The following is a 1,153,433-nucleotide window of genomic DNA, read 5'->3' as shown; positions in this document are numbered from 1 at the left end:
CTGGCCCCTGTGCTCCAGAAGATTATAGTCCGGCAGGAAGAACAAACCACTAGGCTCCCAGGTGGGACAGAGTTTGCTGGGAACTTCCCACTACCCACTCTGCCTTTCTCTTTAGTAACAGAGTCTCTGTCTTTTGCTGGCAGGTAACTATATTCCCCAGTCTCGGTGGCAGGGGAAAGCGGTCCACGTGCCGAAGGTCTGGCCAAAGATCTATGAACAGAAGTGCTGCGTGATACTTCCAGAACCTTCGTGAAATGGGAAAATCCTGCCCTTCTCCTCTGCACTCCTGCTGACTACAATGTGATGGCTGGAATATGGCAGACTCCCAGTCTGACAGAGAATAAGCCAAGAGAAAGCCAGGACCTTAATGACTCTGGAGTGGCCATACCAGGCCCAGACTGCCTACCTTCAGCCTTCTTTTTCCTGGGGGAGAAATAATCTTGTAAGTCACCATTATTTTCTATTTTTCCATTATATGTGGTGAAACCCAGTTCTAACTGATATACTGATCTTTAATGAATGTTTACTGAACTAGTGTATAAAGGAATGAAAAAGTGTGTAAACTTTGAGAACTGTCTACTGCCCCAGTTAAACCTGTTTTATATGCAGAAACTCAAATGGATATTGTTTGAAAGGGAAAATATACCTAAGGAAAAAAAATCTATCATAACTTAATTTTTTATATGAATTTTTCATGGGAGGGAAAAATCCTTACTCAGGACTCTAGAAGGCTGAAATGTGTAGCAGTGAATCTGCTTTTCTGGAGATCACAAAAACCAGACTCTGTCCTATCTCCTTCCCCCCAAAACAGATTCATTATGGTGTGCTGTTGCACTCTGCTTTGAGTGGGCATTTGCCATATGGCTTGGCAGTTTAATGGTTTTCTGATACTTGACAAAAATGAAGCACAATCATTTTGCAAGGAGTCTGCGTTCCTAGATGGGTCTTTTCCAAATAACAGCTGTGCCTCAAAATTGAGTTACTCAAATTGCAATTTGTGGACACAATACTCAAACATTTACAAGTGAGCAAAACCTCAAATCACTTGGGCTATTTCCAGGCTTCGGAGTTTATGAAGTTTTTAGCAGTGTTATGAGTGTGCAGCTGTCAACAAACTCAAGCCAAAGTCTCCAAACCACCAGCCCCGGCAGGCAGTAGAGATGGCCTACTTAGCAGCAGGACGTGTGCCGCTGGCCACAAACCCTCAGGAATGAGAGAACACAAGGGTAGGAAGCTTCACACTAAAGCCCACAGACCAGATCCCTCTGCCTTTCTCTCTACTCCCTACCATGCTGTACGGATGATAGCAAATCTATAGCTCGAGCCCTGACCTTGCTTGTGGGCCCCTACAGCTCCAGGGATGACCACCTGGCACTGGCTTGATCACCAGCCACATAAACATGGATTCAAAGCCGAGTAGCAACACTTGGGAACTGAGTGACCTTGAGTTTATCAGTCAGGAGAGTCCAGATGAGATACACTAACAATTCCCAAATCTCAGGAGCTTTAAACAATAAAGGTCTGTTTTATGTTCCTATTACACGTGCATTCCATGCTAGTTGAGGCTCTGTTCTGTACCATCTTTTCCCCTCAATCCAGGACTCCAGCCGATGAGCAGTCACTACCTGGAATATGGTGTCTGTAGCAGAAGGAAACAAAATGGGCTCCAGAAGTACTGCTGCCAGCAACTGTACCGTATGGTTGGCTCACACTGGCACATGTCACTTCCAACAACCCTGCCCAACTTCACCAAGTTAGAAAATATAATTGACTCTAGCTCTCCACCTTCAGGACACAGAAATATTTGGGAATAGCCTTGTGCCTACTACCATCAACCAACTACTCAAGCCTCAATGACCTATCTGGAAAATGGAGATAATGACACCTCCTCAGATTGTTCTAAAGGTTCATCAGAATTGACCCATGCAGAGTACTCAAAACAGTGCCTGGCCCACAGGAGGTTCTCCAGAAACACCAGCTCCTTTCCTTGCCTTCAAAACAGAAATCATTTCCCACTCCTTCTTCAGGCTGCCCAAACCCCTTGTCTGCAAAAAGTTCCACGCTTTTTCTAGTCACTTTCAATCAAAACATGCCAGTTAGCTAGGACATCTCTTCATCCTTCATCATGTCCTCCAATACAATGAACCTCCAAGTATGGCCAATATTCCGTGAGGTCTTCACTTCCCATCACTACTGAGACCCACCTTGCTATTGGATTTCATTATCTTCTTGAATAAGTTAGGATTTTTAAAAATCGCAGATGAGAGAAACAAGCTCTGGTCATTCTAGTTCCCCTCCATGGCCACCAAAGGCAAAGCAGTAAATGGGCATGGAATCATGGGAAGGCTACCAGGCCATCACACAGAGTAAAGGATGAGCTGAACATGAGGTCTCAGGGTGGACAAGGGACAGGGCAGGGCCACGGTCTCAGCCTGGTCGGAGTCCCATGGTACAGACATGGTCAGTGGGACTCACGCCAATGTACAGTGTTGTTCCTAGAGAGGAGCTGTTGATGTGGGCTGGACAGACCCTTAGCCACCCCCACTGATTGCTTCCACATGTGGTGAGAGAAACTCTGGAATCCTTCCCCCCCCCCCCAATCCAATCTTTTCTCAATATGCTAAACGGATTAATAGTCCTTAAGTTTGGGTTAAGTCACTGAAACTACTTTGACAAACTACTTTTGACAAAATACTGAGGGTCTGCCATGCATCAGACACTGTTAAAAACCTGGGGCTTCATGCCAAGCCAGTGATGAATCTTCAGCAATTTGTTTTCCATTGGCATTTGGCTGCTCAGCCATGTCCTTCATGTGACATGAGACCTTTGGAGATTTTAGTACCACTCCACCTCTAATTGTTTTCCGACCTATTCCCTACATGTGCTCCCTGTCCTTCCCAAGCTCAGACCACCTGCTGTTCTCTGCTGGGTCTTATGAGTGTTCCCACTCCTTGGGCTTCTGTTTATGCCACTTCCTAGAGCTAGGTGGTCTCTTTCATGCCAGCTCTCCCACACAGCTTCCCCAGCAGCCCCTAGAAGTCACTGTTCCATCCTCTGACCTCTTAAAGGTGATACTCTGTATTATTGAGTCTCTCCTCTTTTCTTGCCTAACAGATTATAAATCCCTGAGGGCAGGGATCCCATGGGGTCTAATGCAGAGTGGAATGCAAATAAGGAATATTCACTTTATTCCCTGGGGACAAGGTAGAAGTGAAAAGCAGATCCAAATGAGAGCCAGAGAGCACTGGTCACTCCCTGGCATGGTCTAGGCCAAAGCACCTCCATTCTTGCCTCCAATATCCAACACTTGCTGGCTTTTCCTGTTCGTTTTACCTGATGCAAATTTCTGTCCCCCTATCTGGGGCATCAGCTCCCTTCTGGACTTGAATTTTGCTCTTACCCCATATTGTGTCTGCTGCCTTGGCTGGGCTGCACCCAGAATCCTCGCTGGCACCTTAGAGCCATCACCTGATTCCTCTCTCCATTCCCTGCCTCTGCCCCTACCCAATACAGGGTATATGTCTAGGGCCCTGCTCCAGCCCAGCAGCAGGCAATGAACCACAGTGAGTGTTGGGAAAAGCAGTCCCACACCCTCTACAGACCAGAGAGATTCCCTGTATGGCAGAAAAACACAGAGTTGTCCATAACTGTGGCAGGGGATCACACCATAGCCCTTCTAGTGCTCAGAGAACAAAACTGGCAGCCATCTGGGCTCTTCTCTCTCCCTTGCCTCGGCAGCCTGTCAGTTCCACCTCTGCAGTATCTTTGTAATCCGTCTCTCAAACTCCGCAGTCCCTGCCTTGGATTGGGGCTCATTATTTCTCAGTTGGACCTGAGTAAGCCCTTACCTGTCCCCAGTGTCACCCCCTAGGCCCATCTCTGCTAGCTGCTCAAGGGATCTTTTGGCATGCACATATGGTTTCCTGCTTCCCCCATCACCCAATCACATTGTGGGTAATGACACTCCTCAGTGTGGCATCTGTGTGCCTTACGGTCTGGCCATGCCTGTTTCGTCAGCCTCCTCCCTTCCTCCCAAACCCCTCCCCCGGGCTGCTCCATCTAACCGCTTTCCAACCTGTCTTAAGTCCCCTTCGGTGCAATTTTAAGACCAGCCCTGAAATCAAATACAAAAATTCTAACAAGACAACTTTGTTTAGCTTGCTTGTTCATTCACTAAAAGAGAAAATAAGCTGCCCCTTAAAATAAGCTTGCCACTATCAAGTTCGTCAGGGCAGTAGGAGCTGACAGGAAGATCCCAAAATGCCTAGAAAGGTAGGAAGCTGGCCAGGCTCTCCATGAAGGCAGAAGAGACCAGTGGAGGCCCAGTGAGCCACAGCAGAGGACAAAGGTAGGAGTCTTGCTGCTCAAAGATAGGTGTTCACTTGGGAATTTCACCGGGCACAACACAACCAGGTCCAGAGCAATCCTTTCCCATTTCACATAACAGAACTTCCTCCAGAAATTATAAGCCAAGCAGCTCATCTTCCCTTCTTTATTGGGCTATAAGCAGACTGCTATAGTCCTGAGCGGGTAACTGCAAATCTGGGCAGTGATCTATGAAATCAGAACAGACCTGGGTTTGGGCATGTGATTAATTAAAAATTTTAACCAACTTCATCCCATGTATATTTAATGTTATGCATAAGTGCTTTTGGGCTGGCTGGAAATCAGTACCAAAGAGTGGGCAGTTCATAGAAACACCTGCAGTCCCTGTGATTCCGAAACAAACAAACCTTCTTTTGTTTCTTCTCTTGGTTGCTGCTTCAGAATCCACTAGCAGGACTGGCAGATCATTCTCTGCCCACGTCCCCCCACTGAAGCCCAAGCATTTCTCCTGCACACAAGAGTATGTGTGCTCAGACCATGAAGGGCATACTTCCTCTGGCCTTGAACTGAGGCTGCCTGTGCCTGCAACTGAGGGACCTCTGGAACGGAAAACGGTTGGCATTTATAAGCTCTGCAGCCTTCACAAGCCCTTCAGTCTCCCAGAAAATGAGGATAACCCAAGCTCATCCATGGAGGCCATGAAGATGACCTGAAGAGACACATTAGGACTTCATCTCCTACACTGCATTCAGAGGAGGGGGAAACTTCCATCACAGAGTTAGGGAATGGGATTCATTATGTAAAGACACCAATATCCGCAATAGACTCTACCTGTTCCCGCAAGAATAGGTCAAATGAAGCCACTATTTGCCTGAGCACATCCACGACTGCACTGTACAGAACCAGGGATTTCAGGCCAACTCAGGCCTGGGCGGGAGCAGTTGAAGCAGCCCACCAGGTCACACACAACACTCCAGTGGACCTGCAGCAGGCTCCCTCCCAAAAAGGACTTGTTGATTTACTTTATTATGTATAAATTTAAAAACCAGCAAAGAGGTTAATCTGCTTCTATGATTTCTGAAAAAGTAACGTATTTATCTGGTACACACTTTGGCTGATGTTTCTTTTTCTAGACTCTTGAGATCCATAGTGATCCATGAGTGCGCATACCACAACATGGGGCTGGTGCAGAGGCTGCCCAAAAGTGCAGGCAAGGAGGGTCCTGGCCTGGGGAACAAGCAGGTCCCTGGGCCTCAAGGTCAATGGGCAGAGCTTCTAGCTCTCCTCTCCAAGGAGGTCAGAAGAACTAAAGAGCACTATGTGCCCAGAGGTGGAGGTGAAGCCAGATGCAGATGTCTGTAGGTATCAACTCTAAAATTAAGACAGTGAGGCTTCATCCCCCAGGCCTCTAGCTCATGTGAATTCTCTTATGTGCGGGCCTCACTAAATCAATAAAATAATAATTTAAGTGAAAAACAAAATATAGCCAAAATGAAATGATTTAAGGTCACTGTCTTCCATGAGCAGATGTTCCACGGGGAGTGTGATGTGGCAGAGAATCTGCTGGCCCTTCCTGCAGCACCGCAACCCCCTTTTCTCCTTGCTAAGAAACCTGATTTGGGGGGCACCTGGGTGGTTCAGTAACCCCAAGCCTTGGACTCTCAATTGCGGGGCTCCGCACTCAGCGGAGAGTCTGGTTCTCTCCTTCCCTTTCCTTCTGCCATTCCCACTCACGCGCACCCTCTCCAAAATAAATCTTCAACACTACAACAAAACCTGATTTTGTTCAGCTTCAGGGTCAAGGGGCACAAATCCAGACAGAAGCCACAGCACCACAGCCACCATGGCGGGCCACCTCCTTCACCCGTGATTGGTCAGGCAGGAGCACGTGACCCAGTCCTGACCAATGAGATGCAGGAGGAAGCGCCCAAAGGCCCACGGGAAAGATTCTGAAAATGCAAGGACAGTCTGTCTTTCATCCCAGCCTTCCCAGGGACGCTGCAGTACAGGGTGGTCACGCTCCCAGCTGCCACTGCCCTCCTGTGACTGCAAAGGGAAGGCCTAGGGAAATGCAGCAGTGACGGGCAACCCAGAGACTTGGTCTCATTAAGCTGCTGCAGTAATCTAGTACAGCTTCTCCCTAGACTTTATTACGTGAGCTGCTAAGATACCTTCATTGCCACTACTCCTGCAGGCTATTTTTTCAGCTGCCTGTGTCCTCCCATGTCCAAACGGAGACATCTCAGGCGACTTCGGTTCTTGCCTCCACCTCACAGTGTGTGCATACCGTGAGAGCCCAGTGCGTAAAGACGGCTACTTCCACATCACATGGCCCTGCAGTCAAGGCAGCTCTCTCCCTGGGCAGCAGCTGACCCGAGACCGCATCTGGGTCAGAAGACATCCTGCTTTCTGAGGCCTCGGGAGGGACAGTATGCTGAACACCAACGTGGAGCTGTACTGGGAATCTTCCAGGACATGAACAAATGTGATTTTTGGTAGATACTGTGACCTCAGAACCTCAGAACCACAAGGAAGCTGCCTCCAGGGCCTCTTTGCAGACCCCTCTCAACTGCACTCATTGTCCTCCCAGAGACTGACTACAGGGACCTTTCTGAGGACAGCTCTGTATCCCGTGGTACTTTTATACTGCCAATGGCTCCTTGGGGCGTACTGCCTTTGGTGGAGCTCCCACCCTTCTCTCCACAGGTAGGGACACCTGCGCTTTTCCAGCTTCAGTGTTGGCTGCTTACCTAAGGTGCCTGTCGTCCAACACAGCCTGGTGACCGAGGAAACCTGAACACACCCACAATGCCATCTCGTTTTATTCCTGATGGTCTCTCTGCCTAGAATGCTCTCTCTACCCATTTCTACCTATTAAACATTGTTCCCTCAGCCCTCAGCATACATTAGGCCAACCATAGAAGGTCTCCTCCTCATAATGATAAAATACAACCCAATTTAAAACACACAAAGGACTTGGATAGACATTTCTCCAAAGAAGATAGACAAACGGAGGCACCTGGGTGGCTCAGTGGGTTAAGCCGCTGCCTTCGGCTCAGGTCATGATCTCAGGGTCCTGGGATCGAGTCCTGCATCGGGCTCTGTGCTCAGCGGGGAGCCTGCTTCCCCCCCACCTCTCTGTCTGCTGCTCTGCCTGCTTGTGATCTCTGTCTGTCAAATAAATAAATAAAATCTTAAAAAAAAAAAAAAGAAGATAAACAAACGACCAATCAACACAGAAAAGATGCTCAACATCACTAATCACTAGAGATACGCATATCAAAACTACCATGGGATACCACCTCAGATAAATTATGATAACTATTATCCAAAAAAGAAAGAGGGGGAAAAAAAAAAAGAAGTGTTGGCAAGGATGTGGAGAAATTGGAACTTTTGTGCACTGCTGGCGGGAATGCAAACTGGTACAGCCACTGTGGAAAATAGTATGGAGTTTCCTCTAAAGATTAAAAATAGAACTACCCTATGATCCAGCAATTCCACTTTTGGGTATACACCCAAGAGAACTGAAAGCAGCCACATGAACAGATGCTTGTACATCCATGTTCATAGCAGTATTATTCACAGAAGCCAAAAGGTGTAAGCAAACCATGTGTCCACAGACAGATGAATGGATAAACATAATGTCTATATATATTATATAACATTTTATATTATATGTGTATATACATATATAATTACATATACAATGGAATATAATTCAGTCTTCAAAAGGAAAAATATCTGACACACATTAGGACATTATGTTCCATGAAATAAGTCAGCCACAAAAAGATAACTATCACCTAGAACAGACAAATTCATAGAGACAGTAAAATGGTGGTTGCCAGGGGCTGGAGGGAAGAGGGAATAGAGTGTTATGTAGTGGGTAGAATTTCAGTTCTGCGGCCATGAAAGAGTTTTGGAGATGGTTGCACAACAGTCTGAATATACTTAACATTACTGAACTATATACTTAAAAGTTGTTAAGATGGTAAATTCTTTGTTGTATGTACTTTACCATAGCTACAAGTTTAAAATAAAAGGTCGCCTTTGATAAGCCTCAACCGGGCTTTGGTTGCATTTCATTGTTCATCAATCTGTCTTGATTTCTTGTTTCCTGTTCTTTCAGGATTGTTTTGAGACCTACCTCGTTGCCTAAACCAGAAGAATCACAGAGTAAAGAGCAAGAGCCCTAATTGAACTGTTCCTTAAGTTTATAGTTCCTAGGGCACTTCAATTACATGAACCAATAAATTCCCTTTTTGACATTAAGCTAGTTTGAGCTTGTGTCCTGTGACTTGTAACCAAAATTAACTGAACTGAGACTACACTTGATTTGAAATATCAGAACTCTAAGAATTAAAAAAAAAAAAAAAAGACACTGAAGATTTCTAGGGAATAAACAAAACAAAGTGCATAGACAAAAAGCTGAGAGTATGACTGGCATTTAACCCCTCCTTTGCAACATTAGATGCAACAAACAATTACCAATGCCTGCATCCTTCTACGACAAGAGGACTTTCAATCTGGAATTCTCTATTTGGCTAGATAATTAAGTATGGAGTTAGAACAATACATTTTTATAGATGAATAGACTCAAAAGTTTACCTCCCAGGTATTCTTTAAAGTAGTTCTTTGAGGGTATGTTCCAGCAAAACAAGAAAGGAAACCCAACAAAGTACAAGATAGGGATCCAACCTAGGAGGATGGTGAAGCTAGGATGAGCTGTACAAGCTGGAGAGGACTGAGCAGCACAGCAAAGTGTGGGGTTCTAAGAAAAAAGAAAGAGAGAAGAGGCTGGAGAGGCTGGGTCAAATGGGGTTATGGTGAAAGCATTTCTCTAAACTATAGTTTAAAAAAAAAAAGAAAGAAAAATCGAAGTAAAACAAAAAGTGACATAACATGGTCCAAAAATAATGTAAATTAAAATGACATAATTTTAAGCTCTTTATGAAATATGAGAAAATACATTTGACCCTCATATTAGGAGCCCTGTGATTCATCCAGGGCTACTTAACCCTGGAGTGAGCATTTATGTGGCCATAATGATTTAAATCCTACTTAATGATGTTCAACTTTTAAAGTCAAATCCGTGAAAAGGCACAGAAGGCTTAACTGTGACTACAGAATAGAAAGGTAATGTTAAACCCCTGGCAATGTAAGAATACAGCTAGCTACCAATGAGAAGTGGTGGGGAACGAAAGAGGGAACGAAGAGGAATAGGCACCAATGTTTTCCTCTTGTCACATGGGGAGTCTAGGCACTGATTACTTTACCAAGAAGAAACAGAGAATTGGTTCTGAGCATCAGATAAGGGGGAAATAGCATTTTAATCAAGCCAGGGCATAAACTTCTCTCCTTGAAAAGCTGGGAAGGTAGGCAGGTCAGGGATAGTACAGCAGCTCTGATGTCATCAACATCCCAGAATCCTTTTTTTTAGATTTCTCTATCATTTTTTGAACAAGCCTTCCATCTATCCTCAAGATTGTCTCATGATCACCTGATGGCTGCTGCAGCTCCAGCCATCAGACCTGTGTCCAAGAAAGAAGAGAGAAGAGCAAAAGATGCCTACCTGCTAAGTCAGCCCCTTCATAAAAAACTCTCCTAAGGCATGATCCAGCAACTTCTGCTTATATCTTACTGGCCAGAACCCAGTGACATAACCATCCCTATCCAAAGGATAAAACTGATGAAATCCTAAACTGAAAAGCATAGTTTTTTAGCTGGTGCACTGATGTTCTCAACAAAGCTAGATTTGTTTGTAAAGAAAGAAGGAATGGATATTGGATAAGCAATTTAGCATCTGTGTGACTCAAGAGGTAGAAAGCGCGCGCGCGCACACACACATTTTTTTTTTCCCAAAGATTTTATTTACTTGAGAGCATGCACACCCAAAAAGGGGGATGGGCAGAGTGGGGGAGGGAGAGAGACTAAGGAGAATCCCTGCTGAGTACAGAGCCGACTTGGGCTGAATCTCAGGACCCTAAGGTCATGACCTGAGCCAAAACCAAGAGTGGGATACTTAACTGACTGAGCCACCCAGGGACCCTGAAAGAATATTTTTTAGAGTAAAAGTAAAAAGGTAACCAACAAAAGAATAAAAAAGTAATAGAACCATCAAAAATGAAAGGAAGGGTGCAGAGTATAAATGAGTTAAGTCAATCTTTCATAATGGGACTCAATGGCTATCTTTCCTGGATACAGTTTAGAGTTGTGCATTTAACCCAAAAAATAATTTTTAAAAAGGGGGGGCTACCTTTGGGAGGTATGCAAGGAGGCAGGGGTAGAGCTGTAACTTTTTATTAAAAGCCCTTCTGAACTAGTTGAATTTGTAAAAAGCCATGTGCACTTGTTATTTTTATTACAAAGGTTAACAGGGTTTAGTCTGTTCTTTTGGGAAACAGCATCACTATCTTTCCTTTACCTTTGGCAACCTAGGTCAGTGGTGGGCATCTTAATATGTTTTAAGCTCCCTTCACTGACTTAGTAACAAAAATTAGTCATATGCAGGGCTCTCTTTATTTCACTTCTTTCAATTGATTTGTTATTTTTAAAATTCTAACCAAGATTTTTTTTAAAAAAGATTTTATTATTTGAGAACGGGAGAGAGAATGAGCAGGGGTGGGGAAGGGCAGAGGGAGAGGGAGAAGCAGACTCGCTGCTAAGCAGGAAGCCTGATGTGGGGCTTGATCCCAGAAACCTGAGATCATGACCACAGCTGAAGGCAGTCGATCAACCGACTGAGCCACCCAGGTGCCCCTCAAGACCTTTTATGAGCAGCTGGACTAGACTGGCAGACACATCACCATTTCTGCTGGGAAGGTCCATGGATGCCCCACGCTTTGTCTGAACCTGGGGCCACTCCCATCTGCTTGCAAGCAGACCTCTGTGCAGGGACGTATATGCTCTACCTGCCTGGTCTGCACTCTCAAATCTCTGTCCCAGTGTCTCCATAATATATTAACAGGCGGTGGCCAAAGGGAGTTCTGCTGAAATACGCAGTAGTTTGGGCCATTTTGGACAAAATCCTAGAATGCACACGATAATGCTGAGCAATGCAGTTTAATTTATGAGCATGCAGGTCTGCTGTGAAATTGGGAAATGGAAGTATGAGACATTAGCATTCACATGCAAGGGCAGGGCCAAGTCCAAAACTGTAATATGCCTTTTCCAGGGAAGACTGGAGAGTTTGAAAGAGCAGCCACACAGTCAGTTAAATGTGTGCTCACGAACCTCATCTGCGTATTTTAATGCCACCAACCACCTGAGAGGAATGTGTTTCTCCAGGCCCTATGCCTTTCATATTGCCTAACACCCTCCACTGCCTTTAACAATAGTAGAACACACACATATGCACCTCTTCTGGGCAGATTTAAAAGATAAATTTCATGGTCTGGATATGATTTGATCTGCAGGGTCAGGGGGAAGGTATAACAGACGGCTTCTCAACTTCTTCTAGCTAGGGCATAAAAAATATTAGGCAGCAAAATATTTCCAAGTTAAAACAGGAAGACAGGCACGTTTGTGGGGCGCCTGGGTGGCTCAGTGGGTTAAGCCTCTGCCTTTGGCTCAGGTCATGATCTCAGGGTCCTGGGATCGAGCCCTGCATCGGGCTCTCTGCTCAGCAGGGAGCCTGCTTCCCTCTCTCTCTCTCTCTCTGCCTGCCTCTCCATCTACTTGTGATTTCTCTCTGTAAAATAAATAAATAAAATCTTTAAAAAAAAAAAAAAGACAGGCACGTTTGTAATTTAATTCATAGCAGCTGTACATGCAGTTCATGTCATGTATTCTCCAGTTAAAGGAGCTCATCAGTCAGAGGTTTCGTCTGACCTTGACCTTCTAGCCCATTTTTCAATGCACAGAATAAAACAACATCTACATCTGTTTTTCTTATGCATGAAAATATACCCTCCTAAAGAGTCCAGAGGAAACATCAAGCGTGCTCCAGCAGTTAAAGTATGTTGGAAAACAGACTGGAAATCTCACTGCGACAGGCTAAATAACGTCCCCCAGAGATACCAACTCCTAATCCCTGGTTCCTGCAGATGTGACCTTATTTGGCAAAGGCCCCTGGCAGATGTGATGTTAGGGATCTCGCAATGGGGAGATCATTCTGGATCTGCGAGAGGGTCCCAAATGGAATACCCTGGATCCTTCTGAGGGAGGGGAAAGGGAGATCTGAGAGTAGCCCTAGAAAATTAACACACCCCAGAGGGGCCACAGGGGAGAGTTTCAATTTTGCTAAAAACCGTCCCAAACAGTCTATGGTTCTTTTAATGGTATTTAGCAGAACTTAACTCCCCGTCTCCAGCATGTGGGACAGTCAGGTCCACAGAGTATGGGTAAAGAACACCAGTGGCCGTGCTCCTGGGTCCCTGGGGACAGCTCAGAGGGGCAATGTCCCTTCCTGAAGCAGGGTGCTAAGTACCGGAAGAAAACACATCTCGTTCTTTTTTTTTTAAAAGATTTTATTTATTTATTTGACAGACAGAGATCACAAGTAGGCAGAGAGGCAGGCAGAGAGAGAGAGGGAAGCAGGCTTCCTGCTGAGCAGAGAGCCCGATGCGGGCCTCGATCCCAGGACCCTGAGATCATGACCTGAGCCGAAGGCAGCGGCTTAACCCACTGAGCCACCCAGGCGCCCAACACATCTCGTTCTTAAAGCAAAAACATGACTAGGTGAGTGTGAAGGGGGGAACCAAGGATTTAGGAGACTTCCAATAAATTAACCTTACAGCTCGCACAGGGCTGCGTTGCTATCTGTACGTGTCAGGGGAGCACATCTTTAAACAAATGCAGCGTAATTATTAATAAACACGGCCAGATGCCTGCAAGCATATGTTACAAGGCTGTCCTCTGAGGGTTGGTCTGTAACAGTGAAAAATTAGAGACCCGAATGTCTACCAACAGGGGAATGGTTAAGTCTCCAATGATACCACACAGCTATTAAAGAGTCACATAATTCCACTTGTACTGACATCAGAGGTTATGAATGAGTAAATGTTGCGTGAGAAGAAAGGGCATGTTGCAGATGGGATGATAGTGCTCTCATCTTGGTTATACAAAGCTATCTCTGCGGTCATAATATACAGAAATACTATAGAATAAGAATGCCTCTATATGTGTGTCTATCCACTGGATGGGGGCCCTACAAACAGGAAGTTAGCGTCTCTGAGAAAGGGAAGGCTGGCTGCAGGGACAAGAGGAATGGCCAGACTGGGACTCCTTTACATGAATAAGCTTTTCCCCTAGGTGTGTACTCACTCCCTTTGTAGTTCTAAGAAAGCGAAGATTTGGACATGCAGTAAAGATGCAATCTGAGAGCCTTGTCAAGTCTGGTGTCAGATAAACAGCGGAGGCCCTCAGGAACCGTGTGCTCCAGGAGCACTGTGCTGCAGGTGGTCTCCAGCGATTGGCTGGGGCTTCTGGGGGCTGCCTGGAAGCTGGCGAGTACTGCAGGGCTGGAGGCAAAAACTGTGGCTTTTATACCAGGCTCTCTACTGGGACTGCCATGTTCTTATTGAAAGAAAGAAAGAGGGGTGCCTGGGTGGCTCAGTGGGTTAAAGCCTCTGCCTTCAGCTCGGGTCATGATCCCGGGGTCCTGAGATGGAGCCCCAAATCAGGCTCTCTGCTCAGCAGGGAGCCTGCTTCCTCCTCTCTCTCTGCCTGCCTCTCTGCCTATTTGTGATCTCTGTCTGCCAAATAAATAAATAAATAATCTTAAAAAAAATAAATAAAATTTTAAGGAAAGAAAGAAAAAAGAAAGAAAGAAAGAAAGGCACAGCGAGTAGAAAGTCCCAGGAAAGTGTGTCTTTTGTCTCTTCCACAGGAACTGGGCCAAGCCACTGTTCACCAACTCAGTGGTTTACACCAAAGCCAAGGGAAATCTATCTTTTGAACACTTTCTTTGAGAAATTCTGCATGAAGATGTTTCTAAAGGGTTTCCTGCCTCCTGGAAGGGTGGTTTTTCTTACCAGATGAGCAGATGGTCCTTCTGCTTATTACTGAGCAGAGCTCTCTTTGTATGGGTGAGCCGCCCAGCACGATGGGAGGACCTATGCCTTGAAAACAGGGTCCTCTTAGCCTCCCCCCCTTCAAAGTACACCCTGGCCACGTTCCATCATATATGAAGGCTGAGCTCTTTGATCTAGAGAGTCTCCCGGTTACCTGTCTCCTGGAAACGCTGTTTTGGATTAATGTACAATTGAGCTGATCAACTGTGCACCAAAAAGGCATTACTACAACTAAGGGCAATGTGCACGGAGCTCACACTGTTCAAACTGAAGGGGTACTGAAGAAATGAATGGGAGTGTGTCTCAGAACCCCAAAGCAAAGACAAAGGTTCCCTGACAAGAAATGACAAGCACTATTCTCTTTCGGATAAAAGCAGGGCTGTGGGAGACTTCTATCTCAAACACATGGTACAGGAGCACAGGGCCTTGAAAGTGACAAGTCTCTACAAACACTTGCTAAGTGACGGTTCTTAGTGAAATTACTGCTTTTGGTGGAATGAAAAGAACCAGTCCTCCTTCTCCACCACATAATATGAAGTGTTTATTTTTCAAGGTAGGTTTCTCCAAGATTTGCCGCAAATCTTTAAAAGTCATGACATTTTATGACTCCTTATTACAAATTTCAAGGAAGACTTTCATTTCCTCATTTTAGAGAAATTGTCACAAAAGCAATGACTAGAAGCTGGATTTTTTTCCTTAAGCAGAGGGAATGCTCTATCTAGACGGCCGAGGCTTAATCAAAATATTGAATGTTGCTGGTTTTGTGATTCCATCTGCAGAATGTTCACACCTGGTCAACCCCCCCATTTTATAATTGAGGACGCAGAAGACCTGAGAGGTGAAGCTGCTTATTCAAGGTCACACAGGAAGCTAACAGAGCTAGAACTGGAGCTTGGGCTGAGACTTCTTTCACACTGGGATACCGCCTTATAAACCAAGCTATTCGGTTATGCAGATTTTTAAGTTTTATCCCAGAAATGCCTCTTGACATATAAGCCGCATCACTAGGCCTAATGAGACCAGCACTGTAGGACAAATGCAGGGGATACAGAAGATAATAAATTCCAAGAAATAAGGCTGGAAGGGACCTGGAGTGATTCTCTTACTCCCGTTTCCTTTCCTTGAGGCAGAAGTCACAGACATCATTTCAGGGGAGAAGTATCTTATTTCTAAAAGCCTTGAGGGAAGATTTCTTAACTTCAACTTACAAAAAGGAACATCTGATTTCCGCTCAACACCAGGATTCAAGAAGTATCCACTGAAAACCACTCTACAGTTTTTTACATAAAAAAACATAGACCACTCCTCACCCCAATATCTCAAAAGTGATTTATTTAAAATCACTTTCCAAGCGCACCTGGGTGGCTCAGTCAGTTAGTGTCTCTTGGTTTTGGCTCAGGTCGTGATCTCAGGGCTTCAGACTCTCCCTCTCCCTCTGCTCCTCCTCCCTGCTCTCTCTTTCTAAAATAAATAAAATCTTTTTTAAAATATTAAAAATAAAAGTAAAATCACCTTCCAATTTAGTCCTACTTGAACATTTTTACTATGAAAGGAAAATAAGAAGAGCTTGGAGATGTCACGAAACCCTCCCTAAGATCTTTGTAAGAATTTGAAAGAATGTCGGAGACTCACTCGGGTCTGGTTGTGTGATTAACTTCGACATATAGAGAGGCCTGCAGAGCGCAGAACATTTGTGACCTGAAAGCCTCTGAGTTAGAAACCATGTAACAGCTCCCACTGCAGCACTGGCACCTCTAAAAGTTTTGTTAAAAGTCCCCCTCCCTTTTTTTTTTTCTGCAAAGCAGTTTTTACAGCAAGCCTCAGATCAAGAAAGTACCCTTCTGAGTAATGTGAAGGGGGAAAAACTAAAAACAAAATAGATTGTGAACCCCACCAAGGATTCTGCATATATTCCTGCCAAATGATCTAAAAGCCAGAGGTTCTTCTAAGAGGAGGAAGCCTGCCTGACAGCTACGATATTCAGAGAGGGAAAGCTAATAACGTAGGTGATTCATCTGAAGGTGACCCTGCTGACCTATGGCCAATGGCTTGGGACTGCTTTTGGATGGGCGATGATAGCATTCTGGGTGCCAGAGAATCAAGGGGTAAGCCTCCCTGGCAGCTGTTGGAAGTAATGGGGCCCAAGTCCATGGCCTGGGAAGGCTGTCTGTGTGGGGAGCTGGCAGGTCTGAGGACAGTGAAACCAGAATCCTGGCCTCAAAGTCTCAGGCTCTGGGCCAGGGCGAAAACAGCCTTCCTTAATTTCACCCTACCCCTGGCTCGGCCACACCATTCCACTAACGTCTGTTAAAGCTTCTCACAACCCATGCCTCAGAGTCCCTGTCACAGGCATTTCTCCTCTACTGTCCCAAAGCAAGTGTTTCTCTGCATGCCCCCAGCCCTGACCCTCCCCTGCCATTCAGAGAATCCCCCATCCACTGGCTGATGGTCTGGAGGCCCATATCCTCCACTCCTCACAGAACTGTAGTGTATCTGGAGCCCAGTCCTGGATCTGTGTCCAGCCCTCACTTTCCACCCAGCTCCAGGTCAGAGGAAGAATTGAGGTCCTCAGCTAGGGGCCCAAAACCCCAGGCTAGAGGCAATGCTGGGAGGAACCATGCCCTGTGGGCTCTAACCCAGCTGGCCAGGGCCTGGCCCAGATGTGGGCCACTGGACATTCAGCAGCATCTCAGCCCAGAAGCAGTCCATGGCTGCTGCAAGAGCCACATGAGCCAACAGTTATAACCCAGTGGGGGTATGGGTACCCACAGAATGCAAGGGGGCCCAGATAGGAGGCTAAATGGCTCTAGATGCAGGAGCTTAGGAAGCACATGAGCAGGACAGTGTCATTACTAACCACTGATGGGGACACGGCGGCTAGCTGCTTGACACATATTTCAATTCATTGTCGTTATTCCCCTCTGCAGATGAGCAGTGAGACTGGGGCTGGAAAAGTGAACTAATTCGTTCAAGATTACCCAGCAAGGAGGGGCCAGCTGGAATCTGCCCTCACTCCATATAGGCTCTCGAGCTGCCTCTCTTGGGTGTGAGCAAGGTGACAACAGCCCTTCTCATTTCTGCAAGGGACTGGGAGCACATGCTTGAGGGACGGGCCAGCTCGGATTCTCAGGTCCCTAAGAGCACAGTGTTTAAGTGGAACCGCAAAATTCTCAAAACCAAATGAAATTCACTTGAATTTTGAAAGTAAAAGCAAACAGATGCCTAGCTGCCTCTTTTCCTAGGAGAGGGATGGAGATCCGATAAATGGCCAGCCCCTCCCACCCCCGAGAGAGGTAGGGAATCTCTATGGAACCAAAGAGCAGCCCTTCCTGTTCAAGCGCACACATAAGTCTGCAGGCAAAGCAATGAAAGAGAAACCCGAGCTCTTGATGAGCTTAACCAGTGAGACGCACAGTCACTCAAGAGAGGATTAAAAAGAATTCCAAGTACAGAATGAGATTCGTGATAAACTGTTTCCCTTATTTTAATGAAACCATGGAGATGTTAAAGGAATGCATGTTTACAGGGGAAAGAAATGCCCCATAGGCCAATGGAAGGACTCACTGCTTCATAAATGTCACCACCTTATTAGTGTTTCTCTATCATTTTCTATGTCTATTCCATTTTATAAAAATACTTACGCATGGATTAAGAGGTTCCTAAGATGTGATTGTGTAAATTAAATGAGACTTAGGGATGGTTTTTTAAAAAATTGTCATTGCAAAAATCCTCACACCTTCCACTGAGTCGTGGAATAATGCAAAAGGTAAGTGGCATTGTTAAAAACCTCATAATAATAATAAAAAAAACTTGTTTAATTCAAAAATAATAGAAAACCATAAAATTCTCAGAAACTATAAAATGCTCACTGGAGTTGAAGCCGTTATTTTCTGAGCAATCAAACAGATCATTTATTAGGGGCTCTCTGGTTCTCGTTTTCCTAAATCAGAATCCTGCATGTGATAAAGAAAAGCCGCATCCGAGACCCCCAAACCCTTTCTCCTTCTGCGTCTGCACCCTGAGAGAGTCCTCTTTTCATTCTGACCTCTCCGTCCATTTTCTTCCTTGCCTCCACTTCCTAGGGTGAGTTTCAGGCCTGTGTGTGGGGCCTGGCACCTCGGGGTCCCAGGTACCACCTCCGGAAACTCAGCCTGCCCGGATGGCCCATCTCTCCACAACAGGGGCTCCTTACCCCCTGTTATCAACCCCGTCTAAGGCAGTGTCAGGTGGAAGCACCTCCTGGATGGGCTCTTCCTCCTCTCTGCCTGAGACCCAGTGCACAATTGTTCTTAGTGTTCCTGGCCTTCAACCCACCACACAGAAGGTGCTTAATAAATGTTTGCTGAATGTATGATGCAGGCATCTGGCCAGGAGCCACTCGCTTCCTTCTCTCCTGTGAAGCTCTTCTCTCCACCTGGAACGTTCCTATCCCCTAAGTTTATCCATATCACCTTCTCCAATTTTCCATAAATGAACAGCACCACCATCCAGTCAGTCATGTGGTAGTGATTCTGGCCTCCTTTAAGGAAAGGGAGCCGACAGGCGCATGGAGGCTCAGTCAGTTAAGTATCTGCCTGCAGCTCAGGTCATGATCTCGGGGTCCTGGGATGGAGTCCTGAAGTAGGCTCCCTGCTCAGTGGGGAGTCTGCTTCTCCCTCTCTCTTCCCCTCCCCATTGCTCATGCTCTCTCTCTCTCTAATAAATAAAATCTTAAAGAAAAAAAAAGAAAAAAGAAAAAGGAAAGAGAGCCCTTCAATTCATGCATCATTGAATCCTATACATGCCACTTCCTCACTCTTTCTCTGACCTCCCTTCTCTATCCCTCTATAACCCAGGACCCTGGCCTTCCCCCCAATCCATGGGGCCACCTCCTCACAGGGGGTCCTGCTCCTCACTCCTTGTCCAGCCTGTCCTGAATGCATTCTGGAACTCGTCCCTCCCCTGCTCCCCTCTGTCGCAGGGCTGGAGCCCAAGGACTGACAAGGCAGAGGGGTGGCCCCATAAGCCTCAGCTCCTGGCAGTCAGTCTCCAGACCCAAGCCAGCAGTCACTTGGCACCCAGCTGCCACAGAAGCCCTCTTCCCCAACCCTGGCTGGCTGGCAGAGCAGAAACCTATGCTCAAAGCAGAGTCAATCAAAAAATGTCTAAGCTCTATTTTTAAAATTAAAGCTACACAAGCAAGTGATCTGATGCAGGGTCTAGGCCTTTTTTTTGGAGCAGGGATTGCAACTTTCAAAAACCCCACTGGGTAGGTGGGGAAGGGCAGCTGAAGAGGCACAAGAAGGACTCAAGGATGGACTCAGTCTTGAGTTTCTGATTCTGACTCCTGCATCTGCCTCCACCAATCAGACAGCCCAGTTCTTTCCTCAATGCCCCGTGGAACTGGGCTGGGGGAATGGGGAAATGGGAGGGAGCCACTCTCACCTTTCCAAGTCTCTTCGAAACATCCATTCCTCAAAACACCCCACTCTTGCCTTGTACACTCACAATCCATCAGTTTATGTAGTACTTAATGTTTAATAAAGTCACGTGTACTTACGAAGCACAATGGGCAGGGGCACATTTGGGAAGAAACACCGCTGATTGGGTTATGGAGCACGCCCAGCCCGGGCTTGCAGCACTGGGGCAACTGTGCTTCCCTGTGTTCACCTGTTCACCTGCCTGGCGCCCCCACTGGATTACCAATTCCAGGCCCAGAGAGCCCAGCTTGGCTCGCTGCATTTACAAACTCCTGTCTGGCACAAGACCGGAGCATAACCTGGCCTTGGGAAACGCTGATCAAATGGAAAAGGGAGCCCGCTCACAGAGCAGCCCTTCCTCAGTTCCAGAGACTCCTCTAGCAAATCTGGGCAGCCGGATACCTCCCTTCCCTACCTGGACTCACTCAGCACCCATCACATAGTCAAGCAATGTGTCCTAAGTCAGACCCAGATGCAGGGGACCATGGGTACTTTTCAGCCCAAACACATGGTTCTCAGGTCAGAGAGGAGACAAGCCAAGAGATCTGGTCAGCGGCTGGTGGAATTATCATCTCTCTCCCTATCCCCCCTCTCCCCACCACCTCCCAGCTTGGGTTCCTCTCCTCTTTTGTCCCTGGCTCCCAGGAGCTAGCAGAACACACTACAGAGGCCCAAGATGGCACAGCCCAAAGCCAGCAATGGCTCTGGAACATCCCCACTGTGCCTGAGTGGTTTACAGGTGAGACCCTTAGGGCAGGAACCACACCTCCCATCCTTCCCCAGAGCTTGGGGCACTGATTCACTTAAAAGCAAGCCTTCAGCAAGTTAACCTGCAGATAAAAATTAAGTCAATTTCAAACCAGGGCTAATTTCAACATAAACTCGCACTCCTACTGACCCAGGCAGGAGTCTGGAAGTGACTCAGAATAAGCGTGGTGATGAGAAACCCAGTGGCTGGCAGACGTGCCCACTCACTGGGCCGAGAGCTGGACTCTGGCTTACAGAGTGAGGGGGATAAATGGACATAAACTTGCTTCCTCGGCTCACAGACATTTCATTAGAGACTGACCTCATTTTCATGCTGAAAGCATTTGTGTGGCCTTCAATCCTTCCAATTTCATCACAGAAATAAGATGCAAAGCAGTGAACACACAGCTGTCCTGTGTTCCAGAGGCATGCAGAATGTAAGATAGAAGTGAAACCATGGTGTTCTCACAGGCTACTTTTGCTTTTGATGTGAAATCTGGGCAGGCCCACCTCATGATCTGCCCCTTAGCTCATGCCCAAAAGAGCATGGGCAGAAAGGGTCCAGACATCCCAGCGGGCTGTGGAATGTATTATGGGATTTATTTTATCCATAACTATGTGATAACTGTGCTTTTAAAAGACAAACTTGAAAACTGATCCAAACTCCACTACCATTAATAATAATCCCTTCATTCCGTAAACCTCAGTCCATACCTACTATGTGTCAGACAGTATGCCAGGAACCAGGAAGAAAGCCGGAGAAGAAAGCCTAGAGGGTTCACCTATATCTTTGGTAAGGGGGCAGACGGGCTGACCAATGTTCTCAAACCCATGTGGTTAAGAACTGGCATAAACACAGAGGGAGCCTGTGTGCACAGAGGAGCACCTCCAGCCCAGCCAGGAAGGATGCAAAAGGAGCACGAAAGGGTGCCAGGGGTGGGGGGCAGGAAGCAACAGGGGCTTTGGGTTTTGAAGGATGAACAGGAGTTAGGCATGTAAATGAGTTGGAAGAGGTACAAGTATGTTCAAAGCCTGAAGGTGGGGAGGCCACGGGGAGTGTGCGGGCTACAAGAAGTTCAACAGAGTAGCCAAGGTGGGGGTTGGGGAGGTGGGTAGGACAAGGTTCTCCACCACCAGGTTACCAAGGGCCTTGTATTCTCTGCTGATGAGATCAAACTTGATCCTGGGGTGCCTGGGCAGCTCACTGGGCTAAGCCTCTGCCTCCGGCTCAGGTCGTGATCTCAGGGTCCTAGGATGGAGTCCCGCATTGGGCTCTCTGCTCAGCAGGGAGCGTGCTTCCCTCTTTCTCTCTGCCTGCCTCTCTGCCTACTTGGGATCTCTGTCTGTCAAATAAATAAATAAATAAAATCTTTAAAAAAGCAAACAAACAAACTTGATCCTGATGGTGGTGACTGGGGAGCCTGTACAGGATTTTACACAGGGGTGGGACCAATGCCCAAGCAATCCCCTGAGGGTCCCCAAACAGCTGAGCAGCGCCCAGGAGTTCGCTTCCTTTATTCATGGCTCTTGAGACAACAGAACTTGAAAGCCTCATTAGCAGGCAGGTCTCCCACGAACAACTAAGCCTCTTTCCCTTCCAGAATGCCCTCGCTGAGGCCGCAGCTACTTTCAACTGCATCCTAATTTCAAGAAGTGATAAACATATGCTCGTGTTTCCATTTACAAGTTTTTGATTATCAGCCTGGCATTGTAGCTGCAAATTACCCATTTTCTATTATAATTATTTTTACTTCTCTCGATGAAGAAGGAAAAGAAGCACTTTGAAATGACGGAAGTGCCTGAGCCACAGAGGGAGGGAAGAATTAAGCACTGCTGCAGCTTTTGCCAACGGCAATGTAATAGCAAGAGTTTGACAAATGAAATGCAAGCTTGTGGGCTGTGTCAGACTAGGCCTTCTGGAGAAGTACATTTGCTCACCACGAACGGTTTACCTAAAACAGGGCCCAGCCTGCGGCAAACCAGGGGAGAAGCCGTCCAGGGCCGAACCGCAGCTGTGAGGGCTCTGGGCAATGACTTCATGAAGACGGGATGCTTTAGGTGACAGACACGTCCCCTGTACTCATAGGTACTAACACTTGCTCTTCCTGCTTCCAGGTGGAATTTTTTAAAGGATGGGGTTGTCCCTAGTCAGACGCATTCCAGTAACTATGGTCATACTATGGTTGGAATTCACCAGGATGCAGCCACACTCACTGGCATCCCTGGCCCTTCTCCTAAATCAGACATGGCACAGAGCCATGTCTGGCTGTCTTTCTGTCCTGGCTGGGGCTGGGGTTGGGGAAGTGAGGACGAGCCTTGGCAATGGATGGGAGGCAATGAATTCAGGTCACTAGCTGAAGTGAAGAGGATGCTAGCATGGAGTTGCATGCCTACTGGCAGCTTAATGTCCCATTTAATTGGCATGTGACATTAACTGACAGAGTAGCATGTAAATGAGAACGCAACTGTGGCTTTGTAGCTTTGAACGTGCTGCTGGTGAGGTGACTTTGTTTTAAAAGCACAGCTTGGACGAGCTAAACAGTTTTAATATTGGGATGACTTGCTCATCAAGAAACCGTGCCCATCATCCAAATTCCTAACATCTTCCATGAGCAACTGTGTGCTCAGTCATGGGGACAAGGGTATGGACAGTGCCTGCTCTGAAGGCACTCACTCTAGTGGGGTGTCAGGCATTGGGGGGGAAAAAACTAAGCAGATATGTTCAGAATGCTATTTGTGGTCAAAGCAAAAACTCTTAGCATTGTAGCTGTGGAAGTTCTAAATATTGCTCTCTGTTCACATTTTAAACCCTCATGAATGAAAATAATAAATCACTATCGCAGCAAATCAATAACAATAGTAACAGTGAAAAGAGCTAGAAGTTACCATAGCAGGCCCTTTTTTAATGCACTAGGCACTTTGCGTCTACTAAGTCCTATTTTGGCAGCACATTTACTGTGCCTGTTACTACACTGTCTTTCAGAATTATCTTTAATCTTTGTAAACACTGTGTGGAGAAGTGATATCATTTTGTTTGTTTCTGAGCCGGACACTGAAGCTTGGGGCTCTGAAGCTCAGGGCTTGGCCTGAGATGCAGCGCTGGGACACACAGAACAAGGATCAGGTCCTGTCTGATTACAAAGACCAGGTCATTTACTCCCCACTGTCTCTGAAGTAGCAGAAACCTGGGGGGGGGGGGCTCTGACTGCCCTTCCATGCCAGCCCCAGGCTCTTTGGTATTCAAGAAGGGCTTGTTCACTTTTGCAGGAAACAATAGATGTAATCAGCATATTAACCATCCTTTAGACATCAATCATGAATTCTTCCCTCCAGAGTAAATTGCTCTCCTTCTTTCTGTGTCTCTCAAGATCCCTGCTTGAGCCGGGAGAGGTAAGAGCAGATTAATGTGCAGGTGCTCTTCCCTCCAAGCCAAAGGCAAGGGGCTTCCCCTCCAAGCTGAGGGCAGAGGTGAGGGGGCAATCACAGGGCATGCGTGTGCACAGTGGGGAGTGTGCGGTGGCTGTGGAGGCAGGGGTGCCACACAGGAGCATGTGCTATAGAGGGTGTTGTGGGGGCTTCTGCAGTGGGGGTCCGCCATGGGGATGAGGGGTCTTTGGTGAATCTTGGGGAGAGGTGATGTGGATGTGGGGGAGAGGCTGTACTGCATGGTGGGTAAATTATGTTGTGGGGGGATATTTTGGGAGGGTTATGCTGTGGGGGTATGTGGTGGTATGGGCCACTAGAGTCTGCTGTGGGCCTCTACCATGAGGGTGTAATCTGGGGACAGTGTTGTGGAGCCGTGTCCTGGGTGCACTGTGGTGTATGGTGCAGGTGTGCTGAGGGTAGGGGGACCCCGCAGATCCCTGGTTAGTGAAGCATCCTGGAGAGCCCACTCCCAGGCCCCAGAAGGTTGCCCTTGCCACTGCACCTGCCTGATCCCCATGATGGTAAGCTCATGCCCCAGCACCCCACCTTCCCCCCAGCCACATCTGAGCTCAGGATATCCAGCGAGAACCTGGGGCAGCAAGTTCATCAATGCTGGTGACTGGGGAAGCCAGGGAAGTCCCCTCTCTTCCTCCCTCACTAGTACCAACCTTTCTGTGGGAGGGACTGGGCCAGGCGGTGTTTGCAGATCACATGGCACATAGCCACTGCATGGCCCCTCCCAGGGCTAGGCAATGCTAGGGCAATGCTCCTAGGGACCCTCCAGGCCACAGCACAGGTGAAGGAAGTGCCCTCTTCCTTCTCTTACAGCTGGCCTGGAACAAGCGAGCTACACTCCCTTCCCAGCTCAGCGGCATCTCTTAAGGACCCTGTCCTTTCCTCTTGGCTCACCCCTCTCATCCTGCAGCCTGTCTGTCTTCCGCAGGAGCCTCCTTGGCAAGACCCAAGTGGCAATGGCTGGAGAGCTCAGGCATGTGGGTGGCATGCCTATTTGTTCTTCTGAAGGTCTATGTCCGTTTCCCCCCAGTCCTTAATATGAAAGATTTTCCAACATACTGCAAAGTTGAGAGAATTTTAAATGAACACCTGGATACCCCCCACCTAGATTTCACCATGAATGTTTTATTACGCCTGCTCGGTTACATATCTACCCCTCTACCCCCATTCATCAATCCACCGTATTTTTTTTTTTTTTTTTGGTGCCTTTCAAAGTAAGATGCAGGCATCAAAAGGAGACAGTAGCTCCCTTCTCCCTAAACACTTCGGCATGCATATCGTTAGCTGGAGTTCATTATTTGCTTGGTGTTCTTTTTGTTTTCTGAGCATATAATCCAATGCACACATCTGGAGGGTAAACATTCAACAAGTTTTGACAAATGCATGTACCCATTTAACTTCGAGCCTTATGAAGACACACAACATCCTGTCACCCTAGAAAGCCCTCCTCGCCTGTCCCTTCCCACTCAATCTCCCCGTCCCTCTTCCCCCAAACAACCCCAATTCTGAATTTTTCCACCACAGATTAGTTCTGCTTGTTTTCAGACTCTAAATATAAATGGAATCATACAGTGTCTAGTGTCTAGTCTCATTGGGCTTTGGCTCAGCCTCATGTCCGAGATTCACCCCGGTTGCCATGTCCCACAGAAGTTTTGTTCCTTCTTCTTGCTGAGTAGTAATCCATTCTTGGACTATAGCAGAGTTTATGTATTTTCCTACTGATTGATTCTTTTCTTAAAGGTAAAGTGATCACCTCATTGAGGTTCCTGTGTCGTGAAGTTCCTCACACTTGTATTCTGACCTTTTTCTGCCACGGCCAGAAGATCAGGTGTGCTCAGGGATAGCCCAGGCCTGACCGATGAGAGAGGATGAAGGACAGAAATAACATATTCCATCATCTTTGTGAAAAACGTAAAACAGTAAAAAGTACAGTTCTAGAACAGAGCCTCCCAGAGTGTGATGGGATGTAAGAGGGGTGCAGGCAAGAACCTGATAACATATTTACCAGTGTGTCCCTCATCTGGCCTGTGAAACTAGTTTTCCTATGTGAAGGGGATATAGAGTTTGCTTTTTATTTTTTTTTAAATAAAGATTTATTTATTTTAGAGAGAGGGAGAGGGAGGGGGAGAGTGCACAAGCAGGGCGAGTGGCAGAGGGAGAGAGAGAGAATCCTCAAGCAGAGTCCCAGCAGCATGTGGAGCCTGATCCCAGGACCTTGAGATCATGACCTGAGTGGAAACCAAGAGCTGGGGGCTCAACTGACTGACACCCAGGCACCCCTAAAGTTTGCTTTTTAAATGAATATACTATCATGACAAAGCTTCATTTAAAGCAATATTACATATACAGGGAGTTACAATATGAAACAAACTATGGCCCACATATGCAGATGCCTGAAGTAGGGGAACAGTCTCAAGAACAGTGTAGTCAATCCTGGGTGCACATCTCCTGGGAGTTTTAAAAACACTCAAACCGGGGTCCCACCTCTCCCATCTAATTGGCCAAGCTGTATCCAGGCACTGGTAAGTTTAAAAAGGTCCACAGACAACATGCACGCGCAGCTGGTATGGAAAAGAATGGTTTGGAAAGCAGTAGGTCTCCAAGTGTGGTCTCTGGGCTGGCAACAGCAACATCACCAGGGCACCCAGACCTACTGAGTCAGAAACTGGGACTGGGGCCCAGCAGTCTGGGGCCTCACAAGCCCTCCTGGTGGGTATGATACAGCTCAAGTTTTGAACCACAGCTCAACGGGCAGGGGGGGCAAGCCCTAAAAGCAGCCCTCACCTGTGTCCCGAGAGCAACGTCTATGCCATCATGGTACTAAATCCAGCCAAGTTTTGCCAGCTCTGCCTGATGTAGCCCCCAGGAAGCCCTTCTCCTCCCCAGGACAGACTCGGTGCATGGGGTGGGAGTGGAGGGGAGGCCAGGTGGTGAGTAGCTGTTGACCAATTACCAAGGTGATGACATCCTAGGGTCCACTGTATCTTAACCTCAATTAATCCATAAGCCAGTTAATCAGCCCCCAGAAAATCCAGTGTTGACTATAATTTTATTTTCACCATGATTTTTGATTATCACTGACCTCCTTCCACTCCATTACCCTTGTTAATTGAGAATTGACTATGCAGTTAAAATGAATGTTTCCTCCACTAACAGAGCTGTACTGAATTCATCTCAAAGTCCCTCGAAGCTCAAAAAATGCGATGAGTCCACAGATGTATTGATCTGATACAATTCATTTCACCAAGAATTTATGAAATTACCACTCAGAGGTCACCTGTTAAGTGTTCGTATGTCCAAAGGCTTACAGAAAAGAAATCGAGTTTTTGTTGAAGAGTAACATTGTTGTTAGAGAGCCAGACCAGAACTTGGCCAAGATTGGCCCAGGGGTTAGAAGTGAGGTCTGTATTAAAAGATGCCCAATATAGTTCTACAGATTTGGCAAAATCCTTGGAAATACAGCGAAGATAAGGTGAGAACAGACACTCCAGGGGCTGTTCCTCTTTACCGGCTGGCTATTTCGATAAGGAAAAAATAAAAAGAAAGAGGAGGCTAACAGGAGATCCGGGAGCCTGATTATCTCTTCTAACGCTAAGTCTGAAAAATGAACTTTCGTGTAAAACCCAGAAGATTACAGAATTTGCCCAAGAAAATGTGCTAGGGAATCGGCAGTGACAATGGAATTCCTATTAAGCAGTATGTACCAGGAGGAGATGTTTGACGAAACACCACAGTCCCTTTCTGTATGATAACACAGTGAAGGAATAATGCCACTTTGAAGAAAAAATCATCCTGCCTGTGGAAGGCCAGTCGCACACCACAGGGAGTCCTTCAGTGATGGTGCATTAAAGACTTGGCTTGCTGTCTTAGTTCCTTGACTGGGGACTGACTATAAACAGCTCCACAAAAGCAACCGTGCAACTGGGAGGCCAGAACCAGGTCCCACACAGGACTTCCTCTCCAAGCCGGCTCCTCCTCTGATGACTGTCCCCAGCAGGCCCCGTCACACCTCTCCACCTCTGCCCCCCAGCTTATCCCTACCACAGTGGTCATCCATCTGTGGGTCTCCAGAGTGTAGAGCTGTGTCTCATTCAGCTGAAGACTGAGTACATCCTAAGGGCTCTGTGAATGATTTTTATTAAAAAGCCCAACTTTTTATACAAAATTACCACATACTGAGAAGTGGAGGAAACAGCATAATGAACTGCCACACAGAGGTCCCCAAATGGTCCTTAACACATTTCCATGTTGACTTCATCTTTTTTCCCTGGAAGCATATTAAAGTACATTATAGAAACCATGACATTTCACCTCTACAATACTTCAAAACTAAAAGAAATTTTCTAAAAATAGGAGAGTTTCTTATTTATCCATCATACCATGATCACTCCTGACAAAACTAATAATTAACAAAAATTGTCAATATCATCTAATACCAGTCCGAATGTCAATGTATGCCTTCTGAGGAAAAGAAAAGATGGATGCAGACATGGTGATCCTAAGGGACACAGCGGAGGTGAAGCCCCCCCCAGAGCCCAGGAAGCAAATGCACGCCACCCCTGTTCCACCCAGGGCCTCCACCACTCCAGGAGCTGCAGGAGGGCGTGGAAGGCATTCCCTTGAGTGAGGCCTCCTTCCAGAGACCCTGGGGACCTTGTTCCCATGGGTCTCCTCATCCAAACACAGCACTCCCATGCACTGTCCAGTCAGCCTGTGGGTGGGCCATCTCTCTTTTCCCACTCAGTGACCAATTCTGCCCAGGAGGCTGGATCTGGAATCCACAGAACCTAGCCTGTAGTCCCAGCTCTGTCACTGACAAGCTCTTTGACCTTGAGCAAGTGGCCTAAGCATACTATGAGAAATAAGACCTGCTTCACAGAGGGCTGCCATGAAGACGTAATGAGACGGCTATCAGACTGTCAGAGAGCTCCTAGCACACGGCCTGGGCTGTAACAAGCTCACCCAAGTTCAGCTCCGATGTTGTGGCAGTAATTATCTTTAAGGCCATGGGGCAGCCAAAAAGGCATTAGGGTGCTGGTGTCTGGCCAAGAGAGACCCACATCCTGCCAGTTCTCTGAGGCAGGGCGCCACCTAACGGAAGAGGTCGTAGGCTCAGCCCTTTCCTGAGCTCCCTTTCCTGAGCTCCTGCTCCCTCAACATAGGACTGTGCTGCCAGATGACATGCAGATGAACTGGGGGTGGAAGCCTGTGGACCATCAGAGCGGAAGGGTCTCTGTCAGAGGGCCTCTGGTCACCTACCTGAGCCATCTGGGGTCTCATACTGACCTCCTAATGGCCCTGAACTTTCCCTCAGAGGCACCAACCTTGGTTCTTCAAAGACACCTGCCATCAGCTACTCCTCTTTTCTCTCTGTATTGATGACCACCACTGCCCAGACCCACCAGCCCACCAGCACCATCAACATGACTGGTTTTTGTTTGTTTGTTTTTCTTTTTAAGACTTTATTTAGTCATTTGACAGAGAAAGACACAGCGAGAGAGCAAATGCAAGCAGGGGGAGAGGGAGAAGCAGGCTCCCTCCTCAGGGAGCCCAATGCAGGACTTGATCCCAGGACCCTGGGATCATGACCTGAGCCAAAGGCAGACGCTTAACTACTGAGCCACCCAAGTGCCTCTCGATATGACTGTTTATCAAGCATCTGCTATGTTCCGGGAGCTTTGTTGGGAAATTTTCAAACATTATCTTCCTGACCCCATGCTGCCATTTTTGGAGGCAGGCATGACTATTTGTCTTTCTGTCGCTGGTATAACAAACTACTCCAAACTTAGTGGCTTAACACAACACACACTGTATTATTTTACAGTTCCAGAGGTCAAAAGTCCAAAAGGGGTCTTGTTAATTAAAATCAACATGTCAGCAGGGCCACACTACTTTCTGGAGCTCCAGGGGAGAATTTACTTCTTACCTTTTCCAGCTGTCAGAGGCTGTCAAATGTTCCTCAAGTCATTCCCCCTTCCCTCCTCCAAGCCAAGCATGGCTGGCCCAGTCCTTCTCACACTGCATCAGTCTAACTCACTCTCCTGTCTTCCACTTTTTTTTAAATTTTATTTATGTGAGAGTGAGAGAGAGAGAGAGAGATCATGAGCAGGGGGCAGGGAGGTTAGAGGGAGAAGCAGACTCCACGCTAAGCAGGGAGCCCAGTGCAGTTCCCAGGACCCTGGGTTCATAACCTCAGCTGAAGGCAGATGCTCAACTGACTGAGCTACCCAGGGATCCTGCCTTCTGCTTTCACTTATAAGAATGTTTGTGACTACATCAACCCTATGTGGATAATCCAAAATAATTGTAAGGTCAGTTGATTAGCAACCTTAATTTCATCTGCAACCCAAATTCTACCATGCCTTGTAACCTAACATATTCACAGGTTCCAGAGTTTTCTGGAAGGCCATTATTCTATCCATCATCACAGGTGAAGAGATTGAAGCTCAGAGAGGTAATGGGGCTTACTCAAGGTCACGCAGATAGTGAGGGATACTAGACTCAGGAGATTATGGGGACTCCAATCTAGCTCTGCTCTTTCTACTTCGCTGTGTGACCTTGGGCAAGTCATTTAACCCCTCTGGCCAGTTTCCTTAGCTATAAACTGAAAAGTCTATCTACATGCTAAGATTTCTTCTAGCAGCCATCCATGACCACCAGAGGATATTCCCCTTATAATGTACATGGATCATAAAGTTAAGGACCCCTTAAAACCCTCACATGGTCTGTCCACAATGACCAAAACTCAAGTACTGACCATGAGAGGAAGAGATGCCAGCTTGGTCATGGCATGGACATCCTTCTCTCCCCTGACTGGAATCTTCCAAGGCTGTGGTCCTAGGAACCATGGAGACATGGACTTAGGGGCACCTTACTGACTAGCACCAACCTACCCTACTATCACCCCATGCAAACCGCCAGTCAACTTGTGTTTTCCTCCCAATTCCCAGCTTAGAGGGGAATAAAGACTAAGGTTTCTTTGTACAATGAAAAGAAACAGTCAGGAAATCAAATAGCAAACATACAGGGGATGTTTACATACAGGATTGTTTGTTAAAGTTTCCCAAACCAAGGCAGAAAAAAAAGCTCCTTTTTCTTTTTTTTTTTTTCTTTTGTTTGGTTTTGAAGATTTATTTATTTATTTGAGAGAGAGAGAGAGAGAAAGAGTGTGTGTGTGTGTGTGTGTGTGTGTGCACGCATGTGTCAGCACATGCACACACGTGCACATTCAAGAGCAGGGGAAGGGGCAGAGGGAAAGAGAGAATCTCAAGCAGACTTCCTGCTGAGCTTAGAGCCCAACTCAGGGCTCGATCCCAGCACCCTGAGATCATGACCTGAGGCAAAATCAAGAGTCAGGAGATCAACCCAAATGCAATTTTTATTACAGAAATTTTCAAACATACACAGAAGTAGAGAGATTGGCACAATAAATCTTTTCTTGACTCCTGGACATCACCTCCAATTCAGGTATTCTTTACAAGCTGAAATTAGAATTCTGAATCATCATCTGCAGCAGGCAGCTCCACGCACTAGTCCTGTATCCCTCTGTTATGAAAGCTGCTCTACCCCTCCTCCTTATGCTTCTGGACAATCAATTGGGATGTTCAGAAAAGTAACTTCCTGGCAAAGTGACTAGTACAGAAGACAAATGGACAAATCAGAGCCCATCTGCAATATGGACACCGGAGAAAAGAATGACTTCTTCTGAAATCAGGAGCTATAACCTCCACAAAAATCTGGAGTTGCCATCATCCCTACCTTAGAGAATGAAGCCAACACAGTAGTAGAAGAGTTGAAAGAGAGAGAGAGAGTATGGGGCGCCCAGATGACTCAATCAGTTAAGCAAGTGACTCTTAGTTTTGGTTCAGGTTGTAATCTCAGGGCTTGAGCTCTATGTCAGGCTCTACGCTCAGCGAGGAGTCTGCTTAAAACTCTTGTCTCCTGGGGCACCTGGGTGGCTCAGTGGGTTGAGCCTCTGCCTTCGGCTAGGGTCATGGTCCCAGGGTCCTGGGATCGAGCCCCGCATCCGGCTCTCTGCTAAGTGGGAAGCCTGTTTCCTCCTCTCTCTCTGCCTGCCTCTCTGCCTACTTGTGATCTCTGTCAAATAAATAAATAAAATTAAAAAAAACATACACACACACCACTCTGTCTCCCTGAGACAGAGGAGGACAGAGGACAGAAGAGAGAAGAGACAGAGTTCCCACCCACTGCTCATAGTCTCTCTCTCTCTCTCTCAAATAAATAAAGAAATCTTTAAAAAAGAGAGAGAGAAAGAGAGGGTGAGATTCTTAGTGCCATCAACAGAGCATCTGGATCCAGCTGTGCCTAATACCCTGAAACTTTTCTATTATACCATATTCCCAGTGTTGCTCAACCTGGTTTGAATGAAGTTTCTATGCCTTACAACAGAAAAAATCCTGAGCATACACCATCCCAGAGAGCTTTCTTGAAAGCAACAAGCACAACTGTCAATCTTTCTTGTGGAAGCTCAAGGCTGGCCCTCTTAATTAAAAAAAAAAAAAAAAGAAAACAATGTGTATTCCTCAAGGAATACATTTCCTAACAGACACAGAAAAAGTACGTGACTTTAGAATATTTCCTCAATAAAGGAAGAATTTTATTTTGCTTGATTTTTGGGGGATAGCAACCCATCGACGCTGTCTTAGTACTGTACAGCTACCACCCACACCTTCCCCTAAAGACCTCTGATGTTGCTACTTTTGGATAAGACAAGCTGTCAGAGAGCAGTTCTGGGCCGACCAGGGGCACTGCACAAAAACTGGGCACACAAGACCAGGCAGGACAGGGTAGGACCCGATTCCAGTTTTGGTGACAGGCTGAAGTGGCAACTCAAATTAGGAGATGTGGCCACAAATGAAATCAGAGGAAGGGGAACCCGGGGCACCCAGAAACCTATCCTCAGTCAGCTCTGCCTGCTCCTCTTTTCTCCTTCCTCCTCAGTACAGGCCTCCTCCCTACTCTGTGGACACGGAGCTCCCTGTGCTCCAATGCCACAGTCCATGACCTCTGGGTCGCCATGGTCCAGTGAGAGGAGGCAGGGGAAATGCCATGATGGGATGAGAGGTGAGGTATATGGGAAGAGGGGGCCTGTACTTGGCTACAGCTCTTGAGGAGGGCTTCCAGTGTCTTCTCTCCCATGAAAGATAGCATATAAATGTATTCACTGCAGTAGGGTTGGCAACAGCCTGCTGCCCACCCAGAGAGAACTAATGAAGTAATGAAGAGAGGGGCTGAGACAGAGGAGAGGGGAGAGGGGGTGAGAGAGAAGAAAGGGGGGGGGGAGAGAAAAGAAAGGAGAGAGAGGAGGGGGGAGAGGGGAGAAAGAGAGAGGAAGGGGAGAGACGGGGAGAGAGGAAGGGGGGTGGAGGGGGAGAGACGGGGGGGTGGGTAAAGGGAGAGGAGGAGGAAAGAGAGAGGAGGTGGAGAGAGAGAGAGAGAGACAGGAACGGGGAGAAGAGAGAGAGGAAGGGGGTAGAGGGAGAGAGATGGAGGGGGAGAGGGAAGGAGAGAGAACAAGAGGACCCTCCAGTACTGATAAGGAAATCTCTCCCAGATATATTGTTAAGCAAAAGGAAAAAAAAAAAAAAAGCAAAGCACAGAACAGAAATATAAAAATACCTGTAAACTCTGAAAGAATGTAAAAAAACCTAACAGTGGTGGTCTATGAGGAGGCATGATGAGAAAGAACATTTTCACAGTATACGTTTATACTTACTTTTTCTTAACTTCCCAATCATGTAAATATGTCAGCTCCCCAAAAGCAAATTTTTTTTGAATTTTACTTTTTTTTTCAGCGTTCCAAAATTCACTGTTTATGCACCACACCCAGTGCTCCTTGTAATCTGTGCCCTCCTTAATACCCACCACCATGCTCACCGCCCCCCCCCACCTCCCTCCCTCCAAAACCCTCAGTTTGTTTCTCAGAGTCCACAGTCTCTCATGGTTTATCTCCCCCTCCAAATTTTTTTTAAAACAAAACAGAAAGCTGGGACTTTCCAGGTAGTTCTCAAAGGACTAGTTAGGCGTATGTGAGGACTTTGACTGAATTTGCTTTCCAGCATAGACACAATGTGACACAGTTTCCATCCAGAGGTGGGCCTATGTTCCATCCCCTGAAGCTGGGCAGGATGGTAAACAGGAGATTTCTGAGGTTGGCCCCTGAGGACACCTACTCTTAGAACCCAGGCTGCATGACAGTGTGTCCTGGCCACGAGGTCTTAAGACGGCTCCAGCCCCTGGCTACCATTTAACTGTCACTGAACGAGCGACGCGGGGTGAGACTTGCCGAGCTGAGTCCAGTCAACCCCTGGAACTCTGAAAGATGCTCAGTAAATGACTGCTTTCTTTTAAGCCCTGAAGATTTGAGGAGTAGCTCTTAGTTTGTGCCCTTGCCTTACACTTCATTTTCCAAGATGGTATTTTCCTGACAAACTTCCAACAGTTTACCTCTGACCCCCAAGGAGGTAGCAGAAACAACCTGAGAGGGGCACATAGTTGGCTGGCCGCATGAGGACAGGAATCCTCTAGAACAAGTAAAAGATGTTGACCCTGCGTGCCTATGGGAACCACAAGAGGTCCCATTCAGCAGGCTACCAGATACAAAGGTCTGGCAGAGAGGGGGTGTATGGAGATGGGGATGCAGGGGGCATCTATGTAAAAGTGAGAGTTAAAAACCAGGGTCATGGATGAAATCATCCAGGAGGAGTGTACAAGCAAGAGGAGGCCAAGGGAAGAACTCCTGCGCGCCCCTCCCCCCCCCCCCCATCAAATGCCAGCAGAGGAAAGGCAGCAGGGAGAGAAATCAAAGCAGCAGCAATCAGGCAGGAAGGAGGAAAATCCAAGAAAGAAGGGTTCAAGAGCAGAGCATGGTCAGAGCCATCCCAGGTTGTAGAGAAGAAACATGCAAGGAAGGCCCAGGAGACTTGGCAGTATGGGGGTCACTGGTAACCTACAGCAAAGTAGCCCTCCTAAAGTGGGAGAGGAAGAAGTTAACATTTCAATGCACAGGACACCAAACAGCAAATAATCTGGAGCTCTCTGCTTTATCTTCTGAGAAACACTAAAGGAAAAAGGGAAGAAAGGAAAAACATCAAATGCACGTGGTGGAAGAGAAAAAGGACAGGAGACAAACACTGACAGATGGAATAACCACCATCTGCACGCAGACACATGAATATAAAGGCACAAGGTGAGCCAACCAACTGCCTCCTCTTGCATTCATTTTTTTTTTTTTTGGTAGAGAGGCTAGGAAAGATTCCTTTGCTAACAGTTCACAGCAATGGCGAGGATGAGTAAAAAAATGTGCAAGGCAAGGAGAGCACTCCGGCTCTGCCCAGTGAGCCAGTCCTGACAAGGGCCATGGCTGCAGGGGCGCCTCGCCGAGGGGGAAGCAGGAGGTCAGACCACAGTAATGTCTGCCACACAGGACGCGGGGACGGGGCATTCACACCAGCAACTCACCATCTCACTCTTTGCAGAATAATGCATGCGGAACCGCGGCTGGAAGGAAAATGGCCACATTTCTCTAAAACACTGGGATCTTGAATCTTTTCTAAACAAATTCTAAAAAGCCCATAACTCAACGCAAAGGGTTTAGCCACTCAACTTTACTGGGCTCATTACATGAGCAATTTTACATCATGTCCTGGAGTAAGGCCCTCATTTATGGTGACAAACATACCGATAGACTTGGTAATAATAAGTACACAGAAAATGTTTCTAGAATCTGCATTACCCTCCCCCAGATTTCTGCCCCTATTCCTCCTTCATGCATAGAAAACAAAAAACAAGCATAAAAAATGGACTGAGACCCACAAAACTATAGAGTGAATTAAGTTGAAATGTCAACACACCCATTTGGTGCGCCTCAACTGTGAATAGGTATTTTGATGAAGAGCTTAGTAAATCTTTAATTGGAGATGGAGTGTTTCTACATAAAGGCGATGACTAGAAAACATTTATCAGAGAGCCTAAAGCCATAACTATAGAAATGTTCTCCCATCCTTTGGTATTAGTGTCAGTACGGTGAATACTGTATTAATATTAAAACATAACACTGGAGATATAATCGTGGGTTGACAAATGAGTTTAAATGTTATCTCCCAATGAGTTTTTCTTTAACATCATCTTAATGTACTTGAGAAATAACAGAAAAAAGTCAAGGTACATCAGAGGTGGAAACATGGCTATGATAAAGATCAATCTCACTACACACTCAGGCCCTCTTCCAGAGTGGTGAGTCTCAAACTGCACAGCTGTGAACACAGCTGTGAACACTGTCCTGCTGCTTAGGTCACATATTAATACTCTATCCCAGTTAAGGGAAAATGTGGCAGTATTTTTCTTAAAGATGTCAGTTTTTCAGAAACTTCTGGGGTTGGTTACTATTTAACGCAGTCTTCAATTTAATATAAAAGGGTCTCTGATTCAGCACATAATTGTGAATTTGGTTATTTTCAGTTTAGCACATTGATAATGTTCATGGTGCTTGGGGAAGAATGTCACAGCGGACGCTGTCAGTGCTGTGCCGGGAGCATTCAGGCCTCACTGTTTTTGTTGTTGTTGTTAATTTGCTCTTTTAAGATTTTACTCATTTATTTGAGAGAGAGAGCACGTGCCCATGAGCCGCAAGGCGGGGCAGAAGGACAAGGAGACTCCCTGGCTGAGTGCAGAGCTCGAGCACAGGGTCTTGGGGTCATGACCTGAGCTGAAGGCAGATAACTTAACCGACTGAGACACCCAAGCACCCCTAGGCCTCACAATTTCAAGGCAAGCCAGCTTGACTTCCACGTGCTCGGCAGTCTCCCTTAGCCCTGATGCTTCATCGAGGAAATGGAAGCTACCAGAAAGCCCAGAGAATTAACTCCACGTAAAAAGCAATGCTCAACCAGTGATGGACAGCAATGGTGGCTGTATATTCAGCCCCTACTCCCCATGAGAGGCTAACTCTGGGATAGGTGCTCTACACTGGCTGCCAGAGTTTAAGCTCTAGTGGTCCACACTGCTGCCCTGCTCAAACGATGTGCTTGTCTGGCTTGTTTTCCTATTTTCTGCTAGGGCTTCATGGAATCTCCTCCCAGGTAAATCACCAGACTCAAACTCTTGTCTCATATAAAAACCCCTGTTATGATGTCCCAGTGTATGAGAACTGCTGCCTTAGGACACATCACTGGTCATGCACTAGCTCCTTGCCAGTGCCAGGTAGAGAGGACACATGGGTTTAGGGACAACCCAGGGACAGCTGGTATTAAGAATACAAAACCCAGTCCCAGAGGTACTGGAGGACAGAGGCCTGAGCAGGACAGCAGGGCTGCCCCAGACAACTACTGACTTAGGAAGTGTGTGTGGGTGTGTGGGTGTGTGTGTGTGTTGAGGGCAGAGGATGCTGAAGCTTTACCAACAAGGATCTCAAAGACTGTAAACCCAAATCCCCTGTCCCCACAGTCGCAGTGAGGCAGAAGGATGAGGGGGGCTCGAGGAAAGGCAGAAGGGCAGAAGCTGCAAGGCAGGGAGAGCTGAAGACTTTTCCACCTGAATGAGCCCCCACCCCCACCCAAGCCGCCCCCTGGTGTCTGATTCTCTGAGCCAGAATGAGCACATCTGTTGGCCACTCAGCTTGTGGACTCAGAGCATGTCCTTTGCCCAGAGACACGGAGGCAGGGAGCCAACCCCAGCGTTAGAAATTATTGATTGACAAATTTAATCAGGAGAAGGCCATAAATGTAGTGCCCTTAAACCTGCCAACAACGTAAAGGTCATTATTTAACTTGGCTTGTTTTAGGATTTTTTTTTTTTTTAATGGAGAGTCAAAATACAATATAGAAAGTTAGAAATGTGGAAAAAAAAGTTATCCCTAGTTTCCCCATTCTGGAGAAATTCTTGTTCCCTTTGAGTCATCTCTTGCAGACTATTTTCCTGAATCCGTACTTAATAGAGTAGCATTCTGTTTGCTGAGCATGTAATGACTTCCCAAGCTACTAATCTCCATAGTTTTAAGTACTGCATAATATTCCATCAACCTAATTTTCTGGAGCTTGACTATAGTCTATGTTACATATTCAGGTCACTTGTAAGTTTTCACCATTATAAATAATGGTGGATCTTTATACAGTGGCTTTTTTCACTTTTCAAATTATTTTTTTAAGACAGAATCCCAGAAGCCAACGGACTGGTAGCATTCCAGGGACCCCTGAAAACGGCAGCCTTCCCACTTGTATTGTCCGCAGTCCTCTGATGACTCATAAAATATAAAGTGGGTACAACACTGGCCTCCGTCTTCTCTCTCTCTCTCTCTCTCTCTCTCTCACACACACACACACACACACAAAGACAAGACTGATCAACAGCATTATAAAAATTACATAGAAGAGGACCAGATGGAAGAAATAAAAAGCAAGGCAATCTTTGATACTAACCATAGGGTCTGTGCAATAAACACTTATTTCTGATCTTTCAAAATGAAAGTGGCTAATAATTTCAAGTTAGACTCCTCCACACTAATTCATGTAACAGGCATTCTGCCCTAATGACCACCTGCTCAGAGAGAGACTTCTAGCCTTTGAAAGCCTGCTCCTTACCCGGCCTGCTGTTATTCCCTTCCTGACACTGCCTTTCATGCTCTTCCACAGGCCACTTACTGGGCCCAAACCTGCATTAGTCCCCTCACTTGTTTTCATCATTCTTTTCACTCCTCAATGGCAAAAGGCTTTCCAGCGAGCACACTGGCTGACAGCAGAGTTGCTGATGGCTGCCGCAAGGATGGAATTAGGTCGAACTGCACTGGTCAGCGCTGCTCCACACTCCCTCCTCTGTCAAACACTGACCTGGGGAAGGACCAGAATCAAGGCACTAAACCCTTTGTGTGTGCCTCCAACAATGTTCACTCTGCTGCTGCAAGTCACTGGGAGGAGTTGGAACTGCCTTGACAGTTCCCTCACATAGGAGGAAGCCAGGGAGGAGGGAAAGATGGGCGGGATGGGGGGGGCAGCAGGAAGATTGGTTCTAATTTAAAACCATCTTAGGAGGTCGGGTGACTGATGGATGCATTTACTCCCCAGAACCTTTTTTCTTAAGTACCTACCACTTAACGTGTACTTCCAAAGGGAATGAGTACCATTATCGTGCGTCAGCCTTATGGGAGGGAGATTTCCAGAGCCCCTTCTTTCCTCCATTGGCTCAGGGCCACATGGTGACAATCACATGAGAGCTGTGCCCTGAGAACCCAGCAGTCACACCCAATCCACAGAAATTGGCCTTCTCAATTTCTGCCCAGCAATGCTACTCTCCTTCCTTTGCTTCGGGGAAGATGGTAGCTCATCTCTTGTAATAGGGTCCACATTTGAGACTGGCAGGGGCGGAGGGTGGGGAACAAAGACATATTTTGTCATCTGCTCTGGCCAAATAAAAGAACTCTCTGGCAATATTCAGTCCTGAAGACAGAATGGTTCCTGGAGCTGTTTGGCTCGTGTCTTATTTAAAACCCGTCTTTCTGTGTTATTTTCTTCTAGCTCTCATTGGAACTGCATGTGCTTGAAGGCAGGCATGGAGTCCCCCGGAGGACTGTGCTGGGACAGTGGGCTCTGTAGGAGTCCAGGCCCTGTGGGCTAGCCCTGCCATAGGTGCCAGCAGCCAGGTAGCCCCGCCCTCCTGGACGAGAGCAGCCAGCTTGCACTCCTTACCTCCCAGATGGCAGGTCCCTAGCTCCAATGTGAGAAAATCTATGCTGGAACCTCACTCAGCCTGTGTGCACAGGGCTATCAGAGAAAGAGAAAACAGGCTTTCACTCAGAAGGAAGCAAGCACCAGAGCCCACCCCCTAGATTTACCCTCAGTGACCAGACAGACATCTATTGGCTGCCACTACCCGGCACATGTGTGAGGCTGAGGATGGGAGCATCCAATGAGACAACTTCCAAAGAGGGCTCTGCAAACTTCAAAGGGTTAAGTAAACTGAACATTAGCATTCCTCTCCCCATTCCGAGGCTAAAGCACAACAACGTTTTAAAGTACGCATTCTTATAAGATGACCTTGGCGGTATAAACCACAGTTTACCAGAATTTATAGAAAAATGCCATCCACCGGTCTTCAAAGGTATATAAATAAATGAGTATGAGCCTCAACCAACATTTATGGACACATTCTACACGGATACTGAATAGATTTCTGCAATCGTCCCACCTTTTCACATTCTCATGGCATGCCAGGCTCTCCTTCCTGACAGTTAATACCCGACAGTTCATACCATGACAGCATGTGTGCTCATGTCCGCCTTTCTTAATAACCTGTCTCATGATGCCCGTGGGCCCCCTGAGGGCTGAGACGGAGTTGCTTTGACTCAGCCTTCTAATCCCCACGACCCTGCCTGAAGAATTTATAAGAGAAAGAAAGGAAAGGGAGATAGGCAGGGAGGGAGGGAGGTCAAGGAGCCAGGCCCGGTGCTGGGGACCAGGAACGCTCAGTCCAAAAGCTGTGGAAGTTCTTACAGCCCAGCGAAGGGCAAGTCGGGGTCAGCTGGAGAAGGGCGTGCCTGGCAGCAGTGGCCACTGGGACTGTGGGAAGGCAAAACCAATTCAGAAAAGCTTCCCTGCAATAGGGCTGTGCCTCCGCAGCTGCTCCAGGAACTCCAGCTTTAGGGGCAGTTCTGGTCAGGGGCAGCGATGGCAGAGAGGCATGGAGATGCAGATCAGACCTACGAGGGAAAGGAGGCCAGCCCCAGAGATGGCACTCCTAGGGAGATAGAAGAGACAGCCCTCACTTCCAGAAGATGCCACTTTCACCCAAAACCCCATCACGGAGAAGCTTAGATTTGCCCAGACTCATACTAGTAATAGAACGAATGCCCTTCTATTCCTGCTTCCCAGATTGGGGCTGTGGGTCTGTGTGTAGGTGAGGGAGACAACAATGAGGGGGCCGTCAGCCCCCCGTGGCTGGTTAAACACCACTATGCCCAAGTGCGAGGCTGAACCAGTGGGGTAGCAGCCGCCATCCTGTGGCCTGCCCTGCAAGATGGGATCCGTCTGTCTTCACCAGGGAACCGTGATAAACGAGCAAAGACAGACACTGGTCAGGACCAGCCACTTTATTTAAGAGCTTCGACAGCCCAAAGTGGTTTTACATAGAGGCACGGAAGATTTATCTTGATGATAAAATACCTGAACTTGAAAGGCACATAAATTATCATTTTGCAGGGTTTTTCCCTTTTAAGATTTCACATAGTCAAGTGCTTTAAGTAATGAATGAAATGCACATAAAGTTGACTTAATTTCACAAGAGTTGTCTGGTTCCTGTCTCCAGAGAGTCTTTGCTTCCAGAAGGGGCTGAGTTCAGAAGCAACGCCACCCCTCTGTGCCTTCGGCCTTCTGTTTCCACATCACAGCGGAGATCATTTGGAGGGCTGATAAATACGGTAATAATAACAGCAACTATTATACTGCTGAGCACTCACCCCACCGGGAGTCTGAGCACCAGAACAGCACCTCCTACGAGGAGCATTCCCACCGTAATACTCCTCATAGCCCTGGGAGTTCACACTACTGAGAGAGGGCTTCATCCCTTCCCTTTCCACCTCAAGCTTCCTAATTAAGTTCTTCTCCGCAGCACATCTCTTAACTAGGCAAGAGACCCTGCAGGAAAGCATCCCTGGTGGGAACTGAAAACTACCCCCTCAAACCAGAACAGCTGCCCTGAGCCAGCAAGGCCCCCAGGGCTGACCCTAAGGCCCCAATCGACCTGACCTTCACAGCCCAGCTTCCTATACTCACTGACCTTTGTCCCACCTTTTCCTTACATAAGCCTGGAAGTCGTTTTGGCACTTAGCCCACAACCTTTAAGATGTCAGTCTGCTGGCTCCCTGGTCCTAACCTCACTGAAATAAATTCCTTTCCTGTTTCACCACCACTGGTCCCTCTGCCTTTGGATTTTGCCAGCAGTGAGGGCCGAACCTGTCTGTTTGGGATTCCCCCCGTCCCCAGAGCCAGGTACTCCTGTATCCCTGCACTCCAGCTACCAATGATTTCCAGATTCCAAATGCAAAAACTGGGCCTTTGAGAGTTTCTATGATGCATGTGAGGTCACACAAGTAATTCTGTCAGACTCCAAACCTGCAGGGATCACCACAACGCGGCAACATACATGAAAACACTTGGCCAGGAGCAAGTACTTGAAAACACCTGCTTTTCTGCCCATATTCATACTCCTTTCTTTTAATCAGCACACTTTAACACAGAAAAGTCTGCTTGTGGGTTTGTATGCATCCATTCATCCAGGCACCATTCTTCTGGCCCCCATACTTTGCTGCATGCAGGATTAACCAGACTGCATTCCCCAGCACCCACACCAGCCTCAGGATATCACCATACCCCTCTGAAGGTTGGAGGCAGCACCTGGCAGGGGCAGCCCCTCACAGGAGACCCACACGGAGCTGTGGGTTAGAGGCAGAACGTGAACAAGACAACTTTAGTTAGATCTTTTTCACCTTAGTCCTCACCCCCTCCCTTACCCCTTAGCTTTTGCTTCTAAGGCCAGTCTTCAAGACCTCCAACTCCTGTGGCTCCCGGAGGCCTTTTATCATGCAGAACATTCCTCTCTCTGATGCCTGCAGAAGCTTCCCAGTAAAACCAGGGCCAAAGATAACCCAGCTCCTCAGCTAATCACCCAGCACAGACCCTCAAAGCCACCCCCTCACACCCACCTCCCTCGCCTGGTTTCACCAACTTTTACCCAAAATAAAGAATAAGAACAAGAGCATCAGCAGTAGCAACTTCCTACATGTTAGGCATTGATGTATTTTAGGTGCACTAACTCATTAAATCCTGTAATAATCCTCTGACCTAGGCACTATTATTACTCCTATTTTAGTTCTTTAGGAGAAGAGGGAGAGAGTACTTCTTCAGGGCCAACTATATGCCAGGCACTGGGAAGCGTGCACAGAGGATAAGTGACCTGCCCAGGGTCCATCACAGAGCTGGGAAGTAAGGAATAAAAATCTGGACCCAGGTCTGCAACAGCCTGGCCTACAGCCTCCCCCACCCACCCCCTGCCCTTCTCCATGGCAGGCACCGCCACGGTCTGCAAGGGAGAACAGAGTGGCTGCACAAAGACAGCCCTCTCTCCCTCTTTCTCCACACCCTTCTGTTAACATCTGTCCTGTTTTTATTACCACTACCCACAAACAGTGCCAGTCTCCTCTCTCAACTGTGTTCGCCCACTCTCTGGGCCTCCCAGCCAGTTTTCATGCAGCAAATCCTAAAGCTTACAGCAACCGTGTAAACAAAGCCAAAGAAAGAAATAGGAAATTTCAAGCCAATAAAATACACGAAGAGGCTGACAGGTGATCCCTGAAGTGCCAAACCGCCTCCTAAATCCCTGGGATTTCAAGATCTGGAGGTCCTCAGCTAGGGACCAGAGGGTTACTGCCTCTGGGGAGCGTTTTCCCCAGCTGTTGGGGATGATGCCACCAATGAAAGTGAGCAAGTAACTGATGGAGAGGGAGCCTTAACGTTTTGGAGCCTTAGGAAACTGGCTGTAACAGGTGAGGCTTTGTGGGAAATGAGCACCTCAGGAGGGTGAGGCGGAGTAGGAGGGCACTCCAGTAACACCAGAGAGTCAGAAGCCCACAGGCCGAAACTCCTGAGTTAGATTTCTCTCTGATCTCTCAGGGCCAGTCAGAAGTGCTACTTAAGTGTTCCCAGTACCCCATTTTAGAGAACAGAACGGGCGGTTGGAGACATCCTACTCACAAGGTAAGAGGACTCCAGGTGGGAAGTGATTTTGCGCAGAGGCAGGCACTCTCTTTAGAGCCCAGATCAACGTCCTCCTCCAACCAGAAACCTGTTTTCACCTGTACCTCACTGGCTGACCCCGGAACACCGCTAAGTCCTGTAAATTCAACACCTCAATCTTCAATGGGAAGGCGCGTTCCTATTTTAGGGAGCGGAAAGTTCGGGAACTGGCTTCCCCCGAGCTCTCTGCAGCCAGGCACCACAGTCCTTCCTTTCCTCAAACAAGCCACCTTCTCTCCTAACAAAATGTGTTTGCTCTGTTGTCCTCCACTCTGGAACGGTGGGGCTCAGGCTGAAGTTGGCGCTCCCGTATCCTTCAGAAATGGCGGCCGCCGGTTAAACGCTCGCCCCGCGCCCGCACGCTCTTTCCGCAGTTCCACCGTTTACACTGTGTCTGTAGATGATCTCCCCGCTGTGGGTCTTTCCCTCTAGACTGTGAGCTCCAGCGTGGCGAGCACCACGTGAGCTCGCCCACCTCCGTATGCCCAGCACTTGGCCGAGTGGTAGGCACTTGGTGGCACGCGATGCGTATGTGGGGACACGTCTTTGTATCTGCAAGCTGCCAGAGTGGGCCAAAGTGGGTTCCGAACTCTTTCTGTGTGCCGGCCTCGGGTCGGAGCCGAAGGCCTACTGGGGCTTAGGCTGACCCCGCTACGGGGAGAGCAGAAGGCGCAAGAGCCTGCAGGGGAGGCGTTCCGGCGTCCATCCTACCCAGGCCAGCTGCCGGGCTCCGCACCCCGCTGCCACCTGTCGCCCCCAGGTCTGGGCCGGCGCCCGCGAGGCTGAGGGCGGGCTGGAGGCGCTTACCTGCGCGTCCGGGCTCCGCAGAGGCTCTCTTTCGGTGAGCCTCGGGGGACTGCGAGGGACTGGGGAATCCGCCGCACCGAACCCGGGCTCCAAGACCGCGCAGGACGGCGCCTGCTCCGGCGGAGGAAGGCCCTCTGCGGCCGGACGGTCCCGGGACAAGGCGGCCCGGGGGCAAGGCCGCTCCGCCCCCACGCGCTGAGCGGGGCGGGCCCTACGGTGAACTTGACCCCGCGCTCCCCGGGAGGCCCGCTGTGGGCGGAGCCAGAGGAAAACTCCGCTCTGCGCCCCGCCCCCTCGCTGGGGACGGTCCCTAAGGGCGACCCGGCCCTGTGCTCCGCCTTTTCGAAGCCCCGCCTGCCTTCCCACCCTAGAACCCCACCTCTGCTCTCACCCACTGTTTTTTTTTGTGTTGTGTGCCTCTTGGCTTGTAATTTTCCCGTTTTGTATTCCGTTTTATTTCTTGTTTTTATTTCTCTACTTTAAAAGATAGAATTAAAAGATATATCAAAGTAATACATGAACACTGTTTACAAAATAAAGTTATCTAAATGTTCTTACAATGAGAGCAACAAGCCCTTCTCCCTTGCTCCCCTTTGTATCAGTTCCTCCGTTTAGTTCTTCTGGTGGTCACCCCCTTGTCGCTAAAAAAAATAAGCTTACATAGCGATTTCTTGATTTATCTATTGACTTTCTGCCATGTTAGATGAGGATTTACTCTCTTTCTGTGCCCCTGCTTCCCTTCTCTTGACAAATTTACACCTCTATTCTTAAGTCCTGCCCTGGTGAGCTCTGAGACCTCGAGGCTTCAGTAGAGGAAGGTTTTCTGGGGCCTGCAGCTAATACAATTGTGGGGGCAGGGAGAAAGGAAGGCTATGTTAGAAGGGCCTACGGAATTAAAGCTTGCAAATGAACATTTATTTGGGATGAGCAAAATCCTGAGACCTGCGGAATTCAGGTCTCTATCCCTTGATGATGAGGGAACAGAAAGCAAGCTGAGGACAAAGCAGAAGGGGACACCCTGCAATCAGAAGGGGACACCCTGCAACCACCCCTCACCCTCCGCTTCTAAGTGGGACCTCTGTGACATTCTTTTGGGAAGCTCCCAGCTATCTTAATGTTAATGCCTTGCCAGAGGGGAAAAAACACCTTATCTTGATAATAGCCAGGTGTCCAGTATCCTGAGTATTTTTTAACAAATGAAAATCCTTTGAAACCTCCCTTTTCCTTACTTCCCCCAACTCCCCAGTCTTAACTCCACGCCTCAAGACCCCTATACAGCAGCTCTTTTGGCCCACAGTTCCTGTTCCCACGCTTTAATAAAACCACATTTTTTGCACCAAAGACATTTCAAAAATTCTTTCTTGGTCATTGTCTCCAGACCTCAGCCCTCCAAACCTCACCTATACTCCAAAACCCCCATCACTGAGACCTTCTTAGATAATTTACTTCTTGAATTTGCTTCTCCAGTGTGACTGGTCTTCCTCTGCCCATGCAGAATCCTCCATAACTCCGAACCCTCTCAGGGGTCATGGGGTAAAGGTCAAGATTCATCTGTTTCTGCCAATAGGATTTCTTAATGGTGTGAACTAGAGGTGGGGGGGTAGGGAGAGGCATCAAGGATTACATCAAGGTTTTCTGATTGCTGCACAGATTCTCCGAGCATCAGTGACAAGTTCTTAACCTTAGTAGGAAGGGTGCTTTATAAACTGGCTCTGGGCCTCTGTCCTGTCATCAGATCCTTACAGTGCTCCCACGAGATCAGCTGGAGCTGCTCGCTGTCCCCACTTTAGGAGGGCTAGTACTGATGATCCCTCTTGTATCAGTGCACACAGCTAGCCCCCAGTAAGAGCCCAGGTGAAAAGGCTTGGTCTCCCCCTTCATTCAGATGTAAGAAATGGTGTCCCCACCCTGCCTGACACACCTTCTCTCTTCAGAGCTCAGCTTCCCCTTCCTCTGCTCTGCCTTTCTTTTCTTCTGTTCACTCTCCTCTTTCCCCTGCCCAGCTGCTGAGGGTAGAGGACTTGGGAGTAACTCCAACTGAGGGTGTGAAATGTGGCTCTCCAAGGTGACCTTGGGCAAAGCCACTTTACCGATTTGAGCCTATTTCCTTCTTTGAAATTGGAGGTAACAATCTCTACCATATTTAGTTTTAGGGGAGGATTAAATGGCTTAATAGCCACATATGCAGGATTTTTTCATTTTTAAAAACTTTGTTTCCCTAAATCACAAATTTTACATATTAAAATTAAACTTATTGAATATGAAAATTAGCTGCTCTTCTCTTTTTTATTGCATCTGGATTTTGTGTCACACTTAGAAAGGCCATTCATTCCCAATATAAGATTTTTTTTTTTTTAATTCAAGTATAAATACCTTTGGATGTTCTCTTATTTGTAACTCAGTTTGTCTCCTAGCAGAGTAGAGGGAGGCTCATGGGAAAGGTTAGGACCTTCTAAGAATCTGTGTAGCATGATGGTAGCATAGATCGGATTATAATTAAAGACTAAATCAAGGTGCTTGGCTGGCTCAGTTGGTGGAATGTGTGACTCTTGATCTTGGGGTCTTGAATTTGAGCTCTAGTTGGGTATAGAGATTATTTAAAAAAAAAAAAAAATTCTAGGGCTAAGTCATGCTGAGTCAGTCTTGACCCTGGACACAAAGAGCAAGAGGGACACTGGACAGTGACTTCCCCATACAAGGGACTCTTTTCCTCGGGCAGAGAAGACTAAGTCTCCTCCAGACTAAGTCTGTCTTCTGGGAACAAAACGGTGTCCCCTAGTGGTAGGAGGTAAGAACCTCACACAGTAGCCATGCTTACTCTAACCTAAGTAGGGGAGGAGCTGAACTCTTGAGAGGGTCTGGAGAGATACTTAGCTCCTAATATTTTAGAAGGGGAATACATACCTAGATGAGAGTCAAGTCCTTTCCTTGAGGGCATGAAAGACTACTGAATTATTGGTTTATTATTGGTAAATTATTATTTATTTGGTAAGTTTCATTTCTCCCGAATCCTATGATCATGATGGCTCAGGAAGGAGGAGGATTTCACAGAGGGTATCTCAGTTTGGATCCCTTGCAAGCAGATCCTGAGACAAAGAGTCAAGGATGAGCGGTTTACTTGGGAGATACAGGAACCAGGGGAAAAATGAAGGATGAAGAGTGGAGGGAAGAAAAGGCAGTCCGGTAGAGGATGCATTGTTAATCCAGCTACTAGATTGGAGCTTAATCCTGTGAGAAAACTCTAGAAGTTGTAAAGAACAGGCCTCAGAATTATTCTACCCAAGTAAAGGCTATAGGTGGGAGGTCTCTAAAGGGGGAAAAAAAAACCCGGAACGGACAGATTATCTCATTTTTGAACATTTTTCAAATTATTTCTAGGCATTAAAAACATGTGGTCGTCCAGTGTGATCAAGCTGTAACACTGCCTTTTCATTTTCCTCCTATCAGCTAACAACAGTGTTACGACAAAGTTTTAGTAGGAGCATTTGGGGCAGTAATCAATGTGCCGATGGCTGAGAGTCAGTTTCTCAGGCCCAGAAGTGTGTTCTGAGGACATTCTGGAAAACCCGCTCTCACACAGATTGTGATGGGACTTCACCTGGGTCAGCTTCTGCATCTGGATGAGCCCATAATTTTGACTTCTGAGCTCTCATGAGAAAGGGAACGTTTTGGCTGAATAAAAGTAACATGTAAAAAAAAAAAAAGAGAGAGAGAGAGAGACTGGTGGACTTTCAAAATGGCCAACGAGGGCAAACTTTTCACTGTAAGTACTTCAGAAGATGGGTGTTTTCTCACAAGCAGTGAGCAGATAATTTGCCAATGCCAAGTCTTTCTTATCCAGCCTCTCAAGCAGGCTTCCACAAGAAAGCTGTCACTTTGTCAAACCTGGCTTCATCAGCCATAATTGCTATTGAACTAAAGTGATCCTTTTAAAACATGAAACAGTGCCCAATTTGCGCCTGGCTCAAAAGTCCTCTGAGGCTTCCACCACAATCAGGGTCAAATTCCAGGTTCTTCTCAAAGGCCTCCAAGAGTCTCGTGAGATCTGCCCTGACAAACTCTTCCTGACATTGCCTTCCGACAATGACCACTGGGCATTCCTCGCCTCCGGTCTCCTTGGTTTGCTGTTGTCCCTTGGACACACTGGGTCTGTTTGCATCACAGAGTTACTGCACTCCTGTTCTCATTGATTAAAATGCTACACTCCCCTGACTGGTTAGGGAACTTGCCCAATTCATCAACTTTCTAATAGACCACTAACTGAAAAACAAACACTCTCATACTGTCCCATATATAGTGCTTATTGTCTGTCATGGGAATAGATTTTTAGTTATTATTTGTGTAATAAATAAGTATAAAGTCCTAAAAGGGCTAACTCTTCATATATTTTGTTCCCTGATATATTCCCACACTTGGAACAAACAGTGCCTGATGCCCAATAGGTACTTAATAAATATTTGTTGAATGAATCAATCAATTGAATTGAGAGAACAAAAAATATAAACAAAATCAGTAAATATATAGTTCAAAAATATTCTAGAATGTGCACTTTCCACAACTCCAGATAGGATTCCTCTCAGAGAATTGCTGGAGCAGAGTGAGAAAAATAAAATAAAATGAAGTGGTTGAGATGCATTATTCAATCAGAGTCATAATTACAGGTGAGTATTGGAGTGAGGACCTTTGCTATTTTGTCTTTGACCCCATGTCTGTGTTAAATATTTAAGAAAAGGCTAGCTTGAAAGGCTACATACTCATTTAAAATTAGTAAGAAGGATAAAGAAGGAAAAATGTTCCCCAGTTTTAATAATTCAGAACGGTGTTCTGTGGCTTCTGTTGGCATTTGAGGGCCCAAGATGGTAACTGCTTACCTGAAGATAGAGGCCTTGATCAAATATTTAAGATCTCACTTATTTTCATTTTCTGCATATTTTTTTTATTCCTGTGTCCCACTTCTTTTTATCCATTCTGCAGCTGCACAACTCACACACTAAAGCTAATAGAAATGTTTCATGGATTATTAAATGCGGCTAAGCAATGAGCTTTTGCTAGAACATAAGGCCAAACTGGGGCCACTTTGCAGTTCTAACAAACTAATTTTTCCTGGAAGGTGCAGACTATGAATGTCCAGAGGCCTCTCCCCTGTGTTCCAAAGTTTCTTAAGGCAGATGCTTGTCTGCTGCAAAGAGATTTTGAGGTGGAAAACAAAGACTCCCTAAAAACAGATTTTTGTAAGTGGTGCAGGTAAGCAATCTTAGAATCAAGTTGAAGTCATAGAATAATAAGTGAACCCTTGAAATTATGGTGAGAGAAAACTAAATGGTACCAATTCAGCAATTAAACATAGTACTCTGGTGCCACCGGCAGTGGAGTGGGTTTTGGTTAGTGTCTGCCTAGGCTTAATTACCTAAAGAATGTTCCAGCACCAGCACCCCAACACTGTAAATTATCTTTCCTAATGGAGCTTTTATATTCTGCCACTGTAGCTAATGCTCTGATTCAGCCTTTGATGTCTGTCTGGGCCCACTTGGTACAAAGAAGACCTCTGAAGGAGGTCAAAGTCATATAGTAGGTTGTTCACAATGGAAAGCACTTTAGGAACAACCCATCATTTCTCCATGAGGAGAGAGTACCCAAAGGGGTGAGGAGATTTTCTCGCGGTCCCACACAGCTGGTCAGAGATGGGGCTAGAGTGTCAGTTAGGACTTTTTGTTGTTGTTCTAAGCTTATTGGGAAGGTTGGCGCTTCAGAACATACAGGAAGGTTGAAGACCCAGGCTTAGAAAGGGACAGGAAGAAAGCAGCTCTGAGAAGCTTGAAAGTGAAAACTGTAGGAATTATCTCTGAGCAGAAATCACTGGGCTAGTCAGAATGCCACTGCAGGGATGGGGATTAAATTCTGGCCACTTGATGGGTGGCTCAAAGTCCTGGGAGAGAACACCTGATGGGCCACAGTGAGGGTGTGGTCCTCTAGCTGTCCTGGGGAAGGTGTCTGCGAACCCCTTGGACTCTGGATATTGAGAGGAGGCGCCTGACTTTACTCTCTCACTAAGACTCTCATAGTGGAGAAAGGCAAATCCCCAGAAAGAACCCTGAAGGTGCTTTTAGGAGGAATTCAGGGATGCCAGGAGCCAGGATACAGTGAAACCCCAGATGTCGTTTAGAGCAGTAAGCTCCTATGTGGCTAGAGATGGTCACGAGAAGCAAACAGAAGTCTGCTAGGGATTAACAGGAAGGAAGATTTTGCCTTCCAAACATAGGAGCTCCTCCTCCCTTTCTTTTTTCCTTCTTCAGTCTCGGAATGTGGATATGTGCCTGGAGGCCAAGCATCCATCTTGAGTCTATGAGGTGACAAGCCTGAATTCCAAAGTTACTTGCTAAGGATGGCTGGGTGGATACATAGAAGGAGTCTCATATATTAAATACACCACAGAGTTGCTGTACCTGCTCTGAATGGCCTACCTACAGACTTTTTACATTGTAAGAAATTAAAAACTGGGGAGCCTGGGTGGCTCAGTCAGTTAAGCGGCTGCCTTTGGCTCAGGTCATGATCTCAGTATCGAACCCCAGTATCGAACCCCAGTCACGAGGGGCTCCCTGCTCTACAGAGATTCTGCTTCTCCCTCCGCCCCTCTCCCCGTTTGTACTCCCCAGTACACACACACATTCTCTCTCTCAAATGAATAAGTAAAATCTCAAAAAGAAAAAAAAGGAAAGAAAGAAAATTAAAAACCAGGCCACTATACCTGGGTATCAATAACATGCACACTTGCATAGTCTGATAAAGCAAATTGGTCTTAGAACTCTCATCTCTCGGTTCCCTGTGCAGCACCATTCCTTTTCTGCCTTCAAGGACAGGATTCCAGCCTTCAAGGACAGGATTGGATTCCAGCCTTCAAGGAGCTTATGGCTGAAGCGAGGTTAAATAATATTCTTAAGCAAGTGAGGAGTAAGAACGTGTGATGTATAATACATTCTGAGCAGTAAGGAACAGATGACAATGGTAAAGACATTGTCTAAGGCCAGCCCTCCTGCCCAGGCCCTCACTCCATCTTCCCTCCCTGGGCTCTGACAGGACTACCTTTCTCTTCAGCATCTTTTCCTGTGCCTCTCCTCTGTTCCTTCCTCTTAGCTTAAAAGGAGACTCAAGTCTTTCCCATCACCAACGGCCTAAGAGCCAATCTCTTGCCTTCTCTTCTTATCCAAACTTCTCAGAGGAGAAAATCTGTCCACACCTCCACTCTTCCCATTAAATCCTCAGTCCAGAGCATCTGGTTCTTGTCCCTGCCTCCACACTGAAACTGCTCTGCTGATCGCTAACTCTTGTGGGTAAATCTTCATCCTCATTTGACTGGCCCCGTGTGCTGCCTTCAATAACACTGGCTACTGCCTTTGTCGCCACTTCCCCTCCCTGGGCTCTGTGACCTTACTTTCTCCTGGTTTTCTTCTTACCTCTTGGGAGTGTGCATACTGTCTTGCAGGTCCTACCAATCAAGGCATCAGAGCACACCCTAGTTAATGGGAGGACACTGTATCTCCCTTTCCCTAGAAACTGAATCATGAGCAGAGAAACTCGTACTAAAAGTGGAGGCCTTCTTCCGTTTTCATGGAGGTGCTCTTGTGGAATTGTCGAAGAGCTCCTGCCACCCCGGGTCCCAGAGCTGCCAAGTTCCTGTCTACCCCCTGCCTGGTTCTTCGGCTCCTCTGTGGCCCATCCACCAATCTTTTCTTTTATGTTAGCCAGAGTTTGTTTGGGTTGCTGGTATCCTAAGAGACCTGAGTGATACTTCAGCCTCTGCTCAGATCTTTAAACACAGTGTGCAGAGCAGACCATTGCCTGGTTTGTATCTGGTCCTCAGAAAGCTCACTCTTCAAGGCTCAAATCAGATATCCCTCCTCCTCCATGCAGCGTCTTCCTGATCCATGTCTTTGTAGTCAAACCATGTTGCTCTCCATATGTTGCTGCCTGGCAAGGCCTTGATCTCCAATGGCCCTTTCATAGTCAACTGCGATGCTCACAGTCAGGGCAGCTTGTCCAGGGCCAGTCTGCCCTGTTCTATGTCCTGGCCCTGCTCACTAACCTAGTGTCTCCTAAACGGTGTTGACCCCTCTCAGGTGAGAGCTTTACAGATGATAGGACTCCTTATCAGGACTCCTTATCAGGATCATCATACAGTTCGCTCTTAACGTGGGTCTATTATCTGAGAAGGAGCTGGCAAGAAACACTCAGGCTACAGATGAGAAGATCTTGTTCATTATCTCCCCCCTTGCACATTCCTCCTGCCCTTCCATGCCTGTTTGGTTTTCCACGAAGCAGACATTGAGATGCAGTTCAAGGTGCAAAAACTTTACAGGGGAGGAACACCCGTGAAAGACAAGGGTCAGAAGCAGGACTGGACCATGCAGCCAAGAGAATATGATGCAGACCCAACAGTCTTCATCAGCTCAAACAATTCTGGAGCTCAGATTGTCCACTCGAGGCACTCTTTGTTGGGTAGCACTGGCCAGGCATTGGGTGGGGTCTTCCCTGAGAGGAGATCCACCTTGGCTTGGAAACTGGAGCAGACCCTGAGGAAGCTAATAGCCGAAGGCTGGAAGCCATGCCCCTCCCACCAGGAAAACGCATCTTCCTGAGCATCTCTGGGTCTGCCACACCTTCTTCCCAACCAGTATTTGTCTGTGGGAGCTCAGGGATTGGCCTACATCCCCATGCAGCTTGGGGCTCTGTGCCAAAGATTTTGGCCAAGTGTGACAGAAGTTAGGGCTCTATCTGAAGCAAGGGAGAGGTTTTGTCTATCTCCCAGACCCCACAATAAGAGGTAGAACTGAAACCTCACCATTGAGTTCTTGTTCCCCTGAGTATCAAAAGCACAGCTGGGAATCTTGGCTCTGTGTCTGTCCCTGCCCTGTCCCCTTGCCCACCCCTCCTCTTATGTTGTGCAGCCTGGGAGTGTCTGGACTGTGCTGTGCTCAGAGGCTCACTGGCTGCAGGAGTGAGGAATGAATGACATACAGAATGAGTGAAGGACAGAATGATGGCCCAGATAAAAGGATGCAAGAATGATGAGACAGCCTGAGAAAAGAGCAAACTGAGCTAAGATACTTCAGCAACTACCAACTGAGTCACTTAGGGATGAGATGATCATATCCAGCCCCTAGGGATTCTTTGAAAAGAATCTCTTGACTATTTCATCCAGTAGTAAGGGCAGTATCTCTGCTCTCTCCTGACTATTCCCCAGTGATGACAGCTCTTCTTTTTTACTCTGAGTCTTTGGCTTTTTGGCTAAGTCACCATTCTTCCCTTGAAGGCAGCTTTGTTAAATGCACGGAGAACACAGATTTTCTGTGAAGGCCATGTGGCTCCCTGGGTCTCAGACCAAAGTGGTAATTGACTGCACCACCCCTGAGCCTTCCTTCCAGCCGTCTTTATTGCTTCCCACTTTGCCCAGATGGCACGTGAACCTCAAGCCTCCAGCTGGTCGGAGCTCAGTGTCCCTCAAGGGGAGGAGAGCAGGCTGGCGGCTCCCTTCCACATGGTCCTGTAATGACTTAGAGCCATGCACTAATTGGTCTGTCTCTCCTTGGGCAGTTCCAGAGACTATAATTGGGACTGATTCCAACAATCTGCCCCATTAGGAGGGTGTGCTGCGGGAGTACACTCTAGAGGAGGAGATCATTTTCCCAAGATCGTTTTCAGAAAGGGCAAGGAGAACTTCACACTAACGCTTTGCTCAAGACTCCTATTTTTTCTAAGAGGAAGAAGCATGAAACACATTAGTAACCGCCCATGCATTTGCAGTGCTTGTGTCCTGACCGAGTCAGTCAGCTTAGGCTACATCATGACATGGTAACACACAACCCCACTTATGAGAACGAAGCCCTCTGTCTTGTTCAAGCTACGTGTCCATTATGGGTCCACTACAGCTCTGCTACACTCCATGTTTTTATACATGGACCTTCTTGGGGGGCACTACCTCATGGCAGAGGGGAGAGAGATGTGGAGAAACATCAGGTGACTCTTCCTGCAGAAGCGACATGGCCTTTCCATCTATCTTTTATTAACCCAAGTAAGTCATGTCCCATTTCCAAGTTCAGCAGACTCTGGATGTGTAGTTCACCCACAGGTTGTAGATTCCATGTAAGAAAATAGACTTCTCCCTCAGGGAAGGCTAATATTGAGAAGCATAATGTATAGAACTCCTAGCAGTCACAGCTGGCATCAGGCAAGGCAGCTCAGATGATCAAGTGAGCTGTCAGGTGTGTCAGAGCTTCTGCACCTGTAGGCAAAGTGGGTGATCCTTCTACAAGCAGCATGATTTAGTGACCAAGGGCCTAAGGTCTGGTTTGATTTCTACTTCTGCTTGTATGACCTTGAGCAAACTGCCTAAATTTTTGAACCTCTAAATGGGCCATTAATATCTACCTATTAAGGCTGTTGTGAAGATTGAATAAGGTATTTGGCAGGTGCATAATACATCGGAGATTTTATTGTGATAGAGTAGTTCACACTTGCCTTGGACAATTTGGAAAACTCAGAAAAACAGGAAGAAACAAAGAACACGAAAGTATTTCTTGCCTCCCAAAAAAAGCCACTGTTAAAATTTTGGCATATTTCCTTCAAAAGATGAAAGCATGCTATTTTTAAAGCTGCAGCTGTTTCTGCATTTGGGCGCGAGGACAAGGAAGATATTTATTTGGGAAGACACCTTAATGGGCTTATTGAGCTCCCCTCCCTTGCTTTCCCTAGCTAGTCTGGAAGTGAAGCATTGAAAGAAGAGTTTTCTGAATTCTCTGAAAACTAAGCAAACAGACGTTTTTTAGTCCTGGGTTGAAAGCAGAGAGGAGAGGAGGTTCCACTTTTAAGGCTCTGGCAATTGGAAAAGGAAGGATGTGAATATCGTGGGCAGCCCAAGTTTATTTGAAACAGAGATATGCAAAGGGGGAAAGTGAGGGATCCCTAGAGGGAGAGAAGGCCAAATAGGGATGGAATGGAGAGCCAGGGGCCTGGAAGGAGACAGAAATGGGAGCAGGAGACCAACTGAAGCACACACACAGGCAGGGCGTGTGACAGCAGTGACACTGACAGCAGTGTCCACCTGCCCCTTCAGTGACAAGAAGCCAGACTGATTTTGCTTGTTGGGGCCAGCACGTTCCACTGAACTTCATAGACTGAAGCCCAATTTTTAGCTTTCAGCATTTATCCGCCCTCTGTTGCAGCCTGCCCTTATTGTCCTCAAACCTTCAGGACAACAGTCTGTTTGCAGAAACAGCCTGATGTAGCTGGTGCTTTGGGGAATGCAGGAGAGGGGTCCTTGTCTGGAGAGGGATAAAATATCTTAGGGAGAGGGGCAGGGTATGGTGGGACTGAGCTGAGATCTCTCAAGGGCATTGATACCTGGGTCAAGAGGAGCCCATAAGAAGAAGCCAGTGGCAACCCATAGAAAAATGAAGCCCCCTTTACTCAGAGGGTCCTTGAAATCTCAGGGAGGAGGATTTGGATTTCTGTGTTTCTGTAAGTTTGAGGTTTGAGTTATACATAGATATTTTTATTTTATTAAGATTTTATTTATTCATTTGTCAGAGAGAGAGAAACCACACAAGCAGGGGGAACAGCAGAGGAGAGGGAGAAGCAGGCTCCCCGGCAAGCAGGAAGCCCAATGAAGGGCTTGATTCCATGACCCTGGGATGAAGACCTGAACCGAAGGCAGACACTTAACCAACTTAGCCACCCAGGCACCTATACATAGATTAAAAACAAAACAAAGCAAAACACCTGTTAATTGGCATGTATTAATTACCAAACCTAGTCAAATATAATGATGGCTTTATATCGATAAATACATACCTAATATAGCTGAAATACTGTCCCTACATTGTATATTCTGCTTTTCCTCAAAAGTATTATATCTCAAAAAAGATATCCAAATTGGCAATGAAGAAGTCAAACTCTCTCTCTTCACAGATGACATGATACTTTATATGGAAAACCCAAAAGACTCCACCCCAAAATTACTAGAACTCATACAGCAATTCAGTAACATGGCAGGATACAAAGTCAATGTACAGAAATCAGTGGCTTTCTTATACACTAACAATGAAAATATGGAAAGGGAAATTAGAGAATTGATTCCATTTACTATAGCACCAAGAACCATAAGATACCTGGGAATAAACCTAGCCAAAGAGGTAAAGGATCTGTACTCGAGGAACTACAGAACACTCATGAAAGAAATTGAAGAAGACATAAAAAGATGGAAGACCATTCCATGCTTTTGGATCAGAAGAATAAACATTGTTAAAATGGCTATACTGCCTAGAGCAATCTATACTTTTAATGCCATTCTGATCAAATTTCCACCGGTATTTTTCAAAGAGCTGGAGCAAATAATCCAAAAATTTGTATGGAATCAGAAGAGACCCTGAATTGCTAAGAAAATGTTGAAAAACAATAAAACTGGCGGCACCACGTTACCTGATTTCAAGCTTTACTACAAAGCTGTGATCACCAAGACAGCATGGTACTGGCATAAAAACAGATGGATAGACCAGTGAACAGAGTAGAGAGCCCAGATATGGACCCTCAACTCTATGGTCAAATAATCTTCCACCAAGCAGGAAAAAATATACAGTGGAAAAAAGACAGTCTCTTCAAGAAGTGGTGCTGGGAAAATTAGACAGCTATATGTAGAAGAATGAAACTTGACCATTCTCTTACACCGTATACAAAGATAAACTTGAAATGGATAAAAGACCTCAACATGAGACAGGAATCCATCAGAATCCTAGAGGAGAACATAGTCAGTAACCTCTTCGATACCAGCCACAGCAACTTCTTTCAAGATATGTCTCCAAAGGCAAAGGAAACAAAAGTGAAAATGAACTTTTGGGACTTCATCAAGATCAAAAGCTTCTGCACAGCAAAGGAAACAGTCAACAAAACAAAGAGGCAACCCACGGAATGGGAGAAGATATTTGCAAATGACAGTACAGACAAAAGGTTGATATCCAGGATCTATAAAGAACTCCTCAAACTCAACACACACAAAACAGATAATCATATAAAAAAAAAAAACGGGCAGAAGATATGAACAGACACTCCTCCAATGAAAACATACAAATGGCTAGCAGACACATGAAAAAATGTTCATCATCACTAGCCCTCAGGGAGATTCAAATTAAAACCACATTGAGATACCACCTTACACCAGTTAGAATGGCCAAAATTAGCAAGACAGGAAGCAACGTGTGTTGGAGAGGATGTGGAGAAAGGGGAACCCTCTTCCACTGTTGGTGGGAATGCAAGTTGGTGCAGCCAATTTGGAGAACAGTGTGGAGATTCCTCAAGAAATTAAAAATAGAGCTTCCCTATGACCCTGCAATTGCACTCCTGGGTATTTACCCCAAAGATACAGATGGAGTGAAAAGAAGGGCCATCTGTACCCCAATGTTCATAGCAGCAATGGCCACGGTCACCAAACTGTGGAAAGAACCAAGATGCTCTTCAACGGTTGAATGAATAAGGAAGATGTGGTCCATATACACTATGGAGTATTATGCCTCCATCAGAAAGGATGAATACCCAACTTTTGTAGCAACATGGCTGGGACTGGAAGAGATTATGCTGAGTGAAATAAGTCAAGCAGAGAGAGTCAATTATCATATGGTTTCACTTATTTGTGGAGCATAACAAATAACATGGAGGACAAGGGGAGATGGAGAGGAGAAGGGAGTTGAGGGAAATTGGAAGGGGAGGTGAACCATGAGAGACTATGGACTCTGAAAAACAACCTGAGGGTTTTGAAGGGGCGGGGGGTGGGAGGTTGGGGGAGCCAGGTGGTGGGTATTAGAGAGGGCACATATTGCATGGAGCACTGGGTGTGGTGCAAAAACAATGAATTCTGTTACACTGAAAAGAAAAAAAAGTATTATATCTCAGCCATTCTCCCACATCATTAAAAGCTCTCTATAAACATCAGTTTGGGGCATTTACTTTTCAACAGCCATGGTGTGGCTCTCCCTCTGCTGACCCTCCCTGGACCTCCTCCTGGCTCCTCCCGCCCACCTGCTTTGTTTTATGAATTCTTCTCAGCCTAGCTAGAGGAGGAGCCTCTGACAAGGTCCTTGTTGGGCTCAATTATGGAAAACATGGCCGGAGTCATGAGCTGAGTGATTGCCGTGTCCCTCCCGCGTGTTACAGGAACCGTTACGAAGATGCTTCCAGAGTGCAAGCCCAATTTTGTTATTTGCCATTGTGGTTAATGAAAAGATGAAATTGGAGCCTATGAGCACAACATGTAGGCAGCACCATAATTAGCCCTTTGGAAGGTGAAAGATCCACTTTAAAATAAAAGAAAATAGCTTTACTCCCACAATGAAATGGCTGCAATTTTCTAGCTAATGCAGAACCTGCAGTATTTCTGTAATTATATCCCCTAGGTCTTCTATTCACTGTAATCTCTCCCTTTCTTTTTCTCTCTTTTTCCTCTCGCTTGCTTTTTTACTCCTAAGTAAATTCCATTTGGTAGAAAGGAGGCTGAATAATATTATTTGCAAACAGGAGGGAAAAGCTCTTACCCACGACGTGATGAGTGCATTTTATTTTGAAAGGAAGAAATAAAAGGCCAAATAATTAAGTCCTGATCCTGGCAGAGCTGTGCTTTCCTCAAATTCAGCCAAACCTACACAGGTGACTCCTGGCCTTACTTCTTCAAGAAAGGACAGGCGCCCTGAGGAGGAAAGGTAGTTTCCTGGGAGGTGACTGATGGCCATAGCAAACCCCAGGGAGGAGTAGGCCGAGAGCGGGGTAGGGCCAGACAGCCCAGGCTCCACCCCAGACCACACCTCCAGACCATCACCTTGCCTCTCTGTGCCTCAGTTTCCTCACTGGTGAAATGCCTGAAGCTCCCTGCCTTGCAGCCAGCAGAGGAAAGTGCCCAGAACAGCGACAGTGCCTGCATCATGGTCAGGGCTCAACAACACTCATCTCTCCTTTTACCCTGGGGCCACTGACTGAATGAACATTGAACACAGACCCCGAGAGCCTGAGCCCAGGATGACTCACTAGCTACAGAAGACTTACTGCTGCAGGAGTCTAGAAGACAGCCAGAGTCAAAAGTGTTTGATTTTCTCAAAGCAGCACACAATCTTGCAAGACAGGTGCTGTTTCTCTGTTTCATACTCCAGAAGCCAGAGACTCAGCAACTTGCCCGAGGCCACACATATTGTAAGTGGCAGAGTCAAGACTTACATCCAGTTCTAGCTGATGCTGGAACCTCCCCTCATTTCTCTGCGCCTTGGCTCTGATCCTGCCCTGGTTCCACTGTGTACTAATTTTTCATCTGCAGAATGGGCATGTTGCTTATATAAGTGGTCAAGTGCGTGGTCTCCAGACCTCCCATCACCCAGCTGTGTGACTTTGGGCAAGGAACCCAATACCCCTGGGATCCATCTGAGATATGTGGACCTCAATAGAACCTGTCTCATAGATGCTGTGGACATAGAAAAGACAGTGCTTGCAAAGCAAGTGTGTGCTCTGCCCGGCAAAAGAATAGCTTTAATGATAACTCCCCTATGTTGTCAGGAAGTTTCCCTGAGGTCACAGACACGAAGGACGTTCTGACTTGGGAAGCCTAGATCCACTGGCCTAAATGTCGTTCCACTAACCATGACCCTCCTGGTGATCAAGGCCCTTGTGCCTAGGTATGAGAAAGCCATCCCCACACCTCTTAGGGCGCTGGGCTCTGAACTATCCCAGATCTGAGGGGACAGTTACCATATGAAAATGTTTGCATGAGGCTCTGCAGCAGAGGCTTAAGCAGCAATCCCCTTCCTGATTACTTTCACTGCAAAGCCTAGTCAAACAGAGGCCCATTCCCTCAGCACAGGCAGTACGGAGACCTGGCAGGGGCAGGGGGAGGGGGAGCGGCCGATCTGTGATTAAAAATTCACTGCGGATCATCAGCCAACAAATCGTGCCCTTCGGGAAGACTAAAAATTGACTGCAGTGTCAATTTACTGCCCCAGCCTGGGAATCTGTGCCCTGGTCTGGAGATATCAGTGTCATTGCCAGCCCCGAGAGTCAGGTGGTAGAGGAGGTCAGACCAGCTAGGGCTGGAAAGGTGGTAAGTGGACCTATGGGGCCAGGATTCCTTCTTTCCCACAAATATATTTTTTTAAGTCTTTATTTAAATTCCGTTAGTTAAAAATACCATGTAATAGGGGTGCCTGGGTGGCTCAGTGGGTTAAAGCCTCTGCCTTTCGGCTCGGGTCATGATCCCAGGGTCCTGGGATCGAGCCCCACATCGGGCTCTCTGCTCAGCCAGGAGCCTGCTTCTTCCTCTCTCTTTCTCTGTCTGCCTCTCTGCATACTTATGGTGTCTGTCAAATAAATATATAAATAAATAATCTTTAAAAAAAAAAAAAACCATGTAATACTAGTTTCAGATGTACGACACAGCAACCCAGCACCTCCACACAAGCCCCGCTGTTCATCATGACAGGTGCTCTCCTTCATCTCTATCACCTACTTCAGTCATCCCCCCACTTACCTCCCCGGGGGTAACCATCAGTTCCACAAATAGTTCTCAAGTCCCAGGTGAGCCAGATTGTGGTCTAAGCTCCGAACTAGGGAATGAATCTGGTCCAGTCTGGCCCCAAGGGGTATAGAGAAATTAAAGGACAATGACATTCATTGGTCAGCCACGATAAAGGTAAGCACAGGTGCCATGGGAGCCATGAGGGGAGCTCAGCCTTGGTGGTGGTGGAGGCAGCAGAGGAGATGTCCGGGAGAACCTTCCAGAACAAATGGCATTCTGAGCTGAGCTTTGAGGAGTGCTGGACAGACAGAGGAGGAATTTAGAAGAGCCTAGGCAATGGCCCGCTCATGTTCAGGGCATACAAAAAATGTGGCATGAGTGGAAGGAGAAGTGGGCACATAGGAAGAGCAAGAGTGGAGAGGGTGCAGCCAGAGAGGCTGGCTAGGGCTGGCCATGGAGCATCCTATTAGCAAGCCTGCAGTGAGCGGAGTGAGTCAGACCCATGGCCTGTCTGATGGCCTTGAACCCTGATTCTGCTTTTCAGTAGCTACGTAGATATGGGTCTGCTTCTCATGCTCAAAGCTCAGTTTCTCATCTATATGAATGGGACTTCTAACATCTGCCTCAAAGCTAATGTAATTACATTAGATACCCAAGTGGGTATCTGGCCCATTCAGACACTTGGCAAAGGGTACTTCTTTCTTTTCCCCAAGTGTGAGAATTGGGGAGAATGTGGGACAGGAAAGCAGGCAGGCCAGTGCCTGGCCAATGACCCTTTCCTCTCTTGGAGAATCATCTATTGCCAAGGCCTTTGAAACTCACAGTGTGGCTGGAATCACAGGACCCCTATTCTGCCAGTGGGCTCCGGGGCCTGGTCTCTCCCTTGGAGTTTGCATAGAGCACCTCTGTGTTCACAGAGCTGGGAGACAGTCAGTCATCAGCCAACCTGCTGTGTGAGTCACATGGTTGAGCTCTTGCCTTAGGAAGAATGGATGTTTACAGGCTGAATGAATGTTTATGGGTTTATTCATATCCTCTTCCTAGAACAAAAGATATTCGAAGGGGCAAACAGGGAGCACTGTAGCACCCAGCAGGCCCTGGCATTGAGGGCAGAAGGCGTTGGCTGCCCCCCATCTCTCTCAGAATGCCTGTCCCACCGAGCACTGTAGGAAGCCCCATGTCACGGTCCAGGAGGTTATCCTAGGAAGAAGGTCTTCCCATTGCTCTCCAGCGTGCTTCTAGCATCTGCTCTCAGGATATATGGCAGGCTTGGCCAAGCATGTGGAGCTTTGCTCCACCTTCTCAGAAGGGCTCCTTTCCTCGCTCAGCATAGCACAGTGCCATCTTGTCACAGTGCTGAGGCCTGGGGCAGACAGGGGGTGGGATAGGGGCTTCCTAGAGCCACCGGAGGCCACCTCATGTAGCTAAGGCTCTTGATGTGCTGAAGGCCATCTTTGCTCTCATCTCCAAAGTGAAGCTGTATGAGCCCATGCTCCATGCTCTGCCCTAAACCTGGGCCCTCCATCGTCCATCCATGGCCACCTCCAAGGTGACTGCTCACCTGTAAGGTGTCCTCAGGAGGCCTCAAGGATGTGCTTACAGGCTCACACAGCCAATGAGAGGCGCAGTGGACAACTCCTGGCCACTGAGCCCTTTCTGCAGCCTTGGGCCATACCAGCCTTTCCATTCAGTTTGGATTGTGGGAGGGAATGACCATACTCTGTATTTATATTTTATCAGTCCCCAAGGTTGATCACACTGCTGGGCACCCATGGGGAACTGAATGAAAGAATTCATGACAAAAAAGATCCAAAGTCTTTACTCATTAAGGACACAATCATACGTTGCATCCCTACTCCCTGGTTAAATGCACAGACTGTGGCACCAGCTGCCTGTGTTCTGGGCCCAGTTCTACCACTGGCTGTGTGACCTTCAGCAAGTTGTTCACCTCTCTGTGCCTCAGTTTCCATATCTGTAATTTTGAGATAGTTACACGATTGTTGGATTGAATATGTTAAGAGGTACAAACACAACAGAAACTGCATTATGGTAAGTGCTACATAAGATTTCATTGCTATTATAGCTAAAAATATTGGGTGTTCATTCTCCAGCTTGACTATTCTGGAAAAGAATAATAAAGGGAAAACACTAGCTTGATCCTATTCATGCAAAAACCTCAGGGTTTTGAGGGTATTTTAACAACTTCCTGATTAGTGAAAAAAAGAATTGATTGGCGGGCCAAACTTTTGTAGTCTTGGCCAAAGTGCAGATTTGATTGTGGCCGTGGCTACAGTTGCAAGCTCTGGGGGCTCCAAGAAGCACCGGTGATCTCCAACTCCCGACCCTGGGCCCACATTAATTTGCCTGCCTGCATTCAAGTCAGCAAAATGGGACAAGTCAAAGCAATAAGGATGGTAGAGAAAGTCAGAAACATTTTTCCTCCCCTGCGCCTAATAGAAGAGTAGAGTCCCTTAATAGAATAAATAAATTTAGTCATCCATTACTTTAGGACAGCCACTAAAATGAAAAAATTGACCTTACATCCCCAAGCAAGGGAAACTCCACTGACAAATTCAAAGTACAACAAGAAGGCAGTCTTGACATCTGATGCTGTGGCTGGAAATGTTAAATTAATGGACAAGTTTATGAAACAACATGCTAGCTATCAAATCATATTCCCAGTTTCTGCAAAAGACTTGAAGAGATATTTCCGATATATTTGCATTTTCCCCATTTTCAAATACTACTGCAGGGCTGGGCAGAGGGAATTGGGCCTTTTCCTGCTGGAGGGCACATTCACTCCAGCCAGTCATCTACTTTTGGTGCAAACATAGCCAAGAACATTGCGATCAACGGCTTTGGAGTAAGTTCTTCCCCACACCCTTCTAAATCCATGCCTTCATGCCATGCCAAACCTGCTCAGCATATGAGCCTAGGCATAGGGATGGTCCTTCCCAGGAGAGCATCCTGCGGGACTGTATACCCAGTTCATCACAAAATTACGCACCGTTTGTTCTGTTTGCCGTACTGCTCAAATTCATAAATCCAAGCCAATAAAGACAAGGCGGAAATTCTTTAGGAGGGAGTAGGGATTTTCCTTCCAGTGCAGAGAAGTTAAGACATATGCATTTGCTAATACCTGCTTCCCCAGCCAACACATCTCAGCCCAATTTCCAACTGGGTAGCTCGGGAGCCTTAATGAGCTGTAAGGGCGTTCATTTTTGTTAATTTTGCAGCCGACAATTTCTCCACTGGTTTAAGCGGCCTGTAGACTGTGATTTGTTAGTTCTCATTAGAAGGGAAAAGGTGTAGTCTTGCACTCCGCAGCTCTCATAAATCACATTTTCAGGTGGCTTTAGCATGCTAGAACATTTCTGAGCACAGGGCCTGACATGAATAATCCCAAGGATGTGGCTCTGTGTTGGGCAGCGGCACTCGAAGCCCGTCCACGATCCCATCTGTGATTCACTGAACATTCGTGCTGAGGCACAGACAAAGGTGAATTAGTTCCAGACAAAAATGCATCGATGCTCTATTGAATAGTCAATTATTAAACACATAATGGAATCTGTGGTTAGCAAGGCGTGCTGACCATGTGCCGTGTTTGCACAATTTCCAGCAGAAATGGAAGGCTGGCTGGGAGCTTTGAAAAATGAAACGATTCAGTGGTATTTAAGGCCAACTTGGAAACACACTGCTTTCCTTAGAGGGGCATGTGAGCATTCTGTTCATTATTCACAGTTTATTCCACTTCTCTTCTTAATTAGATCTCAGGGAAGTCAACTCTTCAAACTCACCAGTCAACAATCCCGGAGGGGACAAATAAGGTGGGTCGTCTGAAGTGGTGTGTCACAGTCTAAACACCATCCAACAATCTTGACGTTCTGGGTTTGTTTTGGGTCTTCACTCAGCTTATGTGTAAATAGGGATGTGTGTCTTCTGCAATTCATGGGGCTTCAAGCAAAAGAGAGCATCACGCAGCCCGCCTTCATGCATCTTGCCTCTCCTTGGCTTCAAATCCTCAAGTAGATACAAAGCACTGTCCAGGAGGCATTGTCTCCCATATCGGCTGCCTTCCACACTGCCTGAGGCCACCCTGGAACGTGAGAGGCCATTCAGTAGTTGGGAATCAGAAGGCTGTCCCTTAGCTCGAGCTGGATGTTGAAGGACAAGGTCCCGTAGAGGTGCTCCTCTAATGCTGTCAGGAGTCAGTGGATGCCAGTTGTTCTAGGTTCTGCTATGACTTATGTATCTTTGAACAAAATGCCTCTCTTCTCTGGTTTTACCCATCTGTAAAATGGGTGGGATGATTTAAAACAAATCTTTGGTTGCTCACACACACATTAAAAATCAGATGCTGAGTTCTGGATACATGTATGGTTTACTGAATAGTCTTACTTGCAGTAGAAACAGGAGATGATTTCATTTCTCTCTAATCACCACCCTCCACTGTGATATGTTGACTCTCTTCTGTTCTTAGCAACATCTTGGGCAGAGTCTACCACTTTTCTGTCACTTGGAGTTATTAGAAATTGAGTCCATGTTAAAGTTTCGATCTGAAACTCCATTTAGATGTCCTCTCCTCTCCCATGTAGGCTTCACACACATGTTAGGGTCTACATGTCTACGTGTCTGTGTAGCCCGAAGTCCTATGTTGAAATCTTAACCCCCAAAGGTGATGGCATTAATAGGTGGGGCCACTGGAACGTTGCTGAAGTCATGAGGGTGAAGCCTTCATGAATGGAACTGGTTCCTTCTAAGACGCCTCAGGGAGCTCCCTCACCCTTTCTGTCCCACGAAGATACAATGGGCCATGTGAAACCCTGAAGAGGACCCTTACCTGACCATGCTGGCACCATGAGCTCTGGTCACCAGCCTCCAGAATCCAGGGAAATAAACATCTGCTGTGTCCAAGCCTCCCAATCTGCGGTGTTCTCTCACAGCAGTCTGATGGATTAACATACCATGACTGTAGGACTCGTGGAGGGGAAGGGTATGGTTTGCTCTCCTGCCTGGCACCTGAGAGCTGGGGGTGTGGAGGTTGCCCTTCAGGTGCCTGCTCGCCTCCACCCCTTGGGTGTAGGGCTGAAGGCAAGGAGGAGAGGAGAGAGCAGAATTCTTCCCTCACCCCTGAAAACTGGTCAGTGGAGGGAGGGAGGTGCTGCTGGCTTCACTGGGGTTTGAGGCAGGAAGGACTCTGGATGGATATCTACAGGCTGATATGGCGGTCCTCACACCAATGGTGTACACAGGCTTTGGGGGTGGGAATCAGCTCCCCCCACCCTGAAGACTTCTCCAGAAAGGGAAAAAACATTACATTACATTATTAGATTACTTTCCTTTATTTCATCCATAGTCCATGTTCATCCCTTCCTGAGTGGGACAAGGATCATGGTCTCACTTGGGCCATTGGTCACCAGGATGATCCCCAGCTTCTGTGTGTTACCATGTTGTGGTAACAAGTAAACCCCCAAATCTTAGTGGCTTTAGTGCAACAAGAGTTTATTTCTCACCTAGGTCAAGTCTGATATGGGTCAGCAAGGACTAGCCTCCACCTGGTGACCCAGGGTCCCAGGGTCCCTCCATCTGGGATGCTGTCACCCTAACATGTGTCCTCCAAGATCTCCAGGGCAAGAGAAGAAAGGAATAGAGCAGATCTCTTTCTGAGTCAACCTTGGATGCCCTGGGCTTTAATATCTTTAATGAATGCTGCATTTCTTCTTTACAGGTATTCTAAACATTTGTCATGTGCAAGGGATATTTCTGTCTCCCCAACAGATTATTGTAATGTACTTGCCCAATAAAGTTACAATGAGTTAGGACCAGACTTGTAGGAGCCACACTAGATCTGATAATGACACTGTGCATTTATATAGCCCTTTTATTTTCCAGGAGCTTTCAGATTTATCATGTCAGTTCACTCCTTCAACAACTTTCTAAGGCATGAAGGTCTGCTTCCTCCCTGCACTGTCCAGGTAAAGAATCCAGGTTTGGCAAGATTCTGGGCCTCACTTGTGCCCCACAGGTGTGGCTGACCCATCCTATGGGCCAGTGGCACCATGAAGTTGGGGTGACAACAGGTAGATGGGACCCTCATGTCCCCGTGACCTTCCTTGGACCATCATCCTCTCTGTCCTTTCTCCCACCTCCTGTTCAGGCTGCTCTTCACCATCTGTTTGGAACCTGGCTTTCCATGTTCACTGCTATGGCCTTGGGTCTTTCAGGGACCTGAGTATCCAACTTAATAATGTGGTAATAATCCAGTCAGTTCTCACTGATTACTTGATGACTGTATCCTAAGCAGGGCATAAAGAATTTGAGGTGGAGTGAACATATCCTTCCTTGAGATTCCCAGAAGAGAAGTTTTTTAGGCTCTTGAAAATGTGTTAGAACTGTAAAATGTAAAAAACTTGGCATTTTAAATGGTGAAATACAAATCACAGCTCTGTTTGGTATGAAACAATATAAAATTGCCATTTTTGAAACAAAAGAAATAAAAATAGAGACTCTGAGTTAAACAGGGTAGTTTGCACACATGCATTTATCCCTAGTGCCTCCTGAGATACTGAGAAAAAAGCAGAGAAAGGAATAAAGATGGTATAAATTTGCCAAGACAAAGAGATTAGGAGGAAAGAAGACAGCAGACAGGAGAGATCCAGTAATTTGGGAAGACGGGAGGCTGGTGGTGAGGTAGCTGAGGGCACGTGTCTATAGCCAGGACACCTGCGAGAGCTCAGGGATGGGAAGGCCCAGTTACCTCTCAACACATGAGGAAGACTCAAGGCAGGTAGACAGAATACAAGTTCATGTAAGGAGCAGGCAGACCCCCAGGCCTCCTTTTCTTTGGGTGACTATGGGAGATGGCTTGGAAGAAACTCTACCAAGGAGGCCCTGAATTCAGGACATCTGACCCAGAGCAGAGGGGGCGCTGGGATGGCACTGAACACAGAGGAATCAAGTCACAGTCTGTAACTGACTGGGGAGAGTCCAGCCCCCTTGCTTTGCTCAGTCTCCACAAGCATGCTGACAGCCTAGCTTATAACACCTACACAGAAGTCAGGAAAAGTATTCTGGAATGGAAAAAAACAAAAGTAGAAATAGGACAAAAAAGAAGAAAAGGAAAGGAAAAGAAAGGAAAGGGAACAAAAGGAAAATTATGGACTTACTCAATCTATAAGGTCTAAATCTAACAAACAGTCATACCATAAAGGAAGAACAGAGAGAATTGGTGGGGGGGGGGGAGATTATCAAAGACATCATAGAAGTATATTTCCCATACTGAAGGACTTGCGTTTCAGATAGAAAGAGCTTGTCACCTGCCCAGCACAGTGGATGAAAAATGACCCGTGCCAAGGCCAAAGTTCTAAAGATGAAGCAAAGACCCTAGAATCTTTTGGGATGGGGGAGAGAGGGAGACAGAATGCACCACAAAAAGTATAACTCAAGCATGACTCAAAATGGTATTAGACCTCTTAGCAGCAACCCAGGACGCTGGCAGATAAGGAGCAAATCCTCCAAATTCCTTAGGAGAAATGTTTTCCAGTCTAGAATTCTCTGTGTGGTCCAACTGTCAAGGATGAAACAATGACCTCTCATGCACCCATTTTTAGAAGGGGGTGCTGTACCACCCTATGACCCTGCAATTGCACTACTGGGTATTTACCCCAAAGATACAGATGTAGTGAAAAGAAGGGTCATATGTACCCCAATGTTCACAGCAGCAATGGTCACAATAGCCAAACTGTGGAAAAAATCAAGATGCCCTTCAATAGAAAAATGGATAAAGAAGATGTGGTCCATATATACAATGGAGTATTATGCCTCCATCAGAAAGAGTGAATACCCTTTCATATCAACATGGACGGGACTGGAAGGGATTATGCTGAGTGAAATAAGTCAAACAGAGAAAGTCAATTATCATATGATCTCACTTACTTGTGGAGCATAAGGAATAACATGGAGAACATTAGGAGAAGGAAAGGAAGAGTGAATTGGGGGAAATCGGAGGGGGAGATGAACCACAAGAGACTCTGGACTCTCAGAAATAAACTGAGGGTTTTGGAGGGGAGGAGGTAGGGAGATGGGTGAGCCAGGTGGTGGGTACTAAGGAGGGCACGTATTGCATGGAGCACTGGGTGTGGCACATAAACAATGAACCTTGGAACACTGAAAAAATAAATAAAATAAAATAATAAAGAAGTGCTCTATAAAAATGAAGGAGTCACAAAACAAACCAAAATAAGAACCGTGAGATCCAGGAGACAGAGGAGCCAACACAGAGAGGTGAAGGGAATTTGCAAGCTGGTGACAAAGGATGTGCCGGTGAGAAAGTCTCAGCAGACCCAGAGAGCAGCTTTGCAGACCAGTGCAGGAGGATGGAGGGATCCAGAAAAGACATTACCAGGGGGGGAAAAAAAAAGTAGAGATTACCTCATATATTTAACTGAGAATTGTTTTACAACTGGGTCAGTGTTTAGGATGAATTAGTGATTGATGCCCAGAAAACAAGCAAACAAAAAGGTAAGGCAATTTCAACTTCAGGAAAAATGAAAATATGCACAAGAAAATACATGTAATTATAATACGCTATTTGTCTCAGTCGTGAACAATATTTATGTGGTTCTAGAAATACACACGCTATAGTAATTCATCTGCAAATCATTATGTGATTCACTCGGGAGGATAGGGAGGAAAGGTGGTGAGATGGCAAGGCTTGAGGGAGGAAGAGAGGGGGGGGGAGGGCTCAATTCTCACCCTTCATAGTAGGAGGTGATCAATGCTCCCTACAACAGATCAGGGACTGGCCTTATGTGGCTTAGCAAGAGGAAGACACAGACCAGAGAAAACATGCATAGGAGTTGGAATTGTTTTTCTTCTGAGGAGCAGGACTGGAGTAGGAAGGAGAGAGAGGCAGTCAGAGAGGGGCAGATGCGGGCTTTACAGTACCTGAAACTCACACAATTTGGGGGTCCCCTAAGAAAAATAACTGCATATATAAAATTAGGAGAGAAGACTTAGGAGGGGTGTGTCAAAATGAGGGTCTCCGAAGATAAAGCTTCAATCGTGGCTTTGAGATACTGCTGCCTTTTCAGAGGTCAGGAGACGTTATTTGTCACTGTAAATTTCAGGTCATTACTTATTGCTTAATATTATGTATGTGCATTATTTTGTATGCATTTTATGAAAAGAGAAAGAATGAATACATTGTTAAAACCCAACTGATGATGTCACTTGAGTGAAGCCATTTTTATTTGGCTTTACACAGTGCTGTTGGGACAGAAATGCACTATGCCCCATTCACACACGCACGAAGTCCTTCCTTTTGCATTTCAGAAATTTTTGTTGTTGTTGTTGTTGTTTTTTAGATTATTTATTTATTTATTTGACAGAGAAATCACAAGTAGGCAGAAAGGCAGGCAGAGAGAGAGTGGGGGAAAGCAGGCTCCCCACTGAGCAGAGAGCCTGACGTGGGGCTCAATCCCAGGACCCTGAGATCATGACCTGAGCTGAAGGCAGAGGCTTAACCCACTGAGCCACCCAGATGGCCCCCATTTCAGAATTTTTAAAGTGAAATTTTTAAAAAGATGTGTTTATATAATTGGGAAAGAGAACCAGCACAAATAAACCCAGCAAGAAGAGTACTGCATACTTAAATTTTGTGAGTGGGAGGAGGAGCAGAGGGAGAGGGAGAGAGAGAGAATCCTCAAGCTGATTCCCCAGCGAACGCAGAGCCCAATGTGGGGCTCGATTTCAGGACCCCGAGATCACGACCCGAGCAGAAATCAAGAGTTGGATGCTTAACTGACTGAGCCACCCAGTTGTGCCATGAGAATTTCTTATACAGCTTTGTGTTTGCTTGTTTAGCCAAAAGCCCTAGCCCAAATATGTTGAAACAAAATTTGTCTCCCTTCTCTCACCTGCCCTGTACCCAAGGTTCAGGGGTGCAAGGCTCACTGACATGAGGAAAACACTTCATAGCCCTAACAGCTGTCACCAGCATCGGGCTAATTCCCCTGAGGAACAGAAATCCTTGTTCCCCAGGGAACACTTAGATGCTCCATTTCAGTTGGCAGAGGTCAGATCAGAAGTAGCAGGCAGGAAGGAGGCATCAGATGGCTGAAAATGTGGGTGGGACAGAGACTCCCCCTGACCACTCTTGCCAGCCCCTTTCCAATAACTTGCTCAAAGTCATCCAAAAAGAAGGCTGTCATTCAATAAAAATTGTCCAGTTGTACTTGATGATTCAAAATGTTTTAGCCACATTCAACAGCCTTGCATTGAATATCAGCCATGTACTGTGCAAGGCTCGGTGCTGGACAGAGCCCAAAATAAGAAGTGGAGGGATGCCCTCATGAACAATCCTGGCCCTGCCCTTAGAGAGTCTGTGACCCAGGACCCAGGCCCACCCAGTGCATCTCAACTTTGAGGCTGCCTTCCACCTTCCAACATCCACAGGACACTTTCTGTGGGTCAGACTCTGTTCTCAGAGTTGGGGAGTCAAGTACAGAGAGGAAAGATGAAGTTTTGGATCTCTGGGAGGTCACTGTCTTGTGCTTGCTAAGTTGTCCCTGCTTCTGAGAAAGCTACAGTCCAAAGGCCAACATAAAACACCCCTGGTTCAATCTGGAGCTCGGTGAAACGGAATTCAGAGAAGGTGAACGCAGTGCCTGTGATGGAGGAATTTCTTGTAGACAAGGGTTTTTTCCTTTTTCTTCGACTGAGATTTATGAAATTTACAAACAAATGAAGAAGAAATATCAAGTACAAAGGTATTATGAGCACTATTGATCAAATAAACTTCAATGTGTAGTCACTGAAGTTTCCCCTGTTCCTGGGGTGGGTGTTGACTGTGTCCTGAGCCAGGGATGCCTGAATGAATGACTTCTGTTAAATCATTCAGACCAGCCTGAGGTCCTTCTCTCAGGAAGCCTTCCAGGACTTCCAGGTTGAACCAAGCCCTCCAACTCTGTCCCCAAACCTCTTATGAGACCCTCTATAAAAACACAGATTACCTGTGTTTAATGAAGGTCCAGGGATGGTTGGAGTACTGGTCTACCAAGTCCAGAACTTGGTACATGGTAGATGCTCAAGAGTATGCTTCTTATACAGAACAGGGAACAGTCTAATACCCTGGTCTTGTACACATGACCGACCTCCTTCAAAGTGGCTGGTGACTCTCTGAGGGCGAGGGACTAGGCAGGTGGGTAGAGGACGGGGTGGGGTATAGAAGCTCCCCCAGATGGGAGTCATTTCCAAATTTGTTGCTTCTAGACCAAGTTGGGCCTCTGTCCTACAGGCAGGTGCTGCTTCTCCTTGCCCTAAGACTGACTCCCACTCTGCTTGAAAGGCTGTAAGAAAGATGGCCAGCACTGACCCCTGTCATGTGTCTGGCGAGAAACGGGCATTCAGAAACTCTGGTTTGCAGGATTCAAGCTCACACTTGTCTTCCTAACAGTTCACATCTGTCCCACTGGCTGTCTGATGATCTATTGTTTTCCAACTAAATTTTGGAATAATGAGAAAAATGTGATACAGTTTGGGGCATGGGAGTCAAACACATTTTAAAATGAGTATTTCTGATTTGATCGATTAAAATATTTACTAATCCTAATGGAACTGAAAGTCAACTCTATTAGACAAAGGGTTAAAACTGAAGCAGGCAAATAACCTAATTTAAAAATGGGCAAAGAATCTGAATAGACAGTTTCCCAAAGAAAATGTATTAATGGCCAATAAACACATGGAAAGATGTTCACTATAATTAGTCTTTAGGAAAATGCAAATCAAAACCACACTGAGATATCACTTCCCATCCACTAGGAGAGCTATAATCACAAAGGCACATAAATGCTGGCAAGGATGTGGAAAAGCTGGAACTCTCATACATCACTGGTAAAAATATAAACTGGGGGGTGCCTGGGTGGCTCAGTGGGTTAAGCCTCTGCCTTCAACTCAGGTCATGATCTCAGGGTCCTAGGATCGAATCCTGCATCAGGCTCTCTGCTCAGCAGGGAGCCTGCCCCCTCCCCCCCCCACGCCTGCTTCTCTGCCTACTTGTGATATCTCTGTGTGTCAAAAAAAAATAAATAAAATCTTTAAAAAAATATATAAACTGGTATGGCCTCTTTGGAAACAGTCTGGCAGTTCCTCAAAGTACTAAACAGAGTTTTTTTTTTTTTTAAGATTTATTTATTTATTTATTTATTTAACACATCATGACCCGAGCTGAAGGCAGCGGCTTAACCCACTGAGCCACCCAGGTGCCCTGAGTTTTATTATTATTTTTTTAAAGGTTTTCTTTATTTATTTGACAGAAAGAGAGACAGTGAGAGAGGGAACACAGCAGGGAGAGTGAGAGAGGGAGAAGCAGGCTTCCTGCAGGAAGCCCGATGTGGGGTTAGATCCCAGGACCCCGGGATCATGATCTGAGCCAAAGGCAGAAGCTTAACCGACTGAGCCACCCAGGTGCCCCTTAAACAGGGTTTAATGCCCAGCAATTCCACTCCTCGGTATATACCAGACACAATGAAAACACATCTGTATAAAAACTTCCATTCAAAGGTTCACAGCAGCGTAACTCCTAACAACCCCAGAGTGGAAATAACCCAAGAACAACCCCCCACATCTGTCATTATCAACAGGGGATGCCTGTGAGTGTGGGTGGGGTGGGGGCACATGCACTGGAGGAAGAAAACAGAATGTTTTCAGTGTTGAGTAGGAGTTGTTCCCACCTCTGCAGTCCTTCTAAAGCTGGTGGGCTGGTGCGTGCGGAAGGAGAAGAGGGCAGTGAGGAACAGAGGAGCCTGAGTTTTCATTTGAACTCAGCTAATAACCTGGCCTGCAGCTTAGATTCTGGGACTCAGCTGCCTACCTGTGGAAGAAGCGGCTGGAGGTTAAGTCCCAAACATGCTTAAAACCTGCACACTATGTGACCAAGTCTAGGGAAAAGATCCTGACTGGGGTCTGGAGTATTAGCTCTGCCATGGGCTTTCAAGGATTCAAATCCCTTTCCCTCTCTGGGTTATCATTCTCCTACATGTACTAATTAGGGTTCCCCCAGCAGTGTGCTTCCAGATAGGGGCCTTGGGCCCTGGTCTGCTGGTGACCACATTGACTTGAGCCAAGGATGTTCCTTTCCATTCCTCGATCCCCACTTGATTTTTTACTTTTCCTCTGACTGAAAGAAGACAAGATAGAGTGGTGGGATTAGAGCAAACCAAGAAGGAGTGGGAGGAGGAAGAGGGAGATGAGGAGAAGGTGAGGGGAAAAAAGAGGAAGACCCAGTGGCCTGGGCTGCAGAGGGGCAGAGCAGAGTGTCTGGAATTGGCAGCAATATCTGCCGAGGAATAATGGGAGGGTCAGGGTCAAGAGGAGGCAAAAGATTGTGGACATCAGTCAGCTATCCTTGGAGCCCGTTTGGGTAGATGGCATGGCAGCATCTACTTTGGGATGCCGGCTGACAGGATGTCTCTTTCTCCTCAGAATGAAGCATCTTCCCACCTGCCTGGCATGGTCTTTGTGTGCACCAACTGCACGTGGCTCTGCAAGGGTTTCTCTCCCAGTGATTTCCCAATACAAGCAAATGCTACCACATTTTCTGTATTAGGTACTGCAATTCCTTACCATATCCCCATGATCACCCCCACATCACAGATGGCAAGCCAGGGTGTACTGAGATGAAGGCACCTGTGAAAGCTCCAGAATCTAGAGGCATCTGCTTTTGCAGACTCAGCTTCTTCCACCCATGATGCTGTGCCCCAGTGGCTGGCCTGGGCTCTTCCCTCTTCACAATTTCTTCTCTCTGCCAAGCCCACTGTCCGTGGACAAGGTTCTAGGCCAATATTCACCGACATTTTAAGGTTTGACTAGGACTTGATCCTGAGGCGACAAAGCTCTAAAAAAGAATAGCCCTCAGATGTTTTCCCAAGGAGTCTCATTCATGGTTCTCAGCAGAGCAGGAACAACAGGAGGAACACAGCAGGAGGAACAACCTCTCATCTGGCTGATCCCACCTGGAGCTCTGGGGAGTAAGTGTCTGCTGTAAGACAGAGACATGTAGGGCTCTAGAGTCAAACCAATACCATATTCCCAAGGGTCCTCTTGAGCCAGTGTCCCTGTTGTCACTGGCCGTCACTGGCCATTTGACTGGAGCTGGGTCAGATTTCACACATGCTGACTCCCCGTGGTTACATTCTCTGCCATCCATAATGGAGCCTGTCAAAATGCTTGTTACGACTATTTTTAAAAAGTCCCATTTAGCATCGAAGTGATGCCAGAAATGCAGCTTATAAAGAAAGACGACAAATGATCACTTCCTCTTCCAATTCCGTCCGAGGCCCGAAGCTGGAAGACTTAACTGCAGAGTCTATTCTTAGATGTTCAAGACAGAAGTTTCTTTTTTTATTATTATTTTTTAAAATGCCAATCAACATGCAATGTGATTAACACTCTTTGGGAGTCAATGGATGATATGTGAGCCAATGAGGTAGATTATGATCAACAGAAAAACTGTCATTATAGAGATAAAAGTGGAGTGCTATGGGGATGTGTGGGCGTTGATGGAGATGGAAGCCAAGCTTTAGTTGAATGCCACCTTCCAGCAGCATTTCTGGGGCAGTGATGGCGTGCTGGAGAAGACCCGCAGGTGGTGTGTCAGGAACGCCCTTGATCACAGTGGCAGGCACTTCCACAGCATTATCACTGAGCTACTGTTCCAAGTTCCACTACTGTTCCAAGTAGTGCCCTACAGGTTTATGTCATTTAATCCTTATAATCACACTGGTAGGTGGGAGGTCGGTACTATTATTATCTTCATTTTATAGATAAGGAAACGGAGGCTCAGAGAGGTTAAGTATCTTGCCCAAGTCACACAGGTAGCATGTGAGATAGGGCTGGGACTCTAGGCTCAGGTTGGCAACCTTCAGAGTGCACCCTTAACCTTTCATGGACTGTTTCTCAGATGCTCAGATGCATTCTAGAGACTCATACTGGCAAGGGCAGGGGAGGCTTTGGAGGTGATGGATGGAACCAGGTTTGGCACTAGAAAGGGATATCTTGGGTCTCCTCTGACTGTTCCCCCATTTGTGCTCCACTGTGTGGTGTGCTCTCTTACTATTTTGCTGACCACACCGAGTTCCTATCCTTGTGGCTGGTCTTCCCCCTTGTCATCTCTCCCCTTCACTAGCTCTGTGAGAGAAGAAGCTCCGCCTTGGTCTTCTCTGTGTCCCCTGGCCCCCAGCCCATGGTCTGGCCAGGGGATGGAGCTCAGTGAACTTAGGAATGGAGTTGTTGATGAGAGGCAGAAAGGAGTGGAGAGGGCTGCTGCTGAGGGTGGGTATATGAACACAGTTATGGCAGTGGGAATGAACAGGGGGTCTGCAGAGGGTCTGGAGGGAACAGAGGGTCCATGGGGAGTCTAGGTCAGAGAGGAAGATTGTGGAGGGAGGGCCTTGAATGCAAGGGAGGAGTAAAATCCAGCAAAGGTAGTCGGTCTTGGGCAAGTTGACTTCAGGCAGGAAGAGTCAGAGAAAAATAAACTGATCTTGAGGCCATGAGGGAACACTGGAGGTGTCTAGCCATGGTTTATCTAATTCAGATAAGAGCTCTCTGAAGATTTCTGATGTCTGTGAGTGGGAAGCTCAGAGGAGAAATCAGAGAAATCAGTGAAATCAGAAAAAATCTAAGTCAATTAAAAGCATAAATGGACAGAAACTTTCCCAGCTAGGAAACAGACGATGCCTCTAATGGATTTGGGGAAGCACTTGCCACAGTGGCCCCCAACCAGCCTTCTGCCCTCCCCGCTGCTGCCTTGGGGAGGAGGCTGGGCGTTCTGGTCAAAGTCACCAGTTGACCATATCCTGTTGGAACCTCACGCTGTTCCTCATCACAATCATCCTTCCCATCATACTGGCTGAGCCAACAACCCTTCATCTTTTCCCCAGGGCTGCAGCCTCAGACACATTTTCCTCTCAGGCAAGGGACCCAGCTCTTTTATCCCACTCCATCATGCTGGAGTGGGAAAAAAGAATTGCTCACCCTCAGCAAAATTGATGCAAATGCCATCTCTGATTTGAAAACAGCCCCGTCATTGGGAAGCTGAGTTTCTCTCTTATAAGCTTCTCTTGAGTTCCCAAGGGAAGTAGAATAATCATTTATAAGAATAATAAAATCATTTTCCTGATCTGACAGTGTCTGCTTTCCAGCATGCTCTGCTATGAAGCAGGCGCTGATCCTCAGGGCTCTGTTTTGCTAACAGACCCTTTTCTTTAAGCACTGGGGTCTTTCTGTACTGGAAGCCCACTGGCACACCCCAGCTAGTAGCTCCCAGGCAGAGCTAAGGGCCTCCTGTAGACTGTACACACACTATTCCCTCATCTTTACATCTCTGCGAGGGCGTTCTCACTTAATCTAGACTGGCCCGGGCTCTTCTCTCCTGGGAATGCCACCCCCGAACGGCTCGGGTAATAGTAACAGTAACTATTAGTTACAAAGCACTTGTTATGTTCTAAGAGCTTTCCGGACATTGTCACATTTTACTGCTCACAACAACTTTGTGTATTTTTAATCTGTATTTAGGGATAAAGACAATAAGACACGGATTGAGAGCACAGAGAGTGCAGCTCCAGGACGCAAAACCAGATGGCTGTCTGAGCCTTCCTGTGATGTCCTGCCCGGCTCTCAGCAGCATCCCCAGTGTCTAGTCTAATACAAAAGAGGTAGAGGCGGAGGCCATTGTGGTTTCTAGGGAGAAGGTGGTTTTAACAACATCTGGGGCTGAAAGACCATCCTGGTGGAACAGTGGGATGGAATGATCCGTGCAACTGCTGATTAAAGACCCGATATGTGTCCTCATTGTCACACCCCTTTAGGACTTTAAAGTACAGTACTATCAGTACCATCGAACACAGAATTGATAAACAGTCGTGGTTCGTGCTCACCAAGCCCCCGCTGCCTATCCGGTTTTGTGCACTGATGCCATCTAACCTGTTTGTTCAAATGATCCTTTGATGCAGGTATGGCTGGCATTTCCATTTTACCCCAAAGAGGCTGAAGCTGAGTGAAGTCGCTCACTCAAGGTCAAATCCATTAAGTGGCAGAGCCAGGATTAGAAACTGGGCAGTGTACTTTAGGACCGTCACTGGCAAGCTGGTTCCCGTGCTCCTGTGCTTTCCCTCCAGGGGGCGTCCCTCTCTCCTCCTCAGTGAGGATTTTGGCTCCCAAGGTGGAGCTCCTTATGCCCTTGGTTTCAATCCTCATCATCACCACCTACCCAGGCAGGGTCCCCCTCTAGGTCTGTTTGTTTACTTCCAAACTGTTTATTTCCTCTTCCACCTCTGATCTCCACAACCCTCCCCCACCACCCAGCCCCTAGAAGTTCTAACTGCAGTGAGCTTTATGCGAAAATTTAAATATGCATGTCTCCTTGTCAAGTCGCTGGAGTTTTCTTATGCATACTTGGCTTTTAATTTATGTAAAGGGTACTGTGGCATAAAGCCCCTTCTGGTTCTGACTCCACCCTTTCAAATGCATGCTTTCAAGATCTGTCCATCGATAGATTTTGATTTATGTGCATTGAGTCCATGGTTTCTCACTGTTGTTTGGCATTTTATTCTCCAGCACATTTTGCCTAATTATCCCTCCAGTGATGGACCCCCCTCCCCAAGTTTAAGCTCCTTCTACTAGAAATAATAAATGCTGTTGACAAACATCCTTATACTGGTTCTCTTATTAGATCTGTGGAAAATCTCTGGGTTGTATAAATGGGAGTGGAATTGCTGGATCATAGGACATAAATACCCGTAATTTTACTAAATTCTGTTAAATTGCTTTCCAAAACAGCTGTACCAACTTAGAACTCCCAGCAAGCAGTGCGCAAGTATTCCCAGCTCCTCGTGTCCTCACCTGAACTACGAATTACCCTCTTTTCCAGTTTTTGCTACTGTGAGGGCTGCAAAGCACTGCCTCATTCATAATTTAATTTGCATATCTGTGATTACTAGGGAGTAAGAGCATCACCTCATTATTCATTTTCTGTGAATTGCCTATTCATATCCTTGCTCCTTGAAAAATACTAGGTTTCCCGTCTTTTTTCTTGATAACTTGGACTTCCTGGTAGAGTCTAGGGTAGATAGTAATCTATTATTCACATTAGAAGCTGTAATACCTTTTTCCAGTTTGTCATTAATCTGTGAGCTCTGGCTGTGGTGCTCTTGTTAAATCTCACTACCAAGTTGTCGTAGCTACTTATTTTTGTCTCTTTAGCTCTTATGGTTTGTGCTTTTGGGTATTTGATTATCGACATTCAATGACATTTTCTTCTATGAGGTTTATAGCTTTACTTTCCATGCTTACATGTTTTTTCTGTCTGGAATCTTTTGGCATAAAGTGGCCATGTAGCATTCTCTGGCTCCTCATGACCGGCCAGCTTCCTAACACCACTGACGAAACAATCTTTTCTTTCTCTCATTATCTGTGGTTCCACCTAGATCATCTGTAAAGTTCCCATCCATCCATGGGAGCTGACCCTTGGAATAGAGTGCCCCATCTGATGTAGACAGGCATTTCTTTGTCCTGTCCAGGCACTCCAGGAGAGACCTGCACACTGGCCATACTTAGCAAGGACTGCTCTCAGATGCAGTTGCTGACCTCTAGCCTGTTGTAATACACACAACAGGATGGTAGTAAGGACCCGGGATGGCCTCAGCCTGTAGCTCAAACCTGGCTGCAAGGGAGCTGTCTGTATTGTACATATGAGTATGTGCAAAGCCAGGCTGGGATCAATGGTCTGAGTTCGAAGCCCAGCTGTACCGTCTATAAGCTCGGTGAACTTGGGAAAACCACTTCATTTCTCTGGATCTTAGTTATATCATCTGCAAATGAGGGACTAAGAACAGCTCATGGGGCTATGGAGAAGATCAAATGAAACACTTTGCCCATTCCTTTTCACATGGCAAGTGCTTGATAAATTACAGACACTCAGGTGCCAAAAGAGAAAGCTTCATAGAAAAGGTGATGCTTGAAAGATGAAGAGAGGTTTGCAAGGTCGCTGTGTAGGCAGGGGCTTCCGGGCAGGAGGGAGCAGTAGAACAAAGGCCCCGAGGCATGAAATAACCTGACATTTCAGGAAACTGTAAGTGGTTTGATTTGGTTGGAGCATAGTGGAGGGGAAAGGAGGGACGTACACACAGACAGTTAATTATAGATTAGTCTTAGGTGGTTGTCTAATTGCTTTGCATGTGAGTCTGTCATCTGATGAAGATGGCTCTTGCCACGGGTTGGAAGATCCTGTCTGGTGCTCGGCTTGGCAGCAGGATCAGCCTGGACATTCTCGACAAGGACTGTGTCTTCAGATCCTGGGCTTAGCCATCAGCAAAGTGAGTCATGGCAGAGAGGTTTCAGAAGTCTTGGTCTAGGGTCATCCCCTGAATGCTTGATGGTGAGGAACTCTGGCCCATCCCTGGCCAGAGCCCCCTGCTGCCTCTCTGCAGGCTGGAGGCAGGGTGCAGTTTGGGGTACCCTCTGGCCCCATACCTCTTCAGGCACTGCCTCCTGTTTAGTCCCAAAGCCAATACCACTCGTTTCCATGTTCTACAGCAGCATCACACTTCTACTACCAATTTTTGTGTCAGGACTTAGAAGTGTGCATGTCCTCAAATAGGGATTTACTGTAAGAATTAGACTTTCCACCACTGTGGAGGATCTGGAAGTGAAGGTCTGTGTTATGAGCGGAATTATGTTCTCCAAATTCATACATTGAAATCCTAACCTCTAGTACCTCAGAATATGACTGTATCCGGAAATAATCTTTAAAGAGGTGATTCGAGTTAAGTATGGTCACTAGAATGGGCTGTGAACTAATACGACCAGCGTCCTTATAAGGAGAGATTAGGATAGAGACACTCAGAAGGAAGAGCATATGAAGACAAAGAGGGAAGACAGCCATCTACAAGCCAAGGAAAGAGACATCAGAAGACAGCAGCCCTGCCAACATGTTGATCTGAGACTTCCAGTCTCCAGAACTGCAAGAAAATAAATTTCTAAGTCACCAGCCTGTGGTACTTTGTTACGGTAGCTTGAGCAAACAAATACAGTCTGGAAGGGGAAGTCAGAAGATCGTAAAGAGTCACTATGTGTCCTCGGGAAGCCCTGATGTGGACAGGGAAGTCAGAGCTCGCAAGGAAAATCTGAGAATCCAGTCAGGTCCCACTGCTGATGTGGAAATGCGAAAGGGGCCCTCACGGAGAGGTCTGTGGACAGCTGTGTCATCTGTAGCTGCCACCTCTGTGGTTAACAAGAGTCTAGGGATAAGATTGGGGTCACTGTTGGTGATTAGGGCTAGAATGGCGAAGAAGAGCCAGTCACAGATTTTGTGAGGAACAACAAGTTGGAATCCATCAGGCAGCTCTGGGTCATCTGTCACCTTCTCTGACCTCAGAAACCTTTAAGAGAGAAATGGTTCCTGCTTTGCTTCTACTTCCCAAATCTCATGCAAGTTCCACTTTTAGCCAACTTGAACTTGGAAGGATAGAAAGGAGATTCTGGGAAACACAGCTTCCAAACTGACCTAATCAACAAAAGAATAGTGCATTTGATTGCACTATACAGATGCTCTAGAAAACAAAAGGAATCTGAGCTCTAACAGACTGTGTTAAGTACCACAAACCATAACCCTCATCATAGGAACATTAAGGGCTCCTAGAAGTCTAGCTGTAAAGAAACCCATTTAATTTTGATCAAGCATTCTTTGGCCACTTGACCTTCTCTCTCCTTAGCATAGCAACTCTCGGCAGCCTGGCTCTCGGTGCACTGGCTAAAAGGATGTTGGGCAGTTACCCACCTTCCTGCTCAATACCTTTCTTGGCCATGCCCACCTCCCAGATAGCAGTTTCTTTCTGAGACTGCCCTTCTGCCCAAGGGTCCTCTTCGACCTCCTCATGCCAGTTTCTTGTCCTGCCCCTGGGGCTACCCAGCATTCACCCCAGTGTGGATCTCCCCCAGCCACAGTTGGCATGATGAATAAGATGGGCTGAGCAATACTAACCTTGAGTCCATAAGAAGTTCAGGTGGATCATATGTTGGACGGTATCCGGAGGAACTTGACCGGTGGGTTTCTGGCTGCCCACTATTCAACACGGTCTGTCCCTAAAAATTTGTATTTGTGGAAGATTCACTTTTTGAACAAATTAGAGCAGATTTCTTGCTATTCCCCTAACAGCCTCCTGCTCACTTCCTTGCATGGCAAGATGCTTCCTTGAGTGGGAGAGGGTGGCAATGGTTTGCCGTGGAGTCAGGAATGGACTCCCACGTGGCCTAGGGGTGTCCCTGGGACTGTGGCCCACGTGTGATTCTTACCATGTGGGGCCAATTGCACACAACATGAAAGCCAGCTGTTTTAGACAAATGATAGGGATTATCATTTGGATAAGACTTTAAACAATCAACCAGATGTTTCCAAATATATTGCCTTGGGGTCCAGGTTATTGTGATGTTTACACTTTGTTCCTACCAGGTCCCGTGGATCTGAACAAATCCATTCTCCAATGCTGGAGGGGCTGCCAGTGCCCGCTGTCAGCCTGACAGAGAGGAGAGCCGGGGCCCACTTTGCCCTTGTACTGATGCCCCTATGTTCTTCGCGTATTCAAACATTCGTTAAGAACTTTAAAACTAAGTTTTACCTAAACCCAATCACATTGAAGGGTTGGAGAAATGAAAAGAAAAAGACAGATGTATTTCTGACAGGACTGCAGCAACTGGACAGGGCTGGACGGGGCTTTAAATAGCTGTTATTGGGGTCGAGCTGAAGAGTCTAAGAAGAGCACATTCCGGTTCTCCCTCCGCAGCCCGCTCCCAGGGGTCAGGGGGTGGGGGTGGGGGCTATAATTACCCCACCAGTGTTTTTAAGGACAAGGAGGGAATTCTGAAGCCCTAGGTTAGAACGAAAGCAGAGGCCTATGTTCAGCTGGGCATAGTTCACAAATCTCCTAGCTTTCTCCAGATAAAAACAGTCCTGAGAATTCCTGAGGGACAAGATCCCATGGAGGGGCCCAGAGATGGAAACAGATAAATTTATTTTAAGTAACTTGTCACTCCGGACGGAAAGTCCCCCTCTTCTCCACCCTTAAGTCTGTGTAAATTAGGACTCAGAAGGCAGTGGTGTTTGGGACAATTTTCCATACTCTTTGGGAAAACTACTCTGTGGGTGAAATTTCCAGTCTCTCCCTGAGGAATCAGTCACCAGAAAGACCCCGTGTGTCTGCGTGGGCGAGCGGGTGTGTTGGGCACAGGGCGGGAAGGAGAAATGCCAGCGATTAGCTGGGCTCACAGCCTTCCCTCCGCCTCCTGACTCTCCCGCGCAGACGCTGACCAGGACATCAGCGGCGGCCACCCCGGGGGCTCCAGGGTAGAGATGGGAAAGGACAAGGACACCGTGGAAGCTAGCTTTCTAGCAGGAAATACCCTCCCTTGGGCCCGTTCAGTCTGGAGCATGGACACCTGCCACGCTGCCGCATTTTCCAAAGAACCAGCAGAGGGAGTTGGGAGTAGGCGCCAAACGCCTCCCAGGGCCTCAGATAGGAGCATTAGCAATTCTGATTTCCGTCTGTTTCTCTCCGCGGTCCACAACTCAGAAGTAACAAAGGACTCCTTCTTGAAGTTGTAGGTGGATTTTCGTTCTGCAGCTGATCGGAGGCGCGGGTCCCGCTGGGCGGCGAGCTTCCTGCCCGAGCACGGCTTACCGCGCAGGTGCAGCCCGCCTTCCACGTGCGTGCCCCGACCCCGGAGCAGCAAGCAGGCCTGCTGCCTGCTACCGCCAGTACACTGAGGGACTGGGTAGCCTTTCAAGAAGGAGACCATTCCAGGCAGGCACATTTTCCCAAAACCAGTGTGAGCAGAGCTGGGTGGGAAAGGCTCTGCCCTTCACGGGAGATGACAGTTTCCTGCACTGGAAGGACTTTCTGCTCAGCCAGAATGGGTTGGTACCGGGAAAAGCGTGGGAAAACTTTATGAGAGAGCTTCATTTTATTTTACTATGACTTTTTTCCTTTTTATTTGAGATCTAATATGACTATCACAAGATGCACAGAAAGCACAAATCTTAAGTACACAGCTTGATGGTTTTTTTACTTTTGTGCACGTTCATGGAACAGCATTCAGAGCAAGATATTAAACCTTTGTGGCATCCAAGAAGGTTCCTTTGTACCATTTCCCATGAGTCCCTGCCCTTCAAAGAGAATGATTATTTTGACTTTGTCAGCATTGATAAATTCTCCCAGCTGTTGCATGCATACAGTATGTTTACTTTTGTTTCTGGATTTTCTCTAACCCAGTACGACATCTGCATGGTTTGTCCATGTTGAATTCACCACCAGTAATTCATTCTTTCCTAATGCCAGGTAGCATTCCATTGCATGAAAATACCACAGTATGTTTATCTGTTCTTCCAGTGATGGACACTCTGGTTGTTATCAGTTTTGACTATTCTAAATCAAGCTGCTATGAACATACATTTCAGTACAAGTCTTTGTGTGGACATATGCAATCATTTCTGTTGGGTGTATGTTGAGAAATGGAATTGCTGGTTATAGGGTAGGTTTATGCTTAGCTTTAGTCAATATTGCCTAACAGTTTTGTAAAGTGTTGAACCAATTTACACTCCTGCCAGCAGTGAGGGGAATTATACCGGAGAGCTTTTAAACCAAGATTGTCACGGCCGCACCTCTAATCTGATTCTTCAGTGTTCTTCTGGCTCTCCTGCGGGCTCCACTTGAGCCAAAACCCTGATCTAGTCATGACTAGGATCAGGGATTGGGAGCAGTCTGCACAAAATTTAGAGTACAATGAGGTCCAGGCTGGAGTCGGTCCTAGTCAGTGTGTGGCCAATGAGAGAACAAGTCCATCTTCTGATCCAGACACCGAACCAGATTTTTTGCTGACACTTGGTGCTCTTCCTTCACTCTGATGTTGGTGATTGGGATGCTGGTGGCTGTGGGTACCACTTACTTGGCCCCAAGCATGGGCCACTGTCTTTTCCGGTACTCTTGATGATCTGATGTGGGGGACAACATTATCCCTGCTTAAAAACCAAGCAAACAAAGCTCAGCAAGGTTAGACAGTCCACTCCAGGCACTCACTAGGTGGAAGGGCTGGGGTTCATACACTCTTAAACAACTCCTGCTTTTCTTTCCTTTTGTTGTGTTACTTATTCTTTGAAAATATTCATTTGGCACAGATTTGAAAGGATACAAATAGGAAGCAAAAAAGCCATTCTTCTATCTCCTGCTCTACCTGGTACTTCTGTCCCAGAGCCAAGCGTCATTACCAGCTCTTTGGATGTCCTTCCAGAGACTGTCTATTGACAAACATGGACAGGTATTCAGAATCTTCTTCTTCCCCTCCACACTGTCCTGCATCTTGCTTTCTTAATTTAACAAAAACATATTGGGTAGCTTTTCTTTTAGGTAAATACGATGGTGTCTTTTCTACAGCTGTATTACAATCACTCCTCTTTCGATGGACTCTTACGATAATTCCAATAATTTGCTATTATAAACAATGCTGCCTCAGATATCCCTGTATCGGTGCCACCTTGCACATGTGCAAGTGTATTTGTATGATAAATGTCTGGAAGTAAGATTTCTGGGTCAGGGATGTACGCATCTAAAGTTCTAAATATTTCCAGCCTGCCCTCCATTAACTAAACCAGTACAACAACTCCAGATAATCTAGGAGACGTCGGATCGCAGAGAACTGAAATACTCACCATCATCCCAATCTGCAGTCTTGGTACATGGTGTCTGTTGAACGTCTGAAGGAAAGAACCACTCCCCACGGCCAGGCATTGGGAGGGATTGCTGGGGCAGCTACCAGTCCCCCAGTGCCATGGTTGTTCCTTCCCTTCTCTCTGACATTTTTGTCCTCGTAGGGTTGTGTCTCCCAGATTAGATAGGAAAAAGACAACTAGAAAAGATAACTTTAGACAGGCTTTCTAAAGAATGCAAGAGTTCCTGATGCTTTTCCTACTCTTCACTCAACTTTCTTAAATTCTCCCAAACAGGAACAGGGTTAGTCTCATAGCTAGGGTTAGGAGTGAACCCTGAGTGGAAAGCTGCCTGTGGGTAGAAATGAACTGAGCCACTCCTGGTGGGATCTCTGGCACTGTGTCAGATCAATGGCAGAGATGCATGTTGTGTGGGGGCTTGTCAATGTCCCTAAGACCTCACCTATAGGTGGTGGCTGTCCATACACAGGCTCAGCAGGTCTTAGCCTCCATACTGAGCATCTCCCTAAATAGCAGGCTGCAGGGGGAGGAAACGTCTCCTTTTCTAGGACAAAAGGCTCCTGCTAACCACAGTCTTCATTTACATTTTGTCGACTTATTAAAGTGAGATCCAAATGTTTCATTGCTCTCAATTACACTTATTAATGGAAGCTAAAAGCTTCTGAGGGTGAAGCTTATTGGAACATATGGTCAACCTTCCATTCTGAGAGCCTGGGGCTGAGGAGCACAGGGAGGCGAGAGGCTGGGGTTTTAATAACCATTTGGTTTTTCCTGATCCTCCCTTCCCCAAATAATTAAATAAAAAGAGCTCTCTTTCTTAATTTATGAGGAAGGCTTGGACAATTTGAATCAGAAAAAGTCAAGAATAAGCTAGGAGATCTACTCAAACAATATTTAATAATATCTGTGGACAAAGAGTTCAGAGTTACTTCACAGACTTTGCCTGATTTCTCAATGGTTTTAATACTTGGCTAGAGAAAGATTGTGAGTTTGGGGCTCCATAAAAGACTCCATCGGGGCCTCATTCACAGATGAACAAACTGAGTCTTAGAAAGTGAACATGTCCAGAGGAAGAGCTTGAACTGTAAAAAGTAAAGAGTGGCAGACGGGTTGGGGTCATCAGGGAAGCTTTTTGGGAGGAAGTGGGTTTGGGTTGTGATTTGAAGGATGGATAGAATTTGGTCATGGGAAGAGCAGAGGAAGGTACCAAGGTAGTAGACAATGATAGAGCAAATGTGCAGACACAAGGCCAGGGAAGATATGCTGTGTAGACAGTGAACATGACAGTTTGGTTTTAAATAAAGGTTCATGTAGGGTGGTGGGAAATGAAATTATAAGTGGAGGTTAGGACTTTGGAAGAGATGGCTCTGTGTTTGCATTTTATCTTTGAGTGATCTTTTGGGAGCTAGCATCTAGCAGGTAGTGAAACAGATGATCTAGTCATTCAGCAAGGTTATTCGTCTTGGATCTGACTCAGCAAACATTCACATAGTACGTGCCAGGCACTGAGGTTGGCACTGATGACACAAACAGGAAGATGCCAAATGCTGGCCATGAGGAGCTCACAATGGCACGAGGGAATTTTGGTCCAAGGTGGGAGCCAGGAAAGAGTAATTAGGAAGGAAATCCCAAGTGTGAGAAGATGTGGGCATCCATCAGGATCTTTGTGGTGATGATGGGAAGGAGCACAGATGAAGAACAAGGGGCTAGAACCGGGGGATGATGGGATTTGGATGATGAAGTGGGGGCTAATGTTTACTGAGTGCTCCCTAGTAAGTCTGCGAGTAGGGTTTCTCAACCTGAGCATGGCTGACACAGCTAGGAATTAATTTCTTCATTGTGGAAGCTGTCTTATGCAGTGCTGGATGTTGAGCCACGTCCCTGGCCTCCACCTACTAGATGCCAATAGCACTCCCCACAATTTGTGACAACCCGCATTGTCCCCAGACACTGTCAAAGGTCCCCTGTGGACAAAACAATCATTCCCAGCTGAGAACCTTTGTCCTCTGAGGTAGGTATGTTATAATTCCCACTTTGCAAGTGAGGAAATTGAGTTTCTGGAGGCAAGTTAAGTGACTTCCCCAGGATGCCTTAGCTAGGAAGATAGCAAACAGGTTTTGAATCCTAGCAGTCTGGCTGTGAAGCCCATGTCTTCACCACAGTGAGGCTGGATGAGGGAGAAAATAGAAATGATTTCAGCTAGGACTCAAGGAGAAGTTATTGCTGAGCTTGGTGCCTCCCAGAAGCCATTCCCTGTCAGAGTTCTTGGATGGGGCTGGATAGCGGGGCAGGCACAGTCCAGCATGTAAGGAAGTGGCAACTGGTCAACCAGAATTCTCCCAAGCCAGTAACCCTGAACATTAAGGAGTCAAAGAGTAAAACATTTATCTTTCCATAAAGCTAGGCTCCCAAGCTCCAGGGTATCTGTTACTGATATGTTGCAATATTTCAGAAGCTTTGGATTAAAATGCATTTTGTGATTAAGATAGGAAAAAAAGAAGTCTGAATTTGGAGATGATGTTTGCTTCTCCCCAAATCTAATTTGGGCCTCACACTGCCACTATAAAATCTATTGCTCTGTCAGTTCATCTCACATTGAAATAATGTAAAGTAAATTTATAAACTCAAACACCTGGTAAATCAGTTAAAAACACATTGCTTCTCGGAGCACCCTCCCTGACTCTTCCAGCCCATTCCATGCTGTTTCTTAGCATTCATTTATTTATTTGACAAATGTGATGTTGCGAATTTAATAGCATTAAGTTTGGAGCTAGAGGGATGTCGACAAGATACAGTTTCTGCCCTCAAGGAGGACACAGTCTATCGATCAGTGCAGGGCAAGCGCGTGAACAGGAGCAGCAGCATAAGACATCCCAGGTGGTGGACACAGCAGGTGCCTAAGCTGGAGGCAGGACAGAGCTAAGGTTTTAGAGGACTTGCCTATCAGCTAGGATGGCTGCGAAGCAGAGTATAGCTAAGAACACAGCATGCATTCCAGGCAAGCTGCACCCTACGGGGTCCTCGTTCCTTTCCATTCTGGCTTTTGTCTCTGTGTTGTGGACCCCCTGTGTACCTTCCAGTACTTGGCTACCTTTCAAGGATCAAGTCCTCCGTCCACAGAGCCTTCCTGAGTACTGTTCTCAGCACCCTCTCAGACTCCTCATGATGTCAACACCCTCCTTTTGGTAACAATCTAATTTTTATCAATAGATTGAGGTGCTTTGAGGGCAGGAGTTCTGTCTTACAGTTCTCTGGTTTCCCCGCAGATATTTAGGAAAGGGCTATACTCAGCAGATGTTTTATTATTTATGTCTTTGGAATTTCAAAACATCAACTTGAGGAGCTGGTGTTTCTCATTCCAGATGAGTTTGACTGAACTCTCACCTGTGGGCGTTCAGGCTCCAGGGTATCACCTGATATCACCTGCCCCTGGGTTTCCTCCCATTTCTTTCGTTGGTCCTTCTTGGTCTTCCCATGATGCCTTTCCTGCTTCCATATGGCCTGGTGTTCCCCGGGTTTTGGCCTTGGATCTGTGGTCTGCTCACTGTCTGTTTGCTGCCTGAACAAGTTCCTACCCCATGGCTTTAACTATTACTCCTTGCTGAAAATTCTCAGTGCAGCTGAGAACTGTGCCGGCATCCTAGATCTGTCTCCACCAGGACTGTTCCTGCCCCCAGGACCTCCAAACTTGCCAAATTCCATATAAAATTAGTCATCCTCACCACCCCAAATCCCCATGCCTGCTCCTCCTTCTGTCTTCTACAGCCTGCTCAATGGCACCAAGGTCAATTCAAGATGCCAATCCAGGAATCTAGGTAATAAAGAATTCCTTTTTCTTCCCCAATTTTCCTAGACACAGAGCCAACAGAGTCTCCTATCAAATTACTTCTGGAACCTGCACCTTCCTTTCCATTTCTTTTCCCTATTAGTTTAGAATTCATTCTCTCCTGCTGAGATTCTTGCCCTTGATGGCTCTTCCTGGCTCAATGGGAGTCCCACAATCTTTCTGAAAACCAAGACTGATCTTTTCCATTCTTCTGTTTAAATTCTTCAGGCAAATTCTAGGGATGATATTTAAAGTCTTCAGTTGAAATCTTCTAACCTCACTCCTGCCATTCTTTGCATTGAATTACTGGATAGTGGAGACCAGGAAACACATGGGCTCTATAGTGTTTGTTGAATGAATAAACATGTTTTGATTCTCTTGGACGTCATATGTGTTTTCAGCTTGGGAGTGGGTAACATAACCACCCACGCAGCATCGTTTTAGGGCCCTTTATCTAGATTAACAGGGTCTGAACTGAGACCTCTCTGCATGTTTGAACACGTCACTATCTGTCCCAGAGAAGGTAAATTTCCCATCTTGCCATTAGGTCATTGTCCAATGTCCTGCCTTATCACTCAGGATGTATCAGGGATAAATGTTCTTCAAAAGAGAGCTGGCCTCCTTTTTATTAACAGGCTTGGCTGATTCTATAAAAAGGGGACTTAGAGCTTTACTCTCTGGTGTTTGTGAAAGAATCAGAACCCTAAGAGATTTTTATTTGGTAGGAATAAATCTGTCTAACCTGGCAATGCCTGCTGCACTATTTATTACTTTACTAGCAATAACAACATCTTATGTGTTAATGCTTTTGTGATATAAAAGTGCTTTCTCATGCAGTATCTCATTTTTATTGTTGATCTTTGCAAGGTTGGAATGGAAGGTATTACTATCTGAGGAGCAGAACTGGGGATTTGGACTTCAGTTCAGTGGACTCCCCATCCAGTGCTCATTAGACTAGGGCCCTGGTGTTCTCTTTGAAAACAACCCACCTTTGTGACACCACAGTTTCTAAAGTGGCCTTGTGTATGTATATTTTCCTAGTTTATTTTATTTAAGGAAAATCTTTCACTTTCTACTTTTATCTTCTTAATTCATACCTCATTTTCTGCCCTGGTAAGACAGTTGAATAAAACAGTGGCTGAAGTTCTCTTTCTGTTGTAACATTTGTACTGCACACTTAAAAGTTGGTTAAGAAAGTAGATCTCAAGAGACTTTTTACCACAATAAAAAAATATCTGAGCACTTAAAGGTATCCTTGCCATATTTGGGCAACAAAAAGCCATTGCCACCCAGGAAACCAAGATGGGGACCCTGCTAGCTGTAGAGGACAGCCCTGCATTCCAGATGGTGAGAGCAAGATCTCCTGAAGAGAAGAACTGCTGGGCTGGCTGCACAGGTGCTGGGCCTACCTGGTCTCGTGAGGCCTGCCTGGGTCCTCAGGGCTGGGAAGCATGGGCTAAGGCAAGAACTGCTCGGTACCTAGGGCCGAGGAGGATACCAGAGGAGCAGCTCCGTCCAGCCAAGTTCTCTTTCTCTATCTTCCAGCTCTGCTGACCAAACCCTCCATCCTCAAAACTCAGCTCTAATGGCATCTCCTCTGGAAGTCATCTCTCATCCCTCAACTCAAGGTGAGTTAGTTCTTCCTGGCTGGGTGATCCCATAGCACTTCTTGGTTCTGTCTTTTAGGGTGAGGCAGTGCTGTATCAGGTCCAAACCTTGGACTCTGCAACCACACTGCTGGGTTCAAATCCTAATTCTACCACTCACTAGACATGTGACCTTAGGCGAGTTATTTCACCTCTTGACTTTATTTATGAAACGGAGATAATGATGATGATGATGGTGATGATGATGACAAGGATATCATCCATCACACAGAGACTTTGCAATGAACCACACATTCCAGTGCCCTGTGACCACAATCATTATGACTGGCACAGTTTGGCCACAGTTAGAACTACTTAGGTGAGTCCACCCCACGGAGCACATAATTGATTTAAGTAGGTGTTTGTTGAATACCAGGCCTTACATAATAGGTCCTCAATAGGCCTTTGTTGAAATGTTTATTGAATTGAAGTTAATCAAGACTTAGACAGGAAAAACAGTATTGAATCGGCCAACCCGTCAATGGAAATTTTCTTAAGTGCTGACTGAAGGACTAGCCCATGTGAAGATTTGTAGGTCGTAGAATAGTAAAAAACGCAGTACTCTCTGTCATAGCTTATTGGTGTTTACTCTAATGACTATTAATAAACTCCTTACAAAACCAAACTCAGTCTAGCACAGAGCAGGATACTTCATAGACACTTAAGCAAATGTCTAGTGAATTAAATTTTCTTTGAGTTTATTTATTTTTTAAAAGATTTTATTTATTTTGAGAGAGAGCATGAGCTGGGGGAGGGAGGAGTAAAGGGAGAGGAAGAAGCAGACTCCATGCTGAGGAGGGAGCCTGATGTGGGGTCTGATCCCAGGACCCCGAGATCATGACCTGGGCTGAAGGCAGATGCTTAGCTGATTGAGCCCCCAGACACCCCAAATTTTGAGTTTAAACTAAAATAATCAGTTTATTTAAAAAAAAACTGGGTCACGGGGCGCCTGGGTGGCTCAGTGGATTAAGCCGCTGCCTTCGGCTCAGGTCATGATCTCAGTGTCCTGGGATCGAGCCCCACATCAGGCTCTTTGCTCAGCGGGAGCCTGCTTCCTCCTCTCTCTCTCTGCCTGACTCTCTGCCTACTTGTGATCTTTCTCTCTGTCAAATAAATTAATAAAATCTTTAAAAAAAAAAACTGGGTCACCCAAGTGCTTTCAGGAAACAGTTCCCTAAGGCCAATGGTGATAGCCCCATCATGTCATGTGCCATTCACTGAGCAGCATAGAAATTGCTGGTGTCTTGGGGCGCCTGGGTGGCTCAGTCATTAAGCATCTGCCTTTGACTTGGGTCATGATCTCAGGGTCCTGGGATCAAACCCTGCATTGGGCTCCCTGCTCGGGGGGAAGGCTGCTTCTCCCTCTCCCACTCTCCCTGCTTGTGTTCCTTCTCTAGCTATGTATCTCTCTGTTAAATAAATAAATAAAATCTTAAAAAAAAGAAAAGAAATTACTAGTATCTTAAGAACTGGAGTCTCCTTCAACTTTTTAAAAAGACTTATTTATTTATTTGAGAGAGAGAAAGACAGAGAACAGAGAGCAAGTAGGAAGAGGGCAGAGGGATAGGGAGACAAGCAGACTCTATGTCAAGCAGGGAGCCCAACGTGGGGCCCTATCCAAGGACACTGAAATCATGAGCTGAGCTGGTATCAAGAGTCAGACGCCTAACTGACTGAGTCACCCAGATGCTCCTCCTTTGATTTTTTAAAAATCTTTTTAATTTTGAAATAATAATAGATGCACAGAAAGTTGCAAAGACAATACCAAGATGTCTTGTGTCCCTTTTGCTCAGTTTCCCCTAATGGTTACAATGTTTATGTCACTGGAATACAATATAGAAATCAAGCAAATTACATTGGTATGATGTATATGTGGAGTTCTTCTAAACTGTGGCTTTGGTTGAACCAAGAAAGGAGGGGGACAAGATTCAGTAGCAACAGCGCAAATGCCTCTGGGCAGACATTGCTCTGAGAGGCCCTGGAGTGGGAGTGTCTCAGCCACCCAACCTCTAGGGCCCTCCAGGAGAGGTAAGGAGCTTGTGGGTGTCGGGCCTCCCCACCACCAGCTCGACAGAAACGTGGGTGTGGAGCAGAAGGGACACTTCAGACCTGGAGATTTGTGTGCTGGTTTTCCTAAATCCTGTTGCACTTTGCTTTTCCCTCAGCTCAGAGATAACCAGCCTTCAGGACAGAATTCTTCAATGGACCCTCAGCCAGAGGCTGGGCTTGGCACCTTCTACTCTGCTCATAAACGCTGTGTTCCAAGGGCCCGATCCACATATACGAGAAGGAGCCAAGGAAGAGCCAAGTGTAGCTGAGACACCCACAACTCGCCCTGTTTATGAAGCTGCAAATAACCCGCTTGCCAAGGTGTTGGCGATGGTATTTTATAGGGGTTTAGAACACCTCATAAAGGACTTTTATTTAGCATGCTTAATTTTAAATAGATCCTTAAATTGTAAGGCATCTAAATGCCAGTGTTCTTTGAATATTTATATACCTTCTCTGAGGAGAAAAATGGCAGGAATGGCCAAAACAAGGGGAAAGCCCTGGCTGTCAACCCCTGGCTGCCTCAAAGGGAGAGGTCTGGGAATGATGGGAGGGAGCTTTCTCTCTTATTAGTGAAGCTGTGAGAGATGTGGCATTCCAGAGCTCTCCGACATCTGTACACTGAGATTGTGGCAGAGAAACCTTATTCTGCAAATAACATGCCCCCTTCCCTGAATATGTCATAGATAATCGCCTAAGCAAAGCCGGGTGCCAGGCACATGGTTTAGGTTTGACTAGTGTTAACTCCCATCACAATGGGATTATGAATACTTATTGAACATTTTCTATGTGCTGGACACCCTTGCAAGCACTTTATTAGTCTTAAATCATTTGATCATGAGAATAACCCTATGAAATGGGATCTATCTTTTTAAAAAAGATTTTATTTATTTATTTGAGAGAGAGAGGGGGAGAGGGAAAGTAAGAGGGTGGGGACAGGGGCAGAAGGGGAAGGAGAGGAACAAACAGACTCTGTGCTGAGCATGCAGCCTGATGTGGGGCTCGATCCCACAACCCTGAGATCAGGATCTGAGCAGAAACCAAGTTAGATGCCTAATGAACTGTACCATCCAGGTGTCCAGGCATCTTTATTGTCTTAGAGACAGAATGAAGGTACAGAGTGGTTAACCAAGTGGCTCAGGGCCACACAACTAGGCAAGTGGGAGAGTAGGGGCTCAAACCCAAGCACCCTGACTCCAGAGCCTCTGCTCTGAACCACTTTTCCGTGCTGTACCTTTTGTTAGGTTTGCCACCTCTAGGATCACTGAGTATGGATGGTCTACAAGCTAGTCTTGAGCATGCACTTGAACATTCAGTATTACTTAGAGGGCTTGCTGTAATACAGATTGCTGCACCCACCCTAGAGTTTCTAATTCAGTGGGTCTGGGGTGACCTCAGAACCTCTTCTTCTGATAAGTTTCTAGGTGATGCCAATGGTACTTGTCTGGGGACCTTGCCTTGAGACTATGGGGATAGAGCAAAAGCCAGGCTCGTCCTTTCTTGCATCCAGCATGGGGTGGGCTATCACAGCCTTTCTCCTCCTCTTGTCTGTCACTTGTCTTCATGGCTTCCCAGATTTCACCTTCTCCTGGTGTTGGCTTTAATAACCCGTTTCTTCCATTCTTCTTTTCTTGACCCTGTAGAGAGCCTATGGTTGGTGACCCTCCATCCAGCTCAGGGCCAGCTTCCTGGGAGTAGTCACACAGAGCCCTCTGTTTAGAAGGTCCCATACTAGGGGTTTATGCTCTGTGGCTGCTGTCTTGAAATTCATAATAATCTACCTTTGAATTTGTGTAATCTGAGGGGACAATGGACTTTGGTCCATTTTCTCATCCATACATCCATGTATTTATTTATTGAACAAGATTTTCCCATACAGTGATGAGATTTAAGAACAGGGGATAGGAGGGTGATAAGAAAATCCCCTCCTCCAGAAGCTCATACTATAATGGGGGGTAGAGACACAGGCAACTAGGCTATAGGATCCTGACGTTCTAAGAGGGAAGTGTGAGAAAGAGGAGCAGCAGAAAGCAGGAAGTGATAACTCAGCCCTGTGTCTGATAATAATCCTCCTCTCCTTCCCTCTGCTGGAAGCACAGATTTCATGGGGGAGGGGCATTTCACCGACTACGAGTTATCTTCAGAGAAATGGGAAAGCACTTCCTTGGACCAGGTGTTCTCATTCAGGCTTTCATGGCCCCTAGGACAACTTTGACCAGTGAGCAGATGAAGGATGAGTAGAAACGCCAGCAGGAAGTTGTTCTCCTGTGCTATGATAGAAGAGGAATAAGCAAAGTTAAGGAGGATACCTCCAGTAGAAACAAAGTCCGGGGAGGTTGGGTTCCACATGAAGCAGCTGAATGAAGCCGAGACAGGGGAGGCTTCTGGACCTCTGCTCCATCTGAGGGCAGAGTAAATTCAGGCAGGCACCAATGAGAGAAGCAGAAAACTCTGCCTCGCCTTTGTGTTCTCTGAAAGTCTCTCCCTAAGGATTAGCATTTAAATGTGGTGTTTGCAGCCTGGACAGGGGCCCATGACAGCCACCTGCCACTCAGTCACATGGCCACAGCTGACTGCAAGAGAGGGAGGGATACATGGTCTTGTGTGTAACCGTTGGCCAGCCTCTGCCAGGGGCACCTCGTGTCACACGAGGTCAGCATCCCTGTAGTGTAGGACAGCTGTCCAAGTGCAAGTTGGGAGACTTTGGGGTAGAAAGCCGGGAACCTCAATGAGCACATCTGGTATCAGGCTGACCAGAGAGGGATGTACCACTCTAGGAAGGATGTGTCTTATTTTCTGCCACCCTGTGCCTGCACTAAGCCTTTGGCTGTCCTTGTCTCCTATTAATTAGTTCAGTTAGGAATACTATAGTGGTCACCTATAGGTATGTCCTTGCTGCTCAGAAGGGGGGATGCTGCCAAGCTGCGCACACCCAGTGTGGAGAGATGGGCTGCTGCATGCCATTTTAGGTGCTCTGGCAGTCAATGGGGGTCAGGAGAGAGTTTGGAAAAGAGGGGAAGCAGGAATGTGGTCCTGAGTGCTGAGAGCCCAGCCCTGAAATACTTGATTTTTTTTTTTTAAAGATTTTATTTATTTATCAGAGAGAGGTGGGGGGAGAGAGCGAGCACAGGCAGAGGCAGAGGGAGAAGCAGGCTCCCTGCTGAGCAAGGAGCCCGATGTGGGACTCGATCCCAGGACGCTGGGATCATGACCTGAGCCGAAGGCAGCTGCTTAACCAACTGAGCCACCCAGGCGTCCCGAAATACTTGAGTTTTAAGAGCATGGTGTTTGTGGTCAGTGAGAACTCAGGCCCAAATCCTAGCTCTGCCACTTAGCGGTGTGACCGCGGACAGGTTACTCAACTTCTCTAAGCCTCGAGTTCCTCCTCTAAAGAATGGGTCCAATACATCACTCGTTGTAGTAATATAATAGTTCTCCTTACACGGCAGCTTACGCTAGGACTCAGGTGTGGGCAGAGCAGAAAAGGCAACCCCACTGTGGGAAAAGTCAGCATGGGTGAGCAGGAGGGCAATGACCAGCACTTCAAGGTGGCCGTCATATTAGTTTCAGGTATACAGTATAACAATTCAACAGTTCTCTACACGGCTCAGTGCTCATCACAGTAAGTGCACTCTTAATCCTCTTCACCTATTTCACCCATCCCCTTACGCACGTTCCTTCTGGGAACCGTCACCTTGTTCTCTGCAGTTAGGAGTCTGTTTTTTCATTTGTCTCTTTTTGTCTTTGTTCATTTGTTTCTTAAATTCCACCTAGGAAGGAAATCGTATGGTATTTGTCTTTCTCTGACTTATTTCTCTTAGCATTATACACTCTAGGTCCATCCACATTGTCGCAAGGAGCAAGATATCGTTCTTTTCATGACTGAGTAATATTCCATTATAGCTTCACATTTTATCCACCACATCTTCTTTATTCATTCATCTATCGATGGCCACTTGTGTTGCTTCCATATCAAGGCTATTGCAAATAATGCTGCAAAAAACACAAGGGTGAATATATCTTTTTGAATTAATGTTTTTGTTTTCTTTGGGTGAATACCCATTAATGAAATGACTAGATCAGATGGTATTTCTATTTTTAAGTTTTGGAAGAAACTTTATACCATTTTCCACAATGGCTGCACCAGTTTACATTCTCACCAACAGTGTATGGGGGTTTTTTTCTCCTTGATAACACTTGATATTTCTTTTGTTTTTTATTTTAGCCATTCTGACAGAGGACCTGAACACATATTTGTCCAGGCAAGACACACAGATGGTCAACAGACACATGAAAAGACGCTCAACATCACTCATCGTCAGAGAAATGCAAATCGAAGCCCCAATAATCTATCATCTGACACCCATCAGAATGGGTCTTGGGGGGTTTGAAGCAAAGGTGCGGCAGAGTCCCATGAAGCACTGTTGCCAGTGTGGGCTGAAGAGCCCCGAAAGACTCCCTTTGGGGCCCTCTCTACAACTGGAGTTGTAGAGAGAGGTCAAAATGAAGGGAAGAACAGCACCTTCTCCTCCCTGCCACTGTTGACTTTCATGCCTGTTCTCTGGGTGGATGAGGCAGTGGCTCAGCATGTCCCTGGAAGGGCAGCATCACTGCATTGATATCTACACCAGGAAAAGCCTCTAGTGGAGCCGTGTAGAAGGGAGCCAAGAGCTGGCACATAGAGAGAAGTCACGCCCAGTTCACTAATTATACCAACTTCAAAACAAACAGAAGATATGGGCTCTGCAAACGGCGTGGGGAAATATCAACATGCATAAACAGGAAGGCATAGGAGCCATATGTTGGCCACTCTCCACCCACATAGCTTTCCCAGAAGCTGGCCGTTCATCCAGAGCCGTCTGAGGATGACTGGCAGGGAAGCATACATATGGATCGGAAATAAGCAGGCAGATCAACTCCGCCGTGACTGCTGTCGCTGTGGCCTGTCTGTTGTCGGTGCCGCCTTGGACAGCAGTACGCATGGTGGGCAGCCTCTTGCTTGGGTGGGTAGGATGACCCACCTTGGGGGACTTCATGGGCTTTTGTTTTGGCAATCTTAGGGTCACGCGTGCACAGAGCCTGCCATTGGGGGTGCTGGGTTTAGGAGTTAGTTCTGCCCCTCAGTGGACATTTCCCTTAACTATAAATAGAAATAACAATGTCTACCCTACAAGTGAGCCACTCGTTCTTTCAGCAATTTTTTCCCAAGTGCTTACTCTAGCTCATACCATGTTCTGGGACTGAGAGATGGGGGATAAATAAGACAGGCCCACAAGGAACTCCCAGTCTAGCAGGAAAGACAGCCCCCCAAATAGGTGTTGATGTATAGGGCTTTCTGGCAGGAAGCAGTGGGCATCTAACTCAGATTGAGAGGCCACGAAAGAAGATTCCTGGAGGGTCTCCGCCTTTGTGTGAACCAGGGCCCAAGAGCTAAGAGCAAGGAGTGTGAAGAGTGGTAGGAACTTAAGGAAGGTACGAAGTATATGAAATGGTTGATGAGGAGACTATGAGAAGCAATCAGCCAGGGATGGCCAAAATGGTGGCCAAGAGGCTCACTGAGACAACTGAAGGAAGAAGCTAGGTGAACAGAAGCAACTGATAAACAGCTAAGAGCAATAGTGCTGTCAGTTGTGTTGGAACTTACTAATATTTTTCCATACGGAAGCTCCACTTGGAGTACTCGTTGGCTAAAGTGGCCTCCCTGCTTTGTGTTCCCTGAAGCCATGTGTATTCCTCCATGTGTATTCCTGCCTGGTCCATTTGCATCACACGCCTTGCTCCCCCTCTCTGTTCAGATAAAGCCAGTCTATCCTCCAAGGCTCTGCTCTCAACTGACTTCCTCCAGAAGCCATCTGGGAACCACTCTTGTTCTATTTGCTGTGTGAGTACCTTCCTTTCTGTCTGGGGCTGCAACAGACATGGCTGTCAAGGCTTCTCAGTTGGCTGACTTCATACTCCTTTGGGTCTCTGTCAGGTAATCTCCTGACTCCAGAGGTGCACTCAGAGATCCAGCTGAGAAGAATTGATGGGAGAGTCTGGCCTCAGAGAGCCAAGTGATGTGGTGGAAGACAGACCATCTCAAGGGCTGTCATGTCTGCAGAATAAGGATTCTTTAGGCCCCGCGGATCAGGGACCCCTTCTCGTCCATGTCTGGATCCCAGATCCCAGCACACACAAGGAACTCTGCTTCCTTCCTCCCTCTTTCCCTTTTGATTCCCTACAACTTTGCTGAGCACAAACCCTGTGTGAGGACCAGATGTTACAGAGTTGAAAAACATCGTCTCCCAAACTGTATAGTCTTAGCTTCTCTGGTTCCTGGTGTATCACAGTCACTTCCTAAGTACTTGTCAACCTGAATTGAGGCTTCTGCTGAAAAGAAACTTCTGGATCTCTGAGACTGAGTCCTGATACTTCTTCATTTCCACCATCGCTTGGTTCACAGAAACCATGAGCTTCTACTCCATGCTCTGGGGTCTTCTGCCCTAGAGGATTGAGTGACCAGTGGGCAGATGGAGCAAGGGCTCCAGAACCTCAGAGAGTCAAGCTATCAGGTATTTTCCCAAAGTACAGAAGCTTCTGGAATGCCTGAGTGCTCCCTCAGGACTACATTTTGTATTCTTTATGCTCTCATCTGCAGGGTATGGGACTATGGATGGGCTGGGGAACTGGGGCGGGGGCTGGGGAACTGGGGCGGGGGGAGGTTGCTCAATGACTTCATGCTATTTGAGGAAGAAGAAAGCAGGAAGGTTTAAAACAGGGGGTATGACAGAGAGAAGCAGAGATCTTGTCCCCCCACAGCAGTGTGCATGGGTGAGGACCTGTTTCTCTCTGAGAAGGATACACCCAAACACCCCAAGGGCAAAGGGAGCCAGGTGGGAGGGGTGTCTCGTTCACTGGCCGCATGCTGGGATTATTTTTCAGTCCTTCCTGGGAGGTGCCCGTACATTGGAGAAAGGAAGTTACTCTTGGAAAAGTGAGGGGACCAGTGAGTGGTGGAGCTGGGGTGCAGTCTGGGTCTGCCTCAGTCTCTTTCCTGGGCTCTTCAAGACCAGCAGCAAGTCAGAAAGGATTTAAAGCATTATTAGAATCCATATGGGACTTGGCCAGGTCAACAAATCCATGACAGAATCAGATTCTGTTCATTATACTTTTGTCACCTAAGTATCCAGTGCTGAGCATAATGGGGGGCAGGGGTGGGGGGCCAGGTCAGAAGGAGAGGAAGGCCCAGGCAAGCTGCCACAAGCTCAGTCCCATGAGGGAGGCATACAGACTATCCTGAGGGCAGCGGGCCTGTCGGGGGGTTCTCCGGAGGGGCAGGCAGTGAACAGGACAGTTTTAGGAGGACATGGAGATGGGAGAAGTGGCAGGGCTGGAGGCTATGAGACCTATTAGGATGCTCTTCTGTGGAGGGACCATGCTGGGTGCTGTGGGCAAATAGCCTTAGAATGTCTTGGTGCTGCCCTCACAGAACTGGGGGAGCAGACCTGTGCAAATCCTTGACAGGTATTTCAATATGGCAGTTGAGATAGGCCAGGGGAGAGGGAGGACGAAACCTCAGAGGAGAGTGAGCAGGGAGACTTCCTGAAGGAGGGGGCATTCACACTGGGCACTGAAAGAAGGAGGAGGCCCTGATAGGTCTGTATGGGTGAGATGAAGCAGGCCAGGATAACACAGGAAAGGGCGAGGCCTAGGGCATAAGTTATGGCTAAAATTGGCAAGGTTTTCTCTGGCCCGAGGTGATTAGGAGGACATGAACTGGAGTGGGGAGTGGGGCCTGCTGAAGAGTCTGGGCACCACTGTGTGACAACTGAGAGCCTCAGAAGGGCTCTGGCTCCTTGGGGGGTGTTGTGGGAGGGCGGGCTGGCAGAAGGCAGCGGGTGGGGCACTAGGTCTCACAGTCTGGCGGGGAAAGCAAGCCCAGGCCGTGCCGTTGAGGGGAGCAAAGGGAATGTGGTAACAGCAGCATGGTAGCTGTGAGTGCTGGTGGGGCACAGGACACAGGGGAGAAGCTTGCTAGACTCCATCAGGCTGCCTCCTGGGTGCTGGACCCATGGAAGTTATGCATTTATGCCTGGAGATGCCAGCTGAGAGAGAGAGAGAGAGAGCAGATACTTGTTCTGGCTTCTCTCTTGGTCCTGCCTTCCTCACTGGTTGATCCAGGAGTTTGGGAAATACAGCCCTGTTGGGTCAGTGGAGGTGGGGAAGAGCCAGCATGGGCCGGCACCCCCCAGTCTGGAGCTGGTCGTACGACAGACCCTCCATGGATATCATGGCTCTTGGGGTCTGGTCCTTGTGTGCCATCCCGGAGTTCATGGGTCCTGGCCTCAGCGGCCTGGTGGTGACAGAGCACATGAGGGGTGCCCCCCCTGGGATATAATGATCAATAAGGCCTGCCTGTGGGCTCCAGGCCTCACCTCCCACCACCTCCAGGTTCCTCATTGCCCACATCTTTCACCCCATTTCTGCCCAGTCGGCACTTCCCTGCTACTTCACAGTAATCACCATTGACAGCTATCGACTAGTGGTGACCAGTGGAAATCTGAAGGTGTAGGACTGTGCAGGTTCCTCACTTTCTGGCTATGCTGCTCCAGATGCAACAAAGTGAGGTGCTTAGTTCTCATCCACCTCTCATCCAAGCCTAGTGCTCCCTTGTTTTCCATTTCTTTTCCTAAAGAGGACCTCTTCAATGTCCAAGTAAGGACACCATCACCTCCTCCAGAAAGGCTTCCCTGACTGCTCTAGTTCGCAGTAGCACCTTCTCATTGAAGTCTGACAGCAGGTGTGATCAGCATGAACACTCTAATGTCAGGATTAGGCTCTCTTAAGGCAGAGGTTCCCAAACTTAGTGTGCATTTCATCCCCAGGAGGGCTGGTGGAACCACAGAGTCCTGGGTCCCACCCTGGTGTCTCTGATTCAGTAGGTCTGAGATGGGGCTGGAGAAATTGCATTTCTGACAAGTTTCCCCCATGCTGCTTTTGCTGTTGGTCTAAAGTACTCATTACAGCTCAGTAGGCTCTTGCCATTTCCTTAGTGACCCAGCGGGAGCCTGTGGGGGCAGGGGACCCTAACCATCATGAGGGCACTGACCTAGAGCTCTTGCAGTAAAAACAGCTGCTCCATAAGCCATTGGACATAGAGTAACTGAGAAAGATTTCCTTTTTCCCCGTGAGTGGCAGGGGCAGGGAAGAGAGAAGAGTTTGAGGTTATTGGGCCAAGTTTTATGATGTTATTGAATCTTGCAAACTACCATACGTTATGTCTCTTTCTTCTTCTGTTAAATGAGTTAATTTGGGAAGGGTTTAGAATAACGCCTGCAACATGCGAAATGCTAGAGAAAACCTTGTTATTATCATTATTGGTGTGGGTGGTGGGTGGTTGGCGCGGGAATTCTGCTGAACCCCCAGACTTGAGGTACAATCTCTGTGTCAGGACACAGTGGCGACAGCAAGGGCTGCCTCAGCTTTGGACAAGTTACGATTTTTCTCTGTTCCTGGGGTGAAATATGCCCCAATGTCACAAAACCTACATTCTGAGGGGTGGATTATGGATGAGTTTTATTTTCTTCTTTATACTTCTCTGCACTTCCCTAGTTTTCTACTGCAAACATGTATTATCACCATTATAAGCCGAAAAATGTTATTTATGAAACGCAGAGTATCTCCAATACAATGATACGCAAGATTCAAGTTCAATCCCTTCACCACCTGCATGAATACCATATACTTCTGTCTGGGACCAGTGGACTACTAATCATTCTTTCTTTCACTTATTTATTCATTCACTTGAAATATTGATTGGGTATTCAGCATGTGTTACCTCTGTTCTAGGATTTGAAGATACAAAAGTAGTGGAGCAAGTGGTTAAGGGCATGGCTTTGCATCAGGAAGACCTGGAGTCTAACCCTAGCTCTGCCACCTGCTGGCTGGGTAACTGGACAACTCATTTGCCTTCTGTGTCTCGGTGTCCTCATCTGTAAACGGGAACCCTAATGCTAGCTTCCTTACGGGTATCTGTGAGGATGAACTGTGGGAAAACCCATCCACGCCCAGCACATAGCCAGCACCTGCTGAATGCAAGCTGTTATAATTAGGGTGCTTGTTCTGAGAGCTGGTTTCTGTCATGGTGTTGTAGTCACATCAGGGATCCAAGGACACCCACATGCATGGCTTTCTCTCTTCCCAAAATGTTTGGTGGGAGTATCACCCTCATCTTCAAGGTGGGGGCTGTAAAGTCTAGAGGATGAAGGGGGTGACTCAGAGTGCCACACAAGCCTCCAAATATCTGGCCTGATGGGACCCCTGTGCCACGTCACTGGGCATGTACCATGACACAGTGTAGCAAACTTTCTCAGCTGATGGCTTTGTTTCTTTGCTTTGCATCAAGGAGTTAAGTCAGTTTGCCTGCCTTTCATGCAAATCTCTAGCTCCACTGTCTACTTAACTAAGGGAGACCTTCCTTTCTAAGGAGTGAAGGCCAGAAGAGTGATTCTAACTTAGTCCACATTGGGAGGCATCCCACACCTGCCACTGCAGAAATGAAGCCTCTTGGTACCGGATTGTGTTGAGCAGCACCGAGACCCGTTAGGAGCTGAAAGCTGCCACCTGCAACTAAGTATTCTTATCTCACGAGCACAATGAAGCTTAAAACACTAATGAAAACATCCTTCAACATTAATAATAAGATTAGAATAAATTGTGCAGCAATGGCAAGCTGATGAAAAAGTGGGTGCCTTGGGAATGTGAGAACCAATGGATGGCTTGCAGAAGGCTGGCTAGCTTCATGCGGGGTGTGCCATTTTAGAGAGGATGGTGTCACTTCTCCAAGGAAGAGACCGCGTGTGTCCATCAAAGGCCATCAGTGCCCTTCCCAAAGAAGATCCAGCGTAGGTGGGTGGAAAACCAATTTTCCTGCAGGGGAGGTGAAAAACCCAATCTGTGGTCCCAGCATCTCCAGCATCAACCAGCTCTGTAGCCTTGGATAAGTCACTTATGCCTGAGACTCAGCATTCTTATCTGTAAAGTAAGAATAATAGTGGCACTATCACAGAGATGTTGGGACTATGAAATTAAAGTATGTACAGAAGTGATTTGAGACCAATAGGTGCCACATAAGTGGCAGTTTTATAATAAACAAAAATTTGGGAAAGCTTCATTTTTGGTGGCATGAGGGGCTAAAGTCTCCCAGAAATGAAAATTTTCAGGTAGGTGGGACTTATGTGGTTTTTGTGATTTATTCTTCTATTGAGAAGACTCTTTTCACAATTTCTTCCATGCCTCTGCCTTCCTAAACACTGCCTACTGCTTGTTGTTATTTGTTTGTTCGCTTCTCTTCACTAGGAGGCTGTCAGCTGTGGGTTTTTTTTTTCTTTTATTTTTCATTATGGAAAATTTCAAACATAAACCAAGGTAGAAAACATAGCATAATGCACTCTCATTGGTCCCTCCTCTGGATTCAGTAATTATCAGTTTATAGCTAGAATTTTTCCTTCTATATTCTTTTTCACCCCTTTATATTCACAACCTCCTTCCTTCCTTCCCACCCCAGGCTATTTTAGAGTGAATTCTAGCTATTGTATCATTTCATTACTCAATGTTTCTGGTTATACCCCTGTGCGATAAGGACTCAAAAAAATCATAGCCACAATACACGATGTGTAATCATCACATTACAAGACTTGGCAGTAAGTCCTTAATTTCATCAAATACCCAACCTGTGCTCAAATTTCCCTGAATAAATTATACACTTTTTAATAGTTTGAATCCTGATACAAATAATGTCCATCCATTGTGAAGGGTGGCTAGAACTCTTGTCTTTTTTGTCTACAGGTTCTCCTGTATTTTGGTCCCTTATAGTTTACTTATTGGAGATCTTGGTCTAGATTATTTGTCCTGGAAAGTTTATCAAGCTTCGAATTTCGTGGGTTGTATTCGTGTGTGTACCTTAGCAAGTTCCTCTGTTGCCTGTATTTCTTGTACAGTGGTAGGTAGATCTAGAGGCTTGACTACTGTCAGGTTAAGTTTCTATGAGTCCTTCACAGGTGGTGCTGTGTACTTCCATCAGGATTCAGGGTGTCTGGCTGTCTCTCTCTGCCATGGTGGCAGACAGCGATGCTTGTTGTCTAAATCTGTTAATTCATTGGCAGTGACAAAATGTTACTACACCAATTCTATCATTCCATCTTTGTTTATTAGTTGGAAATGTCTATAAATAGATTCTTCTCTTCATCAACTCTGCAGTTACCCTGAGGGATAGTTCATTTAGGAAAAACAAGATAAATGCTTGATTGTTTCCTCGTCTCTTCACCAATTTTTAAGATAATTAGTTGGTTCCTTTGTGCCTTCCAATGATGACTAAATCATTTATTTTTGATTTTTATGAACTCATGGATTGAAACCTATTTGAGGTCCAATTTTTGTCATTGAAACTCAAATTGTCTCCCCCCTGCCCAGTGCAAACCTCTTTTAAGTTTGCTGCTGAGTTCTTCTGATGTGATCCTAGAAGACTTTGAGGGTTTCCTTGTTTAAGTATGACAAGATGTCCTAGACCCAACTTTTTAATTCCTGCCTGAAGTCTTTTTTTTTTTTTTTTTTTTTTTTTTTTTTTTTTTTTTTTTTTAATTTTTTTATTTTTATAAACATATATTTTTATCCCCAGGGGTACAGGTCTGTGAATCACCAGGTTTACACACTTCACAGCACTCACCAAATCACATACCCTCCCCAATGTCCATAATCCCACCCCCTTCTCCCAAACCCCCTCCCCCCGGCAACCCTCAGTTTGTTTTGTGAGATTAAGAGTCACTTATGGTTTGTCTCCCTCCCAATCCCATCTTGTTTCATTTATTCTTCTACCCACTTAAGCCTCCATGTTGCATCACCACTTCCTCATATCAGGGAGATCATATGATAGTTGTCTTTCTCTGCTTTCCTGCCTGAAGTCTTAATCAAACATTTCTACAAGAATTCTTGGCTTCTTTTAGTGGGAAATGGGGATGAGCAGTGCTTCATTATTTAGTCCTTGTTTCTAGGCCTTTTTAGTGGATAATAAGAGAAGTGTGTGTGTGTGAGAGAGAGAGAGAGAGAGATGGAGTGTACTGTGAGTTACTGCTGTTACCAATTCAGATTTAGGATGATGGAATCATACTTAAACTCATTGATCTTAAGTCCATATGCTTTTTCCTATTATGGAAATATCATTTCTCAACGTCACTCATGTACTTTCTGATACAACATGAGTCTAAGAATAGCAAAGCAAACATTGCCACGAACACTAAGATTTAAACATTAAACATGGGTTTAAGAATTTTTTGCGGTTCTTTTTGTCCTTAGGATATATTCTACTAGGAATGGATATGTAGAGTCAAATTGCTGCCTTAAAATTACACTGATTAATTCCTCTCTGTATGGTTATGCTACCAACTAAGTAGAGAATTAGGCTCGCTTATTTCATTTTGCTTTCGATTTTAAGGGAGTTACTTTTCTAAAATTTAATTTTGTTTTCTATTTATGTAAACTATCCACATGGTTCCAAAATTAAATCTATAATGTAAGGTATGTTTAGAGAAATCTAGCCCTGATTTACTTGTGATTAAACAAATACATTTTTCTATCTCTCTCTATATACCTTCATCTTGCAAATGATTGGTAGAATAGTGTACATTTTCTTTTCCTTGTGTTTTATACTTAATATAGCCTAGAGATTTCTCTCTAGCAGGGTATGCATTTATTCCTCCTTCCTTTGTATACATGATCCCATTTATGCCTGTCTCTAAGCAATCTACCTTCTTCTTTAAGTCTTTGTGCTTTGAAATGCACATCTCCTAGCTTACAAGAATTGTGTGTTAATAAGAGTTAACAGATTCTGAGTAAGGATCCATGGAGTTCTATAATTAGAGATGGGTCTTGTCTTTCTGGTAGGTATTAGAACTGCTGAGCCTCTAGCATATTTGTTGCTCAATAAAAAATAGTTGAATCAAATCATTTCAAAATGTTTTAGACCATTTGCAATGATCAGAATAGTCACTGTGACAGTAAGAGCCACTACATTTGCCTTAGATGTATCCATGGCATTTGGTCTCTTGGGCTGACAATGACATTGGTGTCTGAAAAACCATTATTTTGCTATTAGAATTTCTTTTGGAAAACCTGTCACTTCTGGGGATCATGCAGGTTTAAGGATAAAAAACATCATTTGGCAGGATTCATCTTAATGAAAGGTTGTTCTGTAAACCAGGAAGGGACTCATTGATTTTCTTCCTTGGCATTATTTGACTGATTGATCAATTCATCCATTCATGTATTCACAATTTATGAAACAGTTTTTTGTGTGTGTGTGTGTGTGTGTGTGTGTGTGTGTCTACATCCAGATGCTATGCTGGAAATTGGAACTGAGAGAGTTTGCCTTCCTCTGAGCTCATGGGCTTCTTTCCTCATTTTCCTGGAACATTCCTGTACGACCTGTCCATTCTTGATCCCAGATGCTGATTTCTCCTTCCTACAGAGCATGGTGAAACTGAGGCAGGAGGCAAGGACTGGCTCGCGTCTGCAAACACTTGTTCAGATGTAAAGAGAACACCCCTACTTCCGGACGCCTTCAGACACAGGTCTTCAGTCACAGGCCTTCAGTTCATTCTGCTGAAAGCATCTGTTTATTTCTCATAGTTAAATCTTGAATGAACTCAAGTCAAAAAGATCAGGTCTTCATAAAGACTTAGGCATGTTTAAAAATTTTTTAAAAGATTTTACTTATTTATTTGACAGAGAGAGACACAGCTAGAGAGGGAACACAGCAGAGGAGTGAGAGAGGGAGAAGCAGGCTTCCCGCTGAGCAGGGAGCCTGATGTGGGGATCGATTCCAGGACCCCGGGATCATGACCTGAGTTGTAGGCAGACGCTTAAAGACTGAGCCACCCAGGCACCCTAGGCATGTTTTTTAAATGAAAGTTTTTATTGGTTAAGCATTAATAATGTAGCTGTTTATGGCACATAAATAACTGGCACTTTGCTAAATATAAACTCTTCTCTGTTTTCTCCTAGCTGACAGGGTCTTCAGTTCTGGGCCACAGTCGGTCTTGTCATCTGTGAAACCAACTCTTTTTTTTTTTTTTTTTTTACAAAATATAAATGGGTTAGGCATAGTACTGAGCTAGGGAAACTGACTCCATAAACAGCTGCCTTCTTGCTAGGACCCGCACCCCCACTTGACACAGGCCTTATAATGTAAATAGTGTGTGTCTTCCCTTGAAAGAACAAGAGGTTCATGATTTCTTTAGAACAGATAACATCTAAGGAAGCACTGGAGGAGAGTGACTGGACAGGGAGGGCCTTCATCTGTGCATTCCAGACCACTGGCCCTAGACCTCTTGATACCCTGGCTCCAAGGAGTAACACCTGGGCCTTTGTCTTGGTTCTAACCCGTTCCCGAATGCTCAGAGAGCACATACTATCATCCTCAGGAAAAATCCCCAGACGTTAAGGAAAGATGGAACCCTCTCTCCTTCCCTTTCTGAGTCTCCCAGACACTCCGCCTGCCCTTACACTCTCTATATACCTTCAATAGACTCTGCTTTCACCTCCTGCTGGCTCACGTTTGATTTCCATCCCGCACATAGCCAGGCACCCTCTCAGCTGGTCTTGCGGGATCCCCTCTGGGCTCCCAGACCCAGACTGCCGGCATCAGTACGGCCATGATGATGCTGTAGTCTTCGCTTAAAACAGTTTGCTTTTAAGGTGGTTACAAATTACTCTCCAAACACTTTCAGCCTGCATTATCGAACCTCCTCTTGGGGTTACTGTGAGGATGCGGCCAAGGAGAAAACGAGAAGTGAGGCAGGAGGCAATGCCCACTAGGAGGGGGAAAGGCAGGACCTCACATGCATGCCCTTACATGCACATGCACGTGGACACTCGCACGTGCACACAGATGCACTCACAGAACACATGCTCGTGTGTGTGCACACACATCCACATACTTCACATACATGCATGTGCACACTTGCATATACATGCAGACATGCACACACTCATGCATGCTCCTGTATACACACTGTTAATACATGTATACACACACTCCTGCATGCTCCTGCACACTCATAAAACACACACTTATATACATGCATGCACCTTCCCACCCAGCTTGAGATAAACACATACTGTTAGACCATTTTTCATCATTATGGAAGTTCAATATGGTCATTTAATCTGGAAGCTGCTCCATTTTCCCAGTGCTAGCCTCTCCATTGTGTTCAGAAAAGAGACATCTGGATGGAAAGTCACCTATTGTCACTAACTTTGTCCTGAGTGTCCTCTTGGTCAGCAGGCTCTCTTTGGGAAACCCAAGGGCCCGATTTTTGCAGCAAACTCTAGCCCCAGAACCAATATCTGAATCAAGGGGGCATGGTCTCTGCTCCCTAGGTGGGGAGAACTAGGTAGAAAGAGGGGCTGGGACTTGGCCAAGGTCATTCAGTGAGGTCACAGGTGGCTAAGCATAGCCTATAAGCTGATTCCTCCAAAAGCTTGGCCAGTCCAGCTTTGTGCTGTTAGGACCTGCTTGACACTCTTAGGAAAAGATGTTTGTTTTGGTTTCTAAACATTTGCTACCATTCATGAGTCCTTTAATCAAACTCATTCGTTGTTTTTCTCATTATCTAAAATGACCCCTGGAATAAGGCCCCCTACACAGTTCAGAGAAAGTAGATGTGTATTTTGCATCTCATTTATCAAACTTTCATGAAGTAGCAATTATGTGCGTGCTTCACGAGCCAGGCACGCTCTAAAATTGCTGGGAATGTAATTTTTCTGAGCACTATTTCATCGCTGCCTCTCCGAGTGACAGAAAACAAAGCTGATCGTACAAGGGAGACTCTGCCTTCAGAGAAGAAATTAAAGACCTGCTTGCCTAACACACATCCTCTCCCTGGAAGACCAGATTTACACTGAGGTTTTGTTCTGGACGGAAGGGATCTAAAAGTCAGACCTCACACCCTGAGAGGGACCTATTCCCTGTGTCAAGTCACACCACACAGAGCCGTAGCCACACAGAGCTGCCAGCGCCAGCCATCCCTCACCTGGCATCTCTTTTCAGCCTCTCCCTCCTGGGCTTTGAAGGAGCTGGAGATAGAAGGTTTTATTAAGAATCATTGTGCATTTCTCTGAGAATCCCGGGGGTCTCCTGTGTCAGGTCCCTGCCAAGGACTTCGCTGTTAACCCATTTCCCTTTCTTTCTTCCCAGCAGTCGCTGTCAGTGTGTGGTCCCCCTACCAGCAGCCACTGCATTCCTGCATTTGAAATGCAAACACCCAGGCCCCAGCCCAGACACCCTGATTCAGAAACTCAGTTGGTGGGCAGGGGGGTGGCCCACGGTGATCTGTATTTAACCAGTCCTCCAGGTGCTGCTGATGTTTGCTCAGATTTGAAAACCACTGTTCCAGAAAAGATGGGGAGAGAGACATATATGTCAGCCTAACGAGCATTTTCAGAACTGGCCTCAGTGATGAGAAAAAAAAAAAAAAAGTGTTGTGAGCAGCCAGGGCCTACCTAGGCAAGGGGGAAAGAACTGATGGAGGGAACTGGACTGCAGTACTAGGTGGAGGACAGTGACAGGGCAGGGCAGGAAAGGGTCCCTTGGCCTCTTCACCGTAAGGGGCCCTGCTGAGAGCCCTGCCTAACCCCGTGGCTCACAAACTTTCTCACACGTGGGCATCCCACGGAGACATTTGAAACTACTGATGCTTGACTCACACCTCTAGGCATTCTGATTTAATTGGTAGGGGGTGTGTCCTGAGCAATGGGAGTTTTAAAACTCCCCAAGTGATTCTAGCGTGCAGCAAAGCTTGGGAGCCTGTGGTTTAACCTGTTAGGTACAGCACCCACAGTGGGGTTTCAGACAGTGGGGAAGGGGATGGGAAGGACATTTAGGGGTCTTCCTGCTGCCTCTCTGGTTACAGTGTTTAGGAGGTCTGCAGTTCTGCCTGCGTAAAAAGCTGGCGCCGGTGCTCAGTATTACCTAAAGCAAAAACATGTGTAAAAATGAGGTTCAAGACAAATCAGGATTTTCTGAGGCAGAAAGCATGCTGCCGCTTACCTCATTCATTAGGCTGTAGGAGTGCTAAGCCCAGCCCGGCCAGGGCCCTTGGCAGCCCTCAGATGACAAGGCTGCTACCATGTCCTCAGGTGTCCCCACTTACTTGCTGTTTCTTGCCAGCCATCCCTGCTGGCAGGTGGTGTCTTGAGGAGAATAAAGGCTCTGTGGCCCTGCTGGTGTAGATGCCTGCCCCTGCCACTCTGCTTCCTCGAGCTGTGGACTGCTCACTGCGGACCCCAGGAGGATAAAGTTCCCTCGCATGTCTGTTGTGGGGATGCGGACAAGGTCTGACGACATCAGTGGAACACACAGGCACCTTGCAGATTCCTCCACACCTGTGTGCCTCCTTGAAAAGCGAATCCTTCCCAGACCCTGACTGCACACTGGAAACACCTGAGCAGTTGAAATGCTCACAGCTTGATCCCTGTCCCACGGGTTCTTATGTCATTGGCCTGCTGTGGCCTGTCCTGGATTTAAAAAAAAAAAATCTCCCTAGGTGTTTTTCACGGTGCAGTCAGTGTGAGGCATTGCTGGTTTGTTAGAATAGAGAATGACCACCCCGGGTGTGCTCTGTGATGTCTGAACAAGGACATGGGGAATCCCAGCCCAGAGGAGCATGGAAGGGAAGGTTTTGGGCTCTGAAGTAAGCCAGAGAAACAGGTGTATTCAGGGGGAGCATTGCAACTCCCCCCATCCTAACCCCAGAGGCAGTGACTTCTTCTGTTTTCCCAGAAGGCTAGCCTTGGCTGAGGCCCGTGAGGCTGCTCTGATGCCTGACCCCCGTCCACGCTCACGTTCCCCAGCTGCCGAGGACTGATCTCCCTGGCAGCCTGAGCAGCGGCCTTGAGCGGGTACTGCTGGGGCAGAGTGGGGGGTGCAGGTGCTTACATGTCTCCATCCACTGGCGTCCCTGGGCCTTGCCAAGTCTCTTCCCAGCTGCCCATCCTCAGCACACCCTGGAGAGAGCAGCACTGCTCCCTCTGTTTCTCCTTTGCCAACTTAGCGACAATGCTGCATTTCTGGGTTTTAAAGAACAGAGTTAGTTTAGGCCAAAGGATCCACAGCTGCAGTGACATGTGGAGGGTAGTGCTTTGGGCGTCCCCCGGCAGGAAGATGACTTGGATTAGGCCAGCACAGTGGGATGCCACAGACGCCTTGCAGGGGCGGTGGTCTAGAGGAGCTTAAAATGAGAACAAACCATTGCTAAACTAGAAGCTTGGGAAACATTTTCAGCACTGGGAGTGAGATAAGCCATAGGTGTTAGGTTTTCATCTGAACCTGGCACAGAGAGAGCATTTCAGCAAGTGATTCTGCGCTCAGTTTGCCTGTTTGCTCTCATCTGCACCACCACAGATGGGCCCAAACCATCCCATGTTACAACAGGGATGTAGAAGAGGGAATGTCATGTTCCAGGCCAGATATGTCACCTGGATTTGGACTGAAAGTTTCTGCCTGTTTCTCAGTGAGGCGCAAACCTCTGACATTCCAAAGAGGTCATGTCTAAAGGCCTTGGGGCCCACAGGCCAAACACCCCTGTAAGAGCTAGCAGGTGAGCCCCAGAAGTCTGGTTCACCCCAGTGTGCCTGGAACTCAGGCTAGGGCCTGGCCCACAGTAGATACTCAGTGAACATTTGTGAGGAATGCTGAACGGTATGCTAGCCCCGTATGAACAACAGCACCGTGGCAAGGCCGTTTGGCCAAATGATTGTAGTTGCTGCCTACTTTATGCCAGGCTCTGGGCTAAAGGAGTGAACAAAACCAGATCGTATCCACGCCTTCAGGCAGCTTACAGCCTGGAGGGAAAGGGGGACAGTAGGCAGCTGTTCACACAAGCACAGTTTGGGGAGGGGGTCTTAAGGAAGGGCTCCTGAGGACATGACCTTTGAAATGAAATAGGAAGTGGGGATTAACTGGGGTGAGAGTGGGGTCAGAGCTCTCCCTGCAGAGGGAACAGCTTCTGTGAGGGCCCTGAGACGGGAAGAAGCAGGGCTCCTGTCAGTCTCTAATGGTGGGAGTATAGACAATGGAGGAGCAGGGAGAGATGCAGTTGGAAGGTGGGGGATACACCTTGAATGCTCCTGAAGGCCGAGACTAGGATTTTGGTTCTTACCTGTCTCTGAAGGTGTTCTGTGCAGGTGTAGGCTGTTTGTTCTCACTACAATCCCTCACTCGCTCTTGTGCGGGAAGCCCGAGAGTCCCTTTGTAAAAGGGACCCCGCTCCCAGGTGATTCTCCTGTATTCTTAAGTTTTGGGACCCATGACTTAATGAATGTGACATTGCTAACTGAGCTGACTTAATTCTACTTGGGCTCCACCAAGGGACTACCAAAGAATCACGAGACACCCATCTCCTGGTAGGTGGGGGGGCATAACCTTTGGGACAGAGCCCAGGGAAGTTCCGGAGAGAATGGGGCCATGGGAGCCATCAGCAACCCACACTCCCTGCGGCTGGGGGGCTCAGCCTCCTACCTCGTGGAGCTAATACAACCCTGTTGACAGAGCCAGATAGGGTTGTTTTAGCTTTTGTACTCCATATCCCTATCTCCTTAGAAAAAGCTCCCCCAACCCCTCTCCACAACCCCCCCCCCCATGGAACCACACTTGCCACTCAGGGTGGTACTGGGATGCACCTGTCACCCCTTAGGGAAGTTCTCTGAGAACTGCTCTGGGACCGCTCAGGATCTGGGTTTTTGCTAAGGAAGAATTCCAGCTGCCACAGGAAAAGAGGTTTTTCCAGAGAGACCTGGGATTCCAAGCATGTGATATACACTAAGGAAGCCCCATTGCTTGCACCCAGACCAGGGAAAGACTGGGATTGGGAGGCTGGGCGTTGGGCTCTCCTTTTAGGTCCTTTGTTAAGACCCTGGGTGAGAACTTGATGATCAGATGTGCTGTGCCCATTTCCTTTCTTGTTGACGGCCAGTGATGGCAGTTTTCATTTTGGGTGCCATTTTGGGTGCCATTTTGAGTTGATGGGCTGTGCTGTCTTTGGAACAGTACATTTCTGGGCTTAGCTGAAAAGGGACCCATGGTTGATTAGAGGCTCTACCATGGCTCAGGGAGAGGCTCATGTCTAATAATTATTCCCTTGGTTGGGTGGTCTTGAAGGTCTCTTCTGGCTCAGGCCTATGGAGAACCTCCACAAAACTTTCCCTGACTTGGCCAAAACACATTCTTCTTCCCTTTTATTGTTTTAGCAAATGAAGTTTGTTTGCTTGTGTTTCTTATTCAGGTCCAGTGGCAGGTACAAAAAAAAAAAAAAAATTGCCTAATGATAGTTCTGGCTTTATTTGGATATATAATTGGAATTTCCCATGCTTGTGTGATTTTCTTATTTAACCATTTGACTCTTTAAGTAGATTATAGCTCCTGGAGGGCAAGTTCTGTGGTTGCCATACCTTCCCTAGCCGGCTTCCTACACAGATGGTCTTTAACACAGGCCTGTTGAAAAGGATGTGGAAAGGCCTCTTTGATTTCATTTAGTTTTATCTGACTGTGGTTAATTGTGAAGCACTTGGCACACAGTTGGTTCTGGCCTGCAAATTTAATTTATAATTTTGATAATTATGATGGATGCTATTGGTGCCCTGCTGAGATCTCCTTCACCAGGCAAGTACACCCCAAGTGATGTGTGTGTTGGCTGCTCATGGTTGATAGCCCCTGTTTTCCACAGAAATGCCCTCAGCTGAAAGGGAACCACCCTGTTCAGGAGGATACAACAGGGACTGTCTACCAAAGGCTGACTCTGATTTAGGGAGTGAGTATACAAAGGCTGGGCTTCTTGACTCTAGAGGGAACTGACTTTCTGTTTCAATCTGCTTTCCAAAGGCCCCCAGGAGATCAGGCTGGGACCACAGTGTACTCAGCTCTTCTCCTGCTCTGCATGCTTTCTTCACTCCCCCTTCCTGAATGCACACCCCTAGTACAGCCCCCCTTTGAGCTCTGTTTCTAGGGAGCATGCTCCAAGACAACAATGATGTTTGCATTTTATTCTCATTTGAATCTTAATTTCATCCATCAGAGAAAAAACAAAAAGGATCTATTCAGCCTCCTGTGTTGGTAGTTCTAGGCTAGGATCTGTGGAAGATTTAATGAGAAAGAAGACCTTGTCAACCCACATATGAGCCTATCTAGCAAAACTCATTTTAGACATCTTATCCCAGAGTTTCCCTTACTTCTGGAGATGACCTAGGAAGTTCAATATTTCTACATCTTTTAGCCTGACCCTTCCAGGCAGCCCCCTCTATGTAGAACTAGCTCCCAAATTCTTTGTCAACCTTAGGTTACCATAGTTATTTCCACAAATACAGTCACTGTGTGTATTTTCTGGTTTATAAATTAGGAGTCATGGTAAAAATAGAGTTAAAAATGTCCCCAGTTTAAAGCAATAGCACCAGAAAGATTATGGGTGTGTAGAATCCCTCTGCTCAGGGGGCTATGCAGGTGGCTGCTGGCCTGTCCAAGCTTTACAGCCCTAGAGGGTCCTGGCTGCCTAAGGCCAACCAATGGCATGAGTATTCCCTGCTCTGGGCAGGGAAGCCAAGGATGTGAAACAGGGCAAGTATTGGGAGAGCCTGTGTCTCTAGAGGGGCCTTGCAGAGTTTGACCACCAACTTCTTATCATGCTGGGATGTGAGGTCTGTACATGGGAACTTCAGAATCTGGAAAAACCTCACATCCTCTTAATTAGATCACCTGTACTGGTCTTTCCAAGGCCAGAGATGGCTTAGAAGATACAGGCAGGAATGGACAGAACTGTGGAGACCCACTAACTCAACTCAGGACCATGGCATAGAAGCAGCCTGAGAAGAGGGAGAGGACTAGTGAAGGAGAGAAGATTGGTAGCTTGGGGCATGTGGGGTCCAATGGGGTCACACAGATCTGGGCCCAAATCCCAGCTCTGACCCCTACTAGCTATGCAAAATTTGACAATTCACATAAACCTCTATTGTAAGATGGGGTCCTGTCTACCCTACAGACAAGAATCGGTTCTGTTGTATGAAAGATGTCTGACGTATGGTTAAGTTCTCAATAGACATCCAGGCCTCCATTTTTGGGTCAAACTTTCTAGGCTGGTTTTGTCTACAGCCTCACTCCTCCACACCTGGATCTTCACACTGGTGACCAAACACTTGACTTCTGAATGGCAAGGCTACAAATCTTCCTCCACCATAGGCTGGAGGATGAGGCCCCGAGAAAGGTGCTTATTGAGGTCTCTGAAGCCTGTTCAGCCCATGTGGCCCAACGTTGTGAGGTTCACATTGCTGGCAGTCCTGAGATTCCCTGCGTATTTCCCCATAGTCGGCCCAGGAGAACACCACGACAGAATGCAGGCAGAATTCAGCCCCACTCTCCTGCCCCGAGGTCTGCAGCTGCTGCTTTCCAATTAAGTATCTGGTTTGGAGGAGGCCACTGACCCTCAGTTCATCCAAGTACATCCACATCCTCAGGACTGCTGGGGATTTCATGTTGGTCTTGCATGGCTTCCCTTGAGGCTTTGAGGTTTAAAGACTTTCTATGATCACAGGCTGGAAACAGTAGGTATTGGGGTGGCCATTCCAGCCCCAAAGCTGGAATGACACACAGCGTTTGCCCATCAGTTGCACTATGGCAGTCTGTAGGTGAAGCTTCCTCATCTGAGAGTGGGTTACCCTCTGGAAGACTGTCATGACTTTGCTGTCTCCAAACTTGTTCCCACTCAGTTCCTGGAGGCCCTTCTCCCTCGCCTGAGGTGCCCCACACCAGGGGTCAGAAAACTTAGCCCACAGGCCAAATGTGGCCCACCCCCTGCTTTGGTGTATAAAGTTTTATTAGAACATAGCCATGCCCATTTGTTTACATCTTGTCTATGACTGCTTTCCTGTTCTGACAACAGAGCAGAGTAGTTGCAACAGATACCATATGGCTACAAAACCTAAAATATTTACAATCTAGCTCTTTACAGAAAAATTTGCCTGCCTCCTCCCTATGCCATCTAGGCAGAACGAGTACCAGAACATACACTGGAATAAAGGGAGGAAGAGGTAGGGTCAGAGCTTCCTTACTGACAAGAAGCCCCCTCTCCTGGGAAGTATTATACACATCTGGCAAAAGGATGTCTTAGGAAGCATAATGCAGGCTGTCCAAGGCACATCCTATAAGATACCCCTAGGGAGAGGGTTTAGAAATCAAGGATTTTTTTGAAAGTCAATTTTATTATTATTTGTTATTTGAGTGAGAGAGAGAGAGAGAGAGAGAGAGAGAAAGAATGAGCCGGAGGGGCAGAGGGAGAGGGAAAGAGAATCTCAAGCAGACTCCATGCTGAATGTGGAGCCCAACTCAGGGCTCTATCTCAGGACCCTGAGATCATGACCTGAGCTGAAACTGAGTTGGGCACTTGACCAACTGCGCCATCCAGCTGCCCCAGAAATCAAAGATGTTTGAGAAGCACATTCCTTAGCCTCCTTTCAAAGAGTCACAATATATACATATTAAAGGCTCTGATAAGTCCTGTGGGTAACAAACCCATTTACTTTAACAATGTTTCTCTAATGGAAATTGATCACAGAATTTTTTTTAAAAGATTTTATTTATTTATTTGACAGACAGAAATCACAAGTAGACAGAGAGGCAGGCAGAGAGAGAGGAGGAAGCAGGCTCCCTGCTGAGTAGAGCTTGATGCGGGGATCCATCCCAGGACCCTGGGATCATGACCTGAGCCGAAGGCAGAGGCTTAACCACTGAGCCACCCAGGTGCCCCAGTCTCTCCTATCTTGTATGTGGCAGGAGTGACTGGGAACTAGAGAAGGATACATACCTCTAAGTGGTCCTTCTGGCTGGAGTTTAAGGCTGGACACTCCCATTTTGGGCCAAAGTTACAGAGAGTGCCTGAAAAAACAGACCATCTTGTGGAAGAGGGGAGGAAGATTGGTAAGCTGTCATAACACTCTTTCCCGCCTGCCAAACCCTGATGTGTGATGCTGTCCCAGAGGTCTTTTAAGATCATGAGTCAGCAAAGGAGAAGCCAGACAGAGCCCCAAGACAGATAGTCAAGGTGGGAAAGTGACAGAGTGTACTGCAACTTTTAAACAAGGGCCAGAGAAGGAATTGTGGTTCAGTTCACCACTGAAGGTTCAGGCCTTCTCTCTCAGGAGATGAGCTGTAAGGCACAAATCATACAAGGGAAAACAAAGCAGAATTAACCCACTGAGAAAATGAGCAGAACACCTAACAAGTCATTAAAAAAAATCTGAACGAAGCAGCAATGAGAATCCATTTTATCCGGATCAGAGTAGCAAAGCTTGTAGAGAGGAAATAAATGACAGAAAGGCTGCAGAAGGTTGGCTTGTCCCATGCCACTGATGGGACCAAACATTGCCGTGACATTTCTGTGTGTAGCAAGAGCCTTCAGAATGCTACCTTTTGACCAGATGGTTTCATTTCTAGAAATCTGTCTAGGGGAATGATCACAAATGGAGAAAAAAAACTTTACGAACAAAGATGTTCATGCAATACAATTTATAATGTCGAAATATCGGAAGTCTTCTTCTACATGTTCAAGAATGAGGCAAGGATTAAGCAGACGGATCCCCTGGTATAAAAAAGAATATTTTACAGACTACAAAAGTGATGGCTACAAAGATGTTTTGAATGATATGAACTTGTTTTGATATAGCGCTAAACGAAAAGAGCAAAATCGCAGGGAATTCTCTTAACCATCTATGTAGGTGTAACACGATAGCTCATGAAATAAGAAGAATATGTATTTATGAGCCACAGGACTATGAGCAATTTTCAGTTTTTAAGTGTATTTTCAGGGTTTTCTACAATGATTATAGATCATGTGTCTAAGCAGAACATTTGCGTAAATCCTTTCCCAGTGCAGAGATGGGGGAGAATGCTGGCAGGAGTCATCGAAAGACCCCTGGGAAGAGCACTGAGCTGAGAAGGGCGCTGGGTAAAATGACCAGTGCTCCTGCATGAGGTAGGCCAGGCAGGTCTTGCTGTTCCCACTCGACAGCTGGGGAGCCCGAGAGCCGTGGGTCATGCTTGCTCAAGGTCACTCATCGGCATTAGTAGTCAGGATGTGAGCCCACGTCCCCATTCCAGGCACGTGGCTTTTTCATTAGGCCCAGCTGCCTGGTAACAGGAGGAGCCCCTGGGCAGCTGCTGGCATTGCTCGGCCCTGGGCCTTGGATTGTTTATCTGGAGTGACTCGCTGGAAGCCGCCTGGGATGCGTGCCCCTGGCCAGGCTGCCTTGCTCACGTGCAGCATCCCGTATGTCTCGGCACCAGCTGCTCGGCCTCTTGGGGACCCCTGGTGGAGCTGGCAGCATTGGGGAATGCATGGAGACGAAGCCACCCCGAAGGCGTGAGCGCAGAACAGGTCATGTGCGCGCCCGTCGGCATGTGTCATGTGGGAGTGAATCTGTCCGCCCTGGGGTGCCTTCCAAAAGCAGCTCTTTGTTTGAGCAATACTTGATCAGAACACACGTTCTGGATTTCTTTCTTTCTTTCTTTCTTTTTTTTTTTGCAAGGTTTTCTGGGGAAAGCAGCAGAGGAGGTGGTTGCCAGGAAGCTGAATGTGTTGTAAAACAGCCCACAGAAGAAGAGTGGGTGATTTGGTGTGAAGAATAGGAACCCTGGTGGCAGACAGACTTGGGTCTGAGTTCTGTCACTGCCGCCTCCCAGCTGTGGTGCCTTGATCAAGGCTGAATCTTTCTGAGCCTCCACTTTCCTCCTTTGCCAAATGGGCACGATGATACCAACCTTACAGAGAGAATTAAACGCTATGATAAGGGTGCCCCCGTAAACATACTGCTGTGACTAATGACCATGAGGACTTCATTTCAAAACAAAAACAAGCTTGAGTACTTACTTTTCAGTGTAACTGGGTAATAGTTGATTTAATCCTGAACACATAACTGAATGGTGCGATGTGGAACACAGAGGCAGGGTTTGGATCAGTTGGAGCTGTCTGTCCATCTGGAGACGGCAGGAGGGACAAGAACAGTGCAATGGGTTTAAAAGGACAGCATCGCTAAGTGGGGGCAGTGTAAACCCAAAGGCTGCAGGCCCCACAGTTCTACCAACATTGAGAAAACCATAAAGAACTATATAAAGAACTATGAAGAATTCAAACTGAGTTTGGCTTGGTTAGGTCCTTTGCCACAGGAGGGAGGCAGATACCTCTTCCTCTGCCCATGGGCTACCTTCCCATCATGAGTTTCTTCCTGCGTCATGCCCAGCCTGAAGTGACTTCTTGGCCTCTTGGAGTCCTGATATCCTTCCGGATCTGTTCTTCCCGCTCCTACCCCTGCCTCTCCACCCAGGAGTCACCAAGAAGGTCAACATAATTTCCTCCTCTCTCTGCCACTCTCACTGTACCTCTGTGTGAGAGGCTGGGCAGAGCAGTGGGACAAGCAGGGGTACCAAACAGAGCCAGACCATCTGTCACATATCTGTTCTGTGGCCAAGGGTGGGTTATGCGACTGATCTGAGGATTAGTTTTGTTTTATTTTTTTTTTCTGAATTTATTTTTTAATATTATTTAGAGGGAGAGAGGGGAGAGAAATCAAATAAATAAGTAATATATATATATATATATAGAGAGAGAGAGAATGAGTAGATGGCAGGAGGCAGAGGGGGAAGCAGGCCCCCCACTGAGCAGGGAGCCCAATGCAGGACTTTATCCCAGAACCCAGGAATCATGACCTGAGATGAAGGCAGACACTTTACTGGCTGAGTCACCTAGCTGCCCTGAGCATCAGTTTTATTACATGAAAATGTGAGTCATGATTACACTTATCAACTGCTGAGCACTTACTATGTGCCAGGCACAGTGCAAAGTGCTGTGAAGACATTATTTCCCCAAGTCTCTGTACATACAAAGTAGGCAGTGACGTGCTGGTAAGGGTTTAACAGCTGACTCTCTAGAAAGAGCAAGCCTTGGTGTGTGCTTTGCCAATGTCTGTAGTGTAAACATTATCACCATGGTTAGTTTCCATCTGCTAACTTGACATCGCCAACCACAGAGCACGATCAACCCCCACAAACCGTGAGAGCTGGTGTCCAGCATCCCTCTGGAGGGAGGGACAGAGGGAGAGAAGCACCGTCATCCCTGTTCTGTGGCTGAAGAGACGGAGCCTCAGAGGCTTATGTATCCTGCCTTAGCTCCCCGAGGTGGTGGCTGTACCCAGACTGTCCACCTCCATGGTCTTTGTTCCTTCTGCTTCACTCCACTAGGGCACTCTTACGGGGATCACATATAAGGTGTCATGTTGCCTGGCACACAGTAAGTGCTCAACACCGATGGCTGCTGAAATCATTATTAACGATGCTGTCACCAGCTGGTTTCCCAGGCCTCCTCAGCAGCTGGAAGAACTGGGGTGGAGGGCTCCCCAGCTGCTCCTCCAGCCCCGCCACCCACCGGCTGGCAGGTTCCATCGTGAACTGTCTTCCCAGTGAGAACACTGAAAAATGCCTCCTCAGTGAAATAATGACCTCCTCAGCCACCACAGGGCAGTTTGTCATTTTACAGGTTTAGCCCAAAGGTTCATAAACACATTCAAGATGACCCATTCCCCAAAGAAAAGAAACAGCCAATGGTCCTGCTGGTTGCTGTCGAGTCGGAGGGGAGGAGAGAACACATGTATTCTTGGTGGTCATCCACTGGCGAGAGAAGCTTCTCAGGAATCTGTATGATCACCCCTTGGTCATTTAAAGAAAATGGCTCCCTAACCAAAGTGTGTGTGTGTGTGTGTGTGTGTGTGTATGTGTGCATGTGCATACACACACACACCCCTACACCCGGACCTGCACATACATGCACACACACAGCCAGACTTCCAGACACCACAGGGTCAGGGGTGCCGATCTCACTATCAAGAAGAGGGCTATGAAAACAGACTGAGGGTTCCTTTGAGTATCACCAATGGAAATATGGAGGAAACCATTCATTTCCTCACAGGGAGGTAAGGATGGTGGGGGCGTCGCTGCCTTCAGGGTCTGGGCTGCAGGTGGGATTTTCCCCATAGAAGCAGCTTCCTTCCAGAAAACAGTCTCTGGGCACGTGGTTCTGAATCGGGGAGCCCAAGCAATGGTGAGAACAATGAAAATCAACCCACCAGAGACCCGGTGAAGCATCCATTTTAATCCTCACCGCAGTCCAGCTACATTACATCCTTCCTTCATAGCTGAGCAGACTGAGGTTTAGGGAGGTAAACAATTGGCTCTGGATCAGGCACTGAGTTAAGGACTTTACAAGTGCAATGTCTCCCTTTCACCCACCCAGCCCATCATTCAGTTCATGCTATTGGTTTTCCATTTGACAAAAATGGGGGCTCCGAGAGGTTAAGTAAACCATCGAGTCACAGAATCTGTACACATAATAACTAGTTGATTGGCCCCCCTGGAAAAGCTGAGATGTTGACATTCCCCCAAATCCTGGCCTTGCCTGCCTTCAGCTCTAGTTCTATAGCCCAACATTCAGCCTGTGCATGGGCTCTGGGGGAGACATGTGTCCTTATTTCTGGATGTTAAACCCTTAAAGGCATTCTCCTTGCCTACGGGTGCTGCACAGTTCCCATCTCTCTCTTTCTCCCATAGCATGCCAAGTGGACAAGACCCATCCCTTTCTTGTGGGAGTATCCTAGCAGCTGGCTAGAGCAACGCAATGTACTTCTTCCAACTTTGACCCCTTCACTTAATCAACCTTGTTTTGTGCTAAACCTACAACAACCAATTCTCTGCAACCCCAGTCCCTGACCTTAGCCAATGCCCAGGACATTGGGGAGCTGGGAAAATGGGTGCTTTCCCAGGGAGAAGGGCTCTTTTGTTCTCATCGTCCCTGACCTGGTTCAGGCTCCATCACTTCTCACCCAGGACTAACTGTGTAATTTGCAAGACCCAGGGCAAAATGAAAATGCAGGACTTCTTGTTCAACAATCACTAAGAATTTCTAGATTGGGACAGCAGAGCACTAACACAAACATGGTCCTTTCTAAGCATGGCCTGGACTATGGCAACTGCCGGCTGCCTGGTCTCCCTGCTTCCCCTCTCTTGCCCCATCTTCAAACCATTCTGCACGCTGCAGCCTTAGTGACTGTTCCCGATTGTACCTGCATGGGGGTCAGTACACCAATTCACACCTCTGAGGAGTGAAAGCCTAGATGAACATGGCAGGTGCTCCAGCTCTGTTCCCTCTAGAGTGTCTCTTAGCCTCAGCACTATTGAAATGTTGGGCCAGATAATTCTTTGTTGTGGGAGGTTGTCCTATATTAGATTGTAAAGTAATCTAAGTATCTAGGTATTTTGCTTCTACTTTCTAAAGTATAGTAGCAGCCTGAAGGGAGCAGACCCTCTCCTTTGCACATCAGACTATTACAACTATCTCCAGACATTGCTGGATGTCTTTTGTGGGGTAGGGGTGCTCAGCATCGCCAGTGAGAACACTGCTGGAGACCCAGAGAAACCGAGTGGGGTGGAGCCCCTGGGAGGCAAAGGGGACAGGTGAGCAGGGCACCATGCACCATTTTGCCTAGAGGTCACCGTCTAGGCAGGGTTTAGCTCTGTAGGGGCTTGGTTGGGGTCCTGGTTGTCCTTCCTGATATTATCTTCTCCCTCTTCCCTGATACTGCATCCAGGTAAAGCATGGGGTTTGAGTTCCTAAACTTTTTAAAAACTCTGTTTCAACTTTCAGCTTCTTTCATTCTTTGGGTATTAGAGATTGCTCAGAAAAGGACAACCACCTCTGTGACAGGTGAGGAAACCAAGTCCCAGGGGAGCACAGAATTTTTTCCAACATGGTGGACATCTGACACTTTTGCTGGTTTCCCCATTCCCCTCGTATAAGTCAGCACTACTGTGATTTTCTCTGAGGAACCACTTTGTCTGAGGAACCAGATTCTCATGCCCGGTGGTGGGCTTGAGTGGACCTTCTTGTCCAGCTTCAGTGGTTATCACGTGACTGCAAGCTGGCCAGTCAGAGTCAGTTCTGGAATTTGGGCAGAGACTTTCAGGAGTGAGGACCTGCTTACCTTCTGCGGTTGCTGAACCAGTAGGAGGGAACCCTGGTGTTTTTGCGGGGGTGGGGGGGCCACTGGTGCAGGGAGACCGAGTGAGAGTGGGCACCTGGAGGAAGGCCGAGCTGAGAGACGAAGAGCTAGCATCCCGCAGGCCTCGGCTGACTCTGGAGCCCCGTCGGGTCTGCAGGCAGATGCACAGCGGCTCTTGGCAGTTTTGTGAGCCCATAAAATCCTTTTTGTCCTTCAGCTAGCGGAGCTGGGTTCCTGACACTTGTATCCAAATGGATTGTGACATAGCTGAGGTGGCGAGCGCAGGGCATATTTACAGCAAGATGATGCGCATCAAGGCTTGGGAATAAGCTTTGACGGGGTTGGTTTTGTTGGGGATGGCCCCAGGAAGCAGCCCTCAGCCCTGGTAAGGGTCAGAGGGAGGCGGCACTCTGGTGGCCCGTACTTACCACGCCGCTGTGAGGTTTCTTTACTACTCATTAGTGCATTCCTAGGGAACATCTACCCAGAGACACAGCAAGAAGCGGGCCCCATAAATCTTTTAAACTGACATGAAAGAGAGGCTTTGATTTTTCCAAATCCAGGGTAGAAAGGGTAGCTTCTCTGTTTCAAAAATATTTATCTTTTAAGCATCTTCAGGCCCAGAGTTCATCAAGTGAATCTTCTTTTTAGCCATTAAAGCGAGCTGTTAAAAGCAGCCAGAATGGAGACCTAGTTCTCTTTCATTTTGCTACCCCATGGCTCCAGCTTTTACCATGGGTCCCTTCTTGGCAAGCCTAGACCATTGTGGCCAGCACTCTGGGTTTTCATATTCTTGTCTGGCCCTGGGGCAGCTCCCATCCAGTGGGGAGACAAAGAGGAAATGGGAAATTGGACTACTGGGGACTGAGTGTGCCATAGAGGGAAGCATGGCGGCTGTGGGAGCACAGTGGCGGGGTGCCCAGTCCAGAGTGGGCATCAAGGAAGACTTCCTGGCAGAGGTGACAGGTTACTTGAGCAGTGGAGGATGACTGGGATTGGGTAGCTGGAAAAGAGGAAAGTACACTCCAGGCAAAAAAAAGGAATGTGGGGGTTTGGTAGGGGTGGCTGAGGACAGCTGTGTTTATTCAGCCCCTTACTGAAAATTCCCCACGTCTAGTACTTTTAGAGCCCAGTGAAATCTATATCTTTGAAATGAAGCAAGCAGGGGTCATAGCCTCAGCCCCTGGTCCAGAAATAGTAGGGTACCGTTTTAAAACAAATCTGATGGGGGTGGGTGTGCAGACAAAATGGACAGGTGACAGCTGGAGGTGCAGGCTGGTGATTCATTCCTTACTGCAGCAGGCCCGCATTTGTCACTGTTTACTATAAGCTAGTATCCCCTAGCTGGGTGGTGGGGGGCGGGGATGGGGGCACAGAGACACTGCCTTCGAGGAATTCACGGACCCGCTGAGTGACCAGATGAGGGCAGCACCATGTGAGTTCTCTGGAGGTGCTGGAGCCATGTCATGATATCTCTGTCTGTGGTACAGGAGCTTGGGCGCCCCAAAGACGGCAGCCCTGTCTTCTCGGAGAAGTCCAAGAAGGCTTCCTGGACCAGGTAGCAAGTAGGGGCCTAAAAGACAAATGGGAGTTAATGAGTCAAAGAAGAGTGCCCAGGGAGAGACTTACCAGGTGGAGAGGGTATGGAAGGTAAAGGCCTGGAGAGGAGAGAAACATTGCTCCTCCAGGAAACTGAAAATGGCGCCACAGAGCAGGAGGGCAGGTATGTTGGGGGGAGGAGTGGCACATAGCCTGGGATAGATGGTGAAGGACAGGGTGGGGCAGAGATGGGGAGAAGGATTGAGAAATGTTACACAGGGAGAATCAGCAGGACTAGGTGTGGGAGCAAGAGCTGAGCCAGAGTCCAGTGCTTGGTAACAAAGAGGGAATGTAGGAGGAAAAGGTTTGGGGAATGGTAAAATAGTAAATTGGTTAATTAGTAAAAGAGTAAAATTCCATTTTACCATGTTGGGCTGACATGTTGTGGGATATCCCACACTGACAGCTGGAACTACAGGTGGAAAGTCTGGAGATGGAGAGACAGGTGTTTGAGTCATTGATAGGCTGTGGATGTTGCAGCCAGGGGTCAGCTATGTTCATGAGGTAAGGGATGGGGAAGGCGGGGCAGAGGATGAGAGCACTACTGGACTGGAAGCAGATCTGGGCCTAGCAAGAGGCAAGCTCTGGCCAAAGGTGAGCAACCAGAGATGAAAGAGGGGAAGGAACCAGGAGCAGGGACAGAGGACCAAGGAGGGAGTCATCTCTAGTGTCCACAACCATAGAGAAAGGGGGTGTGGGGCCTGGACTAGATAGCATACCTCTGCCCCACGGACAGACTGGCACTTGGGGTATGAAGAGTCTGCGTCATGTCTAGAGAGCAACTGGGTCATAGCATGGGGCTTGGTCACATGGTGGGAGCCAATTTCCAGAATATGCACAAAAATAGGTGGTTAGCTTATTTGGAGCTGAGTCACTGAATGACCTAGTGGGGGGATACTGAGTGGTTGTGGTGGGGGAGGCAGTCTATTGCTTTCTCCCTTCTACTGTTCTTCTATTCCACATCATGGCCTCCTGGCTCTCTCTACTTGATGCATTCATTCATTCATTCATTCATTCATTGGTTTCCTTACTTCATTCTTTCATTGTTTAATGCTTAGAGAGGGACTTGGAACAGTACTTGGTACATGTAAGTGGTAGCTTTTAAAAAAATTCTTGGTCATTTTGAATTGTTGCTTATGGCAACTGCTTGAGGCCACTGTAAGGGGATCCCCGGTGAGTCATTCCCTTGTATAATCCCCTCCTCTTGGATGCAGGTGGAACTTTTGTCTTGCTTCCAACAATCAGAAAATGGCAAAGGTGATGAGATCTCTTTTCCTTGGTTAGGTTACATTATGTAGCAAATGCGATAGGATTAACTCCTGTGGTTGCATCATCTGAGACTCCTTAGAGACGAAAGAGAGTGAGATCAAGGGAAGAGAGAAGGAGAGGGACAGAGAGCGCTAGTCTGCTGCTGCAGGTCGTGGAATGGGAGGTGCTCTGATATATCTAACTTGGCAGGCACGTGGAGGCAGCTGGTCCCAGGATCTGAGACCCTCAGTCCTACAACCGCAGCATCTGAATTCTGCACACCCGTATGAGCTTGGTAGAGGACCCCCGGTCCAGGTAGGAAACAGCCTGACTGACGCCTTCATTGAGGTCTTGTGAGACCCTGAGTAGAGCATTCACTGAAGCCATGCCCAGATTCCTGACTCCAGAAACTGGGAGGTAGTAAAGGTGGGTTGTTTAAAGTTGCTCCAGGAGTAATTTGTTAACGGAGCAATAAAAAGCAAATACATTGACACTCACTCCATTAACAAACAATTATGAAGTGAGCACCCAGTGGCACAGTATTAATTGTGTGTCTGAGATAGACACGTGAGACCTAGTGCTTATCTTTGGGGGCTCCCATTGAGCTCCTGAAACACTGGGTTCCCAGAGCAAAAGTTTGCCTGTCAGCAGAGGATTAGGGCATGAGGGAAGTCTGCTAGGCAAAGGGAACAGAGTGTGGCAAGGCCCATAGGACTGAAAAGGGCTGGAGCATTCTGTTTGGTGACACCTTTAATGGAGAAAAACTTGGTGCCTGGAGCCAAGCTAAGTGTTTCCGATAGCCTTGACAGTCACACTCCAGTCACACTGGAGAAGCTGCAGAAGAATTCTGGGTGGGGGAATGACTGTGGGGAGCAGATGGTGGGTTGAGGGCATGCACTCTCATCTTTGCTATCAGTTCAAGGCCAACATGGCACTGGTGTGCTTTCCCTGGGAGGTCAGCTGTCATGTCCACAGCCTCCTTAGAGCACACTGGGTAGGATGTGGCTGTTGTCAGCTCGAGGCTGGAGTACTAGCTGTCGGGGTTCTCAGAGCACCTCATGGATGGTTTCTCTTCCAGGAGCTACAGCTACAGCCGAGGTGTTCTGGGCTTTCAGACCTTTCTCAGTTGCTAGAGAAAATGCTTCTGTTCTGTGCCACATATAGGAGGGAAGAAACAGTTCAAAAAAATCTAGAGGAGGTGAGGCTGGCCCCTCATCCCAGCAACAGAGACACCATGAGACCTCTCCCTGTTTCATCAGCTATCCAGAAATCCAGAAACAAGGTATGGGTTTTCCTTAAGTTCTAACTTCTGAACTTAAGCCTTCCTTCTCCACCCAGCACCTCTCTGCTAAGAAGAATCACCGGCACGGAGTCTGGAATGTACCCAGTGCTGGATTTCTTTCCAGGGCAGGGATGGAGCTGAGGCAGTATTTTATGGGCATTTCTGGCAAAAAGGTGAATGTGGGCTCTGCACCCGGGTCAGATGTCTTTCTCCCACCTCCCCTCGCAGGCAGCTGTGCCTGGAGGTGTCTGCTGGATCAGGGTGTCCCTGAATGTGAGCAGGAGGGCCTGGGCAAATGGCCATTGTCTTGCCAGCCCTGAAACCGACAGGCAGTTGTTATTTTTGTTTGGAGGTCTCTGTGCTGTGAGACTGGTGTCGCCTTCCGTCTCAGCCCAAGCCTGGGGAATCACACGCTCAGTGGCAGCTGTGTTGCTGTGGATGTGACAGTAAATATCCAGAAAATTGAGTGCTTTCTGGTCCTCAATTTAAGAAGTCATTTGCTGGATGGTGCTAACTAAGAACAGTCATTAAACTTGAGAAAGCACCCTTCTGCCTCACTCCTTAATTAAATGGAAGAGAGAAACAAAAACTGGGCTTCTGGAAGCCCCAGTCTTCGAGAGGAAATGCCCCAGCAGGAGGAGGAGACACAGACTTGGTCTGGCGGCTGCTTCTCTTACACTTGTGGCTGGGCATGGAGCGCAGGCATCCTTGGAGATCTGAATCCTGCGTTGTCTCCAGGCGAGAAGCAAGGTGCTGGGCGGGGTGGGGGGAAGGCAGAGGGCCATCAGCAAAGGCCTGAAAAGCCAACCGCCAGGCACTGAACTGTGTCCCCTCCCAATTCCAGTCGTGTGACTTACTGTATTTGGAGGTGGGGCCTTTGAGGAGATAATTAAGGTTAAAGAGATCATGAGGGTGGGGCCCTAATTTCATAAAACCGGTGTCCTTTTAAGGAGTGGAGGAGAAACCAGGATTTGTGACAGACACAGAAGTCTTGTCTTCTACCAGGCAAGGAGAGAGGCCTCCGGAGAAACTAGGCCTGCTGACACCTTGACCTTGGACTTGCCAGCTTCTGGAACTGTGAGAAAAGAAATTTCATCTGTTTTAGCACCCTGCCTGTGGTATTTTGTTATGGCAGCTGGAGCTGACTGAAACGGGGACTATCTCCCGAGGTCGAAGCTGGCAGGAGGGCAAAGTTTAGAGGGTCAGGTAGCCTCGGAGGCCAAGGCCTGTGAGACCCTGTCACTCTCTGGCTCTCCCACAGGAGGGTGATAAAAACAGAGGTCCCAGGGACGGGGATTTGGCTGGGATGGGCACAGGCTGTGGGGCTCTGGTTTTCGTGAGGTGCTTTTCTTCTCACGGACTTCCCCTCGCTTATAGGCCATCCTCTTTTTGGAACTGCCTTCACGGGCATCCTTCTCTGGTTTGGCTTATGCGGTCAGAGGAGCCCAGAGTCCCCGCCACTCAGGAGCACATACATCTCCTGACTTCTCTGTGAAAAGCCCAGAAAGAACCCACTCAGGGGTTACTCATGCAGGGAGGCCTGGGTATCTGGCTTAGGCCAGTCTTTGATCCAAGCATAAGGAATCTTCCCGTTCCATGGGGCTGCCTGCACAGCCCTAGAGTGATGGTTTGTTGGGGCTGGGGCAGCCCCTCTGTCCCATTGCTCAGGAACCTTTGGAAGCAGTGGGCTGCTGGTGTAGGACACAGATTGGGGGAGGAGGTCCTAGCCATGACAATTTCTTTGACACGGAGTTTTGAGGGTGGGGGTCACACACTTCCTTGGGCTTCCAGGAGGCCTGCGTCATCCAGCAGTATTTGTCCTGTGGCTGAAACACTAGTCAGGGAGATTCTGTCCATCCCCCCCAAACCCCTGGCCCACCCCAGCACAAGGGTCCTAAAGCGAGCAGTCCTCTGGCAGTAGGACATTGGTGGCCTGAGGGCCTGAGCTGGACTCCCCCCAACTCCTATGTCCTCTGCTCCTCCCTCCCTGACCCCTGATCTTGGCTTTAACCATTGTGGGCCTACCTAGGACTGGCTGTGTGACCTTTCTCTGCACCCACAGCTAAGTCTCCTCCTCTGCTATAGGGGGTCAGGGATGGAACACCCTGGCTTTGACCTGCAGCAGGGCAGGGCACAACCCACTGGTCGTTCCAGGTACATGAGCCAACACCAAGTAGCTCAAGAAGAGTTTGCATCCAATAGCATCCTGACAAATACCGTGGATGTGGACTGGTTTTTTTTTTTTTTTTTCTTAATTCTGTCTGATCTTCAGTGGGGAGAATACAGTCTGCCCCAAGACATGTAGTGGGGATCAAGCCAGTTTCGGTGAGTACAGTCTGCAAGGCAAGGGCTCCAGGGGCTGGGTGGGCCCAGCCGTGATCACTGGTCATGCTGTGGCTTCATCAGCACCACACTTCTGGTCGGCCCTCCCCACTTCTCTCCACTCTCTGGTCTTTGTAGTCCACCATAGCACAAGGTCTCGCCAGATCCACTTACTACACCCTTGCCATCACTGAGTGCCCCACGCAGGGGGAACATGCAGGGGGCTGGGGCTCTGGGGCTCTGACTTGCCCCCGGCTCCCGTTGCCCACTGTTTGGATGGCGCCCCCCACTGCACGCAGCCTTCCAGCCTCCGTGCCCCTCAGAGGGGCTCCTGTGATTCTTCCCGTTGTAATTTGGGATATATTCTTTCTGCAGAGAGTGTCCTATTCAGATGGTTTGATAAGATCAGCATTCTGCTTTAAGCTGTATTGTGTGAAAAATTGTTGGACAATAATCCGTGGACGGATGAGCAGGGCATCTCGAGCATGAAGTCTTTATCAGTGAGTTTTGTGCTTCTTGAAAATATGCTTTTGGTAAAAAAAAAAAAAAAAAAAAAGTAACTTTTCAAAAAGAACAATAGGTATGGATTTGTTGGTGAAGAGTCCTATTGTCTGCATCTTACTTTAAATAGTTCAGCCAAACTATTTGGGAGAGTGAGTAAACATAATGAAACTATGTGGCGAAAATATTTTGATTACAGATGAGGGTATATCAGTCTTGCTAACAGTGTTTGCCTTATTTTCTTTAGGGCTAACATTTTCTCAGTAAAATGGGAGAAAAAAGAATGGGTAAAAACCTTCGGAAGTAGTGCAGAGTAAATGTGGGTGGTGCTAATTGTCGATAAACATCCAAATCAGGTATACGTATATTTTGAAAGTGACACATTTTTTATTAGGCATTTCAGGTATTTTTGTGGAACAATCTGGCATCTTCAGTCGCGTTCTCAGCATTCACAGCTTTACTTCTGAACACTTTGCCCTGACCTATTTCTCCCACCTGCTGTGTTCTGCCTCCTCATACCCTTGGCTGTGACCTGACCGCTCACACTGCCTCTTTCTGTCTCTTCCTTCCCTGGCTCTGAAGGGGGTCCTTGGGAGAGCAGACCTAGCTCTCAGAGCTGACCACATCATCTCTGGTGGCCTGGGGTAAGCACCCCACTCCTGGTGGTGAGAACCTCCTGTTTCTCAGGGGCCTTCTGATGTGCAGACAGAAATTCAACTGGAAGTTATAGAAATGAAATCAGGTTTCCCTGGGCTTATCTGTAATTATGAGACCAAAGTGGTAGGTTTGGTTTTCCCCTTGCTTAGGGAGTATATTTGGAACGGACTGCCTTAAAGTACAGGCCGTGTGTCCTCTGTAAACGTCTGGGGGCCCTGGGGGCACCTCAGAACAGTACACAGACTGCTTCACAGCAGCTGAAAGGAAGTGAGTGAGGCCCGGGAATGGCCAGGCAAGGACACACAGCATGTCTACTGATGCACTGTGGGTCCAGAAAGTAAACATAGGTTCTCAACATGTACCCTGAAATCAAATATCCCAGGTGCAGGTCTTCCCACGAACACGGTGACTTGTGGGTGATGCACTGGCCTCACCGGCTACTCCATGCGGCATACTTCCGGGTGCGTAGCAGCAGGGATTTCCTTACTTACGAATCACGGACAGTCACAAACAGCACAGGGCCGGAGCTGGTGAAAAATCAGACGGTGTTCCTGGACATGTTACAGCACCTTCTCTCCAACGGTACAGTTTCCAGGCCCAGCTGAGGTCTTCCTGTTCCCAGGAATCCTTCCCTGCCTTCTTGGCTGATGGTCCTCAGGGCTCCTTACCCTGTCACTCCCTGTGGAGTGGCCCTTCCCTGTGCCTTGTCTTGTCCAGAGTGACAATTCTGTGTTGTGCTAGCTTTACTGAGCTGCCCTGGTGGTCCCTGATGAGTTGGCGTGGCCATGCCAGGACCTTCCCTTTGCACAAACTCAGGGGATTCCATTCACACAGAATACAGTTTGGGGAGAAGAAAAGAATGGGGGAAAGCCATGTACAATGTGGCCTAGGCCCTTGAGGAAAGACATCTCACTTGTGAATGTTTTCTACAATATTGAAATTTACTCTAATGGTGGAGCTCTTGTTTTGGCTGGCTAAGACAACTTAGTATCTATCCACCGGTAAAGTCTAAATTAAACGAGACAAGCACAATCTTCAAATGGACCCCAGGGTGAGGACAGTGCCCACTCAGAGGTCGCCAAGCCTGGCCTGCAGTGCTCTGTTCTCCCGGGCCCTGGCAGGCTGTGGCTGCCTGGGACCCTGCTGATTGGGTCAGCTGCCCTCCCCAAACAGGCAGACTTGGATTGGGACAACCTGTAAGAGAGGCACCTAGTGTACTGAATATTGTCCACACAAATGGGGACTCCCTTCCTCCGACAGAGGTTCTATGACTAGAAAACAGTCTTTGGGGAGAGGGTGTAAATGGTTTTTGGGACTGGGATTGTTCTCTCAACAGCCGCCATTTTGAAGGAAACCATGAGGGCCTTCTTAGAATATAAAATCTGGGAAATGATTCTTTCCCCCCGGAATCCTGCAAATTATAGAAGATGAATCTGATCCACCAGCATTGAAAATCTATGTCTGCACGCAGGAGGGACTCATGGATCTGGGAAGAGTCCCCTGCCCCCTTTCCCCACTTGCACCCAGAAAAGCTAACTGGGACATTTCCTTTATTAGGTGCTATATTCATTTCCCGTGAGTGCTGTAATAAATTGCCACCAACTGGGTGGCTTAAAACAACCAGAATTTGTCCCTCACAGTGCTGGGGGCCAGAAGTCTGAAATCAGGCTGCAGGGCCATGCTCCCTTGGAAGGCCTCAGGTGAGAATCCTTCCTTGTCTCTCCTGGCTTTTGGTGGGTCCAGATATTCCTTGTCTGGTGGCCACATTCTCCAATCTCTGCCCCCTCTTCTGTGTCTCTCTTATAAGAATGCATATGAATGAGGGGTGCCTGGGTGGCTCAGTGGGTTAAAGCCTCTGCCTTTGGCTCAGTTCATGATCCCAGGGTCCTGGGATCAAGCCCTGCATTGGTCTCTCTGCTCAGCCGGGAGCCTGCTTCCTCCTCTCTCTGCCTGCCTCCCTGCCTACTTGTGATCTCTGTCAAATAAATAAGTAAAATCTTAAAAAAAAAAAAAAAAGAAAAGAATGCATATGAATGAATTTAGGGTCTGCTGAGATAACCCAGAATAACCTCCTCTCTCAAGATCCTTAGCTTAATTATATCTTTTCTGAATGAGGTAATATTAATGAGTTTCGGGAATTACCACGCAAGCATATCTTTTTGGGGTTCGCTATTCAGCCCACTACAGGTTATTATCTATGGGAAAGGTCCTCATTTGATCAGGATTTCCTTGAATGGGCACAAGGCCTGGCATACAGGGGCTATTCCTTGGATATTTGTAGAAACAGTGACTACAATGTGCACACAGAGGGGCCACAAATCTGAGGAGGCACTGGAGGCTCGAAGGAAGATGGCGTGAGTTCCACTTCTCTTCCTGTCCTTGACAGAGCAGCCTCCTTTCCCAGTGATGGGTTACGAGATGCAACATGGCCAGGTCTCTGGGAAGCATCTTTGAGCAGGGAAGCCATCTTCCATTCCACAGGTCATAAGTATTTTCGGGGCAAAAATCAATTCCTGCAGCAGCTGTGGAGGGATGGAAGGTGGCACGTTCGATTTTTATTCTGGCCCAATCAAGACGACATGTGTTGGGAAACAATGTTTCTGCTTGTCTTCCCAGCAAGGTGATGGCTGGACTTGGATGCAAATTTATGAATCTCCATCTATGACCACCTGGTGGGGACTGAGGCCTCCCAGGACACGGGGCATGATAACTGGCCATGAGGCTCCTGGGATGGTGATAGCAGCTGCTGGCCCTCTAGTCTCTGCCAGCAATGGCTGTCGGAGAGGAATGAGTTAGACATAACCAGGAAAGCTGGGGGCAGTGGTGGGGTTCCGTGGCTGCAACCTGAGGAAAAATAAGCAGAATCAGAAGCGAGATTGGCCTGAAAACCGAAACCACTTGGGAGAAGTCGACAGGCATGAAAATTCCTGCATGGCCCAGAAGATAGAGAATGACCCCCTTCCCTCAGTTACACTGGGTTGCTTCTCTGCACCGAGCAGCTGGCACGGTTGGGAATGTTAATTCAGGCTCTCTCCCTCTTGGGATATAGAGCTGCTATTTGGAATCTATCATCAACTCCCCAGATTTGCTCTGTGACCGCCTGAGGCCTGAACTGGAAGTGGGATGAGAGCCCCTCTGCCTTAGTTTCCCTTCGGCCTCTGCACCATTCTGCCCCACCTGGAGAGGTGGGGTTCAGAACAGGCCTCTCACTATCTGCTTCTACTTGTTTCTCTTTCTCTTATTCACTGAAGGTGGGATTCCAACTGCTGGTTCCTGTTTAAAGTGATTTTCCCACGTGCCATTTCCACTCCCTCCTTTTCTGCCACCATGAAGGGTGGCTGGATGCTGCTGAGCACCATTCCTGTAGGAGGGGGTAATAAGCATACCAGTTTAACATTTTTAAACATTAACCCTGCTTTTTTCTTATTTCATCTACAAGAATGTGTGATTGTATGCTTTGCATAGAATTGTGTTGATGATACTTTCTTTCCTTGAGGAACTCACGCTTAGAAGGAAGGAAGGAAGGACGAAGGAAAGAAAGAACTTTAATTTAAAAAGTTTTAAAAAAACAATAACCATGTAAGGTAAACTGACAGCAAGAGCTAAGCGTTCTAATTAGGATGGAGAGCAGAGCTCTGGAGGACTCCGTTTCCTGAGAGAGTGCAGCATCTCCAGCACGGAATGGAGCTTGGACTTAAGAGTCAAAAAAGATGGTGATTTTAGTGACCATGTTTGCAATGGGGTGGTACAATAATCAAAACCGCTTACTGGGGTTTCCTTGACATTTCATTGTCATTCCTTTGTCTTAGAAGCATATTGCCAATGTATGTGCAATAATGCACTTGTCTTTCCTTGCAAAGATTCAAGTTCAGCTTGCTTCCTGTGGCTTAAAGCTTAAAGTCTCACTTAGGCTAATAAATGCCTGACCTTCCCAAGGAAAGCGTAAACAGAATCCTTTTTGGTGGGGGAAGGGAATGTAAACAAAATCTGGACTTCCAGGTATTATGAGCATTCTTGCTGGAGACATGTATGAGCTCATCATACCCACCTTGACTATTCAATCCTTTCAGAACACTGGATTAGCTGGTTTGCAGTTAATTCAGCCAATTACAATTTTTTCAAAGGCAAGGTCTTAACTTCCAATCTGATACTGTATCCATCTCATGCAGTTTTAAGATGGTTCAGTGATTTCACTACCTTAAAAGTTGCACACCATTTGATTGATAACTCACAGCTCAAATGTTTCCAAAAGGAAAAAAAAATAAGCCATCTCACAAATCAATTTTCCCAACTGTTCAATTTTTTTTTTTTTTGTCATGAGTTCTCAATTTAACCACTGGAACTGGATCATTTAAAAAAAAAATCTATTCTCAAATCATAACATCTGAGAGACCAAGAACACTCCTGAAACATAAATGTCAAAATAGTCTTTTAGTGTTTCTAATTATTGTCACTTATTTTAATAGGTTTTTCTGATCAAAAGCAATGCATGTACACTGTGGAGAATAGTTAGCCATAAAAAAGCATAAGTAGTGAAAATTCTTTTGAAATCACTGATAACATATCCTCAATTAACCATTTTGGTGGACATCCATCAGGCTTTTTTTTTTTATTTTTTCCAGTTAGGCTGAACCACATGAGATTCTCAATATTCAATCATTTTTGGTCTACAGAGTGACAGTTCCATATGGTCTCACCTAATAGAGATATATGCATACAAAGTTCTACACTTATTTCAAAGCACAATTATTTTTGCCTAATGTGTCTAAAACAATTCTCTATGTTTAAATATACATTTTATAGTAAAAGTTTTTCCTGGATTTAATTAAACGAGTCTCATAATTCATTTAATTCGTTTCCTGTTAGTGGATATTTTTTCCTCCCTCCCCAACCCCCCCCCCCTTGTGAAATGTGTTGTTGTAAATAAGACTACAGTAAATACTCCTATTTCTGCCTGATTGTTTTCTAGGAACAACTTTTTAGAATTCTGGGTCAACAGACTTGAACGTATTAAATAATATTCATGGTGCAGACCAGAAAGGGGTGGGTGTAGGGTCTTGGAAAGAGCAATAGACAGGGCTTTCCACATGACTGGGTTTGAAACCTGCCTCATTCGATAGCCTAACCTGATTTTATCCTATGGTAAATGGTGTTATATTGATTTTTAAAGAGTTGATATAAACGTTAAATAAGATATCTTATATCAAGTGGCTACTGCATTTCCCATCTTTAGAAGAAGCTCCAAAGAGATAGTTCCATTCATACTACGGTTAACTGGCACAGGCCACGGCAATGTTTTGTCCAGAGGAATATTGCCTTTGATGATGGGACTTCAGACATGGTGGAGGTCAGTAGGAGGCCTAATACCTTTTCCTCTTCTTCTCATTTTTAGCTTTTCTCCATTTGTTCCCAATTCCCAAATCCCGGAGGTCAGCTTTTGTCCTCTGCTCAAATTCTTGGGAGATGGAACCTTTTTAATGGAATGCTCCACCTCCCTCACGAGAAGAAGGAGGCAAGAAGCAGTTCAGTGTAGGATTTAAAACACAGGGATGTCTGGAACCAAGTCCCAACTCGCCTGAAGCTTTGCAATCTCAGGCTGGAGAATTGACTGTTCTGTGCTCAGTGTTCCTCTTTTTAAAGCAGGCAAAAAATAATGTCTCAAGATGACCGGGAGATCAGGAGAAGTGTGTTATCACAGAAATGCATTTAGAACAACGCCTGGCGCATAGGAGCCAATAAATGGCAATCATTTCCACTCCTCCCCCAACTAGAAAGCAAGCTCTGGAAGAGCAGAGATTTTGACTGTCCTGCTCACTGCCAATTCTCCAGTGCCTACAACAATGCCTGGCATGCTGCAGGCCCTTAGCCAGTATTTGTTGAATAAATGAGCGGTTCTCTGTACCCTTTCATTGTCAGAGCATGGCTGTGAATGCTATTGGTGCCACATTGTGTTGTTGTTGTGTTTCACTCATGACAGAGCTGTTCTAGAGTGTGCTCTTAATTTCTTTTTTTGGTAGGAGAAAATGTAGTTTCTCAGGCATCCATATTTAATGTGACTTTAGCTGCAGGACCATGTTCTTTTAGTGAATATGGGGTCCCTGCTGTGCCTGCACACATGACAGGCCCTTGCTCTATGCAACAAGTATTTATGGATCTGATCCCAGTGCAATGGTCCAGGCATTTCACCCATCGCATCATGTGGGAGGGCCATCTCCAGTTTCCAGATGTCTATCTTACAGCAGAGCAGACACATACATGATGCCCCCACCCCCTGCCTCTCAGCTAGGGCTCCAACATTTCTTCAACTAAGTCACACTGCACAAAGGATAATGAGAACAGGAAGAGAGTGGCAAAGGGAATTCATGGTGGTGAGCAACATCTCAGAACACTTCAGCTCAATAAACTCTTCACTGGGTATCAGCAAAAGATATGAGCAAGACACAGGGCCAATAAGAAGGCCATACGCCTGTCAAGGGAAGGGACTTCATCTTATTCATCTCTGTATTACAGGGTCCCACACAGAGCAGTCTGGAAATGTGGAATAAATGTACCAGTGCAAACTGAGTGCTCAGCTGTGGCTGGATAGCATGTGTACCCCAAGGCGTGTAAGTAGAAGGAGATGTTTCTGCAGGGATTGGGATGGGGCACACCCATGAAGATGTCTACAAGACATCTAAAAAAAAAAAAAAGTAAACTTGGATTACAAAGAGCGATTTTTCAGTTTCCAAAATAATTGGGATGTGTGTCTCTTGAGATAAAAAATTTTTAATTTCAAAAATAGAAAATTTTGAATTAGGGCTGGTGGTACTCAGAAAAATGACTCCTCCATCTCTCCATGTCTTTTTTTTTTTTTTTAAGATTTTATTTATTTATTTGACAGAGAGAGACCACAAATAGGCAGAGAGGCAGGCAGAGCATCTCTCCATGTCTTAATCCCTGGAATCTGTGACTGTTTTCGTTTTAGCAAAAGGAACTTCACAGATGTGATGAAGTTGAGGAGCTTGATGTGAGGAGATTATTTTAAATTACCTGGGTTGGATTAATATAATCACAAGGGTGATAAGAGGCAGGCATGATACTCGGAGTCAGAAAAATTGATGTGGTAACAGGGGCAGAGGGAAGGAGAATGGAGGTGCTCTGCTACCCGCTTTGAAGATGGAGGAAGAGGCTGCCGGCCAATGAACATATGTGGCCTCTAAAGGCTGGTAAAAGCCAGGAAGCAGATTCTCCCCTGGAGCCTCCAGAAGGAATGTAACCCTGATAACACCTTGATTTCAGGACTTCTGACCTTGAGGAGTGTAAGAAAAGGAATTGAATTGTTTGATCCACTAAGTTTGTAGCAATCCGTTACAGCACTAGGAAATACAGGTTTTCCTGGAAAATCTGGGTATAATACTGATAGTTGTTGTTGATGTTGGTTTAAGATTTTATTTATTTATTTGACAGAGGGAGAGAGAGTACAAGAAGGCGGAGCAGTGGAGGAGAGGGAGAAGTAGGTTCCCTGCTGAGCAGGGAGCCCGATGCAGGGCCTGATCTCAGGATCTTGACCTGAGCCCAGGGCAGACACTAAGCTGACTAAGCCATCCAGGTGCCCCTGTAATACTGATTGTTATAACATATGCATCATGCAAACTATTTCACATATGAAGAAGTCTGTTTAGAAAGGGCTCCTGGGAAGATGGAATACCTAAGATGAGCCACAAAGAATGGACTGGATTTCAAAGGACAAAGATTGGGATGAGGGGGAGTGGGTTTTAGAAAGGGCTGAGTAGCAGAGGGGGAAGATGCCAACAACGTGAACAAGTACATGCCTGTCTCATTGATGAGATCTTGTGTGGGGGTCGTGGTGGTGAGAGATGGAAATATGGGTTGGGAGGATTGCCAGATCAGTATTTTATTTTATTTTAAAGATTTTATTTATTTATTTGACAGAGAGAGATCACAAGTAGGCAGAAAGGCAGGCAGAGAGAGAGAAGGGGGGAAGCAGGCTCCCCGCTGAGCAGAGAGCCCAATATGGGACTCGATCCCAGGACCATGAGATCATGACCTGAGCTGAAGGCAGAGGCTTAACCCACTGAGCCACTCAGGCGCCCCACCAGATCAGTATTTTAGTTATAATCTCTCTCATTCTTTCTGGAACTCTCCCCCATCAGTCCAGCTATCCCACTGTTCCACCAGACTGCTCTCATCAGGCTACCAATGACTTCCATGTTGTCAGGTCTACTGGTTAATTCTCTTCTAACTTGACCTGTCAGCCTACTAGCAGCATTTCACACAGTGGATCACTCCTTCTGTGAAACTCTTTCTCCACTTGACATGTGAGACACCATATTCTTCTGGATTTGCTTCTCCTCCCAGAATCTTCTCATTGCTCTTTGCTGGTTTCTCCTTATCACCAGGGCCCAGCTTCTGATCCTCTTTCTTTTCTATCAACACTCACAGCCTAAGAGTTCTCATCCAGTTCCATGATTTAACTGCATACTGATCACTTTCAAGTATTTATCTCTAGCCACGACCTCTACCCTGAAGTTCTGGTTTTTCTACCCAACCGCCCACTGGATATCTCTACTTGAATATTTAAAAATTAAATATTTACAATTAACATGCCTCCAACTTAATTCTTTTCCCTCTAAAAATGTTCTTCCTATCGTCTTCTTTATCACACGAAATTCCAACTCTATTCTTTCAGTTGCTAAAATCTAGGAGCCAACCTGGGTCCCGCCTCCTTACACCCCATCTCCAATTCATCAGCACATGTTTTCAGCTCTACCTTTAAAATATAGCCCAGAGGTCTATAAGTTTTCATGGTCTTTACTTCTGTGGTTGTAGTCCTGGACTTTGTGAAGTTGCTGTTGGTGGTTTTTGTTTGTTTGTTTGTTTTAAAATTTTACCTGAGCTATCATTATGGACTCCTAGTTATTCTGTTTCTTGGTCTCTCCTCCATGGAGCAGTCAGAGCAATTTTTCTAGAACAAGAGTCTGACATGTTTGTGGTTAGCTCAGAATTCTCCAACATAGATTATTCTTACTTAGAATAAAACTCCAAGTCCTTACACTGGCTCACAACATCCTACATGAAATTATCTCCACTACTCTGCTCTCAATGGTCAGCTGATCCTTTGCTTACTCTGCTCCAACCACGCAAGTCTCTGTTCTTCCTTAGGCACACCAAGATTTCACGTTTAATGTACTCTTCCCTTGGCCTGGAATGTTCCTCCTTCTACCATCCACCTTATTTCATCCTTTCATTCAGGTGTCTGCTCGATTGTCACCTTCCCATCCACCCTGAGTAAAATAGCACTCCCTTATCACACTCTATTTCCTCACTGTGCTTGATTTTTTTTCACTGCATTGTTACTACCTCATGTTTATTTGTGTACTGTTCCCCCCCCCCCCCACTGGTGTGTAAACTCCATGAGAACAAGGACTTTTGTTCATTGCATATCTTCAGGATCTAGGTCCTCTATGAATGAACAAGAGTAATAAAAAAGTGACCATTCATTATTCATTCACTGTGCCTAGCACAGTGTTGGATGCTTTGGAATATTTTCATTTTCTCATTTCATTGTCATTATGGAGCTCTTATCAAACAAACCTGAAAAAAAATGGGTAATAGTAATCTTATTTTGTACCTGAGGATGAGTTTCATAGGCCATAGGGATCCACCAAAGCATTTTGCACAAAGCAATGATAAGCTCATTTCAGGAAAAAGCAACCCAGGGTCGTAGGCAGAAGGGGCAGGTCTGGAGGCAGGAGCACTGTGGCCAAGCCTTCACCATTCTCTGGGCACAAAGGGTGAGATCCCAAACTAGACCAGAAAAGACAGGATGGGCACAGAAGACATTCCAAAGTGAGATTAATATGATTTAGAAAGACAGGATTTAGAAGACATATGTCTATGAGGTAAAAAGTGGTCTGATTGAAGGAAGAAACAGGAAAGAAAGAAGAAACAGGAAACCAGGAGAAAATCTTATTTGAGCTTGAGTAGAGATAGATTGAGTTTACAGGGTTTAAGGGACATCCAGGTAGACATGGGAAGAACACAGAGGAATGTAGGCTCTGAAATTTGAGGAAGTGGAAGGCTGCAGATACAGGTTTGGGGGTTATTTGGGTATCTTGGTCAGACGTAAGTGATATGGGATGATTAGGAATGGCGAACAGGAGAGGGAAGTGGGAAAGATCAGTTCAACCAGACTGCTGTGGTTCTGTCCTCATGATCTGGAACATGGGCTTCAATTCTGGGCCATTAAGGGTTAGAAACAACACCTCTCTGGAGGCTGTGTATGTATGTGTTGGGGGAGGTGACAGCAACGGCCAAGACCAGCAAAGGGACCCAGGCCATGGACATGCAGAGAGGGAGCTGCCAGAGGGAGTAATAAGAAGCACTTTCCTTTCAGATTCATCCTCTAGATGTATGAACACCTACATTGAATAATCTTTCTCTGAGCATTGTGTAGGATACACTGCGTGGGCATGTGGCTTTGATGTTGCTGGATCTTTTAGACTTATAGGGATATCTGGAAATCTGAATATTAAAGTAAAAAAAATTTAAAAAGCTATTGACACTAAAGACAAAAGAAAGCATCCCTATAGACCTAACTCCACCCTTGGGCCCCCAGTTTGTAACCTCCACAAAGACTCCTTGGGCTACATTTTGTGCCAAGCAGCTCAGTAACTTTCTATAAAATTAGATCTTCCCCCAAACTAGCTTTGCTGACTCAGGGGAGTTTTAGGGTGGTTCTTGCTGGGAGCCCCAGGGATTGCCTCTGCTGGCTGCCTCTGATTTCAGAGAATATATTACATTTTATTCATTCAACCAATATTTATTGAGCTGAGCTCAACATTGGAAATATATTGGTAACTAGGACAAACATGCTTTTAGGAACACAGAGTATACCAGAAGGCATGTACAACAGACACCTAATCTCATTAATAAATATAATTAAGTGACACATACTAGAAATGAAAAGCAGAAGGCTTGAGAGAAGAGTATTACAATGAGGGTCAGATTTAACCTGGGAGAATGGTCGGAAAAAGAGAATGCTAGGAGAGCCAGGTGATGAGCAGGAGAACTCTCTGGGTTAAGGATCAATGTGTCCAGGGCTGCATGGGGCTGAATAATTTGTTGAAGAACTAGTGATGTCTAGGAGGCTGGGAAGAAGGCAGGAGAGAAAATGACTGAGCTGAAGTGAGGTGCAGTTTCAGCAGGGAGAGACCTGATCCATGTATCTCAACAGGCCCTGTGATGCTGAGTGTAGAAGAAACAAGAGTGTATGAAGGGGAGACTGTGACCATGGCCCACATGAGAGCAGATAGAGGACAGGACTAGGGAGAGGGCATGGAGAAGGATATAAGTAGTCGGAATATATATTTGGAGGTACAGAAAATTGGATGCAATGATTACTATATTTTCATTAAATATTACTGCTTGGGATAAGCCAAGAATTGCTTGCTGCTGCTGGCAGCAAATCCCTGTTTAGACTGAATCGGGGTGGAGGATGATAATTTGTTTTTCATTTCTCATAGAATGAGAATGAGAAGTCATGGATCACTCCTTTTTCTTGAGAGGAGCCCTTTCGCTCCTGTGCACCCTCAAACCTCCCCCCATGTGAGCTCAGGGTCTGCAGGCTAACATTTACCTTCTGAATTTGCTTTTAACCAAGTGGTTTCCAAACATTTTACCCCTGCTACCCCTAAGCTGAATCTTGGCTGTGGGACACACACCAGAGATTCTCCAGTCACGTGTCCCAGGAGAGTAGTGATAGTCATTAGTTCATTAAATGCTTGGCACTGTTCTACATGTTTAACATATGGTTGACTGATTTAATCAGGCTGTTATCCCCATTCTGCACATGAGAAGACAGAGGTACAGAGAGGTTAATAACTTGCTCTAGGTTGTATATGTAGCAGATGTTAGCACTGGTAACTGAACCCAGGCAGCCCAGTCCAAAATCCACAAACTTGGGCCCTATTCTACATGTGTGAGCAAAACCGTGGTCTTCAGATGGTGGGGCATTAGGAGTACATTTCATTCTCTGTGTGAAAAGACTGTGAAAGACTCATGAAGTGACTTTGCCTTCATCATCCCCATCAGACCACCCAGTAATGGTGCCAAAGGGCATTTGTCCTAAACATGCCCACCTTGTGTCTGCATAGCTAGTCCTTCTCCAAACCATGGTGGTCTGCCTACCCCCTATCCAAAGAGGCAAGGTGGTGTTGAGCCTCCTGCAGGGGGTGCTGCTGACTAGACCAGGGTTCAGCCCTTGATCCAGGAGGGATCTGTTTACAGGGTGTTGAGAGCCCAGAGGTGGTCAGCAATGAAGGGCTGGCCCACCGAAGAGGATGAATCAAGCTAGCTCATCAGCAAGTTCTCTGTAGGGCTTTGCCTAGAGGATACAAATGCAATTGGCCCATAACTAATAAGAGGTCATGAGGGAAGACATGCAGAATCTAATGAGGAGGATGGGCAAGATGGCACACCACTTCCAGGCCCAAGTTTCCCTTCCCATACATTGCCTCTGAACAGCAATACATTTTTCTGATAAGGAGGTTTCTCAGAAGGCTATAAATGCCATGGGAGGCATTTTCCTGATAAGGAGTCTGTAGGACAACTGGGATGCCCACATCACTGACAGAGAATGGCCAGCTGCTCTCAGTTTGCATTTCTAGGAAGCTGCTACAAGTGAAACCCCAGACTTCCTGGCAGAAGAAATTGTATTTTTTTATTCCACTAGAGTGGGATGTTGGTTGGGATGGATGGTCCAACTCCTCAAACTCCCCCAATGTCATCATTCCAGGGGCAGCATGCCTTTGACAGACTGTATCTTTGTCATTGCTTTGCATCCTCTTTCAGATTCTTAAATTTATGATGTGCAACCTTCTGCAAGTTGGTACAGGACACTGTTTGCTAACATATTCTCTGGAACTCTAATCTTATGACATTCCCCTTTCCATTCCTTCCTTCTCTCTTCCTTCCCTTCTCTTTCTTTCTTTCTTTCTTTCTTTCTTTCTTTCTTTCTTTCATCTTTCTTTCTTTCTTTTTTCTAAGTAGGCTCTGTACCCAGAGTGGAGCCCAAAGAGGGGCTCAAACTCATGACCTGGAGATCAAGACCTGAGCTGAGATCAAGAGTCCGATGCTTCACCCACTGAGCCCCCCAGGTGGCCTTTCCCCTTTCTGTTCTTAACTTCCCCCTCCCCCAGGTGTACCAAGTATAAACAGCTTTGAGAGGAGCAGCCTGCTACTTTGGTTAGAGACTCACGAAGCACATTAGTGTGTCACATAGCTCTCAGAACTCTGTAACAAGGAAACTTCTTCAACATTGCCTTTCCTAAGTTTTCCCAAATGGAGTTGACCTCCCAAAAACCTTTCTTTTCATAAGATAGCTACTAATAACACACAGAATCTAGATTCTGTGGAATAGACTTCAGAAAATTTTACTCTAAAAGATTTCAAGCATAATCGTTCAGCATGCAACAGACCACTGGCAGCTAGTTCTGTCTTGGGCCTTGTGCCAGGCCCTGGGGCCACTAAACTTTTAGGTTTAGGCCCTGTTCCTAGGGACCTCAGCTGGGTGAAGGAGGCAAGAGGGAAGAACACAGGGAGGGGTGCCCAGGCCATCCTGAGACAATGAAAGTTCTCTGGAAGAGGGGACGCTTGAGATGAGTGTCTAAGAACAGACAAAGGCCCAAGGCCTGCAGTAGCCATATTCAACATAGAGTGGATAATTAATACAGATCATTCCAGAATGGACTGAGCACAATACTTGATGTAGTAAATGCTTAACCATCACTTTCTAGTTAATGGGGAGAAACTATAGATTTTGGTTCTCAGCAAAAGCACCTTTAATGATTAAGCTATAGACATTTTTCAGGCTCATTTCCTTTGTAATTGAGAAATTGGCGATTTGGAAGAGCCATCTTGGACCCCTACACAAAACTTACTGACCTGTTTCTGACGTCACTGGAGCATGTGGAGCTGACATTGCCAAGGGCTAGTTTAGATAAGACTGGGCTGAGGACCTGGCACAAACATGTCTGTCTACCTTTGCTGAAAGTGACCAGATGGAGGGAGAGGTTTATGTTTTCTGGACAATCACTAATAAGCCACTTAGAAACCATATCAATTCACTCTGAAGAGAATCAATTTTTTTCCAAGTGCAGAATATAATTATTTCTGATACCTGCTATGTGCCTAGCACTGTGCTAGATGTTTTCATGCAGGTTATGTCATTTAATCTTCTTAATGTTCCTATGGGGGTAGGAAGATGTTATGTTCATTTTAGTTATGAAAAAAATTGTGGTTTAGAAAGTTAAAGTGATTGGCCAAAGGTGTCAGTAGGACACAGATTGAGGAATGTTTGAGGGCAGATCCAAGTGCTCATCACATTGTTTTATGTTGTCTTTTGTAAGATGGGGAAGTGAAGGTAGACAAAGAAAGATCTCTGACCCACACTTTCCTTGAGACATAGACCAAGTACAGCCGAGAAACCACCCTGATCCTGGGAAGCCAGAGCCTAGACTTCCATTTCTCACCCACTCCTGACTATCTAGTTGTGATAAAGGATAATTTTTTCTTTTCCCTCCTATACTTCTTGCACTGTGTGGGTGAACTTTCCCCTTGATCTGTGAGGTGATTTTTTCTGCAAATATACTTTACCATCAAAAAACCATCAACACCAGCTGTGGTTTATTGGCTGCTTTATTGGCATTTAGTGGAGAATGCAGAACATATTAGGGTACTTCCTTCAGCTCTTTTTTTCTATTCGCAATGTCTTGGAGGTGAGTGGTATACCTTTATATTTAGCATGCTATTAAGGCTAATTATACTTCTGAATCAAAGGAGATCGCTCAAACTAAATGGGAAATGATTAAGTGCAGCAGAGTCTGATTTTCTAGCAAGACAGGGCTCTGAAGAAACCTAAATGTAGAACTGGGATTTCCATCTACTGGGGAGATGAAGACACAGCCCTCATAGTGATGGAGGTTTGGAGGGCATGAATTTGTTTTCTCCTGCTGCATCTCTCCTTGGGGTGAAGAGCCCAGAGTCAAATGCTGTTCTTGGTGCTGAAAATTTTTTTTCCACAATGATGAGGGAGGGCTCAGAAAACCACATCATGGGTTAGCACCCTGGAAAAGTTTGTTTTTAAATTTTTATTAAAAAGTCACAGTCTCCCTCTGGAAAAAGAAATTAACTCATTTCTTCTTGATCTGATTGCATTATTCTAACACTCATCAGCATGGCTGAATGTCTGAAACCAGGAGGGCCTTGTTGAGTCTGGGGCTCCACGATATGTCTCCCCATCATAAATTGCCTTCATACCTCCAATAGGGAGCCAAGGTGCATAACCCAGGTTAGAAGGCACAGACTCTGGGATATGAATACTGGTTTAATGTTTTCTGATTTGTGTTTAGATGCAGAATATTTTATTGAAAATCTCAAGTAGATTCCTGAGATGTACAATAGATTATAATTCCTTGCTTTTTTGAAATAGGGGAGAAGTCTGAAACTGCAGCCACATAGTTCTACCCCCAGGAAGCTCTTCAAGAGTATATGTGGATACCCTGTGGTTTGATGGGATAAGCCCCCAAACCAGTAATTTTAGTCCAGTCTTTTCCTGGCTCTTAACTGCTGTTTACTTTATTTCCCCATTTGAAATTAAGTGCAGAGCACCTCCTTCAGGAAGGTTTCCCTGATTTCTACTCTGAGGTAGAGATTGTGCTCCATTAATCCTGTACTCCCTATTATCACTACACTGATCACTCTGTTGGGTAAGAGTGGGTCTCTTCTACTGGACACAGAATTTCTTGAGAGCCAGGATCATGTGCTTGGAACATGGTGGGTATATAAGGAATACTAATAGGCTGATGTTTAATGGGCCTCCCACTCAAGGCAAAGCAGGAACTCATCTATAGCATTTTCAAGAAATAATTTCACGGACTCTGCTTCCACATCTCCAGGGGTAGGGAAATCGCTCCAGACTGAGGTATCCTTTTCCATATTAAGATTCTTGTTATAGTAAAAATCTTCCTCTTCATTTTGAGCCAAAACTTGTCTCCCCATAGCTGCTACTTTCTAGGGCTATACAGAATAAGCTGGTGTCACACTCCTATTTCACAATTGGACCTTCAAGCACTTGAGGAGAGAGATTATATTCCTCTTTTCTGGGCTAACCTCCATCTAGTTCTCATGGGACATTAGTTTGAGTCCTTTTGCCTGTTTGTTGTTTGTTTCTGCACACAAAAAGTTTGTCTATATCTTCCTAATATCTGGAGTTGGATTTTGAAAGTTGTATATGAATAAGCATCTCACATTTACTGCTCTTAGCTTGTTAAATTATTCTTCAGTGTCATCCCAATACTCCAGTTTAGCATATCTCCTAGGTTTGCTCCTCTATGCTTTCAGGGTCCTTTTCTGTCTCATATTGGAAAACTTTCAAACTCAAAGGTAAGGAGATATCCCACAGCCTTTTACTTCTTTTAGGAGAGTAAAGCCGGTGCAAAGCCAGTATCTCTTTCATATAGGTCACCTTGAGTTGGAAATAAAAAAGTAGGATCTGGGGTGCCTAGGTGGCTCAGTGGGTTAAAGCCTCTGCCTTCAGCTCAGGTCATGATCCCAGGGTCCTGGGCTCGAGCCTCTCATCGGGCTCTCTGCTCAGCAGGGAGCTTGCTTCCTCCTCTCTCTCTGCCTGCCTCTCTGCCTACTTGTGATCTCTGTCAAATAAATAAATAAAATCTTTTTTAAAAAAAGTAGGATCTGTGAAGGCAGGGAGATTTGTCTGTTTTGTTTACTGCCATTTCCCTAGTATATGGGAAAGTGTTGGGTATATTCTAGGTGCTCAGTAAATATTTGTTGAATAATTGAAACATGAAACATGAATGCTGGCATTTTGTAGACCCAAGCACAATGGAGATGATGCCAGAACCCATGTCTGAAGAATCAATTGACTATCATCCAGGGGTCCTTGTACTTCAATATGCAATGTAAGATTCTCTCCCACCTCTTTCTCATGTCTGCAAGGTGGGAAGGTACCTGGGCAGGATTAATTTATTTCCAGTAAATGGTGCCGACAACATAGGAAAGCCAAATGGAGCCTGATGATAGGAAATAGAATGAGTAGAAATGTTGATAAAAATACCAAGGATAGTTTATATTTTGGGGGCCTTACTATGTGCTTAGCACTTCACATGTATTTTCTCACTCATATTCTCACAGTATCCCTATTATTTTAGAAAGACAACATAATTACAAGTCCTACTGTCTATCCACAGCATAGATCCCCTCAAGTCCTGCTAAGCTACGAGTTTCCTGAGGGCAAGACCTGACTCTGGCCTTGGCTGAGTCATTCGGTGTCTATGTACAGGATTGACCTTAGGGAAGACCCATTTGCCTGAGACAAAGAAGATAAGAACAGGGGCAACTGGGGAAAATGAAATCTACTGAGAAGCTGTTCTTATTCCTGGAATTGGGAATAGCTTGGTTCCATGGGAACATGAGAATAAAGTAAAAAACTTGTATATATGTATGTGTGTGTGTGTGTGTGTGTGGTGTACATACATATACTTAATAATAGATGCAAGCAGGGGAGGAGTCAAGATGGCGGAGAAGTAGCAAGCTGAGACTGCTTCAGCTAGCCGGAGATCAGCTAGATAGCTTATCTAAAGATTGCAAACACCTGAAAATCCATCGGCAGATCGAAGAGAAGAAGAACAGCAATTCTGGAAACAGAAAAACAACCACTTTCTGAAAGGTAGGACCGGCGGAGAAGTGAATCCAAAGCGACGGGAAGATAGACCCCGGGGGGAGGGGCCGGCTCCCGGCAAGCAGCGGAGCAACCGCGCACAAAATCAGGACTTTTAAAAGTCTGTTCCGCTGAAGGACATCGCTCCAGAGGCTAAACCGGGGCGAAGCCCACGCGGGGTCAGCGTGGCCTCAGGTCCCGCAGGGTCACAGAAGGATCGGGGGTGTCTGAGTGTCGCAGAGCTTGCGGATATTGGAACGGGAAAGCCGGCTACAGAGACAGAGCTGACAATAAGCTCGCAGCTCCGTGTTACCTTGAACCGGTCGCAGGCTCGGTGAGCTCGGAGCACGGCCGGAGGTCAGGCAGACGGGAGTAACTGGGCGCTGTTCTCTGAGGGCGCACTGAGGAGTGGGGCCCTGGGCTCTCGGCTCCTCCGGGCCGGAGACCAGGAGGCCGCCATTTGTATTCCCGTCCTCCGGAACTCTACGGAAAGCGCTCAGGGAACAAAAGCTCCTGAAAGCAAACCCGAGCGGATTACTCACCCCGGCCCCGGGTAAGGGCGGTGTAATTCCGCCTGGGGCAAAGACACTTGAGAATCACTACAACAGGCCCCTCCCCCAGAAGATCAACAAGAAATCCAGCCGAGACCAAGTTCACCTACCAAGGAGTGCGGTTTCAATACCAAGGAGAGCAGCAGAATTCCAGAGGAGGAGAAAGCCAAGCACGGAACTCATGGCTTTTTTCCTGTGATTTTTTTTAGTCTTGCAGTTAATTTAATTTTTTCTTTTTCATTTTTTTTTTTTTCTCGCCTTCGGGTAAAATTTTTTTTTAACTGTTACCTTTTTCTTTTTTAATGATTTTTTACTAGTTTATCTAATATATATATATATTTTTTTACATTTTTCTTAGGTGTTTTCTTTTTTAAAAAATTCTTTTCTTTTCTTTTCTTTTTTTTTTTTTTTTTTTTTTCTTTTTCTTTTTCTTTTTGTTTTTTTTTTTTTTTTTTTCTTTCCTTTTTTTGAACCTCTTTTTATCCCCTTTCTCCCCACTCACGATTTTGGATCTCTTCTAATTTGGTTAAAGCATATTTTCCTGGGGTTGTTGCCACCCTTTTAGTATTTTACTTGCCCCTTCATTTACTCTTATCTGGACAAAATGACAAGACGTAAAAATTCAACACAAAAAAAAGAACAAGAGGCAGTACCGAAGGCTAGGGACCTAATCAATACAGACATCGGTAATATGTCAGATCTAGAGTTCAGAATGACAATTCTCAAGGTTCTAGCCGGGCTCGAAAAAGGCATGGAAGATATTAGAGAAACCCTCTCGAGAGATAAAAAAAGCCCTTTCTGGAGAAATAAAAGAACTAAAATCTAACCAAGGTGAAATCAAAAAAGCTATTAATGAGGTGCAATCAAAAATGGAGGCTCTAACTGCTAGGATAAATGAGGCAGAAGAAAAGAATTAGTGATATAGAAGACCAAATGACAGAGAATAAAAGAAGCTGAGCAAAAGAGGGACAAACAGCTACTGGACCACGAGGGGAGAATTCGAGAGATAAGTGACACCATAAGACGAAACAACATTAGAATAATTGGGATTCCAGAAGAAGAAGAAAGTGAGAGGGGAGCAGAAGGTATACTGGAGAGAATTATTGGGGAGAATTTCCCCAATATGGCAAAGGGAACGAGCATCAAAATTCAGGAGGTTCAGAGAATGCCCCTCAAAATCAATAAGAATAGGCCCACACCCCGTCACCTAATAGTAAAATTTTACAAGTCTCAATGACAAAGAGAAAATCCTGAAAGCAGCCCGGGAAAAGAAGTCTGTAACATACAATGGTAAAAATATTAGATTGGCAGCTGACTTATCCACAGAGACCTGGCAGGCCAGAAAGAGCTGGCATGATATTTTCAGAGCACTAAACGAGAAAAACATGCAGCCAAGAATACTATATCCAGCTAGGCTATCATTGAAAATAGAAGGAGAGATTAAAAGCTTCCAGGACAAACAACAACTGAAAGAATTTGCAAATACCAAACCAGCTCTACAGGAAATATTGAAAGGGGTCCTCTAAGCAAAGAGAGAGCCTACAAGTGGTAGATCAGAAAGGAACAGAGACCATATACAGTAACAGTCATCTTACAGGCAATACAATGGCACTAAATTCATATCTCTCAATAGTTACCCTGAATGTGAATGGGCTAAATGCCCCTGTCAAAAGACACAGGGTATCAGAATGGATAAAAAAACAAAACCCATCTATATGTTGCCTCCAAGAAACACATTTTAAGCCCGAAGACACCTCCAGATTTAAAGTGAGGGGGTGGAAAAGAATTTACCATGCTAATGGACATCAGAAGAAAGCAGGAGTGACAATCCTTATATCAGATCAATTAGATTTTAAGCCAAAGACTATAATAAGAGATGAGGAAGGACACTATATCATACTCAAAGGGTCTGTCCAACAAGAAGATTTAACAATTTTAAATATCTATGCCCCCAATGTGGGAGCAGCCAACTATATAAACCAATTAATAACAAAATCAAAGAAACACATCAACAATAATACAATGATAGTAGGGGACTTTAACACTCCCCTCACTGAAATGGACAGGTCATCCAAGCAAAAGATCAGCAAGGAAATAAAGGCCTTAAATGACACACTGGACCAGATGGACATCACAGATATATTCAGAATATTTCATCCCAAAGCAACAGAATACACATTCTTCTCTAGTGCACATGGAACATTCTCCAGAATAGATCACATCCTCGGTCCTAAATCAGGACTCAACCGGTATCAAAAGATTGGGATCATTCCCTGCATATTTTCAGACCACAATGCTCTAAAGCTAGAACTCAACCACAAAAGGAAGTTTGGAAAGAACCCAAATACATGGAGACTAAACAGTATCCTTCTAAAGAATGAATGGGTCAACCGGGAAAATTAAAGAAGAATTGAAAAAAATCATGGAAACAAATGATAATGAAAACACAACGGTTCAAAATCTGTGGGACACAACAAAGGCAGTCCTGAGAGGAAAATATATAGTGGTACAAGCCTTTCTCAAGAAACAAGAAAGGTCTCAGGTACACAACCTAACCCTACACCTAAAGGAGCTGGAGAAAGAACAAGAAAGAAACCCTAAGCCCAGCAGGAGAAGAGAAATCATAAAGATCAGAGCAGAAATCAATGAAATAGAAACCAAAAAAACAATAGAACAAATCAACGAAACTAGGAGCTGGTTCTTTGAAAGAATTAATAAAATTGATAAACCCCTGGCCCGACTTATCAAAAAGAAAAGAGAAAGGACCCAAATAAATAAAATCATGAATGAAAGAGGAGAGATCACAACTAACACCAAAGAAATACAAACTATTATAAGAACATACTATGAGCAACTCTACGGCAATAAATTTGACAATCTGGAAGAAAATGGATGCATTCCTAGAAACATATAAACTACCGCAACTGAACCAGGAAGAAATAGAAAGCCTGAACAGACCCATAACCAGTAAGGAGATAGAAACAGTCATTAAAAATCTCCAAACAAACAAAAGCCCAGGGCCAGACGGCTTCCCGGGGGAATTCTACCAAACATTTAAAGAAGAACTAATTCCTATTCTCCTGAAACTGTTCCAAAAAATAGAAATGGAAGGAAAACTTCCAAACTCATTTTATGAGGCCAGCATCACCTTGATCCCAAAACCAGACAAGGATCCCACCAAAAAAAGAGAGCTATAGACCGATATCCTTGATGAACACAGATGCGAAAATACTCAACAAAATACTAGCCAATAGGATTCAACAGTACATTAAAAAGATTATTCACCACGACCAAGTGGGATTTATTCCAGGGCTGCAAGGTTGGTTCAACATCCACAAATCAGTCAATGTGATACAACACATCAATAAAAGAAAGAACAAGAACCATATGATACTCTCAATAGATGCTGAAAAAGCATTTGACAAAGTACAACATCCCTTCCTGATCAAAACTCTTCAAAGTGTAGGGATAGAGGGCACATACCTCAATATCATCAAAGCCATCTATGAAAAACCGACCGCAAATATCATTCTCAATGGAGAAAAACTGAAAGCTTTTCCGCTAAGGTCAGGAACACGGCAGGGATGTCCATTATCACCACTGCTATTCAACATAGTACTAGAGGTCCTAGCCTCAGCAATCAGACAACAAAAGGAAATTAAAGGCATCCATATCGGCAAAGAAGAAGTCAAATTATCACTCTTCGCAGATGATATGATACTATATGTGGAAAACCCAAAAGACTCCACTCCAAAACTGCTAGAACTTATACAGGAATTCAGTAAAGTGTCAGGATATAAAATCAATGCACAGAAATCAGTTGCATTTCTCTACACCAACAGCAAGACAGAAGAAAGAGATATTAAGGAGTCAATCCCATTTACAATTGCATCCAAAACCATAAGATACCTAGGAATAAACCTAACCAAAGAGACACAGAATCTATACTCAGAAAACTATAAAGTACTCATGAAAGAAATTGAGGAAGACACAAATAAATGGAAAAATGTTCCATGCTCCTGGATTGGAAGAATAAATATTGTGAAAATGTCTATGCTACCTAAAGCAATCTACACATTTAATGCAATTCCTATCAAAGTACCATCCATCTTTTTCAAAGAAATGGAACAAATAATTCTAAAATTTATATGGAACCAGAAAAGACCTCGAATAGCCAAAGGGATATTGAAAAAGAAAGCCAACGTTGGTGGCATCACAATTCCGGACTTCAAGCTCTATTACAAAGCTGTCATCATCAAGACAGCATGGTACTGGCACAAAAACAGACACATAGATCAATGGAACAGAATAGAGAGCCCAGAAATAGACCCTCAAATCTATGGTCAACTAATCTTCGACAAAGCAGGAAAGAATGTCCAATGGAAAAAAGACAGCCTTTTCAATAAATGGTGCTGGGAAAATTGGACAGCCACATGCAGAAAAATGAAATTGGACCATTTCCTTACACCACACACAAAAATAGACTCAAAATGGATGAAGGACCTCAATGTACTAAACGAATCCATCAAAATCCTTGAGGAGAACACGGGCAGCAACCTCTTCGACCTCTGCCGCAGCAACATCTTCCTAGGAACAACGCAAAAGGCAAGGGAAGCAAGGGAAAAAATGAACTACTGGGATTTCATCAAGATCAAAAGCTTTTGCACAGCAAAGGAAACAGTTAACAAAATCAAAAGACAACTGACAGAATGGGAGAAGATATTTGCAAACGACATATCAGATAAAGGACTAGTGTCCAGAATCTATAAAGAACTTAGCAAACTCAATACCCAAAGAACAAATAATCCAATCAAGAAATGGGCAGAAGACATGAACAGACATTTCTGCAAAGAAGACATCCAGATGGTGAACAGACACATGAAAAAGTGCTCCATATCACTCGGCATCAGGGAAATACAAATCAAAACCACAATGAGATATCACCTCACACCAGTCAGAATGGCTAAAATCAACAAGTCAGGAAATGACAGATGCTGGCGAGGATGCGGAGAAAGGGGAACCCTCCTACACTGTTGGTGGGAATGCAAGCTGGTGCAGCCACTCTGGAAAACAGCATGGAGGTTCCTCAAAATGTTGAAAATAGAACTGCCCTATGACCCAGCAATTGCACTATTGGGTATTTACCCTAATGATACAAACGTAGTGATCCAAAGGAGCTCGTGCACCCGAATGTTTATAGCAGCAATGTCCACAATAGCCATACTATGGAAAGAACCTAGATGTCCATCAACAGATGAATGGATCAAGAAGATGTGGTATATATACACAATGGAATACTATGCAGCCATCAAAAGAAATGAAATCTTGCCATTTGCAACAACATGGATGGAACTAGAGCGTATCATGCTTAGCGAAATAAGTCAAGCAGAGAAAGACAACTATCATATGATCTCCCTGATATGAGGAAGTGGTGATGCAACATGGAGGCTTAAGTGGGTAGAAGAAGAATAAATGAAAGAAGATGGGATTGGGAGGGAGACAAACCATAAGTGACTCTTAATCTCACAAAACAAACTGAGGGTTGCTGGGGGGAGGGGGTTTGGGAGAAGGGGGGGGGATTATGGACATTGGGGAGGGTATGTGATTTGGTGAGTGCTGTGAAGTGTGTAAACCTGGTGATTCACAGACCTGTACCCCTGGGGATAAAAATATATGTTTTTAAAAAATAAAAAATTTAAAAAAAAAAAAAAAAAAGAAAGATAAAAAAAAAATAATAGATGCAAGCATGTTTTCTTAAAGTTAGTTTTAGATAAATTGGAATCTGATGCTTTAAAAGCCAAGATTGTCTTCTTCTTTTTTAAAAAAGTAAAAATGATTAAGGTATAATTTAATACAGTAAAATCCACCCCCTTTAAGTGTACAGCTCAGTGAATTTCAACAAATGTATGCAGTCACAACCACCACTATACTCAATATATAGAACAAGTCCATCACCCCAAAAATGTTCTCTGTGTCTCTTTACATCAAATCTCCTCCTGCTACCTCCATTTCTGGAAACTGCTGATCTTACATTTGTCCCTGTAATTTTTGTCTTTTTCAGAATGCCATATAAATTGAATCATACGGTATGGAGCCTTTTGTGCTTGACTTCCTTAACTTAGCATAATGCTTTTCAGAATCATCCATGTTCCTGCATGTATCAGTAGTTGATTCCTTTTTTTTTTTTTTTCTGTTTTCTGGAAGAGATTATGTAATTGATATTATTTCTTCCTAAAGTGTTTGCTAGAATTCTCCAGTGTAGTCATTTGAACCAGAAAGGTATATTTGGAAGAACAGGAATTCATTGGCTGTTTTGGATACTTGGACATTGGGTGCAGGGATCACTTTGCCCTTCCTTTTCTCTCCAGGGAGGGATTGGCATGTCCATATATCCCTGGAAGACCCTCTAGCTGCTGCCAGGTGGGTTACAGATCAGAATGTACAGAGTGGGGGTGGGGGGAAGAGGGAAGAAACTGGTGGCAGGAGTGAAATGTCAAAGAAATGGCAGTCAGGGCTTTCAGCGCAGAGCCCAGGAGATAGCAAAACAACATGCTTCACACCTCCTCATGGCCTGTTTATTCAGGAGAAAATCACATCATCAAGGTCACATTGTTGTTTGTTTGCTATTTCTATCCTCCTAGAAGGAGAAAAAAAGCAAGTTTCAGAAAGAGGTTCCTTTTCAGGAGATTTCCAGCCTTGTGTCCAGACCAAAGTGGTTTGGATGAGCCTTAGAGAAATATCTGATTGCTTTTACAGGCTTGGTGAGGCAAAACTTCCAGATGATTTGAAGTGTTCCTAGTGGTACTAGAAATTCTCAGTATTTAACTCCCTGGGGTCTTCCCAATGGGGACAGTATCGATTTGATCACCCTTGGGCTCATGCCCTAAGAACAAATCTCTGTGGCTCTTCTGGGACAAGTTTGCTGACACTTTGGCCCTGGAAAGTCCTCCAGCTAAAACTTGACAGGACATGGATTATGAAGGCATGCCCCACTTGAGTGCTCACAACGACACACACCATTGGTATAAGGTGTGGCCATTTCTGATGTTCTGATTATAGTGCACTGCTCCAGAAGGCAAGGACTTTTAATCAACATCAACAAGAAGGGTGCCAGACATAGACAATGGTAGCCCACTAAGGAAAGGGGTACAGAGGGGATTGGGGTGCCAGGACCAAGTAGCCTTAGAAACTTCTCCTGGGAGCTTGGCCTCATCTTGTGTCTTATCCTCATCCCTCACTTTAGCTCCCCACATTCTACCTCCTGCCATTAGCACCCTATCCACTCTACCTTTACAGCTCTTCAGCAGTTTTCTGGGGTTTGTGTGTGGGGGGGAGGGAGGTGACTTCCAATAAGCTGCTTCCCTAACATTTGTTGAGCAACCGCTGTTTGTTCGATGTCCCATCTTTGTGCTCCCATAGCATCACCAAGTGATAGCTAAGCAGTGACCCACCCCTCCTGGGCAGAACTTGTCGGGCTAATAGGTAGGCTATTAATAATTGAAAAGCAGTAAACACTTCACACCTGTTAAGATGGTTATTAAAAAACAAAATATAACAAAGCAGAATAAAATACACATTGCTGAGGGGGGGGATATAGAATGGTGTGGCTGTTGTGAAATGATATGACAGTTCCTCAGAAAATTAAACATAGAATTACCATAGGGTCCTGCATTTCCCTTCTGGGTATTGACTAGAACACAGGGACTTGAAGAGATATTTGTGCCCCCATGTTCATAGTGGCATGTTCACAGTAGCCAGAAGGAGGAAGCTACTATTCATCACCACCTGATGAATGCAAAAAAGTAGCACCATTTTAAAGGAAAGAAATTCTGACACATGCTCCAACACAGATGAACATTTTTAAAGACGTTATGCTAAGAGGAAGAAGTCAGTCACAGAATTACAAATACTGGATGATTCCACTTCAATTAGGCACTTAGAGCAGCCAAACTCATAGAGACAGGAAGTAGAATGGTTGCCAGGCACTGGGGGGTAGGGTTAATGGAGGGTTCATGTTTAGTGGGAAGAGCGTCATCTGGGGAAGATGAAAACATCCTGGAAACGGATGGTGGTGAAGCCTGCAGAATATGAATGTATTTAATGCTACTTCAAAATGGTCAACATGGTCAATTTCCTGTTATGTATAGTTTACCACCAAAAAAAAAAAAAAAAAAAAAAGCAATACATTCAATCCTCCTCAACAAAAGACAGAGTAAAAGCAGAGTCACCAAGCTGCCTCTACACATTTATTGGGAGAATACCTGAGATAAGCTCTATATCAGTTCATTTAATGTCAAGTGTTATCCAAATATAGGAAAATAATAAACTTTCCAGAAGGGCAGTCAGTATGTATTCGTTAGGATGTTTTGCATTGCAGTTAATAGAAAATTCAACATAAGCTGACTTAGAAAATGGAGGGAATTTCCTGGGTTACTTAAGTAAAAATGTCCAGTGGTAGGTGTAGTTCATCAGGGCCCTGACTTTTATTTCTAAATATTTTCCTATCCTGCTATTCACTGAGTGTTGCCTTCACCATCTTCCAGGTTACCCTCATGTAACAAAATGACAGTTTTCTGAGAAGCAGTGTCTCCCATGTGCTGAGGGAAGCAGAGAAAAGAGACAGAGAAACAGTACTCTTGGACTCTTGCTAGATTTCCATTCCTGGTTATAGACCTCTGGTCTCCAGCTGCTTATCCGTAAGAGCTGAGAGCCAACTCACACCCTTAAAGTAAGTTCTTTTCTCCTCCTCCTCTTCCTCCCCCTCCTCCCCCTCCTCCTCCTCCTCCTCCTCCTCCTCCTCTTCTTCTTCTTCTTCTTTTGAGATTTTATTTTTTAAAAATAACCTGTACTGAGGGTTGCTGGGGGGAGGGGGTTTGGGAGAAGGGGGTGGGATTATGGACATTGGGGAGGGTATGTGCTTTGGTGAGTGCTGTGAAGTGTGTAAACCTGGTGATTCACAGACCTGTACCCCTGGGGATAAAAATATATGTTTATAAAAAAATAAAATTAAAAATAAAAATTAAAAAAAAATAACCTCTACATCCAAGGTGGGGCTCAAACTTACAACCCCAAGATCAAGAATCAGCCAGGTGGCTGACCGAGCCACCCAGGTGTCTTATAAATTCTCTTTTTCTGTTTAATCCAGACTCAGCCAGTTTCTGTAACTTGGAATCAGAGTCCTAACAAGCATGTCAGAACTCCTTCTTTAGTTTATACCTTGCCTTCTGTCCACCCGCCTTTTCTGTTTAGGCTTCTGAGTGAGTTATCTCTGCTAAGGGAACGAGGCTGTGGAGCTTGGAATGCTATGCTCAGAATTCCCTCACCAATCCTGCCCCAGCCTTGAACTGGCTCATTGTCCTACAACCAAACTTGTGTGTGTTGACTTATTTCCTCAGGGGCTTCCAGGCCTCTTCTCTAAGAATACCCCTGCTAAGCAAAGCCAACTGCCCCTCTGACACCTTTAAGGGGGTGTATTTCAGGATCAGGGTGTGGCCCTTACTAACTATGGCTCCCTAAATTTATGGTAAATCCAGGTATTGAGTCAGCCACTTCCTGCGTCCTCCCCCGGCCCAGCATGTCCACGCTTACAGCTGGATCTAGAGACAGACTGATTGATTGATGATGAAGAGACAGTGCTCCATTTCCGATTTCTCACAAGAACTGCCTTCTTTTACATAATAGATTCCCTGGCATGATAAGACATTATATTAGTTTAAAGTAATTGCTTATGCTAGTCAAATTGCTCTGCTTAATTGCTTCGAAAAGTGAATAGAACTCAGGAAGGGAAGAGCTGTAAAGGCTGAGTCTGTTCTCCAGCTGGATTCTCTTACAAGCAGATATGAGTGAGTGGCTTCTAGTTTAAAAGAAGCTGGATGATTAACTAGAGCCACATCTAGTTTCCATTAGGCCTCAAGGGTAATGGAAAGAGAGAGGTATCTGTTCTGAACAAAACAGCGTTAGGTTGCTTAGTCTCTTGTTAAATCAAACTGTAGACCTCGTTGGGGATCTCCCTCCCTCCCAAAACAAGAATTTTGTTTATGTTTTGCCCATGCAGCTGTTATTCCATTATTTCTTTATATTCTCCAAGAGCTGGAATTTGGAGAGAAACTGGTCCTCTTGAATGTCCTCACATTATTATCTATCTATCATCTATCTATTATCATCATCTATCTTCTTAATGTTTAATAAATTGAAGTGAATTAAGTACTTCCATTAAGCAGGGAAGGTATGGAGATCTTTGGAAGAGGACAGGTATGCAAATTAAGAAAAGAGCCTGATGAAGTTTTGTGTGCTGAGTCCAAGGACTCTTGATCTCAAGATGTGATAAAGTGGAGGGTTGTGTCTAAGAATATATGAGAAAATAAAAATTGGCTTTTTTGAATTGGAAAGAGAGAGCTGAGGCGGACAGAAGACCTCCCGAAAGTCAGTCTTCATGAGTTTTCACTGCAGTTATCTTGGAAGGATATTAAGAAAATAGGTGGTGGTGATGGAGGGAGAGGGGGTGGGGAAAGTTATGGGGGAAATAATGTTTTTGAGAAGCATTAGGAGAGAGAAGAGCAATTTGGAGGCTTTTCTGTACAGTCTGAAAAAAACCCTCATGTTTTCTGTGCAAAATGATCAAAGACAAGATTCAGGAGGGAAAAGCCTCAACCAGCCTAATCTTCAGCAGGGGCTCTGGCTGATGATAAAACTTTCCATGGTTGGAAATGGCTGAGGTGTCAGCCTGAGTCTTCTTTATCAAAGCTACCACACAGATTCTCATTAGAAGCAGATAGATGACCATCTGCTGGTCCTGGTCACATGCTTTCCTACGTAGAGGGGAAGTGGACATGGTGGGTCTGTGGCCAGACTAGTGTCCACTTCAGTTGATGAAGTGGCCAGAGATTGTCTGTCACCATACACAGAGGTTCTGGGGAACTGTAACTTAGGCTGGGCCTAACAACATGGGGGTTTGGATGGGTTTGCCCCCCACAGAACCTCCTAGAGCTTGAAAGACAGTGTTATGGGGCCCAGGGCTTTGTGGATTGATCAGGTAAGGTATGGAGCTTAGATCTCTCCTCTTTCAGAATCAGCTAGCCACCCCCAAATAAGAACTGTTTCCTGAGAAAACAGGATTTCGACTTTGAGTGTAAGCCTCAGTTTTTGTCATCTGTCATGTCAAGGTTGTCATGTGCCTACGTCATGAAGCTGAAATGCAACAACCTAAGGCCTTAGCATGTTCTTGGCACATATAGGTGCTGAATAAATTTTAGATACTGTTGGTATTAATGTTAGTATTTAATATGTTCCCCAGGATACTCCCTATCACTCAGGAGAAAAGCACATATTCTAGATCTTTCGAATGGAGACATTGGGTAGAAGGAATTGGTCGTGCACATCATGGAAGAGCTGAGAAACCAAACTATGGGATGGTGAGGAACCCCAGAGTTTATCAACAAGAGGAAGTTGCTTTCAGTTCCAGTGCTGGGGTCTGTTTCTGGAGTATTTTATTCCCCCAATTTTATCTATTCATCTAATCCTACATGAATATCATACTGTCTCAATTACTTTAGCTTTAGCTAAAGTACTAAAGTACTTTCAATTACTTTAGCTTTTTGCCATCTTAGCATATATGGCAGAAATGTCCCCTCTCCCTTCTCCTTTTCCTTCCTCTTTCTCTTAACATTTTTTTCTTGCATATTTTCTTTTCTGGGATAAACTTGGAATCTGCTTATCAAATTCCAAAAATAAATCTATTGGACTTTTGATTGGACTATGTTGAACAGCAAATTAATTTGAAAAGAATCATCATCTTTGCAATAGTGAATTTTTCTATGTAACAACATGGCTATCTCTCCATTTATTCAATGCTTTCTTATGTCCCTCAGGGAGACACTCATACCTTTATTCAAGCAAGTCTGGCACATTTCTTGTTAGACTTATTCCTAGACTTATAGTTTTGGTTGAGGACATGAATAAGGTATTTCCTCCCATGACATTTTGTAATTGGCTATTGCTGATGTAGAGAAAGATCCTGTTTATTGTATGCTTTTGTACCAGTCACTTACCCAAACTCACTTGTTTTTAATGGCTCTTTAGTGCACTATCCTGGGTTTTCTAGGTAAGGAATCAGATAGTTTCCCCTACCACATTTAAGCTGTTCTTCCTTTTATGCCTTAATTCCCCACATGCGCTCTATAATTTATCTCATTGCCTTTATATCCTGTCTTGAATTGTAGTAATGTCTATGTATTTTATTGCCTATAGTAGATTGTCTGAGAGTAGAAATTGTCTTATTTATCTTTACGCCATCTCTCCCCATTCCCCCAAGACCCTAGCATATTACTTGGCATAAAGTGTATAGTATATGATCAATAAATGCTTCTGTAACAGGCATGCTTTGTAGTATAGTTAATTATGCATATTAAATTCAGATTAGATTGTGTGTTAAAATAAGTTTGTTTTGACCAACCATATGCTAACCTGACTTCCTTGTAACCTGAAGCTTTTCCCCAGTTCAGGAACTAAATGGCAATCACATTGCCCTGGGATCTGGCGTGGGGGGTGGGGCTCAGAATACAACGGAGAACAAAGATGTCAAATTCTTGACTTTGGAATGAAAAATCCAGGACCAGACAAAAAGGCAAGCTTTGTGGTTCAATGGAGTTTCATTTCCCTTTATATTCAGCCCAACACACACACACAAACACACACACACGCGCGCACACACACACACACACACACACACGAACATCCTAAAACTAAAAAAAGATTGTGAAAAGAGGGGAGGAGGGCAGACAGCAAAGCCTCACGAAGTCAGCAGAAAGAACCTGCTACCTGGAACTCTGTCTGAGCAGGGTCATCAGTGACCCAGGGAAGATGTCGGTCTTGCTGTGCATGAGGAGACGACACTGCCCCCGCTGAGGTGCTGTGTTTGTTGTCCTTTAAGAATTTCATTCTTCTACATATAGCTGTCCAGTTTTCCCAGCGCCATTTATTGAAGAGGCTGTCTTTTTCCACTGTATATTTTTTCCTGTTTTGTCGAAGATTAATTGACCGTAGAGTTGAGGGTCCATATCTGGGCTCTCTACTCTGTTCCACTGTGTCTGTTTTTATGCCAGTACCATGCTGTCTTGGTGATCACAGCTTTGTAGTAAAGCTTGAAATCAGGTAACGTGATGCCCCCAGCTTTATTTTTGTTTTTCAACATTTCCTTAGTGATTCAGGGTCTCTTCTGATTCCATACAAATTTTAGGATTATTTGCTCCAGCTCTTTGAAGAATACCGGTGGAATTTTGATTGGAATGGCATTAAAAGTATATATTGCTCTAGGCAGTGTAGACATTTTAACAATGTTTATTCTTCCGATCCAAGAGCATGGAATGGTCTTCCATCTTTTTGTGTCTTCTTCAATTTCTTTCATGAGTTTTCTGTAGTTCCTCGAGTACAGATCCTTTACGTCTTTGGTTAGGTTTATTCCCAGGAATCTTATGGTTCTTGGTGCTATAGTAAATGGAATCAATTCTCTAATTTCCCTTTCTGTATTTTCATTGTTAGTGTATAAGAAAGCCACTGATTTCTGCACATTGACTTTGTATCCTGCCACATTGCTGAATTGAGGCAGCCCAAGAAGATCACTCCCTGGTGTTAGCCAGCCAGTCACTGTTGAGGAGCTAACAGGAATGACACCCTCCTGGGCCCTGAGGCTTGGCTACATCTTCAGCCTAGCCTCCTCATGCAACACTCTGCTCTCCATGAGCAAGCACCCTCCTATGCTCCTGGGGAACCACAGGGAGCCTTGACACCTAGGGCAGTGGCAGTGACCTAGAAACAAAGCCCTCCTCATCTGCATCCGCCCACCCCTTGGCAAGGGGGCCTAGAAGAAACCTGCTCTGTGTCTCCCACTTGGTGGAGGTAGAGGGGAAACAATCACCTGTTTACAGGTCATCTTTTGAGGGCAGAGATTGGCTGAGTTGATGGTCACTCTCCCTCCATACCTGCCCTCCCACCTCCAAGGCCTGGCAAAGGGCCAGGTGCAGGAAGGATGTTCAGTAGGTGAAGGTGTGCCACTCAGCCCAGGCCTGCCCCAGGATGCAGGTGGAGTGGTGGCTTAGAACAGCGGGAGCAGAGAAGGCCCCTTCCTCTCCATCTCAGACCCTATAAGAGGGGTCCCTCCTATAAGGTACCAGTGAGTGGTGAAGCTGTTGACTGTCCCCACCAGGGCCTTCCTGGGAGCCTGCTGTACTAATGGTTCTGGGACCTCAGTCTACCTAGCTCTTCAGCCCTGTGGAGGACTTAGCCACAGGGTACTGGGCCTGGGAGAGGCATTGGCGTGCAGCACTGTGTCACCTGGGGGATTGAAATGGGTGCCATCAGGATGTTTCCAACTGACCCAGAGGCCTAAATAAACACTTTAGAAAACTAGAGAATGTCTAAACTGGGAGGGTTTCAGAGGTGCTAAATGCAACTTCATTCTTGTACTGCTGGGGCCTGTGAGGGGTAGTGGCAAGCCTGTGGTCCCACGACAGAGTCACTTTCACACCGCCGCCCACCCTAAGCATTAAGTCCTTAACACCTCTCTGATCACAAGGCAGCCTTAACTGCCTGTCTCCACCCAATCCATTGTAGCTCTGCATCTCCATCTTTTCCATCCATTCCTGCTCTGTTCCACTTCAGAGCCACGCTGTGAGATCAGGCCCATCCTGCCTCCTCTCCTGGAACATCCAGCATGCGGACTGGGGAGCAGCCACCCATTACGGACGTTTGTTGAGTGAATATACAAACATCACCGCCACATTGCTGAATCAAAATATGGGTTAAAAGGTGAAACAAAGCCACTCTCCCTCTCCCCACTGTCCCCTGACAACTGCAGGCCTGAAGTAAGCCAGGCACCCTCCCAAGGCTTCTTCTGTCTGAGAAATGGGAGGAATTATGGAAGCTGTAGAGGCCCCATGGGGTCATGCCACACTGGGCTCTGGGAGCTTCCTCCTTCCACGGTGCCCCAAGCTCTTCCTTCTGCACACCTCATGGCTCCAGTGTTGGTGTCCTGGGCTGCCCTACCGGGCACCACACGCTAGGCGGCTTAAACAGGCACTGGTTTTCTCACAGTGCGGGAAGCCAGATGTCTGAAGGCCAGGTGTCCAGAGGGCTGCTCCCTTCTGGAGGCTCAGAGGCATAACCCCTTCTTGCCTCTCCTGGTCTCTATTAGCCTCTGGCAAACACGAGGGTTCCTTGGCTTATAGACACATCCCTGCAATCTCCACCCATCTTCACGTCAGCTTCTTTCCTGCCTCTCTGTTGTCATTTTCTGTCTCTTAGGAAGACATTCTCATTGGATTTGAGACCTCCCTAATCCTGTATGCTCTCCTCTTGATCCTTACTTTAATTACACCTGCGAAGACCCTATTTTCAAATAAAGTCACACTCTGAGGTTCCAGGTAGACAAAGAGTTTTGGGAACACTATTCAGTCCACTGGAAATCTGATAAGTCTGTTGCTCAGATTTGGTTCTCTGTTCCTAGGCATCCAGGCACGTACCTTCTAGTCACAACCAGGTTTGGGAGTGACAGTCCCCAAACCTTGCAAAGGGGCAGGAGGGGACAGAGACAGGTGACTGTTTCTGTGGGTCTGCCTGTGCACGGTGCCCACAAGGCCCCATAGAGCCTGACCGTATGTAATCTTCCTAGTGGCCTCCAGGAGATATCATCCTCATCTTCCTAAACAGAAAAACACAGGCTTGGAGGAGTGAAAGGGCATCTGAGACTATAAAGGACACACCAGGGTTCGAGCCCAGGTCTGTCTGACCTGAGCCCATTTCTTTCTATTCCACCTGTTATACATGAGTGACTACTGGATGCTCGGGATACCGCAAGGCAAAGGCCCCATAACACAGACCTCACATTCTGTGGGGGAGGAAAGCAGTGAATACGCAGGATGATATCAGTAAGCTATAAGTGCTCCGACCAACAGCAAGCCAGGGTCATGGGACAGGGACCGAGGACAAGCAGCTTTAAAGCAAAGACATCTCTGGGGAGGGACACCTAAACCGAGACTCTGTGTCAAGAAGGAGCCAGCCAGGGGCACAGTCCAGGCATGGAAAATGGGAACTGGAAATAAACTTAGCAAGTTATAAGACGAGAAAAAAAAATATCCAGTGGGATTTGGATGAAGGGGGAAGTGACGGTGAAGCAGAGAAGGCAGAGGTCAAATCAAGGGAGGCTTGTAAGTGGGATAAAGATTTTGCATTTTCTTTGAGACTGTTAGATTGTCGTCTTGCATTTTCTTTGAGGCCTTGAGAAGGATTGGCTCAGGGTGTGGGGTGTGATATGCTCTAATGGGTGTTAGATGCCCTTTGACAGAATGGATAAAGAAGATGTGGTCTATATATACAATGGAATATTACTCAGCCATCAGAAAGGATGAATACCCAGCTTTTGCATCAACATGGACCGGACTGGAGATTATGCTGAGTGAAATAAGTCAAGCAGAGAAAGTCCGTTATTGTGTGGTTTCGTTTATTTGTGGAGCATAAGGAGTAACACAGAGGAGATGGGGAGATGGAGAGGAGAAGGGGGTTGGGGGAAATCAGAGGGGAAGATAAACCATGAGAGACTCTGGGACTCTGGGAAACAAACTGAGGGTTTCAGAAGGGAGGGGGTGGGGGTTGGGTGAGCCCGGCGATGGGTATTAAGGAGGGCACGTATTGCATGGAGCACTGGGTGTTATATGCAAACAATGAGTCATGGAACACTACATCAAAAACCAATGATGTACTGTATGGTGACTATTGTAACATAATAACAACAAAAAAAGAAAAAAAAAGAAAGAAAGTTCTCTTCTATAGAGAACTGCTTATATTAGGCCAAGTGGGGAGCCAGAGAATGGGTAGGAGCCTATAGCAGCTGTCCAGGTGAGAGAAAGCGGAGCCTCAGGGCAGGATGGAGGCCAGGCAGGTGCCCAGAGGAGGGCGGAAAGAAGGATTTCAGGGGCAGAGCTGGGTTGGGTAAGGGGTTATATACATGCTGTGACTTGGAGGAGGGAGCAGGGGCAGCTCCTCTGTTTTGACTTGAGCAAGCTGGTGGAAGTAGGTGCTCCTTTACTAAGAAGAGATGTCTGATGAAGGCAAGAATTTCACTGTGTGTGTGGGGCAACAGTGGGGTGGGGACCCCTTCCAGGTCCCCACCATTTTAGTGCTTCCCACCCTTGGCAACTCTGCAAGATGTCAGCTGCTGGCTGCTTGCTAGTGTACAGTGGCCCATCATATGGTTTTCCTCTCCATCAGCTACCTGAAAGGTGGAGTGGGAACACCCACAGTGGCACTGAATGGATGGAGAGGGGAGGGGGAATTCTGGACCTGGCTTCACTCTGCAAAGCAGCTTGGCAGGGCAGGGACACTTCTGGGGAAACTTGAAGGCATGCACTGGGGCCTTTGGGAACAGGAAAGCTTCAGGGATATAGTAAAGGGGCCCAGAACCAGGAAACTGACACAGGAAAGAGCAAATTGAGCCAACTTGCCGGTGGCAGGAACAGCAGCCTGAGCAGCAGGGTCCAAACCTGGGAGGCGTGGGAGAGGCCTCAGGTGGGGCAGAGAGGCAAAAATGGATCCTGGGACCAGTAGCCAGGCAAGGTGTTCTCTCAGGATGGTGCTGGCTGATGGCTTGGGAGGAGGCACGGCGCTTCAGTGAGCCCCTGGAAACCATGCGTGCCGGGGACAGGATCTGATTAGCAGAGGGACACTGAGGTGGCCACGCTGGAAACCAGCTTGCATGAGCCACTTTCTCCTTCTCACCTTCTGCAGTTCCTGTGGGATTTCAAGTGTTAACCAGTCCCGAAAATGGTAAGCTAGAAGATGAAACTCTAACTTCGGTGTGTCGGGCGTCAGCCGGCAGCGGGGAAAGTATTATCCCACACACGTCAGGCTCCTCACACCTCTCAGATCACACCCTGCGAGCTGCCAGCCTCCCGCACTGCTTGGGAATAGGTCTGCTCATCTCTTTACCCGTCAGGATATGCTATTAATCAGAACATTTTCCTTCCCAAACACACAATTTTCTGTATCAGGGGGTTGTGTAGACGTGAAGTTTAAGTGTAAATATTTAAAAATTGTTATTTATTTGTACCAATTCCCAAGAGAGATCTGAGGCAGCTGATGCATGAATTAGGGCCGTTAAGACAAAGATTTTCAAAAGAGCTTGCTGAGAGTACATACAAAAAGGAAAGAGGAAATGGCAGTAGGAAGTCAGAATAAGCAGTAGTGATCTCTAAATTTAGCTGAAAGCTCCCAGCACCCCTAGGAAATAGGGAAGCACGCTTGTTTGTTGAGCTCCCTGCGCCCAAACAAGGCAAGCCACAGGGATGTCAATGTCTGGGGAAGTAATGTCCCATGTAGGAGGGGGAAGTGCCTTGGAGACACATGGAGCCCTAAGATCCAGGTGTGATATTGGATGAGACATTACCATCTTTGAGCATGATGCTTCTTCTCTGTCAAATAAAGGCAATTATTGTAAGCAGGGTGCCTGGGAGGCACTCTTCCTGTCCCCGGCTCATAGTTCCAGGAGAAGCGTGTCATGGGGACCTTATATAAGAGCCAGTGGGTAATGCAAGAGACACCGCCATCTGGTCACATCCGCCTCCACTCTGGCCTGATGGCCCAGTCAGCTCTTGGAAGAACACTCCTCCCAGAGGAAAAGAAAAACACCCCTGGGCCCAGGAAGTGAGGGTAGAGAAGGGCTGTCTGTCCGGGGGTGCTGTCTCAGGGCCCTGGGGCTGCGGAAGTGGGCTAACTCCGTAGGCATGCAGCATGTCTGGGAGCAAAAAGTTGGCAGCATGGGCAGCTGCCGAAGGGGCCTCGGCTCTGTAGAAAGCCCAGACACAACTGCGCACCTCTGAGGCCTGACAAGTGTCTCTGTCTAGACCATCCTTCCATGTTCTGCAGCATCCTGCTCCCTCTGACATCTCCACTGTGAGACCAGCGTCCTCAGGGGACCCCACTCCCGTCCCATTTCATAACGGGCCCCCAGGACGGAAACCTAATTGCAAAATCACTTTGCCTGTTCTCCTCTCGTTAGAACTGGCCCTCCTTCTGCCCTTGTCAAGGTCCTGCTCTCTGCTAGGGACACCAAGAAAAGGAACAGAGAAACAAGTTCTCCATGAGGGAACAGCAGTAACAAAAATAATAATGAGCAGCTGACATTTACTGAAGGTTCACAGTGTACTAAACACTTTACAAGGACCGGCTCACTTAGTCCTCAGGACAACTCAAGTCTATTTCCACTTTACGTGAAGTGAAATTGAGGCTCAGAGAAGTCCAACAAACTGCCCAGGGTCATTCAGCTGGTGTATGGTGAATGGGGATATGGGTCATTTCATAAGTCTAAAGTACTGGCTGCTTCTCTTAACCTTGTATTACTGGCTACTCCGGGCTTTTCCTAGTGGGGACATTTTATTGCAAAAGAGCTCCTCATTCTAGTCCAAAGAGATGCGGCAATGTTGAAATTAGCTATTAGTGGAAGAGGTATTTTGAGTTAATTGAATACCTTCCTAAGCCCCACATCATGGGTATTCAGCCTCTCTGTATCTAGTTTCTTCATCTACAAAAACAGGAATGGTAATACATACAGATTTCAGGGGCTATTGCAAAGTTTAAATGAGTTACCGTGAGTAAAATGCTTAGAACGATGCTGGGACAGGGTAGGTGCTGTGTGAATATGACCATTTTCCCAGTCACTCTGGTCAGGGCAGGGACTTCTGTCACCTGACACATCTGGAACAGGTGGGTTCCCTGGGGAAGGGCAGTGGCAGCTCCCATGCACACTCCTCTGCCCTGCTTCCTCTAAGCAAGAAGACCTTGGTGGCCAGAGAGGGGAACCCAGGAGCTCTGGCAATGCAGGGTGAGATGGCTCCTCCCTGCCAGGCCACTTCTGGTGTTCCTTAGCATTTGGGAACCCAGGCCCCTTGGGGTGCCCAAGCTGGATTTTATTTCCTATAGCAAGAGGGGAAGAGGATTCTCTGTCATTCCTTGTGTCTGAGGGGGAAAGTTCAGGTCATTCACAGAGCTGTTAGTTGTTGTCTCTTTTATACCTGAGTCCTGTCTCCTCTCATCATTGCATTCTTGGTTGGACAGTTTGGTACCTGCGGACAGAGCACGGGATGAGGAGATGTGGGGAAAGGAGACTCTGCCCTTGGTGGAGTAGCATGGCCTCCCATCCCCCTCACCACCGGGTCCACAGACCTGGGGGTATGGCTCCCTGCAGGTCAAGCTGGGCTCACACACAAGTCTGGCCTCTCTGGAATATTCTCTTGGCAAACCCCTGCTTTCATGCATATCTACAACCCCACTGCCCGCTTCTGGGGGTAGCCTTCGGGCATCCGACTGCTGCTGTGGACACGGCAAGGTTGGGCACAGTGACCAGTGCAGGAGTTTCCAGCTGGCCCCGAATAAGAGTCAACTCCCTGGTCCCTCTTCGAAGCTGTGCCTTCTTGGCAATTGAGGTGACCCCTCTAAGCCCCAGGCCTCACTGGTAGAGGAGAAATAAGGGCACCTGTGTTGTAGCACCGTCGTGAAGGGTATAGGAGCGAAGGTATGCGTGTTAGCTGACTCAAACATTGCAATAGTCCCGCAGCTGGGGCACATTACATGGTGTACTGGACGGCATCAGTGGGCATGCGTTCAGTGGCTGCAGTGGAGGCTGCTATTATTATTATTACTGCTACTGAAGTCCACTCAGAGTAAGGAGGACCGATTCTGTTGGCAGATGGTCAGGGAAGATTGCACAGAAGAGGTGAGATCTTTGCAGAGATTTGAAGTGAAAAGCTGTCCACCAGGCCGTCATCAGGGAGAAGGGCACTAAGGGCGCTGAGATGAACTTGGGCCCACAGCGCACGGGGAGTCTTGGTGTGATGCCGTGTGTTCCAGGAGCCACGCAACAGCACTGTCGCCTGGCTGACCGGCCCTGGCTTGTGGAACGGGACTGTAGAAACAGCTTCCGGCCCCACTTGGGCTCGGAGATGCCGACACCCACCCAGTCCCATGCCACCCCAGCTCAGGCGAGCCAATGGGTCACTCTGCAGACAACTTTCTGGGTCCATCGGTTGCTCTCATAGGCCAGCCTGGAAGCCCCCACGCAGCCGGTGTGGGGACAGCTAATTGGCAGTGAGGCATCGCAAGAGGCCCAGCATCCTGGCCCCTGGCTGTCCTCGACGCCACGGCAGATGGCCTGCCTTCTCCAGCCCCTCAGAGACGCCCCCTCGCAATTACCACTCCACAGCTGCCATGCGCGAAGGTTAGCTCTGTGCTTCAAATGTGTGCCTGGAAGATTATGTAACCCGCTGGCAGGAGAAAGCCGCCACACTTGGCGAGTTTAGCAAGATTAAATGTGTCAACAGTCAGCTTTGAATATGAAATAATGCAAATATCTTCTTAGCTTCATTTGAATAAAAAAAAAAGTCAAGATCGGTTCATGTTCTGTCTAAAATGCTATAGTTTGAGAACGTGTTTAACTCATTCATTCATTCCACAAATGAACATTAGGTGCTTATTTTGTTCCAGACAAATGTGATACATAATTAAAGATGCCTGCCTTCTAGGAGTTTACATTCTAGTAGGGTGAGACAGACAACAAATAATAAACACAGTGATTACATGCATTACATTGTATGAAAAGCTGAAAAATGTGATGGAAAAAATTAAAAAATAAAGCAGAGGAAAAGACATCAGGGGTTCAGGGAAGGGGACAATAATGCACAATAAGGAGTGCAGTCAGACACGTTTCCAGGGAGAAAGTAGATTTGATATTGTGTTTGGGTACATTTTCATCATCCTGGTTGACCGGGGTTTGGTATGTAGGTCTGGGTGGTCTTGGGACATCTTTCCCACTTGTCACGGGCAACCTCCCTGGAGAGGCCTGGAGAAGCACATCCTCCTCACAGAGGGTGACCCGCTGTCCTGGGTTGTTTGGGATGGACGAGTTCCTAGGACATGGGAGCTTCAGGGCTAAAATCTAGGAAGTCCCAGGGAATGGGGGTAAGGGGTCACCCTATCCCCATCTCAGTGCCGCAGTAGACTCTTACTTCTAACCCAGGCCCAGGGAACCATCAGCCTCATCACACAGAGTGGACTGGCTGTCCAGGGTTCCAAACTTGTCTTACTCATCTTTAAAATTCCCCAGGGCCTAGTGACAAATGTTTCTTGTCTTAAGACCCCTCTTCATTTGATAGATAAACAAGAATGAAGGGAGTTCAGGATTTCATCAAGATCCAGCAGCAGAAGACTTTTCTCTTGTCTTCCCATGATTTTCAGCCCACATTGGGGCTCAGAGGAAGAGGAAATAAACACCCATTTCCAGTGTGCTTCTGAAAATCTCCAGGGAAACGTTACTTGCAGATGTTGTAGAACTGAAAACATTTGCCTCAAGTGAGGTTTGAATGTTCCCCAGGATTCCTACTGTTGAGGTTCCTCTGGAGTCACAGATGTTCAGGGGCAGATTGACCTCAGAGCTCCTCCGAGAGAGTGATTGCCATGTTCAGCTGAGTGCTCCTGGTGCTGAGCAGAGGGCCTGGCCTCTGGCAGGATGTCAGTCCATATTTTGTGTTATCATTCTTTTCATCACCCAGGCACTTCAAACTCATCTCGTTACAGAACCAAATTCAGCAATCCCCATCTTCCGCACCCCTAAGCATGCTCCTTCTCCCAGCTCCCACTTCAGTGAATGGAAACCATCCTCTAGTGAGCCACACCAGAAGCCTGGCTGGCCTTCTCCCACTCCTGCCCATAGCCCAGGCATCACTCAGGCTTACCTTTCTACTACCTCCCAAACCAGCCCTGTCCTCATTCCTACAGTCACTACCTGACTCCAAGCCACCATCATCTGGCCTTTGTATGACAGCAAGGCCTCCTCGCTGGCATCCCTATGTCCTCTAAGGACCTTCTTCAACACCAACAAAGGGATCTTTTAAACAAACTCACTTGATTCTGTCACTTTCTTCCTTTAAAGACCTCCAGCGGTTTTCTAATACTGATTGGATCAAGTCCAGTCTCCTTAGCATGGCCGTACTGTGCCCTCTAGAATCTGGTCTGGTTACCTGTCTGGCCTCAATCCAGCCCCTCTTCTTCCTGCTCAGTGCTGTGGTTGGACTCAGTAACCTGCCGTTCCTTTGGAAGTTTTGCTACCATTTTTACCCATACCACTCACTCTGAAGAATTCTCATTTTCTATCTTATTTCATGACTCAGTTGATGTCACCCCACAGGAGACTTGTCCTGACCTTTCTAGTTAGAACTGTGTGCTGTGCTACCAACTGTCTCTGATATTCAGTTTCCTCCCTGGCTTTCTAAGCTTGTCCTTGTATCACAGAGGCTGGAAGACTCAAAACTACATCACCCAGATTCCCTTGCTGGCAGAATTCCAGTTGAAATTCTTCAAAGGACAGGCTTTCTGCATGAGATGTGAAGTCAAGAGAAGTCCAGAGAAAGTCAAGAAGTCAAGAGAAATGGAGAAGTCATCATTTACCTTGTATAATCAGAATGCCTTGTATAATCAGAATCCTCATCCTCGGGACCCTTGGATGGCCAAATTAGCGAAGCCTCCACCTTCAGCTCAGGTGTCCCAGGATTGAGCCCCAAATTCAGCTCCCTGCTCAGCAGAAAGTCTCAAGGGCAGATGGCAAATTCGTTAACTCTTTCATGCCTTGTTTTCCTGAGAGGTGGCATTGGTTTCCCCTGTCATTACTTCCCTGGATCTCCCATCAGTTTGGTAAGTATTGAATCTCTTGCAATAAATCCCTACCTCTTGAAATGTGGAGAATGGTTTCCATTTCCCTGATACGTGTGTTCCTTACTTTCTCAAGTGAAATTTATCTTCATATATCCAGTGTCTGGTGTCTTGTCCAGTGTCTGGTGCTTAAGTATTAAATATTATTGTCACTAAGTTAAGTTGAGTCATAAGAAGAAAGGAAAACACCATGGGTCATTTTACTCCCCAGGGCGACTCCATGAGTCCAAAAGTCACTCCATGAATTGTTGCTCGTCTCATCGTCTCTCTTTCTTCCCACACTCCCTCTCTGTGTCTGCAGTGCCAGACTGTGGACTGAAAGAGATTCAACGAAAGGTGGAGTTTGACCATCATGGGTTCAAATCCCCCATCTATTACTCATCATCTGTGTGATCATGAACAACTTCTTACCTTCTCTGAGCCTCAATTTGCCAATCTGCATAGTGAGAATAATTATGCTTCCCAGAGTACTTGTGAGAATAGATATTCAGTAAACATGAATTCCTCTTCTCTTCCAAGGTAGAAGAGACATGGACTTTTTGAGATGAAAGTGGCCTTAAAGATTATCTGCAACCTCATCCCCTGGTTTGACAGAAGAGGAAACCAAGACCCAGAGGGGGAGTGTGGTAGAGAATTATAAGCTCATGAAGTGAGGGAGCCAGGACTGAGATAAACTCTTCTGACTCCACATGCAATCCATTTTTCTACTTTAGGTGTAGATGATAAGGATGATGAAGACAAAAATTGAGTTTTATGATTGCCAGAAGGACAGAGATAGACTTTCCCTCAGTTGAAGTCTCCGAACAAAATATAGAGCAACATGTCCCATTTTCCTCAGATGTCCCGTGACATACATAATTAAGCACTTTCTGTGTGGCTACTGAGATTTGGATATTTGGTACTACAAGATAACCCAGCTTACCCTGAGCAATTGCAGGATGTGAGCTGCATGGGAATCCTTGGTATTTGGCAGATGTGGGATACAGCAACTCAGACTAAGTAAGGCCACCCACCGCTGGTATTGCAAACTGACGTTGGTATGAGATGCCCAGGATAACTTACCAGAAACATCCATGCTCCCTATGGGAGGTGAGAACTAGACAGTGAGGTATGCTTTCAGATTTTCCAATTGTCAGGTCAGGCCTTCATGGAAGGGGCAGGCTCTCATCTCAGGTATCTGGAGTTTCCCGTGAAGCTGCTTCCAGGACCAAGAGAGACCATTGTGAGTCACGCTCACATCTGGCTGTTTGGTTCACAGGCTCCTGGAGTCACCCCCTCTCTCATGTTCTCGAGCTGGCTTTTGATTGTTCTTTGCATGAGCTCTGAACATACTGGTGGATTCAGGGACCTGAAATGTAGTATTTTTCTTAGAGAAGTAGAGGATTTTAATCCATGAGTGGACAAAGAGGATGAGGATTTTTTTTTTTTTTAAGATTTTATTATTTCCAGAGAGAGAAAGTACAAAAATACAAGCTGGGGGAGCAGTAAGTGGCGGGAGAAGCAGGCTCCCTGCTGAGCAGGGAGCTGAATTTGGGGCTCAATCCTGGGACACCTGAGCTGAAGGTGGAGGCTTCGCTAATTGGGCCATCCAAGGGTCCCGAGGATGAGGATTCTGATTATACAAGGCATATGCCATTTTCCTGGATTGAGCTGGCAAAAAATTAATAAGCGGAATTATTACAGTAAACCCCATGTCTAAGAAAGGAATTAAAAGTTTCAACTAGAAAGTGTTTGTGCTGGAGGTATTTGGGGAATCCCTGTCTGAAGACCAGGGTGGGTTAAAGAAAGTTTGCATAGATTTGAGAGGGAAAAATGAGAACAGGGCTGGGAGAATGAGTTTTGCATATGAAGGCAAACTTAAAGGCAGGATACTTAACCATGAGTGGGAAAGGATCCTGGCCCAGGCTTTGGAGAAACGTCTCAGAAAACACATGGGGTTACTGTTGGAAGGGAAGCTGACGTGGGTTGGGGGGCCAGGTGGGAGGGTCATGGCTGAGCCAAGTGCAGGTTAGAGGGTAGATATTTGCTTGATGAGGGACTGTTGAGAAGGTGTATCCTGGTCTTTTGCTTCTCAAAGAGGAAGTGACTGAGACAGGCAGGCTGTTTGTGTATAACGAATGCTTCTGCCTCTAACTTGGCCTTCTGTGTGTGAACCACACAGGACCTCTCAGGAGAAGGCTCGGCACAAATGTCTGGGCCTGAAAACAAAGAAATAGGAAAATAAAAGAAAGCACTAGGGCCCAGCAAACAATGCTAGGCCTACACAGGGTAGAGAAGGAAAGAGGTAAACCAAAGAGGGAGGTAAACATTTTAAAAACGTAGCCTGAAAGGGCGGAGGGAATGCCAGAGAAGATGGAATGCCCGGGGGCTATCCCACAACCACAGGAGAGGGGGCGGTGGGAAGGCAGCCTGGAAGGCGAGGAGAGGCAAGATCTGGGAAAGAGCCTGCGGCGCAAAGAGATGGTCTTCTCCAGCAGCAGCTTCAGTTTCTGGAGTTCCTGACGCTGAGTCATAAACCAGGGAGAAGGAAAATGCCCTTGGAGACAGGACTCACGAGGCCCCGTGCAGGAGGCTGAAGCGGCTGTGAATGCAGGGCAGGGTGGGAATACCCAGGACACAGTGGCAGTGGCGGAGAAGAGGGGGAATGTGAGAAAGCAGAGCCCCAGGCCTTAGGCTTGGGCAGGGCCCTCCTTGCAGGAGGGAAGGCGCAGGACAGACCTGTGGCATGAAGCTGCTGCAGGGGTGTTCAGAATGGAAGGCTCTAAGGGGGCTGTGGGAATGAAGAGGTTTTAGAAATACCATATGGGTTGGATGTGGCCGAGATGGAATGTTGGGTGAGACCTAGAGGCAAGGGGCTGCCCTGTGGCCAGTGACGGTCTCACAGGCAATTCCGGAGAGTCTGAGACCCAGAATATTTTCTTTCTATGTCTCACATTTGTTTTCTTCATCTCCTTTCCCCCAGATGTCATCCGGCATCTGCTATATCCCATGGCTGGCAGCAGAAACACGGGTTCCGAGAACAGCATGTTACTGGCTAAATTTGGGGGTCCAGGGCTGGGCTATTCTTGTGTGCCCTATTGACTTTTCAACTTTTGGAAAAGTGGGACACATGAGTGATTTGGGATTGGATAAATCTGACCTCTTCTCCTCTCTGGGAGCCACACCCATTCTGGGGAGAAAAGGCAGAGAGCAGCTGCTCCTGGAGGAGACACTCAGACTCTCTTAGGGAAGCTCTGAGAATATGCAAATCGGGGGTGGGTGGGTGGGGGGCTTTACGCCTTTGGATTTTAATTTGCAAAGGAAAAGTAAGGACTGTCTTGAATTTTGATTTCTCTCCCAGAATTTAATAATGGAGAGGACTCCACAGAGCTCAAGTTTGGGGTATTTTTAAGTGGCTGGTATGGTGCTCCTTGGGGTATTTTTACCTTTCATGTGGTGTTTGTGGTATGGCTTCCTCTCTGGAGCTATATTGGACAAGGTGGTTTGAAATTTGAGATGGGAAATATAATCGGGGTAAATATTTGGCCTAGGGCACAATGGGGACTTGGAATGATTTTACTTAATACCCCATTCTGACCATTTCAGAGTTTTCTGGGGTAACAGCTGAGCTGCCCATCCCAAGGCCCTTGGATAATGACAAGCATCATGGCTAGAAGTTGTGAAGGCACAGCTCTTCTGCCGGCCTCCTCCCTGAGAGGACAGGTGTTTGGGGGCTCTCCTGATCTCGGACTTGGCCATTTGACCTATTTGGACCAGTGGGCAGACTGGCTGGAGTTAGGGCAGAACACTAATCCTGCCTACCTCCTGTTTCCACAAAGAAGAGGCTTCCTCCCTGCCATCTGCTAACTCAGTTGTCTCAAGGACAGTAGGGCTGCTAACATTCAGAAGGCAATGTGTCAACCAGGAATAAGCATATTAATGGTACGGCTCACAGACAACAAACTAATCCATACGGTGCCTCTGTGCATTTGAAAATGATGCCCCATCTGGGCAGGCAAGGTCTGACAGGAAAGGGTTGGCGAGTAGATGACATATTTGTGCAAGGACAAATGTGCCCCCTTTGCTACCATAGGATGCTTGGTGAATGGAGCTGGGGCTAGACTGCCCTCCCACTTGCCCCCTCCGGGAGTGCCTTTGTGCAGTGCACAATCTGCATAGCCATACACAGTGGCCCTGAATACCCTTTCCTGTTCCGGCATTGGCCGACATCCAGTCACCAGGGGCATTCGCGTTTGGAAGTCTCCACTCTGCACAGATCACTGATTCTGGAGGCCCAGCTCAGACCACTGTTCCCTCTTCAGCTTCTCAAAGCCTGTGATCCTCAAGTCACAGGGGAGGTAGTGAAGAAAGGCATCCTCTTTGGCTCAGCTTGTCCAGGAGCTCTTGTGTCTTACCCATGAGTAATACATCTGTGGGTCCCTTCCTAGCTACATCTCTTATGATGCTCTTTGTCTGACAGAGCCCCAGTGGGCAGGAGGAGCGAGAGGAAGAATAGATCATACTTCACTATAATCCCCAGCAATAACAACAACTAACAATATTTGTCCCTTATTTCAGTAATGGGGTCTTGTAATGCACAAAGCCTTTTTTTAAAAAGGAAGTTTCATATTGTGGCCTCTGTCAGGAATGAATGATGTATAAACCTGCACTTGATTCCATTAGAGGAATCACTTTTGCCTCTCCCTGAGCCCTACAACCGCCTGGGCTGTGAAATCCTATTTGTATAATAGGGAACACAGTGAGCCTCATTAAAACAGAACTCTACAAGGGAGATGTGGAAGTGGAGGAAGACCACGGGTAATTAAAGTAGAATTTTAACCAGAATGTTACTCCAATAGTCAGGCCAAGCCTGCTCACGTATGACATGATCTAGAGAGTTCTTTAATTAAGGACTTTGCGAGGTGGACAGAAAAATGAACGTGACTGAGTCCTGCCCACACAGAGAGAAGAAATAAATACTCTTGTCATGGTTCTATACATAAACTATAAGATTCATCGTGAGGTCTGACCACCATTCTCCAAGTCATGCCGGAACTGAGGAGAACCTGGGCACCAGCTGGAACTCCTCCACGCCCCCCCCACCCCGCCTCTCCTGTTCACGACTGTGGGGCCCTCCACAGCCACCTGCTCCCCTCTAAACAGTCACTGCCCAGTCTGTGGTCTGTGTTGATGCAAGTCTTGGACCTTCATTATAAGCCCCGCCTCTGAGAAGGCGCGGCCATCCTCCCCAGAGCTCCGCCTGCTCTGCCGTCAGTCTAATTTCGGATTGGCTGCTGAGGCTGCAGCTTTTGCCCCCCTCTAACCTGAGGCTGCTAGGGTTGCTAGGGTCTGGGGGCCTTCTGGGATAGCTCCTCCGGGAAAGTTCCAGGCAGACAGCGGTGTATTGGTCTCCCTACCAATTGCCCTGATGCTCCCTTCATTCTAGCGTCAGGGTTCTGTGCACCCGATGAGAATCCCGTGCTTGCTGGAATACCACGCCTTTTCCTCTCTTCGCTCCACAGGCGGCTAGCAGCTGAGGTCTGACCATGCTGCACAACACGCTTGCCTTCGAACAGTGACTGTGAGTTTGGGTGATCGTAGGTAATGAAACTGAACTTTTCCGTGTGTCCAGAGTCTATGGAGACAGGGAGCCTCCCGGACACAGGGGTTCCTACGGTCTGCAGGGTCTTGCCTGAAAGGTTGATTCAGGTGTGCCAGGGTCTTACATTCACAGCCAGCCCCATCAGGGGCCCAATTAGAAGTCAGTGGTTTTGTTGTGTTTCTCTCGCATCTCTCCTGCTTCTTTGCAAAACTGGCATTTCTCTCTCTTTCAGATTTATTCAAGGCCCAGCATTCTGAGGTTGCTCTGGAATTGTATTACTTTCCTCAGTTTCTCTGGTTTCCATGGTGCTCTACTGGCCAACTACCGAATCCCTAGGCTGCTTGGTTATCTTTGGTGGGGGTGGGGGTTAGGAGAGTCTGATCTGTTGCCACCACACCTAAGGCAGCCCTAAGTAACCATGTGACTTGACAGGGCTGCTGAATGCAATTTATAGGATCTGTCAGGAATCACGTGGCAAATCCATGCACATGGGTTTGGGGGGGTGGGTATTGTGCTGATACCATCAACTCCTGGGCAGAGGTAATCTGTTTGCAATCCCAAACTCATTATTTCTTTATTTGCATTCCGTATCGAAAAGCCATTCATGAGAAACACATTTTTAAAGCATCATTACTATAAAATTTGTTAAACTGAGTGTAAACATTTTATCAGCAATATGTTCTGGCGGGTTTTTCTCCCTCCTCCCCCTTTTATCTTTTTTGTTTTTTAACTGAAACATCATTTCACAGCTGCCTGGTTTCTAGGCTGGGTCACAAGTTAATAACGCCTGTACCTTGGAATGAACTTGGGCTGTTACTGGCTTGGAATGAACTTGGGCTGTTGCTGGCTGTGTTGTGAATTAGGCCACACTGAGGTTTTCGTTCCTACAACTGGGGCAGGAAGCAGTGCATCATCATTATGAAGCTTTCTTCTTTGCTTTATCTTGTGCCATCAAGTGTAATCAGAGGATCAGGAGGGCCTGTGCTCTTTGGAAGGACATTTCAGGCACACAAACATTTGGTTTACTGGTCTCCAGGAAGAGGGGGGGCCCTGATGTTCCCCACAGGAGGAGTTTGCTTGGCACAAATGTTACGCAGAAGGCAGAGAAGCTCTTGAAAAGAAAGACTTTTCCCCATCATTCTAGAGTTGAAAGGGCTTTGACCCTTGCCCCATTCTGATGTACCTTTTTTTAAGGTTAGGTGTCCAAGTTTAGAATTCAAAATTGTGCTTGTCTCTTCCCAGGCATGTTGTTTGCAAGTGGGGGGCTGAGCCCCAGAGGGACAAGAGCAGTGTATGCTCTGAGCCATTACCTTATTTCCAGGGAAGGGGTAGATAATCACCATCTTTGTGGATTCATGAAATTCACCTGGATGTGAATCCTGGCAGCCTCCTGCTGTGTGACCTTGGGCAAGTTGCTCAGCCTGTCAACTTCAGTTTCCTGCCCTCCAGGGTGGGAGGGGTTACTTGCTAAGATTGTTACTGGATCTGCTGTTTTCTAAAGCCGCCAGCTCCGAGGGCACTGCCAGTGTGCTGGAGGGATCAATGTTTGTTGGTCCATAAGCGTAGGAGCCCAGGGACCGCAAAAGATTCACAACTGATGAGGGCAGCCTCAGCTGTCGCAGGCTGTGCAACAACCACAGAAGAGTATTAGCGGCTCCTTATGTTTGTACAATCATTCCAAATGAACTTGCTGCACACACATCCCTCACTCTAGTCCTGTGGGTAGGACAGAACTGATAACCCACATAGGCTTTAAGGGAAAAGCGCACTTCAGGGAGGAGCGCACATTTTTATAGATCATTTGGAAAGAAAGAGTTGCAGCCTGATAACAGCTAGCTTTACCCTTTGCCTGCAGTTTGAAGAAGGGCCCTTGGGGAGTGTGTTCCTTATATTCATGACCTTCATCGGGGTTGGGAAACAAACACTGGGGTTTATGCCGGTCTTGAGTTGGTGTAAAGTGGTGTGGGGCTCCAGAGGCTCTGGGATTGGCTGCATTTACCAGCCCTCCACAGAGACTGGCCTTTCCCTAGGGACCCATGTGGATGGAGGCAAACCACCACAGTTTTAGAGTCCCTACTTGGGTTCTGGGCAGACTGCATCTTTCAAAAACATGCTGAGCTTCTGTTCTCAGGACCCTGCTTGCAATGCCATCTCCCGAAGCTATCTCCCAGCCACCAATCCTCAAATGTACCTATAATGCATTGTGCAAAGTTCCAGGGGAAATGTGGTCGCTGCCAACAAAGAATTTGTAATTTGGGGTGGGGGGTGGTATATGTAAATATTTAATTACCATGCAGCATGATAATGCTCCATAAAGGGCATGTTATGTTAGGCGAGGGATCTAAAGAGGTCCTAAGAGAACTTGTTGGAAGACAAGGTTTCTGAAGACTGGTGGGAATATGCTAAATGAAAGAAAGTAAAGGTGTCATGAAAGGGAAAAGGCATATGCAAATTTCAGCAGGTGGTGAAAACATGGTATGTTTTGAATAATTGAAATTGACTTACTATAGTTGAAAGACAAGTGCTCCCTGGGGTTTGGAGTGGTGAAGTAGCAGGTCATATACCATAGAGGCAAGCAAAGGTCAGGTAATGCATAGCCTAGAGCCGTGCAAAAAGGAGCTTGGAGCTTGTTCTGAAGACTGTAGGGGAGCCATTGAATGATATTTTGAAGAGGAATAAGATGATTGGATTTATAATAGAGAAAGTTCATTCCCTGGTCTGGAGTGTGGTTGCAGGTGAGAGGTGATGTTGGCCTTAATTAGAGAAATGACAGTAGGAAATGGATAGTAAAGCATAAATGTATTAATAGGCTGAAGAAAATAAAAAATCAAATCTAGGGGGCCACCTGGGTGGCTCAGTGGGTTAAAGCCTCTGCCTTCGGCTCAGGTCATGGTCCCAGGGTCCTGGGATTGAGCCCCACTTCGGGCTCTCTGCTTAGCGGGGAGCCAGGTTTTCCTCTCTCTCTGCCTGCCTCTCTGCCTCCTTGTGATCTCTCTGTCAAATAAATAAATAAATAATCTTTTTTTTTTTTTTTAAAGATTTTATTTATTTATTTGACAGAGAGATCACAAGGAGGCAGAGAGGCAGGCAGAGAGAGAGGGAGGAAGCAGGCTCCCCGCTGAGCAGAGAGTCCGAAGTAGGGCTCAATCCCAGGACCCTGGGACCATGACCTGAGCCGAAGGCAGAGGCTTTAACCCACTGAGCCACCCAAGTGCCCCTAAATAAAAAATCTTAAAAAAAAAAAAATCAAATCTAAGTTTCTAGACTATGTTACTGTAGTTGGGGCTACAGAATTCCCATTTTGCTGGTGGTTTTTTTGTTTGTTAGGATTATAATTCTCTGGTAAAATGATCTGTATTTTTATATATCTTTTTCTTGAACATAATAGTTTATCTTAATGTTCCTGTCTAATCACCAGTGGGCCTGTATATTGACACTCTTTTTTTCTTGGGTTTCATAATTTGGTCTTATTTCCTGGTATGTCTGGTAGATTTTTTGTTGAATTCTGGACATTGTATTTAAACAGTTTTTGAGACTTCAGATGAGGTTTTTCTTTCTCCAGAGAGACATAGTCTTTTCTTCCTCTTGTTTTGTTTTGAAACTTTAGTGGGAAAAATATATATGTATCTATATCAAGCTCAAGGAAATGTGTTTGATGTATCATTGGGTCAAGTGTTGTGTCTGCATATGATAGAGTCAGCAAACAGGATGAACATAAGCAAAGATACACGTGGTCACAGAATGAAAAACCAGGGCCTGCCATGGTTAAGTTTCAGTTTCTCTGTCAATCAGCAGCATCTGAGGGATACCCACAGGACACTGCAGAGTTCCCTCCAATACACCTACATCCTGTAGTCTGTGGTGGTTCTTCCTCCGAAATTTCTCATCACTCTCACACCTATGGATTGACTACTTGGGTGCCTTCAGTGCCTCCCACTGCACCATGGGTATCCCATGTACCATAACATTGGTGTTGAATCCCACAGGGTTGATGCAGAGGCCTGGATTTATGGGGGGGACTTGTGGCAACTTGCTCTCTCCAGGCCAGACCTGGAAAGGGAATAAGTCTTCTTCTTGCAAGCAAATGGGATATGGCAAAATCACCTTGATTCAGTAGAGGCTCTTCTGTTTCTGGTTTGCCCTTACTCCTAAGAAATAGCTCTTCTGGGGTCTCAAGTGAACCTCTGAGTGTTTACCACAGGTCTTACGCATGGCAAGCATCAAACTCCAATTTTTGGCTCTCTAGCAGTGTGAGGCTAAACATGCCATCCTTAGATTTTTACTGTCTTGGCAGCTTCTTCCACTTGGCTTCTTGGAGTCTTATCCAACAGATAGTTTGGAAATTGTAATATGATTCGAGTGAATGCAGTCTTAATGTCAGCTTCTCTTCTCTGTGGTTCCTTTTTCTTTAGGATCTTGGACCTCATGTCTTTGTTTCTTTGTAGTTTGAACTTCATTTCTTGCCTATCAAGACCAGTGAAACTGTGGTAAGCTCTAGACCACTGCTTTTTTTTTTCTGCCTCTATGCTACATGCCAGGAATTGATCATTGACTCAGGCAGAAAAGACTATGTTGAATGTAGTGCTTACCACAAAGCATTTCCTCTTTGCAGAGATTTTTTTTAGATTATAATTAAAGATTATAATTATAATAACTATAATTATAATTAAATTGTGATTAGATTATAATTTAGATTATCCTTCTCTGGTAAAATTACATATATATTTTAGAGTATATAAAATAAATTTTAATAGAATTTTTAAATATACTTTTTAATAAATTTTTAAAATAAATTCTTTAAAAAAATTTTTTAGAACAGTTTTAGGTTCATAGCAATATGGAACAGAAGATACAGCAGTTTCCCATGTGCTTCCTGCCTCCACACATACACATCTTCCCTCACCACAGTGGTACATTTGTTACAATTGATGAACCTACATTGATACATCATTATTACCCCAAATCCATAGTTTACCTTAGGGCTCACTCTTGGTGTTGTGCATCCTATGCATCTGAATAAATATATAGAGACGCATTTAATGTATTCAGCCTTATGGTGTCATACAGAGTAGTCTTACTGCCTTAAAAATCCTCCATGCACTACCTATTCATCCCAGCCTCCTCTTTAAAGCCTGGTAATCACTAATCTTTTTACTACCACTAGTTTTGCCTTTTCCAGAAGGTCATACAGTAAGAAACGTATAGTATGTAGACTTTTCAGATTGCCTCCTTCCATTTAGTTATATGTATGTATATATTTACTTATTAACATATAACATATAATGTGTTATTATCAGAGGTGCAGGTCTGTGAATCATCAGTCTTACACAATTCACAGCACTCACCATAGCACATACCCTCCCCAATATCCATAACCCAGTCACCCTATTCCTCCTCCTGCCACCTCCAGCAACCCTCAGTTTGTTTCCTGAGATTAAGAGTCTCTTAAGGTTTGTTTCCCTCTCTGGTCCCATCTTGTTTCATTTTTTCCCTCCCAACACATGAGATCCCCACCCTGCCTCTCAAATTCCTCGTATCAGAGAGATATAATTTTCTTTCTCTGACTGACTTATTTCACTCAGCATAGTACCCTCTAGTTCCATCTACATTGTTTCAAATGGCAAGATTTTGGGGGTTTTGATGGCTGCATAGTATTCCATTGTGTGTGTATACACACACACACACACACACACACAACATCTTTATCCATTCATCTGTTGATGGACATCCAGGTTCTTTCCATAGCTTGGCTATTGTGGACATCACTGCTATAAACATTTTAATGCACATGCCCCTTAGGATCACTACATTTGTATCTTTAGGGTAAATACCCAGTAGTACAATTTCCAGGTCATAGGGTAATTCTATTTTCAACTTTTTGAGGACCCTCCATGGTGTTTTCCAGATTGACTGCACCAGCTTGCATTCCCACCAACAGTGTAAGGAGGGTTCCCCTTTCTCTGCATCCTGGCCAACAGCAGTCATTTCTTGACTTGTTAATTTCAGCCATTCTGACTGGTGTGAGGTGGTATATCACTGTGGTTTTGATTTGATTTCCCTGATGCTGAGTGATGTTGAGCACTTTTTTCATGTGTCTTTTGATCATTTGGATGTCTTCTTTGCCGAAATGTCTGTTCATGTTTTTTTGACAATTTTTAAAAAAGACTTTATTTATTTATTTGACAGACAGAGATCACAAGTAGGCAGAGAGGCAGGCAGAGAGAGAAGGGGAGGCAGGCTCCCCACCAAGCAGAGAGCCCAATGCGGGGCTGGATTCCAGGACCCTGGTTTCACAACCCGAGCCAAAGGCAGAGGCTTTAACCCACTGAGCCACCCAGGTGCCCCTGGAAGCTTTTTATCTCTCCTCCTATTTTCAGTGACATCCTAGCTGGATATAGTATTCTTGGCTGCATATTTTTCTCATTTAATTCTCTGAATATATCATGCCAGTCTTTCTGGCCTGCCTGGTCTCTGTGGACAGGTCTGTTGTATGTTACAGAGCTCTTGTCCTGAGCTGCTTTCAGGATTTTCTCTTTGTCACTGAGACTTGTAAGTTTTATTATTAGATGATGGGGTATGGACCTATTTTTACTGATTTTGAGGGGGGTTTTCTGTGCCTCCTGGATTTTGAAGCTTGTTCTCTTGCCAAATTAGAGGAAATTTCTGCTATAATTTGCTCCCATATCCCTTCCGTCCCTCTTTTTCCTCTAGGATCCCAATAATTCTAATATTGTTTATTCTTATGGTATCACTGATCTCTCAAATTCTCCCCTCATGGTCCAGTAGTCATCTCTCTTCTGCTCAGCTTCCTTATCTCCATCATTTTGTCTTCTGCAACACTAATACTCTCTTGTGCCTTGGTTATCCTAGCAGTAGGAACCTCCATTTTTGGCTGTACCTCATTAATAGCTTTTTTATTTCAACTTGTTTAGATTTTAGTTCTTTTATTTCTTCAGAAAGGGATTTTATTTCTCTAGAAAGGAATTCTTCAGTATCTTCCATGCTTTGCTCGAGCCCAGCTAGCACCTTGATAATCATTCTGAATTCAGTTCTGACATCTTACTAATGTTTGTATTGATTAAGTCCCTAGCCATCAGTACTGCCTCTTGTTCTTTTTTTTTTGTGTTGAGTTTTTCTACCTTGTCATTTTATCCAGATACAAGTAGATGAATGAGAGAACAAAATACTAAGAGGGTAGCAACGACCCCAGAAAAATATACACTAACCCTATTGGAAGAGACACAAAATTGAGGGGAGAAGAAAAGAGAAAAAAATATATATCTAGACTTGTAAAATATAAATATGTATATATTTATACACACACATACACACACACATATATATAAATAAATATATATATATATACACACACATATACACACACATACATACATATATATTCTGGTGAATAGAACAGAGCCATACACGTGATTTTGGGTGTAGTTTGGTCTGTTGGAAGAAACTGCCTCCCAAAATTTTAAAGAAAGAAAAACTTACATATATACAAAAATAAGGGTAAACACGATGAAGGGATAGAATATGATTATAAAGATGAAAGTTAAAATAGATTCTAAAAAAGGAATTGATAAATTGGTTGAAAAAAGGAAAAAAAGAGGAAAAAATGTGATCAGGCTGGAGACTAGAATAAAGCCATGTGATAGATTTAGGGTATATTTTGATTTGTTAGAGGAAACTGTATCCCAAAAATTTAAAGAAAGAAAAACCTATCTATATACAGAAGATAAGTTTAAATACAATGAAAGGATAGACTATGACTATAACAATGAAAATTTAAAAATTTTTTTAAAAGGTATTGATAACATTGTTTAAAAATGTTAAAATAGAAAAGAGGAAAAATTCTAAAAATAGAATAAGAAAAAAATTAAATTAAAAATAATTAACTTTGAAAGGTTAAAGGATCATGGGAACAAAGCCATGAATTCTATGTGCTGCATTCTCCTATCTCTGGAGTTCAGCAGTTCTCATTGATAGGTGAACCTGGTCTTAGCTGGATGGTTTTGCTGATTTTCTGGGGGAAGGACCTGTTATAGTGATTCTCAAATGTCTTTGCCTAAGGCAGAACTGCACCACCCTTGCCGGGATCAGGCTAAGTAATCTGCTCGGGTTTGCTCTCAGAGCTTTTGTTCCCTGAACTCTTTCTGTAGAGCTATGGAGGAGGAGAATGAAAATGGTGGCCTCCCAGTCTCCAGCCCATAGGAGCCAAGAGCTGGGGACACCACTTCTCAGTTCACCTTCAGAGAAAAGCAATCAATTCCCCCCCTCACTGGTCTCCGGCCACACTGTGTGTTCACCCGGCCTAGACTTCTGTCTCTGGCATGTGGCCACATTTGGAGTCTCCAAACCCAGCAGATCCCTGCTGTGCACTCCCACCCTGCTCCACCCAGAGGAGGAAGGTGAGTCTCCCCAGGTCTGCTACTTGTGGGGTCCTTGTTTGAAGAGCGGTGCCCTGACTGCCTCAAATCACAGTTTAAGGGAACCCTGAGCTGAGAGCCCCTTTTCAGCTCCATCTCTGCATCTGGCTTCCCTGCTCTGATACTTGAGAGATCTGCCACACTCAGACACCCCTAGGTCTCTCTGAGACCCCACGTGTCCTGAGACCACACTGTCCCTCCCACTTAGCCTCTATTTAGCCTCTGGAGTGATGTCCCTCAGTGGAGCAGACTTCTAAAAGTTCTGATTTTGTGCTCTGCTGCTCTCTTACTTGTCAGGATCTGGCCCCTCCCCCCACTGTCTATCTTCTCATTGCCTCGGATTCACTTCTCTACATGTCCTACATTCCAGAAAGTGGTCACTTTTCTGTTCCTATAATTTCTGCTCTTCTTTTCTTCAATCTCCTGTTGAGTTTGTAGGTGTTCACAATGTTTTGGTAACTATCTAGTGGAACTCCTGGGACCCAATGATAGTTAGGTCTCCTACTCCTCTGCCATCTTGGCTCCTCCCCCAAAATAATCTATATTTTTACATATTTTCTTTTTCTCAGAGATTACCTGATATTTTTGGATTATGAGCCATCTCTTCCAGTTTTTCTTAGCCATAGAGTTAGTCTGATACAAACTACTCCATTTTATCTGGGAGTGTAAGTCTGGATTTAAATTTAATATATTTCTTAAATGTGTATAATCATAAGCTAAATCAAGATTCTTATATTAATAAGTTTCTACAAACAAAATCCAAGACAAATAAATTTAAATCAGTTTAACAAGTTTGGTTAATAAATTTAATCAACTTAAAATCATTACAATTATTATTAATTTAATATGACAAATGATAGATAATGATGTGTGACTACCTTCTAATATGTCAGGTTTTTATTGTGCTTTGTGATAATTCAGTTCTCCTATCTCTTTGCTCTATTCCAGCAACTAAGTAACTTAAACTCCAATTTATACCACGTGTTGTGACATTATTTGGCCTTCACTTTGCATAAACATTACATTTTTGCATAGATTCAAATATGTTCCTCTCTTTCTGGCTCTGAGCATTTACAATAGTGTTTTTTGGCACCAATAATTATAGAAATGAACACAAAAATGGGTTTTGAAATGACATGGTAGTTCTTGCATTTGGGTGGTCATCTTGATATTTCAAGATGTACTTGTGTTAATGTTGTTAGATGATTATTGAAATGGATACAAATTTTTTAAATTATCCTTATTGAGACTTTGAAGAGTTTATGAATATGACAATGAACTCCAGTTGTTTTCATGGGCTTCAAATCTCCTACCCTGTGCTCAGACTTTCAAACCCACAGGTGAAAAATGCATCAGGCCCAAAAACCACTCCTTGGGATCCCAGGATCCCTTGCAAGATGTCTACACTCAAGAAAACCTTCCCCATCCCCACTCTTTGGCCAGCACCAGTTGCCCTTCCTCATTAATAAGGAGCAGGTGGCTAAGGCACTGAGTTTCTCTTCCTGAGAACCTGGGAGACAGCAATCCCCAGTGAGACAGGTGCAGGCTCTGTCTCAAGCTAGTGTTTGCCTTCTTTTAGCAGGTGTGTGTTTGTGTTAGGCACAGGTAGGTGTGTATTGATTGTGTGAGAGAGGGAGAGAAATAGAGTGTGATGGGCTGCAGTTTGTTCTTTAAAATTCATGTGTTGAAGCCCCAACCTCCGTATCTTAGGCTATGACAATTGGAGTCATATAAAGTCACCGGGCCTTTAAAAAGGTAATTAAATTAAAATGAGGTCATTAAGGTGGGCCCTAACACAATATGACTAGTTTAAGGGTTTATAAGAGTTTATGACCTTGTAATAAGAGTTTAGGACATAGACACACATGGGAGGAAGACTATGTAAAGACAAAGGGAGGGCACAGTCATCTACAAGGCAAGGGGGAGAAGCCTCAGAAGAAATATCCTGGCTGACACCTTGACCTTAGACTGGTAACCTCCAGAGCTGTAAAGAAAATAAATTTCTGCTGTCTAAGCCACTCAGTCAGTGTTATTTTGTTATGGGAGCCCGAACAATGAAGAGAAACATGAGAACAGGGCAAGGGAGAGGGAAATATAAAGAAAGAGGAGAGAGACATGGTCATGGTGGCCAATGGGCATGGCAGCAGAGCTCAAGGCTGAGGGTACATCCCAGGCTTCCTGGTCCCCACTTATTAAGGATCTGTGCTTCCAGAGAAGACACGACACTTCCTAGAGAGTCAGACTTGTATTCTGGGATCTGTTACACAACAGCAGCAAGAAGCAGTGGGCAACCTTGCTATACCTTGGTCCATGGTCCCCTTTCTGGGCCTGGCTGACCATGGGATTGAATAGACAGGAGGGAGAAACCACAAACCCATAACCAGGAGCAGGAAGGAGCAAGGAGACACCAAGAAGCTAGAGAAAACAGGCTTCACCCAGATCTGGGTGTCATTTTAAAAATCTTTTTATTTTTCTATTTTACCCATCCTCCCACCCAATTCCCCTTGGGCAATCAACAGTTTCTTTATATTTAAGAGGTGGTTTGTTTAGTTTTTTAGATTACACATATAAGTGAACTCATGCTATTTGTCTTTATCTTAACATAATACCCTCTTGGTCTATCCATGTTGCTGCAAATGCAAGACCTCATCCTTTTTTGTGGCTGAGTAATCTTCCACTTCCATATCATATCAGTTTATCCATTCATCTCTCAATGGAAACTTGGGTTGCTTCTATAATTTGGCTATTTTGATAATGCTGCATAGATGTCTGGGTGGCTTAGTCAGTTAAGCATTGGACCCTTCATTTTGGCTCAGGTCATGATCTCAGGCTCCTGAGATTGAGTCCCACTTCAGGATCTGTGTTCAGCCTGCAGTCCACTTGAGGCTCTGTCCCTCTGCTCTCCCCACCCCCACTCATGCTCACTCTCTCTTTCTCAAAAAAATCACAACACACATGGACATGTAAGCAGATTTCCCATAGGGTGGGTATCATTGGAGGGTACTGGGGAAAATATAGGACTTAAGAGTCCAAGATCCTTGAATTTAAATTCCAGGTCTGTGACAGACTTATGTAAACCTAGGGTGAGGTGCTTAACGTCTGAACTGGTGTTTTTGATTTTGTAAAATAGAGGTCCTGACCTGTTTCACATGTCACTAGAGAATTAAATTAGGTGCTTGCTTCGGCAGCACATATACTAAAATTGGAGAATTAAATTAGGAAAATGTGTGGGAAGGGGCTTAGCTTTGTGTCTAGCACATAGTAGGGACCTAGCAGATGTTACTTTTCTAGTATGAGCAGGAGCAAAACCTTTCTTTCCACTATCAAAGTGCGGAGTCCATACTGTTAAGCTGCCATTGTGTCCCACAGGGACGTATTGATTATTTTGAATCGAAGCTATTTGGGAACAGTTGATGCAAGGGTACTCACACCCTCCTCTGTCCTGGGAGCAGGAAACCAATCTCCCATATGAAAAATACCCTCCCTGTACTGAGAAGGGAAAAGATATCCTTATCATCAGAGAGAGACTTTAAAGCCAAGAAAGCTATAGAAACAAACCTTGTTACTGTCTTACAGGTCTTGTACCTTAGTCTAAATTCCCTTAGAATTCCTTACTAAAGTTCCCAAATATCTACTTTTCTTATCCTGTAAATTCCTCACAAAATAATTTCTTTGTCTACAAAGTATGAAAGCTGCCTACCTTGGTCGTTTCTTTGGGCCTCAATTTCATTATTGAGCCTCTGTGCTCGTGTCATAAAACTTTGGTGCCTTCTGCCTCTTGTTAACCTGTCCCATGTAAATTTAATTTTAAGCCCAGCTGGAAGACCTTAAAGGGTAGAAGAAGAATTCTCCCTGTCTTGCACTACCTTAAAGTGTAAATAAAAGACGTGCAAATGTGTGGAATGTCAGGGTAGAATACCAGCAGAGTGAGAGGAAGCCGAGGCCCGTGGGCTTGGGAAGCTGGTGAGGACTGAGGAGGAAAGAGGAGCCTGCAGATGGCAGGGAGGTGGATTTCATCATCAGACTAGCCAGAGAGGTTATGAAAGGAGACCCTTTTATTATCCTGCAGAAAGGCCACAGGGTGGGTATTCCTGGAACTGAGTAGAGTGAGCTGAGGTGACCCAGGTGTCAGCACCTGGGCAGTGGACAGGCAAAGGGTTGGTTGAGAAGGGAGTTGGATTCCAGCTGGAAAGGGTCTGGCAGAGACAGGGGCACCATGTGGGGGAGTGGGTGGCGCTCTTAGCATGGTTTCTGAGACCTGACCACCAAGCGAAATTCTCCAGCCAAGGGAGACAAAGGATCTCGAAGAAAGCCTGGGACAGAGACTGCCTTAATTACTGTTTCTCAGCAGAGAACAGTGCCTCTAAAAATTAGCCTAAGGGAAAACCCTATGTGGGCAAAACCACCCAAGACTTGGCTGTCACAATGTTTTCTGTGTAAGAAGAAGGGAATAGTATGGTATGAGACACTCTGGTGTACATTTATCTTCTTCAAATACCTTCTTTTGGGTTAGAGACCGAAAGAGAGAACACCGCCTGAACAAGGCCACAGGTGGTTGAATCTCAGGTGGGAAAAACTCCAGGTTGTCAGTGTGAGGCTCTCAACTCTGTGCCTCCAAGGGTGGGCGTGCCTTCTGGTGTATGCCTGTCGTAGGGTGTTCCCAACCCACTGTCCATACTGGAAGGAGAGCTGGCATTGTGATCTGCTGGAACCGCTTCTAGTATGTGCTTGCAGAGGTGGTGAGTGAAGGCTAAAACGGAGTGAGTGTTTTTAATTTTATTATTTGTGTGTCTGCCCCCATATCTAGCCTAGGGCTGCCACTCGCTCAGTGTTCCATACTTGCTTGCTGAAGAAAGAAGAGGATGGGGTGGGCAGGGCAGGGGCGGACAAGGAGCTGTCCCCAAAATAGTGCTGACTGTGGACCACGTTTTCCCTCGGGAGTTTTCCAGATACTGACTCATTTAATTCTCCCATTATTCTTCTGAGGTAGGATGATGATTATCATCCCCACTTAAAAAATGAGAAAACAAGTCCAGGAAAGGTGAGGAATCTGTCTAAAGTCTAGGATTGCCAGTGAAATAGAGAACGTCCAGTAAGTTGGAATTTCACACAAACATGAGCAATTCTCATAGTAAGTTAAGTCCTAAATATTGCATGAGAATATTTATACTAAAAAGTGTTTATCTAAAATTCCAATTTAACTGGGTGTACGGTATTTTTATTTGCTGAATCTGGTAACCATATTGAAGTACCACCGTCAGTAAGTGGCAGAGCAAGGATGAAAATCATCTTTACTTGTAGCAATCATACTATGAATTTTAAACACGCCAAGTGTTTTTTGGGAAACATAGCTTTGACGGCTTAACTTTTTCCCTGTTTTGTGGTCTGTTGAGGTTTTCTATTCTTTGAGTTGGTTTTGGTAATTTATGTTTTCTTGGAAAATCCTGCATTACATTTAGATTTTCAAAGTAGTTGTCAAAGGGTGTTGTCTTATTTTTAAAATCTTCTTAGTGTTTGTAATTTTATCCCTTTTTGTTATTCTTGAGGCATTTACTGTCATTCCTCTTGTCAAAGGCATAGCTTTCCATTGTTTTAAACTTTTTCTCAAGAACAAACTTTATTTTTTATGATTATGATTTTGTTGTTCTATAACAATAACTTTTTCACAACTTTTCAATAACTTCTGTTTTTTTTAATTACTTCTATATCATTTAATATTATTCTATACCCTTTCTATTTTTTTGGATTAGAGATTTAGTTCATTATTTGAAATCTTTCTTGTTTTGTAACACCTAATGTGAAGGTTACACATTTTTACTAGCTATCACTATTTTGTTGGTTCCCATAAGGTATTAATATGTAATCATCTTACTTCTTCTAATTAGAATTCTAGTTTGGATTTTTTTAATTCACAGATGATTTAGAAAAGAGGTTTCAAAATTTTCAAGTGAATTTTTTATGTGTTTACTTTTGTGTGTGTGTGTGTTTACTTTTTACAGACTAAATTTTTCTTGGCATTTCCTAGTTTCACTGTATGAGTTCTGTTTGAAAAAAATAGCTGATATTTTTCTTGTGCCCTAATGTATAATCGAAGTTTTAAGGGTGTTTGAAAAGAATGTACATTTTCTACTTGAGAATGAAATTTGGTGTGTGGATATGTGTATTGAGACAAGTTTGTTAATTATTATTCAAGCTCTCTCTAATTTTATTTCATATTTATCTATTAGAGTCTATAAGTTCTGAGAGAAGTATATTAAGATTCCTTAATATGATTGCAAATTTGCCTGTTTGCATTTCTAGAAGTTATTGCTTTATATATTTTTTATTTTTATTTTTTTAATTTTTATATATTTATTTGACAGACAGAGATCACAAGTAGGCAGAGAGGCAGGCAGAGAGAGTGCAGGAAGCAGACTAGCTGCTGAGCAGAGAGCCCAATGCGGGGCTCGATCTCAGGACCCTGAGATCATGACCTGGGCCGAAGGCAGAGGCTTAATCCACTGAGCCACCCAGGTGCCCCACTTTATATATTTTAAAGTAATATTACAGGTCTATTAAAGATTTTTGGCTTTTCAAATATTTTTTGTGGATTTTACCTTTTATCATTACAGAATATATTGTTTTACAATATTTTTAGTTTCAAAATCTACTTTATATGATGTAAACAAATACTGCCTTCCCAGTTTTCTATTTGTTTGCACTTATCATCCCTCTTTAGCCTTTCTTCATAGTTCTTAGATATATACATAGACATTAAATTGGAGTTTGCTTTTCCACCCAATCTTGGGGTCTTTGGTGTTTTTTAAAAAGAGCTTTATTAAAGTATAATTGATGCAAAGTAAACTGTACATAGTTAACGTGCACAATTATACACTCATGAAATAATCACAACAATGATGGTTTTTAATGACTATTTTTTATCATTATTTTTAGTAGGGATAATTAAATACAGTGGTTATAATTGAAATAAAGAACATATTTGTCCTTTCTTTAATCTTAACTTTGTGCTTTTAGTATTATTGTGCATTCTTGGTTCCCATTTTCTTCCTTAACCGATTTTTACTGCGTCGATAGACTTTTATGTTTGTTATGTTTTGGCCTCTGGTGATTTGGAAGCTTTTCTAGATGTTTCTACTTTAGTGGGAATGTATATTTTAAAGAGTATATTCAAGCCCTGTATTTCTCTATCAATACATTCAATGTCCCAATTTTCCAAGAGGAGACTTTTTGGTATAGTTTTTATCCAATTCAGCTCCACTCACAAACTCCACACAAAAATGAAGCTGTTAGGTTACTTCTTCATTCCTTCTGTCCCTCTCCCACCAACTCCTGAGTTTTGTTAGAATCCTTCAGAGTTCTGATTCCTCTTTTATTTTTTTCAAGATTTAATTTATTTATTTGACAGAGAGAGATCACAAGTAGGTGGAGAGGCAGGCGGAGAGAGCGTGGGAAGCAGGCTACCTGCTGAGCAGAGAGCCTGCGATGCGGGGCTCAATCCCAGGACCCTGAGATCATGACCTGAGCCGAAGGCAGAGGCTTACACCACTGAGCCACCCAGGTGCCCCTATTTTTTATTTTTATGACTTTTAATTCCTTATATTGAAGCTTACATTAATCTATTCTGATTTAGCCATAACTGACACTTGCTTAGTTCTAATTGCTGTCTCCATACCTTTGTCCTATCTCTTGCTTGTTGATGCTTGTGGTACAGGATTCAGTGTTTCACCTTCCCTACTCCAGCCATCACTCTGAGGGCTTCATCACCCATGTGGTGACCCAGCCCACATTCTCTGAGTCCATTCCCTCTTCTCCTCCAGTGGAGTTTTCTCAGCATCCCTTCAGTCTCTCACTCAGATGCCCGTGCCCATGCTCTGTCATCAACAGTAAGTGAACTCCATGAGCCATTGTGACATCATCCTTCCATTGCTCTAGTTCTCCTGTTTAGCTGCTCTCCAGTCTGATCTCACCACTCTTTCTTCTCCATGACCTTCTCATGTCCTCCTTTTCCTGCTCATCCAGCATGGATTCCATGATCCAGCCCTATAGCTTGGATAGTTAGGTACTGAGCTTGGATAGCTCGGATAGTTGAATAGTGACCCTCCCTCCAAAGGTACACTTGGAGTCTACTAATGTGAACTTATTTGGAAAACCAGATCTCTGCAGAGGTAATTAAGTTGAGGAGCTTGAGATTGTCCTGGGTAAGTATGGGTCCTAAATCCAATGACAAGTGCTTAGAAGAGAAGATGAGGGAAACAGAACAGAGAACAGAACAGAATAGGGAGAAGATGGATGCAGAGATTGGAGCGATATATCTATAAGCCAAGGAGGGCCAACAGCCAGGAGCAAGTAGGAGAGAGCCAAAGATTGACCTCACCAGAGCCTTCAAGAAGGATCCAACTCTGCTGGCTTCTTGATTTTAGACTTCTGGCCACTAGAACTGTGAGAGTAAATCTCTGTTGTTTGAAGCCACCAATTTGTTACAACAACCCTAGAAAACTAATACATACCTGCTTAAGTACCTGACTGGAAAAGCCCTGAACTACTTAAAACCAAGTCCCTGCTTAAATCCCACATATACCACAGCAACTGAACATTATGGGGAAAAACTGGGACCCTGCACTAGCCAGGGTCTGGGATGGCTTGGTGGCTCAGACCCACCAAGCCTCTGGGACCCTGCACTAGCCAGGCTCTTTTCCTACCTCAGTGGCATTCCTCAGTCAACATCACTGACTTCATCATGACCAGCAATGCCGAGAGTCCTGGGACTCTGCCCTAACTCCTCTACCGGCGCTCTGTCCTGAGAAATCCCAGTCAACAGGCTTCAGGAACATGAATATGCTCATGTTTCTCATTGTTTTTTCCTCAACCTTAATTTATTGTTTGAAACTCCAGATTCATAGACCTAACATCTCCCTTGAGTGCCTAATAGACATCTCAGATTTCACAGGAATGAACAAATCTTAATTGTCCACATCTCAGTAAATTACTTTAAATTCACGAGTCATCCTTTTCTTCTTCTTTCTCAGACATCCTATATCCAAATATCAGCTCTACCTCCAGAATTACTCCAAATGCAATCACTTCAGAACCTCTTATTCTCTAAAGCTCCACTCTGAGCTACAATGATCTTTTCTAAGATTCATTAGGAATCCTGACCAGAGATCCTAGAATATAAATCTGATTGTGTCCCTTCCTTCCTTCCAACTTTTCCCCTCCTATTCCCATTATACCCTCAGCCCTTCACATTACACTGTGAGAGAAACTCAAACTCTGTACTATGGTACCACAAGATCCTGCCTACTTGTGGTGGTCAGGGTGGGCTAACTGCTGTCAACAGATTTATTTACCCAGTAAATAAACAATGGCGCAAAGAATGTAGTTTTTTGTTTCTTCATCATGTACCAACTTGGTGATCAGGTTGGTGAAATTCTACAACCACCATTCAGAGATACATGTGGCTCTCTTTCTAAGTCACCCTTGGGGCCATTTCTATGCTAAGTTGCTAGAAGGGGAAAGGAGGGAGGAGTCCATGTGGGTGGTTTTTAGGGGGAAGATTTGAATATCACTTCTGTATACATTGCTCTGGCTGGAACTGTCATGGCCACACCCTATTTCCTAGTAGGCTGGGAAGGTGGTCTAGCCACATGCTGGGGTATAAGAGGAAGAACCAAAGAACCAAAGAACTAAATCAGTGAGTTGGTAACCATCTCTACCTCCCTGCCTCCTCCTGCCAAGTTCCCCATGCCCAGCCACAGTGGTTTTCTTTCTACCTGAGGGGGCACTCCATGCCATTTTCCTTCTCTGAGTACTCTTCTCCAAGTAGGGAAGGTTGCCTACTCCTTACAGTTTGTTTTCAAATCAAACATCATCCCCAACTCTCCCAAAATAGCACCTGGGTCCCTCTCTTCTACAGTACCCCACTAAATCTTTTTTGCAACACTGAGTCCCTGAATAGGAGCTTCTGGAGGTCTCTGTCTTGTCACCACTCCATGCTGGAGCAAAATAGGAACTTAAATATTTCATTGACTGACTTCTACTGTTTGGATAGTTCATCCTACCCTGAGTTTTGTTTTTTTTTTTAATTAGAGTTCTCCCTTAAGTAATTTACTTGGAAATACAATTGGGTGAGATACCTTGTAAGTCTCCTTGAGCTGGGAGAAAAAAAAAAAAAGGAAAAAAGAAAAAAACCTTTCTTTTCTGATATGAATATTTTATTGGATAGAATAAGAATCTTGGATCACATGTTTTCTTGAAAAGCTAAATATATACTGAGCCACTATCTTCTGGTGTCCAAAGTTGCAGATGAGAAATCTGTTGTTGCTCGGATTCTCCTCCCTCTAAAACTCCCCTTCTCACTGTGTTTGGAACCCTGTAGGCAAATCTCTTTATCCTGAGTTCAAATTTCATCAGGTGTGTATCTGATTTTTCATTATTCCTTCCTGATACTGTATGTACTTTTTCAATGCAAAAAGGTATATCTTTTTCAACCCAGAGTTTTTTTTTTCTATTTTTACATTCTCATTCCAGATATATCTCTGAATGGAGATAGTTGTAATACTACCTCCTGCAATTCTGCATTTGGTATCTTAGGTCTCCTGGGTCTATTCTTCACATCTTTTGTTCTTTTAAACTTTTTTTCTTTGTATTTTTTGCTCTTCCATAGTAAGATAGTTCTTTGACTTGATGTGTTAAGTTGCAAATTCCATCTTCATTCGAATTAATTCTATTTTTTGTCCTGCAACTGCATTTTTCAATTTAGATTTTTAAAAAATTTACTCAAGCTTTTTAAAATTCTCTGATTGCATAGCTTTATGCGGTTCTGTGAATTTTATTTAATTTTTCTTCTGTTTCCTTCAGTAAAGCTTTCTCGGTAGGAAGAGGTCTGGTTCTTCGCTTGGTCTTGCTTCATGCTCCAACTCTTGACTTGAACTCATCCATTCCATGTCCTGCCGGTGGGTCTGGCTTCCTCTCACATCAGGCTTAGGGTCTCAGACAGCAGACAGTTGGAGGACAGGAGGGCAAGAAGCGGGTGGAAACGAAGGACTGTTTTTCTCTCTGTGCTTCCAGCAGTGAGTGGGTGGCAGCACAGCTGTCTCTGTGCCTTGGGGAGCTAACAGCAGTGTCTTGGGTCTGCTTATGCTGCTGGGTGGTCAGATGTCTTCAATTCAGACCTTGCCAGAAATGACTCCTTCTGCTTTGTCACTGGGGCTCACATCCTCCAGATGACAGCAGCACATCCCACTGCTCACCGCTGTCCAATCCTCTTGGAACCCAACACCTCAGACATGTGTCACAGCTCTTTAGGATTCAGCATCAGGGCTACTCCTGTCTTCATCATTGGTTTTGCTTTCTTGTTGAGCTACTGCTGCAGGGAATTTGGTAATAGAGAGCAAATATGGGATAGAAATGTGGGGTGAGGCTGCCATCTTCTCAGATTTCCCTCTTGACCCTTGTCCAGTGTGTGCCTTAAATCATCCTCTCTTCCCTTGGCTGATGAATTCAGGTTTGGGCCAAGAACTGGTTAAGAACAAGGACTCTAAGGAACCATCAGTTTTTCCCTCAGGGAGTTGGATGAGATAGAGAAGGTAGGGCCAGAAATGGAAGGAGGAAAGATGGGCAACATCTATGTTCTTCTTTTTAGTGGCACTGTGGTCAGGTGGGTATGAGACCTCCTATTCAATTGAACTTATCTCAGCAGCAACCAGGCAAACTGGGGCAGGAACAGACCAGTTGCTTGGGCCTCTGGTACAGGACTCAAACCAGAGAGATAGGAGGCTCTCTCTCTGGAATAGGAGATTTCCACTCTCTAGTCCACTCCTTAGCTGGGGGAATAGCTGGAAAGCAACATTTTTCTGAAGTGAATTTTCCTGGAGTGGTCATTCTATTCTGCTTGGAGGACTTTAGCAGGTACATGGGAGAAGTAAATTGGCCAGAGATTTAGGATGCAAATCTTGGCCATCCCTCTTTTTAAAAAACATAACAAGCATAACTTTGTGATTCCTGAATAGGATTGAGAAATGTAATATATTTAAAAAGCAGGTTAGAGTTCATCTGGGAAGAATAAGTTAATTCTTCTTTAGTGTTTATACGTCTTTAAGGCTCAGACAATATATATAGTTTATCAGAGAAGAAGAAGGGTAATGTTTGTTTCTAAATCACACTGGTAAAAATTGGAAGTCAAGGAATCAATTTGTAGTAGAAGCTGAAGCAAACATAGATGATCCCCAAGACCTACCAACCCAGGTGCTGCTGGTATCCCTGTTCTAACTAAATCAGCAGTTTAGCTGTGTGCCTGAATGTGTGATACAGGTGAGGATACTGAGATATATAAGACAAGATTCCTGTCCTCCAGAATTTCCCATATTGGAAACAGGATATGGATTGGGGAAAAGCAAGAAAATACAAAGCAAACAAAGTAAGTGAGATAATAAAGGGAAGTGTGGGATCTTAAAGGAGAGGAGACCCCATTCAGCCTGGGGCAGGGGTCAGAAATGTGTCCATGGACATACTTGGAGCCATATGGGGAAGCCACCCGCCTACCTTTGGACTTCAGAAACCTGTGGTATTAAGCACAGGTAAGAAAATAATCCAGCTCAGGAGAATCTAAACCACATTCCTGACAATTTTACTCTCAGCCCCAGCACAGAGACACCAGGTAGGTTTGGTCAGTGTTTAAATCCTAGAAGACTGTGGCTGGGGCCATGAACTTACACAGGTGACTGGGAGTAGTTAGCCAGACAACAAAGGATAAAGCATAAAAAGTTGCATGTATCCAGCAGCTTAGAGGGCAGGAGCAGGCCAAGAAATGGCAGACAGAGACCTGATTTCAGAGCCAAGGACTTGAAGGGGAGCAGGTTGGAGTGGAGGCAGGAGTGTGTGCAATGGCAACTGTCATGAAGCTGACAAACCATACTTGTAGTGCGTGCAATGAGGTTGCCAGAAATGGCTGGGACCACAAGCAAAGAGAGGCTTCAGGTGAATGATACTTCCGTCTAAGACTCCAAAGGATGGAGTGAGAGTCTCATGGAACAAACATTTTCTAAGTGTCAGTTTTTAAAACGTCCTTAAACTTATAAAAACTTCCTAAAAGGCCCTGTATATTCTTGAGTTTTCAATAGCAGTTCCCAATTTTGAGAAAATATTCTCACCTTTTGGAGCTCTTTTGCTAGTGTCCTGAAGTCATTATCAACAGGCAAGAATCCCTAAGCATAGGTCTTCCCTTCTTCCTCCTCCTCCTCCTAGTGGCTATAAATTGCATATATTTGAGGTGTAAAATTTGATGAGTCTCGCCATGTGTACACCCTCATGAAAACAGCACCACAATCAACCTCAAAAGTTTGAACATACTGTTTTACAGTCCCTCCATCCTGCCCACCCATCTCCAGGCAACCAGTGGTCTACTATTTCTCTTTATAGGAGTTTACATTTACTAGAGTTTTATGTAAGTGCAGTCATATAGTATGAGCTCTTTTTTTGATCTGGTTTCTTTCACTCTGCAAAACTATTTTGAGAGTCTTCCATGTTGTATGTATCAATAGTAGTTCTATTTTATTGCTGAGTATAGTCCATTGTATGGATATACCACAATTTGTTGTCTATTCTCCAGAGACTGGACATTTGGCTCATTTCTAGTTTGGGGCTATTACAAGTAAAGCTACAATGAATATTCACGTACAAGTCTTTGTATGAACACATACTTTCTTTTCTCTTGGGTAAATCCCTAGGACTACAGCTGGATCACCTGACAAGTGTAAGTTTGACTTTTTAAGAAAACTGCTAAATCATTTTCTAAGTGGTTCTTCTATTTTACTTACTATCAACAGTGTGTGAAAATTCTAGTTCTTTGTCATCTCTTTACTTAGTGAATATTTTTAACTTTAGCCCTTTTAATGGGTATAATAGCATTTCATTGTTTTTAATGTACCTCTCTTCAATAAAAAAAAAAAGATGTTGAGTACCTCTTCATGTATTTTATAACTATTTATAGATCTTCTTTGGTCAAGTGCCTGCTAAAATCTTCCATCCATTGTTCAAGTTGTTTTTTATTTTCTTATTGAATTTTGAGAATTCTTTATATGTTATACATACATTTTTTAAAAAACCAAATACATGGTTTTCACATATTTTCTCCCAGGCTTTGGCTTGTCTTTTCATTTCTTATCTGGGTCAGCAGATTTTAATCTCAATGAACCCCAATTTGTTAACTTTTTTCTTGAACAATCTGCAGTTTTGATGTCATATCTAAGAAATATTGGCTAACCCAAGGCACAAGTAATATTTTAAGAAGTTTTGGCATGCAAATCTATCCAAAATTAGAACTCAAATACATTATTCAGGAAAAATCCCAAATCTCTGAGTTACTCTTATTTTCTCTGAAACAGCTGCATTCTCTTGAGACTTGCTTCATAGCCTGTATCAGCCTTTGGAGCTGTTACCCAGAATTAGTGCCTCTCAGGGGCTCTGTTCTATTCCAGGTTATCAAGGGAAAATGTTCTCTCATGAGGGCTGGAATGGATGCCTTCATGAGCACTGATCCTTGCCTTGCTCTGCTACCCACTCATTCTCATGCCTGTGACCCCAATCAGTAGGGAAATATATCTTAGAGAAGGGGGTGTGTTAAGGCCCGATGTGCTGTGCCTTGGATTTCCTGACCTGTGCCCCAGGCCCTGCTTAGACATCTATGCAACATCAACCACATCCACAGAGAGGGAAACAGGATCCAACAGCACTGAGTACCTGCTCTGTGAATCAGCTCATGGAGTCCTGGCTATGACTTGAGAAGAGAAACAGGACTGACCCCACTTCATAGCAAGGACATAGGCTCAGAGATGAGACATGACCTGTCCAACTTACTCTGACAGAAAGTGGCAGATTTGGGCTGGACCTTTTGTTACTCTAACCAGAAAGCTCTCCTGGAGTGCAGGAAGCTGCTTCAGGGAGGAGTAACCAGCATGCACTTGTTGCATTCAAAGGGAAGGATACCCTCAGGGCAGGCCTCTGTTTCCTGTGGCTGTCTGTGTGGTCTCTCCTGTGGCCCTAGAAGGATCACTGGCTGCTGTCATCCTTTAGAGTAGCCCAGGACACTGGAAGAGCCTAGGCTTTGGAGTCCAAAAGCTAAGTTTAACCCTGGTCTCCCAGTTCATCGGCTCTCATCTCGAATTAGCTTCTTCATGTCTCTGAGCCTGAGTCTTCTTGTCAGTTAGAAATAAGGAAATTCGGGGCACCTGGGTGGCTCCGTGGGTTAAAGCCCCTGCTTTTAGCTCGGGTCATGGTCTCAGGGTCCTGGGATCGAGCCCCACATCGGGCTCTCTGCTCAGCAGGGAACCTGCTTCCCTTCCTCTCTCTCTGCCTGCCTCTCTGCCTACTTGTGATCTCTGTCTGTCAAATAAATAAATAAAATCTTAAAAAAAAAAAAAGACAGAAGGAAATTCGATATATCAAATCCTGCTGCTTGGAGCAATGGCTAAGGCAAAGCTGCCTTGCCCTGGAAGAGAGGCACGTGGATGTAGCCATGGAAAGGCGCAGGCCAAGGTGACCTCTGCTGCCCAGTTGCTTGGAAATACCCAAAACATCACTATTGGATAGGGACTGTGAGCAACCAGTATGTGTTCTGGCTCTGGGTAGGAGTTGAGTTCAGAGACGGGTTAAAAAAGTAACCCTTAGGTTTACTCAAGGTGAGTCTGTCCATAAAAATTCCAAAACCCAAGAGAAAATCTAGTGCTAAAAAAGATTGACAATTGTAAGCTGAAATCAACAGATGAAATAAAAATGAGTGTGAAAATTTCTTTTAAAAAAGTGTATTTAGGATCCTCAAAGGGATAAAGAAATGTCATCTATTAATAAATAGAAATTGATGAAATAGGTAAAATGAAATAGGGCCAGTAGATATGAAAAAAATCTTTTAAATCTTGTTACTATAGGGCGCCTGGGTGGCTCAGTGGGTTAAGCCGCTGCCTTCAGCTCAGGTCATGATCTCAGGGTCCTGGGATTGAGTCCCGCATCGGGTTCTCTGCTCCGCGGGGAGCCTGCTTCCTCCTCTCTCTCTCTCTGCCTGCCTCTCTGCCTACTTGTGATCTCTCTGTGTCAAATGAATAAATAAAATCTTAAAAAATAAATAAATAAATAAATAAATCTTGTTACTATAAACAAATGGAACATGAAAATAAAAATATTAGTGGAACCTACTTCAGACTGAAAGCTGAAGAAACTGGAAGGTAGTAGGCTTGAATTCATTGGAAACAAAGCAGAAAAAGAATAAAATGAAAAGTGAGTTGAGACATGAGACTTTGAAGTGTGTTAGATTAAAAGAGAGAATAAAAGAAATGATGGCCCAATTAAGTATGCATCTTAAAAAACAGAAGTAGAAAGCATAAGTATAGATCTTCCTGACCTTGGATTAGGTGATAATTTCTTACATGGCACCAAAAGCACAAGCAACAAAAGAAAAAATAAACTGTAAATCATCAAACTTAAAAAACTTTATGCTGCAAAGATATTCCCAGAGTGTGAAAAGAAAACAGACAGGTGGGGAAAATTTTTGTTCAGATAAAGGACTGTATCTGGAACATATAAAGAATTTCTGTGACTCAATAATAGAAGGATAAATAATGCAATTTAAAATGGGCAAGGATCTGGATAGACATGTGTCCAAAGAAGATATACAAATGGTCAAAAGCCCATTAAAAATATGCTTAACAACATTAGCCATCAGGGAAATGCAAATCAAAACCACAATGAGATACCACTTCATACCCACTGGACTGGCTAGAATCAAAAAGCCAGACAGCAAATGTGAGAATGTGGAGAAAATGATGCTCTTGCATTAGTAGGAATGCAAAATGGTGCAACCACTTTGGAAAGGAGTCTAGCAGAACTTCAACAGATTAAATATGTAAATTCTGTTCCTAAGAATACCCAAGAAAAAAGCACATGTTCCCACAATAACTTTTAGCTGGATGTTATAAAAGCATTACCCATAATAACCCCAAAGTGGAAACAATCCAAATGTTCATCAGGGATCACTGGATAAATAAAATGTGGCATGTCCATACAATGAAATATTATTTAGCAATAAAAAGGAATGAAGCACTGATACATGCTATAGGATCAATGAAACTTAGAAGTGTTATGCTTAGTGAAAGATGAAGCCATTCACAATGACTACATAATGTGTGATTCCATTTAAAAGCAATGTCAAGGTTAGGCAAATCTGTGGAGATAGGCAGTAGATTAGGGTTGCCTCAGGCTGGGAAGGAGGCATTCAGTGAACCCTGATGAATGACTGCTACTGGGGATGGGTTTCTTTTTCTGGTGATTAAATGTTCTAAAATTGATTAGGGTGATGGTTGTACAACTCTATGAATATATTATAAATCATTGAATTATGTACTTCATGTGAGCTACATTGCTTGTATCTCAATAAGCCTTTTTTATTAAAATAATTTAAAGGTGGTGTGCCTGGGTGTCTTAGTTAAGCTTCTTACTTTCTCTCAGGTCATGACCTTGGGGTCCTGGGATCATGACCCACATCAGGCTCCCTGCTTAGTGGGGAGTCTTCTTCTCTCTCTGCTCCTCCCCCTGCTTGTGCTCTCTCTCTCTGTCTCTCAAATAAATAAATAAAATTAAATTAAATAATTTAAAGGTTAATGTAAATAGAGTTAAAAAAAAAATTAGTCCATAGCTTCCAAATCATGTAAGAGGTAAAAGTGAAGTCTAAAGAAAACTTTATTAATACAGCATAAATCAAGAAAGTCAAGAAAGGATATTAAAAGAAGCAAGCAAAAAAAGTACTTGGTAATAAATACGTCTAAGTATATCAGCATTCAAAAGTTTAAAATCACCTATCAAAAGTAGAGAGAATTGATTAATTACAAATAATAAAAATCAAGCTTTTTGCTGTTCATTAAAGGCATTCTTAATACAAAATCAGAATACTTGTAAATAAAGAGATTGGGCAAGCTATACCTATAAGTACAAATCAAAAAGAAATTTATGGGGTATTTTCAATATAAGAGAAAACTCAATATTAGAAGGAATATTATTAGAATAAAAAGTCCTACATATTGATCACACATTCCAGTAAAAAAATATAACAATCATGAACATATAAGCCATGATATATTCATACAGTGGAATACATAATAGCAATCAAAATGTATGAACTAGATTTTATTTATTTCTTTTAAAGATTTTATTCATTTGACAGACAGAGATCACAAGTAGGCAGAGAGAGAGGAGAAGTAGGTTCCCTGCTGAGCAGAGAGCCCGATGTGGGACTCAATCCCAGGACCCCGGGATCATGACCTGAGCTGAAGGCAGCGGCTTAACTGACTGAGCCACCCAGGCACCCCTGAACTAGATTTTAAATGTATCAATGTTAATAAATCTAAAAAGTGCATTATTGAATGAAAAAGCAAGATATATCTCAAAATATAAAGAGTGACACTTTTAAGTCAATTCTAGAACATAGAACAATGTATATTGTATGTAAATAAATATATGGTCCATGATTTTATAATTTTATGACATATTTGAATAAATGCTTGAATCCCATCACTGCTCCTTTAATACAGGAATTTCAGGGATTAAAGAAAGTGGTCCTTTCCCAATGACTAAATCTCAATTCCTATAATTTTCACCATAACTTAATTAAATCTATACTCAGATTCAGATTCCAGAATGCCTACAACATCTCTGGTCTGCTGTTTGTGCTGGACATAGGGAAGATGAATAAGATATAGCACCTGTCCTGAAGGACCTCCCAGCTGTCAGGGCTGAAGGAAAGATGAACCATATGATATGACAGAAAGAATGGTGGGAGAAGTCCAAGGAAGCACATCTGTTTTCTCTGTGGGCTCAGGAAAGGTTTTCTGGAGGAAATGCCTCCTGCATAGTCTCTAAGGATGAGTATAGCTCTCCAGATGAAGGTGGTAGGTGAGGCTAGCATGAAAAGCATTCCTAGAAAAGCATGCGGGTATGTGTACCTCCATGGTTTGGTCCTACTGGTTTAGGAACAAAGTACAAGGTGCAGGTAGCAGGGTTTGGGGGATCTAGTCAGAGAGGAAGGTAGGGGCGGTTCACCAAAGACCATGTAGCCATACCAGAGAGTTTGGCCTTGAACCTGGGGGTAAAAGGAGACCACTGTAGGGTCAGGGGGACTGCCAGACTTGCTGTTTGGAGACCTCCTCAGAGGTATTTGACCAGAGACAGGAGATAATGTTGAGAAATGAGAAAGATCTGAAATAGAAGCTGGGGTTGGAGAAGTAGGTAAACTTGATAAGATCTAGTGAGACTGGCATGGCATGAGGAGGAATCTGGAAATACAACTAGGTTGGGGCTTGGGTGATTGTTAAGGGGTCATCAGTAGTGTTTAGAAGTAGGCGGATGGGATAAGACAATCCTGAGTTCATTTTCTGATGCTTTATAGTCCTGAAGGTTTTGAGGAGTTCTGTCAAACCCCCTCATTTTCATGACTGCTGGATGTGCAATTCATTCAGGACAGTGACAAAAAGCGGGGGGGAGGGTGGGGGGGAGAAGTGGTTTGTAAATAATTTCAGCTTGTGGCTTTTTGATATTTCCTTGTAATAATTATCTTCAATTCATATTATCTATGACAAGGAACACTGCCACAAGGATTAAAGTGCGAAGTTAAGCATCACTGAATTGTATTGAAATCAGAGGATTGCTAACGTGTATTCCTGACATTTTAGCAGTATCAAATCTGATTTTGTCACATTTACAAGGTACTGTGAGCCGGGATCCAGAGGCGGTGTGTTATCTTTGCCTAACATAGTGTTCCTTAATTATCAGCACTCTCACGCTTCCTGCATAGCAGATTGGAATTGCTAGAAATAGCACAAACTTGAAAATTAGAGTTTTTCTCTTAAATAATCAGGATGCTATATTTATAGTTTTCATGGGATGGGTGTCTTAACAAAGGTAAACTAATTTCACACTCAAAGGTGAAGTTTTTTTCTCTTCTCTCTTACAGTGTGATTCCCCCCTTCTCTAGGGTCTATTTTTTGTTTCTCAAAATTTCCATAGCATGAATAATTCTCTCCATTGTCCCCTCACCAATGGAGTGCTTCTGCACTTGGCTTGCCCTTATGATAGCTCACTATGTGGGCAAGGAGCCCATGATAGAATGGAAGATTTTGCTTTTCTCACTAGCTGTGACATTAGCAACACTTGATCATGGGAACTGCAACAATTTTTAAACTTCAACAGAAGTGAAAATGCCTTGTCTAGGTCACTGAGCTCTAAATTACATATAAACTGGCAGTTCAGTGGGAGAGGAAAACAAGGAAGAAAATTAAACAAAGGATATGGATGGATGGAACTCTGAGTGATTCCTGATGCAGAAGTGAAGTATATGGGGTCAACATTTGGAGGTTCTCTCCCCGTCTGGGTCTTCAGCCTTCCTCTGTACCCATGTTATTCTGCATCACAGGCACATGATATCCTCAAGTGATCTCCATGCAAGCCCATCTCCTTAATATGGATCCCTACTCCAGAATCCTTTCCCCACTACATCAAAGCTGCCTCTTGGATTTCAACTGATACTACTCTTCTTAAGATGCAAACAACCTTGGGCACCTGGGGGGTTCAGTTGGTTAATGATCTGATTCTTGATTTTTGTCTCAGGTCATGATCTCGGGCCTGTGTGATTGAGCCCCACATGGAGCCCCACATCAGACTCTGCACTGGGCATGGAGCCTGTTTAAGATTCTCTCTCTCCCCCCCACCCCCATCACACAGGTGCTCTTTCTCTGTCTCTTTCTCTCTCAAAAGAAGAGGAAGGAGGAAGAGGAGGAAGAAGGGGAGAAGAAGATGGAGGAGGAGGAGGAATAAAAAGGGAAGAAGGAGGAGGAGGGGAAGGAGGAAGGAGGGGGAGGAGGAGGAGGAGGAGGAGAAGAAAGCAAACTTTTGGAAATAATCTATTACAAATGTCTGGCATCTAGCCCCCTAGTGATTCTCAAGTTATGGGCATTTTTCAGGCGTGTGAAGAGGTGAAGTGAGGAATTTCAAGCCTTGGGACAAGTAAGGTATTCTGGGGACTTGGAGGCCTTCTTAATGCTACAGAAGCTTTTAGCTAAGCTGTCTGTGCACAAGGCCATCCTGGGGAGAATGCATAGCCTGCACCGTCAGCATCACTCACCTAGCACTTACATGTTATACTTTTGCTGTAAGCTTCACCGTGAATGATAGACTCTTTCTGGCAAAGACATTGTAAACTTGAGGGAAGGGATTATAGTTAATACATCTTTGTTTTTGCAGCGTTGTAGCTGTGCACAGTGCCTGACTGTTGTGAATGTTCCGTAAACAGTTGCTGATAATAGAAAGAGAGAAAGCAAGAAAGAGAGCAAGACAGACACAGAGAATGACAGAAACATAGAGAAATAGACAAGTCTTTAAAATGGGAAGGTAAAGGAATGTTAATATAGAACATTGCTGAGAAAGTGGTACAAGAGACTGAAAGAAAACATAAGAAAAACTAAAATATTAAACAGAAGAGAAAATTAGAATTCTAGGTTCTTAGGCTTATGGCTGGAAGAGACCTTGGGCAGGGCGTGGTGTTGATATCTTCTGTCTTCCAAAGCAGTGTTCTGTTCCTGAATCTTGGAAGTCTTTGTCTAATATCATTAGGTACTCAGCAAGGCCACATGATCAGACAAGGTATCTCTGAAGCTGGTGGACATTGTAGGTGTTGGTTACTGGTCTGTGATGTAGGGTTTCACATGCGTTATCACAAATCTGAAGGGAGGCTGCGGTGAACATTGACTGTTTTTGCCACCTAACGTCATGGTCTAGCATCGTGAATTGGGGTTCAATTCACTTCTGGAGAACCAGCCATCTCCACACTTAGACTTGTGTGTCCCATGGCCACTGTGAGTGATTCAATCCCAGACAACAGAACCTGGCACTTCTGGGGCTGTTGAGAAAGAAGCCCAGCTCCAACCTGTCATAAACATAAGAAGTGATATCTAACAATTTCCAATATAGAGGAACAAAGAGATAGGTAAATCCTCTTCTCAAAATACAATTAAGAAATGGGGAGGAAAAAAAAGGTCAAAACAACAATTTCAGAGGTCTGAAAATTGACCCGAGGCAAGCAACATATGAAGAAGTGCTTGTTCATGCACAACTCCCTGAGCACAGGTAAGAACAGTGGGAGTCTATGGCACTGTTGCCTCTAGGCATTGTTATTATTGGCATTGTTATCTTATTCCTCATTTCCCTCATTTTAAACTTGGTTGCCAACATGGTTCAACCAGGGTGAGGTGTGGCATATGTAAAGGTTTTGTATTCAAAACATAGAAAGCAGTTTTATTTCTTTATAAATGTCAACAATTTAAAAGCAGGTGAAAGATCTGAGCTGATATTTCACCAAAAGAGATATATGAATGGCTCATAGGCACATGAAAAGGTGCTCATTATCACTGATTATTTGGGAAATGCAGTTTCAAAGCACAGTGGGATATCATTACACCCACTGGGATGGCTCTAATCAAAATAAAGTCAGGTGCTGGCAGTGATATGGAGAAACAGAAAGCCTATTCATTGCTGGTGGAAAATAGATTGCTACAACCACTTTGGAAAAGTTTGGCACTTAAAAAAAAGTTAAACATAAGCACCATATGACTTTGCAATTCCACTCCCAGATATCTACCCAAGAAAAATAACCCATGTCCACACAAAGACTTGTACACAGATTTTTGTAGTAGCATGGTTTATAACAGCCTAAAGTAAAATCAATCTAACTGTACATCAGCTGGGGAATGGATAAACAAATGTGGTATATCCACACAATGGAATAGTATTTAGCAATAAAAAAGGATCAAACTACTGATAGAAACTGCAAGGATAAACACTGAGAATAGTCTAAGTGAAAGAAGCCAGACACAGAAGACTGTATGTTACATGATTCCATTTATTGCCTTTATATAAAATGTCCTAAAAAGGAAAATTTATTTCATTTTTCTGCATGTGGCTGTCCAATTTTCCCAGCACCATTTATTGAAAAGGCTGTCTTTTTTCCATTGGACATTCTTTCCTGCTTTGTCGAAGATTAGTTGACCATAGATTTGAGGGTCTATTTCTAGGCTCTCTATTCTGTTCCATTGATCTATGTGTCTGTTTTTGTGCCAGTACCATGCTGTCTTGATGATGACAGCTTTGTAATAGAGCTTGAAGTCCGGAATTGTGATGCCACCAACGTTGGCTTTCTTTTTCAATATCCCTTTGGCTATTCGAGGTTTTTTCTGGTTCCATATGAATTTTAGAATTATTTGTTCCATTTCTTTGAAAAAGATGGATGGTACTTTGATAGGAATTGCATTAAATGTGTAGATTGCTTTAGGTAGCATAGACATTTTCACAATATTTATTCTTCCAATCCAGGAGCATGGAACATTTTTCCATTTCTTTGTGTCTTACTCAATTTCTTTCATGAGTACTTTATAGTTTTCTGAGTATAGATTCTGTGTCTCTTTGGTTAGGTTTATTCCTAGGTATCTTATGGTTTTGGATGCAATTGTAAATGGGATTGACTCCTTAATATCTCTTTCTTCTGTCTTGCTGTTGGTGTAGAGAAATGCAACTGATTTCTGTGCATTGATTTTATATCCTGACACTTTACTGAATTCCTGTATAAGTTCTAGCAGTTTTGGAGTGGAGTCTTTTGGGTTTTCCACATATAGTATCATATCATCTGCGAAGAGTGATAATTTGACTTCTTCTTTGCCGATTTGGATGCCTTTAATTTCCTTTTGTTGTCTGATTGCTGAGGCTAGGACCTCTAGTACGATGTTGAATAGCAGTGGTGATAATGGACATCCCTGTCGTGTTCCTGACCTTAGAGGAAAAGCTTTCAGTTTTTCTCCATTGAGAATGATATTTGCGGTGGGTTTTTCATAGATGGCTTTGATGATATTGAGGTATGTGCCCTCTATCCCTACACTTTGAAGAGTTTTGATCAGGAAGGGATGTTGTACTTTGTCAAATGCTTTTTCAGCATCTATTGAGAGTATCATATGGTTCTTGTTCTTACTTTTATTGATGTGTTGTATAACATTGACTGATTTGCGGATGTTGAACCAACCTTGCAGCCCTGGAATAAATCCCACTTGGTCGTGGTGAATAATCTTTTTAATGTACTGTTGAATCCTATTGGCTAGTATTTTGTTGAGTATTTTCGCATCTGTGTTCATCAAGGATATCGGTCTATAGCTCTCTTTTTTGGTGGGATCCTTGTCTGGTTTTGGGATCAAGGTGATGCTGGCCTCATAAAATGAGTTTGGAAGTTTTCCTTCCATTTCTATTTTTTGGAACAGTTTCAGGAGAATAGGAATTAGTTCTTCTTTAAATGTTTGGTAGAATTCCCCCGGGAAGCCGTCTGGCCCTGGGCTTTTGTTTGTTTGGAGATTTTTAATGACTGTTTCAATCTCCTTACTGGTTATGGGTCTGTTCAGGCTTTCTATTTCTTCCTGGTTCAGTTGTGGTAGTTTATATGTTTCTAGGAATGCATCCATTTCTTCCAGATTGTCAAATTTATTGCCGTAGAGTTGCTCATAGTATGTTCTTATAATAGTTTGTATTTCTTTGGTGTTAGTTGTGATCTCTCCTCTTTCATTCATGATTTTATTTATTTGGGTCCTTTCTCTTTTCTTTTTGATAAGTCGGGCCAGGGGTTTATCAATTTTATTAATTCTTTCAAAGAACCAGCTCCTAGTTTCGTTGATTTGTTCTATTGTTTTTTTGGTTTCTATTTCATTGATTTCTGCTCTGATCTTTATGATTTCTCTTCTCCTGCTGGGCTTAGGGTTTCTTTCTTGTTCTTTCTCCAGCTCCTTTAGGTGTAGGGTTAGGTTGTGTACCTGAGACCTTTCTTGTTTCTTGAGAAAGGCTTGTACCGCTATATATTTTCCTCTCAGGACTGCCTTTGTTGTGTCCCACAGATTTTGAACCGTTGTGTTTTCATTATCATTTGTTTCCATGATTTTTTTTTTCAATTCTTCTTTAATTTCCCGGTTGACCCATTCATTCTTTAGAAGGATACTGTTTAGTCTCCATGTATTTGGGTTCTTTCCAAACTTCCTTTTGTGGTTGAGTTCTAGCTTTAGAGCATTGTGGTCTGAAAATATGCAGGGAATGATCCCAATCTTTTGATACCGGTTGAGTCCTGATTTAGGACCGAGGATGTGATCTATTCTGGAGAATGTTCCATGTGCACTAGAGAAGAATGTGTATTCTGTTGCTTTGGGATGAAATATTCTGAATATATCTGTGATGTCCATCTGGTCCAGTGTGTCATTTAAGGCCTTTTATTTTCCTTGCTGATCTTTTGCTTGGATGACCTGTCCATTTCAGTGAGGGGAGTGTTAAAGTCCCCTACTATCATTGTATTATTGTTGATGTGTTTCTTTGATTTTGTTATTAATTGGTTTATATAGTTGGCTGCTCCCACATTGGGGGCATAGATATTTAAAATTGTTAAATCTTCTTGTTGGACAGACCCTTTGAGTATGATATAGTGTCCTTCCTCATCTCTTATTATAGTCTTTGGCTTAAAAATCTAATTGATCTGATATAAGGATTGCCACCCCTGCTTTCTTCTGATGTCCATTAGCATGGTAAATTCTTTTCCACCCCCTCACTTTAAATCTGGAGGTGTCTTCGGGCTTAAAATGTGTTTCTTGGAGGCAACATATAGATGGGTTTTTGTTTTTTTATCCATTCTGATACCCTGTGTCTTTTGACAGGGGCATTTAGCCCATTCACATTCAGGGTAACTATTGAGAGATATGAATTTAGTGCCATTGTATTGCCTGTAAGGTGACTGTTACTGTATATGGTCTCTGTTCCTTTCTGATCTACCACTTGTAGGCTCTCTCTTTGCTTAGAGGACCCCTTTCAAGATTTCCTGTAGAGCTGGTTTGGTATTTGCAAATTCTTTCAGTTGTTGTTTGTCCTGGAAGCTTTTAATCTCTCCTTCTATTTTCAATGATAGCCTAGCTGGATATAGTATTCTTGGCTGCATGTTTTTCTCGTTTAGTGCTCTGAAAATATCATGCCAGCTCTTTCTGGCCTGCCAGGTCTCTGTGGATAAGTCAGCTGCCAATCTAATATTTTTACCATTGTATGTTACAGACTTCTTTTCCTGGGCTGCTTTCAGGATTTTCTCTTTGTCATTGAGACTTGTAAATTTTACTATTAGGTGACGGGGTGTGGGCCTATTCTTATTGATTTTGAGGGGCATTCTCTGAACCTCCTGAATTTTGATGCTCGTTCCCTTTGCCATATTGGGGAAATTCTCCCCAATAATTCTCTCCAGTATACCTTCTGCTCCCCTCTCACTTTCTTCTTCTTCTGGAATCCCAATTATTCTAATGTTGTTTCGTCTTATGGTGTCACTTATCTCTCGAATTCTCCCCTCGTGGTCCAGTAGCTGTTTGTCCCTCTTTTGATCAGCTTCTTTATTCTCTGTCATTTGGTCTTCTATATCACTAATTCTTTCTTCTGCCTCATTGATCCTAGCAGTGAGAGCCTCCATTTTTGATTGCACCTCATTAATAGCTTTTTTGATTTCAACTTGGTTAGATTTTAGTTCTTTTATTTCTCCAGAAAGGGCTTTTATATCTCTCGAGAGGGTTTCTCTAATATCTTCCATGCCTTTTTCGAGCCCGGCTAGAACCTTGAGAATTGTCATTCTGAACTCTAGATCTGACATATTACCGATGTCTGTATTGATTAGGTCCCTAGCCTTCGGTACTGCCTCTTGTTCTTTTTTTTTGTGTTGAATTTTTACGTCTTGTCATTTTGTCCAGATAAGAGTAAATGAAGGGGCAAGTAAAATACTAAAAGGGTGGCAACAACCCCAGGAAAATATGCTTTAACCAAATTAGAAGAGATCCAAAATCGTGAGTGGGGAGAAAGGGGATAAAAAGTGGTTCAAAAAGGAAGAGAGAAAAAAAAAAAAAAAAAAAAAAAAAAAAAAAAAAAAAGAAAGAAAAGAAAAGAATTTTAAAAAAAGAAAACACCTAAGAAAAATGTAAAAAAAAAATATATATATATATATTAGATAAACTAGTAAAAAATCGTTAAAAAAGAAAAAGGTAACAGTTAAAAAAAAAAAAATTTACCCGAAGGCGAGAAAAAAAAAAAAAATGAAAAAAAAAAAAAAATTAAATTAACTGCAAGACTAAAAAAAATCACAGGAAAAAAGCCATGAGTTCCGTGCTTGGCTTTCTCCTCCTCTGGAATTCTGCTGCTCTCCTTGGTATTGAAACCGCACTCCTTGGTAGGTGAACTTGGTCTCGGCTGGATTTCTTGTTGATCTTCTGGGGGAGGGGCCTGTTGTAGTGATTCTCAAGTGTCTTTGCCCCAGGCAGAATTACACCGCCCTTACCCGGGGCCGGGGTGAGTAATCCGCTCGGGTTTGCTTTCAGGAGCTTTTGTTCCCTGAGCGCTTTCCGTAGAGTTCCGGAGGACGGGAATACAAATGGCGGCCTCCTGGTCTCCGGCCCGGAGGAGCCGAGAGCCCAGGGCCCCACTCCTCAGTGCGCCCTCAGAGAACACAGCGCCCAGTTACTCCCGTCTGCCTGACCTCCGGCCGCGCTCCGAGCTCACCGAGCCTGCGACCGGTTCAAGGTAACACGGAGCTGCGAGCTTACTGTCGGCTCTGTCTCTGTAGCCGGCTTTCCCGTTCCAATACCCGCAAGCTCTGCGACACTCAGACACCCCCGATCCTTCTGTGACCCTGCGGGACCTGAGGCCACGCTGACCCCGCGTGGGCTTCGCCCCGGTTTAGCCTCTGGAGCGATGTCCCTCAGCGGAACAGACTTTTAAAAGTCCTGATTTTGTGCGCGGTTGCTCCGCCGCTTGCCGGGAGCCGGCCCCTCCCCCCGGGGTCTATCTTCCCGTCGCTTTGGATTCACTTCTCCGCCGGTCCTACCTTTCAGAAAGTGGTTGATTTTCTGTTTCCAGAATTGCTGTTCTTCTTCTCTTCGATCTGCCGATGGATTTTCAGGTGTTTGCAATCTTTAGATAAGCTATCTAGCTGATCTCCGGCTAGCTGAAGCAGTCTCAGCTTGCTACTTCTCCGCCATCTTGACTCCTCTCCCCTAAAAAGGAAAATTTAAAGCAGATCAGTGGTTGCCTGGAGTTGGGGTGGTAGCAAGAATTGATTACAAACAAGCATGAGGAAACTTTTTGGAGGAAAGATTTAGAATTGGATTACAGTCATGGTTGCACAACAATATAAATTCACTAAAAATCATCCAACTGTATAGTTCCAATGGATGAATTTTATAGTTGTACATTATACCTCAATAAATCTGTAAAAAAAAAAAAAGATGTCTAGCTTCAGTAGTGGGCAACAGCATACAAATTAAAGTATCTAAGAAATTACATATGTCACCTATCAGATGGCAAAAATACTAAAGAAATAAATTATTACTGGTAAACATGCAGAGAAAAAGTCAGAATAATGTTTTAGCTTTTTAAAAAAGAATTAGGGAAATAATGATTGCAATTAAAAACATCTACATTCTCTGGCTCTGTAATCCCATACCTAGAACTTAATACCATAGGTATAAAGAAAGATACAGCACTTAAGTATACATCTTAAAGAGTTTTGTTGCAGCATGATATTTAGCAGCAAAATTAAAAACAAAGCAAAACCTAGAAATAAAATGATGGCCTATCAGTGTAGAATGAATAAACCACAATGCATCCATTTTGCAGCTGTAGAGTTCAATTGAAGCCGACTGGGGGAGAAAGTGCGTTGATACGGAGAGTTGGGTAGGTGCACAGTCCTTAGAAGGGCTGGAGGATTGGAGTCTATTTTGAATCTCTGGGAGGGACTCCCAGGAAACCAGCATAGAACTGCCCCACCATGGTTGTTGCTCTCTTTGCACAAACAAAGCAACAGTGGTGGATTGCATTATTCTCAGTTATTTGCTCCCTTTCTTTGCAAGTGGATTATGCTTCACCCTGTTAACATTAAGCTTGGCCAGGTGACTTGCTTTGACCAATGAAATGCCAGTGGGAGGGACATGTGCCAGTTCCAAATAAAAGCTTTAACTGCCTTTGCATGGTTCCACCATCTCTCTTTTTACTCTGTCACAATGGCACGTCCTAGATGGGTTCTCCTAGGTCAGCCTGGATCCTAGAATAAAGAATAAAGTTTGATCCTAGAATCAAACCCACAGCCAGTGTGGAACATCAGGGAGAAATCACCCTTTGTTGTTAGCTACTAAGGTTTTTTTTTTTTTTTCTTTAAGCAGCATAACCTAGTAAAAACTGACTAATATAGCTTGCTAGACATTCGGGAAGCTCAAGCTCCAGTTACTAGATTCAAGATACATCACAGCAGTCATCTATCACAGCAAAATAACTGCCCTGACTTTTGCAATCTGTGAAGCTAGACACCAGTCCCTGGGATTTCTAGGACAGCTCCGATGTCTCGCCCTCCATGACTATACTAGTGGAGAAGAAGCCAAAGCAAAATTCCTCCAAACTTCTGACTTCCATATCTCTCTCAGCGCCTGTTTGGTAGAAACTCAGTCAAATGAGGATTGTATGTCTAGGAGGAGCAGGACATCGAGTCTTTAGCATGCAGTAAGCCACACTAAGAGGATTAAAACACAGTCGAGTGCACGCACCTGCAACTCCTTATGCTCATATCAGAAGCTATCATTCAGGCTTTAAAAGAGTTAACCCTAATTACTTAGTTTGCAGTCTCCAAATGGCATTTCATACTAAATGGAGGCTATCAAGTGCTAACAGGCCTTGTCAAGAGAATACAGGAGCCAATCATAGGGTCTCCCACTGGCTTAAGCTGGGAAATCATGAGTAACTTTAAAAATTGCAAAAGATAAAAATGCATCAAATATATGTGGATGAGTTTAAATGATGCTAAAACAATGAAGTGATAGATTTAGGTAGTTGACTCCCCAAATCACGGGGTGAGAGGCTTTTGGGAAACTTTACAAAGGATGGGTAAGCTGATAACACGTGGTCCACCAATCCATTTCATTATCAATCATAGCAAACCAACTACATGTAATGCAACAGGAAGCTGAAAGAATTGAGTCTAAATATCATCAAACATCTAGATCTAACTTCCATTTTACAGGAAATATATAGGATAGAAGAACATGTTAGTTGCTACTTTGAGGATGTGGTTACCTTAATTCAGAATGTGGCAAATTCTGTTGAGCAAATGATCAGTTTGGGTTTTTTTATTTTATTTTATTTATTTATTTGTCAGAGAGAGAGAGAGAGACAGAGAGATGGAACACAAGCAGGGGGGAGCTGCAGGCAGAGGGAGAAGCCAACTCCTCACTGAGCAGGGAGCCTGATGCGAGACTCAATCCCAGGACCCTGGGATCATGACCTGAGCTGAAGGCAGATGTTTAACTGACTGAGCCACCCAAGCACCCTATGATCATGTTTTTTTTCACCAAAAAATTTGGCCTGTTTAAAAGGAGAAGAGGAAACTTATGAATTAAGTGACTTAGAAGAAGTATCAATAAAATGTCACTTGACAACTTCCTTTAGAACCTGATTAGATCAAGTACAAAAAGAGACTTTTTTTAGACAGAAAGTGAAATTTGAACATAGACTATCAAATGATATTAGATGGTGTAAGGTATAATAGGTATTGTGGTAATTTAAAAAATCTGCATCTGTTAAAAATATGGTCAATGAAGTATTTATAGGTAAAATGCAATCATCTGAAATTTGTTGTAAAATACTGCACTAGAATAAGGAAAGGGGGAAAAAGGGAGGGGAGGGGAGGAAGGCAGAGAGGGAGAAAAAGGAAGGAAGGAAAGAAGAAAAGAAAAGAGGAAAAGGAAGTACATTCACTTTTTAAATTGGGTATATTCATTTTCACTGTTGCTGTAACAAATTAACACAAACTTAGTGGCCTAAAAACCCCCACGTGTCTATTACGTTGTAGTTCTATAGGTTAGCCATCTGACCCGCTTCTCAAGGGGCTAATGTCAGCATGCTGGCAAGGCTGTGTTCCTTGTGGTTGCTCTAGGGAGGAATCCATTTCCTTGTTTCCAGCTTCTAGAGACCCTGATTCGTGGTCCTCTTTATCTCTGAAGCCATCAAGGTGGCATTTCTCTGGTCATTCTTCCACAGTTACATTTCCTTCTCTAACTACAGTCAGGCAAGATTCTCCAGTTTTAAGGACTCACATGATTAGGTTGGGCCCACCTAGATGATCCAGAGTAATCTCCTCATCTCACTTCACATAATCACATCTGCCATGTCCCTTTTGCTTTGTAAGGTAACATATTCTTGGAGGATAGAATGTGAACATCTTGGGGGGCTATTATGATGCCTAGCACAGGGAGGATTAATGGAACAATATTGGCATAATGTAAATATTGATAACTGTTGAAGCTGGATGATGGATACATGAGAGTTCATTATACTTTTCTCATTTCTTTTGTGTATGTATGAAAATTTCCATAATAAAGACCTACAGAGAATGTTAGGTGTATTACAGCTGACTACAGAGGATTTACATGATGGATTAAAAAGTGGGAAAAGCAAACTTCAGTGGAGTATAACATAATCCTAATTTTATAAAATAATGACAAATTCTATATACTTGTCTTTCTTCTCTCTCTCTCATTTACCTATCTATGATTAAATGAACCTAGAAAAAGCTAAGACAGGATGTTTAGATAAGTTTTAACTATTTTGGTTCTATAAGATATGTGCATTAGTGTAGGGGAGAGGTAAGCATCATTCAAAGAGTTCACTAAAAGCGGTCACTGGATTTAAAAAGCAAATATGTAAGTCTACTTATAAAAATGTTATGTGTGAAAATGTATAGGTATATGTATTTATCTATCTGTCTGCATCTGCAGATACATGAATGGGTGGTCACCTAAATTTAGTTATCACATGGTAGAAGGTATTTTGGGTGATTTTCAGTTCTCTTACACTTTTCTGTATTGTTTGAAAAGATTTTACATGACACACATATTCTGAAAAATCATAAAAGATTCAGTAAAGAGACTTTAGTTGTGGAAAATACAAGAAATGTAAGTAAGTGTTCTTAATATGCCTAGTGTCAGGGGCTTAGTTTCCGTCCAGTTCCTTTTGTCTCTCCCACCTCCTCAACAGAGGTCGCCCTGACATTCTGAACAGTATCAATAATGAAGGTGACCCCATATGATTTAGCAGGAAGAAGGTATGACACACCCAAACATTGGATTGTGTTAGAAAATATACACAATGAAAGATTGATATTAATTTTTTAAAATTTTTAAGTAAATTTTAAAGTAATTTTTAAGTAAATTATTTTTAAGTAAATTTTTTTAACCACTAAAATAATAGAAACAGATATTACAAAAAGGGAGGGGATGAAGAGAAGTCAAATGTAATCAAACCAGGGGGGGAAGCCAAGTTCAGTAGAGAGAAAAAATTGACAGGAAAAACATGCTAAACAATAAAAAAATATATATGTATTACCTCATTCAGGTGTAAATTTTTTCAACTAACCTATTAAATCAGCTACTATCATGTTGACTGAAAATCAACATGAAGTTTTAACATCCATTTGTTTGCTGCTCATTAGGAGTCTCAAAATTAATATAGATAGGTTCAAAATAAAGGGTGTATCAGGCAGAAGCTAGCCCAAAGAGAGCTGCTCTTTGAGACAAAATAAATTTTAAGGTGAAAAGCATTAAGACATTGCATGATTAATGGTGTCATTCATCAAGATATAATTATGACCTTACACACTCCTAATAACATGGACTAAAAATAAGTAGGATTACAAGGAGAAATGGGCAATTCTCAGTCTTAGGAGGAGGTGTTAATACGAAGCTGTTACACACTGATGGATAGAGCAGACAAGAATTAGGGGCTCTTGGGCTCATGAGTCTGTGCAGAGAGACACACTGCTATAGATTGAATGTTTATGTCCCCCTCAAATTCATATATTGAAACCTAATCCCTAGTGTGAGGATATTTGGAGGTGGGGCCTTTGGGAGGTGATTAAGTCAGGAGGGTGAAGCCCTCCTGATGGGATTAGTGCCTTTTGAACAGACTCTAGAGAGCTCCATCATCCTTCCCACCAAGTGAGGACACAGAATTTCCTGGAATTCTCAGTCTTGGGAACTGTGAGAAATAAAGGTGTGGTGTGTGAGCTGCTGTCCATGGTATTTTTACTACAGCAGCCTGAGTGAACTAAGACATATAGGAGTGGGAGTGGGGAGGGAAGTGGGAGGTTTTGGGGTCATGAAGCCCATTTCCACCCCCAGGGACACCTTGGTGAAGATCATATGAGCCTCACATTTTATCTTTGCTCTTTGCTCATTCTAGTTGTGTATCTGGATGATAATCTGTCACCTCGTAGTTTAGGAAGGTCAGCCAAGTCTTTAAGGCCAAATCCAAGCCAATCCAGATATTGGAATACAAATTGAAAAACATTATTTGCCAGCCATTTCTTTCAAGTATATATAAGTTTTGGATCAGGGACAGATGAAGGAATGTTTCACTCTGAAAGTGAAGGATTGAAAAAAACAGTATTAACATGAATGATGTTTACAATGTGCTGTTAACATTCCTTGTGAGTGAAACTCAAATGCTAGAATGATTACTCACTCTACAAACAGCTTTCTCACTTTGCAAATGGTTTGCCACAGGGCACCTTTGAGTAATGAGCTCCTTAGTGCATTCTGCACAGGACTCCTGTTCCCAAGGTGCAGGCAGCAGCAGCTCTGGGGCTCGGAATCCTCCAGAGAAAGGCACTCTTAATTGTGTGCACTTTGGTTTTTGCAGAAAGAGCCGGAGTTAGTTTCCTGCAGCTGAGAACAGCAGCCTTGGGGTAGGCATTGTCCTAGGCCTGTATACTCTAGGTGGTGCTAGGGAGCCAGGGGCCACTGGTGCTCCACAGTTCCTAATTAGTTGGTTACAGGGTTGTAAGCCCATGCAGTAATGAAAGTGGAGAGGGTTAGGATTATGATGCCAGTTTTGGTGAGAAGTAGCAGGCGAAGGGGGCAGGGGGTTTAGAGCCCACGTGGGCAAACACTCCTAAGAAAGATGTGAGTTAGACCTCCACTAGAATGGAAAATCAGGTGCATTTTAATAAAGTTCAAATTAAGTGGATAATACAGGTCCACTGTAGAAAAATATGAAGCTATGGACAAGCAAAAGAAATAAAATATCTCTTAATTCTCAACCCAGAGGTCCGTAATTGCAATTAACATTTTGGTATTTTCACTTAAATTTTTCTTTAATGAATATCTATCTGTATAAAAATGTGTGGTTTCAGGGCACCTGGGTGGCTCAGTTGGTTAAGAGTCTGCCTTCAGCTCAGGTCATGATCCCAGGGTTCTGGGATCAAGCCCCACATCAGGCTCCCTACTCCTTGGGAAGCCTGCTTCTCCCTCTCGTACTCCCCCTGCTTGTGTTCCCTCTCTTGCTGTGTGTCTCTGTCAAATAAATAAATTCTTTTAAAAAAATTGTGTAGTTTCTTAAGTAGACCCACACAAATGTGATCCTTACCTAATCATAAATATTTCTTGCCCTATATGTGTATGTAATGCCACATATATGATATTCTATTACATGGAACTATTATACTTTGTTTCACCCATTTCCTGATGTTGCATGTTTAACTTGTTTCCATTTTTACCTATTGCATTAAGAGTACTCCTACACCTGTCTTTGAACACTTCTCTGTTTGCTTAGGGAAAATTCTCAGAAATATTACCTTGGATAAAAGGGACTGCACGTTTGCCAAATCACCATGTGAGGAGATTTACCAGTTGGTTCTCTCTCCACCAAATATGAGAACATCCAACACCATTTCACCAGCCCTGTACCTCAACATGTATCATTCCAGTTACCTGTATTTGTTTAAGTTTGCATTTATTCTGTAGCTGGTAAGAGCACTGGCTTATTTGTTTTCACATGCTCTCTTGCACTTCTGCCATTGGCATGAGCACATATCCAAGGTTATGATAGACACGTGGAGGAGAGGCAGATCTCTCCAGCTGTGTAGCAGAGGTCAGCCTGGATTAGCAAACAACCAGGCGGCCCCCTGACCTATGAGGAAACCGACGAGATAAACACATACCTGGTCCCAGACTTGTGAGCAATGAACACTCATTTCTATGAATACTAAGGTTTTGTGATTGTTTGTTATGTAGCACAGTAAAAACTAACTGTTATTGAAAATGGCTACTGCAAGCAAATTGGGATGTGTGTATGGGAAGGGTGCAGTTCCCAGAAGAAGGATGGCTGAGTCCAGGAAGCAAAAGCAATAGATGCCCATTACGCTGATATATTAAGAACATGTATCTCATCTTCAGCAATTGACATTTTAGATGCAGAACCTGAAGAGGGCAATGCTTAATTCAAAGGGATGAATCCAGGAGGATGGCATTTCAGACGGTGCTGGAGGAAGAGTTGCTCAGTCTCCTTCTGCAGGCCAAAATGGGTTTTGTGGCCAGGCCAGAGTTCTTCCAGTGCTCCTAAGAACATCGTTTGGTGGGAGGTGAAGATGAATAGGGGATGTTATTTCAGCAGAAGGGCAATAAATTGAGAAAAGATTTTTCTCTCCTCCCACCAAGGGGTCTCTCCCCTTAATCGTCCTTTGATAGTGTGTTTTAGGAGAGACCTACAGGAAGTAGCATTTTGAGGGAGGCTGATTGCCAAGTTCAGCCCTAAGAGCTAGATTCTGAGAGCTAGCTGGGATTAACAAGAGACATAGTTACAATCCAGGGGGATAGCTCTTATTTGAGTTGTGTATATGATGTTAGATTTCCATGGCACTTTACTCCCTTATTTATTTCTCAATTACATAGTATATTTCTTGGAGGAAATGGGATAAAATTGTAGCAAGAGGCATGTATGCTTATAATAAGGATTGATTTCATATTGTGATGATCATCAGACTTGGGAAGGGGACTTTGTAGGACAGTAGTGAAATTTCTCCCCTACAAGGATTGTGAGAACAGAGTCAGGTTTTGGTTGATCTGGGGGTGGAAGAACTGATTGGTCAGTTCGTTGTCATCTTTTCTGAAAGCAGGAACAGAAAGACAAGATAAACTAAAACCCTAAAATCTCCATGCATGCTGTTTCCTCCTCCCCAACTTTGTTTAACCCCATCGAGTTCTGGAGTTTCTTCTCTCTGACCCACACACCTGCTTTCTAGCAAAGGGCCACTTTTGATCTTTGTTACTGCTTCCATTTGCACTGTATTCCCATCCCCAAGTTCTGTTCGAGAGCCATGGGTGGTGCCACAGTGGGAAGAACATGGGTTCTGGGCTCAGACATCCAAAAAGTCATCCATATGCATTACATGAAGGCTCCCCATGGGCCAGGGATTGTACAGAGCACATGATTCAGAGCAGTATCCTGCCCTCATTCTAATGTGGAAGACAAAAGTAAAACAACAAATGAAAAGATAGGTACTATGCTATCAGGTAGGGATGGATAAGTGGTAGAAACAAAACAGAGTAAAACATTAAAAATCATGAGCAGAAGATGGTGCATTACAGCTAAGATGGGCAGGGAAGGCTTTTCTTGGCAGGTCACAGGAGCAGAGACCTGAGTGAAGTGATAAATAGGCCAAGTGGAAATGTGGGGAAGCTAATGCCAGGTCCCGTGGTCGGAGTATCCTGGGAGTGTTAAAGAAACAGCAAGGAGGTCAAAGTGGCTGAGCTGGAAGAGCAGATGGAGAGTGATCAGTGGTGAGACTGGAGAGTTGGAAGAGGGGCTGGGCCCTCTGGGGCATGTAAGAATTTTGGATTTATTCTGAATGATGTGGAATGGACAAGTTTGAAGGGTTTTGAGCTGGGAAATGACATGATCCGACTCACATATCCGCAGAGCTGCTTTGGCTGCTGTAGATGTGTAGATGGAGGGCATGGGGGGGGGGGCGCAATGGGGAGGCCAGTGAGGAGGCAATGGCTGCCGTCCAGATGAGTGGCCATGTGAGCTTGATGCTGGGCAGTAGCTGATGAATGATGACTCACTTTGATACTGAGTCTGAATTCTGACACGGCTTCTTACATACTGTGACCTTGGACAAGTTGTTTAGCTTCTCTGAACTTCATTTTCTTCTGAGAAAACCAAGTAAAGGGGCTCCTGGGTGGCTCAGTGGGTTAAGCCTCTGCCTTTAACTCAGGTCATGATCGCTGGTCCTGGGATGGAGCCCTGTATCGGGCTCTCTGCTCAGCGGGAAGCCTGCTTCCCACCCTCCCCTCTGCCTGCCTCTCTGCCTACTTGTGATCTCTCTCTCTGTCAAATAAATAAATTAAATTAAATTAAATAAAAAAGAAAAGGATAAGGACACTTCCTTTTTGCAATCACTCAGGTCACTGCAGACCTTCAGTAACCTAGTAACTTCTGAGCCCATATTCACCCTTCTAGACATTGTCCTTCTCCCCCTTGAGAAGGAATTCCTACAACAAATGTTAAGCCTCAAGCCTCAGATGCAGAGGGTTGAGTTAGTGCTCCTTATCAGTGTGGGGTCCCCTCACTCTCCCCCATTGTTTTATTTACTTCTCCATTCCCTGCTCCCATCCTCCTTCTCTTTTACCCCAAACAATCATTCTAGTGTTCAATGAGCATCCTTTTGCCAAGGCCTAGTGGCGTTCAGTGTGTATGTGTTTTAAATGAACCTAAATAGTATTGTGTCATGCATTTCACTTTCTATCTTGTTTACTGAACTCTGTGTTTTCCAGATCTATCCTTGCTGCTGTGTATCTGTTTGACTCATTGTGATTAAGTGGTGACTAGTACCTACACTGTGATGTGCGTCCACCACAATTTACTTAGCCACTCTTCCAATCACCTGCAACCTGAAACAAGTCAACAGCCTCACACTTGTATCTCTTGGATTATGTGAGAATTTCCCAGGATATAGACCCAAGGAGCATGGTGGCTGGGTCATAGGTTTTTGCATATCTAATTTGACAAAGTATTCACCAAACCTTTCCAGAATGGTGTGCCACTCCCACTGGCCAGACATGGAAATTTGCATACCCTACATCCCCTCCAGCACTTGGCATTATCCAGTTTTCCAATTTCACCAGTCTAATAAGTATAGAGATGGCACTTTGTTAATTAGAATTTCCCCGATTACTAATGAGTTTGAGCATCTCTTCACATGCTTATTAGGCTTTTGAATTTCTCTTTCTATAAATTGCTAAATCACATCCTTTGAACACTTTTAATTTGGGATTGCTGTGTATATTCCTTTCAATCCACAGGAGTTTCTTGTATATTCTAAATAATGTATTCCTTGTTGATATTAAATGCTACAAATATGTTTTTTCATTCTGACATCCATTATCTTCCAGATCTCTTTCATTCAATTAGAAAATACTTAATTTTGGTGTGTTCAAATCCATCTACCTTTTGCCATGTGGTTTGCGCATTCGAGGTACTGTTTAGGAACTGCTTTTCTCCTTCTATGTCACAACAATATTCTACATCTTATTTTAATTGTTTTTAGATGTTTGTCTTACACACTTAGATCTTTTAACCATTTAGAAAGGATATTTAGGCAGCTTTATTTTTCTTCTTTTCCAATTTTTTAACACTGTTACTATACAATATTTACTTTGATTTATGGTGTTATTTTACCAAATGAAAGGTGTGATGGGTCTCCCTCGGTTCTCTATTCTGTTCTGCTGGTCCATTATCTGTTTGTAGAACAATACCAGATTACTTTTATTACTAGGGCTTCATGGTATATTTTATTATCTGCTATAACAAGTTTCTCTTCATTACTCTTCTTTTTTAAGGTCGTCCTGATTAACTATAGATTTTTATTCTCCCATAGAAATTATTGAGGTATGACTTGTACATATCAAAAGTTTTATGTACTTTTCAAAATTTATTTAACTGAATACTTATGATCTTTCCATTTTGTTAGGTATAAAATTATATCTCAGAAATGTATATAGAAGGATAAAAGTCCAGAATTAAGCTAAGACAAACAGAATAGCATACACCCCAAAATATTTCTTGTGCCCTCTGCCAATCCCACACCTCCATGGTTGTTTCAGAACTTCACATAAGTGGAGGTAATCCATATTCTTTTACATTTAGATTCTTTAAAAAATAAAAATACTGCAGAAGTGGTGTGAAAAAGAGTAATGGAGTGTGGGGTAAGTCGTCCTTCAGGAAAGGCACAGTCCTTCTCTCAGGACTCATCCTCCTGGATGGGGAGGGCTGAATCAACCTAACCTTTAGTAGAACTGAGTTGGGGGCTTCTTAGCACCTGTAATTTGATTCAGTTACCACTGACTTCGAATATTGTGAAGGTGGAATCCAGATTTTCCCTTCAGGAGAAATAGGGACCTGGGGACCCAGAACCCTGAATATCTCCATTCTTTTCAGCCCAACTGCCAATTTTCTGTGGGAGCTCTCCACTATGGGGAGTTCACATTGGTCTCCATCCTCAGCCTATCTTTGTGTCTCGGGAGACCCCTCTCTGTCCTCTTGTCTGGCTCCAGTTTCTAGAGGGCAGCTGCGGTATACCTGGTGAGGCTCTACGGTGCTTCTATGGGGTGTAGCCCTTCTGCCCTGTCCCCAGCAGAAGGCAGCCCCCACCTGGGAGGCCCAGAGCTCCTCAGATGGAATTCCTTCAAGTCTTTCACTTCCAGGGCAAGTAGGAAGTGTCTAAATTTCCTTTAAACTCTGTTTGGAAAGTTGATTGTGACTGTCTGGAATTTAGAATAATATAGGGAGAATTGATATTCCTCTAACATTAAGTAGTCTCATTCATGACCTTGGAATTTATTCATTTATTCAAGTCATAGATACATGTATTTGTATTTATTAAAAATTCTTAAAGATTTATTTATTTATTTGGGAGAGAGAGAGAGCATGAATGGGAGGGGTGGGCAAAGGGAGAGGGAGAGAAAGAATCTCAAGCTGACTCCTTGCTGAGCACGTAGCCAGCACGTGGGGCTCAATCTCATGACACAGAGATCATGACCTGAGCCAAAACCAAAAGTCAGACACTTAACTGACTGAGCCACCCAGACACCCCTATATTTATCAGAATTTTAAAATTTACTTCTTGTAGGTTTTTTAATTTCTGTATGTTTTATGGGTTTTGTTGCTATTGTGAATTATAACTTAAAAATAATATTTGCTGGGGCACCTGGGCGGCTCAGTGGGTTAAACCTCTGCCTTCAGCTCAAGTCATGATCTCAGGGTCCTGGGATCAAGCCCCACATCAGGCTCTCTGCTCAGCAGGGAGCCTGCTTCCCCCTCTCTCTCTGCCTGCCTCTCTGCCTACTTGTGATCTCTCTGTCTCTCTCTGTTAAATAAATAAATAAAATATTTTTTAAAAATAATATTTGCTAATTGGTTATTGCCAATTATATTGGCTAACTGGTGTAAAAAGTGATACTGATTTTCTGAAGTTGCCCTTAAATCCAGCAATTTTGCCAAGCTCTCTTATTCTGTTTGATTCTGCTGGTGTTTCTAGTTAGATACTTAGAATATTTCCTATTAGTGAGAATTTTATCTGTTTTTCAAAGTCTTTTACTTCCTTTTCCTTTCCACTTGCCAGGACCTTAGTGCTCTGTTGATCAGTAGCATACAATTATCTTTATGGTGCTTGACATTCCCTTGTCCCTGCTTCATGCCTCTCGACTATAGTTGAACTGAACTAGAAATTAACACCAGACTCAAGTTGGGCCAATCAGATTCCTTTCTCCCAGGAATTTGGAATTGGAATTCTGAGTTGGTGGTCAGTCTCTGCTAGGCAGGTGAATTGGAAGGTGTTGTAAAAGTGAGATCAGAATAGTCATGTTTTATCATGTGTACACAGCAGGGAGATGAGGAAACAAGCATGTCGAAGGAAGCAGTATAAGAGACAGTACAGACAGACAGGCAGATAGATGGACAGAGGCAGATAAAAGCACACAGATACTCCTAACACATGAAGAGAGAAAAACAGAAAAATAATTATGGAAACATGAGACACAGGGAGAGACAGAGGTCCACACACATAACCACACATTCAGAATAAGAAAGGGACAGATGCACAGACACAAATACAGACAGACATGGAGAGAAAAGCAGAGATCGATATAACAGACACAGAGAAAGAGAAACAGACAGACAGATTAGAGTCCCTGATTCAGTGGGGATGTGGGCTTCAACAGACACATGGAGGCAGAGAGGCACCTCAGCTCCTGGTGTCGGCAGTGCTCACCCAGCTTACCTGCACCCTCCGGTTTGGTGAGATTCCTCTGCATTCTCCTAACAAACCCCGCTTCACTTATGCTCACGGAGGGGCTTCTCCCTGCCCTTAAATGCACAATTCAGCCCACAGGTCCCCTCCACACTCCACTTTTGCACAAATTTGACTGTACCTTGGAAGTCCAAAGACATGACAACCCTAACCCTTCTAGACTAGAACTCTTGCTCATTCCCTCCAAAGCACAACACTGTCCCCCTTCCTGTGTTCCTAGAAATGTAGGAGCCACCTTTGGTTCTTCCCTTTCACTCAGCTGCTACAGCCAACCGGCACTTTTTCTGGTTAGCTGTGTCTCTGATCCATCCACATTTGTCCATCTCCTGGAGGTGGGGTCTAGCCACCATCCTCTCTCACCTGGGTTACCATAGCAGCCTCCAAACTGGGCTTCTTGCTTTCATTTTTGCCTCGCTCCATCCATTCTTCACGCAACTGCCAGAAGTTTCCTCTTAACATTTATTTTTTTTAAAAATTTATTTAATTGAGAAAGAGAGCACCAGAGAATGCAGAGAGCACAAGTGGGGAGGGGAAGAAGAGAAGGGCAAAGGGAGAGGGAGAAGCGGACTCTGCACTGAATAGGGAGCCTGATGCGGGGCTCAGTCCCAGGATTTCAAGATCATGCCCTGAGCTGAAGATAGATGCTTAACCAACTGAGTCCCAGGTTCCCTTCCTCTTAACCTGTATATTGTCCGATAACATACCCCTGCTTACCACCCTTTAACAGCTTCCCATTTCACTTTGTATAAAATCCAGTTCCTACCATGGCTTACTAGGCCAATGTAACTTGCTCCTGCCCCTCTCTATTCTCACCTCAAGTGGTCCTCCCTCAGTCACTGGACTCCACCTCAAGACATATACTCACATTGACTTCAAGGCCTTTGCACATGCTGGGCTCTGCCTGAATGGTACTTTCTATGGCCAGTTTCTTGTCACTTAGTTTTTACCTCACATGTCACTTCCTCAGAGAATGAAGAAGCAACTTACTAGTGTAAGACCATCTAAAGTAGATCCTGCCTTTCTTCTATAGCGGGTACTTCAATGGTTTCTTTCACAGGCCTCATTGGTCTTTACCTTTAATGATATGTGTCCATCATGGACATTAAGGAGGCTCTTATTTATTGAAGACTCCAGAAAATCTGTATAGGAATGGGTTAATGGGCTTCCATCTGGTGCACAAGGGCCACTTGAAGCTTCAGTTTTCCATCCTTTTAAAAAGGATTGACGAAACACCCATTGTCCATATCAACAATTGTTGGAGAAGGGACCGCTGGAAGATTAAGGAAAACCTCAGCAATCAGCCAGTGTTCTGCATATATTAAGTACTCAGGAAGAGTTCACTGTAATTGTTTCATTGGTGGAAAGTCATATTTTCGGTTTGGATCCTTGCTTGCCCTTCAGTGCTTTAAACTCATGGTCCTGTGTATTTATTTCTCTCCCTACTGTGGTCCTTTGTCCTCTCATTTGAGAAGCTCTGGAGGAAGATGGAGCTGGTTGAATTGGTATCAACTGAAAAGGGCCTTATGAAGAGATGTGAGATAAAGATGAGGAGAGGTTACTGTGAATAGTAAAACAAAGTCTGGGCAAGATGGGGAGAAGAAAACTGATGTGAGATTCCCTGCATCTGTAGTAGAAAGTGGGAGAGAGGACGAAAAGGACTCAAGGCCATAATCTGGGGAGGGCACATGATGTCATGAGCACTGGGTATTGCATAAGACTGATGAATCACTGACCTCTACCTCTGAAACCAATAATATATGTTAATTAATTGAATTTAAATATAAATAAATAAATAAGCCTCAAGAGTTTAAGCACTGGCGACCATGGGAGCACAGAGACAACCCCCTACACATAAGGATATCAGGGAGGACTTCCTGGAAGAAGCCAACTGAATTAAGTTTGAAAATTATGAGCAAGTTTGTTTCCTGGGAACCCATCTGAAGCTGCCATTGTGGTCTTCTGACCCCATCTGTTCTCTCCTACTTGGCCTGGAGAGGTGACTGAAGTTTGGATGCTTCTTTTGCAAACCCTTTACATAGACCAAAAATGCCCCAGTGACATTTACATGCATTCTTAACCCTTCTGCACTTCATTCGCTAAAAGAACAGCATTGTGTCCTCCTTTATTTCTGGTGCTAATTTAGACTTTGAGAAATTGAATTTGCGGAAGGTGCCGGACACAGGGTGGCAGTTGGTTAGGGTCAACACTTGGGGCTTTCTATATTCAGCATCTTAATGTGGCTGGCAGAAATCCATGCCGTGCGGCTGGTGCCTGCTGCATGGGTCTCTTTGGGTCATAGAAAGCTCTATAATATTCATTTTTCGGAAATCGAAGGTTTCCCTTCAGGTAACACATCAAGATTTACAGTACCTTGGACAAAATTAGGCATTAGATTAGGAATTCAATGCATGACAATCTATTTTCCTTCCAGAGAGATATTGTTGCACAAATCAGAAAATCATAGCCTGGCTGTATAATCAACAACATTTCATTCCAGAAAGCATATTATAGCTGGAGTGATAAGGCCTATTGAAGCTGCGGATGGCATTTCCTGAGGTTTCTGAACAGCTATGCTTTCTGGGAACCCTAGTGGCTTTTCCAAATACATTTGAGGATTTTCAAGTCAGCTCTGTTTCCTTATAACCAGAGCTGAATACAGCCAAGGTCATAGGTTCATTTCAACAAGGGACAGTTTTCTTCCCTTTCTACAGCTCTATTTTCCATCTCTAAACATGCTCCAGTGAATCCATTCCATGTTAAAAAAATAATAATAATTCCATTAATCCCACATCCCATTCTTGCTCCAGTCATAGTTTTCAAATCCTTTACAGCCAAGAAACATCAATAATATATGTCCTATTCACCATAATCACCCTTTATTGCACACCTACTATTTGTCAAACACGTAGTTTTACCTGATTTCACTTAACCACAACAACCCATAAGATCAGTGTCTGGGTGAAAAAATGGAGGTTCAGAGGGGTGGGGAGGGTTGTCCAAGACATGGCAGCTAGGAGGTTGTGCTGTGGGGAGGATTTTCTCCACCTCTTCCCACTCCTACTTATGCTTTCATCCCATGGCAGCCCAGCTTCTTCCTCCATGGAGCCATTGCATTGGCACTCCCCACGACCACCAGTGACCATGGCTAAAACCCATGGAAAACATCCCTTCCTTACCTTGACCAACCTCTCTGTAGCCTTTGCCAAGGGCATCTTCCCTCAGCCTCCATGGCCCCAAGGCTTCTGTTTTTCTCCATCTGCTCTGGATGCTCCTATCTTTCTGAGTGACATCTACCTCTTCATGTAGGTGTTGCTGAGAATTCTGTGCTAGGTCCTCTGCTCCTCTCACAATGTCCTGATCCTTGGGTGGTCTCACACATCCCATCTGCGGGCTTCCAGCTCCTGAGTCTGTGTGTCCAGCATGGTTTCTCTGTCTCAGAGCTGCAGCTCCTGTTGGACATCAGTGGACTGGACATCAATGTCCTGGGGGCTCTGTGAAGGTACCTGAAGTATACCCCAAAGAGAACCTGTGAAATTGCAGTCCTAAGGGATGATCAGGACTCATAACATCAGGCTCTCCATCAGTGTGGACCTCAGTGACTGGGTCTCTTTCCTCACCCACACACTCTGTCAGCTCTAGGTGGCCCTGGCTCCCCATTGGCCATCCTCCCACCACACTTCCCTTGTGCCCCTGGGATGCAGAGCCCTCTTCTCTGATGGATCCCTCCACCTGCCTGTTCTCAGTGACATCTGATGTCCCCCCAAGAACATGGCTTCCTCAGGAGGCTTCTCAAGTGGAGGCTGTCTTTTTTCCTTCAAAGCCAAGACTTGAGCTTAATATCCTTTTTATCCTCATTCTATTTCCTGAGGATCATTTCTTTCTTCTTCCTAGACAGTTGATTTAAATCTCCTCGGATTAGATGCTATCTAGTCTCTTTTGTTGCAATTATATGCTGTCCTCTTACTCAGTCTTCTTCAGGTATCAGTCATCAAGATTTTTATTCCTGGCTCACTCTATCCTCCACTATTGCTGCCATCATTTTGGGCATTCCTGGAATGAAGCATTCAAATTTTGACCTCTTAGTTGCTTAACTGTCCACTGCTGGTGATATTTTCATCCATTCTACCTTAGTACCCCCTCTCACAGGCAAACGGAAGACCTTCTCATTAGCAATTACTATACCCTCAAAGTCTTAACCCAGAGCATAGCAAAGTGACAACTGCCAGCTACTGATCTGTGTCCCGTGCTGCTTTCACTCAATTTGCTCTAGCAATTCTTGGACTCCCTGGGACTCTAACATTGAGCCTTGACACATTCTCACTACCCATCAGCCCTGCTTCCCTTATTTTCAAATATATATTTCATTAGTATTTGCTCTTGAGCACACACTTGCTTTTCTTTCCTTCCATTGTACTTTTCTAAAAAAAACCCAATTCCTGTGGTTAAAGCCAGCTTTCCATCCATTCTACATGTGCAACTAAGCTGATAAACATGGCTGGAGGAACACATCAGGTTTCACTTTAACTTTATCATTGGAGGAGCGCATGGGTGGCTCAGTCATTAAGTGTCTGCCTTTGGCTCATGTCACGATCCTGGGGTTCTGGAATCAAGCCCCACGTTGGGCTCCCTGCTTGGCGAGAAGCCTGCTTCTCCCTCTCCCACTCCCCCTGCTTGTGTTCTCTCTCTCGCTATTTCTCTCTGTCAAATAAATAAAATCTTAAGAAAAAAAAATTTACCATTGCATATCCCAGGTGGGTCTTTGGATCTAGATGATGTTCTACACTTCCCCTCTTTTCTCAAGCCTCCAGCATCCTTCCTATCAGTTGTAATCATGCAATTCCTTCCCTGAGAAAAGAGAAGAAAGTTGCTTCACTCTCCCATCAGAATGCCCATCAGCCTGTTGCATCCAAGTTCTCTGCCTATCCCTCTGTGAAATGGGCACACTCCTTCCATTCTTAGCTGAAGCCAACCATTCCACCTGTAGTCCTGGTTTTCTCCCAGGGTCTTCCCCTCTCTTCTTTTTATAATATGAAAGTGCCTTTCTCTATCGACTCATTCCCATCAGCATACAAGCCTGCTGCAGTCTTAACAAAACCTTCCCTAATCCTGTATTCCTCTCCACCACCCTACTCATCTGCTCCCCGGTGACACAAAGCTCTTTGGGAGAGTATGCATTCAATGTCTCCACACCTCACCTCCCCCTTTTCTGAGCCCATTCCAAATAGCTTTTGTCCTCACCACTTTACTCTGATTCCACTCCTGTTGAGCTCAATCACCTCCTTGTTACCAAATCCAATAATCTAGTCTCAGTCTTTGGGCTCCTCCTTTGGTAACATCTGCATTGTCAATCACTCCCTCTTACTTGAAACTCTTTCATTCTTTGACCTCCAAGATACCAGGAGGACCTGTCTTCTGAAATCTAGACTCGGGCTACCTCTCTAATAGCTCCACTCTTATGTCTAATTAGCATTCCAAGCTTAACAGTATTGTTGATTTCTACCCAATCTTATGTCTGAATCTTGGCTCAGCCCCTCATGAGTTTTGAGATATTGGGGAAAAGTGCTTAATGTCCCTGTGCCTCAGTATCTTATTTGTAAATTAGCATAATAATATTACTTAATTTATAATGTTGTAGTGAAGATTAAATGAAGTAATAACATGAAAAGCATTGATCCTCATGCCTGGCATACAGTAATAAATAAGTAACAATAAATAATAAGTAAGACAGTTCTTCTTCTGTCTCTGCCTGACACTGATGCCTCCCATTGGGGGTTCTTCATTCAATGAATGCCTTCACCCAGGCAACTGAGCCAAAACTGTTATCACACTTGATTCCTTCCTATTTCTAACCTCCCACCTTAATCAGTAACCAAGAACTCTCGAGTCTGCCTTTGAAATATTTCTCCCTCACCCCTGTTTTCCATTCTTGCTGCTTCTTCTACTTTGCCTCTCTTGTCTGGTTGTTAGCTCCCTATTGGTTCTCCAGTGCTTCCCCCATTCTGTAGCCAAAGTGAAGGGATCACTTTAAAATTTCTGCCTATGTCACTCCTCTTCAATTCTACCCTCCACCCTGCCCACCAACTCAGAAGATCTAAATTTCTCAGTACTGGTGTGCCTGGGTGGCTCAGTCATTATGTGTCTGTCTTTAGCTCAGGTCATGATCCCAGAGTCCTTGGATTGAGCCCCGCATTGGGCTCCCTGCTCAGTAGGGAGACCTGCTTCTCCCTCTCCCACTCCCCCTGCTTGCATTCTCTCTCTCGCTCTCTCTCTCTCTCTGTGTCATAAATAAATAAAATAAATTGGTTTTGGCCCTGTCTAGCTTTGCCTCTCATTGTTCCCCACCCAATCTCCAAATCCAGGGTTCAGTTTTTCTGAACCCTTATCATCTCCAAAGTTTGCCCCCAAGTTCTTACCTCAAAGCTTTTGTATATGCAGTTTCTTTTGTCTGCATCAAGGTCGTGCCCCTCCCCTTTACCTGGCTAACTCACAGTTGTGGTCTCAGTCCAGATATTTCCATCTGTAAGAGGCTGGCTCTGCTTTCCCTGTTCTGGGCTAACTGCCCCCTCCCACCAGTGCTTCCACAGATTCTAGTACGTTCCTTATGATTTCCCACTTAATTATCTGTTTATCCCATTTGAATGATCTCTTTCCTCACCAGCTTCTAGAAGAAGAAACCTCATGCTCAAAACTCCTGGAAAAACGCATTTTTAGTCCTTTCACCTTCTTGGAAAATTTTCCAGATTCTTGATATTTTAGGTGTGCTGTTGATTGGAGGCAGTACACATAGACTTAGGAGCATGCCTGGGAATTCTTTCTTTTGATATTTGTAATAAGACTGTGAGGTTATATGGTCTCTGAGATTCTTTTCTTGTCCTAAAATGCCAGCTAGGACTCCCTGGTGAGTTGGGCTCTATGGAGTCAAGGTATCAGCCACCAGGATGGAAGGTCTGAAGATACTGGGGGATTCTGAGACCACCCCTCCCTTGTCTAAAATAGCTGAGCAATGGACTTACTTTCTACTTTTCCATCCACTTGTTTAGAAACCATGTAGACACTGTCTAAAAGGAAGCTATTAAACTATTTACTTTGGGGAATGACATAACTGTTTCATATTCATTTTCTACCTCAGCTTCTTAGAATAATGGAGAAGGCAAGCCACAACAATTAAATGGTGCCACTCCCCAAAGGCCACTTGCTCCAGTTTATAATTGTGTTCCTGGCACACAACAGCAAACGATCCTTCCTAGTGTGGCTTCCCCCTTGGTGGATTAATGAGTCCTCCTGCTTAGAAACCGATGCTACTGCAGGCCTCACTGACTCTTCGGAGAATGCAAGGTTTGAGCAGTTGTCTGACATCAAGATGAAGCTCGTGATGGGGAAACAAACTTAGTCATGGGTTTTCAGAGAAATTAACTTGTCTATTCTGGGTGCCTACTCCATGCTGGGTCTCTGTGTAACGAGTGGCAAAAATAAAAGGCAGGGGGGATGAAAGGCTTTGGGGACAGAGGAAAAGAGCCACAGCACGTGTAGCCGTCTGATATGAGAAAGGATAGCACCAGAGACATGCATGGATATGTGTTTCTCTGAGGAGAGGTTGTGGGTATGGAAAGAGAAGAGGGTCGAGAAGTGCAAGCTGGGCCTACACATAAAGGCCTTGCAGGAGGTAGGGAATTCTTCGGTGTTAGGAGAATTTCTGAATTTCTAGGACTAGCTAGTACATGGAGATACTTGGGACCAAGATATTGCCTGATAGAATGGGTGGGCTGCAGATCCTGAAGGGTTCTGAGACCATCCCCCCACCTGTTCTAAGATATCCCAGGAGCTGATTACCCTTGTTTCTTTTTCTGTTCAGTTGTTTGAAAACCATGTCAATACCATATGAGCAAAAAGTTATCAAACCACCATGCTGAAGAGATTTACTTGAATCACGAAGGCAGTGGGGAACCATGGGAGATCAAGCCAGGAAGAAACATGGTGGTTTATGGAGTCCCTTAGCGAGAGCAGAGGGGAGGAGGAAGCATTTGAGGGTAGAGGCTGGAGGCGAGAGCACAAGGGAATAAGTTGATTTCATGGCACCAGCATCATTTGGAAGAGAAGATGAATCATGATGAAGAATCACGATGTCTTCTCATTGCTGCAAACAGCCACACCTGGGACCCTTGCTGCCTGGTGGAGGGCGGGTCCTGTAAATCCAGCCACTGGCTTCAGCCCCATCACCACGGTCACCTGCCCTTCTTCCTTACTGCCCCACCTCTGGCCCTTTGGCCCAGCCCAATCCAACTTGCCTCAGACCCAAGCTCCTTACCCTTCGGTCCAACCTGCCCTTCTCCTGCTGCTCTGCTTTGGATCCTTGTGGCACCATCATTCAGCTTCTCAGGTTAGAAGCGTGGCCTGAATTTCTCCCTCCACAGTTTGCATCCAACAAAACCTCTGAGTTCTGCCGATTTTACTTCCTAAATCTTTCTAGACTCTACTGCCCTCACTCAGTCTAACCACCCCCCCCCCATTATGCCTGACTTGGATTACTGCCAAGAATTCCTAGTTATTCGGTCTTCCCGGTCTCTCTTTCTGTTGGGAGCTAGTCAATAATGCCAGAGGGATGCTTCTGGAATGTAGATCCTTCTCCTGACTCTCCACTACCCCGACTCCCACCCCCAGGAGAGCATCTGAGCCATTCAGTGTGTCCTGTAAAGCTCCAGCCCCTGCCTGGCTCTTCCCCCTCTGCTCTGTGTGGAATGTTCCTGCAGTGCTGAGTGAGTTATCTTTTCTCTGCCTTGTTTGCTTACAGCTTCCTCCTTCTGCTCAGGCTGGGTCCCCTTCCTGAGTGCCCTCCTGATTCCCCATATTCCTCACACCAAGTTGCTATTTCCCTCCTAAGGCAAATCAGGAATCAAACCCTCTGAGAACCATCCCCAGGCTGGGTGAGGGGAACTTCCTTCACGTCCAAACAGCCCCTTGGCTCCCTTTCTCAGAGCATTTACTACCTGTGCTATACCTGTTTTCTCTTCACGTGTGTCTTTATAAGTTCCCACAGGATGTTGTCTCTGTTGGGTTTCGTCCTGTGAGGCCTGGGGCACACGCCTGACCCAGTCTTAGGAGGAGAACTGAATGAAGTAACAGGCAACATGTACTGAATGCTTCCTCTCTGCCTGTCCTTGTGTGTCAGGGAGGTATTATTACTATTATCCCCTTTAATGGGGGAGGAAATGGAGGTTTAAGTGTTAGAGCCAGAATTTAATCCTAATCATATCTACTGTGCAGCTTGCGTTCTTTGTCACAAAGGAAGCCCCCACTACCACAATGAGGAGGGCTGGAGTCCCAGGGCCATTATCACTGTGGAGTAGCTGGCCTCTGGAAATAAAACTCAGGTGAGAGGACAGGCACAGGGGGTTCCCTGTGGGGCCTTCAACACCATGTAATGGATGGCATTTGTGGTTCCCCATCTCTTAATCCCAGGCTACCAGTCTGACTCCTCCTCAGCTCCTATCCCTCCATGACTCACCTCGACTCCACCCTCTGCCTCTGGATGGCAGTTCTGAATTGCCCTGGCCTTCCATGTTGCCCCCCTTGAAGGGCCTCTGATGTAACTTGCCACGGGCAGACTCCAGGTGAATATGCTGGAAACACACTCTACAGGCTGGCGGGTCCCAAATCCTGACCCGGCTGAGGCCAGGAAGCATCTCCCCACAGCTTTGTCCGTCCTCCTCTCTGGCTGGAGCCCTCAGTCCATCTCTTCTCTGCCTTTTATCTTGTGCACCGCTTAATCTAGCTCGGGCTTTGGGCACAGTCAGGAGCTCAATAAATACTTGCTGAATTCAATTGAAAACCATCCTGGAAGCAGAGACCTGTGATTTGCTGTGCAGCCTGCTGAGGGATGTTCCAACCATTCCCAGAAGGGGTTTTTGTGTAGGAAGTCCACTGGCTCACCCTCCCAGCAGCCAGGCAGAGTAAACTCCCTGTGAGACCCAGAAGATTAACCTACAAGAAAAATCATCACAATACATTTATTGTTCCTACTGAAGCCATTTTCACATGTGGAACTCTGTTAAGAAGCTGCATTGAGTCATGTTTATTTCTACATCAGTGAATCGAATCTCGGGTTTTTTTTTTTTTTTTTATAAGCTTGTATATCCTGGAAAAAATAGTTGATGTGTGTGCATGTGTGCATGGTGAATATTTTAAGGCTAAAAGGATTAACTTTGCGGGGGGGCTCAAAATTCTTTGGGAGTTTTGTGTATATAAATCTAAGGCTCTGCAATATCTGAGATGGGATTCTTTCTTTGATGTCTGATCAATGGTCGTCTTACTACTTTTCGTAACAAACATTTATACCGCAGAATCTTTAAATTTCTTTTGAAAAGCAGCAAACTTCCAACAAGAGGAAAGATTTACACGTCATCTTTAGCTTCATTTGGAGTGACCTGCTTTTGCTGTAACCTCTCTGTTAGGAAGAGGATGAGGAAGAGGCCAGCTGCCCACACTCCCAATTTGTATACTTCCATTTGTTTTGAAACTGCCAAATGGCACAGAGAATGCATTAGTCACAGGCCAGCCAGAGCTCCACAGTGGGGAGGGCGGGAGCCTAGAGCTGGGCAAAGACTGGTCTACCAGACCAGACCAGGAAGCGTCGATGGCCTGCAAAGCACAGCACAGTCTGAGGACAGAGGCACAGAGTGGATTCCAAACTGCCTACCACCAAGGGCTTGGGTGGAAATGGCCAAATCAGACACTTCTTCAAACATGACTGACATCTAACCAGTTTAATTTGGAAATCTTTATTTTTAGTAGACACGAACATTCTGTGCCTCTTTCCAAGTGCATTTCTCATCCATGGAAGCACGTTTTCCTCTCCCATCTTTGGATAGGTGTGAGATCTGGAGTTTTCTCATCAGCTGTAGAGGTGATGCGGAAGGAAGGGTCTTGGCATGAGTTATATCAAGTGGTCTTATGGACTTTCTCAATACCCACTCCATTCTACTCTACTCTCTTCTCCTCAACATGGCCAGGAGAGCCTTCCACCTCTCCCCAACTGATCTGAACTTGCCTGTGCCAATGTCCCAGGCAGAAACAAACCTAGGATTTAAGCAGAGCTACAAAGACGTGTCTCAAAACTATGTACCACGTTGGATATTTCCAGATGCATAAGAGCATTCATTTTCCTAAAACCCCACTTTGTAATTGGGTGAGTTGGAGAGTCAGTGCTTGCAGGAATAATTTGGAGCTGGAATCTCAGTGCCTCGTAGTTATCCCTTGGCTTGGAAACCTGAATGGAGATCTAGGATCTGTAGACAGGAAGCTACTGATATGCCTTTGTCTCTGCTGTGATGGCAGCAATACACCTTCATATAGCATGTGTCTGCTCTCCTTGGTATTTTAAGAGGCTGTCTTGGGCTCTAGTTAATCATTATTTCCCCACACTGTAATTAAAACAGGCAGGCAAAGATGATCTCCTTTTTCATAGCCTTGATTACACATTGAACCTGATTCCAGGACACGAGCCCCTGGAGTCTGGAATCTTGGAGCCTGAAAGGAAGGTTGCTCTTCTGAGTCAACCTCTGCTACAAAAGACTCTGATTCGGAGTTGTTTGTCTGTTGTTGCCTCTAAAACCTCTTTCGGGGACTCAGCTTGCTCTGTTCTTCCAGGAGTCCTGTCTATGCCTGAGGTCCTTCTTCCATGAACTGGTAGCAGCAACCGGCGCACAACTGTGAAAACAGAGCCAGCAGGGTCTGCTGGACGTGGGTACCTCTCCCTCAGAAAGTCACAAAGCAGAGACTAAATCGGTAACATACCCATACTTGCTCCCTGACACAAGAGTGACAAATGAGGCCTCAGAGAAAGGTTGGCTTTTTAGACCATCTCACCCTGTGTCTCCACCAGGCACCCCCTGTCCTGTGGAGTCACTGACAGTTGTCTCAGAAACCCTTTGAGATATATTTGGAAAAGAGATTTTACAAGCCCCCATCTGTTCTGCTTTGTGATCACCTACTGTGCAACTTACTCCAGCATTGTCTTCCTGCTATCTGGGGAAATGAAGTCTGCTGATGAGAAACAGAATCTCTCTGCCACCCTGCACTGGCCTGAAGTCAGCTGCCAGGCAGAGTGGGGACCTGCCCATTCCCTTCATGAAACCGAAAGGGCCTGTCATGTGGGCAGGGGTCGGAGATGCTAGAGAGGAGAGTGGCGGAAGGGAGCTGGGCTCAGCAGCCCTGATTCCTGTCTTCCCCTGTACGGCTTTTCCTGGGAGATTCCTGGCAAGTCCAGGCTGCCTCACCGCAGTGGCCTGCGGCAGTGCCACTCCCCTTCTGAATCCTATTGACTTTCCGCTCTTCGCTTATATCCCTGTGGGCAGCGGCTGGCAATAGTCAGGAATATTTAACCCAGACTCCACTCCAAGTGCCTGGATGATGCTAGGGAAATAAACACGTGATAGCTGGCAGCACAATCCATCTGGGGCACTCTGGAAAGCCCCGTGGACCACATCCTTCAGCCACCGGCCATCTCCACCCATCACTCTGGCCAGCACCCGTCAACTCCAGGCTCCTCCAACCTCCTTCCCAGATACAACATCTTGTCCCATGACCATCTGCTTCCATGAGTGATGCCCTTCACGCCCTTTCTCAGGTTTCCTGGCCCCATCCTTATTATCAATATCCAACACGAGTTTCAGCCTCTTCAGTGTATAGTGAGGAGCAGTGATGGGAGTGGGCATTGGGGAGGGGGAAGTGAGATCAGCATGTTTCCTTCTAGAAGAGGTAACCAGCAACCAGTAGAGGTAAGTAGAAGTGGTAAGAATCAGGTTTTCTTCCAATCTCCTCTTTCCCTTCCCTCCTCACTGGCCAGACTTTCTCATTCCAACCTCCTTTGGTGCACGCTGGCTGGAGGATTGAAGGTCCTATTAAAAGCAGTTCATTTTCACAGGAGATGTAACACACTTAATCATCAGCAATGTTTTAATGCTCTACCCTCTTCTGTCATTGTCTCTTCCTGCCTCCCATCATCCATCATGATATGAAATCCTTGGGGTCTTTTCTTTTCTTTATCTTTCTTTTTTTTTTTTTTTTTTTTTTTTTTTTTTTTTTTTTTTTTTTTAGCGTCCATTGCCTGAAGTACAAGGGTTGCCTACAGGAACTCTCTGCAAACATTGTGTGTGGAGTCGTCACCAGCAAAGGATGTTTTATGATCATCTTGCTGGAACCAGTGGCCTTAGATGGAGACAAGTTTAGGCCACAGTGTTTAACAATTAAATTTTAATAACTTGTATTGCAGACACCATAGCATCTAATTAATAAAAATTTCTTGAGTGCCAACTGTGTGTCTGGTCTGTGCTCGAGACTTTGGATAAAGATGACAATACTTGGTTCATGCCCTCCAGGGGCTTATAGCTCCATAGGGAAGCCCCTCCTGGCTTTTGTCATAATCATTTCTGTACTTTGCTTTATAGTTTTACCATATAGGAAACCATCCTTAAGAAATAGAATTTCTTTTTGCCTAAGTTTGAGATTTTATATGAATGGAATAATACCCTAACTAGCCCGTCTTTTGTGCCTGGCTTCTCTGGCTCAACATTTTGTTTTTAGGAGGTATCCATAATTTTGTTCTTGAGTGTGAGGTGGTAATGTGTTCATTTTTGTTGCTTTATGGTATTCCATTGAGCAATGATGTCACAATTTATTTATCCCTTCTACTGTGGATTGACATTTGGGCTGTTTACAAGTGGGAGCCATCACAGTGTGGCAATAAGCACTCTTTCCATGTGTACACTTTCTTCAGGGTAAGTATCTACAGCAGTACTTTTTGGTCACTGAGTGTGTATCTTCAGTTTGAGGATGTAATAGTTTGTTAGAGAACTGCAGCACCTTCTGCCCCCATCAACAGGATAAGATAGTACCATCGCTCCAGGTTGTCATTAATGTTTGATAAAAGCAGACTTTTAATTTTGGACAATCTGGTGGCTATAATTCTCATTCTAAATTATGAAGAATCTATATACATTTGAGATTCTAGACCTTAGTTGAGTTAGATGTTTCACAATTATCTTCTCCCAGTTGTGAGTCCTGTTTCCATCCTTTTATGATACTAGATAAATACATATTTTTAATTTAACATAATCACATTTATTTAATTATTACTATTTCATATATACATTTTTTGGTTATTCATTATATATATATATACATATATATATATATACTCCTCTACCACTTGCTCATGAAGATATGCTCCTATATTATCTTCTAAAAACTTTATAGTTTTGCCTTTCGTGTAGGTTTTCTTATGCACTTGGAATTGGTATAAGGTAGGAATACGATTTCATTGGTTTTTCCTTAAGTATATTTAATTGAACCAACACAATTCAACAAAAAGTGGTACCAATTGGTATCCAGTATCTTTTTATCCACATATGGCTATGTTTCCTTACACTCTATTCTAGCTCCCTGGGCTGTTTGTCTCTAAACGAATAGAGCTTTATCTTAATTATTATAGCATTATAATAACTCTTAATGCAAGGTAAGACAAAATCTACCACCTTGTTCTGCAAGAGTGCCTTGGTTTTTATTGGTACTTGATACTTACGAATGTATTTTACATCAGGTTATAAAGTTCCACTAAATAAACAGATAAATAGCCCTTTTTGGATTCTTACTGGGTTTGTTGAATTGACAACATTTTTTAGAAAGAAATGACATCATTAATATAAAAATACCTTGAGACTCATTACTTGGTATCTCTAATCATTCATTTCAGTTTATTTAATGTTTCTTAATGTGTTATAATGTTCTCCATAGACGTCTTTTGTTATAATTATTCCTAGTTATTTTTTGATGGTTAGTTTTTAAAATATTTTTAATTTTTGTGGCTGGTATACAGAAAGGCAAATGATTTTTCATAATTTTTGTACTCAGTAATCTTGCTAAAGGCTCTATTGACTCTAATGATTTTCCTATAGATTTTTTTACTTCCACATTCTGTCGTATCATCTGCAAACAATAGTTGTTTATTTCCTTCCCCCCAACCCCTGCAGTCTTTATACCTTCTTCTTTCTTTATTTTTTAAAATCATGCTTACTAAGTCCTCCAGTGTAAATCTAACAAAAGAAGTGAGAATAGCATCTTTGCCTTATTATCTGCTTATTAACAGAAGGGAAATTTTTCAACTTCACAATTACACATGACATTTAACATGCAAGATTAATACAGGTACTAATATATCATGTATAGTATATATTCATAGGTATGTATATGGATTATGTGTATTCATTTGATAAGGATGTGGAAGTCTCTGACAGTTTTTATACTCAACAGTTTTCTGAGACTTTTTGAAAATCATGAATATATATTGAATTTTAAAAACACCTTTCTGCATCTTTTAAATCAGCATCCCACTTATTTCTTTAAATATGTTAATGTGGTGAATTCCATTACTCTATTTTCTAAAATTAAATGAACCCTGCATTTCTGAAATAAGCACCAATTTTTAATATTCCATTAGGTCAAGCTTGATAATTTTTTTTTTCTAGAGGAGGGTAATATTTGCACCTGAGTTCTCAGTTGGTTTATCTTGTAATTTTCTTTGTTCTATACAGTCTTTGTCAGATTTGGTCATCAAGATTATGTACACTCACAAAATGAATCTGGAGTCATTCCTGCTTTTTTATAATTTAGAAAATTTTATGTAAGATTGGAATGATCAATTCCTTAAAAGTTTATTAAAATGTCACCCTAGTGTTTTTTATGAGAGAAGATTTAAATTACTGGGTCATTTCCTATGTTGTTTAATATTCTTTTTTTTATTTGTATTTCCCTGATGCCGAGTGATATGGAGCACTTTTTCATGTGTCTGTTGGCCATCTGGATGTCTTCTTTGTAGAAATGTCTGTTCATGTCCTCTGCCCATTTCTCGATTGGATTATTTGTTCTTTGGGTGTTGAGTTTGCTAAGTTCTTTATAGATTCTGGACACTAGTCCTTTATCTGATATGTCATTTGCAAATATCTTCTCCCATTCTGTCAGTTGTCTTTTGATTTTGTTAACTGTTTCCTTTGCTGTGCAAAAGCTTTTGATCTTGATGAAATCCCAATAGTTCATTTTTGCCCTTGCTTCCTTTGCCTTTTGCGTTGTTCCTAGAAAGATGTTGCTGCGGCTGAGGTCGAAGAGGTTGCTGCCTGTGTTCTCCTCAAGGATTTTGATGGATTCCTTTCGCACATTGAGGTCCTTCATCCATTTTGAGTCTATTTTCGTGTGTGGTGTAAGGAAATGGTCCAATTTCATTTTTCTGCATGTGGCTGTCCAATTTTCCCAGCACCATTTATTGAAGAGGCTGTCTTTTTTCCATTGGACATTCTTTCCTGCTTTGTCGAAGATTAGTTGACCATAGAGTTGAGAGTCTATTTCTGGGCTCTCTATTCTGTTCCATTGATCTATGGGTCTGTTTTTGTGCCAGTACCATGCTGTCTTGATGATGACAGCTTTGTAATAGAGCTTGAAGTCCGGGATTGTGATGCCACCAACGTTGGCTTTCTTTTTCAATATCCCTTTAGCTATTCGAGGTCTTTTCTGGTTCCATATAAATTTTAGAATTATTTGTTCCATTTCTTTGAAAAAGATGGATGGTACTTTGATAGGAATTGCATTAAATGTGTAGATTGCTTTAGGTAGCATAGACATTTTCACAATATTTATTCTTCCAATCCAGGAGCATGGAACATTTTTCCATTTCTTTGTGTCTTCCTCAATTTCTTTCATGAGTACTTTATAGTTTTCTGAGTATAGATTCTGTGTCTCTTTGGTTAGGTTTATTCCTAGGTATCTTATGGTTTTGGATGCAATTGTAAATGGGATTGACTCCTTAATTTCCCTTTCTTCTGTGTTGCTGTTGGTGTAGAGAAATGCAACTGATTTCTGTGCATTGATTTTATATCCTAACACTTTACTGAATTCCTGTATAAGTTCTAGCAGTCAAACCACAATGCGATATCACCTCACACCAGTCAGAATGGCTAAAATCAACAAGTCAGGAAATGACAGATGCTGGCGAGGATGCAGAGAAAGGGGAACCCTCCTACACTGTTGGTGGGAATGCAAGCTGGTGCAACCTCTCTGGAAAACAGCATGGAGGTTCCTCAAAATGTTGAAAATAGAACTGCCCTATGACCCAGCAATTGCACTATTGGGTATTTACCCTAAAGATACAAACGTAGTGATCCAAAGGGGCACGTGTACTCGAATGTTTATAGCAGCAATGTCCACAATAGCCAAACTATGGAAAGAATCGAGATGTCCATCAACAGATGAATGGATCAAGAAGATGTGGTATATATACACAATGGAATACTATGCAGCCATCAAAAGAAATGAAATCTTGCCATTTGTGACAACATGGATGGAACTAGAGCGTATCATGCTTAGCGAAATAAGTCAAGCGGAGAAAGACAACTATCATATGATCTCCCTGATATGAGGAAGTGGTGATGCAACATGGGGGCTTAAGTGGGTACGAGAAGAATAAATGAAAGAAGATGGGATTGGGAGGGAGACAAACCATAAGTGACTCTTAATCTCACAAAACAAACTGAGGGTTGCTGGGGGGAGGGGGTTTGGGAGAAGGGGGTGGTATTATGGACATTGGGGAGGGTATGTGTTTTGGTGAGTGCTGTGAAGTGTGTAAACCTGGTGATTCACAGACCTGTACCCCTGGGGATAAAAATATATGTTTATAAAAAATAAAAAAAATTATAAAAAAAATATTCTTTTTTTTAAAGATTTTATTAATTTATTTGACAGAGAGACAAAGAGCACAAGCAGGGTGAGCAGCAGGCAGAGGGAGAGGGAGAAGCAGGCTCCCTGCTGAGCAAAGAGCCCCATGCGAGACTCGATCCCAAGACCCTGGGATCATGACCTGATTGCAGATGCATCACGGACTGACTCACCCAGGTGCCCTTGTTGTTATTTTTAATTGTGTTTTTATTATATTTCTGTTGTATAAAATGTTTATATTGTTAATTTGTACTTAAATTATTTTGAAAATTTTTAAACTATCTGGAAGTTTCAAGAATATCTCAATGAACATTCATGTATCTTCCACCTAAATCCACTAATTGTTAACATTTTGCCACATTTACATTCTCCTTCCTTGAACTCTATTTCCCTCCCCTCTTCCTCTGTCCCAAGCATACAAACATAGACACATGCATAACTATAGATACACACAGATACACATACTTTTTTTTTTCTGGGTCACTCGGGAGTTAGCTCTAGATATAATATGTCACCTGTAAATATTTCACTATGTAGTGTTTTTCTACTACCACTCACAGGTAATTTGACATAGGTATTATTCTATTATCTAATATTCAGTAACATTCATATTTCCCTTAATGTTCCAGTGGTATCACTTATAGATTTAATTTTTTTTAATTGACCTATGCTCCAAGAAAATAATCACATGTTGCTCTTCCCATATTTCTTTAGTTTCCTTCTCACTAGAATGATTTCAAAAACTGTTAAAAATATCTTTCAGAGCATTGACTTTTGAAGATAATTTTCAGCTTTTTTAGGAATTCATTTCATCAGTTTTAAAATTTATCAAATTGTTTAGAATATCTTCTTATCTTTTTAATGTCTGTAGCACATTAATTTTGTCCTCCTTTTCATTCTTAATATTGTTTATGTTTAATATTGCTTAAGTTCTCTCTCTTTTTTTCTGGATTATTTCAGTGTTTTGCCTATTTTCAACCAGATTTTTCAAAGCACCAATTCTGGCTTTATTGTTCCTCTTTCTATCATTTGCTTTCTATTTTATTGTTTTTTCTTTTTAATCTTTATTGTTCCTTTTATTTTGCTTGATTTGAAAGCTATTTTAATGTCCTTGGCTTAGCTTATTAAATGTAAATAATTTTATTTTTTAATATAATCATTAAGGCTATAATTTCCTTCTAAATGCTGCTTTGGCTGTGCCCAGGGTGTCTGCTACTCAATACTGTGGCTTGGGTTTTATAATTTTCTGTTATGTTTTCTTCATTGATTTAGGAGTGTTTTCATTGTGTCTTCAGGCTTCCACATATACAAAGTTTAAAGCTATTTGTCTTCTTAAATTATTGTTTTTGTTTTATAACTTGTGTTGTGGACGGCGAACACAGCACACAGGTCTGTCTTTCCATTGAATTGAGACGGGCAGGACTGATTATGACCAATGGCTTCTGTGTGTTTGAGAAGAATTTGTATTCTCCATTGGTTGAATATGATGTGTTATCAAATCCTCTTTGTTCACCTTACTAATTGTGCTCTATATCTTCTATACTTTTTTTTTTTTTTAAGATTTTATTTATTTATTTGACAGAGATCACAAGTAGGCAGAGAGGCAGGCGGAGAGAGAGAGGAGGAAGCAGGCTCCCTGCTGAGCAGAGAGCCCGATGCGGGGCTCGATCCCAGGACCCTGTGATCATGACCTGAGCCGAAGGCAGAGGCTTTAACCCACTGAGCCACCAGGCGCCCCTATATCTTCTATACCTTTACTCATTTTTTACCTCCTTAATGTCTAAAAGAAGTTACTGAAAGAAGTCTGGTAAAGTTCCCTACCATGAACGGTACATACTTCTAATCTTTCCTTAGTTCCTTCAACATTTTACCTTAGGTACTTTGAGGCTCCGTTATTAAGAAACTAAAACTAAAAACTAAACCAAACTAAAACTAAACTAAACTTCTAGTTTAGAACTGTTTTATCTTCTTTGTGAACTGAATATTTGATACTGAGGTAGCGAACCTTTTTACCTTAAAGCCTGCTTTGGCAGATGTGGGTAGAACTAATCCTGTTCTTTCAGCTAGTATTTTCTCCATCTTTCTCACATCCTCTGAATTTCATCTTACTCAGGCCTTGTGTTTCAGACAATACGTTTCATTACATCTCTCGAAATCAACACCTAACAGGATTTATTTTCTAATCAGGCAATCCTTGTCTTTTAACTGAGGAGTTATTAACTGAAAAGTTTATGTTTTTAAAAAGTTGTATTTATGTCCGGGTGCTATTTATGTACTTTCTCTGCATCCTGCTTCTGTTTCTGTTTTCCCCTACTCTTGTGTTCTTTGGGTTGATCGAAGTATTTTTGTTAGTATTGGTTTTTATTCTAATTTTGTCTTTCTCAGGGTATGAGCTCGGCAGTCCCATCTCCTGTATTTACTCTTTCAGGGCTGACGCTGCTATTTCAGCATGCACCCTTACCAAATTATGACAGTTTCTGGGAACCCTTCTCCCTGCACTTTGTTCCCCATGGCTGGGTGTAATTGCAGACCCCAACTGCCTCGAGAAGAGCACTAGTGTCCCACAGACAGGCCTTTCTGTTTGCCTTCTCCAGCAGCAGCCAGCAACCTCCTCTAGCACCTCCCAAATTCCGAAGCTAGCTGCCCACTGATTTCGGCCTCTAGTGGTACCCCCAGAGGGCCGACTCTCCCAGCCCTGCACTTCAGTGAATTCTCTGCTATCCAGTGACCGAGCTTTGCCTTTTGCTGTGATGTTTGGATCTCAGTTTTGGGGAAGTGTGGAGGACTCTAACCCACCCAAGACCTAGTGGTTGTTTCTTGCAGCTGCCATTCTTGTATTATTCAGAAATCTCGTTCACTCTCACTAGCTAATTCCACATTACTTCAGTGGCTATTAATAATTCTTTATATTAAATTTTCTGTGTTCAACTCACTGTGATGTCTCTAATCTCTTGACAGGACTCTGACTACTATATTCTCTACAATATATAGGTCATATGGTCTAATATTTAAATTCCATCCTTTTCAAAACTGGCATTACTCTTGTTATTTTACACTGTGGGCATCTGTTATGTTTACACAGGTATTTACTGATAGCCTTGCCCCCCTTCTGTATGAGTTTCCTATTGCTGCCATAACAATTTGCTACAAACTTAGCAGCTTAAGTAAAACAATTTTTTATCTTGCAGTTCTATGGTCCAGTTCTGTGCATCTTACTGGGGCCAGATCAAGGTGTTGACAGAGCTGCATTCCTTTCAGGAAGCTTTAGGGAGGATCCATTTCTTTGTCCCTTCCATCTTCTAGAAGATGCCCATGTTCCTGGGCTCCGGACTCTCTTCCTCCAACTTCACAGTCAGCCTGTTGGGCCAAGTCTCTCTCCTGCTGCCTTCTCTCCAGCCTCCTCTTCTGCCTCTCTAATCCACATCACAAGGACTACTGTGATGATACCAGATCTGCTCCAATAATCTGGACATTCTCCTTATTTGAAAGTCAGCTGAATGGCAACCTAAATTCCACCTGCTACCGTAATTCTCCTTTGCCATGTTAGGTAATATTTTCCCAGATCCCAAGGATCAGAATTTGGACTTCTTTAGGGTCATTACTGGGTCAACCATACCACACCATTGCTTCTTGCATCTCTGAGTTTCCATTTGGGATTATTTCCCTCTTCCTTTATAATTTCTGTTAATGAGAATAATTTTGGTGATAAAACTTTCTTCTTTTTTGGGTCAGAAAAAGGCTTTATTTCATTTCTTTCTTGAAAGACCTTTTTCCTGGGCATAGAACTATAGCTTGACATTTCTTTTCTTTCAGCATTGTATGCTCTGGCTGCCACTGTTTCTACAGAAAAGTCATCATCAAACCACTCCTCGTCTGGTTGCTTTTGAAATCTCTATTTCTACAGTGTTCTCAGATTCCACTTTGATGTATTTTCATGTGGATTTCTAAAAATATTTACCCATATTTTTAATTTATTAGGATTTTTGTACTGGAGACTTGGCGACTCTTAACAATTCCGGAATATTTTCAAGAAATTATGTATGTTTACAATGTCTTTTCCTTTTCTTCTCTTTTGTCTTCTGGATCCAATTATACTGTATTCTCCCTCTACCTTCCCTATACTTTGACTTTTGTAATTTTTTAAATCTCATCATCTCTTTGGTCTGGATTTGGAGTAATTATTTGGATCCATGTTGCAGTTTGTAATTTCTCTCTGAAGCTATGTTGATTTGTGGATTCATTTGCCCATTAATTTGCCCACTTTTGTATCTAAAGATGTATCCCTTCTATTCTGTTGATATTTCCAAACTTCTCTTTTATTTCCTTAGGTCTATTAAGCATACTTATTTAGATTTTTATGTCTCTAAATGCCAGTGTCTGATGTCTATGTATATCTGTTTCTGCTATCTGTTGTGTGTTTCTGCTGGTTTGTAATCATATATGTGCACATAGTTGAGTTTGTGTTCTTTGTCCTCCCCCCTAACTTTCTTTGAGGCTTATGTTAAGTTTTGCACCTCAGTGTGTACATTTGTTTCTACTATCTATAGGTGCTACCACCTTAGGACCTTAATTTCAATATCCTGCTTTTTTCTTTTTAAATTTGCAGATAACATATTTTATCTATACAGGGCTAGATTTAGACAACAAGTGTCCTTGCTATTCTTTTCCATGTGGTCAGTTTTATTCCTCATTCTCTTTCTCTGCCTTTCTTTTTTTTTTAAGGATTTTTTTTTTTTTTTTAATTTATTGGACAAAGAGAGAGCACAAGCAGGGCGAGCAAGAGAGAGAGAAGCCGGCTTTCCGCTGAGCAGGGAGCCAGATGTGGGGCTCCATCCCAGGATCCTGGGATCAGGACCTGAACTAAAGGCAGATGCTTAACCAATTGAGCCACACAGGTGCCCCACCCCATTCTCTCTTACAGTAAAATTGTGACCTCGTAGACTGGAACATAGATTTTAGATTCAGAGCTTCATATGCTAAACAGACATTAAAGGTGAGACTCAAGTTCTACAGGGCTGGCAAAACCACTCAGGGCAAAGAGAGCTCTGTGGCTCATGTATTTTCTAGGAGTTCTGGTTTCACTTCATTTTAGATTTTGTAGAATCCCTATTTTTGCATCAGTCCAGCAATGCTTTTAAAACCTATGTTTTTGCCATTACTTTAATATCTGATCTATTATGCTGTTGAAAATGGAAACTTTCAATTTTTTTTTTAAAGATTTTATTTATTTATTTGACAGAGAGCGAGCATGCTTGCACAAGCAGGGAGAATGCGAAGCAGAGGGAGAGGGAGAAGCAGGCTCCTGCTGAACAAGAAGCCAAGTGCGGGACCATGGGATCATGACCTAAGCCAGAGGCAGACCTTGATCAACTGGGCCACCCAGGTGCCCTTGGAAACTTTCAATTTTTATTTTGTGCCTATCATCATGTATTTTGGTTTTCCCATTTGCTACAAGTTTTACTTAATTTAACTGCTATGTAATAATATCCCATTGCATGACTATATCATAATTGATGAACTCATCTTCTGTTGAAGATATTTATATTTTTCTATTTTCATAATTATGAAAGATGCTTCAGTGAACATTTATATGTTTTAGTGTATATATATATATATATATATAAAACCAACAGATAGAACTAGACATTATGGGTAGAATTATGTCCCTGCCCAAGAAGTCCTCCTAACTTCCAATTCTCAGAAGGTGAGCTTATTTGGAAATAGAGTGCATGTAGGTATAATCCGGTCAGCTATGATGAGGTCAGACTAGAGTAAAGTAGGCTCCTAACCCAATAACATATGAAGATGGCCATGTGAAGGCATGGAGATCGAGAGGGAAGTCCATGCAAAGACGGTGGTGACAGAGTTTGCTGCCACAAGGCAAGGAACATTCCAGGCTCCCAGAAACCCAGAGTGGCAAGGGAGGATCTTCCCTAGAAGCTTCAGAGAGAGAGCATGGCCCCACTGACATCTCCAGAATTCTGAGAGAAGAAATTCTGTTGTTGGAAGCCCTCCAGTTGGGAGTGCTTTCTTAGCGCAGCCCCAGGAAACTGCAGATGGTCATGGAAAATATGTGTATATTCACGGTATTCAGTTGTCCTAGCTTTTACCTACTGATATCTAAAGTAGTTGTACCAGTTCTATTCCCACTCTCCATATGAATCTTCCCATTGTTCTTCATTCTCACCGGGATATAGTATTGTTGGGCTTTTACAATGTTTTTAATTTGGGTATGTGTGAAATGGTACCCTCTTGGAGCGCCTGGGCTCGGTGGGTTAAAGCCTCTGCCTTTAGTTCAGGTCCTGATCCCAGGGTCCTGGGATTGAGCCCCACATGGGGCTCTCTGCTCAGCAGGGAGCCTGCTTCCTCCTCTCTCTCTCTGTCTGCCAAATAAATAAATAAAATCTTAAAAAAAAAAGTGTGGGGGGGGGCGCCTGGGTGGCTCAGTTGGTTGATTGACTGCCTTCGGCTCAGGTCATGATCCCGGACTTCCAGGATCGAGTCCCGCATAGGGCTCCCAGCTCCTTGGGGAGTCTGCTTCTCCTGCTGACCTTCTCCTCTCTCATGCTCTCTCTCACTCATTCACTCTCAAATAAATAAATAAAATCTTAAAAAAAAAAAAAGAAATGGTACCTCTTTGGTCTGTTCAGGTTGCTGTAATAAAATACCACAAATGGGGCATCTTACAAACAACAAAGTTTATTTCTCACAGTTCTGGAGGCTGGCAGTCGGAGATCAGAGATCAAGACAACAGCCCCCTTTGAGTGAGGATCTTCACTGAGGGTTGCCTTCTCCTGGTATTTTTACATGACAAAAGGGGTTCTGGAGCTCTGTGGGGAGTGAGTGAGGGGGTCTCTTTTATAAAGGTGCTAATCCCAGCACTCATGATCTAGTCAACCCGTCCTCAAAGGTCCCACCTCCAAATACCATCATTTTAGGGATTAGGTTTCAACATATGAATACTGGAGAGACACAAGCATTCAGACCAGAGCAGTATCTTTCTGTTGTTTTAAATTTCTATTTCCCTGCTAACTTGTGATATCCAGCATCTTTTTGTGTGTTTATTTGCCTTTCAGATTTAGCTTTCTATGAATAGCCAGTTTATAAATTTCCCCTAGTTTCTAATGGCTTAGTTTATTCTTATTGATTTGTAGGACTTCTTCCTATTTTCTGGTACCAGTCCTTTGTTATAGGGTTGCAAATATCAATTTTCCCGTCATGGTTTCACATTTTACTTAATTTATGGCATCTTCTAATGAACCAAAGTTCTTAATTTTAATGTACTGAGTATATCAGTACTTCCTTCATGATTTGTGTTTTTTGTTTTGCGTTTAAGACATTTTTTTCCTTACTTGCAAGCCATAACAAATATTCCAAAATTTCTTCTAAAATTTGTGATTTTGCATTTTTCAGTTGAAGCCTTTGTTCCATCTGGAGTTTTTTATTACCATTGACAGAGTGTGCAGCCTTTCCTTTACTGACTTCTAAGCACATACTAAGTTTTAATTCGTGTGTTCATCTATTTTCAGCCTCTCTCCTCTGTCCCATTTCTTTGTTTTTCTGTTGCTTCTTCAACATCAGGCACTTTCACTGTCCATTGTGTAACTTTTTGTGTGGCATGCTCTACTGAAAAGTCTTCAGACTTGTTTCCTTTCCAAGATATGTATTAAACACGATTACTTCTAAATACCATGTTAGCTTCATTCTGTGTTATTATGTGGCATTTTCACTATTGTTTAGAGCTAAATGTTTTTTAATTCAAGTTTTTATTTTCTCTTTGAGCTATTAACCATTTAGAAGTTTCCCTCTCAGTTTCCAAATATGTGAGAGTTTTAAAACATTTTTTTGTTATTGTGTTTTAGCATAATGGTGATAAAAAAATGTCTGCATGGTATAGACACCTTACTATTTGTTGAAACTTGCTTTGTAAATATACAATCTTTGTTTGAAGATCAAATTATCTGCTTTAGTTGTTCATTGCTGGGTTTAAATTGGCCCATTCGAGCAGAGTTGGTCATCATTGTATTGTTCAGATGTTCTCTATTCTTGCTAAATTTTACAGGCTTGACCTACAAATTACAAAATGAAGCATCTTTTATTGTGATTGTGGATTCATGACACTTATAATTGTGTAAGTTTTTGCTTTATATACTTTAAGGTTATATTATTAAGTATGAAGAAGATTAGAACTATTATTTCTTCTTGGCAAATTTAAGATTTTATCTTTATGCAATGACTCTCATTGTTTTTAGTAAAACCTTTTATACACACATAAATATAAATATATATCCTGTGACTTTCAACTTTTCTCTGTACTTGTATTTTAGGTGTTTCACTTGTAAACAACTTATGACAGGATTTTAAAAAGATCTAATTTTGAATCTCCATTATTAATAGGTAGGTTTATTCCTTGCGTGTTTAGTAATGATATATTTGGCTTTATTATACCAATTTATTTTGTTCTAATAAATACTCCTTTCCTATGCATATTCTTTATTCCTTTACTGTCCTTTATCAACTTGATCCTTTTTTCTTACAATTTGAAAATTATTTGTTCTATATTTTTCTTTAACTGCTTATCCTTAAAATGTGAACCCTTAAAAGAAATTTTTCTTTAACTGCTTACCCTTAAAATCACGTGGTGAGAGCAGTCTGAATGTCATCCGTGTCTCCATTCTACTTCAGAACAATACACAAAACCTAGAATATTTGAATTCTGATCTCTCCATTCTAGTCCATATTATTTTTGCCAAGTGTTTTCTTTTTTTAAGATTTATTTATTTCACAGAGAGAGAACACAAGTAGGCAGAGAGGCAGGCAGAGAGAGAGGGGGAAGCCAGGCTCCCCGCTGAGCAGAGAGCCCCATGCAGGACTCGATCCCAGGACCCTGAGACCATGACCTGAGCAGAAGGCAGAGGCTTAACCCACTGAGCCACCCACTTAACACCCCCTGCCAAGTGTTTTCTTACAATTTTGTTTATGTGATATGCAAATTACTCACCATTTTAGCTAATGTTTTTATTTTCTGGTTTAAATCTTATTTAGATCTATCCACATGTTTTTTATTGGTCTCTATTCCTTCTTTTATCTTTGAATTTCCTTCCAAGAGGGCCTGATAGAAAGCTAGGTGTGGGTGTCTGAAAGTGTCCTTATTTCTTATTTGTTCCTGAGGAACAGTTCAGGCATTTTAAAGAATTTATTAATAACGGACATGTATTAAGCACTTTGGAGATACAGGCATTGGATCAGTTTGTAGGAAGAGCTTAAAAGATGCCCTAATCTCTGTTCATAAAGTACAAAATTTCATATTCATGTATATGGATTGTGTTCTATAAATCCTCAGACTCCTGAATCATTGTTTGTGTAGCTGCTCTCTGAAAACCCTTGGTCCCCTCTCCCTCTCTTCTAAGTCATTGCAGTATTAAATCAACCTTTAGACCAATTTTAGGGAAATGTATTTAGTTTGGATTTTAGTAGTCTGATTTAAGAGTACTCATCCTCAAACTCTAAATCCAAAAAATAGCTTAATTTTTTTTTTTTTTTTTTACAGTGAAGTCAGTTTCCAGTATTCAGTCACCCATGGATGAAAGCAGGAACAGAGCCCTACTTTGCCATTTCAGCAAGGCTCTGGATTTTCATGTCCTTCAATTCTTCCACCTGCATACCTACCGTTTATCATGGGTCCTCCATGCAACATTGTTTTTTGACATTCTCAGGTGTTACAAAAACATTAAGTAAAGGTGTTATAATATAGCCTGTCCCCTTTGGGCACAGGATTCACTACACATAACCATGCTAACTTGGAAAAAATTTCTTAAATATTGAGAAATTGGAAGACATAAAATCTTTGAATTACTTAGGTGGAATGATTTCCTTGGTGCAGTCTAGGGAGTCAGCTGTCAGCTTTAGACTGGAAGCCTCTGAAAGGGTTGCAGGCATGGATAGACTCTTTCTTTGGATTGGGAAAGCAACAAAATGCTGTCCCATCACTTCTCCATCACAGGGACCTCTCCACTGGAATGTTTTGTGTGGAAGGCATTTCCTGACTCCTGGTCTAGTCTGCTACAGCTATTGCAAGCAACTCACATTTGTATACTTATTAGCCCCTATTACATAAGGGGACATGGTGTAGAGAAAGAGCTCTGGACAGGACTCAAGACAGCTACAACCTAGCCCAGGCTGTGTGACCTTAGGCCAGGGCTGTGACCTCTCTTCACTTCCATTTCCTCATGTAGAAAATGAAAACAGTGTCTGTACTACCAACCCCTTAAGATACTCTCTTATTTTCTACCACCATCCCACCATTAAGAATATCTTGGATTGGGACTGGGAGGTTGGAGGAACCAGGTGGTGGATATTAGAGAGGGCACGGATTGCATGGAGCACTGGGTGTGGTGCAAAAATAATGAATACTGTTATGCTAAAAATAAATAAAAAATTAAAAAAAGAATATCTTGGATTTTCCATTAAAATGCTCAAGCTACATGAAAATCAGTTCTGTATTTTTTTATAAGAAGAGTGTACATTTCAGTGGTTTTGCAATAAATTGGTGAAAAAGTCAGAAAAGAGTGGTGCAGAAAAAATCACTCTGTTCAGGGAAGGTAAACCACTTACTCATTCAATAACTATCAAGCACCCATGTGCCAGGCACATGAAGCTCTCCTCTCCTAAAATCTATATTCTATTGGGAAGAGACAGGAAAAAAATGAGCAAGTAAATTCATAAGAAAATATCTGGAGAGGTGATATTTAAGATGACACCTGAATGTCATGTGATGGTCAGAGGGAAGTACAGTCCCAGGAAAGGGTTCAGCCTTAAGGCAGAGAAGAGCTTGCCACGTTCACAAGAGCAAAGACCAATGGACAAGGAGAGAGTGGTTTGAGAAGCAACCAGGAGCAGATCAAATAGGTCTTGGTGAGTTAGCCTAAAATGGCTTTTTAGATGGAGAGCCTCTGGAGGATTTTAAAATAAACACATGCTGGGGAGTTGAGAGAGACATATATTGGAGATAGGACTGAGGGGGCTAGGTGGGGAGGGAAGCAGAGGCTGAAGGTAGTTGGGTTCCTTTCCTAGGGCTGCCACAACATAGTGCCACAGCCTGGATGGCTTAAAGAACGTATTTTCTCACAATTCTGGAGGCCAGAGTCCAAGATCAAGATGTGGGCAAGTTGGTTTCTGGCTTATAGATGGCTGTCTTCCCCCTGCGTCCTCACAGGCTCTTCCCTCTGTTACATGTGTGGTTGGATTTCCTCTTCTAATAAAGACATCAGTCATATTGGATTAGGGCCCATCCTAGTGCCTCGTTTTACCTTAATTACCTCTTTAAAGACCCTCTCTGTAGGTACAGTTACATTCCGAGGTGCTTGGAGGTAGGACTTCAACATATGAATTTGGAGGGGTTTCAAGTCTGCCCATAGCAGTACAGGATATACTGTGTGAGCAAATGTGTAGAGGCATGATCGGCATAGAATTCTTTTTTTTTTTTTAAAGATTTTATTTATTTATTTGTCATAGAGAGAGAAGCGAAAGCAAGCAGAGAAGCAGGCTCCCCGCCAAGCAAGGAGCCCGATGTGGGACTCGATCCCAGGATGCTGGGATCATGACCTGAGCCGAAGGCAGCCGCTTAACCAACTGAGCCACCCAGGCGTCCCGGCATAGAACTTTTTGACAGGCAGTGAAAACAGCAGCCAGAAGCATAGTTTACACGTAATGGAAGTCGGGTTATCAATGGAGCTGAAAGCCGGGCTGGTAAGAGTCTTGACCTTCTACTGTAGGTCTTGGGGAAGCTTGGAGGATATCTGAGTAGCGGGGGAGTGTTGAGTATGGATAGTTAAGAGCTGGTTGTATGAACCTAGGAGAGGGTGGGGACAGCAGAAAGCTTGGGGCAAGGGGCTCAAGTCAGGCCCTTAGAAACAGAAAGGGAAGAAACTAGGAAGGAATGTCCTGGGGCAGACCTTCCAGGGATGCTTTAGGCAGCGTGGTGAAAGGATTCCATCCTGGGAAATTGTGAAAGCTTACTGCAAGGCAAAGGCTGCTGGGTAAAACTTGCCCTGGTTTATGGTCAGGGTGGCTCAGGACAGCCCACCTGGTCTCTATCCAAACCCAGCACCTAAAGCCATGATGGCAGCTGGACAGATTGGCTCATTTGGCTGGACAAAATATAACTTCAGAGGCAGACAGACCTCAGTTCAAATCCCAGTTCCTTCATTTGTATTTGTATGTGGTGGTTAATTTTATGTGTCAACGTGACTGGACCACGGGGTGTTCTGGGTCTTGCGGTGAGGGTGTTTCTGGATGAGATTAACATATGAATCAGTAGACTGAATAAGGCAGATGGCCTTCCTAATGTGGGTGGCTCTCCTCCAATCAGTTTAAGGCCTGAATAAAAAAAAAAGCCTGACCCTCCCAGAGTAAGAGAGGGTTCCTTTTGCCTGACTGCCTTTCAACTGGGACACTGGTTTTTTTCCTGCTTTTGGACTTGTACTAAATATTGGCTCTTCCTGGGTCTCAAGGCTGTCAGCTTTAGGACTGAAACTACACCATTGGTTCCTCTGGTCCCCAGGCTCCCAGACTAGGACTAGAAGAACTATACCATTGATTCTCCTGGGTGTCGGGGACCTAGATCTTGGGGCTTACCAGCCTCCATAATTGCACCAGCCAATTCTTTATAATAAGTCAATCTCTTTCTCTCCACATGTATCATCTATCTATCTACCTACCTATCATTTTTCTATCAGATAGAGATATATAGACACTTGTATCTCTCTCTCTTTCTCTTTCTCTCAATCCCATTGGTTCCATTTCTCTGGTGAGCCCTGACTAATACACAGCATAACTTAATCTCTTTGACTCTCAGTTTCCCTGAGAGTCTGATGGGAGGAATAAATCACCTTCCAGCGCTGTGGGATGACTGAATGAGGGGATGTATACAATGTTTGGCTCATAGTAGGTGCTCAATAAATGGTAGGTTCCTTCCAATGGAGCTGAAAGCCGGGCTGGTAAGAGTCCCCTTTAGTGGAACAAAGCCCAGAAATGGCAGAACGGGCCAATGTAGGTACCCCCAGCACATCTGAAATGCTCTGGCAGTGCATGTGGGCTGATGCTTTCCTTGGCTGTGTTGGCAAAGGTGCTTGAGCTGTTGTGGCTCCACGTGTGTCCACAGATGTCTACATTTTGCCTGCATGGAAAACACCAAATACTGTACTAAAGATCAAGAAAAGGCCACCGATAACCCGTGTGGCCCTTGGTGAGTTTCCACTCTCACCATGGATAGCTCCGTTTACTGTATCTCCCCCATCTGGCAGGGAAGAGATTCAGCTCTTTACAATTGATTAACCTTAAAAGCAACCTTGGTACTTTTATCTGTCAGAGGCAGACAGACCTCAGTTCAAATCCCAGTTTGTAGCTGTGGAAACTGAGGTCCCAGTTTGTAGCTGTGGAAACTGAGGTCCAGAGTAAAGAGCTTTCTTGAGTCATACGTGGTTAGAAACTGATAGAACTGGGTTTGGACTCCAGCTTTCTTTTATTCTGAAAGTCAGTCTCTTTGCACTAAGCTCTACTCGTTCCTCTTCTTGGCCTCCACATTTGAGCTACAAAATGGGACTGATCATACATAACTTACCTCAGCATGCTTTCCTGTCCCCTGTCATTGTTGTAAGGAACAAATGAAAATAAATATGTTCCAGTTATGCATTCTGCTTCAAAACTTAGTGGCGTAAACAACCACTTTATTGCACTCATGCATTTTGTGGGGCAGGGATTTGGGTAAGGCATAGTGGGAATGGCTTGACTCTATTCCATGATGTCTGAGGCTTCTGCTCAGAAGATCCAAACAGCTGGAGGGGAGTCAGCAGCTAAGAAATGGAATTTTCTGAAGGTTCTGGGATGACTCAAATGTTGGACTCAGCTGGGGCTGTGGGCGCACACCTGCATATGGCCTTCTTATGTGGCCTTAGGTCACACAACACAGCAGCCTCAGGGTAGTTGGGCTTTGTACCTGGTGGCTCCAGATTCCAGAAGTGAGCCTCCTAGTGAGAAAGGCAGATGCTGTATTGCCTTTATGATCTAGTCTGTAAAGTCGCATGGCATCACTTCTGCTGAATTCTATGGGAAGAAGCAGTCACAAGACTGCTCATATTCAAGGGCAGGAGAGAGAGATTGTATCCCTCAATGGGAGAAGTATCATTAGATTTTATGGCTCTGTGTATGTGTGTGTGTGTGTGTTTTTCAAACCATCACAGGGTATACAAGTCCAAGGGAAGTATAGGAGAGTATACTGGAATAATTCCTTGCTATAACCAATGACATATTTGTTTTTAGTCAGGGCATTCTGCCTTGCCAAGCATAAAACACTCATGTCTAAATGGTGTTGAACATGAACTGGAATTGGTCACGAACTAGCTTGCCTTGCTCTTTCCTGAAGAGAAATGCCTAAACTTTAAAAAGCTCCTTTGGCAGCAGCCGTGTCTGCACTAGCATCAAAACATCTGAGAGATGTTGGAACTTCTGTAACCTGTCCAACTGCTTGTGGGTCATGAAGACCTGGTTTTGTCTGCCAAGATGGGGGGAGGGGATCAGAAAAGAACTCCAGTTTTTTAAGGATCAGATTTTCAACCTTTCTTCTAACATGAAAAACTTTTGATCGCATTACATTCAAAACAGAAAGCCTCTGTTTAATTTTCTTTTTAGAAGTAAGTTTCCATCAACTGCCATAATTTATTTATTTTCTTCATTTACCCAGTTTAAATGATTCAGGAGCTGTGTTTTGGTGCTTAATTGGGGAAAGCATTAATGACCCTGGTGAAAATGAGAGGGTTGGGCTGTGCTTATGTCCGGCCTTTTCTGTTCGATTCGATTCTATTCTATTAAAAACTATTGACCCAAATAAATTGTCTGAGATTCATTACTGCACCACCAGGTGGGACCCTGGGCTTGGGGCTTAAAGTGACCAAGGACTTACATCATCCTGCTCACCATTTTTTTGAGTCTGGTCTTTAAAGGAATATATACCAACAACAAGTCAAAAATAAAGCGTAGGGCCTCAACAAATTAGAGACTTGTATTTATATTGCATTTATTACTCAGAGGTAATGGTGGATAAAGATGAAAAAAAATCAAATCGCCAAAGCTACTTTTCTCGTATGAAACTAGTTTTCACTGCTTACTTTTTCTACATGTCTTCCTCAAAACAATGATGTGTGGGGGAAAGATGGAACTTGGAATTAGGCAGACACGATTTCATATTCTGCATAATTATGTAAAGATACTCAAACTTTCTAAGCCAGCAATTTGGTTATAAGAAAATAGGGGAAAAGAATACCTGTTGTTGCAAGGATTAAATGAGGTATGGAATGTCAACCCCCTACTGCAAAGTGTGGAACCATGTGACACATTAATTCTTGGGTGGCTTTCCTGGCTCTGTATCTGCAGGGCTCCCCACAGACGACATGGACTTGAACTTCTTGTGGCCTCAGTATTTCTAAGGCTGAACTTACTCACTTTCATCCCCTCAGCCAGGTTGGTGCTTTTCTCCCAAATAAAGCAGAGTTATGAGTGGCATTCAGAGACTTGGGTAATTGGGATAAGGGGGGGGACATTTTATATTTATTGGACATAGACTCTCTGCCAGGCAACCTGCTGAATGTTTCACAGACATTTTCTCATTTGCTTCTTGTAATGACCTTATGAAGTAGGTGTAAGCCTTCTTAATCCCCAACCCCTGCCCCAAACATAGCGGCTTAATACAACAACAGTTTATTATATTTATGAGTCAGCTGGGCTGCTCTGATGTGGGCCAGGTGTGGCTGATCTTGCTGGGCTTGTTCATAGAACTGTGGTCAGCTGGTAGGTCAATTGTTGCTGACCAGCCCAGGCTAGCTTTGGTTGGCTGGACAGCTCAGCTCTGCTCCATATGGTCTCTTACCCTCCTGCAACTTATCCTGGGCTTGTCCTTATAATGGTGGCAGGGGTCCAAGAAAGGAAATGGAAATATGCACATGACTGTCCTACTGGCCAAAGCAAGTCATATGGCCAAGCTCTAAGTTGGGGTAGGATAGCATATCCGAAAAGAATGGATTTAGGGAGACATGAACAAATGGGGGCCACATCTCTCTCAAAAGGCATTGTTATTAACCTAGTTTGTAGAGGAGGAGTTGGAGTCTAGCATACTGTGCCTCTTGGTCACTGGCCTGCTCACTGTGTCTCTCTGTTGTGTTCTTTCTTGGTGATCTACTACATGGGGTGGGGATATTTTCCAGTCAGCTGTATTTTCTCTTCTTTCTTATTATTTACTCTGCATTTGAAATCTCGTGTAAAATTTTTGGAACCAACCAATGGGTCCTAATGAAACCCCATAGAATGATATCAAAGGACAGCACAGGTAAGTCATTAAAGTAAGTCTAATGGTTAGAGAAAATGAAGGAGAGGCAAATATGTAATTGGATGGACTATAAATGGAAGAAATGAGACAAATTTTAGTTCTCCTGTATTTGCTGGTTTCCTTGATTTTGCCTGGGTCAGCTTTCCCTTCTCCTTGTCATCCTTTCTAGATATGGATACCAAGACTGAAAAAGGCAAGATTCTGGTATTGGCCTAGGGCATTTATTAGCTCTCCGATCTTGGGCAAGGAAGTTACCTAATGTACCCAGAGCCTCTATTTCCCTATGTGTGAAATGAGACTAACAGCACTGATGTTGGTTGTATAGGCTAAAGGAGACCTGGCAGTGGGTGAAGTGCCCTGCCTGGTTTGAGCCTGTCTGCAGCCATTGTGATTCACTGCTGCCCCTCCCCCCCACCAAGCAGCTTTTCTAGGTGCCTGCAGAAGAGTTGGCCTTCATAACTGCTGCAGCTGGGGTGAGCTGCCAGGGTGGTGCAGGAAGACTGAGCAGCATGAGGGCTGTTAATGGATTTTATGGCTTTGTTGAGCACCCCAGACAACAGTTATTAATTATAGGATGCTGTTTAGACACTGTTGCAATATATACATTTTGTTAATTGATTTGTATAGGCTCATATCTAGCAACATAAAGAATGTGCAGGACCATAACATTTATAAAGCCTTGTAATTGCCTTTTACCGCCCTCTCTCGCTTCTCAGATGGGAAACAAAGGCTTTGAGTAAAGGACAGACAACTCTTTTTGGCTATTCGATCTAGTCCAGTGCCCAGTGGCAGAATAATACAAGCTGTCTAGGTGCTCAGTAAATGTGCTGAATCAATGAATAAATAACTTTTGTTTCTATATTTCTCTATCTTACTTATCTATTCCTTAGGAACCCTGAATTGTGCGTGATATTGACACTGCATATATGCAAATACAGTCAAGGACTTATTCTGAGCCATTAGTTAATGTTGATTGAGTACTGTTAGGAACCTTGCATGGCCTTGTGGTGGTGGCCGGTCCACGAGAGGTGCGTGACTTCTGCTCTCAGGGAAGTGACAGTTACTCAATGGCATGAAATGTTACAAAGCATGACGTCAGGTTACCTGGTCTTAGCTATGTGGAGTGACAACAAAAAGGTGGTAACTTCTTGCCTAGGTAATATACTGCAAGGAAGTTTATCTCCGCACTGCTGGCCCAGAACCCCAAGTTTGCTTTTCGGATCTCGTCCACCAGCCTCTGAGAGCCACGGCTACAGCTGCACCTGCCTCTCCAAGATGGTGTGGAGTCTGGCCATTGCCCTCCAGTTCCACGGAGATTTACCCTGCCCGGCAAGTCCAGAGCAGCACTCGCGGTCTCCAGCTTTCGCGTGTGCCTGGCGCCCTCCCCAGACCAGGCGGCACAGAGCGTCCAGACGCCCGGCCAAGGGCAGGACCCGCAGCACGCCCGCCCGCCCGCCCGCCCCGCCGCACCGCTGTCAGCTCCAAGGGCGTGGCAGGGCAGGGTTCCCTCCGCCCCAGCAGACAACGCGCAGGCCCCAGGTGACCACTTTCTGCGGGGCCCCGCCATCTCTTGAGGCAGTTATTTGGGGAGCCGAAGCCGGGGCGCTGACGGGAGGGCTCCCTGCAGCCGCTCGCCGCGGTCCTCCGGGAGCCGAGTCCCGCCTGGAGCACAAGCGCCCGGAACCGTGAGGACGCGGGTGGAAAGTTGGGGGTCGGGGCCGCGGAGCGGCAAGCCCGGCAGCAGGGCGGGTGTCCGCGTCTCATGAATATGCAGGAGCCACCTCCCTCCCTCCGTGACGTCACGGGCCGTCCCGGGGTGAGCGCTGGAGCCGCTCCGGGTCCGCGCCAGTGAGCGCGGCTGCCGGCGGCGAGCGAGTGGCGCGGCAGCGGGCAGCGGGCAGCGGAGGCCGAGCGCGGCGGCGCCCGAAGCGCAACCAGCAGGCAAAGCGAGGCGGCCGCGGCCCGGCGGGCACCGGCAGGCGAGAGCCGGCGCGGGCAGCAGGCGGCAGCGGCAGCTTGTTGGCGGCGGCGGCGAGGATGCGGACCGGGAGGCTGTGCTGGGTGCCGCTCCTGCTGGCGCTGGGCGTGGGGAGCGGCAGCGGCGGCGGCGGCGGGGGCAGCCGGCGGCGCCGCCTCCTCGCGGCTAAAGGTGGGTGCTGGGGAAGTTTCCTCCTCTCTGAGGGAGGCAGGGCGGGCTTACCGGTGCCAGCGCGGGGACCCCGGCTCTAGATTTGCACGCCCTCCCCTGCCGCATCTCCCCGGCCTCTGTGCGCTCGGGATCCCCGAAGTGAGCGCCCTGCGCCCTGGTCCCTAGAGGCTCCACCTGCAGACTCTGGCCCTACCCTGGGCGGGGCCCAGGGACAGAGGGGAAGGGGAGGTCTGTGGAGTCTGGACAACTTTGGGGGCTGTCTGCGGCGGAGTGGGGGCGTAGTGGGGGCGCAGCGGGTCCCAGCGGGTCCCAGCCCCGGGACTCCTTGGACAGGGCTCGGGAGCCGAGAAGAGGCAGTTGTCGACTCCTACCCTGAGGGAGGGAATCGGCCGCGGCGGGCGCCTTCAAAGGACGGAGCAGAGCGCTTTTCCAGCTCGGAGGTGGGTGGAAACTTGTAGGCTCCAGGGAAGCCCACCCCGCACCCCCGGCTCGCCTCAGGCTCCCCAAGGACAGCTGAGGCTCCCCTGGGAACGCGCGCCCTCGCGGAGTCAGAAGTGCGGGGTGTGACGCCTCCCGCTGCCTCTCCGACTCCTCTGGGGCTCCAGCGGGCGAAGGAGCCCACCTGACGCCTCTTCCCCGCCCACGCGGTGCGGTGGGCGATCCTGACCTCGTGCTGCTCCCTCCCAGGAGACAGCAAGGTCCCGGTGAACGCCCGGTGCCGTAAGGAGACAGTAGGCTGGCGAGCCGGGTACTTTGACAGCTGTCTGGGTGCACGGGGAGGGCGCTGGGGTAGGGGCGATGGGAGGGCGGATCTAAAAGAGAAGGTCACGTGCTGACAGGACTGCGTGGGGAGGAGGGGAGAGGGTGGAGCAGAGAGGGAGCTGGGTGGCGGTGGGCGCTAGGGAGGCAGTAGCAGATCTGGGCTGGAGCGCCCAGCTTAGGGATAACTTGTTGATTCTTTATGCTGTTGACGAGCAGGGTGTGCGCTCGGTTTGGGGGCTGTGGCCAAATCTGCAAGGTAACAAGAGGGGGAACGTGATCGCTGGAATCTTGTCTGACCATCATCAGGGGTCCGAAGGCTTTGCACCTGTAGATAAACAGGTTCTCTATTAGACGCAACCTGATTTTTCAAGCTGGCTTTGACAGCTTACCAGTGGTTCGGAGAAGGAATTTATACTAGGTTGAATTACTCTTGGAGGGTGAGGAGAGTGAGAGGTAGACAGTTTGCCTCCTCTGGACTTCAGGGATGCTTCTCCCACAACCTGTGAATGGTTAAGTTTGAAAAGAATAGGAGAGTTTCTGCTTATTCTCTAACTTTAAATTTTTGGTGATATGATTTTGAAACTATTTCATAAGCAGACATCCTGTTTCTTTTCAGCAACTCAGCGCCCCCCTCCCCTTGAGAAACAGTTTCTTTTTTGAGAAGACAAGGAAAAACTCATTATGAAAATATCTCAAAGTGTGGTAAAAGAGTCGCTGATAGGAGGCATCATTCTGAGAGACTGTTGTTTTGGTAAAAACAAGAATTAAAGACAATGAGTTTCCAAATCTTTTGCCCTCCTTGTTAAGGAGACACTTGTTAAACAGGAAAATGACCTGTTTTTGAAGATTTTTCATTACTTTGTAGCAGAACAAATGGTATATTTATAAACAGATGTCTGCAAACGGGAGCTCACAGAAAGTGAGGAAAAGGGAAAAGCTTGTTTAGGTGGAGGACCTGGTGTGCTTATGCACTGGGTAGAGTTCTCATGTCAGAATAGAAAGCTTTACAGAGATAGAGGAGAGAGATGAAAAAAAAAATCCAGGCTCTCAGTGATTCACGTGTATGTGTACAATTATGTTCATTTTCATCAACACTTTTCATCTTCCTCTCTTAGAATATACCCATTTCGCTGTGAAAACAAGCCATTTGTCTTTACAATGTAAAAAGTTGATTGGCCCTAGAGGAGCGAGAGTTGCCTTCTGAATCCCCCATCTCCCTTTTTTGTCTTCCAGCCACTGGGGGGCTGCAAAGAGCCCTGTTAGCTGCATTTTTTTTTTTTTTTAAAAGACAAACGTGTAATAGTTGATCAAAACAGAAACATTTATAATGACAGTTTAGTCGGTATTTACAGGACTGATTTTCTTTATTACGATGCACTTGCATTTTACATTCCCAAATCTCACATAATCTCCGAAGAACGTGTGCAATAGTAAAGATAGCTTCGTGCTGCCACTGACTTTGCGGTTTCTAAGGTTCATATCATGATTACTCCTGTCATTGAAAAAGAGAAAAATTAGGGAGACATGTGAAGAAGATTGAAGAAAAATTATCTTTCTTCCTGCATACTATTCTGTACTCACGTGTAAAAGAAAATTGGGAGTGCGGCTTCAAGTTGCCTGGCAGAGTTGAACGCACCCTCTGGACAACTATCTGGAAACACACCTTCGCAGCTTTGGGCTCCTGCAAGACTTTGTGTTTGTGGTGCATGGCTCATCTTGCCTTTGTATTCCTCGCTTCTTGCTGCAGGGAATTGAGCAGCTAATTCCCATACAACTATTTGGGGGTTTTCTCAGAATCACTGAACTCTTAGTGCAAACATATTCTCAATTTCTGAAATAATCCAGTGGGTAAGGAGCTATTACAACCACTTCTCTTTACTCTTTTCTATCTTGGCTACTCAAAAAAGATGAACATTCCTTGGATTCCTTGAGAAGACCAGATTCCCTTCATCCTGAATCACCTCTGGTTACTGGGCAAGGATGGGCTCACAGATCCTGTGGACTATGTTTTCAGACTAGAAAGTCACCTTCCTCTGCCTAATCCCTTCTGTTACTCATCACATGGTCAGGCTTAGCCCCGGCCTTCCCTAGGAACCTTTCCCAACTGGTCTTCCAGGTTGGTCTCCCCCAGAACACTGTGGCTCTCTCTCTGGTGTGCCTGTGCTCCTTGTCTGGCCCCAGCACTGCTCTGTGAGCCTTGAGGGCTGGAATCTCATCCTGCCTCCCTAGGGCCACAAGGCTGCCTGGTTTCCAAGTGTAAGCAGAGCATTCAGTAGTTATGGGCTTAGTGACTCCCCCTGTTTGCAATTGAAGTGCTTTTGTTTCTGGATGTAGATGTTTGAGATGTTTCTTCCTCTCCTATATAAAATAAAATTTGGACTTTGAGAAACTCACGTTCTAATCCAGGTCCTACTGCTTCCTAGCTAGATAATCTTAGGTAAATTAGTTAAACTTTTTGAGCCTCAGTTTCCTTATCTATACAATAGGGATACAAAAATCTACCTTGCAGCGTGGTTGTCAGGAGAAGGCTTAGAAATCTTTTAGCCTAGTTCTCAGCATGCAAATGACACTAAATACATAGTGACTGTAATTACTGATCACGTAAACACTGGGTTCTAGAGTCTGAGATTTGGTGAAATCCCCTTTTCTGACCTCTGGGCAATCCAGTAGCTTTGTTCATATCTTCTCCTAGCCCAAGCTCTGTTCTCTCTCTCTTTCTTTGTGTGTGTGCGCATGTGTGTAGAAACACCGTGTATAAATGGATGTGCACATTCATACACATTCGGCTTGAGCTGTGAAAACATTTATCACTTCCACCAGTCTGTGGATGCCCTTGAGGCCAGGACCCCCTTCTCGTTCATCTTAAAAGCCCTGGCACTTAGTGCAGGGTGGGCCCAGAGTAGGGACTTGGCAATGTGTGCTGTCCAAGTAAATAAGCCCGTCTCCATGGGCCAGGTCTGGAGGTGTGGGGCTTCAGGTCTCTGGAGGAAGAGCATCTGTGGTTGATTTGGGCTCTTAGGAGAAGTCCCTGCCCAGTTAGCACTTTCCTTTCAGCCCTGCCCTTCCAGGAAGCAGAGAAGCATTTTTGTTTTGCTTAAGACCACCCCTCTGATAATGCCTGTTTGCATGGAAGGAGGTAACCCAAGGTATGAAAACCAAATGGTAGCTTAAAACAGATGATTTTTGTTATTTGTTGTCTGGCCCACCACTAGTTGGCCCCTATGGAAAGTTTCTATTGGCATGGTAAGTTTGAGATGGACCAGAACAGGACTGAATTGGGGGAAGGCTACTAAGCTCGACATGTATTGAATAGGACAGATGGTCGCTATCTTAACCAGGTGGGGGTGCTATAACGAAAATCCCAGGAACTGGGTGATTTATAAGCAACCACAATTTATTTCGAATGGTCTGGAGGCTGGAAGTCTGAGACCGAGTTGCCAGGAGTGTCACATTCTGGGAAGAGCCTCTTCTAGGTTGCAGACTGCTGACTTCTGATTATACCCGCACAGGGAAGAGAGAAGAAGCAGGCTTTCTCCTGACTTTTGTAATAAGAGTACTAATCCCACTGATGATAGCTCCACCCCCATGGCCCCCTCTATTCCCAGTCCCCTCCCAAAGACCCTGCCTCCTGATGCCATTACTTTGGGATTAGGGTTTCAACAAATAAATCTTGGGGGAACACAAACATTCCTCTATAACAGTCATGCTATGGGGTTTGGGGGAACATCAGATAGAAGGTGGGGGGGCACTGGTCAGAGAAGGATACCTTGGGGGAGAGGCCAACTCAAACATGTACTGGGCCCTGTTCTTTAGCCTTATCCGCCAGTACTGCTTCTCAGTCTTCTGTTATTCTCTGAAGGGAACAGAAAGATAAGGCAAGTTTCAGATATCAAAGAGCTCACACTCTGTCTAGGGCAAACATCACACATGACACGAACTATTGGAGATCTTCATAGCTGACAGGAAAGGGTAGACTGTGCACTACAGACCTCAGGAAAGTCTTGGAGGAAAGGAAGAAATTGGCAAGGATGGGAGAAGTCAGGAAAGATTTACAGAGAAAATGAAAGGGGTCTTAATGGGTGAATAGGCACTGAGTGAGCAGATAGGAGGGGGGCAGGACAGTGAATGCAGGATAATAAGAATGCACATGACTGGCACACAGGCAGGAGTGAAGGGGGAGCTCAGCCATGGCCAAATACATTTCTTTCTTTTTCTTTTTATTAGCTTTTTTGTTAAGGTGGGGGAGAGGGAGAGAGAGAAAGAGAGAATGCTAAGCAAGGTTCACAAGCTCAGCACAGAGCCTGACTTGGGGCTTGATCTCAGGAAACTGAGATCATGACCTGAGCCAAAATCAAGAGTCAGATACTTAACCGACTGAGCCACCCAAGTGCTCCATTGTTTTTTTTAGAGAGAGGGAGAATACATTTCTGTATACTGATTACAGTGTTAATAAAGGAGCGAATGTTTATGGAATGCACATTATGTGCCAGGCACTTTTTTCAGCATTTCCCATGTGTCAGTTGATCTGGTCTTAACCCCAACCCTGTGATGCAGGTAGAATTATTGTCTCATAGTTACAGAGGAGAAAATTGAGGCTCGGAGAAGCAATATAACTTGCCCAAGTTCTCACAGCTTGGAGATCGTAGAACTGAGATTTGAAGCCAGAACAGTGTGGCAGACATGGATTTCCTATGTCCCCTGGGCTGACCTACCAGAGGGATGTGATGTCTGCTCTGGGAAGGGTCTGAGTAAGGTCAGAGAGGCTCTTGCTCTGTCTGAGCCTCGCTGTCCAAGAACATTTGGTTTCACTACGAAATTGTCAAGAGTAATTTTCTCTGCAAGCCTTATTCTGATTCACTTTGCCACAAGGAGTAAGCATGGCTTTTGTCTTCTGGCCCAGGCAGCTTGAAGCCTTCCTCACCTCCCATGATGCTTGGCCTCAAGCAGAGAAGGCAGCTGTCTGCATTGCATGGTCCAGAGATGTGCTTGCTGGTTCTCCTGCACCAGAAAGATCTCCCTAGATGGTCTTTCATTTAGGTTAAGTGTGGCTCTCTTCTGGTTCCTTTGTTAGGCAGGCAGGGTGAAGAAAGGTTACCACGAACACTTTGAAGTGCAGTAGATATTCTCGAAGGCTGGACACTGGGAAGAATAAGGAACGGATGCCAAAAGTGAGTGTGGCCTGGGTGGGAGGGGAAGGCATAGACAGAGTAGCAGGTACCTGACTACTATAAGGCTGCCTTTTCTTCTCATGTCACAGCATGATTACATGTGGTCATTCTTTTCACAAATTGTAGGGTCTGCAGCAAGAGAGCCAGAAATCAAACCAAGAGATCTTACTGCTTAGAGGTGGTTGTGATCCAGCACCATAGAGCCAGGTGATATCTTGGACCATGTCACCCAAAGCCCACTTCTGCCTCTTCTTAGTGGTTTTCTAATCCTTGGAACAAGGGCTTGTCCTTATAGATCCTCAGGACCTTGCTTGTCCCCAGCTCAGTGCCCTCTACTTAGATGAGTTCTCCCAGGGTCATCTCTGGCCCTGATTAATTTTTCTAGCTCACTTTGAAGCTCATTTGATGTCTGCCTCCTCTGGGATGATCTGGGGTACCAACAGCCCCATGTATGTCCAACCTTTACTCTCCCTCCAGTAATCTGTTATTCTGTCTGTGGCATTCATTTGGATGAAGGGTCCCCCAACCACTCACCTAAGTCAGAGCCCCAGGACTCCTCCAACATACTTCACTCTCCCCCATCATACCCCATCCTTCATCATGTCCAGTTGATTCTACCCATAAATATCTAGAACCTTCCCATGTCTCTCCATGCTCCTTGCTACAGGAGTGTTTACAACGAAAGTGCTAAATTTTAATTTTGACCTCCTCCTCACCCCTCCCTCACAGTGCTGTCAGGGTGGGTATCACCAACTCCAGTCCTACCAGGTCTCCAAGAAATTCCATCCCAATCATCATGAATCTATTCTTCACCATTCATGCTAGGGCCTGGCAGGGCCCCAGGGTTTTGAGAATAGCTTTGCACCCTTGGAATGGCTTCAAGCTTCTGTCTGTCACAGGCTGCCCCTTGTGGCGTTCACTGTCTGAATAGCATGGGCCCTCCATGTCCCTGGCTCTCTACTTACACAGGCAGCAGAGTCTTTGCTGCCACTGGGACTCAATACTGGAAGTCCAATTCCTACCTCACATTTCGTAGCCACTGCCCTGGCATGGGAAGGGGTGTGGTGGGCAGGAGAGAGGGAGTAGGATACCAGTTTTTGTCCTAGAGGAAAGCAGCCCTTCTCCCACCTTATGCCTCTCCCATCCCTTCCATGACCCCTTCTAGCAGCTGAGATAGCCCTAGAACAACAGCTAGGACAGGAAGCATCTGCAGAGGACTTTTGCCTGTACTCTTACAACCCAAGCCTCCTCTGAAGTAGGGATACATGAGGGCCAGTTGCCTTCTGAGAACAGGGAGTGTCACCACTAATGATAGTTTCTCTCAAGATAGTTCCCAACTCTGCAGCCTTCCATAAATGTTGATGGTTTTCCCTTCACTTCTCATCGGGCCTCTTCTCAAAGAATTTTCCAGCAATTTCCAGACAGCAAATAAGACCATCTACCAAGAGCTGACTATGATTGAGGCACTGCTCTGAGTGCTTTCTAGGTATTAAAACTCCTTTCCTTCTAGCCACTCCACTAGATGTGTGCTCTTATCATCCCTGTTTTAAAGGTGAGAAAACCAAGGCCAGGAAAGTTAAGCTACTTACCCAGTTCACCCAGTTAGTAAAACAGTAGAGCTGGAGGGGCGCCTGGGTGGCTCTGCGTTAAGCCTCTGCCTTCGGCTCAGGTCATGATCTCAGGGTCCTGGGATGGAGCCCCACATCAGACTCTTTGCTCAGTGGGGAGCCTGCTTCCCCCTCTCTGCCCTCTTGTGATCTCTGTCTGTCAAATAAATACATAAAATTAAAACAAAAACAAAAACAAAACAGAGCTAAAGCTGGGATTTGAATCTGCCAAGTCTCATTTCATCATCTGCCCTCTCCTCTGCTGTGTAGTGATTCTCAACCCTGAGTGCACAGCAGAACCACCTGTGACAGTTGTTAAAATAGTGCTGATGCCTGGAACCCAGCCCTGGAGACTCTGCTGCCATTGCTCTAGGCTAGGACCTGGGATTTCCTTTAAAGCTCTCATGTCTTTCTTTTTTTCCTTCTTTCTCTCTGTCTTTTAAATTTTATTTATTTATTTGAGAAAGAGAGGGAGAGAGAGAGCATGTACAAGCAGGGTGGAGGGGCAGAGGTAAAGGGAGCAGCAGACTCCCCGCCAAGCAGGGAGCCCACACTGGGCTGGATCCCAGGACTCTGAGATGATGAGCTGAGCTGCAGGCAGACGCTTAACCACCTGCGCTGCCTGGTGCCCCAAAGCTCTCAGGTATTTCTGATGCCCAGCTAAGTCTGAGGAGCACTCACACTGGCTACTAACAGTTCCCCAAGGATCCGCTTTGTTTCTTTACGTGGGTTGTAAGGCTGCTTCCAGGTGGGGGCTTTGTTCCTCTATATTTTACTACCTCCAGTTTCCCCTATTCAATTGCCTGTTGCCTTCCTGCTTCCCCAGGCAGACTATGAAGCCCTCCAGGGGAAGACCCCTGGTCACCTCTGTGTGTCCACTGTCCTGCACTGTCCACTGAATGGAGAGTGTGGAGGGAGCAAATGTGCCCCAGGGTGAGGCGACTCTGCTGGCTGCGAGTCCCTCTGGGCTGTGCCCTTTCAATTCTCCTGGTGGGTGCCCCTTCGTGCCCTTGGTCGCTGCTAGGAACTGCTCATTGGGCCTCTCCCCTTTAGTTATCTGTCTTTCCAGACCAATTAACAGCATTACTTTGCAGAAGTTGAAAACACTCTGCTCTACGGATGAGTCAGGAGAACATTAGCCACACTGAAATATGTGAGGACATCACGTTCAGCCGATGCTACTGGAATTCTCACCGAGAAAGGCTATAGATGCCACTAAAAGTGCTTCAGTGGCGGAAATTTGACATAAATTTTGCTGATTAAAAAAAAAAAACCACACACGCATACATCCTTTTTGTGACTTCTTTGAGTGTCCATGGTATCTATTGCAGTATATAGTGAAGCCAATTGGCGGTCTTCAAACCAGTGTGACAACAGTCACTGTGGAGAAGGAAGTTTTGTGACCTGGACCCACTGATCCTTGTGGGTCTAGGGGGCAAACCATTCACCCCCCGGGGGTGGCTTTTTGCCACCTCCCTCCTTTACTCACAAGCATTCTGGTATCCACCTTGAAGTGCCTCTAAATGCCTTTCAAAAGGATAAAGTGCCTACAAAAGACGGTGATCAGATTTAAGAAATCTGTTTTGAGACTTTGGGACTCAACTCCCTCCCCCAACAAAATCCTGTGTCCTTTTCCTTTTCTAGGGCCTTACCTCTCTAGTTAAGGATATTTTCAGAAGTTTGAATTTAGTGTTAAGTCCGTTCCTGGCTCTTTGATGTACAGCCTGCACATGTCACACAGCTGGCGGTCACCATGGTTACCCAAGAATGCAGCAGCTGCAGGTCCATAAATTTTCAGAGAAGAACCATTCAAAACTGTTAATATTATGTCAAGTTGATGTGTCATTTTTCCAATTTGCATGGATAACTGCATTGCAGCAAATTAATTAAAACAGATAAATGTTAATCTAATGCATGTCTCCTTGTAATTAATGAAATATAGCCATTACAGGGGTATTTGATTTATTGTTTTAATTTATAAAATGCTGAATTCTCCTATAAAGTAAGATATAGTAATAGAAGAAGCTGACCCATATATAGCATTAGGAAAAATAATCACATTTCTATAAATTAATCACTCTCTAAAAGGATATAGTTCATTAACACCATGAACTGAAAGTGTTAGATGTAAATTAGATTAACCTTTTTAGTGACACTTCCATTTATATTGCGTATTCTCTTCAAACTCAAAGCACTTTACATATATTAATTCAATTAACCCTCCCCAGACCCTTGTTAAGTAAGTACATATATCAAAGTTGGAAGAGAGGAGAAATGAAACCCTTCAAAGATATTGAAGTCCTGGTCTTCAGATGCATTATTTATGATTTCCTCTGCAGCGGTACAGTTTATCCTGGACTTAGGGAGCTTGAGAACATGGGTGGGTATTCAGGCTCGCTCTCTGGGCTACCGGGAAACACTTAGCGTGTCACTCTGTACATGAAGCTGGAGATGCTTCTGCCTGATGCTCAGACCAGATGCTCTAAGGAAACTTCTGCCTACTGCCTAAAAGGTACCCCAGCGGCCCTGGGTTTGGCTGCCAACAGGGCATTGCCAAGTGGGTGCAGGTGACAAGAACTTAGTACCCACTCAGGCATCCAGAAGGTCACCTTCCCTTGTGCGGGCTGCTGCCTCGCCTTTAACCTCCTCCTCTTGATCATCCAGACACTGAGGATGGGCCAGTCAGCAAGACTTCGGGATGTCAATGGGGGAAAAAACAGGAGTTACAGGGAAAGGGAAATGGGGTCTAACCTTCCATTTGGTCTGCTGGAGGTGTAACTCGTGGTTCCACACCTACCGTGGGCAATGTTAACCCAAAGGAATGGATCAGTAATAGTTAGATAGGAAATAGAGGGTAGAACAGGTTTGGAGTGTGGGAGATTCTTTTCCCTGCCTCCTGAGTTAGAAAGTCACTTACTCTGATCCTCTAGGCCCACAGCAAGGGCAGTTTAAGTCCACACAGTCCTAGAATTTCAGCTCATTGTGCTCTGCCAGCATTTCCTGGCACACATCTCTTTGCTGTAAACTGCCCCAGCTTTTTCCCTCCAGACCCTGTCTGGGAGGGATTAACAATCAGGACTTAGAGCCAAGGGTTAAAAGACAAGCCATCACTCAGAAATTCACAGAAGCTCCGGGGAATGGAAGGAAGTACTGAGTTTGCAGTTCATGGGATTGTAGCACCCTTCCTCCCTCTCTCCCCCCTCCCTCCCTCCCTCCTCCCTCTCTCCTCCCTCCCTCTCTCCCCCTCCCTCCCTCCCCCCTCCCTCTCTCCCTCTTTCCTTCCTTCCCACCCATCCCTCCTGCATCCCTCCTCCCTGCTTATCTGCCTCCTCCCTCCTTCCCTCTGTCCATTCCTTCCTTCTTGCCTTCCCTCCTTTCTTTCCTTTTTCCGTGTTGTTTTTATTTTGTTGGCTTGTTTTTATGGGACGATGAATAAACACTCGGAGTAGGAGAGAAGGCTGAAAGTATTCATAATAAGAATCAAAACAATTTCACGTTCAAGACCTATATTTCACCTTCCTGGCTTAGGTTGGCCATTTTTTCTAAAGGAAAGCCAATGATTTCAGCTTTATTATAGCATCATCAGAAATACCAAGATGGTTGTATTTTGCTTATTAATTTTAAAATTTAGGACTTTTTAGTGACCTTCTTTTAGTTAGATACCACGAATATGGCTTTTTCTTTTTCTTCTTCTTTTTTTTTCTCTCACACCTTTTTTCTCTTTGAACAAACCCCTGCCTCCTTTCCACCCTAATTCTTCATTGGTAGATTTCAGCCCTCCTACCTAGAGGAATTCAGAGTCAGAGGATCAGAGTCAGACACCAGCCAGGGATCTTTGCTCGAAACTGTAGCTTTTCCTGGAGTTTTGCTTCCAGGCTTGTCCCACCTCTGCTTTGTTGCAGAGCCCATGGGGGAAAAGATTAAGGGCTGACAGAATTGTTGAGTCCCCCTTCAGCACCTGTGTCATTCCACCTTTTCCCTACCCTTCAATACCTCTTCCTGCTAACCCCTATGCTGCTGGGGTCTCTCTTACCTTGGGGACATGAAGGTCTGCTTTTGGAGGTAGGATTTGGCTACTTTCTGGAGCCCCTCTTTGAAATATTATGAATAATTGTAAGAATCATTCTCATCCTCATCTTATGGTTTGTTTTCTTAATCCAATGGACAAGGGGAGGAAGTGTTTTTAGAAAACTTTGCCACTTCTGGGGGTCAAAACTACCTACCTACTCTTACTAAAGATGGAGGACTTACTATGTGGCCACAGCTTTAAAGCAAGTCACCTTGCTCACACCTCCGACCACATGGGCTCCTGTGTAGGAGATTTGGGGCCACGGGGACTCCTACCCAAGTCTACAAGACACTAGGAGCTAAAGCTCGACTTACATCATCTTATCAGAGAGGAAGCACATGTGACTGACTTTCCAGGACACTAAGGTAATGAGACAATGATGTGTGGTCTCATTTGGTGATGTTTGCATTTAGGAAGAGAGAGCACTGCTCCACTGTAGGGTTAAGCAGTCACACCTTCGTGGCATTTAGGGCAGCATGGTGGGATGTCTGGAGGGTGTAGAGAATGTGTGAAGCAGATGGGTCTCTGTCATGGCGCTCAAACCCTATTAGAGTGCTATTAGTTCCCGTGCCCAAATTGTGTGCATGAGTCTATGAGACATAACTTCTGTCATCTCAAAGTTGGCAATGGCCAGCTACAGATCCTTAGGAAACTGGGCTCCTGCCTGTGCTGGCTTCCAGCACTGGTGGGTTTTGAGTGTCTTGTCAGCCATGGGTCCTGGCACAAGACAACCTGGTGCTTAGTGTAGACAGCGTCTGCAGCTCTGAACCCCGGTTTCCTGCCTTGTGGGGTCTTCTTGTGCCTCTGTGTGACTTCATGCCATGCCCCATCCACTGCCCACTTTTGCCTGCCTGGCAGCCTGGCAGCAGCCCTTGTGGTGGGCACGTCTTCTGGGAATCCATCCCTGTGCACCTGCTGGCCAACCCTCCCCCATACGTAGCTGCCATACAGACCTCCACAGTGGCACTTACCACATTGTATTGTCACCTGTTGCCTGCCCCTCACTAAACTGTGCATTCTTCAAGATCAGTATCTTTGATGTCCTCATTCCTATGCCCCCAGAAGTTTAGGGTGTAGGGTGGGTGGATGAGTGATGTCTGGAGCTCCCTGGAACCCCAGCTCTTTGCAAGACTGGGATGGAATTTTCCTTGATTTAGCTTTCTCCTTCATCCCCCTGGATGCCCAGCGCCCGTCTTCCCAGGGCAGACATACCAGAGTAGGGCTGGTGAAGCAGGATGATTTGGTTAGGAAAGGTCAGCATTGCAGGCCAGGCAGGGGCTCTCTCTGGCATGTGCTGGTGCATTCCAGGATGAGGAGATGGAGCTGGGCTGGAGGTGGGGGACCTGTTGGGTGTGAGACAGGCTAGGTGGCTGCTCATCAGCACCCTGGGGCTGGTGATGCTGGGGCCCATTGCCAGAGTGTATCTTCTTCTGGGATAAGTAACGTAAATTACCTTTCCCATCAGTGAAATAGCTTAGTCATAAGCTCCATCTTTAATCTATAGCATTGAACACTGCACATTCGGGAGGACACCTTCCGTCTCTGCACTGATGGGAATTTTGTTGTGACCACAGGCTGCTGCGGGTCTAACACTCTACCCACCACACTTTTCTGTGTCACCCTGTGGATCCTGTGTGTTCCCATCAGCATTCTATTAAACTCTAAATCATAGAAGTCTTATGTATGTAAGTCATGGCTTCTTTTCCAATTAGGTCGTTAAAAGCACTTTGATATGATATCAGATACATGGGTATGTAGAGGCAAGGATGAAGTTTTGAATAGGAAAAACTTTGTCATCAGTTAAAATGGGACAGCTCCACAGGATGAGGCCCATGGAGTTCTCCCACCATAGCCAGGGATGCAGGCGAGCAGGAAGAGGGGTAGACTTCTAGATGTGCTGAGATTTCTAGGCTGTGCATGTAGTCCACAAAAAAATGAGCAAATGGGAATCTCTCCAAAGTCAGAACATTTACTTCTAGATCCAAGGATATACTGGTTTGTACTGAGCATTCAAGCTTTGGCACTGTGCACAGGGAAACCCCACCCACCTTCCCCATCCAGACCAAAACCTAGAACTACTGGCACTGGCTTTGGAAAGAAAAGCTCCTGGGTAGGGAGAGTGGGCAGGGATGTGAGCTATGAAGCAGGGGTGGAGCAGGTGGGTAACAGCTCTGATACTGACCCTGGCATCTCCCTTCTAGGAGCAGAGTTTTTTGTTTTTTCTGTGATTAAGGCTGCCAGTCCCTGCATGGGCTGGGGTAGGGACCCAGAGTGGAAAGAGATATCCTCTTCCTGGAACTCTGGCTCAAGTGGGAACATTTCCTTTTATTCCCACATCAAGGCTAGAGCTTGGACCCAATTGGGTTTTACTAAAGTCTGAGGATCCGTAATAGTGACATACACTGAAAGGATTATGAATGTAGACCACCTGTTTACATACCTGTCTGAACCAGTGGCCTCTTTTTTACAAAAAATATTTTTGTAGTGCCCTCATTCTTATCCTGAAATGGAATTTACTGATATTCTTACTTGCTTATATACATAATTTAACAAATCAGTGTAATGCCTTAACTGAAATTTAAAGGAACTCAAAGGAAAACATATACTAAAATAATGTGTGATGTCCTGAGCCCAACTCTACTGGAGGAAGTAGTGAATTAGATGCTTGCTGTGAATCTCATAGCTGTAAATGCACAAGGATCCAGGTGTGTTGTATTGGCAATTCAAACGTCATGGGCAGTATTGAGGTGATGGAATGTTTAGAAATGGTGAGGTATTTCTGGTGAGGTCCTGAACAAGACAGAGTACACTCTAGCTTCAATTTATAGGATGGCTGTATTCCTAGAAAACTCGGGGTTTATTAAAGCTACACAAAGAATAATTAGCTGACCTACTGCAGTGCCACTGGCATAAGGAAGAGACTGTGGAGCTCTACATGATGTGCTGGGGAACATTCCACCCAAGAGATGTTGACTCCTGCAACACATTCACTCATTCACTTACAAATTCCCAGTTCTGGGCGCCTGGATGGCTCAGTTGGTCAAGTGCCTGCCTTCGGCTCAGGTCATGAGCTCAGGGTCCTGGGACTGAGTCCCACATTGGGCTTCCTGCTCTGTGGGGAGTCTGCTTCTCCTTCTCCCTCTGCTCCTCCTCTCTGCTCATTCTCTCTCTCTCTCTCTCAGATAAATAAAATCTTAAAAACAAAACAAAACAACCCCCCAAATTCCCAGTTTTAGGAGACACCAAAGATGGATCCCATATGGGCTTGGAGGCTGAAATTACTCTGTAGGGTAGATAATTTCTGGAACTAGAGTCTTTCTGGGTGCCTTTTGGGGAAAAAAGAGAGAATGCCACCTGGACAATTGAAAGAAGTTGTCACATTTCAGAAGATCTTCTCAAGAATAAGACTTAAACAGTGAAATGTGTTGGAAGGCCTCATAAAGCCCATAAACCATGTGCTGGAACATTATTTAGGCCAAGGAAAGAGGACTGCTACTTTGCCTCCTCAAGTATAGAGATATCCCTTGGTCTTTCCCCTCTCCTGCTTCTCTGCTCCGTAAGCAGAAGAGCGGGCTGGAGGGGAGGGGGAAGACTACACTTGGCCCCTCCATCAGAGACTAGGGAATGCCTTGCCCTTGTAGGGGGACAGGGAGAATAGATTTTCGGATCAGATAGGAGATTGATGTTAAAAATGACCTGGATTGAGCCTTAGTAATGGAAAGGAAATGATAAGCTGTGGAATTGGGCTGGAGTATCTTTGAGTCAGTTTCCATACAGTGGGAAAGAGGAGGTTGACATAGCGTGGTAGGGGGCAAAAATAACATCACTTTATGTTTCTAGCCCAATGGACTAAACTCCAACAAACAAGATAGAGTACTTGTTATGGTCAGCACTAATATTTCAGAGTTAACACTGGTCTCTTGGATGGAAAATTCTTCTGTAGTGGTCTCACTGATAATGTAGAAGACGAGGGTTTTTATTGTGTTTTGTTTTTAATCCCCAGGTATCTTGTTTTTCTACCTTCCTTTACATAAGCTTGAGGTGTTACAAAGAGAGAGGCTGAATTGCCAAAGAGTGTGTCAGTAACTTTGAGATGAAAATGCATTTTAATATTTTGATTTAATAGGAAATGGTATATCCCCTTAATAAGTAGTTCAGTGACATTTGGTAGTTCAGTAATATTTGACTTGGAGTGGAGTTTATAAAAATTTCAGCCCAACAGTAACATCAGGGCACTAAGGGATGTATGTATTTCTGAAATGAGAAGACCTGGTTGACATTCTGATTCTAAAATCAACATCATCTCTTATGCGTCACCATATTTTCAATTATAATGGACTATAAGCTGTGAATTTAAAAGCAGCTTCCCAGCAAGCTCCCGCACAGACCCAGCTTGTGTGGAATAAAGAGAAAAGCCTGGGTGGGAGGGAGAATTCTCACGCCTACTCTTCCAACTTAACTTAAACTAAAATGCTTCCTTCTCCCCGGCCCCCCTCTCATTTAGGCCCCCAAAACACGCACATTGGTTCCTTGGGGATTTTTTTGAAAGTGGAATCTTCTCTAACTTCCTGGGGAATTTACATACCGATTTGCCTGAAATGATTGAACTTGGGAAAGGTAAAATCAAGGCAGTAAAAGCCTGAGGTTGTATGAAATACCTCTGACAGCCAGACGAAACTATTTCTAACAGAGAACTTGGGGAGTAAAACAAGTGTCTAGGGCATGGTGTTCTGTTATCTCTCTGGCATTTCAAGATAAATTCAGACCTTTTCTACTTGTTTGTTTCCTGTTTCAGCATCTTCTCACTCTCCAAGTAAAAAAATGCCCTCCATGGATTGTGTCCAGTTCCGGGTGTGGTGGTCATTGACAGCAGTTAAGGTCAGGGTGTTACTTAGGCAGTCCTAGGGTGCAGTGGTTTCGTGGAGTACTGGTTTCGTTTTGTTTGGTTTTTGCCAGGAGGCTTGGAAGCAGACCTTACTACAACAGACGATGGTCACAAAGCTGGGTCTGCGATGGCCCCTGGTTTACCCATAGCCAGCCCAGGATGAGGAAGGGTCAGCTCTTTTCCCCATCCACCCCATTCAGCAGGGCCAGAGGAATAGGACAGTTACTGAGTTAGGTCGAACCTGCTACCAGTGGCTTGGAATCAGGGGCCTCCTTCCCAGAGGGGATGTGCAATCCAGCCTGGAGATTATGGCATGTTTTGACCCCCTCCTCAACATGCCTTGTTATCCGACTTAGTGTGATGATGGATGAGACAGTAGCCATGAGGGTGGGGGGAGGGGATGCATGCAGCCATGGACGTGACTGTAAGAGACACCAGCAGTGCTCCTGCCGTTTTCATGCATTCAGGCTCTGCTTCCAGTACCTGTGGCCATTTGCCTTTCTTCCTTGCCAGGTTCTTCCTGGCCATGAGAGCTTTCTCTGCCTGTATGTGTGCCAGGTCAGAAGACCAGGGAATTAACAATTCCAGGAATGGTCCTCAACCCATGCCTGATGGGAATCGGTGGATCAGGAACCCAGCACCCTCATCTCTCTGGGAGAGAGTACCTGCAGCCTCGCATACAGTCCCCCAAGGTCCTCCGAGGTCCCCTGAGGCCTGGGCTCCACACACCTCCAGGGGTGCCTTGCTTCCCCGCTTTGCTCCTGAGTCACTGCTCCACTCCTCTCCTGGTCTTTTCTGACATCCCCTCCCAGAAACACCACCTGCACCCATATCCTTGACTTAGGTAGCGCCTGCTTCCGAGGGACCTCAAACCGACAGAGGGGGTGAGTGAGAGATGGTATTGGATAGAAGGTATTGTTGTGCTCTGTCCAGGCTCCTCCTCCATCCTGTTCCCTAGGGTAGGTCTTATACTTCATTACCTGGGCGCTGGGGTTCCATGGCACATCCAGTCAGTCTCGCTAGGCCACCCTGCAGCCTCAGAGGGATATTGGGAGGACTCTGCTTGGCCCTATTATGCACTCCTTCACAAGCACTCCCTGCAGCAAGGCCCTGTGCAGTGCTCTGCAGCCAGAGCTGGCTGCTTGCACCAGGGCCTGGGGTTCTCAAAGCTCCTTGAGAGCGGGGTGGCCCCAGCTCCTTCCCCCAGATCAGGCCTGAGGTACCTGCCTTTCCTCCGGAGGTGACATGAGTTGAATTAGGCTGAGCGCCTGCCGCACACAACCATTCACGCGTCTGGGGGAACATCTGGCCTCTGACGGCAGCCAGATTTCTCCAGCATTTATTTTCAGCATTCTCCCTGAACACCTATCGGTGAGTTTGCAAGGCAGTTTTTACCTCCGTCTGAGGCCCTCCCTTCACTGACACGGGCTAGCCTGGGGAACGGAAGACCTCTCCCCTGCACCCACCCCTGCATGCTCACTGGTTTGAAAGAAGGTGGTCATTCTGCGATTGATTTCCGGGAAGGCACTCCAGAATCAGACTGGTGGGGATTCTGCGCATTCTCTGAGAGAGGGAGTGCACTGAGCCACTGTCCGCCTGAGCAGTCTGAGGGCAGTGAGCCCCTCAGCTTAGCCTCAGTCCCATGGCCCTGCTCAAGTGGATGGGGTCTCGTATTTTTTATGTTTTTGACAACCACATGACTTAATTTCAGGGTGAGTGTTATCAGCATATAAAATATATGTAAATAGGCCATTTCAGGTGCTGAATCCAACATCTAATTTATTTAAAAAGCTCTCTTAATTCTGGGTGGCTGACTGATGTGCGGCGTGTAAATAGCACAGGGATCCTGAGTTGGTGTATTGGTCCTGATTATACCACTTAGAAGCTCTGCGATCTTGGAAAGGTTGCTTCACTTCTCTTGGGTATCAGATCCCTCCTCTCTAAGATGGGTATTGTAAGTCCTATTTCAAGACGCTGTTAGAAAACAAAGTGAGCCTGAGGACATAAACACTTCGTGTACAAGAGTCTGGTGTTCTGGTCATCTATTGATACCCAGCGAACTACCCCACAGCTTAATGATGGAAAGGAACCGCTTTATTATGCTCCTAGATCCCGTGGCTCCGGGATTTAGATAAAGGGGAGGGAGGGAGGGAGGACAGCTTTCCTCTGTCCCGTGGTGTCTGCGGCCTTAGATGACTAGGAATTGGTGGGGATCGTTTGGAGGTTTCTTTATTCACACATCAGGTGTTTGGGCTGGGCCGACTCAAGGCCTGAGCTCAGCTGAGGCTGCTGACCAGAGCCTGCACATGGCCTGCACTGTGGTTTGGCTTCCTCCCTACATGAAGACCTTGGGATAGTCCTCTCTCTTACGTGGTTGGTCAGGGCTCCAGTGCACAAAGTAGAAGCTGCAAGGCTTTTGTGGGCCCAGCTTTGTCCCTCACCTGAGTCCTCTAAAAACAGCCCCTTCTTACCTCAGCGGTAACTCTCACTAGATGGTTCTAACTCATTTCTGTTTGTCTCTGACCTTGGCCTTAGCCAGACTGGTCACAACTCTCCCACAGCCCGTGAAAGAAAGGATGGAGGATGTTTATTTGCTATGCAGCAGGCCCAGGGCACACCCTATGTGGGGGGCAGCATATATGGTGAGAAGTCTGGAGGACAGACAGGTCCCTATAGGAGGTTGGACCCGGAGGCCAAAGGGAAGTGTGGTGATGGTGGTAAAACTTTGAGGATGGTTATCCCTGTCCTAGAGACTTTACACTCATCAGCTTACGTCACCCTCACAGGAACTATGTGAGGTGGGGCCCATAACTTCCCCATCTTATAGGAAGAAGCTGAGTCTCCGGGTAAGCTTTAGTAAGTCCGTAAGTACTGGCATTGGGGCTTGAAGCCAGATCTGGCTTGACTTCAGAGCCTATGCCTTTATTACCACTGTGGTATGCAGTCTCCTGCTTGGTGACACATTTTTATATTTTCTCTATTGTGCATTAATCATTTTCCCTGACCCATTCTATACTCACTGAGGGCAACAGTGTGTCTTCTTCTCTTACATTCTCCTCCCGTGCACATGGAAGACCCTCAGAAAGTAACACCGAAGCTTGGCAAAGAGGCCACCGTCCCTTTTCAGGGGCCCAGTGAAATGATTGTCTTGTTAGCCGCACCAGTGGGGCTCTGGTGGGTTGAGAGCGTCGAAGGCATTGTTGCTTATATCCTAGTATCCAAAGGAAATTTTGTTCTAGTTTATTGTTGAAGTATGGGTTTTGAAATTGAAACACAGAAGATCTACTAAAGGGATGTCCCATTTGGAATGGGCTCTCTTTTTTTTTCCGTTTTCAGGTTAAAAGCAATAACCATGAAACAAACAGAAAGAAAATCCTCCAGAGAATATTGTGAATGGCTCTGACAGGTTAAAGCTGCTGGATAAATGTGGAATTTACATGACAAAAACCTGAGCACAATGCAGATTGTCAGTCACCAGTAATATCATCGCCTGAAAAGCTAAAAATCTTAATTACAAAGATAGACCACATAATTTATATTTGCTGGTTAAGTGTCCTTTTGCCTGAGGAACTACTGTAACTATACTGTTGCTCTCCCTGAACTTAACTTCACCAGGGCTGGGACTGCTTCCTGCCCTGACCACTTACCCCACCTCCTCTCCCTGGGTTGGGCAGGCTGCCAGGAGCGCAGAAGGCTTCGGGAATAATGGGAAAGACAGTCCTCTGCCCTCATGAAGATGTAAGTTTTAGTGGGGAAACTAAGTAGCTGACAGATTAAAATATTAAATGGTGATTCTGAACAGGAGGGCAAGACAAGCCTTGAGTGAGGCTGGAGGGCCAGGGCTGGTGGAGATGAGGGAAGGGGATGATTGCTTTGAGCAGGAGTGGGGGAGGGCTGCTGCCTGAACACCTGCCTGACACCTAAGAGCTCTTTCATTCTCTAGAGGCAGCACTGTTTCCTCTCCCACCTTGCCTCCCTACCTGCAGCCTCATTCCAGATCCCCACTGGTGGAGAGAGATCATATCTCCTCACCTGGGACGACTTCCATGAAGCTTTACCTTTCTCCTCCCACAGTTGTGCCGTGATTCTGACCTGTACCTACCTCAAATAGAGTTCATGCCATCCTTTTTATTTTTAATTTGAAAAGCTGTGTTTACTTACCAGATGGATAGGTCTGTAAAGAAGCAGAGCTCATGCCTGAATTCATCCCTGTTTCCCAGCCTGATAACTAACTTTTGATTGGGTGAGTGAACGAAGGAATGAATGGATGTTGATTCAATCAGATGCCTTGTAGACTCTGGAGGAGGGAGATGACATCAGCAAAAGTCCCAAGGTCAGGAGAGAGCATGGGCCATGTTGGATGCAGGCTGAACCCAGCCTGTTTGCCATAGGCTTCCATCTGAGGCATGAGAAGAACAGGCATCCCTTTCTGATGTTGGGCCCTATAACCCTGAGCTAGAGGGGGATGGGCCAGCACAGGAAATGTTCTCAGGCACTCATGTGTCACGCTCATCAAAGGCAAGCAATTTCCCTTGTTTTTCTGATTCCTTTTTCCTGCTGAGTTACTGCTTGTGAGACGTCACCATCTATCCATCAGTGGGGGCCCCCATGTTTGATGTTATCCACACTGCAGATGCAGCTGGGACCATACAGAGACAGCTCAGGCAGGGCACCAAGGCTGCATGCAGTCCTTCCCAAAGGGGGCCTGGGGCCAACTCTTACTCTGAAGGCTGGCCAGAAGAAAATGCTGTTCCAGTCTGATTGAATACATTGTTGTCCTGGGTTGGAGTATGGCCACCAGAACCCTCACTCCATAGTCCTGTCTCCTAGGATCGTGGCTGTAGATCGGGGTGTAGAACTGCCAATAAGGACCAAGAACATAGCTGACCCACTTTTGGAAGGGCTTAGTGATCACATGGTGCAGGTACCCCACCTCCAGCACTTGTCTAAGAGGTGTGGGAGTAAATTATATATGCTCATTTTCCTGAGCTCTGTCTTTCTGTTGTTCATATTTCTCCCTCCTCTGCCTCCATAATTACTTTTTTCCTTTGGTACAGCATGCATTTCTGTACAAAAGACTGAATTCCATCATAGCATGTGATGGGACACAATGAATAAAATAATAAATTTGATTTTTTCCCAGGGAGGCATGATGAACCTGGAAGACACAGCTGGCAATGGTGTACTTGGTGGACTGAGGGAATAAGCACTGGGGAAGGGAGATGCATTAGGAACCTACACAGAAATACACCTGGCAGCCTGTCTCCTTCCAAGGGTTGGTGTATGTCTCTGAAGAGTCAAGATTGGACAACAGTCTCATGCAAAGGAAAGCCAGCAGGTCTAGGAAAAGAGCTACTCTGTGAAGCATTGTATATCATGTCTCCTTAGGTATACCATATTCATTAATTCTAGGATGATTTTTTTTTTCTCAAATGTTAGCATCTTTAAACTCAGGATGAGTCTTACAATCAATGTCCTCAGTGTTATGAAATGTGATAAGTGGTAGCGTCATTCATTGGCCTGTTTGCTGTCTGATCTCCTCCTGTTCTACCATTGCTCCACTTTATGGCAGGGAGCAACGTTCTCCAGCTGCCTTGCCAATTGCTCCTGACTTAGGTACAACCAATGGGAGGCACTGGTGGAATGCTGGGGAGAGAGGAGAAGGGAGAAGCCAAAGTATTTCTCCCTCTCTTTCTCTGCCTGGAGTGGTCTCATTGCTGCTATACATCTGTCCTTGCTAATTCCCCTCCTGCAGGGAAGATATGGCAGGGTTTCAGGTTCTGCCATGTGGCCCCAACTCTTGGGCTCTGGTGATCCTTCCTCTTCCATCTGTCCTTCCATCCCTAGGTGGTAGTGGCTTCCTGTCTTGCTGTTTGCAGGTTAGCTTCCCTATACAACATCACTTGGATAACCAATTCTTTGCATTAAACATCCTCTACTTGAAATACCTACCTTGAAATACTGTTTTCCTTGTTAGGTCTTGATTAACACAGTGATGCATCATCATAAGATCAAACATTGATGAGCCCCATTACTTCTTTTCCCTGATCCTCACATTCTACCAAACCAGTCAAGTTAAGGTTACCAATGGTCCCTTCAATGCCAATCTCAGAAGACTCTTTGAGGTCTGTGGCATTTAACAATGTACCTATTCTCTTTTGTTGAATCTCCCTTTCCCCTGTTTCCTGGGGGAATCCACCCCTTCTTTCTCTTTGCTTCTTGAATTTCCTCAGTGTTCTTTTCCCAGACACCTCTTCAATAACTCCCTTGAATGTTGAGTTCTGCAGATTCCAAGGATTCCTCTGTCCTTCTTTTCACTCCACATGCTCACACCCACAGCTTTAAATACAACATCTCTGCAGTATAGGACTGTCCCCCAAACTTCAGATTCAAAATTCTGCTATCCTTGGGTTGTCTTACAGATCTTCCAAATCCAAAATGTCCTTGGTTGAACTCCCCCTCTTCATCCCTGGCCCTGTATCAGTTCATTCCACCGTATTCACTATCTCAGGAAATGGAGCCCTACCCAACCTGAGATCCAGACTAGAAACATCAGAAGGTCGTCTGAGACTTTTCTCTCTGCCTCCCAAATCCAGCTGGTTTCCAAACTGTATACCCAATGGTGTATATAAATATTTAACAATCAGCTCTCTGCAGTGGGGGAGAAGCCCTCTGATTGGAGGCACTTGCCAATTTTTTTTTTTTAGTATAGATATTCCCATCATGGCTGTGATTTTAGGCTACCAGTGTGATATCACTGAACATGGGCTTGGGAAGGGATGTACACAATCCGTTCTTGTGAGCTGGTATACAGCATCTGTTCTTGTGAGCTGGTATGCAGCATCCGTTCTTGTAAGCTGGTATGCAGCTGTTCCACATACCCCTGCACTATCGCCATTCTTGTATTCCGGATTCCCTGGCTCAGCCTCATCAAGGCCTCTGTTGAGATGCCTCCTTGCTGCCTTTTCAGTCTCTTTCCTTCCTAGCCATCCTTCCCAAAACCTGAGAAAATCGGCCCCTATCTGAGAAGCTTTGGGAGTTTCCTATTGCTTTGGAGAAGACCAGAGATAGATTATTCTTGGCCTTGATTCTAGAGGATGTGGCCATGCCTACTCTCTTCCCAGGCTTCACACTGGACTTGAGTCACTAAGGGGCTGACTCTCTTGACATTTTTCTTTTCTTTTCCTTCTGTGCCTTTCATCACTTTAGCTGTTTTAAGTGTGCAACCATGTATTTGCCTGGTGAGCTGTGCATCGATGACCACAAAAGAAACCAGGGGATGATTCAGCTTTGCACCTGGGGGGCTGGGAATGGGGCTGGAGGGCTCTTAAGATAAGGGCACAGGCCCCCTCAATGTGTCAGTCATTTTAGGCTGCTGTAAAGGCTCTCATGAAACAAATTACAGTTTAGAGGACCATATCTTGGGGAAATTACTAAATAGGTCATGAAAAACTGAAGGTTTTTTTGGATATGTGTTATGTTAGAGAAGACAGACTCAAATGCAAGCTGTTCCTCTGCCCAATTGCTAACCCTTTCTTCTAGAAATAACAATTTACTAAATGCCTTCTTGAGTTGGGCCCTGGAGATACAGAGATGAGCAAGACACAGCTGAAGCTCACAGGCTAGTGGGTGACTATGGAGTCCCAGTACTTCTGTCTCTTGTTCATATAGGGAAGTCAGGGGAAGACTTCTGAAATTAACCTCAGTCAGTTGGTGCTTTCACCCCATCTTCCTCTTTATGCCTGGAGCCAAAGTGCCATCAACCCTATGACATGTTTCCCAGTGCTCTGGTTTTGGTGGGGTTTTGATTGAAATAGATGACTCTGAAAAGCTGCGTGTAAGAATGTATCAGTATATATTATTCATTGTGTCACCATTGTGTGTGTGTGTGTGTGTGTGTGCACGCATGCACATACATCCTTACCTCTTTCCTCTTTCCTAGATTTTATGGCAAGGTGGGGTGAGGTGACGGGGAAGTGTAAATGAAGAGGAAGTTCCCACCTCTGCCTCTCATGGGGCTCACACTCAAAATATGGATTCAAATGGAGTTTCAACAAATTGTAGAGTAAAATTAGGTGATAACATATGGTGTGCACCAGTTGGTTCTCTAGGTGGTCTAAAAGTAGAGAAAGGAACATGGATTTGAGTTATAGAGTGGCAACTTGCAGTGAAGACATTTCTATATTTTCACAGATGCAAGGATTAGAGAAATGCAATCTGGTTCTTATCCTTACTGCAGGGTTTGCTTTTTCAAGGAACAAGAAAGACTAGAGTGTTTCCTTGAATATTGTTTATTTTATTTATTTTATAATTAAAAAAATACGTTCTCATTGTAGAAACTTAAGGAAATACATAAAAAGTAACAAGTTTAAAAATTTGCATTAGAAGATTAAAAATTACCCATATTCTCCATCACTCAGAGATAATCCTAAAATATTTCAGAGATTTTTCTATGCATATTTTTACATAATTTAGTTCATACCATATATACAATTTATATCTTGCCTTTTTCACTTAACATTATCACATAAGTATTTTTTCAGGTTATTAAAAACTCCTTATATGCATTGCCTTTAATGGCTACAAAATATTTCAGTATGTGAGTATACCCTCATTTATTTGAGCAGTCATTTTGTCAGATATATTAGTGGTTTCCATTTTTTTTATTATGAATAATCGTGCAGTGAAAATTTTGTGTCTTTTTATGTCTTGGGATACAGTTCTAGAAGAAGTTTCAAAGGATAAGGACATCTAAGGTTCCTGAAATGTTTTGCCAAACTGCTTTCCAAGAGGGAGTCTTTGGTTTATATTCCTATTTATATCCCGCGATTTCTCTATCCTTTACTATCATTTTTAGCAGGCATAATTAATATACAGTAGACTGCACATATTTCAAGTGTACAATTTGATAAATTTTGATATGCATATAAACCCATGAACCCATCATCACCACCAAGATAGTGGGTACATTTATCCCCTCCCAACATTTCCCCACTCCCCTTTGTACTCCCTCCCCACAGACAACCACTGTTCTGCTTTCTGTCCCTATAGATTAGTTGGTAGTTTCTAGAATATTTAAAAATAGAATTATACACGAGGTACTCGTCTTTTTGTTTGGCTTCTTTACTCAGCAGGATTATTCTGAGATTCATCTGTTGTATCACATATCAATCATTCCTTCCTTTTTATTACTGAATAGTATTCCGTTGTGTAGATGAGCCACAATTAGTTCATCCATTCAGCTGATGGACATCTGGGTTGTTTCCAAATAAAGCTGCTATGAACATTCATTTACAAGTCTTTAGTGAACATATGCTTTAATTTCTCTTGGGCAAATACCTAGGAATGGAATGGATGAGTCATATGGTACTTGCATGTTTAACTAACTGGCATCTTTTGTTAGTAGTAATTATCTCTTAGGATAAAACAAGTGCATTATCATGATAATAATAATAATAATTCTTTTTAAGTGATTTTAACTGGCTTTTTGGACATTATACTGATTCCCTGATCAGAGATGAGGTGGGGGAGGAGTGGAAGTGAGGAGGGGGACAGAGACCTCCTTCCTGCCCCACTTTTAGGTATTCAGCAGAGAGAGAGTGAAGGGGATAGTCTGTGCCTACTTTCTACAACTCCTGCTCCCCACACTGGGTCTGTAGCCTTAGCTCTGCAGTTGATACCTCTAGACTTTCCCCCCTTTTTCTCAGAATAGACTCAGGTCTTCTGATCTCTGGTTGGAGTGTCCTGCTTGGGTTCAGCTTCCTTTCTCTTTACAGTACTTTTGGTGAAGTGACCTAATCCTCCTCTGCCTGTCACATCGCCCTTCATCTTGTCTACACTGCATTTCTTGTTCCAGAAACACTCTACACACCATAACATTGCATAGTTACAGTAAACATGCAGGCTGGATCATCATTTCCACTTTTCTGATGATGTAATGAGACTCTGAGAGTTTGGGACGTCTGCCCAGGCTCCCAGCAAATACAGATTGAGCTGATGGAGTGCACACAGCCTCTTTGAAGGACTGGGCTAGGCCTTGACATGACCAGAAAGAGGGTGAGATCATTTTTGTCCTCTGGGTGGTGTGAGGCCCCTGCTCTTTATCCACTGGTCCTGGAAACAGGAGCCCCTGTGTTCTGCAGAAGCGTGTGCTGTGGCTGGAAGGGCCTGGACCTTCTTTTCTGCTCTTTCTGGGAGCACACTCTGTGGCAGGAGGTGGGGTGGGACCATTCCCTCTGTCCACTGAGGCTGCCTGAGGATGTCCAGCTCACACATGGCCTGCAGTGGGGCCGTGGACCCCGGCACCTCGGGGGTGATTTAGAAGCCAGGAAGACAGGACGAGAATGGTATTGCTCCCATGCCAGTCTTCATTTTCCTCTGTGTCTTCTCAGTCAATTACCACATCGATCCTAGAGACAAGTTTCTGATATATCTAATAAAGTCTTTGTTTGAGTTTTATGAATTGTTCTGTGTTTGTTTCTTTGTATGGAATTGCAGTGTGATCCAGAAGGCCTTTGCTTCCTGGCTTCATGTTCTGTTTTGTGGGTAGGACAATGGCTGTGGTCTGTGTGTCTCTCTGTGCAGGTTGACGAGGAACTCTGTGTAGGCAGGGTCATACACGGTATTGGGCTGGGTCCTGGAGCAGAACCTTGCCTTTGAGGAGCCTGTCTGCTCAGTCCAGGGCTGAGCACAATACCGGTCACGGCTGGCAGTGCTCGGCAGATACAGGGGTGAAGAGCCGTGCAGGCTGCTCTGCACACCGCCACCAGCACAGGCCTGGGAGCTGTCGCCCACACTTTCTACACTAACTCACATAAGGGCAGAGATTCCCCAGCTTTCTCGGCTCACTGTACCCTTTTGGTCTTGGTAAATTTTTTGCGGTGCCCCTTGGCCAAAAAAAAAAAAAAAAAAAAAAAAAACCCAAACCAAACTAAACAAAACAAAAAACCCCCTACATGGGACGCCTGGGTGGCTCAGTTGGTTAAGCAGCTGCCTTCGGCTCAGGTCATGATCCCAGCGTCCTGGGATCGAGTCCCACATCGGGCTCCTTGCTCAGCAGGGAGCCTGCTTCTCCCTCTGCCTCTGCCTGCCATTCTGTCTGCCTGTGCTCGCTCCCTCTCTCTCTCTGATAAATAAATAAAATCTTTAAAAAAAAAAAAGAAAAAAAAGATTCTCTCTCTCCCTCTCCCTCTCCCTCTGTTCCCTGCTCTCTCTCTCTCAAATAAATAAATAAATCTTTAAAAAAAAAAACAAAAACCCACAGTTGTGCTTATTAAATGGATTGATTCTTGGGGCACCTGGGTAGCTCTGTCAGTTGTGTGTCTGTCTTGGGCTTCGGTCACGATCTTGGGGTCCTGGGATTGAGCCTTACGTCAGACTCTTGCTTAGTGGGGAGCCTGCTTTTCCTTCTTCCTTCCTGCTCTCTCCCCTTCTCTTTCTCTCCCAAATAAATAAATGAATTCTTTAAAAATAAATAAATAAATAGATTGATTCTCAACATTTAATAAGTTGACATCGAAGGTCCTAACAGCTTGTTACCTGTCCTAACAGCTTGTTACCTTTAGGACACTGAACAGTGTCTCAGACCATAGAATCCCATTAGACACTGCCATACTCATGTCTTGTTCCACATGGATTCTCACACTGTACTTGCCTTTTATCACAGCAATCCTGAAATCCAAGGGTCTTGATGATGTGGCATTATGGAAAGAATGCAATGATCTGATGTTGAGACCGAATTACCTGGAACTAGTCATTTGCATGGTGTCTGACAGGTGTCATGATTATTTCCAGTGGCATCTCTCTAAGTTTGCTGGGCTCCCCATGCTACCTCAGCTCGTGTCACAACAGCCCTCATGTCACTTTCCTCTTTCCACTCACCTCAGTGTTTGTCTGGTGCTGACAGTGTCCTCTGTTTTAGGGATAGAGCCCTGCAGAAAGTGCTTGCAAGGGTCTCCTGGTCTAGGGGGAGAGCAATCACAATATGATCCAGCCTTGGCCACACTGGAGGTCAGGGCAAGTGTTATATGAATGACAGGTGAAGAGCTCAATGCGTCTAAGAGAGTGTGTGGTGGGATAAGGCAGGTGTGGGGTATGCGGCCCGCACATGTTCTAATCTACCCTGAGAACTAGGGGGATGCATCAGGTGGAGGCTGACCCTGGAGCTTGTTCTTAAAAGAGTATGAGCTGGAGGAGGAGGATGGACCAGGGATATTCAGGGATGAAGGTGCTGCCATGCCTCAGCAGCTAGGATGGGGCAAGTCCCCCTGGAGGAGCCAGGAAGGCTTGCAGTTGGGTAGAACCTGCATTTTGGGACCTGGGCTGCCTTCTGAAGAGGGAGGGAGTCAGGCTCCTGCACTGAAGGGCTGAATCCAGGGTCTTCTCCCTAAGAACCTGCCAGCAGCACAGCCCCAAATCTTTCCTATGATGGCATTTTTTTCTTTCTTTCTTCATTTTTCTGTCAGCAAAGTGAAACGTGTTTTGCCAGTGCTATAAACCATGTTTTCCAGGTTTATTTGTATCTCTCAGCCTCCTCGCCTCCATCCTTGGCCTCTTTCCCTCTGATTGGGGGAAAACCTGCCTTGTCCTGCAGAACAGCAAGTTGACAAATACCTTCTGTTCTTCCTCCCAGGCACCCCCATTCCTTTGATGGTGAGCTTGAGATGCTACTGCCACAGTTGATATTTTACACTTCGGGAGTAGTCTTCAATGATTTCTTCTCATGTGTTTATGATTTTAGTGCCACCCTCTCTTGGTCCCTAGAAAGTTGACATGGTGTCTTTTGGTGAAGATGATGCTTTTCTGCAATTCTGTTCAAAAGCTGTTTAAAGAATCACTGAGAGGCATTCTCATTTGCCCAAGCCTGGCTGTGGGCACTGATTCTGTGGGGAGGAATTGGCATTGATTGATCCTTTGGCAACAGAGCTGTAACAGTAACATCTGTACTTCAGTATGTCAGATACTATCCTCTCAAAAATTTCCCAGTGGCCTGGAAGAGTGGCAGAGAGGTAAGAAGGAGCATTTGGACTTCTGAGCAAGTCCTGTGCTGCTCTGGGCAGAGGCCTGGCTGATCTGTCTCTACTCTTATGCTCTCCCTGGTGTGGAGTGGAAAGGTATCCTCCATGCCTGAAGCTTGGGCTTCGAGGTGGTGGTACTGGAGCCTCTGCTCTGAGGGAGAAGGTAGGCAGTTAATGGCAGATGCTCCACCACATGTGAGGCAAAGTGGCCAGCTCTGTTAAATGAGATCATGAGACAGAGAAGCAAACTCAATCCTTTCTCAGGGTGCCAACCTCACGTCTGGCCCAGCCCTGTTGAGAATTGGGTAAGGCACCAGAGCCTAGCTTTCTTCCATTTTAGGACTTGTCCCTCCCTCTTGCAGGAGCCCAGAGCCCACATGTATTCTCCTGTGTTCCTCAGCATCCCTCTACATCCTTCTGCATCCTCATGAAGCTCCATTATGCCCCAGCCATGTTTTGAGGCTGCTCATTCACACACTACCTGTAAATCCCATGCCCTTCTCTTGCATGACATTCTTTTGAGATCAGCTGCCCTGACAACCTGTTGGATGGTGGTTTGATGATTGGCCCATTGAAGTAGCACTGTCTGTTTACTCCTGGAATGTGCTGGCACTTCATTAGCACCAGCCCATGGAGGACAGGAAGGTACTGGAAGAACTGGGGCCAGGGCCTGGAGAAAGAACCAGGTAGTTGAAGGGGTACACTGGGCTCAGACTTACTGACAAATGACGGAGGAAGACCTGGGCTCTACAGAGCCAGTGTACCATCTAAGTAAGTATTAGCTGTGGTGGGGAATGACATTGAATACCATTCTCAAACCGCCCCCTAGGGTGAGACAGCTGCCCATTTTCCAGTCCATAGCTTCTGATATCTCCCATAGTCTACAACCCATCATTCACCCTGCAGCCAGAGACATCAACCTCAAACCCAGATCTCAACGGTGCCACTCTTTTGTTTAAATCCCTTCAGTCATTCTAGTTGTATTAAGGATAAAGTCAAAGCTCCTTAACCTGTGTCTATGATCCCTTATGATCCAGCCCCCACTGACACTCGACCCTGTGGTTGTTAGTACTTTTCACACATACACCATAATGGCTATTATCCCCGCTCTTGCTGATGCTGTTTCCTCTGCCTGGGATGGCCATTTTTTCCTCCCTGCCTCCCACCCAAACTGCCTGCTAATTCCTATTCATCTTTTCGGACTCATTACACCAGGCCTCTCTCTCTCCAGGAAGCCCTCGTAGGGTGCTGCTAGCTGGGGTTGGAGCCTCTTCTGTGAGCTTGCAGAGCACTGTGGTATCCCTCGGAGCAGGCACCACACTGCAGCCTCATGGTTTATGTATTAATTTTTCTCCTTCTCTAGAGCACAAGATAACTGAAGTCAACCATTGTGATCTTCATAGGTACATATGTGTTTGTTGATGGACTGAGTGAATGAAGAGAAGGTACTCAGAAGCAGGCCTATGGCTGAGTCATTTTTTGGGTCTGTTTGTGTGAAGTGGCAGGCCCCAAGCCAGAGGCTGGGGGATTGAGGAGAAAAGTCACTACTAGTAAGATGAGGCAGTGGTCAGTACCTCATCCTGCAGCCAGGATCCTAGGCTGTCACCTAGGCTGGGAAATCAAAGTGTAAATCATAAAAGGAAAATGGGTAGGAGTGTAGATGGGTGTGAACATGTTGAGGGTGGAGGAAGCCTGCAACTCATTAAGGCTCCACCTGAAAAATTGCCACCATCACTGGTAAGAGATCTTGTTGGGATCAGCCTCCTGGAAGAAGTCAAGGACTGGCTTAGAAGCCACAGGGATGATGGATGAATGGGGTGGATTTCAGGAGCAGTGGAATAAGGGCTACTTTTGAGGGATCTTGTGAGTAGAAGACCTCTTGCCATTTCTCTGCCTTCTTCCTCCATTGGCCCAACAACAACCTGCAAGATGGCATTGTCTTTTAAACTGTGCTCATTAGGATGTGATTAATTCAGTTGTCTGTGCCTCTACCTGACCTGGGTATTGAGATGAGATAAGTTGCCAACAGTAGGCACTGTCATCTTCCCTCTGTACTTCAACAGCACCAGGTTTCTAAGGCAGGACAACCGGATAATGGTCATGGAAGTCATCCATGTTTGCCCTTCAGGAACAAGTCAAGGGAATTTGGCATGTGAGACTCAAGATGGCTGCCTGAAAAAAATCCCATATGTTCCCTGGGAGCCTAAACTGTACTTTCTCTGTATGATTTTGTTTCCAAGACTATGGTACCTTTCTGTCTTCCTTCTTGCTTTAGGAAGGGCTGTTTTGTTATCAAAAGTGGTTGCAAATTTATTTTTTCATGAAAAATGAGAACTCCCAGTTTCCTAAGAATAAACTATTCTAATTGTTTTGGATGTTTTGAAGTTAAACAGCGAATGGTTATTTAAAAACGAGGACACAGCCCCACGTTTTTACACATCTCCATTCATGTGGAGATTTACTCATGATAACATGCCTGCAGTAACAGGCAATACTTCTGGTTTGTTGTGAAGATAAAATAAGGATGTGTGTATATATCTAAAATACACTGTGTAGGTCTTTGTATATAAAGCTTTTTACCCTCGGGATGTATTCACACACACATATTAACACACACACGCGCGCACACACAGACACACACTCTTACCTATCAGTGTAGCAGCAAACAAATATTTGGTATGATACAAATACCTAATAATTGGTTATTTGGTTTAGAATAGATTGACAACCCCAAATGGGCCTCTCTAGTTGAATGGCTTTCTTGAACATGTGAAGCCCTTAGAGAATTTAGCACATGGAGCCACAGGAACCAGGCCCCTTGGAACTATGGAATGTTAGTTAATGGAATTCTAGGGATAATTCATAACTTTTCTTCAAAACTATTCTCTTTCAGGGCACCTGGGTGGCTCAGTGGGTTAAGCCTCTGCCTTCGGCTCAGGTCATGATCCCAGGGTCCTGGAATTGAGCCCCAAATTGGGCTCTCTGCTCAGTGGAGAGCCTGCTTCCTCCTCTCCCTCTGCCTGCCTCTCTGCCTACTTGTGATCTCTCTTTCTCCCTGTCAAATAAATAAATAAAAATCTTAAAAAAAAAAAAAAAACAAAAACTATTCTCTATTCTCTTTCGTAGTCCCTTTTGTGCGCTTTAAGTTGCAAGGATTAGACTAGATTGAAAACTCCTGTCATGAACATTATGACCCTCATGACCACCATCTTCCAAGAACTGCAATAACTGATTTCTTTTCTCTTAAGAGTAAGACAGAAGGTAACTTTTTTACAACTTTGTGCGCTGGTTAGTTTGCATCTTGAAGTATTCCAGTATCTCAGTGTGTAGAATATATTGCCGCATAAAATAAGGGGAAAATGTAACGAGAAATTAAATATATTTTAAGAAACTCAAATGAAAAATTATTGACATTTTAATTCAAATTCACGTTGGTAAGTCTGTTCTCCAACAGCAGCAAAAGACATAAACTCTTTAAATTTGTTCATAACTTTGAGCTATAAAAGACATCATTATTAACTATTTTTTCTCATATGGTACCAAAGGCTTTAAGTTTAAGAGCTTGGAAAAGTAAAGAAAACATGCAGAGTATTAATAACATCATGAAACTGTGTAGGTCTTTGTATATAATGCTTTTTACCTTCGGGATGTATTCACAGGTGTTCTCTCATTTGAGGCCCCCAGCCTGCCTGTGAGCTGGCCAGGAAGGTTTTGTTATTCCCGCTCATCGGAGCTGCATATTAAGGCATGGAGAGTTAAGGGACTTGTTCAAGGTCACTTAATTAGTAAAGGACAGAGCTGCTGACAAAAGCAAGGCCAGTTGCTGCCAAGTCTAGTCTATTCTGCCGTCCGCTGGCTCTTAATCCTCCCAGTCTCACTGCCCTGCCCTGGGTCAATTTTTAATTCTTGGGATGGTTTCACCCTCCTCCTAAGTGAGCTCCCATCCCAATCCTCCTCATCTCAATTATTTTCTTGTTCTGCAGTAGTCCTCCAGTGCCTCCCCTGAGCACAGCCTCATGACTCCTAACTAGAGCATATCCGCAGTCATGTCATTGCCCTTTGGAGAATCTTTAGGAGCTTCCTGTTGCCAACCATGTAAATCCTCACTTCCTTTGCACACCCACCTGTCCTTCTACCCTGTCTCCACTGATTCTCTGGGTGTCCTCAAAGCCCCAGCCTAACTGAGTGACTTTCTTCACTTGGGTTCTGCCTGCTCTCCTGGCTCATTGCTTTGCTCATCGCCGTTAAGCTCCACCTGTAACAGCCCCCAACACCATGCCATAGATCTGTGCCTCTGGGTTCCTTTCAGATGAGACTTTCCCAAAGAAGCTAACATCCTTTTGCCTCAAATTCAAGGACCTCTCCTCCCTTGAACACTATAGCCCTTTGGACCCATATCATCGCCTTGATGGACTTTCTGCTGTGTGACACGGTAGACTGGCCTTGCTCCTCTTATCAGAGTCTGTGGATGCCTTGAAGGAATGGACCTATGGATAGAGTGACATAAAGTTTGGGACACCAGTTTTGGAACCAGACCCATATAGGGTCAAGCCACTCTATTCTCCCACTACCACCCATGGGATCTCTAGCCAGTCATTACGCCATGGCTGAAATTACTTCTGGGTCTTACAAATATGATATGTGCATTCCCCCCTCAGAGGTCTTGCTGTGATTTGGGCTGGGTTATGGTCTGGGCGTTAGAATTTTTAAAAGCTTCTTGGTTGATTCTGATGAGTAGGACAGTTTGAGAGTCATTGATTTAACCTGCTTGAGTAAGTAGGCTAGAATGTACTCTCAGATAAAACACTGTCTCCCAGAATTCCTGGCACCATATGAGATGGAATGCATGGGGTGTCTGGTGGGCTGTGCCCTCCCTATGCTGTCCATGGAGGGGGATTGTCATAAGGACGCTTCAGTGTTGTAGCCTCCACAATTCCTAACACAAGGTCCCAAACAGAGAAGGTGCTCAAAGCCTAGTTCTCAAATATGAAACAGAAGAGAAGTATGTGCTTTTGTGACAGAAGTGTGACCTATCAATAATTCTGGTGACCATTTTGATGACCATGGTTGCTCCAAGTGATCTACAAAGTTCTTTGCAGTATTCATCCTGCACACATCTGCAGTTGGCCTTGGTGGCCCTCTGCCCCCATGGGCTTCTGCAGCAGGTCCCCCTGAGGCCGCCTCATGCAGCCTCACCCTGGGGGGAGCTGACTAGTTGCTGATACTGTTGTTTTCAAGGGGAATTGCGACCTCTTTCTTCTCCAAGTCCTGATGGCTGCAAGAGGACACACATTTTAGAAATAGCTCTGGGATATAATGATGGGATTCAGCTTCCGGGGAAAGCTAAAAAACTGATGATGAGACCCATTGTCTGCCTGCCCTTTGTTCGTGTCAGATGTTCTGCACAACATTATGGGGGGGCAGTTGATGTTCTTTGTAAAAACTTGGGTAGGCAATGCTGTCTTTAATGATGAATTTTTGCCTTGAGGAAATCAATCAAAGGGATGATTATGGCTTAGAATTATCAGGCTCTTTTCTTGATATTCGTTTGTTTTTCTCAGGACCAAATAGCTATTAGTAGTCCTTCCTGATGCCAGAGAAAAGAAATGACCATTGAAGATTTGGGATCTTTGTGCTGTTAAATGAAATGCTTATGGAATAAATAGTATCTCTGATTATGAAGGACATTGTAGAGCTTCGTGCTCTGCAGGGCTGGAGAGAAATGGGAGGAGAGGCCTCATAAAAGCGTAGTCAATTATTTTGAAGATGACTTGGCATCTTTTAATTCCTCTCCAGATAATGAAATATCTATTTGAGCCTGAGGCTGTTGCATCATTTCTGGTATATCCAACAAAATTTATTCAACAATCATTTATTGAGTACTTATCTGTGCCAGGCCTTGGGCTAGGGGCTGGAGATACACAGAGCAATGAGCAGCAGTCACCATGCATGGAGAGGTCTGTGTCTGCTGGAGAGAGGTGGAGAGCAGAGAGAAGTCTAGACTTCCTGGAGGATGTGTGGCTAGGTCAGGCTTGAAGAAAGTGGTGGGGTTACACAGGAGGGAAGAGCTGTAAATCAGGTTAAGGGTTCTAAGTCCCCAGGAGCTGGGCTCATCCAGGGATGCAACACAACCTTCCTGATTCTTAGCTTACACATGGTTGTAGAGTGCAGACCAGGCTCACACCGTGGATGACTGCAGGGGTGGGCACAATGAGGCTCCCTTGGGCAGCAGTCAGTGGAGTCAGGAGCACAGGAGACACGGACTCGAGCCCCAGCTCTGTCCCATGCCTGTGTATGACATCAGCCACTGAGGCCCACTGGGCTCCTGTGCCAGCATCTGGCCCCTGCAGCCTCTGATACTCTCTGAATCCTTGACCATACCACTAAAGAGAGTCAGGGAGGCTGCATCTATGGAAGCTTCCTGGAGGAAGGGACTTGATGGGGCCCTGAGGCATGTAGGTTTCACAGTTTGAGGGGATCCTTCTTTATTCTTCCAGGCATCCTAAGAGCATTTCAGTCCTCCACCCTTCCCCCAGGCTGCAGGGTTGCAGAAGGAAGCAAAGTTGTTATTATGAGCATCTCTCTGAGGATTTGAATTCTTTGTACGTCCTACATCTAGAGGAGAGGAAGAAGCATGGGCTGTGGATCCCCAAGGCAGGTTGTGCAGTAAGCTCTTTCCCTGCTGATAGCACCACCCAACTCCTTATCGGGGTTCTGCTTGCTCCTCAGTAAAATGAGGGTGATGCTGATTACTCAAAGGCTTGTGAGGATTTCATGACATCCTCTCTGAAATTCAACAGAAGTCACAGTCTGTGGCCAGCACTCTGAAAATCATGGTCCCTTCTCATAGTGAGGGGGATGCATGATGAGGAGTGTGGGGAGGGGGCAGTGCTGGTGGCACATTGCCCCATCTCAGTCCAGGATGGAAAGTGTGAGATCGGAGAGCCATGGCTTTCTCCTGCCTTGGCCCACATGTAGCCCTCTGCAGTGCTTGTCGAATGAATGACTGGATGAGTGAATGAATGAAGAAAAAAAATCCAAACTGCTACTCTGGTATTTTTAGCTAGGAATTTTGTCTCAGCATCTGTCTTTATTGTTAGAAATTAATTGTTCTTTAGTCTACCTTGAAAGTAAAAAGGATTCTCGTGGAGTTTTACATAACGAGTGAGATGATGTCGGGAGTCGGATTTTGGGTGAGGCTGCTGGGAGAGGGAACCTGCTCTTGTCTGGTGCTCACTGAGAGCTGGGCACTGAGTGCTTCCCTGAGGTACCCCTGGGGCAAGGCCTTGATGCCAGGGACCCTTGATCCAGAGGGCTGGAGCCCTGAGGTAGGCTCTGGCTGGGTGTGGTCTGCCAGGAGCCATCCCCACACCTATGCTAAGTTTCCTTCATCACTGAGGGGCTGCCTCTCTGTGACTGGCTTGGAGTGAAGCCTGTGGTTGAGCACAGCCTCATTAGTAGTTGGCTCAGATTAGTGACCTGGGCTTAGAAACTCAGCTGAGGACTGGAGGACTCATCTCAGATGATGGTTCAAGAGGTGGAGAGTCTGGACAAGGGGTCTGTCTGCCCTAAAGGCATGACATTGGGAAAAAATGGGGTGAGAGGGAGAAAGATTTATCCTCAGGGACCAAGGGGTTGTCAGCTGGTCTGGAACACTTGAGGTTGGGCAGTGAGGCAGAGGGAGGCTAGGAACTTGGGGTCTGAACATGCCTGGCATTTGCAGAAACAGCATTTTCAGGAAGCTGACATGGCCCACTCAGGCAGGTTTCTGGGAAAGACTGGGGACTGTGGTCATGTCACGAAGAAGAGTTTCGAATGGAATTTGTGAAGTCTGATGCTAAGATTGGGATGAAATCTGCTGAATTATTCATGACAACCCTGGCTTTGTCATTCCTGTCCCAAGTGGCTGGTTTTTTACCTCTTCCCAAACCCAGGGTGCTGTAAGCCTGAGAGAAAGCAATTTGATGTCAACATTCTGAAGAAACCTTGCTGTGACAGGAAGAAGCTGCAGGTGTGGGGCCTTAGGGTGGCAATACCTGTCCTGTGAGAACTGGTTTGGGAATGAGAGCCATGGGGCAAGGACTAAAATGCCTGGTCTTCTGGACTCAAACATGACACCTTCAGCTATGAGATTCTCCCCCCCCCGCAGTTCTGCCCATGTCTAGATCAGGCTCTGTTCAGGGGAAGGCGATACCCCAGACCAAATTACCCTGCTTCTCCTGCTTCCCCAGAGGTCACGGTGATCTCCCCAGAGTTCTGTAAAGGGAAGATGGGGTGTCCGTGGAAAAACAACAAGGTCCCTTAGGAAGCTGCCTTGACTGAATTTACACTTGCGCTTAATGTGTTCCAGCGTATGCTATACTGAGTAAATTGAAATTGGACAGGAAGGTTTTTAACCAATTTATCAGTCCAAGTAAACCCCTGTTAAGAGGTAGAAATGAGCTCTTATGGGGATAATAGCCATAGGAAAACAAAGTGCAATAATACTCTTCTCTTTCCAAATTATGTAAAAAATCAATCGCTGGTTCTTTGCTAACGAGCCTAATGTCTTGTGCTGTAGTGTGCTCCAGGAAACCAGGCCCGAGTGAGGTTGGCGTGCAGCAGCCCTCCGGCCCATACAGAGCTCTCGGAGTTTATTTGTCTTAGAGAGATGAGCAGAGGAGGGCGAGTGCTTGTTGTGTGGGCTCAACTGGGTGGTAATGGTATGGCCCAAGAGTGGGGCTCTGAGGAGAAGTTGGGCACTCCTTTGCCTAGAGCATTGGCAAATGCTTGATCTCATGTAATCCTTGGGACACTGTCAGTCTGCAGAGTTGGAAGCTGGAGCTCTGAGTGAGGAAGTGTCTCCTGAAATGCCTCTCAGTGAGTTAGAGCTCAGAGTGGTGTCCTCCTGTCTGGGTCTAGCTGTGCACGCCGTAGTTCCTGGATTCCTAACTGAGGATGGGGAGAGCAGGCACAGCCTCAAGAACTAGAGCCAGAGCTGTTGGAGCAGGTGGAAGGCTCAGGGAATTTCTGCTAGACAGCGCCTCGGGCAAAGGGGAAACTCAGAGCAAGCCCTGTGAGGTACCTCAGGTGCTAGGACGGGGCTGCAGGAAGGCTGCTAGGTTTGTGCTTGACTGTGCCCTCCTTCAGGGCAGACACTATCTGTCATGGGCCCACTGGCACCTAGAGCATGGAGTGGGTGCTTGTTAAGTGTTAATGAATGAATGACACTGTCATTCCTAGCATTAACTGTAAATATGAAATAGGGCTATAGGTCGAGGTATTCAACTTAATCAAGACTGAGGGACTTCTAAACAAAGAGAGAGCCTACAAGTGGTAGATCAGAAAGGAACAGAGACCATATACAGTAACAGTCACCTTACAGGCAATACAATGGCACTAAATTCATATCTCTCAATAGTTACCCTGAATGTGAATGGGCTAAATGCCCCTGTCAAAAGACACAGGGTATCAGAATGGATAAAAAAACAAAACCCATCTATATGTTGCCTCCAAGAAACACATTTTAAGCCCGAAGACACCTCCAGATTTAAAGTGAGGGGGTGGAAAAGAATTTACCATGCTAATGGACATCAGAAGAAAGCAGGAGTGGCAATCCTTATATCAGATCAATTAGATTTTAAGCCAAAGACTATAATAAGAGATGAGGAAGGACACTATATCATACTCAAAGGGTCTGTCCAACAAGAAGATTTAACAATTTTAAATATCTATGCCCCCAATGTGGGAGCAGCCAACTATATAAACCAATTAATAACAAAATCAAAGAAAACACATCAACAATAATACAATAATAGTAGGGGACTTTAACACTCCCCTCACTGAAATGGACAGGTCATCCAAGCAAAAGATCAGCAAGGAAATAAAGGCCTTAAATGACACACTGGACCAGATGGACATCACAGATATATTCAGAATATTTCATCCCAAAGCAACAGAATACACATTCTTCTCTAGTGCACATGGAACATTCTCCAGAATAGATCACATCCTCGGTCCTAAATCAGGACTCAACCGGTATCAAAAGATTGGGATCATTCCCTGCATATTTTCAGACCACAATGCTCTAAAGCTAGAACTCAACCACAAAAGGAAGTTTGGAAAGAACCCAAATACATGGAGACTAAAACAGTATCCTTCTAAAGAATGAATGGGTCAACCGGGAAATTAAAGAAGAATTGAAAAAAATCATGGAAACAAATGATAATGAAAATACAACGGTTCAAAATCTGTGGGACACAACAAAGGCAGTCCTGAGAGGAAAATATATAGCGGTACAAGCCTTTCTCAAGAAACAAGAAAGGTCTCAGGTACACAACCTAACCCTACACCTAAAGGAGCTGGAGAAAGAACAAGAAAGAAACCCTAAGCCCAGCAGGAGAAGAGAAATCATAAAGATCAGAGCAGAAATCAATGAAATAGAAACCAAAAAAACAATAGAACAAATCAACGAAACTAGGAGCTGGTTCTTTGAAAGAATTAATAAAATTGATAAACCCCTGGCCCGACTTATCAAAAAGAAAAGAGAAAGGACCCAAATAAATAAAATCATGAATGAAAGAGGAGAGATCACAACTAACACCAAAGAAATACAAACTATTATAAGAACATACTATGAGCAACTCTACGGCAATAAATTTGACAATCTGGAAGAAATGGATGCATTCCTAGAAACATATAAACTACCACAACTGAACCAGGAAGAAATAGAAAGCCTGAACAGACCCATAACCAGTAAGGAGATTGAAACAGTCATTAAAAATCTCCAAACAAACAAAAGCCCAGGGCCAGACGGCTTCCCGGGGGAATTCTACCAAACATTTAAAGAAGAACTAATTCCTATTCTCCTGAAACTGTTCCAAAAAATAGAAATGGAAGGAAAACTTCCAAACTCGTTTTATGAGGCCAGCATCACCTTGATCCCAAAACCAGACAAGGATCCCACCAAAAAAGAGAGCTATAGACCGATATCCTTGATGAACACAGATGCGAAAATACTCAACAAAATACTAGCCAATAGGATTCAACAGTACATTAAGAAGATTATTCACCACGACCAAGTGGGATTTATTCCAGGGCTGCAAGGTTGGTTCAACATCCGCAAATCAGTCAATGTGATACAACACATCAATAAAAGAAAGAATAAGAACCATATGATACTCTCAATAGATGCTGAAAAAGCATTTGACAAAGTACAGCATCCCTTCCTGATCAAAACTCTTCAAAGTGTAGGGATAGAGGGCACATACCTCAATATCATCAAAGCCATCTATGAAAAACCCACCGCAAATATCATTCTCAATGGAGAAAAACTGAAAGCTTTTCCCCTAAGGTCAGGAACACGGCAGGGATGTCCATTATCACCACTGCTATTCAACATGGTACTAGAGGTCCTAGCCTCAGCAATCAGACAACAAAAGGAAATTAAAGGCATCCAAATCGGCAAAGAAGAAGTCAAATTATCACTCTTCGCAGATGATATGATACTATATGTGGAAAACCCAAAAGAATCCACTCCAAAACTTCTAGAACTTATACAGGAATTCAGTAAAGTGTCAGGATATAAAATCAATGCACAGAAATCAGTTGCATTTCTCTACACCAACAGCAAGACAGAAGAAAGAGATATTAAGGAGTCAATCCCATTTACAATTGCATCCAAAACCATAAGATACCTAGGAATAAACCTAACCAAAGAGACACAGAATCTATACTCAGAAAACTATAAAGTACTCATGAAAGAAATTGAGGAAGACACAAAGAAATGGAAAAATGTTCCATGCTCCTGGATTGGAAGAATAAATATTGTGAAAATGTCTATGCTACCTAAAGCAATCTACACATTTAATGCAATTCCTATCAAAGTACCATCCATCTTTTTCAAAGAAATGGAACAAATAATTCTAAAATTTATATGGAACCAGAAAAGACCTCGAATAGCCAAAGGGATATTGAAAAAGAAAGCCAACGTTGGTGGCATCACAATTCCGGACTTCAAGCTCTATTACAAAGCTGTCATCATCAAGACAGCATGGTACTGGCACAAAAAACAGACAAATAGATCAATGGAACAGAATAGAGAGCCCAGAAATAGACCCTCAAATCTATGGTCAACTAATCTTCGACAAAGCAGGAAAGAATGTCCAATGGAAAAAAGACAGCCTTTTCAATAAATGGTGCTGGGAAAATTGGACAGCCACATGCAGAAAAATGAAATTGGACCATTTCCTTACACCACACACAAAAATAGACTCAAAATGGATGAAGGACCTCAATGTACGAAAGGAATCCATCAAAATCCTTGAGGAGAACACGGGCAGCAACCTCTTCGACCTCTGCCGCAGCAACATCTTCCTAGGAACAACGCAAAAGGCAAGGGAAGCAAGGGAAAAAATGAACTACTGGGATTTCATCAAGATCAAAAGCTTTTGCACAGCAAAGGAAACAGTTAACAAAATCAAAAGACAACTGACAGAATGGGAGAAGATATTTGCAAACGACATATCAGATAAAGGACTAGTGTCCAGAATCTATAAAGAACTTAGCAAACTCAACACCCAAAGAACAAATAATCCAATCAAGAAATGGGCAGAAGACATGAACAGACATTTCTGCAAAGAAGACATCCAGATGGCGAACAGACACATGAAAAAGTGCTCCATATCACTCGGCATCAGGGAAATACAAATCAAAACCACAATGAGATATCACCTCACACCAGTCAGAATGGCTAAAATCAACAAGTCAGGAAATGACAGATGCTGGCGAGGATGTGGAGAAAGGGGAACCCTCCTACACTGTTGGTGGGAATGCAAGCTGGTGCAGCCACTCTGGAAAACAGCATGGAGGTTCCTCAAAATGTTGAAAATAGAACTGCCCTATGACCCAGCAATTGCACTATTGGGTATTTACCCTAAAGATACAAATGTAGTGATCCAAAGGGACACATGCACCCGAATGTTTATAGCAGCAATGTCCACAATAGCCAAACTATGGAAAGAACCTAGATGTCCATCAACAGATGAATGGATCAAGAAGATGTGGTATATATACACAATGGAATACTATGCAGCCATCAAAAGAAATGAAATCTTGCCATTTGCAACAACATGGATGGAACTAGAGCGTATCATGCTTAGCGAAATAAGTCAAGCAGAGAAAGACAACTATCATGTGATCTCCCTGATATGAGGAAGTGGTGATGCAACATGGAGGCTTAAGTGGGTAGGGAAGGAAAAAATGAAACAAGATGGGATTGGGAGGGAGACAAACCATAAGTGACTCTTAATCTCACAAAACAAACTGAGGGTTGCTGGGGGGAGGGGGTTTGGGAGAAGGGGGTGGGATTATGGACATTGGGGAGGGTATGTGATTTGGTGAGTGCTGTGAAGTGTGTAAACCTGGTGATTCACAGACCTGTACCCCTGGGGATAAAAATATATGTTTATAAAAAATTAAAAAAAAAAAAAAAAAGACTGAGGGACTGACAAAGGCCTGATAAAATAAGCTTCAGAAGATCTTGTTTCTAAGAAGGGACTCTTAGATACATGTGCTGAGGAGGGAAAGCCACAGACTTCTGGAAACACAGTTTCATGAAGGTGGGAACTGGGTGCTGTTAAGCATCCAGGCCAGGCTGACACATAGTGGGGCTCAGTATGTTTGTGTGTCCCGTGAGCAGATGAATGAACAGGCCATTTCCCCATTACCTTTCTATGTGGAATGCATCCTGAGCTGGATTGGAATGGCCCCAACATCATGTGCCCGGTCTCTAGGAATATGGCTAGATCAGGGGCACAGTCATTTCAGCAGCAGCTACAGCACGGGAGCTGCTGTATTGAGCACTCACGGTGTGTCAGGCGCCTGTCCAGGGCTTCCATGATGGTCTGGATGTGAGTCCTAGGAGGCAAAAACTGAAGTTTGGGGGTAGCACCGAGCTGATTTTTCCATGGGGAATTCCAGTGAAAAGGGTAAAGAGCAGAACTCCCCAAGTTGCTCTGACCCCGTACATAAGTCATTGACGCTTCAGAAGCTACCCAAGACTGTTACCAAATGCTTCTGCAGAGGAGTCATAGCCAGCTGACCAGACTAGACATTGGGGAAGAGCCTGTTCTGCTACCCTGGGGTCAGGAATATCTCGTGTGACTGTGCCCTCAGCTCCTGGACACTGATCCCCTTGTCTGGGACCACTCAGGGATTAAGGCTTAGCAAGACGGGCAGAGCCATCTACTTTTGCCACAAGTGTGAATATTAAGGCAGAAATTACTAGCATCTGCCACTTAAGGGAGCAGCTGCTGTGCTTAAGGCCCTGTGCCAGGTGCTGCACATGTGGAGTCTTACAGAATTCTTAAAACAAGGCAGGAAGTGTGTACTGGTCTCCTCCGTGTGCAGATGAAGGAAACTGAGGCTCGGGGCTCAAACAACTTGTTCAAGCCTTCTCAGCAGTACCAATAGAGCCAGGTTTCAAATTATAAATGAAGTCCCCCTGAGTCCCAAGTCCTGCCTTTTCTACCCTCCCCCACCCCAGTGTGCCAAGCACAGTGATGTGGTAGATTCACCCAGCAGGCAGAGGGCAGGGTCAGAAGACAGAGCAATGGTCCTGGGTCCAGGCCTAGCATGTAGCCCATCTTGGACAAGTCATCTTACCTCTCTAAGCTGCTTCTTCCTCATCTGTAATAGGAGGGTGCTAAACATGGTAAGGGTTGATGCCTCTGGGGGTGATGTATTGCTGTGTGTGTATTGATGTCAGTAAGACGTACACGTGTGTGTGTGCATACACGCACGCACGCATGCACTGGCAAGTCCCAGACCTCCAGTCCTCCTCGGTAGTCATACTTCCTAGAAGGAAGATAAGCAGTTTGCTGCTTTGGAGGGACCTCCAGTAATGAAGTGCCTGCCCCTCCATCTGCCTCCTCTTCCTGCTCCAGCTGGTTGCCTCCTGGGCCCCAGCCCTGGGATGGACCAGCAGTCATTTGCATATAAGAATCAGTGGGCAGGAAAAGAGAAAACCTCAAACCTTTCTGGGCCTGCCTGGCAGGCAGCAATAACATTTGATCTGTAGGTAAGTATTATTCTGCTGTTTTCTCAAATCTTCCTGGCTTCTTATCTGATCTCTCATGCCTACCACATCTGTTCACCAAAAACTTGGGTAGTGTCAGAGACCCATGGGCAAGCCAACTGAAGGTTTGGACAGGGCAAGAGACAGACTGACCAGAAAGGGCCACTGAGAATACCAGCTCACAGTGGGGAGACCTCCACGAGCGGGGATGGTTTTGCCAAGCACCTATAGGCCTGTCTCCCCAAGACCTCCTGAGTCTCACTAGCCTGCCTCTCTCTTCTCTTGTTTCTTCCACAGTCCCAGCCTGGTCTTGAGTAAAATGACAGCACTGACCATGAGCATTGTCAACTAGTGTGGATTTTAATACGTTTTTCCCTCACCTGAGTCTCCAAGGGGCCTGATAGATTAAGTATTCCGGTGTCAGGATTGCCGGGTTTCTGCCGGGCTCATTCTGATCCACACACTTTGCAAAATTTGGGGGACCCTCTTTCCTTGTCCTGACATTTTACCAGGTCTGTTTGGCCTGCAGGGTAGGAGCAATACCCCAGACCAAGAGGTCTGGACATTGCAGAAGAGCCACTGCCTGGCATGGAACAGACCTGCTCTTGGTTCTGGGAACTGGCTGGGGTAGAGGTCAGTCACATTATTTTTTTATTCTTCACCTGCTGAGAAAAATATAGCTGTGGAACCGAGGTTATTTACCCAGGCTTTCTGCTCAGCATGTTCTTAGTATTTCTCTTGCTGGCCTATTTCTGTGATACGTGGTGACATGGGAGAGCATTTAGGTATTTCTCATTTTGGCAGCGAGAGGGGGCTGGTTCTGAGAAATTTTCACCACCGCCACCCCCCACCCCCAACAGTGGTGTCAGCTTCTGGGGAATGTTTTGTTGAGTTCAGACACCAGAGAAAAGGCTTGTGTGAGGTTGAGGGAGGACCAAAGGGGACACTTTGTCTTAGCAGAACTTGGAAGCAGAGAATAGCCAAAGATCTTTAAGCTCATCTGTTCAATAGTTCAAAACACTTGAGTTTAACAAAAGCAAGGGTCTGCTGTTGTCAGGAGCTATACTAGGCCTTTTTTAACCTTCCTGGTTCTATAATTCTCTTTTCATGGGATAGTTTGAATTTATTTTTAATATTGCTCTGGGGATAGTAGCTCCTTGTTGCCTAAAAACTCTCTGATAGGTGAGTGCACAGGGCAGAGAGAGAGAGAGAATGATGGTATAATCAAGGTTTGCAAGTTCAGATTCTGTTTATATCTTATATCTTTTCTGCACAGAAAATACACAGAGAACAAGAAAGACAGAAATCAAAATAGTTTTTAAATTTTGAAAACACAAAACATTGTAGAGAAAAGAGGCAAGTGACTAAGGCATTTCTGTAACTTCGTTGTGAATGACATTTACATGATAGCCATGATAACACTGCATGTTGGGTTAACCAGAATGTAACATGGCTAACCCCTGGGAGGACTGGGGTGGTGTGTGTGCGTGCATGTGTGTGTTTATGCACAGGTGTATGCATGCTTGTGTGAAGGTGTGTATATGTTTATGTGTGTATGTGCATGTACGTGTGTGTGTGTGTGTGTTATGTGTGCATAGGTGTGTGCGTGTGTATGTGTGCTTAGATGTATGGAGGGGAGAGAGAACCAGAACTAAATCCATATATTCCAAGATGGAAAGTCAATAGATGATGCTAGAGATGAAAAATGAGGTAGCAGCATAAACCTGTTTATTTAGACATTTATTATGTCTATTTATTTAGACAGAGGTAAATAATGAAAGAACCATCTAATACAGTTAGAAACAGTTGCCTCTGGGAAGTGGGAAATGGGGCACAGGGAGGATTCAGGATAACGGCTCTTTTTTTTTTTTTTGTGATAAGCCCCATAGAACCGTTTGATTCTTCTAATTATGTATTTGTAGAACTTGATAAAAAGTAATCACAAATTTTGAAGAAAGGATAGTATTAAAAAGTGGCTGTCTAATAGTGAGTGGACCCCCTTGCTTTTGCCCCGGTATGTCTGTGCCCACTTTGGAGGCCAACCCTCCAGAGCTTTGAGTGCTTGACCTCTGACTCTGAGGCCTGAATGGCAGTGGCCTCTGACCTGCAACAACCGACCAGGACTCCAGGTCAGTCTGTGCTGACCGCAGGCTTCTGAGTCCTCTGTGAGGGCTTTACTTAGCAATGACTCCTGCCAGCACAGCGGAGCCCATGAATAGCTCGCCTGTTGAGTGACGGTGTCCAGGGTGGATATGGGACTGGTCTCTTGTCATTTGCCATTTACATTTTCTTGCTCATGAAACTCGAAATAACTTTATTCCATAATCTTTCTCATTATGAAAGTAGCTGAAGACCACGCTCCTGTTGAGAGCTCCAGAGGGGGCTTCTTGCTTGCTTCTGTGAAGAATGCTTTTTGATTTTTGAAAATCGAGAGGAGCTGTTTGCTCTGCTTTCTCCTGCGTCACTGTCATTGCCATCATCATCATCACGGGCATCGGCCAGTATTTATTACCCAAACTAAGCTCTTGGCTTCTTCTTCTTCAACTCATCCTTCCTCTCTCCCAGGGACCCCCATTTCTGTTAGGGGAAATCCCATTCCCCAACTTGTTTAAGCCACCTTATAGTCTTCTTTGACTCTTCTCTGTCTTTCTCCATTTCTTATCCATCAAAAAAGCCTGTGAGTTTTGCTTTGAAAATGCATCCATTGCATTTTGAATGCAAGCTGGTGTAGCCACTCTGGAGAGCAGTCCCATAGTTCCTCAAGAAGCTAGAAATAGAACTACCCAGTGATCCAGCAATTGCACTGCTGAGTATTTACCCAAAGGATACAAAAATAAACATTTGAAGGAGTTCATGCACCCCAATGTTCATGGCAGCATTATCTATCTATGTATCTATCTATCTATCTATCTAATCTATTATCTATTCCAAACCATGGAAGAGCCCAAATGTCCATCGACAGATGAAGTAGATGTATATATATATATACATCACTGTAGATATATATACAGTGGAGTACTTCTCAGCCATCAAAAAGAATGAAATCTTGCCATCTGCAATGATATGGATGGAACTAGAGTATATTATGCTAGGTGAAATGAGTCAGAGAAAGACAGATACCATGACTTCCCTCATGTGGAATTTAATAAACAAAACAAATGAGCCTTTGGGAGGGGGGAAAAGAGAGAGGGGGGGAAGCAAATCACGAGAGACTCTTAACTATGGAGAACAAAGTGAGAGTGATGGAAGGAGGCAGGTGGGGATGGGTATTAGGGAGGGCACTGGTTTTGATGAGCACTGGGTGTTATCTATAAGCAATGAATCACTGAATTCTACTCTTGAAACCAATATTGAACTATATGTTCGCTAAGTGAGTTTAAATTTTAAAAAAAGATGAAAATGCACCCATAGTCTGTCCACATCTCTCCCCAGACAATCCCCATCCTACCCAGGCCATCGTTGTCTCTCTCCTGGATGACTGTAATAGTCTCCTGATGCTTTCCCTGCTCCCACCTGGGCTCTACAGTCTGGAAAAGCAAATCTTAAACTCTGATGCCTTCCAGGGGTTCCTGGAGTAGAATGTAGTCTTCGCAATGATTAGCACTGTTCTACAGGATCTGCATACCTGTCCAGCCTCATTTCCCATCGTTGCGGCCCAGCTTCTCTGCTGCAGCCACACTGCTCTTCTTGCACTTCCTTGATCACTGCTCCTGCCTCAGGGCCTTTGTACTTGCGATTCCCAGCTATACTCTTCTCCCAGATAACCACATATCTTCTTCCTTCATTTCATATAGGTCACCACTTAAATATAAGGTCATCAGAAGAACCTTTTATGACTACCTTAGGTAAGTTGTTTACCTCTTTTCCCCTGCCTCTCACTGTCTATCCCCTTCTGCTTTATATTTCTTCATAGCCTCTGACGTTTCTATACTATATTATACATGTGTTTATTTATCTTTCCCTTTAGACTGTCATCTTCATAGGGGCGTTTGTCATTTTGATCCCCTGATATATTCACAGCCCTAGAACAGTGCTGTCACATTGTAGGCACTTGGTAGATATGGTTGAATGTTCTAGTGAATGAATTCTGCTTCCACGCACTCCTGGCCACTACATAGAGATATTGGACTTGTGCCTGCATCCGGCTTGCCGCACCCATGGAGAGTCCTGTGACCACAGGGAGTGGCCCATACTGACTTCCAGCAGAAATTGTGGAGGTAGCATACTGCTGGCTTTATAACTCTTGCCGGGAAGCCTGGAATGAATGGTGTGTGGCATGGGGAGTGGGGCAGAGAACCGAGCCAAGAATTCCCTGCAGTTAGGAAACTTTTCTGCGTGTGTTTGATTGAGCAGATCAAAGCGACCTCTGCCTATGGGTCACCTGCACACATTTGAGTTTACTAATGTATCTCAGTGGTATCATCTCTTTCTTTTAGCCTCTTGGAAAATGTCATCCTTTCAACTGACTTTTTGAGAAGATTTGGCAGTGTGCATAGAGAGTGATACAGCTTCCGCTCCCAGATTACCCTCTGAAATTGTAGTGGTATTTAGCAAATATTTTCGAGCATCTGCTATATTCTTAACTCTGTACTAGGCAATAGAGATACAGATGGAACATTAGCCCTGGAGTTTAGGCTTCTTCTCAGGGGCAAGAGTGACCCACGGCAAAGAGCGTACATCTTTGTGGGCATTGGTGCCCTTTGAAAGGATAGGCCTCCTGTGTCACTTTTGTCTTTGCCTGTGCTTCAAGATGGCTATGCCAAGCTTCCATTACTTGGCCTTTCTTCTTCGACAAATGGAATACCAGACATTAATTAAATGTCAATGACTATTCCTGCCAGCTCAATTTTCTGGCTCTATCTGATTAGAATTAAATGGTAAGAGAGGTTAGGCAGACTAAATCAAAGGAACAGAAAGAGTTCAGGCTTCCAAACTGTGTCCATGCATTGCTAAATCAATTTCAATTAGTTGCATAAAGCTGTCTGGCTGCTGTAAGAAGCAAGATGGTGGCCTTTTCTTAGAGCATCTTTGTTCTTCCACTAACTGCTTCCCACTAACTTCCCACTAAAGCCACCTCATGGCTCTGAGAGCACCTGCCTCCTTTGGTCTCACGATGTATGACACACAATGGAAAGGTGGAGTTCCAGGAAGAGACTCACACGTGGAAGAGGAAATTCTGTCTTTTTTTTTTATTATTTTTTTTATTTTTATTATTTTATTTTTTTATGTTTTTTTTTTAATATAATTTTTTATTTTTTTAAAACATATATTTTTATCCCCAGGGGTACAGGTCTGTGAATCACCAGGTTTACACACTTCACAGCACTCACCAAAACACATACCCTCCCCAATGTCCATAATACCACCCCCTTCTCCCAAAACCCCTCCCCCCAGCAACCCTCAGTTTGTTTTGTGAGATTAAGAGTCACTTCTGGTTTGTCTCCCTCCCAATCCCATCTTCTTTCATTTATTCTTCTCGTACCCACTTAAGCCCCCATGTTGTATCACCACTTCCTCATATCAGGGAGATCATATGATAGTTGTCTTTCTCCGCTTGACTTATTTCGCTAAGCATGATACACTCTAGTTCCATCCATGTTGTCGCAAATGGCAAGATTTCATTTCTTTTGATGGCTGCATAGTATTCCATTGTGTATATATACCACATCTTCTTGATCCATTCATCTGTTGATGGACATCTAGGTTCTTTCCATAGTTTGGCTATTGTGGACATTGCTGCTATAAACATTCGAGTACACGTGCCCCTTTGGATCACTACGTTTGTATCTTTAGGGTAAATACCCAATAGTGCAATTGCTGGGTCATAGGGCAGTTCTATTTTCAACATTTTGAGGAACCTCCATGCTGTTTTCCAGAGAGGTTGCACCAGCTTGCATTCCCACCAACAGTGTAGGAGGGTTCCCCTTTCTCCGCATCCTCGCCAGCATCTGTCATTTCCTGACTTGTTGATTTTAGCCATTCTGTCTTTTTCTAAGGTTGCCCTGGCTTGGCTCCTCTCTTTTGCTGGTCAGTATCTACCCTCAGTATTCAAACATGGCAGGTAGGAGAGTCATCGTGATTTGTGCATTTCCTGCCTTCTATTGGCAGAGCAAGAAAGAGTAAGCTGAAGAGATGAGGAGCTTGATTATTCAACCAATAATAATTTATTTGCTGTTTAGGAGAAGCAAATGCACTGTGGTAGCCTACACAACTAAATTAAGTGTTCATCAGCAAATTAAAATATGCTACTAATTTCTTGTCTTTGTGTTTGTTTCTGGTTGAATTTTGTTTTTTTCAGGGGTTATGGTATTATTCATTTTTAGATTATAGGTGAACAAATGAACTTACCACATGCTTCAGTTATATTTTATAGAAGCCTTTCAGTATTAATTTTTAATATGTTTGTACTTGTGAATGATAGTATATCATATTAAAATGTCTTTTGTTTTGTTACAAAATTCTCATGGGTTCCTAAATGAACATAACCCCCTTGGCATTAACATGCTTCTGTGGGAGCTTAGTATCTGCTGATAATTGTTGTGGTTAGAAATGCTGGCTTTTTGACAGTCAAATGCTTGGAGAGGCTTCTTTTTTTTTAAGATTTTATTTTTATTTGACAGGCAGAGATTACCAGTAGGCAGAGACGCAGGCAGAAAGAGAGAGGAAGGGAAGCAGGTTCCCTGTTGAGCAAAGAGCCCGATGCAGGCCTCGATCCCAGTGTGAGCCTCGATTCCAGGACCCTGGGATCATGACCTGAGGCTAAGGCAGAGGCTTTAACCCACTGATCCAGCCGGGCGTCCCTTGGAGAGGTTTTTTTTATTTGGCAGGTGCAATTTGTAAACTTCCATAGATGTCTGAAAGCTTGCACCAGTGTAAAGTCTTGCCAAATCTGCCCCACCACTAGGTGGCAGGATTCAGAACCTAATCTGTTGGTGTAATCTGGTCCATGCATAGCTTCACTGTCTTGCTACTAAAAATCCTCCCCGGAAGATCCATGGCTAAAGTCTAAAACCAGCTTACCAGCTTTTGTTGCATTCTGAGAAGAAGAAATGTGTATAGACGGACACAAGAGAAATCATTAAAGGACTTGATAAAAGTTAAAAGGAACTAGATATAACTAAATAATATTAGGATAAGTTGACTAATGTTGATTTGGGGCAGATTCCAGATATTGTTGCAAAAGAAGAATCTGTATCTTGACATCTGTGTACCAGGGTGTTCCACAATGAACAGAACTCCAAAGCAGTTTTTGATGGTTTAGAAAAAGACCAATAAATAAAAGCTCAGGGATTAGTTGTTTCCTACGTAACCACTGCCTCTAATTGGCTATTTTGTTTGCTCGGGTTACGGCGGGATTTGGGGTTGGTGTTGGCACGTTCTGTCTGCGTGCTTTGGTTGGCAGAACTTGATTATGTGTGTGTTACTCACCTTTCATGAGCAGCCACTCATGTGGAAATCTGTTTACAGAGAGAGTGGACTGGAAAAAAAAAAAAAAAAGGAAGGACAGTTTTTATCTGATCGAATATAATCTAGCTGCATTAAAAACTTAATTAGAAAAGAAATTTTAAGCTATAGGTTTCATCTGGAGAAATATGCCTGGAAGCATGCCTAAGAGAGAAACTAGCTCTTTTCTTAATTCACTGTCACAACTTGGTCTACATGTTCCCTCCAAGGCTTTGAAGTAATCCCCTATTTTAACCTTACAGCCATGAGAATTCACATGCCACTATATTATGAACTTCAGTGATAGGGGGAATTACTGCATATTACTAAGACTGATATCCATTGGATTTCTAAAAGCATAGAATTTTATGTGTAGAGCCTATTTTTATTGAATCTTTAAATACCCATGTGATTTAAATTTCTTGGAGAATCAAGAGGTCACATTTTTTCCCTATTACATTATAGTATTAAGCTGTATAATTAGTTAATATGTAATATTTAATATATTTAAAAGTCAACTCCCAGGTTATTTAAGATACTGTGTATTTTGTTTTGTTTTGTGTAAAGTGCTTTGCATTTTAAATGGGAGTTTACCCAATCAGTGGCATGTTATTAACTTTGCATATTTGTAGTAACATGAAATTAAAATCCAGCAGTCTGATGCTTCTAAAATAATGAGTACATAAAGCAGCATTATTTCTTAATCATTTGTAATTTGATTCAAGCCCCCCAAATGCTCTCCTTTCACTGTATTCCTCTTTTTCTCTCTTGGTTTTCTCTTAGAACCAAAAGTAAAATTTAGTGATTTAGTGGAGTCAGTCCATAAATTGATCCATGTCTTTAATGAGCTGAGAATGGATCATTTTCGACCAGCAATAGCATGGTTAAAATACTTCTCATGGGAGTTGAGTTGGGGAGAGGGGGAGCTTGTGAGGAAATGTGTTTGAGGAAGCAGTGGGGACCAGAGGTTAGATACCCATTGCGTGAGAACTGAGGAGGCAAATGAATTCTATCTACTCTTAGCCAAGAACCCAGGTTCTTACTCCAGGAGCTGTTCTTCAGGATTACCCATGGTCATGGAGGCCACAGGAGGCCAGTGTTCTTTGTGAACAAGGGTGGTGTCATCCAAGATGTTGTTCCAAGTGAGTAAAGCATCATCCTCCAGCAGGAGATGCATCTGGGTGCTGGCTCTGCTCCCATTCTCCCTCTAGCCCATCCCTGCTGTCTGTCCTCACCACTGACAGAGTTCTCTGTTCACTGCCTACTTCAGCGGGCCCTTTTCTGTGTGTCCATTTCTGGGACTTTCAACAGCATTCAACATAGATGGCCACCTGTTCCTACCTCAGATACCACCATCTCTTTACTGCAGGGGCACCAGACTCTCTATTCCTCCTCCCTCCCAAATCACTCCATCCTGATCACCTCTCCTCTTTCTATCTCCTCTGACGATTTCATGCGGTTTCCTTAAAGTTCTTTTCTCAGCTCGCCCTGTACCACTCCCTAGGTGATCCCATCCAGGCCTGAGATGAGATGTCTTAAATACCATCGCCACACAAAAGTGCCCAAAAGCTGCACCTCTCACCCCAGGCTCATATCTCTGTTTGATATTTCCACTTGGGTCCCAACTGCATATCTCCAAAGTTGGAGGCAACTCTTGTTCTCCTGCTCTCCATCCCCAGTCTGTGGCAAGTCTTTTCCTTCCTATTTGCACCACATACTTAACTTCAGCCAAAAAAACTTTCTTTGCCTATGTTATGTCCAAATGAGCAACAGTGTCCTCAGCTTTGTTTCCAAATTGTGTCTCGGGTCTACCCACTTCCCTCCAAGTCCACTGTCACAATCAGGCATGGGTCACTGTCACTGTTGCTTGCATCGCTTGCTACCTGCTCTCCGGCTTCTGCTTCCTCTACTTTCTTAACAATTCACAGGTAATTCTCCACTGAATAGAATTTTTCTATGACATGGAAGATCATATCATATCCCTGCTTCAAACCCTCCAGTGGCTCTTCAGTGTACTCTGCCTGAAATCCAAACTTAGCTGTGATGTGTGAGGCTCCCAGGAGCAGAGTAGGCTTGACTAAGCCTAACACTGAGACCACTGAGGAGCTGACCATTTCTATCTAAGTAAGGAATAAGAAGAGAATGCTGCAAATAAAATGTAACAGGAATAGAGCTCTTAGAACTTTGTTCCTTGTAAAACCCCATAGGTATTCCTCCCAGCTTTACATCAGTCAATATTGATAATGGGCCTTTTGGGTTGTTCTCAAGATATAGAGGTCCACGGCTGTGTATATCCTGAAACTCTGACTTTGTTTGCATAAGTGTGTCTGTGTGCGTGTGTGTGTTTATGTGTTTGTGTTCGTATGTGCATTGTTTTTTTTTTTTTTTTTTCCCCCCTGGCGAGAGAATCCATTGCTTTCATCAGCTTCTCAAAGAGGTCTGTAGCAGCCACTAGAAAAGAATTTACTTAAATGCAGTGCTTTTTATACCTTATCTGCTTTATCTCTTCATCAGTCCATGTCTTGCTATTGTAAATAATGCTGCCATAAACATAAGGATGCATATATCTCTTTAAATTAGTGTTTTTGTGTTCTCGGGGTAAATACTCAGTGTTTTTAGCTTTTTGAGGAACCTCCATACTGTTTTCCACGGTGGCTGCACCAGTTTGCATACCCACCAACAGTACACAAGGTTTCCTTTTTTCCTCATTCATGCCAATACCTATCGTTTCTTGTGTTGTTGATTTTAGCCATTCTGACAGGTATGCATATACAGTGGCATATGATTCAGCCGTAAAAAATGAAATCTTGCTACTTAGCATCTATAATTGTAAGTGAAATAAATCAGAGAAAGACAAATGCCGTATGATTTCACTCATATGTGGAATTTAAAAAACAAAACAAGCAAAAGGAAAAAAATAGACAAATCAAGAAACAGGCTCTTAATTAAAGAGAACAGTGATGGTCAAGAGAAGGGAGGTGGGTGGGGGATGGGTGAAACAGGTGATGAGGACCGAGGAGGGCGCTTGTAGTGATGAGCACCGGGTGTTGTATGGAAGTGTGGAATTGCTATATTGTACACCTGAAACTAGTATTACACTATATGCTCACTGGAACTAAAATAAACACATGATACAAATACAGTGCTTTAGGGATAAAGTGGAGAAAAGAAGGTGACGGATCTTGGTTGCGGTGAGATTCCTCTGTGGTCTGTGCGGAGGGCGCCTCTGTGACGAGGTTCTGTTGATATTCTCCAGACTCCAGCACTGTGCAGTGGGGCTGTCTGTGGTGATGAGCACGTTCTGTGTCTGGGCCACTGGGGATGGTAGCTACTAGCAACATGGACACTTGAAACGGCATAGGCAGTGCAACTGAGGAGCCAGGAATTACAATTCATCTAATTTTAATTAATTTAAATGGAAATGGCTACTGTAGCTGGTGTCCACTGCCCTGGACAAGGTAGACTCCAATGTTGTTGTCTACTTGTGGTAGGCATTCATTATTCTTGAGGCTGTGAAGCCCATCAGAGCTTTCCAGGCTTTCCTACCTCTCTTCTCTTGTGTTATCCTAACTCTGGGAGGGAGATGGAGCAAATTTTCCCCTATAGTATTACTGAGGAAACACGGGCACGTTTGCGTGATTTGTCTGGGTTTCTAGGAATAGAAATAAATTTTTATAGACTAAGTTCCAGAATGTATTGAAAATTTTAAAATAAGTTATTACATGTGCACAAAGGCTTTTGTTGGGAATCATTACTGTAATTAATAATGGTAACAGCTGCCTTTTCTTGCATGTCTTCATGGCGTGCTTCTGTGGTCCTGGATATTGTGCTCTGTTAACCACTACTTCTCTCCCTGTGCTTTGCGGATATGACCCAGTCCCAGAGAGGCTCAGGGTCTCGCTCGCTATAAGTGGCGCTCCTGGGTGTCTACCCTTCAGTTATCCACTCTCCTGCAGGCAGCCCCTAGCCCCAGCTCCCTTCCATTTGATGCAGGGTCCGGCATACTGTGGGGACGGGGTCTGCTCAGTCCACCTCTGCAGCCCCCTTCTGGGGAGCACATTCAGCTTTCTGTCTTGCCTCGTAGTAGACGCTTTCTCTGGTTTCCCCTGCCCTTCAGCCCAGACTGTTCAGAGCCTAATGGGAATTTTCTCTGTTGCTCTGGGTGGGTCTCTACCAGCCCTACTTTTCTTTATGGATTGTGCATTCCTGTAGTGCTCCCTCATGCTCCTCTCCACTGATAGTGCCGGTCAGTGCTGACTGCCTCTGCCTGGCTATAGGAGAGGTATGTCTCTCAGGATCCACACAGCTCTGATGCCAGAACATGGAGCTCCAGAGATCTGCATTTGTCAAGTAGCACCCACTGCACACTGTAGGGTTGTTTGTGGCCTGCTGTGACCGGGCCATATTTGAAAGGTGGTGGAAGTACCTGAAAAGCAGGTTTGGCATGAAGGCTGGGTATCCACAAGGAAAGAAACATCAGTGACTGTTCATATGCACCCTCCTTGACTTAATGCTGTATAGTTCTTGTCTGTTATCTGGCCTGATGCTCTTTAAAAGATTTCTCCTTGCCAATAGCAGTCCCAAATCAAATCGTGCAACTTGAGGGCAGCAGGTGAATCTCCAAACTCCTGGCGAGTTCCTGGAATAAGTTAAAGAAATGGCTTTTGCGTCTGTTCTTGGAAACCTGTGCCACCTGTAGAGCAGCGGCGGGTGTTACTCCAAAACAGCGAGGAGGAGGGGAGCGGTTATCCCAAGGAATGAGGATGGCCCATCGGAATTCTTAGAACCAAACAAGGGGCCGGATTCCTATGTCTTACTGGAAGGCCAGTGCTAGGTACCAGCCAGCCTTTCTAGTTGCATTAATGTTTTACAACTGACATTTTTTTCTAGAGACATCTTACTGGGAGTGCTCCTCTGGGGACCTAGGGGTATTTGCTGAGCAGGAATGGAACTGATGCAGCTTCTGTCCTCATCACCCTCTGTTCTCCGTTCCAGGGAAGCACTGACTTAGAGCCACCAGCAGGGGTGGCAAACATTTCCTTTACTTTGTTGGGCCCAATCAGACTTACCCATTAAATTCCTGGATTAAACACAAATTACAAAGGAAGGAGAAAAAAGTAAAGCTAATAAGCAAGCCCTCTTCACAAAGACAGGCAACCTTGAGCTTGGTGGAATTTTAAAGTATTATGTTGAGAACACAGCTCTAGAGTAATGAAGAGAACATCTAAATATGGTGACTCCTTGGTCCATACCCTGCAGTGTCTGTGGAGTGTCAGACACACGGTTAATTTCCACTTATCAAATATTTATGAAGTGTCTCCTGTGTGCTGGTTGCTCTGCTGGGTGGAGAGACCCAAGGGTGAGAAAGATGTAGTTCTGGCCCTCAAGGAATTCATGGTCTTTGTGGGGAGGCTAAGAAGTAAATAGACATCAGGGACTGTGAGAGCACTGGGGAGGGCACCTAACTTGGCCTGTGTGGTTAGGCAGGCTTCCTGGAAAGGCAAGGAGATACTCCTTTAGGGAGCAAGGGGTGGGGAGGATATCCAAGCAAAATTGCAGGGAGCTATCCTAGAGCATGGTGGGGCTTGAATATTGGGGGGCTAAGTATTGTCCCTGTGCAAGTAAAAGTCCACTGCTACTTGGTGGGTGGGGTGGTTGACTGAATTTGGAAATTTTTATTTAAATAAATTCTATCAGGACTCTGGGGCTTGCAACACAGATGGATTTGGTTGGTAATTACTTAGTCACCCCTGGTAAGCTTATGGACAGAATGTGATAGATACATGCCATCTTGTGTACACACTATGGAGGGGAGTCCAGTCGCACTCCCTGCTCAGCAGGTACAGGGAAAGCTCTTCACCTCTCATCTGCCTTACAATTTGAGAAGCACTGGATTTGTGTTTTTCAGTCTACTCTCAAAGTAGCCTTTGAGGGGAGAGCCAATAGCCAGCCGAAGTCACTTGGGTGAAAATGGGAAGGTTGGCCCAGGACTTTTATGGGGTTTCAGATCTGATGTTGTAACTTCTATCAGCACCCTGCTCCTGTGGGCATCTTGGCCTCAGGCCTGGTGTGGGTCTAGCAGGCTCCTTCTGACCACTAGGATCCCACCTTCCCACTGTGGCAATTGGATGTCCCTTTCCTATGGCTCATAATAGACTCATGCTTCCTTTTCAACTCACTCTTCTCCCATGCTCTGGGGCTGCAGTTTGCCTCTCTCTCTGTCTTACAGAGGGTTTTCACTCCTGTATGGAATTTTGCTCTCCACCTGCAGAGAGAAGCTGCCCTCTGCATGTGGCTTTTGCCTCTTTCCTTCATATGGCCTGTCAGATAGCTCCCTCACAGTCTGCCCCTCTAAGCCCGTCTTACCTCTCTCTGCCCATGCCTAAAGTAGGGGTTGCCTTCTCCTGGGGCTTGGGCTCTCAGAAACTGGATAGGTGAGCAAGTCTGGAACCTACCTAGACCTGTCAATTTTTCACCTCTACAAAGGAGGTGTGAAAATGATTTGGGATAATATATTCAGCAGTTCTGCCCTGACCCTTACTGAATCTGGGGTATTGACACATGGCAAGCTCCTCTCTCTACCCTGAAGTACCTTGAAGGTCTGGGTACTCCCCAATTTCCTCCCTTCTGGAAGATCGCTGCCAGCAACAGGGCAATCCATGTGCAGTTGAATGAGCAGATTTGAAAAGTGTTATATAGAAGTTTTAAGAATGTCCCTTTATGCACAAATTTGGAAATAATTTGATCCTCCCATTTTTTTTCTTACAAATTGTATGATTTCAAAACCAGATGGCTGAACTATAAACTGCACTCACCCTTGAACTGATAAACAGAAATACCCCATTTTTTGTTCCCGTCTTGGGAATCCTTTTGTGGCTTGCATGCATTGGCAGGCTGTGAGTCATTTTGGTAACCCTTGTGCTCTTATTTTCATATTATTATTATTGGAATCCTCTTTTTATACCCTATGGGGTAGAAATATCACTCAAGTGCTCATTAAGAAGCATTATTCGTCCTGAAAATGACACCTGAATGTCAGTAAGTTTGGTCCAGGAGGTAGACCTGATAAAGTACTGTGAAGGAGGCCAGACCAGCGGCGTCTGTGCTGTACTATGATGCAGGGATGAGTGCGCCAAGGCATATTAGGGCCAAGTCTGAGAAAATAAAAAGCATATTTAAAATAAAGTATGGGAGAGTGTTTGGAGATTTATGGGCTCCTGGGGTTCATGCCCTTTACTTGTACATATCCCTGGGTCTGGAAATGGACCTGTTTTAAATTGTCTGATACCTTCAGAAATGCATCCTTTGCTTGAAATGCAATTGTCCTGCTTGATCAAAGAGGGCTTCGTCTATAATGTAAAAGTTGTTTCTAACTTTTCACTGTCTAGTTCGTAGTCTATCAACAAAACTGAATACTTAATAAAGAGGAGAAAGCTCACTATGGGGAGGTCCAAGGTGGTGGCCCCACCTGGTTTGTTAAATAGATAGATGCGCAGGAAGGTGCCAGACGGGACACCAGTGGTATTCTTACTGGAATGCTTTAGCTCACAAGTTTCTCCCAAATGTGCTATGACTACCATTGCCAGTATGCAAGATAACTTTAAATCGGTAGAGATAAACCATTTTTATGCTAATAGCTCTGTCTTTATTTTGATATTGTCTTAAAGCATAGCTAGCGTACCAGACTCATGATATAAAGTTTTCTTTTTAAAATAAAATTATTTAAATGAACAAAATGGCCTATTCACAGAAACATTGTAAGTAAATATTGGTACAGGTAGCACATAGCTATGGAGAAATTATGAGAGTATTATTCAAGTGATGAAATGTTGGGAAATGTTGGTTTTAGCTTTTTTAGGTAAATATGGGTATCACGTTGATGGAAATCCTAGCAAGCACGTATTGTTCTTTTGGGGCAATATATCGCATAATTGGATGTAGTGCTGTTTTATATGTGGCTAATTTCAGAAGCTAAAACAACCATATCTATTAAATGCTATTTTATTTGATTAATAAAAATGCTAGATTGTTTTAGGATTGAATAAATATAAAATGCTAATTGGATATAAAATCCTTATTTATGTGATCATGGGCATTGCCATAAAACTATAAGACAGTTATTACTGTTTAATATTGCTTTAATTAGAAGGGCTCTTCTAAAAGTTGGAAGACAATAAGCCTCTCCCCATAACAGCTCCTGAGGAACCAAAGTGATGTCACAATGAGGTCGGGAGTCAAAGTGGAACCAGGGAGATTTCCTTTTTTCCGAGAATGCACAGGTTGATGTTCCGTTGTACTTTTGAAAGCCAGTGTTTAAATAGGCTGCCTCAGAATTGTTGAATATAATTTGGTATTTCTTCAATGTCTACTGTGTCTCATGCTCTATTAGGTCCCTAGGGAGTTGGTGATGTTTCTTTAAGTCAGGGCCATTTTAGGAGCAGGTGATAGAAAACCTGACTCAAACTGGCTCAAACAAACGAATCAAGAATTTATACATTCACAAAATGAAAAGTCTAGGTGTGGACTTCAGACCTGGGTGAATCCAGGTGCTTATTCAGTATTATCCATCTCTCAGGTCTGCTTTCTTCTTTACTCTCTGGGCTTCTCTCCATGGAGCAGCCCCTAACAACTTGAGTCCAGCATCCACTGGCTTCAGGTCTAATAGAAAACTTTACAGTAACATTGACGTAATTCTCAGAACTGAGACTAATTGGCCAGGGAGCTGGCTTGTTCTGTTTCCTGGGGTGAGGATGGCATCAGCTATGTGGCCTGAGGGTAGAGGTAAGGTCCTTCTGATACTGGCAACCACAAGGATGGGCACAGACAACAAATGTTCTGTCTTCAAGGGGCTCATTGGCAACTGGGGAGAATGTGTACTTGAGCAAGTCTTTGAACAAAAGGGCAAGTATGGAGATAGCATTTTAGGAAGAGGGTCAAAATGTACAAAGACATAGAGATACGAGTGGGGATGAGGCATTTGGACAACTAAAAATCAGGGATTTCTTGTGCAGTGACTCTCAAGGATGGAAAAGGGTGTGATGTAATCATATCAGAATCTCCTGGATATTAAAAGAAGATATCTTGCTATTTGACATCTACCTACTCTTATCCTCTGGGAAAGAGTGGGACTGGGAGTGGTGGGCACAGAGTCTCCTCTGGAGGCTCAGAGTCAGCCTGTCCAAAGCTCAGAGGAAAGGGCTCCCCAGAGTCGAAGCTCTTCTGCAGCAGTCCCCAGCCTCTTGCACTCTTGTTTCTGTAGGCAAAATAGAGAACTCTAGCCGACAAGCACTTATTGAGCACCTACTATGTTCCTGGCTCACTAATCAAATTAGAGCTTTGCTGCCTCTTATTTGCTGCATCACAAAATATGGAGCACCTTATGGATTCCCAGAAGATTATGAGGTGCTGTGGGAGAAGCTCTCAAGAGAAACAGGGGCAAGGAGATGCAGGAGAGTTGCCAGGAGCTCTGGGGAGGAGGAAGGGGCTCTTGTGAGACAGAAAGCTGGGGAGTATGAGAGCTGGAGTATTGAATGCTGCTCTCCTCCATACTGCCTTATGTCTTCTCTGTTTCCCTCCTCTCTTCCTCTGCTTCCCTGTAGGAGCCTAGGCTACACTTGACAGATGAAGTTCAGAGGCACACTAGCATCCTTCAGAGCTTAAGACCACATGTGGCGTAGAGAAGTCTTTGTGTTCCTCTTCTCCCTCTTCCCCTGTTGCTCTGTCTCATCCTCTCATGTATACTTTGAGGTCCTCTCTCTTGCATCCTGTGGTGGTGGACAGGGAGTTAATAATTTCATGTTTTCTTCTTGCTGTTCTGCCTTCTGTCCCAAGCCCACTTTTGGTTCCCTTGTAAGGGACAAGGGAGGATGGGTCAGCACCTGAGGTCTTCATTGGGCCATATAGTCCGTTGTTGTTGTTGGTGGTGTGGTGTGTGTGTGTGTGTGTGTGTGTGTGTTTGTGTGTTTGTGTAGGGTACGGGTGAGAGGCTAGGGCATAGGCCTTCTTTCTGTCTCATGCTCCAGGGAGATCTAGTCTAGACCCTCCTTCTTTTCTAAGCATGCCACTTATGAGTAGTTTAGGCCAAACACTCCTTCTGGGCCTGATGGTCTCTCTTCTTCTGCCTTCAAAGGTTCTGGAACACACTGGTCCCAGGATTCAGATTCATGTGGCTTGTGCCTCCCATCTCAACTCAGCCTGCATCCCAGCCTGTGTACTGAGGAACACGTAGGGCTCTTTGTTTCCCATTACCACTGCTTCTGCCCTTGGAAGCTGCAAGGGAAAGGAGGGGTTGACTAATGCCAGCCTGGCTAGCCCTCAGTCTGAGGACAGTGAGCAGATAGCCACCAAAAAGCCCCCAAGCCCCCACACGCCCTCTCCTGAAGGGCCTTTTACCCAAAGGGTATGTTCTCACCTCTCCCACATCTCAAAAAGAAACTCATAAACTGTGGCTGTATCTTCTTCTTGTGTATTAGTTCATTAACACTGATTAGTTTAATACAAATACCCAAAACAGTGGACAAAAGTGTAGGCTTTGTGGACGAGCATGTTCTGGCTTAAATCCTGACTTTGCCACAGACCATTATGTGATTTGGGGCCAACTTAAGCCTCAGTTTGCTCATCTGTCAAATAGGGATAAACATGCTGACCTGGTGGGGTTAGGAGGAATGAACAAAAGTATATGACAGGCTGTGGTATAAGCAGACTCCTGCATCAGTGAGTGCTGTGACTGGTACAATGAATCTGTAGAAGCAGGGCCAGGCCTTGTGAGCTGCCTGTTGCCCCAAGTGCTTGCTGTTGCACAACCCACAGGATTCTCATGGTGGGATCTTCACAGGGATCCAGGGGAGGTATCCCAGTGGAGTGCTGACTTAGCCTACGGTCTGTCCCCAGGGATAAGAGTTCATCTGCTCTTTGTACCTACCAGTGTTGGTGGGGAAGAGAGCACAGCTTACTCACAGAGGTTCTCAGGCACACCCTGCACTTCTCTGCCATGCCTGAACCAGTCCAGGTCTTGGGTTTGGACATGTATCTCCCTGGACTGAAGTGTGTTTCTCTCTAAGAACTTTCAGCTGGTCTACCCCCAGTCCCATCTTTGGGTTGGCTTAGAAACTGCTGGTGATCTTTGCTTGTGTTTCTATAATGTTTCATCCCTTTCTTTTTGCTTTCATGTCCATATCACTTGGCCCTTACCCAACCTTGGTAAGTACTGTACCATTTGACAGATGAGGAAGTTGATGTCTTATGTTAGATTTCCTTATTTCTCATCTCATGCTTTCTCCATTGCTCTGAGCCACATCTGGCACTTGGTCTTTATTACTCCGACATGGAAATGATTTTTTATGACCTCTTACTACTTTTGTTGTTCTATCCTAGGTGAGAACTGTTCCAGAATATGTGGTGTCCTTGAGAGGACTACCCGTCTTTGCCCCTTGCCTTCCCCTCACTCACCACTCCCTCCCCTCCCCTCTGCTGTTATTCAGTTCTTGTATGATATTAACACCAGCACCTCCTTTCTGTGCGTATTTCCCGAGCCTTGGATTTTAGAAATTGATTGAGCCATCAACAGCAGTGAGTGGGGATATACTCTGTTCCACATAGTGCTGGGCAGTGAAGATGATGTAAGAATTGAGAGATGTTTCCCTTGCCACTATGGTTTATAAGGAAGGGGCGGTTCCCTTTTTATTTCTTTCCCCCCTTCTCTTCCTTAGAATGTTGATGCTCTTTCTAAATGACTCAGATTTCAAGCTCAAAAGACTTTGTCTTTGAACCAGAAAACCATGCAGTACTGATGTCTTGGCCTTCATCTGTCTGACATTTGCTGGCTACCTGTTGTGAGCTGTGGCTCTGACTCTGAGGAGTTTTGGGGGCACTTGGAGAGCCGGAGACTGGTGATATCAGCTATGCCCCTGTGTTGTCTTTGGCGTCCATCTTTGCAGGCTGAGGTCCTGCTTGTGGTGAGTGTCCAGGGATGCCCAAGAGGAATCACATTTCCTTCCTGAGTTCTGAACATCCAATTTTCCTTCAGGGACCCAAAATGACCCAGTCACCCATGAACAGAGATATTTCTTTGGGAAATTGGTTTCCATTTCCAGCCTCCACACCTCACAGCATAGCATATTTCCCACATGTCAAGTTAAATATGCTGTTGTCTATCCTGATTTTCTCTTCCTCTCAGGAACCAAGCTGGTAGGGGCTTGTACTCAGGGCTTTGTCAACCGGGGAATCACGTGGTAGTTTTATGGACTCTCTCTCCTACTCCAGCAGCTGACTTTTCTCCTCTCTGGCCTGTGGTCCCTTGAATTCTCCTTCTCTGCCTTGCCTGCAGTTCTGGACATCTTACTTGGGCTTCAGAGTATAGAATTCTCCCACTTCTGTACATGCTTCCTCTCAAGTGGCTATGGGTAGGGCTATGTGGAGAAGTTGGAAGTCTTAGTAAGTCTGGTGTTGATGACTGTCATGGCCACGAGTGGGAAATGTTGTAAGGTTAAGATGGCTGCATATGTATCTGCTACTGATGCTCGGTATAAAGGTGGCATGGAGAATCTTTGGCTCATGTTACCACTCTGCAGCAGTGTAGGCTTTTTAAAGATGACAGTGTTTTTGCAGTCACCAATATTCAGTTGCACCTGTATTCCAGATTTTAAAAAATTGGACCTCAGGTATACCAAATTGGTTTTATGATTCCTATTAGCAGTGGTTCTCTTTTGCTTATTGATATAATAAATACTCATGAACACACAACTCAAATAAAAAAATGGGTAGACTTAGGTCTACCCATGTGCTTCTCTCTCATCCTACCATCTGCCTCCCTTACCCCACAGAGGTGATCATGATTCTGAAGGTTGTGATGATTTTTCTCTTGTTTATTTTTTTAAAAAGTTTTTTTAAATCACACATAATATGTAAACCCTAATTGTCCAGTTTCACTTGTATTGAGCTTAATATAAAAGCATGTTATGGATATCTTCTAAGATAAAAAGGGACTTATTTTTTCCAGTCAACTTTATGATATTACTGTGTGTGTCTGTATAATATTCTAGTGCGTGAAATATCCACACTTAATTTGTCCATTACACTATTGATAGGCTTTTGGGTGGTGACTATCCAAATTTAAAAGATGATACCAAATTGTTTTTTAAAATACTTGTATCATTTTACATTGTTACTGGCAATGTATAAAATATCCACATTAAACTACATTCTTTTGGATATTGAGTATTATCGGACTCAGTTTTTTTCCCAGTTGAATGAATGTACAGTGAACTCTCATCTTGATTTTTCTATTTCCTCATTGCTATTAAGGCGTAGCATTTCTTCATATGTTATAGGCTATAAGTGTTTTGCTTCTGTGAAAATATCTGGTGATGTCTGTTGCTTATTTTTCTACCAGGCTTTTTGTATGTTTCTTAATTTTTGTATGTACTTTTTATAGATTCTTGATATTGGTCATTTTTTTCACACATATCTTCTCTAGGTTATAGCTTGATCTTTCTCTTGCTTCGAGTCATCCTTTGATGAATAAAAGTTTTAAATTTTAATGAAATCAAATGTACAATTTTTTTCTTTCATTGCTAGAACTTTCTGAATCTTGTTTAAGAAATCTTTTTCTATGCCAAGGTCAGAAAGATAGACACACACACACACAGAGTTGATTTTTGTGAATGATGAGTTAGAGATCCAATTTCAATTTTTACACATGGAGAACCACATTTTCCAGCTCCGTGGATTGAATTATCTCCACTCTCCCCTGTGGTGATCATGCTGTGTCTTTCATATATTAAAGTTCCAGATATGTGAGGATCTCTTCCTGGGTTCTTTGTTCTGATTTGTTGGTCATTTTTTCCTAGTTGTATACCAATACCTTTCTGTTATAATTATTATACCTTTATATTTAGTCTCTGCATCTGGTAAGGTAAGTTGCTTTCTTCTTCTTCAAAAGTTGTATGGCTGTGCTTTGTTTTTCTTCAATATATTTATGATCAACTTGTCAAGCTGATTAAAAAAGCTGGTTATTTTGAATGGAGTTGCATCAAATTATAGGTCAATTTGGAGAACACTGACTTTTCTCTAAACATTAAAACTTCCTTTCCATGAATGTGGTATATCTCTCCATGAAAAGGCTTGGAGTTTATAGTTTTCTTAAGTCCCTGGATTTAGAAAGTACATGTTTAGAAGAGAGGGCCACCTTCTTCCTTCTTATCAGAAGAAGTTTTTTTTTCCTACAGTCTTACAGTAGGAAAAAAAAAATTAATGCACATCTGGGATGGTCTAAAATTTTCTTTCTTGTACACAGGGGGATTATGAGAATTCAGATGAAGTCATGTCTCTAGAGGGCTTGTTGCAGTGTCTGGTCTAGGGGGAACAGTAATCAGAACAGCACATGATGTATGGAAACAAGCCTTACTGAGTTTAGGAATCAGACAGACTTGGCTTTATTATATTCTTGCAGCCTGCCACCCAAGAGGCCTGGGGTAGGGACTGCATATCTCCTAACCCCAGTTTCCTCTATTTAAATTGGGGATAATAGTATCTATAACACGGGGCTTCTGGGAAGGTCCTGTCAAGTGTGCAGTTCAGTGTTTGGTGCTTGGTGTAAGGTGGGAGCTCAATAGAGAGTGGTTACCTTCCTTGAATTGAGGCCAGGGCAGGCCACTGACCATCTCTCTTCAGCTTCAGGACCTGCTCAGGCCCTTTCCCGTCAGAGTTCTGCCACTTGCCCTGATCTGGGCCAGAGTTGTCTAAGCAGCTGACAACCCTATTTCCTGAGCTGACTTTTTGACTTATATTCTAGTTACACACAGAGGCTACACAAAATCTAAATAGATTTCTGGAAAGCTTGAGGCCAAGTTTAAAATGAGATTACCTCTGACGGGAAGAGAAGGAGCTCCAGACTCACGTTTCCTCTTCTGCCTGGAACTTGTGATTTTTTTTTTCTTTTTTAAAATTCTGAATCCTCCAGTGACCCCATTATGTTTACCTGTCTCCATGGCCTGTCCTGCTTGGGACAGACACAGTACTGTGCCAGCCCTTGGAGAGGAGCTGTCTCCAGGCATCAGCCACTTGAGGCAGTCTCTATGGTGATGGCTCCAGGAGCATTGAAGTGTTCTGATCCAGATTTCAGGGGATTCTGAGGATAGGGAATAAATCCTGCATCCCCTACTTACCTACCTTGGGCCCCAGGGCAGATGTTCCTCTACCTGTGCAGCTCTCTAAAGTAGAATCAGAGCCTTGATTGGGGCCCCCGTTGTTAGCTGCTTGGTCAGAGAAGGATAGTTGTTCTGGGGGCCTCAAACCGATCTCATATATGCCTGACAAGAATGGGACCCTAACACTAAGATACAACCAAGTAATCTCTGATGTCCTAACTTACAGGCCTAAACCAAATCAGAGACACATACATATGTTGTTTACTTAACTTAGATTAAATACATGAAAAAGCACAACAAGAAAAATAGATGTTCCTAAGTTTCACTCTCTGTGAATTATATATATGGAACATTTTAAATTCCAGATCTTCCTGTTTTTCTGAGATCTCCGTTGTCACACAAAAGCCAGCCAGAGACAGCATGTTTAATGAGTGTTGACAATGTGTTGATTACTGTGGTGGTCATTTTATGTAATTATCTCTTTCAAGCTTCATAGCAGTGCTGTGGGGTAGTGATAGTTAACAACATAACCATGTAGTGAAGGAGAAACTGAATTCCAGGCATTACTTTTCAGATTCAGTTAGGTCAGATATAGAGGTTCCTAACATATGGTGGCACTCAACAGGTAATACTCATTTCTTGTTGATGAAGAGCTTTGTTAGCTGGGTAGCCTTGAGGAAGATATTTAATAAGTATTTATCATAGAAAGTGTTTGTGGTAGATGAGTTAATATACATGTGAAATGTTAAGACCAGGCACATAGTATGCTCTCATTAAATATTAACTATGCATGAAATAATACATAGTAGGTCATAATCAATAATTAATATGATTATGAATGATACTACTGAATATTAGAATTATTGCCTTGTTTTATCCATATGTTGATCCATAAAACAGGGGTTGTCCAAATGAAGAGGGTCAGATAGGAGATGTAACAGAGTGTCAGGGCCCAGATGAGCGTTGTTTCCACCTTAATCTGCAGATTGTCCCATCTCGGTAGTCATCCCCGGATAATGACAGTGTGAAGCATTGCTAAGAACTGAACTATTTTCATGTGATCTGTGGGTACTGGCCGAGGATGGTGCTTGTTCTGCTAGAGCAGCCTAGGATTTACATCTTGTGCTTCCCTGGCCTACTTTATCTCTTTTTCTCCAGTTTCCCACCCTATGCCATCTCTCATCTTACCTGGGAGATAGGATGCAGGCTCATGGAGTGGCTTTTCCTATTTTTCCATTTCCCACACTAACCAAAGGCTTATGAACCTAGAAGTCCAGTGTTTGGGGCTTTTATTCCAGGACTCTGCGGTTGTTGGCATGTGTCTTAATCCTGGGGCAGAGATCACTGGGAGAAGCACGCACATGAATAATTTTTAAAAAATATCTTGCCTCATTAGAAAAACAACAACAACAACCCAGGTTTGGCTTATTTGTTCCCATTTTACATGCAGAAACTGAAGCTTCCCATTGTACATGCAGAAACTGAGGTCACCTACCTCCTCACGTCATTTATTCAACCAGTAAGGGATCCAATAAGTAACCCCAGAGGAAAGTAAGGTTCAACCCAGGTCTGTCTGAAGTCAAAACACAGTACAATTTTAATTACATGTGTGTTAGACCATTTGGCTGTTTCCTACATAATTTCTTGTGCTAATTTCTCTTTCTCCCCCTTTCTTGTTTCTCTTTGTCCACTAGTGTGGATGTTTTACTAATCTTGTTGTCTGTTTTGTCCAGTTTGCTGCCTGATGAATCCTTACCTTGATACATTGCATATTTCCATTCTAAAATGCCCCTTTAAACTCCTTCTTACATGTTCTAGTTTCTGTTGTAATTCTCCATCTTATCATCCATTTTGCTCATTTCGTCTTCTGTTTTCAACATGTTAGTCACAATTATTTTAAAGTTCTTGTTTGCTAAGTCAAATATCTGGATAAGTTGTGTGTCTGTTTCTATGATCTTTCTTCCCTTGATTATTGCTCAATTTCTTTTCTTCCTTTTTTTTTTTTAACTTTTTCGTGTGTCTGGTTATTTTTTGTTATATTGTTGCTGTTAATTATAGAAGCTTTGATATTTTCTATCAGAGGGAGCTCCCCTTTTTTTTCTCTTATGTACATTGGGTGAGAAAATGATGACCTCAACCCAATGAAACATACACACCCACATACTACATACCAACCAATGCCCAGTTCTTCTTTGAGGTTTCCATAGTCAGGCAATCTTCCTCCTTGCAAGAATGAAGATGCAATTTCTCTTATACCAATTAATTAATCAAATACCTTCATTAACATACAGTCCTCTTGTTTAGTCACAGAATTCAAGCGAAAGAGAGACAGCGAGTCAGTCATTTGGAAGGTAGCTTTCTTAACTTAAGCAGATGACTAATCTGACCTCGATTTCCATTTATGACAGATGCCACCTGGAGAACCCTCCAGGGCAGGTACAGACATTCATGAGGTGAGATGTGGGAAAACTTGGTAAATCTACCTTTGGCCATCTGGATCCCAACAAGAAAACTCCATAGACCAATCACCACCAAGAACCACTCACGGGGCAGTAGGTAGGATGAAGAATCAGAAATATTTAGGAGGTCTTTCTTTAAAGACCTTCTTTGATCCTGGGATTCTCCCAGGGACCTAGTTTTCTGTATTCATGGACTTCCAGTAATTCACTAGCATAATGAAGCTCTTCATCTGGGAATGAATCCTTGGGGGAAGATGTCTGAATTGGAAAAACAAACTTATACTTAGGAAGATTTCATTTCTAACCTCTTCAAACAATACAAGTAAAACTGAAGGTGAAGGGCTTCTTGTACTAATTTGATTGTAATCCTTGGCCAGCTCATAAAAGATTGACTGGATTTATTTGTTGGGGGCTCCCTGTTTTTTGGAGTGCTCAGCAAGTTACAGAAATTTAAAACAAACTCTTTTTCATCCTAGAACAGGTACTGTTATTCAGTTCTCCACAATATGACCATATAATATACACCTTCCACTGGTCCACTGGAATCAAAGTTTATGATTCATAAACAAGTACCGTTACATCTGGTAGCCTTCATCTCCTGTGGCCACTGGAGAAGGCTAGAAAAGAGAGTATGGTGGCCGGTGGCTAGTCCTGGATATCACCACAACTAGGAAAAGTGGAGCTTAAGCTGGTCCCAGGAATCCAAGGGCAAAAGAGCTATGTACTACAGGCATTGCTTGGGGGTGGGAGGAATTTTTCGTAGGCTATTTCTGAGGAGAACAGTGTCCCATGATTTCTTGGCCATCATGACCTCCAGTGCTCTCATGTCAGGCATGGTCCTGGTTCTAAACCACATGCATGAGTTGATTTACATTCCCCCTCCTCACTCCAGATTTTCCTAGCCTGCATTATAATTGTTCCTTACTTGTTCACAGCCCTTCCCGTCTTTTTCACAGCCCTTCCTGTCTGTGGTCACCCTACGATGACCTTGGCCTTTGTCCCTGTCACTGTTGTTATCTAGCCTCTGGTTACATTTCCCAAGGCTTTCCAAAATATTCCTACCAGACTCCTAGATTTTTTTCTTATCCTCTGCCCACCAGGATGTGTACACAGAGCCCCACCTGCCTTTCTTTGTGTCTCCTTTTGGTCCTTGTAAGCCTTCTAACTGATTGCCTCATATGTGCTCGTCCCTGAGCTGAGTGCAGTGAGAGTAAATGAAAGAAAATTGCTGCTCTTGCTGTTCTACCTGAGGAGACAAAATTTTCTCAATTCTTAAGATGGGACTATATTGGATTATGTGCTAAATGGTGTGGTGCTGATTAGTGCCAGAGAAAATCCGATGAGAGAAGTGTTAATGTAGTTTTAAGTTAACATAGTTTCAACAGGGACACTTAAGTGTAGTTTTAAGTGTAACATTTAAGAACACTAATGTAGATCTTGACCTGGGGTGTGTGCTCTGACCTCTTTGTGGAATTTGGCCAGTGTCCTCACCAACTGGCAAAGTGTCTGACAAGCAACAGTGACAAAAGAAATGAAAATGGAGTTGTAGCGGTGCCAATCTACACATACCAGAAAGATGATAACTCATAGTCCCTCATGTTGACAGCTTAGCCTGAACAATAGTGCATATCTGATCTGGTCTAGAGTTAACACTATTTAATTTCATTCATGCTACTGCTAATATTAGCAAAATTATGGTTCGGGAGCCAGAGTTGATATATTGATATTCAATATAGCATACACATTCTTGAAAAAATAGCTCCTACTTAAATCCACATTGAGATTTCATGGTTTCTCAGTGGGGTTTCCATGGATCCCTGGGTATTAATGAGGATGTGGTATTCAGAAGCACATAAAGAATGCTGACCAATGGCTCTACATCAAATTAGACATTTTTCCTGTGAGATATTTTGTTTTATTCTTTCTGAAAAATTTAAATTGCAAGAAAAATACTTTTGGCCATAGATTTCATAATAATCTTCCTCCCACAAATCTAAAATAATCTTATGAAAAATTCAAAGCCTGGTTTTTAAAATCCCTACCCAGCTTTCTTCAGTACATGAATCCTCTAGCAAGGGACGTCTTTCCTTAGTCCTTACACAAATGTCCACAAAAGTGATTGGTCTGCACAGCCCCCTCCAAATCTCTCTGAACCTGTTGGCAGCATGGGATCCACTTATAATCTCCCTAGCTGGCTATGGAGTGCTTCACTATGTTTCCCATGCCATCTTTCCCCTAAATCAGAGATCGGTGTTTTCTAATCAAGTGTGGTCCACTCCACTCTCTCCTAAATTTGTGTCCCTACCACCTCTTACGAGCTATGGGACACTTCCTATGCTATTTTCTTTCTGTGCCTCAGTTTCCCCCAAATTAACAAATAGGCACACTCTCAACTTTACTGCTGATATTATTGTGAGACTTCTATGTCACTTTTTCAAGTGCAGGGTCTGGTGGATTATTTATGCTCAGTAACTAGTAGTTCTTTCAATAGGGACTAGAATGAAAGGCTTGAGACATAAAACAAAACCCCTCAGAAATAAGTAATATTTAAATACAGTGTTTTAGAAAATCAACATTAACATAAAAATTCATGATGAGACATGTCAACAATTTAAATACATATAAGATTGACTTTCCTGGTTTTTCCTTTTGGTGCCAGTGTGGCTTGGCACGGCAGTGCTGGTGATGTATAAGTATACATCCAAGCCCGTTCCTGCCCCTTTCCTCCTGTTTGGGCTGCCAGGAAGTCCCATTGGCTCTGTCACCTACTAGGGATCTGAAAATTAGATGGAATGGGATGGGGGATTGTCCATCTTGCAGGGGTGGTTTCAGCAAGCTGTTGACCCGCTGAAGAAATAGCATTCAGAAAGCCATGGGTGTGTTTCCTAGAATATGCTGGCTTGAGTAGAGGCTGAATAATGAAAAGACCCCCAGGCTGGGGTCTGATTATGTGGATATAGAATCAGGAGTATCAGGAGACGTGGGTGTGCAGGCAGCTGGTGTGGTTAAGACAGCGTAAGTGGTGACATGGGTGCTGCTAGCCAGGGCTCTGTTCTAATGGGGGCAGCCTTTCCCCTTCCCCCACTCCACCTCATCCCAATTGCTTTTTGAGTTTACGGTGATTCAGTTCAAGGAGTGCCATTGAGTTACATCATATATGAATTTAGTTCCTTTGTTCATTTGTGCTACCAGTAATTTGAAAAGAAGAGAAAAGGAACAGTTGGAATAGTGCTGGGAATTCCATCCACCACTCCATTCTGAGTGGGTAGGCCCCACACTGAGCATGTGCAGGGGCAGTGGAAGACTTGGCCTGGCTGAAGTTCCATGTACTACTATGGTGTGAAAGCTTGTGATGCCCAGGGTGTCCTTATGTTTATGCACTTGGGCGTGCATGTGTGAGACTGTGCATCTGCTAACTCTGTATGAGCTGGGTAACATGTGGTTCCCCTGGCTTTCAACAGAAGAACCAATAACCTTGTCCAGCAGTGGAGGGAAGTTCCTGGCTAGTTCCATACATACCTTCTGGACAGCTGAAGGCATTTCTTAGTGGTAACTTAGACTATCCAAGATTTTCACTGCATGTGCTGACTTAGAACCTACCCTTTGGATGAGATACAACTTTGTTAATTCATACATTTACCAACTCACTCATTTAACTGCCAATAGGTATTGAGTATTTGAGTGAGAACTCTTGGTTTGATACTGTGCCAGCTGCAGGGATGCCAAGCCTAGTAGGATATGGCCCCATCTTCAGTAGAGAATGACTACATTCTTCTTCAAGGTAGCAGCTGTGAGCTGTCCAGCCGTCAGTAGTCTAGATCTTTGTAGTGTCCGGTGTGACCATGCCCTTGGCATCCTTTTTGCTTTGGCCAGTCCTCTAAGGCTCAGCTTCCACCCCCTTCTGCGGTATGCCTCTCCTGATTTCTGTAACCTCCCATGAACTCCTTCCATGCCATGCTGATTGAGGAGGAAGGTGGAAGCTGCATTGCTTGTGTGGAGTCTGGGGGGCCATGGAAGATATAGGCAGCTGTTCTTGCAACTTACAGGGGTCTCCAGGGCCCAGAGCCCACCATTTGGCCAGCTCTCCATAGCACCTGCTGTCTGCCTTCTTCAGATCTGCCAGGATCAGAGCCAATGCTTTGCCTCCATCAGGGCTTCCAGAGTTTCAAAGTTAACAGAACCATCCTAATAATATGAACAATCAGAGATTACAATTTGGCTGGAAAAGGACATCAGAGAGTTGGTAGTGTTATTTGCCCAGCGCTTGCTTTTAGTGATGGTGACAGCGTAGCTGTCTATGATTTGCCCAGCCCTGGCTTGGTTGTTGAAGGCCACATTCTTTATTAGGCTGAAACATCTGGGAGAAATGTGGATGATGTAGTCACTCACCCCAGAAATTGATCCAAATGGCATTTGTCTTGTAGATTTTCCCAAATATTTAGATGTTTGGCATACATAGACTTTTTTTTTTTTTTTTTTTTTTATAAACATATATTTTTATCCCCAGGGGTACAGGTCTGTGAATCACCAGGTTTACACACTTCACAGCACTCACCAAAGCACATACCCTCCCCAATGTCCATAATCCCACCCCCTTCTCCCAAAACCCCTCCCCCCGGCAACCCTCATAGACTTTTTTTAATGTGATTTTTTTGGCATCATATAAGCATAAGCCTTGTTGATTTTATTTTTGCCTCAATGTATTTTTCTCTAATATTTAACTAATGTGCTGTGTTACTGAATAAATATGAGATATGGAATGGACTTGTGCTAAACAGTTTTTGGCTGTGACATTGAAGAAAGCTTTGTCTGTCTCCAGTGTTTATGGGAAGAATATTTTCTTATCCATTATACTTATCTAGCCATGCTATTTCAGTTCTTTCTTAAGGTCCTGTTTCCTAATTATAAATCTTAAGATTTAAAACTGACCTTGGTGAGTCATTGTTTGCTTTGGAAAGATTTCTTATTTATTCCCTTTTATTGTGCAAGTAATTCATGTTCATTGTACAAAAAATTAGATAGTTCAGATAAGCAGATATAGAAAACCATTTAAAATCACCAATAATTCCATCACCAAGAAATAATGACTGCAAACATTTTGTTTGGTGTTTATCTGTTCAGATATATTTACTTGCCATTCATTCAGTAAATATTTATTGAATTCCTATTTTGTACTCAATACATGGAATTATCCTATATATATTCTTTGAGACGTGCCTATTTCTCTTAGATGGTACATCTTTCCAAGCCAATAAATGTGTGTTTACATTGTCTTTTTAATGTTTCCCAGTTGCAAGGGCATATTGACATATTTTGTTGTTTTTTTTTTAAGTTTCAATTATTATAGGTTTCTGTTATTATAAACATTGTTGCCACAAAGGTCCTTGTAAATGTTTCTTTGCATGGTTGTCTGATTAGTTTGGAAAATTTTTCCTATATATTTACATCCAAATGAAAAAAGGTTAGAATCCAATTCAGTTATACCCCCTATTCCCCAAATGCAGCAATATTCATGAGTCACTGGTAATGAAATTACTGGCTCAGCAATGGGTTTTCACCTATGCTGTTGCCCAGACTTGCTTCATGAAAGTTGCTTTTGATCGTCCTTCAGTTTCAGTTAAACCTGAGAAAGTCTTTCCTGACTCTCCATCAGACTAGATTTGGATTATTGTTGCTGCCCTCCCTTACTCCCAGCCTCCTGGTGTCTGTACCTCTCCTGTCTTACTAAGATCATTGCAGACAGAGCTCTTAATTATTAGTCTCACCACTGTCTTTCCAACCAGTTAGCCTGGTGCTTGGCTCACAACTATTTGTTGAACAAGGAAAAGTTAACTGACTGTGGTTGTCTTGTGCTTTTCTTTGATTTTCACTATCTTTTGAGAGATTTCTGTGCCCAGGTAGGAGGCCTTGGTTTTTCTCTTTGGGTTGGTGTAGAGACTCTGTTGTTACTAAGATGAGAAAATACTGACCCACAAACATGGAAATTCTAGAGCTGGGGCTGGCTTGGGGCATGGCTGGCTTGAGGGATTTTTTATGCTCAGTGATATTCCCAGAAATTCATATTTGCATTTTGGGGGTTGGTTTTCCTGAAAACTGAACTCATTCTTTGGCAGGCGTTCCTCTGGTGAAGGTGATGAACCTTTGGTTATTCCAGGTTTGCTTCTTGGTCTTTGCTGAGAATTCCATCAGACATCCCAGGGAGGATTCTGAGTTGTCTGACCAGGGTGACAGGCTCTCCTTTGAACTTTCTATCATGCCCAAGGAAGGGGAGTCCTCTGGAATCCTGTGTCCCTGAGGAAACCAGACTGAAAGAGAGGAAACAAAACTGAAACAAAATTGTTACTCTCATCCAGGGCACTCTAAAATTATTGTGAGATCTTTAGTGTGCCTCTAGGAGTCTTGCTTTGTTGTTGATGCTGTTGATATAGAAAATTAGAAAGATAGTGCTGGTTTTATTGTTTTCACTGGGGACCCAATGAGGTGATGGCTATGAAGGCACTGCGGCAATTATAACAATTATAAGACAATTTGAAAAAAGAAGGTCTCTTCAAATTCTAGATTTGGAAATACTTGTCTTTATTCCCCAGCTGAGGGGCCTGTTTGTTCCAGAGTTTACAGAGGGTGTCAGCTGGAGGGCTGGAGTCTGAGCTCTGTGGGTGAAGCCAGGTCCCCTCCACTACCTGCCAAGCAGCATCTCCTTGCAGTTAAAGCTTGAGCAGATCCTCTTGGACAGACCCAGGGACCCTACCCCGGCAGCTCTGGGCTTGAGGCATGGTGCTGCTAAACTGGCAGCTTGTTTCTAGGAGCCCATAATCCCTTGACTGATGGCATGGCCTTGGGTCTGTTAGCACCCCTACCCTGGTATTTTGGTGGGTACCTGACTTTAGGAAAGGGTCTTAGCATAGCTGAGGAGCTAGCAGCTGAGCACAGAGGGAGAGGGCTATCCCCTGCTCCAGAGCATGCCTGCCAGCAACCTGGACAGGCAGACCACCAGCCTCTGCAGCCCTTTTCTCTTCACTTCAGACCACTGATCTACTCACTGTTTGCACTGCTGAATCTCTCTGAACCTTGGAATCCATTCTCTATAAAATGTTCCCAAATGTATACTTTAAAATGAGATAATATATGGATACCACCTGGCCCAGGGCTTAGTATACACTGTTAAGTTTACCCAGTGCACATTATCTCCCTGGCTGGTCCTTTTGCTGACTCCCCACAGAGCTGTTTGGTTCTGGATGAGGTGCCAGAGCATAACCCTGGTCCTTCCTCAACCTTTGGACTGCTGGGGCTCCTCTCCCTGGTTGCTGCCACTCTCATGGCAGAGCTTCAGAGTCACGTAGGAGGAATGAGCGTCCAGGGAGTAGGATCTGAGTGCTGAGCTCAGGGCTGGGCGAGTAGGGAGTGGGGATGGCTGGGGTGGAGGAAGGGCTGTGAGGGAGAGGACCCCGGCTCTGCGGTACAGAATGGCCCCAGTTAAGAGCATGAGCCCAGAGCAGCCTGTGGGAAACCTGAGGGCCATTGTGGTAGCTCCAGGGAGAACACTTTGTGGGAGGTGTGCAGGAAACCCTGCAAGAAGGCAAAGAGGACAGACAGGGAACTTGAGGCTGTGCACTGACAGGTGCACAGGGTGAAGCCTAGCCCAGGCGCTTCCGTGGTAAGTGTGTGGCTGGCTCCTGCTTTCTCTCTGTGTGCCCTGAAGAGCTCTGCAGAGTGGATGCTCAAGAGGCAAGCACCTGCTAAAGGGAGGATGAGAAGAGGGAGGGAGGAAGAGGGAGAGCAAGAGAACAATCGAGTAAGAAGGTCCGTGAGAGGGGCGCCTGGGTGGCTCAGTGGGTTAAAGCCTCTGCCTTCGGCTCAGGTCATGATCTCAGGGTCCTGGGATCGAGCCCCGCATAGGGCTCTCTGCTCAGCAGGGAGCCTGCTTCCCCCTTCTCTCTCTCTGCCTGCCTCTCTGCCTACTTGTGATCTCTGTCTGTCAAATAAATAAATAAAATCTTAAAAAAAAAAAAAAAAAAGAAGGTCCGTGAGAAATGGGAGGGAGTGGAGAGAGGAGAAATAAGAATGAGCTCAGTGTGTTGGTAAGGATGCTTTCACTGCAAGCATGGAAGATACAATACAAACACCTGTTTACCTCTCAGGCAAGCTGGCTGGAGGCAGTGTAGAGCTTGAGTGGCAACTCAGCAAGGCCACCAAAGTGCCAGACATTTTCTTCCTCCCTTACTCATAAGCCTCATAGGGCTTCAGTGCTGCAGCAGCTCCCCATACGCTTGGTGTTGGGCGGGGAGGGGCAGCTGAGTGCAGGAGGGGTGACCAGTTGCACAGAGCAGGGCAGTGGGGCGGAGGCACCTTTTCACAAAGGCAGAGCTTTCTCGGGGACAGAACCGTTTCTCCTGACCATCCTGCCAGCTGCAAAAGAGAGTCATTGGCTTTTGTAGCCTGTGTAGGGAGGGGAATCAGAAGGGTTGGAGGAGGCTGTGGTGTGAGTGACAGCCAGTTCTGTTGATCTCATAAGGTTAAGCCTGGGTGACTGAGGGGCTGGGGCTGAATTCGGATGAATTCAGGAGGAGGCAGGAGGGATTTCAGAGGGAAATGGATGAGCCTGAAATTCCCAGGTATATCTAAGTACCAACAAAGCTCGCTCTAGAGATGCAGCCTGGCGGTGGGCTGGGGGGTCCATGCAGAGGGCCGCGGGGTCCCAGGTGGAGGTGACCCTGGCAACTGTGGGGTGGGTGTGGCCAAAGAGGAAAGAATGCTGCCCTCATCCAGGCACCTAGAGGGAGAGGGGTCCAGAGCTGCTAGGGCCGCACAGTGTGGTGGAGGCTGAGGGAGGAGAGTCTGTCCAGTGACTGGACAGGGCCAGCATCCCAGGAGTGCACTACCAGGGAGAGTGGGAGGCCAGTAGGAAAACCACATGAGTTTGGGCAGAATGTTCCGGAGAGTGCCTGGTTGGGAACTGAGACATGGCATTCAGGTGGGGGACAGCAGAAGGGGCACAGCTCTGGGGAGGCCTGGGGCTGAGGGCAGGGTCTGCAGGCTGAGTGGTCCAGGGTGCAGCCCATGGGGGCTGCTGAGGTGGTGGGAAGAGACAGCCTGCTCTGGCTTTGAAGGAGAGCCTAGTTACCTCTCCCAGTGCTTTGTTGTGGCTCAAGAGGATCTGGAGGGTGTCGCTGGGAGTGTGGGAATAGAGAGAAGTGCATGGGAACGTGTGGGTGATATGGAAACAAGACGGTTTGGGTGCCAAATATTGAAATCTTTATTTTTTTTCCTGAGGCTTTTGCAACCCAAATATATAAACTGCATATATGAACACACCAGGGTACATTATAGACAATCTGAAGCTTAAGTCTAAATTTTAATTTAAGAACATTTAATTGCAAAACGCTAAAAATAATCAGAAACATAAATAGCAGAGCAAGCCTGTCATAATTGCCAAACTCAAAACTGTAACTGAAAGGAGTATGAGATGCTATAGAAAACGTACCAGTTGAAAAAATAAGCAGACTCTTCCAGATGTCACCAGCCTGTGCTGGGGGTGGGGGGCGGGGTCCACGTGTACCTTTAATGCCTAGATCACCATAGTCTGAGGCTCTTTCCAGCTGCCTGGCCTGAGCTCAGTGCTCTGCAGTATCTTCCTCCCCAAGTATTTCTGCTGCAACCCTTGGGAAGGCTGACATTTATACCGGCCAGTGATGGTCACCCCTTGTTCCCCCTGCCAGCCTCTTGGGCTGGGCTAGGGCTCTGCCCTTTTGCTGGCTAAAGAGTTGCTTCCTTCTCTCTGCTTTTGTGTTCTTTGGTGCTGTTTCCTCATACCACAGCTTCGAGAGCCTCAGGTGCCGCCCTGAAACATCAGTCATCGTGAGGGGCTGGGGCTGGGACCAGGCCGGTTTGCCTGGGGTGAGGGTCATGGTTTGGCTCGGTAAACTGACCCAGGAAGGCCATGCTAGAGAAGGGACTGCACAGGTGTGGATCTGGTGGCTTTTTGGGGATCCAGGAGTAGGGAGGTAGTGTTGGGGGCCCGTGATGGAAAGGAAGATACAGTTTTAAATTGGGGCTCAGAATGGTCTCAGTGGGAAGGCGACATTGAACAGAGGTGTTCTCAGCAGGGCACGTGCCTGGCATGTTTGTGTCTGAGGGCTGGAGGAGAGTGAAGGACGGGGGAGAAGAGGAGGTGAGGTCAGAGGTGTAATGGTGGTTGGGGATGGGCTAGGCACGGCCTTTCTGCCATTGAAAGGACTTTGGATTTCACTGAGTGAGAAGACGGTCCTTGCAGGGGTTTGATTAAAGGAGCTGACTTAGATATTAAAGTAGGACTTTGGCTGCTCTGTGTCAAAAACTATGAAGTGTCTGCTTCCAAGCTAACAGGTTCTCCTGCTCCAGCTGGCAGACGTGAGACTCCTGGTCATACAGAAAGGACTTTATTTCTCACTGCAGACAGTGCAGCTTGAGCTTCCTGTTCCCATCTACTCCCCTGCTCTAGGTTTCAGCCTCCGCAACGGAAGGATGCAATTGCCGTCCACTGAGTTGAGCTGGGGAACATGGTGGGAGGAACACGTTTGGTTGGAAAGAGCAGAAGTTCTGGGCATGATGGCTCAGAAAGCCAGCCTGTGGAAGCTGTGGCCGGGGTCCACGGATCAGACCTGTCTGCCCAAAGCCATGGTGATGGCAGTCTCCCAAAGTCTCCTGATGGCAGAAACACTTGTTTGGTCAGGAGGGAAGGTGCCACGCCCACTACCTAGGCTTCACCTTTCCAGCCACGTGTCCTCTCATGCCACTGGGTTGACTCTCTCTTTCAGTTCCCCACCTGACTCCTGCGGGGCTGTGCCTGGAGGCGCAGAGCAGGCCACCTTGCCAGCCCAGATGAGCGCAGTGTCTGGTGAAGGTGTGCTGAGGATGTGGGCTGTTAGCCAGCTGCTGCAGTGAGAGGGATCCCTAGACAGGTAGGGGCATGTGTGGTTTGGAGGGGGGCTGGTTCTTTTAAGAGATCCAGGGTCTACAGACCACCCCCCCCACCAGGCACATGCATAGAATTGTGCATGCAGTGGAGGCCCGTACTGGCTTGAGACACCAAGAGGGGGCCAGATTGGGGAGTGGTGCCCTGTTAGTGACTTCTTCCCAGGATGAGGGAGAGGAGGTGGCATTCCAGAGGCCACAAAATGGGGAGGAAACCAGGAATGCGATTTTCTTCCTCCCTTGAGCCCCCTGCTGTGAGCGAAGTAGCTGCTGGTCTGAGCCAGGCCTTGTCTCCTACCTCCAAGTGCTATGGACAAGCGCTCCTCTGTGGGTGTCTCTGCCAGGGCCTGGAGCTGCTTTAGTGCCTCATCCTGGAATATTTATGAGCACGGATTCTGTGCCAGAGATTGTTCTCCTAAACGACTCTGACTGGAGATAGATGCTCATTTCGGTGCCTCTGCCGACCAACCAGAGCACAGTCTGCTTTTGTTTTTGTGTTTTTCTTTCAGGAAGGATGAGATGGAGTGGCTTGAATTTTTGAGGCTGAGTAGTGGATCTACAGTTATAAAGTATAACTTCAGGACACCCTTTTCTTCACATTTTTAAAGAAAAAAAGTTGCTTTTCCTTCCTTATATCTGGTTGTGTCTGTTGGATGATTGGATGCTGTTGCTACAAATGCGCATCTAGAAAATGCTTTGTATCTGGCACGATGCTTTCATGTCTGTTCACCTGATTGCCCAATGAGAACCCACTTGCAGCTGTGCTGTGATGCTTCTCCAAACAGCCCTCTGGTCTGATGGGATGCTTTTTGCCGTAACTCGGGGAACAGCACTATTTATAGCTGTCTCTTCTCAAAGACCCTCTCCTGTGAGGGGGTTGAGGGGTTGACTGTAATAAGAAACTCATATAGAAACTGGGGAGGTATTTGATCTGGGTGATTTAAAGGACTGCCTGCTCTATGGGGTGGTGTGAAGCCCTGGATCTTTGTGGGGAGCTGTGGGCCCCAGAGAATCAGTGTGCTTTGTTGGCTTTCAGGGGAAGAATGTCGGGGGGGGTGGTAGAAGAAAGAAGGTAGTCTGTGGGTTGGCTCAGGGGAAGGCTGAGCTTCCTGCTCACTGCCTATGTGGTCTTGAGCAGGCCTTTTCTATCAGTGCCTGGTGTTCTTCCTCTGAGGAGTAAGCCCCAGTGTGTGTGTGTCAACAGTGCCACTTCCCAGCTGGGGAGGGGTCTTAGGGGGAGGGGTCCCGCCATCATTCTCATTCATCTGTCCCACATGACTCTGGGTAAGGAGACCACCTAGGAGGGAAGTGCTGGCCGTGGAGACGGAGCATCAGGATAGGTCTCCCTAGCCCCACCCAGCCCCTTCTCTCTGCTTTGCTGCCCTCAAAAGGATACCTTCCCCCACTGTGCATGCAGGACCTGGCACTGGATAGGTGTGGGCTCTGCTGCCATCATATGGGACCCTCAGCGTTTCTGTTCTTTCATGTTACTCATATTTTAAATGCTTGCTGAATTGGTGTTCCACATGCCTCTCCGTCCCAATTAATGGATTGTTATGTGTCTGTAAAAGCTGGACATGTTTGGGCCCTCTCTTCCCACTGCTGCATGAGAGGCTCTGATCAGATGATCCTCAGGGTCTCTCCAGCTCTGAAGGTCTAGATTCCTTTGCATAGGAATCCTCAGGGGTCCCTGTCCTGGTCACGCAAAAGGGGTATAAACTTTTCTCACGGCCTCAACCCTATCATTATAGAAAAGAGATGCTGTGATGGTTAGTTATATGTCAACTTGTTGGGGCCAAAGTACCCAGATACTTGGTCAAACATGATTCTGGATATTTCTGTGAGGATGTTTTTGAGTAGGATTAACATTGATCCTTTGGACTTTGAGTAAAGCAGATGGGTCTCCATAATGTGGATGGGCCTTATCTAATCAGCTAAAGGCCTGCCTAAAACAAAGACTGAGCTCTGTAGAGCAAGAAAGAACACGGCTGGCAGATGGCCTTTGTGCTAGGACTGTAGTGTAGCATCAGCTCTTCCCTGGTCTTCAGCCTCCAGATCTTGGACTTGCCAAACTCCACAACTGCATGAGTCAATTCCTTAAAATCTCCACCTGCTCCCCCTCCTCCTGGTCCCATTGGTTCCTCTCGTTCTGTTTCACAGGAACCAAATTGTTTTCGTGTCTCTGGGGAGCCCTGACTAATATAGACAACATAGTTGGGTCTTTTTATAAAAAGTTTGTTAGACTTGTTTCCAGGTAAAGTAGTTTGAGCCTCATCTTGAGGTGGGTGGGACTCACTGAAGGGTCAAAAGCAGAAGAAGAACAAGACTGGATGTATATTTTAGAAAGATGCTGGGGAGGTCAGACAGTGGGTGGAGAGCCTGGTGGTAGGGGAACCTGTGTGTTTATCCAGGCGGGAAATGATGAATTTGATGGCAGAAATGGGATGGAAAGGGGTTTGGAGTGGGAAGACATTTAGGCAGAGGAACCTAATAGGAATCAGGACTGTTTGCCTGAGGCATGAAGGAGAGAGTCAGAGTGAATCTCCTTCCTGGCCTGGGTACCCTGGGGGTGCCGCGTGCTTTGTCCGGGAGCCCAAGACAAAGGGCAGGTTGATGAAGCCAAGAGGGAACATTCAGTATCTGTCACCAGGACTCGGCAAAGGTGGTAAACATGTCTGGTGCCAGCCAAGAAAAATTTAAAAAGCCTCTGAGGGGTGCCTGGATGGCTCAGTGGGTTAAAGCCTCTGCCTTCAGCTCGGGTCGTGATCCCAGAGTCCTGGGATCGAGCCCCACATCGGGCTCTCTGCTCAGCGGGGAGTCTGCTTCCTCCTCTCCCTCTGCCTGCTTCTCTGCCTACTTGTGATCTCTGCCTGTCAAATAAATAAATAAATAAATCTTTAAAAAAAAAGAAAGAAAAAAAGCCTCTGAGAAGATCCCACACGAGGGAACATGCAAATGGCTTATGCTAGGAAGAGTCGGGGGATGGCTGTCTGTGTGTGTGCATGCACACTCGTGTATACTCAGAGTGGTCACACATGTACCCATGTGCCCTTAGGAATAATTGAATATAAACCCGCCATCTAGTATCTCATGTCGGCTTCACGGATTCCCCACCCTTCACCCCTGTGACAGCTTTACTGTGCACTGACAGAGGGGAGGGAGGGCCCTCTCTTGCAGAAAGGCTCAGTGTGCTCCGAGGGAGAGAGGCCACGGTTCTGGCCCACTGTGTTCCGGTTGGGTGCCCTGTGGGCCCCTCCTCAACATGGCATACCCAAGGCCATTCTGGCCCCAGGCTCTCTGGTATGACCTGGAACAGGTCCCTCTTTCCCCTGGCTGACCAGCCTCCAAGGCAGGGCTCTGACACCGGGGTTATAAATGCATCTGTCTGGGTGCATTATCTAAATTGTTATGTATCACCCTGGGTAATGGCAAAAGTAAAAACCGCTGTTAGCTCAGTGAATAAATCCTTGGTGTTGATCAATCATTGCATGGCGTAGACTCTTTTAATAGGCACAATTTACACGGAGGCTTGGCAGACTGCTCTGGCTTCTAATTGCAGATGGAAAACGGATGCCGATCTCTGCTGTGCCGTAAAAATGTAAACTATAAATGACTTAAATGCTCATGTGGTCCCTTCTCCACCCAGCACTCATTTTCGCCTCGTATTCAGTTACAAATCGGAGAAAAAACTACTCTCCTGCGAGATAATAACTTTTATGATGCGGGGCTCCCTGCGTCTCCCATCTGAGGCCCCACATGCTTCCTGCAGCCGTGGTCTCCCCAGGTCTCAGTCCTTGGGGGGAAGCATTGTAGTGAGATCAGCAGACAGTCCCCCGGCTCTTAAGTGCTATCATGTTATTGCAAACTCTTAAGTACTCTGAGTTACTGCCCCTGCACTCATGAATACCCCTGTGGGCCGAGGGGATGGGAGGCTTTCCAAAGAGCTTTCCAGCATGGAGCCCCAGGAGAAAGTGGATTTTTAGGACAGCCATGTGCCACTGATGATGGGCTGAAAACAGGTGAGCAGAGGTGATTCAGATACGGTTCACCTGCAGACTTGCTGGGAGCCAGGCTCTCTCCACTCTGTGTGTAGCTCTCAGATACCAGCAAGTCCCCTTCTGTTAGAAAGTAGCCTTGCCCAGGGCTAGAGCCATGTTTCATGGTGTGTGCCTGATACTCTAATATGGTCTGGGCGGGTTGTGCATGTGAGTGTGTCTCTGAATATTGGGGCTGGATTTTAATTCCTGCACCAGGAGCACTCAGGAAGTGTGTGTGACCACTTTGGATGAATTGGGGTAGTAGGAACTTTCCTCTCTTCAGGGCCCCCAAATATTTACTCGTCCACATGCTGCTATGTCTGATATCCCCCCACCCTCCCCCACCCCCTGCCAAGGCACATCTTTGCATTTACATCTGGAAGACCCTCATGAAAGTCCAGGAACGCAAGCTACCTATGAGCGCTTCTCCTTTCGTAATGCATTAGTTCAGACTAAAGTGTGGAATGCTGAAGGCTAAATGTGAGGCTTCGCTGTCCAGCACGCTCACTTCTGGGGCGAGAGACACAAAGACCAGAGAGGGAGTGCTCCTCACCCAGCCATACAGCTGGAAGAGCTGGGACCTGGGCACAGACCTCTCTGTAAAAGAAGACATGCTGGTGTGGCTTCCAGAATATTAGACGGCTTTATTATTAATGTGATGCCTCACTGACCCCATGGGAGCTAGGTCTTAGACCTTTGTAGCCCAGCCCAGAAGTGGACCTTCTGACAAGACACATGGGAAGAACCCCTTCTCCCTGCTTGGGCCCCTCCAAGGGCTGATACCCTCCAGACCCCAGTGGGACACCTGCAGCTTAGGGAAATGCTGAGTCGGGAGTCAAGAATGAAGAGAGAAGAGAGAAAGAGAGGAAGGCTTTAGTGTTCCACGGCGACCTCTGCCAGTCAGTGGGAGCCGAGAGTCTGGGAAGGCCCTACCTGACCTGTCGGTCACCCCATTTTGACTGCTAGACACCAGTGTTCACCCAGGATAAATGGTCAGGGAGCAGACGTGGAATTTCACAGCTCTCACCCCCAGGGGAGAGGACCCAGGCCATGGGCAGTGAAAGGAGAGACAGTCCTGCAGGGTGGAGCTACCTTGTGGAAGGCCTTACAGGGTACTGCTGGGGCTGCCGTCCAGGTGAGTGTTGCTGGTGGCAGAAGTGGGGGAAGGTGCCCAAGCAATCAGCCCCCATGAGGAACTTGACCCTGTACCAGGTATCCCTGGAAGAAATGGACTACCTCAGAAGGGGTCTCCCCTGAAGAACCACTAGTTGGTGAAAAAAATTCCTTGTGTGGTGATGAAAATATTGTCTCTTTTATTAACAAGAAAAATTTATTGGATGCCTACTGTGCGGCAGCTCTGCTAGGCGTTGGGCATACCTCAGTGACTATACTAGAGCCTCCCGGCCGTTCTGGAGTAACCGAGTAGTAGGAGAGATGAAGAACCAACAAACCCCACAGAAGCATTTGAATAGCCCCGTGCCACACACCATGGGCTGAGAAGGCCAGGGTCTCTTTATTTGCCACTCTTCGATTTCTTCCTCAGTTATGGCCACAGTGGGAGTCAGAAGGCAGTGAGGATGCTGGGGGGAACCCCGGCACTTCTGAGTGAGGGCCCAGAGCGAGGACCAAAAGAGTCTGCTGCCCACCTGAGAGCCGGGCTGGCTTCTGTCCCCACCTTCTTGGCTTGGGATCCCTTTCTGAAATACAAACACACTGAAGAGGGCAGGTGGAAATTCTTCAGACTGAGGGAAGCTGGTATTGTTTTCCTTGAATCTTAAAGAACAATTGCCATTTGACCCTGGACTGGCCCTTGCTTTTCCAAGTCTGTGCCCCATTTGTAACAAGAGTGTGGACGGGATGACCTTGAGGGTAGAGCTGCCCCATGTCCCTGACAGTCTGGGCCTCTGCCTCACATTTGTGGGGAGCACCTAATGCCCCCTGTCCCTCAGCAGGTTCCTGGTCTGGCCCTTAGCACCTGTGCGCAAGGAGTCTGCAAGGGATAGCTGCCCTGTGCCCGGTGTCCTGGTTCTGTCTCCACGGGACAGGGACAGAGCCTGCTGGTACAGCTTTCAGTGCCATGAGCTGATTCCGTGGCCCCAGGAGGGGCTCAAGCTGGGTGCCAAGGGGCCCAGGGGAGCTCTGAGCAGACTCTGTGTTTACCAGGTGGCTTTCCCTGGACACCGTGTGTCCTCAGCACCTGTCACTGATGGTATCAGATGGGTTTTAAGCCTGCTGGGCAGCCTTGGCCTGGCCCCAGTGGATGGCTGGTCACTGGCAGACATGCCGAGGCTGGACCCAAGTCTGGGTAGCACACAGCTGGGTGTGTATGACGGCATCTCGTCGGTGTAGGGTTGTCTGGTGTCTCATCGTATCCTGTAGGTAAACGAGCTCCACATTGTGACATAGAGCAGTAAAGACCCAAATCTCAGCTCTGTAGCCTCAAGACAGAATCTTGGGTTTTCTGAGCCTCAGTATTGTCATCTATAGAATGGGGATGGTAACCCTCATCGTGCAGGATTGTTTTAAGACTTAAGACTGCAGGTAAAGCACCTGGCATGTGTTTGCTTCTCGATAAAGAGTAGCTGCTGCTCTTTCTCTTGTACAAACATACCCACGGCCAGGGATTTGTCCTTTCCTGTGATAGCGTACGAAACCGTTTGAATTAGACTAAGAGTTATAGAACCGGAAGGAGACATTTGGCAGAGGGGAAATGAAGGCCCAGGGAGGGCTGGCACTTTGTCCAGGGTCTCCCTGCTCACGATCCCCGCTGTTGTCAGATCCTTTCTCTTTAGCTCCCCAGTGTGTTTGTAAGCAGGAGCTTGGAAAGTGACTGCAACTTTGTTTCTCCAGTAGTTTTGTTTCCATTTCCTATTTCCATTTCCTATCCCGAATTTTCAGCCAAATTCTGAAAATTTGTAGGTATGTTGACCCAACCAAAGATGTGTGTGTCCGGTGGTGGGCCTTCAGACATACCCGTGGAATGATGGGTCCCCAGAAAGGCGCTTTACTTCTCCCAGGAGTTCACTCTGTAAGGGTAGAGTGGGGAGGCTGTGACAGGCTCCTTGCCTGCTACTTGTCCAGCTCACCCAACCGTTACTCCTCCTGTGTGAGCCTCAGTGTGAGAGGAAAACAGACAAATAGCTTGACCATTTAGGGTTTCTTTATTGTTAATATTCCAGATGGCTATTTCTAATCTCCCTCTGCCTCCCAATGGGTGTTCTTGTTGGTGGGATTGATTTATGACAAGGAGGGCATTAATTTGTCCTTCATGAGCAAAACAAGGGAGGAGAAGAGAGAGATGAGATAACTCGTGGATGAAGAGATGGCCAAGGAAGTTTTAAAGGCTGTTTTCAGAGTGATGTATGATGTAACCCTTTCTGAAATCTTTACTATTATCGGTCTTGTTGGGTGGACTCCGTGAAGTAGTTTACTCTATCGGGATAAGGCTGGGCACAGAAGTGGCTCCTGGGGCCAGGAGTGGAAGTGAGGTGTGGCTGGGCTGGGGACTTGCTGCTGGGAATGGAGGAAGGCATGGGGTTAGGGAGGTGAGATCTGGGACTGTGGCTCCCACTCGCTGCCAGTGACGAAGGCGATGCTCCCCTCTCTGCAGGTGCCCAGACTTGCTGGTTCTGGAGATGGGAGTGATCGCAGACCATCTCCTCTTCAGCCTCTCTGTTCCCCCAGCATCCCCCCTGGGGTGGGTGGAGATTAAGTTCCTAACCCCACTGGCAGAGTATTGATGAGTTCTCTTGGATGAATTCAAGCTTCAGCCCTTCAGTATTCTTGACATGAGGATATATTGCTATGGAAAATATTGGAGTTGGGAACTATTAAAGTGTTTTCTGAAGCCAGGCTGTGGACTTCAGATTTATAGGGAAGGGTTTTGTTAGGGGGGAAAGTGCCGAGAGCATAAAAGCCGACCATACCCAATATCTTTCCCAGACAGAAATGATATTTCAGTAGGTAAAATAAATAGTATATGGAAGGGCTTGCAAATACATCATTGTGCCCTTTATGTACTGTGTGGGGTGTGTATGTGCTGAATGTGTCCCAAGGCTCAGAAAGCAGAAAAAACTAAATGAACAAAAAAATTTGCCTTTCCATAAAGGGCCATCTTTTCTCCGCTTCCTCTCTCTGTCACAGGATGCTGTGGAATTTGAGGAATGGAACTGCCACTTGTTTCCTGTTGGATTGGTCACAGGGACAGAAGGGTAGTGGCTGGAGACCTCAGAAGTTCTGGCTCCTCAGGGCCCTCGGCCCCCCTCTGCACAATGAAACTCCAGGGCTGGGCGAGCTGAGCATGAGACCTTCTCTACCCCCGAGGCCCTCCCTTCTCCATTAGCTTGCTGTTCCTAGTCAGGGAGGTCTGCGAGCCAAGAGCTGTCTCCTTGTTTTCCAGATGGGCACAAGGGGCCCATAGATAGCAGGTGAGGACACCCCCCCCCAATCTCAGAGGCTTCTCCACTTGACACTGTCCATGGCCGGGGCACCACTTTTTCTTGGTTGAGAGCCTAGATTCCTGAGCCTGAGGCATGAGAGTGACCATAGGAGCTCCATGCCGCAGGCATGGTGTGGTGATAGCTTTTCCTGTGCTGAATGGAGTTCCAGGGGTTACTGCTGATGGAGTCACAGGTAAGACTTGGCTGAGGCTTGCTCTTCAGCTGTGTATGTCAGTAGGACTTTGAAAAATGAGTGTTAGTTCTTGTGATGTGAGCCTAGGGACTGCATCACAGCCAAATGACCAACAGGCTGGGAGGAAGGGTGGGATAGTCAGCGTTGCCTTAGACTTGGGTCAGCTAGTGTCCCTCTCAATTCATGTCCATCTGGATCTTGGCAGGTGGCCTTTTTTGGAAATACAGTCTTTGCGAATGTCACTGGTTAAGGTGAGGTCACACTGGATTAAAGTGGGACATAAATCTAGCTACTGGTATCTTTATAAGAAGAGGAGAGGGCACAGAGAGATGCAGGGGAGAAGGCCAGGTAGAGGCAGAGGCAGCCCCAAGCCAAGGAGCCCCCAGAGGTGAGAGGAGGCAAAGAAGGCTCCTTCCCTAGTGCCTTCCGAGGAACATGGTGCAATGCCTAGAATCTGGACTTGTCATCTCCCACGCTGTGAGGGAATACATTTCTGTTGTTTTAAGCCACCCACTGTGTGGTGGGAAACCACGTCATCTGTGGTTCCTCTGGAATCTAAACAGGTAGAGAGGGGCTGGTTCTGGGTCTCCCTCTTTGAGGAGGGCAGATGGAGTGTGGGGGTTTAGCCAAGAGGGTAGAGTTTGAGAAAACGAGAATGTTCTAAACTGGGTTTCCTGTCTTGGAAGTTGTGTTAGCCTTCTTCATGGAAACAGAACCAATAGAAATATACAAATGAAAGGATTTGTTTTGAGGAATTGGCTCATGCAATTACGGAGGATGAATGAGAAGTCCTACAGTCTGCTGTCTGCAAGCTGGAGCCCCAGGAGAGCTGGTGGTGTGACAGAGTCTGAGTTTGAAGGCCTGAGAACCAGGAGCTCTGAGAGCAGAAGAAGATCCTTGTCCCAGCCCTTCTGGTTCAGGCCAGAAGTGGGGGATTTCTCCTTCCTCTGTCTTTTTGCTCTTTCCAGGCCCTCAACAGACTGGATGATGCTCATTCGCATTGGTGAGGGAAACTGCTTTACTCAGTTCATCAATTCAGTGCCCATTTCATCGGGAAACATGCTCACAGATATTTTCCGAAGTGCCAGCTATCTGGACACCCCATGGCCCAGTCAAGTTGACACACAAGACTGACCATCACAGGAGCTGTGGTTAAGAAGGATATAACTCCTGCAGAGTGAACAGTGGAGCTTCTGTGGCACATTGTTGGGTGTGGGGTAGGAAGACCCAGACCTGCCTCCTGGAACTTTATGATGTACACTGTGGGTCACTTCCATATTCATGCCGTGTTCTGTTTTAAAATTATTTCCATTTCCTCTTTCCATAGCCTCCTTCCCAAACTCTCAAAGGATCCACCACATTCTCATTCTGAGAATCCAGTAATTCCCTTGGGCCTTCTAGAAGTTTCTTTTGGTCTGTTTGGAGGGAAAGGGGTGGTGGTCTGGAATAAATGGAGGAAGAAAGCATTGATTTTTTTTTTTTTTTAAGAGAAATAAATTCTCTCCTTTGTTTTTTTTTTCTTACATTTTTACATTTTAAGGATGCCAAAAATATGAGTTTTTTCCACTAAAAGTCTGGTATACATATGGTATGTATTCACAGTTAGATTTAGGTCTGTAAAGGATGCTGGGGCAACAGAAGAACCGAGAAGGATATTTGGCTCATGTGTGCAAGGCCTATGCCCTGCATGTTGGTTTTTAACTTTATTGTTTGAAATTTGAAGTCATTCTCATAAAAACACTGTCAAGCCTTCAGAACAGTCTTCCTAGAACTATTTAACTCAATGAAATAAGAACTTGATAGGGAATCTAGGCTTGGGGAATATCTGAATGTAAGAAATACTCAATGCAAAACATAGAGATGAGAAAAGCTATATTTCAGGGTCTAAATAGTATAAATTGTAAAATTAAATTTTCTCCAAAGCTCTGGAATTTGGATTATTTCCACTTCTTGGTTGTGATTATTATTCTCCAATCCTTCTAGAATTCTTTTTTTTTTTAAAGATTTTATTTATTTATTTGAGATAAGGAGAGAGAGAGCGAGCGCGCACATGCATAAGCAGGGGGAGCAGGAGGCAGAGGGAGAAGCAGACTCTCCACTGAGCAAGGAGCCTGATGAGGGGCTCATGACCTGAGCTGAAGGCAGATGCCCAAATGACTGAGCCATCAAGGTGTCCCAAGATTCTTCCTTATTTCTGTTCCCCAGTTGATCCCTCTGTATCACCTGATTAGTTTAACACAGAGATCTTCTAAGACCCAAGTGAGAAACAGCACGAGTTTCAGGGGCACCTGGGTAGTGCAGTCAGTTAAGCATCCAACTCTTGGTTTTGGCTCAGGTCATGATCTCAGGGTCATGAGATTGAGCCCTGCATTGAACTTTGCACTGAGTGTGGAGTGTGCTTAAGATACTCTCTCTCTCTCAGGTGCCTGGGTGGCTCAGTTGGTTAACAGACTGCCTTCAGCTCAGGTCATGATCCTGGAGTCCCGGGATCGAGTCCCGCATCAGGCTCCCTGCTTGGGTGGGAGTCTGCTTCTCCCTCTGACCTTACCCCTCTTGTGTGCGTGCGCTCTCTCTCATTCTCTCCCTCTTAAATAAATAAAATCTTAAAAAAAAAAAAAAGATTCTCTCTCTCTCTCTCTTCCTCTCCCTCTGCCCCCCACCCCTCCTCCACCTGCTCACATGTTCTCTCTCTCTAAAAAACAAAAAAGAAAAAGCATGAATTTCAAAGTTGCCAGAATACAGCAGATGCCCCATCAAGCTCCCAAAGGCTGAGTTCAGAGAAGCCAAAGTTATTTCCGAGAGGCCACAGCTTTAGAGGTTTCTCTTTGCATCTCATCTTGGCTCTGTATTTTCTGATTTCTGTTCAGTGAAAAAACATACTTCCAATACATCTGGCAGCACCAACGACTGACCAAAGCAGCAGAGTTGGGGGCAGCAGCAAGACCACAGAGAAGAAGTCAGCATTTCCTGTCTGGGGGGCTTGTTGTGTGTCGGGCACTGTGCCCATAACTGCACCCTGTGTCACAGACTCCATTGGTGAGACAGGTCATGCTATACCCATTACAAAGATGGAAATGAAAAGTCGGATTGAGTTCTGCAACGTTGTATTACCTCTGGTGTCCTCAGAACCCCTTTCTTCCTTCCTTCCCTGCTAGTGACTGTCTCAAACTGGGGATATGCTAAGTTGCATCATTGGGAACCTGGAGGGAGACAGAAGGTGGGAGCTGCAGGTCACCCTTGCAACCTCCCTTTCCTTCTTGTGAGCCCCGGAGGCGGACTCTCACCATATGGATGCAAGACTCGGAGCACACTGGCCAAAGGGACTGTATACTACTGTCCCACACATGATCACATCTAGGAAACAGCCTTAGCATGGACAGGACACAGGGGCTAGTCAGCCACCTGACGTGCAGTGTTTTTCCACACCCCTCTTCAGTCCTTTAACAAGAAAAAGGATCCCGTCATCCTTCTGGAGATAATTTAACTGAAATCAGAACTCCTTAATACACTTTTGGAATTGTTAATTAAAAAATACATGCCCCACAACATTTTCACTAAGTACCCCAAATGACAGATAAATTGTATCTTCTGCCTTGAATTCCCTTTGGTGGGACACATTAGTAAAGCCAGAGAAACAGTGTAATAGCTCTGCAACATCAATTAGGCTGAGGGAAAGAAGAGCCCCAGACAAATGGGTGAGTTTTCTTCCCTTTTTCATATCAGGTCTTGTGTTGGGGGAAGACTATCAGCTTTGATGCTGCCTCTTCTTGCTTTTCTTTCTCTTGGATAATCTCAAAGGTGCTAGCCAAAAGGCTTGGACACCCTTCTAGAAGATCTACTGGACATGCTAATGTTTTTTACGGGCCTCAAATAAATCTGGTTAAAAGGCTGGAATTCCTGGGAAGTGAATGTGAGTCATGTGTTCCTTCTGTTTGGTTATGCTGTAAATCAAACTAGATTTTACATGTGGCACATAAAGGGAAGACATTCTTAGACCATGAAGATATGAAGAGCCTTGTTCAGTCGTTCCTCATTCTTTGTTAATGAGGAGCAACATACAGTTCTCAAGTGTGTGTGTATGTGTGTGTTTGTGCATGTGTGCATGCATGCATGTGTGCATGTGGGGATAGCCACCATATCCCTAAGGTGGCTGTGGTGTTGGCTACCTGTGTCATGGGAGCCACTTGGAAGGATCCCCGGGAGGCATCTCTCACTACCTGAACTTTTGTTGTCCAAAGTTATGTTAATAATTCAGATAAACATTTTGAGGTAGGGCAGGTATCCTTTGCTATCTAAACTCTAAGTGCTTTGCCTTCCAACTTCTAGGAACTAAATAGGTCAGATAATTAAGTGTCCTTCTCAGTCTGCGAGAAACACCCAATTCTTTCCATCCAACTATATAAGTTTGCACATCAAGGGATATTTGTAGTTTATTTTTCTGGGCATTTCTTAACAATAAGGACAATATACACAAATGGAATTTGGTGCAATGCAGGATAAACTCAGAAGCTCTTTGTAAGAGAGGGGTCTCCGTTGCTACAACTAAATGGGATGGTGTCTCCAAAGCGGGCCACGGGAAGAAAGCAGGTGGCTGGCAGCCTGTGGGATTTGAGATGGGCCAGGGAAGATTCCTATGTCTTCCAGTAACTTGGTGCTAAGCCTAAACTAATCTCTCCAAAGTCGCATGGTTTGTAAGAGGCAGAGCTGGAACTCAAACCAGACAGCCTGACTCTTGGGTCTGTGCCCTCAGCCACTGCCCACTTGACTGATGAACTTGGGCAAGTCCTTCCTCTTTCTGGACCCCAGAGTCCGTGGTTAGATGCCAGAATTTCCTTATGTCTCACAGTCCTTGTATTCTGTGGCACTAGAAACACTGTGACATGCTGCTCTGTACCCTGAGTAAGCCAGAGCTGGGGTAAAAGCAACTCTTTGACCTCCTCCTTCTCCTGTGCCCCAGACAAAGGAGGACAAAAGAGGATGCTGCCCCTCGACATACTGCGTCGGGCTTGTCGTGAAAATTATGTCTGTGCAAAATAAAAAGGCTTGCTGGGGAGAACAGGCCCATAAATTTACTCACAGGGAAAAATTAATTTGTTAAAAATCTATTTCACATGTAGCCTTTTTAGGAGTCTGCTGAAAATTTATTAGTCTTCTGCCTTGTCTTTGCTCCTATCAAGCCTGGTTTCTGGAACCAGAAATACCATTGCTGGATTGTCCAAAACTGGTACAGGCTTGCAGGAGTGTGTGTACACCTTCCTGCCTTCTGCTGGTGGGGCATGGGGCATGGCGCAGGGTATGTAGTGGCCCAGGCACTGTGAAATCTGGCTTCTAGTCCTGCACCCACCATTTGCCATCTGTGTGACCTTGGGCAAGTCAGTTGGTCTCACTGCCCCTCAAGTTCCCCATTTATGAAATGGCATTTGAGGATAACAAAATCCTCCTCTGGGTATTAGCAGGGATGGGAGAGGCAGCCTGGTCCTTGGATTAGAGCAAGGACATTGGATTCAGATGGATCTGGTTAGCAGCCAGTAAGCCAGCATGAGTCCCTTCACCTCTCTGAGCCTTGGTCTCCTTATTTTTAAAATGGGAATAATGACCCCTACTTTAGAGTTGTTTCAATATTAAATGGAGGAAATGGAGGACTGGCACATAGTAGATAGTATATAAAAATTAAATATGCTCTGAGACACATCTTAAAAGAATGCTGGTTCTGCACAGAGCTCTTGGGTAGACCAAAGGGACACAGCATGGTGGCAGGGCCAACCTAACTACAGGCAGGAATCGGTTGCTGTGCCCCCAAAGACAATAGCTTCACAATGATATTCAAAACATATTTATTGAACACCTACCTTGCTCCAGGGTCTGAGCCTTGGAGAACCTTCCTCTTCTGCTGTATTTTCCCTGGAATGTCAGACATGACATTTTCCCCCCTCCAATTCTAATGGTGCATTTATCTAAGCATCCTCTGTAGAGGCTGTTAGCCTATTTTTAAAGTGCATGCAGAACACCTGATAATTTAGTTAGGGAGCAGAGAAATAAATACAAATACCACTCAATCTGCGAGCCTCCTTCATTCCATACCCATGGCACTAAGGAAATGGACAGCCATTAGTTTCATAAACAAATTAGTGGACTGAAAAGAAAAGAGGCAGAATATCCTTTAGGGTTCCTGGCTCTCAGGTGATCCAGGAAATAGCTGGAAATTGTGTTGTAGGTCTTTGTAAATTATCTTTCTTGTGTGTCAGTGTGCATACCTGAATATGATGGTGGGTTTTGCTGGGGAGAAGGTCCATAGCACTCTTCATATTTATAGAGGGCTATAGATCAAAGGTTACAGCCCATTAATCTGCTGAGTTATTATTACTTTTAGATAGGAGGAGATTGAAATAAATCGCTGTATCATAATACATGGAAGAAAACATCTCTCATTAGCCCTTTAACAGCTCGAAGGGGTGCAAACTTTCAAGACTTCACCGATGAACGTTTTCAATTAATGTCGAGTAAATTTGCATTTTGTAAATGTGATAAAATGTGTATGACTCTGTATTAGAAATGGTTCCCAGCTCTGACAGAAAGCACAACACCAGAGCATGGGGGTTAATGTCAGCAATCCTGAGTCAACTCTGTTTGTTTTAGAGATAGCTCTGCAGTGCATAGAAATTAATAAGTAATTTTCTTAGTGACAGCCTGAGGCAACTGAATGAATCCTTAAATCCAAGTGTATGTGGTGTGGAAAGAAGCAAATAATTTTTATAGAGAGTGTCTATAACAGTGGGGAAGAGGACGGTGCTATGGGGAAGCATCTAATGGGAATTCTTATATTTTTGTCATTAAGCTAGAATGGGGATGTCATCATTCTGTCAGAGAAAGATGGAATAAAAATCCCAGAGGCCGCAGGAGTCTCGAATGCCAGATCAGAATCAAAGTTTGAAATGGGGCTTTTGTCCTTGCCATGGAGGTTCTCTGTGTTGTTCCTGGGAAGTGATCCTCACTGTGCCATAAGGCACTGCATGTGGGTAGCATGGCTAAAAGGGCTGGGCCTGGGCCAGAGGGCTTGCATGCTTCAGGGAGACTGCCCTGCTGGGCCCTCATTCCTCAGAGCATCTTCTTCAGCTGGAAATCCAGCCTCTGGAGTTACAGGAGAGTGAGGAACATGGAGGAACAGTGGTGGTGGTGGTGAGGGGGGTGGAGTTTGATATCCACTGATAGCAATCTACTTTTTCCCTGCAACCTCTTCCTTCAATAATTCATTCATTATAGTGGCAGAGACTCTAAGTCAGATAAGATTTAGATCCAAATGTACTTTTCTCATCCATGAAGTGGGAATTGTAATGCTTGCCTCTCCGGGTGGCTGCTAGGCATACTCCTGATGCAAAGCCCAGAGTGTAAAGTGCATGCACAGTAGAAGTTAGAACTAAAGGACTGTTACCCCTTTCTAGGCAAGATGCAATGTATGCACAGGCACAGTTCCTTCCCTGGGTTTTGCCATCCCATTCTTGACCCTCTTCTGCCCCTAGTGGTCCCCACAGGAATTCTCAGGAACCTACCCTTAATCTGGTTGACGGATGATTGACACACCAAAGACATTTTTTCTGCCTAATAGTACAAATTGGAACTTTTCTGAAATAAACATTTTCCTTGTGGAGTTTTAAATTCTGGTGAGAGCCTCAGCCCCATGCCTCTGCCAGCTAACTAACTTTTCCTGAATCTCTGCATCCTTAGGAGCTCTGGTCAGTCCTAAGATTGGAAGAGGGTTTGGAGATATTGTGGCACCTTGTGAAGGGAACGACTATGTATGTAGTAGTGGTTCATAAGTTGGAATGTCTTTCTTCATGGTGCTGTAAGCTTTTTGTAAAGTGTATAGAGCGATAGTGAATGGGCCATGCAATAGTCCCCTAGAAGATCTTTTTTCCCTCCCCACCCCTGCTGCCCATTCCACTACCGGCCAGGTGAACATGAAATGGCAACAGAGCAGTGTGGCAAGAGAGTGGACTTTGGAGTCTGGGCTTGGGTTGCAGCTCTACATCTTTTTTTTTTCTTTTTAAGATTTTTATTCATTAATTTGAGAGAGAGAGAGAGAGAGCATGAGAGCAGGGTGAGGGGCAGAGGGAGAAGTAGCCTCCTCATTGAATAGGGAACCTGGGATCATGACCTGAGATGAAGGCAGACACTTAAACAACTGAGCCACCCAGGTGCTCCCCAGCTCTGCATCTTACTAGCCATGGGAACTGGTATCTTATTTGATCTCCTTTTGCCCTCATCACTCTACCTCAGTTAATAATAATGCCTGCCTCTTAGGGCTGTTATGGAGATTAAGTGAGGAAATCCTGGTAAACCCAGGTTAGCACCTGATTCACGGAAGTGCTAGGTGATGTTGACACTTACTCCTACTTTCTCAGTCATCTGCTTACAACACTTCATTGACCTAAGAATAAAAGTTTTTTAAAATTGTTTTTATTATGTTTTTTAATTTTAATTCCAGTGTAGTTAACCTATGGTATTATATTAGTTTCAGGTGTACAGCATAGTGATTCATCCATTCTATACATTACTCAGTGCTCATCATAAGTGGACTCTTAATCCAGTTATCTATTTCCCCCATCTTCCCACCCACCTCCCCTCTGATAACCAGCAGTTTGTTCTCTGTAGTTAAGGGTCTGGTGTTTGGTTTGTTTCTTTTGTTCTTTGTTTTGTTTTTCAAATTTTACATATGGTATTTGTCTTTCTCTGGCTGACTTACTTCACTTAGTATTTCACTGCCTAGCTCCATCCATGTCGTTGCAATTAGCAAGATCTCAGTCTTTTTCATGGCTGAATTTTATATATATAATTCTATATCCATTCATCTATGGGTGGATGCTTGAACCGCCCTGTAATTTGGCTATTGTAAATAATGTTGCAGTAAACATAAGGACACATGTATCCCTTTGACTTAGTGTTTTTATATTTTTTAGAAGATTATGAGTCTTAATATGACCTTTAAGTCCCAGCTGTAAGTACTCTTTGCCTGCCTCTCTCTAGCTTCATCCTAAGCTCCCCACCTGGGGTCCAGTCCTATTTGTTTTCTTTTTGTCACTGGAAAGTCCTAGGCTAGCACAGCTTTTTCCTGCCTGGCACTTTCTTCCCAGCTTACCTCCTAGCAGCATGAGTGACATGTGCTACTTTTGGGACTTTTACATCTCAGCTGGAAGAGGTCTTTTCTGAGCATCAGCATGGGGCGAGGCCCCCTGTCATAGACCTATAAAATACTCTGTTCCCTTGCTTCATGGCTTTTTCACTGCTTGTAGTTATACACCTGTGTCTCTGTGTGATTAAAACCTGTCTACCCCAGTAAATTTTGAGTTCTTTGAGGGCAGGGGCAGTGTTTCTTGCCTGTCACTGTCTCCCAGTGTCTGGCCTAATTAGAGGGTGGCTCATACATGATGGATGAATGGTTGGACACTTACCTTCTGAAGCTCCAGCAGTCATGTACATTATATTTATGTACATTGTATGTACATTATATTTATCACTTTTTACAACTGTTTCCATTCTATTATCTAAAGCATTTACAACCCAGTCCCAGATCCATAGAGTGATTTATGCTGCTTTTAATGAGGACTGGCTCTGAGACAGCTTGCTCAAGCCTAGAGGAACTCCATGACCTCAGGAAATATTTGCCCCGGAAAATCAGATGGCACTGTGTATCTATACGTTTTCTTGTTGATACTTTTATTTGGAGTAAGTGGGAAATAATGCTATCCTGGGGGCACTATCTCATAATATAGATAGTAGGTAAAAATCCCCACCTCTGGGCACAACTTAAGACATTTGAAAATTTTTGGATCTGCACTTTAAGATTCTCCTTTCCTTCCCAATGGTGCATGAAATGAACACAGTGGCAGCATCCATATCACAGTATCACTTTGGATGCTCTGTTCACCCCCATTATTCTTATCACATCACTGAGGACACTAGGTTCGTTTTTATAGGAGGCTGTGCATCAGATAAAATGCAAGACATTCTGTCATTCATCAGAATGTTTCTAGTGTTTAGGGTGTTGTCATTAATTTTGACTTGCATTTTAGATTATACTGATTCAGGGATGGGGCGTATTTAGTCTAATTCTTGAACGCTGTGTATGCTGTTAGTTATAACAAGCTTTTTTAAAAAATTTTTTTATTTTTTATAAACATATATTTTTATCCTCAGGGGTACAGGTCTGTGAATCGCCAGGTTTACACACTTCACAGCACTCACCAAAGCACATACCCTCCCCAATGTCCATAACCCCACCCCCTCCTCCCAACCCCCCTCCCCCCAGCAACCCTCAGTTTGTTTTGCACCCGAACAAGTTTTTTTTATTAAAACATGATTAAAGAAGTGCAAAATACAGAAATGTATAAAGAAAATAAAAATGTTACATAATCCTTACACCTTGAGATAATTACAGCTTGAATTTTGGAGTCTTTTTGAATTTTTTGAATTCTGGTCTTTTTTCTTGTGTTGTATGTACAACTACATTTATATGCCAATTTGGAATCATACAATAAATGCAATTTTGTAGAATTTTTTTCAAAAATGAATACATCAAAGACACAATTTAACATTCTTAATTATTATTTTCAAACTGTAGAAAAACTTTTGAACCCAGAAAATTTCAAACATCTGTAGCAAGAAGTGCAGCACTGTGATAACCCTTTATGTACCTGTCACCCAGTTTCAGCACTGTTGGTTCCTCTGCCACTCTCTTGTCTGCCATAGAGGTATTTTGAAACAACTCTCCACTATTATATCATTTCCTCCATAAGTATGTGAGCCTGGATCTCTAGAAGATAAGGGCTTATTTTATTAAATAGACATCCGCCTGTCATTATCTCCTAAAAATTAATAGTAATTCCTTATTATCCTAAACCATTTTGTCACTGTTTATAAGTCCCATTGGCTTATAGAAGAGTTTTATAGTTTAGTTATAGTTTAGTTTATAGTTATAGAAGATTTTATAGTTTGTTCAAATCAGGTTCCAAATAAAGTCCATAAATTGTAATCAGCTAATGTCTCTTAAGCATCTTTTAATTTAAAATTGTCTCTTTGACACACACACACACTTTTTCTTTCTTGCAACTTATGTTCATTTGTTCTGTAGAATTTCTCACAATCTCTGTTAAGGACACAACCGGGAATTGTGTCCTGGTTGTGTCCTTAACAGATTCCTCTCTGCTTAGTGTTTCCTGTAAATAGATAGCTAGCTCTGGCACTTTGCCAGATTCTACTCTTAAGCTTTGGCAAGATGACCTCATGTGTGGTGTAGGGTATTTCCACAATGGTATGTAATGTCTGGTTGTCTTTACTTTTGTGATATTGGTAGTCACTAATGCTCATTGCCTAATAAATTATTTTATTGGTGCCTGTGGAACAATGATAATCTAATTTATCATTCTTTCTGCACTTATCAGCAATAATACTTCTATTAATATAAACTTCCCTTCATTTGCTATTTAGTTAGCAGTTTCAAAATAAGGAGTTGTTCCTTAATCTTCCTTACTCAAAGACAACTAATGCATGTCTTGTGTTCTTCGAGTGCATCAATTTAAGTATATTTGATGTGTTTCAATCCATTTTAGTTAATATTATTGATGCTCAGATTGCCCTATCTTCAATCAGTGGAAGCTTCTTCAGGGTGGCACCTGTGTTCTCTGAGACTGTTTGATGACAAACTTGCTTTCTGTCATGGCAAGACATTCTAGGTTAATCCTGTTTGTCTTCTGTTGCAGACTTAGAACTAACCATTTTCCTAAGGAATCTTCATTTCTTTTATTGGAATTTTTTTTTTTTTAAGATAGTAGGGGTGCTCTTTACTACTGTTTTTTTTTTTTTCATTGTTTAGTCTTTTCATGGGCAGAGATAGGGAAAATGTATTTGGTTAAACTGTATGAAGTTGTCATGTTATTGGTTAAAGTGATTGAATATTGGCAATTTCACATGGTTGAACCTATTTTTAAGAGAAAACACATTGAGCTCAAACTGCTGTATTGCAGTGAGATTGCTCTTACTTAATTTCGTCAATCCTGGCAGTCTGAGCCTCTTAACCCCAGTTCTCTGGTGGGGCTAGTTCCTACTCATTGCTCTTCTTCTCTCAAAGGTTTTCATTGATTGATTGATTGATTCATTCATTCATTCATTTGTTCATTCACTCATTCATTGGTTATATAATGGACACAAGACCATTACTTGCCTACAACATAATGTATTTAACCCACTAACTTTTTTAAGGTATCTTGATTCTGGTTTTTCTTTGTTGTGAATGTGGCTGTGGTGAACACACTTAAAAATATATATTTATGTATTTGAGAGAGATTGAGCATCAGTAGGGGTGGGAGGTCCAGAGGGAGAGGGAAAAAGAATCTCGAGCAGGTTTCCTGCCCAGTGTGAAGCATGACATGGGACTCAGTACCACGACCCTGAGATCCCAACCTGAGCTGAAATCAAAAGTCAGATGCTTGAACAACTGAGCCACCCAAGAGCCCCTGTGGTGAACATACTTGAATATAAATCTTTGTTGTGAATTTCTGATTATTTCCTTAAGATAAATTTTTAAAGTATGGACTTTCTGGATCAAGGGGTAGAGAGAACTTTAAAGACTTTTGGTACATTTTGCCAAATTACTTTCTTCTCCTGTTTCCACAACTGTTCATGGTTAGGTTTCTGATCTAATTCTCTATTCCTTGTCACATGGGTATTTCTACTTTGTACTTCCGTCTTTTGCATATTAATATCTGTTATTAATACTAACAATATTAAAGAATGTGCTGAATTATTTGTAAATAAATTAAAGTTTTTAATTTATTTTAAAACCAAGCATGACATTTCCATAGCTAATTCAGCTTTAGGACCTGTCTTAAAAACACTGTTGATTTCCTTCTTCACAAGAATGCCTGATGTCTCTTCATTGCCATCAGTGTGGGGCTGAGACAACTTAAGGGTTAGGTTCTAAGCTCGGAGAGAAAATTCTGTTTTATGTGTATAGAGGTATGTTTTTTTGTGTGTGTGTACACATATATAAAGCAAATGAAAATGTATTATAAAGTATTTAAACATGAATAAACAGATGAATTAATATCAACTTGATGAAAAGACAACAGGAACAATAACTTACTAAGTATCAAAAATGTTGAACTATGCCGACATTATTTTCATTTAGATAAACTGGAACTTTCCTTCCCTTATTTTGAGCTGTTTTAAGAAATCAAAGCTACAGTATTAAATATTATTTTGTACAGTAAAGTTCATTCTTCATCTCCCATAAGCCAGACATTGTACTAGATGAGCTTCCGGGGCTGACAACATGGCTTGCTACATTGCTGATGCCACAGGTTTGGAACTCATCTGGTCTGAGCCTCTCCCATCTTACCCATCAACCATTGCTTGTAGCAGGAGCTTCCTTCCCACATCTGCTTTAGAGTCTTCCCTCAGCAGTGCCCTCTACACACAGCGGAGGCAGCCTTCTCCCCAGAACAGACGGAACTCCTCAGTCCATGTGCTCTCTAGCTCCTCTTCACCATTGCTCATAGACACACATCACGAAAGTTTTCATCAGCACTTTTGGGGTGCTAAGGTGCAAACCAAGGAATAGTCCGAAACTTTTGAAGGAGCCAGCCCCCTCCTTTGCATGGGTCAAATGTGGTCAAATCATTTAACAGAACTCTTACAAGCTGTGTTATATAACTGAGCAGATTTCTACCCCAGTATCATTTTTATGTGTGGCTTGTGTGCCTGGAACGTAGAAGAAGGAGACCCGTGACTAATGTCCCCACCTGTGCACCTGTTAGTATTCCTCACCAAGCAACCTAAGTCTGTCACATCCAGTTTCTGCCAGGGGTCTGAATGTTTTATTCAGCATTGGTGGCTTGCCACGCTGGTGTCTTTTCCCACTGGTGAAAAGAAAGTTCGAATAGTCAAGCAATTTGAAGAGATTAAAGAAAATGGAACTCTTCTTTAGAAATGTGCCTTTACTTCTATTCAGTTTGAACCCAGTGGCAAGAGAAAAAGAATAAAGTCTTGGCTTGGAGGCTGTTGATAATGCAGTGCGAGTGACAGTCCCAGTGAAGAGGAGAGAGGATTTCTCACAATTACAAGGTGGAGTGTGCTGGATCTGGTTCTTAGGCAGGCCCAGCTGTGAACCAGTCATGTCTGGCATGATGAGGAGATGAGGGAGGAAAACAAGGCTTTGACATCCAACTCTTGTTGCTGGTGGCAGTGATAAATGGAGGAAATAAGCACTCTCCAAATCAGGCAGCCTGCGTCACGCGGAGGCCCCATAATAAACCTTGGAGCCACCTTCCGCTGGAGCTTCTGTGAGCTCTCCATGGAGTGTACTACCCGTGCCACTCATCATGTTACATCCAGAGAGCTGGGGAGACATAACTGCTCATTTTTATCATCTTGAGATGTGCAAGCTGTGATCGTGACTTTAATTAACTGACTTGAAACAAGTTAATTTAGAGTCGCTTCCCAACGGTCTGTGGGGGTCTCTTGGCCCAGTAAATGGGTGAGATGGCCATCCTCTCCGCATAACTGTTTGGTTCAGTCAGCAGGAGAGGCTTCTAGGCAGGCTCTGATCTCTCCACGTCCAGAAGGTCGGGAGCCAACAAGAGGACTCAGGTCCTCCTTAGAGAGGTCTTTGCTGAAGATGGTCCCAAAGGAAATGCCATCTTCCTTTAATGGAGTGAAGGGGGTGGTGGGGAGGTGAGCTGGGAGGCTGGGCTTGGCCTTGGCTGAGGAGCCATCGCTCAGGGGCCCACAGCTCTTCACCATCCTTTCTCTCTAGATCCCTTCAACACTTGAATTCTGCACTAGCTCTTTGCAAAGCTTTGGTCCCTCGTGCTTCTAAGCTCCTGTGTCTGCTTGAAGGGCATTTCCCCACACTCAGGCCCTGACCATCTCCTGTGAAGGTTTAAAGGTGCATCTGTCTTCTTATGCCATCCTTGTTAATGCTTCTCTGAGCTCCCTGGGCAGGAACCTGCACAGCGGCAGGGACCTTGTCTGTCTGGATCTCCACTGTGTCTGCAGCATCCCCGGCTGGAGCTTATGCACAGTGGGTGAGAGACCTCTCTACTAGGCTGTGGTGAGGGGGCTGAGCTGACCTTGGTGATGATCCCTTTCTCCTGCTCCATCCATCCCCCAGCCTGGAGTTTTTATTTATTGATTTTTTTATATGACAGCTTTATTGAAATAGAATTCACATGCCATAGAATTCACCCATTTTGAAGAGTATGACTCAACGATTTTTTAATATAGTCACAGAATTGTGCCCCTATTAGTACAATCAATTTTAGAATTTTTAGAACATTTAGAATATCGCTAAAACCTATGCACATTAGCAGTCAATTCACAGTTAAGTTCATTTGATTCATTATGCATGTGAAATCAAAAAGAAACCCTGTACCCATTAGTAGTCACCCCATTTCCCCAGGTACTCCCCACCCCTCCCGCCCAGCCTCTGGCAGTCGTTAATCTACTTTCCATCTCTGTGGATTTGCTTATTCCAGCCATTTCATAAAAATGGAATCCTACCTGCTGTGACCTTTTGTGACTGGTTTCTTTTTACTTAGCAGCATGTTGTGAAGGCTCACCCGTACTGTAGCATAAGTCAGGGCTCCATTCCTTTTCATTGCCACGTAACATGACGTTGTATGGATACATTATATTTTATTTATCCCTCAATGCGGTGATGGATGCCAGCCCTGATTTTTTTTTTAAAGATCTTATTTATTTATTTGACAGAGACACAGTGAGAGAGGGAATACAAGTAGGGGGAGTGGGAGAGGGAGAAGCAGGCTTCCCACAAGCAGGGAGCTCGATGTGGGGCTCGATTCGAGGACTCTGGGATCATGACCCGAGTGGAAGACAGACGCTTAACGACTGAGCCACCCAGGACAGCCCTGATTCATGATGATGCCTCTGCTGTCACCTCCTCCAGGAGGCCTTTCCTGTCTCGCTTTCTCTGTTTGCCTCTCAAACACCACTGTGTGGGCAGGGACATACCTTTCATTTCTCCATTCTTGCAACTTGACAACTGGCTGAGCATGGAGTTGTCCCCCCTTAGCTGGCCCTTCTCGGTGAGTTTTGCACATTTGCATACCATCTATGTTATTGTTTATGGTGGAAAACCTAAAATATAGATTCAGGCAAGAATATTTAGTAAACATCCACGTTGCTTCCGATCCAGATTGCTAACATAGTGTCAGTTTCCCTCAAGTCTCTTCCTCTCTCTTTAAAAAAAAAAAAAAAAAAGGAAAGAAATGTAATAATTATAATTTATGTTCCCTCTGAACATCAATCTTAGCCACATGCCTTTCTCTCCCTTTCCTGTTCACCATCCATGGGAAACACTATCCTTCTAGCCCATTTTTGTCTATCTTTATGAATGCATATATGAGTCCATATGTGTAGTCATGAAAAGTATTAGTAGTAGTATTTTTGGTATATTTTAAGTTTCCCAGAAATGATGCCATGAAATATATATACGGCTCTGCAATATTCTTTTCATTCAGCTGTATGTCTTAACTATCTACCCATGTTGATATGTAGACGTAGTTCATTCCTTCTAACTGCCACATAAATTCCACCTGTGCTCTCTATTTACATAATATTTTCTTTAAACTAACTTATGTAAATTAATTTAAGAAGGAAACTTTGTCATCCCTATAAATGAGAAATAATTATTACTTGCCTTAAATAATGATGCAAGGAAATAAAGAAATGCATGGTTATTAAAATTAAAGTACAGAGCATAAAAAATTGACCAGAAAGATATTGTTCCCATGGTGATGACTGAGAGGAGAAGCGAGGAGGAGGGAATATGGTGCGTGATCTAAAGAGACATAAACTTATCTGAGATATTGCCATTATTTATTTAAATGAAAGGCTGATACTTCCTGTCTTAAATATTGATATAAGGAAATCTAAAAACTATGTGGTTGTGAAAAATTCAGATGACACTTGGTGGTGTAGCTCCTACTGTCCTTTTGTCAGCACGGTCACACATGGAACATACTCTGGGAAATACGGCTGAGCTCGTAGCAAGATTGGATGCCCCACAGTAGAACTGGGGGCATTCTGCCAGTGTCCTGGTGGTGAGTGAGAGTGAAGGCTTTCTTTAAGTCCTGCCTGCACAGAGGTTGATCTCAGAGTTGGCTAGTACTCTACCAGCAGTGATGCCGCTGTCCCAGTGTAGCACTTAACAAGGGGCCAGCACTATTCACATACTTTACGTATATTAATCCAGTCCTCACAACAGCCCTGCTGGATAGTGCTCTTGTTATTAGTTATCCTCCCCATTTTTCATGGTGGGAAACTGAGGCAAAGTTAGGGAACATAGATTGTCTAGCGTCACAGCACTCATGAGTAGAAGAGCTCACCAGTTAGAATGGCCAAAATTAGCAAGACAGGAAACAACATGTGTTGGAGGGGATGTGGAGAAAGGGGAACCCTCTTACACTGTTGGTGGAAATGCAAGTTGATGCAGCCTCTTTGGAGAACAGTGTGGAGATTCCTCAAGAAATTAAAAATAGGACTTCCCTATGACTCTGCCATTGCACTCCTGGGTATTTACCCCAAAGATACAGATGTAGTGAAAAGAAGAGCCATCTGTACCCCAATGTTTATAGCAGCAATGGCCACGGTCGCCAAACTGTGGAAAGAACCAAGATGCCCTTCAACGGATGAATGGATAAGGAAGATCTGGTCCATATACACTATGGAGTATTATGCCTCCATCAGAAAGGACAAATACCCAACTTTTGTAGCAACATGAACGGGACTGGAAGAGATTATGCTGAATGAAATAAGTCAAGCAGAGAGAGTCAATTATCATATGGTTTCACTTATTTGTGGAGCATAACAAATAGCATGGAGGATATGGGGAGATAGAGAGGAGAAGGGAGTTGGAGTAAATTGGAAGGGGAGGTGAACCATGAGAGACTATGGACTCTGAAAAACAATCTGAGGGTTTTGAAGGGGCGGGGGGTGGGAGGTCGGGGTACCAGGTGGTGGGTATTTTAGAGGGCACGGATTGCATGGAGCACTGGGTGTGGTGCAAAAATAATGAATATTGTTATGCTGAAAATAAAAAAATAAATTAAAAAGAAAAAAAAAAAAGAAGAGCTGACTGTGAACTTGGGCTTGGTGACTTCAGGCCTTGGGATTTTTCCTCTGCCCCACAGGCCTCTCTACATCACCTGTATAGTCCCTCCACTGGGGGTGGTCCTGGGTTAGCAGGCTGCCTGTCCACTCCTGCTGGGACTCTAACCCCGGCCCTGGCACACTCAGTGGGAAAGGCCAGACTCAGATCTGCCCACGACTGCGGCTCACATCATATCTCCGGGTATCCAGGCTGTTTCATCATGTCCACCCCCTCCTAGTTCAACCTGTGGTGCTTAGCTGGTCAGCACTAGTGAGCCCCCAACCCCCTGCCCCCGATACCGGCCCCATTTCTTGAGGTGCACCTGTAGCCAGAAGCTGGAGTTCGAGCCAGAGCCACAAGCAAAGGGATCTGGCAGCACAGGGGTCGGGGAGTTCATTCTGTCTGATGCAAAGAAAACATCTCCAGGGAGGACACTGACCAGCAGGCCCTGCAGAGGCCCAGTTCTGCAGACGAATAGAGAGGAATACATTGCCTTCAACTCTCACATCTCCAGGTGGCCTTTGACTGATTTCTTTGTCTTCTTGAAGGCTGTTGTCAAGGAATTTAATGGTGAAATCAAGAAAACCATCTTTTAAGGCAAGCTTTCTCCCCCCAGGTGCATGAAATCAATGTATGATAAACAGTTCTAGCCTCCCTACTTAAACCACCTGTTATACTCTCCAGATCAGAAATATTATTTCCAGAATGAGGGACTAGAACCAGACATTTATTAAATACTTGTTAGTGACAACAGATTGTTACTTTGCTCTCTTATTTCATCTTCTCAGTCTCTCTGAGGGGGCCATTAGCACCCTGCTGGGGAGGGAGTCCCCCGAGGCAAGGAGTCCATGGCATGGAGTTAGGAGGTGCTGGTACCAGGCAGCCTGTTGACTGCATCGCTGTCAGAGAAGCACAGTGGGCTCCCCATGGCTGGACAGGAACCTCAAGTCATGGAAGGAGAGGTAGGCTGTACCCCAGCACCAAGCCTGGACACAGTAGTGACCCCAGTAACCCCTTGACAGGTGCCCTTTCCCCCACTCCAGCTGCCCCACTTGACATTCTCCAGGCTTAATGACCCGCCTTCTCAAACTGTATTGTGTACCTTGTCTTCTACTAAATCTGTCAGGGACCGCTGGGGTAGGGAGCAGGCAGAATCAATCTGGCAGCACTATTATTTCTTGAGGAAAGGTGGTATAGATCCGCAGGAAGGACCACAGGCAGAGGAAGTGAGCAGGTGTGGGGGATGCAGCTGGGCTTTGAGTCAGAGGCTGCTTTTAGGCAACCTGCCCAGTGCTGGGCCCTTAAAATATCTTTTCGTATCTTTAGCACAACCACGTGAGTTTGTTATTCCCCTCGGGCCCCTCCAGACTGATTCTCCACAGTCTGTTGTCTGCTCTGTGCTCCAGAAGGCTGCCTGTGTAGACCCTTTTCCTTCTTGCTTCTGGCTGAGTCTGACCAAAGGGGAGTCCCTGGGTTAGGCACTAGGGGAAGGGTGTTAACTAACTTTCCCAGTCCTTGAGGTCTCCATCTGTGAAATGGGCACAATAGGCATCTAGGTCATTTTGATGACTAAATGAAGTGCTCTGGAGGAACTGTGCTGTTCCTGGTACCCAGTACACACTCAACCTCTGCTTGTAGTTTTCACACCTTTACACTATAGATGACCTTGGACGCAGCTGTGCAGTTCTTTGAGTCTGTTTCTCATCTGTGGATGGTTGCTAAAATCTCACCAGGCCTGCTGTGTGGGTTGAGCAGGATTCAGAGGCCCACTCAGAAGGATTAACTAAAGAGAGTCTAACAAGGGGACTACTGACTAGGCTGGACCATATAAAAACACTAGTGTCTGGCCATTTTTGACCTACAAATAGTAGTTTCTTGTGGTTTAAAAGTACGGGCAGTGTAGGGACACCAGTAAAGGGACAGTGAAGCAACCAGGCCAGCAATGTAGAAGTTGCTAGCCACCCCCCACCCCAGGCTGAGGGGAAGGAGTGAGAGCCGTTACCACGGCAGTCACTGGGGCTGTGGGAGGGGAGCTGGACTGCAAGAGCTGTGACCGTCTGTAGAATAATGGGAGGACCACCTGGGACCAACAGAGAGAGAGCCAGAGGAAGGATCACCCCAGCCTGTCACTACTCTGCCCCTCACTTTCCTCCTGGTGCCTCCCTTTGGTCAAACCCAGCCAGACAAAAGGGCAAGGGAGCTTGGATGAAGCAGCCCCTAGATGTCAGCCTCCTGCACGAGAGAGAGAGGGGTGGGGGATGGATCTGTGGGGGCAAGAAGGCAATCACCAGCTGCTGTATTCCAGAAGCCTAATTAGTACTGGGCCTGGTGCTGGTGTGGCTGCTTCCTTGTCATCCAGTAATACCCATCTTATTGCTATTGTTGGGGTGGAAGGCCAAGTCAGGATGAACAGGGATGCAAAGGTTAGTAACATCAAAGAAAGAAAGAACATGATAAAAGAAGGCTTGGGAGGCTGTCCTGGATGCCACACAGCCTCCAGAGTTCCCACGCTGGGGTCTGACACGGGCATCCACTCCTTGGCCCCTGCCTTCCCTCTGGCTCTCCTTCAGCTCCGAGGAAACAGGGAACTGAGAGCTTCCAATGCTTGTTCAAAGCCCAGGCAATGCTGGTGGTGTGAAGAGCTTCAAGGTCTTCGGTAGAACTGGCTTTCCAGTGGTAAATTGCTTTGGGGAGAGGTTGTCAGGAGAAGCCATCAATCTTGTGGCATGTGCAATTTGCACAAGTTTGCAGACCTTCAGGACTTTTTCTGATGAATGAAAAACAATCAGACTTAGATGAAATATCACGGACCTTTACAAAGCCCCATTAAAATCCATGTTGGAAACCTTTCCCGACTTTGGTCGGTTCTTGATCCATCCTTGGCACGGCCACTGCGTCTTCCTGAGCAGCTCTCCTGTCATTCATCCGCAGCCAACTGCTTGCTTGCTGGGCCCTACCCAGTAGGCAGGAGAGTGGCAGGAGAAATAGGGCTGTCTGCTGGCTGCAAGGGGACAGCAGGATTCAGAGACCCACTCAGAAGGATTAACTAAAGAGAGTCTAACAAGGGGACTACTGACTAGGCTGGACCATATAAAAACACTAGTGTCTGGCCATTTTTGACCTACAAATAGTAGTTGAGGAGGGCTTGATCACACCCATGCTTCTCCCATCTGTGATCTCAGTCCAGGTTCTCCATTCCCTTCCAGGACTGTGTGATCATCTCCAGAGTACTGTGCATTTCTCTTGAGTTCCTGGGCAGTGCTGGCTGATGCTGCTTTTTGGGGACCACCCTCAGGAATCATTGGCTTAGTAGAAACTGAGACTCAGAGAGTTAAATGACTTGCTTGAGGTCAAATGCCCCTCAGTGAATGGAGAATTGAGTCTTTACCACTCTCCAGGCTGGCTCAGTGAGCCTGCTTAGATGGTCAATATTTTCTTCAGTTTCTTGTATCAAATTTTCACAGGGTCCAGGTCTGCTGTCCACTCCATTCTTGGTTTATTCTTATAGACTTGTGTTTGCCAGATCATAAGAATTCCTGAGAGGATGAGGGAAGAGAAGCACTTATTTAAAATACTTCTTTCTAGACAGATGTATCTCTCAGTGCCATGAAGTAGTTTACAAGCACATCATAAGGCATTCATTGGTCTCTCTGAGCTTCCCTTTAGGAGGATAGCCCTTCCCGTCTTCCTCTTAGAGAACCCTTGGCCTAGTTTCTGGAGCCCAGCAAACCTGGGTTCCAAGTACAGCTTCTCAGTTCATAAGCTGTGTGGCCTTGGGCATGTTACCTAACCTCTCTAAGCCCACTTTCCTTCTCACAGCTCCACTTCTATACAATGAGGACTTGGGAAAGACTAAATAGCATACCTCGGGGGAGGGCACAGTACCTAGTTTCTCCCTGCCCTGTGCAGGGCTGACGCCGGCTGTGTGTTAGGGGCAGACACAGCTACTATCAAGGAGGTGCAACCAACCCTGGACCTGCCTTCTCATGGGTGGGACTGGAAATTGGGACGTCCACTGTATCTCCTTAGACCCCCTGTCACTCTCGGGTGCAGACATGGGGCATGAATGTAAGCAGCTCCTCACCCAAGATGCCAGCCCTCACAGTCTGCCGCCCAGCTCTGCCCCTGCAGTGCCCCAGCTGGACTCCAGGCAGGAGGTAATTTCACGGCCCTGGCTCTCTGCACTGTGGTGATGGATGTGTGTAAATGACCTTGGCCCCTCCAGCCACCGTCGGCACACGTGATGATGTAATTGAATTTGTATACACCGTAAATTTTATTAGAGGAAAGCAATCTAGTTCCAATTCTGATTCTCTGGAGTTACTGGATTGTATCTGAGGGTAAACTCTCTGGTCAGCTGGGCAGGGACAGAGATCAGGGCCGTGGCAACTCTCTCACTAGATCTCACTGGGCATGATAAACAGAAGTATGCAGCGAGTCCCGAGATTGCCAGATGCCTCCAGCCTGGTGGTGAGCCTTAAGGGGAGGTATGTACACGGAGACAAGTGCTGGGGCAGCTCAAAACTGGAGCTCCGCAGAGAGGAATCCTGATTTGTCTTTCATATTTGACTCTCTGCCTTCTGACTCCCCCACTGACCATGTCCCTCTTCTGTCTTCTCTACCTTCCTCCACAGACTGCTTCCAGTTCTGCCCCTCTGAGCTGTGAGGCTTTAGAAAACAACTAGCTCAAGTGCATGAGCCTCAGTTTTTTCATCTGTGAAATGGAGTCAGTAATACCCATCTCAGAGGTTGTAGGGAGGGATGAGATGATTGCTATAAAGTGCTAGGCACATCTTAAGGGACCCAGGCCTGTAAAGAACCTTTCCTTTGCTGAACCCCCCACTCCCCCAGCCTCAGGTGACTGGATGCCTTGTCTATAAGATGCATATCTACTAATTGCCTGTGGGTGGGGCCTAGGCCCTGTGCTCCTGGGTTACCATGGCCAGTTTTGGCGCATCTGCTCTTGGCTGGGAAATTCCAGCATTCACAGGTGATTGTCTCATGGGGCAAGGTGGTGAGTGACCACAGACGAGGGATTGGTGGTGACCAACCATACCACAGAGCTAATGAGAGGGAGAGAGGTCCTTGGGAACCCATACAGTCAGGGGAGGCTTCCTGAAGGAAGTGGAGGTGAGCCTGCCCTCCAAGTTGGGCTGAATGGGGGGGGAGGATGAGAACAGCGTGGAGACCAGGCAGCTATTAAGGGCCTTCCGTATGCCAAGAACCTTATGTGGTCATTGTATTTCGTCCTTATCTTCACCCAAGAGATAGGCAGGGTTTTCCTCTTTGACAGTTGCTGAAACATTTGGTGATAATGAGAGGGTAGGTGATCACATCCCAACGAGCTGGGTAAGGACTATAAGATGTGTAAATCCAAGGGCACGTGGCCAGTTAGTAGTGGGAATGACTTTCTGACCTGGGTTTGTCCTACTCCACAGACTCCGCTGGGTACCTCTCATATCACTTGCACACCCCTGTGCCCTGTATGTGCAGAGGTCAGGCCAGGAGACAAAGCCCCACCTATTGCTGAGCAGAGGGTGGGTGGATTTGAGTCCGCACCTGTGCTTGTGTTTGTTTGTATGGGTTTTCTTCACGGGCAAATTTATTAGCAGGGGTGGATTCCCTGAGAGCTCCCCTGTGCAATTAAGTGTTTGTTGGGTCCTGTTAACTCCCTGTGAAAGATGGTCCCGATTGGGGCTGGGAGGAGGAAAACAGAAAGCCAATGTGGTAAGAAGTACCTCACATGCTCCAACCCCAGTGACAAAAGCCGCTCTTCCTCATGTGGGTAGTACGGACCAGTTTACTCCAAGTGTCGTTTCCACCCAAGTTCTTAGAAACATGGCTATTTCTGGAACATACTGGGCTGGCATCTGTAGGTGTATGCACTGTTGTTTCTGAACTCGACAGAAAAAGTGGCTTTGATTTTGTTGAAGGTTTTCTGTTTTATTAATGTCGGGTTTTCCCTCCAGATAGGAAGGCAGCTCAGTGATGTGTGAAACCTCCATTTTCATCTTTTTTCCTCAGAATTTCATTTCACTTCATCACCTGCTGCTTCCTATCTCAGGGTTTCTAGAGATGGATGGCAGTGTCCAGAAACCATTTTCTTATTCCTCTTATCTTGCTTGCTTAAACCCTGTCTCAGAGGGGCCTACTTCTCTCGTGAGGAGGTCCGGGAGTTTCACCTGACTTTGAGCCACCATCACACAGTAAACAATTTCTTTTTTTTTTCTTTCTTTCTTTTTTTTTTTTTTTTTTTTACAGAAGGCAGCCTTTCAGGAGGTCTTTGGAGGTAGCACGGGGCACATGTTCTGGAGAGAAACCTTGGCGGAGAAGGAGTTGGCATGTCAGGATCACATTGCTGTGCTTAAATCCTGGTGTTTCCACTTCCTAGCAGGGAGACCCCAGACTGGTTAACCAACCTCCTTGAGCCATGATGTCTGCACGTACAGCAAGAAAACAAATACGCTTTGCCTCAGAGTTGTGGTGGAGGTTAACAGAGGGATAAAACGGAGGCATCCAGCACGGTGCCTAGCAAGTAGTAGTCGCTCAGTAAATGATTCCTTCTTTCTTCTGTCTCCCTGAACAAGAAAACAAAATGTGCACTGGTTTAGTGCTAATCTCAGAACAGTGGTGACAAATAGGAGGCAGCATCTCATTTTCAGCACCCAGTTAGCCATTCTCCCAGTCTGCTCAGTGTCTAGAGTTGTCCTTGGCACAAGAAGGTGTAAAAGAAAAAGGAAGCTGCGTACCAGCTCAAAGGAGCTGAGTAGGCGTATAAATGATGAGGGGAGTGAAGTGGCTGGGCTGTCCCTCATGCCGGCCCCATCAGAAGCAGATGTGCTCAGTGGGGTCTGGGAAGAGGCTGAATTTCAGCGTGCTGATGGTGTGGGGTTGAATTTGGCTGGGGAGTGAGTGTCTAGAATGGAGGGGGCAGTTTGGGAGGCCAGCCACATTAAGGAAGTTATGTCTGGGAGGAGAGGTATGCAGAGTGGACACTGCAGTGAGTGACTGAGTGAGCCATGGGGATTCTCGAGTTAGGAAGTGGGATGGAAAACATTGGGTGGTATAGCCTCAGCATCTGGCACAGTGCCTGGTACACACTTGGGCTCTATAAGTAATTGCCGACTCCTGGCTGGATGATGACTAGTTGAATGACCAAGGTTCAGCTCAAGCCTCATCTCCTCCGAGAAGGACTCTTCCCGCCAACCTGTTGGCTGTGTCTGCAGGGCCTCAGGTACACCTCTGCATCAAAGGCTCTGCCCCACTGTGTTAGCCTTGTCTGTCTCTGATCTGTCATCCGCACTGGACTCCAGTCTCTCTGAGGACAGTCTATGCTGTGTATCCCAAGCCTGGCTCATGGAACTCATAGGTTAGATCAGTGCCCACAGACATGGAGTAGAAGAACAGGGAGGAGCTCCTGGATGGGAAGTGAGCGAGAAAGGAGAGAGGATGTTTGCAAAACTCAGAGGCCCTTAAGGGCTACAAATCAGACTGTTTATTGCCATATAATTATTGGCACCTGCAGCTGTGGGCCAAACTCAAATTTAAGTCAAGAGTAGATCATATTTGAGGACATTCAGGGTATTTAGTTACAAACTACCTGGGGAAAAAAATGTGAACTATTTTATAGCACTGAACAGTGCTGGATTCCTAAAACTGCCTTGGAAATAATTTAGTGAATGCTGTCACTTTATGGGCATGGAAAGCCTGATGCCAAAGCCCAGAGGGCATACTGGGACCCAGGCTCCTGACTCCTAAATTCTCCTTGCTAGAACCCCTGCCTTCTGGAATAAGAGATGTCTCATGATCTCCTGACTGTGCAGCTTCAGTAGCATTTTCTTGAGGACACACTGGCCTGTTTACTCTCCATACCAGGCACTCTCTGAGCATTAGCTCATGTAATCCTCATAATCCATGAGGCAAGCAGAAATTGGGCAATGCCCTCTACCGTCCCAGGTCACTTAGCAGTGACTAGTAGAGCGGAGATTGGAACCTGGTGCTCCTGATGCCTGAGTTTATGCTCTTCTGGCAGTTCCATGTTGAAAAGAATGATTCAGAACAGCGCATATGCAGCAGCCACTGATGGGAACATTTATAATAGCAAATGTGTCATGGCTGGGCAGCACGCTAGAAAGAAATGGGTGCTTTTCATGGCTGTCTCTCTCTGCTCTCCTTGGCTTTTCCTGCCAGTAGCAATGTCTTTTCTTCCCAGATCCCTTTGGTCACTGATGCCACCAAACTGAATTTCTTAACGTGGAAATGTTACATTTAGGAATTGATTTTCCTGTATAATATTTCTAGAAAAGTTAATCGCCTCATTAGTCATGTTTACATTCTGTTTTTAATTGCATCCTCGAGAGCAAATGTATTCATTTTTCTTCTGTGTTATAGTTCTCACTTTAACAACCTCTTAACAAAGCAGAGAGAAGATCAGAGCACATGAAGAGTACTTGGTTTTCTTAAAATATGCCACCTCCCCAAAATGTAGGGCCCAATTATCACTGCAGCTATAAGCTAATTATCGGATACAAAATATGGATCACAACTAATTATCAGGATCTGACCTTATTTCGAAGTTATAGATTTCTGTAAACTAGGTTACCATTACTAACAAAATTGAGATTTAAGTAGGAATTGCAGAACTGTAGTAATGAGTGGGTATGAGATGTTTATATTTCTAACAAATCGCAAAGGCAAGAGATAATTTTTCTAGGCTTATGTCTGGTGAAATTTTCCCTAAGTCCAGCTCTGCGAGGCCTTTTTAGTGGGGCCCAGATGATGAAAGTCCTTTCATTAACATCCAGGATCTTCTGTTTTTTTGTTTTTGTTTTTTCAAAAACTGAGCACTGTATGCCTACTGTTTATAGAGCTCTATGCTAGATGAAGGATTGTGAGACAGCTAAGCCCTTGAAGGCCCCAATCGGGTGGGTGGAAATGAAATGTGGTCCCAAATTCCTGGCAGGGGAACACTGACGTCCCATGTGGGGAGTGGTGGATGAAAGTATCAATGGAAAGCTCTTATCTGGCCTAGTGATTTTAGGACTGAGTTTTGGTGGATCGTTAGGATTTATTAGATGGGAATGAGCTTGCAGGAAGCATCGTGGATGGAGAACATGGCATGAGCAGATGCTGAGCGGGGTATGGAAAGACATGTGATGCATTCAAGGAATCAAAAAGCAGAATAAGATCTGTGTGTCTGTAGCAGAGGTCTTCATGGTGATGTGAGTTGGGACAGGATGCTAACTTTGGGGACAGCTTGCACATGCTGCTTTTCTGGGGAGGGATAAGTTTTGTTGGCTTCTCAAAAAAGCCAGTGATTCCACTAACATTTTAGACCCACTGGCCTGGAGGACAGCTTTTATGTACTGAGTATTGGTGAACAGAGGGAGAAATGGGGAGATACATGTTAGGAAAGACTACAGGGGGACTTACAAGCCAGGGTTATAGAACTAGACATTTGGGACTCAGCTTGCGGATGGTGCAGGGCAGAACAGAGGTATGAGAGGCTAGGTAGGAGCTGGGCAGGGGCTGTAAGAAGCAGGAGCGGCCAGACGGAGGCTGCTATGCTTCCAGAAGGATGGGTTGAGGGCCTGGGCCAGGGGAAGAGGAGGTAGTAGAAAGTAGAGCAGAGGAAGTCTGGTGAGGCCATGGAGGGAAAGGTGAAAGGGCTGATATCCGAGAGAAAGCAGACAAAGGCACATGTGCTTCAAAGACAAAAATACTGAGTTCTGGATTTGAATCTTATGGGTGTACCATTTAACATTTTCTGAGTACCTCTTGGGCCCAGGTCTGTACCAAGCCAAAGGAACTTGGAAAAGGATAAATCATAATCCCTGCCCTCCGTGAATTTCTGGCCTGGAGAGCATGGCAGAGAGATGGACAGACTGCGACCAGACACTGGATCAGTCCTGTGGCAGAGGGAAGCCCTGAGTAGAGGGGAACAGGAGAAGACACCCCTCCCTCAGTCCGGGGACCAAGAAGGAAGATATCCCAGTGGTTCTCCTCAAAGTCTAACCATCACTAACACATGGAAATAGTAATGATCATTTTCTCCAAGTGAGCTTTCCTGGCTCAAATTCTGGCTTGCAACTGATGTGGTAGATAAACCTTCAAAGGAGGGGAATTAAAGGCAGACAGATAAATGCATGTGAATGGACAGTTTCCTTTATCTGGAGCAGTAGCCAGTTGTTAACATAGGCCCACAAATGCTCTAAAATGACACGAAAGAAAAGAAAGGCTCAGTCAAAGAGCTCAGCACTACAAAAAGTCGTTTTGTCCATCCTCTATCTGATGTTCCTGACTTTCAGATGGAGGATCTCCAGATTGCCCTGAGGGTTCCACAGTTGTGTATTGTTCAAAGGAACTGGCTTATACTCCTGCCACCAGCCCAGCTTCTCTCAGGTCTGGAGCAGGTGTTCTCCTAGAGCTAGAGGCCAAAGTCCTGTGTACCACTCTCCTGGGCTAGAACCCCTTCCAAATACTCTCTCTACTTTTCCTTTCCTATCAGAACATCTGCCAGGCTATAAGACCAGAAGAAGACCAGAAGTGTGCCTCTCCAAGAATCCCATCCACACTGTTACAGCCTCCTGGGACATGAATACAGGTGCACTCTATACCAGGAAGCTGGAAAGTCTTGTTGAGGTCAGGGTGGGCCATGTTGTTTCTTGCCACAGTGCCTTTATATGTGCTATTCTCTCAGTCTAGAACTCCTTTTGCTTCTACACTTCTTCAAGACTTGACAAAGTGCTCCAGAAGCCTGTGCTGGCCATCTCATAACATTGATCATACAGTAGTATTTGAAATGGCTGTTGATACGGGAGCCTCCCTTATAGAGTGAGAGTTCTTGCTTGCTAGCAGTCCCCAGTCCTATAGGAATTACTACCCAATTATTATTGTTGTTGTTATTGTTATTATTAAATACTGGTGGTGATAAGGAAAAGTAAGAGAAAGAATTCCAAGTGAGGCCTCACTCAGCATGAATGAGAGGAGTCAGGCATTCGGGGAAGGCCAGGAGAATGGTGGGTGTGTGCTGGGAGTCCCAGGCACCCAGCGTGCAAAATGCTGGGTGCAGTGTTGTTAGTCTTCCCTAAACAAGTGAATGTCCTCCTCTGAGAAGCACTTTGTCTCTGTTTCCAAGTTATTGATCTCAGCAAGTCTCAGGTAGTGCGGAAAAGGACCGAACTGGAGGCTTCCTATCTTATAGGCAAGCATGAACCCTTGTGAGATATATTGAGGGACTATATTATCTCCCTAAACTGCTCAAATACAATTATAAAGAATACAAGTATGTGATGTGGGTTTTAACTATGCAGACAAATCAAGCCCCACCACCCTCTCATGTGGCCACTGAAAGATCATTTAATCTATTACTTGGTTCCATGTGAGCAGACTTCAGGAAAACAAATAATAAATATTTGTAATTGCTGCTTGGAAGGCCTGCAGGGCTGCAGACTGTGCAGACTGGCTTTCCATTTCCCTTTCTCCCCTTACCGGCAGCCCCCCAAATGAGCCACACCCCTGTTCCCAGACCTGTCTCAAGTCTGAGCTGTGGCATATAACTGAGCTGTGTGCTCATTGCCTGCAGCCTCCTGTCCCCCATTATCTGTAACACCATCACATGCTCGTAGGGTTGGAAGATTTAGGGTCTGGTCCTGACTCTACTGTGTGATCTTGTGTGGGTCACTTCTCTTCTCTGGGCCTATTTCTTTATCCTTGACCGTGGTTCTTCAACATGTTTTTGTACCATGGGTCTCTGCAGCAGTCTAGTGAAGTTTTTTTATATTTTTTTTTAAAGATTTTATTTATTTATTTGACAGAGGTCACAAGTAGGCAAGAGAGGCAGGCAGGGAGAGAGAGGAGGAAGCAGGCTCTCTGCGGAGCAGAGAGCCCAATGCGGGGCTTGATTCCAGGACTCTGGGATCATGACCTGAGCCGAAGAAAGAGGCTTTAACCCACTGAGCCACCCAGGCGCCTTTCTAGTGAAGCATTTGAACCCCTTCTCAACATAATATATATTTTTTTAAATCAATAAAATAAAATACATTTGACTAAAAAGGAAATGGATTATATCAAAATAGTTACCAAAATATTTAAATATGATATTAGAGTAACTTCACTTATTTGTTAACACATTAAGTGACAAAATCTAGTTTTTGGTAGAAGTAGTGATTCATATAAATTCATATAAATTCTGAAAAAGTGGTGCATATAATATTTTGAGATGTCTGAGATAACTGTGATGTGCCACAGAAAGCACCTGTGATTTCAACTAGTCACAAAGTCCCAGGTCCCAGGCCCACAGCTTACTGTGGTCTGTTGCTTACATGCATAAAAGAAGGAGATTCTAAATTGCAGTGATAATGGTGAGAATAAAGATACAAGCGTTCCCTAGCCAGGTCTTAGGCATCCCCTGCATTCTTTCCATGAAGCCCAGTAGTGAACCCGTAGGCTTTTCCAGCTCTGCTACTTTACTCTGTCTAACTCTGTAAGATATAGGCCACCATCCTCCAGCTTGAGCCCCAAGGGGAAGGGAGAAAGGAGTTAAGGAACTTTCCCAACCTCATGTGTACTGAGCATCTGCCATGTGCTGGGGAATGACCCTAAATTTTTCCCCAGGTCTGGGCAAAGTCACTTATCTTAGGAAAGAATATTGGAAGTAAGTCATGTAAAGATTTTATTGCTAAGTAATCTCTACATCCGATGTGGGGTTTAAACTCACAACCCTGAAATTAAGAGTCATATATTCCACAGACTGAGACAGCCAGATGCCCTGAAAATAAGTCATTTAAAGGTAAATGTATAGAGATGCCTGGGTGGCTCAGTTGATTAAGCATGTGCCTTTGGCTCAGGTCATGATTCCGGGGTCCCGGCATTGAATCCCACATCGTCGAGCTCCTTAATCAGAGGGGAGCTTGTTTCTCCCTCATCCTTTTGCTCCCCCTGCTTGTGCTCTCTCTCTGTCTCTGTCTCTCTGACAAATAAATAAAGTCTTTTTAAAAAAGGTGCGTAAACAATGAATCTTGGAACACTGAAAAAGTAAAATTAAAAAAAAAAAAGACCAAAAAGTAAATATATAAACAGAGATTCAAAACCTGGCAGAACTCTACAGGCCTGTCTTTAACAGTTCCTCAAGAAGTCTGCTCTGAAATAGGCATTTCTAAGTCATCACCAAGTCTTTCTGCAATATCTTGTCGGTCTTTTGTAGGAAGTTATCACCCTTCTCTATCAATCCTGACCTGGAGTAAGTTCCTTCATCTCTCTGAGCTTTGGTTTCTTTATCTATGAAGGTGGCTGATAACCTCTTTATAGGATTAAGTGATACAATTATGGAGAAGTGTATCTGCAGTGGTGTGGATACTGGCCCTATCTGTACAATCTAGCTGTGCCCTCTGGGTGTGGCTCTTCCATCTGGGCAGCTTGTGTTCCAGAGACCCTCCAGGGCCTTATCTCTTGCTGCTCTGAACCTGGTCTGACAGACCGAGCACTAACCACCGGCCACCTTACACCCTGTGCAGGGAAGGAGAGTGAGCAAGGAGCAGAGCTCTCTGGGTGTTGCCCTCTCAGCGTGACGTGGTAGGGGACTGGGTGCCTTGTGATAGGTCTTACCCCTCACTGCTGAAACCCTTCATCTCCCTCCCTAGCCCCAGCAACAATAGTGCATTCCATTTTGCTGAATAAACAACTTGCGAGGAGGTATCTACTTATGCAAAAGGTTTTAAATCTCATTTTTCCTTTTCTGACTTCATTGGTAATAACCTCTGAAGCTTTAGGCTGTTGCTTAACTTTGCCATGCTTCATGGTCTTCCTCTCTGAAACGTGGAGTAAGAATGTATTCCCTTTTATGGAGAATCATGTTGTAGTACTTACAATGAAAATCAAAGCAAAATAAAACCTAATCACGTGGAGAGAAGAAATGAAGCTTTCTTGAATGGCTTTTGGGTACAAATGAAAATCAAAACCACAATTACAAGCTATTAATAGAACAACACTATACACCAAAACTTATGGAATGTGACCAAAGCTGTACTTAGAAGCAAATCCATAGCCTTAAATGCTTCATGATCAATGAGAAAGAATGAAAATAAATAAAACATTCAACATAAGAAGTTAAAAAAGAGAAATCTGAGGATATTAGGAAGCAATAAGCCATAAACATGGTAGAAATTAATGTATAAGAAAATAGAAAAACATTAGAATTTATAAGTGAATCTAAAAGCTGATTCTTTGAAGAAACCAATAAAATGGACATACTCTTAGATGTCTTATATTTTCTTAGATATAATCAAGAAAATAAGAGAGAAAGCGCAAATACAGAAGTTTAAAAATGAGAAAGGAAGTATCACCACAGACATAGAATAGATTAAATCAAATTATAAGAGAATAATACTGCTCGAAGCGAAGATTTCTAAGTAAGCTATTAGAAAGTCTCTGAGATTCATTCAGAGAAAATGTATATTGGATTTGACTGAAAAAGTTAACTTGGCTAACAGCCATGGAAGCAATTTAAAATAATGTTTATTGAATAATGCTTTATGTTGATGAATGTGTGTGTGTGTGTGTGTGTGTGTGTAGGTTCAGAGAAGACTCCAAACCTAGGCAGGGTTTTACTGGAACAGCTAAGTGGATGAGGCAAGGCAGTGAGCAGTCAAGATGGAAGGCACAGGGGGGATCAGAATGAAACTAGGTGACCAGGGTCAAGGACAGGTGTGTAGGAGATGAGAGCAGGTGAGAGGGGCCTGGGACAGATTGCACGTTGAGCTCAAACTCCAGTGTACTTTTGAGACTCAGATCTGGACACCTGGGTCCTGCCTTTCTTTATCTTCATGGTCATCCAGGAAGATAGCCCCTCACCACCTACTCACCCCTGAGTTTCATGACTCTCAGTGGGAAAGGGTCTGGGAAATCTAGAACACTTGTACAAATACAATTTTTATAGTCATTTATGGGAAAGGACAATCCTTGTCATGGTCAAGAAATTGATTCCCACAAAGCTCTAGTGTTGATAACTTTAAGATTTCAGATGCTTCCTATATGTTTGAATATATTCTTTGGAGAGCAGATGTCACAAGGTCTGGGACAGAGGAAGATGCAACTCTACTTTTCTTTCTAGATCATTATCCAGCCTTCACCGGCCTCTCAGACTCTCCATGGAATCTCTCTGGAACCAGGAGACTGGAGGCATTGCGATTTTAAGGGCCCAATTCTCCAGGATCATTAAATGCACCACTATTCATCTAAACAATGCTGTTGGCAGATGTGGCCTTGGGAGTGAGGGGCACCAGAACCAATGAGCAGTAGAAGGCTGCATGAGAATATTCTATCTTAATTGATAGTATCCTACTTTTACTATCCTATGGAAGGATTAATTTTGTATGCTCACTTCAGCTGTGCTGTAGAGAAGGGAGCAAATAGTTACCAAGTTCTCATGATTTGCTTTCCACTTTACATTCTCTATCCCATATGCTCACCATTGCCAACTGATATGGAGTCATTATTAAGCCCATTCAACAGAATGGGTAACTGAAGAAATTAAAGAACTTATAATGGTCTCTCAGCTAGAAAGTGGCAGGGATGTGATTTATACCTCGAATCTAAGGTCCTTGATTTTTCTACTCTGCCATCCTGCAACTTTCTAGGAAGGCACAAGTCCAGAAAGAATATTTTCTGCAATGTTCCATCCTGTCCTCTGTGGCACCCGTCTGGGAGCCCAGAAGCAGCCTGTCTGTTTTGGGGAACAGATGTGAGCTGGAGAAGCAGTCTCTCACTTTCTACTTCTATAGGGAGGCTACACAGCCCCTCTCCTGGTGTTTTTCCAAGCCTCTCTCTCCAATCTTTCTCTAATGTCTGAAATTCTGTTTGCAGGCATCAAACTTGTTCCATAAGTGAGAAAAAAGGCCAAGGGAGGAACCAGTCCTGTAAAAGAAGATAAATGGCTGTATATTAACATAAAATTAGGACTTATTTCTAGGAGATGCTCTCCTGGAAGAAATTCTAGACAGGAAAGTGATTTGGACTGAAGGGACCAAACCTCTTATGTAGGAATGTTTCTTTCAGAAGAGAATTGGTGCAAACAGGAGCGGCTGGTGATTGACAAAACAGACTCTTCCCATTTTTACAACTCTGCCACCTTGGGAAAACAAAACGAAACAAAACAAACCTTGTACTTAGGCTCCTGGTATTTAGTTAAGCCAAAGGTATAATATGTTGTCAGCTTCCATTCATCTGTGATCACTGTGACCTCCAGATCACCTTCTACTGTCCACCTTCATTGCCCTTCACCCACAGACACTCACAGATGCTTAGCAGTCAGGAATGATGGAAAGGAAGTAGGCTATGCATTGCTGTTCTTTCCCCTTCTGTGCTGATCACCCTGGACCAGTTGTCAACGGCCCTCCTATCACTCACATTTCCATGGTAAGGAGTTTGGTAATTTATCATCCATGTATTTTAATCAGAGCAAGAGATGCCTGGAGTGCATTTCATCAATCTTGAGGGAGGAGAGGTTTGACCCCCAGTGCTTCCTGCACCCCCTAGTCTGTGTGACTCCATGATGGATTATACAAGGTAATGTGGGGTAATGGGAAGGTGTCTCACCAGCTCACAGAGGGATGTGGTAGCATTACATAGGCTCCCTGGGCCTTGGCCTCCTTTTTTCTGCACCAGGGACACTGTGCCTCCTTGGAGGGCCATCTAAGCACTGGCACATGGTTGGGGCAGAACAATTTTGGGTTCCTTACCTCTTCATAGTTCTTGTTTTTAAAGCACTTACTGCTCTTTTTCCTCTGCAGCCATCATATTCTTGTCCAGCTATCCTGCTCTGTTTTTGTTGGGACAATGCAGAGCCTTTATCCACTTCAGATAACTCCCACCTGGTCTCGGCAGTCCTATGTCTACACTGCTGTTTCAGCCCCAAGAGGGAACCCCCATACTGGGAACCTACTTTGCACCAAGTGTGTTACATAAATGATCTTATGTAAACCTCCATGTAGTCCAGGAAAGTAGGCATTGTGCCCAATTTAGAGGGAAAGGATGGAGTCCCAGAAAGGCTAAATGATTTCCAAGTGATCACACATAGTCAAGAAGGATGTAAATTCAAGTATAAATCTGAGAATGCCTGACGATTAGATGCCTGGATGACAGGTGCTGTGACTTCCTCTGATCCCAAGGGCTCCCCTGTTGGTGGTCATTGGAGGAAGGGCACTTTCCTAGGAGAAATGGGGCAGCTTCTGTTGTTGGTATCTTTGCCTCATGCTTCAGGTAATAAAATCTTTAAATACTTGAAATAACCAGTCTCCTCACTTCATCCTTCTGCCTTCCTAAAAACAATAAAAAAAAAAAATAGCAACATGCATTCTGATACCTCTTTCTTGTTGACATGAAGGCTCTTCCCTTTTGGCAGAACAATTTTGGACAGTCTTCACACTATTTGTATGAGGCTTGTCTGGTTCTATTCCAAGCTCTGGGCTGGCACTGTGGACATGGTTCTGTTACTCTAGGACTCCCACGTCTGTGGCAGTGGCAGACACATATCAGATAATCCTAAGATGATAGTTTCAAAGGAGGCAAAGGCTCAGGTTCAGAGGAGGGCCAGCCTTTTCACAGTTAGGTAAGAAGCAGGGTTTGTCATGGTAATATGTTTCTGTGGGCACCTATTGCAGCCAGGTGAAGTGTAGCACTGAAGTTTGGTGGAAAGGGCTTGAGGCGGGGCCACCTGCTTTTGAATACCCTCTCTAGCCCTACCTCTCATAAGCCTGAGGAGTCTGGACAATTCACTTAACTGCTCTTGGCCTCAGACTCTTTATTGGTGAGTAGAATCAAAGAATGCTTTCAGAGTGAAGGCCTAGATAAACTGATGCCTGGAGGTTCTTAACACATTGCCTGGAACATGAGAGATTACCCCGAGGCTCAGTTTACCATTTAGCGTTTACCTCTAGTTTATGCCTTTACCTTCTTCTTCCCATCCAGAGAGACTTGAAGTTTCCCTGAGTGCTTGGACTTTATGTGCATTCGATAGTGACAGCCATTGTTTCTCTTTCCACTGAAGACCTATACATGTTTGTTGAAGTCTACCTTGTGACAGTTTGCTTTCTGAGAGGCATTAGTTGGGGCAAGACCTTTTGAATCATCTTGATGGAATGACCAATTTCTGATGGACCACAAATTTCTATTGGGATGTCCCGTACCTGATGGAATGGCCAGAGTCTGAAGGTATGGCCAATTCTTAATGTGAGATCTAGTTGGTAGGAGGCCAGCTCCCGGCGGGAGGGCTAATTTCTGCTTCAAGAAAGGGCAACTCTCATTATTAAACATCTATTATGCACCTGCCCTAGGGAATGTATGAATTATATGGGATTTAAAGCACTCCATGAAACCAGCTCATGGATGGCAACGGTGAACACCCTGGCTTCTAATGTTATATTACCTGAACTCTTCCCCTCCCCACTAGTGGGGCCTTCTTTCTGTGGGGTTCTTAGCAGTCTATACTCAGGACTTGCCACTTCAAGCATGTGATTTAACCACTGTATGTCTCTGTGATTATAGTAGAATCTCCATGATAGGGGAGGAATTTTCTCCTGCCTCATAGTACAGTAACATTTAGCTGCCCTTATTTTTGTCCATATATTGTAGACAGGGAGACCAAAACTTGGGAACTGATGATGAGGGAGTCTTCCTCTTCCAAGAGGAAAACTCAAATTTAAATCTTGCCTGAGATCCTGTTCTGGATCTCAGAATTGTCCTATATTCATTTTCAGTTCAAACCAGCTCTTTGCAATGTGAGTACATAAGCCTCCCACTCAATGGGAGTGATGCCCATGGGGCCATCCTGGGTACAGATGACACTGAGATCAGGGTAATGGCAGGACCATGGTAGACCTTTCCTGAGTATAGACTGCTAAGAACCCCACAGAAAGAAGGCCCCACTAGTGGGGAGGGGAAGAGTTCAGGGTCTTCATAGGTTTCATGGACAGAAGCTGAGCTTAATGATGCCAGTTTGCTGTATGAGAAGTGAATTATGACCACCATTGCTAAATAACAAGCTCCTTGCCATAAAAAGTGACTCTAGCTCTTATACATTATCTCTTTTCATCCCTTTAGCCATGCTAGGGAGGTATAAGAAATTCACATCTTGCCTTATAGCACATGTTGGCAAAGGCAAGATTTGAACTTAGGTTTGTTGGACTCTTTCACCTGTGTTCCCCTTACGCCCATGCTGCTCTTCTCCTTGAAGATAGGACTACAGGGCCATCAGAGGGCCAGGAGAATGTTCTGACATGAGATGAGAAATCCATTGTCAGCAGATAGTTCATGATCTCAGTAATTACTAATTAGGTAGATCAAGGCTCCATAGCAAAGAAGTGAGATTGGGCCTGAAAGTCTAGAAAAGCTGGATGAGGGCAAGATTGATGACCACAGGCTTTCTGGAATGCTTGGGCTCTCAGCCATACTACCCACATGGATTGCAGCGGGAAGGTGCTCTAGGAACCTGACTATCACTCTTATTCTCAAATAGCCAGGTCAGGTCAGCAGCTCTCACACTCTCTGGAACCACAGTCAGAACGTTCCTAGACACCTATACTTGGATTCTGCTTCAATGCCAAAGCCCTGGCCTTGACCCACCTTTGGTCAGGGAATCACCTATTTGTGATAGGGGAGTGAGTAGATAGCGGTCTTGAGACTCAGCAGAAAGCTATAGACTCTTCCTAGGGAAATATACTTCCTCATAAATGTTACGCACGATTTGAGACGGTATCTTTGTCCCATCAGATTTCTCCATCAATCCCAGGAAAGTCTGTAGATTTGGTTATAAGCTTTGCATTAAACTAGTAGGTTGTACTGGTGGTTGAACAGGAGTAAATGGGAACAAACAGTTTCATGTGCAGTAATAAATAAACATAAAAATAGATAAAGTACCTCATACAAAACAAGAAACGTGCAGTAGCTATGAGGAAAACTTCAGAATCTTACGGTGAAGCAACAGTACAGCTGTGAATATATTTTTGGATGCTGAGAGTCAACATTTAAAAATGTAAATCTTCCCACTATTCATCATTAGATTCCAAGCAATCCTAACTGATCAAATTTAGGTGTTTAGGTGTGAGAACTTTCAAAAATGATGCCAAGGTTTATTCAGAACAGAGACTGGCAAACTGTGGCTCAACAAATCCAGCCCACTGTTGTTTTTGTAAATAAAGTTTTGTTGGAATATAGCCATACTCATTTGTTTACATATGACCTGTGGCTGCTTTCCAGCTACACAGGCTGAGTTGAGTAGTTACTGCAGAGACTGTATTACCCACAAAAAGCCTAAAATGATTACTGTCTTTTTAAGAGAAAGTTTGTAGACTTCTGACCCAGAAAATTAAACACATAGAAATATCTATGAAAACATAAGAAAAGGTTGATATGGGCAGACTAGCCTTACCACATTTCAAAAGATTTCATAAATACATACTATTTAAATTATACATACTATTATCATAAAAAGAGAAAATTGTTCAGTGCAGCAGAGGGTGCAGAAATAGGTCCAAACATTGGACGAATTTACCTCTCGTATATGATAGAATGACATTTCAGATTGGCAAGATAGGATGGACTATTCAATAATCTGTGTTGATATCTAGAAAAAGGAAAAAAGAATCTCAGTTCTATCTTCATGTCTTAAATGAAGGAAATTCTAGATGAACACAATATTAAATGATGATCAATGGAATCCTAAAAAGGCTACAAGGAAACAAAAGCTTCAAAGGAAAGAAGGTTCATGTATTTTACTTAAAAACTTTTTTTTAAAGCCTACTCAGTAAATTTACTATAGTGAAGCCAAAAGGCACATGAGAAACAAGACAAAGTAACCTTGTCCTGGAAGACAGAGCTTGAATGCAAAGAGAACCAACAAATCAATGAGAAAATAATAAAACAACCTAATAGAAAGTCAGTGAAGAGCATCAACAGGCAGTTCAGACATCCCCAATAAAGAAATGAAAAATAGCAAATAAACATATGGAAAAATGCTCATTCTTCTGTTGATTAAAGAAGTGTAAATTAAAACAACTCTGATATATCTTAATTTACCTGTCAGATTAGCAGATTGCCAAAGAGATGGAAAGTGTCAAGGGTGTGTGGAAACAGATATTTGCATACACAGTTTGAAAGAGTAATTGCAGTCTTCTCAGAGGGTAATTTGACTGCACTTATGAACACTGTAGTGCACCTACACTCTGACTTGGCATTGCCATGCTTAGAAGATTATCTTACTGGTGTGCTCAAACACACAAAAATACTTGGAAGAGGAGATTAATTGCACATTGTTTGTATTAGTAAAATAATGGGAAATGATCTGAATACCCATCATTAGGCTTTCATTGTGTCAGTATTTCTCAAACCTGAGAGTGTATTGATTCCAGTTAAGGGAAAAAGAAATTCTCAGAAACCCTTTCTGTTGCATTTAATTATTTTTATTATGATGTTTCTCCAAAATGGGGATCTATTGAAATAAGGACAAACCTCATAGGTTCATAGTTCTTATAATTCTCTAAGTCAAAATCAAATGTATAAATTACATACAAATATAAAACCAATAAAATTCAAGTTAACAGTACTCAGTTCGTTAGGATGAGTGGTACAATCTGCTAAAACAGAAGTGTGGCTGTTAACAGTGCAGTTGTGTAGACATGGATTCAATTTTACATATAAAATTCGTACTTTCAGTTCAATACCTAATCAAAGGAAGGCCTGCTTCCTTAAATGGACTTTAAAAACTGTATTAATACATTCAAGCTTTGCCTGCCTGTTTGTTCAGGCTATTTGGATCCATGATTAACAAAACCCTTCAAATGCTGTCATTGATAATCTCAGGAAGGGACCCAGTTTCTTTGGAGATAAAGTTAGCCTCGTGGCTTATTGAAATGGGTGTTAAATAGTATTTAATCTAATTATCACGGGACCTGAGGGCAGAAACATTCTTTCTGGGGTGTTTACTGCCTTGCTTGTTGCTAATGAGTAGAGGCATGCTGTCTGGGTACAAGCTCTGTTTTTGCCTCTCCTACTGGGAGGCAGGGGGGATCTCAATGTTCCCCCTTGCTTGTCTCTTTTAAGTTACTCTGAAATCTTTGTTTCCCAGGACTGTCATGATGTGGTGGACCTTTGCTTGCCGTGGCTCTCCGGGTAAATACAGGTTACGTGTAGCCACTTGGGGTGGTTCTTGCTAGAAGGTAGTCATCGGGACCGTTCAAAACATGGCTTTTACTCGCTTTACTCAGGGGACAGCGTCAGAATGAAAATGCAGGATCAGCGAAGTCCCAGCAGACCCCAGGCTCACGGGAATGTGGTGAAATTTGAAAGCAAGATGGGATTGGGGAGTGAGAGGAGCATGTGACTCCAAAGTCACAGTCACAGGATAGGCTTCCTGGGAAGGCTTGTAATGTGTCTGTTGACAGTGTACCTGAGCTTTGGAACAGGACCACGTGGGTTCAGGTCTGCCCTTGGCCACCTACTCACCAGCTGACTGGGCTAGGGCTTGCAGCACAGTGAGTGCCAGAGGTAGCTCTGTGGGCATTTGGGTCTCAGCTCAGGGCCACTCCCCTCCTTCTGCCAGGCCTAAGGGACCGCCCCCCAAACCTCCACCCACCCAACCCCGCTTCTGAGGTCACCAGGTCTCCTGCCAGTCAGGTTCTCCTGAGGCAGTGGTCAGAGGCAGCAGAGGGATGGGGGAGAGGTGCTCCAGGGCTCTCCTTAGAGATGGGATGGCGCAGCTCTGGGCTGTTAACTAGGTGTTGGCAGAGAGCATTTAAGCTTTTAAAATCCTTACATCAGATGTTTTCATGCACTTCCTGGCCGAGAAGTGCAAAGGGTGCTTGGTTTAACTGTGGTTATTTACAGCCCAAAGAAAGTGGCTGGCAGTTCGAGGGAAGCCAAGGGTTTTATTTCTCACTCTTGTTTTCCATTTCTCTGATTTATGGTCCTTAGGCCTGCCAGAGCCTGACAGAGCTTGCCTGAAACGCTTGAACTTGGTCCACTCCAGCCCTACCCCCTGTGGAAAGTAGGCCCCCTCTCTGGAGGCTCTGTCCTCCTAAATTTCCGGCCCTGGGAACACCAGCCCCAAAGCTCTTGCCATGAAGACTGATGCCAAAGCTCCCTCTTGCTGTTGGTTTTCTCCCATCGGCCATTTGACCTCTGATTTTCCTTAGGTAAAATGTTTACTTTCAAGAAACGCCACTTCCGCTCAGGGTTGTCATTATCCATTTTTGACTTGATTCTTTGGCACTTGAATATCTGCTGGGGGAGTATATTTTTTCACCTTGCCTAGCCCCGTCCATGATGGTATCAGACAGAAGACCCAGATTGGGGTGTACATTGGTCTGGGTGTTGACCAAAGGTGCCTGTTCCTATTGGGCAGCTCCTCGACAGCCTGGGTGGAAATGGTCATGTTCTTGGTATGTGGGAGGCATTTCATGAATGGCTGTTGGGGGAATGGAGGAGTGAGGGATCGTTAGTTTTCTGGGCCTGGCTGCAGAAATGCAGGGCTGCCTCCCTGCCCAAATGGGTACCTTGAATTGTGTTCGTAGAGGTGCAAAACTAATAATACTCAAAGTAATACTCAAGGTACCTGGGCACGCACTTTGTACCAATCTTTTCTAATGCACATGCCCACCTTGTAAAGGAGGTACTGCTATTACTTCCATCTTGCAGGGTGAGGAAATAGAGGTACAGAGGCGTCAAGCAATCGACACATAGTCCCAAAGCTAGTTAGTTGCGGGGATGGCAGGCAAGCTCAGTTCCATTTGACCCTCTACTCTGCGCTTATGGCCACTGTGAGATGCAGTCTTCTTTCAGATCATGAGTCTCTGTGGACAGTAACAGCTCTCCTGGTAGAGCCTGCAGGGTTTTCTTCTGACTCCCCTGGAGCAGCTTCCCTGGCTTCCCCAGTTGGGGGAATTTTTCTGCTCTGCTCTTCCTGGCTGGAACGCTTGCTTGCCCCGAATCTCTTTCTGATACTTTTCATGGACAAAAGTCTCTCCGCTCATTCTCATCTTCCTGGATGAGAGCCTTGGCCTTCCTGGAGCAGAGGCCAAGGCTTCCAACTCTGGGAACCCCAATCATGCCCTGTCATGCGAGAAGTTTATCATTTTTTGAAGATTTTATTTATTTCTTTAAGTGAGAGAGCAGGAGCGAGTGGGGGAGGAGCAAAGGAGGGGGGAGAGGGAGAGAATCTCCAGCAGACTCCCTGCTGAGCATGGAACTTGATGTGGGCCTCGATCCCAGGACCCTGAGATCAGGATCTGAGCCAAAACCAAGAGTCGGATGCTTAACCGGCTGAACCACCCAGGCGCCCTGAGTTTATCATTTTTATTAGCCTTTTCAAAGAGCCTATTATTGGCTCTCTTGACCTTCCCTAAATTATGCTTATTATTTCATTAATGTTTATTCCTTTCTTTTCCCTTTGGGTTTATTTTACTCTTCTTTTTCCAGTTCAGAGAGATGGATATTTCAGCTAATTAATGTTTGTTCTTCCTTCACACAAGGCTCTAGGTTTTCCTCTAAATTCTGCTTCAGCTGCATCCTGGGGGTTTTGCTGTCTGTATTTTTTTATATCCTCAAATTCAAAATATTTTCTGCTTGTATTGTCATTTCCTTTTTGACTCATGGATTATTCAGAAGTTTGTTTCTTGACTCCTAAACACATGGGGGGATTTCTGTGGTTTATCCTTTGGTGATTAATGTCTCCTGAAGTACTGATACTCTGACATCAGGGACAGGCTCCTGTTGACCACTCCTGATCCTGTGGCAGGAATGGACCCCCTCATCACCGCTTCCCCTTCTACACTCCCTGCTCAGGCAATGTCTGTTTCTCTGTTGTGCAGATGAAGGAATTGAGGTGAAAGATTTTGCCCAATGTCCCACAGCTTGTATGCTGGATTGTGGTCATGGAGAGAGGATGGGTGTCCAGTCCAGCCCAGCTCCCCCGGTGCTGAAGCCCAACTTGGCCACCTCCTACTCTCCATTTCACAGTCACTCGGAGATGTGAACAAGGGAGCTGTGGTGTCAGCAGAGGAATGGAGTTCTGTGCCGTCACCACTCGGTGGGCACCAGCTCCTGCTGTTCTGCAGACACCCCTTCACTCCCTGCCTCGTACCAGTTTTCACTAATGAAAAGTACCCTCTCCAGACTGCCTGGGTGAGTTGTGAAAACAAACTCAGGCTCTGGTCACTGGCTTTCTTCGCTTCAGCCACCTACCACAAGGAGCAATGTCCTACAGTCAGAGTGGCAACAATGACTTCTAAAAATGCAAAAATAGCTTGAAGGAAGGGTCTGCCTTGGGATCTGAGTGACATGTCATTTGAGCAGCTGATGGATGTCAGCGCCAGCCTTCCACACTCCGCTTGATGGGCAGACCTGTCGGCAAGTGGCTCCTTTATGATTCCCGTCATAAAACAAGCCCATCTGGGTGGTTCATCCTTAGCAAATATTAAGGAGAAAAAGGAAGACTCTGGTCATTATTTGGCACACAAGTTTTCATTATTGTGTTGTTCCCCCAGCATGTTTTTCTCTGCCCGCTTGGAGGTAATCTCTTTGCTGTCAAATTACTCAAGTGAGCCAGAGAGAGAATTTGCTCCAGCACATATCCTTTCCAGAGATCATCAATAAATAATAAATAAACTGGAGAGTTTCTAGAGCTTTCTGTTTTATAATGAGGTCATTTGAGCTTGAAGTAGTAGAGGATAAGTTCTTTAAGGAGAGCTGGAGAGAGGATATGGTCCAGAGATTCTGAGTGTTAGGGACCTAACCTGCCAGGTGTCAGTTCTTTAAAAGGCTTTATCTTGGCGGAGTTTGCTGTATCCACAATTGGCTGAGTGCTGGGGCAGGCTTCAGGCAGCTGATCCCAGCTGCAGGGCTGTCCCCAGGGAAGATGGCCCCAATTGTCATGGAATCTTCACTGCTTGAAGGGAGCTAGGCAGCCAGTTTTGTTTCTGCTGTTGGTTCAGAGGGTGTATGGGGTGGGAGTGACTGTTCATTGTTTCATTGTACCAGGTGGTGGGAATTATAGAGGGCACGGATTGCATGGAGCACTGGGTGTGGTGAAAAAATAAAGAATACTGTTATGCTGAAAATAAATAAAAAATAAATTAAAAACAAAACAAAACAAAAAAAATAGTGTTTTTTCCCATACAAAATTAACACATGAGTTAATTAATCCTGGATAGCCCTCCTACAATTTCAACATTTGTAGATAATCACTTCAACTTTCTTAAGTACTTTTTTAAAAAGACTTTTCTCAAGGAAAAATATATTTGTACAAAATGGATCTTACCATATGCATTTTCTTTTGAATCTTACATTTTCAAGTATGTAGTGGGGCCATATTTCTTTGTTAGTACATATTCTGGTATAGTATGTTAATGACTGCATTGTATTTCATCATATGAATGTACCATAATTTATTTAACCAAAATTATATTGTTGGGCTTTCTCTCTCTCTCTCTTTTTTTCCTTTTTGTTCTAACAGTGCTGTAATAAACAACCTTAGAACTCGTTTGATATGCACATCTTTACTCTATAAGTTATATTTTTAAAAATTTATATATAATTTATATTATATATTACATGTATTTATATAAATATATATAAATACTTATATAAATATAATATGTATAATGGGTCAAATGGTAGGCCTTTTTAATGCTTTTGATCTGCAATGCCTGAGAGCATTCCACTAAATCTGAACTTGTCATGCTTTCACTCATGTGGTATGAGTGTGAATGGGAAGGGTCCTTGTGTTCTCTATTCCCAATATAAGACATAACAGGCAAAAATGGGTGCATCTTCCCAGGGCTGGTGGGTATGCATGTCCAGAGCACAGCTTCACCATAACACCTAACACTCTCAACTGAACCTAATTACTTATTCTTCTGTCTCTCCAGCTGTATTAGAGGCTACTTGAGATGAAGCATTCCTTCTTTTTTTTTTTTTTAAGATTTTATTCATTTATTTGACTGGGTGGGGGGTGGGACACAAGGAGGGGGAGAGGGAGAAGCAGGCTCCCTGCAGAACAGGGAATCTGGTGCGGGGCTCGATCCCAGGACCCTGGGATTATGACCTGAGCTGAAGGCAGATGCTTAATCAGCTGAGCCACCCAGATGCCCCTGAGATGAAGAATTTTTATTTATCTTTATAACTCCAGTGTCTGGTAAATAGCAGGATCTCATTCATTCATGCAGTAAGTATTTATTGAGGGCCAGCTATATGCTGGGCACTCTTCTAGGCACTAGGGATACCTCTGTGAGCATCCCTGCTCTCATGGAGCTTGCGTGGAAGTACATTCATGTGGTCAGTGACTCCCCCACCCCCCCACCCCCCGCCCACACACACACCCTCTCCCCTGCAGTGGCTTCTCCATCCTTCAAGGTACAGCTTCTCTCTGAAAATGTCCCTGATCCCTCTGGGCCACACTGTGCTGCCTGTGAACTCAACAACAGTGAATGCCTGCATGATTTATTTGGCACTTAGCCTATGCAGTGTGAATTGTTTTCTGTATGTTTATAGCTCTCTCTGGCCTCCCCAGCTTGACCGGGGACACCTTGAAAGGTGAGAATACCATGAAAATGGAAACCACAGTTTTTGCATCTGTGGGTTGACAGCTCCAAATGCTGCCTTACACAGAGCTGGCTTAAGGGTGATGCTATGCACACCCAGGGAGGCCCAGCTGGGTACCATGCTTTGGAGCTCCAGGTTACCTGTCTTCTCTACTCTGGCTCCCCAGCATTTGATGCTCAAGTTGCATTTCCCACCTTGAACTCACAAGGACAACTATCTCTAAGATGAGTAGAAAAGGCCAAATTCAATGAGAAGGAAAGCACGGAAAACTTATTAGAACCAAGCTTAAGCAAAAAAGTGTGTCTAATCAATTATACATAGTGATCATGAACCTGAAGTTCCCTTAGACAGCCATGGGGAGAGCAGGAGAAGGGCTTGCCCTGCCTGTTTGGTAAGCTTTCCTGTAAATCCCATTGTGCTGCAGTGGGAGGAGTTTGTTGCCCCCCCCCCCCCCCTTTATTTAGAGGAAAAGGAAAAAGCCCACTCTGTCCTCATGGTTTGAAAATACTCCACCCTGAAATACTCTTCCATCTACTGCCACAAAGCCCTTTCTTCTCGTGTCCTTTCATCCCATATCAAATGCCTACCTAGCTGTAGCTGCCAGCATTTGGAGTGGCTGACTTGCTCCTCTGCTGAGACGTAACTGTTTGATGATTTACGTGTGGACTCTCCTAGAATCCAATCCAGATTCCATGGTGATTATTAAAGCTCGCAGCTCCATCTCAGGGGAAGTGGTTGGAACTGGAGGCAAATGAACCTGCTCTGAGAAGTTGCTAGGATTAGTTGAGAAATTCCCCCGCAAAGGAGAACTTTAATTTTGGGTAACTGGGGTGAAGAGGAAGGAGGGACAATGGAAGGGGGAATGTAGGATTAACTGCATAGGCTAGTGGCATCTGGGGACTCCTTGCAGCCCACGTGAGGTCCGTCTTCTGGACTCACAAAACACCATCCCCCATCCTCTTGCTGATCAATATCAGAAGGGGCTCACAGCAGCCCCCCCGGTGATGAGCTATAGCCCTCAACTTTGCCCCTGTGTTTGGTTCATCTCCTCAACAAGGTGGTAAGCACAGAGACACAGAAGTAGTTTTCGCCGATTGGTTGATTTAAGAGTCGGTAATTAGAATCTGAAGCTACCCAATGCACACTATCTGTCTGATGGTTTAGGGAAGGTGGTTGGGGCAGAACTGACCCATAGTTTTGCCCACATGGAACCAAAGTATGATACAATATACTGCTGGTAGCACTAGAAAATTAAAGGTGACTTTTCAATCAAGATAGCAAGCTGACAGCCGCCTATCTGAGGAGCTCCAAGTAATGAGCATGTTGTCTCCAACAAGGGGCCTTGATGACTGATAGGTGGGAAGCTGTACCACAGCCTGGAATTATTATGCTCACTCACAAAAGAGGGCGAGTGACAGCACGGTGATCTATGAGTGCTGTCTGTGGGGTTAATGGTAAGCTTTCCCGCTGCTAGTGGTCTATAAAGAGAGCAAAGAAGAGGGAAATGGTGCGGGGGAAAAATCAATAGTATTAACAGAGTCATGGTAATAAATGCAATCATTTATTTCTGTGATGGTTTTTATGGAACTGGTTATGAACTCGATACTTCTTTTTAGTTTATAGGTTGGCGAGAATGGGAATTTGTGGGGAAAACTCCAACTTTCTGTTAGACACAGCAGCCATATTGAGTCAAATAAAGCTTATCTTCATAGCCTTTAAACGGGTAAACTGAGAAACGAATGTATATGCAGATGGAAGAAGTCAGGGAATACTGGAGATAAAGTGTGATCTTTAATGTCAGAAAGACCTGTTTTTTGAATCCTGGTTCTGTTTGTTATTAGCTGCATTACCATTGGCTAGTTTCCTCCTCTATATAACAGGATGAGTATATCTCACTAGCCAGGCTGGTTATAAGGCTGAAATAACATCATGCATATTTGTAAAGGCGTCCAACACTGCACCGACTAGGCAAAAGTTGCTCTTCAAACCATGGCTATGATTTGCTGACGCCTCATCATCATCTTCCTTCAAAGGCATCTGTGTGCATTATTTCATGATTCATTACAGTCACCAGTTCAATGGCCTCTGAGCCACAGGCCCAGGAAGACTAGTGTAGTGTATGTGACTTTCTGAATCTGTTGATTCACAATAATTACAAAAGTTTAAGGAGTGAGCTCAGATCTCTAAGAAATCTAGAAAGTCCCTTCAAACACAGCATTAAGCCCTGGAAATACCCAGGCAGAGGTAGAATGTTCATATAACATGGGCACTATAGAAAAGGTTATTAGGATGGATGGAAAGAGAAATAAGAGTTACATATAGATTGTTATTTTAAAAATAAAATTTGAAGGGCATCTGGGTGTCTCATTCATTCAAGTGTCCAACTCTTGATTTTGGTTTAGGTCATGATCTCAGGATCCTGAAATCAAGCCCTGGGTTAGGCTCCAGCTCAATGGGAGTCTGCTGGAGACTCTCTCTCTCACTCTGCCCCTCCCCAACGTGCACTCATGCTCTCATACTCATTCTCTCTGTCTCTCCCCATCTCTAAAAAAATAAATAAATCTTTAAAAAATGAAGTTTGAATAGTTATTTTTTTAAAACTGGTAAAAATTCTGAGGAAAAATATATGGGTTTTCAAGTTTAGCTTTTAAAATGGTCCAGAGCATATAAGTTTGAGTATTCTTGATTATTTGAGTTGGTTTTATTATTACTTATTTATTTGAGAGAGAGAGAGAGAGAGAGAGAGCATACAAGTGCAGATGAGAGGCAGAGAGAGAGATAAGCAGACTCCCTGCTGAGCAGGGCGCCCAACACAGGACTCGATCCCAGGACCCTGAGATCCTGACCTGAGCCAAGGCAGCCGCTTAACCAACTGAGCCATCCAGGTGCCCAGTATTCTTGATTATTTGGCTGGGAGGAATTAACATACACTTACTGTGCCAGACATGTTTATACACATTCTTTTCACAATTCAGTGATATGAGGCATGCTATCCACCTCTTACAGATGGGGAGATTAAGAATAAAATATTTAATGTAACTCAAGTTGCAGAGCTGTATGAGGCTGGAGTTCACACTCCAGTCTCTTGGTCTTCTTGCTGCCTTATGAAAGAGAGGATATTGGCACCTGGGAAATCTTCCTTAGAACTTCTTCCCTTCCTAGGCCCAGTGAGAGCACTTCCATAGGCTCTGACTGCAGTTGGGTCTTCTGCCATCACCCCACTTAACTTACTAAAAACTTACTAGTTTTTATCTCCAGAGTGAACTCCACAGTTGCAAAAACCATGTGCTCATATTCTCTGGACTTCCAGGGCCTTCTTGGGGTAGCTGGTACATATTGGGTGCCCAGGCAACATTGAGTAAATGTTGGAAGACAGCAACCTGGTGTTTAGCTCTCAACCCTTTTCTTTGAGCCACAGTGGGTCTCAACTTTATCTATGCAGTGTCCTGTCTGGGTATATGTTCATCCCAACTCAACCTTCTGCCCTTCTCCATGGGTCTTTTTTCCGAGACTTAAATGCTCTTCTAGCATATGACTCCTTTGGCCTCCTATAATCCTCAGCTTCTCTGACCCAACCCCAGCTTCCTTCTGGATGTTTCCTCTCTGTCTAGGGTGCTGCCTCCTTTACCAGCTTCCACAAACCCATCTGCCTCTTGAGCTTTTTGGCTGTGGCTGTTCATTCCCTACCCACAAAGGCTACAGGAAGCCACCACTCCAGACACCCTAAAATCAGTGTTCTCCCACAGAGGCCACGTGATATCCATGGTCTGCCTCAAGAAAAAGAGGAGTGCGGGTATGCCACAGGATAAGTGCAATGATGTGATGGGAGACATTTCAGCCCACTTCCTAGCTGTGGGACAACTAACTCTCTGAGCCTCTTTTTCCTCATTTGTGCAATAAGGTCAAACATGCCTATCAGGTAGTAAATTTACAAAGCGTAACTTTGATTCTGACACTGTGAGAATTCTGGAAGTTCTGTGTGTGCAAATGAGTCTCCAGGGCAGATAGGGGCTGGCTTACTGCCCACATCCTCAGCTCCATAGAATGCACAGTGATCTAAGGGTAGCACAAACACACACTTTCTTTATGGAAAATGGGCCTCCAAAAGAAAGGATGAAGTTTCTGTTGATGACAGAATGGAAAAGATGAAGAGGTAGGAGAAAGTGATGGCTCTCTGCAAGAAAAGAGACATTCAGTGGGGGACATTTTGTACCAAAGTGGCATTTGTCTGTTTGGGTTTTTTCTCCCTTAGGGCAAATCCCTCATGGCTGCCAAGACACTACTAAAAATGAACAATGGAGAAAAGATAGAAAATATAAAAAATGTTGAAAGCATTGGGAAGTTTCATTTGTTTCTTTGTTTGCAAAGATTCTGCTCTTAATGCCAAGGTTGATGTTTCTCCTTCCGCATGTTTGTCGTTAGTATTCTGCGTGAAAAGTTAAACACTTGAAACGGATAAAGATTACCTGCCAATGCTTTCCTCATGAATCAGATTGAAAATGCAAACTGTGACATGAAGCAGAGGCATTTATTTTATTTAGTAGGGAATCGGGAAAGGAAATTGCTGGGCTCCTGCAGCCCCAGGCACTGGTAGGTTACACCAGCAAATTCCTCTCCCCCTTCCCCTGCCTCCAGCTCCACTCATGGCTTTCCCTTCTCTTCCCAGCTGTGCCCCAGTATCATGCCACCCTACTCCCGTTAGAAGTACTTCTGAAATCTTCAGAAAGGAAGACTACAAGAATCTGTTTGGGGGAGGGGGTTGAATTTTGTTCATTTTGATCTGCTGGATGTAGCCATCTTTCTGCTCTGGAGATCAGAGAGAGTTGGGGGTTAAATTATTAAGTGCTGTCACTTAATAGCTGTTTGGTGATCAACAAGTTGCTAAATTTCTCTGGATTTAGCATACTTATTTATTGTGATTTTTTTTTTTATATGGAATGCAGATATAACTACCTGTTGTTGGATTCATTTAACTAACTCTAATGCCCTCCATTGCTCACCACCCTCCACCAGCCTGGAGTTAGTGTCTGGGCAGGGCATTTCTCCCCAGCTCCCTGGAGACTATGAACCTATTAGGAATGCTGCACTGACTAAAATCCCTTAATGTGAGCAGCAGCCAGAGGCCAAGGACTGCTCTAGACTCCCAGCAGGTGGGTGCTCAGGGAGCATTGTTTTTGTGCCCCAGGGTAGGAGAGTAATGCAGGAATATAATCCTGTTTGCTCTTCCTTTAGAGGCATCTCTGTGTAGCACAGAGCCATGGCTAATACCAAGAATGGGAATATTGGTATCCATGTGTCCTGAGCTCAGCAATCTTTTTGAGAATTTTTTTCCCTTCTATCTTAAAAAAAATTTTTTTTATGTAGTCAACTTTGATCCTCTGCCTCCATTCAGTAAGCGTCAAAGGTAGAGTCTTGATACTTATATTTTTGATGTGACACATAAATCAGAGATCGGCGGGAGACATTCTTCTTTGCCTTTAGAAAGCTCTTACTAAAGGGAAGTAATAGGTTCTCTTGATCCGGGATGTAGACTTTTCATGATGCTGTGTATGTCCCCAAAGGAATAGGAGGTCAAATCCCAATGAATCAGCATAACGGGTGTGCTGTTTGCCTTTCTGTGGCGAAGTGAGTACCTGTGTGTCTTACATTTTCCCTCCTGAGAGGCAGCAACGTGTACTTGCGGCATCACTATCCTGTCCTGGTGACTAAAAGACAGAGAGGTATGTATATGGGGCTAAGAGTGAGGATATAATCATATCAAAAAAATAAACAGCACAGCATCCTTTCCTGCCACCTCAGGAGGTGGCTAGAGTACTGGACAGAGAATGGAAGGATGGGATTCCTGTTCAGTGAAGCCCTTAACAAGCTATGTGAGCTCTGGCAAGTTCTTTAATGTCTGTGGGCTGTCACTAATGTGAGGACTAGGGGTGTATATGGATAAATATGCATTCATACGTATTCCAGCTGCCTGACAAAATCTAATTTCCTACAGTAGCTGAGAGTCTGCCGACATCTGTCAGAAAGCAAGCCCGCAGACAACTGGAATAGAATGTTCTGCTGGTTTTTTATTCTTATTAACATATAATGCATTATTTGTGTTTTATGGTTATTTTATCCAATTCACAGGTGCAAGGAGACCATATTTGGGGTTTGTCTGATCTACTACACAGTACAAGGCACACTGGTGTAGTATATAGCCTATTGGTAATCTTGAGTAAATCCAGAAACAAAATTTCTAGGGAATTTGAGGGAACCCTGAAGGAAGTCCTTCCATCAGATACTTGAATCCCCTCTCCAGTATCTGCAACAAGCATTTTCCACCCCTCCTTACCCACCTTCAGTGATAGGGAAAATGGTACTCTCCTAATGGCCACTCTTTTGAATTAGGACTTTTGCAAACTGTGTGTTTGTGTAAGTAGAAGTGTGTGTACTTGCATGTAGTTGGATATATATGAGTAGGGTAATTCATGAATTTGTTTCCAGTGTGTGTGACTGAATCTCCTACCATCTACCTCTCCAACATTTCCAAAGAGAAATGGGATTTTTCTAGGATTGTTAGATATTTTGCATTCTTGCAGCCTCCTTCTACTGGTACAGTTAATTGAGGGTTGATTTTGTTTGCAAATGTTATGCATTATTCATCCAGGGTCTCTGTGGACACCTCATTTTCTGCCTTAGAAAAGAAATCAACAAACAGATGGGTGTCATTGCTGTTGCATTGTTACGCTAAAAGAAAAATGGTGGATTGGAGAATTTTGTTCCTCTGTTTGCACAAGGAGCCTTTTCTTGCCAGCAACTTAAAAGCCTCGCTATCTCCCGGGGAGTTTTTTTGACCAGCATTAGATCTACTTATTTTCCTCATTATGTATATGTAGGTAGGGTTCTTGTATAAGATGATATTCAATACCTAGGGGCATTGTTCAGAGTCTTATCTTCCTGGGACCATCTTCTCTCTGAAGTGGGGGGGGGGGGCAGTTGGGCTATGGACACCTTTTGTGAGAATCCAAGTCTTCTGAGTACAAATTACTCTGTCTGGAGAGCAGACACAATGGGTGTGGCTAGGTGCTGGGATCTGTCTGGTGAGCTTCAGGTGTTACTTTGATATAGCTGGCTCTCAATATCCCAGTCAGGGCTCTGCTTCCTCTTGTGATCCTTCCTCCACTGCTGTCCTCATTGTCTCACACAAGCCTAAGTAGGTACAGGCTCAATACAACTATGTTTAGTGTAGAGACTAAAAACTTGGCCCCTGAAGACTCCCTAGGATTTGTGGCCTCAAAAGAGGTTTTGAACTATGTTCTTCTGTGTGTAGTTGCCAGATCTTGTGCTTTAGGTCTTTGTACAAGTCCTTGACCAATCATGTTATGTAGAACCAGCTAAAGTACAGATCATTTGTGGTATTCCTAGAGATCTCCTCAGATGAGCATTGACCCATTAGTGAGATATATGATGTCTTTATATGCGTCAACCAACCACATATCTATCTTGGAACTTTCCCCACCTATTTATAAAAATATTGTAATAGATTTGGCTTACTATCTTTTGGCCATTTGAATATGCTGGGTCAATAGCAGGAATGGCAAAGGAATTTTCCTCTGGTTTGATAATGCCCCCAACTTAGGTCTGGTTTCTCTGAAGTGCTATCTTGAGAAGAATGTTTAGGCTATTATCTCTGTTCAGTGACAATGAATGCTGGAATTGATTAGCAATGTCTGCTGTGGGAATGCACTAGCTGAATGGAGTTGTGTATGCTCCGTCTAGTGTAATTCATGGAACAGAGGCTCTAGAGCTGCATTTCTTTAATTTACATCCTTGCTCTGATACTTCCTGTAGTTGTATGTGACCTTAGGCAAATTGTTTAAGCCCTCTGTGCCTTAGTATCTTCACCTATAAATTGAAGATATTGATAGTACCAACCTCACAGGGCTTCCCTATGGATTGAATCTCCTAATATGTGTCAAGTGCTTAGAATGATTCCTGGCACATAGTAAGCACAGCATAAGTATTTGCCATGATTTTAATTATTAATGCATACATTTCACTTTCAATATAATGAAGGAATTAAGATTAACCTGGCGTGTTTGTCATTAATAAGTCGATTTTGGGTCTTGGGGATTACCACTTTCTTTTCTTAGGGCATATAAACTGTCTTTTTAACATGTTTCCTGTGATTTTCTGGGGGTATCATTGTACATCTTATAACATGTATTTTTGGATCAGTGCTTTCTCATTTCTTGAAAATTAAGACTTTTGCCATTGCCTTATCTTTAGGTCCTGTTCTTATTTGCTGTTAGTACACAAGTGTCTTTTGCAGATCCCAAGGACATATCAATTGCCATTGTACATCACACACAGTTCTAAGAGCCTCTTATTCATTGTCTCATTTATTCCTCACAATAGCCTTTTCAGGTTGGCATTGTGATCATCTTCATTTTATCAATAAGAGCACTTAAACAAACGCTTAAATATCTCTAGGATTTGGGGAACTTAAATGTCTTGTTTGAGATTATTCAGCTGGCAGATGGTAGAGTTTGAATTCAAACCCAGTCATTGCTCACATGAAAGGCAGTTTGAAGACCTTTTGTCCTTGGAGGAGATCTTAAGAACAGAGGGAAGAGGATTGCCATTGATGTTTAAGACCAAGCAAACAGGAGTTGTAGTGTGCCCATTTTGCCTTTGTTGAGTTAAAGTGAAGGAGGTAGAAAGAAGACCTTGAAATTAGATGAAAATTTCCCAGTAGGTGAAGGAAATGGTCATTGAAATTAGGATAGAGTCCAGGGAAATGGTTAAGGATTAGACTTATGAGCCAATTAAAGTTTAAAAATATGAAGTACAGCCATGCTTCTTATTGAATTTATATTTTTAAGGTCCTAGGAAAAATTTTTAATAGCCACTGCCTATTTTGTTGTCATCCTTCATTGGAAGGTTCCATTTTTCTACAACCCCAGATTATTCTCTGTGGATATGTCCGTGCTTCTACCTATCCATGACTTCAACCATTTGGTCACCCTTGAGCTAGGTTGTCGTATTGTGGATTAAGAAGTGAATAACATGGAACCCTGTTTTGTCGGAATGTACTTTCAAAGTTAAGCAGAGGAAACAAAAATTTAAACATACCTACATGATTAAGTTGAGGCTTATATAGAGATCATCATTAGCTTCTGTGGATTCCCCAAAGGGGACACCTAACCCATCCAGAGATGAGAGAGGAATGTTACTGAAAGCTTCTCACAAGAGGAAAGTTTTGAGTTAAGCAGGTAAGGTAAGTCATTTGTATCAGGAAGGAGTTCAAGAAGGCAGCATGTGTCAAGAAGGGACGTATGGTAATGTTTGGAACATTTTACAAACTTTGAAATGTTGGCATGGTAGAGTATAAACTGTTAGGGCTAGACTCAGGCCATATTCCTATGGTCTTAGAGTCCAGGTTAAGGGGTGTGGATTTTAAGGAGTTTGGGACCATTGACCTCTGTGGGCTGGATGGGAGGCTGAAGGCAGGAAAGTTTGGTATCTTACCATCCTTTCATTATACTGTGACATTTCTGACACATCTGATTCTTTTGTGGCCCATTATATTTTCCTCCTAAGAAAATCAGATGCAAACACAATCATTTGGTTAAAATAAATTTAGAACATTTTTATCACAGAAGAGATGGTGCTCTCATAAAAGTCTCTGTCCCACAGGCAACATTTTCTATTAAGAGTGGAAGATTTAACAGATGTCCATTATCTGAGAATGGGATTTGTTCTGATAATGGCCAGAAAATGAGTTACAGACACAGTTTATAATCCAGAGTCTCCTTTATTCTTGCACAGAACACATATATCAAGTTTGACTTTTATGTGACACCTGGACATGCCATAACTTGTTGGGGGAGACATTTTTCTGAAAATCTTATATTTTTAATCTAGAATACAGCTGAACCACAATCCTCCCACTTCATTTTGTGTTTGTGTCTACCAAGTCTACACTGATATTCAAGGTCATTTGAGCTGACCTTCATAGAATTATAACTAAAGAAAAACAAAGGAAGCCATCTCTCCATGACAGCTATCACTTGGCCCACTCCTATCACTTCCCGTAATCCCATATTTTTCTAACCCAATTTTTCTGAGGTTCCTGGGAGACTTTCAACACCAGGATGGCTTGACCTTTCCAGTGGATGTGGTAATGTCATACATAATCCCTGGGTCTCTTCCTGAACTATTTGGGAGAGGCCTTCACAGCTTGCAGTAGAATATTTGAGGCAAAACTTACAAATGAGATTTCATTGGTGCTTGCTCCATTCTCCTATTTGTTCAGTCTCTTTAGGTTTTCCTGGAGACCTGTCCTTTCAGAGGCTACTCATGTACAACATAGCCTGAACTCATAAGTTGTTTTGCCCTGCTCTCTGCTCACCCTCTCACCTTGTGTTCCGCTTGCCCAGACCTCTTAGGATTCTTAGTTGGGGGCTTGTTTTCCCATGTGTAGCCTTGTATCACCCTTCAGAAATAAAACTTGGTCCTTCTCTTCTTTTTGGGTTGACCCCTGACTTCCCTTCTTGGCTAAGGTTGAAATTGAAATTTGACCTTAGATGATGTGGCCTCTGAGTGCCCTGATTTAAACACTTAGATTGCTACCCTCAGTGCAGGTCCTTGAGTGTATACCCCAACCCTCACTTCTCCTGGAGGTAACTGGTCCCAGGATAGCCCTCCAGGTATGTCCAATGGAGAAATGAATGTTAGTTCAATAGGTTGTCAACACCCAGAACATTGAAAGAGAATTGAAGCCCTGTATTTTCAAGTCAGCTTTATTTGGTGGCCTTCCCTTTTAGCTTCTTAAAATAATAAATCTGCTCCATGCAGTATAAATGGGGAAAAAAACAAAAATAAAACAAAGGCATTATCAATGGACGGACAAATGCAGGTCAAGGACTTTCTGGTGTCTGGCATAGTGTCAGGTGATACAGGGGAATAGTGAGATGAAGTTATGACGCTTTTGCTCTGGGAACTGAAGTCTTATCAGGAACACAACAGTAGGGGCACCTGGGTGGCTCAGTGGGTTAAGCCTCTGCCTTCGGCTCAGGTCATGATCTCAGGGTCCTGGGATTGAGCCCCATATCAGGCTCTCTGCTCAGCAGGGGGCCTGCTTCCTGCGCACCCCCCCCCCCCCAGCTGCCTGTCTCTCTGCCTACTTGTGATCTCTCTCTGTGTTAAGTAAATAAATAAAATCATAGGAAAAAAAAAAAAAGGACACAACACTAACACAGGGAACATAATTAGGGAACAGCCACAGAAGTCTTCTGGAGGAGGTGAAGCTGAACATGATCCCTAAAGGATAGGGCAGTCTTAGTCTTGAGAGAGAGGTAAAGTTTCTGAAGGTGTAAGGGCCTATTTAGCCAGAGCGGCCCCACCTCGGTTGAACAGCCATTTTGTTGTTTATGCAGTAAAACTTAAATTGACCCTGCCCCCCCCCCCAGGGGAACTTACTTAAAAGCAAGTTGGGGAAGCCAGTCCTAGGTAACAAGGCCCAAATACAAGGATGGGTCAGGTCAGGTGGAGATAACAGCCTGAATGCAAGGATGAGTTGGGTCAGGTGGAGACATCCAGTCAGTAAAGCACGCATACTGTCTCCCTAGCTACCAAGGAGAATGGCCCTGCCCTTGGGGTGCCTTTTGGGCACCCATTCTGACTAAGGTGATAGGCTAATTCAGATAGCTACTATGGGGTGAATTGTAGTACAATTGGTCACACATGTGACCAAAGCTGCTAGTATGACTATGCAGCTTTCTCTGTCTATTGCAATCTCACTGGCCTCCTGTGTGTGGCCAGGCTCAACCGCATGGCCTTTACTCTATAAAAGTTGTCCTCTCTGTAAGGGGTGGCCCTGACCTGTCTGTTTGATGGTCGGTTTGATTCTTGATGCTTGGCGCTAAATAAAGCTTTGCTTGACCTTTGCTTTGTATCAGTCTCGCTCTTTTGATCATGGACCCATTATTGGGGGACCCAACAAAGGAGGAAATTAAGGCTGAGAGGCAGGCTGGACATAATATGAAAGACAGGAAAGGAGGTGGGAGATGAAACAGAGCTTTGGGATAAGAAGTGGGAGACCCCCAAACACCAGGTTGGAAAATGGGAGTCTGACCCAGACAACAGTGGGGACCATGCAAGTCAGGTGACCTGGTAGGAGAATCTGGAGCATCACTGGGCTTCTCCTGATGTGGTGGAATGGGCAAAGTAGTGCTCTGTCACTAGTTTTGCTGCCTTGGGCATATTTTTGATCTGGAGCCACTCCCTGGTTCTTGATTTTAAGGGTGGGCTGATGACAATAACCTCTTAAGGGAGTTGTGGGGATTGCTATGAATGCCAGGGACAGCATGTTCCCCAACACATAGTCAGTGCTCAATGAACTCTTGATCCTGACAGCATGGGGTAGACTGTGTGCAGAGCAGCTCAGGCGAGGATGAGATAGATCCAGGGTACTGCAGTGACAGGTTGAAGACCATACCTTGGTGATATGACCTGAACAGAAGCTCTTTAGCTTTAAGAAAAAATGGTGCAGAATCCAGAGACAAAAAGCAATCTACTCCCCAGCTATGCCGCTCAGACTGTTGGCTTCCAAGGAGCTCTGCCCATGAACAGGTTTTCACATGTTTCACCCACTGGCTATATCAGCCCCTCAGCTCTGTTTGGGAGAAGGAATTTCTAGTAAACCTCTGAGCCTGGGTGGCATATATCAGAGAACCTGAGAACATTGCATTACCAAAATCTGTTTTTCAGTTTGAAGACATTTTGAAAATGTTTATGGTGACTTGCTGCACTTCTGTATGAAAGCTCTTTCCTAAATCACCCAGTGAATGAATGAACACATTTCTTTCTTTTTTGTTGTTGAAATGTAAGGAGCGTGGGCCAACCATGATTCCAGGTGGTTCCTCTGAACCAAGCACAAAGCCTCAGAAACAAACACAAAAGGAAGGCTATCCCATTAGGGTTTCTGTTGATGATGTGCTTAAAAGTTATCTTGTGTTTTAAAGTTTTGTTTTGTATTGCCTCATCACACAATAATGCAATTTCCATTTGCTTTGTCTGGTTTCTTCAGTTCTTTTTGGTATACCAGTTCCAAGACCATGCTCAGCCTATAGTAGGTGCTTAGTAAATGTTTATTGAATAAACAAGGATACAATTATTCAAGCCTGGCTGTGCCTCAAAATCACCCAGGGGACTTTTTAAAAATTAATTTAAAAAAAAAGGATTTATTCATTTATTTGAGAGAGAGAGGGGAGGGAGTGAGGGGAGGAGCAGGGGGAGGGGCAGAGGGAATCTTCAAGTTGACCCCTCCCCCCAAGGAAGTGTGGAGTGCAGAGCCAGACATGGAGTTTGATCCCATAGCCCATGTGATCATGAGCTGAGCCAAAACCAAGAGTCAGACCTTCAACCAAGCGAGCCACCCAGGTGCCCCACCCCGAGAACCTTTAAAGTTAGAGTGTGTCCTGGGCTTCCTTCCTGCACCCTGGATGAGCTATTCCCTCAGAGTCTGTCTGTGGAGGTTGCTGTAGGCATGATTCAGAATATCCATCATGGATGACTCTATGAGTGTCCTGGGAGTGCCATGTGTGTGTGCCCCTCAAACCTCCTGGCCCTATTTGGAAATGTCCAGGTCTGGGTTATGGTCTCGCTGTGCAATTTGCTGAGGAATCTTTCTAGAATTGTCACCTGGGAACATGCTTTTGGAAAAGCTGGCCAATCCTTCTGGGAGAAAGTGCACCTTGATAAGAGGACTAGGATGACAGTGATGTCACGTTCTGAGTCCTGGGCATGGACTAGTGATCAGTTCCTGGCAAGAAGCTGGTGTTCACTTAGCATGTGCTTTGTGTTTACAAACATGGTCCTTTCCTCTTGAGTTTAGAGGGAAGTGTTATTCTTTTATTATGGGGGATGGTCATGCCCAAGGTTGGTGAGCTAGGAGGCAGAACAGGCACCCCACTGAGGATATCTGACTCTGCGGCTCTGCTCCCAGGCACTGCAATATGTTCCTGGCTGGCAGGGTTGGGAGACTGAGATGAAGTCACTTTGCGAGACCAGTGGGTTGGGAGTCAAGGCCACCTATGTCTCATTCCTGCCTCTGTGGCTTCAAACAAGTTAATTAGAACATGAAGGGGCTGCACTAACAAGGGAAATTCTGCTTCTGTGAGCTCACTCAGTATTTACCATCCTTGGGCGTAGAAGGGACTGAGCCACAGAGAAGATAATCCTGAGAGAGTCTCTACCCCACCCTTCTGTCCACAGTGTGTCTCTGACCATCACTGGGGAAAGGAGTGGGGGAGGGGCAGCCTGGAGTGGATGCTCCTCTTGGCAATGTGTCCTCCTCTCTAAGCAAGCTGGCCAGGGGGCCAAGGAGCAGGGATGAGGGGTAGGCGGGCCCTGCCCTGCTCTTCTGGGGGTGACCAGATCTATCCCTCCTTCCCTACGATGTATGGACATCATGTGGGCTCTTCACCACCTTGGGTGATCAAATGGGAGCTACAGAGCTGTACAGAGACTGAAAGGAAAGAGAGAAAGTCACAGGGTTTAAGGCCCATTTTGCTACCTGTTTAGTCCAGCACAGCCCAGGTTTCCCCAGGTGAGGGGGACAAGGGCATTGCCCCCTGTGGTTGTTCTCTGAACCACTATTTCACAGATCTTATTAATACTCAAGGCTAAGTAAAAACCAGATTCTACTTAAAATCAAGTAAGTGATAGTCCAAGTAATAAATAATGGCAACGTTCAGCCAACTAGGAGATGGCCCAACTACATTCCATACCCATGTTGGCCTGAAAGTGTGCTCGCTGCCTTCCCACTTTACCTCTTCTCCGTTTCTTCTTTTTGTCTGGGCTCCACTGCCCTCCCTATCCCTGCCCTTCTCTCTTCTCATCCATAAACAATGGAGTCCAGTTGCCCTCACATCCCTTCTGGATTGTGCACGCTTCACATTCTGGGGTGTTGAGTTTTAGCATCCCCCAAGGCCATTGACTGAGGGTTGGCAGTCTGAAAGGTGGGGACTGATGCAGGACGAGGCCCGACATAGACCCACCCAATAGTCTGAGAGATGATATGGGAAGAAACCATGGTGATCGTCCCTCTAACCCTCCCCTCGAGATGTATTTCCAAACGAGCCATGTGCAATGTGATTTTGAATGGCACAGGGTGAACATGGGTGATTTATAGTTCTGTATTTATTTCATTGTGTATTAAAGTACATACAATTAGCATGTCCAACCTATTGTTTCTCATATATAAACGATAGTATCTGAAGATGAGGGTGACTCAGTAAAGTGGGTTTATTTGAAGTCAAGTAAATAATAAAAAACAATGAGTAAATAAAGTACAGATAGTATCCAGATATGGCAAGAGGAGAGAATGTTGGAGTGACCTGAATGCTGAGGGATCTGCAGTAAAGGATCTCATGCCCAGAGGATGCAGTTCCTTCTGAAGCCAGACCATTTTTCCATGGGAGAAATTCAGACTCTTTTTTATTAGCAGAGCTTCTGAATCCAGTGGGAGAGCATGGCAGAGGACCTTGTCTAGAGTCACGGCCTCAGGATCCAGTGGGAGGGGGCAGAGCACCTTGTCTGGGGTCACACACCCAGGATCCAGTGAGGAAGGGGGGCGGAGGATCTTGACTAGGGTCACAGGTTCAGGAAGAGGCATAGCCAAGAGTCAAACCTGCCTCTGTCTGACTTAAGAGCCCTGCCCTTTCCCTTAGTTTCCTAGAGGAGCTGTAAAGTCTCTTCAAACTCTATGAAGTCTATGACTTGAATTATGGGTATTTTAATTTCTCTCCATGCCCTTTGAAAAATAAAATTGACCTTATATTTTCCTGGGGCTGGCTGGTGCCTTAACTCTCACAGGCATTTTAATTAGGATCAATTCCATGTATTCAAGGAAATGAATTTTTATTTCAAATGGTACAGGAGTCTCTGTAGGGAAGAAAGGAAAAACATATTAGCAAATGAAATGTTCAACGCTCAAAACTCTTTCTAATTTACAAATGCAACATCATAAGTACCTAAATTAAGCCGCTGGAGTGCTGTGCAATATTCAGGCTACATCCTTCCATCTGAAGCAGCAATGGCAGACACACACTGGAAAAAAGCAGAAAACACCCCCCTCCCATGTCTGTGCCCCCAAGTTATACTTCAGAGAGTCAGAAAGCTCCCTTTGAGTGTAGAAATCAGCAGTATTCTGAGGTCTGGTGAACACAGGGTCTTCTTATGGTAGGTTTCATTTGTGGCAAACTAACTTTGCATGAGTGATGTTCTTTAACACATCAGTGATTGTGCTGTGGCCAGGACCAGAGGGATTATCAGTGCCTTTCTGGGGTCTTGAAGTAACTGCAGTTAAGACCGAGACAGATTATAGAAATTTAAGCAGATTTCATTGACTGCATGGTGTCCCCATATTATAGGAGGTAGGGGGTATCCTCAATCCTACAAGAGACTTTCACAAAGATTTTATGAACTGAATTTCTTTATCCCTTTCTGATCAGTTCTTCCCCCTTCCCCACACAACACCATAACTGCTCATATATTAAGGATATCTGGGGTCAGGAGCAAAAATGATGGAGAGAACATTAATGGAGTAATAGAATAAATTAACTTGCAACATCACCCTTTGTTCTGAAAGTTCTGCATGAATTATCATCACGTGGGGAGGATGGTCTCTGAAACTGTCTTGTCAAGTGGCCATGTCCCTTTTTTTGGTACTCCAGGTTGCTTGACCATATTCCTTGATGCCTTCAAGCCAAACATCAAGAGTGAAAAATCACTCAGGTCTTATATGTCCTGCTAACAGGGATAATGTGTGTAGATGTTTAATATAGGAAGCCCAGTACCACTAGAAAACTGGTGGAAGCAGTGGGCTGTTTACAACTATTCCATTCCAGATAATGTCAGCTAATGGAGAGCAAGTGACATGCATTTTCTGCCTTACACAATAATTAGCATTAGGCTTTGGCATGATTGTTAATATTATTCCACTTCAACTGCAATCACTCCCACTTCTCATAAAGTGTACAGAGATTTTGTCTGATGTCCTGATTATGAGTATTGGTCATGCTGCACTAAAAATTTTGCGCAAAATGGGAAAGGAAGAAGAGTGAGTGGCTGGAAGAGAACACCTGGGGGCTTGGACAATGGCAGTAACCAGTGACAAACATCTGTGTCTCTTTAATGCTATGTGTTTTCCAAGGACAGTGACAGCCGATCCAAACCCTGTAATTAGCTTTAGGACTTGGAAGTAGTTGAGCTACGGGCTGGCACCCACACGGTTGGTGAGTGGGTTGCTGTTTATTTTTCTGCAATGGGCTCTTGTTGCTAATGGTTGTGCTGTTGTGTGGAGCTGCTCTCCTAGGAGATAAAGCACAACGTGTAGATGAGTAAATTTAAGGACACTGGATGACAATTTAGTCAGCTTCTTGGGAAAACAAACGCGTCTTTCCCTGAGAACAGATTCTAAGGGCAAGTAATTTGATTTTACCAAATGACTTCTAAGTCCAGTTTCAGAGTTCTCAGACTGCATCTTATTTACTCCTGCTTTCCTGCTCTGGAAATCTCATTTTCCCTCCAGTGTCCAGGGGTTTCAGGTTTCAGGATGTCCCCAGTTCCCCAAACAGTCCAGGGCATAACTAATTCCTCTTCCAACTCCTACCTTATCTCCAACCAGTGCTGTCTAATGGAAATCATGTTCTGCTTAGAACTTTCCTTGCTTTCCCAGTGGAAGGTTTCAGATGTCCAGTTGACATTAACGACTCATGGTACATTACGTGCCCCAAGAGCATTTGTGATGCATCAGAGGATAAATGTCATAGCCGGAAGGATCGAAACTCTGATGGCAGGCTTTGGCACTGGTGGTAGGGTGCTGAGAGGGAGTCTTGTGCAGGAGGACTTTCCTGGTATTTTACTCTTCTGTTAAATGGCTCCTTGTGATAATTAAGTGTGAGAAGTCTTTTAGGTCTTGACTCAAGACCTTATCAGTGAGGGTCTTTAGCTGGCCATGTGCTTCAGTGCAGGAGTGCAGAGCCTCCTTTGACACTGCTCAGAGGTATATATGGGATATACGGGAAGCTGGACAGAGGACCCAGGCTCCTGATTCACAGTTAGTCTTATTTCATCTGCCAGGGAGTGTGGTTTTTTAGTCTGGACTTGCAGGCTGGGCTATGGGGAAAACCGGAAAAGAAGGGGCAGTTCTCATTTTCATGGACTTGGTGTTCTGTTTGGAGAGACATGAAGTGACAGTGGCAGTAGGCAGGGGTAAAAACAGCCATCATTTGGGGACAGGAGCCTGGAACTCAAGCCCTTGCTCTTCTATTAACCCTGAGTAGGCTAGTTCTTGGCTAAACTTGGGTAGTCCAACCTCCTTCTCTGAGCCTGGGCTTCTTGATCTGTAAGATGGAAGGTTGGACCAGCTGAGTCCTCTGACTCCTTCCAGCCCCAATATTGGGTATAATGTCATAGGATTATCACCTCAAATGAGTGGACACTTCGAGTACCTATAATGTGTCGAGGACTTTAAATATATTTTTCTAATATAATAACAACTACGTTATTACCTTCACTTTATATTTGAAGATGTTGGATGCCTTTATGCAGAATTACAAAGTAGAAACACTGGGCTGGGGCTTGTGTTTGCCTGTCTCCAGACGCAGCAGTCCTTTCCTCTCTCCATTCCACCTTCAAACTGGAGAGCTATACCAACCACCTGGTTTGTACTTTCTGTTCCTCTGCTTCCGGATTTCTTTGGTTAGTCTTACATGGGGGCTACATTTCTCTTTTGATAAACTTGTGATCATAATAATCAAAGCAGCTGACATTCTTCAGACCTTACTCTGTGCCCTTGAGCAGCTTACAATCACGTTAAGGAGACAATTAAAACCACACAAATTATGTGTAGTAGCAAATGTGCTCTCAAATTCTAGGAAAGAAATAGGAGGGGTGGGCCAGAGAGCCCACATGTACCCCCTCCTCCCAACTATCTTCAGCTCCAGTGCAATTATAGGGTTGGAAAGCGCTGGTATTAATGTCCACAGATGGGATCCATTGAATATGTGTGTAGTTGTATATTTTCATTGTCACAGGTGTTGGAAGTTTTCAGGAAGTGATTTAGGATCAGGAGATAAAGAATGTAATTATTTTCCCGAAATGCAAATGGGCAGCTTTGATTACATTGGATGAGAGTCCTCCTATTTTTGTTCTCCATCTCAAATACAATGAAACTTTATTTCCTGCTATTCCTCTCAGAGAAATGAATTTCCTAAATGCTTAGCACAATGCAATGATATAAGACATTGGGCAGAATATTCCTGAAAACAGCATTGGGAAGATAATATAAGTGGAATAAATTTGCCTATTCAGCTTAAAGGCCAATAATGGTGAGAGTGCAGATAAAGGAGACACCAACGAGAGACTTTATTCTGTGTAAGTGTGAGAGCCAAGCCAAGGTTTCTAGAGCCCCACAAAGCAAGCTATATTAAGTATCGCAGCTTGTTGGATACCTCCTTCTGCAAACTACCATTGTTTTTACAACTGCACTGGGCCTTCCACAATCCAACTTCCACAAAGATGGTACAGTCGGCAAAGTTAGAATAAGCCTTTTCCACACCATTAAATTTTAACATTTCACATTTCCAAGTATTTGGCTACTAACACAGCATTACTTTTAATGAGAAATCTCAAAGCTGATTTCTCGCCAGCTGTCATTGTTAAATTGCTTGACGTTAAATCCTTCAGCAAGACTGAGGGAGAGGGAGAAACAGCTATAAAGTGACATTAATGACTTAATCAAAATATGTTTGTTTGGAAATGTATAGACACTGCATATTTACTATTTTGAAGGCAATAAATTTCTTTTTGCTGGAGATTTTATTCATTCCCCTGGCTTTGGAGGCAATTACTAAATACTCAAAAATATGCAATCCTCCCTGAATGTAGTTCACTATTTTACAATAGATAAGAACTTCCCCTGTTCTCCTCCCATCTGGCTTCCAAACATCTTAATTCTTAGCTCTGTATTCCTGAGCTATAGACTCTGTCTTCCTAAAATTATCATCATCATCATCATTTTATATTACGCAAAAGCATTAGGAGTTTGAGAGCCTGCCCAAGAGCAGGGGAAGAGGTAAGATGCATTGGACTGCCATGGCAAAACAAACAAACAAAAGAACAAACACTTTCTAGGCCAGATCATAAATTCAGGACTAAACCACTGGTCAAAGCCATACTTAGAGGTAAGGTCATACGTGGACATCTGAGGTGATAAGAGTTACATATTGGGATGGTTAGCCGAGTGAGGGGTGTGCCAAATGCCTCCATGGTCCAGAGAAGGACACAAGAATCTGCTGATCCACAAATGGCCCAGACAATCTTATCCAATAGCAGCTTTTTCTCCGGGGGCAGATTGAATGAACAAAAGGGTGAAAGAGTGACTGACAGCTTTTGAGGAGATCTCCTGCAAGTCTCTCTATATTAGATTTCCTAAGGCTGCTGTAACAAGTTACTGTGAACTTGGTAGCTTAAAACAACAAAATTTGTTCTCCCACAGCTTACAGGCTGGAAGCCTGAAATCAAGGTGTCAGTAGGGTTGAGATCCCTTTGAAGACTCTAAGGAGCAATCCTAGCTTACCTCTTCTAGTTTATGGTGGCTCCAAGTGTTCCTTGGCTTGTGGCTGTGTCACTCTAATTTCTGCCTACCTCTTCACCTGGCCTTCTCCTCCTGTGTGTCTTCCCTTGGTGTCTCTTCAATAAGGACACTTGTCATTGGGTTTAGGGCCCGCCTAACTATCCAGGACTGTCTCATCTCTAGATCTTTAATTCAATTACATCTTCAAAGAGACTTTTTCCAAATAAGGTCATATTCACAGGATCCTGTATGGAGACATATCTCTGAGGGTCATTCTACTCAACCCACTGCACCCACCAAACTGCTGCTTCTACCCCATTGGCAAGAGCTGAGTCCTGCAGCCAGCCCTGTCTGCAAGGGAGAAGGAGAGATGCATGTTTTCAGCTGGAGACATTTCTCCTGTGAAATTTCTCTCGATGTAATGCAGGTTCAATTAGAGTCGGTGGAGAAGATTAAATCTATTTATCAACCCTAAGGAACATGTCAGTTGCAGATTAAAGGATAAGATGAACACAGGAGCCAAAGGTGGATTTAGGAGATTGGGTCAGTTGCTGTTGGCCAAACTCTGGGTCACCCTGTAAGGAGAATATAAGGTCTCTGGCAAAGACCTGTGTAAAGGCTGGCAGTGTTGGACATTTTCCTTTCATCCTTTCCCCTCCTCCTGGCAGGTTACACAAAGTGTTTCCCTTCCTATCTCCCATAGAAACACACACTTGTATACACATGTTGAATATCTCTTTCTAGAATCTCTCCCACATCACCAGCCTCTATAAATCACATTTTTTTTTCTTTTCTTTCAACTGTGCAAATTTTGTGAGTTCTTTTTTGGAAAGTCCTAGCTCTCTTTATTTGTTAAGAGGTCTCCTCTCATTCTTTGCTGTGAACTCATTTCCCTTCTTGAGTTGACATGGGACGTTTTTCTGTTTTTTCTCTCCACCCCTCACATGGTGTGGAGGTGGTTCCTGCCCAATTCCCCTGGCTATCTATGGACCATACCAAGGTATTAAAATTACCATCTGTGACCCTAGGCAATGCGCTTCATTCTGCACTTATAAACTTCAGGCAGTCATTAAAATTGACACCTCATTCTTAACCAAAAGAAAATGATTAAAAATGTTGCTTTTGATATTTACTTTTAAACTCTAAAAATAGAAGGGAAAAATTGGAAATTATAACATTCTCTTAAATTCTCTCTAAAACGTGAACTTGTGAAAGGAAAACAAATTTGCAGTCATTGAAGGTTTTCCCTTTTTTCTCTTTCTTAAATGTACTTCTGATTATCCAGCTTCCCACACAGCCCAGTATGCCACTAAGGATCCAGACGGAGTGGGGACACACACACACAGCCTTCTCTGTGGGCAGGTAATAATTTCATGCACATGCACAGTGGAGGTGGGCTGTGAGGTTCACATTCTGTCTAATACGATGTGAGAAGCATTGTTGGCCACCAGGTGTCTGTAGAGCTGTGAGTTGTCTTACAACTACCATAAACCCTGAAGTGACACTTTCTGATGGCACCCATACCCATGTGTGATTATGATTTCCCTTCTGCTTGCATCTTGTCTCCCTGATGCTCCTAGAGAAGATGCCAAGACAGTCTTTACTATAGCTTTAGTGATGCCCCTTGTGGTCAGGATGTATCACTGCAGGTCCTGGTGGATGTTAAAGGGAAAGGCAAGGTTATAGGAACCTGTTAGGAAGAGAGGAGCAGATGTGCAGGGGTGTAACCTGGGCTTTACCCCTGATGTTGGGGACTATTGATTACATGTCCTTTAACTACTGTGTTGCTTTTTCATTTGTAAAATGAGGTGATTGGGGTGTCTGAATGGCAGATTAAGCATCAGTCAGTTAAGCATCCAACTCTTTATTTCGGCCCAGGTCATGATCTCAGGATCACGAGACTGAACGCTGCATTGGGCTCTATGCCTGTCAGAGTCTGCTTGAGATTCTCTCTCTCTCTACCCCTCTCCCTGCTCTCTTTCTCTCTCTAATAAATAAATAGGGTGGCTTATATCTACTTCAATATTAAGATTTTTGTAAGGATCATGGTACCTGTGTGTCTCAGTTTGTAAAGCAGCTGCCTTTATCTCAGGTTGTGATCCTGGGGTCCTGGGATTGAGCCCTGTGTCGGGCTCCCTGATCAGCGGGGAGCCTGCTTCTCTTTATCCCTCCCCCAGCTTGTGCTCTCTCTCTTTCTCGGAAAGAAGTTAGTTACTTTAAAAAAATGGTTTTTATAGAATCAGCTGAGGCTGTTCCTAGTACATTAAGTACTCATTAGTTTGGTGTGAATTCTATCTCCTGCCCTCCCCAGTGGGCTGCATTGCTTCATGCTGGCTGCAGACTGACCTTGGTTGCCATTTTATCAGCTAGTCACCAAACCATAGTGGGTAATACTGGCATTAATATGGGTCATCACTGCATCTGCTAAGCTACTGCAACGTATTGCCAGTGTATGTGTGCTCTCCTAGGGGATAGTTTAGGGATTCAGGCTAGTTCTATCGTACAGCTGTGCCATCTGGAAGGTGTGGGCAAGGAAGGTGACAGAGTGATAGAAAAGTATACCTGGTTTTAACTGCATTGGCCCAGACATGGCACTACTCAGTTCTGCTCATAGTCCTCTGGCTATAACTAGTTAGTGCAGGTCTAACCCAATTGTGTGGGAGGCTGGGACATGTAGGAGAGTACACGGATACTTGGTAAACATGGATGAACTCTGCCACACTCTGGATCTGCAGTGTCTTTCATATCCAGTATCCCCAGCTCCCTGATATTTCCCCCGAGGCCTTCTTAGTTCAAATTCTTAATGAGAGAGACTACTTCTCCAATTCCTCATTTCAAGCCAGACCACACATGTCATGCAGAGGTTGCTGGCTAGTCAGTGGACTTCTTATAAACAGCTGTCCACCCTTCGGTTGATTATTTGTGAGCAGGAGGGTCCCAGTCACATGGTCTGCTGCCTCCTTGGTAGGGGCTGTTTTAGGAATATGTTCTCTAAGAAGTGCATATCGATGGAGCCTGTATTCCCAAACAGAGGTTATACCAGGGAGCCTAGCTTGATCTTCTAGGGACCATTTAGGATCAATGGTCCATGATTTGGAGACAAGAAATCTTTTATGTTCAAGCATCATTTCAGGAAACCCAAATCTCCCATAGTCATTGTTGCAGATCTTTACTTTAAGCCAGACCAGTCTCTGTAGTGACTAAGCAGTCTTCTTTTTTCAGGCCCTTAGAAAGCAGGACAGTGGGCAGATAGAGATACATACTGATTTTACCTATGAGTCTAAGGAGAAACTTAAAAAATCTTACTATGGGTTGCCTAGGAAGACTTCTTGTAAGTAAGAGGTAATTTCCTTGTATAGACAAGAACTCAGTTGGAAGCCATTGACTTCCCATGACCCAAATAAGTCCTTTGTTATTTCATATTCTTAATGTTACTGCTACTAAAAATTGGGGAACAGTAACCTAACTTCAGCTCTACCCAAATGGTGATGGAAGTACCTTGGAAAGAGAACTCTTTCAGAGTAGCATGCACAATAAACCAAGAATTAATGTGTAGATATGTTACAAAATGACCAGTAGTTGGAAGAGCATTGGAGTCAATTTGGGGTCCAATACTTAGGTCCAAAACTTATTGTCTGATAAACTGATCTTTCTAGTCCTTGGTTTCCTCACCTGTCAAATAGGGATATTAATGTCTCTTTTGTTGTGAACATTTCAAATAAAGCATAGCTCATTGTCTGGAAGAGAATAGCTACTCAATTAAAATTGGCAGCTAGCATTATTATTTCATAGTCCTTTGAAGGCAGACCTCAGTGGGCCTGACCATGTTCACAGTGCCCAGGCATCCATTTACTTAGTCTGTGGGGTTCCAGCAGCTAGATGGGACACCTGGTGATACCTCCTTTGGACAAGATCCTAGTCTGTACCTTTGGCCAAACCAGGGATTGCTAACTTCTGCATGGCCTTCGTACTGCCTTCTGCACCCTCTACTCTAAATGGAATGAAGGATGCACAGCCAGCCCTACTATGGGGGAGAAGAGGGAACCACACCCTCCATAGGGAGCTTTCAGAGGAGATAAAAACCTCCATCTACAATTTTTCTCAACCTCCATACCAGCAACAGTGCTTCCAATTCCATTGTCACAGGCCACAGCTGGTGACATCATTTAGAGATTATGCATTTATCTTTCTGTCAGCAGCCTGGGTGAGTTTTTTCAGGGTCCTTTTGAGGAAAAAGTGTTCTGTGATCTCAAAATTCAAGTCACAATTTATCAAATTAAGTCTAAACCAGGTAGTATGCTCTGCCACATCTAGGTTGTCAGAAATAAAATACAAAGTGAGTTTCCAAGGGAGATGTATTATTTTCCATTGTTTCCATGGCCTTGCTGGAGTCCTAGAGAATCATACCCAATGTGACAGGCATTTAAAGAACGCCTTCTGTGTACTCAGTCCCAGTTGGGCTCTCTGGGAGTTTTTAGACTAGTTGGGAAGAGAGGATAAACCCATGAAGAAAGGATCCAAAATACCAGGATCATGCAATGGTATTAAACAATACCTGGCAGTAGGTAAAAAACTGTGGGATCCTGATTTCCAGAGAACTGGGGTGTGATTGATGGAGACGGTAGAGGGAGACGTGAAAGTTGATTAGAACTTTATCTTCTCCTTGTTCTTATCAGGGAACAGGGAGGTGTTTGTTCACATTAAAGGCTGTAAATTCAGCTGAAAGGAAGGAATTGTACTCCTTTAATCAGAATATTGCCAACTTGTATAGTTCACTATCATGTGGTCAGCAAGGATACATTTTCCCCATGCTGACTCCTACAGAGATATGTGTCAAATGGCAACTTTCCAAGGATGATCTGTATCCTTTCAAAGAGAGTCCCTCCTACCTGCCCTCCTCTACATGGGGCACTGGGCTAGGGGCACCAGAGAAAGAGAAGTGTACCCTCCACACTTGAAGGTTATTGTTCTTCCCCAAGTGAAAGCTGTCAGTAGAAGAAATTTCGCTCTGTTCCCAGCCTAAATATCAGAGAACACCTAGGATTCTTTCTTTTTTGTCAACTAGGCAACGCCCAGCTGAGAGGAAGTGTGATGGAGTTCTTTGGGGGTGACTTACATTTGACAGGTGCAAAATATAATACTTCTAGCTCATTCCAACTACTCATTGATTTACCCCAGAAAGAGAAGCTGTTTATATTGAGCAAAAACCAACAACAGTGCTTCCAATTCCATTATCCAAGTAGGATAAAAACACCAACTGTTGCTGCAATAGAAAACAAAAAGGGAAAACTGAATTTCTAGTAGTAATAAGGAAGGAATCTTATTCCAAAGATGAGGACTTGGGGTGGCTTAGAAGGAAGTGTTCTGTTCAAGTCTTGAGGTATTTCCAGGTTTAAGTGAAGCAGTGACTAATAGCAGTTAAGAATCAGTGACGTAAGTACCAAGTTTATCCAGAGGCTTATTTTAAAAAATTCTTCCTCTTAAGATGTATTATCTTTAAATAGTTTGTTTTTTTAAAACTGAATTATAGCTGACACACAATGTTATATTAGTTTCAGGTATACAATTCAACAACTGTATACATTATGCTACGCTCATCACAAGTGAAGCTACCATCTGTCACCCACATTATTACAGTATCTTTGATTATATTCCCTATGTTGTATCTTTTATTCCCATGACTTCTTTATTCTGTAACTGGAATTCTGTATCTGCTACCGTCTCTTCACCTATTTTACCCATCACTTCACCTCTCTCTTTTCTGACAACCAGCAATTTGTTCTCTGTATTTATAGGTCTGTTTTTGCTTTTTATTCATTAGTTTATTTATTTGTTTTGTTTTTTAGCTTCCACATGTAGGTGAAATTATATAGTATTTCTCTTTTTCTCTCTGACTTATTTCACTTAGATTAATACTCTCTAGGTCCATCCATGTTGGTACAAATGGCAAGATCTCATTCTTTTTATGGCTGAGTAGTATTTGTGTGTGTGTGTGTGTGTGTGTGTACACATGTGCATGCGTGAATGCATCACATCTTCTTTATTCATTCACTATCAATAGACACTTAGGTTGCCTTCATATTTTGGCTGTTGTAAATAATGGTGCAATAAACATAGGGGTGCATGTATCTTTGTGAATTTGTGTTTTTGTTTTCTTTGGGTAAATATCCAGTAATGGAATTATTGGATCACATGGAAGTTCTATTTTTAATTTTTTGAGGACCCTCCATATTTCTATATTGCTGCAGCAATTTACATTTCCACCATCAATTACAAGTATACACTTGTACACTTTTCTCCACATCCTCTCCAACACTTGTTATTTCTTGTCTTTTTGATTCTAGCCATTCTGACAGGCATAAGGTAGTATCTCACTGTGGTTTTGATTGACATCGTCCTGATGATTCGTGATGTTGAGCATCTTCTCATGTGTCTGTTGGTCATCTCTATGTCTTTTGTCCATTTTTAATTGGATTATTTGTGGGTTTTGGTGTTGAGTTCTATAAATTTTTTTTTATATATTTTTGCTATTAACCCCATCAGATGTATCATTGCAAGTATCTTCTCCCATTCAGTAGGTTTCCTTTTCATTTTGTTGATGTTTTCCTTTTTGTGCAAGAGCTTTTTATTTTGGTGTAGTCCCAATAGTTTATTTTTGCTTTTGAGGAGACCTATCTAGAAGAATATTGCTGAGGCTGATGTCAAGGAAATTACTGTCTGTGTTTTTTTCTAGGAGTTTTAGGGTTTCATGTCTCATACTTAGATCTTTAATCTATTTTGACTTTTTTAAAATACTCTGTTCTCTTTAACTGTTTTAAGAAAGTTATTGACAAAGTACATTCATGTGCCTGTTAATAACTTCTATGACTGACCTTGGTGGAACCTCAAGCTTTTATCAAGTCTTATGCCCCAAGTACAAACATAGTTCCTGGAATGAAGACATATTCTAAGACAGCCCCAAATGCTCAAGACAAACATTTAAAGGGCCAGCACCTAACACATATTTTGGTAATTTTAGTAATAACTAGTAACTGCATAGTAACCTCTGTTCCTCCCCTCCTAGCTGTTTGGTCCCCGATGGAAGGGTAGAATACATGCATTTCTCCTAAGCTACTCAGCTTTTATGTCTTCTTCCCTCTTCAGCACAGTGTAAAGTTTGTTGGCCAACTCCAGGCATCTACATTAGGCTGATTGTTTAGTCTTCCTCGGACAAAGCTTTATTGAGTATCTGATCTGCGTTAGGCTCCTTCTACAGTACAGGTGTATCACCCAGGAATGTGAAACAGTATGGGATGCTGTTTCCTTGGACCCTCAGACACCCTGGGCTTCAGCTTGCTAAATACTGAGATTTAGCTGGTCTCATAGACCCCTGGTAGTGCACATTTTGTGTCCTGGGACTAGCATGTGCTTCCCCCTTGCTCCCTGGCATCTGTACCATTCTCACAGAGGGCTACTGTGGGTCAGTTACTGCCTTGCAGCACATGAGGCTCCCTTTGACCAGGGATCAAGTTCAGTGACCTAAGAATTGACAGTTCTTGGGTCTAGTCTCCTTTAGTGCAAAATCTCCCTCTGCTCATCTGTGGGGACCAAGTGGAGGACCTGGTTTTAGCTGTAGAGCACGCAAAGAACATGGGCACTTCTGTGGGAAAGACTAGTGAGGGTCTCTTCTTCCTTTTCAAATAGCTATGCATATGGCAGGCATTTGAGGTTATCTCATAATATCAGATCTGTTCTTTAGAGTTCCTACTTGTTCTACTTCCTTTACATACAGTCCCACCCTGAGAAATACACCTTTCAGACAGATTCTCTGAGTAATATGTGACCAAGCCTTTTTCTTGGTCACCTGAGAGAGGTTCCCCCAGATGATTAGCATTGTCTTTAACACATGCTTTTTCCTGAGAGCCAATCCTAGGAATTTTACTCAGAACCTTCTAGAATTCTCGAAGGAAGGGGCAGATTTGATCAAGAAGGTCTTTCTTCTCATTGGCAAACTAAGCCCAGAATTGTGCCAAATCCTTAGCCTGGCTGCCTGTCATCACAGAAGATAGCCTTCCTGATACATGGGCTAGAGCAAGAGTCCCACCCTCAGTTCTCCCAGAATCCCATGTCCCTCCCTGTTCCCCTGTAGGGGCACCATTCAAAGACCAGTTTCTGCCTGGAATTCTTGACACTGTTTCCTTCCAGAAGACAAGGGCCTCATCAGGAAGGTCTGCAAAGAAATGGGAGGGTCATTTAAGTCTTCCAAACCACCACACCATAGTGGGCAGGGTACCAGGCCTTTGTTTGTTACACAAAATTTATACGGAAGAAAGGCTGCTTCCAAAATCAATCTTCATAAAAAGCAAAATAGGAAAATTTCATGGTGGATTTTTAAAATTATCGTATAATGTATTATTTGTTTCAGGGGTACAGGTCTGTGATTCATCAGTCTTACACAATTCACAGCACTCACCATAGGACATACTCGCTCCAGTGTCCATTACCCAGCCACTACATCCCTCACACCCCCTTCTCCTCCAGTTCATGGTGGATTTTTAAAAACACTTAAGAAAAATGAAATTAGAAATTATGAAAGCATGTTAATTTTATCTTATATTTAACGAAAATGGCGATATAATTGCACCTATGTACTACTCATGCTAAGTTGAGTGTTGAGTATTTCCCCCCAACACTATTGTTAAGCAGCAGTGGGAGACATCTGAGTGGGAACTCACTTTCTAAATGATCATTCAATTAATGATGTGGTAACTTCTCCTTTTTTACACAACCTCACAGTTGGGACAACCCTCTTTTTTTTTTTTAAGATTTTATTTATTTATTCGACAGAGATCACAAGTAGGCAGAGAGGCAGGCAGAGAGAGAGAGGAGAAAGCAGGCTCCCCACTGAGTAGAGAGCCCTATGCAGGGCTCGATCCCAGAACCCTGGGATCATGACCTGAGCTGAAGGCAGAGGCTTTAACCCTCTGAGCCACACAGGCGCCCCAGGACAACCCTCTTTTTAAGAGAACTACCTATACTTATGAATTCTTCTACTGAGTGCTGAGATAGCTGGAAAAAGGCTGACCGGAATAGACTAGTGGTCCCCTTACCTCAGAAGTTCTGCAGTGCCCATAGGGAATTTCCACATTGATACGGTTCTTGTGCCCCCAAATTTTCACTTATTTATTTATTTTATTTAAAGTCAGTTCATTAACATGTAACATTAGTTTCAGAGGAAGAGTTCAGTGATTCATCAGTTGCATATAACAACTTCTCAGATTCTTCCTCACCGCTTCCCCTAACACAAGGAGGTGTTTCTTTTCCTGGATCCAACTCTTGCCATCTATCACCAGGTTGTCCTCATTCTTACAGGAGCAGCTCCCGAGTCACCGTTCCTCATTTGTATATAGTACAGCTTCAGGGAGGAGTCTTGCAGGGGGCAAGTTTTCAGGGGAGAGGTTCCCTGCCATTCCTCCCTGCCCCGCCAGTGTGAGTGCAGGTTCACCTGGTCCTCTACGTGTGGGACTGTTGGATCAGACATCTACATATTCACCTCTCGTGGGTGACAGTATGATTTTGAGAAAACTTGTATGTGATCTGTTGGCTCAAGGAAACTTCCCTGCTTAGATAGCTGGTCAGTGGCTCCCCCTTCAGGTGGCGTTGTTGAAGTCCACAGGCATTTGCAAGGTTTTGTTCTTATGCCTCAGCCTTGGATGTGAACCCAAGGAAAGGTGCAGGAGCCAGGGTACCCTCTAAGGCTGTTGTTCCCTTTGTTACCCCAAGGGGAATGGATTCAAGATTCAAATTGGGATTAATGAAATTATTTTATTCTCCTCAACCTTCTCATGTCCTCAAGACTACAGAGACATTGGTGTTCATTGACCAATTTGGTAGCAGAGAAAATGGAGACTAAAAGAGTTAAGAGAATTCCCTGAGGCAACACAGCCAGAGAGTGGCAATACAGGACCTCCAACCGAACCGAGTCTGTTTTTTTTTTTTTAATATTTTTTATTATGTTATATTAGTCACCATACAGTACATCATTAATTTTTGATGTAGTGTTCCATGATTAATTGTTTGTGTATAACACCCAGTGCTCTTTCCAAACCCATCACTGGGCTAACCCATCCTCCTGCCCTCACCCCTCTAAAACCCTCAGTTATTTTCTTGGAGTCCATAGTCTCTCATTGTTTTTCTTCTCCTCCGATACCCCCCCCCTTCATTTTTCCTTTCCTTCTCCTCTGATATCCTCCATGCTATTCTTCATGTTCCATAAATATGTGAAACCATATGATAATTGACTTTCACTGCTTGACTTATTTCACTTAGTATAATCTCCTCCAGTCCCATCCACTTGGATGCAAAGGCTGGGTATCCATCCTTTGTGATGGCTGAGTAATATTCCATTGTGTTTATGGACAACATCTTCTTTTATGGTCCATTGTGTTTATGGACCACATCTTTATTCAACTGTTGAAGGGCATCCAGGCTCCTTCCACAATTTGGCTATTGTGGACATTGCTGCTATGAACATTGGGTGCATATGGCCCTTCTTTTCACTACATCTGTGTCTTTGAGGTAAATACCCAGTAATGCAATTGCTGGGTCATAGGGTAGCTCTATTTTTAATTTTTTGAGGAACCTAATCCTGTTTTCCAAAATGGCTGTACCAACTTGCATTCCTACCAACTGCATAAAAGGGTTCTCCTTTCTCCACAGACTCTCCAACATTTGTTATTTCTTGCCTTGTCAATTTTTGTGATTCTAACTGGTGTAAGCTGGTATCGCAATATGGTTTTGATTTGTATTTCCCTAATGGCTGATGATGATGAACATTTTTTCATGTGTTTGTTATCCATTTGTATGTCTTTTTTTGAGAAGTATCTGTTCATGTCTTCCCATTTTTTGACTTGACAAGGAAATGCTGAAAAAATAAAACAAAGCTGGGGGCATCATAATGCCTGATTTCAAGCTATATTACAAAGCTGTGATTATCAAGACAATATGATACCTACACAAAAACAGACACACAGACCAATGGAACAGAGTAGAGATTCTTCCTCACCGCCAAATAATGGCCAAATAATCTTTGACAAAGCAGGAAAAAAATCCAATGGAAAAAAGACAGTCTCTCCAATAAATGGTGCTAGGAAAATTGGACAGCTATGTATAGAAAAATGAACCTTGACCATTCTCTTACACCATACACAAAGATAAACTCAAAAAGGATGAAAGACCTCAGTGTGAGACGGGAATCCACCAAAGTCCTAGATGAGAACATAGGCAGTAACCTCTTCAACATCAGCCACAGCAACTTCTTTCAAGGCATGTCTCCAAAGACAAAGGAAACAAAAGCAAAAATGAACTTTTGGGATTTCATCCAGATAAAAAGCTTCTGCACAGCAAAGGAAACAGTCAACAAAACAAAGAGGCACCCCATGGAATGGGAGAAGATATTTGCAAATGACACTACAGACAAAGGGCTGATATCCAAGATCTGTAAAGGTCTTTTCAAACTCCACACCGAAAAAGCAAATAATTGAGTCCATTGTTCTTATCACATCACTGTGCCAGAGCAGTGGAGAGTTAATAAGGGACCCTCTCATGAAAGAGTAGCCTGTGGTATTTCAGGCAGTCTGTGTACCTCTCCAGTTAGAAGAAAAATGTAGAAATTAATTTTTCAGACAGGATCATCTTCTGAAATTTTAATATCTACTGTCCTAGTAATTATGTAAATGCAGGTAGAACCATCATATCAACAAGTCTGAGAGCTGACACTAGCCATTTCAAACATTCAGTCATAACTTGCATGGGAAATTGGAGCAGTTTGGCACAAAATTTGCTTGCTCTTTAAAGTATTAAACCCCAGTACTTAATATTGTATGATGTGAAACTACTTAGAAATCAAAGTCTCCATTCTAGTTGCCCAAGCTATAGGCAAAGCTCTTCAGAGGTTCCTGGATCCCGTGGAAGCTGGGCAGCCTGCTGGTGGGGCTAAGTCCACCCATCTCTGCCTCTCTTAAGCCTCTCTTTTCCAGGTGCTTCTCTTCTGTCAACCCAATGGTGTCCCTGTAGACAGGAGTCTCATCTCTTATAAGGGGCACTTATCTGAATATACTCATTGTTGTTCCCTCTTTGGACATACTCCCTTTAGAAGGTGAGCCCAGAGAGGGAAGCTCTAGGAGAGCTCCGTTTCTACCTTCTCATCCTGAGGACAGCTCTATGAGCTGGGTGTCATGACTCTGTATTAAAGATGGGAGAAATTGTGTCTCCAAGAAGTTAACTAACTTGCTTAAGTCAGGCACCTATGTTGTGATAAATCTTAGATTTAAACAGAGTCAGGGCTCTGTGGTTTGTGGCTGAGGGAGTTAGTTCTGGGCATGTGGATCTTTCATGAGTCTTAGCGTGTTGCATAGAGAAATGCCTCCTTTCTTTTCCTTGTTCAAATATAACAGGAGAAGACCACTTGTACCATTGCACTTTCCCTAGTCTGAGGCTTCTGGCCCCAGGACAGCTCTTCCTGCTTTCCCAGAAGTCCACGTGGTGCTGTGGAAGATCCCATCCTCTGGCAGGGCACAGGCACTTATGGTGTCTCTCACTGCTCCCTGGGAAAGTCTGGGACTTGGGCTTAGGGAAAGCCTTAGCTCAATCTGTGCCCTCAGAACCTTTATTACCTCTAACTGGGAGACGTGCTCATGCCTGACTGGGGGTGGATCATTGGCTCATGCTTAGGTAGAAGTGAGTGGATGGTGTCCTCTTGTTGGCTCCGGAGGCCAGTGATGGATGTGGTAGAGGCATGAGTCTTTTGTGAAGAGACCACTCCTTGGTCCTTAAAAGCCTATTGAGTTTATGAAGTCCCCATGGTGTCTGTGTTTTATTAAAGCCTTGGGTTCTGCACAGCCTTTCAGAAGAACTTGGAGAATTCTGTGGGTACTACAGAATTCTCCAAGTTGCTGTGGTACTACAAAATTCTCCACAATGCTGTGGGAGCCCCCAGTGTTGGTGGAGAGGTTTCTAGCAGAATTTCAAGGTGGCACAGAGACAGGACCAAATGGTCCACTGAGAGCAAAAGTGATGGTGCGGGCTTGTATTTTGTGTGACTTGGTCAGTGGGCCGTGTTCCATTCTGGCTTTGCAGTCAATACCCAAATGACCTAGGGAAGTTGTGCTTCTATCTGGGGATTCTTTTCCTCAGCAATAATTAAAAGGAACTTGTTGGGGAGTCTGGGTGGCTCAGTTAGTTAGTTGTCTATCTGCCTTTGGTTCAGATCATGATCTCAGTGTCCTGGGATTGAGCCCCACATCAGGCTCCCTGCTCAGTGGGGAGGCTCCCTTCTCCTTCTCCTGCCTCTCCCCCTGCTTATGCTCACTCTCTTTCTCAAATAAATAAATAAAATCTTAAAAAAAAAAAGCTTGTTAAAGTCTCTCCAGAGTTTTTCCCTGTTCAACCATTTGATTATGGACATCCCTTTAACCCTGTTGTCATGCAAACCTCAGAAGCCTTCCCAGAACCATATTTCCCAATATGTGTGCCGATTTTATACCAGGTTTTGCTAAAATACTTGTTTTAAAGGGCTGGCAATTTCAAGCCACTATCCCCATGCATCTTAAAGTCTGCAAATATTGGAGTAATTACACCTTAATATTCAGGTTTTATCTTGAATCTCTTAATCCTTTTATTTTGAGGAACATGCTACTTAGATGGTTCCATACTTTCTTGAATTCTAAGTGGACATTTAGATGATCAACATCTTCCTTAAAGAGCTTCCCACTCCCAAACTGTTAATGCAGGAAATTTAAAAGATTGGGGAATGGACCACATTGCAAGAGAAATCTCAGAGTGTATTTGCATGGTAATATTTTGGCAGTAGGAAAAGAGGAAAATGCAAACATGAAATACCATGGGCATTGTGTTATTGAGTTAAGAAATTAATTTCTATACTTTCGTGGAGAGGATAGAATTTTAATTCTAAGGTCAGGACTTTTCACTTTTCTGTTCCTTCAAATTTTATTTGTTCTTTATTATTAGATAAAAGTTTTATTTGTTCTTTATTATTAGACAAAAATAAAGATGCTAATTATTGATGTTCTAAAGTAATTCCCTTAGAGGGTAGATATGTTGCCCCAAATATTGGGATTGCTATTATCATTATTTCTATTGTAGGTATAGAAGAGCCAGGGTTCTTCCAGGTTCACTGACCTCAGTCACTCGGGGAGTAAGGGCTCGGGCTTTCTGACTCTCAGTCCTGAGTTTGCTCTGCTGCTTCTCAACCTTTGAGATGACTCTGGGCTTCCCACCTGGGGCCCTGCCTCTAGAAGGCTGGGTGATGGCTTCTTCTCCTGTTCCCCCTAATGGCCCTGAGGCCAGGATGAGACTTACAGGATCCCAGGAAAGAAAAGTAGGCTAGTTGGCAGAGCCATTGCCTAATTTCTGATTGTGCTCCAGAAGGATCCTGGGCTCCTCAACCCCTTCTCCTATCATTCTCAGGGAAGAGGCTGAATATTCAAGGCTTAGTGTATCTCACTCCATGCTTCCCATGTGTGCTTGCATTCTTTGGTCACTATTCCAAAGTGGAGAAGTGGATAGTCTGAAGTAGCCCTGTGCTCAGGGATGACATTTCTCCTTGTGCTTTATATCTACCACCCCCCACCCCATTGTGTGTGTCTGTTTTTCTTGCCTTGCCCTGTCTATCTGAGATTCATTGTTTATCTCTTCTGGCTGGATCCCCCAGTCCATGGTCAAGAGCTCATGGGTGTGGGTTCAGAAAGACCCCATCTTTGTTAGTTAACTCAGGGAAGTGACCTCTCCAGTGGAAATGTGAGTCACCAGGGAAGGCCCCCTGAAGTTTCTTAGTTTGCGACAATCTCTGAAGTCTGTGGTGGAGGAACAGGGTCCCTGCTTAGATCTGATCCAGGATATCTCCACTTAGCAAAGAGTCCTCATCACCACACAGGAGACTCCCTCTTCCCTCCAAGAGGGCTTCCTTCTTATCTGGGGCGCAGCTCTCCTTCTCACTCTCACCTCTTGATTCATTGGCACATCAGTTTACAACATCTTACTTAGCATCTATATTCTGCATGTTCCTAGGACCTCCAGAGAGAAAAATGGCCCAACCCATCAAGCATCAAAGTATAGTGGACAGATGAGGTACGTGTGTTAAGCCAGCTAGACAGCATCATTATCACTCGAGTGCCCACTGTGCGCAGTAGCCACTGTCCTAAGGACTTTGCATGCATCATTCCGCCTAATCCTGAGAACGTCCCTGGAAGGTGAGCTCACTCTGCAGATACAAAATCAAGGGGTAGAGAGTACAAGGGACTTGCCCAAAGCTGCACTGCTCCTAGGCTGCAAAACTGGGCTTCAACCCAAAGTCTGACCCTAGGGCCTATGCTCTGAACCACCCCCGATTCCACCCCTTTCCTGACACAAAATGTATACAAAGTATGGAGGTGAAGATGCCAGGTGTCCTTGGCATAGCTCAGCTCCAAACCTCAGAGAGAGACAGGAAAGGGAGTCTTTATTTTATTGAATCCAAGGTCTTCCTTCAAAATAGAATCTGCTTTTATCTCCTGCTTTAGAGGAAGAGAAAGAGCCATATTGATAGTGTTTTCCCTTCAATTCTATGATGGGTGGCAAAGAAAAGTGGAAGCTCTTTAATGACTTGTCTTCTGAGAGGTTTCAGGAACAACCTTACTTCCGAAGCTTAGTTTGCTTTTGAAATCCCAGAAGTGAGGGTAGAGGGAAGAGGAGCAAATATTAGAAGTGTGTTTTTCACTACACTCCAAATAATTACTTTCCCCCTAAATTTCCCAGCCTCACATATACATTTTTAAAAACCTTCAGGAAGGAGGGAGCTGATACTTCACAGGAAGCACATCGTCGTGGGGAAATCTCAGAGACTAAGCAGTGGGGATGCCAGCAGCCACTCACTGTATGTATATATTTCACGCAATGCCATAAGTTCCCTCATAAACTCAGTCTATGGAGAAGTTGTTCATCTCTCTGTTAGTTATGGATGCACCCGAGGCTGCTGTTACTCTCACCTCTGGCTTCTCATGGATGCGTGCAGTCCAGCAGAGGTGTTGGGTTTTAGCTAAAAGCAGATGAACCTGGGCTGAGACCACGTGGCTGACCCAGCAAGCACCAGAGAGAGCGCACAGTCTGCCGTTTAGAGCTCTAGGTACATTTTACTTATGGGCGCTGTAGAAGGCACGTTTGAAATTTTCCCTCTGCTTTGTAAGCATGCCTATGGAGACAGAGCAAGAGAAGAACACACCAAAAAAAATTCCTTTGTGGCTGATTTCCATTTAGCCAAACTGAAGTATGAGTGCTTATTACCGAAAATGGCTCATAATCTGTTTGAGGTAATGTTCTGGAGAGGCCCTGAGATGCCAAATGCATCCTTCCGATGGCGGCCTGAGGGTTCTGCTGGAGCCTGCTCCGCCAGCTGCTGGGAGCTAATCGTTAAATATTCTGGAATTTCTGGAGCCAATTTTGAAGCCATTGGTGGCTTGAAATTGGCCGGGGTTGGGTTTTTTACACCATGGGAATGGGCAAGTACTGCAGATTGGGCTTTTGGCCCGTTTTCTGGAGGGCCTGTTGACCAGCACACCGCTGTGCCCAGGGGACATCAAAGTCAGAGCATTCAGCAGCACCTCAGGCTGCTCTTCTCAAAGGTCTGCGTGACCCTCTGAACCCTGGCACAGACCCCAGCTCTCTTCCTCAGTGCCGCTGGCTCTCAGGTGCCCCAGGCAGCTGCAGGATGGAGCTGCTTCCACATATGTACCTCCAGGGCTTCCCACATTGCCTTCACCTGAGTTCCCATCTCTGCATGCCCTCCCAGCACCTGAGAGATTCTTCCCCCTCTCCTTTGCTCCCTCGGCCCAGCCATATTCTCTGTGTCGCTCTTCTTGCCCTGTTTCTGCATCTTTCACATGAGGGGGAGATGGAGATGTGTGTGTATGTGGAGGGGGAGGTGGTTTCAAGTTTTAGCCACATGATTCCATTAGCCTCATTAAAATTTTTCAAAGGTTCCTGGGAAGCATCTTCTTTACTTCATAATAAGCCTCCAAGTTAGGCTGGGCATGATTATTCCTACAGGTAAGGACAATAAGATAGAGCAGTTTGGGCAATTGTGCGGAATTATGAAACTAATGCATGGGCTGAGTGACTCTTAGGTTGTGCAAACAGCTTAATTTTTTTTTTAAGATTTTATTTATTTATTTGACATAGAGAGATCACAAGTAGGCAGAGAGGCAGGCAGAGAGAGGAGGAAGGGAAGCAGGTTCCTGCTGGGCAGTCAGCCCGATGTGGGGCTCGATCCCAGGACTCCGGGATCATGACTTGAGCCGAAGGCAGAGGCTTTAACACACTGAGCCACCTCGGTGCCCCCAAACAGCTTAATTTTAAACAACAAAGTGGATGAAATGAAAGCACGTGTATGCACCCCATGTGAATCAGTGGCACAAGATATGTGGAGTTCTTTGCAACCATGGGGAAGGCTCCAGTCACATGGCATAACTGAGGGAGGTCAGGCCAATGAACCTAGGATGCTCTGGGGATCTGTGGCAGTCTGCAGGAACTTAGAGCTGCCTCTGAGAAGAGATGGAGAGTTAGGTCCATCTAAGTCTCCTTGCTGGCCTTAGGGGAAGGCCTAGATTCCTTGCTTCTGACTATGAGGCCTCCAAACACCTCCTTCCCAGCAGAGTTCCTGTGACTCTCGTGTGCTGTAGGATTCCATCCCAGTGCTGTGCTTCCCTCTCCTCCTGCCCCTGTTCCACCTTTATGGGACTGCTCACCTTATAGCTTCATATTTGGTGGTTCTTTGCTAAGGATGCCTGTCCCCACCTGCAGGCTGGGTTAGAACTACCCTCTGGTGCTCCCTTGGAGACTGTGGGCCATGACCTTCATCACACAGCATCCTGTCTTTTCTCTGTCTTCCAGTCATGCCCATCCCTAGCCTGTAAGCTCTTGGGGAACAGGTTTGCTTGAGATGAGACTCTGAAGCTGAATCCTCCAGCTCTCAATACATTTGTGCTGGGAGAAGGCAGGGAATGGTCTAACACACGGGGGTGATAATGCCTGCAGTCAGATCCATCTGATTGGCCCAGCAGAACTTGTGCTTTCAAATGAGTGCTTTCTTTCAGAGGGCCAGCACAGCTATCCAGGCATACGGGCCACTGGATTCTAAGGTCTTGGAGGCAGGATATAATACTTCTGTCATTTCTGTTCCTAGTGCCTGGCACACAAGGGTTGTGTCACTCACATATTTGTTGGATGAACTCATATAATGAATAGTAAACGAGTTGGTATTGTTTTCACCCTCTGGGCTACACAACTGCCTTTACCCCTCATTAACATGGTTAACATCCTCCGATGTCTGATGCCAGCTTTTCCAGGAGCCACCGCTGGGAACCCTCTCGATGATAGCAGCTATGGTGTCCCTTCCCTTCTGCTTGATATGAGTCCCACCTTGACTTTCCCAGACCCACTTCCAGGCCTGGATACTGTCTGTTTTCCTTCTTTATAATGAGGCTTTTTGGCTTGGCCAACCCTGCATCATTTCCAATATGCTTTCTGATAGATTAGATCAGTTGTTCTCTGAAGGGCAGAAGCACCAGGCCATTTTTCCATTGAGGAAACTGAGGCTCCCAAAAGTTGCAAAGCCAGTGAGAGGTGGATCTGGAAACTGCACCTCATTCCTCAGCTCCTAAAACTATTTATGTTCTTTCTGCAATTTTGTCTTTGCCTTCCCAATTATAGGACATTGTCGTAGGGTGCATGGCATTCCTTAAAACATACATACATAGCTTTTTTCTGTCTGCGTTTACACTGTTTGAAGGTATAAAATCATGAAACTGGGCAGGCTCATTCCTGCTTGGTGGGGGGGGGGTCACATATTTCCTGGACCCTCACCCCTTCTGCTCAGCAGGGCTGGAAAGAGACCTCATTCTTCATTTCCATTGGTACAGGGGCTGAGCAGGGAAATGTGAACAAAAGGTCATTTGCAGGGGCGCCTGGGTGGCTCAGTGGGTTAAGCCGCTGCCTTCGGCTCAGGTCATGATCTCAGGGTCCTGGGATCGAGTCCCGCATCGGGCTCTCTGCTCAGCAGGGAGCCTGCTTCCCTCTCTCTCTCTCTGCCTGCCTCTCTATCTGCTGTGATCTCTCTCTGTCAAATAAATAAATAAAATCTTAAAAAAAAAAAAAGGTCATTTGCAAAGGGCAGGCAGCAAAAAAACCCCTGCTTCTGCTTAGATTTTTCTTCCCAAACCAGCTTATCCCCTTTTGATCTCTGTACCTCACTGGGCCGGGCAGCCTGGGCTAGAAGCTCTTGTGTTTGGGATTCTTTTTAAGTGAAAGCCCCAGAGCCATATCCTTGCTGGTCACCGAGGTATACATCCCAAGAAATGGGTTGAAACATTAAGGATGTCTTTCCCAGGGAACTGTCCCCATTCTATTGTTCTCACTGAACAGCCGCTTGTCAGAGGCTTTCATTCCTTAGGAAAGAAAGAATAGCTTCCGAGACTTGATCGGAAACCCTCTGTGAAGCAGAGCTTTGCCGAAGTGACTGCAGGGAAGCTGAGTTGTTCAGCTGAGAAACTCTGGGAGCAGCACGCTTCCAGAATTGTTTCCATGGGAAATGTCAACCTGATGTCTTTGCATGAGGGAGAAGCCTGTGTTCTGCTCTTCTAGGGCAGGAGTGACTTCTGTGTAGGAGCCTGGGTATCAGGTGTACTGGGCTTCCTGCCCAGAACACGCGCCTCCTTGCCCCTCTTGGACTAACTGTTCCACAGAAGAAGGAACAGCCACAGAGGGGAAACCTAGCATTTCCCAGCTGCAGTCACAAGCCTGCCTCTCCGTTTCCCCATCCATGTATCCTCTGCTCTATTTTTGACTTAACATTTTTCTCCAGTTAAATTTAAGAGGAAACTTTATATGTCGATCATGAGTGGAAAACTAGTATTGCTTACTGTAAATCTGTGAAAGTAAATATGGTGAAATCAGAGCAATTATTAAATTCCAGGCAGACATTGTCACCTGCAGGAGGAGGCTGTGAGTGTGAGGCCAGATGGAAGCCAGAGAGAGGGGGGCAAGCTTGAGAGACATACCGGGCTTCTGCTTACAGGAGTCTTTGGGATTTGATCATGAATCCAAAGAACAGGGGCTTTATGCCCAGGTAGCTCCTGGCTGTGGCTGAACTCTGTTCTAGGTACTCCCACACCACCCAGTCAATACCCACTGGCAAAGTACACTAAATATTTTTTTATCAGGTTGTCCAGCTCCAGTGTTCAGAATCTACCATTTACCCCCTTTGAAGCCTGGGTACCATTTGCTTTTGGTTTGGGGGTAGCAGTGCTTCTGTATTCCTGATTCTTTCTCTTGCTCCTCCTCCGGCTCTGCATGGGTAGGGGAACAGTTTGTTAGGATAGCTCTGAGTATATCGTGCTGCTCTGTGCCTGAAATGCTTTTCCCAGCCCTTGAAGACCTACTTGGGGGTCCCCAGTCCCTCGGTGCGTGTCCCTCTGCTCACTGCGTGATGAGATGACCCCTACTTGGTCCGCCTCTTCTGTCCTGCACTGTGCATTACATGTAGTGGCCTCTGCAGACTGTGATCCCTTCAAAGGTGGGGATGTGCCTTCCAGAGCCCAGTACGCCCAGAACACCGGGGCCCATCCAGCACAGGGCCAAGGGCACAGGCTCTAGAATCAGAAGCCGGGATTCTGCATGCTTCCTGAACATCAGGACCTCAGGAAGCCTGCTTCTCCCCACTTTCAAGGTCAAGCTAGTAGCACTGCCACCTGGGTAATGGCAAGGATGTCATGCGGCAGAGCCGGCAGATCCCTTGACCTAGAGCCTGCCCATGATCTCCCCCAGGACTGCGAGTTCCCCTAGAAGGGAGCTGATTAAAGAGGGGTCTCTGGTCAAGGTAGGGAGGGGCAGGAGAGATCAGTTTTCTGTAAACTGCGCTTATCACTGCTTCTCCTTTCAGTGGAAATTTTATAACCCACTATGTGGGTCCAGTGCTTTTCACTTTTCAAAGAGCTCTCCTGACAGGCAGGACAAGTATATTTTTGTCCATTTACAAATAGGAAAATCAGGGAAGTGAAGTGACTTCCCAAAGTCACAGTGAGCTCAGAGACATTAGCCTTGGGATTCAGGTCCCCTAACTGGGTTCCATATACCTTGTTTTTGGTCCCTTTCCCTCTAGGGAACCTCAGTATTGGCTTGTCTTGCTGCTAATTGCCTCCCTCTTAGGCCAGATCATAGACTGAATTGTGTCCCTTCAAATTATATATTGAAGTTCTAACCCTCAGCACCTCAGAATTTGACTGTATTTAGAAATAGGGTCTTTAAATTGTAAATAAGGTAAAATGAGGTCATACGGGTGAACCCTAATTCAATATAACTCATGTCCTTATCAGAAGAGGAGATTAGGACAGAGACAGAAGGACAACCAAGTAAGGACACAGACAAAATCTGGCTGTCTACAAGTCAAGGAGACAAGCCTCAAAAGAAACCAGATATGCTAATGCCTTGATCCTATGCTTCTAGACTCCAGAACTGTGAAAAATAAATTTCTGTTGTTGAAGCCACCTAGTTGGTGGCATTTTGTTATGGCAACCTGAGCTGACTGATGTATCAAAAGACCGAAAGAAATGAAAGAAAGAAAGAAAGAAACAAAGAAATAAAGAAAGAAAGAAAAGAAAAGAAAAGAAAAGAAAAGAAAAGAAAAGAGAAAAGAAAAGAAAAGGGCTCTGTGGACCAGGAGCATGATGGGAACACTTCCCACTTCCAGAGCAGAGCAATGATCCATTGCTTGGTCTCTTCACAGCTGGGACTCCCTGAGGTAATTCAAAGCTGGATGCTCTGGAGGACCTGGGTGAAGCTGAGGTTGGGAAGGAAACCATGAGTGGGTATGGATGTGATTCTATGTGGTGCGGCCTGGGCCCTCTCTTGGAAGTTGGGTTCAGGCAAAGGACTAGGGGGTGGTGAGCCTCAGAATGAGTTCTGCCAGGAAGTTTGCCTTGGGGGCATGTGGTTCTATGTCAGATACTCTTGGGTTTGAAGTAAGACACTGGGCAAGTTACTCACCCTCCCCAGGGCGCCGTTTGCTCATTGTTAGAATACGGACACCGTGTTCTCTCCTAAGGCAAGACTATATGTGTCATGTCTGGACTAGATACGAGGCTCTGTAAGTGGGGGCTGCAGTTGTTATCATCACTTGCTCGGTGAACAGTTCCTCTGGTGTTGTCCTTGCACTCCCAAGACGCAGGGAGAGCAGAAGGGGTGGGGCTAAAGGTGGAGAAGCAGCCCCAGAGGCCCAAACCCAGCAGAGAAGACAGGTGGGAGCCAAGGAAGGCACAGGAGAGAGGGAGAGAGAGGGCCTAGCTCCGCATAGTTATGGGGCCTGGAAGCGAGGAAATGTTTGCTCAGGAAGTGAGGGGTGGGAGTGTCATACTCACCTTTCTTCCCTTGCCCACTTCCTGCTTCTCTGAACTGCTTTCTCCTTGTTTAGGAGCAGAAAGGACATGCTAAGACTCTGTGCCATATGGGTGCTTGGTGGACGCTCCTTGAGCCTCCATTTCCTCTCGTATGAAATGGGTGCCCTTCAGGCTTCCTCCCTGGGCTTTGAAGTACTCCCAGCGGTGAACTACTCACCTTCTGAGTTGGAGGACCTTTGCGTGGAGGACTGTCCCATGTACTGCAGGTCACCGGGCGTTCCTGTTCCCTGGCCCCTGATCTGGCAGCCAAGTGTATGTACACTGTCAATGTGTCTGAAGTGCTGCAGAATTACCCACCAGCTGAAAATTGAGATAAAGCACTGCATCAATCTGGGCCCTCCTGGTAAATAATAACATACTCAACTGAAATAGTTTGAGGAGACTTTAATAGAAGGATGATTTTCACATGTATGGGCAGAGCTAGGGAAGCCACAAGAAATAGTGCAGTACCCAAGGGCTAGTAAGAGCAAGGAATTCCATTTGGGCTAGAAGTGAGAAGGGTGATGGAGAAGTCTCCAGCCAGAGGGCTCTGGGGGGAAATTATGGCCTTTAGTGGATGAATGCAGTCAGTCCAGAGTGCCCTGCAGGGAGAGGGCCAGGGCCTTAAGCCTCCAGCTTCCCTTGGATTTCCTGGTGGTCGAACCCAGCCAGAAGCCGGAGGCTGGACAGGCTGGCCTCCTGCAGCCCAGAGCAGGAGGAGAGGGGCAGAGGGTCAAGGACAAATACCCAGCACAATGTCTGACTCACAGTACGGGCTCAGCAAATACGAAGTCCTTCGCTCTGGGCAGAAAACCTTCCAGTGATTTCAGGCAAAGGGAAACCACAGAGCAGGCATGGCTGGGCTGCGCCTCAAGTCTCAGAGCTAGAGCCATGAGGTGCTGGGACCACCCGTCCTAATCCTTGGTGCTCTGCCTGAGTACAAAGAGAAGGCTTACGGTGGGGGTGGGGCTGGTGTGGTGGGGAGGGGGCTTGGGGTGCATGGCTCAGCGTGGATGCCGTTCAGTGAGCTGCAGCACAGGCTGGTCACTGGGACCATCTATCACAGGTGAGTGCCCAGCTTTGCAGATCGCCCTGGAAGAGCAGGTCCTAGGCATTCGGGGCAAGGCTCACGCATGTGGGCAAGCCTGAGAAAACTGCAGCTTGTTCTGACCCTCCCTCCTCCAGTTTCTCACCAAGACTGAATTGGTGGGAAAACACTGAAGCCTGCTGTTTGGAGTTGATACCACTAATAGCTTGAGGAACCTTGGGAAAGCTACTATGGTGGGGGGTGGGGGAGGGCGGTAATTATGTTTTGGATCCAATCAGGAGCACAGCGATACCGAGCATGACACATCCCCCCATGGTTCTGCCACCAGTTTCTCCTGCTGCCCTCAGAAAATCACGGAGGTTTGACTACAATTCCGACTTCTGTGAGTGCCTGCCAGCTTCCAGAACATGCTTTGCAGTGAGAGGATGCCTCTCCCCACTGCATGAGCTTGTCAATGCATCCTGAACAGTATGAATCTATTAGCGGTGCAGGGCTGGCATTTATGTGGAGGCAAGCCTGGTTGGCTCTCTTAACTTCAGAGCCAGCAAAATGCAGTGGATGGATGTGAGGGGAAGAGCATTTGGTATACAACAGAAGCTAAACGGCAAGGAGTGGCCATAACTGCTAATGGAAGCACGTTAGTTGAATCATGGACTCCTGATTCACAATATAACTATTTTATTGGATAATAAAGAATGTCTTTACTCCCAAGAAATGGATTCTTCAGAAATTCCCATGAAGAAGCCTCTTGAGCACTTTTCTGTGTACCACATTAACTCCCTTAATGGGTTGGAAACGTGGAAGTAATGGTGCAGGGACAGCGGGTGCCACTCAGGGTCATGTGGAAACAGTGTCTAAGGTGTGGTGAAGCTGTGGACACCCATGCTCCTCAGAGGGCCCCTAAGGGGCTGGTGGTTGGTCTCCTAGAGCAGGCATCTGCAAACTTCTTCTGTAAAGAGTCAGCTAGTTTAGGCTTTGCAGGCCATATAGTTGGTCACATAATTTTTGTTGATTCTTGTGCCTGGTTCTGGAGCTCTTCCTCATCCTCCTCCACTTCTTCCTCCTCTTTCTCCTCTTCTTCCTCTTCTTTTTTCTTTTCTTTTATAACCCTTTAAAAATATGAAAAACATTCTTAGCTTCTGTGCCGTACAAAACCAGGCCACTGGCTGGGTGTGGTCATCAAGACATTTGCCCCCCCACACCCCTTTTGTTGCAGAGTATGGAGGGTTGGTCAGTTCATGAGCCTCTCAGATGGGGGACACAGGTGAAGGAGCCGCGCTTAGAAGTGCGTCACTCAGGCAGTATGTCTCCGCTAAGCACCTGGTGCATGCCAGGCATTGTTCTAGGACGTGTGGGATAGGTCAGTGGGCAAAGTCAACAGGGGTCTCTCCCTTGTGAATCTCATATTCTAGTAGGAAAGGGACAGACAGTTAAAAACATAGTAAATTAGCAAGTAGGAGGGTGTTAAGTGCTAAGAAGGATGTAAATAGAACAGCAGGAACTGCTGGAGGAGTGTGAGTGGGGAAAGGATGAGTCTGGTCTACCTTGTTTCAAAACCTAGCTTGACTGATTTTTGCCCATGTGATCTTGGATGATTTTATTAACCTCTCTAAGCCTTGGTTGTCTTTTCTATAAAATGTGGGTAATCTTCGAGGGTCGCTGTGGAAGTAAACGAATGTGTGAAGTAAAGGGCCACAGGAAACTTCAACAAATTGTAGCAAGGACCACCAGCATCATGTAGTTTTGGCAGTCATATAGTGGTAGAGGAATTAGTGACCAAGCTAAGTCCCAGATCATCCCCCCCATTCATGGCAAGGCTTTTACACTATCACATATGGTTGGAGGACTCATGAATCATCAAATTCAAAGTCCTCATTTCACCAGCAAAGAAGCTGAACTTCTAGGGAAGTGGACTTGCTTAAGGGCTCACATTGAACCTTAGAGTTCCTGGTGCTGACCCATCATGGTACTTTACTCCTATGTCAATAACTTCTCTTCCACTTTGCCTCCTAGTAAGCAGACCCTAGGAGGCATAGCCCTCACCCAAGTGCTAGTCCTGGCCCTCACATGTAGGGCCAAATTACCTTGGCCAAATTACTTAGCTTCTCTGTGCTTCTTTTCTCTGTGTTTCTTTAGCTGTAAAATGGGGATGATAATTAGGCTAGTCTCATGTGATTAGGACGAGGTTGAAATATGTTAATATTTGTAACACACTGAAAGCAATTCCTAGAACGTGGTAAGTGCATCGTAAGTTAAAGTAAGTGCTGTTGAGAAAATAATAAATGAGGAGGAGAGCTAGTACAAGTGAGTGGTTGCTTCAGCTAAGGTGGTCAGGGAAGGCCTCTTTAAGGACATGACACTGGGGCTAAAGTCTGAATGCTGAATGCTGAGATACTGACTCTGAAATGATATGGAGCTAGCATCCCAAGCCAGGGGAATAGCACCTTGCAAAGAACCCAGATGGAAACTCATTCAGTGTAGTAAAAAGCAGAAACTTTAAGTGGCTGCTCAGCATTGGGGGATGGGTGGACAACCAGCTGGAGAAGAATGCCAGGGCTAAGTCAGGAAGTGCATCCTAACAGCTGATTTTTACTTAATGTCACCATACAAAGGCACCAGGTCATTAGCAGACTGCTAAGGAGGGGCTGAGCTCTAGTGGGTAATGGTGAAGGCAGAAAAAGCAAATGTTCTCCACTGCAGTAGCCCAGGCAAGTGTTGGTAGTGATGTGTGAAAGCAGGAGGACATGAAGGTGGTGAGACATGGATGGATTTGTGGAAAATTCTGAAGGTTGGGCCACAGGCTGATGAATGAGATTTGCAGGCAGTGAGGAGAGAGAGGAGTTAATAACTTCTCTTCCACTTTGCCTCCTAGTAAGCAGACCCTAGGAGGCATAGCCCTCACCCAAGTGCTAGTCCTGGCCCTCACATGTGGGGCCAAATTACCTTGGCCAAATTACTTAGCTTCTCTGTGCTTCTTTTCTCTGTGTTTCTTTAGCTGTAAAATGGAGATGATAATTAGGCTAGTCTCATGTGATTAGGACGAGGTTGAAATATGTTAATATTTGTAACACACTGAAAGCAATTCCTAGAACGTGGTAAGTGCTAAGGAGGGGCTGAGCTCTAGTGGGTAATGGTGAAGGCAGAAAAAAACCAGTGTTTGGTCTGATTGGCCAAGTGCATTGTGGTGCCAATAACCAGGATGAGGCAGACTGGGCAACGGACAGGTTTGGGGAGGCACCCAGGGTCTACTTCTGAGTGCTGAGGTGCCCAAGAGATAGCCAAGCAGAGACGTAGGTAGAGGTGGCAGGTGAATATTCAAGTCTGGGGATGAAATGGTGGCATCATCAACATACAGGAGGCATTTGAAGTTCAGTGCAGGATGAGAATATGCAGGAAGTGAGTGCATATGTAGAAAAGGGCCTAGGACAGAGCCTGTGGTCAACACTGAGTCTAGCAGAGGGTAATCAGCCAGGAAGACAGGGGCCGTAGAGTTGGAGGAAGCCCAGGTGAATGTGGAGACATAGAAGCCTAGAGAGACAGTGTTTCAAGAAAGCCAGTATGATCCTGACAGAGGTGAGGCCCAAGAACTGACCTTGGGTTGAGCAGGACGAAGGTGACTGATGACCATGGTGGGAATACCCTCAGTGGAGCAGTGGAGACAGAGCTTAGTTGGAGTGAGTTGAGGAAGGATAGGAAGGGAGAAAGTGAGAACCATGGATGTTGTCAACTCTTTTAAAAATTTTTTTTTTATTTTTGTTTTTCTAAAATATTAACATTATGTGTTATTTGTTTCAGGGGTACAGGTATGTGAGTCATCAGTCTAACACAACTCAGAGCACTCACCATAACATATACCCTCCCCAATGTCCATGACCCAGCCACCCTATCCCTACCTCCCCTCCCCCTGGCAACCCCCAGTTTGTTTCATAAGATTAAGAGTCTCTTATGGTCTGTCTCCCTCCCTAGTCTCATCTTGTTTCATTTTTCCCTCCCTTTTCCTACGACCCCTTACCTGGCCTCTCAAATTCCTCATATCGGAGAGATAATATGATAATTGTCTTTCTCTGATTGACTTATTTCGCCTAACATAACACCTTCCAGTTCTATCCAAGTCTTTGCAAATGGCAAGATTTTATTTTTTGATGGCTACATAGTATTCCATTGTATATATATACACCACATCATCTTTATCCATTCATCTGTTGATGGACATCTAGGTTCTTTCCATAGTTAGACTATTGTGGACATTGCTGCTTTAAACATTTGGGTGCACGTGCCCCTTCAGATCACTACATTGTATCTTTAGGGTAAATACCCAGTAGTGCAATTTCTGGGTTATAGGGTAGCTCTATTTTCAACTTTTTGAGGAACCTCCATGCGGTTTTCCAGACTGGCTGCACCAGCTTGCCTTCCCATCAACAGTGTAGGAGGGTTCTGCTTTCTCCACATCCTTGCCAACATGTGTCATTTCCTGACTTGTTAATTTTAGCCATTGTGACTGGTGTGAGGGGGTGTCTCATTGTGGTTTTGACTTGTATTTCCCTGATGCCAAGTGATGTGGAGCACTTTTTCATGTGTCTGTTGGCCATCAGGATGTCTTCTTTGCAGAAATCTCTGTTCATGTCCTCTGCCCATTTCTTGATTGGATTATTTATTCTTTGTGAGTTGAGTTTGATAAGTTCTTTATAGATTTTGGATACTAGCCCTTTATTTGATATGTCATTTGCAAATGTCTTCTCCCATTCTGTCGTTGTTTTTTGGTTTTGTTGACTGTTTCCTTTGCTGTGCAAAAGCTTTCTTTCTCTATGAAGTCCCAATAGTTTATTTTTGCCCTTGCTTCTCTTGCTTTTGGTGATGTTTCTAGGAAGAAGTTGCTGTGGCTGAGGCTGAAGAGATTGCTGCCTATGTTCTCCTCAAGGATTTTGATGGATTCCTGTCTCACATTGAGGTCTTTCAACCATTTTGAGTCTGTTTTTGTGTGTGGTGTAAAGAAATGGTCCAGTTTCATTCTTTGCATGTGGCTGTCCAATTTTCCCAACACTATTTGTTGAAAAGACTTTTTTCCACTGGACATTCTTTCCTGCTTTGTCGAAGATTAGTTGACCATAGAGTTGAGGGTCCATTTCTGGGCTCTCTGTTCTGCTCCATTGATCTATGTGTTTGTTTTGATCCAGTACCATACTGTCTTGATGATTATTATTTTATAATAGAGCTTGAAGTCTGGAATTGTGATGCCGCCAGCTTTGGTTTCCTTTTTCAACATTCCTCTGGCTATTTGGGGTCTTTTCTTGTTCCACATAAACTTTAGGATTATTTGTTCCATTTCTTTGAAAAAAGTTCATGGTATTTTGATAGGGATTGCATTAAATGTGTAGATTGCTCTAGGAAGCATAGACATTTTCATAATATATGTTCTTCCAATCCATGAGCATGGAATATTTTTCCATTTTTTTGTATTTGCCTCAATTTCTTTTATGAGTACTTTACAGTTTTCTGAATAGAGATTTTTTGCCTCTTTCATTAGGCTTATTCCTAGGTATCTTATGGCTTAGGTGCAATTATAAATGGGATTGGCTCCTTAATTTCTCTTTCTTCTGTCTCGTTGGTGGTGTGTGGAAAAGCAACTGATTTCTGTGCATTAATTTTATATCCTGACACTTTACTGAATTCCTATATGAGTTCTAGAAGTTTTGGAGTGGAGTCTTTTGGCTTTTCCACATAAAGTATCACATCATCTGCAAAGAATAAGAGTTTGACTTCTTTGGTCAAAGATGATTTGGATGCCTTTTATTTTGTTTTCTGATTGCTGAGGCTAGGACTTCTACTATTATGTTGAATAGCAGTGGTGATAGTGGCCATCCCTGCTGTGTTCCTGACCTTAGGGGAAGAGCTCTCAGTTTTTCCTTGTTGAGGATGATGTTTGCTGTGGATTTTTCATAGATAGTTTTTATGATACTGAGGTATGTACCCTCTATCCCTATACTGTGAGGAGTTTTGATCAGGAAAGGATCCTGTACTTTGTCAAATGCTTTTTCAGCATCTACTGAGAGTATCATATGGTTCTTGTTCTTTCTTTTATTAATGTATTCTATCGCATTGATTGATTTGTGGATGTTGAACCAACCTTGCATCCTAGGAATAAATCCCACTTGGTCATGATGAATAATCCTTTTAATGTACTGTTGGATCCTATTGGCTGGTAGTTTGGTGAGAACTTTTTCATTTGTGTTCATCAGGGATATTGGTCTATAATTCTCCTTTTTGATGGGGTCTTTTTCTGGTTTTGGGATCAAAGTAATGCTGGCCTCATAAAAAGAGTTTGGAAGCTTTCCTGCCATTTCTGTTTTTTGGAACAATTTCAGGAGAATAGATATCAATTCTTCTTTAAATGTTTGGTAGAATTCCCCTGGGAAGCTGTCTGGCACAGGATTCTTGTTTGTTGGGAGATTTTTGATGACTGCTTTAATCTCCTTACTGGTTATGGGTTTTTCAGATTTTCTATTTCTTCCTGGTTCAGTTTTGGTAGTTTATATGTCTCTAGGAATGCATCCATTTCTTCCAGATTGTCAAATTTTCTGGTGTATAATTGCTCATAATATGTTCTTATATTTGTTTTTATTTTCTTGGTTTTGGTTGTGATCTCTCCTCTTTCATTCATGATTTTGTTAATTTAGGTCTTCTTTCTTTCTTCCTTCCTTCCTTTCTTTCTTTCTTTCTTTTTTTTTTTTTTTTGGATACATCTGGCCAGGAGTTATCAATCTTGTTAATTCTTTCAAAGAACCAGCTCCTAGTTTCTTGATTTGTTCTACTGTTCTTTTGGTTTCTATTTCATTGATTTCTACTCTGATCTTTATTATTTCTCATCTCCTGCTGGGTTTAGGCTTTGTTTGCTGTTCTTTCTCCTACCCCTTTACGTGTAGGGTTAGGTGGTGAACTTGAGACCTCTCTTGTTTCTTGAGAAAGATTTGTATTGCTATATACTTTCTGCTCAGGAATGCCTTTGCTGTGTCCCAAAGATTTTGAATAGTTATGTTTTCATTTGCATTTGTTTCCATGATTTTTTTCAATTCTTCTTTAATTTCCTGGTTGATCCATTCATTCCTTAGTAGGATACTCTTTAGCCTCCATGTATTTGAGTTCTTTTCAACTTTTGTCTTGTGATTGAGTTCTAGCTTCAAAACATTGAAAATGTTCAGGGAATGATCCTAGTCTTTTGGTACTGGTTGAGACCGAAATTCGTGACCCAGGATGTGATCTATTCTGGAGAACGTTACATGTGCACTAGAGAAGAATGTGTATTCAGTTGCTTTGGGATGGAATGTTCTGAATATAACTGTGATGTCCATCTAGTCCAGTGGGTCATTTAAAGCCTTTATTTCCTTGTTGATCTTTTGCTTAGATGATCTGTTCATTTCACTGAGGGGGGGTGTTAAGGTCCCCTAGTATTATTGTATTATTTTCCTTGTGTTTCTTTGATTTTGTTATTAATTGGTTCATATAACTGGCTGCTCCCATTTTAGGGGCATAGATGTTTAAAATAGTTAGATCTTCTTGGACAGACCCTTTAAATATGATATAGTGTCCTTCCTCCTCATCTCTTGTTATAGTCTTTGGCTTAATTAATCTGATGTAAGAATTTCCACCCAAGCTTTATTTTGATGTCCATTAGCATGATAAATTGTTTTCCACCCCCCTCACTTTCAATCTGGAGATTTCTTTCAGTCTAAAATGAATTTCTTATGGACAGCATATTGATGGGTCATATATATATTCTAATACCTTGTGTCTTTTGATTGAGACATTTAGCCTATTTATATTCAGGGTAACTATTGAAAGGTATGAATTTAGTGTCATTGTATTGCCTATAAGGTAATTACTGTATATTTTCTCTCTCTCTCTCTCTCTCTCTCTCTCCTTTTTCCTGGTCTGTTACTCTTAGGCTCTCTCTTTGCTCAGAGGACCACTTTCAATATTTCCTTTATGGCTGGTGTGGTGTTTGAAAATTCTTTTAGTTTTTGCTTATTCTGGAAGCTTTTTATCTCTCCTTCTATTTTCAATGACAGTCTTGCTGGATATAGTATTCTTGGCTACATATTTTTCTCGTTAAGTGCTCTGAATATATCATGTCAGTCCTTTCTGGCCTGCCAGGTCTCTGTGGATAGGTCTCTGTGGATAGGTCTGCTGCCAATCTAATATTTCTACTGTTGTATATTACAGACTTCTCATCCCAAGTTGCTTTCAGGATTTTCTCTTTGTCATTGAGACTTGTAAGTTTTACTATTAGATGATGGAGTGTGTGGACCTATTTTTATTGATTTTGAGGGAGGTTCTCTGTGGGTTTTGATGCTTGTTTTCTTTGCCAAATTAGGGAAATCCTCTGGTATAATTTGCTCCATTATATCTTCTTCACCCCCCTTCTTCTTCTTCTGGGATCCCAATTATTCTAATACTGTTTCATCTTATGGTATCACTTATCTCTTGAATTCTCCCCTCGTGGTCCAGTAGTTGTTTTCTCTTTTTCTCAGCTTCTTTATTCTCCATCATTTGGTCTTCTATATCACCAATTCTCTCTTTTGCCTTGTTTATCCTAGCAGTTAAGAGCCTCCATTTTTGAGTGCACCTCATTAACAGATTTTTTTGTTTTTAGCTTGGTTAAATTTTAGTTCTTTTATTTCTCTAGAAAGGGTTTTTATTTCTCCAGAAAGAGATTCCTTAATATCTTCCATGCTTTTTTCAAGCCCAGCTAGCACCTTGAAAATCATTATTCCAAACTCTAATTCTGACTTATTACTAATGTCCATATTGATTAGGTTGGTACTGCCTCTTGTTCTTTTTTTCATGTTGAGTTTTTGTGCCTTGTCATTTTATCCAGATAAGAATAGATGAATGGGAGACCAAAATACTAAAAGAGTAGCAACAACCCCAGAAATATATACATTAACCAAATCAGAATAGACCCAAAACCAGGGGAGAAGAAAGGGCGGGGGGAGAAAAAATATATATACATATTTAGACTGGTGAATAGAACAGAGTCACACACTTAATTTTGGCTGTATTTTGGTCTGTTAGAAGAAACTACTTCCCAAAATTTTAAAGAAAGAAAAAAAATTATATACACACACACACACATGCACATACACAAATAAGGGGATGCATGATGAAGGGTTGGAGTATGACTGTAAAGTTGAAAATTTTAAAATATTTTAAACAAGGAATTGATAAGATAAGTTGGTTGAAAAAGGAAAAGAAAAAAAGAGGAAGGAATGTGGTCAGGCTGGAGACTGGACAAAGCCATGTGCTAGATTTAGGGTTTATTTTCATCTATTAGAAGAAATTGTATCCCAAAATTTTAAAGAAAACAGAAACTGTATGTATAGAAAAAATAAGTTTAAATACAATGAAGGGATAAAATATGACTATAACAATGAAAATTGAGAAACATTCTTAAAAAGGTATTGATAAGATAAAATAGTTAAAAGCCGTTAAGGTAAGAAAGAGGAATAATTTTTAAAAATGGTTTAAGAAAAAAATAAAATAAAAAAAATAAATTTGAAAGACTAATGGATCACGGGGAAAAAGCCATGAATTCTTTGTTGCTTCCCCCTAGCTCTAGAGTTCCACAGTTCTCATTGATCAGTGAACTTGGTCTTAGCTGGATGTTCTTGCCGGTCTTCTCAGGGAGGAGTCTGTTGCAGTTATTCTCAAATGTCTTTGCCTGAGGCAGAATTGTACTGCTCTTGCCAGGGGCCAGGCTAAGTAATCTGCTTGGGTTAACTCTCCCGAGCTTTTATTCTCTGAACACTTTCCATACAGCCTTGGAGAATGGGAATGAAGATGGCAGCCTCCCAATATCCCACCTGGAGGAGTCGAGAGCTCAGGGCCCCACTCCTCAGTGAGCCCTCAGAGAAAAGCAGTCAATCTTTCCTGTCTCCCTCATCCAAGGAGGGAGAGCTCTCCAAGCTCACCTGGCCTGTGACCCAACATTCCTATTTCTGGCACACAGCCCCATTTGGAGTCTCCAATCCCAGCAGATTCCCGCTGGGCACTCCCACTCCACTCTTCCTGGAGGAGGTAGGTTAGTCTCCTCAGATCTGCCACTTGTGGTGTCCCTGCTTGAAAAACAGTGGTCTGACTCTGTCACAGATCATGGTTTAAGGTAACCCTGAATTTTGAGTCCCTTTCTTGGTTCTGTCTCTGCAACTGGATTCCCTGCTTCGATACCTGGGAGCTCTGGCACATTTAGACACCCCTGGTCTTTCTGTGACCCCATGGGTCCTGAGACCACACTTCCCTGTGAGGGCTTCAACCCCACTTAGCCTCTGGAGTGATGTCTTTCAGTGGAGCAGACTTCGAAAAGTTCTGATTTTGTTCTCCACTGCTCTCTAACTTGCTGAGAGCCAGCCCATCTCCTGTGGTCTATCTTCCCGTCGCTTCAGATTCACTTCTCCACACATTCTATCTTCTAGAAAGTGGTCGATTTTCTGTTCCTGGAATTGCTGCTCTTCTACTCTTCTATCTCCTGTTGAGTTTGTAGATCTTCAGAATGGTTTGGTAACTATCTAGCTGAACTCCTGGTACCTGATGATATTTCAGTCTCCTACTCCTCCACCATCTTGCTCCTTCTCCCACTGTCAACTCTTTTGAGAAAGGTTTCAGTAATCAGGAATGTGGAAATGGAGCAGTGGCTAAAGGGGAAATGGAATTGTAGGGTAAAGAGTGTTAGTATAGGTAGAGTCAATGTTAAGGATTGTTATATGTGAGAACAGATTTGATGTTCAGGAGACAGAGAGCAGTTGCAAGAGCAAAGGCTTTAAGTTGGCAGGAGGGATATATCTAGGGCCCAGGGATGGGGTCAGCCTGGGAGCAGGGGAGTTCTACTGTAATTGAACCGGAGGCAGAATATGTAAGAACAGATGCCTATAAGCTAGAGAATTTAGGGATGGTGATATGAGGTTGTTCTTGATTTCATCTCTTGTTCTTATGAAATAAGAGATAAAGTCACCAACTGTGAGTGAGCAGGAAGGAATGTTGGAGCTTTAAGTGGAGAGAAGAGGGTATGAAACTTTCAGATGCAGTGTGAGACAGTAAATTTGCTGGAGGAATTTCAGCGCACCACCTACAGTGCTGAGAACCCACTGGAGATCTGGGTCAGCACCATCTACCTGGTGTTCTCCAGACGCATATACGTGGGTACAGAATCTAAGAAGGGAGTCACTTGGGTTAAACTGAGTTTGGAGTAAAGCATGGAGAGAAGGAAGGCGGGAGAGACATGGCTGGTAAACAGGTTTGCAAGGGAGGGTGGTCTGGACAGTGCACTCTAAACAGAATGAGGTTGGAAATGTGGACACAGAGACATGGTTGACAGCAACAGAGTGGCAGGGTCAGTGGGGTTGGAGAATTGTTAGTGCATTTACACTAGAGTGATAAGCAGAAGGATGGGAGGTGATAGTCAGGAATAGGTGATTGAAAAAGAAATTTCATCATTGGTTCAGTTATTGGTGATTATATATGGTTTCAAGGGTGTGTGTCCACCCTTGACACACACATGAGAGGAGAAAACAGATTGGGTTTAGGAAGTCAAGAAACTGAGAAGCCATGGTTATGGGCAGACCATTCCCATGGACACTGGGGTCCTCCCACATGAAGACAGTGAGGTGGTGTGAAGGCATCAGTGAATGGCAAGAAGTGGGGAGTTGGCAGATGACAGCAGGTGATATGCTTCAGAAGACCTGGAGGTTTTCAGTGAAGAAGGCAAGGACAAGGTTTGAAGTTGCAGTGGGGATCCAGCAGAGCAGCCACTCACTTCCAGACCCTAGGCAGTAGAACATTTGCCTCTACTACTGGAAAGGTCTATACTAAGTGCCCAGAGGGACTTCTGGGGTTCCATTAGAATAAGAAGGTGGAAGAACTATCCAGCACTGAGCCGTGACTATGGGATTGAAGTGAGTTTGCTTTTGATATTCTCTAAGTGGCACAGGGTCAGGAGATGGGTCTGAAGATCAGGGAGGGACACTGGGTAGCAAAGAGGAAGCATAGGCTAGTGTGGTTTCTCCATCACTTGCATTTTCTCCCAAACATTTTGCCCATTTTTCTTTTCTAATTACCTTGGCCTTTAAGACTGGTGGGTCATCCTTTTGAACATCATGCATTCATTTAAACCTTTCATTCATTTATTTAAACATTCACTAAGAGTGGGGCTGTGCTGGGGATACAGAGATGGTCATACCTAGATCCTGCCCAACCCTGTGGACCCCTGATACTGTGTACAGATTCACAACTGGGCTGGCATCCATCAGGAGGTACAAGTACTATGTTCCCACCTGAGGTTAAAACAATGAAATTAGCAAATTATTGAACTAAAAAAGTTTAGAGATTAATTCAAGGTTATCATTAAAATGTTACTCTTCCTCACTTCCATACCAGGATGCATTCTTGAGTGGGAGATAAAGGGGTGATGTTAGGGGCAGTGCTATGGGCTGTGTGGGAATGCCCCCACAGCATTATCTTAACCCTGGAAGGCAGTAATAACCTGGGAAAAACTGCTAAGGTTTAGATCCCAGATCCACTTCTTATTAGCCATTTGACCTGGGGTAAATTGCTTATGCTTAACCTCTACATCCTCATCCTAAAATTGGAATAATAACACTCTTAATGGTAGGATTGTCATGAGGATTAACTGAGGTATGATGTTTGTAAAATTCTTAGCATGGGGTTAGTTCAGTAACACAGGAAGGTCTCAGTACATTCTAGGTCTAATTATTGTTCCTAACATGCTATAGTCTATATTCTGGGCCAAGTGTATTGTCGTGGGAAAGATGTTGAAAACCACTGGTCTGATGGCATGGGTGGTGCACAACAGGTGACTATAATGCACACAGTTGAGCAGAGGCACAGTGCTCAGAGCCAAGTGCTATTGAAGGAGGGATGAGCAGACTGCCAGGAATTGTGGCTCTCACACTCTTGCTGACTTTCCTAGTCATGGATGGAAAGATCCAGTTTAACCTCATGGGCTTGAGGAGACAAGGGCACTGTAAGAACAGGACTGACATCAAGAGGTGGTTGTGAGTACTCAATGAGTTAATGTTTGTAAAACAAGTAGCCAGGCCTGGGCACAGAGTATATGCGAGTTGCTGTTGTTTTTCTCTTCTGTCCTTTATAGGCTTCTAGAATCTTTGTGTTACCCAGATCCTTGTGATACCACATGGACTTGTAAAACCAAGTGACATCCCCATTTAAATCATCGTCCTCATAGTAAAGCATTTAGAATTGACTGTGTCCTGGAATTAGGAAGCAAATACTCACACCACAATAGGATTCTCTGCTTTAATAAATAATGGATTCGTTGCAGGGGTTCTTAACCTCTGGTTTATGGATCAGTCGCCTGAAAAGTTATGCAAATACTTGTGAACACATGCATTTGTATATTTTTCTAGGGTGAAGGTCTGTAGCTTTCATCAGATTTCCTGAGAGATCTTTGTCCCTAAAATAGATTAGGAAGCATTGAGCTCTTCCAATTAACATAGAATTTCATTTGCAAAAAAAATCAATTTAAATATATTTGCCATAAGTCCAGCTCTTGGGCAAGTGAAGAGATACTCAGTTGGGTAGGTCTCACCCACTATAGGCCTGACTCTCCTCTGTGGTCGATACCGTAGGTAATGAAACAATACATGAAATATAGTTTCTGCTCTCAGAGATGGTATCAGACAGCATCCTGGTAGGAAACAGATGGCACCTTCAAATTAGGTAGTTGGAAGCAAGGTTAATAAAGAGATTATTTACAGAAGCCTGAGCAGGGCATTGTGAGCAGCAAGAGATAGTGTGGCACCCTAATCTAGATATGGTGGGTAGGCATGGCGAACACCCCCAGGCCTGAAGGGGAGGGACTCATTGGGAACCTGAAGACAAAGCTGGGCAGGGAAGGTCTTCTGACTGGAGCCATGACCTTCCTTTTAGTGGAGGGACACAGCCATGTTGCTGTGACCTCAAGAGGGGAGGCTGGAGCAGTGAATACCTCAACCTCTACCCCTCTTTCCTTCAATCCCTGCAGTAGTCCCTGCTACTGGGTCCCAAAGCAAGAGGGCAGGCCAGGGAGCTAAACAAGGGGGCCCATGTAACCCTGGGGCACAGACCTGGGTAGAAAAGAGAAGGTTTACCAAGAGGAGCACATGGAAGATGCCTTGCTCTATGACCTGAGGAAGGGAATTGATCTGAGGGGATCATGTGAAAGTAATACATGAGGTCATCAGAAGTGCAGACATGATGAATAATTAAATTCTCATCAGGAAGAGTAGATAGTGTTTCCACAGTGAGGAGGTTTGAGAGCATGAAGTCATCACATTTTAGGGTATATAAACTCCAGTGTATTTGAAGACTTATAGTCCTGGAAACTGAGTGGCTGCCTCTGTTTCTCCTGACAGTGACAAAGAGCTGACCCCAATTTGGGTGTTTAATAAGTGTTAAATTAAATTGATTCCTACCACTTTAAAAAAAAAAAGCAATCAAAACAAACCTTTTATTTTGAACTAGTTATAAGCTCATAAAAAAGTATAAAAAGAACACAGGGAGATTCTATGTACTCCTCCTCTTCCCTCCCCCATGGTGACATCTTGTTTGAGTATAGTACCTTATCAAGATCATATTCCTACCACCTCTTAGAATGTAACTTGTGCCATTGTCATTGTGTGGGGGACACATGGGGTGAGGTGGTTTATTCAGAGGCACCCACTTTGCAGACCAAAGACCTATAAACACATCTCCTTGCCACTCCCTTGGCAGCCCAGTGGCACTCTTGGGAGAAGTAGTTTTCAACCCCTTGGCAAGCTGTGTGCCCTTGGTTAATTGTCTTCACCTCTCTGATCCCTGGTTCCCTCAGGAAAAGAATATCTACCTCAGGAGGTTGTCATAAGAATAAAGACAGACAAAGCTTGCAGAATGTATGGCCCTTTCTAGGGTACTACTTGTACAGTAGCCACCATTGTCCACATATCTGCAGAAGAACTACTAGCAAAAATTCTGGGGTCAGTGGACCTGAGTTCAAACCCAGGTTTTTGTTTTGTTTTGTTTTTTGCTAATTAGCTGTGCTATCTTGGCATGCTTAGTTACTCTTTCTTAATCTTAGTTTTCCCATTCTTTTAGTAAAGATTATAGCTACCCCTCGGGGAAGTGGTAAAGAGTCAAGGAGACGAAGCATGTATGGTATCTGGTGCACAGTAAGTGTCCAGTAATTGATGGTCTCATTGTTGGATGGTAGGTCGGGACAGTAGCTTTCCATCTCTATCTTCAGCATCTAGAAGACATTGGCTCAGACAGGTGCTCAGCAGGCTGTTGACAAGTGAAGGGGGTGTATGAGTGACTGGATCTTGAGGGGGTTGGTCTCCGTGAACCCCTAATCAGCCACCACATCTGCTGGGCCTGGTGTGTTGAAACTCGGTGCCATTCCGAGGCCTCTCTCGGAGCCCCATTCATCAATCCTGACTCGTGCACACCGGCAGAGCGAGTGATGCATCGCCTGGACCCTTATCATGCATAGGAAGCCCACTCTCCTGGCCCCCCTCTCATGTAAATGCAACCAGGGCCCCATTCATCAAGGGGACACCAAGTCCTCCTGGTAAACCAAACTGCCTAATGTACAGGGAGCACGAATTCCCTCCACAGCATACTGAGCAGCGTAAGCAAAGGGCCTGGTGGGACGCGTGCCAGGTTGGGCTGCTGACATTCAGGAGATAAAACTGTGCAGCATGATGTGATCGTCCTCGACACAGGTTTCCAGAAGAGAGTGAGGAGGAGAAAGTGGAGGAGAACAGGCAGCCAGCTCCCACCCACCCCTTACAGTATGCACTTGGAAATGCCACGCAACCTGTGGGAGCCTCAGCTTCTATCTCTGCCCATAGGAGGGCCAAGAACAGACTCTAGGCATGGTAGCAGAAACCCCGTTGGGTGGGCCCTTTGCAGTCACACTCTAATATAGTGGCTTCTTGGGGTTCCAGGTAGTGAGCAGCCCATTGATTTTTTTTTAAGCAAGACATCCAGGGAAGTTTTGTTGATGTTCGGAGAAGGTATTAAATGTACAGTCCATGAAGCACCCACCAAAGCCTTGCCAGGAATTAGAGGTCATGCCCTCAAGGAAGGTTGCCTGGGGTATAATGAAGGAACATGTGTCATTTTCCTCATTAATTCTTTTAATCAACATTCATGGCTACAAACTATATGCCATGGGAGGGGGGAAGACATGAATAAAATAGCTCACATTCTTCCAATGGCAAAGAAAACATGAAGCAAGAGTGTGTCAGTGAAATGAGCGCTGTGATAGAAAGAAGCACAGGAACTAGGTGGGATGGGGGATGGACCCAGACTGCTGGGTCCTTGATCCCAGGAAGCAGAAGCGGGTGATGCTTTTCTGTGCGTAATGCAGATTTTATATTTTGTCTCTTTGTTTTCAAGAAATTTTGACCTTCGTGGTTTTGTAGCCTCATTCAAAGCAATATTTGGTTCATGGATTAAATGGGGTTCAGCGCTGACAGTCATTTTACACCATGGTTCCCCATTCCAGAGCTCTTCATTTTGCTACTCTTTGATTTGATGGGCTGAGTTCATTCCCGTGAATGTACTTGGATACCGTCACCACCAGGAAGAGCACATCTGGGCGTGTTTCCTTAAACCTTATACAATGAAGGTAATCTTGCCCTTGCCCCTGCCCCCAAGGATGGACACTGTGGCTGCTATTCTGGTGTCGGCTCACAACACTCTATCTTTGACAACTTGGTACATCTGTGACTGGCAGATAGTGTCCCAAATGAGAAGTCTGAGGGCAATCTGACTGTATTTTCTTTGGCAGCAAACCCACTTGTGATTTTTGCTTGTGTACTTATTAGACCATATTTTGCCCTTTCAAATCCAAATTTTTGCAGCTTACTAAAAGTGAGTTTCCTCAAGGTTTTTTTTTGTTGTTGTTATTGGTTTTTTTTTTTTGTTGTTGTTGTTGTTGTTTGTTTTTTGATGCAGTGATCCTTTTAGGTCATTTTTTAAAAATAATTTTTAAAATTTTTTTATAAACATATAATGTATTACTAGCCCCAGGGGTCCAGGTCTGTGAATTGCCAGGTTTACACACTTCACAGCACTCACCATAGCACATACTCTCCCCAATGTCCATAGCCCCAACCCCTTTTCCCAACCCCCCTCCCCCCAGCAACCCTCAGTTTGTTTTGTGAGATTAAGAGTCTCTTATGGTTTGTCTCCCTCCTGATCCCATCTTTTCATTTATTCTTTTCCTACCCTCCAACCCCCCCACGTTGCATTTCCACTTCCTCATATCAGGGAGATCATAAGATAGTTGTCTTTCTCCGATTGACTTATGGTCTTTTTTTTTTTTTTAAACTCAGAAAATTTCTTCTCTTGTATCTATTTGTTGCATCTACAGGGTATAGTTGGGACTGGTATTTTCTTCTGGAATACAAGTTATGTGTGTGTTTGATGATTGGAGTTGTCTGCATTTATCATTTTCTTTATCGTGACATTGACATTTTTGTCCTTTTGTTCTGTATCCTAAAAAAAGTTGCCACATTTGTGTTTCACGTCCAGAACCTCTGTAGCCCCTTGGAGGGAACAGGCAGGCCTGGCTCCCTTGGAGAGTTCTTAGCCTGACATTGACTGCTTCCAGTGTCATCTCTGATTCTGCTTCTGCCTGTAGATGGTGGAGATGTGAGATGAGGTGAGATGCACAGGTCATGGCCTGCGTGGTGACAGGTCATGTGGCCTGCTGAGGGTGGGGAGTCAGTCAAGGAAGGCTCTTGTGCAAGGCATGGCTCAGGCAGTCCTGTGTTTTAGGAAGCTCACTCTGGCATTTGTGTTGAGGTGGGTAGACTGGACGAAAAGAGACAAGGGTAGGAACACAAACACAGAGAGGGGCCTAAAATTGCCCTATGGTTGACTAGGGTCTTGTCTGAACTGAATGGTGATGGGGAATTAATGTAGACACAGGCGGTGATGTTAAAAACATTGAAGACTAAATAGATCATTGCAGCTATACTTGTATGTGATTTAAAAGCAGGTGATACAACACCCCCAAAGTAATAAGCCTCTCTCCGAGATGAATTAGGATTCAGTCTGGCAATTACATTAAGGTTTCTGATAGATAGCTCACATGGAGAGCTGCAATTATGATACATATCGCTATTCTGCATGGCGGGCTCCCATAACTCATCATGTTGGCTGAAGTTTAACAGGAGGCAAGAATGTAAAAGACTCCTCACTTTAGGAGAAATGCCTTCCTCTGATTTCTATGATTTTTACTGACAGCACTTAAATAATTGATTCTTTTTTCTATGTTTGAAGGTGAATAACAAATAGATCCATATGCACCTGCTTATTTTTTCAAGCTAATACAAGTAACCTCACTTAGAATGCATAAATCTTCTAAAAATACTCTGCAAACCAACTTTATCTCCTCATATAGAAGAAGAGAAAATAATTCTCCTGTGCTATGAAATGTAGAGGAGGGAAAGTGTGGAGTGGGACAAAATGCCTGGGCTCTGGGCTTTGGGGGGGCCCATTTTCTGGTCCTTGTTTTATCACTCTCTGGGTGCAGAAAGTTATTTACTGTGTCTGCAACTCAGTGTCCTGGCTGAAGTTGAGCACAGTAGGATGTCATAAGGATGAAGCCAGATGACCTGTGAAAGTGTAGTGCAAAGTAGGTGCTCCAAAGAAGTGAGTTCTTTTTCAACATTTTTATATGTCTTAAAGTTGAAAAACATCATTTATAGCAAAGGCCATCTAAAACAATTCTTATAAAAGCAATACAACTAATATCCACAGTTAGAGGACAGTTGCTCCCTTGTAATTGTGTGTGTGCCCTTGTGGGAGATGGCAAAGTCGACCCCTTAGTCCACGCCAGGGATATTCCATACAGAAGATATTGAAACATGTGTTCTTTGGAAAGGGATATATTTTTGGCCTTATTTTAAAGGGTTTATAAATGTCAAGATGCGGTGTGTTCTTAAAATGTTTGCTTAGTGGGGCAGGATATATCTGCTGACTTTGAAATCACGCAGAGGCCTGGTTCTTCAGTGGAATCAGAGACAAAGTCTTGATCCATGCCTAGGCTACTTCCTTCTATAGCCAAAATATCCCAGACAGACCTGGGGGCAGCTGACATTTGGTAGGTCAGTAACAAGGACTGGGTGGAAGTATGGAGAGAGGGGCCCAGGTCGCTCCCACACCATCTAAAGGCTGACGCTTGGAGTATGGCCAGGGTGGGGCAGCCAGGAGTCTGCCTTTATCACCAGGTTTGAGACCATGCACACATAATGTTGTTGGGAGGCCAGCTTCATCACACAGTACTAAAAAAGCTTGGGATATGGGAATACAGGTGCTCCATGCAGGATATTCAATGCAGTGAACAAAACCTGGAACATTTCTTTGGAAATGAGAGAATAGGGTCTGTCCTTAAGAATATTTACAGCCCACCGTGGACACAATAGGATACATCTGACTACAATTTGAACCTTGAGAAGTCAGGCCTTTGATGGGATATCTACACCCCTCCTCTAACTTATAGCACTCGGGTAACTGGTTGCAGGAACAGTGGAATGAGCAACTGACTTGAAATCAAGGCTCTCACCTGGCTTGGAGCCCCACCTTCAAGGGCTTACGTATGGGGCCTTTAGGATGTAACTTCATTGCCTCTGAGTCACAGTTTCTTGCATTAATCAAATAGTGGTAAGCACTGAAGACACCTTTATTTTTCCTTCTTGCTTATATGCTTATCCTCTGAGCTGGGTGTTTCCCTTAGATTTGGAAATCTTTCCACTGGAGTTGCAGAGTGCTCTGCACCCTGAGTCCATCTCTTGCTCAGATGGCTTTCTGCTGTCTGGATGACATCAGACAGGGCAGCTCTTCCCCGTGCAACAGGTCAGACTTAGTCCCTATCCCAGCCAACTGGCTTCTTGGGAAGAGCAACCATGTACAGGGCTCATGAGGCCACCCAATGGTCTGGACATGCTCCTTAAAATAATGTTTCCATAGAAACCTGGCCTCTGCTACAACTGAGAAATCTTCGGTTTTTAATCAGGCCTCTTTGGGCAGGGGCAGTTCTCACTTGGGCCTCAGCTCAGGAGGGGACAATTTGACACTTGCTGAGCATTTTCTCTACAGATTTCTTCTGGTGCAGCACAGGGACCACCAGACAACAGATTGTGTGGAGTAGACCATGCATGCAGGGCTGGGGTAGGGCAGGGTGTGGGGAGCAGCTGTCATTCCACCAATCCATCAGGGGACGTCGTATTCGTCAAACACTCCAACAAAATACATGCAGCAAACCCTTGGGTGATGGCCTATGAAGGATTTCCCAAGTTAGGTTGTAAAGGAAGGTTGAGAAATGCATGTAAGAACAGTTTAGAATGGGGAACATGTGGAATTTTTTGCCCCAGGATGTGTTCACTTTGCAAAGAAAAATGCTTCAAGAAAGGTTTAGAGGGTATTTCCAAGTGGGTGTTCCATATGATAGAACTAGTCCAAGGTGATGCTTTTTAAAAGGATCAGATATATTGGGGATTTACTAGATATCCCGCTCAATTTTGGAGTTATACCATGCCTATTTACACATAAAAAACTCTGAGATCTGTAGTTAAGATACCTGTTCAATTTGGTTTCATTCACTGTTTCCCAAACTTATTGATTATGGAAACTTTTTTAAAAAAATATTTTATTTATTTATTTGAGATAGAGCATAAGTGGGGACAGAGGAAGAGAGACAAGCAAACTCTCCACTGAGCAGGGAGCCTGTCACAGGGCTCGGTCCCAGGACCCTGAGATCATGACCTAGGTTGAAGGCAGATGCTTAACCTACTGGTTCCAGAGGGAACCATTTTGATGTCTGTCATTGCATTCTATTCCTCTTCCATGGCACAGACTGGGGAACTGTGCAGAATTTCCATCACAATTTTTCTTCATATAATCCTAATGGCCAGCCTCAAAGGTAGGATATAGAGCTGAATGGAGAATGAAGTTGACCCAATGTGTACTTTCTGAAGTGTTTTTGTCTCACATGTCTAAATATAGACTAGTTTGTCTGGGAGAAATTCGTGAACACCTGAGCTTCTAAAGATGTCAAAGAAAAGCATCTGAATGGGTAGAATGGGAGCGGGTATCACGGAGCCACACAAACAGCCTTATCACACACTGAGAGCAGAACCATAGCAGAGCACACGTGATCATGCATGGAGCAATAACATTTGGCTTTTGGCGAATGGAGGTGTTAATCTGGTGGAACATTTTATGACACTGAGGTTGGAGTCTATATCTCAACCTTTTTTGATAGCTGGGGCCAATAAAAGAATGGGCTATGTTGTATGGGTCTCTTCCTGTCTGGGACTCCTTCATTTTAGGAATGTGGCTTAAACTCAAATCTCTAAAATCTTATAACCCCAAACCAAGTTATAGTCTGCTATTCACCTTGACAGCACTGGTGAATGCAGACATACGCTTAGGGGATTTAGGTTTCTATCGTGGAGCATTAATATGAGTAAGTCATTATTTATCTTAGACTTAAGAAGATTTGAAGGTTTTAGACCCAGGAAGGTAGAGTGAGGGTCACTGTCATTCTTAATGAGCAGTTTCTTTAGAGTTTATGAAAAAGAGAGAGGCTGACTATGCCTGTCAGCCATGAAATGATTTGGCTGTACAACTGTGCTCTAGTAATTAAAAATATATATCATTTGGAATTGTCAAGCCCCAATAGGATCTTGCTTTCCTCTTGAAAACAAGTACATCTCCCCCTCAATTCTTGTTGCATGTATAGTTGACACTAACGTGGTATTGCAGTAAGAGGACAGGCTCTCGAATTAGGCAGACTTGACTCCACAACTTTGTAGTTATGCCTTAGAGGAATTACTCAAACTTTCTGAACTTCAGGATCACCTGTGTAAAATGGGAACAGTGGTATTTATCTTGTGGGGTAAATACAATGGTATTTATCTTGTTGCATGGATTAAGGAAGGTGATAGCGCCTTGCCTTGTCAGTGAGATATGTGGCACTCAATACACCTAGTTAATCTTTTTGCTACTGTTATTATTTGGTCTGTGGTCTCCCCCCCCCCACCCCGGCTTCAACCCAGGTGGAGGCTTGAACACATATGCAGCAAACACCACAGGTTCTGGGGTCAAAGGGACTTGAGCTAGAACCATGACTCTGATTATTAACAGCTGTGTGATTTTGGGAAAACAACCTTGCTTCTCTGAGCTTTAGCTTTTCCATCAGTAAAATGGGGTGACTGTCAACTGCCCTGTATATTTGTTGGGAGAATTGGATGGGAGACCTTAAGGGGTCACCGGAGCACAATCCTGCCAGGGAGCATGTGGTAAAGGAATGACTGTTATTCTTACTCTGAACTTTGAGGAGGGAGAGTTGTGGAGCATTAAACCCAGAGTGACTGGGTTTAACTTCGGATATGGATTGTGAAGATTGGGTGGTAGAAAGTATGGTGAGCCACAAAAGAGATAGCTGAAATCCATTTATAAATGAAATGTCTAGAAAAATGTAGGACTATTTGATATTCTATGGTTATTTTGATCATAATCTTGGCCTTCCACCTTTAAATTATATTGGGGGTTGAAAGCATTTATTCAACAAATATTCATTAAGAACCAGCCATAATGCCAGGATTTGGCCTAGGTACTGGGATACATTGATTTATTCTGAAGAGGGAATCATTGATGAGGGTTAGCTCTGTAATCAGGGGCAAGGAGAAATCTATCTTCCTCCTGTCTCAGTCCCAGTAGGAGTTCAGGAGCCCAATGATATGAAATTACTTGGACAAGGGGCTGAAGACCTTTATGGTTACCAGCCTAGGTGAAATTCCATGGTATGTTTGTTCTTTGCCCTGTTTCATTGTATATACACTATTTTTCTGCTTGCTTGGAAAGTTCCCACCATCCCCAACCCCCCAACCTGTTCCTCCTATACATCCTCCTAGGCAAAGCTCAAAGGTACTGCCTCCATGAAGTCTCTTTGGAGCACAGTCTAGGTTAATTCTCTCTTCTGGAATCCACATTCTCTTCCTGTGCTTCCTTCCCTCTAGTTTAGCACCCACCACTCAGTTTCCTCTGGTTGGAAACATCTTCTTCCTAAACCATAAGCACTTGATGCAGAGACTCTAACCCAGGGACTGTAATGTGTTGGGGACAATAGTAGTGTGATTTGAATGTATGTGACTTAGCTTACTTGCAGATCACAGAGATGTAATAAGGGTAGCCGTTGTTAGGACTGTGCTAGCACTTACACAGAGCTCTGTGGTTTACAGAGCACTCCTTCAGGCTCTCCTCCCTGAATTCTCACCCAGCCACCTGAGGCAGACAATATCAGTAGAGCAGGCTCTGCTTTCCTGTCCCCTGTCCTGCAGATGGGGAATCAATAAAGTACTGTGTGTGTGGGCTATGCTGTGTCAGCACTGACATTCAAATCCAGGTCTGTGTGATCCAAATCCTTTTGCTTTTTCTCTTTATTGTAATTTGTTTGTTAATTTTCTTATTTAATAGAAGCCCTAAGGAAAGAAGCATGCACAAATATATACGTGTGTACACACAGAGGTCAGGGGCCAGTGCAGCCAGCGAGGGGCCCTCCAGTAAGGTGTCCACCTGCCAAGAGCCCTCCTTCCCCCAATTTACATACTCTGTTTAATTTGCTGAGATCTGATATTTCTCCATGGAGACAAAAGCCTGAGATAATACAATAGGCCTTGGGGTACAAATGTTGCATATACCCAAAATGGCAATAGCCAATTTTTTCTGAGACCCATATGCTTGAAGGGAGGACAGTGTAACTTGTAACAAGGGACAGGCACAAGTAGGAAAGGAAACAAGCTTTGCTGCCCACACAGTGCTGCCAGCCATGGGGCCTTTATTGTGTTAGACCACCTGTCTCGCCCTGTCCAGGGAGGTGGGGACCCCATGCAGCCACGAATCTAGTGCTCAGGGAGGAGAATCCTTCCTGGGTCAGAGTCACCTGAGGTGGGTGCACCTTCCAGGTGCCCTGAAGCACCATGGCTGGAGAAGTACCACCTGAGTGAAGCCAGGCGGACATAGGAACCTCAGTTTGAACATCAAACCTCAAGGACAGATTCACCAACTGAGGCATTATAAGACATGTCAACAGCGATCCTGCAGCTTGGCGGGCCCTGGAAACACATGGAGCTCGCTCTGAATGGCTTTCTCTATGAGCCATTGAGTAACCCTGTATTATCCTCTACTCTCACCAAGGTCGGTATGACCATCTGAGGTCCCTCTCTGTCCCTGGTTCAGCACGGCCTTATAGAAAAAGTAGAGAAGGTGTGCCTGGGTGGCTCAGGTGGTTAAGTGTCTGCTTTTGGCTCAGGTCATGATCTCAAGGTCTTGGCACTGAGTCCTACATTGGGCTTCCTGCTCGGTAGGGAATCTCCTTCTCCCTCTCTCTCTCCCCTCCCTCCTGCTTATGCTCTCTCTCTCTTAAATGATTAAATAAAATATTAAAGAAAAAGAAAAAAAATTAGAGGAATGTGAAAAATGAGAAGTCATAAATGTACCTTTTTCTGGTCCTGAATTACTTGGTTGTGATGGTCCAAATCAAAGTTCGTTTTAAGAGGCCGCGTCGGCATTTTCTCATGTCCTCTCTCCTAGAAAGGCAGATGGTATAGTGGAAAGGGAGTGTATTTAAAACAGAAAAGACATGGGTCCAATTCCAGCTCCATCATTTACTATTAGTATGATATTGGGCAAGTCAATGATGTTTCTGCACTTAGGTTTTCTCTTTGTAGAATGTGAATAATCATATTTATCTGGCAGGGTAGTTGCTAAGGATTAAGGACAACGTCATGGGCCTGCCATGTAGTAGTTGTTCAGTATTTAACAAAAAGGCAGAGGAACATGTCACAATAGGAAATTCTCATGTTATAGGAAACCACGCTTGGGGTTCGTCTCAGCTCAGTTCTGACCACCCCACAACTCAGGCAAGCTATTGAACATATCTCAGAATCTCCGAGGGGAGGTTTGGATTTTTTTATTTCCCACAAAGGTGGAAGAATAACATTTGCCCTTCCTTTCTCCAGAGGTTTTTATAAAGTCTAGGTGACTTTTGATGATGGCCGGCTTTCTGCCTCTGCACTGAGAATGGCTGTCTCTGACCTGATTGGGGCAGGGGGCAAGAGGATGGGGGTAGGGATGAAGAAGACATGGGCATGCCTCTGCTTTCTGCCTGTCTGTGGGCCACCCACCTGAGTCAGGGGATTCACTGCACACTGGAATCACCTGGAGAGTGTTAACAGGTCTTGTGCTGGGGTCTCAATCCCTCCCAGAGGTGCTGATGGGATTGGTCAGGGGTGCAGTGTGGGTATCTGGATTTTTCAGAACCCCCCAGGTGATTATAATGTGTGACCAGGACTGAATCCCCCTGCTCTCTGGGGAAAGCAGATCTGCAGAAATCTAAGTGGCAGCCCATGTTTAACTGGCTCTGACTCTATCAGCACATATTGAGTGTCTGCTTTTAAGGCGAGTTCATTACTCTCTGTAATAGTAACCACTCACATTCTCACTGAATTAGATCGAATTGGACATATTCTTGGCTCATGTTTTAGTCCATGGAACCACACTGTCCTCCTTCACCCAGTGATTTGTCCCTCATGATCATGGTTCTAGCATGACTGGCCTGGCCACTGGCCACTTCCTTACTTCAGCTCTAGATCTGAAAGCTGGTAGGGAGCTAGGTCATTCCTTCATCTCTGCCTGAGAACAGACTGACAGTGCTTACAAAGGTTTTTAAACCTTTCAGTGTGTCAAAATCACCCAGAGGACTTGTTAATACAGGTTCCTAGTGAGTTGCCATCCCAGGGCTTTTGATTCAGTGGGTTTGAGGTCAGGTCAAGAATTTGCATTTCTAACAAGTTCCCACTGATGCTGATGCCCATGCTGCTGGTCCAGGAACCACACTTTGAGAACCCCTAGTCTAGGCAGCATAGGTCCTTTTAGTATTTCATTCTGATCTCCCAAAACTACTTGAGTAGGCATAACAACCTTCATCTCCAAGAGCTAAGTAACTTGTTAAGGGGCACACCTTTTAAGGGGCAGAGTCGGGACTGCCTCCCAAATCTGCCCCTCTCTACATACCACTGTGCCTCCTGACAGGCCAGCATTGGGTTCCTGCAAAAATCTTCAGCCATATTCTAGGCACCAAGGAAATGACAAGAGATCCCTCCTTATCTCACTTAAAACCTTTTTGTGACCTCCAGCAAAGAAGGAAACTCAGAGAGCCACCCCAAGTATGCACCAAAGCAATAGCCATAGGAGACTGCTGGTGACTCAGGGCCCAAAGTCTCCTTTCTGCCTAGGACTTCCCATGGAGTTGGCCAGGGATGGAGAACACTGTGGGCTGCAGAGGTCAGGAAAGTCTCTTGGAAGAGGAAGAGATGAAGTGGGCCTTGAAGGACCTGGCATTCATTCTAGGTTCTGCCCCTTCTTTAGTCGTGATCACTGGGCTAGAATGCATACTCAGTCCTAGAAACATCCAGGCAGGACCCAGTCTATAGTCCTGCTTAGACTGGCCAGTGACACTTACAGAGCACACCTGTGCACACAGCGGAGGGCGGGGGCTGGACAGACACTGGGGGAGCCTGTGTCTACGGTCTTGCCTCATCCTTACCACTGCCTAAAGCAGAGGAATCAGTGTCTGTGTTCTATCCAGCTCCACTGCCACGAAGGACCTTTCCTTGACTCCCTGGAGTGAGTTCCCTTGCTGCAGAGCTGACCCCCAGAAGGGGTCTAGTCCTGTGTAGTCTCTAACCTTGTCTTTCTGATCAATGGAAAAACCAAAAACCAGAAAGGTAAAATAAGAGAGGGGTCCCAGGTTCTAAAGCCTACTGAAGAGCCCTGAGATTTGAGACATCTCAGTTCATTCTCAGACTCGCTGACCTCTTTTGTTTAATCATTTGTGATTTTTACAAGAAGGTAAATAGGCTAGGAGGTACACATTCCTTAGGAAATCTTGGCATCCAGATGTACATTTGCAAAATTTCATTTGGCTCATGTTACTTCCTTTATGCGGAGACGAAAGGCAGGGCTCATGGTTTCGTTATGAGTATCATCAGGATGAATGGAGATACTTTCTGGGGACAAGGGATGCCCAAGAGAGGAGTGCCTGAGGGCATGGAGGCTGTTCACAGAAGACCCCCCGACCTGAAGTGAGGCATGGAGGACCATGGGTGAGAAAGTCGTACCCCAGGGGTGGGAAGGAGCAGAACGTGGTTGGCAAATGCAGAGGAGTCCTGCAGAACTGGGCCCGCCTAGCCAAACTCACACCAGCTGCCAGAGACTCCAGCTCTGTAAGTTATAGGAAATGTCATAAATAATGAAATCATATCCACCAGGATTTCTGTGATCATTTTTCTTATTTTCAGATTCCCTTATGTGTGTTGAGAAATAGTCTATCTTTATCTCTGGGCATTTCTGTTCAACTAATGACTGGTCTAATAATGTTGAGCCCTTGTATGACCTGGAGAGAAGTCCCAGGAGGCAGGAGGGGGCATCATAATCCTAGCTGAGCCCATTGCAATCTCAGGTAATAAGCACCTATTTCTTTGGGCCTCAGTTTCCCCAGCTGTAAGATGGTAATAATACCTGTCCCATCCACCTCATGGGAAATCAGAGGTAATGATCTGTTTGAAAGAGCATTGGGATGTTGCAGGCAACCTTAAACTCTATAAGCGCATGGAGTAGCAGATCAACCAGTACTTGAAAGCACCTTAAGTTTGTGCTGATATTGTGACCACTGAGCTCCCACAGCCCCATTTTCTTATCTGTTTGATGGGAATAACAATTTCCTCATTACAACAGTGGACTCTCATGAGCTGCTGTGAATGAAGATAATGTGTATTAAGCATCTAACATAGTGCATGGCATATAGAATACAAACCTAAAACAGTGGCAGCTGTTAGGATGCTTATAATCATCAGACTCCTTATAATCCTCACATATATGACTATAGATATTTCTGGCAGGCAGACCCAATTCTCCTGTGGAATTCCCTTCCCATCTTTTTCACTAAAGTGGTTCTGAGTACACCAATTAAAACCTAGACCTACCTCGCTAAACCTTCCTAGGGACTAGATGAAGAGCATTGCCTAGGAGCTCATGGCTTAGTCTCTCTGCATTTTACCCCACTCTGGCTTTTGGAAAGACAGTCCTGTGTGCTGAGTGCCGGTTCCCCTCTAAGGCAGGGTGAACTGCAGGTGGGAAGCCTGACAAATCATTTGTGAGGGAACTTATATGGGATGCTCTGATAGCAAACTTCCAATTGCTTCTTTGCCTGAACTCTTTAGAGGAAGAGTGCAGAACGACATGCTACGAGTCCAGCTCTGCTAACCAGTGAAGGCACGCAGAGGGTGCTGTGCTAATTAGCACGCTGTCTCCCTTCAGAGTGTCTTTGTGCTGTCAGCTTCTGCTTTGTAGATACCAAACAACGTTAAGGCAAATGATATCATGACTGACAACTTAATAGATGTCTTCTTGAGCTGAGCGTGCTCCCCAGTGTTCCAGCCAGATAAAATTAACAGAAGCCTTTAAGACCATCCTTTTTCAGGCTGAGGCTTCCACAAGTGATGTGCTTGCAAGAGCCTCCTTACTCATGGGAAAGATATGGAACTTGGTCTGATTGAAGATTAGAGGATTGGATGTTTGTCAACAGGCTGCTGGCTAACTTGCTGGAGAATGGATATTTTCACAGTCATTTCTGATGACAGCTAGAAATTATAAAGGGTAGAAACAAATACGATTCTTGTTAATGTGAACAGGCCTCCAAATGAGGGCTGACATTAAAAGCAATCCCCTTAGGAGATTCCATACTTATTCTGATTACATCAAAAGTACTTACATGGCTCTTTTTCCCCTTCTTTAAAAAAAAAAAAAAGATTATTTTCAGAACCCATAAAACCAAGAGTACCAAAGTAATACAGTTTGGGCTGTCCAGATTAGGTTCAAAGTACAATTTTTTCTGGAAGTTAGGTGATGTTGGACACCTATCACTCACACACATTTTTTGTCTTTATTCAGATATAATTGATATACAAACACACACACATTTAATGTTCATATCTGATGAGTTTGGACATAGGCATACACCCAGGATACCATCACCACAACCAAGGCACAAGGCATATTCATCACCCCCCAAATTTTCCTTGCATTCCTTTGTGGCTTTTTTTTTTTTTAAAGAACATTTAACATGTGATTTATTCTCAATGTATTATAAAGTGTACTATATTGTTAACTATAGATACTGTGTTGTATAGCAGGTTTCTGGAACTTAATCATCTTGCATAACAGAAACTTCATAACCACTGAAAATCAATTCCCACTTCTCCCACCCCTCAGCCCTTGGAAACCACCATTCTATTCTTTTTTTTTGTGAGTTTGGATCTTTTAGACACTTAGTATAAGTGGGATCATGCAGTATTTGTCCTTCCATAACTGGCTTATTTCCCTTAGTGTCATGTCCTCTAAGTTCACCCATGGTATCATAATGGCAGGACTGCCCTTTGGAAAGCTGAATTATAGTGGATAAAGAAGATGCAGTAAACACACACACACACACACACACACACACACACCTTGGACTCCTCCTTACATCCTCAGCCCACGCTACACTGTGCCTGAAATTCAGTCACGCTAAACCATCTTTATTCACCCAACAGGCTATACATTCTCCTGCCTCGAGCCTTTGCACAGAGCTTTTCTTTTGCCCGAAACAAACAACTTCCCTTTCTTTGGGGCTTGGTAGCTCTTTGTCATCTTTGAAGAAAGATTTCAACTTATATCTTGTATGAATAAGAACCACACCTCCAGTTCTCCCCCAGGAAGCCCATTTGCTGCACCTGCATGCCTGATGCTCCTCGTCTACCCTTTGGTGGCTTTCTTATCTTGGAGGAGTTGAGTTATGGGATTTTTCACCACACTATGATTTCTTTTAGAAGAGAGGACGTATTTTTACTAAAGCCTCTGTAGCTCTGCTTCTTGCAGAGCATCTGGCACATGGTGTCACCTCAGTAAATGTTTATTCAGTGACTTTAGACAGCTATAAATAGGAAACCTGAGTAGGTGGACAGCTTTGGGCTTTGACATGAGAGAACCATGATTTCAGATTTCTTCTCTGGCCCACAGGGATCAGGGAACTGTGGAGAGACTTCACCGTCTCTGTGCCTAATGTCTTCTGATCCACATATAAGAGAAAATGATTCCTAAGGACATAGGATTTCTAAAAGAAATAAATGGCATGAATCAGTTGCTCTGCACAGTCCATATGGGCCATGTAAAGCATTTGCTGGAAGGATCGTAGCTTCTCAAGGCAGTTCTCAGAGAGAGGCTCTCCAAATGGTTCCAGCAAAGCTGAATCATTGGAATAAGTGCATAGGCTTCCCAGGGACCAGTCAGAAGAAATCTCTCTCAACTGTCTCAAAGGACACTGGTGTGTGGTGGGAGATGCAGCTTCGCTTCCCACTACTGAGGCTCATGTTCAAACAGCACCTTGCCCGGGGCTGCCCCAGCCCCAGCCTCCAGCCCAAGGGCCCTGGTAGCAAATTGGAGCACATTTCCTCTTTGTCTGCGTGTTCTGATCAAACCTCTGCAGTTTAACAAGCTCCAGGCAAGATTGCAATGCTCCTTCCAAGCACAGGAAGGTTTCTTGGGTTTAAAGAATATCATTCCTGGAGTTGATAGAATGATCTTCGTGACACAGCCCACCCACATAGGTCAGATGGTGTTATAAAACATTCTGCCGATGAAAATCGTTGCCTGTGAGTAAGATGGCCCAGCCTCCACCATGGTCTGCTGTTTCAAAAATGCTTTTTCCAAAAGAAGTCTCTTTTGTTTCTGGGAGTTGGTTGGAGGGACCTGGATGTGTGGTTTAGCTCCATTGTGCTTTGGCTGCCACTGGAGACCTGTCCCCAGGACACCCCAAGCCCACCTGTCACTGCCTGGTGAGGTATCACTCCCTACCCTTCCTGGTGGTTTAGAAAGCCTGTTGAAAAATATATACAAAGAGGCACAGAATCCATTACAGAAATTGAAAATAAACAAAGCTGGCGACAAGTGGAATTTAATAAGTTCAGCTAAGCATATAATAACTTACAATAGCTAGGATGCCCTGAAGTTGCTGAACACACGATAAGGGAGGAGGAGTTTAACTATAGTTAAAATGCAGTGTGCAGTGCAGGTTGTTTTTATTAGGAGAAGGATATTATAGAAATCACAAAAGCTTGGCAAAGTGTTGTCAGGGTGTCTCTGCAAAGCAGGAGGGCTAGGTAATTCAGACGAGGTTGGAGAGGGAGCAGCTCCTGGGGAAGGGAAATGAAGAGCTTTCACGGAGGAGGCAATGTCACGCAGACCAACAGTGAACACTTCTCCTCCTCTAAGACTTCTTGAGGTTTTGCTAAATAAAGCAAGCAGGTAATTCAGAGGAATTTCAATCCAGGGAAAAGAAAACTAGAAAGAAATTGTGTTGCATCTACAAAGAAGCAAAAGTAATCTAGTAAACATATTACTAGCAACATGGAAGAAAATATCTTAATCCAAGAAAGTAACAGCCTGGGAATAAGAGTTTTCCTGTGTTAGAGTAGAACAGTGAGAGAGACCTTGCTGGGCAATTGGAGTATTTAAGTCAGTTTAGAACCTGAGACTAAAGACAATGACATCATCCTCTCCTTCCTCCTGCACCACTTCCTTCCAGCCCTCCAGCAATAGCACGACCTTGGAATGCAGCCCTGTTTGCAGAACACTTCCTCAGTCACCTGTGCATTTATTCATTGGCATTATTTAGGTATTTGCTGGGTACCAGGGTCTATTGCTGGTACTTGATATACAGAGACAAAGTACACACCTGATGCTGTGAAAGGAACTTGTCGACTCTCAATCTGTTGAGTGAATTAATGAGTGAATGAGTGAATGGATGGATGGATGAATAGGTGAGCTGATATGGATACGACCCTTCCCTAGCAGAGGTCATGCGGTCTAATAGATGGAAACAAGAAGGACAATAAGACTATTTCCACCTACTCAGGACTCTGTGCAGGACCTAGTGGTCCCCTGGGGAATGAACTACTCACCCTAGGAAGTCAAGGACAGCATCCCAGAGGAGAATGGAGGCATTGTGAGGCCAAGCCTTCAGAGATGACTTTCCTATCTTATGGGCACCTTGGTCCTTTCCTGTAGCCCCAAACAGAGGCCCACCCTGGAGAAAGTCCCGGCTCCTAAGAATGGTTCAGCTTCTCTGCTGGACCCTTGGCCCAACTGTTTGCACACTTTGCCGTTTGTCCCTGATGCAGGCTGGTTCTGTCCACCCCAGGGTAACTGTCTCATTTGATCCAGCCTGTGGCCAATGACCCTGCCCTGGTCCCAGCTCCAAAGTCTAGCCGTGTGATTGAACCATATTCCCCATAGATGTGACAGGGTCGCTGTAACATGATAAGTAGGTAGCTTGGTCACTTTAAAATCATCCTGTGTCAGGGAAGCAAATGAAGGTCATTCCAGAAACATTTAGAACTTATAAAGAGGATCATGTTCAGAGCAAACAAATGCATGGGAAAGGACAGGATTGAAGCAGGGGAGCAGGGTCCACCACACTGCTTGTACAGCTGCTCCTCACCACCCACTATGGTCTCTGGGCTACGCTGGAGGGACCCCAGAGCTCCCTAGAACCTTGTGAGGACCACAGAAAGTCCTCCCCTTCCAGTTGGAGGCTGGGTGAGGAAGGTAAAAACAGTGATTCTTGTCACAGGGCACCAAGGAGAGCTCAGAGAGCGCACTTAGCTGGTGAGATGGGGGTGGAATTCTTTTTTTCTAAAGCCTTTAATTGCTAATGACTTTGAGTGGGATTTGTTCAAGTTATTCTTTGTGCTCAACTTTTTTTTTTTTTTTTTTGTTCAAAGTCATTACTCACTGTGTTTCGTTTGGATATTTGAGACAGCCCAGCCTGGCATATTTCCCATCATGGCACTTTATAAATGTTCATGCTGATTAGAACTTTTATTTTTCATAATGACCCACGAATGTAATGATAATGCAAGTAATAGTCCATATCTAATGGCTTCTTGTCCAAGGACTGAGGGAATTTGTTTAATGTAGTTAGTGCCAAACTCCTAAAAGAAAACTATTTAAGCTGTTGCATTCACTTATGCATTTTTATGAATCTCTGGGTAATAAAAAGGAATGGCTCATCTGGAAAGCTGGGAGACAAAGAAGAAGTTTGGGTCACTTGTGATGACATTTTTTACTGTCTCCATGCCATTTCCTCATGACAGACTTGCTAAGAGACTTTAAGTTCTAAGCCAATGACAGGATGAGGAGACTCTGAGTGTGAAGATGGAAGTTTGCAGTACGCGGGTCTGTTCCAGATGCAGTGGAACTATACCACTTGGTGGCCCACAAGCAGGTCATGGGTGCAACTGGTTGCTGGTGGACAGGGGCTCATTGTGGGGGACAGAGCAGCTGGAGTGTTACTCTCCAAACCAGAGAGAGGTAATCTTCTGTTGAGCAATCCTAAAAGACTGGAGCCCCCTTCTCTCAGAGCCTGACTAAAATCAATGGGGAAGCTCACAAAGGTACCCCACACACCATGAGCTTTTCTTATCGTGAGCTCTCCACCCCCTTAGTAATGTCCACATCCTGTCATCCCTCCTCTTCTTCTGTATTCTCTTGTGCATATTCCCCAAAACCTGCTCTCAGTAGAATCCTGAGGGTGATAAGTATTGTTCATGGGTCCACTGTCTCAGAGATGCTGGCACAATAAGCATGAGCTTTAACAGTGCAATGAAACACTTTTGGTGTGGGAAAATGGATTTTAGACTGAGAAAGAATGGTCTGAAGAACATTTTATGTCACTGAAATCATCTTGAGGATAGGGATCCGACTTAACTGTGATTAGGGTTATCAAACAAAATACCAGGCACATAGTAAATATGAATGTCAGATAAACAGCAAATGACTTTTTAGTAGGAGCAGGTCCCAAATGTTATATGGACATAATTATACTAAAACAATCATTTATTGTTTAACTAAAAATCAAATTTAATAAGATATCCTATACTTTTATTTGTTAAATTTGACAACCTCATTAATGAGTCCTAGCCTTTGTACCATCTCCTGGGGTCCTGAATATAACCTAGGATGAGGCAGTGTCCCAGTAACAAAGTGGGGACAGTTGGGTACACATGGTGGCACACTCAATTCATACCCAGATTGACCTGCACATACTGCTTCCCCCTTCTGATCTCCTGATTATTCAGTGACTCTTGGTCTATTGTGTGTGCAGCCTGTGGTAGGTAAGGGAACACAGGTAAGCCCTTACATACTTGTTTGGAAGGGATGAACAATGCAGAGTGGTACAACATAAGCTGTGAAACCAGAACTGAGTTCAAATCCAGCATGTGCAACTTTAGTCACATGATACTTTTAATGCCTCAGTTTCTCATCTGTAAAATGGAGATAATATCTACAACTTGGGTCGTCATAAGTTTTCATAGTGAAACTTGGAAAGTAGCTATGTAGTGAATCCTGCCATGTGCCATCTAGACTCCCTTTCAGTAAAGTACCAGTTGCCCCAGCTGGGGCAGCTTTCAGCTGCCAGCCCCTTTGGCATTGCTGCAGCTGCAGGGAGGTGCACTGCCTAAAGTTGAACCCTATCCTAGGGTGACCCCCATCCGGGGACTGATGAATGCAAGAGTATCAAGACACTACCCATCTCAGACCATCCCAGGGCCATTCAAACTCTAGAGCATCACTGGTGTTCGTTGAGCCTGCGTCACAGCTTCCCTTCTCCCACTGCCCTTCTGGTTCCCTTTTCTCCCTTGATAGCAAGGGCACTCCTAAAGAAACATCCTATGCACTAAACTCGGTCTAGTTTAGGGTCTGCTTTCCAGGAAATCCAGCTTGCAACAACGCAGTACAGTTCCCAGCACACTGTACAGGGGTTTAACCCACAGAAAATTTTAATGACAACAATAAAAGAATGGCAATAGTATGGTCAAACATACATACTGATCTAGCTTTGCATGGCATCTCCAGCACCCTCTTAGAAAAGGCCTCCTTCCTTGGGGTGATGTCACTGACATTACGTTGTGATGAATGCAAAGCCCGTGCCTGCCCTTGTGCCTCACTTGGTGGTTGGCATGGGGCTGGAAACACAGCAGGTGTTCAGTGAGTACTTGGGCAACATTTAGCTACTTGGCCTCAGAAGATCAGATGGAGCCATAAACGTCTGGAAAAGTCATTTACAAATATAGATAGCTTCAGGAGAGTTTGCCTATATGTAGTATATAGAAGAGAACTGTGAGTAGTTGCAGCTGAAAATGATGGGCTTGGCGATACCCTTGGCCTATAAAATAAGATTGTGTAGGAAGAGTGACAAGTCCTCCAGTGCCCCTAGAAAATGGAGCGAGAGAAGCTTATGGCAGGTCTGGAGAGAGAGCAGGGCAAGCCCAGGAAACATAAGGTGTCAGGGGAGATTAGGCAATGAGTAGGAATCAGAGCAAGTAGAGATTACAAACTGAAAAGCTTGCATGCCAGGCTGAGTGTGATCTTTATAACCATGGTGATGGGAGCTCCTGGAAGGGGGGACGCAGGCGTGATCTGATCCATGTTTTAGAGGCCACTCTGCCTGCAGCCCAGGATGCTTAGGAGAGTACAATGCGAGAGATGGTTGGAGGCAGTTGCCACAAACAGTCCTAAGAGCAGTGATGGGGGGCTTGTACTGTCAGTGGGGATGGAAAGAAGGCACTCAAGAGACATTTCCATGAGGGGCACTATGTAGACATGGTAAAAGATGAATTAACAGATGAGAGAGAAGGGAGGAGGTTAGGTGGATATCTGGGTTCTTTATCTTCCTTCATCTCTCTGCCTACCTAGTTCATCCTGCAAGAGCCAGCTGAGGTCCAGCCCCACCTCCTAAACATCTGCAAAAGTGGGTTCCTTATTGACCTCCCCCTCCTCTAAAGTTTCTGTAAAACTACATCAGAGCTTCTTAATCACACAGTTAGAATTCTGAATCCTCTTCTCAGTTTCTTCAGTTATTGGGAGCTTCTCCATTCAAGAAGCCATCCCTTGTCTCCCCATTGCCCACACGAATTCTGTAGTTCTTTCTCTGGTGGACCACCCTCAGGCTTCTCTCAGTGTCTCTTCCATTGTAGTTTTCTCTTCTGGAACATTCTTCCATCCCTTTCAGCTTTCAGGTCTCAGTTTACCTATCTGTTGCTTTTGAATGGTGGTCTCTCTAGCAACCTCAAATAGGTCACTTTCCTCTAACATATATCCTCATAGGATCTTCTACTTTTCTTAGCACTTATCCCAATTTAATTACTAATTTAATAGGGTTCCTGGGTGGCTCAGTCAGTTAAGTGTCTGCCTTCAGCTCTGGTCATGATCTCCGGGTCCTAGAATCAAGCTCTGTTTTGTCTGGGATGGATGCACTCCCTGCTTAGTGGTGAGTCTGCTTCTCCCTCTCTTGCTCCTCTCCCCCTGTCCCTAATCATGCTTGCTCTCTCTCTCTCCCTCTTTCTCAAATAAAATCTTAAAAAATAATTACTAGTCTAACTACATAGTGCTGTACCTCTAATACCTAGCATAGCCCCTCCCCGATACCATACTTACTAAATAAATATTTGTTAAATGAAATTGTTACTTGTGGACCACATTGTGTACACGGGCAATGACGATTCACATTCCATTAATCTGGTCTTATATGTGGGTGGGAGCCATTTTGCAAGTTATTTTCGGTGAGATGGAGTAAGCAGCCCCCATATCCTAAAGGTCTGCTTTACAGCTGGTTCCCTTCCCTTATACTTAAGGAAATCCCATTTTCTCCTACTCCATGCTCAGGGGAGTTGGAGGTAACCTACATATCTAAGACATAAATGCTTCATGAATCCAAGAGATACTTACAGAGAACCTGTTATGCATAAGCCCCAGGGATAGGCCCTGAAGCCAAGGTTTGTCCCCACATGCATTAACTTTAGCTCACATGATCCCAAAGGAGGCCTGATTTACCTGTGCCTGGAGCCACACTGGCTATGGAGCTTGGGTGCCTGCCTGGTTTATGTGGTGCCTCAGAGAGCTTGCTTTATGAGGATTTTGGATTGCATGCCTGGGCACAGTGCAAGGCTTGTTAAACTCCTGTAAAGAAGGAGAGGAGGTTCCAGCTTCCACTGTTGAAAGAAAGGGTCCTGGCACCTTGTTCCCTACATGGCTCCTCTCGGCTTCATTTCTGGGCCCTGTTGCTCAGACTGTGTAGGCAGAAGCTGCTGTATGAAGACAGAGAGGTAGAGGAGCAGGTGCACACATTGGCACAGGGAATACAAGAGGCTGCCAGGCAGTTAAAAAAACAAATCACCCTACGCAAAAGCATGGGAATGCTCTGCCTTTGATTGTGTCGCTCCTCAGGGCTAGAGTCACCTACCTATGGTAGGAATTTGGCAAGAGCTCTGGCTTGGAATTTCAGCATTGTGCCCAGCAGTGGTGAAGGGCAGGACTTTCCCCTTCTACTGCTGGGATTGGCTCTGCTAACTCATCTCCACCAGCTCAGACTGTGGGTGTTAGGAAAAGAACTATGAGGGGTAGGTGCACCTGTATGTATTTGGGGGGATGAGATTAAAAAGGAGATCAAGGCACAGGTGAATCAAATAGACCATTCTCAAAATCATTACCTCCCCCTTAAATTCCTTCTTGGAGAGCCTCATTCTTTGGAGGTTAAAAGACAGTAAAGTTCTCAGATTCTCTCTGCCAAAAAAAATAAGAGCCTTGAAATGAAGAAAGTCTGAGCATGATTCATCACTGGTACCTTGGGAACAATACAGAGGGTGGAAGAGAGGATAGGGATGACAGCATGGGTGATAAGAGAAACATTCTCCTGGGAATGGGGTTTCCCAGAGGGAGTCAAACTGAGCTAGCAAAGGGCAGTGTAAGAAGAAGGAGGCTGGTGTCCGAAAGATGCTCTCTGCTCCCACTGACAGTTTTGATGAATGCTGGTTCATTCAGTGACTCAGCGTGTATTTATTGGTGCTTCCCATGGGCCAGACACTGTCTATGCTCTAGAGAAACAGTGGTGGAAAAAACAGATAAGACCCCTGTTCTCAGGGATTCTATTCTAGAGGGGCCAAATAGACAATGAAAAGGTCAAGACTTAGAAAAGGTAATTTCAGGTGTGATAACCTGATAATGGAAAGAATCAAGATGTGCTGGCATGAGTTGGGCAGTGAGAAGATACTTCAGATGAGGTCTTCTGGAATGGGCTCTCTGAGGTATAAGCTGAGAGTCATGCCCTAACAGGAAAAGAATCCAGGCAGAGGGAATAGCTAATGCAGATACCCCAAGGTAGGAATGAGCTTGGTAAATCTGAGGAATGAAAAGTAAACTACTGTGACTAGGGCAGAGTGAGTGAGGAGAAGGGCAGAGTGGATGAGGAGAATTGGTGAGGGATGAATGATCTTATTCGCCATGGGGAGAAGTTGGAGTTTTATCCTAAGTATGGTGGGCAACCTTGAGGGGCTCTAAGAGGAAATGGCTATGCCTATTTTATGATCAGATTTTCTTTTTGAAACCATCACTCTGGAAGCTCTGTAGAAAAGGCATTGTAGGGGAGAAGAATGAAAACATGGTGGCAAATCAGAGGGTTCTTGCAGAGTTTCAAGCAAGAGATGGTATTGGGTGGGGTTGGGAGGTTGGCAGGTGGGAGAAGAGAAGTTCCATATTCTTTTCTTTTTCAAGGATTTTTAAAAAGATTTTATATATATGATAGAGAGCACAAGCAAGGGGAAAGGCAGACAAAGGGAAGGAGAATAGTAGGTAGAAGGAGGGGGAGAGGCAGGCTCCCCACCAAGCAGGGAGACTGATGCAGGACTCAATCCCAGGGCCCTGGGAACATGACCTGTGGGCTAAAGGCAGACACTTAACCGACTGAGCCACCTAGGTGTCCCTGAAGTTCTACATTCTATTATGTTGGTATAGAAATGGCAGAACCTGATGATGGCTTATGTGTGGATGAGGAAGGACTCTTGCTTAGAGAAAGGCAGGAATCAAGGTTCCTCTTGGGGTTTTTGCTTGAACAGCAATAATGGTGCCCTTTTCTGATATGGTACCCTGAGTTGAGGAGCAGGCCTAGGGAGAAATCAGAAGTTGCCTCCTGTTCCAAGTGGCATCAAGGTCTAAAATCAAATGGGAAATCATTCCCATTTGGATGGGAATGATAAATTATACCTGGCTATGGATTCATCTTTGAGAAAAGAGCATGCAACTCATATTTAAAAGCTTAATGTCCTTGCTTTCTCCCGAAGCTAGGGGCTAGGTCTAGAGCAACCTGAGACTGCCTAGAATTGTTTGCTTGATGCACTGGATAGTAGCCAAATTGCTACTATGCAAGTATACCTTCAATCCAATTCATTACGCATTTGCTGAGCACCCACTATCAATGATGCCCACAATTATGGAATCATCCATAAGTCAAGGGATTCCAAATTTTCATGACAGAGGCATGAAGGTTCGTTGCACTATGACGATGATATGTCTTGAAAACCATTTCCAAGATTGTTAGGCCCAAGCTATAAGAGTAAGAAACTGGCCCAAGCTATAAGAGTAAGAAACTGACTTTATGTGTCTTCATCTTGCCTGACAGTTTTAGCACAGATACCCAGGTTAGATATATAATGTTTTTTGTATTCCATAGGCCCCACTGGCCCACCCATTGTCCACCACTTCTCCTAGGAGAGGAATGGCAAGTGGGTTTCATCATAAGTGTACTTATTAATTGATAGAGTTTGCTAGAAACATTGTGTTGGGAAGGAGTCTGAGGTCCTGCACAGACTCAATGGGATTGACTGCCCTTGCCTGTCACGGATATGAGAGGAGGACAGTTTCTGTCCACTTGTTCCAAGATGTTTTCATTACATTTTACCTATGTCAACCTGTCAACCAACCTCAGATATTTCCAGGAATATACTTCTCAGTTTCATTGTTTGTGCCTAGAATAGAGTTTTGTACATAATAGGTTCTCAGTAAGTATGAATTGAATGGATAAATAGAGGAATGAATAAATGAATAAGGAAATGAGAAAATGGTTATTTTTTTAAGTTAACTCTAAGGGGGCTGACAGCACGACCAGGTACCCTGTGTGCATGGGAAACAAGAGCAAGTGTCTCCTAGACCTCCAGCTACAGGGCAGGCAATGAGTTGGTAGATGCTGAGACATCCTGGCTTTGAGGCCATGCCTCCCACAGGCTGTTTCCAGACAATGTCTGAGTGTGGCGATGCTGGGGGATCCTAAGGAAAACCCACTCCTGGGAGTCATGGGATTCCTGGGCTTGCTGGCTTTGGCTAGAGGACAACCCCAGGGATTCAGCTTTATAGGATTCCACTTAGACTCCATGGTAAGACTCTTTCACCCAATCTTCTCTTCTCTCCTACACTGGTCTCACACTGGCATCAATGTCTAAAATCACTTCCAGCCTCTTCTGGCCCTTTCCCCCTTTTCCTTCACACAAGCATGTTCCCTTGTATGTTTAATCCCATCCTGGGTTTTCTTTTGTATTTCCGTTTATTTTATTTATTTATTTTATTTGAGAACCTGGACCAACACATCCTGCTAACATCAGAAGGGACCAGGACTCTATTAACCCTGCCAGATGCCAGCTGTGCAGCAGGCTCATGCCCTTGTGATGTAGAATGAGTTCCTGGAAAAATGTCTAATGGGAGGAGGCATCACTGTTGAGAAACTCAATCCTCATTTTAAAAAGAAAGGATGAGAAAATGATGTTGAGAATTAACATGTAACTGTTTTTGTAAATATCTCAATTTTCACTAATATACAGCACACCAAATAATACACTGCCAATGACATGATACCCATCTTAAATTCAATATAATGAGCTCTGCATAATTAATTCCATTTATCATTCTGTGTTCATAAGAATCTTTTAGACTCTCCCAACCCTAAATTGGTTAATTACTCGTACATTTGTGTGCTTTGTTGTACATAATGTGCATGTCTTGTTTCCCATCCAAATGTCCTGTGATGATCTGATTTCATGAGATAGGAGTTACTTTTCCTCCTGTGGCCTACTCAATTCTTTTTTTTTTTTTTTCTTTTTTTTTTTTTTTTTTCATATTTTTACATTTATTTTTTTTTTTATAATTTTTTATTTTTATAAACATATATTTTTATCCCCAGGGGTACAGGTCTGTGAATCACCAGGTTTACACACTTCACAGCACTCACCAAATCACATACCCTCCCCAATGTCCATAATCCCACCCCCTTCTCCCAAACCCCCTCCCCCCGGCAACCCTCATATGAGGAAGTGGTGATGGCCTACTCAATTCTATGGGATTCTATGCAATTTTTTTCTGTTATGTGCTGTACTAATCCAGGCCATTGTTTACCTTCTGCTGATTTCCTTAATGGACCATGTCCATCCATTCTCCTTGTTTTTGTTTTCGTTTTTTCTTTCTTGCTCAGTTATCCCCAGAAGCAGTATTGGTGTATGTTGGAAACCAACATTCTCTTGATGGATCAAAACTTATTCAGAAGAAAATATGTCCAAACTAGAAATCTTGGTTAAGAGAATTTATATTTGGGGGAGAAACATTGTACATGGGTGTTCACACAGATTACTGACATAAGCATTAAGAACATATTCATTCACTGATCTTTTAACACACATTTGTTGAGTACCCACCATGTGCCATGCCCTGCACTTGGTACTAGTGAGATCAGGGGTCTCACGTATCTCTTTTGGGAAAGCTGTCTTTAGCTTTGAGAGACTTTTCTAGCTGGCAAATATCTGTTCTATTTACAGCTAGGAGAAATTGACACCTTTAACAGTGGAGTTACCCTTTAAAATCGCTAAGATCATGATTTCTCTTTTGAGACACACTGGTTGCCTCCCAAACACTTTGAAAATTCAGAGTACAGATTTATTTCAGAAATTCATCACGATGCTTTTAACCTTTGATGCCTTTTGCAGGAATGATTTATGAAGTTTGTTTCTTTTTATGGCAGTTTCTCCAACCAGGTTGCAAGAGATATAAAGACTGTGATTTCAGACAATTATTCTCTTGACAGCATACACTCAAGTTCATACAGCAAGAGAAGATGCTCTTCTTCCTTTTTCCAAAAGAATCAGAAGCTCTATTACCCACCCAGTGTAGCAACAATTGGTGTGCAAGCTATTCAGTCAACTGGCAGCTTTTCTTTCACATCCAGAACCAGAGAAAGGACTGATGTTGTCACTACATTGATCAACTTTCCTCCAACTGAGTTGAATCTGAGAGTGGATTATATGAGTCTTGCCTTGACAACTTTAGATATCTTTTCTTTCCTTCCCTCCCCTCTGTCTCTTTGTCGTCTTTCTCCTCTGTTTTCTCCACTCACATCTGTTCTCTCTCTTCCTACATAAGGAGTAAGTACTATGTTGTAAATCCTTTACTAGGTCATAGAACAAACTTGTTTGGTCTAAAAAACACTTTAACACTCATATTACTGAAATCCATGGCCCCCCAAATTTATGTTTTTGTGGGTTATACCTATTGCTGTGTATTGCATTACTAATTAAAGCTGATAAATTTAAAATATGCATTTACTAACAGTGAAAATAATAATAAACCCATGTCATGTTGACAAAATATTTTTATTAAGAACTATGTTATTCAAAGTAAAAAAAATAGTGAAGAGAGTGCCTTTTTTTTTTTTTTTTTTTTTACATTTTCACAAATGTTTGGCTTTAATAGAAGATAGCTGAATTCTCTTATCTGCTGCTGCATTCATTCTGTTGTGGTCTCATGTTCTATAGCCTCTGGAACACTCCTCCAGGGAGAATGAGAACAAAGGAAGAAAATAATATCTCAGTACTTTTATGAACATAGTTTTGAAGTTGTGAGCCCTCAAGGGTCTCAGAGACCACCAAGAATTCCTGGGCCATATTTTGAGAACTGCTATGTGTGCTAGAGTTAGAGATACAAACATGGAAGACCTGGAATCTCTCCCCACCATCCACTAGCAGAAAGACACAAAGGATATTTACAGCCCAATATGGACCTTAGTGTGCTAAGGTTAGGGAGGTGGCCATGGGAAGACAAGGAGGGAGACCTAATTCAGTCTGGGTGTGTTTTCAGAGGTGGAGAGAAAGGAGAGGCTCAGAGAATGGTTTTCTGAGTTCGTGGTGCCTGAGCTGATGATGCTGTAGGTGGCTAACTGCAAAGGGAACCAGCTTGTCTGAAATCCCTGCTGCTTGGGGCTGATCATGAGAGTGACCTAGGGTATTTGGCTTACAGCTTTATTAGGATCACTTATTTAGTGGTGGTGGAGGAGAGACTTTTTGGTGCCTATCCTCTACCTCTGATATTCCACGACTTTCCAGAAAGGAGCCAAATAGTCCACATAAATAAGAAGTGAAATTGGCCAGGCAGTGCTTTCTTTCTGAAGCAGTGAGAAGAAGATGAGCATTTTGCAGTGAATATACTATAAATGAGATAATTGCCATTCGTTGTTCTGAACATCTTGAGATCTAAGACATGAAATGGAATTTTCAATAAAAATGTATCACACATTTCCTATCCTCTGGAACAAAGTTGATATCGTAAGCTACAGAGGTTTTATTTATTAGTTTGCCAGTAGGGAAACAAAAATACGGTGTTTCTATCTGAGGTTAAAAGGAATTTGCACTGTCACATCAAATCTTTTCACTCATTTTTGAACATAACATTTTAAAAGATTCTTCAGTGAGCATGGTGACTGGTTTTATGTGTCTATTTGACTAGGTTATAGTACCTAGTTATTCAATGAAACACTAATTTGGGTGTTGCTGTGAAGGTATTCTGGAGATGTGATTAATATCTACAATCAATTGGTTTTGAGTAAAGGAGATTATCCTTAATAATGTGGGTGGGCCTCATACAATCAGTTGACAGGGTTTAAGAGCAAAAGCTGAGTTTTCCCAGAAAAGAAGAAATTCTACTCAAGACTGCAGCATGAACACCTGCCTGAGCTTGTAGCCTGCAGGTCTGCCCCATAGATTTCAGATTTGCCAGCCCTCATAATTGTGTGAGTCAGTCCTTTTATTTATGCATACACACACACACGCATACACACAGATATGTGGTATGGATATGTGTATATGTATATGTAGATATGGATATGTGTATATGTATGTAGGTATGGATATGTGTATATGTATATATCTCTTTCTGTCTCCTGTTGCTTCTATTTCTCTGGAGAACACTGACTGTTATCTTGTAGATTTCAGTCTTTGCTGGTTTATCTCCTTGCACTCCCTCAGAGCACTTGATCCCAGATTGGACCTACAGGAGTTAGAAACAAATGTGTGCTGTTGCATTGATCCCTGCTCAGAGAGAAAAATACTGATTAGGGTGGGACTCTCAGTTCCTCCATGAGGGGTCATGACCTTGACTTATTTAAGCACCCTGAACCCCCTTAGCCTCATCCATGAAATGGAACCCATGCTGTCCTCTCATGGGGATGGTTATAAGGATTTAATGGGATCATAGCTATAGAGCCTGGCACATAGAGGTCCCTTAGGAATGACAGTTCCTGATTACAGTGAACAATAGTGATTACAGAAAGAGTTTTAGACAATTGCATCTAGTAGTATAAACTCCCAAGTAAGTTAAGGGCTGGTTTTAGGGATTAAAGGTGTTTAAAAGGCAGTGAGGTATAAGATATTGAAGGAATAGCAATGTTGGGGAATTATAGATGTAACAATCATTTCGTTCAGTAGGTAAGACATTTTGCGTGGAAAAATGAGTTGGCTCCAGCAACTGAATGGGAGCATTAAACTCTCAGAACCTGCACCCCACTTCTTCCTATTCCAAATGATCCTCTTGAATGACTCCTAATCTTCTCTACAGCTGTAATCCAATTTTCCCATCCCCTGGGAGTTCTGTTAAGTTGTCAGCCCACCAACAGGTTTATGGGGTGACTTGAGCATTGTCTACCTGGGGCACACAGGGTCCCATGTGGGTCCTCATCACAGCCTGTGGTTGCTGAACTTCAGAATCAAGGAGACCTTACTGTGGACATACGACATGCTAGTTACTGAGTCAGCTCTGACTCAGGGTCTCACTTTATCGTCCTCCTGCTAACCCTGCAGAATTGGTATCACCTCCACTTATAAAGGAGTGGGAGCTGAAGTCTGGAAATATTGAAAGACTTGCCTAAAAGACCCTGTGGGTTACATGGTATCAGAACTATGACAAGGAGCCCAGTACCCCTTTGCACCCAATCTCACTCAGGCTTTGTCTTCACACAAACTTTGGACAGTTGGCTTTGTCCAGATGGCTTATGTGGAGACAAATGAAACTCACTTTTGTAAGATTATACAATCCCTCAGTACACATTTCTCCCTAGCCTTACTCCTGGCCCACCTGCCAGTACCCAATAGGATAATGGCATGTGGCTCATCCCCAGGCTGGGGTAAGGACTTTGAGAGAATCCACACTCCAAATAATTATTTATGGGTGGGAAATGACATATGGAAGGGAAGAAAAAATAGGAATGGTGAATAAATGGATGGGCAAATGGATAGAAGGAAAGAGGTAGGAAGGGAAGGAAAGCAACATGCTATCCTCACTGCAAGCATTTATCAAGCAGTTAAGGATTAACAACTCAGTCATCTTTTCCTCAAATGCTTTTCAACCCAATTAAAACAGTGAAATGTAACCCTCATCTTCTGTGAATATTTGCATGTGTGAGTCACACACATGGGATTTGTATTTAAAACTCTCTAATTGGTACCTCTAGCAAGAAAGATACATTGCCTCTAATTAAGTGATGGCAAATGTCACCTTATGATTTGGGAGGCACGCCCTCTTTCTATTTGGGTGATGTAGGAATACCCGCTCACTGGAATTAAAGTATCACTAATCGCCTCAGGCATTGGAGGTGTCAGCCAGGCAGCAGTGTGCTCACCTCATTTACCAGCATGCTGGGCATTGTGTTAGGTCCTGTGGATATCATTGTGACCAGGATGCTGCCTCGTTCTGCAGAGGGCTTATACTTGTATGCGAAGAGGGGCAGGAAACAGCTATTGACAATGCAGTAGACCTGTAGCATGACAGCAGGTGGTACTGGGTGATACAAGGTGCAGAGAGGGACCATGGGAGGAGGTGGAGCTAGAGCTGAATCTGTAAGGATGTACAAGCAGCAGTCAGGAGGAAGGAGAGGAGAGGAGCAGATGGTGCAACAGGGGCAAAGGTATGGGTAGTGGAGAGCTCGCACCTTTGGGGGGCTTTATCTGATCTTGCAGTTGAAGGCAGGGTTACTGCTGATGGATCCTAAGCAGGAAAGTGCAGTATCAGATTTGCCTGCAGGCAAGCTGACTTCTTACCTGGACAGGGGTCCTATCCTGCCCTCAACTCTGGAGCAGAGGCATAAAACTCCATTGTATATATGAACCACATCTTTTTTATTCATTTGTCTGTTGAAGGGCATCTTGGCTCTTTCCACAGTTTGGCGACTAGCCATTGCTGCTATGAACATTGGGATATAGATAGTCCTCCATTCCACTATGTCTGTATCTTTGGGGTAAATACCCAGTAGGGCAATTGCAGGGTCATAGGGTAGCTCCATTTTTTAATTTTTTAAGGAATCTCCACACCGTTTTCCAAAGCGGCTGTACCAACTTGCATTCCCACCAACAGTGTAAGAGGGTTCCTGGAGAAGGGAATAAAAATAATTTTATAAATGTTATTTCAATTATTGTAGTTAAGAATCATTTTATTGCAAGAACAGATATGCTGCTCAAACTACTACAAATAAAAAAAAAAAAAAGGTGCCTGGACAGAATGAATGAAAAACTTCACTTGGCAACTTCAGACACCCCCCACACACTGATGAGTCCATGAAGGCTGAGCAGGTCCTCGACTAGAAAACAAGAGGCTGGGTGGCCAGCCTCTGTATCTCCTGCAGCTGCTTGGAGTACTTCTCTTCTCTCTGCTTGTTGGGTCCCAGATCCCGTTTCCTGGTAGATTAGTGCTCTCTGATTTTAATGGCTTCTCAACTCCCCCTAAGCTTTGAGTGATCATTACATGTATGCCACCCAAACTCTTTATGGCCTCTTATCTCAAGTATCCATCACCAGAGATGCCTGGGTGGCTCAGTCATTTAAGTGTCTGACTCTGGGTTTCAGCTCAGGTCATGATCTCAGTGTTAATGAAATCAATCCCCATGTCAGGCTCTGTGCTCAGTGCAGAGTCAGCTTGGGATTCTCTCTTTCCTCCCCCCCCCCCTCTCTGCTCCTTCCCCTGCTCAAGCTTTCTCTCTCTCTCTCTCTCTCTAAAATAAATGAATGGATGAATAAATAAATAAAATCTTTTTTTAAAGTATCTATCACCAAATAAATTATAGATTTTGAGCCTGTCTCCTAAATGAAGTTGAAAGATCCAACCAATGTCCAGCGTATTCCATCCATTGATTTCCCCTGGGGTTAGACATCCACATGGATCTAAGCACCTCTGCCAGAGCACCAGGTTAGAAGGGAGAAGTTGGGCATCACAGGCAAAAGACCAGCCTCACCACAAGAATGACCTATTACTAGGGTGTAAGTTAACCTCTCTAGAGCATTTTGTAATCAGTACGGCATGGGTTTTTGTTTTGTTTTGTATTGTTTTTGGTTTTTGGTTTTGTTTTGTTTGTTTGTTTGTTTGTTTACTAGCAGTTCACTTTTACCCAGAAGTAAGTATTGGAGTTCTGAGAGTCAACTTTAGGATAAGAGTAGAAAGACTGAACGGGTAAATCATCGGCTGCTTTGATTGAGTGTTAATGCACTTTTTCAGAGGTGGAGGCAAAGAGAGAAGGCCAGGAGTGCTCCTGAGAATGCATCTGCACTCTAGTTAAAGACGCATTGGGTTGTAAGACCTAATTTCTCTGTAAATGGAGCAGAAATATCACACTAGTGTTTCCTCTGTATGAGTGCAAAGATACAGACATTTCTCCAGATGCTGAAACAACATGGGAAAGATCCAGACAGAGGTAAGGAGCAGTCCTAAGGGGGCATGATATGATAGAGTTCAGCCTCAAGAAGAGTTGTATAACAAAAAGGGAGATTATCTTGTGAAGAACTGATTAAAAGTCAGTTCTTCTGAAGTTACATCCAAATGGAGCAAAGAATGAGCTGACTGGCCTCACTCTATTGGAACAAAAAGGCAGAACAGTTGTCAGGGGAGGGAACAGATTGCTTACCGACAGCCAAGGCACAAGCATCAACCCCTCTTGCTTCTTTTTGGAAAGGAGTTGGTTCTCTGGTGTCCATAAAGCCAGGGTTTGGAGGTGGCTCTTGGATGAATCTATACATGCCAGTAATCCCTAGTGATGTAGACAACTGTCTATCCATTCAGCCTCTTGGCAGGACTTACCCCTCGAACTTCATTCTCAGCCAAACCTAACTATTCACATTTCCCCTATGGGTCGCCAGGTGCTTTTTCCCTTGGTCTTTCCCCATGCACATTCCTCTGCCTGGGACCCCTGAATCCATTACATCTGCTTAATTCATACTACTCATGATTTCAAATCTACGTCTTCAGGAAGTAATTCTGGATTACCATGCTCGGATTACTGCTTCTCCTTTCTTTTCCCATACACCCTGCTATTTCTTTGCTTATCTCTCTCTTGCCATACTGGTTATCACGGATCCCTCTCCAGTCTGAGGGTCCCTTGAGGATAATAACTTTATTCTTAACACATTATAAATTATATGTATAATTTATATGGAATGAAATTCAACCTTTTGATATGTGCAGATTGCTAAGTTTTGTCAAAGGCACACAGAAATGTAACCACCACCATAATCAAGATACAGAACATTTCCATCATCCAAAAGTTCCCTTATGTCCCTTTACAAGTAAACCCTACTCCACCCCCAGACCCTGGCATCTACTGATCCATAATCTGTCCTTATACTTTGGCATTTTCTAGAATGTCATATGAATGGCATCAAATAGCCTGTAGTCTTTTGTGTCTGACTTCTTTCACTTCATTTCACCAGAAGAATGTTTTGGATATTCAACCATTTTGTTGTATGGATCAGTAGTTGATTTCTTTTTACTGTTGAGTAGATGTCCATTATATAGATACACGGCAATTTGTTTATCCGTTCACTAGTTGATGGCCATTTTATTTTCCAGTTTGGTGCTATTCTGAATAAAGATTCTATGAATATTTACATACAAGTCTTTTTGAGTAATTTATGTTTTCATTTGTCTTGGGCAGATCCCAGGAATGGAATTGCTGAGTCATTTTATAAGAAATTGCTAAACTATTTTCCAAACTGACTGTATTATTTTACATTCATACCAGTAGTAGTGTATGAGTTTCAATTGCTTCACATCTTGTTAGAACTTGGTATTGTCAGTCTTATTTTAACCATTCTAGTGATGGTGTAGTGACATCCAATTGTGGCTTTAACTTGCATATCCTTGATAACTACTAATGTTGAGCATCATTTCATGTTCTTCTTTCTTCTGGTGACAGGTCTATCCAAATTTTTGCTGCCCCCCCTTTTTTTTTTACAGATTATTTTTCTCATTATTGAGTTGCAGGAGTTCTTTGTATGTTTCTGGATATAAGTCCTTTGTGAGAAATGTATAGCAAATATTATCTCCCAGTCTATGGCTTTAAAAAAATGTTTTCTGAAGAGTGTTCTTCAAAGAATAGAAATTATAATTTTATTAAGTTTGATGGATCAGTTTTATCTTTTATTCAGTGTTCTTTTTGTCCCTTCTAATAAACCTTTGCCTAACCCAAGGACACTAAGCTTTTGTTTTGTGCTTTCTTTTAAAGATTTCACAATTTTTTTTAAAAGATTTTATTTATTTATTTGACAGACAGAGATCACAAGTAGGCAGACAGGCAGGCAGAGAGAGAGGAGGAAACAGGTTCCCTGCAGAGAGCCTGATGCGGGGCTCGATCCCAGAACCCTGAGATCATGACCTGAGCCAAAGGCAGAGGCTTAACCCACTGAACCACTCAGGTGCCCCCACAATTTTTTTTTTAAGGTTTCACAATTTTTAAGTCCCACATTTAGCACCATAATCTATTTAGAGATAATTTTTGTGTATAATGTGCAGTATAATTGAAATTATTTTTTTAATATGGATATCCAATTTTTCTCAGCATAAATGAACCACTATCCTTCCCCTCCAATGGGTTTTCTTGGAAAGTTTGTCAGAAACTAATTGATCATGTGTATGTGTGTCTTTTTCTACATGTCTTATTTTTCTGTTGATCTGTATGTCAGTCTTATGTTAATACCTTACCACCTGATTAGAGTAGCTTTATAATAAGTTTAAAATCAAGTAGTGTGAGTATTCTAACGTTTCCCCCCTTTTTTTTCCCAGACTTGTTTTGGCTATATCAGATTTTTTCATTTTCATATAAATTTTAGAATTAGCTTATATGCAACTAATGAATGGTTGAACACTATAACAAAAACTTATGATAAACTATATGCTGGCTAACTGAACATAATAAAAATCCTTAAAAAATCCTATTATTTTGATTTGGGTAGCATTGACAATTAGGGAAAAATTTACATTTAGCTATCCTGGCTCTTCCAAATCATAAACACTGTCTATCTCTCCACTAAGATTGTTTCAGGTTCTCTTTAAATTCATTCAACAATATCTTATTAGAGTCTTTGGTGTACAGATACTACATGCATTTTGTGAAAGTTATTCTGAAATATTTCATGGTTGTTGATATCATCATATTAGCATTTTTAATTTAAACTTCCAATAGTTTATTGCTAGTCCATAAAAATATAATTGATTTTTATATACTGACTTTATGTACTGTGATCTTCCTAAACTCACTTACTAGTTCTAGTAGCATTTTAGCAGATCCCACAGAATTTTCTTCACTGAAGAGCAGGTTCTCTGCAAGTAAAGACAATTTTACTTTTTATCTTACAGTTTTATTTTTTTCTTGCCTTATTGAATGGGTTAGAACTTCCAGTACAATATGAATAGTACGGTACAAGGTAAGAGTGGACATCCTTGTGTATTCTTCCTGCTCTTAGGGGTGTGTGTGTATTCACTCTTTAACCACTAAGCATGATGTTAGCTATAGGTTTCTAAGAAAGTTGTTCATCAGATAGAGAAAGTTCCTTCTAGTCCTCATTTTTTGATCATTTTGGTTATGAATGGATGCTGAATTTTGATAAATGTTCCTTTCAGGGACCCACCCCCATTTTACCCTCAATGGTTAATCTGTTCTTGCATAATAGGTGCCCCATAAATACTTGTTGAATGAATGCAACCGGGCTAAATATCTTTGAGAGTGCAAGGCCATATTTCAGCCACACAGAAGGATGAGATGGGCTTAGGGGAACTTAAGATATTTCAATGTCTATTCATATCAGGGCTACTAGATTTGCTTAAATGATCCCATGCAAATTTTACAGCATTCCTATGAGGTTAAGTATCTCCATTTTACAAATGAAGAATGGGTAATAGATGGAATGATTTAAAAAGCTGTAATAAAGCTGTAATATGGTTGGCATGTGGGGAAAAGTTTCTTTGCATTTCAATAAAAGAAAAAAGACAACCATATGTTCAGAAAACAAAGAGTATACAAAGGAGGTTGTTTTTAAATATTTCAATTACTGGATGGTGTGAAAGGGTCACAGTCTGGATATAAAGAATGTCACCTGTGGAATGACACTTGAACCATTAAGAAGCAAAAGCTATCCTTGCATAGTACTTGGCTCAGCCATGAACAAAGGTCTCATGGTCAAAATAATGTAAATTTAAGTTATTGGCTTGCAACCCTGAGGATTTGATTTATAGGCAAAACAAAGGAGATTTAATTTTGCTTACATATCAAAATGCAAATGTTTAACAACTTTGGCAAAGAAAAAGTCAAGAAAGATATAAAGTAAGTTAGAAGGTAGGAGAAGAATGAGGAAACTCTAGGGATGTTAACACTGTTATCTTATAAAAAGGGAACATTTAAATGCCTCTGAGCTTCAGTTCTTCAGCTGCAAAATGAGATATAAAATCTTATCTAATGGGATCATAGTGAGGATTAATGAATGTACGTAAAATGCCTAGTATGTATGTAAAATGCCTAATGTGTGATAGGTACTCACGAAAAGGAGAAAAGGGTGGCAGGCCTATCGATAGAAGGAAGTAAATTTAGCCCCATTCATGAGGGGAGAACCGCAACTCTAAGGTCCTTGTCCCCTCTCCTGCTGATGCTGTCAGAGAGCAGGGTAGTGAGTCTGATAATGAAAGGTCGAGAACTGTGTTTCCAGCCAAGGGCATATGAATGACATGACTACTCTGCAAGTGGTATCATTTTTCCAATGTTACAGTTGAGGAAGTTGACACTCTGAGTGGCCCAGTTACTCACATTGAGCCAGCCCTGAAGTGGCCAAGCCGGGCCTGAAACCCAGAAACTGTGACTCTAGATTTGGTTGCCTGTCGTCCAGTCGAGCGCTGCAGTGAATCTGAAACACTGGATAAGCTTGTGGCATATCCTTTATACACATTTCTAATGAATAGGCCCTTAGGTTTAATTAAAGGGGAAAAAAGATTAATTGTTTCTCCCAACAGCTGCAAATTATTTACATTGCATTTGTGTTGATGGCTAATAAAAGAGCAAAGGCGTGTGGGGACAGCCCAGGGTGGCTGTAATTCTTCCAGGGTCCATAATGAAGCACCGGTTTGAATGCCAGCATGTGAACATGGAGGAGCCTGCTGTCCCATTCAGGCTTGCAGTGGGCAGAGCCACTCTCTGCCCTGGGCACGATCCAATCTGCAGAAATGGATTTCAGCAGCCAAGATCTGAGAAGAACAAGGCATATGCCCCCACCGCACTAAACTGGCTCTTGATTAGTTCATGATTGCTGTGGAATAGGTGAGAAGAAGCAAAATGGTGGCCAGCTTGAGGCTACCAACCATTCTAGAGCAACTCTTAACTGACCTTTTGAAGCATGATTGTGGAGGAAAGGGACAGGAGCCATGGCAGCAGAACTGTTCTCAATTTCATAAGCTCTTGCTTTGCAGTGGCTACTGAAAATTATATACTATAATATGCATATGTATTATATAATGTGTGTTATAGATTATAATGTACATGACTAGTATAGTATGAATGTGTGTGTGTGTGTGTGTGCACACGCGCACGCACACATGCATATGTGTGTGCTTTTTGTATATTACTCAGTATGAAAGAGTTTTGGTTTTAATTATTAGGTTTTAACCCTGGGACCATCTTGGGAAAGTCATGTCTTGTGAAACTGGTTTCTTCATCATTTTCATAACGATCACACCTACCTCTTAAGTTGCTGTGGGGAGCATTATGTACATGACAACATCTTTCAAACTACGAAGCAGGGTGTGAGAATTGGCATCAGGACAACTTTGATTATTCTAGGACTCTCTCTAACATATTATTTCATTTTTAAAACACCTACTCTGCACTCAGATTTGTGTGAGTGTATGTGAGGGGGGAAAGGACAAACCAAAGATACCACAATAGAGTAATGTTAGGTTATAATATTAACCTAATATAATATTAACCCTATAATATCAGGTTAATATTTGAGGAGATTATTTTTGATGTGTGTGTAGAACATGAATTGCAGTGGGATAGGACTTCTTACTGGAAGACCAGTCAGGAGGCCACTGCAGTCTTCCAGAGAGGGGATGCCTGAGCCTGAACAAATTTGGAATTGACAGACATGGGATATTCACATAGGAATATTGCACCAGCCCTAGCATAAGTTTTATTTAAATTCTCTACCACTTAGGAGCCTGTTGACCATAAGTATCCTGTATTTGTTTGCTAGGACTGCCTTAACAAAATACTACTAACTGTGTGGCTTAGAACAACAGAAACTTATTGTCTCACAATTCTAGAGGCCAGAAGTCTGAAATACAAGTTGTTGACAGGACCATGCTTGATCTGAAGGTAAAGGGGAAAGATCTGTTCCAGGTGTCTCTCCTGGCTTTTGGTAGTTCCTTGGCTGATAGCAACACATGGCATTCACATGTGTACACGTCTGTCTCTGTGTCCAAATTTCCCTTTATTATAAGGACACCAGTCATTTTGGATTAAGGCCTGCCCAAATGACCTCATTTTTACTGGACTACCCCTATAAAGACCCTCTTTCCAAATAAGATCACATTCCAAGGTACTGGAGTTTAGTACTCCAACCTGTCTTTTTTTCAGGGTCACAGTTCAACCAGTAACATTTATCTGATATTCATTTTAAGTTTGTTAATTTTCCATTAGACAATATATGATTTACCTGGTCAAATTACTGAAAAACAACTTAAATTGCTAGGTAATTTAGACTGTTAGGATAGACACAGTTTTTATATGATCAGAAAATATTCAAATGCCTGCTGTATCTTTACACATATGTTGGTACTTATACAGATAGGTGTATATATGAAATACAGTAACAATATGTGATCATGGATCTGATTAGGTTGAGGTCAGAAATTCAAGCATACGGCCATGATCTGCTAGTTTGTTGATTGATAATGGACTTTAACCCTGAAATATCTATTAATAGACAGTAGTATTGAAGAAGTGAAGCTTTTAGTTAGTTTTCAACAGTAGCTATCTATACTGGGCATCCAGAAATAGAAATAATGGGATTTTGGTAAGGTGAAAGATCCATGGTCTAGAGCCCAAAAATGTGTTTGAGTCTCAGTGCTGCCCTGACTTTCTTTGTGTTCACATGAATTGTTGAGCTTCTCTCTAAATCTCACTTTTCTAAAGGTTACTGAGGTATAAAATGGAACTAACTAATGCTCTATGTCTCTCATGTGGTTGTTGGATGAGAGCCTATGAGTGAACAAATGTGCAATATTAATATTATTGTGGATTAGCTATTCAAGTGATGATCTTGAAAGTCAATCTTTGTTTTGTTTTTCCATTGTGTTCTAGTCAACAAGCACAAACCATGGATTGAGACTTCATATCATGGAGTCATAACTGAGAACAATGACACAGTCATTTTGGACCCACCACTTGTCGCCCTGGATAAAGACGCACCAGTTCCTTTTGCAGGTGAGATGGTAGCTTACTGCGGTGGGGCTTGGCTCACTTGGGAGGCATGCTGGGAAGCCTCCACAGAGTGCAGGCTCGGGCTGTATTGCTGTTATCTTCCCCTGCGTGTCTCATAGATCAGCCTGTGATTTCAAAGCTGTATATCTCTTCTGACTGCTGGTACAGTTCTGATATCTGGTGTGGTTCTGATTTCTGACTTATGGGTTTTTTTCTGGGGTATTGCCTCCAGGGCAAGACCTTTATTTCTTCTTCTAAGAGATGGTATATTGCTACAGTGGACTCTGGAGATGGAAAAGCTGGGCTAGTAAGGTCCATAGGGGAATAATTTTCCCTCTAGAAAGATAACCTGTAGACAGATTAAGTATGTGACCCACTGTCCCCACTACACATATATCAAGGACAGGTGAAGACTTATAGCTTGGTAGATTGGCAAAAGAAAAGAAAAAAAAAAGGACCAGGAAATATTTGCTGAGAGTAGGGACAGGGCTGTACCCTCAAGCTTCACATGGGTGTGGCTTTGGTGGAAGAATCAGAACACAGTGAGTGCCATTTTGCCCTCTATGGCTTGTAGCTAGAGAGTCTTCTCATTATCATCAAAATTATGACTACTTCCTTCTCTAACTTCCTGCAAGGGCCAGGTCTCAAGAAGGATGTGTGAAGAATATGGCTATGTCTCATGCTTCCACAGATTTTGGCGAAGAAAAGGGGATGGCTGATAGTAGGGGGAGGAGGGAATGGACAAAGAATTTCTGAAGATGCCTGCATCATGAGTAATATTGTTAACATTTTATAACTGTCAGGAGAAAGACAGGAAATTTAATGAAAGTTTTCAAGATTTCTAGAAGATTGCTTTATGATAGATGGGTGCCAGGCTAAGGTTTTCACCATGATGAAGTCTATTTTTTCTGACAGTTTGTCTGCTACATTATGAGCTACTTGGGCAGAAAAAAAATTGGCTCTTTCACACTTTTAAGAGATAAGCTCTATGAAGGCCCTTTTTTCATTACAGAACATTGTAAAGTAAGGAATGAGGGGGTGGGTTAAACGGGGAAATTCAGCGTTATGTGAAGATAAACTCATAAGCATTCTTGCAGAGCATGGGGAAGATATCTTGACTCTCACAAGAAGGCTTTATCTTTATTTTATGTAGAATGATAACCACCAAGGGCACCTAACTGTGACTTCCTTGGTGTTTAGAATTAGGATATTTCCATACATCTTCCAGCCACCCTCATAGGTCCCAGCTCAACAAAATTCCCTTGGAAGTGTGAATTCCATGTTGTTTTTTCCACAAAAGATGAGTTGTCTTCCCTAGACCTTCTTTGCCAGACTGGGAATATTCCAATGCATTCCCGTCTTGGACATAACTAGATGATACTAGGGTTAATCACCCCCTAGAAATGAGGTTTTAAAACAAACACTGGCAAAACTCTTTGGATCTTGGAACTGTTTGGTTTGGCATGCACAATGTGCTTAACAAAATAAGAGACAGTATTTAAAAAGTGGGAGATTTAGGATAAAAAGACAGGAATCTGGATTATCTTGATGAACCAGATTGGAAATACAGGGCTGAGTCATGGTTTCCCTCTTTAGATTGAACGTGTGCTCCTGGCTTCCCTCAACCCTTCTCTACAGCCTGTGTGCAGAGGTCCTTCCACCAAGCAGGTCCACTTGTTCACCTTTATTTTCAAGTGTGTAACTCCTCTTTAAAACATAACCAGAAAAAAAAAATGACACATCAAACAGGAAGTAAATGCATGCCATTAATTCACTTTAGTGTAGTGAACCTAAGACTTTAAAGATGAAGGATATGTCTGATTCTTTATTATGTCTACCCTCAGCATAGCCCTGTTCTCCTCCAATAGTGAAATAGGAAACTGAAGCTGTTGAATAAGTTGTCCCACTGTAAATTTATATGTTCCTTAATGTACAAACCCAAATTGGGTGGGGGCAGTTTGAGCAAAACTGATATTTTTAAGTTTGGACTTACAGAAGTTACTTATTTTCTTGGTTATTGGGCAGCAGAACAATTAATTATTTCACCTGAAGATTCAGCAAAGGGTTTCACAGTCATAAATCCATCAAATTCCTTTAAACTTGTATTTGTATTCTGACCATTAGATGTGCCCACTGGTTTTCAGACACATCTGGAAATTAAGATTGGCTTCTAAGCCAAGCCCTGAGTAGTTATTTCCATCTGAAGAAAATTTTTATGCTCCTCTTGATATTTGCAGCTGCATAAAAAGAAATCTAACTTAATGCATCAAAATATAATCTTCCAGGCTCTTAAGAGTAAAAAATAAAGGTGCTTTTTGGAATGGTCAAAGCTATTTTTCTCAGTGTTATTTATGACCAGCTCTAAGACAGGACACAGCACTAGCCATCCATCCATGCTGCAGATGTTTATTTTAAAACATTTATCTTAAAAAGAAAATACTGAAGATTTATTTCAGATCCCTATCATTCTCATAAAATTGAAAAATTCGTATCTGCCGGCTCCATCAGTTCTGGAAGTCAACTGCAGCTTTTAGTGCCCCCCCCACCCAGTTATCAACTGTTCTTGTATTGTGTGTCAGTTTTTCCACCCCTTTCCCCCTGGTCTTTATTTCCAATTTGGCCTGTGAGGCAAGCTGTAAGCTTTCTGGGAGATGGTCTCATCCAAGTCACTTTTTCTCTGTCTCATTTCTTTTGTGATTTCCCTCCCTTTAAAAAATTTTTTTAAGAAAAATTTCCTTTGTAAAATAGCATTCAGTTAAATAAAAGTCACGATCACATTTTGCCTAGAAATGCAAAATCCAGGGATATAGAATAGCTTATACTATATATTTTCCTGATTATGACAATAAGTGTTTTATTGTAGAAAATGTGAAAAATATGTTGAAACAAAGAAGTATGAAAAATATGTTTTCTTACCCCCAGAGAGAGCCTCCGTTAACATTTTAGTGTATTTCCTTCCAGTCATTTTTCTACTTTTTTTTCTAAAATTGTGATCACACCTCATATTCAATTCTAATAATTTATTTTCCCCACTAAACTAATGAAAATATACCATTTTTTGGAAAATATATCATTTTATTAAATATTAATCTGCAACTGATTAAATGGTTACATGATGTCTTTCTCAGTGAATATTCTGTAGTTTACCATTCTTTCTTTTTCTAGCTCTATTGAGATACAATTAGACATATAATATTGTAAAAGTTTAAGATGTACAATGTCCTGATTTGATAAACTTCTATATTGCAAGTGATTACCATTGTAGTGTTAGCTAAACCTCCATTATCTCAAATAATCACTATTTCTTTTTTCCCACATATTAAGAATACAATCTTTAATTCTCAGGATTTAGTATAGTGGTAAATTCATGCAATAAAGATGGACAGTTCTGAATACTATGACTTTGATTCATGGATCAATATAACTCTTGAATAATGAAATAAATTGTATGCATGAATTAACTCCAAAATTGTGCAGTGCTGATATTACCATTTCCTTTCCTCCATGACTAGCTCTCCAGTTATGAAATAATAATGCAGTTTTCTTTTTTCTTTTTTTGTGGTGAGAACATGTGAGATCTACTCTCTTTTTTTTTAATTTATTTTTTATTTTCAGCATAACAGTATTCATTATTTTTGCACCACACCCAGCGCTGCATGCAATCTGTGCCCTCTATAATACCCACCACCTGGTACCCCGACCTCCCACACCCTGCCCCTTCAAAACCCTCAGATTGTTTTTCAGAGTCCATAGTCTCTCATACTCTCTTAGCAATTTTCAAGTATATAATACAATGTTGTTTAGTATAATCACCATGCCATAAGTTAGGGGCCCAAAACTTAGTCATATTATCACTGAAAGTTTTTACCCTTTGACAACACCTCCCCATTTTCCCCACCTCTAGTCCCTGGTAACAACCATTCTACCCCGTTTCTGTGAAATGGCTTTTTAAAGTCAATTTCACATATAAGGGAATCTACATATAAGTGGTATTATATATGTGATATAAGTGATTCCACATATAGATTCCATATGTAAGAGAGATCATGCAGTATTTGTTTTCCTATGTCTGGTTAATTTCATGGACCATAATGCCCTCAAGGCTCATCCATGTTGTCACAAACAGCAAGATTTTCTTTCTCATGGCTACATAACATTCTATTGTATATATATATATACCACATATTCTTTATCCATTTTTCCATTGACAGAACTTAGGTTATTTCCACATCTTGGCACTGAATTATGCTGCAGTGAACATAGACATGCAGCTATCTCTTCAAAATCCTGAATTTACTTCCTTTGGATATAATTCCAGAAGTAGGATTGCTGGAACATGTGGTATTTCTAGTTGTAGTTTTTTTGAGGAACCTCTGTACTGTTTTCCATAGTGGCTATACCAGTTTGCAATCCCACCATCAGTGCACAAGGGTTCCCTTTCTCTATGTCTTTTCCAACACTTACTTCATGTCTTTTTGATGATAGACATTCTAACAGGTATGAGGTGATAGGCAATTTGTCTGTTACAGTTCTTTTTTACTATCATGTGTTTACATTTCTGATTCTATCATTTGGGTGGATTTCCAGAATTGAAATTAATTGGTCAAACATTTTAAGGTTCCAGAAACAGGGCACGTGGGTGGCTCAATTGGTTAAATGTCTGACTCATCATCTCAGCTCAGGTTTTAATCTCAGGGTCGAGAGTTCAAGTCCTGAGTCTGACTCCATAAATAAACAAATAAATAAATAAATAAGAAAATTCCGGAAACATGTTGAATTGCTTTCCAGAAGAGTTGTGTAAGTTTGTTGTCCCATTCTCACCACACGGGTCTCATTCCCTAGCTCCCGTATGACTTATTCTAATGGTGTGGTTTAGTGACCATGGGATGTAGTCACCAATAACAGTAGCCTCACCATCTGCATCTGTAAAATAATGCAAGGTTTCTAGTGTTGTTGTTTTGATTAAATTTAAAGAATATCTATGATGCATGTTATAATGATTCAAGATATAATAGAAGCTTAAAAAATCATATGTTTTTTTCCCCATATTCTTTTCTCTGCCCATTTTGTAGAGGAGATAACCAACTCAGAGAGAGGCCAAGCAGCTTGCTCAGTATCCCAAACAGTCCAGCCATGCGCTGGGACTGCAAACCAGGGATTTTCACCACTTGCTTTGAGTTCAGTCCAGTGATGTTGCCTTTTGATTCATGCCTCACCTGATTAGTAGAGGTGTCAACTCTTAGTCAGTGAATACTCCCTCAGACCTCAGTCAAGTCCATTAGACCTAACTTAGTTCTCAACCTAGTGTCTGTGCCCTGTGGACATGACCTTCTTAGAGAATCAGATCCAGGAAAATCCTTAAGTGATAATGAAAATCCTGTCCATTGCATAGCAAAAAATGATAATGAAAGCAAGCTGAGCACACTGTGAACTTATTAATTTCTACATGAGCCCCATGGAGGCCTGTTAGGAAACTGTGGAGACTTTTAAATTTGAAGGGAATTAGATTGCCTTTCAGAGATAATAGAATGGTTCATTTATCTACATTGGGCCAGTCTGGACTTGTCTTTTGTGAGGACAGGGCAGCAGAGAATGATCAGGCATAATTGGCTGGCTTCTCAGGCTGGGTGACTCTCTGAAGGCTGCCTGGAAAACTGCCTGTGACGTGATTTGGCCTGGTTTGATTAGCTAGTTGCAGCAGAAGCTTCTCCCCTCCCTGTGCTTGACTCCGCTCACCCTCCTGGTTCTGTTCAGTGTTTGCCAGCCTTATCCATGAACCTGCCCAGGGTCCTTGTTTGTGTTTCAGGTCCCTTAGCCCTGATGGCAGGGATCCTCCTCAAGGGCTTGTGCAGCCCCGGTGTCTTCTGGTGGGAAGGGAATGCAGGATGTGGACAGCCACACACCCTGCTTGACCAGACACACATTGCTTTATATTCAGGGTCTGTCATTTGCTAGCTGTATGGTCTCAGATAAGTTACTGAACTCCTCTGAGGGACGGTTTACTAATATTTGAAATGGGGGTAAACATTATACATCTGGGTTATTATGTGATTACATAAAATACGACTGCCGAATGCCTAGAGCACTCCTGACCACCAGTAGATGTCTAGCATGTCACAGTGCTGATAATCCTAGCAATGGTAAAAATGAGAGTAATTACAGTAAGTGTAATTCTTGGTATCATCAATAAGCCACAGTGTTTTATTCATTTTAGGCTGATTACAGTTCTGTGATTATAATCTGTGATAATGATGTTAAAGAAATGAGAAAAGTGATTTTGGAGTTTGTTCTAAAGTCTTCATGCCATCACCCATCAAGCTATATTGCCCAGACTGGTCACATGAGTGCGGAGGCAGTAAGTTAAATAATGTAGACAAGTAGTTTGAGAGTTGTGCCGAACTCTATAACTATTAGTTAGCAATACATTTCCTTAAATTGCACCCATAACCTGTCCCTGTGGAGTAATTATTTGCAAGATCCACATTTAGATTACTGCAAATCATATGCCCTTTTATTATAAACACACACACACACACATATGTGCCAGCCATGGCACACACAAAATTGTATCTAAGCCTTACACCAACTCTGTGGAACAAGAAGGTGAGCTATCATGATTCTGTTTAGCAAATGAGGGCATTGAGACTTAAAAAATTAAGTAACTAACTAAAAAAAAAAAAAGTTAAGTAACTATTCAAGGTTACCTAGCTGAGGATGGCTCAGCCTTGTTCCTCAATTCCAGGTGCTCAGACTCCAAGTCCAGCCTTCTTCCCCCTGCGAGTTGTCCAGTGTGGGTTACATATCTCTTTGGCAGTGCAGGACTTACATGGTACCTGGACATAACATTAAAGAGTGCTGAATCCCATGCTAGGTCTTTCTGTTTTAAGTTCTTCTCCAGTCTCTGATTATATCAAGGAGAAAGGCAGTTTGGGAGGCTCAACACTTCTCAAATATTTGCTAATGTCTCCTTTTGACAAAGAAGGAACAAGTGCTCTCTCAAGGCATTCCACAGGCTATACTGATGAAGTAGAATTTTAGTACCATCCTGTGTTATATTTTATTTAAGCTTCTTTTTCTTTTTTTGAGACAACTATTGTTGGCTTTTCAGGTTTTTTTTTTTTAATAATTCATTTGGGTTTTTTAAAACCCCCATTTTTTGTGGGGGAGGATTTTGCTTCTTTATTTACTTGACAGAGGGTGAGCACATGTGCCTGTGTGTGAAGGGGGCGGGTCATGGGCAGAGAGGGAGGGAGGGGGACAAACAATTTCTATGCGAGCTGGAACCTGACACAGGGTTCCATCTCACGACCCTGAGCCCAAACCAAGAGTCATGCTGAACCCCTAGAGCCATTCAGGCACCCTTAAAGCCCCAATTTAAAGAAAAATGTAAAAAACGATCAGGTAGTTCATAGCAGGGGCAAAAACCACGAGAGAGGCCTATGATTGAGTACCAAGTAGAACACCATAGAATAATCTCTTCCTGGCCTCGTTCCTCCCCCAGCCACCTCAGGACTATCCACCATCTTCAGTCTGTCCTGCCCCATGGCTCTCTGAGCTCTGACCTTGGTAACAGAAGGGGCATCTGTGTCAGCCTCACGGTAGATGGGACTTTGTGTTCCGGCTGGTTTGTGTGGGGGTCATTCTTGTGGGCCTGGGGAAGGGGGTCTGCTGGTCTACTCTGGTCTCTGAGCATTCTGGGCCTCAGCTAGAAGTCAGTCTGTGGCAGTTCTTGCAGAAAACTGTGGATTCTCTGGAATCCACAATCTGGGTTACAGCCTTGGATCTCACAGAAAGAGAATCAAGAGTAAACAGGACCAGAAAGACATGGACCAGTGTCTATCATCAGAGTACCTGTGAAAATTATGAAAATGAATAAGGAATAAAACAAAATTAAGCCACATTCCTAAGGTCCTGCTAGACCTTTTTCTATTCATATATAGATACACAGTTCTTATTAATTTGGATCATCATACGCATAGTTCAGTTTTTGTGTTTTCATTTTTCATAGACCTTTTCCAAGCTGACCAACATATATTTTAAAATATTACTTAAGAGTAGAAGACATAATTTTATATCATATAGCCCTGTCGTAGTTTATTTAACCATTCCATCATTTTTGTATATTTAGGACATTTACAGTATTTTTCTACTTAAAAAATATAACATTGCCGTGGACAACTTTGTTTGAAAAACCTTTCTTAAACAAACAGGAGTCAGGATTTCATGTTTATGGTTTAGTTCATAGATAGTGAGTGAAAAAAACAGATGTGTTCTATTTTCAGTGACAGATTGAGATTCTGTTGTCAGATGTTTTTGCTGACATGAACTGTGATCGCCCAATTTTCAAGCAGATGGTGGGGTTCAGAATAGATGGAAAGTAAGAGCTGGACTGACTCCCACACCCGTCCACAGCCTGTGGCAGAGCCCTCAGTGCCCATCTCGTGGGCTTCAGGCCTCCATCCCTGTGATGAATTCTCTCCTTCACTGTAGTGATTGTCATCTAAGGCTTTCCAGTTGTAGGCAAGGTGTGATTTGAGAACTTAGCAAGGCAATACAGAAGTTGCTTTAAAGCTGGGAAAAAAATGCAGGGTGAGGGCAGAGCTACCAGTAAAAAAAACAGGAGACCTGGTCAAGTTGTTGCTTATGTCCTCTGGGGAGGGTGGCCATGACAGCATTCATTTGTAGTTCCCAGGAGCAGCCTATTGGACCATACTTACCTGTGGTCCTGGTCCCAGTGGTGGTGGAGGGGTCTTCCAGGCAAACTGGGAGAAAGAAAGACCTGGTGTATCCATCACTCTGAAATTGAAGTATTGCTCTTCCTTCCACCAGTTTGGCAGCTGCCAGCCTTGATAGTGATGGATTGGGGCTGGAAACATATTTGGGTCCCTTTCTTGGTTATCCCTCCATGAGCACTGCATTCACTCCAGTGTTTCCATTTCACACTTTTTACTCCTTCCTCCTATCTGCTGATGGCCAAGAAGCTCAGGAAGCAGATCTTAGCACTGGACAAGGCCTTCCATATAATCCTTGGGCTCGTGGAGCCAGGAACACAAAATGCTAGCCTTGCTGAGAAGAGAAGTGAACAACTGTCCTGCCACAGAGGTGTCCCCTTTCTATGGTGGAGCTGCAATGCTGGATGGAGAATGAGGAGCTTCCCAGCTTCTCTACTGTCCATGAGTTTGGTGTCTTTGCCCTGAATTTTCTTTCTTCTTGTTAATTATCCTCTTTCTTTTCCCACCCTAGACTTTCTCTAAGTTTCCCTAAAGCTGTCTGCATATTGTCTGCCACCAGGTCTTTTGTTGTTATAGTTTTCATTTCTTTCATTTTGAAGGCCATGTGTATTTTTGCTGCATGGCAACTTAGTCTAGGTAAGTTTAGGATGACCATTCTCATCTGAAAAATTCTAATGTTCACCTCTTCTCCATTATGTTCCATGTTTAATCTGGATGTCCCAGGCCTTTTTGTGGAAGCTTACCTGCACAGGGTTCTTTGGCAGCAGCTGGGTCCCCTATGAGTGTGGTCACATGGGCTCCTCTTGTGCTCAGTGGTCAAGGGCAGGCACTGAGGGGGACACCCCCTCAGGATGGCTGGAGGGGGGACTAGAAGCCAGGATACAGAGGAAGGAGGGCAGGAACAAGAACTGGCCATTTGAGAAGGAACAAGAGAGTCCAAGATAAATGTTCACAGGAGGGGCTGGGCTCTATAGTCTAACTAGAAGTAGGAGGCTATTCACCTGTACCTCTGACCTTCTCATTGAGAGGACTCTGATGAAGTCCTGCTCTTGTTCAAACTAATAGTTAAGGGAGACCCAGAGTTTATTTGTGGGTCATTTTCTGTCAGGCTGAAAATTGAGGGATGTTCAGGGGGTCAAACCATGCTGGTTTTCCCAGGACTGAGCATTTCCTGGGACATAGGACTTTCAGTGCTATAACCAAGAAGATCTTGGCAAACTAGAGTGAGTTGATCAGCCCAACAGGAAAGATGTGGAGTCCTAGGATAGAAAGCTTACGTACTGGCACTAGATTGCTTGAGAAAAGCCCTTGAAGGTAGGAATTTCAAGTCTTCTGGAATTCTGAGTTAATAGCAGTATTGTACTAAAACAAGATGAAAAGTGAACAATGAAGCCAATAATAATAGAAGGACTGGTGCCAACCCATATGGTAATTGTGAAAATTAGAAACAGGTACCCTTTCTTAACATATGGACACTCTCCCACACTAGAGCACACAACTTGGCAAGTGGAGAAAGAGGTGGATTTCAACCCCTGCTTGCCCCCTTGGTCTTATATTCTTGTACAAAAAAACAACTTGCACACAACACTGAAAATTACTACATACCAGGCACTGTACTAGGTATTTCACACACACTATATCATTTAATTTTTACAACACTCCTCTGAAATAAGCATTATCATCATTCCTATTTACAGAAGGAGAGACTGAGGGTAAACCACGTTATGTAAATTCCTCAGAACACAGTAGTAATGGTGAAATTGTAATTCTTACTGGATATCTCAGTTAAGTATTGCTGTGCAACACCTTGCACAGCAATACCTAAATTGCTTCCCAAAACTTTGGAGCATCAAAAATCAGAAACATTAATTCTTTCTTAGGAGTCTACCTGTTGATTAGACAGCTTTACTAATGTGAGCAGGCTCAGCCGGCACCAGCTGGGCTTGTCCAGGTATCTGTGGGCAGCTGGTGAGTAGGCTATAGACTGGCTGGTTTAGAGTGGCCTTGCCTGGGATGACATTGTTCTCTCCCATGTGTGCTGGCCCAAGCCTGTTGGCAGGCAAGGCTGAGTATCTCCCTGTGGTGATCGCAGAAAAGCATGAAGAGCACAGATATGTGCAAGCACTTTGGCAAGCTCCTTGGGACAAATTTGCCTCACTGGCCAAACAAATCATATGGCCAAGCCCAGAGTCAGTACAGCAGTCGATTGCCAAGGGCAAAGAGGGGTGAAAAGTTAGGGTCATCTGTGTGGTCATTCTGTCATAGCCTGTCCTTAGGCTACAACTGTCCATACCTTTTCCTCATATAAAATATGCTTACTTCATTTTGGCATCCCCCAAAGTTGCATCTAATCATGGCATCTGGCTTGCAGCCCAACACAGGTCTGGATGCAGGTCTCTTGATCCAGAGCCCTGTGAGCTAGAAGGATAAGTTATCTTCTCCACATCCCTCCAGGGGAGGGGAAACCTCAACAAGCTCCTTTTCAAAGAGAAGAAGAATGGGAGGCACACAGCAGTGATTCGCTGGCCTGCAGCAATCCTGAGATCCTGCTGGAGAAATGGTGCCACGTCCCTCCATGTTTAGGGTGATTCTTAGGAGTGGCTCCCAGGCCACTATCCTGTACTACTCCTTGTTGGGCACTGTTCTCTTTCACCGTCATTTGGTTCTGTTCCATTCCAAGCTAGTGCACTCAGCAGGAGTGGGTGCAAGGTCCTGGCTTTAGTCCTTGGGAACACTCCTACTTTCATTAGTGTCTCTGACTCTGTCCAGCCTTAGCATAACACAGTGGGTCAAACCTAACTTCAAAGCCAAGGTTGCTTATACAATAAACCAGAAAATACAAAAGAGTGAAATAAACACACCTTTATTTCCACTAAAGAAACAATTCAGAGAATATAGACATCAAAACGCCAAGCCTGAACACATCCTGATGTATCAGGAACTCCAAATCTATAGCCTTATTTACAAATATGAAGCAAACATGTTTATGGTGCTTTCCCACTCACTGCCCCTGATGGCCAAATTCTAGGCCACGTGACTCAGACCCCTCCCTAACTGTGACTGGACCTGAAGTGGGCACCTGGCTCAAGGTGACCAGTGAATAACCTATTTACAGTCTGTGACTTGCTACCTGGGTAGGGAAGGCCACACAGGCCAATGGTATTCCTGTTTGAGTGCTAAGGGACCGTGAGGGAGTGTGGGGGTTCTGAATGAGGTTTCTGTAACACATGCAGATCATAATTAGGAGACCTTTGTCAGCAGACTGAGGTGAGGCAGCTGGTCCCAGGGAAAAGTAGATGTGCCTGGAGGGAAAGGTCTAAATGGTTCCTCTTGCTCCATTCCCAAGTAGTCCTGGTTTCCATTCTAAATGGTTCCTCTTGCTCCATTCCCAAGTAGTCCTGGTTTCCAGGTGATCTTGGATTTCCATGAAATTATCCTCCTTGTTGCACTTCAGTTTCACTCTCTGCTGAGGTGACTATGTCTCTATCCCTGGAATTCAAAGAGATCAAATGAGAACCACCTGTTAATATGGCTTTCCATATTGAGGGCAGGGACATTGTTTGAGCTACAAGAGGAAAAAGATCCCAAGAATGTTCAGGTAAGAGGGAAGCATAGTTAAGAATGAGCAGGAAATTTGAAAGCATTGAAGAAATCCTCTTAAAACGCCATAACCTGTGATCATCACAGTGAAATCTGTGAAGATTGAAAACCAGCTCCAACTGTCAGTAATTGGACCGTTTAATAGCCAAGCCTAGACAAGTTAATACCTATTCAAATCCCTTGTCCAGAAGCCGTTTCCACAGATTACAACAGTGGCCATATTGAATAGACCTGGAATCGGAGCTCATCACAAATATTAATTATGGACATGAATTTGTAAGGTCAATGGTTTTACTTTAATAGGAATTTGGGGCCTATGAATGTAAGTCCTAAATGTCTTAGACTTGTTTGAGATTCCAAAGCAAAGAAGAGGAGTACAGCAGGCATTTATAGTTCATTCTGTTTGGCATTGTGTCCAGCGTGAGATCACCGAATACCTTGGCGTGATTTCAGAGCTCAATTTTATTATCTTGTAGCTGCCTGTAATCACAGAAGAGGCATCAAAGGCCAGCTGTCCCCCATGAACCTTGACAGTCTATATAAACTAATTACTTTTTTATGAGCCATCCTTTCAGAGGTTTGGAAAGAGGGCCTATTAAGCCAAGTTCAATATGATCTACAAACTTTAAAAATTATTATTATTTACCTAAGTTCCAGCTAAGTGCATGGTAAATGACATCCTCTGTAATGATTGGCTTGGATGGCCATGGACTTCATTAAAATACAATACTTTGTGGGTTTTTTTGTTATTGTTGTTGTTGTTTGTTTTTTTGTTTTGGGTTTTTTTTTTCCTTTTTTAATGGAAAGGTGAATCCCAGTGTGGCAGGAGTCCTCTCTATACATTAATGGTACTAATAGCAAGATCTCAAGGGCAAAGAAGAAAAAACACAAGTTTGGAAAGTGAGGGTACATTAGCAAAAGCCCCTCTGTGCAAGGCTGTGGATTGCAAGAGTAAAGACTATGCTCTTTGTCCCTGAGTCCACTGCACAAAGATCAACCCTTTGCCCTTTCTCTTTTGGTGTGCCTCTCTCTTGGAGTCCCTAAAGAGATGGAATAACAGAAAAAAACACTCATTGCAGACTGCCCTTAGACCACCCCACTTGGTGCTCTTCCCAGTTGTCTGTGGGCTGGCTGGACCATTTGGGAAGTAATCTATCCCAGCCTCTGCCACTGGGCACTCCATCACCGCTTGCCACCTGATACTCATTATTGCGATGTTCTCTTTTGTGTCCGCTATGAGGATGATGGGCCCCAGGTCAGCTCACATGGCACTCCCCTTCGTCACCTCCTTCCCTTCCTACTAGGAAATGGCCTTTTTCCTCTTCTGGCCAACTCTTGCTCAGGGGTTCCCACAGTGGACTCCCAGTGCTACAGCTCCTTGTTATACCATAAACTCCTCCCTTTGCAGAGACAGATGGGGACTCCCAGGTTGTAGATATAAGGGATGGTTTCACATACCAGCCGGGGCTATGCTGTGCTAAGTAAGATCCCACTCAAGTGCTCCCTGCTGACTCTGCCCTGGACTGTCTGAGTTCCTTCTTCCTTAGTTTTGTAGTTCTACTTTCTTCTGACCAGCAGACATTCCTGTCAGCTATGTGACTTCCACGGACACTCTCCACTCATCCCTCCTTTCATCCCCATACACTGTCAAATATCACTCCATTTGTCTGAATCTGATTTACAGAGAGGGTCCTGAGCTGTATGCAAGCCGGCATGAACAGCCAGATAGCAGGGGAGTCGCAAGAGGGTCCATGTAATTCCACATGCCCCATATCAGGATCATGTCCACCCCACCAAGACTCCTATACTGACAGCATGTAATAAAGACGCTTCTCTCCTGAGGGGCATCCTCATGCGTCCCATGATCAGTCCTTTCCTTGGCCATGGGACTTGCCACACTGTCTCTCCATGTGCCTGCCTTCCCTTTGGTCTTGAGTCTGAATCTATTTTGTGTCCCTCTAGGACCTAGCACCGAGTAGGTATTCAATTAAAGTTGGTGCAATGAATGATTGATATTGTATTTCATGTTTAAGCTAACCTATCACCTTCTCTTATTGCTTTTGGCATATCTGCTCCTGGACTCAGCCGAGTTCTGCTACACTTTTAATCTATTTAATTGTCTGTTGCTCATACAGGAGTGAGCTTGTTTATCCTTGTGTCCTGGCATACAACCTGGCTTAGAGGCTCCTAGTAAATATTTGCTAATTTGAGTTAAAAGGACTGAGTGGGTTTCCAACCTACAGCTAACAGCATGGGAGTAGGGGTGGGGAACACAGGTGTTCAGGGGAGTTTCATGATGGTGCCCACATTGCACACTGACTCCTGGTGGCCCTCTGATGTAATTGGGAGCAAATCCACCTCAGCTAGTGTGTTTCCCAGATCACTACTCCCACACTCAATGTAGCCAGTGCAGGAAGAGGCCTACTTTAGGGAAATCTGGACACTAGAGGGGACCGTGGTGATCCAAAGAGATTCCTGGTGGTAGTGGAAAGTTACCTTACCTAAGGGAAGAAGAAGTGCTACTCAGTGCTGGTTAATTTCTTTTAAGAGGGTAAATTTTTTAAAAATAAAATTATTTTCAAATCATGGTGATTTGCACACAGTTGTAAGAAATAACGTGGAGGGACCCTGTGTACTCTTTACCTCATCTCCCCCAGTAATAACACCATGGGCAGCCATGGTACAACATTCCAACCATGAGACTGATATTGATTGTCAAAATACAGAACATCTCCATCACCACAAGGATTCTTTATGTTACACGTTTTTAGTCACACCCACTTTCCTCCCACCCACATTCTCCTTAACTTCCCGGCAACCACTAGTCTGTTCCCCTTTGAATAATTCTGTCATTTCCAGTATGTTATATAGATGGAATCATTATTTACCCAAAGGGTACAAAAGGGGTAACTGTGCCACAAAGTTTATAGCAGCAATGTCTACAATAGCCAAAATATGGAAAGAGCCCAGATTTCTATTGACAGATGAATGGCTAAAGAAGATGTGGCATAATATACACAGTGGAATATTACTTATCCATCAAAAAAGAACTCTTACCATTTGCAATGTCATAGATGGAACTAGAAGGTATTAGGCTAAGCAAAATAAGTCAGTTAGAGAAAGACAATTATATGATTTCATTTATATGTGGAATTTAAGAAACAAGACAGAGACTCATAGGGGAATGGGAGGAAAATAAAATCAGGGAGAGGGACAAATCATAAGAGACTCAACTCTAGGAAACAAACTGAGGATTGCTGGAGGGGAGATTGGGTAGGGAAATGAGGTAACTGGGTGATGGGCTTTAAGGAGGGCACATGATGTAATGAGCACTGGGTGTTATATGCAAGTGAAGAATTGCTAAACTCTACCTCTGAAACCAAAAACAAATAAATAAAAATTTTTTAAAAAATGGAATCATCCAGTGAGCAACCTTCTAGAATTGACATATTTTTAACTTAGCATCATTTTCTGGAAATGCATCCAGGTTGTTGCCGTATCAATATTCTATCCTTTTTATTGCCAAGCAGTGTTCCATGGTATAAATGTACCACAATTTATCCATTCATCCACTGAAGGACATCTGGGTTATTTCCAGTTTTTAGTTACTATGAACAAAACTGCTATAAATATTTGAATACAAGTTTTTTGTGTGGACGTAAGTTTTCACTCCTCTGGCAAAATGTCAAGGAGTTAAATTGCAAGGTGGTATGGTCGTTGCTGCTATGCTGTTTTCCCAAGTAGCTGTTGTCATTTTATTTACTACCCATCAACAATGGGGTGAGTGATGGTGTTTCTCTGCATAATCACCAGCACTTGATGTTGTTCCTATTTCTTATTATAGTTACTCAAATAAGTATGTAGTGTTACTTCATTGTAGTTCTAATTTCTATTTCTCTATCAGCTCATGGTGTTAGATATCTTCTCATGTGCTTATTTGCCATGTATATATTGTATTCCACAAATGGTCTCTTTTTGTCTTTTGCCCACTTCTCAGTTGGATTGTTTGTGTTTTTACTGTTGAGTTTTGGGAGCCCTTTATGTATTCTAAAAACGAGTCTTTGTCAGATATCTGGTTTGTAAATATTTTCTCTATTTCATGGATTGCTTTTTATCCTCTTAACATGGTCTTTCTCAAGGCAAAGGTTTAAAATTTTGATATATTCCAATTTATCTTTCTATGGATATTGGGTCTTTGATGTCCACTTTAAGAACTTTTTGCCTTGTTTGAGATTTTAAAGATTCTTTCTAATCTGCTTTTCTAAAAGTTTTATAGTTTTACATTTTATATTTAAGGATATAACCCATTTTGCATTAATTTTTGTATGCAGTTACATTAGGTTGAGATTTCTGTTTTTCCTTTTTCTTTCTCCTCCTTCTTTTTGCCAATGGATATTCAATTATGTACTATCTGTTGAAAAGTAACTTTCCGCCATTAAATTGCTCTTGCACCTTTGTCAAGAAAACTCAGTTGGGCATAGCTGTATGTTCTATTCCTGAGTTCCCTTTACTGTTCCATTAATCTATATGTCTACTGCTGCCTCAGAACTACACAGTCTAGATTACTGAAAGTATATAAATCTTGGTGTTAGATAAATGAATGACTCCCAATTTATTTATCTTTCCAAAACTCTTTAAACCATTCTAGTTCCTTTAACTTTCCCTATAAATTTCCAAATAATCTTGTCTATAGCTACAAAAAATCCTGCTGAGATTTCAGTAGGAATTGAAATAAACTCACTTATCAATTTGGGGAGAATTGACATTTTTACCACGTTGAGTCTTCCAATCTGGTGAACATGCTGTCTCTCTCCATTGTGTCAATTTTTTAAAAATTTTCTTCATCAGTGTTATGTTGTTCTTAGCGTAAAAATCCTGCCCATATTTGATAGATTTAGACCCAAATATTTCATTTTGGGGGGACCATAAATGGTATTGTATTTTAAATTTTGTATTCGTGTGTTCACTGTAAGTATAGAGAGATAAAATTGCTCTTTTTTATGGTTATGTTTTTATGCTTCCTGTCTTGCTGGACTGCTACATAGACAATCGTGTCATCTACAATTAGAAATAGTTTTATTCCTTTTTATTGTCTTGCTGCACTGATTAGAAATGAGAGGTTTTCTTGCCTTGTTCTGGATCTTAAGGAAAAAGTTTCAGCCTTTCACCAATAACTAATGTAACTGTAGGGTTTTTGTAGATGCTTTTTAACAAGTTGAGGTAATTTTCTGTTTCAAGGTTTCTGATAGTTTTTTGTTTGTTTGTTTTCTGGACTTGTTTTTTGTTTTTATGTTTTTTGTTTTTTAATCAAGAATGGGTATTGATTTTCTCAAATTATTTTTTTCCAGTATTACTTTATATGAATCCATAATTTTTCTTTTTTAGTTTGTTTATATGGTGAAGGATTGATTGATTTTCATATATTGAACCAACCTTGCATCTTTAAACCCTGTTTAATCATAGTATGTAATCCTATTTATAGGTTGCTGCATTTTATTTGCTAAGAATTTATTCAGGATGTTTTTTTCATATTCATGAGGGATATTAGTCTGTCATTTTCTTTCTTTGTATTGTCATTATCTGGTTTTGTATAAAGATGATACTAGCTTCATAAAATTAATCGGGAAATGTTCCCTCCTTTTCTGTTTTCTCAAAGAGATCATGTAGCATTGCTGTTAATTTTGTTCAAACATTTGATAGAAATTTCCAGTGAAAACTTTTTTGGGGCACTTTCAAATTATAAGTGAAATTTCTTTAATAGCTATAAGGGAATTCAAAATATCCATTTCATATTTGGTAAGTAGGGATAGATCACGTTTTTCAAGGAATTGGCCCATTTCACATAAGTTGGCAGATATATGTGTACAAGGTTGTTTTTAGTATTCTCTTACCCTTTCAACATCTACAGGAGTCTATAATGATATATGCCAGTTCAAACACAATATTGGTAATTTATGTCTTCTCTCTTTTTTCTTTTGGCAGACTTGCTAAAGGTTTGGCAATTTTATTGATCTTTTTAAAGAACCAACTCATTTCATTGATTTTTTTCACTATTGCTTTCCTATTTCTTATTTAATTCTTTTTGTTCCTATTTTTATTACATCTTTTATTCTACTTGTTTGGGTTTGTTATTCTTTATCTAGGCTTCTGAGGTGGGACTTTGATTATTGATTTGAGATATTTTCTCTTTTCTAATGTATGCATTTAATGCTATAAATATCCCTTTCAACCTCCTTTGCTGTGCCTACAAATTTTGATGAGTTGTATTTTTATTTAGTGAAGTGTATTAGTTTGATTTTCATTAAGCCGCCTTCTTCGAGTCATAGTTATTTAGAAATGTGTTGCCCAATTTCCAAATGTTTGGAGATTTTCCTGTTATCTTTCTGCTATTGATTTCTATTTTCGTTCCTTTGTGATCAGAGAGCATACTATGTATGATTTCAGTTCTTTTAAATTTTTTGAAGCTTGTTTTATAGCCCAGGATCTATCTTAGTCATTATGTGTTCTGTGGGCACTTGAAATGAATGCATATTTTGCTATTGCTGGGTGAGGTGTTCTAAAAATATCCATTAGATCCTGTTGGTTGGTAGTGTTGTTATTTTTCTCCATATCCTAACTGCTTTTCTGTTCAGTGCTATGAATTATTGAGGAGGACTACTCAAGTGGTCAGCTATAATTATGAACTTGTCTGTTTTTCCTTTCATCTCTCTTCGTGTTTGTTTCTCATGTTTTGTAGCTCTCTTGTCAAGTACATACACATTTAGGATTGCTATGTCTTCTTGGTGGATTGACCTTTTATTTATTATATATCATCGCTCTCTGGCTCCAGTGAATTTTTTGCTATTAAGTTTACGTTATCTCATATTAATATGGCCACTCTGCTTTCTTTGATTAATATTTACATGATATATTTTCCCTTCTTTTACTTTCAATCTGCCTCCATCATTATATTTTAAGTAAGTTTCTTACTTATTGGATTTTAAAATTTATTTTTCCAATCTGCCTTTCAATTGGTGTATTTAGATCATTTACATTTTTTAAAAAAGATTTATTTATTTATTTGATAGATCACAAGTAGGCAGAGAGGCAGGCAGAGAGAGAGAAAGGGAAGCAGGCTCTCCGCTGAGCAGAGAGCCCAATGTGGGGCTTGATCCCAGGATCCTGGAATCATGACCTGAGCCAAAGGCAGAGGCTTTAACCCAGTGAGCCACCCAGGCGCCCCTAGATCATTTACATTTAATGTAATTATTGATATATTGGGGTTTAGGTCTGCCATTTTATTTATTATTTTTTGTATGTTCTCTCTGGTTCTTTGTTTCTTTTTTAAAGATCTCTGTTGTTTTCCTTTTAAACAATCTGCTGTTTTTTCCTGCCTTCAGTCAGAATTCATTTTGATTTACCTATAGTATTTTCAAGTATATCTTTTTTTATAGCTATTTTAGTGGTTATTCTAGCTAGTATACATAACTTATCAGTCTACTGCTATCATTATTTTTTCAGTTTAAATGATATATAGAAAGCTTACTTTTTTCCCTGTCCCTTTACCTTCCCTGTGTATAATTGTATTAAATATTTCTTTCACATACATTTAGAAGCATATCAGACTGTGTTATAATTTTTGCTTCAACTGCCAAATGTAGTTGAGAAAACTCAAGAGGGGAAGAAAGGACCATATTTTACCCATATTTTTGCTTATCACATTCTTTCTTTTCCCCCCAGTATTTCAAGATTCCCTCTTTTACAGTTTCTTTTTTATTTCAAAAACTTCCTTTAACCATTCTTTCAGAATAGTTCTTCTGGTGAAAATTCTCTTAGTTATCCTTCATCTGAGAATGTCTTGCCTTGCCCTTCACTCCTGAATCACATTTTTTCTGGATATAGGATTCTGGTTTGACAGTTATTTTCTTAAAAGCTGTTGTGACCTGTTCTGACTACTTTGGTTTCTGGGTAGAAATCTACTGTCACTCTAACTGGTTTTTCCTTATAGATGAGATGTTGTTCTGGCTGCTTTCAATGTTTTTTTCTGTGTCTTTTATTTTCAGAAGTTTAATTATGACATCTTAGTGTGGACTTCTTTAAGTTTATCCTGTTTGATATTCACTAGGTTTCTTGAATCTAAAGGTTTATGTCTCTTGTCAAAAAGGGGAATTTTCGGGGCGCCTGGGTGGTTCAGTGGGTTAAGCCTCTGCCTTCAGTTCAAGTCATGATCTCAGGGTCCTGGGATTGAGCCCCACATTGGGTTCCCTGCTCGGCAGGGAGTCTGCTTCCCTCTCTCTCTCTGCCTGCCTTTCTGCCTACTTGTGATCTCTCTCTCTGTTAAATAAATAAATAAAATCTTTAAAAAAGGGGGGGGGATTTTCAGCCATTATTTCTTTGAGTATTTTTTTTCAGCACTGCTCTTTTTTTCCTTCTCCTTCCAGGATTCCAGTGACATGAATGTTAGATCTTTTGATCTTTTGTTATAGTCCCACAGGTCCCTGAAGCTCTGTTCTTCTTCTTCTTTTTTTTTCCCCCCACCTTTTAAGTCTATTTCTCTCTCTTGCTCACATTGGGTATCTCTATTTCTCTTCTAGTACTGATTATTTCCTCCATTTTGCTGATGAGCCCATCCACTGAGATTTTTATTTAACTTATTGTGTTTTTCCATTTGAAATTTCCAGTAGGTTCTTTATATCTTCCCTTCCTTCCTTCTTTACTTCCTTCCTTCCTTCCTTCTTTTTTGCCTTTTTTTTCCTTTCTATTAATTTTTTTCAGTGTTCCAAGATTCATTGTTTATGCACCACACCCAGTGCTCCATGCAGTATGTGTCCTCCTTAAGACCCACCACCAGCCTAGCCCATCCCCCACCCACCTCCCTTCAAAAACCCTCAGTTTATATCTTCCATTTCTTTGCTGAGATTTTCTACTTCCATGATGACTTTATATTTTATTTTGATTTAAGCATGTTCATAATTGACCATTCAAGCATTTTTACCATGACTGTTTTGTCACATAAAATCTATCATAAAATCTTTGTCAGATAATTCTCATGTGTCTGGTATCCCAGCAGTGTCATCTGCTGATTGTCTGTTTTTCATACCATTTAAGATCTTCCTGGGTTTTGGTATAATGAGTAATTTTCTATTGAAACCTGTAACATTTTATATTATTCTCTGATACTCTGGATCTTATTTAAACCTTATGTTTTAATGGGCTTTTCTGCCACCGCTCCAGCAGGGAATGCATGGGGGCAGTATCGCCCCCTTACTGCCAACCAGGGGTAGAAGTCCAGGTTCTGTACATGGCTTTTACTGACAACTGAGTGCGGGGGCCTCCTCATTACTGCTGGTTGGGGGGGTGGGAATTCTCGCTTTCCATATGGTTTCCAGTGAAACTGCTGCGGAGATGGCTTCATTACAACTGGACAATGATGAAAGTCCTGAGCCTCACCTAAGCCTCTTTTGACACCACCCTAATAGCGAGGGGAGAAGTTTCCTCATTACTGTCAGGGGAGGGTAGACATTCAGGCTCCCAACATGGTCTCCACCAACACTGTAGGAGAATCCTTGTTATGGGCCACTGTGATGATCTCCGCTTCATTATCCTGGATACCATTTCAGCCAGGATGTTGGGGTATATACCTCACTGTAAACTCATGAGAATGAACGTCTAGGATCCCAACTCAGCCTTTCCTGGCATGGGTAGAGGTGAGGCCACAGTTTATGTAGTGCTTGTCTGAATAGAGTGGCAATTATCTGGAAGTTATTTTTCTTGCTGGATTGCTCCTTTCATCGTCCTTTGGCTAGAAAGAACAACCTTTTCTTCGGGGTTTTGTTATTTTTTGCTCTTCCTGTTGGCATTTCTGAGTTGTAGTATTCCTCAGCTCCAAGTTTGGGATATATGAATCAAACTTTTCATTTCTCAGGTCCTGAGCTCCCAAACCAGTCTGCCTTCTCTCCAATGTACAGAATATTCCTGTGTTTGTTTTGTGAATCTTGTCCCAGGCTTTTACTTGTACTTAGTGGGAGGAATAGGTAAAAGTCTAACATTTTTCATCTATGAACATAAGCCCAGGCCTACCCAGTCTCGTTTTTTTTTTTTTTCCCAAAAGAAGTAAATAATCCAGAGTTTTTGTGTGAAACTCCCCAGGTTTTTTTTGTTTTGTTTTGTTTTGTTTTGATTTTTAAGTTATCAATCCAGTTTTATCTACAAAGCACTGTGTGGAGAGGCAGTCTGCAGATTAAACAACACTGCTGGCTAAAGAGGCCATCTGCTGTGACCTCTGGTTTAAGCTACACAGGCAAGGAGGAATGAAGCGCTGTGGGTTTGGTACACTTGGAGGTTAGCACATTGCCAAAAAAAGGTAGATGCCCTATCCCACATTTGGTTATTCATTAATTCTTAAGAAATTATCACATGTCTACTGTGTGTGAACTACAGTGGTGAATGAGACAGCAAGGAGTTCTCACTCTGGAGCTTATGTGAACAAACAAAACACACTATAGTAGGTGTTGTGATGGAGAATTTTTCAGAAGTAGCTGTGACTTTATGGGTAGCTCCTGAGGTGGGATGTCTTTCTCATGGTTAATCCTAATGGATTTCCTCAGGAATCCAAAGTCATCTTTCTTGTTATTTAAGATTGCCTGGGGGAAACCACATTGGCTCCAATGACAGAAGAGAGAGAACAGGTGCTTCTTATCTACATCCTGTCCTGGAAGCTGGCTATAGTCTGAGGTAGCAGAACTCTCCCAAAACTCATGGTGGAGGAAAGGCGGGAAAGAAAACCCACAGTCACACTAATGAAAGTCAAGGAAACAGGAGTGCTGATATCTGGATGCAAGGCTGGAGCATGTTTATCATTGTGTGGGAAGGACCTGGAGATGGAGGTGGAGGTTAGAGGTTTCACTCAGCATGTTCTCACCTGGTCAAACCAGGGGCTGGCATGGAATGGGTGCCACTTGCCATTTCCAGGGGAAAGAGGGAACAGGGATCGACCCAAGAAATTACCAGTACAAATTCCTTTGACCCTTTTTGGTCATCATGGTATGAGATAATCAGTCCTGATTCTGAAGATGCATATGTACTGTTAGGTGCTCTGGAATCCCAACCAGCATAAATACCCATAGAGGTGGAAACAGAGGTAATCCGGACAGCAAAAGCTGTGCCACTCTCATGTATTGTACAGTCTTAGACTTCTGCATACAAACATTTTGTGGTGAAGCCAAAGTTTGAAAAGGCCAGAATGGATCTTTCTGTTTGGTTTGTATCTGAACACTATCTATGATCCCAACAGCAGCAAGGTTACTATGTTATGAAAAAATCTAGCTCTCTCCTGTTATACTCAGGTCTTTTCCATCTTAAAACCTTAAAATCTTCAGAGGTCTTTGGCAATTCCGCATTTTTTTGAGTTTCGGCAATAAAAGAAGTTGACTTACTCAGCTAGGAAAAGGATGATAAATACTAATTGAATTTTATTTTGCTGAATCCTGCAGCTGAAGATAAGGGAGCTTAAAGACATGACAAAAACAAACAAATAGCACATAGTTTGTTTTCCTGGATGGCAAATAGAACCCTGCCTGACTTGCAAGCATTCCCCCTTCCTCCAAATGTGAGAAGGTCACAGTCTCAGCTCACTGCTGCCAAGGTAGCTGCCCCCACCATGAAATGATTGTTCAGTGGCATTTACAGCAAATTGCAGAAAGGAGAAAGAGCTCGCTGGAAATAGACTGGTGTCAGACTATCATATCTCATAAAAATAATAAAAATAATAGCCATGCCAGTCTGCTCTGTGCCTGGCAATTTACATAACTTCATTTACATTCACCAATCACATGAGCTTGTTAAGTTGGCACTATTTTTGCTTTAAAGATAAGGAGACTTAACTTTAGATAAGTCTTAGGCTTAGAAAGATAAGTGACTTATTAAGATCACATAGCCTAGTAAATGTTGGAGCCAGAGTCCACATAGACAGCATCATTTGCTCAAATCCCTGGTTCTTTTTTTTTTTTTTAACTTTTTATTTTTTATAAACATATATTTTTATCCCCAGGGGTACAGGTCTGTGAATCACCAAGTTTACACACTTCACAGCACTCACCAAAGCACATACCCTCCCCAATGTCCATAATCCCACCTCCTTCTCCCAAACCCCCTCCCCCCAGCAACCCTCAGTTTGTTTTGTGAGATTAAGAGTCACTTATGGTTTGTCTCCCTCCCAATCCCATCTTGTTTCATTTATTCTTCTCCTACCCACTTAAGTCCCCATGTTGCATCACCACTTCCTCATATCAGGGAGATCATATGATAGTTGTCTTTCTCTGCTTGACTTATTTCACTAAGCATGATACGCTCTAGTTCCATCCATGTTGTCGCAAATGGCAAGATTTCATTTCTTTTGATGACTGCATAGTATTCCATTGTGTATATATACCACATCTTCTTGATCCATTCATCTGTTGATGGACATCTAGGTTCTTTCCATAGTATGGCTATTGTGGACATTGCTGCTATAAACATTCGGGTGCACGAGCTCCTTTGGATCACTACGTTTGTATCATTAGGGTAAATACCCAATAGTGCAATTGCTGGGTCATAGGGCAGTTCTATTTTCAACATTTTGAGGAACCTCCATGCTGTTTTCCAGAGTGGCTGCACCAGCTTGCATTCCCACCAACAGTGTAGGAGGGTTCCCCTTTCTCCACATCCTCGCCAGCATCTGTCATTTCCTGACTTGTTTATTTTAGCCATTCTGACTGGTGTGAGGTGATATCTCATTGTGGTTTTGATTTGTATTTCCCTGATGCCGAGTGATATGGAGCACTTTTTCATGTGTCTGTTGGCCATCTGGATGTCTTCTTTGCAGAAATGTCTGTTTATGTCCTCTGCCCATTTCTTGATTGGATTATTTGTTCTTTGGGTGTTGAGTTTGCTAAGTTCTTTATAGATTCTGGACACTAGTCCTTTATCTGATATGTCGTTTGCAAATATCTTTTCCCATTCTGTCAGTTGTCTTTTGATTTTGTTAACTGTTTCCTTTGCTGTGCAAAAGCTTTTGATCTTGATGAAATCCCAATAGTTCATTTTTGCCCTTGCTTCCCTTGCCTTTGGCGTTGTTCCTAGGAAGATGTTGCTGTGGCTGAGGTCGAAGAGGTTGCTGCCTGTGTTCTCCTCAAGGATTTTGATGGATTCCTTTCGCACATTGAGGTCCTTCATCCATTTTGAGTCTATTTTTGTGTGTGGTGTAAGGAAATGGTCCAATTTCATTTTTCTGCATGTGGCTGTCCAATTTTCCCAGCACCATTTATTGAAGAGGCTGTCTTTCTTCCATTGGGCATTCTTTTCTGCTTTGTCGAAGATTAGTTGACCGTAGAGTTGAGGGTCTATTTCTGGGCTCTCTATTCTGTTCCATTGATCTATGTGTCTGTTTTTGTGCCAGTACCATGCTGTCTTGATGATGACAGCTTTGTAATAGAGCTTGAAGTCCGGAATTGTGATGCCACCAACGTTGGCTTTCTTTTTCAATATTCCTTTGGCTATTCGAGGTCTTTTCTGGTTCCATATAAATTTTAGAATTATTTGTTCCATTTCTTTGAAAAAGATGGATGGTACTTTCATAGGAATTGCATTAAATGTGTAGATTGCTTTAGGTACCATAGACATTTTCACAATATTTATTCTTCCAATCCAGGAGCATGGAACATTTTTCCATTTCCTTGTATCTTCCTCAATTTCTTTCATGAGTACTTTATAGTTTTCTGAGTATAGATTCTGTGCCTCTTTGGTTAAGTTTATTCCTAGGTATCTTATGGTTTTGGGTGCAATTGTAAATGGGATGGACTCCTTAATTTCTCTTTCTTCTGTCTTGCTGTTGGTGTAGAGAAATGCAACTGATTTCTGTGCATTGATTTTATATCCTGACACTTTACTGAATTCCTGTATAAGTTCTAGCAGTTTTGGAGTGGAGTCTTTTGGGTTTTCCACATATAGTATCATATCATCTGTGAAGAGTGATAATTTGACTTCTTCTTTGCCAATTTGGATGCCTTTAATTTCCTTTTGTTGTGTGATTGCTGAGGCGAGGACCTCTAGTACTATGTTGAATAGCAGTGCTGATAATGGACATCCCTGCCGTGTTCCTGACCTTAGTGGAAAAGCTTTCAGTTTTTCTCCATTGAGAATGATATTTGCGGTGGGTTTTTCATAGATGGCTTTGATGATATTGAGGTATGTCCCCTCTATCCCTACACTTTGAAGAGTTTTGATCAGGAAGGGATGCTGTACTTTGTCAAATGCTTTTTCAGCATCTATTGAGAGTATCATATGGTTCTTGTTCTTTCTTTTATTGATGTGTTGTATCACATTGACTGATTTGCGGATGTTGAACCAACCTTGCAGCCCTGGAATAAATCCCACTTGGTCGTGGTGAATAATCCTTTTAATGTACTGTTGAATCCTATTGGCTAGTATTTTGGTGAGAATTTTTGCATCTGTGTTCATCAAGGATATTGGTCTATAGCTCTCTTTTTGGATGGGATCCTTGTCTGGTTTTGGGATCAAGGTGATGCTGGCCTCATAAAATGAGTTTGGAAGTTTTCCTTCCATTTCTATTTTTTGGAACAGTTTCAGGAGAATAGGAATTAGTTCTTCTTTAAATGTTTGGTAGAATTCCCCCGGGAAGCCGTCTGGCCCTGGGCTTTTGTTTGTTTGGAGATTTTTAATGACTGTTTCAATCTCCTTACTGGTTATGGGACTGTTAAGGCTTTCTACTTCTTCCTGGTTCAGTTGTGGTAGTTTATATGTTTCTAGGAATGCATCCATTTCTTCCAGATTGTCAAATTTGTTGGCGTAGAGCTGCTCATAGTATGTTCTTATAATAGTTTGTATTTCTTTGGTGTTAGTTGTGATCTCTCCTCTTTCATTCATGATTTTATTTATTTGGGTCCTTTCTCTTTTCTTTTTGATAAGTCTGGCCAGGGGTTTATCAATTTTATTAATTCTTTCAAAGAACCAGCTCCGAGTTTCGTTGATTTGCTCTATTGTCTTTTTGGTTTCTATTTCATTGATTTCTGCTCTGATCTTTATGATTTCTCTTCTCCGGCTTGGCTTAGGGTTTCTTTCTTGTTCTTTCTCCAGCTCCTTTAGGTGTAGGGTTAGGTTGTGTACCTGAGACCGTTCTTGTTTCTTGAGAAAGGCTTGTACCACTATATATTTTCCTCTCAGGACTGCCTTTGTTGTGTCCCACATTTTTGAACCGTTGTATTTTCATTGTCATTTGTTTCCATGATTTTTTTCAATTCTTCTTTAATTTCCCGGTTGACCCATTCATTCTTTAGAAGGATGCTCTTTAGTCTCCATGTATTTGGGTTCTTTTCAAACTTTCTTTTGTGGTTGAGTTCTAGCTTTAGAGCATTGTGGTCTGAAAATATGCAGGGAATGATCCCAATCTTTTGATACTGGTTGAGTCCTGATTTAGGACTGAGGATGTGATCTATTCTGGAGAATGTTCCATGTGCACTAGAGAAGAATGTGTATTCTGTTGCTTTGGGATGAAATGTTCTGAATATATCTGTGATGTCCATCTGGTCCAGTGTGTCGTTTAAGGCCTTTATTTCCTTGCTGATCTTTTGCTTGGATGATCTGTCCATTTCAGTGAGGGGAGTGTTAAAGTCCCCTACTATTATTGTATTATTGTTGATGTGCTTCTTTGATTTTGTTATTAATTGGTTTATATAGTTGGCTGCTCCCACGTTGGGGGCATAGATATTTAAAATTGTTAGATCTTCTTGTTGGACAGACCCTTTGAGTATGATATAGTGTCCTTCCTCATCTCTTATTATAGTCTTTGGCTTAAAATCTAATTGATCTGATATAAGGATTGTCACTCCTGCTTTCTTCTGATGTCCATTAGCATGGTAAATTCTTTTCCACCCCCTCACTTTAAATCTGGAGGTGTCTTCGGGCTTAAAATGAGTTTCTTGGAGGCAACATATAGATGTTTTTTTTTTTTATCCATTTTGATACCCTGTGTCTTTTGACAGGGGCATTTAGCCCATTCACATTCAGGGTAACTATTGAGAGATATGAATTTAGTGCCATTGTATTGCCTGTAAGGTGACTGTTACTGTATATGGTCTCTGTTCCTTTCTGATCTACCACTTGTAGGCTCTCTCTTTGCTTAGAGGACCCCTTTCAAGATTTCCCGTAGAGCTGGTTAGGTGTTTGCAAATTCTTTCAGTTGTTGTTTGTCCTGGAAGCTTTTAATCTCTCCTTCTATTTTCAATGATAGCCTAGTTGGATATAGTATTCTTGGCTGCATGTTTTTCTCGTTTAGTGCTCTGAAAATATCATGCCAGCTCTTTCTGGCCTGCCAGGTCTCTGTGGAGAAGTCAGCTGCCAATCTAATATTTTTACCATTGTATGTTACAGACTTCTTTTCCCGGTCTGCTTTCAGGATTTTCTCTTTGTCACTGAGACTTTTAAATTTTACTATTAGGTGACGGGGTGTGGGCCTATTCTTATTGATTTTGAGGGGCGTTCTCTGAACCTCCTGAATTTTGATGCTCGTTCCCTTTGCCATATTGGGGAAATTCTCCCCAATAATTCTCTCCAGTATACCTTCTGCTCCCCTCTCTCTTTCTTCTTCTTCTGGAATCCCAATTATTCTAATGTTGTTTCGTCTTATGGTGTCACTTATCTCTCGAATTCTCCCCTGGTGGTCCAGTAGCTGTTTGTCCCTCTTTTGCTCAGCTTCTTTATTCTCTGTCATTTGGTCTTCTATATCACTGATTCTTTCTTCTGCCTCATTTATCCTAGCAGTGAGAGCCTCCATTTTTGATTGCACCTCATTAATAGCTTTTTTGATTTCAACTTGGTTAGATTTTAGTTCTTTTATTTCTCCTGAAAGGGCTTTTATATTTCTCGAGAGGGTTTCTCTAATATCTTCCATGCCTTTTTCGAGCCCGGCTAGAACCTTGAGAATTGTCATTCTGAACTCTAGATCTGACATATTACCAATGTCTGTATTGATTAGGTCCCTAGCCTTCGGTACTGCCTCTTGTTCTTTATTTTTGTGTTGAATTTTTCCGTCTTGTCATTTTGTCCAGATAAGAGTATATGAAGGAGCAAGTAAAATACTAAAAGGGTGGCAACAACCCCAGGAAAATATGCTTTAACCAAATTAGAAGAGATCCGAAATTGTGAGGGGGGAGAAAGGGGATAAAAAGAGGTTCAAAAAGGAAGAAAGAAAGAAAAAAGAAAAAGAAAAAAGAAAAAAAAAGAAAAGAATTTAAAAAAAGAAAACAAATAAGAAAAATATAAAAAAGAAAATATATATATAAATATTGGATAAACTAGTTAAAAAACGTTAAAAAAGAAGAACGTAAAAGTTAAAAAAAATTTAACAGAACGCGAGAAAAAAAACAAAAAATGAAAAAGGAAAAAATTAAATTAACTGCAAGACCAAAAAAAATCACAGGGAAAAAGCCATGAGTTCCGTGCTTGGCTTTCTCCTCCTCTGGAATTCTGCTGCTCTCCTTGGTATTGAAACCGCACTCTTTGGTAGGTGAACTTGGTCTCTGCTGGATTTCTTGTTGATCTTCTGGGGGAGGGGCCTGTTGTAGTGATTCTCAAGTGTCTTTGCCCCAGGCGGCATTGCACCGCCCTTTCCCGGGGCCGGGGTGAGTAATCCGCTGGGGTTTGCTTTCAGGAGCTTTTGTACCCTGAGCGCTTTCCGTAGAGTTCCGGAGGATGGGAATACAAATGGCGGCCTCCTGGTCTCCGGCCTGGAGGAGCCGAGAGCCCAGGGCCCCACTCCTCAGTGCGCCCTCAGAGAACCGTGCCCAGTTACTCCCGTCTGCCTGACCTCCGGCCGCGCTCCGAGCTCACCGAGCCTGCGACCGGTTCAAGGTCACCCCGAGCTGCGAGCTTACTGTCGGCTCTGTCTCTGTAGCCGGCTTTCCCGTTCCAATACCCGCAAGCTCTGCGACACTCAGACACCCCCTTTCCTTCTGTGACCCTGCGGGACCTGAGGCCACGCTGACCCCGTGTGGGCTTCACCCCGGTTTAGCCTCTGGAGCAATGTCCCTCAGCGGAACAGACTTTTAAAAGTCCTGATTTTGTGCACCGTTGCTCCGCCGCTTGCCGGGAGCCGGGTTCGCCCCCCGGGGTCTATCTTCCTGTCGCTTTGGATTCACTTCTCCGCCGGTCCTACCTTTCAGAAAGTGGTAGTTTTTCTGTTTCCAGAATTGCTGTTCTTCTTCTCTTCCATCTGCCGATGATTTGCAGGTGTTTGCAATCTTTAGATAAGCTATCTAGCTGATCTCCAGCTAGCTGAAGTAGTCTCAGCCTCCTACTTCTCCGCCATCTTGACTCCTCTCACCCCCCCCCCAGATCCCTGGTTCTTAACTGGGGGTGATTTTGCCCCCAGATGACTCCAAACAATGTTCAGAAACATTTTTTGTTTGTTTGTTTTCTTAATGGGTTGGGGTGTTTGCTATGGCATCTAGTGGGCAGAGAGCAGGGATACTACTAAACTTCCAGCAGTGTACATGACAACCTCTGAATGATCTGACCCGAAGTGTCAGTAGTGTTAAGACTGAGAAGCCCTCGTCTGGAAGATGTGAGGTCTCAGGCTTAGTTTCCACTCTGCATCTAGCTCAGAGCGTAACTTTGGAAAACTTACTTCCTCTTTTGGAACCTCAGTTTTCTTGCGTAAATCAAGGGGATAGACTGTTAGATCAGATTATCTCTAAGGTATTTGAGGTTTTAGTACCCTATGGATCCTGAGAAACTTTAGAATTTCATCTGTGGCTCTTGAAAGGACCTATGAATCATACTGAGGCTTCAAGCAAAAGTAAGAGTTTTTGGAAGGCATAAATAAAACTCTGTTGTGAGGACACATGTGGACACTTAATGCGTTCAGCAATAGAGAAAAATGTCTTCACATCATATTGTATTTGAGTCTTAGTTGTTAAATTTTGACTTCTTACCACAAATAAGTTGCCCATCCTGAGCCAGCCACTAATTGTGTCTCTGTGGGCTGGCTGAGCTAGGTGTGGTGCCTCTGGGGGAGGCAGGTCAGCTAACAGTGGGGTATTTGTTCTATCAACCACTGTTTTTATTATGGACACACAGACTCTGGCTACCACAAGACCTGCTGAGCCCTTAGCATGGCCAGACCACCTAAACCTTATCATAGCCCCATTCTTCTAGATAAGCTCCAATGGCCAGTGGAGGTCAGTGGGGAAAAATTTTTAAAAATTACTTCTTTGCTAACACACACACACACACATCTACAAAAATTAACCCACATTTGGAAACAGATTAAATCTTTGCACCACTTCTTTTGTGTTTGTTTTATGAAGATTTGACTTCATCCAGTTTTTATAATTGTGGAGGAGAGACCTTCAGTATATTTAGGAGTCATTGTTGGTGCTTTTGTGAAGGTCACAGTGGGAAAAAAAGAATTTGTTTGAATTTTAGACAGGAGGATATTTGAGAATTGGTAAGTTAAGTTGGTAAAGTAAATTCTCAACTATCTCTGAGTCATAGGCTAGAATGTAGATGTGGTCATGGTTCAGTTCCTGCCTTGAAGGACAGGGCAGTCTCTTGGTGGGAAAGCACAGGAGAGCTGTGCTGGAGGCTGCTGTAGCCTTTGACGCCGTGAGGCTGGGTCAGAGTTGCAAGGCCAGTGAGCTTTCTGCAGACTGAATGGTTTCTGCATCATCAAGGCTGAGCAAGTGTCAGGCACACAGAGGCCTCGGTGAACACGCTAAGCATAACAGACTGGCTCAGCGCTCTACTCATGTTGCATTGAAGGTGTTGCCGCACTCGGCTCTGTCTGGACTGGGAACTCTGTGAAGGCAGACTTGTTCACCTCAGAATCCTTTGCCTCTGGCCCAGAGCATTCCCGAGGAATGGAGGAATTCACATACAACTGAGTGGTACTCCCAAGGGCTCTGTGTTCCAAGGACTGTGTGCTCCCCAAGAGCTAGAGGTAGTTGGGTGAGGCTTCAGGGATGTCAGGGAGCCTGAAATATGAGGCAGAGAAACGTAGAGGGAGGCTTCCAGAGTGTGTATTGAGGAGGCAGATTGAAAGTGCCTTTTCCTAGTGAGAATTGGCAGCTACTTGGTGTCTGAAGGCTTGTACGAGTCTTCCCTTGCTGTGTAACAAAGCACCGCAGATTCAGTAGCTTAGAACACCCATTTATCATCGCACAGTGAGGCTACAGCCCTGGCAGTGTGGCTGGATCCTCAGCTCAGGGTTTTACCAGCTGAAAACAAGGCATGGGCAGGGCTGTGTTCCCATCTGGAGCTGAGTCCTCTTCCGTGCTCCCTGATTATTGGCAGAATTCAGTGTCTGTGGCTGAAGGACTAAAGTCCCTCCTTTCTTGCTGGCTGCCAGCTAGGAGATGTCCTCAGGTCCTAAAAGCTCTTACAAAGATATATAGCACATAGTACATGCTAAGTACTTCACATAAATTATTTCATTTAACCCTCTAAACCAGGGACCAGGAAACTTTTTCTTAAAAGGTCCAGCAGTAAATATTTTAGGATTTGCAGGTTAAGAGGAAACATCAAGCCTATTAGGTAGGTACTTAATATAATCATATAAAATGTAATCATTTAAAGATGTTACAACCATTTTTAGCCTGTGGGCTATAGAAAAAATTGCTGGCTGAATTAGCCTGTGTGGGTGGTAGCTTGCCCTCTTCCTGTTCTGAGCAATCTAATTAGTCTAAAATATTATAATATTTAGAAATGGATAAATGGCGATGCAGAGCCTTTAGGTTATTTGCTGGACTTTCTCAGTGTCCAACTGGGTCTGATTCTGATTCCAGGTCTGGTTCTGCAAGGCCTGACCAGCACCCACATGTGCAGGGATGCATCGTCTTCCTTTTAGATGTTAACTCCCTTTCTCTCAAGTCCCTACAAGGGTGACAGGGCCAGAAGGTGGAGATTTAGTCTACCATGTGCCAGTTGTGAGGTCTGGAGCAGTCATTCTGTTTGTAACCTGTTACTTCTCTCTGATGTCGGTGGAGTGCTGCCTTAATCTTGATCTGGGCTCTTGGCCACTGGCTGACGGCAGCTGGTGAAGGTGGTTAGGGCCCTCCTTAGGAGGAAATGAGAGAGTCTTCGTGGATGCCCAGGCTTATCCATCAGATAACCCTTCATCTAATCATCTGCACCCTTGCCTGACCATCAGAATCCCCTGGGAAGCTTTCTAAAAAATCTTTAAAATCAAATTCATAGGCTTAGTCCCTAAAAATTCAATCCAGTAAGTCTGTTTTGAAACTTCCTAGGCAATTCTGACACAGAGCCAGATTTGAAGCCACTAAATCGATCAGTGCTTCTAAGCAGCTGGGGTACTTCTCAAACCTGGAGCCTCCCAGACCCCTGCCCGAGTGTTGATGTCACTAGGGATGATGGAGACACGGTAGACATGTTTTCTCCCAGTCTCCTTCTGTCCTGGAGTCCCCACACATGCATGTAGCTTCTCTTCTCAGAGACTGGGCCAGTGAGGCTGGGTGAATTCTGGATAGTGAGATGACTAACAAGTGCCATGGACAACTCTGATGTTCTCCAAAGTCTGCCACGCACTGGGATGAACAAACCAAGTGAGTGCACCTGGCCATCAGGTGGACTCAGTAGAGTTTGCTTCTAGTGATCACTTAATTAGAATTTAATGACATTTAATCCTAATCAGACACCGAGCATTAGAAATTGCGCAAAGGTCGGGACGCCTGGGTGGCTCAGTTGGTTGAGCAGCTGCCTTCGGCTCAGGTCATGATCCCAGCGTCCTGGGATCGAGTCCCACATCAGGCTCCTTGCTTGGCAGGGAGCCTGCTTCTCCCTCTGCCTCTGCCTGCCATTCTGTCTGCCTGTGCTCACTCTCTCCCCCTTTCTCTCTCTGATAAATAAATAAAATCTTTAAAAAAAAAAAAAAAGAAATTGCGCAAAGGTCTTTTGAGTTTAGTGACATTGAACCCAAATACTGGGACAAATATAGCTCAGATTCTGGCTGGAGGGCATTATTTATAGAGACTGGAGCAGCTGGTGGCAGTTTCCAGGTGCCTCCTAGGAGACCTTTAGTGCAGGCGAGAAGGCAGTTCAGCTCAGAGAAGTCTGTATTCTACATAGAGCCTCACACCTCTTTCCTTGGGAGCTTCACCAGAGGCAAGAACTGTATATACTGGTCACAAATTAGTCTTTTATCAAAGTCATCCTAAAAGCCAAGATCTTTTGCTTTTACTAAATGACTTTGGTTATTGTATGGTGCAGTGGTTCCTACACATTTTCACCCTTCTTAAGGCCTGGCTCAGGTGGCTCCTGTGGGCTAAGCTTTTCCAGCCCCTCCCTGCCCAGGTGACACATCACCCAGTACTTACCTCTGTAGGACCTTGACCAAAACCTGGGAGTTCCTTTTTCGTCCAGCAATCTTCTCTCCCAGTGTGACCATGCTGTAGATGGGGACGTGACCTACTTGCCTCTAGGTCCCCTGTCCTCACACAGAGCAGAAGTGTCTGCTAAATGAGAGCTTGATCAATGAGTGGAAAGCCCTACACTATTGCTTGAGGTGAGTATAACAAAGGCCCTGCCCTCAAAATATTTACTCAGGAGCCGAAGTTGACAAGAGACATGCTGGAAACCACTATGGTATTCAGAGACTGGGGACGGTAGTCTCAGTTCAGTGTGGGACATCAGAGGAGGCTTCAGTGTGGCAGATAATTGTCAAATTGGCCATTGGAAGATGAGTGGGCCCTAGTTGCCGCATTTATAAGGAGAAAGGAAACCAGGAGCAGAGACAGAGGGGATGCAAGTTGTGGGCTTGTCAAGGTTGTGGATGTCAGCCGCTTTGCTTGACACACAGGCCTCATGTATGGAGGAAGAGGGAGCCATGGTGAAGAAAAAGCAAAGGGACAAAAACATGTGTCATGTTCATTGCCAGTCTGGGAGTTTGCACTTGGTGGGGGCCCAGGGAAGTTTTGAGTGACAAGACTGATAGGGAGGTATAGGGTATCAAAGAGGCAGATTTGGGGCACAGTGAGAGTAACTGTGAATGCTCTAACTGTTGGTGATGCAAGATACTAATTATTTCTTCAAAACGTATTTACTGAGCACCCAGTATATGCTAATCTCTGTTCTAGAAATTTAGGATACAAATAAGTGGACTAAAAAGAGTTTTACGTCCTTATAAAACTTATATCCCATCAGAGGTGAGAGTAAGACACAGACAGTAAATAATAGACATAGAAAAATCAGCAAATTATGTGGTAGGTTAGATAAAGAATGAAAAGGGAGAAAATCCTGAAAAGGTAGAGGAGGGAGTGGGAAGTTGGGAGAGCTGGGTGGGCCTCACTCTGAAGACGATGTTGGAGGGAGGGTGGGAATGTGCAGTGTGTCATCTGGATGAATGGGTTGAGGGTGTTTCGGGCATAGAGAACAGTGAGTACGAAGTCCTGGAGCTGGGGACTTGCCAGACTGCTTAGGGGAAGGCTGGGGTCAGAGAGGTAATGGGGGTGGGGCAGATCAAGCATGGCCTGTGAACCACAGTGAGAGCTTTGAATTTTCCTTTGAGTACAGTGGAAGCCATTGCAGGGATTGGGGCAGAGAAGTGACATGAACTGGCTTACATTCTGATAGGACCTCTCTGGGAATGGCATTGAGAGTAGCTTATAGGAGGAAGGCAAGGGAGGCACCAGGAAGGCCAGGTAGAAGGTGACTACAATCATCCAAGCTAGGAGTGCTGGTAGTCTATTTCAGGAGGTGAAAAATAGTGGGATTTTTGGTGAATAAGTTTTGAGGGTAGAGCGAATAAGATTTCCTGATTTTTGAAGTGCGAGAGACACAAAGGGGTCTAGATGACTATAGAGTTTTGCGTCCAAACACTTCCCAAATAGGTGCAGTGGGTTTGGGAAGGAATACGGGGCATTCACTTTAGAATGTTCCATTTGCTATGTCTTCTAGAATCCAAGTAGAGATGTGAATAAGCAATTGGATACCCACATTTAGCATTTGGGAGAAATGTCTGATTGAAGAAGTAAATTGAGAATTGTTGGTTTACAGCTAGTCTTTTAAGACATGGAATATTAAGATGTTCAGGAGAAGAGATCGAAGACAAGCAAAGGAGACTGAGAAGAATGGTTAGAGAGTTAAGAGGAAACCAAGATAGTAAAGTATCTGGAACTAAAGGGAAAGAGCTGGGATATGGAAGAGGCCAGTGAGATACTCCCCAAGCCAGTTCCTTTTTTTCATGGGCACATAACTAGACTACATTTCTCACCTTTCCTTGAAATAAGGTGCGTTCACATGACTGAGTTCTGGACAGTGAAATGTGGCTAGAGTGATGTGTGCTACCTCCAATAAAATCTCCTGCTCCCTCGGCCCCAGGTCTTGGTGGAGCCTCCAGATGGGAGGATCTGGTCCCCTAATGACTACGTGGAATAGTAACCACCCTCACTCACTCACACTCACACACACACACACACACACACACACACACACACTTTGGAGTGCCTCATGGCTGAGAAATAAACCTTTATTATTTTCAGCCACTGAGAGTTGGGTTTTGGTTGTTACAGCAGTTAGTGAATCCTGACAAACGCGAGGAATGATCGAGGGCTTTGGAAGGGTCAGGGAAGATGAAGACTGAGGAAGGATCATAGCCAGTAACAACCTGGAAGTCACTGGTGACCTGGAAAATGATGTTTTCAGGGAAGGATGAATGAAAGTCTGATTGGAGTTGGACGGTAGAAAGTGGGAAGAAAGAAGTTGGTAACTGTGAGTCCAGACCCACTCTCTATGACTGTAAAGGGGAACAAATGGGGTACTAGGTGATGGGGAAAGAAGGGTCAGGAAAGGGTTATTGTTTTATTTTAAGGTGGGAGAAATAAGTAAATCTTGTGCATTTGTTGGTGGGAAATGTCAACACTTTTCCTGAGACTATGGTGCAATTTGGCACCTAGCCCATGCCTCTGCCACTCACCTGGGACAGTTATTTGTTTCCGCCTGAATAGCAAATGATATCATTTTGAAAGGCCTCCTGGTGCCTGATTGATTTGTTAGGGAACCTGACAGCTTTAATGGACTTTTCTGACAAGACAATGGCTTCTCCTGGCAGTGCTTGCCTTGGAGAGGTTCCAGGGATGGTAATGAACAGCATTATGCTGGAAAACAGAGGAAGAAGAGGAGGAGGAGGAAGAGGTAAATGTTGCAGAGAGTTTACTTAACATGGACCTGAAGCATGGGAAGGAAGTCAGCTTTAAGGTCCTGTTTAACCCACTCAGCCACCTAGGTGCCCCTATTTAAGGTCATGTTTAATTAGCAGATGTCAGGGATGGGAACAAAGATATGAAAAAATATGTGTCTTGTTAGAGACCTGGTTAGTAGGAAACAACTAGGATTACCCCATGAGGATATTTCCTTTTGTGATTACTCTCCATGGATCTCCCTTTTTCTTCTCCCCATTTTTCAAAGGAAAGGTGTCCTTTGGGGTACAGGGTGGCAGATGAGAAAAACTTGACTTAAATTCCTGCTTCATCACCTGTGTGATCTTGAGTAAGTCATTTGCTTTTTCAGATCTTCCATTTCCTCTTCTGGAATGTAGAAATCATCATAACCTAAATAGTGTATGGAATGTGGCAGGTGTCCACACGTGGTGGCCCCATTATTATTTGGGACCAACGAGGAGACATGAGGGCCTAGAGAAGCCATCATGATAACACGAGTCACCGCGTGGGTCTCTTCTCCAGCCTTGTGCAACTTATCCTTTCTGTGCCTCCTTCCATAAAGTGAAAGTAATCACATTACCTACCTCACAGATTTGAGGGGAATATTAATGAATGAATGCATGTGTGACACTTTGTGTCTGGCACATGATACTTTTTTGGTAAATTATCTGTTAGAATTATTTGCACACACCCACCCACGTGTGTGTGTGTGTGTGTGTGTGTGTGTGTGTGTGTGGTTTTGTGTTAATTTGGGGAAAGGCACATCTCCTTGCTGGTTGGTTGTACTTAACATGAAACCTGGGCAGAACTTGGAGATGGGAGGAGGGATCTGGAACTAAGGATGGCAGTGTGATGCTCAGCCTGTGTCTTGTTCCAGCTATTCCCAAAATGGCCCTTCCTGGAGGAGCCAGATATGCTGCGGGGAATCTCCGTCTGAGGGGAATATGAGCCGCCTTGAGGTCCGTGAAGTTGCCTAGGGACTTATTCCCCTGTTACTGTCCCTGAGACAGCCAGACTACAGTGGATCTTGTGATTGCTCAGGCCTGCCTGCCCTCCATTCTGGTTATCTGAGGCCACTGGGAAGGGACTGGCAATCCCTAATGACCATACGATGGTGGACCCCCATTATTATTGACCTGCTAATGATTCTTAGGGGCTCTAACTGTGGTGGGGCGTGGAGGAGTCAGGAGGTATATGAGAAGAGGGCAGACATTTTCTGTAAGATGTGGCTTTTGTTTTACCTGTGACAAGGTAAACATTATTAAGTATGTCTTAAAGGTAAGGAAGTTGAAAGTCAGAGAGGTTGTGAAACTTGCTCAAGATAGCATCCAAAGGGATTTGCCAGCATCTTAACCCAGGTCCTTCTGACACTCAAATACTATATTGTTTGTTTATTTGTTTGTTTTTTAAGAATTTCTTTATCATTATGCCCGTGTGGGTTCAACTCAATTCAAATGTTTATGGAGCTCCTGTTGAGTCCTCAATGCTGGAAAGGGGCCATATATGCACAGAGGCAAAAGACTCCCCACCTGTGAGGAGTTCTCAGTGTAGACAGTGAAGCAGGGGTTCAGAGAGAGGCAATCCTAAGTACTTTCTGGCTTATGAAAGGTGGGACTATCAGAGACATTAAACTGAGGTTGGTGAGCAGAGTGTTCAGAAAGTCACGGAAGAGGAGTGAGGAGGCAGGATTAGACATAGTTGTTGCTTAGACTGACCCCACACAACCACATTCTCTGCATGTTCACAAGGCAGGTCTTGGTTTGTCAATGAAGTCATTAATCAAAACACCATCTTCTGCTACTCCATGAGGAATGAGCATCTACTATATACAAGCTCTGTGCCTGGAACTTGAGCCCAAAATAAGGCAACAGCTCTTACTCCCTGATCAGTGAAAACAGCCATGTCTCACAAAGCTCCAGACCTGCAATACCACTGGTCAGCCCTGGGGCTGGGTGCAACTCGTGTGAATAGCACCCTGTCATGGACATGTGCTGTGCCCCTGGGTGCTGGGAGCTTCATCTTCTATCCCAAAGAAAATACATCTGAATGCCCAGGAGTAAGGGATTTTATTATAGATATAACCTTGAATCCACTCCTATTAAACAAAATGAAAAGGAAATCATTCACAAACTTCAGAACATTTGCTTTTATTAGTAACAAATTACTGCCTGTGGAAATACTGCTGCTGAAATCTATAACTATAAACAACTCTAAATTAGTCTGTTCATGGGACCGGGAGGGCGTGTTATCTGGTAGTGGAGTCAGGGAGTTGAGAGAGGCAGGCAAAGAACCTGCAGAGACACCTTCTTCTCTGGGGTTGGAGAAGTGGGCTTAGCAGGAGGCAGAGGCCGAGAGGGAGGACATGCTTCTCCTTTGGGGAGGCCATGCAGAGCCCCTCAGGGCTGCCTCCCCCACTTGGAGGCAGAGGCCAAGGCAGGGGGCAAGGATGAGCAGCATTGGCAAAAGACCCTAAAGGAAGGGTTTGAGGAATTGAGGCCTCAGCCTCAGTGTGTGTGGAAATGTGTGGAAATGGGTGCAAGGTGCTCCAGGCGGGTCTGGCTTCCTTAATACCCATCTGCTCTTACCAAGTGTGAGGACACCTGACACGTAATAGCCAAACATGACTCTTATCTTCCAGACCTGAACAAGCTCTCCAGACTGGCTCTCCAGGGCTGCTTCTTTTAAATAATGGAGTATCTGATGAATGTGCTGCCAAGTGGATTCAGAGCAGCTGGGGGGAGCGGCTGAGACTAGGTTTAAAATCTCCCAGTGAAGTCCTCTCTGGACCCTCTAGGGGGACATTTGTAACTACCCTGTTAGAATCTCTATTTAGGGATGGTGTGATGGGTTGTCTTCTTTGGACACTGGCGGAGCGTGTCCAGGGTGGAGAATGCTCAAAGGCCAACAGGAATGTGGTGGGCCTGAGATGGCACATGTGGAGTCCATAGCACAGCTTCCCGAGCCAGGAATTCCTAGTCTCAGGAGGAAGCAGAGCCTACCCTGTGTGAGGAGTAGATCAGGCAGCAGGTACTGGTTCCCTCCTTCTCCTGTATTCTACTTCTTCGTGCATTCCCATGATCACTGAGTGACCAGAGCCCTACGTGGGGAGGGGCGGACACTGGGATAGTCTCAGACCTTTCTTCAGACCTTCCTCAACCTCCTATTTCTCCACCACAACTGACCCATTGTATGTCCCATTTCCAGTTTCTAGGATGCCTGTGTTTTAACTAATAAGCTAACAAACAGCAAAGGGAAGAGCTCTGAAAGCAGGTCCTCCTTTCCAGGAATGTCTGTACTTCACCGTGAGTTAGACCAAGAGAAGGAGAATTTCAGAATCACCGTGAGTCTCAGTGAGACTCTTCCCCTCTCGAAATCCCAGTTCTCCACTTTGCAAGAGGAAGTTGTTATTGTAGGTGGACTTCCCTAACCATTCTATTCTTGTCTTAATGAGATGATTTCAGACATCAGAGAAAACTTTCTGTGACCTTTAACTTAGACTACACCTAAGCTACCCTTTTTGTCTTCCAAGGTCTTTAAGAGGGGATAATGATGTCTTTCTTAGGAAGTTATTTCCAAAATTAAATACGATGATACTTGGGAATGTGATCCACAAATTCAGAAGGTCAAAACAACTATGAGGATTGACATTGATGGTGTTCTTTTAAATAACCAAGCACAGGGTAGATAGAGCATCCTGTGCCTGGTGAAAAATCCTTCTACATACACCTTGATGGCAATTATTGAATTGTTACACAGGGTAAATTCCTAGGAGATGAAGTAGTGGATCAAATGTATACTCTGTTAGCTTTCTTGGTACTTAGAGCAGAACAGGCTTCCAGAAAGGAACTGACGTGCCAGCAGTTAATTCTCTGTCTTGCCAATTTAATAAGCAAAATTGTGGCCACATTTTATTTTGCATCTTGTTGATTACTGGGGAGTGTGAACATTTCCAAAATCATTTTGGCTGTATATGTTTTTCTGTTTTGTACATTTTGTATCCATATATGCTTATAATTGAAGAGATTATTGCTTCCCTATTAAAATGCAAATAATCTATCTGTAGCTTCCTCTTTTTAATAGTAACCCATTCACATATCTTTGTTTTGCAGGAAATATTACTCTTTTGTGCTTTTAAATTTTGATTAGATTATTTTGGATATAAATTTTAAACGGTATTAGTCAAACCCATTGATGTTTTCCTTTATGATTTTTTTTTCTCATTACTTTTTGCTCTAAGCAAAGGGAGGAGGGCTCCTCATCCAAAAATCCAAACAATACTAATACTATTTTCCCAAGGTTATATATGGCTCATTTTTAAACTAACTCTTTAAACTATTTGAAATTTGTTTTGATGTAGGATTGGAGGTGAGGCTTTAAATTTCTTATGAGTAAAAATATACACAAAAATATTTCTCTTGAAAATAAATTTTGTTATTTCTAGTTCAGTGAATTTAGTCAGTTTTATCTAGAAAAGCTAATTTTTACTGATTTTTTTCTATGAAATACAATGAGATCTTTTAATCTTATGTTATGATTGATGTTTTTGTCTATTTTATTTTAGTCAAAGGACATTTAGAAGATCTTTGTTTATTGATTCCGTTCCCCACATTATAGACAATTCTTAAAATCTCTGTCCTCTGTGCATTATGTGTCCTGATGTTTTTTCTTTGGCATTTTCCTGCCTTCTTAAATATTTAATTTTTTTAAAAGATTTTACTTACTTATTTGACAGAGAGAGAGAGGGAAAGAGAGAGAGAATGCACACAAGCAGAGGTAGCTGCAGAGGCAGAAGGAAAAGCAGGCTCCGCACTGAGCAGGGAGCCCACTACAGGGCTGGATCCCAGGATCCTGGGACATGGCCTGAGTCAAAGGCAGATGCTTAACTGACTGAGCCACCCAGGAGCCCCAGATACTTTATTTTTTGCATCAGTTTTACAGTTTTCACTTTGCTTTTGTGTGCTGCCAATGCAGATTTTCATTCTGATGGGTTCTGTTGCAATTCTTTTTATTTCACTCATCTTTTTAAGTTAATTCTGTTGGGTTTTCATATTATTTGTTATCTTTTAACCCAGTTTTATTTAAAAAGACACTGGGACTTTGAGCAAGCTGTGTACCTTCTCTGTACTTCTCAGGGGGTAATTGAAGAATAAAATAAGTTAATACTATAAAGTGTTTCTAGCTATACTTTGCACAGAGAAAGGGCACAATTAATCTTAATTATAATTATTAATATCCACCACAATTTCTGGTTATTTTATATTCTAAAAAGATACAGTGGGTAGAAAATGATGATTCCCAGTTTCTAGTGCCCCCAAATTTCTTCATATCTTTTTCACTGTTACAGCATCTTCCTATGAGAACTGTATATTTAAGAAGAATATGTCATTACCATTCTATCTACTCCACTCATTTCTTGCTCTTGGAGTTTTGAAACTTACCTATGGAATAAAATCTGTTATGTGTACTGTGGTGGCTGTCAGCAGGAGAGGGGATGCAGAGTCAGGGGTGTTGCTTGGGGGACAGTATTCTGGCTGATCAAAGCAGGATCCATTTAGTAGAAAAGTCTCAGTATTTTGATTTGTATTTGTGGATCAGCGGTCCATGGGGGCATGAACGGACTATAAACTTTCATGTTTTCAGGTCAGCAGATTCATTTCCTTTCAGCCACATAGCTTTGGTGTCTATTAATTTTTTTTTTCATTTTTGTTTCATTGGTAGGAGATAGAATTTTCCTCTCAATTCTGTCAATAGGTTAACAGCCAGGGCCAGATTTTGGTGCTTTTGTGAGTGGTGGTGTTTGCAGTGACTTTGCATGTATTTCCATTGGGTACTGAGGAAGAGTTAGTCTACTGCTGCTATTTAGGGACCCTTCTATAATGTATATCCCTGTTGAAGTTGTAGTGATAGATGCATTGCTATCTGAACCTGCAGCTCCCCAACTTGGGAGCCAGAGCACCCTGGGGTTTAGTGGCTGAGAAAGTAGCAGGAACCCTGCATACCACTCTCTCCTGTGGACTCACACCTATAAAGGACAAGTGGCATAAACAGGCCAGCATGATGAAAGGGAGTGAACTCTTAGTTCAGGTGGTAATGGAAGAGGGCATTACGTGGTTCAACTTTGAAAAGGTGTTAAATTTTCATCACTAGCCCTCAGGGAGATTCAAATTAAAACCACATTGAGATATCACTTTACACCAGTTAGAATGGCCAAAATTAACAAAACAGGAAACAACATGTGTTGGAGAGGATGTGGAGAAAGGGGAACCCCCTTACACTGTTGGTGGGAATGCAAGTTGGTGCAGCCTCTTTGGAGAACAGTGTGGAGATTCCTCAAGAAATTAAAAATAGAACTTCCCTATGACCCTGCAATTGCACTACTGGGTATTTACCCCAAAGATACAGATGTCGTGAAAAGAAGGGCCATCTGTACCCCAATGTTTATAGCAGCAATGACCACGGTCGCCAAACTATGGAAAGAACCAAGATGCCCTTCAATGGACGAGTGGATAAGGAAGATGTGGTCCATATACACTATGGAGTATTATGCCTCCATCAGAAAGGATGAAAAACAACTTTTATAGCAACATGGATGGGAGTGGAAGAGATTATGCTGAGTGAAATAAGTCAAGCAGAGAGAGTCAATTATCATATGGTTTCACTTATTTGTGGAGCATAACAAATAGCATGGAGGACATGGGGAGTTAGAGAGGAGAAGGGAATTGGGGGAAATTGGAAGCGGAGGTGAATCACGAGAGACTATGGACTTTGAAAAACAATCTGAGGGGTTTGAAGTGGAGGGGGGGTGGGAGGTTGGGGTACCAGGTGGTGGGTATTATAGAGGGCACGGATTGCATGGAGCACTGGGTGTGGTGAAAAAATAATGAATACTGCTTTTCTGAAAATAAATTAATTTATAAAAAAAATTTCATGTGTAAGTTGGAGCCTTAATTAATCTAATTCTCACTATAACCATTGATTTCAAGGACTTTTCTAAGCACCTACAGGGCTGCAAATCAGAGACCATTCAGATGCTCATTCATTCACTCCCCTATTCATATTTTTTGAGCTCCTGACATGCTCTTAGTGCTGGGGATACAGTGGTGAACAAGATAGAGCCTTCCCTATCTCTTCTGAGAAAGTCTACTCTTCATTGTAAAACTACCATATCACATTCATTTATTAGGACTCTTACATGCATCACTGCATGTGTAATGACTCTGGGAGGTTGCCACCATTGTCCTGATTTCACAAATGAGGAATTCAGATGCAAAGAACTTTGTGTCACTGGAAGGCCAGGGCTTGTATCCCTGTTTGCCTGACACTAAAGTCCTTGGCTTGTGCTTCTTTAATCCACCAATACCCACCTCTTGAAAGATAAGAGTATGTTTGTAGGGATATGGCTCTGCAACCAGAGATGCAGTGTTCAACTTGATAGAGGCAACATTAGCTGGAGCACGCAATACATCTGGATGCTGAGAAACATCTGGAAGCATTACACATTTTTAGGCAGGTGTTTGGCAACAATGAACCAGTCAATCCACATGATACGCACCCAGCAGAAGGGAGGCATTCCCACCTGGACTATAGACTCTTGAAGTCTGAGAGCAATTTTCAGTTTTGCTCTTTTAATCCTATGGGAAATCATGCACTAGCCTGAGCTGAAGTCATGGAGGCTCAAGGAAACCTCGAGATGCTGCTTTTTTGGTTGGATAACTCATCACAGTGAAGCCATACTATGTCCTAACCATTCTTTGCACCATTCCTGAAGGAGGATGGCACTTGTCTTGTCTCATCTTGGGTAGATTTTGGTGGGTCCTATCTATGTAGTAGGTTTGAAGGAGGAATGATGTCACAGAAAGCTGCAGAATAGGCCTATTTACAATATTGAGGTAAAATTCAGGGACAGGGAGGGATATGTAACAAATGCTTAGACAGCCATCAAGCTGAGGATAACTCAACATACCCTCAGTTTCCTAGGTTCCAATCTCCAAATTCATGGCATTCCCTCACCCCTTCCTGAGTATTCCATGAACAGTAACCAGACATTCCACTTCTTCATTGTCGTGAGCATGATTTTCAAGAGAGGTTCTGAAGACTTAGGGGTGGAGACAGTGTCATATTCCCTGGACAGCCAGAGCCAGACTCCTGTGGGGCATCAGCCTGGTGGAATGGAAGGATCTCTGGACTGGCTGTTGCGACGTCTGGGTTCTTATCCCAGCTCTGCCCTTCACTAGCGGGGTGGCTTTGGTAACCATTCCCTCCATGGCCTCAGTTTCCTCCTCCATAAATTGAGCCATTTGGTTCAGTTTAGATTATTTTAAGGAAACTTTCAGCTCTCTTATTTAACATTCATTTTAGAATGATTGGTTTACAGGGATGAGCAATCTGTTCTCAATTATCCATGACCAATAAACAGAAGGTGAGGGCCCAAAGTACATAATATATACTGGGTAATTCATACATATCCAATTAATCCCCACAGTAAAAAAATTAGGTAGTTGTAATAGTTACAGTGGAGTTAAATCATTATGCACATTTAATTTACTTGAATGAAACCAAATGTGGATACTGAGAGAGAAATTGTCAATTTCATCTCTGTATCCCTGACCTCACCCTATTTACCATCTCTCCCTCAGCCTTTCAAACTAGACCTTAACCTCTACTGAACTTAAAAAAAAAAAAAAATCAAGAAAGAAAAAGAATAATAATAAATGGAAGATTTGGGTCTTCCAAGTGCCTGGTGTTCACAATTTAAAGAGGATTTAACAGCAGTTACATAACTTAAATGTATGGGATGTAATTATTTTTTTTAAAACATACCAATAAAATTGAAAAGAAATTAAATAAAGAGGATTTAAAGTTTTGTTGTTTTATTTTTCAAGGACAGTTTGTGCCTGATTTTCAATTCTCAGGACACCTGACTTTTGCATAGATTTCACCTGACCCTGCATAGATTTCCCTTGCATCCTCCATATTAGATATGAAGTGAAAACACAGGTGCCAGAGATTAAGTAACCTGCCATCCCCAATCTGGTGAGGAGCCAGGACTCAAATGCAGTTGCACCAAATGACCAAGCTTCTTTTCAGTCTCACACTTCCTGCATGGCTGTACTCAACAATTGCATAGACATTTGGCTCCTCAGGAAGGCTCTGGGTGGTTGCTGTGGGTATTCCCTTGAATGAGTAGTTATTTACACTTAGCTTTCTCATGCATTATGTTCATCATTTCTAGCAGAGATTTCCCTTCTGGATTTGGTTTGGCTCAGTCCAGTGTTAAAATGAGTTTGAGGCCTAAGGGAGCTGGTGACTAATGACAGAAAGGCAGCCATCAGTGTCCTGTGCAAGAATGGAAAATCAGTTTGGGGTGAACATTTTTCATATGCCACAGGTAATCCACAAAGCAATTAATCTGCATATAGATAATTATAAATTGATTCAGTTGTACCTCTCCAAAATCAGAACTGTGGTTTATGTAAGCAGAAAGCTTATATGCTATGTTCTGAGGTCCACTCAGAGTCCCCCTGCCTAGAAAAGTCCTTCAGCTAGCCTGGAGGTCTGCTATTAACATCTCTTCTGCTTGATGTTCTTCAGTGGATCCCCCTGCTTTTACACTAAAGTCTCATCTCTTTAACATGACCCAAAGAACCTCTCATATCTATATTCTGCTCATATCTTTAGTTTTGTTTCCTACCTTTCTTCTACCTCCCAGCAGCTATAACAAACTAATATCATTTTCTCAATTAGACCATGCTTCTGTTAACTCTAGACCTTGCTGCATATTGTTCAACATGCCAGGAATACTCATCCCCTATGCTAAGACCCACCAGATCTCAGCCCTCAGACCCAGGGAAGCCCACACTGATGCCCCTTAGTGCCTCACTTATACTTGGTTGCAATTTCTGTTTCCTCTGCCAGAAGCTCCTTGAGGGGAAGAGCCCTGTCTACCTTCCATCATGCCTCATATCCTTACTATGTCAGTGCATATAGCTGACACTCGATGGCTATTGATGAATGAAAGACCCAATCATCAATTAAGATTAAACTTGCAATTCTCTGTGTGGGAGAAGTAGCTTCATAGCCATCTGCATTTTTCCTTTTCATCTTTAATAACGTAAGTAATACATGAATATATTCTCCTTGTTAAAAAAGATGTAAGAAGAAGTAAAGAGAAGAAACATTGCAAATGAAGCTAAACTCCTCTTAACTGCTGTTTCCAGGCCCGGGATTCTCCCCTATATTTAGTGTTATTTTTCCTGGCATGTATGTGTATGCATGTAAGATGTGCACATGTATATTTGTATTTCTGCACCCACATATCCTACAAAGAAAATGTATAGTATGGAAATATCTATTTGCAGTTTATTTTTTCACGTTTATAACATGTTAAAATTTGGTCTTGTGTTAACATCCTTAGCTTTAATTCATTCTTTTTAGAGGCTGTCAAGATTTCAGAAACTGGATAGAACAGTGTATCAGTATTTAAGTACTGTGCATCAGTATTTAAGTACAAAGTGATCCTGGACTCTTTGAGAGAGTGGGGCACTTTGGGGATCATATGATCTTCTCTAGAGACCAGAGTCCCTCTGGCAACATCCCTCTACATATGTCTCCCATTCTTCCTTGGATACTTAAAGGAACAGAACGCTCTGTACCAAGATGGCAAACCTAATCAGAACATTTATTCCCACATCAAACTAAAATCTTCATCCTTTTAATCTCTTCCCTTCATTGTTAGTTCTTTCATCTGGAACCTCAACCACTAAGTGCACTTCCTCCTCCTCTCCACTTACCCTCCAGATGTGTGATGCAAACTGTCTCCCACAAACCATTCATCTTAATCTTTCACCAAATCCTTTAGATTTGACTTCTAGACCCCATAAGTATCAGACAGTCTTGTGAATGCACCTGGTTTGGAAAATCCTCTCTTAAAGTGTCACTCTTAGGAGGTAATGCAGCATACTAGCTCTTTGGGATTATCTCTGGGCTCTTTAGGATTATCATCTCCTTCAAGTTAACCACTATGTGTCCATTAACATCACCCATTATCTGCATAACTTCAGGCCCCAAGGGAAAAAGGAGCAGGATGAATAGATTTGGATCAGACTGATATGACAGTGGGTGCAGAGTCTTCTGGAATGTAGGCCTGGGTGGGGGTAGGGGGACATCAAGAGGAATCCAAGTTTCCCCAGAAAGTGCCAATGAGCAGAGAATAGAGCTCACAATCCATCTCCTTTACCATTTTTTCTTGGCATGAGCTATGGAGAAAGCCAGACCTCAGGAAGCTGGGGCCCCAGTCCTTCCTGCTGATTCTTGTCAGAGTAAAGTAAGGAGCTCCTGGGCCTAGTCAGGCAGGCCCAGAGCTACTCCAGCATGAAGAGCAGGAACATTGTGCTGGGGAATAGCTGTTGGTGCCTGGTGTCCTTTCTTCTCTGTTCAGTCCTGCAGGTTGCCTGGTCTACCTACATGCATCCATTTTGTGATGTGAAAGGAGGTCCCCCTGGTGGGTTAGTAGGAGGGACAAGTCTCACTTTCCTTCACAGGTGGTCTGTGTGTTCAAGGAGCTCAGGGCCCAAATCCAGCTGTGCCCTCTATCAGTCAGCACACTTTGGTTGTAAGCAACAGAAGCAGACCCTGGTGGCTTAAGCAGAACAGGATTTACTAGAAGGAAATGGGAACAGAGGGAACTCATAGCCCCCATAAGAGGTTGAGGACCCAGGTTTAATTTCCATCCTGAGCCAATCCATCCAAGATTTAGTGGTCTGGAAAGGTCAACTATCCTGACAGCTTGGTTTAGGGTTCTAATCTAAACTCAAAAACAATGAGTATAAGGCATCCCCAATGTAACAGAATATTCTAACTCTTAGATAAGATTATCCCAGCTTCGGTTTCCTTATCTATTTTTTTTTTTCTTTTTTTAAGGACGGTGTGCCCACCCACTTTGAAAGGTTTTTGTAAAAGTGCCTAGCATGGAGTAGGTGATCAACATTCTTCAACTTCAGAATGTCCTAGGACAAAAGTGAAAGCTTGCATGCTCTGCAGATAGACTCCACACTACATTTACCAGCTCAACTGACCTCTTTCTAACACATGCTCACTCTTGCAGGCCTTCAGAAGAGACTCTCCTAATTCTTTAAATAGTATCTTCAAGAATCCCTTCCAGAGATGGAGGGAAAATTCCCACCCCAAGTGACTGCTCATGTGGTAGACAACTTTGAAAATAGTGAGAGGACAGCATAGGGGAAGAAATTCAATAACTGCATAATTTAATGAAAGCAATTTTTCTTTGACTGTCTGAAGCCTTATCTGTTTCCTTACCCTTTGGAAAAGCACAGTTACCATATATTTTTGAAGTCTTTATACAACATAATAAAATTAGACTATTTATTATATGGGCATTAATCAGAATGTATCAAATTTTTATCAAGCAACCAAAATAGCTAACACTTATGGATTTTGCATTATGATGTAGGTCTGGCGTGGAGGAATGACTCTTTTAGAAACTGCACTTAGTTCTTGCAGTGACAGAGATCGGGATCCCTGATAGAAATAGGAGATGGAAGGAGTCCCTTTTCTTCCCTTGTTCTTACGTGTTGCTGGTGATTTGATCAGAAAAAGCTCATCCTCTGCCTGCCTTCTTCTTCCTCTCCTTCTCCTCTGCCTTGTCTTTGTTGCTATTCTTCTCTTTGACCCTCTTCGCCATCCCCTTTGGCCTCCTTTACCTTAGTCCTTCTCTCCTTATTTCCCCCTACTTATACCTTTGTATGGCAATAGCATTCCCAGGTCACAGGACCCACCACAGGCTCATTCTTTAGAATAAAACAGTTTCCTTGGTAAAATGTAAGGAGCACTTAGAACAGGAGGCAGACAACTTGTTTTTAGCCAGGTGCTCTTTAATTGTAAGTGTTTATCTATCTATCCTTACCCGCATGGTAGTTATCTCCATGCAAAATGTGTCAGAGAGAATGAGACACAGGAGGTGGACTTGGGAAGAGATGGGAATCCCTGCTTGCCTTTTAACTACCTGTTACTTTGGGAAACCTAGACTTGTCTTTCACTGAAACAGCAACATTCCAGGCACATAGTAAACATTAAGTAACTTAGGAGAGTCAGTAGAGCCTTGTAATAACCATACATAAGTAACTTAGCCCCTCTGTGCCCCAGTTTCCTTATCTGAAAAATCAGGATAATTGTGCTACTTTTCAAACTGCATCGTTAATAAGGATTAAATTAGTAATTCACATAAATGTGCTTTATGTAGTGCTTGACATAAAGTATGTACTCATTGTGTGTTATCTGATATAAAGTAGGTCTGGGTTTGGTCAAGAAATACTCTAGGTATTTCCAGCAGAAAAGAACGTTTATCAAGGAGATTCAAGACACAGGTCTTTAGAGAAGCTGAGGGGATGAAAAAGACAGCCACCGTTAGTGTTTAGGAACTCAGGGATTGTAGCACCTGTGGGGGTGACTGGTAGGAGGATGTCCAAAAGCTATTGGCATCACTCCATCCTGTCTGCTTCCTGCTGAAGAGCCTCTGGCTCCCCATTACTGCTTAGGAGAGTGAGGGCTCTGCTCCTCCTCTGCCGTTACTCCCACAAAGGTAGAAAAATCTATCAACCACTGGTTAGAATTCCAGGAAATCTAGTTCCCAGAGCTCTAGGACTGTGATCCAGGGGAAAGCACAGAGGAGAAAAAAAATGGCACTAAGTTGCCCAAAAAATTCAGGCAGAGTAGGGAGAATACCTAGGGCTGATATGAAGATGATGTGAGATTTAAATGTAAAAGCATTTTGTAAACTTCAAAGTTCCAGGCAGATACAAGATTCTGTTGGTAATGGGAGTGAAGCCGGGAGCCATATGCCCAGACAATGAATTCAAGAGCATATAAGAACATCTGGGAAACCAAGTGACAGTGCAGTGAAACAATGTTCCATAGATAATTTGACACATGTAAGAATTTACCATGTGCGGGGTTCTATTATAAAGGCTTTCTATGGTCTAAGTCACTTAATCCTTACAAAAACCCATGCAAGAGGGGTGCCTGGGTGGCTCAGTGGGTTAAAGCCCCTGCCTTCGGCTCGCGTCATGATCTTAGGGTCCTGGGATCGAGCCCCGCATTGGGCTCTCTGCTCAGCAGGGAGTCTGCTTCCTCCTCTCTCTCTCTCTCTCTCTCTCTCTCTGCCTGCCACTCTGCCTACTTGTGGTCTCTGTCTGTCAAATAAATAAATAAAATCTTTAAAAAAAATGTAAGAGGTACTATCATTAGACACATTTTACAGATGAGAAATTATGGTTCAGAGAAGTTAAATAACTTGCCCAAGGTCACACTGCTCATAAATGGTCAAGCCAGGATTTGAATCCTAACAGTTTGATTCCAGGGCACGATTTCTTAACTGCATATTATAGCGAAGGGAAGAATGCACAGGCTGAGGTTGGCTGACTTTACATCAATGGGGAGCTGGATCTAGCTGTAGCCAGGGGTCTGTTGCTTCATCCAGTGTGGCTTTTACAACCTCAGAGCCGAAGTTATTTTAAGGGCACGGTTCTTCTTTTTTGCTTCCAGCAGAAATTGTGAGTCAAGGCTGGGGATGTGTTCTCCTATAAAGAAGAATTCGACAAAGTTATAAAGCATCTTTGCCCCAGGATGACTGTCCATGGAGTAGAGTCGTAACCTGCCCCAAGAACTGCCTCAAGATCCTCATTCCGCCCACAGTGGCACCTCCTCTGTACTGATCATCATTCAGTGATCACCATAAAAATTATTTTAATTAAAAAAATTGAAGTTAGTTAATTACTTTGTACATGACCAAAATAGGAAATAAGAAAATGCAAAAAAAGCCTTGCTCATCAATATAATTACAGTATTTTCTACACCTTTTCAAGATGCGTGAAAAATAGAAATGGTTGGTGTCTTGAGAGACAGTTGTGGTCTGAGGACTTGTAGCACATGACCCATTTCTTCTAATAGCTTTCCCTCAACTTTGGTTTTTCTGTCAGCTGCTTCTAGAGCAGAAAAGGCCATATTTACCTTAGAATGCCAGAGCATTGTTGGTGGACTAGAAAATGAAACTATGTAAGAAATGTCAAGTGCAGAGAAAGCTTGGAAATTACGGTTTTAAATTTTAAAAGTTCTCTACAGCAGAAAGAGAAGGAAGAAGCCAAACCATGCTCGGCTTCAGCTCAGGAGCACATTAGCCCTGGAATGAACCAGAGGCTCCCTGAAACCTTCATCAGTGACTCAGCATACAGGAACTAATCCATTTTCTAGCTGCCCCAGTAGAAGGATGACCAGGAATAGGAATGTGAGCGTAATCCAAAAATTCATCAAGAGGCTGGAACTCAAGAAGTAAAAGCAAAACCAGAATGTTGATAAGAAAATGTAGCAATTATCATTTAAAAAAACACCATGTTTTATATTATTAAACTCCTGTTAGCAAAATTTCCCTAGTTCTTATTAGAAAAATGGCTACCCCTACTAATGGAGACATTCCAGCATTTGAGAGAGTCCCTGCATTTGCTCCTGTTTTGCCTGTATTAATCTCCATGCCATTTAAGCAAAGATGCCACCTCACACAACCCCTTACTGGCAAAACTGTGAGGGATCTGGGGTTGTGCTCTTGCAGCAAGCCAGGTGCTCGTAAAGTCTTTGCTCACTGATTTTTTCTTCCTGGTTTGGAAAGACACATCCCAAGGCCAAGCAGGAAGTGAAAGCAGTGTGTAATACAGGCGGGTGCTGGGATTATGCTGAGCTGCAGGGGGCTGATCTCCCTGAAAGCAGGACCCAGCCTATTGCTGCCTTCTTTGGATATCGACCGATATTGCTGGATATTCCAATTTCTTTTTTCGAGAAGAACCTGAACTGATGAGGGGGAAAAAAAAAAAAAAAAAAAAAACCAAACCCAAACCCTAAATTTTACATATCAACAACTAGTTACTTTTAAAACACTGAGTAGGTCAACCTAGCATGTCTTTGGACCAAATACAGCTCAGAGAATCTTCTCCCCAGACACTTTTTTTGTTTTTTTTTTTTCCAAGATTTTATTTATTTATTTGACAGACAGAGATCACAGGTAGGCAGAGAGGCAGGCAGAGAGAGGAAGGGAAACAGGCTCCCTGCTGAGCAGAGAGTTCTATGCAGGGCTGGATCCCAGGATGCTGGGATCACGACCTGAGCTGAAGGCAGAGGTTTTAACCCACTGAGCCACCCAGGCAGCCCACCCCAGACACCTCTTAAAGCAGGCAGCTGCTTTAGAAAATAACCAAAGTCTCATGAAATGTGGAGTAAAGGTAATGTTTGGGGTGGGATCCATTGAAGGAAATGATGACCTTCATTTGCTTCTAATAATGGATTATGTGGAGTCCCTAGGGAGACAAGGGTACAGAAACATCTTCACAAACATGGTCATGTGGGGCAGGATTGAATGGTACAACTGTTAGAAGCATCACAGTGAACAACATGAGCAGAGATGGTAGAGTGGAAATAGAGGGGACCCAACCTGGATGGAGCAGGCAGTGCCATTTGGCAGTGGTTGGTTCACATGTAAGACTGTTCCTGGTGGCACATGAACCTGTGTGATGTTGTTGTTTAAATAATTGGGGATTTATTTTAATACCACATGTGTGTCACCTCCAACCATATTCTGTCCCATGTGTGAGTTGTACGGATGATGGATATGAAGGTGCCTGGCTGTATTTATGTCTGAAGAGTAGGGTATACAGCCTTTCCTTAAAAATGGGAATGGGAATAGGGAGTAGAGGGTGCTTGCATGCAGGGCTGAGGACTTCAGAGTTCCTCATCTCATCAGGGACCTTTTCTGGCCTGTCTTCCTGGAGAACATGCAGGGGACCTCTGGGCTTACACATTATTTGCACGTGAGTGAGTTTTAATTAAAGCCCAGAGCTTTAAAAACTCCATATTTCCCACAGGTAACCTTTCAAACCACAGTTCCTTAATTCAGAGAATTCAAAGCTCCTTAAGAAAACAAGGTGGCATTTTATCTAGGAGTAATCTTGCTTCCAAAATCCTTTCTCTTGATGTATTTTTTAATGTTTTATGGATGTGCTCCCTTCTTGTTCAGAGAAAACCCTATCTTGGTGTCCTAGAGGCTGGTAAATACAGGAGCAGAGACACCTGTGGTACCAGGATGGAAGAGCTGTACCCAGCCCATCAAGAGTGTCCAACAGATTCAGCTCTGACCTCAGGGACAGCTGGATCTCTTGCACAACCTTTTGGTAAAATGGTAGCACCTCTTGGTAGCCTGGCTTCCTTCAAGCTTCCTAGCTGACCATGGTACCTCCCTGGGATATGCTTTGCCTGGTAGTGGGATACAGGAATGTCTCCAAAGAATGATGTTGTCCCTGTCATATCTACTGTTAATCTGGGGCTTTCTCTTTGCTCCACACACTGGCCATATTTGGTCTCTCCACGCCCAGGGTCAATAGGTACCATTTTTGTCCTCATTCTATAGATGGGGGAATGGAAAATAAGAGGGTTTACATTATATTATCAGCATCTATAAGTGACTTCAGACCCAGGCAGTGGGGCTCTGGATGCTGTACTCTGACCTGCTGTGCTGTCCTGTCTCTCATGGTTCCCTGTAGCTAGGAAAACATCTGGATGAGAACAATCTATGCATCAGTTCAACTTCAAGAAACAGACTGGGCTGTCTCACCTGCTGCTGGACTCCTCAAAGGCCCACAAGCTAGTTTGCCCACAGCACACCTGGCAGAGGTTGCCCCCGCCCCATCCAGGTGCCATCTCATTACACTCCTAATACTCTGCACATCAGTATTATGATGTATTTGGTCACTAACCTGTAACACTGGCAGAGGCAGGGAGTGAAAGTACCCTGGGAGAATAGAATTGTAGATATTATTAGGTCTACTATGTGGAATTTGGCTTCTTGTCTTCCCACCTGAGTTCCATGGTGAGTTTATAGAGTTTCCATTTTTAGCCTTAAATTGGCCTAAATGTATTTAGCTTTGGAGCCAGACCTCTTCACCTGAGCAGCATAGCAAGCATCCTATCCATGTCCATTACTATTAACCCCCAAACTCATGGAGAAGATTCTGGGTGCATTCAGAGGCAAATTCGCCAAGAGCCATTTCCATTCAATTTGGTAGGAATGTTTTTAGTGCCCAATACCAAAGATGCATGAGCAGAGTTGGCACCTGCTTCCATAATGCTTTTGAATTGAAAATCCAAAACCAAAGCCCAAGAACTTGGAGAAAAGAAAGAACACAAGAGCGAATACCATTTGTGCTGATTGGTGACTGGGGCAGGGCAATTTCCTTCCAAAGAAAGAAGGAGGGTATAATTTACAGATGCTTCTGCACATGTCCAGGACTATGTGCTCAGAACTTGTACCTGCACTTGGCCTTAGATCCTCACAGCCAATTGGTGAGCTTGATACTCTTATCTGGGCCCAGAAAGGACAGAAGGTAAACTGAGGCACTGGCTCTGTGGGATCTTGGGTTTGTGGCTATGAGGAGACATGGTTGTGCAGAGGACAGGTGAGTTAGCCAGGCTCTGGACTCATATGACCTTACTGGGTCTGACTTCCATTGAATAGCGAGTCAAAGCAGAAATCATGGTCCAAGCCTTGTTCTTTCTTATACCTCTGTAGTGGCTGGACCTTTACCACTTGCTGAAAAAAATGTTTTATATTATTCAAAGAATGAATTAATAATATTATTTGAGAGCTCTTATGGAATGGAAACATGACAGATACTCAGGAGGATAATAAATTTAAACTTGTGATTGCTGTCCTCAAATCTTTCCCCATGACTTTAATTTTCAATTATCACTTCACATGCTCCTCAGGTATTTCTGCAGGATGAATGTCTCATCAGAATGTGGGGCAAATGCTTAAGACACAGAATTCTAGGAGGCAGGAGGACAGGCTAAATTTGGAGCCCTGGAGGGTCTCATTTCAATTCCATCAGAAGACCTAGCAGGCTCACAGGGTGGCCATGATTGGGACCCTGGCATGCAGCTCCCAAAACTATAATTTATCTGTACCCCAGAGCTGATCCAACACCAAGAGACTATCTCACATGTTATCTAAATACACCAAGGCTGGTGTGAAAACCAGAAGACCAGCAAGGCATAAAGGCAAGAATATAGCTAGACCACTGCATATCCAAGACCAGGGTTAGGAGAAAAAGTTAGGTAACTCACAATTTTAATGTTTTTATTCATTTTGAAATTCTGTCATGTCCATCTTCACTCCAAGAGCTAACCATCCACAGGCCCTGGACAGAACATGGAGGGGCACCCCCTCTTCCCTGGTTGTTTCTTGAATGGGCAGGGCTATGTCTTCAGGCTGATTCTTTCTTTTCATGAGAAAAGCCCTCAGCCAGATTTGTGCTTCTGGCTTGGGAAGCACTTTATTAGTAAAATACCTCTTATATCTCTAGGCTCTCAACAGTATGTATCGCCTTCAGTAGTGTGGGGCCCAGAGTATAGGGGTACGTTTCTATCTTTCATTGCCAAAGCTTGGACTTTTGATAGATCTAGCCCATAGCCTAGGCCACAACATTCAGTACTTTAACGCCCTATTTCTCATTTTCCTGATGTATAATATGGAAAAATAGCATAAAGTTGAGAAGTATAGAATAAATGGAATGGCATCAGAGAATGTCTCATACAGGGCTGGGCTCCAAAATGAGGCCATTCTTGTGGTCATTTTAATCACAAAATTTTGAGGTCTTCAGTGTCCTCCATGGATTTGCCCCTGTTCTTCTTCCTTCTCAGAACTTAGAAATCAGAAAATGTCTGGAAAGACAGGACTGTGCTCAGAAGGAGATGACAAATCACTGAGTGGGCACCAAGTACCGATATTCACAGAGCAGCCCAGGACAGAAGCCTGCCTTCCTGCCTCTATTCACCACAAATCCTGGCTCAATGACCCCAGGCCTCCCTAGGCAAGAGGATTACTAAGTAAGTGGTCCTGAACATGGCATGGATGGTCCAGCCAGTCTCCCACGGCAAAAACTACCACACCTTGGTGGTGCCTTCATGTAGTTTGGGGGAGCAGCTGTTGACTGGTGAGCTGCTGCTTCCATTCTGGCTAGCTTTAGAGCTAGCACCTAGCTTAATGCTCTTACGGACTGAGGATAAATGCTCTTTTCATAGAGCATGGAGAATCTCATGGGGATTATTTCTCAGACTTTAAGTGCTAGAACTCTAGGACCAGAGTTAGAGGGTCAGACTCCAGTGACCCAGGATGGGAAGGAAGGAGGACTCCAGTCTGCCAATCTGGTCAAGTGCAGAGCACAGTGCTTGGCCCAATTTCCAAATACTCTCTCACTGTTAGCTGTATATCTTTGTGACTCTGTGGACTCCTGGGCATGCATGGCCTGATGTGGGGCCTGGCACAGAGTAGGACCACAGTAAATGTTTACTGTGAGTAAGTGAATGAGTGGATAAATTTGAATCCCACACAGCCCTCATTCAGTTGCTGGTGAGTCTGTGAACTTCAGAACCTCAAGAGAGAAGGTGCTTTTTGACCCATTTTTCACTGTTTCCCATATTGGCCCATGACTACATCAGGCTGCCCACATCACTTAAAGAAGGAGCACTATCCAGGAGACCAGCTCTAAACCGGGATCTATCAGGAGTCCAGGCTAGGAGTGGGACGTGGCACTGTGAACACAGGATCAGAAACCAGCAAGTAGACCTGGCCAGGCCCTGGGTGTTAGCCACTGGGCACCAGGCCCCTGACATAGCTGGAGGCCCTGACCACTGCAGACCACCCACCATTCCCAGGCTCAGCCCAGAGGCTCCCTGGCAGTTCATGGACAGGGTCTAAGCAGGAAACTTCTGTTGCTGGAACAGAACTCCACAGTGAGTCAGGAACAAGGCTGAGGGAGCTGAGTAGTGACGGCATCCATTCCAGTGTTGACACAGCAAACCATTGCAAGGGTACCAGTCAGGTCAAAACACCCTTACCCAAAATTTTAAAAATCTCTGAAACCTGAAAGTCTTTTCGTAAGTTTGATGTCAAAACTCACTGGGTAAATCATTTGACTAAAATGATAGGTATTTATCATATTTATTTATCTCACTCAGTATGAATGTTTCTATATTTAGCTACATAAATATTAGCATGTTTGATAGGGAGGCATTGCCCTTAATCCTGTGTGGAATGACGCATAATATAAACGGTGTGTGCCATGTTACCTTCCTAAATGCTAACAAAGCCTGAGTTCTGCAACTCAGTTGGCCTCAAAAATTTTGGTTAAGGAAATATACACGTGGAATAACCAGATTGGCAGGTGACGCCAACCTTACAGCTGTTCTCTCTTAGTTCTTGCCATAATCTTAAGAGGTAGATACTATCATTTTTGTTCCTACTTCAGAGATGGGAAATCTCAGGCCCAAAGAAGTAAAATAACTTGCTAAAAGCAGACACACTCAGTAAATGGCAGAGTTAAGAATCAGACCCAGGCAATCTGGCTTGAATATCTGCCTTCTTAACCACTGTCCTATGCTGAGCTGGAGTCGTGTTGGCTAAGAAATGTCCTACTCACCCAGAGGCCTTGTCTGCCTGTGCCAGAGCTGATGTCTTACCCAGAGCTCGCAGCAAGTCTCCATCTTTTGTCAAACACAAGGCATATGGAGAAATCAACAGGATGAAGCAGTAGTTAGCAGTTAGAGTGTGCTTACAGCACAATCCTTAATCATAACAATCATTTAATTCATTTATGCTGCTCAGGCATCTGAACAATCCCTTATCCATTAAAAAACAAAAACAAAAAACAAAAAAACAAAAACAAAAAAACAAAAAAAAAAAAAAACCAGAGACTGCTTTTCCGTAAGGCAGGGTCATGCCTGACTATGTTGAGCTTGAGGGGCGCTGTGCAAAGCATTCTGCTCCCAGTACCTAGGCTAGCCTCTTATGGTCGTGGAGCCTGTGCTGGAACTTGGGCAAAGCTGAATGAGACCCTTGAAGAGTAGGGTGAACTTTCTGAGAGATTCACTTCTTTTTTCCAAAAAGGGATCTTCAAGATGCCTTTTTGCACCTGGCTTTCTACCATATCAACATCCGCTTTCCTAGATGGGTTTATTTCCTTCCTGTCTGCCATAGTGCTGGGTAGAAGTGTCTCATACACATGCTGTGAATATCGAGAAGTTGAGATGCTCTCTCCTGGACCTGTCTGCTGTGTTAAAATAAATACTCCTAATTTCTTGTGTGGAAGCCTTCATGATAACTTGATCACTTACAAGGACTTCATCCCATCCCTGTCCCAAACCCATTCCTGCAAGTACAAGCAAGCAAGTACACACTATAGTGAGAAGTACCAGGGTCTGTATTTCCACCAAACAGCCAAGCAATGGCTTCCCTTCTCTTCCCTTCCCTTCTCTCAGAGATGTAATGCTCTTTCTACTAGCCAGTGCTGCCCAGCCATTGTGGTCTGTCCCATGTGGATTTGCCTGTGTTGGATTCAGTATCAACTCCTGAAGGAGCACCAACCAGCCCAGCCATCCTAGTCAGCAGCCTCCCAGCTCTGGAGGGCTCACATCCCCCACTACAGAGCTCTCTATTGCAGCCCCTGCATGGGACTCCTTTCCTTGTGGGTCCCCACATTCCTTCCACTCTGGGAGTCACTTCTGCAGAGGTGAGGAAGGCAGGGCATGAGTGCTTAAATGCTAAATTTCCCTCCTCTATGGAGAAGTCCATAAATCTCTAACTGGTGTTTTCCCTCTTTGGAATAAACTCCTAATTGATTTCTAAAGATTGCTGTTTGCAAATTAAATTACACTTCCCTTATCCATTATATAAAGAAGCATAAACCAGTCACCTCTCCCGGGCATACACCCCCTCCTTGGGCTCCTGGGGTATGATTACATTACTTCAATTGCAAGGCTTCCATTCCACTCAAGCTACATGAATTGTTTCTCTTGCTTGTTTAATTGCCCATGTCTTATTACAGAGACAATTTATTGTTTTAGTGCAGCATAAAGTTCAAATATTTTATGCAAGATGAATATGGCCACTGACATTTTTATTCCCTTCCCAAATTCACACTTACAAAATTCACATTGGAAACTTTTCAAAATGTTTGTGGCCAATACTGCAAAATGCCAAAACGTCCGTAAGTTGGTGTTCTTTTTAAAAAAGAAAAGACTCCAAAGAGTGTATTTCCTTCTCTAACATTGCTGGGGATTTTTTTGAGTGATGCTGACACAAGCTCATGAGGAACTTCCCCGAGGTGTGAAAGTGCCTTTGAAAACACATTGGGTATGAACTGTTGATACACACAACAACCTGAATCACCAGAGAATGACGCTGAGTGAAAAAAGCCAATCCCGAAAGGCTACAAATGCATCATTCCATTCATGTAACATTTTTGAAATATAAAATTATTGAAATGGAGAACAGCTCAGTGGTTGGCAGGGGTAAGGAGAGGTTAAAAGGAGGATAGTTGGTGTGGGTATAAAAGGATAAGGTGGAGGATCCTTGTGGTGACAGAATCTGTATTTTGACTGCATCCACAGCAATATTTTGGTTGTGATGTTGTACTATAGCTTTGCAAGATATTATTACTGGGATAAACCTAGCAAACTGTACTAGGCTTTCTCTGCATGATTTCTTATAGCTGCATGTGAGTCTATAATTATCTCAAAATAAAAAATGTAATTTAAAAAGCATATTGAAAAATTAGATATTATGACTAGATATATATTTAGATACATGATAAACTGGGTTCATTTTATAATTGGGTATTGTATATATTGATGTGGATATTCATTGTACAATTCTTTCACCTCTTTTCCATGCTTCAAAATTTTCATAATAAGCTGTTGGAAAAAATATACTGGAAATGTAAGCAGTAGCCCCAACAGAGAACAGATATAGGACAGGACCCAACCATACAATCCTGGAGATCACAATGGACCAACAATACTACACAGTGTTCTGGTTTCTCCACCTCCTTTCCAACATTTGTTATCTTCTGTTTTACTCTTTTTTTTATTTTTTATTTTTTTGATAGTTGCTATCCTAACAGGCATAAACTGATAAATCATGGTGGTTTTACTTTCCCTTATGAGTAGTGATATTGAACAAATTTTCATATACTTGTTGATCATTTGTCTTCTTTGAAGAATGTCTATTCTAGTCCTTTTACCTATTTTTCAAATTTTATTATGTTAGTCACCATACAAAACATCATTAGTTTTTGATGTAGTGTTTCATAATTCACTGTTTGCATATAATGCCCAGTGCTCCATGCAATACATGCCCTCCTTAGTACCCATCACCAGGCTAACCCAACCCCCGACTCCTTTCCCCTCTAAAATTCGATTTGTTTTTCAGGATTCCACAGTCCCTCATGGTTCATTTCCCCCTCCGGTACCCCCCCCTCTTCATTTTTCCCTTCCTTCTCCTAATGTACTCCATGCAATTCCTTATGTTCTATATATAAGTGAAACTATATGATAATTGTCTTTCTATGCTTGATTTATTTCACTTAGCATAATCTCCTCCAGTTCCATCCATGTTGATGCAAAAGCTGAGTATTCATGCTTTCTGATGGTTGAGTAATATTCCATTGTACGCATGGACCACATTTTCTTTATCCATTTGTCTGTTGAAGGGCATCTTGGCTCCTTCTGCAGTTTGGCTATTGTGGACATTGCTTCTTTGAACATTGGGGTGCATATGGCCCTTCTTTTCACTACATCTGTATCTTTGGGGTAAATACCCAGTAGTGCAATTGCTGGGTCATAGGGTAGCTCTATTTTTAATATTATTTCTTTCCTTATCCTAACCATGAACTTAGTTTCTTTCTCTTCTTTTTCTAGTTCACTGAAGTTCAAATTTATGTTGTTTATTTGAGATCTTTCTCCTTATTTGATGTAAGTGCTTACCATTACAGACTTGACTGTTAATATTGCTTTTGCTGCATCCTGTAAGTTTTCATATGTTGTGTTTTTATTTTCATTTGTTTCAGGATGTTCTCTAATTTTCCTTTTGATTTCTTCTTTGACCCATTGGTTGTTCAAGTGTGTGTTATTTAATTTCCACATATTTTTGAATTTTACAGTCTTCCTCTATTTATTTCTAACTTATGTTTTTGGTTTCAGAAAACATAATTGATGTTTCAGTTCTCTTAAATTTAAGACTTTCTTGTGATCTAGCACATGATCTATCCTAGAGAATGTTCTGTGTGCACTTGAAGAATATGCATTCTGCTGCTGTTTGGTGGTATGTCAGATTTGTTTGGTCTATAGTATTCTTCAAGTCCATTGTTTATTGATCTTCTCTCTGGATGTTCTATCCATTATTGAAAGCAGAGTATTGAAGTCTTCTGTTCTAGTACTGCTGTTTCTTCCTTCAGTTCTGTGAATGTTTGCATCATCTATTTGGGTACATTGCTGTTGGGTTTGTATATATTTATAATTATTGTACCTTCCTGATGAATTTCCCCTTTTATTGTTATATAATGTTTTTCTTTATCTCCTGTGACAGTTTTGACTTAAAATTTATATTACCTGACATAAGCATGACCATCCCTGCTCTCTTTTGGATGATGTTTGCATGGAATATATTTTTCCATCCTTTCATTTTTCACCTATATTAGTTCTAACATCTAAAGTTAGATTCTTGTAGACAGCATATAGTTGGATCTTGGTTTTCACTTCCTTCCTTCCTTTTTTCCTTTTTTCTTGCTTTCCTTTCCTTTCCTTTCCTTTCCTCTTTCCTTCCTTTCTTTCACCTATTCAGCCATTCCATGTCTTTTGGTTAGGGAGTTTAAACCATTTACATTTAAAGTAACTGCTGATAGGGAAGGACTTACTGTTGACATTTGTTCATTACTTTCTGTCTGTCTTACATTATTTTTATTTTTTTGGTAAGGATATGCTTTGATTCCTTTCTAATTTTCTTTTGCACTTCCATATCTTCCATAGATATTCCCTTTGCAATTACAATGGAACATACATAGAACATCTTATAGTTATAACAGCTGGTTTTGCATTCATTTGGGGTATAATATCCTTGTAACTGGTTTCTGGTTTTCTCACAATGGGAATTGGTTTGTGTGTTGTTGGATCAGTATCTTCATGAGAGAAGGATGATCTGAGGATTTCTGTTCCATGATCTTGCTCTCTAGCATCCTGAATTTCTTTCCTTGACAAAGCAAAAATCATATTTATGCTCCTCATGTGGTTATTCAGAAAAGCTAAAATTTGTCCATATGAATAAGAAAGTAAATACCCAAGTAAGTGAAGGAGGAAGTGGGGAAGCTGTCATGCTTACTCTGGTAGCCTCAAAATATTGTATGCACTCTCACTTTCACAAATTCCCTCAGGACTCCTTGAGATTCAGCTTTCCAGCCTTTTCCCTGTATGATCTTTTCTTACAAAGTCAAATCAAGCTCCTGCTCTATGAAATGTAAAGTTCTAATAATAAAGGATTCCTTTCTACCCTGTAGAGACATAGACAGAGGCTTCACCTGGCTACTTTTCTCACAGTGCTCTTTCTCTCTCATAATTGAGATGATCTCTCTGAATAGAATATGAGGTGGGAGCTCAATCTATTTTTGTTTTGTTTTTGAGATACAATCATTATATTATATCATACTGTATTGAAATTATTGCTTTCCTCTCTGTCTTCTCTAATAGTCTTAGCAGTTTGAAGGTGTGTCTGATTCATCCCCTTGCCCGCAACATAAGACTTGGTAAGGTAAATGCTTAGCCAGTGTTTCTTGCATGACCGGAATGGGTAGATAGATGGAAGGAGCACTGATGGACTATCAGGCCTCAGTTAGCAGTATAAGGAGGTACTTTTTCATTGATTTTTGATGTATACAACAGTATTCTGACAGCAGAGACATGAGACAAATACATTTGTTGAAAAGCCTCCACATGGTAGTATAGTGTGGTCAAACAGGCAGCTAGCCTAAGTGCAAAAGAATAGGTCAAAAAGCAGGTATTTTAGACCTACCTACAATATCTTCAATAAGTAGAACCAGTCTGGTCCCCAAAGGATACCTCAAACAGTAAATACAGCCATTTTAGAACCACCTTTAAATGTCATGTAAACCCTACGTATGACACCAAGCTGGTATCTATAGAATGAATCCTTCCCAAACCACCCTCAGAATATTGTAGACTCCCTAGAAATCTCAGATAATACTGTGAGGACAAAGAACCTTATAGGGTCTCAGGAAACTTCATTGGCAAGTCAACCTGGCAATCCCTGAAGGCAATGAAATAGCTTACCCTTGGCTTTTAAACAGGAGAATAATTCTCTTTTATTTTATAAGTCAACTATTTCTCCATGATGAATCATTTAATGTACATCCCTCCTAATTCTGACCTTCCTCATTTCCATAGCAATCAAAACCCCTAGTAAGCATTAGGAAGGGAGATATTATCAAGAGATAAAGGGGACCGATAGGATCTTACCATTTTTCTTTTAGGAAGCTCCCACTATGTCATGATGTCACCCAAGAGTCCTTCCTACCTGAAGTAGACATACTGTTTCTCTTTCCTGGCTCCAGAGTTATCAGTATCCTTCCTATCATCCAGTGCTGGATGAACTCTACAATTTCATAAACCTCAACCCTCTAAGTTTTAAATGTCTCAGTCTACTCCCATCACAAAAAGGAGAAAAAAAAAAAAGCTCTCTGATTTAAAAAAGATGCATACTGTCTAAGGAGCAGCAAATTAACCATCGCAAAAATAGCTTTCACAGGAAAACACAAGGGGTGACAAATTCAGGTCAAGGCAAGCCTGAAATATGCAGGACTATGCCCTTAAACTAGTTTGCCTGTTAGAGCTCATCTCAGGTCTAGAACAGTAGTGCACCCCAAGATGTTCACTAAGAGCTCTGTTTCTCTTAACTGGTCCCCAATTCAAGTTGCCTGCACATTCTGTCACCAAACTTTGTCTCTCTGTTGTGTGTCTTTTCTAGATAAGACTGAGGAGGTATTGAGCTGTAAGATCCATTTGGTTAGGAACCATATTGTTTTAATGCATTTTTGAATCACGACGTGGAACATAATGCCTGTTACATGATAGTCACTTTACTAGCCTCTACTGAAGAAAAGGTTTCAAAGGTTTCAAATTCAAATTCAAGTTGTATAGTGCAGTGGTTAGGAACACAAATTTCTTATGTTTAATATCCAGCTCTGTCATTTCTAGTCATGTAATCTTGGGCAAGTTTTTTTTTTTTTTTAATGAGGATAATAATGGTACTAGATTATTGGTACTGGATATCACTGAATCATTGTGAGAGCTAAATAAATAAATAAATTTAAAATGTTTATAACAGTGTATAGAATACAGTACATACTAAATAAATGTTCATTTTATTATTGAAATGTGTGGATTAAAAGTGCATAGGCTTAAAAATAAATAGATAATAAATAAATAAAAATATCTCACATGTGTATAATTCATTCAATCCTACCTCCCAAACCTATTGGTACTGCAAACCTAGTCAACTTGCTTTTCCCCAGATTGTCAAAAACCTTTTGGCCTCTGAAGGAGGGGAGCTGATTCTTAGGGCAATGGGAGTACACTGAAGCCTTTTAACCCAAGGAGAAATAATGTCTGGATTTCTCTTTTAAAAATCTAGAAACATGTTACTAAGGTTTCAGTAAAGAATGGACCAAGGGGGTGGCAATATAGAGGAGAGGTCAGTGTCAGGACACTCTGGAAGTCACCCAAGATAGATCTGGTGTCCTGAACTAAGCTAGTAACAGGGGTCAGATAGAAAGGGGTATTATTAGAAAGAATTATAAGGTAGATCTGATAAAGCTTGGCAAATGCTGAAATGACAGTGGTGAGAGTTCAAGAGAATAGCCAAGTTTCAGGCTGAGTAACTAGGTGGGCACTGTTGCAATTCATTGCAATATTCAACACAGAAGAGGGTCAGGTTTAGAAGAAAGGTGATGAGTTCAGCTTTGAACTTGCTGACTTTTAGTGTCTGTAAACCAGACTAGTAAAGATATTAAGATAATAAAGATATTAATAATGGAACATAGGGGAGAGATCAGGGCAAGAGGTAAGGGTTTGGAACATTAGTCTGTAGGAACTGTGATCAAAGCCATGGCAGAGATGAGAGCACACAGAAAGAGTGCATAGAGTAAGAAGAGTAGAGGCCAAGTAGGGATTCTTGGGGAGAGATGGGCAGAAGAGGGAAACCATGAGGTGGAAGGGAAAGGGCTCCTAGGAGGAGGGAAGGAAGATTAGGGAGAATGACATAATATTCCTTGTCAAGGATGGCATATGGAGGGTCTCCTGTGATGCTTCCTACCACTTATGGCTAGATCTGATTATTCTTACTTTACCAACAAGAGAATTTCCCTAAGAATTGCCCCCCACCTTCTTTAGAGGCTAAAAAGGTTTTTGACAATCTGGTCCCAGATTCTCTCATACCCCATTTACCTGCATTTCCTTCTCAGACTCAAAATCTCTGATTCTGCAATCACATTGCTTTAAGCTCCCATGCCCCTTCCCACCTGTAGCCTTTGCACATTTTTACGCTGTCCCCTCTTCACCCAGTTGGCTTTGCATCCTCCAAGCCTTCAAGTGTCAACAAAGGCTTACCTTCTCCTTTATAGCTGCTTCTAATTCTCTTCCCTGGTTATCTATGGTGCCCTCCTCCTCCTATGGTTATATATGGTGCTCCTTGGTTTTCTCCTTTTTAACACACCACATTGGCTTGGGCTGCTTATTTACATCTTCCTTCCCCAATGGGTTTCCTTTTTGAAAACAAATACATTGCTTACTTTATCCTGTATTTATTTATACTACCTGGCATATAATAGTCATTCAGTAAGGATGAACAAACAAAACAGAATTGATGGATGCTAGTTAACCTTCCTTTGTATTCTACAGAGCCCATCTAATAAGAGTTTGACATGAAGGAGAAAAAGTTTTCCCAGCTATAAGTGATCTGTTACTCTTCTTCACACTTCTAGTACTTCTTATGTTCATTCCAGGCCTTTGAAATCCAAACCATTTTGCATTCATTAGAATGTCCTGCCTCCAGGTGACGACTAGAATGTCCATTCAGAGTGAAGCATATTTTCATGCCTTCCCTTCCACAACCCCTCTTTGAGAGGGAATATCTGGTGCTGTGGAATTGGGATGGAAAAACATAGCCTGAGGGCCAAATTTGGCTCACCACTTATTTTTATAAATAAAGTTTTATTAGAACACAGTCACACTTATTAATTTATGTGTTCTTTAAGGCTGCTTTCATGCTGTAGTCAGAGTTGAGTAATCATGACAGAGACCATATGGCCTACAAAGCCTAAAATATTTACTTCCTGGTCCTTTGTGTAAGAGGTTTGACAACACCTGCTCTAGAGCTTTGCTCAAGAGCATCTGGGCGCATTCAGTTCTGTGCTGAGATTCAAATATGCAAGACATAATCCAAGAAAGGGTCACAGTCTTAAATCCAATTTCCATTGCTGAAAGGCATTTCTAATGCCTTCGCTTTGATAATGCTTTATGGTTTTCTAAGTGCTTTCATATTCGTTAAGGAAAAGATCTTCAAATACAAATACTACTTCTCCCAGGTGAGTCCCACACTGCTGCTCTGTGGATCACATTTTCAGCAGTGAGGCAGTAGAGCAAAGACTCTGGAATCTCACTGTCTAAATCTGGCTTTCTACTCACCAATGGTGTGTACTTAAATAAGTAAGGTACTTGACCCTCTGGGTCTCAGTTTCCTCCTCTAAAATGTGCTCAATGAAAGTGACATTCACATACCAAAGTTATGGTGGAGAACAGATGGGATATGGAAAGCTCTTATCACAATGTTTGGTTTATTGAAAATGCTTAATAAATGCCAGCTGTTATAGTAGTATTCAGCTGTGTACTTAGTACAATGGTAAGAAATTCCAAGAAGACCTCCTAGACATGTGTGTTCCTCTGCACAAATTCCTAGATGTCTAGGAGTAGCTAGATGCCTAAAACTCCTTTTCTCCATACTATTCCTTTACATAAAATCTTCTATCCATCTCAGTGCCCACATGAGAAGATCATAACAGCATTCCATTCATTTCATCCACTCTAATGTCATTCAGTCTTCTCAGTCTACCTCTTTTGCTCTATTAATGCAGTTCCCCTAAGCTTGCATTCTTTCATCTCTCCTTTCTACCCATCTCAAAGCCTCATAAGCTCACCACTTCCTGCAGAAAGCCTCCTATGACTGTGGCCATCACCAGCAGTGCTCTCAACCTTCCTGAGCTTATGCAACATCAGGAGACAACTTGCCTGTATGTGAAACTACTCTCCTCAGTTTTTATTTAGCCCTATGACTCACTCAGCCTCTCTAACCTCAATTCCTCAAATACAAAGTAGGAATAATAATATTTACCCCTCCATGTTGTTGCAAGGATTAACATAATGTAATAAATGTCTCTTGCACATAGTAGGTTCAAAATATATTCATTTTGTCCTCCATGCTTTTAACCCATCACATGACTCTTTGCACATAGCTGTGCACATGGACTGATTAATGTGCATTGTTGCTTCCAGTTATTGGCTTCTTAGGGACAGATGAAGGGCCCTGACAGTTGCACACCAGCATTTGGTACTCTCTTCTTTCCCTGAAGTCTTTGCAGGTTCACCATGTAACCTCCAAAGAAGGGTAGTGGTAGAGGAGAACTTAAGTGTTGCTGAGTGCAAAAGTCATCTGTTTGAGTAGAAATTTATTTATTTTTTAGTTTTTCAAATTTATTTTATTTATTTTATTTTATTTTATCTTTTCAGTGTTCCAAGATTCATTGTTTATGTACCACACCCAGTACTCCATGTATTATTTTTATTCATTTCTGGAAGTTCTGTGATAGATATAAAATAACTTAATATCCATCTGTCTCTATTATCTATTTATCTATCTGTCTATTTATCTCATATTTTCCATTTTTCCTTATCTGCCCATGCTTTATTTTTTTTTAAGATTTTATTTATTTATTTGATAGGCAGAGATTACAAGCTGGCAGAGAGGCAGGCAGAGAGAGAGGAAGGGAAGCAGGCTCCCTGCTGAGCAGAGAGCCCAATGCGGGGCTCGATCCCTGGACCCTGGGATCATGACCTGAGCCAAGGGCAGAGGCTTTAACCCACTGAGCCACCCAGGTGCCCCTATTTTATTTTTTGAACATATAAGATAGATATAATAGTTGTCTTAAATCCCTTATCTACTAACTCTATTATCTGTGTCACTTCTGAGTTTGTTTCTATCAAATGTTTTTTCTCCTCATATGTTTTCCTGTTTCTTTGCATGCCTGGTAAATTTTTATTGGTTTATGGACATTGTGAACTTTATATTGAGTTGCAGGGTTTTTTAAATTATACCTTTAAATATTCAAGACTTCATTTTGTAACTGAGTTAAGTTACTTGGAATCAGTTCAGGATTTTCAAGACTTGCTTTTAAGTATTGTTAGATTGACCAGATCAGCTGTTTGTCTAGGGATAATTTGTCCCACAACTGCAGCAATACTCCATGCCTTATGTACGGAGGTTTTCCTCCCTGGATGGTGGGAATGCAAATTATTCCTAGCACTGTATGAGTTCCAGGAATTATACTTTCTGCTCCTTTCAGTAGTTCTGAAAGTTCTGGTGATTTTCTCATGCATGCTCTGTTTAGTACTTAGTCAAAGACTTGAAGGAGGGTGGCTGGTTGGCTCAGTCAGTTAAGTGTCTGCCTTTACCTCAGGTCATGATCCCAGGGTCCTGGGATCAAGTCCCACATCAGGCTCCCTCCTTAGTGGGAAGCCTGTTCTCCCTCTCCTGCTCCACCTGCTGTGTTCCTTCTCTCTCTGTGACTCTCTCTGTCAAATAAATAAATAAAATCTTAAAAAAAAAAAAAGACTTGAAGGAAATTCTCTATCTCCAAATTATGTTCTTCTTCCCTCTCTGTCTCTCTATATCTCTTTCTCTCTCTCTGCATCCCCTTCTTTTCTGATACTCCTGCACACAGATTCTAGCTGTGTTGATCTTCTTAAACTTCTGAATCTGACTTCTTAACTCAGGGAAACTGCTGAACTCTCTGGATACTCTTTCCCTATGATGAAGCCTGGAAAATCTTGCCAAGCAGTAAGCTGGGACATGAGGTTACCTCATTTATTTCTCTTCTCACAGAGATCACTATGCTGTACTGTAGCTGAAATCCATTGTTTTATAGATTTTTCCAATATTCTTGTTTTTTTCCCACTATTTTTATCTTTGTTTTACAGATGTTGAAACTAAGGCACAAAGAAATTAAATCGTCTCCCCAAGTTTGTATAGTTAAAAATTGGAGTAGCCAGGGATTTGAAGTTATTGTTCCTGAGCTCTAGGCTCTACTATCTCAAAAGTATTTATGCAAAACAAGTCAAAATCTTTATGAATGATTATTTGGTATTTCCCACTGACAGAAGAAAGAGATCAACATGTTTTCACATAAATCCATCCAGCATTAAAAGGGACAAGCCCATTCCATTTATCTATGTGCTCAGATCTAAACATAGATGCTTTTCAAAGCATCAACATAAATGCTATATTTGCATCCTGTCTAGATCTAAGGACAGACATTTCCCCCTGACCCTTTGGGACCATAGGATAGATTGCCAGAGCCTCCAGTTGTGGCAGATACTTGTATTGAAGAGAAATACAATCTGACTTTTCACTGCTATCTGGAAAATTCCTGTTTTCAGAGCACAAACCATTTACCCAAACAGTGTAAAGAGATTATGGTTCACTCTCTACGCTGAATTATGCATGGTTTTCAGCTAGGTAAAGTTCTCTGTATTCTATTTTAAGAACACTTCCTGTGCAGAGTGGAAAAAAATCTATTCCATCCAGAAGAAACTACTTTTGATATATTTTACTTCTACTAGGAAAAAGGAATAATAAATCTGAACCTCACCCATTTTCTTTGCATCTTGTTTTGTAATTGGTAATCAGAGATTTCTATTCATTTTCAGAAGTGGAACTTTTCCTTCATGTTCCAAGACATTAAAAGGGAAAAATTGAAGCAAATTTGGCCCAAATTTTAAAACATCTATTGTGGCATACTTATTATGACATCTTTTCAGAATTAGGCTTACTAATCCTGCTTAATACATGAGAAATGTTTGCTATTAAGCACTGTGCCTTCTCAGAACACCATGTCAAAACCATTTTAATTTGAGTTAGGGGTGATTTTTAAATGTCAGCTTTAAAAGAACTATTTCAAAAATGCCTCAGAGCTTGGGTTCAGCTACAAAGAAATTTGTGATGCATTGAAATAATAGAATGATTAAGGCAAGAAGGGATTTGAATTCCAGAGTTTTAGTTCAGCATTCTTGGTATAAAGTACAATGGTTGCAGATCTAAAAGGGAAGTTAGATTGCCTACTGAATTGAAGATATTCATTTGGGGGAAAAATCAAAGTGACACATGGAAAAAATATTTCTGTACATTTCTCAAATGTACTGTACATCTCACCATCTGTCCCAGCAATCTTTTGCTGCATTCAAGTTGCAGGAAGTCCTTAATAGCCACAATTTTGCTGCCAGTCTCCCCAAATGTTGGATGTGAGGGTGGGACAAGTTGGTTGGTGGCATGAGAAGCAAACATGAGATAACTCTGCAATTTTGGTTCAGTCCAGACGGCAACTCAATTTTTCTTTAGGGTTGCAGAATAGACATACATACACATACGAATTAACACACAATATGTCTGTAAGCTCTATGTATTGAAGCTAAGATGCCATCAATTATAAGATGCACTATCTGTATATTTCCCTCTGGCTTTAACATTTCTCTAAGCCCTAGCCCCAGTCTAGAGCTCTACCTTAACTGCAGCTGGATATTCTGTTCTTTTTACAGTAGTACCTACTGAACAAGTTATCATGATCAATGAAAACAAGCATGGGATACTGCATGCGATTTGGAAACAAAGGGACAAGATTTGAGACCCACAGAACTATAATATTATAAGCTATGAGCCCTTAGTCAAGTTACATATCCTCACTGAACCTCATTTCTTCATATGAAAGGAATGATACAGTAATACCAACTTGACAGGTTTGTTGAAAGAGTAGATGTGATAACATTTAGACAGATATAAAATTATAACACACAAGAATCTCACTTATACTGACAGTGTACTGACACTAGTCCTGTGGAACAGTAGATAAGGCCTTTGCTGATGGTGGATGATCCTTGGTCTTGCTCTTAGCAAAGCTGCAGAATAGAGAACTAGGGAGGATGTGAGCCAGCTTTGAAAGATTGAAACAAGAAGACTGACCAGGGGATGAAGAGATATTATAAAATGGGTTAAAAGAGGACATTAAAGTTTTATGGGGCCCTTCTTCTGTACATGCTTTCTCCATCAGAGAATCTTACTTTTTCCAGTTGACATGCTGACCATCATTTAGGAGGCTCAGAATGGGAGAAATGGTATGGGTCCCCCATCATCAATTTGTAATGTACTGACCTCTCAGGTGATAAGGAATTGTAACTGTTGACAATGAGACAGAACATGAAAAATGATAATGCATGAAATCAGCTGTAGATATTATGACATATAAGTTATCATTCTGTGTGGGGTTTTTTTTTCACTATTTTTAACAAGAAAATTTGAAAAAAAAGAGGAATATTAAGAATGTCATTTCATGGTGTGACTATACCCATTTTGTCAAATTGTGCCTGCCCATCCCTGTCACCTGTAGTCAGGATGATAAATAGGTTTCTTACATCTTGTAATCTCATCAGTGGTCAGTAACTGCTGGAAGTGCTCTTTTGGAAAATAATCTTAGGCCATATTTATGTTCAGCAAGTAAGTGTTCTGTGAGAACTTAAGTATTTATATCTGCCATCGATGAGGGAGAGGAGAATGGACTTGATGTTCCATGAATCCACAGACCCTGTCCTGTGGCTCAGGCCACTCATCCAGATATCTTTGTTTGAATAAACATTTAAAAGCTGGCTGAGGAGGGAGTTGGTCCTTCACTTTGTTCCAATCTTGATGCTAATGTCCTATATCTCTTCACAGGCATTTTGCTCCAATCCTAGTGTCCCAGACTCTTCTGGATCAAGTGATTAGACTGAATTCACTCAATTATCCATTCATTCATTTAAATTTTTGATTAGGTGCTTATTATGTATCAGGTATTGTATTTGAATCTGGGGAATATATCAATAAACAAGACAGGTGGAGCCCCTTGAGTCCTGCTGTCAAGAAGGAAGATACGCCTTCAATAAACATACAAACTATTTAATACAGTTGCCCAATGTGCTGCAGAGGAGAGGACCTGTATAGTTTATTGTGAATATGTAAAAATAGGGGAAATTGGCCTATTCTAGGAATCAGTGAAAGTTTCATTGTGGAAGACACATAGAACCACACTGTGGTTTTAAAATAACATCTTCACTATTGTCCAGGAAAACCTTTCTATGAGACATATGAGCAGAAATATGGAGAAAGCATATTTGAAATATAATATTGAAAAGTGTGACCATGTGTCTTCTATGGGCCAACATCTGAGAATATTTTTTACTTAAATTTACGTTTTTAAAGCCTTGTGTGCTTCATCCTGAATGTCCATTCTCTGTGCTCTGGCTTCCCAGAGACAAGGGAAATTAACTTCTCCCCACACAAGAGAGATGCAGGCCTCTGCCACAGTGCCTTCCCACCTGGCTGGGAACTACAGAGCTTTTATGGACCTAGAGGGTTTTGACACTCAGCCATCATCTTCCCACGGGGAAGCTTACAAGCAGTGAGAGCTCACGGGACTATGAACTTTATGAGAGAACATGACTCCCACTCCCCAGGCTGCCATGTCTGGCATTCACAGAGGCAATGGGGCCTGACAGAGTCCTCACTGCCCAACAGCCTGTGGAGGAAAAGTGCGCATTCCCCAAGTGCTTCTCTTGGGGGTGAACACAGCAGCATCACAGGCCCCTCCCGAGACGAGGGGCCTGGACTGACCCCTATCATCCCTCACTCTGCACTCACCTACAGGAGTGCACATATGCTGCTGCCATGGTTATCAGTACTTTCCATGTACCTCTTTTCATCAACACCTCTTCTTTCTCTTCCACTTCATTCATTGTTAAGTTTTGATTCTTCTAAAACCCTTGCCAAGCTGCTATAGCCTACTGTCTGTTTTCCTTCCCTGATTTTCAGAAGTGCATGTTTGCTAACTGTATCAGTCCTATTTTCCCAGCCACACTCTAAGGGCAAAGGGCCTCTCAGCTCTCATAGCTCAGCCCACCTTCATCACATTGGCGTGCAGCACAAGGTCAGTGGAAGATAGATGCATTAAAGCCCACTGGTAATGGACAGGGGAACAGTGTGCTCTTGTTTTTCCCTTTCCATGTTGGGATATCAGTGTCACTATCCTAGGGCTAGTTCAAGGCTCAATACTTTAGTCCAGACTTTAGAAAGAAAGCCATTGCTGGGTAAGTGATCAGCTAGTAGTGTGCTGAGATGTCCTGGGTCCTGTGGCTGTCATCTGTCTGTGATTTAGCAGATGAGGGAGGTCTGGCTGAGCACAGGATAGAGAATCGGGAGGACATGTAGCATGCGTATGTATATGGGCCTGACTATACCGAAGTACATAGTGTATGGACGCCTATTTATTCCCCATGTGGCTGGGAGTACATAGTAGAACACCCCATTTGGGCTGTATGCCACTGAGGCACACAGGCAGTGATCACAACTATACACATGCAGGGATTCCCTAAGTTCTGTGGTCTCAGCCTTCCCAGGGAGTACTGAGAACTTTACCTGCAGACTCTGGGAAAGGGAAAAGAGCTTAGATTTGCTTCTTCAAGTGTGGTCCATGGGACAGCAGCTTCAGCATCACCTGGAAGCCTGCTCCATATGCAGAATCTCAGGTCTCCAGATATGCTGAGTCAGTCTGGTAGTAAGGAGCACTATCTGTCTCTCAGAGATACCCAGAGGGGAGTGGAAAGGAAGACAGTCTGCTTTCAGTGCCAGAGAGAAATGCTAGCATCCAAACTCAGTCATGACTAAGAGGCACAGGGTCCTCAGGCCAGAGTTATGTAGTAATAGGGGGAGCCCTCCATGTGGCATGGCTGACCAAAATAATAGGGAACAGAAAGGGTGCAGAGTGGAGCTGCCTGACATGAGGTGAGTGTTGTGGTGTGGTAGTTATCAAGGAAACAATGACTGTAGCATGAAGTCAAATTCACGTCACAGCAATTCAGGACTTTATGCCATGTGAGACACTGCCCCATACCTCAGGAAGTGCCATCTCTCCTTTCTTTCCTTTACTCCACATCTATCTAGGAGTCTACACTCTGTGGGAGGGGTTTCTGTTTTAGGTGTCACATGACCACATGTGCACGCACACACTCTCACACATACACACTCAATCACACACACTGCATACATACACACTCACATGCCCATGGCACCAAGGCACAGGCTTTACACTTGGTCCAGTATCTGGTTCATCTCTGTAGCCCCAGCCTCTGGGATCATGCCTGCTACATAATAGCTGCTTGATAAAAGTTTATTGGAACAAACCCAACTGTAATAAGAGGACAGAGGATGGCCTTTCTCTGAGACTAAGGCCTCACTTATCTAAAGGAGAGCTCAGCCTTATTGAACTTCTTTCTAAACAGATTTTCTTTTTTATTTGTGCTTATATTTTATTAGGTTTATAGTTCTAGTTTGATGTTTATTGCAATTTGTTCCCTGTAAAACTTGCTCCCACAGAATGTTAACTTTACCTTATATTAAAAGAAATTCCTTTTGTACAATAAATTTTGAAATATTAGAATTTAAAAATGCCATGGTGTGTGTTGCTGCAGGACTTCTCTGCCCTGAGCTGCACAGGCATGCAGGATGGCTCCCCAGGAAGCAGGACTGGGCAGGGTTCCCCAAGCTTTCCTCGCCACAGAGCCTCTTCCTCACAGTCTTGGTTTCTCAGGAAACACTTATGGAAATACTGATCTAGCTGTTTTGGTTTGCATGCCATTTGTCTCCTAACTTGAAACCATGTGTTACAAGGCTGTCAATGTATTTTGTACTTGGCTTTTAGTCTTCAAGGCGGAGGGCATAGTAGGTATTCAAGGATTGCCTGTTGAATGATTAACTGGATAAAAGTAAGCTTGCAAGGAAGCCAAACAGACATAAATTCTAGGGTGAAACATATTCATTCAATTTAGTTCTAATCCAATGCAGAGAAATGTTGCAGGTAACTGCTTCTGTGCCTTGCACAGTGGTAGGCATGGTGAATACAGAAATGAAGAAAACTCAGCTGCATATCCAGGATACTGAAAGTCTTTAAGGAGATATGGGCATTTAAATGAAGAAATTGCCCAGCTGTGGATAAGTGGAACAAATGGTGGATGTATGAGGCTTGGGGGTTGCAAGGGAAAAGGAATGTTTAATATTTTATCTGCATGATGACTAACATAGGTTTTGGAAAAGTAACTGGGTATTTGCCATGTTGACAAAGATAGGGGAGAACAATCCAGGGAGAGAGTCCAGGATGGTCAGTAGTTTCCAAATCTTGGTGGAAATGCATTGCCATTTCCCACAGACTAGTAATTTCCAAAAAGGAAAATGTAAAGACTGACAGATGTTGGAGTTGAGAATGTCTTTGTCACAATGCATACTTCTTTACTTCCCTAGAAGCCATGCAGCTCTGTGGGGACAGTATCTTGCTCTGATCCAGGAAGGCGCCACACTTCCTGATTTTAGCGATCTACGATGGCTTTGGATAGTGGCCTCACCTGTGAACTCATATGTAATTGTCTAGGAACTGAGGGAGGTTGCCCTAGAGTGTGGGCCCTGCTCTAGCCAGAAGAGCTCGTGGCTTCTACTGAGAGCATGTATAGCATTGAATCCCTCATTTTCTTTAAGCCTCCTTGTTATGCAGCATGGATGTATGTAACTTTTTTTTTTTTAAGCTTGCAATCAATAAACTGTGAATCTCAGTGACTGTAAATAAGACAACTTGTAAAAATGCGTTTACATTGATACTTCCAACTTAAAATTTATTTTGCTTTTACTTTAGTTTATTTATGAGCCAGGAATGACACTGATGGAGAATCTGTTTCCATACTAATAACATTAAAATAGATTTAGATGCATATCAGATGGAAGCTGAGTATCATTTTTAATTATGATTAAGGTGACGTTTTATTATTTTCCCCAGGAGAGTCATGAATTTTGACTCTGCATGAAATGTTAATTGAATGCACCTCCTGCCCCTTCAATCAGAGGATATCCTGGTAAATAATTGTGGTTCTGAATGGGCAGTCGCTACTGGGGGATCTTTCAGTCCCAGGAATCATTCTGGATGCCTTCCCCTTCCTTGTCTGTCCGAGCTCGGAGAAGGGGTCAGACACAGGTGAATTTGAAACCCAAGCTACCACTTGGTAGCTGTGCACACTTTGATGAGTTGTCTCACCTTTCTAAGCCTGAGTTCCCTCAGTTGTACAGTGGGCATGATACCCACCTCATAGGATGAGGATTTCATGAATCCTGTAAAATGCACAGTGAAATGCCTGGCATATAGTAAATGCACTTACATTGTTTTGTTGTTATTTTATTGAAGTCTAAGAAAAAAGGGGAATCTCAAACTAATAAACCAGTCTGAGGAAGGGTTAGGCAGAGAAGGACGGGACCACATCTGGGCAGGTAGAAGACGAGTCTGGAAGAATTCCAGAAGAGGCGTTGGGCTCCTTAGCAGCTGTCTGTGGGGCTGCTTTTGTCCTGGGGCATCCTTGCTTCTTGCTTCTGGGAGGCAGCATAACATAGAAGAAAAGGCATGAGCTGTGAATTTAGATATACTTGGGGTCTAAATCTAGGGTTATTTAAATGGAAATAATAATGCTATGTTAGTTATTATAAGGATTATGAATAATGGATGAAAACATCCTCCAAATTCCTGGTGCCAAATACCTAGGGGCCATGGCTATGAACTGATACCAGAAAACGTAAAATGGACAACACATCTATCATGATGGTATATGATTCCTCTTCGATTTGGAGATGAATTCCATTCAGGTTTTGGTTAATTTTCAGAAAAGTGAGCTGAGGATCATGAAAAGGTATTGACTTAGACTTTGGGGTCTTGACTTGACTCTCCATGAGGTCTGTCCTATGAGGATCCAGTTCTTAACCCTGTGTTTCCTTCATGACCATGTCAAGAACCAAACCATCCAGGAATTGCAACCTGATTCTTGGTAGAGAACCAATTTGTTAGGTTTTCTTGGGACTTTCCAGTTTTAGCATTGAGAGTACTGTGTCCTAGGAAATTCTTCCAGGAAGAGCTAGATGGTTCGTGCTTGTCACCCTACAGATGAAAGGTGACCTTTGGAAAGCCCTGGCATTCTTATAGAGCCCAGAACTACATTTGTGTTAAAATGCTTTTTTCTTAAGTCTAAAAAAAGATCAACTTCCAACCGGCATATTAGATTTCTTTCATTTAAAAAAGCAAGCACTGGGTGTGGTGAAAAAATAATGAATACTGTTATGCTGAAAATAAATAAATTAATTTAAAAAAAAGATAAAAAGCAAGCACAAGAAGACAGAACACCTGGGTCTCTAAAGTAAAACAAAATGATGTGATTTATTTACTTTGCTGCAGTTCTCCCCTCATAATGGTAGTTGATGTGCTTGTCTGTTTGCTTGAATGTGTACCATTTGAGTGGGAAATGCATTTTTATGTGTGGAGGGGTTCAGGGCACATGGACAGTGAGACACCTCCACCCCCTCAAACCCTCTCCACACAAAGCCTTTTTCTCCTTATGCAGCAACACGTGAAGCCATAAAGCAGCTCAGGCACCCTACAGGTTCCCCGACACCCTGTCCAGTTAGCACCCCTTAGGAGCTACTGTTCCTGTCTTCAAGAGCTTTTCAAACATACTGATTCCCAGGTCACAGCCTCTGAGACTCTGATTTAATTGATCCCAGATTGAGCCAGGTGTCAGGATTCCTTAAAAGCTCCCTGAGAGGATTCTAATATGCTGCCAGAACCGAGATCACTTTTGCAATCAAACAGGATGTATGAACAGTAGGTGTTTCCAGACACCAGCACATTTCAGACCTGCTACTTCCCAGGCATCTGAGGGCACAAATTAATAGGCATGTGAGAAGGGAACTTCAAAGACCTGAATCTGAGGGGAGATAAGAGGCAATGATGTCATCCCCTGAGTAGAACAAAGCATTAGATTTGACATCCCACAGAACAATGGAGTACAGGTTAAGCCAAAGGGCCCATTTTGAAGTAGGAACACAAGCGATGCCACTTAGCTTTGTTGGGGTGGGGGGTTGTGCCACCCATCAGAACAAGGCTCCTTGTCCTGAGCCCTGTAGGCAATGAAAGCCGGGTCTGCAAAGTGGCAGCATCCCTAAGCACAGAGGAGGAAGTGGTGGTGATCATTCAGGGCAGCAGTGGAAGAAGCTAAAGATCCTTCTCAAACGCCGTGGGCAGCAGGCCTTAGCTGAGTCATAATGCATTAAGTGGACTTGCTCTTGAGCACGTATGAAACTCACCCAGAGAACGTCTAGTAGTACATCCCTGGGAAGGCCTCCATTGGCGGTTGGAAGAGGGCCAGCTGAAATGCTGTGGATATGAAGATGGGGCTGAGAGAGGAAGGACATTCAGGTGTTAGCTCATTACAAATCCCCAGGGCTTAAGGTCTGGCAACAAAAATTTGGCCAGTTCACACTGGCGCTGGATCAGCATATGAACAAAAAGTCCTTATAGATCTCCTCCAACAGAGGGCTTCTGTAATATGTTTGAAGATTAGTTTATTATAAAACTTTTATCTACATACCAGAGCTAGAAGAAACTGCATTCCCCATTTTTGGAGATCAAGTTTCAACCTCAGTTTTCCTACTAAATAACTAAGCAACCCTGGACAAGGTACTTTCCCTCCTTGCGCTTCCATTCTCCTGATTTTGAAATGAGAGAAATGGCTTAGGTGATCTCTAGGAGACCTCTTAGCACTGACATGTCAGGAATTTGTGGATTTTTAAAGCTCAGTTTCTGTATTAGGGTTCTCCAGAGAAAGAGAACCAGCAGGCATATATCTATACCTCTATAGATATATAAATATTTATTACAAGGAATTTGTTCATGTGACTGTGGAGGCTGAGAAGTCTCACAATCTATAGTTCACAAGTAGAGATGAGTCAGAGAAGATGAGGTGCAATGTCCCAGCACAATCAGAGATGCAGAAGAAAAAAAGGATGAGTTCCTCCTTTCTCTGTCTTTTGGTCTCTTCAGGTCCTAAAGGCTTGAATGATGCCCACGCACACTGGAGAGAATAGTCTACTGTACTATGTCCACCGATTCAAATGGCAATCCCATCTGGAAACACCCTCACAGACACACCCAGAAATAATGTTTAGTGTGGGCACCCTGCAGCCAGTCAAGATGACACATAAATTTACCACAGTATCTGTGTAAAGTGAGAGAGGGTTTTCAGGAAGGGTTTGCCCATGGGTCTTTGATTCCTTGCTCCCAGTCACGTTCCTCTGCTCCCTCCCTGCTTCTCTTAAGGCTGGTCCTGCAACTCCTGGAGCCTTTGAGGGTCTGAGATGCCAGCTGGCTTGGCCCAAGTCAATCCTTGTTAACCTCGGTTAAGATGTCTTTCCAACAAACAGGGCCCCAAGAGAAGGCGTCCTGCCCCTAAAGTTATTTCCCTGTTCAAACAACTCCAGCTGCAAATCTGAACCTCAGTGAAGGTAAATTGACACAGACAGATGTTCTAGCCTGAGAAATTTTCCTGAAGCTCGCATAAGAACGTTTATTCAACATGGCCAGCCTGTAGAGTCTGAGAAGTCTGAAAAGGCTGGGGGTTGAGTGAACACTCTTCAGAGGGCTAATCTGGCACCACATTGTTTTGAGGGCTAGAATTCTTAGGAGGAAAGGATCACAGGGAGTTAAAGGTGTGGATTCTGGTCTGACTGGCTGATATGACCTGAGCGAGGAGGATAACAGCAATGGCTTCTATACTGGGCACCTACAATATCCCATGTACAGTATGGCACTTTGCACATTTTATCTAATTTGATTGTCTTCCAGACCCTAGGGCATTGTGATCTCTGTTTTATAGATGAGAAAATTAAGGCTTAGAGATTCATAAGGGGGGAGTTAACTTGTGTCCCAAGCAGCCTGGCATGAAAGCCTAGTTTCTTTCCTCCATTATGTGTTAAATTCTGGCTATCCTTATTTCACCCACCATTCTTGGAAAACTACTCTAATTCATGGTCCCGGCCAAAGGAACTTGGGAGTGCAGGAGGTTAGAGATGTCACTAAGGGGTTTGGAAAGGTAGACAATTAGAATAGTCACCAAAGAGTCCTGCCCAGTAGGGCAGTGGGCTGGCAGCAGCCAACACAGCCATGCATTCTGGCTGTGACCTACAGCTGGCAGGGAGAGTCCAGAAAGACAACACTGTGGCCACAGATGCTAGCTGGGAATCATGTCAATTTAAGAAATAGCAAGTGTCCCACCCCTTCAAGAGGTACCAGCTTCATTTTTTAAAAAATTTTTTATCTATATTTATTTTATGCTGAATTGTTTTTTGGGCCATAAGTTGGTGTTCTTCAGTTTCTTCTGGGATATCTTTTTCTTTGGTGGAGTTTCATCTTGTGGTTGAGGAACCATCTGTTCTTCTCCCATAGGCACCGGCTCAGCATGGGAAGTGGAGCTCATGTATGGTTATTCCCACCATGGGCTCTGTGAGCTTTGGTCCCCTGGATGTGCTTTCTGACCAGAGATTCTACATCTAAACTCTTAAGTTCAGCATTACTCTCGCATTTTTAAACATGTGCAGCAAAAAGTCAGCACTCTTTTTGGGCCACCAATCCTGTGCCTGCCCCACTCTTTGGCCTGGGCCTCCTGCCAGGTCTACCATGTTAGGGAACAGAATGGCACATACTGTCTCTGTATGATGGGGTCTTTCCGATACTCAGTAGCCTCTCACTTAGGCACACACCCTGATGGCCTGGGCAGTTTCATGGGTGTTCTTCAAGTGGACATGAAGATCTGAACTTCTTGATTTACATGATTTTGTGGGATATGCTGGGTCAATTGAGTAGAGATCCATTTTCTGAGATCACCTCAGGCCACTTATGGAAAGACCTTGGTGAATTTTTTATGAGAAGCTTGGGGGCAGTTTGTGCTATGGAGGAATCACTCATCACGAGTCATCCAGACAACATCCTAGGAGGACAGACATCATTTGCAGACAGTCAGTGCCAGCAGCAAGCGTGTGTGAGGGAATGTATATGCACTCGCTGGGGGTTCACTGGTGCCCACCCTGGGTCTGGTGCTGTGCCAGGACGTGGGAACCCTACGTGAGCCAGGTCTGACTCTGCCTTCCTGGAGCCAGTCACTCCTCCAGCACCTCCCAAAGAATATGTTGAACTTAGATGGTGGAATGGAGGTGGATCCTTTGAAAATAAGCTGGGGAATAGCTAGCTCCATGTCAGTCAGTTACAGCTGAGAGTCACAGCAATTTGGCTGGCCTCTTTGGGGGCTTTGGGCTAATGCTTCATGGAGCTTTCATAGGGTAGAAATGAGAAAATCTATTTCAATTACTTTTTAGAAGTCAAATTTACATAATCATTTGATGTAATGCTGTTCTTTATGGGCTTCCCTGGAGTGGCATTAGAGCCACTGTCCCTGCAAGTGTGGCAGCCCCTGGAGTTGCAGCCAGATATTTCTGCCCACAGGGAGAGCCAAGCTGTACTCAGCTGCAACTGGATGGGCCCCTGGCCGCGGATAATTAGGCCAAATGGGTGAGAAAACCCCCCTGTGGGAGAAGAGAAAGGAAAGCATTCTCTTTAATTAATCACTCTTTTTCCAAACTTAAGAGTAAAACACTAAAATTAAAATTCATTTTAATAATATAGTCTTCAGTCCTGTGAAATGTGGTTTTAGGCAGACCTTAATTCAAAGCCTGGTTTTTCCTTAGAAAATAATATTGCTGCTTGTGTGACCTTTATTAAATCCAGAACTGACAATATGGAGTTATAAAGGATTTCTTAAGCAGATGAATTTTGAGAAGAGCCTTTTCCCCATTGATTGGTTCTCCAAGAGGCAAATGCGTCCATGCTGTGACATTTGTGCCAGGCATATGTTGATTGTGACTCCTGCAGGTGCATGCATATGGGGAAGCATGAGTGCGTGGACCCTTCTGGGAGTGCCAGAACCACATTTCTCTGGCTGGCTTTCTCTGAGCCCAGCCTGTTAGTCATTCAGGCACTATATAGAAGGAAGGAAGGAAGCATCGAAGGAAGGAAGGAAGGAAAGAAGGAAGGAAGAAAGGAAGGGAGGGAGGAAGGAAGGTGTAGCATTACCAGAAGGTGATTCCATTGTTCTCAATACTAAAATTTGGCATCTCCTCTGGGGCAAAGCTGTCGAGTTTGCTATTTGTAAAATAGCTCTTTGGATCATTTGGGTGTATGTCAAAGTTTGAAAACACATCTATGGTAGATTATGAGAAGGAAGAACACAAGCCTTTAAGGTTCAAGTGACTTAGGACAGTGTGGTGTGCAGATGCATTTGTTGAGTTGATTGTGCTTCTTGAAGAAGTAGCAGCTGTGGCTCAGAGACTGGAATGTATATATGAGCAGCTAAGGAGGCCTGTGAGCGTTTCTTCAGCCTTGACCTAGCCCATTTTATGAAAGCCAGTGATAGCTGGATCTACTGGCCAGTGTGTGCATGGAAACCAGAGACCACACCAACATGCTCAGTTAACACCAATCTCTGGGTCTTCCCTACCTCCAGTGTAAACTATGTCACCATCAACCAAATGTGGTTTTCTGCCCAAAACTCTTTGTTTATACATGTGTGAGACTGATTACCAGGATCTATCTGACCACCTGTATAGTCCAGACACATCAGACAAAGGACAATCAGACCTCTACCCAAGGTCACAGCAGAGGGATAGAAAACAGAAGATAGGTGGCGGTCACAAAGTTACCGTTGCAAAGACAGTAAGTCTTGGTCATGGGCAAGATGTGGGAGTAAAGATGGAGACTAGTTAAGCTCAGCATTCAAAGTCTCCTGTTGTCACTGCCAGGTTCTTCAGTGGCTAGGAGGGTGGATCATAGGAGCTACCTCTTCAAGGTACCTGTAGGAGCTGTCTCCATAGCCAGGAAACCTGTTGTCAGCCTCTCTGAGCTCTACGCATGTGGCACTCAAGCAATTGATCTCCCTAATTAGTGTTGGCAGCAGCTACATTTGCTGACGGTGTTATGTAATCAGATTTGTAGAATTGTTCTCTTATAACTCACTTTAAAAATTCAAAACAATTGATGTTCAGCCTGGGAGAGTGTGAGCAGGGTCCTCCTGACAGGTTGGCATCCCAATATTTTTCTATTTGTGCTGAGAGAGAACACAACCAGAAAAGAGGAAGAGCTGTTTACAAAACTGCCAAAATCAGGGATGGCTACTTTCTCTGGGACAGACCTTAGTTGGATACTTTTCATTACAAGGAGAGAGAAAGTTCAGGATCTCAGGAGGCAGAGAACCACTCAGAGCTTCAGTCTTTTTTGTTTGTTTGTTTGTTTCTTTCCCTGTGGTGCACCATCCAGACTTGACTGTTGCATTTTCATCCTTCTCACGGTGTGGGATTCTTTGGTTGACACCCCGGTGTCAATGCTTGGTGATGGGGGTGGACTATCAGCATTCTGCTCAAAGCCATAGGTTGCCCTTTGTTAGAGGCAGTTGGGTAACTTTCCTCAGTGGTCAGGGAGCCATGTTCTGCCTCCTTTGGAACTCTCCCTGGGGGAGAAATAATGAGTCCCTTACTTAATTTGAATATTTACTTAATTTCTCCCTATTCTTTTCTAGAAATCATAAAATAGGTAAGGATGGACTCATTACAAGATATTCGTAGACTTGCCATCTTCTCCCTTCTTGTTCCAAATACATGACAAATCTGAGAGGAGATGTAGATCCTTATAAACCTTATGTAAGAAATTGAAATAGTCAAATTACTAATCTTGGTTTTCTGCAAGACAAAAATATCATCACATATAGGGGTGAGGAGGTCTTGGACTCTATAGAGGGAAATTCTGTGAGAGTTTCCTGTAACTAATTTGCAAGAGAAGTTCTTAACCTGGGACTCATCATGGCTTTAGGGACTCCATGAGCTATCTGAAGTAAATTTTTGTACAATTTTTATATACATGCTTTGAACACTCTTACAGAAAGCAGAATTACATCATTCATAAAATTACAAAGGCTGTGTTTTTAAATAGCTTAAGAACTTAAAGAACTTTTAATGGTTTTAGGTTTATTTTTATTTTTATTATTTTTTTCTAAAGATCACAAGTAGGCAGAGAGAGAGAGAGAGAAAGAAGCAGGGTCCCCGCTGAGTGGAGAGCCCGACGTGGGACTCGATCCCAGGACCCCGAGATCATGACCTGAGCCGAAGGCAGCGGCTTAACCCACTGAGCCACCCAGGTGCCCCTGGTTTTAGGTTTATTGAAGAGCCTTTAGGTATATCCCATGTGGTCCTCCTGTTATCCTTGTGAATAGAGCAGAGCAGAGATCATTATTTCCAGTTTATAGTGAGAAAACTGAGGTGTAGACGTGTTGAATGCTCATTGATCATATGCCTATTGATTTTCAGAAACTGGACACATAACTAGAGTCCTGACTCCGGATCTTTCCATTCCAGCACAAGCTTAGGAACAGAAATTACTGACTCCATCTACATAATCCAGAACATTTGGACCTTTGGAAACATTTAAAATCCTTACACCCTGAATCTGGAAAACTGATTTCTAGGTGTGCAAGAAAGATTTCTGCCCACCCAAATACTCCTTTCCTACATTTTGCAGATATGAGGGTCATGGATAATGTGAGATGGTAAAGCTATTTCTAGGTCAAAGTTAGTCCTAGGTATGTCAGCTGAAGACAAGAGAGACCTTTCCTGAAACATGTCCACAAAAGCCCCCTCAACCCTTTCCTGGGCACTGGAATGACTCCTTTCAAAATGCAAATGCCAATCCCCTTTTAATGAAGGTGAACCTTAAACTTGATTTTGAGCCATGCTGCTCTAAAAGCAATGTTAAAGAATGTTATGTTTGGAATTTTTATGATAAAACTAATTCCTAGAGGAAAATACATATTTGAATCGTTGCAACCTGTTTCAACATATGAATAGAAGCCTGATACTTCACCATTCTGAGCTCTAGAAAATGGGCATCGTCGCATCAGCCTCATTGGGTTATTTGTGCAGATTGAATGAGATGAAATGAGAAAGTGTCATCACCATGCCTATCCCAGAGAGGGGCATAAAAGTGATCATCTTCCCTGGAATCCTTCAGAATGAGTTTCAGGTTGGTATTTCCCTTCTTTGTTGTCCCTGGTTTACATTCTCAAAGAGCATTGCTGGACCTGACATTCAAGGGAAGAAGTGTTACTCTATGCTCTGCAGTACTTCTCTTTTGAACTTGGCTGTCCCCAGGTTAAAAATTTCTGATTGTTTGAGACTTCTGTTTGAATCAGTCCAACAGCAAGACAGACAAATAGATATTATTAACTAAGATAGCATCAGAACCATTGCATGGTGTTTGTAAGGCATCGAGTTTTTGTTTTGTTTTGTTTTGTTTGTTTTTAATTTGCATTCTGATTCAAGAAGCAGAAGTCTTTCCAAACAAGGACCAAGCTTGTGTTTGCTCTTTGCCTAACTCTGTGCTACCAGTCCAACTGGAAGTTGGACTTCCACTCTCCCACACATGTACTAACCAGGCCCGACCCTGCTTGGACTTCCACTTTCAATGTGCCTGGGGAGACACGTTGTTTTGAGAAGTTTTGAGAGCAGCATGTGTGGTATAGAAAAACATATAGTAGGCAATTAATAAATATTTTTTTTAAATAAATGAAGGTTTTCATGAAACTCAATTTGGTGTTCACATCAATGGTTGAAGAAGAGTATAGAGGATCAGTTTCAAACTTTTAAAGCAAATATGCTTCAAACTAATAAAAAGCTTTACAATGATTAAGCATATGCTCCCTAAATAGCCCTCAGTACACACTGCAGATGAAACGGTCTCTGAGGATTTCTTAGGAGATTAAAATGATTTAATGAAGGAAAGTTATTTAGATGAGGAGAAGAAAACCCTGATCCAGTGAACAAGATACAATCAACATATAATCAACAGTAACATAGTCTGCCTGGGCAATGAGGAAGGTCTCATATTACTTGAAGAAATGATGGGGAAAACTTAAAATAGATCATATATGTCATGATAATATCTTCTAGTACTTAAAATTCATAACTGCTCAGTTGTTTATAAAGAAGAAAATTGAAATCACTGGGAGTCTCATTGGCACAATGTGACAAACATTGTCAGCCTTCCAGCCTGTTTCTTTTCAAGGTTCTGTGTGGAGGAGTGTGCACATGCGCGTGTGTCTGCTATGGGATCACCTTCTGGGCACAACATTATTTTTCTATAAACCATTAAATATTCCCATGTCACTGAAAATGTCTTGAAAATGTGTTTTTAAGTGGCTGCAAAGACTGTGCTGACGTATAGATGTGTCATACTTTAATTAACAGTTCTCCTGTCGCTGGGCATGGAGACGGTTTCCAAACCTTTGCAGATATACACAGAAATATTTTTAAAAGTATTACAATGATCTCTGTGGTGCCAAAATATCAGTCTCCATTTCAGATTCTCCTCTTAAGATGAGGTTCCCATAGATGAATTGCTGAGTTGAAGGATATAAACATTTTTAAGACCCCTCACATACATTCTTTTCAGATTTGTCACTTTGCTTTCTGACAGTGTTCAGGTGCTCTCCCTTTCACAGATTCTGCCAATGTTGAATATTATTATATATTTTTCCTACCTTGGTAGGAAAATGATCTTTGTTGGAATTTGTTATTCTTTATTTATTGATTGAGCACTTTCCCCAATGCTTAATGGCATTTTTAATTTCCTCATTTACACATTCACTCTTCATAGCTTTTCAGCCTCCTTTATTGTGTTGGCTTTCTTTTGTAAGATTATTTAAACAGACCTTGAGATTAAGAAAAGAAGGCCCTGTGTGGAAATGTCCATCTACTAATTTGCTAATTCCACATAGGCAGTGACTTCCTCATAGACATATGTAGCTGAAATTAATGCTTTGTGTTTAGGTCAAGTATTTATCCATAGGTTTTCCATTTGACAGCTAATCCATGGCCCAGCTTTGGGAGGGCTTTATTTCCTTCATGTGGCCATAGATAATGGATGAGGTCATCTCCAATTCATTTGTCTTTTCCTTTTTTCTTCCTCTGGCTCTCTTTAGTCAAATTCTTGGAAAAGCTGTAAATGCACCACAATGAGAATGAAAGTCATATTTCTGTTGCAGGGTTTGTCATTCCCCATTTGCTGCTGTGATATGTATTCTTTACAAACCTGAAGCAAAGGTGCATTTTCTTTTTTTTTTTTTTTTTTTTATAAACATAATATATTTTTATCCCCAGGGGTACAGGTCTGTGAATCACCAGGTTTACACACTTCACAGCATTCACCATAGCACATACCCTCCCCAGTGTCCATAACCCAACCCCCCTCTCCCGACCCCCCTTCCCCCAGCAACCCTCAGTTTGTTTTGTGAGATTAAGAGTCTCTTATAGTTTGTCTCCCTCCTGATCCCATCTTGTTTCATTCATTCTTCTCCTACCCCCTTAACCCCCCATGTTGCATCACCACTTCCTCATATCAGGGAGATCATATGATAGTTGTCTTTTTCCTATTGACTTATTTCGCTAAGCATCATACCCTCTAGTTCCATCCACGTCATCGCAAATGGCAAGATTTCATTTCTTTTGATGGCTGCATAGTATTCCATTGTGTATATATACCACATCTTCTTTATCCATTCATCTCTTGATGGACATCTAGGTTCTTTCCATAGTTTGGCTATTGTAGACATTACTGCTCTAAACATTCGGGTGCACGTGCCCCTTCAGATCACTACGTTTGTATCTTTTTTTTTTTTTAAAGATTTTATTTATTTATTTGACAGACAGAGATCACAAGTAGGCAGAGAGGCAGGCAGAGAAAGAGAGAGAGAGGGAAGCAGGCTCTCTGCTGAGCAGAGAGCCTGACGTGGGGCTCAATCCCAGGACCCTGAGATCATGACCTGAGCCGAAGGCAGCGGCTTAACCCACTGAGCCACCCAGGCGCCCGTTTGTATCTTTAGGGTAAATACCCAGTAGTGCAATTGCTGGGTCATAGGGTAGCAACATCTTCCTAGGAACATCGCCAAAGGCAAGGGAAACAAGGACAAAAGTGAACTATTGGGATTTCATCAAGATCAAAAGCTTTTGCACAACAAAGGAAACGTTAACAAAACCAAAAGACAACTGACAGAATGGGAGAAGATATTTGCAAACTACATATCAGATAAAGGGCTAGTGTCCAAAATATATAAAGAACTTATCAAACTCAACACCCAAAGAACAAATAATCCAATCAAGAAATGGGCAGAAGACATAAACAGACATTTCTGGAAAGGTGCATTTTCTACTTGAAGTTAAATTTCATTACTTCCTCCTTATTCATCTCCCCCTCTTGATCCCACCTTTCCTTTATTGTCTTTTGTGGCAACTTCCATCTTAATATCTTTGAACTGTTTTCTATGGCACACAAGACCTCTTTAAATTCTAACAACATGTTGGAAATGTCCATTATTCTGACACTTGCCGTATGACTATTAGAAGCTGTCTGATGACAAGGAGTACTGAAGAAGGGTCTTCTGTGTAATTATCTTTATTTTCAATATCTGTTCACAATATCGGCTTTCTCACTGATGAAAATCATGATATGCATATAACATCATGACTGTTTATATACAGGAGGCACAAAGTAATACATAGATGTGTCCTATTTGCAAGATGGATAATCTTGCAAATTTCACATGTCTGTATGATACTATTGACTCACGTTTCAGCCAGCCACTTTGGTAATCGTATCTTAGTTTCCATGTATCTTTTATGGCTTATCTTAACCATCAGAATATCTTTAGAGCTTGCCCTGCTAGTTATGGTTGATACTGAGGGCTATTTCAAGGTCAGTCATATAGCAAGGCTAATCAGTATAATGCTGTAAAGCTATAGATTTTATTTTATTTTATTGGATAAAGGTATCTGCCTGCTTTATTTTTTTAATTTTTTAAATTATGTTACATCAGTCACCATACAGTACATCATTAGTTTTTGATGTAGGGTTCCATGATTCATTGTTTGCATATAACACCCAGTGCTCCATGCAGTCCACACCCTTTCTTAGTACCTATTATTTTAGAGTCACCCTATTCTTCCTGATAAGCTATGGCACCTCAATAAGTTTTGTAACTTTTCTGAGACTCAGTTTCTTGACTTAGAAAATGAAAATTATAATAAAAACTCTGCAAGTTCACTGTGCTTATACCCTGTTTACTTGCATGTTTATTTGCAGTTGGAAATGATCTAGGAGAGTATGAAAAAAATGTATACTCATGATGTACTATATGTTGGCTAATTGAATTTAAATAAATAAAAAAAATGTATAATGTAGAAGCAAAAGGGGCTGATTTCTGGAGTGAAGGCAAGTGGTGATCAGACTCAGCATATGAGTGGTGTGACAGGCCTTTGAGAGGAATAAAGATACATTTTTCTGTTCCTTATTAGAATAATATAACATTCATATTAACTACTCACTGATAATTTCAAAAGGGAAAAAAATCCCTGAAAGGAAGTTTAAAGTGAACTCTGAGTCTGAGAACAGTTCTACAGGCATTCATTACAAATGCCATACTAAGTATGTTCCTTTCTTATTTCAAGATCATATAGAGTCAACGCTTATTATGTGCCGCTTCTGTATTTGCAGATTTGCCTACTTACTAGAAATTATTTGCAATTCCAATATCATTACTCAGGATGCCTTCATGGTCATTGCAAGTATGTGCACAGTGGCAAAAATTGGAGATGCCCAACGTCCACATTTTCAGCTAATGTTGCCTCCTTGTTTTAACTTTCATACTGTAAACAAACATCCTTTTCATAGTCTATTTAATGCCTTTTTTTCATATTTGTGCTTTTTGTTAGTGATTTTGCTGTTTAATTTTTGTTTGTTTTGTTTTATTTATCTATTTATTCATTTTTTATTGTGTTAGGTTAGTCACCATACAGTACATCATTAGTTTTTGATGTAGTGTTCATGATTCATTGTTTGGTATAACACCCAGTGCTCCATGCAATTTGTGCTCTAAAATTGTTTTCAAGCACAGTGTTAAATGCTGTCTGGTGTACCTAAGCACAAGAGGGTGTGGTGTGTTGTATGGAGAAAACATGTGTTAGATAAGCTCCATTCAGGCATGAGCTGTACTGGTATTGGCCATGAGTTCAGTGTTAATGGATCAGCAGTATGTATTAAAGAAGGCATCTCAAATAGAAACACACATAAAACCAGGTTATATGTTCATCAGTTGATGCAAATGCTATGACCAGAAGCCTTCAGGAACCTAACCCTGTATTTCCTTAGGAACAATGATTCAAAATTCACTAATCCGGTGTTTGTAGCAACTTTATAGAGCATAAGTACTGCAAATGTACTGCAAATAACAAGAATTGACTATGGTTGATAATGATTCCTCCCTGAGCACGCTTTCCTTGCATTGCCTTCTGTTGACAGATAACAAGAGATAATCTGTAGTCTGTTAGGCAAGTGACCAGGGAGCATGGGGCAGAGAGAGAAGAAAGGACTGTTGAGTGGGTTTTAAGGCAACTGAAAAACTGGTGGTTCTCATTGAACAATAGTTGTTCATTGAAAAGTGGGCCAGTGGGGGGGAATCTAAGAGAACAGACATGCTTTCACACACATTTGTTGACAGCTTTCTCTGTCAGGCTAGATGTTGAGATTACAGAGGTAATTTAGACAGGACCCTGCCCCCTAGGAGCGCATCGTCTTTGATTCCCTCCCTCCCCACTCCCACACTTACAAAGTGTTGGCTGTGCTGGCTGGCCATTGTTGTAGTGCATTACACATGATGGTCCATTTAATCCCCACAGTGACTCCATGAGGAGGTACTACTGCTATCATCACTTCTTAGAGGAGGTCCCACTGAAGCTGGAGAAGTTGCCTGAACTTGGAAAATGGCAGAGCCAGGAACTGGGTCCAAACAGGGGGGCTACTGACACTCCACCCTTCATCTATGTGTCTGCACTCTCCTTCTTGGTTGAGGGACAGGTGTAGAAACAAAAACAGTCCCAGGTTATAGATGCTCTCTACAAGCAGTGCTTACAGAGGCTGTGGGAAGTAGGAGCAGGAGCCTTAGGCCAGTCTCATGTAGGAGGCTAAGACATTAGTAGGGAAGGGAGGATATGAACTAACAACTTGTCAGGGCAGATAGAGCTCAGACCCTGGAGGCCACACAGACTCACCACAACTCTACATGGGCCTTCCAAGGCCCTGTGAGGCCCGCCTTCAAGAAAACAAGCTTCTGTCAAAAAAGGACAATCATTCCAGCCAGTCTTTTGGGTGTGATTAAGTGCAGTTTCAATGCACTTTCCATCAGCATTGACTTTTAAAAGTGATTCTCCTACTACAGATACAAAATAAAAGCCAGTTTTATCTGGAAGAAAAATAGAACCATCAGTGCTTTGAGTTTCCTTAGGTAAGGGCAAGATTTTCCCCATTCTTCCCACTCTCACTCAGAGCTCCAGAAAAGGCAACTTTGTAAGTCAGCAGGAATGTTACACATCAAAGGGAAACTCAGGGTGAGAGACCCAGGGAAACTAGGCAGATGGAGGCATCTGTGCCAGTCTGAGTCAGCCTCTTATGATCTACAGCAATACATTCAGTAAGCATCCCCACACTGGGCAAATTAGGCTGTAGGGTTCTTGGACCCCTCCCTAGGTGAGCACAGCTGGTACAAATATCAACACCCCATTGCCTCGGCTCAACTTTAATTCATGGGTGCTCCTAACAGGCTTCCAGCATAGTTCTTGAGGCTTTTCAGTAGCCTAACACTGGAAACCCCAGTACTGGATTGAAAAGGGTGACTTAATCCATTCTTAATCCATGCTGTGTTGACTAGCTCTCCTCCTCACTGTCCTTTGCATTCCCTCGTTACCAAAGGGAATGAAGACAAGTTATACTAGATGCTTAGTTATACTAAGCAAAAGCTCCTAAATTCTTAATCTTACAGGTGAATGAAATCAAACTTTAAATAGACAGAAAGGTAAGGGGAGAAGGAGGGAGGGAGGGGGAGAGCAAGAGAAGGAAGGGAGAAAGGAAGGAAGAAAAGGAAGGAAGGAAAGAAGGGAGAGAAGAAGGGAGGGAAGAAGGGAGGGAGAAGAAGGAAGGCAAGAAGGGCAGAGGGAAGGAAAGGAGGAGGAGAGGAAGGAAGACATTGGAAATCCTACAACAGTAGATCCCAAACAACCACAGCAAACTCAAAAGAATATTGAGCTTCTCCTATAAGGAAGTAGTTTTGGTGCTCTTATAAAACCAAGAGAGTGTCTTCCAACTTCCCCTTAAGTGCAAGAAATGCCTGGCTGCACTCACATGTAGGGATACCTGAAGAACAATTTCGTCCTCAGCTGCTAAAGAGCAATCAAGACATGTCTCTGTTGCTCTCCTGTTATGTATTGGTTGCTAAAACGTCATTTGCTTTAAGTAGGTTGCTCAGCCTTGAATAGAGGCTGAATAAATGAAAGTGTGTCTGGATTTCCACTGCTGTGTTTTGGTTTCATCCATCTAGTGTGTGCCAGGTATCAAAGCTTGGACAGTTTAGTGTTGTTGGGCTAATGGTCACTACACAGGATGTTGATGAGTCTAACAAGTGATCTTCCTTCACTGTAAGTTCAAATAGACCCAGTTTATAAGCCCACTGGTTGTTCTATCTGGCCATGAATGTTAACCAGTGACTTGTCCTTAGCTATGTGGAAAGAGCACTGTGGCATTTCATGTGCCAACTATGAATGTTAGTTATTGTCTGGAACACTATGTTGGAAAGAATTCCAAGGCTGAAATTGTCTCAGTAGGGAACAGTACTATAATCAATTAGCAGTGTCTACTGTGGGTGCATAGAAAGAATTGGACAAGTGAGACCTGTCTTTGATTCCTGGATCAGAGCTACAACATTTGGAAATGAACTATACCTGGAAATCCTAGCTGGATGGAGAATGGACCATGTTCCTCCCAAGCCATCAAGCTGAGTGTGTAGCTGAGGGAGATTCTGTATCTTCCTGTCAGTTAAAACACTGGTTTCTCTTATCAGCCCACCAAGGCTTTTCTGAGAAACTGTCACTCTCTAGAAGTCTCAGATCTTTCCTTAAGAAGAAGGAAGTGGAGAATGCAGACTAATGAATAAATGTAGATAAATAAGATTTTGGAGAAAACCCAGCTCTTTATTGCTCTTCTAAGTTTTTTTCTGAGGTAGAAAGCCTCTGCTCTGGCCTAACCACAGTCCACAGGCTCCAGTGCCTGAGTCTGCTGCTCATCTTCTGGGTTGCAGAGCAAGATGAATGCCTCTGTGTTTTGAGGGAGCAATGAAGGTTAGGGGGGAAAGCTGAACCTCACTGAAGTAGAGAGAGTCAAACATAGCAGTTACCAAGGAAGCGAAGGTGGGTAGATGGCTATGCTAGATGGGGACTGTACCTACATCAAGGGGCAGGCTGCTTAGAACTGCTTTGTTCCCTCCTTCAGGTAGAAGTCTGGTGGTTTGCCATGCCCTGGGCCAATAGACAGGCAAACCTTTGGAAGTACAAGGGAAGACTTCAGTAATTTCTAGTTTGGTTGGGCTGGGGAAGGGTTTTGCCATCTTTTTCATACCGCATCTTTTTATTTACACAGAGCTTTGGAGGTATGGGAATTCTGGTAGGGCTCAGAAGGCCCAGCATAGGGACCGAACAATGGATAAAGGTCTCAGGAGAACACCCCAGAAGACTGTATTTTTAGAAGATGTAGTGATTTCTGGACTCTGATTCTGTGAAATGAAATTATACCCACTTTGACATTCATTAGCTCCTATCACATAGGCATATCATTTTTGCTTAAGAAAGAGACCACATAGGTGAGTGCTGTGAAGTGTGTAAACCTGGTGATTCACAGACCTGTACCCCTGGGGATAAAAATATATGTTTATAAAAAATAAAAAATTAAATTAAAAAAAGAAAAAAAGAAAGAGACCACATAAAAGTGGGGAATGAATTGGAGGCAGAGGAAAGGGGAGGCAAATAGTATTTAATGCCAAGCTTTGAGTTTGGTGGTCAGAAGGCTCCTCGGCCTGCCTCTTTGGCTGCCCTCACATAACTCACTCTGTAGTAGGAATAGTCTAGTAAGTGTGCAGTGAGACCTAAAACCCAGCAAGGAGGACCCAAAAGCTTTGAGTGTTCAGAGGAGGGAAGGATTATCCAGTGGAGGTCTGTGCCAGGAATATGTAGTGAAAGGAGTGCTGGACATGGCATTCATGTGCTCATTCACTCAGCCCTTCGGCCAGACTTTTATGCTGTTTTTATCAACTACATGCTGGGCTCTGGGGACACACTCTATACGTGCCATGAACTTCCTTGGGGGAAGAACTGAGTTGTATTCCTCAGCAGTGTTATGGATGCTGAGAAAGATTTGATATTCAAGGAGGTGAGCATGTAGGACTGGCTGCTGCAAGCCTCCATGTGGCACTTTGGGGTGCATCAGAGAAGGATACCTCTGCTGGACAGACACCTCCCACAAGCATGAGGCTTGGCAAGCAGAGGCATCACCGTGCACATAAGGAACAGAGTCCCAGTCTTCAGGCTATCTCTACACCCAGCTGTGGTGTTGACCTAGTCAGTGAGTCATGGGAACGTCTAGAACCCTTCTGCACACTTGTACACAGCACCCCAGTGGCAGTGGGCTAGAGGCATACACAGACTGTGATGCTGTGTGACCTCAGTGACCCCCTCGACCTCTCAAAATCTCATTTTCTATATGTGCCAGATAGAAACTGTAATACGCACCTATCCCAATTGTTGAGAGCAATGGTCAAATGAGATAATATATGTAGTGGTGCTCTGGGCCCTGGGAGGCTCTACACAGATGAAATATTATTACTCAATAAATACTGTCTATTGATTAATTGATTGGAGAAATCTTTAATAAATCTGCTAGCTGGTAAGCTTACATCTCACTATCCCTTCGTTTTTGCTTCTCTGTCTTCTTCTTTCTCCCTTTCCCTTCCCCTTCCCCACTCTCTGTCCCTCTCTCACACTCACACCTACAGTCCACTGTCAGCCCTGCCAATTCATATGCTTACTTACTCTTTGCTGAGAAACCCTCATAGTTGTTTTCAAGATTTTAGTCAAGAGGCAGGTTTTCTGTGGGGTTAGTACTAGATACAACTCAGAACTGGATGGTGTCCTTTAGTCCATACCTTGCTTAGTTTCTTGCTGAAAGGATTTTTCTTTAAAAGGACATAGAAAACAAACAGTCAAGAAGTGTTTGTCCCCAGTAGCTTTATTGGAAAGCATTATTGGGCCAAATGAACCGAGCTGAGCATTTGCATTAATTAAATTGACCATAAACCCAGCATAATGTTTCATTTCACCTTTCTCCTGGCATGATGGTACTGGAGTGTTTTGGAACTGAGAGACATACCCGCTGGCAGGGGTGGCTGGAAGATCAGCAACAATCAATGTTTGTAATCAAAGAAGATTAAACTTGGTATTAATTAACAGAAATCTAATGATCAACAACTCATATGGGGCAGAGTGTCTCCAGCCTGAGGTGCCTGCACAGAAATGGAGGTAATTAAACACTGGACCCTTCTGGAAGGGGAAAAAAAACAAACAACTTTTATTATTGTTGAGTGAAAATCTGTGTGTATAACCCAATTCTTTAACCAATGGAGGATCAAAGTAAGTGTTGTAGGCAATCGGGACAGTGTGAAATGCAGTTCTTGACCTGCATTTTCTGGGTGATTCTGGCCCCATAGGAATTTAGAGTAGTATTAAGTGAGGGGGCTTACTCCTGGGTTCAAAGCCTAGCCCTGTCACTAGTTGTATGATCCTGGAAAGTTACCTAACCTCTCTGAGTCTCCATTCCCTCTTTAGGTGATAATAATAATTGTACATATCTCAGAGGGATTTTGTGAGGATTTGGTGATGTTTGAAGTGGTGAAGATAGAAAAGCAGAAGACAAGGGGGAAGAAAAGCAGGATGGTTTCTTGAGCAAATGCACCTTACTGGGCCCCCATCTTTATAGATAGGAATACATTTAAGTCTCAGAACCAACATATGAGGTACACAATAATAAGCCCATCTTCAATGATGAACATGGCAAGGAAATTAGAAAAGAGGAAATACTGGAACTGCATAAACGTCCTAGTGAGGATTTCATGGCTCTCATTTATTGAGAGGACTAACTATGTGGCCTCTAATACCTGCTACTCATTCATTGGGTCCTCCGTTCACCTGCGATCTTCCAAACCTCCCACACACATCAGGAAAAGGAAGCTCAGAGAGGTCAAACATAAGATTCTGTGCTGGAGCTGAACTCCCAGCAAGATGCACCTGGCTCCAGAGCCCAGACTCTGTCCCACTCTGCCTGGTGGTGTCTGGAGGAGGGAGGAGGCGAAACAGAAGTGGCAGTCATCTACTTTCTGTGTCAACCACCTTTGTGACAAAATGAGACAAACTCCTTGTTTGGGAGGTACCTGCCATTTGGTTATGAGGACAGAGTTCATAGGGAATGGAAGAACATGTGTGACCGCTGTCAGGTGTAATCACCAGAGCAGTTCATATGTTGGGCCAGTAAAGAATGTGCTTCTCTAGTTCAAGTCCAGGTTGTATGTGCACAGGACAGTGATGCGGGGATCTGCCTTGTCTGCCTTGTGGGTCTGTGGATCTGTGATGGGAAACCCTGGTCCAGGAGATGACAAGTGTCACAGAAACACTCAGCATTTCCAGTTTCATTAAAGCCCACAGAATGGTTGAAAAGTACATCCATTATCATCTGGCTGGTGATAGCAGATTCTGAAAACTGCGGTCCAGAGTGGTCCTGAGGGAGGGCTTGGCTTGCAGCTCCCTTCCCATCATCACCTCTCTCCAACAGACCCAGTAAGATGCCTGCGTTTGACCTCTCAGCCTGGCATGGAGACAATTTAGCATCATTGGATAGTCTTGCAACAAAGTAATAATTTAAGAGGAATTACTCCCTAACATTCTCATTGCCAGATAATTCTTTACTAGCGTCTCTGGGTGATTTCCTTCCCAGGGAGCAGCATAATCACTTTGTACTGGCTCACCAAACAGCTGATGGCTCAGTGCATCATTGCCCCCAATCGAATGGATTTAGAGCACCATTGCATTCTGAGATCATTTCTCTCCAAATCTCTCAGAGGTGACCTCTGCTCATCAGGGCCCCAGATACACAAGAGGGCAGAAACCCCAATGCCAGTTCGTGTCTATGCAGGAAAGGGCGAGTGGCAGGTTATTCAGAGTGCTTCTGTCTGTTTACCAACTCCTCCAGGCTAATTGCTTTATTTCATGGAAAGTTCTCTGTGTTTCATAGCACATGAAGCTGCTTACCAAGCTTGATTAGTTTCAAAAGAAGGACAGCTTTTGAAATCCAGACTAAGTGCGTCATGCAGACACACAAATGTGTGTGGGTTCCTAGCCAAGACAAAATGTGTTTACTTTAGCTTCTAGAAAAAAAAATATAAACAGAAACCAACTCTGCATTCTCCCACCTCCTTCTTAATATTTTTTGCTAGTCATGATAATAGCATTGTATTTGAAGCTGCTGCTGGGACCGTTTTTCAAAGTGAAGCCATTAACATTCTGCTCTTCTAGAATGAAGGGAGTGGGCAAAGGAGAAGCTTGATAAAGGACCATCTTCCCTGTTCTGGTTTTTCTCACACAAGTATTCATAAAAATCTGTGGAATGATGGGGGAAAAGAAAACTCAAGACTTTTTTGAACAAGTTAGATCTAGGTTCACATCCCAAATTTTCCACGACTAGCTGAGTGTCCTAGGCAAATTACTTAATGTTCCTGGCCTCAGTTTCTTCCCCTCTGATAGGAGACACAGAACAACAACTTAATCATGGTGCATAAGACATGGAAATTAAGGTCAGCAACTAATTCCTCATGAATGAAGTATGAAAAGAAATAAGATCCTATATAGAAAGGGGTATTCACAGTGTCTAGAACATAATAGTCAATCAGTGAGATTATAAAAATTAGAAAGGCTGATTATTTAAATTGAATGTTTTGTATTTTACATCTCATCATATTGATCACTACATGGGAAAATCGTCAAGTGTTTAAGGAAGGTTGGCAATATCCTTTTCAGTCTTGGTTCAGTCTTGAAAACCTCAAAGGAAATAGCACTCATACACATGGACCCAATCTTTGGGGTTCAGACCCCCACCCCCAGGTCCTCCTTGGCTCTCTCATTCCCTGTCATTTGTAATATAGTCAGATGAAGACCCAGGATGTGGGGAGGATGATCTCACAGTTTAAAGGCAAAATTCCTAAAGAATGACATTGCCTTTGACATCAGACTCACCATCTTTGAATTCTTGTTGGTTGAAAAATATACTTCATTCCCTCTTTTTCTTAAAAGTACTGATCACCCACGGGGTGCCTGGGTGGCTCAGTGGGTTCGCTGCCTAGCTCTTAATTCAGCTCAGGTCATGATCTCAGGGTTGTGAGATCAAACCCCTTGTTTGTGGGGCTCTGTGCTCAGTGCAGAATCTGCTTAAGATTCCCTCCTTCTCCCTCTGCCTCTCCCCCCAAACTCACATACACGTGTAGGCTCTCTGCAAACAAAAAAAGCAAAAAAAAAAAAAAAAAAAAGAAACAAAAAAAAAGAAACAAAAAAGCCATAACAATATGCTGGTCACCCAAGATACTAAAAATACTTGACTTGTGGTAATTGAGTTACTCTGCAGCTCAGTGTTATGGAGGATGAAACTAAAACCTCATAGTTATATGTGGCCTTAGCATGACTCCGAAATTTGTAATTTTTTCTCTATGTCACATATGGGTCAGGTTAATTATATTAAAGTGCAGAGGAAAACTCTATACAAAGTGTTGTGAGATAGTCAGTGAGCTGCCCTATCAGAACCCTGGGGCTTCATATCATGTTGGTGCCTAATGGATGCTTGCTTCTGGTTTCCTCTCCCCACCCCCAGCCAGAAAGCCCACCAGACCAGTCCCTTGAGGTAACTTACCCTATTGACTCATGGTGTGGATGTCAGAGCATCAGAGAAGACTTCCAATAGTTTCCATACTACTGGCTATGTAACTGCACAAAAGTGCTTTGTAGTAGATCAGTTCACATCACCAGGAAAGGCATCCTTACCCACCTCTTCCTGTCAGCATGTGTGACTCTTTGCAGGTCTGGATTAACTCCAAAAGGAGGCAGGACTGGAGCAGCTCACAAAACCTCAGAGGATGTTCAGTAGTTGAAATTACTTGGGGGAAGCAGCAGAACCATGAGCCACAGGGAGTTGCTACAGTGTGGGACAGAAGGCTTGGAAGGGTGGAGGTTGATGTAGGCTGTGACCATTCAGGGAGGGTTTCCAGGTGAAATGGGTTCACATTTGGTCAGGTTGGATTTGGAGAGGCCAAGGAGGATGGAATCGGGGAGGGAGGTAGTACAAGAGCAAAGATACAAAGGCAATGGCTAGCTAGCACTGAGGGCCGAGAGACTAGAGACAAGGGAGGCCTGGTTGCCTGGGTCTGATGGGGCTTGAGTAGAGAACCTGGATGCAATCTGGAGACTTGCCTTCCATATTCCTCCCAGAGAACAAAGGATGCACCTTTCCTTTCCCACCCGAAGTAGCTCCGAAGATGTGGGAACTGTGGGGAATGTCCCAAGGGTAAGCAGAAAGAGTCAGGGGTCCCCAGAAAAAGGAAAGATGACACAGAACTTTTGGACACAAGAGAAGTCATTTCTGGCTCCCAGTTATCTTCCATGATCTGTGCCCTACTGACTCTACTCACCCAAGCACACTTCCTGGGAGGTGTCAGATTAGCAAGAAAAGCAAAAAAACTTAGTAGTTAAAGATTTTAAGGGGACAAGGGAATACAAAAGCTACCAGGTGTGGAAATAGCCATATCTTATCAGAGAAAATAAATCAGTGGTAAAAACTCCCAGTGCTATTTCAAAATTAAGTAAGGTGCTGCATTCTTTTCCAAAGATCCCATCCAGTCTACCCTCCCCCTTGCCCAGGATACCTCTGTTCTTTAGAATACTAACACCTCCACCAACAGAGGAAGCAAACCTCATTTACATAATAGACTATGTACTTAAGGGCATATGCTTTCTTAAAACACAGGCAGGACCTTCTGTCTGCCTCTGCCATATGGAGACAAAGCTCCCCTTTCTGAATATTCATCCTAACCCTAAAAAAAAGGAACCCACTCATACCTATCTGCTTGGGGGAAATGTGACTTTGGAAGTCATTCCCTGTGATCTCTCTCTCTCTCTCTCTTTTTTTTTTTTTTTTAATTTGTTTTCAGCATAACAGTATTCATTATTTTGCACCTCACCCAGTGCTCCATGCAATCCATGCCCTAATACACACCACCTGGTACCCTGACCTCCCACCCCCCCGCCGCTTCAAAACCCTCAGATTGTTTTTCAGAGTCCATAGTCTCTCATGGTTCACCTCCGCTTCCAATTTACCCCAACTCCCTTCTCCTCTCTAACTCCCCATGTCCTCCATGCTATTTGTTATGCTCCACAAATAAGTGAAACCATATGATAATTGACTCTCTATGCTTGACTTATTTCACTCAGCATAATCTCTTCCACTCCCATCCATGTTGCTACAAAAGTTGGGTATTCGTCCTTTCTGATGGAGGCATAATACTCCATAGTGTATATGGACCATATCTTCCTTATCCATTCGTCTGTTGAAGGGCATCTTGGTTCTTTCCACAGTTTGGTGACCATGGCCATTGCTACTATAAACATTGGGGTACAGGTGGCCCTTCTTTTCACTACATCTGTATCTTTGGGGTAAATAGCCAGTAGTACAATTGCAGGGTCATAGAGAAGCTCTATTTTTAATTTCTTAAGAAATCTCCACACTGTTCTCCAAAGTGGCTGCACCAACTTGCATTCCCACCAACAGTGGAAGAGGGTTCCCCTTTCTCCACATCCTCTCCAACACACGTTGTTTCCTGTCTTGCTAATTTTGGCCATTCTGGCCAGCTTTTGCTTTGTTTTCAGCCAGCCTCGTGCTCCCTCATCAATTCTAACTGGTATAAGGTGGTATCTCAATGTGGTTTTAATTTGAATCTCCCTGATGTCTGGTGATGATGAACATTTTTTCATGTGTCTGATAGCCATTTGCATGTCTTCATTGGAGAAGTGTCTGTTCATATCTTCTGCCCATTTTTTGATATGATTGTCTGTTTTGTGTGTGTTGAGTTTGAGGAGTTCTTTATAGATCCTGGATATCAACCTTTTGTCTGTACTGACATTTGCAAATATCTTCTCCCATTCCGTGGGTTGCCTCTTTGTTTTCTTGACTGTTTCCTTTGCTGTGCGGAAGCTTTTGATTTTGATGAAGTCCCAAAAGTTTATTTTCGCTTTTGTTTCCTTTGCCTTTGGAGACATATCTTGAAAGAAGTTGCTGTGGCTGATATCGAAGAGATTACTGCCTATGTTCTCCTCTAGGATTCTGATGGATTCCTGTCTCACGTTGAGGTCTTTTATCCATTTTGAGTTTATCTTTGTGTACAGTGTAAGAGACTGGTAGAGTTTCATTCTTCTACATATAGCTGTCCAGTTTTCCCAGCACCATTTATTGAAGAGACTCTTTTTTCCACTGTATATTTTTTCCTGTTTTGTCGAAGATTATTTGCCCATAGAGTTGAGGGTCCATATCTGCGCTCTCTACTCTGTTCCACTGGTCTATGTCTGTTTTTATGCCAGTACCATGCTGTCTTGGTGATCACAGCTTTGATCTCTTTATTTGTTGCAAATTAAAATTCTTTTATGTGACAACCCTACTACCTTAACTTACAAGGAGCAAATTCACATTAGTTCAGTTACATGAGGTGGCTTTTAGCTCTGGTGTCTGGAGAGTAAGCCAGCTGAGGGCAGGCACCATAATCATTTAGTGGGATGTTCATTCCCTCAGCAAGTCCACTGTGAGGTCCCTGCGAGTCTCCTGACTTCTAGGAGGCCGTCTTTCCTGTGTGGTTTTAATACCATGCCCTGCCACCCCTCAGCCACTATGAGAAGGGGTCTAGAGTGGAGGCAAGAGCAAGTAGGGCAGGGGGAGGGAACTGCTATGCAGCTGGGGGCACTGTCAGTCTTTTTTCCCTCCGACACAAGGACTGCAGGCTAGGGGTGACCCCAGCAAGCTCAGGTATGACAGTGGAGAACCAACAAACAGTGCAATAATGCACAGGTTACCACTGTGGGCATCTGGGCGTGAACCCCTGGGGACCTTCTGAGATGTAATTAGGGTTGCCGGCCATCCCAGTCTGTACAGACTGACCCAGCATTAGCCCTGAAGTCCCACGTGCTGGGAATCCCCTCAGCCCCCTGCATTTGAGGATGGTCACTGGTATCGTGTAGAATGGGCACCAAACAATGGGGACATTGGAGTATCTGATGACAAATGTCCCTCCTTGGTTGAGTGTTGCCTCCCAGAGTGGGACCTCCTGGGACGCTGAGCAAGGGGGCCTGCATAAGCAGCTGAGCAAAAGCAGCTGAGTCAGCAAAAGCAGCTGAGGGAATGACTCCAGTGCAGGGAAAGCCTTTGGGCAGGGAAGCCTGGAGGTGCAGGCCATTGAGGTAAGAAGCTATCTGCATACACATAGCAGTGCCTGGAGCTGCAGGTGAACTGCACGTGGGCCACAGGGATATGGGTAGAAGCAGTGTTAAGGTCAGCTTCCAGTAGATGGTATCTAGGTCTCTGTTCATGTAAAACCACTGCATTGCTCTGGAATTCTCCTAGGCAGGGATGAGGAAGTAAGTTCCTTCCCCCAAGGTCACTGACTTTGTTTCCTCCATGAGGTACATCCAGCCTCAAAGTCTGTGCTCCTTGCCTTTCACGGGAGGCCTCCAGTTGTCTGTTTTTCCTCTAGCCATCTCCAATTACTTGGAGGCCAAGACAGATTCCTTATGAATAGTTCTGCAGATACCGTTGCAAAGAGAGACCATTGAGAAGCATCCTAGAATTTAGTTTATAATAGCTCACCTTGAAAAATAACAAGGTTAAGGGGAAAGAATGTTCTATTCAATTCTGTTATAATTAAGAGAACTTTTCTGCTTTGCATGCTGCATAATTGAATTATACCACCGATTAATTTTTAAAATAATTATTTGTAGATTTGTTTCCGCTACTGGTGTACTTTTTTTTTTTTTTTAATAATACACTTTGCCACTTAATAAAGCAGATAGATGCTGGGGGAGAGACAGTGGAGGAGATATTGTTTGTGCCCAATGGTTCCATCATTACTATTGATTGCACAGTCTTATTATTCACCTCGAAGACACTGCAATTAATAGAAATGGAAATGAAGAAATATCTGTGTTCCGTGAGGCTTTATTGAGGAGGAAATAAACAATACATGTAGACAAGTAATAATTCTTTGTTGACCATGACAGTAGAGCTCTCAAGGCAGAATTAAGCAAGCAGTCGAGGCTCTCCCTGCGGGGTGCTAGGTGCCAGCCCCTTGTGTAGGCCAGCTAACAAGTCCGAGGCCCACCCTGCGGCACACCCAGCCCTGCTGACCTGTCTGCCTTCTGCTGAATAAGGTGGCAGGTGTGATCAGGGCATCGTGTTTCCCTGACCTCCTCCATATTCAAGACTGAGGACTCTAAATTGAATTATGTCAAGTCACTCTCCAGATCTCTGGATGGTTGGGGCCTGAATCATAAGGTGAGCTAGTGGAGTGGACCCTGGTGCTCACAGGTGTTATTCTCATGGGGTGTGGTCCCCACAGCCCACTTGTTGTTTCTTCCCTGCCTTCCTTCCTAGCCCTGCCTGCTGTCATGCTCTTGTGCCCCAGACTACTCAGTTGCCCTCACCACCCCGACCCCCTTCTCTCGGGCAGCCTCATTTTCTGTAAAGCCCTACCTCTCTTCCTTCTCAGGTCAACATCTGCTCATGCTTTAGGACTTGGCCAGCTGTCTCCTACCCTCAGGCAGCCTCCTATCCTGGTTCAGAATACTTGGTCGTGTGCTGGCCAGACCCCAAATTCTGTAGGAATGGGCACTGTGCTTCTTTATTTCTATCCCAGGCCTAGCAGAGAGTGTGGCACAGAGTCTTGCCAGGAATTGTCTGCTACTTAAGTGAACTTATCTTTGCACATTGACAATGAGCGATTTGCCCATGCCCCCAGAGGTTTTGTTTTTTTGTTTTTTTTTAAATAAATGAGGTATAATTTATATATAGTAAAGTTCCATAATCTTATCGGTATTAAAGGTTATTTATAGATATATAGAAGCATGTAGCTATGGTACAGATAAAGTTCTGGAACATTGCAAAGCCCCCCTTTTGCTTCTTCCAGCCTTCTTGCCTCCCACTGCAGGGTAACCTATCTTCTTGATTATAACCAGTCAATCACGATTGATCAACCTTGTCTTTTGAAAGCCTTCATATACATAGAATCATACAGCTCGGACATTTGTGTCTCACATATTTCTCTCCACATGGTATCTTTGGGGTTTATTCCAGTGGCATTTTATGCACGCTGAGCTCTTTCCCCGGGGGGCTTCCCTATTCAGATGCCTACTGGGGAGCCCTGACTGGGGAAAGACAGAGCCAAGCCCAGGGCTGCAGACAGAGCTTCCACCAGCGGCTGTAGGCTCAATGTCAGAGCTCAGGCACTCAGATGGCAGTCAGGCAGCCTCTGGGTGACCAGGCTTGAGTCTAGAAGCTGAAGTTCTTTAAAAGAAAGCAGCCAGAGTGTCCTCCCAGGAGATGAGCAAGTAATACATGGAAAAAGAAGACCCTGTCAGTGATAGGTAAGGGCAGATGGCTGTCCTCTCTGGAAACCCCTGATTTGTTCTGCCAAGGCACCACCTCCGAGGTGACCTGCCTTCTTGCTCACTGTAGCAAGGCAGCTGTCTCTGCTTAGGCCCTAATTCAGTGAGTTCAGGCAATCCAGTGACATCTGCTTAATTGCGGTGGACGTGAGCCTCAAGGCGAGTGGTCTGCTTTATTTGTCCCCAGTGCCCAGCAGATGCCTGGTGCATAGAATGTGCTCAGTAAAATAGCTGTCCAGTGAACAAGGGAGGGGGGAGAATGAACAAATTTTCCCATCTTTTATTCCTTCAAATACCTATAAGATGATGATCAAGCCTTCTTCCTCACTCTGCCCTAAGGAAGCTCTGCCCCTCAGTGCTCTCTTCGTCTGCCCCAGAGGTGAGCACAATAGGCCCTCACCTGGCAGTTAACCCAGCCCCCAGGTTGGAGCCCTCTCCTGTCTGGCCCCAAACAGTCTGTTCTTTCCCAGAGCCGCACCCTACTTTGCTCGCCTCTGTGAGTACAGCCCTCACACGGGGCCTTGGCTAGAGAAGGGAGTTTGCTGAATTGTGCAGGCATCAAACCACAATATTCATGTCCTCTCTTAAATAAAGAAAAGTTTTGGCAACAGAGAAGAAATGTCCAAAGTAAATTACATCCTGAGATATCAGACTCTTACTTAATTATGTGTGTGTAAACAGAAGTAAATATTACCATTTCAGTGTCCAGATCCCCTCTGTTCCTCTGCCCACCAATGACCCCTGGCTCTGTCCTGTTAGATCCCATGCCCTCTTGGCACAGACTCATGGCAATGGGTAAGTGAGGGAAATGGAGGGGAAGAACGTCAGGCTGGATTATTTTCATTGAAAAAGACATAACGCTTCTGGTGGGAGAGGGTAGCTATGGAGCTATGTGGAAGGTACAAGGAGAGAGGATGGTGTGAGGCAAGGAGAGCCGGTTTAAGGAGAATTTTGAGCTAGCTGCATGAGGACAGAAACAGAGAAGCAGCTGCCATGCCTGTGAGGGACTGAAAGAGAACGAGAGTGTGCAGGAGGTTTTGCTATGCGTAATGAATGAAATCTCCCAGATTCTGAGACAGCTCCGTAGACACTTGCGTCTCCGCTCCTCATAGTGTTGAATATTGAACTGGAGAGTATCCAGAGTGCCCTGCCAAACCCACAGCCAGGGCAAGCCAGCTTCCTGCACACTTGGCATGCAATGACCCCGGAGCTTGTAGGGAGGCTCATGGGGCCCTGGGGCAGAAAGGCCAGGCCTGCGACAAGGGAACTTGAGAATTGGTACAAATGACCCAGTAAGTCTGGGGACAGCCCTAGCCTTTGTACAGTGAGGACTTTGGTACAGTCAGCTTGATCTGGGATGGTAAATAACTCACATTCATCCAAAAGCCAATTCTGATGTATTGGCAGAGACTTTCTAGGACCAAGATGGATTCAGAGTCAGGATGGAGGTTCAGTAAAAAGAGTGACATGATTGACATAATTGACCAGCAGTGTCTTTCCCACACACCATGGAGAGCACGGTGGCTGTGGTTTAGGGTCTCCCTAAAGCTCCTTTCAAGGTTTATGGTCAAAGTGTGAGTGTGAGACTGTAAGCGTCCATGTGTATGGCAGAGAGCCTCATGGGAGGTAGGTAGCATCATGAAATAGTTAAAATCCCACTCAAAGATTACTTCCTCGAGGGTAGGAAGTCTGTAAAATGCGCTTGAGTGAGTTCTTAAGTAAATGCATATGAGTGCCTCAATTACTGGGATGTAATATGAACAGATTCTTTTTATTTTAACAAATATTTATTGCCCATAATGTTGGAGGTATAGGAACAGCTGCCAGGAAGGAGAATGTTCCTGTCCTCAGTGAGCTCAGGGACTTTGAGAAACTTTCAGAAATGAAACAAAAGAAAACAAGGAAACAAAGCAAAACAAAACAAAACAGAAAAACAACTAAAACAAAACAGAACTCCCCAACAAGCTCCTCCTTATCCCCATCAGCCTCGGGGCCATGGTGCCTGAGAAAGTGTATGTTGGTGAGCTTCTTGCTTCAGGTAGAGCAGGGTACAGAGCTGTGTAATCCCCATTATTTTGCCCACATCTCTCAATCCAGAAACACTGGGGGGCTGGGACATTTCCAGCCGCCTCATTAATTTACTCTGAGAGAGGCTCCCAGGCTCCATTCACAGGCCACTCATTGAGATTTTCTGGAACAAATGTCTTTGATTTAAAAAGCTTTGTAGCCTGATTCCTCAACCCACCGCTGATTAGAAATGGCAGATTTTGAAATGGGGGGTCGAGGTGGTGAATCCTAGAGGGAGCCATCTGATGGAGATTAGAAAAGACCCCATCAAAGCTACAGTGAGAGATGAGCCTGAAACACGGGGAGGAAAGCAGGCACAAAACCAATGAAAGCCCTGCCCACTCCTCTCAACCGCTGACCCTCCAGGTGCAAGCTGCTTGGTCCAGCGAGAACAGGCATGGGGACAGGGATGCTTCCTGGAGGGGGAGGGCAGTTGGCCGTGTGCATCCCACAGAAACAAAGCCCATCCGTGGGGTTCTCTCAGACACCGAGCAGCCTAGCCAGATGGCAGATATCCTGCTTGCCAAAGGATGGTGAGGATGCACAGTTGAACTAGGTCCTCCTCACATACTCCCTCAAACGTCACAAACAGCAGCCACACCCTGATATTGTGGTTATAGACCAGTGGGCAGTGGTTGCGGTGGGTCTGGAGAGGCTGGGGGGCAGAAGCCGGAGAGCATGAGGTGCCCACAGAACCGCAGCTTATGGGAGAGAAGGCCAGGTGAGCCTGGAGTGCTTGAGTCTCTGAGAAGCTGGAGATTGGGGCTGCCTGAGAAGTCTCCCACGTATAAAATAAGGACAACAAATTCAATTTTTTAGAACACTTTATAGACCAGAGAAACTTATCTCTTACGTTTTGGAGGAGAGGACCCCAAAGTTCCTTCCTTTCTTCCCTTCCCCCATGTGTGATCTCTATTATTATTACTCTGTGGACACAAAAGCTACCTTACATAGTGGTGTGGTCACTTGCAAAGTTCCCGGAGCTGGGTGGTCAGAGGAACGGAGTTTTGCAACAAGGTCGGAGTTCAAATGAGACTCGTATTTCTTTGGTTCACACTGTCTTATGGTGTGCGTATTACTTTAGAATTTTGAGCTTGCCCACTTTTACCATTTGCAACCCATCCTAGCAAAGCTGAACAAGTCTCAGAACTTGTTTCCAGAGGGAAGTTGATGACTACCTCTCAAAATGGCTTTCTCTCCTAAAATTGAGCTGTCATCTACCCCCAAAATGATATGCAGAGGTATATAGCAAAGCTGGGAATGAGGTACAATTTATAGAGATTGTCATGGTGTTTAGATCTCATATTTTCCTACTGTAACCAAAAGTTTACCTCTTTGTTCTTTAGGTAGGCAGGTAGGTAAGTAGTTAGGTGGCTGCGTGGATGGATGGATGAATAGATAGGTAACTAGACAGATGGATGGATCAGATAGATTTCATAATACAGAAGGTCCTAAAGACTAATACAGCAAAGCATTGTCTTCCCACTCCTCAGCTTAAAAAAAATAGAGCATCACCATCTCCAGTGAGCCTGTGAGGTGTATGGGGATGACTGCATTGCCCTTATTTTTTGGAGGAGGAGGAGGGCTTCAAAAGGGATTAGGAGATGGGCACGAGTCCCCCAGATGGTGATAGAGCCAGACTTGCACCCTGGGCCTCCTCTGCCTGGCTCTGGGGCACACGCCCCTCCCAGGCACCACACTATCTCCTCCTGGCACTGGGCCACTCGGTTAGAGGCAAAGACAGATGAGTCCAAACAGAGAAGTCGTTCCTCCTCAGACTGAAAATAATAAGGCTCAGTTGACATTTGTTTTTCCAATTTATTTATGCATTCTTTTTCCCTTTTAACTTCTCTCATTAATTGATAATGTTGCCTCCCAATCAGTGTCTTTGATTGTTTCTCCCTTTAAAGCTTTGGGCTGAGAGTGGGTGGGTGGCATTTAAGTTATGACTTGTTTAGAAAATTGATATTGGCATTTTCTGCATGACTTGCCTTTCTTCAGCGAGTTACTTTGCTCCAGTTCTCTGTTAGAAGCTCCAACTGTAAAGGAGATACAGGCTAATTAAGAACTGGGAGCTGGTAAATTTCACCTTGGGCAGCCAGTATGTGCTTTTGGCAGGAATTGCCGCAATTATTGATCAAATAAAATTGTCATCCGAAAGGACATCTCCTTTTTCTTTTTTTTATTTTTTTTAAGAGAAAGCAGCAAAATATTGTTATTGAAATCAAGCCTTTACTTCAAAGAGGCAGTAATGACATCGAAAACCAGGTAGGTTTTTGTCCAAATGAAGAATTATATATATTTTTACATATATAAATGATATTACCTTTTTTTAATGAAAGAACAAATTGAACCTCCCATTTATTGCTGAGCTTAAAAGCTCCAGACTAGACCCACCATAGTTACTCAATAAACACTTGTCAAATTGAGCTGAATTGAATAGTTGTCAAGATACCATTGTCCTTAATCAGTCTTTAAGGTAAAATAACAAATTATAGGGCTGTTCCACATATATAATATTGATGGAGTCCTAAAGAAAATGTAAGAGTAATTTTTTTTTTCAAAGAAAATAACGTTATTCACAATCCACAGGGGATTGTGGGAATCTGAGTTCTCAAATCAAGGCTGTGTGCTGCATTGTGAATTTCCTAGCTTAGGAGCCACTCTTTCCAGATGTGCCCTGCCATGGGACCTGTTACCTGTGGAAAGAAAAGCTCAAGCAGCACAAATCTTCTCTCAAAGTTGATGTAAACCTCTGTCCAAAACTGCCCATTCTGAAGGCTTTCCTTTCCCTCATTTTTTTTTTAAGATTTTATTTATTTATTTAATAGATAGAGATCACAAGTAGGCAGAGAGGCAGGCAGAGAGATAGAGGAAGGGAAGCAGGCTCCCCCAATGCGGGGCTCAATCGCAAGACCCTGGGATCATGACTTGAGCCGAAGGCAGAAGCTTTAACCCACTGAGACACCCAGGTGCCCCCTTTCCCATCATTTTTGAGTCACATTGTTTGATGTTACGACTCCCTCTGTCAACAGCCTGTGTTTACTGGGCTGGCAGAAGAACCTCTGCCCTTGTGGCCTACCCAGCCTGACACCAGGACAAGGGGCTGGTAGGAGCTGGGGGCAGAGACAGGGCTAGAGTCAGGATGGGCTCTGTCCTGCCACTCCCACCTCCCACACCTGCGCCAGGAAACTTGAACCTGAGACAAAGGCTGGCATGAGTCCAGGGGCCAAGACTGGGGCACTGGGCATGGTACAGGAGGGTGGGAAGAAAAGCCCATGCAAAGCAATGAGCCCCAGTTGGTCACCACTGTGAGGAGCCCTGGAGAATAAGAACTGTCTCGGAGAGCTTTCTGTGATGTGGAGAACTCTATTTCCCAGTACTGCATTCACTAGCCGCATGTGGGTGACTGAAATGTGACTCGTGAGACGGAGGACTGAATTTTTTATTTATTTCTTTTTAAGTAATTTTTATTATGGATTATGCATAGACTGCAATTTCAAGTTGCAGGTCGAAGAGGTGGAAAGCTTTTCATTTATTCACTATCTTTTCCCCTGTCGCCCCAGGGGGCGTTACTCCCCACAGTCCCATTAGGCTTTGTGGGTGCAGGCAGTTTCTACAGGCACCATCCCAACTTCCTAGGCCACTGCTGCATCAGATTAGCTACAGAGGCAAAGCAGGTGCTCTTGGGGGTGTAACAGAGGCAGGAGCTGGCGAGATACTGGTGTGTGAGGCTGTTTGCAACATGGTTCTCCAAGCTGAGTGGGCACCAGAAGCTCCTGGACAGCTTGTTAAAACACAGATTGCTGATGGCCAGCGCTAGGGCTTATGACGTGCCCTGTGCACGCCATGCATCCAATGGTCAGGACACCCCTGATGCTGGTCACATAATCACATCTCTAGAGTTCTTGGCCGAATGGAAAATGTGGAGCAGAGGACATGAGTTAGAGCTCAGGTGACCAACCATCCCGGTTTTCCTAGGACTATGGGCAGGGGTTGCCCTGAAACATGAGATTTTCAAGGGTCAAAACCAGCACAGTACTGAAATAATGGGGACAAGTCAATCTGATCACCCTTGCTGGAGGTGTCTTAGCACACCGCCACGTGTGCCTCAGCGACTTCACCTGCTAAATGGGAAGTTTAGACACAGTCCTTCTCGCCTCTCAGGGTATTTATGGAGAATCAGGGTGATGGGATAGTGCCTGAGAAATTTTAGTGTCGGGCTTTAAAGTGAGATCCTTCTCCAAAAGCAGAGGGTCTAAATGGTCTCTTGGAGCTAGAGATCCCTAACCTTTGAAGAGCATCCAGACCTGCAGCCCCAGTGAAGACATCAGCCTCTCTGTTCAAGTCCTGATTGTAACAGAGATGATGTTGGCAGTCTGCAGAATGAAGAGTAGGGCAAGCTGCCACAGGGCCTTGGATTCATACCTGGCTGTGGGTTTTGTTGTTAGCTGTGACATTTTCAAGGAGAGCTGGGGAGACTCTTTGGACCAGTTCTGCTTCACAAATCAATTAAATGTTTATTGATATTTTTGGAAAAATGTTCAAGTCTTCTGCCCATTTTTTGTTTTTAGGTGTTGAGTTTGATAAGTGCTTTACAGATTTTGGATACTAGCCCTTTATCGGATAGGTCACTTGCAAATAACTTCTCCCATTCCCTAGCTTGCCTTTTAGCTTGGTTGATTGTTTCCTTTGCTGTGCAAAAGCTTTTTATCTTGAAGTCTCAATAGTTTATTTGTGCTTTTGTTTCCCTTGCCTTTGGAGATGGTCTAGCAAGAAGTTACTGTGGCCAAGGCCAAAGAGGTTTCTAGTGAGCCCGGTGATGGGTATTAAGGAGGGTACGGATTGCATGGAGCACTGGGTGTTATATGCAAACAATGAATCATGGAACACTACATCAAAAACTGATAATATCCTGTATGATGATTAACATAACATAATAATATAAAAAAAAAAGGTTTCTGCCTGTGTTCTCCTTTAGGATTTTGATGGTTTCCTGTCTCACATTTAGGTCTTTCATCCATTTTGAGTCTGTATTTGTGGTTTGTGTAAGGAAATGGTCCAGTTTCATTCTTCTGCATGTGGCTGTCCAATTTTCCCAACACCATTTGTTAAAGAGACTGTCTTTTATCCATTGGGTATTTTTTCCTGCTTTCTTGAAGATTAGTTGACCATAGACTTGTAGGTCTACTTCTGAGTTCTCTATTGTGTTCCATTGATATGTCCCAGCATGGCTAACACTAACAACATGAGAAACAACAGATGTCGGTGAGGATGAAGAAAAGGTGAATTCTCTTGTATTATTAATGGGAATGCAAACTGATGCAGCCCTTCTGGAGAATAGCATGGAGATTCATCAAAATGTTAAAAATAGAACTACCCTATGATCCAGCAACTGTACTACTAGGAATTTACCCAAAGGATACAAAAGTATAGATTTAAAGGGATACATGCCCTCTATGTTTATTACAGCATTATCCACAAAAGCCAAACTGGAGAAAGCCCAAATCTCCACTGGCTAATGAATGAATAGAGAATAAGTGGTGTGTGTGTGTGTGTGTGTGTGTGTGTGTGTGTGTATGTGTGATGGAATATTACTCAGACATCAAAAAGAATGAAGTCTTCCCATTTGCAATGGCATGAATGGAGCTAGAGTGTATTACGCTAACTGAAATAAGTTGGAGAAAGACAAATACCATATGATCTTACTCAAATGTGGAATTTAAGAAAGAAAACAGATGAACATATGGGAAGGGGGAAATGAAAAAAAAGGAGAGAGGTAAACAAGGCATGAGAGACTCTTAACAATAGAGAACAAACTGAGGGTGTTGGAGGAATGTGGGTGGGGGCATGGGGTAAGTGGAGGATGGGGATTAAGGAGGGCACTTGTGATGATGAGCATTGAGTGTTGTATGTAAGTGATGAATCACTGAATTCTACTCCAGACACTAATATTACACTATATGCTATCTAAAATTTAAATAAATAAGGTAAAAATAAAACTTGAAAACCATTAAAAATAAATAAAAAATGAATATTTATTGATTATCTTCTCTGTTCAGCCCTGTATACATAGGAGCAAACAGGATGTATGTAGATCTTGTTCCTTGCTCCAGCGATGTCCCTGATGAATTAAAGGAAAAGAACAATTTGACAAGGCACATCCCCAGTTCCCCACTGCAGCCAGGCAGACCTATACGTGGCCTCTTCTTCTCTCTCTATATTCTGTCTACCCACAGGCATGAGAGTGTGCCTGGCTGCCTGCCCACCCAGCCTTAATCTGTGAGCACCCTGAGAGCAGGGACCATGTCTTGCCTCTCTTCCTATTATTCCCACACGTAGCTCTGAACCTGGTGTGGAGCTGCCAACTGGGGATTGTTTGCTGAAGGGGAAGAGGGGCCTGCTTGGTTGTGCATGTTGACTTGTGAGACATACATGCAGAGACGGGGCTGAAGGGCAACTGGAGAAGCAGCAGGGCCTGAAGACAGTAAGGCGGGTACTAGGCTATCTGGATGCGCTGGCTTTTTACAGGCAAGGAGGTAAGAGACCATGTACCTGGCCATGGACCAGAAATAGCCAAGGCTCAGATGCTGAAGAGATCCCAGAAAGTGTTGGTGAGAGGGAGCTCAGCCTGGCTGGAATGAGGAATCAGACTGGTCAATAGAAGGAAAAGAGACTGGCTCAGTCTGAAGACCAGAATGAATGAGGGCCCTCCATAGCCCAGCTGAGGACGAGGCATCATGCATCAGAGAAGAGCACAACAGTAAGCAGAGGCTTCTGAGGTTGAGAGAGGACAAGATCTTTCAGGCTTCCAGGATGTTGTATGATATGTTAGGGGGTGTCTGAACAGCTTAAAAAGTACAGTTAGTAAAATATGACTGAGCAACCCAAAGCAGTGAATTATTATATAAAAACACCATGGATGAATCTCAAAACCATTCTGCTATGTGAAAGAATTTAGGCCAAACAGACAAACTAAAGGACACCCTGTGTGATTCCATTTATATACAGTTCTAAAAAATGAAAACTAATCTCTGAAGACAGAATGCAGATCAGTGATTGCCTGCAGAAGGTAACAGAGGGAGAAGTGGATTGTGAAGGGACTTTGCAGAAATATTTGGGGGTGATAAAAATTTTGTGGTTTCAACTACTATAGTAATGGTTTTATGATATATACATCTGTCCACACTGGTCAACACGAACACTTCAATGTGTGCAGTTTCTTGTAAAGAGAAACCATAACATTAGTAGAAGTTGAAAAACAGCTTACTTTTTTTTTTTAAGATTTTATTTATTTATTTGACAGTGTAAGAGCACACAAGCAGGGGAGCAGCAGAGGGAGAGGGAGAAGCAGACTCCCGACTGAGCAGGGCTTGATCCCAGGACCCGGAGATCATGACCTGAGCTGCAAGCAGATATTTAACTGACTGAGCCACCCAGGTGCCCCAAAATTTACGTTCTTAAGAAAAAGGCAAAACTTTATATATCAGTTCATGTAATTCTCTCAAGCAGCCAAGAATATAAATATTAAATTCCCATTTTACAAACTCTGAACTGAAGCTCAGAGATGTCCAGTGACTTACCCAGGGTCACACAGCTTGGGAGTGATGGATGGAGCCAGAATTCAAACACAGGTCTGTCCAGTCTCCAAATCAGTGTGTCCTTTACTGTATCAGTGCCTCTCAAACTTGAATCTCCTTCTGAGAGCATATTCCAGTGCTCTGGAGGAGAGATGGATGAACTGATGAGCCACATAGCACTTTCAAAACCTCAGAGGATTCCCTGTCATCTTCCCAAAGGGAGATGGTTCTACCTTATGATTATCAGGGTGATTCTGGCTCAGATTTGTAACCCAGCCAGGTTATCTTTAATCATGTCCTCTTCTCAATAGACAAAGCATAACCTTAATTTGGAAAGCAATTGGCACTTATTTGTGGAACATAAGGAATAGCATGGAGGACATTAGGAGAAGGAAGGGAAAAATGAAGCGGGTGGGGGAAGTCAGAGGGGGAAATGAACCATGAGAGACTATGGACTCTGGGAAACAAATTGAGGGTTTTGGCGAGGGGGGGGCAGGGGGGATGGGTGAGCCCAGTGATGGATATTAAGGAGGGCACATATTGCATGGAACACTGGGTGTTATACACAAACAATGAATCATGGAACGCTACATCAAAAAGTAATGATATACTGTATGGTGACTAACATAGCATAATAATAAAAAGTATAAAAAATGCAATAAAATATTGGGGACTTAAAAAATAAAAAATAAAAGTTTAAATGCTTTCAAATAAAACAAACAAAAAGCCATCAGCAGCATAGGAAATAAGAGGGTCGGAGATGGATGTAGACAACTCATATGTATCTCATCAGATATATACCTGTCATAATGTTTGCATGTTAAATCATTAACATCAGATAAACAAAAATAGAAGTATACATTTGAGGAAAGTAAGAAAAGAGGATGGGAAGAACGATGAAAGAAGGAAGGAAGAGATGAAGGGGAAAAGATCTCTGCTTTGGGGCATATGCCAAGTGCATAACCAAGTCATCCTCCTGGCCCCTGCCCTCTCCAGCCAAGATCCTTAGCAGTAAGAGTGAGGATCTCACCAACCCTCCTGAATACCTTGCTCTTTTGAGAAAGATTCTGTTGCAATCACTGAACACCATTTCCTGGAATTGTTGGAGACACTCCTCAGTGCTAGCTGAAAAATAATCACAGTGAATTGGGATACTTTGAGTCCCTAAACTTTTTGGTGGAATTCAGCCTCCCAAGTGTAGGACAGAATTTCTGAGGTTTGTATATTGGATTTGGGATGATCGATTATTTTGATTTTCCTTCTTCTCACCATGTTCCAGTTACCATCTCCTTCTTTCCACCAACACCACTGATACTAATTATTGTTTAAAATGCCAGCATTGATGCTGTGGAAGATCCCATTAACACTTCCAAGGGATTTGTATAAAAACAACTGTAAACCAGGCTTGGACACTAATGAATTAATCTATAAACTGGGAAAATCTGGCTGCTTCTGAGCTGACACTCCACAGCCTCCGAATGAGCTGGATTCTTTCTATCCATCCTTAATACCTACCTCTACAGATCTCAACAGCCTCCCCAAACACTTCTCCTCCCCTACCCTGGTGCCCTCTTTCTCCTCGCTAGAGTCATATTGCTGCTATTGTATTATTGCCCTCAACACCGCTGAAATCCTCTGGGATCTTTACTGTTTTCTCCCTGAGGAGAAGGACCCGTGGTTATTCTCATTTGTATCCACAGGACCGAGCATTAAGTAGCCCCAATAGCTAATATGAGTTATTACTGTGTGCCAGGCATCCTTGCAAGAGCTTTAACTTGTATGAATCCTTTGTTCTTCAGAACTGTATGAGATGAGCTGTGGTATCATGCCGCTTATATAGATGGGGAAACTTGCCCAAGGTCAAAAAGCTAAGAAATGAAAGTGTTAGGATTTAAGCCCAGACAGCTTGTTTCAGAGTCCAATTTCAAAGTTTGCTGATATCCAGTGAGTTGTGTTTTTAGGAATGGAGGTCTTTCTTCAGGTACCTAGTTAATCTCTGCAACTAGCCAAAAACTGAAGCTGAAGGAATAGCCCATACCAGGGACGAGACCCTAATTCCATAGCACTCTTCCATCTGTGATACAATGCTAACCAGACCTCTACTCTGTTTCAGATCCCTTCATGCCTCCTCATTGGCTTCAGAATCAAGGCCAAACACTTGAACAAAGCTTTACTCCCTTCCTTCTTTAACAAAGACCCACACATCATAGGTAACATCATTAATATTTGTTGAATGAATGAATGAACGCAGTAGAAGATACACCCATGTGAGGGCAAGGTTTAGCAATCGTTGCCTTTCTAAAATCACATGCCTTCCATCTTGATCATGAACTAAAAATATAACCCCATCAATAGTCTCCTATATAAGTTTCTTATACATCAGATAAGATTTAAAAGCCCAAAACATAGGATTTTATCAGGATCCTCATTTATGTTAATGATGACAAATTTTCATATTGAGTCAGGCAAAATTGTGTTTTCAGGTTAGAAACAGGGCTTGAGAGGCATGTAAAATAGTCTCAGAAGCCTCTTTGACCAGTCTGCTAGATGCTGAACAGGCATTTTTCAGGCTTTTAAAACCAGACTTTATGTAAAAGGTGGAGAAATAAAGATCAAAAGTCCCTTTAGTGCTCTAATTTTGCTAGCAGGCATCAGAAAAGATTTTCATTATCTTTTTGCATGTTTAAGATAATGATAGACTCTGGAATTGTCTTGGAGCTCCCATTTTATGAACTTTTTTGAGCTTGGTTTGCAATGTGTTTGAGTTCATCTTGCATTCATTTACTGAGTCCCTATCATGAGTTAAGGACTGGGGTTAGCCCCAGATTGGGCTTTGGGGGTGCTGGTAATATAGGGAGCTTCAGAGGTGACTAAGAGGACAGAGTTCTGCATTCAGGGAGCTTCTTATTACTGGGAGCACTAATAGGGCAGGTGGCAGAGTGCTGGAGAGCATCTCTCGGGAAGGAATGCATTGATTGGGACTACAGAATACCAGTTCAGCTGTTGGAGGGGCAGCCTTTGAAGTGGGGTTGAGGGAGGGGGGTGGGATTGCTGCAAATGAAGAGAAGGACAAGATGGGGAAGAAAAGGACATCCCTGTGTCTTGTGAGGAGCTCACAGACAATGGGGTGGACAGAACCCAAACATAGTGTAACCAACAAGTGAGGCAGGAAAGGCTCTTCCCTGGTTGAGGTCTTCGCAGGGTCCTGGCTCACCCTCCAGTTTGGAGTATGACATGAATAACAAAGATGTAGGCATGGGTATTCTGATTCACACTTCATCCTCTGTCCTCAGACACCTCTCCTCCTCAAGCTGATGACCCCTCCCTTTCTGAGACACCTCTCCCTTGGATTCTGTGATTCCATTGTCTCACTGAGCATTCCTTGTCAATTTCTTTGCTGCCTCCCTCCTCTTCTTCCACCAGATAGCCAGATATCAGTAGTCTTTTATTTGCTATTTTTACACTTTCCACCCTCTCCAGGCTGGACTTCTCATGAACTCTGGGCTCCACATTGCCAGGTCTACTGGGTATCTCTAATCAACTGTTTCACACGCACTTTGAATCCAATGTCAAAAGCAGAGCTCCAGGGATGCCTGGGTGGCTCAGTTGGTTGGACGACTGCCTTCGGCTCAGGTCATGATCCTGGAGTCCCAGGATCGAGTCCCGCATCAGACTCCCAGCTCCATGGGGAGTCTGCTTCTCTCTCTGACCTTCTCCTCGTTCATGCTCTCTCTCACTGTCTCTCTCTCAAGTAAATAAATAAAAAAATCTTTAAAAAAAAAAAAAAAGCAGAGCTCCTTCCCCTCCCCCCACTTTAAATGGCTGCCCCTCAATCCTCTCCATGTAAAGACAAGCCACAATCATCCTTGACTCATCCCTGCCCACCTGCACCACACAACCCATTTACCAGTGCAGATGCAACTTTAAAACATCCCCTAGATCAGTGCACCCTTCCTGACTCCACAGCCACATTATCTCCCACCTGGAGGACCTTATGAGCCTCCCGGCTGGTCTCCCTTCTCCTGCTCTTGCCACTTTTCAGTGCATTCTTCATTCAAAGCTGGAGAGTCTTTTTTTTTTTTTTTAATTTTATTTATTTATTTGAGAGAGAGACAGTGAGAGAGGACATGAGAGGTGAGAAGGTCAGAGGGAGAAGCAGACTCCCCATGGAGCTGGGAGCCGCATGCGGGACTCGATCCCGAGACTCCAGGACCGTGACCTGAGCCGAAGGCAGTTGCTCAACCAACTGAGCCACCCAGGCGCCCTGGAGAGTCTTTTTAAAGCAAATTCCAGATCATATTTCTCCCTTGTTTAATTCAATTAAAAGAATTTCCAGTGCCCTGAAAATAAAGAACAACTCCTCATCCCCTGGCCTTCCAAGTCCCATGGCCTGGCTGAAGCCTGCCTCCCGCACTTTACCGCCACTGTTCTTTCCCTTGCTTCAAGACATGTGCACTGTGTGGCCTCTCTCTTTTCCTCCAATGGGCTGGGCCTTTGCACATGCTTCTCCCTCTCTGGGTTGCTGTTGCTCTGTTTTTCCCATGGCTGGTATGAACTAGACACTGTGGAAACCTTAGCCCAAATAGCTCCTCCTCAATTAGGCCTACTCTGACTCACCCAGTTAGCTGTATCCTCCATACTTATTTCTTTTCTAACCGCCCCATTAAATCAAGACTCCCCCCACCCCCCTACCCACACACACAACGCCATTATTTGCCTTGAACAGAGCTGTGTCCTGAGCTGGCCAAGCACGAACTCCTTAGCAAGTCCTTGTTGAAGAATGAACCAATGGATACCCCTACCCACAAACTGCAACAGCGATCTCTCTCCACCCCAACACTGCTGAGTGCCTGTTAGACCAGCCACTACACGAACAAGAGAGTCATGCAGGACTCAGGGACTTGGATGTAAACCTGCATTCCAATCTTTCTTAGTCAAGTGACATTAAACAAGTGACTCTCTCTTTCTCTCTCTCTCTCTCTCTCTCTCTCTTTCTCTCTCTCGATTCCCTTGTGTGCTAAAGAAGGGTGGGGATAACAACACACCCCTGAGAGCATTGCTGAGAGGGCTGCACGAGGCTTTGTGAGTGTGCTGTATGGATCACAGAGTACTTTGTCATGGCACGTACTGCACGTAGCAGTCCTGCTCCGGGTAGCTAGTGTCATGTTTATTTTTAGCCAATGGGAAGGCAGGGGCTCCGTGAGGCGGGGGATGAATTTTCCTCCCCACCTTTGACGTGTGAGTTTATCAACCCCTGCCCTCAAGGAGCATCCATTTTCTCTCTCCCTCCCCCGCTTCTTCCTAAAATTCTGTAGCTATACCTAGTTTCATATGTATTGTTTTGCCAGTTTTCTAGGAAAAAATGATAGCCTGTTTGTCTTTATATTCATTCTGTTCTAAGCAAGGGTGATCATAGGATCATACTTTCATATGTTGATTGACGGTTTATATTTCGTCTGTAAATTGCCTGCTTGTTTCTATTGGGGGGACGATAACTGCTTTTAGTTATGACTCTGAAGTCAGTCTGGGTGTTAGGGATTTTAGCCTCTCATCATCGCATTAGTTAAAATATTTCCCTAGATTTTGACTTTTCCTTTCAACCTTGTTTATCATCGTTTTTCCTTTACAGAAAGGCTTATTAAAAATTATAAAAGGATTTATTCCCCTTTTTTTTCAACATTAATGTACTTGCATTATTTACATGTAAATCCTTAATCTTTCTGAAACGTATCTCACTTTAAAAAGCAATGTAAAGCTCTAGCTATATTTTTTTTCCCTGAAGAGTGATATAGCTGCAGCAACTTTTTTCTGTTAAATAGTCCTCCCAGCATCCCCCCACTCCGATTTCCATTGCAGCCCTTACACCTGGATTTATTTATGAATTCTCCATGATAATGTCCTGATTCTTTTGTCTTTTCTTGTGCCTTCAACTCACAGATTCCTACTTTCTTCTGTCTTAGGATCTAGAAGGATCTTCTGTTCTGAAGACCCTGACAGTCCTTACATATTTGCTCTTAAAGATGATCTTTAGGATTTTTAGAATCACTGTGTCAGTTCCTTAAAAACCATCCTGTTGGAAAGTTCATGGGGGCAGCGTGTGGAGATTTAAGATGCTGATCCATACTGGCAAGTTGAGCTCTGAGAAGTCTGGTCGTTCTCCCCAACTCCCTCCACCTCTGTCCACATAGGACCTTCACCCCTTGCCTCCGTTGCTGTAGTGGACTTGGGCATCCTATTGTCCTCTCACTTTGCATTTCTTGGATTACTAGTAAGGGCGAGCATCTCGTCAGATGTTCACAGCTCACTTGTTATATTTTTATGGACTCACCCTTTTATACTTTAATGGAGATGCTCTTTCCTTCCTGATTCTTTGTCATATACAACACAAACATTTTTAAAATTCATTTGACATTGATTCTCCCTATAGAAATTTTTGAATTTATATACTGTGCCTGACACATAATAGGAGCTTAATAAATATTAGTTGAATGTTAAATTAATGAAGTGAAATCACCAATATTTTCTTTATGGTTTCTGGAGTGGACCATCTCCCCTGTGAGGACCGTGCTTTATTATTTCTAATCATAGCAAAGGCTCTCCTGTCACATCTATTTTTCTATTAGCTCCTCCTAACCACCCTGCTAGGTAGAAAGAAAAGGTGTAATGTGAGTTAATTCTCAAATTGAGAACCTGAGGTTCAGGAGAGAAATGGGAACAAGCTGGGATAGAGCCAGCAGGAGTGGCCAAGCCAGCCCAGCCAGGAGCTTTTGCCCTCCTGCCAGATGGACAGATGTATGGACAGACAAAATTTGAACTTCAGGAGTCACCTCCTGGGTATGCCCAACTTCCTTCAGGTGAGAGGCGCACCTTCCAGCTACTCCTCTGCGAGAAGCTCTCTGGACATTACTTAAAGTGATTAACTTCTTACTAATATTTTGACTAATTAGGAAACATTTGGACTCAATCTGATTTGTTTGTTTGTCAAGGATTTTGGCCAGTTTGGCATTTAGTCTGCGAGCCTCAGTCCTTGAAGTGATCTCTGTATCGCCTGTGAGAATTGATCCTGCATAGAAATCACACAGCTTCTGTGAGGGCTGGAGGGGGAGGCACATCATGCCCACTGGTTTTGAACACATGCAGAGGGTTCTGAGAAACAGAGCCACCTCTGGCTTCCACTCATAATGAATAGTAATAGTTCTTATTCATATGAATGCCTTCGTTACTACATCTTCCTTTTCAGAAGATTTCCCCAAACAACCTTCACTGGATTCTCACAATAAACTTGCAAAGTAATTACCACATAGTGTGGGCTCAGCAAACTTTTTTTGGTAAAGGGCCAGATAGTATATATTTTACTTTGGTTTGCTGGCCAATGGGCAGACTCAAACCACCGTTTTTTTAGAAGGTTAGAGTCTTTTTTACATCTTACATTTAAAAATATGGAAACCATTCTTAGCTTGTAGGCTATACGAAAATGGGCACAGAGCCGGGTTTGGCCTGGAGGCCATTGTGTGGCTAATCCCCAGCATATACTATTCTATCTAGTGAATAGATGGTGAGTCTGAGGCTCAGAGAAGGTGTCTGACTCCCCATGAATCATCTCTTTCTGAGCATGTGAGCTAGTATGTAGAGCTCTGGAGTTCCATCATGATGGCGCAACCTAATAGTCTTCCATTCATTCATTCATTCCATTGCCAACAATTTTTCGAGCATCTACTGTGTGCCAGAAATTGTGCTAAGAGGTGGGATGGTACAAAAACTAATCATTTAATGATCTAGCTTTCCTTTAGACAGGCCTGCATACAGTTTCTGGCCTTGCCATTCACATGCTACATGACCTTGAGCAAGTCATGCAATACCTCTGAGCCTCAGTTTTCTCATCTGTAAAATGGGCACAATACAGTTCATCTGTAAAATATAATGTCATAGCCCATTGGACTGCTGTAAATATAGAAGGAAATAATCTATGGAAAATCTTCTAAACAGTGCCTGGAATACAGCGCCCATTAAATGGAGGCTAATAACAATAGTAATGATAACTATAACTATAATTTACATAGGCCTACGAACCTTCAAGGAGCTCACAGTCTAGAGAAAGGGACAAGCATAGAAACGTAGCTGCAGTACTGTGATAGGAAATGCTGAGGACACAGAGGGGCTGCAAAGAGGTCAGCAGGGAGCCACTGCTTCTGGTGCGTCTGGCGGGGTGAGGAAGGTTTGCAGAAGGAGCAGGCAGCACTGAGCAATTAAGCTCTGACGGGGGGCCCACCTCCCTCACCCTGGAGAGGCCAAAGTCAGTGACAAGGTTCCATAGATGGGAAAGACAAAGTCCAAGAATCACACAAGGAGACTCATTCAGCAGTTCATTCATTTGTCCATGAAATCTTTACTGGACAGGCAAAGGCAATGTACTTTTTTCAAAAGTTCATTGTCCACTGTGGGTGGAAGTGATGAGCACACAAGGGACTAGAATCAAAATGAAGGGGAATAAGGGAAATGCAGACAAGCTGCAGTGGGAGCGAAGGGGCAGAAGGGCAGAAAGCCACCTGGGCGGTGTGGGGCAGAAGGAACACTGGAGCTGAACTAAGAGGATGAGAGAGGGATTTGTGGAGACAAGGAAGGCACTTCAGTCCTGAGCAAAGGCTGGAATGGAGGATCTGAGGTCTGGACATGGGCTGAGCAGAAATATATATATTTCTATATATTTCTATGATATATATCATAGCCATGAGAGACTATGGACTCTGCAAAACAATCTGAGGGGTTTGAAGGGGCGGAGGGTGGGAGGTTGGGGGATCCAGGTGGTGGGTATTAGAGAGGGCACGGATTGCATGGAGCACTGGGTGTGGTGCAAAAACAATGAATACTGTTACGCTGAAAAGAAATTAAAAACAAAAAAAAAAAAAGAAAGAAATGTCTGTAGCCCCTTTACAGTAAAGAGACTCTGAAGAGTGCCTTATCAGGTGGTGGGCATACAGTGGGCGCCTCATCTAAGGCTGGCCTTCAACCTTATCCCCTTCTCCTTGTCTTCAGCACCTCACTACCCTTGAACTCTCCTGAGGTACTGCCTATTTCCCCTTCACTCAGCCTGATACTACTGGTTCCTAACAACTCAGTGCTGAGTGCTCCCTCCTGCAGGAAGCCATCCCAAATTACTCTTGGAAGCAGTTTTCAGTAATTGTAGTATGTGACCCACCTGAGTGGGAACAGGCCCTGTTCTGGCAGCTGCCTTATAGGAAGGGGATATGCCCCTGGACAGCCACTGGCTCCCCAGGCCTTCTTGCATGATTATGTGGGCCTCTCTGCTTCCCCTCCCACTTCCTAACCAAACCTGCAGGAGCCCTTAATCCAAAAAACTTGTTTGGAAGCTTAGTTTAGAATGAAACATTCTATAATAAGTTCTATTCGGTTTACTAAAGCCCTATTTCAGTTGTAACATGCATACACTATGTGTACATATCTGCACACAGACTCACAGGGGGAATTCATTCCCGTGGTCCTTGCTCATGAGGAGAGGGGGAGTGGGGGTGGGATGAGTCTGATGGTGGGTATTGAGGAAGGCACACATTGCTTGGAGTACTGGGTGTGGTGCGTAAACAATGAATCTTGGAACACCAATAAATAAATACATAAAAAGGAAGGGATGAAACCAGGAACAAGGAAGTGTATGTGAGGCCACATCCCATCTGGATCCCCTTCTTTATCTTCTCTGACTGTGTCTTTGTGTCACCCAGTGATCTTCATCTGTGCCCCAAGCTGACCTACATCGACTTTGCTGTGTCATGAAGGGTCCTGCTGGTACAGGCTGGGAAAGTGACTTGCAGAGAAGTCTGGCTCAATGGGCTATGGCTGGGCTCTGTCACAGTAGCGGGTTTCTCCCCAATTGAGCTCGCACGCACACATGTGGTTTCAGGACCCAGTGAGAGTTACATGACACAGACTTGGCTGCAGTCGCTCCCAGTGAAAGTTTTCTTCCTCCTCTCCTGTGATAGCACTATTTCTGTGTGTGGCTGGGAGAATGCCACATGGGATGATGGTTTTGTGTACAGCCTCACCTTTGGAGGGAAGAGAGCAACTTCTAAATTGTTCACAATTCAGAAAGGTCTCCTCTTGTTGCTCAGAAGACTACAGCTTTACTTCCTCGCTTGGAGCTATTGCCCAGAAAGCAGCCTCCCCTCCACCTCCAACCTCTTCCCACCAGCTCTGTAGGATTTCCTGTGTAATGATCCCCAGGGGTAAGGGCCCCAAATCTAGTTTAGTTTAGCGAATACCTCAAGGCAGCTTTATGCATCATGTTTCAGAAATCCAAGCCAGAATTAGGCCCTCTTTGAATGATTGCATTTAGGAGTTTATAAGTCTTGCTTATAAAATCAGTCTGTGTTACTGATTCATGTCCTTCAGACCCCAACCACTCTCTCACCTGCCTCCCTTCCTTCTTGCCTTTCTTCCTTCAGCGTGTGCAAAACTTACAGCTTACAGCCCTTACAGTAATTTCTTCCTGGGTACCAAACCCTCTCTTTGGCATCCAGCATGCAGGACTGAAAACCTCCCTGCTCTGCGGCAGACACTTGACATTGGAAAGCATAGACAAGGAAAGCTAGGAGTGCAAAACTGGGGGATCGGTGCCATCATGGAAGCACCAGGGTTCCCTTGGGGCTGGGGCTCTGAAGCAGGTTTCCAGAGGTGTGTTTGAGACACATCTGAAGGATGAGGAGGAGCAAAGGCCACGAGGAGCTGAGGAATATCCTCAGACAGAGTACTTGTGCCCTTTGCTCTTGGGACCTCCTTACAATCCTAAATATTATTGAGGACCATAAAGAGCTTATTCGTTTAGGTTATATCTGTTGGTACTTACTGATTAAATGTTTTATTAAATTATTAAATGTTTTAGAAACTCTTAATTCAATAATAATCAACCTATCACATGTCAACATAACATTCTTCTGAAAAATAACTATATTGCCCCAAACCAAGTGAATCCAACGAGAAGAGTGGCATTGCTTTACATTGCAGCCCATCTCTTAAATAGCTAACTTGCGAGAAGACTGCAGATTCTCACTGCTACTTTTTCACTTGATTTGTTGCAAGAAGTGGTATAGCTGTGTGTAGTTTGGAAAACTCGCTGTACATTCATGAGTTACTAGAAGTGAAAAAGACAGAAACATCTTCAGGAAATTATGAAAATAGTTTTGAGCACATGGACTCTCTTCCAAAAGGGTAACCAAGAACTCCAGGGATCCCTGGACAGCCCTTGGAGAATCTCTGTTTTGGAAATAGGTTGGGCTAATCTGCTAAGATTTGGGCTTCTGCTCTGTAGGCTGGGGGCTGAGTGCCTCTCCTGGAAGCTCTGAGTCTGTCAGGCAACACCTCCCCACTTCTACCCCTCACCCAGCAGGACAAATGGGAAATGTGGACCTGTAAACGCAGCACAAAGGTGGAGTTTCCTCCAGCTCTTACAGGCATTGTTTTGGAGATGAGCCCTTGCAGTTTAGGTGCTCAAGATTTCTGCAAAAGCTCCAGGCCTGTTCTTAAAGCACATGTATTTTTAAGAAGGCATGTAGCGACCTATTCTGTGTGTGGACTGGCCTTCGATTTCCATCAATGACATGGTTTGTATAGTATCATTATAGAACAGCATTAACATTCTTTTATTAAAAAGTCACTAGGACCAACATCTTAATATTTGGAACCTTGTGATCATTTGAGGCTTGGATGAGTCTTGCCAGTTTTTGTTGTTGTTTTCTGGAGCGGGAGAGTGGGGGGGATACAACACGATCCCAGAACCAGAGTCATGACTCTGTTATTGCAAGGCTGGGTGAGCTGTCAGAAGGCCCGTGACATTGGAAACCACTTGTTAGCTGTGCTGACATACACAGGCTGTATTTATGAGCTACATAATTGAATAAAGATGGGTTTATAGATGAAAAAAAAGAACGCAAGAGGAAATGGTGAATAACTGTGTTCATTCGACTCCCTTGGGATTGGGCTGTTTTCTGCTTCCTTGCTATTAATGAAAAGAAATCCAATTTGTTCTACATGGTGAGATTTGTAATTTAGATGCTTATTAATTCTGGGTTCGTGTAGGAGCTCTTTGAAAAATATGGTCTTCAAAGCATTTACTTTCAAAGGCCAGCAAACCTTGGCTGAAAACAAGCCAAACACCCAAACACATGTGGCTAAAATATTTTCTGTATTTAGCAGAAGCTTATTGCATCCCTACCATATGAAAAATGTTGGTCTAGATGATGGGATGGTTGGGGTTGTAGAAAAAGTGCCTTCATTGTGGCTTACCGCCCAGATGGAGGAGTGAGGCAGGTGCACAGAGCAGACAGATAGGCTGGGCGGTGAGGTGGGCATGAGAATGGTGGCTTCTAGCCAGAATGGTGTGGATGCCATGTGGACCCAGGTGGGCTCAGGGTTCCAAATGAGGACCCAGGCATCCAGGTGTGGGTCATTCCAGAGACTGTCAGTCCCAGAGATGGTGTGGGATTGTGATTCCTCAGCCACTCCTGAGCTCCCAGCTCTGCAGTGCCCACAGGATGGGAGGCAAGAGCAAGATCAAGGTCTCCGCACTTGATGCATATGCAGTCTCATCAAGGGTGCTGATGAATAGAGGGGGTGACAATGACGGGAAAGCTGAAGCATTCTTGGATGAAGGCAGACCTCGGGCAGGTAGTTTAGTTTCTGAATGTTCACCAGAGGGAACAGGAGTATGAACATACATGAATTTAGTCATTTAATTCATTTAGCAGATATTTCTCAAGTGTGTGCTTGGCACCAAGCATACCACATAGGCTTGGGGAACTGGAGAAGATGTGGTCCCTCTCAACCAGGACCTTGCATCTTCTCCTCTTCCCTGTGCCTGGCAAGATGTTGAGTACACAGGAGCTGCTCAATTAGTAGTTCACTGACTCAAATCCAAAAGAAAGTTCAGGCTCTGGGCTCAGCTTTGCCACTGGCTACCCTTGTAATCTTTGACAAGTCATTCAGCTTCTCTGGGAAGTTTTTCACTTATAAAAGAGCAAATAATTGAAATAACTTTTCCAGAATTTTTTCCAAGTATAATTGTAATGTATTATTATTTATTAATGATACCAACTCCAGCACTAATTATAACATCTTATAATTACACCTCCAAGTATAGAGCTCCTTACAGTTTACAAAACCCTTTAACTTCCAAAATTTAAAAATGAATTCACCTAAAACTCAACTGGGGCAAAGGAGGTGCGTTGGGATGTCTTCAAAAAGCGTAAGAACAAATTTGAGCCTGAAGGGACAGTTTGGTGGCCCACCTGATCCTTGGCCTTTGTGGCCTGGTTCCAGAACCCAGAGGCCCTTAAAGGAGGCAACAGGAGCCCAGCATGCTAGGAGCAGTCAGCCTGCTCTGGCCAGAAATGGGAGAAGACCAGCTCCAACCAAGAACCCCACTCTCACCTTCCAAGAGGTCACCATCCCAGGGCAGGGGCTTGTGGTCTTGACACCTTAAGAATCCAGAAGCCTGGGGAAAATGAAGTCTGCTGTAGGACTGTGCCACTTTTTCCTCTATGATTTTAAGCAAGTCACTTTCTCTGAGTCTCCTATTGTGTGTCTTTGAAATAGTGATCAGAAACCGTTCTCATTAGGGGGATTGTATGTATTAAATGGACAATGTGTATAAAATGCTGAAGAGGATGTGTGATCTGGGTGGTTTCCTCAGGAACTGACAAGAGGGACATTAAATGCCTCCGGACTGTAACTGCATGGAACTTCCTGTCTTTGAATTTTCTCTAACTGTGACCAACCTAAAAAGCCCTTCATGTTTCTTTCCTCATCCCTGCTAATCTTCCAAAATGCTGGGTTCTGTTCCGACTGGAATCCTTTGGTGATGGCAGGACTCTGACCTGAGCCCCACTTGAAGTTTGGCAGAGGCCTCTGGTTCTCCGGGGCTGGGCTGGCAAGAAGATGGGCAGGAGGTGTCTACCCTCACTGAACCAGTGAAGGGAGTGAGGCTGTGCAGTAGAAGGAAAGCCAGACTTGGGTCCAGGCTGATCTGAGTCCCCACCCCAACCCCAACCCCACCACTGAGCCAGCATGTCATCTTAGACATGCTCAATCTCTCAGTCTCCTCAAGTAAGCAAAGATCGCACTTGTTCTTTCTTTAACTGCTGTTATAAACCCAAACAAAAATAATCTATATCAAGTGCCCTGTGCACCCCCCTGTATGTTAAGCTGAGCATGGTAGTTTCTTCTCCCCGGAGAGGACAGAGTCACATGAGTTGTCAGACACACACGCACACACACACACACACACACACACACAACCTCTGTGTGTGACACCCCCTCCCTCCCCACCTTCAGTACTAACCACAAGGAAGGGAAGCCTCTGTTCTATGCTGAGGATCCTATAAATGGATTCAAGCTGTCACCATATAAGACAGGGTCAGAACGGGCTGCATTTTTATTAATAAATAGCCTGATATGCTGATTTCCAACAGGAGTTGAACTAGAAATTGCATCTCTTAATACTTCCAGAAACCTGAAACAGATTTCTTTAAACTCCATTAACTCTAGATAATGCCTCCTAAAATCTTTCATTATGCTTTGTTTTTAAGTGAGGGAGGCAGGGGAAGGCATTTCAGGTCCCTTGCCTCTGAAGAGAAAGCAGACTCCTCCTTCTGTCACCTACAGACCACCCCTAGCATGGACAGACACCACAGGAGGAAAGCAGTGGGGAGCACGGTCAGATAGCAATGAGAAGGTGACCTGGCCTTCTGGAAGTACCCCAAGAGAGGCCCAGGAAGGCCATGGTGAACTAGCCTCTCCAGCCCATAGAGCTGTGTCCTCATCAGCTAACATGGTTAATATGATTGCAGGGCCCAAGAATAACTTGGGAGGCCCGAGACAGAGCACCATGCAGCATAGAAACCCAGATTCTTGAAAATACTTTAGCAGAACAAAATACTTCCTGTATGTGCTAAGTTAAAAAAAAAAAAAATTAAGCCATGGGACTGTATACATGTTCTTGTGGTGAACTCGTTTTTGGTTTTTATTTGTTGGTTGGTAGTTTGGTTGGTTGGTTTTAAAGTGCATAGAACAAAGCCTGGCAGAATAGGCAGCGGAAACTGCTGGATGACTCTAGTTGCTTCTCTATACCTCTGTCTTTCCAAGGAGTTTTGCAGTGAACATATGTTACTTTTACAGTCAGGGAGGGAATGCTATTTCGAAGTGTGCGTCTCTCTACTTTGACTATCCATCATCCCCACCCTCAGTCAGCTAGCTGCTCATGCAGAGCCCCTCTCCCCCGCAGAAAGTTCTCCTCCTTTCTGTATGAATCCAGATCCTATTCATCTTGCAAGGCCCCGTGTCCTCCAGACTGCCCTTGCCAAATACACTCCCAGCGTGCGTTTTGTGCACCACCTGAGCTCCCGCAGGGCTGCCGCCATGTTCATGTTGGACCAGAGTGCCTGGGACAGTTCCATGCACACAGACAGAACTCATCAGTACTCTCTGACTCCATGAAGCAGGTGCCATGGAGAATCCCACCTCCAGCCTCCACCGTCCTTATTGTTTTTCTTTGCTACCATCATCACTCACCATAACCTCTCCCAGCAGAAGATATAATTCCTTCCCACAGCGTCAGACTTCTAATAGGCCAATAACACATTCGGGGGAAAAAGCCATCAGTCTTTACAGGTGACTGATCCTGGCTCAACCAGCGACTGATCCCAGCTCCACCATTTAGCGGTCTTGGGAAGTTGGCAAAACCCTGAGTCTCAGTTTCCACCTCTCTCCAGCGGAAGCAGAACCTAGGGCCTGATCCACAGGACTTGGAAATGAGTGAAAACAAGTGTAATGAGACCAGCACTGACCTCATTCCTCTCTGCCCCCAGCTTGGCTTCCTCTGTGCAGCCTTTGCTGTACTGCGAGCTGGGCTTCCCTGGCTCACTCCATGTGTTCCGGACCCCCAGTCCTGCGACTGCTCTGAGCCTCTGGGCTCAGCATCCAACAAATGCGGCCTTTCCAGGAAATTTACATCTCAGTTGTCCAAATGGCTTTCTGCTTACCCAGGGCAGTTTGTTTCTTCCCCATTAGATTTCTGGTGTTCAAGGATGCATTTTTGTTTTTATTTCGTAATGTATTTTTTACAGTTTGCTATTTCTACAGAACAGCACTGAGTAGCTCAGAATCCCTCAGGCTGTGGACACGTTTGCCCTGGCCTTCCTCACCAGCCGATGGCAACTCACTCCACAGGATCCAGCATGGCTCTTTCTCCCACCCTCCTTGCTCTTCCTCCTGGGGCTCCTCGCCTGACCCCTTCTGTGGGGTATAGACTGTGTCACTGACAACTCCATGTCTGTGCTCGCTTCCCCTTGCTGCACAAACAGGGAAGTTGAGGCTGATCATCTATAAGAGTTCCCCCAGGTCCAGCCATAAAGCACTCAGCATGCTTAGTCACATGCATGGGACTATGCTTAACCCAAGGTATGGACTCAGTGTCCATTAAATGTTTGTTGGCTGACCATTTGGTTTTTTATTGATCCATTGTCTTGCCCTTTTACTCTCCCCCAAATTCTATCTTGTTGAGATCAACTTCCCTAAAATGGCCAGAACCCAATTAGTGAATTTTATATTTTCCTCCATGCGGTTCATGGGAGCAGAAGGGTGTCCACCATTTCCTCTTTGGGGGACTTCTGGTATATTAAAGAACAGAGTGGTGTCAAACCAGTCAGCAATGCCACAGTGTACTTGAATGTCGACACAGAATAATTAGACTTACAAAGCGCTTCCTTTGATGTCCGTCAGGGTATCCTCTTAGCACAGTCTGTGTGTATAACCCTTGTACGCCCACTAGCAAGTCTCAATATGAGGCTTTTCTTGAAGCTGAAGGATGGTCCAGAACCCCCTTCCCAACTCCCATGATAGACACCACCAGCCTTCACTGACCTTAGAGCCTGTCAATGCCATTTTGAACCTTTTGGGAAAGTGCACTTGGGGGGGGGGCATTTACCATGACGTTGGCTCTTGGCATCCATGATGGAAGGCCACAGATCCTTTCATCCTAGAATGCTGACAGTACCAATAAGAACCCGGCAGTCAGACAAAATGGAACCTGAGAATGAACACCGACTTCAAGGCCAGAAAGCCTTGGGTGCTCAGGCCTGCTCCACTCCTGTCAGGTGTTGGGACCAAGGCAAGCCACTCAACTGTGATGTAAATGCAAGGGTCACCCATTCAGACAGTATCATTGAACACTGAGAGGGGAGACGGGGGTGAGGGACCTGAACAGTGCCGACATGTAGTAGGCTCTCCATAAATGATCCCAGTTGTTATAAATCCTTTGCAGTCCCTCCTGGAATTCATGCTACACTCCAATCAAGAGATGTGGTGTTTATGGAGGACTCTGTGTCTCCCTTGGGAGAGTCTACCTACTTAATTCCAGCAAGCATGTTTTTGAAGTGAATGGATGTAATTCTAAAGCATTGTGCGAGGTGTTAAAATCAGATTAGTTGGCCTTCCCCAAGAGAACTGGTGAATTTTTCAAAACCACCCTGCTCATTTCGCAGCCAGCTGGAGCGTTGTGTGTTCGATGTTGACAGAAACCCCTCATTGTACTGTGCCAAATTATTAAACAATGTTTAACATTTCAGAAGCACAATCTCTCTTCAGTTTTAAGCTAAGCATCTAGTATTCTCAGAAAACTGATGATTGTTGGCATGTTAGATCTTTTCTCTCCCTATACCATCTTCCTGCTTTCCTGAGGGCCACCCTAATGTAGATTGAAGGGCACATTCTCCACTAAAACTCATTTCCTGACTGGGCTGGCCTAAAGCCTATGCAGAATAGGGCATTTGCATCTTGAATCAACATTTTACTGGCTGCGTGATCTCTAGGCAGTGGTTGCATGGGTTATTCCCTCTGTTGGTTTAACATGTATTTATTGAGCACATGCTATATGCTTGGTTCTATTTTAAGTAGCCAGGAATATAGTGGTGAATAAGGCCAACTTGGTCCCTGCCCTCATAGTGAGTCAGACCCTAAGCACATGATTAAGTGACTAATTATTTGAATTACAACTTTGACAAATGAGATCAAGTGGAATTACAGTATACTGAGAGGGCGTAGCAGGGGTTCTGAGGGAAGGCTTCTCCAAGGAAGTCCCACATAGGATAAAGCTGAAGACTGAGTAGGAGGTGGGGACAGGGGGGAATGATTATGACCGTGAAGGGCCTGAGGTGGCAAGATCCTCAGGCCATGTTGGTAATACACAGATGTGGGGTCTCTTTGCTGCCCCCACAGAAGGGTGGTCTCAGGTAAGGCTGGCGAGAGGTGGAAGCTGGGCATGCAAGCCTGGCAGGCCCTGATCAAGACTGTGGTCTACAGGGGGAATCAGCTCTGGGGCTGCCTGAGACAAGAGGAGGAGAAAAAGACCCTGGAGCTTGGATGTCTGAAGAGGTCAAGAAGACAGGTGCCCCAGGGAGCTCGGGGTCTAGAGCAATGTAAAGGGAAACTCTGGGAACTAGTATTACTGTAGATGACAATATTGTGGAGGTCTGGTCTTTTCCCCAGCTGGGCATAGCTGGTGACAGGTAGGTAGGCCAGAGGATGCAGGACCTGGGGATTTCAGCAGACCTATTGAACCTCTTGGGGATTAGGGCATTCAGGTAAGGGTTTCAGGTCACAGCTGCAACTGCCAGCAGCCACAAGAGTCACGCCATGTCCTCTACCAGGAGTTAGTCCATAGTGACTCAGTGTTTCCTTTGTCTCTCTGTCCCCCCCCCCCCCCCCGCTGTGGGGCTTCTGTATCCTGAATTTCTGAGTTCGGTTTTGGCATCCGGCCTTCCCATTTTCTCAGACTTGGGTTCTGCCCCCTCTCCCCGGCTCCACTGTGCTCATACGACACACATCCCTGGTTCTTCCAGAAGTCTGGGGGTTTGAGCAGGTTTGATGCTTCTGACTTTGATTGCCTGTGGCATGGTAATCCTTCCTGGGCCTTCTGCCTTGACCTCTTTTTTTCCCTTTCCGGGAAGGTCTGGTCTTAGTGTTCTAGACTTCCATGTCCTCTCTCCCTCTACCCCTCCCCCACCTGCTCCATTTCCATTTCCTTCTTCTAACTTGGCTTCCTCCCCTACTGCTACTGCTCAGGTCCGAGCATTTGTTCCTTGAGTTACTAGACCAGTTCCCCTCCTTTTCTCCTTATCTCCTGTATGACCCATGCCATCTAGACTCAATGCTGCAGCCAGAGATATATTTATGAACCATACATCTGGATGTCCTCTCTAAAGTCTTCAGGTGCATGGGTCCTCTCTGGTCTGGCTGCCCCCCATTTCCCCAGCCCCTTTCCCACGGCTCCTGGAAAGCTACCTCAGCCTGGTTTCATATACTCTTTCAGTTTCCCAGCCTCTCATGGGCCTTCATGCTTCTGTAGCTGCTATTCCTTTTCCTGGCAAGACCCCACCCACCCCTTATAGACAATCCTTCAGCTCTCACTTCTAGACTTGGTCACCTCTGGGAGACCTTCCTCGTGTCCACAAACAGTGAGGGGACTGGGCTGCTGATGTTCCCTCTGTTCTCCTCTATCCTAATGTTAACTCACTAATTATAGTGGTCTGTTCACACGTCTCACTCCTGCATAGACTTAGGTTAGGCTCTCCTACCCTATCCTGTACTATCCTGTCCTGTCCTATTCTGTTCCAGAGCATGGAATTCCAATACCCCTTCACTCTGTTCTATTTCATTTCTTACCTTTCAAGGTGGAATGGTTATGAGATAATACAAGAAAAGTGCTTAGAATAGTGCTTGTCAGAGAGCAAGCACTAAGTAAACATTAGCTATTATTACTATGCCTTAGCCCTGTCTTATTTGTTTTTCTTAATCTTTAATTCATTTGTTTATTCATTAGTTCAATGAATTTTAATCGAGCACCTAGTACAAACCAACTTCTATGTTGAGTGCTGTGGATTCAAAAACAAACAACAGATACAGACTCTGCCCTCCTGGAGCATCCCAGACTGAAGGAGTAGCCTGTGCCAAGGCCCTGTGCACAGGGAGCAGATCAGTCAGAGAGCCGGGAAGAGGACCAGTGCCCCTGGGACAGAGAGAGGAAGGAAGAAGTGAGCAGGATATGGCTGGGAGTCCCTATAGTCTTCATTTTAAAAATAGTGGGATGCCATTGAATAGGGGTTAATATGATCAGATTTGCAGAGCCCAGAATTGGGAACATTGAAAATACCTAATAAATGCTGTTTGAATAAGATTGTATATTCCTCATGGAATCCCCATGAATACCCTATGAAGTAAGTCCTATTTTGATCATCTGCACCCAGCTGATGAGGACAGACACAGAGTCAAGGAACTTGCCCGAATCACACAGCTAGTGACTGTGGGCCTGGATTTCCACCCAGACCCTGGGCTCCAGATCCTGAGCTCCGAGAGGACGGAAAACAGAAGGAACAAGTTTGTACTAACAAACCACCCAGGGAATGAAAAGCCTTATCTGCAGCCGCATCTCTAATTATGAAGATTATTCCAATCACTTCTCTACACATGTGTTGTCAATGTTCTTCAATTCTCATTAGAGTCACTAATTAGAAGTAATCCAATTAAGCTCGGTTCTGCTTTCTGTGGTTCATTCGGACTCACGGTGCTTTCCCTGCTTTCCCTGTAGTCTGTGACTGACTTTCCCAAATGCTTGGAAGCAATGTAGACATTTATTTTTAATGAGAAGGCCAAGTGTTTCATTAGGACGCGAGTCTGAGATCTCCTCCCGGTAGCTGTTTGCTCTGTGCTAGTTTTTCTAACAAGTAATTGGTTTCAGATCGCTAGGTGGGCATTACTTTACAAATCAGGATCCCAGTTACACAAAAATAAACGATTTCCTCCCTTTTCAGTGCGCACGCCTTTTGTGCATTGCTGCCTTCCTCAGCGAGGCCCGGCTAGGGGAGCTGTCACCGGGGCATGCTCAGCTCTGGGCCCTTGACCTGCTTTGTCATTCTTGCATGTGAGGAGCCTTTCTCTTTATTTTCCTTTCAAGTAGTTTGTCCCTGGGGGGGGGGGGGGAATAAGCAAACTGTTTTGACAGGATGGTTTTCACCCTCATTCTAAAACTCTTTCTGTGGAGTTTAAACTGTGAGCTTGTTTGAAGTAATCGTTCTGTATTAGGCACATACAAGAAAATTTTAAGCCCTCTTTCACAATAATGAGAAATATGGAGGTTGAACACCTCTGTATCTTCCTTTCTGTCATGTTTTAGCATTGTCAAGAGCCCAGATTAGCCAGTGGGTTAAGCAGTGAAGTGAACTCTGTAAGACCACAGTGAAATTATAATTAATTGAGGTCAAGGGAAAAATTGGGGATGTTCAGAAGAACAGAGTTTGGTTTGCCTTGGTTTTAGAGTCTGACGACGTGTACATGAGAGAAACAGGGAAGAGAATTTGCATTTGTTTTGAAAATGGAGAGCAAAACCTTTTAAGGGTTGACATTTTCAACAATTGGATTATATGTTAGCTTGTCTCCGAAGGTCTGCACCCAAACCCTGGGCAATTTCTATTTTGTGGTATTGGTATTATTTGTTAATTTCTTTTCAGACATAAAGAAAACATCTTTTTAAAAGCAATGCAAAGACTTCGGGGGAGAAGAAATCTGGCAGCTACATTCAGTGAATCGAGGAATGTGCTATCCGTGTGTGGTACTGGGTGCTGGGGTTGTAAAGGTGGGTGAATCAGGCTGGGTCACCATCATCCAAAAACTCACACTCTAGTAGAGGGGGGCAGTAAAATAAGAGCGACAAAGCATTTCACAGCTCTCTCCAAGTCTGATGTTGTGCATTTCATGGTGCTTAATCTTCACAGGAACTCTGCAAATCAGGGACTAATCAGTTCCTTTAGCAGATGAGGAAATCGAAGCTCAGAGAGGTTGGCCAGGGAGTCACAGCAAGGTGGTGGGGTTGCAGAGCTTGCTAACTTCCAAAGTCCATGACCCCTTCCACTCCCCGGGGCAGCCCCTGTACCCATGGGAGGCCGAGAGGGGAGGAATCCTTTCTGTCTGGGGAGGGGCCCCATGAAGGCTCCAGAGAAGAGCTGGCAGGTCAGTAGAGCACACTGTCATTTTGAATTATATGACAAATGACTGTTGAGAGAGGCTGAGAGCCAAGGCGAGCTGAGAGCGCCTGGAGGACACGGCAGCTATGCTCAGTGCTTAGGAAGAAGCACAAATGGGTTATGAAGTCGTAGCAGTGGGCCGTAATGATTCCAGGACCTAGAAGCTGTGGAGATGGACAGGGGGGCTGTCACAACATTCAGGTACATCTGTAGCAGCCGCTCAGAGGTTATTTCTCTACTCCCAAAGTGAAGTGTGTCAGGGTAAAACATCATAATGGCTAGACATCATAATGGTTTTGTGACACAAAGCACAGTGCACTGATCTCCAAATTACAGCAAGTGCCTCAGCAACTCTGCCCGCTGCTAGTCCTCAGGCCTTTGGGAAGTTGACCACCTACCAGTTTAGGAATATTGATAACAGCTCACAGTGAAAAGAATATGAACAGGCCCTCCATTCTGGTGTTGCCCATTTGCCCTTTGACCTGCGCCAATCCCCATCCTTGGGTAGCCACGGGGCCAAGGGATACCTAGTTCAAGGGAAGAGTGTGCTTTGGACCACTAGGACTTTTGACAGCAGCACTCTCTTCCTTGTAGGGCACACATCAGCAGGTGAAATGTACACATTTCCCCCTGTGGCCTCATGGATTCTCCACTACCATTCCATGAGGTGGTTTGTCTTATCTCCATCTTTTTAAAAAAGATATTTATTTATTTTAGAAGTAGGCAGAGCAAAGGTAGAGAATCTCAAGCAGACTCCCTGCTGAGCACAGATTTTCCCCATGCAGGGCTCTGTCTCCCAACCCTGAGATCACAACCTGAGTTGAAACCAAGAGTTGATTGCTGAGCCACCCAGGCACCCCAAGTCTCCATCTTTCATTTAAGAAATGAAATAGCCATCATAAAAGTCAAGCTCCTAGGAAAGCGTTAGGTAAAGATGAAATCTCCTGTATTTAATTCAAAGCCAGGCTCTGGTTCACAATACAGGATGACTCCTGTATTAGCTGTGAAGCTTCCCTTAGCTGTGGCCATGAAGCTTCCCTTCACCGTGGCCCTGGAGTTGCCCCCAGATCTCTATCCACACTTCCTGGTGGGAGAAGGCATCGGTTTGTCTCCCTGAGCCCATGAATTGCATGTGTTTTGCTTTAAGGCTCACCTTCCTTTCCTCCTTAATGTGGAGAAGAGCTGTTTGATGTTGAGACCTAACCCCCTGGAGACCTGGTAGGACTACTCACATGGGGCAGATGGATGCTCTTCTCCTTAACTCCATTTGCTCTAAGCAGCCTATGTTTCCATGGTCCAGTGTTTTCATGTTTGTTTTTTAATAAACAAATCTTACAAAATGAAACAAACAACAGAAATAGGAGTTTTTTTTTTTTTTAAGATTTTATTTATTTGACAGAGAAATCACAAGTAGTCGGAGAGGCAGGCAGAGAGAGAGAGAGGGGAGCAGGCTACCCGCCGAGCAGAGAGCCCGATGCGAGACTCGATCCCAGGACCCTGAGATCATGACCCGAGCCGAAGGCAGCGGCCCAACCCACTGAGCCACCCAGGTGCCCCAGAAATTTTGCCGAAGGAGCTGGATCTCTAGCCATTGAGTAAACCTAGATATCCAGGAACTAGAGCCCATGTTTCTGATAGGAAGCCCTCATTTTGAGTTAGTAGTGGCTACTCCCTCAGGAAGAGCCTATCTTTCAGGTACCTGGGGGGCTCAGTTGGTTAAGCGTCTGCCTTCTGCTTAGGTCATGATCCTGAGGTCCTGGGATCGAGCCCCACATTGGATTTCTGCTCAGTGGTGAGGCTGCTTCTTCTCCCTCTGCCTGTCGCTCCCTCTGCTTGTGTGCTCTCTTTCTCTCTCTCAAATAAACAAATAAATAAATAAAAATAAGATCTTTTAAAAAAAAGCCTGTCTCCTCTCATGTGTTATAGTCCCGACCCTCCCTGCGTTTCCCACTCTTGGCCTACTGCTAGGTTTTGTGCCTCGCCTGGCCCGTGGGGCACTGTAGTAACTATGTAGGTATCTGTCTCCCTAAGGGAAACATACCTTTGTTCCTCAGAACGGAGTTTCCGCTCTCACTCATGGCCAACTTCCAGCACAAAACAAGAACTGAAAAATGTCCTCAATGGAACTGTGATTGAACTAAGTTTCCATTTATCTCAGTTCAGTGAGAGAGTTAAGTTGCTTTTCAGCCAATGCCAAGGAAATATTAGATTGGCCCAAAACGTGTAGATGCCTCCTGGTGAGGGCAGTGTGCACAGGACAGGAAGAAAACACTGCTGAGAAGAGGAGGGTGAAGGTCCATGTAGGACCTCCTTCCCTGACATTCTGGGATCCTGCCTCAGACCCTGAAACCTCCACGCGCGCACCAACCAGGTCTGGAAGCCTCATAAGCCCCCTGCTCCTGAACCAAGTAAAATTATGGAAATCCTCAAAGTAGGCCTTTACAAAAGTCCAGTTCTGAATAACACCTGTGATTTCCCAGCCGATCATGAATCGGGAAAGGTGCATGCCAAGAGGCTTTGCTTGGAAGAAATCACGTCAGGCCTAATTAATGACTCCAGAGCAATCAACCAGGCTCCTCTGATTTAAAGCCCCACAGACCAATCCACGTTAATTGGATTTGATTGTATTTGCTATTTTAATTAGTAGGCAAATTATGAAGATGTTTATTTGTTCCTGATGGTGTTATCCTCTCATAGTGTGGCTTTTTGCCTCTTCCCCATGTGCCTCATTTGAGCCCCTTCAGTATCCCCTTGCTTGGCTCCTTCAGCTAAGAAATTTGGTTTCAGTTGGCAAAGGGCAGTTAAAAGTTGTCAGTGTCCAGAGGAAAGGCTCCATGGAGGTTGTTTCCTGAATATGGGGGCCTCCCAGAGCAATTTGCCTTCTGGAACACCCAGCTAACACTGCTTTCTAAGCCAAAATCCCAAGTCCCGGGGCACCTAGATGGCTCAGTGGGTTAAGCCTTTGCCTTTGGCTCAGGTCATGATCTCAGAGTCCTGGGATCAAGCCCTGCATGGGGCTCTCTGCTCGGCAGGGAGTCTGCTTCCCTCTCTCTCTCTCTCTCTCTCTCTCTCTCTCTGCCTGCCTCTCTGCCTACTTGTGATCTCTGTCAAATAAATAAATAAATAAAATCTTAAAAAAAAAAATCCCAAATCCGAGCTGATGTCTTTTAGCAAGGTTATAACCCACCTGTTCTAATCAGCTTCTAGAGCCTGTGCTATGGGTTCGGTGTGGTACAGGGTCTGGAGTAGAGGGTGGGGAGGATAGAAAGTGGAGAGTGGTCGCTGCCTCCAAGGTGATTTCTGTCTCACTGAGGCAGAAGGCTCAGGAGAAGGGGAGCTCAGCAGACGGAGACAGAGTTGGGACAGGTTTGCCGAGGGGTGTGCGTTCTCCCCAGCACCGGGGGGACTCTTTAGACTCACTCCCTCATACAGTGGGCATTTGCTGGGTACCAACTCTGGGTCAGGCTCTGGGTCAGGCACTGGGGGTATGGGGAGAAATGAAACCCAGCCTTGGCCTTCACAACCACGTCTGGGGACAGAGGTTCACGTATGATCACAGTGTAGTGCGAGCAGTAGTGTGAGGGAGAGAAGCACTTCTAGAGAGCAGCACAAGGAATAGGATCTCATCTGGTGCAATTCCTGAGCCCAAATCTCAAGCCTGGAAGAAAACCAAGGGTGAGCCTCAGACTTGTCTCATAGAGTTCAAGTCTGAGTTTAGGGATGTAGGTCGAGTGCCGGGCCTGCTGCTGGCAGAAGTGGTTTTTGCACGTGGTACCTGTGCTCTTGCATTTCACAGCTTTACCATGAACCCCCTTCTTCAGTTCACACCCTCTTCTTTCCTTAACATCACCTGGCATCTGTGCCACCCATTTTGCCTCTCGATTGGGTACCATTTTAATCATTCATTAATTCTGCTGGCGTGTCGGCTCCCTAAGGCCCGGGATGGTGTCTCAGGTCTCCCAGAGCGATGTGGTCCCCAAGCAGGTGTTCAGTGAATGCCTGTTGGGGAGTGATTGACAGAGGGGCTCGTACATTTCCCAGGGGTGGCGGTGATGTGTGATCAGAAGCTGTAATTGCCTTGGAGGCAAATGATATTCTAATCTGTCACCACGTTTGTGAAGTTAATATTTCATTTCACATAGTTAGTGGAGTCATTGCTAAATTGTTATACCACTCAACTTTTGAAGAGACACCTCATATTAATCTCATCAAACTACTCCAAGTTTTAAACTCACCATGAATGCCAATAAAGCCTGCCATAGAATAATGCAGGGTAGGCTGTCAGCATGCTGATGGGAAAATTGTCTCACTTTAGAGTTTGAGGAAATCAAGAAAATAAGTTTTTAGTGCTAGGCGGAGTCATAATAAAGTGAATTATTAGAGACATTTCCATCTGAGAGTTTCTGTGATTTCCCCGATTAGTGGATCCTCTGGGAACAGGCTTCTTTATAATGAAGCAGAGCCTTTTTAGAAAACAAACAAGGAAAGAAAATAATCTTCATGAATTATATCAAGGAAGTGATGAGTGGACCAGATGGCTCAATTAAAAACAGGGTTGCTGCTCTTTGCATCAGCCTTTGGAAGTGCAGGTGGTAAAGTTTGGAGAATCTTTGGGGAGGGCACATCTAATAGGTTGCCTCGAATAGTTGGAAGCCTCAGTTTACAGATGCAACCAAAACTAAGGGGTGAGGCTTGAGCGGCCAAAGACCTCCCACCCAGTCCTGTCTCCTCCCTGGAGTGTTCTCACTCAGCCCCCGTCTGCACGGGCTCCAGGTCTTGTGTCAGAGCGCCAGTAACCAGCTGTGCCAGAGGTCACCGCCTCTCCAGACATTCTGTTCGTCATGGGCAGAATAGGAAATCTGTCTGTCTGGACTTTCTCTCACAGGCCCCAAGGCTCAGATGAGACTGTGTATCTGGAACTTGGAGACCTAATAACTTACTCTTCCAATACTATGTGGGCTCATTACTGTCTGACTCCATGTTCAAGGGTAAGGGAAATGGGAAATACTGAAATTCACATGACAGGTGCAGCTCTGTCCTCCCTCATGTCTCATGCCAGCTTGTTGGTTCCTTAGGAAGCCCCACAGTCTCGTGCCTCTTGTAACCAAGGCTCCTAAAAACCACATGCCCCGGTTATATTAAGATCCATGCCAAACCCAGCCCTGAGGGGCTCTCGCCAGCTCTCTCCCCTCCTATAGGGACATAGCATCTGGGGCCCAGTTGGGAAGATGTGAATGGCAGGGAGGATCCCAGGGAATTTAGTCCATAAAAGTAATAACAATAACAATAATAATACCTAATCCAAAACGTGTTGCTTGCTTGCTCCATACAAGTCAAGACCGCCTTGTGCTGATGGCAGGCTGGGCACCACACCACTGGCACCCGTTAGAGTGGTGCAGTTCATTGCTTTGTGGCCCTGCACTAACACACGTTAGCCCCATGGGGCAGGGATGGTTACAACTCCCATGTCGGATGAGGTTGGCGAGGCACAGGGAAATGCGACCTATCCAAAGGCCTTGTGGACTAGCTGTGTTGTCCTTTGGACAGTCTCCTGGGAATGATGCTACCCAGGCAAATCCAGGCACCTTGGGCAGAGAAAGACATGGGATCTAATGACCAACCATGGCTATGCAACAGGGGGAAGGGTCAAGAAGGAGGCTTGGACAGCTAAGTGGGTGTGATGGATTCCACAGGTTGTGGGGAGAGCAGAAGGTAGGGTCAGGGTCAGCAGAGAAAGAGCAGGTGCGTCAGGAATCGGGCCTTCCAGCAAAGGTGGTATCAGCTTGCTGGGTTTCTGCAGAAGCTGGCTCATGGTAACTAAGGGAGCAGAGCTGTTGCTGGAGGGCCCCTCTGAGATTACCATTCATAGGAGATTATCAGGGGCCCCTCAGGTCTCAAGGTGTGACCTAATATATTAGTGGTTAATTGCAAAAATTTTGTTACCTCTGAAAGCTTTTTATTGTCTTCATGCTGTTGAATAAACAGACCTCAGCATGAATGTGTCCACATGCTGGAGATGGAGGGAATTAGTGTAATGCAAAAAAGGGTCCAGGTACCTGAGAGTCCTCCTCAGAGCCATCCCCCTGCTGGGGGACCGGTCATTTAAAAACATCTATCTAGTGCCTGCTTTGTAACTAGCTGAGGAGGAAACTGGAGAAAGAGTAAAGCTAAAAGATTTGAGTTCGAAAGTAGTTTTTGAAAATAATCCATCCTGCAAAACAATCTGTGCTCTGAATTGTTGGGGGATGATATTGATTTAATGTATTTTTCTTCCATTTAATAAAGGTGACTTGTTCAAATCTCCACATATTACTATTATAAGAACGTACATGTAGCAGTAATTCAGAGTTTAAGCTCTGGATCACATTATTCTTGAATTTTCACTGTTTACTAACTCTATGACCTTAGGCAAGTTAATTATACCCTTAAACTTCAGTTTCTTCATCAGCAAAATAAGAATGGTAATAGTTCTAGATCAGTCAGGACTTCTCCAAGTACAGGCGTGATTCCACTTTAACCTGAATTGGAAATTAGGGGAATGCCTTGTTTCACACTATGAGGCAGGCCAGATGCAGGGTGCACACACCCAGCAGCTCACTGATGGCTGCAGGCTCCTGGGTCTCCCTGTCCCTCAGCTCCGTTGTCCTCTGTTGTGGGTGCCATGCTGGGGGCGGTTCCCTGAGATCAAGGTGGCCCTCGGGTCTGTGTGCTGCTCTGTTGTCAGCCAACAGAAGGATGAGAGGGAGAGAAAGATTCAGTTTCTCCAAGCACGGCATATGTGTCCTTATGCTCAGTCTGTTTGGGCCACAGTCACAGGTCACTTTCAGTCGAGTGATGGTAGCCAGAGAAATGATAGGCACTTAATTGCCTCTTAAGTAATCAGGCAGCTCCTGGGGGGTGGGGGTATGGGGGAGGGGGCTGGGGATGGACTGGCGGCAAAACAAATCAAGATCCAGTTAGGAAAGCTGGCAAGGATGTGGATGTCCAGAAGGCCGCCAACAGCAGTGCCCACCACAAGTGCCATGATAGAGGTTTGTCACAGAGGATAAAGAGACAACACGTGGAAAGTTCCGAGCATGGGCCTTACATGATTGTAGATCATTTTAGTAATAAGCAGAGGGGGAAAGCCTTCTAGGAATTTCTGTCTGTCCCTGTTTCAAGTAACGATCACTGTGCTCTTTGGAAACCTGCCCTGGGCCCAGTGTCTCCGCTGCTTCCCTTCAGAGAAAAAAGATCATCTTGCTGTTTTATGGCCTTCCCATTTTACTGCAAGTGCAGTCCCGGCAGTCTCTGAACATTGCGTTCCGGTGTCCTAAATAAACATCCTTGTTCGGCCGTGGAATGTGCTCGTGTCCGAGTGTCATCCGAGAGCATGTTGCTTGTCCAGGTCTGACATCCTCCCTCTGCCCAGCTCTTGCGACAGCCTGTGGGGTTAGGGTCTTGTAGGGGCCCTGCAGGGTGCCAGCCAGTCAGGAGACCCTGAGTAGGCGGGAGGCCAGAGTTACCCGGACAACCTCCTACCCGGAGGACATCCCAGATCAGGTACTGGGGGCCTTATTAGAATTCACCCCCATTTGTAGTTTCTACATAGGGAATGGGGGAACCAGGTAAGAGGAAAGACAGGGAAGGGAGGCCCAGCAGTAGATCCCAAATGAAAGTAATAGCCTTCTCACCTCCTCTTAAAAGAAAAGGGAGTAATAGGGATGATAAGGAAGGATGACGTAGCCATAGAAGACATGGTCCTATTGGGATGATTTCTGATGCAGCTGTCACAGGCTCTGGGCCACACTTTTGGCTCTGAGTGGACACCTCAGGCCTGACCACACAAAGTGAGGCTAACTGGGCCCTGAGGACCGGGAGGCCCTGAGCATACCCACTTCTGGACAAATAATATCTACGGTACCTTTCATTTGTTGGTGGGTGGGATGGGCAGTGGTGCTCCGTTTGTGGGTATTTTTTGGATTGTACAAGATTCAGGAGCATCTTCATTATTAGTTAGAGCCCTGACTCATGTCAAGTAGAAGAAAAGTGCAATTTGGGGGTGCAGTTCAGCCTTAAGCAGCTCCAGAAATGCACGAATAAATGACAGGAGTGTGAGAAGGCAGAAATGGAAGGCTGGTGCACTCCCTAAGACTCTGGGTTGCTTATGTTTGTTTGGCTGTTGGTTGGACAGGATGTGAGCAGAGGTGACAGAGAAGGTATGGGGCATCATTTCACTGGGTGCCAGTAGCTACTTTGCACCACATGGCCCGCATAGAGTGCATGCTGGGAGGACTGTAGAATGCCCCGTTTTGGGTGTCATGTAGCTGATGTCAGTGGGCTTAGTTAGGAAGGGTAACGGGCAAGATGACCAATGGTGAGTGACCATGGTATGCGATTGGGGGAAGGGTGTTTTCCCTGGGCCGTCTGGGTATCCATTAGGCAGAGTGCAGCTTGCTCCTGCAGTGGAACTCCGGGGCCTCGAGGACACGGTAGAATGGATCTGACCCAGGACCCTCCATAGCCTTAAACCCAGAGTAAGTCCAGACTCATCCTCATATCTCTCGGCCTGCCTGTCTCTTCTCTGATAACACCTCCTACCCCTCCTGCTCAGGGAAAACGATCTCCACTACCTGCTAGGTGGGGTCAGCCCAGCCAGGTGGCCAGTGTGTTCCCCTCAGCTCTAAACCTGTCTCCTCCTCCTTCTCTTGGACCTTCTCAGCTCCTGGCAGTGGCCTGAGTCGTCCAGTATTTGCATTTCATCCTTCTCCACTTGCTCCCTATACCCTCAGGTCTGGATCCCCACTGTGGTCCACCACCCTCCCTCTGCAGGGCCAGAGAGACACTGCTGGGGACCCCTGAAGCTAATAATGTAGCAGTCCTTCAGGCTGATTTTCCTTCAAGTGTAGCTACTCATTGATTTAGAAGCAAGGCTGAAGGCTGAGGTGGGGAGCTGCTGGGAAGGGTACACTCCCCTCTAAGAAACCAGAGCCCTCAGGTACCCAGAGCCCCCCTCCCGAGAAGGCATTGATGATTCCCAGCCCCACATCACCCCCAGAGATGATCAGATTGTTATTCTTGAAAAGAGTTCTGGGAAATACATGTTGTCCCATTTCTGCTATTTTTGTGTCCAATACAGACTGGTATTTGGGGGGCCATGACTGCTCCCAGCTTCCAGGGGAATCCCTACTCTCAGGGAAAGAGGGCCATGTGGCCACAGCCTTGTCCAGTGCAGGACCAGCACTCACAGCAGACTGGCTTGACTAGTGTCTCATTCTAGGGCAGACACCTGGGTCCTCACTGTCACCCCCTGCCCCGGCTCCATTTGTCCAGACTCTAGTCCCCAAGGAGAAGGGCAGCTCTGGGGTGGGGACTGTTCTCCGGGGCAGAGCTTTATTCATAGCTAAGTTCCCTGAACAAGGAGACCTTGCCAGTGAGGATGTCAGTAAAGAGAATATCAGTGCTTAGGAGAGGTGGGAGCTTCCCCTAGAATGCCTTATACATTACTGGTCTTCACTGGGCCAAGATAACCTGGCTATAAGTTCCTCACCTGAACACTGAGATGTGAACTAACACTGAGTCATTTTCCTGGGCCCTGCTTAGTAGTCATTGAAGAAATAATGTATTGAGTACCTATCCCCATGGCAAGCTCCATGCTCAGAGCTGGAAATACAGACCCAAGAATGACAGTTTCTATGGACCGGATATCAGAGTCGAGTGGAAGACACAGACAAGAAAACAGCCCAGTGGGATGAAGAATGACAGATGCCAAATGAGAATTATCTCCAGGGATTGTAGGAATATGGAGAAAGAGCCCCAACCTGAGCAACCTTAGGGCAGAGGGTGGCCAGAGACATTTTTTAGAGCAGATGGCAAGGAGCTGAGTCTTTTAGAATGAACCCCCTTGTTACCAATTCTTGTTGAACCATAAAAAATAAATTAGCAAAAAAGATTTGCCCAGATGCAGGTAGTACAAGACCTAGAGTGTGTGAGAGAGAAGGCCCTGTGTATCTCAGACTCGCACATCCATCAGGGACACTATCACTCCTGGAATCTCAGAGTCCCACTTGGAAAGCCTCCGAGGGATTTCTGGGTTACAATGTTCTGATGGAATCAGTGAATCAAAAAATAAACTCCCTGTTTGCAAATCAGCATCCCTGTCATGCAAAATCCTGTTTCCCTAAGCAGAAGTTTCTCACTCCCAGAAAACCATGTACATTCTCTGAATTAAAATCTAAGGGGGAAATAAAAAGCATACCTCATGCTGGGTTGATTTTCTCTAATGATCTGATCCATGCCCCTGTTTTGGGTGGGAAGTTATTACAGCCATAAATATTTGTAATTCTTTCTCTGATGTATTATATTTGTTAACAGCGCCACGGGGTAGATGCCGCACTAGAGAAAATAAAAACATGGAATGTTGGGGACTGAGGGGAGAAAACTGGGAAGGGGGAGGGGATTCTGTCCAGGAGCAGACTTCCTCAGCAGTGGGATCCGGTGGTCCCTGGACCGCTGCCCAGGGAACCTGGCTTCCCATTTAGTCTCTGACACTAGTTAGTGTTGTGCCTCCAGATAACTTCTCGGACTTGTCTTCTACAGGGTATAGGGGAAAGATTAAATAAATAAATAGATGTAAAAAGGTTTTATAAGGCAATGAGCTTCACACATGTACGTCTAAACCAAGGGTGCAGAAATAAGGAAGCTACCTGCTTCCTCTTCACCCTCATGGGCAGTATGCTAGACACTCTTCAATTCTCTAAATGACCTATCAGTGAGGCTCCAGACAACACATCTATGGACTGCCGGCAAGTTGATATTCGGTCTCTGATATTTGGTCCCTACATTTGTTCGATGAGGGGAATTGCGGCTCAGTTAAAGATAAGATCCGTAACAGCTCATAATTGGTTGCCATTTTTTGATGTGTGTTGATTTTACTTGATCAGTTAGGGTGCTTTCAGCCACAATTAGTAAAAAGTCCAACTCAACAGAAGAAACAAGGAGGAAAATGGTTTTCTCATGTAGTAAGAAGCTTGGTAGCAAGATGGCAGCAGGATGAGCTGGATGGCAGTTCAATGACTTCACCAAGGGCCCAGGAGCCCACGGTGGTTTCTGTCCTAAGACTGGTCCCTTGCTTTTCTCACAATGTCCAGCCTCACATCCCCACCTCACAATGTTCACAAGCCATGCCCAGGAAGCTGGTGCCTTCCTGATATCAATGAATAGGGAATCCACCAGTAAGGAAAATGGGTAGATCTCAGAGGGGCAGCCGGATGGGCAGCCAGATGGAAGCCTCTGCCATTACTTTTCAAATAAGGCTCAAGGAGGAGGACAGGATCTTATATTATCAGATGTCTCCCATACCACCTTGAGAAGTATGTGCACCCATTAGGCCTCATGAAGGAGTTGCTACTAACTAAAAACAGTTCATAAAGCACTCCGTTATTAAAAATTATCATGTTTAGCAATATTTATTCTTTATGTAGCAAGTTGTCTGTGGTGTAATTTCTGAAAGCAAGAAAGAAAAAGAAACAATTGTCTAACGGTAGAGGCATGGTCAATAATCAATAATGTACTCCTCTAATTACGCAGTATTAAAAATGTGTTTCAGATGATGTATGAAAATCCTACTATAAAATGTGGAATGAGCAAAATAAAAATACGTATACAGCACATTATTTCCACTACAGAAAGCCAACATATGTACAAAACAAAATTATGTGTGGGGAAAAATGTACTAGAAGAAATCAGACCAAAATATTGACAGTGATTTTTCTAGGGTTGGGCGAGCCCAGTTGATTGGTTCTATTTTTCTTTTCCTACGTGTTCCAAAATTTCTATGATTCCCAAGTGTTTAGTCTTTTAACAGGGAGAAAAACAATTAAAAAAAATAATGGTGGTTAGCCTGACCACAGAGAATGCCCTCTTGGCACAGAGCTGCATGTATATTTCTATCATTCTGTTCTATCCAAATCAATGTGAAAAAGCAACTTAGACTGTGTGGGGGAGAGCGTCTGCATCTCATGCATTTTTAACAGGTTTATTGAAACAAATGAGAGATGAGGGAGAGGACCTCTGGCCCTGAGAACAGGTTATATAAACTAGAAATAATACGGTGGTGGTGGTGGCCACAGAAATAGAAGTTAGGGGACCCTTCTGGGACTACAAATGTATCAAGAAAATGCTAAAAACTGGGGAAGCCACGGTTAATGTGTATGACAAATTAAAGGGGATTGGCATGCATCCTTATGAAGAGATTTACTTTGATTACAAAGAGATTGAAAGAGCTGAAGCTGCCTCTAAGACAAGAAGTTTGATGAGGTAGGTCAGAAAGCCTGAGATGGGGTTACCGAGGGCCAGTTTGTCGTGTAAATGGGTGATGCAGTTCCCTTCACCGTGTGTGGTGTGCTGGTAAGAACCCCCCTTCCCCAAACGCCTCACCTATAATTTGGTCCTGGATCACAGTTTTTTTTTTTTTTTTATTTTTGTTTCGTTTTGTTTTCTTGAGATTTTATTAATTTATTTGAAAGAGATAAAGGAAGAGAGTGAGCATGAGCCAGGGAGGGTGGGGGTTGGGTAGAGGGAGAGCTGGATCCCAGGATGCTGGGACCATGACCTGAGCCAAATTGGTCAGATGCTTAACTGACTGAGCCACCCCAGCGCCGCTGGATCAAAGTTTTAGGAAACCAAATTGTTTACTTTTTCTCCTCACAGTTCTACCCCACAACAAAGTGTTAGCCACAAGCAAAAAGTACCATTCTTAGTCATTGTAATAATCACGGGCTGTGTCCAATTTCCACCTCCCCGCCGTCATACCCAAACTCTCCCCCACCGCTAGGCGCTGTCCCTGAAATGCCACCACTATGGCTTTACTCCTTTAAGCTTTGAATAGTCCCTGGTTTCTTAAGGGTTCCCAAGCAATGCTTTCTCTCCAGGGGATAAAGCTTTATATGGCTGTCCGTGTCTGGTGTCTGCTGGCTTAGTAACTGACCACCAGTAAGGAAGGCTTCTGGACGCAAAGTCAGGGAGGCAAAGTGAGAGGTAGCCCCCAACAGGCAAGATCGCCACAACACTACCTGTGTTGTGCCCGAAGTTTCCAGAGACCATATTCCTGTCGGTTGTTGCCATCATCCAAGGATGTGAGCCACTGATTCTTCCATGGAACTGAGGAGCTGGCAGCATAGATTGTGTTGAGCGTTTCCCATCCGTGGTGTCATTTCATTGTCTCGGCTCTTCCTCGTTTTCAGAAGAGAATCAGCTCTGAGTAGTTCAGGAAGCAAGAAGTTCACATGTTAATACATCGCAAATGGGAGATTCAAGGCCATGCTTTACTTCTCCAAGCCAGATTCCTCTTGAGGACTCAAGAGCCTGAGACACAGAATTCTCCAAAACTACCACCCTTTCTGCCCAGATGACCCCTTCCCACAGACAGCACTTGCCACAGTGCTGCCCCGGGTACTAAACACTGTGACATTGTACCAATTATGAGGGACCAAAAGAAAGAAAGCTGAGGGCCTCATTAGAATCTCCCTCTGCACCTACAGACAAAACTCTCTCATTGACCTGTGCAATTTGGTGTGACATTTTCCCAAAGTGCTTTCTACAACCATATTTGCTTTAGACATCAATTTTAAGAGTGAAAGGTCGACTTTCTGGATGTGAAATATTTTATACATGACCTTTTATCCGTCATTGCTAAGATTAATACAAAGCATTTGCCCTGAAGAATAACTAAAAATGCAATCAAATAAGATTATCTATTGCATAGAAAAAAATAACACCTCATTAAAGTGGCTGGGTGTATAGCTCTCGGCAAACAGGTCAGTATCATTAAAGCAGTACCAGGAAGTACACAGAAGACAAAGAGGATGAGTCTGTCTTATCTCAACCCTGAATGAGCTGGGGTTCATTCCTATGGGGAAAACCAAGTCATTAGACTTGAAGTCAGGCTCGCTGGTAGCCATTCAGAGTCTGATGCTCTACCAGGCACTGTGGTGACAATTGCTCCCACTGCTTTTCACAACATAGCCGTCATCCTGTTCTGCAGAGGGACAACGACAGGGAGAATAACCCCAAACCCTCAAAAGCTGCCTCTATTGTCCCAGCAACAGGGCCAGTTTATGAAGTGCCTTCACACACCCAAGGGACCCAAAGCCTCCTTGTACCGATACAAACATCCATGTGCTGCTGGTCTCAAGTTTGGGGTTACAGCTCCTGAGTCTTACTGGCCAGTCCTCCCTCATACCTGTCCTCAAACTTTAGAAATGGGGTGGGGGAAATCTCTGGCATGCTGCCTGCTGGACTCAAGAGAACATAAGCTTTTAGGTCAGACATCTCTCTCTTCACATACTGATTCCACTGACAAACAGCTGTGCCATCTTGTACAAGCCGCTTCACCTTCATGAACCTCAGCTTCCTCATCCAAGAAGTGGGCATATCTGTGAAATGTATCTTCTAGGGATTTGGGGGGAATTCATTGAAATTAGTACCATGCACTCAATAAATGTCGGCTTACTAGCCAATCCATAGAATCCTGTAGCATCTGAAGAATTTCATACTCTGGTTTTCAGACATATTTATTTCACAGATCCATTTGCTTAATGAAATTATATGTAGAAACACAACTTGTAAACTAGTTGAAAGCTAACCTGTGGGGCTGGGATACCTGGAGTCTCAGCCCATCAGGACAATTGTACTCTAATCCCTGTACTCCAAGGGTGTCCCAGAAGCCCTTAGGAATTGCAGGAGGATGGTTTACCAGTTGTTCTGGATACTCATTCCACCCACATGAGCCTTACTTCTGTCGTAACTTCTCCAAAAAGTAACAAGTGGTCTTCTCTAGCCCAAGCTGGAAAGTTTCAGGAGCTGGGTCCTATTCTCAACCTAGCCAGTGCAGACAGACATTCCCTGGCATCCTGGAAGGTAAATAAATGGTACCTGTGCTTTGATCTTCCCTGTGGTCTCCAGGATGGGACTGTACACTGGGTGATCAGCACATGAGCCATGCCCTTTAGCCAAGCTCTGCTCATTCTGCAAAACTCAAGGCAGACACACCCTCTGCAGAGAAGGCTCACCAAGCTTCCCAGTCCATGCACAGCACTTCCATCTTATTGGATTATAAATGTCTAGATTTGGGAAGTATCAGGGTTAGCCATTTTCCCATGGTTCTCACTGCTCTGTTTTTCCCAATAATGACTAAGCTAGAAACTCTCCAGAACTCAGCACATACACAATGAATAACAGAGAACTGAGGTATTTCCTCACAGTGCAATTTTTAAGGCTGTTTGTGGTGGGAGAGACTCCCTTGAAACATGTGGTGTAGAGAATCCTGATGAGAAGCAGTAATAGAGTGGTTAAGACAGTGGACTCTTGGGTCAAACAGTCTTAACTTCAAACTCTACCTCTGTCAGTAGATGACTTTGGGCAATCTGGATAACTGCTCCCTGACTCAGTTTCTGCCTGTGTAAAACTAAAATCATAGTAGTCCTTTCCTCACAGGGTTGTTGTGAGCGTTCAGTAAGCTAATATATATAAAGGCCTTAGAACAGTGCCTGGTGTGTAGTGTTGCATCAGTTTCTCGTTGACATTTATCCTGTGTGTTATAATGAAGTGAATTAATATGGATTGTCAAAAGAGCACTGGACTGAGATTCAGGTCATGATCCCTTCATCGATTTAGTGTGTGATTTAACCAAGCGACTTTTGCTCTTTGGGCCTCAGTTTCCCCATTTGTTTACCAGCGGGTTGGAAGAGGTGATCTCTGAGACCTCCTATCTTCTGTATCTTTTTAAAAAATTTTTAACTGTGACATAATATTTACTGGCTTGACCATTTTCCAGCATACAGTTTGGTGGTATTAAGTATGTTCCCACTGATGTGCAACCATCATGCCATCCCTCTGCAAAACTTTGCCATCACTCCAAATGGAAACTAGACCCACGAAACAGTAGCTCCTCTCCTCCCCCAGCCCCTGGGAATGACGATTTTTACTTTCTGTCTCTATGAATTTGACTACTGTAGGTTCCTCATATCAGTGGAACAATACAACTTTGTTTTTCTATGGCTTATTTCACTTAGCCTAGTGTCCCAAGGTTTATCTGTGTTGTAGCGTGTGTCTGAATTCCCTTCCTTTTTAAGGCTGAATACTATTCTGCTGTATATATATAGAACTTTTTTTTCTTTATCCATTCATGTATTGATAAACACTTGGATTACTTGTGCCTTTTGGCTCTTGAGAATAATGCAGCAGTGGACATGAATATACAAATATCTCTCTGAGTCTCTGCTTCCAATTCTTTTTAGTATATACCCGAAGTGGAATTACTGGATCGTATGGTTATTCTATTTTTAATTTTTTGAGGAGCCATCATACTGTTTTCATTAGCAGCTGCACCATTTTACATTCCCACCAGCAGTGCCTAAGGGTTCCAATTTCTCTACATCCTCACAGCACTTATGATTTTTTAGGTTGGGGGCCGGTGTTGACCGTGGCCATCTAATGGGTGTGAGGTGTCTTCTCTATGCTTAAACTTTATGACTTGGTGCTTGATATGGCAGGGATGGCTCGTCCTGGGGTCTGCTGCCCAACCGCCTGCTAGGGGCCTCCTTCCCAGGTCTGTTTCTTGTGCTAAGCACTTGGTATTCACAGACCAATCTCCAATCCTTTCCTGAAAGGCTTGTGATTTGGCTTATAAATACCTGTGACACACCTTGAATTAAAAAAGAAATTCTGCCCAACCTCATAAAAAATCGGTCCCTTCCTTTGATTTTATAGACGTAAGCACTTCAGGTCATATTTATGGGGTTAAGATGCAAGATCTGATCGATGGCCTCTCCTCTGCTTCCTGTATTCACAGCATGGCCTCAGCAAAGTAGGCATGGAAATCTATGGCTGGGTGCCACCAAAATATAAATGTTCCTTCATTTCTAATGGATGCTGAAGAAGGCAGCTTATATCATTACGCCTGCCATAAAATATTAAATGTAAGTAATTCAATGTTACCCAAGAGCCAGAGGTAGGCTGGTGCCTTTTTCTTCCCCTGTTCAGGAAGCAATGACCCGGAGTGCCCAGCCTGGCCCCCGCATGCTGTGGGGTGCAACTCCTGCACCTTTATCGCTTATGCCTGAGGGCTGCCTTCCTTAGGGTCCCATGATGCGAACTCTTCCAGGGAATGAATGGCAGAGAGTCAAGTTTCCACCCAACAGTTTTGGCCTCTCCAGGGAGAAAGAGAGCCAGAGGGGCTGCTCATCTTCCTGAACCCTTTCAAGTGAAGAGAGGACTTCCAGTGTGAGATTTGACCTCAGGATAGGCTGTGGCAGATACGTTCTGTGCCCGGCATCCTGCCCCCTCAGCCTGTCTGCTTTCACTGCAGTCACAGTGGATGGTTTAGTGCCTGTGGTCATAGTCCCACATCCCCTGGAGTCCATTCACCTCATAGGTACATGCTGCCTAGAAGGGTGAGAGACATGTTCCCAGTGATACCTCCCAGCTAATGGGAGACAGAGAATGGTGGTAGTCAACAATATCCCAGCTGCTCATCCTTTGCAGACACAAAAGATGTCCATTTTGATGTGCATCCATGTTTCCTCAAAGGGTCCCAGATAGATCAAGCCTCAGTGTGACTAAAGCAATCATCAGCCCAATTCTGCGCCTGTCCATAGTTTCTCATATTGTTTTCCATGCCCCGCCCCTTCCTCTGCCTTCCTGAGACACCTCCCATGTAAATTACCTAGGCCAAGTACTTGTATTAGTCTCTGCTTTCAGGGGGACTCATGTCAAGACACAGGCTCATAGGAGGAGGAGGATTTCTGAAAAGGGGAGTGAACTTTGAGGCTTGGGGCCGACAAAAAGGCCTAATACCTCTGAAAGTCAGCTTCTATGAAAAGAATTTTGTTTCAACTCTGCCTCTTATTCCATATACATCTTACCTGGACAATCACAGTTAGGCTACAGCTTACAGTTTTGCAGGGTGGGCACTGCACAAAGGCACCTATTGCACAAATTTGAAATCTGGCATGCATTCTGCCAACCAGGCCACACCCTCAAGTTCTGGGCTGCATCCACCAAAATAAAAGGCTCCTGTATCTAACACAACATTACTGACCATTCTCCAAGCCATGTGGCTTCAGGCTGGTGTCTGCACAGAAGGGGTACCTTTTTCCAGTTCCCACAAAGGCATTCTTCTAAGCTAGCTGTGGTCCTCGGACCCCTCGGGGGAGGGTGGGGGTCTGTCCTGTGTTTGGTTACTTTTATCCACAAACCTAACACACTGTGGCCAGGCAGTCTCACTCTCATGCTCTATGTGACATTTTCACTTCTGCATGTGCCCTTGGTTACTGCTGACTCCCTACTTTCCTCTTCCACCAGCGGTACCCTTGTGTTCTCCAGCATTTGTTCTTCAGGTCTCCACTCATTCTAGTAAGCTTCCAAGCTCACTTGTCCTATGGCAGTGCTTCCTGGGATTTGTCCATTTGTTCATTCATTCTTCCATTTGTTCATCAAGAATGCGTTCAGTGTTTTCTAATAATATACTTGGCTCTGCAGATATGAGTCAGTACAGCCCATCCTGGGGAGGGACAAAAAAGCAGATAGACAGAGACAGAACCATGATGAGGGCAATAATAGAGGAGAGCTCAGGGGCTCTGGGGCAGAGGCAGTGACAGGTAACCTGAACTCCCTTAATGCTAGGTAAAGGTGGAGTGTGGGAGACATGGAGGACATCCCAAGACGGAACAGCAAGTTCAAGGACAAGGAGACAAGAAATGTCCATAGGGGACACTAGACTGTTCTGTAATGTGGAGTGGAAATCGGAAAGACTAGACTGGGCTGGATACGTTGGACATACCCAAGGCCCTGCTCTACAGGATAAGCCCATCAAGGTGCTTATGCTCAACCCCATAAAAAGCAGTCAGGTGCTCAGCAAGGGCTTTGCTCTTGCTTATATTCTGGAAACTGCAGAAATTCAATTGATTTCCAATCCCCACCATCTGTCTGTGTTTCTGAATGGAAGGCCACATAGAGTGGGATCCATTGGGCTGAGATGAATATTTGGCTATAAAGAATGGATGAGGGGCACCTGGGTGGCTCTGTGGGTTAAGCCTCTGCCTTTGGTTCAGGCCATGGTCTCAGGGTCCTGGGATCAAGTCCCACATCGGGCTCTCTGCTCAGTGGGGACTCTGCTTACCCCTCTCTCTCTGCCTGCCTCTCTGCCTACTTGTGATGTGTGTGTGTGTGTGTGTGTGTGTGTGTCAAATAAATAAATAAAATTTTTAAAAAAATAATAATGGATGAGAAATGTCATGGTCATAGACTTGATCTTCTCAATATGGAAGGCACTGAAGCAATAAAGAAGATCAAAGGCTGTGATTACCTCTGCCAGTCCACAGCCCTCTCACTCAGTGGAATTTCTGGTCTCCCTATTTCCGAGGAGAATTTTCTTGTCTTTTCCTGTAAGACAGTCTATAGGAAGGCTCCATTTGCCCTTCCTCTGGACACAGACATGAGTAAGGAACAACAAAAGGAAAAGCAAGTAGTGGTTTGGCAATGGGCTGGAGGCAGGGTTCCCATCCCCGTTTGTTTGCTTAAGATCTTAGCATGACTTTGTAAAATTTAGGGAGACACAGTTGAGCAGAAAGAGCTTGGGATCTTTGCATCTTATGGACTTATATTCATAGCTGGGTTTGGGCTCAGACAAGTTATTAAACTTCTCCGAACCTCAAATTTCCTTCTCAAGAGGGTTCATTTACTCACTGAGCTATTAGGACAAGTAAAGGGGACATTATGGGAGTGCCTGGCACTGAGCATGACTCTGAAGGTGACCCCAGATGGAGCTGATTGGATATTGACCTTCCTCTCCACCAGCTCCTCCTTGAGGGGCCTGTTTCCTGCCTCTCTGCCTCCTTTTCTGTGAACACATGAGCTCTGGGTCAACATGCATCAGCATTATCCACCCCATCCATCTCTCCACAGATTAATCAATTTCTACACCTCCACCAGTGATGACCTTCTGCGTCAGAGTTCTGACAGTGTACCTCCTTTGCCCCTAATTCGCCACGTGACTGTTGCCAAGTCACATTCCCTTTCTGGGCCTCAGTGTGCTCATCTATAAAATGGATGGATGAACTGGATCATTTGTGAGGGTCCTCTCAGCTCTAACATTATATGATTCTATGATTCTGGGGCTCCCAACTGTCTAGAAAATAAAACTCAAATGCCTTGGCATGGCACGCAAGCTCTCCCCAGAGTCCCTGTCCCCATGGTCTGACTATAATTTTACTCTCATCATCCCTGGGTCCTCTTCCCCACTCTCTACGCCCTTGTCTTGCTATCCCAGTGGAATTCTCTGCGACTGCCCTGGACTCCTGCCACACTGTGTATTATCTCATCCCCACTCCCCAGGTTCATCACAACACCTAGCAGCATTGTGCAGAGAGGAGACAGGCAATCCTGCTTTCACTGAGTTAACTTGCAATTCCACTATGAGTAGGTATACTGAGGGAAACACAAAGAGAGCCTGAGCTTAGAATCAGAGGTATGGCTGGTGAGTTCACCAGACCGGGACAGCTAGATGGTTGTTAGGGCAGAAACATGGGCTCTGGAAGTGCTTGCAGCCCCACATTCAGCCCACTATGGAGACTGTTGTGAGCAGACCAGATAGAAAATGACATGTGGGTTTTATGTCTGTATCTGTCACCTTGATCGGCGAAGGGCGACCAGGCGCTATGGGAAGTACAACAGAAGAAGGCAGGGGTAGAAGCCTCCATTCAGTTTTTATCTTAGCTCAATATGTGACCTCAGTCCAACTGCTTAACTTCTTGGGCCTCAGTTTCCTCGTGGGCAGAATGAAGGTGCTCTTATTCCTGAAGGGGTATCCTACCCTGATTGAGATGTTGCATATAAAAGTGCATTGGGGAAAACATGCAAGTGTTGTCCTGAAGGGAAGAAGCATTATCATGAAGTCATTGCTTATCATCCATTACAGAAAGGCTTTCTAGAATGAGCTACACCAGTCATCTACCCCAGCCACTGAGAAATGACTCATTCTATGGATGTGACCTGAATAAATAGAGGAAGCGTGGCAGCCCTAAAATAGTAAAATGAAAAAACAGTCTGGTGGCCTCGTTCATCACTGCCCGGCTGGAAGTTTCTGCTCTGTGTTACGTGTGCATTTACTATTCTAGACTCACGGGGTGTGCACACAACAACATTTGCTAAAGACCGGCTCTGGGCCAAGCCCTGTCCTAGGCTGTGGAGACACAAAGGGAAGGATAGGGTCCCTGCCTTAGACCACCTCAGAGCCACATAGGGAGGCCCACGAAAGAAAGCAGTTGCAGTGTGTTCTAGTCAACGACAGAATGAAGGGATGTTCCATGTGAGGCTAAGAAAAGGATCACTGAATCATCTAGAGAAATCCAGAAATGTTCTCAGAGGAGGTAGCTTTGAAGAGTCTTGCAAGATGAGTAAGGCATTTGCAGAAGGGGAAGGGGAAGGGGGAGCCAAAGGGGAAGAGGGGAGGAGCCTCATGTCCTGGTTGAATGTCAGCTGGCAGAAGGTACAGGAAGGGACCTGCAAGCAAGCTTAAAGCCAAGCCAGCAGTCTGGGAAGCAAAGCCTGGAAATCGAGCTTTTCTTTACCCCAGAGCCTCAGGAATGTGTTGTCCTGTTGCTACTGGTAGGACAGGCAGGCAGAGGACTGAGTGTCCCAGGGAGCTGCTTACGTCCAGGAGGCTACAGATGCCAACAACGGAGTGGTGAGAGGGACTTCTTAAAGGAGTGACTGGCTCTTTACCCCAACCAGATATTTGTATGGCTGAAGGTTACCGGGGGGGTCTCGAAGGCTGAGGATTATTTACCCTCTAGTGGGGAAAATGTTGTTACATCCTCATCTGTGGCAATAAGTCGCATCCTGGTCTTGATCAAAACCCAAATGTGCGACAGACAGCCTGCCTCTGGCCGCAAGGACCTTTGGACATGGTGACCCATTTGGTGACCATGGTGGGAAGTGGAGCAAGGCACAAGGCATACTCATCTTTTAGGGATCCTATACTATAAGGATGGTAGTAGTTAAAGAAATATACACTTCAGTACAACCTTTTAACTCTTACAAAAGACCGATTATGGCAGATAGCAGGTGAGGGAGAAGTTGTCAAGGGAACTTGAGCTGGGTGCCCTTGATCAGAAGTTATAGAAGAAAAAAAAAAAAGCCCCATTGAGACTTGAAGTGGCTTTTCTTTGACATGAGTCAAGGGGCTCAGTGCACCCCTGGTTCTGAAGCCCTCCCTTCCTTCTCAGGCCCAGGGCCACAGTGCTCAAAGGAAGCAGCCTGTGGTCTGGGTGCCGCTGATTGAGACAGCTAGAATCTTAATGACAGAGACAGGATAATTCAGATCTGAAGACTTAGAGACTGCATTTCCGACTGATTACCGTTATTTTATATTACATTATTCTAATAAAGGCAGAAGGGAGAATATGATTACTCACAGAGGTCTTTCAGGTGGTTGCTGATTCCTACAATGCTGGAATTAATCCAATCATGCCCCTGTAATTTGGGGGCCGTGTGCTTCAGCAAGTCACCTCTTCCAAGAGAAGGGGGGGAAATGAACTTGTAAGACACTTGAATAGGACTCTGTATGCTTGCACGTATGTGTGTGTGTTATGTGGGTGTGTGGGGGGGGGGTGAGCGAGGAGTGGGGATGCCGGGAAGGGCCTCTCTCCTCTGACCTTCACTGCTATCAGAACCCCTCCCCGACTCAGAACAGAGTTGCAGGCCATACCAGAGTCTGAGTTAAATAGATACTAGATACCAGAAAAATTCTTTTTACGTTTAGGCAGTGTAAGTATAAGCAACTGTGAAGCTAGGCTGACTGAGTCAACTATTTTTTTTTTTAAATTTTGCTATTCTGTCCTCAGTCAGCAGAGTTATTTACAGACTGAATACTCCTGAATTTGGTTATTGATGAATGAACTAATGATGATCAATAATAGCCATTGAGTGCTGGCTGTGCACTGGGCACTGCAAAGGCCCCTTGAATATTTTATCTCAAGCCTCCCACTTTATAGAGGTGGAAAATGAGGCTCAGGGTCATACCCAAGCACACAGAGCAGGTACATGGTAGAGATAGGATTTGAACTCAGGAACAACCCATTGTCGGGCATTTCTGGAGCCTAAGGTATGAGAGAGGAAGAGGAGATGGAACTGCAGTTGGAGGTGAATCAGGAAGGGTCTGGGGTACCATTCTAGGGGGCTCAGCCTTCCTTCTTTCTGGTATTTCAGATTCTGCCTGTGGATGGGCTTCTCCTCAGCATCCCCTGAAGTATGGACAGGTCCCATGGAATGGCATACCTCCACCCCACCCCCCTGACCCCAGCTCAGCACCTAGATTCTGGGTATGGGTGTTACACAAAGCCTCCCAGCTAACAGAGGTGGGGATGTAACTGACCCTCTGCCACACTCATAGCCCGTCAGAGCCAGTGTAGCCATGCCGAGACGTTCCTGAAAGCCAGCTACTTTCAGCATATTAAACGCTGAAGTCCTGGGGCAGGGGGCTTTTGTGTTTTCTTTCAAGCAATCACTGTGTGAATCGTGCTGCCGAAAGTCAACTGCCAAAGGCTCCAGTTGTCAGCATTCACCAGACCGCAGGCTAGTGGGGCCGCTGAGAACATCCCAGTCACCATGAACCACATCGCACAGCTGCACAGGTGGGGAAGAGGCTAGGAGTCCTTACAACACTCGCCCCCCATCCCCCTCCAGAAGATCAACAGCTGAGGGAGGAACTGAGAACCACCTCTTCCCCATCAGTAGCAACGCTCCTATCTCCAGAAGGGCTTTTGCCCCCACTGGTGCCCAGCAGGCCAGATTCAGGTTCTAATCGTCAGAAATTGGAGGCTTACTTCTGGGGAGCTGCCATTCAGCTCACTTTCCCTCCTTTGAGAGACCGGTTACTGCCTGTTCTAGGTCAACAGATGTATTAATTTCCTAGGGCTGCTGTAACAAACACATTTAAAACACTTGTTTTAATTGAGTTCACAGCAATTTATTGTCCCAAGGTTCTGGAGGCTCAAAGTCTGAAATCAAGGCATCGGCAAGATTGATTCCTTCCCAGGGCTCTGTGGGAGAATCTGCTCTAACCCTCTCCCTTAGTTTCTGGTGGCTTTGGGTATCCCTGGCTTGCAGATGGTGTTTTTCCTGTGTCTTTACATCATCTTCTTTTTGTACATGTCTGCCTCTGTTTCCAAATTTCCCCTTTTATCAAGGAGACACAGTCACGCTGCAGTAGGGCCCATCCCAATGACCTCATTTTGACTTGATCTTCACATTCCCAAGCCCCTGGGGTGAGCACATCAATATCTTCATGGGGGAAATAGTTTAACCAATAACAGCCACAGTGCTGCCTTTATTTCCAGAATCTGCATGGAAGAAGTGGATATGTCAGCTGTCACAGTGAGTGGAGGTACACTTGGGATGGGGGATTGCCCTGGTCTGAGTCACAGAATGTAACCACCGCCAAGCTGAGTTCTTGAGTCCTGGAATGAGCCCAGGCAGAATGCAACTCTACTAGGCTAGAATGGAGCCTGAGCCCCCACCAGCTGATGTGTAATTTGCATTATCCCTTTCAATAGCACTTGGATACTACCTGATACTACCTGGCCTCTTACTGTTGGCCTAGACTAGTTTCAAGGGTTTATATGTGTTAACTGATTTAACCTGCATGACTTTCACATGAGGTGGATACTAGCACAATCGCTGTTTTACGAACAACAGGTCACTTTCCCAGACTCACTGAAGTAAGAGAGCTTGGATGAAAGCTCAGGCACTCTGACATCAGAGCCTTAATTTTTAATCCTATATTATTAATAATGCAGGTTTCTAGGGATTCGTGGGTGGCTCAGTGGGTGAAGCCACTGCCTTTGGCTCAGGTCATGATCCCAGGGTCCTGGGATCGAGTCCCGCATCTGGCTCCTTGCTCAGTGGGAAGCCTGCTTCTCTCTCTGCTTCTGCCTGCCACTCTGCCTGCTTGTGCTCTCCTCTCTCTCTGACAAATAAATAAATAAAATCTTTAAAAAATAATAATAATGCAGGTTTCTAGGCTTTCCTCCCAGAGCTTCCGATTCTGCAAATGTGAGATGGAGCCCAGGAATCTGAATTTTAAAAATACGAGCAGTGATTCTGATGCAGAGTTCGTGGTCCACACTTTGATTAAATGTCCTCCTGTTTCCATGGAAATGACTGTCCAATAGTCTTTAATCCACAGCCCTTGAGGTGAGCAAGAGTAGGCACCTTGGTTTTCCTCCCACCTCTCTGCCTCTCCATCTCACGCACTTAGTGATGGGTCTCCATAGGCAACCACTCCACTCTTGCCCACACTTCAGCTGGAGGGGGACTCTACTTGCCATGCAAACCTGGGACCACAGATGTGCCTATGACCCACAGCTCTTAGACTAAAACCTGAATCCCTAACACTGCCCCAGGCCCTGGGGTGGCCAGCCCAGATCATGCCTGCCCTTCTGTTCCAGCTCCGGAAATTGAGCATTTGAAGCTCCCTGAGCCTCTCAGAAGCAGGAGTAATGGAGGGCAGCCCTAAAGAAAGGCGACCCAGCACGTAACGCATCCAGTTCCACTCTTGGCCCCTAGGGGGCGCTCAGCAAGCGGCGGCTTCTCTACGAAGTGGCCCTCAGAATGGTCAGGTTCTGTGTGACAGGGAGCTCATCAGAGAGCTTTTATTTGGGGGGCCCCCGGGGGATGGTAATTACTGCGCCAGGCATGGCATTGGTTCCTGCGGGGCTCTTCCTGCCTGAGACCTGGGGGAACACACATCGTGTAGAACAGACGGGGCCCGGGTGGGCCGTTCTTCCCCCAGCCCTGGAGGCCTGCACAGATGCCACTCTCCCTGGTCCTCAGCCCGGCCAGCTGCTCTCCGGATCTACTGTGCACTGCGTGGGTCTGCTTTTCACAGACATGGGGACGGGCGTTATGGGCTCTTAGCTAATGAGGTAGGGGGCAGAGCCGCGGGTCCTGGCCGTCTGACACAGACCCACGTCTGCTGCTGTGTTATGACAGAACGGGGCTGGGTCGCACGGTGCCATGGCTCTCCTCCGTGGAGCCACCCTGCGTCAATGGAGCAGAAGCTCCACGCCATCTGCTTCTTGGACCTGTGTTTTCAGCCTTAGGTCTAAAGTGGACGGCCCGAGCTTGAATGAGGCCCTCCACACTTTGGTACCGTGTCTGCACCATGAAGAATTGGATATTCTAACACCCCCTTCCCACTTCCCCTCCCCTTCCTCCAAGGACAAGTTATTAAAAAGACCAGAAGGTACTCTGAATTACAGTGATATTTATAAAGACTAATTATAGGGATTTAGTTTGCTAATCATTACCCTTAGAATCTTAAAACTGGAAGGGGTCATCCATCTCCGTGATTTCTAAATCTGGCTGCACACCAGCAGCGTCTCCTGGGGAACTTGAGCAACATGCCAATTCCCAGGCTCAAAACTCGTCCCACTAAATGAGGTCTCTGGGGCTGGGGCCAGGGCATCTCTGTGTCCAGCATAGCCTTGGACTTCCTCAGAGCCATGAGGGCCTTGAAAGAATGGCTTAGCAGTTTTCATCCTTAGCTGAGATGTGTGTGCCCTGTGGTCCCCCAAGGCACCCCTAGAAGTACGGTACCCCTCCAGGAGTAAAACAACGCAAAACAAACAAAAAACAAACAAACAAATACGTGGTACTCACAACACACGCCGAACGGGTGTCATTCTAAGCAGCTGACCGTGGGTCCTACAGCCATCGGGCCTTAGAGCCCTCATCTTAGCTTGGGCAGCAGCGCTGACTTACGCAGGAGAAGGAGCCCAAGTTCTGGAGTTGGACTGGCTTCAGACACTTGTTCCACTGCTTACTGTGAATTACTGTTAGACCTTGGGCAAGGTACCAATGTCCCTCAGACCCACGCCTCCTATCCCTCTGCTGTTTTCTTTTCTAAAACTAAGGGCTAATGAATGGGTTGACCTTACAGGATTTCTGTAAGAATAAAAGAGGTGGAGGTGGTGGGGTTAGTGGTGCATCATGTGGACAGGTGTGTGCGTTCTTCTCCCATGCCCTCCTTATAGCTTGAGTGTATCTCTTTATAATCTTGCTGAAACTGGTCCTTGCATAGTGGATATCGTTCTGAAGCATGTGTTTTATCTTGGCGCAGGGTAATTTGTGAAGTAGGCTTGACTTTAAGAAGTTCTCGTATACTTCTGACATGTCTTTCATCGTGTCTTTCATCTTCCCTCGTGTATGGAACACAGTAGTAATGTATGCTGACTAGGCTTGCAAATGAGGGCCAGGGAGTGAGTAAAAAAGGTTAAAAAATAGCGAATAACCCTACTTTTTTGTTTAGAAAAATTGAGACAAGGCTGTATACATATGGAATACTTGTGTATGCAAAGAGAAGGCTATAAACCATATCATTAACAATAGTTTTGTCTGGAGGGTGCAATTAGAGATGATTTGCATTTCCTTCTGTTTTTTAATAAACTTTATCTGTTTAGTTTTAGATTGACAGAAAAATTTCAAATGATAGTACAGAAAATCCCTAATCTCAGTTTACCCTGTTATTAACTTTTTACATTAACGTGGTACGTTACAATTAATGAACCAATATTGAAATATTATTAGTAGCTGAAGTCCACAGTGTATTCATGTTTTCTTACTGTTTACTTAATGTCCATTTTGCATACCGCATTACACAATCATCACATCTCCTTAGGCTCCTTGTGGCTGAGACAGTTCCTTGCTTTAGATGACCTCGACAGTTTTGAAATATACTGATCAGGTACTTGAAGAATGTCCTGAGATTGGGATTTGTCTCGTGTTTTTCTCAGGATTAGACTGGGCCTATGAGTTTGGGGAAGGAAAATCACAGAAGTAAAGGGCTGTTTTCTCCACATGACATCAGGGGCACATACGTTCAACCTGACTTACCTCAGCTGATGTGGACTTATGCGTCGGCCAACGTGGTATTTATCAGGCTCTCCTCTTGTAAATATACAGTCACTCTCCATCCCCTTTTCCATACTATACTATTTGATTTCTTTTTTATTGTTCCAGATTTTCCAAAGTTTTTTTTTTCTTTTTTTCTCCTTTCAAGGAGCATAATTACTTTGATAATCATTCTGGGGAAAAAAATTGACAAGGTCTCCTAAGACTTTGATCCTTTCTGTGTATTTTGTTTTGGCTTGATTTTCACACTGTTGCACACTGCTCCTCCAGAAGTCCCTGTTGGGAATTTGTCTGGTCACTGCCTCAGTTCCTGCCAAGTGTGCCTGTGCCCTGAGTCCAGACTGCTTGCCTCGAGGACGGTGTATCCTGCAGAGTAACTTCCGTTGGTACCCTGCTTGAGCAGCCCCATAAATCAGCCAGGGAGCCTTGCCCTCTCTGTAAACGTGAAGGGGACTTTCAGCCTCGCTTTCTCCTTGCTGCTGAAGGTAAACAGGGTGTAAATCTTGCTGAAGGAGAAGATTCTTATCCAGCCACCGGAAAACACCCCCGCCATTTGGAGGACAATCTGCTCCACAGCTCTTTCTATTCAGAACACCCAGCACCCAGCACAGAGCCGGGCACGTCGTGTTGAGTTACCAGACAGATAAATGAGTGAAATGTGACCATTCCCCACCCCTCCCTGGCTTTTTGTCAGAGAAAGCTGGTGAGAGGGATGTGTGGAAACTGTACAGCTTTTCCTACAGAAATAGCTTCCTGGCCACATGCAGCAGGCACACTGTCCTAAAATTTACTGTCCTTAGTGAATTATTGACTTGTTTTTGTCTTTGTTTTTGTTTTGTTTTTCCAAAAGAAGTCGTTCTCCAGAGTCTGAGAGCAGGTGGCTAATTGCTGTGCTTTAAGGAGAGCCTGAGTGGAAGGCAAGCTTCTGAAGGGACGTTGTTGGGGAAGGGTGCCCTGGGGTGGAGGACTATGGACACCACTTCATTTATTTAACACCTGAAAGGAAAGAGCCTTCCATCACACCTTGTCAGAACCTTACTGTCCTGGCCTACGTAGGATTCCCCATGAAAATGGAACATTCTTAGCAAATTGTGCAGCTCCAAGTGGTTGCTGACTTCTAGAGCAGAGATTCTCAACCTCAGCACTGCTAATATTGTAGACAGAATAATTTTGGGGGGTGAGGGGCTGTTCTGTGCATTGGAGAATGTTTAGCAGTGTCCCTAGTCCCTACCTGCTGAATGACCTTAGCACTGCTCCTCCAAGTTGTGAGAATCAAAAATGTCTTCAGACATTGCTAAGTGCCCCCTAAGGGGAAAATCACCCTCAGCAGAGAACAACTATCTTAAAAGGATGGCTATTTCTCTAGGCTTTGTACAATGGAATATATTTGCTTACTTCCTGCCTGTGGAGGGCTGATGACTTGTTAACTATGAATTGCAGATGTTACCAGGGGAAACCGGGGAGGCAGTCCCCAACATGGTTCCTGTTCCTGTTATCTACTGCTGTGTAACCAAGTGCCCTAAACTTAGTATAATAAATAAGCAACCATTTCTGGATTCTGTGGCATTTAGAAGGGGCATAGTAGGATGGCTCATCCCTGCTCCTGATGTTTGGAGTCCTCAGTGGGAAGACTAAAAGGCTGAGAGTGACTTCTTACTTGAGGACCTGAAATCACCCAAAGCTGTCTTCACTCACATGTCTGGCAGCTGATGCTTGCTGTCATCTGGAACTAAGCTGGGGCTGTGGCCAGAACATCTAGTCATGGCTTCTCCATGTGGTCTGGGCTTCCACACAACATGGTGGCCTCAGGGCATTCAGAGGCCTGCATGGTGTCTCAGGGCTCCAAAGGTGACTTTCACAGGAGAACCAGATGGAAGTTAGTGACCTTCTGTGACCAAGCCTGGAACTCCCACAGTATGGCTTCTGCGGTGGTCAGAAGGACTCCCAGCTAGGAGGAGTGTCTAAGTCACCGTGTAGGAAGAACACATGGACAGAATATATTGTGGCCATTTGCCCCAGTTCTTTCCCTGACCTTCCCTTTCTGCAGTGGATATTTTTCTCACCCCAACACTTGGACCCTTGCTCCTTCCTCTCTCTTCTCAGGCTCTCTGCTCTCCTCTCATTCACCACAGAGGCTCCCCCAGCATCAGAGACTAGAGTGAAACCAACCTCCGGATCTGGTGGTTGGAGGATTCTGGGGTTTTGTCTGTTTTATTCCCTCTGACCAGCCCCGGTGCCTCAGAGAACCATTCAATTCTTAATTCTAGAGGTCTTAAGAACAGCTAACTCCATTTCACCTTGAGAAAGCTAATTTTAAGTCAAAACCACAGCATTGGTTACTATGAGCTTAGCTCAATAAAGAATAGTGGTGCTGATATACTTGAAGCAAGATTGCACATAAATCTTTGCTTTTAAGAGACTATCTCAGGGTGAGCTTGTGTTTTCCAGGGTCTACCAATGTGCAATGCACAGACTGGGCTCTTAGTAAGTGTTTATTGAATAATTGTTTCAGATCTCAGTGACTGGGCATTTTATTGTGCTCAATATGATCTATATCAGACCTTGTGAGATGTTTCTTGAGCTGGAATTGCAAGGCAAACTGTAATTAGAATACGAAGTTTTACTCCTTTTCAGCCCTTATGCAAGTTCTGGTGACCCCGAGTGAGCTCATATGATTGTTGTGTTAATAGAAAATTTTTGTCTGTGGCCATGAATGAAGTTTTGTCTATGATGGTTTTAAGCCAGTGCTGCAAGTCGTCCACTGTCTGTCAGCCTGTCAGTGGTGATATATGTGCAGCTTCTCATTTGCTCCTGGCTGAGGACTTGTTGGTTTGGTCATTCAGCTGTCTTTATGGAATAGCTGCTATGTGCTCAGACTTAGGTGAAGGGTCAGGCCTGGGTGACCACCCAAACGAAGATAGTCCCTTGTGCTCAAGTGTCTGGGCCACTTTTTGCTCCCTTTGTCTCTCTGCTGTGTTTATTTCCAGTTAGTTATGATTGGCATCTTGTCCTTTCTTCAGCCTCTTCTCTTCCCATTCTTTACCTTGCCTAGTGTATCAGTCTGCTATATTTCTATAACGCTGCATAACAAGCCACCCCAATTCTCACAGGCTTATGGTAATAAACATTTGTTTGCTACTCACTTGTCCCCTGTCATCAAGAATTTGGCTGCTTTAGGCTGAGCCCAGTTGAAATACGGTTCAGGTATGTTCTCCACAAACCTTGTGGCTGGCCCTGAGGTTGTCCAACACATGTTCTCCTGACAAAAGGCGGGGAACGCAAGACAGTGACCTGACTGTGCATTCACATTTTAAGCCTCTCTGCTCACATCCTATTCATTGACATACCAATGGCCGAAACAAGTCGTATGCTCAGCCCAAAGTCATGTTGCACGCAGGAGACTCCTCCCAGGAGGTAGGGGAGAGGGTGTGAGTATCTTCTGAGCAGTTATCTAATTTATCATTCCCAGAACCACTTATGTAGGTGTATTGCCTTTTTTTTTTTTTTTTTAACCTCTTGGCCTTTTGTATACCCTCCCCTCTACCTAAAATCTGAAATACTCTCTCCTCAGGGGTCAAACCATCCCTCTCCCTGACTCATTCCTAGTCAACTTCTGAGATTCCATTCAGTGCACCACCCCCCCCCCATCCTGGGATCCCTGCCCTGATAACACACAGGTTCCTGGAATGCCCTCTGGGTTCCCATAAATTTCTGCCCATGCAGACCCTGTTAGCCTGCACTGTGAATGTATCTGTTGGTCTTTATCATCCCCACCATTTCATGAGTGCTGAAACACATCTTATTCACGGTTATTTTCCCAACATGTAGTGCAGGCTCAAAGGTTTTGAAGCAAATGTGTGCTGTGTTTGTGGCACTTGTCTCTCTACACTGACAGCTCTGGGGGGAAGCACAGAAAGAACTGGGGTTTTGACATTTCCAAGGAGGAGGGCCATTTGGAATGAACTGTATGAGCTGTCTGGGCACAACTGACTATGTCCAATAAATGCCATCTGCTTTTGAGGCATGTGGAGACTGGGAAAGCAGTATAGACCACGTGACTTAGGCTCTGTTCTGGTCAGCACCATATCCTCATTTGCCCTTTCTGAATTTTGCTCCTCCTGTCTTGACTTAGGTGAAGAATAAGTCTGACACACTGCCAGTTTGCTCTCCAGGTAGTAGTCTTGGAGGATTTGAGGCAGGGAGACGTTGGGTAGATGCAGGCTTTGTTCTGCAGGATTTGTCATTGATTTGTCATTGATGTTCCTGTGCTGCTTTTCTGGTAAAGTGGGTGGGGCTGAGAGCATGGAGCAGAAGGCCGTGCATGTGGTTAAAGGCAGTGACATGTGTGGCTGCCACTCATCTCTGCTAGGATTTTTCCAGAGGCAATAGTGAGGGTGGAAGGGTACAGACTCACAGGCTGCTCTCAACCCACTGCAGACTTCAGTTTCTTCAGAATGGAGTTGGAAATAGGAATTTATATATTTGCCGGGTGGTACTTTAAAGTCACAGCTGCTCCTCATTTAAAGGAATCCAAAGCCTTTCAGTGTGAATGATCATTTTGAAGGTAACTCAATTATCTGTGTTTGCCGGTTCAATATGGTACTCTGAGATATAATGGCCTATCATCCCAGCTTACTGAAACCATGCATGGTTTCCCAGGCTGGGTCTTCATCCAAAGGAGTGAGTGGAGACATTCAGAAACCTCTTCCAAATCAGTACATAGACTATGAGAGAAGGCAGTGGATGGCAGAGCCCCAAACCCTGATGCCTCTCCTTGGGCCATTTCTAATTCCCCTAGGCATGCAAACATTCACATGAGTCTCACCATCTCAAAGGTGTTTATTCCACGCCAGTTGAATTGGCTGTAAAATTCATCAAACAAGATATCACACTGTATTCAAATTTAGAATATCATATTAGCCAAGTCCATGCAGTCATCCTGCGTAGAATAGCCTAAAAGAGTTCTTTTTTTTTTTTTTTTAAGATTTTATTTGACAGAGAGATAGAAAGAGAGAGAGCACAAATAGGCAGAGCAGCAGGCAAAGGGAAAGGGAGAAGCAGGCTCTCTCCCAAGCAGGGAGCCCGGTGTGGGCTCGATCCCAGAACCCTGAGATCATGACCCAAGCTGAAGGCAGCCACTTAACTGACTGAGCCACCCAGGCACCCGTAGCCAAAACAAATTCTTTTGGGTATTCTCATTTAGAGGAGGCTGCAGGGAACATATAGAACTTATGGGATAGGTGCAGTCTGTATCTGGCATCCCTACCTTGTCTTCAGTGATCCCCTCTGCTTGTCACACCATTTGGACCCACTCTGTGTATCCACATTTCTGCGCTGTGCTTTGCAAGCCCACATTCCCAGTTCTGCTCATTCAGATCTTCTAGGCAGTGTCCCCTGCCGGCATAAGTACTTTGCAAAGAGGAGTTATTCAATAAGTTTTTGGGATTGACTTATGAGAATCAAGTAGTTCATTTTCAAACAAAGTCAAATAAGCAGAAACTCCGAACTGAGCCATTTTCAGTCCCTACTTACCTAAAATGGGAACTGAAAACTTTCTTTGCATCTCTATGTACAGTCCACTTCTCACTTTTCCCAGTGACCCTCCACCAATGACTCCACCCTTCAACATCTCTTCGTGCTCACCTACAAGAGCAAGGGAACAATAACCATGAGTGCAGTTGTGAGGATTATCAGTGATGGATAGATAGTGAAATACATGTGGCCCTTGGTTGATTTTCCAGACTCTAAAATAATGGTTAATATTGAGTCCCTGCCTCTACCAATCCACTTAACCTGCCCAACAGTAAACACTGGAAGAATATATTATCTAACCTTTATGTTTTTTTATAACATTTCTCTCTTGGGAGGGATTTCACAACTCTTAAAGTTTTATTTGATTTTCTTTAAAAGGGCCCAAATTCTGTTTCCTCCTGAGAATCATACACACAGTTTGAACAAAATTGTTGTTTTGTTGGTTAGTTTTCTCTCAAAACACCATTTACTGAAACAATGAGTAAAATGTATTTTTTGGTATCTCCTAGTAGAATATATCTTTTCCCTGTTGAACAGGAAAGATTAAGTCATTCCAGTGACGTGGAATCTAAGAGTTGAAGATTCCAAAGAGGTTTTGCAAGATTGCTGAAGCTTGAGTCCAGTATGGTTTTAATGGCTCTTCACAAGATGGGGCTCCTAAGTTCACCACATTGGTGCACTCTAGTCATTTCCTTGGAGTCCTGAACAAGGGAGGGAGCGGAAGTGGGTCACTGGGAATGGACTTATTAATGCATCATAACTCCTCTGTTTTTTGGTTAAGGACACATCAGATCTATCACTAAAACACAGCTATAGTATTTCTTCCTTGCTGAACATGACTGGAGCTCTGTGTAGATAAGACCTCAGTGAGTCATTTTTCTTCCCAAAGCAGCAGAGAGTAGCAGTCATAGCAAATACACTTTTATGATATCCAGGTAATACTTCCTTCTACCTGCCTCTTAGGAATTATTATATGTGTTGACTGTGTGTACTTATTTCCACATGAGTTGTTATCAAATGTTCATATATCTGTTGTATATGTGCTACAGTGTCCTATCCTGAATTGCTTCTTCAGGGAAAAAACATAGAAATAGAACCTTTGAAGAATTTTTATGTGGGGCCTCTTCATTGCTTTTGACCATGAAAGAAAACTAACTTTTGACCCAAGAGCCAGGTTCAGTCCAATTAATTCTGACAGCTTGGAGAGCTGGGTTGAGAAGGATTCTGATGCATAATAATGGCTCAGTATGGAGAATGCCATGATGAATTAGCATTGACTGTCACATGGGTAGAAAGGAAGTGATGATATAGGTATTGGGTATTGGCTCTATGTTCTAGACTTGCAAAGTTAACCAGTTGTTACAGAGCTTTGGCCCTTGGAAAAGTTTCTCTTGAGATGGTGGAGTTACCAAAATGAGGTGTAGCTCTAGTTCTTTGCCTTCAGACCCTCAGGTAGAAACTAAATCCTTCAGCCTAACCCCCCAGGCATGGATAGATTGAACTCTATAGTTTCACTTCTGAAGCACTAGAGCCCAAAACCAGGCTTTAAAATTTTTTAAACATCTGTTTCAAGTTAAAAGGATGTTTCCTTTCTCTGATCACCTTTATATTCATGCTTCAATTGAGGGTCAGTCAGCAAACACTATCTTCAGTTGCCTTGCATTCTCCTTTCTGCCATGGGGTACATACATATCAGCCTGGGCACTTCTCCCCACTAGGGCCCAGGTCCAGGTTGCCCTCAAGAAGGGATCTGCTATCAGTCATGGGTTTCACTGTTCTTCTTTTCTCAGAGACTCATAGTTTGAAATTTCTCTAAGAGCTGAAAGACAGTCCCCTGCCCCCAGTGACAGAAATGGTGGCCATCATAGCAAAAAGGGGAAATAATTTCATACAGCAAAGCCTTTACATTATGGTCCAAGTCATGCCTTATATGTAATGACCTAATATGGGAGGCCAACCCTGCTGCTGTTTGACTTGTACTGGAGGGAATTCTTTCCCTGAACATTTCACTGTGTCCACCACACACACACATACAGGTAAATCCCCTGAGGTCCAGAACTCCAGTCACTCTTTCCTGCTGCTCTCCCACCCCCTTTCTCTGTGTCCCCTCTTTTTCCTCCCTGTTATCACATTTAGGGTCCCAGTGACTTTGCCAAGCCTGGCTGTCAGTCATTATTATGGCTGACTGTGTTTCCCTCATGCTATACCACGAATGTACCCTCTACTTTGTCACTGGGTCAGAATCCAATTACTTTTAGAATGCACTGAAGGAATTTAGTGTAAGGGAAAAAAGCCCATGTTCCCCTTTGTAAAATGAAAATCCCTTCCCAATAGGAATAATCCATTTATTTATTCAAGAAACATTTGTTGGTTGCTTTTTATATAATCCTGTAGAGTCATCAAGAAGATAGTAGATGGCATTGCAGTGGGAGTCTAATCTAGGGTGGCAGGAACGAGTGAGGAGTGAGGGCTGTGAATGGCCAGATCTGAAATCTGTGAACTGAAAAGTCTTTGAAATGGTCACCCATACATTTAAGAGTTCAGATGTTTGAATCTAATTGCAAGGCAAGAGGATCTAGAATTGAAGCAGCAAGTCCTTATTTACCCTTTGCTTGCTATTTTTCCAACTTGACAACTTGTTCCATGCACAGGTTCCCCTCTATAACAGAACTCTGCATGTACACGTGGTTAGGGTGTGTCCCTCCACACACATCCCCATCAGTCTGTGCTCATGGCTGGCTTGTGAACGGAGCACAAGGACTTTGCATCAGGTTCTCTCTCTCCAAAGCCGCCTCTGACACTCCCTGCCTCTCACATTGTTGACATTCTCCATAAGATTGAAGGCAAAATTAGATGACAGTTTTTGAAAATTTGTCTGAAATCCAAGAAGGAGAGCCAAGAGTCCGATCGAGCCTATGGACTAACAGACCTCTTTCTACACACACAGGAGCTCTAATCCCTAAGGCAGGTGAGCTATTTGCATGAGTAGTTGCCCTTCTGCCTCTAGACGGGATGGCAGCTGAAGGTGGAGAGTAGTCAGGAGAAAGGAAAACAACTTTGGAAAGCTGAAAGGAACACACAGTTCTCACAACCCAATTTCTCTTTAATGATGCAAAGAACACTACCTACCAGAAATTCACGCTAATCTTTGAAGGTAACCACAATTAGAGGAGTTCCACTTGTGCAAATGAACTTGCAAAGGCAGGTGCTCTGAGGAAGCTAAAAGGACGGTTATAGATATCTGCCTTCAACACAAAGCTTAGCCATGGCTGATGGGTTCCTGAACACCCTGTGGTGAGGGACTAGTTCTAATGGAGAAGATGGGAGATAGGGTAAGGAGACGGTGTGACCTGTGACAGCTCTTCTACATATTCTAGGTTTCCCAAAGTAAAACACTGAAGGACACACCAAATCATGAGTGTATCAATGACATTGTTTCATCTCAAAATGGGAACTGTGACTGTTGTATATGATTAGGTTTCATTTACCCATTCACTCGTTGTCTGCTAGAAATTTCTTGGGTTCTTTCTTCCCGTATGTCCTAACAATATGCTTCTGAATTTATGCTATCCTTTTGCAGGCATAATGCCCATAATGAGGCACTTGTCTTGGGATCTTCCTTCATCCAGGTAGTCAGTGATTTTTTGCCTTTGACTCCAGGTCCCTGAAGCCTGGGCCTCCAGGGAATTCTAGAGAGTGGGAGAGGAGACACCTGAGATAGAAAGGCATTGAGTCATGTTGCCAAAAGGATGATCAGGTGGTAAGGAAACCCCGGGACCCTCAACACCAATCCCCACCCCAGCCTCTCCTTTCCAGACCTGAGCACGTTCTTCGGGCCTTGCAGAAAGTTTAGTGTTTATTTGCTCAAATCCCTTGTTCCACTCCCTCGTGAAGAGAATTAGTGCCCGGGAAAGGTGCTCAGGATGCTGTAAGAGCACAGACAGGCGGGGAACCAGGACGGGAAAGGGGAGACTTCCCAGGAAAGGGGACAACCCAGATGAGTCCTGAAGCGTAATTAGAAGTGGATGGAAGAACTTGTCAAAATAAGTTGCTCAAAATGGAGAGAGTGAGAAAGAGCGAGAGAGAATGTTTCAGGGTTTCATTTAACTTTTTAATGAGGGAACCAGCAAGATGACAAAATCAGTACCAAAGAAATATGAAAACTAGGATTTTATTTAGTCTTTAAGAAACAAAAAGGGATGCCGAGAAGAGATAAGTAAATGAGATGCAAAGCTAGGTAATTTCTGCAGGGCAAAGCTAGGTAATTTCTGCAGGGAAATGAAATTATCCCTTTTGAGGAGCTCCTGGGTGGCTCTTTGGGTTAAGCGTCTGCCTTTGGCTCAGGTTTTGATCCCGTAGTCTTGGGATCAAGTCCGGTTTGAGGCTTCTCCCTCAGTAGGCAATTTGTTTCTCCCTCTTCCTCTGCCTCTCTTTCCTGCTCATGCTTGCTCTCTCTCTCTGTCTCTCACCGTCTCAAATGAATAATAAAATTTTTTTAAAAACTTATCACTTTTGAGACACTTTCTACCAGATTCCACCCCAACCTTAGCAGTTTTCTGTAAGTTAACCTCTAACCTTTACAGAAGACAATATATCTGGACCCTAAACAATACCAAACTATAAAGAAAACTCAGTCAAGCCCACCCCACCCCAGCAGGGATCAGCAAACTATATAAAGACCCAGGGAGTGAATATTTTGGGCTTTGTGGGCCATAAGGTCCCTATTGTTAACTACTCAGTTCTACAATTACAGCACAGATTTTGTTACAGCACAATACAGCACAATATTTAAAGGAATGGGTGTGGCTGTGTTTTAACAAAACTTTATAAAAACAAATAGTTGGCTGGATTTGGCCTGCAGTATGTAGCTGATCCCTGCTCCAGGAGAAACTTAAAGGGTCACATAATCATCTTTTTGACTCATTTCCAAGTTTTGGTGCTTTTATTTCCTAACAGGTTTATAGTAAGGAAAACAACAAGTACAAAGGTACTGGGGCCTGAGTTTATACATTGTATTTGGGGAGCTGTAAGTGAGTAAGGATTTCTAGAGCACTGAAAAGGGAGTATTAACCATACAAAGAGGAATAAAGCTGGATAATTCAGGAGGAAATCCACCATCTTTTTACCACACGCTGTGCACTGTGAGAACAGACAGCACAGGAAATGAGGTTGGATACCTCAGTGTACCTGATTAATACACCTGGGCCAGAAAATGCGATGACCGGGTTCTGATTCCAATGAGTGACCTGAGAGGGTTGACGTTCATCTTACTAAAGCTTGGTTTTCCTGCTTCACAAATAGAAATAATATTGGAACTAGCCAGAGGGTTGCTGTGACAGTAAAAAGAGACAGTGCATTTCCCATTACTAAATTACATGATAGCTTTTTAATTATAAATTATTATTGATATTATTCATTAATCATAGCCAAAGGGAGGTCCTGGAGCTACAGTTGAGTCTACAGTTTGTCACAAAGGGTAGTTGCTGGAATCATGAAGGTGTAATGGAGAGTCCTGTTGCTCACTTCCTTTTCATTTCAGGTCCTCCGTCTTTGAGGCTTTGTGTAAACCAACTCCATCTTTCCCTCTGATACACAGCTGGCCTCAGAAAACCAGGGTTTTCTGGAATTCCTATTAAGAATCTCCTCATCCCCTATCCCTAGTAACAATTTATAAACAACAAGGGCTCTGGGGACAATTGCCTTGTAAACAAGGACACAGTGAGTGTACTTAGAACAAAACTGCTGGATTAGCAGCCACATTTGCATTCCCACAATGGATGTGCTAATTAACAGTGATTCCTACCTGTTCATTAAAGCCTTAAGAGATTCTCCAAGAAACATAGCAGTGCTTTCTCTTCTGGCCCTGTCAGCAGTGACCTGTGCTTATTCAGAGCCACTCTTTTAAAATTGTACCTATTATTTTTTTTTCTTTTTCAAGCTTTTATTTAAATTCCAGTTCGTTAACCTACAGTGTGATATTACTTTCAGGTGTAGATTAGTGATTCATCACTTACCAATAACACCCAGTGCTCAATACAGCAGGTGCCCTCCTTACCCGTCACCCATTCAACCTATTTTCCTGCCCCCATCAACCCTCAATTTGTTCTTTATAGTGAAGAATCTGTTTTCTGGTTTGCCTCTCTTCTTCCCCCCCCCCCCATGTTCATCTGTTTTGCTTCTTGAGATCCACATATGAGTGAAATCATATAGTATTTCTTTCTCTTACTGACTTACTTCGTTTAGCATAACACTGGATCACTCTAGCTCCATCCAAGTCCTTGCAAATGGCAAGATTCCATTCCTTTAAGCGCTGAATACTATTCCATTGTCCATATACCACATCTTCTTTATCCATTCATCAGTAGATGGGCATTTGGTCTCTTTCCATATTTTGACTATTGTTGATAATGCTGCTGTAATCATCGGGGTGCATGTATCCCCTCAAGTCAGTATTTTTTGTATTCTTTGGGTAAATACCCAGTAGAGTAATCACTGGGTCATAGGGTAGCTCTATTTGTAACTTTCTTGGGGAAGCTCCATTCTGTTTGTTGAAAGGTTTTGGAGGATTTTGTTTTTTTGGTTCGGGTGTTTTATTTTGTTTTGTTTTATTGTTTCACTAATTGGGACCAGTTATCTCCTTAAGAGCAGAGGAATTCATCTCTTCCCCTTCAAACTCTTAGCATCCTCAGCCAGGCTCTGTCTTTTCAGGGGACTACCTCTGCCTCACTCATGTTGGTAGTAATAGCTGCCTCTGTTAGCAGCCCTAAAGCTTACTCAGATGGCCTCAATAAAATATTAATAATGATGAAGAAGTATTTAACATGGGCCACTTTTGTGTTTCTTTTTCACTTCTCAGTAATAATACTCTAAGAGTAATGATACCAGTGGCATGTGGTGCTAATCCTCTTTGCCTGGGTTCAACCAAACAGACTGCCTGGTGATACTGGGTGGAGGGACACCCCAATGTTGAGACTGTGTCAGACTGCAGAGACCTCTGAACCCCATCAATGGACCAAGATGGGTCTCAAGGCTGAGCTTAATGAGAAATGGTCAAGTTGGGAAGATGGTCCTATTCATCCATCCCACAGGCATTACTCAGTAATGTGTTGACTCCTTGCATATGGAGGGTAAGTAGGCACAGAGCCTTCGTAACCAGGAGAGAGGAGAGGTGAAGGAGAGGAGGCTCAAAATGGTCAGGAAGGGCCCTCCCATGGCCAGTGGAGTTCTCACATCTGACAGTACCCTGCCTCCAGTGATGATATCACTTCATTGTTGCATCAATCGGGGTGGAACTTGGGGCCACCCAAGGCCACTGAATTTCTCTCTTGCAACTGAACTGACCGGAGTTCACTCCCTGGTGAGTCACAGATAAAAAGCACCCCAGGTGGAGTGGTCACACAAAGGAAACTTTATTTGCAGCAAATAAGATCATGGGGAATTACTTCCAAAGCTGTGACCCCCAAGGCAGGGGTGAGCAGGTCTCTTTTATTTAAGGTTAGGATGAATATTCAGAAAGAGAAGTTTTGTCCTCATGAAGTGGCAGGCACAAGGCTGCACATGCATACTCAGGAATCGTGCATAAACATGCATATGTGTCATGGAAACGAGGTCTGTGCTCCTCCTTGGGCGGAGGTTTTAACGTAACTATGAGGGAGAGGTAACTACCGGACACTCCGTGGCCCATGTGCGCCAGTATGAGTCAGTGGTCGGGCTCTAAGTGGTCTAGGCTGGTAGGAGCTCTTCCTGTGACTTGCCTCTGAAAGGTCAAAGCTGTGCTCACTTCAGCAGCACATATACTGAAAGGTCAAAGTTATTGTTCCTGTGAAGAAGGGGGCTCTGTGGCAGTCTTGCTGGTGACAGTCTGTGCATGGACTTCATTGCCTTCTGCTGTGTATCCAGCTTAGGTATCCAGGTTAGGTATCTTTTGTAGTTAAAGATACTTTATGCTCTGTAATAGTAAAGCAAATTTTCTTCTTTCAATTGTCAGTTGCCGATGGCCACCATCACATTGCCATCCCTGTGATAACCATGTAAACTTTATTTCGGTCCCCATATCACCCACAGGGACAACAGTCCTAGTGCTCTGGTCACACTGGGTCTGCTTCACAATCCTCCTGACTCCCCAAAGCCCCGCTGACGTCCCCCGAGACTCTGCAAGAATCCACTTTCACCAAAATGCAGTCCCAGTCCCAGTCTGGGCTGTGTTGTGGGATGTTCCTTGCTTGCCTGTGGGAGTGGGGAGGCCCGAGGGGCCAGGATGAGTGAGGCTCTGTGAGAATCATCACGGCACATCACGGCACACCTTGTAGCTCCTTTCTGTGAGAAGACTCCAAGAGAGACTCTTTCTCACTCCCACCCCCTCCCGTCTTCCTCACTTCATACCACCAGGTCAGAGCTTCCCCTGCCCTCGTGGACCAGGAGCCTCTGCTGCTGCATAGGCCATCCTCCCACTTGCCAGCATGTGATCCTCAGGGCAAGGCCTCTCCAGGCCCCACTGTTTCCTCCCACCTGTGCTGTACACCGCGAGCTGTCTGAGGCAGCCCCAGGCCAGGACTGTCCTCATGGCATCTAGCTTGAGCTGGTAGGGGGAGGCCTCACGCCTGACACTCACCGTATTGTCACGAGACACAGATGCTAACGGCTGAGTCCCAGAGAGAAAGTGGCATTGCTATTAAATTGGGCCTGAGTTTAAGAACGGCTTTCCTTACCTAAGAATGGCATTTTTTGTTTAATGTTTTAAACTTAAACATGAATCTTCACTCTCCTGAATAGTTTGATGCGGGCTTTTCTCATCTGCCATTTCACATGCTTTTTTGTTCATTTGAGCCTTGCTTCCCTTATCTGTAAAATGGGAATGTTAATATCAGTGTCACAGGATTGTTTTGAGGCAAAAGTGAGAAAACGCCCTTAGCATTTAGCGTGGCATCTGGCATAAGGAGGGTCCTCAGTAGGAAAAGGGCTATCACCGATCCGAGCTCATCAGAGACAATGCTGGGACAGCAAGGACATCTGACACCCAGATGTCAGGGGTGAAGAGTCCCATGGTTTGAAGCAGCCTAGGAAGCATCTTGGAGAAGGAAGGTGGTGTGTTACACCCCATCGATCAAGCAGGCTAAAAGGTAGCCTGGTCTGTACCTGTGGGGCAGGTGATAGGAGACAGGCTGGGGCCAGACCTGCCCCTGCCATCCCCAAGGCACAGGACCTCCACTCCCCGGAAGAGTGGAAAAGGAGCCTTGTGTCCAGGATATCACAGGGAAGAGACTTTACTCTGATCAAGTCCAGCTCTTGTTTCCTTGGTAAGTGAACAGCTGTTTGTTGCCTTCAGAAAATGTAAATTAACCTAGGCTTTTGTCCTTGAATAAGAGTGAATGAAAAGTTAACCGTAATATTTTTGGAACATCTAGCAAAACTTCCCTTAGTGATGACACAGTTTAGACTTCACCCTCTTCCTATCTGCCATACCTCCATCATCCAGCACTGACTGCCCTTAATTCTGGCCATCTGTTTCTCCCTAAGGTTGGGAGCCCCTCCAGGGAAGAGAGAGACATGGGGCCTTGGACCCACAGCTCAGTAACTATGGGAATTTAAAGGAAAGACGAACATCAGAGGGGCTGGAAGTAGAAAATGCTCTGGGAGTCCGCAGAGCAAGAGATCACCCTCAGTGGACAGTTCAGGACCTGATTCACAAAACAGGCCACGATCAAGATTTTCCCAGAAGCTACCCATGAACCAGAGCACCCAGGACCAACAAAACGCCCAGTGAGCTTAGACAAGATGGAGGCTTTTTCCCTACAAGGACCTGCTAGGTGACACCCTGGAAAACAATTGTCCTCGACTAAAAGGAAAATTTGAAAACATATTACACTAACATTACATTATCATTTCAGACAAGGGAAAGGATAAAAAGAACTGAGGACTGTGAACTGGGTGGCAGGTACTCATATATCCAACCTCATTTCCTGTGCTGTCTGTTCTCACAGTTCACAGCGTGTGGTTGGCATTCGTTTCACAGGTGAGGAAACTGAGGCTTACAGAGGAACATGGCCCCAGGCCAGTCAGTAAAGAGCAAAGCAGACCCAGGCTTGGACCTCAGCTCAACCATGGAATCCCTGCTGGGTCTCGGGCAAGTCACATGCTTGGACCTTAATCTGGAAAATGGAGAGGAAAAATGATATTTTATGTTACAGTTCTCAGCAGAGGATCTGGGACACAGTAGGTGTCTAACAGATCTTAGTTTTTGTTAGATTGTCTGAAGTACTATGGCCCGATGAATCATCCTGGCAGCTGTGGCGACTCTCTAGGGAATACTATGTCAGGTGGTTAGAAGGGGCTAGAGATTAACTGACCCCATGTTTCCTAATGCTGTTCCCGGACCAGCAGCACCAGAGCCCCCTCCATGGGCTTGTGCTCTGGATACCCTCTCCCCCCAACACACTCTCCCCCTGACACACACCCACACAATCAAACCAGCTCTTCATATCCAGATGCACAGGTTTGAGAACAGACTGACAGAGGCCTGCAAGGAGAGGTTGCCACAACCTGGAGGAGTCTCCTCTCCTGCCCTGGCAGAGAACCCCTTCAGAAGTCCAGCTGTGGACAGAAAGACAATGACGAACCCTTTTGGGAGCACGGTGGGCAGGTGTCTCGGTGACCTTGGCCCCAGCCACCCAGGGGAGCCAGATGATTTGTCGGGGGGACAGCCTGTTGCTCACAAGTGGACAGGCCTTGGCTGAGAATGAATTTAGGAGAAAGGGTCTTGTGGACCTCCCATACATTCATATGGATATGCTCAGTTCCTAACAGGCCCTGGGGCCGGAAACTGAAGGGCCTAGAGGACAGCAGAATTTGATCTAAGCACAGAGCCCCAGGAACTCCTGAGGCCCAGTCTTGGGGGTTACCCAGAAGACCCCCCCATACCCCACAACACTCTACCTCCCTCAAATATGACAATTACAGGGATTACTCAGGCCTACCACCTCCTCCCCTACCCCAGAGGTGGCTGTGATAGGAAATGACATAGCAGACCCTAAAAACAGAATGCAAGTTCACAGGCACCTTGTGGGACAGGGAAAGGCCTCACCACGTGGTTGCTGATAGCTGTGCAACCCCACTCATCCTTGCTAAGCATCATGGAGCACCAACTGTGCATTCCTCCGCTGCTAGGACATCTCCTTCAGGAAGCCTTCCTGTCCTTCAGTGGGGCTGTGTAAGTGCCTTGGGTATTTTCCCCCTCCCAGCATTGAGATTTCTATTATTATTGTCACTTTAGTACTTGGTTCATTGACCCAAGATTGTGTGCTGATGTGAGGAAGGCAAGCGCAGACATACCAAGCCTAGACAGGGAAGGGCTATAAGAGACTCTGCTGGTAGGAATCAGAGCTCAGCAGAGACTCACTGGTCTATCTCATTTTTTACTCTCTCCAGATCCTTTCGAATGACATTCAGGGATGGGGATGTTTGGAATCCAGACCGCCTCATGCAGAGAATAGAGGACTGTGGTTTGGGGGCACCTAGACACTATCATTTGCAGGCTGGCTGAAGGTTACCAGGGTGTTCCCGAGGCTCAGACTTCTCTGCCTGAACTCTAAATTCATTGCCAGACTGACCAGCCTCAGCAACTTCATACGGAGGAAAAGATGATCCATTTCTGGGTTGCAGGGCAGAAATACAGTCTCCTTTATGGATTCTGACAGCCCATTAGCCAATAGCAAGGGGATAAGTGTGAAGTGCCCTAGCACAAACTTCTCCCCCTGTTGTAGCATGAGTGGGCTGACCCTAAGGGAGAATGCCCCCCTACCCCCACTTCCTCTATCAGAGCTGTGAGCTGGCTGAGTGCCTGCCCTGCAGACCGGGGCTCCCTTCACTCTGTGTGTCAAAAGGTGGACTGTTGTTGGGTCTTCTTGCTCAGAATTCTGTGAAACCTATTCCCTGTAGCTCTCAAGAGTGTTGGGGAGATGTGGCCATCTGTGGCCATCTGTGGCCTCCTCTTCAAAAAAACTTTCCAAAAGTTTCTTGGCTTTAGGGAGCAGTTAGTGCTCATGGAGTCCGCTCTGGTCTGGGGTCTGCAGCTTGTCTGAGTTTTGGTTCCAGTTAGTGGTTAAATAGCTGGTAATCTTGGGAGAGACTGAACTGTCTATCTGTAAAATACCTGAAATACCTCTCTTGCTGCCATATTAGTATTTAAAGATCATTCCCTTAATGAATAGGAAAGCACTTAGGAAAACATAAGGCCAGATCAAAGGCAAGGTGGAGGAATGTCTTTCAGCCACGGAAATGTGCCTCGCAAGCTTGAATCTGCACAGAGCTGGAAGGGGCCCAAGAGATTATTCTAGATTCATGTTAGTCAAGTTCTCAACCCTGGCAGCTAATCATGGTCACCTGGGAGCTTTTCCAGAAATACCCATCTTCTGCCACCACCCCCAGCCCATCACTGTAACCCTGCAACTCCCATATTTTGATCCTGTTAGTCTGGAGATCGGACAAAATCCTGGGTGTTTGGCAGTGATGCAGATGACACGCCAGTGATGCAGAGGCTGGTTTGGGGCAGCTCTTTGCTTTGTAGATGCTGATGCATGAGGTCAGGGACACAGACAGCACAGATATACACCCAGGCAGTCACTGGGAGGTGGAATAATCTGGAGAGCAGAAGCTACAGCCAGGCTACTCTCCTGGGCAGGGCCCTCAAACATGCCTCCTGCTGACATCCAGGTATCTATGTTAAGAGCAAAGATCCTCTTGTTCAAAGGTGTCAGCTCTGGGTCTGCAGCTACCCAGGACCCACCCACGACACCTACCACACATGCTGTCCTGGGGAATTAATGCAGAAACCAGAGGTGGCATTTATTTGCTGGTATTCCTGGGGAAATTCAGGCTTTTGCTCCAGCTATCCCTCTGGACTCTGAGCTGTTCAGGGTAGGGGCTGAGACTCTTCATCTTTGCATCCCCCAACAGAGGAAAAATCAAACCAGAAAAACAATGCTTGGTGGATGAGGGAGTGAATTAACAAAAGTACGTGAGGTGCCCAAGTATTAGGCGTAAATTTAAACACGAACATCACATAATGAGACCATTTCCACACTCAACTAGCTCTTCTGTCCTGAATCTTGATTGTCAGCGTAAAAATCATTTTGACAGTTAGCCAGGGCTGCACTGACGTTAAACATTATGCGTACTCACATTAAGAAAGGAAAAAGAAAATAACACGGGCCTTTTGATTCTCTGCCTAAGTCACAATAAACCATCTATGGTGTTAATTGTTTATAATAACTTAATGACATAATTATCCCCACTGTAGATTGCCTGGGGTAGTGAAAACACAGCAGGATCTCAAATCCTTTGAACTAAATTTAAAAGGAAGCCTGGCTCTACCTCCTGTCTGTTGGGTGAGGTTGGTCATATGGCTTAGCCTCTGATGCTCAGCAGCCTAGTCTTTAAAGGGGAACGATACTATCTATCTTGCTGAGTAATGATGATGGAGACTTAAGACTCACTTCCAATTACATTCCATTGGTCAGAACTAGTAACCTGGCCCCAACCTCACTGCAAGGGAGGCTTGGAAACGTGTAGAAATGCCTACTGCCTCTCTGTGGGCAGTAAGCTCAGTGCACATTGGTTTGCCCACATGTGGTTTCTCCCACCTCCATCCTGGGAACACGTTTATAATATAGTTAGAAGAGTGCACCAGAAAATCACTCACTGTGGGGTGGCTTCAGGGCCCCAGGTTTAAAGCCTGATCTCCTCCCATCATCCTTCCTTCTTTTTTCCCCACACTCACTCATTCACCAGCAGATATTTTCCAGATTCCCCTGGTGCTGCGAGAGAGTTGAGGACAGACTGTGCCTGTACGGCACTAACATTCTGGCTGGGAGTCTGGGCGTGGGCATGGAGTAAGAAACAGACTGTAACTAAGTGAGAAAGTGGCTGAACAAATAGAATAAATTCAGATAGTAATAAAATACAACTGACTGACGTGATAATAAGTACCTGGACGGGGAAGGAGAGGCATTTGAGATGACAGTGACCAGGAAAGTTCTCTCAGAGGGGTTGTCATTTTAACAGAAACAGAAATGTCTGAAATGGTTGCCCACACAAAGCCTCCTTCAGCAAGAAATGAGGATATGCTATCAAACTTGGAAGAGAACGGTGTCACTTCTGGAATGGTAGAATGAGGAGCTTGGCAAATACTCTCCCTGGGAAGGGACAATAAAACTGAAAAAAAAAATCATAAACAACCATTTCAGGACTCTGAAAATTGACCAAAGGCAAACAGCAAACTGGGGAAACACTACGAACAATTTTGTGCCAGTAAGTCAGAAAACTTCAACAAAATGGAAAAATTCCCCCAAAGACACAGGAACTAAAACGGACTCAACAGAAATAAAAAATCAAATAGACTTATAACAAGTCAATAAATTGAATCTCTAATCAAAAATCATCTCACAAAGAAAGCCCAGGCCCAGATGACTTCACTGATGGATTCTATAGCATATTTAAAGAAGAAATAATGCCAGAGCTTCACAAATTCTTCAGGAAAAAGAAGAGGAGGAGGAACAGTATCAATCATCCTGATACCAAAGTCAGACAGGGACATCATAAGAAAACTATAGGCCATTATCTCTCTTGAGCATAGATTCAAACATTTTCAAATGTTGAAAAATCAAATTCAGCAATATATTAAAAAAGATGTTATCTATGACCAAGTCAGATTTATCCTAGGAATAAAAGGCTGGTTTAACTTTGAAAAGTCAATCAATATAATTTTTATTTTATTAAATGGACATAAATAGTGAGGACAAAAACCACAGGGTCATCTCAACATATACAAAAATAATGTAAAAAAAAAAAATCAACACCCACTTGAACTAAAAGTAGGGGAACTTCTCAGCCTCACAAAGGGCATTTACAAAAAACTTATAGCTAATATCATGCTTAATGATGAGAGACTGAAAGCTTTCCTCCATAAAACAAGAATAAGGTAAGGATACCCACTCCACACTTTTATTCATCATTAAATTAATGTTTCTAAGCCTCTGAAATAAGACCAAAAAAATGGATATTAAAGACATTCAGATTGGAAAGGAAGAAATAACAATTGTCTTTATTCACAGACAACATAAAACTAAATATAGAAAATCCTACAGAATCAACAAAATTCTACTAGGACTAATGAACAAGTTCAGCAAATTTGCAGATACAAGATCAATGTAAGAAAGTCGATTGTATTTTTATATACTAGCAATGAACAATCCAAAAATGAAATTAAGAAAACAACTCCATTCAAAATAGCATCAAAAATAACAAAATGCCTAGAAAGAAATTTAACAAAAGAAGGGCAAGAATTGTATACTGAAGACTGTAAAAACACCACTGAGAAAAAAATTAAAAATACCTAAATAAATGGAAAGACATTCCAAGTTCACGGATAGGAAGATTTAATATTATTACAATGGCCACTCTTCACAAATAGATCTACAAGTCCTACCAAAATCTGAGCAAACCTTTTTGCAGAAATCGACAAGATGATCCTGGCGCAATGCAAAGGACCCAGAATAGCCAAAACAATTTTGAAAAGGAAGAGCAAAGTTGGAAGATTAGACCTTGGGATTTCAAAACTTACTATGTCTATAGTCATCAAAACAGTGGGGAACTGTTGAAAGGATAGGAGTAGGAGTATAGATCAATGGAACAAAATTGAGTGTCTAGAAATAAGCTCTTACATTTGTGATCAAATGATTTTCAATACAGGCACCTTGTTAACTCAGTGGGGAAAAGGTAGTCCTTTCAACAAATGGTGCTAGGATAACTGGATATCCACGTGCAAAAATGATGAATACAGACCCTTACTTCAAACATACACAAAAACTAACTCAAAATGGACCATTCATTAATCTGAATATAAGAGGTAAAACTATAAACCTTTAGATGAAAACAGGAGAAAATCTTTATGGCCTAGGATTTGGCAAGGAATCTGACACCTACACCAGAAGCATAACCTATAAAGAATTGATAAATTGATCTTAATCAAGATTTAAAACTATTGTGCTTCAAAAGACACCATTAAGAATATGAAAAGACAAGCCATGGACTTGGGGAAATACTTGCGAATCCTATATCTGATCAAGGACTAACTCAAATATAGACTATGTGAAGAACTCTTACAACTCAATCATAAGAGAAAGGACAACCTAATTTTGAAAATGGGCAAAAGATGTGAATAGACATTTTACCAAAGAAGTTGTAAGAATGGAAAATGAAAAGGTATTCAACATCATTAGTCATTAAGGAAATGAAAATTAAAACCACAGTAAGCTACCACTTCAGGAGCTTAAGAATGGATATAATAATTAATAATAATAATAATAATAAACCAGACAATAATAACAAATGTTGACAAGAATGTGGAGAAACGGTTACCCTTCTGTAGTGCAGGGCAGGAGTGAGGCAATCATAATCATACAATCACTTTAGAAAATAGTTTCTCACTTTCTTAAAAAAAAAAAGTGAAACATAAACTTACCATATGACTTAAAAGATTCACTCCTGTGTATTCACCTAAGATTTGAAAAAAAAAGTCTATATACAGAATATTAATAATAATGGCATTATTCATAATAGCTTAAAAGTATAAATAATTCAAAATGGCTATCAACTGATGAATAGATGAACAGAATATGGTATACCTATACAATAGACTGTTATTCTTCAATAAGAAGGAATGCATTATGTATGACAATATGACATGGATGAATCTCAAAAACATTGTGCTAAGTATAAGAAGCTATTCACAACAGACTATTATATTATTCCATATTACAACAGTATTATATGATGGCATTTATATGAAATGTCCAGAAAAGTCAAATTTATGGAGAAAGAAAGTAGATCTGTCTCAGGTGCTACCTGGGGTAAGGGATGTAAGCCCCCAACATGACCAAAATGGGCACAGAGGGGATCTTTTGGGGGTGAAGGAAATGTTCTCAAACTGGATTGTGGTGATAGTTGCTCATCTCTATAAAATTATTGAAAAGTCATTGAAGTATAGACTTCTGATGGGTAAATTTTTAGATCTGTAAATTATACCTTAATGAAGTTGCTAGAAAAAAGGAAATGAAGAGATCAAATCTTCTGATTCTCAAACCATGAATAATAGATAGTGGTCTTGTGAAGTTCAGTGGCCACTGATGGTAGAGATGCCAGACAGTCAGAGGGTGCTGACACGTATTAAGGATCCTGTCCATGTATATTTTCTCCCTTTCTTGAATTCCACCAAAGCAGGGCTTCTCTGAGCAGAGGTGGGATGGTAGGGAAAAAAACAGGAAGGGCAAAAAAATCCTTTGGGACTCTAAGCTGAGCACAGTGGGCAACTATGATGATTTTAAATTTAAGGGTTAATAAGATCCAAGGCAGATTTTACAAAGATTCCCCCTGATTACTCAGTGAAGGATGAACTGGGGATGGAGAGTCTAGAGGTCAGGAGGCCAAGTGGGTCATTCTTGCAATGGCCTAAGTTGGAGTGGTTAGATGAGTTGCAGGCTGGATCCTGACTGGGAGTCTCCAGGTGGCCCTGACCTTCCCCATTTTCATGTCCCTGACTGAATGAGCTACCCCTGGTTTCCTCATCTGCAAACCAAGACGGGAAAACCATAGAACCCCAAGCCATCTACAATGCCTGGCATACAGCCAGTCAAGACTGTGCATCTTTAATGAATGAGTATCCCTCTAGAGTCCTTCTATATGGCACCTTTTTCTAAGTTCTGAATCTAGACCTCTGGGTGCACATTCTCAAACAGTTGCCCATCTAGTCCACTTCCTTCTCATAAGTCAGCTCCAGGGAGTGGACTCAGTTGTTTTTGGTGTGAAATAGGCAGTGATAAGCATCAGACATATTCACCCAAAGATCCAAGAGAGGGCCCTGGAGGAGATCCCTGGAGTTCTGAATTGGTGTTGGCCTCTCTCCACAGTGGGAGCCTGGGGTTTGATGGGTTCTGTCCTAAGGTATCAGAGGGCCCTATCTCCATCCCCTGCTAAGGAAGGGAGTTTGAGGGGAACCAACAAGTTATTATGGAAACTGCCCAAGGTCCCCAGAACCCTACCTTCCCCTTCACGTGCCATTTGGTCTCCTAGTCTGACCGGGTATTAACCGACTTAAAACAAGCCTATGTGAAGCTGGTGCCTATTTGAAGGTCAGCTAAGATGCAGTCATGAGGAATGAGGGCACCTATGTCCAGAGTGCTGGGAACAGGAAATGGGGGTGGGGTAGGGTGCGAGTAGCTTATAGTAGAAGTTGGGAAGAGGGGACAAGAGGGACAACCCCTGGGGCCTATGGGGAGATAATGACATAGGGAGAGGGCCAGGAGAGAAGCAGAGGCCCACCTCTAGATGGGCAGGTAGAAGGGTCTTGGTCCAAATTCCATGCCATCACTTGCCTTGGAGGGAAACAGTGGGTTACTACCCAAGATAAATTCTTTCATTCATTCGGCAAAAATCGATGGAGTGCCACAGTTGTGCAAGCTCTATCGGGACCCCAGGTGCGCACAGGGGTCACGGTGGTGAGTGAGGGAGCGTAGAGTACAGTGGGGAAGGCCCAAGTTGCTGAGAGCCCCTGGGAGGAGCACTTCACCCAAACATGAGAATGGCTCGGGAATGCCCGGGAAGGACAGTACTGACCAAAGCCACATACATGGAGAACAATGGTGCCAGAGAAGGGACTTCAAAATCAGAGCCCTGGAGAATTTAAACAAAGATTCAGAAGAAAAAAGGTATCTGGGAATGAACAGAATGCATTTTAAGGCCCTTTTAAAGGATACAAAATTAGTTCTCTTAACTATTAATTTAAAACAATGGATTTTGAAAAAGAAAAAAATAAAATAAATCAGAGCCCTAGAGCCTGTCTTCCTCCCATCATCCTCTCATTTGTCCACTCAATGCTCCCTGAGTGCCTGCAACACACTGAGCCCTATTCCAGGCCCAGAGCTCTGGACACAGATGGAGACACACAAGAACTTTCTGTTTAAAAATTTTCTTAGCTCCTTCACAAAGCTTCTGGAAGCACCCGGGAGATGTCCAGAGAGATAGTGAGGGGCAGCCCTGTGCCCCAGATGGAGGGCCTCCCCAGGAGCTTGTGTTCTACCCCCTGCAGGACCGCACCCCAGGCCACCCCCTCACCCTAATTCCCAAGGAGGCTACACTTGGGGAACATGGATGGCTGCTTATCTCCTGGCCAGCTGGAGACAAGCTGAGCCCCAGGCTGGGACAGCCTGGATGCTGGTCCGTTACAGGTCCCAGAGGCACGGGCAGCACGCTCCTGTGGGATGGATGGGACCCATCATCTCCACCACCCCCTCCCACCCCACCTGCTCAGGAGCCATTGGTTAGGATTCGTGCCGGAAAAGCCTTGCCAGGTAAACAGAAATGCCGTCTGTGTGAGGACAATGTGACCCATCAGGCGTGGGCAGCATCAACCCCCGTGTGGAGCAATCAGCCTAATGACTTCATCGCTCCTGAAACCAATTGTGAGCCGCAGGAGGACTGGAGACGGGATTTGTTCTGCCTTAAAAGAGCGGTTAAGAAAGCAGCCCTCACATATTGAGAAAAAAAACATGTGAGTCAAGACCAAGGCACTTAAATGCGTGGGCCGCGGGCTGAGCCACCCACCAGGGCGGACTTCAGGCAGACTGCAGAGAACCGCATGCATTGTCATTAGCTCACCCTTGGCCTCCCTCTCTCTTCTCTGCCCCTGTGAGTTCTGCCTATTGGGGGCTTGAACCTTCCCATCATTCCTTCTCAAATCCTCTCTGCCCTGTGCATCTGCTCAGAGACGCTGTCTCTCTCCAGCACCTGCAGAATCACTCGGCTGGCAGTCATCACTTTCTTCGCAAAACTCTGTCTTGTTCCTACTCAAGATTTGTCCTTGCACTTGGGGACTTTTCTAGTGTCCTTGGCTTTTTCCATTATAGCCTTTGGGACAAACTGGCCACTGGGAAGGGTGAAAGATGCAAAGACCTGAGTTGGGAATGACCAGGGTGCTCTCATTGGCCAACCCAGGGAAGAACCAGCAGCGGGTGGGGCCTGAGTGGCCACGGTGGAGGGAAGGCAAAGGTAAACTCGCCAGGACTGGTGTGGCCCCTGCAGCAGACAGGAAAGCTCTGAGGCCCCTCTGTATGCGGAAGGAGGGCTTGCTGTGGTGGCCTTGGCAGTGGGCCTGGTACTAAGGACGTGAGTGCTGAGCCCACCACCTGGACTCCAGCCCTCTCACCTCAGGCCAGGTGACCTGGCAGGGACACTGAGAGGGACAGACAAAAAGGAGAGAAGCTCAGCTTCGGAGAAATGCATCCAGAACTTTAGAATTCTAAACCTTAGAAACTCCCGTCATCTGCGTTAGTTTTACCTCAGTGTTTTGTGTTCTTTTGATTGGGAAGGTTGAGGGCTCCGTAGCATCCTTAATGCATGAAGGTACTCATCCCATCCTGGCTCTACCACCTGAATTTGTGGGCAGGGCTGTGGCTGGGAATGTCTCTGACCCTCTACTTTCTCATCTATAAACAGAGCGGTCATAAGTGGCTGCTAGGATGCTTCATAAACTAAGGAAACCTGTAAGTTCTAAGCGTAGGGCTGGAGGATAGTGGGGGCTGACAGATGCTGTTACTTCTGTGTGGGCACCAGAGCTGTTTGTGGTTCATGTTGCATCGCTGGGGTGAAGGAGGGAGCTCCAGACCCTGAAGTCTAAACCACAGAGGGCCTTGGAAGGTTCCAGGTGATTAGTTTTGGACAAAGAAATCAGGGAAAGTCTAATTTAGGTAGAAAATTGTAAATATAAGGAATTTATTGCCCAGGGAGACAGGCTGCCAGTGAAATTTTAAAAGATGCATTCATGGGCCCTCTGTGCCACCTGACCCTCCCTGGGCACCTAGACTGAGCCAGTCGCAGAGCACAGGGATACCCATGTTAGCCAGAGGACGGGGATGGTCAGAAAGTTCTCCCAGACAAGGTGGCCTGGCTACATTTTAAGAGATGAGCAGTGTTTGGGGTTTGAGTGACTGGTTGCCTTCCAGAGCCCTTCTTTCCTGCCATTTTCTATGCCTTGGCCTCAACCTTCCAGCTGGTTCAGCCAGTGGGGCCAGGCAGGAGCTCAGGGGAAGGAAAGCAAGGGACACCAAGTTACTCATTGCCCTAGGCACCCTCCCTGCTTGGCCACTGAGGCTGGATATGCCCTTGATCAAGGGCCAAAGTTCTTGTCCGATGGCTCCATCCTCAGCCTCCTGCTTCAGACCTCTGAAACTGCTTCCTCATCCCCACCCAGGCCTAGGGGTGGTGTCTGTGTCCCAGTTCCCCCTGCCCCTGGGGTTTCTCTATACCAGAACCTCACCCTTGGAAGTAAGTCCCTTTACCCACCTCCTAAGTTTCCTCCTGGGACCGTGACTATTTACAGGTAAACATCGGACAGAGACAGAGGTAAAGAGGAACCCAACACGAGTGCAAAGGACGAGAACTGGATCTGGGCCCTGCCAGGCCCTCTTCCTGGGACACTGGGGGTGGTTGTACTGGGGAAGGAAGCAGGGAACCCCATGATAGAGAGGCTTTTGTACTAAGCTAAAAAGCTTGGAGTCTATTTGAAGGTAAATGCTAACCCCAAAAAGAATTTTAAATGCCAGGGTTGTGTCCTTAACTTGGCTTTAGAGAAAGAACTTCCTGGCCATCTTACGGAGGATGGGCTGGAGAGGAGCCAGATTGGAGCTGGGACCCATATTAGGAAGCCACATAGGTGCTCTAGGTGAGAGATTAAGAGAACAGACCAAGGCACATCAGTGAGAGAATAAGGGGCGATTCTAGGGACTAAGTACATGTAAAGCACAAGGGATGAACCTAGGGAAACTTCTGAGATTTCTGCATCAAAAGATTTGGTGGATGACAGTTCTATTTAGTGAGATATTAAAAATATAGAAAGGAAAAAAAGTTCCAACAGAAGGAGAATGAATCCTCTAAAATGCTTTAAATAAGAATCCAGATTGTCATGTGCGTAGTATAGTTGCTGAAGGAAATGCTGAAAGAAGGTCCCATGGATAAGGAGCTGCTTCCTCTCCCTGGTACCCCATGCCACTTGGCTGACTCACTCCTGTTCTTCCTTGCAGACTGCTCACCTCTTACATCCCCTGTGCAACTCTCTGACCTGTAGCCCTCATCTCCTCCCCAAGCTCTGTCTCCCAGAGACCGTCCCAGTAGCATGGTGATGCCTACAAGGCACAGGAGAGGGAGAACACTGTGAGGTCATATTCTAGAACTATACTTAGTAGGAGGGTGGCCCCCCACCTTGTGCTGAACTTCTCTGACCCTCTGTAAAGGAGACCTTCTCTGGGTTGTATTGAGAACCAAGCAGGCTATTGTATAGATACAGCATCTGGTATATGATAAGCACTCAGTAAGTGCTCGTGTGTGGGAACTTCCAGAAGGGAGCCAACTAGACAGCAATGACTTCCAGGAGAAGAAGGCTCCATGGCACTAAGGCTTGCCTCAGAGGTAGATGGTTTGGGGATATTCAGAAGAGAAGGCAGGACCCCTGTGACTCTGGGAGGAGAGGCCTCAAATGTGGGATTAACCCCATAGAAGGACAGAAGCCATCCTGGCTGGAGGTGACAGTGTTTGGGAGTGGGAGGGGTAGGACACAAGCTATCCAGACCCTGCTGGAGCACCCGGTCTTCAGCCTGAATCAAGCCCCACTACCTGGTCAAAGCCAGGTAGTCCCATCTTCCCTAAACGGCAGTTAAGTTTCAACATGTGTTTTAAGGTCCCCAGGAGTATCCATGGGAATCCTCAAAGAGCCAGGCAAACATCCAGTGCACACTGGGTCTGGAAGTTCCGCCTCCACCTTCCCACTCCCACCGTCTCTGCCTTGCTTATGGTGAGAAAGCAGAGAAGTGGCCCCCTCTCTCTAGAGTGCCCACTGCATGTTTGTTTGCTGTTGAAATTTATTTGTTATAGCATCATTATTCATTGATGCTCTTACAGCGTTCCATGTGTGAGCATGAAATGAAAAACATCTGGAAATACAGTCAGAATGAAGGGCAGGGGGTGCGGTCCTGCTCCATAACCACAGTTTAGCTTCTTTCCTGATAGCCAGTGCATCAACAAGGCATTTTTACTGACTCTCCTCCCCTAGGAGCATGTGGAGCTTGAAGGTGAGGCCCACCCACCTCAAAGAGAGAGTTGGTAGCAGTTTTTCAGTAAAAGAATGAGATTCTGACCAGACTGTGGCTCCTCTATCACCCAGAGACATCTAAGACAGAGTCATCTAGGTGAAGAATAATTGGCAAATTCATCAGCTGGTTCTAGGCACTTCCATTGTTGTGCCTTGCTATTTAATTGTCTTATGTAAAACTCAACAGCAGCCATTAGAAGTCAGTACTGAGTCGATGACAGAGCTTCTCGCCTCACAGGTCTCTGTGAACTTCGTACTTGGATTTCACAGGAGGTGGCAGACGGAGGCCAGGGATAGGGTTTACCTGCTCTGACCTGACTAATGACACTGGGGGTTCCAGCAGCTCACAGTGACGATCTATACCAGGTCTGATGTGCACAGAGCCCTCTGTGGCTGACGCCCTTGCTATCCTTTTGACCTGGAAACCAGATCTGATCGGTTGGCATGTCTGACATGTATGGTCCAGTGGGATTTTTGTTTATTTCTAATGTTTTAAAATTTGGCTTTCAACATTTAAAAATAAGAGATTTCACTTAAAAACCTGCAGAAAAAAATCTGAAGATGTCAGTATAAGTTCCTGGTTGACCACCATGCCTGGGAGGAAAATAATGGTCCACCCAGTCTGGCCCCAGCCCCCAGTGCCATGTGTCCTTAACGCAGCCTGTTTCTCACACTCCCGGCACCTTGCCCTGATCCCCCTGATGGAGGAGGCATGCCAAGCTGCAGATGGTGGAGAAACAAGGCTATAGATGGACACACAGCCAAAGCAGATCATGGTCCCCCTGGAAGTTGTTTCTGGGGACCATTTGATATTACAGACGGGTAGCTACAAAACATGAAACCCCCTATGTCTTCTGGGAATTGGTCAGGATTGCTTTCGTAGGGTTGTGGAGTGAGGTCCACAGTCTGAGTCCCCTGCTTCACGGAGGGTTGGCCTCCCTATTTTGTCTAGAAACTTCCCCCTGTCAGTCACTCAGCAAGGTGGGTTTCAGGGGCTAGGACGTGTGAGCAGATCATCTGACGGGCCTGTGGCTGTCCTGGGGCAGGCTTCTCAGCTCATGCTCTGCTTTAGACAACACTGGGTGCACTCTCCCCAGAGTCAGGTTTGCTTGCTCTCAGGTAAGGCCTGGTGCTGGCATAGGGAAGAACTCCATAGTGATTCTCACGAGTAGTCAAGGTCCCAAGGAAGACTGTCTGCTGATGGTCAATAGTCCTGGGACTGCGGTGATGCAGTCCTGGCTGGAAAGCTGGGGAGTTCTGCCTGGCCCAGCAGACCGAGGACCCAGGATGGCTTTGTGCTCATCCTGTATTCTTCACCTGCTCAATGCCAGGCATGTGGGACATAGATGTGTGGGGTACACACTTACAGAAGGAAGGAGGAAAGAAAGGGAGGGAGGAAAGGAACTGTCCTGGAAAGCTCATGACCCAGCTGGATGCTGACTTTGTTGTTCTAGAATAGGACAGTTGTGTCAGGGCTGAAGGAGGAGAATGCAAGATAACTAGGCTGGCCCTGGCCTGAGAGAACCTTATGGACTCAGCATGCCTTCACCCCGGGTAGACTGGAGTCAAGCTAAGCGGGAGGTACACACAACTGAGAAAAGAGCACCGTTCAGAGCTTGCAAATCACATTTCAACGATGAACCGTCTTCTGGGAGCTCAACCGTCCTTTTCAATACCCAGCTTCCGACAGGGTCCACATGACACCCGTGAGCACTTATTTCTTCCCTCGGAATCCCCGGTACCACCCCTTACCCCCAGCCAACACACAGCCCACACCCACCTCCAGTGCCTTGGCTGGGAAAGCATAATGACACTAGATATCAAACACCCATCTGAATGTCTGTGATTTCCACAGGTTTGTGTCTCATAAAAATTTAAACACCTGCTAAGCGAAAACAACACCTTTTGCTGTCTTTCTGGCAAACACCTTCTGCAGAGATTTTCTCACTTTTCAGCGGCAACATATTTCACTGGCAATTCCCCTGGCATCAAAGCTACTAAGAGATAAAGGGAGCCAGGTAAGGCATGCCTTCCAGGAGTCCCAGCAGGTCCCTCTGGAGACAGGGATCTGAATGGGCTTTGGGAAGTAGAGGGGTTCAGGACATGGTACAGAGCATGTAGCTTGATCTTTGAAGATTAAGGGATGGCTGGGCCTGAAAAACATGGCCCTGGAAGGTTGTACAAACAATCTACAGACAACTAAGGAGAAAACTTGCTCAGCTGGAACACAGGGCATTGGAAGGTGGGAGACAAGGAGCTGTGATGTGTTAGGAGCACTCTTGGACAAAAGTGAGATTCCCCAGGCCTGACCAATCTTTGATGCAGATGAGACCCCCACACCAGTTACTAGTCACATACCATGAGCACACATTCATAACTTCCAGGATGCCCGTAACACTGGCATGAGGCAGGTGCAGACCACCCAAAGTTCTGCAGTTCCCAGAGAGTTTCATCTGCACTTAATGGGTCATTCCATGCTCCTGTCTGTTATGGGCTAAACTGTGCACCCCCCCCCCAAGTTCATTCATTGAAGTCCTAACCCTGCAATACCTCAGAATGTAACCTGACTGAAGTAGGATGGGTCCCTAGTCCAAGATGACTGGTGTCCTTATAAAAAGGGGAAATGAGGGCACAGACATACACAGAGAGAATGCCATGTGTGAAGGTGAAGGCAGAGATGAGGTGATGCCATCAAACCTCCAGGAGCTTGGGGAAAGGCATGGGTAGATTGTCCATCACACCTTTCAGAAAAAAAACGATTCTGCCAACCCCTTGGTCTCAGACTTCTAGCTTTCGAAACCATGAAACAATAAATTTCTGTGGTTTAAGCCACCTAGTTTATGATGAGGGCTGTGCAAACTGGTAAACTCTCCCACCCTGGCTTTCATTAGGACCACTGAGTCACTGTCCCTGGAAACTTCCAGCAAATCAGCCCCCAGCATTGGCCACCACATCTGATCATGTTGAGGCTGGTCCAAGCTCAGACTAGAGCTTCAGTGTCCATCATCCCATGTATTCTGTCTTTAAAAAGCCTGAGAAGAAAATTTTATTCCTATTTTGCTGAATAATTGCAACTCAGGATGGGTATAGGACCAGCCGAGGGCCACACATTCATTCATTTCAGGGTTTCTTAGGGTGCCTGGGGGGCTCAGTTAAGCTCTGCCTTCAGCTCAGGTTATGATCCTGGGATCCTGGGCTGGAGTCCCACATCAGACTGCCTGCTCAGTGGGGAGCCTGCTTCTCCCTCTGCATATCCATTCATGTTCACTCTCTCTTCTCCCTCTCAAATAAACGCATAAAACATTAAAAAAGAATTTTAGGGTTTCTCCATCAAACCAGTTATAGGACAATAGCCAAATAGCATGTGTTCAGCAAATCTCTGGTCAGGGAGCTTCACATGAAGCAGTGGAAACACCAGTATGCGATGTGCTATTTGTACCTAAACTTAATGCTAGGGACACCCACAATGCCCATCTCTCCCTCCCTGGCCAGGGGAGGGGTGGGGGCTGTAACACATCGATGCTTTATGCTGGGTTACAAGGTGGTTGAAGAGAGCAAGCCAGTAACTCCTGCAGGGCAAAAGGGTTTGTAATTGGGGCATCTGGGAGGAAGAGGGGTAACTATAAGGACAGAGGATGAATCAGGAGAAGGATGTGAAACAGGTGGGGATGTCTCTGGCCTGGGAAATACCAGAGTGGGGAGAGAGTAATAGGAGCTCAGTTTACTCCTAGTCCATGCCATCCTCTTAGTTTCCAGGATGACATCAATACTCTTTGCTCCATAAGAACATCCATGATTTGGCCTTCATCTGTGTGTCTGCTGACCTAATCTCCAGTTGCTTCTTTAAAATCACCTTCTTCTTCAGCCATGCTAGGCTGCTTGCTTTTCTCCCAAGCGTGATATGTTGTGTCTCATCTCCCAGCCATTCCCATGTCCTTTGTTCTGCTCTAGCCCCTTTTCCTTATTTCCCAGTTAGGTATCACCTCCTTCTGGAAGCTATCTCTGAATGCATCCTTCTTGGACGAGGTGAGATACCCTTCATCTGCCCCCAAAACTTTTGGTCCTTCTTTGTAGTATATTGGCCAGGAGGGTCTTATCTTTTTAGTTCCCTGCCTCTCTCACTGGACTTGAGATCTTCTCCAGGGCAGGGACAACTCTCTCTCTAGCCAGCACAGTCAGCACTGACTGCTTCTGAATGACTAAAAGAGGGGATAAAGGGATGCCTGTACGGGTGGGTAGAGAACAGTCTTAGTGTGAAATATTCCACCCCCTCCCCTTTTTTTAATTTTTTTTTAAAGATTTTTATTTATTTATTTGATAGAGAGAGATCACAAGTAGGCAGAGAGGCAGGCAGAGAGAGGGGGAAGCAGGCTCCCTGCTGAGCAGAGAGCACGATGTGGGGCTCGATCCCAGGACCCTGAGATCATGACATGAGCTGAAGGCAGAGTCTTAACCCACTGAGCCAGCCAGGCGCCCCCCCTCCCCTTTTTATGAGACAGAACTTGGGTAACTATGTCATAGTGAACATAGGGCACTTGGTGGGAAAGAAGAGCAGGGGAAAGTGGGGAAGGATAGGGAGGCCCTTGACAACACATTTTGCTGACTTAATAATTTCAGGTCTCTTGGTATCACCAGCTATGATATAATAAAATCCCTTTGTTTCCATGAGATTCTGTTGGAGAGGCAAGCAAGGGAGATGAGTCGGAATATAACCCTCAGAATGTAGGTGGCTCCAACATAAAGGTGAGATGGCCATTTGACCATTTTCCCTGAAGGTACGTTATAAGCTCCATTGCATGAGATGCTCTACAAAAAAGTAGTTGAAGAATGCATCCTCTTGGGAACATTGGTTCTCTTGGAAACTCACAGTATATATTAGCATATTTTTTTTTTTTAATTTTTTTATTTTTATAAACATATATTTTTATCCCCAGGGGTACAGGTCTGTGAATCACCAGGTTTACACACTTCACAGCACTCACCAAATCACATACCCTCCCCAATGTCCATAATCCCACCCCCTTCTCCCAAACCCCCTCCCCCCGGCAACCCTCAGTTTGTTTTGTGAGATTAAGAGTCACTTATGGTTTGTCTCCCTCCCAATCCCATCTTGTTTCATTTATTCTTCTACCCACTTAAGCCTCCATGTTGCATCACCACTTCCTCATATCAGGGAGATCATATGATAGTTGTCTTTCTCTGCTTGACTTATTTCGCTAAGCATGATACGCTCTAGTTCCATCCATGTTGTTGCAAATGGCAAGATTTCATTTCTTTTGATGGCTGCATAGTATTCCATTGTGTATATATACCACATCTTCTTGATCCATTCATCTGTTGATGGACATCTAGGTTCTTTCCATAGTTTGGCTATTGTGGACATTGCTGCTATAAACATTCGGGTGCATGTGTCCCTTTGGATCACTACATTTGTATCTTTAGGGTAAATACCCAATAGTGCAATTGCTGGGTCATAGGGCAGTTCTATTTTCAACATTTTTGAGGAACCTCCATGCTGTTTTCCAGAGTGGCTGGACCAGCTTGCATTCCCACCAACAGTGGAGGAGGGTTCCCCTTTCTCCGCATCCTCGCCAGCATCTGTCATTTCCTGACTTGTTGATTTTAGCCATTCTGACTGGTGTGAGGTGATATCTCATTGTGGTTTTGATTTGTATTTCCCTGATGCCGAGTGATATGGAGCACTTTTTCATGTGTCTGTTGGCCATCTGGATGTCTTCTTTGCAGAAATGTCTGTTCATGTCTTTCTGCCCATTTCTTGATTGGATTATTTGTTCTTTGGGTGTTGAGTTTGCTAAGTTCTTTATAGATTCTGGACACTAGTCCTTTATCTGATATGTCGTTTGCAAATATCTTCTCCCATTCTGTCAGTTGTCTTTTGATTTTGTTAACTGTTTCCTTTGCTGTGCAAAAGCTTTTGATCTTGATGAAATCCCAGTAGTTCATTTTTTTCCCTTGCTTCCCTTGCCTTTTGCGTTGTTCCTAGGAGGATGTTGCTGCGGCAGAGGTCGAAGAGGTTGCTGCCCGTGTTCTCAAGGATTTTGATGGATTCCTTTCGTACATTGAGGTCCTTCATCCATTTTGAGTCTATTTTTGTGTGTGGTGTAAGGAAATGGTCCAATTTCATTTTTCTGCATGTGGCTGTCCAATTTTCCCAGCACCATTTATTGAAAAGGCTGTCTTTTTTCCATTGGACATTCTTTCCTGCTTTGTCGAAGATTAGTTGACCATAGATTTGAGGGTCTATTTCTGGGCTCTCTATTCTGTTCCATTGATCTATGTGTCTGTTTTTGTGCCAGTACCATGCTGTCTTGATGATGACAGCTTTGTAATAGAGCTTGAAGTCCGGAATTGTGATGCCACCAACGTTGGCTTTCTTTTTCAATATCCCTTTGGCTATTCGAGGTCTTTTCTGGTTCCATATAAATTTTAGAATTATTTGTTCCATTTCTTTGAAAAAGATGGATGGTACTTTGATAGGAATTGCATTAAATGCGTAGATTGCTTTAGGTAGCATAGACATTTTCACAATATTTATTCTTCCAATCCAGGAGCATGGAACATTTTTCCATTTCTTTGTGTCTTCCTCAATTTCTTTCATGAGTACTTTATAGTTTTCTGAGTATAGATTCTGTGTCTCTTTGGTTAGGTTTATTCCTAGGTATCTTATGGTTTTGGATGCAATTGTAAATGGGATTGACTCCTTAATATCTCTTTCTTCTGTCTTGCTGTTGGTGTAGAGAAATGCAACTGATTTCTGTGCATTGATTTTATATCCTGACACTTTACTGAATTCCTGTATAAGTTCTAGCAGTTTTGGAGTGCATTCTTTTGGGTTTTCCACATATAGTATCATATCATCTGCGAAGAGTGATAATTTGACTTCTTCTTTGCCGATTTGGATGCCTTTAATTTCCTTTTGTTGTCTGATTGCTGAGGCTAGGACCTCTAGTACAATGTTGAATAGCAGTGGTGATAATGGACATCCCTGCCGTGTTCCTGACCTTAGCGGAAAAGCTTTCAGTTTTTCTCCATTGAGAATGATATTTGCGGTGGGTTTTTCATAGATGGCTTTGATGATATTGAGGTATGTGCCCTCTATCCCTACACTTTGAAGAGTTTTGATCAGGAAGGGATGTTGTACTTTGTCAAATGCTTTTTCAGCATCTATTGAGAGTATCATATGGTTCTTGTTCTTTCTTTTATTGTTGTGTTGTATCACATTGACTGATTTGCGGATGTTGAACCAACCTTGCAGCCCTGGAATAAATCCCACTTGGTCGTGGTGAATAATCTTTTTAATGTACTGTTGAATCCTATTGGCTAGTATTTTGTTGAGTATTTTCGCATCTGTGTTCATCAAGGATATCGGTCTATAGCTCTCTTTTTTGGTGGGATCCTTGTCTGGTTTGGGGATCAAGGTGATGCTGGCCTCATAAAATGAGTTTGGAAGTTTTCCTTCCATTTCTATTTTTTGGAACAGTTTCAGGAGAATAGGAATTAGTTCTTCTTTAAATGTTTGGTAGAATTCCCCCGGAAAGCCGTCTGGCCCTGGGCTTTTGTTTGTTTGGAGATTTTTAATGACTGTTTCAATCTCCTTACTGGTTATGGGTCTGTTCAGGCTTTCTATTTCTTCCTGGTTCAGTTGTGGTAGTTTATATGTTTCTAGGAATGCATCCATTTCTTCCAGATTGTCAAATTTATTGCCGTAGAGTTGCTCATAGTATGTTCTTATAATAGTTTGTATTTCTTTGGTGTTAGTTGTGATCTCTCCTCTTTCATTCATGATTTTATTTATTTGGGTCCTTTCTCTTTTCTTTTTGATAAGTCGGGCCAGGGGTTTATCAATTTTATTAATTCTTTCAAAGAACCAGCTCCTAGTTTCGTTGATTTGTTCTATTGTTTTTTTGGTTTCTATTTCATTGATTTCTGCTCTGATCTTTATGATTTCTCTTCTCCTGCTGGGCTTAGGGTTTCTTTCTTGTTCTTTCTCCAGCTCCTTTAGGTGTAGGGTTAGGTTGTGTACCTGAGACCTTTCTTGTTTCTTGAGAAAGGCTTGTACCGCTATATATTTTCCTCTCAGGACTGCCTTTGTTGTGTCCCACAGATTTTGAACCGTTGTGTTTTCATTATCATTTGTTTCCATGATTTTTTTCAATTCTTCTTTAATTTCCCGGTTGACCCATTCATTCTTTAGAAGGATACTGTTTAGTCTCCATGTATTTGGGTTCTTTCCAAACTTCCTTTTGTGGTTGAGTTCTAGCTTTAGAGCATTGTGGTCTGAAAATATGCAGGGAATGATCCCAATCTTTTGATACCGGTTGAGTCCTGATTTAGGACCGAGGATGTGATCTATTCTCGAGAATGTTCCATGTGCACTAGAGAAGAATGTGTATTCTGTTGCTTTGGGATGAAATATTCTGAATATATCTGTGATGTCCATCTGGTCCAGTGTGTCATTTAAGGCCTTTATATCCTTGCTGATCTTTTGCTTGGATGACCTGTCCATTTCAGTGAGGGGAGTGTTAAAGTCCCCTACTATCATTGTATTATTGTTGATGTGTTTCTTTGATTTTGTTATTAATTGGTTTATATAGTTGGCTGCTCCCACATTGGGGGCATAGATATTTAAAATTGTTAAATCTTCTTGTTGGACAGACCCTTTGAGTATGATATAGTGTCCTTCCTCATCTCTTATTATAGTCTTTGGCTTAAAATCTAATTGATCTGATATAAGGATTGCCACTCCTGCTTTCTTCTGATGTCCATTAGCATGGTAAATTCTTTTCCACCCCCTCACTTTAAATCTGGAGGTGTCTTCGGGCTTAAAATGTGTTTCTTGGAGGCAACATATAGATGGGTTTTGTTTTTTTATCCATTCTGATACCCTGTGTCTTTTGACAGGGGCATTTAGCCCATTCACATTCAGGGTAACTATTGAGAGATATGAATTTAGTGCCATTGTATTGCCTGTAAGGTGACTGTTACTGTATATGGTCTCTGTTCCTTTCTGATCTACCACTTGTAGGCTCTCTCTTTGCTTAGAGGACCCCTTTCAAGATTTCCTGTAGAGCTGGTTTGGTATTTGCAAATTCTTTCAGTTGTTGTTTGTCCTGGAAGCTTTTAATCTCTCCTTCTATTTTCAATGATAGCCTAGCTGGATATAGTATTCTTGGCTCCATGTTTTTCTCGTTTAGTGCTCTGAAAATATCATGCCAGCTCTTTCTGGCCTGCCAGGTCTCTGTGGATAAGTCAGCTGCCAATCTAATATTTTTACCATTGTATGTTACAGACTTCTTTTCCCCGGGCTGCTTTCAGGATTTTCTCTTTGTCATTGAGACTTGTAAATTTTACTATTAGGTGACGAGGTGTGGGCCTATTCTTATTGATTTTGAGGGGCATTCTCTGAACCTCCTGAATTTTGATGCTCGTTCCCTTTGCCATATTGGGGAAATTCTCCCCAATAATTCTCTCCAGTATACCTTCTGCTCCCCTCTCACTTTCTTCTTCTTCTTCTGAATCCCAATTATTCTAATGTTGTTTCGTCTTATGGTGTCACTTATCTCTCGAATTCTCCCCTCGTGGTCCAGTAGCTGTTTGTCCCTCTTTTGATCAGCTTCTTTATTCTCTGTCATTTGGTCTTCTATATCACTAATTCTGTCTTCTGCCTCATTTATCCTAGCAGTGAGAGCCTCCATTTTTGATTGCACCTCATTAATAGCTTTTTTGATTTCACCTTGGTTAGATTTTAGTTCTTTTATTTCTCCAGAAAGGGCTTTTATATCTCTCGAGAGGGTTTCTCTAATATCTTCCATGCCTTTTTCGAGCCCGGCTAGAACCTTGAGAATTGTCATTCTGAACTCTAGATCTGACATATTACCGATGTCTGTATTGATTAGGTCCCTAGCCTTCGGTACTGCCTCTTGTTCTTTTTTTTGTGTTTGAATTTTTCCGTCTTGTCATTTTGTCCAGATAAGAGTAAATGAAGGGGCAAGTAAAATACTAAAAGGGTGGCAACAACCCCAGGAAAATATGCTTTAACCAAATTAGAAGAGATCCAAAATCGTGAGTGGGGAGAAAGGGGATAAAAAGAGGTTCAAAAAGGAAGAGAGAAAAAAGAAAAGAAAAAAAAAAAAAAAAAAAAAAAAAAAAAAAAAAAAAAAAAAAAGAAAAAAAGAAAAGAATTTTAAAAAAAGAAAACACCTAAGAAAAATGTAAAATATATATATATATATATATATATTAGATAAACTAGTAAAAAATCGTTAAAAAAGAAAAAGGTAACAGTTAAAAAAAATAAAAATTTTACCCGAAGGCGAGAAAAAAAAAAAAAAATGAAAAAGAAAAAATTAAATTAACTGCAAGACTAAAAAAAAAATCACAGGAAAAAAGCCATGAGTTCCGTGCTTGGCTTTCTCCTCCTCTGGAATTCTGCTGCTCTCCTTGGTATTGAAACCGCACTCCTTGGTAGGTGAACTTGGTCTCGGCTGGATTTCTTGTTGTTCTTCTGGGGGAGGGGCCTGTTGTAGTGATTCTCAAGTGTCTTTGCCCCAGGCGGAATTACACCGCCCTTACCCGGGGCCGGGGTGAGTAATCCGCTCGGGTTTGCTTTCAGGAGCTTTTGTTCCCTGAGCGCTTTCCGTAGAGTTCCAGAGGACGGGAATACAAATGGCGGCCTCCTGGTCTCCGGCCCGGAGGAGCCGAGAGCCCAGGGCCCCACTCCTCAGTGCGCCCTCAGAGAACAGCGCCCAGTTACTCCCGTCTGCCTGACCTCCGGCCGCGCTCCGAGCTCACCGAGCCTGCGACCGGTTCAAGGTAACACGGAGCTGCGAGATTACTGTCGGCTCTGTCTCTGTAGCCGGCTTTCCCGTTCCAATACCCGCAAGCTCTGCGACACTCAGACACCCCCGATCCTTCTGTGACCCTGCGGGACCTGAGGCCACGCTGACCCCGCGTGGGCTTCGCCCCGGTTTAGCCTCTGGAGCGATGTCCCTCAGCGGAACAGACTTTTAAAAGTCCTGATTTTGTGCGCGGTTGCTCCGCCGCTTGCCGGGAGCCGGCCCCTCCCCCCGGGGTCTATCTTCCCGTCGCTTTGGATTCACTTCTCCGCTGGTCCTACCTTTCAGAAAGTGGCTGATTTTCTGTTTCCAGAATTGCTGTTCTTCTTCTCTTCGATCTGCCGATGGATTTTCAGGTGTTTGCAATCTTTAGATAAGCTATCTAGCTGATCTCCGGCTAGCTGAAGCAGTCTCAGCTTGCTACTTCTCCGCCATCTTGACTCCTCTATATATTAGCATATTAAAGGCTCTGAGAGGTCATGCAGTTAAACTATCCTTAACTCAGCATTTTCCAAACATGGGTAACCATAAAGGGAACTGTGTGTATAATATCCATTAAGAAATGGCAGAGCATACTCACAAAGATGATCACACTATCTTAACAGTGATATAGTGCAAGACTATATCACTGGAACTTTGAGGACTGTTGATCCTTATTCTTGGGAGAAATTTTGCTCAGGTTTCAGGGAAATATGATCTCTTTCCACTACCGCTGCTTGTGTGACACCATGGATAAAAACATGCCCAGTGTTAACTACATTTTCAAATGGAAGATGATCAGCTTTCTGCTTCACTGTGCTCCCACAAAAGGTCCATTCTGAGCACTTCTTTCTTATGTGCTGTCACGTGGAACAAGTGCATCAGAGAACAAGAGCCAGAAGAAATCTCTCCCTCCTCACTCTGTTCAGGCCCTGGGGCTGTGCCGCTAGGGTGTGGAGATTGTCTTTAGAGGAAAGAGCTCTCTAAGTGCTCAGGGCACTGGTAATCTGTACTGTGGGCTCAGGAGAGAAAGAACTCTATTTTAGGGCAAAGGAACAATGACTCTGACCTACATACACCATCACATGTGAGGCTCTAACAGTGGGAGAGTCAGGAAAGCATAATCGTCTCTTTGAAGAGTGAGGTGGAGTCCAGCTTCTCAATCAGCAGGAGGGAAAGGGGTCAAAGCAAAGAGGCTGGAGGCTTCCTGTCAGCATGAAAGCATGGAGCATGAAAATGGGACACTCATCCCTGCCAGCACTTTCTGGAGCCCTGCCTTGTGGACTGGACATTTCCTATGCCCTCAGCTCTTTTCTCTTCCTGATTGCTCAGGCTCCAGACCCTTCTCTATTTTTTATTCAGGCTTCCTGCTACAGGCTCTCATCACCAGGCATGGATGGCATCCATTGCCTGCAGACAGTCTTGCAGTCCAGCTGCCTTCCCCTCTGTTGCTCTGCAGAAAGGTCCTCCAGCAGGACTGCATCCTTCATCTGCCAGGCACCTTCGGTGGCTTCCCACTAACTTTAGGATATACCACAAACTCCTTCCCCTGACTTTCACATCACAGTCCTTTATGATGGGGCCCTTGTTTACAGTTTTAATTCTGTGATTTTAAATCACACAAACCAAGTTCTTCAGCCTGTACTGCACCTTTGCTCAAGACTCCCCTCCCTTCCCCCTGCCCTGACTATGCAAATACTGCCATTCTTTATGACCTAAATGAAGTTCCACATTCTGCCTGATGTGTCTTTACAGAGTGATCTCTGATGGGACCTACTACTAAATATCTTTGTAACATTAGTCTTCCTATCTTATTTTGTTAGCTAATTCTTATAGGTATGTTTTCTTGCCCTAAGGAAACTCTCTACCATATATCTGTCTGCTATTTCATTCATTGTTAATGTTTGGATTTGCTGATTCTTTGAAAATACTGTTAAAACTGATAAAGCTCTGTTAAGGATGACCAAGTGAAGAAGAAATAAGACATAACCTATAGCAGGAATGACAAAAGAAGACATCAGATGGTCAGTGATAATAAAGAGGTATTATAAACGACTATGGAATACATTTGAAAATCTAACTGGCATAAACAAATTTCTAAAAATTCATCTTTCCAAACTGATATAAGAAGAAATGAAAAGCCTAAATTATCCTATTAGTCATAAATAAAGACAACCAGTACTTTTTCGTATTTGGTTGCCTGTCCCCTTGACACACTGGGAGCTCCTTGGTCACATCACAGTGTATCCCAGTATTGCCTGACTGATGTTGGCCATCAGACCCCTTCAAGTACCCTGGCGAGGGTTAGGAGAAAGAGGCCAGCTGCCTACTCTCGTGACCTGGTGATTTCCTCTGGCCATACCAGCCCAACCGAAAACCTCTATGCATTTTGCAGAATTTCAGATAGACAACGCCTTTAGCCTTTCTTTCCCCACGTAGCAGGCAGCGTGGTATGCTAGATCTTGACACTTGGAACTCCCTAATGGTCTGTGTGTACTGGCACTGTTCTTTGCTGTTCACAGAGGGTAGTGGAAGGGCTGAGGGAGAATGGCTGATCGGGCTGAGGTCTCATTCTGGTACATTAAAAAAGCTGGCATGGGGCAGGGGTCCTCATTGAAGGAGACAGGGAGAAAAAGGAAAAGGAAAGGATTCATGTCCTGTTCTCCAACTCTTGGGAGTCTCTCTCCTAGAAACATTTGCTTGGGGACCACTTGCCAGGGGAAAACAGTTGTTGGAGGGCTGTGCCCTGGCAGAAAGGCCTTGATGGTCTTTGCTGGTGGAAACTCTAGCCTTTGGCATATGCCCCAGGACCAGATGAGTTCTGTCTTCTTATCCATTTTGTTTTATTGCCTGATTATCCCAGTTTTATGGTTTGTAGATTATATTCTTTCAGTATTCACTTTGCTCTTCATTTCTTGTATTTTAATTGTTCTCAGCTGACAACAATTTAATGGCTTTCTTTTATCTCACTTTTACTTTTATCCATGGCTCATATTTTATCTAGTTCCCTCACCATATTCAGCTTTTATTTTGAGCTTTATTTTTATGCTGTTCATTTTTATTTCAGCCTTGTTATTTGCCTTTTCTGCTGTTTTTAATGACTTTTGCCTTGATTCATCTTTTTGTTGGCAGCATACTGCTACTTTATCAGCTTTTATGCTCTTTCATTACAAAATGACAAGTTTGAGGCAAAGTTGTGAAAGAGCCAGTTGTGAGGGTTGTCCAGTGTCTTCGAAAGGACAACTCGAGTGGCCAGAAGCAGCAAGCCACTCATGCTAACTCCATCCAGTGAAGTCTTATTGGAAGGATACAAGTGAATATAAAAAAAAACAAAGAGCAATAAGGATATTCAAGCCTCATTAGAAATGGAAAATTATCACCAACAACTGCCTTCTCCATCTGTCTCGCAATCTGGGGTCCCTGGTTTCTTCCTCTTTGCTCCTCTACTTCATGTGTCCTTGCCAAACAGCACAGGTCTGCTTTCCCAGGACCCAGCCTAACCACCAAACTCAAGTTTTCATGCCTTACAGACCAGAACCTACTACCATGTAATGGACTAGTCTCAGTTGACCTCTGCCAAATACCAGGAAGACTGGGTCTGATTTTGTGGTTCTGTTCAGCTTAGTTTTCCAATTCCAGCTAAAGCTTTACCTTCTAGGCTGTGGTGGTAGATTCCTCACCTAAGGGTGATGGACATGGATGAAAGGGAGACTAGTTTCTTTTCTCCTTCAAATAATCCTGCGACAGCATCATAACCTCCTCCCAAAGATTCCCTCCTTTCTGTATCATCCCTCCATCTCTCCTTTCTTCAACTAAGTGCTCAACTAGATACTTAAATAGTACTTAGCTGAATTATCTAGTAGATAGTTGACCAAAATTCCAAATCCCCACCCCAAGGGACAAACTCTACATGGATTTTGCTTTTTTTTTTTTTTTTAAAGATTTTATTTATTTGTCAGAGAGAGCGAGCGAGAGCGAGCACAGGCAGACAGAGTGGAAGGCAGAGTCAGACGGAGAAGCAGGCTCCCTGCGGAGCAAGGAGCCTGATGTGGGACTCGATCCCAGGACGCTGGGATCATGACCTGAGCCGAAGGCAGCTGCTTAACCAACTGAGCCACCCAGGCGTCCCTGGATTTTGCTTTTAAATGTTAGAACAACATTGTTTTTTCATATCACATTCTCTACAAACCCTGTGATGAGGTATGCTATAAATTCAGTGTCTTTTTTTTTTTTTTTTACAGAGAGAGAGAGAGATCACAAGAAGGCAGAGAGAGGGAAAAGCAGGCTCCCTGCTGAGCAGAAAGCCTGATGCGGGGCTTGATCCCAGAACCCTGAGATCATAACCTAAGCTGAAGGCAGAGGCTTAACCCACTGAGCCACCCAGGCGCCCCTGAATTCAGTGTTTTGTCTGACTATAGAACCCCAGGACTTGGCAAGAGGTGCCAACAAGATAGCAGTGTCTTGGTTTAACTGAAATAAGCCACCATGTTATTTATAGCATTCTCATGAGATTCCTCGGGAAGAGGCATAATGAAAGGTCTGTGAGCTGGGTTTGGGATAATTTTATCATCATTTCTTGATGGAATCTTAAAGCCAACAGGAAGAACTTCTCTTGCTGTGAGTGCTCTCTTATTACTTTCTCCTGGTAGCAGACCTATATAGGAATTACTCTGGATGGCATATAATAGATGCTTAATAAATATTTGATGAATGAACTGCAACCCATATAACCCTAATGGAGAAAGGGAACTAATACCTGCTCAGATATATTATGTTCTGGGCACTTTACACACTTAGGCTGTATAAGACCAGTGCCTACAAGCTTCTGACTTAACAGACTCAGTCCCAAGACTAAGAACTCTCTGTCAGAACTAGGAAAGTTGGGGCTAGAAATGCAGTAACCTTATTTTGTTTGTCATTGAGCTATTTGATCTGTTTGCCTGAGACCTGAGACCTAGACTTTCTCAGTGACACTAGGATCCTATTGCCCATTTGAACCTGGCTGTAAGAAGCAATACAGAGGCCTTGAGGCTCCACCAAGAAGGGCCTCTTCAGAGACAGGTACCAAACAGAAGACTGAATGTAGGAATCAGACAGAATGTGTCTGAAGCATGAGGGTCACTTACTGGCTGTGTGGCCTTAGGTGAGTCCCATAACTTCTCTGGACTCCAGTTTGTTTTTCTCTAAAATTTGGTACAATAACTGGCTTTCAGGCAGATAGACAAGATTTAATGTGCTAATATACATGAAAAGCCACATCTAGAGTTTGATTTTGGGGGATGCTCATTTAGAGATGGCTTTACCCTCCCTGCCCTCCTGCCACAATCCTGCTCCCTGCTGTAACGCACCTGAGGCAAGTGGTCATATTCAATGGTCATTGTTGACTATCAGTGTTAGCTTAGCAGCTAGGCTTCCCCTGTGAGCATATTCTGCCCCATTCCACTCTATTCCCACCCTGCTGTCTGGAAGGTGAGGTGCTAATGAAAATCCCCAAGGAGCTCCCCCATTCTGGGGGAAGAGAGAAGAAATGGTGAGTCACCACCCCACCCCCACTCCCCTCATTACTCAGTGCTGGGTTTCTGCCAGCAGGAGCTGAGACCATCTCATTCAGCAGGCAGGAACCTGTCGTTTCTTGTTCACGGTCTTGCCAACCAGCTTGGCCCCAGAACAAGCAGAGAGTCTCAGGACCATACTGAGAGGGATATGCTCCCCGAATGTCAAAAGGGACTGATCCAAGGGAGGTTGCAGTCACAGTGGAGGCTGCCAAGAGTGGGATGGAAGAGACAGTGACTCTTCAGAGTAGTTCATGGGCTGGGACATGCTGGGGGTCTTTGTACGACCATTTAGCCAGAGTCCACCCCACCATGGGGAAGGCTGGCTCCAGGTTCTGAGAGGTTGGCATTAGGGTGGTGGAGTGTCCATGATGAAATGTGTTCTCCTGCTAGGGAAGGGGAAGTGGAAGGTTGTATTTTATGTAAAAGAGCAAACATCACAAGCACCACAAAATATTTATGCCTTCGGACTTATTTTCACTTTCAGGAATTCATCATCATGTGCCAAATGATATTGTAAGATATATATATGAAACTGTATATCCCGGTGCTATTTATGTTTGTAAGAATGTAGAAACAACCTCCATTTCGACCACATGGATCAGGTCATAGATGTTAGCCATAGCCATGGAATGGAACACTATGTAGCCATTAAAAGTAGTACTTGCAGGCACCTGGGTGGCTCAGTGGATTAAAGTCTCTGCCTTCGGCCAGGTCATGATCTCAGGGTCCTGAGATCGAATTCCGCATCGGTGGGGTCTCTGCTCAGCGGGGAGCCTGCTTCCCCACTGCTCTCTGCCTGCCTCTCTGCCTACTTGGATCTCTATCTGCCAAATAAATAAAATCTTTAAAAAAAAAAAAAAGTAGTGCTTACAAGGGGTCTTTAAGAAGCTAGGAAAATGCCTATAAAATGAAATAAAGACATAAGACACAGTATTGTACATAAAGCATGATCTCTGCTATTAAAAAAAAAAAAAAAGTTCACTGAAAGAAGATTGGAAATAAATATGCCTAAAACTTACTTTTCATTGCTTCTCAGCGGTAAGATTACCATTTTTTTTACCTTTTATATTTCTAAATTTTATCTACTGAGCATAAAGATAAAAACTAAAAATGAAACAAAAATAAAACCAAGACACACCAGTAGGGATGAACTAAACCCCAAAAATTAGACTCTAGTGTGGAAGAGCCTACCAGGGGTCTATGTTGGAATAAGAGCAATTAGGGGACTGTTGAGTCACCCCGCCCAGACAGTGGCCTACATGACTGACCACTGAGCCTGCAATGACAACACTGGGCTTTGGGAACAGCCAGAAATGTTTATAAGGGGCAGTTGGGAGTGTGTGTCTGTCAGAGAGGCAGCACTGACCGAATCAGCCCCTGTGGGGGAGACAGGCTGGAAGGGGAGCTGAGCCCCTATGGTGTCCTTCCCCTGTTTCCTGAGATGACCAAACAATGTATCCACCCGTGTTCCAAGACTTGACCAGCCAGGTGTAAATTGGAATGCTTATCAGATTGGCTCCCTCAAGGGACAACACATAACAATGAAATGATAATGGATTTATCAATAGCCCTTTTATTGAAGTACTTGAGAATTTCCTTTTTTTAATTTTGGAATTTCTCCAAGTTTTGGAAACACTGACAAAGATTAGTTTTATTTCCTCTTGAGAAAATCTGGTCGGGCCTCTGGAGGATCTTTCCCACTGACCTCAACCCCACCACAAACACCCCTGGTTTGGGCCTCACTGGCCAGGCCTCTGAGGCAAACTCTGATGCAGAATTCCTCATTTATCTGACAAGCACTCACAGCTTCTCTGTGTACTTGAACCCCACCTGCTCACTGGGACTAGTGGGGCAGAAGGGGACACATATATGAGAACCTTCCATGGCTAGACTGTGTGTTCCTTTTGGGATCTTCTCTCCCTCTTCGGCCCCCAGGTCTCCCACACAGGACCAAGGTAGACTTGTGGACTTGAATGGCAGCTGTGGGAAAGTGTAGTCATGGGCTTTGTGGTTCGCAAAGACTGTACCTGCCTTGGGTTTGGGTTCTGTATCAGTTCTGTATCTGTATCACCCCATAATAAAGGACCACAAACTGGGTGGCTGGAAACAACAGAAATTTAGTGTCTCACTGTCCTGGAGGCTAAGAGACTGAAATCATGATGTCAGCAGGGCCACACTCTCCATGAAGCCCCCAGAGGTGGATTCTTCTTTATCTTTTCCAGCTTCTGGCACTTGCTGGCCATCTTTGCCATCCTTGCATTCTTGGCTTGTGATGCCTCTCCCCCGTCACGTGACTATCTTCTGCTCCATGTCTTCACATCTTCCCTCTGTGTTTGTCTGTCTCTGCCCAGATTTCCATCTTTTTATAAAGACACCATTGTATTGGCTTAGAGCCCACCCCAATGACCTCATTTTAACTTGCTTACCTTTGTAAAGACCCTATTTCCAAATAAGCTCATATTCTGGAGTTAGGACTTTAAGGTCTCTTTTGGGAAACACACAGTTTAAACCACAATGATTTCTAAGGCTGACTCAATCACTCAGTAAGCATGTAGCCTTGAAATCACACAAGCTCTCCAGACCTCAACTACCTCTTATTCTGCAAAACGGGAGTTAGAAAGAACACCTAACTCCAAGATCATTGCATGGTCTAAAGGAAGTAATATGTGTGAAGCATGTAACATGACACCTGGCTGATTATAGGTGTGACTTCCCATCACTGTTCTCAAGCTACCACTTGCTTGCCACACAGTCTCTCTGCTCAAGGGACAGTCCAGCCTAAGCCAACCAGGCTGATACTGCGGCTCTAGCTCCACACTGTGGAGGGTTCAAAGGTGGCATGCCAGCAGGTTCCTCCTAGGCTGACCTGCCAGGTGTCCCAGCAAGCAAGAGCGTAGGACCAGACATAGGACTGGTGATGTATCAAAGTTTGCAGAACTGAACAATTAGAGGTTGCCTTTTTAAAACAATCTCATGGAGGTCACATTTGCCCTGAGGCCTACTGGATATAAGAAAGCAAGAGGTCCTCAAAGAATAAATTTGGGGTCAGACCAGAAAGCCTTGAATTGAAAAACATGATGTGTCCATTCCTACCTTTCTAAGGCTTCACCTGCCACTGACACTACCCTCACTGTGTTCAGATTCTCTTTCTGTTCCCTAAGAGGAAGTTTGTACCCTCTTACCTCAGGACCTTTGCACTGCTGTTTCTTCCAAAATACACTGTGCATTCTACCCTCCTTGTCCATTCCCCAATTTATCTAATTTCTTCTCATTCTTTACTCACCTATTATCCCTTCCCCCAGTTATTTTATCTGTTCATTCCCTTCTTAACATTTAACCCAATTTGTAACCACATCTTCAGTCTTGTAGTTACTCACTTGATATTTGCTTTTTTTCCATTAGGCCAGGTCACCAACTACAGAGTCTCTGTAAGTTGTATTCCCTCATAGACTACCTCCTGCCCAGCTCAGGTCCTGCAAACACTGGGGTACTTGGGACTATTTTGTGGCTATCTAATGTATGGAAAAAGACACTATTTCCCCAATCACAGTGTGACCTCCTAAGACTGAGGGGGGCTGGTCATCTGGGAAAATGAGTGATTTGTAGCTTCTACTTTCAACTAAGTCTTATTTAATCAATGTGATTTGTCAAGGAAGTCAGTTCATTTTTTTCTTTTTTCTTTTTTTTTTGAAATTGACAAGCACCCTGCTGCCAACACCACCTTTGGGGGGGGGCTGCACTCCACCTCATGGCTTTGGGGCTCAGGTTAATGGATAACCCTGTGAAAACTCTCGCTGCTACAAACAAGAGGTATCAAACAGAGTGGAAACACTAGAGGCTTCTATCCTTGGCATAAACTCCAGGTCTTCACGCCTACCTTGCATATGCTCTGTATGAGCAGTGAAATGATTCTGTTCCTCCAGGAGAAAAAATGAAGCCAGTCCAAGCAAAAGACTGTGGTGGTTGGCCTGTATATGACTGGTGACCAGCAAGTAGATTCTTCAACTCAGGGATGTCACCACAACAGAATTTCCAGGCATCCCTGAGCTCAGTACCCTGTAGCTCACAGGAAGAGAGGCTGGGCGTCTGACCCTAGCAGGGAATCACAGCTTGGAGAAAGGAGAGTAGCCACAATGTAGTCTTTAAAATAAATCACAACCATCAAAGCAAATGAGAGAAGCTGAGTGTGAAAACAATCAACAATTTAAGAATTGTTTCACAAGAGGAATGATCAGAGCATATCTCTGGAACGGCCCAAGCAGTTTGAAAGGTGCTGGTGCATATAGGTTTTGATATCCATGTTGGATAATCAGTAATGTGCTGTTTCTGCATTGTTCCAGAGATAACAGTGGGTAAATTAACACCGAGACACTGTGGCTGGGTCCAGACACAAGGAAGACCTCAAAGGAGTATGGAAGGTTGTCTTGCCTTCCTAATGAACTCCTAATCATCCGTCCAGCCCAACTTAGGTGTCTTCTCTTTCAAGAAGCCTTCCCTCACCCCTACAGTTGGTTAATTCCCCCCCTTCTCTGTTTTACTTACTGTCCTCCATTTTCATGAAATTCACACATCTTCATTTCCTCACTGCGAGGGGAACACTGCCAAACTAGAAATAGTGTATAAGTGGTGCCTTCTCTTTGGAGCTGATTGTGTTGTTTTCCAAGCTATAGTTATGAAGTCTTCTTTATAAGTCATTTTAAGTAGAAATAATCCTAGTTAAATTTATATTAACCAATCCTATGATAACAAATTTACGTTAAATCTAGTTAACAAATCTAGTTTACAGTTATGAAGTAAAAATATTGCAAGTCTTCCTCGACTCTAGCAAAAATCATGAAGGTGAGCCCTGAAAAACTGAGGTTGAAAAATGCTAGAGTAAGAGCTCTGAATCATTCTTCTCTGGTCTAAAACCTCTGGGTGCCATGTGTACCCAGCTCCTTTTCCTAAAAAGATAGCCTACAGGACAGCAACGGAGTCCCATTCCTTTAGCCTCCTCTGCAGCATTTAGTATATGATAGGTGCTCATTTAGGATTCCTAATATGCCAGGCATGAAGTGTGATTGGCCAGGAAAGTACCAAGTGATAAAAGATATAACTAGGTGAATTCCAAGCTTCTCGTGGATGTTCTAAGCCAAATACCATTCATGAAGCAGGTGTGAGATAAAAAATTAAAATGGGACAGACGTGCTGATAAATTTGTGTGGAAACATGCGATGCAGACTTCCCAGTCACTAGAGACATGGGCAGTTGTGAGTAGCTGCAGAAGTCATTCCTTCTGTTGATCATAATTTTCCAGGGTATGCAGAATTTTGGCTCTCATTGGGGATGGCATAATTATGTGACCGTTGAGCTGGGAGCCAGAGAATTAAATTCTCCTAGGTCTTCTACAAATACCCCCTACTCAGAGAGGGAGGAATTCAATCTCTCCTCCCACTGCCAGGTAGCTTAACGGCAGACCACGTTCACATATGTTTTGCATGGAAAGTAAGCGGCGGCGAAAGGGTACTTACCGTACACTGAAGTGGATCGCGGAGCTGTGATTTATCTTGCATGGGCCCAAGAGGGAAATGAAGCATCCTATTAGCATTGCGGGTCTGTGTGAATCACAATAGGCAAATGAGAACAAGAGCTGAGCACCCATAATACAAATATCCATGTGCAGCGAAGGAAAATGTCAAAGCGGAATTTGGCTCTGCTGGAAATGGGGTACATTTAGAACGCATTAGCTCCTGACACTGAGGGCCTGGGTAATCTACAGCTCTTTCAACTTATTTACTGTAAACTTGGAAGCAGCCAACCTTTCACATCTGCATTAGTTTTCTGTTGCCAGGAAGAAAAAATAATAATAAAAGGTACATGAAAAGAAAATGAGAGTGTTGCAAGACAGTTTGCTGATCGGGTGGCTCCCTAAAGTGCACGTCGGTGAGTGGGGACTGTCTCGGTCACTGTGGCTCTCCGCTGGGGAGCATGCTTGGCTCTCCTATTGTGTTCCTGCTCCAGCTGATTGCTTGGGAAATAATGGTTTTATTTTGCTTCAGAATTAGAAAATAAAGCAGCTGAAGCTGGGAGTTACGAGTCTTAATTATCTTCCCTGGCCTTTTCTTCGGGAACCTAAAATTGATTTTCAAATTTCTCTTCGGAATTTGATTTAACATTTTAATCTGCATGCCTTCTGTGGGGAATTTGCAGGCGGTATTGATGACTGGGAGGTGAAGGATTAGCCGGCCACAGGGGAGGTGCTTGTTATCAGCTGAGCAGCCCTGGTGCTGATGAGAGGCACCCAGGGGTCGTCTGGTCCATGCGTGAGAAGGCCCTTTGTCTCCTGCTCACCTTGATCAGAACGAAAGCTGGAATCATGCCTGACAGGCAGCGACTTCTGAACTTTTGTTTTAAACTGTGAGGCTGTCCCCTGAGGTGCTGACTTATTAGCTCCAGGAATTGATAGAACAGTAAAAGAGTCCATATACTTCTGTAATATTGATTGGGCTGCCATTTCTCTTTCTTCTGTGGCTCAAAATATGGATTTTCCTGACACTAGCCTTAATTTGAATTAAACATTTAAAATATGCCTCTGCCCCTTTGGGGTTCCCCACCTGAACATTTGGGAACTTCAGTACGACATATGGATTATGGGCAAAACTTGTCAGGGAGTGGAAATATGAGGTCTTGTGGGCCTGCTGTTGTTCATCGATTTCAGAGGCTATGCTGTATAAGGAGCAGCTGGGTACAGAGTTGTTTGAGTACCAGAGCCAGGATATGTGGGCCAGATCCCCGTGTGACCTTGAATAGCCCATTCAGTGGCTCTGAGCCTCCACTGACTCATCTGCCAAATGGGGTGAATATGCCCTGACAGTGGGACCATTGGTGGAGTGAGAGATGGCACGTGCTGTGTGCTCTGTGTCCTCGGCAGACAGGGGAAAGACAAAGCAGTGCAGACAGCCTGGAAGAAGTGAGCTACAGAATAAATTCAGGGATAACATCAGACATGAGAGGAGCCCTGGTGCCTGGAACAGCAGCCCACCTGAGGGCCTCACGGTTCAGAGCCCCAGAAGCAAGATGGGGTATGGAATAGGGGCTAAACTGACCTTGACCTGAGGCCAGTTGAAGGAGGTAGGGCATAAAAGCTGACAAAGAGAAAAGTGGAGGCAGAGTCTTAGTGATGGCCTTGTTGGGATCTTTCTGACACCAGATGGTGACATTCAAGAAGGTGAGTTTCAGCTTCCACACGAAGGTGCTGCCAGTGAGTTAGCAAATTCCCAACACTGTGTACCTTCTCTGTGCCAGCAGGTTGATTGAAACTTGTTGATTTTAGGAGCACGTGGGTGACAGAGTTGGTTAAGGCTTTGACTCTTGGGTTGAGCTTAGGTCCTGATCTCAGGGTCATGAGATTGAGTCCTGCCCCGCCACCCCCCACACCACCCCCCATCCTCGGACTCCAGGATCAGTATGGAGGCTGCTGAAGTTTTCCTCTCCCTCTCCCTTTGTCTCCCACTCCCCACCCTTCAGGCACACTCGTGCTCTCTCTCTCTCTCTGATAAATAAATCCTAAACACATTTGTTGACTTCAAACCTCACAACTACCTAATATAGTAGAATCCATTATTATTCACAATTTATGGATGTGGAGATTGAACTTTGGAGAAGTTAATACATTATGGCCAATGATCACAGAGTTAGGAATGTCAAAACTCATACTTGAAGACAAGTTATTCGATTCCAAGACTCTGATACTAACCATCATACCGTACTGCCTTTGAACTGATTGAGACTTTCTTTTTCTGGCACCCAGCACTCATTCCCTGAGCCCCTCTATTAAGCTAGGCCTTAAAATAGGCAGTAAAGTCAGGGACATAAGTAAGTACAGATTCTCGTCTCTGGGAGCTTTAAAGGGAAAACAGATGTGTAGGCACAACTGACAAAGCAAGAAAGAATGTGCACAGAAACCTAAGGCATGGGGGAGCTGCCATCTCAGGTTGAGAAACCAGAGAAGGCTTCTCAAAAGAAGTAATGCTTAGACTGGGTTTTGAAGCTTGTATAGGAGTTCTTCTGATAGACGTAAGGGAATGTTCTTTGTCAGTTGACCAAGAAAAGGTAGGATGGCTCACTTTTTTGGCAACAAGGGCTACTGAAGGCACTATCAGCCACTTTAACCTCTCACTGGGCAGCTTGCAAGCCTTTCTGTTCCCACAGGTTCCTGTCTGCAGATAAACTGCAAGGAGACTTCTTATTAGGGTACTCTCAGTTCCTCCTTAATTTCCAGATTAGAAACCTAAGCTTTACTTGCCAGTTGGCTCCCTGATAGGCTGACCTTGAACCAGCAGTTTCAGAGCAGGCCTTCTGTCTGAGTGAAGCTGCTTTACCAAACAGGGCTGGAAACACCAGATACATGACACATGACCTTGGAATGTTAATTCTACTCAAAGACGCAAGAGCAAACAACACGAATTTCACACTGTACCTGGATACGTTTTAGAGTGAATTGCAAAATTAGCATGATTCTTAAGAAATAAAACATGAGCTTTCTTAGCCACATCCCCATTGACTCAGGCCATTGTCTGGCACGGCAATTCCTTCTCCACCGTTAGGGGATGATGAAACATCTGAATGGGCCTCGAGTGAGGTTGCCTGCTTCCGGCCAAGAGAGCACTCGGGGTCGATCCTTCACCCGCTCAAAGGCCAAACCCCCACGTTATCCCTGTAGAAGGGACCAGGGTCCGTTACCTGGTGCAGAAGCCAGTACAGTCTGTTCTTTCTAAAGACGGGGACCGCGACGGCACCTCACACTTCACCAGCAGTGGCTGAAATCTTAGAGTGCTCTAATGTCTTGCTTGAGATTAAAGTAATGGGAGACACAACCGTAAGAAACCCACTCTGGGCCATGTCGAATTGTAAAACTGTAATGCTGTAAAAGCTGAGCAGCCAGAAATCACTGGTGATGTGAAGGGAGCAAAATAAATATCGGCTGGGTTTTTAATTAACTGTCTCTAAATAATGAAAATGAGCAACTTAGACTGACTTTAGTAGCAAAATACTATTGTCCTTTGAATATTCCTATGGATGGACAGCATGGCATCTTTGATGGAGGCCCGTAAATCAGGCCAGGCTCTTTCACGTCTCCTGGAAACTACATACTCTTAACCTGCATCTGCTCTGTCCCTTCCTGACAAGTGTCAGCAGTGGTTGTTGCCTCTCAAACCTGTGAGAGGGGCAAGTGGGAAGAAGCCAGACCATAAATCTTCCACCCTGGGACCACTCTAGGTCCCTTTGATGATTTTGCCATGCTGGGGCTCCTGAGGGACTCAGTCAGTGAAGCGTCTGCCTTCATCTCAGGTCATGATCCCAGGGTCCTGGGATGGAGCCCTGCATCGGGCTCCCTGCTCAGCAGGCAGCCTGTTTCCCCCTCCACCCTTCCCCCTCCGCTTGTGTTCCCTCTCTCTCTAATAAATAAATAAAATCTTAACAAAAGAAAATACTAATTGGCATGCTACTGAAAAGACAGCTGTGATTAAGGGGTGGCCTCTAAAGTCAGGGAGATCTGTGTTTAAATCTTGGCTTAGGATTCCTGTAGGACGCTGGGCAATCTTGCCTCCCTATGTTCCAGCATCTTCATCTCTGTCACGGGAAGAGATCTGGTCCTCGCATGAGTGGTATCTTCGAAGCCACTGGCACAGTACCAGGCTCATAATAAGCACTCCAGAACTATTACGTGGTGAGAACAGGCCTCCTGCCTTGTTCTTGACCTTGGGAAAGAAGGATCTAATTTTTCACCATGAGTGTGATGTTATCTGTAGGTTGATCATAGGTGTTCCTTACCAGTTTGAACAAACTCCCTTCTAATTCTAGTTTTCTAGGAGATTGCATTGTCTATGGGTCTTGAATTTTGGTGATTTTTTTTTTTCTACATCTATGGAAGTGACCCTCTGGTTTTTCTCCTTTATCCTGTTAATACAGTAATTACATTGACTGAAACTTGCATTTCTGGGATAAATTCTACTTAGTCATAATCCTTTTTATAGAGTTGGATTAAATTTGCTAATATATTGTTGAGGATTTTGTGTCTATGTTCATGACAGATAGAGGTCTGTAATTTTCTTCAGTTTTAAAATCTGTGCCAGGTTCTGGTATTAGGGTAATATCAGCCTCTGAAAAGGAGAATGCGTTCCCTCCTCCTCTATTTCCGAAAAACAAATGATATATGATTAGTGTTGTTTCTTTTTTGGATGCATGATAGAAACCGATGAAACCACCTGGGCCTAGAGTTGCTCTGTAGGAAGATCTTCTGAAAAAAATTCCAGTGATTAATATATGATTTAAATATGGTAATAATCAACAAGGTTTTTTCTTAATCTACTCACTTTGGATTGGATGTACTTTTCTTCTAATTCCTTCTTGATTTTAGATCTTCTTTTATAATACATGCATTTAAAGCTGTAAATGTCTCTCTAAGCACCGATTTAACTGCATTACACAGATTTTAATATATTTTATTTGTATTCTCTTCAGTTCCAATTATTTCTCTTTCAATTTCTTCTCTGCTTATGCATTGTTGCAATGTGTATAGTTTAATTTCCAAATATCTGGGCTTTCTTTAGATCTCTTATTGTTAAACACTATCGATTTCCAATGTAATCCCAGAGCGGTCAGAGAGCACATTCTAGGATTTCAGCTTTTTCATCAATGGGGTTGTTTTATGGCCTGTATGTGGTCTTTGTGACCATGACATGTGAGGCTGAATTGAATGTGTATACTACAGGTGCATGAGCTGCATAAAAATATGAATTAGGACGAAGTGGTTAATAGCATTTTTAGGTTACCAATGACTTTATTCTTTTGTGTATTGTTATAATATCAATTATGAAAATTCTGCTGTGATTGTGGAATTGTCTATTTCTTCCTTTAATCTTGCCCATTTTTGCTTCATGTGCTTTGAGGCTTTATAATTAGGTGCATGTGCTTTTATAAAAGGTATTTCTTCCATTTATAATTATGTAATGTACTTCTTTGGCAATATTAATTGTTTGACATCCCTTTCATCTAATATTAATGTATCCACTTCAGACTTGCTGTGCCCACCTATTGTATCAGACATTTTTCTATCATTCCTTTTTGATCTATGTATGTTTTCATATTTAGAGTGCATCTCTGTAGACAACATGCATATAGTTGTCTCTGGCATTTTTATTCATTCTGATAATCTCTGCCTCTTTATTGGGATGTTTAATGTAATTATTGATATGGTTAGACTTAGACCTACCATTTTATTGTTTGTTTAACTTCTGATACCTGTTTCTCCATTGCCCCTTTCCTACCATCTTTGGTATTGTTTGACTATTCTTTAGAATTTCACTTTGATTTATCATTGACTTTTACCTATGCCTCTCTTCCTTTATTTTTAGTGTTTACTTGCTCTCTGTATATATCTATAAATTTTCAAAGTCTTCCTAGAATTAGTATTTTACCACTATGTACAAACTGCAGAAACACTGCAACTACATACATTTACCACTCCTCTCCTACTATCTTTTATGCTACAGTGATCACACGCATCATATCTATACATCTTATAAGCCCCACACACAATGTTAGAATTTTACTTTAAACAATCTCATATATATCATAAAATGTATTTTTTACTTTAAACAATCATATATATATGATTATATATGTATAATATATATATTTTTAGATACATATGATTGATATATATATTTTTTCTTTTTTTTAAGAACTAGGAGGAGAAAAGTGGTCTCTTAGATTTACCTAGATACAATTCCTGATAATCTCCCTTTATCCCTTCCGACTCATGATTTCCATAATATCATTTCTCTTTTTCCAGGAAAAAAAATCCTTTAGCATTTCTTATACGACAGCCTGTTGGGGATGAACTGAAATGTCTTCATTTCACCTTCTTATTGATGATGATTTTGTTTGTTATAGAATTATGGGCTGATAGATTTTTTTTTTCTTTTAGCCCCTGCAAGATGTTATTCTCCTGTCCTGTAGCTTCCATGGTTTGTGATTAGTTAGCAGTCATTCAAATTATTGTTTCCTGTATATAATGCCATTTTTCTGTGGCTGCTTTCTCTTTCTCTTCAGCTTTAATGTGCATAGGTGTAGTTTCACCCAGATTTATTCCTCTTGGGGTTTATTGGCTTCTGAGTGCTTAAATGTATGTCTTTCACCAAACTGAGAAAGTTTTCAGCCATTATTTATTTGAATATTATTTTTGCCTCATTCTCCCTCTCTTCTCTTTCTGGGACTCCAATGACCTATTATGTAAGACTTTTTGATAACAAACCATAGGTCCCTGAGGTTATATTTTCTTCAATAGCTTTTCTCTTTCTATGTCAGATTTCTCACAAGTCATCAAAGTTTTGTTTATCTCTGATAAGTCTTTGTTTTCTCTTTTCTTCAAATCGGGTACTTTTATATTGATTTCTCACACATTCACTCACCTATTTCATCATCTCCATCCTGCCCTTATGTCCACCCAGTGAATATTTTATTTCAAATATTATCTTTTTTTTTTTTTTTTTTTTTTTAAAGATTATTTATTTATTTATCCATTTGACAGAGAGCAATCACAAGTAGATGGAGAGGCAGGCAGAGAGAGAGAGAGAGAGGGAAGCAGGCTCCCCGCTCAGCAGAGAGCCCGATGCGGGACTCGATCCCAGGACTCCGAGATCACGACCCGAGCCGAAGGCAGCGGCCCAACCCACTGAGCCACCCAGGCGCCCCTCAAATATTATCTTTTAATTATAGAATTTGTATTTGATTCTTTTTTCTATGTTGTATTTGTCTGATGAGATTTACATCTTCATTCATTATAAGCATATTTTCTTTTATAGCCCTGAGCCTACATCTAAAAATAAATAATATACTTGTTTCAAACTACAAATACCTGAGTTATCTTGGGATTTGGCTGTGTTGTCTTTGCCCTTGGGACTCCTTTGCCCTGACTCTTCATATGTCATTAAAGGTTAGATTATATCCAGGATATTTTCCATGTTATGCTGAGATGACACTGAACAGTCATATTCCTTCAAGAATTGTTGGTGTTTTGTTTGAACAGGCAATTAACTTAGTTCAACTCAAGCTATCAACCCTCCCTTGCCTGCTATGGGAAGCAATTCAGATCTCAGTGCAGATGGCTTTCATTCTGTCCCCCACATGCACAATTCTGGGGACAGCCAGAGACCTGGGTTTTTCAACATGGAGTTTGGGCATCCCCTTCCCTGGCTCACTGCTCTCCAGTAGCCCTCCCTCACCCTCCAGCAGTCCTGTCCATCTGGCCAGAAAGACAACAGTCTTGCTCTCAGAGTGTTAGTTCCCCTGTTCCAGCAGGGCTGCAGCTGCCCTCAGGGCAAAGGATCGGAACTGGAAACTCATGAATGCACTTAGGAATATTGACTTGAATCAGAAAGGGTTCAGATGGTACATTTTATGTTATGTGAATTTTTTTCATAATTTTTAATAATTATTAAGAATCTGAGAACTCACCCATTTTTAGTAGTTTTTTCTACTCCCCTCCAAAATCTCTCCTTTTAGTCACTCTCCAGGCGTCAGGTATTTGGGAGGGGGAGGTATTTTTCCAGGGTTGTAGGTATTGTGAGAGAGTCCGGGTGTTAGAAGCCTACATGTCTGCACCAGAAGCAGAATTCCTTAGGTCCCTCTCTTGTGCCTTTAACAAGCCCAAGTTTGCTGTCCACCCAGTTTCAGGGAAATAAACACAGTGCATCACATTTTCTGTGAATTTGAACTATTCTAATTAGAAGAAAATGTAATGAAATGACATTATATGACCCAACATGTAATATAAAAGTATTATTTTATAAAATTATTACTTTACTATTTTTTTCAGTTTTTAAAAAATTTTTTATTTATTTTTTATTTTTTTATAAAAACATAATGTATTTTTATCCCCAGGGGTACAGGTCTGTGAATCACCAGGTTTACACACTTCACAGCACTCACCATAGCACATACCCTCCCCAATGACCATAACCACCCCCCCAAACCCCTTCCCCCAGCAACCCTCAGTTTGTTTTGTGAGATTAAGTGTCACTTATGGTTTGTCCCCCTCCTGATCCCATCTTGTTTCATTTATTCTTCTCCTACCCCCTTAGCCCCCCATGTTGCATCTCCACTTCCTCATGTCAGGGAGATCATATGATAGTTGTCTTTCTCCGATTGACTTATTTCACTAAGCATGATACGTTCTAGTTCCATCCACGTCATCGCAAATGGCAAGATTTCATTTCTTTTGATGGCTGCATAGTATTCCGTTGTGTATATATACCACATCTTCTTTATCCATTCATCTGTTGATGGACATCTAGGTTCTTTCCACAGTTTGGCTATTGTGGACATTGCTGCTATAAACATTTGGGTGCACATGCCCCTTCGGACCACTACGTTTGTATCTTTAGGGTAAATACCCAGTAGTGCCATTGCTGGGTCGTAGAGTAGTTCTATTTTCAACATTTTGAGGAACCTCCAAGCTGTTTTCCAGAGTGGTTGCACCAGCTTGCATTCCCACCAACAGTGTAAGAGGGTTCCCCTTTCTCCACATCCTTGCCAGCATCTGTCATTTCCTGGCTTGTTAATTTTAGCCATTCTGATTGGTGTGAGTTGATATCTCATTATGGTTCTGATTTATATTTCCCTGATGCCAAGTTATGTGGAGCACCTTTTCATGTGTCTGTTGGCCATCTGGATGTCTTTGCAGAAATGTCTGTTTATGTCTTCTGCCCATTTCTTTTTTTTTTTTTAAGATTTTATTTATTTATTTGACAGAGAGAGATCACAAGCAGGCAGAGAGGCAGGCAGAGAGAGAGAGGAGGAAGCAGGCTCCCTGCTGAGCAGAGAACCCGATGCGGGACTCGATCCCAGGACCCTGAGATCATGACCTGAGCCGAAGGCAGCGGCTTAACCCACTGAGCCACCCAGGTGCCCCTGTCTTCTGCCCATTTCTTGATTGGATTATTTGTTCTTTGGGTGTTGAGTCTGCTAAGTTCTTTATAGATTTTGGACACTAGCCCTTTATTTGATTTATCGTTTGCAAATATCTTCTCCCATTCTTTCAGCTGTCTTTTGGTTTTGTTAACTGTTTCTTTTGCTGTGCAAAAGCTTTTGATCTTGATGAAATCCCAATAGTTCATTTTTCCCTTGCTTCCCTTGCCTTTGGCGATGTTCCTAGGAAGATGTTGCTGTAGCTGAGGTTGAAGAGGTTGCTGCCTGTGTTCTTCTCAAGGATTTTGATGGATTCCCTTTTCACATTGAGGTTCTTTATCCATTTTGAGTCTATTTTTGTGTGTGGTGTAAGGAAATTGTCCAATTTCATTTTTCTGCATGTGGCTGTCCAATTTTCCCAACACCATTTATTGAAGAGGCTGTCTTTTTTCCATTGGACATTCTTTCCTGCTTTGTTGAAGATTAGTTGACCATAGAGTTGAGGGTCTATTTCTGGGCTCTCGATTCTGTTCCATTGATCTATGTCTGTTTTTGTGCCAGTACCATGCTGTCTTGATGATGACAGCTTTGTAATAAAGCTTGAAGTCCGGAATATTGATGCCACCAATTTTGGCTATCTTTTTCAATATTCCTGTGGCTATTTGAGGTCTATTCTGGTTCCATATAAATTTTAGGGTTATTTGTTCCATTTCTTTGAAAAAACTGGATGGTATTTTGATAGGAATTGCATTAAATGTGTAGATTGCTTTAGGTAGCATAGACATTTTCACAATATTTACTCTTCCAATCCAGGAGCATGGAACATTTTTCCATTTCTTTGTGTCTTCCTCAATTTCTTTCATGAATACTTTATAGTTTTCTGGGTATAGATTCTTAGCCTCTTTGGTTAGGTTTATTCCTAGGTATCTTATACTTTTGGGTGCAACTGTAAATAGGATTGACTCCTTAATTTCTCTTTCTTCTGTCTTGTTGTTGGTGTAGAGAAATGCAACCGATTTCTGTGCATTGATTTTATATCCTGACACTATACTGAATTCCCGTATAAGTTTTAGCAGTTTTGGAGTGGAGTCTTTTGGGTTTTCCACATATAGTATCATATCATCTGCAAAGAGTGATAGTTTGACTTCTTCTTTGCTGATTTGGATGCCTTTAATTTCCTTTTGTTGTCTGATTGCTGAGGATAGGACTTCTAGTACTATGTTGAATAGCAGTGGTGATAATGGACATCCCTGCCATGTTCCTGACCTTAGTGGAAAAGCTTTCAGTTTTTCTCCATTGGGAATGATATTTGCGGTGGGTTTTTCATAGATGGCTTTGATAATATTGAGGTATGTGCCCTCTATCCCTATACTTTGAAGAGTTTTGATCAGGAAGTGATGCTGTACTTTGTAAAATGCTTTTTCAGCATCTATTGAGAGTATCATATGGTTCTTGTTGTTTCTTTTATTAATGTGTTGTATCACATTGATTGATTTGCAAATGTTGAACCAACCTTGCAGCCCTGGAATAAATCCCACTTGGTCGTGGTGAATAATCCTTTTAATGTACTGTTGAATCCTATTGGCTAGTATTTTGGTGAGAATTTTCGCATCTGTGTTCATCAAGGATATTGGTCTGTAGTTCTCTTTTTTGATGGGATCCTTGTCTGGTTTTGGGATCAAGGTGATGCTGGCCTCATAAAATGAGTTTGGAAGCTTTCCTTCCATTTCTAGTTTTTGGAACAGTTTCAGGAGAATAGGAATTAGTTCTTTAAATGTTTGGTAGAATTCCCCTGGGAAGCCGTCTGGTCCTGGGCTTTTGTTTGTTTGGAGATTTTTAATGACTGTTTCAATCTCCTTACTGGTTATGGTTCTGTTCAGGTTTTCTATTTCTTCTTGGTTCAGTTGTGGTAGTTTATATGTCTCTAGAAGTGCATCCATTTCTTCCAGATTGTCAAATTTGTTTGCATAGAGTTGCTCATAGTATGTTCTTATAATTGTTTGTATTTCTTTGGTGTTAGTTGTGATCTCTCCTCTTTCATTCATGATTTTATTTATTTGGGTCCTTTCTCTTTTCTTTTTATAAATCTGTCCCGGGGTTTATCAATCTTATTCTTTCAAAGAACCAGCTCCCAGTTTCATCGATTTGTTCTATTGGTTTTGTTGTTTGTTTGTTTGTTTTTATTTCACTGATTTCTGCTCTGATCTTTATTATTTCTCTTCTCCTTCTGTGTTTTGGGTTTCTTTCTTGTTCTTTCTCCAGCTCCTTTAGGTGTAGGGTTAGGTTGTGTACTTGAGACCTTTGTTGTTTCTTGAGAAAGGCTTGTACCGCTATATAGTTTCCTCTCAAGACTGCCTTTGCTGTGTCCCACAGATTTTGAACTGTTGTGTTTTCATTATCATTTGTTTCCATGAGTTTTTTCAATTCTTCTTTAATTTCCTGGTTGACCCATTCATTCTTTAGAAGAATGCTGTTTAGCCTCCATGTATTTGGGTTCTTTCCAAATTTCCTCTTGTGATTGAGTTCTAGCTTCAGAGCATTGTGGTCAGAAAATATGCAGGGAATGATCCCAATCTTTTTATACCAGTTGAGACCTGATTTAGGACCCAGGATGTGATCTATGCTGGAGAATGTTCCATGTGCACCAGAGAAGAATGAGTATTCTGTTTCTTTGGGATGAGATGTTCTGAATATATCTGTGATGTCCATCTGGTCCAGTGTGTTATTTAAGGCCTTTATTTCCTTGCTGTTCTTTTGCTTGGATGATCTGTCCATTTCAGTGAGGGGAGTGTTAAAGTTCCCTACTATTATTGTATTCCTGTTGATGTGTTTCTTTGGAGGTTCTAGCAGGGGAGCGCCGTTACTCATATACCCTTGACCGAAGAACAGTCCTCTCCTCTAGGGGAAGGTCGTCCTCCTCGACCGAGCATGCAGCTTCGGGAAGGATGTACGTGGAGCAGTGAGGGAGAAAGGGGACACCCGCCTAGCCAGCCAGATCAGCCAAATCAACCCTGGTGATCAATGGGGTGACAGATGTTGCAGTCAGATCGCCCTCACATCCTGTTGATGCGTTTCTTTGATTTTGTTATTAATTGGTTTATATAGTTGGCTGCTCCCATGTTAGGGGCATAGATATTTAAAATTGTTAGATCTTCTTGTTGGACAGATCCTTTGAGTATGATATAGTGTCCTTCCTCATCTCTTATTATAGTCTTTGGCTTAAAATCTAATTGATCTGATATAAGGATTGCCATCCCTGCTTTCTTCTGATGTCCATTAGCATGGTAAATTGTTTTCCACCTCCTCACTTTAAATCTGGAGGTGTCTTCGGGTCTGAAATGAGTTTCTTGTTGGAAACATATAGATGGGTTTTGTTTTTTATCCATTCTGATACCCTGTGATTGGGGCATTTAGCCCATTAACATTCAGGATAACTATTGAGATATATCAATTTAGTGCCATTGTATTGCCTGTAAGGTGACTGTTACTGTATATTGTCTCTGTTCCTTTCCGATCTACTACTTTTAGGCTCTCTCTTTGCTTAGAGGACCCCTTTCAATATTTCCTGTAGAGCTGGTTTGGTGTTTGCTAATTCTTTCAGTTTTTGTTTGTCCTGGAAGCTTTTTATCTCTCCTTCTATTTTCAATGATAGCCTAGCTGGATATAGTATTCTTGGCTGCATGTTTTTCTCAATTAGTGCTCTGAATATATCATGCCAGTTCTTTCTGGCCTGCCAGGTCTCTGTGGATAAGTCTGCTGCCAATCTAATATTTCTACCATTGTATGTTACAGTCTTCTTTTCCCGGGCTGCTTTCAGAATTTTCTCTTTGTCACTAAGACTTGTAAATTTTACTATTAGGTGACGGGGTGTGGACCTATTCTTGTTGATTTTGAGGGGGGTTCTCTGCACCTCCTGGAATTTGATGCTTGTTCCCTTTGCCATATTGGGGAAATTCTCTCCAATACTTGTCTCCAATATACATTCTGCTCCCCTCTCTCTTTCTTCTTCTTCTGGAATCCCAATTATTCCAATGTTGTTTCATGCCACTTATCTCTCAAATTCTTCCCTCATAGTCCAGTAGCTGTTTGTCCCTCTTTTGCTCAGCTTCTTTAGTCTCTGTCATTTGGTCTTCTATATCACTAATTCTTTCTTCTGCCTCATTTATCCTAGCAGTGAGAGCCTCCATTTTTAATTGCACCTCATTAATAGCTTTTTTTTATTTCAACTTGGTTAGGTTTTAGTTCTTTTATTTCTCCAGAAAGGGCTTTTATATCTCCCGAGAGGGTTTCTCTAATATCTTTCATGCCTTTTTTGAGCCCAGCTAGAACCTTGAGAATCGTCATTCTGAACTCTATATCTGACATATTAACAATGTCTGTATTGATTAGGTCACTAGCCTTTGGTACTGCCTCTTGTTCTTTTTTTTGTGGTGAGTTTTTCCACCTTGTCATTTTGTCCAGATAAGAGTATATGAAGGAGCAAGTAAAATACTAAAAGCATGGCAAAGACCCCAGGAAAATATGCTTTAACCAAATCAGAAGAGACCCCAAATCATGCTGGTGAGAAAGGGGATTCAGAAAAAAGAGATTCAGAAAAAAAAAAAAAGAAACAATTAAAAAAGAAAATGAATAAAGAAAAAAGAAAAAAAAAATATATATATATATATATTAGATAAACTAGTTAAAAATGTTAAAAAAGAAAAGGGTAAAAGTTAAAAAAATTAGCAGAAGAAAAAAAAATTGGAAAAAAAATTAAATTAACTGCAAGACTAATGAATCATGGGGAGAAAGCCATGAGTTCAGTGCTTTGTTTTCTCCTCCTCTGGAATTCCGCTGCTCTCCTTGGTATTGAAACTGCACTCCTTGGTAGGTGAACTTGGTCTTGGCTGGATTTCTTGTTGATCTTCTGGGGGAGGGGCCTGGTGTAGTGATTCTCAAGTGTCTTTGCCCCAGGCGGAATTGCACCACCCTTACCAGGGGCTGGGCTGAATAATCCACTCAGGTTTGCTTTCGGAAGCTTTTGTTCCCTGAACGCTTTCCATAGAGTTCTGGAGGATGGGAATACAAATGGCGGCCTCCTGGTCTCCTGCCCAGAGGAGCTGAGAGCTCAGGGCCCCACTCCTCAGTGTGCCCTCAGAGAACAGCACCAAGTAACTCCCATCTGCCTGACCTCCAGCCACGCTTTGAGCTCACCGAGCCTGCGACCGGTTCAAGGTAACCCCGAGCTGTGAGCTTACTGTCGGCTCTGTCTCTGTAGCCAGCTTCCCTGTTCTAATACCTGCAAGCTCTGCAACACTCAGACACCCCCGATCCTTCTGTGATCTGGGGCCATGCTGACCCCACGTGGGCTTCACCCCGATTTAGCCTCTGAAGCAATGTCCCTTGCGGAACAGACTTTTAAAAGTCCCGATTTTGTGCTCCATTGCTCCGCCGCTTGCCGGGAGCCGGCCTCTACCCCCGGAGTCTATCTTCCCGTCGCTTTGGATTGACTTCTCTGCCAGTCCTACCTTTCAGAAAGTGGTTGATTTTCTGTTTCTAGAATTGCTGTTCTTCTCTTCGATCTCCTGTTGGATCTGTAGGTGTTTGCAACATGTTTAGATAAGCTATCTAGCTGATCTCCTGCTACCTGATGTAGACTCAGCCTGCTACTTCTCCACCATCTTGACTCCTCCTCTCTTACCTTACTATTAATATAGAAGTAATGTAATGTTATTAAATTTATTTTATAAAAATAAAATTTTCTTTATAAAGAATGACACATTTTTAATTTTGGTGACTAAGTGAATTATAAACTCAAATCCTGTTGCCAGAAGGCTTCTACCTTAGCTGATAAGTAATAAAAGCCATTTATCAGTACATACACCTGAAATTCTGTAAGTGACCAATGTGCTATTATTTAAATATGCAATGTCATTAGAATTTCAAAGTATTTTCTTTTATAATAAGAACCATCCAAAGCATTAAGAGGCCATGCTAATTCAAGTCCTGACAATCAGCACTTTGGGAACTTGAGCTAAATTTGGCTTAATCGTCTGAAGAAGGCCAAATGGGCTGTTGTTTTAAGAGGAAAAATTACTCTAAATATTAGGGAAAATAGTGAGAAATAAAAATCAGCATTTAAGCAGAACAATTCTACAATCACTATAGGATGCATCCTCTGTACTTTACATTTATTTCTATGGGAAAATTAGCCTTAATGATATATGCTATTAATTATGTAGAGCAACACTGTCCAACAGAAATATAATTCCAGCTGTATACATAATTATTTGTTTTCTGGTAGCCACATTAAACAAGTAAAGTAAAGAGGTGGAATTGATTTCAATAATGTGTTATATACCCCAAATATCCAATATTATCATCTTGATATGCTATCAAATAGAAAATAATTAATAAAAAATATTTCATAAAAAGGATTTTAAATCTGATACGTATTTTACACTTATAAGATGTCTCAATTTGGACTCTAATTTCTCACTGGAAATATTTGGTCTGTATGTAGATTATGGTTGAAAAAACTGATTCACATTCCTGAACGTACTTAAAAGTTTTTCGGTAGCTGTATTGAGCAACTGTTCTTAAAGGTACAATTCAAATATGAAAATTAAATAAAATTTAAAACCTAGCTTTTCTGTCACACTAGACTCATATCCAGTATTAAAGACCCACACTGTGGCTAGTGGCTTCCACTCTGAAAAGTATGGAGTAGATCATTCAAGAAGGTGTTCTTCGAAGGGAAACTTGCATCCTGTGCCTATCCAAGTCCCTAAAGACATTGTAGATGAGAAAAATTCAGAATGAAATACAGAAAAAAATTAATTTAAAAAAATTGAATGGAAGAAAGCAAAGCCTTCAGGTTTGACTGGGTTAGAACTTTTTTTTTTTTTTTCAGACAGAGATCATAGATAGGCAGAGAGACAAGCATAGAGAGAAGGGGGAAGCAGGCTCCCTGCTGAGCAGAGAGCCTGACGTGGGGCTTGATCCCAGGACCCTGAGATCATGACCTGAGTGAAGGCAGAGGCTTAACCCACTGAGCCACCCAGGGACCCGGGTTAGAACTTCTGATTGGTTCAATGTTGAGGCTACATGTGAGACTCCTGTCTAGACACTGAGAAAAAGAAGATAGGAAGAAATTATGAAGTCAGTATGATCTATACCAATTCTATTTGAATATTAGTCTTCAGGCCTTCCTCTGGTTACTTGAGTTTATAATATTCAGTCCTTATATCCTGAAAACTCATTAGCACTCATTAATTATTTGGTCCTCACAATCCCAGATTTCAAGATATGCTACAAAGCTGTAGTGTTAAAACAGTATGGTACTGGCACAAAAATAGACACATCAATCCATGGAACAGAGCAGAAAGCCCAGAAATAAATCCATGCTTATATGGTCAATTAATCTTCGACAAAGGAGGCAAGAATATACAATGGGCAAAAGACAGTGTCTTTGATAAATGGTTCTGGGAAAACTGCACAGCTACATGCAAAAAAATTAAACTGGACAACTTTCTTATACCACACACAAAAATAAACTCAACATGGATTAAAGATCTAAATATGAGACCTGAAACCATAAAACTCCTAGAAGAAAATATAGTAATTTCTTTCACATCAGCCATAGAAACATTTTTCTAGATATGTCTCCTTTGTCAAGGGAAGCAAAAGCAAAAATAAACTACAGGGAGTACATCAAAAAAAAACTTTTGCACAGTTAAGGAAATTATCAACAAAACTAAAAGGCAACCTGCTGAATGGGAGAAGATATTTGCAAATGACATATCTGATAAAGGGTTAGTATCCAAAATATATAAAAAAATTATACTACTCAGTACCAAAACAAACCAACAAATAATTTGATTAAAAATTGAGCAGGAGACCTGAATTTATAACTCTCCAAAAAAGTCAGGCACATGGCCAAGAGACACATTAAAAAATGTTCAACATCACTCATCATCGGGGAAATGCAAATCAAAACCACAATGAGGTATCACCTCATACCTATCAGAATGGCTAAAATCAAAAACATAAGAAACAGCTAGTATTGGCTAGGATGTGGAGAAAATGCACATCCTAGCCAATATGCACTGTTAGTGGAAATGCAAATTGGTACAGCCACGATGGAAAACAGTATGGAGGTTCTTCAAAAAATTAAAAATAGAATTACCTAAAGACTCAGTAATTCTACTATTGGGTATTTACCCAAAGAAAACAAAAATACTAATTCCAGAAAAAAAAAAATCTATCTGCTCCCCTATGTTATGGCAGCATTATTTACAATAGCCAAGATAAAGAAGCAACCCAAGTGTCAATCAATAGATGAGTGGATAAAGAAAATGATATATAGGGGCACCTGGGTGGTTCAGTCAGTTAAGGGTCTGCCTTTGGTTGTGATCTCAGGTTCTTGGGATTGAGCCCAACCTCAGGCTCCCCCCTCAGCAGGGAGTCTGCTTCTCCTTCTCCCTCTGTCCCTCCCCCATTTATACTCTTTCTCTCTTTCTCAAATAAATAAATAAAACCTTTAAAAATTTCTTATAAAGGAAAATGTGATATATAGATATAGACATGTGTGTTTTATATCTATAATGGAATATTATAGATATTCCATTATTATTCAAAAAGATATTATTCAAAAAGAATGAGAGCTTGCTGTTTGCAATACGGATGGATCTGGAGGGTAAAATGCCAAGTGAAATCAGAAAGAAAAAGACAAATACCGTAAGATTTGATACACATGTGGAATTTAAGAAACAAATGAACAACAACAACAAAAAAGACAAAAACAGACTCTCAAATACAAAGAACAAACTGGTGGTTGCCAGAAAGGCAGTGGGTGGGGGATGGGTGAAATAGGCAAAGGGGACCAAGCCTACACTTACCATGATGAGCACTGAGTAATGTATGGAAATGTTGAATCACTGTATTGTACACCGGAAACTAATATAACACTGAATGTCAACTATACTTCAATTAAAGAAAAAAGAAAAAAAATATATTTGGTCTGATGGATAGCTCCTATTTCTGAAATCATGAGCCCTGACTCTAATTGTAAGAGCCTCAGCATCTCCTAAGATCCCCTCCCTGCAGGAGGTAGATGCTTATAAAAACTGTGTTGATGGAGATGATTGCAGAGTGGTAGAGGGCCATTATATGTGTATAGGATTTTTTCATTCTCCAGGCACTTCAACATCCATTATTTCCCCAGAAGGCCAAGCAGGAGTTAATCGAGGTAGAGTCCAGATAATGACTGTGGAGTGGGTCTGACTGAACTCCACCCAACAGCTGTGGGCAAACAAGAACCCTTCGTTTTTAAATAAGACTCTCCACCGTCTTTGAGAGTCCCCCACTCCTGCTTGCCAGTGAGAAGGGTGTCTCTTCCCATCTGGTAATTGCATCCAGTTAATAACTCTTGAGACACAGAGTTTTGCATTCTTGGCCAACCTTAAAAAATCCAGCCCTGATGAACTCCGCCACCATCCTATTCAGTGTGGTTTCCTTGCTCCCTCTCTTCTTCCACCATCTGACAACTCCTGACCTGAACTGTGGATACCTGGGGGTCAACCAGTTAGGTCAGCAGGAAGGTAGGGAGTCACTCCCATCTGTGAGGGCACAAGGGTGAGACGAGGAAAAAGCTGTCTCATCTACCAGGCACTGACCTGCACTACCCTTCTGCTAGGAACAGAAGCCCCAAAGTGCTATTGTAAAGAGGATGACATGGTGGCATCTTTAGGCAGGGTCTTGTCCCCGCAGAGATGTTTAGGCTGAAATCCAGTCCTCCTGGCAGCGACATCACTCCTCTTTGGTGGCTCCATAACAGCAAGCAACTGGGTCTGGAAGCACTTAGGTGTGAGAATGACTGACCATTGTGCGTTGTGTTCTCACCACACCTAGAACAGATACCTGTTACAGCCTTTGAGTATTTTATTGCACTTAACTTTTTGTTCATCTGCCTCCTTTTCTGGTCTGCGAACACAGAGTTAGTCTCAGATTCATCCAGATCTCCGGTGGTGTCAGGAGTTGTCAGATGGCAGGAGAAGGGACAGAGCAAGGAAACCACACTGAATAGGATAGTTACTGAGTTTATCATGGCTGGATCAAGAAACATAAAGAGATGCAGGTGGTTTTCACTGTAGACCCAAACAAGTGCCAGGTCCCTCATAAATGCTCAATAAATGTGAGCTGCAGTAAATTTTATAAATTATTATGCATTCCATTTCTGTTTGTTATGCACATCTAGGGAAGGTTTGCTGAGTGAATTATGAACACAGCACATGTTTGTGTGTTGAGTCCTTGAACTCCAGACCACTGGGCACCAGGCAGAGCAAATGACTGTCTGACATCTCCTAATTGTGATGAACTGACCCAGGGGGACTTCTCCAAGTCTCTCAGCATATATAGTACTTGTTTGGATGATTTATTCATTCAACAAACATTGCTAAAGAAGGAAAAATGCATTGTCTTCTTCGGTCTTTCAGCAATGCAATAACTGTGCTATGTGAATCTTCCAAAAGGAGGGAGATTTTGATCTCAGAACATAGGAAAATGACTTTTTTTACTTTTATTTTTATTTATTTATTATTTTTTACTGGGAAGAGAGAGATAGAGAACAAGCAGGGTGAGTAGCAGAGGGAAAGGGAGAGTCAGGCTCCCTACGAGCAGGGAGCCCAGTGCAGGACTCGATCCCAGGACCCTGAAATCATGACCTGAGCTGAAGGCAGATGCTTAACTGACTGAGCCACCCAGGCGTCCCAGAAGATGACTTTTTAAACAAAAAAATATATTTAATTTTGTTCAATACTAAGTAGACCAGAAGCTATAAATGGTGACACCTCCCCTCCCCTGACTTCTGTGTCTAATAGAAATAAAGTCACCAATATCCATTTATCTACTTGCAGGGTTGAAAGTAGGGTTTATTATTATCGCAATAATAAAATGCAGATAGACCTTCACATTTCCCAGAGAACTTATGCATTTCACGTGTCCGCGCAGCCTCATGGCACTTTCAGGATTCGGCATGGTCATATCCTCAGTTGTAATGAAGAGGAATTTAGGAATGCATCAGGGTCATTCAGCTGAGAAGAGAGCTGGGACCCCAACCAAGGTCACCTGCCTGCCACCGGACACATGAGGGAGCAAGCAAAAACAGTAATCATCCAACCTTTCCCTTTTGCTTTTTCCTTTGGGACATTTTAAGTTTTTATCAGGAGCAAGAGGGCTTCAAACCACCTCTTCCTTTTAAAGTAAAGATTTATTTCTTAGTTCAGCCCTAACTTGATATTCTGGACATGATTCCCTCTTGATGTGATTAGCATTTGTCCTTTCCCATTTTAGTATACTTAAAGTGATGGCAGATGGCTCCAGGTAGCGGTGTAGACTACATTTTACCCATCATACCCCCTGCCCCCAGCCCTCGGGCAGCACGGTTGGTGGTCACGTTCTGCCGAGTGTGCATGCCAGAGGACACAGTGTGCGGTGGAGAGCAGGTGGCATCATACTCCATCTGGAGGAGAAGCCTTTACAATACCTATTATTTTCCTCAGGTCTATGGCCATTTGGGGTGAGATGGTTCTTGGTGAAGTAAGACGGACCTGCTAAGAGTAGGGTGCTTAGCACCCTTTACTCTTGCCCAATATTGGCCATTAGCGACCTCCAGCCGCTGGGACAAGCAAAATCAAGCAGGCGAAGAGTACCCACCCACCCCAAAAACCTGACCTGTGATGCACTACTGGCTCTGGATGAACCTTTGCAGACACGGGAGATAGTCGCTGACCAGTGATGTTCAGGAAACCAAGTGTATGGAGGCTGTGGCCAGTGGGTACAAGGTGGTTCATGGAGCACATGGGTTTTGAATGATTCAAAATATTTTTGCTGATGAAATCATCTCCACATTCAGCACCTTCACTTCTCAAGCATGAACAGGGAGTTTGTCACAAGTGTGTGACTTTTCTTCAATATTGTGACCGGGATAAGAGCTAACATTTATGTACGACTTAACTTCATAGCAGGCACTAGTAAGTGTTCTATGGGTGTTAATGCATTTAGTCCTCTCAACAATAAAAATTGCTATGAAGGGACCATGACTGTTATCATCCCATTCTACAGATGAGGAAAGAGACAAAGAGAGGTAAGCGACTTGCCCAAGTTCACACAGGGAGTTAATCAGAGAGGTAGGATCTGAGTCAGCCTCTCTGACTCCAGAGCCAGATTGAGACTGTCCATGTTTAGATGAAGATCTGGAAGTGAAGTTTCTTGCCGCCCAACACTCTGTGGACATCAAGCTCTACCTGGGTGAACTCACAACAAAGGCTTCAGCTGTGAGATACAAAACATACTGTGTCGCTCTGAGGTTGGGAGTTCTCTGAGAGGTGACGGGCTGAGGTTTAACATCAGGGTCAGGAAGTGAAATCATGATCGCGGTGGAAACTGTGCCTGATAAGTTACAAGAACAGACTTCTCAAGCTTTTTGGTCTCATGACCCCTATACTCATAAACATTATTGAGGGTTTGCATGAGGTTTTGTCTATGTGGTTTATGTCTATTGAGGTTGTTACAGAAGAAAGTGAAACTGAGAAAACTTTTAGATCCTTATTTTAATTCACTTAAAAACAACAATAATAAATTAATTACATATTAAATACATAACATACTTTGACAAAAAAAAATATATATACATATATATGTGTGTGTGTGTGTGTATATGTTCCCCCTGCCCCAGGGTGCCTGGGTGGCTCAGTCAGTTAAGCATCTGCTTAGGCTAAGGTCATGATCCCAGGGTCCTGGGATCAAGTCCCACAGGTTCCTTGCTCAGCAGGGAGTCTCCTTCTCCCTCTCCCTCTTCCTGCTACCCCCCCTGCTTGTGCTCTCTCTCTCTCTCCTTCTCTCTCTGTCAAGTAAATAAAATCATATATATATATATAATCATATATATATAATCATACACACATATATATGTACATATATATGTATACACACACACACACACACATATATATATATGATTTTGGATATATATATCAAAAACAAAATAAATTAGTGAGAAGAGTGGCATTGTTTCCATTTTTGCAATCCCTTCAATGTCTAGCTTGCTAGAAGACAGCTAGAGCCTCATCTGCTTCTTCCTCAGTCTGTTGAGATAAGTTGTTTAGAGGAAGTATGTGAATTTAAAAATATGGCCTCACCCAGGTATGTAGTTGGAAAAGAGAGAAGTATTTTAAAAATCTTTTCATAGAATTGTAGATATTCTTCTCTGATAACAACACCTGGACTCCTAAGTAAATTTCTTAAAGGCTGTCTATAATGAGAAATCCGAAATCGCGTTAATGAACTTATCATATACTATTACATTAGAATCCACTGGTCTGTCTCACACTTTGAACAGATCTTTTACCCATACATGAGTGTGTAATACTATACATCGGTCATTTGGAAGATGCTGATTCACTGGCAAGGGGGTCTTTCAAAACTTGATGTATTTCATCATACAGTATCCCACGGTCACGTTCATTAATATTACTAACCATTTCATTGGAAGAGTATTAAAGAAAATTGTGAAAACTTAATGTGGGAGACACGAGTTTTCCAATGTTGAAAGCTCTAATCTTATCATTGGCAACAAATACTGCTGGTTCTTCTCCTTGAGGTGACAGGGTTACTTAACCAAAAAGTCTGCCACACACTCCAGTTTGAATAAACATAGTTTGTCCGTCAATCATTCTTTCAAGTAAAAAAGACATTCTATGAGAAAAGGGCCTCGTCCAGTTCCCACTCGACTTACACAAAGGCTTTTCTTAGAGACACACTAGCCTACATTGTTCAGCTAGGGGCTTTATGTATACCTTCATTTTGTTACCCAGAATATTAAAAAGATGTGTACTTGAGGATTGAGATTTAAGAAATTAATAAGATTTACTGCATTACTCAAGTCATTCTTAAGTGAAATTGACTTTTTTTTTTCTCCAACTCTATGATAAAGAATGCAGCTGGGTGCTACTAGGGCACCAGCGGTTTTATTTATTTATTTATCTATTTTAAAGATTTACTCATTTATTTGAGAAAGAGAGAGATAGAGACAGATAGTGAGAGAGAGCATAAGCAGGGAGGAGAGGGAGAACCAGAATCCCCACTGAGCAGGGAGCCTGACCCAGGGCTTAAGGCAGACGCTTAACTGACTGAGCCACCCAGATGCCCGGCACCAGCATTTCTAGTCACCATTGCTTTTATACCATCAGTGCAAATATCACCATGGTGAAAAGGTCAGTGAATGTCATAATGTTAATTGTGTGGTAATTCTGACTCTGTGGAGCCCGCAGCAGGGGTTTTAGAGATTCCAGTGGTCCACAGGTCGCACTTGAGGGACCACTGTCCTACAGTGTCACACTCACCAGGGATAAGCAACAAGAAAGAACAAAGAGCATGCTAGATTCAGAATCAGAGGATCGAAATCAGTCCTCGATCCACTCCTTACTATCAAAGTGACTTTGGGTGAACTGCTTATCTGAGGCTCGGTTTACTAAGTATATTCTAAAAAATCGATTTCATTCACCCATCAGTTTCATTCATTTCCCCCAGAATTTTATGGGAGGACTTAAGAGACAGCTATGCCAGTGTCTAGGGGGTGGGAGGTGTGTTCCTGCAGGAGAGAAGGCAATCAGGACATAGACGGGGTACTTGAGGGAGGGAACCATCGTGTCTCACCCCAGTACTGCATGGGCCCTGCTTCTGGTCTGGCCTCTCAAGGGAACCTCTGGGGGAGGCCAAGTTCAGCCTCCTGAGACCACGGCCAGTGTGGCTCACAACCAGAGGCCCGGCAGGCTGGTGCTGCTGCCCTCCGCTCCCAACAGAGCCCATTGCTGGCCCGGTATGCAACCTTTGTGTTGCTCTCCTACCCAAGAAAGCATACCAGAAAGCCAGATTTTAGGAGGGATATCTTTATATGGAAACTACCACTTACCATCATCATTACACACTTTTACTTTAAGCACATCGCCTCCCCCTGCCAACACACACACACTGCAATCCTTTATCAGTAATAACAAATTCTAGTGGCAGACCTCCCAAAAGATGGAGGCAGCCCAGTGAGCCCCATACCCTAATGCTGGGAACTGCAGTTTGAAATATCCTTCCCCCCTCAGCCCTCCATCCGGGACCTTTCTTCCACAGACCCTTCTCTCAACTTGCGGTGCTCTTAATTTGCTATTTGATGTCATTCTAGGTAAAGACAAAATTAAAATGTTAAATTATGAGCATGAATTTTACCATTCATCTTTATACTATGCAATGCCAGTTTTAAATGCAAATATAAGAGCTGTTAACTGCTGTGCAGAGTCTCCCAAAATTACAGAATTTACATTTCGTAGCTTGTGTATGCATATGTATTTCATTCTTCACCAGCGCAGTGTTAATGCCCCACAAACACAAACGGAGCTCAACTGTTTTTATTTTGCTTCCTGAGAGGCACACATTTTACCCACGTTCTCTGCCCTAGGCTTATAGATAGGAAGGACAGCCCCAGACAAAAGGAACCACAGGCTGTCCTCGCTCTCCACTTCCTCTCTGCCATCTCCAGCATAAGCGATTAACTACCGCAGAGAAGTAACGTGAGTAAGAAAAGATAAAACAGGTTCTTTGCTTAGTCATGTGTCATAAAACACCCCCGCCTTCTTTCTGCTTTCAAAACAACTGTGGCTCAAACAGAAAGGGAACCTCTCGGGGTGGTCAGCTCCCCGCTTCTCGGTCACAGACGTCATTCGCTTAACTTGTCACTCTGAGTCGCTGAGCCTCCCACACGGGGTGAGCGCTCTGGAATTCTGTGTTCACCGCACATCCTGAGCACTGTTTGTAAATGGAGCAGCAAGGACAATGAATCTTATCTCCTCTGCTCATGGACGTGCTGCCTTGTCCCAAGTTCAAACATAAAGTTATTAAGTTTTTCAAGATGGGAGGAGGGCACACCTGGGTGGCTCAGTCAGTTAAGCGTCTGCCTTTGGCTCAGGTCATGATCCCAGGGTCCTGGGATAGAGTCCCACATCGGGCTTCCTGCTCAGTGGGGAGCCTCCTTCTCCCTCTCCCTCTGCCACTCCCCCTGCTTGTGCTTTCTCTCTCTCTCTCATGCTCTCTCTCTCTCTCCCTCATATAAATAAATAAAATCTTAAAAAAAAATAATTTCAAGGTGGTAACGACAGAGGCTGAAATCCAGCTCCAGATCCTCTTAAGCATGAGCACTATGTGGCTCATGGGTCACATGCCCATGAAGCTGGCCTCGCCCCATGGCCTCGGCTCTGGCCACACTGGCTCTTGCAACCCCTAGAGCATCTGCTCCTTTGACTGAGACTTCCCTCCCTCATGTACTGGGCATGTTTCTCCTTCTCTTCCTGTGATCTCAGCTCAGCTGTCACATCTCTAGGTAGGATAGTGGTCCCTCAAGTGCGACTTGTGGGACCACTATCCTACAGTGTCACACTCACCGTGGATAAGTCTCCCCGCCCGGCTACGCATCAGAACTTCCTTAGTCCCGTGGAGCTCTTCAATCATGCATCATGGTCACCTTTCCTCATCTAGGGCTGTGATGGTCGGATCACTCACTGTTCTCCCATTGAGCTGCCAGCAGCCTGGCAGTCCTAGCCTCCTAAGCAGTCCTAGCCTCCACGACTGGGTCTGGTTTTGCTCCTCAGTGTTGCACCAGGGCTGGGCACGTGGTCCTTAATAAACATTCATGTGGCGAATGATTGAATGAAAAAATAGATGAATGTTTTTGCAAGTGGAGCACAAGTGTCAGATGAAGAGGTGGGAGACATGAGGGTGGCATGAATTCTAGTTTTCGTTCCCAAGAGGCTAAATCCTGTCTTGGTCTGAGCTGATGAGACTCCATGAGCATGCTGTGGCCCTTGCTTCCTTGCTGTCTCTTCTAGGTAATGAGTGCTTGATGATAGGCTATCCTCGCAGTGTAAAGGATCCAAGTCCTGTCCTTTGTGTCTCTGGGCCCAGCATGGCGCTGGCACTTACTCAGCTCTCAGAAAGTTCTGGTCCTATTGAGCAATCTGAGATGGACTTGGATGAAATGTGTGGCCCTGCGGCTTCCTGTGTCTCTCCCTCCCCTGTGTCTCCTTTTCCTCCGTCCTCTCCTTCCCTCTTGTTAAGGATTTCTTTTTCTTTTTTTTTTTTTTTTAAGATTTTATTTATTTATGTGACAGACAGAGATCACAAGCAGGTAGAGAGGCAGGCAGAGAGAGAGAGAGGAGGAAGCAGGCTCCCTGTTGAGCAGAGAGCCCGATGCGGGACTCGATCCCAGGACCCTGAGATCATGACCAGAGCCGAAGGCAGAGGCTTAACCCTCTGAGCCACCCAGGCGCCCCTTGTTAAGGATTTCTGAGTCTTGAGAACCACTTTAGTGGTGATCAAATGTTTCCAACGGAAAATTACCCTCATTTATTTTTGGTTTAACTCGACTCTTCAGAGAAAAATGGCCTGATTGGCCCTATAATCATACGGTGGTTGGGCACTCCAGAGACTGCCCCAGAACCGGGCTGGGCACACTGACTGGTAATATTGCCATATCGGCATTGATCTTGGGATAGAATCACAAGGTTCTATCCATGCAACCCCAGCCAGCTCAGAGCAGAAATGAAACAGGAGACCAGACGAAACCCGCCATTCCACCCTGAGGGGCTGTAGAGTTAGCCTTGTCCATGAGGAGGACAGTGACACCACTGATCATGAACAACAGTGGCAGAATGGGACCCGTCTTTGTCAGGCCTGGTCTGCAGCCTGTCTGTCTGGTCCGCTATTCCACCTACGTCTGAGAAATGGCAGGAGGGGCTGTAGGGAAAATGGAGTGCTCGTAATGAAATTGAGGATCGATGAAATAATAAAAAATAAAAGCCTAGGGGTAAGATGGGTATTGATTGACCATCTCAGAAAACATTGTTAGTAAGAGATCAGGGCATGCTTCCTATATTTAAAATGGGAGAATTCTGTCCAGAGTGAGATGTGAATGGGAATATAGGATGCTATTAGAAGCGATCCCAGTGCAGTCCCCTGGAAGTTATGGGGTTGCTTCCAGAGGGTGCTATGGAGTAGAAAAGGCATGGCTCAGGAATCAGCCATAGCTGGGGCTTCCACCAACTTCAACTCTGTGACTTGGAGCAGGTGATAACCTCTCTGATTCGGATTCTCTTTCCCCCTCTTCCTCCTCCTCCTCCTTCTTTTTAATTTTGCAAGTTGGGATAAATCCCCTGCCTCCAGGTTTGCTGTGAAGATTAAATAAGATCATCTGGATAGAGATACAGAGCTCAGTGCCTGGCACAGAGCAGGGGTGCAATCATGTCACCCCTTCTCCCTGCAGTGTCAGAAGACTGTTCCTTTTTGGAACACCTGGCCATGGACTGGGCTAGAGACACTTGGTTGCTGGACCCCCTTAAATTGTGCACACTAGGCCCCTCACCCTGGTCCCAGCAATGTGGCAGGACAATATCAGGCCAGGATTGGGAAGTCCCAGGGTAGGTGCCCTCCTCCTATACCATCTCCTGGGACATTTTATGGGACACAATTGAGATCCAGAGTTTGACCACAGCAACAAGAACATGGCAAACCCAGAATGTGACTCCAGGCCTCTGGGCTCCAAGTCTGTCTTCTACACCTCAGCAGCCGAGAGCTGAACCCTTTGCTGCCTGTGGCACAGGATGCTCACACACCCCTACCCTGCACCATGCCTTTCTGAACAACTACACATGATCACCCCAACAAGATAGGAAGAGAATGTGTCTCAAGTTTTCAGTCCTTCCCAAGGCACATACTGCAGGGCTTACTTGCAATCGGGGTCCAAGAAATAAATATCCATCAATTGGGAAAAAGAGGATGTTTTCACGGCCTTACACTTTTAATGCAGAGAAATAGTTATAATACACTTTAACCCAGCTGAGGGGGAGAAATGCATTAATTTCACAACATGTTTAGCTCTTTAAGAAGTTAGCTTTTCAGGCTCCACGGGGATTCTGGAACTCACATAGACTCACCCCCACTGTTATGAGAGATAATTGCAACTGAGTGGTGCCCCTCTCCCCACAGGGAAGGGTGGGTGGAGAGACAGAAGTGGTGGGCGGGGGAAGCTGGCTACAGCAATGTGGGGCGTCTAAGCCAGGAGGACAGGACAGAGCTGTGCTGCTCATATTTAGTGAGCAAACAAATCACCTTACCAGCGATCTGGTTTTAAAAAATGATGCAGATGCTGATTCAGGAAGGCCCTATGGGACCCAGAGGTCTGTATTTTTAACAAGTCCTCCAGCAATGCTCATGCTTCTGGTTCAGGGGGCCAATCACTGTGAAAGCTTTGGCCTTTTCCTCTTTTCTCTATAGTCATTTATCTTTAGACTGTGGGCAAAAATCCTTCTTCTCACCCTGGGCAGAGGACAAGTAGGAAGCTGCTAGGAAAAACAGCGAACTAGGACAATCAGCCAGGCCCCCGGCACCATGACTCTTTTCTCCCATCCGGTACACTTGATGGGTGACATTTCTGTGTGTGAAACACTTCAGTTTTACCATCCATGAAATGAGCATGTTGATCTGGGTCTCCGGAGGCCTCCTCTTCTAGTTTGACAAGCCTTTGTGTGGAGGAAATGGCCCAGAGGTTTTGGGTTTGCAAATCTGGTCCAAGAGAGCTTCTCTGTCTTCAATCTGGCAATTCTCAGGATCCCCATTCACTGTCTTGCATCCTTCTGCAGGGGAAATTTGTGCCTTCAAGATCCATGGCCAGGAGCTGCCCTTCGAGGCCGTGGTGCTCAACAAGACGTCAGGAGAGGGCCGGCTGCGTGCCAAGAGCCCCATCGACTGCGAGCTGCAGAAAGAGTACACGTTCATCATCCAGGCCTATGACTGTGGCGCTGGGCCCCGGGAGACGGCCTGGAAGAAGTCTCACAAGTGAGTTTCCTGACAAGGCTCCCTGAACCCCTCTCCACCCCACCTTTTGGGATCACACACTGCTCCTCAGGGTTGTATACCCAGCAGTCACACAGCCTGCTCAGCCGCCAGCTGCTTCCCCAGGCCTCTGTAGGCATTGGCACAGGCCACTCCTGCACCTGCTGTCCTCTGCCCCCACCTTTGCCTGGAGACATCCCTCTTCCATTAGCAGGACTGCACTCAGAGGTCACTTCCTCCAAGAAGCCTTCCCTGAGCTGACCCAACCCTGCAGACCCAGCTGGGACCTTTCTCTGGGTTTCTGCCAGGTCGCACGCTTGTCCCAGGTCGCACTTCTTAGTTTGGGTTGGAAGTCTCTCCATTATGGAGTTTGGCTCTGAGCCTTGCACAGAGTCAGAGTGGTTCAGTTCTGACTGAACAGAAGAGTGAATGAACAGAGGAGGAGCGAAGAAGGGAAAGGGGAGGTGATCTCGAGGGAATCATTGCCCCAAGCTGGGTAGCAGGAAGGCCAGAGAAGGGGCAGGTTCATCTCAGGATGAGGGAAGGGACAGGTGGAGCCCTCTCTGGTGGGAGGGTGGACAGAAAGCTCAGGCAACCATCAGCCTGGCTGGCTGCAGTTTCTCAGCTCTCTTGGCCCCGGGACCAGAGTCAGTGGCCATGGGAGGTGCGGAACGACAGTGTCAGCCTCCCTTTATCGCCATTTCTTCCTTCCTATGTGTGGTCCCAGGGCTGTGGTCCATATCCAGGTGAAGGACATCAATGAGTTTGCTCCCACCTTCAAAGAGCCAGCCTACAGGGCAGTTGTGACGGAGGGGAAGATCTACGACAGCATCCTGCAGGTAGAGGCCGTTGACGAGGACTGCTCCCCCCAGTATAGCCAGATTTGCAACTATGAAATCGTCACAACTGACGTGCCTTTTGCCATCGACAGAAATGGTGAGTGTCCTGAGAGGACTCCAGTGGGGGGGCGGGAAACCCCTCCACCACCCCTTTCTGGAAGTCCGTGGGAGGTGATGACTCCCTTGCCATCTGTGATCTGGGTTCAGTAACCCAGAACTCAGTCCCGCACCGGAGGGGATGGCCTCACATTATTAACAACACAGCCAGGTCTAAAATCCCTTCTCCAAAATAACTCAACCACCCACTCAATGAATACAATCCATGAAACTCAGAATGCCACACATTTGGGTACTGAAGACAGGTTTTCTGGTAGAATGTTCTAATCACCCTGATATCAACTAGGCCATATCTGAGGCCCTTTCCTGGGTTACTAGTTTTGACACCACCTCCAACCCCTGTCGTTGGTTTCTTGCTCTTAGACCAAAAAAAAAAAAAAAAAAGCTAAAACAGAAGGTGGAGATTTCTGGAAACACCTTCTAATCTTAGGTTCATTGAGGACTCTGAAATGAGCTTGCCAATGTCCTTTGGGAATTTCTTCCATAGTGAGAATGAAGAATGAATGAAGCCTCCCATCAAACCCCAATCCCAGCCTGAACTTACTGAACTGAAAACAGTCCTATAAAGCCACTTGTGTTTCCCCATCACCATTAATAAGAATCTTGTAGTACAAACACCCCAGCCAGAGGCTCAATCAACTCAGCCCACTTTCAATGCAATTCTCAATAATTCCATGTTAATGAAATGATAATTACTTGCCAAGTATACTATTGAAAAGCATCTGTAAATATTGCCCAAGTCCTGGCACAGTGCTGGGAACTGGAGTGGAGGCAGAGTGGAACTCAAAACAGACATGGATCTGCCCACATGAAGCTTACCCTGCCATGGGAAGAAAGTCAAAATAACAAATAAAAATCAGGGAGGCTTGCAGGTGAGGGGATGCAGAACACCTGCCGTGAGCCAGGGGGAACCAGAAGGTTCGCTTGGGGCCTCTGGGTAGCCAACGCCCAGGGAGAAGTAGACCATCCATTACCTGCTTACACTGGTCGGTGCTCCCAGTTCTCCTTGACGTCAAGACCAGGAAGAAACTTATCCTGTGACCTGGTCTTCTGCTTCCTGAGAAGTGCAGCAGGTTCCAGAGGGGATGGAAGCCAAGGAGACACCCTCATCCCCGGCCTCCAGTGGTTTATGATCGGCCTCGGACAATGAAAGCAACATTCATAAAACAGACAAAATGGTCATAGGACAGTTTCTTTGCAAAATGATAAAACATGTGGAAATGACAGTTACAGACCTGGACATTGTGGGAGACCCACTGTGTGGATCACAGGATCAGTGCGTCCATGACCAAGAAGGTACAGGAGAAGATACGGGACATTAAAAATTGGTTCGGGATGAAGAAGTAGGTGATTTCAATTAGTAGAACCCGTCAGAACTGCTTCCTGATAGCTTTTCCTATGGGCCCTATGATGTGGCTGGCTTGTCCCCACCACACAGACATGTCTCACACACATCACATACACACACGCATGCATGCACACACACATCCTTGCACAAACACATGCACGCGCCACTCCGTAAAACACAAAACAACTCGTTTGTCTTTTTCTTTTCCCCACGGACCACCTGTGTGGTCCTCGTCCACAAAAGGCTTTGGAATTTGGAGAGTGATGAGTCCTTGGTGAAGAGTAAGACTAGACAAGGGCAGGTCTCTGTGATGAGTGGCCAAGCTCCACTTGACCTCCTGCCTTGGTTCCGGAGAGTCACAGCCCAATGAGAGATGAGATGCAAATCCTTTCATCTGAGAGTCAACTGCCCCAGTCATGAAGATAATTACTCACCTTGATGAGCCATTTCGCTAACATATGCCAATTTATTTCCCTAGCTGTCTCATTAAAAGTGAGTAATGGTCCTTTGCCAAGTCTCTGCCTCCAACACTAGTTACAACATAAGATGAAGAGTAGAGTGGGCACTCCCAGGGAGTGTGGGCCCCCCGAAAGCAAGGTTTACAAAAGCGGTTCTCCAAGTAATGAAGGCAGGAGCTGGGGGCAGATGCAGAAACGGCTGCTCCCATTCTAATGAGCTTCTCAACTGGCCCTGATCCATCATTTATCCCAGCGACCTTCTGGACTCCTTGAAGACATTATTTGCCTGCACATCAGAGAAAGTGCTACTGAGTTTGGGGTTCCCTCACTGAAGCCTCATGACTGCAGGTAGATAGTTCCTGGCCCCTTCAATTGCCCAGGCTCTTTATTTGTGGAGGAAGACAGGAAGCAGGGCAGTAGAGAGGGTAAACCTAGATTCAGCCTGACCTGTCTTAACCCAAAACTCAACCTCTTCCTACCAGAGGTTATCGGCCTCCCTCTGCTTGAATTCTTCCCCTGTGAAATCACGGCAGAAACTGCCCTGGTTCCTTGTGGCATTGTGAGGTCTCAGGGAAGCGGTGCCAGGGGATGATGCTTGCAACGTCCCTGGCAGGGAGGGAACACTCCTTTCATGGTGCAGCGGTCACCAGATGTTTACCCGGGTGATTGGGACATGAAGGTCATTCACTCCCCATGGACTTCCAGGCTGAAACATGAGCAGGTGACTGCGTTGGTGACACCCGCTCCCTCTCAGGAAGTTCTGGACTCTCTTCAGATGGCTTCCCGACCATCCTCTCCTGGCGCTTGGCTGGTCTCTAGGAGGTCAGCAGGGCCTAGATCCTCAGTCTCGTTGAATGGATGAAAAAACCTGAGTCCTAAAGTATGGAGTGCTTGCCTAACAGCACCTCTAACCCCAATGGCAGAGCGGGACTGGAGCCCAGATCCCCGAGCGTTGGCTCTGATGCCTTTCCACCAGTGATACTGTCACCAGACTTCGCAGTGATGCTTGACAGGAATGCAAGGCTACATTTTTTTCTTAAAGATTTTATTTATCTATTTGACAGACAGAGATTGCAAGTAGGCAGAGAGGCAGGCAGAAGAGGGGGGTGGGGAGCAGACTCCCTGCTGTGCAGAGAGCCAGATGCAGGGCTCCCTCCCAGGACCCTGGGATCATGACCTAAGCCCAAGGCAGAGGCTTAACCCACTGAACCACCCAGGCGCCCCAAGGCTACAGTTTTTAAGTTCAAAGCCACAAAGTTGCATCTGAATCTTACATCCATTACTTGTGTGTGTGTGTGTGTGTGTGTGTGTGTGTGTGTGTGTGAGAGAGAGAGAGAGAGAGAGAGAGAGAGAGAAAGAGAGAGAGATCTTTGACAAGCTACTTAACCCTGCCTCAGATCCTCGTCAGTAAAATGGGAACTAAATACCATACTAACATAACATAATAAAATTAATCAATCATTAATTAATTAATTAGTTAGTTAATTAATTAACCAGCACGCTAAGTACCAATGGCTGTGTGAAAGGATGGTTGCACTGCCAGCAAGGCACCCCCCAGAGTGTCGGCACTACCAGAGCCCTCAGCCAGGTTCAGGGATGACCAGAGGGAGCAGCAGGGGTCTCAGGAACACCCGGCCACCCCTTAGCAGACGTATCTTCTTTTCCAGCACCTGTGGGGTCCCAGGACAGCCTCTCTCGGGCAGGAGGCTGCCCTGGTGAGTCATGGGACTCTGCTGCCTCTGGGCAAAATGCACCCCAGAGTCTGCTTATTTTAAAGTAAATGAAAACATTTCTGTTCCATCTGAATAGAAAAGGAACACATGCCCTTTGTAGGAAATTTGGAAAGGAGAAGCATGGGAAGAAGGAAATAAATCAGCTGTAATCCCATCAAAGATAGCCGTGATTGATGTTGCAATGCGACTTTTTCTGTGAAGTTTTATAACAAAAGTAGGGCCATGCTTCCCTTGTTTTTCTTTATTCTCCCTTTTTCATGTAACGTTCAATCGTATGGATTTTTTTCACCCTTAAGAATGCTTCATAATTACTGCTTTTAGAGCTAAAAACATCCTATCTGATGCAGAGACTCCTTCCATGGTTCTTCCCTTACTAGCAAGCATCCAGTTTCCGTATTAATTTTAACTGTAAGAAATAACACTTAGATGAACATACTTGCACCTGTATCTGCAATTTTTATTATTTTCCTGGAATCAGTTTTCTATATGTGGAATCGCATCCCCAAAAGGCATGAGCAAATTGCAAAGTGACTAGCCTGTACAATTTTCCAAAGTGGTTAATTTTATTCCAAGTTAAATTCCACTGGAAAGAGGGTACAGGTCAGCATGCTGGTCTCACTGTCCTTCTACCCTGCCTCAGTTTTAAAATACCCTCACTAATGGGGAGCCTGGGTGGCTCAGTCATAAGCCTCTGCCTCTGCCTTTGGCTCAGGTCATGAACCCCGAGTCCTGGGATCTAGTCCTGCATCAGGCTCCCTGCTGAGTGAGGAGCCTCCTTCTCCTTCTCCCTCTGCTGTTCCCCCTGCTTATGCTCTCTCGCTCTCTCGCTCTCTCTCTCTCTCTTTTTGTCAAATAAATAAATGAAATCTTTAAAAAAATTAAAATAAAATAATATACACTCACTAATATCCAAGATAGGTACTGATTGTTCTGGAGAGCTAGCTTCCACAGGTTCATCTGGACCAGAGAAACAGGTCAAGAAACCCCTCTTCACCTGCGCTAACTGTGGCCTCAGGTCTCCTAAGAAGGCATTACTAATAGAAATCATTCAAATGTGGGGGAAATAATACAGGTGTAACAGAAGCAAAATGGGTGGCTTTTTGAACTTCCAAACATTTTTAAATGTGTGTCTTGTCTGAATAGGCCTCTGCCCGGCACAATCATTGGTCACATGATTAGACACATATATTTGACCAAGGCTTCAAATTACAGGCAGTGAAAGCCATTCTCGCACTCATGAAGCCGGTGGTGATGGCGAGTCACGTTCGTTTCTCAGGCAGTCTCGCTAGGACTTGCCAGGGGGCGCCGCTGCTGCACACGGGGCCATGGCTGGCTGGCCTGTGGGTTTATTTTTCTACCATGGTCAGTAGTGTTTGGTCTGCTTAATGTCACATGGCCGGCAAGCCCTGAGCCTTCCTCTTTCGAAAGGGCAATCTTTTGAGAGCTGTTTACCTTTAAAGAAAAGGAAAGTTAAAACTCTGTGTTCAAAATTCAATTTGATGTTCCTGGGGTTCTATTGCAGCATTTCTACCTGCAAGAATCCCTCCCCTGTGAGGACAGTTCCCACAAACTTGTTTGCTAACAGAACCCACAGGGAACGTTACCAACCCAGAACTGAGCTGCTCCAGCCCTGGGGGTGCCCTGAACTGAGACCTGAGCTCGTGGGGGCGGCAGGGTAGGGAGTGATTCTGAACACTAGGCATGGGGCCAAAAGTACATCAAACCCATTTTCATTTGGAGATTTTTGACTGGCTTTGTTGAATGAAATTTTACTTCAAATTGGAGGCTGCTATTACGCTTTTAGAAACAGTCTGGAACAGGCAGTGGAACAAATGCTCCTAAGTCTGGGGCAGCTTTGTAGATCTCTACCCTGCCTTCAAAGGCCTGGCTCCTGCAAGTCCAGGGCCTTGGCACCAAGGACCATTTCACTAGTGCTGGGTGATCGGTGCGTCAACTCTTCCGATCTGTAAAACATGACGTGACTTTGATAATTCCCCAGGCTTTCTTGCCTTAGTCTCTGTTGCTTCCGTTTACACGAGCCATAGATAGCCGTCGAAAGGGAAGAAAGCAAGCTCATCAGGGAGTTTTCCCTTAGTTTTGATGAAATGTAAAAATATACCTGAGTCAGCCATTCCATGTTTGCTTATTAGCGTGTTGGTTTGTTTGCTTTTAAGTTTCCATTTTCTTAATTTCACTTCTGCTGAAGGATAATGATAACATTGGAGTTGTAATTTGCTGTCAGCTCTGCTATCAGAAGAAAAGCAAGAATGAAATTATTCCCGCAAAGGAAGACTTCACTCTCTTGGTATCAAAACCCGAGAAGTATTCAAGGCCCATGAGGCCTTTATTTGTGCCTTGGAACGGAAACTGTATTTCAGCAGAAGTAGTCCAATCAGAATTTCACTCATTAATTATCAAATATTTATTTCTGAATTATAGATAGCATCAACCCACAAGAACTCACAAGTGGCCCAGAAAAATGGTTTGGTCTCTCTTGGAGAAGAAAAATGTCTTTGCCACCAGGGCAAGGAATCTGTTATTCTGTGTAGCTTTCAGAAGAGAGGTCACATGTTTTCTTATTGATTTTACTTCCCATTTGGTAGCAAAATAATGTGAGAAGAGGCAGTGCACATTCCTGGCGACAAGCCCAGATGTTGAAAAATACGTGTCGGGATATTTCTGAATCCCATCTTTTTCCCAGAGATTTCATAGCGGATGAGGCTTGGTGCCCTACATCATCGGGGACACGGGCACACTTTAGGAGGGAGTTTTCTGACAACACACGGCTAACAAACACAGCTGTGTGCTTGGAATTCTCTAGTAGTCCGGTCCCACGGCTGGGTGGCTCCAGCCAGCGGCTCCTGGAATCAGACGCCAACAAGCAGGCCACATGTGAAAAGCCATGCCCCCTATTCACCCTTGTTTGTACAAGAAGGTGAGGAAAGGGGTTATTCCATTCTAACGAAGGTTAGAGGAGTAAAGAGGGAATTTTACAGAGCTGCACTAAATTCTCCCCCTAAAATGAATAATACGGTAGATGTTAAATAAATGGAAGTTAAGTAAAAAGTAAAAGAACTGCAGTGTGGTTGACTTGATCTGCAGCATACCCCTGTGTTCTCAGGCAACATCAGAAATACTGAGAAGCTGAGCTACGACAAGCAACACCAGTATGAGATCCTGGTGACGGCCTATGACTGTGGACAGAAACCCGCTGCTCAGGACACGCTGGTGCAGGTGGATGTGAAGCCAGTTTGCAAGCCTGGCTGGCAAGGTGGGCCCTCTCTTGTCTATCCCATTGAGTGAGGGCAGCTTGACTGGGTGTGTGGAAGATACTAGACCTATTATCACAACGTATACTAGAGGACTTTCTTTAAGTGTGGTCACTCTGCTGCAAGAATCTGCTGTTGATTCTTACAACTCCTAGGGGATGTATTACCCTCATTTTACAGCTGAGAACGTCCGAGGGCACTCGTCCATGGTCACGTGCCCCATTTGTCCAGTGCGCCCTTTCTAAAATCTCATGACACTTTGGAATCAATAGTAATTATCGCTCAGTGCTCAGGAGAAAGTGCCAGCAAGCCTCTTCACTTTATCTAAGGGAATGAGTCTAGCTAGTATGCCTCAGGTTTGCAACATCACTCCGGACCTGGGGCAGGTTGTCCTGTTCTCTGGGCCAGCACCAAAGGTGACAAGCAGAGGCTAGGGTCCCTGAACCCAGCCTTTGATGAAGGAGTTTCTCAAATGCTGGTTCTGGAAATGGAGAAGCTGTGGTCTTGGAGGGAGGTGGATTTTTGTCATGGTATATATATTTTGGTGTGCAAAGACAGAGAAGTTGCTCGGGACCCCCCAAGGTGACAGAGATGTGGCACTGACCTAAGGGAAATAAGAAGATGAGGCCAGCTGCGCAGAGGGATCTTGCAGAGAACTGGATGGTTTATGGAATAATGATAGCTCTCACAGTGGGGTGAATATCCCAGTGGTCAGGCAGGAAGGCTGGAGGTACCTCTGCCCCTGTTTTGGTGGCTCAGCCCTTGCTGTTTCGGCTTCCTGTGTGACTGCCGCCCACTTAAAACTTAGGACGTTTCGTGGAGTCTCCATTTTGTGGCTTTGTGTCTTGAAGCTTCAGGCCCCTGTTATGGTCTCCCCGTTTTTCTTTCTCTATATATATTTCATTCTTAAACTGCACTAAAGAGGGCATCATTAGCCAAGTTCAGCATCTGAATTTCTCTCAGACAGACTGATGCCAGGATACTACCATAGGTCACCATCAGACTTGGAATGGCTGCCCGTGAGTCATGCATTGGTTCTGGGGGCACAAAGCAAGGACACCTGAGGACCCACCTGGGGTCACTCTCCTCAGAAGGTGGTTCTCCAAGGGCCCCTCCCCTGAACCACGTTATCGCCCTTAATCTTTCAACTAGAAAAATGGGAGGCAATAATTAAACTCACCTCTGAAAAGAGCCAGAGATGTTTGCCTTTGAACAAAGTGGAGGAGATGAAATGCCCAGTCGAGGAGTCACAGGTAAAACAGATGAGACATGAAGAAAAAATATAGAGCCCTCTTTGAAATGCCTATTCAGGATCAAGCAAGAGACAGAGAAAAAGGAACAAGCCTGAGTGGGGAACTATGTGGCACCAGCCTGGGGAGCCTGGTCTCTGGTTGGTATAATTCTCTAAACCCTATGGAACCTGAGGGCAGGACTCTGTCTCTCTTGTTCACAGCTGAATTTCTCCGGCTTAGCACATATCCGACCCCAGTGATTGGTTCTCAAGAGATAGACTTTGAATGAATGAATGCCTGAGTGAAAAGCTGTTAGAGGAAAGAAGTACTCAGCTTGTTTTATTTTAACTTATAAGGACTAAGCCAGCAAAAGTCTAGCTTTTGAAAAGAAAGCCTGGAAAGAATATAAAAGCCTTCTAAGCAGGGCACATGCTCATAATGGGATTTTTCAGTGAGGAAAGTAAAACACTAAGCTATATCTGGAGAAAGATCCCAATGTTTTGTCTTTGATAAATGAGACACCTACAGAGTTGGGATTACATTTTTGTACCTATATTTAAATGCAGTTTCCTAACAGAATTTGTACTCGCTTCCCTGTTAAATGTGAGCAAAAAAAATCATGTTAATGACATGGAGTTGTGTGTGTGCAGCCTGTGTGGGGCACCTAACCCTCTGGGACATGGTGCTATCTGTGGCCTGACAGTGCGCTCCTGGAGGCGAAGGTCGTGCCTGTCTGCTGTGGCTCCAGTGCCCAGCACAGGGCCGGGCACCATGTGGGTGGTTGGCAGGAGCTGGATGGATGAATGAATGGTGAAAAGTGTGCTTTTCTGTGGAAGGAAGAGAGAGGGGAGCAGCAACTCCCGGTATCCGTTCACTGTGTCAGATCACACCATTCAAGCACGTGTAACATCAGAATCACCTACTCCATGGGGCTTTCCCTGCCTAGTGTGGCAGGCTTTGGCGGCAGAAGCTGACATGGGATTCTGCACCGTGCCTCTCCCTCCAGCATGGGCCCTATGGAAGCCGTTAGGTCTCTCTCCCCACCTTCATCCCAGCAGGCTCTCAGACGTAGGCAAGTCATCCAGGTTCTCTGATACACATAGCAGGGCTCACACTGCCTTCCTGCAAGTTCTGTCTCAGCCCCCAGAGCCAGAGAATGGTCCTCTCCTTCCAGTAAGTGGACCCATTTTATTCCTGCCCGTGGGCAGCCCTCCTCTCCAGCTCACCCATCTTGGGGCCTGTCCTCTCTTCTACCCCAGGTCAGGGCTGCAGCCTCATAGCCTGAAGTGTGCCTTTCTCCACAGAAAAGTAAACCACCCCTGGCCCCTAGTGTGTGTCTCTCATCCAATCTCCTCTCCCAGCTGGAGTGTGTCATGTTTTGCTGGTTTTCCTTTCTAAGCACAGATGAAGCAGGCCGCTCCTCCCCCAGAGAGGTTGTCAGATCCCTCGGGGGAAGGGCAGGCTCTTCTTGAAGTGGGTGCAGGGTGAAGCCTACACTGTATGAAGGAGTATAAGGAAGCCAGTCTGGTTTGCAGAGATGGTCAGGACCGTGGGGAACGAGGAGCAAGGCTGGAGAGGCCAGAGTTAGGGGAGGGCTGGCGGTCAATAATTTGAATGCCAGGGTCAGGAGATGCCACTGTTCCAGCCCATAAGACTCAGCCATGAGTAAGGGGTCGACAGGTATGTGCCTGGAACAGAGACTCCTCCCTGAGCTGATTTCCCGCAAACGACAAGAGCCACCAAGCAAACACAGTTTGGAACTTCAAATTCTTGTACCTGTTCCTAGTCATTTCCCTCCAGGCAGGAGGGGATTGCAGCGCAGTGCGAGCAATCCATCATGCTCAAGATCAAGAGTGTCCTTTCCCCGGGGAGCTCTCCCAGTCAGCATCATCAGCCCCTGCGGCCCTCAGTGGCTCCCAGGAGCCGTCCTGGAGGAAGAAGGGACCCTGCTCACAGCTGGAGCTTCCCCTGCCTTCCCACGCTGACGACAGACTGCTCCCAGACTCCTGAGGTGCCCCAGGGCATGGCCCTGTTTCCCATCACAGCAATCCCTTCCAGAGCAGGGGTGTGGGGGGAAGAGTTTGCAGCTTTCCCAGCATGCTGCTGGCCTTACTCAACTGTGCACAAGGACATCACGGACCCTGGCTCTGTGGCCATCTCCCCTTCAGACCTCAGCCAAGACATTGTCTCCTTGGGCTAGGATTTTCCACTCTCCGTCTTTTTCTATGGCTGGGCCTTGTCTTCCCAAAAATGATATGAGTTCGGTTCTCTCTGCTGTATTCTGAAATTGCAAGTTTGAACAGGTGGTAGGGGTCAACTCACAGCACAGGGGTTGTGGAGTTTTGCCCAAGGGAATGTCACTCCTATTCTCAGCTGCCCAGAGAAGACAGTACCCTCTAGACCTTTGTGAGTAGAAGGGAGAATGAAATCTCTGTGTTTTGTCCTGAGCTTTGACAATTCATGGTATTCCTCTAGCAGCTTACTATGATGATAGAAGATTCTATTGGAAAGCAGGAAAAAGGTGAACCTGCCGTAAGGCTACATGCCAAGGCTGGCCTGTGCCCTGCCTCCTCTGCCAGATATCTGTAGTCTTCGTGATATCTGTTTCCCTCTTGCCAAGCAGTTATATGTGCTCGAGCCTGGGCCTATGTAGGGGCTGGGGACTTTGGGAAGAATCCGCACCTGTTCAGGGATCAGAGCCCCAGAGAGGGTGTAGTGCCACCAGAGGCCAGCAGGATGGCAACTGATCCAGGGAGAGCTGACCCAGCGGATCCCTCCTTTTAGGGGCCACAGAAATCATTTGTAATTTGGTTGCTGATACGGGTTTTGTGTGTTTGTTTATATGTTATGTTATGTTGAGAAACACACCCCCTCTTTATGCCTTCTTTTATTGTCCTTCATCATCCCATAGCTCCTCTCTTCCTATGTGGCAAGCTGAAAACATTGTTGTCAGAACACTGACTCCGTGTATTTTCCCTTTTATTATTGCACATCAGATTCCGGTTCTGTTATCTGCTTCCATCAGTAGGGACGTGGAGTTCAGTATTTCATGTCCCTTTATGGAAACAGTTTCACTCTGGAGAGAGCCACTGCCAACTGCCGGAGTGGCCCGTCCCCATTTCTCTGCCAGACATGTTGTTGACCAGGCATGTCAATGTTCTGGATCCAGAGCCCCCAGGTCAGATTGGGTTTGCAGACTCCGCCTCCACGGGACCCTATCTCTGCTTGCCCCCCTCCTCACTGAGGAAAAGCCCACAGCAGTTAATGGCCCTTCTCCCAGCACCTATTCCGTGGGCTTGAAGAATTCTCCAGGTGCCTCAGACAGTCTCAGTGTTTCCGGGATCCCACAATGAGGCTTTGGTCAGGGAGGAGGGGCCGTATCAAATAGGGCAGAATGGGCCCCGTAGCGCCTGGACACTGGGGTAAAACACAGATCTGACATCAGCAGTCTGGGGCGCCTCAGGATGCTGCTGGTCCATGGCCTTCACGTTGAACAAGAAGGTCACTCAGAAAATATTTACTGAACACCTAGAGTGTCTAGGACTTTTGTGTGGAAAGGACAGCAGCAGGAAAGCTGCTGGGGGAGATTAATTCTCCCTTAGTTATTTGCATTGTGAGATAGCAGGAGTTGACACACATGCCACATGGCGGGAGTCGTTGCTGAGTGAATTCGCTCACCCTTTCCCGAGTCCTGCTGTGTGCTTACAGCTGGGGGTGCACAGGCAGACATGACCTATGAGGGCTCATAGTATGGAAGGAGATGCGGACAATGCATGAAAGCTCTGCTGGAGGAGGCTTTGGGGGCATGGAGGAGAGCTGCTTAACGATGGTGGGGCCCTGGGGAGATGTGCCTGGGCCAAATATTGAAGGATAATAGTTTGAGCACAGAGAAGATTATTCCAGACTAGGGAACAGATGTCAGGAAGGTGGGAAAGAACATGGTATGGCTGGGACATGGGAGAGAAGTCTGGTTGGGCTTATGGGAACCAGGTCACGGAGGAAGGGCCTCCTGTGCTACCTCAAGGGCACTGGGGAGCACAGACGCTTTCACAACCCTGTGTGGTGAGGGGGTTCTTGGGAAGAAGGACTCCTTGGCCAGCCACACAGATGGTGGCTAAGATACAGAGACTGGGGCAGGGAGACTAGTGAAAAGGATGAAGGATGATTAATCTTGGAACACTTCTGGAAGAGTATCTAAAGTCATGTATTTATTCAAAAGCCAATTCGAAGTGCTAGACAACAAGGGAAGTTAGATTTTTCAGGCAAATCCCCTGAGACGCCACAGGCAAGGGGACAAGGCTGGCAGCCAAGCATGTCTGAGGTAGAAAAGATTGCTGCTAAGCTTCATCAAGTAGATGTCCCTGTCCCCTCGATAGCTGTCCACTTGCCCACCACCCTGCCAAGAGGAAAAAATTTCCAGGTCCCAGGGGTCAGCTGGCTTCACCCTGTCCCTTCCAAAATTAGATGTGTTATTGGGCAAGTACACTGAAGAGCTGGAGTAGGCTTTACTATATGAAAGGCATTGATGGGCACCTGGGTGGCTCAGTCAGGTAAGCATCTGCCTTCAGCTCAGGTCCTAAATCGAGCCCCACGTCCAGCACCCTGCTGCTTCTCCCTCTCCTTCTGCCTGCTGCTCCCCTGCTTGTGCATGCTCTCTGTCTCTTTCTCAAATAAATGAGTAACTAAATCTTTAAAAGGAAAAAAAAAAAAAGGAAGGCATTGATTTTGAAGGTACCCAGATTTGCTTAGACAGGCAAGGCCCCGCAGGTCAAGCTGTGTCCATCTGAGGATCACATAATGGCATTACCCTTAGTGCAAGTCGATGCACAAGGCCATTGTCAGAATGACAGGAGAAAGGATGGCTCCTTCCCCTCAGTTCTGTCCCTCACTGTACTGCCTGTGGGTCTGAGATTCCACCATTAGGTTACCAGATGTTTTGTTCTAAAGGATAATTCCCCCCTTAAAATGCACATGCTTCTTGTACGAATTCCTCTGAACCCAGTGGTCAGCAAAGTAGAGCCCACAAGCCAAATCTAGCTGACCACCTGTTTTTGTACTACTGTGGGCTAAAAAATGATTTGTGCATCTTAAATGGTTGGAAAAAATCAAAAGACGAATAATATTTTAGGCCACATGAAAATCACATGAAATGTAAATTTTAGTGCCCATAAATAAAGTTTTATTGGCATATTGCCACACTCCTCCATTTACATATTCTTTCATTGCTGTTCTTGCACTATAACAACAGAGCTGAGCAGTTTCGACAGAGACCAGATGGCCCTCCAAGCCTCCATATTTACTTTCTGGCCCTCTCCAGAGAAAGCTTGCTGACACCTGTGTGAAGCTATTATCATCCATTGACACCTTAGTGGGAAGTAATTTACTGGAGTATCCTGGACAGCCTAGAAAGACTGAAACACCAAATAGACAAATTTAGAAGGAGGCAAAGGAATATGAGAGTTGAAAATAAGGTTCACTGCATGGAGGACAGGAATAGCCCTGTGAGATAAACAATTCTAGCCCATTTTAAAGATGGGGGAAACTTAGGGTAACAGCTTGAGTGACTTGTTCAGTATCTCACACCTGATAAATGGCAGAGATAGAATTCGAGTTTGTATCAGCCTATCCCAGGGAACACTGAGGTGTCAGGAGGAAGGGTAGAACAAGCAGGTTGGGAATTTCCAAAGGGGCATGTAACCAGCTCTAAAAGGGAGACCATTCAGAAGAGAAGCAACCAGGGGTGCCTGGGTGGCTCAGTTGGTTAAACACCTGCCTTCGGCTCAGGTCATGATCCTGGGGTCCTGGGATGGAGTCCTGTGTCTGGCTCCCTGCATAGCAGGGGTCGGCTTCTCCCTCTCCCTCTGCCTGCCGCTCCCCCTGCTTGTGCTCTCTCCTCTCTGTCAAATAAATAAATTGAGAAGCATAACCCTTGGCCTAATCATTTTGTAGGATGGTAAGGAAGCCAAAAGTGGTCCTATGCTTGGAAGTACTTTACAAAATTTAGGTTACCATGCAAACAATGTTAGGATTAAAATTAGTAAAATAGGTACCATCCTATAAATGCTTACACACATGCATGTGCGCACACACACACACACACGCTGAAATTCGTACAGTTGGGTAAGACTATGTGGTTTGAGCATAGTGCTCTTGATTTTAGAGCTTTAGATTGTACCAGAGGGAGACAGTGGGGTGGGGTGTGTGGGAAGAGCACCGTCTGGGGGCTGGGCACACAGGCCTCGGGCCCTCCTGGGCTCTGAGCTATGCTCCATCCTTGGGAAAGTCACTTCTGCCTAGTTCAGCATCTCCACATAGAAACAAAATAAAGCCTTCTGAGGACCAGACACAAGGCTGCCTGGGAAGGCCGTGCTCATGACCCACCTGCGCAGAGGCCCAAGGAACAGCAGCTCTTTTTAGTTCCCTTTATTCTGATTTTTTAAAAGTCACAATAGAGTACTTTCTCCCCAGATAATTGGAAAAGCCATCACTGAAGCCAAATTCCACTAACTCCGGGCATGTGACCCCAGGCTAGCTGCTCCTGGGTTTGCTCAGATCTGCCAGGCAAGCATCCGAACTCCTGGCAGAGGGCCTTCAGGGGCACTCCTCCAGGAATAACAATCTGTTTTGACATCACTGACACAGCCGATCACTAAGTTGCAACAAATGGTTTCTGTACAGGATGCTGGTTTACTGATTCCATGACGTCTTTTTTTTTTTTTAATTTATTTATTTGACAGAGATCACAAGTAGGCAGAGAGGCAGACAGAGAGAGAAGGGGAAGCAGGCTCCCTGCTGAACAGAGAGCCTGATGGGGGGCTCGATCCCAGGACCCTGGGATCATGACCTGAGCCGAAGGCAGAGGCTTTAACCCACTGAGCCACCCAGGTGCCCCTGATTCTGTGATGTCTTAATGTGCTCAAAGACATGCTAGACAAAAGTGTGCCTGCTTGAGCCTGTTTCCAACTGGCCCACCTGGGCTCTATGTGAGCATGAGTGGAAATGGGCCTTGAAGGTTTCTGGGGCCAATCATCTCAGCTCCAAGGGAGAGGGGGATGCAGGCAGACTGCTCTCATCCAAACAGAGCTCAGTCAGATGAACAGTTACCAGGATATAAGCATTTACTCTTTGCCAAACCCTGTCTAATGGTAATGCCTGTACTTGCTCCTTTACTGCTCACCATCCCCCCAAAGCTGATTATTTTCCCATTTGGCAGATGAGAGCATTGGAGTTAAGATGCTCATCACATAGCTAGTTACCTCCTGGACCCACAACCACCCCAGGCCTCTCCGTCTGCAGACACAGAGCTCCTGCTCCTTCACCTACAATGTGGTTCAAAGCAAAGGAGAGTACTGGCCACCTTTTGATATCAATGCAAGCTATTTCAAGACATACTTTATAGGGAGAGCCTGTCCTTGATGTTGTAAGGAAAATGTGCGATTGGACATCAGGGCAGCCTTGAGAGAGGACTGTGACTTGTGGAGTTGGAGATGGGGGAGGTAGCACTCTTGTCACATGAGCCCATCTCAGAGACCCACCTTCATTCAGAATAGCAAGGCCCTCTCTCGGCCTTCTTAGATGACCCCTTAAGAACCCCAAAGCATATGGGCTTCCCTGAGGACACACAGATGCTGAGAGGGGGAACCATGCATGTGTTGGGTTTTCTGACTCAGAACCCATGCTCAGTCCCCTCTCTCTGTAGACCCAGGTCTGCCCCAGAGCCACACACAATCAGCCTCTTCCACTGATCGTTCTTTCAAATATTTGCAGCCTACTAGAATTTCTCCTTGCAGGGAGTCACAAGGGGCCGGACTTCAGAAGGGTGGCTCTGAAGCCAGAAAGAGCCGAGTTCAAATGTACCTTCTACCCCATCTTGGCTCAGGGACCTGAAGGCAAGCCATTTAACCTCTGTGAACCTTCAGATGCGGCAGCTGCAAAATGGGACTCTCGTACCTATCTCAGAGGGTCACCACAAGGTAGAATTGGTCTGGGCATGAGGAATGGCTCTACGGTACCTGTGAGGGGGATGCCAGGAGAGAAGGAATAGAAGCCACTAAAGTGGGTTTAGGAGTCAGGCCAGCCTTGGGTGCCATTTTCTGACTGTGTGACCTTGGAGAGTTCTTTTGACAACTTCGCCTCAGTTACCTGTCCTCCTCAGGTGGGTGCCATGCGGACTGATAACACATGTGAGAAGCTCAGCTCCCAGCACTGAACCCATTTCTTCCTGCTGTCTGTGTCACTGAGTGGGAGGACAGTCCTAGCCAGCCTAGACACCAATATCATCACATCCTGCCGTCCAGACACTGGTGTGCTAGCGATACACGTGAGCCATGGCAGGCTGCCGCTCTCTCCTTGCCACACTTGTCCTCACCTCTGAAGTGGACAGAGTCGTGTCCCCCTCTCCCCACAACCACTTCTCATGGGACTTGGTAGACTGACAACATGCCTATCATATCCCTTCGGATGCCATCACAGGGGCTTGGAACACTGACTCTGTCTAACCATGCCGAGGGCCAGTTGTGGTCCTGGCACAGCAGAGAAGTTATCAAAGCTTCCACTGAACTCAGGGAACTTTGCTCAGGGCCAACTCTGTACCAAGTGGTTGATGAGTCCTTGGAGACCATAAGCTGGTGTGGTGCGGTGAGGGCAAGCAGGTGAACAGATCATGAATAGATCATTCCAATACAGGGAAGTCAGAGCAGTGGCCAGGGGGCCCAGGGCAATGAAAGTAGAGAGCAGGGGAGCCCAGTGCTTCAGGAAGTCTTCTCAAAGGTGGTGTCATGAGGCTGAGATTTGAGGCGTCAATACGATTTTCCAGGTGCACTGGGCTATGGGGAAGGAGGCAGTAATGGGGAGAAGCAGGGAGGAGTATCCCCAGGGGATCTTGCACCTTTAAAGGCTGCACCTTTCAGGAACCTGTTTATAGTCCCTGCTCTGCTCAGCATCTCTTGCTTTATGGCTGACAGGAGACAAGGATTTCAGTCACACAAAAGGATTTGGAGAAAATTGAGCAGAGATATGAGCTAGTGTTGATTTTGTTGCTTGTTTTCATGACAAAAGTGAGATTTCCAGGGCAGACAGTGGATGAAGTAGACAGAACTTTCCAGAGAGATTCTTTAAGGCTGTGAGCATAACAACCAGAGTTCACCTGGCCTCCCCTCTGAGGCTCCTTTCTTCTCATCTCTCTCGGGGGCCCAGCCAGCCTTGGCCCTGTGGCCGAGATACCTTCAAGCATCTGTAGGTGGTGCCCTGAGCCCGGAGGCTGGTGTCCACTGGTCAGGTAGAGCATGGGAGCAGCAGGCATGAGCAAGTGAGTGTGAGCAGATTGGGACATTCAGGGAGGCTTGGGGGGCCTGCAGGTGCACGATCAGACCATAGACCAGTATGAGGAACTTGTCTGGGACCTCTAGACACTAGCATGCTCCGAGGAGGGCTCATTCTGATAACTTGGTGGGTAGAGGAGGTCAGTATTTAGAGGAAAATGTGACCTTATTCTCAGCCACAGTGTAAGACAAGTAGGTTGTCTGGTTTGCTGTGTTTCAGGAGCAGGCATTTGCTGTAGGCCAGAAGCCACTGTGCATCTCACAGTGTCTGTGTCTTTCTCTGGCCCGAGACCCTGCATCTCTGGGTGAGAGCAGCCAGCCTGCATACTATTCCCTCATGGAAGATCACGTGAGCTTGCCTGGAGCCGCATGATTGATTTTAGCTTGGCTCCATTTTTCTTTTTCTGTGCACTGGTAAATATCTTTCTGCAAAAGTCTTTGCAATTTGAGTCACTTTCTCAGGAGTCTATCACCTGGGCTAAGATACGTGGACATTTCTTGGCCTGACATGCATTCTGCCAAGCCCGATCATGGGTGATGGCTTGTGTGGCCCCCTGCAGAGTGAGCGACCCTCCACCACCTTCACCCACACGCTCTCTCAGGCTTCCTGTGTGTTTGACTGACTCTGCCGACTTGTATCATATCTTCTGAAGAGATGATAATTTGGTTTCAATTTTAGAATGCCGTTCAGAGAATTGCAAAGTTCTGCAGGACTGGAATATCACCTAGAGTCGTAGTCCTTTTATTTAAAAAATGAAGAAAAATGTTGCAACCGTGGACAACCGATCTGTAGATTAAAGAGATCTGTATTACTGGAGAATAAAAAGTATACGTAGGACACCTTTACAAAGAGAGGGGAAGTGTGTGCATGAAAAACCACACTCTTGCCTTGCAAATGCTTTTCAAAGCCATAAAGGTAAAGATTCTTGAAGAATAGCTACTCCGTCTTGCACCAATAATACATTTGTCCCGAGATAAGAAAATTGCCTGGAAAATGCTCATGTTTATTAGACATAAGAGAGAAGAGTTTCTATCAATCCAAGAGAAAGTACCCTGGTCGATGGAGTTAATGATTTCCCCCCAGGGAGAATTATCTTTCAGAAAAGCAGCTCTTCAATTGCCTGGTTTCTGCACCTTCCCAGCATCAGTTCTGCCTACTGTGTTTCTGTCTGGGAACTGAGAAGCTGGGGAGTGGAGGATCTTTGGAGAGGAGGGGGTTGGGGAGAAAGTGGCAGCCAAGCTTTGGATGGGAGTCCTGGATTCTGAGCTCGACATGGTTCACCATGATGGCAGCATCAGTGGCTCCCCCAGCAGCCCCACGGAGCTTGGAGCCAGAGGAAGGGGGAACACAGGACTTTAAAGAGGTGATGCCCGACACCAGCCAGCTCAGAGGCTTGTTGAGGAACTGAGGCACTCACACGGGTATCAGAGAGACACACAGAAGAGTATGGGTCCCCTCACAGCATGTGGATGGGCTGGGTCTAGCGGCATGGGGGGCCATGGCATCCAAGGGCTTGCACCAGGCACAGGTGCAGAGCGGAGCCCAAAGACTGTGTGTGGATCCAAGGACCTTGGAGGAGCTGCACCAGAGCAAAGCCAAACCTGACAGCAGCAGGTGGCAACCGCATTCTCAGTCGGGAGAGGCTAGAGCTAGCAAGAGAACCCGCAAGGAACTCAACAAGGAGCAAGTCTGACCAGATCAGGAGGGCCAAGGGAATCTGCTGAGGCCCAGAACCTGGGCAGGCACCTCTCTCAGGACATCCTTGTTGTTCATTTCCCATATAATCAGTGAGAACCTACCACATTCCAGACACTGCACCAGGCACCAGAGATTTATTTTTTTTTTAAGATTTTATTTATTTATTTGACAGAGAGAGAAATCATAAGTAGGCAGAGAGGCAGGCAGAGAGAGAGAGGGGGGAAGCCGGCTCCCCGCTGAGCAGAGAGCCCGATGCAGGGCTTGATCCCAGAACATGAGCTGAGATCATGACCTGGGCCGAAGGCAGGGGCTTAACCCTTGGAGCCACCTAGGCGCCCATGCACCAGAGATTTTAAAACTAACGACACAGACACAGACCCTGCTCTTGTGGAACCTCCATTGGGGATGGGGGATAGAGAGTGTGAGACAAAAACAATTGAGAAATAAATGACTGGTTGATTCTATTGGTCAAAGCCAGTCACATGGCTAAACCCCAAATCAGTGGGGCCCGGGCATAATCCCCACTTCTGGGAGGAGGCCGTGGTCAGAAGCAATAATCTAACGCAGGCAGTGGGAAGTGGTTCTCTTTCCACGCAGAGCCCCGGGTCCTCCGTGTCATTCTTCTGGGACTGGAACCCTGCTTTGGCCTACAGAAGGTAATGAAAACAGCTTGTTCTGAATTCACTTGGTATGAAGTCCTGGCCTGCGGGTCCGGTTCTGGGCAGCACACAGGTCTCCTCCTGGGCCCCCTGCAGTGGGGGGAAGACATCCTTTCTTAATCCTGCTCTAACTGCTGGGAGCCATGAATGCAGTAGGAGAAGGGATGGCCGTTCAGTGCTCACTATTGTTTGGGGTAATGTCTTCCAAGTCTGTCTGTGCATCCTGATCATCTGGGGGGTTAGTTAAAATGACAGATTCCAGGCCTTTGCCCTCAAAACCTTCCACTGGGAATTTCCCAAGGTGGGGCCCAGCAATTAGGGTCTATAGAAGTTTTTCTAGTGATTATCCTGAGGTCAACCCTAACCCTGCTCCCATCTACAGACAATAATTAGGGGACACAGTGTGATTCCCCCCATAGATGATATACATTGCAAAGCCCGTGAATTGGGGAGGAAAGAATGTGGTCTGGGCTGGGGCAATCGTGGAGGACTCCCTTGAAGAGGAACTGGATGTATTACAGTTGGGCAGTGGTGACCAGTATAGATTAGAAGGCCAAAGAGAGGTGAGACAGGAAGTTGTCATAGTGGTTGGACCAGGTGAGAAGGGATGATAGCCTTAAACTAGAGTGGAGAGACATCAGTCTTGGGAGCCATCTAAAATTCAGAAGCAAGAGGCCTTACTGGCCCATTGTGTGTGGAGGGTAAAATGTTGCAGTGCCTTTTAGATTTGAAGCCTATGGAAGTTAAGTTTTAGGCTATCATGATGACTGGGTATTACCTAGGACCATGCTTCTTAAATCTTCTGTGGTGCCAGACCAGTTTTTCCTCAATCAGTCATAGACCATAATTTTGTAAAAATATAATAGAAACAAATTTCTGGGAAAATGAAATAAACAGAAAAGAGGTTTCAAATAAAAACCAAAATGCTTATTTTTGTTAGAGTCAACACATATAAACTCCCTCTGCCACATGATAATCCAAGTCTCTAAATGCTTACTGTCCATTTCCCTACTGACCTCATTGCTGACCCTGGGGACACCCCTTGGGGACTGAACTGGTCTGTAGGCCCCAGTGAGTCACACTGTTCTGGCAGCAAGGCTTTGCCCTTACCAGGCACACAACCTGAAATGGTTTGGATCATCTTTCCAGTGTGGTCTCCTCGGCAAGCCATCCTCCTGTGGTCCTTGCTGATGGCGTCAGCTCTGCTGGCTGACGGTGACAGGTGGCAAAGGGGGCTGACCATAGCCTCAGTCTGTCACCGGCAGCCATGTGCAGTTTGCCAGGCGCTCCCAGAATAAGGCTTGTTTTTATGTGTCTGCCTGTGTGCGTGGCCCTGCGATCACCCCAGGGTCAGGTGTAAGGGCATTCTCAGGCCAATGAGACCCTTGTGGATCAGAGACAAAATGAGAGACCCTCTGCCGTCATGGAACCAGAGAGCTTCATGGGCAGATCTAAGCGGAGGGTGGATTTCCAGTTGTTTCCGCAGGCATTTATTGGGATGCCTCAGGAGTGAGGGAGGTAACAAAAGTGTTGAAGATACATGAGGTTTTCCAGAATTGGAGCCATGGGTAAGTGCAGTTTCACCATCACATACACTCGCCGCAGACACTCAGATTCAGGCTGGGGTGTGTGGCTGCACACCCTTGCACGCACGCGCACACATACACACACACACACAAACACACACAGGTGTATGGCTGCACACACTTGCAAACACACACGCACGTGCGCGCACACTTGGTATGTCCTGAATTGTTCCCATTTTAATGCCTGGCAAGCTGTTGTTTGGAAGCTGGCTGGGGGCTAGATGGGCCGTCCTGCGTGGACAGCAGCAAAAGTTCCCTGGGTCCAGATGAGCACCTTCCTTGCCCCTGACAGCCAGCATTGGAGTGCATGTGTGTGCTGGGGGAGCTGGTTTCCATGCACTTAATCACTCACTTTTTACTGAGCACCTCCTATGGGCCAGGCGCTGCACGGTGCTGTACAAGTTATGCTCCAGTACGGGGAGGACAGGGGATGGGGATGGAAGCAGGGTGCTGGTCATCCAGGTGTGGCCCAGAAGGCCTCCTTGACAAAGGCATGTGTGAGTTGAGGCCTGGAGGCAGAGGAGAACCAGCCAAGGGAAGGACATGAAGGGTGCCCCCAGGCCTTGAGGCTTAAGCTGTGATATTGGGGGGGCGGGTGTCGGAGCTGCTCCTCCCTTGCTCTCCTTTGTAGGTAATTAAGATCTCTCTTTTTAGGAAGAATTAAAAATGTAATAAAATGCTCTGACTTTGTGAAACTAAAATATAGTAAACAGGAAGGGGTCAGCGATGAAGGAGAAGAAAGGATTCCTTGTATTTGTAATTGAGTTCAGAGAGTTTGCGGCTTTGCTTCTTTTTAAATTGGGCCTGTGTGTAACTATTTTTAATTGGAGGAAGAAAGCCACATCATTTAATCCCTGTTAAATTGTGTATGGGCCTATTACACGTGGGGCACGGGGCTAAGTGGTTTGCATTTATTGTCTGATAGAAATCCTCTCCACGACTCTGAGATAGGTGAGAATAGCCCCAGCGTGTGTGCATGTCGCCAGTGCTGCCTGCTCGTGTGGAGAAGGAAGTGGCTGGCCATGGTACGGGGCACCGAGTGGGAGAGCCAGGATGCACACATGAGTCTGAGCCCAGGCCCGAGTTCCTCCTTTTAGGTGGTTAATAATTAGCCCCATTCTGCTGATGTAGAAACCTGAGGCTCTAAAAGGTTAAGGAACAGAACCAAGGTTACCAAAGCAGGACCAGCTACATAATTTGTGGGTCCCGGTTCAAAATGAAAATGGAAGGCCTCTTGTTTTAAAATTACTAAGAATTTTATGGCAGGGACGGCAGAGCAGAAAAGCAAGTATGAGGCCCTTCTGAGCGTGAAGCTGGTCTTGGAGCCGGGATTGGATGCCCAACCTCCCTGACTCCTCACCACCTCCTGTCTCCTTCCAGCTGAATGTCCCACCTCACAGTTAAAGACCCGAAGCAGCAGTTGAGGAAATGTGAAAAGAAAAAGAATTCAGACAAGCAGGGAATGCTTTCTGGGGCTTGACTTTGGAGTCAGGTGGGCGCAGAGCGAGTCCTGGCTCTACCACTTGTATGGTCTCAATCTTCACAACATCCCGTGAGATGTAGGTGTTATTCCCCGCCCCCCAATTTTACAGATGAGGAAATCGAGGTGCAGAGAGTATCCCACCCAAGGTGCAGTAACTGGTAAACAGAGAGGGGTCTGAAATCAGGGGTCTAGTGCTCTGTCATCTAAGTGTCATCATGGCCCTACCCAAATTCGGGCATGGACACTGAAGAACTCACCCCAGGAGCCATGTGGGGCAAGGGGACAGAAGGTGAGCCGTGGAAGCCAGCTTTTGTCACCCTTTTTGCTTTATTACCTATGCTACAGAAGATCCCCCACCCAGCTTGGTCCTCAGTCTGTCCCAAAGTTCCGTTCTGGCCCGTCTGGCACCAGGCCCCCCCTGGAGGCCACCCCCAGCCTCACATAGGTCTACACTTCCTGAGTCATGCCAGACTGCTGAGTTAAAGATTGAGGTGGGAGATGCTCTTCCTGTCCTTTCCCATCCCAATAGCCTCCCCACCCACCCACTCCCTTAGGCAGCCCCAAGGCTTTGAGGGAGACATTCTGGGGTTCCATTGTGCCTTCTGGCATTTCCCTCCATTTCCAGTACTGTGTTAACCATGCCTTTTATTGTCTGTATTCTGATGTTTAGATAAATGGGGCCTTGCTTACACTGGAGGGGCTCACCTCAGGGTTAACCAATTCCCAGCAAATCAAAGATAAGAAACAACTTACCTTTTAGCTTTTCAAATGCAGACCAACCAATCCAGAACCCGCACCCCCAACCACCTTCTTTACTGGGCTCTCCTGCCCTGTGCCAACCTCCATCTGCCCTAACGACCCTGGGGCCAGGTACCAGGCAACAAGGGACAGCCCCTATATACCAGAGGCCGCTGAAATTATACAAACTAGCATTTGTGGCCATCCAAAACTGGGTTACCATGGTTTGCCTGTTCTTTCCCATGGAAAGCACAATAAAGTCTCTTGCCCCTCAATAAAGTCTCTTGCCCCACAATAAAGTCTCATTTTCCCCTCTCTGCCTCCGGACTGACTGCAGCGCTTCTCTCCGTGTGCCTGGCTGGCGTAGCATATCCCCTCTCCTTGGGATCTGTGAGTATAACCAACGATCTGTTCAATGGCAACAGCATCCTGATCTGTTGGCCTTGCCAGACTTAAATAAATGAAATCTATATTAAAACAAATACCCAGGTCACTTCCTCCAGGAAGCCTCCTTGGATCGCCCTAGTGATATAATTTACATCTCTATCCCCTGAGGCTTGTTCTTTGTTCCTCTGACTGCTTAGAAACTGGCTGCTGTCTGTGGCTGCTACTCCCTTCACTGTGAGCTCCTTCCAGTTAGGGGTTATGAGTCCTACTTCTCTGTCTCCCATGGCTAGGGCACTGCCTGGCACTTAGTAGATGCTCAGTAAAGACCTGGCATCTGAAAATGGTAAGAATGATACAAGAAGAATAATAGTAGTTATAAGAGTAGCTCTCTGTTCCTGGTGCTTTTCACACCTTTTCTCCTAGTCCCAAAGCAACTCTGCAGGGGGGTCTCCTTATTCTACAGATGCAAAATGAGGCTCAGAGAAGTTCAGTGACTTATGCAAGGCTACACAGCCAAGAAGTGGCAGGATCAGGGTTCAGACCTGAGTCTGTCCAGCTGCAGAGTTAAATCTCTTGCATTTCATTAAATTGAATGGAACTGAGTTGAAGTTAATTCCCCATGGTGTGACCCTGTCATAGGGGGCACTCTGCATGAATTGATGATCAGGAGTCTTCTAATGTTCTGAAAATGAACACCAGACCTAATCCAGCTGCCAAATGACCTTTTAAAACCAGAATCTGGATACTTTATGTCCTCACTAAACGCTCATTGATGACTCCTCACTACCTGTAAGGTGAAACCCACTCTTACCTAGCCTCCATCATCTGACCTCTACTTACCTCTCCAGCCCCTCTCTACCTCCTAACTCACCCCCAATTCAGATACACAGGATGGCCATGGAGATAAAAGTGCTCACTGCTGAGAAAAAGTAACTTCCCACCTTCTCCCAGCAGGAAATAAAATCCCTTATCACCCAAATCAAAGTCACCCCCCTCTTGGAGGAATTCTTGAAAGATGCCAGATGGCTGACACCTGCAGAGACTGGCTAGAATGTTAGCTGTCTGCGCCAGCCTATCCTGTGCAGGGGAAACCCCTTCCTCCCCTCCCACTCTCCAGCATCCCCACTCACCTTATATGAATCCAGAGATTTCCTGGAAAACCTGATGCTCCTTCAGCTGGGACCAGGAAGAGCTGGAGGCCGGTGAGCACGCACAGTTAAGGAGTGAAGCATGTTTTGACACACCTGCGTCTTTCGTTTTCATCCTTTGGTGTCGCTTCTGAGTACAGAAGTGGAACAATTCTGAATGTCTTGGATTATAAGAATTCCCAAAGCCTGTGGTTCCCAGAAGTCTCAGATTTGCTTTTTTCCACCTCCAGGTATCTAATAGGGGAGTTCCAAGTGGTTAATATTCTCCTGATAAGAAAACATGTGTTCCCCAAATTTAGCAGGAGTTATAATAGAATTACCATGTTTCTAAATCCTTAACCCATGAAGAAGGAGTGTAATTCCTAAAGGCATTCACTGTTCACTTTTCCAGGAATACTTATGAGATAATTTAGCCTGATTTATCAAAACAAAAGGGGGCTGCTTCCTTTCTCTTCACTTAAGTAAACAATTGAACCATGCTTCATAAACTAGTCTTCAGGACCTTTTTACACTGGAAAGATTTTGTTTCCAAGCAGGATAGCTCAGAGAAGTCTGGGAAGCTTGTGAGCCAGGGGGCGGGACATTCTTGTCGTGAGCCTTCAACACGAAGTGTGCCATGTTGGGCCCTTCGCCTTAAACTCTCCTGACAAGCCCGTGAGGAGGTATCTCTAACTCAGCTCTACAGGTGCGGCAGTAAAGGCTCAGCGATGACTGGCTCAGATTTGCAGAGGTCACATGACCCACATTTAGAGGAGGTGAGATATTTATTTATTTATTTATTCATTCATTCTGTATTCTGCTATTTAGACAACTGGGGTCTTGCTGACCCTGAAGGGACTCACCCAGGGTTAGCCAATTCCTAGCAATACAAAGATGAGAAACAACTTACCCATTTGCTTTGCCAACGCAGACCATTTAGTCCAGAACCCACATCCCAAGCCAGCTTCTGTACTATTTATATGTATATGCATATGCATATATATATATATATACACATACATATATGTATCTGTGTATATATGTATATATCAGTATAAACTAAACATTCAAAATGAATCTGTAAAAATTACACTTGTTCTCCATCCCAGCAAATCCTCAGAATCGTGGCAGAGCTATGGTAAAAGAGCTGCATGGCCCTGGGCAAGTCACACCAACTGTCAACCATGGCATTGCCACCTGCACAATTAAGATAATAATCACTGGGTCGCTGGGAGGATCAAACAAAAGAATAGAATGTTAAGTGCTAGCCCCTTGTGGGTGCTTAATGCTTATATATCCTTTGTTTCCTGTAATAAGTGCTCTTGAATAAATGATAAGTTAACTGTACTATATCTATTGAACATGACCCTTGTGTTTGGTGCTAAAGCGGGTCTGCATATAATCCCTCCCCCCAAATCCTGGGTGGTAGACAACACTTCTACATAAGAAGAAACTGAGGCTCAGAGAGGGTAAATGATTTGCCCAAAGTTATGTAGGAAGTAGTAGGGGTGGGATTTGAACTCAGGCACACTGAGTTTAGAGGTCATACCTTTACCCATCTTGCTATCTTACCTCCAGGAAATGAGGATGAGTAGACATTTCATGTGACAAAGGATGAATTTGATGGCTTCCTTTTTGCTCTCTTGATCCCCATCTCAAAGTCTTTCTTGGAAAATGAAAGATGTTTGTGTGAGCTTCCCACTCTGTCAAGGACACTACACTCAGAAAGCTTCATTGATTTCTTTCACTCTGTGGTTACAATTTTGCCTACTCCTCATGAACCCTCAAAAACAAGCCCATAAAGCAACTGCAGGTGTGACGTTCCCAAAGTCCCTTCAATTTCCTCCCAAAGAGGGCCTTCGATTTCCTCCCAAAGAAGGCCTCACCCCACCCCCAGCCAGGGGATGGCGAGAGGAATGAGATCTGTACTAGGCCTGTGCCTCCACTGAACTTCCCTTTACCATTTATTTGCTTCTTTATTTGCATTCCATCCAAAAAGGATTTCAGGTAGAACATCATCAAGGATAACCAGCAAAATGTCCAGATACCCACAGCCCCCACAGAATAAAGGGAATCAATACCATTGATGTCTTGGGCTTCTCCAATGAAGAGGCTTCCAGAAGGAGGTGAGGTGGGAGGACCTTATACCAGCAGAAAGAGCAGCACATCAAGGACTGGTGCCACGGGGCTCACCCCACGGCACTCTATACAAAGCCACTTTCTCCATGCTCCTATCTGCTCCTTTAAAGAGAGGGAAGATCCAGGGGGAGGAGTCAAGATGGCGGAGAAGTAGCAAGCTGAGACTGCTTCAGCTAGCCGGAGATCAGCTAGATAGCTTATCTAAAGATGGCAAACACCTGAAAATCCATCGGCAGATCGAAGAGAAGAAGAACAGCAATTCTGGAAACAGAAAAACAACCACTTTCTGAAAGGTAGGACCGGCGGAGAAGTGAATCCAAAGCGACGGGAAGATAGACCCCGGGGGGAGGGGCCGGCTCCCGGCAAGCGGCGGAGCAACCGCGCACAAAATCAGGACTTTTAAAAGTCTGTTCCGCTGAGGGACATCGCTCCAGAGGCTAAACCGGGGCGAAGCCCACGCGGGGTCAGCGTGGCCTCAGGTCCTGCAGGGTCACAGAAGGATCGGGGGTGTCTGAGTGTCGCAGAGCTTGCGGGTATTGGAACGGGAAAGCCGGCTACAGAGACAGAGCCGACAGTAAGCTCGCAGCTCCGTGTTACCTTGAACCGGTCGCAGGCTCGGTGAGCTCGGAGCGCGGCCGGAGGTCAGGCAGACGGGAGTAACTGGGCGCTGTTCTCTGAGGGCGCACTGAGGAGTGGGGCCCTGGGCTCTCGGCTCCTCCGGGCCGGAGACCAGGAGGCCGCCATTTGTATTCCCGTCCTCTGGAACTCTACGGAAAGCGCTCAGGGAAGAAAAGCTCCTGAAAGCAAACCCGAGCGGATTACTCACCCCGGCCCCGGGTAAGGGCGGTGTAATTCCGCCTGGGGCAAAGACACTTGAGAATCACTACAACAGGCCCCTCCCCCAGAAGATCAACAAGAAATCCAGCCGAGACCAAGTTCACCTACCAAGGAGTGCGGTTTCAATACCAAGGAGAGCAGCAGAATTCCAGAGGAGGAGAAAGCCAAGCACGGAACTCATGGCTTTTTTCCTGCGATTTTTTTTTTTTAGTCTTGCAGTTAATTTAATTTTTTCTTTTTCATTTTTTTTTTTTCTCGCCTTCGGGTAAAATTTTTTTTTTAACTGTTACCTTTTTCTTTTTTAACGATTTTTTACTAGTTTATCTAATATATATATATATATATATATTTTACATTTTTCTTAGGTGTTTTCTTTTTTAAAAATTCTTTTTTTTTTTTCTTTTCTTTTTTTTTCTTTTTTCTTTTTCTTTTTTTTTTTTTTTTTCTTTCTTCTTTTTTTGAACCTCTTTTTATCCCCTTTCTCCCCACTCACGATTTTGGATCTCTTCTAATTTGGTTAAAGCATATTTTCCTGGGGTTGTTGCCACCCTTTTAGTATTTTACTTGCCCCTTCATTTACTCTTATCTGGACAAAATGACAAGACGTAAAAATTCAACACAAAAAAAAGAACAAGAGGCAGTACCGAAGGCTAGGGACCTAATCAATACAGACATCGGTAATATGTCAGATCTAGAGTTCAGAATGACAATTCTCAAGGTTCTAGCCGGGCTCGAAAAAGGCATGGAAGATATTAGAGAAACCCTCTCGAGAGATATAAAAGCCCTTTCTGGAGAAATAAAAGAACTAAAATCTAACCAAGGTGAAATCAAAAAAGCTATTAATGAGGTGCAATCAAAAATGGAGGCTCTAACTGCTAGGATAAATGAGGCAGAAGAAAAGAATTAGTGATATAGAAGACCAAATGACAGAGAATAAAGAAGCTGAGCAAAAGAGGGACAAACAGCTACTGGACCACGAGGGGAGAATTCGAGAGATAAGTGACACCATAAGACGAAACAACATTAGAATAATTGGGATTCCAGAAGAAGAAGAAAGTGAGAGGGGAGCAGAAGGTATACTGGAGAGAATTATTGGGGAGAATTTCCCCAATATGGCAAAGGGAACGAGCATCAAAATTCAGGAGGTTCAGAGAATGCCCCTCAAAATCAATAAGAATAGGCCCACACCCCGTCACCTAATAGTAAAATTTACAAGTCTCAATGACAAAGAGAAAATCCTGAAAGCAGCCCGGGAAAAAGAAGTCTGTAACATACAATGGTAAAAAATATTAGATTGGCAGCTGACTTATCCACAGAGACCTGGCAGGCCAGAAAGAGCTGGCATGATATTTTCAGAGCACTAAACGAGAAAAAACATGCAGCCAAGAATACTATATCCAGCTAGGCTATCATTGAAAATAGAAGGAGAGATTAAAAGCTTCCAGGACAAACAACAACTGAAAGAATTTGCAAATACCAAACCAGCTCTACAGGAAATATTGAAAGGGGTCCTCTAAGCAAAGAGAGAGCCTACAAGTGGTAGATCGGAAAGGAACAGAGACCATATACAGTAACAGTCACCTTACAGGCAATACAATGGCACTAAATTCATATCTCTCAATAGTTGCCCTGAATGTGAATGGGCTAAATGCCCCTGTCAAAAGACACAGGGTATCAGAATGGATAAAAAAACAAAACCCATCTATATGTTGCCTCCAAGAAACACATTTTAAGCCCGAAGACACCTCCAGATTTAAAGTGAGGGGGTGGAAAAGATTTACCATGCTAATGGACATCAGAAAGAAAGCAGGAGTGGCAATCCTTATATCAGATCAATTAGATTTTAAGCCAAAGACTATAATAAGAGATGAGGAAGGACACTATATCATACTCAAAGGGTCTGTCCAACAAGAAGATTTAACAATTTTAAATATCTATGCCCCCAATGTGGGAGCAGCCAAACTATATAAAACAATTAATAACAAAATCAAAGAAACACACATCAACAATAATACAATGATAGTAGGGGACTTTAACACTCCCCTCACTGAAATGGACAGGTCATCCAAGCAAAAGATCAGCAAGGAAATAAAGGCCTTAAATGACACACTGGACCAGATGGACATCACAGATATATTCAGAATATTTCATCCCAAAGCAACAGAATACACATTCTTCTCTAGTGCACATGGAACATTCTCCAGAATAGATCACATCCTCGGTCCTAAATCAGGACTCAACCGGTATCAAAAGATTGGGATCATTCCCTGCATATTTTCAGACCACAATGCTCTAAAGCTAGAACTCAACCACAAAAGGAAGTTTGGAAAGAACCCAAATACATGGAGACTAAACAGTATGTTCTAAAGAATGAATGGGTCAACCGGGAAATTAAAGAAGAATTGAAAACAATCATGGAAACAAATGATAATGAAAATACAACGGTTCAAAATCTGTGGGACACAACAAAGGCAGTCCTGAGAGGAAAATATATAGCGGTACAAGCCTTTCTCAAGAAACAAGAAAGGTCTCAGGTACACAACCTAACCCTACACCTAAAGGAGCTGGAGAAAGAACAAGAAAGAAACCCTAAGCCCAGCAAGAGAAGAGAAATCATAAAGATCAGAGCAGAAATCAATGAAATAGAAACCAAAAAAACAATAGAACAAATCAATGAAACTAGGAGCTGGTTCTTTGAAAGAATTAATAAAATTGATAAACCCCTGGCCCGACTTATCAAAAAGAAAAGAGAAAGGACCCAAATAAATAAAATCATGAATGAAAGAGGAGAGATCACAACTAACACCAAAGAAATACAAACTATTATAAGAACATACTATGAGCAACTCTACGGCAATAAATTTGACAATCTGGAAGAAATGGATGCATTCCTAGAAACATATAAACTACCACAACTGAACCAGGAAGAAATAGAAAGCCTGAACAGACCCATAACCAGTAAGGAGATTGAAACAGTCATTAAAAATCTCCAAACAAACAAAAGCCCAGGGCCAGACGGCTTCCCGGGGGAATTCTACCAAACATTTAAAGAAGAACTAATTCCTATTCTCCTGAAACTGTTCCAAAAAATAGAAATGGAAGGAAAACTTCCAAACTCATTTTATGAGGCCAGCATCACCTTGATCCCAAAACCAGACAAGGATCCCAACAAAAAAGAGAGCTATAGACCGATATCCTTGATGAACACAGATGCGAAAATACTCAACAAAATACTAGCCAATAGGATTCAACAGTACATTAAAAAGATTATTCACCATGACCAAGTGGGATTTATTCCAGGGCTGCAAGGTTGGTTCAACATCCGCAAATCAGTCAATGTGATACAACACATCAATAAAAGAAAGAACAAGAACCATATGATACTCTCAATAGATGCTGAAAAAGCATTTGACAAAGTACAACATCCCTTCCTGATCAAAAACTCTTCAAAGTGTAGGGATAGAGGGCACATACCTCAATATCATCAAAGCCATCTATGAAAAAACCCACCGCAAATATCATTCTCAATGGAGAAAAAAACTGAAAGCTTTTCCGCTAAGGTCAGGAACACGGCAGGGATGTCCATTATCACCACTGCTATTCAACATCGTACTAGAGGTCCTAGCCTCAGCAATCAGACAACAAAAGGAAATTAAAGGCATCCAAATCGGCAAAGAAGAAGTCAAATTATCACTCTTCGCAGATGATATGATACTATATGTGGAAAACCCAAAAAGACTCCACTCCAAAACTGCTAGAACTTATACAGGAATTCAGTAAAGTGTCAGGATATAAAATCAATGCACAGAAATCAGTTGCATTTCTCTACACCAACAGCAAGACAGAAGAAAGAGATATTAAGGAGTCAATCCCATTTACAATTGCATCCAAAACCATAAGATACCTAGGAATAAACCTAACCAAAGAGACACAGAATCTATACTCAGAAAACTATAAAGTACTCATGAAAGAAATTGAGGAAGACACAAAGAAATGGAAAAATGTTCCATGCTCCTGGATTGGAAGAATAAATATTGTGAAAATGTCTATGCTACCTAAAGCAATCTACACATTTAATGCAATTCCTATCAAAGTACCATCCATCTTTTTCAAAGAAATGGAACAAATAATTCTAAAATTTATATGGAACCAGAAAAGACCTCGAATAGCCAAAGGGATATTGAAAAAGAAAGCCAACGTTGGTGGCATCACAATTCCGGACTTCAAGCTCTAATACAAAGCTGTCATCATCAAGACAACATGGTACTGGCACAAAAACAGACACATAGATCAATGGAACAGAATAGAGAGCCCAGAAATAGACCCTCAAATCTATGGTCAACTAATCTTCGACAAAGCAGGAAAGAATGTCCAATGGAAAAAAGACAGCCTTTTCAATAAATGGTGCTGGGAAAATTGGACAGCCACATGCAGAAAAATGAAATTGGACCATTTCCTTACACCACACACAAAAATAGACTCAAAATGGATGAAGGACCTCAATGTACGAAAGGAATCCATCAAAATCCTTGAGGAGAACACGGGCAGCAACCTCTTCGACCTCTGCCGCAGCAACATCTTCCTAGGAACAACGCAAAAGGCAAGGGAAGCAAGAGCAAAAATGAACTACTGGGATTTCATCAAGATCAAAAGCTTTTGCACAGCAAAGGAAACAGTTAACAAAATCAAAAGACAACTGACAGAATGGGAGAAGATATTTGCAAACGACATATCAGATAAAGGACTAGTGTCCAGAATCTATAAAGAACTTAGCAAACTCAACACCCAAAGAACAAATAATCCAATCAAGAAATGGGCAGAGGACATAAACAGACATTTCTGCAAAGAAGACATCCAGATGGCGAACAGACACATGAAAAAGTGCTCCATATCATTCGGCATCAGGGAAATACAAATCAAAACCACAATGAGATATCACCTCACACCAGTCAGAATGGCTAAAATCAACAAGTCAGGAAATGACAGATGCTGGCGAGGATGCGGAGAAAGGGGAACCCTCCTACACTGTTGGTGGGAATGCAAGCTGGTGCAGCCACTCTGGAAAACAGCATGGAGGTTCCTCAAAATGTTGAAAATAGAACTGCCCTATGACCCAGTAATTGCACTTTTGGGTATTTACCCTAAAGATACAAATGTAGTGATCCAAAGGGACACATGCACCCGAATGTTTATAGCAGCAATGTCCACAATAGCCAAACTATGGAAAGAACCTAGATGTCCATCAACAGATGAATGGATCAAGAAGATGTGGTATATATACACAATGGAATACTATGCAGCCATCAAAAGAAATGAAATCTTGCCATTTGCAACAACATGGATGGAACTAGAGTGTATCATGCTTAGCGAAATAAGTCAAGCAGAGAAAGACAACTATCATATGATCTCCCTGATATGAGGAAGTGGTGATGCAACATGGAGGCTTAAGTGGGTAGAAGAAGAATAAATGAAACAAGATGGGATTGGGAGGGAGACAAACCATAAGTGACTCTTAATCTCACAAAACAAACTGAGGGTTGCCGGGGGGAGGGGGTTTGGGAGAAGGGGGTGGGATTATGGACATTGGGGAGGGTATGTGCTTTGGTGAGTGCTGTGAAGTGTGTAAACCTGGTGATTCACAGACCTGTACCCCTGGGGATAAAAATATATGTTTATAAAAAATAAAAAATTAAAAAAAAAAAAAAAGAGAGGGAAGATCCAGGGAAAGAGGGGTGAGACAGCTGGGAGCCATTTCCTATGATCTGGAGGTTGCTTCTTCTTTCATCAATTCTGGCACACCTGCCTTGCTGAGAACAGAAAGAACCCAGGTGTTATGGGCTGCTGTTGGGCTGGGTGGCTTTGTAGGACTGAAGGTAGGAGCAGGCTGGGGCAGTACCAGAGAAGGACAAAGAGGCCACAAGTTCTGTCTGGGGCTCAGGGAAGGCTGCCATGGCGGCAGTCAGCTCAGGTGTCTGAGGATCCCCAGATCCACCTGGTGGATATAGCCTGTGCTCTGACCTCAGCGTAGAAGGATCAAAATAAGCATCACAGTACCTGGCTTTGACGAACTCCCAGTTGGTGGGGGAGGCAAGCATACATATCGCTCCCATAGGATTCATTCATGCTTTCTGCCAATATCGAAGGAGTGTCTGCTCCGTGCCAGGCACTTGGCAGAGTGTGATGCAGATTCAGAGTAACGGTGAAGCTGAGAGTCTAATGCTGTAACTAATGCTGGGGATGTCATGGGGGCACAAACGAGCATATCTACCCAGAATGGAGAAATTCTGACAGGTTGCGTGGAGTTAACAAGATGGAAGGGGAAAGGAAGGGAGCACTTTATAGAAGACACAGCATGTTCAAGTGCACAGAGGCATGAAGCTCCGTACCCAAAACACAAGCTTGGCTGTGTGCGGACTGCTTCTTACAGCTCTGTGACCTTCAGAGGCACCTGACAGAAAGCCTTCCTTTCCTCCAGTGTTTCATCTTAATTGAACCTGGGGCCTCTGGAGCATGGCTTAGAGCAGCTCCATGATCTCATCCTCCAGAAGGCGATGGTCTAGTCCAGACAGAGTTCCTGAGGGCTGTGAGGAAAAGATGCAATCAGGTACACTCTCTTTCACATGAAGTCCCTCCCATCCAAATACCGTCCTGTGCTAAGTTCCTGGTGGCCAACCTCACAACCCTGGGTGCAGTCTCTGCTTATGGCCTGCTCTGAGAAAATCCCTGAAAGAGTGGCCGGCTGACATGGGCTTCAGACCTAAACCCAGACTCCATGGTTATCTGGAACATGGCAGGGTTGCAGGGCAGGGACACGGGTCCCCTGAGACTGAACATCTCCCTTCCTCTCCAGGAACAACACTGATTGAGGCCCTGCCATATGCCATGCACACACAGAGGCCCTCAGTCCTCACCCCAACACTCTAAGGTCCCTCTTTTATGATGAGGTGCCTGAAGCTTGCTCCTTCAGGAAGCTTCCTGCCCAGGAAGTTTCTGACCAGACAGAGTCAAGACAAGATCACTGGGGCATCTGCTTCGAACCTGCTTCTCTGAGGCTTCCCACGCACATTCATCCTTTACATGCAGACCTCAGCTCAGAGAGGAACTCTCTCCATCTAAAGAGCCCCTCTCTGTCCCTGCTTTTCCTTTCCTAGGCTCACCCTCTCAGATAGGATAGCACAGGCCTCCCCCAAACCATGCCCTCCTCTGTGCCAGCTCTACAAGGCAGGGACCTCTCCTGCCTCCTGCACTGTTTGTTCTCGATGCTCCAAGCAGAGCTTGCACATGGGAACCCTGAACACACAGCTACTCAGTGAACAAGAGCATCTGGCCTGTCCACTGGAACTGCTCAAGATGTCAGCCAGTGGCTCGCTGGGTGCTTGTGAAGAACACTGAGCCACGAATGCCAGAATTTCTCCTTTTCTTATAGGCGAGAATGGGCAATTTCATAGATTTTCATTTCTGCTTCAGAAAAAGGATATCTCCTAGCAAGGTTCTATGTGACAAACATTTGGGATTCATCAGCTAATAGTGTCCATATGTCACATTGCTTGGTTCTACCCACCAGTCTGACTTGGGGCCACACAGACCTCTCAGACATGCCTCCTCACTGAGCATGGCTGGCTCGTTGCTATCTCCAAGTGCTGTGACCGGTCACTGTGACTTTTGGCTTGACTCTCCTCTGCCTTTCAAGTGCTGCTGTGGTTGTTCCAGTCAATCTATTGGTATGCTCCGTCTTGGTGTTTATTTTCATCGATTGCTCTATTTTGTGTGGTATTGTTTTGATTGTGGTTTCATTCTTCTCCAACACTTTATCGTCTCTGAATTACTTTTACATTAAAAAGAAGTGATAAGCCCATCAGCGCTACTCAAGTGGTCACAGTCCTGAATGCTTGAGAAAGAATCCTGTTTCCCACCACATGACTCCAAGGAACCCTGGACTACCATGCTCTCTTGTTTTGTGACAGAATGTGCGCATTCCTAAAAATCACCCCACTGGGCAAAATGGGAGAAATGAGGAAAGCGGCATAACACTCAAAAATGCCATCAGTGACACATAAGAAAGAAAAAAATTATCATGGTTTTACATGGGTTCAATGGTTAAGAAAGATAGAATTCCTACACTGAATCTTGTACCTCACCTTAAAGAGACATGGCATTTGCCCATGGCAGAGGACAGGAGAGGGCTGCAGCTGGGGCGGTACTGTGACAGGATCGGGGATGGGGCTTCCTGAATGGAGGGGACGCTGTCACTGCGGGGACATGTGATGTGGCTCATAATGTGCAGTGGACTGCGTGTCGGCTGGATGTTTGGGGTATGTACACATACGTGTCTTGTACCTTCCTACCTGACTCAGCTCTGCTGACAGCTGTTTTCTGCCTTCACCTCGTGTTGCTCAGGAAGGAAGACTTTCATAAGCAAATGTCAAATTCCCCTTATCTTCCAACTGTTTCCCAATATATCAGTTATTTTGGAACAGATCCACATTCACAGACCAAGTGTTATGGCAGGACTGGCCATCCCTGATTGACTTTTATCTTTTCCTTGTTGATTCAGACTGGACCAAGAGGATTGAGTATCAGCCCGGCTCAGGGAGCGTGCCGCTTTTCCCCAGCATCCACCTGGAGACTTGTGACGGCGCTGTGTCCTCCATCCAGATCACCACAGAGCTGCAGACCAATTATATCGGGAAGGGCTGCGACCGGGAGACCTACTCTGAGAGATCCCTTCAGAAATTATGTGGTACGTTTTTTCCTCTTGGGATTGTTTTTTAATTAATTGCTTTTAAATGATTTATATAGAGCATATCTTTTATTATGAAAGAATGAGTCCTTCCCGCATGGGCACATGTAACTCCTGGGTGAATATTAAATTTACTTATTATGGTTAAAGGGTCAGAGGGCTCATCTCTCAGCCTCACATGTACCTGACTAGATCCCACCATTTACCAATATTGTGGCTGTGAGCAAGGCATGTGACAAAGCCTCAGCTCTTCATCAACAACAGCAATTAAGGACCCAGTGTATTCACGAGAACCTACCACAGAACCTTCCACTGTGTTGGTTTGGAAAGAGACACCTGACCAGAGGCCAATGTGAAAGGTGGGGACTGTCACCTGGGGAGAGGTCAGTTTCCTCCACAAAGGAACAGCTACATAATTTATAGGGCCCAGTGCAAATGAAAATGGGGGACCCTTGTTCAAAAACTATTACAAATGTTCATCATCATTAGCCATCAAGGAGATTCAAATCAAAAGCACATTGAGATACCACCTTACACCACTTAGAATGGCCAAAATTAACAGGACAGTAAACAGCAAGTGTTGGAGAGGTTGTGGAGAAAGGGGAACCCTCTTACACTATTGGTGGGAATTTAAACTGGTGCAGCCACTTTGGAAAACAGTGTGGAGATTCCTTAGGAAATTAAAAACAGAGCTGACCTATGACCCTACAATTTCACTACTGGGTATTTAACCCAAAGATTCAGATGTAGTGAAAAGAAGGACCATCTGTACCCAATGTTTATAGCAGCAATGGCCACAGTCTCCAAACTATGGGAAGAGCCAAGATGCCCTTCAATGAATGAATGGATAAGGAAGATGTGGTCCATATACATTATGGAGTATTATGCCTCCATCAGAAAGGATGAATACCCAACTTTTGTAGCAACATGGACGGGACTGGAAGAGATTATGCTGAGTGAAATAAGTTAAGCAGAGAGAGTCAATTATCATATGGTTTTGTTTATTTGTGGAGCATAAGGAATAGCATGGAGGACATTAGGAGAAGGAAAGGAAAAGTTAATTGGGGGAAATCAGAGGGGGAAATGAACCATGAGAGACTGTGGACTCTGAGAAACAAACTGAGGGTTTTGGAGAGGAGGGGGGTAGGGAGATGGGTGAGCCAGGTGGTGGGTATTAAGGAGGGCATGGACTGCATGGAGCACTGGATGTGCTGCATAAACAATGAATCTTGGAACACTGAAAAAATAAAATTAAAAATTTTTTAAGGCAATAAATAAATAAACACTTTCAACTTGCTAGATATTTCACCTAAACTTATTTAAAAAAAAAAAAAACTATTACAAATGTTAAGGCTGCAACAGCAAAGCATGAAACCAAGCCAGGGCCTCTGCCAAGCACGGGCCCCATGTGACAGCTTAGGCAGCAAGCCAATAAAAGCAGCCTGGCTGCCCGCGGCAGAGAGGAAGGGCTGGGGTAGAGCTGGAGGTGTCCCAGCACAGGGAGAGGACCTGCTGTCTCTGTGAGGTGATGGCCGGGGAAAGGACCCACTGGGAGCTAGGAAACAAGGCCCCTAGAGGTACTACCCAAGGAAACAGCTTCTGAAGCCCCTACTGGGTGCACCTGCCACACTCTTTACATGCATCACTTTGTTTAACGCTCTCTTCGTCAGCGTGAAATGGCTGTTATTCATCCCAAGACTCTAGTTAGAAGGTGACAGAGGAAGAATTTGAAGGCACTTCTGCGTGAATGCAGGCTGCTTAGCTCAGCAGCTGTGGAGGTGGGCCAGGCTACAGCAGCTAGAATGTCAGCCTCTCGAGTCAGCCTGTGGAGTGCTCCGCATGGTGGGAATCAGCCCCTGTGCATGGCATGCCAGCCCGCTGATGTGTCAATGGGCCTTGGCATGAGGTAGACCACGTATGTTTCATTGCTTTCTTGTTCTTTCCAAGAGTATTCAGGAACTCACATCTGGGTCCCCACCTGTGCTGTGGGGAGCTTCGAAAAGAGCTTAATGTTAGAGTAGACCTGTATTTGGGGGTAACCTTTCCTCCCTCACCATTGCTGCGCACGTGTGCACGCACACACACACACACACATAGAGGTACACACACACACCTTCACCCACATTGCTCTTCCCCAAGGAATCAGGTGAAAGTTCTAGAAGTTAAAGTGAAGTGGACCCTACTTGGGCAGCGTCTCATTTATATGTCACCAGGCTGTCAGAAAGGCCTCTGGGGACACAGCTTCTCCAGAGCGATGCAATAGATTGGGGAGAACACCACAATTTCGGTACCCCAGACAGCCCCCACAAAAAGGATGCCAAGGGCCTCCGGCGCTCTCCTTTACTGGTGTGCAGAAAAGCCATCTCTGACGACATCATATTGTGAAGGAACATGCCATTTCACTTCCCTCACCTGGATTATAAGTCAACTCAACCCCACGCCACTGTGGGTCACAGTCATTTCCTAAACTCCTCCGGGTGAGAAGGAGATGATGGAATCAGGTTGTTAAAGATCAGATGGGCCCAAGGGCACGCTCTTGTGATTTGATTTTGAATGTTGCTGGAGAGAGATGAGGAGATATGGAGAGCAAGAAGGATTTTTTTCCGAGGCAGAAACTTTAGAGCAAAATTGCATCTGGTTGTTAACACTGCTCATTCCTTCTGGGCTGCTGGCGTTGCCTTGCAGGAAGACAGGTAATCAGTGAGGAAATCAGCTTTCCCCCAAGATGTGAGCTTCCCTGGTTCTGTGAGCGCCACTTTATGGGGGGAGGTCTGTGTGTCTTTCTGGTGACCTTCCTGGTGGGAGCACCCAGTGCACTGTGGGGTCTCTGTCCGAGTAAGTGATAGGCAGAGCCACTCCTCCCTCTGTGTCAGAGGTCTGAATCTTGAATTCCATGGAGCGAGAGCTTGGGGATAAAAGAACAGAAGCAAATGAGTGGGACCCAGATGTGCATGCAGTGTGGGAGTGGGCTTCAGAAGGAGGCAGCCCATCAGGCCCCATGCTCTTTCCATACTTTGAGGGAGACACAGGCTGGATCATTTCCAAAACAGAGTCTGCATTATAATTCCTGCTCCTGTGGGGTGGCTTAGGTTCAGGACAACCTTCCATGTGTTTTCAGTGGATGGTAGACCAGTTGCTTGCAGGCTTTCCCAACTAGGGAATGGCCATGACACTTTCGGCCTCGGCAGCCATACATTTTTCATCTTTCAAACCTTTATTGACTTTGGATGGAAACAGGGAGACCAATTAGGATGTTATTTCCATGGTCTAAGCAAGAGATAATGAGTTCTGAACCAGGGGAGTGGCAGTAGGGATGCATTTAAGACAGCTTTAGGAGGCAAAACCAGCAAGCTAATCAATGATGGATTAGCTGTCAGGAGTGAGAGAGAAGGAATCTAAGGCGAGGCTGGTGCAAGCATCTACCTGGACAAGAGTGCCGCCAACCAGAGCTAGGAATCCAGGCTTGCGCAGATTTAGGGACTATAAGGACAGGTGCCTGGGGAACATGCAGGTGTGGGTGTCCAGCGCCTGCCTGACTGGAGCTTCCAAGGACCTGCCTCCACCATGCCAATCCATGATCATAGCCGGTTTCTTCCTGATGTTCTGCCTCTTCTTGGTCAGGACACCTCCCTTGTCCCCATGCCTGGCTGGTTCTCATTCCTAAATCTTTGCTCATGGTTTCTTCCCACCAAAATCTCCCCCTGCTTTGCTGTTCCAAACCTTTCCCTTCAGGAATATTCTCTGGCCTTCGTATACCAGGAAGACTATCCTAAGGGTGCTTCCTGGAATGCCTTTGAGTTCCCATGTCTCTTCTGTGATACCATAGCTGGTCAGTGACACGGGCAGGGTTTGTCTGTGGAGGGGCATTTTGCCCATCTGGTCACTGCCCACCTGCTTCCTCCTCTTGCGACGCTGGCTCTATTAGGAGCAGACAATAGCTAGTTCAAAGCCTGTTGTCAGGAAGAACCTGACAGGTGCAGCAGCATTTGGGCCCACACAAGGACACCTGAATTCTGTCTTGAAATAAAAACAATGCAGAACCCTGAACCCATGTCCCCTCAAGCTTGTAGAACACAGCCTCAGATGGTCTGCCACTAGCTTCATTCTACCTAAAGCCAGGTTTCTTGGAGAGGTTGAGCAAACTGCATTTCAGTTTTTCTGAATTCAGAGATTCAAGGTGAAGGGCTCTGTCATCTCAGTCCCAGGATATCCAGAAGCAAAGTGTCACAGAACTGCCTTGAGTATGAAATGCACCATGAAACCCTCAGGAAGACCTCTTGGCCAAATGAAATTTGACATTACCGACAGCCAGAGGAAGGGCCCACTTCGATGCCCCTACGTCACTACATATTATAGTAAATAGAAAAGCAGTCCATGGCACACAGACCTTTCTTAGCGCGGAGGCCAGGGCTATTCCTCCTTGGGGTCACAGGGCTCCTGGCAGCTGGCCCACACCACCACACATGCTGCTCAGGTCAGCTGTTTTGTATGTGGAGTCAGGAACTCCAAGGGCAGGTCCTGTTGAAGGAAAGGCCACAGAATGAGAGCATGCTTAAATCAAGTGGTTGATCTGTCAGAGTGCTTAAGATCACCAGACATTAAGTTGTGCCCAAGATGTATGCCCTTGTGAGTCCAGGAGATTTTCAGAGATTTGTTCATTCATTCATTCATTCAGTCATGTATTTATTAATTCAACAAATATTTGTTGAGCATCCAAATGCTGTATGTCTTGAGGTTATACAGAAGTTAATAAGATCACTTGACAATTCAATCTTCTGAGGAAGACATGTTTTTTAAAAAAAGTGAAGATCATGCTTTTCCTCTACACCATGAAGCTTAACAGAGCTCATCTTTATTCAGAATCACAGTCAGAGTCCTTTGTACCCTCAGAATCACTCAAGTCCAAGCAACTACCAACAGCTTCTCCAAGATGCCTCTGCAAGGCTGGAACTTCCAGGCTTGAGTGTCGGTTCCCTAGACTCTCAGGGAGCAAAAAGGGGGCCTATAGCTTTAAGGAGAATTGGCACACACCTATCAGGAATCAGATTAAACCCTTAACCATACCTCAGCACGGGGCTGCACACCCTGACTCACGGAGAATGGTAGGCAGGGAGCTTCTCTGTGGATATGCTGATGTCTTTGGTGTCCTCTGAGCAGCTCCCTTATGGCATGCCCTCCCATGTTGAGTTGATGGTTTTTACCTGAAGTGGCCTTGCCCAAGCTGGTCAGCAACTGGATATCCATGGCCCTGCTCCAGGAGTCGGGCTGACCACCCTTTTGCCAGAGTCCAGCTGCTCTACCTGGAGACCCAGGATCCTTATTACAAGGCCTTGCAGGAATCCTTCTTGTCTAGGATTCCCAAGGTGGAATGCTGCTCTGGTTGTGTAGGTCAGCAGCATGTGAGCTCCTGAAAGGATATTAGAAAGTCCTCCCTGTCCGTATTGAAGGCATACTGAAGAAGAAATGGGAATCGTAGCCTCTGATGTCAGTCACTTAGGTGGATTATCAGGAAAGCAGGTGATGCTGCAGTCACAAGTTTTGAAACAGTCCTCTGGGCCCACACTGAGACATATCTGAGTGACGCTGAGCCCACATTTATAACATCTCATTCGCTCAAAATAACAAGGGTAGGTTGGTCATTCCTACTGCATGTCCTTCTTGGGTTGGCTATGGCTCTCCTCCCTGTGGCTTCCCCCTGGAACCTGGGCCAACAAACAGCCTTTATGTAGAGCACTGTGGATCTCAGGGAACGTGGAAAAGACGTGGAGAACTGCAAACTGGCCCTTAAAGCTTCTGCCCTGAAATGACATGTCCTTTGCACTCACATTTCATTAGTCAGAGGAAGTTAACAGCTAAGTGACATCAGTGGGTCAGAGAAGCATGTGGAGAACAGAATGCATTCTCCCAACACAGAGTCCTAATACAGCATTTGTCTAAGAGGGCCTCCCTGTCCTCCCCTGACACTCTCTGCCCCTGACCCAGCTCACTCACCAAAGGTTAAAGGTTTTCTACTGGATCCCTAAAGGTAGGGCCAAGTTCTGTTTGGTTCACTGCTGCCTTCTCCTCACAGTGCCTGGCATAACCTAGACGTCACATAAATATTTATGGAAATAACAGGGAGTTGTCATTGCGGTTGTGAGAATACTCCACAGAATGAAGCCTGTGTCTTTGGATAGTTCCTCCCCCCGAGATCCTCCCACTCATTCTGGTCCTGTGGTAGACCAGAAGGAGGCATGACCTGAGACTCCATGTCAACCACTCTTGCCATAGGCTCACCTCGAAGTGCAAAAGACTCTGCCCTGACCAAAGCCTTCCAGAGCAGAATGCAAACCCTGCAGTTAAGAAGTTAGTGCCCTGGGCTCACACTACCACATGTCCTGAAATCTGCCTCACCCACCCTGTCTTTATCTACTTGCTGACTCAGAGAGGCTTCCCGACACTAGGGCTCAGGGACATTGAATCTCACCTTGACTCTGATTCCAAACTCCCCCCATTCAAGCTACCATTGCTGTCCACCAGACTGGTGTGGACTCTCTGCGGCCTGATGGGTCCCAAGGACCTTCGCCGAGATTCCCAAGGAGGTTCTTAAATCCTCCCTGTGTGCAGATAATGTGCGCCATCTTTGAAAGTGAAGCATCCTGTTTACCCACAGCTTTCCATGAGGCCCCTTGAGGAGAGGAAAGGGAGAGGAACTTTGGGAGAAAGTAAATCTCTCTTAGTTTGTTTAAGTTCACCAAGAAATGAAATACAAGCTGCTAAGTTGGGGAAGTATGCACCATCTGGTTCCTTACAGCTTGATGCTTTCTGCTAGGCAACATCTGTGGGTTAGGCAGGGTGGCCTGCTGTTCCCCTCACCACGGAATCAAGGAAGTCTGCGTCAGTGGCCTTACCAGGGCACATGCTGTCTTCAATGTGCCTCTCTTCAGACAGCTACCTGTGCAGGGAGATGAGATCCCAGGGGACTGGGCTGTGTGCTTGGTGAGACACCATACTGTGCAGTAGAATGAACGTTAGCTGGGGATCTCAGAGCTGGTACTTCTTCTAGCCAGCTGCGTGACTGTGTGACCTTGGTCAAGTCATTCCCTTTGCTTTCCTTTTGTAAAATGTGGAGGATGTTACAAGAACTCTCTCCAGCTTCCTTGAAGTGATGCAGTGAGGGCGTTAGGGCTTTGGAACAGCAAAGTCCTGCAGATGAGCCGGCTCACCAGCTGGTTGTGATTCTGGGCTCGCTGAGCCTCAGGTTCTCACCTCTAGACTGGAATCAAAGTAGTATTGACCATGTAGGTGAGTCAGAAAAAGCACTGTGGTACTTGATTCAGGTCTGGTGCTCAGTGCCCCAAAACTGGTCCCTAAGAGAATAGTAATAATGATATTGGTGGCAAAGCTGGTATCCACCTTTGCTCTGACTCTGCTAGAACCATCACCTTCCCTGACCTGAGCTGGAGGCCAGGAGCCCTGAGCACTCAGCCAGTGCCTCTCTGGCCACCTGCAATTTCTGGAACTGACACTCTCACTCAGTGTGCCAGTTCCCGGGCTGTCTACACGCTGGACAAATCCTGGTATCAGAGCCAGTTTACCTATGGCTCCAAGAAGCAGTGGCCATGTTGCAATATTCCGGGGCTTCTAAGACAGTGAATTTGCTCTGAGAGACCACGTAGCTTCCAAACCACCCCCAAACCTCTGTCTCTACCACCTACATACATTTCTTTCTTTCAGACAACTTTGGAGGGTGATTACCCTTAAGGCTTTCTTAGTTAATAAAATATTAGTGTGGATCAACTTAGTGGATAAATAAAACGGATACCAGGCAAGGCTGCAGGGACATGGGATGAGAGAACAAGTAAGTATTGAGGAGGAGAGGTGTGGGATCCAACAGGAGACTGCCTGGGAAGGCTCACCTGAGCATTGGGTAGATGGCTAGAAGCGTCTCATGAAGGCACCACTGGGAGGAAGAGCCATTATAAACAGTAATGGAGTGCTGGCTATATATCGGGCCTGGCACCAGCCCCAAAACCCTAGGAAATACTCATGTAAATGATGCTGTCAACACTATCCCCACGTCCCCCTTGGTAAGCATAAACAGCAGGGCGATCATGAATTGGCCAATGGGAATCTCCTGCCCTCTTGGACACCACGGTTCCCGGAGGCCTCTCCCAGGGTGAGCCTATCATAGTGCTAAACACAGCAACAAGCTCTATGGCTACCTATTTCTCACGTAGTATAAATTTCTATTGTAAACTGATGGGTGCTGAACCATAGACTTGGTCATCTATTCCAAGGCTAGAGGAAAAACTGACTGGTTAGGCATTTTCAGAGAAGGACGTTGGTTTCCAATGTGGTCCCTTCCTGAAGGATTCTCAAGGGTCATTTAACTGTAGATGTTTGTGGGAAGCTGACTTTGGAGCCCAAACCCTACGTGAGATGAGACTCTGATATACAGAATTCAGAAGTCCAATGATCTCTGACAAAGATCAGGTAATGCACACAACTACCATTCATAAAACCCATCAGCCTCTGTGACTGGCTGGTCAGGACCATCCCGGGAAAGCACTAGCTCCCCACACTAGGCACTCCTTGGGCTCTCTGACTCTTATTCCCTGACAATATCAGGAAACCCTGGCCCCCATCCATTCCAAAAGAGCCAAGCCCTGCTCCTGTGTGGAACACAAAGACGTGGAGATCTCTGCTGGCCTCAAAGATCCTCAGTGGGAAGGTCCACCGTTGCCCACAGTCCCCCCAGCTGAGGCATCCAGTCTTCTCTGCAAGGGTGGCCCCTCCTGCCCACCTTAGCTTTACCCTCCACAAAGCTGCCGGTGTGACCTTCCTAAAATATAAATCTACCCGTGACATTCCCCCTGCTTCAGGCTTAGCGCTCATGCCTTATCATCAAAACCTTATAATGATGATATCCTTATAATCATCATTATAAGGATAAAGTCATAAGTGACAGGGAGGGAGGGTGTATTCACCACGTGGCCGCCTTGCTGCTCAGGCTCTCAGGCAGGGTCTCATCCAGTCCTCACTACCTGCTGGGAAGGGACATACAGAAAGGCTAAGGGACGTGCTCACAGTTGCAAGGCTAGCAAGTCATGGTCCAAGGCATCCAATTCAAATTTGAGGACTTCTTTTTTTTTTTTTTCCATTTTGAGTTTATTTTTTTATTTTTTATTTTTTTATTTCTTTTCAGCGTAATAATATTCATTGCTTTTGCACCACACCCAGTGCTCCATGCAACAAGTTTGAGGACTTCTGAACCCATGTTCTCTCAACCTCGGTACCATTTGGTCTAAACATAATGCTTGTTTAAAAAAAAAAAAAAAGTGTGGTGAATAGAACATGGCTCACACTCCTTCCCATGGCATCAGGACCTACAGCTTTCCCAATCCCAGCCCTGATCACGCTGTGTCACAGCTGTCTGTGCACTTATTGGCTCTCAGCTCCCCCAGGTGGGGGACTGTGCTGATTCACGTTTACACCACCAGAGTCTAGCAGGGGTATTGGCACATGGTCCGTCCTCAGTAAATGGCTTCTAGGTTAGTGGATGGATGAATGCATGAATGAATTCAATGATCCACATCAAACTCTGACCTTCTCCAGGAACCTTCCCTACTTATAAAAGCCCCCCCAGTCTTGTTTCTTGAAATTCCTCCAGCACTTTTTCCTTGTATAGTAGTTTGTTGCATGTTATCTTGTCACATGCAACATTTTTTGTCTATAAGTTACTGATGCCTTCACCTCTGTAAACCATAAGGAACTCAGAGGGAGGGATGGCATTTGGCCCTTCTTTTCCTGAGTCACCTAGCTGAAGGTTGGCTCAGATCTCTAAGTAAATACACTGAGCAGTTCACCCTGCTCCAGGAGCAAAAAATAGAAGGCAGGGACACCCACACTGTGCAGAATAACCCTTTGTTCTTTCTGGCCCCCGGACCCACAGGAGCCTCGTCTGGCATCATCGACCTCTTGCCGTCCCCCAGTGCTGCCACAAACTGGACAGCAGGACTGCTAGTAGACAGCAGCGAGATGATCTTCAAGTTTGATGGCAGACAAGGGGCCAAGATCCCTGACGGGATTGTGCCCAAGAACCTGACAGACCAGTTCACCATCACCATGTGGATGAAACATGGCCCCAGCCCTGGTGTGAGAGCCGAGAAGGAAACCATCCTCTGCAACTCAGATAAGACTGGTGAGTCTGCCTGTTCTCTCCCAGGGGATAGACACAGACACAAGCCACCGACCACATGGGAGAAAAGTCAGAGCATGCTGGCCTCCTGGGAAACTATTCCTGTCTCTGGTTTTCTAGCTGCTGATTTCCTGGGCTGGGGGTAGAGTGGGGCCAGGAAATAGGGGAAAGTAGAGGCACAAACACAATGCAAAAACTGGGACTAGGACTTTTCAAAGCAAGTTCTTCAAAACCCAGCCTTCCCAGAAGTAACTTAGGGCTGCTGCACATGTGGTGGGAGTTGGGGGGCAGGGAGACCTCATTCTTACTTCAAAGCAGTAACACCTTTACTCTGTTATACATAAGTAAGTCTTCCAAAAGTTTATCACCAATAAAAGGGCCATGGTAACTTTCCAAGTCACTGCCAAATGTAATCACGGTAGTGAACTTTTGTTAGGCATTTCCCCCATGCTAAGCCCCCATGGGGTAGTTCACTGCTTGGTGGTTAAAAGCGTTCCACTGGGGGTACCTGGGTGGCTCAGTGGGTTAAGCTGCTGCCTTCGGCTCAGGTCATGATCTCAGGGTCCTGGGATCGAGCCCCACATCGGGCTCTCCACTCAGTGGGGAGCCTGCTTCCCTCCACCCACTGCCTGCCTCTGCCTACTTGTGATCTCTCTCTCTCTCCTCTGTCAAATAAATAAATAAAAAACCTTTTAAAAATTATTTTAAAAAAAGCATTCCACCACTTACTGGTATTGTGACCCTGGGCAAGTTATTTAACCTCTCTGTGCCTCGCTTTCCCCCTTTATAAAATGGGCATGCTAGTATTGTCTACTTCCTAGGGTTTGTTATCAGGATTAAATGACTTAATGTATATGCAGTGCTTTAGAACTGTGCCTGACCCATCGGAAGTGCAATCCTTGTTAGATATTACTGTCCTAGACAGTTTCTCAGATGTCTACAAATAATCTCAGAGAAACATTATTGTGTTTCCCATTTTAAGGATAAGGAAACATCCCCGAGAGGTTAATAACTGTCCCAAGGTAGATAGCCAGTAAGAACTGAAATGTAAGCTTAGATCCAGCAGACTCCAGTCCTGTGCACTTGTCACCACACTGCGTGCACGCACACATGCACACATACACACATTTGGAGATCCTTTGCAAATGTGACAACTCTGTCTTAAAATATACTTCCACAATTTCCCATTCCAAGTGTTACTTTTGTTAAAATACCCAAAATAAATAGTAGCCCCAACAGAGGCTGCAGTTGGAAGGCAGGCTGGAGGGCCTCACAGCTCAGCCTCTGCTGGCGAATGGCCAAGGTTTGTTTCTCAGCCTTTCCACTCTAAGGTGTGACCTTTGAGGAGTTGCTAATCTGAGTTCCCCTGTCTGTAAGTGGGGGAAATAAACATGAAATAATGTCTGAAATCACTCAATATCAGATATAAAATCAGTACTTGATTTATTTACTTGATGGTATTATTATCATATTACTTCTGAATTTAGTCCACATTATGCTACTCTCAGGACCCCACATTTGCTGTTTTAATCATACCTTACCATACATGTTAGCATATTTCCACATGTAGAAACTGAGACAGAGAATTGCCTGGCTTTCGTTAGTCATAAAGTATGTCTGTTAGACCGGTTATGCCAAGGATGAGTTTTTCTGGGAACTTCATGCAAGAAGGACCCTGTAGATGTGCATGAGATCACACTGAGGTTTGGGACTCTCTTCAGAGCTCAGTGCATGATCCCAGGAGTCACGATACAGCTTGGTCCCTACAGAGCCTGGCAAGGCACTCCCCTCCAGAACCAGAAGGCTCATCAATGAGACAACAGCTTAGGACCCTACATACCAGTGCAAAGCGGTGTAGGCTGAGGTTCGCAGCCACATGCAGAGTCCTGCCTGAAATGTATCAAATACCCCTGGGAGGCAGTTCACACAGATATCAGTGTTCTGGCTTACAGAGGAACAGGTTGAACTGTGAAAAATGGAAAGATTGGCCCAAGGAAATGCGGCTGATGACCCAGAACAACACGATGGGACCTGGTCCTCTGGGCCTGAGTTCCAAGCCTGTGCTCTGGGACCCAGTACTCAACCTGGCCACACAGCAGAAAAATCTGGCACGCTTGTAAAAAGTCAAGATGTCAGAGCCCCACCTGGTGCAGAAGGTTAGAGTTTCTAGGGGATTCTTTTGTGCAGCTGTGGCTGAACATGCTGCCTTAAATGATGATGGCTTTTTGTCCTCAGAGCCACTACCCCACGGGCATGTCGACACCTGGAGTCAGTGCAACCTGGCGCTTCTCTGCTTTGGTCTTGGCACAGAGCAATACTTTACAAGCCTCTCAGCCCTGGCATGGGGAAGATAGGGAAGCTTCCTCTAACTCCTTTGACTTAAAAAAAAAAATCTATAAATACCTGCTTGCTCTAAATTTTAAAAATATCAGGAATAAACCAAAGCTTTATTAGGCTTTTATATACCAGAAACATTTTCTCAAGACATGTTTATATCACAAAACCTGAAAAAAGTCAGAAAAGTATAAAGGAGAATACACAAATCCCCTAAAACCCTAATACCTAAAAATATTTCCTGATTACATTTGGCATATTTCATTATAAAATAAAATCTTGTTTTTATTTCTATGTATATATGGAATGTCCTTATAATTTTCACTATTTTTATAACACATGTGATATCATTATGTTCCCTGTTTCTTTTATGTGACATTATATACAGATCATTTCTCTTTGTGGTAAAATATTCTTTAAAGATATGAATTACATAACAATCCAAAATTCTGTCACAGGGCTTTATTATTTCATTTAACTTGTTTCTTTTTGTTAAATATTAAACAGCCACAAAGAACACCAACGGTCATGAAAAGAAATTAAGTGGATTTCTGAGTATACCATATCCCTAGCCCACTATAGATAAACCAGTGACCCCAATGTGGACAGTGACTCCAGGAATCCAGACTAACAGAGGGGCGGGGGGGAGATATTTCCTAGGCTGGAAGACGCTCCAGACCTCCATTCATTCTTCTCGGGCCACTTCCTCACCCATGACCTCTCCCGACTCCAAATAAAAATAAAGAGGGAAAAGTCCTTCTTTCTATATTTTTCTGACAGTAGACAATAGATAACGGAAATCAGTTGGGCAATTGTGAGGGAAACGAGAAATATTGAGTAAAATGCCCATAATCAGGATGGGACATTTTATCAGTCCAAAGGCCAAGTGACCACCCAGACATTAGCCTAAACCAACCCTGCCACACTGGCCATTGCTTCCTCATTGTATCAGTTAAGATGCTTTCAGTTACAAGAAATAGGAAATACAGATCAAACTCATGTCAGATGATCAAAGAAATCAAAATAATACAGGAAAATATAAAGTTCTTGTATCTGAAAATGTCCAGAGCTATGACAGCTTCAGGCAAAGTATGATCAAGGGCCCTTTACTTGCAATTTCTCAGATTTGCCTCCATATATGTATTGATTTCATGTTACCAAACACGGCTGCAGGGGCTCCATGCCTCCCAGTTATATACTACAACTTCTAGAGAAAAAGACAGTATCTCTTCTATTTGCTCTCTGGTAAAAGAGAGGTTTTTTTTGGAACCACTCAGAAAAGCTCTCGAATCAGTGGCTTGAACTGAGTCACTTTTCTGACAGAAGCCCTGTGGCTGGCAGAATGGTGTACATTGCCTGACCTGGGCCTGGGTCCTGAACAATCACTGTGGCAGGGAAACCAACCAGACCCCAGGCCTAGAAGCGGGATTGGTATTGATTCCTCACACTCAAACCTCAAGGTTTATATAGGACATACAAGAGTTATTCTCACTGTCCTATTCCCATGATTCATTAGGACAATCTAGCATCCATGCCATGACACAGGTCAGGAAACTGAGGCTCTAAGAGGCTAAAAAATTCTTCCAGAATCTTCTGGAGATACAACTCCACCCAAAGTTTGTCTGATTCTAGGGCCCATGTTCTTTCTATGACAACAGGTCCCCTGCTCATCTATCTGTCATTTATGGAGCACGTGCCTCATAGATTTCTGTGTATGCTACTATGTAGTATGTATGTGAGATCTTTGGTATTGGCCAGACAACCGCTCCTGCCCTCCCCATGGCTGCTATCTTGTGGCTGCAGGACATCATGACTGGGATATGTGATGTGAGATTTCCCAAGCAGTAAAGGAAGTCTATATCAGAGGAGGAAAACGTCATATTCATTGCATGTAGGGAGAGAGGTATTCATTTATTGCTTTGGAAAGACACAGAACTATGACTAATGCTGAAAAACCAATCTGTCCCCTCCTCCTAGCAACTACACATGAAGCCACTTCCCCTAACTGCGCCCAGTAGAGAAAGAGACATGGTCTGTGGTCACCATTGTCAATCCTGATGAAATGACATGAATCACATGAAATGAAATGAAAGCCCAGCACTCTAGGAGAAACCAGCTGTGTTAAAGGAGCCCAGGGTAGCTGATGTGATTGTCAGAGAGTCCCCTTAGTCTTCTCAGAAGTGTTTGTATAAAAACAAACAAACTCATTATTACATAGGCTTTATCCCAGGCCTAATGCAGTATCTGGATATAAGTTAGGGGGATACTTCAAGTCCAAATGGCTTCTCTGCAGAAGTTTTGCTTTCTTGAATCATCCTCTTCCATTTCAGTGAGCTCCACCATATGTGTTCTGGAACATTCATTAGATCTGATTGTAAAAGGGGGAACTGGAATACCCATTCCTTTGCCATCTGAGGGTGTGCCCAGTGATGTGGCAGGAAGACCCCTGTGGCAGGGAAAGACGCAGGGATTCTGTAAGCACACTGCTCCTCTCTCTGCTTTGCAGAAATGAACCGGCATCACTACGCCCTATATGTGCACAACTGCCGCCTCGTCTTCCTCCTGCGCAAGGACTTCGACCAGGCTGACACCTTCCGCCCGGCAGAGTTCCACTGGAAGCTGGACCAGGTATGGCACTCAGGTCTCCCTTCCCCCCAGCTCCCCCTTAGCAGGGCGGTAGGTGTGCTCCAGTGCTGAGAGCAACCAGGAGGCTCCTCCAAGTATTGCTCGCTTGCTGAGTTTTGGAAAAATCAACTCAGGGAGACACACAGCATCTTAAGTCAGGAGAAAAACTGCAGCTGTAAGCCCAGCTGGGGGTGGGAGGGCTACGTTTCCCCACTGGGACCCCCACCAGCAGGTGGTGGACCCGTCCACAAGTATCCTGTTCTTTTGCTCCTATTGAACCCCTTGGACACTGGTCTTTTTGGTCCCCATGCCCAGTTTGTAATCCCGTTAGCACATCTTTATATCATAAGCACCCCTGCCTCCTCCGTGAGGCTCTCTTACCTCCTTTGGGTGATGGTGCAGCCTTGCTTTTGGTCACAAAGGATGAGAACAAGGGACCCAACGACCTTGATGTAAACAGTGACACAGTGCACTGTGAGCAGTGCGCATTCTTTTCTGAAGTACAAAAATCCCTGACACACTCCAGAGCCTCCTGACTGGTGATCACAAGGGCTCCTGTGTCACCCTTGTCAATGACAAATGAAGTGTCTGGTTGGAGTGAAAGGCTTTGAAGCATCTGTCTGCAAACGTTTTCCAGGGCTGAGACTGGGGAGGTGGTGGTCACTTCTCTGGGGGGTGGTGCCGCTGAGGAAGGCTCTGTGCAGAAGCCTAGCGCTGGCCTTCACTTAGATGGGAACTGGGGGTGAGAAGGTGGAGGGGAGGGCACACATGAATTTTTAGAAATGGCTTTAAACTATCCAGGGGAGGATGCTGGCTGACAGGGAAGGGGACTGTGGGACAGGGCTACTTCATGAGGCAGATGAGATGATGCTCCTTCCATGGTCTTACTGTCTGGCACCCCTCCTTTGCTTCTGGGGACCTCAGGTTTTCCCTAAAACCCACTGTGTGTGCTGCCTGCATCACCTTGTCTAGGGCTGAATGTTCCAGAATCCTTCCCCTTCTCTTTCTTTCTTACGGGCATCTACCCAGGCCCTGGGTAGGGCTAGTTTCAGAGAGTGCTGCCAGAAAGCGTTCCAGAAGGAACTCATTTACATTGTGATGAGAATGATAGCTGCCCTCTTTCATCCACACGGAAACACAGACATATGCTCTTTAAAAGATACATTCATTAACCTCAGGGAATCTCTCAATGCTGGAACTTCGGGCGATGTGACAAGGTCAAGGGTGCGAAGCCGATGGGAAGATGTTTGAGGAAGCCCAGTGGCAACTGCCTGATCTAGTCCCAGTAAATTCCACCTTACTGGAGCCTGGGGTTTTGCAAATATGGCATCTGGATTAATATATGTTCCTCTGAATTAGGAATTCTCAGTATTGCAGAAATTGTGAAATCTTGACATTGCTTATTTGATTTCCCAGCAACTTCTCAGCTACCTTCTGAAGTGCCATATGGCTTATATGGGATATATTTAAATACATAATACAAATTGAGATGAATTAAAATAAATCCCATATTGTGAGGGGTTTTAATAAGAACATTGCTATACTGGCCAGGATAATTACACATGCCCTGTGGCGTTTGCTAAAATGGGATTGAGAAGTACTGATACAGGCAAATGAAGTCACAGGGTTTGGAATTAAAAATAGGGGAGGAAGGAATTTGGTTTTACAGATAAAGATAGAATGACTCTAGGAATTCTGAAATCTGTTCCCAAAGTGGTGAATTTATGGATGAGCTGAGGTTCACTGAAAACCTTCCTGATCACCCCAATCTCATTCATCGGCGTCTGCTCTGCACCAGGCACACTGCCCCTGAGCTCACCCTCACCTCGGCCCCCGGGCTTACCCAGTGGTTGAAATGAGGTGGGGATCATAGTATCATGACCTGACCAAGGTTACACAGCAAACCACCGCCCCGACCTACCCTTTTTCATGATGCTCTGCTGCTTCTTTGGTGAGCTTGCAAATGCTTGTTTAAAATGTTTTCACTTCTAATTTTTAAATATTTTTAAATTTAGAGATCAGAATTATCACTGAGATGAAAAATGTTTATAGTCTTGTTGAAACTCCATGAAACCATCAAATCTTCACTTCACTTAAGCTCTTCTTCCTTGTCTCCGTCAGCTGGGGCTGCCTTAACAGAGTACCACAGCCTGTGGGGGCTTAGACAACACACATGGATATCTCACAGTTCTGGGCTGGGAAGTCCAAGATCAAGGTGCCAGCTGGTTCAGCTCCCCAGTGAGGGCCTGCTTTCTGGCCTGTAGACAACCATCTTTTCACTGTGTTCTCACAGGGCAGACAGAGAGAAAGAGAGAGAGAGAGAGCTCACACACTGAGATACCTGTTCTGCTTTTTCTAAGGCCCTATGGGATTAGGGCCCTACTCTTTTTTATTTTTTTAATTTATTTTTTATTTATTTTCAGCATAACAGTATTCATTACTTTTGCACCTCACGCAGTGCTCCATGCAATCCATGCCCTCTATAATACCCACCACCTGGTACCCCGACCTCCCACACCCCCGCCACTTCAAACCCATCAGATTGTTTTTCAGAGTCCATAGTCTCTCATGGTTCACCTCCCCTTCCAATTTACCCCAACTCCCTTCTCCTCTCTAACTCCCCTTGTCCTCCATGCTATTTGTTATGCTCCACAAATAAGTGAATCCATATGATAATTGACTCTCTCTGCTTGACTTATTTCACTCAGCATAATCTCTTCCAGTCCTGTCCATGTTGCTACAAAAGTTGGGTATTCATCCCTTCTGATGGAGGCGTAATACTCCATAGTGTATATGGACCACATCTTCCTTATCTGTTCATCCGTTGAAGGGCATCTTGGTTCTTTCCACAGTTTGGTGACCATGGCCATTGCTGCTATGAACATTGGGATACAGATGGCCCTTCTTTTCACGACATCTGTATCTTTGGGGTAAATACCCAGTAGTGCAATTGCAGGGTCATAGGGAAGTTCTATTTTTAATTTCTTGAGGAATCTCCACACTGTTCTCCAAAGTGGCTGCACCAACTTGCATTCCCACCAACAGTGGAAGAGGGTTCCCCTTTCTCCACATGCCCTCCAACACATGTGTTTTCTGTCTTGCTAATTTTGGCCATTCTAATTGGTGTAAGGTGATATCTCAATGTGTTTTTTTTTTTTTTTACGGATTGCATGGAGCACTGGGTGTGGTGAAAAAATAATGAATACTGTTATGCTGAAAATAAATAAAAAATAAATTTAAAAAAATAGGGAAAAAAAACCACATTGAGATATCACCTTAGGGCCCTACTCTTATTACCTCCTTTAACCTTGACCACCTCCTAAGGTCCTGTCTCTAAATACAGTCACACTGAGTGGTCGTGCTTCAATGTATAAACAGGGCTGTGGACACAATTCAGTCGATAGCATTCTTTACTAAAAAAAATTAACATTAGAAAAACTTAAAGGCTACTTATTGGAGATAAGAAGCCTCAGCCATAGACCTTTCTCTCCCTTATTCAGCTGTGTAGACAGAACCTTCCTGAAGTTTCTTGGATGTAAATTCCTTAGTGTTCAGAATGCACATACTTGATAACGTCTCCTCCCCTAGGAAACCACCCTGGATCACCCCCCTGAGTGGTTTACATCTCCCCAGACTCCATTCAGAACTCTATCCTGATGCTTGCTATACCCTGTAACCCACTTATCTTGCATTTCTGCTCCCTTTGTGCTGATCTCCTGAGAGGCTGTACTGTGTCTTACTCTCTCCAGCTCCTCAGTGCATATTATAGCCCTGAGCATACAATTGGTGCCCAATAAATGTTTGCATAACAGCAAATGGATGTCAAGATCAAAAGAAGAAAGAGATGACATGAGGGAGAGGGGGAAAGAGAGAAGAAAAATCCAGAGACCTTTTAAAATCTCCTGGTGATTAATTGATCTTTTGATTCATTTTATGCAGCATTTTAAAATACTAAAATTTTGCCATTTTTTACTCTGTGGATCTCAAATGTTGTTAAGCTTTTATCTTTATACCTAATTCCAAAGATTTTACTGTTTTTGGCAAGTAATGACTCTGTAATTATTGTAGAAACTTTCTGACCTAGGCCAGAAAGGCCTCAAGCAAGTCTACTGACCCACCTTGAAGTTCCCAGCAGCATAATGAATGTTGTAATGCCTAATGGGACTTCATCTAGTTCTTTGGTCAGCAGTTTATGCTGAACAAAAACTGTGTGCCAGGCTTTGTGCTTGGTACCCGGGATCACCTGCTGAATCAGCCCCATGATCGTGGGACAAACAAACACAGAAGCAATTTACATTGATATGTGCTAGGGCAGAGGGCAAGGGCCAGGTGTGGGGAGTCTGTGGGAGCCCTTCTAGAGACACTAACAGGGACCTGGGCAGAAGGGTCTGGAAAAGCCCCTGAGAGGGAACATTCCCTGAACAGAGCGCCAAGGGCTCAGTGACAGGGAGTGAGGAACCAAGATGGTAGAGAGGTGAGGAGGACGTCCAGCTTCAGGAGGTGGGGGTTTCTGGTGTGGCAGACCATAGGGATGGGGTGGAAGGGGGTCACTTTGGCACTTTGGTATTAGGACACATGTTTAGAGGAGCAGGTGTCAATTAAAACCCAAGAGGCTTTTCACATCATGTGACTAAGTTGGTCCTTCATCCCCAAAAGAATGGACTATCGTCAAAGAATTTTATTTTTCAAGGAGAATTTAGAGATGGGTAAACATGAATAATGAGAGTATGACCTTCATAAATTTGATCAAATTTAAGTAAATACAGCTCCGGCCAGTGGCAGGGGCTGCATCAAAGTGGGTCCCCTCTTTCCTTTCCCCACGGCCAGACCAGGTGCTCGAGCACTCGACATAGATTGCTCATGGGCATTGAAACCAGGGCACGGAATGCACAAAACTCTTCAGGAGCATTCCCAGGGAGGGACGCTGTTGCCACAGAGAAGCTGTGTGCTTCCGGCAGCCCAGCCCCTCTGCCCCACACCTCAGAAAGCCACTGCCAGAGGGGACAGACCACCAGGTGAGTCCATTATTGGGCCACTTTGGGAAATGTCCCTGACAATCCAGAGCACCTCATTAAAGGGATCCTAATGATGAGGAGAATGTCATTTTAATGGGATTTTTACTTATGATCTGCTAATGCAAATCCCTCGAGCCTGCTGCTAGTCATGTGCAAACCCGGACAGGGGCAGAAAAGAACTAACTCCCAGCCGCCAGCTCACACAAGAAAGGCTTCTTAATTTGCAACCCCTCCTGGCTCTACCATTATTTGGATGTGGTTGACTCATTGTCACAGATTCTAACAATCTTCCCTTTGGACTACTCGGTGCTGGGAGGAGAACCTGCTGATGCTTCACAGCCTGTTCCCCTACTGGGAGACAAGGCTTGACTGACAGCCTCAATCGACCAGCAAGAGGACACGGGGCTCCCAGCTCATACAAGGAAAAAAAAAAATGCGTCTTTGAAAAACTGCAATGAGGGCAAGATGCAGGAGTGAGAGTCCTTCTGCTGGCCACTGCTGTCTCCGTGCCAGAGCTCCTAACAGTCACCAGAGAGAGAGAGGACACGGACCTGCCCAGTATGTAGGCCCTCGAGAGCACTCTCCTGCAGGAGCCCCAATCCTAGTTACTGGGGTGGGGAGAATGAGGGAAGATGCCTGGCTGGGTGAAGGTATGCACTGCAACTCAGCCAGCACAGGACTCTAGGCCATCCCAGAACCCAGGCCTTGGGCTGCCTTTCCAACTGGGCAGAAGTGCGAATCAGATTTTGATGTAAAGCCTCCCCATGTTGAGTATTTTCTCATTGAAAACCATCCACCATCAGACTTGACAAATATTCTGCTGTCTACCTTCATCCTCTGTCACCAGTTTGAGACTACTGATAAAGAACAACAAAACGCTATGATTTTCACATGGGAAAACCTCACCAGAACATGTCTATTTGAGAGGTTTGGATCTTCTTGAGTGAGGCCCACATGTTCTTTGTGAGTCCCCTCCTGTTCTAGCACCAGCCCCCAGCCTCCGAAGAGAAGAGTGCTGGGCTTCCAGTGGTGGGGGAAAGGGAACACGCCGCCCCACACCTGGAGGAAAGGGCAGGGGCAAGGTGGGCAGAAGCGCCAGACCCAGGCACCTCGTACTGATCGTCTTGCTTCTTTCTACGCAAAGGAGACAGTAGGCACAGGCCCAGGTCTCCCCAGAAAGGATGCCAAGGCCAGGATTTGAGCCAAAGGTTCCCATTTGTCTTGGACTGGAGCCTCTGCTGGTCAGGTCCTTTCCACGTGCATGGAATTCTGGAGCTCCTGCAAGAAGCTACAAGTGAATAAATCCTTCATTCCTAGTGAGGATGAATGTCAGAAGGAAGCAGTCAGTTTGCCCACATCTGCTCTTCAGCCACACTGGGAGTCAAATGGCTTAGTTCAATCATTATTAGAGCCGAGTGCCAAGGAGTTAATTGGAGAATGGTCGGTCCAATCCAGACCAGTCCTCTTAATGAGCAGAGTAATCGGGCTTTGTCAGCACTCTCATTCTGCCATTAAAGACGAATTCTTGGACACACTAGCTGTGTTTTCTCTAACGCAGTGGCCGCCCACTCACCGCTCTGCCCACACAACGCCTTCAGTGACACCTGTGTTCCTTCTGGAACATGTGTCCTAAACGGAGGGGGAAGAATGTTAGAATGTTCGGAACCTCTTTTTTTTTTTTTCTTTCTTTCTTTCTCTCTTAGACAGGATCCCAAATGACTTTTTCTAATATGCCAACTTGCAAGGCTGTTCTGAATGAAAAATGGATGTGGGGAGGGTCACAGATACTCTCCCCTGTCTTTCTCTCTATAATATACAAGGGCCCCAGACAAGCCCCTTCTCTTAGAGTCCCTCTCCCTGTCTCCTCTCTAGACCCTCGTGGGGATGGCAGAGAAGTGTCCTCCCACCCACACTGGACAGTCTCAGTCCTCTCTGGTCAGGACTGTGCAGTGACTGGATTGCCTGCTCCCTGGAAAAGTGGCTTCTGACACACTTAGTGCATTGGTTCTGTTTTCTTTACAGAGGAAACAACACACCAGCAGCTGCCCCTCCAGCCCACTGCCTGAGCCATGTGCCCTCTGCAGAAGGCCTGGTCCATGGCTGACTTGCAGCCTGGCCTGGGTCCCCACTTCACAGCTGGCCCAGAGCACCCTGTGCCATGATGCCTCAGCTGGGCTCCTCACTCTCCTGTCAGCTACTTGTGATGGACAGAATAATGGCTCCCAAAGATGTGCACCCCCCTAATCCTAGAAACCTATGATTATCTTATCCCCCATGACAAAAGGGTGATTAAATTAAAGATCCTAAAATAAGGTCATTGTCCAGAAGAGTCTGATAGAGTCAAACAGGTCCCAGCAGGAAGAAGACAGGAGGGTTAGAGTCTTCTCTGACAAAGGAAGCAGAGATCAGAGGGACGTGGGATCTTGAGCCAAGCAACGTGGCAGCCTCTCTGAGCTTAAAAAAAAAAAAAAAAAGAAGACCGAGAAACAGGTTCTGCTCTTAGAGCCTCCAGAAGGAATGTGGGACCTTGATTTTAGTCCACTGAAACTCGGTTCAGCCTTCTGCCCTCCCAAACCATATGATAATAAGTTCGTGCTGCTTTCAGTAACCATGTCTGTAGTGATTTGTTCTAACAGTGAAGGGACGCCAGTACATCCCTCATGAGACTTGGCAAGGCCGTGAGCTGCCCCAGGCCCCTAGATGCAGTCACCTCTCACATCCCCACATTTACTGAGGTGACCCTGGCCCGGGCTTTCCAGGCAGACCCAGAGACTCTGCTCAATCCTTGCAGGGGTGCCTCTGTACCCTAGAAAAATGTGACCCTGGGAGGGAGAGAGGGAGGGAGAGGTACCATTTTAATGCTGTCATTGAAGTCCACTCCTCGCTTCCCACCCAGAGCTCGCTTCCCACAAGCCTCTTCTGGAGGATCCCCAAGGGGCAGATTTCACCTTTTCTTCTGCTCCACACGGTATTCTTCTTCTAGCTTCAGGTGGCCCCTCACCAGCCATGACAAGTGGAAAAGGCACCTTCTCTGCTTTCAGGGAAGAAGCACTTAGGCCTCTCTGCTTGCTTCTGGAAATGCTAAAGTAAACCTAGGAAATCCACTGTCTCTTGACAGAGGCTTCCTGGAAGCTGAAAGGTGACAGAACTGTTACACCAATGAGAGTCTCTGGATGGTGCCTGCCTGCCCCCAATGCACAGTCCCTGGTTTCCCCAGGAGTCCCCCTGGGGCTCACCCTGCCCCCACGGTGCTTTTCAGTGTTCTGCCCCAGGCCATGTTCCGAGATAAGACGGGAGCACAGTCCAAAACCAGCCTGGGGAGTCCCCCTTGCCCCAGGGCACAGATGCAACAGGCCCCCACTGCTGCAGCCACCAACTGGACAACCCTTCCCTAACCCCCTACCCCCCAACTCCGTGTCCTGGCTCGCCCACTTCCCTGACTCAGCCTTCCCACTTCTTTCTTCCTCCCTGGAACCACCTCCCAGATGAACTCTCTGCTCTACTCACCCCTATAACACAGGTAAGGTCTCTGACCTATAGACAGAAGCCAGCGCACAAGCGCCTGCTGTGAGCTTGGGGAAGGAAAGGATGAGAGATACCTGCAGAGTTCCAGAGCCAGAAGCAGGACCAGATGGAGGAACTTATCAGGAGACCAGAATGGAGTGAACAAAAGGGAGGGAGAGCAGCTTAGCTGACACACGGATTAGGGCTGCCGAATGTTAGTGGGTGGGTTGTCTACCTAACTGAGGGTGAGATCTGATGACAAGCTCATCATGCCATCTGTGTCTTATTGTGGACATAGTGTCCGCAAACTCGCTGGGGGTTTTCATAGGCATTTATCAATATGCCTGGAGCCATTTGCTTGAAGGGCTGATTTTTCAGGGCTTTGTTGGATTTCCATTACTACCCAAAGAATTTTCCTTACTTTTCTTTCTGTTGATCCTGTGCTAAGGGAGAAGCCTAACTCTTGTCGAATCCCAAGCTATAGGAATGTCATTTTCCTGTCTGTCATCATCTCCCTGGCTTCCCCTATTCCCTCATCTGGGCTGAAGGTAGACGGCTATGTAACTGTTAAATTTACACTAATCAGGATGCCTGGGTGGCTTAGTCAGTGAAGCATCTGCCTTCAGCCCAGATCACGATCCCAGGGTCCTGAGATCGAGTCCTACATCAGGCTCCGTGCTCCAGCGGGGAGCATGCTTCTCCCTCTGTCTGCTACTCCCCCTGCTTGTACTCTTTCCTTCTCCCTCTCTGACAAATGGACAAATAAAAAGAAATAAATAAACTATCAGATAGGGTAAGTATTCTCTATATTCCTCCCTTCGCTGGCAGACCTGGCTCCTCTCTGATCTCTCTTCCCCCATAAACAGCTGCTCAGCAATTCCTTTTGCTCCCATGAAATGATTATTTGTGTTCTGGCCGGTAAATCTGCCTAGAGGCAATGGTTGGGTTTTTTTCTGTAGACATCCCAGAATGCGTATTCAAAGTCAGTGTCTCTCATTCTACTGTTAAAAAGAAGGAACTACTGTCAACACAATTAGAAATGCTTCGTAAATCAAATCAGCTTTTCAATAATAAATTAAGGTGCTTGAGCCTTGGGGTGGTCCCATTTGGAAGCAGCATTAACTTGGTCACTTCCCTGGCTGCTCTGTGCTCCTATCTTTCCAGACTGCTTCAGGGACTGGTGCCAGTGGGAGGGGTGGGAGGCTTCTCCTTGGCATCAACCCCAAATGTCTGAATTCATTATAGGAGAGATATTTTTCTCTGTCACTTCCACACTATGGAAAGACAAGAAATTGACAAAGCTGAATGCTAATATAAAATGGCAAATTCTAATGCTAACCCCTCATTTAAGAGAAGTGAGGTAAAATCACTGGTCACTGTGAGGTCCCTATGTAGCGACAAGGAGAATTGGAACCAGCATCACTTCACTGCTTACTTGTGCCAGGCACTTTTTTTTTTTTTTTAATTCTAACAAAAATCTTGCAATTCAAGCATAACATCCAGGATATGGATGAAGAATGAGAGACATAGCACGTATTTTCCACATGTCTTATCAAATACATGGGGAAAAAACCCTTAAATATGATCTTAAAATAAACATACTCTAAGAGGGTAGAAGGCACCAGTGTTGACTTGGAGGAGTTTGCAACTTTAGTGAATACCCAGGATGACAAGAATAACCCATTATCTGTGCTGATACCTATGTGTTGAGAACAGGGCAAGGGTTTTCCATCCAGGAGAACATACCAAGCTCAGCTTAGGAAGAATCACAATTTAGCATCTTTTAAAGTAAAGATCAGCTTGCCCCTGAGGCACAGTGAGGAGAACACTGTTCATCCCAAAAAATAAAAGAAGCCAGTGGAGCTGAGTTCTCTGGTAAGACCCTCCGAGGAGGAGGTCTTGCACAGCAGTGACCCTGGAAGCCCAGCATTGAGTTGAATCTGCCTTACCTTCCCTGCTCTCTCCAATCCCCTATGCATCATCTGTTTCTATCTTTAATGACTAAACATGCAAATATTGCTGCACTTACTGCTCATTAGTTAGCTAAAGGAAGTGCCCTTTAATTATGCCTTTAAATAATGAACCTCCTCCATCACCTTGACAATCAGCGCATATTTAGAAGGAAGCAAGGCCTCATTATGAAACAACTACTACATCCCTGGCTTACTTAGAAGATGGTAGCTTTCTGGAGGCAATAGAAATGGAAGGCTAAAGACAAATAAGGCTAAAAACAAAGGTGTTTGCATTAACTCCTTGTAGCTTTGGGTGCCTATCACATCTGTGGAAAAGAGAGAAAGCTAGCTTTTTTTGGAGAGGCCAATCCCTACACTCATTGATTTCCATGCATTAAATCTAAACTACAGGATTACTTTTGAAGTTATTTCTTATGTCAGTTTAATAGATACTGAAATTGAGGCCCTGAAAGATGAAACAATTTGGTTAAGGTGTTGGACCAAGTTTATCATTCTCCAAAGCTCCATGTTCTTTTCCATTATGTGTTTCCATGATCTTGTTGAGATGTATTTGCATAACTTGGCAGAACTGGGTGTCTTCCAGGTCTCCATTAGATCTCTCCATATTTCCATCTTGGCAGGAACTCACAGCAATGTTTCCTTTCAAATGATTCTCAGGCACAGGCAGATGGGACCACACGATGCATGCACTTACCTGCATGGCCCTGAAGAATAAAACTGAGTGTGTCATGGACAGACAAGTCATTTACACTGTCAACAATTATCTATTAATCTTTTCAGATCATACTCAAGGATCACATCTTTGATAAAGACTTTCCTGTAACTCCCTCTCCCATAGAGAACTGATCTTATTTCCATGGAGGCCCCAGAATTCTCCCACAGCAGTTTTCATACTTTCTTACACTTATTTGTTTGTGGTTCATTTCCTCCTCTATGCTAGGATATCATTCTTATTTACTTCTTTAATCTTTAACACAGTGTCTGATACAAATATGTGTTCAATACATGCTTATTAAGTTAAAAAAATGGATCCTTTCTGTGGTTCCTAAACACTAGTCCACTGACCTATAAGCATTAGTTTGGCAATGTATTGTCTGAAGAACTTTGAAAAAATGCTTCCAGAAAAGAAAGAAAAAAAAATACTATGTCCTTTAACAGATGAATGAATGAATAACCTATTGGATATCCATACATGGACTTATATTCAGCAATAAAAAGGAACAAGCCATTGATTCATACAACATGGGTGAATTTCAAAAATGCAGTGTTACATCAAAGAAACTAGGCAATAAAGTCTATATATTGCATGACTTCATTTAAATGAAATACCAATAAAAAGGCAATTTTGTAGACAGCCCATCGCTAGTTTTCTAGGGCTTGGGATGGGAGCAGGAATTAACTACAAAAGGGCACAGATATCTCTGAGGCAATGTTCTAAAACTAGACTTTGATGATCATTGCACAACTCTATAAATTTATTAAAAGTCATTGACTAACAATCTGAGGGTTTTGAAGGGGTCAGGGGTGGGAGGTTGGGGGAACCAGGTGGTGGATATTGGAGAGGGCACGGATGGCATGGAACACTGGGTGTGGTGCAAAAACAATGAATACTGTTATGCTGAAAATAAATTTAAAAAAATAAATAAATAAAAATTTAAAAAAATCATTGACTAGTACACTTAAATGAATGAATTTTATGATATGTAAATCATACCTCATTAAAGATACCAAAAATAAAAATTGAGAAATGGCCCCTTCTGAGGACACAAAGTGATATTGGCAGTCTCTTAACTCTCAAGAGCGTGATACCAGAAAGGAGGGATCCGTAGGAAGAGATTCCAAAATTGGAATATAAACTTCCTTCAAATCTCTTAAATCCTTGGATGTCCCCAGACTGTGTACACATAGGGGAGACTTAAGAATTCAGTGAAAAGCAGCAACAGGAAAGAATGAAAAATTGAGTAGAGATTTTAACTATTAGCTACTTCAAAGGAGACAAATTTTAAAATTCCTCCAAGTTTGAAGGACCAGATTAAACACCTAGAGTTTTCAAATAAAATACCAGGAGAGACATGAATAAATATTATATGCTGAGATTAAGGGACTGGCCCAGTATTAAGGGTAAACCTAAATAGATGTATTCATATATATAGTATAAGATCAAACTTTATAGGTACAAGGTGATCATTCAGTGATTTAACAAAAATAAATATTCTCAGAGAAATATAAGATAATCCAGAGTTTCTACAATGTATAATGAACAGTTTTCTGTGTGAAATATAAGTTATTAGACCTGTGAGGAAACATAAAAACATGACTGAAGGTCCAGGGTAAAATCATTTAAGAGAAACAGACCCTGAGATGATGCAGATATAGGAATTAGCAGAAAATAATCTTAAAGCAACTATTTTAAATGTATTTAAAAACTTTAAAGACTGTCATAATGAGTGAACAGATAGGGAATCTCAGCAAAGACATAGAAACTACACAGAAATGTAAAATCTAGAGTGGAAAATACAAAATCTAAAGCAAAAGGATGGGCTTGGCTGATAGAAGATAGAAGAAGAAAGAGTTAATGAACTGGAAGGGAAATCAAAAGAAATTATCCAAGATGAAGAAGAAATAAGAGTGTAAGACTTCTTTAAATCTAGAGCCAGAGGGAGAAGAGACAAAGGGAAGAGAAGAGAGGAGAGGAAAGAAAAGTCTGAAAAGAACCAAAGGACAAGAGTGAATGAATGGGACACAAAAAAATTAATTGAAGAAATGATAGTTAATTTTTTTTTCCAAATTTCATATAAAACATCATCTTAAAAGTTCACTGAGATAAATAAGCTCCAAATTGAAGAAATACAAAGCAAACCACACCTAGTCACACTATTCTCAACGTGTTAAAAAGCAAAACGAGAAAATTTTGAAAGCATCCCCAGAAAAAGAGAAAAAAAAAAATTACCTGTGGGAGAAAAACAATATGAATGCAGTTGAGATTTTATTGGAAATGACAAGAGACCAAAAGACAATAGGATGACAAAGGCAGTCTGTAAGGGAGAAAGGAAATGGTATCAGATGGGGAAATAGACCTCTAAGAAGGAAAGATGAGCATTAGAAATAGTAAATATGTGGGTAAATATAATAGACTATCTTCCCTTCCTACTTAATTTCTTTAAATGCCCATGACTTTTAATTTAACAATTATAGCAGTGTATTGAGGGCATATGACATATGTAGATGTCAAATACATAACCACAATAGATAACCACAAATGATAAGGGTAGAGTTACACCACCCAATGGTTCTCACGGTTTCTGTGGAGTGTTGACAGTGTTAACTTCAAGTATACTGATAGTTGAAGATGCACTGAAGGAAGGCCTATTTTAGGTTGCGGACAATGAAGTTAGAGGGATACACAGGGGGAGAAAAATGCAAGCTTAGGATGGTGTAGCTTTCTTGAAGTAGATTTTTATTTAATGGTCTGGGGCACCTGGGTGGCTCAGTCAGTTAAGCATCTGCCTTCGGCTCAAGTCATGATCCCAGGGTCCTAGGATTGAGTCCCACATCGGGCTCCCTGCTCAGTAGGGAGCCTGCTTCTCCTTCTCCTCGCTATTTGTGCTCTCTCTTGCTATCACTCTCTTTCTCAAAAATAAATAAATAAGCAAATAAATAAATAAATAAAATCTTTTAAAAAATTGGACAAAGTTATGACAATGGCAAAGAACATTTATTGGTGGATGAGCCACTAGGAATAGAGAAGTTGAATCTGTAATTTCTAGACAGTGCTCAAGATGAGTGCTTGAGAGGTGGCATGAATGATGGAGGACCCAGTTTTTCCTCCCAACCATGAACTGGAATTGGATACAGTATTTAAGAATGTAGGGTTTCTTGCCATGAAACAGGGTTCTAGGGGGCCTGGAGAAAAAATTATGATGTTTAGATTTCAGAAAGTAAGCAAGAGAACCAACAGATGTCGAGTTTGAGCAGTGTAGAGAGTGACCTAGGCACATAGGAACAGAAAGCAAGGTGGAATTTGCTGTTCTTGGAGCTGAACGCGATGGCATCAACTTTGTCTCTGTGTGTGTCGGATCTTGGGGCTTTGTAGACCCAAGGAGGGACTTTCTCTTGCAGTGTTAGCCCATTCCTAGAGATAGGAAATTACTTGTCAACCAGCATGCCTTTGCAACCAATCCTAAGTCCATATTTCCATCTGCCTCCTTTTATTGGACTCCTTCAGTCCAGGACATTATCTACCTGCCCTAAATCATCCCAGGGCCAGGTACTGGACATCTCACCCACTGAAATTATTCAAACTATCCAATCCTGAACCTGCTCAGCTTGCTTATAGCTTTGCCCATTCCTTCCCACAAAACCATAATGAAGCATCCTGCCCACAGTTCTCACTCCCTCTGCCTCCCGACCCACTCCAGTGCCTCCGCATGGAGCCCTGCGTGGCGTGGTACCTCCAGTTTCTAGGGATCTGTGAATGTAAACACTTCTTCTTTCATGACGGACACTTCTGTGTATGTGTGTCTTGCCATACCTGATTAAAACAGTGTGAAACTAAGGTCCTAGGGCATCCCAGGCCTGTCTGTGTGTATCTTCTGTACAATCAGCCTCCTTAGGATGGAGTACAGCTCCTTCTTTCCCTTTTTAAACAGAAATATCACTCATTGTTGAAATTGTTTATGCTTGTCATGGAAGTGAATAGAGCAAAGAGGTCTGCTAGCATAGAAATTTTAGCCATAAGTTAGAGGTTAAGAGGGAAATTATAAATAGTATTCATGAATTGGGAAATCCACAGAGATCTCAGAAATGACCCCTCATTTGCACCAAGAGTGTCCCATATTTATTTGACATTTCCTTAACAGCTCATGTCCCACCTCTTGGCTTTTTGGACATTTTACCTTCAAGAGCCAAACCAGCTTCTAAGAATGGCCCCGTGGAGGCTTCCCAACTTCCTTATAATCTTCTAGGCTAATTAGACATGCAAAACCTAGTTTGGCCTTCTGCCCTCTTTATCAGCGGGGATGAGTTGTCATACTTTCCAATGCTGTCTTGACTCCAGTGTCTGATATGAACACAGAGAACAGTGTAGGGACATCCCTGCACTGATCCCATGCGCCTACCCACCTTTACTCTCTGGCAGACAGCGGGTAACTTCCCATGTGCTCATGGGCAAGAGAGTCCTACATCTAGCACCTGCTTCTTGACATTACATGAAATGTTAGATGCCATGGAGTTCTTGTCCTGTTTCAGCTGCCCTGGAAACTGAGAGCGTGGGGTCAGTCTTACAGTGTGGCCTGCTCCTGCCAAGAGGGTTGCATGTCTTTCCACTGGATACAACTCTGTCAAAGGGTTCATTACCGTCACAAATACAAACGGACACAAAGCTGCAGCTCTGTGGGCTCAAAGCAAAAAGATAGTCTTATACCTATTCCCTAGACTCAAATAGAAAGTGAGCCCCTAGTCAGGGTACGAATGTGAATTAAGACTTGAGTTGCTTAAAGAATTATAATACCAACCACTTATGTTTGCAGCTGTAAACATACAAATAAAATGAGCCTCATAGGCCAAGAACAAAAATATACCTGCACTTTTATTCCAGAATACTAAAAATATCCCTCTGCCGTATCTAGCAAAAATATGTCACATTGGGAACCAAAAAAAAAAAAAAAAAAAAAAAAAAAAAAAGTAGGAGAAAAGCAGACCATTGTGGAGGAGAGTGTGGAGCTGGGCTGTGTCTGCATTCTGCCGCCTAAAGTCAGGCGTTGGGTCGTTCAGTCATTCAACAACAAACTTCAATCAAGATTAAATTTTAAAGTGAACAAACTTGTGTTTCAAGAGCAAATATCCCTCAAGGAACTGTGAAGGACACAAAGGCTTTGGTGTGTCTCAGACCTGAGTTTGCTGCTCAACTCAGCCCCTTACAGTCTGTGTGACCTCCAGTGCCTCAATTTACGTCTCTGAGTCTCAGCTTCCTTCTCTGTGAAATGAGGATGCTTTTGAGCAGCTTAGAGGCGGTTGTAAAGATTAGCTGGTATAGTAAGTGGCAGGCAGGAAGTTCGACATGTGGAAATGTGGTTGGGGGGACCAGCACTATCATAATTTATATGCATGATCACACATAGGCATGGACACATAGATAGACAGATAGAAAGACTGTACCTGGAATAGGCTTGTCTTTTTCCTTCCTTCTTCCTTCCTTCCTTTCTCCCCCCCCCACCCCCACCTCCTTCCTTCTTTCCTTTCTTTTTTTAAATTTTCTGCCCCTCCATACCAGGCACTGATCTGGTGGGAGCTGATATTGTGGTGAACAGAAAATTATGATAGGTCTCTCTGATTTTCCACATCGTGGTCTTAAAATATCATTGGTACTAAAAGAAACCAGGGTTTCCTGAAGAAGCGTAGGGTAGAAAATGACTACTCAGAGCCTGGATCCAGTTGCCTCTTTGTGGGAAATACCAGGGCAGAGCTCAATATTTTCAACTCCACACGAGTATGCAATTAACAAAACCCAGGGAGGGAAACTCAGTAGGTCAAATGTCCAGGGCTTTTTGACAGTTAAATTGTAAGGAAAAGAAAGCCACTGAGGAGCAATGTGTAGATTTAAAAAAGACTTGTAAGTGGAACAAACTATTTTTTTAAAGGAAACTAACTGCAATGTGTAGAGGCACAGATTAGGGTGATCCAGCTGTAGAGAAGGGAAGCTTATAGAGGTGAGGAGAGCGGGGCCTCCCTGGAGCAAGAGTGCCGTGGAGACGGGTGGTCCACAGTCTGGGCCACTGGGTGAGTTCTTGCTCTGCTGGGGTGTGGCTAGAAGGATGCTCCCTCTGTAATACTTGTTCGCATTCTAAACTTGGTTCATGTGGCTTTGTGCATCTTGATTGACATTATGGTAAGAAGTATCATAAAAGGAAGCAGCATGTGTAGAGGGCCATTGTCTTTTGGAGACTTTGTTGGGGGCCGGGCTGAGAGTGGAGCTCAGTCTAGACCCTAAAGGAGCTTAGTGCTTCATGGGAGACAGAGGTCATCAGAGTCTGGTGATCAGGGTGGGGAAAGAGGGGAATATGGCAGACTGGCAGGGAAGGGTGACCTCACCAGCCCGGGGGGCAGCAGAAGGCTTGGCGTGGACAAGGTGCTGGGGAAGGACACCTACCGCCCACCAGCCCAGCTGAGGACTCAGGACAGGAGTGACTCCTTCGAGCTGGTTGGAACTGCAGGCCGGGAGCCTGTATAAGGCCTGGCCCCTTGCTGTGCACTTTCCATGGCACCCCACCCCCACCCCGTACTTCAGGTAACTCCTTCTGCCACCACTGCCGTGTTCCTCAGGTGGAAGGTGGTAAAAACCACTTGCCCTCGGCCAGCTGCCCAGTAAACGTAACAGCAGAGAATTCAACCAAACCAACCCTCTTTTTCCAGGGAGGTAGTGGGTCCTGGACAGATATAGGTGGTTAGTCTGTGGGAGCGGAGAGCCCCGGTCAGGAGTTAGTTAAAGGGGTTGACAACAGGAAAGCAGATATGATAAGTTTATAAATGAAAAAAAAATTAATTCATTCTTAACAAAGCCAAAGAGCGAAATTGCTTTGCTTGAACGAGTTAAGCAGGGGTGTACATCTGGGCAGCTGGTGGCAAGTGTAAATTGGCACAGCTGGCCGGGGGGCCTCCTGAGGCCGGCAGATCCTTTCCCAAGTGACAGATGAGGCTTTTGGTTCACACACTTATGGAAGAAGAAGGAAGGCTGTACATGTGGTACACTTGGAGAAGATGGAAAGCTTCATGAGGACAGAGGAACGCATGGAGAAGGGAGAGCGTGGGCTTTGAGTGGAAGACCTCAAGTTCACATCTTACCATGACAACCCTCCAGCAGTGGGAATACGGAGATGTGACCCAACCCCTCCAAGCCCCCTCCATCCTCATCTGTAAGGTGGGCTAAGGAGCGGTAGACAAATGCAGAACACACCTAATTCATGCAAGGTGATAATAAATTACACTGTTTAAACTTTGTCCTCATTTTTGCCTTTTTGGCCACATTAGAGATAGGTCTTGGCTTAACCAGTGTGAATCTCCTCTGGAGGATTCTAGAATTCAGGACTTTTTAGAAATAGGAGACCATCCCCTCTGGTATACTTGACTCTGAGTGGTAACCTGGTTTAATGGTTAAATGCATAGGTTTTGGGGGCGCCTGGGTGGCTCAGTGGGTTAAAGCCTCTGCCTTTGGCACAGGTCATGATCCCAGGGTCCTGGGATCGAGCCCCGCATCGAGCTTTCTGCTCCGCAGGGAGCCTGCTTCCTCCTCTCTCTGACTGCCTCTCTGCCTACTTGTAATCTCTGTTTGTCAAATAAATAAATAAAATCTTTGAAAAACAAAACAAAACAAAACAAACAAAAAAAAACCCACATAGATTTTGGAACCTGACTTGACTTCCCAGTTTGGAATCCCGGATCCGCCCCTACTGGCTGTGTGACCTTGGGAAAGTTAACTAAGCTTGCTGTGCCTCGGTTTCCCCATCTGTAGCTTGGGGACAGAATAATTCAGCCCTTTGGGCTGGGAGGATTAAACACAGTAACACAGCACATCTGTCTGGGGTAGCTCTGCCTTCAGGCTGTCTATGTTAAGGAGTCATTGAGAAGCCTTCCCCAAGCCTTCCCCAGCTAGCTGAGTTGCCCCAGGCGTCTGACTGTAGCCTTCCCTGGACATTACATACTGCTCTGGGGCTTCTCTGCTAGAGAGCATTTGAGATCTTTGCTCCCATTACAGAAGTTCCTTCTTGGCATACTCCCTGACTCAGCGCAGTCTAAAGACATGGAAGATTTAAGTCTTTCTTCAAGACTTAGTTTCCTTCTGCCGCTCAGCCCAGCACACCAGCGGGAGCAGGGACACACTGCAGCCTTGCTCTACAGAACATCCGGGCTACACATCAGCCACACTGTCTCTGGGCACAGCCCACCTCCACAGAGATGGAGGAAAGACCCATTCCCACGGGAGCCTGGGCTGAATGGCCCCTCGGTGCCTGCATGTTAGACACCCATCCCTAGAAGCAGCAGCTAGTGGGCAACACTAAGGAAACCCTTGCCACCTGAACTGGGGGGTTTCCCCTTATTTCTGTTCCAGAACTTTGAGGCTGAGCCACAGAGGAGTCTCTCATCCCCACTGCCCTATACCCATGACCAGGCACAAGGTGGCCCACTCCTTACGACTGTGTTCTAACAGGCTATTGCCTTTGACAACAGGATCCTGTGACTTCCCACCTCTAGGTCATGGGCAGTCTGTTCACTAGGTAGTGTCATGGGCTGAACACTGGCACCACCCTCGGCTCAGTTTCCATGGGGCCAACCCGACACCTCGCAGAAGTCCCATGGCCCAGCCTGCCTGGCTGCGGTGTCTAGTACGGGCTCCCAAGTGGGCGAATAAAGAAGCCAGGGGCCCTTCCTCATTACACTCTGTTTCTGTGTGTCATCAATCAGTGGCTTGTCTAGGGAGAGAGGAGCAGAACATTTAAAGCCTGTTCGTTTAATAAGATTTTAGCAGTCTTAACCCCCAGCAGGTCATTTGTCCCTAACACACTTCAGGCTTTTTATCTGAGGAGTAAAGCACAATGGGCCACTTAAAATCTTGAAAAATATACTTTCTATCACAAGCAGAGTCAAGTGTTAATCTGTCTTTCTGTGTCTCTGTTTTCTCGCCGGTTTGCCACCCCTACTGCCTCTTGTCCCCTCAGTCCCCTTGCCTCGCTGATCCTTCCAAAGACATCATGAAGGCCACAGGCCCACTGCCTGGTGCAGACACGTTGTCTGGATGCCACTCTCCCCCTCGCACTGGGGCTGCTGGTCCAGCTCACACAGCACCAGCATCCCAGAGAGCCAGCCCTGGCCACCAGATAATGAGCACTTAACATGCTTCTACCAGAATGAGAAAGAGAAGCAAAGAAAGCAAAGAAAAAGGCAATTGGCAGGTGGGGCAGGAGTGGAGAAGGGCTAGAAGCTTGCGTACTGCTAGGGGGTGGAACATGGACGGTACCCCCGTCTAGGAAGCCGCTGGGCAGCATCTCCTGCAGTGGGCCCGGAAGAGGTCCTGCCTGTTGTCTACCCAGCAGAAGCACCTGCACAATATTTGGGAACTGAGTGGGGCTCAGAAAATGCTGGTTAACTGAACTAAAACTAATGTGGAATGCTTTGTTCACAGGCACCTTGTCCTCTGTCCTTGAGTAGCCCCAGAGCAGTTGTCTTGATTGAACTCACTTTTCCTGAGTGTGGACTGTATTTGGGATTTGCACTCAGCACCTGGAAGGAATATGGGGAAACACCAGAGATACCTCTTACCCCTTCAGGAAAAGCCAGTCACTTCCCTCAGCAACCAGGAGACCTTGGTTAGGAAATTTGGTTGGATGGATATCAATATGGACAATTGGCTTACCTTCTGGAAATGTCTATGGATGTGGTTATGTGATCTCCCCCCATGAGAGCAGAAAGCTGGTCTGTCTGTCTTCCTGCTGTGTCCCTCTCAGCAGCAGAGAGCAGCACCTGCTTTCATGTAGGGGGCCCAGCAAGTAGATGCTGGATGCAAGGATGGATGGATGAAGTTGAACAGAGGTGGGGAAGAGTTCAGGGGTCTCTAGGTAAACTCATTACCCCCATTTCACAGACAGGAGTTTTGAGTCTCAGAACACTGAAGATGCTTGTCCTAAGCCACATAGCTTCTGAATGGGTCCTTCCAAAACCCTGTGCCCTTCCCAGACAGCTCACTGCCTCCTGGAGAGACCCAGGGGCTTGTGTCCACATCTGTGACCCCTTACTCACAGCTGTGAATCACACTGACCATCATGCCAGCAGGAGGAGGGAGGCATGTCCCTGAGCTCACTCTCGACCAGGGGTTCCCTGCCTCTTGGCAGCCCCAACTGGAAGCTTGGGGCTCCTATCATGTAAGGAACAATGCACAAAGAATTTGACAGACCAAACTTGCATCTGCCAAGGACATTTACCAGCAGTTTGAATTGCTACAATCAAGCATGGATTTTTGTTTTAACTTAAGACTAAGATTAATATTTCAGGAGAACATGGTTCTAATTTACAGCTGAGACCTTTGGTTTAATCAGCAAAAGGAAAGAAAAAAAAAAAGGTCTGTGAACATCGTTGGCTCCCTCATGTTTTCAGATCGCACTCCTAGCTGGGTTTACCTCTTTGGCCTTTAATTATTCCATTCTCTCACATGGCTTTATCTCTGACACTTCAGGATGAAAATGTGATTTGCCATTCAGAGGTTTCAGCAAAAATCACACTCCAGTCAGCAAATTGAGAGTCTGATAAAGGAACAGAGGGTTGGGCCGAGGCTTTGAAAGGATGTCTTTAAAGTGTTTTTAATTAAATCTGTGTTATTATTTAGGATGGTGGAGAATCATTTACATGCATTACAGGGTTTGTTTGGAAGCTCAGCCGTGCTGTTCTCGTAACTAGAGCATTAGTCATGGAACCCGAGGGCAATGTGGCAAGTTGACTTCTTCAGTCCCATGTTCTATGAGCAGCACCTACCGTGCATAGCTGCCTTGTGCTAGGCACTGAGCTAGGTTTGGCAGGGGTCCCACAGAAGCACTTGGCAAAGTTCTTTCCCTAGATGAATGGATGGATGGATGACATTGCCTGGATGACATTACCATGCTATAAGACAGCAGACAGGGGGAGAAGAGGGTCAAAGGAATGAACACTGTTGAGCCTCAGGGCTAGAATCTGCTCTAGGGGCTTTGCCTGCATTCACTCTTCTAATCATAGAGCAGTCTGCAAAGTAGAATCATTACCCCATTTCATAGACAGGATGCTTAAGGCTCAGAGTACTGAGCAGGTTTGTCGGAAACCACATGGCTCCTGCATGGGTCTCTCCAAAACCCTCTCCATGACGGTACATGGCCCCCTGGAGAGGCCCAGGGGCTTGTGGCCACATCTGTGAAGGCTGGTCTCCCCGCAGCGGTGAATCACAACAGCCATCACAGCAGTCAGAGAAGGAGCTTCGGCCATAGACTCACTCTCCACCAGGGACTCTCTGCCTGCTGTCAGCAAACCTTCCCAGACCCGACTACGGGACCCACTATAAAAACAGTCCCTTTGTGTGCTCTTCTTTCAGAACATCCGTCACAACCTAAAATATATAGTAGTTTCTATGATTATCCATTTATTATTTCTCTTCCCACAAACTGGAAGCCTTATTTGTGAGGGCAGAAACCTCACTGCTGTGGGTACCCGGACTTTCCAGCCATAGCATGGTCACCGGCACAAGGTATTTGTAGAAGGAAATAAGAAGTGGGAGACAAGTGGGGAATGAAGGAGGAAGGAAGGGGCCGAGGGAAGGAAAGAAGAGGGCAAGAAACGAGAAATTGGAGCCTCTTTTTTTAGGAAATCCTGTGATTACGCTAGACCTTCCCAATATTCTTTTCCCTGCACTTCCTTTCTATGTTTTGTGCTGGCATTTGTAGCCAGTAAAAGCAGACAAGCAAAAAAGCCTAGACTTGGGTAATTCTCCACAGTGACTGAAAGATCAAAAGATGAGCAGATCTCAGGCTCGGGGATGCCCAAAGCATGAAAGCCTGTGTTAGTTTGAGGGGTCTTTGAATACATTGCCCTGCCAGCGACTTTGCACACATAGTCTCTGTACGCTTGTTGGGTTTCAAATGCTATAATCATTAATAAAATCATAGATTCACATAAATAGTAGCCTTAAGTCATTGTATTATTCTCTCAGACCATGAATACTAAAACAACTCTTGTAAAGCCTGAAATGTTTAAAATCAAAAGGAGACCCTCAGTGGTTAAAAAATAAATAAATAAATAAATAAAGGCAGGCTACGCCTCAAAATACTTGACACTTAGCTATGAATTCAAGCAGACCTCCAGAGAACCACGTTGTATGTGGACTTCCTTCCAGAGCCCATCTCAGAACAGGTTGATCAATAGTAATTTCTACTGGACACTCACTGTGTACCGAGTGTCATATTGAGCACTCTTCATGCATTATTTTATTTATCCGTATCATGACCCATTTGACAGATGAAGAAAGAGAGGCTTAGGGAGTTTGATTTGCTGCGGTCACACAGGTAGCTGGTGGCAGAACTGGGAGTCGCATGGAAAGCCGTGCTGCTTCAGAGCCCCTGACGTTACCCACGCACTATACAATCTTCCTAGCTCCAGGCTTTCTCTGGAGGACATCTGAGTGGTACCCTTTCGGGCCATGTTGAAGGGTGTTAGAGGAGTCAGCCTCCAAAACTCACCATTTGAGTTATAAATGAGGACATTTATAAGGTTGTGGTTGAGGACAGTGATCTCCGAATCACACAGTGCTTCCATGTGAGAACCCACAAGAGAGATCTCTGTCTGGACTCCATAGGAGAAAAAGCTCTGCTTCTCTGTAACAAAAAGAATCTTTTCATTTTGCGGGAGTGGTAAGACAGCATGACTCCTCAAGTTTTTCTTCACATTGGCTGCTACCCAGCTTGGAACCAGCTGCTGCCCCACCACTGAAGTGTAGACCTCCGCTGCGTGTATTTAGGGGACAAGCCACACACCTGCCCGCCTAGACTTTATCTTCACTTTCTGCCTTAGCCTGAGTCCCTGGAGAGCAAAGCCTGAGGCAAAAGCATAGGAGCCTTTCCTTTCTAATAAGGTGCACAAGCCCAGAGAATGAGAGCATGGGAAAGGGGAGCAGGGGAAGGACAGAGGGACATCAATAGAAAAGGGATGGTATCAAGCAACAACTGCTTGTGATCAAGTTCAGCTGATTATTCTTCCTAAGAAGTATTAGCTAGTAATAATGAACCACTATGTCTTTTTTTTTTTAAATAAGATTTTATTTATTTATTTGAGAGAGAGAGACCCAGAGAGAAAGAGAGAGAATGAGCAAGAGAAGGAGCAGAGGCAAAGGGAGAAGCAGACCCCCCCAACTGAGCAGAAAGCCCGACTCGGGACTCGATCCTGGAACTCCGGGATCATGACCTAAGCTGAAGGCGGATGCCCAACTGACTGAGCCACTCATGTGCCTCGCTGTGTCTTATGTGAGGTGAGCAAGGGAGAAGAATTTGTCCACTGGCACCTCTCTCCCACGGACCCAGAGTCTGCCCCAGGAGTGTTCATCCCCGTTGTGTGTAGATGCTGTTTGTCCCACTGTGCCTTACTCATCAGAGACACCCCCACAACAGGGTGAGGGGCTGTTGCGTTGTGCCTTTGGGAAGTCCTTCAAAGAGCAGCAGCTAGGGGGACCGTGCAGAGTTACTTACCACGATGGCAGGTGTGGCCAACACAGGGCCAGACCCCTGTGTTGAGATGGTACTCAGAACTGAGGTGGCCCAGAGAGGTGTCTCACACACCCTCCTACCCACGTTTTCCCTTCCATGGCTTCTTCTATTTCTTGACTTTTAAAAGAATTGTCAACTGACTTCATCCTCACAAGCCATGTCCAATATGGTTTGGATGGGCTCAGTATATGTGAAATTCAACTATTATCTGCTGTGTGTTAATCCAGTCTCTAGATAAGAGACATATCCTCAAGGTACCTACTGTCTTTTATTCCCTGAAGAACTCCTAAGAGCAGCTCAAGTGGGTGCTTGAGGAGGAATTGACGCAACCACTGGCTGTTGTCACCACCTCTCTTTATACTACAAGGTGGCCTTGAACTCACATCTCATACCATGTCCAAGGCTTCTGGTTGCTGAAGTATTTCTTCCAAGCCTGGGTTTCATATGTCATTGGGAACCTCAAGAATCTGCAAGGACAGTATGTCCTTGGAATCCCCAATGCCGAGCACTGTGTCTGGCGTTGTGGGAAGTCCATTGATGTTTCTCCACGAACCAAACAACTAACAATTATTATAATATGATACTCTAATCATATTATATTAATAACTATTTATTGAGAATTTACTATATGCCCAACCCTGCACTAGCTGATATAACTTGTTCGATCTTCACAAGATGTTTTGCCAGGAAACAAAATTCAAATAGCTGACTCTGAAAATGTCAACCAATACTGAGCCCTTAGAGAGTCTGCCCCCTCCAGATGCTCCTCTGTCTTGCTCTCAAGCTTTCCCTTTTCGCTGCATGACTCACAATGTCCCATCTACCAACTGCGACAAAAACAATCTGCATTGCTGGAAGCCAGCAGCAAGGTGGCCTTTAATTACCTAAAGTCTCCAAGGTCCCTAAAGTGTAATTAGTTTGATTGGACCTTGTAATTAAATGGTCAGCCAACCACGTGGGAGGACACCTCCGGCTTGGACATTCTTTTCTTTCCTTTTCTGGGCTCAAGGCCTAAGAATTGCAACCCAGGAAATAATTCCCCCCGCCTCCCTGGGTGCTGAGTCCCTCCTTGGCCCGGGGTTGAGTGGGGCAGCATTTAGAGGTAGAAATGTTGGTCTTTGTGCAGGCAGCTCTGCTCACTGGCAGAATTGCCCTCAGTGTAGCTGGTGTTATAATCCCTCCAACTCCAAGTATTTGTCACTGAGCATCTCTGATGGTGTTCCCAGGTGCCTGGCATCCTGCCTTTTGCTGTGTATGGGGTACAGATACCTAAGACCCCTGTGAAAACACAGGTTCCCACTGGGGGAGAGCAAGGTGTGCAAACCAGGGCATTCCTGGGAGTCAGGGAGGCTCAGGTGAAAGGCCCCCAAGGAGCGGTTCAGGAATTCAGAGTCAGCTTGTGATCCCTGGGGATTCTGGACATAAATATCCCCTCAATTCAACAGACAGTTTTCCTCACTGAATATCAGAGGCTGGTCCTCAAACCAACCTTGCTGGTAACTGTTTAAAGACCCAGAACATACCTGGGGATTGAAAAAATAAACCAAGAAATTTACGCACATATGCATGACCACAGAAGAAAGGTGTGTTTGAAAATGAGGACTATGTTCAGAATATGTGTGAGGGAAAGGGAAACTTTCTAACAGATGTGGACAGCCCCACTGTGGAACCAGCGTAAACCTTTCAAGCAGGGTGCTCAGTCATAAATCTAGAACGTGCATTGTGTTAAGGGTACGAAACACCAAGGTAAATATTCCTGAATCGGAGTGTAGTGTCTTACCTCCTCTGCCCACATTTGATTAGCGTTATTAATACAGGCTGGTGGAGGGCCTTTGGCTTTGCTCAGGGCAGAAGTCAAACATGAGCCTGCAGGAAGTGAGATCAGAGTTTACTGAGGGTTTAGAGGGAGTGCAGGTGCAGACAGAGTGTCTGAAGACTCAGAAAAGGAAAAACAAAGAGTCTCGTCTTTGCTCAGGGTCTGGGGTTTTCACTGAGGATTATGGTCTGCTATATGTGTGCTCTCAGGCATCTAGGGACCAATCAACCCAAGGACCAGCATCCAGGTGTCCTCCGTAAGTCCCTTGTTCCTTGGTGTGGGGGGACCTTGGCATCAAGATATCTAGCGTCAGTGGTCTGAAGTGTGCATAGGATGGCTTTTTCTGGTCAGTCTTGCCTGGCCCCTCCTTAAATGTTTTCTGTTGTGTTGGAATACTCTGAAGAAATCATGAATGCCTCATCCTTTACAAGGAGGACACATGCCATTTGCATTATGAGGCATGTGTAAAGTGCAGGTGTGGGTCCTAGCAAGAACAGAAGCAAGGAAAGGAGCAGAAAGCAGATTTTCATGCAGTCCTTCCGTTTCCCTGTCTCCTTGTGTCGCTACTGCTGGTTTGGTTTTCATGTTTGTTTAGTTACTTGGAGGAAATGCCGAGGAAGCAATGCCACCTAGAATTCAGGAGACCAGGGCTCTGGCCCTGGTCTCCTACCACAGAAGCTGCCTCTGGTGAAGTCATGCTCCTTCTGCAGGCCTCACTTCTCTCATTGTAGAGCACATACAACACTCAGCTGTCTGTCCTCCCAGGGACTCTGCGGAGTACTTTGAACATAATAAAGTATTATTTCATTAGTAGAATATGATCAGTGCTGTTGCCATTAATGATGGTTATTAAGTATCTATTATTAATACATATTAATCCTAAATCTGGTGAGGAATGAGGTGGGTATAAATAAATAAATAAGATCTGAGTGGGTAGATTTCAAGGCAGTGATGGTGATTGAGTACTGGTCTCCCTCCTCTCACTTCTAGGTGAGTGCTGGGGCGACGGGGAGGACCCCGACCCTGCTTGACTGGAGGGAGTCTGCCCTTCACTCACCTTGTCAGGGGCACAAGCACCCCCTCCCCAAATCCATGTGTCCCCTCACTGACCTTGCTTTTGTTCTCTCTCTCATCCCCTCATACAAGTTAGCCTGCCTGAATTCCCACTCCTTCCTCCTCAGGCTGACACTGAAGGTGCAGTCCAGACAGGGATGTCTGTGAGAACAGTCCCGATAGCCCCTATGGCCACCACACAAGGACAAATGCCTGGTGGCCGTCCTCCATCAAACCAGCAGGAGCAGCCCTCCCTGTCGAGTCTGAGGGCCAGGGGCAGGGAGGAGGGCCACTCTGGCAGCTAACAGCTTAGGGATGAAATGGAATGCTTCCAGAGGCCTCGTCTTCCTCTCCCAAGGTCTCCCAGCCTATCGTCACTCAGCCTGCAGGAACACTTCCCCAGATGCGCTATTCAAGCTCTCATCTGATAAATGATTATTTCTTCTTTCTTGAGTGATTACACCATACAATGATTTAGAGCTTTTCCTACTTCAATGCACACACAGATCACCCAGAGATCTCATTAGACTGTGGATTCTAATTCAGAAGGTCAGAGCAGGGTCCGAGACCCTAGTGTCTAACCACCTCCTGCTCCCACCCACTGCTGTTTACGGATGGCTTGCTCAGATCAGCAAGGCTTTTCAGCAAGGCGCTAGACACGAACTTGCTGTGTGACCTTGGGTGAGTCACTTAACCTCTCTGAGCCTCTGTCTGTCTGTAACCTGGAGAAAATAATAGTTGTAGCTCCAAGAGTCGTTGGGAGAATACAAATTTCCCAGTGTGCAAATTTCCCAGTCCAGGGAGTGGCACTAAGTGAAGGGGAATTTGGGGTACCACACAATAGTGGTGACCTCAGGAGGCTAAAATGGGAGACTTCTCCTAAGAGGGCCTTTCCCTGGGGAGGCATTTCAAAGAATTTGAGGAGAACATCTTTCAGGCTTAGGAAGCTCGTGGGAAGTAGGAAGTAGGAAGCTCAGGCCAAGGTAGCCTCGCATGTCAAAATGGAAAGACCTGTAACAAACACATGCACCTTGGACAAGCTGGGTAGGGGCAGAGGCCTGTGTTCGCACGAGGGGTGGACAGAAGACAGGGGCTGAGCTCGCCATGGAGCATCACACGGTTCCGCGCGGGGGATCTCTGGGCCTTCCAGGAATGGAGCCTTCCTAAGCAGCAGTTAGACCACGGGGAACTCTGGCTTTGGGGGGATTCATTAGGTATCCAGTTTGCCGTGTGAGGCCAGCCCAGCCCTTCTTAGTATCTAAGTAGATGGTGACTTTTGGTTATTTGTCAGGAAGTGGTCATAGATGATGGATAATGAGAAACAGTCTTTGAAATACCGAGGGGAGTAAGAGGTCGGTGCCCTCTGTGCCTGATTTGAGGGGAGGGGCAGTGTGGGAGTGACTGACAAAGGAGGAAGCAGCAGCAGAAGCAGGGGAGAGGGCAGAGCAGAGGCGCAATGCAGGAATGGCATGTAAGGCAAATGGTGGGGAAATCCTGTGTTTGGAGAAGCAAGGAGTGTGGGCTAAGACCCGTGCATCTTTTTCTCTTATTACTGCATGTGTTACTGTGCACTTAGTAGCTTCAGACAACACAGAGTTCTTACCTTCCAGTCTGTGGAGATCAGAAGTCTGAAATGGGCCTCGTGGAGCTAAGTGTAGGAAGGCTGTGTTCCTTCGGAAGGCTCTAGGGAGAACGGGTTCCCTTGCCCTTCCCCCCTGAAGAAGCTGCCCATCGTCCTGGGCTTCATCTTGAAAGTCAGCACTCCCACCACCCAGCCTCTGCCTCCTCTGCCTCCACCCTCTCTGACATCCACTGTGTCTCTCCTTCGCTTGTAAACCCACTCATGGTGACACGGGCCCACCTGGATAACCCTGGAAAACTCCCCGACCCCAAATCCTTCACTTCATCACTTCTGCAAAGTCCCTTGCCACACGGGGTAATGAGGTCACGGGCTTTGGAATTAGGACATAGACATCCTTGAGGGTGATTCTTCTGCCAACACAGTGGGAATGACTTCAGGGAGGCTGTCTCCCAGGATTTTGTGGGAAATTCAACGTATTAAGGAAGTTCCTAAAAAAAAAAAAAAAGTTTATATAAGAGTTGGGGAGAGAGGGGGAAAGAATTGTTGGAGGCTCAGCTCCACTAGCAAGTGTATAGGGAGAGCTCCCCATCAGACAGGGACTGGGGACCCATGGTTTTCATGGCATCATGATAGGTCTCCTTCATCCAGACCCCAAGATGAGCCATAGGAGAGGCAGGGTAGCCATGAGGACCTAGAGGGCATGCTGTTCTTGGCCTTTCTGCATCAATCCAGACACTCCCTTAGAACCTCAGCAAGGGAACCACGCCCCCCCCCCACCGTGTGCTCTTCCTTTTCTCTCTCCCTATTTCATGCTTCATTCTTCTGCTATCAGGGCTGCAGGGTTTTCCCACAGAGAGCAATGCTCTGGGACACCTGCTGGGTCCAACAGTCCAATTCAACATTGGCACTGAGCTGGAGTTCATGCAGACCCTCCAGCTTAGAACCCCAGACCCATGAGGCCACCCTAAGCAAGAAGTAGGTCCCAGGTTACCCACCACTTCTGTCCAACCTGGCTGCAAATCAGAGGTTTCAAAGACCCTGCCCTCCTTGGATCTGCTCATTTATTAGCACAGCCTGCAGAACTCAGGCGAACACTAACTTACATTTATCATTTTGTTATATAACAGAGGATATGAGAAAGGATGCAGAGGATCAGCTTGATGAAGAAGAGCATAAGGTGAGGTCTAGATGGACCCCCTTTTTCTGTCCCTGTAGAGTTGGGGTGTACCACCCTCCCATACTTGGGTGCGTTCACCAATCCAGAGACTCCCTGAAGTCTGTATGTTGGGATAGTTATGCAGCTTTCATCACATGAGCATGATGAGTTATTAACCCTATCTCCAGCCCCTCTACCTTGTCCAGAGGATGGCAGGTGGGGCTGAAAGTTCCAGGCTTCCCATCATGGCTTGACCTTTCTGATGACTGACCCCCATCTAGGAACCTACCCAGAGTCACTTCATTAGGACAAAAGATGCTCCCATCACCCAGGAATTTCCCGAAGACTTAGGAGCTTGCAGTCAGATGCTTCTATCACTGAGGAAATTGTGAAGGTCTTAGGAATGCTGTGTCAGGAACTGGTGCCAAGACTAAATGTTAGAACGAAAGACTCTCTCAACACCCCAGTTTACAGGAGTTGTAGGTCAGGAATCAAGGGTAAAGACATATATATAGATATATATTTCTTATTATCTCACTCAGACATTAGAATAAATGCTCTGGAAATGGTCTCAAGTCTGAGCCTGATTCTGCCGGATCACTACAGAAGGAGACTTGGAGGCCCAGCCTGGGGCTGGCCAAGGCTCCAGGTTTCCTGAGTGGGATCTCTGCTTCTTCTGTATGGAGCAGGGTGCCTGGTGCATGGCAGGCTCCATGCGTATTGATTGAATGGATGGATGAATTAACATGGTTTATAGTACATTTAATGCGAGGCTTTTATTCTTATTATTATTTAACAAGGGATTCTCCTTTTAAAAATAGCACTTCCCAAATATATAGAACATCTCGCAGTTTACTATTATTATCATGTGGGATTCGAAGAATTTTCTTCCTCATCCCAAAAAATGGTGGTGACTCTAGGCATCTCCTTTGCAGCTTCTGGATAATGGGGTTGAATGCTGGAATGCCACATACACCCATTGAACACTTTTAATATCCCTAGCCCTGCACTGTGAGAACATGGCAGGACCAGGTGAAGGCTGTGATGGATTGAATCATGTCCCTCCAAAAAAGACATTTAAGCTTTAACTTACAATAACTCAGAATATGACCTTATTAGCAAATCAGGTTGTTGCAGATTAAATGAGTTAAGGGGAGGTCACACTGGAGTAGGGTGGGCCCCTACTCCAATGCGCCTAGTGTCCAGATACAAAGATGGCCATGAGAAAACACAGACACGCAGGGAAAGGGCCACATGAAGGTGGGATTGAAGGGCTGCATCCATAAGCTGAGGAACACCTGGGGCTACCAGAAGCTAGGAGAGAGGCCTGGAACAGATTTCCCCTCAGAACCCTCAGAAGGGCCTACCTTCCAACACGTGATTTCAGGCTTCCAGTCTGTAGAACCATGAGGGCCACACGTTCCCGTTGTCTTCAGTCACCCCGCACCGTTAGCCCCAGCAAACTAATACAAAGGCCAGCGCAAGCAAGGTCATGGATGTAGGCCTTCCCAGCCTCCTTCAAAGACCCTGTAAAACCTGGTCCCTGCACAGGGTACTCAGATGGGAGCCAGGATGAGTGAGCCACACTTCTCTCAGGGATGGAGGCCCATTTACATTCTCGGACGTCCACAGTCAGACTGAAGCTTCGAACCAGCACATCCTCGGCACCCAGTCAGCATTTGGAAATCCACGCTGAGTCATTAATCCTCACGGGGAGCTGGTCAGACCACCCCACCTTCCCTCCAAAGCAAGGGAATGTTGGTGCTGGCTGGGTTTTTGTGTTTCTTTGAATGGCTTTTTGTTTTTTTGGGAGGGGGCTTCTGGATTTCAAACTGTTCCCAAATCTTTGTATGAGACCAAAACTCAGGTGTGAAAACCCCACTTGGCAAATATTCATATACACGGGTCTGAAGAACCCAGAGGCCGTAATGCATGTCAAACTGTAACTGTTCCCTCAAGAGTTCTCCAAGCTTCCCCAGACTCCATGGGCTGACCTGTACTTCCCAGATGTGCCCAATGTCTTGGCTGTGGAACTCCAAGCAGAGGCACCTAATTGCCTGAGGCCCCTGTGTGATGCAGATAGGCCTGTCCCCACAACAGGACCAGGGGACCCACATGTGGGGGGGAATGGCTCTCTTCTGAGGCCATGACCATGGCCTTTCATTACACTCAGGCACTGCGAATTCCTCCAAAATAGGATCAGCACAAGAGGCCCTGGTGGTGGAGAGGGATATGTCAGCAGCTCCATGTGAGATGCACAAACCCCTCAGCTGCCCCCTGGGAACAGCTAACAGACAGGCCTGGCAGGGGCAGCGTTGGAGGTGAGGCGGGTCCTGCGGGCAGGAGGCTGTGGCTGGTTTCTGGAGCCGGGACCTGAAGGGGATCCAGGGAGCTCTGAGATGGTGGTTGTGCTCGCCAGCTGCTGCTTGCCCTGTCTTCCCAGATGGAAACACTTTAACCAATGCCATTCAGGAGCAACACAATTTTCCAAGGGGGCAGAATTTATTATTTGAATTATTCAGGGGACGTTTATCCACCCACACTGAGATACGAGATATGTCAACTAAATTATAATTATGTTTCTCTAAAGATATCCACTGAGAGAGTCCTCTTTTTTTTTATTTAAACTTGCAAGGAGGAGTCAGACTGTGTATTTATGAACAGCCAGCCTCAATATTCTGAGTGGCAGAATGAAAAATTAATTTTCTGCAAATACATTACCAAATAGTTAACTGCCTCTCAGTAACCTGTTTGTTTAATATACTGGGGTCCTCCTCAAAGAGCAGATCATGTGTTCTCCTCTTCACCGAGAGATAACTTTCTCTTGGCGCTCAGGCCTGAGAACAAGAAACAGGAGTTCTGGGTTCCAGCCCCACCACTGGCAAACTGTGTGTCTCAAGTGAGCCCCTGAAACTCTCTGAGCCCCACAGGCTGGCCCAAGGCCCCAGCAGACAACCCCCCACCTACCCTTCTGCAACTTCCCACTAATGTCGGCCTTCCTGAGGGGGAAAAGAGTGGTGTGTGACTGCTCACAGCTGTTTATTTGTCTAAGAAGGACTAAGAAAAGAAATTAAGCACAGAAAGAAACATTTTGTAGTGAAATATTCCCTCCTTTCATTCCCCTGCCAATCCTTGCTCCTCCCGCCAACATCCTAGGAAATTGAGAGAGCTGTACTGGGAGAAGTCACCCTCCTTCTGCCCATTCCTCCTTCCCCTCATCTATGGTGGAAGGCCAAAGGCTCCTAGGGTAGGACCTGTCCTCCTTGACCCAATGAGAATCCTTACCACCCCACGTCTCTTTCTTCACACGGCCCTCCTCACTTCACACTGCCGTCTGGGGCTCCAGGTCCTGTAAGTGTTCCTCTCACCCTCACTTCAGAAAGGTCATTTGGCACTTGGTCCTCAGGATTTGATCCCCACCATGGCAGGAGGGCTGTGTGCCCAGTAACAGAGGAAGAGGCCAAGGGAGAGCAGGTAGAGCTTGGCAGAGCACGACTGCTGTTCTTCCTTGCTTTTATGTGTGCAATCTGCTTTTATGGAGAACCTGGAGTACAGACAAGGCCCTGGTCTCAGGGATCTCAGAGTCAGGGGCTGGCCTGACCGGCAGGATAGCCATGAGCCCTGTGTGTTTGTTGAGAGGTCGGAATCTGGCCAGTTGCAACCAAGGTGTTCTGTCATACACACATGCAATTTATTGCAAAGACTTAACAAGAAATAGAGATAAAATATATAAACATAAACATGAATAAAATATCTTAATTTTTGAGATGGATTGCATGTTGAATGATACATGGATATATTCAGTTAGAGTATATTCTTTTTTTTAAATTTTTTATTTCTTTTCAGTGTAACAGTATTCATTGTTTTTGCACCACACCCAGTGCTCCATGCAATCCGTGCCCTTTCTGATACCCACCACCTGGTTCCCCCAACCTCACACCCCCAGCCCCTTCAAAACCCTCAGATTGTTTTCAGAGTCCATGATTCACTCATGATTCACTCTCTCATGATTCACTTCCCCCTCCAATTTCCCTCAACTCCCTTTTCCTCTCCATCTCCCCTTGTCCTCCATGCTATTTGTTATGCTCCACAAATAAGTGAAACCATATGATAATTGACTCTCTCTGCTTGACTTATTTCACACAGCATAATCTCTTCCAGTCCCATCCATGTTGCTACAAAAGTTGGGTATTCATCCCTTCTGATGGAGGCATAATACTCCATAGTGTATATGGACCACATCTTCCTTATCCATTTGTCCATTGAAGGGTATCTTGGTTCTTTCTACAGTTTGGCGACCGTGGCCATTGCTGCTATAAACATTGGGGTACAGATGGCCCTTCTTTTCACGACATCTGTATCTTTGGGGTAAATACCCAGTAATGCAATTGCAGGGTCATAGGGAAGCTCTATTTTTAATTTCTTGAGGAATCTCCACACTGTTCTCCAAAGTGGCTGCACCAACTTGCATTCCCACCAACAGTGTAAGAGGGCTCCCCTTTCTCCACATTGTCTCCAACACATGTTGTTTCCTGTCTTGCTAATTTTGGCCATTCTAACTGTTGTAAGGTGGTATCTCAATGTGGTTTTGATTTGAATCTCCCTGATGGCTAGTGATGATGAACATTTTTTCATGTGTCTGATAGCCATTTGTATGTCTTCATTGGAGAAGTGTCTGTTCATATCTTCTGCCCATTTTTTTATATGATTGTCTGTTTAGTGTGTGTTGAGTTTGAGGAGTTCTTTATAGATCCTGGATATCAACCTTTTGTCTGTACTGTCATTTGCAAATATCTTCTCCCATTCCGTGGGTTGCCTCTTTGTTTTGTTGACTGTTTCCTTTGCTGTGCAGAAATTTTTGATCTTGATGAAGTCCCAAAAGTTCATTTTCGCTTTTGTTTCCTTTGCCTTTGGAGACATATCTTGAAAGAAGTTGCTGTACTCTTGAAGATAATTTCACCTTTCTTTTTAGTTTTTTAATATGACTACTAACAAATGTGAAATTACAGATGTGCGTCGAGTGTTGTGTGGGATTTGGGACAACCCAGTGAGTTAGTTACTTTTGTTATTTCAATCTTTTAGATGAAGGAACTGAGGCAGAGAGAGGGAATGTGAGTTGCCTGAGATCACATAGTCAGGAAGTAGTCAGATCAGACTATGAACTCTGGACGCCTTGTGCTAGAGCCCCAACACTGAACTGCAGTAGGGCCCCTCTCTAGGGTCAGGCTGAGCAGGGAGTACTTTGTGGAAAGTGGGTACCACCCCCACAGGTTTGGAGGAGGGCAGAGCCCAGTCTGAGGAGACAGGAAAATGAATCTGGAGGCAGGGGGTTTGGGGTTGACTTAATAAGGGGGTGCTGGCCGAAGCAGGATTGAAGGCAGGGGCAGAGACTGACCCTTCCCTAACACCTGCTCTGCCAAGTCCCCTGCCCTCCAGATCACAAGCTCTCCCTTCCCCCACTGTGCTCGAGCCTCAGGGCTATCATCCGGGCTGTTCCCTCCCCCTTGACCATTCTTATCCCCATAGGCCCATTCTTCTGCCTCCTTTCCTTCACCTTCACTTCCTCATCTCCATAACCAATTCAGATCTCTCAACAACCGAGATCATATGGCACCTGGCACCACCCCCTGCAGGGTATATCTTTCAGACAGATCATTACATTATTTGCATGTGTATTCTATTTTTCAGCTATTCCCTTAGGGAAGGAGCTGCTACTGGTTTTGCCCACTTTCTATACTCAACACCTAGAATAATCTCTGACCTATAGTCACTACCAATAAATATCCATTGAATAAACAATCAAAGCTTCCTGCAACAAAGGGGTTTTACCCATTTTACAGATGAAGAAATTGACCACCAAGTTTAAGAAAGTTTAAGAAAATTGCCCCAGATCCCTGTCCAGGTAAGAGGCTATAGCTGAAGTTTCCTCTGAGCTGATCACTTCAAAGCCACTGTCTCTGGGTGGGAATGCATGGAGATGCTGATACCCCCAGGATAGCCAGAGGCTGATGAGGAGGCCTTCACAACATGCTTGGGCCCTTCCCTAGTCAGTCTTCTCTAGACCCACCTGTATCTGATGATCTTCACCCTCCTTCCTCAGCCTCATTTTCTGTCTAGAACCCTGATGTGTACTGGACCTGCTTACCCCTTTCTCTTGGACTGCCATGCTCAGAGCTTCAGATTTCTAAGTATTTGACCCAGATTTGGCCTTATCCCCCAAACCAGGCTCCAGCTTCCTGAGCTGGGTCCCCATGTCCCCCTTTTCTGGAGCATCTCTGTCCAGTGTCACTGGCTTTTACTGTGACCGTGCATTCATTCAGTCAGTGGGTGGGTCTGCAAGAGCCCATGCTGGGGTGGTGGTTGTGCCCCTCACTCTGTACCCTGAGAGGCTCAGTCTTCTGTCAGAGGGGCCTGCACCCACCTCAGCCCCAAACTAAAGCATCTTGCTTTCAAGACCATTCCTTTCTCCAGGCAAGCAATCTGCTTTGTCTTTGTGCAATTGATTGTAATCAGGGAAAGAACACCTGAGGAAAATAGTCCCTTTCCTAATAGTCAGATTTAAGACTCATGCTTCCATTTGGGGGTAGGAAAAGAATAAATGAAACAAGATGGGATCAGGAGGGAGACAAACCATAAGAGACTCTTAATCTCACAAAACAAACTGAGAGTTGCCAGGGGGAGGAGGGGAGGGAGAGGGTGGTGGGGCTATGGACATTGGGGAGGGTACCTATATCCCTGGGGCTAATAATATGTTTATTTAAAAAAAAAAAAGTCTTTTAAAGAAAACAAAACAAAAAGACTCGTGCTTCAGGGCCTGCCTAGGCAGCTCCAATCTGCGTCCTGGGGCCCTGACAGATGTCAGCTGTTCGGTAAATGCATGAGGAAGACATCCCCAGATGAATTCTATGGCACATCCTAGAAGCAAAAACTGAGGAGGAGGAAGAAAGCTTGGCAGGCTTAAGAGAAGCCTTTTGCTGTTGGGGCGAGGGAATCCTCATGCTCAAGAGGAAAGCTCTGGGGAACCTGTAAACAGAAGCGGGGAAGCCTCATCAGGGGCTGGGGAGGGGAGAGACTAGTGCAAGCGCTGGGAAGTGGGAAGGGACTGGCAGAAATCTTCCTGCCTTGTTCTCCGTCACATTGCCAGGGCCAGGAAAGCATCCAGGATAGAGTGAGTACATGGTTAACACGTGTTCAACCTGTGTTCCACAAACAGAATGAATTTCACAGCATGTGTCTTCTGAGATTTTTTTGTTTCAGGTGATGTTCTTAGGTACCTAAAGGGAAAACAAAGGAGGTCAATGATATGGTAAACTCTTCTATTGCCCACATTAGCATATTCTCTGAGACAAAGTTTCTCAAACTTGACCTGTCTGAACACACTGAGGGTCTCTTAGAAAAACACTGCTGGGCCCTACCTACAGAGTCTCACTGTTCAGTGCGGCTGGGGTAGGGCCTGAGAATCTGCATTTCTGACAGGTTCCTAGGTGTCTCAGCTCAGGTTACCATAACAAAATGCCATAGATTTGGTAGTTTGAACAATAGATGTTTATTTCTCACAGTTTGGAAACTGGGAAGTCCAAGATCAAGGTGCCAGCAGATTTGGCTCTTGGTGAAAACCCACTTCCTGACTTGTGTCCTCACGTGATAGAGAAAAGAAGGTCTCTGGTTTTCATGTTCACTGGGACATTAATCCCAGAGTGGCTGGGTGGCTCAACCGGTTATGCCTCTGACTCCTGACTTCAGCTCAGGTCATGATCTTGTGGTCGTGAGATCCAGCCCCACATCAGACTGCTCAGTGTGGAGTCTGCTTGAGATTCTCTCCCTCTCCCTGTATCCCTCCCCTCCCAATAAACCTTTAAAAAAATAAATAAGGACACTAATCCCAGCAGGGGGGGGCACACTCATGGCCTCATCAAAACCTAATTATTTCCCCATAACCTCACCCCCAGATGGCATCACACTGGGAATTAGAGCTTCAACACAGGAATCTGGAGAGGCTACAAACCTTCAGTCCGTAAGCCTAGCTGGGGCCCGTACAGGTGGTCTAGGAACCACACTTTGAGAACCATGGCCCTGTGGAGTCTTGCTAAAAGAAACCTGTTTAACTGCATGAACTGTCTCCGATCATGACCCTGACACCGTTGTTCATTATACCTCCTGCAGGACTGTTTTACAAATCATGCCGCTGGGAAAGAAGCCTGAAGCAGTCACACTTTCCTGATAGATGGCACGTGAGGGCTCTCATCTCCCCTGGCTGGTCCTGTCCCTCTTCCTCACCCCTGGGAGGGACCTAGCACTCAGAATGCACAATTCCCACTTCAAGAGGGCAGATTAGCTGCCCCAGTGTCCGGTTCCTGCATTAACCTACCAACCCTACAACCTCCATGGGGATTTACAGAATTGGCAGATCAGACCCAGGCTGGAGACAGTAGCTTTCATTTGCACGAGGGGCTCACTGAAGTAGAGTTTGAATACATGAAAATGAGACCATCAGTTTGAGCTGGAAGTGAAGAGATCTTCCCAGGGTGTCCTCCCAGGGTGGGGAAGGGAGATCTGGTTGGCTTTGTTTAAAGGCTTGGCTTAAGGGGGAAAGCATAAACAGCTGGTCCGAGAAGCTGATTACCCAGCAAAAAATCATAGCTTGCTCCCGGGTACCAGCCATGTCCTCAGTGCACAGTAGGTGTGTTTTCTGTCTCTGTGGATGAGTTTGAATCCTGGACACACACAAAGATTTACATGGTGTGAGCACAAACTGTAAGGACAGTTTCTCAGGCTTGTTTTGGGGATTTGCCCAATTGTTGCTCAAGCAAACTGCAAATGGGGTGGTCTCTTTGACACAAGCTACCTCTCATGGTTCCTGTTCCCCTGTGCTCTGTTGTGTCACTCTCGACCCGCAAGGACGACAAGAAGCCCCAGTTCAGATGCATCTTCTCTCTTTATTTCCACAAGTCTACACACTTATATACGCTTACATGGCCAATCAGCGAGCAGGGTACAGGAGGGAGCGAATCAGGCTGTGCACCTAAACGAACAACTTCGCTAGCAACCAATGCTGTTTACTTCCTCTTTGGGCGTTCCGCTTAGTCTCACGAGGCAATCCTAACCTGGCAACTAGCCAGGCGCCATCTTTTAATGGCAGAGGCTGCCCTGGCCAGGGGCCTGCCTCTGACACTGTTGCCCTGAGTCAGCAATTGCTTTTGGCAATTTTGGCCTGGCGGGTGCTTTCGGAGCTGTCCTCATCACCTTCCACAGAAAACACCCCGCCTTTCTCTGGGCCAGTGCGCAAGTACAGGTGCTTTCCTAGGAAGATCGTAGAGAGATCTGCAAATAAGAGCGGTATCTTTGCTTTGGCATGAGATTGGTCTTGGCATTAACCAAAACCGCATCTTTCTAAATGTTCCAAAACAGTGACCTGAAGCCGAAGGGCCTTGCGAGTTCCCACCGCAAACCTGATTTGCATGGTTTCAACCCGTCTGGTTCAGTTGTTGTCCATTTTCAGAAAAAGATGTTCAGGTTTGACCTGCCCTTCGAATATGTCCTGGGGCCAGGGGCTGTGGAGATCTGTGTGTCTACCACCCTCTGATTTAACACGAGAGATGGCTGTGAAAGTAAAAAAAGGGCTTTCTAGACTGCAAGCCACCACAGTAAGGTAGCACAGGCCTCCAGCATGGCACTGGAGGTCTTCAGGAGCCCTGCCCCTCTACAGTCCGCCCCCCCCCCACCCTGCCTCACCCCAACACGTCTGCCAGGCTCTCTGCTGGACTGTGTCCTGGGATCATCCATACAATCCATACCATTGCTTTATCAAATCCTCATTTTCCTCCAATCTCATCTATCACCCAACTCTCCAATTCCATTGTCAGTGTTCTTGATTTCGTTCTTTTTAGTTCCATACCTGTGTCTTTTCTTTCTGGAATTTTCCCTTGATTCTTTTTCAAACTTGCCTTCCCCTATTTTCTCCCTAATAGCTCCATTTTCTGTAGTTGCTGAAACATGGGTTTTTGATCATTTGTTTTGCCTGCTTTTTCTCTGGCATACAAAGGATTGCCTCCTCTTTGTTTCATAAATTTTAACTCTGAGCTCAAGGCCCACAGGAATTGTCCTGCCCAAGACCTAGGCAGGCTTATCTCTGTTACTAGATTTTGAGGATGTCTTTTTGGGGGGCCTAAAGCCCTGGCAGATGCGCTGTGAAGTTCATTTCTGAGTTCTAGATTTCTATGCTGCCTGGGCTGTGTCCACTTGGAGCCCATGCACATACAAAGAGCAGGCTTGGGGGTCTAAGGCCTCTGAGGTGACTTGTTCCAGAGCCCTTATCTCTGTCTGAGCCCTTGCCTTAGTGTCCCCATGAGGTGGATGGACTCTCCATTCCTCTCTCCCAGTGGCTTTGAAGCCATGGCTGACAGGGTAGGTCCCAGCCCCTCAGCAGCCATTCACTTTCAACACTCGGGGGCAGCTTTGGGTTTTTATTGGCTTTTTATACCTAAGGACTTCTCTTTCTAATTCTTTTATTTCTGTTTTATTTTGTTATCTTTGTTGCTTTATTTTATGCAGCATCTCAGTCTATTTGGAAAAGGAAAGGGGTTTTCCTATCTGCTCAGGTTGAAAATATGTGCGTAGCATGGTATACACTTTATTTTAGATCAGTTTACACAGAAACCCTATGATGTAGGTGCTCTCCTCATCCTCACTTTACAGGGGAAGGAGTCAGGATTTGAAAGTTTCACTTATTTTCCTGAAGTCCAGAACATGATCAACCAGAAGTTCCTAGGGCAGGTGTACCACCTGGCCCACCACCACCCCCCCACCAGCCCAGCCTGCAGGACTGCCTCCTGGGAGCCCTCCTTCGCTGGTCTCTGTGGCTGTCCCCAGCAGAGCTGGTCACTAGCAGGCTGCCAGCTCGGCCCCACCCACACTCATGCCAGAGCTTTCTCACAGTCTCCCTGCTGCAGATGGGCTTCTCCCCGGCTCGGGTGCTTTCCATCTTGCCCTGGCCTGTCTGAACACCCCTCCTCAATCTCCCCCCTCGAGTACACTTTGGGAATTCTGAGTCAGAGTTAGGGCTAAGGGATGAGGATGGAGGGGAGGGGTGTTGTCCAGACTTGGCAGCACACTGGCTAGAGGGGCAGGGGTAAAGAGGGAGAGAGTCTAAAGCCATGCCCAGGGTTCTGGCCTGAGGCCTGAGGACAAATCTACAGTCAGATGAGGAGCATTTGCTGAGGCAGGGACACTGCACAGGGCCAGGGGTAAGGGGGGAGCTGGAGCAGGGGAGGTGTTGGGCTCCACGCTGGACACAGTGAGCCTGAGTGCCTTAGCATGTCAGGTGGGCCACGTGGGGGCAATTTGACTTGCAAGTCTGTCACTCAGGAGCTAAGTGTCTGCTCCAGACCCTGAAGTGGCAGTGAGTGTGCGAGCTTAGCCACTGGTTGTACGTAAAACAAACACACAAGAGGCCGAATGTGGAAGCTGAGTGGGGTCCGCATGATGTGGAACTCCCAGCATACACTCCTTGAGATCAGACACCACGTCATTTCTTGTCATTTCTCTTGCTTTATCTTCTACAGGTGCCAGAGACAGGGCTAGCCCTCATCCTGCGGAGGGTTGTGGGGAGGATCCCATAGCCTAAGGGATAGGGAAGCACGGTCCAGGATTGATTGTCCTTATGACTACCATCCTGCTCCCCTTGTCCCACACCCCATACCGCCGCCTGCCACCTCACTTCCAAATCTGTCCCTGCGCCTTGTCTCCAGGCCTCACCTTTCCCAGCCTCGCCTGACCCCTCCCGCTCTGTCTCTCCTCCTTCCTAACTCTCAGAGTAGATATCCTTTAAAGGGGCCACACTGCAAGTTCAGAGCTCTTTTTCTAGGAAATCCAGTATTTTGAATGGAGCTTTCCAACCTGAGATAGATTTCCCTCCCACCCAGGAGGGACTGACACTTTAAAGGCTAGCAGCCTGATTTCTGCCTCCCCTCTCATGGGAGGCTTCCATGGCCCCTGACTTACCCTGGAGTGCCAGCAGCCTCCCCACTCAGGCCCCGTTTAGCATTGTCCCTGCTAAACACATGTCCCTGGGTCACAGGTCTCTGGTCAGTTGCTGGCTGAACAGCAGCTGCAGCCACCCACCCTGGGAACAGCTGCAGGTGTTCAGGGAGAAGGGTGTGTCTGACCCAGTGGAGGCCCTGGCCATCGCCTCAGAGGATGGCACTGGACATGCTTGGTGCCAGCTTTGTCCACCAGTGATTCATGAACAGGCAGGAATTAAAGTTCTTCTCTCTACCTCGCCCCCACCCCGGAAAGGTCACATTGCCTAATTTCCTTCTTTCATGGTTGAGCCATTGCACTGACACATTTATTTTTGCAGCCTCCTGGCTTGATCATTTTTCAATTACAGTTTGTCCCTCCAATTCTGGCAGAGGGCTAATGTGGGTCTCTTCCCCATCATAGATCCACATTAGTGAAACCCTAACTAGGCATTTCCCTTAGCTGCCTTCATAGATTACCTGGTGCGGGAAGTCTGCAGGCGTAAGCCTATTCTGAGCTCAAAGCCTCTTGAGATGCTCAAGCGGGAGCTACCCGAGGAAGCTCCCTAGTGTTCCTGCCTGGGAGTCCTCGCTCAGGCTGCTCCCCTCCCAGAAGCCCTCCCTTTTGACCCTGGAGAATATAAATCTTGCCATCTTTATGAACCATATTAAAAGGAGATATAATGTATCCCCTTTCAAATTGCCAGGAGTATATATTTTGTTAATAATGCGGTAAGAGTACAACTCACAAGCACTCTTACAGTCTATAGGCAAGAGAATAAATAGGCACAAATTTTTACAGGAAACAAACAAATAAACCTAGCAGTGTGTGTCAATAGCCTTCAAAATACCTTCAACCTGGGCACCTGGGTGGTTCAGATGGTTAAGTGGGCTGCCTTTGGGTCAGGTCATGATCCTGGGATCCTGGGATCATGCCCTGCATCAGGCTCCCTGCTTAGCAGGGTGCCTGCTTTTCCTCTCCCTCTTCCATTCTCTCCACTTGGGCTCCCTGGTTTTACCTTTCTGTCAAATAAATAAATAAAATCTTAAAAAAAAAATACCTTCAACCTTTGGCCCAATAATTCTACTACCATGAATCTTTCCCAAGGATATAATCAGAAATGCAGACAAATATTTATGCATAAAGAAATACAGTATTATGTTATAGTATCTTTTATATTGTTGTTACATAATTAATACCTGATAATAAGGGAATATTTAAATATAATTTAGTATAGCCATTACTATATAGCCACCAAAACTGAAGTTGGTAAAGGCATTTTAATCTTGACATTAAGTGAATCAAGCAAACTTTTAAATTGTAGACCCAGTATGGTCAAATTGACCTTCCCCCACAGTTTTTCACAGGATGCTTATAGGAATGCTATATTAGAAAAGTTCCATTTTCCAAAAAGCTAGGCTCTATATATAGGGTCACTGTTTTTATGCAGGGCATCCTGGGGGCTGCTACTCATGAAGCACATTTCAGAAAACCTGGGTGGGGGCACACCTAGGAAAAGATTGACATGTTGAGAGGGGCCATAGCTACTATTAGTCATGGAATGATTTTATTTCTTCCTTGAACTTTTTTGAATTGCCCTATAAAATGTCGTAAGTGTCATGAGAGGAAGCGAGCCATAGGTTCAATCTCTGCCCAGAGTCAGCAGGTGTGGAATGCTGGAGAGTCAGCCAGCATACAGATTCAAGATGGCAGTCATGCCCGAGAGGAGAGCTGCAGAGAGAGGGCTGTGGAGGCCAGGACAGGGGAGCCGCCCAGGATTGCCTGGTTGACTGTCGTGTTCTGCTACATTAGAAAGGGCATGGGGTGCAGTCAGGCCATGGCACTACCACCTGTTCCTAGCCCACCCTGGGACTGGGCAGAGATATCTCTATGCCTCAGAGACCCTCCCCAGGATGTGAGCCATCTTCCAGGTTCTGAAATATGCTGTCTGCGTATTCTTTATTGCAGACGTCAAGTCCAAGGTGCATTGGATGGGCCTGCTTGGATTTGATGCCTCCTTCTTAGTTCCCCACTCTTTTACTACCCTAGACTTTGTCTCCAGGGCTTCCTTTGTACCATCGCACAACACTGGGTCAGCCTAAGAGCCTGCCCCCAGGCCAACATCTGGCCTCAGGCCTGTAGCCAGAGGGCTATAAACTTGGTTAGGACCTCAGAAACAGGTACTGAGCTGTATGTGCAAGGAGGTGTAACAGGATTTGGGAAATACTTGCTTGACACCACCTGATTACCTTCCAGGGGCCCCTAAAATATTCATCAGGCTTTATCAGGCTAATGGGCTTCAAAAAGAGCAATTTTCTGAGACATGAGACAGGACAATATAAAAAGAACATTAAGGAAAAAATTCCTATTCCAAAATGAAAAGGAAAAGATCATTTAGCATCCCTGTTGGTGTTATCTATTCATGAGAAACAGCACATTTAATCCAGAATGGGATGTAGGGAGGGCTCTGATACCCCCACCTGAGGGTCACCTTCATACAGAACTCATCTGTCTCCACTGACAAAGATGGTGGGTGCAATGGAGACAAGGATGCAGATGAGAGACATTTCAGAGGTGGACTCCACAAGGTGCAGAGGGATTTGAGGGAGAGGGGGGTGTGGAGAATGTTGAACATGACTCCCGAGGCACTGGCTTAAGGACTTAGAGAAGGGGCACCATTCTCCAACGTGACCACCTTCCTGTCTCCCTTCCCAAGGCCCACTTGGTTTCTCTTTTGTCTTGGTTTCCATTTTCCATTTGGACCATGCTGTGGGAGTTCAGCTCCTTGAGGTCAGGGGTTATGACTCCATTCTAGCCCCCAGTGTCCCTACCCATCCATTAAAGTTGGGTTTTGGCTTCCAGCCCTAAGACCAGGAATCCTGGGCACAAAAGTTGGGAGAGGCCATAAGTGTGAGAATGTTCTGCACCTGTCCAGATGAGGAGGACTATTTATGGTCCTTCTCTGTCTCCCCACATCCTCCAAAGCAGGATGTATGTGAGTCCCCTCAGGAAGACCGTCTTTCTCAGAATGTATTTTGCTCAAGTTGAAGGGGCCATGAGGTTACTCCTTGGTTGCTCCTAGAGACAAAGGAATCAGGAGTTCCTACTCTTCTGCATTCCATCCTCCTTCCTTGTCCCCTGTTCTTTGCCTTCTCTCTTGCTCCTTTCTAGCCCCTAATTCTCTTCCATTTTCATTTTTCTCTTTCCCTTCCTCCTTCCTTTCTCTATTCCCACCTTCATTTCTACTTTTAATCTAGTATCTTTCTTTTTCTAGCCTCCCCTATCCCCAAGTTTAGGAAAATAATTTCAATTTAACTTTTTTCTCTACTAAAGAACTAAGAAAAATTTTATGCAAATAAAATTTAAGCTGTCACCCACCCTGTCCACCAAGACCTTGTCAGACTCAACAGCTGCTAATTATGTGACCAAGATGCCCATACTCAAATACTTGTCTGATGATTGGACTCTCTGCTATTCCTTTACCCCATGGTTTGCCCCATCAAGTTTGATGTGAGCTTTTCTAACCTCAGTTACAGCAACCATTATGTGCATTGAGTTTTTTGCAATAAAAAATTTTGACCCAAAATGTCTTCTCTCCCTTTCATAATTAGAATAAAATCCTGTTTGATGTTTTATTGTATATTCAATTTTAAGTGTTGGTTCTCTTTCTTTTCATTAGATATGTGATAAAGAATGGCATTACTACGTCATCAATGTGGAGTTTCCCATAGTTACCTTGTACATGGATGGAGCAACATATGAACCCTATCTGGTGACCAACGATTGGCCCATTCATCCATCTCACATAGCCATGCAACTTACAGTCGGCGCTTGTTGGCAAGGTAACTGCGTCAAGCCCTTCTCCTTGGCCCATCTGTGTACAATCCATGAAAGGTACTGAGAGAGAGAAGGAAAAAACCAAGTGATGTGAGAATTAGCCTAGAAAATTTACTACCCCTTACTAATAAAACGGGACCTATAAAAATAAGGATTAATCCAGACACTAAACTTGTGTAACAATGAAGCCCCTGGGACCAGATTTTGATTTTAGATCAACACAAGCAGTTTCATGATTGCCTCTAAATTGCTGGTGACTTTTACTGTTCTGGAACCTTCTCTGATTTCAGACTGGGGCTGTGCAGATAAAAGGCTGAATGTAGAATCCCATATTAAAATTGCTATTTGATTCTGTTGAGTGTTAATCCATAGCCAAAAATCCCCCTCTATCCCCACACAAGTCGTCCAAGCCCCCACTCCTCTGCTCTGGGAGTTTACAAATATGGAGGGCTGTGGGGGGTGGTTTGGGGAGGCCTCTGTCAAGTTCAGCTCAGCTCTGAGCCCCTTCCCCACTCACTAAGGGCAGAGGGTTCTTACTGCCTTTCCACTAGAAGCTCTCTGCTCCCTCCTCAGTTTCTTTGCTGCTGCCTCTCCTCCAATTCCCAAACTAGAAGGCTAATCTACCCTTTGCAACCAGGAAAACCAGCTCTTTTAACATACATTTAACCTTTCTGCCTTTCACTCAGTTCTGTTGGAGACTTTGTTTTTGCTCCCTTAAAAGGTAGGGTGCTAGGTGTCTGGGTGGCTCAGTTAGTTAAGCTTCTGCCCTCAGCTTAGGTCATGATCCCAGGATCCTGGGATCAAGTCCCACATCAGGTTCCCTGCTCAGCAGGGAGCCTGCTTCTCCCCCTCCCTCCACCCCTTTCCCCCAGCTTATGCTCAATCTTCCTCTCTCAAATACATAAATAAAATCTTTTTAAAAAATTTAAAAAAGTAGGGCACTTTGAAATACCAATGCAATCACAGAGAGGAAGAAAAATGCTCCCCAAATACACAGATTACTACTCCGAGATGACCCAACCTCATGGTAACCGACTCAACATCTGACATAGGTCACATGATACTAAGAAGTTCATTGGACATATCAATAGAACTTGATAAGAACTTTATCAGTATTGCAGAATTCCCCAGGAATTCAGAAAAGGGAAACTGTCATCTGGTGAGAGTTCATGAAACTAATGAGTGTAGCAAGCCACTGATCCAGAGATGGCACAGGAATCATTAGTCACTGAACACAGTCGGGCCAGAGTGCTGGCTCTCTCCTATGGCTCAGTGCCCCTGCTGGACAGCACAGCCAGCCTGTGGACATTCTGGGACATGGCCTGGATACCACCCATCCAGTGACCGCCTCATTATGAACCTCACTATGACTCCTCCTTTAGAGGCCCTCAGAGACCACACTCAGATCCCCGTCCCTCCAGCCTGCAATGGAAACCTGCCCCCACCTCTACAAGGCCAGTTATAGGCACTGTTGCCCAGTTGCATGTCTTCTGGGCGGGAAAACAGTCCCACCAAAATAAAAAGTACTTTTATAAAGAATTTAGATGACCTCCTCTTTGAATCAGTTAGCATAGGCTAAGTTGTGCTGCAGTGACAATCAAGCCCCAGTTCTCAGGTACTTAAGAGAGTTCAGTCTGTATTCACTGCAGATCCTTAAGGGCTCTTCTCTTCTCCTTCAGTCTGAGACCCAAGCAGACAGAGAAGCCCTGTTGCTTCGTACTGAGAAAGAGAAAAAAGAAAACATGATGAATGGCGCATGAGCTCTTACAGCTTTCATCCACCAGTGACACTGATCATTTTCACTTTCATTTTATTGGCCTAAGCAATTCAGACGTCCACACCTAACTCCAGGAAAGAAGGAAAGTAAAAATCTACAATGTGTCTGGAAGGAAAAAAAAATAAGCAAACTATTTTATGAACAATACTGATAAGCACCATGGCCTATCCGCTTAGTCACAGATATTTGACTGTCCTTCCCACATAAAAAATACAACCACCCTTCCCTAAATGAGGCAACCCCAATCTCCCCCTGCTGTGGGCTCCAGGCTCAGTGTCCAGATTCTCTGAGTGATTCCTGCTGACTTCTCCCTCAGTCTGAGAGGCATAGATGGCCCTCTTCCTCAGGACCAGATGTGACTCCACTCCATCTGGATACCTGTACACCAATAGGAAGAAATATTTGCTCCCACCACAACCACCATCCCCTACACTCTCACACACACACACACACACACACACACACACACTTTAAGAGCCAGGGCTGCGAGGAGGCCCTTCACATACCTGGGTATTCGTAGTCCTGTGAGAAAGAGCCAGGAGTCCCAGCTTGTAGATAAAGAACGTCAGGCTTTCAGAGGTGAAGGAGCCGACCCGAGGTCACCCAGCCAAACCTGCCTGACCCCAAGTCTTTAGAGCCTGTGTTCTCCTCATTGTGGCTGGTTGATCATTTTGTTGATGGAACTATGTGTTTGGGAAAACACAGGAGCTGATGTGGAAAACTTCTGACACATCTGTCCACTCTGGAATAAAAAACCCACAGCCACCCTGCATTCCCCCTTGCTAATCCCTGGCTGCCCACTTCCTTAAGTGACCCTCCACAGAACCAAGAAAAAGGGTTTAAGTTTTAGAGTCAGAAAATTTGGAATGTGAGTCAAACCCGCATCCTGCCACATCCTCGCTGTATGGACCCAGCAGAATCTGCAGCTTCCCAGAGCAACTACTCTCTCATCTATAAAACCTCCCTTGTCCTTGTAAGGAAAAGGTGATAGTTAAACGAGGCATGTTTAGCATGTTTCACTGGAATAAATGTATCTATCCATTGGAAAACACCTGCTGGTCCCCTCCCCCATCCCTTCTTTGCTCCTTGCACTTGAGCCTCCATGGCAGGCGGTATGCAGATCGGGTATGCTCTGGCTTCCGTGATTCCAGCCTCCTGTGGGTCCCTGTGTGCACAGACGTTTCTTCCCTTCCTCAGGATGGACCCTCCCACATGGACCCTGCTCAGCCAGGTCCATCTGCAGGTCAGAGGGAAGGTCAGTGAGGCGGGAGAATAGCCAGTCAGAAGACGAGTATTGGAACATGACCCTTGTCGTGTAGGCGGGACCCTGATCACACTATCTTTCAGGCCATGGAGATTTGGGTCTCTTCCCCAAGAGGAAAGGTGATATACTGGCACATTTTCAGCATAGGAGACAGTCCTTAAGAAGCTTGAAACTTGAGCTTTCTAGGATAGGTGAGAGTTCAGCAGGAAAATAAGGAATCTTCACAGAAACGTGGGCACAGTCAATGTCACTGTGAGGTACAGGGACTGGGATGGGTGCAGAAGAGGCTGGGAAGAGGAGTGGCAACCTGTCGTGACTGTAAGATGCCAGACGGCCTCCTGAAGGAGCTTGGGTTCGCATCAAGATTCATCCTCCTTGGAGCCATGCTTTGTCTTGGAAGAACACGTTGGAAGCCCTTTCTGCAGGCTGCAGGACTGTGAAATCGACAGCCCACGATGCAGCCGTTACTGGGCACATTGCTAACTTTCTGAAATCCACTTACATGCATATTCTAAGCCTGCTGGGCGAGGCTCTAATTGCCTCTGGGCCTGCGATTGTGGGGAGCTTTTTAGGTGCTTCTGAGGTTGGCAAGGAAATGAGTTCCCATTTGTGAAATTTCCAATTGGGGTTTCACAATGGGGATAGAAAATAATTTGATAGCATCTGCTTGTTGGATGCTCTCGGGTCCAGGCTCCAGCTCCGTGGCTGGGCAGTCTCCGCAGCCCCAATTAGCCTGCTGTGTCCTGTTGGTGAATCTGAAAGCCAAAGTAATCAGTGGAACATCATTTTCACTGGTAGTTTTTCTAGTAATTAAGAAAAGAAAAAGAGAGACTTCATTTACACTTAAGAAATGTTGCCAGTATCGCCTCCAGCATGTATCTTAATCATAGAGAAAGGCTTTTGCAGCGAGGATGGACCTCGCAGGGTAGAAGGGTCCTCTTCCCCTCTGCGGCCAATGCATACTGCCCTGCCTTCCCTTCTGTGCTCTCAGGATGGCATCACACCCTCTCAGTGCCGAGCTCTGTGTGGGCCAACTCAGAAACTGCTGCCTTTAGGGAAATTGCAGGTTCCTTGTCCCTCTCTGGGCCTTGTCAGGGGAGAAGATCATTTAAAAGACGAATTAATTTGCCCTTTTCTTTACATGTCCTATTCATCCATTTCTAACAACAAAAATCCAAGTTCTGCTGATGTATTACAAAAGTTGTATCCTCACACCTGCTTTGCCCCTGGATTTCTAAACTGGGCCCGCCTACCTGGGGACTGGGAGGCAGCTGTCCCATGACCATGTCAGACCAGGACCTTAGGGAGCCCCCGGGGTTTCAGGGTGGTGCCCCAGCAGGTAGGATTCTGGGCCACCTCTCCCCTGACACCACAACCGAGACCTCTCTGTGTGTTGCATCGAAGTGGCTAACCAGGTTTCAGAAACACGACTCTTGGCATGCCGTCAAGAAGCCACCATCTTGCTCCCTCCCTCATCCTTACTACTCTTGCTAGATCTCACTGCAGGCTTCCCTACCTGTCACCCGTCCACAGCAACCACCTCATCCCTACTTCTGCTAGAGACTTTCCTCCACTCCAGACCTTAGCTTTCCTAGAGCATCCAGCTTTGCTGCTCCTGACTAGGACACTATCTTCATCTTGGACAAGACCTTTCTACCCTAGGTCCTGGTCTTGCTGAGTCCTACCCACTACTTAATAAATAAAGCCACAGGAGGGAGAGAAAAGGATGGTTCTAAAAATTAGAACTTCTTGTTAAAGGGCAGATAGAGAACTCCCACTGTGACCATTGGGAGGAGTCAAGGCAAAAAATAGGGATGGTCACAAGTGTTGATAAAAAGGCAGAAATAACCTTGCAAGTTTCAATAATCAATAGCATGTCATCTTCTGACAGAGGGGAATTGGAGCCACATGTGGTCCTGAGATCTGGTGCACGTTTCCAGGTCATCTTGTCGCCAGACACTAAAATTAGTGCAGGGACTTGGAGTACATGCCTTCACTTAATCAGCTTGGTCTAATTTAGTACAAGTTATCTTAATAAAGTCTGTGTTGAAATTATTCTACATCCCTAGGGTCTCTGCTGCTGGAAGAAAGAGGCATGTGCTAACCTAGTCTGCCTTAGAGTCAGGTGGACATTTCCCAGGGAGGACTTCGGGAAGCTCCAGTCCCACAGGATGCCCCTTCCAAAAGGAGGCCATGGTCAAGTTTGGGAAACCGCCTCATTTATCCCCATACCCGCCTGGAGGAGAATCACAGGGCTCGTTATTTTATTAAAAGCTCTCCAGAGCCCACCAATCAAGCAGTCTGTTGGATCTTACTTAACCCTTGTTTCTCAGTCCTGTTTCACCATGGAACTCGCTCCTTTTGAGACAGTGTTCTTGGAGCACTCTGTGGGACATATCTTGTTGAAGGTGCCAATGCAGCTCTCCATCCCCTGCTCAGCTGTAGTTTACAGAAGGCAAGGATTGTCTGCTCTCCCAGATTCTACTCTCCTCACCTTTCTCTCTACTCCAGTATGTCAGTAGAGAAGGTCAGTCGCTAATGTTCGTTGGATTATATCCCATATTTGAAGCTGTTTTGACAAAGGTATGTGGTTTGTGGTCTAACACATGGGAATGACTGACAAGGTGTCTCTTGGTATTAACCATGTCAGAAAAATCAAGAAAAGATTGTTCTAGGCCCTGGAGTTAATTTGACATGAAGGTATATTAGTTTAAAGAAGACACAGATGAAGTCTGCTTTAAAATTCATGGCTGGAACACAGTATAACTGAATTGTAATTCTAACTTTGTATCTTATTCTGAAGATAATATCAATTAGAAAATTTGACAAGGATCTTGGAGCAAAAACAGTGTTGTTTCAAGTTCTCTGAAAGAAGCACTTGGGCGGGGGGAGCCACTGAAGGGAAAGATAGAGAAAACTCACATCATGTGATCTCATGTTTGAGTCCTTTGGTTCACACTGCCCCTACAACTAGCTGCCATTCTTGAGTTCCTACACCCTGTGGAGCTAAGTGCATGCCTTCCCCTTTTATAACCCTATTGCCTGGATAAAAATGGGATCCCCACTCTGCAGATGAGAAAACTGAGGGGAGAGAAGTGCCTTGCTAAGGGCCACACAGATTTGGATTTGCACCCAGGTCTCTGCCACCAGACCCTGACCCTCGCTTGCACCTTCTACACCACCTCCGCTTCTAGAGACGATGGATGGCCTGGTGACATTGCATATTCAAGTACAGAAGACCAGAGGATTCTGGAATCTGGAGTCAAATCACTTGAGTGAACTCCCAGGGCATTTTTTCCCACAGACTGGACAAAGTCAAGCTAAGTCCTAAAGGTAACTAAGACCCATCATGGTCCAATATAGGGAGGGTTGAGTTTGGAGCTAGAAGAAGAGGATTCCAGACCTCCCCTATGGCTCTGGTCCTTTGAAAAATGCCTTGCCTTTCTAGTCCTCAGTTCTTCATCTGGAGGATGAAGAGGGAATCTCCTGGGTGATATATGAGGACCCTTTGCAACTCCATAAATTCACGTCCCTGACCCCACAGAGATGATTTTTGGGGTCACGCCTTGGAACATGCCACATAGGAGACATCTGCTGGAAAGACTGGAGAGATAGACATGGAAGGGGTTGAGAAAGCCTACTATGAATGGTTATGGTCAGCTGTAAGGGCAGATGGTATGCCTCCACAAGTCCCCTGTAGCCTACAGCTGCAGCCCTGGGGTCGTGCAGACAGTTCTGAAGCTCTAGCCCTGGGGATCTGTTACACACTTCACTTAGCCTTCACGTTCGATGGGTGTCTCCATCACCAAAATGAGGAAATGAGGGAAAACAAGATTTCAGACTGTCTCACCATTTGCATTGCTCAAACTGGATACCCAACCATCCATGAAATTGTGTTCATTGACGGGCATCCCCATCAACAAGCCAGACACCGAGCAGCATTCAACGCCAGCAAGAGGAAATGCGGCACCCACTCGGGAATGACAGTGGGAAGGGAAGGAGCAACAGCATCCCACACACACTTCCTGGAGCAGGGAGACAGCACCCTCACACCATGCAGGTCTTCTACTTAGACTTAGAGGGAAGTAGTTCAAAAGCTACTGAGGTGGGTGGGCCCCACCTCTCAGTTGAAGGAAAGTTTCAGGGGAGTTCAGTCCCAGTACAAATTCTAGCTCAGAGCAATTGCTGCCAAAGCCCTTCTGTGTCCACAGAACCCAGTGTAACTGGATATTCTTCCCCAGGGTTGTGTCAGTCCCAACCTGTCCCCATCTTCATGAAGCAGCCCAATTATGACATCCTTTGAGGAATCCTCTTCGAACCCTCCCGGCCCCATCTGTCGGACAGCGTGCAGGTCAAAGCCTTGTAAGTGAGCCAGACCTGGGTCTGAATCTGGGCTTCGCTAATTCCTGGCTGTGTATCTGTGGGCAAGTTATCAAACTCTGAAAACATCATCTGGAAAAGGAGTTAGGAGTCTAGCACATAGGAATCTGAATTCACAAAGAAAAATTGTGTTTTCCACACCCATCTTAGTTTCACTTTGAACCCTTCTTCTGTCTGAGCGGGGGAGATTTGACCTTGGCAAATTGGAAATTGTTCCATTTCCCTGGTGCCAGCTGATTTCAGGGCTGTTTATGTGGGACTAGGGTGTTGGGGGGCATCCAGGCACCGTCCTGTGCCGAGGTCCATGGAAACGGCGCTCAACTCTTTGGTCCTGTCACTAAGGGATTTATGGGGCCGGAAACTCTCTCAGTATTTCCTTGTCTTACTTAGAGACACAAAAATATGTTCCTGCTTCTCATGCTTTCTCTGTAAGACCATCTGCAGGCCATCCGCCTATCTGTCCAGATGTGACAGGCCAGCATCCCCTCCAGCATCGTGCTCCACAGCCAAGGCTCAGACCAGGTGACTGGCTTCAGGGGCTCACTCTGCACCTCTATGTCCTTACCCCCTCCACTACCTCCCTGCCAGCCCCCCAACTAGAGGGTGACATTTTCCTGTCTGCGGGAAGCCAGAGTTTCTTCTTCTACTCTTCCCCAAATGTGGATCCATACCGAGATTTCCCCACCCTCCTAGGGTTCCAGATATGTGTCTAAAGGCAGGATAAGATGGGAGAAATCCTCAGGAAAAATCAAAACAATAGAGGCTAAGGTCTCAAACATACTATCCTGCCACTGAAGTATTAAATAAAATTGCATGTGAAAGAGTTTACCATGTTTTAAGGGCCTCAGAGATAATGGCTATTATTTTTCTGCTCTGATCTGTTGGACACCTCATCTGTACCATTTGTTTGGAATCAGTCATGCCCTGCCTTAGATCATCTATTGCACTGGTAATTTACTCTTATATTTTTATTTTCCCAGAGTCTGTACTTTATTCTCCCAACTATATATAAGTTCCTAGAGAGCATGGTCTACATCTTATAATAGCTGAATCTAACAGAAGGCTGGGCTTTCAGCAAACACTCTAGAAACATGTGCAGATCTAGCCTTGGAAACCCAAAATCACATTCGTAAACATGTAGAGAAAGTTCTTTGTGTAAGAAATCAGGATATGTTTTTTTTTTCTTGAAATAATTCATGAGGAGCATATTTGTGTCTAAAGGTTAACAGAGTATCCATGTGGTTTATGAAGACACCCCAGATATTAAAAAGAAAGAGATTTTCAATGTATCTATTATTTTTTAAATCCTGCATCCCAGCCACCCCTGAGTGCAAATATATTTCAAATTTTATGCTGGCCTCCTATTGCAAAGTGCTAATTGAATCAATTTCCTGGAGCTGTACCATTAATACATAGAGTACATCACAGAGCTGGGATCCTTGAATCAAAAGTACAGAACATGAATGTCTTGCGGAGAGAAAACGGTGTGTAGGAAAATGTCTTAGCATCCGAGAGAGTCGTGAAGTTTGGTCTTTGGTCTTTAAATATGGAGTTGCAGAGTGTGCCCTTGAGATGGCTAGAGGACAAACCACAGAGGGCTTCTGGTCATTCTCACCCTGGCTCAGGCCGGCCAGTACTCCTGGATGCCCCAGGTGGCCCCGCATGCCCGAGGGGCCCACACATCACCACTTCTTACTTGTGAGGCCTCGGGCCACTTACCTCTCTCTCAGGCTGAGTTTACTCCATTCTAACTACAGAAAAAGTACCTCCATCCCAAGAGTTAGGTAAGGTTCAGTAAGATGATGTCTGTGGAGGACTTGGCACCGTGTTGGAGACGTAGTGCATACCCAGTAAATGGTAGTTTCTACATCTGCTGCTCTAAGGGGACACGTGGTGGACAAAGCAGGGAAACAATGGCCCATTGAATGTCCTGAGTGGCAGCTCCACCATGCACACCCACATTCATACCCTTCTTTCTATAGGTCAGTGGAAGTGCCCGTTTGCTGGGGCAGGAACAGGCTAATGGCACTGAGGGGTACTTTACCTATGGGGTCTTTGAGGACCTGGACTAGAAGGCCTGAGATGGGTTCCCCCTCACTCTCAGGTCATTGCCACATCAGGGCATTTCTCAAAGGCAAATCTGTTTGGAGTTCCCTGTGGACCAAGTACTTTGATAGAATCTTCTTTCATTTTCAAAGTGCTGGTGTTTTTGGTGGCAGAGAACAACAGTGTGAGTCAAAATGGCTTAAACCGTGAAGGTGGGTGATTGACTCCTTCGGCTGAGGATGTGCTGTGGTAGCGCAGTGAGGAGGTCCTCCTCTGCTAGGACTCTCCCGGCCCTGCCCTCCTTCATGCATCACCTTGGTTGGCCCTGGTCTGCCTACAAGATGGCTGCCGCAGCTCTAAGCCTTCCTTCTTCACATAATCCCATCCAGGGAAGAGGGCGAGAGTGGGTTCTAGAAAGTTTCTGGAGAGAAAAATGGAGGCTCTTTTCCCAAAGGCTGCTGGTTAATTTCTTCTCTCATCTCATTGGCCTAAACTTGGTCTCATGATCACTCCTGGGCCAACCTCTGTGGCTTAGTGGACACAGGTAATGATTGGCTTCATCTGAAGTCAACACCTGACTCAGTCACTGGAGTGAGGGCAACAGGAAAACCTGGTTAGCTGTGACTAAGTAGAATCTATCCCTGGAATTCAAGTCAACTCCCGCCAACCTCTGGGCTGCTGCTACAAGAGGGCCGAGGTGAGATGGATGTTGGAGAGACTCCACAATGTCCACTGCTCTGCTGGCATTAATTCACCATCCCTTTCAGTCTGGGAAACAGTTACGAAAGGTCTGCTCTGTGCTGGGCAGGGTGCAGCATACTCGGACAACACAGAAGCCCTGTGCTGTTGAGAGGAATAAATGAGCCAACTTATGCAAAGTGCCCAGTGCCTCCCTCTGCCCTTAATACCTGCTCAGTATCATCTTCATTAAATTGAGTAATGCAGGGCGCCTGGGTGGCTCAGTTGGTCGAGCAGCTGCTTTTGGCTCAGGTCATGATCCTGGACTTCCAGGATTGAGTCCCGCATCGGGCTTCCAGTTCCATGGTGAGTCTGCTTCTCCCTCTGACCTTCTCCTCTCTCATGTTCTCTCTCACTCATTCTCTCTCAAATAAATAAATAAAATCTTAAAAAAAAAAAAATTGAGTAATGCATGAGTGGTCCCTGCCATCCAGGAGAGAGACTTAAAACAACTACATTCTAGCAGCATGGGAAGGGTAGCAGGAGTAAGCCAGAGGGTGGCATAGAGAGAGATCATACCAGAATGTGCAAAAGATCCAACCCAAGAAACTTATAGCCAGGGATTCCTAAACTTGACTTCACATTTGACGTGCCTGAGGAGTTTCTGGAACTCCCCACACCAATTAAGTCACAATCTCTCTGGGTGGGACCCCACACCAGAATTAGTTTGTCTTTTTAAAGATTCCCCAGGTGATGAAAGTGTGCAGCCAACGTTGCCAACCACAGTCATAGGCTATTGAGGACATAAAGCCCACACATGTAAACCATTAGCAACACCGGGTTCTGAGGATATGTTCAAATGAAGTCCGTGCTGCCAGGCTCAGGGCAAGGAGAGGACACGGCGGGGAGGGGGCTCCAAACGGGGAGGGGGCTCCGGACGAGGAGGGGGCTCCAGACATGGAGAGGGCTAGTAGGGTGGCTCTTGAAAGGTTTCTGTGAGCAAGCAGGGCACAGAGGGCTGACAGGGACCTTGATAGACCGCCGGATTTACCTAATGTAAGCAGTTTGGAGGTGGTATTTTAGTGTGAGGAGGAACAGGTGAGAGAAAAGTTATGTGTGCCAACAGAGAAGGTGTAGCAGTGTGGACTCAATCACAGGAGAAAACCACACTGCACTTTCAACAGATCAGTATAGAGAATTATTAACTACAGTACGGAATTTGAATAACAAAAGACTACTAGCTACTAAGAAGTTGAACTGTCAAGCATATAGGAATGCTGGTATTAGGAGCCCCTTCTAGCCCAGGGCTGCAGTAGAGGGACCCGGGGCGAGCCTTCCGCCCCTTCCGGCTGAGGTCCAGGCTCTGCTGGCACTGAGTGGCTAGTGGAAGGGCAGACAAGTCACTGTGGTGTCACTCTAGTAGAAACAGTCAGAAATGTGCCCTCCAGGGTGGTGTCTCACAGGAGCACGCTTCGCTAGGGATGCATTGCAGGAGTCAGGTCCTGGGGAGGCTGCAGGAGTCCTCTGAGAGGACAGGGGAACTGGGAGCCAAAACCCAGAAGCAAGCAGAGGCTCAGAGGTTACAAAACCTTCCCAGGGAATTAGCAAAGCTCGGGTTCAACCCACATCCACGTTTCTCATATGTCCCACTACCTCTCTGAACGGAAATGCAAGATCAAGGCTAGTCTGTCGGTGTAGGCTGCCCGGAGACAGAAGGGGCCTGTGTTCCACGAAAGCTGAGGGGAAGGCCTCCTGGAAGAGGTAAGGATTCAAATGGACCCGAGGGGCGGCTTTTGCTTTAGAGACCTTGAGAAAACCAAGGAGAAAATGGGAGGAGGGGCCTTGACCTGAGCGACGTGGAACGGTTTCCTGTGCTGAAGGGCAGGATTGAGCTCAGACAGGACTCGGCTCAGCCCCTAGAGAGAAGGTGGAAAACAAGTAGGTGATGAGGACATAGAGATAGAACAGAATCAAGGAAGTCCTCCTGTGCCAAAGAACTTGAATTTAAGCAGGGACAAAATCAATTCATTGCAAGAGAGCCAGAGCCCAGGGATGTGGGTCTCTAGGATTCCTCGACTGCCTGCCAACCTCTCTGTGGAATTTAGGGAAAGCAAATGCCAGTTTTGGGGTCAGACAGACCGGGAATAGAGAGCCAGCTCTCGGGTTCAGCTGTGTGTGCTGTGCCAAGTCCCTCAACCTTTCTGAGTCTCAAGGTTCTTGGGCTGTGAATGGGAAACACAGATCCCTTCATTGCAGACTTGCTCAGTTGAAGTCCCTATCAGACAGTCAGGCACACAGCAGGCCTCCCGTTTTTACTCTCTAGGATCCTTTCTCTATCCTAACACCGTGCATGCCTCTGAAGCCAGCTGTTTCCAATCAGGAATTCCAGGATTTCTAAATCAGTGCAGCTGGGGAGCTCCGACATCTTGGTGCAGATAATATCCTCTTGTTGAGTCTGGCCACTGAGCTTCCCGCTCTGCAGGAAAAGCTTGGGCTGAGGGGACACAGTCACCATGTCCTTGGTCCTCCAGCCAGATCGTGCCATGAAGTGGTGTTCTGGATCTAGTCTCCACAGGGCAAATGACCCTGCTGCTTTCTCTTTCAGGAGGAGAAGTCACCAAACCTCGCTTTGCTCAATTCTTTCACGGAAGCCTGGCCAGTCTCACTATCCGCCCTGGCAAAATGGAGAGTCAGAAGGTGATCTCCTGCCTGCAGGCCTGCAAGGAAGGACTGGATATTAATTCCCTGGAAAGCCTCGGCCAAGGAATAAAGGTAAGGAATGAGCCAGCATCACCACCAATAAGAAATAGGCAGAGGAGGCCTATGGCCCATGTCCTCGGGAAGTGGAGCCCCCCTCCCCCCGCCAGGTTGAGTTGCCTGGAGGTGGTATGGCAGCAAAGGTGCTGGCGCAGTGGGGAGACTTGTGACTGTAACTTCCCTGGGGGACTTGCACTGTGTCCTGAAATTCCTAGATGGAGCCCTTGTATATCATCAGATCTCTACCCAAGGGCAGGCATGTGTTCACTAGCTACCAGAAGGGAACGGTTCTGTTTCAGTGGTTCCTGGGTTGGTGGATTGCTTTGTCTATTTGCCAAATGAACAGAAGCATCATGCCAGAATGCCCTTTGGAAATATTTTAAAATAGAATGAAGAGTTTGGCCATGTTAAATATAAGTTAGGAAGGAAGGTCACCTGTGGGTGGGGTGGGGCTGGAATTAGAAGATTCGGAGGTTGCAGGGCCTCAGGTTATGAAATTGAAGCACAGATTGGGCTTCCAGCAGTCTCTGTCAAAGGGAATGTGAGTGGATTCAGGCAAAATAAAAACATTCACGTGATCCAATAGCATGGAAACTGCATTTGGAAAAAAGCGCCTCCTGAGGGGGCAGGACACACAGAGCTAAATGTCCCCCGTGAGTGTCCTCCTGCCTCCCCACCCCACAGAGCAATAGTTCTGGCCTCACCTGGACCTTAGGAGCTCCTGCTAGCAGGGAGCCTCTGGGAACCGGAGCAAAGAGCTGGGTCAACATCGCCGTAGCCCCTGATCAATCCTTACGGACCCTAGTGAGAATAGGCAGGCCACCCTCTGCCTCCAGGAGCACAGGGCAGCCCCTCCCCTCTAACTGTGGGGTTTCCTCTGTGGGTCATTTCCCAAGGATTGTGTGACCAGAGTAGAGGTTGCCCCCACACCCCTATCTTCTACTAACTTCCTGCCCTGGGCTTACCTCTCCTGGAGAGAGGGAGTCGCTCCCCCCCACACAGACAACACCTTTATTCCCACTGCCAGTGGGGCTAGTGAGGCTCTGACAAGGGGATCCATGGAGGGGCTGGTGGCCTGAGCATGTCCTGCTTTTCTTTAAGCTACAGTCACATCAGACATGCCATCAACATCCATGTATTAGTTCTGGGCTGGGGGGTGGAGGTGGATTCTGAACATCTCCAGCCCTCTGTCTTCAAGGAAATCAGTGATCCAGGTTGAGGTTTGTAATCCAGAGTAGTAAACTCTGATGAGGGTGAGCACTGAGGCTCCCCCAAGTGGCAGACAGGGCCCTAAATGCTTTGTGGTTGTTAACTCATTCAGGCTCAGAACAATTCTGACAAAGGTAACACAGATATTCCTATTTTGCATATGAGGGACTGAGGACTTTAAGAGAAAGGAAACTTGTCCAAGATCCCAGAATTGGTAATGAGAGGAGCCAGAATTTGAACCCCAAGTGGTCCTGCTCCAGAGTTCTAGAACTTGAGGAGCAGCAGTGAGGGAAGGTTTCTTGGAGGAGGCAAGGTCTGAGAGGAATGTTTCAGGATGGGGAAGAATCAACCAGGAGAATGGCAGGAGAGGGGAGCTGGGTGGTCGCTCTAGGAAGATCTGAGAGCTTGAATGATGGCAGAGGGCTGGGGAGCCCCGCCCTGCACACTAGAATGCCAAGAAGGCCAATGTTACAGTGCCCAAAATGCAGGAGGAAAGGTAGAAAGTGTGGCCAGAGAGATAAGCCCAGGCGGCATCATGGAGCCTCGTAAACTATATTCAAGTATTGACATGGGACAGGGAGCCACTGAAGGACTCAGGCAGAGGATAATGATCTGGGCAAGAGCATGGTTTAGGATGCTCCCCTTGGAGCCTGGATCAAAGGGGGAAGGTGGGAGAAGTGCATAGACAGGGCAAGGCAAGAATGGCTTTCCAGATGTTAAATACACACAAACACACACACACACACACACACACACACACACACAGGTGCACTCAATAGTTGTCATTGAAGGAAAGCTGCAGGACTGCTTCTTATTGGGAAGGACAACTTTCCCCCTGTCTACTTCATGGCCTATTTCAAACCTCACCTGCAGAGCTGGGGTTTGATACTCAGCCAGCTGTTTGAGTTGTTTCCTTAGCATTTTGTCAGCCCAGTGAGGCTCCATCTCCATTGGATTCTGGATTTACTACCCCCCCAACCCCAAGTGGATCTGCTCTGCTCCAGGGCACCCCCATGAGACCAGTTTCAGGGTTCAAGCACTGCAGGACAAAGAAAGCAAAGAAAAGATACTAGACCAAAAAGCCACACATTCTTAGAAAGATAAATTAAGAGGCAGACCATTTCTGCAGAGCACCAGAGCCTATGAAAAGAGGGAGTTGTGAAATGAGGGGCACACAGAGCCACTGGGGGGTGAGGGGGCTGAGGCTTTTCCGACTTTTCCAGATGCCACCTGTTGATAACCAGTCACTGCAGAGGATCCTTTTCCATCCTTAGGGCACAGCTGGCAAGAACTAGAGCACTGAAGGGGAAGTTAATGATAAGACACAGGATTGATGGTGTCCCCACTGGGGGCTCTTTCAAGTTCATTATCCCTACTCCTCACAACACATTAAATGTTATGGCCCCATTTCAGAAATAAGGAGATGGGGGCTCAGGGACTTGCCCAAAATAAGCCTGTGCTCCTTCCTCTACACCAGCAACTCAGATTAGAATGCGTACTTGAAGTGATTCAGACTTCCTTGCTTCTTGCCCTTCCTCCATTTATCCCTCATTTCATTTCTGAATAATGACTATTAGTTTCTTTCCTGGTTCCTGGCCTCCTGCCTCCTCCCTGAGTGGTCAAAGGAAAGCAAGGGTCTCCTGTAATCAACAAAACCTCCCGTCTGCTCGCAGAACCCAGCCTGGGTTCCTGTTTTCACTTGTTTTCCCCTGCTGAATATTTGTTCTGCATGTCTGCAGTCATTAAGTGGTTGGGGTGGTTACTGTCCCATACCCAAGTGAGACGCTGTGACTCTACGGAACGGCCGCATTCCTGAAGAATCCTCTGTTCTGATCTTCATAGCATCCTGTCTGCCCATCTGTGGAGGAGGGGGAAAGAGGAAGACCTTTGGGACAAGGCACTCCTAAGTTCAAACCATAGTACAAATCCTAGCTGTGTGACCTTGGACAAAATAATTTAATTCTTTAAGCCCCAATTCCCTCATGTGTTAAAGTATACTTCCTTGTGATGTGAGAAATGGATTGGATTCTATATATATAGAACATACACATGCAACATACACATACTATATATATACTATATATACATACACATACTATATATATATACATACACATACTATATATATACAAATACATATATATACACATACACATATATATGATATATAGAGATATAGAAAAATATGTATATATAGATAGATGAGATGATAGCTATAGATATATAGATACAGATCTACCTTAGTAAACCTAATAATAGGTTCTAATAGGACCTAATAGGTTCTCAACAAATCACAGTTCTCTTCTCTAGCTGGGCTGGCCTTGCACTTGGCGTTGCCACAGTGCCAGCTTCATTTGAAACTTAAACCTGGGTGGCGTTATGGCAGAGGACACTTGAATGTGGCAAGTCTTCATCTGGCCCAACCCAGAGGGGCTGGCGGGGATCAAGGTGAATGGCAAGGTGCCTGGAGTGCCAGAGCCAGCTCCCTCTTGAGGAACAGGCCTGGGCTTTGGACAAGGATTTCACTGATGTCCCAGCCTGGTAGGTGCCTGGCAATACTGGCTGACCCTCTGGGAGAACGGACTGTTCCCAAAGGCCATCAGTCTAGCAGCTTCATGGCTCAAAGAGAGAAATCCCTGTGGCCACAGCACAGCTTTCCAAAAGAAAACGAGTCTGTCACTCTTTGCTGGACCCCCAGGAATCCAACCCCTGTCCCTGTGATAATGCTAACGCCATTCTGTGTTCTACACAGAGACCGGTTCCCCTTAGTCATGTCATGGGGCTGGGAACACTGCAATTTAAAGCCAAAACAAAACAAAAAACCTACTTTGGTAGAAGGTCTTATTGATCCTGCAAGAACTATATTGATGGCTAGGTCAGTACCCACCTTCATGCCCTGTGGCAACCCTCAGGATGCTCAGGTGGCCAGACGAGGGTATTAACTGGAGATCCAACACCTAGCCTAGACATCCTCTCCTTAGGTGGCTACAGTGGGAACGCGCCCTCTGCTGATTGGCATGGGATACTGCTGATTCAAACTTGCAGAAGAACGGTTTGATTTTTTTTCTTTTTTTTTTTTTTTAATAATTTTATTGAAGTAATCTCTACACCCAGGGTGCCTGGGGCTCGGTTAAGTACCTGCCTATGGCTCAGGTCATTATGAATCAAGCCCCACATCGAGGAGCCTTGTTTCTCCCTCTGCCTGCCCGTTCCTGCTGCTTGTGCTCTCTGTCAAATAAATAAATCTAAAAAACAAAAAACAAACAACAAAAAACAAACAAACAAAAAAAAAAAGCTCTATTCCCAGCATGGAACTCAAACTCACAGCCTCCAGATCAAGAGTCACATGCTCTTCCAACTGAGCCAGCCAGCCACCCCATGATTTTCCTGTTCAGCCCTTATGTGAAGTTTGGATCAGCTTCCTCCACAAGGCTTATCATTCGGTCTCCTGTTTCTCCTGTGCTAGACCCTGTGGTGACCCTGAGGAAAAGTCAGTAGATCCCGCCTTCAAGGTGTTCACAGTTGCCTGAGGGAGGCAGGCAGACAGACAGCAGCAGCAGCTCCATGACTGTGCTGTAGCAGGGATGGTGCAGGGTGGCGTTGGGGAGAGGTAGGGAGGTAGAAGGACATGAGGAACATAAGTGGTATTTTAGAAGAATGGACTTGCCTCTGCTTGAATCTGAAATGGATGATTTGTGCCGCTCTCAGAACAGGGCAGCTCTATGGCTGAGCACACTCTGGTGGCAAGTCCACAGCAAGGGAGAAGCCAGCTCAGAGGATGACTCTGGGATCACCACATACACCCGGGCACTCCCAAACCCAGCAGAGGGGTTGGTGCTCGTGACGACCTCCCAGGCCAGAGAAACTTTGCTCAATGCATGGAGGCCAGAAGGGAGCTGGATCACAGGGGAAGAGCAGCAGTGAAGGCAGCAGTACCTGTGTGGGCAGACCCCATGCCGAAATAATTACAATGTTAGGAATTATAATAAAAGCTATCTTGGACTGAACATCCCTTAAGCACTAGATTTGTTATATACATTACCTTATTTAAGCTCTTGGATAGGTAGATACTAATATCCCTATTATTTTAAATGAGGAAATAAAGTCGGGAAAGGGGATGGAAATCATCCAAAGTTGTATTCTGTAGTCTGCACTGGAATTGGGGTACAACAATCTACGCACCCCTGATCTTTCAAAGATGCCACATAGCCTTGGATGAGAATCCTGCCTGGGAAGGTCTGAATTTTTCCACATGGGCTAAAATACTGCAGTAGCAAAGGACTCCAAAATCCCTATGGTTTAATGCTTAAAAGTTTATTATACACTCACATCAAGCCCAAAAGGTGGAGTGAGGTTTCTCCCTTCAACACCCTAGCTACCAAAGTGCAAGTGGAGGTGGAGGGAAAAGCTGCAGTTTCCCACAGGGCTCTTTAGGGCCTCAGCCCAGGAGCCTCCGCTCATGCTCATTTCCTCTCACAGTTCATTGGCCAGATACAGTCACATGCCCCCCTTACCACCACCACTACAGCAAGTGGCTGAGACCAAGTGTAGCCTCCAGGATGCTAAGCATGCAAAGGAAAACAGGGCTTAGTGAGCACTGATAATGACTCCCACAGAGCCTTGGCTGAGAAGACAATGGATGAAAAGTAACCTGAGGAGTAACCTGGCAAAGACACTGAGTCAAATGTGGACCAAGGGGGAACATTTACTCATTAATCTAATGGGATTATGGGCACTTGGGCTAGGTTTTGGGATTTGGTGATATGAGTTGGAGTCCCAGCCCTCAGGGAGCTCATGGTCACTGTGCTGTAATCACTGTACTACCATTTCATAAGCACTACAGGAGCCCAGTGGGGACCTAAAAGAGGGAAGTTGGGGTGCCCTCAAGGAGGAGGTAAGAGTAAAACAAATGACAGTTGAAGGAGGAAAAGAGTAAGCTCTCAGTTGGCTAGGGATCCCATTAAAGGGACCTTATATGGGTCAGTATCATCAATAGTGCTCAGGGGACACCCACCTCCTTTTAGAGTCCTGGTACAGAACAGGGAACTCTTAAAAAGACAAGCCAGATCACAGAAAAGTTAATATAGATGGATTTTTCCTTAAACTCTTAACAGCATACTCCATCTCCTTCATGGCAAGAGAAATGTAAATTAAAACTACACTAAGGTAACATTTATCACCTATCAGACTGGCAAAAATCCCCAACGACAGCATATTCTGTTGAGGTTTTGAGAAAAGAGGCATTCCCACACACTGGGAGAGGGAGCGTGTATTGATATCATTCCTAATTCTCCCATTTTTAGTAATGGGGAATCGGGCAACATTTGTCAAAATTTAAGGTGCATATACTGTTAAACCTAACAATTTCACAAGGAAGAATTTATCCAGTAAATACATATACTTGCACACATATGAAATATGTACAAGATCATTCATTGTGGCATTATTAGTAAAAGATTGGAAATTATCCAAATGTCCATAAGAAACTGGTTAAATATAATTTATATACACAGAATATTATACAGCGGTAAAAAAGGAGGTAGTTTATGACGTGCTAATACAGAAAGTCTCCAAGATATGAGCTAAGTAAAAAAAAATAAAGTACAATAAAGTATTATACTTTTTATTTTTATTGTACTTTAGATTTTACAAAATAAAGTATGTAAAAAGCTACCATTAGTAGAAGAAAGGAGAAAAAAGGAAATCTGTATTGATAAGAATGCTAAAGAGTAGCTCTTAGGACAGGCTTGGTAATGCATCTAAGACATTTCAGTGCCTTATACAACTTTTTTGTTGTTGTTGTTCCCACCCAGTGTCCATTATATATGGGCTTTGGCGCTGAGCCACATACTACCCCACTGTGAGACACAGGCTGATGGACCAGGCCCTAAGGGAACCTGGCAGGTTTCACTTCACAGGGAAAGGAATACGGCAAACAGGGAACTGGCTGTGAAACTTCCATATGAGTGTGAACCAAATAATGCTTCTGCCCACGTTTCATTGACCGATTAAGTCACAGGAGCACCACTGAGTACAACAAGGCAAAAAATGTTTCCCTTGCCAGGCAGGGTTCCATACGTCACAGAGTCAAGCCTATGGACACTAGGACAGGCATGTATAAGCTCCCACTGGGAGGGGAAGCAACTAATCGTGAACAATAATGCAATCTGGTCCTAAGAAATTACATAATAGTGACTACTTATGGGATGGGATATTGGAAACTGGGTAGATAGGGATAAGATGGACACTTTCACTTAGTACATATGTATATTTGAATTATGTGAATATATCATCCAAAAAAATACTGCCCAGTAGCTACATAAAAATATATCCAGATCAGGGGCACCTGGCTTGCTCATCTGGAACAGCACGCAACTCTTGACTCAGTTAGGGTTGTGAGTTTGAGACCCACATTGAGTACAGAGATTACTTAAAAATAAATAAGTAAAAATATATCCAGATCTCCTTTTCCTGTGATATGAACTTTGGATACATCACCTGAATGCACTGATAAGCTCCTGATGTCTTACTGATAATATTTCTGCTCAGAGGTATGTGAAGATAAGCTAGTGGAACCTCTACCAGGGCAGCTCTCCCTGCCCAGTGCCTGCGAGAGCAACTGCCCGGGCTTTTCAGGGAGAAGCAGGAATTTGTATCTGGTGTGTCTGGTTTGAGGACTCAAGGGACTCGGTGAGGAGCATCGTAGCTCCCGGACCTTTACCGAGCTCGGGGTACCAGGGACTCTGAGCGGAATGAACAGATAATAGGCCTGGGACAGCTGGCGGGAATGTACACCACAAGTGAACAAACTCCCGGGAAAGCAGGGTGGGGCACTGGGGAAGCAAGACCAGGAATGAGATCTAAGAGAGAAGGAGAGCCATTAACTGAAATGTGAGCTGTAAGGTTGGTAGCTAAGAAGGCGGCGTGAATCAGGAAGGGGAGCACAAGGTAAGCTGAGGAGCAGTTCAAGCCCAAAGACAAGACCAGGGAAATGAGCCAAAGTCCCACGTTTCTGGGCAGCCAGCTGAGGGGGTAGGCTGTCTGAGGGCTGAAAGGCTGCTTACAACCTCAAAGCAGCCCAGAGCAGGGACCCCGCACAGGCTAGACCACAGGAGCCCTGAGACGGGCCTTCAGAATCCCATCTTGTGACTCAAGGGTTTCTAACCCCCCTGGGGATCTTACGGGGAGGCCCAGAAGTCCCCCAGGGGTAGCAGGAATTGTTTGAGGGGTGAAAACAGTCCTCCACAGCACTGGGTTAACATTATAGGCCAAGTGATGAATCACTGAACACTGTATCAAAAACTAATGATGTACTATACAGTGGCTAACTTAACATAATAAAAAAAATTAGAGTATAAAAAAATAAAAAATAAAAAAATAAGTCATCCGTACGCACGGCTGCTGCACTTGCAGACACCCGAGACACTGGGCCTTCCTGGCCTGTCCATGCAGAGAGTGGGCTCCATTGTTGTTCACTGTCCCCCACGGGACCCCCTTTCCTCCTCCAGTACCACTTCAACCCCTCGCAGTCCGTCCTGGTGATGGAAGGTGACGACATTGGGAACATCAATCGTGCACTCCAGAAGGTGTCCTACATCAACTCCAGGCAGTTCCCGACGGCGGGTGTGCGGCATCTGAGAGTCTCCTCCAAAGTCCAGTGAGTAGACAGACGCTGGTCAGCTGGGGGCCCAGCTGAGGCAGTGGGGCTGGTCCCTGGGGAATGTTCCCTGGCAAAACAGATTCATCTTTCTTCAGCTATTTGCAGTTTCTCTGCTACCCCTAGGAGGAGGCCCCAGTGGATCTGTGTTCTCTTCTTGTTTTCTTCTTAAAGAAAATGTTCGGTTGCTTTGCCAACACAAATTCAGCTTTCTCTATTTAATACAGAATCTGATGTAGTACTGCATCCTGTAAATTCGCAGAAAGCTCGGTTTTTAGTGATCTGATTTAAGGTTACAGTAGCCGGTACGTAGTCAGTACTTGAAAAATGTTTAATGAATTGGATTAAATCAACCAACCCAGCTTGAGAGCAGCTAAATACCACAGGTCTTTGAGAGAAAGAGGGTCTAGTTCTTGTCCCCAGGGGTCAGAGCCCAGTAAAGGGGATAACTCACATCTTGGTATGTCAAATCATTTCTCAGCCACGGCAACTGCCTGGTGGGACCCCAGAAAAACTCCTGGGAGGCAGGAAGGGGAGTCCCCTAATCCCTGGAGCCAGGATGGGAAGCCAGCAGGATAGGAAGAAGGCTGGTAAAGACTGGTCTGCTGACTACCACGTTACTGGGGCCAGGGACAGGTGCCAGACTAATCCCCACAGGCAGCACTCAGATTCAACAGCTCTAGGGACAGAGGAGGTATACCCCCCTTCACACTAAGGGCCCCCATTGGAAGCCTGTGATAGGGAGCAAGCATCTCCAGCTCAGCTCCACACTGCAGTCAAGTAGAAGGACCAGGCTTCCGTGAAGCGATGAGGGGCACGGTGCCCTCTGGGACTGGTGCAGCAGAGGCCAGGTGAAACCAGGGGCAGGAGCATAACACACTCCCACATCTCGCCCACCACACAGAAGAGGAGGGAGTGGCTCAGCATGGTGACCACCCAGATGGCCCTTTCCCCCGGGAACTTACCAAAAGGATACAGGTTGACGGCCGCCACCAGCTGGAGTCCACCCAGTGTTCCCAGTGCGGCCCTTGGGCCCCGGAGCTCTAGCCTAGGTCTTTGGCTTAGGTGAGCAGCACAGAGTGCCAATGACTCGTGTGCCTGATGCGGTATGATGAGGGTGTTGGATCCACCTACATTTCCTGAGCTCCAACTGTGAAGCAGACTCAGGGCTTGGCTTCTTTTTATATATGCCATCACATTTAATCCTTGCTCTTATGAGGGAATTAATTATGGTCACCCCCACTGTACAGATGGAGAAACTAAGGTTCCCAGGAGTTCCACCTTGCCTGGGGTCACCCAGCCCCGCTGTGGCTGAGCCAGGCCATGGACCTTTTCTAACTTCCCAGGCCTTGCTGGTGAGGTCACAGTGGTCTGCCTTCCAGGTATTTCTGTGGCATCGTACCAGGAGAAAAGAGAGGATCCGTGGCACACCCGCCACAGGGGCACTGTGGAAGCTCCTCATCGAGAGACAACAGACATGAGCACAGGAGAGTTCAGCCCTGGGGTCTCAGCACGATGCCTGTACCCAACCAGTTAGATGGCAGTTTGCATACAAAATCATAGTGCTATACCAAGCAGTGGCTAATTAATGTTACCACTGATTAGTTTGTTAAAGGATAATTAGAGGTTTAACAGTTACTTGTCTCTGGTACCAAAGATTCCCAGTTCTCCCAGAAGCCAATCCTCTTAATTCCCTAGATGGCTATTAGTTTGTGCTGTAGCTTTCAGTCCGAATGTCTGTTCACACTCTCCGAGACTCCAAAGCAGTCTTGAGACCTCTAGACCCTTAGCAAGGGCTAGAGGTGTTAATGTGTCTCCTCATCCCTGGTCCTGTGGTGGTGGATGCGTTCGTGGCTCACTCTTCAGTGCCATGACATCAGCTGTTTTCCCAGGTGCTTTGGAGAAGATGTGTGCATCAGTGTCCCTGACGTGGATGCCTTTGTGATGGTGCTGCAGGCCATTGAGCCCCAGATCAGCCTCCGGGGCACAGACCGCCTCTGGAGACCCGCCGCCCAGTTTGAAAGTGCCCGAGGGGTGACCCTCTTCCCTGACCTCAAGATCGTGAGCACCTTCGCCAAAGCCGAAGCCCCGGGTGACCTGAGGACCACAGGTACAGATGTGTGCTGGGTTGTAGGACAGGGGCCTTCTGTTCTCAGAGCCATGCCAAGTCCCCCTGCAGGACAGCAGCACTGTTTACCACAGCAGGGAATTTCCAATTGGAGAGCAAACCTGCAAACAACACAGATCACAGGAGGGAAATGAGCCATTTGGCAAATAATTGGTCCATGCATGTACATGATAAGATGTTGGAGGGAGGGTATTTATGTCAAAGGGTAAATGAAAAAAAGCAAGTTGCAAATTACAGAGTTCCTACAACACACACAGAAAAATGCCAAGAAGAAAGCACACCTGACACTGGAAGTGCCGCTCTCTGAGACACGAAGAGCCCATTTGTCTCTGCTCCCCTTCGCTTGACTGCAAATGCAGAATGTTCAATAGTGCGCATGTGTTACTGTGATAATCAGAAGAGAAGCTAAAGAGGCACAAAGGAAAAATCTAGCTGTGCCTTAGCAGACATACGGCCAAAGTTGGGTCTGATCCACCAGGTTAGTGTAAGCTCTCAGGAGACTTTCCAGCATTATTGGAAGGGCTTCTTGGTGGAGGTGGCATTATTGGAATGTTCTGCCAGGGAGAAACACTCCGTTGCATGAAAAGCTACAGTGCACTCAGCTGGCGGGGCATGGAGGGTCAAGGAAGGAAGGTTAGAGAAGAAGAAAGGGAAACCCAGAGCCCAGAGCTACAGGGGATTATCCATTGAACCATCCTCGGCAGCCTCCTCCAGGAGTGGACTTCCAGCTCTCCCTCCTCTCAGCCTCCAGGAGCAGCTGCTGCTGATGTGCTGGTCGAAGGGGGCCTGAGTCCCTGAATGGCTGCTTGTGTAGTAGTCCGAGTTACTCACTGCCTTAAACCACCCTCGTCCCTAGCGAATGGGGTGCCTCCAATGTAGTCCAATGCAGTAGATGGTGTCTTACCAGGTGTCCCTGCCAGGACAGAGCCCTAGCCTCGTGACACTCCAGATGCATTAGGGCCTGTGAGCGTCCCCTTCTTCCCCTTGCCCTCATTTGGAGTCACAGTCAGATGGAGAAAGGAAGGGCTTCTGCCCACAGTGGTTGCAGGCTGTAACTAGGAGCTTGTGGACGTGCTAGGCCTGCCACTGGCTGACAGGCAATGCCAGGAAAAAATTACCTGGGCTCGCACTCACCTTCTGTTTACGAGAAGTGCAGGCAGAGCACAGAGCCAACTGCCCGAGAGCTGTTACAGGTACTCTTTAAATCTTCTTATTATTGTTAGAGTAATTGTTATTGTAGACACCTTAAGTAAATAGGCTCATGGCACTTGCCGGCAGGCTTCAGCGGCCCGCCCTAGAATCACCTTCTGTCCCTACTGACCTCCTGCTCTTTGTGCTGTTTCTGTACCAACGACAGGCGAGTCCCCCGTGTACACGCCTCTCTCTCATACCTCTGTGTTCTTGCTTTTGCTCATGCCCTACCTCTGCCTGGCAAGGCTCTGACCTTTTCCATCCACATTACTGCTGGTACGTGTCTCCCCCACCAGCACCCTGCCCCCTCAACTGGGCCAGCTATACTGCTCTGTAAGTCCCCCATGACTGATGCTTCCCTGCCCGCCCCCATGTTTGCTAACCCATGGTGGCAGTTACCAGTTAATTAAGCCAGACAGGGGACTCCCTGAGGGTTCAACCATGGCGGATTCAACCAGCACAGTCCCTTCGCACAGTAGGAATCCAGAGAAGTACAGATGGAAGATAGAAGCTATAATATAGCCCCAGAAGAGCAATGAGAAAATGCTCCACAATTACACCACGTCCCCTTCATAGTGTGAGCCATCAGCCAGCTACACAGGGAGGTAGGAGTAGGGATGACCTAAACTGACCTGATAAGAAGCTGGCAAAAAACTCCAGAAACCAAGCAAAGTCCATTTGAAATACAGATACAGTATGCTATCACTAACGACAGGCCTTCCGTGTAGATTAATGTGATTTTTGATTTTGCTGGTGAAACATGAAGCCTTTGAGATCGACAAACAACTAAAAATTAAGCATATGATTATTTATAATTATGTATATCTGGTAAGAACAAAAAATATTTTTGGTATCACTAAAAAATTAAAATAGAAAATAATTATTTAAAATAATTTTCTCTAGTAAGTCCTTTTAATTTCCATTTCATAAATGTTTTATAGTATACAAAATAGATTAGTCCACTTAATAAATAAATAACTATACATTTTGAAATTATCTCAGTTGAGAAATTTTTCCCAAAAAGGCTGCAAGATCAAAAGCATTTGAAGACTACTAACCAAAATGTTATGGGAATTTTATAAACTGTGGAATCAGAATGTCATGGCTTGTCCCAGCACTTCCCCTAATTTCTGTGTAAGCCTGGGCAATCCACGCTACCCTCTGGACCTTCCACTTCACCACTGGTGGAATGGGAATAATACTAGTACCCCATTTAATAGCTGTCAGGATTGTTTGCACAGTGCCTGACTCATAGCAAGCACTCCATAAATACCATCACTTTTCCATATTTTTTTTAAAATCCAGCAGAGTTAACATGCAGTGTTAGTTTCCACTGCACAATATAATGATTCAACAATTCTGTACATCATCCAGTGTTCATCACAAGTGCACTCCTTAATCCCCATCACCTATCACACCCACCCCCACCCACTTCCCCTCTGATAACCATCAATTTGTTCTCGAGAGTTAAGGGTCTGTGTTTTGATTTGTCTTTCTTCCTTGTTCATTTGTTTCTTAAATTCCACATATAAGTGTAACTATATGGTATTTGTCTTTTTCTGACTTCCTGCATTTCAGGATCCATCCATGCTATTGCAAATGACAAGACTTCATTCTTTTTTATGGCTGAGTAAAATTCCATTGTGTATGTCTATATATACATACACATGGTGGAGTATTATTGCATATATACATGTATATACATACACATATGCACATATGCACACACACACACCACCTCTTCTTTATGCATTCATCTATTGATGGACACTTGGACTGCTTCCATAATTTGGCTATGGTAAATAATGCTGCAATAAAAGAAGGGGTGCATAGGTCTTTTCAAATTAGTGTTTATGCATTCTTTGGGTAAATATCTGGTAGTGGAATTACTGGATCCTATGGTCATTCTATTTTTAACTTTTTGAGGAGCCTGCACACTGTTCCCCACAGTGGCTATGCTCGTTTCCATTTCCACCAACAACAGTGCATGAGGATTCCCTTTTTCTACAATCTCGTCGTTTCTTGTGTTGTTGTTGTTTATTTTCGTCATTCTGACAGGTGTGAGGTGATGTCTCATTACGATTTTGATTTGCATTTCCCTGATGATGAGTGATGTGGAACATCTTTTCACGTGTCTGTCAGCCATCTGGATGTCTTCTTTGAAAAATGTTTGTTCATATTTTCTGATCTTTATTCATTGGATTATTTGTTTTGGGGGTGTTTAGTTGTATGTAAGTTCTTTATATATTTTGGATACTAATCTTTTAACAGATATGTCATATGCAAATATCTTTTCCCTTTCAGTAGTTTTAATTATTTGCTTCCTTAGCTGTGCAAAAGTTATTTACGTTGACGTAGTCCCAATATTACTTTTGTTTTTATTTACCTTGCCTCGGGAGACGTATCTAGAAAAATGTTGCTATGGCTGGTGTCAAAGAAATTACTGCATGTGCTCTCTTCTAGGATTTTTATGGCTTCTGGTCTCTCAGTTATGTCTTTAATCCATGCTGAGTATGGTGGAAGAAAGCAGTCCAGTTTCCTTCTTTTACATATAGCCGACCAGTTTTCCCAACATTTGTTGAGGAGACTATGGTTTTCCCATTGTATAGTCTTGTCTCCTTTGTTGTAGATTAATTGACTTAAAAGCATGGGTTTATTTCTGGGGTCTCCACTCTGTTCTATTGATCTGTGTGTCTGTTTTTTTGCCAGTACCATACTGTTTTGATTACCACAGCTCTATAGAACATAATGAAATCTGGGATTGTGATGCCTCCAGTTTTGTTCTCCTTTTTCAAGATTGCTTTAGCTATTTGGGGTCTTCTTTGATTCCACACAAATTTTAGGATTGCTCTTCTATAAAAAATGTTGTCAGTGTTTTGACAGGGATTGCATTAAATCTGTAGATTGTTTTGGGTAGTATGGACATTTTCACAATATTTGTTCTCCCAGTTCATGAGCATGCAATGTCTTCTCCTTTGTTTATGTCATCTTCAGTTTCTTTCATCAATGTTTTATAGTTTATAAGGATACAGGTCTTTTACCTCCTTGGTTAAGTTTATTCCTAAGTATTTTATTATTTTGATGCAATTGTAAATAGGATTGTTTTCTTTTGTAAAGATTTTATTTGAGAGCACAAACGAGAGAGAGAAAGAAAGAGCACACATGGGTGGTGGGGGGGGGGGACAGCAGAAAAAGGATAAGCAGATGCCCCGATGAGCAGGGAGCCTGATGCAGGGCTCAATCCCAGGACCCTGGGATCACGATCTGAGTTGAAGGCAGACTCTTTTTTTTTTTTTTTTTTTTTTTTTTTTTTTTTTTTGGTTAATGTTAGTTACTATACAGTAAAACATTAGTTTTTGATGTAGTGTTTCATTGTTCATTGTTTGCTTATAACACCCAGTGCTCCATGCAATTCGTGCCCTCCTTAATACCTACCACCAGACCAACCCATCCTCCCACCCTCCTCACCCCAACACCCTCAGTTTGTTTCTGAGTCCAATCTCTCGTGCTTCATCTCCCCACCCGATTTCTCCCCCTCACTTTTCTCTTCCTTCTCCTAATGTCCTCCATGCAATTCTTTATGTTTGCAATTCTTTATGTTTCACAAGTAAGTGAAACCATAGGATAATTGACTCTCTCTGCTTGACTTATTTCACTCAACATTATCTCCTCGAGTCCCATCCATGTTGATGCAAAAGTTGGGTATTCATCATTTCTGTTGGCTAAGTAATACTGCATTGTATATATGGACCATATCTTCTTTATCCATTTGTCAGTTGAAGGGCATCTCGGCTCTTTCCAGAGTTTTGTTATTGTGGACATTGCTGCTATGACCACTGGGGTACAGATAGCCCTTCTCTTCACTACACCTGTATCTTTGGGGTAAATACCCAGTGGTGCAATTGCTGGGTCATAAGGTAGTTCTATTTTTAATTTTTTGAGGAACCTCCATACTGTTTTCCAAAGTGGCTGTGCCAGCTTGCATTCCCTTTACTCCACATCCTCTCCAACATTTGTTGTTTCTTGCCTTGTTGATTTTGGCCATTCTAACTGGTGTAAGGTGGTGTATCAATGTGGTTTTGATTTGAATTTCTCTGAAGGCTAATGATGATGAACACTTTTTCATGTGTCTGTTGGCCATTTGTATGTCTTCTTTGGAGAAGTATCTTCTCAAGTCTTCTGCCCACTTTTTGACTTGTTCTTTGGGTATTAAGTTTGAGAAGTTCTTTATAGATCTTGGATATCAGCCCTTTGTCTGTAGTGTCATTTGAAAATATCTTCTCCCATTCTTTGTTTTGTTGACTGTTTCCTTTGCTATGGAGAAGCTCTTTATCTTGATAAAGTCCCAAAAGTTCATTTTTGCTCATGCTTCCCTTGCCTTTGGAGACATGTCTTGAAAGAAGTTGCTATGGCCAATGTCGAAGAGGTTACTGCCTATGTTCCCCTCTAGGATTTTGATGGATGCCTGCCTCACACTGAGGTCTTTCATCCATTTTGACTTTATCTTTGTGTATGGTGTAAGAGAATGGTTGAATTTCATTTTCTGTAGATAGCTGTCCAGTTTTCCCAGCACCATTTATTAAAAGGACTGTCTTTTTTCCATTGGGTATTTTTTCCGGCCTTGTCGAAGATTATTTGATCAGAGTTGAGCATCCGTATCTGGGCTCTCTATTCTGTTCCATCGTCTATGTGTCTGCTTTTGTGCCAGTGCCATGCTATCATGGTGATCACAGCTTTGTAATAAAGCTTGAAGTCAGGCAACATGATGCCCCAGCTTTGTTTTTCTTTTTCAACATCTCCTTGGTGATTCAGGGTCTTTTCTGGTTCCATACAAATTTTAGGATTTTTTGGTAGACTCTTAACCAACTGAGCCACCCAGGAATCCCAAATGAGATTATTTTCTTAATTTCCTTTTTCTGCTGTTTTGTTCTTAGTGTATAGAAATTCAAGCAATTTCTGTATATTGATTTTCTATTTTGCAACCATACTGAATTCATTTATCATTTCTAGTAGTTTTTTGATGGAATCTGTAGGGCTTTCTAGACATAGTATCATGTCATCTGCAAATACTCAAAAGTTTTACTTCTTCCTTAACAACCTGGCTGCCTTTTATTTCTTTTTGTTATGATTGCTGTGGCTAGGACTTCCAGTACTGTGTTGAATAAAAGTGGTTAAGAGTGGATATTGTCTAGGGAAAAATTCTGTTTTTCACCAATGAATATGATATACCTGTGGATTTTTCCTATATAGCCTTTATTATATTGAGGTTTCTTCCCTCTAACCTTACTTTCTTGAGATTTTTTTTATCATGAATGGATGCTGTACTTTGTCAGATGCTTTTTCTGCAGCTATTGAAATGATCATATGGTTTTTATCCTTTTCTCTTATTGATGTGATATACATTGATATGTGAATACTGAACCACTCTTGCATCCCAGGAATAAATCCAACTTGATCATGGTGACTGATTTCTTTAATGTATTGTTGGATTTGGTTTGTTAATGTATTGTTGAGGATTTTTGCATCTATGCTCATCAGGAATATGGGCCTATAGTTTTATTTTTTGATAGTGTCTTTATCTGGTTTTGGTATCAGGGTGATGCTGACATCATAGAATGAATTTGGATGCTTTCCTTCACTTTTTTGGGGAATACTTTGAGGAGAATAGGTATTAACTCTTCTTTAAATGTTTAGAAGAATTCACCTGTGAAGCATGTGGTCCTGGACATTTGTTTGTTGGGAGGTATTTGATTACTGATTCAGTTTCATTGCTGGTAATTGGCATGCTCAAATTTTCTGTTTCTTCCTGATTCTGTTTTGAGAAGTTATAGGTGTCTAGGAATTTATCCATTTCTTCTAGGTTATCTAATTTGTTGGCATATGATTTGTCATAAACATTCTCTTACAACCCTTTGTATTTCACAGTCTTGACTGTTTTTTCTCTTTTATTTTAAGCTCTTTCTTGTTTTTATTTTTTGGATGAGTGTAACAAAGAATTCTTAATTGTCTTGATCTTTTCGAAAAACCAACTCCCGATTTCATTGATCTGTTCTATTTTTTTTTTCTAGTATCTATATCATTTATTTCTGCTCTAGTCATTACTATTTCCTTTTGATAGTTCTGGGTTTTGTTTGTTGTTCTTTTTCTAGTTCCATAAGGTGAAGGGTTTTTTGTTTGTTTTTTTTTTTGAGATTTTTCTTCCTTTCTGCGGCAGCCCAATAAACTTCCCTCTTAGAACAGCTTTTGCTGCATCCTAAAATTTTGGACTGTTTTGTTTTCATTTTTCTCCATGTATTTTTTTTATTTCCTCTTTGATTTCTTGGTTGGCCCATTCATTGTTTAGTAGCCCATTATTTAACCTCCATTATTATTATTTTTTTTAAAAGATTTTATTTATTTATTTGACAGAGAGAGATCACAGTAGGCAGAGAGGCAGGCAGAGAGAGAAGGAAGGGAAGCAGGGCCCCTGCTGAGCAGAGAGCCCGATGCGGGACTCGATCCCAGGACCCTGAGATCATGACCTGTGCCGAAGGCAGCAGCTTAACCCACTGAGCCACCCAGGCGCCCTATTATGTTTTTTATTATGCTTGTTTTGTGGCCTACTATGTGATTTATTCTGGAGAATGTTCCATGTGCACTAGAAAGTATATGCATGCTGCTGTTTTAGGATGGAATATTCTGAATATATGTTAAATTCGTCTAGTCCAATGTGTCATTCAAAGCCACTATTACCTTGATGATTTTCTGTTTAGATAATGTATCTATCAATGTCAGTGAGGTACTGTAGTCCCCTATTGCTATTGTACTATTGATTACTTTGTTTGTTACCTGCTTGCTGCTCTGTGTATTTAGGTGCTCCCATGTTGGGATTATAAATATTTATAATTGTTATATCATCTTGTTTGATTATTTCCCTGATTATTGAAATGTCCTTCTTTGTCTCTTGTTACAGTCTTTGCTTTAAAGTCTATTTTGTCAGATATGAATATTGCTATTCTGGCTTGCTTTTCACTTCCATTTGCATGGTAAGTGCTTTTTCATCCTCTCACTTGCAATCTGCATGTATTTTTAGGTCAAAAATGAGTCTCTTATAGGCAGTATAGAGATAGGGTGTGGGTTTTTATCCATTCAACCACCTTCTGTTTTTTGCTGGAATATTTAGTCCATTTAAAATAATTATTGAGGGGCGCCTGGGTGGCTCAGTGGGTTAAGCCGCTGCCTTCGGCTCAGGTCATGATCTCAGGGTCCTGGGATCGAGTCCCGCATCAGGCTCTCTGCTCAGCAGGGAGCCTGCTTCCTCCTCTCTCTCTCTCTCTCTGCCTGCCTCTCTGCCTACTTGTGATCTCTCTCTGTCAAATAAATAAATAAAATCTTTAAAAATAAATAAATAAAATAAAATAATTATTGATAGGTATGTACTTATTGCCATTTTGTTACTTGCTTTATGGTTCTTTTTGTAGTTCTCATTTATTCCTTTCTTCTCTTGCTCCCTTCTCACATGGGGTATTGACTTTCTTTAGTGATATACTTGGATTCCTTTCTCTGTATGTTTTGCATATCTCTTCTGGTTCTTGATTTATGGTTATCATTAGGTTTATAAATAACATCTTCTGCATATAGCAATCTATATAAGTTGTGGGTCACTTAAGTTTGAGCCCATTATTTACTCCACCCTCCCACCCCCACAGTTTAGGTACATGGTGTCATATTTTGTAGACTTTTTTTAGTTCCTTGACTGATTTTTATAGATATACTTTGTTTATTGCTTTTGTGCTTCTTACTTTTCTTACTCCATGCAGCAAATTTCCTGTAACATTTCTTGTAGGGCTGGTTTAGTTGTCATAAATTCTTTTAACTTGTGTTTTTCTGGGAAGCTCAACTTCTCTTTCTGTTCTGAATTATAGCCTTGCTGGATAGAGTATTCCTGGTTGCAGATTTTTTTCCTTTCAGGACTTTGAACATGTCATGCCCCTCCCTTCTGGCCTGCAAACTTTCTGCTAAAAAATTAGCTGATAGCCTTATGGGTTTTCCTTATATGTAACTCTTTTCTTTGCTCTTACTGTTTTTAAAATTTTCTCTTTGTGGTGCCTGGGTGGCTCAGCCAGTTAAGCATCTGAATAGTACTCTTCATTTTTGCTTAGGTCTCTTGCTATGGTTTTGTTCTGTTCTTTCATTTGGGACATATTCCTCTCTCCCCTCATTTTATCTATACCTCTGTGTGTTTTTGTGTGTTGGGAGAGTCCACAAGGTCTCCTGCTCTTGAAAGTAGTGGCCTAATCAACATGTCCTGTAGTGCCCTGTAGTGTCCCCTGTTCACCAGAAACTGGGGCTTCGATAGTATCTCCTATGCATGTTCTGTGTGACCTATGGCCATGGCTGAGCTGCTTTTGCCTTCAGCTCAGTGGTCTGCAAGGGCTTTCTTTGCCTATTGTGAGCAGGGTTTTCCCTGTGGTGTTAAGTCAGTCTGGGTGGGTATTGGGCTTGAGTTGAATCAGACCAAGCATTTGTCAGAGATACAGTAGCATCAACCTGCAGGGTGATTTCCCTGTGTTGTTCCTTAAGACACTGGTTTGTGGTTGGGGCCTAAAGTCAGACCAGAGGTCTGCCCCCAGCCTACTTTTGGGGCTGAGGCTTGGTATGTGTGGTTATCTTCCCTTCTCCCTGGGGCAGGAATCACTTGGGATTGGTGCTGGTCCCTTTCAGGGTAGCTTGCACAGTGCCAGGCCTGTGGCACCACTTTGGAGGGGCTCTGGCCAGGGTCATATTGGAGGGGGCTGATCAGCAGGAGAACTTGGTTCAGAGAACTTGGTTTTAGGAAGATTTATGCAGGTATGCAATGGGAGGGAGTGGAGGCCTCGCTGGAGAGGGCATGTCTGCAGGAGAACCTGGGTATCATTGCACTGTTAGCAATTTGGGTAGCATCTGTTGGCACTGTGCTGGTTCCCTCAGGTGTCTGTGTCTCTAGGTGGGAAGCGTGGGGGAGGGGATGGTGCCCACACACCTGGAAGAGTTGCCCAGTGATCTGTCCCTTTGACACATGCTCTGAGATTGGTAAACAAACCTCCCTTCCATATAACCCAGGCATTTTTCAAACTGCTGCTTCTATGCTATATTTTCACAGGCTGTTTGTTGTGCTTCCTCTATAGGGGAAGGGACTGAGCTTCCTCTCATCTTCCACTCTCCCAGAGCCAAGCCCACTGATTTTTAATGTTCCCAGTTTTAAGCCCTACTGCTTGTAACAAATCATGAAATTATGCCCAGCTGGTTTTCAAAGCCAAATATTATGGGGATTCGTCTTCCATGTGCCTGGAGTGTTTGGTATGAGGATCTGTGTTTTTCCCCTTTCTATGTCTGTGGCACCCCTCCTTCCCACAGACCCATTTAGCTCCTGACTACATCTCTTCCCTTCCTACCCTCTCTCATGTGTCTCTTTCCTACATTTAGTTGTGGAATTTGTTCTGCCAGACTTCAGGTTGTTTTCAGGTTGTTTTCCTAGGTATTACCTAGGTATAGCCGTGGGATGAGATAAACTTAGGGTCCTTTTACTCTGCCATCTTCCCCAGAAGATGGCATTCTCTAAGCTGAGAATGCCAATATGTCTAGCATTCAAATACTCAGATGTCTCTTTAGGAAATTTGGGGTCATAAAATCAGGCCAGGATTGCTAGACTGACCAACAGATTGCCAAGTAAGGTTTCCAAGTAGGAAAAAAAAAAAAGAAATATATATATATATATATATATACACACACACACACATATTTTTCCCCCTACTTGGAGATTATATATATATATATATATATAAATTTAATTATATTAATTGTGCTTCTCTATTTGAGCAATATGTAGCAATATGTGCCATATGAGCCCCTGGGTTAGATATTGAGGAGTTGGTCATTAAAAACAAAATCAAACAAAAAGTGCTTCTGCCTCTGAAAAACTCAGGGTCTGCTGGGGTGACAGATAAACACACCAGGACCACATGGGGAAAACGAGGGGGGCACTTCTCTCTGGTCCCAAATAAGAACTGTCATTTATTGCGCACCTACGAGGTGCCAGACACGGTCTTCAATCCTCTCAAGACCCTTGCCCTCTTTACAGATGAGGAAATTGAGAGGTGTAGTTTATCTAACTGTAAGTATCTCCATGGCTGGTATACAAATTCACAGCTTTTGCCTATTATGTTCATGCCCTTCACACAAATCTATGCCACCCAACCTCAGGGCATGCCTGGGCATCCATCTGAGCCATGGTGGTTGGGATGGCACAGTCTCTTCTCCTGACCCAGTCTGACCCTGGTGTGGGTCACAGAGGAGGAATAGGACATGCAAGCCTGCTGTCTGAGTGCCTGTGCCTGTATTTCCCATATGTCTATCTTCCCTCAGCCCCCAAATCAGCAGTCTTAGAAGAAATGCTTCACAACTTAGATTTCTGTGACATTTTGGTACTTGGAGGGGACCTGGACCCAAGACAGGAGTGCTTAGAACTCAACCACAGTGAGCTCCATCAGCGACACCTGGATGCCACCAATTCCACAGCAGGCTACTCTATCTATGGTAAGAACACACTCAGTCCCTTAACCTGGTGCTCTCTGAGTACCTTCATGCTGGAGTCATGAGTGTCATGGTGCTCTGTCACCTGTAGAGGAGGTGTCAGTTAGGGACCTTTGACCTCAGAGCATGGACTGCTAGCCCCTCCTTCAGTGAGCTACATAGAAAGTGAGTGCATGCTTTCTCTTATGTTTGATCTCAGCAAATGATATAGCAGCATTTGACAGGATGGGACCATTCTGATCAGCACCTAATGCATCTGGAAAGCCTGTGGGTCAGTTCAGTTGGCTCCTTAGAACTTCCGTATCCATGCATCATCTGCCCCTAAACATCTTAAACCCATACCCTAGATAAATTCAGGAGAACCACAAGCCTCAGAAGCCACATCCTATATCCCCCCCATCCTCTACCTACTTATGACAGGTGTGGTTTCTTGGCACAGGTGTGGGCTCCATGAGTCGCTATGAGCAGGTGTTGCATCACATCCGCTACCGCAACTGGCATCCAAGTTCCCTTGAGGCCCGGCGGTTCAGAGTCAAGTGCTCAGAACTCAATGGACGTTATGCTAGCAATGAGTTCAACCTGGAGGTGAGTGGGTCCTGCCATCATTAGGGGGGATTTCAGAGTTATCTACTTATTCCTCGTTTATTTGGTCCACCTGCCACTCCTGGTCAGCAGCACCTCTCCCTTCTCTTCCTAGGTCAGCGTCCTCCATGAGGCCAGAGTCTCAGACAAGGAGCACGTCAACCACCTTATTGTGCAGCCTCCCTTCCTGCAGTCTGTCCACCACCCTGAGTCCCAGAACAGCATCCAGCGAAGTTCAGGTAGGTGGCATGGGAGGAAGGACCTCAAGGTATCAGTTGGTCATGGTGCTTCAAGACCATCCACTAACAGGTACGGTGCAGCAGCCATAGGTGCCCAGAACTGAAGGAGGGACCCAGAAATGGGAAAGCTGTGGGCCCTACCTCAGAGGTCCTCACAGCCTCAGTAAGGGGCTAGTTAGGGCAAGAAGTTACAAGTGTATAACAGAGGTTGGTATGGAGTGCTAGGGTAAAGTCTTCCAAGTCCTATGAGGCCCGATTCAGAGCCACAGCCTATGTGATGCTTTCCCCGAGCCCCTTCCTATGTGCTATCACACACACACACACACGTGCACACACCATATTGCAATCTCTCACCCTTACTTCACTTCCAGTCTTGCCATTTGTATCACTGTCTGGTGCGTCTGTCCCTGTGAAATTCCACAGTGCTTGGCTCTCGGTGGAAGCCCCCCACCCCCACACCAGAATCTGAGGGGAAAGCAAAAGACAGAAGACAATGTACATCAAATACTTGATTTATTCCTCACAAGTACCCATGGGTAAGAATTATTAAATTCATTATAGAGATGAAGAAAGTGAAACCCCAGCAGGGTGAGGTGCTGGCCCAGAGTTCTATCTACAGCTGAGAAGTGGTAGGGCAGATTTTAACCTACACATGCGTGTTTCCTTCATATTCCATCCCAAGACTGAGCTAGTCTTTCCATTTACCATGTCATGTGGATTCCTTCCTTGTTCCAGTGGTCCCAAGCATCGCCACAGTGGTCATCATCATTTCTGTGTGCATGCTGGTGTTTGTCGTGGCCATGGGCATGTACCGGGTCCGGATTGCCCACCAGCACTTCACCCAGGAGACGGAGGCTGCCAAGGAAGCGGAGATGGACTGGGACGACTCTGCGCTCACGATCACAGTCAACCCCATGGAGGTGATCCTAATGCAGGGGCTGGAATCTTGAGGCAGGATGCTTCCCCTCCCCCAGCTCCATATTCCCTGTGCTGGAAGTCCTGCCCCAACTAGCCCAGCCCCACCGACCCTTGCCTTCTCTGAGCACCTTCAGCCCACTCCACCTGCATGGACCATATTTTCCCATCAGCTGCATTCACTGATTAAAAATACATGAATTGCTCTCACCCTACCAGCAGAACCAGACATTTCTTAAGGCAAGCAGCCATGTGGTGTCTCTCCCTTGCCTCCCCCATAGTATTTAACTCAAAGCTGACTAACACTTAAAGACTCAGTATTGAATTCCTGATTAACAGTGTAAATTAGATGGCTTTGCTCCATGCTGCCTGCAGAGCTCACTTAAAGGCTCAGATAGGCTAAAACAAAAACACAACAGTAATACCTGCCATTCACTGAGCCCCCATCAAGTCAGACAGTGCACAGGGGGCTCTGTATATACCAGTCCCCGTGAAACAGAGGTTCTCATCCTCACTTCTTGAGTGGGAACCAAGTTCAAGAGGAAAGATAGCTGGTAGTAGCAGTGCCAATATTTAACTAAAGGTTGCTGGATCCTAACGTCCTATCATTTCAGTTAGCCAGCAACCTCCAGCATCCACCCACAAGTGTCTAAGGCCCCAGCTCTGGACATACGAATACCACAGTGCCCTTTGGGCTGCCCATGGGTCCTCGGTGGTGGCAGAGGCAGGAATAGAAAAGCAGAGGAAGATCAAAGGAGTCACTGAGGCATGAAGATTCTCCCAATGTGGTCCCCAAGGTCCCCGAGTTGGCCTCATGCTCTGGTATCCTAGCCAGCATTGCTGCTGTAGCTCAGCTTGTAGCATAAGGTGTAGGTATAGTGCTGAGCATGCCCTAGGGCACACCAGCATTTCCACCCTCGGAGAGCAGAACCTTGGCTGTGGGAAACAAGCCCCGAGGCCTGGAGTAGTGTGAGCCCGGGGCCTGAGTGTTCTTACTGAGGGCTAACCTGCTGCTGCCAAAGGTCAGTGAAGCATGATCAGGGAAAGCCATCAAGGTTGCAGTGTTCAGAAAAGATTTCCTGGAGGAGGTTAGCCTAAGGGAGGCCTTGAGGAATGTGTTAGAAAAGAAGCCACTCCAGGGAGGGGAGGCAACCATGCAAGGGCATACATCTCTTATGGCTCTTTCATCAACTCAAAATAGAAATCCAGAACTAAAATTTTGCTAGAATCACCAAAAATCGGGCAGGACTGGAACTGGAAAAGAGTGAGGTTGAGTTTGAGGACATAAGTCTCAGATAGTGAAGGGGGCATGGATAATGAAGATCATGAACTTTCCTTTCCGAAGGAGTATTTCTGAGGAGCAGCACAACTGCGCCTTGGCTTAGAAGGCCATCTGCTCCCAGAGCATATGATCTCACCCGGAAATGGGCTGAATGCTCCTCCATGAGAAAAGAGCATTTAAGCTACATTTAAGACTTGGAAAGCTCCATACAGAGAGGCTCCAGAAATGCTGGAAAGCAAACCCTGGCCTGAAAGGGATGGGCTTCGATGTCTTGTATTTAAAACCCACCATTTACCTTGAGTCCAGATCTTGGAATTTGCTCTTTCTTCTTGGTCCTTAGCCCTCTGATTTGCCTTTCACCAGAGGACTTCCCCATTCAGGAGGCCTGTCCCCAGTGCCATGGGTTTAGTGGGAAGGCAGAGTTGTTCCAGGGGTCCAAAATGTTGCCTTAGTGGAGGGAGAAACATCTTAAGTTCCAAAGTGGCTTTTGCTCAGCCCCTAATGAGCATGTCCCTTCTCTCCCCAACATCCAGAAACATGAAGAACGAGGGCGTGGAGAAGAGACGGAGGAGGAGGAGGAGGAGGAAGTAGAGGATGACGTGAGCTCCAGCAGCAGTGAGTCAGAGGACAGCGAAGACGAAGAGGAGGAGGAAGGGATAGGCAGGGGCAGACACGGGCCGAGCGGAGCCAGGCACACCCAGCTGGAGTGGGACGACTCGGCCCTGCCCTACTAGCATCCTGCTGCCTATGCCCACCCACACGTCTCTTTTGTAAGCCCCACCCGATGTACGCCCAAGTCTATCACATGTCGCCTCTGATTCCTATGACAGGTCTGGGCAGGCCTCCCCCAGCGTCCTGGAAGCCACCCATTAGGCCTTGGATACTCCCTGGGTCCCAGCCTTGCAAAGGGTCCAAGACTCCCAGGGTTGTCATTAGTGGGGACTTCTAGGGGGACTTTGTCCTGTAGCCCCCCACATCTGCCCTGGGCTCCGCCAGCATCCTGTCAGCCAGTCTGCAGAGTTCTGCCTGTGCTCTTCTCTGCAGGGGAGAAAGTCAGCCTTTATGTCGCTCACCTCCCCCCGACTCCCTGTGCCCAGGGCCCTTGGGTTCCAGCTCGCTGTGTGTGCACCTGCCCCTGTCTCCTCTTCCACATAGACCAGCAGTTTCTCCTTACCTGACTCTTCAAGATGGCTTCACACAGGCAAGATGGTCAGATAACACACACAAGAGGTCTCCATTCTTACAGGAAAGTCCTTGTTGAGGCAGAATTAATGTACAGGGAAAGGGTCATGCACATGCATGCACCCATTCACTCTCCCTTTCCTTTTGTCCTTTCTGAGGTCATGTGAGCTTAGATGAAAAGTCCAAAACCAAGAAGAGGTCCTTGGCCACAGCAGGGACTGGTCCCCAGCCAGAGCGCTCTGGCAGCCTGCCTTGGCTGCCCTGCTGGGGGCTGCCCCCACACGGTATCACAGGAACCAGGAAGCACTCCACAGAGGCACTGCCCCAGGTGACAGCATGACAAGCATGCACCCAGGGACTAGAAGGAAGGGCTGATATGAGGAGCAGCTGAGCATCATGGTGGGCACAGAACTGGGGGACGGGGTGGTGGGGTCACCCCACCCAGAAGGCAGCCGGTGGTTGACAAGGCTCTCAGCATCTAGCCTTAGGGTCCCTCGTCACCTGTTTTCATGCTGTTTTGCCTCCTGAGAAAATGCATCCCTCTCAGATGTATCTGGACTGTCATCAACTGCGCCGAAATCTAAAATGAAAGTTTGGAGATTTGAATGCTAGGAATTAGGAGCATATTTGTGATAGTAACAGCTGCTTCTTTATCCTTCTCATAAAAGGAGCAACACTTTGGGTGAAGGGCAAATATATCCGAAAACCTAATTTCTTTCTTTCTTGTTTTAATAAGAAAATCTCTTCCACCTCCATCCTAACATGGACACATCAAGAGGAGAACTGTTGCTATAGTAACTCGTCTGTGCTCTTTTGTGACCAGGAGAATAGCAGGCAAAAACAGGGCCATTCTAAGACTTCCACAAGGCTCTGAGACTGTTTTGAATGTCTCTGGCTTTGTCCTCAGCCTGTACAATCTGCCCCTGTCCTCTCACCCTCCCCCAGCCCAGCCCCTATTGGCAGAGGCACAGAGCCTGGCCCTTAGGCACAGTGGCATTCAGGTTCAAAAGAAAGTTGAGAATTCAACTATTCCCCCATGTCACTGAAACAGAGCTTAAGGGGGTCCATCATCAGTGTCCTCTAGTTTGACCTCCACCCATGACCGGCCCCTGCAACCTTCTGATTCAAGCAAACTAACCTGATGCAGTTTTTTTCCACCACTGAAAGTGGTTTTTGCATATCTGTTCCCTCCTTTCAGCCTCACCACAATTCCACTGGGGAGTTGAGACAACTACTGTCAGGCACATTTTGGGGTTCAGAGCTTCAGCACCTTGCTCAGAGCCATTCAGAGTTAAAGACAAGACCAGACTCCCCACCTTCCACTCTTGGTCCAGTGTCCACCACCCCGCTTCTACATATACTCCTATTTATATGGCTCACAGGCATTGCTGAGGACCTACTATGTGCTAAGCACTCAACCAGCAGCCCTATGAAATGCTAAAGCTGAGTAAGATGAGCACCTCCCCTCCAAGGAGATAATCATTGCAGAGGGGGAACCAACAGGCATAGAAATTAAATGAAACAGACACAGAGCAGGGAGAGAAGTCATAGGAGGAAGAGGCACACAATCACAAAATCAGTGCTCTTATTTTTCCCTTCTCAGGGAAAAATGCAGGCAGAAGTTTGGGATTTTATATTCATTGACTGGAAATAGACACTTCATGAGTTTTCCCAACCAAAACACCCTTTTTGTATCAGGCTGTGTCTGCACATATACAATGAGAAAATCTCTAACACTGCTTAGTCCCCGTCATTCCTGTCATTAAATTAAAAAAAAAGATTCTCCAGTGGGCACTTAGGAGCTAACAAAATTCTCCCAAAATTATGGCAGTAAAAGCAAATTTATGGTTTAAAACCAATTTTTTGTTGTTATTCATCAGATTATTTTTAATGTTTCGAGTTTTTAAATTCTCTAAACATAGAGTATAATATTAGTTTCAAGGGTAGAATTCAGTGATTCATCGCTTACATACGATATCCACTGCTCATCACAACCAATTCTTTTTCAACTGAACTTCTATTTAAAATATTCAAAGTCTGATTTTCATGAGAGCACCTTGCAGAGTCCTTTTGGTTTGGTTGTGGGTGGGAAGGGTTTCTTCATGCCCTCTGGCTATCTCCAATGTTTGCATCACTTACACATGGTTGAGCGGGTTATTTGGAGCATAATTTGGGAGATCAGATGAAAGTGGCACTTGGCTAAGGACACAGAGTTGAATCGTTTATGACTAGATTGATGTAGAGAAACAACAGGAACAAGAAGTGTGGACCCTCTCCATCAACTCCTGTTGTGCAAAGTCAGACTGCACGTCAGCTCCAAAGATGAAGCATAATAATACTGCTGGGTCAGTGGGCATTTATCATGTCCCCAGTGCCCTACTCAACCAGAAGGAGTGATTATATAAAAGTAGCAGAAGCTTCAGGGACTATTCAGGTGAGTGGTGAGTAAAGTAACTTGCCCTCCACCAGTTATTTTAATAACTAGCGAAAAATGTCATTTATCAGCCAAGCATTTTCCAGGCTCCATATGCTGGTGTCCAGGAACCAGAACTCCCAGATGGCCCAGACACCATGCAGCCTCTCATCCAGACATCAGAAGCAGCAGATGCATGCTTCTACCCTAGAGGAACAGCTGACCAGGTTGGCCACAGGCCAGACCATTTCTTATCTTGCCAAGAGGATGACCAGAACCTGCTCTCTGGAGCTGGAAAATAGGCTGAAACCTCTTAAGCAATTCAGGTGACAGGGAGGAAGAGGAGGTTGAAATGGAGAAGGCCAGTACAGAATGAGCTGCTCAATGGAATAAACCAGTTGGTCACCTGTCTTAACACCAAAAGCATATTCTAGTAGGTTAATCAAATGCTTTAACTCTGATCAAGGTCCAAATCTCTGTAGATAACAAAAATGTGATTTGAGTGGAATCTTATTTCATCACCACTTTCTTGAATGTTCTCAATCATCCTATCAAGCAGGGTTTAGACCACGCATCTCTGCAGGTAGCAAGAGCTGTACCTTGTGGACACAGACCCTCCAGGGAGAGGTCTCCTGGCAGGAAGCAATATCCTCCATGCCTATACATACAGCAGATGTCAGCAAACTTTATCTATAAAGAGCCAAACAGTAAATATTTTGGGTTTTGCAGGCCATATGGTCTCCATTGCAAGTATTCAACTCTGCCACTGTAGCATGAAACAAGCCACAGATAATACATAAATGAATGGATATGGCTATGTTCCAAAAAAAATTATTTATGAATACTGAAAAAGCAGAAAATCTGAATCCATATTACTTTCACACATCATGAAATTTTCTTTTGATTTTTACTTTTGACCATTTAAAAACTTGAAAAACTCTTCTGAGCCCATGGGTCATACAAAACCCTGCAGCCTGCCAGATTTGACCTGTGGGTCACGTCTACCATACGTTCAAGGAAAGCAGTCTTCCCATTCACCAAAGGGAAGTAGATTGCTTACACCCTTCCTTCAACTACCCAGGGGTTCTTGGCCTCCAAAATGAACAACAAACAACTCCATAGCCCTTAATTAAGCTCTTTTAAATGTCCATGTTCCAGTGAGAAAATGACAACAAAAAACACCTGTTAACTGGTCAAATTGACTTGAACACAGGCAAGCATTTATCGAGAACACCAAGCCCTGGGTACAGGAGCTGACTGACCACTCAGCGCTAACCCCCTTGAGCTCAGGGCCAACTCCCAGGCACAGTGCCTTCCCAGCATGACTCAGCCCATAATGATTTCTAAGCAGGGGTGTTCATTATCTTGGACTGATTTCCATTTCAGTCCTGCTCATGCCATTGCTCTAAAAATGATCCTAAAGACTTTTGACTGTTTGAATCAATAGCAACGTAATCAGTAGAAAGCCCTACCCAGCACATTTCAAAATTAGCAGTCTTTGTGGCTCTATGATTCAATATTAGCACGAGGAAGAAAAGAGGACTTTTTCTTAACCATCCTTTCAATGAAATTAACCAAATCAGTTTCAAGAAAAAAAAGTGAAGGAGTGGGTTTAATTCTTTGAAAGAATTTACCAGTGAAAAGTAGATGAGTTTCAAGTAAGCTCATTCTCAAGCCTTTGGGGGATCCCCAAAGGCCTTGCAAAATACTCTGGAGGGCTACGGATGGTACAGGATCCTCTATCTGCATCAGACTTTTATTGAGGCTGACAAGCCAAAGCCCTTGGCACAATTTAATTTTCATGTAATCATTTTCTGCTGCCCAGCTGTAGGCAAAGGAAATGAGCAGTGAAAGTTTTGAAGTCTACTCCAGCACCTTCATTGCCCTGCCTTTATTTTATTTTATACATTTATTCTGTACCTACTTTATAAATCTTGCTCTAGTTTTCTTTCTGGCACCAACTAAAAAGGAGAGCTGGCTTTACAAGGGCTATAGACTAGAAGTCATACTTGACTCTATCCCAAGACGACACAAAGAGGCACAAGAAGGTACCTCTCCCAGCACCCCAGAAAGCAATCAAACATTCCCTGGATGCCATCAGTGAACAGATGGGATTCTGTGTTTGCAGCAATGTTCAATGTAATTCAGCAAATCCTTGCTAAGTGCCCATGGTGTGCCAGGCCCTGTGCCAGAAACAGGGGGATGGTGGATGGATGAGGTGTGGCCCTGCCCAGACAGGTCTCCCAGTCTCATAAGCTATTGGCATGCTTCCTTTATGGTGTTGGAGGCGGTCTGACAGCAGTTGGGACTGGTGCGGACAGAAATTTGGACTTCAGGGAGGGAGGTAACTTGCTTTGGCAGTTCTCCTCCCTGAGTTAGAAGGCCAGTGTGATTCTAGGAGCCCTCACACACATTGCCAAGGCCAACAGAGGAGCTCTCTAGGCAAGCAGGCAATGCTTTCCCTACATGTTTCTAATTCTGCCCCAGCCTGACCCAGATCACTTATGGATGAAAGCCAGTCACCCTGCTTACAAGGTGGGTATCACATGGCTGATGGCTGAGATTCGGTGAAATTAGACAAAAGGAAGTTCTTCAATATGAATTCCAGGCAGTCAGACCTAGAAAGTAAGCCAGGTACAGGGGCTGGTATATGCCAAGTTCCAAAGACATGAAAAGCCTGATGTGAAGAACACCCCTGAGGCCTGAAGTCAGAGCGGAGGAGGGAAGAAGGGCCTGACTTTGGAGGACCTGCTAAGGGGTCACGGAACACTGTAGATCAGAGGCTCTCAAGATACATCCCTGGACCAGAGTAGCTCCTCGGGATGAGTAAGAAAGGCCAATTCTTGGGATCCACCCAAGAGCTACTACATCAGAAACCAGGGGTGGGCACAGCAGTGTACGTTTTAAGGCTCTCTGATCCTGATGCACTCTTACGTTTGAAAACCACTGGTGTACAGGGTGAGGATGACTTTCACTGGCTCGGGAAGGAGATGATTAATAGAATAAGAGTCAATTACTAATGTAGAAGAGAGGGGGGTGAAAGCAAAGCTCCCCACGAACATTCCAGGGCCCTCCAGACTCTAGTCCATATTCCCTGAAGTAGTGATTTCAAGAAACCTTGGGCCTAATACCAACTCCATTCCTCCCTGGGGGCAGGAGTTACCTCCTGCTCATTTGGCCTCTTTCAAGATTAAGAGAAGGCTGTGGTGAGGCTACCCATCCCTAGGGAGGCCGCCTTCCAGATTCTCATTGATAAGGAGACTTCTATAGGGTCATATTTCTGGGGAAATGATTAAACTGTAGCAGTGTCCCTACATCAGCAGGAAAACAGGTCTCCATACAGCATCTATGCTGTGGAGCTGCCAGGGCCCCCAGAAAGTGGAGTGGGGTCATCTAAGGACATTGCCAGCTTTACTGCAGGGCTGCTCCATCTGTAATACAACGGGGTCATGCAGCGTCACAATCCCCGCACAAAATTGGATACAGAATGAATGGTTTTTCTTGGAAGGGCAGGAGCTCATTCTGTATGTTACTGAAAGTAGAAAAACAAACAAACAAACAAACAAACCTGCAGCATTCTCCACAGGCAGAATCTATGTTGGCCTTCGAACCTCTAGGACCTGCACACGTACCAGTCCCACCAGCTCCCTTCTCCCCTACCTCCCAGAGGCCTGGGGTCTGCCAATTACTGACTTAGATTTTTGATTCATGGCTTAAGCTCTGCAAAAGTCTACAACCTTTTGGGAGAAACTCCCTGGCATTCTATCAGTCACTTACACCTACCTCTGGTATAGAATCTGTCCTCACATACAGGTTGCTGGGAGTCAGAGAACGGGGGCACTGGGCCTTGGGCTGGAAGGACGAGGTGGAGTGGGCTGGAAGGGAACCCAGACACATGGCCTTCGAGAGCTCGTGCCTGCTCTTCAGTTCCTAAGAACCCAGTTCCCTCTTGATTAGGGGCATATTCCTGGTCCTACGTCCCCTGTCCTTGCTGAGTTCTCCCCCAAATGCCCTAAAAGACACCGCCATGTCTCCAGCCCAGTTTATGGAAAGGTCTTCTGATTAAATGCCCAACCAATCCCCTGAGAGCACAGTAACCATATCAAGAACAATCATCTCTAACACATTAGATTATGCTAAAAAAGAATCAGAAGAGTTTGTCAGTTGTTTGTGAGATGTGTGGGAGAGAGCAGACCCCAGAGGGGAGAGGAAAGTTCCTTCCTGTTCATGTCCCTTAGGTGCAAAAGAACCTTCTTTACAGCCTGGCCTCTCTTTGCAAATTCTCTGATGCAACATCTCTCTCCCAAGACCTTCAGACAATTTTGTTTTGCTGAAGTTAAGTCACTTATTACAAAGCCCCTCATGGGACAAAAGGACAAGGAATGGGATGGCAGGACGTGAGTGGAGAGGCCTTGGGTAGTTCTGGGAGCAGGATGGGCTCTGTTCTCATTGGCAAGTTTAGATCTGTGTTCAGTGAGAGATTGGTCAGGAGCTCCAATCTAGCCAGGACACCAGGCCAAGAGAGAATGTATGAGGGGCATTTACTGGGAAGACTAGACAGAGGGGAGACACACAAGGTGTGTCACGGTGCAGGCCATACCAGCCACTTGCATTTGTCAGAAACAGGGGAGAACAGTGTCTCAACATCAGTTCGTCCCTCCCATTCTGAGCAGCAGAGCGGAACTGCTGCCTCTGGACTGTGGAGGTGTTACATCTCCAGAGTCTGAGACCCACTCCGTGAGAACTGTCTGTGGAATGAGCTAGAACCATGGTGCTCAGGCCCCCACTGGGGACCCTGACCAGGCCCCAGAAAACCTGGCTGTGTGAGGCTGCATGGCCCTCTGCTCCTGCCACATCTGCTCTCATAGGCTCCTTCGTCAAGGCAAGAAGAGTCACTTGCCTATCCCAGCACTGTGGGTGCTTAGCACAGCACCTAGCCCACAGCATGGGCTTGATGAATGGTCAATTAAACAGAATACCAGAGATCACCTGACCTCAGCAAATAGATAGGATGTGAAAAATTACGATGCTTCAATAGAAAAAGACTTCACCATCTTTTCTCTTAATATATAGGTTGTGATCCTTCATAAAATCAGAGAAAGGAGTGGAAGTACATAGACGGGGAGAAAAAGAACAGGAATGGGTTGATGGAGAACAGCCCCTTCCTATCTATAACCAATAAAAGGTGCCCCTAAGCACAGAGCAGTTGGAGGGGCCTTGAGAAGCCCACTTGCTCCATCCTCTAGGTCCTAGGCAGCATCCTGACTGAGAACAGGTCCTAATCTGTTAATGACCATACTCCTGTGCTGCTCTGCAGCCCCTTTTAACAGATTTTCTGTAGAGACCTGTCAAGGTGAAGCTCAACCCCCAACAGACAAAGGAAAAGAGGACAAGAGACGTGAGGAGAGCCAAAACACAGATGGCGTACATTAATCCCAGGCAACAGAAACGTGCCGGCTTTAGTTTGATCATGCTTATCCTGAAATGAAAATCATCTCTGCTACCCAAACCCTTTTCTGAGCATTTCAGAATAGAAACGGCTCACACACGCACACACACTCACACACTCACACACTATGGTAAGAGCTCTTTCCCCAGCAGAAAGAGTTAGCAGAGAAAGGAGCCCACAGGCTGTGTCTATGTGCAGGAGCAGAGAACCAACCACAGGGCTCAGCTAGAGTCCAGCCCCAGTGAAAAAGGGAGGGGAAGGGCCAGGAGTCAGCTGTCCTTAGGAAGGGCTCTTTAGGGCCTCTGTGACAAAGGGCTCCACTGGGGCTTGTGAGTTACAGATAGGAATAAAGCATGCACACCCCTGTAGACAAAAGTCTGTCCCTCCTGGGAAAGGATGGACAAAAATCCATCCCTCCAGGCAGCTCCTGTGTCAGCTGCAAAGGAGCGGCCAATGTATAGGATTCAGAAGAGACCACACACATCTTCTCTTGTAAACTTCAAATGGTGGAAATAAGGCAAATGCTTTTTGAAGATTAGAAAGTTAGACTTGATACCAGGGCTGAACACTCAAAAGGCAAAGAAAGAGAGATGGAGGGGAAAGCAGACGCAGAGTTAGACAGGGAGCAGATGAGGCTGGGGAAAAGTGACAGAACAGGAACACACTCATCCGGGATGCCAGAGCATTGCTCTGTACTCAAGAGTTGGATCCAAGTTTCGGCAAACTCTGGGGAAGCCCGGCCATGTGATCCACAGGCAGTCCTATCAATGCCTCCAAAGTCTGGCCTGTTCAAAGGTGATTTCCTTCTTAATTGAACTAGTCATGATGGATCAATCCACCTGATTGCTTCCATCCTGACCTTGGTGGCTTCCAAGAAAGTTGTTGGTGGCCTCAGCTGGACAATGTGGAAGGAAATTGAAGAAAACCAGCTGGTGATTTTAGAAAAGAAACTGCACATAGAAGTTGGTTGTTTTTAAGGAAATCTGTAGGTATTAGAGTTAGGTGTGTTGTGATATTGTCATGGGCATTATAAATGTCAGTAAGGTAAGATTTAGAATGACTTGGTGGGGCACTCGTTTGGAAAATTAGTTCATGCATTAAATATAAGTTATCAGGGACAGTAGGCTAAGGACAGAGATTGATGTGTCATATGCATATATATATATATATATATATATATATATATATTTCTGTGTGTATATAGAAATATATACATATTTATATATATACACACATAAAATACAGAAGTAAGTAAGATAGAAAGATGTCAATGATCCCAACACATTTTCAACTCCTTAGAAGGGCAGGTTTGGATGTTACACTTTTTCTTATTGTCCTCATTCACTTTTAGCTCTCAGAGCACTGGGAATGGTGCCTGGCACATAGTAGGAATTTAGTAAGCAGTGGGAAATGGAAGGTCCAGCTTGTCACTACATGGTAAAGATTCAGTACTCACTGATAAATCAAATTAAATGAGCCATAGGGAAGCAGGTCAGCCATATCTCCCTCCTAGATCATCACAACACAGATGAGGAGAGGACTTCCTGAACTGACTGATTCAGAGCAATGTCCAGCCGGCTGCAGGCTCTTGCCAGGATGCTACACATAGTGGGTCTGTCTGTATCACTTAAGACAGGAAGCAGCATAGAGTCTGTATCACTTAGACCTTATCTGCATAACACCTAACAAGCTATTTCTACAAGGGACAGGGCTGGGGGCTCCCCTCCTATTACATTTGCCATTTCCTAACCACTGTGGTATGTTGCTAACTTCAGGCACAATTAAGACACATTGAGAACTAAATGTAACAATTCTAGGCTCAGCCAGTCTAAGGCATCTAGTGATTTCTTCTCTCAGCCCTTCCCATCATCCGTATCTAGAGAGGCCACCTCAAGGGGTGAGCCAGTGTGTGCCTGATGCATATCAGACTTCTGAGTTCTCCCAGCTGCCTCCAACAGATGAATAATGTCCATCTAGATAATGTGTTGATTTGCTAAACGCACTATTGTGTATGATGTGAAACAATGCAAACTTTGGAGCATCTCATTAGAAGGGCTGTATGCATTTATATAATTTCATTTCAGGAGAGCACGGTGTCATCTTCCTCAATGAATGAGGTTGCCCAGTCAAAGATATCAGAGAAAATGCCCCCTCCCCTCCCTACAGCCCTCAGCCCCTCTCCTCATTGAACCCTTGTCCTGCCCTCTCCGGGCTGATGCAGAGTGAAGGATGCTGAGAATCTCCATGTATATAAAGATATAGGAAGAAAGTAAGAACCACCACAGGAATCTGTTGGGCTTCTTCCCACGACTGTGATTTTACCCATGTTTGAGTCACAAACCTTAAATTTCTAACAATTAAGATTCTTGCAGTTTCCAAGTAATTTGTTAAATGCCTATTCGACACAGACAGATATTTATTTTCAGCCTTGACTTGTAAATGTCTACAAACTGATTCATGCTGGTGGTCGTTACGACACTTTCTGTGAATTGGAGAATAAATATGATTTTAGAATTTCACAGTAAAGATGACCTCTGAGAGTTTTTATCCTTCAGACTGATGAGGCGAGGTGCCGAGAACTGCTTAGCTGGGTCAGCATTCTCTGGAGCTCCATCCTAAATCCTTGTGTGCAGCGGAGAGGGGTGTGCGACAGGACGGGTGGTGACATGGCAAGCTGGCCCCCATCAGGCCTCCACTGGGGCACGCCATTATATACCCAGAACACAACACAGCAGCCTTCTACTGGAGACCAGTACAAAGACAAGCCTCATGTACTTAGAGCCTACCAAGTGCTGGAGCCCTACGTGTCTGGTCTTAATTCTGGAAGCAGGCAGTTCTCACTAGTAACATAAGGGGGGAGATTCGGAGGCTCTATGGGCATTGCCAGGGGGCAGGTGGGACTGAGCCCAGCTTGGTCTCTCTCCTAGCCTGTTCTTTGCTCCTCCTCCATGCTGACCTTTCCTCACACCCAGGTTCCACCTTGCCCCTGCAGCCCCCCCGAGGATGGGTCCCCCTCCCCAACTAGATCTGGCTGAGACCCAGAGCAGTCCCTGGGCTCTGTGAGTTACAGTTACAGCTGTGTCTCCCTCCTGTTTCATACTGACCTGACCCAGGACTGAGGCCTACCCTTTGCTCAGAGAGCAGGAGGAAAAACTCCAAAACAGCTTTCTTAGCAGTGCTGGGGTGGTGAAGAGGAGCCACGCTGCATGTGACACAGAAACGAGCGCCTATCACAAAAGGCACCATCATTTGCTCAACCCCCTCTGGCTACCCTCCCCCAGCCAGCTGCCATCTGCCTGCCTGCCCCCTCGTCATGGTCCTCTCCCTGATCTCCTCCCTCCTTAGACGTAAGAGACGACTTCCTTTCTTTTTCTCTTTGAGGAGCAGCTTTGTCATCTTTTCCTCAGTCCCTGGTGTCCTGCCTGTCCTTCTGCCCCAAGCAGTTCACCAGGATCTTCTCCCAAATACAGATCATTCACATCCTAAGAGGAGTTCTGCCTGATGTTAAGACAGCCTGTTTATCGCACCAAACTGTACTGTTGCATTACATCTCAGAGAGCCAGCAAGGAGCCTAGAGAGCTTTGTCTGTTTGTCCTTCCATCTTCACTTTGGTCACACACACCGTCAAACACACACCACCCCTCATGCCCCGTCCCTGGGCTTCCCTGGAGCCCAGTGTAGCAGCTCACTCCCAGAGCCCTGAGCTCCCTGCTCCCTTTTTCACAAAGCAACCTGGCCCGTGTTCTGGTGTCTAATAGATTCCTCATCTTCTTTCTGTGCCTACTGCCACTCATCTATTTCAAATGTGTCTCCTCCTCCCCCAGCACTGCTGCCCTGTGCTGCCAGCTTCCTTCCTCAGCTGCTCTGCCTGCCCGGAGATCACACTGCTGCAGCTCCCTGGAGGTGCCTCCTAGGCTGACAGGCTACAGAGACTTCTGGGAACCTACCCTTTCCTCACAAGCCCCTGGAGTTCTAGGAGCCCCTCATCTCCGGGGATAAATGAGCTCCATTCTTTAAACTGAAAGAGTCCTAGTTTATCAGGCCCGAGTACAGGGCTTCAAGTTAAATTAACCTGACAGAGGGTCCAATGCAAAAACTCATACACACCAACAAAAACCAGCTTCTAAACTACCAAACTATGGATATAAGTCTCAGGCGAGGTTTCATCTCAATCATACCCATGTTCATATTCTAGTGCAGAGCCCAGGAGAGAAAGGGCTCAGAGAGAATTAATTAAGCTGAACTAAATTAAGCCTCAAGTCCAAGTCCTCAATGTCCTGGCTCCCCCTATGCTCTCATCTTCCTATCTCCCAGTCCCCCAGCATGAGTTCCATGTCTTAGTGTTCCCAAACACAAGGCGAGCGTTCCCACTTCCATGCTGTTGCTCCTGTGGCTTCTGCTACCTGGAATGCCATCCCTCCTCCCATATCTCAGACCACGGAAACCTTATCCCTAACAGGTACTCCCACTCCCAAGCCTCTAAGTTATTTGTCAGGGCTGCCATCCTTTAATGGGACCCTACCACCCTCTATACCTCCAGAGAATGTCTGGAGGGACTGTGAAGTGCCCCGAATGGAGGGGGGAGAAGAACAGGTCACAAGATGTGGTGTTCTAAGCCAAAGTCACATGCCTGAGGAGGTAAGACAGGTAGCGTGAGGACAGATGGGGCCTCTAGTGAAGAGAAAAATGCATGCCAGGTCCAGAGTGGAAGCTGCCTCTTTGCTCTAGCCAGTGGTGTCAATGCAAGAACGGCTGCCAATATTGCCTGATTTTCTGATGCTTTTTTCTTCCAAGAGAGTTCTTCACAAGCCCTAATATATATTATACGTAAATATGTAATCAATATAGTATATAGTAATAGAGTATATATTTTATAATACAATTATATGCTATATAACTATGTATTACGCATAGCTAAATTTCAAGCTTATAATTATTATACACTATCAAAATATACATATATATGTATACACACTTAATAATTGGTACTACATATATTTCTTTTTTTTTTTTAAGATTGATTTATTTATTTTACAGGGAGAGAGAGTGTGAGTGAGTATGACTGGGAGGGGCAGGGGTGAAGGAAAGAGAGAATTTCAAGGAGACACCACCCCAAGCACAAAGCCCAAAGCAGGGCTCCATCTCACAACCCTGAGATCATCACCTGAGCTAAAACCAAGAATCAGAATCTCAACCGACCCACAACCCCAGTGCTCCTGTACTACATAGACTTCTCAAGCCAGTTTGACTATGGAACCCTTTACTTCATAAAGGTATCTTTATCTGAGATGAGGGCCTGAAGCTGAGGTACACACAGAGTTCTTCCCTTTGTTAGTGCCTGATTGGGAAACCCTCCTGAACCAACAATTAATTTCTTTTTCTTTTTTAAGATTTTATTTATTTGACAGAGAGAGATCCCAAGTAGGCAGAGGCAGGCAGAGAGAGAGAGGGAAGCAGGCTCCCTGCCGAGCAGAGAGCCCAATGCAGGGCTCGATTCCAGGACCCTGAGATCATGACCTGAACTGAAGGCAGAGGCTTAACCCACTGAGTCACCCAGGAGACCCCCAACAATTAATTTCATCCTAGTTAAGACTTCTCTGAAGAGATTTCCATATGTGTCTATGGTTGTCACCAGGACACTCTGCACACAAGCCTCAGAGCCTTGGCTTCCAGGACCTGTGAGCACTACCTTCTGACTACACTCAGAGCCCTCAGCCAGTTCTCTTTTCCCTACACAACAGGAAGGCAGACCAGAAGCTATGAACTGAGCCTGCCTTCCCTTCCTCAAGGCCGCAGTGTCAAGCCACTACTTTTATTCCACCCTTCACTTTGTCTTTACCTTTCTCAGCACCAAAAACATTTACAATCATTTAATAATTGCATCATCATGTCATGAGTGCCTACTGTTTTCTTGAGACTTAGAGAAATACCATACACACATTTAGCTGCAAATACACCTATGCACACATACGTATCTATGGTCTTCTATTTTCATGAATTTACCTTTGTGAAACCACTTACTAGTCATGACACCATTACCATGTGGCAATCTCCCTGAGCTTTCCTTTCCTTGTTTATAAAATGGTAATAATGGTACCTCTCTTAAAGGATCTTATGATAATTAAGTCAGGTAATTTCTGTAAAGTCTGCCGCAATGTCCAGCCCTTTAGGCATTAACTAAATAATTACCGTTGCAGCTATGACCACTATTTTTCCAACATCCCCTAGCAACGTATAATGGGATCACACTCTCGTTCATTCAGTCCTTCCTCATGCACTCACTCATTAATTCATTCAATGGTTCTGAGGTCTAGCCTGGACAATGTTCCCCATGGATGGCTTTCTCTTTAATCTCAGTATAGGCATTCGCAGAAAGAGGGTGAAGGGGAAAAGCAGAGGGCGTTTCAAAGATGTGCTGAGCCATTATTTTGGATTAGGCACTTCCCCAGTATTTTCTAATGCAATGCTTCCAGCAATCCCATGTGGCAAGCATCCTCATCCCCATTTTATAAATGAAAGAACTGAGTTTGGAAAGATTAGGTCTCATCAAGGTCACCCTGCAGGTGAGTGACAGAGCCCAGACACCTTCACAGATGTTATATTCTGAATACTGTGCCTACTGCTGCTGAACAAAGTGTCTGCCTACATTGCTAGGGAATAACCAGCCTTGAAGAGTGAAATGTTGCCTCTGAAAAGGCAGAGCACACAGGTGCCAAAGCCCAGTGACAAATGCAGTTTTCCTTTTTAGCAACTTGGGCTACAACCAGTCCCAAAGCACACACCAGATAAGAACTGAGAAGTCCTGGTTAGACAGCTACGGTTCCAAAAATAAAATTAGTGTTTAAAAAATTAAGCCAGAGAGGGCGCCTGGGTGGCTCAGTGGATTAGGCCGCTGCCTTCGGCTCAGGTCATGATCTCAGGGTCCTGGGATCGAGTCCCACATCGGGCTCTCTGCTCGGCGGGGAGCCTGCTTCCCTTTCTCTCTCTCTGGCTGCCTCTCTACTTGTGATTTCTCTCTGTCAAATGAATAAATCTTAAAAAAAAAAAAAAAATTTAAAAAAAATAAAAAAAAAAATTAAGCCAGAGAAAGTCTAAAAACTAGCAGAAAGACATACTATTTAGAAACAGACTCTCAGAGACATGGACAAATGGGTCTCCTCTCCCAGAGCAGTAATACCCGAAAGACATCCCCATGGTCTCTGTTGACTTATGTCCTGGAATCTACGACAATCCTGGAGATATGGAGAAACTTGAAGTCTTTATTTATTCACTTATTCATTGTCCAAAGATATTCCAAAACCCCTTACTCAGTGCTTCCTGTGCCAAATGCTGTGCTAGGCACTGAGGACACCAGCAGCACCAGCATCCTACTCTCACTGAACGTAGCCCCCTGGAAGACAGATTAAAATTACAGAAGTCATTTTTAAATAACCCCACAAATAAGTCTGCAATTGCACTTGTTATGAGCTCTGCAAAGGAAGCCTCTCTGGAGCTAGGCACATCTATCACATAGGATGGACTGCTATTATATAGAAAGGCCCAAGTTCCCTAAAGTGATCAAGTGAGAGAAGACAGAGAAAGGGGAAATGTATCAGTAAAGCTTCTTAGCTGCAGATGAGAAAGTCACCCGTAGATAGTTGAAAGCAGGAGGTATTTAGGAACAGGATCACTGAGAAAACTAGAGAATCTAAACTTAGACAAACACCTCCCACAGCAGTACCCTCTCTAGCAAAAATGAACCAGGATACAAGTACAGATATGGGCTACAGATCTGGAAGGATCCCTACCTTGCTTTCCTTTCTCCATTTCTTCCCCTACAACTTACATTCCAAATCTCTTCCTATGATTCAAACTCCTAAACCCGTGTCTCAGCCAGGATCCCACCTGATGGAGATCAGTGAGTATGTACAAACGGGCTCAGATTTTGTTGATCAAATTTGTGCTACTCCCCTGGCCCAAATCCACTAAGAGAGTTCCATGACCTTAAGGCAAAGTGATGCCTATGGCAAGGTACTGTTAATGAGTTGGCCATGACCTATATAGAACAGTCCTTCCCGTGTAGAATTCTGCAATCCAGAGTTTGTCTACATGGTCATCACACTTCACAGAGCATGGAGTAAGGCGGTAGGAAGTGAGAAGTGACCCCAGAGAGAAGGCTGCTTTATGAAAAATGCAGCTACTTATCTGCAGTGCTGGTGATGGACAGCTACAAGTCTTCTCGGACACATTTAAAAAAGTGAAAAATGAGGTTGTGCACTTTCCTTCTGTTAATAAATGATAAAGTAACTTTTCACTTTATAAAAATATGTCAACTCTAAAAAATTTAAAAAAAAAATAAAAAAAAAATTAAAAAAAAAAAAATGTCAACTCTGTCGCTTGGTAGGAGAGCTCTTGGATTAAAAAGGCCCTCTGGCACAATCTATATCTCTCAACAATAACCAGAAGGCTATCATAAAAGCCTAGTTCTAATAGGTTTTGACCAAACCATAACTTGAAGCATGCTTCTTCTGACATAAAGTGCTCCTGACTTAGGCTGTGTTTGACAGAAGGTCAGTGGAACAGCCTGCTCACTGCCAGGAAACTCTGACAGGGCTTTGCAGAGATGGACAACCTGTATGTATGGCCAGCATGCTTGCATCAGTTTTTTTTGCCACATTTTCAACTTTTCATTTAAAAAGAAACAAAACGGGATGTCTAGGCTAAAGGATAAAGGGGGTATCAATGAGGTACATCAGAGAATATCCACTTCTGGCTGAGAAAATTACTTAAGTAATAGTTCCAGAACTGTGGGCTGGAGCTTAGGAAGATGGCAGACTAGGAGGACCCTGAGCTCACCCCGTCCCACATTTACAACTAGATCTCACTCACATCCACGTAAATAAACCAGAGAGGGACCTGAAGACTGGCAGAATAAACTCCACAACCAGACATAGAGAAGAGCTGCATCTGATAGGTTGCAAAGGGCAAAATGTAACCAAGAGCTGCCCACAGGAGGGAGGGAGCTGTGGGCACAGAAAGGGGAATGCACCAGAGAGCCCACATGAAGAAGACAAATCCCTGTAACAACTTGCTTTGAAAACCAGATGGGCTGAATTTCGTAGTTTTGTAGAACAGTGGGACTTGCAGCCCAGACTTGAAAAATCAGCTGACTCAGCACTCAGCAGGCTAGCTGGTTCCGACCCTTAAAGAGACAACAGCCCAAGGAGAGGCAATGTAGAAGCAACTGCTTGCATGTCACCTGGGGCAGATGGAAGGAAGTTCTGTTTGCTCCAATTTTAGAGCATGTTGTGGAAATCAAGAAGCTGACAGGCACCACTTTCCTCCCCCAGCCCCAGCATAAACACAGGGCCACCTCTGGGAGGCAGTGCTGCAGAGGTACTTGCTATCTAACCTCCTAGCAACATGCTCTACCCATGTATTCTCCTGAGGACTCACCCACTCCAAGCCTTCTGGCCTCAGCAGTGAGCTCACTGAAAATTTTGCTAACACTCAGCATGCACCCTGCCCAGGCACTGCACGCAGGCACCGCTGCAAGCCACGCCTCCTGCAGCTGCCAATGTCCACTGTACCTCCAACTGCTGCCCCCCACCCCACGCCCCTCTGTCTTGCTGTGTCCCTGCCAGACACTGTGCTTCAAAGATCCAGCCTTGGACTAGCATCTTGGTGCGAATTCTGTTAACATCACCATCCCACTCCCAAGCTCTCCTGCAGTCACGCCCCTTCAGAGTCAGCCTGCATGGGTCTCATTAGCAGCACACAGAATAAGCACAGTCCACAACAGGCAGAGAGTCGGTGCAGACATCTAGACTGAAAAGAAAGTAACTTATACACAACAGCAGGTTACAAGCAACACTCCCAGGAGGCTCCCCTGAGGTGCCAGGTTCTGGTTTTTTTAAAAGATTTTATTTATTTATTTTTTAAAAGACTTTATTTATTTATTTATTTATTTATTTATTTTTAATTATTGACAGAGATTACAAGTAGGCAGAGCGGCAGGCAGAGAGAGAGAGGGGGGGAAGCAGGATCCCTGCTGAGTGGAGAGCCCCACGTGGGGCTCAAGCCCAGGATGCTGGGATTATGACCTGAGCCAAAGGTAGAGACTTTAACCCACTGAGCCACGCTGGCGCCCCAAGCCACTACTTTCTAGAGCAGATGACATAACTGACTTTAAGTGTGCATGGAACATTCTCCAGAATTTGTCACATATTAGGCATAAAACTAGCCTCAACAAATTCAAAAAGATCGAAGTCATATCATGCATCTTTTCTGACCACAACTTTATGAAATGAGAAATCAACCACAAGAAAAAAGGTGGAAATGCCACAAATACATGGAGGTTAAATATCATGCTACTAAATAATGAATGGGTTAACCAAGAAATCAAAAAAGAAATAAACATTACATGGAAACAAATGAAAACACAATGGTCCAAAACCTTTGGGATGCAGCAAAAAGTGGTTCAAAAAGGGAAGTTTATAGCAATACAGGCCTACCTCAAGAAGCAAGAAAAATCTCAAACCTTAAACCTAAAGGAGTTAGAAAAAGAACAAACAAAACCCCAAACTAGCAGAAGTAAATAAATAATAATTAGAACAGAAATAAATGATAAAGAAACTAACACACACACACACACACACACACACACGAACAGATCAATGAAACCAGGAGCTTTTTTTTTTTTTTTAAGATCAACAGAACTGATAAACCTCTAGCCAGATTCATTGAAAGTAAACAAAGGAACTCAAACAAAATCACAAATGAGAGAGAAGCAACAATCAACACCACAGATACACAGACAATTACAACAGAATTATTATGAAAACTATATGACAACTAATTAGACAACTTAGAAGAAATGGAAAAATTCCCAGAAACATGTAACATCCCAAAACTGAAGCAGGAGGAGATAGAAAATTTGAACATGCTAATTCCAGCAATGAAACTGCATCAGTAGTAAAAAAAACCCTCAACAAACAAATGTCCAGGACCAGATGCCTTCACAGGCAAATTCTATCAAACATTTAAAGAATAGTTAGTACCGGGGCGCCTGGGTGGCTCAGTGGGTTAAGCCTCTGCATTCGGCTCGGGTCGTGATCCCAGGTTGATGGGATGGAGCCCTGCGTCGGGCTCTCTGCTCGACGGGGAGCTTGCTTCCTCCTCTCTCTCTGCCTACTTGTGAGCTCTCTGTCCAATAAATAAATAAAATCTTTAAAAAAAAAAAAAAGAATAGTTTAGTACCTATTCTTCTCAAACTACTCCAAAAAAATAGAAGAGAAAGGAAAAACTCCAAATTCATTCTATGAGGACACCATAACCCTGGTACCAAAACCAGGTGAAGATATCACAAAAAAAAAGGGAAATACAGACCAGTATCTCTGATGAACACATACGCAAAATCCTCAACAAAATACTAACAAATGGAGTCACTGAATCTAACAATACATTAAAGAAACCATTTACTCCAATCAAGTGGCATTTTAGGATATAAGGTTGTTCTACATTCACAAATCAATTAATGTGATATATCACATGAACAAGAAGGATAAAAACCACACAATCATTTCAATAGATGCAGAAAGAGCATTGTACAAAGTACAACATCCATTCATGATAAAAACCCTCAAAAAAAGTACACTCAGAGGTAACATATCTCAACGTAATACAGGAAACCCACAGGTCATATATTCAGTTAGGAAAAACAGAGCTTTTCGATCAGAAACAAGATAAGAATATCCATTCTCACCACTTATTCAACATAGTAGTTGAAATCCTAGCCACAATAATGAGACAACTAAAAGAAATAAAAGGTACCTAAATTAAGGAAGAAGTAAAACTTTCACTATTTGCAGATGACATGATACTATATCTACAAAACCATACAGAGTCCACAAAAAAACTACTAGAAGTGATAAATGAATTCACCAAAGTCACAGGATACAAAATGAACGTACAGAAATCCATTGCATTCCTATATACTAATAACAAAGCAGAAAAAAAAAGAAGCAGGAAAAAAATTAAAGAAAACAATCCCATTTATAGTTGTACCAAAACTTATGAGATAGCTATGAATAAACCTAACCAGAGAGCTGAAAGACCTGCACTCTGAAAAATACAAAACATTAATGACAGAAATGAAGATGACACAAACAAAGGGGAAAACATTTCATATTTCATGCTCATGGACCAGAAGAACAAATATTATTAAAATGTCTATACTACCCAAAACAATCTACACATTCATTATAATCTCCATCACAATACCAATATCATTTTTCATAGAACTAAAACAAACAATCCTAAAATTTGTATGATACCATGATAGACCCCAAAGAGCCAAAGCAACTTTGAAAAAGAAAAGTGTAGTTGGAGGTATCATAGTTCCAAGCTTCAAATTATACTACAAAGCTGTAGTAATCAAAGCAGTACGGTACTGGCACAAAGACAGACATATCCATCAATGGAACAGAATAGAGAGCCCAGAAATAAACCCACAGTTACATGGTCAATTAATCTTTTAACAAAGGAGGCAAGAATATCTAATGGAAAAAAGACCGTATCTTCAACAAATGGTGTTGGAAAATTAGATAGCTACTTGCAAAAGAATTAAACTGAACTACTTTCTTAAACCACACACAAAAATAAACAACATGGATTTAGAGCCTAAAATGTGAGACCAGAAACCATAAAAATCCTAGAGAAGAGCATAGGCAGACATGTCTCGGACACTGGCCACAGCGACATTTTTCTAGATTTGTTTTCCTTGCCTCACAGGTGACATAAGCAAAAATAAACTATTGGGACTACACCAAAATAAAAAGCTTCTGCACAGTGAAGGAAACAATCAGCAGAGCTAAGAGGCAACATACTGTATGGGAGAAGATATTTGCAAATGACACAGCTGATAAAGAGTTAGTATCCAGGGGAGCCTGGGTAGCTCAGTCATTAAGTGTCTGCCTTCAGCTCAGGTCATGATCTTGGGGTCCTGAGATCGAGCCCCACATCAGGCTCCCTGTTCAGTGGAGAGTCTGCTTCTCCCTCTCCCACTCCCCCTGCTTGTGCTCTCTCTCTCTCGTTGTGTGTGTGTCTCTCTCTCTGTCAAATAAATATACAAAAATCTTTAAAAAAAAAAAAGAGTATCCAAAATACACAAAGAACTTAGATAATTCAACACACTAAAAAACAAATAATCCAATTTAAAAATGGGCAGAAGACATGAACAGACATTTCTCTAAAGAAGTCACACAAATGGCCAACAGACACATGAAAAAACCCTCAACATCACTAGGCATCAGGAAAATGCAAATCAAAATTACAATGAGATACCACCTCACACCTGTCAGAATGGCTAAAATTAACACAAGAAACAAGAGTTGGCAAGGATGTTGCACTATTTGTGGGAAGGCCAACTGAAGCAACCACTGTGGAAAATAGTGTGGAGGTTCCTCAAAAAATTAAAAATAAAACTACCTTATGATCCAGTAATCACATTGCTGAGTATTTAGCCTCCCATCCCAAAAAAATACAAAAATACTAATTCAAAGGAGTCTATCTACCCCTGTGTTTACAGCAGCATTATTTACAATATAAAAAAATATGGAAGCAGCCCAAGTGTCCATCAACAGATAAATGGATAAAGACTGTATACACACACACATACACACACACAGAATATATATTTAGCGATGATTAAAAATACAAATATTTTTTAAAGATTTTATTTATTTATTTGACAGAGAGAGATCACAAGTAGGCAGAGGGGCATACAGAGAGAGGAGGAAGCAGGCTCTCCACTGAGCAGAGAGCCCGATGCAGGACTTGATCCCCTGAGATCATGACCTGAGCTGAAGGCAGCAGCTTAACCCACTGAGCCACCCAGGAGCCCTAAAAATGCAAATTTAAACCAAAATCAGACTCATAGGCCCATCACATTGGCAAAATTTAGAGAGCTGGATCATACCAACATTTGGTGGAGCTGAGAAAAAGTCATGCACCACTGGTGGGAACACAGGCAGGGACAGTGCTCTGGATAGTGAGCCAGCACTACTGCTCATGCCCCGGAATTACCTGCCCACAATCCTCAGAGAGGTTCTCTCAGATCCACATGGGAAATGGGGGTGTTGGGTGTAACATCCTTTGTGGTACCAGGGAGCTAAGACTGTCTGAAGATATGAGGAAGCAAGACAGGATGTGAAGCAAGGTGGGAAATAGCACACTGGACTCAAGTGTTGAGCAGCAGATAACATGTGTGTTCCCCAGACTCTGTTTCCCTCATCTCTCAGCATAGAGGCACTCATTCCTCCAGCTCCTAGAGGTGCTGACCACTGATTCTCTTATCTGAGTCCCTTTTGGAAAACTGTTCTGAGCCAAAGCAGTCCCCCACCCCAGTCCACCAGCTCTGCACTTCCAAGGCAGCCCACATTCAATAACAGGTTGATGGCTTGAGGCCAGGCCCCTTGCCTTAAGTCAAGACATCTCTACTAGACTAGCCCAGCTCCAGAGCTTCCCACAAGATTACGGAGATCTCTACTCCAGAGCAAGTCCTCCCTCTGCCCAGTCCCTCTTTCCTTGCCTCCCTCCCTTCCTTGCCTCTGGAACACAGTAAACTTTCCCAGTAAACTTTCTTCATGCTAATCTCTATCTCACAGTTCATGCCTGGGAAACCCAACTTAAGATACATAGCAATATAAGGAGTTCATGTAAGAATAGTGAAAAGGCAGAGAAAATATTGAGTAACAGAAAGAGATCTCTAACCCAACAGGATAAATAGAAAAAACAGATGCACACAGAACTATACATGCTTTCAAGAACACACACAGATAACACACATTTACACATGAGACAGCTTGCCTGTGTGAGCAAGGAAGGAACAGGAGTGGGAATGGGGTCTCTTAAACAGAGAAATAGCAGGACAGGAGCTGTCAAGTTCACTAGGTCAAACCTTTTGTGCCGGCAGTTCACATTAATACTAAGAATATCCAATGGAAAAAATACAGTCTCTTCAATAAACAGTGCTGGGAAAATTGGAGAGCCACATGCAGAAAAATGAAACTGGACCATTCTCTTATACCATACACAAAGATAAACGCAAAATTGATGAAAGTTCTTCACATGAAGCAGGAATCTATCAAAATCCTAAAGGCTGTAGCATCTTCAACATCAGCCACAGTAACTTCTTTCAAGACACATCTCTAAAGGCAAGGGAAACAAAGGCAAAAATGAACTTTGGGACTTCATCAAGATAAAAAGCTTCTGCACAGCAAAGGAACAGTCAACAAAACAAAGAGGCAACCCACAGAATGGAAGAAGATATTCGCAAACAATACTACAGACAAAAAGGGATGATGTCCAAGATCTATAAAGAACTTCTCAAACTCAACACCCAAAAAACAGATAATCATGTCAAAAAATGGGCAGAAGACATGAACAGACACTTCTCCAAAGAAGACATTCAAATGGCTAAGAAACACATGAAAAAATGTTCATCATCATTAATCACCAGAGAGATTCAAATCAAAACCACATTCAGGTACCACCTTACACCAGTTAGAATGGCAAAAATTAACAAAACAGGAAACAAATGTTGGAGAGGATGTGGAGAAAGGGGAATGCTCTTACACTGTTGGTGGGAATGCAAGTTGGTGTAGCCACTTGGAAAACAGTGTGGAGATTCCTTAAGAAATTAAAAATGAATCTACAGTAAGACCCTGCAATTGCACTATTCCTACTGGGTAGTTACCCCAAAGATACAGATGTAGTGAAAAGAAAAGGCACATGCATTCTATTGTTCATAGCAGCAATGTCTACAATAACCAAATGATGGAAGGAGCCAAGATGTCCTTTGGGTCTTCCCTGAAGTTAATCTGCCCTTTAAAGCACTCACAGCAGTTGTTAAGGAGGAGGCCTTCCTTATGTACAAGCACAGCTCATGTGACTGTTAACTTCTTATACATTCACTAGAATTTAATTTAGAAATTGTTTTTGTTGTGGTATTTCTGCAGCCAAGTGATGGAGGAGTGAAATATAGCCCCAAAAAACCGTAACTGCCAAATACAACCAGAGTTTGCCGGAAGATCCTGGTAATTATTGAACAGTCTAATTAACTGTGAGGCAGCGACCAACTACTTGTTTCCCAAACCTCTTCCTCTTCCTGGAAAGCAGTTCCCAGCACCCCTTCCTCTCCACAGGACCACAGTCAGTGTGGTCCTGTGATGAAGTTCTAGCCAATGGCATGTACACAGAAGTAATGCCAGCCCCTCTAAGCCTGGCTCTTATAAACCTGCTGTGAACAGTCCTCTGAGCTCTTCCCCTTCTGCCATCATACCATCAGATACACATCAACGTGCATCCTTGGAAGCTGAAGTGGACAATGGCAGAACCAGGAGATGGGCCACTGGAGGGAGGGCTGCCCACTGCTCCAGAACACCTGCTTTGGATTTTACATGAGCAAATTCAAAAGGAATTAAAAGATAGAACAAAGCCGGGAAAGTTAACATTTCATTATCTATTACTCATTCCATACACTTGGGTTTGTGTATTAAGGCTTCCAGCATTTCCTTAATTAGGTCTGTTTACATCTTCCTTCTTACCCCATGAATTAACCAAAAGAGTCCTCATTTTCTTTTAAAAATAACCAAAGATCCTTTTACTTAAAAAGAGAAAAAAGGATAAATATCCAGGTGTCAAATAGAGAAAGCTGTAAGAACAGAGCTGAGAAGGGCTCTAAGCTAGGTCTCTTTATGGGGGAGGGTGGGACATAACAGCAGTCAATTATAAATAAAATGGAAAAGGTTACTCATGCGCTGGTCAAATAAGTATGTACATATGAAGCTTTAAATTATAGAAGTAACTTTGTTTTAATTATCCTAAGTTCAACAGCCCCTGCTAACTGCCTGTTCTGTCCCCATTCCCACATTCTCCCTATTAACAGAGCAATTCAAACTATCCAGTCTCCCATCCCTGGCTGCTAAGGATGACCACTCCACTCAGTTCAGGCCAATAAGATGGAGAGGGAAGACTCTGAGGAAGATATTCTTGCCTGGATTATAAACAAGGTAGCCTTTGCCTTTTCTCTTCTTCCTGACTGCTGCCAGAATGTTGCTGAGAGGCACTAAAGGACAGCATCCACCTTGTATCCATAGGACATCCCATGCCAGGCAGAGGTGGGCACACAGAGGGTGACAGAATGGAGCCATGGGAAGAAGTCTGGGCTTCTAGTGGCTTTGCGGAGCTGTGGTGACAGCCTAGATATCTGCCCCGCTTTCCCACCCAAGCTTTTTGTTATCTATTCAGTCAACTTGTTTGTGTTTCTCTTATTTGCAGACAAATGGATTCCTGATACTATACATTAATCTTTCTGCTCATTTTCAAATACGAGGACTTCTTTTTTAAAAAGTTGTGAACTTAACGCTCTGTAATTTATAGGTTTTTTTTTTTTTTGGTAATTTATAGTTTTAAGATGATATTCAGAGATTGTCATTCTCAGAAAGTGAGAGATTATCTGGTAAGTTGGAGCTTCTAAACATGCATTATAAAACATAGGTAACTGAAAGTCTAAAACCCCACTTGTAGAAGTGTATTTAAAAAATATATGGGGGACTCCAACTGGGCACCTGGGTGGCTCAGTCAGAGTCCTTCACCCTTAAAAAGACAACACAACATAACAGCACCAAGGAAACGGAGCATAGAAGCAGCAGTCTGAAAAACACCTGGGGCATACAGAAGGGAAAAAGTTGTTTCCTAATGTCAAGAGCATGTCCTGGAGGGACACAGATCACAGGCAAACTCCTCTGGGAACAAAGGAACTAGTGGGTACAATTTCTCTCCCCTGCTCCACAGTATAAACACACGGCTCCCTGTAAGAATCACCACAGCACCAACACTCACTACGTAACTTTCCGCTGCACCCCACCCTCACTTTGGTGGATCAACCCCCTTCAACCTGGCCTGCCTTATCCATGGTGCTTCAGGCCCCTCCCCCAGAAGACCAGTATAAATCTTTCTAACATGATAACTCCCAGAACCATGCCCTCCAATACACTCTTAACTGGAACCCATCCAAAGTGGTTCCACAAGGCTGGCAGTATGCAAGCAGCCCAGACAGGAGCCAGAATTACTCCATAGTGACTTCTGCTCAGGGGAATGAGAAAGATAACCACATACACCAGTCTAACCATAGCCCCAGCAGGAGACTGGGGGCAGAAAGTTGCTCTGACTACAGACCTGCTCAACAACCAAACCTTCTCAGGGAATAACACAAGAAAAATCCCCTGTAGTTTGGTACTACTACATCTCTGAAAAATGCCTGGTCTGACTTAACTCAAGTCCAAGGCCTACTAAACCACAGGGCCTACTAAACCACAGGGACCAAGACTGCCCACAACAGACAAAGAGAGCCACTTCAGATTAACTGGACTAAAAAGAAAAAATGGCTCAGGATACAGCAACACACACAGGTGACACCCCTGAAGCACCAGGTCTTGGTAAAGAAGGGACACTGCACTGGAGGGCACCACAGGGAACTACCCTGTAGAACCTCTTGTTCAAAAGACCACTACTTTCAAGAGCAGGAAACATAGCTGATTTCCTAACACACAAAAACAGATACAGAGATTTAGATAAAATGAGGAGATAGAGGATATGTCCCAAATGAAAGAACAGAACAAAAACCATGGCAAGAGACCTAAGTGAAACAGAGGTAAGTAATGTACCTGATAGAGAAATTAAAGCAATGATCACAAAGATTATGATCTTTATGATATGATTCTCAAAAACAAAAATGATATGATAAAGATCATAAAGAAACCAAAGCAATGATCATAAAGATATTCATGGGGCATAAGAGAGTAGAGAACATCAGAGGAAATAAAGAGGAAAACAAGATCAGAGGTGAGGAACACAATAAATGAAACTAAAAATAAACTGAATGGATGGGGTGCCTGGGTGGCTCAGTGGGTTAAAGCCTGGGCCTTTGGCTCAGATCATGATCTCAGGGTCTTGGAATCGAGCCCCATATCGGGCTCTCTGCTCAGCAGTGAGCCTGCTTCCTCCTCTCACTCTGCCCGTCTCTCTGCCTACTTGTGATCTCTGTCAAATAAATAAAATCTTCTAAATAAATAAATGAATAAACTGAATGGAAAAAATTAGTAGACTAGAGGATGCAGAACAAATCAGTGACCTCTATGACTGATTAATAGAAAGTATTCAAGTTAAGCAGATGAAAGAAAAAAATACACAAAATGAAAACAGACTCAGGGAACTCTGTGACTACATCAAGCATGATAACATTTGCATCCCAAGGATCCCAAAAAGAGAAGAGAGAGAAAAGGGAGCAGAAAATGTACTTGGAAACCCTAACTGAAATTTTCCCAAATCTGGGAAAGGAAACAGAAATCCAGATCCAGGTGGCAGAGAGACCTCAACAAAATCAACTGCAAGTAGCTACACTCTGAAACACAGTAACTAAAATGGTGGCTCAGTTGGTTAAGCGGCTGCCTTCGGCTCAGGTCATGATCCCAGCATCCTGGGATGGAGTCCAGCATCAGGCTCCTTGCTCAGCAAGGAGCCTGCTTCTCCCTCTGCCTCTGCCTGCCATTCTGTCTGCCTGTGCTCGCTCTCTCTCCCTCTCTCTCTCTGACAAATAAATAAAAATCTTTAAAAAAAAAAAAAAAAAAAGAAAGAAAGAAGTTGAGAAATACCAAGAGAAAAGAAAACAGTTAGATACAAGGGAAAAACCCTAAGGCTTTCAGCTTATTTTTTTTAGCAGAAACTTTGCAGGCCAAAAGGGAGGGACATGATGTATTCGAAGTGCTGAAAGGAAAAAACCTGTAGCCAAGAATACTCTATCCAGCAAGGTTATCGGCAAGAACAGAAGGAGAGATAAAGTTTTCCAGACAAACGAAAGTTAAAGGAATTTTTCACAACTAAACCAGCCCTACAAGAAACGTTAAAGGGGAATTACTACGTGGAACGGAATGACCATAATTGCAAGTAAGAAAGATAGGGAGCCCAAAAGGAGCAAAAATATGTGTATTTGTAAAAAAAATAATAATAATAAAAATTAAAAAAATAATCAGTCAAGGGACTCACAAATTACAAGGATGTAAAGTAGGACACCATGTACCTAAAAACATGGGAGGGAGACGAATAAAGGATGGGTTCAAACTTAAGTGACCAACAACTTAATATAGACTGCTATATGCAGAAGATGGTATGGACAAACCTAATGGTAACCACAAATCAAAAACCAAAATAGATATGCAAAACATAAAGAGAAAGGAATCCAAACAGATCACTGCAGAAAGCCAACAAAGCATGTGAAAAGAGAGCAAGAGAAGAAAGAAACAAAGGGGAACTACAAAAAACAATGATAAAGCAAGTAACGAAACAGCAATAAGTACATATTTATCAATAATTACGTTAAATGTCGTGATCACCAAGACAGCATGGTATTGGCACAAAAACAGACAGACCAGTGGAACAGAATAGAGAGCCCAGATATGGACCTGCAACTCAATGGTCAAATAATCTTTGACCAAGGAGGAAAAAATATACAGTGGAAAAAAGACAGTCTTTTCAATAAATAGTGCTGGGAAAATTGGACAGCTATGTATAGAAGAATGTAACTTGACTATTCTCTTACACCATACACAAAGATAAAATCGAAATGGATAAAAGACCTCAATGTGAGGCAGGAATCTATCAAAATCCTAGAGGAGAATATAGGCAGTAACCTCTGTGATATGGGCCACAACAACTTCTTTCAAGATATGTCTCCAAAAGCAAGGGAAACAAAGGCAAAAATGAACTTTGGGACTTCATCAAGATAAAAAGCTTCTGCACAGCAAAGGAACAGTCAACAAAACAAAGAGGCAACCCACAGAATGGAAGAAGATATTCGCAAACAATACTACAGACAAAAAGGGATGATGTCCAAGATCTATAAAGAACTTCTCAAACTCAACACCCAAAAAACAGATAATCATGTCAAAAAATGGGCAGAAGACATGAACAGACACTTCTCCAAAGAGGACATTCAAATGGCTAAGAGACACATGAAAAAATGTTCATCATCATTAATCACCAGGGAGATTCAAATCAAAACCACATTCAGGTACCACCTTACACCAGTTAGAATGGCAAAAATTAACAAAACAGGAAACAAATGTTGGAGAGGATGTGGAGAAAGGGGAATGCTCTTACACTGTTGGTGGGAATGCAAGTTGGTGTAGCCACTTGGAAAACAGTGTGGAGATTCCTTAAGAAATTAAAAATGAATCTACAGTAAGACCCTGCAATTGCACTATTCCTACTGGGTAGTTACCCCAAAGATAAAAATGTAGTGAAAAGAAGGACCATATGTACCCCAATGTTCATAGCAGCAATGTCCACAATTGCCAAACTGTGGAAAGATACAAGATACCCTTCAATAGACAAATGGATAAAGAAGATATGGTCCATATATACAATGGAATATTATGCCTCAATTGGAAGGATGAATACCCAACTTTTGTATGAACATGGATGGGGCTGGAGGAGATTATGTTGAGTGAAATAAGTCAAGCAGAAAGAGTCAATTATCATAGGGTTTTACTTACTTGTGGAGCATAAGGAATAACATGGAGGATATTAGAAGGAGAGGAAAAGTGAATTGGGGGAAATCGGAGGGGGAGATGAAGCATGAGAGACTGTGGACTCTGAGAAACAAACTGAGGGTTTTGGAGGGGAGGGGAGTGGGGTGATGGGAGAGCCTGGTGGTGGGTATTAAGGAGGGCAGGTATTGCATGGAGCACTAGGTGTGGTGCATAAACAATCTTGGAACGCTGAAAAAAAAAATAAAATTAAGATGTTAAGGGGCACCTGGGTGGCTCAGTGGGTTAAAACCTCTGCCTTCAGCTCAGGTCATGATCCCAGTGTCCTGGGATCCAGACCCGCATGGAACTCTCTGCTCAGCAGAGAGCCTGCTTCCCTTCCTCTCTCTCTCTCTCTCTGCCTGCCTCTCTGCCTACTTGTGATCTCTGTCTGTCAAATAAATAAACTTTTAAAAAGATTAAGATGTTAAAAAAACGATCATCAATACTGAGAATTTTTAGCCAGATTCATCAAAAAGAAAAGAGGAATCAAATAAAATCAGAAATAAAAGAGGAGAAATAACATCCAATAAAATAGAAACACAAAGGATTGTAAGAAAATATAAATAATTATATGCCAACAAACTGGACAGCCTAGAAGAAATGGCTAAATTCCTAGAAATATATAACCTCCCAACACTAAATCAGAAAATTTGAACATGCTAATTAACAGCAATTAAATTGAATCAGTAATCAATTACAAGTCCAGGACCATACGGCTTCACAGGTGAATTCTACCAAACATTTAAAAAGAGAATTAAAATACTTATTCTTCTCAAAGTACTCCAAAAATAGATGAGGAAGGAAAAATTCCAAATTCCTTCCTTGCATTACCCTGAAACCAAAACCAGATCAAGATGCCACAAAAAAAGAGACTACAAATATCCCTGACGAGTATAATACAAAAATGCTCAACAATATATTAGCAAACCAAACCCACCAATACATTAAAAAAAACTATTCCCCATAATCAGGTGGTATTTATTTCTGGGATGCAAGGATGGTTCAATATGCATGAATCAATCAACACGAGATGTACATCAACAAGAGAAAGTAGAAAAACTATATGATCGTTTCAATAGTTTATTCAATATGAAAAGCTTTTGACAAAGTACAACATCCATTCATGATAAAAACCCTCAACAAAGTAGCTTTCTAGGGGACATATCGCCACATAATAAAGCCCATAGTTAACATCATACTCAATGGGGAAAAAACAGAGTTCTTGCCCTAAGATCAGGAATAGGACAAGGAGGTCCCCTCTCACCATTTTTATTTAACATAGTACTGAAACTCCTACCCACACCAATCAGATGGGGAAAAGGAATAAAAGGTATCTAAACTGGTAAGAAGTAAAACCTTCACTATTTGCAGATGACATGATACTGTATCTAGAAAACCCTACACAGTCCACACAAAAGAACTACTAGGACCAATAAACAAATTCATTAAAGTCACAGGATACAAAATGAGCATACGGAAGTCAATTGTATTTCTATATACGAAGCAGCAGAAGAAATGAAGAAAACAATCCAAATTACAACTGTGCCAAAAATAATGAGATACCTAGGAATAAACTTAACTAAGGAGAGGAAAGCCCTGTACTCTGAAAACTATAAAACATTGATGAAAGAAATGAAGAGGAGACAAAGGAAAAAGACATTCCACACTCATGGATTGGAAGAAAAAATATTGTTAAAATGATCATACCACCCAAAGCAATCTGCAACTTTAATGCAATCCCTATCAAAACACTAATAGCATTTTTCGTGGGACTAGAATAATCCTAAAATTTATACAGAACCCACAAAAGACATTAAATACTCATAGCACTCAAAAGAAAAAAAAAAGAAAGTAAATCTAGAGGTTGCCTCTTCCAGCTGGCGACGGGTGAAAAATTAGGCACAAACAAGTCAGCTGCAAGAGATTGGGAACAGGGGACAACAGTCGAAAAGGACTGCTGCCACGAGCAACTCCACAGTCTCACTTTTATTAGATAGAAACAATAGCCAACAGAAGGACCAATGAAGGTCAAATGTTACTCACATCTTGCGGACAATCGAGGAGGAGAATAAAGTTTATAGTTAAACAAGCACATTCAAAGGACTCATCTAAAAAACAACGGGCACTTCTGGGAAGAGGAAAGGCGCAATAACGGAAAAGGGAAGCAGGTGTTTTTGAGCTGACCCTGCGTTCCCAGGTGCTCGGCTACCCTGAAGCAGGCGGCACTCTGCCCTGGGTGGGCCGGGGGTTCCTGGCTGCCCAGTTTCTGTGAAGGGGCAACCTTCCGCCCTGAGCGAGCCGGACATCCCCAGCTGCCCAGCTTCACGGTCGTATATCGTCCTTCTCTCCAAAGACCTGTTGCCAGTGTATGTATTTCTTAAGGCCGTAACTAAATGTGCTTGGCAACTAGTAAAATCCTCCAGGGGTTACAATTTAAGTAACAAATTGTTCTGAGGGGCAGCAGCAAGAGGTATGATTTTGAGATCTACTACAGAGCTGCAGTAATCAAAACAATAGGATACTAACACAAAAATAGATCAATGGAACAGAACAGAGAGCCCAGAAATAAACCCACAATTACATGGTCAATTAATTGTCAACAACGGAGGCAAGGATATGCAATGGGAAAAAGACAGCCACTTCAACAAATGGTATTCAGAAAACTGGACAACTATACGCAAAACAATGAAACTGGACTGCTTTCTTACACCATACACAAAAAAGAAACTCAACATGAACCTAAATGTGAGACTTAAAACTATAAACATCACAGAAGAGAGAACAGGCAGTAATGTCTCTGATGTTGGTCATAACCACATCTTTCTAGATATGTCTCCTGAGGCACGGGAAGCAAAAGCAAAAATGAACTATTGAGACTATATCAAAATTAAAAGATTCTGCACAGCAAAGGAAACAGCCAACAAAAGTAAAAGACAACATACTGAATGGGAGAAGGTATCTGCAAATGGCATATTTGTTAAAGGGTCAGCATCTAAAATATATTAATAAGTCATATAATTCAACACCCCAAAATCAAATAATCCAATTTAAAAAACAGGCAGAAGACATGAACAGACATTTCCCCAAAGAAGACATACAGATGGCCAACAGACACATGAAAAGATGCCCAACATCACTCATCATCAGGGAAATGCAAATCAAAACTACAATGAGGTTATCACCTCATACCTGTCAAAATGGCTAAAACCAAAAACACAGGAAACAACAGGTGTTGGAGAGGATGTGGAGAAAAATGAACACTTGTGCACTGTTGGTAGAAATGCAAACTGGGGGAGCCTGGGTGGCTCAGTGGGTTAAAGCCGCTGCCTTCAGCTCAGGTCATGATCCCAGCATCCTGGGATCGAGCCCCGCATTGGGGCTGTCTGCTCAGCAGGAAGCCTGCTTCCCTCTCTCTCACTCTCTGCCTGCCCCTCTGCCTACTTGTGATCTCTCTCTGTCAAATAAATAAATTTTTTAAAAAAATCTTAAAAAAAAAAAAAGAAAAAGAAATGCAAACTGGTGTAGCCACTGTAGAAAACAGTATGGATGTTCTTCAAAAAATTAAAAGTAGAATTACTATATGACCCAGTAATTGCACTACTGGGTATTTACCCAAAGAATACAAAAACACTAATGCAAAAGGATATATACAACCCTATGTTTATTGCAACATTATTTACAACAGCCTAATTACAGAAGCAGCCCAAGTGTCCACTGATAGATGAATGGATAAAGATGTTTGGGGGGGGGGGTTGTGTGTGTGTGTGTGTGTGTGTGTGTGTGTGTGTAATATTATTCAGTCATAACAAAGAATGAACTCTTCCCATCTGCAACAACATGAATGGAAGTAGAGTATAATACTAAGCAAAATAAGTCAGTCAGAGAAAGACAAATACCGAATGATTTCATTCATATGTGGAACTTAATAAACAAAACAAACAAAGGGGAAAAAAAGACAAATTAAGAAATAACTCTTAACTACAGAGAACTGATAGTTACGGGAGGAGACATGGGTGGAGGGCTGGATGAAGTAGGTGAAGGGGATTAAAGGGCACATTTAACATGATGAACACTGAATAATGTATAGAATTGCTGAATTTCAGCATTGTACACTTGAAACTAATATACTATGTTAACCATACTGGAAATAAAATAAAATAAAATGTTAAAAAACTTTTAAAAAGCCTACCTAAATATAAATATATTATAACTGGGGAAAAAACCGAACTATATGCAGATATCTATAAAGGGCCACAAGTTCCTGACACAGGGCTCTTACACCCTGTAATTTCCAAAGTGGTAAGAACACTGAGAACATGTTTTGTTCTAATATTTGGTCTTGGACCCCATTCCTGACATAGGGCTCCTGAATCCCTCAGAATTTCCTGGGTGATAAGAGAATCTTTTGTTCTACTGACAGGATTTTGTGGGCTCCTGGAAGGGACTTTGTCACCAGAAAGACCAAGGCCCAATCAGAAGCTTAGAACTTTCAGTCCCACTCACCATCCTTTGGGAAGGGGACAGGGGCTGGAGATTGAGTTAATGGTCAATCAAGCCTATGTGATCCTCCCTAAAAACCCCTGTAATACTGGATTCAAAGAACATCTGGACTGGTGAACACACCTGCATGCCAGGAGGATGGCACACACCAGCTGCACAGGGATGGAGCTCCTGTCCTCAGGACCCTTCCAGACATCATCCTATGTATCTCTTCACCTGGCTATTCATTTGTATCCTTTATTGCATTTTTTTGCAATAAACCTTTACACATAAGAGTTTCCCAGAGTCTGTGAACCATTCCAGCAAATGATCAAGCACAAGGAGGGGGGAGCTGTAGGGACCTTGATTTATAACCTATCAGTCAGAAGCACAGGTGACAAGCTGGGGCCTGTGACTGGCATCTGAAGTTGGGCAGTCTTGTGGGACTGAGCCCTCACCACTCCAAGGAGATGGTATCAGAACTGAAGCGAATTACAGGACACCCAGTTGGTGTCACAGACAATTGCTTGCTGTGTGGAAAACCCACACAATATGATATCAGAAGTCTCATGTGTGTGAGTAAAGGAGAAATAAAGGAGGAGCATTTCTCTTTACATGAAGCTAAATTTCCTTCCTTCCTTTCTTCCTCTCTTTTTCTTTCTTTCTCTCTCTCTCTCTCTCTTTTTTTTTTTTAAAGTAGGCTCCATGCCCAGCATGGAGCTCATCGCAGGATTTACTTTCACGACCTGAGATCAAGACCTGAGTTGAGATCAAGAGTCAGATGCTTAACCAACTAAGCCAAGAAAAGGAAATAAGGGTGCCTGAGTGGCTCAGTCATTAAGCGGCTGCCCCAGGTCATGCTCGGGTTATGCTCAGGTCATGATTCCAGGGTCCTGGGATCGAGCCCCACATTGGGCTCCCTGCTCAGAGGGAAGCCTGCTTCTCCCTTTCCCACTCCCCCTGCTTGTTTTCCCTCTCTCTCTGTGTCTCTGTCAAATAAATAAACAAAATCTTAAAAAGAAAAAAGAAAAAAAAAAAGAAAGAAAGAAAAGGAAATGAAACTATGCCCTGACTTAAAAAAAAAAAATGTTACGCCTGAGCTTTATTTTCTCTAAATGATTAGGAATTCCAGACATAGGTACTTTGTACTGAATGCTTTACCTTCCAAATAAAAATGTATTGTATAATAAAAGTGGGAAATTTAACATTTCACAGTCTAGTAATTTCCTTATAAATTGGAATGAGAAAAAAATCTCTTGGTGAATTAAGTTTTTGTTGAAACTCAATTTCTTTTAAGTGACTATGTGTTTTATCTCTTAGTATTTGTGCACTTATTACAGAAAGCAAAGATAGAAACATACCATGACATACTTAAATTATGCTAAGACTGGGTTTTACGGCAAAAACAAAATAGCTAAAACTTCTTATGACTGTAATTTTCTGAATTTCCTACACTTATTTTCATATAAAAATGACAGCAATAAAAAATACTCTGGTTACTCTTAATTAAACTAGTATCAGAAAATATGTAAGTGGAATGTTAATGTGGTATTACAATTAATATTAAAAATATTATGTCAAAATCTAAATTACTAGGGTTTTAAAAAATAAATTGCTTCCAATGAAACCAGACATTGTAAAACTATATGGAAGCGTTTCCATTTGTATTTGTTTAGATAATTTCCAATAAAAGCATTTTACGGTTATTTGTTCATATTAATTGTAAGGTGTTTTCTTATTGGTTTGTATTTTCTGATCTAAATTATTTTGGGGGACTTGGGATTTATATATTGGGTGTTTCAGACATATACCGTCTACCATATATGGGTGTACTCTTCCACACCCCAACCCCTAGACAGTTAAACGGAGCTGCTTAACTTGTCCCGGTCGAAGGGCTGGGGATCAAAGCGGTACATACCCCTTCTGGGACAAAGCATGGTAGAGCTAGGCCGTAACACGGCAGCTCGCTTTCTTTCTGTTCAGGTGACTAAGGAAGCCAAGTGTTCCAGATGGTGAAGCTTCAAGATGAGGCACCTTCTGTCAGCTTGGATCCCTCAATAGCCTTATGGAGCAGAACTCCAACTGAACCATGGTAGATAGGAATTATGATCGGGAAATAAACTTTTGCTGTGTTAAATTACATAGCATTATTCTGGCTAATTAATTGAGATAACGAGTATCTATATTCATCTACATAGAAGGCAAAACACAAAACTATTATCATAGGAGTTAAAGAATATCTTTAGTAAATTCAAATGTATATGCAAAAGCTGGGTTCATATTTTAGGTCAGAGATAGTGACAGGATAATTTTAGGCAAAAACCTCCATTATCTGGTATTTGTCTATATTCTCTACTAATTTCATGGAATGTCTCCCTCAGATACTGAGAAGGTTATGGTTTTATACTCTCTCCAGTCCCTCAAAGAAAAAATAAAAAGAGAATGGTAGCTTTCCCCTCCAATCACCAGATGATGTCAACATGGAAAATCACCTGAAACTATAAAAAGGAAAACATGCTTGCCCTTTTTTGGGCTTCCCCAACCATCCAGTGTTCCTTGAAAACTCTACCTAATTCTAGCTTTTTCTAGGTCATGCTCAAATTCAAGAAAATTCCCTGGAGTCTGAGCTTTCTCCTACATTTTACTATTTCTTCTCCGGCTCCTGTAACACTCCCTTTTCTTTGTCTTCGGTATTAGTGTTTCAGGGTTTGGAGCTATGCCCTTGCTTCTTTCACACCATGCTGTCTCCTTTGAGGAGCTCATGCCTGCTTTTGGCTTCACTGACTTGCAAAAGTCTCCACTAGGCAGGTTCCTCAGTGGTGTGGGTGTATCTGAGGCCCTTTTACCAGGAATCATCACTGTAAGAACCTCAAGCAGCCCATCATCTTCCCCCCATCCAATCTGCTTCTCTCCCTCTATCCCCTTATTTGACATCACATCAATCCAGATACCTGGGTTGTTATACTTAGAAATTCCCATTTATCCAAAGTTTTCTTTTTCTCCCCTCATTCCTTCTTTTTTTCTAATACACGGAACTACTCTTCTCACACACAGCCTCTCTCCCCCATGCTATGCACCAGCCCAGTCTCTTCCCACTCCTTTCCAATCAACCATGCCTCAAGTGAGCCTTCTAAATGCAGATCATCTCAGCATCTTCCAGTGTCTCCCAGGGCTTATCCTCCCCTTACCATGGTCTCTAGGTCCTTCACCGTCCCACCTCTGCTGTTCTATTAAGCCACTTTTCTCTGCACTCCTGGTACTCTGAATTCCGGCCATACCAAATTGCTTGTCTGTCCCTGGATTCTGCATATACCCAACACTTCTGGGCCCTTGCTCTCACTGTCCCCTCTACCTGAAATGCCTCTCTCATTTTCTCTCTCATTTTCTGGTCTGGCTAAGCACTGGCCATCATTTGGGTTTCAGCCTGGCCATCATCTCCTCAAGGATGCCTTCCCTGCCCTCCAAGCTGGCCTGGGTTCCTCCTCTCTCCTTCTCCATTGCCCTCACTTCTCTCTGACATGGACCCGTCATATCACCCTGCATGGTCTGTCTCCTAGCCTATCTCCCCTGCTCCCTCCCTCCTGGGTGAGCTCCTATGGGCCCACAGAGGTGGATTCCCCCACAAACCTGAGGATCCTTTCCTCAGTGCCCCTCACTTGCCCAGTCCCTTCCCAAGGCCCTGACAGCGGCCCCAACAATGTGTTCTCATGGGCACATGATGTGTAGACATAAGATATTTAAATACAATCCGTTAATAATGCCATCTTTCTCCAGCTGACTTCCCCTCCGTGTCATTTCCCTTCCTGTAGTTGACATTGGAACAGCTGTGGGATTGTTTAGTGAGTATTTTACAAAAGGGCTCTGCAGGGCTCTCACTTCCAGGGGAATACTCTTACCACCCACTGTGCCAACTCCTCCAGCATTTTGTACAAAGGCGCACATCCAGGGATTGCAGGACAGCATGAACATGTTCCACAGCACCTGGGGGTGGAAGAGAAATCAAGTTCAAAAATGCATGGAGTCAGAGCTCCGTCTTACAACCACAGTAAGATTACAATTATAAGCAAAAGCTTCAGTGCCTATCGGCACTATCTTCAACAGTGCCACCCGAGATAAAAAGGTCTCTCTTCTCAGGAATACATCTAATAATGTTGTATACAAAACTATACATTTGAAACACATTTTAAAATTCTTTTTTATGGAAATGTAACAAAATAAATCTTATCTTAATTCTTGTGCTATAAGGCGCAAACCTACAGCAATACTACAGAGAACATGTCTATGTACAAAATAGCACATTTTAAATGTCCCCATGTATCACGGCATATCTAATACAATTTCTCCTCCAAAAAATCTGCAAGTTTCAGATAAAACTGCATACTAACTATCACTGATGTAGGTAAAGTAACTTGAATTTAAACAAAATCTTGAGAGGAAAAAAAAATTACCACTGATGCAGGAAAAAAAACTTGAAATTTGCCTGGCAAAACTCCCAACACAGTCAATATATATTGTCTAAAAGTAAGCTGATTTCACAATTATGCAGTTAAATACAAAGTACTAGTATTTTAAAATGTATCTGGACTTCTTTGTGTGTTCCTTATTTACAGATCAAGTTTGTATATTTTTTTCAGAATCAATGATCATTCCAAAACTCAAATACAACAGAAAGGAAATGTCCTAACAGAAGCCAAAAATAACAACTGAAAGACAGACCGGGAGAGGTGTCAACATATCCAAACCTCTCACACCACATGAGACCAAAATGTTGAAATTCAGATAAAGACAAGGAAAGAATCATGGTATCCAAAAAGTGTAGATCATGAAATAACAGAAAAGATATAAAAGATGATGAGGGTTAGACTACCACCAAACAAGACACAAACAGCAGAAGGAAATATGATCCATATACTGAAAATAGAAGTTTTTTTTTTTTCCAAATTTACAATTCTCACATTTCCGTGACATACTATAAGGATTCATGAGGATGGAAGAGGCTTTCCTAAACTACCAATAAAAGACAGTAATGTCTAATAAACAACGTGAGAGGAGAGACTGAATCACCTTTCTGTCCTCACAGTAAATCACATTACAAAATTGTCCTTACATGAATTGACAGTTAAAGAATATGCCATGAAAACAGATTACTAAAAATTACAGAGTTGAGTCTAGCTGTTAATTCAAATAATATTATTTGCTAGCTTTGTCAGCTTTTACAAATCTGAAAATTGATGCTATTTCTTTCTCCCTCTAAATAAATTATCTAGGGGCGCCTGGGTGGCTCACTCATTAAGTATCCACCTTCAGCTCAGGTCATGATCCCAGGGTTCTGGGATAGTCTTGCTTCAGGCTCCCGGCTCAGCAGGAAACCTGCTTGCTTCTCCCTTTCCCACTTCCCCTGCTTCTATTCCCTTCCTCACTCTGTCAAATACACAAACAAATAAATAAATACCTTTTACCTTTTTTAGAAAGCTTTATTTATTTTTAGAGAAAGCGAGAGCATGCACAAGCAGGAGGGGCAGAGGAAGAGACAGAATCTCAAGCAGCTGAGCCCAATGCAGGGCTCGATCTCATGACCCTGAGCCACAATCAAGAGTCAGATGCTTAACCGATTGTGCCACTTAGGTATTCCAACTGTTCATCTACTTTTACGATCATTTTGTATTATTTTCAGGAAAGGACACACAAAAGCTGGGTCCACTCCCGAGTGCATGGGGACCCTCATTCCAGGTTTCTCTCCACGACCTTACCCTGTGCCTTGCTCAGGAAACAAGCAGCTTGTGAGCCAACTGTGCTAATATTGCCCTAGCCCTTAGAATCCCAAGGTCACTGCATGGGGTAGTGCTCTGCCAGTGTCCAGTCCTTTCTCATCCCAAAGGCTGTGATACCTGGGGCTGGGGGAAGTGCCAAGTCAGAGGGCACACACAGCTGCACACCAGAGCTCTAATGTCCTGGGAACTCTGGTTTTGATGTGCACAGACCAGCAAAGCCCACCTGGGTCCCTGAATCACTAGAATTAAGCCAGCGTCCTAGAAATGAAGAACCACCTGAGATAATCACTAGACACTCTGGGTGGTCTACAGGCTCATCTGCTTGTGGACAAAGCAGAGCTCCTCACTGTTTGCTAAAGCAATAAGAAATCTCTCCCCTTCTCCCACCACCACCGCTTCCTTGGAAAGGGTCACTCAGCGGGGATCCAGCCTGTGTCCAGCTGTCTTCACTGTCACTCTTCCCACGGGCTGCCATGACAAAAGCTGTTATTAATCCCCCTGCTTTGGAGGGGGGGGTGCTTTCGTAGATTGTGAAAAGCATTTTTCTTGGGGGTGCTTAAAGTTCCCAGGACGTTGCTGGAATGGCTTGCTTCAAACAGTATCCTCCAAAGGGAAGCTGCCAACTTGGTCACTTCTCAGAAGGTCCCCATTCTGCTGAGGTCTCCCACCTACCCTTGTGCTGAGCAGAAGCTGCACCCAGAGTCAGGCCTCCACCACGTGGCCCAGCCCCATAGGTCAGCACAGAAGAGGACTTTCACCCTGAGTATACAACTGACAGAAAGAGCTACTGGCTAGGCACCAACAGCACCTCGTCTTTCCTGCTCCTGCAAGGAATAACCAGAGGGCAATTCTGGTTAAGAATAACTACAGGGCACAAGCACATCCTAAGTGCCTGATTTTTATCTTCCCAACCACCTAGGAGGTATACTTTTATGAGCCCCATTTTGCAGATGTGGAAATTGAAGTCCAGACGGACTAAGTGATCTGCGCAAGGACAAGCAGCTGGTGATAGTATTAAGAGAATTAGACCCTGTGTTTGACACTGTTTTCTTAACTGTAAAATGACTGTGATCACAGCAATCCCATAACCACATACCTACTTGGCGCGAGATCCTGGGCGAGGCGATGGCAAGTCACAGATGACAAAGACACTTTCTTCTCCCAAAGCCTGTAAGGAGCCCACAGGAAGGGGGGCAGAGGCCCTGAGACAGACATTAGAGGAGGAGGGGATTTACAACGCAGTGAAAATGCGAGTACAATGTATGCTAATGGAAGGAAGCCTGGACACGTAAGGAAATGTTTGCTAATGCAGGTCTAAGAGAGCTATTTTGTTTCCCGTAGTAATTTTCTACAGAAGTCCTTCCATATTACATCTACAATAGAGATGGTTTTATAGGAGGATGGGAAAACACACAGGAGAAGCAGTATCAAAACTTCGTTTCTCTGCGTCTTACAGTTCTTGATAGCGACTCTCATTTCTTGTAGTATACCCATTTGATTACTAGAATTTCCCAGGCTAAAAAACATTCTGAGGCTCAGAGAGCTCAGGGGGCCAGAGCCAGGGCACACAGCACAACCCCAATCTGAATGCAATGTCTGTAACACAGCCAGGCCCACCTGCACTCCAGCACCCAACACTGCCTCTTCCGGAATACGGCAGTTACACCACCCAGGGGCCGCCACAAGACCACAGTAAGACCTGGGGCAGGACAGACTCCAGGCTGAGCTGGATCTTCAGAGCCCTGCTCCTCCTCCACAGCTGCTTTACCTCACCAGGCATCCGATCATTGCCACCGACGTTTGGGGCCTGAGCTCAGCTCCCGGGGGACCGCACTGGAGGAGCACAATGACTCAGGGCCTCCACTCTAAATTCCTATTAAGCACTCTAGATTTAATAGCTGCTATTAATACAAATTATGCTTCATTAAGCGTGAAACTAAGGAGAACTCAGCTCAGAAGCTCCAGTTCAATACAGGCTGAAGGACAAACAGAACAGCTATTTTTAATCCCAGCAATGTCAGTGGAGAGAGAGCAGCCTGACATTGCTGGTGCCTGTCCCTACTGCTGCAAATTCAGTTTTTCACATTTTTCACATGAATATCTCGTTTTCAGCTCAAGATGTTTAACAGAGGTAAGCCTTTCTAATTCTTGAGGGATTTTTCCCTTCAGGAAACATTTTTCTAGGAAGCCTGAGAAGGAGCCAGGAGGCAGGAGTGCTCAGTAGGTCCTTGGGCAGCCCTGCCCCACACCTCCAGGCAGGCACCACTTGCCACAGGCTGGAGCATTAGCAAGGCCTGTCCTGCTACCCTGTGCAGGCTGTGAGGTCTCCAGAGACAACTCAAGAGTAGGTAAAAATCATACCTGTGGTGTCCTTCTAGATCAGGGGTCAACAAACATTTTCCATAGAAGGCCAGAGACAGGGGCACCTGGGTGGCTCAGTGGGTTAAAGCCTCTACTTTCTGCTCAGGTCATGATCTCAGGGTCCTGGGATCCAGCCCTGTATCAGGCTCTCTGCTCAGTGAGGAGCCTGCTTCTCCTCTCTCTCTGCCTACTTGTTTGTGATCTGTCAAATAAATAAAATCTTAAAAAGAAAAAAAAAAAAAAAAGCCAGAAACAAACTGTTTCAGATTTCGTGGGCCCTGTGATCTCTTTTCCTCCTAGTCAACCCTGCCGTTGCAGCCCAAAAGCAGCCACAGATCACTCATATAGGAATGCCTGTGACTGGACTCCAATAAAGCTTTATTTACAAAAATGGGGGTGGGCCGTATTTGGCTCCCAGGCTCCAGATCTCCTACCTCTTTCTGACTCAAATTTGCTGTTCCATCCTAGAGGTTTCTGCGATGGATGTAAACTTAGTCTTTTATAAACAGTTATATCACCTGTCCCTGTTTACCTCCTACAAAGTTACATACAGCTGGCATTCCCTAAAAACAAAAACAGAAACAAAAAGCCACACACGACTCTACATGATAGGAGTGCAAGATTACAGTATTACCATGTTCGGTTAAATTTACTTACTCTCTCCACCGTGCTCCACGAAGTCTGTGATACACATTTACGGAGGTGCAATTTGCTTTTGCTGAGAAGTCAGTTTGCGTGCTTTTATATTTTGTAGAGCACACGATCACTTTTATTTGTTCTAAGAACCTGTAATGGGTTCTGCTAATGAAATTCTCCCATTCATTCACTGTGGTAGGTGTATTCGTCATGGTTCTCCAGCGAAACAGAGCCAATATATGTAATAAGATACTGCTCACGCAGTTACGGAGGCTGAGAAGTTCCATGATCTGCTGCCTGTTAAGGAAGGCCAGTAGTGTGTTTCAAAGGCCGGTGAACCAGAGAGCTGATGATGTTAACCCCAGTTGAATCTAAAGGCAAAGGACAGAACATTGAAGTTCAGCTCAGCACTCAGGTAGAGAAAGAATTCTCTCCTCCCTCTGCCTTTTTGTTCTCCTCAGGCCCTCAGGGGATTAGATGAGACCCATCTGCACGGAGGAGGGCCAACAGCTGTACTCAGGATACTAATTCAAATGCTAATCTCTTCTAGAAACACCCTCACAAGCACCCCCGGAAATTTAACCAGCTGTCTGGGCATCCCATGGCCTAGTTATTTGACACATAAAAATTAAGTGTTATAGTAGGTTAGATACTTGTTTAGGTAACATTTTTTCCCACCTCCTTTGGAGAAGTTCATTGCCCTTGAGTTTGATGGGATTTACCTTGGCCCATGGGAAGTCAGAGTACCTTAAAGGAGAAGAGGCTTTAAAATGACGGAGCTAGGCCTGCTCACTACAGGTACATGCCAGTAAGCTGGGAGAGCTTCTTCCAAGAGTGTGTGAGGAACAGCCTTGCAGAGGGCTCAGTAAAAGGCATTTAGAACAAAAGAACACTTGAATAAGATTTTCAGGGAAAAAAGTAACAAAACATAAAACGTATTTAAAATAAGTGCTATGCCAGATGTGAAACTAGTTACTGTCCTACAGAGCAATAAAACCATAATTTTTTTTTCCTATCAAGCAGAACTCAAGTCAGCATGTAACTTTGCAATGTCTGAACTCTAATTAATGGTAAAACACAAGGTCAAACACAGTCACATCTCATAAACAAATAATCTTTGGTTGAGCCTGTTTTTTTTTTTTTTTTTTTTTAAGATTTATTTGAGAAAGAGCACAAGTGGGGAGGGCAGAGAGAGAATCCCAAGCAGATTCCCCCACTAAGCATGGAGCCCACGTTCATCACCTGAGCTGAAATCAAGAGTCGGATGCTTAACTGATTGAGCCACCCTCGCGCCCCTTTGTTGAGCCTGTTAGCCTGATTGTCTAGCTTCAAGTAGTAAATTTTCTTTACTGTTGTTTAAGAGATACACCACAATCCTAGAGAATAATCTCGGGTTAGAACGGTGTAGTGAGTACGAACCTTTAATAAATAAAGTGTAATAAATAAATAAATAATATGTAGTAGGTGCAAACCCCTACTAAATGAAAAACAGGCAAAAGGAACAAAATACAAACTAACCACATAGCAAATAAGCCTAGACCATATGCGTGTAGTGATAAGATTAGCGGGGAGTAACAAGTTGTAAATACTTTAACTTGTGCGAAATATCGTAAACTAAAACATGTTTACGACGTGTGTATGTTTCTGGTGTGTAAGCATAAGAAAAACAAGTGATGTAATATGTTTGTGAAGGAGACTTAGCACAGTATATAAAGAGGCATCGGGTGGGACTGAGGTGAAGCGAGTTCCCTGTCAGGAGAACATCATCGCCCGTGCTACCAACGTCCCGACGGTTTCGTTGCCGACCACTCGCTGGTTCTCAGTCTCAACTTCTGCGGTGACCTCTCTGTCTAGATTGTGAGGCGACGTCTCCTTCTCCGTGACAACGTCAGCGGACCGTGACCGGGCCACGATAGTGGTGCGGACCTCGTCCCAATAAAGATCAAATGAGTTACATCATATCCATCTCTCTATCTCTTCTTTACACGTTGCGACCTCCTGGCGGGACACAGGGGTTTTGCTCGCGACAAACGGAAAAAGCATATCCTCAACGAGCAAGCTTCGGAACTCCTTAAGTGGAAAAGATCTGGCAATGCTCCCGCTGATTCATTCACCCCCTGTAGATAAACTACACATTCTGTGCACCTTGCTGTCTCGGCCATTCCACCTGGACCCAGGAATGCATAGGCAGAAACCCTGAGAAGGAGGAAGACCCAACTCATTCCCTGGTAGGCTAGGCTTTTGAGGACTGTCTTGATCTTACACCTGTAGCAGCCTACAGCTCTGCTGTGTTCCTTGACCTTGGGGCCATGGAGAAGGATGAGCTGGTACAAAGGTGTTAGGGTGACTGGTCTTTGGTAAACTGCATAGAGCTAACTTTTGTCTTTGGCAGGGAAAAAGTGGGGGGAAAAAAAATTCTGAAAACAAGGCCTTTGAAACACTGAATTCCAATTCCCTTGGAAAAACTAATAGTAAATAAGCTGTACAGAACTTTCTTTAAAAGAAACACGGGGAAATGAATTCTGAAAATAAGTCTTAGAAACAGCCCCTCCTTGCCTCCAAAGCTCGTCTAGCCAGCCTAGAAAAGCCAGCAACTGACAAGTAAGTGTGGGTTAAATGAAGTGTGTTATTAGCTTGCTGTCCTAAGGTATCTGTAACCTAGGCCCTCTGGTGGGAGAGATGCAGACAAGGCCCGGAGTCCCTCTTCTCTCCAGGCCCCTTCTGACTCCATGCCTTGTGGGGTGTACAGCAAGTTTCCACGAGGCAGGCTAAAGGGTTCCATGGGACAAGGGATTCATATACTACCCCAATTGTTTCCAAGTACGAAATCATACTCCAGTTAAATTAACCAAGACTAAATATTGATCCTCACCACAACTGCCATAGTGAAGCTAATTCAAGATCTAAGTAACAAAAATTTATCACTTTAGAGGTGGATTTTGGAATTCAAGTCCTATGGAAAGTATATCTGAGCTACAGTCTCTGCCCTCAAGTGTTAATAAGCTGAAAGGTGGGCAGGTGGGCCCTTTTAAGTTGAACGTATCTTGTTGAGGGTGTTTATGTCTTGCTGATTTGAGCTTCACTCATTTTAAGCCTCACACATAGAGATTATAAAAGGTAACTCTGTATTTATCCTTCTGGCCCACATCCTTCAAACCAAGTTATTTGTGTGAGTTTGATCATTTACCCAACACAGGACTCATATCCCATAATTCAAAATAGAAAGAAGAATGGGTCTTGGGTCAAGATAGCACATACCACAAAGTTGAAGCTCCCTTCCTTTCCTCCAATCTTGAGCACATAGTAATGACAGATGAAATATAAAAAGAAATGTAAAAAAACTATAGCCAAGTTCAAAATTGAGACGACAGTGTCTATGGAGGTAAATTGGAAGGGAAATTCGAAGGGGTGAGTGGACACTGGAACTGCTGTCTTGCTGAGCTCTCCATTTTTGGAGTTTTGTTCTTGCAGTATCCAGATAATATACGTGTTGAACACCAGGTAAAGGACCCTTATCAGGCTCACTCCTCAGGGCTTCTGGGAAAGGTTTTATTTGAAATAAAGCATTTGTGGGGGAAAAGCTGCTGTCTTCTGCTTGTATCTCCCAACTCACCTGGGATGTTATTATGTAATGACAGGATGCATGAAACGGAGACAGCCTCTGGCAGCTGTTGAGGAAAAGGAAAGATACTGACCTGGCATCCTGATATTACTGGACCACTCACTGACCCTTGGACCATCCAGCCTCCATACTCCTAAAGGAAATAATACATGCCATATGGTTTAACTAATGTTGGTGGAAGTCAAATGCATCCTAAGCGAAATAGTGCATGTATGTATGGGTAGGGAGATGGGCCAAGACCTCCCTCTTACGATAAGCCTGCAAACAAAAATTCCACTACACCTGAGGAAATCCAATTTGATAAAAGACCTAAAACAAAATAAACTAATAATTCCATGAATTCACTCCAAACAGAAGTAAAATTATAGTCTAAAAATGGCTTTAAAATGCATATATCTAAGGTCCTCAGTAAGAAGAAATATCACCAATAAAGGGACAGAAAGTGTGAGACAAAATCATGCAGAAGTTAAAATAACAAAAGAAAAACCAGTTAGAAACCTTGAAAATTAAATATACAGTCACTGAAATAACTTAATAGGCAAAGTGTACAAGAAACTGGATACAGTAGGAGAACCGACTCAGAGGAAGTGAGCTGCAGGACAGCCGTAACAGAGATAATTATCAGAAAAACCCACTAAGAGACATGGGGGACAGCAGAGGAGTCATTTTGAGGGGAAAAGTAGAGCATTTTCAGGATTTAAAAGAGATATAAATCTCAAATTAAAAGTTTGCTCTTCGGGCTTCCTTCTCAGCAGGGAGTCTGCTTCTCCCTCTGTCCCTCCTCCCCCTCTCTTGTACTCTGTTTCTCTCTCTTATAAATAAGTAAATAAAATCTTAAAAAAAAAAAGTTTGCATGGAGCATTGGGTGTGGTGCAAAAATAATGAATACTGTTATGCTGAAAATAAATTTAAAAAAAGAAAAAAAAAGGGGCGCCTGGGTGGCTCAGTGGGTTAAAGCCTCTGCCTTCGGCTCAGGTCATGATCCCGGGGTCCTGGGATCGAGCCCCATATAGGGCTCTCTGCTCAGCGGAGAGCCTGCTTCGCTCTCTCTCTCTCTGCCTCCCTCTCTGCCTCCTTGTGATCTCTCTCTGTCAAATAAATAAAAAATTAAAAAAAGAAAAGAAAAAAGTTTGCTCTGAGTACAAAGGAGGATTGACGCAGATTAATCCAAAAGTTGACATGTCACAGTGAAAAAGATAAAATCTTTAAAACACCCAGACAAATAAAAAAAGATTGCTAACTAAATAAGATGTGGTGATTAGACTGCCCTGGGGTGTGGCTGGAAACTCCTCTCTCTTCCTGGGCTGTCCTCACTGCTCTGATTTCCGTGCACTCTCCTCGCTAACACTCTCTCAAATCTTGGTCCTGTGCTTAATTTCTTATCCCTTCCCCCATCCCATTCCCCACATTTCTTCAAATTCAAAGCCCAATCCCCTTCCATCTCAGCTTTTTTAATCATATCTCCTCTGCTCAACTCCACATGAGCCATTCGCTCTCCAAACATCACTTTTTTTTTCTATTTATATCTCTATTATTTTTCCAAAAAAGATTTGTGGTGCTTTGAAATCTGTATGCAATATACAAAAAAGATTAATTGGTTAACAAGCATCAGAACAAGACACCGAAGCCTAATTCCTAATTCCTAAGTTAGGAATTCCTAAAATGTACATTTCAGAGCCCTTCACACTTACTAAGGTCCCACAGTTCAGTGGGAGCTTCTAAATCTGCAAAACAAGGAGGAAAATACATTCAGTGCAATATTTTTAGTTTCCATAAAATACAAATGTATGAATTGGTAAGGAGGTGTGTTTCCATACAGAAGTCAGGGATACAGGACCTCTTGCATTTCTGTGACACCAAGCAGGATGGGTAGGTGTTTGGTCACAGAGACCCAATTCCCTAGTGGCCTGCAGAAGCCTTTGAAGGACCCAGGCTGGAGTACAGAGCACGCTTTGTCTATCACGGCTCCTCCCATCAAGCAGGCGTCCAAAGTAGGCAATTCCTCTGAATATCCATCTTTAGCAAATAGGTATTTATCACACGTGCAATTCTTCCCATTCAATGGATCTGTGTAGCTGCTTTAATGCCTTTTAAAAATTTCCATTATTCTTTTTCTCTTTTGCTTATTTTTAAGCATTTTAAATAGGCTTTGGCCAATTCCTCTAAGGGCATATCAACCGAATTGGGTAACAGGCTTTGACATATTATAGAAGACAAAAGAAAAAGATGCCTCAAAGAATGCAGAAATTGCATAAAGGACAGAACTGCCCAATTTTGTGATGTTAGGTACAAATATATAAGCATATATGTCATTAGATGAGACACATATGGAGGAAACTTAACTGAGTATTCCCCAAGTGTGACAACAATCCTAAAAATTTACATGACATTTCTAAAAATAAGTTATTAAATCAAAAGACATTTCTAGAGTTATCAATAATAAAAAGGAAATTTGAATTGACCATGCTAGAGGAAAGACTGAATTGCCATTTATTTCCTTCTGTAAACAATGATATTACAAAATGATTAACATGTGAAAAGTCACCCGAAGAGTAAATTACCAAAAAAGCAGCAAGAAATACTCATCCAAGGAAACTCTCCTATTCATGAGATGAGGATGCTGAGAGCAAGAGTGGGTTGTTTCATGTTCCCAACACCTAAAAAGCTGGCCGGGGCTAGAAGCTGGAATCCCAGTCTCCAGCACACACCTCTGTTTCTGGTATTGTGGAACCTCCTACATGCGGCACACGGGAACATAGCTCAAGTTGCGCTTTTAAACCACAGGTTTTTGTTTGTTTGTTTGTTTGTTTGTTTGTTGTTTTTCTGTGCCCAAGGAGAGAGGAATCTATTCCTGATCCCTCAGGGCTATCCCTCCCTATTGTCATTTGAAGCTCTGTCCATCTCTCCTGCTGTTCTCTTGCAATTCTCTCTGGCTTTGGTCATTCTGTAGCTGTTCACTCAGCCCTCAGGTCTTCTTTAGGAGGAACTGTTCTACTAATAGGTATGATTTGGTGTGTTCATGGAGGACATGAGTTGAGTCTTCCACTGACACCATCTTGAATTGGAACTTCCCCCTTGAAGTAAATAAAGTAATAAATGAGGGATTCTTTGCTTATAATATGCATGCAAATCAAGGCATTCTGTCCATTCACCAAATACTACCCATAGACTTGTAGCTGGGTAAAATCTCACTCACTGATTCAAAAGTTTTAGCCTTCAACATCATCAGCTTCTTAGCTTTTAACCCAGAGGTCTATACTGATAAATTTGTTCCAAGCAGTAGCAAATAACCTAACTTCAGCCTTTCCCTCGAAAATTATTCTAACAGTGCTGCAGAGTCTGGAAGAGAGGCTGTTTCCCCCATTTCTCTGTTTCCTAGGTGTTTGGCTGGGTTGTGTTCTAAGACAACGCATATGGAACATGGTACCCAAATGTAAGACAGTTAATCACAGCTCAGACAATCAGGCTCCAGACCCCAAAGGAAGTTACTTCTCCATTACAGGCCTTCAGACTTAAACTGTAATCTATACCATTGACTCTCTGGGTCACAGGCCTTCCAACTACACCACTAGCCTTCCTAGGTTCTCCAGTTTGCAGATAGATCACAGGACTTCTCAGGCTCCCAATCACAAAAGCCAATACCTTATAATAAATACCTTTATTTAAATATCTTTATTCACTTATTTATTCTCATTATATTATATATTCTTATTTCAGAATATATTATATTATATTATATCTTATATTCAGAACATATATTGACTCTGTTTCTCTGGAGAACCCTTACTACACCTAATGCACCTACCACAGTGGATAAACTGGGGCATTTCACTAGCAAAACTCATTGTAGTACAATGTCAGATTCTTAGAATAAATACAAATGATCATATACTATATAAAAAAACTAAAGCATGCAAAATGACTTCTCAGCAAAGTTTCAAACTGTACCCCTATGAATATGTATCACAGACTAGGTTGGGCATAGTGGAAATAATAAGTAAATTACCAACTTCAATAGTTAATTTCATGTATCAGCTTGGGTGGGCTACAGTACCTAGATATTTGGCCAAACATAACTATGGAGGTTTCTGTGACAATGTTTTTGAATGAGGTTAACATTTAAATCAATAGACTTTGATAAGGTACAAAGTCCTCTGTTGTGTGGGTGGGCCTCACCCAATCAGTTGAAGGCCTCCCCCATGAAAAAAGGAACTCTGCAGCAGACAGCCTTTAGACTCAAACTGCAAGACTGGTTCTTTCCCGAGTCTCTGTTACCCCATGAGCCAATTCCTTAAATAAATCTCTCTCTTTCTTCTTACATACACCCACATCCACACGCACATCCTATTGGTTCTGTTTCTCTGGAAAACCCTGTCTAATATACCAGCAAAGATGGTTTAAAGTAGGATGTGATCCAAAAATCTGATACAATATGCCACATCTCTGAATATAGTCTATGGCAAAATTCCTTTTTTAGTTCTTAATCTTACATTAAAATAACATTATACAGACCAGATGTTACAAACTTTTGGGACTTTATCTCACCTACAATGTGCTTAGTTAGGTTCCCAATGCAAAATTTTTGTTAATTTTAGAAGTATTTAACAATTAAAAATCAGGATATTTTACTGTTGAGTTAACTTTTGGATTCAGATTTCTGCTTCTCTTGGAAAACCAGAGGAGCTGGTCACATGGAGCTGGCACTCATGCTTGGCAAAACTTGGCTGGAGCTGAGGAACTGCTAATTTAGACAGGGTACATCCCCCGCCACTCAGTCTCCACAGTTCCACCCTCCTGTCTGACACTATCTCCCTCTTCCACATCACCTACCTGGCTCCTGCAGGCAGTTGGATGTGTGATCCTTGAAAACAACAGGAGGATAATGAAGAGGAAGAAGAAGTCAAGGAGTCCTGCCTTTCTATCTGTCTTCCACCAGAATCAGTGCTCACTGGCTTGGTGACTTCTGACAAGTCTATAACTTTTAGGAGCCTTGCTTTTCTCCTGGGTAAAATAGGGCTTAACGGCACAGATCCTCCATGATGTTTATGAGGATTAAATTGTATAATGTTTACACAACACCTGGTGGCTATTATTATGATTAGTTTCTTCAGACGCAGGCCATACTCCGATCAGGAAAGATAGAGCTAAGCTAGCCAGGGCATAGAAGAGAACTACTTCATGCTGTGACTGCTGCTTCTTTAGGCAACATGAATGATGTGGAGTTTGAAAATGCAGGGTTAGATATTTGTTAATTTGGGGAGGTTGCTGTTGCTGTTACCTACATTTAATAGGTGAAAGTGCCGAGGTTCAAGAGTCCTGGCCCCCGTTCCCTCCTGAACACATCTTTGTATCACAGCCCTCACCAAATGCATTATGACAGTGACCTATGCCCATGTCTGCTTTTCTTCTTGGGCAGTGAGAATCTTGAAATGAGGAACAAATGTGAGTGCCACCCAAGCCCTGGTGGATCACAGAGGGCCAGGCTCAGGAAAATGCCCATCCAACCTTGGTTGAGTCAGTCTGTCAACAGAGGAAGGAGCCTACATCAGAGAGTCAGCACAAGTCCTAGAGGCAGGTGCTTCTCTGGTCTAACTCCTAGACTACTGTTCTCTCCCCTGGACAAAAACAGTGGTATTTCCCCTTCCACTTTCTTCATCTGTTCTGCAGCCCACTACTTCTTCACCAGATGGACACTGGGAGTTTCATTTGTGCTGTCAAATGTGGATCCCACTGTGGTGAGGGGGGCTCCAACAGAAAGAAATGTGACATCACATTCTTGTGATGTGTTAGAGGATGCTGCAATGTACTAAAGGAAGTGGGTCCCTTCCAAAATTGCCAGCACCTGGGCAGTCCAGGCTGCTCCCCTATCCTCACCATACCCCACTACCTCCTTAACCCAGGCTCTCCAGCACTCTGGGAACTGATTCCCTGTGTGACAACATGAAAACTTTATAACCAACACAACCGGTGCTACAACAATTTTAAAAATCAGATTTCTTTTTGTCTAACTTACTAAGTCACCCATTTTAAATGAGCAGTGTGATTGACAAAAGTATACGATCTGATAACTACCACCACAGCCAAGACATCCCGCTGATCCTTGAACAGTGTGGGTGGGGGTTAGGAGGGCCAACTCCTACACAGTTGAAAATCCCCATATAACTTTTGACTCCCTAAAACTGAACAACTAATAGCGCAGGTTGGCCATAAGCCTTATCAATAACATGAACAGTTGATAATACATATTTTGTATGTTATACATATCATATACTGTGTTCTTCCATAAACAAAAGCTATAGAAAAGAAAGTGTTATTAAGAAAATCGTATGAGGGGCGCCTGGGTAGCTCAGTGGGCTAAAGCCTCTGCCTTCGACTCAGGTCATGATCTCAGGGTTCTGGGATCGAGCCCCGCATCAGGCTCTTTGTTCAACAGGGAGCCTGCTTCCTCCTCTCTCTCTGCCTGCCCCTCTGCCTACTTGTGATCTCTCTCTGTCAAATAAATAAATAAAATCTTAAAAAAAAAAGAAAAAATAATATGAAAGAGAACATATATTTATAGTACTCTACTGTATTTACTGAAAAAAATCCAGGTAAGTGGACCACGTAGTTGAAAAGTTCTTGGCTTCAGGCTACTGATCTGCATCCTGCTTCTAGACTTTGGCTCTTTCTAAAATGTCATAAAATGTAAGTTTAGAATATATAGTCTTTGGAGCCTGCCTTCTTTTGCTTACCATAGTGCTTTTAAAATTCAGTTCTGTTCTTGCCTCTACCATTAGGTTGTTCCTCTTTATTGCTGAGTAGTATTCTACTGTATGAATATACCACAGTTTATTTATCCATTCACCTGTTAACAGACATTTCTGCTGTTTCCAATTTTTGTCTACTTTGAATAGAGGGGCTATGAATTTTATTTAAAAATATTTTATGTAGGATATGTTTTTATTTCTCTAGGATAAATAGCTAGAACTGCAATGGCTGAGTCATACTGTAAATGTATATTTAACTTTATAAGAAAATACCAAACTATTTTCCAAAGTGGCAATGTCATTTTTCTCTCCCACTAATAATTTACAAGGGCTCCAGTTGTTCCACATCCTCTTTGACACTTGGCATTGCCAGTCTTTTTTAATCTAGTCATGCTAATGTATGTGTCATAGTATCTCAGGCATATTTTAATTTGAATGTCCTTTATGACAACTGATTTTAATTATCTTTTTAAAATTATCTTTGCTGGGCGCCTGGGTGGCTCAGTGGGTTAAGCCGCTGCCTTCGGCTCAGGTCATGATCTCAGAGTCCTGGGATCGAGTCCCGCATCGGGCTCTCTGCTCAGCGGAGAGCCTGCTTCCCTCTCTCTCTCTGCCTGCCTCTCCATCTACTTGTGATTTCTCTCTGTCAAATAAATAAATAAAATCTTTAAAAAATAAATAAATAAATAAATAAATAAATAAATAAAATTATCTTTGCTTATTTGCCATACCTGTATATTCTTGGAAAAAGAGTCTTACCAAATCTTTGTCCATTTTTTTTAATTGGGTTGTTTGGATTCCCAATACTAAGTTTTAAGAGTTCTTTATTATTTTATTAAATATTTTTAAAATTTATTTATTTTGAGAGAGAGTGAGCAGGGGGGAAGGACAGAGGCAGAAGGCAGGGAGAGAACCTAAAGCAGATTCCACACCAAACATGGAACCCAACACGAGGCTTGATCTCATGGCCCTGTGATCGTGACCTGAACCACAATCAAGAATCGGACGCTTAACTGAGCCACCCAGGTGCCCCACGAGCTCTTTAAATATTCTGGATACAAGTCCTTTATCCAACATAGGGCTGGCAAATATCTTCTTCTCCTAGTCTGAGGCTTGCATTTCCATTTTCTTAACAGGGTCTTCCAAAGACAAAAATGTTTGGTTTCCATGAAGTCCAATTTATTGGACTTTTTTTTCTTTCTTTTTTCTTTTATAGTTTCTGCTTTTTTGTGTTTATCTAAGAAATCTTTACCTAAGCCTGCCACAAACAGTTTCTATGTTTACTTCTAGAAATTTTACAGTTTTAGCTTCTACATGATACTATGATCCATTTTAAGATAATATTTGTATATTATATGAGGGTCAGGATGAAGGTTCATTTTTCTTTCCAAATTACTATCCAAATGCTTTCACTCTACTTATTGAAAAGACTAGCTTTTCTCCAGTGAATTTTCACAGCACCTTGTTGAAAATCAGTTGGACATGTATGTATGTGTCCATTTCTGAAATTTTCCTTCCATTTCATTGAGTTATATATCTATCTTTATGCCAAATCTTACCTTGATTATTGTAGTTTTATACAGTGAGTTTGGAAATTAGAAACTGTACATTCTCCCTTGTTATTTTTTTCTGCAAAAATGGCTATGGTTATTCTAGGCTTCTTGAATTTCTATAAAAACCGTAGAATCAGCTTGTGAAAGAAGCTGTAAGGAGCCAGCTATGATTTTGACTGGAATTGGTTGACATCTACAGATCAATTTCTGGAGAATTGATATCTTAATAATACTGAGCCTTCAAATTCATAAACATAGCATATTACTCCATTTCTTATTTTATGCATACATAAGTATATATATATACATATATATATGTGTGTGTATATATATATATATATACACACACACATTACATAGCATGCGTAATCAAATACATTGTCGGTATTATTTTGAAAAAACTGTTGCCTATTAGATCAAGTAAGAGTAAGAAAAATAGAAGTTTTTATTTTACCTTCATGTATTACTTCTTCAGTATTCTTCCTTATTTTATATAGATCCAAGTTACTGAACGATACTATTTTTCTTCCCTCTAAAGAATTTTGAACATTCCGGGGCGCCTGGGTGGCTCAGTGGGTTAAGCCGCTGCCTTCCACTCAGGTCATGATCGCAGGGTCCTAGGATCGAGTCCCGCATCGGGCTCTCTGCTCGGCAGGGAGCCTGCTTCCCTCTCTCTCTCTCTCTCTGCCTGCCTTTCCATCTACTTGTGATCTCTCTCTGTCAAATAAATAAATAAAATCTTAAAAAAAAAAAAAGAAGAAGAAGAAGCTTTAAAAAAAAAAAGAAGCTTTAAGAATTTTGAACATTTCTTGCAAGGTGGTTATATATTGGCAACACATTCTCTCAATTTTTGTTTCTCTGAGAAAGTCTTAATTTCTCCTTCACTTTTGAAGATAATTTCAAAGGGTACAGAATTATAGATTAATTTTTTCAATACTTTAAGTATTTCACTACACTTTTATTGCCTTAATGATTTCTGAAAAGTCAGTTGTAATCCTTTATCTTTGTTCCCTTACAAATAAGATTTCTTCCCCCACTGGCTCTTTCAGAATTTTTCATTATCTTTTATTTTTCTGTAGTTCGAAAATAAGATGCCTATGTGTAGTTTTTTGGGATTTATCTTGCTTGGTGTTTTCTACACTTTCTGGATCTGTGGTTTGATGTCTGACATTAATGTGGGCAAATTTTCAATTACTATTGCTTAAAATATTTTTTTCTATTTCTTTCTATTCCCTTCTTTCCTGATATTTACCATTTACCATTACCAGTTTATACCTTTTGTAGTTATCCCATAGTCCTTGGATGTCCTGTTCTGTTTTTTCCAGTCTTTGCTCTCTGTTTTTCAGTTTTGAAGGACTTCCTGAAATATCCTCTAGCTAGACATTCTTTCTGTAACTGTACCCAGTCTACGAATAAGCTCATCAAAACATTTTAAATTTCCCTTACAGTGTTTTTCATCTCTAGCATTTCTTTTTGGTTCTTTCTTAGGACTTATATCTCTCTGCTTACATACACCATCTGTTCTTGCATTATATCTATTTTATCCATTAGATTCCCTTAACGTAATAAAACATAATTGTTTTAAATTCTTGGTCTGATAATTCCAACATCACTGACATGTCTGATTCTGATGCTTACTCTATCTCTCAAATTGTGTTTTACCTTTTGGTATGCCTTGTTCTTTTTTTTTTTTGACAGCTGGATATGATGTGCTGTTGAAAGAAAGTTGTAAATAGGCCTTTAGAAATGTGGTGGTGAGTTTTGATGGGAGGGAAAGCTTTCCATAGTCATATGATTAGGTCTTAGTTTTTCAGTGAGCCTGTGCCTCAGGACTATGAACTTCACACAACTTTCTCATTTTTGGTTTTTTGTTGTTGTTGTTGTTATTGTTTTGTTTTTTTGTTTTTTGTTTTGTTTTGTTTTGTTTTGTTTTCTTCCCCACCTTAGGTTGAAAAAGACTGCTAGAGCCATATAGAACTAGTCATTTCCTTTTCCCCCAGTTAGTCTGATAAATAACCCCTCAAGTTAAGCTCTGATTAACTAGTTTCCCCTGAGGGTATACCTTGTTAAGAACAGAGTACCTGGGCCTGTTTCAAAAGATTCCTTTTGTCTTCTGCAATCACAATGGTATTTTCCCTAGATATATACTGTGGGAAACTAGTCTAGCCCCTAGAGGTAAACCTCACAGAATTATGGGATCCACCCCACAACTAGATCGCCCTGTAGTTTTTAACACTCACATTTGTCCACAATTAGCTCCAGTAATTTGTCAATTACAGCTCAGAGTTTCCTACCTCAGCACTAGTTCCTATTCTGACTTCTGCTGTGACTCCCTGCATTCACATGTCTGTCTCTCCAATCTTGGGGGTAGTAGCTTGCCCTGTTTCTTCCCCCTCTAATGGATCTAAGAAGAGTTGTTGATTTTTTGGTCATTCAGCTTTTTATTTATTTTAGGAAAGAATGGAGATGTCCAAGATTCTTACTACAGAACCATAAACTGGAAGTCACTTAAGTCTTTAAAAATTTTTCTCAGAATATATTTTTCTGTATATTAAAAATATATTTAGTATGTACAGATTTTGTGTGTATTTTTAAATGTTTTCCCTAAATATTTCATACTTTTCCTTAATGATTTTATATTTTTGATGTTATTTTAAATGGCATTATTAATTGTAAGTCTGATGATTTTGTTGCTAGTAGATGTGGAAATATAAGTTATTTTTGTAGATTGGCCCTCTGGCCTATAAACCCATAAAGTTACTTAGTTGTTCTAATAGCTTTTTTAATAGATTTGTTAAAATTTTCTAGATGACAATTATGTCATCTGTGAATAAAGACAGTTTATTTCTTTCCCAATCTTGGTGACTCTTGTTTCTTTTTTCCTCCCTTATTGTACTGGCTATGACTTCTAGGAAATGGTAAATAGATGTGGTAACAGTGGTGATGCTTTCCCTTGTTTCTTAGCCTAAGGGGAAATTATTCAATTTTCCACCATTAAATATGGATGTTAACAGCAGGTTTTCCTAAATGCTCTATCAGGTTGAGGAAATTCCATTTATTCCTAGCTTTCTGAGAGTTTTCATCATGTGTTATTTTATTTTGTCAGATATTTTTTCTGTATCTACTGAGATGAATAAATTTCTTTATGTGTTAGTCTTTTGCAATGGTGAATTATATTGGTACATTCTCAAATAATAAACATCCTGCTTTATTTCAAACTGAAAATGGCCCATATGTCAATAAGACAATGGTTTAAAAAATTGTGATTTACACTCTCTCTCTCTGTCACATAAATAAATTAAATCTTTTAAAAAATTGTGATTTACACACATATCCTTCACCTTTATTCTATTTTATCAGCAATAAGAAAGCAAAAAACCTAAAAAATATAAACAATAGATATCGTCAAATTACAAGAAGGGAACCCCAAGTTATTGAGAAGTATATAAAGAAATTTTGACCTCTCTGCTAATCAGAGAATTGCACATTGAAATAAGAAAACACCATATTTTTTTTTTCCCAGTAGTTTCAACATTTATGGGCTTCTGCTTATTTCCCTCTCAGGGGGACACAAGATTTGATGTCATGATAAAACAGCCAATTATTGACAAAAATGAAACAATTACTCTCTACTGGCTGGCTAAGAGAAGAGTACCTGAGGTTGCTATGTTGAAGGGGCACATAGCAGATATGATTGACTAGAAACAGCCCCATATCTTAGTACTCACCTGGAAGAAACTCTTACACAAGTCCAAGGACAAGGAGAAACATCATGCAAGGATGTTTATTGCTCTGTTGTTTGTGAGACCCTGTATCTACTGGAACAGAAGTTTCTCATAGGAATTCATGGGTTGAACGGGTTCTAGTTACTTATATTCATTCATCCATTGTCCTGCTTTCTGGTCTACTCAGCATGTCTCCCTCTCCAATGCGATCAGATCACCGTCCTGGAACAAATTAGCTGTTCTCTCTTCACTCTAAAATATGTGCAATAATAATACTGAATATTTCATGATTAATAAGTTTGCTTGACTTCGTGGAAATTTGATGAGCTTTGGGGGAATCATTTGGTTAGCCTGAGTCTGTTAATAAAAGATGCCCAAAGAAATTTATGCTGAGGTCTCTATTTCATACTGTAAAGTTTTCCTCTTCAAGAAGAAGCATTCCAACATCTTTGAAGTTATGGGTGTTTCCCTTAGAATGACAATGATGAAGGTGGCCTCTCTCCCTTTGAAACCATTAGTAAAGGGCTTTCTCAGCATTTCATGACTTTACCCTCTTCTACCTCCCTCCTCAGGTCAGCTGCTCAGATTCAGATGGAAAGTAAGCTAATAGGAAACAATAATGTCTTTTCCAAAAGTTTCTCTTCCTTTTTCTGTCAATGGGCTGACTCGGCATTTTGTTGGCAGCCTTCAGTGCACTTCACACTTCCATGGAAAGTGTTGAAAGCAATTTATAAGTTCTCAGCACATACAATAAATAGGTTTTCAAAACAATCTCTTTTAAAATTGCCAACAATATATAGACTGGGTGAGACACTGTTTTTTTTTTTTCTTTGCTAGTTTCTCTTGGGAGATATTACCAAATAATTATAAAGGCCATAGGGATTGAGGTAGCAGTTCAGTAACTATAAATCACTGATTTTCAGTGACAGACTTGTCATTGCACAAAAAAATATGTTCCAGAAATACAATACACTGGCATCATATTACTTGTCTCAATCTTGTTTTAGTTCTAGAAGTTCAAAATTGTTGGTCAGATCAGGTGTGGTGAGTATTTACAGGTTCTGCCCCCCATCATCTACTGGCCATTCTGCACTTAACCACTGCCTCCCTCTGGAGAAGGACCCCCTCCCACACAGAGACCAGGTCCTCTGAGCGGGTTCAGCCCATGCTCAGCTCCACCTCTGAACACAGAACTTGAGTCTAAGCCAATTACCACACTGCATTTCCATGGCCATGGCCATTGGTTTAGCAATGGTCACATGACCCAACCAGAACCAATAAAAAAGCAGTAAGTCTTGGCTGGTGTTTCTGGGAAAGAGACCGGTATTTTCATTTCTGGATTTAAACTGTAAGAAGAAAAGAGTTTGAGATTTGTTGCCACCATCATGTTACCACATGAAACCTGAGATTACAGTAAAGACAGAAAGAGGCAGAGCTGAGATGTGGAAAGAAACTGAGTCCTTAAATTCAGCTGAGTCTGAAACTATAACTGGATGGTTCTGTTAAATGAGCTAAAAAAATTTTTTTTTCCTGCTTAAGCAAGTTTTGATACAACATTCTTTCACTTCAAAACCAAACCAAGGGCATCTTGGTGGCTCAGTCCGTTGAGCACCTGACTTTTAATTTCAGCCCAGGACATGATCTCAGGGTCCTGTTCAGCACAGAATCAGCTTGAAATTCTCTCTCTCTCTCTCTCTCTTTGCCCTTGCCCCTCCACATGCTTGTGCTCTCTCTCTCTCATTAATAAATAAATCTTTAAAAAGTAAGCAAACAGGGTATCTGAGTGGCTTAGTCGGCTGAGTGTCTGCCTTTGGCTCAGGTCATGATCCCCGAGTCCAGGGATCGAGCCCCATATCAGGCTCCCTACTTGGCAAGGAGACTGCTTCTCCCTCTGCCTGTTGCTCCCCATGCTTATGCTCTCTCTCTTTCTCTCTCTCTCACTCTTGTATTATCTCAAATAAATAAATAAAATTAAAGAAAAAAAGTGTAAGCAAACAAAAACCCTAAGTGCCCTACCATATACCCTGACTTTAGTTTTGAAAAATGCTTTCAGTGTAGGTAAAAGTATAAACTGAGTGATAGGATAAAGAGCCTGTATTTCTACATTTCCTAAAGCAGCTAGCATGTCCTGGCTACAGTAGCTTTCTAAATGGTGTGTGTGTGTGTGTGTGTGTGTGTGTGTTGGACTGATAGAATGAGTAGACACAGAATAATTCTGACAAGTGTTAGCGAATCCCTGAGTTTCAACGCAACAACCATTGGAATTTGGAAGCTCAAGGGTAAATATGCAACTATCTACCAATGCTGAATGAGAAGAACTCACTAAAGACTGAGCCACAGAATAAAATGTCTATGAGCAAGTAGGCTCTCACTGACCATCTCTGGGCAAGGCCACCTGTCTCTCATAACAGGGAAGGCTCCTCCCATCCCCACCTGTACATTGCAGATGCACCCCTGGAGCAATGGAAAATCAGATTCAGGGCCTCAGAGTGCCTTCCACATCAAAGGGACATGAGAGGGACGGCTGAAATGGACAGCATGAATTTATGGAAGAAACTCATACAGACTCTGAGGTCCATAGCAGGAAGAAACAGGCTTCTTCCTGACACTAGCAAGTTAAGCATTCTCAAAAATTCAAAACTCTTTTCAGACAGGGAAGGCATAGGACTCCAGAAAGAGGAGTCCTCACAAGACTTAAAATTGAACTAGACATGAACTGGAATGGATTTAGAAAATTATAAATTGAGCAAAGTTTTGTTTTCACCACTGAAGCCTGTGTCCTCTATCCGCAGTTCGCTCCCAGAGGTCCACAGCAACTTTGTGGGTTTGGTCTCTTAAGAGATGAGTCAGGCTTAATCTCAGGAAACAAACTGAGGGTTGCTGGAGGGGAGGGGAGGGGAGTGGGAAGGATGAGGTAGCTGAGTAATGGACATTGGGGAGGGTACGTGCTATGGTGAGTGTTGTGAAATGCGTAAGACTGATGAATCACAGACCTGTACCCCTGAAACAAATAATGCATTATATATTAATATAAAAAAAAGAGATGAGTCAGATGCTCCTTTATACAAAGGAGTTGGAAATTAGTGTGAGCAAAGAATAAAGGAAAGAAGTAAGGAAGGTAGGAAGGAAAGAAGGATGCAGAAGGTATAGCCAGTTTTGGGTTCAGCTCAACTGCTGAAAATTCTCAGGCATTGACAGACACCTACATATCCCCAAATTTCCTTCTCTACACAAGGAATGGAATTCCACTGCTGGAGTTGTATTATCTTAGTTTTTTTTTTTTTAATTTTAATCTTATTAAGATAAAGATGTCTTCAGAGAGAAAGCGGTTCAGACATTAAACTGTTGTCTACCATTTGTTCCTCTGTGTGAAAGCTTTGTTATTAAAGAAGAAAGTGTGATAACTTAGGAACATAAACACATGATGAAGAAAAGGAAATGGGACACCAATGAAGGGAAATCATGTTTGGGCAAGTGGTACACTGAGGTGGGCAGAGCACAGACTTTGGAGTCAAAAAACCTGGATTCAAATCTTAATTCTGGAGGGACATGGGTGGCTCAGTTCGTTACGCATCTGCCTTCAGCTAAGATCATGATCACAGGGTCCTGAGATCAAGCCCCATGTTGGGCTCCCTGCTCAGTGGGGAGCTGCTTCTCCTGCTCCCTCTGTCTTCCTCTGTTCTCTCTCTCTCTAATAAATAAATAAAATCTGAAAGAAAGAAAGAAAGAAAGAAAGAAAGAAAGAAAGAAAGAAAGAAAGAAAACCCAGATAACCAAAAGAGTAAAAAAGAAATCTTGATTTTGTTACCTACTAACTTAAACCTTGGGTCAGGTACTTCACTTCTTTGAAATTCTACTACCCTCTTTGTGAAATAGATATATAAATACCATCTCCATGCCTTTGATCATTGTATCCTCTCTGTCTCAATGTCCACATATTCCTTGCCATTTGCCTGTGAATTCCTATCCAAACCATATGTGATCCGTGCCACCTCCTCAGGAAGACTGGACTACAATATCCACTTACATAGAACAGAGGCAACACTGGTTGTAACTCTTGTTATTCTACACCGGGACCTCTCCCTTTGACTATCTCCACTATAATGAGAGGGCTCCAAGACTCAGGGTCTGTCTCTTACTCCCTAGTGCTTAGGAAATTTGAAACATCAGCAAATGGGATCTGGAGGTCTGTTTTCTAGAAGAGATGGAGACATTGGGTTTAGGTAAGCCAGGGGAGAAACACGGCCTCCTGTGGGAGCTGTTCCTCCACCACATGGAGAAACAAGTAGGCAGAGCTGAGAGAAGGATGGGCAGCCATACCCCAAACCAGCTTCTCCTTTCTCCAGACCAGCTTCTTAACCTAGAACAGAAGCCTGAATGGAGACAAGAATTGTGATCACTATTATTAGACAAAGTTGAATTCAAGGTCAAAAACACTATGTGGGAGTAGAAGCGGTCACTTTACAATGATGAAGGGTGCAATCCACAGCAGAGATAATCCTGTCATGAACCATTAAGAATCAAATAACAAAACATCAACACCGGTAAAGTAAAACCGTAGGAAATACAAAGAGAAATTAACAAAAATATGAAAGTAATAAAAGGTTTTAAGATACCTCTTTAGATCCCTGACAGAACAGGTATATGAAAATAAGTAAGAATATAAAATATGTGAACAATATAATTAAAATTATGTCTTTCTAGGTAGTTATGGTGCTTTTACAAAAATTATCCTCTCTTAGGCATAAATTCCAAGAAGCTGTTAGAATGCAAAGAAATATATTCTAAGATTGCAATACAATAAAACAATAAATAAATAGCAAACATAGAAACATAGAAAAGCCAAACACTTGGAAATTAGGGGGAAACATCTATCCTAACTCACTATTAGGTTAAAGGTAACAGATAAATTATTAATTGTCAAATATCTAAAAACTAAAATAACATTGCCAGTTAGAACTGGGATACATTCAAAATTGTACCCATAGGGAGGGGCCCCTGGGTGGCTCAGTGGGTTAAAGCCTCTGCCTTTGGCTCAGGTCATGATCCCAGGGTCCTGGGATCGAGCCCCACATCGGGCTCTCTGCTCAGCAGGGAGCCTGCTTCCTCCTCTGTCTCTCTGCCTGCCTCTCTGCCTACTTGTGATCTCTGTCTGTCAAATAAATAAATAAAATCTTAAAAAAAAAAAATTGTACCCATAGGGAAAGTTGCAACTCCAAACACTTATATTAAACAAACAAGAATAAAAATAAATTAAGCATTCAAATTAAATAAAAAGTTGGGAGATCAAGAAAAATATAAACTCCAAAAACAATGAATTCGTGATCAACAAATAGTAGAATTAAATTAAAAGCAGGTTCTTTGGGGGAAAAAAATCAATACAACTAATACATCATTGGGCAGCCTAATACGGAATGAAAGAGAGAAAGCACAAAATTATAACATTAAGAATCAATAAAGGAGAAAACACAGATGCAGAGAAAAATTCAAAGATACATGGAAGAGCATTTTGATCAACACTCTGTTAGAAACTGAAAATATGAATGGAATGTATCTTTATTTATCCCAAAATGTCATATCAGTTTTCTTTAACACAGGCTTGCTGCTCCTGCATGCCAGTCTCTGGAAAATCATAATGGTGACTCTTCACACACAAGACATTGTGGAAGATTCTGAAGCATCTCATTGATATGTAAAATGGCCCATAAAGAAGGTACTCCTATCATCATCCCTCTGATTTCACGGATGAACAAACAGTAAAAAACAGTAACTTTGAGAAATTAAGTGGTTCATCCAAAACTACATAGCTAGTTAGGAACTATACTGAAATTTGACCCCAACCTGGCCTACTCAAAAGATGCCCCAGTGCACCCCCACTGTGCCCCCAGCTGGATATGCCAATGCTACTTGTCTGGAACCACACTTGGAGTGCAGTGCACAGCTCTATCCTGCCTCCTGACAGAGTGTCCACCCTCTGGTCCCTGCCATGAGACAGACATGACACCAGATGCCTACAGATTGTACTCACTTAATTCCCACAACCATCCTAACACTTGTAATTATTGTAATTCCCATTTTACAGAAGGGGACATTGAAGCATGGAGAGCTAAAGTGCTTACCCAAAGTAAGACAAATCCAAGAGGCAGATGTTGGATTCATAATCAGATGTGGGAAACCCCCCAACTGCTTTTCTTTACTTTTCACCAGGTGCTCTGATCTATTTGTCCCTGTGGGAACTGCCAGGTTTATTTACAGTGTGGTAGTTCATGGATCAAGAAATGAAACACTTCTTAAGAAAATTACAAGGGCACAGCCAATAATAACTACAAAAGAAATATTGTCATGAACTGTGGTGCTTTTCATAATTCTCTCAAGATGCGTTATGTTAGTTTATAATTTTAAATAAATTCTCAACAAGCTATTTACCTGTCAGTCTGGATCTGTGAAGACTGTTTTTGTAACATCAGATAAATGAGTAATTAGAGACTTTAAAAGGGTCTTAAATGTGGTAGAGCTTATAAACCTGAACTCTCAGGGACAGTAAATGTCACATCAAATGGCTTCAGTACACATTTCTTGTCTACCCTTTGTTTCAACAGCTGTAATACGGTATTCCTTATCCTAGTCTGAACACACCTGCCTTCCAGCAGGAATGCAATGAGAAATTGGAGACTTGGAACATGGGTCACTTGGACTCTACACCCAGCTGTGATTGGATGACCTCAGCCAAGTCAACAATTCTTGAATTACTTGTTAATAAAATGAGAAGGTTGCAATAAGAATATTGTGAAGAGCTCTCTAAGCTCCAACAGACTCTGGTTTCATGAACCTATGACTTTAACTATCCCATAGCATCATTCTTCACAATTTCCTAGGCAGCAAGCATCATACACAAGGGCAAGTTTAGCCCTCAAAAAATATTAGCTATCATTGTCATCATATTATTATTTGATGAAGTCAGAAAGTCTATCTGTACCAAAAGAAGCAGAACCAGGATCTAAAATTCTACCATTAGAGACTCATTTTTTTGGTTTTAGAGGGTTTTAAATATCTCAGACAGAAAAAAACAAAACAAAACAAAACAAAACAAAAACAACAACAACAACAAAAAAAGCCTCTAAGAAATGGATTGTTTTCAAGAAGCTGTAATCTTTTTTGTTCGTTTGTTTTAAAGTAAAACTATTTAATGAACCCCTGTATACCAACCATAGATAATGAATTTTTCTTGATGAAGTGGGGAATGGAGCAGGGGGAGGAGGAACAGACAGGGATACCTGGGAGTTTCTCCAATTATCATTTCTTTTACCCCCACAAAAGACACATTTGAGGCACTGCCTCAAATACTTGTAATTCCTCAGAAGACCATTTACAATTCATTTCTTGAAGCCAGTACCATTTGCCCTCTTTTCAGATTAAGGAGCCAATAGAGATTAAGATGAATGATTGAAAATGGAGAATGGTGGGAGAGGTGCAGAGGAGGCTAGACTCCAGGAAAGGAAAGAAGCTCACCTTTATTGAGAGTCTTCCATCCATTATGTATTTTGTTAGATCCTTTAAATATGCAATAAGGAAAAAGCATTTAAATTACATCTATTTACTGAGGCCTGTTAACCATGCCAATCCCTTTTCTGGTGCACCAGATCCCATCCCTAATCCTCTGCTCAGGACATGGCTCTCTTCTACCTCATTATCTCCCATCTGAATCACAACTGTGACTTCTTGACTCCACCCCATCCACAGTATGCTGTCATTGTGGTACTTTGACCAGAACCTGCAATTGTTATGCTCAAAGTAAAAGTTAACATCATTTATCAGCCTTCAAGAGCCATGTGACTTGGGCCTGATGCTCTCTGGCCTCATGTCTCACTTCCCCTCTCCCCCCACTCTGCTACAACCACACTGGATTTGCTGCAGCTCCAGGAAAATCCTAGGCATGCTTCCACCATGGTACCTTCGTGCTGGCTGTGTCCTCTACCTGGGGCACTCTTCAACAGATATCCACATGGCCTCCTCTCTACCTCCTTCCAGCCTTCTCTCCAATGTCCCTTTCTCAACAAGTTTCTCTAACACTAGCTCATCCACCCCCTTGGGCACTCCCCTCCTGTCACGTAAATTCGTACACAGAAGTCCTAACTTCTAGTGGCTCTGAATGTGACCTTATTTGGAAATAGGGTCATTGTCGATGTAATTAGTTAAGATGAGGTCCTACTAGAGTAGAGTGGGCCCCTTATCCAAGAAAACTGGTGTCCTTAAAACAAAGGGAAATTTGGACACAGAAACAGACATGCCTTCAGGGAGAATGCCATGTGAGGACTGAAGGTGTGCTGTCACCAGTCAAGGGCAGACATCTGGAACACAATCCTCCTTCTGGATTATAACCTCTAAAGGGACACAGATCTTGATATATTCTGTTCATTGATGTCTAATATAAGTGAATTAAGTGACTGCTTCAAGCTTTAATACAAAGCTGTGATCACCAAGGCAGTATGATACTGGCACAGAAACAGACACATAGACCAATGAATGGAACAGAGTAGAGAACTCAGATATGGACCTGCAACTCTGTGGTCAAATAATCTTTGACAAAGCAGGAAAAAATATCCAATGGAAAAAAAGACAGTCTCTTCAATAAATGGGGCTAGGAAAATTGGACAGGTATATACAGAAGAATAAAACTCGGCCATTCTCTTACACCATACACAAAGATAAAGTCAAAATGGATGAAAGATCTGTGTGAGAACAGGCATCCACCAAAATCCCAGAGGAGAACATAGTCAGTAACCTCTTTGACATCAGCCACAGCAACTTCTTTCAAGACTCCAAAGGCAGGGGAAACAAAAACAAAAATAAACTTTTCATCAAGATAAAAAGCTTCTGCACAGCAAAGGAAACAGTCAACAAAACAAAGAGGTAACCATGGAATGGGAGAAGAATTCACAAATGACACTACAGACAATGGGCTGATATCCAAGATCTATAAAGAACTTCTCAAATTTGGGCACCTGGGTGGCTCAGTTGCTTAAGCGACTACCTTAGACTTGGGTCATGATCCTGGAGTTGAGTCCCACTCAATCCCAGTCTCAGTCCTGGGATTGAGTCCCACGTCAGGCTCCATGGGGAGTCTGCTTCTCCCTCTGACCTCCCCTCTCATGCTCTCTCTCACTCTGTCTGTCTCTCTCTCTCAAATAAATAAAATCTTAAAAAAAAAAAAAAGATCTTCTCAAACTTGACACACCAAAAAAGAGATAATGAAGTCAAAAAATGGGCAGAAGACATGAACAGACACTTCTCCAATGAAGACATACAAATGGCTAAGGGACACATGAAAAACTGTTCATCATCAATAGCCATCAGGGAAATTCAAATCAAAACCACATTGACACACCACCTTACACCAGTTAGAATGGCAAAAAATTAACAAGGCAAGAAACAACAAATGTTGGAGAGGATGTGAAGAAAGGGGAACCCTCTTACATTGTTGTTAGGAATGCAAGTTGGTGCAGCCACTTTGGAAAACAGTGTGGAAGTTCCTCAAAAAATTAAAAATAGAGCTACCCTATGACCTGGCAATTGCACCACTGGGTATTTACCCCAAAGATACAGATGTGAAAAGAAAGGCCATATGTACCCCAATGTTCATAGCAGTAATGTCCACAATAACCAAACTGAGGAAAGTGCCAAGATGCCCTTCAACAGATGAGCTGATAAAGAAGATGTGGTCCATATATACAATGGAGTATGACTCAGCTATCAGAAAGGATGAATACCCAACTTTTGCATCAACATGGATGGGACTGGAGGAGATTATGTTGAGAGAAATAAGTCAAGCAGAGAAAGTCAGTTATCATATGGTTTCCCTTATATGTGGAACATAAAGAATAGTATAGAGGACATTAGGAGAAGGAAGGGAAAAGTGAGGGGGGAAATCAGAGGGAGAGATGAAACATGAGAGACTGTGGACTCTGAGAAACTAACTGAGGGTTTAGGAGGGGAGGAAGGTGGGAGGATGGGTATGTACACACAAACAATAAATCTTGGAACACTACATCAAAAACTAATGATGTACTGTATGGTGACAAACAGAACATAATTTTAAAAATCAAATGAATAAACAGATACATTTACTTCCTTTCTTCTGTGTTCCAGAAACCATCATAAAATTTGATCTTACTCTTTTTTTTTAAGATTTTATTTATTTATTTGACAGAGAGAGATCACAGGTAGGTAGAGAGACAGGCAGAGAGAGAGAGGGAAGCAGGCTCCCCGCTGAGCAGAAAGCCCAATGTGGGACTCGATCCCAGGACCCTGAGATCACGACCTGAGCTGAAGGCAGTGGCTCAACCCACTGAGCCACCCAGGCGCCCCTGATCTTACTCTTATGTGCCTTAGTTCTCAGACTTATCTTCCCTGACTGAAAACTCTCCCCCTCCTCAGCCACTCTCACTACCTATCTTCCCATCTGTAGGAACAATCACAGTGTGCTAAGAGGAAAGTGGCCCAAAAGGATGCACTTACATTCATGTTGCCCATATTTAATCCTCATAGTAGCCCGGGGATTCAGACATTATGGATAAGGAAACTGAGATTCATGAAAGTTAAATAATATGCCCATAGCATCCTGTGTAGAAAATATCTACACATCCTGACCCTTCCCCTTCCTTCTTTTGCATGGCATTCCCTGAGGGGCAGGAACAGCATTGTTACCCCTGGGTTACAAGTGCACAGGCCTGGCCAGGCACAAGGCAGGTGTCACCACTCTGACACCACTGGCAACTGGCAAAGCTGGACTGCATTTCAGCCTGGCCACATGACCCATCCTCATGTTGTATAGTCCACCCTACCAGGAGAACATGGGCCACATCACAGCTGCCTTCTGTCTGTCTAGAGCTTTTCAGCAACCTCGTCTCCCACCATCCACCCAAAGCACCTTCCCACTCCCATCAACCCCAAGTAACCATGTTAACACCCTGCTGGACACCCTCCCATATACACATATACAAATGTGCCTGTATAGAGTTTTTGCCTTTTAAAAAAATTTTATTATTATTTTTAAAGATTTTATTTATTTATTTGACAGAAATCACAAGTAGGCAGAGAGGCAGGTGGGGGGGTGGTGGTGGGGCAGAGAGGAGCAGGCTCCCTGCTGAGCAGAGAGCCTGATGTGGGGCTTGATGCAAGGCTCAATCCCAGGACCCTGAGACCATGACCTGAGTCAAGGCAGAGGCTTAACCCACTGAGCCACCCAGATGCCCCTGCCTTTACTTTTTTTTAAAAACAGTCATACATTTAAGCTTGACTTATTTGACTAAGCATCATACGCTCTAGTTCCATCCATGTTGTCGCAAATGGCAAGACAAACCATAAGTGACTCTTAATCCCACAAAACAAACTGAGGGTTGCTGGGGGGAGGGGGTTTGGGAGAAGGGGGTGGGATTATGGACATTGGGGAGGGTATGTGCTTTGGTGAGTGCTGTGAAGTGTGTAAACCTGGTGATTCACAGACCTGTACCCCGGGGAATAAAAATATATGTTTATAAAAAATTAAAAATTAATAAAATAAAAAAAAACAGTCATACATTAATGTGTGCATCTTGCTTTTCTCATTCAGCAACATTCCTGAAAACTCATCCAAGGTGAATTGGTTTGCCTCTAAATTTCTTTTAACAACTACCTGGTATCACAATTTATTCAACCATATGTCACTGTTGGGTATTCAGTTTATTTCTAGAATCTTTTTTCTTTTTGTTAGTTTTGCTACATTAAACATCCATACATGGATAACATCTATGGATAGATTCCCAAGACTGAGATTATTATATTAAAAAGTAAGTGTACATATATATTTCTTTTTGTTATAATGGAATTCTCAAACATATACAAGTAAAGGAAACAGTATAATGAGCTCCCCTATCCTAATGCTCAGCTTCAGCGGTTATGAACTCATGGCCAATCTGGTTTCATTGAATCCATTACTCACAGTCTAGATTGTTTGGGAGGAAAAGGAAAAACTGATATTTTATCACATAATCTGTAAATATTTCTGCCTATATCTCTAAAAGTTGAGGACTCCTAAATAACCTAACAATATCATTATCTAACCTAAAAATAATAATTATTATTTCTTCTTATCATCCAGTCTTTTTTTTTTTTTTAAGATTTTATTTATTTATTTGACAGAGAGAGACACAACGAGAAAGGGAATAGAAGAAGAGGGAGTGGAAGAGGGAGAAGCAGGCTTCTTGCTGAGCAGGGAGCCCTATGCAGGGCTTGATCCCAGGACCCTAGGATCATGACCTGAGCCCAACGCAGATGCCTAACGAACTGAGCCATCCAGGTACCTCCTATCATCCAGTCTTTAGGCAGTGTTCAAGTTCCAGCAACTGAATCCTAAATAATGAATATTTTTACAGTTTGCTCAAATCAGAATCTAAATAAGTTTCAAGAATGTCAATTGGCTAAAATGTTTCTTGTCTCTTCCTCCCTTTAGTGTATAAATGTTCTCCTTCATATCTCTGTGTGTGCGTGCATGCATGCATGCGTGTGTGTGTGTGTGTGTGTGTGTGTTCCTTGTGATATCTTCATTTAGGGAGGAAAAAAAGCTTCATCTGTCCTGTACAGTTTTCCACCATCTGCATTTTGCAAATTGCCTCACCTCCAAATCATCTGTGCCCAACAATGGGTATTCATATGTGGAAGCTTGATCAGATTCAGGTCAGAACTCTTTTCAAGAAGACTTCATTCCATGAGGAGCACATCATGTCTGGTTGTTCCTCCTATGCTCGTAGCAGCCACTGTTGATATTGCCTGCATTTGTCTTTTCTGTAGGAGATGAATGTAAATAGATGATATCTTAATTTCATCATTTTTCATTTCTTAGCTGGGATACTTCTCTAAGAAAATTCCCTTTATTAACTCATTGTCCTAAGGCACAATCCATATAACAAAGTCTGGATAAATTGTTCTTTCCCTTTACTTTCCAGGTTTCAAAATAATAGTTTCCTAGTATCATCTCAATGAAGGTTTTTGGAATTTTTGTTTTGTTTCAATTATCTTTATAAACTTGTAGGTTTTCAAATGTGAATAAGGGGTTAATAAACTCATTCTCTTTCTTTATGGAAAAAATGACCTTGGGTTAACTTTTAGCTCTGTTCCCCTGGAAACCTAATAAAGGTGAATGCTATCTATGTTACCAGGCAACATTGCTTATGGTAAAAATGACCTCTAATTAGTAAATTACACCTGGCCCGGGAGGACTGTAAATTAACTATAAATAGCCAGTGAGAATCCAGTTTGAGCTCCTCTGAAAGAAGTGCATTCTTGTGACTGGGCATGTCCCTTGCTAGGACTTCTGGAAGCTGTTCCCATGGGAGGAAATAAAACATATTGGCTCATATAGGGAATGGAGCTTATAAACCAGAATAGCTCCTATACTCATTCACTTGGGCCAGATTCCCTGGAAAACATACTATGAAATGGAGATTTATGCACAGAAAGTTTATTGGAGAGGGGTCTTGGGGAGTGAGGGAGATAGGGCTGTGCAGAAGGAAAAGCTAAACTATATAATACAGTCTCAACTGTAAACCTCAGCCAATCCAATCAGACCTTCTCGGTAGCTGGGATGGCCCTTTAAAGTCCCAATTTGGGCCAGACAGCTTCTTTCCACTGAAAGCAACCCCAGAGAAAGATTCAGGTGTGACTGGTGAGCAGCCAGCACTCATATGACTGGGGGAATGATTTTCCTGGTCTTAACAAGGATCCCCAGGCTGTGCACTACAGCATCACCACACCCACCCATTTAGTCTCATTCCTTCACACCTGAGTGGTCATACCCGACTCTGACTCTGCCCCGCTGCCCTGCTGAACTTCCTGTCCTATATCCCCTAGCAAAGCTAAATAAACTGATGTCAGGGGAGGGGAGGACCTGCTCAGTTTTGTGAAATGTAGATCTAAACCCATATTTGTCTTGTACATATCCTGCCCCAGACCTGCAATCATCCATCTCTCCAAAGAGCCTTGGTTCCTTTTAGTGATATTCAGGACCACAGTCTGGGAGACAAAGAGACTCATTACTACTGATTAACTCATGGTTTCTGGGACTTTTTATTGACTGGAATTAAGAAATACATTTTTTTCTCAGATAAAACACACTACGAGTTTTATATTCATGACTGAAAAGTTTTCTTGACTTCAGCAGTTGTCCATCTGTATTCCCCTACCCCCTTGCCCAAAACTTTGATTCTCACTGACATCAACATAATTCCTCATTTGCTTTACTGTACAAATAAATCTCACATGCCCATGCCTTCCAGAATAATAACACCAACACTACCATTAACAATATGATTACTGAAAGAGTTTAAGATTTCTCTTTGCTTTGTTTTGTTTTGTTTCTCCTTAGGGATTAACACCCCCAGCCCCAGGACGTATCATCAAATTATTGTACTTCAAACTAACTTAAAATATTTTCTCTTCATATGTGCCATCCACTTAATTTACTTGCTTCATTTTTCTTTATTTTTTAGGACTGCATTTTTAAATTTAATTTTGTCTTATAATTATGTAAAATATTTAAGTTATTTTTTCTTTTTTTTTTTTTAAGTAGGTTTCACACCAGCATGGAGTCCAACACAGGGCTTGAACTCACAAACCTGAGATCAAGACATGAGCTGAGATTGAGTTGGACACCTAACCCACTGAGCCACCCAGGTACCCCATAGATTATTTAAGTAGTCTGCAAGTCAGTTCTGTAACTTAGGATATATACGCTCCTCAACCCTGTTTCTACACTTCCTTATAACTAAGCTTGTAGTTTATTTTTCCATATCATAAGAAAAAATAAACCAATGACTTAAGACCTTTCCTGAAATGAGTAGCAGCATATTACATGCACATTTCTACACCTGGCTTTTTGCACTCAATAACATATTTTGGAAATCATTTTGAAACAGTAAACAAAGGTCTTTTTCATTCTTCTATGTAACTGTATTAGACAGCAGATGCACCTGTGTGGATGTCTTCAGTTTATCTGATCAGTTTTCTATTGATGGGTATTCGGATTGTTTCTAGTTTTGTGCTCTCAAAATAGTGCTGCAATAAATATACTACACCATGAATGAAATTTTTTTTTTGTCAGTATATCTTTGGAAGAGATTCTTATAATTGGAATTCTTGAGTAAACAGATATAATTTTGAGATCTCATTTCATACCCACTATGATGTCTATAACAATAATAATTTTAAAAGAACAATAACAAGTTTTGGTGAGGATGTAGAAAAATTGTTAACTCTCATATATTGGTGATGGGAATGGAAAAATGTAAAATGGTGCATCTGTTTTGGAAATAGTTTGGCAGTTCCTCAAAAAGTTAAACACAGAGATACCATATGACCCAGCAATTCCACTTCTAGGTATATACTCAAGAGAACTGAAAACACATGTTCATACAAAAACTTGCACACAAATGTTTACAGCAACATTATTCATAATAATCAGAAAGTGGAAAAAACACAAATGTCCATCAATGGATAAATAAAATGTGGTATATACATATAATATTCAGTCATAAAAAATGAAATATTGATACATGCTAAAACATGGATACCTCTTCTAATTGGTAATAATAAAAAAATTAAACATATCTAAAATCTTAAAAAAAAAATGGATGCCCCTTGAAAAACATTATGCTAAGAAGCCAGATACAAAAAGCTATATCTTATATGATTCTGTTTATATGGAATATTCAGAATGGACAAATCCATTGCTATGCAAAGTAGACTAATGATTGCCAGGGGCTGTGGGAAGGGGGCATAGAGAGTGATGGGTATGGGTACCAGGTGTCTTTTTGGGGTGATGAAAATATTCTGGAATTAGAGTGTGATTACTGCACAATCTTGTGAATATACTAAAAACCATTGAATTGTTCACTTTAAAATGGTGATTTTAAAAAAATGGTGATTTTAATGATAAGTGAATTTTATCTCAATAAAATTTTTAAAATTAACAAACAAACAATTAAGGGCACTTGGGTGGCTGAGTCAGTTAAGCATCTGTCTTTGGCTCAGGTCATGATACCAGGGTTCTGGGGTTGAGTCCCAGATCCTGAGCAAGGAGCCTGCTTCTCTATCTTTCTCTCTCTGGCAAATAAATAAATATAATCTTAAAAAAAAAAAAAAACTAAAATAAGAAGGATCCTTGCAAAGACCAATGAATAAAATGTACTATCAATTCAGGAGTGAAACTCAAACCTCTGTGCCTGGAGGATAGAGAGGAATATTGATAAAATTCAGTTTGGGAAAATGTGAGGGAAAAGTGTCTCCCATACATCATTGGTGTTAGTATAAACTGGCATATTCATTTAGGTAACCAATTTAGTGGTAATCTATCAAAAAAATAATAAAACACATATCCTATGATCCAGAATTTTCATTTGTAGGCATCTAAAATCAATATGTGGCTGGCACAGTTAGCACTCAGTGAATGTTCTTTCCTAATATAAAGGTGATAATCACAGGGAGAGATAATAAATTATGCAATAAACTCCTACAGCCAAATTCAGCTCTCACTTCTGCTTCTTTTTGGAAAAATAATAAGACAGTGTTTATACCATAAGGTAGTATGACCATGAAATTTCTTTTCATCTTTGCAAGATGCATAAAATGGAAAGCAAAATTTTCCCCTAAAATAGAAGGTCATTTCTAGAAATACTGAGTATATACTTAAAAGAAGAGTTAAAGATTCTCATGTGGAATTCCAGGGTCTTTTATTTTTTTTTTAAGATTTTATTTATTTATTTGACAGAGAGAGACAGTGAGAGAGGGAATACAAGTAGGGGGAGTGGGAAAGGGAGAAGCAGACTTCCCACTGAGCAGGGAGCTCAAAGTGGGGCTGGATCTCAGGAACCTGGGATCATTCCCTGAGCCGAAGGCAGATGCTGATGACTGAGCCATCCAGGTGTCCCTGAGTTCCAGCCTCTTGATAAGAGACCATCAGGTGCATGGAGTGGGGAGGGAGTAAGAAAATTGAGCTTGAGCCTCAGCCAAACCCCATGATGCTACAGAAAACCCAAGACATATTCAGAGTGACATATGCATGAAGCCTCATAAAAATCAGCTGTGGCTATGCAGCAATGGACAAACTCAATAACTACTGAAGGATGTGCCTTAGTGAACTCCTATCTTTAATTCTTTCTCCAAATGGAGATTCCCCTAAATGTAGTATTGCCGTGATTTGTAAACATTGTGCTTTGTTCATCACATAAAGTGTTCAGTGAATGCAGAAAAGGCCCAAGGAGAGGAACATCAGGTCTGTCTACTTCCAATTAATCATACCCAGTTCTTTCAGCCCATGAAGACATACCCTGAAGTCACCTAGCTCAAGCTGCAGGGAAAGCATCATCAACGAGAAAAAGCTTCTGAAATCCACCCCATAACCCAAAAGGTAATAAGTGAAAACTAAACCTCCAGGATACTCTTTGCATTTACCCTCCTCTGGAGCTGATCCTATGGACGCATGGAGTGTCCATCAGCTCCCCACCCCATGCCACTACCCCGCACATCTCACCCACCCAGCATGGTGAGACATGGTGGGGAGACAGGGATTGTGACATAAGCAAATGGCCTCAGGCTGATATATGTCAATGTCAGCTCAGGAGCTTCCTAGTAGGGATGCCACCTGTGAAGCCCACATAACAGCCAACCTCTTGCAACCTCTAAGCTGAGGGCCTCATTGGGGGAAGGAGGCACTCCCTCCCTAGGAGACCACAAGATTCTGAGAGAGAAGGTATCAAGAGCTCTAGACAGCTGGTGGCAATCATGTAGGTGCCATGGAGACTGCCATGTGTGTTTGCTCTCCATGTTGTACATGGCAGAGATGTTGTCCTCGATTATGCTCCTGTCTGTGCTGCAAGTTCCTCTTCACCTCAGAGCGGAACTGCACCTGCTTCCCCTGCCCTTACAAGGATGAGCGCAACTGCCAGTGCTGCCACTGCACCTGCTCCGAGAGCCCCAACTGCCACTGGTGCTGTTGCTCCTGGGCCAATGACCCCAACTGCAAGTGCTGCTGCACGGCCAGCAGCAACCTCCAGTGCTACTACTACGAGAGCCGCTGCTGCCGCAATGCCACCATCACATTCCACAAGGGCCGCCTCCGCAGCATCCGCACCTCGTGAGTGTCCAGAGCCCTGGGGTGCCCTCAGCCACCGAGGGCTCCCAAGGCCCCCTACCCCACCATTTCTCTATCCGAACAAAGGAGTTCAAGAATTTTGTAGCAATCAAGCGTGTCCTAAACAGCCAATAGCCACATCTAGCCCGGAGTTCCAAATCCACTTCCCACCCATCATGTAACGAGCACTGCGCTCTCTCACCTGCCCTAGATAGGAGGACCGGATACTTAGTGCATAAGCCACCTGCCAGGCACTGCACGTGTGACCCCAGACAACCTTCACCCCACACCTACCACGCCAGTGAGGAAACTGAGCCTTTGAAAGGTTAAGTTGCCCAGGATCACCTAACTAGTAAGATGCAGCTTGATTTTGAACCCAGACTCTGTGTCTTACCTTAAAAATGCTGTACTGCAAAGTGGAGAGTATAGCGTCTGCCGTGATTTGGTGGGTATGGGGATTAATGCATGTGCTTTGTCATATATTATGTGATATAGAAATATAAGTTGTCCTTTTCCTCCCTCCTTTGAACTTTTGATACCTTAACAATTATTGGAAAAGTTAACAACTTCCACAGGCCACTTTTGACCCTTATGTCCTTATAAGTACCCCAGATGGCCATCAACTCCTGCCAGGCTTCTCTTTCTATCTGGAAATCATGCAGCTTGGGGTCTCAGTTACTTGCATGGGGCATTAACCTTCTGTGTCAAGTACTGCATGTCCTCCTCTTGTTCTGATGGAGGCGGTCCTTTTATGTCACATTTGAGGGGAGTCTGGAGTAGCAAAGGCAGACTTCTTAGATGAGAAATGATCAAAGATCAGAACTATAAGATGGCAGCATTAGAGAGGCAGAAAATGAAAGGCAGATTTAAAGCTTTTCAAAGCTGGAAAAACAATTCTATGAGCAAAGATTCAGTGAATTCAAGAGAAAAATAGGATCCATTTTGCAGTTCAGCACTTGATAGATGCTTAACAAATGTTACTCTCCATTCATGGATCTCTCGTGGTCTATGCATGAGTAGAGAACCCAGGGGTCTTGGATATAAGTCCAAAAGTTCTCAGGTGCAGAAAGCAGCATCCACACTCCTCTCTCTTGACTCAACAGCCCCATCTGCATATCAGCAATGGAGGGTCACTGACCACATTTCAACAGAGGAGGGATGAGTTTTGTGCTTTGGGAAGATGCCTTAGGTCAGTAGCTCCCAAACTTTGCTTCACATTAGAATTCCCTGGGGATCTTTATAAGGGTCCTGACTTCAGGGTATCACCTGGTCTGGGGTATCACCTGAGCATCAGAATTTTAAAAGCTTCCAGGTGATACTAAAGAACAGATGGCCTGGAGGGAATAGGAGGGAAGCTGGGAGACCTACCAGGTGACCCAGGTGGCTCTCAGGTACTAGAGGAATAGGCCTAAATTGGAAGGAGGGGGCTGTACAAAATAGGAGAGACCCGATATCTTGGCAAGAAGGCAAGGCTGCTGGGTTTGGTGGCTAGCTGGGCATGGAACCATGGGCACTGAGTGCCCAGGACCAAGCCTGAGGCTTTCAGAGGATGGTCAGAGATGCTACTGCAAGTGTCAGGAGGTGGGCTGTGGGTACACTGAGGTTTATCTTCCAACTGCCCTCTCTCCTGGTTTCTGAATCACTGCCTCCCTGTTCCTCATTGCCATTTCCTGCTCAGCACCTTGCTCATTCAGTCCCACTCATGTCTCGTGCAACTCTTTCTGACTTTCTCATTTCTTTCTTACTTCCTTTTTCATCTCCACCCCAGATCCCTGGGCTACCTGTTTCTCAGCCCTGGTCTCTCTCTCTTCCCCCACCATCACCCTCCCTCCCTCCTTCTTCCTGATTTCTCATGCTGTCTCCCTTGATATTACACCATGATTCTCAGAGTCCCACCTTCTTGAACTAGAGAAGGTCATCCAGCTACCATGTGTACGACTTACTGTACCTCCAGTGAGTCCATACAGGGCCCAGCACGAGACTGAGAAAGCAGAGAGGGAATGGAGCTAAGGACATTGAGAACAGCAGGCTTAGGACCCAGCATCCAAATCCCTGAGAGATGAGCTTCCAAAGGAGCCTGAGTGTCCACAAGAGGCACTCTCTGTCACCACAGGGCCAGTCCCCTCCAGTATGCTTGGGTAACAACTTTGACTACCTGGGCTCTAAGATATAGGTTCCTGGCTAAGGGATGGGAAAGTAGATAGGGGCATACAGGGACTGCAAGAAGCCAGAAGCAGAGAATAATGCATCCACAATGTCAAGATCAAAACCCAAATATCACTAATATGAACAGAAGAGAAGAGACAGGAATAGTCACAAATTGTGTATCTGCTTCCATTTCCATCCTCACAGCCAACTTACTTATTTTCAGAAACTGCTTTTGCCCTGATTATAGCCTCTTAGAACACGCACTTGAATTTTATAAAGTATGCTTGTACTTCATCCATGGTTCTTAGAATATATAAAATCAGCCTCAGCTATTAGACAAAGAATCAACACACACACAGTCACACACACAACAGTAAAAGAGCACACTTCTCCTGGACTTGACCATGGTTGTCCTCCACTGCGAACGTTAGTGGATAGTACCAGAAGGGAGTGATTGAAGTGGCTACATCCATAGAGTCCTTTCTAGGTAACAGCAGTTAAGCACTTTATTACGGATTACCTCATAGAGACTTTGTAAAATTCTCATGAAGGATGTAGGATTGTGAGCTTTGGGCTCTAGATAACGGAGGAGGAAACTGAGAATGGGAGAGGGAAAGAAACTCATCTCGAAAGTGCAGCTCTAAAGGCTGCACTCCACCAGGACCAATCCGCCCCTAGAGCCTTACCTATCAGTCTGCTGATTGGAACACACGGGTTTGAGGCTTGGCTCCAGGACAGAACTCCTGGTGTCCTGGGAAGGACACTTTACCCATCCATTTTAACACAAAAAAATAATGATGATGTCAGTGCCTGCCAAGCAACCCTCACCAAGAACACAGCTGTAGGCAGACAAGATTGGATTTACTGAGTCATTGCTGCAAGTGAGAACATACACCACGGTTAAGAGGGAAATGTCTCAGTATGAAGACCTCAGCAAGTTATTATGGGATTTAGCCTCGTTTTAGATGAGGAAGTGGGGGTAGAGCTCCTAGTGGATATCTGGATAAAAATCTTGTCTGCAAGATGGGAGGTAGACAGGCTGCCTAACATTGCAACTGGTGAAAAAGCAGCACCCTCCCACCAAAAAGGATAGGCCAGGTTTGGTCATTTTTGTGGCCTGGACAATATTCTTGTTTTGCCAGCACTCAAACAGGATGAAGCAGTCTTCTGCTTTGCTCCATCACAGTTTCAGAATGGCTTTGTGGGGTGTTGTTATTCTGTGATATTACCAATGGGCATATCACTCAGCCAACATCACCCCAACCCCAAGGCCCCGCTAGCACTGCCAGGCCAGTCTCTTCTGTTTTCTCCTGCTCAAAAATCACAATGTGCGGTTGTCTTCTACCTACTCTGTTCCAGGGGCTGCTTTCAAGCTTTGTGGGTATTAAATGTAATTTTGATCCCCTCCAGAAACTCTATAATGTGACTACTAATTTTATAGCGAGGAAAAAGGCAGAGAGGGGTTAATTAACTGACCTGAGGTTACCAAGCTAAAAGAATAGCCTGGGCAGGTTTAGAACTGGGGAGCCCTGGCATGGAGCCCTGGCCTGGAGCCCATGCTCCCCGCCTTCACACTGGCCTGCCTCACAGTGATCCACCCCCCATCCCAGTTCTTTTAGGGGCAGGAAACGGGGTGAGCTCTGGAGCCTGCCTCCTAAAGCCCTCCCCACATCTGCCTCTCCTTCCAGCTCCAAGACTGCACTGCGCATCGGGAGCAGCGACACCCAGGTGGACGAAGTGAAAACAACGCCCCCAAACAGCAACCTGGTGGAACATCTCTCATGCCCCATGTGCAGCCGGCTGCGCCTGCACTCGTTCATGCTGCCCTGCAACCATAGCCTGTGTGAGAAGTGCCTCCGACAGCTGCAAAAGCACGCCGAGGTCACCGAGAACTTCTTCATCCTCATCTGCCCTGTGTGCAACCGCTCGCACTGCATGCCCTACAGCCACAAGATGCAGCTGCCTGAGAACTACCTGCGCGGGCGCCTCACCAAGCGCTACATGCAGCAGCATGGCTACCTCAAGTGGCGCTTCGACCGCTCCTCTGGGCCCATCGTCTGCCAGGTCTGCCGCAACCGGCGCATCGCCTACAAGCGCTGCATCACCTGTCGGCTCAACCTGTGTAACGACTGCCTCAAGACCTTCCACTCAGATGTGGCCATGCAGGACCACATCTTTGTCGACACCAGCACTGAGGACCAGGACGAGAAGATCTGTATCCACCACCCGTCCAGCCGCATCATTGAGTACTGCCGCCACGACAACGAGCTGCTCTGCAACTTCTGCAAGACAGCTTTCCACAATGGCCATGACACCATCAGCCTCATCGATGCCTGCTCCGAGAGGGCCGCTGCACTCTTCAGCGCCATCGCCAAGTTCAAAGCAGGTACTGGTCCCCTTCCCTCTCCTGCACAGTAACTCCTAGTTCAGGAACTCTTGGGTAAAAGGGCTCTGGGAAGCTTGGGGAGTCTTCCCCATCTAGTGGGGCAGCCCAAGCACTGAGAAACACTTTTCTAGGCTGCAAGGCACTGGCCTAGTGTGCACACCTGGCAACCACCAGCAGCCTCTGAACCAACCTGTGCCTTGGTTTTTCTCATCTGTAAAACAGGCATAGTAATAGTAATTCCTTTGGGTGGTAGTGAGGACCAAATGGGTTACTTATGTGTAGCATGCAAAAAAGTATCTGCCACATAATTAGCACAGAAAGATTCTATAATCTTGATTATAATCTTCATGACCTTGGACCTCAGTTCCTCCTTTGGAAAGTGATAAATTTGATCTTCTAGTATCTGTGATACGAGTATCTAGTATCTAAAGTGTTTTGTCACTAGAGTTGGATGTCTTTGGTATTTTCCCAATTTGCAGAAGGAAAGAATTAAGTCAATGTTGAAGTCTCACTAGCAGGCACCTGGGTGGCTCAGTGGGTTAAAGCCTCTGCCTTCGGCTCAGGTCATGGTCCCAGGGTCCTGGGATCCAGGCCCACATTGGGCTCCCTGCTTAGCAGGGAGCCCCCTTCCTCCTCTCTCTCGGACTGCCTCTCTGCCTACTTGTGATCTCTCTCTCTGTCAAATAAATAAATAAAATCTTTAAAAAAAAAAAAAAAAAGAAATCTCACTAGCATGCATATTTCAGGAATACCTCCATTACTCAGTTGCTTCTTCTAGGAACTATTGTTTATCAATTGATATTTAGTCTGTCTTAGAACCACCACCAGGGAAGTGTTTATATTAAAGAAATTCTATGGGAGCCACAATGCCAAGCAAATGGGTAGCCCCTTGGTTTCCTAGTGGGTTTTCTTAAGGTAGACTCACTGCCTGGGCATAGCTGCATTCTCTAGGGCCTCAGCATAGGGAAGGGGCTGCTGCCTACTGTCTGCTGTAACCACAGGAAGCCTAGGTTTTTAACACAGGAGAAACCCAAGATAGTTTTCTGAGTCCAAGGCACCTAGAAGTCAGACAATGGAATTCAATTCAATGTAAGGGGATACCAGTACAAATTCCAGGGAGCCCAGCAATTGGAAGGGGACAGGGATCTATTTATCTATTTATCCATTTATACGTAGGTAAAGAATTTAGCCCTGTCCATCTTTGCTAAAGAAACTACCACCTCCCCCCCAGTTTTTTTAACCAGGGTTCAAACTTGCTCTTAAGAACTGAATTCACTGTTGGGGAAGGTGCCATAAATCTGCATTTTTTACAGATCTTCAGGTAATTCAAAAGCAGATGACCTGACAATACATTGAGAAACTCTGGGCCCTGGAGGGAAGATCAAGTTTGGGCCAATTGATTATATCTGTGGTGTTGACCCCAGCTGCACATGGGAACCCTCTGGGGAGCCTTGATAACAAGGACCAGCAACAGTGGGATCACCCAGGAGCCTGTTAGGCATGCAGCATCACACTGCACCCATAGCAATTTCATGGGAATCTGCATTTTTAAAAAATATCCTCAGAAGATCCCTTGGACTAGATTCTAAATGCAGCTACAAACTGCCTTTTCTGGATTCCTGAGCCCTGACTCAGGCCAATTCAGAATCTCAGCAAGTGAGGCCAAGAATAGAGTTTTCTTTAAAGTTTCCTAAGAAGATTCTGACGCTCACAGAGGGCTGAAAACCACTGTTGGAGCAACTAAGAACATAGACTTTGGAGTCAGACAAATAGAATTAGAGACAGGCCTTGGTTTCTCCCATTTACTTGCTTTGTGACACTGAACCAAAACTTAATCTCTCTGAACCTTAGTTTTCTCATCTGTAAATGGGAACAATATCTTCCTCATCGGAAGATAAGTGTTGTATATGATAATACAGGGATGTGACCCATAATATGTGTATCATATAGATCTGGTCCATAATAAATGTTTAATGAGCAATAGCTACTTTTAAGTGTACTGCCTGAAAAAGATGTTGATTTAACTGTGATCTAAGACCAGCTCTTGCAAAGCTGCCATATTTATAAGACCGGAGGAAGGGTGCTTCTGGCCTCCTCTTTCTTTTCTCCTGGTGCTGCCTCTTTCCTCCTCATCTAAGGAATTTTTAATCCTACCTCTCAGGACTTTACATAAACTTAATCCCTAATAAAGCAAGGAATTCCCTATGCAGGTGTCTTTGGCAGTCAGTGAGTAACTACTGAATAGTAAATAGGATAGTATTTATTTAATAGTCAAAGAAATTCATGAATAATGTGGAATTTCAACTGCCGTAAGCCACAGTAGGGTTTGAGTTGGGGAGAGCAGGGAGCACTTCTCAGCACCTCTGCAATCACCCTGATTGTTTCCTGTTCAGCCCCCATCTGCACTGCTTCTGAGCCAGTATGAGGGAGGAGGTGGGCAGAGGAAACAGCAGCTTCACAAAAGCGGCCAGAGAGTGTCATGTACCCCAAAGATGTTAGAAAATAGGGCAGACAGGCTTTCACTCAATAAATACCTCCCAAGCCCTTCTATACCCCTTAGTCATAGTGATAACCAAGACAGCCACAGTCCCTGTTCTCATGGTCCAGCAGGACTCCTGGATTTCTCTTACTCAAATGCACATTATTATTACAGTGGCTACCACTGAGAGAGGTCTAGCTTACTGTGTACCAAGGACTATGTTAAGAACAAGTACAAAAACTCTGGGGCACCCTACTCCTGAGTAAAATTTGGTGAGAATTATAGCCCATGAATTCACTACAAAGTTGACCATTCAGGGGAGGATCTTACCTTTAGACTAGGCCACAGAAGGTTGACACATCTTCACATAGTTGTCACTGCCTGATGCCTAAATCCCTGTAAAGCCAAAACAGGCGCTCATTTCACAGAGATGCGCTACATACTTTCTTTCAGAGAATCCTCTATACTATAGTATTATTGAATTTATGAGTGCCTTGAGCATCGGTGCCCTCTCATATTCATATATGTATCCCTAGTACTTTGGAAGGCATATGACCTCTAAGAGGTGTTTAGTAAATGTTTGTTGAATGACTGAGTGAATTTATAATCCAAAAACCACATAAGAGGATACAGGAGAAATTGGGGTTCTCCTTGAAGTGCAACAGTGGACTCTTTCTTGGAAGAAAATAGGGGGAAGGCAAGATAGAGAGCCCCCCTGATTTCCTATTGTTGTCTAGGGCTAGGTTTTTGGTGAATGAGGCAAGGCAGCATTTAGAAGAAGTCATCAAAAATTTAGTTCTTTCACACACAGAAAACTAGTCACTTTGTGACATCACCTCTTCTGAAGTCCCACATGCTGATAAGTGAAGTCTGGTAAAAACTCATATCAAGGATGGCCTTGAATTGTCAGTTTCGACCCAGGGCTACAGAGACTACTATAGCTCTAACTGTGCCGGGAAAGAAAGGCTGTTATTCCTGAGGGAAGCATTAGACAAGGAGGCCAAGAGGGGATTCCTGAGGGAGGCCAGATGCACCTCATAAACCTGTTCTAGCCTATTTCAGTTCAACTATAAGTGCCTTCCCTCCCTCTCTGCCTGCTTCCATGGGGTCCAAGGGAATTCGCTCCAGTCTTCTACTGGCTTTGACATCTGGGGAGAGGAAAATTTTAACCAAAGTAACTAACCTGGTTGTTTTACAGTCCGCTATGAGATTGATAATGACCTAATGGAGTTCAACATTTTAAAAAACAGCTTTAAGGCCGACAAGGAGATGAAGCGAAAAGAGATCCGAAATGGATTTCTCAAGCTGCGCAGCATTCTACAGGAGAAGGAGAAGTCTATCATGGAGCAGATAGAGAATCTGGAGGTGTCCAGGCAGAAGGAGATTGAAAAATATGTATATGTAACAACCATGAAAGTGAGTGAAATGGATGGCCTGATTGCCTATTCTAAGGAAGCCCTAAAAGAGACAGGCCAGGTGGCGTTCCTGCAGTCGGCCAAAATTCTGGTGGACCAGATTGAAGATGGCATCCAGAGCACCTACAGGCCTGACCCACAGCTCCGGCTACACTCCTTGAACTGCATGCCCTTGGACTTTGCTGAGCTCTCCAGTGCCATTCACGAGCTCTTCCCCACAGGACCCAAGAAGGTATGCTCCTCAGGGGACTCCCTGCCCTCCCCCTATCCCATGCACTCAGAAATGATGATTGCCAGGAAGGTCACTTTCAGCACTCACAGCTTCGGCAACCAGCAGATATACCAACGAAGCTCCTCCTTGTTGTCCTTCAATGTCACCAACGGTGAGAAGGCCAAGATGGGTCTGGAAGCCTATGGGAGAGCCCAGTCTGCAGCACCCGCTAAACCCACAGATGGCCTCTATACCTACTGGAGTGCAGGGGCAGACAACCAGTCTGTGCAGAATAGCAGCAGCTTCCACAACTGGTACTCATTCAATGATGGTACTGTGAAGACCCCAGGCCCAATTGTAATCTACCAGACTCTGGTGTATCCTAGAGCTGCCAAGGTAAGAAAGGCTCTGGTCCCATGGGGAAGGCAGGGGAATGTGAGGTACAGAGTAGAGGTGGGTAGTCAGGAAAGGATGCACTTACCTCCTTGATCTCTAGGGTCCGGTCACTCTAATCTGTTCCTCTGGATTCTTCATGGTGAACCCACTGAAAGGGATAAGTTCCTAAAATCTTAAATACCTCAAGATTAGCTTAAACCAAACAATGTATTTAATTCATAGTCATTAATACATCTGAAAGCTCCAACCCCATATCAAGGGTAACCCAATTTGGGAACCAAAGTAATTTGAAGAAACTGCTTGGAGGGTGTTATATTTCCCAGGGGAAATCCTGTAATAGTAGAGAGAACGCAGAAAATCAAATTAGAAATACAGGCTCCATTATCTATCATCTGTGATTCCTCCAAAGTACTACCTTTCCTAAAGAAAGGCTCCATACTCTCCATGGTTCAGAAAGAATGGAAGGGTAAGTCCCAATAGAATTCCGATTCTTATACCTGAGATTCAGATTTCGGGGGTGTGAATCTCTCACAGAGCCCTACAACTGCTGTCATCTGACTTCAGGGAGCATGACTCCACCTTGACTCTCTTGGCCTAACATGGACAAATGACCTTTCCCTTAACATTCCTTTCAAGGGTTGCCTGGAAGGCTCAGTGGGTTAAAGCCTCTGTCTTCCACTCAGGTCAAGATCTCAGGGTCCTGGGATCAAGCCCCGCATTGGGCTCTCTGCTCAGCATGGAGCCTGCCTCCCCCTGGCCTCCCGTCTGCCTCTCTGCCTACTTGTGATTTCTGCCTGTCAAATAAATAAATAAAATCTTTAAAAACAAAACAAACAAAAAACACATTCCTTTCAAATCCAGTTGAACCTAAATTGAACTGTTTATAGAATGTGTTATTAAGATTCAGGTTGAGAAACAGATTAACTTGCAATTAGATACTTTATTAGAGCAAACCTTGCCTCTCTTAGGGTTCCCTAAAGGAAAATCTCCCAGGCCAGCCTATGGCCTGCTTTCATGTGGCAGAACCCATATTTTGCCCCCATAATCTGAGAACACTCCCAAAACCTTTGAGCATCCTTGAAGTCAAAACCATTGATTCTCAAACATTAATGTGCCCCTGGAGGTCTTGTTAAAATGCAGATTCTGTTTCAATGGGTCTCAGAGGGCCCTGAGATTTTGTGTTTCTAACAACCTTCCAGGTGTTGCCATTGCTGCCAGTCTGCAAACCACACTTTAATATCAAAGGTCTAAAAACAAGAAAATGAAAGCCAGACGCTGACCAAGATTTACTTTGCTATTCTCCTGAGACATCATAATCTATGTCTTAGAGTCTATAATTGCCAGCAAGAATGACCTTACGTTGCAAAGTAGAATATACCTTCCCACAGGCTCTCAGACACAGCAAAGTATATCTGCCCTTCACAGAAGAGATGCCCGTAACTGAGCAGGTGAACCTTCATTTCCAAATGATCCTAGATCAGCAAAGCCTGAAGTGTGTGTGACACTAGCTCAGTGATGGCCTTAGGTCTCTCCCTGTATCCTAGACTGTTTAGGAGATTGGCAGTTTCTTGCTCTGGAAAGGAAGAACTGGTGATGGTAGCTCCATACTTGGGCTTGGAAAACTGTCGTCATACCACATCACCAGTTAGTGGTCCCTGGATAAGCCCAAGAAAGGGACCTACACAGGAAAACCTAGTCAAGACACTGTCTGTCAAGGGAGGACACCTAAACCTACTGCCAAATAGTGGTATTTGATGTGAAGATACCATTGATCCCCATTAGGATTGTAGAATGGAGTTTACAGGGGAACCATAATGCTCAGTAATGCCCACATGAAATCTGTGTTGACTTCTCTCACAAATGATGGTTGAGAGTCCTCTTTAGGCTTTTGGCATAAAAACATTCTCAAAGTTTGTCTTATAACTTGTCAATATGCATCTGAAAAATCCTAAGGAGTTTTTTTTTTTTTTCTAAAAACTCAATCTTATTTCTAGAAATCGTTCCCAGAGAAATGATTAAAATTTCAGATGAAGATTCATGCCCTAAAAGTCTTCACTGCATCATTATTTATTAGAGTGTAAAGTTAGAAACCACCTAAATGTTCAACTTTAGAAGGATTAAATCACTTACGGGATAGTTATTAAACTGGTGCTTTTTAAAGTTTTTCATAAGATAGGGAAATATGTAAAATATAAAAAGTGAAAGAAAGTAGGAATCAAAGCAATATAATCCAAACTATATGTATCTCTGTGTGTATGTTTCAAAATTGGAAAGAAATTAATTATTAACTGAACTTTAGAATTATAAGTGATATTTATTTTCATCCTTTATATTTTTTCTGTATTTTCCAAGTCTTTTACAATGAGTATGTTAGTTTTGGTAATCAGGAAAAAAGTTAATTTTTATTGATGAATTATATAAATTTATAAAAGATTTTGAAAGTATAAATATAAAAAATAACTATATATAGTCATAAAAATCTATGCACTTATGAGTAATTATAAATTAATTTTATAAACATAACATTTGAATTTATTAAAACTTAAAGAATGCAATATCTATTTAGAAATAGAAGCAGTATAAAATATTTATATGCCAGGCACAAACTGCTAGTTGTTAGTATATCCCTTTGCAAACATTGATATTTCATGTTTTGAGTGTGAACATATATTCTTCATGACTTGGGTAAGTCTTTTCACCTCTCTGGTACTCTACTTCCTTGTGGGTAAAACAGAGGGATGGAATAGATACATTTTTCATCTTCTAGTAGTCTGTGGTTCTATTAGAATTTGCTAAATGTAACCTTCCTGAGCCTCAATTGTGAAGTGGGATAATAAAATCTCCCTTCCAGGATGTTGTGAAGACTAGGTGAGTTAGGCAATGTCAGACACAGAATCTGATGTATAGAAGGTGTTCAATAAATGGGAGCTACCTTACTTAGCTGTGTCAGGAGACCAGTGGTCATCGCCATTTGACTGATGGTAACAGAACCCAGAGGAGCATTCTTCTGTTCTTTAAATACATCACAAGCTTCAGGTCAGGCCCTATCAAGCAGCCTTTCAAGACTGTTGCACATAGCTAGGCCAAAACCCTCAGCAGCTGGAGGAGATGGGGTCAGCTTGAACTCATCTCACTGATAGTTAATGACACAAATCTTTATGGGAAAGAAAGCTGAATGGTGTATATTAGTATCACACACACATGTTCATTGTTTCATAGGTTTACTGGACATGCCCAACAGAAGACGTGGACTCCTTTGAGATGGAATTTTATGAACTCATTACTACTCCTCCTAATAATGTGCGGACAGAGCTTTGTGGGCAAATTCGGGATATAATGCAGCAGAGTCTGGAGCTGCACAACTTGACCCCCAACACTGAGTATCTGTTTAAAGTTAGAGCCATCAATGACAATGGTCCTGGGCAATGGAGTGACATCTGCAAGGTACTGTGCACATTTTTTCTAAGACATACTATCTTTACCAGCTCTGATGCAGCTCTGTTAGGATGATCACAAGATCACAGAACCTACTGTGTGGCTTCCCCCTCTAATCCCAGAAAACTTGTTAACTCAGGTGAAAGAGAAGGCTGCTGGCCTCAACCAACTTGGCAAATGAGGCCTGAAAATTGTTAGTTCAGTTAGATTAAAAAAACATTTGGGCCAGGCGGTCTTTTAGGATGTAGAGATTCAGAAGAAAGTAAGATATAATCCTTGCCTTCAAGGACCTCAAGGTCTATTAAACAGATAATTGTGGCATAAGAAGGACAAAAAGAGAGCTCATTATTAGCCCTGGTGGTGACTCAGAGCAATTGTACAGTACCAAATTCAACAAACATAAATACAGGACGCATACAAAAAATAATTTTAGTATAAATGTGTCTCATGCAATATTCTGGACATAGCTATAGTAAAAATTTTTATTTACTGTTTATCTGAAAGTCAAGGAATAGCCACTGAGCATGGTCTCCCAAAAGGAAGGGACAGGATTATTCCTATCTTCTTTGTGATGTAAGGCTGACTCTTCTTTATATCCCCAGGGGATATACATTCATGAGTATAATTTTACTGATACTCAAAGAAGAAAAGGAAGAAAAATATCAAGACTTCCCAGAGCTATCTTACTGTATAACCATGATGATGTTCTTTGGGATAAGATTAGTATGGCTTAATCAGGGATTCTTTAGAGGAAAGATAGTCCATTCATTTCAGCATTTGACAAGGGAAATTATGGTACAGAGTGGAGTCTCATGAGACCACTTCCAGCCAGGACATACATCTGATCCCCACGGGACCTGACAAGGAACTGATTGCTTGTTCCTCTCCCTTCCTCTCTCTGTCTCTCTGTCTCTGTCTGTCCTCCCTCTGCCCACCCTTCTATGTCTGCTTCTGTCTGAATCTGTACCACTTTCAGCTAGTTTGTAGTATCTCCTCCCCTAAATTCAGCTTGCTTGTAGTTTTGAATTGTCTCGGCCCAATTTCTGGCCCAATTGTCTCGGCCCAGATTGTGTGTGACCAACACAATCTGACTAGCAATGCTTCCTTTGTCTCGGGGCCAATGTTTGCAATAGAGAATCTGATTGGTTGCTACCTCAATCTGATTGGTTGGGGACGCAGGGGGAGGGGCAGGATTATGCTGTTGGCCAGTATACCAGTAGTAAATCTGCTGAAGGTGGAGGCTCTCTAGTCCCTCCGGACTGACTCTGGGGTCAGTCCTCTCGTGCACTCCTTCCTGCTCCCACAGAGGTCAGACACTCCCCTGGGAAGGAAGTGGGATGAGAAAGTCAGTCATGCTTGCTGCTCCTCTTGCTCTACCCCCACCAGATCCCCTGTCAGGCAGGTGCCTCAGAGCCCAATATTTGTTGCCACCCTTCTCTCCCAAGCATGGAACACCCATAGCTGCTACCATAATTTGCAGTATGTCCTTTGGACTATGGATTTTTCCTTCCTCTAATTCCCACCGCTGTCTAATATTTTAGGAATACCTCAAAAATGTCTTGCCCATGAAGGGCACTCAATGCTGTTACAATTTTTTTTTCCCCTGTATCTCCTGTCATTTTTCCATGCTAGGGTCAAGGACAGGGGTTGAGAGACTGAAATGTGTTGGCCCTTTTTAGGTAGATGTTTTGTCCTTCATCTTGAGCTCCAAACCCTGAAAATAAACTTCATGTCTAACTCATCTCTCTTTCTCCCACAATGCTTACCACAGCACTGTGCGTATCGCAGGTTCTTAATGGTTATTGAATGAATACATGACTGAAAATATGACCAAACAAATGAATATATGAATGAATGTCTAAATTAAAGAGTGAAGAAATAAAATTAATAATTACAAAGTACCATAAGAAGCCTGAAAGCTAAGTGTTTTATGCAATCAGTCAAGAAATAACATTCCCCCTAAAATTGTGTTTATGCGATTAATTTGTACTCCCTATATGGGAAAGAAACTCATTCCAGTTTCTTTGCTTTTTAACACAATTTCTAAATGAGCAGAGCACTAATTAATGAGGTTTTCTGGAAGCTTCATTTTTATCTGACTCGCAAAGCTGCAATATAGATTTTTCCTTCAAAAGTAATTCTTCCTCCCTCTTTGTGATTATATTAGCATTCTAGGGGAAACACTGGCTTCCTTAACATTTGTCATGATTTGCATAAGTAAAGGCTTCAATAGCAAATGAAAATAAGATGGTGTGTTTGAATGACATTTATAAAGCTTCATAAAAGTAATGACTTCAGTTCTTTCCTATAAAATCGAAATACTTTTCCTTTGGCACTGGTTCTATGCAGGTATTCCTGAAAGGTTTCATTTAAAATGCTGTAATGAGGTAGCCGAATCATTTCTTATCCAAAATACAATATTTCCATCATCTGTACTTTTGAAAAGGAAGTGAAATAACACCTTTCATATTTGATTTTCATAGTCTGTGACTTGCTGATTTTAAGGGATTTTATTGGAAGTATAATACATGAAGCATGAAAATTAACTTGAATGCTTTTTAAAGGTCCCATTTATTGAAGGCTGACTCGATGTCAGACCCTGTCTATTATCACTGATCTACCAACCACTGGGGGTGGGGAGTTATTGCCTCTATTTTACAGATAAGGAAACTGAGTCTCAGGAAGGAAAGTGTCTGCCCTCATGTAAATTGAAGGAGGAGTTGAATGGGAACCTAGGTTTCATCCAAGCTGGAGTTCTTTGTCCTCTGCTCCACAGTCAGATTCAGCTAAGTCTGGGCTAGGGGGGCCCCACCCTGGGGACAAGGCATCCCATGCTGGGAGAATGTTGTTGTCCAAGCCAACAACAGTGAGAATGGGACTTTTTTTTTTTTTTTTGAGAGGCGAGATTGGGCATTGCCTGTCCTGGTGTGCCTAGCCTCAACTCCACTAGGCTATAAGTCCCAGGATGGCAGGTGTCCTGCTGGTCTTTCTCACTCCTCTTGGCACACAGCCCTCTACCTCTAACATCCAAGAGCCTAACTGATAGTTTTGAAGGAATGGAGAAATGTGTTTTTTAGACAAGTCATGTATCTTTTAGCCTGTTTCTCCTCCTGCTCTTCCTCTGGTCCCCAGGGTCCCTCCTGACCACCAACCCCATTTCATTTCTGAAAAGAGCCTCTTTACTATGTCTCCCTCTGACTTCAAATCTCTGCTAACTTCCAGGAAGACTTCCCATGACAAATCGAACTTTCCATCTATGCATTGGTTTCCTATTACCACCGTAACAAATCAGCATCTTAAACTATGCATATTTACCTATTATCTTATATTGGAGAATGGAGCTCCAAAATGGGTATCACTGAGTAAAATCAAGCTGTGAGCAAGGCTGTGTTTCTTCTGGAGACTCTGGAAGTCTATTCTCTTGCGTTTTCCAGCTGCTAGCAGCGGCCCACATTCCTGGGCTCATGGCCCCTTTCTGCATTTTCCAAACTGGAAACATCAGGCTGAGTCCTTCTCACACACACACACTTCTCATACCTTCTCACACTCCCTGGCTCTCTTCTGCCCCTCTCTTCCAACTCAAAGAACTCATAATTACACTGGAACCACTTGATGATTCAGTATATTCTCTGTCTTAAAACCAGCTGACGAGGAAACTTAATTCCCCTTTGCTGTGCAACATAACATGTTCCCAGGTTCCCGCGATCATGATGTGGGCATCTTTGGGGACCATTACTCTGTCTGTCACAGTCTGTAAACCAGATGTCCCCTGTTATATCAAAGTTGGAAGTAAAAATTCAGGCCCAACAATTGTCACAAACTGCTACTGTTCAGGGGCTTTCCTGATAGCTCTTTAGGAAATGCTCCCACCCTTGCCCCCAGTCATCCTCTCAAATTCCTTCTCCATCTGTACTGGGAGCCACCCCTGGTGTGTCTCCCATGTGCTCAGGAGCCCTGCCAGCTGCTACAAGTTGGTACAGTGCTGCTCCCTTCCTGCCCAGGCTGGAACTCCAAGCACAGAGCCAGGCTGCCCAGCCTTCTGGGGATCTTACTTTGTGGTTTTACCTCAGTACCTACATCAGACCTTCTGTCTAGGCTGATAGCCGCATCTTCAGGAGGTGGGGTTGCAGGCCAGTCAAAGGGATCAACACTATCCCACTCTCAGAAATAACTGCCCAAAACCTACCACACACCATACACATACTCATAGTGGCTTCCTGCCCTGAAATGAAATAAAAATGGGCTTGCACTCTATCTCCTTAGAATTGGTTCTTTGCCATGAGCTCCTCAATCTTCATGCAAATAGAACCCTATTAGTCTCTTCCTACTTGCTCAGCAGATAGACTTGAGCCCTGGAGTGAGAATAATTTAGGTCAAGCCAGACCTATTATTTTTAACCTCATACACAGCAGGTTCAGTTAATCATACACTTCAGTTCATGATCCATTTTCAACATTGGTTTATGCAAGGCCCTTTTCTTGTCTCTGTATGTATTCCTTTTTGTGGCCATTCCTTCCCAGACATCCATTCCAAAACTGTTTATGTGGATCTTGTTGCTTTTATCAGTTCTTACATGGTGTGTACTCTTTTGAATGTGTTGGTAATTTGTACAAACAGTATTGGGCCACAAAGCTTACTTTGTTTCTTACCTCTTATCCATGAACACTGGGTTTTTATGCTCTAGCCCTGTCGTTATGCACACTCAGCCCCATGTTCCTGATGCTGTCTTCTTTGGGCACCACATTCCTGTCCACTCTGTCAGGATGGACACTCAGGTGACCTCCTATAGTGCTGCAGTGAAGAGCCTTTTCCCCAACACTTTGTGGGCAGGATGGAGGTGTGAGAAATTCTCTGGAACATTGTATTTGTTGGCTAGAGCTGCCATACCAGAATGCTACAAATTTGGTTGGCTTAAACAACAGAAATGTATTTTCTCACAGTTCTGGAAGCCAGAAATCCCAAATCATATTGTTGGCCAGTCTGGTTTTCTCAGAGACCTCTCTCCTTGGCTTGCAGACACCTGCCTTTTTCCTGTGTCCTCACATGGCCTTTTCTCTGTGTAGAACACCTCTAGCAGATCCCTGTGTATCCAAATCTCCTACTTTTATAAGGACACCAGTCCTTTTATAAGGATCAGGGCCCTCCCTAATGACCCCATTTCAACTTAATCTCTTCTTTTTTTTTTTTTTTTTTCCGGAAAAAGGGCACATTTTATTAATCCTCAAGTTCCTTAGCAGATTAATAATAAAAGTTTCGTATAGTTATCAATAAGTCCAACTGCTGGGCCCAAAGAAAATGCTAATTATTTTAAGGTGAGTTAGCTTCTTTTTCATCTGATTCATCATCCATAACCTGTTCTACACCCTCTACTTCCGGAATATAAAACTGCAGCATGTTCTGAATTCCATTTTTAAGAGTAATGATTGAACTGGGGCAGCTGGTACAAGAACCTTGGAGTTTGAGGTGTACGATGCCATCTTCAAAGCCTTTATAGATCACATCTCCTCCGTCTTCCTGCACAGTTGGCCGTATTCTAGTATCTAACAATTCCTTAATCATTGCCACAACTTCATCATCTTCTTCAGATCCTGCTTCTCCTGAAGATGTTTCCTCAGTAACTAAGGGTAAGCCAGAAGCAAAGAAATCCATGATTGTTGCATAAATATCTGGTTTCAGTAAATTCCAGTCTAACTCTTCACTTTCCTTTGTGACAGTGATGAAATCTGGTCCAAAAAAGACACTTTTTACTCCTTCAATTCTAAATAACTGCCTAGCCAGAGGGGAGCGAAATGCTGCAGCTTGTGTGGGAAAATCCATGGTCCTTGTCTCAAGAACTGGTTTTCCTGGGATAAACTTTAAACTGTTGGGATTTGGAGTATCTTGTGTTTGAATAAACATGTGTCTCACTGTGTTACATAAGGTTGCAGGCAGTGGGAAAAGTGGTTTATGTACAAACTGATGCAGAAGCTGTTTCTTAATGGTGTATGGATTCATCATAGGACAGAATCGCCTACGCAGCCCCGCAGCAGCAACCGCCCAACTTAATCTCTTCTTTAAAGGTCCTCTCTGCATCAAAAACAAATGATGTGCTGTATGGTGACTAACACAACATAATAAATAAATAAACAAATAAATAAATAAATAAAGGTCCTCCCTCCAAATACTGTTTACCCTTACACAACACAGGTTTGAACTGTGTGGGTCCACTTATACACTGATTTTTTACTGTGCAGGACGTATTTTCCCTTCCTTATGATGTCTTAATAACATTTCCTTGCTCTATCTTTATTATAAGAATATAGTATATAATAAATATTAAAAATATGTGTCAGTTGAACTTTTATGTTATCAGTAAGGCTTCTGGTCAGCAGTAGGCTACTAGTAGTTAAGTTTTGGGGCACTAAAAAGTTATACATGGATTTTCAACTGTGCAGGGGGTCACCACCCTTAACCCCTGCATAGTTCAAAGGTCAACTGTATAGGCACATGCTGAAGTACTAGGGATAGGGCTTCGAGGTATAAATTTTGGGAGGACACAATTCAGCCCTTATCAGATATATACTATGAGTGAAATTGCTGGGTTGTAGAGTATGTGCATACTTGATGTCAGTAGATGCATGTATGGGTCCATATGGAATGAACAAGGACCCTCATAACCTAGGGCCCAAATTCATTGTGGGCACGATCCAGCTTTCTATTATTTTGCTAATCCAATAGGTACAAAGTGCTGTCTCCTTATTGTTTGAAATTTCATTTCATATACTTGTTAGTTTTCAGGATTTCCTCTTCTCTAAATAGCCTGAAAAATATCCTTTGCCCATTTTTCTATTGCATTTTTCGTTTTCTAGGTGATTTGCAGGGTGTCCCGATATAGTCCAGATAATGGTTTTAGACATTGTTAATATCTTCTCCATTCTGACATTTGTCTATTAACTTTGCTCACAGTGTATTTCATGAAACAGCAGAAAATTTCCACTTTGATATGATCAAACTCATCAATTATTTTTCCTTCTGGTTTGACCTTTTGAAGTTTTGTTTAAGAAAGTCCTTCCATAGGCTTAGATCACAAAGATAATCTCCCACATAATTCCTTTATTAACTTCAGTTTTACCTGGCAAATTTAGAGCTTTCATCCATCCAGAGCTCATCCGTGTAGTACTGCATAGGGATGCACTACTTTTGACCATTTAGTGAGCCACTTTTCCCAATAGCATCCACCAAGCAATATCTTCTTCATTCGTATATGGTAAAGGTATCACTACCATCTTACATTAAAGTGACATATATGTAGGGGTCTGTCTCTGAGCTCTCTACAGCCTCCTGTAGAGAGGAGGCTGTCTATTTCTATATCAATACCACACTGGTTTATTGTTTAACCTCAGCTTTGTGCTCTGACTTGATGAACTGCTAAGGTAAGTCTGCCCATTACCCTTCTTTCTTAAGGTTTATTTAAATAATCATAAAAATTTGTTCCTTCATATAAATTTTGGAGTAAGTAAATTGAATTCCTGAAAAAAAAAAAAGAAAAAAAAAGACGAACATCCAGAACAGAATTTGATTAAGAAGGCATTGAATCTCTAAATTAATTTGGAGTCATTTGATATTTTTGTAATAGGTCTGACATTTATTCAAATCATCTTCAATGTGCTTCACTTGGGCTTTTAAATTCTTCTCATAGAGGTATTATATGTTCCTGGTTAAACTAAATAGTTTGCAGACTTTTGTAGATATTATGAATATTATCTTATATTTGATTATATTTTCTAATGTATTGCTGGTTTAAAATAAAAACTACTGGTGTTTAGGCATTAATCTTGATTCCAGCAATCTTTTTAAAAAGATTTTGTTTATTTGAGATAGAGATAGAGTGAGTGAGAAAGAGAGCACGAGGGGTCAGGGGCAGAGGGAGAAGGAGAAGCAGTCTTCCCACTGACAGGGAGACTGATGTGGGACTCTATTCCAAGACCCTGGGATCATGAGCCAGGCCAAAAGCAGATGCTTAATTGACTAAGCTGCCCAGGTGTCCCAGATTCCAGCAATCTTGATAAACTTCTTTATTATTCTGAGAGTTTATCAGCTGATTTTGCTTGTTTTTCTAGGCTATGACCTATCATTTATGAATAATGATAGTTATAGCTTTATCTTACAATCCTTGAACATCTATGCCTTTTCTTTCCCTATACTTTTGGCTAGGGGCATGAGTCCTACAGAAAATACAAAATGAAATACTTGGTATCATTGTCTTATTCCTGATCTTAATGCTTCTCCATTGAACTGCGATGATTTTGTATTTAGCTTTGGTAGTATAATTCTCATTAAGGAAATTTCTTTCTACTTCTAAATTTCTGAGAGCTGTACAATCTTATGCCTTTTTTGTATTGTTTGAGACAATCATATGACTCTTCTCCTTTAGGCCTTAATGAAATGAATTACACTGATTCTCTGGTGTTAAGCTTGACTTGCGTTCATAGAATAAACCCTGTGTGATCATGATGTGATTATTTAACATATTTGGTTTTAGTTAGCTCATATTTTATTTTGAATTATTGTACCTATGGTCATAAGTGAACTGGACCTATAATACTTTGCTTATATTGTTTTTATCTGGCTTCAGAAACAATAGTTTATTAGCTTATAAAATGAGGTAGGCAACTTTTGCTCTTTTCCTGTTTTCTTAACAACTCTTCCCTAAAAGTTTGTTAGAATTCATTTGGAAAACCATCCGAGCATTTGGGCAGGGAAGAGGATGTCAACTGCCATTTCAAATTCTTTAGTATCTCAAGGTCTGTTCTCTATTTCTTTTGTCCTGTTTCATCTGATCCATTTGTTCATAAACATGCCCCAATCCTCACTGCCCCACTCACACACCACACATGATCTTTCTCTCTGGAGACCCTGACTACTTTATAGCAGAATTCAAATCCCCTATGTTTCATGAGTCAATTCCCAACCCCACCACAACCCTGTTATCCCTTCATTATCACCCCTGATAGTTTGATGTGTATATCTTACACTATATCCACTATCTTTACCAAAGCTGTCTCTCTGCATTATCTCCATCTTTATCCAGCGATGGGCAACCTAGTGTTATGCATGTAATATGATCTTTACCTTGTATGAAGCCCTGTTTTCTTTAAAATTAAAAAAATTTGGTAAAAGTAAATGGCATAATGATAATAACTGTCCATTTCTTTTTTTGCCCTTTCCTTTTGAATGCAAATATAAAAAGTTAAAAGCTTTGCATATAGGGACATTGTACAAACACCACTCTTCACCACCCAAACTGTATCCCTACCCCATCTGCCCTGTGAGTCCTGATCTATCTAGATAGAGCCCACTGATCCAGTGGGTTATCCCTCATCCCTGGATCTCAGCCTCACTTCCTAAATGCCTCTACAGTAAATGTGTACTGGGAAGGAACAGGAATGCTGCCAGACCAGAAGCCTGGAGAAACCCAGCACCTTCAAGGTAAAGCAGGGAGAGCCACTGTAGGCTGAGTTGGTTAGATCTGTAGGACACTTGCCCAGCACAGTCTGCTCTTTCCAGATAGCTCTGACAGTTCATGGCAATCAAAGACAGTGTAAAGCATCAGAGAGAGGCAATTGGCAGATTTACAAATTGTGGTTCTATTCACCTTTCATCCACTTCTCTGAGAACCTTCTCTTTACCTTAACCAGTGTTGGGGTTACAGAGGTGAAAGACTTATCATCACCTCTACAACACAGTCAAGTCGTTCAGTCTGTTAAGAGTCTGAATTAATGGAATTTACAAATTATAACAGCTATGACAGAAGGAATTTTCAGGGACTGAGGGGACACTCTGGAGGACTGCTCTATGAAGAAGCCCACCTGAAGTCACAGCACTCAGTTAAATGCGGTGCCTTAAAGGAAGTAGAAACCGGTCTCCAAAATCCCAGTCTCGCCACATATTAGGAGTATGACTTTAGAAAAATGAAAAGCTACCTGGTCCTCCTAAGCCTCAGTGTCCTCATTCATACAAGGGGGTCAGCGGCACCTGCTTCATGTGGCCATCATGAGGAGTTAATGAGATAATGTGTGAGGGTCTGGTACGTGGTACTGGCCGAGCTCCTGGAAGCTACTATTTTCCCTGTGGCTGGTGTCATGGCTCTTTGCTTCTCATTGCAGGTAGTAACCCCAGATGGGCGTGGGAAGAACCGAGCTAAGTGGGGTCTGCTGAAGAACATCCAGACTGCCCTCCAGAAGCGCTTCTGAGCCCTCTACGAGCAAGCAGCAACCTCAGCGATGCACACCCACCCAACACACACATATTTTTCTTACCACATTCTTCAGTGAGGTTGCAGATGATGTTCCCAGGACCTCTGAGTCTTCTAAGACCTAATAAAAGGAAAAGCCTGATGTCATGGCTCACTGTTTGTTCACTATTTTGGAATCAAGACGTAAAACATTCAGCAAGTCTGTCACCTCCATTAGCTCAGGACTAAGCCTAGGCTTAGAATTCTGTGGTGTTTTATATATGGCAGCCACAGGCCTCTGGGTAGTAAAAAGGGCACCCTCTTTGCAGTCAGGCCCTCTGGGTGAGCATCCTGACCCAAATCTAACTAGCTTTTGGTGTTTGGGCAAGTCACTGATTGAGGGGGAGCTCCTTACCTCACCATGTAGTCTATTTCAACAGTAAGCTGCCGATGTTGTTAGAATGCTCTCCCAACTACAGAGCCTGAACTTGCCTTCCCATAGCTTTATCCCATGGTCTGAGGTCTGCCTCTGAGCCATAAAGAATGAGAGCACTCCCTCCTCTCTACACTCCTGCTGGTCCCTACAACAAAGGAGGAACAGTGGAATACCTGGTTGGAGGCTCCTTTATGGTCCTTTGAAGCAAGGCAGGAAAGAATGACAGAGTCACAGGACAGCTCCAGCTTCATCACAGAACCTGACCTGGCCCTTCAGACAATAGGAAGCCCCAAGGGTTTCTGGCCTAACAAGGCCCATCTTCCTGGAATGACCTTCTTCTGAGCCCTACCCCATTTCTGCCAGGAAAACACCACCAGTTCTTAAGACACAGTTCAACCACTTCTTGGAAACCTTGGCTGATTCCCTAGGTCAGGATGACAGCTCCCTCCTCCCCTGGATGCTCACTAAGTACAAATTTTCCGCCCCCGGCTCCCATCCTCCACAGAAACATCTATTCCAGCCCTTGAAACTCAGGTGCTCGCATCTATCCCCAGTCTGTAGGGCAGAGATGGGATCTCATTCATTCGGTCCTCAGTGCCTGGTTTGATGTTGCTCATTCAGCACATCAGTACTGGGGTGGGACAGAGTACTGCCGGAAAGCCATGCACAGAATGACCCTCCTCTGAATGTCCCCACATATCAGTCTGCATGCCAAGGCTCTACACAGGGAAGTGGAAGTGGGCATGGAAAGAGGCAGTCACTACTCACCACCTTCTCTAATCCCATCCTTTTCATGAGTTGCCCTGCTGATAGCTCTAGCTTCACCCTAGAGCCACTGCTTTACCACACTTTATTTTGTCCTGAGCCTCAACGTCAAAGCCAGGGAAGGCCTCTTCCCGTGAGAAGTCCCCACTGAGGATCTTCTAATAATGTGAGATGAAGTTGAGCAGATTCTGCCCCGCTTCCCAACAGTATTACAAGAAGAAATCCCCCAGGGAGCTTCGTTATGATCCTATTACTGTAAATGATGGCTTGAATCCACCATCGGATTTGGTATTACCATATAATCATTTCTGTAAAAGGCTTCAGAATCATCATTAGCACAGGGAGCAAATTAAATGACATGCCAGTAGGGATTTTACTACTGATAAACTAAAATGAAATTAAACTAACAAAAAGAGAGTGGTATGAATATTGCATTACAATGATCACACCTACACACAGCGCAAGTGTGGCCAGAATCAGATAAGCCACAGCACCCTGATTCTGCCTCTCTGGAGAACACAAGCCTTACCTTCAGTGACCACAGCAGTTGGCTGCATTCTCTGGGGCCCACCTAACCAGTAGGATTCTATCAAACGCAAGACATGATTGGCATTGGACCCCCTGCACATCATGCGGCATGCCCCCCACCCAGGGTCCTTCCCAAGGTATAAAAAAGGAGGCAGGGATCTGGTTTTAACACTAGCTCTTCACTAACTGGCTGTGTGACCTTGAGGAAGTCCCTCTCGCACTCGGGGTGTCAGCTTCCTCATCTATCCAATGATCTGGTTTGATGTGCCATTTTACAGATGATCTTTAATGAAATGAGAATAATGCTCCTCTCTCTGGCTCTCAGGATTGTCCTCAGTTTCAAATAAGCAGTATAGCTGACAGCATGATACAAAGTGGAAAATGCTGTTAAAGAGGATGGTTTTTTTTTTTTTTTAGATTTTATTTATTTATCAGATAGAGATCACAAGTAGGCAGAGAAGCAGGCAGAGAGAGAGAGGAAGGGAAGCAGGCTCCCTGCTGAGCAGAGAGCCCGATTCAGGGCTCGATCCCAGGACCCTGGAATCATGATCTGAACTAAAGGCAGAGACTTAAACCCACTGAGCCACCCAGGTGCCCCAAAGAGGATGAGTTTTTATAAGATGCAAATATGTATGCTCACCGTGGTACACATACATAAATGTATATATGTCAAATGTAAGCAAGAAATTCACAAATACATGCCACTGTGTTGAGCCATAGTCTCTCTGTATGTCTACATATTCCAACACCTCTATCCACTTTCTTCAGTGAACCTTCTATGGCTACAGGAACAGATAATGAGTGGCCATGTCGACTCTAAAACAGCTTGCTGCATGTTGGCAGAGTCTCTAGCTAAGTAAATAGTGGTTTATGTACACCTCTCCTTTTCTCCCTCTTTTCCCTTTCTTTTCTTTCTCTCTCTCTTTTTTTTTTTTAAGATTTTATTTATTTATTTGACAGAGAGAAATCACAAGTAGACAGAGAGGCAGGCAGAGAGAGAGAGAGGGAAGCAGGCTCCCTGCGGAGCAGAGAGCCTGATGCGGGACTCGATCCCAGGACCCTGAGATCATGACCTGAGCCGAAGGCAGCGGCTTAACCCACTGAGCCACCCAGGCGCCCCTCTTTTTCTCTTTTGATGTCCACTCTAGATTCATTCATTTAGCACCTCTGTAAAGAGAGTGCAATGGACTGAATGTTTGTACCCCTCCTCCCAAATTCATATGTTGAAATGTTCATCCCAAGGTGATCCTATTTGGAGGTGGGGCCTCAGGAAGTGATCCAGTCATGAGGGTGGAGCCCTTGTGAATAGGATTAGTGCCCTTACAAGAAGAAGCCAGAGAACTGGCTCTCTCTCTTTCTATCACATGAGGATATAAGAAGCCAGCAGTCTGCAGCCCAGAAGAGGGCCCTCCCTGGATCCTGACCATGCTGATTTTAGACTTCCAGCCTCCAGAACTGTGAAAAAGAAATTTCTGTTGTTTATGAGACACTGAGTCTGTAACACTTTGTTACAGCCACCCCCACAGATCAAGACAAAGGGTGTCAGTGAAGGGCTCCTGAGGAGGCGAATTTAAAGCTGTTTCCTTAAGAATTGGGAAGAGCCAGCCATGTGACAAGCAGAGGAGAAGAGCATTCCAGATGGAAGGACAGTAGATGCTAAGGTCCTGAGTTAGGGAAGGGCTTGGCATGTTAAAGAAACAGAAACATAGCTGGAGAGGCTGCTGTGCAGGAAAGAAGGAGGAGGAGAGAAGGACAAGAAAGTGGTCTTGTCAGGATCAATCGTCATCATAGAGGGCATGTGCCTCAGGAACCTGTTGAAAGATGTTAAGCTAGGTAATGTGACAGCCTTACTTATATTTCAGTAATATTACTTTTGGTTCTGGGTGGGAAATGAGTTGTGGGGGGCCAAGGGAAAAGACGAGAGGACTGCTGCCACAAGCATGGATACCTGGGCTAGGAGACAGAGTCAAGGTGGACTCTGCCCTTTCTAACCAATGGGGGCTGTGGGAGAGCAGGGGAGAGGAATGAATCAAGGATGGTACCCACGATTCCAGATTACGTACTGGACGGATGATGGACCCAGGCAGGGGAGATTGGGTAAACTTCAGAGAATATCAGCATTTGCCCTGAATGAGGGAGGATCTTGAAAGACAAATGAATGGGATCAAGCAGTAGCAGGTGAGTCTGTGTCAGTTAGGTCTGCTGGAAAACAGAACCCACACCAGTCCTTTTAACAGAGAGAACTGAATATAAGGACCAGTAAACAGACTGGAGGATTGATGACAGAAAAGGGATACTGAGAAGACAGAGGCCAAAGAAGAGGCTACTACAAGGACAGCTTGCAAAAGAGCAAGGAGTCAGGGGTGAGCGGGGAACTGACATAATAGGTACACAGGAAGCACTCACTGGTTCGAGTTGTTAAACTCCGAGTTTGTCATGTATGTATTTCCTCTTCTTATTTTGTGAGATAAAAGAAACAGGGTATGTGGGGAAATGTTGATACGATTTAAATGAGTGATATTACTTCAACAGTTGCCCTACTCCAAAGTAAATAGGAGGTATCTGCAGAGAACAGAGAGGTAACATGAATACCAACGTGGTATGAGCGCTCCTACATGCAAGTGTCCCTATTTTGGCCTATTGCCACGTCTTCCTAGTACAAGCCTTCACCATCACCCAGCCCCACAGACTCAGCTATGCCACACACACACACACACACACACACACACACACACACAAAGAGGCATATGTACATCAACATACACAGGCACACATATGCTTTATAGACATTTATCCATACATTTGTCTGGACACATGTGTATGTTCATACATGTGTATGTTCATGCACACACACACACACGCTTGTAGGGACACATGTGTCCACACACATGTTTGACATTCATTGCCTCTGCACCACATCATCTGATCTGAGGTCAGGGAAAACCTCCTGAACTAACAGGGACTTGACTTCAAGGCTGAAGGATTAGAAGAGCAAATAGGCATAGTTCTGAGAGAACATTGTAATATCTGTGGGAGGTAAGACACTGGGGGTGGGGAGGGAAGGAAAGGGGAGACAAGGTGGAAGAAGGAAAGGTAAAGCAGTTCCCTGCCACCCTAGTCTCCAAGTGATCTGTGAGGACATTTTGGTTCAAAATCAAAGGGTTTCTTTGCCAACAAATGACCAGAAGAATCAGGTTTTGTAGAAGTACTCAGAAAAGCTAATGCATTCCAAGGCAAATAATTGACTGAAACTAGGAAAAAATGCAATTTAGGGAGAAGCCCAAGGGACACATGTTACTGCAAAGCTGAAGTGGGCCCAGAAGCTTGAATTTTTTATACCAAGTTGTAGAAGTTAGCAAAATAGGGTCCAAAACAGAGTTCTTCAGATGCTGTGAATCTATGCATGACTTCATTTCCATTCCTTTAATTCCACCAGGAGCTACAATTTCTAAATTTTCCTTCAGGAAAAAAATCATTTAGCTCAGAAATAATGCTTTCTATATAAAACTGTAGCAGTTTCAGGGTTTATTTCTTTGATTCTGTTTCCTTCCAAGAAAATCAGAATAAAGGGAGTATTTCATCTTAATAAAGCCAGATTTGGGAAGTTTCTCTGAGCACCAAAGCAGAAAGCAAATTCACTCAAGAAGACTTCACCAAGTGCTGCACCCACCTGGCTCTGGGCATATGGAGTAGACAGAGCCAGCTCTGCCTTCTAGGGGTCTTTATACATGAAATGGGAGAAGAAAATCAAGTCCTACCCCTATGTGGGCTTCGGTGTCCAGGCCAGATTTCACAGGAGTCGAGCCCTTCATGGCATCCCTCGGGTCATGAATATTGAAGGGAATTGAAGAAGCAGAAAACTAGAAGTTAGGCATAGCAGGTAGAAGAAGAGCAGTAAAGATCCAGAGGCTGGACTAGAGTGTCAGATGCATGAATGTGAAACAATGAGAAATATATATTGGTCTCTGCTCCTTGTCCTGACACAGGGCTCCTAAGCCTTTATAATTTCCTAAGTGAAAAGACTACTAGGAGCATCTTTTGTTCTAATATTTGGACTTTGACCCTGGCTCCTGACACAAGGCTCCTAAATCTCTTGGAATTTGCTGAGCGATAGGAGTATCTCTGGTTCTAAGGAGGTAATTGAGTGGGTCTCTGGATTGGGGCCAGTCAGAAGAAAGACAAAGCTATGAGCAGAAGCTTGCAATTTTCAGTCCCACCCCTTGCTCTCCAGAGAGATGCGAAGGGCCGGAATGGAGTCAATGATTGATCATGCCTATGTGACAAAACCTCCATAAAAATCCCAGTAGTGTAAAAGTAGTAGTATAAAAATCCCAAGGAGCTTCTGGGATGGTGGAGACGTCCACATGCTGGGAGTTTGGTACACCCCAACTCCATGGAAACAGAAGCTCTCATGCTTGGGACCCTCCAAGACCTTGCCCTATATACTTCTTTACCCGGCTATTCTTCCATACCTTTTATCATATAACAAACTGGTCAACATGTGTTTTCCTGAGTCCTGTGAGCTATTCTAGCAAATGACTGAACCCAAGGAGGCATTGTAGGAACATTGGTTAGATGTCCAGGTGACCTAGGATGTGTGAGTGGTGTCTGAAGTGGGACCGTCTCGTGGGATGGAGCCCTTACATTGTGCGATCTGACACTGACTCCAGGTAGATTATGTCAGAATTGAAGGGAATCATGGTATCCCAGAAAATTGCATGGGGATACTCCCCACACTTGTGGTGTCAGAAGTGTCAGAAGTGAAGTGAAATGTAGCAGCAGCATGAGAGTAAAGGAGAAATAATACACAGGAGTGTGTTTTTCCTCTTCAAGAGTCATAAGCCTGGATGGAGATTGGAGGTAAATTATAGGAGTTGATGAAAAACAGAATTTTGAGTTTATCATATGGCTAATGAAAAGCATGTATAGGTTGTTGAGCTGGAAATGAGTAATAATAGTGATTATAGTAGCAATAGCTAACATTTATGACAGTATTATAGGCAATATACAAAGCATGTTACATGTACTGGCTATGGAATTCTCACAAAAGCCCTTTGAATGAGATAGGCCCTATTATGGAAATGAGGGGCCTCATTCCCCTGGTAGGGAAATGAGGCCCCAAGGGGTTAAGTAACTTGCCTGGGGTCACACAGCTTATGGGAGAGGTTGAGGTGGACTGTAGCCCTTGACCTGGAGGCTGCGATGGGTGAAGGTTCTATGCTGCCTTCCGCCTGGGCCCTATCTCACCGAGCTCTTGTCTGAGGATGAAGCTGAAAGGCAAGAGAAGCTGAAGTGAGAGGTAGAGAGGGCTTTGGTGATGTTCCTGGGTCTGGATCATGATCTACTTGTCTTCCCGAACCCTCCCTTGTGACTTAACCTAATTGGAATAAAGGTCCTGCCACTTACAATATACCCTCCCTTAGAGCCTTTATTAGTTTTGGATTGGGGCTTGTTTGTGCCTTCCTCAGAGTAACTTCCTAAGTCCTTGTTAAGTGCTGGGACACAGAGATAAAGGACACAGTGCCCCCCCCCCCCAGGATTGAAACCATGGGGAAAGGGTCAGAGCACGCAGGGCAGGACAGGTCCCTGTGGGGGGAGGAGGGCCCAGGATGCTCTAGGAAGTCAGGGAAGGCTCCCAGTGGAGGCAACACGTTAGTGGCATGGAGGGTGCTTGGAGTTTGCCAGGTAATACAGAGGGGAACGGAGACACTGGACCTGGGACAGGATCTCACCTAGGCCTAGGGACCCCCACCAAGATCTTCCGACAAGATCCAGACAGACCCTCCCCTTGCCTTGTCGCCTCACACCAGTAGAGGCTTTTGGTGCCCATCTCCAGACAAAGAATAAATAATAACAGAAAGGCCACTGCTACCCAAGTACCAGATATTCGATGTCCCTAATGAAAATGTTTGTTTCCCAGGTTAAAGAGAGCTGCACATCTTATGTGGGTAAAAGTGAATGGCTATGGTTTAGAGAACAGAGCCAGCTTCTCTTGGCACCAGCCCAGTGTCTCTGTGGGTTTAAAGATGAGAATCTACCTGTCAGATCGGAGGGACCTCACCTCAAGCCTCACCTGTGAAGACTGGATTTTCTCATTGGATCAACTCTAATTATGAAAACAAGGTCTTCTCCCTGCCCACAGCTCTCCAGGAACAACCAGAAAGGGAAAGTAAAGTCCCTGATGTATTTGTGGGTTCCCCAGGAGGACACCTCATTTGAGTGACCGTCACCTTCCCAGGATGTTGGGCGCATGTCCTATCTCTGTCACTTTGTTTCTATAGGACTCTGTCCGGGTATTTACACTCTCTGGGCCTCAGAACTTCACTCTGTATAAGGGGATATGAACTCCTACTGGCAAGGGTAGTCATGAAGACTACAGGGGTGTAAAATGAGAATATATCCCCACAGTTGCAAGCACAGTGCCTGGCCTGTGGCAGATGCTCAGCAATTGAGATTTGTTGCGACAATTGCAGTGATAACCCACACAGTTGCCATTGTTCCATTCAGTTGTGTCTTGATGCAGACTGCTCTTTTAAGGCAGAGCTGTTCTGAACTTTTTCCAAACTACTAGGCTCTTTTTGACTATCTGCAGAAAACAACAAACCCTGGCGAAAAGCACAAACACATGAGATTTTGCACAGGATTTCAGTGAAGTCAAGAAACCCAAACTCCACCAACATGCCCCATCCTGCAGAAGTCCACAGCACACAAGTTCTGAGGCCCTGCATTTGGACAACTTGCCTATCTATCAGCTGATTTATTTTGCTCTGAGATAAGAGTGAGAGGTCTTGGGATGCCTGGGTGGCTCAGTCAGTTAAACGTCTGATTTCCGCTCAGGTCATGATCCCAGGGTTGTGGGATCAAGCCCCACATCGGGATCCTGGCTCAGCAGGAAGCCTGCTTCTCCATCTCCCACTCCACCTGCTTGTGCACTTGCACAATAATACATAAAACAATAAATAAATAAAATCTTAAAAAAAAAAGGAGTGAGAGGGTTTCTATACTTTCCCGGAGCAGTGTTGGGAGACCTGTCCCCATGTGCCACATTGAGCCACAGAGCAACTAAGGAGCTGCAGGAATCAGTGTGTACACCATGCACTGTTTGCAGCCTGAGAAAATAGCAGCACCTATCTCACCCATGAGCTTGGGTTTTCCTAACGTAGGAAGCTGTCCCGGCAATGAACAATTACAAAATACATAGTCACTCCAAACACAAACACTAACCTGTGGAGGTACCAGAAATATTTTGACATTTAGGGAGACCCTCAAACTTGACAGGGTCAGAAACCCCTGCTGTGGTCCAGCTGCCCTTCCTGGGCCCCTAGTCCATGTCTGCATCCATGACAGAAGGTTGCCTAGGCAATGCCTGAGCAGTTGGCCTCCCATGGCAACTAATATAATTAAAGTAGAAACATTTCCAAGCACAATTTAAACAGAAGAGAATCATGCCACAGCCAAGGGCCCCTTTATTTTGCTTCTGCAAATAAATTTCACTTCCAGGGTCCCTGGGTCATGGTCTCTGCTCGTAGCCACTTTGCCAGTTCTCCATACCTAGCCTCTCACACACGAAGAGAAGCGTTAGGTTGGATTTGTCTTTGTTTTTTGTTTTTTCTTTTATCTTGCTCTCATAAAATAACAGAAACGAAAGTTAGATAAAAACATTCATTTTGCCTGATTTTTAAATTTGGAGAGCCTATGCTTCAGTTTGCTCCCAACTACTATTCAATCAAAATAGCAGGTTTAAGCTGTCTTCAACTAGTAGTTGAAGTTGAAGTTGATTTAGCCAATAAAAACATGAGGAAATTTAACAGTAACATGCACAGATGCGGTACAGCAAGAGAGCTGAATGAATGAACCTCTTTCAAAGCCCTCTCCATCACATCTGTGTTCCTCCTCTGAGCCCAAGCCTTTGCTTCTTCCCTCCTCCCCCAGCTGCCCGCCTACCCCCCATTCCTCTTACTTAATTTTCTAAAGGTTTTTGTCTTGAGATAAAGGTAAACAAATCTATCACTCCCTTTCTTTCATTTCTTCCTTTGAGATGATTGATCACCTGCATAACCTGCAATTCAGGACACTTCCAGCAGGGAACGATACTCCATTATTACAGACTCAGCAATATTTGTGTTAAGTCAGAATCCAAACAGCAGAATTTGTTCTCTAAGCCTCTAGGTAGTGGGATTATGAATAAATCTGTTTGTACACCTCTAATGCTTTTCCTCTTCTTTTGAAAGAGAATGTATTTCTTTGAATATCAGAAAAGAACTAAGTTTATTTAAAATATTTTGAAGTTATCACAACATATTAGCAGTCAAATACAAAGAGCAAAATGAATGCTGGAATGCTACCTATCATTATCATTAAACATAAGGGTATATATATGGTGAATTCCAGAACCCTGGATATAACCGCAATTTATAGCTTGACCATCCTATGAAGAGACTATTTGTTATTTGAGTGGTCATCCTTGTCACCCCTTGCAACTCAGCATGTAAATTTGGTTCTGAAAAAAAGACAACAAATTCTGTGTTGCAAAGAATATGAATTCCACGAACTCCAGTGACTGCTCTCTCCTTTGGCCTTACATCTTTTCATTCCATCACTGTTGGGCAGTATGTGTACAATAAAATTTACGGAAAGGAAAGGAGACAGCTGAGGTATTTTTCTTGCCTTTATCTTCTTAACTCTTCTCAGATCTAGCACTGGGATTTTTCCATTTTCACATCTGAATTGCCAGTCTACAAAAACTCTAAAGAATAATAATGCTTCCTCCAATAGTGGTTGTAAAGAAATGTTGTATGAACATTTTGTGTTGGGTTTTAATTTCTCCATGTAAAAATAAAGAATTTTTTTTGGAGTTTATTGCTAATCCAGTAATCCTGCTTTTAGTAATATATCACATCGAAATAAATATATAAGATGCATGTCAGGGGTGCTTGTTGCAAAGAGGTTCAAAATAGCAAAAAAATAAGGGGCGCCTGGGTGGCCCAGTTGATTAAGTGTTGGCCTTTAAGTCAGGTCTTGATTCCAGGGTCCTGGGATCAAACCCCACATCAGGTTCCATGCTCAGCAGAGAAACTGCTTCTCTCTCCCTCCCTCTGCCTGCTGTTCTCCTTATTGTGCTCTTTCTCTATCTCTCTGTCAAATAAATAAATAAAATCCTAAAAATATAAGTAAGTAAAAACAACTGAACTGTCTACCATTTAAGAGCTTGGTTTTTAAAATATATCCTTATTCTTTGAAACACAAATAAGGTCATTAAAAAGAATGAAAGCATTTATGTGCTTGCATGGAAAGGTGTCCACTGGTAGGTATAAGGAGGAAAAACAAAAGGAACTGGGGCACCTGTGTGGCTCAGTTGGTTAGTGTCTGCCTTTGGTTCAGGTCATGACCTCAGGGTCCTGGGATTGACCCCACATTGGGCTCCCTGCTCATTGGGCAGTCTGCTTCTCCTTCTCCCTCTGCCCCTCCCCCAGCTTATGTTCTCTCTCTGAAATAAATAAATAAATACATCTTTTTTTTTTTTTTTTTTTTTTTTTTTTAAGGAGCTAGTATGAGCTTTTTGCTCAGCAGGGAGTCTGCTTCTCTCTCTGCCCCTATCCCCTGCTCCTGCACGTACTCTCTCTCTCAAATAAATTAACTCATTAAACATCCTTAAAAAAAAAAAAAAAGGTAGCGTCTTCCAAGTGAAAAAATCCACTGAGAAGAGGTTGTGGATGTACCTTTGAGGGCAAAAGTAGAAGGCACAGGAGCCAGCATCAGGGATGTGGAAGGAAAGCAAGGAAGAGCGGAAGAGTCATCGCGCCCCTTTTCCCACTGTAGGTCCCAAGCCGGGGTCATTGTAAACTTGTCAGAGAAGCGAGATGAGACATTAGAGCTTTTATTTAAATCTGGTTACACATTTTAATACCTGAAAACAACATTTTTGCAACTGAGAATGACCAGAAGCTATCGAATCTTCTAGAGCTTACATTATGGAGAAAGAAAGAAATCTGACAAGATGTATATAGGAAGACAATGATGGAACTTTAACCATTGAATAACATTGTTACACCCATTATATAAATTATATAATATATATAATAAGCATGCCAATAGACATTTTTATATTTTTATATTATATTATATTTATATTATATTATATATTTATTTATATTATATATAATATATAGTATTTATTTATATTATATATAATATTTATATTATTTCTATTTTGGGAAAACAAATAGCTAGGGTCTGAGCCAGGGCTGTCTGTTGAGCAAGAGACTCCTGCAACGGAAGCAGACTGCAGGCTTCTTCTTTCCTTAGCTCCCTTGGCTCTAACAATATGGTTCATTCCTCAGCAAATTTCCCTTCAAATATTCAGCCTGTGGCAATGAGATATTTTTATAGCTTTTTATTTAACATCCCCTTGAGAATTATTGTTTGCTTTTACATGCATTATCAAGAAACAAAAGCAACAAAAACACATTTTAATTTTTCAAGCTATTTGGCTCTTCTTTTTTCAGATAGTGGAGGAATCAGAACCCTGTAGGGCAAAGGACTAAATCCCAGAGTCCGAAGATGGAGATTCTTGCCCGGTCAGTGGCCTGAACTCCCCATAGGACCTCCAGCAAGGTTCTCAGTCTTTCTGGGCCTCTTTTTTCTCTTAGGTAGTTCCTCTGGAAGATATGCCCCAAATCCTGTGTGCCAGGATGTCTTTCGCTGTGGAAAAATCTCGAGCTATGGTAATTAGAACATCTGGACTCTACTCCTTCCTATTTCACCAAGGAGTACTATGATCTAAGCAAAGGATTTAGTGTCATTGAGCACCAGTTTCCTTATCTTTAAAACAAGAAAATAAGTCATGCTCTCCTTCCCTTCCAGGTTTTACTGTTGTTTTTGTTTTGGTTATCTAGTGCTGTGTAACATACTATCACAAAAGATCGTGGCTAAGAACACCCATCTGTTCTGCTCATGATTATGTGGGTCAAGGATCTGGAGAAGAATGCAGCTGGGTGGTTTATCTTAGTCCTACATGGCATCAGCTGGGGCCTCTGGGGCTGGAGGATCCTGTTGCAGAATGTTGCTTCACTCAGGTTTCTGGTATAATGATACCTCTTGATCTTCTCTCTCTCTCTCTTTCTCTCTCCCCCTCCCCCTCTCCCTCTCCCTCTCTCTCTCTCTTTCCCTGCCTCCCTCCCTCCACATGGTGTCTCACCCCAGAGCCTAAACATAGCAGTCGGGAGGCAGAAACTTCCAATCAGTTTAGAGCTACTCCCAGAACTAGCATAACATAATTTCCACTGGATTTATTCTATTGGTCCAAGTAATAGACCAAGTAGTGAGTCACAGTCCCACCAGGATGGGGAAATCAACTCCACCTCTTAAATGAGGAGCAGCAACATCGCATTGCAGAAGAGCAAAGGGGATGGTAGATACTGGAAAACAGAACTGTCACATACTGCTTTTGTTTTTATTCTGGACCAAAATTATGATAGATGTAGAAGTCTTTGAAAAAATAAATCTCTGTGCATCTATCAAATACCATTATAATCCCTGCTTCAATTTTCGATTTATAATCTACTTTGGTTAGTGTTACTTTGAGGTAAGCAATAGAGCCATCTCAAATCCAGCTACGGCAGCCACCAGAGCATTATCTATCCGCTGATTGACACCAATTAGAGACCCAGGTAATTCCTTCAACAGGGGAATGCAGGGTTATTTTGGTTGAACAGAGACTTGCTATATCAGTTATGACATGCCAGATTGTGATGTAGTAACTAACAATCCCAAAACCAATGACTTAAGGTAAGAAAATATAATGCTCACTGCATACCTCTCACAGGTCCTCTGGGGCTCTGGGGCTCTGAGACACATTGGACAGAGCATGCCCCATCTGAGCCTTGATGGTTGCCTCAGCAAAGCGATGGGGCATGACTTCCACCCAGAAATGAGACACAACACCTCCACTCCTATTTCATTGGCCAAGGCAAGTCACATGGTGAGACCTGACTTCAAAGGAACAGTTATGTGAAACCTTGCCATGCCTCAGAAGGAGAAGAACCAGAATTACTGGAGAACCGCCTTCCTAAGGCCCACATCTGGATCGGGATTTTTCAGGATTCTGTTCAAGGACATTTTCAGAGCCCATTCTCAATGCACAAGAGCCTATATGAAGATGAAGAGAGAAAATACATTTTGTTACCCTATATTCTCCTGCTCTAATATGCTGTATTTTTTTTTTTTTTTTTGCCAAGCTTTTCTTTGCTGCTTCTTGTAAGCCATTCCCCAGGGGAATAACAGTGTTTGAAATCCTAACCTTGCCTAGAGATTCATAGAGAACAAAACGTTCCCTGGGGTATTCACAATCGTGTCCATCTGCTAGCTCCGTAAAACACACAAAGATGCCACATGCAATCCACATTAGTAAGTTTCCACCCAGAGGTTCACGTTCCTGGCTTAGACCGTGGTGTTTAATAAGAGTCAGCACAGCTGAGTGGGAAGAGCAGTGTAGTACATATCACATTGCCTGGGTTCAAAACTACCACTTTCTAGTGTGTGCCTGTAAACAACTTTTCTACTGCTTTGAGCCTCGGTTTCCTCAGCTGTAAAATGACAACAATAATACTACTTTGGAGGCTATCATGAGAATCAGATAATATGTGTGAAACACTTAGTACAGTTAGCAGAGGAGACAGAGAGAGAGAAAGAGAGAGAGAGAGCAGAAAGAGATGGCCAACTTTATTTTCATCTCTGGATCTGGTGTGGTGAATTTTAAATATGTTAACAAATTATCCGACACTCCTGCCTTCAACCGGTGGAGCCTAACTCCGCTCTCCTTGTGTTTGAGCCAGATTACTGACTCCTTTCTGATGAATCAACTGAATGAGATCGAAATTACAGAACGTGACTTAGAGCGTACATCTTTTTTTTGTTGTTTTGTTTTGTTTTGTTTTGTTTTTTAAAGATTTGGAGTGAGAGCGAGCACAGGCAGAGTGGCAGGCAGAGGGAGAAGCAGGCTCCCTGCCAAGCAAGGAGCCCGATGCGGGACTCCATCCCAGGATGCTGGGATCATGACCTGAGCTGAAGGCAGCTGCTCAACCAACTGAGCCACCCAGGCGTCCCTAGAGTGTACATCTTAAAGGTATTGTGGCTTCTATCTTGCTCCCTCTTGGATCACTTGTTCTGGGAGGAGGCAGCTGGGAGGAATATCAGAAGACAGTCAAGCAGCCTTGTAGAAAGGCCGACATGGTGAGAAATCAAGGCCTCCTACCAATAGCCAGAGAGGAACTGAAGGCCTTTGCCCATAGCCACAAGAGTGAGCCATCTTGTAAGTGGAACTTCCAGCTCTAGTCAAGCCTTCACATGCCCTGGCCAATGTCTTTTATTTTCCTCCAGCCAATGTCTTGTCTGCAGCCTCATGAAAGACTCTGAACCAGAACCACACAGATAAGCTGCTCCCATATGGGCAGATGTAACCCTAGAAAATGCTTAGGTCTCAGATTAAAGAGACCCCACTTCAGAATGAAGCAGAAATGGACACAAACCTGGCCCTGTTCTCGTTGTAGAGGTGACCTTGGGTCAAGTCAGGTCTCCATATCCCTGAACCTTTATTTGCTCATCTGTAAGATGGGTGTAATCAACTGTTTCAAAGGCTGTGGTGAAGATGAGCAAACACCATGGCTGTGGAGCACTGGGCTCGCCGTAAGCACTCATGATGCGGAAGCTATTCTCTCCCTGAGCCTGACAGCTGAGCCACGGCTCTCAGGCTGCATCCTCAATCCACATGGTCAGGTTTCAGAATCCCCAAGCTGTCTTCCCTGTGCATCCCCTTCCTTCACCCACATGGACAAGGCTTCAGGCCATGTGGGACCCTAACCCCAGTAAAACCTGAAATAAGACAAATGGATAAGGAAGATGTGGTCCATATGCACTATGGAGTATTACACCTCCATTAGAAAGGATGAATACCCAACTTTTGTATCAACATGGATGGGACTGGAAGAGATTATGTTGAATGAAATAAGTCAAGCAGAGAGAGTCGATTATCATATGGTTTCACTTATTTGCAGAGCATAAGAAATAACACGGAGGACATGGGGAGATGGAGAGAAGAAGGGAGTTGAGGGAAATTGGAAGGGGAGATGAACCATGAGAGATTATGGACTCTGAAAAACAATCTGAGGGTAATGAAGGGGTGGGGGGTGGAAGGTTGGGGGAGCCTGGTGGTGGGTATTATGGAGGGCACATATTGCATGGAGCACTGGGTGTGGTACATAAACAATGAATTCTGTTACACTGAAAAGAAATTAAAAAAAAAAAAAAGACAGACCTTACATTTTAAAAGGGGAGTCCAGATAGCTTAATATCTAACCCAAAGAAACAAATCAGTCATGAATGCAATTTCTACATGATAACAAATGTTGGATCTTTTTTTTTTAATTTTTTATTTTTTATAAACATATATTGTTATCCCCAGGGGTACAGGTCTGTGAATCGCCAGGTTTACACACTTCACAGCACTCACCAAAGCACATACCCTCCCCAGTGTCCATAACCCCACCCCTCTTCTCCCAACCCCCCTCCCCCCAGCAACCCTCAGTTTGTTTTGTGAGATTACAAATGTTGGATCTTGATGGTTATCATGATCTATTACCGCTTAACAAATAAATGCAAAACATAGTTCTTAAACCAGAACTCTATGTAAATAACAAAACTGTCCTATATACTCATATAAAGTATAGTAATATATATTCTATACGCATATAATTATTATCTTGGTTCTAAGGGTCAACTGAATAGTTGAGACCCTTGGGGTCTCTCACACAGTGGCTGGGGCTGGAGCCATCTGAAGGCTGGACTGAGCTCCCTCACATGGCTGGAAGTTGGTGCTGGCTTTGCCCAGGAGCTCAGATGGAGCTGTCATCTGCAGTGACTACACATACCCTCTCCATGTAATGACAATAGCAGGATTCTGAGAGCCAGCAACTCAAGAGCATGCCCTTCAGGAGGCCCAGAGGAAGGTGCAAGGATCCTGCTTCTGGGAACCTAGCCTCGGAAATCACACGTAGCACTTCCCCTGCATTCTTCTGGTCAAGAGCTAGTCATAGCCAGCCCAGATGCTAGGTGTGAAAGTCAGGAGGCCTTGCTCATGGAGGAAGGACACGGAGACCTTTTAACACAGACCTTTGGAGACCAATTAACACAGAAACAAATGTTAATTAGGGATGAGAAGAGGAAAATCAGCACTTATCAAGAGCCTGCTCTGTGCTGAGCCTATCAAAAATATACCCTATATAGTCCTCACAACAACCCAGAAAGGTGTTCTTCCTTCCCAGAAAAGGCAACTGAGGCTCAGCGAGATTGTGTGTTTGCCTAGGGTCATAAAACCACAGTGGCCAGGCCAGAGTTTGAACTCAATTCTGTGGGCTTCCAAGCCTGTGTCTCTCCTCAGATCAGCCTGGACTATTAGGATTCCCCTGGCAACCATTTCTGGCTTATTTGCCTCAAGAAACTGAAGACTTCACAAGTTGATAATTCTCATCTCCTTTCCACTTGAAAAAGTTGCCCTTTCACTGGAAAGGAAAATGACTTCTGGCTCCATCTGAAAAAGCCACTGGCTCCCTGCTCTGCCCATGGAGAGAGTGAGGTCTATCAGTCACTGAGGGCTGACTCGCCAACCCCCTTATTCCTCATTAGCTCAGACCAGACCACTGGGTCAGCCAGGAGCAGAGGCGGTTCTGCTCCTGGGTCCTCTCCAGCTCTCCTCCTCCCCCTGCCACTCTGAGCCTCCATTTCTCCATGTCTCCCAGCCTTCTATGCTTACTGGTTTCACTAGTGTTCCTGATTTTTATGGATATAAGCCAGAGCTGGGTCATTAAGCCTGAATCTTTTGAAATCCCAGAGATGCACAGTCCAATCTTATATCTTTAGTGGGTAAGGAGGAAAGTACACTTGATCTAGCATTATAGATTCAAAACCTTTAACTGGGAATATGAGCTCCCCTGGGAGGATGGGGCTAACTCCAAGGGACCCCAGAAGCTGAAGACCAGGACACAGCATAACTCTGCCAAGTACTCCTATATCACCAGCTGTGATGAAGGCCTGTGGGGGACCCAAAGAAGAGTCAAGAGCCCTCCCTCTACCATCTTTAAGAGTTCAGCAGAGTCATGGGACGCCTGGGTAGCTCAGTTGGTTAAGCAGCTGCCTTCAGCCCGGGTCATGATCCCAGCGTCCTGGGATCTAGTCCCACATCGGGCTCCTTGCTTGGCAGGGAGCCTGCTTCTCCCTCTGCCTCTGCCTGCCACTCTGTCTGCCTGTGCTCACTCTCACTCCTCTCTCTCTGACAAATAAATAAATAAAATCTTTAAAAAAAAAAAAAAAAAAAGAGTTCAGCAGAGTCCTGACTTACAGATACCCATTGATAAATGTAGGAAACAATGAATGAGTGAATGGACCTTGTATAGCACAACAGCAGATTTTATTTTCTAAGTTTTAGAGAGAGAGAGAGCAACTGGGAGAGGGACAAAGAGAGAGGGAGAGAGAGAATCGTAAACTGGCTCTGTGCCCAGCACAAAGTCTGATGTGCGGCTCGATCTCATAAGCCTGAGATCAAGACCTGGGCTGAAATCAAGAGTCAGATCCTTAGCCAACTGAGCTACCCAGGCACCCCAGCACAACATCCAATTTAAAGGAATATATTAAACACCCCTGGAAGGCATTAGGGTAGGGAAAAAATGAATTCTATTTTTTTCAATTGAGGAGCTATTTTATGCCTCCACCATTAAAATGATCTTACATGGGGGACCTGGGTGGCTCAGTAGGTTAAGCACCTGCCTTTGGCTGAGGTCATGATCTCAGGGTCCTGGGATCAAGCCCCACATTGGCTCCTTGCCTTTCAGGGAGTCTTCTTCCTCTGCCTGCCACCCCTGTCTAGAGTGGAGAAAAAGATGGTGGTGGCCAGAAGCTGAGCATGCAGGTTCTGCTCAGGTAAGCTTGTACATGGGCCATAGGCAGAGAGGGACGCACGGTCTTTGGACACAGGATGTGACAGAGAGGCATGTCTGTAGGCCCTCTAAGGCATGGTGACTCTGAGCTTACTAAGCTACCCCGAGCTACCCCATAGCCCCTCTGACCCAGGTGCCAATTAATCACACTAGCAGAGGAAATCAAAGCAGGATCGAGAGTGATTCTGAAATGCCCCCCTTTGGTTCCGCCCTAATAGGCAAAAACCGACATGTGAGAAAAAGGCCAGAAATTCCCCTACCCTTGTGCACAGGAGTGATAGCCAAACCACAAAGTACTGCAATGCCAAGGACTATTCACAAAGGCAGCTCTTCTTGGGTAGAGACTATAGAGCATGTGTCTGAACTATGTGGTCTACCTGGGGGTTTAGAGTCATCAGTATCTTCAAGCAGTGTTCATCTCCTTGGGTTTGTTTCTGTGTCCCTGGAGCCCTTCGGGAAGGCCCCATGGAGAAGAAAGAATGCACACCCTCCCATGAGCTCATTTGCAATTCTGTTTCCAGGAATCACTCTGTTTTCCCCCAAATTAGAGCACTAATGCCCTTGCCTCTTGCCCTGGGTGGCAGGACCCTGGGGAAGCAAACTGTCCTTTCCAGTGTCTTTGTCTCAAGAGCACAGAGCACCTTCCTAACTATAATACCACATGTATTCATATTATCCCTATTTTATGCTAAAATTAAGCTGTTCTAGCTCACTTTCCTCATCTTCTTGATGACAGAGTGAACTAAATAAAGGCTCCTCCCAGGTCTTAAAGCCATGATTTTTATGTCAGAGTGATGGAGTGAAGTTAAAATGGATTCACCCATAGAGAATTACCTATAATTTTTTTCATTAGTGTTATTTTCTGCTGTTTCAATCCTAGGAATCATTATGACGTGCTCTGGTCTCAGTCCCTGCTCTATCACTGTGTCACCTTGGGCAAGTTACTTAACAGCTCTGAGTCTCCCCTCCTCAAATGAAAATGGGGTTGAAGTTAGCTGACTCATGATGTCATTACAAAGATCAGATGAGATAATGTCTAAAAAGCACCTAGCTCACAATGTACTCAGAAGATGCTCAGCATCATGTTAATTCTCTTATGGTCCCTCTAACATTCCCTGCTGGGAAAGAAATCCCCGCAGGAACATTCTGGACCTTGCCCACATCAGCCCCTTTACTGTAGGAGTAAGGTTTTTTCTCTCTCATCCATGATTGGTTGTTCTCATCTCTTCACAACTCTGCTTTCAACGACCTCATATGGGTAATCTGAAATTGGCCATAGTGGGAGGATTTACGCTACAGTAATCAGCAATGCCAAAAACCAAAGCCCCATCTCTTGGAGCCAGTTTACCAGCACACCCTGGCTGTTAGGCTACACTTCCCCACCATCCAGGGCCTACCCATCCAGGGCCATCCTGGATAGATGAAGACAGCCGGCCATTGTGAAGAACAATGGGCCCGAAGCACAGATTCCCTCTGTACTAAACAGTTTTTTCAACAGGTTACATGGGGCCACCCAGAGGCCCAGTTATGGCCAGCTGCCATTGATTTTTTCTAACAAGAGGAAAAACCAGCAAAAAGAACATGTGCTCAGAGGCCAGTCAATCTTTTATCGGATCAGATGAACCCAAGTGAAAAAGAACTGACAAAGAGCTTTTGACTAGGACAGCATAATAGGGACTGTTTCTGAAATAAAACCACTTTGCTGTTCAAATGTACAAAGTTGACAGCTTCTTTTCTCTCCATGAACTGAAAGGAAAATTTTCTAAAGAAAATTTAAAAACAGATAACCCATGTAAAGAAGTGGCAAAAAGAATTCAAGGCCACAGATTGTTCACAATAAAAACACATACATATATATGGTCTTTACAGCTCACCAGGCCTTGTTTTAAGCACTTCACAAATATTAACTCACTAAATCCTCTCAATAGTCCTGGAGATACACATTAGCATTAGGCCCATTTTATAGATGACAAAACTGAGGCAAAGAGAGAAACTCTGTGAAGTCAAAATCTACAGCCTTTGACAAGTAGCCCCTGACAGGCTTTGCTGAGCCTTATGTTGAGGCAGAGGAATGTGGAATGAGAAGAGCAGCCCTGGTCTCTTAAATCAAATCAATCCTTCTCTGTAGCAATCTTCTCTGCCTGGACCACTATCCCCCTCTTCATACTTGCAAACTCCTGTTCATCTTTGTTTCACATTCTCATAGGCTGTGGCAGAAAGAGATGTGCTTTTCTTCTTTTGGCCTTCTTTCCTTCCCTCCTATCCCTTCCTAGAGAACAGATCATGATAGCCTGTCAAAGTAATGCTAGGTGATGCCACTGACAGTAGGAAGAAAAGGGCTTACTTGTCTTGTGGGGTTCCCTGCAAGACCCTGAGAGCTCTAAGCTTCCTGTGGGTCACACAACCCAAGGTTCTCCAGCAGGACCTCCAGGAAAGATGTGATGCTATAGAAGATGGCAACAAGGAAGGGAAGTCTGAGGCAGGAAGGAGCTCCTGAACACCCACTGCGACAAACAGGACAGAATCATCAGCGACTCTGTGAGGAAAGTGGGGAGAGACTTTGCATCAATGCCTCGGAACCCTAGAGAGTGGGCTTCATCCGCTAAATCTAATACTCACGGATGTCGTGGAATAGCTGGGAGGTTACGAACAAGTCCACCCAAGCTGGGTGTAAAGTGAAATGTAAAAATAATGTATTCAAAATTACTTATATAAAAAGAAAATAAATTGTGGAAGGATCAAGGAATATTTAAGAATATTAAACTTTAATAAGCCACCCAAACATTGATTTTTACATGAATAGGGAAATTAATCTAAAAGCATAAGAAAGTGGGAAAATCAATATTCAATGATCATGCTTAAAATCTGTATTTTAAATATTGAGCCATAAATCAGGAAAACTAGGAATGAATAACTTCATTTAGGCTTTTCCTTGATGACTATGCTATTTTCGTGAAATTAATAGTATCACTTAAGAATCAAATTTTGGAACAATTATACATCAAGACTGTATTGGGACTGTTCGTATAAAAAATATATGCCTCTGTTACTTCTTTTCACTTTTTTTTACAGTAACAAACACAATATTCTTTCATTTGAAAAAAAAAATTAAGTCCCTTTTTAATCTTGCCGTGGCTCCCGGGGGGAATTATTAGACTTCTAGGCTCATTTCTTCATTCACAAACATATATTGTTTCCACATAATTGGAATCATATTCTACATATTATTCTGTGACTTGATATCTTGGAAAATCTCCCTGTCAATACATACAGACTGACAGAAGTTTTATTCACCATTATGTTGCGTTCTGTAATGCAATTATTCCCTTCTTAAGAACCATTAAATGGCTTCCAGTTCACTACCAGCATAAACTTTTGCGTTGAACCCTGGACATGCTTGTGCTCTTTACTATTGCTAGAGGATCCTTTCCTACAAAAGGAATTGCTAGGTCAAAAGGTGTGATATGGTAGATATTGCCAAATTTCTTTCCAATAATGAGGTAGCAACAAATCTCACACTGTGAGTGTGAATTATTGAATCTGTAACATAATTTGAGGAGAATTGTCATTTTTAAGATATTGTCTCCTCTCATCTAGAAACACAATATGTATGTCAATTATTTTAAGCCTTTGACACATAATCTCTTGTTGGGTTTGTTCCTCAGCATTCAGACTTCTTCTGAACTTCCTATCAGTTCAAATCGTTTCTCAATTGACTTGATTAAATCTGATGCTATAAATACTTACTTTTTAAAAAAATAAAAATTAAAATAAAGTAAAATAGCACCTGGGTGGCTCAGTGGGTTAAGCATCTGCCTTCAGCTCAGGTCACCATCCCAGGCTCCTGGCATTAAGCCCTGCATTCGACTCCCTGCTCAGTGGGGAACCTGCTTCTCCTGCTCCCTCTGCTGTTCCTCTTCCCACCCCCACTTGTGCTTTCTGGCTCTCTCTTTCTGTCAAATAAATAAATAATAAGTATATAAAATAAAATCCCACTTTTATTTCATCTTTTCTTGTGTTGTATTTATCTTTATGTAGTCTTCCGCAGGAAGCCTTCACTCAACCCTTCCCCTGCTTCTAACAGAGATAGCACTTAGTACAGTGCACAGGAAACATCAGTGTACTCATATCTGCTCACTTGAAAGTGAGCTTATCACCACCATTCTTAAGCATATACAAGGTGCTAGGGATTGTGCTAAATAGTTTACAGTCATCATGCCACTTACTTCTGATATCATACCTCTAGAGAAGTCCTCATTATCCCCACCTCATGAAGGAAGAAACTGGGCTCAGAGAAGCAGTGTAACACTCCCAGGTCCACTTGGCTAAGCAGCTGAGGAGTGACGCGTTAACCCCCTTGGGATTACACAAGCCAGTACTCCCGCACCCTCCCTGCTATGACATCTACTTACGGCAGGGATTCATGTTACATTCATCCTTCCTTCTAGCACAGTGTATGACACATCACAGGCCCCTGCTCAACGTCACTCCTTTGATAGGTCAGTTACATCAGAAAAGTTCTAAACAGTTCCCTAAACTTGGATAAAACCCATCAGGTCTCTTCTTGGGGTCGCCAATGTATCAAAGATGTTTTTCATGACAACACAAAAAGAGAACATTCTAGTAGGAGGAAGTATTGGATACCTCCTGTGCTTTCTCTCACATCCTCTTTGCTTTTTTACCTACTTTTATTCTACCCAGTAGAAACCAGCAACCGGTTCCAAGCACCTGCCTCCCTAGCTTTATGTGTATCCCTCTCTGCTGCTCCCAGACTTCTCGATCTTGACTGTGAGCCACCCATTGCAACATGGCCAGCTACTTTGAAGCATGAGGCCCGCGAGAAGGATGAAGGTTGTCGACACGGCCTGATAAGAACTTCCTCTCCTACACCTCAGCTGGACCACTCTGAGACACATCCTGGACAACTCCACAGAAGGTTCTAGCAGGCTTAAGCCCTCTGTCTACAGAAGTCACCAGCTTGATCCATGTCTTTGGATTGGCTTTTTTCAACTTCGTTTTACTTCTCTCAGTACCCCTGCTCCTGTTCCCTGGAATCACTTACCAAAATAAACTACCTGCCTGAAAACCCTGGTTTGGGGCTCTGCTTTCTGAGGCTTCCTAGTCCAAGCTAACAGAAGACATGGTACATACACCAGCTCACACAGATGTTGCACACACATGTTCACCCACACTGCACACTCCAACTTAGACCCTTCAGGGTTTGACTTGTTTTGTCTGTCTAAAGAAATTCAACCATCATCAAGGAAAATGAAGTATTTGTCCTTTCTTCTTCAGCCAGACCCCGATTTTAGACACCATTATTCCTTATTTTCAATAGATTATGTCACTAAGAATCCATCTACTTATCCAACATGAGTAGGGCCAATGCCACACTCACTGAAAAACAATCCTTTAAAAATGTCTCTATCTATGCCTAATCCTCAGGTCTGTGTCCTCCCATCTGTGGGAGGCAGGAGAGCTAAAGGCCATAGAACCAGCTATGGGTTTGGTATGAACAGAATAGGAGAGGAGCTTTAGGTCATACTACAGTACATCTTACTAGCCGTAAGGAACACTCAACTGGCAGAGCCAGAGCACTAGTCAGGCCCCCAGCTTTTTATGACCCCAGCAAGTCACATAATTTCTTGGAGGCTCCATTTCTCCACCTATAAAATGAGAGGTTTTCCCCAAAGCAACTGTCACTCAAATTTCTTACTAAGTCACAGTCATTTCCCCAGGAACATGGGTAGAAGAAGGGATTTCAGATTCCTGGACTAGGTACTGGGTTAACCATGACTCTGTTGGAGTTGTAGCCCCTATTTCACTTAACGGTCACAGTGGCCTGCTTTCTTAACTCCCTTGTTTAGTATGACCCCTGGAATTCGAGAGTTCAAGGGAGAATCTCAAAGTTGATCTGATGAAAAAAATGGCAGCACCAGCCTGGGACTGGTGTCTCTGAGCCTAAACCCATTTGCTTCCCACTGCCCCATCCAACCACTAAGTAAGTCCCACCAGGGGAAACACACACACACACACACACACACACACACACACACACATTTAGCATTCAAGGATTCCTCCAGCTCTCATCTCACCTCCTAAATTAAAAGTCTATTAAAGGCCAGGATCCCATAGATGAAAATTCTCAACCTTAGCCCAAGTATTAGTTTTCTATAGCTGCTGTAATAAATTACCACAAACTGGGTAGCTTAAACCAACACACGTTTATTCTCTCATAGTTCAGGCAGTCAGAAATTCAAAATCACTAGCCAAAACCAAGGTGTTGGCAGTGCCACATTCCCTCTAGAAACTCTGAAGAAAATCCCTTTCCTTGCCTTTTCCAGCCTCTACAGTTGCATTCTTGGCTCATGACCCCTTCCTCCATCTTTAAAGCCAGTACCTTCTCGGACTCTGCCTCCCTGTGCTTCCTCCCTTCTGTCTGTAGGCAAGTCTCCCTCTTCCTTTCTAAGTAAACTCATGATTATGCTTAAGGGCTACCTGGACAATCCAGGATAATCTCCCCATTTCAAGATCCTTAACCTGAAAAGACTCTTTCTTTATATGTGTATATATTTCTTTTCTTTATATATTATTTATATATTCCAGGGATTAGGACCTGCATCTTTGGGGGGACCATTGTTCAGCCCTCCACAGCCCAGATCAGAGAAAATCTGCATGGCTTACTGAAGCCAAACAAAGCCAACCAAGTTTGGAGCCACTCTAGAAAAGTAACCCAGAAAACTACCAAACAATCAAGACTACTCAGTCACACTTTAGACCTTTGGAAAGGAGACTATCTAATGATACTCTCATGAAATCAACAAAATGCAAAGACATCCCTGATGTCTCAGGCTGCCTTGTCTCACCTGTCTACTCATCCCAGGTGCTCAGAGTTCTCACATTCCAATCCTCTTATTCCTGTCTACCATAGCAATGGACTCTCAGGAGAAAGGGCTACCAGGACTTTACTCTGTTGAATGTTGGAAGCCTTAACCTAGTTTTTAATAGTAAGATGAAAGACCTTATCCTCTGAAGAAGGAATTTCCAGCATCAGAGACAAACTGAAGGCTTCCTACTGCTCATGCAGGCAGCCAGTAAGGTCCTTTTAGCTTTTTTTTCTCACAAAGGAAATGCTCAGTGTCAAACAGAGACATCTTTCCCCAGAAAATATATTTCCATTGCAGGTATCTTTAGCTGAGTGAAGATTCTGCTGAAGACTTGTCTTCCCTCCTCCATCTCTTGTTGCTGGCAATACTTGCTATGGTTGCCTAACAAACCATGGCATCTGGGACTCCAGCTGTAGGAGTAGGCCACTTTGGGGAGCCAAGGTAAAGAGGACAGGTATAAAACAAGGTCCTGAAAATCTTTGGTCCAAAATCTGGATTCTTCCTGTCCTAGAGGGGCCCCATCGGTGGTTTTCTGCCTGCCTATTGGCCTCATCCCCAGCCATGAAGGCTGAAGGGAAGAACCAAAGCTCATCCTATCACTTACCTGCACCCAACCTCCTTCCAAATGGCTCTTAATTCATTCCTTGCCATGTCTGATAGATCATGGAGGATGTTGAGGGACTGAAAAACACTTTAAACTCGAAGAAAATAGGAACTAATAGCAACACTTGGGAAATCCAAACAGGCCAGAGAGGGAAATATTTCAGGTCAGCGAAGTCTCCCAGATGACCCTAAATCATACCAAATAAGCATTGATACCCTTTCTTTGCACGTGTTCTACTGGGAAAAGACACTGTCCTTTAGGCTTTGTCTGTTTTTATTGAAGGACAATCAAGGAATTCACTCAATCAAGGTTCCCAAGATGCATTGCTTCTGGCCATCCACCAGGTCACTTCTCTATTGACAGTGCTCTCCATGCCTTTGAGCCCCTCCACAGTCAGATCTGTGTAGCTATGTGTGGCCTCAGCATTGAGTTCCTATGAGTCCCATAAAGACAGTGGGACCTGGTCCCTATGGGTAGGGGTGCAAGAAAGTGGTTTGGATTTTCCAAACCCAGTCAACCCTGAAGAGCTTGGCCAGCACTAACTTAGAAACTTGAGCAGGTTACTTAATCTTCCTGAGCCTTACTTTTTCCCATGTGAAATCTGGGAATAATGCCTCTTAGAAGTTTTGGGATACTACTGAAATGCATATGTAAGATGCATACCATAGTGACTACTAAGTATCAGGCACTTAATAAATGTACCTAGTCTTAATGTTATTTATAATAATATTAATGTAAAGTTATGTTGTTATCTTATAGATTATGATTTTCATAATCTATAGCTATCTGAAAACAAGAGTAATGACCCATAGAATTCTCTCTTTTTATGTTTTGCTTTAAACATCTCTCAGCCCTTTGGATATGGAGTGATGCTTTACTTTGCTCTTCAACATTCACAAATATCTACCAAGTGCTTTCTGTGTGCAGAAAACACAACAAGCTCAAGGTATTGAGTTTGCCCGTAAGAGAATTACCACCTCCATGAAGAGTCAAGAAACACCTGGTGCAAAAGAAGATGGGTCAAGTCATATTCCTCAATGCTCATTGAATCAAAAGAGCTTCCAGAATTCACAGGTCTTAGTCCCTGGGGCACACACAAGGTACACCAAAGGCCTCCAGGACTTGGATCTTAAAGAAAGGGTAGGACACGAACAGGTAGAGAAGCGTAGAGACATCCTACGTCAAGACCTTGGTGCAAAAGGGAAGGAGTCCTGGGAATTTAGGTTGGGGACCCTTTCGCTATTTGTCCCTAGCTTCCCATCAGCCATCAAAATGGCACAGGGGCTGGGGTGCTTAGTGAGTTCTGCAGTTCTGGAAATCAGCCCTGCATGGAGCTGTGTTAGAAGCACAGCCTGCAAGCTGATTTGCCAATTTGTGCAGAAACTACTCTTACCAACATGCCGGGCCCTTCTTAGCCCGCTGAGGGAAGGAATAGTCTTGGAATTGGCTTTCTGAAACAGATTTTCTCAATTCAAATTAGCTACAGTGGTGTTGTTAATCCCCTTGTTATGGGATTAGAATGTATTACTGCATTGAGATTGGAGCCTGACAGATACATTGGAGGAGTTTGGATTCAACTGAACGTTCCAAGTATGAGGGCTCCCCAACAGGCTCTGTGATCTTTGACTGGAACAATGGCGCCACCTAGTGGCCAAAATGGTCTCCCTTTGGAAGGGTTTCTGTTTGGGCAGGTTTCAACTCCTGAGGCCTTGTGTGTGCAGGGGCCAGAAATGCTAGGAAAACTAAAGTAGAAAGGATGAATACCCAACTTTTGTATCGGCATGGACGGGACTGGAGGAGATTATGCTAAATGAAATAAGTCAAGCAGAGAAAGTCAATTATCATACGGTTTCACTTGTGGAGCATAAGGAATAACATGGAGGACATTAGAAGGAAAGGAAAAGTGAGGGGCGGGGGAATTGGAAGGGAGATGAAGCACGAGAGACTGGACTCACTGAAATGCATATGTAAGATGAAAGAAACAAACTGAGGGTTTTGGAGGGGAGGGGGAATGGGGTGTTGGGTGACCCTGGTTGTGGGTATTAAAGAGGGTACATATTGCATGGAGCCCTGGGTGTGGTGCATAAACAATGAAACTTGGAATACTGAAAATATAAAATAATATTTTAAAAAAACAACCTAAAATAGGCTAACTCCTCCCTCAAGAGGCTTTCAGGTCGGGGCTCAGTAGTCCAGATCCCATGGACTCCATCAACTGTGGCCCCGGGGTCCGCCTGGTGGGCAGCACAAGCTGGACAGGCTGAACTCCAGAGCTGTCCTTGAAGTGGGTGTCTACAGAGTAGGACTTCAACAAGTATAAAATGGCCCTTGGACCCACCTGCTCTCTAATGCCTTAAGTCCCATTCACAGTTGACAAAACCTGTTTCTGTGCTTACTCATTCTTTCCGCATCTGTTTATCATTTGCCTCCATGAACCAGACAGTATGCTTAGAGCTAAGACACAGCAATGTCTAAGGACAAGTCCCTACCTCCCATACATGGTCAAAGTGACAAAGACAAGCCCTCCCACTGGACTCTGCAAGAAACTTGAAGCCCAGTCCCAGACTAGCAAAGCTGTGCATCACCTTCCATCTCATGTCTCCAACCTTCCCTCTGCCTGCCTGCCTGCTGGTCCTTCATACCTGGGCCCAGCATTGCCACCGTACCCTTACTTGGCTCTCCATATGGAGGAAATATTTTCCTTGTCTCCTCAAGGACAGTTGTTCTAAAGGCTCTGGGGAGGGCCAAGCTACCACTGTCAGAGAAAAATGACTTCCAACAGCAGATACTGACATAAGTGGCTGCAAACAGGCTGCAGCTCCAGGTAAACCTGTGGAAAACAAAGGCAGTAGCCCCAGGGACAGAGAGGGAAAGGGGTGTCACACAGACTAAGGCTCTAGTTCCATGCAGGGACTACGTGAGGGGCTGAGAATAATGAGACAGTTTGCATCCAGCAGTTACTAAGAATGAAAAAAATGGGAGGACTGTGTCTTTTACCCTAAAACCCAGGAGAGGGTAGGAAAGGGAGCGAGGGGCAGATGATGAGGGTTCAGGGGACTCTGTAGAGTGAAGAGTGAGTGCAAATGCCCCTGGATGTAATGACCATAGATAGTGTAAGTGTGGGAGTGGCTAATGCCAAACCCTAGACTATCTGTGTAACCAGATGGATACCCATCCTCTACTCACCTCCAAATCCTCCACAGGAAGCAACTACCTACTCATTAATGAAAACACTGTGTGAACAGGTTTGATTTAGAATCTGAGAATTGGGGCTCCTGGGTGGCTCAGTGGGTTAAAGCCTCTGCCTTTGGCTCAGGTCATGATCCCAGGCTCCTGGGATCGAACCCCACATCGGGCTCTCTGCTCAACAGGGAGCCTGCTTCCTCCTCTCTCTCTGCCAGCCTCTCTGCCTACTTGTAATCTCTGTCTGTCAAATAAATAAATAAAATCTTAAAAAAAAATTAGAATCTGAGAATTACCTAAGAAATGTGTTGACCCATGTCTGGGTCAATGCTGTGTCTCAAGGAGAAAGCACCCACAGGCCCAAGAACCTGGATGACAAGGGGCAAGGGACACGTAAGCCCCCTGGAAATTGACAACATCCAGAAGAGGGCTATGAGCTTCCATAAGGCACAGAACAGATTCTAAGCCAATCCAAAGTCCTAGCAGTTGAGAATCCCAGCAGACCTCTGATCCACCCATGCATTTGTACCTCCTTTCTCAGATGTAGAAATTCCAGGCCCATTTTCTTGTCTATCCTTTCTCTTTCATCCTTGCTGACAACCTCATCTTGAGATGTGTTGCTATGTAGAGGGACTCGTGTGATATTATGAAATCAATAAAGGCTTTAGAGCTAGAAATCTGGGGATTCCAGTCCCAGTTCCCCTTTGACCTGTCTACATGGCCTTAGCGAATTGCTCAACCTATGGAAGCCTCAATTCCACTTCTGCAAGTTGGGGTTGCTGAAAGGCTTAGGGATAATGTATAGAAATAGAAACACTGTTTATGATGGACAACAGTTTCATCATTGCAACTGGAAGCTTCTGGTTTGTGGCGAATACTACCTACTAAAGATCTAGTCCACGGAGGGGAAAGGGGACTGGGTTTGGAGGAAAGGGTGATGTGTCCAAGACTTTATCAACAGCACAAGGTCTAAGAATGAATAGCAAGCATCTGGGTCTTAGGTCTGGTCACAGATTCACATGGAATCAGAAATGCATGATCTCTGTCCTTCACAGTCCCCTTTTCAAAAGCAGGCATTACAGGCTTCCTTGTCAGAATGCAAACACGGCAGGAGCCACTGAACTTGTTATCCATTTATGGGGTGAATCAGGACTCCTGCTAGTAACATAATGCCTTTCTAGAAATTGAATCTCTGTCACCCGCATCCATAGGGTTGTAGCAGAAGTTTGATGTGGTCGTGCAACCCACCCCCTTCTTACTGTGGACTGGTCTAGGGAAGGGCATTGCATTTGGGAAAGAGGTCAGACTCTTTCTGGGTGTCATTCTATTTTCTTCCCAGAATTAAGAAGCAAGAAGACTGGGTCACAGCCAGAGAGAAGAACAAAGAGCAACAGGAATAAATGTACAGAGTAAAGATCCCCAGCTTGGAATAAAACTCCAGGCCAGCTCTGGTCCCACTGCATGGCTCTATCTCTGACACGGAATTCAGCGACACACCCTGAGAGCCTTCCAAGTTCTTTTTCACTTGGAGTACGTGGAGTGAGTTTCCAGAACTGACATCCAGAAGAGGTCCAACTCACATACAAAACAAGGTTTCATTTGTTGGAGAGGAGGGACAATGATGTTAAATGTGTGTCCCCCCACCCCCCTTCCCCGTCCCCCGATGATGAACAAACTGCCTCCAAGCTCTGCAGTCTTGGAAAACCTGCTCTGGGTATTGTACACCTGAAGAGCTAGCATGTCCCCCAGATGTCACTCAGGCACAGCAGTAACATTTTACTATTTAATGGGCTGCTTATAGAGATTTCCCTCCACAATGAGAATGTTTCTTATTACAGGAACAAAATGAAAAAGGAGTCATTCATTCCACATGAAAAACAGGGACTTTAAAAAATGGAAACCCTGTCAATCACATGGAAGCACAAGCTGTGATTAAAGCCCCTAGACTTTTTCCCATTATCGTGACCACATTTGAATTTTAGCCTAACACTGAGCCTGTATTATAGAACATCTGATGGATTCCACTTTGAACATAATGCTAAACATGTCTTAAATGTAAAATACTTATCACCCAAATTCAAGCAAATTTGGGTCTTTTATTGAAGAAATAGTCACAGCACCTCATTTACAAACTTAAAACAAGATCTCCCTAATCAGGGAAATGAGGAGAAAGCTGGAGTCTATTATAATTATTCTGCTGGTGTGTGAAGTATTGTTTGTAAAAGAAAAGCCAGACACTTCTGGAAAAGGCAAGTTTCTCTCCCCAGCCCACTACTGCTGTGGCCAGCAATAGAGTCATTTTGCTGTATCAGTTCAAACAATGAGTGAGACCCCTGGACTAGGGGCTGGGAATATAAATGAGACATGGTCCCTGTCCCCAGGAATTCACTAGCTAATGAAAGATGAGCATTAAGGAGAGAGACAATTAACTTTAACCATGAGGTTGTGGGCCCATAGAGAGGAGGCAGGGGGATGGGAGGGGTTGCCCAGGAAAGGTTCCAGGGATGAGCAACATTTGTCCTCAGAAGAGGGGGAAGGTCTGAGTGCCTGGGTGGCTCAGTCAATTAAGCATCTGCCTTCAGCTCAGGTCATGATCCCAGGTCCTGGGATGGAGCCCTGAATTCCTGCTCCCTGCTCAGTGTGGGAGTTTCCTGCTCCCTCTTCCACTCCCCCTGCCCCCTGCCCATGCTCTCTCACACTTTTTGTCTCTCTCTCAAATAAACAAGATCTTTAAAAATAAAAAAAAAGTAATCTAATGCACGACTTTTCGGGGGAAGGGCAGCATGAGCAAAGGTACAAGTGTGAGGAGCCTGGCACACTGGGCATGTCTAGTGGGAAGCTCTCCACCTACCCATGCTCACCCAGGGGCGTGCGGCGACTTGTGCCCGGCATTTGTGAGACCCAGGAACTAAGGGAGCATTTCTGCCTTGAGAGGCAGAGGTCTCCTGAATGGTAGGCAAGGCTGAAGACACAACAAGCAGACAAGAGCCCCAGGTTTCCTTAGTGATCCGACGTGCTTCCAGAGAAGTTTCTGGCCCAATGGGTGGGACAACAAAAGAGAAAGTCAGAGGATATTAGCCCAATGCTCAGATGAATAAAGGGAGTGGGCAGGAAAGGTCCCAGCTCCAAATCTTTGACCCTTCTGTGGCAGGTATCTCTGCCAGCTTCAGAGACAGCACAATCACTACTTCCTACAAGACCAGGGCATCTCCCTTGAATCCTTTCCTTCTTTTGAACCCCTCCCCATCACTCATCAGCAATTCATCTCATCTCTACTTCCAAAGTGTACCCCTGTCTGTCCCCTTTTCTGCCAGCACTGCCGTCCAGGCCACCATTAGCTCTCATTTGGACAATGATGGACATTATATTCTATAATAAATCAGATGAGAATGTTCCCTTACTGAAGACACCCTGAAGATTTTTCTTTCCACTTGGAATAAATCTAAGCTCTTTTCTGTGGTCTACAGGCCAGACCTGTTTGGGGCCCCAGCCCAACTCTCAAGTCTCACTGTAGACCACCCTGACATGCTTACCCATCACTCTCAGTCCCATCACTCTCCTTTCTGCACCCATGCTTGCCTTAGCTCTTTCCTCCGCCTAGAAGATCCTTCTCAACTAACATTACTGGCTCAAGAAGCCAGCATGAGGCCTCATTGATTGCCTTCACACAACTTATCACTGTTTCCTTATTGTCTGTTCTCCCACCCTGATGCACCAAAGGCCCCATAAGAGGAGGGACTTGTGAACCTGAGCTCTTTGTGACTATATTCCTAGAACAAGATCCATCCCATAAAGGATACTCAATGCACATTCACTGAATGAGCAATCCCATGCACCTGCCAGTACCCCTCAAAGCTTGGGGCCGTGTGGAAGCCATGTTTCCAGGAATGTGCCAGGAGAGGACAGTGCTGCCCTTTGGGGCCTGATCCGATGTCGGGGAGGGGTTCATATGTCCCAGGGATTCCCAAGCAATAAAGTCAAAGGCCACCTTTCCTGTCTTCACAGAACTTTTGTGGTAGAATACTCCTATCTCTGCCACCCTGCTGACCACTCTGTGACTGCGCTGTATTAATCAGGTCTCTCCAGAGAAACATAATCAACAGGAGCTCTCTCTCTGAATGTCACCTATTGTTGCCAAAGCTTTTAGGCAACTCCAAGGACAATCAAACTCTTGCCTTAAGGTTTACCCCACCAGTTCACCCAACTTCCACCATTCAACCTCTCACTTGTTCAAATACTCATTCAGCATGTATTTACTGAGCATCTGCTATTTGTTAGGCCCTGTACAGGGCAAAACAACACAATCCCTGACCTCGTATAGCTTATAGTTCAGTGGGAATATCACCTCTAAACAGATAAATACACAAAAATCACTGCAACTGTGGTACGTGCTGGGGAGAGAGAAACGCAGCATGTTCATTTCATCTGTCCTTCCAGATGTTTACTGAGGACTAAGTAAGACAGGCAAAACCACTTGGTTTTCAAGTGGTTGAAAATCCAGTCTGGCCATTGCTTCATCTAGAAAGCAATCTGACCTCTCAGGCCTTCTCTTAGGTGCTTACTGGAACATGTAAAAAGATAAAAGTTGGGAGGTAGGAGATGGTCCCCCAAGGAACTAGCACTCAAGCTGAGACCTGAAAAACAGATAGGTGTTCACCTGACAAGAAGATGGGAAAAGCATGCCTGTCTGAAGAATACCATGCCAGGGACCTGGGACAGGACATAGCTGTAAGAGCCTGGAGCATGGTGTGGGGTTGGGGAGCTGGAGCATGGTGAGGTGTAGCTGGACCAGAGGACAGCCTCAAGGCACTCCAGGTGATGCGGGCTCCACAGAGAGCTGTATCTTGATCCTAAGAGGATCAAGGAGAAGCTTCTGGGAGGCTTTAAGTTGAGAGATCATGTAGCATGTTCCATTCTCCCCTTTATGAAAGTCCTACAACAGGTTATATTTCACTATAACTTTTCTCAAAGTCCCTGTCGGGTAAATTCATACTCGAGGTATGATGCACTGCACACAGGCATGCTTTTGACATGCTCTTCCCCCTGCTTTGTATTTTGCTCTTTTCTTCCTCATAAGACCCTTTTCATCCTTCAAAATTCAGTCTGGCCATTGCTTCATCTAGTAAGTAATCGGACTTCTCAGGCCTCAAGAGCACCTTATAGTCACCTCCAAATAACAATCAATTCGGAGTGTAGGCCTTGACCAGGGTCGGTCCCAAACTGTTCGTCACTCTTGAACAGAAAGTGAGGCAAGTACAGAAAGTGAGAGTAAGCATTTAGAAACTTTCAGAGCAATTACACAGAACAATTTTATGGCTGTAAAATCTAATAACAAAAAAATAGGGCTTGGATTTTGTGTGTCTTTTATTTCATCTTTTCTAATGATTCATTTTTATTGTATTTTATACAAGTATTGATCCACAAAGGATTGAAATTTATTAAAAATGGGGAGAGGGGAACTTCACCACAGACAGTTTGAGAAGCACTTTCCAGAGTGCCTGCTGCTGAGAGCCATCCTCTGTATCCTCCTCCCTCTTTCCCGTCTTTCTGACCACTGCAAAGTCACTACTTCATTTCGCCCACACAACCACCTTACAGGGGAAGCGAGTCATAGCTTGCTTTCTCTTCTCTTATTGGAAATGAGCTAACTGAAGCTAAGAGAGAGGAAGCAACATGCTGGTATGAGGTTCTTGTTGCTGCTGTAACAAAGCACTGCAAACGTAGTGGCTTAAAATTATACAAATGCATTATATTGTGGTTCAGGAAGTCATAGAGACTAAATGGGCCTCACTGGGCTAAAATCAAGATGTCAGCAGGGCCACACTCTCTCAGAGATTCTAGGTGGGAAATCCATTTCCTTGTGCTTTCCAGAAACTACAGGGTTCTTGCATTCTTTGGCTCACGACTTCTTTGTTCATCTTCAAAGCCAGGAGCATAACATTTTCCAGTATTTTCATTCTCTCTCTCCCTCCCTGCCTCACCTCTGCTTCCATCATCCCATCTCCTTCTCTTGTCTCTTTATAAGGACCCCTGTGATTACATTGTACCCACCTGGATAATCCAAGATCATCTCCCCATCTCACAGTTCTTTACATAATCACATAAGTTAAGTCCTTTTTGCCATGTAAGCTAACATATTCAAAGGTTTCTAGAATTAAGGCATATATTCTTTAAGGGTCATTAGTCTCTCTACCACAAAGGTCAAACTATACTACAACTGGGACAAATATTTCTGGGATTCAAACCTAAGTCCTGGTCTCAGAATGCATGTTTCCCCTTTTATTTTGTTTCCCCCACTAGTCCCCTTTACCTTCTAATATATGTACAGATGTTGATAGAAATACCTTGTTTAAAGTGTTTGGAAATTGAGAGCGAGCCATGATCTGCAGGTGAGAAAGGATCCACACAACTGTATCTCCCTCAGCTGTGGAGGCAGCTGAGTCCTTGCACCAGTCCTGGCAAACACCAGGGCTTCCCCCATTTAAGCTCTGACCCAGACAGAGTGTCAGGGCCCAGGAAGACCCGTGATAAGTCACCTGGAGAGCACGTGCATACATCTCAGAAATGACAGGAATTTCTCCAGCAAGGACAATGTTCCTTGGCAATGTTGAATTTTGTTCCCAGGAAGATAGATAAACAGGTATGTGCTTCTTATTAGCAAGAAGAGTAACATGCACAGAGTTTCCCCAGGAAGACATTAAGATAATCCAGCAGCGGCAATCTACTGCCAGCCTCAATCAATTCTTTGTAGTAAACTTTTATAAATCAAAAACAGAAGACTCAGAATCCCTCAAGACTTTGTTCCATAATGTGTTGGTTGATGCAAACGTTGGCACAATCCACTGTGTGGGTTTTTTAAATCATAGTATTTTCCTTGCCCCATCAATTCCAGCATCTCCCACCTCCAGTCCTAAGACCATCAACCTGTCCTAGATGCTGTGACTGCCTCCCAGGGCAGCACACTAGGGGAGGAGAGCTGAGATGGCCGCTGGAAGCATAGGACCTGCTGCCCCTCATTGCTTTGCTCCTGGGCCAACGGCTGAGGGGCTATCCTCCCTGCCCTTCCCTGAAAACTGGGATTGGAGTGTTGGGGCCTGAGCAGAAGCAGGTGTTTATCCCTTCCTGTCCCTGTCCATGCATGTGGTGTAAGGACCTGAGAGGCTGCCAAAGGACTGCTAGGCCAAAACCAGGACTTCACCCCAGCAAGGCACAGGACCAAGACAAAAAGGCAGATGGGGCTGAGTCAGGGTCTATGGGTGGGGGAGGAGCTGGTCATTCCTGACCATCCTAAGTGCTCTTTACAGAAAGTGAAAGCCCTGAGCTGGGGCTCTATCTCTCACCGCTGTGCTTTCCTCTGTCTCAGTGCATCCTGTTGTTTATGTTAATAATTCTTTATTTGTCTGAAGTACTGCTATTTATGATGTTCAGACTGTGCACTGCACAAGGGCAGCATACCTAGGGACTGCCATTGAAAGCTAGACATACACTCAGTGTGTATACACTCACCTCCTACCCACATGTGTGCTGGGGCAGTAGCCATGAGTTGCCTCCCACTTAAATCTACAATGGGCACAGCCAGCCTTGTACATACTCCCCTGGCTCACCCACATTTGTGAAGCTGTGCCCTACTCCTGAGAGTACTTCAGGCCTCTCTTTACATCACTCCTCTTTCCTAACCATTGTTCTGGGAGATGCGGTTCTACTCCCAGCACCCCTATTTCAGACTCTGATCCTTATTCAGTCACCTACTGAGAGGTAGGGGACAGGCAGGGATTTTGACATCTAGGGTGGTAGGTGGGTGTGTGTGAGCCTGCAGTCCCAGGTGCCAGAAAGCTCATCCTGGCAGAGACACAGTTGCCAGACACCACCGTTCAGGTGCAACAGTGTATACATTTATTGATTTTTCTTTTTTACTTAAGGGAAAAAAATCACCTTTGTCTTCAAAAAGAAGAAGAGGCTTTTTAAAGTCTTCAGAAAGGTACCTTATGCTGAAAGTGACCCTGCTTAGCTCCCCCTCCCTAAGTTGACTATGAGTTTACTGAGTTTGGATTAGGTACTACTTAGTGCCCCCAACAACCAGCAGGTGAGTGGGTCTTGGACTAGTTTATAGACAGAGGAAGGACAGAAAGGAAAGATAGAAAGAGAGAGAAAGTAGGCAGGGACAGAGGGGAAAAGAAGAAGGAGGAGGAGGAGATAACACTTTGGATAGATGGATAGATGAATTTCTTAAACCCATTGGACACAGAGATTCAGCCCTCTCTCCCTTGCTCCTGTTTTGGTCATTTCTGTGCACTTCTCTCCTGTCTCTCCCATACCCTCTGGGTTGTTGCTGAGTCCATTCATATCTTCTAGACTAAATCACTGCTGGGGCCCATGCACTGTCCTTCCAAAGATGTGGCCTGGAGCTCTACCCCTCTTTCCCAACTCCTACTCTGCCAAGGAAGCCAAGCCCTGGGAGCCAGACTCTCTTTCCACAACACTCACTCCCAGGAAGTCAGTGGTTCTTCCTTTCCCATCTCCCTGGGCATCAGGGTATGCTAGAAGGATCTTGCTGCTACTACTTCCCTCTTGGAAGATAGAATTTTCTTTTTTACTCAGCCCAGTCTGCCCAAACCCTACTCTCATACTCAGCTTGTTTTTTCACTGGTGAGATTTATTTCCCTGAACATTCTTAGTGCCCAGTGTTGTGAGGTTTCATATGTAGCCTATTCCTGAGAACACTGAGCATTTTCAAGGCTCCAAGATGTTGACTCCAAAATAAATTCCCTCAAGGGGCTCCTGATGGGCATTTGATGGGCTGAAGCTAGGACAGGCATTTTTTTTTTTTTTTTGAGCCCTTAATCTAAGTCAGACATTGTCCTGTGCCCTGGGAACTGCAGTAGATAAGAGAGATCCCAATTCTCATGGAACTTGCAGACCAGCTGGAGGAGATAGATAATGAATAAATAAATGTTGGCTTGTGCTGCATCGAATGGGATAGACAATGGTCATGGTGGGAGCTAGAGAGGTTCTTGAATCTGGGTGGTCTCTGCAGAGATGACTTTAGACTTGAGACCTTAGTGATGAAGAAGATAAGGGCAAGAAACAGGGGAGGAGGTAGAGCACTTGGACATTTGGGGGAACAGATGGAAACTGATGTGACCTGGGTGCCTTGAGTGAAAATGAGAAGGTCAGAGATGACAGAAGAGACAGGTTGAACACAATTACATTACTTACATTAATGACTATTCTATATTGAGTGCTTGCTATGTGGCCAACACTGTAAGTCCTTCCCCTTGGTTATGTCATTTAGTTGTCACAACAACCTCCAAGATGGTAATTATTAGCCTGGTTAACAGATACTAAAAATAATGATGTGCATTGAGTACCTATTATGGGCCATACACTGAACTGAATGCTTTGTGTGCCTCATCTCATTGATTCTTTTTGGCAACTTTATGATGTTGAAGTGTTTTTACTTCTCTCATTGTATAGGTGAGAAAACATGAAGACCTGGAACATTTGAGCAACTTAGAGGCACTGCACTGGATCGGAGTGACTATAGGCTTATGATGGTCTACACCATATTGGTCACCGCCCTCTTGTCTGCTTTCACTTCAAGATAGCCTTGATGTCTGACTTTAGGAAAATCAGAGGCATGATTCCCACCACAGAAAAACATTGGGATATGTAAGGATTTGTCCAATGGGGCTCTTTCTAGGGCCCTTTCTAGGGCCCTAGAGTCCTCTTTCTAGGACACCTGTAGAAAGGCCCTGAGAAGTTGATGGTGCAAAAGGCCCAGTGTGTCCTCTCTGGCCAGCTGTGGCTTTAGCCTCCCCAAAACTGGGCTTGGAGATTCATTCCAATCCACTGCTGCCTTTCAAACCTCTGACACACAGAAGAAATGGTCTGCCTCTGAAGCAAACTTCCAGAACAACACCATTTTCATTCTTCTCTGTCATAACCCAGACCAAGCCCAATTGACTTTAAAGTGATTTGCCTCCCAGAACTCTCCCAGTCCTCCTTGACAATGTTCAGGCCAATAGATCATTTGAAATGTTTTTATAACATAAAAATCCAATCGTCTATAGCAGGCAATCAGCAGTCTTAAAATAATTACCCATAACTAAAGAGAAACCAACGTAAGATCAAATGAAATCTGATTAATGGGTGGTGAAGACCAATGTTCTTTAAATAATTCCCTAAAATAAATGGCATAATCCCTCCATGAAGATATTTCTTTAGGGGCTTAAGATAAATAGACTTTATTTTTTTTTCCAAAGCACCTTACAACTAAATTACATAGCATTTTTGGGAGGTTCTGGTTATTTTTCCTAAGTAGAGAATTTTCTGTGTGCTTCTATTTTCCCTCAAGGTTATCACAGAAAGGGAATAAAATTTCATTTTCCTCCTGCAATTATGTTGCTGTATTATTTTTGTAATAAGCTTACAAAGAACAAGCTCCCAAAATGCAATTCTCGATCTGAAGTTCACCAGGTTGAAATTGAGAGATAAATCCTCTTTGCTTCTTACTGGACATCTTTTTTTTTTTAAGGTCACTGTTGATGACAATTCAGAAATTCAATTTCTCCTCAGGTGCCAAGTTTCTAAGGCACACCTGGTAGAAATTTGGTGCAAGGCCAACCTGGTACGAAATTGAAATGGATTGCTGGAAAAACTCAGCACACCCCAGCCCTGGCCCCACTAGCCTCGTGCCCCAAGTTCTGAAGTCATGTAAGATAGGGGTTGGGGACCTTAAAGATGGGGAAACTGAGATGGGACCAGCTAATGAGGAGACGAGGGGCTGATGGTGATCAATGGATCCTTCCAAGGGGCAAAAAAGAATGAATGGTGTTGGTCAGGTAGAGGGAATAATGTGAAAACACCAGGAGAGGAAATTGAGAACCAGCTGGAGTGAATGGTCCTATACCACTTTTTTCCATGAGAGCAAAAGGAAAGAGACAAAGCTGGTGGGGGTGCAGATAATTTTGGAAGGCAGAGCGAGAAACCCTTTCCGAGCATCTACTTTCTCAGCTCAGTGAGAGGTCAAGTCAGTCCCCAATGGTGAAGGGAGAGGTATTGACATAGAGGATTTGAAGAGAAAGGGAAAAGTGTGAATGAGCCTCTGAGAGGAAGGGAGGAGAGCACTGCCAGGGAAACATGATCTTCCATGCAGATCTGAGCACCTAACTCAGGTAGTGGACCAGAAGTTTCCGGTGGCCCAATCAGCAAAACCATGTAACCATACTGACAGCACTTGGCAGCCTAGCAATGGAGTTGAGAAGATAAAGAGCCAGACTGACCTAGTGTGGAGGGTGCTTTTTGCATGGGGGTGGGGCACTGAAAGGCAAGTTAGGTAAAGGGAGTGGAGATGCTGGCAAAAGAGATACAGAAGTGATGGTCGGAGTGAATTGGAATAGAGGTGACTAAATGAAGGATGGAAATAGAAAGAACCCTGAAGTTTCAAGGAGGTGGAAATTTCAGTGAGAATGGAAATCAGATGCTGTGGGAGGCACATAGGGAGGGAGGAAGGGAGGGAGAGAGAGAAAGATGGGATGATCTGAAAGTAACCACAGTCCAGGACATCAGAGTGGAAGAAATCCAAGGGAGAACATGGGCATGGCCATGAGGACAGACAGCCAAAATGCAGAGGAGAGGAAACCTTCTTGAATTATAGAGACCAAGACTCTGAGGAGGCAGGACAAGGAACAGACCACCTATGAGCAGACTGAAGTCCCTGAGAATGACAGCAGGATGGCAAGGGGAGAAAACTATGCCCAGGGGTACTGGTAGAATCTTGGGACAATCCAGTCCACTTTAAGGGGCAGAGACCCACTCTCCTCCCACCCCCAATCCAAAAAACATTTTTGTAACAGAACTTTCTCCCTTTGATCAACAAACCATATCATAAATTATCTGAAGTCTATGAGCCTTAAACTAAAAGTGGGAACACACAATTAGATAACAATTTAGGGAACTCAAATTAAAGAAGGGCCATCTGTACCCCAATGTTTATAGCAGCAATGTCCACGGTCACCAAACTGTGGAAAGAACCAAGATGCCCTTCAACGGACGAATGGATAAGGAAGATGTGGTCCATATACACTATGGAGTATTATGCCTCCATCAGAAAGGACGAATACCCAACTTCTGTAGCAACATGGACGGGACTGAAAGAGATTATGCTGAGTGAAATAAGTCAAGCAGAGAGAGTCAATTATCATATGGTTTCACTTATTTGTGCAGCATAACAAATAGCATGGAGGACATGGGGAGATAGAGAGGAGAAGGGAGTTGGGGGAAATTGGAAGGGGAGGTGAACCATGAGAGACTATGGACTCTGAAAAACAATCTGAGGGTTTTGAGGGGGCGGGGGATGGGAGGTTGGGGTACCAGATGGTGGGTATTATAGAGGGCATGGATTACATGAAGCACTGGGTGTGGTGCAAAAATAATGAATACTGTTGTGCTGAAAATAAATAAAAAATAAATAAATAAAAATAAATAAAAGGAAGTGCTGTGTTTGAAATGTTTTCTTCCAAATATGCCTTAAACCTCCCAGCTTCTCTCAGTCTGCACATCCTCTGGTCCCTGGTCTAAGCTACCACCAAATATTGCTCTTCTGGTGGCCTCTCACTGACTTTCCTACTCTTCCACCCCACCCAGAAAAATCCTTTTCTGCACTTCAGTGCACTCAGTCTTAAAATGCACATCTGGTGCACTCTACAGGCCAATGAAACAGGGTAAGCACACTAAAAATCAGTTTTAAAAAATGCAGGTCCAATCATCTCCTACTATATTGGTGGTTCCTAAATACACCTCCCACCCCAACCCTGTTGGCATCTTATGGAGAACTTACATAAATGCATAAGAATGTGAAATTTCTTAGTTGGCAAGGGATGGCAACTTCAGAAACCTATACCCAGCTAACCTTCCCTTCACTTGTCCATCCACACCCCCATGAGACTTTATGCTTATTTTTATGTTCACTTGCATGAAAAAAAGACCACATAAGAAAATGGTTATAACACCTGACACAAATAGCAGAGGAGGCACCATCCTATGAAGGGCACAGTATGGCAGTATTTCAGGGGTTTGGGATATAGGCACTGGGTTTGAGGTCTGGATCCTGCACTTATTGTGTGATCCTCCCAAGTTACATAATCCCTTAGTTCCATTTTCCACGGTAGTTGAATGAGCACTTAATAACTGTTAATAACTTACACCTACCAGCCCTTGCTAGAACATTCCTAGGCCTCTCTTCTCAGCAGTGTCAAAAAGATACTGGCAGCTCTGTTAGCTCTGCAGAATGGAAAGCACACACCATAAAGGACCCAGTTTGGTGGTCCTCCTCCAGAATCCAGTGGTGGTTCAGAGGGCTAACCCTACACTTCTGGGCTCTTCAAAGGCCCCAGACACCTAGTACCACCGTGAAAGAAAAAGACAGAGGAAGACTTGGAGAAGCCTTTACCTGATCCTTTTGAGAGGTTTTTCTTTGATGCTCTCCTCCAAAGCCCAGGGTTATGAGACCTTGATCACCTTACCCCTAACCCATCCTGGTAGCTAACAGACCCACTGCTGTTCAATGGCTAGGATTTACTCTCCTCTCAGCATCCTTTATCTTTCCTATAATTTCATGGCTGACTATTCCTTTCTGTCTTAGCTCAGGCTCCTATAACAAAATATCATAGACTGGTGGCCTTTAACAACACACATTTATTTCACACAGTTCCGAAGACTGGTAAGTCTGAGATGGAGATGCTGGCAGATTTGGCTCCTGGTGAGAGCCTGGCTTGCAGATGTCTATATGCTTGCTCTGCCTACACATTGTGGAGAAAGCAAGATCCTGGTGGTCTCTCTTCCTCTTCTTATAAGGACATTAATCCCATCATGGGGGCGTTACCCCCATGCCCTCATCTAAACCTAGTTATTCCCCAATGACCCTACCTCCAAATATCATCACATTGAGGTTAAAGCTTCAACATATGAGTTTGGGGGGAACACAAAGATTCAGCTTATAATACCTTCACTTATCTTTCTTTACTTCCCAACTCCTCCATGGGGGGCTAATAACCTCCACAAAAGGACTCAATCACTAAACACTGAATCCTCTTGAAACCTAGCAAAAGTATACAGAAATAAAAAGTACATCTTGTGGAGTGTACATGTACAGTGGGAAGAGAATGAGTTAAAGCTACAAGACTGGGCTGGAGCCCAGCTCAGCCAGTAGTTTGCTATGAGTTTTTTGGGTAAGTCTTTCATTGGGTCCCATTGTCTTACACGTGATAGGACAATAAGAATACTTAACCTCCCAGGACTTCAACGAGGATTTATAAGTACGTTCACATAAAATGCTCAGAAAGTGCCTGGTATATAATAAGTGCTAGATATATGTTTCCATCATGTTGAGGTTATGAATGAACTATACAGATGTTGGTGAATCAACACAAAAAAGCAAGGAACAAGTTGCCAAAGTTGGCCCAATCTCTAACTCCCAGAAGGGACACTATCTGGAGAACTGGGTTCAGGAGGCTAAGCTTGCTATCGGTCTTAGTTTGGGATGTCCCAGAAGGACACATAAAGCAAGCACTGGAGGAAAATTTATCTACGGGGGGGGGGGGGGTGGTGGACGGAATAGGGGTAGGAGAGAGGGCAAGTAATATGGGAGACCAGGGCAATGGGTAAAGACACTTTATTTAGCCAACTACCACAATGGAAGCTTAATGCTTCACCTCCTGGGGAAACTGAAAAATAACACAAAAATATGGCTCAGGATTATCTGGCCAAGGCTCCAGGGGATGAGAAGACTCTTGCCTGAAGATCTACCAGCCAGTGATTAAGGGCTGACCTTAGGAGGAAGTTAATTCATAGGGACTTCCAGCCAGCTGTGCACAGGGATGGGGGGATTCTAGGACCCTCAGGGAAAGCGCCAACAAAAATGCAGAAGTTGGCTGGCTCCGGTGGAAATGGTGAAAGCGTTTGAGCAGACAGAGGTTGAGCACCTGCTGTAGCTACACCTATCAACCCTGAATGGGCTTCCTCAATGGGATCACAATTCTGGAATGGCAAATATGCAAATGTTGTTCTTAACTATCAGCTCTCACCCTGCCCTTCTACTTTCCTCAAGACCGGTGTGATTAAATTCAGTCAGTTTTCCCACACAGTGCTCACTCTGCCCCAGCTGTCTATACTGCTGAGAACACCTGGTGTGAAAGCTCCAGGGGTTTCCATCAGGAAAGGTGTACGTGTGTGCAAAGAAGTCCTTAGCATGGATGCACTGATGCTTCACCTTGAGTGTTCAATGTCATATTCTTCACAGGGCTGGTGGGGGTGGTCGGTCGGATAACAGTGCCCAGCAGTAAGATAAAGGGAATCATACTTGATGAGCACCTACAATATGCCAGCACTGAGGTGGGTCCCCACACCACACTGAATCTGCAGCCAGCCTAACAAGCTGCAGTGAAGGAACAGATTTTCCCCCACCCCTGCCAGCCCTGGAGTCAGCCAAAGTGATGGGTGAAAATAGATTCATCTTGGTGCTGTTTTGACTTGAGTTTGTCTGCTTACAAACGAGGTTGAGCAGCGTTTCATGTTTATTGTTCCCCAGCCTTTTAGCCTGTATATAAGCACATTCCTAAGCATGCATATACCACTCTTTGCCCATTTGTAATCTTGCTCTCCTGGGAAAGCTGACTTCTGAGCCAAGATGCAGTTTTGAGGAGCCAGCTGTGTTCCAAGCATGCTTGTGCTCACAAAAGAATCAGATTCAAAGGACAGAAAAAGAGGTCAAGACAGTAGTTTCTGCAGTGCCTCAGGGACTGATCCCCTGCAACCCCTGACTCTGAACTTGAATAAGACTAAAGCCAAAGGTTGAGCAGGCCGTGCTGATTATTCCCCACTTACAGCCACCCTCCCTGCCCTCTCTGCCCTGTCCTGTGCCTAGAAGCTGACCCAAGGGACCACACAGCTGCTACTTTGCTCTCTGGCTTCCAGGTGGGTCTGGCCAGTGAGAGACACTGTCATGAGAGAAGAAGGCAGGAGGACAGAGCTGAAGGAATTTTTCTATCACACCCTGGATTGGTTCCCTAAGGCCACCATAATAAACTACCACAGCTTGGAATGGCTTGAATCCACAAAAACATATTCTGTCACAGTTCTGGAGGATGGAAGCCCAAATCAAGGTGTCAGTGGGTTGGTTCCCACTGGAGGCCCTGCAGGAGAAACTATTCCATGCTTTTCTCCTACTGCCGGTAGTCCTTGTCATCCTTGGTGCTCCTTGGCTTGGAGACACATCCAATCTCTGTCTCCATCTTCATGTGGCATTGTCCTTTCTGGTCTGAGTCTGTGTTTCCTCTTCTTAAAAAAAAAAAAAATCTTATTTATTTGACAGAGAGAGAGAGAGCGCACAAGCAGCAGGGAGGGGCAGAGGGCAAGGGAGAAGCAGACTCCCTGCTGAGCAGGGAGCCAGACATGGGGTTCAATCCCAGGACCCTGAAATTATGACCTGAGCTGAAGGCTGATGCTTAACTGACTGAGCCACGCAGATGCCCCTGTGTCTCCTTGTCTTATAAGGACAGTAGTCATACCAGATTAGGGCTTACCCTAATGATCTCATCTTAACTTGATTACATCTTTAGAGACCCTATTTCCAAATAAGGAAATAAGGTCATAATTACAGGTGCTAGGAGTTAGGACTTCAACATATCTTTTTGAAGGGGGCACAATTCAACCCATAACACCTGGCTACTGCTCTGGGTGGTTCCTCTTGGCCACTACATCTGTCCAGCCACCTGTCTTTCACAAGTACACTATCCCCTCCCCTATGTCTTCAGAGCAAAGTGCTGGTATCCTGGAGTATTGTCATCTTTTATCCTTACCCTGCCCCACTTCTGTCCATAGGCCCTTCACTAAACTTAGAATTGCACTCTAAGGGCACATACCCAAATTATGAAGTTGAAAAAAATCCAAAGAGTGCATCACAGGAACGATTTGGGAAGGATGACCTGTGACATTGGTGTGTGACAGGTACTGAGACAAGTGTGACATCTAGGTCTAAAGAAGTGTATGAGAGACCTGACTTGAAGTACCTGGGAGACAGATTGCCCTCCACCAACAGCAGAGCAGCAATGTGTGTTGTATGTTACCTGCTGGGCTTCATTATGGAAGCTGAATGGGTCATTTTGAAAAGACCGAAACTGCTTTCTATCTCAGGACAAGGCAACCTCCATGGGCAAAAACTTTCATGTAAGTTTTCCTATTCCTTATCTTCCATTCAACTCAGGAAGAGCAAGAGGCAGTCTGGGGAGGAGGGTGAGTGTGGTTAGAAGAATAATTCAAGGAAAAAGAGATGCTGGCTATACCCCTTCTCCACACCCACCCCCTACCAACAAGATTCCCATCCTGATTCAGGCTCAAAGCTGAAGAAGTCTAACTTGGAAGGAAGTTACAAATTTTGGTTACTGCTCTAGAATGAACATTGTAATCATTAAGATGAGACTGGCTGTTCTTGTGACTGAATGTCAACAAAGCCTGTTGTCCCTCACAGTGACAAGAACAGCTATGGAACTTCATAGAAATTTCATCAAAGGCACAGGGAACTATGGTCCATAGAGCAGGTCTGATGGGACAGTGGCAGAAAAGAGTAAGTACATGTAAATACTTTTCTCCTGCCAGCACTCTGTTGGGTTCCACCCATTCTGTGTGCTTGATAGAAGGAGCTAGAGCTAAGATATGGATATGTGCATACATCAGATAAAACAGAAAAAAAAAGAAGTATAAATACAACAGAAGGATGAATCGGGGACAGCATACATAAATATGAGGTTCACAGGGTCAAACATTGGTAAAAAATTGGATGGCAAATATGTCTCTGAGTTTCCTGGCAGCCAAAGCAAGACAATCAATTACAAAATTGAATCTGTCCACAAAAAACAAGGCATAGTAGTTTTCCAAATGAAACAATGCCTTTCTTGTACTCAAGCCTTAAATTTTTCATGTGGCTCTTCAAACAAGGTCTACTGATTTAGTGGACAATATCCTCACCAACAAGCTGCAATAAATACTCTGGAGGATTTCTACCATCTGTTTCTTACATCATCCATCAAAGGAAGCCAAGAGCAAGGCAGGAAAAGCACACTAGTAGGAAGTTAACACAACTGGATGCAAGTAGGTAACTCCCCCTGATCTGACTTACTAGGTTTTTACTGTTTGGGTTGTAACAGCCATTAGAATAGAGCTCACCCAGTGAATTTCACAGCAGTAGAGAAGAACAAAAGGAACAGATGAAAGGGTCCCATGCAAGAAGTGGGGTCACCATTTTTCATTCTCCACCTTCCCTCATGCCCAGGAAGGAAAATGCATCCATCACATATAGTGAGCACTGGCCCCAATGGGCTAATCTGTTCAGCCAATTGAAGCAAAATCTCAGGCTTTTGAGGTTATCCAAAAGGCACTGTATATAAGAAGTCTTTTTTCTTTTTAAGGCAATTTTTTTAGGTTTTTTTTCCTAGGTTTTGATTCACAAAACACAACTAGGATCTCACTTGCGTTAATTCTGGCTACAGCTGAACACTAAAGCTGAATGGTGTCAGGAAGTGGAATGATATCCCACCAAGATTAAATATGTGTGCCCTGAAAGACTATGTTTCAAAAGTATAGAGTAATTCTAATAAGGCATTGATTTGGAGTAGAAGTATACTATTATTCAAATAACTTTCAAACATAACAGAGCTTAAAGAAAAATGCCATTTTCTACCTCAGCAGAGCATGTAATAGTTTGTTGCTGCATGTAAAGTTTAATTTGTACAAAGGTTCAATATGTCTTCTGTCTCTGAGCCCCACCCTGGGTGATGTGGACCTCCCCTCTCCTCTTCGTCTGCATGTGAAGTTTTAGGAATGAATGACAGACTAGGAGAAAGTATGTCACTGGGTAGGCTGCTCCTCCTGTTCATTCATTTATTGTAAAAATGCTGGCATGTGTACTCTACAACAATGTGCTAGGGGCTGGAGATACAGAGAAGGATAAGACAGATGCTGCTGCTTTCCTTCTAGAACATATGCCCTAGTGAGCGAGAATGACAGTGTACGGGAACAATGAATGGGAATGCAGACATAAGCAATGAAGACAGCTGGGAGCCATGGAGCCCATAACAGGATACCTTGATCCCATTGGGGGTGTTAAAGAAGGTGTCTCTGAGGAAAGGACATTAAAACTGAGAACTGGAATAGGAATAAAAAGTAGTGGAGAAGAGAGAGAACCAGAGGGAATTTCAGCTTGAAAAAACAGTATGCCCAGGAGGCAGGAAGAAGTGGCTACATTCCAAACCCATGTTTCAGTGCTCAAACCCAGGGGCATCAGACAATCCAGAAGAAAAAAAAAATGTACAAAAGGAAAATTGCACCTTAGAAGTTTCTTGAAAGTTGAAACCTACATCAACAATCTCTTTGTTTTGTAGGAACTACTAACATTTTTTCACATTCCTCTTCCATGCAGTGTCTGTCGACTTTAAATGACTTCCCAGCACCCTCCCTGACAGTTGGGGAGTCTAATATCTCCTCAGGTGAGAAGGCATTGATGGATGTGCCCACGGTTTTCCTTTATTGCATGTCCAAATCTATCATCAGGCGTTTTATAAATTAGTATTCTTAAATTCCCATCGTACATCATGTCCTTTGATTTATATAATACAGATCTGATTTATGGATCATTGCAGTAATTTATAGCTCAGATAACTAATTCATCGACCCAGCACCAAAATGTATAAGTCACCTAGTACTTTTCTCAGTGACATAGATGGGTCCTAAATGATTTGGGTGATTTATATTGGCAGGGGACTAATTCATGGCATGAAGCCATGGAAAGCCCCAGCTTTTGATCACTCTGAGGATCGTCTTCTCCTCAAAGGCCCCAAGAGGAGAGTGGTCAAATGCCCTCAAACCCACACACATCCAGGAATTTACCCTAAAGGAAATAAATAGTCTAGAAGAAAGAAATGGCTATGAGCACACCTCTAGTAGTACAATTCAGAATGGCAAAATGTTGGAAATAATATAGATGTCTTATAATAAAAAATAATTTGGCAAAGTATGAGTCTTCAACTGAATGTATATAATGTTAAGCAGCAAATAAAAATGTTTCCTATGGGTGCTTGGATGGCTCAGTCAGTTAAGCATCTTCCTTTGGCTCAGATCATGACCTTGGGGTCCTGGGATTGAGCCCCGCATCAGGTTCCCTGCTCAGCATGGAGTCTATTACTCCCTCTCCCTCTCCCTTTGCCCCTCCCATCCTCTCAGGTATGTGTGCTCTCTCACTCTCTCTCAAATAAATAAAAATATTTAAAAAAAATGCTTTCCAGAACTCAGTGGATCTCAATCAGGGTTAATTTTGCCTTCCAGAGAATATTTGGTAATGTCTGAAGTCATTTTTGATGGTTACAACTGGGGGTTAGGGGTCTGCTGGAATCCAGTTAGTAGAGCTCAGGAGTGTTGCAGAATGGCTCCCCACAACAAATAATGATCCAGTATAAAATGTCAGTAATGCCAAGGTTGAGAAAGTTAGCCTTAATTACATGTAACATAAACAAGGTGTTTTACTGATATGGGAGGACAATCAGAACACAAAATTATATCCATGCTATAACTTCAGCTATAAAAATTACACATGCAGATGCACCAGGACTGCAGAAGGACAAGATAAAGAGAAAACAGATGTATTGTTAAGATAAAACTATGGGCAATTCTTAAAAACATATTTTATTTTTGCAAATCAATTTTTTTAAGAATTAAAAATGGAAAAAGTACTTTATGGCAAGTGAACAATAGAGGAAGGAGATAGATGAGAGCTTAAAGGAAGAGAGATAAAAAAAAAATACAGAACACAAACACAACAACACAGCTGATTCAGGCAAAGAGTTTACTAACCTGACTAAATTCAGAGTCTTTTGTAGAGATGTCTGAATCAAAATGCAACCCCTCACTATGAAATGACCCTTTTAATCTGTAGTAATGCTCCTTATGTGATATTAATAGAGCCACGTCAGTTTTCTTATGCTTAGTGTTTGCAGGGCACATATGTTTTTTCCTTTCCACCTGCTTGTGTGTTTGTATTTCAAGTGTGTATCTTTTAAACAATATAAGTTGGGTCTTGCTTTCCTATCCAGTCTGAGAATCTCTGCCTTTTGAACAGAATGTTTAATCCATTTACATATAATGTAAATTATATTTTCTAGTTATCTACTATGTTCCCTCTTCCTTTGTTCTTTCTTTATTTGAATTAATCAAGCATTTTTTTTTACTTCTACATTCTATGTCCTCCATGGACCATCTAGCTATAACTCATTTTGTTTATGCTTTATGGTTGCTGTCATAATTAAAATATGCATCTTTATCATTGTCTGTAATTAATATTATACATTTCCAGTATAAGGAAAAATTTGCAAAGTGTAATTCTCTTTATACTCCCTTCTAACCTTGTACTATCATTATACATTTCACTTCTACATATATTTTAAATGCCATAGTACAGTGTTGCCAATTTTGCTTTGAACAGTTAGTTGATTTTAAAGAATATAGAAAATAAGGAAAAACAGTATTTGCTATTTACCATTGCCAGTGCTCTTCTTCCCTTCTTACAGATTCAAATTTCCATCTGATATCATTTCTCTTCTATCCAAAAACACTTCTATTGTATTACATCTGCTGGCAACAAATTCTCTGAGGTTTTATTAGAAAATATTTTATTTCATTTTTTTTTAAAGATTTTATTTTTATTTATTTGACAGAGAGAAATTACAAGTACACTGAGAGGCAGGCAGAGAGAGAGAGAGAAGGAAGCAGGCTCCCTGCTGAGCAGAGAGCCCGACGTGGGGCTCGATCCCAGGACCCTGAGATCATGACCTGAGCCGAAGGCAGCAGCTTAACCCACTGAGCCACCCAGGCGCCCCACATCTTTTTTTTTTTTTTTACCAACTTTTCATGGTAAAAACTTTCAAAGATATAGGAAAGTTGAAAAAATGTTGTGCCATATATTCACTGCCTAGATTCTACAGTTGACATTCAATTATAACTGTTTTATTACATATCTATCATCTATCTCTCTATCTGTCATTTATCTTATTTTTTATTCAAGTAAGTTGCAGAAATCAGTACACTTCACCCTAAATTCTTTAACATGAGTTTCATAACTGCAGTTAATATTAATTCACATTTTTTCTTTTGAGGTAAAATTTACATGAAATGAAACACACAAACCTAGATATGCCACCCTATTATATCTGACATGTGAATATACACATTCAACTGAAGCCTCTTTCAAGATACAGGACATTACTATCACCCAAGGAAAGTCCATTATGCCCCTTCTCTGCCAGGGCAGGGGTAAATTCTTGCCCCTCCTCTTCCACCAAGGCAACAACTGTTGATTTTTTTTACACTGTACATTCAGTTTAATACTTTAGTACTCCACATGGATGGAATTCTACAGTTTGCACTCATTTTTGAAAATTATTCCTCTTCTGTTGCATTTCTCAATGGTTCAGTCACTTTATTTCAAATAGTGATTGACTATTTTATATAATTTTGTCTGTATCTCCTCTTTATTGTTCCTCTATTTGTCGTCTCCTGTTTTATTTGAGATTTATTGAATAACTTCTAAAATTATTATTTAAACTTTTACCTATATCTCTTTGCATTCTATTTTTTAGTGGTTGCTGTAGGGATTACAAAATATATCCTTAATTTTTTACATTCTACTTAGAGTTAATATGGTGTCACTTCATGTAAAATGTATAAACTTTGAGGGCACTTGAGTGGCTCAGTCAGTTAAACAGTCACTCACCTCTTGATTTTGGCTCAGGTCATGATCTCAGAGTCCTAGGATAAAGCCCCACACCAGGCTCCATGCTTAGAAGGAAGTCTGCTTGAAGATTCTCTCTCTTCCTCCCCCTATGTCCCTCCCCTCACACTCTCTCTCTAAAATAAATAAATATATATTTTTAAATGTAAAAACTTTGCAATAATACATGTCCCTTTATTTACTGTAGTAGGAAGATTTTAAAGATGCCCCCTCAAGATTCCAATCCCTCAGTTGCTGAATCAAAACTAATACAGGTACTGCCATGAGATTTTGCAGATGTCATTCAAGTCCCAAGTCAGTTCACTTTCAGATACAGAGATTATCCAAGTGGGCTTGAGCCACTCAGGTGAGACCTAAAAGCAGAGTATGTTCTCTGGGAACATAAGAGAAAGAAATAAATATGAAGTAAGAAGGGTATTTGAAATGCCATTTCTAGTTGTAATATGAAGAGGGCCTGTACCAAGGAATGTGAACAGCCTTTAGGAACTGAGCTAGCAGAGGCACCTACTAGCCTGAGTGAGCCACCTGGGTGGCTCAGGGAGTTAAGCGTCTACTTTCAGTTCAAGGCATGTTCTCAGGGTCCTGGGATTAAGCCCCATGTTGGGCTCTCTGCTCACTGGGGAATCTGCCTCTCCCTCTCCCTCTCCCTCTGTGCCTATCTCTCTCTCAAATAAGTGAATAAAATCTTAAAAAAAAAAATAAATAAAGGAAAACTGACAGCCAACAAAGAAACTGGAGCTTCAGCCTACAACTGCAAGAAACTGAATTTCACCAACAAACTGAATGAGCTTGGAAGTGGATTCTTCTCTAGAACCCCGAGGTACATAGGCCCAGCAAAACCAACACCTGGATTTGAGCCTTGTGAGACCCCAAGCAGAGAATCTAGCTGAGTCATGCTGGATCTCTGATCTACAAAACTGTGAGCTAAAAAATTTAGTTGCTTTGAGTCATGGCATTTGTAGTAATTTGTTATACAGCAATGGAAAACCAACACACCCATTCTCCATTCTTTATCTGATAGTTTTCACACATATTACTTTGACATATATTATAAACTTCACAAGACAATGTTATAATTTTTACTTTAAACTGTGATAACTGGGTGCCTAGGTGGCTCAGTCAGTTAAGTGTCTGCCTTCAGCTCAGGTCATGATCCCAGGATCCTGGGATCAAGTCCCACATTGGGCTCCCTGTCAGCAGGGAGACTGCTTCTCTCTCTCTCTGTCAAATAAATAAATAAAGTCTTTAAAATGTTTTTAAATTAAAAGATAAACTGTGATAACTATTGTTTAATTGAGAGAAAAAGTGTCTTTCATTTACCATTTTGATGCTCTTCATTCCTTTCTAAATACCTGAGTTTCCATTTAGTATCCTTTCCCTGTAGTCCAAAGAACCTCCCTACTTCCCTTAGCATTTTGTGTAGTGTAGGCCTGCTATAAAAAAATCCTCTTGGGGGGGGGGGGTGTGCGTGCATGTCTGTGTTTGTGTGTTTATAATCTGAAAATGTCTATATTTGCCTTTATTCTTAAAGGGTATTTTTTGATGGACTTAGAATTCTATGTTTTTTTTTTCTCTTTAAAGATTTGTTCTACTATCTTCTGGCCTCCATTGTCTTCTGAGGGTAAGTCTGTGGATCACTGTAACCCTATATACTGAATCTTCTTTCTCTAGACACTTTCAAGGTTTTTTCTTTATTTTTGTTTTTTAGCAGTTTGACATTGAAATGATGAGTCTGGACATGAATTTCCTTGTGTTTATCTTCTCTAGAGTTTCCTGAGCTTCCTGGATTTGCAACTGCCTCTTTTCATCAACTTTAACAAATTTTCAGTCACCATTCTTTAATAAAAAACAAAGCAACAACAACAAAAACCAAAAAAACTTCCTGCCCCATTCTGTCTCTTTTCTTTCTGGAACTACAGATAGGTATATTTAGACCACTTGCTGCTACCTCAAAAGTCACTGTGTTTCTGTTTAAAAGTTTCCCACCATTTTATACTCTGTTTCTGTTAAGATGATTTTTATTGATATGTCTTTATATTCATTGGTCTTTTCTTCAGTTATGTGACAATCAACTGTTCCATCTAGTTAAGTGTTTTTCAGGTATATGTTTTTTTTTTTTAATTTTATCATTTTTATTTGGTTCCTTTTTACAGTTTTTACATCTTCTCTGAAATTCTCCCATCTCTTTACTCACTACATCTCTCTTTTCCTGTAACTTCTTTAACATATTTATTATAGTTATTTCAAAGTTCCTGTCTGCTAATTCTGACATCTGAATCGTTTGTTGATGTTTCTATTGACAGCTTTTTCTATTGTTTATGGTTCCTATTATCCTGCTTCTTCATACATCATATATATATATGTATTTATTATATACCAGATACTGTTTCTAAAATAACAGTAGGAGCTAAAGTATATTAAATGTGTGTTTTTGTTAGGCAGCTGGGAGGTCCAACGTAAAGGTCTGATCAGTTTGAGCTCATTAATAGTTGAGCTAGTTTAGGTGACTCTGCAACTTTATTCCCTCTAGTAGGACTTTGGAACTGAAACACTAGAAGTCTATGAAAATAACTCTGCTTTTGAACCTAGCCTCTATCTTATAGAATAGCCAAGGTCCATGTACCTCATCAGAAAGTGTGCTATTTGTTCAGGGTGAATATTTGATTATAGCTTTAATCAGGCTTAGTTCACATCTCTCTTCAAATACTTTGAAGATAAGTTCAGGTCTCTCCCTAAAGCACCACAAGGCTACTCAACTCAGGGAAATCACAAGATGGTGAGAGGGCACAGCATGATACCATGGGACCTTAGAATCTCAGGGCCAGGAAACCACAAGACCCCAAGAATGAGAGGACATGACCTCAAGATGACAAGATTTGAAATTGCAAGATGGCAAAATCACCCAAGATCTCTCTGCTTTCCAATCCTACCGCCAGCCTCTGTTTACTCCACAGAATTTCTATGTGAAAGAACTACTAGGCAAATTATCTTTACATGTAAGACTTTTCCAGATTCAAATCCAAATGCCAACCATAGATTTGTCAAAATTTTGGCTGTTTGTCCTCATTCTAGTGAAGACTCTATTTATCTAGCAGTCTTGCTCCTTTGCCCACAACTCCCCTAACCTCAGCAACTGACCCCAGGAATGAAAGTTCCCTCTGTATTTTGCTCACCTAGAAAGACTGATCTCTCTGCACTTTAGTTCTTTTAAATTTCTTTGCAATAACAGATCTTTGATGGCTTTAAAGATATGAATCATTTTCTGGTTCATCCAGTGATTTCTGTAACAGTGATAGTGGAGGTCTTTTTCACCCTCATCACTCCAATCAGAAACAAAAATCTCCATTCTGCTCATTTTTGCTGTAAAGTGTTATATACATCCTTCCTTATCTTTTTTTGCCCACTGAAATTACCATGGAATACTTTCTGGAATTTGTGTTAGGAGAGTTTCCTGAGATATCATCATTCATGTTTAGGTGGAGAGGATATAACCCCTGAAACCACAAGGCTGGAGTAATGATGGGGAAGTTCATGCCCCAAGAAGTTTGGTCATGTCCAGTGATGCCAGTACCTCAGCCCAGCACTCACCTTCAGTGACCTCTCAGGGGTCTGGAATTTTATTTCTCCTATGGGGTGCCTGGATGGCTCTTAAGATTATTTCTAAGGAGAAGTTAAGATGGTGAAGGAGTATGGGGACCCTGGGCTTCCTTGTCCTTCAAACACAGGTGGATAAAAATAAAATCATTTTGAACAAACATGAAATCAGTCTGAGGACTGAGAGAACAAAACTGCACAACTGGAGGTAGAAAAGCAGCCATATCATGGAAGGCAGGAGCTATGGAGAATTGACCTGGGAGAGAAAAGACCTGCAGAGGCTGTGAAGGTGAGGTAGTCCTGATCACAGAGACAGAAACGAAGGAGAAAGATAAAGAGAGAGAAAGAGCAACAGTGCACACAGAGTATTACACAGGAAGAACTCTTCCCCAAAACCATTGACTAGGAGAAGAGGGGCTGACCACCACAAGTTTTTATGAGTGGCAGAGCACAGAGTTTGAAACTTCAGAGATCCATGCCATCACCAAAGTTGTGCCTGACTTCTGGGGTGAAGGAGGGTAGAGACCTAGGATCAGAAGTGTGGTCTGAGGATCCACAGGGTTGCACAGGGAAAAACAGTTACCCTGCTTGCAGTGTATTTGGGAATGATAGCACCACCTCTCCAGGGACAAAAGAACTGGTGGCAGCATGATGATGCCCTATTCCCAAGCATAGGAACAAAGACACCAGCTGGGGGGAGCAAACCTTGGTGCCAGATTTTGGCTGCACTTTACAATAAACTCTGAAATACTGCACAGCTGGGAGACCAATTTCTGGGACAAACCGGCACCACAACAAAGCAAGACCATCCCCCAGATGATCAATGCAGGTCCTGGCTGTGCAGATCTCTAAAATTTGGTGTTTGAAAACCCAGCCACATGCCTAAGATAAAACACAAGAGTATTGTGCTACCTAGTAGGTGGACAGCTTGTTTGCAGACAGGGTGAAGTCAGGTATCTGGCAGAAGCTGGGGATACAAAACAGGTGTCTGTATGCTCTTCTGTCAGGACTTCCTAAAGAGTGAAGTGCACAAACTGCTCCAAGGATGAGAGAGCTGGGCTATGCCATTCCTCACCCATCAGCACCGACTGATCTTAATGAATAAAATAGCAACACCCAGTGGAGGCTGGAGCTACTTATATCAAGCCCAGCATCCCTGTGCCCTGCAGGTGCATCTCCACTAGGGCAAGTTGGAATGAGAATCAGCTCAGTAGGGCCAACCCCAGCAGACCAGCACAAACCTCTTGCTTTCACCAAGTCTACTGATCAAGGAGTGCTGCAAAACTTCAGCTCTAGAGATAGGATCTAGCTTTTCTTTTCTTTTCGGTTCTAGCTTCTTTTAACAAGTAAACCAAAACACACCTAGAATCTAACTTCTCTTTTGTTTTTTCCTCTCTCTCTCCTTAATAAAGCCATTATTCTGAGGACCAGGAATACAACAGGTTTCCTAACAATCATACAAAAACAGAAACAACAACAATAACAAAGACAAAAAGCAGTGACCCAGACCAATTCACCAATTCTCAGAGGAATCCACCACAAAAGAAAGAACAGGAAGAAGTCATGGCCACAGATTTAATCAATACAGTTACAAGTAAGATGTTTGTGCCAGAATTTAAAACAGTAAGTCAAGCAGAGAAAGTCAATTATCATACAGTTTCACTTATTTGTGGAACATAAGGAATAACATAGAGGACATTAGGAGAAGGAAAGGAAAAGTTAACTGAGGGAAATTGGAGGGGGAGATGAACCATTGAGAGATTGTGGACTCTGAGAAACAAACAGAGGGTCTTTGGGAGGGGGAATGGTGAGCCTGGTGGTGGGTATCAAGGAGGGCACCTATTGCATGGAGCACTGGGTGTTGTACATAAATAATGAATCTTGGAACACTGTATCAAAAATTAATGATGTATTTTATGGTGACTAACATAACACAATAAAAAATCTAAAAAAATAAAAACTAAAAAAATAATCATAAGGATACTAGCTGGGCTTGAGAAAAGCATAGAAGACACAAGAGAATTTCTTACTACAGAGATAAAAGAACTAAAAACTAATCATGCTGAAATAAAAAAATGATGTAACTGAGATGCAAAAATGAATGAATCCAATGACAATGAGGATGGACTATTCAGAGCAAATAATCAGTGATATAGAAGATAAAATTATGGAAAATAATCAAGTTGAAGAAAAAGAGGGAAAGAAGGATATTTGATCATGAATGTAGATTTAGGGAATTCAATGACTCCTTAAAGTGTATTAACATTCATACCATAGGAGTCACAAAAGAAAAAAAAAGAAAGAAAGAAAGAAAATGTAGCAGAAGGTTTATTTGAGCAAGTTATAGTTGAAAACTTCCCTAATCTGGAAAGGAACAGACATCAAAATCCAAGAAGCATAGAGAATTCCCATTAAATTCAATAAAACTATCCATCACCAAGACATATCATAATCATTCACAAAATACACAGATAAGGAAAGAATCCTGAAAGCAGCAAGTGAGGTTGGGGCAGGGAATCCTTAATCTACAAGGGAAGACAGATCAGGTTCACAGCAGATCTGTCCACAGAAGCTACATAGGCCAGAAGACAGTAGCATGATATATTCAACATGCTGAATGATTAAAATATGCAACCAAAAATACTTTATCCAACAAGGCTGTCATTTGGAATAAAAGGAGAGATAAAGAGTTTCCCAGACAAACAAAAGCTAAAGGAATTTGTGACCACTAAACCAGCCCTGCAAGAAAGTTTAAAGGGGACTATTTCAGAGTGTGTCTATGTGGGGGAAGACCAAAAGGAACAAAGATTAGAAAGGAACAGAAAACATCATCAGAAACACCAACTTTATAGGTAACACAATGGAATTAAATTCGTATCTATCAGTAATCACTTTGCATGTAAATGGGCTGAAAGCTTGAATCAAAAGACATAATAATGGATTAAAAGAAACAACACCCATCTATCTATATGCTGCCTACAAGAGACACATTCTGGACATAAAGACATCCGCAGATTGAAAGTGAGGGGATGAAGAACCATCTATTATGTTAATGGTTGCCAAAATAAAGCCAGAGTAGCCATACTTATATCAGACAAACTAGATTTTAAACCAACGGCTGTAACAAGAGATGAAGGGTATTATATCATAATTAAGGGGGTTATTCATCAAGAAGTTCTAATAATTGTAAATATTTATGCCCCCAAGTTGGAATCACCCAAATATAAATATCTACTAATTGATATATTTTTATATTGATTGATAATTTTTATACATATATATATAACAAACATAAGGAAACTCATTGATAATAACACAATAATAGTAGGGGACTTCAACACCCTATTACAGCAATGGAAAGATCATCTAAACATAAAATCAACAAAGAAACAAGGGCTTTGAATGGCACAATGGACCAGATGGACTTAACAGACATATTCAGAACATTCCATCCTAAAGCAGCAGAATTCACATTCTCTTCAAATGCATATGGAACAGTCTCCAGAACAGATCACATACTGTGTCACAAATCAACCCTTAACAAGTACAAAAAGACTGAGATAGTACCATGCAGTTTTCAGAACACAACATTATGAAACTTGAAGTCAACCACAAGAAAAAATTTGGGAAGACCACAAATACATGGAGAATAAAGAACATTCTACTAAACAATGAATGGGTTAACAAGGAAATTAAGAAGAAATTAAAAAAAAAAAAACACTTGGACACAAATGAAAATGTAAACAAAATAGTCCAAAACCTTTGGTATGCAGCAAAGGCAGTCCTAAGAGAGAGGTATACTGTGATACAGGCCTAACTCAAAAGGCAAAAAGAGCCTCAAATATACAACCTAGCCTTACACCTAAAGGAACTAGAAAAGGAACAGTGAATAAAGCCTAAAGCCAGCAGCAGAAGATAATAATTATATTAGAAGCAAACCAACCAAATAAACAAAAAACAAAAACAGTAGAACTGATATTGAAACTAAGAGCTGGTTTTTTGAAAGAGTTAATAAAATTGATAAACCCCTAGACAGAGTTATTGATAGGAAAAGAGAAAGGACCCAAATAAATAAAATTATGAATGAAAGAGGGGAGATCACAACCAACACCACAGAAATATAAACAATTATAAAAGGATATTATAAAACATCATATGCCAACAACGTGGGTAATCTGAAAGAAATGGACAAATTCCTAGAAACATACAAACTACCAAAACTGAAACAGGAAGAAATAGAAAACTTGAACAGATCCATAACCAGAAAAGAAATTAAATCAGTAATCAAAATCTCCCAGCAAACAAGAGTCCAGGACCAGATGGCTTCACAGGGGAATTCTATCAGGCATTTAAAGAAGAGTTAATATCTATTTTTCTCAAACTGTTCCAAAAATAGAAATGGAAGAAAAAAAGAAGGAAAATTTCCAAACTCATTCTAGGAGGCTAGCATTACATTATTCCAAAATCAAACAAAGATCCCACTCATAAGGAGAATTATAGGCCAATATCCCTGATGAACAAGGATGCAAAAATTCTCAACAAGATACTAGCAAATCAAATCCAACAATATATTAAAATAATTAATCACCACAGTCAAGTGGGATTTATTCCCAGACTGCAGGGGTAATTCAATATTTGCAAATCAATCATAGTGATACACCACATTAATAAAAGAGAGGATAAGAACCCTATGACCCTCTCAACAGATATAGAAAAAGCATTTGACAAAATACAGCACCTATTTTTGATAATAAACAAAACAAAACAAAACAAAAACCCACCTCAACCACGCACGGATAGGTAGAATGTACTTCAACATCAAAAAGCCAATACAGAGTCAAGATGGCGGACAAGTAGCAGGCTGAAACTACTTCAGCTAGCAGGAGATCAGCTAGATAGCTTATCTAAAGATTGAAAACACTTACAAATCCACTGGCAGATTGAAGAGAAGAAGAACAGCAATTCTAGAAACAGAAAAACAACCACTTTCTGAAAGGTAGGACTGGTGGAGAAGTGATCCAAAGCGATGGGAAGATAGACCCCAGGGGGAGGGGTCAGCTCCCGGCAAGCAGCGGAGCAACGGAGCACAAAATCAGGACTTTTAAAAGTCTGTTCCACTGAGGGACATCGCTCCAGAGGCTAAACAGGGGTGAAGCCCACGCGGGGTCAGTGTGGCCTCAAGTCCCGCAGGGCCACAGAAGGATAGGGATGTCTTGGTGTCGCAGAGCTTGCGGGTATTGGAACGGGAAAGCCGGCTACAGAGACAACCAGTGTTACCTTGAACCGGTCGCAGGCTCGGTGAGCTCGGAGCGCAGCCAGAGGTCAGGCAGACGGGAGTAACTGGGCGCTGTTCTCTGAGGGCGCACTGAGGAGTGGAGCCCTGCGCTGTCGGCTCCTCCAGGCTGGAGACCAGGTCTCCATTTGTATTCCCGTCCTCCAAAACTCTACGGAAAGTGCTCAAGGAACAAAAGCTCCTGAAAGCAAACCCGAGTGGATTACTCAGCCCAACCTCTGGTAAGGGCAGTGCAATTCTGCCTGGGGCAAAGACACTTAAGAATCAATACAACAGGCCCCTCCCCCAGAAGATCAACAAGAAATCCAGTCAAGACCAAGTTCACCTACCAAGGAGTGCAGTTTCAATACCAAGGAGAGCAGCAGAATTCCAGAGGAGGAGAAAGCAAAGCACTGAACTCATGGCTTTCTCCCCATGATTCTTTAGTCTTGCAGTTAATTTAATATTTTTTTCATTTTTTTTCTCTTCTGCTAAAATTTTTTTAAATTTTACCCTTTTCTTTATTAATGTTTTAAACTAGTCTATCTAAGATATATATTTTTCTTTTTTATACTTTTCTTTGTTTTCTTTTTAAAATTCTTTTCTTTTCTTTTCTTTCTTTCTTTCTTTCTGAACCTCTTTTTATTCCCTTTCTCCCCCCTCACAATTTGGGATCTCTTCTGATTTGGTTAAAGCATATTTTCCTGGGGTTGTTGCCACGCTTTTAGTATTTTACTTGCTCCTTCATATACTCTTATCTGGACAAAATGACAAGGCGGAAAAATTCACCACAAAAAAAAGAACAAGAGGCAGTACCGAAGGCTAGGGACCTAATCAATACAGACATTGGTAATATGTCAGATCTAGAGTTCAGAATGACAATTCTCAAGGTTCTAGCCGGGCTCGAAAAAGGCATGGAAGATATTAGAGAAACCCTCTCGGGAGAGATAAAAGCCCTTTCTGAAGAAATAAAAGAACTAAAATCTAACCAACTTGAAATCAAAAAAAGCTATTAATGAGGTGCAATAAAAAATGGAGGCTCTCACTGCTAGGATAAATGAGGCAGAAGAAAGAATCAGCGATATAGAAGACCAAATGACAGAGAATAAAGAAGCTGAGCAAAAGAGGGACAAACAGCTACTGGACCACCAGGGGAGAATTCGAGAGATAAGTGACACCATAAGACGAAACAACATTAGAATAATTGGGATTCCAGAAGAAGAAGAAAGAGAGAGGGGAGCAGAAGGTATACCGGAGAGAATTATTGGGGAGAATTTCCCCAATATGGCAAAGGGAACAAGCATCAAAATTCAGGAGGTTCAGAGAATGCCCCTCAAAATCAATAAGAATAGGCCCACACCCCGTCACCTAATAGTAAAATTTACAAGTCTTAGTGACAAAGAGAAAATCCTGAAAGCAGCCCGGGAAAAGAAGTCTGTAACATACAATGGTAAAAATATTAGATTGGCAGCTGACTTATCCACAGAGACCTGGCAGGCCAGAAAGAGCTGGCATGATATTTTCAGAGCACTAAACGAGAAAAACATGCAGCCAAGAATACTATATCCAGCTAAGCTATCATTGAAAATAGAAGGAGAGATTAAAAGCTTCCAGGACAAACAACAACTGAAAGAATTTGCAAACACCAAACCAGCTCTACAGGAAATATTGAAAGGGGTCCTCTAAGCAAAGAGAGAGCCTACAAGTGGTAGATCAGAAAGGAACAGAGACAATATACAGTAATAGTCACCTTACAGGCAATACAATGGCACTAAATTCATATCTCTCAATAGTTACCCTGAATGTGAATGGGCTAAATGCCCCTGTCAAAAGACACAGGGTAACAGAATGGATATAAAAAAACAAAACCCATCTATATGTTGCCTCCAAGAAACTCATTTTAAGCCCGAAGACATCTCCAGATTTAAAGTGAGGAGGTGGAAAAGAATTTACCATGCTAATGGACATCAGAAGAAAGCAGGAGTGGCAATCCTTATATAAGATCAATTAGATTTCAAGCCAAAGACTATAATAAGAGATGAGGAAGGACACTATATCATACTCAAAGGGGCTGTCCAACAAGAAGATTTAAAAATTTTAAATATCTATGCCCCCAATGTGGGAGCAGCCAACTATATAAACCAATTAATAACAAAATCAAAGAAACACATCAACAATAATACAATAATAGTAGGGGACTTTAACACTCCCCTCACTGAAATGGAAAGATCATCCAAGCAAAAGATCAACAAGGAAATAAAGGCCTTAAGTGACACACTGGATTAGATGGACATCACAGATATATTCAGAACATTTCATCCCAAAGCAACAGAATACACATACCTCTCAAGTGCACATGGAACATTCTCCAGAATAGATCACATCCTCCGTCCTAAATCAGGTCACAACCGGTATCAAAAGATTGGGATCATTCCCTGCATATTATCAGACCACAATGCTCTGAAGCTAGAATTCAACCACAAGAGGAAGTTTGGAAAGAACCCAAATACATGGAGACTAAACAGCATCCTTCTAAAGAATGAATGGGTCAACCGGGAAATTAAAGGAGAATTGAAAAAAATCACGGAAACAAATGATAATGAAAACACAATGGTTCAAAATCTGTGGGACACAACAAAGGCTGTCCTGAGAGGAAAATATATAGCAGTAAGCCTTTCTCAAGAAACAAGAGAGGTCTCAGGTCACAACCTAACGCTACACCCAAAGGAGCTGGAGAAAGAACAAGAAAGAAACCCTAAGCCCAGCAGGAGAAGAGAAATCATAAAGATCAGAGCAGAAATCAATGAAATAGAAACCAAAAAAACAATAGAACAAATCAACGAAACTAGGAGCTGGTTCTTTGAAAGAATTAATAAAATTGATAAACCCCTGGCCCGACTTATCAAAAAGAAAAGAGAAAGGACCCAAATAAATAAAATCATGAATGAAAGAGGAGAGATCACAACTAACACCAAAGAAATACAAACAATTATAAGAACATACTATCAGCAACACTATGCCAACAAATTTGACAATCTGGAAGAAATTGATGCATTCCTAGAGACATACAAACTATCACAACTGAACCAGGAAGAAATAGAAAGCCTGAACAGACCCATCACCAGTAAGGAGATTGAAACAGTCATTAAAAATCTCCAAACAAACAAAAGCCCAGGGCCAGACGGATTTCTGGGGGAATTCTACCAAACATTTAAAGAAGAACTAATTCCTATTCTCCTGAAACTGTTCCAAAAAATAGAAATGGAAGGAAAACTTCCAAACTCATTTTATGAGGCCAGCATCATCTTGATCCCAAAACCAGATAAGGATCCCATTAAAAAAGAGAGCTATAGACCAATATCCTTGATGAACACAGATGCGAAAATCCTCACCAAAATACTAGCCAATAGGATTCAACAGTACATTAAAAGGATTATTCACCACGACCAAGTAGGATTTATTCCAGGGCTGCAAGGTTGGTTCAATATCGGCAAATCTATCAATGTGATACAACACATCAATAAAAGAAAGAACAAGAACCATATGATACTCTCAATAGATGCTGAAAAAGCATTTGACAAAGTACAGCATTCCTTCCTGATCAAAACTCTTCAAAATGTAGGGATAGAGGGCACATACCTCAATATTATCAAAGCCACTTATGAAAAACCCACCACAAACATCATTCTCAACGGAGAAAAACTGAAAGCTTTTCCGCTAAGGTCAGGAACACGGCAGGGATGTCCATTATCACCACTGCTATTCAACATAGTACTAGAAGTCCTAGCCTCAGCAATCAGACAACAAAAAGAAATTAAAGGCATCCAAATCAGCAAAGAAGAAGTCAAACTATCACTCTTAGCAGATGATATGATACTATATGTAGAAAACCCAAAAGACTCCACTCCAAAACTGCTAGAACTTCTACAGGAATTCAGTAAAGTGTCAGGATATAAAATCAATGCACAGGAATCAGTTGCATTTCTCTACACCAACAACAAGACAGAAGAAAGAGAAATTAAGGAGTCAATCCCATTTACAATAGCACCCAAAACCATAAGATACCTAGGAATAAATTGAACCAAAGAGGCACAGAATCTATACTCAGAAAACTAAAGTACTCATGAAAGAAATTGAGGAAGACACAAAGAAATGGAAAAATGTTCCATGCTCCTGGGTTGGAAGAATAAATATTGTGAAAATGTCTATGCTACCTAAAGCAATCTACACATTTAATGCAATTCCTATCAAAGTACCATTCATCTTTTTCAAAGAAATGGAACAAATAATGCTAAAATTTATATGGAACCAGAAAAGACCTCGAATAGCCAAAGGAATATTGAAAAAGAAAGCCAAAGTTGGTGGCATCACAATTCTGGACTTCAAGCTCTATTACAAAGCTATCATCATCAAGACAGCATGGTACTGGCACAAAAAAAGACACATAGATCAATGGAACAGAATAGAAAGCCCAGAAATAGACCCTCAACTCTATGATCAACTAATCTTCGACAAAGCAGGAAAGAATGTCCAATGGAAAAAAGACAGCCTCTTCAATAAATGGTGTTGGGAAAATTGGACAGTCACATGCAGAAAAATGAAACTGGACCATTTCCTTATACCACACACGAAAATAGACTCAAAATGGATGAAGGACATCAATGTGAGAAAGGAATCCAACCAAATCCTTGAGGGGAACACAGGCAGCAACCTCTTCAACCTCAGCCGCAGCAACATCTTCCTAGGAGTATCACCAAAGGCAAGGGAAGCAAGGGCAAAAATGAACTATTGGGATTTCATCAAGATCAAAAGCTTTTGCACAGCAAAGGAAACAGTTAACAAAACCAAAAGACAACTGAAAAAAATGGGAGAAGATATTTGCAAATGATATATCAGATAAAGGGCTAGTGTCCAAAATCTATAAAGAACTTAGCAAACTCAACACCCAAAGAACAAATAATCCAATCAAGAAATGGGCAGAGGACATGAACAGACATTTCTGCAAAGAAGACATCCAGATGGCCAACAGACACATGAAAAAGTGCTCCATATCACTCGGCATCAGGGAAATACAAATTAAAACCACAATGAGATATCACCTCACACCAGTCAGAATGGCTAAAATCAACAAGTCAGGAAATGACAGATGCTGGCGAGGATGCGGAGAAAGGGGAACCCTCCTCCACTGTTGGTGGGAATGCAAGCTGGTGCAACCACTCTGGAAAACAGCATCGAGGTTCCTCAAAATGTTGAAAATAGAACTGCCCTATGACCCAGCAATTGCACTACTGGGTATTTACCCTAAAGATACAAACGTAGTGATCCAAAGGGGCACGTGCACCTGATTGTTTATAGCAGCAATGTCCACAATAGCCAAACTATGGAAAGAACCTAGATGTCCATCAACAGCTGAATGGATCAATAAGATGTGGTATATAGGCACAATGGAATACTATGCAGCCATCAAAAGAAATGAAATCTTGCCATTTGTGACGACGTGGATGGAACTAAAGCATATCATGCTTAGCGAAATAAGTCAAGCAGAGAAAGACAACTATCATATGATCTCCCTGTTATGAGGAAGTGGTGATGCAACATGGGGGCTTAAGGGGGTAGGAGAAGAATCAATGAAACAAGATGGGATTGGGAGGGAGACAAATCCTAAGTGACTCTTCATCTCACAAAACAAACTGAGGGTTGCTGGCGGGAGGGGGGTTGGGAGAAGGGGGGTGGGGTTATGGACATTGGGGAGGGTATGTGCTTTGGTGAGTGCTGTGAAGTGTGTAAACCTGGCAATTCACAGACCTGTACCCCTGGGGATAAAAATATATTATATGTTTATAAAAAATAAAAAATTTAAAATTAAAAAAAAAAGCCAATACAAAAGACTCACAGTTAATATCATCCTCAATTGGGGGAGGGGGATTTAAAGCTTTTCCTTTTCTGTCAGGAACAAGACAGGGATGTCCACTGTCACCATCACTATTTAACATAGTGGAAGTCTTAGCCTCAGCAATCAGACCACAAAAAGAAATAAAAGGTAAGAAAGCAGATTTGGCAAGGAAGAAATCAAACTTTCACTATTTGCAGACAGTATGATACTCTATGTAGAAAAACTTAAATACTTCACCAAAAATTGCTAGAATTAATACATGAATTCAGCAAATTTGTAAGATACAAAATCAATGTACAGTAATCTGTTGCATTTTCTATATACCAATAATGAAGTAGTAGAAAAACAAATCAAGGAATTGATTCTATTTATAATTCCCCCCAAAAAACAAGAGATTTCTAAGAAAAAACCTAACCAAAGAGGTAAAATATCTGTACTCTGAAAACTATAGAATGCTTATGAAAGAATTGAAAAGGACACAAAGAAATGGGAGAAAATCCATGCTCATGGATTGGAATGGAAAACATTGTTAAAATGTCTATACTACCCAAATCAATCTACACATTTAATGCAATCTTTATCAAAATACTAGCAGAATTTTTCACAGAGCTAGAACAAACAATCCTAAAATTTGTATAGAACCACAAAAGATCATGAATAGCCAAAGCATTCCTGAAAAAGAAAAGCTAGAGGCATCACAATTCCAGACTTCAAGCTAAATTACAAAGCTGTAGTCACCAAGACAGTATGGTATTGGCACAAAAACAGACACATAGATCAATTGAACAGAATAGAGAGCCCAGAAATAGACCCTCAATTATGTGGTCAGCTATTCTTCAACAGAGAAGGAAAGAATATCCAACAGTCATCAACAAATGGTGTTGGGAAAACTGGACAGCATCATGCAAAAGAGAGAAACTAGACTACTTTCTTACACCATGCACAAAAACAAGCTCAAAATGGATGAAACACCTAAATGTGAGATAGGAAACCATCAAAATTCTAGAGAAGAACACAGGCAGCAACTTCTTTGATCTCAGCGAAAGCAACTTCTTACTAGACACATTGCCAGAGGCAAGGGAAACAAAAGCAAAAATGAACTATTGGGATTTCATCAAGATTAAAAACTTCTGAACAGTGGAGGGAAACACAAAACTAAAAGACAGTCCATAAAATGGGGGAAGATATTTGCAAATGATATACCTGATAAAAGGTTAGTATCCCAAATCTATAAAGAACTTATCAAACTCAACACCCAAAAACCAAATAATCTAATTAAGAAATGGGCAGAAGACATGAATAGACAAAAAAGACATCCATATGACTAATAGACACAAGAAAAGATACTTGGTAAAATAAATAAATAAATAAACAAACAAACAAATTAATCAATTAATTTTTAAAAGGTAAATAACTAAATAAAAGAAAAAGAAAAGATACTCAGTATCAGTCATCATCAGGGAAATACAAATCAAAACCATGATAAAATATCACCTCACACCTAGCAGAACGGCTAAAATTAACAACACAGGATGCAGAGAAAGGGGAAATTTCTTGCACTATTGGTAAGAATGAAAACTAGTGCAGCCACTCTGGAAAACAGTATGGAGTTTCCTCAAAAAGTTAAAAATAGAAATACCCTACAATCCAATAATTGCACAACTAGGTATTTAACCAAAGGATACAAAAATACAGATTCAAAAGGGTACAGTACATATGCCCCATTGTTCATAATAGCATTATCAACAACAGTCAAACTATGGAAAAAGCCCAAGTGTCCATCACCTGATTAATAGATAAAGAAGATGTGGCATGTGTGTATGTGTGTGTGTGTATATATTCCTACATATTGAATATTTATTTTCTTTTTTTAGATTTTATTTATTTATTTGACAGAGAGAAATCACAAGTAGTCGGAGAGGCAGGCAGAGAGAGAGAGAGGGAAGCAGGCTCCCCGCTGAGCAAAGAGCCCGATGTGGGACTCGATCCCAGGACCCCAAGATCATGACCTGAGCCGAAGGCAGCGGCTTAACCCACTGAGCCACCCAGGCGCCCCCCTACATATTGAATATTAATCAGCCATCAAAAAGAATAAAATCTTGCATTTGCAACAACATGAATGGAGCTAGAGTATATTGTGCTAAGTGAAGTAAGTCAGACAGAGAAAGACAAATACCATATGATTTCACTTATATGTGGAATTTAGGAAACAAAACAGATGAACATATGGGAAGGGGAGAAAAGAGAGAGGAAAGCAAGCCATAAGAGACTCTTAACAATAGAGAACAAGCTGAGAGTTGATGGGGAAGGGTAGGGCTGAATGGGTGATGGGTATTAAGGAGGGCACTTGTTACAATGAGCACTGGGTGTAATATGTAAGTGATGAATCACCAAATTCTACTCCTGAAGCCAGTATTACACTATATGTTAACTAGTTAGAATTAAAATAAAACTTTGGAAGAAAAAAAAAACAATTATTTCTATTACTGGCTTGAAATAATGGACTCCTCAAATTTTTTCCAATCTAAGTTTATCTCTTTCAGTCTTTGAGGAAAACCCTCTAATCTATTAGGATTCGGTTTCAGACTCCTAACTCATTATAGGGAACTCATTACATGTATGTGCAATGCATGTATCCCAACCTCACTTCATTCTCTTGCAATGGTATGGTCCCAAGCCCGTCTTGGGTCACTGCAGCAGAAACTGCTGGTTATTAAGCTTTGTTCTTCCACCTACTGGTCATGTGATCTTGGCTAGCTTCTTAGCCCATCTGTGTTTCAATTTTCTCATCTGCAAAATGAAGATAAACATAATGATGCCTACCCCATAGCATCATTCTGAGATCAAACAGGTTGTTATTTGTAGAATATGCTATATGTTAGGGGCTGTGTTTATTATTCCTCATCCATGTTCTCATTTAAACTTACAACAATCCTTTGAGGTATGTGCTGTTATAAGCCCTTTTTAAGCTGTTGAGAAGAACGCAGTTTACACAGATAAGTAACTTGCCCAGTGTCCCATAACAAATAAGTGAAAGAGTCTAGATTCTAAACCAGGTCTGACCAGAGCTTAAGCTCTTAACTACTCTGTACTGTTCCCTTGATTGCCAGAGTGTAAGAATCCCCTGGGACCCAAGGTCAAAATATAGATCTCCATACCTCACCCACACCTGAATCATCTCTCTGGTGGGACCTAGTAATCTGTATTTTAGCAAGGACCCCAGATGACTCTTATTAGAAAGTCTGGAAAGCATAGCATAAGCTCTACCCATATGTATCTACACAACTCCCACTAAGGACAGACCTCTCCTCTGTTTAAATAATGGGTGCTGCATGACAGTTCATGGAAAACCAGACGGGTACATGTATAATTAATTCTGCAAAATGTTTTCATTCCATTTATAGAGATAAGCGTGGGCATTCTGGGAGCACAGAGGAGGGACAGTCGGCTCACAGGGAGAAATTCTCAAAAGAAGCAGTGCCTGAGCTGACTCTCAAAAGAAATACAGAAGTTATTCTGAAAAGACAGCAAAGGCATTCCAGGTCAAACTCACAGCACAGGCAAAGATACAGAGCTATAGAAAAATGATTTTGTGCTCAAGGGAGCCTATATTCAGGGAACATATGTAGTTAAGTAGCCAGAAATCTGGCAGAGACATAGATGAGACCCAGGCCTTCAGGACCACTGACCTTGGTTTCACATACCCTTTGCCTATCTCTTGCTGTTTCACACACTGCAAATACCAGAACTCTCATGGGAAGAAGGTCTACATCTTTTACATCTCTTTTTCTATCTCAGGGTCAGCTTCATGGGAAGATGATGGACCATGCTTCAGTACCCCATCTCCCCACCCCAAGTCATGCCCTGTCTCTCACCCGCTTTCTTATCTAAGAAAACCGCAGTTACAGGAAACTTTCAATCAAAACACTATAGGACCCTATGCCATCACCATGCCATGGTTTTTCCTTCTAACTTGAAATAAATGGGATTAACAGGGTGGGCTACTTTTTATGGCTCTTAAACAAAACTCATCAAAGATCTGTGTACTCATTCCCAGGAGACAAGGGAAATGCAACACAGAAAAGGAGCATATAATGTTGACACAGTCTAGTGTCAACATCCCCCTCTGTCTAGTGCTAAAGGAAGTGGGAGCCTATTGAATATTACCAGTTGCACAAAATTTCTGCCCCAAAAAGGCAATAAGGAGAGTTCCAGCCCCTCCCAGCTTTAATATGATTGTCTAGGAGTGCTGGCAGAGACTCACAGAGAGCAGACACCCACTCTGCTGTCCACCTGTAGACCAACAGCAATAGCAGCAAACCCTAATACAGCACTTACTCCATACCATGCACTGTTCTAAGTATTTCACATGTTAGCTCACTGATCCCTTCCACAATCCTATGAAGTAGGTGTACATGTAAGTATCTCTATTTTACACGTAAACAGAGAAATAGATTAAGTGACTCACTCAATGCCACACACTAGCAAGTGGCAGAGCTGGGATTTAAGCCCAGAGCTTCTACTCTGAGGCCCTGAACCAGTCAGGTAAGTGATCACCTGGCAGTCTGAATGACAGCCAGTTATGACTTGATTTGGCTGTAGGAGTCTGTCCTTTGGTTTTCTAAATGGTCAGGATATGTGATGTGGCTGAGAGAAGGGAGGTCTGAAGCCCCTACTGAAAGGTGAGTGACTGGCACACACCGGAGCAGAGCTTTTGTTCTTTAACAAGGGAAAACAGGAAGCTAAAGGGATGAAAGGAATAAAGGGGTTTGGGGTGTGATCCAGAGAGTCTGAAAAGATTTGGAGTTGAGGGTGGGAGGGAATGAAGGTCTACACAGGCTTACTGAAGTTAGACTGGCAGCTGTGCTCACCATGGCTACATTCAGCACAGCTTCTATGGGAGTCTATGGTGAATTCCATTTACATTTGCTGAGCACACACTATGTATAAGAGACTTTATTATGTATTCCACATAAGGCCTGGGACATAGTACTCCTAAAGCTCAGGACCCAGGAGGGAAAACAGACATAGCAATCAATGGCACTTGTTTATAGTAAAAAAAATATTGGAAATAAAATAAATGTCCACGAACAGGGAATCAATAAAGTATGGTGCCTCCATGGAGTCCTAAACTGCTATAGAAAATGCTTTTGATGTTGTGGTATGGGAAGGGATCCATGGTATGTTAAATGAAAAAAGCAAGGTACAGAATACTGCATGTTACCTTTCACATAAAAATGGAGAGAAATTAGAGTGTATGTTAATGTTTGCTTATATAAGCATAAAGGCACTCCAGAAGGATACCCAGAAATCTGATAAGAGTGGGTGGTTTGTTCCTATGGTTGGAACCTGGGGGAGTCAGAACATGGGGAGACTGGGCAGGGGCTAATGGTGGAAAGGAGAGTTTCACTTGTTTATTTTCATTTATTTTGTTTTATAACTGAAATTTATAACTATTCAAAAACTGAATTTAAAAAAATAGATGGCATTAAACCTAACGGAAGGTCTTAGCACTGCCTCCCTCATGAGGAATGTCCCTGTTCTTTCTTCTTTTCTCATCACATCCCAGTGCTGGGTCCCTGAAAGCTGATCATAAACAGCAGTGAGGAGAAATGGTGAACAGGGAGCTTGCCCTACTCCCTGTATGAGAGGTCAGATTTCCATCAATCTGACCCCCCCGCCCTGGAATGATGGTCAGTCTGAAACCAATGGTGTGCCAGCTCCCTCAAAACCATCCTCACAGCTCCTTCTTCATTAACCTCCTGTCCTGTCAACAGTGTAAGAGGATGATTTCAAGGCAAACCTCAGAGCCTGCTGGACTCTCAAAGGCAAAAGAGGACACTGAAGGACCATGCTCAGCTAAATACTCTTGCTTCTTGCCTCTTTCCTCTTTAATTACAGCATAATTTGCATTTATATGATTTCATTCTGCCATTTTGTGGGCAGCGTTGATGATGATCAACACTCCATAACTTCCCATCATAGTTGGAGAGTCAGGAGGGCGGCTGCTGTCTCCGATAAAATCCTTTCCAATTAAACAGTTCATTGGACATGTCATGGTTTGGGATTCTCGTTACCCTCTGATGTGCACGTCTCATGGATATTTCTTTACACCCATCACCATAATAAGGTCTTAGTGCAGAAGACGCTTAGAATATTATGCTCCCCCACTGAGTGACTGTAATGACATTGACTTGAAAATGGGCCTCCTTAAACTTGCACAAGAAGCAGAGCTATTACTGTAACTAGATCATTCTGAGCTTTACTTTGCCACTTTGCCAGGTGTTGTATCTGAGTGGTACCAGATGCTCCACATGATGAAACATGCCAAAGATACTAAAAAAACAATGCTAGGCCGCTAACAGGACACACCTACAGAGGGCAAATGTGTCTGAAGTTTTTCTCCAGTCAACACCCCGAATGGAGGTCCCTGCTATAGATGGTGGTTCACCTGGCTGATGTGATTCACCTATCTGGTATGGCTTGCCTGGCTGGCTCACCTGGTTGAAAATACAAAATCAACAACTGTTTATCTACAACAAAAACGCCAGGACCAAAATTCACCAAAATTTTAGTAACTGTAGTTATTTCTGGGTGGTCTAATTACTGGTGCATTTTTTTATTTTCCTCCTAATTCTTTTTTGTGTTTCCCAAGTTGTTGGGTCTTTTTTTCACCATTTGGCACATTTTATCTTTATAATAAAATATTTTAAAATAATACTTATAGCTATAAAAGGGAAAAATGAACAAATTAAAAATATTTATTTACAACTGACTATATAATCACAACCATGACAAAGGGAAAGGGAAATAAATACCAAGCGATCCCTTAAATAGTGTCTGATTTGATCTTGTAACTTTAGAGTCAGCTAACAAGCCTATCTTCATCACTCCTCCCCTCCACTCTATTCAACAATACGATACTAACGTCACGTGATCAATGCTGACCAGCAACCACTCATGACCATTTCACTGTTCCAGAACCACTTCTGCTTCTTTCATATCCAGCCTGACTCCTGATTGTCAGTTCATACCCTCTTTTATATTCCTTCCCCTATACTGCAGTCTCAGTGTCAATTTTGGCTTTGACTCAGACACTAGTCTCTGGTTCTTTCTACTTGAGACCACTACAAGAAGCCCTTTCTAATACTAGCCCTCTTGGTTGGCATTCTGGCTTTTATAGGTGAGATTTTGGCAAATGGCTTGAGTCATGCTGTCTGGGGACCCTAATTAGTGAACTTCTTAGTCAGAAAAAAAGGTATAAATGGCAGGTTTTCTTAACTTCTTCCTCCAAACACTCATTATGACTCTTCATCAAACTTGAGGCCTCAGTGAAGAAGACTACCACAAGAAAGTGTTGCCTCAGGAGAAACTCCAGGGAGAGACTGAAAAGTTCGTGAGGGTTAGACATGCCTATTGCTTTAGGGTCCACCAGCCCTGGAGCTACCCCTCTCTCTGGACTAAATGATATTTCAATTATTTTTAATTAGGATAATATGAAAGTTTTCAAAACTCTAGGCAACAGAGACTGGCCAAAGGGTTTTACATGCTTTTTAATTCTGCCAAATGCAAAATCCAAGCAATATCTTGCTATCGCCTGCATCCTGCCTAACTGTTTCTTTAAATAGCAGAATACTCCCTGATCTGAAAGTCCTTGACCCCTGATCTGACATTTCTCTCTCAGTGACAGAAGCCAGGAACAAAAGGGTTACCTACAATCTACAGCTACAGGCCCATAAGCCCGAACAGATTGCTTTAAGAAAAAATGGACTTGAATGTCATAATCTTTTGTATTACTTTTTCTGGGCAAAAACTGTGGGTACAAGAAAAACTCCAGTTGCAACTTTCTTTTGCTTTACTTGGGAGTCAAAGGAATACATTTCTCTTTAATTTATTTATTACTTTCTGTGAAGGAATAAAAGTCAAATACAAATTCCTTTTGCTATAAACTTTGATATAAACATATGTATCAAAAGGTTAAATAGGTAGAATTTCTAAATGAAGGCACTTTATACAGAAGAATGAGAATGATATTCTTCCTCCCCTAATGTGGACATGCAGCAAACCTACCAATACCATTGGCCTACCTTATCTAAGGACAAGAGTTTAAAATTATTAATACCAGGAGCACCCGAGTGGCCCAGTCTACTGAGGATCCAACTGTTGATTGCAGCTCAGGCCATGATCTTGGTGTTGTGGGATCGATCAAGTCCCACCTACGTCTCCACACTCAGCAGGAAATCAGCTTGAGTCTCTCTCTCCCCTCTCACTCTGCCCCCTTCCAACTCTCTCTCTAAAATAAATTTTTAAAGTAAAATAAAATTATGAATAATATATGTTCTTAAAAGAAGGAAAAATCATAGACAACCTTACCAGGAGTTTTAGGCCCCATTCTGGGAGTCAACTAAAGAGCTCACATAATACTAGCAATAGCCTTTGGCTACTACTAGCACAAGTTGCCATTTACACCTCAGAAGATGTCTTGATTTAAGCAAAAATCTCATCTTTCTAAAGCATTTGGTAACAAATGACATACGTAGCATGTTCCAAAAACAAATCTAAATTTGCTTATAAATGACCAAGGAAATAACTTCTAGTTCTTTTTGTGGAAATCAGGCCTTCTGTATGGCACACTCTACTCAGGGTCCCACTCATGGGTGTGGTCTGTTCACCAGCAGAAACCCAAATCAAGGTACTTAACTCTCAGGCCCTAACAAGGTCTCTAAAATCACAGTTGTCTGAAAATTCCAACGCCAACCAAAATGAATTAGGTTTACCTTAAACCTCTCTCCCACTGTTTACAGCTAAAAATTCAGATGAAATAAAAAAAGCAACCACTTGCAGACTGAAAAGTTGGCAAAACTAAGTAGATTAGGGAAGGGAGTCAACATTGAAAGAGTGATCCACATCAGAGGATGAGCTAGCTCTTTAGCATCTTCCTTCGTTTTTCTTCTGACTTTGACCAAAGGGTGGTCCCAGAGCAGAACTGTGCAGGAGACAGGAATCCTAAAACAGAAAGGGAAAACCAGGGGAGAGGACCCAGAAAAGGGTCCCTGGGAGCTAAAACAGTATGGAGGAAAACTTAAGAGAAGAGAGTGCTGGAGAAGGGGATCACTTTATTCTGTTGCAAGTCCCAGGGTCACCTCTAAGCTATGTATGCACAAAGATCAAACCAAAGCACATAGCAAAGACTGAAATCTGAACTTCAGTATCACTCACTGCCCATGTTCCAGAGAGACATATGCTTGGAACAGATCCAAAGCAGCTTAACAAAAGCTTTGAAAACCAGATTAACATTGAAACCACTGCCCCTAGATGACAAGAACTTGCACTTTCCACCTAGAAAGTGAAATCAATATTCTCCAGAGTATTTAAAAGGACCCAAATATTCACAATGTAGTGTTTCAGATGTCCAAAATACAATTAAAAAGTACTCAACATACCAAGAATTGGGACAACATGACTACTTCTCAAGAGAAAATGCAATCAACAGATGCCAGTTCTGAAATGATCCAGAATTGGAATCATCACACAAATATTTTAAGAGAACCATTATAAACATGCTCCATGACATAAAGATAAACACTTTTTTAAAAAAGATTTTATTTATTCATTTGACAGAGAGAGATCACAAGTAGGCAGGCACGGGGAGGGGAAGAGTAGGCTCCCTGTTGAGCAGAGAGCCTGATTTGGGGCCCGATCCCCAAACCCTGAGATCATCACCTGAGCTGAAGGCAGAGGCTTAACCCACTGAGCCACCCAGGCGCCTGCCAAGGTAAACACTCTTGAAAAGAAATGGAAAGGTAGACATTCTTAGCACAAAAATAAAAACTATTTTTAAAATGGAAATTTCAGAACTAAAAAAGATAACATGATTATGTGAAATTTAAAAGTTCCTGAATGAGCTCGGAAGCAGAGTGAAGATGACAGAAAATAGAGTCAACAAACTTAAAAAATAGATGAATTGAGATTACCTGATCTAAACAACCAAAAAATAAAATACCTTAAAAAATGAATATGGCCTCAGGAACCTATGAGACAGTCATAGAAGGTCTAACATTTGTGACATCAGAGTGCCAGAATTAGAAGAGAAAGAGATTAGTACAGGGAAAAAAAAAATATATATATATATATATTTGAAGAATTAATGACTAAAAACTTACTAAATTTTGTGAAAGATATGGAAACAAACCTCCCTCTATAAATGGGCATAGGATGGAAAGATATTTATGGTCCATGGGAATGTTCAACAAAGAATATTCTCTACAAAGGAGACTCTTCATCACATAGACAAGATGAAATATTCTGTGGATATGAAGCACCCCAGTGTTAGCTCAATAGAAGTATGAACTGGGCATGTTGGCAGAGATGGCAGCTCCAAATAGGATCGACAATATCGGCTCCCCCTCACCAAGGCTGATTTAGCTACCAAAGGTCTAACCTGCCCACGGTGGAGCCCAACTCTGCCCCTGGTATGGCACAATTCCCTAAGGGAACTAGCCAGCCACCCAGTGGCAAGCTGATTACATTGCACCTATTTCATCATTGAGTGGGAGCAGTATGTCCTCACTAGACAAGGTATATATTTTGGATATGAATTTGTCTTCTCTAACTGTGGTGCTTCTGCCAATTTTTCAGTTTCTTAGAAAAGGAAACATACTTTTACCAGATGATTCAGCAATTGCACTTCTTGGTATTTACCCAGAGGAACTGAAAACATGTCCACACAAAACCTGCGCATAGATGTTTATGGCAGCTATATTCATATTTGCCAAAACTTTAAAGCAACTAAGATGTTCTTAGCAGGTGAAGGGATATATAAACTGGTACATCCAGACAATGGAATACTATTTGGTGCTATAAGAAATGAGCTATCAAGCCATGATAAGACATGGAGGAACCATAAATACATCTTAGTAAGTAGAAAAAGCCTCTCTTAAAAGGCTACATAAGATATGATTACAACTATATGACATTCTGGAAAAGAAAAATCTGTGGAGATGATAAAAAGATTAGTGGCTGCCAGGAGTTCGGGGTGGGAGAGATGAATAGGAGGAGGACAAAGGATTTTTAAGGTAGTAAAACTACTCTTTATGATACTGTGTCATGGCGGATACATGTCTTTATACATTCGTCCAAACTCAGAGAATATATAACACTGACAGTGAACCCCAATATAAAATATAGACTTTGGGTGATAGGGATGTGTCAGTGCACATCCCTAGCATCTGCAGAGGCAGGTGCAGGGAGGACAGGAGTGAGCCAGAGATAGAAAAGCACAGAGTGAAAATTCTTCCCTCCCATTAACCAGTGACATCATCACACATACCTTCACTCTCCTCGACTTGAAATCTTCCTACTTCACACCCTTACCCAGGCAGATATGGAGTCCTGATGGAACTTCCATCCTGGTATCTCTGGCACCTCTGTCTTCTTGCTATTTCCTTACTACTTCCCCTGGTCACAACTATATCAACTTAGGTCTGAACCTCTGTAGAACCTGCTGTGCCATATCCCTAGCACTAGGTCCTCATATTCCTGTGCACAATGACTGTCTTGAGTCAGTTTCCTAGAGCCTAATTCAGGGATTCTTGTTCAAGTGATTTATTGGGGGGATACTCTCAAAGAAGGGAGATGAGGACGGCAGGATGGGGCAAAGGAAGGAACTAAACAAGGATATGGTCTAACCTAGATACTGAGCCCTAAGTTCAAGGGCAACAACATGAGAAAAGATTTGTGCAGGGCACCAGTGGCATCCACTAAAATGACCCTCCCAACAAACTTACTTGACTTCATCATGTGTCCTTGATTAAAACTGTCATATGACTCCAGCTGCATTGGGCTGGGGTGGGGACATATGGCCCTAACTCTCCATCTTCCTGTAAGACCACCATAGTCTTAGCCAACTCAAATCAACCTCCTAATATCTCTGTCTCTGTCTCCTCTCTATCTGTCTCTCACATTGACAGAGGTGAGGTAGGCTAGTGAGTGGAAGCAATCATCTAGATAATTCCATTTCCTAAGCCATTCATTTTAGAGTGGTCCATACCACCTTGTTTGCGGTTGATCAAACAAAGCTGATGAGAACATCCCCTCCTGTGTCACTGAGGCCCTGTTTTCTTGCTTCCAGCCTGATGGACTTAGAGAAGGTGGCCTCACACATGAATAGATCCATCAGGCTACCAGGTGTGACATCTCAGACCGATATTCTTTTATCCCACATGTCTAATTGGGCTTCATCATGATCACAGCCTTCTCAGGAGGATGGGAACTAATGAAGTCTGATGGAAATCAGAAGGTAGTCTCAGCTCCCGTTTTGGGGGCCTCAGGACCATGTCAACATGTTGATCCTAGACAAAGGCCACAGCCTTGCACAGGGCATCAGGCTGGAGTCAGTTTTGGCCATACAGAACCATCATTTAGAGGTGTTGACATGTCATACAGAAAGGTGCCAGTACCCTGCATGAGGGAGACAGACTTGTCTGCTGGGGGCTGACAGAGCTGGCCACTCAGTCCAGCAACTCTGGTGTCAAATGCTTACATAGCACTGACCAAATTTTAACATTTACTTCCCTTTTATAAAGTGTATCTTCTTAATCCTTGTGCCATATCATGTGGTGGGTGCTGTTCCCTTTTCACAGGGTAGAAACCTGAGGCTTGGGGAGATGAAGCCACCTGCTAGGTCCCCTAGGAATGGAGATTCACATTCAAACCTATTTTTTTTTTCTTCTCACCATTATATGGCTAAGAAAAGAAAACATAACAGAAGAGGAAACAGAAAGACTCAAGAGAGAAGAACCAGGTCCATGTGATTCATTCTTCTTAGCCCAGGCAAGAAGGAGGTAATGAAAAGCAGTTTTAATAGCCCCTATCACAACCTTTCCATGTCATTCTTCATGAAGTGGCAATGAGAGAGGGTGTCTTTGTATAGGTTTGGGGGTGCAGGGAAGGAAGGCTGAGGGGCCTGCTACAGGAGGGGAAAAGGGGCACAAAGTATGGGATGAGCCTCAGTGTATTCACAGAGCAGAAGCTGGAGGAGAACACAGCAGACAAGCAGGGTAGAAGAAGGCATGTGAAGCAGTGTCAGAAAGGAAGGAGCATGGAGGGAAAACCACAAGTCTTTGATGGGGGCTGGCAGGACTTCCAGAAGGGGAGATACTGGCCACCATTCCTTTCCCATCACCAAGCACAGCACCTGGCATATACAAGACAGTAAATGAGTAAATGAAGGGAGAATTCTGGAGATACAGATAAAGATGTAGTTGCTGAAAGATATCCTGCTGAGTGCTAACCCCATTTATCACAGCACTTACCAAAGAAGATTCTTCTCCAGACAAAATGGAACGGGGTTGTCACCCCCCTAAAGCAGTAAGCCTGTTCTGCAAGTCAGGGCTCAGGCCAGCTGCTTGCTCTGGAGTCCTGTTGGTTGCCTCCTTCCACCCTTAATGAGATGTGATTGCTGAAGGAAAGCAGCTAATTGCATGATGTTTTATTAAACTTTTCTCCATGAAATATTAATTGTGAGCTTTTGCAAATACAAAGATCTGTCTGCTTTTTAATGGCTTAGGTTTGCAGTATCTCCAGATGACTCTCTGAGAGTTTCCTATTGAGGGACAATGGTGACAAGCATGATGCCAGATCCTGTAGAAGGAGTACAGCTGACAGCCTAAAACATTTCCCTCTGTGAGCAGTTCTGCCTAGCAGCCAGGCCTTTGTCCATGGTTGCCATGAACATGGCTACTAGGTGCCATGCAATGAATGCTCAAATACCCAGCCCACCATGGGCCAAAAAGAAGTAGGACACCAGCGAGAGGAAGCTATCAGCACCAGCATCATAAAGATTGTGTTGTGACGCTTAGCTCTTCCTTCTTCTTTTCTCACTGAGGTTTGTTCACCTGATACTGAAAGGATCAAAGGGAAATGTGAACATTAAGCCAGATGTGTTGACTGAATTCTGAGGGTGGTAGCTCCCAGAAGCAGAACAGAAGAGACTGGCTTGTAGGGATGGACTGGGACAGCTGTCGGTGGCTTTATGCGGAGCCTTAGCCCATGTCCCACCTGTTCCTGGAAGACTGTGGAGGGATACTTGGTGGTGTGGGGCCAGGACCCAGAGGGGTTTCTGCATGAATGGAAGAAGTAGGAATGACCACTCTCCTAAACCATCCCTGAAGCCAAGACCCAGCACCAGACAGAGAGGCTAGTTTCATAGAAATAGGACTGTTGGTTCCAGAGTCATGAGAGGATGCCCAGCCCAGTGAAAGGATCCTTGGGATACCTTCAGGAGCCAAGGGGAAGAAGCCTGCCTCCCTGACAGGCTCCCAAGAGATGGAGGGGTTACAATGAGCACTGCCCTGAAAGTGCACACAGCATTGTCACAAAGACAAACAACCAGTAAAGGCCTGAGCAATGGCTGGAGTCAGCTTGAAGCAGACTCATGTCTGTGACACTAACCATGGCAGACATGAAGGAAGATAAGGAGGGAGACTTCAGCTTTCCAAAACATTCCCCTGTCGCCAAAGCCCTGATGAAATGCACTCGAGGAAAAGGGAGTACCTGTAGGACCAAATAACATACCCCCCCTTAATCTAAAAAGGCAGGGCCACAGCTCTAACCTTCACTGGAGAAAGAGAAGAATCTGTCCAAAAACATTGAGATCAAAGTTTTTAAAATAATGTATAGGAATAAGCTTTGACTTCTAGAGTGAATAGAACCTGCAAGTGTTAGAAAGTGTTAGAACAGGACAAAGACCAAGTTTACAGATTCAAAAAGGGACAAGGAGCACTCGAAGAAGAAGACTTCCTTGATACTCCAAGTATGGTCCACAGACCAGCAATCCTGGCTTGTTAGAAAAGCATAATTCCTGCCCCTAACCCAAACCAGCTGAGCCAGAATCTGTATTTTAACATGGTGATTCATAACCACATGAAAGTGGGAGACTCAGGTACAACTGGATGAAATGAGACAGACATTGGATGTTTATATCTCAGTGAGGTGAAATTCCTAAATGAATTGATTATACTAGACAATATCTGTTTCTGATGCTTGGGATCAAAAACCGTAAGCTGAAAAAGAAATCATCACTCATTACTATAACTAACGTGCTCCCAGGATCAGGTCTTCTCAAAGTAATAAGAGAAACAAGTTGGTTTTGGAGAATACTGAAGCTATCTTTGAGCCTTCATGATGCCCTGTGCTTTCATCCTATTGCTCCCCAGGTCAGAGCACATTCCACACCTCCCTCCTCCTGCCCAGGGTCACCACAGGGCCACAAGGATTGTAATTGTACAACTCTGGAGGGCCATGGTCTGAATCTGAATCAACATGGCAGCCCTCTTCACCCTCCTGGAAACCTACTCACCCTAACACTAACCTTTGTAAAAAAACAAAGAATAAGATCTGTATCAGAACTAGACCACAATGTGGCATTCAATGCTCTTGTTTTTTTGTTTTATTTTTTTTATTGATTTTCTGCTTGGATGATCTGCCTATTACTGAGAGTGGTGTGTTAAGATCCCCTACTCTTAATGTATTCATATCAATATGACTCTTTATCTTGATTAACAGTTGTCTTATGTAGTTGGCTGCTCCCATACTTGGGTCATAAATATTCACAATTGTTAGATCTTCTTGTGGATAGACCCTTTAAGAATGATGTAGTGGCCTTCAGTATCTCTGACTATAGTCTTTAGTTTAAAATCTAATTTATCTGGTATAAGAATCACTACCCCAGCCTTCTTTTGAGGCCCAATGGCATGAAAGATGCTTCTCCATTCCTTCACTTTCAGTCTGGATGTATCCTTAGGTTCAAAATGGGTCTCTTGTAGACAACATACGGATGGGTCCTGTCATTTTACCCAATATGCAACCCTGTGCCATTTTATGGGTGTATTTAGGCCATTCACGTTGATAGTGATTATTGAGAGATACGTTTTTATTGACATTGTGTTACCTGTGAAGTCTTTGTTTCTACAGACTCCTAGAGGAGAACAAAGGCAATAACCTCTTCGACATTGGCCACAGCAACTTCTTTCAAGATATGTCTTCAAAGACAAAGGAAACAAAAGTGAAAATGAATTTTTGGGACTTCATCAAAATCAAAATCTTCTGCACAGCAAAGGAAACAGTCAACAAAACAAAGAGGCAACCCACAGAATGGGAGAAGATATTTACAAATGACAATACAGACAAAGGGCTGATATCCAGGATCTATAAAGAATTCCTCAACTCAACACACACAAAACAAATAATCATGTCACAAAATGGGCAGAAGACATAAACAGAGACTTCTCCAACGAGACATACAAATGGCTATCAGACACATGAAAAAATGTTCATCACTACTGGCCATCAGGGAGATTCAAATCAAAACCACATTGAGATACCACCTTACACCAGTTAGAATGGCCAAAATGAACAAGACAGTAAACAACATGTGTTGGAGAGGATGTGGAGAAAGGGGAACCCCTTACACTGTTGGTGGGAATGCAAGTTGATATAGCCACTTTGGAAAACAGTGTGGAGATTCCTTAAGAAATGAAAAATAAAGCTACCCTATGACCCTGCAATTGCACTACTGGGTATTTACCCCAAAGATACAGATGTTGTGAAAAGAAGGGCCATCTGTACCCCAATGTTCATAGGAGCAATGGCCACAGTCGCCAAACTATAGAAAGAACCAAGATGCCCTTCAACAGACAAATGGATAAGGAAGATGTGGTCCATATATACTGTGGAGTATTATGCCTCCATCAGAAAGGACGAATACCCAACTTTTGTATCAACATGAATGGGACTAGAAGAGATTATGCTGAGTGAAATAAGTCAAGCAGGGAGAGTCAATTATCATATGGTTTTGCTTATTTGTGGAGCCTAAGGAATAACACAGAAGACATGGGGAGATGGAGAGGAGAAGGGAGTTGGGGGAAATTGGAGGGGGAGATAAACCATGAGAGACTGTGGACTCTGTAAAACAATCTGAGGGTTTTGCTGGGGGTGGGAGGTTGGGTGAGCATGGTGGTGGGTATTATAGAGGGCATATTGCATGGAGCCCTGGGTGTGGTGCATAAATAATTAATTCTGGAACACTGAAAAGAAATTTTAAAAATAAATAAATATTAAAAAAAAGAATTAGACCACAAAATTGCATTTCTCAGCTCAGATTTCTCTCCTATATGGAGCTCCTAACACTCCAAATTCCTTCATAGCACCACCCAGGGTATCTCACTCATGTGCATGAATGGTCCTCCTCAGTCACCCTTTGGAGTCTGCCACGTTGCTTTTCTCTGTTCTGGTTCCCTGCAGTGCTCCCTGTAGACACAGAGCACAGCAATCCATAGCAATGTGCTCAGTGGAGCTGTACCAGAGGGCTTTCATGTTTTTTAATTCATGTACAATTAATATGCAATGTCATATTAGTTTTGACTGAAGGTACCTCTCCCTGTAGCCCAGGCACAGGTCTGCAGGGGAGAGGCCAGAGAACAATCCCAATTGTAGATCCTAGGTGTTCCCCAATCACTCCCATTCAAAACTTTATTTTTAAATGTAATTTAATATGTATATTTTAATATGTATATTTGTATATTTGGGGGCAGGTTTACCATTGTTATTCAGCAACCAACGCCATTGCCTGACACAGGATAGGTGCTCAAAGAATGCTTACTGAATGAATAAACAGAAAACTGAATTTGTTGAATAAATAATAACTTCCCACTTTCCACAAATCACAACCACTCTGAGCCTCGGTCTCTATTTCTTTATAATGGAGATAAAAGTATCTAACTGAGATTGTTGTCAGGAAGCTAACCCCTATCTATAAAAATGCCTAGCGCTGGACTTTGAACCAAATAGACTTTCAAAAATATTTTTTTCCCTATCACTTATGTAATGTTGGTAAAGTAATATCAGTTGCAAATCTTATGTAGTGTTCATTAAATGCCAAGTGAGACCTAAAGAAGCACTTTTCTCTTACTTGGTCTGCATGATGCAACAGAGTGTCACCTCCTCTCTGATGCCTTCTCCAGCCATGGCATCTTTCTTAGGTACCATGAGCTCTGCCTTTTCTGTGTTACCTTGACACTTTATGCGGACCTCTACTAAAGCACTTAACCACATTATCTATACCCAGTCCTTTATGACCATGACCTTCTGAGAGCAGAGCCTTGTCTTTCCCACCTCCACAGGTGCCACACTTGAATAAATGGTTGAATAAATGAATGAATGAAAAATGGTCTCAGTTCTCCTCTCTGCACTCCACTAACTTTTTATGTTAAAAAACATACGTATTCATTTTGAATATGCGCTGTGAAATCTGTCAGTCCTGAACTTGAACCCAAGTTGGGCAAATTTCTTAAGTTCTCCATATTTCCACTTTTTCATATGTAATGTTACAGTCAATAACACTTAAGTCTCAAAAAGGTTCAGGGAATTCAGTTATATATATGGTATATGTTAAATGGTTAAAACAATGTTGATCATCTATTAAATGCTTCATCAATTGAAACTATTATTCATAGCTGGTGTACTAATGTGCATTTAGATATGAATGGTAAATGAGCTCTCAATTTGCTTTCATTCCTAGAGCATTTATAAAGTTCACCTCAAGTATCTTAAATATATTTGCCTAATCTTTACAAATAAATCAGGAATAGTGAAAATATAGATAAATTATTTTGGAACTCAGCAACCTTGGGAAAACATGATCCATGAATGTCATTAACATTTCTTTAGGCTGGCAATAGCATTAATACACCCACCGGCAAACATTTCCAAAGTCTCTATCACACCATTGAGGGGGAGCTGAGAGGAGGTGAAGGATGGATACAAAGATGCAGGCAGTGTAAAGCTCAACTTCAAGGAGGTTGGGAATACAAAATCAGTGCCAATAGAATCCGTTCACATTTCAGGAACACTCAGCCACTGCTTCTTCTAGGTTCCCATAGGAAGAGTACATACATTAATTATAGTGTATGTTTAAAAATAATTTTTAAATTATTTTAAATTATACCAACATTTATCTAGCACTTAGCGTATACTTAGCATATCACTGTTCTGAGCAATTCACAGCTTTTAACTCTTTAAACTTCCCATCAACCCTCAGACATAGGTATTTTTATTATATTTTATTATATTTCATTTTACAGGTGGGAAAACAGTGGGATAGAGAGGTCAAGTCACTTCCCAAGGTCTCAGTTAATAAATGGCACAGCTGGGATACATGCTTTCAGCCCTGGGTCATCCTGCCTCCACCTAGCAGCTGCCACTTCTGATCGACATTAATGGTGGTGATGATGAAGATGAAAATGACAGATGACAAATTCTTCATAGGCAGACAAGTCTTATGGATGACTTTTAGATGTCTTTAGCATGAAAAGATATGCCTCCATCCTATACATCATTAAAATTAAAATTATTGTCCTTAGTGAAAATCATAAAATGTTCATGTAGGCTGAAAATTAAAATAGCTTTTCTTTAGAAATGATGATTGTGAAATTCTGGAGGAGTTAATTCTAGCTGATAACCTTTTACAACATTTTTTCTACCACATGACTTGTCTGGTTTGGTGCCTCCCAGCTCTGACAGCACCTATTGCATGGAGCACTGGGTGTGGTACATAAACAGTGAATCTTGGAACACTGAAAAGATAAAATAAAAAAAAAAAAAAAAGTAAATTCCAGGCCCACCACTGCTATTTCCTCAGCGCCCAGTTGAGGACCTCACATGTTCCTTCTCCAGAAGGGTTTACTGAATGGATGTTTAACTATGTTTTAGGCTCTAACTGTGTTGCTAAGTAAAATGCAGGGTGTCTCATTAAACTTGAATTTCAGATAAACAAATAATCCTTGTTTAATGTAAGTATGTCCCATATAATATTTAACTGACAGGCTCTAATTTTGTTAGCTAAGTCTGTAACTCTACCCTAGATGTAAGAAGAATTCAGGTAAAAGAGAGTGAATGTGGCTTGGACCCCAGGAAGGTGCTGTCATGGAAGAGACAGAAGTTGAGCTGTTGCTGGAAACAAGCATAAAGTACACTGTTAATGGTACCCCCTGGAGTTGTGCAACCCAGTGACCCTGAGAGATGTGCATTTCTGGCACAGAAACCTGCATAATTAAACTCTGAGAGACTGAAATGAGCATGGCAGGATGGAGGACAGTGAGGAGGAAAGCTCCTGGAACACATACACTTCAGCATTTCTAAACAACTTCCATTCCTCCAATGCTCATATTCCTCCACGCTCCACCCACCATCAAGCCTTTGACCGCGCAGTCCCTCTGCCTAGAATTCCTTCCCCTCCTGTCTGCCTGGCCACCTCCTTATGCACTAAAAAGCTCTGTTATGTCAGCTGACTCATCTCTGCTCTAAACCCTTGTGTCCATTTTAACAAACCACTCAATGCTTGCATGATTTTCCTTCAACCTTCCAGCATGCCTCCACCAGTAGTTAAAGGAAATGGAGGGGGAATTGTGCGATGACCATGTGAGGCCATGATTTGGGTCCAACCTGTACATATGAAGTCTCCTGAGCCTGATATAATCCTGATCTCCACACATGAAGCTGACAGCAAAGGGCTTCAATACCATCTTGAGAATCCTTCTTCAAAAATGTATACTGCAAGGGTTTAATAATCCCAATATCTAAGTTAGGCAGTTAAAGGCTGTCCAGAACCATTCTGACTGGGCCACTTTTAAATTCATGACCTGTCCACCAAAGCCTTTAGCGCTGCCTGACAATCATGGCTCACAACCTGGTCCATGTGCTCCCATTCTTCTGGACAGCCACCTCTCCTTCTCTCCCTACACCAGCATCTCCCTATTCCCAGTTACATGTAAGAGCCCAGCTTCTCACTGCACTGAGAGAATGAAAGCTGTCAGAAGGGACTTCCCATGAAACCTCTTGCAGTCCCTCCCACCTGCCCTGTTGTTGCAGAAGAGAGCTGCCCCTGCTCCTAGCCACTTGCTCCCTGGATCCCATGTCCTCTCTCACCTGCTCCACACAGCTCTTGCAACCGTCACTCTCCTGTGCCACCATCATCGTTTTCCCTCTCTCCTGGATCATTCCCATGAGCACACACACATGCTGCTTTTCTTCCACTTGGAAATATCCTCCCTTGACCCCAATTCCCCCACCAACTGTAGCCTCATTTCTCTGCCATGTGCACCACCCCTCCCTGCCCCAAAGACTTCTCCCTCTTCCACCTAGCAAGCTACCATCATCTCCTGCGTGCACAACTGCAATAGTCTTCTAATTGATCTCCCTTCCACTCTCGCCCTTCTACTATCAGATCTCTACACTGCAACAAAAAGGATCTGCTTAAATGTAAATTTTGCATGGGACAAGACTCTACTTCATGTAGCCCACAAGTACCCTCACAACCTCATCCACCTCTGCTCTCTTCCTAGTCCTCTAGCCTCCTGGGACTTTCTACAGTTCCCCCCAATAGCCCTCGCACACATCGCCCATGGAACCCATTGCTCTAGTACTTCCTCTGCCTACAATGTTGCCCCTGCACCCAGCCACCCAGATAGCCACATGACTCAATCCTTCAGTTCATCAGTTTTTGCTCAAATGTCACCTTAAGAGAGAAGCCCAGAGCACTCTATTTAAAACAGTCAACATTCACACACACATACAAAAACATACCTTCTATCATCTTACTCTTTCTCTTTTTTCCATAATGGCCAATATACTATATATTTTTATTTACTTATTCACCCTCTGCTCATTCTGACTAGAATGTAAGCTCTATGAGATCAGGTGCTTTGTTCATTTGGTTTAGAGTTGTTTGCTTTACAGAGCCTGGAACACTATTTAAACCACAGAACTGCTCAAGAAATATTTATCAATTGAAAAATAAATTGATATCCTGTGTGTGATATGACAGCAACCAACAGCAACCAAGGACCTTAAGTTCCTGACAGCTCCCAAGGTCAGATAGGGTAGCCCTCAAGAGCCTTATAGAGGCTTTAGAACATCCCCACTCACACTTTTAGGTCTCAGCTTATGTGTCATTTCTTCTCTGACATTTCTTTTCACTTGTCTCCTCAATAAGATGAAGTACCTGGGCTATCTGTTCCCATAGTATCCTAGATTTCTCATTTCAAGATACTTGTCACATCATAGTGTGCTTTTGTCTTCCTTATAAGGTTATATTTTCTGAAGATGCACATGGAATTCTCCAGTAAAAACCTGTTGAATGAATAGATGAATGAAGTTGAGTGAAATTGTAGTGAAGAGAACTGCGCTTAGAATCAAGGAAGTGGAAGAATTGAAAAGAGCAGGGATGGATTGATAATCTCAGAGTGTTTCATAATAAGAGAAGAGAAAAGGGAAGGAGGGTGAGAGGAGGGGAAGAGGGAGGAAAAGAGACAGGAAAGAGGGAGGGAGGAAAGAAATCTGTTGAGTGTCCTTGCCAAGAGTAAGCAAACTAAATTTGGCCTAGCGGTGTCTGCACGTACAAACTAGCTGGCATAATCTGATCAAATGACCTTCTCCAAGTAGTCTCCAGCACCTATATATCTAACCTATCAAATTCACTTTTCCATGTGCCATTCTGATGAGACGTTCCTATAAGAATTCACTTTCTCTCAGCAGGGTATCCCAAAGAGGACTGGGATTGGCTGATGACAGAGGAAATGTGGAAGGGTAAGGAGGTGCACAGCAAGACTTTTGCACATTCTATAGTTCTACAGGCCACCTGCAGGTATCCTCTTGTACTTATTCACTGCCTATCTAACTTCATTTCTCTCCCATGACCAATACCCCCAAACTGGGGAAATGCAGCCTGTCTCATCTCACTAACGCTTTCCCACCAACAAGACCTGGCACAGGCCTACCCTCTGTGGAGACCTTCCAGGCTAATCCAGCTATACATATCTCTCCTTTCTCTGACCTTGTCAGAGAACATATTCAAAATATGTTCTGTGAATAATTTCTTAGTACATCCTATTGGAATGTATATAGTTAGTGTTAGATAAACAACAGCAATTAGTAAAAAATCACATAATTAAAGTTAATATGGCTTTTCTCCTCAACTAAACAGTAGGTTCACCAAGGGTTGTATCATATATTTTCCTTCTTTTGAACCTTCAGAGAACTTACTCCAGGGCTGGACAAAACTAAGTACCCAGAAAATACTTCTTTAAACCTGTCTTGTTTAAAGTTATTATAAAATAAAACCAAGGAGTCATAGAAATGGTTTCCCTGTTGTAAGTAAAAGGATGCTATCTCAAAGAAGTCTAAGATGCTGTCTGTTGCGCTGGCCCTATCTGAAGAGTGCATGGTTTATTCTAGGAGAGAAGCCATAATGGATGGAAGGTACGTTTCTGCTGAGTTAAGGGTTATCATGTTCCCTGCATCCAGGCGCCAGATTGATGGGATATGCCTCTATGATTTATAATACACTAATCTCACTGGAGAGTGAAGCACAATTAATCTTAGAATCTTACAGCTTGCACTTAACAACTTTAGAACCTTCCCTGTGTACTTGGACTGCATAACAAACATCTGCGCCTCCCCCAGACGCTAGGACAACTGGGCATTGAGAACACAAAAACACCCTTCTCTGTAAGGCAATGGAATGCTATGGGAAATGTTCTCCTTAGACTTCACATGATATTTCCAAACAAAAGAGTTTATATGATGGTAGCCTTTTAAATTAGAGTTACAATGTCCAATTATAATAATATCATTAAGCATATATAAAATCAAAACTACAAAAAGACCTGATGTGTCAACAATGTTTGCCTTTTGTTTTATGTCCCTACCAAATGTCAGCAAACTGATCATACCAGTATCCACACAACACAACCTAGCTGGCAAAATCTGGTCAACTGATCTTCTCTGTGTAGCCTAAAGCACTTGCCTATCCATCTGTATTGTATTATTTACTTTTCCATCTGCCATTTTGATGAACTGTTCCCAGAGAATTCTCTTCTTCTAGGAGTGGGGCTACTAAGATCCAAGAAACAAGGGATTCCCAGCAACTAAAGCAGGTATTACAAGGTCTGTGCCCTATCACTTTATTCATGGGACAGTACCTCATGTCATACCCAAAATATATTTAATTTTACTTTATACAATTCCAACAATATGTGTGTGTATAAATATATATTATAATATATAATACATAATTTATTTATATTTATAATATTTACATATAATATATTTATATAATATATATACTTTATATAATTCCAGTCACTTTGTTGATTGAATTATGAGCCTTCATCAAATTCAGAGAAGAAGGGTTATGATAGGCAGACACATTAACAGCTATAAGAAAAGGCACTTAAATATACTCACAGGAAAAAAGTGGGGGGGACTATATATGTCCAAAAAAACTAAAAAGCCAAAGATACATTTTGGAGCCTCTTTTTATAAAAATGAACACATCCTTCAATGAAATATCCATGTTTTAGTACAATGTAGTTATAATAACCCTTAGTATCCAATTACCCACACGGAATAGTTTTTGTGAGCTCCAAGAAAGCAAAAAATATGCTAGTGCTTAGAAAGACTTCCTTCCAAAATGGTTCAACTGGAAAAGTTTAGTATCTGAAGTTTTAACTCAGATTTAGCAAAGAATGTATTCCTTAACTTTCTGGATAGCAAAGATCATGCAGGTGGTTCAAATCTATAATTTCATATATTACTAAGTTGGGAGAGTGGAAAGGAAAGTTTTCTAAGGCTTTCAAATATCAGTCCTTCAGCTTTTCATGACAAGAAGAATCCATGATGATAGATAACCTTAAGATCATTGTAGGGACTCCTATAGTAATATAGCTGCATGTATGAGCTTGTTTGTCCACCCTCTCCTTAAAATCATGTGAAAGGAGCAAAGAGAATGGAAAAAAAAAATCAAAAATTCCATTTTCAGTGAAACTAGAAGGTAAATATAACCTGCAGACTCCAAAATATGCTTAAGGGTTGACAAAAGCAACTGAAATCAGACAGAAACTACATGGGAAGAAAGAGAAAATAAGAAAATTGAGTTGTGAGAAAACTTAATGATGGCAGATCTCAAAAGTCCAGCAGAGAGATAAAACCCCTGAAGGCAAGAGCTCACCATGAACTGTGTAATCTACAGACCCTATTTGCAGCAAAGTGCAGGGACTGAGGAAAGCAGAAACCACAGAGGGAGCCCCCTTGGAATTTAGAAAAACAGAGGAGGCACATCCATACAGAGAATAACATTCAAACCATATTTCCAGAAATCACTCTTTCTTTGAGAACAACAAAGAAAGAGAACACTTTGAATTGTAAAGCATTGCATCAGAAGGCTTGTGGTAATAACTGAAACTGAAAAATTCAACACATTTAATGATAAGTGATTTAAAAAAAAAATAAACTGGCATAGCATCGATACCAAGTTACTGTAAGGTAAAAATTTAAAAAGAGTAGCAAAATGTGCTAAAAAGATGGACTACATTCATCAAAAAAAAAAAAAAAAAGTTGCCATGAAACAAAAGAAAAAGTGCATAAATATTTCACCGTTATTTTTAAAAAATTAATAAACCAACCATCCCTCTAAAAGAATACCACAAAGTAAAAATGCCAGCATTCAGGGAACTTGTAAGAAGAAAATAGAAGGAAATTAATTGTGAGCTTGCAGAATCTTAGAAAGCAACTGACAAAAAGGAAAAAAAAGGGGCGCCTGGGTGGCTCAGTGGGTTAAAGCCTCTGCCTTCGGCTCAGGTCATGATCCCAGGGTCCTGGGATCGAGCCCCGCATCGGGCTGTCCACTCCCCAGAGAGCCTGCTTCCTCCTCTCTCTCTTTCTACCGGCCTCTCTGCCTACTTGTGATCTCTGTCTGTCAAATAAATAAATAAAAATCTTTAAAAAAAAAAAAAAAGGAAAAAAAAAGAAAAGCCACTAGAGAAATGAAGATAAAATTGGAACGTTAATAAGACAGAATATACGCTATAGAAGAGATGTTGAAGTATATAAAGGACAGGTGTAAGCAAAGCATGCATGGTTAAATGAAACACAGATAGAATTAAAGGGGATTAGAGAGAAAACAATATAACCACAACAGGCATAGGCCATTCAATATACACACAATTATTTAGAGTCCATAAGGAAGAAAATAGAAACTGTGAAACTGAATATATTAAACAAAATTTGGGATGCCTGGGTGGCTCAATCAGTTAAGTGTCTGCCTTCTGCTCAAGTCATGATCCCAGGGTCCTGGGATCAAGTCCCACAACAGGCTACTTGCTCAGCTGGGAGCCTGCTTCTCCCTCTGCCTGCACCTCCCCCTGCTGATGCACTCTCTCTCGCTCTCTCTCTCTCTCTTTTTCTCTCTGATAAAGTAATTAATCAATTAATAATAAATAAATAAATAAATATATATATTTTAAATTGACTTTACATATTAAAAGGGCAGAGCATAGACCAGGGAAAATTGAACCAAATCAATCAACTATGAGACATATCCTGTAAGGTTCGAGAGAGTGAAATAGAAAGAGAAAGAGGGAAAAGGAAGGCAGAAAAAAACACAGGGGTCAAGTAGGGGAGGGAGGGATAAAGACAGGGAAAGAGGCAAAGAATCTTTTGCACATCCAGGCAAAGAGATAAGACATTAAATAGGAGGAAATTCAGACATGCTTCTGATTTCTCCAAAGCAACATTCCAAACAAGAAGATGATGTGGTTAATATCTACAAGACAGCCAAAGAAAGACTTGTGAACTTAGGATTCTATATCCAGCAAAGAATGTCCTTGTAAAAGCAAACAAAACTACTAACAATTTTGAAATTTTAAACTTATGTAATATTGTCCCATGAACTCTTCTTGAGGAACCTTCAAGAGATCAAACATCACCCAACCAAGAGATAATAGAGGAGACAAACAATAGTAAAAAGACAGGTGATGTGCATTATATACCACAACCACAAAATCAAGATTAAACAAGCCTGGAGATTGAGGTGACAGAATGTAAATGTTGTATGTCCTAAATACATAATGATACAACTAATGAAAAAAAAGGAAAAGGGGAGGGGTAGAGAAGATGAAAAGTAGAGTAGTTTTGTAGATCATTGCATCTGTCATAGAGGAAGCCATATATATATATATATATATATATATATATATATATATATAATGATTCAAAGCTAATAGACCAAGCCAAGTACCTGCAAACATCTTTAACATGACAATAGTAGACACAAAGATCATGAAAATTGAGTGATGTAACAGAAGAGAGAAGGTAGGAAAATGAAGTCTATTAATTTTGTCATTGTTGACACAAAGGGACTAATCATTATTGTCCAGAGAAATAAACCACTAACAAATATAGTTAAGATTATGAAGATAGCTTTGAGAAAAAACTACAAATCCTCCTGAAACTGCCATTGTTTTAACGGGCAAAGAAATTTCATTATGTAAAAACTTGCTAATAAACAGTTAAATAGAAACATAATATAAAATAATATACCATACTAAGATCAAATATAGCTGTCATATTAAAACATGTAAAAAATGTAATTAATTTATTTATTTAAGAATATATTTTAGATTGAGCCCCACACTGGGCTCTCTGCTCAGGGGGGAGCCTGCTTCCTGCTCTCTCTCTCTGCCTGCCTCTCTGCCTACTTGTGGTCTCTCTCTCTCTCTTGCTGTTAAATAAATAGTAATTACATATATGTATATATGTATAAGATATGATCACAAAGCAAAGCTAAGCCCTAGTTATATAAAAAAAGATACATTATAAACAAAGTAGTTCAGAAAGATTTTAAAAAGAAGGATAAGCAAAGGTGTAACAGGAAAATGCAAACAAACAACAAAAAAGCAGAGAACATAACCTAAATATCACACAAGATAAAGTTCAGAGGATAAGGCATTGAACAGCACAATGAAAGACACTGTTTACAAGGCTAACAGGTACAACTTGAAATGAATATATAACACTTATGAATACTTATGCAATAAGGAACATAGAAGCAACAAAAAATAGCACTTATAACTCATACAAGAAGAAATAGCTTAAATAAAACAGACTGCTTGTAGAAAGATTCTAATTTCTCTCAATCTATAACAGGTCCAGTAAATAAGAATATTAAATCACTATGTAGATGACCTAAATGTCATAAATATACAGTAGACTTGATTAATATATATTAGACACTATACCCTGAAATGCTCTAAGAATACACATGAAAACCAGTCACAATTTAAGTCACAGAAAAAACTGAGCTATATTCTAGCACATAAAAATGAAAAGACAATATTCTCTGATCACAATATGATAGAACTATAAGGCAAGATTAGAAAACAGTGGATTTAGGAGGAGTCAAGATGGTGGAGAAGTAGCAAGCTGAGACTGCTTCAGCTAGCCGGAGATCAGCTAGATAGCTTATCTAAAGATTGCAAACACCTGAAAATCCATTGGCAGATCAAAGAGAAGAAGAACAGCAATTCTGGAAACAGAAAAACAACCACTTTCTGAAAGGTAGGACCGGCGGAGAAGTGAATCCAAAGCGACGGGAAGATAGACCCCGGGGGGAGGGGCCGGCTCCCGGCAAGCGGCGGAGCAACCGTGCACAAAATCAGGACTTTTAAAAGTCTGTTCCGCTGAGGGACATCGCTCCAGAGGCTAATCCGGGGCGAAGCCCACGCGGGGTCAGCGTGGCCTCAGGTCCCGCAGGGTCACAGAAGGATCGGGGGTGTCTGAGTGTCGCAGAGCTTGCGGGTATTGGAACAGGAAAGCCGGCTACAGAGACAGAGCCGACAGTAAGCTCACAGCTCTGTGTTACCTTGAACCGGTCGCAGGCTCGGTGAGCTCGGAGCGTGGCCAGAGGTCAGGCAGACGGGAGTAACTGGGCGCGGTTCTCTGAGCACGCACTGAGGAGTGGGGCCCTGGGCTCTCGGCTCCTCCGGGCCGGAGACCAGGAGGCCGCCATTTGTATTCCCGTCCTCTGGAACTCTACGGAAAGCGCTCAGGGAACAAAAGCTCCTGAAAGCAAACCCGAGCGGATTACTCACCCCGGCCCGGGTAAGGGCGGTGTAATTCCGCCTGGGGCAAAGACACTTGAGAATCACTACAACAGGCCCCTCCCCCAGAAGATCAACAAGAAATCCAGCCAAGACCAAGTTCACCTACTAAGGAGTGCGGTTTCAATACCAAGGAGAGCAGCAGAATTCCAGAGGAGGAGAAAGCCAAGCACGGAACTCATGGCTTTTTTCCTGTGATTTTTTTTTAGTCTGGCAGTTAATTTAATTTTTTCTTTTTCATTTTTTTTTTTTCTCGCCTTCGGGTAAAATTTTTTTTAACTGTTACCTTTATCTTTTCTAACGATTTTATACTAGTTTATCTAATATATATATTTTTTCTTTTTTACATTTTTCTTAGGTGTATTCTTTTTTTAAAAATTCTTTTCCTTTCTTTTCTTTTTTTTTTTTTCTTTTCTTTTAGTTTTTTTTTTTTTCTTTCTTCCTTTTTGAACCTCTTTTTATCCCCTGTCTCCCCACTCACGATTTTGGATCTCTTCTAATTTGGTTAAAGCATATTTTCCTGGGGTTGTTGCCACCCTTTTCGTATTTTACTTGCCCCTTCATTTAGTCTTATCTGGACAAAATGACAAGACATAAAAATTCAACACAAAAAAAAGAACAAGAGGCAGTACCGAAGGCTAGGGACCTAATCAATACAGACATCGATAATATGTCAGATCTAGAGTTCAGAATGACAATTCTCAAGGTTCTAGCCGGGCTCGAAAAAGGCATGGAAGATATTAGAGAAACCCTCTCGAGAGATATAAAAGCCCTTTCTGGAGAAATAAAAGAACTAAAATCTAACCAAGGTGAAATCAAAAAAGCTATTAATGAGGTGCAATAAAAAATGGAGGCTCTAACTGCTAGGATAAATGAGGCAGAAGAAAGAATTAGTGATATAGAAGACCAAATGACAGAGAATAAAGAAGCTGAGCAAAAGAGGGACAAACAGCTACTGGACCACGAGGGGAGAATTCCAGAGATAAGTGACACCATAAGACGAAACAACATTAGAATAATTGGGATTCCAGAAGAAGAAGAAAGTGAGAGGGGAGCAGAAAGTATACTGGAGAGAATTATTGGGGAGAATTTCCCCAATATGGCAAAGGGAACGAGCCTCAAAATTCAGGAGGTTCAGAGAACGCCCCTCAAAACCAATAAGAATAGGCCCACACCCCGTCACCTAATAGTAAAATTTACAAGTCTCAATGACAAAGAGAAAATCCTGAAAGCAGCCCGGGAAAAGAAGTCTGTAACATACAATGGTAAAAATATTAGATTGGCAGCTGACTTATCCACAGAGACCTGGCAGGCCAGAAAGAGCTGGCATGATATTTTCAGAGCACTAAACGAGAAAAACATGCAGCCAAGAATACTATATCCAGCTAGGCTATCATTGAAAATAGAAGGAGAGATTAAAAGCTTCCAGGACAAACAACAACTGAAAGAATTTGCAAATACCAAACCAGCTCTACAGGAAATATTGAAAGGGGTCCTCTAAGCAAAGAGAGAGCCTACAAGTGGTAGATCAGAAAGGAACAGAGACCATATACAGTAACAGTCACCTTACAGGCAATACAATGGCACTAAATTCATATCTCTCAATAGTTACCCTGAATGTGAATGGGCTAAATGCCCCTGTCAAAAGACACAGGGTAACAAAATGGATAAAAAAACAAAACCCATCTATATGTTGCCTCCAAGAAACACATTTTAAGCCCGAAGACACCTCCAGATTTAAAGTGAGGGGGTGGAAAAGAATTTACCATGCTAATGGACATCAGAAGAAAGCAGGAGTGGTAATCCTTATATCAGATCAATTAGATTTTAAGCCAAAGACTATAATAAGAGATGAGGAAGGACACTATATCATACTCAAAGGGTCTGTCCAACAAGAAGATTTAACAATTTTAAATATCTATGCCCCCAATGTGGGAGCAGCCAACTATATAAACCAATTAATAACAAAATCAAAGAAACACATCAACAATAATACAATAATAGTAGGGGACTTTAACACTCCCCTCACTGAAATGGACAGGTCATCCAAGCAAAAGATCAGCAAGGAAATAAAGGCCTTAAAGGACACACTGGACCAGATGGACATCACAGATATATATCAGAATATTTCATCCCAAAGCAACAGAATACACATTCTTCTCTAGTGCACATGGAACATTCTCCAGAATAGATCACATCCTCGGTCCTAAATCAGGACTCAACCGGTATCAAAAGATTGGGATCATTCCCTGCATATTTTCAGACCACAATGCTCTGAAGCTAGAATTCAACCACAAGAGGAAGTTTGGAAAGAACCCAAATAAATGGAGACTAAACAGCATCCTTCTAAAGAATGAATGGGTCAACCGGGAAATTAAAGAAGAATTGAAAAAAATCATGGAAACAAATGATAATGAAAATACAACAGTTCAAAATCTGTGGGACACAACAAAGGCAGTTCTGAGAGGAAAATATATAGCGGAACAAGCCTTTCTCAAGAAACAAGAAAGGTCTCAGGTACACAACCTAACCCTACACCTAAAGGAGCTGGAGAAAGAACAAGAAAGAAACCCTAAGCCCAGCAGGAGAAGAGAAATCATAAAGATCAGAGCAGAAATCAATGAAATAGAAACCAAAAAAACAATAGAACAAATCAACGAAACTAGGATCTGGTTCTTTGAAAGAATTAATAAAATTGATAAACCCCTGGCCAGACTTATCAGAAAGAAAAGAGAAAGGACCCAAATAAATAAAATCATGAATGAAAGAGGAGAGATCACAACTAACACCAAAGAAATACAAACTATTATAAGAACATACTATGAGCAACTCTACGGCAATAAATTTGACAATCTGGAAGAAATGGATGCATTCCTAGAATCATATAAACTACCACAACTGAGCCAGGAAGAAATAGAAAGCCTGAACAGACCCATAACCAGTAAGGAGATTGAAACAGTCATTAAAAATCTCCAAACAAACAAAAGCCCAGGGCCAGACGGCTTCCCGGGGGAATTCTACCAAACATTTAAAGAAGAACTAATTCCTATTCTCCTGAAACTGTTCCAAAAAATAGAAATGGAAGGAAAACTTCCAAACTCATTTTATGAGGCCAGCATCACCTTGATCCCAAAACCAGACAAGGATCCCACCAAAAAAGAGAGCTATAGACCGATATCCTTGATGAACACAGATGCGAAAATACTCACCAAAATACTAGCCAATAGGATTCAACAGTACATTAAAAGGATTATTCACCACGACCAAGTGGGATTTATTCCAGGGCTGCAAGGTTGGTTCAACATCCGCAAATCAGTCAATGTGATACAACACATCGATAAAAGAAAGAACAAGAACCATATGATACTCTCAAGAGATGCTGAAAAAGCATTTGACAAAGTACAACATCCCTTCCTGATCAAAACTCTTCAAAGTGTAGGGATAGAGGGCACATACCTCAATATCATCAAAGCCATCTATGAAAAACCCACCGCAAATATCATTCTCAATGGAGAAAAACTGAAAGCTTTTCCGCTAAGGTCAGGAACACGGCAGGGATGTCCATTATCACCACTGCTATTCAACATCGTACTAGAAGTCCTAGCCTCAGCAATCAGACAACAAAAGGAAATTAAAGGCATCCAAATCGGCAAAGAAGAAGTCAAATTATCACTCTTCGCAGATGATATGATACTATATGTGGAAAACCCAAAAGACTCCACTCCAAAACTGCTAGAACTTGTACAGGAATTCAGTAAAGTGTCAGGATATAAAATCAATGCACAGAAATCAGTTGCATTTCTCTACACCAACAGCAAGACAGAAGAAAGAGATATTAAGGAGTCAATCCCATTTACAATTGCATCCAAAACCATAAGATACCTAGGAATAAACCTAACCAAAGAGACACAGAATCTATACTCAGAAAACTATAAAGTACTCATGAAAGAAATTGAGGAAGACACAAAGAAATGGAAAAATGTTCCATGCTCCTGGATTGGAAGAATAAATATTGTGAAAATGTCTATGCTACCTAAAGCAATCTACACATTTAATGCAATTCCTATTAAAGTACCATCCATCTTTTTCAAAGAAATGGAACAAATAATGCTAAAATTTATATGGAACCAGAAAATACCTCGAATAGCCAAAGGGATATTGAAAAAGAAAGCCAACGTTGGTGGCATCACAATTCCGGACTTCAGGCTCTATTACAAAGCTGTCATCATCAAGACAGCATGGTACTGGCACAAAAACAGACACATAGATCAATGGAACAGAATAGAGAGCCCAGAAATAGACCCTCAAATCTATGGTCAACTAATCTTCGACAAAGCAGGAAAGAATGTCCAATGGAAAAAAGACAGCCTCTTCAATAAATGGTGCTGGGAAAATTGGACAGCCACATGCAGAAAAATGAAATTGGACCATTCCCTTACACCACACACAAAAAATAGACTAAAAATGGATGAAGGACCTCAATGTACGAAAGGAATCCATCAAAATCCTTGAGGAGAACACGGGCAGCAACCTCTTCGACCTCTGCCGCAGCAACATCTTCCTAGGAACAACGCAAAAGGCAAGGGAAGCAAGGGCAAAAATGAACTACTGGGATTTCATCAAGATCAAAAGCTTTTGCACAGCAAAGGAAACAATTAACAAAATCAAAAGACAACTGACAGAATGGGAAAAGATATTTGCAAACGACATATCAGATAAAGGACTAGTGTCCAGAATCTATAAAGAACTTAGCAAACTCAACACCCAAAGAACAAATAATCCAATCAAGAAATGGGCAGAGGACATGAACAGACATTTCTGCAAAGAAGACATCCAGATGGCCAACAGACACATGAAAAAGTGCTCCATATCACTCGGCATCAGGGAAATACAAATCAAAACCACAATGAGATATCACCTCACACCAGTCAGAATGGCTAAAATCAACAAGTCAGGAAATGACAGATGCTGGCGAGGATGCGGAGAAAGGGGAACCCTCCTCCACTGTTGGTGGGAATGCAAGCTGGTGCAGCCACTCTGGAAAACAGCATGGAGGTTCCTCAAAATGTTGAAAATAGAACTGCCCTATGACCCAGCAATTGCACTATTGGGTATTTACCCTAAAGATACAAATGTAGTGATCCAAAGGGGCACATGCACCCGAATGTTTATAGCAGCAATGTCCACAATAGCCAAACTATGGAAAGAACCTAGATGTCCATCAACAGATGAATGGATCAAAAAGATGTGGTATATATACACAATGGAATACTATGCAGCCATCAAAAGAAATGAAATCTTGCCATTTGCAACAACGTGGATGGAACTAGAGCGTATCATGCTTAGCGAAATAAGTCAAGCAGAGAAAGACAACTATCATATGATCTTCCTGATATGAGGAAGTGGTGATACAACATGGAGGCTTAAGTGGGTAGAAGAAGAATAAATGAAACAAGATGGGATTGGGAGGGAGACAAACCATAAGTGACTCTTAATCTCACAAAACAAACTGAGGGTTGCCGGGGGGAGGGGGTTTGGGAGAAGGGGGTGGGATTATGGACATTGGGGAGGGTATGTGATTTGGTGAGTGCTGTGAAGTGTGTAAACCTGGTGATTCACAGACCTGTACCCCTGGGGATAAAAATATATGTTTATCAAAAATAAAAAATTAAAAAAAAAAAAAAAAAAAAAAAACAGTGGATTTAAAAAAAAAAATTTAATTCCAAATTACTAGTTTAAAGATAGCATGAAAATTTTCAGAATTTCTAGAAAATAAAATGTATAAAATCTTTACACACTGGCACCTGTGGGATAAAATTAATTTAATCAATTAATTTGGAGCAATTCAAATATTTAAATTATTCTACAAATAGAACATAAAAATCAAAATAAATGCATCAAGCATCTCACTTAAATAATTTTAAAATTTAAAAAAAAAAAAGTAAGGGGTTCCTGGGTGGCTCAGATAGTTAAGCATCTGCCTTTGGCTCAGATCATGATCCAGGATCCTGGGCTGGAGTCCCAGGTCAGGATCCTTGCTCTCTAGGAATCTGCTTCTCCCTCTCTTCACCACTTCTGCTCTCTCTCTCACTATAACTCACTCTGTCTCAAATAAATAAATAAATAAAATCTTAAAAAAAATAAATGAAAAGAAGAAAACAGACCAAGAGATGAATTTGAAAGTCAGTTCCTGTGACCCCTACCTCACATCACATACAAAAACTAACAAGAAATATATCAAAGAACCTAAATGTAAGAACTAAGACTATCAAAGTCTTGGAAGAAAACAAAGGCACACATCTTTGTGACCTGGATTAAAGAGCGGTTTCTTAGAAAATAATAAAAGCATGGGCAACAAAGAAAAGATAACTTAAGTTGGACATCATCAAAATTTAAAACCTTTGTACTTCAAAGAATGCTAGCAATAAAGTGAAAAGATAACCCACAGAGTGAGAGGAAAAGTTAGCAAACCATATGTCTGGAAAGAGACTTGTATCTATACACACACACTCTCATATATACCTTAAAATTCAACAACAAAATGACCGAAAAAATTTTTTAAATAAGCAAAGAATCTCAATAGACATTTCGCCAAAGGAGATATACTAGCAGCCAACAAACACAAGCAAGTATGCTCATATCATTAGCCATGAGGAAAATTCAGATCTAGCCCACCACAAGATACCTCTTGATACCCCCTAATATAGCTAAAATCAAAAAGATAAATACTAAGTGTTGAAAATGATGTGGAGAAGCAGAACCTTCACACTGAGAGAATGCAAAATGGTTCAGTTGCTTTGGGGAACAGTCTGGCTATTCCTCAAAAGGTTAAACAGAGTTGCCATATGACCCAGCAACTCTACTCCTAAGTCAACATATGCTAAAATATATGTTCATATAAAAATTTGTACACAAATGTTTATAACAGCTTTATACATAAGAGTCAAAAGTAGAAACAACAAATGTCCAAAGCAATGAATGGGTATATAAAATGTGGTGTAACCATGCACTGGAATTGTATTAGGCAATTCAAAGAAATTAAATACTAAATACTGATATATACCAATATATGGATGAACTCCAACAACAACATGTCAAGTGAAAAAAGCCAGTTGCAAAAGACCACTTATTGCATGGTTCCATTTATATGAAATATCCAAATAGACAAATCCATAAAGATAGAAAGTAGATTGTTTAGTGGTTGCTGGGCGCTGAGGAAGTTGGGGGGGAAATAGAAAGTTACAGCCAATGGAATGGGGTTTCTTTTCGTGATGAGGAAGATGTTCTAAAATTGAGTGTGGTAATGGTTGCACAAACCTGTGAATATCTGAAAACCATTGAATTGTACACTTTGAATGAATTATAGGGGATGTGAATTGTATCTCAAAAAAGCTATTACTAAAAATAATAAAATGGAGATTGAAAATGGGGATATGGTAGAGGTATTATTTAACTAAATGGGGCCACTCCAGATGTTTTGTGAATTGTTTCAAATCATCAGAATGTTATAAAAATACTGGAATTGCTAACATTAGCTTGCAGATAAGCAAGATAGAGGTTTAGCAAAGGAATATAGTAAGTCGGGGCACAGAGGGAGGGAACAACCTACTTTTAGCCTAATGTTGAATATGTGATTTTTTAAAAATCTTACATTCTCAATTACATGACTCAAACTAATACTAAAATAATGTTGGTACCCTGTCACAGCAGGCAGCCCATCACATGATCTTAGATTTAATACTGACTAGAAATAATCTTCAAAGGGGAGAGGAACTATAATTTTCACTGAACAGAAAACTTAAAATCCTATGAGGATAAAAATGGTGATGTTTATGCACCAGTCAGGAGGAGCGAGCCCACACCATTGGTTCTTTTCAACAAATCACCTGCTTCCATGGAAAAGGTCTGTAATTGAGAGAGGGGAGAGAAAGGAAAGAGAGAAGTGTGGAGAAAACCATCTGACCCAAAGTAGTGCATGAAGACATACTTCGTCTCCCAGCAAGGCAGCTGCATAATGGTGACTTCCCTGTCTCTGCCCTCCCCTCTGTGGCACATCCAACCCCAGCCTCTCTTCAACACTCCCTTCTACCTGCTGCTTCTGGATGTTCATCTATGGCCATAATATCAATGCCTAGACAAAACTAAAATGCCTCCTCCCCACAACATTCGCATTTTCCCTGGTGTCTTTGAGAGCCAGAGAAATGAATTCCCAGCCCATGTTTCAGACCTCTTGGCCAGCAGGCAGGAGGAGAGAATTTCTCAGCTTATGTCTCTCACGTCTCAGATCTTACTCAGAGGCACAAATTTTTCTTGAACTTGAGGTTGCTAACCATATTTTCCTTTGATTTGCTTAAATTTTGCTAATCTTTGGGTGCCTGGGTGGCTCAGTGGGTTAAGCCGCTGCCTTCGGCTCAGGTCATGATCTCAGGGTCCTGGGATCGAGTCCTGCATCGGGCTCTCTGCTCAGCAGGGAGCCTGCTTCCCTTCCTCTCTCTCTACCTGCCTCTCCGTCTGCTTGTGATTTCTCTCTGTCAAATAAATAAATAAAATCTTTTAAAAAAAATTTTGCTAATCTTTGATTTTTGTAGAAAAGACAATAAATTTAATTTTTGATAATTTCTCCCTGGTAATCTATAAGGGCATTTATGCTAAAATTGGAGACATTTTGACATAATAATGTTCTGTTATTCAGAATACATTTGTATTTGCCTGCTTTCTTCCTTGACCCCTGGCTAAGCTCAGGAAACTCACAGATTGTTTGACTAAGTTAGATGATGTTATTTCCATAGCTGTCATCTGTTCACCTGGAAACTCCCTGAGGAAAGGAACACATCTTTCATCTCTATATTCCTACTGCTGAACACATATGGGGTCTTAAAAATTGCCTTATAAAGTCATGTGATATGGACTGAAAGTTCATACCCCCTGAGAATTCATATGTTGAAATCTAATCTCCCTTGTGATGGTATTCAGAGGTGGGGCCTTTGGAAGGTAATTAAGTTTAAATGAGGTCATGAAGATCAAGTCCCCAAATGGGATTAATATCTTTGTAAGAAAAGGGTGGCCTAGGTGGTTCTGTCCATTAAGGGTCTAACTCTTGACCTCAGCTCAGGTCTTGATCTCAGAGTCATGAGTTCAAGCCCCATGTTTAACAAACTAATTAATTAACTTAATTAAAAGGAGAAGAGAGACTTGAACTTGCTCTCTCCATCATTCAAGGACACAGCAAGCCAGAAAGAAGGCTCTCACCAGGAACCAAATCTTTTGGCACCTTGATCTTGGGTTTATCAGAGTCCTGAGAAGTAAGTTGTTTAAGCCACCCAGTCTATGATACTTTGTTGTAGCAACCCGAACTGACAGTCTGTATTTGTTAATGCATGCAAGCTTTGGATCACTTGGGAATTTTTGTGTTTCATGCTCAAGAGACATCCTACGTGAACTCAGTGAAATGATAAGAAATTACAGAGCTCGTATTCAGATAGTATACTCTAGGCCACCGAGCCTGATAAGATGGAGAGAGGTCTGGAACTCAGTGCTCCTGATGTCCCCTGAAGAGCCATTTCCCATGCCACTGTGTTGCTCATTTGGGTGACAAGGGTTAAATGAAATCCAGGAACTGGACTCCCTACAGCAGGTTACAAGATATCCCTCCATGATATCCAAAATAGCTAAGGTATCCCTTCATGAGCCAAATGCCTAGGTAGGGAGCCAATGAGCACTATTTGCTAGAAGCTCTCTTGATTATTTGATTATTTAAATCAAATCCTTCCCTGAGCCTCTGTTTCCCCATCTGGGTATAGGATCAGGGGATCTCAGATACCTCTGCCTGCTCTAAATTTTCCAATTCAAAGACTGATTACAGAAGAGTAATCAATATTGTTACCTTTTTACTGACCTCTATAGATAAGCCAGAGTGTTTGGACTGAGTGGTTGCCTGGGTGAGAAATTGAAAGGGAGCCTCCTGAACAAAGAGAATGGAAAAATGGCACTGAGTTATCACTGCCCAGGGCTACTGTAATTTTGTCACAAATGCAAAAAATTAAAATTAAAAAAAAAGTAAATGTCACTAAGTTAGCACTGGCCAGTGCAATTCCATTTTTGTCTCAAATGCAAAAAGAAAAAAAATTAAAGTTATTCTCAGTTAATTATGAAGCTATTTGCCCCTGACCATCCATTTATTCAGTCCTTGGTGGCCTGCCCCAGAAGAGATTATGCCAGCCATCAAAGCAGGGTAAGGGTAACTGGAAGATGAATGCTGAATAGGCTGTTCTTTGAATACTCTTATCTGTCAAAACTGAGAAGCTGTCTTGTGATCAGAGAAAGAGGAAAAGGCCCTGAAAGACTCCTAGAATCAGGAATTCCTCCATGGGTTCTTGAGGAGATTAGCAACCAATACCGAGCAATATAACAGCTCCCTTCCTCTTCCCACCACAACCTCGGATATCAAAATACAATTAAGCATCCTCTAACCACTAAGAAACTCAGAATCTCCAAATATCCTGAGCTTATGGGGGCAGATGGAGCCACATAAACAAAAATGCCTCAAGCTTCACTGGCTCCTGCCATTCCCAGCCTTCTCATTCAGGAACTCCAACCCCCTGCAAAGTTACCATCGGCCAGGTCTGGTTCTTCCAGGTGCTGTATCACATGTGCTCCTCAACAGCAGAGGTAGTTGACTACTGGCTGACACCACTCCTGCCCCACCCATATCCACCAGATAGCTACCTGCCAGCTATCATCATTGGGCATTGGCCAGCTAATTCAACAAAAGCAAGTCATGAGACTTGCCAGGCATTGCACGCCCTTTGGTATGAGTGAAAGAGACCATAATGCATGGGAATTTCTCCATGCTTCCAGAAACCAAGAGTCCAGGTCATCCTGCCTGGCTTCTTTTTCTCCTCAAATAAATTTGTTCAAAAATCTCTAAAAAGCATCATGCCAATGGGCTCTGGGCAGTCCTGTTCAATTCACGTTCTAGGCATGTTTAATTTCTTACTTAGATTCTGGCTTTAAAACTCCCTACCTGACTCCCTTACTCAGAACTCTCCAATGGTTCCCCATATCTTGAGGTTAAATTGCAACTCCCTGATGTGTCATACAGAGCCCCACTATATGCCTGGAAGTGTCCTTGGCACTAAAGGTTTATAGAAGGTGAGAATTGTTTTCTGGAAGGCAGTGCAGTGTGGTGATGAGTACCCGACTGCACCTCCTAACAGCTGGTTGGCTACCCCAAGTCTTTTGCTTATTAGGAGGTCCTCTTAAACTACATGGCCCTGCTTCCCATTGACCTGGGGCCACTCTTGATCAACTCAATTGCTCACCCACCAGCTTCTAAAACAAGGAGGGCACTATATCAAAACTAGTGATGTACTATATGCTGGCTAACTGAACATAATTAATTAATTCATCAGTAAAATAATGTAAAAATACAAACAAAGGATAATATAAGATAATATTAAGTCACTAGGAGTCAGAGTATGGAAAGTCTCATATTCTGGAACTGTACTGACAACAAAAATATGAAAATCAAGCCACATGTTAATTTTATGTTGTCTAATAGCCCCATTAAAATGTTTAAGTGAAAGTTATTAATTTTAATAATACTTTTACCCTATGTATCCAAAATATCTTCCAGTGTATAATTAATTAAAAACCTAATGAGGCATTTTACATTTTCTTTTTTTTTTTTCTTTTTTACTAGGTTCTTGAAATTTTCTTTTTTTTTTTTTTTCAATTTATTTATTTTCAGAAAAACAGTATTCATTATTTTTTCACCACACCCAGTGCTCCATGCAATCCGTGCCCTCTATAATACCCACCACCTGGTACCCCAACCTCCCACCCCCCGCCACTTCAAACCCCTCAGATTGTTTTTCAGAGTCCATAGTCTCTCATGGTTCACCTCCCCTTCCAATTTACCCCAACTCCCTTCTCCTCTCTAACACCCCTTTTCCTCCATGATATTTGTTATGCTCCACAAATAAGTGAAACCATATGATAATTGACTCTCTCTGCTTGACTTATTTCACTCAGCATGATCTCTTCCAGTCCCATCCATGTTGCTACAAAAGTTGGGTATTCATCCTTTCTGATGGAGGCATAATACTCCATAGTGTATATGGACCACATCTTCCTTATCCATTCGTCCATTGAAGGGCATCTTGGTTCTTTCCATAGTTTGGCGACCGTGGCCATTGCTGCTATAAACATTGGGGTACAGATGGCCCTTCTTTTCACGACATCTGTATCCTTGGGGTAAATACCCAGGAGTGCAATGGCAGGGTCATAGGGAAGTTCTATTTTTAATTTCTTGAGGAATCTCCACACTGTTCTCCAAAGAGGCTGCACCAACTTGCATTCCCACCAACAGTGGAAGAGGGTTCCCCTTTCTCCACATCCTCTCCAACACATGTTGTTTCCTGTTATGTTAATTTTGGCCATTCTAAATGGTGTAAGGTGATATCTCAATGTGGTTTTAAATTGAATCTCCCTGAGGGCTAATGATGATGAACATTTTTTCATGTGTCTGATAGCCATTTGTATGTCTTGACTGGAGAAGTGTCTGTTCATATCTTCTGACCGTTTTTTGATATGTTTGCCTGTTGCGTGTGTGTTGAGTTTGAGGAGTTCATTATAGATCCTGGATATCAACCTTTTGTCTGTACTGTCATTTGCAAATATCTTCTCCAATTCCATGGGTTGCCTCTTTGTTTTTTGGACTGTTTCCTTTGCTGTGCATAAGCTTTTGATTTTGATGAAGTCCCAAAAGTTTATTTTCGCTTTTGTTTCCTTTGCCTTTGGGGACATATCTTGAAAGAAGTTGCTGTGGCTGATATTGAAGAGATTACTGCCTATGTTCTCCTCTAGGAATCTGATGGATTCCTGTCTCACATTGAGGTCTTCTATCCATTTTGAGTTTACTTTTGTGTACGGTGTAAGAGAATGGTCGAGTTTCATTCTTCTACATATAGCTGCCCAGTTTCAGCACCATTTATTGAAGAGACTTTTTTCCACTGTATATTTTTTCCTGTTTTGTCGAAGATTAATTGACCATAGAGTTGAGGGTCCATGTCTGGGCTCTCTACTCTGTTCCACTGGTCTATGTGTCTGTTTTTATGCCAGTACTATGCTGTCTTGGTGATCACAGCTTTGTAATAAAGCTTGAAATCAGGTAACCTGATGCCCCCAGCTTTATTTTTGTTTTTCAACATTTCCTTAGCGATTCGGGGTCTCTTCTGATTCCATACAAATTTTAGGATTATTTGCTCCAGCTCTTTGAAGAATACCGGTGGAATTTTGATCGGAATGGCATTAAAAGTATAGATTGCACTAGGCAGTATAGACATATTAACAATGTTTATTCTTCCGATCCAAGAGCATGGAATGGTCTTCCATCTATTTGTGTCTTCTTCAATTTCTTTCATGAGTGCTCTGTAGTTCCTCGAGTACAGATCCTTTACCTCTTTGGTTAGGTTTATTCCCAGTTATCTTATGGTTCTTGGTGCTATAGTAAATGGAATCAATTCTCTAATTTCCTTTTCTGTATTTTCATTGTTAGTGTATAAGAAAGCCACTGATTTCTGCACATTGACTTTGTATCCTGCCACGTTGCTGAATTGCTGTATGAGTTCTAGTAATTTGGGGGTGGAGTCTTTTGGGTTTTCCATATAAAGAATCATGTCATATGTGAAGAGAGAGAGTTTGACTTCTTCATTACCAATTTGGATACCTTTAATTTCTCTTTGTTGTCTGATTGCTGTTGCTAGGACTTCTAATACTATGTTGAACAAGAGTGGTGAGAGTGGGCATCCTTGTCTTGTTCCTGATCTCAACGGGAAGGCTGCCAGCTTTTTCCCATTGAGGATGATATTTGCTGTGGGTCTTTCATAGATAGATTTGATGAGGTTCAGAAATGTTCCCTTTATCCCTTGAAATTTTCTATGTATTGTACACTAACCATACATTTCAATTCAGAGTGGACACATTTCAGGTGCTCAGCAATTACCTGCAGCCAGTGGATACCATAATGAACAGCACAGCCCTAGACTAAAGTTGGACTTCATTCTACAGACAATAGAGAGCCATGATGAATTTTTGCCAGAAAAGTGAAATACACCAAAAAAAAAAAAAAGGCAGTTTAGGGAACTTTAATATATCCTTGGGCTAGGGGCACAGCTGTTCTGCCTCAATGGCCCAAGTGATAGACCAAGAGACAGCAGCTTTATTTTCTGTCTCCCTGGCACCTACACAAGTCCTGACAGAGAGTCCTTGGTAATTGGACTGAATGAAACAATCAATCAACAATTGCCAGGACAGGGCTGCTGCCTGGATCTACAGAGCAAGTTAAAGAGAAAAGTCAAGATGACTCTGAAGGTCACATCTAGGGATCAAGACAAGTTTGCGGCACTGCAGGAAATAGAGTCTGGACAAGGAACTGTAGAGGTGGCAAAAGGACACTCACCTTCTACCTGGTAGCCTTCAACAGAAGGTTGCTGGGACTAAGGGACTAGACAGGAAGAATGAGGATCTGGAGCTTGGAAAGTATAAGTTACTCAGGCAGCAATCACCAGGTGACCAAGAGTCACCAGGCACTGAGCCCCTGGGAAGGAAGTGAACATAGTAAAGAAGTGAAATGACAGTGAAGTTTTAAATGCATGTAATAACAAGGGGAAAAATTCAAGTTCATGTGGACATTCAAGGTCTCAGGTGTTCGGAACAGCAGGGAAGGGGTGGCTAGAGGTAGGAAAGACCATTTGGAGAGGTGGTGAGAGGCAGACTTGGACAGACAGCCCAGTATTTGCTGAGGCAGGCAGGGCATCCTCCACCAGCAGAGCCCTGGCCAAACCATTTGCATTTCATTATCCAGGCGTGTTGGGGGAAGGGGGGCACCTGGGGTGAGAGTGCTCAGCAAAAGCAGCTGCTTTCACTTTCAACAGTTTTAGATCAAAGCCTGTGACATACAAGCTCTCTGTGTGACACTGGTAATGAAGAAGAAAATGTCCCAGCAGCTCAAGGAAAAAGAAATATATTGAAAATAAAAGGCTTTGATGCTTATCCAGAAGCAACTTGCTTCTAGATAGTCGTGGTTTTCATGAGTGAGTGTGTCAAGGACAGGAAATGTCAGGGATAATGAGCTAGCAGTACAGGGTCATTCCAGGGTCTGAACATGCTCAGGGAGCTGCCCACAACAGGGACACCATCAGGAATCCCTCACTCTCTGCTTCTTGTCCCTGCATCTCTGGCTTTGTTCTCTCAGGACAGCTGTCTCAGCAGCTCCAAACTAACATCCTTACAGCCTCACAACTAACGAAGCAAGAAAATCTTTTCCTATCAGTCTCAGTCAGCTGAACCTTGGAGGCAGATGCTGGTTGACCAGACTTGGGTCACAGGCCCATTCTTAGACTATGGAGAACCATTGCTGGCCCAACCAGGTAAATATACTTCATCTACTCCCTTCTGGGTATGTTTTCAGACTAAGAGGAGCAGGTGTTGGGCAACCAAAACATTAGCCTCTGCAGTCACTGATAGGAAGGCAACAACAAACCGAGGCCAGAAGGCCAACCCTCTGGCTTGGACATCATCCATTATTATTCATTCAACAAGTATATATTGCATTAGGTACTTTTCAATAACCAAAGCAGAAGTGGCCCCTATCTTTGTGGGCATGCAATCTGGCAAGAGAGGCAGATGATAAACCTGTAAACAGATAAATAACTACAAACTATAACATGTGCCATGAAGGAAACCAACAGGGTGAAGTAACAAAGAAAATTAGGCAGCTATTTAGATAGGATGTTTAGAGAAGGCTCTCAGAGGAGGCACCACTTAGCCATGACTAAGACAGAAAAAGACTGAGGCAGGGGGAGTAAGGAGAAGGTCCCAGACTTGGGGCAGAAGCTTTGCATGCAGTGGCCCTGAAACTGGGAAGATACTGTCCCATGTGGGAGGCCCAAGAGAAGTTAGTGTGACTAGGGTATAGTGGGCACATTGAGAGATCCTCACCCAGAGAGAAGGCCTGCCACACCCTGGGAAGGAGTTTAGATTTTACATTGAGGCTCTGCAAGGGCATTGAAGAATCTTTAAACCTCAGCATACTATGAAATTATTTGTATTTTAATAGACTGGAAACAGAGAAATTGGGTAAGGGGTTCATTGCAGTGATCTAGCAAGTTGATGGGGCTGAAAGCAAGAAGTGACTGTGGAAATAGACAAACTGGACAAGTGGGAAGTATATTTAGGAGGGTGAGAGAGATGGGCTTTGTAGGAGTGGGTGCTGGTTTTGGGGAAGAAGGATGAATCATGGAGCATTCCTCTGGACTGAGCCGGTGGCTGCTAGGGGCAGGGAGGCTCATTACTGAGAGGGCAAACTGGCATTAAACAATTTGAATATGGTAGAGATGGAGAGCTCACACTGGGTAACTAATTCTGAGTTACCGTGATAAATCATATGGTAAGCAGACATTTAGATATTTAAGTATTAGGTTTGTCAGAAATTTGGACTGATGACAGAATTTTAGAAGATCTCAAAATACGATGGTATTTAAAACTGAGGGCATCAATGGGATTACTTCAGAAGTGTCTGAGGAGGTAAATGAAAAGACCAAAGACTGACTCATAGGAAACTCAAAATATAGAAAAGGAGAGCCAACAGAGAAGATGGAGGAAGATCAGACAAATTGGGAGGAGAGAGGAGAAAATGTTCCCATAGACCCAAAGGGGATTGTGTTTCTAGGAAGAAGCAATTGTGTCACAGCTGCTTAGAGGTCAATTACAATGAGAACAAAAGAGGGCCATAGAGACAGAGGTCTTGGAAAACTGTGCTCAGAGAAGTTCTGATGGAAGATAGGTATGCCATCCAGACAGGGGTGGGTTGGAGAGGGAGTGGGAGCATAGAGATGGGAGACAGGGTATGTATGTAATATACCCTCTCAAGTCTTAGAAGTTGAGAAGTGGTACGGTAGCTAAAAAGAGACTGGGAGCCAATGAATATTTTTAAGGAACTGAAGATACAAAGTAGCATTTCTTGTATCTCCTTTAGAAATTGGCTCTCTGTAGGGGCACCTGGACCATGCAATCAGTTGAACGTCTAACTCAGTTTCAGCTCAGATCGTGATCTGAGACAGGCAGATCTGCATCAGGAGACAGGCTCTGTATGCAATCTGTTGGAGGTTCTCTCTCTCCCTCTCCTTCTTCCCCTTCCCCTGCTCATGCTATAAATAAATAAATAAAATATTAAAAAAAAAAAAAGAAATTGCTGTCTGTAGTAAGTTCTCATTAGGACACCGTGTTCTCAGGCTTTGAAAAATACATTTGACAGGACTAGATGTTACCCCAAAGTACCTTCTATATCTGTCATTCTAAAATTCTGCACATATTCCTTTTTCAAAGGTCAGAAATAAAATACCTAGGACTGTTATCTTAGTCCATTCAGGCTGCTATAACAAACTATCATACACTGGGTGGCTTAAACTATAAATATTCATTTCTCACAGTTGTGGAGGCTGGAAGTCCAAGATCAAGGTGCCAACCAATGTGGTGTTGAGTACGGGGTGAACTCAACACACAGTGGTAAACTGGTAAACACACAGTGCCTCATATGGTTGTAGGGATTAGAGAGATCCCTGGGGTCTCTTTTACATGGGCACCAATCTCATTCATGAGGGCTCCACCTTCATGACCTGATCATCTCCCCAAGTCCCCTCTTCCTAAACTATCACATCAGGGATCAGGTTTCAACACAAATTCTGAAGGACACAAACATTCAGCCTATACCAGCTGGAATCCAACAGCAATAGTTCCTTCTCTTCTCAATCCATTTAGTCATTAATTTATTAATTTATTTCTTTACAAAGTGGGCACCACAGAGGCAATGGCTTTTACTGTTATTCACAGATAGGTACATAGCAGGTGCTCAATAAATATTTGATGAATGAATAAAGAAGTAGATGGATTCAGTAAGTAGTCACAGAGTGCCTTCATGTGTAGAATTCATTCAACATTCACTCAACAAACATTAAACATCTAACATGTGCTAGGCTGTATGCTAAGCACACCTCAGTCAGCTCCTCCTTAAAGAAAAAGAAATAAGACACTGTTCTACCTTCTTCACAAGACCATTAGAAGAATCATATAAGCAATATGGGCTTAAAAACAAAACTATTCCATGTTATTATTAAACATGGCTTCTGCCCTAAAGGAGCTTGTTAACAAAATTGAGGAAATGAGAAAGAAACATGGGAAGTGGATGGAGTTACTGTTTAGTGGGCACCAATGTGTACATCAGGCACTGGAGTGTTTGCGTTCTTTTTCTCACCTAACTGCTATTCCCATACCCTGAAGTTGGCATCATTATCCCCATGATGTAGACGCAGACAGAGATATCTAAGAGGTTATGTAAATTGCAGAAACTGCTCAGCAAGAGGCAAAATGGATGAAAATCTAGGTCTCTCTACTTCCAAAACCTTCACCCTTTCAAAAAAAAATTTTTTTTCACACAAAAGTAAATCTTAGAAAGTATTTAAAATCATGTCCCCAGGGTGCCTGGCTGGCTCAGTCATTTAAGTGTCTGCCTTCAGCTCAGGTCATGATCTCAGGGTCCTGGGATCAGGCCCTCTAGTTGGGCTCCCTGCTCAGTGGGAAGTCTGCTTCTCTCTCTCCCTCTGCTCCTGCCCATGATTCATGCTCTCTTTCTCTCAAATAAAGAAATGAAATCTTAAAAAAATAAAAATTAAAAAAATAAAATAAAATCATGTCCCTGAATATTGGGAGAAGGATGCATGAGGGAGGCAGGAACAACTGTTTACTACACATTTATTAAACACTAAACTCTGTATATGCTACATTATTTATTATTTGTGATATAGAGTCTACATCCATTTTGCATATTAACTCAAATGTCAACTGTGTCCTCAGGCCACCGGTACTTAACTAAAGTTGGCTCAAGCAGCTGCCATCATTCTATGGAAACCCCATTGCTATTTTCAAGGGAGTTCCCATTCTTGAAGAAAATTCTAGTTCTAAGCACAGTCAGGTCACCATACTCACATCCTACAACTTAACTCTCCCTTCTACCAGGCACCAGCTAGGAGGTAAGATGCATACACTTACTTCACCCAAATCACTCATATGGGAATCAAAAGCATAGGGCAGGCTTTGTTGCATGTTTGAGGACAGAGTAGTTTTACATCCCAACAAATAAAAAACACCTTAAGATCAGATCTTCCTGTTCAACATATCCTTATTTCATGCCTCTGGGGGAATCTCATTGTCCAGCTTTTTCTAGAGACTCCCCCCCTCCAAATATCCATACATGTGAATTCCCCTAGTGCCATGTGAACACATATGGCACTACCTCCTAGCACCTTTTAATCTAAATCCCCACCCCCTTATCCATCCATTTGGATCCTGAGGAACTACAGAGTTTTCACATGACCCTAGGTGACTGGTAAAAGTGTGGCCATCCAATCCAGGTTCAGCCACTAAGACCTTTTCCTAGAGTTTTTAGAATTGGTACCAGAGAGGAAATCAGGTCAGACCCTCTCTAGTCATGAAGCTGAAACATGTAACCCTCTGGAGGTGACATGTTTTAGCAGATGAAGAAAGCCACTTGGCAGGAAGAAAATGAAGCATACTTGCAAAGAGGAGCCAAAAGGAGAAATAAGAAGAGATTAAGAGAAAAAAAGAGAGAGAGTGTGTGATGGCAAATGTCTGAGACACTAGCTTTGGAGTTTCTGAATTCAAGTCGCATTCCTTGTCTTCAAGTCCATCTCCCTGGCTCTTGCCTTCCAGCAGCAGGAACTGTGGGAGAATCTGAAATGTTAGCCTTCTCTCTTCCACCAGCCTCCACCATATGTAAATGAGAGCAGTAGAGAGACTTATCTCTCTCCCCTATATGAATTGTTCTAATCAGGTTAGAAGACAGAATCTGCATACTCTGAGTAAAGAAATCAGTAAGCAAAGACCATCTAGGCTTACTTCTGAGGGCAGGCTAGGGCATGCTAATGCTTCCCACCAGGCATGCCTACCCAGAGAGAGGCAAGTGTTGGGTTCTCACCACCATTTCACTCCCAATAACTGCTGTGGTAACCTCATCTGTCATCCCATGACACACAAAAGGGAAGAGAATCTCAAGGAATTTAAAGAAGGTGCCAAAGTCACATGGGGTAATAAGCAGAAGGAGAAGTTGAAACCAGGCCTATGTTCTGTGTGTTATGCTAATATCATGTTGGGACAGAAATGCAGGCCTCAGGAAAGCATGGCTGGGGTATAGGGATAGAAGAAACCCATCTCTCAGGGGTCTGCAGAGCTCTGCCTTTTCTATGATATTTTCTCCTCCCTCCTTTTCTCTCCTCTGACCATCCCTTTCTTCTACCTCCTCCTTCCTTATTCTCCAAGCCTTCTGGAACTCCAGCTCTCCATTTGGCAGGAAAGGGCAGAGGTGCCCCCAATCTGCTGACCATTCCCCCAAGGTCTGTCAAAAGACCTTGACCACGGGCTCATCCTGGAGAATAAAACAACTTTTATACAGTGGTCACTGCACTCCACTAAAGCAAGGTCCCCACAGAGAAAATTCTGAGTAAGAAACAAAGGAGACTAGAAACAGGGCAACACTTTGCTCTCCACAGTCCTTGGATGGCCTTCCCTGGCTTTCTCTGGATCCTCTTTTCTCATTCTTTGAAGAGTGAACACCAATAAGCTACACCCCAGTCTATCTCTTAAGCCAAATGATTGTTCTTAGACTTGACACCATGATCCCAGCTTCCATCTTGGTTTCCACAATGGCAATCTGTGTGACCGTTGGAATGCACTAAGAAAAAAAAAAAAAAAAAGAAAGAAAGAACTCTAAAAGTGTGTGTATTGATGTGTGCTTGCACAAAAGGAAAATACCAGAATAAAATCCATGGAAATGTTCTGTGGAAGGCAGAGAGGGATTTCAAGTAATTTCTTCCCATACTTTTCTGTGTTTTCCACTGAGTATACAATGAACCTGTATTATTTTATAATTAAAAACTTCCTCACTGAATATCTCTGGGCTTTGGTGTCCAACGATATCAAGTATGGATTGGGCCTGCCTTGCTTCTGTCATAGTGCTATTTTGGGAATAAGGAGATAATACCTAAAACTGCATGATACACATAACCAGCTGAGATTACGAACATGAGCATGTTTCTTTTATCTTTCCAATTACTCACACAAACAGTTGCAAACCCTTGTGATGAAGCAATACATTGTCTGCTTTCTTAGGCCTTAAGACTGGGTTCTACTGTAAGCATTAGGAAACCCAATTAATTTTTTGCCTTACACAAAAGGAGTATATTTCCCTCCTCTTACAAGAAATCCAGAGTTAGGCAGCCCAGGGTTGAACCACTGCTTGAAGATATCAAGGATCCAAGCTCCTAGCCCAGCATCCTTAGTTTGTCATTCATCCTGTGGTCACAGCAAGGCTGTTATACCTCTTAGTGGGAAGAAGGGGCAAGAGTAAAGGGCAAAGAGAGATGGTAGAGGAGTAGGAGACCTAAATTTTGTGGGGTATCAGGAATTCAACTATATATCAAACCATTCTGAAACCTACAAATTTAACAGGAGATCAAAGAAATGAATAGCAGCAATTCTAAGAACAGAAAAGCGACCACTTTCTGGAAGGTAAGACATATGAAAAGTGAATCTGAGGCGATATAGTGGAAGATCAATGGCTGGGGGAGGGGCCGGCTCCTAGCAAGTGAGAGAGCAGTGGAGCACAAAATCAGAACTTTTACAAGGTGGCTCCACTGAGGGACATCGTTCCAGAGGCTAAGCGGGGGTGAAGCCCTCATGGAGACAGTGTGGCCTCAGGACCCACGAGGTCACAAAAAGACTAGGGGTGTCTGAGTGTGGCAGAGTTCCCAGATATTGGAGCAGGGAAGCTGACTATGGAGATGGAGCTGAAGAGTGAGCGCTCAGCTCAGGCTTACCTCTCACTGTGATCTGAGGCACAGTTAGGTTACTGCTCTTTAAGTACGGACCCTACAGGTGACAGATCCCAGGAGATCCTCCTCCCCCTCCACCAGGAGGAGTGGTGGAGAGCACACTGTAGGAATCTCCTGGGTTTGGAGATGCCAAATGGGGCCCTGCACCAGAGATAGAAATGCTTGGTCACAGGCTGGGTGAGCACACTGTGTGGCTGGAGACCAGTGATACAGGAGGGATTGACCACTTTTCTCTGAGGGTGCACGGAGGAGTGGGGCTCTAAGCTCTCAGGGTCAGAGACTTGGAGGCCACCATCTTCATCCCCATCCTCCAAAGCTCTAGGAAAGCATTCAGGGAACAAAAGCTCCCGAGAGCCAACCTGAGCGGATTACTTAGCCCAGCCCCTGGGAAGGGCAATGCAATTCCGCCTTGGGCAAAGTCTTTTGAGAATCAGTACTGACAGTCCCCTCCCTGATAATATCAACAAGAACATTCAGAGCAAGACCAAGTTCTCTGATCAATGAGAACCACAGAACTCCAGAGCTACTGGAATACAGCTCATAAAATTCATTGCTTTTCCCCCATGATTCCTAAGTCTTTCAAAGTTAAGTTAGTTTGTTTGTTTTTTCTTACTCTATTCTTTTTAATTTTTCCTCTTTCCTATTTTAACCTTTTTAAGCTATTTTATCAATACCTTTTAAAAAATCTTTTTTAAAATTTTCATTGTTACAGTCATATTCTATTCCTTCATTGTATTTAACCTTATTTTTTGTATACATATTGTAAAGTTTCGCAGGCGAGGTGGGTGCAAGGCAAGAGTTATTAAAGGCATCTCCAGTGAAGTTTCAGGGCTCAAGATAAGGGGAGCCAGGAAAGTCACACTGGGAGGAGCCACCTCCTCGAGGGGCCCTGAGTGGGCACCCTCGGGCGAGGTTCTGCGATTCTGGAAAGCAGAGTCGGGGAAGTCGCACTGGGAGAGAGTTGGTGGGGGTATTTTTTCGGGCCAAGGTAGGGCATGGACTCACATCCATATATGTTAGGGTATTTGGTGATTGGAGGGTATGGGGTGGGGTGTCCTGATACTTCTGTTTCCTGCACAGGTATCGGGTTATCTATGGAGATGTGACCTGGCCATACATACTTTTGGCGGGAGAGTCAAGGGTTAAATACAGGGAGGGGAGGAGGCTGGAAGATGGTGGGTCCCTGGTCCCTGCAGTGGTCATTTCTATTGTTCCTCCTGTACTCCCAGAGCCTGCCAACCCAACACATATACGTTTTTCTTTCTTTAAAATTTGGGATACATTGGGTCCCTGTGTGGCTCAGTGGGTTAAGCCTCTGCCTTCACTCAGGTCATGATCTCAGGGTCCTGGGATCAAGCCCCACGTCAGGCTCTCTGCTCAGCAGGGAGCCTGCTTCCCCCTTCTCTCTATGCCTGTCTCTCTGCCTATTTATGATCTCTGTCTGTCAAATAAATAAATAAAATATTTTTTAAAAAATTTGTGATACATTTTCTTCTGACATATCAAAATATACTTAAATCTAGTGTATGGCTTTGTTCTAGTCTCCAACCTGATCACATTTTCTCCTTTTTTTCTTTTTGCAACCAAATTTTTATCTTATCAGTTCTTTTTTTTTAGAATCTTTTTTAACTTTCATCTTTATATTCATAATCCTTCCCTTCATCATGTTTACCCTTATTTTTGTGTGTATATATATATATATACACACATATAGATATGATATCGATATGTGTATACACATATATCGATATGTGTGTGTGTGTGTATATATATACATATATATATACACATATATATATATATTCTTTCTGTAAAATTTTGAGAGGCATTTTCTTCTAACAGACCAAAATATACCCCAAATCAAGTGTGTGTCCCTGTTCTATTACATATATATTTCCCCCCCTTTGCCTCTCCTCCCAGTTTCAGGTCTCTTCTGATTTGTTCAGTATATATTTTTCTGGGAGTCATTCTACCCTTTTAGTATTTGATTCTCCCATTCATCGATTCTTTTCTGGATAAAATAACAGAGCAGAAAAACTCACCTCATAAAAAAAGAACTAAAAGAACTAGAGTCAGTACCAACAACTAGGGACCTAATCAATATGGACATTAGTAAGATGTCAGAACTAGAGTTCAGAATGATGATTATAAAGATGCTAGCTGGGCTTGGAAAATCATAGAAGATACTAGAGAATCCCTTTCTGGAGAAACAAAAGAACTAAAATCTAACTAAGTTGGAATTTTAAAAAGCTATTAATGAGATGCAATAAAAAAATGGAGGCTCTTACTGCTAGGATATATGAGGCAGAAGAGAGAATTAGTGACATAAAATATCAAATGTTGGACAATAAAGAAGCTGAGAAAAGGAGAGATAAACAACTACTGGACCATGAGGGGAAAATTGGAGAGATAAGTGATGAGCAGGGGAAGGGCAAATGCAGAGAGAGAAGCTGACCCCCCCTGTGTGGGGAGCCGAATGACGGGATCATATCCTGAGCCAAAGGCAGACACTTAACTGACTGAACCACCCAGGAGCCCCAACAAACACAACTTAAAGAAAAAAAAAAATAATGCTTACACTCATAAGAACTTTAGATAATAAGGCAACATAATAAAGATTATAAATGTTTTTATAAGATTTTGTTTTTTATTTGAGAGAGACAGAGTGCAAGCGGGGCAGGGAGGGGCAGAGGGAAAGGGAGAAGCACTTAAGAACTATTAAGTGTTAAGAACACTTAACAGACTGAGCCACCTAGGCACCTCAAGATTATAAATGTGTTTAAAGTAACAATCCAAAATTTAAGAATTGGGCTTAGGGTATGCCTGGGTTAAGCCTCTGCCTTTAGCTCAGGTCATGGTCTTGGGTGTCCTGGGATCAAGCCCCACATCGGGCTCTCTGCTCAACAGGGAGACTGCTTCCCTGTTCTCTGTGCCTGGCTCTCTGCCTACTTGTGATCTCTCTCTGTCAAACAAATAAATAAATTCTTTTAAAAAACTGGGTTTATAAGAGAACAGGACTTTTTTTTTTTTTAAAGCAGGCAAGTTTTTAAAATAAACAAATGGAATTTATGGACATTAAAAATTCAGTCATTCAGGGGTGCCTGGGTGGCTCAGTGGGTTAAAGCCTATGTCTTCGGTCATGATCCCAGGGTCCTGGGATCGAGTCCTACATTGGGCTCTCTGCTCAGTGGGGAGCCTGTTTCCTCCTCTCTCTCTGCTGGCCTCTCTGCCTACTTGTAATCTCCGTCTGTCGAATAAATAAATAAATAAATAATTTTTTAAAAATTTCAGTCATTTATACTAAAAACCATTGGATTGTATACTTTAACCATTTAAATTGTGTGGTATATGAACTACAATACAGCTTTTTAAAAAATTCAACCATCAAAATAAGGTTTTAAAAAACTCGAGACAGGTTTAGCAAAATAGTACTAGGCAAAGCTGAATGGAGAAGCAGTGAACTAAAATATGAACCTGAGGAAATTTCACAGACTCAGGACAAAGAGATAGAGAGATAAAGATATAAAAGAGCATTTAAGAGAGCTGAGGATAGAATGACAATGTCCACTTATATCTACTAAGATTTCCAGAAGGAAAAGATATGAATGAGGGAGGTAATACTTGAAGAAATGATAAGATATAACACCGGAGGATTTTCCAGAATTGATGAAGATATGGATTCTCAGATTTAAGAACCATAGTCAGTATGAAGGAAAGAAAATCTAAACAAATGTAAACTTATACGCATAACAAAACTAAAGAATACCCAAGACATAGAGAAAATCTTATAAGCAACGACAGATAAGAAAGCAAATTTCCAACAAAATAATAACAATTAGACTGATACAGACTTCACAAAAACAGATCTCCTCCAAAATAATGATAATTAAGTTAGTACATCATCAACAATACCGTCAACAAAGGTCAGAAGATTATGGGAAAACAGCTTCAAATGCTGAGAGAATACTCTTTTCAACACTGTGCTCAGTTAAACTGGTATTTCAGAGAGATCATTCCACACAAATAAGGACTGAGTATACCACTTCAGACTCAACTTGGAACAAACAACACAAAACAGAAAAACCTACTAAAGATGAAGGAAATTAAACACAGAAAGAAAATACAATTACTAATTCTATTTTTCCCATTCATTTATAATGTTGTATACTTGAGATTAAATTGTGTGTGTGTGTGTATAGAGAAAGAAAGAGCACAAGAAATATATGACGATTATTAATATCGTCCATGTAGACAACCTGTCCCCTTCCAGGCCAGACACTGATAATTAAACATATCATGGTAATGTGGTATGGCTTCAGAGACTATAAACATATATGCGAGTGGGGTTTGGGAGGTTAAATCATTTCACACTGCCAAGAAAGAGAAGTAAGTCAACATAGGGACAGAGGTAGGCATTGTCTAAGTAGAAGCTGGTAGGATGCAGTATCAAGGAAGCGACAGGCCCTAGGCAACATAATTAATAACTGGAGCATAATTAATGAATCCCTCTGCTCTGAGGGAATAAAAATGGCAAAGGAGAAAGCTCTACCAAGCAAGATAGACAGGTGGGCATCTGCATATACCACAAAGAGATGTGGATGCAGGAGACACTGTTTATGTAGTCACTGAGGCATCAAAGACCGACTCCAGCCCTTACATAAAAAGCAGGCAAAATTTTTGATAGCCTGACCTGATGCCCTCTCCCAGACTCCAGGGAGGTAAAGCCACATGCCAGTGGTTGAGCGCTTACTATGGCCTGCTGGTGAAAGACCCTAGAGGACCCGCACCCAAGGACACACTCACAGACCACTGGATGCAATAAGCAAGAGGATTTTATTCGGGCATGCTCGGACTCTCAGGGACACTTGGCCAGGATGGGTCAGTGCCTGAGAGCCCCGATCTGTTTCGGGAGTCCCTTAATATAGAATTTTACAGTCCATTACATCAGAGCCCTCACTTTTCTAGCCAGTAATTTCAAAGCATTACAGTAAGGCCTACACACAGGTAGCCAATCCTTTAAAACCAACCATACATTCTGGCCAGTCACCGTTCAGGTAGTGTACAGTAGAGGGTACGTGTTGAATTGCACGTTTCTAACCTTTATCTGTATACGTGCTGAACCGCACGTCTCCAGCTAGCGTACGTGCTGAACCGTACGTCTCCGGCCTTGGTACGGGAGGCAACCCTTATCAATTTTACTTAGTAATAGGGGAAATTCTTAACAGGGGAAGAGTATAACTTTATTTGATTACACAGCGAACGAGGGTTTAAGCAATTTTTCATTTCTTAACAAAGCATTAGAAGCATTATTATACAGAAGCCAGAAACAGCTGGGTTAAACACAGATTTTTGCTATTCGTTATCCTGTTATGCTGCTTGCTGACTCCCTTATCTATGGTCAGCTGGCCACAGTTTCTTAGTTAGCATAAGCTGGTTATAAAAAAGAATGTTAAAACTTATAGGCTATACTATAGTTCTGACCTGGGGTCCTTCACTGGGATGAAGCAGGACAAGGCAGATCAAATAAATGAGAACTTATCTCTTCCTCTCATACAAAAACCTATCTAAGAGGAAACTATAAGAACCATTTCTTTGGACCCAGAAGCACTTTTCAAATAAAGATGTAAAATGATAAGAAAACTAAATATTCAAGTTTTTGAACTAAGCAAAGTTAGCTTGATGATTAACAGAGGTGAAAGTTCTAAGGAAGATGAGACATAACTGTAAGAGTGGGTTAGTATAAGAATGGCCATTCCTGAAGGCCAGGAAGCCATTTTACTGAGTGTCCCTAACTAGCCCACACACGCATGTAACTTGAGATAAGAGAAAGTTGCTAAAATCTAAGAAAACAACTTAATCATATACCACCAGGGCGGTTAGGTGATGGTGCCATAGGGACCAAAAGTTAAAGAAAAACAAATAGTTAACTTGCAGAGATCACAATCCTGCAAGACAGAAATCTTCCTTGGTTTGCAAATGTCCTGGTGATTTACAACAAAAAGGGCTAACTCCAATGGCCCAATTTTCAGAGACAAATGGCTCAGTTCATCAAGGCCTAAGGTCGCACCATAAAGCTGAAGGAGGCTGAGGCAGAAGGAAATGTAAATAAAGTTAAATTTCTTCTAAATCTAAATCTCACTTAACTGCCAGGATGGCTCCAGGGTGATGCCTGAGTGGCAAAAGGTTAAACAAAGTTAAGCTGTCAAAGTGGGGTGCAAGATATGAATGTAGCCATGGAGAAGTGCCTTGAAAATGCTATATAAACCCTTGGCTTTGAGTGCTTGGGGTCCTTGTTGAAACCCGCTGCGCCAGGCAGATACTTGGACCCCAGCTAGCTGGAAATAAACCTCGTTGTGTGACTTGCATTATCAAGAGTGTTCTCTGTCTAACTGAGGGGTGGTTGACTCTGTCCCCTAACAATAACTACTCTTGGTTCTGTATTTAGGTGTCATTTTCCCTTTTGTATGTTACTTTCTTGTTACAGAGCTTATTTTTACTCATCTAAATGATATCCCATTATTTGTATAGATGTATAAGTGTGAAAGTTGTTTAAGAAAATTATAGAAGGTCATAAAAGTTGGTAAGAGTAGGAGATACTCATAGTTCACTAATGGTATTTGTGATATCATAAAAATTGAGATGTTAACTCAAAATAAACACTTTAAAATTGTTTTCCTGCCTAACATGATCCCAGAGGTCTTCCTTTTTGTCAGGGGCAATTAAAATTTGATTTCCCATCTGAAGAAGTTTATAAATTTAAGCAAAATTAAAAAGGTTTCCATTATTTTCTAGATCTAAATATAACGCAGAGTTTAGTTTTTTTTTTAATATTTCCTTCTTGTTGTTCTACAACTTGAGTCAGGCTGGATTTGAATTCTGTAATACATCTCCAGACCAGGTGGCATCTTCAAGCATGAGACCTCTTCTTGCATCTCTATTTCTGTCTTGTGTCCATGAGATCATGGGTAGAGAGCAGCCCTGGTGAGATGGTGGGAGAGGCAGACTGGTTGCCGGGGCAAGAAGCTTCTGAGGGTCACTGCCACACCTCTCCATATAGCCTCTCCCCCACCCCCGCCTTACTGACTGGTTTCCTCTATACCAGGAAATAGTTTTTCATTTGCAATAGGTGAAGGTGATGAGGGAGCAGGAGGCTGGCTGAGGACAAAGCAAAAGCTGGCACCTTGCTCCCCCTCTCCACCCCTCCCCTCGGTAATGTGTGTGACATTCCTCAGGCACCCCTGACTGCCACAAACGAGAAACAAATAGTTAACTTGCAGAGATCACGATCCTGCAAGACTGGAGTCTCCCTTGGTTTACAAATGTACTAGAGATCTACAAACAAAGAAGTTACCTTATCAATAGCACAATTTCCAGAGGCCAATAACTCAGTTCCTCAATCCCTAATGTCACCCTCCCCTCCATAAACAAAACTGAAGGAGGCTGAGGTAGAAGGAAATGTAAATATAGTTAAATCTCTTCTGAACCTAAATCTCACTAACAAAGATGCTTGATAGCAGAAATGTGACATTCCACCAGGAATCTCCCAACTATCTTGATGTTAATGGCTTGTCAAAAGACAACATTGATCAGACCTGGTGTATCCTTTTCCCAGCACCTTGTAGGCCCTCTTTAGCACACGAAAGCTCCGTTGAAACCTCCCTTTCCCTCACCTTCCCCCAACCACAGGGTACATAACCTGCCATGCCTCACAACCCAGAACTGCAGCTCTTCGTGCCCATGGGTCCTGTCCCTGTGCTTTAATAAACCACCATTTTGCACCAAAGATGTCTCAAGAATTCTTTCTCGGTCATCAGCTCCAGACCTCCACCCACCGAACCTCACCTAGGTTCTAGAACTTCATCAGTGACTCAATCTTTTAAGCATTGGACTCTTCTCAGCAAGGAATCTGCTTACCTTTCTCCCTCTTCTTCTCTTTCTCACTCTCTCTCCCCAATAAATAAATAAGAAACAAAAAACCTTTAAAACAAAAATCTTTAAAAAAACAAACAGGCAATGGTAGCTTAATGGAAAGCAACAAGCAGACAAAAACAGAGAAGTGGCTTTGGTGGATTGGGGGATCTTGCCTGGAGCACTGAGGGGCCTGGAATCCACTCCAGTGGGTCTGGCTCCTAGTCCACTCCACTAGGAGCTGGCCTTTGGTGGTACCCTGCCGAGTACCCCAACAACTGTGGAAAGTATAGCCCCAGGATCTACCTTCAGGGCAGGAGGCCTGACTCTGGGGACTAAGAAGCAGGAGAATGAAAAGACAGCCAATCTTTTGACAGCTGGGTGTCCTTGTACCTTAGTGCCTCCCTCTGAGCCTCAGCAGTGTTATATGTGTCCTGCTGCTCAGTATGCCTGCAGGATCAGCAGGATCAGGCATGATCAGCCTGCAGAATCTCAGGCCATGTTCCAGAAATACTGAACCAGAATTTGCATCTTAATTCACCAGGGAAATAACAATACCTCCTTCCAGAGGATTTTGTGGGGGTTCTTACTAATAGTAATTACCACCATTTACCTGACATTCTTTCTGCGCTACATACTGGGATAAAATGGAGAGGTACCTAATTCAGTGTCTGCACACTGTTGGGTGGGGGTCTCCAGGAGTGCAGGAGGAACAATAGAAATGACCAGCAGCTCCAGAGGCTCCTGGAGTGCAGGAGGAACAATGGAAATGATCGTCACCGTCACCGGGTACTGCCGTCTTCCAGCCTGCCCCCTTGACTCGCCAAAAGGATGTATGCCCAGGTCTTGTCTCCATAGGTAACCCGATACCTATGCAGGAAACATATAAAAGACCCCCGCAAACTCCCTCCCAGTGCGACTTCTCCTACTCTGCTTTCCAGCGTTGTGGAAACTTGCCAGAGGGTGCCCACCTCCTCCCCGCGCAACTTTCTTGGCTCCCCTTCTCCTAAGCCCTGAAACTTCACCAGAAAGTGCCTTTAATAAATCTTGCCTTGCGCCTACCTTGCCTGGTGTCGTGTTTATCTCTCCTATAAAACCTTACATTTGGGGCCGAAACCTGGGAGGAGATTGAGCCGCCCACCCTGATGAGGAGGCTCTCTCCTCTCCCTAGCTGGACCTGGACCTGCCTTTCCCAGTGCCACTTCTGAAGCCATGGTGAGTTTCCCCTGATTCCGCGCTTCCATCTGGAAAGCCCTGCCCTAATCGCCGCCGCGTCAGGGCGAACCCCGCCAGTCACCAGGTGACCTCTGTGACTTTGAGAGGCTTGGGAGACGTCCTAACCTCTACAGCAGTCCACACAGTTTTTTTTTGCAACCCAGTGGTGGATGAGGGGACGCCTTCCTCCAGCCCTCGGGTTGCCCGGCAACGAATCATGGGGACTCCCAATCCAAATTCAACCCTAAAACATCCCTGGGGTATTTTAGGCCTGTTGGCCAATCTTAAATCAGTCCCAATGGCCTCTGGAAGGCACGTTTAATTATCAGATTTTCATGGACCTAAATAACCTCAGCAGACACCAAGGCAGATGGGCCAAGGTCCCTTATTTTCAGGATTTCTGAACCAGCGCCCTCGTCAGCCCCTCCTCTTCCCCCTCCCCACTCCTAACAGAACTCCTGACAAAGTTATCGGCAGTAAACATGAAACTTCAATCAAAGTTCACTGAAGGTCAAATAAGCTCTTGTTATTTGTTAAAATCTGTTAGCAAAGAAATGACTAAACTGGTGGTTAATTGTCTGTCTCAAAGTTTTAATGGGTAATTGCTGAGATAGCTTTCAAAGTCTTTGGTAACCTGAAAGTATAAAGTTTTGCTTCGATGACAAATGGAATTAAATTTGTTGGACATTTAGGTCTTTTCCAAAGAGGATAAAATGCCAAGTCATTGATTACTGAACATAGGTTTGTGCTTTTGACTTCTTACAGCAAAGAAAATAAGAATATTTAAATCTGTTAGTAAGCATGGTTTGTGCTTAACTAATTCATAAATTGGCATCTAAAGAATTCTGTTATAACCATTCATAATTGATTAATAACTGACTAGAGGTTAATAACTAAAGATGTTTCTAAGAGTACAAAATTTTGCTAATTATAAGACTGATGGACATAAAGGAAGCAACTCTGTATGTAGGAAAGTAGAAGATATATAAGAAAGATTTAAGGAATGGGAGTACACTTTATTGAAAGTAAAAGGAGATAATTTTGTCCTAAATGAGATGGTTGTTTGGGACAAAACCTGAATGCAAAGGAAAGTTGTAGAAGGTTTGTGAAGGGAAATCATTCAGGAACCCAATGAAAACCTGGCCATGTTTCTTAACCGACTTACTGAGGCACTGACTCTACACACTCACCTAGACCTGGCCTCTCTGGCAGGGGTGACTGTTTTAGCTATTCACTTTATTTCTCAGTCAGCTGCTGACGTTTGGAAAAAATGAAAGAAAGTGGAGGAGGGCTCTCAAACTCCCATTTCTGATCTGGTGAAAATGGCATTTAAAGTCTTTAACTCCCAAGAGGAGGCAGCAGAACTTAAGCACCAAGCCAGACTCCAACAGAAGGTCCAACTGGAAACCTAAGCCCTGGTAGCAGCCCTGAGGCCGGCAGGTTCTGGGGGTCAACAGAAGGAAGCACCTAACTGCGTCCCTCTGGGGGCCTGTTTCAAGTGCGGAGCCCAGGGACACTGGGCCCGTCAGTGCCCCAATCCAAAAGCGCCTACTAGGCCGTGCCCTCAATGTCCCACAATGGGTCCCTGGAAATTGGACTGCCCCAGCCTCAGGGTATTAGGGGAAACCCTGAGATGGTAAGTCCTGCCTTCCAACTTCTTGGATTGGAGGATGACTGATGGAGCCCAGACTTGGACACCCCTCTCATCCATCATGAGCCCAGGGTCACGGTCCAGGTAGTAGGTAAGTCCATTTCTTTTCTTTTGGACACAGGACATTCTGTCCTGCCTTCCTACTTGGGTCCTACTCATCCCTCCCCAGCTGCAGTTATGGGAACTGATGGTACTTCCTCTACTCCAAAGGCCAGCCCACCCCTTACCTACAGCCTGGATGGGTTCCCCTTCTCACACTCCTTCCTCATTACCCCTTCCTGCCCTGTTCCCCTACTAGGCAGGGACATCCTCAACAAACTTCAGGCCACCATTCGTCTCTCTCCCTCTCCCTCGACTTCTGCTCACCTCATCCTCCCTTTACTCCCCTCTGACTCATCCTCTATCCCAGACTGTCTCCCCTCCATAGACCTGCAGGTATGGGACATTTGCAGATCTATAGTAGCAACCCACTGGTGAGGACTTAAGCCCATCATCGACTGCCTCCCGCAGCAGGATCTCCTTATCCCCATTAACTCTCCACGCAACTAGTGTCACTACCCAGGGATCTCAGCCCTGCCTCGGGGCCCTAGCAGCAGCTGCTTCTCTGACAAAAGAGGCCCTAAAACTTACCTTAGGGATAGCCCATCATGGTCTTCTCCCCTCATCGACTGATGGACTTATTCAGCCACAAATCCTTGGTGCAATTCACTCCTTCCCGTCTCCAACTCTACCACCTGCTATTCATAGAAAATCCCCAGGTCACACTTTCTGTTTCCCCTCACCTAAATCCCGCCACTCTCTTGACAAACCTTCATCTACCCCCACTCCTCTCCACTCCTGCTCTCAACTCCTGGAACAACTCTCTCCCTCCCATCCAGGACTTTCGGACCGGCCGCTGCCTAACCACGATTGCACTCTGCTTGTGGATGGGAGCTCCCTCATAGCTCCAGATGGATGGCGACATGTGGCCTATGCAGTGGTCACCCTGGATGCAGTCATAGAAGTGGCCCCCCTTCCCATTGGGACTACTTCTCAAAAGGCAGAACCCGTGACTCTCACCAGGGCCCTTAACTTATCTGAGGGCCAACGGGTCACTATTTATACTAATTCCAAATATGCTTTCCTTATTACCCACACTCAATCCTCTGGCAAGAAAGGGGATTTCTCACAACCAAGGGACCCCCCAGAGTCAACGGGCCTCTTATTGCCAAACTCCTTGAGGCTCTCAAGTACCCTACTGAAGTGGCTATTGTCCACTGCCATGGCCATCAGGCCTCCAAGGACCATCTCTTTGGGGAACAACAAGGCTGACTCTATTGCCCAACAGATGGCCTTAAACTCCTCCCCAGCCACTCTCCTATTTCTCAACACTCCTCACAGTCCCTCGTACACTGATGAGGTGACTCGGGCCCTTAAAACATTAGGTGTCAGGTTGGGTGACAAGGGATGCATTTTGTCGAGGACAAAATTGCCCTCCCAAACAGCCTAATCCACACCCTCATTACTGACATCCACCAGTCTCTCCGCATCGGTCCAAAAGCCCTATACCAATTTCTCCTACCTCTCTTTCATCACCCCCTCCTCCAAAAGACCATTAAGGAGGTACACCAGGCCTGCAGAACCTGTTCTGTGTCAACGCCCAGGGCAGCCTCCACAGACGGGGACCCACTAAACCAACTCTGTGGGCATCAGCCAGGCGAGGACCAGCAACTTGACTTCACTCACATGCCTCGACATAAAACCTTTAGATACCTAGTAACTCTTGTGGACACCTTCACAGGCTGGGTCGAGGCATTCCCCACCACTAGGGAAACAGCAGACGTGGTCACCGCCATTCTCATTAAGGTTTGGAGGTTTGGACTCCCTCGAACCCTATAATCAGACAACGTACTGGCCTTCATCTCCAGCATCACACAGCAGATCTCTGAGAGCCTCAACATCACCTGGAAACTCCATATCTCCTATCACCCCCCAATCCTTGGGTAAGGTTGAGAGGGCCAATGGCCTCCTCAAGGAACAACTCACTTCGCCAGAGAGTGCCTTTAATAAATCTTGCCTTGCGCCTATCTCACCTGGTGTTGTGTTTATCTCTCCTATAAAACCTTACACACACATATTAGGTGGTCAATATGTCATAGTCATCATTTGAAAGGGCCTGACTTGGGAAGAGGGGAGAGCATGAATTCTGGAATTCAGCACAGCTGCTCCTCATACTGGCCCCTCACTGACACCGAGACCTGGGGCAAGTGACTTAACTGATCTGGGCCTCACCTGTAAACTGGGCTTACCTCACAGGGTAGTTTTGAAGATGAAGAGAGAAAAGGCATCCACTGGTTGCCCTGCATCTAAGAGCATATTGGACCCCAGATGTTCAGTCACCTCTTCCTACCTACAAGCAGATTTCACAGAACCATACTGTGGAAGAGGACCAACCACGAATCCTTCTCATTTGTGTATCTAGCCTCATTTCTCTATTATTTGTTCATGTATTCACTGAGCAAATTCTTCCTAAACACCTACAATGTGCCTGTGGCTGGGCTGGGAGTGCAGACACTACCCTGTGGTCCCTGAGTCTGGAGGCCTGATCTGGCCTTGCAGAGGAATAAATGGGCCTGTTTACCCACCTACTTTGAGAGCTGTAAAAACAAAGTCCATTGTCTCTCAGCAGCCATCTGAAACAATTAGTCTCAACTCCCAATCCTAATGTGCTTCCACACTGTGAAAAAGCACCTTTTCAAGGGGAGCAGGAAACATAAATTAGTATAATAATGCAATTAAAATGCATTTTCCTTCCATTTATTTAAATTACTCCTCCTTACATCTTGAGAAAATGCATACTTCCTTGGAGGTATTTAAGGAGATTCAAAGAGGCTGCTGCCTTGAAGCCAGAAATGCCCCCTACAGAAAACACAAATGCCATCTACCCTGCAGGCCAACAAGAGCCATCCTCCCTGGTGATGACTGTCATATCCTCAAGACACTCATCAATTTGGGGTTCCACAAAGGCCCTTGCATAGAATTGTCCCTGACAGGTCACTGGCTCTCTGTAAACACTCATTTGTTCATTCACTCATCAACAATTTTTTTTTCTGCACCTCTTCCATGCCTAGCAGTATATATAACCCTAGAAGGATGGGACAGAGTTCCTACCCTCATGGGGGACTGTAGGTGAAAGGCAGCCAAGCAAAAAAGAATAGGACTTAGGGTCATCAGTGCTGTGACAGCCAGATGCATGAAGAAAGGACCCCATGCAACCTGGACATGGGGGAAGTGGGGCAGAGTGGGCCCCAAGGATGAAAAGGGATTAGCCAGTGGGGGAGGGGAGAAAGGGCCCTCTGGGCAGAGTGACCAGCAGAGACAGAGGCATGGAATGTGCAAGAACATTATGGATAGAGCAAGGAGCATTAAGTCATTGGAGATTAGCAGGGACTCACTCAGCAGTCCAGAAGAGTCTGGGCAAGGCTGAAGGTGAGGACTTTGTCCTGACAGCCTTAGGAAACCAGGCAGAGCCCCAGGAGGTGAGTCCAGTAGTCCAGAAATCACAAAAGGAAGCCAGATACCCACCTTGTCAGGGACACAGCAAATGCCATTCTCCTCTCAGACATCATGAACTAGTGTCCTGAGTTCTTGGTTTCATGTTGCTACCTGCTGGTAAGATTTCTTCAATGCAGCTGATTCAACATAATGTTCAAAGAAAGAAAATCTTAAAAAAAAAAAAAAAAAAAAAAAAAAAAAGAAATGTAGTAACAGTTACAGGGAACTTTCTTGACTTTACAAAAGACCAAATTAGAGTAACACATTATAGAAAGAATGTTATTAGTTTCATTTAAAAACCAGAGAGGAGCACATCCTTAGAGAGTCAGGGGTTCAAATCCCAGCTCTGTCATTTATTATGTGGAAAAAATCACTTCACTTCTTTGGGCTTTATTTTTAACATCCATAAAGTGGAGGTAATATTGAACTTACAGTTGCTGGGGGGGGGGAGAGATATCAGTGTATAGAGAGAAATACAATGGAAGTTGGAGTTGGAGAGGTGGAAAGCCAGCATGTGACCTATAGCCGCTGCCTATGCTGGAAAGATTTGCTTCCTCTTTAAGGCTTGGTATGGGAGGGAATGCACAGAGCCCCACAACTGCACCCCAAGCAGGACCACTCCCTCCTCTCTTTTTCTTCCCTACAGAGAGTTAGCGACCCCCTCTCTGCCCCATGACCTCCACCTTCAGCCTGGCTACCTCATAGGCAAGGGTTTCCCCATCATCCCCCTTCTCACACTTCCATTGAAATGTACTGAAATCTGAATAGCCAAGAACCACAGGAAAGGGAGCAGCAGAAAGGACAGACAGAGGAATGACCAAGGTGAAGAAATCTTCCAACTCTTACCCTCTGAAATGGTAACAACAGACTCTATGCATCTCACTGAAGCCCAATTTCCTCCTCAGGAAAACGGAACAACTGCAAAGTGTCTGGCACAGTGCTAGCCCACCGAACTTTCAGCTACAGAAATTATTATTAGGATTGTGGAATTGTGGTAGATAATCTTATTGTAGAAGAGCTTCAAACATCAGATTGAGGGGAGACAGAGAGATACTAACCATTTTGGTCTTTCCCCACCTGAACTTGACTCCAAGATTTTAATTCATCTTGTAGATTTGGGAATGGAACATAAGATAAGTCATGTTTTATATTGACAGGAAAAATTCCCAATATTTAGGACCTTGCCAGGGAGATTCATGTAGAAATCTATAATGTTGTGGCATCTGGAGAAAGAGCACTGGAGTTTCTGGGGGGAGGGAAAAAGGAATTGTGCAGTAAGAGATGATTCTATCAATCAACACCACTTCACCCAGATGTCCAAACCAGAACAATAACAGTGGTCTGATTACCACCCACTGTGCCTTCCTTATGTCTCCCTGTGCTAACCTTTCCTGTGTAATCAAGTCATCCTAAAGTTCTCAACCACCTTGTGAGGCAAATGCTATTCCTCTCATTTCACAAATGAGAAAGTGGGCTTGGAGAAGTGGTTAGTCACTACAGCTGGTGAGCTATGAGGCTAGGATTTCAACCCTGCTGAGCACCAGAGCCTTTGTGCCATCTGCCTTCACTCTGTCACTAGTGTAAGGTTTTATAGGCGAGATAAACATGACACCAGGCGAGGTAGGCACAAGACAAGATGTATTAAAGGCACTCTCCGGCAAAGTTTCAGGGCTCAGGAGAAGGGGAGCCAGGAAAGTTGTGCCGGGAGGAGGTGGGCACCCTTGGGTGGGCAAGATTCCGTGGCTCTGGAAAGCAGAGTGGGGGAAGTCCACTGGGAGGGAGTTGGCAGGGGTCTTTTATCTGTTTCCTGCATAGGTATCAGGTTACCTATGGAGATGTGACCTGGGCATATATCCTTTTGGCAGGAGAGTCAAGGGTGAAGGAAAAGGAGGGGGAGGAGGCTGGAAGAAGGCATGGATCCGGCATTCATTTCTATTGTTCTTCCTGAACTCCCAGAGCCCACCAACCCAACAACTAGGTTCCGCCTATGCTTTCTTCAAAATGACCCAATGGCTTGCCCTTCCTCTGCATTTTCTGAAGTTCAGAAGCTTGTGATATTATTGTTGTATTCAACCTCCTAATTTATGGTTTTGCCCCATACTCTATTACATTCCTTTCTGCCACTGCAGACTCTAGACCACCTCTGTCCAACAGAACTTCCTGCAATGATGAAAATGTTCTAGAGGAGCATTGGCTAATGTGTTAGTCACTAGCTACATATGGTTTCTGAGCATTTAAAACATGACTACTCTGATTGAGTCTTGTGATTTAAAAAAAAAAATGATTTAGTTTAAGCAGGCACATGTAACCAGTGGCTATCATATTGCTAGGCAGTCCAGATGCCCTCCAGGTAGAGTGGAACTTCACAGAAAATGTGAACTGTGTGACAGTGTAAGCCTAGTAATCTGCCAGAACCCAGAATTATGGTTTGTGCTTTTTCTCATCCTGGAAGGTATAGAAAACTACAAGGCATGTTGGCCTAGAAAACCACTTTTCTATAAGAATATCTGCCTTGGGTTGAGCACCTCCCATACTCTATCCTCTATATTAGGCACTTGACATGTATTATCTAAACCTCACAACCTCCCTGCAAAGTAGATATTATTACCTTCATTCAATCAACCAACAAGCATTTGTTGAACACCTACTGTGTCGGACACTATGCCAGGCACTGAGAATATTGGAATTAACAATACAGACCCCTCTGAGTTTACATTCTATAAACAAGAGGGCTGTGTGGGGGGATAAAAGAAGGCTGAGGCTCAATAAAGCTAAGTAACTTTGCTCTCTGTAACATCACTGAAATCGGAACCCAGGCTATCTGAATTCACTGTTTCTTGGCTCCTCCATCCTTCAAGGTTAAAACTCAAATCAAGGCTCAATGCTTCTCTCTATGAGGAAAGGGTGGTCCAAGAACACTACAAACTATGAATTTTTGCAAGAGTAAATATAAAGACATCAACTCAAGTCTATAGAAATAAAATAAAGTAGGCAATAGTTTTTATGGAAAAAAAATATATACCCATAAAAGGGTTGACTGTCTATAAACTTGACACAAAGCGCAGTGTAATGCGGACAGATGACATATGGAAACAGTTGCAGATGTCCAACTTCTAACAAAAAATATTCCCACTCTTCCCTGGGTCAGACCACATGTGGAGTGTGGAACCACGTCTTGAGACAGGCATTAACAAACTTGAGTAAATCAGTGGCCCATGAGATACAGCTGAATGTTCCTGGAACAAGGAAGAAGAGAACCTAGGTGGCTCTAAACAAGGATTGATTATATAAAAGAATAATAAACAATGTCTAATTGTGTGGTTAACATAATAATACAAAATAGATTTAGAATACAAAGAAAAGATGTAAACTGAGCAAAGGAGATTAATGTTAAAGTGAGCTAAGATTAAGGAGGAAGGATGATTAACTTTGGCTTTGTTATATTAAATGACAATATCAGTAAGGAAACTACTAATAATAAGGACACGTGCTTCACTAACATAACTAAATCCGACTAAGAGCTACTGAGCAATAGGCAGACACTGCTAAACCACAGAGCACAGCTATTTAAGGGGAAACCAGATCCCATAGAAGCCATAGAAGTGTACACAATAAGTATAATAGAATTTTCCCTAATTCTTCCTCTAAAAGGACCTCCATCATTTACCAGAGTAACTATATGCTGGTGTAGGGGTAATACCAGACCTATTAAGTACTGTCATATAAAAGTTGTGAGGTAACACTGATACCAGGGTGCCCAAAGTTCCAGGTAAAATGACAGAGATCATGTGACACTCTCAAAGATGTAAAGGATATGTAACACCCCTTTTCATTTATTATGTAGTCCCTGCAAAGCCACAGGGATCGTAGGGGACAATGGTAGGCTACTATACACTTAACTAGAGGCAGGCCCATTTGCAAATATCTTTTTTTTTTATATATAAACATGTATTTTTATCCCCAGGGGTACAGGCCTGTGAATCGCCAGGTTTACACACTTCACAGCACTCACCAAAGCACATACCCTCCCCAATGTCCATAACACACCCGCCCTTCACCCAACCCCCCTCCCCCCAGCAACCCTCAGTTTGTTTTGTAAGATTAAGAGTCACTTATGGTTTGTCTCCCTCCCAATCCCATCTTGTTTCATTGATTCTTCTCCTACCCACTTAAGCCCCCATATTGCATCACCACTTCCTCATATCAGGGAGATTATATGATAGTTGTCTTTCTCTGCTTGACTTATTTCGCTAAGCATGATACGCTCTAGTTCCATCCATGTTGTCGCAAATGGCAAGATTTCATTTCTTCTGATGGCTGCATAGTATTCCATTGTGTATATATACCACATCTTCTTGATCCATTCATCTGTTGATGTACATCTAGGTTCTTTCCACAGTTTGGCTATTGTGGACATTGCTGCTATAAACATTCGGGTGCATGTGCCCCTTTGGATCACTACGTTTGTATCTTTAGGGTAAATACCCAGTAGTGCAATTGCTGGGTCATAGGGCAGTTCTATTTTCAACATTTTGAGGAACCTCCATGCTGTTTTCCAGAGTGGCTGCACCAGCTTGCATTCCCACCAACAGTGGAGGAGGGTTCCCCTTTCTCCGCATCCTCGCCAGCATCTGTCATTTCCTGACTTGTTGATTTTAGCCATTCTGACTGGTGTGAGGTGATATCTCATTGTGGTTTTGATTTGTATTTCCCTGATGCCGAGTGATATGGAGCATTTTTCATGTGTCTGTTGGCCATCTGGATGTCTTCTTTGCAGAAATGTCTGTTCATGTCCTCTGCCCATTTCTTGATTGGATTATTTGTTCTTTGGGTATTGAGTTTGCTAAGTTCTTTATAGATTTTGGACACTAGCCCTTTATCTGATATGTCGTTTGCAAATATCTTCTCCCATTCTGTCAGTTGTTTTTTGATTTTGTTAACTGTTTCCTTTGCTGTGCAAAAGCTTTTGATCTTGATGAAATCCCAATAGTTCATTTTTGCCCTTGCTTCCCTTGCCTTTGGTGATGTTCCTAGGAAGATGTTGCTGCGGCTGAGGTCGAAGAGGTTGCTGCCTGTGTTCTCCTCAAGGATTTTGATGGATTCCTTTCGCACATTGAGGTCCTTCATCCATTTTAGTCTATTTTTGTGTGTGGTGTAAGGAAATGGTCCAAATTCATTTTTCTGCATGTGGCTGTCCAATTTTCCCAACACCATTTATTGAAGAGGCTGTCTTTTTCCCATTGGACATTCTTTCCTGCTTTGTCAAAGATTAGTTGACTATAGAGTTGAGGGTCTATTTCTGGACTCTCTATTCGGTTCCATTGATCTATGTGTCTGTTTTTGTGCCAGTACCATGTTGTCTTGATGATGACAGCTTTGTAATAGAGCTTGAAGTCCGGAATTGTGATGCCACCAACGTTGGCTTTCTTTTTCAATATCCCTTTGGCTATTCGAGGTCTTTTCTGGTTCCATATAAATTTTAGAATTATTTGTTCCCTTTCCTTGAAAAAGATGGATGGTACTTTGATAGGAATTACATTAAATGTGTAGATTGCTTTAGGTAGCATAGACATTTTCACAATATTTATTCTTCCAATCCAGGAGCATGGAACATTTTTCCATTTCTTTGTGTCTTCCTCAATTTCTTTCATGAGTACTTTAGTTTTATGAGTATAGATTCTGTGCCTCTTTGGTTAGATTTATTCCTAGGTATCTTATGGTTTGGGGTGCAATTGTAAATGGGATGGACTCCTTAATTTCTCTTTCTTCTGTCTTGTTGTTGGTGTAGAGAAATGCAACTGATTTCTGTGCATTGATTTTATATCCTGACACTTTACTGAATTCCTGTACAAGTTCTAGCAGTTTTGGAGTGGAGTCTTTTGGGTTTTCTACATATAGTATCATATCATCTGCAAAGAGTGATAATTTGACTTCTTCTTTGCCGATTTGGATGCCTTTAATTTCCTTTTGTTGTCTGATTGCTGAGGCTAGGACCTCTAGTACTATGTTGAATAGCAGTGGTGATAATGGACATCCCTGCCGTGTTCCTGACCTTAGTGGAAAAGCTTTCAGTTTTTCTCCATTGAGAATGATATTTGCGGTGGGTTTTTCATAGATGGCTTTGATGATATTGAGGTATGTGCCCTCTATCCCTACACTTTGAAGAGTTTTGATCAGGAAGGGATGCTGTACTTTGTCAAATGCTTTTTCAGCATCTATTGAGAGTATCATATGGTTCTTGTTCTTTCTTTTATTGATGTGTTGTATCACATTGACTGATTTGCGGATGTTGAACCAACCTTGAAGCCCTGGAATAAATCCCACCTGGTCGTGGTGAATGATCCTTTTAATGTACTGTTGAATCCTATTGGCTAGTATTTTGGTGAGAATTTTTGCATCTGTGTTCATCAAGGATATTGGTCTATAGCTCTCTTTTTTGATGGGAACCTTGTCTGGTTTGGGGAACAAGTGATCCTGGCCTCATAAAATGAGTTTGGAAGTTTTCCTTCCATTTCTATTTTTTGGAACAGTTTCAGGAGAATAGGAATTAGTTCTTCTTTAAATGTTTGGTAGAATTCCCCCGGGAAGCCGTCTGGCCCTGGGCTTTTGTTTGTTTGGAGATTTTTAATGACTGTTTCAATCTCCTTACTGGTGATGGGTCTGTTCAGGCTTTCTACTTCTTCCTCGTTCAGTTGTGGTAGTTTATATGTTTCTAGGAATGCATCCATTTCTTCCAGATTGTCAAATTTGTTGGCTTAGAGTTGCTCATAGTATGTTCTTATAATAGTTTGTATTTCTTTGGTGTTAGTTGTGATCTCTCCTCTTTCATTTATGATTTTATTTATTTGGGTCCTTTCTCTTTTCTTCTTGATAAGTCGGGCCAGGGGTTTATCAATTTTATTAATTCTTTCAAAGAACCAGCTCCTAGTTTCGTTGATTTGTTCTATTGTTTTTTTGGTTTCTATTTCATTGATTTCTGCTCTGATCTTTATGATTTCTCTTCTCCTGCTGGGCTTAGGGTTTCTTTCTTGTTCTTTCTCCAGCTCCTTTAGGTGTAGGGTTAGGTTGTGTACCTGAGACCTTTCTTGTTTCTTGATGAAGGCTTGTACCGCTGTGTATTTTCCTCTCAGGACTGCCTTTGTTGTGTCCCACAGATTTTGAACCGTTGTATTTTCATTATCATTTGTTTCCATGATTTTTTTCAATTCTTCTTTAATTTCCCGGTTGACCCATTCATTCTTTAGAAGGATGCTGCTTAGTCTCCATGTATTTGGGTTCTTTCCAAACTTCCTTTTGTGGTTGAGTTCTAGCTTCAGAGCATTGTGGTCTGATAATATGCAGGGAATGATGCCAATCTTTTGATACTGGTTGAGTCCTGCTTTAGGACCGAGGATGTGATCTATTCTGAAGAATGTTCCATGTGCACTAGAGAAGAATGTGTATTCTGTTGCTTTGGGATGAAATGTTCTGAATATATCTGTGATGTCCATCTGGTCCAGTGTGTCATTTAAGGCCTTTATTTCCTTGCTGATCTTTTGCTTGGATGATCTGTCCATTTCAGTGAGGGGAGTGTTAAAGTCCCCTACTATTATTGTATTATTGTTGATGTGTTTCTTTGATTTTGTTATTAATTGGTTTATATAGTTGGCTGCTCCCATGTTAGGGGCATAGATATTTAAAATTGTTAGATCTTGTTGGACAGACCCTTTGAGTATGATATAGTGTCCTTCCTCATCTCTTATTATAGTCTTTGGCTTAAAATCTAATTGATCTGATATAAGGATTGCCACTCCTGCTTTCTTCTGATGTCCATTAGCATGGTAAATTGTTTTCCACCCCCTCACTTTAAATCTGGAGGTGTCTTCGGGCTTAAAATGAGTTTCTTGGAGGCAACATATAGATGGGTTTTGTTTTTTTATCCATTCTGATACCCTGTGTCTTTTGATTTGGGGCATTTAGCCCATTAACATTCAGGGTAACTATTGAGAGATATGAATTTAGTGCCATTGTATTGCCTGTAAGGTGACTGTTACTGTATATTGTCTCTGTTTCTTACTGATCTACAACTTGTAGGCTCTCTCTTTGCTTATAGGACCCCTTTCAATATTTCCTGTAGAGCTGGTTTGGTATTTGCAAATTCTTTCAGTTGTTGTTTGTCCTGGAAGCTTTTAATCTCTCCTTCTATTTTCAATGATAGCCTAGCTGGATATAGTATTCTTGGCTGCATGTTTTTCTCATTTAGTGCTCTGAAAATATCATGCCAGCTCTTTCTGGCCTGCCAGGTCTCTGTGGATAAGTCAGCTGCCAATCTAATATTTTTACCATTGTATGTTACAGACCTCTTTTCCCGGGCTGCTTTCAGGATTTTCTCTTTGTCACTAAGACTTGTAAATTTTACTATTAGGTGACGGGGTGTGGGCCTATTCTTATTGATTTTGAGGGGCCTTCTCTGCACCTCCTGAATTTTGATGCTGGTTCCCTTTGCCATATTGGGGAAATTCTCCCCAATAATTCTCTCCAGTACACCTTCTGCTCCCCTCTCTCTTTCTTCTTCTTCTGGAATCCCAATTATTCTAATGTTGTTTCGTCTTTTTGGTGTCACTTATCTCTGGAATTCTCCCCTCGTGGTCCAGTAGCTGTTTGTCCCTCTTTTGCTCAGCTTCTTTATTCTCTGTCATTTGGTCTTCTATATCACTAATTCTTTATTCTGCCTCATTTATCCTAGCAGTGAGAGCCTCCATTTTTTATTGCACCTCATTAATTGCTTTTTTTTTTATTTCAACTTGGTTAGATTTTAGCTCTTTTATTTCTCCAGAAAGGGCTTTTATATCTCCCAAGAGGGTTTCTCTAATATCTTCCATGCCTTTTTCGAGCCTGGCTAGAACCTTAAGAATTGTCATTCTGAACTCTAGATCTGACATATTACCAATGTCTGTATTGATTAGGTCCCTAGCCTTCGGTACTGCCTCTTGTTCTTTTTTTTGTGGTGAATTTTTCCGCCTTGTCATTTTGTCCAGATAAGAGTATATGAAAGAGCAAGTAAAATACTAAAAGTGTGGCAACAATCCCAAGAAAATATGGTTTAACCAAATCAGAAGAGATCCCAAATCGTGAGAGTGGAGAAAGGGGATAAAAAGAGGTTCAAAAAGAAAGAAAGAAAAAAGAAAAAAAAGAATTTAAAAAAGGAAAACGAATAAAGAAAAATATAAAAAGGAAAACATATATATTAGATAAGCTAGTTAAAAAACGTTAAAAAAAGAAAAGGGTAAAAGTTTAAAAAAATTTTAGCAGAAGAAGAGAAAAAAATGAAAAAGAAAAAAATTAAATTAACTCCAAGACTAAAAAAATCACAGGGAAAAAAAAAGAAAAGAAAAGGAAAATAAATCACTGGGAGAAAGCCATGAGTTCTGTGCTTTGCTTTCTCCTCCTCTGGAATTCTCCTGCTCTCCTTGGTATTGAAACCGCACTCCTTAGTAGGTGAACTTGGTCTTGGCTGGATTTCTTGTTGATCTTCTGGGGGAGGGGCCTGGTGTAGTGATTCTCAAGCGTCTTTGCCCCAGGCGGTATTGCACCACCCTTACCAGGGGCCGGGCTGAGTAATCCCCTTGGGTTTGCATTCAGGAGCTTTTGTTCCCTGAGAGCTTTCCGTAGAGTTCCAGAGGATGGGAATACAAATGGCGACCCCCTGGTCTCTGGCCCGGAGGAGCTGAGAGCCCGGGGCCCCACTCCTCAGTGCGGCCTCAGAGAACAGCACCCAGTTATTCCCGTCTGCCTGACCTCCGGCCACGCTCTGAGCTCACCGAGCCTGCGACCGGTTCAAGGTCACCCCGAGCTGCGAGCTTACTGTCGGCTCTGTCTCTGTAGCTGGCTTTCCCGTTCCAATATGCGCAAGCTCTGCGACACTCAGACACCCCCGATCCTTCTGTGACCCTGCGGGACCTGAGGCCACGCTGACCCCACGTGGGCTTCGCCCTGGTTTAGCCTCTGGAGTGATGTCCCTCAGCGGAACAGACTTTTAAAAGTCCTGATTTTGTGCTCCGTTGCTCCTCCGCTTGCCGGGAGCCGGCCCCTCCCCCCGGGGTCTATCTTCCCTTCGCTTTGGATTCACGTCTCCGCCGGTCCTACCTTTCAGAAAGTGGTTGCTTTTCTGTTTCCAGAATTGCTGTTCTTCTTCTCTTCGATCTGCCGATGGATTTGCAGGTGTTTGCAATCTTTAGATAAGCTATCTAGCTGATCTCCGGCTAGCTGAAGTAGTCTCAGCCTGCTACTTCTCCACCATCTTGACTCCTCCCTCTTTTTTTTTTTTAATTTAATCTTTTCAGTGTTCCAAGATTCATTGTTTATGCACCACACCCAGTGCTCCAAACAATATGTGCTCTCCTTAATACCCACTACCAGACCTTCCCAACCCCCGATCTGCTCTCCTCCAAAACTCTCAGTTTATTTCTCAGAATCCACAATCTCTCATGATTCCGCTCTCCCTTCAATTTCCCCCAACTTACTTCACCTCTCCTTCACCCAATGTCTTCTGTGTTATTCCTTATGCTCCACAAGTAAGTGAAACCATATGATAATTGACTGTCTCTGTTTGACTTATTTCACTCAACATAATCTCCTCCAGTCCTTGTTGACACAAAAGTTGGGTATTCATCCTTTCTGATGAAGGTAGAATACTCCATTGTATATATGGACCATATCTTCTTTATTCATTCATCTGTTGAATGGCATCTTGGTTCTTTCCACAGTCTAGTGACTGTGGCCATTGCTGCTATGAACATTGGGGTACAGATGGCCCTTCTTTTCACTACATCTGTATCTTTGGGGTAAATTCCCAGTAGTGCAATTTCAGGGTCATAGGGTAGCTTTATTTTTCATTTCTTAAGGAATATCCACACTGTTTCCAAAGTGGCTACACCAACTTGCATTCGCACCAACAGTGTAAGAGGGTTCCCCTTTCTCCACCTCCTCTCCAACACTTGTTGTTTACTGTCTTATTCATTTTGGCCATTCTAACTGGTGTAAGGTGTTATCTTAATGTGGTTTTGATTTGAATCTCCATGATGGCTAATGATGATGAGCATTTTTTTCATGTGTCTGTTAGCCGTATTTATGTACTCTTTGGTGAAATGTCTTTTCATGTCTTCTGCCCATTTTTTGACATGGTTATCTGTTTTGTGTGTGTTGAGTTTGAGGAGTTCTTTTTAGATCTTGGATATCAGCCCTTTGTCTGTAGTGTTATTTACAAATATCTTCTCCCATTCTCCCATTCTGTGGGTTGTCTCTTTATTTTGTTGACTATGTCCTTTGCTGTGCAAAGTCCCAAAAGTTGATGAAGTCCTAAAGGTTCATTTTCACTTTTGTTTCCTTTGCTTTTGGAGACATGTCTTTTTTTTGGGGGGGGGGCATGTGTTGAAAGAATTGCTGTGGCTGATGTTGAAGAGGTTACTGCCTATGTTCTCCTCTAGGATTTTGATAGATTACTGCCTCACTTTGAGGTATTTTATCCATTTCAAGTTTATCTTTGTGTATGGTGTAAGAGAATGGTCAAATTTCATTCTTCTATATATAGCTGTCCAATTTTCTCAGCACCATTTATTGAAAAGACTGTCTTTTTCCACTGTATATTTTTTCCTGCTCTTTTTCAAAGATGAACACAGTCTCTGGTACTTGGAATACATATATTGATCTGGCCCCATAGGAAAGGAGGATCAAATGACTCCATATTCCCCTGGAATGGCTAGCTGTAGACATTCAAAATTTTGCTCTTGGGCTCTGTTAAATCTTCTGCTCTGTCACAATATAAAATCTGGAAGAATCTTGGCATTCTGAGGCTGGTCCACTATATTGATGCTATCACATTAACTAGACATGGTGACTAGGAAGTGACAAGTATGCTGGAAATCCCAGAAATATACTTTCATAACTGAGAGTAGGAAATAAACCCTAACAAAGGTTCAAACCCCTGCCTTGTTGGTGTAGTTTTTAGGTGTCCATAGTCTGGAATATGCCAAAACATCCTCTCTAAAGCAAAGGACAAGCTACTGAACTTTGTGCTACTGACCACTCAGCAAAAAAACAATGTTTGATTCAGATTTTGGATATAACATAGTCTACATTTGGGAATACTGCATGAATCCATCTCAAGTGACACAGAAGGCTGTTGATTTTGAGTGGAGAAAGAGGGAGCTTTGCAGTGGACTCAGGCTTCAGTACAAACAGCCCTACTGCTTGGGTATATGGTCTGGCTGATCCAGGGATGCTAGAGGTCTCTGCAGCAGCTAAGAACCCTCTATGGAGTGAGTTCTTCACAAGCCCTTAGAGAAGGGTTGATCCCAGACCCCTACAGTTCTGGAGAGAGGCCGTGCTGTCTTAGCAGGGAACTATTTGTCACTCAAAAAACAGATTCTGGCACAATACTGGACCCTGGGGAGAAAATGAGTGACCATAGGACGTCATACGCTGGCACAGTTATGAGACCCACCAAATCATAAGCTGAGACAGGCAAAATTGCAACCTGTTACAAAATGAAAATATTACATTTGGAATCAGACTCAAGCAGGTATGGAGGGAACAAGCAAGTTGGGTGAACAGGTGGTCCACACCCATTACAGAATATACAACAGGATGTAGGAACCTGATGTACTATGCCTCTCTTGCACTGCTGCCTCACCATCAGCCCACATCAATGGCCCTTTGGGGATCTCTCTATAACCAGTTGATAGAGGAGAAAAATAAAATAAAAGACCTGATAATCATTAGGTCCACATAATATGTTGATGTAAGCCAAACATGGACTGCTGCCACATAGAAGGGCCCTGAAAAAGAATGGTGAGAGAAATTCTCCCAGTGGGCAGAGTTTAAAGTACAATTGGCCATGGCCTTTGTGTGGGGAAGAAATGATATGAAGTAGGTTATACACAGACTTCCAAGTAATGGAAATGGATTGGTTCCTTGGTCAAGGATCAGGAAGGAGCAAGATTGGAAGATGGAGAACAAGGATGTCTGAGGAAAAGGCATGTGGACAGAGCTATGGGAATAAGCACATGGCCTGTGGATCTTTGAGTCCCACATCAGTGCCCTACAGAAAGGATGTGTGGCAGAATAAGCACGGAAGATGAAAGGTAGACAGAATGACTTATCCAGTGAAGGTCAGTGAGCCTCTGTCCTCAGCCACCTCAATCCTTAGAAAGGAGCCCATGAATGAATGGATTAGTCATGGTAGTCTGATGTTATAAACTCCTTTTCACCAAGGCTAATCCAGATATCAGCATTGCTGAATGCCTGACCATTGGTTGTATAGACCAATGCTGAGCCTTTGATATGGTACAATCCCTCAAGGACACAAGCAGCTCTTTGATGGCAAGTTTATTATCTTGGATCTTTTCTACCTGTGGAGAGAAAGAATTCATCCTTACTAGAAATAATACATATTCTAATTATGGGTTTGCCTTCTCTGCTCATAATGCATAGTTGGCCAGCCCAGATATCTGCAAGCCACAGATTGTCTGCTTCTGGGGGAACCAAACTGGAGGCATCAACAAATCAAAAAAGTTGATTCTTTGAAAGGGCTAATAAAATTCACAGTATCCTGGCAAGATTGAAAGAACAACAAATAATATCGCAAATTAAAAAAAAAGAAGAAGAAGAAGAAATACTATGGATGCTGTTGAGATATAAAAGGCCCAAGATAAATGATCGGAGGAGAAGGAGAAATTCTTCCTTACAAGAGAATGCCAAGTAGAAGGAACCAAGGTGTTAGAAAATCACTACATTGCAACCATCATAGTAAGGACACAAATAGTAAGGCACAAATAGTAATAGTAAGGCACATAGTAAGGCACAAATTAATAATGAATGCTAAAACACATGTGTGAAAATTTGATGAGGAATAGGGCATTTCCACTGCTTCAAAGTACCTCCTGGAAATGTACTGAAAGACCCAGGAATCTCTAAGGTTATTCCAGGTTAAAGGAAATCTAAGAGGGATGACAACTAAATACAACCTTCAATTACATCATGGACCAGAAAAAACAAACAAACAAACAAAAAACACCTGCTATTGTGTGGGAGGAAAATTAATTTTCCCTCTACCCTTCTAGATTCTTGTCTGAGACCCTCTGTAAAAGGACAGACTATCAGGAGAAAAACAAGTTTAATAACATGTACATCTCCCAAGAGACCTGAGTAAATCCCTGAAGAAGTGGTCCAGATCACCACCTTATTAAATGCCATCTCCAGTTAAAGACAAAAGATGTTGGGGCAGGGTAGATAGGGGGATCCAGTTATGGGAAGTTACCAGGAAAAGTACAGTAGATGAGAGGGTAAGGTGGTTATGCAAACTAAAGTCATTGCTTTCTCCACTGGTAAGAACTAGAGATTTTCAGTCATCCTTCCCTTACAAATACAGATTTCCCTTGTAAATGTCTCTTACAAAATAACATCTCAGGATAACATCTCAGTTGTCAGAGCTTTCTTTTGTCTGCTTAAGAGAAAAATAATCAGTCTAAAATAATTCTTATATTGGGAACACGGGTGGCTCAGTTGTTTAAGTGTCTGACTTGGGCTTAGGTCATGATTTCTCAGGGTCCTGGGATGGAGCCCAGAGCCCCTAGATAAACCCTCCTCCTACCTCATTGAGCCTTGAGCTCCTTGTGGAGCATGGAGCCAGCGCTCAGCAGGGAATATGCTTCTCCCTCTCCCTCGCCCTGCATGTACTCAGGGGCATACTCTCTCTGTCATATAAATAAATAGAATCTTTAATATAAATAAAAATAAAATAATCCTTATACCAAAGAGGTCAATTTTGGGGAGACAAATTCTGCTCCCTTTTGCTACAGAAGACATTATTAGGACTACTAACAAGAGTAGAATGTGAACTATATATTAGATAATGACAAATTGTTTAACTCTTTGATAAATATTAAATTTCCTGAGTTCATTAAATTTCCTGTAATTTTGTAAAATAGTGCCCTTTTTAGGAATAGAAGTACTGAAGTGCTAAGGTTTGAAGGGGCATGATATGTACAACTTATTCTGAAATTAATCATTGGAAAAAAAGAAAATATATATATATATAAATATATATGGAGAGAGAGAGAGAAAGGGATGCCTGGGTGGCTCAGTCGATTAAGCATCTGCCTTTGCCTTAGGTCATGATCCTGGGGTTCTGGGATGGTTCCACATCAGGCTCCTGGCTCAGTGGGAAGCCTACTTCTCCCTCTGTCAGCTTATTCCTCTGCTTATGAGCACTCTCTCTAACAAGTAAATAAATAAATTCTTTAAAAAGAGAGAGAAAGAGAAATGATAAAGTAAATGTGACAAAATATTAACAGTAGGTAAATATAAGTAAAGGTTATAGTTCTTTAGTATTAATCTCAAGATTTTCTGTAAGTTTGAAATTATTTCAAAAAATAAAGATTTATGTAATTAAATATAAAGGAATAAGAACATGCTGTGAACAATATTATATGACTAAATTTCAACATATAAGTGAAATGAATTCACAGAAAAATCTGATGGAAGAAAAACTCTCTAAAGCCCTGAGATAAAAGGTAAGCCAGTTTAGATTTCTTTCTAAATCACTGGGACTATACATAAACTTTGCTTAAATCAAAAGCCTGATATATGGCCCACCACACATACATTGCTTACCTGCTTCACAAATGAATAGCCTAAAGGAAAACCATCTTGTCCTTAAGATATCAATTAATGCTCCTACACCCTTCATTCCTTGAAGTTGAAACTTGTGATTCTTATGTTAATCTATAATCTTTTTGGGTTTTACAAGATGTGGGGGAAAAAAGTATATAACCCTGTAAAAACTGTTCATTCTCCACAGATTTTTCTTCCCTGGAGGGGAAGAAAAGGCAGCTGTCCTAATGTGTGCTCAAATAAAACTGTCTTTCTTATCTTTAAAGATTCTAAAAGGTTGATTTATTTTGTGTCAACAAATCTATCCTGATAAAACTGACACACTAGAAAGTTTAAATAGGTTTATAATTATTAAAGAAATCAAGTCAGTAGTTTAAAACATTCCCTAAAATTAAACACTATGCTAGAACAGATGATGGAGTTACAGGTGATTTCTAAAGGAAGAGATATTTCAAACTCCCCATTTCATCTTTGAAGCTATTATAACCTTGATATCAAAAGCATACATTAATAAAATAATCAAGGTTAGCATAGATAAAAAAAATTACAAACAAAATATTAGCAAACTGAATCCAGAAATCCATGAAAAATATAATATATTCATTACCAAGTTGAATCTATTCTAGGAATTCAAAGTGTATTTAGTGTTTAAGATGCATTAATATCATTAAATTAAAATATTAAAGTAAAATATACATATTTTCTTGTAGTTTCAAAAGGAGTAAGTAATGTCTATATAATTAAAAATCTGGGTGACTTTTGTCTCCCACTGCTTGAAAGTGGCTTCTAAACCCTGAGAATTTCCTAAGTCCAAGGAGGGCCTTTGTTACTCATGCTGTCCCCTCAGACTACCTTTGAGTTTATGCTTACAAGATGACTCATGGTGGGCCACTAAATAGTTTATGCTAAGATGATGACATAATATGGGGACTGGTTATTCAGAAAGGTCAACCCAATTTGAGGGTTAATGTTTTGAACAAGGTGATATCAGCCAAATATGGTTAAAACTGAAATCAATCTCATGGCCAATGATTGAATCAACCATGACTATGAAATAAAATCCCAACAAAAACTCAATAAATAATGTGTAACTTGAGTGATCCTCCCTGGTTGCTACACATCAATGTGCTGGTTGGGTGACTTTTCCTCACTCCACAAGGACAAAATACCACAATACCACAAGATACCAAGATACCACAAGCTTGCCATTTGAGACCCTCCCTGCCCTCACCCTATGCATCTCTTCTTGTGACTGATTCTGATTTGCATCCTTTTTTGCCATAATAAAACTGTAATTGTAAATATAGCACTTTCTGAGCTCTGTCCGTCACTCTAGCAAATTATCAAACCCATGGAGGTCATGAAAATCCCCAAGTCCTGACCAGTTATTCAGAAGAGGGGTTGGCCTTGAAAACTCCCAACTTGTGGCTGGTGTCCAAAGTAAAGACAGTCTGTGGAGCACTGTATTCTTTTTTTTTTTTTTAAGATTTTATTTATTTATTTGACAAAGAGATTTCACAAGTAGGCAGAAAGGCAGGCTCCCTGCTGAGCAGAGAGCCCGATGCGGGGCTTGATCCCAGGACCCTGAGACCATGACCTGAACCGAAGGCAGAGGCTTAACCCACTGAGCTACCCCAGTGCCCTGGAGCACTGTATTCTTAACCTATGAAGTTTGGCCTAACTCTGGTACTTAATGTCAGAAATCATTATAGCAATGAGCAGATAAACAAAACTAATAATAAATGGGCATATAAAAAGGGATGAAAAGAACAGAAGGACTGAAATGAGCTAGCAGCTAGACTTCTCTGAATGTACCTTGTTTTGCAGTGTTAAAAAGACAACAGACCAGAAATTGGAGTCACTTGTGCTAAGTCCCATATCAGCAAACAGAGACTTACCTTAGTTATAATTTTTGCTCTGCCAGAACTGGAAACTTAAACCAATCATTCAGGAACTGCCTCATCAGCGCTAGTTAGGTCATCTGCCTGATAGACCCAAGCCAATCCCAGAGGAAAGTAATCTTGCAATAACTAATCCACTTTTCAGTCACTATAACATTGTTGTTCCTGTTCCTTTCTGCTTACAAAAGTCTTTCATTTTGTATAGCTCCTCAGAGCTCCTTATTATCTGCTATATTGGATGCTACTTAAATCATGAATCATTGAATAAAGCCAATAAGATCTTTACAGTTTACTGAGTCATTTTTTTAAAACATTGGTTTGACTTTGGAATTGTGTTAATGTTTTACATAATTAAAATACAAAATTGCATAGAAAAATAAGAAGCAATCCCCCAAAATTAGAAAGTAAAACAAACAACCTAACTCTATAGGAAATTGGTAGTATAACCACACAGAATTATTCTAAATGACTTTAAACATATTAATTGAACTGTACATCCTTAGTAAGATAGACTATAAGGTTAAAAAAAAAAATCAAAAGTAACCAAAACTGCATTCAGGTGTCTTTTTTTTTTTTTAATTGTAATATCAGTATTGCTATTTTTTAAAAAAGATTTTATTTATTCATTTGACAGAAAGAGAGAACATAAGCAGGGAGAGTGGGGGAGGGAGAAGCAGGCCTCCTGCAGAGTGGGGAGCCCTACTTGGGCTTGATCACAGGACCCCAGGATTAGACCTGAACCATAGGCTATGACTTACAACTGAGCCACCCCGGTGCCCTCGGTATTACTATTTTAAAAAGATGTAGAACCAACAAACACACCTTTAACCCAAAGACTATAGTCTCTAAATATTATTACCCTTTAAAAAGAATAAAAACTTTCTGGACAAATAACTTATCCCAGATTTTTGGAAGGAAATATACAAAAAAATCCTGGTACATCTTGTCAAACATAAATCAAGGAACTTGGAACACCCAGGTGACTCCGTTGATTGGTTAAGCATCTGCCTTTGGCTCAGATCATGATCCCAGGGTCCTGGGATCCAGTCCTGCATTTGTCTGCTTACTCAGCAAAGAGCATGCTTCTCCCTCTGCCTTACTTCCCCCTGCTGTGTGCACATGTGCTCTCTCTCTCTGACAAAGAAATAAAAATCTTTAAAAAAGAAAAGAAAATACTAGAACTTCTAAAAAAAAAAAAACCAGAAATCAAGGAACTTAAAGACTACTGGGGTCACATCAGTAGCACATTGGATCCAACTGCAATGAATTCCCACTGGTCAAAGAGGATATAATCTGAGCATCAAAAGTAAGTGTGATTTCAGTAGGCTGAGACACACCAAATATGTAAAAATATACTTTAAAAAACAACAAATATATAAAAATTCATGGATTTATAATGATAACTTTATGCCATCATTAACGTCTTTGAAGATTACTAGAATGCCAAATCATTCAGAAATTGATACATAAAAGAAAAAAATGAAGCATTATCTTTTCTTTCCTATTTAGACTGCTTTTCAGGGTAACCAAATAATTGATGAAATTTCTTCTTTATAAAAGAATCACAGCTAATAAATGCAGGAAGAGTTAATGACTTAGTAAATTACTATTTTGCAATCTCTAATGAAATCACTGACACAGATAATGATCAACAATGACTGTCAAAAGCACTGGGTGAAAGGTGGATGGGATGCTTTATAACAGATGGATTGGGATGACACAACAGAACCAGATGATCACTAAAAGTGAAACAATCAGATACTATTTATCTCCTAATGTGATATAATAGAAAGTACACAGCACCACCTATAGAGGAATTTTGCCAAATAAATTTTTCAAAATTTTAACAATTTTTTTTAAGAGGAAAAGCCTAAATGTAATGAGGTCTCTGGTTCTAATTTTCAGAACCACAAAGGATGGAAAAACATGTAAAATAACAGTTCAAAAATTAAATCCTAGGGGCACCTGGGTGGCTCAGTGGTTTAAAGCCTCTGCCTTCAGCTCAGGTCATGCATGGTCTCAGGGTCCTGGGATGAGCCCCATGTCGGGCTCTCTGCTCAGCGGGGAGTCTGCTTCCTCTTTCTCTCTGCCTGCCTCTCTGCCTACTTATGATCTCTGTCTGTCAAATAAATAAATAAAATATTTTAAAAATGTAAAAAATTAAATCCTAAATACAGAAGACAAGACACTCTATAGTACAAATGATTGTTTCATCAAATGAATAGCCTTTTCAAAAAGAAGAGAAAACTTTGATACTAAAAGGGATTTGAGAAACATTAACTATGGGACTAGTGTTTGAAAGAGGGAAGGATATTCCTTCTTCTGAGGCAAAAGAAAAAAAAAAAAAGAAAAGAAATATTAACCAAATGAAATTATGCGCTTTTTTGTATCCTAGTTAAATGAACCAATAGTAAAATTACAGTAGTTTGCAAAATCAGGAAAAATTGAACTCAGCCTGAATATTAGGTGATATTAAGGAATTATTATTATGAGATTAATCATGGGTGTTGTGGTATTATTTTGGGGGTAATCATGAGTGTTCTTAAAAGTTCTTCTCTGTTAGAAGTACACACTACTGTACTTATAGATTAAATGAAATGACTTCTGAGAATTACTTTCAAACACTCAAACCAAAAAAAAAAAAAAAAAAGTAGGGAGAAGGGACAGTGTAAGAATGGTGGTAAAGAGAGGCAAGATGGCAGAGAAGTAGGAGACCTAAATTTGTCTGGTCCCAGGAATTCAGCTAGATAGTTATCAAACCATTCTGAATACCCAAAAACTCAACACGAGATTGAAGGGAAGAATAGCACAAATTCTGTGAACAGAAAAGCGACCCCTTTCTGGAAGGTAGGAGGTATGAAGAAGTTCCATATGAGAAGATAGACTGCGGGGGGGTAGGGGCTGGCTCCCAGCAAGTGATAGAGCAGCAGAGCATAAAATCTGAACTTTTAGGAGTGCCTGGGTGGCTCAGTAGGTGTGAGCTGCCTTCAGCTCAGGTCATGATCCCAGGCTCCTGGGATCGAGTCCCACATCAGTGGTCTCTGCTCAGCAGGGAGCCTGCTTCCCCCTCTTCCTCTGCCTGCCTCTCTGCCTACTTGAGATCTCTGTCAAATAAATAAATAAAAATCTTTAAAAAAAATTAAAAAAAAACCTTTTAAAAAAATCTAATCTTTTAGAAGTCGGCTCCACCGAGGGACATTGCTCCAGAGGCTAAGTGGGGGTGGAACCCCTGTGGGAACAGTGTGGTCTCAGGACACACAGGGTCACAAAAAGATCAAGTTTGTCTGAATGTGACAGAGCGCTCAGGTTTTGGAGCAGGGAACCCAGCTACAGATATGGAGCCAAGGAGGGGCTCTCAACTCAGGGTTACCCTAAACCATGATCTGAGACACAGTCTGGCTACCGGTCTTTGAGCAGGGACCCCACAACTGGCAGATCCAGGGAGACTCACCTTCTTCCCCTGGGAAGAGTGGCATGGGAGTGCACAAAAGCAATCTGCTGGGTTTGGAGACTCCAAATGGAGACATGCACCAGAGATAGAAATGCTTGGTCACAGGCTAGGTAAGTTAGGAACATGGCCAGAGACCAGGGAGACAGGTGTGATTGACTGCTTTTCTCTAAGAGCACACTGAGGAGTGGGGCCCTGAGCTCTTGGCTCCTCTAGGCTGGAGACTGGGAAGCCGCCATCTTCATTCCCATTCTCCAAAGCTCTATGGAAAGAGTTCAGGGGTCAAAAGCTACCGAGAGTGAACCCAAGGAGATTACTTAGCCCAGCCACTGGCAAGGGTGGTGCAATTCTGTCTCAGACAAAGACATTTGAGATTCACTGCAACAGGCCCCTCTCCCAGAAGATCAATAAGAACATCCAGGCAAGACCAAGTTCACTGATCAATGAGAATGCAGAACTCCAGGGCTAGGGGAAAGCAACACATAGAATTCATGGCTTTTCCCCCTGGGATTCTTTAGTCTTTCAAAGTTAATTTTTTTTAATTTTTTCTCTTCTATTTTAAAATTTTTTCCTCTTTCCTACTTTAACCTTTTATAACTATTTTATCTTACCAATACTTTTGTAAAAATATTTTTAAATTTTCATTGTTATAATCATATTCTATCCCTTTGTTGTATTTAACTTTTTTTTTTTTGATACATATAAGTTTTTCTTTCCTTAAAATTTTGGGATTCAGTTTCTCCTAAGAGATTAAAATATACCCTAAATCTAACATATGGTTTTGTTCTAGTCTCCAGCCTGATCACATTTCTTCACCTTTTTTCCTTTTTTTTTCTTTTTTCAACCAACTTCTTTTTTTTTTCAACCAACTTCTTATCTTATCAATTCCTTTTTTATAATGTTTTTAAAATTTTTATCTTTACAGTCATAGTCCATCCCTTCATTGTGTGTGTGTATATATATATATGTATATATACATATATATATATATAATTTCTTTAAACTTTGGGAGGTAGTTTCTTCTAACAGACCAAAATATACCCAAAATCAAGTGTGTGACTATCTATCTATCTATCTATTATTTCTGCTTTCTTCTCCCCCTAGTTAGTTTTAGGTCTCTTCTGATTTTGTTCTTGTATATTTTTTCTGGGGGTCATTCCTACCCTTTTAGTATTTGGTTCTCTTATCCATTTATTCCTTTCTGGATAAAATGGCAAGGTGAAAAAACAAACCTCAAAAAAAAAAAAAAAAAAAGAGGCAGTACTGATGACTAGGGACCTAATCAATATGGGCATTAGTAAGATGTCAGAACCAGAGTATAGAATGACACTTATCAAGATGATATGTGGGCTTGAAAAAAGCATAGGAAATACTAGAGAATCCCTTTCTGGAGAAATAAAAGCCATTTCTAGGGAAATAAAAGGACTAAAATCTAACCAAGTTGAAATTTTTTTTAAAGTATTAATAAGGTGCAATAAAAAATGGAGCCTCTTGGGGTACCTGGGTGGCTCAATGTGTTAAAACCTCTGCCTGTAGCTTGGGTTGTGATTCCAGGGTCCTGGGATTGAGACTTGCATCAGGCTCTCTGCTCAGTGAGGAGCCTGCTTCCTCCTCTCTATGTGCTTGCTTCTCTGCCTACTTGTGATCTCCGTCTGTCAAATAAACAAATAAAATATTTTTAAAAAATGGAGGATCTTACTGCTAGGTTATAAAATGAGGCAGAAGAGAGAATTAGTGACATAGAAGACCAAATGATGGAGAATAAAGAAGCTGTGAAAAAGAGAGTCAAACAACTACTGGACTGTGGGGGGAGAATTCAAGAGATAAGTGATCCCATAAGATGAAACAATATTAGAATAATTGGGATCCCAGAAGAAGAAAGAGAGGGACAGAAGGATTATTGGAATAAATTATAGTATAGAACTTCTCTAATTTGGGGGAGGGAACAAGCATCAAATTCCAGGAGGCACAAAGAAGATCCCTCAAAATCAATAAAAATAGGTCAACACCCCATCACTTAATAGTAAAACTTACAAGTCTCAGTGACAAAGAGAAAATCCTGAAAGCAGCGTGGGACAAGAGGTCTGTAACATATAATGGTAGAAATATTAGATTGGCAGCAGCCCTATCCACAGAGACCTGGTAGGCTGGAAAGGACTGGCATAATATATTCAGAGCACTAAATGAGAAAAATATGCAGCCAAAAATACTATATCCAGTGAAGGTGTCATTGAAAATAGAAGGAGAGATAAAAAGCTTCCAGTACAAACAAAAACTAAAAAAATTTGCAAACAACAAACCATACAGGAAATATTCAAGGAGGTCCTCTAAGCAAAGAGAGACCCTAAAAGTAACAGACCAGAAAGGAACAGAGACAATATACAGTAACAGTCACCTTACAGGCAATACAATGGCACTTGATTTATATCTTTCAGTAGTTACCCTGAATGCAAATGGGCAAAATGCCCTAATCAAAAGACACAGGGTATCAGAATGGATAAAAAAACAAAACCCATGGATATGCTGTCTGCAAGAACTCATTTAAACCCCCAGAAACCTCCATATTTAAAATGAAGTGGTGGAAAACAATTTACCATGCTAATGGACATCAAAAGGAAGCTGGGTGGCAATCCTTATAATCAGACAAATTAGATTCTAAGCCAAAGACTATAATAAGAGATGAGGAGGGCCACTATATCGTACTTAAAGGGTCTGTCCAAAAAGAAGACCTAACAATTTTTTAAAGATTTTTAAAAAACATTTTATTTATTTATTTAACAGACAGAGATCACAGGTAGGCAGAGAAGCAGGCAGAGAGAGAGGAAGAGAAGCAGGCTCCCTGTTGAGCAGAGAGCCGGATGTGGGGTTTGATCCCAGGACCATGAGATCATGACCTGACCCGAAGGCAGAGGCTTTAACCCACTGAGCCACCCAGGTGCCCCTTTTTTAAGATTTTATTTGCTTATTTGACAGACAGAGATCACAAGTAGGCAAAGAAGCAGGCAGAGAGAGGGGGAAGCAGCCTCCCTGCTAAGCAGAGAGCCCAATGCAGGACTCGAACCCAGGAGCCTGGGATTATGACCTGAGCTAAAGGCAGAGTTTTTAACCCACTGAGCTACCCAGCCACCCTGAAAACCTAACAGTTTTAAATATCTATGCTCCTAACATGAAAGCAGCCAATTATGTAAACCAATTAATAACAAAATCAAAGAAACACATCGACAATAATACAATGATAGTAGGGGACTTTAACACCACCCTCACTGAAATGGACAGACCATCTAAGCAAAAGGTCAACAAGGAAATGCAGGCTTTAAGTGACACACCGGAGCAAATGGACATCACAGATATATTCAGAACATTCCATCCCAATGCAAGAGAACAGACATTCTTCTCTAGTGAGCATGGAACATTCTCTGGAATAGATCACATCCTGGGTCACAAATCAGATCTCACCTGGTACCAAAAGACTGGGATCATTCCCTGCATATTTTCAGACCACAATGTTTTGAAACTAGAACTCAACCACAAGAGGAAAAGGTGGAAAGCACTCAAATACAGAGAGGCTAAAGAGCATCCTATTAAAGAATGAATGGGTCAACCAGGAAATTAAAGAAGAATCTTTAAAAAATCATGGAAACAAATGAAAATGAAAACACAACTGTTCAAAATCTTTGGGACACACCAAAGGTGCACCCAAGAAGGAAGTATAGACCAATGCAAGCCTTTCTCAAGAAAGGTCTCAAATACACAACTTAAACCTGCACCTAAAGAAGCTAGGGAAAGAATAGCAAAGAAAGCCTAAACCCAGCAGGAGAAGAGAAATGATAAAGATCAGAGGAGAAATCAATGAAATAGAAACCAAAAGAACAGTAGAATAGATCAATGAAACTAGGAGCTGTTTCTTTGAAAGAATTAATAAGATTGATGAACCCCTGGCCAGACTTACCAAAGAGAAAGGACCCAAATTAATAAAATCATGAATGAAAGAGGAGAGATCACAATCAACAGCAAAGAAATAAAAACAGTTATAAGAACATATTATGAGCAACTATACACCAGCAAATTTGACAATCTGGAAGAAATGGATGCATTCCTAGAGACATATAAACTACCAAAACTGAACCAGGAAGAAATAGGAAACCTGAACAGACTCATAACCAGTAAGGAGATTGAAGCAGTCATCAGAAATCTCCCAACTCGGCATCAGGGAAATACAAATCAAAACCACAATGAGATATCACCTCACACCAGTCAGAATGGCTAAAATCAACAAGTCAGGAAATGACAGATGCTGGCGAGGATGCGGAGAAAGGGGAACCCTCCTACACTGTTGGTGGGAATGCAAGCTGGTGCAACCACTCTGGAAAACAGCACGGAGGTTCCTCAAAGTGTTGAAAATAGAACTGCCCTATGACCCAGCAATTGCACTACTGGGTATTTACCCTAAAGATACAAACGTAGTGATCCAAAGGGGCACATGCACCCGAATGTTTTTAGCAACAATGTCCACAATAGCCAAACTATGGAAAGAACCTAGAGGTCCATCAACAGATGAATGGATCAAGAAGATGTGGTATATATACACAATGGAATACTATGCAGCCATCAAAAGAAATGAAATCTTGCCATTTGCGACAACATGGATGGAACTAGAGTGTATCATGCTTAGCGAAATAAGTCAAGCAGAGAAAGACAACTATCATATGATCTCCCTGATATGAGGAAGTGGTGATGCAACATGAGGGCTTAAGTGGATAGGAGAAGAATCAATGAAACAAGATGGGATTAGGAGGGAGACAAACCATAAGTGACTCTTAATCTCACAAAACAAACTGAGGGTTGCTGGGGGTAGGGGGTTTGGGAGAAGGGGGGTGGGGTTATGGACATTGGGGAGGGTATGTGCTTTGGTGAGTGCTGTGAAGTGTGTAAACCTGGCGATTCACAGACCTGTACCCCTGGGGATAAAAATATATGTTTATTTTTAAAAAATTAAAAAAAATTAATCTTAAAAAAAAAAAAGAAAGAAATCTCCCAACAAACAAGAGCCCTGGGCCAGAGGGCTTCCCAGGAGAATTCTACCAATCATTTAAAGAAGAATTAATACCTATTCCCTGAAACTGTTCCAAAATATAGAAATGGAAGGAAAACTTCCAAACTCCTGTATGAGACCAGCATTACCTTGATCTCCAAACCAGACAAAGACCCCATCAAAGAGGAGAATTATAGATCAATAGTCCTGATGAGCACAGATGCAAAAATTCTCACCATAATTCTAGCCAATAGGATTCAACAGTACATTAAAAGGATTATCCACCACGACCAAGTGGGATTTATTCCAGGGCTGCAATTTGATTCAACATCCACAAATCAATCAATGTGATATAATACATTAATAAAAGAAAGAACAAGAACCATATGATACTCTCAATAGATGCTGAAAAAGCATTTGACAAAGTACAGTATCCTTTCTTGATCCAAACTCTTCACAGTGTAGGGATAAAGAGTACATACCTCAATATCATAAGAGCCATCTATGAAAAACACACAGCAAATATCATTCTCATGCAGAAAAACTGAGAGCTTTTCCCCTAAGGTCAGGAATATGGCAGGGCTGTCCACTATCACCACTGCTATGCAACATAGTACTAGAAGTCCTAGCCTCAGCAAACAGACAACAAAAAGAAATAACGGGCATCTGAATCAGGAATGAAGAAGTCAAACTCTCACTCTTTGCTGATGATATGATACTTTATATGGTAAAACCAAAAGACTCCACTCTAAAACTTCTTTTTTTTTTTTTAATTTTTTATTTTTTTATAAACATATATTTTTATCCCCAGGGGTACAGGTCTGTGAATCACCAGGTTTACACACTTCACAGCACTCACCAAAGCACATACCCTCCCCAATGTCCATAATCCCACCCCCTTCTCCCAATCCCCCTCCCCCGGCAACCCTCAGTTTGTTTTGTGAGATTAAGAGTCACTTATGGTTTGTCTCCCTCCCAATCCCATCTTGTTTCATTTATTCTTCTTCTACCCACTTAAGCCTCCATGTTGCATCACCACTTCCTCATATCAGGGAGATCATATGATAGTTGTCTTTCTCTGCTTGACTTATTTCGCTAAGCATGATACGCTCTAGTTCCATCCATGTTGTTGCAAATGGCAAGATTTCATTTATTTTGATGGCTGCATAGTATTCCATTGTGTATATATACCACATCTTCTTGATCCATTCATCTGTTGATGGACATCTAGGTTCTTTCCATAGTTTGGCTATTGTGGACATTGCTGCTATAAACATTCGGGTGCATGTGTCCCTTTGGATCACTACATTTGTATCTTTAGGGTAAATACCCAATAGTGCAATTGCTGGGTCATAGGGCAGTTCTATTTTCAACATTTTGAGGAACCTCCATGCTGTTTTCCAGAGTGGCTGCACCAGCTTGCATTCCCACCAACAGTGTAGGAGGGTTCCCCTTTCTCCGCATCCTCGCCAGCATCTGTCATTTCCTGACTTGTTGATTTTAGCCATTCTGACTGGTGTGAGGTGATATCTCATTGTGGTTTTGATTTGTATTTCCCTGATGCCGAGTGATATGGAGCACTTTTTCATGTGTCTGTTCGCCATCTGGATGTCTTCTTTGCAGAAATGTCTGTTCATGTCTTCTGCCCATTTCTTGATTGGATTATTTGTTCTTTGGGTGTTGAGTTTGCTAAGTTCTTTATAGATTCTGGACACTAGTCCTTTATCTGATATGTCGTTTGCAAATATCTTTTCCCATTCTGTCAGTTGTCTTTTGATTTTGTTAATTGTTTCCTTTGCTGTGCAAAAGCTTTTGATCTTGATGAAATCCCAGTAGTTCATTTTTGCCCTTGCTTCCCTTGCCTTTTGCGTTGTTCCTAGGAAGATGTTGCTGCGGCAGAGGTCGAAGAGGTTGCTGCCCGTGTTCTCCTCAAGGATTTTGATGGATTCCTTTCGTACATTGAGGTCCTTCATCCATTTTTAGTCTATTTTTGTGTGTGGTGTAAGGGAATGGTCCAATTTCATTTTTCTGCATGTGGCTGTCCAATTTTCCCAGCACCATTTATTGAAGAGGCTGTCTTTTTTCCATTGGACATTCTTTCCTGCTTTGTCGAAGATTAGTTGACCATAGATTTGAGGGTCTATTTCTGGGCTCTCTATTCTGTTCCATTGATCTATGTGTCTGTTTTTGTGCCAGTACCATGCTGTCTTGATGATGACAGCTTTGTAATAGAGCCTGAAGTCCGGAATTGTGATGCCACCAACGTTGGCTTTCTTTTTCAATATCCCTTTGGCTATTCGAGGTATTTTCTGGTTCCATATAAATTTTAGCATTATTTGTTCCATTTCTTTGAAAAAGATGGATGGTACTTTAATAGGAATTGCATTAAATGTGTAGATTGCTTTAGGTAGCATAGACATTTTCACAATATTTATTCTTCCAATCCAGGAGCATGGAACATTTTTCCATTTCTTTGTGTCTTCCTCAATTTCTTTCATGAGTACTTTATAGTTTTCTGAGTATAGATTCTGTGTCTCTTTGGTTAGGTTTATTCCTAGGTATCTTATGGTTTTGGATGCAATTGTAAATGGGATTGACTCCTTAATATCTCTTTCTTCTGTCTTGCTGTTGGTGTAGAGAAATGCAACTGATTTCTGTGCATTGATTTTATATCCTGACACTTTACTGAATTCCTGTACAAGTTCTAGCAGTTTTGGAGTGGAGTCTTTTGGGTTTTCCACATATAGTATCATATCATCTGCGAAGAGTGATAATTTGACTTCTTCTTTGCCGATTTGGATGCCTTTAATTTCCTTTTGTTGTCTGATTGCTGAGGCTAGGACTTCTAGTACGATGTTGAATAGCAGTGGTGATAATGGACATCCCTGCCGTGTTCCTGACCTTAGCGGAAAAGCTTTCAGTTTTTCTCCATTGAGAATGATATTTGCGGTGGGTTTTTCATAGATGGCTTTGATGATATTGAGGTATGTGCCCTCTATCCCTACACTTTGAAGAGTTTTGATCAGGAAGGGATGTTGTACTTTGTCAAATGCTTTTTCAGCATCTATTGAGAGTATCATATGGTTCTTGTTCTTTCTTTTATTGATGTGTTGTATCACATTGACTGATTTGCGGATGTTGAACCAACCTTGCAGCCCTGGAATAAATCCCACTTGGTAGTGGTGAATAATCCTTTTAATGTACTGTTGAATCCTATTGGCTAGTATTTTGGTGAGTATTTTCGCATCTGTGTTCATCAAGGATATCGGTCTATAGCTCTCTTTTTTGGTGGGATCCTTGTCTGGTTTTGGGATCAAGGTGATGCTGGCCTCATAAAATGAGTTGGGAAGTTTTCCTTCCATTTCTATTTTTTGGAACAGTTTCAGGAGAATAGGAATTAGTTCTTCTTTAAATGTTTGGTAGAATTCCCCCGGGAAGCCGTCTGGCCCTGGGCTTTTGTTTGTTTGGAGATTTTTAATGACTGTTTCAATCTCCTTACTGGTTATGGGTCTGTTCAGGCTTTCTATTTCTTCCTGGTTCAGTTGTGGTAGTTTATATGTTTCTAGGAATGCATCCATTTCTTCCAGATTGTCAAATTTATTGCCGTAGAGTTGCTCATAGTATGTTCTTATAATAGTTTGTATTTCTTTGGTGTTAGTTGTGATCTCTCCTCTTTCATTCATGATTTTATTTATTTGGGTCCTTTCTCTTTTCTTTTTGATAAGTCGGGCCAGGGGTTTATCAATTTTATTAATTCTTTCAAAGAACCAGCTCCTAGTTTCGTTGATTTGTTCTATTGTTTTTTTTTTTGGTTTCTATTTCATTGATTTCTGCTCTGATCTTTATGATTTCTCTTCTCCTGCTGGGCTTAGGGTTTCTTTCTTGTTCTTTCTCCAGCTCCTTTAGGTGTAGGGTTAGGTTGTGTACCTGAGACCTTTCTTGTTTCTTGAGAAAGGCTTGTACCGCTATATATTTTCCTCTCAGGACTGCCTTTGTTGTGTCCCACAGATTTTGAACCGTTGTATTTTCATTATCATTTGTTTCCATGATTTTTTTCAATTCTTCTTTAATTTCCCGGTTGACCCATTCATTCTTTAGAAGGATACTGTTTAGTCTCCATGTATTTGGGTTCTTTCCAAACTTCCTTTTGTGGTTGAGTTCTAGCTTTAGAGCATTGTGGTCTGAAAATATGCAGGGAATGATCCCAATCTTTTGATACCGGTTGAGTCCTGATTTAGGACCGAGGATGTGATCTATTCTGGAGAATGTTCCATGTGCACTAGAGAAGAATGTGTATTCTGTTGCTTTGGGATGAAATATTCTGAATATATCTGTGATGTCCATCTGGTCCAGTGTGTCATTTAAGGCCTTTATTTCCTTGCTGATCTTTTGCTTGGATGACCTGTCCATTTCAGTGAGGGGAGTGTTAAAGTCCCCTACTATCATTGTATTATTGTTGATGTGTTTCTTTGATTTTGTTATTAATTGGTTTATATAGTTGGCTGCTCCCACATTGGGGGCATAGATATTTAAAATTGTTAAATCTTCTTGTTGGACAGACCCTTTGAGTATGATATAGTGTCCTTCCTCATCTCTTATTATAGTCTTTGGCTTAAAATCTAATTGATCTGATATAAGGATTGCCACTCCTGCTTTCTTCTGATGTCCATTAGCATGGTAAATTCTTTTCCACCCCCTCACTTTAAATCTGGAGGTGTCTTCGGGCTTAAAATGTGTTTCTTGGAGGCAACATATAGATGGGTTTTGTTTTTTTATCCATTCTGATACCCTGTGTCTTTTGACAGGGGCATTTAGCCCATTCACATTCAGGGTAACTATTGAGAGATATGAATTTAGTGCCATTGTATTGCCTGTAAGGTGACTGTTACTGTATATGGTCTCTGTTCCTTTCTGATCTACCACTTGTAGGCTCTCTCTTTGCTTAGAGGACCCCTTTCAATATTTCCTGTAGAGCTGGTTTGGTATTTGCAAATTCTTTCAGTTGTTGTTTGTCCTGGAAGCTTTTAATCTCTCCTTCTATTTTCAATGATAGCCTAGCTGGATATAGTATTCTTGGCTGCATGTTTTTCTCGTTTAGTGCTCTGAAAATATCATGGCAGCTCTTTCTGGCCTGCCAGGTCTCTGTGGATAAGTCAGCTGCCAATCTAATATTTTTACCATTGTATGTTACAGACTTCTTTTCCCGGGCTGCTTTCAGGATTTTCTCTTTGTCATTGAGACTTGTAAATTTTACTATTAGGTGACGGGGTGTGGGCCTATTCTTATTGATTTTGAGGGGCATTCTCTGAACCTCCTGAATTTTGATGCTCGTTCCCTTTGCCATATTGGGGAAATTCTCCCCAATAATTCTCTCCAGTATACCTTCTGCTCCCCTCTCTCTTTCTTCTTATTCTGGAATCCCAATTATTCTAATGTTGTTTCGTCTTATGGTGTCACTTATCTCTCGAATTCTCCCCTCATGGTCCAGTAGCTGTTTGTCCCTCTTTTGCTCAGCTTCTTTATTCTCTGTCATTTGGTCTTCTATATCACTAATTCTTTCTTCTGCCTCATTTATCCTAGCAGTTAGACCCTCCATTTTTGATTGCACCTCATTAATAGCTTTTTTGATTTCACCTTGGTTAGATTTTAGTTCTTTTATTTCTCCAGAAAGGGCTTTTATATCTCTCGAGAGGGTTTCTCTAATATCTTCCATGCCTTTTTCGAGCCCGGCTAGAACCTTGAGAATTGTCATTCTGAACTCTAGATCTGACATATTACCGATGTCTGTATTGATTAGGTCCCTAGCCTTCGGTACTGCCTCTCTGTTCTTTTTTTTGTGTTGAATTTTTACGTCTTGTCATTTTGTCCAGATAAGAGTAAATGAAGGGGCAAGTAAAATACTAAAAGGGTGGCAACAACCCCAGGAAAATATGCTTTAACCAAATTAGAAGAGATCCAAAATCGTGAGTGGGGAGAGAAAGGGGATAAAAAGAGGTTCAAAAAAAGGAAGAAAGAAAGAAAAAAAAAAAAAAGAAAAGAAAAAGAAGAAAAAAAAAGAAAAGAAAAGAAAAGAAAAGAATTTTTAAAAAAAAAAAAACACCTAAGAAAAATGTAAAAAATATATATATATATTAGATAAACTAGTAAAAAAAAATCGTTAAAAAAAAGAAAAAGGTAACAGTTAAAAAAAAAATTTTACCCGAAGGCGAGAAAAAAAAAAAAAATGAAAAAGAAAAAATTAAATTAACTGCAAGACTAAAAAAAAAAATCACAGGAAAAAAGCCATGAGTTCCGTGCTTGGCTTTCTCCTCCTCTGGAATTCTGCTGCTCTCCTTGGTATTGAAACCGCACTCCTTGGTAGGTGAACTTGGTCTCGGCTGGATTTCTTGTTGATCTTCTGGGGGAGGGGCCTGTTGTAGTGATTCTCAAGTGTCTTTGCCCCAGGCGGAATTACACCGCCCTTACCCGGGGCCGGGGGGGAGAGTAATCCGCTCGGGTTTGCTTTCAGGAGCTTTTGTTCCCTGAGCGCTTTCCGTAGAGTTCCAGAGGACGGGAATACAAATGGCGGCCTCCTGGTCTCCGGCCCGGAGGAGCCGAGAGCCCAGGGCCCCACTCCTCAGAGCGCCCTCAGAGAACAGCGCCCAGTTACTCCCATCTGCCTGACCTCCGGCCGCGCTCCGAGCTCACCGAGCCTGCGACCGGTTCAAGGTCACCCCGAGCTGCGAGCTTACTGTCGGCTCTGTCTCTGTAGCTGGCTTTCCCGTTCCAATACCCGCAAGCTCTGCGACACTCAGACACCCCCGATCCTTCTGTGACCCTGCGGGACCTGAGGCCACGCTGACCCCGCGTGGGCTTCGCCCCGGTTTAGCCTCTGGAGCGATGTCCCTCAGCGGAACAGACTTTTAAAAGTCCTGATTTTGTGCGCGGTTGCTCCGCCGCTTGCCGGGAGCCGGCCCCTCCCCCCGGGGTCTATCTTCCCGTCGCTTTGGATTCACTTCTCCGCCGGTCCTACCTTTCAGAAAGTGGTTGTTTTTCTGTTTCCAGAATTGCTGTTCTTCTTCTCTTCGATCTGCCGATGGGTTTTCAGGTGTTTGCAATCTTTAGATAAGCTATCTAGCTGATCTCCGGCTAGCTGAAGCAGTCTCAGCTTGCTACTTCTCCGCCATCTTGACTCCTCTCCACTCTAAAACTTCTATAACTCATACAGGAATTCAGTAAAGTGTCAGGATATAAAATCAATGCACAGAAATCAGTTGCATTTCTATACACCAATGCCAAGACAGAAGAAAGAGAAATTAAGGAGCTGATCCTATTTACAATTTCACCCAAAACCATAAGATACCTAGGAATAAACCTAACCACAAAGGAGAAGAATCTGTACTCAGAAAACTATAAAGTACTCAGGAAAGAAATTGAGGAAGACACAAAGAAATGGAAAAACTTTCCATGCTCCTGGATTGGAAGAACAAATATTGTGAAAATGTCTATGCTACCTAGAGCAATCTACAAGTTTAATGCAATCCCTATCAAAATACCATCAACTTTTTTCAAAGAAAGGGAACAAATAATCCAATGACTTATATGGAACCAGAAAAGATCCCAAATGGCCAGAGAAATGTTGAAAAAGAAAACCGAAGTTGGCAGTCTAACAATTCCAGACTTCAAGCTCTATTACAAAGCTGTAATCATCAAGACAGTATGGTACTGGCACAAAAACAGACACACAGATCAATGGGGCAGAATAGAGAGCCCAGAATTGGACCCTCAACTCTATGGTCAACTAATCTTCATCAAAGCAGGAAAGAATGTCCAATGGATAAAAGACAGTCTCTTCACCAAATGGTATTGGGAAAATTGGACAGCTGCATGCAGAAGAATGAAACTGAACCATTTCCTTACACCACACACAAAAATAGACTCAAAATGGATGAAACACATCAATGCGAGAAAGAAATCCATCAAAATCCTTGATGAGAACAAGGAAAACATGAGCAACAACCTCTTCAACCTCAGCCACAGCAACTTCTTCTTAGAAACATCACCAAAGGCAAGGGAAGCAAGGGCAAAATTGAACTATTGGGACTTCATCAAGATCAAAAGCTTTTGCTCTCCCTAGGAAACAGTCAACAAAACCAAAAGACAACTGACAGAATGGAAAAAGATACTTGAAAATGATGTATCAGACAAAGGGCTAGTATCCAGAATCTAGAAAAAAACTTATCAACCTAAACACCCAAAGAACAAATAATCCAATCAAGAAATGGACAGAAGACAGGAACCGACATTTCTGCAAAGAAGACATCCAAATGGCCAACAGACACAGGAAAAAGTGCTCAACTTCACTCAGTATCAGGGAAATACAAATCCAAACCACAGTGAGATACCACCTCACACCAGTCAGAATGGCTAAAATTAACCAGTCAGGAAATAATAAGTGTTGGTGAGGATGTGCATTAAGGGAACCCTCCTACATTGTTGGTGGGAATGCAAGCTGGTGCAGCCACTCTGGAAAACAGTATACAGTTTCCTCAAAAAGTTGAAAATAGAGCTACCCTACAACCTAGCAATTGGACTTCTGGGTAATTTACCCTAAAGGTACGATATGTTATCTGAAGGGACATGTGCATCCAAATGTTTATAGCATCAATGTCCACAATAACCAAACTATGGAAAGAATCTAGATGTCCATCAACAGATAAATGTATAAAGAAGATGTGGTATATATGTACAATGGAATACTATGCAGCCATAAAAAATGAAATAATGTCATTTGCAAAGACATGGATGGAACTAGAGTGTATTATGCTAAGTGAAATAAGTCAATTGGAGAAAGACAATTATATGATCTCACTGACATGAGGAATTTGAGAAACAAGACAGAGGATCATAGGAGAAGGGAGGGGAAAAAATGAAATAAGACGAAACCAGAGAGGGAGACAAATCACAAGAAACTCTCAATCTCAGGAAACAAACTAAGGGTTGCTGGAAGGGAGGGGGGTAGGAGGGATGGGGTGGCTGTGTGATGTACATTGGGGAGGGTATGTGCTATGGTGAGTACTTTGAGTTGTATAAGACTGATGAATTATAGACATGTACCCCTGAAACAAATAATACATCATGTGTTAATAAAAGAATATTTGGAATCATGGAAAAAAAAAAAAAAGGATGCCCCTACTATTACCACTTCTTGGCAACATTGAATCAGGTAACTTAATCTGTACAGTAACTCAAGAAAAACAAAAGATATAAAGATTGGAAAGGAAAAATAGGAATTAATTTTCTCAAATGAAATGATTGTGTGCATAGAAAAACCCCAAGTGATTATAAATGAACTATTAAAATAATTCTCAGAATAAGAGTTTATCAAGGGAATTATAAAGTTAACAGTCAGAATGGCATCTACCCTCAGTGCAGAGAGTCGATTCAGCTGGAATAGGACACAGGTAACTTTCAAAAGTACTGGTACTATTCTATTTCTTAAGATGGATGGTGGATAAAAAGCCATTTATTTCATTATTCTATATACCTTCTAATATGCATATGTGTGATTCTGTTTGTATGAAATACTATATAATAAAAAATTAAAAGCCAATAAAAAATAATGGATTTCCTATTTCTAGAATTTGTAAAGCATAAACTATATGGCCATAACTTTGGGGAGCTGTTGTAGAGATAATTCTTGCTTTGGGAAAATCACAGAAACTTGCTCTTGAATGTCATTTGCCATCTTCAAAATTTGTCTTAACAATCATTATATCACCGGATTATTGCTATGTGGCAGTGTGAACTTGGGGTTGCCCAACATTCAGATATTTACCAAATAGCTGGAGATTTTTTTTTTTTTTTAATATATGCAACTGCTTTGGAACACTACAAAGACCAAATGAAAGGCATCTATCTGCAGGCTGCTGGACTATGACCTCTGCTCTAGACTTCAAGTCTTACTTCTAAGAGCCTTTGCCTCTGAACGAATAAGGTCGTTCCCTTTTAGATGAGGACTGTGTCATCCAGGCTACCCCCACACCTCTCTGTTCTTCTTACATCCAACCTTCTTTCTGCATTTCCTGTCTGGGCCAGCAGGTGGCTGAGATTGTGAACGGGTCTTCCAGAACCTACGGCATTAAGAATCCGCCTGTATTTCTCCCCATTCACCATCAGAGGGCAGGCATGCAAAATAAAAGAAAACATAGTTCTTGCTACTAGGAATATTTTCAGGGAAAGGAATGCACGGATGAACCTGTTAAACCATGTTTATCTCAATTTTAACCCGGAAAATGTTATACATTTATCTGAATTTAGAGCTGATAAAAAATCAGCAGCAACAGTTTGAAGTGGAATGTCTACAGAGATGAAGCTCTGAGATGCAGAGCCTGGCTGTGCTCAGACTTGTGTTTCAGGACAAACAGGAATTTGGCATGTTTCAGAAAGCTTTACAAATGAGTGAATGATTCTGTGTGCTCTCTCACAATCATCCCTGCTTGCTGAACACATCTCTGGAAGGGAATCTCTCCATGCCTGCTGTCCTCAGGATAGGAAATACGGATAGATTATGTATGCAGCAAGGAAGGGACAACAAGGCTCTGTTCCAGACAGCAGGCAGTTGCAGTGTGAGGTGTACTAGAAAATGTTTAACAATCAGTTCTCAAAACAAACACAAAAGCTCTGATATGTAACATTTACCATTTCCACCATATAACGACTCCAATTTGGCTGACTTCAAGGTACAATGGCATCATAGAAAACAGAATTGGGAAAAATGCACAATAGCCTCTTATTGGCCAGAGCAAGCCAGCTTCATCACTACTGACTTGCACTCACCCCCTACTCCCATTTCAAAGTTAAACCTTCACTGTAGAAACAGGCTTATTCAATATTTGCAGAGTTCAGGGTGAGGTCAGCTGAAGGTGTTCAGGTTCAGAGTTCAGAGTACATATTTTATGTATCAATATTTAAGCTATAAATCAAATGAACACATTGCTAATTAAAATAT

The 1,153,433-nt window shown here is 43.8% G+C and overlaps 4 protein-coding genes and 1 long non-coding RNA gene across 8 annotated transcripts in view; 2 read left to right on the top strand and 3 right to left on the bottom strand.

Moving 5' to 3' along the window:
• The window catches only part of NMNAT3 (nicotinamide nucleotide adenylyltransferase 3), a 125,440-nt gene extending 80,615 nt beyond the window's left edge, over positions 1 to 44,825 (bottom strand). Inside the window, exon 1 of one of the 4 annotated variants that reach the window (XM_045088850.1) lies at positions 44,593 to 44,825. The gene's annotated coding sequence lies outside the window, so the exon portion shown is untranslated. Of the gene's footprint in view, positions 1 to 43,743; positions 44,573 to 44,592 lie in introns of those variants that run through there. The other 3 variants (XM_045088848.1, XM_045088852.1, XM_045088849.1) reach the window with 3 other exon arrangements.
• Positions 44,826 to 265,098: 220,273 nt separating this feature from the next.
• CLSTN2 (calsyntenin 2) lies at positions 265,099 to 895,330 on the top strand. Its single transcript, XM_045088847.1, has 17 exons — positions 265,099 to 265,731; positions 499,810 to 499,932; positions 745,844 to 746,039; positions 746,764 to 746,972; positions 753,653 to 753,802; positions 783,562 to 783,747; positions 793,682 to 793,930; positions 798,768 to 798,889; positions 844,947 to 845,109; positions 857,855 to 858,021; positions 866,724 to 866,872; positions 868,765 to 868,982; positions 880,575 to 880,745; positions 881,182 to 881,327; positions 881,440 to 881,563; positions 882,299 to 882,483; positions 884,294 to 895,330. The coding sequence occupies exons 1-17, from the start codon at positions 265,620 to 265,622 to the stop codon at positions 884,492 to 884,494; spliced, it is 2,871 nt and encodes a 956-aa protein (XP_044944782.1). The 5' UTR covers positions 265,099 to 265,619; the 3' UTR covers positions 884,495 to 895,330.
• On the bottom strand, positions 882,285 to 885,023 carry LOC123394447. Its single transcript, XR_006609221.1, has 3 exons — positions 884,935 to 885,023; positions 884,056 to 884,207; positions 882,285 to 882,418 (listed from the first exon to the last, which is right to left on the bottom strand). It is a non-coding gene; the product is annotated as an uncharacterized LOC123394447 (long non-coding RNA).
• A 65,643-nt stretch (positions 895,331 to 960,973) lies between the features above and the next one.
• TRIM42 (tripartite motif containing 42) lies at positions 960,974 to 984,331 on the top strand. The gene is made up of 5 exons (XM_004745497.3): positions 960,974 to 961,489; positions 965,323 to 966,020; positions 969,698 to 970,521; positions 973,741 to 973,965; positions 984,102 to 984,331. The coding sequence occupies exons 1-5, from the start codon at positions 961,149 to 961,151 to the stop codon at positions 984,186 to 984,188; spliced, it is 2,175 nt and encodes a 724-aa protein (XP_004745554.1). The 5' UTR covers positions 960,974 to 961,148; the 3' UTR covers positions 984,189 to 984,331.
• LOC106005134 (NFU1 iron-sulfur cluster scaffold homolog, mitochondrial) lies at positions 979,156 to 980,008 on the bottom strand. Its single transcript, XM_045088846.1, has one exon. It carries the CDS (start codon positions 979,951 to 979,953, stop codon positions 979,264 to 979,266), a length of 690 nt encoding a protein of 229 aa, XP_044944781.1. The 5' UTR covers positions 979,954 to 980,008; the 3' UTR covers positions 979,156 to 979,263.
• Positions 984,332 to 1,153,433: the final 169,102 nt, after the last annotated feature.

Source organism: Mustela putorius, unplaced genomic scaffold, assembly GCF_011764305.1.
Source record: "Mustela putorius furo isolate JIRA1106 unplaced genomic scaffold, ASM1176430v1.1 tig00003834_pilon_pilon_pilon, whole genome shotgun sequence".
Lineage (NCBI taxonomy): Eukaryota > Metazoa > Chordata > Mammalia > Carnivora > Mustelidae > Mustela > Mustela putorius.
Note: the sequence above shows the minus strand (reverse complement) of the source record. Positions and strands in the feature narration are given on the sequence as shown.

Excerpts from the sequence above, each read along its gene's own strand:
- CLSTN2 (XM_045088847.1), top strand. The coding sequence starts at position 265,620 with ATGCGGACCGGGAGGCTGTGCTGGGTGCCGCTCCTGCTGGCGCTGGGC. Across the intron at positions 858,022-866,723 it reads GCCTCGGCCAAGGAATAAAG|TACCACTTCAACCCCTCGCA; the intron begins GTAAGGAATGAG and ends TTCCTCCTCCAG. Across the intron at positions 880,746-881,181 it reads AGCAGGCTACTCTATCTATG|GTGTGGGCTCCATGAGTCGC; the intron begins GTAAGAACACAC and ends TTCTTGGCACAG.
- TRIM42 (XM_004745497.3), top strand. The coding sequence starts at position 961,149 with ATGGAGACTGCCATGTGTGTTTGCTCTCCATGTTGTACATGGCAGAGA. Across the intron at positions 961,490-965,322 it reads CTCCGCAGCATCCGCACCTC|CTCCAAGACTGCACTGCGCA; the intron begins GTGAGTGTCCAG and ends CTCTCCTTCCAG. Across the intron at positions 966,021-969,697 it reads CATCGCCAAGTTCAAAGCAG|TCCGCTATGAGATTGATAAT; the intron begins GTACTGGTCCCC and ends GTTGTTTTACAG.
- LOC106005134 (XM_045088846.1), bottom strand. The coding sequence starts at position 979,953 with ATGATGAATCCATACACCATTAAGAAACAGCTTCTGCATCAGTTTGTA.